At 44.5% G+C, this 1,016,541-nt stretch overlaps 3 protein-coding genes and 1 long non-coding RNA gene across 8 annotated transcripts; 2 read left to right on the top strand and 2 right to left on the bottom strand.

Moving 5' to 3' along the window:
• The first annotated feature begins 118,000 nt into the window (after positions 1–118,000).
• Positions 118,001–206,817, top strand: TYMS (thymidylate synthetase). 2 transcript variants are annotated; one of them, XM_069219982.1, is made up of 8 exons: positions 118,001–118,275; positions 133,126–133,199; positions 151,809–151,983; positions 153,914–154,015; positions 158,527–158,702; positions 160,948–161,019; positions 172,151–172,246; positions 205,887–206,817. In XM_069219982.1, exons 1-8 carry the CDS (start codon positions 118,086–118,088, stop codon positions 206,022–206,024), a joined length of 1,023 nt encoding a protein of 340 aa, XP_069076083.1. In that variant the 5' UTR covers positions 118,001–118,085; the 3' UTR covers positions 206,025–206,817. The 2 variants fall into 2 exon arrangements, with proteins under 2 accessions (XP_069076083.1, XP_069076084.1); XM_069219983.1 differs by lacking the exon at positions 172,151–172,246 and having other exon boundaries at positions 118,003–118,275.
• A 37,900-nt stretch (positions 206,818–244,717) lies between these two features.
• Positions 244,718–533,767, bottom strand: ENOSF1 (enolase superfamily member 1). Its single transcript, XM_069219981.1, has 16 exons — positions 533,597–533,767; positions 490,144–490,252; positions 433,089–433,204; positions 430,646–430,732; positions 420,712–420,738; positions 355,456–355,528; positions 355,229–355,267; positions 332,654–332,736; positions 326,979–327,013; positions 323,658–323,745; positions 315,833–315,967; positions 299,684–299,725; positions 291,049–291,178; positions 284,907–285,006; positions 271,173–271,254; positions 244,718–245,559 (listed from the first exon to the last, which is right to left on the bottom strand). The coding sequence occupies exons 1-16, from the start codon at positions 533,678–533,680 to the stop codon at positions 245,449–245,451; spliced, it is 1,341 nt and encodes a 446-aa protein (XP_069076082.1). The 5' UTR covers positions 533,681–533,767; the 3' UTR covers positions 244,718–245,448.
• Positions 533,750–664,523, top strand: LOC138282425 (uncharacterized). Its single transcript, XR_011200951.1, has 3 exons — positions 533,750–533,931; positions 571,967–572,040; positions 663,956–664,523. It is a non-coding gene; the product is annotated as an uncharacterized lncRNA (long non-coding RNA).
• YES1 (YES proto-oncogene 1, Src family tyrosine kinase) lies at positions 593,821–915,423 on the bottom strand. Of its 4 annotated transcripts, none has more exons than XM_069219977.1 (12): positions 914,723–915,423; positions 772,057–772,329; positions 732,495–732,594; positions 683,620–683,718; positions 681,443–681,546; positions 681,213–681,362; positions 656,094–656,249; positions 655,790–655,969; positions 642,945–643,021; positions 635,522–635,675; positions 616,922–617,053; positions 593,821–595,553 (listed from the first exon to the last, which is right to left on the bottom strand). In XM_069219977.1, the coding sequence occupies exons 2-12, from the start codon at positions 772,319–772,321 to the stop codon at positions 595,345–595,347; spliced, it is 1,626 nt and encodes a 541-aa protein (XP_069076078.1). In that variant the 5' UTR covers positions 772,322–772,329; positions 914,723–915,423; the 3' UTR covers positions 593,821–595,344. The 4 variants fall into 4 exon arrangements, with proteins under 4 accessions (XP_069076078.1, XP_069076079.1, XP_069076081.1 ...); XM_069219978.1 differs by lacking the exon at positions 914,723–915,423 and adding an exon at positions 914,514–914,631; XM_069219980.1 differs by lacking the exon at positions 914,723–915,423 and adding an exon at positions 912,062–912,078.
• Positions 915,424–1,016,541: the final 101,118 nt, after the last annotated feature.

Raw genomic sequence — 1,016,541 nt, 5'->3', positions numbered from 1 at the left:
GGGCAGAAAGGAAAAATATGAATTAACACATAGCAAACTACCCATAAATAGGGAGCTCAAGTGAATAGGAGAGCTCCTGAAAATGATGTAGGAAAGTGTGGGTAATCCTAGGAGCACTGCATATGGACGCAAAAGTCAAGTGCCTGTTATCATTCAATCTGAAACATCTGTTTATTAGCTTTTTCAATACATAAGAAACATTACATCTTGCATCAGCAATAGGATAACAAAATCTTGTAACAACACAAGCTTGCGCATATATCATGACAGTCATTATATGCTAGCCAGCCAGTAACCAGATTTTCAGTCAACACAGCTAGCTTCTTTGCCCACAGATTTCACATGACTTAAGATAGGATACAGTTCACTGCCAACAAGAGAATTCATATCATAGGGGTCCAGATCCTGTAGCCGCCCTAAGGGAAGGCCAACAACCAGTTATCTCTTCAAACTACACCGGAGTATAAGTGCGCCAATACAACGGATCGCCTGCAGATACATAGTGTGAGTTTCCACAGACAACAATAAACCAAAACATGAACAAAAACAGCCGCTGGAGCATTACATGTACAGTCTATAAAGTGTAATTCAAGCATGCCATGTGGATTCACTGCTTATTGCTTTTCCATACCATTGTAAGATGGGCTCGCGCGCAGGCCACAACTGTCTGCCACCTTTGGATTATGCAACACTCTACACCACACCAAGGCAAGCCCAGTCCCACAAACACTCACCTTCCCCCACCCTCACTCCCAGCCCGGAAACCATTGCACATCTGCCTCTGCAACTAGTCAGATTCATACACTTCGAGCCCATATTCCCAGCCCACAGGCAGGCCTCTAATTCTTCCCACCTGTCTGATAATGGATACTGTCTTAGCCCCAACGCGTCTTCCCGCTTCAACGCTACGCCCTCCGCTGCTGCCCACACCCCAAAAGATTGTCTCCAAGCCTGCGCGGCAGGCGGGTCAACTGATTTCCATCTATGTGTGATCAACCGCTTAGCCGTTATCAAGCCTAGGTCCAGGAATCGCACCTCCGCCCTATGCCGCTTACCCCTGGGAAACAGGCCCAGCACACAGACCTGCCAACTGAACGGAACCAGACAGGCTGTGCACTCCGAGAGGCAGTCGACCACGCCTTCCAATAGCGGTGCAGGGATCCACAGGACCATATCATGTGCAGGAGGTCAGCATCCACAGAAGCCGGAGTAAGATAAGCCCTGTGAATGATATAGAACTGGATCAGGCGAAACCTGGAATTCCGAGGGACATTAACATGTCCAGAAAGGGCTACCCTCCACTGCGTGTCCACGATTGAGTCAGAAGCATCCCGGTCCCAGGCAGCGCGCAGGGTATCACATTCTAAGGCCGTGTGTATGCGCAACGCATCAGTGAACCACCTGATCAGGTGCCTTCCCTGTCCCATCACCTGTATGTACTGCACCTACAACTGTGTGGGGGGGATACCGACATGTCACCTCACCTGGACGCCAAAGACCTTAACAGTGAATTGTACAATAGAAACTGCCCTGCCGGCAACCCCGACTCTTGTGCCAATGTAGGGAATGGAATCAGGGCACTACCCTCATAGAGATCACCCAGCGTGTATAGCTCCGCTTCGTGCCACGAACGCAGCTCCGAACCTGACGTAATCGTAGGGCCACGAGGTGTTCCCAGCAACGCCAGAGCCGGAGCAAAGGGAACCACCCCCCTAGTAAGACGCAAGGATCTACGATAGCAGCTACAGGCCACCTTGAGGAATATTTGCCCCAGTGTCCCCCCGCACGTAAGTAGGTGAAATAAATGTGACACCTGCACAAGGGTCCAAGAGCCCTCCGTAGTCGCTGTATCTGAGAGATGAAGGCCCGCCAGCCATTTAGACACCCACTGAAGCTGGGAGGCCAGGTAGTAGTGCTCCAGGTTAGGGACTGCCAGGCCACCTCTTTCGAATGGCAAATACAACTTTTTCAGTGCAACCCGGCTTCGACCCCCATTCCAGAGGAAGTCCCTCAAGGTAAATTCCAGTTTTCTAAAAAAGCTAGGAGGGATATAATGTGGGAGATTAGAGAAGTAATAGAGCAAGCACGGTAAAACTATGATTTTAAGCAGCGCTATCCTGCCTGCCACTGACATTGGCAGTGTCTGCCAAAAAAGCCATCTGGGACTTGATCGAGGACACCGCCCTTTTAAGATTTCCGTTCATTAGGTCTTCCTCTCCATGGTAAATAAGGATGCCTAGGTATCGGAATGTATGAGGCTGCCAGGGAACCACAGTCCCTGCAAGACAAAGCTCTGGATCCTGTAGCACAGGATCAAAGGGGAAGAGGCATGACTTGGACCAATTAACTTTAAAGCCAGACAGCGGGGCAAATTGCTGCAACAGGGTCCCAACCTCTGGGGGGATACTGGTCACATCCCGAAAATACAGCAGGAGGTCATCGGCATACACGAGCAGACCATCCCCAAGGGTAATACCCCAGTCAGTGCCCTTCTTCCGCAAAGCCGCCGCCAGTGGCTCCATATCAAGGGAAAAAAGCAAAGGGGAGAGGGGGCATCCCTGTCGCGTACCTCTACACACCTTGATGGGCTTTGATATAATGCCCCCCACCCAAACCCAAACTTGAGTATTAGTATATAGTAACTTAACCATTCGAAGAAAGTGAGGCCCGATACCAAACTGCTGCAGTACTCTGAAAATGTACGGCCACTCCAGAGAATCGAAGGCTTTCTCCAGGTCTAGAACAAGACAGCCCGCTCGCGCCCATTCCCGCCTAGCATAATGCATGACGCGAAACAGTCACCTGATATTATGTGACGTATCTCTTGCCGGCACAAATCTATTTTGATCTGAATGCACCAGACCCGGCGTTATAGGCGCAAGTCGCATTGCTAGAGTTTTGGCCAAAATTTTGTAATCCGTATTAAGCACTGCTAGTGGCCGATACGACCCCATCTCTACCGGGTCTTTGCCGGGCTTGGGAAGGGACACAAGCAGTGCCTCCCCCTGCGATAATGACAAGCAGCCTCTCCGCTCTGCCTCTTCATAAACACGGAGCAACTTGGGTGCCAGTATTAAGCTAAATGCTTTGTAAAAGTCGTCAGGCAGACCATCCGGTCCCGGCGCCCTACCAGACGCCAGCTTCTGAATACTGGCCTGTATCTCCGTGAGACCAAGGGGCTCCTCCGGGGAGATTCCCTGCTCCTCAGTCAGCCGTGGGAGCTCCACACCAGCCTGGAACTCCACACAAGATTGTCCAGAGGGACTCACCCTTGAAACATACAAGGCCTGGTAATGCCGCATAAACGCAGTGTGTATCTCCTTTGGCGTATACAACAGCCTCGCGGAGTCCAAGCGGATCTCCACAATCGGGCCATGGTCTCGGTCCCCCCTGACCAGCCAGGCCAGCAGTTTACCTGACTTATCCACCGAAGCATGTGTTCTCGCCGAGTGTGCAGCGTAATTCAGGTATCGAAGGCGTTCAAGCAGCGCCAGGTGTTCAGCTCGAGCCCCAGCCAACCAGGTCTCATCCGCGGGGCTACGTGCAGCCTCTCTCTGCTGGTGTAACTGGTCTCGTTCTATGCGGGCTAGGTCATGTTCAATCGCACGACGTAAGTTCCACTGAGTCCCTATACAGTGGCCTCGGATAAATACCTTGAACACGTCCCATTCCATTGGGCCCGAAGAGGCCGTACCATTGTTATGCTAAAAAAAATTGGGGATCACTGTTTCCAATGATGCCTTAAAGGCCACATCTTCTAAGAGCTCAGGACAAAGCTTACAGGTAGGGACAGCCGGGCTGGGGAGATCCCAGCTCAACCGTAAAATCTGTTGGCTATGATCTGAATGCGTACGCCCTAAGTAATCCACTTCCCCAACCGCCAAAGCCAGATCCTGCGTGCAGAGCAATCTATCCAACCTTACATGGAGGGAGTGCAGGGCAGAGTAGTACAAATAAACTCTATCCACGGCATTCCGCTGTCTCCAGATATCTATCATATGCCACTGTTGTGTCCAATCTAGCAACCCACGCGCTGCAACCACCACCGGGAACGTAGGTAAAGGGGGGAAGGAACGATCTAAATCAACATCAAGCACACTGTTAAAGTCCCCTCCCAGTAACCAGGGATATTCGCTCCAGCTCGCTAAATGTCAGGACAGACTGCGTAAAAAAGGAGTCTGGTCCACATTCGGTGCATATATAGAGCACAATACTATGGCTCGGCCCGCAAGTCGGCCACAAACCAGGGCAAACCTCCCCTGCGGGTCTATGATCTGCTCCTCAGCTACAAAGGGGACACCTGCTTTAATCCAAATCAGGGCACCTCTAGCATAAGTGGAGTGCCCCGTAGCATATAGCTGCCCTCTCCAGCGCCTTTCCAAACGAGGGAGCTCCGAATGCACCACGTGAGTCTCCTGCAAAAAAGCGAGGTGGACCGAGTGCCTTTTAAGGTATGAGTAGATGGAGTATCGGCGCCTAGGTGTATGTATACCGCGCACATTCCAAGTGATCGCAACGTAGGAATTCATGGTAGCTTCAATCTAGAACACCCCACCACCACTCCTTCTTCCTGCAGGCCTGCCATCGCACGCACAGCAACAAGCTCCCAGCACCCGGGCAAGCACCATACACATAGGGCCTGATTCTAACTTTGGAGGACGGTGTTAAACCGTCCCAAAAGTGGCGGATATACCACCTACCGTATTACGAGTCCATTATATCCTATGGAACTCGTAATACGGTAGGTGGTATATCCGCCACTTTTGGGACGGTTTAACACCGTCCTCCAAAGTTAGAATCAGGCCCATAGTCTCCAGCAGAACCAAACAAAGTCAATACCATCAGAGCAGACAAACAACCGGTCTCCGCCCAAACCCAACAACTTAACCAACCAACAACAGAATCACACATTCTAAACCTCCGTTAGTAGGAGATTGGGGTAGGCCAATGCACTCAACAGCAGAATCGGTAACTAAATCGGGCAACCCGGCCAAAGCAAATAACAGAGGGGGGTGCCGGCAGCTATCCAGAGTTTTTGTAACTCACAGTCAGCGACAGCTGCAACACCCTTAACCGTCCGTAAAGCTGGTTCATGCAAGTTCCTCTCACCCCCCAGCTGCAGCAGTCACTGCCGTGTAATGAAAACTATATGAACTCTGCTGCTTAGGGGGCACAGGAGTCCCAACTAGGGGGCCACAGCATCATCGAGTCCACCAAACAGAGTTCCACCTGGCCTAAAAGAGCTCATCCGCTGTGGCGGGAATCACCGACGGGCATTCCTGAAAGCCCAACTCCGAGAGTCGGTCTGGCGTCGGCCTTTCACTACCAGGCTGCAAATTCTCAGCTTCTGATTCTGAAGCAGCTGGTGAGGCACTTATAGTCACGGCTGATTGGATCGCCTCATGTCGCTCCTGTATGAGTTGCTCCAGGTCCGGCGCATGTGCCACTGCCTCCACATTCGCCCCGCTTCCCTTACGGATTCGTCTCGCCCGAGCACGCCTGTTCCTCAATGCGGGCGGGTTCCTCGCCCTCTCCCGGCTCGAGACTCGCCGCGTCGACTCCAACCATTCCCAAGCCGCTTCCGGTGTGGTGAAGAAATGAGCCTGGCCCTCAGCCACAATACAGAGTTTGGCGGGAAACAATAGGGAGTAGTCCAGACTCAAAGCGTGGAGTCTGCGTTTCAGGGGCATATAGGAAGCCTGGTCTCTCTGCACCGCCAGCGTGTAGTCTGGGAACAGCATTATTTGTGCATTGTCCACACTGGGCGGCGAGGACGATCTAACAGTCTTGAGTATGATGTCACGATTCACGTAGTGAAGTAACCAGATTATGAAGGGGTGGGGACCACTCCCCGGTGGTCTGGGCCGCGTGGGAATTCGATGAGCACGTTCCACCGAGAAGAAAGGGGTCAGCGCGCCAGCCGGCACTAGTCCTCGGAGCCAGCCCTCCGAATAGGCCACTGCATCCTGGCCCTCCACTCCCTACGGCAGACCAACCACGCGGATATTGTTCCTTTTGGTGCGGCCCTCCGCATCTTCCACACAACGCTCGAGTACCGCCACTCGCGTTAAAACCTCCTCCATCGTGGACTCCAAATGCGATGTCACTGGTGTCAGCTCATCCACTCGCGCTTCAATCGCACCTTTTTTGTCAACCAGGTTACGGTTGTCAGCATGCAGGAGTACAAGGTCGCTAGCCACTTTATCGATCTTAGCCTCCAAAGATGTGCGGGCTTGCTCCAGCGAGTCTCCGATGCGCTCCACCGTGGTCAGCACTGCATCCAACTTCTGACTATCCTGCGCTGGCCTCCCAGCCCCATTACCAGATCGGAGGCGGCCCATTCCCGCCATATCCAGGGCAAGCACAGGCTCCAACCAGCTCCACTCCACTCACTGGCTTCCTCACCACTAGCTCCAATAGTCCAAAGCCTGTCGGTGCACACCACCTGCTTCCGGAGACCAGGCCCAAGGGCTGTCTTCTGCAATGCAGCACTCTCTCAGCAGGCTAGGCCCTCCGAGGCAACCCCCAACCTCACACTGCTCTCCACCTCACCTTCCCAGGGCCTCCCCGCCAGGATCTAAAGGGGGCCCCCTTCCGGCGCATTCACCTCTTAGCTGGCAGTAACAGCGCTCCCCTGCCAACTTCAACTGCATGCGGTGAATCTTCTCTCCAGGCCTGTTCCCAGGGCAGGCCCGCTTGCCTGCACCTCCAATTTTGAGTTGAGCAGCAGCACGAGCAGCCCGGCCCTCCGTCGTTCCTCCACTGCTCTCCCTCTGCGGGCCTTCAGGCCTCCTCTTCGTCCATTCGGGCCATTGCTATGGCCCCTCCAAGGTAGCTCCACCTGGGAGAGACAGCCAGCCCAGCCATGTGGTCAGCCGGCCCATCTCTTCCCTTCTGCTCCAGGCGGCATCTGCAGGGAGACGATCCCTGTCTCCACTGGGCTCTCAGGCTCCCCCCGGTCCACTCCAGCCTCCGCTAGGGCAACCGCTCACCTGGGGGGGGTGCCACAATTCCGCTCTCGCAGCCCACCCATGCCGCACCACACTCAAGCGGCACCGGTAGGCCACGTCCTCCACTCCTGCAGGCCCGCGGGTCACGTCCCCGCAGGCCCAGCTTTGCGCCGCCGCCTCTTCCCACCGGGGAGGGGGTGGCACCGAGCTCCGCCGCCGCTCAAGCCTCACTGCAGTCCAGGGCCATCAACTGCGGGTGCCACTGGCCTCCTTTCCTCCAAACGGCTTCAGATCTGCCGGGCGGGACACGGAGCTCCTCTAGCTCGTGTCCGCCATGTTCGGCACTGTAGCTATGCCCCGTGCCTGTTATCATTGAATGTCTGAAATGTCAACAGAACCAAAAGTCACTTCAATACTGAGGGCCAGATTCACAAAAAGCCTTCACACTTGTTTCGGAGGCTTCGCAGTCACGACGGGATCTCGGCAGTCATGACGGGATCTCCTCAATGAGTAACTCCAGCATGGAGATCCTACTACAAGTGCGGAGATCCTGCCGCGGCTGCAGAGCCTCCATTAAAAGTGCAGAGGCTGTTTATGGAACAGGCCCTGAGTAGTTGGCATACATTTAAGAAAAATCTCTATATTATTGACTCTCAGGATATTAGGTCCAAAGCAGGACAGCAGTTGGCCCAAACTAAAAAAAATGTAAGAGCCTAATCATCACTATGTGGGATGTGGATTGGTCACTCTTCTGCGATCAAAATGATGTATCTCTACTTGGTGCTCCATCATCACTCCATTCACTTCCTGCATTCAAACATGGTGCATGTGAATAGTCTTGCTCTGATGCCATATTCTATATTCTATATTTGAGGGCACCGACTTTCTGAGTTCATTTGGGACTTCAGAAGCACAATAAGACATCAGCCAGCCGCTATTCTATGCAGATTTTCACCTCTTTTCCGGTTAGATAAACACTTTCAGGAAAATGTGGCAGTCTTCTCTCAGTGTTAGAGTCTGTGATTTGCTTTCCCCAGTGTCTAGATTTAAATGCCACATGTTTACATGTCACAGACTATGGGTGTTCCTCTCACTGTGGTCATGTCTACTTGTACAAATCTTTGAGTCTCCTTTTTCCAGTGTTTTTAGTGTGCATGTCTACCCGACCAATTATCATGACTATGTCCCAGTGTCTGTATTTTCATCACAAATTGTAAAGTATTTACACTGGAAACTGGAGGCAGCAGGTGAGCACAGTGACAGTATTAGTTTCATCATTCTTCATGGCGTGTTTGCATAATTGAAAATCTGTATTTGGTCAGACTTATTCCATAGTACATAGTCCTGCACTTTTGATGGATCTAAAACTTTCTTTACTTAACTTATTTTGTTTTAAAATAACTTATTTTGTTTGGTGTCAAGATTTTGTGAAAGTGGCTGGCATTTTATTACAATGTTCAAAATGGGTAGTGGATCGAGGTGTTAGGGGAAGACTGCTTGGTACTTTCCTAAGTTGGCCCTCTCACTTTTAGGTTGAGCTTAGACAGCACTTGCGCTGTCGCTTTGCGACCTGTTGTATATGCTTTGTGAAGTTCAACTCCACCCAGAGATTCTTGTTTGCCTATGTCAGTGCCCTTTAAAAATCCTTACTTGCTAATGGGCAATTGTAGGAAGTTGGCTCTGTATGTACTATTTCAAAGTAAGAAATAGCATGCACAGAGTCCAAGGGTTCCTCTTAGAGGTAAGATAGTGTCAAAAAGAGATAATTCTAATGCTCTATTTTGTGGTAGTGTGGTCGAGCAGTAGGCTTATCAAAGGGCAGTGTTAAGCATTTGTTGTACACACACAGGCAATAAATGAGGAACACACACTCAAAGACAATTCCAGGCCAATAGGTTTTTGTATAGAAAAATATATTTTTATTTTAAGAAACACTGGTTCAAGATTTCCATTCAATACTTCAAATGAAAGGTACTTCACTCAGGTATCATAGGAACTTTGAAGCAGCAAAATAGCACATACTGTTTTGGCAAAAATGGCAATAAGCTATTTTAAAACTAGGCACTGTGCAAATTTCAACAGTTCCTGGGGAAGGTAAGTATTTGTTAGTTTTGCAGGTAAGTAAACCACCTACAGGGTTCAAAGTTGGGTCCAAGGTAGCCCACCGTTGGGGGTTCAGGGCAACCCCAAAGTTACCACACCAGCAGCTCAGGGCCGGTCAGGTGCAGAGGTCCAAGTGGTGCCCAAAACACATAGGCTTCAATGGAGAAGGGGGTGCCCTGGTTCCAGTCTGCCAGCAGGTAGGTACCCACGACTTCGGAGGGCAGACCAGGGGGGTTTTGTAGGGCACCGGGGGGGACACAAGTCAGCACAAAAAGCACACCCTCAGCGGCACAGGGGCGGCCGGGTACAGAGTGCAAACAGGCGTCAGGTTTGCAATGGACTTCAATGGGAGACCAAGGGGTCTCTTCAGTGAAGCAGGCAGGAGGGGGGGGGGGGGGCTCCTCGGGGTAGCCACTACCTGGGCAAGGGAGAGGGCCACCTGGGGGTCGCTTCTGCACTGGAGGTCGGATCCTTCAGGTCTTGAGGGGTGCGGATGCAGTGTCTGTACCAGGCGTCAGGTTCTTAGAAGCAGGTAGTCGCGGTCAGGGGGAGCCTCTGGATTCCCTCTGCAGGCATCGCTGGGGGGGATCAAGGGGGTCAACTCTGGCTACTCACAGGGTCGCAGTCGCCGGGGAGTCCTCCCTGTAGTGTTGTTTCTCCGCAGGTTGAGCCGGGGGCGTCGGGTGCAGAGTGGAAAGTCTCACGCTTCCGGCAGGAAACGTGCAGTCCTTTAAAAGTTGTTTATTTTTTGCAAAGTTGTTTCTTCTTTGGAGCAGAGCCGCTGTCCTCGGGAGTTCTTGGTCCTTTTAGATGCAGGGTAGTCCTCTGAGGCTTCAGAGTTTGCTGGACCCTTGGGAACGCATCGCTGTTGCAGTTTTTCTTGAAGTGGGGAAACAGGCCGGTAGGGATGGGGCCAAAGCAGTTGGTGTCCCCGTCTTCTCTGCAGGGCTTTCAGGTCAGCAGTCCTTCTTCATCTTTAGGTTGCAGGAATCTATCTTGCTAGGTATGGGAGCCCCTAAATACTCAATTTAGGGGTGTGTTTAGGTCTGGGGGGTTAGTAGCCATTGGCTACTAGCCCTGAGGGTGGCTACACCCTCTTTGTGCCTCCTCCCTGAGGGGAGGGGGGCACATCCCTAAACCTATTGGGGGAATCCTCCATCTGCAAGATGGAAGATTTCTAAAAGTCAGAGTCACCTCAGCTCAGGACACCTTAGGGGTTGTCTTGACTGGCCAGTGACTCCTCCTTGTTTTTCTCATTATCTCCTCTGGCTTTGCCGCCAAAAGTGGGGCAGTGGCCGGAGGGGGCAGGCATCTCCACTAGCTGGAGCACCCTGGGGCGCTGTAACAAAGGGGGTGAGCCTTTGGGGCTCACTTCCAGGTGTTACAGTTCCTGCAGGGGGAGGTGAGAAGCACCTCCACCCAGTACAGGCTTTGTTACTAGCCACAGAATGACAAAGGCACTCTCCCCATGTGGCCAGCAACATGACTGGTGTGTGGCAGGCTGGCAGAACTGATCAGCCCACACTGGAAGTTGGGTATGTTTTCAGGGGGCATCTCTAAGATGCCCTCTGGGGTGTATTTCACAATAAAATGTACACTGACATCAGTGTGCATTTATTGTGCTGAGAAGTTTGATACCAAACTTCCCAGTTTTCAGTGTAGCCATCATGGTGCTGTGGAGTTCGTGTTTGACAGACTCCCAGACCATATACTCTTATGGCTACCCTGCACTTACAATGTCCAAGGTTTTGCTTAGACACTGTAGGGGCATAGTGCTCATGCACCTATGCCCTCACCTATGGTATAGTGCACCCTGCCTTAGGGCTGTAAGGCCTGCTAGAGGGGTGACTCATCTATGCCATAGGCAGTGTGAGGTTGGCATGGCACTCTGAGGGGAGTGCCATGTCGACTTAGTAATTTTCTCCCCACCAGCACACACAAGCTGGCGAACAGTGTGTCTGTGCTGAGTGAGGGGTCCCCAGGGTGGCATAAGACATGCTGCAGCCCTTAGAGACCTTCTCTGGCATCAGGGCCCTTGGTACCAAGGGTACCAGTTACAAGGTAGTTACCTGGATGCCAGGGGGTGCCAATTGTGAAAACAAAGGTACAGTTTTAGGGAAAGAACACTGGTGCTGGGACCTGGTTAGCAGGCCTCAGCACACTTTCAAATCATAACTTGGCATCAGCAAAGGCAAAAAGTCAGGGGGTAACCATGCCAAGGAGGCATTTCCTTACACAACCCCCCGCCCCCCCCAAACGAAAGAGGATGAGACTAACCTTTCCCAAGAGAGTCTTCATTTTCTATGTGGAAGAACCTGGAAAGGCCATCTGCATTGGCATGGGCAGTCCCAGGTCTGTGTTCCACTGTAAAGTCCATTCCCTGTAAGGAGATGGACCACCTCAACAGTTTTGGATTTTCCCCTTTCATTTGCATTAGCCATCTGAGAGGTCTGTGGTCAGTTTGAACTACAAAGTGAGTACCAAAGAGGTACGGTCTCAGCTTCTTCAGGGACCAAACCACAGCAAAGGCCTCCCTCTCAATGGCACTCCAACGCTGCTCTCTGAGGAGTAACCTCCTGCTAATGAAAGCAACAGGCTGGTCAAGGCCATCATCATTTGTTTGGGACAAAACTGCCCCTATCCCATGTTCAGAGGCATCTGTCTGCACAATGAACTGCTTGGAGTAATCTGGAGCTTTTAGAACTGGTGCTGTGCACATCGCTTGTTTCAGGGTGTCAATGGCCTTTTGGCATACTACAGTCCAGTTTACCTTCTTGGGCATTTTCTTGGAGGTAAGTTCTGTGAGGGGTGTCACTATTGATCCATATCCCTTCACAAACCTCCTGTAGTACCCAGTCAAGCCAAGGAATGCCCTGACTTGAGTCTGGGTTTTTGGAGCTGCCCAGTGCAGAATAGTCTGGATCTTGGGCTGGAGTGGCTGAACTTGGCCTCCACCTACAAGGTGTCCCAAGTAAACCACAGCTCCCTGCCCTATCTGGCATTTGGATGCCTTGATAGAGAGGCCTGCTGCTTGCAGGGCCTTCAAAACCTTCCTCAGGTGGACCAGGTGATCCTGTCAGCTGGAGCTAAAGACAGCAATATCATCAAGATAAGCTGCACTAAAGGACTCCAAGCCAGCAAGGACTTGATTCACCAACCTTTGGAAAGTGGCAGGGGCATTCTTTAGACAAAAGGACATAACAGTGAACTGATGGTGCCCATCAGGTGTGGAGAATGCTGTCTTTTCTTTTGCTCCTGGTGCCATTTTGATTTGCCAGTACCCTGCTGTCAAGTCAAAGGTACTTACGTATCTGGCAGCACCTAGTTTGTCAATCAATTCATCTGCCCTTGGAATGGGATGGGCATCTGTCTTGGTGACAGAATTAAGGTGGTCATTACAACCCTGGCGGACGGTGTTAAAGCAGCGGAAATACCGCAAACAGGCAGGCGGACAAAAAAAAGGGAATTATGACCCTGGCGGAAACCGCCAACAAAGACAGCCACTTTAACACATCGCCCGCCACGGCGGTACAGACAAGCAGCGCAGCGGTCACCGCCAACAGACAGGCGGAAGGCAATGTACCGCCTACAGTATTACAACCCGCCAATCCGCCACCTTTTCCGGGGCGGATTCACCGTGGATAAAAACACGGCGGAAACAGCTTTTTCTATGGGAAAACGCTCACCTGAACATATCCCACGAGGAATCCATGGAGCCGGAACTACAAATACTCCCTGCCCTTGTGTTTCTGCTCCTCTACGACCAACAGCTACGTAGACGCCACAGACAATGGTGAGTACTGCACCTACGACACGGGGAGGCAAAGGTTAGGGGGACACCCACCAAACACCCCCACCCTCGCATATTACAACATACACACCAATGCATTCACAAAAATCACAGTAACAACCCACAATCCCCCCGGAAGAATGAATACACAAAGCGAAAATCGGTCAAACATTGTAATGTGCCAATATACATGTCATACAAAAATATACAGATATAAATTTGAAAATCATTCATAATTATATACAATAAGAGAAGTAGTGCAGATATGTACATAACAATGTCCGTGCACCATCAGTCCAAAAATGCATGGGCGAGGCCCACAAACGATACCTGACCATAATCGGAGAGAACACTGCCGGGGCATCAGATAGAAATACTACAGGCACCTCAGGGGGAAGGCAAGGGGGGCACCTCAGCCGGATGACTGCAAAGCCAGATCCACGACGGGGCTCCATGCCCATTTATGCCAGCTTGAGGAGTGCAAAGCCACAGTCTCTCAAGTCTCTACAGTGGGTGGTTTGCCCACTGTGCCATCCTGGGGAGTGCAAAGCCACAGTCTCTCAAGTCTCACAAGTGGGTGGCTTGCCCACTGTTACATCCTGGGGAGTGCAAAGCCACAGTCTCTCAAGTCTATACAGTGGGTGGGGTGCCCACTGTACCATCCTGGGGAGTGCAAAGCCACAGTCTCTCAAGTCTATACAGTGGGTGGTTTGCCCACTGTTCCATCCTGGGGAGTGCAAAGCCACAGTCTCTCAACTCTCTACAGTGGGTGGGTTGCCCACTGTTCCATCCTGGGGAGTGCAAAGCCACAGTCTCTCAAGTTGATTCAGGTCTCTACTGGTACTGGGGGGGACTGGTGCCCAGACCGGATGAGTCTCCCGGTGAAAGGTCGTGTCCTGCCACTGTCCCAGCTACACATGGGATAAGGATGCCTGATGTGGCGGTCCATTCATTCCTACCCGGTGCATTGCCCTGTTCAGCGGTGCTTTGCCATGGCGGTCTTTCCCCTGTTCAGGGGTGCTTTGACATGGCAGTCTTTGCCCTGTTCAGCGGTGCTTTGACATGGCGGTTCAGGACTGTTCAGCGGTGCTTTGCAGTGGCGGTCTTTGCCCTGTTCAGCGGTGCTTTGACATGGCGGTTCAGGACTGTTCATCGGTGCTTAGCCATGGCGGTCTTTGCCCTGTTCAGCGGTGCTTTGCCATGGCGGTTCAGGACTGTTCAGCGGTGCTTTGCCCTGGCAGTCATTGCCCTGTTCAGCGGTGCTTTGCCATGGCGGTCTTTGCCCTGTTCAGCGGTGCTTTGACATGGCGGTCTTTGCCCTGTTCAGCGGTGCTTTGACATGGCGGTTCAGGACTGTTCAGCGGTGCTTTGACATGGCGGTTCTGATAAGGACATTGGTGTGTGGCATGACGTTCTCTACACTGGACATTGGTGTGTGGCATGACGTCTTCTACACTGGACATTGGTGTGTGGCATGACGTTTCATCATTGCCCAGCGGGGCTGTGGCAGCCGGGGCCCTCCAGGGCACTGACTCCGGCGGTGGTCTCTGGACCAGTGACGATAGTGGGGCCCTCATGGGCTGTGACTCCGGCGGTGGCGGTGGTCTCCTGACCAGTGACGATACTTGGCCCGTCCTAGGCTGTGACTCTGGCGGTGGTCTCTGGACCAGTGACGATAGTGGGGCCCTCCTGGGCTGTGACTCCGGCGGTGGTCTCCTGACCAGTGACGATACTTGGGCCCTCCTGGGCTGTGACTCTGGTGGTGGTCTCTGGACCAGTGACGATAGTGGGGCCCTCCTGGGCTTTGACTCTGGCGGTGGTCTCCTGACCAGTGACGATAGTGGGGCCCTCCTGGGCTGTGACTCCGGCGGTGGTGGTGGTCTCCTGACCAGTGACGATACTTGGGCCCTCCTGGGCTGTGACTCTGGCGGTGGTCTCTGGACCAGTGACGATAGTGGGGCCCTCCTGGGCTGTGACTCTGGCGGTGGCGGTGGTCTCCTGACCAGTGACGATACTTGGGCCCTCCTGGGCTGTGACTCTGGCGGTGGTCTCTGGACCAGTGACGACGGTGCTGGCGGTTGTGTCTCGACCACTGGAAATGATGGCGCACTTCTCCGCCGTAACACGCACAACAGGCTGGGCAGACTTCCTCTGGCCCTTCCCAACCTTTGGTGGAGTCACAGCTGACTCTCTAATCCCCTTGGAACCCATGTCAGTTGTTTTCCCACCAGAAGTCTTAACACTGTCCCGTCGTCCAATCTCCAATGTCAGAGCCTTTACAGGGGGTGGGCTGCCAGTGCCTTGGCTCCAGGTCCTACTGCCTGCCCTGGTGGCCGGTGCACTCCAAAAACCTTGAACACGCACCACTGGTATTGGAGGCTTTTTGGCTGAGGTGCTACGACGGGACTGATGAATTGGAGGGGGTAGGGTGGGGGCAAAAAGGTCAACTTTACAGAGGGACAGTTTCTGACGAACACTGGGATATGGGTAGCTGGAGGGGGTCTGGGAGTGGAGGAAGAGGAGGTGGTTGTCGGAGGTGTCACTTTAGGTGTTTTGGGTGCAGGTGCAGGTACTGGAGGCTGTCGTGAGGTGGATGGATGTTGGGTGAGTGATTACCGGCATTTGTGTACTTTGGGAGGGGGCGTCACAGACACACTGGGAGAGGACCCAGGGGACGTGTAAATGGCAGTGGAGGTGGTGAGTGCAGGTGAGCTGCTTGTGGTGCTGGGTGTCCTGGTGCGATTCATGGTGCCTGTAGATGTGGTGCATGCAGGTGTGTGTGTAGGCGACACTGGGAGGGAGGAGGGAGAAGAGGAGGAGGGGGACACAGTGGAGGCAGTGGATGTTGTTGTGTCTCTATGTGGGTGAGGCTTGCGTTAGTGCTTGTGGTGTGTGTGGTGCCTATGTTTGCTTGAGCTCCTTGTGTGTGTTGACTTGTGTGCATGCTGGTCTGTAGGTGTGCTTGGGATGGGCTGGGGTACAGGAGATTGGGTCTGGGTGGAGGAAGTTGGAGGGGGGAGGCTAGACACAGGGACAATTGCTGCCATCAGTGCTGAGGCCAAAGATTGCAGGGTTCGCTGAAGGACAGTCTGACCAGAATGAATGCCCTCCAGGAATACATTACCGTGTTGCAACTCTCGTTCTACACCCTGGATGGCATTCACAATGGTAGACTGCCCAACAGTGAGTGACCTGAGGAGGTCAATGGCCTCCTCACTGAGGGCAGCAGGGGTGACTGGGGCAGGGCCTGAGGGGCCTGGGGCAAAGGTGATGCCCACCCTCCTGGGTGAGCGGGCACGGGGCGAATGCCGAGGGGCTGCTGGGAGGGCGGTGCTGGTAGGGGAGGTGGCGGCTGTACCTGTAGAGGTGGGGGGCACAGATGGTGCCGCCACCACAAGGGAGCTCCCATCTGCGGACGAGTGCGTGTCGCTGGTTGGTGATCCGGTGGCCGACGTGAAGCTCCCCTCGCCCTCCGTCCCACTGGTGCATTCAGAGTCCGTGGTGTGGCCCTCCATGGCCATGTGGGATGCAGTCCCTCGTGCTCCGGTGCCACTCTGCCTCCGCCTGTTGATGCTGATGTACAAAAGGACAGGGAGAGCAGAAAAAGGGGGGGAGACAGAAGAAAGAGAGTTTTAGTGCATGGCATACCACTACCGTTGGCGGACAAGACAAACGTAGATGCCCCCTGCATTACGCCGTGCTCCTGCCCTCTGCACATGCAATTTCTGGGATATGGCCTATATGGCAATGGTGGACATCGGCGCACATGGATGCCACAGGGGCAACTATACCTCAACTTGGCACTCTGCTGAGGTGGGGTAGAGTGCCACATGGCCTACATGATGGAGGGGCCTTGCCTACCGAACTCGCCCTGGCCTAGGGACACCCACAGCCCACCTCCCCCACCCAGACACCTCCACTGCACGCAAAGTCCGCAGAATTAGGTTGTTCTCACCCCCTTGTGTCTGCTGTGATGCCCTCAAGCACCCATCCAACTCCGGGTAGGCCACCGCCAGGATCTGGAACATCAGGGGGGTCATGGTGCAACGGGCACCCCTCCCACGTTGGGAGGCCATCCCCAGCTGAGCCTCCGCCGTCTTCTTGCTGCAGCGGCAAATGTCCTCCCATCTCTTACGGCAGTGGGTGCCCCGTCTCTGGTGGGCCCCCAGGGTCCGGACCTCCTTGGCGATGGCACGCCAAATGTCCCTGTTCTGGTGGGTGCTGACCTACATGACATGCACAAGGAAAGAGGAACAGTCATTACCAACTGCACCGTCGTTGTGAGTGTCCCCCTCCCTACTCTGGCCATGTGGCCCTTTCATTCCCATGCATTAATGTCCTATGAACTCTGGCCCCTTCCAACCAGCCCTCTCCACCCAGGCCTAGCCCATACAACGTGCTCCCTGTGTATTAATCTGTTGGTCTGGAGGACCATAGAGTAGCGTGTACTGGGGGAGGACCCCGTCTACCAGTTTCTCCAACTCCTGTGCAGTGAAGGCAGGGGCCCTTTCCCCAGACGCAGCAGCCATCGTCGCTTCCAGACCGAGGTCACAGCAGCACTTGCAGTGTAGGTCCTCTCCTGTCGAAGGTCAGGTATATAGTGATTGAACAGATAGAAAATGGCGGTGACGTCCGCGGCGGTGCGCATCATCACCGCCAGCGCACCTGTTCATTGGCTCCTGGGACCCATAGGGTCCAATGTGAACCAATACAGCATTGCGCCGCGGTCTACGACCGCCTACTGCGACGGTTTGTAACGCCAGCGCTGTTACCCCACAATCCCATTGTCCCACTTTAGAGGTCAGGCAGCCGCCATTTCAGGGTCCCACATGGCTTCATTTACTACTGCGTCACACATAGCTAGGCCTACACTCAACACACCTACAGGAAGGGTTTTGTGAGTGGTGTAGTCTTGTGTGTGACTGTGTGTACATACCTGGAAGAATAATGACTGGTTCTTCGCTGTTGTCCTTCGTAGTCACCGTCTGCTGGGACATATGAGAAGATGGCGGAATCCTCTGGTGTACCGACCGCTGGTGGACCTGTTGACAATGGAAGAGCGACATGTCATCGTAACCTACCGGTTTGACCGTGCCACAATCCAGAAACTATGTACCCAGTTGGAGCCAGACCTGATGTCACCAATCCGCCATCCGTCTGGAATCCCCCCTGACGTGCAGGTGCTGTCAGTGCTCCATTTCCTTGCAAGTGGGTCTTTTCAGACAACAGTGGCCATGGCATCAGGGATGTCCCAGCCTATGTTTTCCAATGTGCTGTCCAGAGTGTTGGCTGCCTTGCTGAAACAGGAGATACATCATTTTCCCTGAGGTGGAGGATTTGCCTACAGTGAAAGGTGACTTCTATGCCCTTGGACATATCCCCAACATCATAGGTGCCATTGATGGGACCCATGTAGCTCTGGTCGCCCCCCACAGGAGTGAACAGGTGTACAGGAACAGGAAGAGTTATCATTCCATGAATGTCCAGATGGTCTGTTTGGCAGACCAGTACATCTTGCAGGTGAATGCTATGTTCCCTGGCTCAGTGCATGACGCCTACATCCTGCGGAATAGCAGCATCCCTGATATGATGGGTCAACTCCAGAGGCACTGTGTATGGCTATTGGGGGACTCTGGTTACCCCAACCTTTCGTGGCTATTGACCCCAGTGAGGAATCCCAGGACCAGGGCAGAGGAGCGCTACAATGAGGCCCATGGGCGGACTAGGAGGGTGATCGAACGCACCTTCGGCCTCCTGAAGGTCAGGTTCAGGTGCCTCCATATGACAGGTGGATCCCTATTCTACTCACCGAAGAAGGTGTGCGACATCATCATCGCCTGCTCCATGCTCCATAATTTGGCTTTGCGACGCCAGGTGCCTTTTCTGCAGGAGGATGATCCAGATGCCGGTGTTGTAGCAGCTGTGGAGCCTGTGGAGCCTGTGGACAGTGATGAGGATGAAGCTGATGAAGAAGACAACGACAACAGGGATTCAGTCATACAGCAATATTTCCAGTGAGACACAGGTGAGAAAATTTTCATTTTTAGCATTACATTAACTTTCACAGGTCTACCTCTATCATGTTTTTCGATTTCAGTCACTATTTGGTAACTGAGTTGTACCCTTCCATTACGGTTTCACAGGTGTGGTTACCTACGTGTCAACTGCTTGCATCCTTTAAGGGCTTGTGATGTGTGACATAGGTATGTTAGCTTTAGAATGGTACACCCATTATGACACTGTCATTGATAATACATATTTACTAAATCACAGACTGACTCCAGATTGTTTTGTGTTTCAAGGGTGTTTATTGAAGTGCTCAGAAATGGGAGGGGGTTGTGAAATGAGGATGGGTGATGTCGGAGGAATGTCCATGGCAGAGTCCAGTCTATTAGTCTCACAGGTGCACTGCCCATCTGGGCATAGGAAGTGGAGCTGGTGCAGTTTAAGTATGCTGGTGTATGGTGGTGTGTTGGTCCTGTGGCGGGGCGTCCTCTCCACTAGCGCCGGCGGAGGTGGTGGGCATTTCATCGTCCTGGCCAGTGTCAGGGGCCCCTTGGAGTGCCACGGTGTCCCTCAAGGTCTGCTGTATGTCCTTCAGCACCCCTACGATGGTGCCCAGGGCGGAGCTGATGGTCCTGAGCTCCTCCCTGAACCCCAAATACAGTTCGTCCTGCAGGCGCAGGGTCTCCTGCAACTTGTCCAGGACCGTGGCCATCGTCTCCTGGGAGTGGTGGTATGCTCCATGATGGAGGAGAGGGCCTCGTGGAGAGTGGGTTCCCTTGGCCTGTCCGCCCCGTCGCACAGCAGCCCTCCCAGTTCCCCTGTGTTCCTGTGCCTCCATCCCCTGGACCGTGTGCCCACTACCACTGCCCCCAGGTCCCTGTTGTTGTTGGGGTGGTGGGTTACCCTGGGTGCCCTGTAGTGGTGGACACACCGCTGTAGACCTGTCCTGGGTAGGGAGGTTTGGGCCCGCTGGGTGGGTGCTGTGCTGGTGTTACCAGAGGGTGGAAGGGCGGTGTTGGGCTGTGCCTGTGCAAGGGGAACTGACTGTCCCGAGGCCCACGATGGTCCGGGTTGGTCATCAGGATCCAGTAGGGCAGAGCTGCTCTCGTCACTGTGGGCCTCTTCTGGGGGTGGAGTGGTGTTGTCTGGACCCTCTGGAGTGGTGACGGTCCTTCGGGTTCCTGCAGGGGCATAAGAGCATGATTATTGCATGTGTGTGTGTAATGGTGTGAAATGGGTGGGTGTTTGTGTACCCCAGTGCAAGCATTCCTGTGTGTGGGTTTGTGTGGTGATGGTTGGGGGGGTGTACTGGGTATGTGCAGTGGGCATGCTTAAGTGAGGGGTGTCCATGCTTAGTTGTGTCATGCAGGGCTTGGTGTTGGGATGGGTAGTTTGTGTCATGGGTACATTAGTGAGGAGTTGTAGTGATAGGGGAGGGGGTGAGGGAGGGGGTGTGTGATAGCATGCAGGTAGGGTGGGGGATATGATAGTTAAGAATTGACTTACCAGTGCCCCATCCTCCACCGACTCCTGTGAGGCCCTCAGGATGCAAGATGGTCAAGACTTGCTCCTCCCATGTTGTTAGTTGTGGGGGAGGAGGTGGGGGTCCGCCGCCAGTCCGCTGTACCGCGATGTTGTGCCTGGAGACCGTTGAACGCACCTTCCCCCGTAGGTCGTTCCACATCTTCCTGATGTCCTCCCTATTTCTTGGGTGCTGTCCCACGGCGTTGACCCTGTCCACTATTCTGCGCCATAACTCCATCTTCCTGGCTATTGATGTGTGCTGTACCTGTGAGCCAAATAGCTGTGGCTCTACCCGGACGATTTCCTCCACCATGACCCTGAGCTCCTCCTCGGAGAAGCGGGGGTGTCTTTGGCGTGCCATGGGGTGGTGTGGGTGATGTGTGGGGTGGTGTATGTTTGATGGTTGTGGTGAGTGCAGTGGTGTGTGGTGTTTTGTGCGTGGATGTTGTGTGGGTGATGGTGCTGTGTGCCTCTGTGTAGTGGGGTTGTCTATTCTGTGCTGTCTCTCTGTCGCCTTCGTGTCTAATTTGTGGTCGTAGGAGTTTGTGGGTGATGTGGGTGTGTGTTTTATATTGTATTGGGTGTGTGGGAGTGTTGTTTGTATGTGTCTCAGGTGTGTGTATTCGGAATTGTCCAATGTGGCGCTGTTTTGGAGCTGTGTGTGTATTTTGAGCGCGGCGGTGTGTACCGCCAATGGAATACCGCGGTTGAAAGACCGCCGCGTGGATTCGTGGGTCGTAATAGCATGGGCGTGTTTCTGTTGGCGTGGAGGTGGAGGATTAGTTTCCGCCAGTTTATCACTGACCTTTGGTGTGGCGGTGTTGTGTGGGTGTCTGAATTTCGGCGGATTCCAAGATGTGTGTCATAATAGCTGTGGCGGAATGCCGCCTCCGCGGCGGTGCATTGGCGGTCTTCTGCACGGCGGTAAGCGGCTTTTACCGCCAATGTTGTAATGACCCCCTAAGTCCTCTGTAGTCCACACAAAACCTCATCTGTCTCTTTCCATCTTTGGTGTGAGGTTTGGGGACTAAGACCACTGGGCTACCCCAGGGGCTGTCAGAGTGCTCAATGACTCCCAATTCCAGCATCTTGTGGACTTCCACCTTAATGCTTTCCGTAACTTGGTCAGACTGTCTGAAAATGTTGTTTTTGACAGGCATGCTGTCTCGTGTGTCCACATCATGGGTACACAGGTGTGTCTGACCAGGGGTTAGGAAAAAGAGCTCAGCAAACTGTTGTAAGACTTTCTTACAGTCAGATTGCTGTTGGCCAGAGAGGGTGTCTGAGTAGATCACTCCATCTACTGAGCCATCGTTAGGGTCTGTGGAGAGGAGATCAGGGAGAGGTTCGCTCTCAGCTTCCTGGTCCTCATTTGTTACCATCAACAGATTCACATCTGCCCGGTCATGAAAGAATTTGAGGCGGTTCACATGGATCACCCTTTTGGGGGTCCTGCTAGTGCCTAGGTCCACCAGGTAGGTGACCTGACTCTTTCTTTCTAGCACTGGGTAAGGGCCACTCCATCTGTCCTGAAGTGCCCTGGGAGCCACTGGCTCCAGAACCCAGACTTTCTGCCCTGGCTGAAACTCAACCATTGCAGCCTTTTGGTCATACCACATCTTCTGGAGTTGTTGGCTGGCCTCAAGGTTTTTGCTTGCCTTTTCCTGGTACTCTGCCATCCTGGAACGTAGGCCTAGTACATAGTCCACTATATCTTGTTTATTTTGTCCAGTACAAGATGAGTAGCAGTTGGGAATGGGAGACTATGGCCCTCATTTACAAGGGCATTGTGCCACCGGATGTCAGAACCATATTCTGGGCCTCATTACAAGTCTGGCTGTCCAGGGACCACCAGACTTGCGATAGTGGTTGGACCACGGCCAAAGCAACAGTCCGGCCTCCATATTATGACCGTGGTGGAGACGCCACGGTCCGACCGCAGGCACGCCAGTTTTTTTATTTTTATTTTTTTTACATATTTTATTGCAGTTTCAGTCATCCAATTAGCCTGTAGTCCCAATACAGTACAACATAGAATAGTCATGTAATCCAGTGCATGGGTTCTACCCGATCCGTACAATCCTGATTCCTTGGATAGCCGAGACCCCAAAAACTCCCCCAACATCCCTCCCTTTTATCCACCCCAACTTCCGCTCCCTTCCCTCGGTGATCCCTTTGTTATATTGCCATGTTGCTAGTGGAACGTGGTGTGTCGGGGTTGTGTATGACATTCCTCTCTTTGTATATGGTGGTGTCTAACTCATATTAATAGGCACTGCCTATTAGCTGTCTTAATCCGTCAGGGTAGCGCTGCAAGCAGCACTGCCCTCCAGATTACACCTCCCCTCTCGTAAGGCTTTTGCACGGTGGGTCCACTGCCATGCAAAGGCTGGCGGAGATGGGGTGCCTGGGACCCCATGGGGGCCTTTGCATTGCCAATGCACTTGGCATGGGCAGTGCAGGGGCCCCCATGGACAGCCACATCGCTCTTTTTACTGCCTGAATTACAGGCAGTGAAATTCACAGCACCCGATGCACCGCAACATTGCTGCTAGCTCGATTACGAGCCAGTGTCAATGTTGTGGGCTGTGTCCCGCTGGGCCAGTGGGCGGAAACACGGTTTCCACCTGCTGGCCCAGCGGGAAACTTGTGATAGGGCCAGCGGGCAGAAAACTGGAGTGGCTGTTTTTCATCTGAAAGAGTTTGGCGGGCAGCCTTTGCCACCCACCAAACTCATAATGAGGACCTCTCTCTCTCTCAGTGCCCTCGCGTGACTACAATACCACAATATCGTTCATTGGCCAACTAGATGATCCAATGCCTTAGGCTGTCAGGTACTATGAATCTCGACCCTCTCAGTATGGTGCTTTCTTGTGTGACGACTAACTTATCCTGTACGTTTTTGAACTTTTAGAATTCAGTCAAAGCCAGGGCGTGTCGTTTCCATGATTGTGTATCAAAGAGTTATTTGACAGTGGCCATGTTGCGATCAGTGTTGGTGGCAGCAATGACTTCATCGACAGACAGACCAGCTTGTGTGCTGGACATTACAATAAAATTGAGATATTCTTCAGCCATCCTGGATGTCGGACGATGTAGTGGCACTCATAAAAAGTAATCTGCTGGATTCTGATCTTTCCCCGGGTTGTGCACAATTTCATAGTCATATTCTTGCAGTCTCAATCCCCACCTTTCGATGCGAAGAGGCAGCTTGGCCTGTGGATTTCCGAAAATAGTGAGTAGCGCCTGGTGGTCTGTGATGGTAGTAAATTATTTTCCATAGAGAAATGAAGGAAAATATTTGCAGGCCCATACCACAGCCAGACTCTCCTTCTCTGGCGGAGAAAAGGCACATTCTGTTTTAGACAGGCTTCGACTGGCGTAGGCCACAATGTGTCTTTGAGCATTCGGATGGCCATTGTGCTGAGCAAGGATTGCCCTCGGCCTTACAGGGCTCACATCCATCATGACCTTAGTATGCAGCTTGGGGTCAAAGTAGGCTCTTTCACTTGCATTCTCAATTGCATTTTTTATTTCTTTGAAACTCCGATCACATTCAGGAGACCACTGAAAAGGAACATTCTGCTTTGTCAAGTCAAGTCTCCCAATGGGGCACACACAGTGGCTAAATTGTGAATGTATCTTGAGCAGTAACTGGCTAAGCCTAGAAAGGATGGTAACATCTTAGGGGTGAGGGGGGCAAGAGGATGACAGTGCTTTCCCCTTATCTGGGTCTGGAGTCATTCCCAATCAGAGAACATGTGCCCAGAAAACATACGTTTGGTTTTGTGAAATTCACATTTTGCTGTGTTCAAAATGAGATCCCCATCAGCAAGTAACTAGCACGCTTGGAAGAAGGATTTATTGTGTTCTTTCCGGGTTCTCCAAAAGACCAATATATTGTCACTGTAACTGAAAGCATGTATAACAGGTTGGATTGCTCTGCAGATAACATCCTGAAGTATCTCAGCCGCTGAAGATTCCCAAAACTCTGTCTCTTGTACCTGAACAATCCAACATGAGTGAATAAAGTGGTGGATATATAGCTGCAGTTCTCCTCTAACTCGATTTGGTGGTACCTCTCATTTAGGTCAAGACAAGGAAAGACTTTAGCTCCATTCAATTGCATGATCATGTCCGCTATATGGAGACCAGGGTGTCTCTCCCTTTCAATAGCTCTGTTTGGCTGGCGCATATCAACACAGATGAGCACTGCTCCATTGCTGTCCTTTTTTGGCACAACTACAATGGGCAAACTCCAAGGCCTGTGGAAAGTTCAATGATGTCATGTTTCAAAAGCGCAGCCAACATTTTCTCTACAGCTTCTTGCAGATAAAAAGCAACTCTACAGTGACGTTGGGAAACCAGACGAACGTCGTCATTGATGTGAAGATGTACTTTCATTTTCTTGAGTTTTCTCAAACCATGAAACAACAACAGGAACTGGTTCACAATCTCAGGCAGAGCACAAAGGCCGTAGCTGAGAGATATTAACCCAATACCAGTCCCTGTGGCAAAACTGAGCCAACACGCACTAGCAATGTACCTTGTAGGACAGAAATGGTGACACATACTGATGTTGTTTTGTGTTGCATTACTGCTGTGAGTGACCTCTGGCTTTGTAGTGGTGTAGAAGCTGCCCAGGTGTATACCTTCATGTCTGAAGGAGTAATGCGGGGCACAGGTGAGAGATCATTGAATCTTTCCACTGGCATGATATTAATTGATGCTCCACTGTCGATTATGAAGGCTTTAGGGTGATCATTTACCTTGAATGTGATACTGGGATAGTGTTCGAAAGAAGCTTGGCTCTTTGTCTGGTGAGTTGTTTTACAACTTAGGTCTTCTTCAGAGGCAGCTAATCCTACATGTGCGCGTCGTCTTTTGGTGGGCATCATCAGCACGCACCCATCATCTTTGCTGAACCTCAATAATGACGTTGACGAACCTTGGTACGAAAAAACTTGATGATAATTAATTTTGCCTAGTCTCCACTTGTCATAGCTGATGTTGCCTTTTGGTTGTATGGGTGTGGTGAGAGGTGGTGAGAGTGCCTCTTGTACAGTCTGATGTTAATTTTCTCTTCTGTCATGTTGCACTTGATTTTTCTTTAGCTCAACACTGTTGCAGAGTGGTTGTCTTCCAGACAACCCTTACTGATTTGTCCTAGTGCTGGACATTTGCCTTTGTGGGGAGACAGCAATACACATCAGAAGCATAATTTTTTCTTCTTTAAGGACGTAAACCTATGTGAATCTGTTTGCTGCTTATGCTTGCTTTTGATGGTCAGTGCTAATTCATCTTACACCGTCCCTGCTTCCATGTAAGGAGCTTGTCATTCTGCCCATTCCTCTGCTATCATGGCCATCTGAATTTTCTCTAGACTGAGTGTCTCTCTCAACATGCGCCTTCTAAAAGAATCTGAAAGACAGCCATCAATGTTTCTGTGGCTTCTTCACTGTTAAATTCACAGAATTGGCAATGTTTAATAAGTAAGTCAAGTCTTTCAACAAACCCATCCATTGTTTCACCTATCTGTTGTTGTGCTTGGTTAAAGATATACCTTTCATAATCAACTGTCGGCATCGGATTGAACTTGGCTTCCAGCGCTTCTTTCACCTTTCAGTACATTGCTGTGTCAGTCTGTGAAACTTTCTTTATCGCTTATATTACTCCACCATCTGCCTCTAGTGTATCTATGGAGTCATCGAATGTTTCAGTCCATGCAGTCCACATGGCACCAATGTTCTCTTCTTGGATGTGTCAAATGGCGGTGGTGGCTTCAGGAACACGACTGCATTGTATTTGGTGCTTCTTTCTGCTGCCGTTGCGTGAACACATCTAGTTCAGCTGATGCCACTGTGCAAGGTGGCTCCAACAACTACTGCAAGCATCGGTTGCTTGTAGAGGCCTGTGCTGCAGAATGCTTCAATTGCCCCTGAACAAGAGTATACTTTTTTTTCTTGTACCTGGATGGCACTATGGTTACTTTCTTTACTTTCTTGGTTAGTCTAAATATTTGACTTCCATTCGTAGCGCAACACAGCAACTCTGTCGACAACCTCCCTGGCGGTATTGGCAGGTGTTTTTTTAATACAAACCTCTGCAGGGTCTTCGATTGCTTCCGTGGTTGTGTATGGGATGGGGAAGGGCTGTGCCTCCACAATTGCTGGTTGTAAGCTGCTTTGCACCAATTCTGGGCACACACGGTATGCATGAGCAGTTTGCCGTACCGTTGCAAACTCTCAGGGGGAGCAGTCTTGTTTTCCACTGGCTCATAACCCCCTACTCATCACCTGTTGTAGTGTCTTCCCCAACCCTGGAGCATGCAAATAGATTACACCACACCCAGGAGCTGCAGTTGAACGTCTTTAGTCTCCAACATCATACTTCCCAGAAACACACCCTAACCCCTCCCCTAGTATCACGTGATTCCGCCCAGAACCACAAGGGTTCCAGAATGCATAGCATCAATACACTACATTAGTTACTAATGTGGTTGTCTGTGACTGACTGGCGTGACTGTATGAAATTGGTGTAACTGCTAATGATGGGAAGGACTGTGACTGATGACTGAGGTGGTGACATTGCCTGACGATGTGACTCTGAATGACATAGTTGCCAGTATCCATCAAGATGACTTTTCCATATGGGGAAGGCTATATGTAACAGGGAGTTAATATACCAAATGGGTGTAATCAGCATATAATGAAGTTAAATGGTAACAGTTGGTAACGCCTGGTGGGCTGCTTGATGTGGGTGACTGCGCCTAGTGGAATGACTGCCCCTGTGCCTTAGGAAGGTGACTGTGCCAGTGGATGGGTGCTGTGCATGATGAAAGTTATTAATGGAGCTGCCTTTGAGCGATGGTGGTGAGTGGGGGCAATGGGTTTGACAATCACTGAAGAGGGTGATACTGCCAGGTGAACGATGTGTGATTGTGCCTGACAAAGAGACTCTCACTGATATGGCTGACTGTCAATTGTGATGACTTTGCCTGGGGGGAAGAAGCAGCCTTACAAGGTTTATTATGCTCATCTAATGAGATGACTATGCTTGAAGGGGGTGACTATAACTATGACAGAATAGGGTGACAATGCACATGCCAGGTGCAAGAGGTTTTGCCATTTAGCCAAAGTAACAATTTGTCATCATTTAACCTTGGAAAAAAGGCATTTGCTGAGGTTAGGGAAAATATGCAGCCCCTCTGTTGGTGGCACCAGAGATCGCTACCTACAGTTTCCTTACCCTAGAACAACCTCAGCTAGGCTAATGCATGCTGAGTAGGCTATGTCAGACTTTTTTTTCGCTCACTTACTTTTAGTATCTGTATTTTTTCCCTCAGTTTTAAGCACTGATCTACTGTGAACTTAAAGATGAGGAATGACAAAGTCTAAAAGGTGGCTGTTGCTTTATAGCTCTGAACGTTTCAAAGTTTTATGGCCTGAACCGCTGATATAACGTGCACATTCAACTTGGAGTTTCCACTGAAATGCATTGGACTGTCGGAAGACAGTCACAGGAGAAAATTGTTATTTTAAGAAAGGCTGAAAAATACAAATGATGCATCTTGATCATTTTAGACTCAAAAAGTAGAGTAATACTTAAGCAAGGCTAGGGAACAGCAAATCTAGGCAGGGTACTAATGAAGTCCCAAGCCAAAGGTCAGGCTCCAGCTTGGACATTTCTCCTATCAGACAGCCAATCCATATGACACAAGGTTAGTTGCATTATGCCCTCACTCCCTTCATTATGCAATTTTGAAATGAAAGAACAATTTCTTTATTTGTTTAAGGGGCACTGTAAACCACTTACATGACATTAAATGGACATTTCAGAGCACTGTGCAGGTAGAGAAGTGAGACGGGACACAAGTAAGGGGAAAGAGCCAAGTACAGGAATTCAAAAGTGAAATTAGTGACAGGAGGGAGGAATCCATGCATTAAATATACTGGGGTGAATAAATGACTTAGTTGGACACACTGACAGGCTTGCTGCTGCCATTCCTGACATACCTTCTGGGGAGGGACTACGTCCCCCAGCAGGCTTTGCTACACAATGGTGACGTGGCCAGTGAAATGCGCTACTTAAGCACCTTCATTCTATCGCAGCGCGGGACGCACTGATAGACTTGCTGCACCCGGGCCATGACCGGGCCCGTCTTCGCTCTTAGAAGGCGAGGCAGGGCCATCCCTCTGACCACGGCTGAAGCAGGTTCTGGTTGGGCCTCATTGTGTTTTACCTGTTATCCATACTTTCAGTTTATGTCAGCCATGGGGAAACAGAGACCATCTGTCAATGTTACAAACTCCCACACCCCTACATTCTTAGACGGGTTCTTACAACACATTGTGGGAGTTCTCAATAAGGAGAAAGAGTTGGCTGAATGCTGTCTTTCTATCTCCTCCTCCACTACTTTTCCTTCTCTATCTTATGACAAGTCATCACTTGCCCCCTCAGACCTGAAGTCAGTGCCGCTGATTCTACCTTTGGCCACAGAGGCTGCCGGTGACTCGCTTTGTGCTTCTGGACTTCCATCTTCCTCCTGGCCCCGTACATGCACTGTACCCCTGGAATCTGATATGCGTGGTCACCAATAAGGGAGGTGGTGCGAACGGGAAAAGAAAGAGAGCAGTGTGAAATCTACAAAGGGGGACTGTGTTGTCCTAAACTTTAAGGACCCAGTTTGTGCCCGTTTTACACTATCACTGTCTGAATACTTCACCTTCTATGTATTCCACCATACTAGCCTGCTCCTTAAGCTTTTTCTATCATCCTCCCTCTAAGCAGAGGCCATGTGTATGGAGCTGCCCAAGCCAAAAGCCCCCATAAAGGACATTACTTACGGCTCCACTAGTTAATGCAAATCGCTATGAAGTTCTGTCAAGTCTCTCAGAAAATGATTGACGCCGGAAAACAATTATTCTGGATGGAGAATCTGACTGGTTGGAATGAATGGCTAAATCCCACCCCCTTTGCCCTCAGTTTTCGTTATCTTCGAATACTGGCACGATCCAAGATAAGCAAGGTTAACTTTGCCGACTTTTGTCTTGGAATATTGCGGGGGTCCGGCAGAAGCGCCATAACGAAGACTGACTGACCTTTATCTGTAATTTTAATTTAATATGTTGCCGGAAGACATGGGTGTTTGATTCACTCTTTATTGATGGTTTTAAATTGTATTCTTCCCATGCACTCCCGTCTTCAACAGGCAGAGGAAAGGGGGTTCGGTAATCTTTGTTTCCAGGTCATTTAGAAATTTGGATGTTAAAATATTATCATCTGGGCCGCACTTCCAAATTTTAAGTCTTAACTTGTCAAAGTGTTTTAACATGATTTAGATAATTTTTTTTTTTTTTTTTTTGTCAGCGTTGCCGGTAGGCATAATTCAGGATGAGGGGAAATCAATATCAGAATTTGTGTTTCATAAGAAATGTCATAGATCAATTATATGGGCAGGTGATTTTGACATCGGGAAATGTAATCACAGTGGGAACTGCTCATGCGGGTTCTCAAATGATAATGGAAGAGACAGACAAAAGTCACTTTATGCATTTGGCTTAGGATAAAGCTTTGAATCACATTATTCTTTCCTATGACCTGATTTTCTCCTCAGATGTTCATGTGCAGGGGACCAAAAATCCTCCGACCTTTGTGGGTAGAGGCAAGGTCAGTACAATAGAATTTGTGCTTTTGTCATTAGATTTGGCTCAGAAGTTAGCTGGTTATGAGGTTTGTTCCCTCCCTTATAGTGACCACAACCCTATTGCCTTTAATTTTTCTATTTGCCTACACCCAGGCACCTCAGATATGCCCAAGCTCCTAGTGTGGTTATAGCGCAAATAAAGGGGTCCATACGCAACGGGACAACAATGACTTCAACATGTTTTTCAGGGACCTGATTACTGTGGCTACTAAATAAATTAAATGCTGTTTATCATTTGATGCTGACCCTAATAAGATCAGGGAGCATTTTATTGGCATTAATGGAATTGTTTCAAGTATGTTAGTTAAGAATAAGCCACTAAAGGAAGGACCACCATACTCAAGGTTTAGCCCTGATTGCACTGCAACACTAAGGGGCATATTTATATTCTGTTTGCGTAATTTTTTTTAATGCAAATTCGGCACAAAGCTAACACCATATTTATAATTTGATGCTAGACCCGTCTAACGTCAAAATATCACAGTGTGCGTCATTTTCTGGATGGGTGAAACCGCCTTGCGTTAATGAGATGCAAGATGACAAACACCCGTGCGCAATATTTATCCAGCCATGCAAAAATGCCGCACGGCTGGGAGGCGGAACTGAAAAATGGCGCAAATCCTGATTCGCGCCAAAAATTAACGCCTGGGTCAGGGCAGGCGTTAAAATGGGAAACCCACAGAAGCAACATCAGAGCTCTAAAAGGAAGACATGGAGTTGCTATTCATCCAGCATGCACGAAGACGCAGAGCACAGGAGCAACAGTAGCAGCTTCTACCACACCAACAGGGACCCCAAAGGCAATGCCGAAGACAGGAGAGGATATTCCGGACCAGGACAACCCTTCAGGGCCTCAGGGAACATGACATCATCCAGAGGTACAGACCAAACTGGCAAGCCATACAGCAGCTGCTGCGCCATATTGAGCCACAGTTGGCACCCAGCTTGCAGACACCCCACATCATTCCACCAGAGACCAAGCTGCTAGCTGTCCTGCAAATGTTGGCAAGTGTCTCTTTTCAAACCACTGATGCCCTGGTTGCCGGGATCCCACAGCCCTCATTCTCTGCCTTCCTTCCCAAGGTACTGGATGCCATCATCTCCCTCACACACCGCCACATCCGCTTCCCTAACACACAGCAGAAGCAGCAGGAGACCAAACAGGGCTTCTATCAAATCAATGGCTTCCCACACGTGCTTGGTGCCATTGACTGCACACATGACGGATTGTGCCACCTGCTGCAACGGAGCATCTATACCGCAACAGGAAGCACACACACTCCATCAATGTGCAGGCCATTGTGGATCACCTGGGATTGATCACCAACATCGTGGCAAAGCATCCTGGGAGTGTACATGATTGTTTCATCTTCTGCCGCAGCACCATCAATCAACACTTCCAGGATGGACGAAATGGCAATGGCCTACTTGTTGGTAAGTACAGAAACCTAGTTAAATACACACAGCACAGCAAACCTGTAGGACACACAACACATACACCACTACATTGACACATGGCCAGGAAGACACTGAGGTTGTGACACTGGTAGTCATGTTTGATATCCTGACCCAATGGGATACACACCTATGGACAAATGACAGATGCAAATAACAGATGCCACTCCAGATCCACAAGGGACCAAGTTAAAACCACACAGTGATGATGACATGGACTTAACTGGCAAGTCAACTTGGAAGATGAATCTTCCAATATCACATCAATAACACTCAATCACACACCATTCCAAGCAATACGTACTGTGTAAGGGGTGTGTAATGTGTTTCACTGCAGGTCAAACACCATGAGACATATAAATCAAAAGATATACACAGTTCCACTGTAATAGTATGTACCTATAGTTCACAGGTCCCTGGGAGTCAAAATCCTTGAAGCAAGATCCCTCACTCACCATTTGGTGACATGCTTCATCATTGGGCTATGCTCCTCGTCAGGCCGGCACTGCAATGCTTGACGGGCCCCACAGAGGGGCTCTTTGCCGGAGATCTTTTTCAAATGGTAACCAGCTGGTCAAAAAGTGTGCTAGTATAGGATTGGTATGCAAAGGAAAAGCTGTTAAAAATGACTAGAGGTAAAACATAATTTATTGAGATATCTGACCTCTGTCATGATTAAAAACAAGGGTTTGAGGAGAGAATAAAATAAGGTCTCAACTCCCCAGAAAACAAAAAGTGTTGATAGTTATCACTAAGGGGGTTATTCTAACTTTGGAGGAGTGTTAATCCGTCCCAAAAGTGACGGTAAAGTGACGGATATACCACCAGCCGTATTACGAGTTCCATAGGATATAATGGAGTCGTAATACGGCTGGTGGTAAATCCGTCACTTTTCCGTCACTTTTGGGACGGATTAACACCTCCTCCAAAGTTAGAATAACCCCCTAAATCTCTAAATCTGGAGTATAGTGAAAGCAGATACAGGATCCCCTGTACTGCTCCTAAATCAGGGTCAACATGTTTCTCGCTAATTAATCAAAATGATCTAGTGTGATTCTTGAAGAATCATAATCAGAGTTTAGCCTCATGGAGCATTGCAGAAATACAGATTAGGATATTGAAAAAGCCACATCACATTTGATGGGTATGAATGTACACCCAACATCACACACAGTGTAAATGACATATATCCTGTCTATTTCACATGTGAAGGGCAATATCAGAGGACCACAGCTATGAGACACATCCATATTGCCAACATGGTCCATTGCAAAAAGAACAGTTGATGGACGGAATGTAGAACAAATCAAACATTCACCCCCAGTCACAGATCTGGGTTTAATACATCAGTTCTTTTGCTCACCATGCCATTCCAGTTTGGACCCAGTCATATGCAAATCAGTCTTGACCCTGTTCCCCAAGTGAACAGTCCAGCCCGAACTGCCAGACCAGGTCCTCCCTGGACCAGAAACAAGCATCCTGGGACCGGTTTCGGGGTATCAACCCTCTTCAGCCAGGCTAGCTTGATTCTGGTAGCATAGTGAGCACGGGACCCACGTCTGGGCATACCCTTCCCACTTGGGGTGACAAACGCAAAAAGAACAGTTGATGGACGGAATGTAGAACAAATCAAACATTCACCCCCAGTCACAGATCTGGGTTTAATCCATCAGTTCTTTTGCTCACCATGCCATTCCAGTTTGGACCTAGTCAGATGCAAATCAGTCTTGACCCTGTTCCCCAAGTGAACAGTTCAGCCCGAACTGCCAGACCAGGTCCTCCCTTGACCAGAAACAAGCATCCTGGGACCGGTTTCGGGGTATCACCCCTCTTCAGCCATGCTAGCTTGAATCTGGTGGCATAGTGAGCACGGGACCCACGTCTGGGCATACCCTTCCCACTTGGGGCGACAAACGCAAAAAGAACAGTTGATGGACGGAATGTAGAACAAATCTAACATTCACCCCCAGTCACAGATCTGGGTTTAATCCATCAGTTATTTTGCTCACCATACCATTCCAGTTTGGACCCAGTCATTTGCAAATCAGTGTTGACCCTGTTCCCAGAGTGAACAGTCCAGCCTGAACTGCCAGATCAGGTCCTCCCTGGACCAGAAACAAGCATCCTGGGACCGGTTTCGGGGTATCACCCCTCTTCAGCCAGGCTAACTTGAATCTGGTGGCATAGTGAGCACGGGACCCACGTCTGGGCATACCCTTCCCACTTGGGGCGAAAAACGCAAAAAGAACAGTTGATGGACGGAATGTAGAACAAATCAAACATTCACCCCCAGTCACAGATCTGGGTTTAATCCATCAGTTCTTTTGCTCACCATTGCATTGCACATGGTCCATTGCAGCACATGACACACAACTAAGACACCATCAATCATAAGGAAAAAGAGTGTCTCATACATGAGGCTGTGGATGTGCTATTGCATTGGTAACAGGAATGTATGACCAGACCATTGACAGAAGTAAGTGTGACATCAGCTATCTCTGCAAGGAGCATGTGTGACAAGAAGTCCATCCAGGCTGAAAATGGTTAGCACGAGTGCCCCAAGTATTTCAAGCATTGCTCACAAAACATGCCCTGCGCAGTCCATCACAGGTAATAAGTCCTGCCACTGACATGTTTTAAGTCTCTTCCCACACTTTTCTAGGGGGCCCTGTAAGTGGACCATCTGTAGCCTGGCATTCCTCAGCTATGCACACCCAGACTTACATTCTGGTTCCTGTGTGCTTGCCACTTCAGGATGGCATGCCATAGTCATAGTTCATCAGTCTGCATGGACTTCAGGTCAAGTAATGCACTGCCTGGTAGTTGGTAAGACCTGTAATCAGCTATCCATTGCTTCCCATGTGAAAGGTCTACTTGGCCCTTTAAACTTAACTCTCAACTCCACAACTTGAGAGAGACTGAAGCTGCACACACCTGTGAGCACTACCATGCAGACCAGGCATTTGACTCTGCCCTGCCCTTGCTGCTGCCTGGAACTTCTTAGAAGCTGCCATTTTCTGAATCTCCTTGTTGTGCATTGGCGTAAAAATCACTTGTGTACCAGAGCCCGTGGGAGATTGTATAACAGTGCAGACCGCAGCAGAAACTGTTTTTTTTTATCCCACAGTGTTGTTCCTGCTTGTCCCAGTCGGAGTCTGCTCACTGTGTATTTGCCTTGTTCATGTTTGTTGCTGACAGAGCCTGCATCCTGTTAGCCAGACTGGTTCCAGTCTTTGCGTTAACCATAGAGGTTCCCTGTGGCTACATTTGTCTTATAGTTGCTTTCCATGCCCTCTGTTTCCTCCTGGGGTATTGTGTCTGGTAGGTCTACAATGAATCCTTGAATGAACAGTATAGTTTAATCATTTTACTTATTGTATTCTGTTCTGGGACATGTATTCAAATGGCCTTTTCCAGCCTCCATACCTTGACTGGTTTTGCATATAGTCATTAGTGCCAAACAGTGTCAGTGTGCTATGGATTTGGTACAGTGCCTACAGCACAACAAACAAGGGTTGCTAATGTGTATGTAAGGACAAAACATGTGTGTGCCCTGACGGTCCAGCCACAGATTCACTTCTGCCGCCACCTTCTGATGGGGCTTGCATGGTGACTAGCTGTGAGATTAATCAGCACAGAGACACTGATGTTCCCTGTTGCAGTGGGAATTTGAGAGCCCACCCTGTGTACAAATGTTGTGAAGAAACCTGCCTGTTTCATATTACTGATCCACAACGTATTTGAACACACCAAGGTTGCTCTGTCGTCAGCCTTCTAAAAGTTCTGCTGTGCCATAGCTGGGCTATCACCATGTGTGTTATTAGTTTATCATTGGTTTTAGGGCAAATCTGCTTTGAAGGATACTCTGTTAATTGAGGGAAAAGTTCCACAGACTCATGACTAGACCTGCATGTAACTATGACAACAAGGAGGTCAATACTGACACAGGGTACACATGGCCACACACTTGAACTGAACACCTTTGTGCAATGAACCACTGGAAATATGTGAACACATGCAGCATGGTCTGCTGGTCCTCCACAACCACAGGAGAAATATAGGTAATTTACATGACTCAAACTGTGGTGTACCAAAACTTTTTTGGATTGGAGTTGGGACTCTGTGCCACAAAAACTGTATCTACCTAGCATGTTCAAATGCCTGACTCATGGGTAGTATACACACAAGTGACCATGAAGTGGTATCCAACATTCCATTACATGTGATGGCTTACATTATTTACATTGCCATTATCATCCATCCTCTATCTATCCTGTGTATAGTTTGTCATGGGAGATGTTTTGTCCCCAAAGTCATGGAAGTTCACACAGCATAAGACGCAACAAATATGACAAAGACATATCATGACTGATGTACCTCAATGAATGGCATCTGATGGTTATCCACAATTACAACACATGCATACAAGCACATTATGCAAAACACGTCTTGTGACGTTCACACAGAGGCCCAACAACAATTGAAATAGCCAATTCACAGACATAAACACACAGGCCATGAGTGAATTCTTTAAGTGGCCTAGCCTTGCTATCCGCTATTGATGCAACACCTGCTCAAACTAGGAAATACCAATTTTAATTCCAAAAGTTTGTGTTGCTGTTGTGTCAAGAGTGCTAATCCGGCACAACAACATGAGTATTATGGTCCACAGTTATGTGGTCTGCCACATGTGCCCAAACACTAGAACACACATAGCAGGCCATAACATCCTATCTTTGTATAGTTATAGCCTTCGTGTTTGTTAAAAAAAGAAAAAATGACACAAACACAGTTATAGACAAATATTTTGATGCAAAAGCGTAAAAGACGCATATGCATCAAAATATGACGCATATGCATTAAAAAATGACGCTCACACCCATTATACATTGATTGGTCCCTAGCGTTAATTCCAACACTGCACCCCATGAAATCGGTTATCCATGAAAAAATATTGATCCTTGAATGCAAGGGAATTTTTAAGCATATGCGTCAAAAAATAATGACGCAAAGCCGGTAAGCATCATAAAATTCCACGCATCATAATAAAAAAGCACCGCATTTGAGACAGGAAGTGATGTAATAGGATATCCTGTTTACAGAAATGGTACAGTGGGTGTTCTTTCACTTTCACTTTGCAGTCTGTGATTCTTCTAGACTGTGTGGCTGTGTAGAGAGTATTGTGCTTTTGTCTCCTGTGTGCCTTTTCCATTGTCATCTGTTGTTTTTGTAAGTGTCTGTGTAAATCATTTTAAGTGTGTTTTTGTCATTTTTTGTGTTTAAATTTGTCTTTGTACTGTTGGGAGTGTGTAGTGGGTACTGTTAGTTGGGGTATTGTTGGGCTGTGTAGTGCTTTTCTCTTATCTAGTTTTTAAGCACTTACATAACACACCAGAAGTGCACTTCTGAGTTCAAAGAAGACTTTTATTGTTGTTAATTCTTCCCCAAGTAAATGACGGATTAGTAGATTTCAAGCACACGTCAATGCACAGTTTGCAATATACACAGCAGGTTATATTTATAAGATATTGAATGCAAAGCAAAACAAATACTTCACCGTGTGGGAAACTATTTACAGCTTCATCTTTCTAGGGTCTGCAAGCTGATGACTCCCTGTCAGCTGCGAGAAAGAGATTCATCTACCCACACGGGATGCTGGCAACTGGCGCCTAGTTCCAGCACGAAGTCAGGCAGATTCGAATCTGAATCTCTGCAGCCTGTGACATTCGTTACATAGGTGTGCCCCCTCCTCTCAGACTCGGGAAAACTGAGCAAGCCTATGGAGACTGGCCAGGTCTCCGAGACTACTCCTCTTCCCAAGCTCAAGCGGAGAAAAACAACCAATGTACCCTCTCTTATCAGGTCTAGTCTACTGTGAGAAAAACATCTTGGTTCATCTTGTGCAAAAACACAGCTTGGAAAAATACAGCTTGGATTCTCAACTGCAATGTCTAACTCCACTTTAAAGGCAATAGGCAGCTAACCTAAATATCAAATGCAATGTCTAATGTCATGTCAAAGCCAATAGGCAGCTGAGCTGAATACAAAATGCGATGTATAATATCATGTCAAAGCCAATAGGCAGCTGAGCTGAATACAAAATACAATGTATAATATCATGTCAAAGCCAATAGGCAGTTAAGCTGAATACAAAATGCAATGTATAATATCATGTCAAAGCCAATAGGCAGCTGAGCTGAGTACAAAATGCAATGTATAATATCATGTCAAAGCCAATAGCAGCTAAGCTGGATACAAAATGCAATGTATAATATCATGTCAAAGCCAATAGGCAACTAAACTGAATACAACATGTCAAAGCCAATAGGCAGAATACAGAATGTAATGGCTAATGCAATGTCAAAGCCAATAGGCGGCTAGACTGGATACAGCATGTCAAAGCCAGTAGGCAGAATACAGAAAGTAATGGCTAATGCCATGTCAAAGCCCATAGGCGGCTAAACTGAACAAAACATACCATGTGCTACTGGTGAACATTGAGCAACTAATATGCGCAGTGGTGAAACACAAAGTCATTGGTCAAACAAACTCCATTAAATGGCATAACATTCCGCCCTTTGACCAATGAATTTTTGTTTCACATATCCCTTGTTTCAAACAAAAACAAAAAACAAAAAAAACATCAGCACAAAAAACATTATCAGCAAGTCAGATTTGAATGACAAAAGCAATCCCTGTAAAGCAATAGAAGTGGGTTAACATATAGATGCCATAACCTTTCACCTCAGATACATCTACATAGAAAAGACTGCAACAGTGTTAGCAAATTGATGTGGCATGAGTTCTACTCATGTAAAGGTGCACGGTCCATTTGAAAGGTTTGCTGGAAGATAAGCAAAAGTCAGAGTTCCATACGAGAAGGGAAAAAAAAAAAAACACAGCTTAGTTCCAGTGGAAGAATGCAATCAAACAAGTTGAACTTGAACTGAAGGCGCAGTTTGCGCAAAATGGATCCATGGTGCTGGCACTTTACTCAGCCAGGTTCAGGTTGGGGGTTCGGTCCCTTCCCCGACCCCTCACGCACACACCGGAAGGGGGACCACACAGCACACTCAGGGACAGTGGCGAAACGTGGTAGGATCTGCAAAAGAAACAAGTATGACTTTTCTTGCAAATAACATTTGTCATTTAAACTGCACCCTTCCTCTTTCTTTCCCTGTTTTATAATCAGCAGGACGTTTTTGAGGCCCTTTGTTATATTTTCTGCAGGTTCTGGAGGGTCACTTGGGGCTTCAACCCACACCTCCGCACTGAGGTTTTTATCTGCTGCACCACAGCTTCCCTTTTCTTGCACTGTCAGAAGGGCTGGGGCAGACTCATTCTTTACCAAACCTCCATTCACTGCATTTTTGTCAAGTTGGGCCATTCTGTCTCCAATTTGTATCAATAAATCAGATTCTTTTCTAGGTATCAGCATAATTTCGATTTTTCCTGCGTAATCTGCAGCAATCACTCTCCCTAAAACCTGCTCAATTTGCCATTTCTGTCCTGGTAACTTTCCTCTCCCCAACTGCTCTATGACTGCTTGCATGACAGATTGCTTTTGTGCGTGCTGCACAGTTTTTATCAAATCTAGGGGAATGTGCATCTCTCTCATCTCTGCCCACCTGTAAGTGGCTTTTTCTCTCAGCTGTTCACATTTCTGGGGCACCCACTTAGCCATCCCCACTAAGGCAGAATTCTGGGTGTACACTTCTCTCTCTGAATTTTTCTCATTAACATCTGCAAGGTAATTGAACCAGTTAGGTGCAAGCCATGTGGAAAAACAAACAGCTAAAACATTAGCAATGAACCAAGAATCAGCGTAAAAATGACACATCTCACGTAGCTCTTGCTTTAAAATCTGACACACATTGTACAACACTGTTCCTTCTCCTGTGCCATAAAACAACATTTCAGTCAATAAATCATTAATAAAACAAACATGCTTTTTACCCTCAGTGGACACGAGTTCAAATGGTGCACACAATTTCACTAGTGACTCTTTTACCTGTGGTACTCTAGCCCTGTCTCGCAAGTACCAGATCCAGTGTATGATCCTAGCTAGGGGCACTATTTTCTTCCCTTGTTCTTGATTTAAATGTACATCCGTATTTGCACTCAATTTCACTGCGCAGAAACCTAAAGTCTGAATTATTTCATTTGCCAAATCACAAGCGCGCAGGTGCATATTATTTTTCACAGTGACCATATACCAAAGTGTTAGGATTTCACTCAGATGAGAGCTATTCTGTTTCCAAAAATCAAACAAGCTAATGAAACGCGGTGTCTCTTGCTTTAAAATCCTTCGACGGTAACTCGTAAATCACATTCTGAGCTCTCTCATGGTTCTCGTCCGTGTTATCAGTTAAGGAATGCATTTTGGCTGCCAAAAACCCTGGCTCACACAAAGGCTCAGTGCAGCTCGGAGCTGTCTTAACCCCCTCATTACTGGAATGGGAAAAGAAAGATTCTTCTAAAACAGCATTTTTATAACTTTCAGCATTATTTTGAATTAATGTATTCTGGCTAATTTGCTCACGTAAATTCCTATTTTCATGTTCCAACTGCCTACATTTCTCCTGCATTTCTCTGTAAGCAGATAAAGGTATCCAAACCTTTCTGTCATCATTGCTTCCAAAAGACACATTTTCTAAATATGCACAACAATTTTTTTTTCTCAAAGCACTATCAGGCAGTTTAGCTACACATGTATTTTCAAACATGGTCTGCCGTGCTTCTGTAATTCTCCAAACAGAAAACAATTTCTGTAATTCTCAAAACAACAAAAACAATTACACTTTTAATGTGTGCACGTAGAAATCTACTAACTCGTCAAACCCCTTAACCGGCTCTTAACGACCTCTCAACCGCTTCTTACCGACCCCTTAACCGACCCGGCCCCACTTCTGGTACCAAATGTAGTGCTTTTCTCTTATCTAGTTTTTAAGCACTTACATAACACACCAGAAATGCACTTCTGAGTTCAAAGAAGACTTTTATTGTTGTTAATTCTTCCCCAAGTAAATGACGGATTAGTAGATTTCAAGCACACGTCAATGCACAGTTTGCAATATACACAGCAGGTTATATTTATAAGATATTGAATGCAAAGCAAAACAAATACTTCACCGTGTGGGAAACTATTTACAGCTTCATCTTTCTAGGGTCTGCAAGCTGATGACTCCCTGTCAGCTGCGAGAAAGAGATTCATCTACCCACACGGGATGCTGGCAACTGGCGCCTAGTTCCAGCACGAAGTCAGGCAGATTCGAATCTGAATCCCTGCAGCCTGTGACATTCGTTACAAAGGTGTGCACCCTCCTCTCAGACTCGGGAAAACTGAGCAAGCCTTTGGAGACTGGCCAGGTCTCCGAGACTACTCCTCTTCCCAAGCTCAAGCGGAGAAAAACAACCAATGTACCCTCTCTTATCAGGTCTAGTCTACTGTGAGAAAAACATCTTGGTTCATCTTGTGCAAAAACACAGCTTGGAAAAATACAGCTTGGATTCTCAACTGCAATGTCTAACTCCACGTTAAAGGCAATAGGCAGCTAACCTAAATATCAAATGCAATGTGTAATGTCATGTCAAAGCCAATAGGCAGCTGAGCTGAATACAAAATGCGATGTATAATATCATGTCAAAGCCAATAGGCAGCTGAGCTGAATACAAAATGCAATGTATAATATCATGTCAAAGCCAATAGGCAGTTAAGCTGAATACAAAATGCAATGTATAATATCATGTCAAAGCCAATAGGCAGCTGAGCTGAGTACAAAATGCAATGTATAATATCATGTCAAAGCCAATAGGCAGCTAAGCTGGATACAAAATGCAATGTATAATATCATGTCAAAGCCAATAGGCAACTAAACTGAATACAACATGTCAAAGCCAATAGGCAGAATACAGAATGTAATGGCTAATGCAATGTCAAAGCCAATAGGCGGCTAGACTGGATACAGCATGTCAAAGCCAATAGGCAGAATACAGAAAGTAATGGCTAATGCCATGTCAAAGCCCATAGGTGGCTAAACTGAACAAAACATACCATGTGCTACTGGTGAACATTGAGCAACTAATATGCGCAGTGGTGAAACACAAAGTCATTGGTCAAACAAACTCCATTAAATGGCATAACAGGCTGTTTGTGGGTTCTTTAAGTTTCATTTCCACACCTCCTTTCCCTGTATTTACCTCTTTTCCCTTTCCTATCCCTATTATTTTTTAGATGCTGGGAAGGCCACGTCTGGGGAGAATGGGTGAGGAGGAGCTGAGGGCTTTTATTTGGCTGGTGTGCCACTTCCTCCCCCTGATGTTAGAGGATGGTGGCAGTGTGATACAGGGGTATCACACTGAGGCTAGGAGGCTCAGCTGGTTAAAGGTGCTGTTACACCTAAAGAGAGTGTTCAACAGCCAGCGCAACGACCACCAACTTAAACATCGCTGGGCTGACCTGGTGGCCAGAGAGCAAGACCTGCTGAACAACCTGGGTGGGGTGATTGGTGGCCCTGTTGGGGAGTACAAATTAGACTAATGTGTACAGTAAAATGCTCTGTAGCGACAGTAGCATATTTTGTGACATGCTGCATGCAATTTTTGTGGACATGTGGAATGCAAGTTGAATAAACAGTGGCCCTGATTTAAACAATTTGTGCTACGCATTACCGTCATTTGTTGATGCCAAAGCTGCACAAACTTACAAAAGACAACTTTATCTTGTAAATTAGTGCTGATTTAATGTCAATAGATGATGGTAATGCAGCACAAACAAAAGTATTATTCAGGGCCTGTGAGTGTACCAGGAATGAGATGTATTTCACATGCTAATGCAAAGAAACAAAGTAGTCCCCAAATTTTGTGATATATGTCTGAACAGTATTCACGGCCATACGTAAAAAGATCTTTTTAAACTCTGGTAATATCTTAGGATGATATTTCGACTTGGTTTGTGCAGCATTTAAATTCATTATGGATGCCAAAGTAATGCACACTTGATAATATCTAAATATTTTGTGCTACTTTCCATAGCTGTACTGTAAACAAATGAAGCAAATGGTACACATAAAAAAGAACATCTGGTCCTAAGTTCATTGTTTCTGTGTGTTTTTTTTCCTTGGGCACAATTGCTGGTACAGAGCTGGTGCATTTGCCATCTGTGTCACTTTATAGCCAAACAATTTTCTAAAGTTAATGGGTCATCATGGGATCCCTGAACTTTATGAATGCATGGTCACAAATTATTTATTTGCATGATGTTGTGCAAGGGGCTCCTGACTGCTTCCATCATACAGTTAAAGTGACAAAATAGTTTGGTTGTTTACATTTGGTACGCCCAGTGCTTAATTTGTAAATAAAAAGGTGCCGGTGCCCAAAGCCCTAAACACGTAGCTGCTGCAATTAAATGTGCGGACGCGGAATACTGAGGCAGCATAATCCCGAAGCCATCTCGGACCTCTTCAATCCATTTAAAGCCACTTCCTGCCCCTTCAGCTCATACCTAAAGCTTTCTGCTTTCTGTCATTGTGGCGCTTTTTTGTTTTTCTCTTCCTCTGTCTTTCCCATATGTGTCTTTTGCTCGCAGTAAATGCTTTAGACAGGAGACTAAGCGCCGGACCTCAAAAGTAAGTGCCGGTGCTTAGCACCGGAAACAACAAGCACAAATTAAGCACTGGGTACACCCCTGCTGATCTAGTGCAGCATATGTACAATTGTTAACTTCTCAGTATGAAGGCTATCACAGACACAGGTGTATGCTAAGATCAGCAGGCCAGCATTCCTGTCAGTGCCGCCATTCCCAAGGTGCATACAAATACAGAACTACGTCATCAAGATTGCCAAAGTAGGACATTTGCTAAACCATGTTTCAATTAGGGGACAGTGTCAGTTCGGTTGAATAACCACAGATCACCCAACTTGGTAAATGTAAGATAATGAATGTGGCTAAGTGTGATCCACAATACCTGATATAGGTACACAGGGCCCTGAGTAACACATTCCAGGTGCAATGACTACACCTGTGCCCATGCATTCTGTCACGGATGATCAAATTAGACACTGTCAGCATATATTTCTTTGTTGTTTTGATTTAGATTAATGGCCAATTCATGTTTAGCGTAACAGTGTCATCAAGTAACACACAGGATCCCTGCCATCATGGTGTCATAGGGGGCATATACGGCTCTTGGTACCCTGCCAATGTGACATATGTAACCTACATACAACACAGGCACACATATAATGGACCATAGAAAGCACAATAATTCCTGAACTAAACTCAACCCACATGAGCATCACACAGTAACTCATTGTCCCTTGATGCACAAGCCACAATACTTGAGTGACTGGTATTGCAGTGCACCATGAATGTGGCTTTGCATGTCTCTCATAACAACAAATGATGAAATGAAGTACCCTCTAGAAATAATTCTGCACAAAATTGAGTAATCATGTTTGGCACCACATGATTGTTAGGACCTGTGCATGTGTGCATATGTGTGTCTATCACTCACTGGAGTGACAGGGTCAATGCATGTTTGCAGTAGTATGTCTGTCGGGCTGTCTACATGTCTGATGTGCTGCTCTATCATATAAAATGTCACACACAATAAATTGTTGATCTAAGGTCTGTACAGGGAGCAGACATTGAGCACATTTTACCCTTCCATGTTTTACAGGTGGACCAGCCCCCTACACAATTGGTGAAGTGGCTCGATTTGCGGACCCAGGCATATCCAGTAAGTGTTGATATGTTTGTCCTGTGTTGTGTTTGCAGCTGTTGTGTGATTGACTCCTGTGTGTTGGAATCATTGCAAGGTATGATGTGATTTGACTGGAGTTTGACATTTTGTTCCATGTTTGAGTTGGACAATCTGTGGCAGAGAGTCATATATTGGGAGTTGAGTGCTGCGCTATAGGCATGGGTAGGTGAACAGGGTGATATTTGTTGCTACAGGTATGCCAATGATTAATTTGGAGGTGGCCATTTTCATGATTTAGTCAGCAAGTCATACCCTGATTCACACAGACCAGTGATGCCGAAGTCTTACCCACAGACTTAAGCATCCCGGTTAACTAATGAACATGTAGGACTGTATGTTTGACTTCTTAGCAGCATCTAGCTCCACATGTTGTGCTCCGTTTATGTGGCACTTGAGTAAAATGTCATAGGTGTGCATGCAGCTCAAGCCCAGATGGGTGCTTGCATCTATGTGCTTGTTTTAAAAAAGGTATCAGTGAGATCAAATGATGTTGACAATTGTCCGCAATTAGGAACATAAATGTGGATGTGGTTGTCCAATGTTTGAGTTAATCCTAATTGGCAGCCCTCCTTACCTGTGGTGGACTGACTATACCCATGGACAGCTGTCCAAAGCTTTCTGACTGTCCTTGATGTTTGAAAGTATATGTTGCACGTCCATCTCCCCCTGAGGCACAGGGTTAGGGTTATGAAATATGTGTACCTAGGTGCGAGGATCCCAGCGTAGAATACAGACATGTAATTCCAACATTCATTTGTTCCAACCTAGGATACCCCCTCATGATTAGCAACTGCATACTATCCAGGCAAATCACAGGTCTTGTGGGCCTTGATTGTCATCCAGAAGATAGTCATTAGTTGGCCTGTCACATGTGGAGTTCTTGCAGCATTTGTTATGTTACTAATAGCAGTACAAAGAGGCACATATCATTTAAGTAGGTACACACCTTGTTGTGCATTGCTGTGCTGATAGATAGTAGATGTGTAGGCTGCGTTGGCATGTCATTCCTCAGGGACATTCTATGATCTGTACTGTGATTTGGACTGTATGTGCTATTTTTGAGGAAGTGTTAGAATATCATCTTTAGATGTATCACACAATGATGTCACAAATGTTTGGCTTTCTCTATTTTTACAGCTGCCAACATAGATGCCCATGAGATCAGGGAATTCCAGAGTCAGGGATTGCGTTACTGCCACATATTAAATGTGGAGTCTGGGTTCTGCAATATGGCACAGCGTTATTGCCATGAGAGAGCCACAGGGGTCTGAAGGGCATTTGCCCAAGGGGGGGGCAGCCTTGCCCACAACAGCCACCACTGCCAGCACTACAGCGCAGACCACATTCGCCCAAAGGATGACAGCCACTGTTGCAGGTCCGTCAACCTCATCTGCTCTAGGCCCACAGACAGAAGCTCCTGCACCTCCCCCTTCAAGCACGGCACTGGCACCAGCAGTGCCATCAACTAGTGGAACGCAGACAACCCCAGCTGCTGTGATAGACAATGCAGATTTTCACTCCATGAGACGTGGCATGCAACGGATGTTGCGCAGGATGGACGGCTGCAACAGGAGGTGTCCCGCAATAGCAGGAGACCCCAGGGTATTACGAATATCCTGCGAAGGGCCAATGTGTGACTTCTGGATCCTCAGCCATGATTCCCTCCCCTCCCTCCTCTTTCCTGGTTCTTATTTTTAGTGGGTTTAGGGGGCTTAGTGTTCGGTTAGGGTAGGCTGTTAGTTTAGTTAGTATAAGTGGGATGGGGGATTGAGGGGGGTTTAAATTATTACATCTGTTTTCTGTAGGTGGGGGTTGATGTTGGGGTTTATGTGTATAAAAAATATATATATATATATATACAAATATAATTAAGAAAAAAAACATATATATATATATATATATATATATATATTTGTTTAGGATAAGATAGTATGTGTTTAGGTTAGTAAATGTTGTCCTACATGTGGCCCGCCATATAAGGGGGGTGGGGGATTGATGTTTAGGTGTTTAGTTAAATGTGATAGGTAAGTTTAGATTAGGGTAGTTAGGGCCAGTTGTGGGTGATGTGTAGTTAGGTTAGGTTAGGTTAGTTAAGGTGTTTCCTCTAGTTTTAGTATCCTTTATTACTGTTAAATAAAGTTTTAGGTACTCCTTTACAGTATGTGTCTTATGCTTGGGGATCAGGGCCTTGGCATGGGTGAACAGTGTCAATTTAGTATTTGCATTTGTGTTCCATCCTGCATCCGAATCCCATTATTGACATGGTTATTCACAATTCCTAATGTGACATTGGCAGCTACACCAAAGCTACTTCACTATGAATCTGCCATCCATTGCACCAACCACTCAAGGTTACTATGGTTCCCAATGTGTTGTGAAGTTTGGATGTGTTTATTAAATCTGTCATCGTTTGAGTCCTGATTTGGAATCTTGGTGGTATGTCTGCCTGCAGCCTGATGTTCATGTGAACCCTGATAAGCTGAGTGATGTTATAATCTTATGTAGTATTGTATACATAAATCACACCCATCATTTCTTACATTGTACTCCCAGGTTACATATTTGTCCATACACTCGTACACATCCATTCCTGCTGTATGGTGTGTGTGAGATGAAAGTTGATAGTCAGATGTCACATACATAAAGATTGTCTTGAAGGGAATGTTGGCCACATTGATTTTCAGCTTATACATACCTTGAAGCGGACTTTTTCAGTCCAACACAGCATTATACTGTCTGTTTTCAATTTACTTCAGAAATAAGCCGCAGGAAGCGCAGATGATGATACAATCCAGACCCCAGTGCATAGTTATCAGCCCACATTTTTCTACACTGTTGTATTGACATTGTATGGTCATTGACATGTGACATAAATCACTAATCCCCTACACAGTTTATATGTCACATTACACAGAGACAAAGTGGTTGTGTAAGTGCTATTTATTTTAAAGTGCTGTAGTGCAATAATTACATAGTCCAGGATTGTGAGTCCATTAGTGTGATGCCTTCTATTGTGAAGCAACACAAGTCCAATGGGACATGTCACTGGACATGCTGGGGTGAAGTGTCATACAGTGCAGAGGAACATGAATTGGCAATGAGGTAGTGAGAGACAATTACAGTGCATGGTGTCAAGGTAAACAGTGTGCTGGAGAACAGTGCATGTGACCAACTGTAGCAAGACTGGCATGTTAACAAGCACAGGACCTAGGATATCAGTTCCCATGTGGCATGGACTGGCACTACCGGGTACTACTACGGGTGAAGGTGATCTGTTCCACGTCTTTATCTTCTGATGTGTGGGTTGTCTCCTCTGCTCTTGGTGGTGGTGGGTTTAAAGGGGCAACACACACTTCAGTGTTTGAAGACTTGGAGTCAGATTTCCCGGAAGCTGCCAACTGTGGGGCTATTAAGGGCATTACTGCAGCAAGGAGGAGCTGCTGGTTCTTGAGTATAGCAGCTACATCACTGTGGTAGGCAGCCAGGTCGGCCCTGAAGGGGTCATGATTGTATTTGTGCACTCAATGAAAGGTTTGGGATGCCAGGTGTTGTGGCAACTCCCTTACTGCTGTGGTGAATTCCCTTACACTTTGTTGTAGTCCTTGCAGGATGGATGTTAGCGCTTGTATGGCTGCTGCCTGTTCTGCAGATGACATCATGCACGTACGGATCCCCTCAAGGCTGGCTGCAATATTTTGCATCCCCACCCGCACCTCCTTGGCCAGCTCCAGCTGTACTCCAACTACAGTCCTCTCAAAGGTGGTACCAGTGTCCTCAGAGTCCTCAGCTGGGTTGGAACTGGCAGGTCGTACTATTGGGGTGGTGGGTGGTTCCTCTGTGATGGCTGCTACTTCTGTGCTCCTCCTTGCGACTGAAGGTGGGGTCTGGAGGATTCCAAGGACATCTTGGAGGGTCTGCTGGCTAATGTTTGTCAGTTCGTCATCCATGTCATCAGAGAAGTCCAGGACAGGCATTTTCCCAGGAGAGCCATCGTCCTCTGCAATGAGATATTGGGCAATTAGTGTGTCTGTGTTGTGGCATTTGTAATGTGACGTTACTGACTTCCTATTAGTGGAACATTGTAATTTTGGTTCCTGTTCATTGTTCCTGTCATTAAGATTAGCATTCTCACAGGCCTATTCCCCACCTGCATGTCACATGTAGTGTGGGCAGTTTGGGGAATTGTCTGCGTCACATCCTCTAGGTGTAGGTTCTGTCCAAATTGTATGTTGCCACCTTCATGTCCTACTCAACCCTCCGTCTACTTCCATTATCATGGTGAGGCTTGCACTGGCTGTGGGTGTTCTGATGGCACTTGCACCACACTTAACAATCTGGAACTGACCCAGTCTCAGATATTTCACATCCACCTATATGTTGCTGAGACCTAGCATATACTATGTATAGCATTGACATAGCACAATACAGGTGTCAGCATTGGTAGTGTGTAATGCTGATGTTGGGGAATGTGTGCTACATTGGATTGCACTGAAGGTCCTGGCAGTGTTCCATTTCCTCTTATGACTGTGTGGGTGTGTTTAACTAGCTAGACACATATGTCCTCCCCCTCAATGCTGTTGTCATAGCAGTATGACAGTTGGGATGTTGCAAGGTGGCATTGCTGCTATTGTAACACTGGAACGGTGTAGACCCTGAAATGTGCAGCATGGGTATGACATTACTGCTGTGTACTTCATAATGTTAATAACAATACCTGATGTTTATTGCGGCTATAGACATGAGCATTTGACACAATTTGCAGTTTGTTAGGAATTACAGGGGAATGATAACGTTGTCATCCTGAACCCTCTAATCTGAATGTGTGTTTGATCTATGGGCACGTAACTGCCATTGGCCACTTGACCTGCACCCACAGCATAGGTGGTAGTGGCAACTGTTGTCAATGGTAAATACCACTTGTGGATATGGCCTGAGAGTGGTAATTGAGCCCTAGTTCATGTAGCAACAATACCAGCTGTTGTGTGACAGCAGGCCAGTTTTACATTGTACCCTACCCTCCAGGACTGGCCTTGCCTTTCCAGCAGCCTTGGCATGGCATAGTACCCCCATGCAAAGGTTGTTGGTGTAGTGTTGTGCTGTGCCCCAGGTTTCCCCTGCACAGCCCATGCACCCGTGCCGTGCCCTTTTGCCCTCTCCACTACCTGTTTATCATGGCTGACATGCATTGTGTAGTAGGTATGTCCTCCCCGCTTACAGTAAACATTTAGGCATTTTTGTCCCCCATGCAACTTACCCTGCATCTGTGTTGTTTCCTGGTAGTCTGCACTGTCCTGTCCTTGAATCCCTGTGACGATCTCCTCTGGGATGACGGCTGCCACCATCTCCGCCATGTGGTCCAGGGCCTCCTGCGGTGCTGGACTTCCACCTCCAGTCTGCAGTGCTGCCTTCCTGTTCCTTGCCACCTTTTCCTTGGTCCTACGCTTGCAGTCATGCCAGCGTTTCTTGCACTCAGTTACTGTTCTCCGTACTTCTGCCACACTGTTTATCTTGTCGACAATTTGTTGCCAAATTGCCTCTCTCCTCCCAATTGGCAATTTTGAGGTGACAAAAAGTTGATGCTAGTGTTCCGTCACCTCTTTCACCAGTATTTCCTGGTCCTCTGCACTGAACCAGCACTTCCTTTTCTTCTTCTCCCTCTCCTGGGTCTTGTCTAAGTCCTCCTGGCTGGTTCCTGGTCGGTTGTAGTCTTCCTGGGGTCTCTCATGGCTTCTGGGATCCATTTTAGGGCTCCATTGCACTCACATTTTGCTGTGTTTGCGCCGCTTTTTGACGCGATTGCGGCAAAAAAAGTAACGTATCCGGTTTGCAATGTCGTAAACCGGATAAAAGTCATTTTCGCCACATTACCGTAGTTTTTCTTTACAACGTGGCGCAATGGTTTGAGTAAAAAAAAAAAAAGATTCTAACCCGTGGTGCAAAGAAATGGAGTTAGCCATCGTTAAACTTTTTGACGCAAAACTGTGTTGCCGGAGTTTTGCATCAAAAAGCATAAATATGGCCCTAAAATCCCTAAAAAAGGTCACTAATAAGATCCTGCATGACACTGAAGAAATCAGTGAAGCTAGAAAGAATTATAAATGTGCTATTGAACGCCGGAAGCAAGAAATTAGAGTGTAGGCCTGGGAAGACCTGGAAAACGCTGTCCAAGGAAAAGATAACATTTTCCGGTAAACAGTGAATTGCCCATTTTGTATGACTAGACCAGCTACTGGTGTAGAATTTCATATTTCCGAGAAGGACTGGGTTGATCATTCTTCTCATATCTTTAATTCAGTTGATCAAAGTGGGACCCATGAACCTACTACCTGGGCCGAATCCCCCAATATAAATGAGCAATAAGTAACAGAATTGATAGATTTAGCACCAGTAACTAAAGCAATAAGAAATGCAGAAAGTGAGAAGTCCCTCAGCCCTGAGGGTGTTCCAATAGATTTATTTAAGCATAACGCAGCTTTTTGGACCCCATTTATTACAAAATCTTTAAGAACAGCAATTAGGGGTAACTTAATTGATTCCTGGCAGGCACCTATAATTGTGCCAATCTATAAAATAGGGGACCGGAAAAAGCCCGTGTGCTACAGGCAGATATCATTATTAGATTCAACAGCAAAAAATGTGGGTCGGGGTTATCCTGGGCAAATTAGAGAATTCAGCACAGGCCAACTCCTTTTTTCACAAGCCCAATATGGTTTTAGATCTGGCCTTGGGACCGTGGAGCAAGTCCTTAATTTAACTTTAGTTCTTGGGAAGTATGTCAAAGCCAGGAGGGATGCCTTACATATGGCTTTCATGGACACCTCCTGTGCTTTTGACTTGGTAGATAGGGGCAAATTATGGGAACTCATGGAACAGGTGGGAGTTGATCCCCCACTGGTGGATTTACACTGGGACACAACCACAAAGGTGTGTTACACTCAGTTTGGGGATTGTACAAAGCCAGTAAACGTTACAAGAGGGGTCAAACAGGGTTGTAAATTGGTCCCTTTTTTTGTTTTTATTTCATATTAATTGACTGGATGATTTCTTAGATTCCTGTAGTAAAGATGTCCCGAGAATCGGCCCTCACTTTCAGCATTAACAGCTAATGGTTTACAAAGACATTTAAATGGTTTTAATGCTTTTATATCTGAACTAAACCTTAAGGTGAACCCTCAAAAGTAATTTATTATGACATGGGGACTGAAGAACACCAGAACAAAACAGTTTTACATTGATAGATAGAATAGAGAAGTTATCCTTTTTAATTATCTTGGCAATTTATTGGATGCAAATGGATTGTGAGACAGGCTAATTATACAAAGAATGCAGAAGATGGAAGCAGCCTGCAACACGATTTTTAGGGTTGCTAAAATGTTAAGCTATAAGCCAGTCAAGGAACTGATTCACAATTGTAAGTATCTGTCATTTAGTACATCTGAAGCTGGAGTGTGGGGATACGCTGGCCTAGGAAAACTACAGACAGCTGAAAACAAGTTTTTAAATAGGATTTTAGCCATTCCCAAAACTGCTCTGAGCCCTAATACACATTCAGAAATGGGATTGGGCTTTTAGGAAGGTCGAGTTGCCCTGGCCCCGCTTTTACTATGTGTGGAGGTATAGAACTCCCCAGAGGTATATTTTTCAACGAAGGTTTTGGTTGATTGTCTTAATTTAGACAATTAGCCAATATACCTTGGCTGGCATATGTTAAAAAGACTTTCCACACTCTGGGAATGAATTCCATTTTTGACGCTCCTGAATACATTTATACTCAAACAAAAGAGATGGTAATAAAACAATTTGTGTCAGTTAAAGAGGAGATTAGACTTCAGAAGGCACTAGATATGGATACAGTTTTAAATTATTTACCGAACTCCACCAACTCAGGCACCGAACACTATTTAACCCGGATCACTAACCTTATATTGAGATTTTGTCTGACTACACTAAGATTAAATAAGGTTCATTTCTTAGTTGCTTTTCCATTGGCAGGTACTTGGTCCCCATGTTTACCATGTTGTCCATGTGATGGTGTTACGCCCAATTCACTGTACACTTCATGCTTTTTTGCACTTTGTATCGCTCACTACGAGGTCGTTCTTTATGTCCGGTACACTTGCACAAGCATTCTTTTAAAGAAGGTATGAGATTTTTACAAAGTTTAGCCTCGCCTGAACTTGGTTTTGTTGTGCTTAGTTCCACTGTTGGTGCTATAAAGGTCAGAAAGAGATATGCCTCAATTTAGTAATTGGGGATTCTCTTTTTTATTCAACACAGTGTAATATGGATTGTAAATTTTGGTTAACTCATTTATTGCAATGATTTTTTCCTGAATGTGTTTTATCTTTCGTGCTTTTATGGTCTCTTCTGGCCTGACTTAGCTGGAGATAGCTTGGGCCTGATTTGTGTAGGACCTTATTCAAAATACTGAGCACCTTGAATGTGATCCTATGTTGCATTGGAGGCCAGTGAAGATTCATAAGGGCTGGTGATGTTGGTTCAAAATTTATAAGGAGGCACATTTTAGATGCTTTATTTTGTACCCTTTTCAGTTCTACAATTTGACACTTTTGCAGCCAGCTGTACAAATATTGTTACAACAGTTAGTTTCAGTTTGGAAACCTTTATTCGATTTTAGGAAAAATCATAAAAGTGCACTTACAAAATACATCATATATGAAACAATAAAATAACATTCCAGTGAGAATTATAAAATGCTTATACAATGTACAATTTTAAAATATGGGATACATATAATAGATAACGATTACATAAAAGACAACAAAATTCACCTAACAGTTCTAACATCGAAAGCTCTAAGAGTTCATTTGAATAGAAAGGCATAATACATTAATAAACAAAAGTAAAAGCCAGTTATCCTTCCATAGATGTACGTGCTCTAACCACTTCCTTTAAGAAGGGACTAACTGTAAAGCACATCTGCGTTATCTAGAAGTTGCGCATAAAGCAACAAAATTCTAGTCTGCCTGATAACTACGTGCCTTAAAAAAGGTTTTGAAAACAAAACAAAATACATCCTAAAAAACTTAGAAAAAACATTAAATGTAGTAAGAACTGGAGAGAAACACCATCACACAGGCAAACCTGAGGGCTGCTACTAAACACTTCAGGCCAAAACCGAAAGCTTGGTGATCGTCAAACAGTCCCAGCTGTAAAGCGAGCTAGAAGAGACCTGCCCCACCGAGTTAAAGGAAGAACTAAATACAGAATAGTAGTGCAGATTCCCCTAAATTGGATATAATCCTTAACAGAGGGTTTCTCTAATTCATCCCTTAACCTTTCTGTCCAGCTAAACTCCCAAAAAGCAAGCTTGACAATCCTCTTCTCGCTTTTAGAAAGGGACTCTGGCATATCAAAAAAATGCAGAAGGCTGATATTACATAAGGAATCCTTCAAATAAGTAAACCACAGTAGCGTAGATACATTCTTACAGGATAGGCAGCCCTTAATAAACTCCCTGTATGTCTCCTGTGAGGACCAGATAGGCACCCGGAGCATCAAAGGTGCTAGATGAACTAGATCCAGAACATTCTCCATTTGCATAATACTGTGTGAGCTGGCTCTTGGGACTGAGAGACGTCACCTAAGGACTCAATGTTCTTCAAACTGGAGCACTGATAGATTAGAGTAGCCCCACACTTCCACCCCGTATGAAGCAGCTGGAACACACTTACATTTATAGACAGAGAGTAATGGCAGCTTAGTTGTGCTGCCTTGGGACTGCGGAAGGTTAAGTATTGCTACTGCAGGTTTAGACATTTTCAAGCAGGTGTTCCAGTCTTAGATGCGCCAAGTGCCTGAAGAATCGAATTATATACCTTAGTATGGGAAACTGTTGATTCCTGTCAAGATATTACCACCGACGGGTAAATTCAAAATGTTGACTTTGCCTGGGCCACAAGCCAAAATATGGGACTTGCTGAAGTTGGTGACTAGATCCAATTCCCCCATAAAAAATACAAAAGACTTTGCAAGTTTGCAAAGAGCATTTCGTGTACAGGCCATAAGAACCTTGTCATCAGTATATAATAATGCTGGAATGCAGGTCTCCACCATCACTGGAACATCAATGGAGGCATTGGCTGACAGAGGATAAGGTCATTGACATATAGAGTAAATAATAATGGGGCCAGGACACAACTCTGGTGTACCCCACCGAGATAAATCAAGAGTCAGTGAGTTCGACAATAATACCACAATTAACCCTGGCTGACAAGTTAACAAGAAGAGTATGTAGAAAGCTTACCAAAGAAATGTCAGGCCCCACATCCACCAAGAGTAGCCCCAACTTGGTTCGATTGACACAAGTGAATGCAGTCAACAGGTCCATAAAGGTGAGGTACAGCGGTCAGCGCCTATCGATGTTATACTTGCCCAAAATAAGATGCAGATTCAGGCACTGCTCAACTGTACCCAGCACCGACCTGAACCCATACTGACAGGGGTTAATGATTTTATTTTCTTTAGGCTAGAATTTAAGGTGAGAAAACACAACCTGCCTTATGTCTTCACAGAGCTATCAATCAATGAGATTGGTCTATAGCACGTAGGGTCATTTAGGTGACCCTTCTTAAAAATCGGGATGATCACAGAGTGAGACCATGGACTAGGTAACCTGTTACTCAAAAATATGTCAAACACGTTGGTAATTAGAGGGTCCCTGATCTCGATTTTACACAATAAAATCAATGAGCATACATCAGGCCTGGGAGCCTTGCCCCCTGGACTTAGCTTAATAGTCAAGGAAACTTTGGCTAAAGTAAATGACAAACAAGCAGCACTCTCCAACCTATTCGGTAGCAACTGGTTTCACCTCTCATCATCCTTTGTGAAATAAATAGCCAGGAAATAGGAAACTCATTCACTACTAGTAATGCTAGATCGCAGCAAATTGTGACTTGGTGTTCCCTGTAAGACTGAAGTGATCTGATCCATTGTAGGGCATTGTCCAGTGGCGCGGACTGCTTTTGAAAGTGGTGGAGCAATCAGGTGGACACTCCAGGAATGCCCTTAGGTGCAACTCCAAAGCTCACAAGCGTACTCCGTTATATGCAGTGTTTATAAAGGGCCACAATTAAGAGCTCTGGAGTTGAGGTTGAAGGCAGTGCGAGTTTCTCACAGTGCCTGGCAGTGTGTAAAAATAAATAAAACAGTATATTAAATTTAAACAAAAAAACTTACTAACCTACTCATCTCTGGTTCCGCAGTCCATTGCAAAAAGGCGGTCAAGGGTCTCTGAGCCAACTCCCCTAACCAATCCTGATGCTGCTCTCAGTCTGTTAACCTGTATGAGAGAAGCACCTGGATTGGTGGGTGCAGGCTGTTTCAGCGCTCCTACAGGCACTAAAGGCCTGTGCCTGCTCTTCACCCAGCTGTCAAAGACAGCTTGGGTTGAGGAGGTTTAAAGTCAACATGTCAGGCAGGCCTTCACAAGACGGTCGGCCAAAGTGACATGCACACTTTAAACTTTAAGTGTGCACTACTCCTCCTTCCCTGCTGCCAGTCAGCAGTAATGGCCCCACCCCAACGCTTGACTTGGGCTGGCTGGCTGGCTCCACTGAAAAATAAAATGATAATAAAATAATTTTATTACCAAATTGATACACCCACCAATTACACCTCTACAGAGCAACTATTAGGAAAGAAAAAAAGAAAAAGAAATACTAAACCTAGTGCCTAGGTTTTTATAATTATCCTACAATTTAGAAACCCTACTGTCTAAATGGGAGGGGTGTAGAGGACCGTTCAGCAGACCTTGAGAACGATCTGCGAGGGCACTTAAGAAACAGTGTCTTTCAGGACATTCCAATGTCTGTTTTTCATCCACAGTCTGGTTTCCAAAGTCAGGCATCAGAGTTTGAGACAACCAAAAGTGCAGCCATTACGAAAGCCGAAGGAAAGTGGGAGGAGGCAGAGACAGAAGCCGAGGATGAGGGCCCTTTAAAAATGTCATGATTCAGAATACGGCAGGAGTGCCAATCTGCGAGGAAAAGACGCCACGTTGGAAAGCGACGAGTGGGAAGACTTCCAACCACCTTGAGAAGTACAAGGCAAGAGAAGGAGACCAACATCAGAAGGCCGATACTGGAAGCCATTCAAGGAAAGGATGTGAAGTGACCTAGCCCGAGGGACACTGGACAACCAAGCAGAGGTCACTCTGAGGAAGACGTGATGGAGCTAGGAGGCCACCTTCCCACACTGCTCCCCACCAAGTTCCTGGAGGAGTGTGGCACCACGACTTACAGTCTTGCATCCTGAGGAGGCACAGGAGGTGGGAAGGGGTTAAAACTGACCCGGCCGCAGGAATTCCTCAATGATAGTAAATGCACTGCACCGGATAAAGATTCAAATAGCTCCTTCTTGAATGATCCCGTAACTCCAGAGAGAGGGAGAGTTTGCCGGTATCATAATAACACAAGCTTGGTTTTCCTTGCTTGTTTTCTTTTGGTGTTGGCTTTCTCTGCACGGCATTGTGCACAGGCAACCATTGGTGGTAAATGTAAAGGGCTAATCAGTGATGCCCATATAGATTAGAGTAAGCTATCCTATTCATGTTGTTCTATGCACCCCCCTGAACCCAAGGGAAGCACAAGGTATTCCATTTTTACAAGGGGAAGGGTGCAGCTTCTTGCCTGAGTGGTGTATTGTTTTCAGTTCAAAGAATGTGCTGGAGAAATTGAGCAGCCTCTATATTTGTTAAATTTCCCAGTTGAATACCATGCATGTCTTGGGATGCAGGGCAATCACTGGGTGATGGTGACGGTGGGTGGAAATGCGCTTACAAGCATTCCCTCTCAACCCTCCTACCTAAGTAAAGGCGAAGTGTAATCCTACCTGTCCACTTTCCTGGGGCATCTTCTCTTCCTCTGCAGGGCATCCTGTGAACCAGTGGTCCAGGACTCCAGACACCTGTAAAAGGAGAAGAACCAGACAGAAAATCATTAATACCTTTGCTTTGCTGTACTACTCTGTAACAATAAACAATCACCTAAGACAAACATCTATTGTTCGAGCCAAAAGTCCTGCTTGTGCAACACCTACATCTTGCTCAAATGACACAGTCCCTCACAAATGCCCTGTGATGCACTAGGCTCATGTTGTGGGAAAAGCGAAAGAAATATACATTCTCCTTGAATCAAAAATACTAAGGTGAATCAGCAAGCACCCTCAGTGAGAAGACCATACTCAAACAACTGAAAAAACATCTTAAAAGAGGTTGGGATCAATCAATTAAATAAGTAGTATCACAATCCAAAAATGTGGATCACCAGCTGAACCATGCTGTCATGCAGTTTTCAATGAAATGTTATTTATTAAACCAATTGCAGAAACCACACAAATGCTAAACAATATACAACACCATACCAAAATAAGCTCAAATGCTCTTATATCAACCCTCTTTTAAACCAAACAGGTATGGACGCAAAGAACCCTGACAAATACAGACCAACAGGAAACTCAAGCTTCTTATCTAAGTTAAAAGAAATGAGGTGTACACCCAGTTGCTGGAATTTACCGAAAAAACAACATCCTTTCAAATGAACAACTAGGTAGATGAAATATAGGTTATCCTCAAGTTCATGAACCTCAGTGACGTCATAACATCCAGAATAGTATTATACCTAATCAACTTGATAGGCTGGATGACTGCCAAATGTTCTAAAAACTCAACCTGGAGAGAACAAAACTCCTCAAACATGAAATCTGGCCACCGACACAAAAGATCCTAGAATGACATGCAGACTTAAAAGAAGCAGCCCCTTCTTCAAGCAAAGCAAAAATGCTAGGCATTTTCATAGGGAGAGATCGTGCTCTGGACCAAAATTATATTTGCTGTAGCAAAACCCTAAAAAATGTGCAAAAAAAATTAAAGATGCATATTCCCCTACCTATACATCCCTCTAAGTTCAAACTAAAGGATTCCCTCACCTGGACTACTCAAAAGGTATCAACCTAAAAGTCCACAAATACCTCTTCAGCAAACAACAGGTGCAAACCTCAGCAGTTCGGCTGTTCCATCACATGAAATCCAGGGAAAATTATCAACATGGTTCTACCGAACCACGTGGGAAGAACAAGAAGGGACTACCTTCAAGGGAGAAAACACAAACCACAGTATGTTTAAAGAAGCTCAACCTATCAAATCACACATCATTTATGAACAAGATCATGCACATCAGCATAACCAGACCACGTGTGAGGACTACAAGCCCCGTAGTCAACTGTATCCACAATGGGGCATAATATAACCACAGGTCTTTCCTTTCAATGATACAGATCCGCTTGTAATCACTCCAGACAATTAAAACTGACACACTTGTCAGCTGCATGCCAGCTAAAAAACATTATGGTGAAATTATCACAATTATAGCGTGGTGAAGATAATATTAATAAACTATTTACATTTGGCACCTTTGGCATGTGCATTTGATTTCTGATAAAGAAATGTGAGCTTTTATGGAAGGTTTTTTTCTACTAACTTACTAAATTGTGAGATTAAGACATGAACAGTTTTAGAAAGAACAGTATTTTTTTTTTAAATGTTCTTTATGTAAAGTATTTTTCCCTGCAGAATCCCTCCTGTGTCCCTTTGAGCAATTGCTTTAGCTGTCATCCAAAATTATTGAATGGCTGACGATGTCCTGGGCCAGGCAGCATCTTTCAGTACTAAAAGCATTCTATGATTCTGAGAATTATTCCAAGTAATGAAATGGCACAGGTACAGTACCGGCTGAAGTCAAAACACCGGAACAGACAGAGATAACTCGGGTTAAACCCTTTGTTACTAGGGTAAGACATCTGAAGATCTCCAGTGGTCAATAAGAGATTGATATATTTTTAATACCTGCATAAAAGTCAGGAAAGAAGTAACCTTAATGTAAACTGCTCAGCTCTAAAGTGAGATCACTGTAACTGGATGTGAACCAAAGAGAATACCAGTGGGTTGTTCATAATCAGAGAAGTGACTAGATCATCTACACAAACTTTTACATTTAAAAAGCTGGAGCTGGAGCGATCCAAGATCGGAATGGGATGCTGCTGGACAGATGCCAAAACAACACTGCAGAAGTCTGCTGCCTGCCCTTGCATCTTTCTGCCTCCTTGATTGTGTAATCCTTTAGCTGCTGAGGCTTTTCCTGCTGCAGTCCTGAGCTCTTGTAGGTTGAGGCTTCTGGACAGTGTATGCTCTGTCTGTTCTGAGACATACTGTGGCTTACCAAGAACATAGAGGGGCTTGGAGCCTGCCCATTGATTGTCTTTCCAGTCACTCTCATTTCCCTGCTTCTTCATCGTGTTCCAGTTTGTCAATCTTGTAGGAATCCCTCTCATGGAGCATTGCCTCTTTACCATCCTTTTGGTTGTCAGGCATCCCTACTTCACTATTTGCTTTTCAAGCACTACTTTCTTCTTTGTTGTTGAGCACTCCATGAGAGTGCATGTGTTTTAGACCTGGACATCATCGTGGCGGTTCATGTAAATTCACTGAAAGTCGTACAGACATCTTCGTCAAGATGATGGAGAAGTACATCAAACTTGCAATTTATTTTTTATTTTCAAAGCAGGATTTTCTTTTGGAAAAAAACAGATGTTCCCCTCACCATGAGAGATTTCTTCTATGGTGTATTCATTATTTTGCAGTTTTCACTACCTGTTACTGCTAGGTTTTACCTGGAAGTAACGGATGAAGAGCAGTGAAAACGGGCAAGGTATATGCCCACTCTAAATAGGGCAGGAGAACATGGCCAAATCTATGCCGGCCCTTAGTCCATTAGGCCATTAGAGGTGTGTGTGGGGGATGAAGACGGAGTAGTCTCTGGCATCTACATACTGAAGTTCTGTCCAACTCTAAATGAGGCGGGCAGAACTTCGCTTTGGCAGAGAGGGTACTCGATCGCAGTTGCGACAGAGTACCCTTTCTGGCAGCGTCTAAATCAGGCCCTTATCCTTGAAATCAAACATAGGGGGTCATTCTGACCCTGGCGGCCGGTGGCCGCCAGGGCCACCGACCACGGGAGCACCGCCAACAGGCTGGCGGTGCTCCCACGAGCATTCTGACCGCGGCGGTTCAGCCGCGGTCAGAAGCGGCAAGTCGGCGGGCTCCCGCCGACTTACCGCTGCTCGGGGGAATCCTTCATGGCGGCGGAGCGCGCTCCGCCGCCATGAGGATTCTGACCCCCCCTACCGCCATCCTGTTCATGGTGGGAAAGCCGCCATGAACAGGATGGCGGTAGGGGGGGTCGCGGGGCCCCTGGGGGCCCCTGCCGTGCCCATGCCAATGGCATGGGCACGGCAGGGGCCCCCGTAAGAGGGCCCCGCAAAGTATTTCAGTGTCTGCCTTGCAGACACTGAAATACGCGACGGGTGCCACTGCACCCGTCGCACCTTCCCACTCCGCCGGCTCGATTACGAGCCGGCATCCTCGTGGGAAGGGAGTTTTTCCCTGGGCTGGCGGGCGGTCTTTTGGAGACCGCCCGCCAGCCCAGGGAAAAACTCATAATACCCTCCGCGGTCTTCTGACCGCGGAGCGGTATAATGGGGGCGGAATTCTGGCGGGCGGCCTCCGCCGCCCGCCAGAATCAGAATCACCCCCATAATGTTTAAAAAACTGGAAAACAGGGAAATACGTGGCAATTTTTTCACCTGTAAATTTTTGCCCAGATGGCTGATTTACAAGAGTAAAATAGTTACATCAATCAGACCCTTCTGGTTGCAAAGATAGTGTTTGTTGGTTGTCTAAAGGCAGGCAATATCCAGATGCAACAACTGAGTCTCAGTTTAAAATGAATTTTCATTGTGTACCTGTCACACATCAATTCATATGGTAAAATCTATTGAACAAAAAGAGTATGAAAAACCTATGCATTTTTTAAAAAGCTGCCCTACGTTCTGAGTTATAGTGATTATGTATTTGTAAGGAAATGCCTCTTTTTTGCATGCTCACCTGCAAATTTTTGGACTTCCACTGCTGATTTTTCAACTCTGAGTGTGCACTGAGGCCTGCTAACCAGACCTCAGTGTCAGTGTTCTGACCTCATGAAACAATATGTCGAATTGGATACACCCAAATCGCAAGGCCTGACTTACTTACAAGTCCCCAGTATATGGTATCCAGGGAGTGTAAGGCAGAATGTCCACTCAGGGCTGCAGCACTGTTTGTGTCACCCTTCGTGTGACAAGACACAAAATGGCTCCCAGTCTGCTACTGCAGACTGGAAGAGCAGTGTCATCAGTGTCAGTCTGACTTTGCCATTTAAACTAATAGCAATGCCACCCTGCCCCTTAACATTATGGGGGTCATTCCGACCCTGGCGGTCGGTGTTAAAGCGACGGCCAACCCGCCAACAGGCAGGCGGTCAAAAAAATGGAATTCTGACCCTGGCGGGAACCGCCAACACAGCCCGCCACTTTAACACTCCGACCGCCACGGCGGGACACACAAACATCGCCAACAGGCAGGCGGCAGACAATGTACCGCCCACCCTATCACAACTCACCAATCCACCACCTTTTCCGGGGCGGGAGCCCCGCCGATAAAAACACGGCGGAAACAGACTACGAACGGGAAAACGCTCACCTCTACACACTCCACGAGGAATCTGGACAGCATGGAACCCAGATTAAACATCATACCAGCTATTGTCTACCTGCTCTTCTACCAGGAGCACGAACACCGGCGCAGACGACAACGGTGAGTACTGCACCTACGACACAGGGGAGGGGGGAGGTGGAAAGGTTACGGGCACACACATACGCAATACACCCACCCCCCCACCCCCCCCCAAATACATACACACCAATGCAGAGCAACAAGTCAGAGTGACACCCCCAAACCCCCCGGAATAAAGCAAAGACAAAATAAAATGATCATTAAAATAGAAGTATATTATAGCTCAAATGAAGTAATGTGAAATATGAAATGTGAAATATACATATTAAATAAAGAACATAGTTAAAAATATATACATAGGCTATAAGTCCTGCACATTTTGCCAAAGTTCCATCGTTCGTGGGCCAATGTGCACAAACACATGGGCAAAGCCCACACACGAGACCATTGGAGAGAACACTGCTGGGGCATCAGATGATAAAACTACAGGCACCTCAGGGGGAAGGGTAGGGGGGCACCTCAGCCACATGAGTCCACAACGCCAGATCCACGAGGGGCCTCCATGCCCACTGTACCATCCTGGGGAGTGCAAAGCCAGTCTCTCAAGTCCATACAGTGGGTGGATTGGCCATTGTGCCATCCTGGGGAGTGCAAAGCCACAGTCTCTCAAGTCTCTACAGTGGGTGGGTTGCCCACTGTTACATCCTGGGGAGTGCAAAGCCACAGTCCATCAGGTGGATGACAGACTCCACTGGTCATGGAGGAGGCATGGTGGCCTGAGTGCTTCGTGAAGCTCTGCTCGACACAGAACCGGCACTGCCAATGGGCCAGCGGTGCTTGACAGGAAGGGCCCAGCGGATTGGTGCTTGAGATGAAGGGCCCAGCGGAGCGGTGCTTGAGATGAAGGGCCCAGCTGAGCAGTGCTTGACAGGAAGGGCCCAGCGGAGCGGTGCTTGAGATGAAGGGCCCAGCGGAGCGGTGCTTGACAGGAAGGGCCCAGCGGAGCGGTGCTTGTCTTGGCGGGGCCCTGTTCAGCGGTGCTTCTCACGGCGGCCCCTGTTCAGCGGTGCTTCTCACGGCGGCCCCTGTTCAGCGGTGCTTGTCTTGGCGGGGCCCTGTTCAGCGGTGCTTCTCACAGTGGCCCCTGTTCAGCGGTGCTTCTCACGGCGGCCCCTGTTCAGCGGTGCTTGTCTTGGCGGGCCCTGTTCAACGGTGCTTCTCACAGCGGCCCCTGTTCAGCGGTGCTTGTCTTGGCGGGCCCTGTTCAGCGGTGCTTCTCACGGCGGCCCCTGTTCAGCGGTGCTTGTCTTGGCGGGGCCCTGTTCAGCGGTGCTTGTCTTGGCGGGCCCTGTTCAGCGGTGCTTCTCATAGCGGCCCCTGTTCAGCGGTGCTTCTCACGGCGGCCCCTGTTCAGCGGTGCTTGTCTTGGCGGGGCCCTGTTCAGCGGTGCTTGTCTTGGCGGGGCCCTGTTCAGCGGTGCTTCTCACAGCGGCCCCTGTTCAGCGGTGCTTGTCTTGGCGGGGCCCTGTTCAGCGGTGCTTCTCACGGCGGCCCTTGTTCAGTGCTGCTTGTCTTGGCGGGGCCTTGTTCAGCGGTGCTTCTCACAGCGGCCCCTGTTCAGCAGTGCTTGTCTCGGCGGGGCCCTGTTCAGCGGTGCTTCTCACAGCGGCACCTGTTCAGCGGTGCTTGTCTCGGCGGGGCCCTGTTCAGCGGTGCTTCTCACAGCGGCACCTGTTCAGCGGTGCTTGTCTTGGCGGGGCCCTGTTCAGCGGTGCTTCTCACGGCGGCCCCTGTTCAGCGGTGCTTCTCACGGCGGCCCCTGTTCAGCGGTGCTTGTCTTGGCGGGGCCCTGTTCAGCGGTGCTTCTCACGGCGGCCCCTGTTCAGCAGTGCTCGTCTTGGCGGGGCCCTGTTCAGCGGTGCTTGTCTTGGCGGCCCCTGTTCAGCGGTGCTCGTCTTGGCGGGGCCCTGTTCAGCGGTGCTTCTCACGGCGGCCCCTGTTCAGCGGTGCTCGTCTTGGCGGGGCCCTGTTCAGCGGTGCTTCTCACGGCGGCCCCTGTTCAGCGGTGCTTGTCTTGGTGGGCCCTGTTCAGCAGTGCTTGTCTTGGCGGGGCCCTGTTCAGCGGTGCTTCTCACATCGGCCCCTGTTCAGCGGTGCTTGTCTTGGCGGGGCCGTGTTCAGCGGTGCTTCTCACGGCGGCCCCTGTTCAGCAATGCTTGTCTTGACGGGGCCCTGTTCAGCGGTGCTTCTCACAGCGGCCCCTGTTCATCGGTGCTACTCACTGCGGCCCCTGTTCAGCGGTGCTTGTCTTGTGTTTCTAGGGAACCAGACCTGGCCAATACTTCCCGCTCAGTCACCATCCGACCTATCGGTTGCGGGGCCCTCCTGTGATGGAGTCCTGGGCCCGTGGGTGTCCTAAGTCACACCCGGAATGGGGCTGGTGGGGCCCTCCTGTTCAGGTCGCCTGCTGCCTGACTTGTCCGCCCTGCTGCCCTTGCCCTCCTTCGCTGAATCTCTGGTGCCCTTGCCACCCTTTGTTGATGTGCCAGGTGAGGGGGTAAGGCTACTGTCCTTCGTGGCAGCCGTCTCAGGCTTGTCGGTCCGGCCCTTCGTTTTCTTGGTCCTCTTCCCAGGGGGTGGGCTGGCTGTCCCCTTGCTGCTGGCCGATGTTCCTGCCCTAGGAGCTGGTGGACTCCAATAGCCCTGCACTATGGTCCTAGTAGATGCAGGGCTGGTGGTGGCTGAGGTGCATTTTGGACTCTTACGAGATGGAGGGGGTGGGTCAGTTGTTGGAAAGAGGTCAAGGTTGGAAAGGAAAATCAATTTGGAAAGACAGGGACGGGTAGGTGTAGTGGGTATGGGAGTGGAGGAAGAGGATGTGGTTGTAGGAGAGTCAAGTGTGCTGTCTTTGGGTGCAGGTGCTTGTGACGGAGGCTGTGGTGAGGTGGGTGGCTGTTGGGTGGGTGGCTGCCTGCGTTTGTGTGGTTTGGTAGAGGGGGTGACAGACACAGTGGGAGAGGACACAGGGGACGTGTAAATGGCAGTGGGGGTGGTGCCTGCACGTGTGCGGAGTGGTCTGGAGGGTGTGCTGGTGATGGACGTACTGGCTGATGGGGGTGTGCATGCAGGTGTGAGTGGAGACGTCACAGGGAGGGAGGAGGGAGACGAGGAGGTGGGGGACACAGAGGAGGTAGTGACTGTTGGCATGTCTGCATCTGGATGTTGCTTGGGTGAATGCTTGTGTGATCTGTGGTGCTTATGTCTGGATGAGCTGCCCTTGGGTGTTGAGGTGTGTGCAGGCTGGTCTGTAGGTGTGGCTAGGATAGGCAGAGGAACAGGGGAGTGGGACTGGGTGGAGGGAGTTGGAGGAGGGAGGCTGGAGACAGGGACAATGGCTGCCGTCAGTGCTGAGGTGGAAGAGCGTTGAACGATCGCTGATGGGCAGCCTGACCCGAATGAAGGCCCTCCAGGTATGCATTGCTCCGATGCACCTCCCTTTCTACACCCTGGATGGCATTCAAAACAGTAGACTGCCCACCAATGATGGTCCTCAGGAGGTCAATGACCTCCTCACTGAGGGCAGCAGGGGTAACTGGGGCAGGGCCTGAGGTGTCTGGGGCGAAGGAGATGGCCGGCTTCCTGGCCGAGCGGGCACAGGCCGAACGCGGAGGGGCTGCTGGGAGGGCGGAGCTGGTGCGCTGGGTGGCGGCTGTACCTGTTGTAGCGGTGGGCACGGATGTTGCCGCCACCGCAAGGGAGCTCCCTTCCGAGGACGTGTCTGTGTCGCTGACGTCTCCACGGGTCCCCGTTGTGGAGCCCCCCCTCGCCCTCCGTCTCACTGGTGACCTCGGAGTCGGTTGCATGGCCCTCCGGGGCCATGTGAGATGCAGCTCCCTCGTGTGCCGATGCCACTTCTCCTCCGCCTGAAGATGCTAATGCACACATGAACAGGAAGACAAAGAAAATGGGGGGGGGAGAAATAAAGACAGGTTGAGTGCATGCATTGGCAACACCGTTGGCGGAGAGGACAGACACAGAAGCCCCCTGCACTACGCCACGCACTCGGGGTGCACTACTCAATTATTGTGACATGGCCTACAGGTCTATGGACCACAAATGCACACATAGGTGAGGCCGGACCATGAATAGCTGTACATAGCACCCTACAGAGGTGGGGGGCGGGGGCACAGGGCCATGCCTAACGGAGGGGCCTAGCCTACAGAAAGCGCCAAGGCCTAGAGATAGCCACAGCCCTCCTCCCCACCCAGACACCTCCACTGTGCGCAAAGATAGCAGAATGTGCTGATACTCACCCCCTTGTGTCTGCTGTGATGTCCTCACGCACCCATCCACATCGGGGTAGGCCACCGCCAGGATCCGAGACATCAGGGGGGTCAAGGTACGACTGGCACCCCTCCTACGTTGGGAGGCCATCCCCTGCAGAGCCTCGGCGGTCTTTCTGCTCCCGCGGCGGATGTCCTCCCACCTCTTGCGGCAGTGGGTGCCCCGTCTGTTGTGGACCACCAGGGCCCGGACGTCCTTGGCGATGGCACTCCAATTTCGATCTTCTGATGGGCGCTGACCTATGTGACATGTACAGGGTGGGAAAAAAAATATCATCACTTTTCTGCATGGTCGCTGTGACTGGCCCCCCTCCCCAACCTTGCCATGTGGCACATGCTCTCATCTGTCGTGCGTTGCACTCCTCATTCGCTCACCTCTCCCCCATCTTACATCCACCCCACTCAACACAGGCATAGCCCATACTACGTGCTCCCTGTGTACTTACCTGTTGGTCTGGAGGACCGTAGAGTAGCGCATACTGGGGGAGGACCCCATCAACAAGTTTCTCTAATTCCTCAGAAGTGAAGGCAGGGGCCCTTTCCCCAGTCGCAGCAGCCATTGTATCTCCCAGACCGAGGTCACAGCAGCACTTGCAGTATAGGTCCTTTCCTGTGGATGATCAGGTCTCGAGTGATTAAGCAGATAGAAAATGGCGGTCACGCCCGCGGCGGTGCATACCGCGGTGGTGCGTACCGCGACCGCCGGCGCACATCGTCATTGGCTCCTGAAACCCATAGGGTTCAATGTTAACCAATGCGGCTTAGCACCGCGGTCTTTGACCGCCTACCGCCACGGTGTGCCACGCCAGCGCATTGACCTCACATCCCATTGTCACACTTCACAGGTCAGGCAGCCGCCATTTCAAGGGCCCACATGGCTTAATTTCTACTGCGTCACACAGGCCTAGGCCTTGCATTGCCACTCATACAAGCCATTCAATGCATAGCGAATCGTGTACTGTGCAAGCTGTGTGAACGTACCTGTTGGTTGCTTGACTCTGTGCTCCATGTTGTCCTTCCTAGGCACCGTCCGCTGGGACTTGCGAGGAGAAGGAGGAATCCTCCTGTGTACAGACCGCTGGTGGACCTGTTGACGATGGAAGAACGACATATCATACTGACATACAGGCTTGACAGAGCCACTAAACATGAACTGTGTTCCCAGCTGGAGCCAGACCTGATGTCCCCCATCCGCCAACCCACAGTGATTCCCCCTCTGGTGCAGGTTCTGTCAGTACTCCATTTTTTGGCAAGTGGATCATTCCAAACAACAGTGGCCATATCATCAGGGATGTCTCAGCCTGTTTTCTAAGGTGTTGTCCAGAGTGTTGTCTGCCCTGATGAAATACATGCGGAGGTACATTGTGTTCCCTGAGGTGGGCGATTTGGCTACAGTGAAGGGTGATTTCTATGCCCTTGGACATATCCCCAACATAATTGGTGCCATTGATGGGACCCATGTGGCTTTGGTACCCCCCAGAGGAAGTGAACAGGTGTACAGGAACAGAAAAAGTTATCATTCCATGAATGTCCAGGTGGTCTGTTTGGCAGACCAGTACATCTCCCATGTAAATGCCAAGTTCCCTGGGTCAGTGCATGACGCGTATATCATGCGAAATAGCAGCATCCCGTATGTGATGGAACAGCTACAGAGACATTGTGCGTGGCTATTGGGGGACTCTGGTTACCCCAACCTGTCCTGGCTATTGACCCCAGTGAGGAATCCCCGGACCAGGGCAGAGGAACGGTACAATGAGGTCCATGGGCGAACTAGGAGGATCATAGAAAGAACTTTTCGGGCTCCTGAAGGCCAGGTTTAGGTGCCTGCATCTGACAGGTGGATCCCTGATGTACTCACCAAAGAAGGTGTGCCAGATCATCGTGGCCTGCTGTATGCTTCACAATCTGGCTTTGAGACGCCAGGTGCCTTTCCTGCAGGAGGATGGTCCAGATGGTGGTGTTGTAGCAGCTGTGGAGCCTGTGTAGAGTGAAGAGGAGGAAGACGACGGGGACGACACAGACAACAGGGACACAGTGATACAACAGTATTTTCGGTAGCACACAGGTAAGGATCAACCACGCCATTTTACTTTTACTTACAGCCTCCTGCCTCTCTACTGTCGGTGTTTCCCCCCAGTTCCTGCAAACTGATTTGTGACTTTCCCTTCCCTTTTCAGAGCTGTATGCCCCACTGTAGGAGGCTGGACTGGCTTGTAGTGAGTACCAAGGGGTACTTGCACCTTGCACCAGGCCCAGTTATCCCTTATTAGTGTATAGGGTGTCTAGCAGCTTAGGCTGATAGATAATGGTAGCTTAGCAGAAGAGCTTAGGCTGAACTAGGAGACGTGTGAAGCTACTACAGTACCACTTAGTGTCATATGCACAATATCATAAGAAAACACAATACACAGTTATACTAAAAATAAAGGTACTTTATTTTTATGACAATATGCCAAAGTATCTTAGAGTGTACCCTCAGTGAGAGGATAGGAAATATACACAAGATATATATACACAATAGCAAAAATATGCAGTATAGTCTTAGAAAACAGTGCAAACAATGTATAGTTACAATAGGATGCAATGGGGAAACATAGGGATAGGGGCAACACAAACCATATACTCCAAAAGTGGAATGCGAACCACGAATGGACCCCAAACCTATGTGACCTTGTAGAGGGTCACTGGGACTATTAGAAAATAGTGAGAGTTAGGAAAATAACCCTCCCCAAGACCCTGAAAAGTGAGTGCAAAGTGCACTAAAGTTCCCCTAAGGACAAAATAGTCGTGTTAGAGGAATAATGCAGGAAAGACACAAACCAGCAATGCAACAACTGTGGATTTCCAATCTAGGGTACCTGTGGAACAAGGGGACCAAGTCCAAAAGTCACAAGCAAGTCGGAGATGGGCAGATGCCCAGGAAATGCCAGCTGCGGGTGCAAAGAAGCTTCGACTGGACAGAAGAAGCTGAGGTTTCTGCAGGAACGAAAAGGGCCAGAGACTTCCCCTTTGGTGGACGGATCCCACTCGCCTTGGAGAGTCGTGCAGAAGTGTTTTCCCGCCGGAAGGACGCCAACAAGCCTTGCTACACGCAAATCGTGTGTTTGGCGTTTTTGGACGCTGCTGGGGCCCAGGAGGGACCAGGAGGTCGCAAATTGGACCTGAAGAGAGAGGGGACGTCGAGCAAGACAAAGAGCCCTCACTGAAGCAGGTAGCACCCGGAGAAGTGCCAGAAACAGGCACTACAAGGATGCGTGAAACAGTGCTCGCCGAAGTTGCACAAAGGAGTCCCACGTCGCCGGAGACCAACTTAGAAAGTCGTGCAATGCAGGTTAGAGTGCCGTGGACCCAGCCTTGGCTGTGCACAAAGGATTTCTGTCGGAATTGCACAGGGGCCGGAGTAGCTGCAAAGTCGCGGTTCCCAGCAATGCAGCCCAGCGAGGTGAGGCAAGGACTTACCTCCACCAAACTTGGGCTGAAGAGTCACTGGACTGTGGGGGTCACTTGGACAGAGTCGCTGGATTCGAGGGACCTCGCTCGTCGTGCTGAGAGGAGACCCAAGGGACCAGTGATGCAGCTTTTTGGTGCCTGCGGTTGCAGGGGGAAGATTCCGTCGACCCACGGGAGATTTCTTCGGAGCTTCTGGTGCAGAGAGGAGGCAGGCTACCCCCACAGCATGCACAAGCAGGAAAACAGTCGAGAAGGCGGCAGGATCAGCGTTACAGAGTTGCAGTAGTCGTCTTTGCTACTATGTTGCAGGTTTGCAGGCTTCCAGCGCGGTCAGCGGTCGATTCCTTATCAGAAGGTGAAGAGAGAGATGCAGAGGAACTCGGCTGAGCTCATGCATTCGTTATCTAAAGTTTCCCCAGAGACAGAGACCCTAAATAGCCAGAAAAGAGGGTTTGGCTATCTAGGAGAGAGGATAGGCTACTAACACCTGAAGGAGCCTATCAGCAGGAGTCTCTGACGTCACCTGGTGGCACTGGCCACTCAGAGCAGTCCAGTGTGCCAGCAGCACCTCTGTTTCCAAGATGGCAGAGGTCTGGAGCACACTGGAGGAGCTCTGGACACCTCCCAGGGGAGGTGCAGGTCAGGGGAGTGGTCAATCCCCTTTCCTTTGTCCAGTTTCGCGCCAGAGCAGGGGCTAAGGGGTCCCTGAACCGTTGTAGACTGGCTTATGCAGAATTGGGCACCTCTGTGCCCAACAAAGCATTTCCAGAGGCTGGGGGAGGCTACTCCTCCCCTGCCTTCACACCATTTTCCAAAGGGAGAGGGTGTCACACCCTCTCTCAGAGGAAGTTCTTTGTTCTGCCATCCTGGTCCAGGCCTGGCTGGACCCCAGGAGGGCAGCTGCCTGTCTGAGGGGTTGGCAGCAGCAGCAGCTGCAGTGAAACCCCAGGAAGGGCAGTTTGGCAGTACCAGGGTCTGTGCTACAGACCACTGGGATCATGGGATTGTGCCAACTATGCCAGGATGGTATAGAGGGGGCAATTCCATGATCATAGACATGTTACATGGCCATATTCGGAGTTACCATAGTGAAGCTACATATAGGTAGTGACCTATATGTAGTGCACGCGTGTAATGGTGTCCCCGCACTCACAAAGTTCAGGGAATTGGCTCTGAACAATGTGGGGGCACCTTGGCTAGTGCCAGGGTGCCCTCACACAAAGTAACTTTGCACCTAACCTTTACCAGGTAAAGGTTAGACATATAGGTGACTTATAAGTTACTTAAGTGCAGTGTAAAATGGCTGTGAAATAACGTGGACGTTATTTCACTCAGGCTGCAGTGGCAGGCCTGTGTAAGAATTGTCAGAGCTCCCTATGGGTGGCAAAAGAAATGCTGCAGCCCATAGGGATCTCCTGGATCCCCAATACCCTGGGTACCTCAGTACCATATACTAGGGAATTATAAGGGTGTTCCAGTAAGCCAATGTAAATTGGTAAAAATGGTCACTAGCCTGTCAGTGACAATTTGGAAAGAAATGAGAGAGCATAACCACTGAGGTTCTGATTAGCAGAGCCTCAGTGAGACAGTTAGTCACTACACAGGTAACACATTCAGGCACACTTATGAGCACTGGGGCCCTGGGTTATGTCCTGCCATTTGATAAAGTGTTGTTTTGACCAATGACTTTGTGTTTCACCACTGCGCATATTAGTCGCTCAATGTTCACCAGTAGCACATGGTATGTTTTGTTCAGTTTAGCCGCCTATGGGCTTTGACATTGCATTAGTCATTACATTCTGTATTGTGCCTATTGGCTTTGACATGGCATTAGCCATTACTTTCTGTATTCAGTTTAGCCGTCTATGGGCTTTGACATTGCATTAGCCATTACATTCTGTATTCTGCCTATTGGCTTTGACATGCTGTATCCAGTCTAGCCGCCTATTGGCTTTGACATTGCATGCCTATTGACTTTGACATGATGTATTCAATTTAGCTGCCTATTGACTTTGACATGCTATTAGATATTCTGCCTATGGGCTTTGACATGATATTATATATTGCATTTTGTATTCAGCTTAACTGCCTATTGGCTTTGACATGATATTCAGCTTAGATGCCTATTGGCTTTGACATGACATGACATTGCATTTGATATTTAGGTTAGCTGCCCATTGCCTTTAACGTGGAGTTCTGTATTTTTCCAAGCTGTGTTTTTGCACCAGAGAACCAAGATGTTTTGCTCTCACAGTAGACTAGACCTGATAAGAGAGAGTACATGGGCGTCGTTTCTCTTCCCTTGAGCTTGGGAACAGGAGTAGTCTTGGAGACCTGGCCAGTCTCCAAAAGGCTTGCTCAGTTTCCCAGGACTGAGAGGAGGGGGCACACCTTTGTAACGAATGTAACAGGCTGCAGAGAGTCAGATTCGAATCTGCCGGACCTCGTGCTGGAGCTTGGCGCCAGTTGCCAGCATCCCGTGTGGGTAGATGACACTCTTTCTCGCGGCTGACAGGGGTCCCCAGCTTGCAGACCTTAGAAAGATGTAGCTGTAAATAGTTCCTACACGGTGAAGTATTTGTTTTGCTTTGCATTCAATATCTTATAAATATAACCTGCTGTGTATATTGCAAACTGATATATTTTGTTTGATTAACGCGGACTTGAAAGCTACTAATTCGTCATTCATTCATAAACATTGTGGTTGGGGAAGAATAAAATAACAATAAAAGTCTTCTTTGACCTCAGAAGTGCATTTCTGTTGTGTTATGTTAGTGCTTAGAAACTAAATAAGAGGAAAGCACTACAATTGGTACCAGGAGTGGGGTCGGTCATTAAGAGGTGATTAAAAGGGGTTTGACGAGTTAGTAGATTTCTAAGTGCACACTTTAAAAGTGTAATTGTTTTTTTGTTGTTTGGAGAATTACAGAAATTGTTTTCTGTTTGGAGAATCACAGTAGCACGGCAGACCATGTCTGAGAATACATGTGTTGATGAACTGCCTGATGGTGCTAAGAAAAACTGTGAATTGTTTTCTGTTTGGGGAATTACAGAAGAAAATACATGTGTAGATAAAATGCCTGATGTTGTTTTGAGAAATAATTCCCGTTGTATATATGTAGAAAACGTGTGTTTTGGAAGTAATGATGACAGAAAGGTCTGGATACCTTTATCTGCTTACAGAGAAATGCAGGAGAAATGTAGGCAGTTGGAACATGAAAATAGGAATTTACGTGAGCAAATTAGCCCGACTGAAAGTTATAAAACTGCTGTTTTTGAAGAATCTTTCTTGTCCCATTCCAGTAATGAGGGGGTTAAGACAGCTCCGAGCTGCACTGAGTTTCCGTGTGAGCCAGGGTTTTTGGCAGCCAAAATGCATTCCTTAACTGATAACACGGAGGAGAGAGACCAGAATGTGATTTACGAGTTACCGTTGCAAAATGCACAAGTAAAACGAAGGATTTTAGAGCAAGACACCCCGAGTTTCATTAGCTTGTTTGATTTTTGGAAAAAGAATAGCCCTCATTTGAGAGAAATCCTAACACTGTTGTATATGGTCACTGTGAAAAATAATATGCAGCTGCGCGCTTGTGATTTGGCAAATGAAATAATGCAGACTTCAAGTTTCTGCGCAGTGCAAGAAGGAAAAACTGATGTACATGTAAATCAAGAACAAGGAAAGAAAATAGTGCCCCTAGCTAGAATCATACAATGGATCTGGTACTTGCAAGACAGGGCTAGAGTACCACAGATAAAAGAATTATCAATGAAATTGTGTGCACCATTTGAATTCGTGTCCACTGAAGATAAAAAGCATGTTTGTTTTACTAATGATTCATTGACTGAAATGTTGCTTTCTGGCACATTAGAAGGAACAGCGTTGTATAATGTGTGTCAGATTTTAAAGCAAGAGCTACGTGAGATGTGTCATTTTTACGCTGATTTTTGGTTCTTTGATAATGTTTTAGCCACATGGCTTGTACCTAACTGGTTCAATTACCTTGCAGATGTTAATCAGAAAAATTCAGAGAGAGAAGTGTACACCCAGAATTCTGCCTTAGTGGGGATGGCTAAGTGGGTGCCCCAGAAATGTCAACAACTGAGAGAAAAAGCCACTTACAGGTGGGCAGAGATGAGAGAGATGCACATTCCCCTAGATTTGATAAAAACTGTGCAGCACGCACAAAAGCAATCTGTCATGCAAGCAGTCACAGAGCAGTGGGGTAGAGGAAAGTTACCAGAACAGAAATGGCAAATTGATCAGGTTTTAGGGAGAGTGATTGCTGCAAATTACCAAGGAAAAATCGAAATTATGCTGATACCTAGAAAAGAATCTGATTCATTCATACAAATTGGAGACAGAATGGCCCAAATTGACAAAAGTGCAGTGAATGGAGGTTTGGTAAAGAATGAGTTTGCCCCAGCCCTTCTGACAGTGCAAGAAAAAGGAAGCTGTGGCGCAGCAGATAAAAACCTCAGTACTGATGTGTGGGCTGAAGCCCCAAGTGATCCTCCAGAACCTGCAGTGAATATAACAAAGGGCCCCAAAAACGTCCTGCTGATTATAAAACAGGGAAAGAAAGAGGAAGGGTGCAGTTTAAATGAAAAATGTTATTTGCAAGAAAAGTCATACTTGTTTCTTTTGCAGATCCTACCACGTTTCGCCACTGTCCCTGAGTGCGCTGTGTGGTCCCCCTTCCGGTGTGTGCGTGTGGGGTCGGGGAAGGGACCGAATCCCCAACCTGAACCTGGCTGAGTAAAGTGCCAGCACCATGGATCCATTTTGCGCAAACTGCGCCTTCAGTTCAAGTTCAACTTGTTTGCTGTGTTTTTTTTTTTTTTCCCCTCTCGTATGGAACTCTGACTTTTGCTTACCTTCCAGAAAACCTTTCAGGTGGACCGTGCATCTTTACATGAGTAGAACTCATGCCACATCAAATTGCTAACACTGTTGAATTAGAGACTCATTCAGAAAAAAAAAAAAAAAAAAAAATTGCCCAGTCTTTTCTACGTAGATGTATCTGATGTGAAAGGTTATGAGATCAATGTGTTAATTCACTTCTATTGCTTTACAGGGATTGCTTTGATCATTGAAATTTGATTTGCTGATAATGTTTTTTTTTTGTGCTGATGTTTTTTGTTTTTGGTTTGACACAAGAGATATGTGAAACAAAAATTCATTGGTCAAAGGGCGGAATGTCCTGCCATTTGATAAAGTGTTGTTTTGACCAATGACTTTGTGTTTCACCACTGCGCATATTAGTCGCTCAATGTTCACCAGTAGCACATGGTATGTTTTGTTCAGTTTAGCCGCCTATGGGCTTTGACATTGCATTAGTCATTACATTCTGTATTGTGCCTATTGGCTTTGACATGGCATTAGCCATTACTTTCTGTATTCAGTTTAGCCGTCTATGGGCTTTGACATTGCATTAGCCATTACATTCTGTATTCTGCCTATTGGCTTTGACATGCTGTATCCAGTCTAGCCGCCTATTGGCTTTGACATTGCATGCCTATTGACTTTGACATGATGTATTCAATTTAGCTGCCTATTGACTTTGACATGCTATTAGATATTCTGCCTATGGGCTTTGACATGATATTATATATTGCATTTTGTATTCAGCTTAACTGCCTATTGGCTTTGACATGATATTCAGCTTAGATGCCTATTGGCTTTGACATGACATGACATTGCATTTGATATTTAGGTTAGCTGCCCATTGCCTTTAACGTGGAGTTCTGTATTTTTCCAAGCTGTGTTTTTGCACCAGAGAACCAAGATGTTTTGCTCTCACAGTAGACTAGACCTGATAAGAGAGAGTACATGGGCGTCGTTTCTCTTCCCTTGAGCTTGGGAACAGGAGTAGTCTTGGAGACCTGGCCAGTCTCCAAAAGGCTTGCTCAGTTTCCCAGGACTGAGAGGAGGGGGCACACCTTTGTAACGAATGTAACAGGCTGCAGAGAGTCAGATTCGAATCTGCCGGACCTCGTGCTGGAGCTTGGCGCCAGTTGCCAGCATCCCGTGTGGGTAGATGACACTCTTTCTCGCGGCTGACAGGGGTCCCCAGCTTGCAGACCTTAGAAAGATGTAGCTGTAAATAGTTCCTACACGGTGAAGTATTTGTTTTGCTTTGCATTCAATATCTTATAAATATAACCTGCTGTGTATATTGCAAACTGATATATTTTGTTTGATTAACGCGGACTTGAAAGCTACTAATTCGTCATTCATTCATAAACATTGTGGTTGGGGAAGAATAAAATAACAATAAAAGTCTTCTTTGACCTCAGAAGTGCATTTCTGTTGTGTTATGTTAGTGCTTAGAAACTAAATAAGAGGAAAGCACTACAGGTTACCAGGGTCCCAGTGACACATACAACTAAAACAACATATATACAGTGAAAAATGGGGGTAACATGCCAGGCAAGATGGTACTTTCCTACACAACCCCCCCCCCCAAACGAAGGACAATAAGACTAGCCATGACCTGATGAGTCTTCATTGTCTAAGTAGAAATATCTGGAGAGTCCATCTGCATTGGAGTGGCTACTCCCAGGTCTATGTTCCACTGTATAGTCCATTCCCTGTAGGGATATGGACCCCCTCAACAATTTAGGATTTTCACCTTTCATTTGTTTTAGCCAAAGTAGAGGTTTGCGGTCTGTCTGAACAATGAAGTGAGTGCCAAACAGGTATGGCCTCAACTTCTTCAGAGCCCAGACCACAGCAAAGGCCTCCCTCTCAATGGCAGACCAACGCTTTTCTCTAGGGGTCAACCTCCTACTAATAAAAGCAACAGGTTGATCCTGGCCCTCAGAATTAAGTTGTGATAGGACTGCCCCTACTCCTAATTCAGATGCATCAGTTTGGACATAGAATTTTTTAGAGTAACAAGGGCTTTTCAGGACAGGTGCAGAGCACATGGCCTGCTTCAGCTCCTCAAAAGCTTTCTGACAGTTTGCTGTCCATAATACCTTTTTAGGCATTTTCTTGGATTTGAGGTCATTAAGAGGGGCTGCAATGGAGCCATAGTTCTTAATGAACCTCCTGTAATACCCAGTGAGGCCTAGGAAGGCTCTCACCTGAGTCTGAGTGGTAGGGGGAACCCAATCAATAATAGTTTGGATTTTCCCCTGAAGTGGTGCAATCTGTTCCCCACCAACAAGGTGTCCCAGATAAACCACCTTACCCTGCCCTATCTGGCACTTTGAAGCCTTGATAGTGAGGCCTGCCTTTTGCAGGGCCTCCAAAACTTTCCATAGGTGGACCAGGTGATCATCCCAGCTGGAGCTAAAGACAGCTATATCGTCCAAATATGCTGCACTGAAAGCTTCCAGCCCTTGCAGGACTGTGTTCACCAACCTCTGAAAAGTGGCAGGTGCATTTTTCAAACCAAAAGGCATTACAGGAAACTGGTAATGTCCTCCAATGGTAGAAAATGCAGTCTTAGATTTAGCATCTTCTGATAATTTGATCTGCCAATACCCTGCAGTCAAATCAAAAGTGCTTAGATACTTGGCAGATGCCAGTGTATCTATAAGCTCATCTGCCCTGGGTATAGGGTGAGCATCAGTTTTGGTTACCAAGTTGAGACCTCTATAGTCTACACAAAACCGCATTTCTTTCTTTCCATCTTTAGAATTGGGTTTTGGTACCAGTACCACAGGAGAAGCCCATGGACTGTCAGAGTGCTCAACCACTCCTAGTTCCAACATTTTCTGAACTTCTTGCTTTATGCAGTCCCTGACATGGTCAGGCTGCCTATAGATCTTACTTTTGACAGGTAAACTGTCTCCAGTATCTATAGTGTGCTCACACCAAGAAGTGGTGCCTGGCACAGTAGAGAAGAGTTCTGAAAATTGTCCTAGGAGATTTATGCAATTGTCTTTCTGCTCAGCAGTAAGACAATCAGCCAAAACTACACCTTCCACAAGAGCATCTTGATCTGTGGAAGAGAAGAGATCAGGTAGAGGATCACTGTCTTCTTCCTGTCCCTCATCTGTTGCCATGAGCAGGGTGAGATCAGCCCTGTCATAGTAGGGTTTCAGGCGGTTGACATGGAGCACCCTAAGGGGACTCCTGGCAGTGCCTAAGTCAACCAAGTAGGTGACTTCACCCTTCTTTTCAACAATTGTGTGGGGTCCACTCCATTTATCTTGGAGTGCTCTTGGGGCCACAGGCTCCAAGACCCACACTTTCTGCCCTGGTTGGTACTGAACCAAAACAGCCTTCTGATCACGCCATTGCTTCTGGAGCTCTTGGCTGGCCTGAAGGTTTTTACTGGCCTTTTTCATGTACTCAGCCATCCTTGATCTGAGGCCAAGTACATAATCCACAATATCCTGCTTAGGAGCTTTTAAAGGTTGTTCCCAACCCTCCTTTACAAGTGTGAGTGGACCCCTAACAGGGTGTCCAAAAAGAAGTTCAAAGGGGCTGAAGCCCACTCCTTTCTGGGGTACCTCCCTGTAGGCAAAAAGGAGGCATGGTAGAAGGATATCCCATCTCCTGCGGAGTTTTTCAGGGAGTCCCATAATCATGCCTTTGAGAGTTTTATTAAATCTCTCCACCAGTCCATTTGTTTGTGGATGATAGGGTGTTGTGAACTTGTACGTTACACCACACTCCTTCCACATGGCCTTTAAGTATGCAGACATGAAATTGCTTCCTCTGTCTGATACTACTTCCTTTGGGAAGCCCACCCTGGAAAATATTCCCAGGAGGGCCTTTGCCACTGCAGGAGCTGTAGTGGTCCTTAAAGGAATTGCTTCAGGATATCTTGTGGCATGGTCCACTACCACCAAGATAAACCTATTGCCTGAAGCAGTAGGAGGGTCAAGGGGGCCAACTATGTCAACCCCTACCCTTTCAAAGGGAACCCCAACCACAGGCAGTGGAATAAGGGGTGCCTTTGGAGTGCCACCTGTCTTGCCACTGGCTTGACAGGTTTCACAGGACTTACAAAATTCCTTTGTGTCCTCAGACATCCTAGGCCAATGAAACAATGGAACCAATCTGTCCCAAGTTTTCATTTGACCCAGGTGCCCAGCTAGGGGAATGTCATGTGCCAGTGTTAGGAGGAACTTTCTGTACTCCTGAGGAATCACTAATCTCCTGGCAGCTCCAGGTTTAGGATCCCTATGCTCAGTGTACAAGAGGTTGTCCTCCCAGTAAACTCTGTGAGAGTCACTGACATCCCCATTAGCCTGTTTGACAGCTTGCTGTCTGAGACCCTCTAATGTGGGACAGGTTTGCTGTGCCACACTCAGCTCCTCTCTGGCAGGCCCCCCTTCACCCAAAAGCTCAGCAGTGTCTGCTTCCAGCTCCTCTGGTGTAGGTTCTGCACAGGGAGGGAATTCTTCTTCCTCAGAAGTTGAATCCACTGTAGAGGGAGGGATAGTAGGAAGTGGTTTGCTTCTACTAGCCCTAGCTTTAGGGAGCACTTGGTCCATTGTTCCAGGATCCAAGCTTCCCTGTCCTTTTTGCTTTTTGGCCTGAGCCCTTGTCAAAGCAAAAATATGCCCTGGGATGCCCAGCATTGCTGCATGGGCCTCCAACTCCACATCTGACCAAGCTGATGTCTCCAAATCATTCCCTAATAGACAGTCTACAGGTAAATCTGAAGCTACCACAACTTTCTTTGGACCAGTTACCCCCCCCCAGTTGAGATTTACAACAGCCATGGGGTGGCTTTGTGTTATGTTGTGAGCATCGGTTACTTGGTACTGGTGTCCAAGTATGTGTTGTTCAGGGTGCACCAGTTTCTCAATCACCATTGTGACACTGGCACCTGTGTCCCTGTAGGCCTGGACCTCAACACCATTTATTAGGGTTAGTTGCTTGTACTTCTCCAAGTTATGGGGGCAAGCAACCAAAGTGGCTAAATCAATAGCCCCTTCAGAGACTAAAGTAGCCTCTGTGGTCTCCCTAATCAGACCAACCCCCACTAAATTACCAAAAGTGAGCCCAGCTACTCCCTTGGATTGGCTATTAGTAGGTTTGCTCCCACCACCACTGCTATTAGTAGGGACACTAGGTGTAGCAGTAGGGGTTGTAGTGGTAGGAGCTGTGGTGCCTTTCTTTGGACAACTGGGATCTGTTGTCCAATGGCCTTTTATTTTACATAAATAGCACCATGGTTTCTTTTCCTTGTTCTGATTAAAGGAGGATTTGGACCCACCACCCCCACCAGAGTGTTTTTGTGGGCCTGATGAAGACTCATTTTTAGATTTGTCCCCACCCTTGTCAGAAGACTTACCATCCTTCTTTTTGTTGCCATCTTTGTCACCCCCTGTATGAACTTTTCTGTTCACTCTTGTTCTGACCCATTTGTCTGCCTTCTTTCCCAATTCTTGGGGAGAGGTCAGATCAGAGTCCACCAAGTACTGGTGCAACAAATCAGACACACAATTATTAAGAATATGCTCTCTCAGGATCAAGTTATAAAGGCTGTCATAATCAGTAACTTTACTGCCATGTAACCACCCCTCCAAGGCCTTCACTGAATGGTCAATGAAATCAACCCAGTCTTGTGAAGACTCCTTTTTGGTCTCTCTGAACTTTATCCTGTACTGTTCAGTGGTTAAGCCATAACCATCCAGGAGTGCATTCTTAAGAACTTGGAAATTATTAGCATCATTTTCTTTCACAGTAAGGAGCCTATCCCTACCTTTTCCACTAAATGATAGCCATAGGATAGCAGCCCACTGCCTTTGAGGGACATCCTGTACAACACAGGCCCTCTCAAGTGCAGCAAACCACTTGTTAATGTCATCCCCCTCCTTATAAGGGGGAACTATCTTGTGCAGATTCCTGGAATCATGCTCTTTTGCAGGATGACTATGGGGAATACTGCTGCTGCCACCATGGGTATCTAAACCCAACTTCTGTCTTTCCTTCTCTAATTCAAAAGACTGTCTATCCAAATCCAGCTGTTGCTTTTTAAGCTTCAGTCTGGTTTGTTCCACCCTCAACTTATTGAGTTCCCTCTCTAACATTCTGTCATCAGGGTTGGTGGGAGGGACATTTCTAGAAACAGAGCTATGATGGGAATGAACAGAAGGATACCTGTCCCTTACAGAAGCCAACCTAACAGCTTGGTTTACAGAAACATTACTACCAGTATGGTGAGAATAAATGCTTTTGCTATGATGTGAGACAACACTATTTATCTGGTGTGGCTCATCATCATTACCATCTATGCTAGATTGTCTAGTAATGGGCAGGCTAGGAAGTTTCTTTCCTGAATCTTTTCCTGGGGGAGTCCCTGAATCAGATTGGGAACTATTAGGTACTTTTTCAACAGATGGGGCACCTATGGCCTTATCCTGTTCTCTAAGCATGTTAAGTAACAGTTCCAAGGAAGGATTCTTCCCTACACTCAAACCTCTCTCTATACAGAGACTCCTTGCTCTTTTCCAGCTAAGGTTGTCATATGCAAGTTTGGACAGATCAACACTCTGGCCTGTCCCAGACATTTTTTAGAGAGAGTTAAAGTGATAGAAAAAGAGAAAAAAGTTTTCAGAATTTTTTGGAAAGACAGAAAAAACTTTTTAAACTTTTAAGAACTTTTTGAAAGTTTAGGAGTACTTTTCAGCACTTAGAAAAGAGTGAAAAGAGGAAATGCAAAACTTTTTGGCTATGTGTATATACACTGACCTTGTTTTGTATATTTTTCTCTTATGAAAAGTACAATGACAAGAGTGGTAAGTAGTCTCAAGCACTTATCCCACCACTGCACAACCAATGTAGGAGGCTGGACTGGCTTGTAGTGAGTACCAAGGGGTACTTGCACCTTGCACCAGGCCCAGTTATCCCTTATTAGTGTATAGGGTGTCTAGCAGCTTAGGCTGATAGATAATGGTAGCTTAGCAGAGCAGCTTAGGCTGAACTAGGAGACGTGTGAAGCTACTACAGTACCACTTAGTGTCATATGCACAATATCATAAGAAAACACAATACACAGTTATACTAAAAATAAAGGTACTTTATTTTTATGACAATATGCCAAAGTATCTTAGAGTGTACCCTCAGTGAGAGGATAGGAAATATACACAAGATATATATACACAATAGCAAAAATATGCAGTATAGTCTTAGAAAACAGTGCAAACAATGTATAGTTACAATAGGATGCAATGGGGAAACATAGGGATAGGGGCAACACAAACCATATACTCCAAAAGTGGAATGCGAACCACGAATGGACCCCAAACCTATGTGACCTTGTAGAGGGTCACTGGGACTATTAGAAAATAGTGAGAGTTAGGAAAATAACCCTCCCCAAGACCCTGAAAAGTGAGTGCAAAGTGCACTAAAGTTCCCCTAAGGACAAAATAGTCGTGTTAGAGGAATAATGCAGGAAAGACACAAACCAGCAATGCAACAACTGTGGATTTCCAATCTAGGGTACCTGTGGAACAAGGGGACCAAGTCCAAAAGTCACAAGCAAGTCGGAGATGGGCAGATGCCCAGGAAATGCCAGCTGCGGGTGCAAAGAAGCTTCGACTGGACAGAAGAAGCTGAGGTTTCTGCAGGAACGAAAAGGGCCAGAGACTTCCCCTTTGGTGGACGGATCCCACTCGCCTTGGAGAGTCGTGCAGAAGTGTTTTCCCGCCGGAAGGACACCAACAAGCCTTGCTACACACAAATCGTGTGTTTGGCGTTTTTGGACGCTGCTGGGGCCCAGGAGGGACCAGGAGGTCGCAAATTGGACCTGAAGAGAGAAGGGACGTCGAGCAAGACAAAGAGCCCTCACTGAAGCAGGTAGCACCCGGAGAAGTGCCAGAAACAGGCACTACGAGGATGCGTGAAACGGTGCTCGCCGAAGTTGCACAAAGGAGTCCCACGTCGCCGGAGACCAACTTAGAAAGTCGTGCAATGCAGGTTAGAGTGCCGTGGACCCAGGCTTGGCTGTGCACAAAGGATTTCCGCCGGAAGTGCACAGGGGCCGGAGTAGCTGCAAAGTCGCGGTTCCCAGCAATGCAGCCCAGAGAGGTGAGGCAAGGACTTACCTCCACCAAACTTGGGCTGAAGAGTCACTGGACTGTGGGGGTCACTTGGACAGAGTCGCTGGATTCGAGGGACCTCGCTCGTCGTGCTGAGAGGAGACCCAAGGGACCAGTGATGCAGCTTTTTGGTGCCTGCGGTTGCAGGGGGAAGATTCCGTCGACCCACAGGAGATTTCTTCGGAGCTTCTGGTGCAGAGAGGAGGCAGGCTACCCCCACAGCATGCACAAGCAGGAAAACAGTCGAGAAGGCGGCAGGATCAGCGTTACAGAGTTGCAGTAGTCGTCTTTGCTACTATGTTGCAGGTTTGCAGGCTTCCAGCGCGGTCAGCGGTCGATTCCTTATCAGAAGGTGAAGAGAGAGATGCAGAGGAACTCGGCTGAGCTCATGCATTCGTTATCTAAAGTTTCCCCAGAGACAGAGACCCTAAATAGCCAGAAAAGAGGGTTTGGCTACCTAGGAGAGAGGATAGGCTACTAACACCTGAAGGAGCCTATCAGCAGGAGTCTCTGACGTCACCTGGTGGCACTGGCCACTCAGAGCAGTCCAGTGTGCCAGCAGCACCTCTGTTTCCAAGATGGCAGAGGTCTGGAGCACACTGGAGGAGCTCTGGACACCTCCCAGGGGAGGTGCAGGTCAGGGGAGTGGTCACTCCCCTTTCCTTTGTCCAGTTTCGCGCCAGAGCAGGGGCTAAGGGGTCCCTGAACCGGTGTAGACTGGCTTATGCAGAATTGGGCACCTCTGTGCCCAACAAAGCATTTCCAGAGGCTGGGGGAGGCTACTCCTCCCCTGCCTTCACACCATTTTCCAAAGGGAGAGGGTGTCACACCCTCTCTCAGAGGAAGTTCTTTGTTCTGCCATCCTGGGCCAGGCCTGGCTGGACCCCAGGAGGGCAGCTGCCTGTCTGAGGGGTTGGCAGCAGCAGCAGCTGCAGTGAAACCCCAGGAAGGGCAGTTTGGCAGTACCAGGGTCTGTGCTACAGACCACTGGGATCATGGGATTGTGCCAACTATGCCAGGATGGTATAGAGGGGGCAATTCCATGATCATAGACATGTTACATGGCCATATTCGGAGTTACCATAGTGAAGCTACATATAGGTAGTGACCTATATGTAGTGCACGCGTGTAATGGTGTCCCCGCACTCACAAAGTTCAGGGAATTGGCTCTGAACAATGTGGGGGCACCTTGGCTAGTGCCAGGGTGCCCTCACACTAAGTAACTTTGCACCTAACCTTTACCAGGTAAAGGTTAGACATAGAGGTGACTTATAAGTTACTTAAGTGCAGTGTAAAATGGCTGTGAAATAACGTGGATGTTATTTCACTCAGGCTGCAGTGGCAGGCCTGTGTAAGAATTGTCAGAGCTCCCTATGGGTGGCAAAAGAAATGCTGCAGCCCATAGGGATCTCCTGGAACCCCAATACCCTGGGTACCTCAGTACCATATACTAGGGAATTATAAGGGTGTTCCAGTAAGCCAATGTAAATTGGTAAAAATGGTCACTAGCCTGTCAGTGACAATTTGGAAAGAAATGAGAGAGCATAACCACTGAGGTTCTGATTAGCAGAGCCTCAGTGAGACAGTTAGTCACTACACAGGTAACACATTCAGGCACACTTATGAGCACTGGGGCCCTGGGTTACCAGGGTCCCAGTGACACATATAACTAAAACAACATATATACAGTGAAAAATGGGGGTAACATGCCAGGCAAGATGGTACTTTCCTACACCCACTGCGTGACTTCTGCTTTGTTTGCCCATGGACTACAGCTGTATGACAGTGGTATGTTGTCATCACAATGTAACTGAACATTTTTGCACCGTTATGTCTAATACATTTGTTAAGAATACAAGCAGACTCCAGATTTTTTGAGTGCAATAAGTGATTTATTTAAAGTGCTACATTTAGGTACATGATTGTAAAACGGTGATGGGTGGGGGTGGAGTAATGTCCATAGCAGAGTCCAGTTCTGAGTCTCACAGGTAATGTTCCTCAGTTCCTCTCTGAACCCCATGTGCTGTTCCTCCTGCAGTGACTGGATCTCCTGGAACCTGCCTAGTACCGTAGCCATGGTCTCCTGGGAGTGGTGGTATGCTCCCATAATGGAGGAGAGGGCCTCTTGGAGAGTGGGTTCCCTGGGCCTGTCCTCCCCCTGTCGCACAGCAGCCCTCCCAGTTCCCCTGTGTTCCTGGGCCTCTGTCCCCTGGACGGTGTGCCCACTACCACTGCCCCCAGGTCCCTGTTGTTGTTGGGGTGGTGGGTCAACCTGGTTGCCCTGTAGTGGCGGACACACCGCTGATTGACATGTCCTGGAGACAGAGGCATGGGCCCGCTGGGTGGGAGCTGTGCTGGTGTTCCCAGAGGGGGTTAGGTCTGCTGTAGCCTGTGGCTGTCTGTGGGGAACCGACTTTCCAGAGGTCCCCGATGGGCCGGGCTGGTCATCTGGGTCCAGGGAGACAGAGCTGCTGTCATCACTGGGGGCCTCTTCTGGGGGTGGGATGGACATCTCTGGACCTTCCGTGGCGGTGTGGTGGCGTTCGGGTGCTGCATGGCTATAGGGGAATGGTTATTGCTTCTGTGTGTGGCATTTCGTGTAATGGGTGGGTGGCCGTGTACCCAAGTGCAGGCATTCCCTTGTGGATGCTTTTGTGAGGGTGGCTTGTGGGGGTGATGTGTGTGTGCAGTGGGCATGCTTTGGTGATGGGTGTCCATGCTTTGTGGTCGCATGCTGGGCTTGGTGTTTGGATGGGTGGGTTGTGATGGTGAGCCATTTGCAAGGAGTAGGTGTGAGGGGGGTGGGTGTGAGGGTGGTGTATGATTTGGGATGCAGGTGGGGAGGGGGTGGGAAGAAGTATTTAAGATTTGACTTACCAGAGTCCATTCCTCCAGCTACTCCTGCGAGGCCGTCAGGATGCAGGATGTGCAAGACTTCCTCCTCCCATGCTGTGAAATCTGGGGGAGTAGGTGGGGGTCCGCCGCCAGTCTTCTGCACTGCAATGTTGTGCCTTGATACCATGGAACGCACCTTCCCCCGTAGGTCGTTCCATCGCTTCCTTATGTCATCCCGATTGCGTGGATGCTGTCCCACAGCGTTGACCCTGTCGACTATCCTTTGCCATAGCTCCATCTTCCTAGCAATTGTGGTGTGCTGCACCTGTGCCCCGAAGAGCTGGGGCTCTACACGAACTATTTCCTCCACCATGACCCTGAGTTCTGCGTCAGAGAACCTGGGGTGTCTTTGGGGTGCCATGGGGTGGTGTGGATGAGGTGAGGGATGTTGTATGTGTTGTAGGGTGTGGTGTGTGTGGTGGTGTAAAGTGTTTTGTGCATGGTAATTGTGTGGGTGATGTTGTGATTTGCCTCTGTGTGATGGTCTACTCTAAGCAGTGCTGTCTCTCTCTGTCCTTCAGTCGCTATTGTTGTCGTAGGGGTTTGTGGGTGATGTGGGTGTGTGTTTTATATTGTATTGGGTGTGTGGGAGTGTTGTTTGTATGTGTATCAGGTGTGTGTATTTCAAATTGTCCAATGTGGTTGTGTTTTGTAAGGGTGTATGTATTTTGAGCGCGGCGGTGTGTACCGCCAATGGAATACCGCGGTTGAAAGACCGCCGCGTGGATTCGTGGGTCGGAATGGCATGGGCGTATTTCTGTTGGCGTGACGGTGGAGGTTTGGTCATCGCCAGTTTTTCGCTGACCTTTGGTGTGGCGGACTTTTGTGGATATCGGGTTTTTGGCGGTTTGCCAGTTGCGGGTCAGAATGACCGTGGCGGTTTACCGCGGCGGTGTTATGGTGGTCTTCTGACCGGCGGTAAGCGCCTTTTACCGCCGAGGTCAGAATGACCCCCTATATGTGAGTTTTCCCTAAGGAAGGTCTAGGGAATCCTATGCTATGTTTTGTTAAGTACGACATACATATTTCAATATGTCTCGACAGCAACACCTCCAAATTGTCATTTTGCTATGGGTAATGTCGGTAACCCCATTGGTTAACACGGGGATACCGGATGACATGCTCCCCTGGCTAATGTCTGACTGGGACTACCAAACTGGGTCATGTGAGGTATCAAATTAATCAGGGCATTAAATGAGATCTGATACTCAGGTGGAAATTAATGCCACTATTAATAGAATACCACTATTAGAAGAGTACCCTCTCTGTGCTCTGCTAGTCTGTGGCCTCACAAAGGCACACACACATACAGGCAGCTTTCTGACCGCCTGGGGAGACATGTGAACAACTCCCAGGCCCAAAGACAAAGGCAGTGCCACAGTAGCAAGGTGTCCCCTCCTCTGGGCACTCAGGAGATTAGCTTAGAGGCATGCTTCAAAGGGGAAGCCGCCTTTGATGGGCCACCTGGCCTAACACGTCTGAGCAGGATGCCTTTTGTCCTTTTAGGCAGTATGGAGACAGGAACCTAGGCAGACACTCCCCTCAAAACCAGTTTTACTGTGGACGTGTTGCTCCCAGGTAGCCACAGCTCTAGGGTGAGCTACCTTGCTCCTTATGACCGAGGGGCAGAAATGTGGCATTCTGGGATAGCCAGATTCCACACATCACAGGGATTTTGTTACTAAGTAGGAGGTGACCCAGTATCCCATTGGCTAGTGACCGCGTGGTCCGTCAGGGCACTTTCGTGGGATAAATATGGCACCCCTGGCACATTGATCTTCAGTATTCACTGGATCTGCAAAGAGGACAAGAAGAAGATTACTCTGCACCCGTTGGAAGCACACAAGGAGAGGCTGCGATGCTAGAGCAACTGCACCTGCTGCATTTTGGGCTAGTGGAGTTTGTACCCTGTTCTGCCTGCCTAGCTCGGGAAAACGCTGACCCCCAGCCCCACACCAAAGCAAAGACTCCAAGAATCAGTTGATTGGCCCCTCAGAACAGCATTGGGGACATTAAAGCTGCAGGAGCCCAAGCCACATCTCTGGTAGCCACCACAGAACTGGACGGAAATTTCAAAGAAAGCCAAAAGGTGCACCTGCGTCTGCTGGACTCGTGAGTGTTGGTTGTGACCGGATTCATCACCCAAGAGGGACACCCTTCTCACCAAAGATTTGCACTGTGAGCGCTGTTTTGCAAAAGCACAAGGTCTTCGGCAGCCCTTGGAACCCGCCCAAAGAGGACTTTGTGGGACCCCTAACTCCATGGCCAGAGTCGGCACCACTCACTTGTGGACCAAGGACTCAATTGGACTTCACTCCCCTGGACCGCACTGCATCAGAGCACCCTTGAACATCTTTGAGCCTGCATCCACACGCATCAGGACTTCTCCATTATTGTTTGTGCCGGTCATCCTGTAAACTTTGGATCTTGCTCTAAAAACGCTCTGGTGGCTGGGTATCTGTGCAAAATATCTTCTCAGGCCCCTTGGACCTCTGTCCTACCAGATTAAGTTGCCAAACTTGAGCCAGATTTGCCTAACTAACTTTTCCAACCTTTTCAAAAGGTTCTAGTTTTTGTTGACCAGTGGTTGTTTGTGGTTGATGCTAAAGTTGTTTATTCCTTCAAAAATCTATATCTCCAGAAGCCTTTGTTGGATTTTGATGATCCAGGTCTACAGAGATTCATAAAAATCTAATCTATTTTCTAACCTGGTGTCTTGTTTCTTTCATGTCTTGCGACTTTCTTATTAAGTTGTTTGGTGATGTTAAATGCTTTACACATTGTTCCTTTGCAAAGCCTTACTGCTCGCAGCCACAGCTACCTAGGATTGAGTTTAAGGTTGAGTGTACATGCCTGACTGGACCCAAGACGGTGTTTGTGAGTGTTCTGCAGAGTAGGGCTACCTACTCAGACCATATAGTACACCCCAAATCCTCACAGTATATAACTCTGAATTTTCAGTTATGCAATTGTGTGATTTAGGGGGCATTTTGCAAAATGTGTTCTTTTTGCACACTGACTTACATTTAGAATCAAAAAATGGAGAGAAATGTAATTGATAATTGTAGGCAAGTAGGCTCTTTCTGACATAGTATACCCCACTTTACGCCTGGTGTCGGTGTGTTTAGATGGTAGTTTACTGGGATCCTGCTAACCAGGACCCCAGTGTCAGTGCTCTCTCCCCTAAAGTTGACTTGGTAATTGATGCTTTCACCCACCATTGGCATACTAGGGTCTCCCTGTAAGTCACTGGTAAATGGTACTTAGGTACCCAGGGCATTTATACCCCAGGGGTCTCCCATGGGCTGCAGCATGTATTATGCCACCCATTGGAGCCATGCAAATTGTGTCTGCAGGCCTGCCTCTGCAGCCTGTGTGAAATGGTGCATGCACCATTCACTTTAGATATAAGGCTTGCCTTATATCACAGTCACTGCACTTGGACACTGTAGGTCACCCCTGTGGTAGGCCCTTCATTCTCAGGGCAGGGTGCATGGTTCTGAGTGTGAGGGTACCCCTGCATGCGCAGTGGTACCCCTACAAACCACAGACTCCATTCTCTGGGCGCTGTAAGTGCAGGGAAGCCATCTTAAGGTATGTAGTGGACACTGGTCCAACTACATAGCGGCTCCCCGAACCTAGGCATGTTTGGTATCAGACATGTTGGAATCATGCAACTACAACAATTCCAGTGTTAGTTGCATGATACCACATACTATGGGGTTCCTTAGAGGATACCCCATATCTGCCTGTACAGTCTTGCAGGGTCAGCACGCTAGCTCAAGCTGCTGCCGACCCAAGACACTGTTCTACCATCCTGCTGATGAGCCTAACTCATGCAGGGGAAGGCAGAACAAAGGATTTTCTGTAGGAGAGAGGTGAGACCACCTCCCCGTATAAAATGGGTGTCTCTGGGCTGAGGTGGGGTGGCCTCTGAGTGCCACCAGACTGCTTTGAAGGGCACATTTGGTGCCCTCCTGGCATAAAATGTTTTGCACAAGTACAGGGACCCTTGGTTCCCACTCTAGCATGAAACTGCACAAAGGACAGGGGAGTGACCACACACTTGTCCAACTCCTCCCCTAGGAAAGTGCACAGAGCTCTGGCAGTTTGCTGCTTGATTCTGTCATCTCTGAAACAAGATTGGCAGAGGCCCCTGGGAGCATCTCCTTGGTTAGGCCAGCTAGGTGCCATCCCTGACCCCCTCTGATAGCTGGGTCACTGCAGACAGTCTCCAATCCCATTTCTGGGGTAGTTAAGGGCTCCCCTGAGGGTGTGATCCTAGGTTTGTCAAGCAAGACTCGACAAGGAACTCTCTGCAAGGCACTTCTGCAATCTTGCCTCCTGAACCACTGCTAGTCTGCCTTAGGAATGGAAACAAGACTGTATCCAGTGGGATGGTTCATACTGCAACACTGTTTCTCCAGCTCCTGCAGGAATTCTGCAACATCCAAAACTGTGCATTCTCCAGGGTCAAAAGAACTCTGGCTGCATCAGGAAGCAAGAAGGAATCTCCCTTGGAGTGAAGGAGTCACTCCCCTGCATCTGCAGGCACCTCAACAACAACGACTGGCTGGTGGATCCTGCTGTCCCACAGACATCGAAAGGTTCCGCTACACAGATGTTAGTTCTATGGCCCTCCCCAGGTCATAGTGGTGGGCCTTTGCAGTAGCCATTGGGACAGAGCCCCTGTGCACCACATCTGTTGCTGTTATTAAGGCTTGGTGACTCTTCCTCCTGAAGATCTTCAAGCTTCAAGAAGCCCCGGCCTCCAGCACCTTGCAACTCAAAGAACAGCAGCCTCCCTCCAGCACCTGCAGTGTGGGACTCCTTCTTTGTTGTGTTGGTGAGGCCTCCCTGCGACTCCCTGTGCCTGCAGCCTGTGGGTCCTCGTAGGGGTTCCAACAATTCCTTCTGGCTCTCCTGCATGCTGAGGGCCAGCCCCCCTTCAAGGGTTGAGTTGTTTGGACCTTACTGGTCACCAAAATCCTGCCACCTTCCCTGCAGCTTCTTCCTCATTTTGCCAATGCTTGTTGGTGGTTCTGCTTATCCCCTGCAATCCAGCAACCGATGTGTGGCAGCTCGTGGATGACTCAAGGGATCTTCCTGCATTACCTGGCCCCCGCAGCTGTACTCCTCCCATCGCCAACCTGCAGGAACTTCTCCCCAAGGGTGTGGCATTGCCTACCTGCACCGCCTGTGGTCTGGACTCTGTCCCCTTCTTTTTCAGGTTCTTCGTGTCCAGAATCCACCCTTGGGTTCCACCGACCTGGTCCACGGGTCGCGACAGCAGCCGGGCAAACAAGGCTCCCATTGACTCCAATTAAGTTTTCCGACATCACCTCATCCCTATGCACCTAGGCTCCTAGTGTAGCTACTCCACGTTCCTAGGTAGTGGGGGCACTATCGAAACTTCCTTGCACCAACCGCTTTCCTCTGGGTCCTCTGGGAAGGGTCCTGAATCCTAAACATTCCAACTGCGATGGTACTGTGTAAGCCTATGGGACACCTGACTAGATAACACCTATATACACAGGTGCCTGGGGTATTTCTACTACTTACCTTGGGTAGTTTCATACTTCCCCATTTCCTGGGATCCTAAGCCACTTACCTTGGTTGGATACCTCCATTCTTATATCATTTTCTTAGTATATGGTTAGCCCCCACCATAGGGCCCCATGTATTCCTATGCTTTTCCTGCTTGTCACTAAGTATATTTGTTGTGTGTAGACATCTCCAAGTGGAGATATACCAAAGTTAGGTTAGTACTAGAAGTATTGTAAAGAATACTTTCTTTTTGTAACACATGATGTGGTTCTTTCTTGTGTGACATCACTGACTGACTATTGTGGTATTATAGGTGCTTTACACTCCCCTGCTCTCCACAGCTACCCCTAGAGAGCTTTGGTCATCTAGGCACCAAAAGACTATCACTAAGGGTTGCTGGACTTAGCATAGGGTGCCACACCATAGATTTACACCATAAACTGAGCCAGCCTCCTATGATAACCAATGTTCTACTGTTCGGTATTCCCACACTTTTCCCGATACAAACTGTACCTCACATGTGTGGCTGCCTGTAACACGAAAGGCCCCAAAATGCAACATAAAGATCTCAAACTTCTGAAAACTAGACACTGAAGGGAGTCAGGGGTGATGTGACATGAGTGAATTCCATTTGATTTCTTACCCACAATGTCTTGCAAACCTTAAACTTAGGCTACTTTCCTCACATTTCTGTGAAGGTTCTAGAGCCACAAAACTCATATAAAACAGTACCCCACTTGTGTGGCTGGGCATTTCAGTAAACAAAGAAAATCAAACAGGTGCAAGGGAAGCTTTTCCTTGGCATCCCATCTTTGATTTCAAAAAAGAAAATTGTCAAGAATGAAGGCAGCGGGAACACGTAAACTCGTGTGAAATTAAGTTTATTTCCCAAAGCACAACCTGGCGTCCGGCTACACCTCCAACTCCGGCCTAACCGTCTTCAATCGAATCCCGCAACTCTCCCCCGCGAGCCCTTATGACGCATCAAGATTCAAGATGCATCATGACACATCCTCTCCCGTTCACCAACAGACTACAAAATAATAAAAATTCTCAACACCTTAACAGTAAAAGAAAGTTATAAGTCAAAGATAAGCATAATAAATCTAAACAAGCAAAACACCTATAGACAAATTATAATAAATAAAACTCTTTGCAATAAATGTAAATCATCTAATGAAATCCTCAAGATAAGAAGGTGGTTTTCTAATCCTTTTCTGAAGGACCGGAACATTCATGCTCTCAACTGAGCCATTTCCAGACTCATCCGTGCAATCAACCAAAGACATCCCATCTCTCCTTATTCACTTCACCATCACTCATAAACATCAATCCTGAACAACCCTCAGCAATTCCCTTATCAACACTTCCACCCGTCTGATATAATGCTACATTTCTGAGATTCCACCTCTCACCATTCTCCAATATTACAAAATATGTACCAACCTGTTGAACTCGGAATGGTCCCCTGAACTTGGTTAACCCACTTTGTATCCTGCCTGACCTCACTTTGACCCAATCACCCATCTTAACTCGTACCCTTGTTCATATGTCCCTAATCTTGGGAGGCTCGACTGAGTCCTTAATAACTGTTCCATCATACAAGACTTTGTCTAACCAGGATGGTACTAACTTGGTGCCAGGTAATCTCCCCCTCATGTCCACAAAAGGAATCCTCTGGGTAACACTGTGTGGCATGGAGCGGAAGGCCCACACCATATTAAAAATGGTCTCTCTAACATCACATTGGTTCGTCAAAGCCAACTGCAAAGACCCTTTGAGTAGTTTGACAGCTCTTTCGGCCACACTGTTCCCTCTAGGATTGTATAAGGAAGTACATGAATTTCTGATTCCCCAAGCTCTTAAAAACTCTACCATGTCATGTGAGGTAAGTTGTGTGCAATTGTCCGTAATGAGAACTGCTGGAGCCCCTTCCTCTGTGAAGATGTTTTTTAAACCCCCAATGGTGGTTTTTGTAGTGATGTCTGTTAGAAATTCTACCACCAACAATTTAGAATGAATATTCACAACCACCACTGCGAATTTCATATCTGAAGGCAATTCCCTCAGTGGTCCTATAAAATCCAAGCAAATAGTATGCCACGCTTTCCCAGGGTCCTCTATATGTCCACCTTCACACTTCTCGAGAACCAATCTCTTCTCACTTTCTTTACAAAAGCAACAATTACGCACCCATTCTTTAATTTGGTTGTCCATCCCTAGCCACCAAAAGCTTTCCCTCACCATCCTGGTAGTCAACCCTTGGCCCAGATGACCCTCATGCACCAGCTGGAAAATACAGAAGCGCAACCCGACAGGAGGGACAAAGCAATCTCCCATCATAATCACACCACCACAAACAGACAACTCCTCTAACACCTTTAAATATGGTCTGACAGCAGGGGTCAACACACTCTCCCTCACTGCTCCAAACATAATCATCCTAATCACATCATCCAGCACCAGGTCTTCTGCCATCTCCTCTTCCCACTACATCCACGAAAATGAACCATTTCCACTATCCACTACATAATGTACAGTGGCGACGGCACCCTCCATATTTATATCTTTCACTCCAACATGATCCACATCCTTCCAGTTCAAAGACAGTCTGGACAAGCAATCTGCTTGAACATTCTTCCACCCCTGTATAAACTCAACGGTGTAGACATACTCTTGAAGCCTTGATGCAAGCCTAGCTAATCTGGCTGAACCCTTTCCTGCACCACCAGGACCTAAAATTCTCACTATCGGCTTATGATCCGTCCGTATAACAAACAGTAAACCCCATAGATAACACAGAAGTATTCGAATCAAATCAAATCATTAACATTTATAAAGCGCGCTACTCACCCGTGCGGGTCTCAAGGCGCTAGGGGAAAAAGGGGGGGTTATCGCTGCTCGAACAGCCAGGTCTTTAGGAGTCTCCGGAAAGCGGAGTGGTCCTGGGTGGTCCTGAGGCTGGTGGGGAGGGAGTTCCAGGTCTTGGCCGCCAGGAAGGAGAAAGATCTCCCACCCGCCGTGGAGCGGCGGATGCGAGGGACAGCAGCGAGTGCGAGGCCAGAGGAGCGGAGGAGGCGGGTGGGGATGTAGAAGCTGAGGCGTCTGTTGAGGTATTCCGGTCCCTTGTTGTGGAGGGCTTTGTGTGCGTGGGTGAGAAGTCGGAAGGTGATCCTTTTGCTGACTGGGAGCCAGTGCAGGTGTCTCAGGTGTGCGGAGATGTGGCTGCTGCGGGGTATGTCGAGGATGAGGCGGGCCGAGGCGTTTTGAATGCGTTGCAGGCGATTTTGGAGTTTGGCTGTGGTCCCGGCATAGAGGGTGTTGCCGTAGTCCAGGCGGCTCGTGACGAGGGCGTGGTCACGTTTTTTTGGGTGTCGGCGGGGATCCAGCGGAAGATCTTGCGGAGCATGCGGAGGGTGTGGAAGCAGGCGGAGGACACGGCGTTGACTTGCTTGGTCATGGTGAGAAGAGGGTCCAAGATGAAGCCGAGGTTGCGGGCGTGGGCTGTGGGGGTCGGTGCGGTGCCGAGGGCCGTGGGCCACCAGGAGTCGTCCCAGGCGGACGGGGTGTTGCCGAGGATGAGAACTTCCGTTTTTTCAGAGTTCAGCTTTAGGCGGCTGAGCCTCATCCAATCTGCGACGTCCTTCATACCCTCTTGTAGGTTGGTCTTGGCGCTGGCGGGGTCCTTGGTGAGGGAGAGTATAAGTTGGGTGTCGTCGGCGTAGGAGGTGATGATGATGTCGTGCTTGCGTACGATGTTGGCGAGGGGGCTCATGTAGACATTGAAGAGTGTCGGGCTGAGTGATGAGCCTTGGGGTACGCCGCAGATGATCTCGGTGGGTTCTGAGCGAAACGGAGGGAGGTAAACTCTTTGGGAACGGTTTGAGAGGAAGGAGGCGATCCAGTCCAGGGCCTGGCCTTGGATTCCGGTGGAGCGGAGGCGGGTGATTAGGGTGCGGTGACAGACGGTGTCAAAGGCAGCCGAGAGGTCGAGCAGAATGAGGGCGACTGTTTCACCGTTGTCCATCAGGGTTCTGATGTCGTCAGTGACTGAGATGAGGGCGGTTTCAGTGCTGTGGTTGGTTCGGAATCCGGTTTGTGAGGGGTCGAGCAGGTTGTTGTCTTCCAGGAAGGTGGTCAGCTGTTTGTTGACGGTCTTCTCTATTACTTTGGCTGGGAAAGGCAGAAGAGAGATGGGGCGGAAGTTTTTCAGGTCGCTCGGGTCAGCCGTAGGTTTCTTTAGTAGGGCGTTGACTTCGGCGTGTTTCCAGCATTCGGGGAAGGTAGCAGAAGAAAAAGAAGAGTTGATGATGGTCTGGAGGTGCGGGCCGATGATGTCGTCGGCTTTGTTAAAGATGAAGTGCGGGCAGGGGTCCGAAGGGGCGTCTGAGTGGATAGAGTTCATGATGGATTTGGTTTCTTCCGTGTTGATGTGGGACCAGTTGTTAAGGGTGATGGCCGTGGATGCCGGTTTGGTGGTGTTTGGTTGGGTCTGGTGTCCGAAGCTGTTGTGGAGGTCGCTAATCTTGCGATGGAAGATAGTGGCGAGGGATTCGCACAGATCCTGTGAGGGCGTGACGGCGTTGGCGTTGGCGCTGGGGTTGGAGAACTCCTTGACGATGCTGAAGAGTTCTCTGCTGTTGTGTCTGTTTTTGTCCAGTCTGTCGGTGAAAAAGTTCCTTTTGGCGGCGCGGATCAGGTGGTGGTGTTCGCGGGTAGCGTTCTTGAGGGCGGTCATATTGTCAGCGGTGCGGTCCTTGCGCCAGGCTTTCTCAAGGGCGCGACAAGTTTTCTTTGATTCTTTGAGGGTGTCAGAGAACCAGAGAGGTTTTTTGGTGTTGGTCTGTCGATGCGTGCATTTGAATGGAGCAAGGATGTCTGCGCAGTTGGAGATCCAGTTTGTGAGGTTGAGGGCTGCGTCGTTGGGGTCGGTGGTGAGGGTGGGTTGGTTGGCGGCGAGTGCGGAGAAGAGTTGCTCTTCGGGGATCTTGTTCCACTGTCGACGAGGGATGGGTTGGGTGCGGAGGTGGCGGGTCTTGCGTCGGAATGTGAAGTGGACGCAGCTGTGGTCGGTCCAGTGTAGGGCGGAGGAGTGGCTGAACAAGACGTGTTTGCTGGCGGAGAAGATGGGGTCAAGCGCGTGTCCGGTGATGTGGGTAGCGGTGTTCACCAGTTGTTTGAGGCCGAGGTTGGCGAGGTTGTCGAGCAGGGTGGTGGTGTTGGGGTCGTTGTTTTGTTCCAGATGGAAGTTGAGGTCACCTAGGAGGATGTAGTCCGGCGAGGCGAGGGCGTGCGGGGAGATGAAGTCGGCGATGGCGTCTCTGAAAGGGGCGCGTGGCCCGGGAGGACGGTAGATGAGGGATCCTCTGAGGGTGGTCCTCGGATCGGTGCGAATCTGAAAATGCAGGTGTTCAGCGGCGAGAGGGGTGTCTTCGGTGGAGGTGGTGACGCTGATGGAGTCTTTGAAGACGATGGCGATACCTCCTCCTACCTGGTTGGTGCGGTCTTTTCTGGAGATCTTGTAGCCTTCGGGGATGGCAGTGGCGATGTCAGGGGCCGAGGAGGCGTTCATCCAGGTCTCCGTGATGAAGGCGACGTCCGGTGATATGGAGTCCAGGAGGTCCCAGAGTTCAACGGCGTGTTTGTGGACGGAGCGAGTGTTGACTAGGATGCACTTGAGGTGGTAGATGGCGCGTGGGCTTGTGGTCGTGGTTGTTGCGTGGTGGAAGGTGCGTTTGCAGGAGTTGCAGGCGAAGGGTCCATGGGTGCGTTTGGGGTGAGCTTGGAAGCAAGTGTTGGAGCGTCCTGGGTTGAGGGCGTGGAGGGTGGTGGGGTCGTAGCGGGTCAGCGAGGCTTGGGAGAGCTGGGGACCAGGGGTCGTGGCGCTGGGCGCAGGACAGGCGCGGACGGGCGCAGACGGGTTTGCCTCTGGTGCGCCTGCGGCGCGCACGCTGCGCGCGCCCGCTGCGCTAACGCGCAGCGGCTGCCATATGAGGTAGGGGGGGCAGGGGTCAGGTGGGGGCGAATGGGAGCTGGGGGGCGAGGGCGTGCAGGAGGTCGCGGCGGGAAAGCGCGAGGGAGGGGGGGACAGGTAGAGTGAGAAGAGCTGGGGGAGGGGGGTTTAAGGGCGGAGGGGGGTGAGTGTTAGGAGGTTTAGGAGATAAGGGAGAAAGATAGGAGTAGGGTTGAGAAGATAGGGGAGGGGGGTTGTAGAGGTGGGTGAGGGTGGGAGGTAGAGTGAGAGGATAGAAAGATAGGTAATAGAGGGGGTGAGGGAGGGGGGAGAGATAGAGAAATAGATAGAGAAAATAGATAGATAGGGAAATCGGTAGATAGGGAAATAGATAGAGAGATAGGAAGATAGGAGGAGGTGGAGAGTGAGGGAGTTAGATAGTGGGATAGAGAGATAGGTAGATAAGAGGAGTGAGGGAGGTAGATAGTGAACGGGTTAGATAGGGGAGATAGAGAGGGGGATGCGAGTGGGGGAGGGGGATGAGGCAGGAGCAGGAGGGCAGGCGCGGGGAGAAGAGGACGGAGGAGGCAGAAGAGCCGAAGTCAGAAGACAAGAAGAACAGAAGACAAGAAGACAAGAAGAACAGAAGAACAGAAGAACAGAAGACCGGAAGGAGAGAAGAAAGGAAGATCAGAAGACCGGAAGGAGAGAAGAAAGGAAGACCGGAAGAACACAGAAGAACACAGAAGAACACAGAAGAACACAGAAGAAGATACAGAAAATGAAGAACAGAGGGCAGAAGACCACAGAAGAAGATGAGGAAGAAGAGAAGTAGAGTGAAGACGGGGGAAAGAAGAGTACAGAAGAAGATTACAGACGAGGAGCGAGGAGGAAGAACAGAAGAACAGAGAAGAAGAAAAGAAGAAAAGAAGCAGGAGCAGGAGAGAGGGTGAGTAGCGCGGGGCAGAGCGAGGGGCTGGGAGGGGGAGGTTACTTACTGTGAGGTGGGTCTCAGGAACTCAGGAACCTGGAGGAGCTGCAGCGGCAGGGGGAGCGACCTACCCTTGGGTCAAGGGTCGCTACCACTGTCGCGCAGCGGCCGCCATATGAGGTAGGGGGGGGGAGGGGTCAGGTGGGGGCGAATGGGAGCTGGGGGGCGGGGGCGTGCAGGAGGTCGCGGCGGGAAAGCGCGAGGGAGGGGGGGGACAGGTAGAGTGAGAAGAGCTGGGGGAGGGGGGGTTTAAGGGTGGAGGGGGGTGAGTGTTGGGAGGTTTAGGAGATAAGGGAGAAAGATAGGAGTAGGGTTGAGAAGATAGGGGAGGGGGGGTTGTAGAGGTGGGTGAGGGTGGGAGGTAGAGTGAGAGGATAGGAAGATAGGTAATAGAGGGGGTGAGGGAGGGGGAGAGATAGAGAAATAGATAGAGAAAATAGATAGATAGGGAAATCGGTAGATAGGAAGATAGGAGGAGGTGGAGAGTGAGGGAGTTAGATAGTGGGATAGAGAGATAGGTAGATAGGAGGAGTGAGGGAGGTAGATAGTGAACGGGTTAGATAGGGGAGATAGAGAGGGGCATGCGAGTGGGGGAGGGGGATGAGGCAGGAGCAGGAGGGCAGGTGCGGGGAGAAGAGGACGGAGGAGGCAGAAGAGCCGAAGTCAGAAGACAAGAAGAACAGAAGAACAGAAGACAAGAAGACAAGAAGAACAGAAGAACAGAAGACCGGAAGGAGAGAAGAAAGGAAGATCAGAAGACCAGAAGGAGAGAAGAAAGGAAGACTGGAAGAACACAGAAGAACACAGAAGAACACAGAAGAAGATACAGAAAACGAAGAACAGAGGGCAGAAGACCACAGAAGAAGATGAGGAAGAAGAGAAGTAGAGTGAAGACGGTGGAAAGAAGAGTACAGAAGAAGATTACAGACGAGGAGCGAGGACGAAGAACAGAAGAACAGAGAAGAATAAAAGAAGAAAAGAAGCAGGAGCAGGAGAGAGGGTGAGTAGCGCGGGGCTGGGGGGGGGTACTTACTGTGAGGTGGGTCTCAGGAACTCAGGAACCTGGAGGAGCTGCAGCGGCAGGGGGAGTGACCTACCCTTGGGTCAAGGGTCGCTACCACTGTCGCGCAGCGGCCGCCATATGAGGTAGGAGGGGGGGGGGTCAGGTGGGGCGAATGGGAGCTGGGGGGCGGGGGCGTGCAGGAGGTCGCGGCGGGAAAGCGCGAGGGAGGGGGGGACAGGTAGAGTGAGAAGAGCTGGGGGAGGGGGGTTTAAGGGTGGAGGGGGGTGAGTGTTAGGAGGTTTAGGAGATAAGGGAGAAAGATAGGAGTAGGGTTGAGAAGATAGGGGAGGGGGGTTGTAGAGGTGGGTGAGGGTGGGAGGTAGAGTGAGAGGATAGGAAGATAGGTAATAGAGGGGGTGAGGGAGGGGGGAGAGATAGAGAAATAGATAGAGAAAATAGATAGATAGGGAAATCGATAGATAGGGAAATAGATAGAGAGATAGGAAGATAGGAGGAGGTGGAGAGTGAGGGAGTTAGATAGTGGGATAGAGAGATAGAGAGATAGGTAGATAGGAGGAGTGAGGGAGGTAGATAGTGAACGGGTTAGATAGGGGAGATAGAGAGGGGGATGCGAGTGGGGGAGGGGGATGAGGCAGGAGCAGGAGGGCAGGCGCGGGGAGAAGAGGACGGAGGAGGCAGAAGAGCCGAAGTCAGAAGACAAGAAGAACAGAAGAGCAGAAGACAAGAAGACAAGAAGAACAGAAGAACAGAAGACCGGACGGAGAGAAGAAAGGAAGATCAGAAGACCGGAAGGAGAGAAGAAAGGAAGACCGGAAGAACACAGAAGAACACAGAAGAAGATACAGAAAACGAAGAACAGAGGGCAGAAGACCACAGAAGAAGATGAGGAAGAAGAGAAGTAGAGTGAAGACGGGGGAAAGAAGAGTACAGAAGAAGATTACAGACGAGGAGCGAGGAGGAAGAACAGAAGAACAGAGAAGAAGAAAAGAAGAAAAGAAGCAGGAGCAGGAGAGAGGGTGAGTAGCGCGGGGCAGAGCGAGGGGCTGGGAGGGGGGGGTACTTACTGTGAGGTGGGTCTCAGGAACTCAGGAACCTGGAGGAGCTGCAGCGGCAGGGGGAGCGACCTACCCTTGGGTCAAGGGTCGCTACCACTGTCGCGCAGCGGCCGCCATATGAGGTAGGGGGGGGAGGGGTCAGGTGGGGGCGAATGGGAGCTGGGGGGCGGGGGCGTGCAGGAGGTCGCGGCAGGAAAGCGCGAGGGAGGGGGGACAGGTAGAGTGAGAAGAGCTGGGGAGGGGGGTTTAAGGGTGGAGGGGGGTGAGTGTTAGGAGGTTTAGGAGATAAGGGAGAAAGATAGGAGTAGGGTTGAGAAGATAGGGGAGGGGGGGTTGTAGAGGTGGGTGAGGGTGGGAGGTAGAGTGAGAGGATAGGAAGATAGGTAATAGAGGGGGTGAGGGAGGGGGGAGAGATAGAGAAATAGATAGAGAAAATAGATAGATAGGGAAATCGGTAGATAGGGAAATAGATAGAGAGATAGGAAGATAGGAGGAGGTGGAGAGTGAGGGAGTTAGATAGTGGGATAGAGAGATAGAGAGATAGGTAGATAGGAGGAGTGAGGGAGGTAGATAGTGAACGGGTTAGATAGGGGAGATAGAGAGGGGGATGCGAGTGGGGGAGGGGGATGAGGCAGGAGCAGGAGGGCAGGCACGGGGAGAAGAGGACGGAGGAGGCAGAAGAGCCGAAGTCAGAAGACAAGAAGAACAGAAGACAAGAAGACAAGAAGAACAGAAGAACAGAAGAACAGAAGAACAGAAGACCGGAAGGAGAGAAGAAAGGAAGATCAGAAGACCGGAAGGAGAGAAGAAAGGAAGACCGGAAGAACACAGAAGAACACAGAAGAACACAGAAGAACACAGAAGAAGATATAGAAAACGAAGAACAGAGGGCAGAAGACCACAGAAGAAGATGAGGAAGAAGAGAAGTAGAGTGAAGACGGGGGAAAGAAGAGTACAGAAGAAGATTACAGACGAGGAGTGAGGAGGAAGAACAGAAGAACAGAGAAGAAGAAAAGAAGAAAAGAAGCAGGAGCAGGAGAGAGGGTGAGTAGCGCGGGGCAGAGCGAGGGGCTGGGAGGGGGGGGTACTTACTGTGAGGTGGGTCTCAGGAACCTGGAGGAGCTGCAGCGGCAGGGGGAGCGACCTACCCTTGGGTCAAGGGTCGCTACCACTGTCGCGCAGCGGCCGCCATATGAGGTAGGAGGGGGGGCGAGGGGTCAGGTGGGGGCGAATGGGAGCTGGGGGGCGGGGGCGTTCAGGAGGTCGCGGCGGGAAAGCGCGAGGGAGGGGGGGACAGGTAGAGTGAGAAGAGCTGGGGGAGAGGGGTTTAAGGGTGGAGGGGGGTGAGTGTTAGGAGGTTTAGGAGATAAGGGAGAAAGATAGGAGTAGGGTTGAGAAGATAGGGGAGGGGGGGTTGTAGAGGTGGGTGAGGGTGGGAGGTAGAGTGAGAGGATAGGAAGATAGGTAATAGAGGGGGTGAGGGAGGGGGGAGAGATAGAGAAATAGATAGAGAAAATAGATAGATAGGGAAATCGGTAGATAGGGAAATAGATAGAGAGATAGGAAGATAGGAGGAGGTGGAGAGTGAGGGAGTTAGATAGTGGGATAGAGAGATAGGTAGATAGGAGGAGTGAGGGAGGTAGATAGTGAACGGGTTAGATAGGGGAGATAGAGAGAGGGATGCGAGTGGGGGAGGGGGATGAGGCAGGAGCAGGAGGGCAGGCGCGGGGAGAAGAGGACGGAGAGGCAGAAGAGCCGAAGTCAGAAGACAAGAAGAACAGAAGAACAGAAGACAAGAAGACAAGAAGACAAGAAGAACAGAAGACAAGAAGACAAGAAGAACAGAAGAACAGAAGAACAGAAGACCGGAAGGAGAGAAGAAAGGAAGATCAAAAGACCGGAAGGAGAGAAGAAAGGAAGACCGGAAGAACACAGAAGAACACAGAAGAACACAGAAGAAGATACAGAAAACGAAGAACAGAGGGCAGAAGACCACAGAAGAAGATGAGGAAGAATAGAAGTAGAGTGAAGACGGGGGAAAGAAGAGTACAGAAGAAGATTACAGACGAGGAGCGAGGAGGAAGAACAGAAGAACAGAGAAGAAGAAAAGAAGAAAAGAAGCAGGAGCAGGAGAGAGGGTGAGTAGCGCGGGGCAGAGCGAGGGGCTGGGGGGGGGTACTTACTGTGAGGTGGGTCTCAAGAACTCAGGAACCTGGAGGAGCTGCAGCGGCAGGGGGAGTGACCTACCCTTGGGTCAAGGGTCGCTACCACTGTCGCGCAGCGGCCGCCATATGAGGTAGGGGGGGGTAGGGGTCAGGTGGGGGTGAATGGGAGCTGGGGGGCGGGGCGTGCAGGAGGTCGCGGCGGGAAAGCGCTAGGGGGGGACAGGTAGAGTGAGAAGAGCTGGGGAGGGGTGTTTAAGGGTGGAGGGGGGTGAGTGTTAGGAGGTTTAGGAGATAAGGGAGAAAGATAGGAGTAGGGTTGAGAAGATAGGGGAGGGGGGGTTGTAGAGGTGGGTGAGGGTGGGAGGTAGAGTGAGAGGATAGGAAGATAGGTAATAGAGTGGGTGAGGGAGGGGGGGAGAGATAGAGAAATAGATAGATAGGGAAATCGGTAGATAGGGAAATAGATAGAGAGATAGGAAGATAGGAGGAGGTGGAGAGTGAGGGAGTTAGATAGTGGGATAGAGAGATAGAGAGATAGGTAGATAGGAGGAGTGAGGGAGGTAGATAGTGAACGGGTTAGATAGGGGTGATAGAGAGGGGGATGCGAGTGGGGGAGGGGGATGAGGCAGGAGCAGGAGGGCAGGCGCGGGGAGAAGAGGACGGAGGAGGCAGAAGAGCCGCATTCAGCCCCCCAGGCTGCTGCCAATGCCTCACGTTCTATGACTGAGTAGTTTTGCTCAGCAGTCGTAAGAGTACGAGAAGCAAAAGCTACAGTCTTTTCTTCTCTACCATGAAATTGAGAAAGAACCACTCCCAGACCAGAAGCACTAGCATCAACAGTAAGTGCAAATTTTAGACTGCCATCAAACACCGTTAATATGCCTGCTTGACATAATTCTTCTTTTATGTTGTCAAAACAAAGTTGTTGCTCCTCTTGCCACTCAAACTTGCTGCCCTTGCGCAACAACTTCTTTAGGCCTTCTGTTTTCTCTGCAAATCTTTCCACAAACTTAGCATAGTATTCTACCAATCCCAAGAATGACCTTAGTTGGTCTCTATCTTTTGGAACAGGTGCCCTTCCTATAGCATCCAATAAAGAACACTTTGGCTTGATTGAGCCCATAGCAACATTATAGCCTAAATACTCCACTTGCTCAGCCAGAAAAGTACACTTCTCCTGATTAAGTGTGAGACCATGCTCCTCTAATTTCCTCAGCACTAAACGTAAGGTGACATTATGTTCTCTCTCCGATGTTCCCATCACCAAAATGTAATCTTGGAAATAAATCACATCTTTTATCCCTTCTAAAACTTTCGTCATGACCTGCTGAAAAACACTGGCAGCGGAAGCCAACCCAAACGGCAAGTGAGTGAATTGGAATGTTCCCTCTGAAGTGATAAAAGTGGTAAGTGACTTGTAGCTCTGATGTAACCTTACTTGGTGATATGCACTCCTTAGATCCAGTTTGGAAAAGTATCTCTTATTTTTCACCCACGTAAGTAACTCATTTATATTAGGAAGAGGAAAGACATCCACCACAATATTTTTGTTCACAGAGCACAAGTCAACACAAAACCTAAGACGACCATTGGCCTACTTGGTGATAACCACCTGTAATGCTTTCCTCTTATCTAGTTTCTAAAGCACTAACATAACACAACAGAAATGCACTTCTGAGGTCAAAGAAGACTTTTATTGTTGTTAATTCTTCCCCAACCACAATATTTATGAATGACGAATTAGTAGCTTTCAAGTCCGCGTTAATCAAACAAAATATATCAGTTTGCAATATACACAGCAGGTTATATTTATAAGATATTGAATGCAAAGCAAAACAAATACTTCACCGTGTGGGAACTATTTACAGCTTCATCTTTCTAAGGTCTGCAAGCGGATGACCCCTGTCAGCCGCGAGAAAGAGATTCATCTACCCACACGGGATTGCTGGCAGCTGGCGCCAAGCTCCAGCACGAGGTCCGGCAGATTCGAATCTGACTCTCTGCAGCCTGTTACATTCGTTACAAAGGTGTGCCCCCTCCTCTCAGACCCGGGAAACTGAGCAAGCCTTTTGGAGACTGGCCAGGTCTCCAAGACTACTCCTGTTCCCAAGCTCAAGCGAAGAAAACAACACCCATGTACTCTCTCTTATCATGTCTAGTCTACTGTGAGAAAAACATCTTGGTTCATCTGGTGCAAAAACACAGCTTGGAAAAATACAGCTTGGATTCTCAACTGCAAGATCTAACTCCACGTTAAAGGCAATAGGCAGCTAACCTAAGTATCAAATGCAATGTCTAGTGTCATGTCAAAGCCAACAGGCATCTGAGCTGAATACAAAATGCAATGTATAATATCATGTCAAAGCCCATAGGCAGCTGAGCTGAATACAAAATGCAATGTATAATATCATGTCAAAGCCAATAGGCAGCTGAGCTGAATATAAAATGCAATGTATAATATCATGTCAAAGCCAATAGGCAGCGGAGCTGAATACAAAATGTAATGTATAATATCATGTCAAAGCCAATAGGCAGCGGAGCTGAATACAAAATGTAATATATGATATCATGTCAAAGCCAATAGGCGGCTAGACTGGATACAGCATGTCAAAGCCAATAGGCAGAATACAGAATGTAATGACTAATGCAATGTCAAAGCCCATAGGCGGCTAAACTGAATACAGAAAGTAATGGCTAATGCCATGTCAAAGCCAATAGGCAGAATACAGAATGTAATGACTAATGCAATGTCAAAGCCCATAGGCGGCTAAACTGAAGAAAACATACCATGTGCTACTGGTGAACATTGAGCAACTAATATGCGCAGTGGTGAAACACAAAGTCATTGGTCAAAACAAAATTTAACAAATGGCAGTACATTCCGCCCTTTGACTAATGAATTTTTGTTTCACATATCTCTTATTTCAAACAAAAAAAAAACATCAGCACAAAAAAACAAAACATTATCAGCAAGTCAGATTTGAACGATCAAAGCAATCCCTGTAAAGCAATAGAAGTGAATTAACACATTGATCTCATAACCTTTCACATCAGATACATCTACATAGAAAAGACTGGGCAATTTTTATACTCTGAATTAGTCTCTAATTCAACAGTGTTAGCAATTTGATGTGGCATGAGTTCTACTCATGTAAAGGTGCACGGTCCATCTAAAAGGTTCGCTGGAAGATAAGCAAAAGTCAGAGTTCCATACGAGAAGGGAAAAAAAAAACACACAGCTTAGTTCCAGTGGAAGAATGCAATCAAACAAGTTGAACTTGAACTGAAGGTGCAGTTTGCGCAAAATGGATCCATGGTGCTGGCACTTTACTCAGCCAGGTTCAGGTTGGGGATTCGGTCCCTTCCCCGACCCCACACGCACACACCGGAAGAGGGACCACACAGCACACTCAGGGACAGTGGCGAAACGTGGTAGGATCTGCAAAAGAAACAAGTATGACTTTTCTTGCAAATAACATTTTTCATTTAAACTGCACCCTTCCTCTTTCTTTCCCTGTTTTATAATCAGCAGGACGTTTTTGGGGCCCTTTGTTATATTTTCTGCAGGTTCTGGAGGATCACTTGGGGCTTCAGCCCACACACCAGCACTGAGGTTTTTATCTGCTGCGCCACAGCTTCCCTTTTCTTGCACTGTCAGAAGGGCTGGGGCAGACTCATTCTTTACCAAACCTCCATTCACTGCACTTTTGTCAATTTGGGCCATTCTGTCTCCAATTTGTATGAATAAATCAGATTCTTTTCTAGGTATCAGCATAATTTCGATTTTTCCTTGGTAATTTGCAGCAATCACTCTCCCTAAAACCTGATCACTTTGCCATTTCTGTCCTGGTAACTTTCCTCTCCCCAACTGCTCTGTGACTGCTTGCATGACAGATTGCTTTTGTGCGTGCTGCACAGTTTTTATCAAATCTAGGGGAATGTGCATCTCTCTCATCTCTGCCCACCTGTAAGTGGCTTTTTCTCTCAGCTGTTCACATTTCTGGGGCACCCACTTAGCCATCCCCACTAAGGCAGAATTCTGGGTGTACACTTCTCTCTCTGAATTTTTCTCATTAACATCTGCAAGGTAATTGAACCAGTTAGGTGCTAAAACATTAGCAATGAACCAAAAATCAGCGTAAAAATGACATATCTCACGTAGCTCTTGCTTTAAAATCTGACACACATTATACAACTCCATTCCTTCTCCTGTGCCAGAAAACAACATTTCAGTCAATGAATCATTAGTAAAACAAACATGCTTTTTATCTTCAGTGGACACGAGTTCAAATGGTGCACACAATTTCATTGGTAACTCTTTTATCTGTGGTACTCTAGCCCTGTCTTGCAAGTACCAGATCCATTGTATGATTCTAGCTAGGGGCACTATTTTCTTTCCTTGTTCTTGATTTACATGTACATAAGTATTTTCCTCTTGCACTGCGCAAAAACCAAAAGTCTGCATTATTTCATTTGCCAAATCACAAGCGCGCAGCTGAATATTATTTTTCACAGTGACCATATACAAAAGTGTTAGGATTTCACTCAAATGAGGGCTATTCTTTTTCCAAAAATCAAACAAGCTAATGAAACTCGGGGTGTCTTGCTCTAAAATCCTTCGTTTTACTTGTGCATTTTGCAACGGTAACTCGTAAATCACATTCTGGTCTCTCTCGTCCGTGTTATCAGTTAAGGAATGCATTTTGTCTGCCAAAAACCCTGGCTCACACGAAAACTCAGTGCAGCTCGGAGCTGTCTTAACCCCCTCATTACTGGAATGGGAAAAGAAAGATTCTTCATTTTTATAACTTTCAGCATTATTTTGAATTATTGTATCCTGGCTAATTTGCTCACGTAAATTCCTATTTTCATGTTCCAACTTCCTACATTTCTCCTGCATTTCTCTGTAAGCAGATAAAGGTATCCAGACCTTTCTGTCATCATTACTTCCAAAAGACACTTTTTCTACATATGTACAACAGAAATTATTTCTCAAAACACTATCAGGCATTTTAGCTACACATGCATTTTCTTCTGTAATTCCCCAAACAGAAAACAATTCACAGTTTTTCTTAGCACCATCAGGCAGTTTATCAACACATGCATTCTCAGACATGGTCTGCCGTGCTACTGTGATTCTCCAAACAAAAAACAACTCACAGTTTTTCTTAGCACCATCAGGCAGTTTATCAACACATGCATTCCCAGACATGGTCTGCCGTGCTACTGTGATTCTCCAAAAAAAACAATTTCTGTAATTCTCCAAACAACAAAAAAACAATTACACTTTTAAAGTGTGCACTTAGAAATCTACCAACTCGTCAACACCCTCTTAATCACCTCTTAATGACCGACCCCACGCCTTCTGGTACCAATTGTAATGCTTTCCTCTTATCTAGTTTCTAAAGCACTAACATAACACAACAGAAATGCACTTCTGAGGTCAAAGAAGACTTTTATTGTTGTTAATTCTTCCCCAACCACAATATTTATGAATGACGAATTAGTAGCTTTCAAGTCCGCGTTAATCAAACAAAATATATCAGTTTGCAATATACACAGCAGGTTATATTTATAAGATATTGAATGCAAAGCAAAACAAATACTTCACCGTGTGGGAACTATTTACAGCTTCATCTTTCTAAGGTCTGCAAGCTGATGACCCCTGTCAGCCGCGAGAAAGAGATTCATCTACCCACACGGGATTGCTGGCAGCTGGCGCCAAGCTCCAGCACGAGGTCCGGCAGATTCGAATCTGACTCTCTGCAGCCTGTTACATTCGTTACAAAGGTGTGCCCCCTCCTCTCAGACCCGGGAAACTGAGCAAGCCTTTTGGAGACTGGCCAGGTCTCCAAGACTACTCCTGTTCCCAAGCTCAAGCGAAGAAAACAACACCCATGTATTCTCTCTTATCATGTCTAGTCTACTGTGAAAAAAACATCTTGGTTCATCTGGTGCAAAAACACAGCTTGGATTCTCAACTGCAAGATCTAACTCCACGTTAAAGGCAATAGGCAGCTAACCTAAGTATCAAATGCAATGTCTAGTGTCATGTCAAAGCCAACAGGCATCTGAGCTGAATACAAAATGCAATGTATAATATCATGTCAAAGCCCATAGGCAGCTGAGCTGAATACAAAATGCAATGTATAATATCATGTCAAAGCCAATAGGCAGCTGAGCTGAATATAAAATGCAATGTATAATATCATGTCAAAGCCAATAGGCAGCGGAGCTGAATACAAAATGTAATGTATAATATCATGTCAAAGCCAATAGGCAGCGGAGCTGAATACAAAATGTAATATATGATATCATGTCAAAGCCAATAGGCGGCTAGACTGGATACAGCATGTCAAAGCCAATAGGCAGAATACAGAATGTAATGACTAATGCAATGTCAAAGCCCATAGGCGGCTAAACTGAATACAGAAAGTAATGGCTAATGCCATGTCAAAGCCAATAGGCAGAATACAGAATGTAATGACTAATGCAATGTCAAAGCCCATAGGCGGCTAAACTGAACAAAACATACCATGTGCTACTGGTGAACATTGAGCAACTAATATGCGCAGTGGTGAAACACAAAGTCATTGGTCAAAACAAAATTTAACAAATGGCAGTACACCACCGAAGACACCCACTCAGACGCTTCAACAGGCTCAATAATACCGTCTCTCAACATCTCTACCAACAGTTCTTTCAAACCCTCACGTGCTGATAGTGGTACCGGTCTTAGTTTATGCTGAGTTGGAATGGCATTTAACTTCACATTTACTTTATGAATGTACCCTTTCAGACATCCCAACTTTTTGCTAAACACATTCCTTGCTTCAGACAACACCTTCTCCAGGGAAAGTTTGTCCACCACAAACACCTGGTTTGGGGCTCTGCGATCCAGAATAATGTTCAGATCAAACTGGTGCATCCATCCCAGGATAGACGGTCCCTCTAAGGACACATACACTTTCCCTTTGACACACCTTGAGCCAAACTGAATATTGCCCACCATGTACCACAAAATGTCTATGATTCACCCTGATATCCTCCCGGGTTTATATCCTTAGATCTAAGTTTGACATTCTGCCATAACATTTTGAAAAAACGCTCAGGTATGATTGTGTACATGGATCCAGAGTCCACCATAAGTTCAACGTCTCTCCCACACACTTTAAAAATCGCTGTAGGTCTAGACAACCTCCCCTTTTTTTCGAAGTAATCCGTACTGTCAGAGTTAGTATCTTCCCTTACTACCAGAACCCTGTCCGTATTCACACTTCCCATTGCATTCTTAACCACTCCCACACTAGAACTTCAGTCCATTTTGCATACTCTAGCATAATGGCCTCAACGTCCACACTTCCTACACATTTTGTTACTGGCATAACAATTTTTTGAGTCAGAATCATGAAATTTGCTGCCACAACAGGTACAGTCCCCTTTGCTCTTGACACTGGAGAAGTTCTGTTCGACCTTGCTCCTAGACAGACTATAACCCTTCTTCTTAACTGCACAAACTCCATTTTCATCATAATCTTGTTGATCCAGATTAATTGCTGCAACATCCATTGCCTTGTCCCTTCTTTTAAGTTCCTTCATGCACCTTTGTGATTCTTCAATTATCTTAGCCATTCAAAAGGCCTCCATGAGAGAAGGATCTTTCGCTGCCCAAAGCCTCTCTTGTATCTTCTTCTCCCTGCACTGCACGATAAGCTGATCACAAATCAATTCTTCAGTCATATTACCAAAGCGGCATTTGATGGAAAGCTCCCTTAGCCTGGACACAAACTCATCAATGGACTCATGTTCCCCTTGAGGTTGTGTATAAAATGTGTATCTTGCCATAACTAAAATTGACTTCCTTTGCAAAACGATTTTCCAACCTTTTCACAGCTTCCTTGTAGATGTCATCCATGGGCTGACCGTTGGGCCCTAATGCTACTGGCAAATATTTAAAAATTTGCTGCCATTCATTACCAAGAGCACTCAATAAAATTGCCTTTTTCCTGGCAGACGAAAAGCCCTGACCGTCAAGTGCCATGATGTAATTTTCTAACATTTCAATCCAATCCTCCCAACAAATGTCAGGCTTGCCTGCATGTTGAGGAAAAAAGGGCGGTGTAATAATATTCCCTAGAGAAGCCATAAAAGTAAAAATCTGTTTGCCTTTGCTCTTGAATAGACCAGTAACTAACAATCCTTTTTTTCAAACTTCTTTGAAATATGCGCGTTACTGGTTGAGTGACTATAAAGCTGCCCAGAGTCCCACACACAGTTAATGTGTCATAAATGATAACATCTTGCTAGGTGACGAAGCCACAAACATGGACATGCAATAAGCGATAAATTAAATAAAGAATGGGTAAAAAACAGTCTCACCGGTGCTTTAAAATAGTTTCCTTGCCTCCAGAAGCACTGAGTCCGTGTACTCTTTACTTCGGTGGCTCAGCAAATACAGACTAGTCTTTTCCAATGAGGAGGAACATTGCGGCCCCTCCCACTGCAAGACCAATCAATCCAATGAGGAAGTGCACGTAAAACCGCCTTCGCCGGTCTAGTCTTTATGGACGGCCCCTCCCTTCTCCATAGGGCTCCGCTGCACGCTTTGCAAAGCAGGCTGTTCACCAAAGAGGACAGCGCCGAGAGGAAGAAGGGAACCTCCTCAAGGGGTCGCCGAAAACAGCTCTCCATCAAGCACAGGAAAACTCCAGGTAAGAGCAGAGCGTCGAGCCGACCCAGGTTGTGCTTTTAAGCTCGTCACCAAAAATGTCAAGAATGAAGACAGCAGGAACACGTAAACTTGTGTAAAATTAAGTTTATTTCCCAAAGCACAACCTGGCATCCGGCTACACCTCCAACTCCGGCCCAACCGTCTTCAATCGAATCCCGCAACTCTCCCCCACGAGCCCTAATGATGCATCAAGATTCAAGATGCATCATAACAAAAATCCTTCTGGTTTGAGCACTAAAAGAATTTTCTTGAGCATTGTGACTGATGAACCGTTTATATCAACCATTAAAGAAGTTAATGGCTTGTCAGCTGCATTAAAGAGGTTAATAAAGGGTAAGCCTGAGCCAAGAAACTCAGCAGCACATCTTAGGTGAGAGATGCTGGCTCTCCTCCCTAATGGGTTGTGAAAGCTCTGGAATGAGAGGCCTCTGAAGACACACATGTTTCTCACCGATACAATTACTTAGGTATCTATATGTTTTGTGTGTGTCTATTAGTATTTTCGCCTTGGTTTAATAATATTACTAACAAATAACTGTTCTGGGAGAAAACTGACCACTGAAAGATTTTGAATGTAACGGATGGCAAATACAATGGTCATTTTTTTTTCATATTATGCACTCTAACTATGGTTAGTGTTTTAATAATCTATGTTGTAATTCTAATTCGTCAAAACAAACAACAAATAATGCCTAAAATTCCTATTAGAGTCTGATAATAAAAGAATGGTTTATACTATTATTGATGTGTGTGCCTATTTTCAGTCACTGTGACTGAGGTTCCTCACACAATACCCGTATGGCATGTATCTCCCAGATATAAGATGTCTTGTTCAAAGGCGCTAACTTCTAAGTGGAAACTAGGCAAGATACCCAATTAAGGGGGTCATTCCTACCCTGGCGGTCATGGACCGCCAGGGCAGGGGACGGAGGAAGCACCGCCAACAAGCTGGCGGTGCTTCATGGGCAATTCTGACCGCGCCGGTAAAGCCGCGGTCAGAAAAGGGCCCCTGCCCCAAAGAATCCTCCATGGCGGCACTGCTCGCAGCACCGCCATGGGGATTCCGACCCCCTTCCCGCCATCCTGGTCCTGGCGGTAAAAACCGCCAGGAACAGGATGGCGGGAACGGGTGTCGTGGGGCCCCTGGAGGCCCCTGCACTGCCCATGCCAAAGGCATGGGCAGTGCAGGGGCCCCCTAACAGGGCCCCATAATGATTTTCAGTGTCTGCTTTGCAGACACTGAAAATCGCGACGGGTGCCACTGCACTCGTCGCACCCCTTCGACTCCGCCAGCTCCATTCGGAGCCGGCTTCATCGTAGAAGGGGGTTTCCCGCTGGGCCGGCAGGCGGCCTTCTGGCAGTCGCCCGCCGGCCCAGCGGGAAAGCCAGAATGGCCGCCGCGGTCTTTTGACCGCGGTGCGGTCATTCGGCGGTTCCCGCTTGGCGGGCGGCGACCGCCGCCCGCCGAAGTAGGAATGACCCCCTAAGTGTTTCCTGTTGTCATTATCAGAGGGGATGTCTGTAACCTACTTCTCTCTTGAGCTAAGGAATCTAGCCGTGGTGTGCCTTTCCCCCGTACTGGGTTATGTGGTCAAAGGTAACAACATCATAAGGTGTGTTCATTCACAGTATATCATATTCTAAATAAATCATATACAAAATCTTTCATACTCAAATTGTTATTTTATATTATGTATATTTGTAAAGCACACTATCACCCACAAGGGTATACTGGTGAATGAAATTCACGATAGAAGACTAATAATACAGAAAAATCCCTTTCAAAAACTAGCGTTTCATATGAGTCAAACCTATTTCACATACATCCCTTTTTCCATCAGGTACTCATTTTTTAGGCAACTTACTTATATTTTAGAAACCTTTCGTTACCCAGGGTTTTAAGGCTGCAGATACAGAGTTTCAGTTTATTTATTACCCCAGCTTTTTTGGACAAATTAGGTGCAGCTCTAGTTTTAGTTGCTAAAATCTTGCAGAAACTATTAGTGTAAGGGAGTACACTCTACCCTATTAAAGTCTGTGTCATTTGCGAGTATTAGCATTTCTTACCTCATTTTGAATTCACAGGTCTATGAAATCGTGATTACTTAATTTAATGTCTAATTTCAAGAAGAATGTACTAAGAGGTCAAAACAAAGCCTTGACATAAGAAACGCCAAATAAAAACCCATTTACTGACTGAATTGTACATGGTGAAACTAGAAAACCTGGATACTGTTGTGTTTTTAGCCCTGAGAAGGGCTATAACACTCAGTTTTCGTTCCGCGGCTATTGTAAATAAATGACTCGACACCGCGTGTTCTTTTGGTGTCAGCGCGGCAGGTCGAGGCCTCACAGTTACGAGAGCCCGGCAGCACGGGTCTCTAACTGTTAGCGGCGCTGATCCCTCTGCCCGACCCCGCCTCCATTTATTTATATAGCTCCGGGCGAAAACCCTGGAGCAAACCATGTACAAATGAAACGGAGGTGAAATCCCTCAGGGAACATCTGGGGATTTCACCAAGATGAATTACACAACCATAAACACCCCTCTCAATGAGGGGAGTGTCGGCTGGCCGGTTACCTCACTGGCCAGTGACACTACATTCCTCCACAAAATGCAAAAACTGAAACATTACACAATACTGGATTAATACTGGACCATTAGTCACACATGTGATCACTCAGACGCGTTGAGGGACGTGGATTACTCTGCAGCTCGTATCTCGCAGACCCAGATCGTTGGGACAATAACTCTGGGACCAGCCCATCAGTCACTTGCTCCATCGGGGCAGACCCAGCAACCGCACCTCCATTCTCGGTACCAGGCGTTGAAAGGTTTACATCTGACCCCAAAGACCAAGGACCGACATCATTAGGGTCATCAGAAGCTTCGTCCTCAGTGTTTCCAGACGGGTGGAACCTCTTAAACAACGACACGTTACGAGTCACTGTTTCACTACCACGCTGGGCAACGATGGCAGATCCATTCCTTTGAATGATTTTCCATGGTACAGAGCTGAAAGGCATATGAAACTTACTACCCGGCAGGGTTTGCTTTAGCAGCACCTGATCACCCACTTTGAGAACAGACACGGTCACTCGTCGAGCACGGCTGACCCTTTGATTGGACAACAGCCTTTTCTCTTGAACCAAATCTCTAGCCAGGGGAGGAGGCATCCAGGATGAATGATGAGGAATGGCATCGACAGATGCCCTGCCAAATGCTACGTGGCTGGGTGCCTGGTTCGTAGTGGAATGGGGCGTTTGTCGATAGTTCCGTAGGAATGAGAATATGGCATAGTTGACGGCCTGTCCACCTGCTAGAGCGATTCTAATCACCTTATTTAGAGTTCTCATAAATCTCTCAACCTCACCATTCGATTGAGGCCATTGCGGTGTAATTGGACGATGACGGGTTCCTGTAAGCTTTAGATATTCAGCCAATTCTTTGCTTTGGAAAGGTGGTCCATTGTCTGTCTTTATCTTAGCTATGAGACCACGAGTGGCCATCGGTTTCTCAAGACCAGAAATCACCACATCGGCCGTGAGGGCAGGTATAAGTTCTACTTCAGGATACTTTGAGAAATCATCAATGATGACCATGGTGTGTCGGTTAGAGTATCGCCCGGGTTTGGAAAACCCTGCTGACTATCTGTCGAGACATCTCAGAGCGGCCTCTGTGATGTTGGTGGGAGGGGGCGCCTTTTTAATGTCATCTACCTTTGCAGGATCAGGGGCTACTCCACTCGCTGAAAAAATATAACCAAAGAACTGTATCCGATCTCGTAGAAATTCATACTTTTGGCGATGCAGTGTGAGTGTCCAGAATCCTGAATGCGTTGCAGAACTCTCTGTAACCTGGAGTGATGTTCGGCAATGGTAGGCGCATGAACGAGAATGTCATCACTGACATTGATGGTTCCAGGTAACCCCACCAACAGCTCCTGGATGACGTTCTGAAACACTTCTGCAGCACTATACAACCCAAAACTCAAACATTTATATCTCCTAAGCCCCAGATGTGTGGAGAAAGTCGTGATATAACGTGATTCCTTGGCTAGCACCAGCTGGTGGTAGCCAGACCAGAGATCCAGTTTCGAATACCATTTAGAGTCACTGAGTTCTCCCAATATGTCATCAATCGTCGGGGTCAGGTGTCTCTCTCTCTTGATGGCAGCATTCGGGAGACGCATGTCCACACATATTCGCACCTCTCCTGGTTGCTTGGGTTTCCTCGCTACCACAATGGGAGACACCCACGGTGTGGGTCCAGAGACCTTTTCAATGATCCCAGCTTTCTCCAAACTGTCCAACTCTTTTTCCACTTTGGTCGAAGGTGGAACGCCACCCGCTGATGGCAAAGGGCTACCGGTTGCACTGTGCGATCAATGTGGAGCTTGATCTCTCGGCCTCGGAGACACCCAATGCCTTTGAATACCCCTTCATACCAGGCTACCAGTTCAGTCACAGATTCTTGGTGAATGCTGAGCGCGAACGCCACAATTGCTAACTCCTCAGCAGCCTTGCAGCCTAGCAGCATACCAGTTCCTCCCTCCGTCACATAGACTCTCGCAGGTATGGATTGCGATCTATGGGTAATAACCGTCTAGAACATGCCTCTCCAAGCTAACGGAGTACTTTGCCCGTAAGCATACACCTTGACATTTGCCTTGGTCAGTGCTGGGGTCGGCGACATCCGGCAGTGTTCCTCGGCTGCCAATAGATTTATCGACGCTCCCATATCCACTACAGTGACAATTTCATGATGGCCCATGAGGATCTAGCACTTTAGAAGTTGCGCTTGGCGATGGCTGGTGGGTCTGACAACGAATAAGGAGTGAACGACATGAATAACCGCTTCATCATCATCCATATCACTCCCCTGCTCCGATTTCTCTGTAGGGGCCTCTTCAAGTGCAACGTTGACAGATGCACCTCGCGTGTTCTTGGATCTGCAAACCTTTGCAAAGTGATTCATCTTTCCGCAGCCAGAGCATACTTTTCCTCTGGCCGGGCACTCCGATGCTCTGTGTGGTACTCCGCCACAATAGCTACACTGCCTGGTGCGTGCCTTGTTCACCTTTTGTCAGGGTCTATTAGTGGGTGTCATGACTGCATTGGTTAGCTCTTCCTTTATGGGACGCTGTAGGGCTGCCTCCTTATTTGACGCCCTAGCTCTCGACAGCTCCTTTGTGCGACCCAATTGTAGAATGTCTGGTAATGATTTTCCAGCCTCCTCTAGGATGCGCTCCCTGAGCTTGAGGGATGCACACCCTTGTATTAATTGTCCTCTGACCTCTTCGGTCTCATCATTAAATCTGCACGTACTCGCTAGTTCTCTTAGCCCTAGGTGGAAAGCATCTAGCTACTCCTCCGATTGTTGTCTCGCTTGTCTAAATATGAACCTCTCGTAATCCGTATTGACCACGGGTTCAAAGTGACGGTTGAGGGCCGCTATGAGTGTTGCATGTGTCTTAGGTACATCTTCCACTAAGTTTTTTGATATCTTATATATGTCCTTCACTGCTATGTGGATGAGCATGGCATGCTTTTGGTCATTTGCTACCTTCGTGGCTTCAAAAAATAGCAACACTCTTTCCACCCACTCTTTCCACTTTGGCGCTTGTGTAGAGGGAGCACCTTCTACAACAAACGGTTCTACTGGAGGTATTGCAGACATTGTGGCCAGGGCGGAGTTCGACAGTCCTGGTGAAGTACTATATTAAGAGACGACTAATATTGCCTTTGTTAAGGATTAACGTTATCTGCGTAGTCAATAGGTTATGGGGTGGGACACTCTGGTACTCACGTTGTTCTGATGTGTCCCTGTTGTTTCCCCAGCTTTGGACTTGCTGGCAGTTTCTATGTTAATTCTGTTCCTTGGGTCACAGCAGTTTTGCACTGTTTTTCACAGCTGCCACTCTGTCAGCTGTTCATTATTTTCCCTTTTTTTTTTTTAAGCTCCACTCCCGCTGCACAAGCACCGCGTTTAGCACGTGGCCGCAGTGGGAGCCCAGGGGCATGGACTCGCCCAACCCTCGTCACCAATTTGTTGTGTTTTTAGCCCTGAGAAGGGCTATAACACTCCGTTTTCGTTCCGCCGCTATTGTAAATAAATTACTCGACACTGCGTGTTCTCTTGGTGTCGGCGCGGCCGGTCGAGGCCTCACAGTTACGAGAGCCCGGCAGCACGGGTCTCTAACTGTTTGCGGCGCCGTTCCCTCTGCCCGACCACGCCTCCGTTTATTTAAATAGCTCCAGGAGGAATCCCTGGAGCAAACTATGTACAAATGAAATGGAGGCCTCTGGAACATCCGGGGATTTCACCAAGATGAATTACACAACCATATACACCCCTCTCATTGAGGGGAGTGTCGGCTGGCTGGTTACCTCACTGGACAGTGACACTACAGATACATGAGGCTTCCTTGCTTAAACTGTGTGATCTTAGACAAGCATTTTATTTCTCCAAAACGTTTTTCTTCATTATCGTGTATAAAAAGCATGTTCGAATATGAGAGCTCCGACGAAATTATCACTTTTAATAAGTACTTCTCAATGCAGAGCTCTAACGTGCTCTAATCATTTCAAAGCTTTCTGGTCCTAAAGAAAAACATGTTTTCACTTTGAAGAGACTAAGTCGTATCTCACATGGTTTGTTGTATGACCTACTTAAGACATATTTTTACGGCTCGGCTCGTGCACGCGCTCTAAGATCCGAGACAGACCCTTGGCGCTCACTGTCAATATGTTGTCTTTCCCACCTCTCAGAAAACCATTGTTAATAGAAATGGTCCGAGAAATTCTGAGAAAAAGAACTAAAGGCGGCCACTCCTGTGCCGGTGTATTGCCTCTTGGCGCTCCCCCGTCTTGTAGTTTTGCAATTGGCTCCTCCCCCGGCAGCTCGGTAGCGCGCGAAAAGTAAACGGCGCGAAAAATTGACAAGAGGAGTAGGCTTCCAGGTCAGGCAGGAAGGAGTGTACGGTCTTAGAAATGCCCGCCGAATCAGAAGCGCAGGTGGCCGCGCGGCCCGAGCAGGCTGGCGGAGAGGCAGTCCCGCACGAGGAGCTGCAGTACCTGGGCCAGATCCAGCAGATCCTGCGGGCCGGGCACCGCAAGGAGGACCGCACGGGTACCGGCACCATGTCCCTGTTCGGCATGCAGGCGCGGTACAGCCTGCGAGGTGAGGTGGGAGAGGAGGGCGGAGTGATGGACGCTTTACTCTAAAGCGCCCTTCCGTGCGGGTGAATGTCTCTTATTTTCATAGTGCTGGCATTCGGGGGGGGCGCTAGATCCTGCAAGTGTCATAAATTGTAAACATACGCCCTGTTCGTATTAATCTTCTTCACTCGTATGGCAGAAAAACATTTTTTGGTTGAAAGAATGTCTGGAGTTATTGCAAGGGAAATAAAAACCTGGTTAATCCCGAGACTGTTTATAGTTGCCCGCCGCCGCACCCTCCACCCCTTCCACATCCTTCCGTTTCTGTGCTCTAAATATACTTTTTTTTCCAGGTGTCCTTGTTCCCTGCGTGAACAGATTGTGCCACTTAAGAAGGTGTCTGACGACAGACAAACCGATAGGCAGCTGCAAGCGCGCCTGGACGCCTATCGGATTAAACTTTTGGATCGCATGGTGTATCCTAGTTATGTAGTAATCGATGAACATCAATTATCATTGTAATCAATCAACAACCACTGAGAATCATTAAGCATGAGACCATAAATCAACATTTCATGATTAACCACAACTCAATCGTGTTTTATCAATTTTATTTCCCTATTAGTTACAATACTAAGTCATCCGGTTAGATCAAACTTTATTCAATCAACTCCGAATTAGTTAATTAGTGACCACCAATAACACAATCTAATCAGAACTTGAGAAAACATATGCTCAAATGCTTCAACATAAGCCAACAAAGATGAATACAACAACATTAATAACCGAGTTAAGCATTCAGTCCGTCAATCATTTGACACTGTCAACGTAACCCAAAGGAACCTTACCTAACCCAGATTAGCATTTAGCATGTGGGACTTCATACAAAACGAATTTGGAAAACATCTAGCTAAGAGAAAAGCTATAAAACGGCACAGTTGGTACCTAGAAAGAAAGGCATAAAAGTTAATCAGTCACATTGTCATAGCTACCTATCCACGAAATGGATCAGCAACAAAGTCAGTCTTCGTCCTCAGGCCATCAATCGATCAGCAACGCATCAGGCTCTCAGGAGCATGAACCCAATGACAGAATCTCGAACCGCATCTTTCGACGTCATCAATTCTCCCCTTAAACCTGCCTCAATTCTCCCGCATCTGAAGTTTTAGCCCCTTGTCATGACTTTTTATTAGAGTTTTTCAGTCATCCCCCTAATTGCTAATTGGTCAGTCAATCAGCAGATATGACTCTAACCTATAATATTAATTTTACAAATCTGAGTTCTAATATTTCTCAATTCCCCCATTAATTGATTGGTTCACTGTATGATGCCCTTCTCATCCGGCTCATCAGGTATCGAAAATGTTTCATCTTCTTCTCCAGTCAGTGTTGCTGTTGTTCAAGTCCTGGGAAAGTACATTGTGTCTGTCTTACATCAAACTTGTTACATTTCCTAGTCCTTCATCTCCTGTTCGGTACATTGCACAAAATTCTAGCTAAGCACATTTTATTAACATATGGAGTTCAGGGACAGCTCAATGCACCAACTTGTCTGCAGCGTGCTAGAAATTCAGCTTCTGCATGAGGCCTGGAAAACTAGGCCACAACTTTGGCTAAGGTAATTCTACAATATAATGCAAAACATAGCTTATACATCTCAATATGACATATTACTACATTATTCTTATACATTTTCATTATTTCACACACTTCTAGTTCTTTCAGTACAAGTTTGTATAAGTGGCTGACATACCCAGTGGGCAGATTTTCAGAACATGCACAATAATTTTTCTCTACGATTAATTTCTCTGGACTTTTTAAAATCATAACATAAGCATTATTAATTTCTAATTAGCATATCTGCATCAGCAGTCCGTCCTCTGATGACTAAATGTCATCACCCCTTTCTTTCCCCATCATTTCACAATTGTTTCAGCTGTATTTTGTCTCCTTCTCAAATCTTCCTTATAAATTCTTTCCCTGTTTCGTTCTTCCCTCCTCTGATTTATTTGTAGATTTTTTTTCAATTTTATCTTTTGACATATTTTACATGACCCCCATAATCCTAATATGCAATCACAATTAATATTCTTTATGTGACTTTTAATAATACCCCATTCCAAATTTGACTAAGCCAATTTCCCACTGAAGCAAATCCTTTCCCCAAACACCTGGTTATTTCAATTCTTTTAAATCCTTACTTGGGTTAGTCAGATTAGTAAATCTCTTATCTCCCTATCATTACCTGCAATGAATGAGCAACAATGCCTAATATTAATCATCTTACAGACTCCGCTGTCTTTCGCTAAAAGAATGTCTAAAGCAAGCCTATTTTGAAGCGTCATAGCTCTATCCGCGGCTAATTCAGTATCTTTCAGGAGTATTGCCCCTGTAAAATTCGTTAGCATGTTATCTACAATAGTAGACAACTCTTGTGTCTTAATCAAATTCAGAATGACTCCCACTGAAGGAATCACTGCACCAAAGATAACTCCCACAATTGTAGAAGAGGTTTCCCTCATCTGTTGCTTATGATGTAATTCAGTCAATTTAGGAAACCTCTTTAAGTCATCTATCTGGTCAATTTTAGGGAAAACTATCCCCAAATAACATGTTCCATAAAATCCATTTGGAAGACGGTAATAAGCATTGAGTCCACAAATATAGCATATCCCAGGAATATCATGGTCCTGACCGTTCAGCATAAACGTCCACTTACTTTGAAACAAAACAAACACATGCCTACATTCACTTGTTCCCACAAAAGTGTCAGTGCGTGATTTTGGCCTATATATACAAAGCCTCCCTACATGTAATGCATCTAATGCTAATTTCCCTTATGTTTTAATTGCAGTGTAAGCATAATCATTTTTATAAGCCCTTTTCTCTAACCCCTTGTGTGCCTTGGATGACAAGACCACCTCGTCCTGCTATGGGCCCCAGGGGCATTTCTCCTCCGATCGGGTGCTGGAAGCTGAGCTTCCAGCGCCAGAGGGAAGGCCTCTGATGAGGTCAGCGCGCTGACGTCATCAGACGCCACGGGGGGTGGAAGGGGAAGCGGGCTCATAGCAGGACTTTTGTGGGAACAAGTGAATGTAGGCATTTGTTTCAGAGTAAGATGTGGACGGGGCAGAGAAGCCTGAAAGGAGAAGAAAGGCCTTTCCTCTCCTTTCAGGCTTCTCTGAGCATTTCTGCTGCCCGATCACATCCACTAGACACCAGGGAATTTTTTAATTTTTTAAATTTTTTTTATTTACTTGATAAGGAGAGCGGCCCCTTGGGCAAGGGCTGCTCTCCAGAGGAGCAATTAGTTTTTTGGCTATTTCTGCCCCACCTCCGGGGGCAAAAACCCCCAAGACACCAGGGATTGATTTATTATTAATGATATTATTAATGATATTATTAATGATATTATTAATGATATTATTAATGATATTATTATTATTAATATTATTATTAACAATATTAATAATAATAATAATAATATTATTAATAATATTAATAATATTATTAATATTATTATCCCCTTAGGCAAGGGTCGCTCCCCTGGGGCAAACATTTTTTTCTAGGCCAGATTGGCCTATTTTTATTAGGCCAATCTGCACCACTAGACCAGGGATTTTTTTTGTATATGTACATTTAAGGGGAGCTCCCCAGGGGGCAAATAATTTTACGGCGGTTTTGTTTGGGGGGGGGGGGGGCACATTACTGTTGGCCATATCTGCCCCGCACTGGGGCAGATCGGCTTATTTTCGGAAGGCCCACCTGCCCCCAAGGGGGGCAGAGAGTCCACCAGAAACCAGGGAAGATTTTTTTTCAAAATAAGAGGGTGGGGGTATGGCCATACCCCCCCACCGCTAATAAATGGGGCCAAAGTTGCTCTGCCCACCAGTGGGCAGATGGGGCAATTACCCCCGATCTACACCCGGGGGGGGGGGGGGGCAGGACGTCTACTAAAGGCCAGGGAATAACAAAAAAAAAAATAGTGGGGTGGTTCCTGCACTGGAGTTAGGTTCCTTCAGGTCCTGGGGGCTGCGGGTGCAGTGCTGGTTCCAGGCATATCAGGCTGTTTGAAGCAGGCAGTCGCGGTCAAGGGGAGCCTCTGGATTTCCTCTGCAGGCGTCTCTGTGGGGGCTCATGTGGGTCAACTCTGGCTACTCACGGGCTCGCAGTCGCTGGGGAGTTGTCCCCGTAGTGTTGGTTTTCCGCAGGTCGAGCCGGGGGCGTCTGGTGCAGAGTGGAAATTCTCACGCTTCCGGCGGGAAACGTGTGGTCTTTGAAAGTTGTTTCTTTGTTGCAGAAAGTTGCAGTTTCTTGAACAGGGCCGCTGTTCTCGGGAGCTTCTTGGTCCTTTAGATGCAGGGTAGTCCTCTGAGGCTTCAGAGGTCCCTGGACCCTGTTGATGCATCGCTGTTACAGGTTTCTTCGAAGTAGGGAGGCAGGCCGATGGGGCTGGGGCCAAATCAGTTGTCGCCTCCATCTTCACTGCAGGGCTTCAGGTCAGCAGTCCTTCTTCTTTAGGTTGCCAGAATCTATCTTCCTCTGTTCTGGTAGCCCCTAAATACTCAATTTAAGGGTGTGTTTGTCTGGGAGGGCAGTAGCCAATGGCTACAGGCCCTGAGGGTGGCTGCACCCTCTTTGTGCCTCCTCCCTGTGGGGAGGGGGGCACATCCCTAATCCTATTGGGGGAATCCTCAATCTGCAAGATGGAGGATTTCTAAAGGCAGGGGTCACCTCAGCTCAGGACACCTTAGGGGCTGCCCTGACTGGGGAGTGACTCCTCCTTGTTTTCCTCATTATCTCCTCCAGCCTTGCCGCCAAAAGTGGGGGCAGTGGCCGGGTGGGGGGCATCTCCACTAGCTGGGATGACCTGTGGCGCTGGAACAAAGGGGGTGAGCCTGCGAGGCTCGCCGCCAGGTGTTACAGTTCCTGCAGGGGGAGGTGAGAAGCACCTCCACCCAGTACAGGATTTGTTCCTGGCCACAGAGTGACAAAGGCACTCTCCCCATGTGGCCAGCAACATGTCTGGTGTGTGGCAGGCTGGCAAAAACTAGTCAGCCCACACTGGAAGTCTGGTATGATTTCAGGGGGCATCTCTAAGATGCCCTCTGGGTGTATTTTTACAATAAAGTGCACACTGGCATCGGTGTGCATTTATTGTGCTGAAAAGTTTGATACCAAACTTCCCAGTTTTCAGTGTAGCCATTATGGTGCTGTGGAGTTCGTGTTTGACAGACTCCCAGACCATATACTCCTATGGCTACCCTGCACTTACAATGTCTAAGGTTTTGCTTAGACACTGTAGGGGCATAGTGCTCATGCACCTGTGGTATAGTGCACCCTGCCTTAGAGCTGTAAGGCCTGCTAGAGGGGTGACTTACCTATGCCACAGGCAGTGTGAGGATGGCATGGCACTCTGAGGGGAGTGCCATGTCGACTTATTCATTTTCTCCCCACCAGCACACACAAGCTGGCAATAAGTTTGTATGTGCTGAGTGAGGGTTCCCCAGGGTGGCATAAGACCTGTTGCAGGGCTTAGAGACCTTCCCTGGCATCAGGGCCCTTGGTACCAGTTACAAGGGACTTACCTGGGTGCCAGGGTTGTGCCAATTGTGGAGACAAAAATACAGTTTAGGGAAAGAAAACTGGTGCTGGGGCCTAGTTAGCAGGGTCCCAGCACACTTTTAAATCATAACTTAGCATCAGCAAAGGCAAAAAATCAGGGGGTAACCATGCCAAGGAGGCATTTCCTTACATTGCCCCTGGTCTTTCGCTACATTTTTTCCTTCCAAATATAAGACAGTGTGTAAAAAAAAAAAAAAAAAAGAAGTCTATTTGAGAAATGCTGTGTAATTCTCATGCTAGTATGGGCACCCCAGAATTCAGAGATGTGCAAATAACCACTGCTCCTCAACACCTTATCTTGTGCCCATTTTGGAAATACAAAGGTTTTCTTGATACCTATTTTTGACTCTATATTTCAGCAAATGAATTGCTGTATACCCGGTATAGAACGAAAACCCACTGCAAGGTGCAGCTCATTTATTGGCTCTGGGTACCTAGGGATCTTTATGAACCTACAAGCCCCATATATATCCCCGCAACCAGAAGAGTCCAGCGGATGTAACAGTATATTGCTTGAAAAAATCTGACATTGCAGGAAAAACTTACAGAGTAAAACGTAGAGATAAATGGCTGGTTTTTTTCACCTCAATTTCAATATCTTTTTTTTTTTTTTATTTCAGTTGTTGTTGTTTTTTTGCAGGAAACCCTTATAGGATCTACACAAATGACCCATTGCTGAATTCAGAATTTTGTCTACTTTTCAGAAATGTTTAGGTTTCTGGGATCCAGCATTGGTTTCACACCTATTTCTGTCACTGACCAGAAGGAGGCTGAAAGCACAAAAAATCGTAAAAACGGGGTATGTCCCAATAAAATGCCAAAACTGTTAAAAAATGTGGTTTTCTGATTAAAGTCTGCCTGTTCTTGAAAGCTAGGAAGCTGGTGATTTTAGCACCGCAAACGCTTTGATGCCATTTTCAGGGGAAAAACCACAAGCCTTCTTCTGCAGCCCTTTTTTCCCCATTTAAAAAAAAAAAAAAAAAAAAAGATTTTCACTGTATTTTGGCTAATTTCTTGGCCTCCTTCAGGGAAACCCACAAAGTCTGGGTACCTCTAGAATCCCTAGGATGTTGGAAAAAAAGGACACAAATTTGGTGTGGGTAGCTTATGCGGGCCTAAGCGAGAACTATTCCAAATAGGCAAAAAAAAGGCCTGGCACAGGAGGAGGAAAAGGCCTGGCAGGGAAGGGGCTAAACCTTTTTTTCTAATTTCTCTTTTCATCAGTATGCCCTATGAAGCTCTTTTCTAAAGATGTAAGCAAACGTGAGGTTATTTTTGTGTGCGTATGCAGTTCCAAATATTAATCGAGGCTCAAAGAATCCTCTAAATAATACTATATCATGCCCTTTAGCTACTCTACTCAGATATCTAATAGGACCAAACAAAAACACCAGGTCATAGTTGGAATAAAAATACTGTATATACTCTTGGTTATAAAATATGGTTATTCCATATGTTAGCGGAAGACTATGGTACGTGACCCCTTCTTCTATTGACAAAGGTATTTGTGAATACACAAGACAATTCCTCACATCCATTGTCTCAACATACGCACTCAACAAGCGATAGAAAACATTAGAAGAAAGCTCTCCTTGTGTATTGGTATAATCATGCAGGCATTTCTCATCTAGCTTAAACCTCTCTAAAGCTGTTAGTGTAGTAGTTTCAAAGCAGAAATAAAAGTAGATCTTTTCATATCATGAACAGACATTCCCATAATCATTATTATAAACCATATTCCACACATAACTGCCAGTCCAACACTCATTTTATCTACAGCGCCTAGCAATTCTATCTCGATTTAGCTCAGCCATGAACTGTAAAGAATCAGAAAGCAGAAGTAACTCTTATATAAAATGCAGTAAAAATCAAAAATTCTCCTCTCGCAGTTCAGTTTCCTTTTTCAAAATCGGTTAGCAGCTTGTCACATTTGGGTTTGTCAAATCAGATTATCAATGTGTCTTCCAGTATTATTTTCAGCAGTCTTTTAGGATTTTTCAGATTAGCTCAACAATTCAACTTCCTGGATCACCTTCAGGTTACATCAAAGTACTGACCCAGAACTTCTCTATCAAAACAAAAAGACACCAACTCATGTTGCCATTCATTGGTAGTTGCATACGCCCATTCAGGACCTGCGTAACGTCGACTTGCTATTCTCTCTTTTCAACCTTCGATTACCACTTAATTCCACTTCACTCAATTCTTCTTTTCTCGTAGTATACACTTCTTCCTCTATTGTCTCATTTATAACAGTTCCTTTTTCTTCCCTATCTGTGATTCAGGCCAGTTATCTCCTTTCCTTGTTCCTTCTGTTAATATTCTTCTCACGATTGGACTTTTCTCCTTCTCTTTTTCTATGGTGTTTTCTCTTGATGGACTTGCAATGGGCTCAGGAGGAGTCGGACCACTTTAACTTTGATCCGACTCCACTTTCACCCTCTTGGTCTGACGCTTGCTCTGTCTGCTTTTCAGTACCGTCTGCTTCTGGGAGAACCGCTGCTGAGCTGGGCTCTCCTGCTGTATCTGTCGGGATTGGTTCTTGCGCACCCTCCTGTAATTCTTCACTTTTGTCTCTTACAGGGGTAATAGAACCATCTGCCACAAGCTCTGGTTCAACTTCAGGCTCTATTGGCTCCTTTTCTGGCTCTGGTGCGGCGACCTGTTTTACTGTTGTTGTTGCTTTCAACAATGCTTCTTCATGATCTGGTGGACATGCCACTCTTTGTATGGCTCGCATGTATCGAGTTTGGAAGTCCTGCGCACTTCAGTTGTCTTAGTTAACACCACCTGATAAGGACCCCTCCAACGCGGTTCCAAACAGGTCTTCCAAACATGCTTTCTGACAACGACTCAGTCACCTGCTCTCAAGTTGTGCCCTGGAGGGTGGTGGCCTGCACCTGCTGAGAGAGAGTGAACCACATCAGCCAGACCCTTGCAGTAGTCCAACACCATATCATCTGTAATGTTTAAAGGTGCATTGGCTGGAACTGCTGGTAATCTCATTGCTCTGCCCATGAGGATCTCATGGGATGACAGCCCTGTCTTCCTGTCAGGTGTGTTTCTCATTGACATCAAAAGCAATGCATCTGGCCATTTCAGATTCGTAGCTGAACACCTCTTTGCAATTCTTGATTTCAAGGTACCATTCGTCTGCTCCACCAGTCCTGATGCTTCAGGGTGGTAACTACAATGCAACTTTTGCTCAATGTTTAATGCTGCACATAAACGTTCAATCACTTCGTTATTGAAGTGAGTTCCCCTATCTGATTCTAAAGAGATTGGAAACCCAAAATGTGGTATCAACTCTTTAAGTAACAAATTTGCTACTGTGACACTGTCATTCCTTCTGATAGGGTATGCTTCAATCCAATGACTAAAAACACACACAATCACCAACACTTATTCCAAACCTCCACAATCAGGCATCTCAATGAAATCCAACTGTATTCTGCTGAATGGACCTCCTCTTCCAATGTGGCTCAAATTCACCACTGTCCCTTTTCCCACATTTAGCTGCTGATAAATTATACAGCGATGGCATGCTGCCTGCCTGAACTTAGGGTTAAACCGGTCAATTTTAAACAATCTAACCATGGCATCCCTCCCAATGTGTGCCTTTCCGTGGTAATACCTGGCCATTTGGGACAATATACCATGTGTCAGGACCATCGGACCCTCCTCAGAAACCCATATTTCATCAGATCGTTGAACACATTTCAATTGAGCCCAGAAGACGTTTTTCTTCCTTGTCAACATTACTTTGCAATGTTCAACTCTTCCAGAGTATTGATCACTTTCAATGCAAAACTTGTACATGTACTGTCTTCTTTGAACATCAGTTCCCACTTGTCTTTGAACGATATACAGTTCAATGCACAAAACCTTGTGACTTGATCTGCATAACCATTTCCCAGTGAGTTGTAATCCTGTGCTTTTTGATGTGCACTGCATTTCACCACAGCAATTTCTTCAGGTAACTGTATCGTATACAACAACTCTTATCTTGTCGCCATTGCTTACTGGTGTACCAGTAGATGTCGGGAAACCTCTTTGCGACCATAATTGACCAAAATCATGAACAATTCCAAATCCATATTGGCTGTCAGTATAGATTGTGACTCTGTCTTGCAGAAACATGGCATGCTCTAGTAAGAGCCACCAATTCTGCTGCTTGTGCAGAATATACACCTCAAAGTCAGGAAGCTTCTAATGTACCTGTGATTGTGGATACAGCATATCTTGCTCTCAATGTCCCTGTACCATCTCTGAGACATGAGCCATCAACAAAGACAATTTGATCATTTTCTTCCAATCGAGTATCTCTGATATCAGGCCTTGGTTTTGTACACCGTTTGGTTACCTCAAGACAATCCTGCTCGATGTCGTCTTCTTTTTCAAGTTCAACAATATCACTCGGAAGTAATGTTGGTGGGTTCAACACTGTACATCTTTTCAATGTTACATTTGTAGCCCCTAGTATGCTCGTCTCATACCTTGTCAATCTTGCACCAGTCAAGTACTGTGTTTTTGTCCTTGTCAGTAAAATCTCAACCGAGTGAGGAACCATTACCGTCAAAGGGTATCCCATCACTACTCCCTCACATTGAGAAAGGCTTTGTCCAACTGCCCACAAACAACCTGTTAAAACTGCTGCGACCGGGTCTAAGGTAGCTGAAAAATAGGCTACCGGGTGATAAGCACCCCCATGGACCTGTGTCAAGACAGACCAAGAACAAGCATCAAGTTCGTGACAAAACAATGTGAATGGCTTCGTGTAGTCAGGCATTCCCAATGCTGGAGCTCTGCACAAACTCAACTCAGTGAACGCTTTCATCTGATCCTCATCTAAAGTTATGGGATCTGTAACATCTTTGTGTGTCAGCTGCTGCAATGGTTTGGCAATCTCAGCAAATTTGGGAATCCACTGTTGATAATAACCTACCATTCCCATCTCTGAAGCCAGAGGACTTCTCTGCAGTATCATTGTAATCCTCTCTGGAGATTCTCCTTGACCCCTTCTCAATCTGGTGTCCCAAGTATTTCACTGACTTCTGACAGTACTGCAGTTTCAAAGGTGACCCTTTTATGTCCACATTTTCCCAAATGATTCAGCAGGGCAATCAAGTCATACTTGCCCTCGTCCCTTGTCCTGGATGCATTTAGCAAATCATCCGTGTACTGCACTAGAGTTGATTGGTACAGTAGTTCCAATGACTACAGATTATTTTTCCAAGATCTGATTGAAGAGAGACGGTGACTCCGTATACCCTTGTGGAAGCCTGCAGCAGCTGTAGACTGTCTAGGAATTTGAAACTAAAAAGAAGCTGACTATCCTCATGAAGAGGCACAGAAAAGAAAGCTTGTGACAAGTCACCCACTGTGAACCGCGCACCATCGCAAGGAATCTGAATCAGTATCACTGCTGGGTTCGGCACTACAGGACAACACTTGACCACTATGTCGTTCACATTTCGCAAGTCCTGTACAATGCGCACTACCCCATTACATGGACTGCTCAACACTTCTTTCAAAACTTCTTGTTTCAGAAAATCTCTGTTTAGCTGCGCCACTATCATCAGAACATCCTGTGCCATGTTAGGCTGTGGAAGTTGCGGAAACACTACATTCGGCTTCAAAGTAATCCTTAATCGGTTCTACTCCCTTGATTAAGCTCACTTCTTTACCTGTCAGGTCTATAGACAGCATGCATATGGTTGTAGGCGGTTAATTGGGAACCTGTGCACTTCTGCATTCATGTACGAATTCCATAAACTACTCATTTTATAGATCAGTTCCCCCTGAGACCTAACTGGCAGTTCTGTGAACACAAATCTAAACCTGACGTTCTTGAACGAAGACTACAAGAGCAGATTATGATCCACCTTAAATGAAGTTTTGAAGATGGGAACATCAAGGCTCTTTCAGGCCTGTGGTTCCAAAACAGTACATTAAAGGAATATTTCACTTAAGCACCATTTATTTGGCAAGGCTTTTTTTATTTTTATTTATTTGTGTGACTTTAACAAAAGTGTCTTTTAAGGCGCTGATGACGGTAAAATTAAAACATTGCTGCAGACAATTCAAAAGCAGGATTCTTGCAAAACAGTTGTGTTTAGATGTATTTGAAGCATCCGTGTGAGAACAAGACTTGAAGAAGAAACATCCTGTCCAACAGTTAAGAGGGTCACTGCTGTAAGACCAGAGGCACACATCCCTACGGTTAAAATGTACTTATAGACCTCGGAGACAAGATAGTCACTTACCATGATCAACCCCCTGCCCTCCATTTCATCACTTTAACCGCTGACCATGGCACTAAATGTTACAGGGCCTATGTGTTTGCTGTTGTGTTGCAGCAAAATCTAACTAAAGCTCCCAGTCTTGGCAAGAAGAGGAGTTTGTTTGTGGTCCAAGTGAAGGCAAGACCATTAGAGCAGAAAGGCAGATATCCCTATCCCCAAATCTTTAGCGTTAACCTCCCTCAGTATCTCAATCCTAATGCTCTTTGTTCTATCACTGTCCTCATTCTTCTTGTCCTATCCCTCTTCTCGATCAGCTCACATAGCTACATACTCAGCACCAGTGCTTGTGAGCCGTAAACTCCCACCGCTGTTAAGCGTGGTGCGTCTTTGTAAGTTGCACTAGATGGCTTTCGAGCCAGGAATTTTTGACCAGGATTCTGTATTAATGTTTGACCAGGACTCTTTGTAATAGTGTTTATCTTTTTCTTTGGCAAGGCAGTATGGCACTAGAACACTTGCTTTCTCTTATGGTACAGGTCGCTGTGCATGCTCCCTAAGGGGCTCAGCGCTCACCCTTTGTACCCCCCAAACAGTCTTAGCCTCCATTTTCTGTCTTTAGGATATGTTTTAATGATTAATCTGCTGTTTTATTTTCTGCTCTAGCACTTTGTGAATCTCCTTCTTTTTGAAGCAGTTTTGTTTTTTATGCAGTTTATGTGCGTCTGCACACACTTGTGGTTATGTCTTTTTCTTCTTTCTTCTTTTTCTTCTTTCTTCTTTTTCTTTTTCTTCTTTTTTTCTTTTTTCTTTTTTTCTTCTTTTTTTTCTTCTTCTTTTTTTTTTTTTCTCCTCTGTCCCTAATGATTACATTTAACTTCTACTAATGTAATCCATAGCAGACACTGGAATAGAACGGTCTCCTTCAGAATAGAAGATTTATCTAATAACCACGTGACCGATATACAACAGACCATTGTTTACACAAAAATAAAATCTTACCTGTTGTTGTCAAACTCTTATCTTATAGCCTATGATAGATTTCCAAGTTACTGAGCATTCTGATATAATGTTCATAAACCCATACTGCACCCAAACAGACCAAAACGTAAGCACAAGAAAGCAGTTGGAGATATACCTTGTTATAATCTTTTTTTTTTTTTTTAATTGGGTAAAATAATATAAAGGGGCATATTCAGTCCATTCTTGCCTGTAATTATAATGTGGCTGATTTGATAATTGTGCTTGTCGTAAAACATCCTAAGAAGTAACTTCCTTTAAAAAAGAGGGGATGTTACAGGAAATCATATATAGTGTCATAATTCCAAATCTCTTTTGGTCTGATCAGAAAGACTTGTAAATCATGGACATACTTTAGATAATTAGTCACCCATAGTAACTGGTTACTGTACCCAAAGAAATTCACAAAGTATAGTGATGTACCCTCGGTGCTTCACTATGTTCTAAAGTGTTATCAAGAAACAAGATCTGTAGTAAGTGCTCCATGAGACACCGTGTAATAGCCAGTTTAATTATGTAGAGTGTTACTAAACAAGCATAGAAAAAAAATAAAAAAACACTAATGGAACTTGTTACCAGGTCATGTAGATTCAATCAATTATTAAAACGGTCTTATTATAAAATGGCAGAGGGGACTAACATAGTAAATGCACATAGACCTGAGAGTTACACATATCAATAACAAGATGGGCAAAAACTAGTGAAAATCTAAAATTATGATGATAAAAAGACCAGTGTGATCCCCAGAACTTATCTAAACGAAAGAAGCAAGCTCATCAACTGACAAAATAATAAAACAAGCAAACTCCTAGGTTATTAGTAAAGCACCTTTATGTGGAAGGGAATTCTATCCAAACAGTAGTCCTAAATAGCCAAAGGGCAGGATAGCCCATTGGTAACAGTTCTATTTTTATAGTTAAATAAATGATGTGCGCCTTATGGAGGAAAGCATTCTCTGTGTTTGATTTAGACACCATTTCATAACGAGTAGTATGCCCTCAAATGTGTCATATCTTGTCATGTTTGAATCTATAGAAATATAGAAGTAGGTGTTCACTGTTAAGTGTTTGAGTACAACATATCACTTACCAAAGTACCCTCTGTTTTTTATTGATTTAAATTTCTTAACCTTAATATGTTCACACATCTGTTGTGTGAAAAGTTAATGGAAGTGGAGCCCATGCATTCTAAATGGATTAATACTATAATTGTATATTAATTATTACATATGCATTTATAATGTTCTAAATTTAGTTGTCAACCATTTTATTTCCAAATGGAGACCTTGCAAAACATTTCCCTCTGGTAATACTCAGACATGTTGGCTTCCTTATTACCTCCATGATGCGTGCCTTCGCATATGAGGAAAGCAGATCAGACAATAGCTTTTCTGTCTAGCTGTTCAGATGCACATCTTCTCCATGGAGGTTTATGCAGGTCATAGAAGCCTTTGTCGGCATTCTGCACGAGCTAGGAAGAAAAACAAATGGTCCTAGTCTGAACAGCAGCATGGCTTTCAAATAAACATGGAAAGTCTCATCTGACTACTTGACGTGATTTTCAGAATGTCCGAGCGTGCAGCTGGACAGGTGTGATTTATGTTTCTCCCAACATCCATAAGGGGATAGTGAAGACTGTTTTGCTTGGTACTGGGAAGCCCAACACATTGACTTAGAAATAAAAGTATGATAAGGCACTGGCTTGCATTCTATAGAAAATGTTCTTTCTACACTAAGAGCCATACCCTAGTAGAAAAAATGCCTAACCTTTGAGTTCTTCAATATCTAGGCATTTGCCTCCAAATATTTACCATATATAATAAATATAGTGCTCTTAAATGGGAAATCGTTTTTCTTTCAAACTTTTTGATTGGTTGACCGGCTGTTACTGAACTGGGGTAATTTCCTGTGTTGGCTTCTTTGTCTGCGTTCGTCTGTGAATACTCAGATAAACAGGCTAATGCTCACTGTATTTAACTTTTGTAGATCAGTTTCCTTTGTTGACAACCAAGCGAGTGTTTTGGAAAGGAGTACTCGAGGAGCTGCTGTGGTTCATTAAGGTATGACTGTTCATGTCTTATGGAGTGTGGCAGTAACTGTTCTAATATGCTTTTGAGTCGCATGGATGTAACTATGAAACATATTGTGTCTGGGCGCTTATTGAGAAGAATATTGTCTGAAGCCGAAACCACCTTCCCTTGCCTCTGTAGGTCATACACACTGGTAAACATTTGGAACAAACTCACTGAATTTGGTGAGGCGGCACAGAGAGAAACCTTTTACCTAGGAAAGTAAACCAGGCCAAGATGCTATGATGACAGTGATAGGGTGGGTAAGATGTTAGCCAACCTTCTCTGCAAACCTTGGGTAAGCATTTATATTGTTGAATTATGGGATGACAAATAACTGCACCCATGTTTGGCTGGATGCCATACAAGGGGAAATGACCACTTTTCATTAAACACTATATGCAACCACACTGTTGTAGACTTCCCTTGAACTTGACTCTTACTTCCACTCTGCGCAGCAGCTTTGGCTTGAAGAGGGCCACCGGAGGTTCATTGATGAGCCTTACGTGGTGGAGGAGGTTATTCATGTCATACGTGCAATGCCTGGAGACAAGGTCCCTGGCTAAGATGGACTTCTATAAAGAGTTTGCTCAGACCCTAGCCCTACATCTCCTCGTCATGTATAAGGAGTGCCGTGCTACTGAAGTTCTCCCCCTACTTCCTGCCCTTCCACCCCCTCCACCACGACGAGGCACTGATTGTGACTATACTACAGCAGGGCAAGGACCCCCAGAGCTGGGAGTTGTGAAGACCTTTCTCCGTGATTTAACATAGATAGTAAAATCCTTGCAAAAACTGTTAGCCTCCAGATTACTCCTGCTCTTGTAGCTGTATCACAACCAGATCAATCAGGCTTTGAATCGCAAAGATCGACGGCCAACAATTTGTGCACCTTTTTATTGTACGGATACCCGCCATTGACTCAGTTTTTAGTGGCGTCTAAAAACATTAACAAATTGCAGCTGCACTAAGGCATTTGATTCACTCGATCGGCCTGATCTCTTCGCAGTACTGTCCCTCCTTGGAGTCTGCCTCAATTTTGCCTGACTGATTAGTCCCATTTACCCCCAGCCAGTTGCCTGCCTGAGGGTAAATGGACGATCATTCACATACCCAACCCCCTCCCCACCATCAAATATCAAGAGATACCCGTCAGGGATGCGCCTTATCTCCCATTTTGTTTGCCATCGTTATGCAGCATCATGTGTCAATGTATGCGGGTGATGTTTTTATCATTTGTGAGGGATCCACGGGAAAACGTGGATGTGCTGATTAAGGAATTCACCAGATTTGGTGGCATACTGAGGTTTACTGTCAATTGGTCTTAATTGATAATGTTCCCACTTACAGCAGCAACTGAGGTGTTCGTCTTGGATTTCCTGCTGCGGTACACGAGCGAGCCTGTGCGCTACTTGAGGATCTGGCTGTGCTGAGATCTGGAGGCACTCTGGAGGGCTAATTACGGATGGCTGATTTGGCTGGAGGAGCGGGTGGAGACTTGGATGACTCACTACAGTTCGGAAAGTACTGGAGCTCCAAAGCATGGATTTCCTCTTCTAGTAGCCAAACTCTCCGTGCAGTGCCCGCAGTACTCCTGCCTGCTTTGCTGTACAGCCCCCCTTGGATTATAGTGCTAAAGGCCTTCCATAGAGTAGACCGAGATAGCACTGTGTGAACCTTGTGCTCAAAATATTCTGCAATAGCCATTCTAGTCTTGTCACAGAACAACTGATCCTGCCAGAAGGTGCCGTTGAGTCATCTCCAGCAAAACTGGATCATGAGTCAATAGTTTTCAATGGAGGCGTATAACAATAGTAGTCTTTCTATCTATATCACGCATCACCAGCCAGTAGTCAGTCCGCGACCATGTGGTGTGGATAGGAGCTATACATGTGCCTTCTGTGCTGTCACCATGCTGGGATTGCCAGAGATCTATGAGATCATTGTCTACTGTTAATTGGAGTTGCGCAGCCACATTCAGGTGCGGGCATCTGGAGTCACTAGATCAGTCTGTCTTAGGGTCTAAAACAGGACTGAAGTCCACTCCCCACAGGAGTGCACCGGATATGAGCGTGCCTGCTGTAGGAAATACCATCTTGCCTGGCATGTTACCCCCCATTTTTACATATGTCAGTTTGTTTTTGTCTGTCTCACTGGGATCCTGCTAGTCAGGTCCCCAGTGCTCATAGTTTGTGGCCTGAATCTGTGTACCTCTGTAGTGACTGCTGTGTCACTGAGGCTCTGCTAACCAGAACCTCCGTGCTTATGCTCGCTCTGCCTTTAAAATTGTCACTATAGGCTAGTGACCATTTTCACCAATTCTAATTGGCGCACTGGAACACCCTTATAATTCCCTAGTATATGGTACCAATGGTATTGGGGTTCCAGGAGATCCCTATGGGCTGCAGCATTTCTTTTGCCACCCACAGGGAGCTCAGACAAATCTTACACAGGACTGCCACTGCAGCCTTAGTGAAATAACGCACACGTTATTTCACAGCCATTTTACTCTGCACTTAAGTAACTTGTTGTAGGAAAGTACCATCTTGCCTGGCATGTTACCCCCATTTTTCACTGTATATATGTTGTTTTAGTTGTATGTGTCACTGGGACCCTGGTAACCCAGGGCCCCAGTGCTCATAAGTGTGCCTGAATGTGTTACCTGTGTAGTGACTAACTGTCTCACTGAGGCTCTGCTAATCAGAACCTCAGTGGTTATGCTCTCTCATTTCTTTCCAAATTGTCACTGACAGGCTAGTGACCATTTTTACCAATTTACATTGGCTTACTGGAACACCCTTATAATTCCCTAGTATATGGTACTGAGGTACCCAGGGTATTGGGGTTCCAGGAGATCCCTATGGGCTGCAGCATTTCTTTTGCCACCCATAGGGAGCTCTGACAATTCTTACACAGGCCTGCCACTGCAGCCTGAGTGAAATAACGTCCACGTTATTTCACAGCCATTTTACACTGCACTTAAGTAACTTATAAGTCACCTATATGTCTAACCTTTACCTGGTAAAGGTTAGGTGCAAAGTTACTTAGTGTGAGGGCACCCTGGCACTAGCCAAGGTGCCCCCACATTGTTCAGAGCCAATTCACTGAACTTTGTGAGTGCGGGGACACCATTACACGCGTGCACTACATATAGGTCACTACCTATATGTAGCTTCACCATGGTAACTCCGAATATGGCCATGTAACATGTCTATGATCATGGAATTGCCCCCTCTATGCCATCCTGGCATTGTTGGTACAATTCCATGATCCCAGTGGTCTGTAGCACAGACCCTGGTACTGCCAGACTGCCCTTCCTGGGGTTTCACTGCAGCTGCTGCTGCTGCCAACCCCTCAGACAGGCAGCTGCCCTCCTGGGGTCCAGCCAGGCCTGGCCCAGGATGGCAGAACAAAGAACTTCCTCTGAGAGAGGGTGTGACACCCTCTCCCTTTGGAAAATGGTGTGAAGGCAGGGGAGGAGTAGCCTCCCCCAGCCTCTGGAAATGCTTTGTTGGGCACAGATGTGCCCAATTCTGCATAAGCCAGTCTACACCGGTTCAGGGACCCCTTAGCCCCTGCTCTGGCGCGAAACTGGACAAAGGAAAGGGGAGTGACCACTCCCCTGACCTGCACCTCCCCTGGGAGGTGTCCAGAGCTCCTCCAGTGTGCTCCAGACCTCTGCCATCTTGGAAACAGAGGTGCTGCTGGCACACTGGACTGCTCTGAGTGGCCAGTGCCACCAGGTGACGTCAGAGACTCCTGCTGATAGGCTCCTTCAGGTGTTAGTAGCCTTTCCTCTCTCCTAGGTAGCCAAACCCTCTTTTCTGGCTATTTAGGGTCTCTGTCTCTGGGGAAACTTTAGATAACGAATGCATGAGCTCAGCCGAGTTCCTCTGCATCTCTCTCTTCACCTTCTGATAAGGAAACGACCGCTGACCGCGCTGGAAGCCTGCAAACCTGCAACATAGTAGCAAAGACGACTACTGCAACTCTGTAACGCTGATCCTGCCGCCTTCTCGACTGTTTTCCTGCTTGTGCATGCTGTGGGGGTAGCCTGCCTCCTCTCTGCACCAGAAGTTCCGAAGAAATCTCCCGTGGGTCGACGGAATCTTCCCCCTGCAACCGCAGGCACCAAAAAGCTGCATTACCGGTCCCTTGGGTCTCCTCTCAGCACGACGAGTGAGGTCCCTCGAATCCAGCGACTCTGTCCAAGTGACCCCCACAGTCCAGTGACTCTTCAGTCCAAGTTTGGTGGAGGTAAGTCCTTGCCTCACCTCGCTGGGCTGCATTGCTGGGAACCGTGACTTTGCAGCTACTCTGGCCCCTGTGCACTTCCGGCGGAAATCCTTTGTGCACAGCCAAGCCTGGGTCCACGGCACTCTAACCTGCATTGCACGACTTTCTAAGTTGGTCTCCGGCGACGTGGGACTCCTTTGTGCAACTTCGGCGAGCACCGTTTCACGCATCCTCGTAGTGCCTGTTTCTGGCACTTCTCCGGGTGCTACCTGCTTCAGTGAGGGCTCTTTGTCTTGCTCGACGTCCCCTCTCTCTTCAGGTCCAATTTGCGACCTTCTGGTCCCTCCTGGGCCCCAGCAGCGTCCAAAAACGCCAAACGCACGATTTGCGTGTAGCAAGGCTTGTTGGCGTCCTTCCGGCGGGAAAACACTTCTGCACGACTCTCCAAGGCGAGAGGGATCCGTCCACCAAAGGGGAAGTCTCTAGCCCTTTTCGTTCCTGCAGAAACCTCAGCTTCTTCTGTCCAGTCGAAGCTTCTTTGCACCCGCAGCTGGCATTTCCTGGGCATCTGCCCATCTCCGACTTGCTTGTGACTTTTGGACTTGGTCCCCTTGTTCCACAGGTACCCTAGATTGGAAATCCACAGTTGTTGCATTGCTGGTTTGTGTCTTTCCTGCATTATTCCTCTAACACGACTACTTTGTCCTTAGGGGAACTTTAGTGCACTTTGCACTCACTTTTCAGGGTCTTGGGGAGGGTTATTTTTCTAACTCTCACTATTTTCTAATAGTCCCAGCGACCCTCTACAAGGTCACATAGGTTTGGGGTCCATTTGTGGTTCGCATTCCACTTTTGGAGTATATGGTTTGTGTTGCCCCTATCCCTATGTTTCCCCATTGCATCCTATTGTAACTATACATTGTTTGCACTGTTTTCTAAGACTATACTGCATATTTTTGCTATTGTGTATATATATATCTTGTGTATATTTCCTATCCTCTCACTGAGGGTACACTCTAAGATACTTTGGCATATTGTCATAAAAATAAAGTACCTTTATTTTTAGTATAACTGTGTATTGTGTTTTCTTATGATATTGTGCATATGACACTAAGTGGTACTGTAGTAGCTTCACACGTCTCCTAGTTCAGCCTAAGCTGCTCTGCTAAGCTACCATTATCTATCAGCCTAAGCTGCTAGACACCCTATACACTAATAAGGGATAACTGGGCCTGGTGCAAGGTGCAAGTACCCCTTGGTACCCACTACAAGCCAGTCCAGCCTCCTACACTTGTAAGTCACCTATGTCTAACCCCCACTTAGTGAAGGTTAGGTGCAAAGTTACTAAGTGTGAGGGCACCCTTGCACTAGCAAAGGTGCCCCCACATAGTTCAGGGCAATTTCCCCAGACTTTGTGAGTGCAGGGACACCATTACACGTATGCACTGCATATAGGTCAATACTGTAGGAGGCTGGCCTGGCTTGTAGTGGGTACCAGAGGTACTTACACCTTGTGCCAGGTCCAGTTATCCCTTATTAGTTTGAAGAGGTGTTTCTAGCAGTTTAGACTGATAGAAGGTAGCTATGGCAAAGCAGCTTAGGCTGAACTAGGAGACATGTAAAGCCCCTACTATACCACTGGGGTCATATGCACAATATCATAAGAAAACACAGTACACAGAATTACTAAAAAATAAAGGTACTTTATTTTTATGACAATATGCCAAATGTAAATCAGTGAGTACCCTCAGTATGAGGATGTTATATACACAAGATATATGTACACAAACCAAAATTAGGTAAGTAATAGCAAGAATAGTAATGCAAACAGTATAGAATCACAATAGGTTGCAATAGGAGCACATAGGTATAGGGGCAACACAAACCATATACTCCAAAAGTGGAATGCGAACCACAAATGGACCCCAAACCTATGTGAGCTTGTAGAGGGTCGCTGGGACTGTAAGAAAATAGTGAGGGTTAGAAAAATAGCCCACCCCAAGACCCTGAAAGGTAGGTGTAAAGTGCACCTACTACCCCCAGAGAGCACAGAAGTCGTGATAGGGGATTCTGCAGGAAGAACAAACACCAGCAATGCAACAATAGTGGATTTCTGGACCTGAGTACCTGTAAGACAAGGGGACCAAGTCCAATAGTCGCAACAGTGTTGAGAGTGGGCAGGAGCCCAGGAAATGCCAGCTGAGAGTGCAAGGAAGCTGCCACCAGATGGAAGAAGCTTGGAGTTCTGCAAGAAAGAAGAGAGCTAGGGACTTCTCCTTTGGAAGACGGATGTCCCACGCTGCGATGAAGCTTGCTAAGGTGTTCCCATGCAGAAAGACCACCAACAAGCCTTGCTAGCTGCATGGGTCGCGGCAGAGGATTTTAGGTGCTGGTGTGGCCCAGGAGGGATCAGGATGTTGCCACTTGGAGGAGGAGGAGACCGAGGGGGCGCCCAGCATCTCAGGGAGCCCTCACAAGCAGGCAGCACACACAAAAGTACCTGAACAGGCACTTGGAAGTAAAGTGAACCGGAGTCCACGCAAAGTATCAAAAGGGAGTCCCACGACGCCGGAGGACAACTCAGAAGGTTGTGCACTGCAGGAAGGAGTGTGGTGGACCCAGGCTTGGCTGTGCACAAAGGAAATCCTGGAAGAGTGCACAGGAGCCAGAGCAGCTGCAAATTACGCGGTACCCAGCAATGCAGTCTAGCGTGGGGAGGCAAGGACTTACCTCCACCAAACTTGGACTGAAGAGTCACTGGACTGTGGGAGTCACTTGGACAGAGTTGCTGAGTTCCAGGGACCACTCTCGTCCGGATGAGAGGGGACCCAGAGGACCAGTGTTGCAGTCTTTTGGTGCCTGCGTTAGCATGGGGAAGATTCCGTCCAACCAAGGGATATTTCTTCGGAGCTTCTGGTGCAGGGTGAAGGCAGGCTACCCCCAGAGCATGCACCACCTGGAAACAGTCGAGAAAGCCGTCAGGATGAGGCGATACAAGGTTGCTAGTAGTCGTCTTGCTACTTTGTTGCGGTTTTGCAGACGTCCTGAGCAGTCAGCGGTCGATCCTTTGGTAGAAGGTGAAGAGGGAGATGCAGAGGAACTCCGATGAGCGCTTGCATTTGTTAACTGAAGAATTCCCCAAAGCAGAGACCCTAAATAGCCAGAAAAGGAGGTTTGGCTACCTAGGAAGGAGGATTGGCTACCAAGAGAGGTAAGAGCCTATCAGAAGGAGCCTCTGACGTCACCTGCTGGGACTGGCCACTCAGAGCAGTCCAGTGTGCCCCCAACACCTCTGTTTCCAAGATGGCAGAGGTCTGGGACACACTGGAGGAGCTCTGGGCACCTCCCCTGGGAGGTGCAGGTCAGGGGAATGGTCACTCCCCTTTGTCCATTTTTGCGTCAGAGCAGGGCTGGGGGATCCCTGAACCGATGTAGACTGGCTTATGCAGAGATGGGCACCATCTGTGCCCATTACAGCATTTCCAGAGGCTGGGGGAGGCTACTCCTCCCCAGCCCTCACACCTATTTCCAAAGGGAGGGGGTGTTACACCCTCTCTCAGAGGAAGTCCTTTGTTCTGCCTTCCTGGGCGAGGGCAGAAACCTGTCTGAGGGGTTGGCAGCAGCAGCTGCAGTGGAGACCCCGGAAAGGCAGTTTGGCAGTACCCGAGTACCGTGCTAGAGACCCGGGGGATCATGGAATTGTCACCTCCAATACCAGAATGGTATTGGGGTGACAATTCCATGATCTTAGACATATTACATGGCCATGTTCGGAGTTACCATTGTGACGCTATACATAGGTAGTGACCTATGTGTAATGGTGTCCCCTCACTCACAAAGTCCGGGGAATTTGCCCTGAATGATGTGGGGGCACCTTGGCTAATGACAGGGTGCCCACACACTAAGTAACTTTGCACCCAACCTTCACCAGGTGAAGATTAGACATATAGGTGACTTATAAGTTACTTAAGTGCAGTGGTAAATGGCTGTGAAATAACGTGGACGTTATTTCACGCAGGCTGCACTGGCAGGCCTGTGTAAGAATTGTCAGAGCTCCCTATGGGTGGCAAAAGAAATGCTGCAGCCCATAGGGATCTTCTGGAACCCCAATACCTTGGGTACCTCAGTACCATATACTAGGGAATTATATGGGTGTACAAGTATGCCACTGTGAATTGGTGAATTTAGTCACTAGCCAGTTAGTGACAAATTTGGAAAGCAGAGAGCATAACCACGGAGGTTCTGGTTAGCAGAGCCTCAGTGAGACAGTTAGGCATCACACAGGGAACACATACAGGGCACATACTTATGAGCACTGGGGCCCTGCCTGGCAGGGTCCCAGTGACAGACTAAAACAACATACAGACAGTGAAATATGGGGGTAACATGCCAGGCAAGATGGTACTTTCCTACATATACCTATATGTAGCTTCACAATGGTAACTCCGAATATGGCCATGTAACAGGTCTAAGATAATGGAATTGTTCCCCCATGCCGAATCTTGTATAGGGGTGCCAATCCCATGCATCCCCAGGGCTCCACTATGGACCCCAGGTACTGCATAACCACCTCTCTGGGGTTTTCTCTGCACCTACCGCTGCTGCCATCCCACAGACCGGGTTCTGCCCTCCAGGGGTCTGGGGAGCCCAGTCCCAGGAAGGCAGAACAAGGTTTTCCTCTGAGAGAGGGTGTTACACCCTCTCCCTACTGGAAATAGGTGTTAAGGGCTAGGGAGGAGTAGCCTTTCCCAGCCTCTGAAAATGCTTTGAAGGGCACAGATGGTGCCCTCCTTGCTTAAGCCAGTCTACACCGGTTCAGGGAACCCCCAGTCCCTGCTCTGGCACAAAACTGGACAAATGAAAGGGGAGTGACCACACCCCTGTCCATCACCACCCCAGGGGTGGTGCCCAGGGCTCCTCCAGTGCGTCCCTGACCTCTGCTATCTTGAATCCAGAGGTGTGAGGGCACTCTGGAGGCTTCTGAGTGGCCAGTGACAGCAGGTGACCCCTCCTGATAGGTGCTTACCTCACTAAGTGGTAAATCCTCCTCTGAGGGCTATTTAGGGTCTCTCCAGTGGTCCAACTGTCCAAATTTTGGAGGAGTTAAGCCCTTGCCTCCCCTCTCCAGACAGTAATCCTGTGCACCACGTGAACTGCAGCTGCTAGGGCTTCTGTGCACTTTTGCAAGGAATCCTTCATGCACAGCCTCGCCCAGGTCCCCAGCACTCTGTCCTGCATTGCTCAACTCCCTGGGTTGACCTCCGGCTTCGTGGGACCCTTTTTTGTAGTGTTGAGACGACGACTGTGCTCGGTCTTCTTGATCCTGTGTTCAAGGACTTCTACGGGTGCTGCCTTCTTGTGCATGGGCATGCTGTGTTGCTGAGGGCCCCTTCTGTCTCCTCTCCCAAGTGGAGACATCCTTTGCCCGGGCAGCATCCTTTTTCTTCAACTGCGTCTCTTGCAGCTAGCAAGGCTTGTTTGCGGTCTTTCTCCAAGGAAACATCTCTGCATCCTCAAGCACTCCGTGGGACATCTTCTGCATGAAGGAGAAGTTCCTAGCACCTTCCTTTGTTGTAGAATCTCCAGCTTCTTCCACCCAGAGGCAACCATTTTGCACCTTCATCCGGGGTTTAGTGGGCTCCTGCCCCCCCTGGACACTTTCATGACTCTTGGACTTGGTCCCCTTCCTTTGCAGGTCCTCAGGTCCAGGAATCCATCTTCAGTGCTTTTCAGTCTGTGGTATTTGCAGAATCCTCTATCACGACTTTAATGTGTTTCTGGGGAAGTAGTAGCACTTTACTCCTACTTTTCAGGGTCTTGGGGTGGGGTATTTTGGACACCCTTAGTGTTTTCTTACACTCCCAGCGACCCTCTACACACTACACTAGCCCAGAGGTCCATTTATGGTTCGCATTCCACTTTCTTAGTATATGGTTTGTGTTGCCCCTAGGCCTATTGCATCCTATTGTATTCTCAGTGTTTGCACTACTTTCTGACTGTTTTACTTACCTGATTTTAGTTTGTGTGTGTATTTCACTTACCTTCTAAAGGAGTATATCCTCTGAGATATTTTTGGCACATTGTCACTAATATAAAGTACCTTTTATTTTTGGTAACTCTGAGTATTGTGTTTCTTATGATACAGTACCTATATGATATAAGTGGTATAGTAGGAGCTTTGCATGTCTCCTAGTTCAGCCTAAGCTACTCTGCTTTAGTACCTCTATCAACCTAAGCTGCTAAAACACTACTAATCAGGGATAACTTTGCATGACACAAGGTGTAAATACCATCAGGTACCCACTGTAAGCCAGGCCAGCCTCCTACACCTACCAGCCTCCAAATCTTCACAAAGAACAAGGGTCATCTTCATTTGGACCATATATGAATATGAGCCTGAGCTGGTGGGCCTGCAGTGTACCGGACAGCATCACATATCGCCCCTGTTGGTCGCAGACAACTTGACGCCTGTGTGCCAGGCAAGCCCTCCATAAAGTAGTATAGCCACCCTGCCTGCATAGGTAAAATAGTGAGCAATGTTTCACTCGTCTCACCCCCAGGCTCTTGAGTATTTTCTGTAAGGTGAAGCCCTTGTAGCGTACAAATGTCAGTGTTGCTGGAGGTATGCCATAACATGTTGCACTTTGCACCTATCATTCAGGCACCGCACGTTCCAAGTTACGCATTTAGGTGATGGCATGTGGGGCTATATGCGGGTGGGACCCTCTGGACTCGATTGCTGGGAATTACAAGTCATCGAACCATCATCTGTACGCTGAATGACAAAAGAGGGGGAAAAAGTCAATGAAACATGCAATAAACAAAATACCGTCATCAAGATAACCTAAACATATCACCCACCCCATACAATACCACACTTTTTCAAATAATGAGAACAACAAGGGAATCATCCCAGAGGGGTGAACATGAGGTCCGGCACTCTCCCAGCCAAGGGGTAGCTGGGTGGCCGGAGAGGTGCAATGTTAGTGACAAGATTTCACCTGATCAAGCCTCACATCTGAATCGGCAGGCAATTCTTCGCTGCCAGAAGCACTGCAGCAACACCACGCAACTGGCTACCACACCAGAACGAGTCGTGGAAGGGTCGCTGCCACCAAGCATACCACTGGTCCCACACATGAAGTAGGTGAACTTTCATTCTCACTTAGATATCCCAAATCTGCTTCACAGGCTGCAGACGACAACCCTGCTGCAGTGAGAGGAATGTTTTTAACAAATTTGGCAGCTGCCTTTGGATCGGTGAAATAGTGGGTATTCACAGCTTGGTTGGGTAAATCAAAGAGTACTTGGCATCAGTTTCTTGTAGCAGACGCTTGATCGGTAGGCAATCCTCGTAGCAGCCTACACTGCAATCATAAAGTCTGGGAAGATGGACACTAACTTGCCTGTGTAGTTAAGTGACCGCTTATCTCTTGCCAGTTTCAGGGCCATGTCCCTATATCTATGATTCAATAGCCGGGCGATTATTGTGCGGGCAGGTGCCCCGGGTGGAGGTTGCTGACCAAGGAATCTATGGGCTCTTTTCATGATCATCATGGCAGAAAGTATCTCTAAACAGTGTGCAGGGCATTGTCTCCACATAGTCCTTCATGCGGCCTATCGTGGTCGACTATGGGGTGCCCCGTATTCACAATTTGCTCCTCCGCGAGTGCACATCCAAATCTTTGTTCTTGTTCTGGATGACATCCAGGACCCGTTCCATCCTAAGTAGCTTTTCGCGGGCTGCGGAGTTCTCACCTCTGACCAACGATGTGCAGTGCTCAAGTTGGTCTATCCACTTTCCGTGTCTATCTACTTACTCATTCAGGCGATCAGATCTGTCAGTCAGCAGATCTAATTGTGTCAGTTGCGGTTGGAGTACGTTTGAGGCCAGTAACCTGGCACGAATGCCTGGCTTCAGAGATGAACCCCCTCCCCAACGCAGCTGCTGGTCATCCGTAGGTAATTCTGTAGTGCTAGTCTGCCTGCGATCTGCTAAGGACAGCTTGGACTGTTTTGCATCACTCTTCCCCATCTTGCGGCTGGTGTAGACCCGCAAGGGTCACGGACAGTAGCTAAACTTGGCACAATATGGGTTGCAGGTGCTGTGTGCAGCTATCTGCTGGGTCCCACCTCACCCCTGGAGTGGCTTGGAAGGTGGGCACAAGTAGACCACACAAATTCCAACAGAGCAAATGACAAGAGTAAGGGACTGGTCAGCAAGTAAAGTGGTAGACTCACACTGAGTGCTCACTTCAGCTCTGAAAATGGCGGAAAGGGGACCTCCAAGGTCAAATCAGGCCCGTCTCACCCTGGCAGCAGAATGGATGAGCAGCACCCCTACATCCAGCGCCTTGAGACCTTATGGGTGATGAGCTGCGCTTTACAAATCCATGATTGATTGATTGAATCACGGTGGGCACGAGCAGGCCAATTCAAGCTCATATGTTGTAGTGTCCCCAGGCCAGGGTTGTGAAGTGTCTTCCAGTTACTCTCACAGCAAGAGAATACCTCCTGACCAATCTGACACGGAGTCCTTTTTCCTTATTTAAATGTCTTTTTATTGTATCCACCCAGAGCAGCATAAACAGCAACCCGGTGTCTCCTTTCACCCGATCTTCAACCGTCCACCTTAGAATCCCCAATACATTCTGTTGCCAAGGTAATTACAATGGCAGCACCGAAGGACATACACAACTACAACATAGCACATCTTCCCCTCTTAATAAATAAAAACATAATATAACTATATACATTAACATACAAACACCCATAATATAAAACTTACAGAACAATTCATAGAAATAGTTCTAATCTCAGTTCTTAAGATATAAATAAAGTATAACTTTAACACACAAAATCCCTGAGATGTCTAGGATATGTGCAACTCCTTCCACTCCTTCTTACTCCTACATTCACATCCACATCAGACCAAACAGCATCATGTTTATCCAACAACAACTTGGAACACTTGGCTAGTCACGACATGCTCCAAACTTCTCCACCTTCTAGAACAACAACATTCTTCTTTACTTCTATAATCTTCTTCGGTCCAACATATTTAGATTCTCCTTTAGGACAACACACAGGTTTCTTAATAAACACCAAATCACCCTCTCACCAATTTTTCTGACGTACACAATGCCTCTCATCGAAACGCTTCTTATACTTTGTCTGGTTTGCAATTACTCTAGTTCGCATATTCCTTAAGTCATTAAACTTTGCTCTAACTTGGGTTTTAGGATGCAATCACGAAGGATTTAGCTTTGAGCCTGCTAATCTACCTTTTAAAATACGAAACGGAGACAAACCAGTAACAATATTTGGTGTATTCCTGTGGGCCCATAACTTCTCCCTCAACAGTTTTTAATGGCAATCTATTTTCCAGAGCAACTTGAACACTTGCCTTCACCAACTGATTCATTTTCTCAACCAACCCGTTAGCTTGGGGTGCATAAAGCGCTGTGCGAAAATGAGAGATTGCCAAATTCTTAAGAAAATCCTTCATTTCTGTGGAAGTGAACTGAACACCATTATCAGTCACTATTACTCTGGGAATTCCTTCACAGGCAAACACATCAGTCAAAAAATCTATCACAGTTCTGGTGGTAACAGAGTGTACACAACTAGCAGTAACCCATTTAGAAGTGTAATCAACAAGGACAATCACAAATCTTTCATTTTATGGTAACATTTCAAAAGGTCCCACCAAATCCAAACCCAATTTGACCCATGGTTCATCAGGAATGGAAACTGGAGATAAAGGAGCAGTCCGAATTACCCTGGATTTATCATTTCCAGCACACTGTAAACAGTCCTTCACAACAACCTCAACCTGTTTATCCAAACCCGGCCACCAATAACACTCTCTGATACTAGCTTTTGTGAGATTCCTACCTAGATGTCCCTCGTGACCTAAATTAATCAGCTTCTCACGTAAACTAGAAGGAGGAATTAACCTATTATTCTTGAACAAATTGCCATCAATGATACTCAACTCATCCCTAACATTCCAAAAAACTTTGGTATCTTCATGACAATCACTCAAACATGGCCACCCTTGAATCACATATTCCACGACCACTCTTAAAACTGGGTCTTTACTACATTCTCCATCCCATTCCACTTTATCTAGAGCAGATTCCTTGATCCACAACACCGGAACTTGCTCATCAAAACTACAATCAACCACTGGTAGTCTAGATAGGAAATATTCTTCTTTCCAGGATAATACTCCACTGAATAATTAGTCTAACAGGCTCTCCACCCAACGCTTGATGCGTGGTGTTGTATTCTCAATATTTCGGCAGGTGAACAACTGTACTAAGGGTTTGTGATCACTCCTGAGTACAAAAGGTAAACCCCATAAGTAATATTTGAAATGATTTATAGCCCAGGTGCAAGCCAATGCTTCACGCTCAATCACAGAATACCGTTCTTCTTGACCTTTAAGAGAACGTGACGCAAACGCCACTACTTTTTCTTCTCCATCCACATGTTGCGAGAGAACTGCACCAAGACCTTTCAAACTAGCATCAGTGGATAAAAATGTTTTGCGCTTAACATCAAAATGGCCTAAAGTGGGCATCATTCCTATGTCATTTTTCACAGCATTAAATGCCTCCTCACACTGTGGAGTCCACTCATACTTCACACCCTTCTTCAGGATCCTTCTTAATGGTTGCACAATACTCGCAAAATTCTTGACAAATTTAGAGTAGTATTCTGCAAGGCCAAGAAACGATCGTACTTGATCTTTATCTACTGGTATTGGTACTGATATAATTGATCTCGCTAACTCTAATTTTGGTTTAAAACAATCTCCAGAGATAGTGTGACCAGGAACCAAAACTATGGGTGCTAACCATTCTGAGGCTTCAATCTCTTCTATAACACCCAAACCTAACAATCTGTCAAGCTCTTCTTGTAAGGGCTGTAACATCAGGTGAGGCACCTTCCTCACTTTGAATACAGCTGGACTGGCATTAGATTTTAATATAATTTTATGTTTGAAATTTTTCAGTAATGCCAGCCCATCATTAAAGTCCTCTGGAAAATTTCTTACAATTCCTTCATCATGACCCAAATTAGAAACAGAAAGAACCTGGTCAGGAGTGTTAGGGTTCAAAACAATTCCTAAATCTTTGATGGCGCCACCCCAACAAATTGTTGCCACGTTTTGCCACGTAAACTTTTCCAACTGTTTCACGCCCTTTAAATTCTATCGTCATCACAGAGTACCCAATAAGATCAATTTTCTGTCCACCATATCCAATGGGATCGATGTCAGGTGGAGTTAGTTCAATCTTTTCACCTGCAAAGATCTTTTCCCAATTCTTGTCCCCAATTAGTGTAAACGGAGAACCTGAATCAGCAAGTACTGGAACAGTTTTCCCATCAATATCAATATCACATTTTGGCATTACTAGTTCATTTTCACTGCACTGTTGATTAGTATAATCAACATGCAAAATCATCTGTTGTGCACTTGTTGACTCGCTGACTATATTCATTTTTGAACTTTTGCAAACTTTTGCTAAATGCCCCCTTTTCCCACAATTCCTGCAATTTACATTTCTAGCAAAACATTTTGGGTTATTAGCCAAATGACCAACATTGCCACACTTGTAACATCTGATATTGCCTTTCTCTACAATATCATTTACTAATTTTTTCTTTACTGGACACCTTCTGCACAGTCACATTCCTGAACACAATCACAGGAAGACCTCGGAAATGCAGATTCAGTATGAATGCCATGACTGAGACCTGCACCCTTCATCTCCTTAGCCCATAAAATGGCATGTTCTATGCTCTCAGCGATGATCTGAGCTTCCTGCAATGTTGAGTACTTAGCCAGTAGTTTTTCTTGGACCCTAGGGTTGTTAGTACAACGCACAAGTTGGTCACGTATTAAAGAGTCCGTGAGTTCAGCAAAGTCACATGTTTGAGCCAACGTCTTGAGTGAAGCAATGTAGTTGCCAACCCTTTCATCTTTAGCCTGCACTCTCATAAAAAACTTGTCTTTCCATAACATTTATGCGACCACCAAAATGTTTTTTGAGCATCATAAGTGACATGTCATAAACATCTCTAGGTTCACCCTCAGCTGTACCAATAGTTATCAAGTCAAGGCTATCATAAATGTTCTGTCCCTCAACTCCTAAATTGTGTAATAGAATGCCGTGTTTTCTTGCAGGGGAAAATTTCTATCCACCAATACCAATTAAATATGAGTCAAATAAATTTATCAATTTTTTCCATGGTAGAATTGGTTCGCCTCCTTCCGATAAAAAATTGTGGAGGCTGAGACATACTGAGGAGAGGCTGATGAGTCATTGCAGATAATAAAAGGATATAAATGTAGATAAAACTGTCTGGTAAAAGATTCTTCTGTTGTGCTTCCTGAATGTGCCAAAGTTCTCGTTATGTTGGCACACTAGTCTATATTCACTTCCTGTCGTAAAAGAACTTCCTGTAAAAATTATGTTTCATGAATAACAGTGAGAGCAGGATACACCAGAACACAGTAAGTTTATGCTGCAAACAAAAATGTAATAATCCTCTGGCAGCAACAGTCAGAGATTAAAAAAAAATAGCCGTAGGAAGTTTAAAGCAGTACAAGGTGCGTGCATGTCCTGTAGAGCACATCCTCAATCACAGAAGAAAACACGTTGCTCAGCTGCCATTCTTAAAATCTGAAAGTAGATGTAATGGAAAAAAAAAATCCAAGAAGATGCGCGCGTCTTAATCTGAAGAAAATGCACGTTGTTCACAGACAGCTATGTTTAAAAAAAAGTGCGCGCGTGCCTACACATTATTCGTTTTTAAATGAATGCGCATATTTCAAACAATACGCATTATAGTCAGCTGTTATTCCACACAGTAGTATGCTTAAAATAAAATATATGCGTCTGTTTCAGAAACAGAACACGTTGCTGACAATCAGCTGTTACGATCAGCTGTCGTTACTCAATACCGAAACAGTCTGAAATGCACACCACAGTTGTATGCTTAAAAAAAAAATATGCACGTCTGTTTCAGAAAACAGAACACGTAGCTGGCAATCAGCTGTTACGATCAGCTGTCATTACGTAGCTGCCGAAATGCGCACCACTCAATTAACACACAAAAATCTTAAAATGTCACCAAAATCACGTGGGTCCGATGAAGGGTGGATACGCCTCGTCGCCACTTGACACGGAGTCCTTTTTCCTTATTTAAATGTCTTTTTATTGTATCCACCCAGAGCAGCATAAACAGCAACCCGGTGTCTCCTTTCACCCGATCTTCAACCGTCCACCTTAGAATCCCCAATACATCCTGTTGCCAAGGTAATTACGATGGCAGCACCGAAGGACATACACAACTACAACATAGCACAATCTTTGTCAGCAGAGGGGGCGGGCGCTGGGGGAGGGGCGGGGCTTGACCCTCTACGAGGTTCTTCACCGGTAATCTTGCCACCATGTGCCTAGCCCACTCAGTTCAACTCCGCTAGCACTACGGGGGCCAATCTAGGCTGTCCATCGCAGAGCGCAAGCAAGGGTATAATGTACACTTATGCTGTACATGGCAAAATACAAATCAAGTGAATTACTATAATAGAGGTCAATGAGAACATCGCGTGGAGTGGACAGTTGGCGTTCTTTGGTAAAGTATATTTCAGAGGGGGTCAGCGAGAGATCCGATAGCAGTGTCTTGATGAAATAAGACGAGATTGCCTTGAAGTCTCAATGGTCTACGTAATTACGCCTTGTTTAATGTCCCCATAATATCTCTTTATGGAGGGAGGGCCCCTAAAAGAGGCAGTATTTTTTATGTACCATGACTTTCTGAGAAGTCTCCTTTTATGTATACAATTCATTCCCTCCCACCCCCCCTTTTTTTGTTGGCACGTTTTCGGATTCTACCATTTATTCATTTGTTGTTTTTCAGAAGATACTAGCATAATGTGCATCAAAGTGGTATTGTTTTAGCAGAAATGTTTTTGCTTTTCACTCTTAAGAATGCTGTAGAGGAAATGTAGTGTTTAATGTTTTTAGATGAGATGAATGATGTGTGTTTTTTTTTTTTTTTTTTTTTTTTTTTTTTTAATTTTGGACCGCTTTAAATGATTTGTTTGGCAGTTTAACATTTCTTATATGCTGAAGAATGCATTTGATTTTAATTGGATTTTAAATAGTATATAGGGGCATGTTCTCGATCACTTTGTAGTACTATCAAATGTTTCTCTAACGTTTGGTGGACTAGAATATTGCCTTGAGCCTATGTAACAAACTTTTTTTTTTTTTTCTGAATCAACTGTATTTTTTGTGTAGTATGGAGCTAACAAAGATGTGCATTTCTTTTAATGTATACTAGGGTTCAACAAATGCCAAAGAACTTTCTGATAAGGGTGTGAAGATATGGGATGCCAACGGATCAAGGGAGTTCCTGGATAAACAGGGCTTTACCTCCAGGGAAGAAGGTGACTTGGGTCCGGTGTATGGTTTCCAGTGGAGGCATTTTGGTGCGGAATACAAAGACATGCACACAGGTAAGTTCAATGCAGAAACATGAGATCAACCAAACTAGGAAGGCGTATTTTATTTATTTTGTTTAAAAAAAAAAAATAATAATTCTAGTGTTGTGGTCTGCTCTCGCCTTAGTAGCACTAACAGATCAACATCTGCGCATCTTAGAATTTCGAGTTGCAGAAGTGGGAACGGGGTTAAGATTGAGAGCACTTTCAGGCTGCTGCTGATGGACCTTGAGGGCAATGGTTTTGGGCTCAGGTGAAACTTTTGAAGAAGCCGTTCACTCGTGCGCCAAGCACCCACTGGAGTTCTTCCTACAAGGTAGGCAGGGGAAGGTCCCACAGGCCGAGCAGAAGTCAGTAACTAATATGTGAACAGCATCCTAGTATAACATTTGGAAGAAGTGCCAAACTACCCTTGTCCCTTGGAATTCAGAGGGCGAGGCGAAGGTGGAAGTGAGTGTACTACCAGTATGTTTGCCGAGCCTCAATGTGGGAGCGTGGTGTCGCAAAGTATTGCCCTTGCGAGAGCCACGTCTTGCGGTCCCTTGGAGCATGTGCATAGTGTAGCGTCCTCCCCAGCCTGGGAACCCGCCAATGACTAAGCCACATACGGACCTGAATATTATAATTCTTTATTCTTGCGCTGTAACTGAACTCAACATTCTAAACAAAGCTTTCATTGCATTCCGCTCTAACAACTACGTCACACTGCCACGGAGTCCTTCCGAGCCAAAAGGGTTCAGTCATAAAGCTGGCAAGACCTAGTACTGTGGTCAGGAAGAAGGCATGGGTTGGAAAAAGAAAATGCACAAGGAACACTCCTGTTGGACTTGACTGCTAGAGAACGCAGGTGAAGCACTCTAAGCACCACCTTGTATATGCATCTGAAATGACGTTAAGAAATCTAGTGGAGGTTTCTCCTCCCCAAGGAATAGACGTTTTGAGAGCAGGGGCCTCTAGACCCGTGGCAGTGCTACAGACACTCAGTAAGGCTGTTACATCTATGTTTGGACGGTAATGGAATGTGAGGCAGTTCCATAGGACGCCTCAGTCCCATAATCTCGGCTCCTGCGCGAGAATACATTGGGTTTTGCAAGCCTCCAATGAGTTTCTTAAAGCCAGCGACCGCAAACCTGCAATTTCAAGAGTATCTACCAGGTGGCGCTGTAAGGCATTGCAAGCACAAATGTTAAGTTCAGCATATTTATGGATAAAGAAAGGAGCAAATATGCCTCTCGTTTCCAGCTCGGGCTCAGTGTTAAATTGTGACACTGATTTTAATTCTCCAAGCAGCAGCCTGAAATACTCTTGAGCCTGTACCTGAAGGATTTTTTAAGTATGCAAAGTGGTATTCCTATAGCATTCTTTATATATTCTGACATACCCTTGGTGAAACAGCCCCATAAAACATAAAATGGAACTATTCATATACAATTAGTACAAGTAGTGAGAGCTCTGCACTCTTCGTTTTTACTAACGGGGAGTGGGACGTGTAGGGACTGATTTACAAAGACATGTTGAAGTGTACTCCAGTAGTACCTCTTCTCGTACCAATAAATGCTTTGGTTTCATGTTTCTCTTTTTTTTTTTTTTTTTTTTTTTTTTTAAAAGGTTTGTGTCGTACTTTCATTCCAGGAACAAAAAAAAATGCAATGTGAAGAGTGATTTTATATGTGCTGTTGTGTGCACGGTACTTTGCTGTGCATTAAGGTCCACATGAATTTATTTTCCTGTGAGTTCCATGCATTTAAGAGGCTTACCCTAGATAGATGTTTCTGCAGAAATACAAGGGCTTAGAAGAAGGCAATCAGTGTTCTACCTGAGTTTACCACCATTCCCTGGTCACCCTTCAGAATTGATGTCGCAATTTAAAACTGTATTTGTTGAATGTCCTGCGTGCTTTAAATGCCCATTGCAACCTTTAAAATGCTCTGCAATTTTTCTTCAGATTATACAGGCCAGGGAGTCGACCAGCTTCAGAATGTAATTGACACGATCAAGGCCAATCCAGATGACCGACGAATCATCATGTGTGCCTGGAATCCTAAAGGTAACTCAGTCTGTGGAGGGAAGATCATTTCCTTGTTGCTCCGTTTACAGGATGGAATATATTTATTCAACTGAGCATTGCGGCTGTAGTATAATTGTGCATATAGTTTACTTCCAAAACTCCCTGTTGTAAGTTCAGGCCTCCTTTCAGAAGCAATGGGTAATGAAGATGCTATACATGTCTATTATTGAAGCGAAAGAGTGAAATTTGTTGTGGGCGGGGTGTTCCACAAACTGCATTTCCGGTTCACGCGATCAAAGGCAAGCTTTGAAAGTTATATTTTTATTCATACTTGTTGGGCACAGCCTGACGGTTCAGATGGGTAACATAGTGTACAATAGTTTAGGTATTGTAGTACAATGGGTAGTCTCAATGGATAGCCGGGCTTAACACACGCAGGTTCAGAGTGCTGCACATCAAAATAGAATGCAGAATAAAGAAAATATTAGATATCACTGTGCATAAATTAAAGCGTATAAAGTAGTATTGTAGCTGAATTAAAAAAAAAAAAAAGACCTTGTCCTCCTTTTCTCTGCGCCCCTGCCTCTCCCTACCCCCCGAGTTCCCTCTGCAGTTCTGCTCCCCCTCCTTACTGCGCTCCTGGGTTCCCTTTGTGCGTCCTTGCCTCTGCTCATCCTCCCTTTGTGCCTCTGTCCCCCTTCTGTTCTGGTGTTCTCCTTCTCATAGGCACCTTATAACTTCTCCTCCCCCTGTGCCTTTGTTCTTCATCACGTCTAAGTTGTCATATTTATTACTTTTTAATACACGGTAGAGTTTTGATTTGGGTTCCACAACTTGCTCAGGCCACCCACATTACTATTTCCTTAAGACATTCAAGAGACAGGAAGGGTATTGGTTGGCCACACAAGGGCAGGGGTCTGAAAATTTCAGATATTCTAGTCCAGATTCTTTAGATGTCTTGTACTCTTTATAGTACTTTGTCTCCAGTGGAATATATGTTCGAACAACGCATGCTGGAACCAGGCATGCCTGAACAATGCGGTCGGAACAACGATCGCGTTGTTACCACTAATGCCTTCACCACGAATGCCTTAACGATTTTTCGTTGTAAAGGCATTCCTGGTAAAGGCATGCGTAGAATGGCATGCATGGTTCCAGCTTGTGACCACCCTGACCCCGCCCCTAAAACTACCCTGACTCCCCTGTCCCTAAAACCTAAACTGCCCCAACCCCCACCCGCTCCTAAAACTACGGCAACATCTAACCCTAAAACCTAAAACTACCCCAAACCCTGCCCCCAAAACTACCCTCACCCCTACCCGCCCCTAAAACTACCCTGACCTCCCCAAAACCTAAAACCCTGTCCCCGCCCCTAAAAACCTAAACCACCCCACCTCGCCCCTAAAACTACCCTGACCCCGCCCCTAAAACCACACCGGCACCCAGCCCGCCCCGCAAACTACCGCGACCCTTGCCCCTAAAACCTAATACCACCCGACCCTCCCCCACCATGCCCCTAAAACCTAAACTACCCCAACCCACCACCCTGCCCCTACAACTACCCGACCCTGCCCCTAAAACTACCGCCACCCCCCTAAAACCTAAAATTACCACAACCCTCCCCTAAAAACTAAAATTACCCCACCCCTAAAACTAACCCCCAACCCTACTCCAGCCCCACTTACCTGACCGCGTCCTCTCCGATCCAGAGTCTGTTTCCCTCTGCCTTTAATCACACATTCGCTGTTCCAGGCATGCATGGTTAAGGCAGAGGAAAACAAGGTCATTGTTCACGAAAGCATTGTACCACTTTCGTGGACAATGCACCTCGTTGTTCCTGTGTCATTGTTAAGGCTGCTTCCCTCTCCAGTGTGCTATGTCTGAAATTGATGTAGGCGAGGATTAAATCACTGCTTCTCCCCCACAATAATGATCGTCACGAAGTGTATGAGGATTGTTCACATAATTAAACTGATGTCTTGTGAATCAACCAGCTGCGGGCAGCTTTCTCGTAGGATCAGGTTCCTGAACAACTGATTTTTCTCTTCACGTTTTCTTGCTCCAACCCACTAGCTCTACTAAGGGCGATGTTGGACTCTGAGGAAGACCGCCCCCCCCCCCTCCCCCCCCTCCAATATGAACCATGATTTGTGTTGGACCAGGCCCTCTCTGCAAGGTTATCCCCAGACATTTTGCCTTTTTTTCCTCCACTTTTTGCCAAATTTGTTTTTGCTGGCTTTAGGATTCTGAGCACTTTCCCTGTGCTCAAGTGCAGGTGCTCCGTACGCTAAACATGGTGACATTGGCTTATCCACAATTGACATATTTAATTTAAATCCCTAGTAAAGTGCACTATATGCCTGTAAATTAAATGCTATTAGCGGGCCTGCAGCACTGATTGTGCCACCCTGTGGAGTATTACTTTAAACATTACTCTGGCCTGCCAATGCAGTGTGTGCAGTGCCATTTCGATCTGGCAAGTGCACCTAATTGTCAGGCCCAAACCTTCCTTTTGATTACATGTAAGTCACCCCTTAGGTAGGTCCTAGCTAGCCCCAAAGGGCAGGGTGCAACATATTTACAAAGTTAGACATGCACTTTTAGGTTTAACATGCCCAGATAGTGAAAAACAATTTTGGGAGGTTTTCACTATTGCAAGTTATATCTCTCCTGTAGGTTAACATTAGAATTACCTTGAAACAGTCTTTAAGTGTATTTTCTAATTGGGGAAAAGATTGGAGTTTGGTGTCTCTGGACTCACAATTTAAATTCTCAACGTATGCTGACATCAGATTTAAAATTGTAAGTCTGAAAATGCCACTTTTAGAAAGCTGGCTTTTTCTTACTTTAATCATTCTGTGCCTCTGCCTGTCTCTGTATACATGTCTTGGGTAGGTGGGAGCTGGGCGTTGTGCATTCCCTCTAGGCAGTTGCTCACAAAGGGAGCTGCTTGTGTGTCATTCACATCCTAATGGCCCATCACCAGGTTGATGTGCCTCCATGGGCTAGATGGGAAGGAGGAGCTGACCTTTCACCTGAATAGGGCTGTGCCTTTCCTCAGACAAAGAGCTGCATAACCCCCCCCCCCCCCCCCCCCCCCGTAGAGTGTCTGGAGCCAGGAAAGGAAGGACAGGGACCTGTGTACTTCAAAGGCCTCTCTATGAAGTCCCTCCCACTTTAAGGGCTCAACTGGGTATAGGTACTGGACGCTAAACTCCGCCAAATCAGTACACCTATGGATCTGATGACATTCTGCCAGGAAGGAGGACTGTTGGGCTTCCAGAAGGGACTGTCACTGCTGAACCTCTTTGCTGTGTTTGCCTGCTGGCTGGGAGTGAGAAGGACTGGACTTAACTTTCTCCCTACATCCTCACAACAACCAAGTGACTCCAAAGGCTTGCCTCATGTTCTGAAGTCTGAGTCATCATAGACTCCCCTGTCCCACCACCCCCTTCCAACTCAGTTGTAGCTGCTGGATGCTGCCTACTGTGAGCCCTGTCCTGCCAAGAAGTGCCAATCCAGTTCTTGGCTTTGAAAGGGGACTCAGCAGCTGTTTACCTGCAAAATTGGACGCATCAACGCCATTGCACCTATCTCTGAACCGTTGCATCCTCCCTCAGTGCCGACCCATCCCCGCTGAGGTTGAGGATTCCTCATCACCGACTGATCTGCTTAGGACCGACTCCTCTCCACCAGCTCTTGTGCATCGCTTTCACTGCCCGGCTTGACGACAGCGCATCGACTCCATCACAGAGAGTTTGACGCTGTACCGCTTTGACGACTGTGCAGCTCGACGACCAAACATCCCTGGGCTGAGCAGATTGGAACCAATGCATCGCCTTCTCTGTCGACACAGCCCTCTGTCCAAGGTACTTTTCATTGGGCACTGCGGTGGTCCTGTAGCCGCCTGCCTTCTATCCCGTTCGGCCTGAATATACCCTGGTCTAGCTCAGTCTCGAGTATCTCTTAAGTTAAGCCTGACTGCTCTGTGTCAAGCTACCAGACGGTAAGACTGGTTAATTTAGGGTGTGTATCTGACTTACTCTGGCTAGGATTGTGGCCCCTACTTGGACACAGGGTGCCTACCTCTGCCAACTAGAGACCCAGTTTCTTACAAAGTTTTTTTCAATGTACTAGCAGGAGACCAAAGTCATCTAGACTGATTCAGATAGCATTTGGAAATTGCCAGGCCACAGTCTTCTCAGTCAATATGAAGTGTACAGACTAAAATTCTGGTTTACAATAGTTGAAATTTGGACTTCAGATATGGGCTTCAGGGTTTGACTTCCTGAAGATCGAATTACTATAAGTTCACATCCGTGGTGAAATGTTTGTTGGCTCAGCCATTCAGAAGCTTGGTTTGTGTTTATTTACTACTAATGTCTAGATTACTCTGAGCATTCTTAAACTGAGTAATCTACTTTGTTACAATTTGAATGAAAGGTAAATTATTTGCAAGTTACAGATTGTGTGACTGCAGCTGAAGTTCTGTTGGCATATTGCTATCACTGTTTACTTCTCGACTGATCTTCATTTTTTTGCCCTACTAGATATTCCCCTTATGGCCCTGCCCCCTTGCCATGCCCTCTGCCAGTTTTACGTACTGAATGGTGAATTGTCATGCCAGCTGTACCAGAGATCTGGAGACATGGGACTGGGAGTGCCTTTCAACATTGCCAGTTATGCATTGCTCACGTATATGATTGCCCACGTTACAGGCCTGAAGGTATGTCATTTTTGCTTTTACAAGCTTTTTTTATTGCAATTATAAGAGGCATTTGATTACATGCGTTATCATATGTGTTCTCTCATAAAGCAGTCCTGATCATGATTTGGGGCAAAGGCAGCATTACTAATCTTTGAAAGATCTGTTGTTAGAGGTGATCTACAACTTCGATGTAATTTAGCACTTCCTTCATAATCGGAGCATTTTCTGCTATCACCTAACTCTAAATGAGGCCTTGTGTGACTTGAAAAAAACATATTAGAAAAAGCATTTTCAACACAGCCATCCTCAAACTTACTGACACCCTCAAATCGAATATCACCAGTGTTGTACAGTTATACTCCACATTCCAGACTAAAGTACCCCACATTATTCGCTAGATGCAGCCTTCCAGCTTTCTTCCCAAATATGGCTCACCTTCACCAGTGGGCCTATAGGAGCATGTAGTTGATACTTGAGCAAGCAACGGTGACACAGTTGCTGGGGAGAGGGGGAAATCCCACCTATACCCATCAGATTAAAAATAAATAAAAATCAGGCCCTTTTCCAAACTGGCCTACCCCACCAAACTAGATGGCAATTTACCAGCTTCCTGTTTGTGGGGGGGTCATGTTTGTATCTTTGAGGAGACTTCAAAAGACCTGCGGTTGTGATTGCTCAACTGCATTTGAGTCAGAAGCAGACCCCTCTCCCTGCCCCTAACTCGAGCTAAGAGTGCTAATAGATGCATTGCTTCTGGGCTGGGGTGGCCTCCTAGAAGAGGTGGAGATCCAAGTCGTCTAGTCCCTGACAGAGACCCGGCTCCACATCATTCTTCTGGAGTTGAAGGCCATCTGCTTGGAGGTGAAAGCGTTCCTGCCAACCATCAAGAGAAGGCTGGTGCAAGAGCTCATAGACCACACCACAGACATGTGGTACTGCAGCAAACAGGTGGTAGGCTTGTGGACCCAGTGTCTGAAGGCACTGCTCCTCTGCAAATGGCTAAACCATCAAGGAATCTTCCTGGTGACGAACCACCTAGAGGGATATTTGACCCCAAGGGGAGACAAACGTAGCCATTGACACCTCTGGTTTTCTTCTTGCTCTCTTCTTTCTACGCCCCTCATCATCTTCTCATTTATTTTATTTCTCCTGTCATTTATTCTGGTCTTTTCTCCTTGCTCTCTTCTTCCTTTCCCTCCTCTTTTCTCCCTTCTCTTATCTTAATTCTCTTTCGCTCTTGCTCTCGCGCTCTCTCTCTCTCTCTCCTTTCCCTCCAAACCAGTTCAGCAGACTCATCTTTACTTCCTAAAGTTGTGATGCCATCCCACATCTGTAAAACCATCACCTTAACAGCATTCTGTTCTCGTCTCACCCTCTGAGGAGAAGAATCATTATCGTCTAGACCCCAAAAGACCGAAGAGTATTTACATCGCTCATACAAGCGAACACTGAGTGGATGATCCACTATTTGTGGGGTTTGTGGGAGTGAAAATGGGAAAGAAGTGCAGAAACCGACCATCGCTCACTGGAACTTGCTTTGTGTTAAGCTGTTCTATGTACTGGCCTAGAAGCAGCCCCCAGATTGTTGAAGGGCTCATTCTGCTAAGACTAGTACCACAGTTCTGGCATCCAGGATTCCTGATATGGATGTTTGTCAGGCGACTCCTTGGGTGTCCCTCTATATGTTGATGAAGCACTACTTTCTGGATGGCTAGGATTGCCGAGCGGGGCATTTTGCCTGCTCGGTCCTACTGCGCTTTTCGGTTTGAGCCAAATCACAGACCCACTTCTGAACAGGCATTGAACTGGTATCTACTCAAAAGGTGAGAACAGTAAGGGTACAAGGCTCTATCGGAAGAGCAAGTTAAATACATATTGGCCCAGAACAGCATCAGTGCGGAGGCACACAGAGGTATTGCTATTGCTCAAAAGTGTCCATATCCAGTCTGATGCCTGGGGAATTATTCAAAAGGTAAGGAGTCTGCGGTTAGAGTAACAGCTTTTCAGCCATGCAGGTTTTTTTTTTTTTTTTTTTTTTTTTTTGCAGTGTTTTTTGGGGGGCGGGGGGGGGAGGGGGGGTTGGGGCGTATTTTGTCTATTTTCAGTGCATAGAGGTCTCACCGATTGCGATCACAATCCTTAACCTAACAAGCTGTAAGTCAATTGGTAATTGTTTATGAAATCCCTCCTGTCTTTTCTTTTTTTTTTTTTTTCTGTAAACACCATGTAATGTCAAATCCATTATTTTGTCTTTCTCTTTAAGCTTGGCGATTTCGTACATACTTTGGGAGATGCACATGTATATCTTAATCATATTGAACCATTAAAAGTGCAGGTAAGTGTTTACCATAGTCTGATGCATCCTCCCAGCTAAATGTGGGATTGTGCAGTTCCTTTTCGTGTGGAGTGATTTTGTTTGCATCCTCCTTGCAAAAAGGGAGGTTTTAGCTGATGTTCTGATGTACCCGAAATTCTTTCTTCCCCACACAGGTGGCCTTTTTTTTAAACTTATTGTTGTTATTGTAACTTTTTTTTTTTTTTTTTTTTAACACCTCATTCTTGCACAAGGATAGGATAAATTGTATTCACCCTGCCCTTTTCCCCAGATTCTGGCAAAGTGTTTGTTCACACTCCTCTGCACCTTGGCCTTACTATAGGTAGAGATGTTTGTTCACCCCACTGTTTTCCTAATGAACAAAGGAAAGTTTTATTTCCCCCTAAATTGGCCACACATGAGGGTATAATTTCCTAGCTTTTTTCCAACTGCAAAAATAGTTCTTTAAAAAGAGAAAAGGCGAAGACGGTGCAGGACAACTGTCCTGGTTCTGTGTGGGCAGTATTTTTCAGGTCACGGAGAAGTAGAGCAGCTATCACACTTTCTCTTTGTATTTGCAAATGGTGTGCAAGGGCAGGTCGGATTCACCCTGTACTTTTGCGGTCTGCAAAAGGTTTGAGGCAACAGAGGGTCAGGGTGGCTGCCTGTTAGACTTGTTTGCATTTGCGAATAATTAACTGGGGCTGCACAGAACTGCAGCTCTCCTCCCACTTTTTTTTTTTTTTTTTACAGTATTTTGTAGGCCTTTGAAAAGCAAGGCAGACACAGGTTTGAGCTTTCCTGGTCCTCTTAGCTTTCACAAATGGTGTTGCCACTTTGGACCAGGGCTCTTGTCCGCTGCAAATGTGCTGCCTTTTGAAACAATAAGGTAGCTCTGACAGGTTTTTGTATCATTGTAAATCTCCCAACCCTCTTCCACACCTAGCTCATTGCCCCTGGGCAAGATATGGGGAGGTTAGTGGAAGAACGTTTACTCCCTCGCCCCCCCCCCCCCCCCCCACCCCCCACTCTAGGGTAACTCAGTGGTGTACGTAACCACACTGTGCTGTTGTAGGAAGACACTTTACTTACCCCCTCCCTTCAACAGGGCATATTCTGAGATCACTCCTGCATCTCCCAATGTGAATGGTGTTATTGGGACACTACTTATACTCACCATTTTTTACTTTAAGTATCAAGTCCTTTTCTGCCAGGGGCACAACTAAGTGAAGGTTGTGGGTCCAGTGTTCCTGCAGCAGTTTCAATTATTTGTGATACCAGTAAGAAAACAGCCTGTTTGCATGAATAGACAGCAGTGATCAATGGCTACCTTGCTAACCCCTCTGCTGAAAGATCTTAAGAAGCAAAAGCTAACTGTTAGAGTTCCGTGCCTGCAAGTTGTGAGTTGCAAAGTTGGATTAAGAACTGACCTTTGCCCTGTAAAAGAATCAGACAAACATTTATTGAGCCAGACAAATCACCCATGAGGGTCTTGAGGCGCTGGAGCTACATGCTGCTGCGTGGAGGTATAAACATTCGAACATCCAGGTTTTTACTTTTCTTCTGAATTGCTGCAGTGACGATGCGGCCCTGACGTGCAGGGGGAGGTTGTTACAAACCTTGGCTGCAAGGTTTGAGAAGGAGCGTCAACCGATGTGTGTGTGTGTGGTGTCTGCAAGAGAGTGAGGGTAGCTGATCGGAGGTGTCTGGTTGGTTGTTGGAAGGTCTTCTAAATCAGGGGCCAGTGTAGCTTCTTGATGGGGGAGGGGGTGGTATGATGTGGTTCCTTCTGGGGTGGTCTTGTATGAGTCTTTCTGCTCTTCTTTTTTTTTTTTTTTTTTTATTTTTTTTTTTTGTCTGGAGTCTCCTCGGAAGGAGTGCTGTGATTCCTAAGCATAGCGTGTTTCCATAGTCCAGTCTGCTGGTGATGGGGGCCTGTGTAACTGTCCTTCTGGTGTCTGCTGGGAGCCACTTGAAAATCTTGCGGAGCATGCAAAGGGCGGGGAAGCAGGCGGGTGAGACTACTTCGACTTGTTTCTTTATGGATAGCCTGCTATCCAGGAGGGCCTGCCCACGAGGATGGCACCAAGTAATGGGCTTTCAAGATGCAGGAGACCAAGGTACCAAGGCTGTCTTACTCCGTTAGTTGCCATCTGTCTAGGTCCAGCTTTGTGGAATCACCTTTTTCTTAATGTGGCTGCTGAAGTAGAGGACTGATGAAAGTGCATTATGTAGATTGTTGATCGAATGGAGACTTGACACATCACCTAGTGAATCCAGTATAGGATATTGACTAAAACAATACAAAGGGCACTACTTGTTGGAGCTAATTGCGAACAGACTGGTCCTTAGTGATCCTTATCTGTCAATTATTTGCTCCAGCTCGTCTTGGCACTAACTCCCACTCATGATGTGCACAGAAGGAACCCACTGAGACTGTCCTCAAGTTCTCACTTTACACCAGATGATCTGCTGAAAGGCCATTTTATCTTTCTGTATACCAATGCCAGAACTCTATGGCCTGTGGGCAGATTGGGAGGAGCTACTCTGACGCTGCCTGCTGGGTGCATGGTAGTTATTTTGTCATGCTCAGAATGTGCTTTCTTTGAAAGTGAGGTAGGAAGGCCACCAAGGCCAGTATTGCAGATCTAAGTTAGAGTAGATCGCTCTGTAACATAGGTCGCATTGGTGACAGCGGTGAAAGTCTAATGCCAATATGTGCAGCTCACCACCAGCATCCTCTGAGGCCAGAGGGCTGTAATGGCTCTTTTCTATAAAGATTTGAAGGAATGGTCTCTAAAATTAGAAAACATATTAGTGGAAGATGCAAGTGAATTCGGTCCTAAAAACAGATTCTGTTGTCTGCACAGCCAAACCTGAAGCACAAGGAAAAACACAACACTATTAGGCGGCGCATCCTCAAAGTGAAGGGCCCTGGTCTAAAAAGATTTGCAAAAAAACTTGATACCATCTCTTGGGTGTTGTGTAATCTGTTGTGTGTTTTTGCAGGACTCTCATTTAGCACAGTTCCAGGACCATCCCTGTAAATGGTATGCACTGAGGTGAAGTTAGCCTGGGTCTTTCTGTCACTTTTTAGTAATCCTGTTTATGTAGCAGTGGTGAGACTCTGGGAGGAAGACAGTAGTCTAAATATGGTTAGACATGAATGCCCCAGTGTTGCAGATGGTCTACACAGCTGTAATCTGTTTTGACAATCATGAGTGGCAAAGGCCAAGCAGATGGAAAAACAAATGCAAACAGTGACAATTTTCCATTCGATGAGCTAATCTCTCCCAAGCACAGCAAGTAGTTCCACACCGACTGGAGAGCCAAAAAGATCTGCTGAAGGATCACCACATTCTTCTTAAACGTCTTGCAAAACCTTGTTCAGAAACTTGAGATCCATGGACCACTCAGAGCCCTCCTGTACTCGGAAGTACTGAGAATGACGTGACACCCTCCTCCCTCCTGTACTTGGAAGTACTGAGAATGACGTGACACCCTCAGAGGGGAGGAGGAACCAACTATTTGCTTTCTTGGGATTTTGGGAGAGCGAGTTGTATGAGTAGATCTGAGGAAATAGACACTCTCTTCAGGAATGGCATAGGATAACCAGAATATATTTATTTTTATTTGAGGACCCATTAGTATGAGATTATCCATTGCCAGTGATGAAGACATTAAATAACAAAACCTCCCAACTCGTGCCTTGAAATCTTGCTTGCCTGCAGTTTGAGGCTTCAATGGGGATGTGTAGACTAGAGCAACAAAATGGAGATGGCTGATGTCCGCTATTTGAACTGCTTACTGTAAAGGGACAGAAGCATTGCTGCTATGTGTTTGTAAAACTGCTGCTGCACTTGCCTCCTGAACCAATGACTTTAACTGAATAATAGGCAGTATTGACAGTGATTCTGTTTTGAAGGGGAGGAAACTTCCATTTCCATGGTGGTTGTTTACTCACCTCTCACAGTGGAGGTGTCTGCTTTGTTGGCAGACAGTGATTGACCATCAAAAGGTGGTTCCAGCAGTTGTGCCTGGACTTCTCCAGAGAAGCTTGTGGTTCTTTCGTAGGGGATCTTCGTTGATAGTCATAAGCATTTGAATAGGCCTGCCCACATGTGGTATCTCGGAGCACTTCTTTACCTAGTCTCCTAAGTGTAGACATTCGCCTTATTTCAGGAAAGCCGTCAGAGATATTTAAGAAAAAACAATGTGCAACATGCTGCAGTGGTGTAATTCTTCAGATTGTTCTCAAGAAACCGGGCAAATACAGATCCCCACGTTGTCTGTGTCCTTTGTCTCCCATCAAGTCATCATCCAGATCAGTGTCCTCACTGCAAGAAGTTTTCACGTTGTACTTTGAGAGAGAGGGGGAAGATGTACCTTCATGGCAAGGAAGAGCAACGAAGACGAGCTCAAAGTGAGTCCTTGGAGCGAGGAGAGGGTCATTCCTCTACCAGGGCTCTTGCTTCAGCCTCTAAGGGACATGGAAGGTCCACAAAGAGAATGCCACAGAAGAAAAGCCACCTTTCCCGGTCAACATCAGTGGATACAACGTCGAGACCAGATATGGCACTGACTTGCTCGTCATCAAGGACTAGATCACTGTTGAGGAAATAATGTCGAGACAAGCTAAAACCTACATGCCGTTGACGCATACAGTGAGGTCGACATTGAGGCGTTGCAGGTACTGTTCACCATTGACATCAAGATCCATCTTGACGTCTAGGAGAAAAAGGAGGCGTATATTCAGATTCAGTACGCAATACCTTATTTACAAGCATCGCCAATAGTGCTGCTGGATTCGCTGCCTCCTCAAGAACAACCTTTGCCTCCGCCACCTCGGTGATTCCAATTCTGCCTGTGGCAAAACTTAGATCGCGCTCCACATGTCACCATAGGTCACACCGACATAGACATTGCTCCAGGTGCTCTCCTTCTTCCTTATCTTGACACAATAGTCCTTGTTCTCATTCAAGGACAACCTCAAGGCATTGGTCAAGATATACCATGTCTTCATCTTTGTCAACAGGTCGTTACTCACCGACTTTCACTGACTCATCAAATCCTTGCGTCTCTCCAGTGGACAACATATCCACCTCAGGAGGTATTAGTGAGGGGAACAGCAAAACTAAATATGCAAATATCATTTCACACCTACGATATCTGTCATATTTGAGACGCTCCATCAAAGAAGGCGTCAAGACCACTGCTTCCACTAGTGCCAGGACTACTGGAACCTGCAGTGGAGCTCTTCCTCACTCCAGCAACTACCAAGCCGGCTTCTTTGAGGCTACAAAAGAAATATAGGTCTCAGAAACAGACTCCCTGTCCCTAAGAGCAGACCTGCCTCCTGACTCAGTTATCCTGGCTGCAAAGAAATTTCATGCTACAGCACTGCTTCGTCCATCCCTCCTGATAGAGCAGGAAATTGGATTTGGGTGGATGCAAGGCGTGTAACAGATGTGACAACCATGAAAGCTGCTAGTGCCACCGCTCTCCTCGGTAGGTACGATAGAGCACTCTGAGTCTCTGTTCAACAATTTGCAGATGACCTCCCCAGGGATAGAAGAGAACTTTCAGGAAATAATCAACATAGAACTCTTGGTGTCCAACCAGATAATCAGTGCAGCAGCAGATTCCTCTTTGTTTGTGGCTCATAGATACTGTCATGGGGATTGCCTTGAGATGTCACTCTTGGCTGAGACTCATTTAATTAAAATCGGAATCCCAACAATGGATTTTAAACCTTCCGTTCTCAGGTTCGACCTTATTCGTCAGCCACATGGGTGAAGAAATGTCTCACATGAAGGCAGAAATGGAAATGCTAAAAGCTGTCTGTCTTGAAAGACTAACGGCATCAGTTTAGGCTTTATCAGCACGTTTTACTCTCAGAGAATTTAAACCCCTCATTGGTACCATGTTCGCCACCCAACAGCAGCATCCGTACCAACAGCGAAGGCACTCTAGAGGTCTACCTTCTCAGCAACCGAACCAGGGAGGAAAGAGAACAGGGCCAAAACAATGAATTTCCCCTTCCCTCCCTCTTCCGTTACCCACTTCGGTAGAGGGAAGCAATCACGCTATCTGGCCAAGTGGCAAAAGATAAAACATTCCTGGGTGCTCAATATTGTTTAGGATGGCTATTCTCAAAGACTTACAAGCCTTCCTCCGACCAGACTACCGAAGCCATCCAACCATCATTTGTCCATGTTTCTGAAAGAAGTCAACATCCTCCTTCAAAAGAATGTGGTGGAAATCGTGCCCCACAAAGGAGGCACAGAATCTAATCCAGATATTTCTTGATGACGAAAGAAGGCTAGAACGAGTACAGGCCCATTTTGGACTTAACAAAAGTTTTGGATGTTGACATTACATCCAATTTACCCTCTCTTCTACATCAGAGAGATTGGCTCTGCTTGCTAGAGTTCCAAGACGTGTATTTTCATATCCCCATCGCAAAGAAACACCGCAGGTTCCTGAGGTTTGTAGTGGGTCAGGACCACTACCAGTCATTCCATTTGGCCTCAAATCAGCCCCCAGACCATTCTCCAAATGCATGGTGGTGTTAGCTGCGCATCTCAAGAGGTACTGAATCTTTGTTTATCCCTATCTAGATGATTGGCTGACCAAAGCTTCAACCTCACAAGATCCCAATGTTAGTACAACTGGGCTAGTGAAGTATTTCAGCAGCTTGGTCTACATATCAACCACAGCAGGTCAATCTCCAAACTAGTGCAGATCTGCATTACTTAGAGCCACTCACGACACCATAGAGGCAAAAGTGTCTCCTTTGGAGGAAAGACTTACAACAATCTGTTGGAAATGTCACACTTTGATTAAAAGTCTTTTATCCGACGATGAGATCTGTCTTCTCTCCTCTGGTCCATGGCCTTCTGTATCTTCCTTAGTCTGAATGCACGCCTTCACATGCATCCCCTTCAGGAGTGTCTTGAGGATCAATGGGATCAAGCGACAGAAATCTGAGAGGACAAGACCTCTCTCCCTCCCACACATGAAACAGTCTCTGACTTTGTGGACCTCTGCAACAAATTTCCTTCCCACAGTACCTTTCTATCAGCAGTCACCTTCCCAAACCATAGTAATGGATGCTTTGCTACTGGGATGGGGAGCATACATGGACCATCTCGAAATACAAGGCAAATGGTCTCCGAGGGAAATGTTGTAACATATCAGTCTTCTCGAGCTCAGGGCAATCCACCTAGCACTCAGTGTTTTACCATCATTCAGGACCCAATCCCTGCTTGTTCAGACAGGCACCATGTATTACCTCAACAAGCAGGCTGGGACGAGGTCCAGACCTTTGTCCTACGAAGCCCAAACAATTTGGAAATGGCTCATAGCCAGAAACCTGTGGATTATGGCAACACTTTACCAGGTGCACACAATTTGCAGGCAGATGCCCCAAGCAAGGCCTTACAAGAAAACCTTCACGACGACATTGTCCACGTCATCTTTAAACTATGGGGCTCTCCGTAGATAGACTTGTTTGCCACTGCAGAAAACAAAAAATGCCAAGACTTTGCCTCGAGGTACTTCCAACCAGGGACTCTGGGGAATGCCCTGTGGATAGGCTGGTCAGACCAATTTCTTTGTGCCTTTCCTCCAATCCCTATGATCCCGGCAGTCCTCCTCAATCTGTCTCACCTAAGAGCCAGACTCATCCTGATGGCCCCGGAGTGTCGGGTCAGTGGTGGTTCACAGACCTTCACCAGTCGTTGCATCCACATTTCAGACTGCCATGTCGCCTGGACCTACTAACTAAGTTCGGGGGTCGGATAGTCCATCCTCATCTCTCGTCTTTGAGTTTGGCAGCATGGCTCCTGAGCTAGTGCAGTATGGTCACCTGAATCTACCACAAGACTGCATGAATATTCTTAAAGAAGCTAAACGGCCATCAACCTGCGCACCTTACACCTTCAGGTGGAAAAGGTTCTCCATTTGGTGCTCTTCCAAAAACATTCTTGCCAGGAGTAAGCCATCCTTCCCTATCTCCTCAGTCTGGCAAAGTCTGGCGTGCAATTCGCATCAATAGAAGTACATTTGGCAGCTCTTACTGCCTACCGTAAATGTCCTTCACAAATCTTCTTTCAAGATCCCAGTAATTAAGGATTTCCTTGAGGGGTTAGATTTTTCCTCCCATCAGACATCCTTCCACTCCCTGGGAAATGAAGATAGTCCTTTCATGGCTAAATCAAGTACCATTTGTACCAATTCATAAGTCTTCTTTACATCAACTTTTGGAAAGCAGCTTTCCTTGTAGCTATTACATCAGCTTGTAGGGTTAGGGAAATCCAGGCATTGTGTGCTAATGAACCCCTCTATACAGTTTTTCATTCTAACAAAGTGGTTCTCAGAACCCATGTGTAATTTCTTCCCAAAGTTGTTTTTGATTTTCACGTAAATCAAACAATTTCCCTTCCCACTTTCTTTTAGAATCCTTCTACTGCAGAGCAATCCCTCAATTCCCTGGATGTAAGGAGGGTCTTGAGATTTTGCCCAGACAAGACGCACGACCAGTGCAAATCGGTTGAGCTTTTTGTGAACTATAGGCCGGTCAGCACGGGTTTAGCCACTTCCAAGCTGTCCATCTCACGCTGGATAGTATCCTGCATACTTTTCTATTACCAAATAGCCAGAAGCCTTTATCGGCAAAACCTAAGGCCTATTCTACAAGAGGCAGAGGAGCTACAGCCACTTTGAGAGGAATGTCCTTATTGCTGAAATTTGTAAGGCAGCTACATGGAGATCTGTTCACACATTCAATAGACGTTAGTGTTTAGGCTACGATGCTAGAGCAGATGCTCAAGAAGAGCAAGCCTCCCTCAGGGATTTTATTTGCATAGTCTGATTTACTCTGCTCTGTTTCCACTGTGTTATTGGGGTTGGGCTTGCCATTCTAGTCAAATGCTTATGACTAGTAAAGTAGATTCCCTACAAGAGAAGGAATAGTTTCTTACCTGTAACTTCAGTTCTCTCGAAGGGGAGTATCCTTTGAAGTCATAAGCCACCCACCCTCCCTCCTCCCCGGTGAACAGAACAGAGAATTGTATTGGACAGACCTGTCTCTAGTGTTAATCGTCAAAGACCTGAAGCAACTGCCATCTGCTGAGTATGATGGGATATTATTGGTCCCTACCGCCTTAAAGGCACAGTCATTTTTTTTCACTCACATAATAGCAGCCTATGGGGATACACTGCTTTCCTATTCATCTCTACTTTGTCAGGAAAAAGGGTTTGTGTAGGAGGTTTGCTGTAAAACATTTACGTCAAATTATAAATTTTAAGGGTATTTTAACATGTTTCCTAAGTACAGTCTGAAGAATTACACCACTGTAGCCTGTTTACCTAGGCTACACATTATGGCCCTCATTACGACTTTGGTTGTCTTTTATTGTAGGAGGCTGGCCTGGTTTGTAGATGGTACCAAAGGTACTTAAACCTTATACGAGGTCCAGTTTCCCTTATTAGTGAAATGTAGTCCGTGCATGCACTACTTTACACAGGCTGCAGAGAGAGTCCTTTTGAAGCTCTTGCATGGGCTCCCTGTGGCTGGCAAAAGAAATTCTGCAGCCCATAGGGATCCCGTGGAACCCCAATTCCCTAGGTACCATATACGAAGAACTTATAAGAGGGGGCCCATATGCCAATTTGGAATGAAATACTGAGCTACCAGAATGTGGTGACCAATTTAGAAACACAGCATGAGCACTGGGGTCCCAATTAGCAGGACTCCAGTGACCATTTAGAAAACAGTGAAACACACTGACAAGCAGGCCATAAATCATAAGCACTGGGGTCCTGACTAGCAGGATCCCAGTGACCCAGTCAAAAGCGCACGGACATCAGGCAGAAATTGGGGGTAACATGCCAAAAAGAGGGTACTTTCCTACATTTAGAAAGACCGCGGAAGCCGCAGGCACCAGAACACCGCCAGTGCTAGCGATCGACCACTATATTACGAGTACTGAAGGATTTCTTCAGCAGTCGTGCTGGCGTTGGGGGCACCGATGCGGCTCCACAGCCGTCACCGCCACGCCAGACCGACTGTATTACGAGCAGTAATGCAGCGTGGCGGTGTGCTGATGGCAGCGCGCTGCCGGCGGTGGAAGCGCCAGGTCCCATTCCCTGCGGACGACCTCCTTGCCAGACAAAGTAAGTCACTCGTCCGACAGGGGAAAGGGGTGGGAGGTTGGGGAGGTGTTGCATGTGTGATTTTTGAAGTGAGTGCGGGTTGGTATATTTGTGTGAATGCGTGTCTAGTGGTGCGAGTGAATGAGGGAATGTATGCATGATGGTGAATGAGTGTATGTATGCATGTTTGTGTATGAGGGGTGCTTGTGTGTGTGTATGCGGGGAAAGGGTGGGTGGGGGCAGAAGTGGGCTGTCATGGAAGAGGGGGTTGAAGGAATAAAAAGGGGGGGTTTTCGGAGTCATCTGCCAGTGACAGGAAAGGAATTTCCTGTCACCGGCAGCCTTTCCTCCAAGGCTTTCGTGGAGCTAAAACCGGCGGCGGTCTTCAGTGGACAGCCGGCCCGGAGGTGCTGTCCTCAGGCCCGGCTGTCCTACCGACCTGGCGATACCAGTGAAGATGTGGAGGTTTAGCAGAGGCCAAACCGCCACGCTCGTAATGTGGCGGTCTTCACCGCCGGCCAGTCTTCAGACCGCCAGTCGTAATGAGGGCCTGTGTTCAGTGTCTATGCAGGCCTTCCTAAAGTAAGGCAAACGTCTACACTTAAGAAGAAGCTATGTAAAGAAGTGTTGTGGGATACCGCATGTGGGAGTCATTATTCAAATGCTTAGGACTTCAATGGAGATCCTCCTATGAGAGAACTGGAGTTACAGGTAAGAAACTATTCCTTCTCCTCCATAATTGGTAATGCAAAATGTCCGTGCAGCCCAAGGAACGTGATGTCAAGGCCAATGTGTCAAGTTATGGTCTGCATTTGCAATCTACTTTCTAATATGCTCAAGCAAACTGGGGACGGGCAGAAAAGCCTTTTCAACAGCTCTTGTTGATAGAGAGCTTAGTATGCATATTGTGTTAGGAGCTAAACACTATGCTACCAGGGGTGAAATTATTTCTACATAGGGGAGTCTGATATACAAAATGCATTTTGTATTACAGCAGCAGTACTGCTTATGTGCTACAAAATGCAATTCACAACGTAGGGCCGGAGAGCCCCACCTCTCCTATGTTTTCTGTGTGGAGATCTCTGCACATGTGAGTATACTACTTTGCAGTAATGTGGGAGGGAAAAGAGGGGGTGTGGAAATGGGAGACAATTACTCCAGATTGACAGGATTAATGGAAATTGCACTGGGGAGGGGTGTAAGTCATTCTACAAAACAGAACGCCCGAAAAGAGTAAAACCTTTGCAGTTCACCCATACTTGAAAGTTATTACAGCCTTAAAAGAGGTGCATATGTACGTCATTCCTGTATTGTAGTAAGTCCGACACCACACAGAAAAACAATGTCGGCAGGGAATAAAAAAAATACCCTTTAGGAATTAATGTCAAATTAGTTTGACATTTCTAGAGTGTGAGTGTATGCATAATATATTTTTAAAAAATATACGTGTTACAATAATTTTTTATCTGTTTAATGATATACTTTTTAAAAAATTACATAACTTTTAACCATGCTTAAAGATGTTGGTGAGCAATACATTTTTTAGTGTGCATATGTGTTTTATTTAGCACATTAATTTGGTGAACTAATATGCTGTAATACTTTGTTCCAGATTAATAATATATCTTTTAGATCATTTGACATTTATTTTGTACATTAAAATATTTTATTTTTAAAAATACTAAACTTTATTACATTTTCCTATACGGAGATTCCCACTACAGTGGCAAAGATCTCATCAAAAGGTGAAAAATTACTTTTATTATTTTGTGGAGACGTATGTCCTCACCTAGGTGTAAATCCCCACTTGGAAATGCTAACTGGCAAAAAAGAGGTGCTTTAGTGTAGGAGTAGGTATACTTAACTTTGTGAGTTGGGTCCAATGTGTCCTTCCTCTGTATTTGGGGGTGCAGTTGAAGTTCTTTCAGCTTGATGGATTACACCTGAGTAATTGGATTCTGTAGATAAGGGATCAGTGGGTGCAGATCAGTACTTCATAACTGCAGTCCTAAGAAATGGCTGGATTGGATTGCAGCTTGTACCAAACTAGGTTTATGTGGTCCAAGAGAGCCTCATTAAATGGGAAGATGCAGTCCTGCCTTTGCTTTCGTGAGGGGATCTATGCAAAGAGAGTGGTCTTGAGCACTACAGTGTTTGCATGGGATACGCAATACCTTATTTATCTATTGGAGTCCAAAGAAGGTAGGATGCTACCGCCTTTACTATTGTTGTCATCACTGGGCATAAGGATGTGACACATTAGAGTTGTGCATGTGGTTTTTGGCTAGCTAAGGATGGCATTTTTGGAAACCCCCCTCAAAAAAATAAGGCAGTTTCTTTCTTTTTTTTTCTTATAAAAATTGCTGTACGGCAGGTGAATTAAGTATTAGCTTCAACATCAAGACAGACACCATATGCCTTAGAAGGGGGCAGCCTCCAAAGTGAGGCCTTGATCAGCTTTGAAGGTGGAGATGCAGGGGTGGTCAAAGGCACCAGAGACAGAGGAAGAGGCCAAACCCTCAGGCATAGTGAAAGTTGCTAAAGCACATCAGACACACTTTTGCACAGATACATAGCATAGCCTTTTTAAAAAGCCTCGATCTCCTGGAGGAAGGAGCTTTACTTTTTATAGTTCAAATCTTTTATTAGCATTTTGAAAAAGTAAACAACGGTTATGCAATGCCTCCAAAGGAAGCAAATTGGCAGCTCAGCATACTAGTTAACATGTAGCGTTAAACACCTCTCCCAACATCGCCCCCCACCCCTAGGGGAGTACAGATATTGGGCTTCATCAGATAGAACACATGTAGATGTAGAGTGTACCCCGTAAGCAGTCGTTGTTGTTTTTATGCTGAGGCAGTAAGGTATGAGCCTTAAGTATTTGGTGCAAGTAAATTCCCGGAATTACCTAGAGAGAAGGTCCAGGAACAGGTGCTGGTGATCTTAAAAGGAGTACCCCTGCGCAGAGAGTGCCAGTGTGAACTTCTCCATACCCAACATATACCACAGCCGGTGGAGCCACCCCAGATGTGTGTGTGTCTGCATACCCCACTGAGCAAGGATAATTTGGATGGCCAACCCAACTGCCAAGCCCATCTGCCGACACCTATGATCCCCCCCGCCCCCCCCCCCCCCAAAAAAAAAAAAAAAATCTGGATTTATGCTGGTAAGTAAGGGTGTTAGGAAGTCCCAAAATTACATAGGCATTAAATCTAGGGAGCTGTGCATCTATATCATTCAGTACCCCCTCCCAGTAAGGGGCAGGTTTAGGGCATTCCCAGAGCAAGTGCACCAATGTCTCGTATGCAGACGATACCCTGCACCACCTCTGAGTGCATGTGCCACTCGTAATTCCCTAGGCCTTGACGGCTAAACACATCCTCCCTGGCTTTCATTGATAGCACCAAGTGGTTTGCCATCAGAAATGTTCCTTGGTGATCCAGCTATTTCCATGAACCCACCCTACCCTGCTTGTTGCAATGCCATATGGTGGCAGTGTTTGAGCGCCTGTACCACCCTCCCCTTGATAGATGGTTAAAGGCTTTCAGTACCAAGCAGATGGCCCTCCGACCCAGAAGGTTGACATGGAGCTGGGACTCTGCAGGGGACCAGAGGCCTCTGATCCCACGTTCCCTTTGATGGCCACCACAAGCAAGAGCAGTCTGGCATGCTTGACCAGTAAGATGCTGGTGACCATCAATCCTAGAGCACCGGAGAAGACCTTACTGAAATCCAGGACCGAGGCTGAAAGGTCGCGATCATAGCCTGAATACTCTGGACTCTTTCATGGGAAAGGCACGAAGCAGACCCAACTCCAGAATGGCTCTGATAAAGAGGAACGCCTGCGACTGAGTCAAGTGTGACTTCAGCACATTCATAGTGAACCCCAAAGATGACAGGAGGTTTGCCATAGTGTGGAGTTGGTTGACAGCTGCCTAGGTTGAGCTGCCTTCAACAGGCAGTCATCAACTTATGTTTATTCCAGGGTAAACCCCTTAAAAATGCTCATAAAACATTATTACTATATTATATATTATGGTTAAAATCATATTAAAAGTAAAGCACATTAGTGCAGAAATAAAATGCAATATATTTACACCAGAATTAGAAGCCTGCAAACACAGTAAAAATATAAGTGGAGCCCACTAAATCAACACCTTTCCTAAGTAATCACATAGTACAAAAGAATAAGCTGATGTATTTGGGACACAAAAGGGGTCAAATAGCCGGCCATCAATAGATACTGTCTGGTATTAAACCTACAGTAATCTAACTTAAACCATCTCACCCTCTATTAGATGAGCTTAAATTAAATGGCTTTTTATTAACCAGATTGAACATACAAACTTGCTTAATCCAAAAACAGTCAACCTGATTGTATGAGATGTGAGGGTTCTTAGAGCCTCTTCAAAACTTCTCAATCTGAAATGTAAACACAAAGGCCTAATTCACTTGGATCTGAGTGTTTGAAGCAGGGCAAAAAAATACCACACATTCAGTAGTTTTGACAGCCTGAGAACAGCAAAAGCATGTAGAAAATTCATTTGAGGGAGAATGGCTCTTAGAAGAGAAAGATCTCACAGGGTGTGAACTTATTGTAGAGGCTTTTTGCTAAAGGAGGTTGAATCTCATCAAAGTAGGGTTCAAACTTGGGGAAAGGCTTGCGTGACAAAAGTTGATATGCAAGGTTCCCACTGTTAGTAGTCCGGTGCCAATGCTCAATGATAATTTTTATTCTGTAGGGTTTTCCTAATAGTTGAAGGGTCACTCCACATTGATTGCATATCTAGTCTGTAAAACCACAATTTCACATGGTAGAACTATCTTATTTTTCAGCTGGTGTCAAGTTGAAGAAATTCAACCATTTTGTTTCTATAAGGTTTCAACTCATGATGTGACCACGACGTTATCCAGTAGAGGAGAGGCCTCAAGGCAGCTAAATGCTCAATGGTCTTTAAATCAGTGTTCAAAAACGTAGGTGAACTCTGGGGAGGCTTAGTAGTGATTTGTCAAAGTTGTTCTCTTTTACAGTCCATGAACTTGCAACCCCAACACCCCATATTTTAGCACTGTATAGTACAGCGGATTGGGCTTTCATCTTGTATACTTGGAGTGCAAGTGAAATGGATCTAGACTCCGTGTCCCTATGTGATTTTAGGATTGCTGCTGCTCTGTGCTGAACTCTGAGATGAGATTTTTGATTTTCAGGCCCCCATGATAATGGACTGGCTATTCTTAAAGTGATCAAAAGTATGGACTTTTGGAGTATTGCTTCCCATTTGCAATGAGTCCCTAAGGTCTTTATGGGGGGGTGGATTAAATACCATGTACTCTGTCTCTTTTGTATTGTTGTCTAAGCCTCTGAGGCAAGAGAACTCTCAGAACTTAGTAAGGAGGCTCTGTAAACCAGAGGCCGTCTGTGACAATAAAAGGATGTTGTCAGCAAATAAGTGTTGGGACCTTCAGCCCATTTAATTTGGGGCACCCCTCTCAGACGCAGCACCTGTGGCCCAATGGCGTGACCACAACACTGGAAAGTCAATGCCTCCCATCTTGAACTGCTGGATTAATTGACCCTGCCTTTTCATAAAGAACAGATGCCTCACCACTGACACAGCATTACCTTCCCTACAAACGTAAGGAACCAACACCTCACCTTCCCAGTAGCAGTAAAGAACTGACACTGCACCGGCGACGCCTCACCTCCCCGACTCCATGCACTGTCTTTGTTTCCTCATTGTTTTCCAAGGTACTGTACCCAGGGTCCGTGCAACTGACCGGCCGGCCTGCACTCCCTCAAGAGTCGTTTCAGACTATTGGAAGCGACTCCCTCAAGACGTTGTGATAGCCCCAGTTGGAGCCATTGTGTTTCTATGCACTATGCTAAATACAATTTTTTTTAATGAATTAGATCTTTACTTGTGAATGTTGGGGTTTTGTCGTGTTAGTCTTGTTTTATTCAGATAAATGTCTATTTTTCTGCACTGGTGTGAAGTACTTTTTGTGATGCTTTCACTGTGTTACACCTGCCTGATCTGTGCCAGGCTACCAAGGGGGCGAGCAGGGGGTTATCTTAGCTGTGACACTCCCTTACCCTGACTAGAGTTAGGGTCCCTACTTGGGCAGGATGTAAATCACTACCAACTAGAGACCCAGTTTCTAACAGACACCTTTGTGGAATGAAATTATGGATACACATCACATTTGGGTATTATGGGAAAAAGAGGCAATAGCACAAAAATATAGGTCAGGCTATGTGACGAGTGGCATAGATTTAATACCCTCAAAAATTGGCAGACTTTCTGAAGGCTATGCATATGATTGACGAGCTAACTCGAATGGTCCATAAAAAGATTAAATATTCCATAGCTTGAAATCCTTGGACCAAGCATAAAAGACTTCTAAGGAGCTTCTTTTTTAATATTTTTTAATGTTTATAATCTCCCGCTCACCTCAAATAAAGTGTCTTTGACTTTGAAAATTCTTGACAACTACTAAGCTTGTGTGAGTAGTAGTCCTAGAATAATACTTGCCGGATATTTCAGCACCACCTATGACACTTGTCCTGTATGAATAATGTAATGGGAGGACAAGAGTCTAGGCATTCCAAGTCTGGAGGCTGCACCCATGAAGGTATATCCTCCAGTTGTCTTGTAGTTAAGTTTCACTAGCCTTGTCCCACGGTCTACAGGCATGCAATGTTTGACCTGTCTCTGATGGGGCAAAATCCCACACTTTAGAGGTGCTTGTAAAAGTAGTATTGACTAGGTTATCAGTCAATTTTAGGATAGCCCCTAGGGAGGACAGTGATCATAATGCATTAGACTTAATTTTAAATTCAGATACTATACTAGTCTCTGGAGGTACTCTGAGCCCCTCATTTCAAATAATATCTATAAAGGGTTTTAAAAAAAAAACTACTACTCCGGCACATAAGGGTAAAATCAATTTAAACCCATAGTACTGTAGTGAGCGCAGAAGGGCAAAGAAAGAACTTTGAAGAGCCATCAAATCCTAATCCTGTGATGTCATTAGGGAGGCAAGAACACATACAAGCACACCCTGGCAACCAAAATGAAAGAATGGGATGAAAACAATTGGCAGGGTTTATTAAAGGTGTCCCACTCAAATCATAATGTTGCATTTTGACATATAATAGCCCATGGTAGCTCATCTCTTGTTATGCCAGCAGACAATTATTTACAGCCAAGCCTTTTGGTCAACCATTTCTTTACCCTTTATTCAAGTCATGAGCTTGCATCCCCTGAATCTCCAGAAAGTGACCCAGCCTACGGCTTGACAGCCATTCTCATTGACAAGTGTAATGCCTTTTCCTGGACGGACAAAATCGGTGAGATCGAGTGTCAGATCGGGTAAGGGCCAGATATGATCCTGGGGGATCTGTACAATGCAGAAATTGTTGTGTGGGCCCCCTTCATTAATCAAATGCTATTCCTGTTGGGGCGAATCCAAATACATGGGTGAGGGGCACATATTATCCTGATCTACAAAAAGGGTGACCAAAGTATTCCTGGAAACCATAGGCTAATAAGTCTTCTAGATAAATCTTCAAAAACATTTTTTTTTTTTAACAGAAAACTACTGGACAAGCCCCAAGGCTGGGTAGATGAGGTAGGGCTTCTATCCCCGTTCCAGATGGGCGCCTGAGCTAAAATCCGCATTACTGATCAAGATTTCTGTTTTAAATATATCATGGAACTACATTGAGTTGCAAAAAAAGAAAATCCATATGTAGCCTTTGTTGACCTAGGGGCCGCCTTTGACTTGGTTCCACAGAAAAAGTTATGGGAGGTCCTTGGCACAATGGGTGCCCCTCCCTGTATATTAAACATGTTAATCAGGCTACATTATTCCAACTACGTTCAGGTTAGATGCGGCAGGACCGGTGAGTTAAACTGTATCCCAATTGAACGGTGGGGTCGACCAGGGGTAAGTTTTGGCACCAAAACTTTTTTTCTTTGTACATCAACAATATTGTAGGGTTTTTTTTTTTTTTTTTTTATAAATGCGGATGTCAGTGGCACAGCACTCCGGACTCATGCAGTGGTGTGACTTTGGAGGTGCTGCGGTTGCATAGGGCCTGCGGTGGATGTTGTAGTCATTGCACTCAGCAAGAAACACTGCTCCGGTACAGGCAGCAGCGTAGAGTCTGAGGGCGACGCTGGTCCTAAAGTGGTTGTGGATGTCACTGCACTAGTTTCCTGTCATACCAGAACCCAGTCTGAGGGGTCCAGGAACTGTATTGGTCACCACTTGGCAAGTCAGCGCGCTCAGCAAGAGAGCCCAGGCGCAGGCAGGTGAAGTCTTTGATGTCCCTGAGACTTCTTAACAGGAGGCAAGCTCAGTTCAAGCCTTGGAGAACCTTAGAAAGCATGATGTAGAAAGCAAAGCACTCCCAGGACGCAAGGAGCTGGCCAGCGCAGCAAAGCAACGGGCAGAGTGTCAGTCCCTCCTACAGCATCCAGCTCTTGTTCCTGGCAGAATGTTCTCAGTCCATTCTGTATACCCAATTGTGCCTTTGAAGTGGAGGAGACTTCAAAGAGTGGTTTTGAAGTGCACCAGTTCCCCTTTCGCCCAGTTCTGTCTGCCAGGAGATCGGGGGGAGGGGTGTTATCAGCCTTTGTGTGGGGGCCATGCCACTAGCATTTGAAGTGTGAAAGCCCCTCTACCCCTCCTGCCTAAGAAGATCTATCAATATGCAGATTAACGCAGATGCTGCGGAGTGTCCTGTGTTTATGGCTGTCTGGGATTTATTGCACAAGGGGAGCTGTCAGCCAGCACAGACCAAACGTGGATTGGAGACAGGTTGTAAGGCACAAAGAGCAGTAAGTGCAGAGAAATGCCTACTTTCTAAAAGCGGCTTTTCTATAACAACTTCACCAGTAAGCTGGATTTACTACCAGGACATGTAAAACTTACCTGCCTTTTACTTACATAGTACCCTGCCCAATGGGCTACCTAGAGCCTACCTTATTGGTGACATGTATGTAATAAAAGGGGAATTTAAGACCTGGCAATTAAGTGCCAAGACGAAATGGCAGTAAACTGCACACACAGGCCTTGCAGTGGCAGGCCTGAGACGAGGTTGAGGGGCTCCTTATGTGGGTGGCACAATCAGTGCTTCAGACCCACTAGTAGCATAGGCCCTGGGCACATGTAGCGCACTTTACTAGGGACTTATAAGTAAATTAAATCTGACAATTGGGTATGACCCAATGTTAACATGTTTTAGAGAGAGCACATGCCCTTTAGCACTGGTTAGCAGGAGGCCAGAGTCCCAAAGCCAACAAAAACGAGTTCAGAAAAGGAGGAGAAGGAAAGCAAAAAGTTTAGGGTTACCCTTCAGAGAGGGCCTTCCTCCAACCAACAAGCCTTGGTGCTTGCAAGAGCTCCGTTACCCCATGTATTGCTGCAGGTAGGCCCTGAGAAGGCTCAGCATCTTGAGACTTAGTGTAGTGACGTGGCTGACCTGGACTCTTGATGTCCTCCTCCTGGCAAGTTGCTCCCCTGATGGACCCAATGGTCAGCAGAACTGGCAGATGCAGTCGGTGCCGGCAGATGCCAGGAGATGGCTTCGCCACCTCAAGGGAGATGCTACTTGGTTGGCAAAGTACTGGACAGACCTCCAAGGGTTTGGGGAGGCTGGTCAGTGGCAGTACAAGTCGGTTCTTGCAATAATTGGGAGAGCAGCAGTAAGTCAGGCAGGCTTTGCTTCCAGTTTCAGTGCTGGTCCACAGTTCTTGCATTGTTGGCTCTTCTTGGTCCTTTTGTTGCCAGGTAGTCGAATCTGCTCCCCTGGTGACAGAGGGGACCACTAAATACTGAATTTTAGGGGTGTGCAGGTAGTAGCCAATGGGCTACTCCGCCTGGGCTGACTACACCCTCTTGATGACCCCTTGCTGCGGAAAGTAGGCATTTTCCTGACCCAGAGTTCTAGTTACACCAAAAATAAGATGGTGGAACCCTTTCTCTAGTGTCCACTTCAGTTAACCCACCTTAGGTTGTGACTAGCCTAGAAGTGAGACGCACCTCCTAAATAACTAATTCTAATTTCCTGCCTGCTCTAGTGTCAAATGGGCCTCAGTGCAGGGTGTGGCGTGCCCCAGCACTGGGCAAATCCAGGGTACATATCAAAGGCAGTAGGGGCTTTGAAACCCCTTTACCTGATATACTTGAATCGCTAGCCATCCTGCAGGAGGAGATGTGATCACCTTCCACCGGAGGAGGCATTGTTTCAGGTCTCTGAGCGTAGCGTCTTGCCTGCACGGGGGGCCAGAAACTTGTCTGTGGTGGCAGACTGGTCGATACAGTCTGTCAACATACTAAGAGAGGTTTTCAGGGGGCTCCTCTGAGGTGCCCTCTGGGTGTATCATAAATCTGATAAATGTATCCATATGGATTTATTAAAATTAGTTATTTGATACCATACACCATTAATTTCAGTGCAGCCATCATCATGTAGCTGGGTCACTCGTTCTTAAAATGGCTGCCTGATTATTTGCAATATCTAGCTATAGAGCCAGACATCACAGGGGCCTACCTGCTCACGCAGACTGGCCCTTTAATGCCCCCTCCTTTAGGTCCCTAAGGCCTGCTCTAGGGGTGACTTACATATTGTACATGCAGTGGTAGTGGGCATTGCATACAGGGTGTGTGCAGTGTCGTGTTTTTAAAATAATTTGCACCATTTCATGCATCCTGAAGTGGCAGTCTGCATGTGTTTGAGTGTGGGTCCCTTAGGGTGGTATAATGCATGCTGCAGCCCTAAGGGAGCCTCTTTAGTACCCCTGCTCTAGATACCAGGGGGTACCATTTACTGGGAACTTAAAGGGGTGTTAAAGTCCTGGCCAATTGGGTTACAATTATCATTATCATTTGAGACCATTATCATTTGTCTCATTTTAGTGAAGGAGCACTGGGGCCTGGTTAGCAGGGACCCAGTTCACTTTCAGTCAAAATCATTAGTACATAGCCTAAAAAAAGTAGGGATGCCCGTGTCAAAGGCACTTTCCTATACATCCCCCTTGCACAAATAAGAGAATTTTGATCGAAGTCAGGTCTCGAGATGAGGGAGCTCCAGATCTGTGTGTGAGATACTGCAAAAAGAAAGGAAGTGATGTTCACTCATGCGAATGGCATCTATATACTCTCCGCATGTCACTTCCAGAGAGGAACGGTGTCAGTGCAGAGCTGTACGGTGCCACCTGTCAGCGTGCAGAGGGACTACTGAAAAGCTTGTGAATCCAGTCTGACACTTGGGGGACTATTCAAAAGGTGAGTAATCTGCTGCTAAAAATAGCAGTACTCCAGTTTGCTATGTTCAGGTCACTGTGAATGTCTGCTATAGTTTGCCCCTCTTTTGTGAGGTTTAGAGGAGAAGTGTGAGGTGGCTTTGCTTGCTCCCACTGCTGTCTGCTTGTTTCTGTAGTATTTGAGTCTTCTTATGGCTTCTCAGCTAATTCTCATATATGGGTACTCACAGGGGGTAAGCTTTAGAAGTCTGTTGGACTGTCACTGCAGTAAAGGCAGTGGTGCCTACAGTGTCATACTTTATCTTGCTGTTCCAAGATTCAAAAGTCTTGTTTATTAAAACCGGAGTGAAATACACCTTAATTTATCAGGAATGCGCTTGAACAATGCTTTTCTGTATGTAGAGTACACCCCTCATCCATTCTTCTCTCAACCTATCAAGGTCAAAGCTTCCTCTGCAGACCCTGTTGGCATTTTCTCTGTGGCCTCAGTGATTCTCCAGTAAGACGTGGCATTGATTGCTGCCAAATGTCTGCTGGAGTCCCAAGTTACAGGCCAATTGTATCTAGGTACTGTCTTACAAGTATTAACTGTGAGCATGCTAGCCAGTGTCCAGAAGGCCAGACATCTTGCACTGTTTCTTCATCAAGACGAGCAAATTGTACTAATAATCTAGCAAAGCAAAACTTTAAGCTGGAGAACAAAAATGTGCTAATCTTGTTGCGTGGCTGCCTAAGCCCTCAACATTCAAAAGCATTCAGTAGCGGCTCAGTTGTATTCCCCATATACTGGTGAGTTTGCTAATCTTTTCACCGTGCCTACTGCAGGATTCATCAAGACTATTATTCATAGCAGCCCTTGTGGGTTCACCAAGGCTTCCTTCCAGGATGATCTATTCACCTAGCACATTAAGTGCTCAGGTTCATGTGAGCTAAAATCTTCCTTCTCACCAGTGCCTACACTGAACAGCTGAGACCCAGTCATCTAGTAAGTGACTGTAGAGACTGCTATTCCATCCTGTGGATGGTCCCTTTTTTTTTTTTTGGGATAAATGTTATTGTTTTAAAAGAGCAAATGCAGGACAATTGACACAAGATATTTAATAATTCCATAGCATCGTTGACCATCGACAGTAAGACATTCTAAGAGATAAACAGCATTGCAGGCGTTGACCCCGCAGCAAAAAAAAACTTACCCTCCCACGGCCTACCCCATTGCTCCCAGCCACCGTCCCCAAACCCTTTCATGTTTTCGAGGGCAACCCCTAGCTTCATACACCAACTTTTCTGGTCTTACACACCAGTCCACTCCCCTTCTCCATTGTTGGAACGATGGACCCACAGAGGAGTTCCAAGCAGCTGCGATATCTCTTTGCTACCAGCAGGGCGGTACCTGCAAGGGCACGCTTCACTCGCGCTCCTCCCATTTCTTCCATCACCCCCAGCAAGACTAGCTTTGCGGACATCTGCACCTCTAGCTCAAGCACCCGGCTTAGTTCCTGGACTACCCTGCCCCAATATATCTGTAGCACTGGACAAGACCAAACCATATGGAAGAAGTCCACCGGCACATCTTGGACATTGAGCTGTGGAGCGCAAGCCAGCCCGGCGTAGCCTGATTGGCGTTAGATATGCTCTGTGTAAATAGTAGAATTGCACTGTGCGAAGTCTTGCTGATACCGCCAGCACCCTTGGCGCCATCAAGGCCTCCATCCATTCTACCTCATCCAGAGCCCCCACCTCTGATTCCCATCTGGTTGTCAGTGAGTCCAAGTCTCCCGGAGTATTGTTAACTAACATTTTATAAACCTGGGAAACACCTTTCCCTCCCAGGTTTCCCATGAGTAGCTTGGCCTCAAGCGGGCTGAACTCCGGCAGAGGGCCTGTAGTCGGCAAATGTTTTACCAGAGCATGTCGAAGCTGTAGGTATTTAAAGAACTGCGCTTGGGTTAATTGGAAGTCTGCCTGCAGTTCCTGGAATGATTTCAATGCATTACCTTTCCACACGTCTCCCACCAGCAGATCCCACCCCACAAACCCCTCCAATGCCGCTGTCTCCCTCAGCCATCGAATGAGTCGTAACGCAGAGCGCCACGCCAGGAAGACCACCTTAGTTATCGCTACCATGTCCCAAGGGAGGGGTGCGTCATATAGTGCAACAAGTATTCTCGGGAATCCCAAGATCTCCAACTCCACCTGATGAGCTGGGTCTGCCCATCCCCTGGTGAACCAATTATGAATCACCAGCAGCTGGGTCGCCAGATAATATAGATAAGGATCTGAGGCACCGAGGCCCCCGTCATATAGTCCTCTCCGGCAGTGTCGTGCCGCTCCTCAATGTCTGGCTCTCTTCCATATAAACAGTGTGGTGGCACTCTCTAAAGCTCTAAACCAAGAGCGAGGGATCTGGAAGGGGAAATTCTGAAATGCATATAGAAGTCTAGGTAAGACCAACATCTTGTACAGGGCCACACAGCCCATCACATTTAAGGGCAATGCCTGCCACCTCTGCAAATCCGTCTTGACGTGAGCCAAGAGCCGGGTCTCATTTTTGGCCCACATCAGTTCATGTAGAAAGGTTGCCCAAATACCCAGATATTTAAAGCTGAGCCTATGTAAGGGTATCATATCCTGCCAGTCAAAGCAGTCACGTGTACTAGCCAGGGGGACCAACACAGACTTTGTAGGGTTCATTATGAGGCCTGACACCTGCCCATAGCGTCGTAGCAGGTGGAGACTTCTTGGACCCGATATGCTGGGCTCTTCCATATACAGCAGTACGTCGTCAGCATATAAAGCTATCCTGTCTTCTCACGAGGGCCCCCATCTCCAGCCGCAATATATTGGATCTGTCCAGACCATCTGAGCTAGTGGCTCGATCGCTAGAGTAAATAGAAGCGGGGCAGGGGGCATCCCTGCCGCGTGCCCTTATGAACTTCAAATACTGAGGACAGAGCTCCATTGACCAGCACACGGGCTGAGGGGTTAGTATACAGCGCTTGAACCAGACAGCAAAACCTCGGTCCGAAACCTGCCCTCCGGAGCACCGAAAACAGAAACCCCCCCCAGTCCACTGAATCAAATGCTTTTTCAAAATCTATAAACGGAAGGGCAAGGTCTCGGGGCAATCGGCGGTGCTCGGCCAAAGCCACATGCAGTCGGCGGATACAGTGTTGAGTGCTACGAGTTGCCATAAATCCACATTGGTCGGGGTGTACTAGCTGTGGCAAAACTTTCTTAAGACGAGCTGCGAGAATCGTAGCGTAGATCTTAACCTCACTATTAATCAGCGATATCGGCCTATAGTCTGCACATTGTAGCGATGGGGGTTGGGTTTTAGGAAGCACCACAATAGTGGCAACATCCAGCTCCTCTGGGAAGGACCCTCGTTGCTCCACCTCTGCAAAAAGTGCTAGGAGGTGCGGCAACAAATCGTCTCTAAACGTTTTATAGTACTCCACGGGGAACCCATCAGTACCTGGTGTTTTCCCCGTTTCTAGTGCGGAGATAGCCACCCCGACTTCCTCCGCATTAATTGGTTCATCCAGGATCTGCACCTCTGCCAGGGGCAACCGTGGAAGGGGGAACATCTTCTAGCACCTGGCTGACCTTGCCCAACTCAGTGTCGACGCCCGATACAATGTCTGGTAGTACCGGGCGAAGGCGTCTGCAATTTCCACATGACTTGCGGCGCGGCTCCCCCTGCCATCAATTTCGGGGATGGTCCTAGAGGACCGGTGGTAAGAAACCAGCCAGTGTAGCAGTTTCCCCAGTTTTGGCCCCCCAGCTATAGATCCTTGTGGTAGTTGCCCTCCACAAGTGCTTTGCGGCCTCTAAAGACTGATCTTGGATTTCCTCGCGTACTAATAGGAGTTGCCGAGCCACCCCTTCCCTGGGGCTTGCGTCATATTCGTGCTCTAATCCCATTGCCCGCAACTCCAGCCATTCAATACTATGTGCTCGCGAACGTTCCTGCTCTCGTACCAGACTTCTGGCTGCACCTTGCAGTACCGCCTTACCTGCCGCCCACAAGGTTCCCGTGGAAGCCACGGATCCTTTGTTCAGTGCAAAGTATTTGTGTTGTGCCTGCCGTAGCTGCTCAGCATAGGTCCGGTCCTGCAGATACCATGCATTCAGCCGCCACATAGGGCGGGTCATCGACTTGGCATGGCCTACAATGAACCGAAGGTGGGTGTGGTCGGAAATCCCTTGAGCTAGAATTTCGATATGAGAGGCAGGTGCAGTCCGTACTCAGCAACAGCACCAAATCCATTCTAGATTGCGAACCGTGGGCGGCCGAGGTATGGGTAAACTGCCACCATCTTGGATGCCACCCCAGCCAAGCATCACACAGCCCCTTCACTGAAAACCATCCCTTGATTCCTGCTGCCATTGTATGCCTATAAGTTGAGAGCGGACCAGCCACATCCAGAGCAGGGTCTGGGGCCGCATTGAAGTCCCCCTCCTCCAGCATAGTAAGTCCTGGAGGTAATTCTAGGAGCAATTTAGTCAGGACCTTGAGGGTCCCTCGCGCCATTGCAGGGGGGGACGTAAGCACTGACCACATTAATTGCGACACCCTCCACCATCCCAGTGATGGCCATATAGTGTCCCTGCCGGTCTTTCCACACCTGTATTTTTGTTATGGGAAATGAGCGGTGCAGTAGTATTGCCACGCCCTGTGATCCGCGCGTGAACACTTATCAAACCCCTTATGGGCCAAGAAGGGGCAATGATCACCCGAGACGTGCGTCTCTTGCAGCAGGAGCACATCAGGGTGGTATCTGTGTACAAAAGCAAACACCGCAGTGCGTTTAATTTTGTCTAAAAGACTGTTAACGTTCCACGATATAACCTGTGTCGGACTCATGGAAATAGCTGTTATCAGGGCGGTTACCGAAATGCGCCGTTTCTTGGTCTGAAGCCCCCTCCCTGTGTTGACTGAACGCCCTTACTCTGTCAATTGGTTCACTGTCTCTCCTGTGCACTTGCTAACACACACAAACATACTAATGTAGTAAAAAACAGTAACACATACCTTAGAACAAGACCCAAACTTTCCATCCAACACCCCCCCCCCCCCCCCCCCCCAAAGCATCTGTCGCCCATATAAATCACCTCACTCTCGAACATAGTGAGAGATGCCATTGATTGAGCAGTGGTGAACCCCTCCATATCTTTGGATCAAAGGAAAACACAATAGGTCGTAATTGGTCGTAAGCAATATTATCTCTAATTCAAGCAATTAGCACCCCCCAGGTTAAGCCATCTGCTGGTATAGTTACAGCACCGGACTGCGGGACAAATCCGAATGACTCGGGGACCCCGTCCGGGCCCGCATTGTTCCCGATGGCTCTGGACTCCCCCAGAATCCACCAGCTATTGATGTGTCTCCGTTGCCATGCGTGGGGCTTCTAGGGGGGACCCCGAGCGGGAGTTCCGACGCTCCTTGCGCCAGCAAGAAGGCTGTTTCTGCTGCTGGTTCGACTGCACTTCATGTCTCTTTGGTCTTGGTTCTCCACTGCGTAAACCAAGAGGGACTTCTTCTGTCAGCCAAGTCCATGCCACCGCCGGCTGCTCAAAGAAGTAAGTTTGCAGTTTTGCTGGAAACTGGAGACGATATGATATGTCCATTGCCCCCAGTTTCTGCTTTACTTCAGTGAATGAGCGGCGTAATTGTTGCACATACCTAGTGTAGTCCTAGAAGAGAAGGACCTTCACCCCCATTGCAAAAGAGTTCTCCTTTGGAGCGCGCTTCTTGGAGCACGGCGTCTCGGTCCTTGTAATTGAAGAGACAGAGTATCACCGGTCTCGGTGGGGAGCCCTCAACTGCAAAGCCCTGTGGGCCCATTCAATCGCGAACCACGGTGTAAGACGGCCCGCCGGCATCCAAGAGCAGACCCATTCCTCTAAAAAGGTGACCAGAGACGGGGCCGCCGTGGTCTCTGGAAGGCCCACCATGCAGAGGTTGTTGCGCCGGGATCTATTCTCCACGTCTTCGGCTCTTCGATAGAGCTCCGATGTGCAAGACGTCAATGTGGAGACCTGTGCCTTGAGAGCAGTCACATCATCTTCCACCGTGGATATCCTCAACTCCGCCTCCGTTAGCCGGGCTGTGGCATTGCGGAGGTCCTGCCGGACCAAGGCCACATCCACCCTAACTTCCCCGATCTTAGACTCCACCACTGTTTGGGATACTTGGATAGCTTGGAGAATCTTTTCCAGGTCGCCGGACTTCTCCGGTGGATCTCCTCCTCCACCCTCGGCACGATCTCCCACCTGAGTCCCATTCCTACTTGTGGTAAATTGGTCTATGCGTGTTTGCGCAACCGCCTGTCGTGCTGTTTTGTCCTTGCCCATGATGGATTCCCCAGCTGTGTCACAATATAGAGGTTCGCGATGGATCAGTCAGTGGGAACCAGGTAGTTCACTACACATGGGTCCAGGGCCGTTACTGCCTATCTCCACGACCCAGTGACCCCTGCGCGGTCCCCCACACTACTGATCTGCAAGCTGGTCTCAAAGTTCCCCCAGGCGCCCCACCAACATCCCTGGCCGCTTCTCTCCAGTATCGCCATGTTCCAGTGGAATGGGGGGGGGGGTGGGGGGAGATTGCAGACAAGAAGAAGAGAGAGGGATCCTCCAGTGAGTCGCGCTCCACGTGTCACAGTTCGCTGAGGCGCTGCTCCTCCTGCAGCCACCTGGGGAGGACTGGGGGGGGGGGGGGTGCCAGTCCATCAATGGAGGGGGAACAAAAGGGGGGGGCCTCCTGGATGCCAACGCTTCCCCCCTATCCCTCACGCCACCCTGTCCCCTCTGCTCACCGGATTATTGGACCTCGTCTCACTGCCGCTCCCGATGTCTAGGTGCCTCGACCCTGCTCCCAGTCGCAGCAGCCTGTCGTGGCACAGCGTCCAGACAGGTCTCTGGCTCCACGCCACCTTCTCCGCGGTCTGTGTCCTGGTCGTCATTCGCTGTCCGCCATTTTGATTGCAGGCGGCCGCAAGGTATCTGCATCCCCCAGCCGAATCAAAGGGCTGGACAAGCTGTCTCCACTCACTGCTGCGGTCCAATGAGGTGAGGTGGGGGGGGGGGGGGGGAGGGAAGTAAACAGACGTAAACACAGAGGGGGCCTCTTCCTTGTCTCCAGCTGGGCCACCCTGCCCCGCCGCTCACCAAAGCTCATGGGCTGCGCTCCACCGCCGCTCGAGAGCCCCGGCTCTGCCCCCAGTCGGCTCCAGCTGCCCACGGGCTCTCCGGCAGCGCCGCCTGCAATTTCTGCCCAGCGGCCACGGTGCAGCACGCCGACGATTCCCGGGGGGGGCCCCCGTCACAGTCCTCCGCTCATGCCTTTGTCGCCGCCCGCCATCTTGTCTATAGGCGGCCGCAAGCCAGCTGTGCCCCAGAACCGGGGCAGGGAGTTGGGCCGGTTCCGCTGCTCGTCCCTGGGGGAGCAGCAGGCCCACCTGGCAGGAAGGTGCCGCTGATGAAAGCGAATTTCGGCTGTAGCTAGAGGCGGATGACGGAGGGGTCCGGAGCACTACAAAAGTGCCGCCATCTTGACGCCTTAGCCACTCCCCAATCGGTCCCTTGGTTTATCTCTGATCACATACCTCACCCTCCCTTTTCATTCCAATCTGAGTTTCTCATTTAAATCTGTAATTATTGGTCTTACACGTTAGGATTTATGATTGCCAGCTACACCCCTGTTCATGTTGATACAGATACTCTAAATTATACATACTGCTGTTCTGGTATGCAAGACTTCCAGGAGCTGTGAGCAACTCTGACATTGTGGATACTGTGGAGTACAGACTTCTAGGAAATGCTCATCTGTATTTTCTTTCTTTTTTTTTTTTTTTTTTTTTTTTAAATAAAGGATTAGCGTTTTGGTATCCAGCTTAATAATTGCTTTATTACATATACAATAAATGATGGTTAAAGACCACACCGCTCCCATTGTTTAACATGTTATGCCACTCCCAGACAATATAAACAGGGTTTTGTCGTTGCCATCAATGAATGCAGGGCTTAATAAAACTGCTTTATTCAAGAAACATTTTGCTGCTTAGAATCTGAGTTTACATTTGATCCAGATTCCCTAAAATGTTGACCCTCTGTTCCTTTCTGCTTCTTACACCAAGTGTTGCCATTAAGTCTAGCAAGGTTTTGGGAGGGATTGTGACAGCCAAGGTGAATAACTTGAAATAATTCAAAATAGCTCCCACTTTCCTCATTCATCTGACATAATCCACCAGAAAATTGAAACCCATTACTGCTTGATACTGATGACCTAGGTGAATTTGTTTCACTACGCTAATTGAAGCCATAGAGGTAATGAAACTTATGCTGGGGGCTAAGGATGCCCCAGTCTTTCCTCAGACCTGACAGTGGTTGGCAGTGCCTGGTTTTTGCTGAGGACACAGAGTGCAGTCTGCAGGTGCTTTATACACCTGCACGCAGCAGTGCAGATTGGCGCTTGTGGTGCCTGGGAGACTGTTGGAAATTGAGTTTCCTTGACAGCAGAAAATGGTGACCTGCAGAAGAGGCATTTGAAAGAGCAGGACATATGTGGTGGTGATTGGCCCAAATGCGCTGCAGCATGCAGTGGTAGGGCAGGGGAATCTTCTCCTGTATAGTGCCCATGGGGTGCTGTCAGTCTGAAGCTCTGTGCTGTAGCACAGCTGATTGTGAGCCCCTGGAAAAGTGATAGGGGATGAAAACAAAGTGGGCCTCACTGGGACAGTGTGGGGTCCTGCATTGTGCTGTGGCTCCTCTGGAACTATTTCTGGGAGTTATGTTCACTCGTGCACATATTGAAGTACACTGGTACTCTTGGTACCTGGGTATCTGTCACCCCAGCTGGAATGGGAGGGTAAACCGCACTTGGTACACTTGTACTGCTTCTTTTGTGGCCCTCAATCACATCCTGAGCAGTTAAAATGAGTATCTCCTCACAGCATCTGGAGGTGAAAAGAGGTAACAAAGTGGCTAATGAGATGCGGTTGGAAGTGTTGCTTTTTGTACATTGGCAAATTGCTCTCACTGGCGGGTGTAGCCCTTTGTCTTTGGGTAGTGGATTTATGACTAAGGAAGAAGCATCAACTGGGAAAGCAAGAACTACCTGCCACCTGCTCTCTAGTCCTAAAGCACCAATCTCATTTTGGCAACCTTGGGACCAAGTCTAACGTTTGCATCTCAGCGGACCGTGGTACTGATTGTGATTCTGCATCACTGGGGGATACTGGAAGGTATTGTAACTTTGATAAAGCAGACACTTTTCCTTGATGGCTAAAATTCATGTGGTCTCCTGCTGAACGATCCACAGATAATTGTGGAAAGAGTAGATACAATGGAAGCTACAATAACTGTAGTTGACCTGGTCACTTAAGTGGTTTGTAAACAGGAGGTGGATTTGCAGGAAAGAGTGTTTCTGGGACTACTACACTGAGGATAGAGAGGGCGTGATCAAGGAGAAACAATATCCATATTGTAGGCGTATCAGAAAAGGCAGAAGGGACTGTAAAGCTATTCATAAAAAGGTTGGCTGTTGAATACTGTGACGCTGAAGTGTCAGTCAAGATTCTTCTGTCGAGAGGTGGATAATGTGCTGAGCCCGCCTCCTAGAGTGATTATAGCTAAACTGTGCAACTACTGGGACCTAGACCCAATCTTGCAGTGGGCATGACAGAGTGGCCTTTCCCATGTTAATATATCTTAGGTGCAGATACTCATTTAAAATGAAAAAGGGCTCAGTTTCTTGTTACTGTAAATCTGATGGTTTTAGCTGTTGGTTTATTATTGCCTTTCATTACAGCCTTGCGGCATGGGATTGACTGAAATCCTAGGATGCAGTAGTTGGATACGCCTAGATTGTAGGAATAGACCTCCTAGGTAGGGACATTGCAGGGCCAGAAACAAGTCTGCTTTCCTGCAGCAGTCATATCTTGAACATACAGCAGGTTTGGGAACTGGGAAAGCCATGCATAGGGTGGGATCCTCAACTTGCACCAGTGATGTGGCACACTATCAACCAAATTGTTCAGCAGTGCTGATGACTTACATTCTACTGGTAGATGTATTGCAACATTGGTACCCTGACTGCTGATCATATAAAGGTGACTATAACGTCTTGTACATGTTTCTGTAGATTGCCAACAACGGAAGGGAACTAATGGTAATTTGATGCATAGTTGGTGATGCCGGAGTGGAATTGAATGCATCCTAGGGGTTTTCTAATGTTGCAAATTGTGGAGATCTGTTGGAGCTCGGGTCTTTGAAGTAGTTAGGTGATAAGTCTCCCACCTCCAGCTACCTTTTCCTTTTTGTTTATTCCCTTTTCTTTTACCTAGCCTTGCTCCTATTCAGATGCTTGGGTGTATGAGGGTATAGTATTGACAGATTTTCCTCAGTGTGACACTGAGTTGGTAGCCACTCAGCCTCAGAGTCCAAGTAGGCTCTCTGAACGATAAGGTGGGCAAGGCAAGTGTTTGGACTTCAATTTGTTTTTGTCTTCTACATCTTTTTCCTTCCTTGGTTTCCAAGAAGGTTATTCATTGTTAACTGGGTTTATCAGTTGTGTTTCTATCGTGGTATGCCACTAAACAAAGTCTAATCTTGATTACAATCTTGTGAGTTCTGTGATCAGTGCTAAAGACATCATTCTTCAAATGTAAGGAGTGAGGTAGTTTTGTATGTCAGACGATCTAGTGGGATGGCTGCACTGTAGAATTGAAGGCATCTTGGGAACTACTGTCTGGGGTCCTGGTCAAAGAGGGAGGTGATGTGTTCTACAGTTTTGGGAATTGGCTACTGTATTTGGCACAGCCCATGCTGGCTGGTTTGAATGGGTTTGTGTCCCGAATGGGGTGTCGGCGAGAGCAGTTGTCTACCCTAAACGTCTATATGGTCTCTGCTGTATGGTGTTATATAGTAGGCTTAGCATACCAAGTATAGTTTCGTTATTTGGAAAATAGGATGGTGAGAAAGGGGATGGCCCACCCTGCTGAGATGCAGAAGGTTCAGTCCTAGTTACGGAGCTGGAACATACTTTGCTTTTTTGCAAGAGACCCACATTAGTCTGATGTATGGTGGACATTTCTGTGACAGTGTCTTCTTCCTCTGGATCTGCATGATGATTTGCAAGGCCCATCTCAAACTCAGAGTGCTGTTAAAGTGTTGAGTATTGGAGTGGCTGGTGAGGGAAAAGGTGTGGGAATTGTAGGAGGCTGGCCTGGCTTATAGTGGGTACCTTGTGGTACTTACACCTTGTGCCAGGTCCAGTTATCCCTTATTAGTAGATTAGAGGTGTTCTAGCAGCTTAGGCTGATAGAAGGTAGCTATAGCAGAGCAGCTTAGGCTGAACTAGGAGACATGCAAAGCTCCTTCTATACCACTTATATCACTTAGCACTATATCACAAGAAAACACAATTCTCAGAGTTACTAAAAATAAAGGTACTTTATTTTAGTGACAATATGCCAAAAGTATCTCAGAGGATATACGCCCTTAGGAGGTAAGTAATATACACACACAAACCAAATCAGGTAAGTAAACAGTTAGAAAAGTAGTGCAAACACTGTAGAACACAATAGAATGCAATAGGGAGAAATAGGCCATGGGGCAACACAGACCATATACTCCAAAAGTGGAATGCGAACCACGAATGTACCCCAGGCCTAGTGTAGTGTGTAGAGGGTCGCTGGGAGTGTAAAAACACTAAGGGTGTCCAAGATACCCCACCCCTAGACCCTGAAAAGTAGACGTAAAGTTACCCTACTACCGCAGAAAGACAGTAAAGTCGAGATAGGGGATTCTGGAAGGACAACAACTGACAGCAAAACACTGAAGACGGATTCCTGGACCTGAGGACCTGTAAAGGAAGGGGACCACGTCCAAGAGTCACGCAAGTGTACGGGGGGGGGCAGGAGCCCACTAAACCCCAGATGAATGTGCAAAAGGGCTGCCTCCGGGTGGAAGAAGCCGAAGATTCTGAAACAGAAGGTGCCAGGAACTTCTCATTTGGTCAGAAGATGTCCCACGGCGTGCTGGAGGATACAGAGTTGTTTCCACAAAGAAAGACCGCAAACCAGCTTTGCTAGCTGCAAGAGTCTCGGTTGAGGATTTTGGGTGCTGCCAGGGCCCAGGAAGGACCAGGAGGTCGCCCCTTGGAGGAGGAGACTGGGGGTGCTCAGCAACAACACAGAGCCCACACAGAAGCAGGCAGCACACTCCGAAGCACCTGAACAGGCACTTAGAAGATCTGAGGACAACGGTCGACTCAGAGCAACAAAAGAGGGTCCCACGAAGTTGGAGTGCAACTCAGCGAGTTGGGCAGTGCAGGACTGAGTGCCGGGGACCTGGGCTAGGCTGTGCACAAAGGAAATCTTGCAAAAGTGCACAGAAGCCAGAGCAGCTGCAGTTCACGCAGTACACAGGATTACGGTCTGGCGTGGGGAGGCAAGGACTTACCTCCACCAAATTTGGACATAAGGGCCACTGGACTGTCGAAGACACTTGGACCCAGCTCTTATGTTCCAGGGACCACGCTCGTCAGGATGTGAGGGGACCCAGAGGACCGGTGATGCAGAAGTTTGGTGCCTGAGTTAGCAGGGGGAAGATTCCGTCGACCCACAGGAGATTTCTTCTTGGCTTCCTGTGCAGGGTGAAGGCAGACAGCCCTCCGAGCATGCACCACCAGGAATCAGTCGAGAAAGCCGGCAGGATGAGGCGCTACAATGTTGCTGGTAGTCTTCTTGCTACTTTGTTGCAGTTATGCAGGTGTCCTGGAGTAGTCAGCGGTCGATCCTTGGCAGAAGTCAAAGAAGGAAGTGCAGAGGAACTCAAGTGAACTCTTGCATTCGTTATCTGGTGAGATACCCACAGGAGAGACCCTAAATAGCCCATAGAGGAGGATTGGCTATAGAGAAAGGTAAGCACCTATCAGGAGGGGTATCTGACGTCACCTGCTGGCACTGGCCACTCAGAGCTGTCCATTGTGCCCTCACACCTCTGCATCCAAGATGGCAGAGGTCTGGGGCACACTGGAGGAGCTCTGGGCACCTCCCTTGGGAGGTGCTGGTCAGGGGAGTTGTCACTCCCCTTTCCTTTGTCCGGTTTCGTGCTAGAGCAGGACTGGGGAGGATCCCTGAACTGGTGTAGACTGGCTTATGCAAGGAGGGCACCATCTGTGCCCTTCAAAGCATTTCCAGAGGCCAGGAGAGGCTACTCCTGCCAGGCCTTTCACACCTATTTCCAAAGGGAGAGGGTGTAACACCCTCTTTCAGAGGAAATCCTTTGTTCTGCCTTCCTGGGACCAGGCTGCCCAGGCTCCAGGGGGGCAGAAACCTGTCTGAGGGGTTGGCGGCAGCAGTAGCTGCAGAGGAGACCCCGGAAAGTTAGTTTGGCAGTACCCAGACTCTATGCTGGAGACCCGGGGATGCATGGAATTGTCCCCCAAATACCAGAATGGTATTTGGGTGGCAATTCCATGATCCTAAACATGTTACATAGCCATGTTCGGAGTTACCATTGTGATGCTACATATAGGTATTGACCTATATGTAGTGCACGTGTGTAATGGTGTCCCCGCACTCACAAAGTCCTGGGAATTTGCCCTGAACAATGTGGGGGCACCTTGGCTAGTGCCAGGGTGCCCACACACTAAGTAACTTTACACCTAACCTTCACTAAGTGAGGGTTAGACATATAGGTGACTTATAAGTTAAGTGCAGTGAAAAATGGCTGTGAAATAACATGGATGTTATTTCACTCAGGCCGCAGTGGCAGTCCTGCATAAGAATTGTCTGAGCTCCCATAGGGATCTCCTGGAACCCCAATACCTTGGGTAACTAGGTACCATATACAAGGGAATTATAGGGGGGTTCCAGTGTGCCAATCAGAATTGGTCAAATTAGTCACTAGCCTGCAGTGACCGATTTTAAAAAGCAGAGAGAGCATAAACACTGAGGTTCTGGTTAGCAGTGAGACAGTAAACACCCTGACATATACTCACAAACAGGCCAAAAGTGGGGGTAACAAGGCTAGGAAGAGGCTACCTTCCTACAGGAATGCGGCAGCGTGGAACGAGATTGGTAAGCCAAATGATTAATACAGTATAAGTATTAATAGCATAACTTGCTTTTCAACTCTGTTTTGTAATGCCCTCTTATATCCTCAGTGTTACAGCAATACTGTACGTTATATTCGTAGCTTTGCAAAATGATACTCGTAATCTTCGTGTTCCACCAATTATGATTGGTTCTTTTTTAGAGTTGCTGTTCTGTTGGGCAGAGTGAAGTCGATATGACAGCTCACATCAAACAAACCTCACCCTTAACAATTAAGCCTTAAACCCACACTCTGAATTCTAAATGCAAATCTGTTATGCACACTATTTGTGTACCTTCACAACTAAGGATTCTTTCACCTAAATACCTAAAACCAGCCCGATCAGTAATTGGTAATGACTGCATTTGTGTGTTGGTTTACCATCTGCTAGGTGAAATGCGAGTGCGCTTCGCTCTAGAAATGCTCCCTGAAGTGTTAAAGCAAGCGCTCTGAACAGCTTACCGATCAGAGAACGGCCTGCTCCGTACTAAACAGACTCTCGAAGGGTTCTTAAAACCCCTTTGTGTGTTCAACAAATGCAGCAGGAGCTGGCTGAGCACAGGAGAATCTGAAGAACGCCCTTGCGCTTCCAGCGCGATAAGCAAGAATGACAGGCTGCTCTGAGACCGCTAGGCCAATAACACCTGCACTTGGCCCACTCCCATTCGTGCAAATTCCATATCTTTGTCTCTGGATAAAGTAACACCAACCATGTGGTTGTATTTTGCTGTGGTAATACTTGGCCGCAGTTTCATTACATGCATGGATTCTTACAGTAGATTAACTTTGTAAATCAGTGGTCAGTCATATATCAAAACAAGACCATAAATGTTATTTACAGTGTCATAACTCGAGTGCCACACAATTCTTGACATGATCATAAGTCATAACTGGGAGATAGGTCATGAATCACAGCTGATAGGTCATGCATCATCTCCCCCGTACATTAATCATTTTGACATGATCCTAAGGACATTGCTGCCCGACAGGTCATAAAATATCAACGGTTGACATGTCCATCATCTCTGCCATGTATCAATCAAGCCCTTGTCATTTACTTGTCACAATTCTTCCACCTGTTATTGTTGAGGCCATCCTCCATGTCGCTTTTTGGGGTCATATAGTTATTTGTTGGTCTCTTTGTTCATTCTTCTTCTGATTGTGAGGGGGTAGCCTTTAACTGCTGTTAGGCTCAACTCGCTACCTTGTCTGTCCATTTTGTGCCCTGCCAATCAGTGGGTCTGGGCTGAGAGTGCTGTGCTCTGCTTACTCCCCATCTGCCTACTTACCCTGCCGTAAGGCATCCCCAGGTAAGTGGCCTTCCTCTGGCACACCGCCCTCCAGTGTGCCTCCTTTACCAACTAATGTACCCCTTTTACGCCATGCCGCCTGTGGGGCTCACGTCCCCAGGAGGCTCCCCTTTCATCCTTTGCTCCTTCTTCTTCCTTTGACTGCCACCCTCAGCTTCCTGTCTGACTCTCAGCAGTGCCACTCAGTGTCCCGGCTGTCAGGCCTCCCAAGGATCTCTGCTCTGGCAATGCATTCCTTTTTGACAGCCTACTGGCCACTTTTATGCTTTACAGAACTATTACCAGGTGCTCACTCTGCCACCCTCGCGGTGGTCTCCCGTCCTTTGCCTTCTCTTGTGAACCTGTACTCATTAGCTCAGATTAACTCTATGCTTCCCAGGTCCTTGGTGCAGGGGGTACCTTGTCCCGGTCTCAACAAAGCCTGTTGTATTCTGCCTGGTGACTGGTACTTGTGCAGCAGAAGGCCCTTGCGTGCCTGGCTAAGCTGCATCACCAAAGGCCCCAGGCCTATTGTAAACCCTGGCTGTCCACATGGCGGCATATAACCTGCTAAATTTGGCATCCTAGATCGTTGCTTTGGTCCCCAGTGCCCTATCCCTGAATAAAATAGGGGATAACCCACAATAGTTGTCCTCATCAGGCGTGTGGTGACCCGGATACTCAGTTTTCTGTTGTCCCTGCTTATCAGAACTGGTTGCGTTCCGTCCCGCTATCTGGTACTGCTACTAACCTATTTTTTGCCCCACCCCTATGAGTTTTATTGGGGACCCTTGACACCTGCCCAGTGTACCAATGTTAGAGGTTTGTACCACCCCTGGTTAGGCTTCCGACTCCCAGCCTTTGTTGTGATAGTACTCACTACTTCTCCTTGTTGCTCCCTTTCTATTCCTATTCAGTGATGGCAAGGGTATTTATCCCTGTGGGTGAGGTGAGCCTGAGTGCCAGGGGTATTTCCCTGCCAGTTAGGTAAGCCGTCGGTGGCCTGGTCACTCCCATTAGTACGGTTGGTCATTTGGGGAGTGTTACATATTGTAGGCAATATTGCTATTCTCGTTTTAATTTGTAGTGTCTCCAATGCCATTTTAATATTAGGTTGTGGCTTTGATTGATTGGCCGCTGCCCAGGGCCGGCTTTGGCGATAAAGGCACCTCCCATTGACCTGCTTTTTCGTCAGTACCACTGCTCGTAACCCAGTGGTGTGCCTAAGCCATGCAGTCACGCGCATCTTATATAGAGCCAATGGTTCCTATATCTATAAACCTGTGTCTAGGATCTTTTATATGTGATAAAGAAGGACCCCAGTGTGTAGTATACAGTGTTTCTCCATATGCCATTGTACTTAGAAAGATGCGGGTGCTGCACTAACGTGGGATTCAAAGTTACACCCTAGATGGGGATGGCTGTACCCAAAAGGATGTATGCATCCCTACCAACCTTTGGAAAAAGTCCCAAGTTTAAACCTATGCCTTGCAGTGTTCATGCTGCCAGTGCATGCTGCCAGTGCATGGTGCCTAGGTTACCCCAATCTGGGTATCCCCAAGCAATGACTGATGTATCCCTGTCGAGCTGCCAGCAGTTACTCACCTGTTATCAGGGGAAAGCCATTAAGTAGACTCCAGCCCTGGATTAGCAATACTAGACATGGCTGAGAGAGGGTGACGTATGTTGGGCTCCCTCTGTTATCTTCCCAACACACACCAAATGTGCTCTGCTCCATCCTCAGTTATGTGTATGCATCCTCGGATCCTCTTTGGTCTCTCAGTGTGTCGTTCCCAATGGCAGATTTCATAAAGGAAAGAGAAACAGGAGGGACAGTCAGTCAGACACCTGTTTTTCCGAGGAGCAGTGCAGCACAATGTCACAAAACCAAAAACACCTGCTTAAAAAATGCCCAGAACAGCTCACTCGGGTAAGTACAAACTGTCTGTTGCCATTAACTTCCACCAGGAGGCCTGTGGGCATTTGCACATGCATGCAGACGTTCCGCTGCGGGGAATGATACGGCTGAAATATTCCCTGCATATCTGCAAATTTCCTTGCAATGTTAGATGAGGTTTATAAGCACTCTAGTTTACAGTTGTGTTTAATGCCCCTAAATATACTTGGAGATGCCCAGCATCACCCAGTGTTACACGGGGAGATCTCCTAGTGCTAACCTGACATTGTAAGCATAACGCCACATGTTCCCCACTAGAGCTTCTTTCAGAGTGCTCATATGCCCCCAACAGTTGCTTCATCGCTGTGCAGCTGCGCCTAACCTGTGGAGCGACTTAGTGTCCCTGCCAGATTATTACCCCTTTAAATCTTATACAGCATACTGGCTTCCAAAACAGCAGCATTATTAATCCACACTCCAGATCTGTGGGGGTTGCTATCGTCAGTAACCGATGATGGTTCTTCATAATGATGTCAACATGTTGATAAAGACATTCACTATTGGAAGTACTGAGTTTTTCTGCGGTTATATCTGTCTCCTTTCTCACATGCAACCGTCTGTGCAGCCACTGCACTACACTGTCCCTGGGACTTGTTAATTGTTTTTTTGGGGATACTGCTTAAATTATTGTATCTATTTATTGCAGTTTTATTTAGCGAGACTCGACCTAAAAGTACTTGCAGCACTCTACCCGAGGTCCTGGTATGTTACGCATGCGCACTTTCCTTTTGCTAGGCCTGGGGCGATTAAGTGATTTGCCCAGGATCACAGGATGTTGATCCAATGCCTAGACCTACACCTGGTTCCCCAGCTACAAAGGCAGCAGCACTGGCTGTTATGCCTCTACCCCGTTCTGTTTTACCTACCTGTAGACCATTATCTTCGTTTTGTCCACCTCTAGAGAAATGGTAACATACCATAAAAATGTGTTAACTGTCCTTGGGCCTTGTTACATTCTGATATGGTTGCTGCTTCAATTATTTTATTTACTTATTGCAACCTACCAAATAGTGTGAACTTGGTCTGCAGGTATTGGGGCACTTACTTGAGAACCCCGTTATATTATACAAGGACATATTCCTTTTCGCTAGGCCTGGGGAGATTAAGCGCTCTGCACAACATCGTAAGATGCTGTGCTGCAGCTCGAACCTGGTTCACCAGAGGTGGCTTCTCTGGCCAGTACACCTCTATCCCATACATGCTACCTTTCATGTTTTGCATTTCTTTTTTTGTGTGAGTTTTATCTGCCTATAGTGGCCATTTAAGTTATTCTTGATTGCAGTATTTCCTTTCTGCGTGTTGTTATATCCTTTGAATAAACAATCTTTAATTGATGTTTCAAAAGCGTTGTTTTTTTTTGTTTTTTTTAAGTTTGAAAGAATTTTAAAGCTGCAAATGTCTTCGGACACTCTTGGAATAAACAAACCCTCCCCTCAGCGTGGTGGTCGGTGGCCTTGAAACATTATGCAATGGGAGACTCTATACATGCATTAAACCCAGTATGTCGACAATTGAGTCAGCATGACATATCACTGGCAAGGGCATAACGATACTGCCCTAATCAGTGCTTCATCTGTAAATAGAAAAGTGCCTGTGCTCAGAGCTCTCCTCTGAAACTCTCGGCTGCTGCAGTTAAATGTGCGAGCACGGAATACGGAGGCAGCGTAATAATGAAGCCATCTCAGGCCTCTTTAATCCATTTAAAGCCACTTCCAGCGCTTTAGCTCACTCTTGCAGCTTTCTGCTTTCACTCTTTGTGACGCTTTTTTGTTTTTCCCTTTCTCTGTCTTTCCCGTATGTGTCTTTTGCTCGCAGCAAATGCTTGAGGCAGAAGACTAAGCCCCGACCCTCAAAAGTAAGTGCTGGTGCTCAGCACCGGAAACAACAAGCACAAAATAAGCTCTAGCCCTAATGAACAAGCACAAACATGAACTCCGTTCTGATCTTAATCACCATATGGGGCGGCAGCAGGAAAGAGATCTAGCCTACTAAATGCTCCTCTTGTCAGTGCGAAGCATCTCCCTTTGGGCTGCACTCCGTTCACATAGGTGCCAATATGAAGTCAGTGGTACCTACATTTTTCGTACGCAGTTTACTGATTTTTGAGCGGCAAGCATTCCACACGCTGAGCCGTCCTGCCGGCAAATACAATTATCGGTTTTTCATGCCAGAGCTACGAGATCTCCCTTTCTGTGCCCAAGCCTTACATTACAAAATCCGGCCATGCCTATTAAGCGAACCTGAAAAAGACCGCTGTTCCATTAATTAGCACACTGCACCGGCATTGTGTCTGAATTAAGTAAAAGCGGGTTGAGCGCCTGAAATGGATGAGGCTATACCAAATAAAAATATAAGGGTGTTTGTTTCCACTGCTCTTGTGGATCAAGGGGCTGTATTCAGTAGTTCTTCTTTTAAAAAAAAAAAAATGTATTTCATGATTTCAAATGTAATTGTAATCTCACTCCGAGTAATATTTGAGAAACCCGATAGATCATTCATCCACTTAATTTGATAAACACAGGCACTATAATGGCAAAAGCTTAATTTGACAAAAGCATGAGGAAGATGAACTTCACCAGCTAAGAACATGTGTGATCTTGGAGTGCCATGTTTTCTCCGTGTGTTCAGTCAGTGGAACTCAAATCATGCACACACCATCTCGCTAGGCTCGGCATTCCGCCAAAGACAATAAAAGGCTCACAGTCTGCAACCCTCATGTCACTATTTAACTTTGTAAGTTGTCATGTGCGCCTTCGGTCCATGAGTGATGCAGAAAATCTTGAATAGGGCAGCGCCGCGGGTTGTGCTGCATGGGGGGGGAAAAAGGCCTCAGGACTCAGAGGAGAGATTAAATGCCGGTGGGGCATTGTGGCATGGTCATCAACCGCCAGTAGCTTCCAGTCGAGGCCTTCGGAAAATTAAATCAGTGCCGACTATGTACATTGTCCTCCGTCTTGTATTTCTTGTGCGCTGCCCCACAAATGTAATGTCGGCAGGGGCAGCCCAGTCCTTTTAAACCCCCCCCCCCCCCCCACCCTCAGTGTCCCAGTGAGGGTGCGATGGTGTTTCCCCATAAGGGGATTTAAACCCAAACTTGCCTTTGCCAGGCCCCAATTGGCCTGGTGTCTCCGCGCCACCCTTGGCGTGTTTTTCTTCCCATTAAAAGAGGGAGCAGGATGCCCCTCCCCTTGTTGGTTTGCCGCTAAAGCGGCTTAATCGGGTCATTCCCAGGGCCCCGGCGGCTGTTGCGCCTGCCCTTGATGCCCCCTTTGGCGGCGGCCTCTGCCAAATTGAGAAGTCCGGAGCAAGAGCAACAGAAGAATAGTCATTCCCCACCACAGGGTGGGGCCTGTTTTATGTGGTCCTGCTACACTCAAGATGGCTGCCCACTTTGAATGCTGCGAAATGTAATCCAGTGGTTCCTAATCTTTTGACGTTTGAGGAACCCCCACTTTATCATTATTGGAATCCGGGGACCCCCTCGCCCCCACTGAGTCATTACTGAAAGCTGGGGACCTTATCTGTTAATATTTAGTTTTCTAATCAGTCACGGACACCTGAGGTGGCTTCGCGAACCCCCACGGGTCCCCCGACCACAATTTGGGAACCCCGGAGTCCAAAGTGACTACCCCAGCCTGCAGATGAAGAAAAAGCACCAAATGGACGGCCCAACATTATGTATACTGCATAAATAACAGTAGGCCTTCAGAGGGACTTGTATGTAGTACGACCACCAGCAGCCTCGTGGGCTTTCCCACAAGGAGAACCCAAACCTAGAGACTTGGCACATGGTGGCAGGTACTTGGCACATGGTGGCAGGTACTTGCTGAGTGACATTCCACCTGCCTTGGCAGCGGTTGATTTGGACAGTCCCTAGACTCCGCACTGCCACCGTTTGACACTTTACATGGGGGGAGGGCTTACATTTATTGCAGCACCTTTTGACCTTATGCGGGGGCAGAGGAGAGGGGGGACGTTAAGGGAGTGGGCTTACCTGGTTCAAACTGGGAATGCCGTTCTTAAGATAATGGATGGCCAGAGGTAGGAGCTACATGGGTGTTTTGAGTAAACAAGAAGAGATTTCTGGTGCATTGGTTTGCATGTATTCCTCAAATGTATGACTCAGTGATTTCTTGCACACTACAGCATAGCATTTGAGTGTCCATACTAGGTCATCTGGGAAGGGTGTTTTTGTTTGTGTGGCAGATTCAATTTTGGATTAATCCCGTCCTCCACTTAATGCTGTCAGGTGCAACCAGACGTCTCATTTGATGAGGGTTTTGCCAGTGGGGAGTGAGGGAACTGTGATTGGCATCTAACCCCTTTATTAATGATTTCTCCTTTTATTCTCCAGTTCGTGGCCTACAAACACAACCTTTCTCAGTCCAGGTGTAGTGTGCGCCATCCTGTCTGTGTCCAGTATGGAGTAGTGGGAGAGCAGTGCTGGTTTCTAAGTACGGACATTTTCGTATCACTGCCCACTTTTCCCGGCATTGTATTTGGCTCTAATAAACTTGGTGTGCCCACATGGGGGTAGCAGGCTGCAATGCAGTTCTATAGACCCTTCAGTGAACCTGTTCACAAAGATTTGTTACTTTAAAGCTAATGCAGGATCGGTCACTGATATTGATTATGAGGTGTTTAAGTTAGTTGCTTGTGGGTGTGAACAGTGATAAGCGGAGACCTCCGAGGACTAGAACGTTCTCTTGGTAAGATGAAGAGCTTTAAAACACCGGGCCCGTATTGCAGAACTAATAAAATAACTCGACTGTTTGGAATTTGTAATTCCTTCACACAGGGAGGGAGGTAGGTGGGTCAGTTGCTCATCTGGTTGTCATGGGTGAAACTACTCAGACAGGAGCTTGAAAGCAATTGAAGATCCAGTCGGAGATAATCGGTACACAAGAAGGGAACTGCTCCTGGTATGTTAGCTAAAGGGAAGACTCCAGAAATAGACTGATTCTTAGTAGAATTTTGATATTTTCATAGATCGTATTACCCCGTATGTGCTGTCGTCGTATGATTGAGGTAAAATGAAGGGTTACTTGCTGAAGCGTTCAAGGGATGCAATGATGTGGTGTTCCATAAACCTGTTAAGACCTATCAGATGAGGCATCATATCGCCCACTGGTGATGCTTCTGAATGAAAGGATTTTGGAAACATTCTTGCCCAAATGACTACTATTAAGAGTTCTTTCTTCCTTGATACATTCTGCTTAAAATATGTTTTGAACATGGCAGGAGCACATCTTTGAATCTAGTGCCCCTGTTCAACATTACATCTGAGATGGCGGAGGTGTCCTCCTTTTAAGCTGCTGTGTATATTGATAGTAAAAAAAACAATATAATACCCTAAGCCAGGCCTCTTGCACTGTTTAATATCGGACCTGAATTGTTAATGGCTAGCTCTCTACAGATGATGAAGGTAGGAATGTCGGTCTCATCACAGATAACCATAGAGGTACCGGACAAGGATGTCTGTCTCTTATATTATTTCTTTGCCATAGAGCTATTGGGATGCACACTATGCTGGATATTCACTAATTTTTCTCACAACGCAGGGCAGTGGTAAAGATGCTACATTGCATTAAAGGGAGACAGCAGAAATGTGCCATATCTAATAAGATATGGCGCATGTTTGTCTCCTGGCACTGTTTGCTACCTAGCATTAACGCAGGTGCCTGCTTACCAGGCAAGATTGTCTTTGTGCAGGGAGACATACCTATTGGCTCAGCCTGGAGTTAGACATTATTTGTTTTGGTTGTTTGGTGAAAATTTAATAAATTGTTAGCATGGTTTTAGTGTTCAATTGTATACAAATATCCCTCTGCCCTACTGATTCCTTCGTTGCTTAAGGCAACAGCTTTGAATAAGTGGAACAATTGTAAAGAGAATTTCTCTGAATGTAAGATAATTTGTATGAACAGTTGCTTTTCGTCCAAAGTTGTCTGTTTGGTCAAGCTCCACAATAGGGGCTACCTTTTTGCAACATACTGATTGTGTAGGTGTCTGTGTCTGCTATATTGTCATTCTTTTATATTTATATTTTTTAAATGACCTTGATTTTTATTGTTTTATTTAAAGTGTTTTTTCTCACCCCTCTAGGTTCAGAGAGTGCCAAGGCCTTTCCCAAAACTGACCATCCTTCGCAAAGTTGAAAATATCAACGATTTTAAGGCCGAGGATTTCAAAGTCGAAGGATATGATCCACATCCAGCCATTAAAATGGAAATGGCGGTTTAGCACTAGTCTATTTAAATTTGCTTTTTTATAAAAGATGACCATAGGATCTACCTATGCTGTGCCTATGTACACTTTGTTAATATTTTAGTGGGAAAGTAGTTGAAATTCACACATGCTCTTAATGATGCTTTTAAATGTAGCGTCCATTGAAGATATTAAGTGTCTGCTTTGTAGGTTGTTCAAATAAGTGTTGTGCAGTGTATGTACAGATACATTTTTATTTCCTGGTCATAGAAATATGGGGTACGGTTCCAAGAGCACCTTTGTGACTTAACCGAGCAAGGAATCTATGTTGATGCTGAACAAGGGTTACAGGTGATAAGATCAATGACCAATTTAGCTGGAACCTTGCCTACATTTTCCCTCTTTGATAGCAAACTTGGAGTTTGTAAGCAGTTGTAATTATGGCTTCTGAATCACCAGGTAAGACTGCCTTGCATCATGCAGTCCAGGTGAATTTTGTGGGAAAAAGCAACCTGGAGGCTTAAACAGCAATTAATAGATGTGGGGCGATCATTACTGCTCATTGGGATAGGTCAGGGTTCAACAAGATCATCAGTAGGACCAGTGAACAAAGGTGCGTGTCGGAAGGAAATAATCCATGCTTTTTGTGGTGTTCTAGTAAAATAAACTATTTTGGCTATGTTGATGTGTGGTCTGTCTTGTATCAGTATACTCTGCTCTTACATTTTAACAATTAAGGTTTCCTGAAATGTAACATAAGTACAGATTGCAGTGTACTGGGTGGAGATGTCTTATAATAAATAAAGGAAATGTGGTGTGGATTACTAAATAGTAATATTTTTTTTAGATTCCCATGACTTTATAAGCCAGTAGCATGGTGTTATGGCTAGACTACTAATGCTGTACATACTTTTCAGGGACATTTCTTGAGCAGTGGATTAGGGATAATGAATGTACATACCAGTTTAGGAGTGATCTTGACTGACTTTGCTTGGTTTCTGGTTAGCAGATATACAGTGAACTATCAGAAAGGGGATTTCCTTGCTGGCGCTGTGGGACGTCTGCTAACAGTTTATGAAAAAATCTTGAACTCATCAGGGTGAATTCCCAGCCGTTAGGCCTATGGATCTTTGTTAAATGAGCTTAACCAGGAGCTGTATCTGCATCATCATCAGGTGTCAGTCTTATTCTCAGTCAATAATGAGAGTTTGGTGTGAGTTTAAAAGCTTAATCAATCATTCTTTTAGGAGCTCATCTTTGAGTCGGCATTAATATCAAGATAAATTGTCAATTAATCAACAAGAAGAATAGGCAGTCAGTAATTTATGATCAATGGATAAAGCATGTTCCATAAGGAAATAATCCCTATTCAAAGAATGATGATAATTAAAGGGAATAGAGTAACAAGAAAAAGGTGTTGCAACCCAAAGAGTTCCAAATCGAGAGATCAAAGCATAAAGCTTTAGTGTCTAGTATTAGAATCAAACAGAATTTTTCTCAGAGAGAGGTTCTAGAAAGTCTGTAGGCACTTGGGGAGAGTGCCCACAGTGTCTGCAATGGGGCAATGAATAAGCGTGTGGAACGTGGTAACCTATTCTAGGCACACGCACGGTTTTAAACAGCATAATCTAAGCTTTTGCAATATGTTTTTTTCCTTATTCCTCAGTCCGCCAATCAGCTTTCAATGTCTTCATGGGAACCTGACACTCCTTACTCCTTTGTTTCCTCTCCAGGATACAATACTGTAGATTGCAACATTAAGTAACCACAGCCATTTCTTATCATTAAGCGTCCTTGTTCTTCAAAATGTTTGATTCAAACTTTTATTCAGAAAAATAAATTTTGCGTATGAGAACTCACGTTTAATCTTCTAAACTACTCTTGTTCATTTTATCAGCAACAGTATTTGTTTCTAGCAGAACACATTCTTTCCAATACAGTGTTAAACTTTGTGGCTGGCTCTCACAATTCGTTTGACTCAAACAGCATTTCAGTGTTTAAGCTTCTACACTACCTCACTAATATACAAGGTTCTTAATTATTTTACAGTTTTGTTTGAACAGAAACCTTTGCAGGGTTACATGTCAGTGATTTAATCAAGCTAATACATTTTAAAAGACGTAAGCCAAGCAAGATGGCGCCCTTGAGTAGAATCCTGTGCACACTGCTACTCCCTGCTCCAGCCACCTGAGCCAGTCTTGTGAGCGACGGGGGGGAAACTGGCTTGCTCAGCTAGCAATGCTGATGTAACTATGCTGTGGCATGCCCGGCACACTCCTGTCTCGGTGCGGAAAGTTGGGGGTGGGTGGGGGAAGCAAATTGTTTTCTCCACCTCAGCACTCCCCACACTCCTGTTGGCGTGCCACTCTTTCCGAGCCCTCAGCAGCTCCTTTCTTCGGTGGCTCCCAGGGCGAAACATGCCGGGAAGAGAATTCAAAGTCAGCATAAGCCGGCCTGCAGGTGGTGTGGCTCCTGCCCAAAGTAGCCTGGGGTGCGAGTTACGTAAGAGGTCGAAGAGTCATCAGGAAGCACTGCGATAACCTGAGGACCAGAAGTTAGAAAATGGCAGTCAGTTGGGGCTCAGCGGACTCTTTTTCCAGCTAATAATACATCAAAGCTGTTAATTGGGGAGATATTTTCCACGTCTGCTCGAGGGAGGGAGGGGTCTGACTGCGGTGGCCAAAGAGACCCTTAATTCGGCAATGGAGCTCCAACACCCTTCAAATGGAGAAACAGGAGATGTTGAGCCAGTATGCTGGAGGTGTTGAAGGAGGGCCTGGGAATCCCCAAGGATGTGCCAGAATGCACCTGGAGGATGCACCACTGATGTGTACGGGGATTGTACTGAGACTGGGGTGATAGCTGTCAAGCATCTCTGGGGAGACCAACAGAGAACTTCAGAAGGTGTGAAGTGGGGGGGGGGTGCAGGGAGGCCTCAGTTGATAAGGGCTCTATTTCCTATACTGCTCTGACTGACCTGACTAATGTGCAGAATCCCTTGCTAGCAGTGGAGAACATGCATCATGAAAGGGCACAGACTGAACCACTGCCAAGGGGGGGTGGAGGGGGGGGGGGAGAGCGATTCCCCAGATGTTGGAGAAAAGTTATTTTCGTTGACTGATGAGTCAGCGCTGTCCAATATTAGTACTTTGTCGTCTCAAGATGACATTACCTCAGCAATAGCAGTGCTCCCGGTGGCTCTCCTATTGCAACTACCCGGAAGCGATCCCAAGGGGAGTGTAAAAAGCAGTGAGCACTGGGTGACCATGGGTGGAATTCTAACGAGAATGTCACCCATTCAGCCACTCTGCAGGTGTACCCAGAAAGGAATAACCGGTAGAATGTATCACTGGTGAATCAAACTCAAGAACTTACTCTAAAGGGCTCTGTTAGCAACTGATCTGACTCTTGCTCATCCTTCAGTCAATATAACCTCTCCAGGAGAGTGACAGTCGACAGGCTTATTTGGCCTCTACAAAAAATATACAAGGTGCTATTCGCAAAGTCATCAAAGCGTGTTCTCAAGTTGATGAGTGGAGCTCTGTGATTGAAGAACGAGCCAAGGTGCTGGAGACCGAGGTGGGTGCCTTGAAAGTCCAGCAAAAGTCCCAAGATACACAGTGATGGACATCATGTGGAAGCTGGAATAGTTTTAAAACTGCCAGCGGAGAAACAACTTAAGATTTTGTGGGATCACCAAAGGGGCTGAGGGTGATAAATATCTGTTACTTTGTGTGGACTTTACTGAAAGGGGCATTTCCCAAGCTCTCTCAATGGGACTGGGATTGAGGTTCAGTGGGCTCATTGTTTCCTCTTTATGTTAAAGAAACACAGTGACACAGATCATGTGAAACGCAGAGCCGTTCTCGTGTAATTTTCTCTTATGACAAGCCATCTAGGAGAGAGCTTGCCGCAGTGCCAACAGGGAGGTGAATGGGCATTCCTGTGTTTGTTTGTTTTTTTTGTTTTGTGAGAGCTGACTTTTGTCATGCCACAGTGGAAGGTCGGTGGCGTCTGAGAAAACTCATCGACCTATTCCAAAAATTGGGAGGAGAAGCTGTTACACTGAACCCATCCCACCTAAAGGTTACATTCAGGGGAAGATCTGTTCTTTGCCTCAGAAACAAAAGCCCAGGAATATTTAAAGGAACTTACTGCCGAGACATGGCTGGGACTTGAGATATGTGTCTGAGGGTGGTTATGAACTGTGGTGCAATAATATGAAACAGAAATGCTGCTGGTAGTGCTCATCAAGCTTGCGTGCTCATAAGTGTATTTTATCACCCGTCTCACTAGCTTTTTGTATCTAGTTTATCGGCTGTGAGTCTTGAGAGCGGGAGGCAGCGAGTTCACTACCGGGTGACATCCTTTAGGATTTCAGGCCTGATTGCTCATTGTAGAGGGGGGGTGGGATGGGATGTATCGGGGGGGGGGGGGGGGGGGGGGATTTTGGGGGGTGGGGGAGGGGCTTGGTCGGGTGACAAGTGTGGGGTTGGTCAGGGTGGGAGGTTATTGGCATCACAAGAGGTTGGATACATTTTCTACAGCTGCTATATATTTTTTTATCTTGTAAAGGTGGAATTGTTGAATTTGCTGTGAGGGAGTGTCTTGTTCATGGTCAATTTTTTTTAATTTTTTTTTAAAGCTTTAACTAACCTTTTATCATGAGTAGCATCCAGGTAGCTTCGGTTAATATCCGTGGGCTCAGTGATCAGTGAAAAAAAGTCAAAAGATAGCCTTTGAGTTCCAGATGTTAAAAGCAGATATGTTATGTCTCCAAGAGACACATATTGAAGGCGCTAGGTGGAATATTCTCAAATCTTTTGGATTTCAATTAGTTTGGGAGGTGTGGGGGGTACTCTGCAAGGTGTTAAGATGCGAGGAGTAGCAATCCTTGTTAGACACCAAGTTTTTAACTAAGCGAACACGGGCGGATAACCAGGGGTGATGGCTCAATTCAGAATGTCCTCTTCCAAATAGGGTATTTACACTCTGATCCATGTATGGAACGTTTTTGGTTGATCCTGGGTTGTTTGATTGGGTTAACAATGAGCTGGCTTTATGCCCCCCTCCCATAATTATCTACGGAGACTTTAATATAAATAATATAGGAAATTGGTCTTGTGAGCATCCCAAAGACTATCCTGGCCGGAAACCAAGAGTTTCTGGCACTATGCAACATGATCTGTGATCATGAATTGGTGGAGGTTTGATTGGATAAAATGACGACGGATCCTGGGTTTACCTATTTTCCTGCCCTGATTCAGGTGCATGCACAATTTTTTTTTTGTTTCACATTCTCTTCTTCAACACTGTCGATTGAGAAGTTCCCCAGGGTGATGGATGTGGTAATTAAAGGATGAGTTATGCAGTACCCGAAGGGGAGCTTTGAATGTGCTTTACTATGGGATCAAGATTATGTTAACCATATTATGTTAACCATATTAACAAATGGATACTAACTTTCATGAAAGATAATATGGGGAGTGCTCCTGTTGGGGTCGTTCAGGACTCATTCAAGACAGCACCCGCGGGGAGACCCTCCTATTCAGTCTGAATTGACAAAAGAAGAAAAAGTTCAATTTACTTGAATTATATGAGGCTCTATCAGCCGCTGAAACCAACGGGGGACAATGTTCAGGAAATCATACAGAGGGTGGCTTTTAAAAAAAAAAAAAAAGTACAATACTGGCAGTATCTGCAACAACAAAAAAAAATAGCTGATAAATTCCTGGCTGGAAAATAAGTCTTATGAGTTTAGAGAGAAGGTTGCCCCCCCCCCCCCCCCCCCCCTCTCACTATCCGTGCCTGATGAAAGTAGGTCCAAGGGAAAAATTAGGGAGGTAAGAGAACCTACCCTTGAGTCAGTTTCTGACCCTGCAAATGTTTGTGTTTCGTTCCCGAGGTTCTATTTGAATCTGTACTGAAACTACTATGTTGGGGGAGGTGGTACAATTCTGGGAACAGGTCTCAGTTCATACTCTTGGGGTGGAGGATTGTGAGACATTGGAGTGTCCTTTCTCCTGGGAGGAAAGCCTTGCTATTTCTAGTCATCCCTTTGGCAAAGTGGTTGGTACTGATTACATCCTTTTCAGAATTTTATCAGGTGTTTTCTGCTACTCTAAAAGGCTACTTAATAGCTCTTGTTTCGCAGGTTTGCAGTGGCGCTATTTTTTAAATTATATTACTGGGCTAGGATACTACTACATAGTCTAATATTGCTGCAAGACAAGGCTGAAGTTTTTGGAGTAGTGGTAGTAGACACTCCCTCCCCCTTTGAGTTAGTATTGGCGGGGGGAGGCATGGGGGTGTTTGTGGAGACAAATTGAATTTGGTTATTTTAAGAGAGTCCGATGCAAGACCTTGCAGGGTGTCTTTAGGTTTTGGTCTGTAGTTTGTGGTAAGCTGGGCATTGGCAGACTGAATTTTTATACTGCACTATGTTAATCAGTCTTTTCACAGGTTTCCTTTCCCACGCATGTGTGGGCAGGGAAACTGCTATGACCTTAGGATGGTTTCCCCTGAGCATAGATACTGAGTAGGCCCCAATAGATAGATTCCCCAGTCATTAATGGCTCAAGGAGGTGGGCAGTGTGGGCTCTCTCCCCATTTTGTTACATTTATTCCCTGGGGGTGGGTGAGGCTTAGAGAGGGGGAGATCCCCTCTCTATATAAAGTAATGTTATCTTTGGTGGTGGTCTCCCTGGGGCCACTGAAGGCACAGGGACGGGGGACTCTGTGGCCTCCCTCCCGAGTTTGGCAAATTTCAGCCACAGGGTGGGCTCTTTAGGGTATTTTGAGGCTTGGGGAGGGGCCCCCTCCGCCCCATATAAAGTCATTTTGATCCCTGGGTTGGCTTCTTGGGGCCAATGGAGGCTTGGGGAGGGGAGTTCTTTGATTTAACCATCATTAGATTTGCCATTCTCAATGGACATTGCTGGGGTAAGGGCTCTGCTGCTCTGAACAAAGGAGATTTATTTACTGCTATGGGTAAACGTGTTATACTTGCAGACTACTCAAACGACATCTGACACTAACATTTAAATGTGCTTCTCCCAGGCTGCAACAAAGTTTTCCAAAATCTAAAATAACACATCCAGCAACTGAAATATAAATAATTACAAAGCTCCAGCAAGGTAAAATTGTGACTAAGCATCCCTTTCAGGCATCTGTACACAAGTGAATAAAATTAGAAAATCATGTGGGTAAAAATAAAACCTCATTGCAGCACTAACCGTTCCACATTAGTTGCGTATGCAGTAAGTCCAAAGATAGTCTTCTAATACTCTGCTTACGTAAATTATCGAAAATGTAAAAAGACATGGCAATGCATGCTAAAAACAAAATATAACTGATTGCATAGCTTAACAAGCATTGGCAAAGCCAATGGGTGTCACCTATACAAGAGCGATTGCCAATGTGTTTTTGCCATGCTGTACACCACTGTGGCTGCTGTTCAGCATGGCTAAATGTTAGTGGAATGTCGTAGAGTGGAGGTGGGTAGGGCAGAGTGGTACAGTGTTGCAGAGTGCAGTGTCATAGAGTAGAGTGGGTTGGATTGAGGTATGGTGGATTGGAGTGGTTGGACTGGATGAGTTGGATTGCAGTGGGGTAATTTGGATAGGGTCATGTGGATTAGATTGGATAGGATTAGAGTGGGTCGATTGGAGTGTGGTGGGTTGGAGTAGAGGGGCAAACTGGAGTGGGGTGGATTGAAGTGGGTGAACTGGATTGGGGTGGATGGATTGAACTGGAGTGAGTTTGATTGTATTGATGTGGGGTGAATTTGATTGAGTTGCGTGGATTAAATGGGGTGTACTGGATTGGAGTCAGGTGAATTTCATTGGGGTAGGGTGGATTCGATGGAGTGGACAGGACCAAATTAGAAGGGGATTGGAGTGGGATGGATTGGAATGGGGTGAAATGGATCTGAGTGAGGAGGATTGAATTGAGTGGGCTGGATTGAATTAGGGTGGAATGGATTGGACTGGATTGATTTAGGTGGGTTGTACTGGGATTCTGTGGACTGGATGGGGTGGATTGGATTGCATTGGGTTGGACTAGTGCGGGGTGGATTGGACTGAAGTGGGGTGACTTTTTGGGGTGAGGTGGATTGAATTGGATTTGATTGGGGTGAATGGGAGTGGATATGGGTGGATGGGGTTGAAGTAGATTGTGCTTCGATTGTGCTGGAGTGGGTTGGATTGAGGTGGATTGGAGTGGGGTGAATCACATTGGTGTTGGGTGGATTAAGGTGGTTTGGGATGGATTAAGTAGATTGGGGTGGGTAGATTTGCAGTGTATGGAGTCGGGTGGATTGTATTTGAATCGGGTAAAATGGATTTAAAGCGATTTTAGTAGTGTGGATTGTATTGGACCGGAATATGGTGGAAGTTAGTGGGTTGGATTGAAATACGGTGGGTTGAGGTGGGGTGGATTAGATTGGTGTGGGGGGATTGAATTGGGCTGGATCTATTGGGCTCAATTGGAGTTGGTGGATTGTTTTGGATTGGTTTGAGTGCAGTAGTGTGCATTGGGTGGGGTGGGCTGGATTGAATTGGGATGGATGGAGTGGGGGAACTATATTGGGCTGGGTTGAGAGGATTTGAGTGTGGTGGATTTGACTGGGTAAGTGATTTGGATTGAAATGGGGTGGTCTGGATTGGTCTAGGGTGGATTGGAGTGGTGTAGGGTGTTGTGGATTGAGGTGTGTACTGCATGATAATGTGCTGTTACGGCACAATTTTGGAAATTACACATAAGATAGAAACAATCACACTTTGCAATTTTTACAACAAGATAATCATAATCTTTTGAGAGCAGCACCCACAACCAAAAACAAAACAAGAGTCCAAAGTGAGAAAAGAAGACTTGGCAAAATAAAACCAAGTTAACTATAGAAAATAAAACTTTGCAATTTTGTTTGTCCTGCTGGGCATGTTTTTGCCAGTCATGCGCCTTCCATTTTCAGGGCCCTAGAAATTAAAATGAACAAAATAGTACTTCAATCTCGTTGGGAGCAGCAGACAGGCACTGATTAAAATAAATCAATCAGCGGTTTGTCCCTGCTCCACAGAAGGGAACGGAAATCATGCTTGGCCCGCAGTAATGAATGAGTGCCATGCAACCCATCAAAATGGGGAAACATCAGGCAGGCTCCAAGCCCTTATTGTTATGCGGGACATATGCCATAGTGCATGTTATTGCAGGCTCGACCCTAAAAAAGTGGATGGTGGGGCTAGTGGAAAAAAATAAAAAACAACCTATGACCTGTCAGTGCGACAGCTTAGAGGCCATTTGGTTTGTAAAGCGATTAAGTCAGGCACTGTTTAGGAAGGCTGCAAGTATAACAATTATTGTCAATGCCAACTCTTACTTGTGAGTAAAGGCGAGGAGGGGTTTGGTGTATATACCATGAAATATTATACCCACTATTACTAATAAAAGATTGAAAAAAGAAAAAAAAAACGAATTTATTCTCACAATCTTACTTTCTTCTTGAGAATGATTGACATAGACTTTCCTCATAAGATCCCGTTAATGCACAAGTTCCTTTCTTTTTAGCCTGGGATTTATGGTTCACTGAAAAATTTGTTCAGGCTTTTTTTTTTGGGTGGTGGTGGGGGAGGGGGAGTTGGTACAAATCTTCAGTACTTTACAGACTTCACGTTTAATTCTAGCCCGCAGAAAAGGTAATCATTTATGTTCAGTCAAATGGTATTTAAGTGAACTAAAGAATGAGGAAAATGAGCAAACTTGCTGAGACTTTATCCTCTTGCCTACAGGCTGTACACAGAATACAGCAGAGCTACCGACCCAGTGAGACACTTCCCCATCTGCAAATGAAAGAGTTGATTCAAAAAAGGTTTGAACTTCTTTTTAATTCCACTAGTAGTTTTTTGATGTTAATTTAACAAACCTAGGCCCAGATTTACAAGGAGTTAGTGCTGCATTAGCGCCACAAATTTTGGCACAACTGCACCAAAAGATTAGTGCCCTATTTACAAAGTGCCTAGACCTGTTTAGTGCCACTTGTCAGGACCTTGCACCATTTTTCAGTAGTGCTGCCTAACCCTGCGCCATTTTGTGAAAATGATATGCAAAGAAAGCATTCTCTACTAAAAAATGGTGCAAGCCACCTAACTTCATATTTACAAGCCTTTTGAAAAATCACACATGGATCGGAAAAACAGAGCAAATACCCATTAGTGCAGAAAAAATAGCGCCTGATCAGACCAGGCGTTAAAATGGTGCAAAGGCACAGGTATAAAAGGAAAATGCACATTAGGCACTCTGGCAAACACCAGAGAAACATGGACCTGTTGCTGCTCCAGCTAGGCATGAGGTGAAGTATATAGTGACAATGCCAAGTACTGCCAGCCTCAATGCAGGACTCTGTTACCAGAACACCACCCACAAAGGTAGCGCAGGAGGAGACCATGCATCCATCCTTGGCCAAAGAGAGAAAACTGTCCTCTGGTGCTCCCGGATGAAGCCAGAATCCATCGTGCTGCTGCTTCATGACATAGCACCATTAATCACACCAAGGATGTATAGGCCAACCAACATACCACCCATGACCAAGCTCCTGGCTTTGCTGCACATGCTGGCCTCTGGCTCTTTCCAGTCAACTGTAGGAGAAATAGGTGGATTATCCATACTGCCAAGTATGTTGAATGCCATCATCTGCCTCACTCATTACCATATCCTGTTCCCCAACACCCAGGAACTGCAGCAGGAGACCAAACAGGGATTTTATGCAGTTGCTGGGTTCCCACACGTGCTACATGCCCCTCCTGCTGAAACCAAATACCTGTACAGGAACAGAAAGCATACACATTCAATCATTGTGTAGGCTATTGTGCATTGTGGATCACAAGGGACTATTTACTAATGTGCTGGCCAAGTATCCTTGAAGTGAGCATGATGCCTACATCCTCTTGCATTCCACCATTAATCTGCACTTCCAGGATAGACAATATGGCAGTTGCCTACTAGTAGGTAAGCAATCAGCTGTCACTTAACACCTACACTACACATGGTGCACACTATAAACACAGCAATCCCCACACACAGATAGGGACACATGAATGAATCCATCAGAAACACACATGCATCACAGCAAACTTACAATACACATCTTCACAACATAAGGACCACTGTATAAGCCCCTACTGCCACTTGAGTCTCATTCACAATGATGCTCCTGTAAAATATTGCCAGCTCTGCTTTCACAAGGTGGTGTTCAACAACTCAATTGGCTCTTTAAGCAGCTGTTAACATAGCTGTATCACATCCACCCGTGAGTGTGGAAGGGCCTCATATTGGGTCATGATGTGGTACTGCCACCACATGATATATTGCATAGGCATACATATATAGCAATATGTACATATAATGCAATAACAAAAATGAAGCCCACCTTAGGGGTGAAGATAGTGTGCAAAAAAGACAAACAATTTGCTCTGTAAATTATTTATATCTCCCACTGTGTACACCAGTCTACAGCGCACACAGAATTAGCCGATTGTCATGTCATGTGCAGAAAAGGTGACAGTCTTGAACATAAACAACCACACCTGCAATGCAGGCATCATGGTATCTAGGTGCCAGGGTGCCTTTGTTCCAGCTTGGCAGCTGAACGAGTGTCAGTTCCATGACTGAGGACAGTAATGTCTCATATAGTAGACATGGCACATTGCTGATATGTCCCAGTGGTGTAGGGTGAGGTTGCAAGACCATTCCGGTCACATCCTGTGCCACAGGGGCTAGCCGAAAATTAAAAAAACATGCCAATACATTCCAATCTAATATGTCACTCTTTGCATGACACACACATATATATATGCATGTGAGTCTCAAAATATCAAATGTAGTTATTTTGGCAGGGAAAGAGTACCATGCACAAGGGAGCTGTGCTTTACAGGCTACACACAAGGAACATCATCTGACACACAAAACACCCCCAAAGGGTTCAAACTCACACAACATGGCTCTTTGGTAGGCTACTTGTAACAATTTACTTTAACTACAGACATCTACATCATACACATTCCTCATGGGTGAACTGTAACGCCATTTAAATGTCACAATCCCCATGTCCCTGAGACTGCATACACAACTGGAAGGGGTACCACTCCACACCTATATAATCATGGATGCACATAGGAACACACACAATGTGTGAAGTAGGTGTCATCATCTAACTCTTGCTCCAAAATTGTGCGAGGCCAGTAAGAGTGACATACACGGGCAAGTCTAACACTGTCTCTCCTCTCCCATTGCAGCAGACCAGGGATATGGCCTCCAACCGTGGGTGATCACCCCATTTTCCAACTCGCAAATCTACTCTGAGAAGGTGTATAATGAGGCACACAAAAAGACTGGGAACGTGGTGGAGAGGACATTTGATGTGCTAAAAGGCCGCTTCAGATGCCTGGATTTATCTGGAGGTGAACTGCTGTACTCACCACCACTTGTGTGCAAAATCATATTTTTGTGTGCCATATTGCATAATATATGTGTGAGGACCAATGTCCACTTGGAGGAACAGGTGGCAATCCAAAGAAAAGAGAATGAGGACAATGATGCCCCACCACATGCAAGAGGATTACTCAATACGGCTGCTGGGGCAAGCAGAAGGGGAGCATCAGTTCACATGTTTTTCCTTGACTTATGACAAAATATGTTCATTATGCACCAGTGTTGTAAATAAATCACTTTCCATCACAATTGTCCATAAGTGATTTTTTCCATTAGTATGCAACTGTTGATCATCCACAATTCTCATACTATAAGTAGCCAGCAAATGTTGTCAGACAAGAACTCACATACTCTAGAACTCCCAACATACACACACATTGTACTGTGGAAGAAATGTGCAAGTAAAATGTATACACTGCCATATGAATATATCACATAGCTGCTCTCAAATTGTACGTCTGTCAGGATAGAACATGACCGCTGCAACCTTTTAAATGCAAGTCATGTTTGCCATCCATAGGCTACCCAAAGGTAGGTAAGCAGTAGTCAGTGCCTTTGTAAAAGGGTCACTGTGAGCCATGTCACAAATATATGTCTGACTGGCACCAGCACAAGTTACAACTACCATGGCACCCCTCAGTGGCAAACAGTGTGTAACAAATAGTGAAAGAAATACAGAAGACCGAGCACCTCAGTGTCTAGCCCTTTCACACTCAAGTCAGTTGTCATCTTGCATGTATGGAAAAGTATGAGAAGTAGTATCTCAAGACCAGGGAAATATGCTTTTGTGACCCAGGAATCAGACATTTAACCACAAGCATTTTGCATCCATATCTGTCACAACTTATAATACATGCTACCCCAAATCATTATGCTTCAGAGGAAGGACGTTGGCTGCAGCTGTGTGGGAGTAAACACATGAAACCTACACATTTCAAAGGAGATCTGGAACACTCCTCTACTCAATGTGCCCCGCCACTTTGTGGAAGCCACTCCGAGACGGCACAAGCTTTGTGGTTAAAGTCGGTAATTGGGTGGGGGCCGGCCACCACACATGGGTACAATGGATATGCCTTAGCAAATAGTGATGGTCCTGGAGATTAACAAATTAGTATGATCCACTTTTATGTCAAGACCTATACTGTAACATGCATGAAGGAAGTGGATAGTGTGTGGATGAAGTTGTAATTTCAAAGCTGCAAACTGTGGTAGCCAAGCGACAACAGACACCTACACCGCACAAGAACTCTGCAATGTCTAGGAAGCATCACTAAATTTCATACGAAGTCAACACACCACTCTAGCAATGTGAGCCCACCCACATATGTACACAATGTGTATGTGACTTTTCATCACACTCCCACTGTTAGGAAATCACCCAGTGTTACAGCCCAGCACTAACAATTATGAGTGAGGCATGTTGGAATTGACACTCTTTGAATCCCAGGTTGCAACACATGTACCTGTTCCTAATTCTACTAATGAGGTGTAACAGCACAGACGGAAGACAAGAAAACCATATTTTACAGTGTCCCATTGGTCCCTTGAAGATAATTGGGCATGGCCACCACCAATTTACAACTAAACCCTAGGGTATAATGGGTATGCATTAGCTCAATATAGCTGTAAGTCTTAGTAGATAATAGGGCATGACTACCACCAATTTACAATTAAATCCTAGGACATAATGGGTATGCATGAAACCAATCAAGCTGTGTGTCCCTAATAGATAATAGGGCAGGGGAGTGGAGGCAATGGTTTAGTGTCACAGCACACGTCATTGTGCACCGTGTACCCTGCACTCCTTGTCTAACAGCCCTGCTATACAGTGTGTCTCTTTTTAGGTAAATAAGTGAAATGGCACATGAAGCACAAGCCCACCGTCAAAGTGTATGTGTAAGGTACTGTTACACAAAATAATACTTAAATGAACTGCATAGTAGGCTCTGCAATGTATGTATCACCAATATAAAGATGCATACATGCAATGATACAGCAATGGAACTGGTATGTACAGGAGAGATGTCTCTACATTTGACAACATGTGATATGCCGTTATGAGCAAAGGTTCTGCACAAAAGGACTGCACTGACCCATCATACAGTGAAAGTGTTGTAAAATGTTTTAGTCCCAGAAAAAAACACCTGTTGTTTGCAGAAGTTGTAGATCCACGAAGAACAATAGTCCTGCACATGCATGTAATGTAAAAAACCAATAAAGATTTAATCTCGTCCGTCCATCACAACCCAAAACATGTCTGCAGTTCCAAAATAAGCCACCCACTCAGCAAAAAACCTTGCATGACGGCATACACTCAGCACGTAATGAACTTAGTCATAATATGTGACATATGGACCAGTCTATATGTATGTGTAACAATTGTATTCCATGCTAGGAACATCCCATCCATGGGTGTGACATGGGCATTGTAATATGATAACACAATGTCAGTACATGAAACAAATATAAGTAATTTGCATGTACAATTGTATCACAAAATGTAGCCTTAATATATACACATCATTTTAAGACATGTATCAGAACCCCTGTCAACATTTCACAGGCATTGTACATGTGTGTGGTGAATATGTGCCATACAAGCTTAGATATGCAGGACATACATCCACAAAGAAGGGGAATATTGAACCTGTGTACTACATGACACCACACATCTGGAAATATACATTAGATACATTTATACCCAAAAACGACTCATTGGTCATATGTGTGATTTTTACACGTTGTGAGTGAGAAAAAACTACGCATACCATGCAACACATATTTACAGCCTCATGTTTTGTTAATGTGACTTCCTGGGAAAATGCTGCATTTGAGCACTGCATCCAAAAAACGACATTTAAAAAAATGTGCAGCATGTGCAAAGAAAGTTATGTAACCCATCTGACATGATGCTAAACAGGACCTGCTGACTTAGTTTTGTTTTCATTTGCTGATCACAGTATATTTGTCTGTCGGAGGGAGGTTTTGAGAGTTTGGTTGAGAGAATTGTGATGCTTTTGAAGTGCTGCCTTGTGTCCCTGTACTGCTCCTTGTGTCCCTTTGGTGTCTAGTGTGTTGTCATTGTATTGTGTATTGTGGGGTGTTTGTATTTGGGGTATGTTAGTAGCGTCAGTTGACAACCTACCCTCCTAAATCACCATACCCACCCACAAAAACAAACAAACAATACCCTAATTGTTTTTTGGGAGGGTAGGATGTTGGGGAAGGGACGGTCCTGTCATTTTGGTTCAGATAAGGTGGGGGGATTGAGTTGGCTGGTCCTGCACTACCTCCCCCACATGGTGGCCCAGGGTAGAAGGGTCATCCAGGGCTACCGAACCAAGGCCAGGAAGCTGCGTTGAGGCACAGTCCTGACCCATATGAATTGCATATTCAAGGTGGCAAGGACAGTCCGTCAGCTAGAGCATCGATGTGCAGACCTGACTGCGCGTGAGGCAGACCTATTGGATTTCCTCGGAGAGGGCTTTGTAGGTTGATTCAGTTGTGAGAATGCTACTTCATGTCTGTTTGAAATATGCCCAATTTTTACTAAGTCAGTATCTGGACAGCCCAGTGTGCGAAGTTAATTCTGAATAAATGCAAGCATAATAAGGCCAGTGAAGCAACATGCTGTAGGAATATGTCAAATTACTCAGCTTTTCCCCAGTATGGTATGTTGGATCTCTTTCACACGGACATGATGTGTAGAAATGTTGACACTACTGTGCCATGGACATATATTACACGTCCACATGAAAATATGTCCTGAACCAGTGAGGCATTTCCATATGTTATATGTTGCATAGTCTTGTACATGTTATGAGGGACGTGATGCAGGAGTCGTAAGCAAGCCTGGTGGACAGCTTTACAAGGCCCTAGCGCCTCTTAGTGCCTCATTAGCATAATTTTTTTACACTTATGTGGCATGAAGGAGGCCATTCTCCTTTGCCATATTTACGAAGTGGCGCAATTCTTGCATTGCACCACTTTGCCACCCCTTGCCCCACATTATGGCTGTGCCTTGCATCATTTATGCAAGGGGAGCGTTCCGGCACTGGGAGGCTCGTATGAATTGCGCAGTGAATTTTGAAATATTCAATATGCCATTTTTAACATCATTTTTAACGCCAACTCAGAGCAGGCGTTAAAATGACTCACCCATTTCTCTCAATGGGCCTCCCTTTACTTTGATAGATTTGCTCCATAATTTATGGGGCTAATCCTGCAAAGTACCAGAATAGTGCCATAAATAATGGAGCTATTCTCTTAACGTGCACCATGGTGTGCGTATTGTAAATGTCACTACCATGGTCCTGTTAGGTGCTGGGAGGGAGCGCAATAAAAATGGCACATCACAGCTGATGCACCACTTAATTGTGAATCTGGCCCTGAGTGTGTCCCTTGGGTCATGTATGTTCTGAGTGACATGACAATAGTCCATGTTTGCTAAGGACTGATGAGACCTATGCAAAACTGTGTACAATGTGGCTGAGACATATATGTATGGTCCCTGCACATGTTACCGTGCCAACCTACCTATGAAATGTTTTGTACCATGTACATCTCATTTAGCCTATTAGTTGGGTTATCTTCATCTAAAGTCACCTATGTACTCCATGTACATATGTGTGATGTGCAAAATGATACCATGCTGTTAATTGTTCAACATCCACAAAGCAATGTTTCATGCTTATTTTTCCAGGTGGTCCACGTCCCTATACCATTGGTGAAGTCTCCACTTTTGCTGACCCTGAATATGCCAGTAAGTGTCACAATACTGTACATCTTCTGTGATGATAGCGTGGTGTGAGATGTGTCTTGAACTTTTGCATGTATGCCATTATAGCCCACATCTGCAAAACATAGATGTAGACAGATTTGCTGCACGTTTGACATGAGATTCACTAGTACAAAATACCCTGCTGTCTAAATGTACTGGTAGAGACTTGTAATAAGATTATCAAGACCAGTGTTGACTGTTGATAAATGTCCATGTTTTTAGCAATCTGACATACATTTGGACAATGTTCATGTGTCGTTTGGTAAATATGTGACTGCACTATGTGTTCCATGTGGCACATGCCTACTACCTACATGATGAGATTTCTAGTGGCATATTTATACTCCATTTGCGCCATTTGTTTTTCTTTTTTACACAACTTCAGCACAAAACTGACTCCATATTTATATTTTGACGTTAGACCCATCGAATGTCAAAATATTAGAGTTTGCACAATTATTTAGATGTGTGAACCTACCTAGCGTCAATGAGATGCAAGGTAGGCATTCCCATCTAAAAAATGGTGCTAACCACATAGCCCCATATTTATTCCCTGTGCTAAAATGATGCACAGGTTGAAGGAGGGGCTAAATAATGGTGCAAAGCTTGTTATGCACCATTATTTAATGCCTGGGTCAGACCAGGAGTTAGGGGATATGTGGACACATTTCCATGGGTATACACCATGGAATGGGTCCACTGGTGCCCTCCAAGTCCCAGGAACCCCCGCCCACAACATAGGGACACCGGAGGATTGGGGACCCAATCCCAGGTAAGTAGGGTAAGTATAGGTAAGTATTTTATTTTTTAAATCAAATAGCCATTGGGGCCCTCAGCATGGCACAGGGTGCAATGGCCATGTCCAGGGGACACATCGGTCCTCTGTGCTGACCACTGGGGTGGTGGGCATGACTCCTGTCTTTTCTAAGACAGGAGTCTTGTGGTATGGATGGTTTAGCATCAGAAAATGACGCTAGGCTGGTTAGACATTTTTTTGCCTCTAACCAGCGTAACATAAATTTTTGTTGCACAACCCCCTTCTCCTATACCGCCACCCCCACCCCCACCCTGCTAACGTCATTTCTTTTTACACTATCCCACCCTTTGTGCTGGCTTGTGCCTTTCCATAAACATGGCGCCCGGCTGGTGCTCAGGAATGGTGCAAGCTGGTGCTAAACTTTTTGATGTAAAACTGCATTAGTGCAGTTTTGCATCAAAAAGTATAAATATGCCCCCTAATGCTTTAAGTAGTACCCAGATGATGCTGTAGAGTGGCCAGGAAACAACAAATCAATACTATACACATCTCAACAAGCATGACCCCATACTCATTGTCATTAGTCACTACATTGGCAGCACATGTGATCCTCGGATATCTTGACTTGTGTGAGGGCTGAGACTTGTCCGTACAACCTTGTCAAACCACATTCCATCTTGTCACACATTTGCTGTCAATGAAGGACCTATAAGTGACCATGATGTGATTCAACCTGCTTCACAACGTGAATTAGTCAGTGCTGACTGAAATTCACAGAGCAGAATAGGTCTTTTGCATCTGTACCCCACATAAGAGATGGTGGCGCTAAGTGCTGTATTGCTACATGCAAAGAATATGTTATGGACAGCTAAACAAAGTATGCTAAACATAGTGCTAGTCATGATGCTACTCTTGGTTTCTCCCCTCATTTAATGGCACAGGGAACCTGGTACAGAGCTGTGTCGATATGTGGAATGTCTCAATCTCCTCTGTATGACGTGTGACTGGTGTTCCCATCAATGACATATGTTTGACAGACCTTTTCTATGTAGCAATGGTCAGACAATATCCCTGCCAGAGCAGGCAAAAACTGTTGTGAGCCTACCTTCCCAAAATGGATCCCAGAAGCCAGGGGAGACCCCAGACAACCATGAACCAGCCAGGAGGACACAGACAAGACCCAGGGGGGAGACAAGAAGAAGAGGAAGTGTCACTTTAGCGCAGAGGAACATGAAATTTGGGTGAGAGGTGACGGAGCACCAGCATCAACTCTTTATCTCCTCTGAATTGCCAATTGGGAGGAGAGAGGCAATTTGGCAACAGATTGTGGACAAGATTAACAGTGCCACAGAGGCCAGGAGAACTGTCACTGAGTGCAATAAACACTGGCATGATTGCAAGCGCAGGAAACAGGAAAAAATGGCAAGGAGCAGGAAGGCAGCACTGCAGACCAGAGGTGGGAGTCCAGCTCCGCAAGAGGACTTCGACGAGATGGAGGAGATGGTTGCAGCCATCATCCCGGAGGAAATTCTCACTGGTATCACAGGACCTGACAGCGCAGACTACCAGGAAACAACACATATGCAGGGTAAGTTGCATGGAGGACCAAAATGCCTAAGTGTCAAGTGCAAGAAAGGGGAGGCGCATACCTACTACATAATGCATGTCAGCCCTGCAAATCAGGCAGTGGAAAGGGAAAAGGGACACGGGGCTCCCTGCACTGCCCATGCCAGGTGCATGGGTTCCAGGGGCACAACACCAACAACCTTTACACCGCCATGTCAAGGCTGCTGGAAATGCTGAAACAGACCAGGAGGGTAGGGTAGAATGTAAATTTGGTCTGGTGTCACAGGACAGCTGGTATTGTCAGAATGTAAACTAGAGAACCATGCCCAGTCTCAGGCCATTGGCTCAAACAACATTTACTGGTGCCAACAGTTGCCACTACTACCTGTGCTGTGTGCACTGGTCAATTAGGAAATTACAGTTAGGTGCCCATGGCACAAACACACTCGAAATGAGGGCTCAATATGACTATGATCAATCCCTATCCAAGTGCAACTCCTGTCAACTGCTCATGTCCATATACTCAATAACCATCAGGCACTGTCCCATACATAATGATGTACACATCAGTAAACTCATACCCATGCTGCCCATTCCTGGGTTTACCCCTGTGCCTGTATCACAATAGCTGCAATGCCACCATGCAACATCTCAGGTGTCATAGTCCTAAGACAACTGCATTGAGGATAAGGACATAAGTGTGTAGGAAGGCAAACACACCTGCACAGTCACAAGATGAAATGGAACTCTGCCAGGCCCATCAGTGCAATGCAATGTAGCACGCAAACATCAACATGAGATACTGCCAATGGTAACACCTGTATTGTCTCATGGAAATGCCATACATGGTGTGGTGCTAGGTCTCAGCACTGCATAGGTGTATGTGAAAAATGATAGACTGGGACAAGGCCATACTGTTATGTGTGGTGCTGTGGCATCAGCACACCAACAATCATTGCAAGGCCTCACCATGCTAATGGAAGCAGAGGGAGGGTTGATGAGGACAAGAAGGTGGCAAGCCACAATTTGGACAGAACCCACACCTAAAAGATGTGACGCAGACAATTGCCCAAACTGCCCACACTACATGTGACATACAGGTGGGCATAGGGCTGAGAGACTGAAAACCTCAATGAGAGGAACAATGCATGGAAACCAACATGTCAATGTACCACCAATAGGAAGTCAGTGACGTCACATTACAACTGGCACAACACACACACTAATTGTACAATATCTCATTGCAGAGGATGATGGCTCTCCTGTGGGTCTGTCTGTCCTGGCCTACCCTGATGACCTGGATGACCAGCTGACAACGATCAGCTAGGTAACCCTCTAAGATGTCCTGGGAACCCTCTAGACACCACCTCCAGTCGCAAGGAGGAGCATATATGTAGCAGCCATCCCAGAGGACCCACCGACCACCCCAATAGTACGACCTGCCAGCTCAAACACAGCTGAGGACTCTGATGACACAGGGACCACCTTTGAGAGGACAGTAGTGGGAGTACAGGAGTAGCTGGCCAAGGAGGTGCGGATGGGGATGCAAACTATGGCAGCCAGCCTTGAGGGGATGCGCATGTGCATGATGACGTCTGCAGAACAGACAGCAGCCATACAAGTCTCACAGTCCCTACTGCCAGGAGGCCAACAGTGTGTGAGGGATCTAATCACTGCTGTGAGGGAGTTGCCACAGCACCTGCCCTCCCAGTCTTGCTGCTGCATGCATGACAAGCTGGACTCCATGCACTGGGAACTGGCCTCCCTCAGGGCGGACGTGGCTGCCTACCACAGGGATGTTGCTGCCATACTCAATCAGTAGCTCCTCCTTGCTGCAGTTATGCCATATGTAGTTCCACAGATGGCAGCTGCCGGGAATTTGGTGTCCACTTTTCCAACCACTGAAGTGTGTTTTGCCCCCTCAAACCCACCAGCACCACCATCAAGGGCAGAGGAGACGACACACACATCAGAGGATGAAGATGTGGAACAGATCATCTTCATCCGTAGAAGTACCCGGTAGCACCAGTCCATGCCACATGGGTACTGATTTTCCTTTGTCCTGTGCTTGACAGCATGCCAGTGTTGCTTCAGTTGGTGACATGCACTGTTCACTGACACACTGTTAACCTTTCTACTCTGGACTGCAATTGTTTCTCACTACTCCACTGGCAATTCAATTCATGTTCCTCTGCACTGAACAACACTTCATCTCAGCATGTCCAATGACATGTCCCTCAACCTTGCACTTGTGTTGCGTCACAATATAATGCTTTACACTAATGGGGTCACAGACCTTGGCTATGTAAATATTGCACTACAGCACTTTAAAATAAACAACACCTACACACCCACTTAGTCTCTGTGTAATGTGACATATCTACTTTGCTGGATATTTGTGATGCATTTAACATGTCTGTGGTCACAGAGTGTCAATACCGGAGTGCAGAAATAATGTGGGTCGATATTTACGCACAAGGGCCCTGATTTATATTTATTTTGCTCTGCATTTGCATCATTTTTTACGCAAAATCTGCACAAACGTACCAAATATCATTGTATTTTGTACGTTTGCGCTGCTTTTGCGTAAAAAAATGACGCACATGCAGTACAAAATAAGTATAAATCAGGGCCAAGGTATCTACAAGATGAAAGTCAATGCTGGCCACATCCCCTACAAGCACGCCATTGTGTATGTGACATGCTTGAAAACATACATGCTTCACCCACAACATACAGCCACAATGGCTGTGTAAGAGTGTTTGGCCAATAACTTTAGCTAGGAGTACAAGTAAAACACATTGGCATGAAATTTGTATACTTGACCTCTTCTGAAATTGTCTCTCCTCAGTGTAGCAGTGTTAACATGAACTTCAGGCTGCAGGCAGACGTCCCACAGTGCCCAACATCACGACACAGGATCAAAACAATCACAGTTTAAAAAGCACACCTACCTGTCCAATACATGGGAACCATAGTCATGTTGAGTGATGGGTACAATGGGTGGCAGATGCATTGAGATTTACATTTGCTGTAGCTGCCAATGTGACAGCTCAGTTGGAAGTGAGGATTAACATGTCAAGAGAGTGATGTCGATGCAGGACGGAATTCACAGGCCAACAGACAATTGGCACTGTACACTCATGCAAAGACCCTGAGCCCCAAGCATATGACACATGCAGCAAGGGAGTACCTAAATCTTTAATAACTAGGTACGAAACAGAACTTAAAACTATGTAACACACCTATACTAACCTAATCTATCCTAACTATACATTACCCACAACAGGCCCTAACTACCCTATGCTAAGCTTACTTACCACATTTAACAACACACTCTAAACATTTGCCCCCCACCCGCTTATATGATGAGACACATGTAGGACAACATATACTAACCTAAATAAACCCACAAACTAACATGTAATAATATGACCCCCCAACCTACTTATCCTATCTAAACAACTACCCTACTCTAACCTATCACTATACCCCTTAAACCCACAAAAAAACAGGATGAGGAATGAGGGGGAGGGAACTGAATTAGGGGTAAGGGGAGGCAAGAGTTCACAGGTTTGCCCTCCTCAGTGTCTTTTTTTATTGCCTTCAGCCTCCAGGTATTTTTGTCCACATCCTTCTGTATTGTGTCAAGTTTTTTTAACACTTTCCTCATTTCTCTCTGGAACTCAGCAATTGGGGCCATGTCCATTGCAGCAGTCGTGGTGGTCTGTGTTGCAGACGTTGATGGTGCAGCAGGTGGGGCAGATGTGAGGGTGGCCGCTGTGGTACTGGGTACAGTTGTGGTGGTGGCTACAACCTTTGTGGCCAATGCCGGTCCCCCTTGGCTGAAAGCCCACCATTCTCCTGTGGCTCTTGCTTTCTGATAGCGTCTTGCTATCCTTCGGTACCCAGACTCGACATCCAAGATGTGTCTGTATCTCACTGCCCGCTTCTGGAAACCCCTGATCTCTGCTACATCCATGTTGGCAGCTGTAAAAATGACTCAGACAACCATCAGTGTCATCATTGTGTGATGCATGTACAGATGATAATCTAACACTCTGCCTCAATTTGCACATGCAGTCCAAATCACAGTCCAGATGATACAATGTTCCAGATGAATGTAATGGCAGCGCTGCTTACCCATCTGTCTTTTGCACCACAGCAAAGCACAACAAGAGTTGGACCAATTAAAGTGATCTGTGCATTGATGTAGTGCAAGGTGTCACAATGCAAAGGCAGCAACTACTTCACATGGGCCAGGCCGACTAATCATCATCTGAGTCAACTTCAAGGCACCCAAGACCAGTGATTTGTAGATGTAATTGGCAGGATGATTTGCAGTTGCTAATCATAAGGGGTCAGTATAGTTTGGGACACATGCATGCTTGAATGAGATGACTGTCATCTACACTGTGACCATCACATCTACATACATATATTTCCTCCATACCCCTTTGCCTCAGGGGGGATGGGCATGCAATATATCATCACAACTGTTGAGGACAACCACAAAGGCATGTTAACTGCACATGGATTTAGGGAGTGGAACACATGTGAGGAGGGCTGCCAGCTAGGAATAAGGTATCCATAAGTCATTCACAGCTACATGCATGTGTCCAGTTGTGGACAACCATCTACACCTGATCTGCCAACACAATTCACAAAACACCCAAATTGATGCCAGCACATGTCTGGCCTTGACCTGCATGCACGCCTATTGCATACCACATGCATGTCATGTACATGGAGTACAACTTATGGGGCTAGATGCTGTGGGACAGTTACCCATACAGTCCTACATGTACATTACAATACAGGGATGCACAATTCTGTGCGGAAAACTGATGCATCACTGTGTTGTGAGACTGAGGGTATGACCCAGTGACAATATACTGACACAGGAGCACTTCCAAGTCACAAGTGGGCCTACATGTGGCTAGTAATCACCTTGTTCTCCCACTGCTTATTATTACGCAGCACAAGACTCCCAAGATTTGACTCCCTGCCTGTGAATGTCTAACCCTTGCACGGAACACTATGTCAACATCCAAGCAAGTAATATATCAGATCACATGCCAGCTCATAATATCTTGCAATGAGTGCAATACACAAGAGTCACTCACACAACAGCTGCAATCACTACACAGTACAGACATTATCACACTTACTGGATATTTCTGGGTCCTGAAATCGAGCCACTTCCTTGATGGTATAGGGGGCAGGTCAACCTGTAAGACATGGAAAGGAAATATATGCTCAATGTCAGATCACTGTACAAACGTGTGGACAACATATCACAGTGTGAAACATTTTATATGAGTGAGCTGGTGATCCTCCATGTAGACACTCCAAAAGACATACCACTGCAAACTCACTTTGACACGGACACTCCCCTGAGTGATAGACACACATCTGCACACATGCACTGGGTCTAACAATCATGTGGTGCTAAACCTGACTACAAACATTTGCGGATAATCCTATTCAGATGGTACTTCATGTCATGATTTGTATTAGGATGACAATTTCAGTGGCACTTCCCTGGTGCACTTCGATACTAATGACTGAGTGTCCCTTGATGCACAAGACTCAATATCTGAGTTACTGTGTGATAGACATGTGGATCAATTTTCAGTTTGCAATTATCATGCGTTCAGTGGTCCATGACAGATGTGACACAGTTGTATGTAGGTAACAAATGCCCCATTGGCAGTGTCCCCTAAGCCGTGACAATGTAGCGCTAAACATGGATAGGCCACTTTGCTGTCCTGATACAGTGAAGTGTGGTATGTTGACAGTGTCATACCTGATCATCATTGACAGAATGCATGGGCACAGGAGTTGTCATTGCACCTGAAATGTGTGACTAAGGGCCACATGTACGAACATCAGGTTTTGTGAGTCACACATTGCGAGACTTAGCAACTCGCAATTTGAGAGTAGGATAATCTGAGGTACAACACTGTCAATGACACTATTTGCAAATAAGCATGCAGCACGTCAAGACATCTGCTACTGTCACTCAGGAGCATTCTACTGTACACATTTGTCAATGTGATACTCACCAACAGGGCCACTGATCACCATACCAAGGTGGTCCAGCAGATCTTGCTCGCTGGCCACCAGGTCAGACCAGCGATGCTTCAGCTGGTGCTCAGTAGGGATCTGGTAGGGAACTGAGGTGTGGGTGCAGGTCTGCCAGTTTTATCCTTGATCCTGGGTGAAAAACGGGGAAGTCCTGCTTCTCCAATCAGGCGCAGGGTCCTTCCCCCTGTGATGACCACTTCCTGGGAAGTGTGGCAAAAATCAATCCCAGGAGGAAACATTCTTCAAAAATCCATCATGGCTGAGAATTATTTTTGGAAGTTACATCTGGCTGAGCCCACCCACTGGTGTGGCTAAAAATCATAAACACACCCCTCTCCTAATCTAATCATGGTGACACCTAGTTGTCTGGGGTTGCAGGATGTGGGGGTGATGCTGGGCTGCTCCAAATGTCCTTCTCTGCCTTTGAAGACCAGTTTGGCAGCCCTCCCCCTTCCTGCCTCACCATCTGCTGAGGGGAAATTCCCTCCCACAGGCACATCTCTTTGTGTGAAGCCAGGCCACTTCACACTTCATCCATGCAGCCTGGCCAGGCTGCCAGAGGCTGGCCAATCAGAGCACAGCAGCAAAAACAATACAGGGCTGAAATTGGCAACTTTTCAGGTAAAGTTTAAAACTCTTTACCTGAACAAGTTATATTAAATCCAACAACTGGGAGTTGTAGGATTTATTATAACAATTAATTTGATACCAAACTCTTTGTAGCTGTCATTTAAGGGGACTTTTAAAATTAAAATTAAGTCTCCCCATTCTTGCCTATGTAGGCCATTCACTACAATGAGGGGGAAACTAATTTGGCTGTTTTTACCTCACCAGGGCTTATAAAACTACTTTTATAAGGTCCCTGCTTATAGTTACTTGGCACCCAGCCCTAGGGGCATATAAGGCACACCTTAGGGGTGACTTATATGTAAAAATAAGGTAGTTTTAGACTTTGGAACTGCTTTTAATTCCAAAGTCGAATTTGCATATAACTTTAATTTAAAAGCAGCCAGCAAGGCAGGCCTTCCTTTAAAATGACACTGGGCACCTCAGCAGTGCACCTATGGGGGCACTACCTATGCTGTGGTCCCTAAACCTACATGCCCTACCATATAATAGGGACTTATAGGTAGGTTGACTAGGCCAATTATAATTAGCCTAATTTGCATATTGATTTTACACAGAGCACAGGCCCTGGGACTGGTTAGCAGTACCCAGGGCACCATCAGAGTCAGGAAAACACCAGCCAAAAGTGGAAAATGGGGGCAAAAAGTTAGGGGGCCTCTGCAATCAGCCCTGTTTTCTCACAATATTCCTTTGAAGTGGTAGAGCACCTTGCCCCACCGCAGCCCCCTTGCCTCTGTGTGATACTCCTGTATCACATGCCCACCCAACTCCAGCATCAATGGAAGGAAGTGGCATACCAACCACTCAAAGCCCCAAGCTCCTCCTCCCCATGTGGGTCAGCCTCACCTTTCCCGACATGTTCTTGCACAACAAAGCAAAATAGAAAAAGTATAAAAAAGAAGGAAAATAAATGTAAAAAAGAAAACTTACAGCCCAAACCTAAGAACCCCAACTAATCTGATCCCGAGTCAGACACTCGATAGTACAAATACAATCCGAAAGACACTAAACTACACAAAAGCACATACACAGGTACAATAAACAAACAGAATACACAAAAGACACAAGAGAGACACCACAAGATACAAGAAACCCAATCCAGACACCAGCAACACCGAGACACAGCCACACAGTCAAGAAAAAGCTCAGACTGTAAAGTGAAAGTACACCCACTGTACCATGCCTGTAAACAGGATTTCCTATTACATCACTTCCTGTCCCCTTTGCAGCCCGCTTTCCGTCATGCGTGTATTTTTTGGACGCATACGGTGTTTGTGTGAATATTTTTGGCGCATAACCTACATGTGCGGCAAAATACTATGCATTACCAATGGATATTAATGGATATCCGCATGCATGTGGTGCACAGGTGGAATTAACGCTAAGGGTCCATGTATGGTTAGTTAGCGTTTGCATGATTTTGCTACGCATTTGAGTCAAAATGTTTGACTCAAACTGTGATTGCGTGATTTTCAAATATTTTACATGCTGTCAACATCAGGGCAGTGTGCGCTCTACGGGCGACTAAAATGTAAAAACCCAGCCTTTATGCAAGAGCATAATTCATGCATTGTGTTAATATGCAGTATGTTAACCTTTTGTATTGCAGACTTTAACCTTGAAAAACACTATTAATGAAATTCACAATAACTGTTCTTTTGCAAGGTATTTCTGCAGACATACTGAGTGTGTTAAGGTGTGGTCCCTTTCTAGGGCCTTCCAGAAGCTTTCTCTGCACATGACTGGGTGTGGTTGTGGGCTGGGTCAGACTCCATATAAGGGAGCTAGCCCAGCTCCACGTGCTCACTATTCAGAGGTCCCGGTGCAGAGCAGCAGCAACTTCCTGAGCTCCTGTTCCGGAGGCCTACTTTGACGTTCCAGGCCTTGACCCTCATTGTATTGGTGATCCTTGAACAGGGCGGTAAGACGGAGGTCGTGCTGAGCCCTCAACACCGTTTTCAAAGGCATTCGAGTTTTGGGGCCTAGCTTTCATGTTGAAAGATTGTTCCTTGTGCTTGTGAATGTGCTTGTGGTTTCTGGCATTTACATGTTGGTATTCGAATCGGCAAGACGCGCGATTCCTTCTTGGCATTTGACTTTTGAGATTCGGGTCGGCAACAGTGTGCGCGACCATTTCTTGACATTTGCATATTGGTATTCGAATCGGCAGACGCAGGATTAATTCTTGGCATTTGACTTTTGAGATTCGGGTCGGCCACAGTGTGCGCCGACCATTTCTTGACATTTGCATATTGGCTTTCGAATCGGCTAGACGCGCAATTCATTCCTGGCATTAAGCTCTTGTTATTCAGTGTGTGCTACCATTTCTTGTCATTTGCATGGTGGCATTTGAATCAGCAAGACGTGCGATTCATTCCTGGCATTAAACTCTCGTTATTCAGTGCGCGCTACCATTTCTTGTCATTTGCATTGTGGAATTTGAATCGGCAAAATGCGTGATTTATTCCTGGTATTAAACTCTTGTTATTCAGTGTGCGCTACCATTTCTTGGCATTTGCATGGTGGCATTCGAATCGGCAAGATGCGCGATTCATTCCTTGCATTTAACTCTTGATATTCATTGTGCGCAACCATTTTTTGGCATTTGCATGGTGGATTTCGAATTGGCAAGATGCACAATTCATTCCCGCATTTAAACCTTGATGTTCAGATTGCTTACAGAGTGCGCAATCATTTCACGGCATTTGCATATAATTGTTGGAATCTGAAGTGTGCGCGATTCATTTCCCGCATTTAAAATCTAGGTGTTCAGATCATTTACAGTGTGTGTGATCATTTAATGGTAATTAAAACTTTGATGTGTAGTGTTTCCAGAAGTGCACACGATTATCCAGGGCCCTTTGAATTTTCTGCAAAGGTGTTAAAATTCAAGATGTTACATTCTATGTGCATATTAAGTCCTTAGTACAATTCCTATTGTTTTCCAGGGAATGTTCAGATTACCTATTGTTCTCATGTAATGAGGTAATGTTTGTTCTGAAACATAATTCTAGAAGATTCTTTTATTCCTAGACAGTATGTGACATTTCATGAAAAGTTCATATGAAACATTGCATTAACCATTCTTGATTCCTTCCCGGGTACCTAGACATTTTGAGGTCTAGTTATAGTCCTTTCTTAAGTTATCCATGGTTACAGTATGACAATGCTTAGAATCATAGTCTAGTAACAATCAATGTGATAATATCTTGATATTGTGCGTTTAACCTTTTGCTTCCTACAGGTCTCCTTCCCAGCTGTTCCCATCCTAATCCCCTTTTCCCCCGCTTGGACTCTCTTAGGCTCTGTGATATTTCTATCAGAGTTTTGGAGCTGTCTGGTGTTGGACATGTTGGGAGCGTGTGCAGGCCCCGAGGATCTGGTCTCCCTGACACATGCATGCACCCTGTATCAACATGAAGATAGGATGGTATGGCCTGCAGTGTGTGGTATAGTGGTTGCCCACATGTGGTAGAGCATGGAACTGTGTTTTTTGTGTGTGAATGATCTGTAACAACAATATGTGTGTTTCTGAAGGAACAGCATGCAATACATTGGACGTAATGCTCATGTATGAATGTGTTGCAAATGGGTATCTACATCTGATGGCAATCAGTGATCTACAACAGTCATGATATGTGTTTGTATTATGTGTTGACTCGTGATGTGCGTAGTTGTTTGACTTTGGTGACATTACATTTCACACTACAAACACAACTCAGGGATGATTGAGGATGGCTGATGAGTGCTAGGTCGGATATGTTACCCCTCATATGTCATTAATTGTTGGTTCCGACTTCACAGTGATTTGTGTGTGAACTACCCATATGTTGGCCATGTGTACATGTTTGATACATACTGTATTTGAGACACTGTGCCTTAATTCCACCCATAAGATGTTTGGTACACGTAAGTTTGACTCATAAGAATTACCTATGTTACTTATGTTGCTGTGGTGGACTTGCTGCCCTGGCTGCATGTGTCAACATATTTTCACATGTGCATTCCACAGAAGTGTAAAGTTCAACTGTGTGAGCACGTGTCACTGTGTCAGGATTGGGCTCCATGGTGTTACGGTTTCGGGAGGGTCTAGTCAGGACTCTGTTAGGGGCACCCCTTGAGTTCACAGAGTAACTCGCAAGGAAGTAGTGTACCAAAGCAAAAGAGAAACAAAAGAGAAGCTAAAGGCATACAACGGGAAAGGGCAGCTATGGAAAGGCAGAGAAAACAGAGATGCAAAGGCATAGCAACCTTAGTGTGAGCAAATGTGGAACGGGGTCAGTAATGGACATACACGTTGGGGTTATCACTAAGATTGTACACAGGGTAGGAATCAGAACTTTCCACAGCAACAGGGAACGTCAATGCCTCTGTGCAGATTAATCTTACAGATTGTCACCACGTGAGCCCCATAGAAGTGAGGCAGCAGAAGTGATTCGGTTTCTGGACCCTTAGGGCACAAACAAGGATTGTACTTACATACATATGACTAGCCCTTGTGGGTCCGGCTGGAGACACAGTGGCAATTCCTGGAATACAGCCATAGCACACTGTCACTGTTAGGCACTAATGACTACATGCAACACTAGACAAAGAATGGGGGCAGGATTTGCCTCCTGGAAACCAGGTGCCAGCCCAAATACAAAGGAAAACACTTCTAGACAAGTGAGGACTGATAGGACACTTACCAGACACAATAACCCAAGAGGAAACAAAAATTGAGTGAACCAACTAGGAGGCAAAGCCAGTCACAGGGAACAGGCTCAGGTTGACGCAAAGGCTGGAGCAGGTCTGGGAAACAGAAAGCAGGCTCTGTCAGAAACAAACAGGAACAAGGCTGATAAACAGGGAGCAGACTCTGACTGGAACAAGCAGGAACAGGACTGGGTAAACAGAGAGCAGGTTCAGGCTGAATCAGGACTGTAACACAATCCAGCAAAGGGTCTGGAACACAAAGGAATCGTACTCCAATGCACGGCAAGGAGCTTCAGGGAATGACAGCTTATAAGCAGTTCCAGCCAGCAGCAAGGCCAGGGCAGAGTCACATGGCTAGGCTGCACAAGAGAGGTCACAGGTGTGTGCAGCTTCAGTCTCTCACAGGTCGTGGAGGCGAAAATCCAGTATAAAGGGACAACCGGACTTTTCCCATAGGAAGCAATGGGCAGAAGATTACAGGTCTTACCAACTATCAGGCAGTGCATTATGGGACCTGGAGTCCATGCAAACTAATGTAGTTCTCCTATAGCATGCCATATGGAAAAGGGAAGCAAACAGGAGTCAGAAAGGGACTCTGGGTGAGTGTTAATGATGATTCCAAGGGTACAGGTAGTCCATTTGTAGCACCCCCTAGAGATGGGAGGGCAGAGACGTAACACATGGCAGTGGCAGGACTTAATTCCAGGGATGGACCACACAGGGCCTGTGTTGTGAACGTTGCTTGTCGTACCTGGGACACTCATGCTATCCATTTTCAGAAATGATGCCCCCCCTTGTCACACAAGCTCCTTGCAGAGATGGCAAATGTCACACTTACTAATGTCAGGGGTCTGCTCATACATTCCTGTTTCCACTGATATTTCACATCCACTGCCTCATGTATGGGACGCTTATTTACCTTATGATTGTAGATGTGATAGTTGTGTGTCATGTGCTACAGTAGACCATGTTGGCAACGTGGATGTGTGTCATATGCTTTGGTCCATTGATTTTGTCCTTCATATGTGAAATTCAAAAGATGAGTATTTTTTCTATGTGTGTGACGTTTGCTGTACAAGCATACGCACCACATGTGATGTTGCATCAGAAGTAGTCAGATTTGTCTTTGTAACATGCTCCCTGAGGTAATACTGCCATTCCTAAAGAACATGTGATGGAGAAAGAAGAAACCAGAGCAGGATTGTGTGATCAAGTAAGGTGTTTATTTACATATGTGTAGAGTGACTATTTATTGAAATTTTTTTGAGCAATTAGCTGTATGCGGCGCATTCCTGCAGCTGTGTTTTGCTGTTCCCCCTCATTTTCCCTGGCACCCTTCCCCTCCTCCTTAGGCAGTTCTTGCTCTGGCTCATATCGAGGGATGTTCCTCCTCACACAAATGTTGTGCAGGATAGCACATGTAAATATGATTTTGCAAACAATGTGTGGGGCATATAGGGGGCTGCCTCCGGTGATGTCCAGGCACCTGAAGCTAGTCTTCAGGATGCCAAAGGTCCTTTCTACAATGGTGCATGTCCTCCGATGTGCCTAATAATAGGCATGCTCTGATGCTGTGCTTGGCTTGGGGAATGGGGTCATGATCCATGGCTGGACCCCAAAAACCCTGATCCGCTGCAAAAGATAATAGGAGTATTTTGTTAGTGCTTGCAACAGGAATGTCATATAGCATGGCAGTTGATATCTTGTGTCGTCTGTGACTCATATGTGCTTGTGGTATTGTGTGAGATCCTGGGCTTCTATGAGGTTTTTCTGCAGTGGGTTGTTTAACTTGACAACTTGTGTTTGGGTCATTGACCTGGGTTCTATGATTTCATTTCCAAACTGCTGATCAGTATGTATGTACCATGCGTTGTGTAGTGTCCAACATGTTTTAGTGTGCTTTCACTGGAGGGGACATGATACTTCCACACATACAATAGATTCCAATGTCGTGATAAAATGTATCCACTACATGGCCTGGACATCCCATCCAATTAGACATATGTCATTGCAGATGAAATGCAACTGTGAGGTCTTTTGATTTGGCTTGGTGACAATGCATAACACATCTCCATAAGTTGGCAGCACTGAGGTGTTCAGTATTGACAAAGCACAATTGTCCCATGTGTGACTCAGTTCTAGGCAAACCTTTATTGTTCCCTCTGCCAGTGGCTCATGTGAAACCGTGCACCTACACTACCAAACTTGCTCCAGGTAACCTGGTTAACTGCCTTGTGGAGGTGGATGTATCTGTGCAGGAAGGGCCATCTCCCTGTACATATGTTATTTTGATGTACAATTGGCTCTTTCTGTGTGTGCAGCAGTGTGCAGTTTACATTAGTGGCACATCAATATGTGTTCATAGCACAGTCCTCTTCCTTATTGCTACCTGGCAACGGCACCCCAGGAGTGATGTATGATGTTGGGACTGCCTCAGTATTTCCGTGCCACCTACATGTGAGTCAGCATCATCATGGTATGTTTCTCATGGTGTTAGACCTGCACCAACACACATTGCACACCCCTTCCACGCTACATACTGCTTGGGAGGAGTTGGATTGACTATGTGGCCTAATGTAATTGTAGATGGTTCAGCTTCCAAGTTGTACTTCCAGTGCAGGCCATTTCATTGTCACTGTGTGCTTTGATATTGGTATCTCGTAGCTCCAGAGTGGCAGCTAATGTTTGTGGCAGCCGTCATTTGTCCATAAGTGTGTATCCCATTGTGTCAGGGTGTACAACATAACTACCTGTGTCACACCTCCGTGTCATCCTGCCCGTGTGTCAATGTAATGGTGTATGTTTTGTGTGTCCTACAGGGTTGCTGTATATTGCTATGTTTATGGACTTAACAACAAGAAAGCCATTGCCATATTGTCCATCCTGGAAGTGCTGATTGATCGTGCTGTGGCGGAATATGAAGGAATCATGTACACTCCCAGGATACTTGGCCAAGATTTTGGTGAACAATCCCTGGTGATCAACTATGGCATGCACATTGATAGAGTGTGGTTGCTTTCTGTTCTGGAATAGATGCTCTGTTGCTGCAGGTGGTACAACCCGGACACGGGTGCAGTCAATCGCACCGAGCACATGCGGGAAGCCATGGACTTGATAAAACCCCTGTTTTATCTCCTGCTGCTTCTGCTGGGTGTTGGGGGAGCTGATGTGGCGAGTGTGAGGGAGATTATGGCATCTAAGACCTTGGCAGGAAGGAGGAGAATGAGGGCTGTGATACCCCAGTGACCAGGGGACCCGTTGTTTGGAAGGAGCCACTTGCCAACATATGCAGGACAGCTAGCAGCTTGGTCACCAGTGGTATATTGTGTGGTGTCTGCAGGCTAGCTGTTATTTGTGGCTCAATTTGGCATAGCAGCTGCTGTATGGCTTCCCAGTTCTGTCTATACCTCCAGATGATGTCCTGTTCCCTGAGGCCATGGAGGGTTGTCCTGTTCCTGAAAACCCTCTCCTGCCTTCTGCGTTGCCTTTGGGGGCCACAGTGGGGTGGTGGTGGCTGCTGCTGTTGGTCCTGTGCTCGGTGTAGTTTTGCAAGCTGCATCAGTAGCACTTCCATGTTGTCCTGTTGGACTGTGATTTTGCTTGTGTGTGTTTTCCTTAAGTAGTGGTGTGTTTGCCTCATTTTAATGCCTGCCCTGACCCAGGTGTTTAAACCTGATTTGTGTCAAAATTTGAGTCATTTTTCGGGTCTGCCTCCCACCCATGCGTGATTTTTGCCCTGTTGGATAAATATGGCGCTAAAGTGTTTGAGTCATTTTTTGGACGGCAATGCCTACCTTGCATCTCATTGACACAAGGCGGTTTCTCGCATCCTTAAAATGACGCTGACTACATATTTTTGACGCTAGAAGGGTCTAGCGTCAAAATATAAATAAGGAGTTAAGTTTCCGCTGGATTTGTATATAAAAAAAAAAATGACACAAATCCGGTGCAAACAGAGTATAAATAAGGGCCTTAGTGGCATGTGTGTAATGCAATGACACCACCATGCTGTAATTTAGAGCAACAATGCTGTAGTGATGATTTCTTACACTTATGTACAAATGGCCACTGTGTGTGCCACAACCCAAATTTATAGGTGTAGTTCCCCCGTAGCAGGGTGATGCGGTAGAGGAACATTCAATGGATGGTGATTAGGCCATACCCAAACAAAAATCGTGATGTTTAACACAGCATCACCCATACCGTGATACGTGTACCTGAGGCAAAGGACAACTTACTCACTCCAGCCAAGGGGGTTGGTTTGCATGACACATTTATCAGGTAGACAGTTCTTGCATCACAGATTTTACTATGTGTGCCCAGTTTTCCTACACACATGGGGAGTTCAAAGATACAAAATGGACTTTTGTTTTTCTTAAAGGTACACCTTCCTGCACATACGCAACAAACACCTGCAGGCCTGCCACATATTGCAGCATGGTGCTAGAATGCCAGCATGGGTGCTGGGCTGTTTATCATATACATTAGCTACTGTAGGCACACAGTTTGCTCTATGTCATATGTCCTCACCCTGCATTTTGTATAAGACACACCTCAGTATAGTAACTTAGCTTGTGGAAATGCACATCTCCATTTCTCTGTACATGTCCCCTGCATTGTTTCAAAATCACATGATGCTTTCTGTTCAAATATTTTCGACCTCAAACACAGATTGACACATCATGTGTAACGTGCATTTATGTACATTTCCAAATGTGATGTATTGATTCAGTTCATTGCACATGATAGAGATCCCTTGAAATGTCCCAGTTCATTGGACGCCCAATGAGAAAAAAGAGGTAGGGCAACATGTAAGAAAACATGTAGAAAAGGAATGGTTCAGTCAGGAGGTGGTCACACTACCATTAGGTAGGATGGGGTACATTGACAGTCCCTAGGTCAGATTGGTCAACAATGGGTAAGATAAGTGGGGATGTAGATTGCTTTAGCGACACTGGCACGATCTTGAATACGGAGCTCAAGAGAAACTGCGCATAGGCCACAGACTGTAGCTACCGGGATGTCTTACGAGTGAAAATTGTTTGTTTCACATCTTCATCCTCTGATGTGTGTGGTGCCTCCTGTGCCAGGGATTGTGCTGGAGTTGAAGTTGAGGGAGGCACACACACACAAACATCAGGGGCAGAAGAAGTAGAATCGTAGGTCCCAGTAGCTGTCATCTGTGGGTAAATGAAAGGCATCACTGCAGCAAGGAGTCTGCTGGTTTCTCAACACAGCAGCAACGTCACGGTTGTAGGCAGCCAAGTACTCCTTGATGGATACCAGCACCTACTGCATGACGGTGAGCATTTCCCCCACCCTATTGGCAACCTCCCTGGCGCCACTTTGGTAGGGCATTTGTTTGTGCCGCTGCCTAAGGACACCTGCGATTTTGGCCAGGGACTGCTTCACTCCACGGAGTGGGTAGACGGCCCCTCTGATGGCAGCTGAGTTGTCCCTACTGGGACTAAGGCACCACTGAACTTCAGCAAAGCTGCCTGCCATGGTCTCCATTCCCACCCGCACATTTTGTGCCAGCCCCAGCTGGACTCCTACTGTTTGATTTGGGAAAACTATGTCAGGTTCCTGGGAGTCCATGGTTGTATGTTAGCCAGCAGATGGTGTGTGTGCTCTTTTGTGTGAGTCATGTGGAAACCCTGAATTGCTTTGTGCCCTCCCTGCAACCAGAGATGGTGACCGGATGGAATCCAGGATCTGCTGGATTTATGGTAGCTAGCTGGTCACCAAGATCATCTTGGAAGTCCAGGGCAGGTGGCATTTCTTCTATCTGCAATGAGATGGAGATCTGTCACTATTGTCCTGTACTAGCTATTATATTTAGTCCTAATTAGAAATTTTACTTTGGCCTAATTTAGTTGGCACTGAGCCACACATCAAGTCCCCAATTCACAGGCCCTTGGGTGCACACAGTACCACCAGGACATGGGATAACCCTCTATTGACACATTGTGCAAGTCCACATGTTCTAGTATTGTCACTCTCAGTTAAGCAGCTTTTCATTTGCAGCTGAATGTGATGCTTTCCTTGATGTACATTGCATGGCATTTGGATGCCATAGGTGTTGTTTGTGGTGTACCCATGCAAGACCCATGGAATCAGGGAAAATCAGGTTCATTGCCAGATCTGCATTTGTGGGACTTTGTTTGGTCTCTATGCCAACTTCTTTGGGCTGTCGAGGTGATGCAATGGGGGTTATAGTCAATGTGCATATTCCATGTGTTCTCTTGTTTTGCGTGCATTATCCTGCACCAACTAGAGTAAGATGCACCCACCTTCTGTGTATGGGCCAATTCAAGGAGGTGTCCCTTCATGCCCAAAAATAATCATCCCCTCAACACAGGTCCCCTTGCAGTATGTTACTGATGTGTCTGCATAGGCACATGGCAGCACAATATGTAGTAGCTCAAATGGTGGGGACAGTAGAGCCCCATCAGTTGTGTGCAAGTTATATTGGTGCCCTATCCCAGTGGTACAGGCAGGCCTTTCCCAGACCTTGGTGCTACCCCCTCACCCCCATTCCTCCTGCACAACATGCCTGGTCCGTGTTGCCCATTGTGAGTCAGAACTGGCTAGGTGGTACAGTTGACACAGTGAAGATAGTGAAGTGATGGCAATGAGGTGGTCTGTGCACATGGGGGGAAAGGAGTTCAGTGGACATTACATGAATTTGATTTTTAGCCATTTGTGTGCCCCCATGCAACCCATAAGCATGCATGCAGTGCCTCCAAAGTGCCTCCTGCCTTATGTCATTTGTGGTATTGCTGCGGTGTCCTGTCCCTGGATTCCTTCCACCACCTCATCAGGGATGACTGCTGCCACCAGCTCCTCCAGCTGCTCCTGGGATGCGGGGCTTCCACCTCTGGTCTGCAGTGCTGCCCTTCTGTTACTGGCCAGTTTCTCTTTGGTTCTGCACTCGCAATCGTGCCAGCGCTTCTTACAATCCACCACAGTTCTTCTGACCTCTGCCACACTGTTGACTTTATCAACTATGGTCTTCCAGATGGCCTCCTTCCTACCTTTTGGCAATTTAGAGGTGACATGGAGCTGGTGTTTGTGTTCTGTCACCTCTGTGATCAGTATGTTATTCTCCTCCTGACTGAACTTGCACTTCCTCTTCCCCTTCTCCTGTGAGTCTGCATGGGCATCCTGGCTGGTACCTTGCTCACTGGGGTCTCTCCTGTCCAAAATCACCCATTTCCCTAGTTTCAGGCTTCTTTTTGTTGTTTTCGCTGGATTTTTCTGGACTCTTTTTCCAGAAAAGTGATGCTATTACCATTAGTGTCAAATAATGTGCCGCAAATTAGGTTAGTGTCACTTTTCCAACAATATCAACATTTGCTTTTGCAACATGCTGCTTATGTTAGTGCCATTTTTTTGTTGTGCTAAAGTTTCCTTACCGCCATGTTGCGCCTTGTTGCGCCACGTTGTAAATTTGAAGCAAGGAAATGTTGTAGTGTGTTCATTTTTGTGCCGCAAAACTGTGCTAATGCAGTTTTGCACCATTTCTTGTAAATCTGGGCCCTAGTAGGGTGGGAAGATGGTCCTGACGTGCCACTCGCTGGTTATCTTGATGTTCAGTTCCTTACTGCCAAGGGGCAGCATACAGATGCATTAGTTTGGATGACAGTCAAAAGGTGAGAGAACCTGTAGTATTAATTCACACTGTGTAGAGCTAAAGTCTGATGTCTTTGAGTAGACCAACAGCAACGGTCCTTGAGTAAGGTTTAATCAATTAATGGCAAGAAAATACATCATCGTAAAAATCAAGATTAAAATCACGGTTTGTAGGCGACGTTCCTGGACCAAAAATCTGTTTTTTTTTTCATTCAGTAACAAATCCTACTTCTATAACATATTTGGCAAACTTTAAAAATACAAGGCCTGAGAGCCCAGTTTCCCCATATCACATAAAATGCCCTTATGCGTGGACGGAAGAGGCAATATGTGGTCAACAGGAGTGTGCTGGGTCAATGACGGGTCTCCAAAAGGTAAAACGTGAGGGCAAAGGCCAGTGATGGAAGTTAGTCACCAAGTAGTCCACTTCTCGTGGTCCATGGTGGTTGGTGTTCTCACCTCCTACTGCTCAGTCTGCAGCCACTTTATATTGCATGAGAAAATTCAACATTCACTATTGCACTGCTTTTACTGATTCTACAACAAACTCCTACCCCCTGCTGCACCCTTTATGTGCATTTCTTTACACAGAAGACGTCAGAGGCCACAGCAACCAGATGAAGAAAACTCAGTAAAATGGCGAAACTTATCATAAAGCGTAATTTCACATTGAGCGAGTCCCATTATTGCACTTCAGTTCCATATGAGCACGATAACATTAGCCATGCTTTTTGGATCAAGCCTTTTCCTGCTAATTTTCGTATTGTCTACAGAAAATGTATTTCGGCTGAAATATTCAGAGGAAATATTGTAACTGTGGAGCGCTTCTATCCCAGTTTGCCTTGCTGCTCTGAATTGAGCTCCTTCCAAACCTGGCCCGATGGAAACTGATATTGCCGTACAGATTCCTCCTTCATTTCTGTCGAGTATCCAGGCTCCTAGGTAGACATGGAGATAAAGAAACATTAAAAATTAATTTGCTATCATAAAATCAAATATATCGGAACTCCATATTTTAATATGCATTGTTTGTAAACGATATATAACAATTAAAAAAATGAACTACAGTCTTTATTATTTATACAAAATACATTACTTTTTTTGTGGTCAGTGTTTATTTGAGCAAGAGCAAATTCGCTTCAAAGCCTCCTGTGCCAGTTCGAGATTTATTTTTCAATTACATTGCTTTGGTTAAGACAGAAAATCCGATGTCCAAATTCATACTTAAATCACAAAGAGCTTTAAGATTTTCTTTTGTCTGTAAATATGTTTACTGTTCTTGCCCACAACATACAAATAGTAACCGCTAAAGCTTTATACAGATCTAGATAGACACACACATTGTAACACATAAAATGGATCGAAAAATATCTAAATTTACCCTAAATCGCTTCACATTTCACCTGCGGGGTAAATACAATTTTTCAAGACTCATGATAGTTTAAACTGGTTTTTTTTCATTCCTTTGAGGTAGTGGATTTGAATTTCACAACGGCCTACCCAAAATAAATCCATTAAAAACAAACAGTTGTTCCAGGTTAGTGATAATCTATTCAGGTTCTTTTAGCCACAACATTGGTACTTTAGCCGACATCAAATTACTTTTGCCCAAGACGTTCCTCCATGGAAGTAAAAATCAACATTCAACTCTCCTAAAATATTACAATGGAAAAAGGAGCTAAGAATATGTCCTGATTTCCAATAGTGACAGATCAATACACACACTGAGCATAAGATAAATTAAGAATCTAAGGTAGCTGAAAAATGCCAAACAAAATAGTTTTCAAAGTCAGCAGGTACCCATGGCCGCACTGAATGATGTTGTTTTTAACGAGTACCTCTCTTGCCATTTTGTTCAAGTAAGAGATCACATCATGAACAACAATTGGGGTAGCATCATATTTTGGTGAGACTGATTCTGCCATCTACAGCAGTTTGTTTTTTCCCTTGGATAGTGGGGAGCAGGTACATTTGCATAAGTTGTAATTCTTAAGTGTTCGAACGTTTTGTAAAATATAACTGTTAATGCCACCTTTAGAAATCAAAACCATGGATGATGAGTAAAATAATTCTAGGTAGGCCTACTCTAACTATGACACAGTGTCACTGAAGGCTTGACAATATCTGGATATTACGTCGTAACATTTTGCAGTGTCCTCTTTATCCTTATTAATCAACATTTTTCAAGGCTCATTTCCCTCAAGGTCCCAGCTTTGAGCGCGATTCGTTCATGCTGATCAAATAAGAGAAGATTGTAGCTTAGCAGGCACGGTGGTGAATCGTTAAGGTATCAATTGTTACAGTGCGGCTAATATTAAACAGGTGAAGTGTGCATAGGGCTGAAGACATCCCCCTCAACCACCATAAATTCTCAACATATTTGAAATGGATGTTAAATCCCAGGTAGGTGGTAAAGAGCTTGTGGACTGAATGCGCGTTATACGGAAAGTATGAGAATAGGCCTTGCTCCAAATAGTTTATAATCCTTCGAAGGGCCGTGCCTAACAAAAATTAAGGAGCACTGGCAAAGCCAATAGGTCTCACCTATTCGGAAATCTGAGAACTACTGGCATTGTTAATGTCAATGTCTTTTAGCCATGTGTTATTGAATAGAGAGGATGTATATGGTGGGGAATGGAAGTATGTGGGTTGAATTTGAATTGTTGATTGTGGAATTGTGTGGTGTTGAGGTGAGTTGTGTAGTGGAATTATGTGGCATGGTGTACAGTGGAAGTATGTGGATAGTAAGTATGTGGAATTGAGTGTACTGGAATTATGTGGAGTGAGATTGTGACAAGGAGTAATTCTTTTTAGTGCTATTGTGTGTCATGGAGTTGCGTGGACTGGTGCTGAATTTTTTGGCATGATGTGGAATTCTGTGTTGTGGATTGGATGTATGTGGTGTGTAGTGGATCTGTGTTGTGGGATTATGTGGTTTGGTGTGGAATGGAATTGTTTAGAGTTGAATTGTGGTCGTCGAACTGCGTGGTGCTTAGTGAGATTAAGTTGAGTGGAATTGTGTGGCATGGTGTGCAGTGTATTTATGTGGTTTGGTATGAGGCAGTGAGTTGATTTATGTGGGATTCATTTATGTGGTATTAAATAGAGTGTAATTATGTGGAGTTGAATTATGTGGTGTTCTGTGGTATTATGTCGAGTGTACATATGTGGTGTGGTATGGAATTGTGTTTTGCTGAATTGTGTGGTGTGGAATATTTGTGGCATGTGGAATTATGTGGCACAGTGTATAGTGGAGTTGTGTGGAGTGAAATGTGGCATGGGAATATGTGGAGTTTATGTGGCATGGTGTGGAGCGGTATGTTGAGCGGAGATATGTGGCATGTTGCGAAGTTGAATTTTGTGGAATGTAATTATCTGTTTTGGAGCTGAGTGGATCTATGTGGAGTATAAATATATGGCGTGAAATTATGAGGGTTAGAGTGGAATTATGTGTAGTGGAATTATCTAAAGTTAAATTGTATGGATTGGAATTATATGGTTTAGAGAGGAGTGGAATTATGTGAGGAGTGGCGGGACAATACTAAACACATGGATTGTTGCTCAAATAAGTGGGTTCACAGGAGGTCAATTAAACAAGCTCTTACTATGTTACACTCCTGTGCACAATCTTAGAAACTAATAAGTGCAACAGAAAACATCTCTCATTGAAACTGCACCCGCATCAAAGAACATAAAACAAAGAAACCAGCGCACACTGACGCTTAATGTAAGCAAAGGGTGTAAGTGACTTTAGTCATTCACATTGTTTCATGTGCAGCAGCTGGTGCTCTGTTGCAGTAATGTGAGCCTCAAAGTAAACCACATGTATCTAATCACCTCCTTTTGGGCCATGTCAGTGTGAGTGTTCAAATCACTGTCACCGAATAAGGAATGAAGAACCATGATATAAAATATGTGAATATATATTATATCTGTTGACTCTGGTCCTCAATGCTTGATTGCTCGCTATTCATACACTGAATTCCCCAGGTCTTAAAGCTACTGAATAGTGTGTGCGTGGTATGTGCAGCAAGGTAAAACAAAGGGGGTGGTGTTGAGGCACAGGCCACTATAAGGGACATATTTGTTCATGGGGGACTTGCACTCAATTGAAGAGTGTTGCAAAAATAAAAGGTACATAGGCATACCTGATCTCTGCTTAGCAAAGTGAAAAATAAAACAAAAAAAACTGCAGATGCACACCACACTCTCCCTGAAATGCATTCAGGATCAAGCCAACAGGAAAGGCTATATTTATAGGCTGCTGGCAGGCAGAGGCAACTTCCCTGGGGAAAGCGACTGAAACCAGGGACCAACTCAGCCCCTTTGCTCGTGATTGATGGGGAGGATTTTGGTTTGCACACCGTTTCTGAGCAGTATTGAAGTTCCCCCATCATGAATAATAAAACAAAGAAAAGTGCAGACACACACCACATTTGGCTTTTAACATTAGAAAACAACAATCGGGACCGGGACCACACATACGGCGATATTTATAGGCTGCTGGCAGGCACTGGAAACTTCCCTGGAAGGAAAGATGGGGATTGTTTTTCTGAAAGCTCTTTTCCCAATGTTTGTGAAAGAGCTTTAAACCAGGGGCGGACTCAGCCCCTTTGCTCCTGATAGCTGTGGAGGATTTTGGTTTGAGTGCAGTTTCTGAGCAGTACAGTAGTTGCCCCATAGTGAAAAACAAAACAAAAACACAATCTGCTTGGAAGGAAATATTATGAAAACACGGGCTGATCGGCCTGTGCCCTTAAAACTGAGGCTCTTGTGAGAGGAAGAAAGGATATAAAAAGAAACAAGTAGCAACGCTGAACACACACCAAAGACACAAACAGTAAACAATTAATATTAAAAAAACAAGCAACAGAACAGGAGAGGGTGGGGTGGGGGAAGGGAGGTCTGCTGGAGGACTTTCTCAACCAGCCCCTGAGGGAGGGTTGCTTCTCTGGAACACGCACCCACAGTGTAACATGAGCAGGGAAGAAATAATAAATAATAATAATAGTTCCTTCAAGGAACAGATAAAGAATCAAAGCGCAAAGATAGAGTAGTTGGTCCCTGCTCCGTGGGTGTAAACAAAAGTCAGAAAGGAGAGGCAAAGAGGAAGGATTGCCCATTAGCAATCAAGTATTTTTAAAGGGCACTGGCATAGACAAATGACAAGCAGTGCGTGGAGTTGAACCCCACAAAGCATATACAACTGGTTGCTAAGTGGCAGCGCAAGCGCTGTCTAGGCTCAACCTAAAAACCAGTTTGCCTATATTCATGTCTAACATCTAATATATAGAGCCCAGTGATGAAAAAGGAGAGTCATTCTGAAAAGTAAGACTGGTGTTCGATGTCCCACAAAGTGTAAATATTAGGACTATATAACCTGATTTTCAAGGCTTGTGTTGAGTAGTTGTTTGTTAGCCGTAGGTACTAGGCCAGATTTACAAGGAATTTTCTGTGAGTAGGTTTGATTTTTAACTCTTGGGTATGGTCTGACTTACCCATAACTCTCCAGAAGTGATATGCTTAATCAGAAACATCTCTTGTGGTTCACAAAACTAAGGCTAAAAAGTGGATCACCTTTTCTTTGAAGCTGAATCTATTTCATAAAGATTTAGTCTTCCAGATTTGCTGCTTTCCCCAGTGTGTGGGGAATGGGCTAAGGCTCCATAACTGCATGGTTTACATCAACTTCTGTCTTGAGCTATCCTGATCAACGGCACCAGGTAGATGTAACTATATACAAGTAGGATTACACATGGATCTCTAAAATTTGCTTAGGCATAGAGATTTTTGTGAATCTAGGAAAAGTCAAAAGTCCTTGTAAAGAATGGAAGTGAATCTGCAATGTGCAAACTTAAGACGTTTAGTCTCACTTTTTGCAATTTAGATTTGTAGTCATAAATTTACAGTTTTCTAAAACTTCTGTCTATTATCCTAGCACTATTTCACAGTAAGAGAGAATGAGAGTTTTAGTTTATTTTGCTGTTCCACATATTCCCAAACAACTAACATCTATACCAAAAAGAGTGTGATGGCACAATGATGCAATGGATGTAGTCACAGAGAATGGTTGTGAAATACTGAGTGCTTGCCATGATTAACGGAGGAGCCAATACATTTATGTGAGATACGCTTTGCAATTAATACATAAGAATGTGTGCAAATGGCACTATTTGCAGACAGTGTAAATAATTGGGCTCAAATTTAAGAAGGCCTAGCACCACATTAGCGTCATTTTTTTACGCTAATGTGGTGTTAGGCTTGTAAAATGGCCGTGCCATAGCTACAAAGTGGCACAATACATGCATTTCATCACTTTGCAACCTTTTGCACCACATTATGTATGCGCTGTGCATTATGTATGCAAAGGGGGCGTTGCAGCGCAAGGAGGCCCGCAAAAATGGTGCAATGAAATCTACAAGACTTCATTGTGCTATTTTTTGCGTCATTTTTAACACCTGCGGAAAGTAGGCTTTAAAAGGACACATCCATTGTAATCAAAGGGCCTCCTTGCACTTTGCTCCACAAGGGTAAACATTTTTTACATTAGTGGAGCAAAGTGCCACAATAGCGTAAAAATGTTTGACGGTATTGTTCCTAATACCGCCATGGTTCGCCTTATCATAAATACAGTGCACACATGGTGGCGTTGGGAAGGGTGTGCATGAGAAGTGGCGCTGCATTGGATGCAGCTCCAATTTTCCTAAATTCGGCCCTTGGTACATATTTAAATGTTGCTTGTCGAGGAACGTTGGTGTAACACAGTTAAAAGTGCTAATACAACACCAACATGAGCCCCCCAGGTAGTAGAGAAGATAATAAACATACATGAATGAGTGGTACTCCAACTAATTACTATGTAAGGATGTTCACAATGCACCTAGAATGGGGATGTGAATACACAAAGAGTCTTAATAGTTTCCTACAATGCTGCATTTATTTTTCTTACAGGTCCTAAGTAACTGAAGAAACAGATAGGAGAGCCTTATTCCTCCTGATTAAAGTAGACTTCTTTAGTGATAACATGGCATGGATACCCATGGAATGAAGGGATATCTAGCTTTTATCCATAGTAATTTTTGACTGGAACCCTGCATTTTCCAGAAAGCACAATTTATCTTGAGCTCCTGAATTCTGTTAGGTTGAGCCCATCAAGCTGGTACTTACCTACCCTGATGAGTAGGCACCCATGATGAAGCATGCCATCAAATGACGGGTGAGGTATGTCCTCTGGTCTCCGAAAGAGACCCTGTAGGACAGTATCCAAGCACCCCATCTTGGAAAACTAATTAAAAATTGGTAGCTGCTAGCTGTAGTGTTGGGATGGAAAAATCCTTTGAAAGGTAACAGGTGTGCACCTCTGTCCTCAGTGCCCCAACTATACTGCCAGCGGAGTTCGCAGAGTTTTGCCCACTTCCCGTTTTGCTTGGAGCATGGCGTTCTGCCAAAACTTTGCCAACTGCTGAGTGGCGGAGTTTTTTCTCATGCTCGGTGAGCTAGAATATTTGTCCCTAGCTTTATTTTGGGTGGTAGCATGTCTCTCGTGAGATTTCTCAGTGCAGGCGGTCATGGCAGGTCACAACTGTTCACACTGAGAAAGCTGCCACTTGAATAGAAAGTTTACTTGAGTGGCCAAAAGAAGCAGTGCTATCTGGTGCTCCACGTGGTGCCGTTCGCACTGATTTTTACAGAAGAGAACATGGTCCTGGCACTAGAAATCAGTGTGAGGAGCACAACGTGCCCGAATCCCACACATTAGTTGAACTCCGCTGAATATTGCAGTTTTTCTGTAACTCCACCTACTACTTGTCATAGCCAAACAAGGATCATGCATGTGCGCCATGACGTAGGCCTGCCTCATGTTGGACAGGAAGGGGCACTTAAAGCTCTACCCTCATAATGGTGAAAGGCCACTGCCTTTACCAGGAGTTAAGAGGCATGCACACTGTGGTGACAGCATACCTTGCAGTGATCAGGAAGAGTAAACAGGGTTAACCTGTGTCACTGGAGTGAGGCCTACAGGTTCATTCATTTAAAGTTCCACTGCAGTGTGCTTAACTTACCCCATGGCCTACATCGGTTTGGTGTGGACTGCTATGCAGCACGTGAGTGATGTACCTGCAAAGGGTGTATGTGTGCCTGGGAAGGGTACAATGCAGTACTTTGCAGTGCGTGCATTTCAAATGCATGTGCTGGGAATATGTGTGCCTGTGTATGGTCTAATACATGAAGGATTTAGTGTTGTGCAGTGCATGCATGTTAAATGCATATGCTCAGTGTATATATTTGGTGCATTACATGAAGTATTCAGTGCTGTGTACTGTGTGTATGTTGAAGATATGTGCTGGGTGTGTATGTTTGTGTCTGTAAAGGGTACAATAAATGGAGGACCCCTGGGTCCACTTAGGTAGGCCCAGGGGTGCATGATGAAACATGAGGAGAGGAGGTAGAGGAATCCCCCAGTCAGATTTGTGTATTGCTGTATTCCTGTAAGCTAGTGGGGTCACTATGTAGAAGGGAGAGCCAGGGTACCCTTGTACACTTCAATGGGTGCTGTTTGATTCAGAGAGAGGCCACAAGGAAGGGACACATGCACATGTATAGAAGGAAATGGGGTTGATGAGAGAATCTTAAAGAGTAGGGCTGATGCCGTGGGCTAACTTTTCGAAACACTTATCACTGTGGATGACATTCGGGTATGGACTTTTGTCACTCCCATGGCCTGTGTTATGGGGCTATCAATCAACTTTGGAGTTGCTCCTGCTGGGACAGATTTGCTTTCAAGAAGAAGACAGGGCAGAGGAGTGGGTACTTCAAAAGGAAGCAGACTCCCCAGCATAAACTTCAAAGAGACAGACTCTAAATCAAATTTGGCATCTGGAGAGCAGGCACCCTTTCACTAAAGTGCAAGGGTGCCTGCACTGGGGCTAGGCAGCAGTTTGTGCGCCAGTGCAGGCAGAGAGCAGTAGTGTGCTGTATAATGTTAAATATGACTCATTCTTGCTTTCTCCCTTTCCTACAGCAAGGTGTCTTGCTACACTGCGTGAAATGATGATAAATATGGGCCCAGATTTTTCATAATTCTGATGAACTACAGAAATTAGCTGGTGATAGTATATGGACTTCATTCCAGTCTTTCAACCCTGTGTGTAAAGATGCAGATACCCTTCCTAAAAACTAATTTATGTAGATGCCTGTTGAAAATATTTTGAAAACACTGTGGTGATTTAAGGGCATGGTCTGACACTGGCACTGGATTTAAGGGCATGGTCTGACACTGGCATAGTAGTGGCTTCCTTGTGAGTACTATGAAACACCTTTGGTTACCCTGCAATTGATCCTTTCTTGCCTAAAAGTGACAAGGAATCTTTTGATCCTCAGCGTGAAGTGATTCAGAACCTGCCCCCAGCTAGAGAACCCAGCATGACTACGAGACCTTACCTGCTTTTGCCTGCTAAAGAGCCACACAGGTTGCTGGAACCTGGTGCACAGCACTTCTCTGGAAATTTGATGGGGGTGAGCAGCAATGTGGGGGGAGAGAGTACAGTTGCTCTCATGCTCATGGGATTTTGTGAAGTTCTGCAGAGGCTGCTTGCATGACACTGTGGCAGAGTTATGGAGATCCTGGGAAGTCGGTGCCCTGCCTATCGCCCGTCAGTTGCTGTCAGTGAAGTGGAAGATGGAAAGAGACTTGAGGAAGCTGCAGCCCCTGTTTACTTGGAATGCCACATGTCTCTGATCTCGAAAGGCAGTGGGCCTACACTCTTGCTGGCACCAATCTTGTAAATAGGTGCTGGGATTTATGTCAGGGTGTGCCACACAGCAACCTGCTGGTCCATTATAGTGGTCTACATGGTGTTGGAGGATAAGCCAAATTTCAGGTATGGTGGCAGAGAATGAGCCCCTCAAGTGGACACAAGTGCTGGCATGTGACCTGAAGGGAATTTACCAAATTTCTCTTCTTTGCATGTGACCTGTGGCTGTGGTTGACCAATGTTGGGTGCACTTACCTTGTAATATTGAGTGTGCCTTGTCCTGCCTGGTGTGGTTGAGGCAGGGGCAATGTGATGCTGCCAAGCGTAAACAGAGTAAATATTCCTTAGAACCTGCAGAAACCTCTACTTCAAATTAGTGGTTTGCCTCCTCACGAAGATACTGCGGCATGTGCTGCCCTTGCTTTTTGTCCTCTGAAGATGGGGTCTGTCCTTCGCTTTGTTAGAGCCCATGAGACATGCTGCATTCTATCTGAGGTGCACCCTGTGTGACTATATCGATGGTCACTGTCTGCTTCCTAGTGGATTGTTGTAATTTGATGTGCCTTTATTAAAAGAATCTTCGAGTGTTATCATGGGAGCCGTGGCATTCTGCTTCAGACGGTTGTAAGAAGCTGGCTGTGGTAGATGTCACATCCATTTTATCTGCGTATTAAACCATTTAACCTACCAAGCTACTGCGTCTGTCCCCTTCTCAACATAATTTTGGCGATGAGGAGAAGCCAGCTTCTATTGTGAAGGAGTGATGTGACCTTTACCCCGAAAATCGAAGGAAGTGTGTCAGAAACCGTCAAGCAGGTAAGGCTGAGGGCTCTTTAAATGAATACGGAATTGACATATTGAAATATTTGCTGCCCACAAGTATGGGATTTATAGAGGTAAGTGCTGACAATCAACCAGCACTGTGACAGTGTTGGCTCCCATTATATGAGCACTACGTTTCAATCTATGGGCCATTACCAGTATTGAAGTGTTAGGGCGAACACTACATTACGAGCGTGTGTAGCGCGTGTGAGACTTGAACGCAGGATCAGCGCAGACAAGGCAGGTGTATTATACCTTTTCTGCAGTGAACCCAGGACCTGCATATAAGCATGGCGAACACAGAATATTACCATCCGACTCCGCAGGTTCAGCGCAAGCAACAAACAGCACGTGTGCGTTTTGGACTTGTGTATTTTGTACCTTTTCTGCAGTGAACCCAGGACTTGTATATAAGCACGGTGAGCACAGAACATTACTGCGGTGTCTATCGGAACTTAATATTACAGCAAGGAGAGGCTTCTGGGCGCACAGTTGTCACTTAGAGGAAAGATCCTTTGGAAGTTCAGAAGGGTACTGTGGAGCAAGCAAAATATGATCTCTGGACTGTGAACTCATCGGCTATCGGAACTGTGTATTAGGATGAGGAAACGCTTCTGTGTGCATGATCGTTGCATTGAAGAAAGGCTTTTTGGAGTGGCCTGCAGGAGCAAACAGGATATATTAGTTATAAGGACTGTGAGCTAGTTTTTGGACAATTGAACACTTTTTGTTCCCTTATCGGCGTTTGGTGGGGAGATTAAATGTGGGCGTGTGGTGTGAGTGGTTTTGGTATGCTAGTGCTGTAAAGGTATAATTATTGGAAACAAAACTGAAGTTTCTTTGTTTTTGGTTTTAATTAGTTTTTATTGCAAAGATAGATTTACATTCTATTACAGCACCACCTCCATTCTTGCCTTAACCGGGTGAGCCTTCAGTTGAATGGGAGGAATGGTTGGACATGTTTGAGAATTACTTGGAGGCAGTAAATGGCCATAGTTTCTCTTACAACAGGAAAAAAGCAATTTTGCTGAATGCATTAGGCAAAGAAGGGCAGCATATTTTTAAATACCTACCTGCTTTAACCTTACAGGAAGGACAACCTGACATGGATGTTTATGCTAAAGCTTGAAACAAATTAGATATTAGATTTGCAAAGGGTCGGAATATAGTGATAAGGCGTCATAAATTTGATACCCAACCACAACCGGCAGGAGAGTCAATAGATGATTTTGTAACTAGATTGAGAGAATTATCGGTGAAATGCCAATTTGGTCCTATGACTGATGAGATGATACGTGACCATCTAATTGTGCAGAGCAGAAGTCATAAAATACAAGAGAGATTGTGGGCTGTCGAAAAATTCCACTTCAAAAGATGCCACAGAGATTGCTAAGGTAAGGTAGAGGAGTATGAGTACTTTATGAGGGAAATGGATAAGAGGGACGAAAAAACTGGTGTGACGTTTGTCGAACAGCATGCTGACAATGCGAGTGTAAGTAACAAAAGTGGAATAGTGGTGAGTAAAGGGGGGGGAATGGGTCAATATATGAAGATGAACAATAAGATGTGTAACAAGTGTGGCAGTTATAGTCATAGCAGAGGAGCAAAGAACTGTTTTGCAAATGGGAAGGAATGCAGGAAGTGTGGTCAGAAAGGACATTTTGCAAGGTTGTGTTGGAGTGTGGTAAGGACGAAAGTGACAGTGCTGTCAGATGCGTCCAATTAAACTTTGAGTTTAAGTGCAGATAGGGTATTAATTGTGGAGGATCAGGAGAACAGGAGGCAAAGACCGACAGCGGAATTTCTTCAAAGGGGGAAGGCGATTCACCTTATGGTTGATACAGGGTCGTTATATACCATCATACCAAATGAATTGTCCACTACTAATTGGCCAAATGTCAGGTTATGAAAAGATATCAACCCTAGTGTCTATCAGGGTGAGGAAATTGATATCATAGGGTATATGTTTGCTGACATCACGTTTGGAAAGAGGACGATAAGATGGAAAATATATGTTGCAGGGACAGGTCCACCGATTCTTGGGTGGGTCTATCAATATGATTTACATATAGTGCTAACTTCACATGCTGCTAATCCTGTTATGGTAGTACAGGTAGTGACGATGGAGGATATCATCAGAAGTGTAGATAAGGTGTTTCATGATGAGATGGGAGAGCTGAAAAAATTCTCACACAAAATCAGGTTGCAACAAGGGGCGATTCCAATTCAACACAAAGTTAGAAGGATACCTATTATGGTTAGAGAGGAAGTCAACAAACTGTTACAGGAAATGCTGAAGGATGGTGTAATAGAACCGATAGAGACTTCGGATTGGATATCTCCAGCAGTTACAACTCGTATGGCTGATAACAAGTTGAGATTTTGTGTTGACTTGAGAAGTCTGAATCAATGTGTGATCGCAGATAATTGTCCGCTCTCCAATATAAATGAGCTTTTGACTCTGTTAAAGTGTGGGAAGTTCTTCACTAAGTTGGATTTGAAGCACGCATATCACCAAATCAAACTGCATGAGGACTCCAAATCTCTCACAGCATTCGTAACCATTGAAGGCATGTTTCAATTTACCAGAATGCCTTTTGGTTTATGTTCAGCTGCAAGTGTTTTTCGAGTCATGACAGATGTTTTCAGAGATTTAAAGAATGTCATTTGTTTCCAAGATGACATTTTACTTTTTGGTGATACAGTGGAGAATTACAGCTTCACTTTGAAACAGGTATTGGACAGAATTTCAAATGTTGGGATGACATTGAGAAAAGAGAATTGTGTATTTTTAATCAGAGAAATTGAATATCTTGGTGATACCCTTTCAGCTTAAGGTATCAAACCAAAAATAACTTGTTAGATGCTATAAAGTTAGCCCCACCACCTCAGGACAAAGATCAGCTGAGGTCTTGTTTTAGGAATGATTGAATTTATTCTAAATTTGTAAAGAACTTTGCCTCCAAAACTGGGAATCTCAAAGTAATGTTACAAAAAGGGATAAAATTCTCGTGGTCCAATGTTCAACAAAGATGTTTTGAAGACATTAAGAAGGAAGTGTGTGATGCTGGCATATTAGCTTCTTTTGATACAGGGAAAAGGTCTGTGGTTACGGTGGATGCAAGTGAAGTGGTATAGGAGCTGTTCTTGCACAAATTCATTCAACTGGTGAAAAAACAGTTGCGTTTGCTTCTCGTTCCTTGACAAATGCTGAGCGCAATTATTCTGTCTTCGAGAGAGAAGTGTTGGCGGCTGCATGGGGTATGGAATATTTTAGAATATACATATGGGGAACTCAGGTGACATTACGTTCTGACCACAAACCTCTGATGAAAATGTTATTTTCTGGTGGAGCTGGCAAGGGTTCAGCAAGATTAGCCCTGTTAGCAGCCAGGTTACAAGAGCATAACTATGTTTTGGAATACATACCTGGTTGGAAGAATGTCCAGGCAGCTGTCTTTCATGCCTACCTTTCGACTGGAAATCAGTTGATGAGGAAGCGGTAATAAGGTGTGAGAGTGAGGGAGCAGTTGCAAGTGTTTGTGATGTGGTACAGTAGACATTGGGGGCCGTGAGTAAGGAAGTGTGGGAGGATGCCATGTCACAGAATGAAGTGTTGAAAGGAGTATTCAACTTGATCTTGAAAGGAGGAAAGAGAGAGAGTACGTTGCCCAAAGCTTTGAAGACATTTGGGAAGGTGTTGGATGAACTGTCCATTTTGGGTGATAATGTTTTGGTACGAGACGAGAGGTTGATACCACCGATGGGTGTGAGAATTTTTTTTTTTCATTTTGCTCATGAAGGTCATCTAGGACACACAATGACTCAAAAACATCTTAGAGCGGAGTTTTGTTGGCCAGGAATGGACGATGATGTGGTGAATTGAGTGGAAAGGTGTTCCGAGTGCATTAAAAGTAAGAGAAGGTTGAAGGTGGGCAAGCAAACCTTGTGTGGGAATATACAGGATCTGGGTAGAGCATGGCACACGGTCTGTGGCGACTTTATTGGTCTGTGTGCAGGGGTTAATTACAGTCAGAGATTTGCTTTCGACTTGGTTGACGTCAATACCAAGTGGTTGATTGTGAAGTTTATGGCGGAAGTGACAACCACTTCCACAATAAAGACCTTGTCTGAAGTCTTTAATGAGGAGGGATATCCAGAATGTCTTGTGACTGACAATGGTACACAACTTACTTTGCAGCAGATGAGACAATTTTTAAGCAAAAGTGGAGTGGAACATTCATGCACTGCTCTTTAAAATACCCAAGGGAATGTGTTGTAGAAAGGGCTAACAGAATTGTTAAGGGCATCATTCAACTAGCTTTGGTGAATCGGACAATGGAAAGCAACACGCTGTCTTCTTCACCTTTTTGGATGATGCGTGGTTGAAGGCCTAGTACTAAATTGACACTATCTTGGTTGAAAGCTTTGTTAGGGGGGAATGGGAGTGAGCAGGAGTGTCAGAAAGAGGCAGGGAGAAACCAAAATAAAATTGTGCCTGGCGATTGGGTAAAAGTGAAGTCTGGGCGTAGGACTGGAGGGTTAAACAAGTTTTGAGGGCCTTTTCAAGCTAAGGAAGTTCATAAGTGGCACGCTGTATTAAAAAATGACGAAAAATGGAATTTTAGAAGAATAGCTAAATTTGGTGCACCAGGATCTAAATCCAGTGCACAGAAAGATAGGTGTGGTGGGTTCATGATGATTGAAGACGAAGACTTAGTTTCAGCCTCTCAGAGGTCAGACAAAGATATAGGTTCAGCTTCTCAAAATTCTGAGGTTGCTCAGCCCAATTCTGAGGGCGTTCGACCGATTCCTGAGGCTGCTCAAACTCTAAATGGTGGTTGCTTTCCAGATGTGGGGAACAGGAGTAGTAATTTAGGTGCAGTAAGGGTTCAGAAACAAAGGTGTCCTCCCTTGTACCTACGAGATTTTGTTAGTTTGTTTTTTACACTGTGTGCAACTATATTCTATACTTTATACAATTTTGTTTGTATTATTATGAGTTGTTTTGCTCATTTAATGTGGCGTTTGTTGTATTGTTGCACGAGAGAAGGAGGATATTTTGTAAAGGGATGTGCCTTTATTAAAAGAATCTTCGTGTGTTGTCATGGGAGCCGTGGTATTCTGCTTCAGACAGTTGTAAGGAGCTGCCTGAGGTAGATGTCACATCCAGTTTATCGGCTTATTAAACCATCTGACCAACCAAGATACTGCGTTGATGTGTCCTTCTCAACATGAATTTTCCCTTGCACTTGTATAATTGTGGACAATGAGCATTCTTCCACCTGCCTGGACCTGCAGCTTGGGGACTGCTGAAGTGGATGTCCATCTGTGTGTGACCATATTTGCATATCTTCATTGACCTTGAATGCAACTCAGTTGCTCAAGTGTTTGAATTTTGGGTGGAGGGTGGCAGAGAACTGTTTTTGTGGCCTTGCCTATGAGGTTTATATACCTCTAAGAAGGAGTAAGTGTTGTACGCAGTGTCTAATAAGAACTTACCCCTGGTAAGGCGGGGTCTGTGCTCTTCTACTGGACTCCTGCATGATCTGGGTCCTGGCTCTTAGCTCCTGCGAAACCCCACTCATGCAGGATGTGTGAACATAGGTCTACTCCCCCTTTCATGATTCTTTGTACATGTTCACCAGTCTTTCGACTGGGTGGCAAACTAAGCCACACATTACCAGAGATCTCAGGCTCAATGGCCTATGTTTATGATTTACGCAGTAATCAAAACAAAAGGATACTGGAGGATCATCTCTAGCTATTGCCATGAATCACCATGGTAAAGGCCTCCATTAGGTGCAGCTTACACAAGTGGTTCTTAACCTGGGGGGACCACTGGGTGTCCGCAGTTGTTTAGAAAATTAATTCATGATAACAGATTAATAAAGTGTATATAAATAAGTAAAACATACAACTACATTTTTGTAAACATTATGTTATTTTGATGGAATAGGAAACTGAAGGCTAACCATTAAATTGATATCCTTAGACTTGTGGGAGCAGTGCAAGTGCATCAAACAGAATGGAGTAAGAACGATGGGTAGCCTCAATTCAATTTAGAAAAGATCCAACCTTCCTATCAATATTAAAATCTTGATTTTTTTATATTTGTAAAAAAAATTTAATGTTTAATTATTTGTGTAGTTGTTCGATAAATGTCTTTCTGTATTTGTTGTGTATTTTTTTGCAGTTGAATTAAATGATGATGCTTCCAGTAACTATTCAGTGTGAGTCTCTGGATTCAAGTAATGATCAAGTGGGGTCCACAGAGGTCAAAAGTGTATGAACCACTGGTCTACACCATGGACAGTTATGTTAGAGCAATAATTAATGAAGCAAATGACACCCTATAGCCTTTCCTTTCACACTACCTGCACCGCAGCAAGTGCCACATAATTTACTTTAAAAAATCCTCACTTTGCAGTCATAGAAAGTAAACACCAATCTACATGATAAAAAGGATAAGCAGTAATATGTTACAAGACAAATGACAAGATTAAAACAAAATGTGAAATCATGTTTACTGCTCATTCACCTTCTGAATTCCAGCATGGTTATTTTGAGGGTGCTACAGCACCCTTGTGCTCCAGGTCCAGACTGGCAGTACCAGGCACTTGGAGTTTCCCCAGGAGGCTGGAGGGGCGAGGGCCATTTTTCTAGCCACCACTCACTTTAAACTCCAGGGGCAGCTCCTTCACAATGGCGACGGAGTGTCACCCCACTGGCAGAGATAGCTGCTGAAAAATAAAACAATATTTTAATATTGTTTTATTTTTCAGCTGCTGGCTCAGCCAGCAGGTGCAGGGAGTAGTGGGGCTGGTCCATGGGAGGGGGGAGGAGGGGAAGTGGAGTGCATTAAGTGTGCAAGTCAGTTTGGCCGGCCAAACTGGCATGCAAACTTAGGTTTCTCCAAACGTGGAGAAACTGTGCAGACCCCAGTGCACTGTCTGAGCGACAGACCAAGCCACTCAGACCAATCCTGATGCTGCACTCATGCTATGTATAGCATGAGAGAAGTGCCAGGATTGCTGGGGAGCCTGTGCTGGTGGCCCAGGGAATGCATCGAGGGAAGAGGATTGAGGCGGGTGGCTGTGTATTTAATTATTATTTTATTCCACCGCCCATATCACCCCTGCCCCCCACTCCTCCCCTTAAGATGTACGGTGGCCGCCGCTGTTAAACTGCCCCATTTTCTAGCTTCCTGGATGCATTTTTCACCAGTGCACTGCTGCCCGGATGCAGGTCGGCGACTGCTGTGCCACACATCATACATGCTGCGAGTGACAGTCCAAGTAGGACCAAATTAAGGGTCTGATTTAAGAAAAGTTGCACTGCATCCATTACAAAGTAGTGCTATGCATGCATGGTGCCCCTTTGTAAACATGGCGCAGGGAAAAGGCCACCTTAGCGCTGCCTTAGCATAAAAATAATTACACTAAGCACCTTAGCGCTGCCTTAGCATAAACAAAATTACACTAAGGCAGCGCTAATGTGGAGGAAGGGGCTCTTAAATGTGCTGTTGTCTGTCTTTCATTTCCATGAGGTCAACTGTTGTGGAAATCAACAACAGATTATGGTGCTCTGCAGAGTTCATGAGGTCGCACTTGGGTAGCATGTAGTGCACAGCAGGCCAGTGAAGTTCAGACAGTAGAAACCTCTGTCCCTGTCTAATCGGGCTGCACAGCAATGCAGTACAGTACAGTTTGTGGTCTGCAGGATGTGTTGCTGGGGTTCTGTACTACCAGATGAGGGTAAGCCCACAATGGGATTCTGCCAGGTGCGCATTGGTAAAGTTTCAACCTTAGTGTTGCGCATCGCACCTGCTGGCCCCTCCCATGTGTCAGGCAACATGCTAATGAATGCAGAGCAGTGGTCTTGTGTTTTGTTAGTGGGCACCTCTTACAGCTTGTGTTGTGCCTAGGACCAAAACACTGAGGACCACATTTATACTTCAATTGCACCAAATGTGCGTCATTTTTTTAATGCAAATTCGATGCAAACCTGACTCCATATATATATTCAAACGTTAGACACATCTAACGTCAAAATATAGGAGTTTACACCATTTTTGGATGCGTGCACCTACCTTGCATCAATGAAATGCAAGGTAGGCGTTCCCATCTAAAAAATTGTGTTATCCCTATAGCCCCATATTTATCCCCCTGTGCTAAAATGACGCACCGGTGGGAGGAGGGGCTAAATAATGGTGCAAAGGTTGCTTTGCACCATTATTTAACGCCTGAGTCAGACCAAGTGATAGGGGACCTGTGGACCCATTTAAATGGTTATACACCATGGAATGGGTCCACAGGTGCCTTCCACAAGCCCCAGGAACACCCACACCAGAGGGACACCCGAGGATGGTGAACCAGTTGAGTAGGGTAAGTATAGGTAAGTATGTTTTTAATTTATTTTTAAAGTGCCATCGGGGGCCCTAACTTGGGGCCCCCCTGCATGGCACAGGGTGCAAAGGCCATGCCCAGGGGACACTTGTCCCATGTGCAGACCATTGGAGTGTTGAGCATGACTCCTGCCTTTCTGAAGACTGGAGTCGTTTTTGGTGGTTGTGTGCCAGAAAATGGCGCTAGTCTGATCAGAGGCATTTTTTTACCTCTAACCAGGCTAGCGTCATTTTTCTGACGCACAACCCCCCCTTCCCTACCGCTTCCCCCACCTGGCTAGCGTCTTCTTCTAAGACACTAACCCAAATTTAGCTCCAGCTTGCACCATTCAATAAATACGGCGTCCCGCTGGCGTTGTTAAATGACGGAAGCCGGCGTTAAACTTTTTGACACAAAACTGCATTTGAACAGTTTTGCGGCAAAAAGCATAAATATGGGTCTGATTATCAGATGCATAATTTTTTGCACTTGGCTCTTGCGAACCCTTGCTGCCACCATAATGCCTTTGTAGTGGTAGGCCAGGTTAGAAAACTATCATGTCTTTTTCCTAGGTAATATGTTGCTGTAGTTTTATGTTTCATGCAATGCGTGAGTCGTTTATAGGTCAGTTAAGGGTGTGCATGGGTAAGTGCGGCTGAGATCTCTTGGGGGGGGAGGCTGATGGCACTGCTAGCTTCTTGGAGTTACTTTCAAAGTTTCTGTAAAACTTATCTACCCCTTGTCCTCTCTGCAGAGCACAAAGAGCAAAGGTGGTGTACGTGCTAGTTGAAATTACAATTATATGGGATAGCAGGCGAAGGAGGTACACAGATGTCAATTTATTGACAGCGCTGAAGTAAAAGATATTGCACAGTGTGAGGCACCATCATCATGCGTAGCTCACAGGAATGGGACTGATCACGGTTGTCCCCTATTAAAGTGAGTGTGTGTCGGCATCCGCTTTCGGCCTGTTCCAGGCAGTGTATGCAGTCCTTTCATATGAGGAAACCTGTTTTCCTGACCCCCATGTGCATGGAGCACCTTTTTAACCCCGCCCGTCCCCTGCAGTACAGTTTTGCCCTGCGGACCCAGAGGCATCTCCATGTGAAACGCAAAGCTGTCTGCCCAGCGACCTGGTAAATCCACTTAGTGTTCCAGGAATGAGCAGTTAGTCTTCTTATAAAAACATAGGCCCATATTTATACTTATTTAGCGCTGCATTTGCGTCATTTTTTGACGCAAAAGCGGCGCAAACTTACAAAATACAATTGTATTTTGTAAGTTTGCGCCGCTTTTGCGTTAAAAAGCAGCGCAAAGGCGGCGCTAAAAAAGTATAAATATGGGCCATAGTGATTACTTTTTTGACTGTGACAGATGAAATTGCAATACCTTTCACAAACTGCGCTCTGGAACATTATTTTAAGCAGTACAACTGTTGTTGTTTACCTTATTGGTCACAAGAAGTGTGTTAAAGTGTCCAGTGCCTGCATAGGCACTGGATGTAAGTAGATACTTTACTGCTTGATTAATAAAAAAAACATTGCAATATAAAACATAGAAACATACTACAAAAAAAACAAAATCGACAAAAAAAGACAATTAAAAACTAGGCTGCTGAAAATAATTGTCAGACTCATTACAGTCATTATTATACCTGCATTTACAATCCTAAACGTGTTTTTTAAACAGATATCAATAGAGAATAGAAAACATATTAGCTTTCATTTATAACTTAGACAACCAGGACACACTATTTTTTCAATGAGACTGCCTGTTCCAAGAGAAGAAATAAAAAACATTTGTGAGCAATATATTCGTAGGTCATAGATAAAATTTTAAATCTACAATTTTGAAACATAAGGCCTTTAAGCTGTTTCTTTACAAACTGTCCTAAAGCAATTTTCCTAGGTCTGCCTTATTCAGTTTCTTATGGAGCAGTTGTAAAAACTTTACCCCCCTGCAGCAGAATGAAATTGACTCAACCTGGTCTACAAGAGCGGATATTATTGGTCACAAAAAGGCTTACTATCATTGAAAAAGTTAAGTCACCTACTTCTAAAATCTATTTAGCCAGGCACTGGGTTGTACTACTGTTAACAACAGCACAGGGAGTTAATGTGCTTGCCAGATGAGTAGGTATTTTCTATCTATGATAGGTTTAAATAAGTATAAAATAGCAGACTCTAGTACTGGAGTAGTTCCCATTATTGAAACTCGTTCTAAAATGCACCAGTTTAATTTTTTTTTCCTAATTTTGGAAGAACTCTTCCAAAGCCCCTTTGTAGTGATCAGGCTCACCCGCTGTGTTTGCTACGCACAGTAGGGGGGCTGGTCTGACAAACTTTGCCAGGGCTGCTTTGGGTTCACTGTTGGACCCTCCCCACGCCTATCTGTGTGGCCTGAATGCATCATTCACTGAAATGACAGTCATCTTAAAGGCAACACAGTGCTCCCAGAGGTTGATGGACAGTAAGATTGAAGCAGTAGGAATCGAGGTGCATCTCCTTCATTGTGACCTCAGAAAAACAGTTGAAAAGTTAACGGCATAGAGATCTCTTTGCAGACCTTGGAGAAAAGGATACAACTATTTCATACACATGCCTGTGGAGAGCACCTGAGCTTAGACCCCCTTCTTCATGTGATGAAAGCAAACGTTAGTCCTGCACTTTCTTACGGAAGTGAAATTATTCTGGGACGAGGGCCATGTTGTTGGATCAGACCATCACTTGAATCTACAAACCTGTTCTGCTTCTACCAAAGCGAACGTCATCAGCATAAATAAGGCTTGAGTTCGACATAATAAAGCAGGCCTGGGTATGAAGCAGTTATTTCTTAAATTTCTGTCACAGGGTCAGCCTTGCCCCACCACACGCCATGAATGGCTTTCTCTGGCCGGACTTAAGACAGCTCAGGATGTTCGTGTAAGCACCATCTTCAAGTCAAACTAAACAACATTTTGCTCACAGAAGCTTGGGGCAAAAACCTTCCACACTCAGTATTCAAAAAGCTCACAGCAATCACCGCAAAAAAGGTGTCAAGGCTATATGATATGGCAGCACTGAGCAAGCGCTCACTTGCCTGGGCAGTAACTCCTATGCCCCCTAGACCCAGCAGAAATACAATATCTACACCTACCCACTCTGGCTAAAAGCAAGGCGCGTGGCTCTCAGACTGGGGGGAATGGCACATGCAGCGTCATCTGCCAGCATGGCAGAACAATGCAACTCGGGTTGTAAAGTGTTGCATTTGAGGTTTTGGTGATGAAACTTCCATTGATATACTTTGCATTTGGCCTTCGTTACTACAGTTGAAAAAAGCCTTACTTTGCAGAGAATTTGTTTGCTTAGGAGTTCGAACCTGCTGGCAGGTTGTAAGTGCCTGAACCCAGAAAATACTACCAAGCGACGTATTTGCAAGAATAGTGGCCCATGGCAGAAATGCACCGTATTTACGAAGTGCTGTGCATTTCTGTTTTTTCCCCCCTGAGCTTGCGCCCTTTTGGCTGCCTAGCGCCACCGCAGGCACCCTTGTACCATAGTGCAAAGGTGCCTGCGTTGCATGCAGGATTGTTTTGGTGCAGGAAGGGACACCTTCCTGCACAAAAACAGCCCATGGAGGCATTTTCCTCTTTCTGTGTGCTGCAGTATGCAGCACACATAGAAAGAGGGAGAAAACGAGGAGAAATAAAGATATTTCTTCTTGTTATGCCTTCCCTGAGGGAGGGCATATGGTTTTGACCCATTTCCAGGCTTACATAGCCTTGTAAATCTGGGAATGCGTCAAAGCCCATGGGTGTTGCGTGGGAAAACCCACCGCAATGCCCATGAAACACCCCGACACAGAGAACGGCAATGCAGCAACTTGCGCTGCCCAGCCTTGCTCCATATCTAAGAGGCCATTGAAAGCCACGCAAAGTGGCATTGTGTGGCCTCATAGATATGGCCATGAACTCTGCGCTGCCAGAGCATCAAAAAAAGTGACACTCCGCCTATCTGGGGTCAACCTTTTGCCGTTTCTGCACTGTCGCTTTTTTCTATCTGCGTTGGTGCCCAAAATGAACGCTATGTGGAATGCTAAGACTAACCACCCGAATTATTTTTTGAGATCATCTTCTGCCGCCTCCCACTTCCCATATCTGCTCAGGTTTCCAAAAACTGAACGCTTTGTGATATGATAAGGCTGCCTAAAACATCTTTGATGTAGCTTAATGTTGCTTCTGAATATTACATTTTTGGCTGTACTCCTTTAATTTGCTGTTCACAACTATTAAGACCACCATTCTATTAAAAGGTGAAAGTCAATATTAATAAGTAGGCTTAGCCCCAGTACATGTTTGCACTCTGTTCCTTTCCCCTTCTACCGCAAAGTATCTGACTAACAAGCATCTCCTCTTCTCCTTTGCTGTAAGCATTTGATCAATAGTGACTGCTTGCCTCGATCTTTGCTGCTGAGCACCTATTAACAATGTCCGCTCATGCTCCTTTGCTGCTAAGTTTTCAGTCAATAATGATTGCCTGCCTCGCACTTCAGCACTCAAGGTTTTAACTAACCCCTCGGGAACTGGGCGGTTCAGTGTACTGAGTTTACACCGGATCCTTATATCCTTCTTCAAACTGTCTGGCTTGAATCTGCAGCAACGAGATGCCCCTTACTCCTTTCAAGCTCCAACTAATTCCCTTGGGAGTCTGGCAGCACACTGTAACATGTTTATAATGTTTTTTCATGTCCTGTTTTCAAACTGCTCATTCTGGCATTTGTTTAAAAGTGGTACACTTTGTAAAGGTTTTAATTAACTGCACAATAAAGATACTACTGCTTTGGGTTCCCAGTCTGGCCCTGCTCGCGCCTATGTGTGTCATCCTAAAGGCAACACAGGGCCCCCAGAGGTTGGTGGAGCATAAGATTGAGGCAGGAGGCATTGAGGTGCATCTCCTTCGTTGTGACCTCAGAAAAACTGTCGAAAAGTTAACGGGCATGGAGAGCTCTTTCCAGACCCTGGAGAAAAAGATACAACCTTTCCATACACATTACTGCTGGAGAGCACCCTCGCTAAAGGGTGTATTCTCAGAGGAACAGTAACAACAGTCCTCCTACCGGAGGAGGATAAGTGTCCCCTCAATGAAGGGATTTATGACCAACTAGGTGCTAATGAAGGTTCTTGTACATTGTCTCGCATATTTCTTTCTAGTGGAAACTGGTCACAGGACCCCAGCTCAAAACTTTCCCCGGGTCCCACACAAGAACCATTATAGCTAGGTTACTATGGAGACCAGGATCTCATACTGCAGGCCACAAGGCAGCAGGTGCCTGTCACATTTGAGAACGTGTTAGAAAGTAATACATGTTTTTTCCAGTGAAGTTGTGGGTCATAAGTAGTATTAAATGATACAGTACTAAATGAGGAGCGCTCTGAATCTGAGAGTGGCTGTGCTGAAGGAAAGTCAGGGGCCCAAAGGGTGGGAAAGGTGTGGTCTTGAGGGGTGGCCATTAGCCTCATAGATCGGAAAGGTCACCAATTGATAATGCAGGACAGTTGGATATGCCAGAGGATCCACTGAGTGGAGAGGACCCATAATTGTGTCGCTTTATGCTGGTAGTTCAATGACTGCTTGACATGCTCATAGTATGATGTCTGCTTGTTGGGGGAAGGGTAGATGATGCTAAGATGAAATGTTTGTCTCCAGAAGTCCCAAATTTATTAACAAGTATTGCTAGTTCCATAGCTGCAGTCTTAGCTGCTTTAAGTAGATCACCAATATAGCTCCTTCTCTCAGCTGGATTAGCATGATTCACCTGACTCCCCACCCATGTTCTATTAGTTTTGTGGGGCGTGGTGGGGATTATGGGGGTTGTAAACAAGTTTATAAGGTAGGTTGAATAGGTTCATCCGAGGTTGGGCTTTGGGATGCACTGAGTGAGTATGTAAGGGTGTATAGGGAGGGATTTGTTTGTTATTTTATTTAGTGATTGCTACAAAGGTGAGGGATCAGGTGTGTGGTGACTTGTGGTTGGGCCACCTTTGCAGTGCAATAATAGCCATCGGTATATAGGGTTTGGTCTTTTGAGCAATATTGGGAATGGCATCTGAATCTTTACACTTGGTAAGCTAGAGACTAAATGGTGTACTGAAGAATAATACTGTTAAGTTCTACTTAGAAGAGGTGCATTTGAGCACAGTCGACTCGGACTGACTGTCTTCCAAATGGTTTAGCTTTAATATTCATTTTTCTTGTCATTGGTCAAGGGTGTGTTAATCTGAATCTGGAAAGTCCACTGTTCTCTCACTGAGGGACATTTGGTGACTATACAGAAGCACATGGGTGTTAATGAGGTGAATTACCTGCTTTTGTGTATATATGGTCCTAGTATCAATGATCCCTCCTATTTTAAGAAAGAACCAAATTCATCAGCGATTTCACCTGCGACCTATCTCTATAGGTGATTTGAACTGTATTCGGCACTCAACTCTTGACAGATCTAAGCTCTTCCCCAAGACGACATGATGCAGAATCTAAAACTCTCCCTGGCTTGATGACAGATTTTCATTTAGAAGAGATATGGTGCATTCCTCAAGGAAGGCAGTGGAGATTTTTATTCTTCTTGGCTGCCCAATTGTGTACATTAAGATAGGCTACTTGCGGACCTGAAAAAACTATGTGATTAACTTCTCACCTGCTAGGTACCTGTACAGATACTTTCTGGGTCGTGCTCCTTACACTGTCGAAATAGCAATTTGTGCCCACCTTGCCTCGAGCCTGGCATGTCCACCTCGATAGGTGATGCTGGTTTCCTTCCTTCTTCAGAGGTCAACAGCTCAGTACTTTGAGATGAATGATGCTACCAACTTAAGTAAAGGAGTGGAGTTGGAGGATGTTAAGGTAACCATGAGAGGGTTCTGGATGGACTCCACAAAGAGAGCCCTGAGCACTTTGATGCAGGAGGTTAGCACCCTGGAGAACAAACTGTGCAATGTAGACATTCCTTACTTACTGAAAGTCTTTAAGTTGGGGGAAATTGCTTATGACTGTAAGAATGGCTCATGTATGGCACATGTGATATGTAGCTTCTCTGAGATATTTGTGATGCTTCCAGTCACGGTTTCCTTCAGAAGGCTGGTCTATAGTCCTGACACCTCCAGGAAGGAAAGGACTGAGCTCCCTACTGATGACTGAAATAAAAAAAATTGCATTGAGTTGGTCGGCAGAGGAAAATCTCCTGGCATAGATGATCTGCCAGTTCAGATCCACACTCAATATGCCAAGTTGCTCTCCCCCAGGTTGTTGCCAATTTTTGAAGAGACATTTATGTTCAGTGAGCTACCCATCAATATAAGCACTGATTGCGTTATTGCCCAAGCCTAACAAAGACTCTGAGGACTTCAGTTTGTGCATATGCTTGTCGCTCAATAATATTGATGCTAATATTGTGGAAAACATGCTGAATACTCAATTAGTATGCCCCTTTTCCTATTTATGCTTTGCATTGGTCATCCTAATCAATCAGCATTTACAATTGTCATTAATAAATTGTGCATTTTCACAATTCACATATCCATGCACGCAAACAACTCATTGTTTAAATCATTACCTGAGGAACCGCGTAGGCTGCATTTTTGATCACCACAGGATATTTGAAATGTTCATGCAGATGATCTACGTATTCACACATTCTGAAAGAAAAATTAGTGATGTGTTTTTTATAACTGAGAATAAAATGCAACATCGGGTGAACTTACTCGAGGTAATACCGCGGACAGGTGCCTTTTTGCCGCACTTTGATTCACACCATACAAGAAAAAAAATACCAACACACTATGGATTTAACAGTTGATCACAGATATATTTCAGTTTAACAAAGAAAGTGGAACAATCTGAAAGAAGTTCAGTAAGAAAATATATGAAAGTAAAATGCAAGTAGTGTGTGTTAACCGTGTGTTGGCAATCATCTAAATGGCAATCAAAACAGCAAGCTCTATTAAGCAAAACTTCGAAATATACTGCACATAATTTACAACAAGGCCCAGATTATAAGGCACTGCGCTGATGCAAAGTGGTGCCTAGTATCTACTCTCCAGCACAAAAGGTGTTCGTACTTAAAAGGTGGACTTTTGAAAAGCAAAACGGACTTTGCACTGCTATGCATCAAAGGGGTGTTAATTGAGCGTTTGCAAATAATAGGTTTTTATGTAAATCTGGTCTGCTGAAATAGCCAGAACGTGCCTTGCATCCAAAACTAGCATCTCTTTGAAAATGACACTAAAAAACAGAAATATATTAATTTCTCAAAAATGCTCACACATTGCATTTGTGCTGAAGCGCACCACGCATCTAGGGCCCGATTCACGAAGATACTTGGGGCCATATTTATACTTTTTGACGCTAAACTGCGCTAACGCAGTTTAGCGTCAAAAACATTTGCGCCGTCTAACGCCATTCTGAAGCGCCATGCGGGCGCCGTATTTATAGAATGGCGTTAGCCGGTGTTAGCCGACCGGCGCTGCCTGGTGTGCGTGGAAAAAAACCACGTACACCAGGCAGCGCCGGCGTTGGGGAAAATGGCGTATGGGCGTCTCAAAATGGGGCAAGTCAGGTTGAGTCATAAAAATCGCCTTAACCTGATTTGCGCCATTTTTTTACGACGCCCATCCCCCATTATCATGACTCCTGTCTTAGCAAAGACAGGAGTCATGCCCCCTTGCCCAATGCCATGCCCAGGGGACTTCTGTCCCCTGGGCATGGTCATTGGGCATAGTGGCATGTAGGGGGGCACAAATCAGGCCCCCCATGCCACAAACAAAAAAAAAAAAAATACTTACCACAACTTACCTTTTCTTCCCTGGGATGGGTCCCTCCATCCTTGGGTGTCCTCCTGGGGTGGGCAAGGGTGGCAGGGGGTGTCCCTGGGGGCAGGGGAGGGCACCTCTGGGCTCATTCTGAGCCCACAGGTCCCTTAACGCCTGCCCTGACCCAGGCGTAAAATTCAGGCGCAAATGCGGGGTTTTTTGCCCCGCCCACTCCCGGGCGTGATTTTTGCCCGGGAGTATAAATACCACGCACATGCCTGGGAGTCATTTTTTAAGACGGGAACGCCTACCTTGCATCTCATTAACGCAAGGAAGGTGTTCACGCCAAAAAATGACGCTAACTCCATGAACTTTGGCGCTAGACGCGTCTAACGCCAAAGTATAAATATGGCGTTAGTTTTGCGTCGAAAAAAATGACGCAATTTCGGTGCAAACGGAGTATAAATATGCCCCTAGTTGTGAAGTGAGGAGTGCGGAGTCTCAGCACTGGGGCGGAATCTCTAGACTGCGCACTCTCTGCAGTGCGGGGACTCCGTCTCGAGTGTGGAGATTCCGCACTCGTAACTTTAGTACATGTAAGTTACCTTCGTGAATCGGCCCCTAGTATGTGGGATCCTTCTATGTTTTGTCTAGACACAGGAATTTGTTCTTTCAAGGTAAGCGTGCAATACAAATCCGATGCTAGACAGCACACGTTGACCTCTGCGAGGCTGTGCATCACGCAGCCCTGCCTTTTGTAGCGCCAACCAAGAGATGACAGCAGCAGGAGGCCTAAGAGATTTGGCTCTCCAATGTTATCCACATTGTGCAACACAGCAAATATGAATGCTGCACTGCTTGAAAAATGAGTTAATCTGCCCCCATATTTGCAGCAGCCCAGTTCTCAAATTACTGCTTCAAGGTGACATGTTTCAGTTTCTAGTTTGTAAAAAAGGAAACATAATTAAATGTTAAAATTGGATGTAATGCAACTTAAAGTATTTTAATAATTTGAATGAATTTAGCCCGAGCTGTGTACTGACAACTCTGCTTTGATTTAGGGTATCAAATAGAAGCAGCAATTTCTGCCACCGTCCCTTGCTGTATCTCCCCACCGGGCTGAACAACTGAGCATCCACTTCATGTGTGATTGACCTGCCAAAGGTGGCCTGTTTACAAGCATATACCTGGAAGCAAAGCTTTACCAGGAACATTTGTGGAAATCAGTGGGTTAAAAGGTCAGCAAATTCATGCTAGTTCATGCTGACCACCTTCCTGGAGCTGAGAACATGTTCTCCCCAGACCTCCTAAGCCCTAGAATCTTAGGGAATCTCACCTCTGCCAAAACCCTGGCTCAAGGAATAGAGTGTGTGTGATTTGTCATTGTAAGCTAAAATAGCCTCTATAGCATGCCTGATGCAGAAATACAAAAAGCAATGTCGGCCTAAGATGCTGTGCTTGCCCAACAAAAGCTAACAAAATGACCATTAATATAACAGAGGCCAGCCTCATCAAGATACACCTTGCAGCTGCAAATGTTCCATAGCCCTAATAACCACTTCCATGAGAACGTGAAGTGGGCACAGGGTCTAAGCATGCTAACTTGGTATCTGCAATGCCTCTTCTTACCCAGAGCTTTTTTCTACAGTCCAAGACATTTTCACTGTGGACACCTGTCAAACTGGTACAAGACTGAGGGGTCTCTTTGAAAACTGCATGTGACCTGCACCTGTATCAGTGATCTTAGCTCCAGAAAGGTGCACAGCCTCGCTCATTCCTGTCTTGAATGACGCGAGGCTGGAGTCTGAACCTTCGAAACAGACACATTATGAAAGCAACATTTCTTGAACATTATTTATACTACTATAGATGTTCATAGACCCATATGTTACACCTGTATTTTGCTATCTGAATCCTTAATTCCTATTGATTGGTTAAGTTAATTAGGCCAACTGCTCCTTTCTTCAAATCTTACCTTTAAGCTGGAGCTAGTTAGCAAAGTTTTTTCTGTCATTAGAAATATTTGTGTAGGTCTTAAATTCCCAATCACTAATTAATTTTGAATCGTGCTTGCTGTTTTCTACGTCCCGCAGTATCCGCTGCAGTGATAAATCTTGAAACCAGCCATGCTAACAAACAGAAAAGTAGAGGTATCTCAGAACTATTTTGGCTTGTCTCCATTTGGTAATAGTTGTGTTTAGAAATTGTGACAGCTTAGATAACACACAATAAGCCTTTGGCTCTTCTCCCACACTTCTCTGGCCAGTGACTGACTTACAGTTACATTTTCTAAGTTTGTTTATTTTGAGAAATCATTCTACTTTACTTTGAAGACCATCTAATCATGAATGGTCTATTGCCATGCACGAGCATCTGCACTATTGATCCGGACCATTCTTAAGTAACCTGAATACTATTTCAGCATATGCTTAGGAAGCCACCTGGGAAAGGCAAGAGTGCTCCTTATATTTGGTTTCAAGCGAGGAAATGCCACTTACACCCATCAAATAGGTGGGCCTCTTTTTTCAATTGCAGTGAGTAATCCTAAATTGTTACCTCTAAAACCAGCAGGCAAGCCCATCTCCTTGACCTGCATTATCACAGAGTATTATTTTGATACCTTGCACACAAATGCAAAGAGATACTTTGGATTTACAAAAAACTGTAATTGAGACTTTAGTGGTTTGAGGCAAGCCTCACCTGAATTAGTAGAGGTCACACCTCTATATACAAGAGCCTATTCTTGCATAGGGTGAGCTTGTGATTGGTGATTTAAAGCTTTGGAAAGTGACCAGTTAAAAGCTATCTTCTTGGACCCACCTGTGGACCACTGAGATGTGCAGTATTTCTGGAATCTGGAGACTGTTTCTGAAGCCTGATGAGTAGATGCTACCTATAACATTTATGTAAAAATCCAGCTTTATTGAACCCAGTTGACAAGTCAAGGACCAGCAAGCTTCAAACATACATTGGTATCAGTGTGTTAGTCCTGTCTGCTGCTTTGCGAGACTCAAGAACCTGCAAGCAAATACCGCCACCTGCCAGGATCACACATTATTATGGTGAACAAGGGTTTCCCATGGGTGAACTGAACTAAGAGAGAAATCATAACTATGGCCGATAAACGAGCGACCCAACACAGATTCAAGCCACAAAGTGCTCTAAAATAAATAGGCCATATACCATTGCATAAAAAAAAACTACAATTATGATAAATGAAAGAAATAGGGTTATAAATTCAGGGGGTAAGTGCCCATGGCAATTAATAATCACAATCCTTGTCAAGATGAACCGCTAAGTTGACAAAATAAACTTGAGCTCAACATGCTGGTAGTTATGGCAGGCAGGCTTAACTTAGAGGTAAATGTGTAAGTTATTTATGCAGTACTAAAACAGTAATAAAGTTGAAATGTAAAACAATAAAAATCTCAAAATTAATTTTAAAATAGAGTAAAATTTCATAAACAAAATGTCACAAAAATGACAAAAATCCAATAAGGAAAACTGTAAAGTTTCAGGTATCATAAGCGACAATAAGCACTAAGTGCCAATGATAGTAAATGGTCGTGATAGAAAAGGACCTAGACACAATTTGATGCTGACCGTGTTGGAGGGTGGGTCGGATACACTAACCAGGTTCGTCCTGGTCAAAGATTTTACCTTCTGACTTTAGTCCTTTACGACCCAATCCACCACAAAGTGCACTTCTAATGCCCTCCAGGGCCTCAGAGGAGGCACTTATAGATTTCATGGTCCGTATTACAGATACAGCGCACCAGCCATGTTTGCACAATGCCGAACATTAAAGGAGGTGCACCATGTGCACACACAGAAACTATGCTCTATCTGGAAGAATAGGAGCAGCGGTGAACCCACGCTTACCCACACTTCCCCGAGGCCAGCACATTCAAGAGAAATACAGAGCAGCTGTTTAAAAGCTGTTCCATGTTTCTCTGTGCCGGTGACAACCTGCCTGCAAGATTAGAGATCCTCTTGCAGGCGGGTGCAGCGAATGACTACACCCACCTGCAAGGGGATCCCTTTAGAGGGCTGCATTTTGAAGGCGCACTGAAAATGTGCCACCTTTTTGTGGCCCACTTTCAATACCCCTTCTATAGACAGTTTGCCTCTAAGCCCATGTCATTAATACGGTGCCAGGACAGAGGCAAAATGATTTCCTCGTTTGCATGGGGCCATGGAACCATGCAAATGAGAGAAAGCCCTCTAGCGATAGCGCTGACACTATATGTGCACCAGCACTATTTGTATTACAGAAGGGGCAGCACAAGCATGTGCAGCCTCTTCTGACATACCAATGTGCTGCAAAGGTAGAGCAAAGCGGGCGTAAACACTTGTTCCGTACCCGGGGCACTTGTGTAATACAGTCCCAGGTCTAGTTGCCACTGATAAACTGAGCAGTTGGAGGAAAAAAATCTCTTGTAGCTTATTGTGTCCCGTAGCTTTAACAGAAGGTCAGTCTTATGACATTAGCAGTCCAATTCTTTGTCCTGGGTCAAAGAGAGAGAGCAGGTCCAGTCCTCCAGGGCTCTTTTCATGTTGCAGACAGCAGATTCAGTCCTCTTCTGATCTTCCACAGGCCTTTGATTGTTGTGAAGTGAGTGCCTGGAGGTGTTACATTTATACCTGGCATGAGCTAGTGGATGGGAATGACTCCTGGGGATGCACTAACCAATTGAATGTGGTTCCTGGGTCTAATCTTACAAACTTTTGGGATTTTCAAGATTTAAGAAGTCTTCTTCCACACTAAACCTGGGCTCTGAAAGATGTGTGTGTGTGTGGGGAGTGTAATATGGTAATCTTAGTGTCCTCCCACATCTAACTCTAGAATCCAGTTTTAGGCTGCCCCTGTACCCCCATACTCAGAGACAGTAATCTGGTCAAATCAAATCTGAGCATTCAGCAACCAGACAGTGGATACACACAAAGGGCCTGATTTTGATCTTGGCAGATGGGTTACTTTGTCACAAACGTGACAATTTTTCCATCCGAGGTATTACAATTTCCATAGGATATAATGGAATCATAATACAGCTGATGGAATATCTGTCATGAGGGGCATATTTAGAATTAACTGATGCCGTGAAATGCTGTGCCAAAATTGGCAGCACCACGCTGTGTCAGTTCTGAAAGACAGGGATGCACTGTATTGACTAAAATATGGTGCGCCTCTGTGTTTCCCCTAGCAAAGGTGCTAAATGTAGCTGCCCGTGCCAAGGGAGGCATCCTTGCACCACAGTGCAAGAGTGTCTGCGTTGAAGGGAAGGAATGTTTGTGTGCAGGGAGGTGTCCCTTCCTGCACATAAACAATCTACAATGGTGAATGCAGCACACATAAAAGTACCAAATCGCCATTATTTGATGATTGTTTATGTGCAGGAAGTGACACCTTCCTGCATATAAACAATTATTCATGAGTGTTTTGCTCTTTCTATGTGTGCTGTATTTTGCAGCACACACAGAAAAAGCAAAAACAAGGAGAAATGAAAGCATTTCTCCTTGTTGCGCCATGCGAACGCCACCCCTACGGTTGCGTTAATTTTTGGCGCTGCCACAGATTTACAGATTCTTGTAACTCTGGGGCAGCGTCAAAAGCAATGAGTGTTGCAATGGAACACCCACCACAACACCCATTGCACGCCCCTCTGCCACAGAAAACTGTGTTGGGGGCATATTTATAAGGTGGCGTTAAGCCTTGTAAATATGCGTAATGCACAATGCCACCGGAGCGTCACAAAAAGTGACGCTCCGGTGGCGCTATGGGGCTTGTAAATATGCCCCAGAGTGTTTTGGCATTCTGTATCTCTCCATTGAAGTGCGCTCCAAATATTATATGTATGTCCACCAGACCTGTCAAACAGGTGGTGACACTCTAATGTCAAAGAGTCCCACTGTGATTGGGGCCTGACTGGCTGGTAAGACAAAATAAGGGCCCAACTACCAGGTAACATTTGCCTGTGACAGGGGAGACCCTTTAATATGCACCTCAAGTGTTTTATGAAAAACAGTAGCAAACCTGTTAAGCAGGATGTGACATTCAAGCAAGACGCTTTAATATCAAAGAGGATCCTCCAAATCTGCCCTGCATATTCTATGAGGATCAGATGGGCAATCTCTGCCCATTTAGTTCAGCCTATTGTTTGCTGCTAGGTGGAGTTCGCATCTCACCACATAGGAGCCATCAGGTGACTGTTGGGCCTGCAAACCTGGATATGCCCTAGTAAAAGACATGTGAGATGATCATTTGCCTTTGCAGGGACCAATGCTTGTTTACCGAGACCAATGCTTGTTTGCTTGGTTGCAAGCTAATGCTTGTTAGATACCAATGATTGTTTGGAAACGCGTGCTGCACAAGCCTCCAGCATCCCTATGACTGGGTGTGGCTCCCTATGACTCAGACTGCGTGTGGCTGGATGCAGCAGGTATTTAAACCACACCCGGCCTGAGTGAATTGCTTGCTTTAAAGGTCACCGGCTGCAGAGAAGGAATCTCTGCTCCTCCACTTTTGATCTTCATGTTCTGTTCTGTCCAGCATCCTGGAGGCCACTTCTGGAAGAAGAAGAGACCGAGGGAATTAACCCTTAAAAAGACAGTAACGCACTGCTTGTGATTTAAGAACATTTATTACTAAAACTTGATACTTGCGGACTTGAAACTTGATAAGCGAATGTTCCAGGATGCGATGTGCCTAAAAGGGCACATTTCTGGGTTTTAAGGTCATTGGGATGTTCGTCGCTTGTCACGCTATAAAGCTTATTGTAGTTGCTTACATTATACCACAGAGGAGTTTCTATTGAAAAATTATTACGAAAACAAATATGTTTATTATCGCTGAGTTAAATGTGGCATTACTATTGTTAGCGATACGATGTACTGTGAATACGGTTATTATCGCTGAGTTCAAAGTGGCATTTGAATCATTTCGAATTGTTGTCAGTGATGCAGAACATTCATGTGTTTTTCTGTTAAACAAAATTGAAGCTTATCTTTGCCATGCTTAAAATTACACTGTGCTGTAACAGTGATAAGCCGGTTGTTCATGAAACTGAACGCTATCGATTAACCCTATGTTTTCAAAGTAATATAGCGCGAACCGTAATCCTTGGTATTAACCCAATGTTTTCAGAGTGATTTAAACTCTGAATTGCATTCCTCCCAATACTAGCATAGTACAATGATTGACCCATGAATATCTGGAGAATCTAATTCCCTAAGAGTTTGTTCTTATTATTGTTGCCTATGTAAATGTCTGAGTCGGTGAGTCAGCATCTTGGGAAATCTCATCATGGTGAAACACAAGATATCCACTGAATGTCAAGGAGCATCTATGTAGTCTTGATTGAGGTGACGAGGAACTAATCTGGGATCACAGTGGGAGTAGTTATAAACAGTACAGGAGGTTCAAGGCTCGTATTTAATCACAGGTAATCCATATTGTTTCTGAACATTCCTAGAGAGAGGGAGAGCCATCAAAAGCGCGAAAGGGGACCCCATCATCTAGCTTGCACATCATAGTTTAACAGTAGAGTATACATGGGTTACAGGGTATTAGTTATTTGACTGATGTGTAATTTATCTTAGGAAAGACTGGCTCTTCAAGAACCATGACTAGGTGTCCGGATCCTGCCTGATTACTCCAGTGTCTCTCTCGTTCTCTCATCCATCCTCTTTCCCCCAGGATGTTGCAGTACCGATTATGTGTATTTAAGTGGGAGGCACTCAAGGTTTAAGTGGAATTGGGAACAAGCAGCCTGGTCAACATTATGTCTCTGTGGGACGAACAGGATAGTGCTTGACACTGACAGGTGTAATGTACTGGAAGGCCTTAGAAGCTTTAGGCAGGCAAAAGGTAACTTTTCTAAAGTACCTTTCCCCTTATTAACTAAAAAAAATTCAACTTTATCATCAACTTGGATTTTGTTTAACTATTAAAAAGGGTCATTGTAATATTTCTCTAGCTGTTTCCTAGACGGAGATAACATTTATTAACTTAATATTATATCCCAATGTTTTCTATGGAACTGCCATACCTGCTTCAAGTCAAATAGCTTTGAGGGTTTTTTTTCACTGTAAGGAAATTTTTAACATTAATGCCCTCTATATGAAAACAGCGGGAATCCCCGTTGTGTTCCTGCTGGTGGTCTGAACACAGACCGCCAGCCTTTTGAGGACCCCGCCGGCCCAATAAAGAACATTCTGCCGAGCCAGCGGGCAGAAACAGTGTTTCCGCCCGCCGCCCCAGCGGAATGCTGGGCCTGGACATTGGCGACGGCTCCGTATGGAGCCGTTGTCAATGCCGCTGTGCGTCAGGTGCAGCAGCACCCATCGCGCATATCACTGCCCGTAAATCGGTCAGTGACCTGCACGATGGGGCTGTGCACGGGGGCCCCTGCACTGCCCATGCCAAGTGCATGGGTAGTGCAGGGGCCCCCAGTGGGGCCCCGGTGCTCCCCTTCCACCAGTCTTTCCCTGGTGGGGCAAACTTCCAGGGAAAGGCTGGAGGAACAAAGGTTCTTTATAAAGAAATCTGTCATCGTTAGGCTGCCTGTCGGCGGTAGCCTGGTGGTGGTGGAGGACCGCCTGTGGCGGTCTGCCTTCGTTTATTATATGGCGGTGATTTCCGCCACCGCTGGCATGGCTGTCTAGACCGCCATGTTCATTAAGAGCCCTAAAGGTTTAAATGTCCTACTTATAAATACCATGCACCCTGCCTTTATGAACATTAAGGCCTACTTAGGGTGACTTAGAAATATTTTAAATGATTGTTTAGTCCTGTCAAAAGGGGTTATTTTGATGGATTGAATTTGCAGTTGAAACATACACAGGCAGGCTGCTAGGGCAAGACTGCATTCTTGTTTATATTGCCACTGTAGTAGATGGCACAATGGGTGTTGCAGTCCACTTGCGACATTTAACCTACAGGCCCTGGGTGCACCTTGGTACCATATTTTAGGGACTTATAGGTAAGACACATTTGCCAATCAGGACCATACCTTTTTTTACTATTTTCAAAGAAGGAGCACAAGTACTTTACCACTGGCTAGCAGGGGTAAAATGCACAGAGTTCTACAGACTGCAAAAAAGGGCACAGCAAAAAGGCAAACTATTTGAAGTGACCCTGCCGAAAGGGTAAATTTCCAACAATAAATATATGTTAACTACATAAAACGGTCCCTGAAAGTCTCACCATGGACAATACTTACTGTCTCAAAGATGTCTATCATACATACATACATACACAGCACCTGTTGTAGACTAAAATCAACCATGATGGAAATGATCCATTCCACTGATGATCTCAATTACGCTCAAATCCAGCTGTAGCTATCCAATAAGAACTTTGAAGATTTAACTCTATAACTCACCTCAAATACAAATTTATGTGAATTTACCATCAACTCTGACCTTTCCTCGAGAATACGCCACTAATAAAACACAGACATCTGGGTATGAATTTTCTTTCACATGAAAGAGACTTTTGAATCATTGTCCATGCCCTAATGTTCTCACACCAGGATGGCAGCTATGCTCTTACTGCTGATATTTCTTATTCCATGTTAAACTCTCTGCAGGGCATCCCTCACATCACTGTGCAACTGATTAAAGGACTGACAAAATTAGTGGCAATGTCAACATTAAAAGATGTACAAATCTCCATCAAGAATCTTGAACACCTGTATTATACTTCTAACTCTCTGCAACACTTGGATGATTCAGTTGATGCAACATTCCAATTTAACAAATACTCAACTCATTTCATCCACTTTTCTCCTCAAATCTAGTACCAGATATTGTGGGGGCAAAAACAAAACAGGAAAGTTGTTAGCTAACTATTTAAAGATCGTACAGAAAGTGAAAGTATTTATACTGTTAACAATATATTAACCTGTCGGAAAGAAGGAATCTCGCAGTCATTTGTAGAATATTATCAGACACTTTATACTCCAGAAAATCCTCTTCGGATTGAAAACCTCCAAATAGTTTTCTTCTATTAACAGAACACTTGCTTCTGATATTGATTTTACCTCTACTGAAAATGATATTTCTCTGGACAAAGTTACCAAAGCTATACATTAATTAAAAACAGTAATGCCCCTGGGCCCTGATGAGTTTTCAACTAAATTTTATGCCCATTTCTCCCATCTTTTGATGCCCAAAGTCTTGCTTTTTTTTACTCATTTTTTAAACTTTGAAATTTCACAAGGAACTTTTCAAACTGGTTTTATTTGTTTAATTCCTAAGGAGGATTGTGATCATAATTTCATGTAGATTTGGAGCATATGGCTGTGGATTTCATTTTAAATAATTAGTCTTATTGTTGAAAAAAACAACGTACTTCATTTGCAAAGGCACTTAGCCGATAATTATATAATAGGTATTGAAATATGTAATAAGCAGCAATGAATGATCTGAATTGGTTGAATTTCTAGCAATTGTAAGACAAAACACTAAGGGGGTCATTCTGACCCTGGCGGTCATGGACCGCCAGGGCCAATGACCGCGGAAGCACCGCCAACAGGCTGGCGGTGCTTCTGGGGCCATTCTGACCGCGGCGGCCCAGGGAATCCTCCACGGCGGCGCTGCAAGCAGCGCCACCATGGGGATTCCGACCCCCTTCCCGCCATCCTGTTTCTGGCGGTTTTCACCGCCAGAAACAGGATGGCGGGAGAGGGTGTCGTGGGGCTGCTGGGGGCCCCTGCAGTGCCCATGCCACTGGCATGGGCACTGCAGGGGCCCCCTAACAGGGCCCCATCAAGATTTTCAGTGTCTGCTTGGCAGACACTGAAAATCGCGAAGGGTGCAACTGCACCCGTCGCACACGAGCAACTCCGCCGGCTCCATTCGGAGCCGGCTTCATTGTTGCTGGTGCTTTCCCGCTGGGCGGGCGGGCGGCCTTTTGGCGGTCGCCCGCCAGCCCAGCGGGAAAGTCAGAATGACCATTCAGTTTTGGGATAATGTCTGGCGCTTAGCTAATGTGTGAGGGCGTCTGCTTTCTCCTTAAGACAAATCTTGGCTGTGTAGCCATATCTACAATTCACTGGCAATCCCTTCATTACCCTTCCAAATTACCAATAGATCATCAAAAATTTACCTAAACCAGGGTAGTATGTTCTCAGCAAAGGTACTGAAGTCAATAAATTTCATTCTCTAGCACAGATTTGGCAGGCTTGGCACAAATGTACTCCCCGTGGAGGTACCAGCTCCTTGCTGGTAACAAATCATTTTCGAATTTAAAAAAGTTTTTGGAGCAATTTCTGCCTGCTCCACAATAATGGATATAGAGATTATGTAAAGCATTTCTGTATTCCTCGTTATAATTTCTACTACGAAAGTGTGTTTTGGGGACAAACTTTGTACTTCTCTCCCTTTTAGCAATCTCCACACTCTAGAAGCCTTTCAGAATCAAACCCCTGTTAGGGGGCTTGTTTCTGAAAGACAAAAAAGGATGTCAAGAAGTACCAACACAATTTGGTACCTGCTCAGCCTATTTCTCTGTCTTCTGTACATCTGTCACTCTAGCAAATGCACTGAAGGCAGGGAATCCACAATGCAATGTGGTCTGTCCTCTGCCATGACAGTGGAGGCCAGGCTGCTACTGACCTGGACGGCTACCTGCTAAACTATAAATGAAATGTAGCACTTTAACAATCAAATCATGAGATTTATAGAGCGCACTACCCACCCGTTAGGGTCTCAAGGCGCTGGGGAATGTAAACAAACATTAGAGCTATTACTACAATGTGGACATTTACGATGGTGGTGGTGGCTGTGCTTCTGCCAGTGCCTCTCTTACCTATGATTTGTAATCAGGAACTAACATCGAAGCAGATTTGCCTTTCCTATTCATAATGAAGCTTAACCACCTATCACTAGTTTTGGCTGTTTGATTTGATCAATATATATTGACAAGGGCACTTGAGATATCTGTTTGCAAGTATGTTGACCTCATGCATATCCTATTCATTGACAAAAAAACACAAAAAGGAGCCATCACAAATGTCTATTGCCCATCTCCTCCTTTGGCTATGAGAAAGACATACATCGAATGTGAATGCTCAGTGACCAATACTCTAGGAGAAACCTGCTGTACACAACAGTGGACATAGGAAAAGGCTTTCATAGCAATTTGTTCAGATTACTGATGAGAACCTTTTACATAAACCATTAAGAAAGGAAACACCACAATAATTTATACTACATCATGATGTGAATGATCATGTGTCTGCTACATGTTTCTGCTGCATGGACACCTGGAATATGCACAGAACAATGATCATCTTTAGAAACTGTGAACATATTGTAACCAAAACAAATTTAAACCATTTCACAACCATTTGTGTTTTCCTCAATTGACACTTATGCAACAAGTGGACAGAGGTCAAAATTGAGACATTAAGGAAAAGGTCTTACACTATATATAAATATGTCAAGTATTCATTACCCATATATCTGTTTCACAACAAACAGGAATTTCTTTTATTTAAACACAGGCCACACTGATATAAAACAGTTTCACTTACCGGTTTTCTAGACTTCCGGACACACAAATATAATCAAACAATATCAAATGCTGGACCAGTTCACAGAGACCAACTCCTCCAGCGTGAGGACAAACTGGGACTATGGTAAGACATAAATAAAGATGTAGTCTTTATGGAGGTGCTTTCAAAATGTTACAATTCCCAGAGAACAGATTTAGAAATGCTTAGACTCAATTAATTAAAAATCACAATAAGATAAAACGTTTTTTAATTGGCTGGGTTACAGTTTTAGGGGTATAACAATACAAAGTGTCCTGGCCTCTGTTTCTTTACTAGTCACAGACCATGTTTCTACACCTAAGGTTACAATGACATTCCAGAGCCAGAGAGAAAGTCACTAGTTAAACTGCCCATATCTGTAGTAAGTCTACATGAAGGCCTCATGTAACCAGGCCATAATAAACCTTTTGGAGGCCTTTTTGGCATCCAGGTGGTCACGAAGATTATGAAATCTGTGGTCAAATTTATTTAAGAAATTGATTGATTGCCAATGTGTTCTTTAGAGGCAAAAGCTAAGAGTGAAGATGATGAAATGCTTTGGGTAGGAAAGAGCAGAAGCAAGGTCTAGCTGTTCCTTCATTTTCTGCCTCCACTAGTTTATCTATGAGAAAGCCATGGTCTGAAATACAGAAAGATGCAAATGCTGGTGGAGGATCGCAAATACTGTCATTGGGATTGATTCTTGACCACCTGCTGCTTTAAATCCAGTTTGTGAGTCATCAAGATGGTAAGAGATCTCAAAGAAGGAAACAATCTCTCAAGTGAGTGAGACCCATACTTCTGTCCATGTAAACCCCACCTTTCCACAATAGTTGTTTTGCTGCCAAATGAGAACATATCTAATTAGTGAAACACTCATTAGGAAGTTATCTGCATATTACAATTTTTTCACCATCGTGATCACTTTCTTTTACTTTATACCGACTGGCCTTTTCTCCTACTACATGTAGCATATGCCCCATTGTCGGAATTTTACTGATAACAAGGGTAGACCAATATATGCATCCATGTACTGCATATGGAATATGTAAACTATCTAGTACATAGCATTATTTAACACACAAATCTTTTAATTCCTTCCTATGGTATGTATTTTCGCCTGCTTCGTTTGCGAATGGGGTGCCAATTAAGCTCCCTGAAATGAGGTAAGTTGTGGGTGTGATGAGGAATATTGAATGCAAGTTTTGCAGCTGTGTTCTGAATGGTCTGAAGTCTGTTCAGGAGAATGCTAGAAAATTCCAGTGTACAGTGCACTGTCGTAGTTGAGTCGGCTTATGTGAGTGCTTGCGTGATGATTCGTCTGGTTTTCTGTGGAAGTCACTTGAATATTTTTCATAGCATTTATAGGATGTGGAAGCATGCAGAGCTCAATACGTTGACTTGTGCGGTCATGTTGAGCTTGTCATCTAGGCTGAACGCCAGATTTCTGGTATGGTCGGTGGGTGTTGGTCCCAGTTCTGTCAGCCATCAGGTGGTGTCCTGTGCGGAGTTCTTGTTTCCAAAGATTAGTACTTCAGTATTGGTGTAGTTCATTTTCAAACATTAGTTTCTTATCCATTCCGCTACCAGGGTCATGCAGTTTATGAAGTTGTTTCTGGTGGTGGGTGTCTTGTCCATCAGGGAGAGGATGAATTGGGTGTTTTCTGCATAGGAGATGATGGTGATGCCTGGAGTCCTGAGATGTTGGAGAGTGGAGTCATGTAGACGTTGAACAGGGTCCTTGGATACCATGGTCATGGAGTCTTCTGATCAGTGTGTTGTGGGAGACTGTATCAGATGCCATGGAGAGGTCAAGCAGAATGAGACTGGCTGTTTCTCTTTGGTCAAGGATGGTCCAGATATCGCTGGTGGCTGTTATGAGTGCAGCTTCTGTGTTGTGGTTCTTTCTGAAACTTGATTGTGTGTTGTCCAGTAGGTGGTGGATCTTGAGGTGCCTTGTGAGTTATTTATTGATTGCCTTTTCAATAACTTTCATTTGGTAGGGAAGCAGGAGATAGGCTGGAAGTTGGCCTTCTGGCTTGGGTCGACTGAAGACGTCTTGAGAAGGGCATTGACTTCTGCATGCTTCTTGGCTTCCTGGAAGGTGGCCAAGGTGGTGGAGGTGTTCAGGATGTGGGTCAGTGCTGTGCTGATTAGTGATGTGCCAAGGGTATAGATGTAGTGGGGGCAAGGGTCCAATGGGTCCGCAGAGTCGATGGACCGCATGATTGTAGCTGTTTTGTTGCTGGTGAGGGCCTTCCATCTGATCAGGTGGTTGTCTTGATTTGTGATAGACAAGTTGGTGATGAGTTTGCTGGGATCTGGTTGGTGTGCGAAGTTGCTGTAAATGTTTGTGATTTTGCTCTGGTAAGAAGTTGGATACTGATGATCTAAAAGCTTTCTTTGCTGCTGTTGAAGCTCCCTTTAATGTGTTCAGCTAGTGCTCTTTTCTTGGTTTCTCTTAGTTGCTGTTGGTATCATCTGAGTGCAGCTTTGGAGGTGGTTCTGTCTGTGTTTTCGTGGCTGGCACTCCACTTTCTCTTTAGTTCTTTTAATTGTCTTTTGGTGTCCTGGAGGTCCTTTGTGTACCAACTGGCTTGCTTGTTCGATCTTCTCTGTTGATTTTGATGAGCATGAGGAAGTCTTCGCATTTCTTGATCCAGTTGTTAAAGTCATCGATGTCCTTGTTGATGTTGTCCACAGGGTTGAGTAGGTCCATTCTCATTCTGAGATTTTGCTCCAGCTGTAGCTGGGTAGGCTGATGTTGGTGTCTGCGTTGGCCTGCACTTTGATGTTTAGCATTTGCTGTTTTGTTCGGCAGCTACAGGATAATCTCTGTCAATATCTAACAATGTGGATATATGAGTGAAGCCTACAGCGTCCTCGTTAACCAATCACACACTCCTTCAGGCTTTCTAACAGTACAGCCTCTCTGCCATTCTCAAGATTGCAGTGATACTACATAAATCAGAGGAAGCCCTCAATACATTACCCACCTTCCTTTATCCTACAGTATCCTTTTTAGGTCATACACAACACATTAAAACTGTTGTGCCCCACAAAAGAGGTAGATAGGGGTTTGTCACTGGCAAAATGTGGTTAGCCAAGTCACCACAATGAATTCTAAGTTGTTGAGGTCAATTTAAGTAAGATTACATTTGAGTTTGCTTGAAGATATATCTTGGGTTTTGCTGTATGTAAATACATTCAGCCTTTCATTTGTGCCCATGTTGCCTGTAAATTCACAAACTAGCTTGTAGACTTATAGGGTCTGATTCTCAAACTGTGTTTTGTAGTATGTAAATTGGTACTGCAGTAGTATCACTTTCCTATCACAGAATAAATTTCACAAACCCGTGAGTGTAAATATCGACCTTCACCTCTCCTATCTTTTCTACAAAGATTCTCACACATATAAGTTTACTACTAAGTAGTAAATGTGGGCGTGACCTGGAGGAGTGGCTGGAAAAGGGGGCATACTTCTTACTAAATGCAAGGGGTTTAGAGAGGAGTAAGGGGGGGTTTAGGAAGATACGTGCTCTTACCGATCAAAGTAATTCCTAATTAAGTAAGTAAGTAAGCTAATTCCTGTTCACAAAATGGATTCTAAAGCTGCTACTGCCAAACAGGAACCAAAACGGTGGTAAATGCACTCCAGCTCAGAGCTGGAGTAAGTCCAGCACCATACATGGCCAGCTGCTGATACTGCATCACCACCCAAGCAATAATGGAGGTAGTAACCTGAAATAAACCCCCACAGGAGATAATGTCAAATTAAATTACTTGACTAGTTAAAAACATAAATACATTTAATTTAAACGTGATGATATTTGCACTTAAAAATAAATGCAACATTAATTTGTAGCGTAACATAATTAAATTACCTCTTAATTATATACCTCACTTAATGTTTATTAATACATAATTATTTACACATTTATATATTTACATTTTATGATTTGTTAAATGTAGTTACTAGTGCTGTAGTATTTGTATTATGTTCTACATTTAAAGTGACTATCTAAAATTCTTTTTCATGAACATTTAACATGAAAATATTTGTACAAATTGTTTTCAAGTTTTGTAAACGTTTTTACTTAGCTCTATATTTTTCTACAGGGAGATGTCTGCCCCAGTGGCAGCAATGGAATTGGCAAACAAAAAAAAGAGAATTAAACTCAAAAACAATTAGTAAAAATATTTTATGTTAAATATTAATAGAAACTCATTTTACATTTGTGTTTTAAATGTAGAACAAAATAAAAAAATGCTACAGCACTACTAAGTTAATTTTGAATTAAATATTCAATTGAACTCTACAACTTTAAATTAACATTATTTTCAATATGTACTATATAAATTATCCTACCTAAAGTAAAATAGTCCTTTTTTTTAATTATGTATTGATAATTACAAAAGTCTACGTGTAGAAATAATTTTAATTAATGAAGTTATTTTATTAATAAAAAGTAGCATGCATTTATAAATTAAAAAGGGTTATAGAAATATGTTATCATTAAATAATATTGAAGTTTTAATGATGCTTACAATTTTTAATATTACATTTAGTTATGTTATATATAATCTTATATATATTTAAAAGGTCAAAATAGATTAATTTAATGTAATAATATTTCCTATGGAGTTATATCTTGGGTCCCTGCTTCCATTATTTTCTGTGGGAGGATGTTGCAGTATCGATATTTGGCTATAAGTGGCACTAGACTTACTGCTGCTCCTTTTAGGCAGAATTAACTTACACTTGCACATTTGGCTCAATCCCCTGTTTCAGGGAGTGGAAACATGTAAGTCTACAATTTTGAGTAACTTTTCACTCAAATGGTGAATAACCAAAAATTGTGCACCTGTGTAACTTACTAACAAGTATAAGTCACCTTTGTGTATAGCCCCAGTAGTGTGGAACAGATTAGGATGGGGGAATTGTTTTCCCTCCACATCTACCTCAGTGCGAATTGACAATTTCTAAGGCATACAGGTGGAACAATCAAAAATTTTATTTAAGCAAAAATATAGAAACCATTCCGTATCATAAACATGGACTTGAGAGTGTTAATAGTGCTCTACATTGATAATTCTGACGCAGGAAAAATACATTTTATGAAGGAATAGGAATTAAATGCTTCTAGGCTCAAGCGTGGTGGAATCAAAACAAATGTAGCCTCCTGGAACAGCCGCAGATGAATGTATCAATATCACTTAACATCATATACTATGTAGCTGGCCCCTTGAGGTATTTTTGATATAATGCACCTTTTGAAATTCTCCAAAATAAAATAGTGAAAGAAAGAAAATAGAACCTAGGCAGTCTTGGATAAAGGGGAGGAAACAGCAGATTGTATTTTGGTCTTCCTTCTACTCTTCCTATCACAGGTACTGCGATTTCTATCTTTCATTCAAAATTATGTATTTTTCAGCCAAATTGTAGCATTCATTCTAAAGAGTACTTAGCAGTGTTAACATCTTAGATGAGATGCTTCCTTGTTATAACATGATGATGCAGAAAGTATTTCTTCTTTTTGAGGTTGCCATCATGGGGTTATATATATGCAGTATACCAGGAAGACAAAAACCATCACTTGAAGATGAGAAGTATTCTGGATTCCACGTTTCAACACTTGGGCAATGTCATTAGTTTCTGTTACCCTAAGAAAGGCTGCAAGGAATGCAATATGGACGTGGGCCTGATCATGAGCCTAAAAAATGTCTGACCATGCCACAAGGCCATGGCATGTATTGTAATTCTTGCCGTCTGCTTTCAAAATCCATTGACTATCTAATTGTCTTTTTTTGGAGGTGGCCGGACACATCTCAGCAGCAGAGATGTTATGATTTCACAAAAGCCCTAACAGCACCTATAGAATTCTAAATAATGTGCACTGTGACCTGTAGAAACGTCAGCTCTCAGGAGTGGTAGTTTTTCACCTCTGGTGGGTATCAAGTAGAGAAGCAACTCAAATGTTTATTGTGTTCTCATCTCAGCATACCACACTGCCATCCCATCTCAAAGCTTTTACAATGGAGTGAATTGCCTTGCTAGATTACTATAAACATAGCCCTGCCATGACAAAGGTCGAAAGTTGAAAATCAATTTTCACAATGATAGTATTTCCAAAGATCTTACTTTCAAATTTTTTGGCCATCAACATCACGGACAAGTTTTCATTGACACTTCCTAATCTGCAGCTGTCAATCTGGAGGTACTGCAGAGCCTTGGCCTGGAGAAATTGCTTAAACATCACCTTGTTGTGGCACTATGAAAGAACAGAGCAAGGAAATTGTGTAAATTCCACTAAATCCATCAAAGGTTAAACACGATACATGCTTTAAGCAAGACAAAAGGAAACCTGTGAAATAGATTTCACAAAACCAGAGTGAAAAAAGAACATTTAGGTCAATACATCAAAAATTAAACAGATTATGACCACAATGACAATGCCGTTCAGGAAGACTTGCATTCATCATCTATTAATATCTTTCATATTAATTGACTAGTGTAATGTTTGAACAATTTTAGCAAAACAAAAGGATGATGGACGGAGAGCTGAACAATGCACTCACCCCTAGTCACAGATCTGGGTTTAATCCATTGTTCTTTTGCTCACCATGCCACCCCAGTTTGGACCCAGCCATATGGAAATCAGCCTTGACCCTGTTCCTCATGGGAACAGTCCACCCCGAACTGCCAGGCCAGGTCCTCCCTGGACCGTAAACAAGCATTGTGGGACCAGTTTCAGGGTATCACCCTTCATCAGGCAGGCTAGCTTGAATCCAGTGGCACAGTGAGCACAGGACCCACGTCTGGGTAATTGCAATTGAAATGCTTGGTCAGTAGTACTATTCCCCACCCTAAACTCGGCTTGCAAGGGGGTCAACAAGCCCCCATCCTCAATCCAATTGTGCAATCTGTCCAGCAAGATCCAGCTAAACTTTTTCTGTGAATGGTCGATAAGGTTAATTGGCCGATAGTTAGAAGGAAGGGACCTTACGCCCTTTTTAAAAATAAAAATAATCTCAGCCCCTGCCCACGTAGGGGACATTGTTAGCCCATTGTTAATGCTGTTAAAATACAAGGCAAACCAGAGGCTCCAATTGTCCTTATCAGCTTTGAGCAACTTCCCTGGTACCTTGGCCAACTCTGGCGTAATTACCCTGGGTAATCTAATCTATTGCATTTGCAACTTCACTGGCAGTAAGGAGACAAATATCGAAGTCAACCTGCCTAGACGAGGCCGCCCCAGGCAGAACACTGTCCATTCGACTATTCCCTGCTGGTTCCACTGACACAGCCGAGACCCATTCAAGACAGGGCACAACCACAACTTCGGACTCCCACTAGAAATGGTTTACCCAAGCAGCAGCAGTAATATTACAAAAACATTGGAGCAGCAGGTTCCAGGCCCCTACCAGACAGAATTTGCCAAAAGGAACAAAATGGTCTTTCCTTTTTACTGTTGTCAATAGGGCTTCCCATTTAGCCATTTCATACTCTCATTTAGCCTTTGCTATTGTAGATTTATAAGCAGCCCTGGCTTTCTGTATTAGAGATCGGATACCATCTTTCCCAGGGTCTTCTCCCAGATGTTCTTTTAAGGTTCTTTTGGGGTCCACGGGTCACCCCGAGGGTCCAGAAGCTCTGAGATGATCCTTGGGGGGTGTGGACTACAACTCCCAGAATGCACCTGGCGCAAACTCCTTTTTGGCCACTGGGCAGTGGTCAGCTGCTTGATTTCTTCAAGAGTTGGTGCAGGGGACTCTGGTTAGCAATTTTTCACCTGTAGCAAACAGGGAGTCCCTCCTTGAACCAGTTGAAGCCAGGCAAAGTCCTTCTTGTGGTGAAGCCCAAGTGTGCAGCTGGTGCAGTCCTTCTGAGTGCAGGGTCCAGGTGCAGTCCAGGGGTCCAGCAGGGCAGTTCTTCTTCTTCTGTAGTTCTTCCTGGTAGGGATGTGGTAGGGAACTGAGGTGTCGGTGCAGGTCTGCCAGTTTTATCCTTGCTCCTGGGTGAAAAACAGGGGGGGTCCTTAATCTCCATTCAGGCGCAGAGTCCTTCCCCCTGTGATGACCACTTCCTGGGAAGTGTGGCAAAAATCAATCCCAGGAGGCAACATTCTTCAAAAATCCATCATAGCTGAAAATTGTTTTTGGAGGTTACACCTGGCTGAGCCCACCCACTGGTGTGGCTACAAATCATAAACACACCCCTCTCCGGCCCTCTCCTAATCTAATCAAGGGGGCACCTAGTTGTCTGGGGTTGCAGGATGTGGGGGTGTTGCTGGGTTTCTCCAAATGTCCTTCTCTGCCTTTGAAGACCAGTTTGGCAGCCCTCCCCCTTCCTTCCTCACCATCTGCTGAGGGGAGATTCCCTCCCACAGGCACATCTTTTTGTGTGAAGCCAGGCCACTTCATACCTCATCAAGGCAGCCTGGCTAGGCTGCCAGAGGCTGGCCAATCAGAGCACCGCAGCAAAAACAATGCAGAGCAACTTTTCAGGTAAGGTTTAAAACTCCTTACCTGAACAAGTTATATTAAATCCAACAACTGGAAGTTGTGGGAGTTATTATAACAATTCATTAAATACCAAACCCTTGGTATCCATTACTTAAGGGGACTTTTAAAATTAAAATAAAGTCTCCCCATTCTAGCCTATGGAGGCAATTCACTACCATGAGGGAAAAACAAATGTGGCTGTTTTTACCTCACCAGGGCTTATAAAACTACTTTTATAAGGTCCCTGCTTATAGTTACATGGCACCCAGCCCTAGGGGTACCTTAGGGGTGACATATGTAAAAATAAGGTAGTTTAAGACTTTGGAACTACCTTTAATTCCAAAGTCGAATTTGCATATAACTTTAATTTAAAAGCAGCCAGCAAGGCAGGCCTGCCTTTAAAATGACACTAGGCACCTCAACAGCGCACCTAAGGGTGCACTACCTATGCTGTGGTCCCTAAACCTACATGTCCTACCATATACTAGGGACTTATAGGTAGGCTGACTTAGCCAATTATAATTAGCCTAATTTGCATATTGATTTTACACAGAGCACAGGCCCTGGGACTGGTTAGCAGTACCCAGGGCACCATCAGAGCCAGGAAAACACCAGCAGAAAGTGGAAAATGGGGCCAAAAGGTTAGGGGCCTCTGCAATCAGCCCTGTTTTCTCACACCTCCCAAGGCCAGTACGGCTTCCAGGGCAGTAGCAAGTATCTTGTACATCTGCATCTGGATAGCCAGAGTGGGAAGCAGTGACACTCCATTTCAATCTGCAACAGTTACTAGTAGGTGTAAGCCTCTTGTCAAATGATTCATTATTATAGGATAGAATGTTAGGAGCTTTTCGGCTCAAAGTGAGGTCCAAAGCATAGTGGTTGCTGTCCTGCCTCGGAATCACCTCCATATCTTCTACTTGCAGTCACAATCTCATATCAATCAATATATAGTCAATAAGACTAGTGCCTCCCTGCTGATTAAAAGTGTCCCTAACCTCCGTATGTGATGGTGTTCTCTAATTACAAGCTCTCTGGCCATTTTTGAGGACAAAAGCATTTAATTGCAAGGCAGCAGCGGACTATTTTGTAATGGGTGAGAGAAAGAGCCCAGGCACTGAGCACGTATCCTCTTCTCCAATAAGAATGCCAGCAGTGATGCCAAAGGGCTTGAAATTACAATTGAAGTTGCCTGCCACAATGAAAGAGCCAGTAGAAAGGGATGACAGATGGGCATTAATTAGGCCAATGATGGCTAGATTGGCCTTATTACCTTCATGCCTACAAAATAACACACAATACATCAGAAGAGTCAAGATCAATTGCTTTAAAAGTACAGACCAGGGTGTTTTTAATCCAAATTGCAATGCCCCCCATTGGTCCGCCTTTCCCAGACGAAGATGGTGATCGCTCAAAACTAGCAAACCCAGAATAAAAGTGTGGGGTAACAGCATAAGTCTCCTTGTACATGCAAATGTCAAATTGGTCCACAAAGTTGGGCAAGCAAGTTTGTTCGTAATGCCAGCAAGGTTCCAGGAGAGAAGCTTTGTGTGAATTTTGGCATTAGTCAGGGGGTTACTACTGGCGGGCATGTTAGGGGTGACAGTTGCAGGAAACTGAAGGCCACCAACTGTGGGGGATTGCAACATATTGTCAATATCAGAGGAACTATGAGCTTTAAGGACTGAATGTAAGGGGCCATCAACTACAGAAGGTAATGGTGCATCAGCACTAATTTCAGCTTCCGTAGCCCCTACCATGCAAGTTGCCCTATGCTGACCCAGAGAGGGAGGGAGTCAGTCGTTGGCATCCAGGCCTGATAGTGCTAAATATCTATTATAGGTGGGGACAGAAATGTCTCCTGGAGCATCCGCTTTGTAGTGTGAGATTCTTCTCCCGCTAAGCTGACTAGGAGGATTGGGTCTACAGAAATAACCTAGGGGAACAATGCTGACAGCTGCTTCTAGGTTGCTAGGCCTGCAACCAGATTTCATCAGGCGAAGAGTCATACCCGGGTACCTACAGTTTATTCTCACACAGTCCCCGTCTATTGATTTTGCCGATTGACCAATCCACCCAAATCTCACCAATAGTATTTCATAAAATCCAGAAATTGAAAAATCTGTGTTCCCTGTAAGCCAATGACAAACTTCATTTTTGAGATCCTAGTGTGAATCATCCCTATTGGAGAGAACTGGTGATAGTCCAACCAAAACCGCCACGTATGGATAGCAGTCAGGTGGCAGGTTCGAGTACAGCTGGGTGCATGTGGTACGATAATGGGACTTTTGCTCCTGGAGAAGGGGTCTCTTTGCACAGCTAGCCCCACCTAGCCCTTTCTGCCATTGACCAACTTTACCTGAGCTTGCTGTGGCATAGACCCTGCACCCCAGAGCTTGAGTAAGAGTTATTGCGGTGGGAACAGAAATTTCAGTGGGCAATGCTCTGCATTGCAATTGGTGTTGATGTAACTGGCCCAGTCATTGGAAAATGCTCAGCCAAGGAATTGCATGAATTGCTTTGTTGCATAAGGAGTCAGTAAAAGATTTTGTTTGGAAGATAGTTCCTGGATGGCCCCTTCCAGAGTGCAGATCTTGTCCAGTAGCGGAGTGATTGAAGATGTCACAGTGTTAACTTGATCCATAGCACTTTCCCAAACCAGTTTTAGCTCCCCACCTCTCTCACTATAAGAGGAAATTGGTGAAGAACTAGCCTGCGACAGGCTTGGGCCTGTTGTTTTATGTGAACTGGTAGAGGAATGAGTGATGGACCCTGCTTTTTGGTGTGGCCAGGGACACGCCCTTGCTTGGTTTTCCTCATCTTCCTAGCCAACGGTTGGCAAAAGCTAGTGCTCAGTCACATCCGCAGAGGACACCCTTATCTATTGTCAGCAGAGAAGCTTGGCCAATGGCCTCAGGTGTGGGTGAACTACAACGACTTACAGAGGCCACCTCATAAGTACATAACTGTGGTAATACCCCACCCAGGGAAAGAGTACTGGGCCAAAACCACATATCAAGAGACAGGCACCTCTCCACCAGACCTATTTCCTTGGTAACTACAGTCACTGCTCAAACCAGGAATAAATCTAATATTGTACCAATTTGGGGTTTGGCGATTACACTGTCCTGCTCCTCAGCTAGTTTGCACTTGCCCATAGTTCTTAACCGGATAATAGCAATAGAGAAGCAAGCAAAGGAGCCAAGAGTGGTGGCCCAGCCCAGCCTGTTCCGGGCAATGATGTTCAAAGACAGGCCCATCTTTGCCCAGTCTTGGCCTGGGGGCTCGCCGGGGTGTGTCCTGCACTGTGGGGTGCAGACTGTCCAGGTCCAAAGTTCAGGCAGGGAACGGATTTCATAGAGGTCCACGCTGCAGGATACAGGCTGCGCTTTCAAGCGCATTCACAGGATGGCCCGCCACTCATGGGCACGATTCAGCTGTGGGACGTAGTGCTACACCAGCAAACTTGTGGCAAGTCCCAAGTGGGGGCAGGGAACTGCTTTCGTAGAGACCTATGTTGCGGGAAACAGGCCGTGTTTTTAAGCATGTTCAGGACAGCCCTGCCCCTCCTGGGCACGATACACCCCAGCAAACTTGTGGTAAGTCCAAAGGGCAGGTAGGGAAATGCTTTCATAGAAACTTGAGCTGCAGGCTGCACGTCTTAGCGCATTCAGGAGGCCCCGCTCTTCCTGTGAACTTAACAGCTGGTGGACATAGTCCCACCCCAGCAAACACGTGGCAAGTCCAAAGTGCGGGCAGGGAACCCCTTTCATACAGACCCATGCGATGAGATGCAGGACACGGTTTTAAGCTTGTTAAGGATGGCCCGCCCCTCCAGGGTGAGATGCAGTTGGGGGATGTAGTCCCACCCCAGCAAACTTGTGGCAAGTCCAAAGTGCAGGCAGGGAACCACTTTTATCAAAACTATTCAGAAAGTGTTATTTTTCCTGGAGGGCTTGTTCTTTGTCTTTTGAATTGCTGTGTTTGAAAAATGTTGTCTATGCCCTGAAAGGGTTCAGTGGCACTTCCATTAACTGCACGTGTCTTTATTGTCAGCAAAGCAAATCCAGACTACAGTGTGCTTTGTAATTGAATTTTGGTGAAACTGTTGGAAGCAGGCTTTAGACCACGTTGCAGCACCGAGACAGCTACACTAGACAAGTATTTGACCACATTCTCCTATTCAATTTGAGGAATGATTCTATCCTCCTGGTCCTGTTCGACCTCTCTACAGCCTTTGACACAGCAGATCTAGCTCTGGTCTACACCCTGATGGGGCACTACCTACCACAGCCTACAGCACCAACTGTCCCCAGCTCATCTGAATAGGTTCATCAAGGGCACAGATACTACATGTCTCCTGCAAAGTACCCTCCGACTCCACTCATTCTGCCAGCATTATGTATCTCTAAATGGAGCCTCTGGGATCTATTCTTGCAGGCAGCTCCATTAGGTTAATCGATATGGAGATCATATCTAACTCTATATAAAAATATCCTAACCTAGCAACATATACAAATTCAAACTCTGACCTCCCTTGAACATTTTCAATCTTGGATGTCAACTAGCTCCCTGAATTTAAACCTCTACAATGACTGAATTCTTCCTTTTTGTCAACAGTACCTAACAGTCAAACCTGTCTCTGCATCTTAAACTTCCTAGGCATAAACCCGCCCCTTATTTGACAGAGAATGGGTTTCACCCTTGACACAGTCCTCTATTTCAATCAACACATTGCAAGGAAGACCAAGACAGGTTTGTTCCTACTCTCCCTCATGAAGAAAGAGAAGCAGTTTCTTCCAGACTACTTCAGAAGAACTGTACAAGCCTTAGCCTTCCTGTCCGGATGGAGGTAGCGCTCTGCTTATCTATGTTCCCAATATTAATTTAGCATCCCTGAGCACAGCACAGCTCTTCAAGGGCTTGAAGAAATTCAACCACATCACCTTTGCATTAAAAGACCTACTGTTGGAAGGTGGGCCATTAGTTGTGTGAACTGCATAAATAATGGGTCCGCACTCAACCACCACTGGCAACCAAACACCCCATTATAGCGCTTGACTCTCATAGGGTAGCGTTGCAGAGCAGCCCAAGGCTTACTCGAGGTAGGTGGTGTGGGCTAGTAATCACCATTCACAACAGCTCTTTCAACATCAGATTAGCAGCAACTCTCTTTCAAATCAGAAAAAGCTGAAGTCACAGCTGTACAATGAGCACTACCCAAACTTTTAGTCTACCCTTGATGTTCCTCAAATAACTGTATCTTCCTAGGGGTGATGCCCTCTGGTAAGTGCTCTGTTGCTGTCAAGCTAGGTTCATGCTCTACGGATACCACCACATGGAAATATTGATATCTGCATCCTGTGCTGGTTGGCGGCTACCTTTTAATAACATTATTTTTAAGTGGCTCTTGGACTCTCGTTTATTTCTTGCTCTTGGTTTGGCATGGTGCAGTTCCAAAGCTAGAGGCTGTATTTTGATTTTTACAACCCAATATGCCCAGTGCCTGTATAGTAAACGAGATGCTTGCTGTCTTACTTGTGAAACTGCGCATTTTCTTTCTGTGGTTTTCTGTTAGCTATGTGTATTTTTCCTGCCTAGGAGTCAGTATATACCAGGTTAATGTTAGCTGTGTTTAGGATGCGCTCAGCTATCTGTGTAGGTTTCCTGTGAATCTCTCTGCTTATAAAACAGTCCTATTAAAATGCTTCCTTTGTAGCATTTACTCTCTTTATGTAATTATAGTTATGCCTCTTATTACTTTAGGATTCTTCCATGTTAGGTTTTGTGGTGTAATCTTTGTGTTTGCGTGTTATGTTCTGAGGTAACACATGAATCTGTCAAGCACTGTCTCCAGCAGTAACGGTTTGGATGCCAAAGCCCAGCACTAGATTCATCTGTGTTAGACTTGCATTTGGAAGTATTTCCATTTACTTTCTAGATGATATCACGTGTGCTAAATACAGATTGGAACCTTGTACCTTTTCCTCCAGAGGTACACAGAAACAGAGCCATAAAGTAAGCACAGTTGGTGACATGTTTACCAAACAAGCCACTTGGCACCAAGTAAACCCCGTTTGACAAACCCACTTTTCTAGCTCTACTATACCTCTGTAATGTTAGAGGTATCCAGGATGGGTTAGCACCTTACATTGGTGTAAATATCTCAACTTTACATGCTACATGCTCAGTAAATAATAGTACTTTGAAGATTACGGTATTTTCTTAAACAAATGTCACAAGCAGATACAACAGTTGTAAATAAAAAAACCTACTTGTTCTCCTGTTGCAACTCCTATTCCTAATGATGCTAAAGCCTACAAGAAAAGCAAATCAAATGATTACAATATTATAAACAACTGTTATTTACAGATTAGCCAATGAAGCTGTGACAGGATTTGTCTACACATGCACTGATGCAGTATTTCTTGGGTACATATAATGTGCCCCTTAGAGGTTGGATGTTTTAGAAGTTTAGGGCTCAGAAGACAAGCTTTTTCAGTGGAGGCAGCATAAAGAAAAATGCCAGGACCCTCACTGGGGGGCCTACATGCATTGCCCCTGCCAGGGATGTCAATGACAGTACCAACACAACTACTAATAATCACACTCCGACAAGTGGGACAATTCAGACTATTTTAGACCCCCAACGATATAAGAATGACTGGGCACCAGGTATTAGTAATTTTAAATGTATATAAATAAACAACCTTTTTTGTGCTGATCTTAAAATTAGACAAAAAGCACCACCACGTGGCAGAGTGTCATAAATGGTGGTGTTAACAATTAAGTGCTGTTGGTTAGCACCGGAAACCACTAGCACAAATTAAGCACTGGTACCTCCTAAGAAGCTGAGTGGAATTCACATGTGGTAACCATTTTCTACCACCTACCCTTGTATGATGAATAATCATCCCAGACATGATAGAGCCACATCAGTTTGAGGTTTCCTTACATTACTCATTCTAGACTTTCCATAGTATTCACTTAACTTTCAGAGCCCTGGTGAAAAGGGGCATGATTCGCCTAACAAAATTTGAGTATCCACCATATTGACTTCTCAGGAAGTCCCTCAAGACAATTAGGTGACCTGAAGGCAAGTCCATACACATCTAGATAAGGTTCTAACTGAGTATCATTCAGCACCTGTCAATTGTGTCATAAGTATTAAAAAGTGAAAATAGCAAACCAGAATTATAGCTGTGATAACTAAAATATATATTGTCATATGTTTTAAGATGTATTTTGTCAGAACAAGCATATTAGAATAGAACATTAATTGACTTGAACTACCTGAGGCTATACCAAAACAATCCAGGCATTACTATATAAATACAGGTTCTGAAATAACAGTGAGTTCCCTAAAAACATGTTTGCTTTTTAGAAGAAATTAAGCACCTGGGAAATTTAGGAAAATTGAATCCAGTTGAATTTATTCATCGATACATTTTCTAAATCAGTAAGTTAAATGAATGCGAGCAATTCATTTGTATAAATGCTAAAACAAGTCAAGACAAATTTAAGGTAAGCAATGAGGTTATTTTAAACTAGTAAAATATACAACACAATATAAGAAAATAAGAAGTTTGCAATAAATGACTGAATGTGGCATGTGTGTTGCACCTGCTGTTGCCCACAGATTTTGTTGGCGACCCTTCGGGTGGGACTTCACCCCCCAGGGTACTGCTGCCACAGGTGAGGAGAAGGCGAGACCAGGACTCACGCTTCGCTTAAAGTACTATTAGGCCCCTGTGGCGTGGGACTGTCTGCGCCCATCAGCGGCCGGCAGTGGTCACCCCCCCTTGGCCTTGTTTTTGCATATGCAATCTGTTAGAAATGGGGTCTATTGTTGACAGTCAGGTTACCCTCTGTCCAAGCAAGGACCCTCACTCTAGTCAGGGTAAAGGAGAATCACCCTCAGCTAACCTCCACTCACCTCTTTGGTAGCTTGGCACGAGCAGGCAGTCTTAACTTCAGAGTGCTAGGTGTAAAGTATTTGTACCAACACACACAGTAACTTAATGATACCCAAAACACTGCAAAATGACATAACACAGGTTTCGAAAAATAGAAAATATTTATCTAAACAAAACAAGACCAAAATGACAAAAATTCAACATACACAAGTCAAAATATTATTTAAAAAGCAAAAAGAGTCTTAAATCCTTGAGAAAACAGGTAAAACACTGTTAGCATTGAAAAGTACCTGGGTAGCATCAGAATAACATACACGGACGAGTGAGCGTCGAAAAAGGTAAGCAGTGCGTCAATTTCTCACCTGCAAGTGAGACTAAGCGTCGTTTCTCCTTCTGTGGTTGGGTTGGCGTGCATCGTTTTTCCTCCCCGCAGGTGAGCGATGCGTCGATCCAGCCAGCACTCTGGTCCGGGCAGGCATTGCGTAGTTTTTCTGTATCCAAACTACGTTGAAAATCCTGCAGCACGGTATAGGCAAAACCACGCAATGTGGGTTGCGATGTTAACAGCCTCCGTCAGCGGGTGTGAGCATCGTTGTTCCAGCTCCATGCATCAATTTTCCAGCCGCAGTGCCGGTGGTGCGTCGATTTCTGCAGCGAAGCCGGCAGCGTGTTGTTTTTCAGCCGCATGTCGAAAGGTATGCAAATCTTTCCCCACACGGGCATCTGTGTGTGGATTTTCAGACTTGGTCTGCCAGCTTCACCTTCCAAGTCCCCAGGAACTGGATAGGGCACCACTTGGCAGGGCAGGAGTCTCAGCATAGTCCAGGTGCTGGCAGGAGACGTCTTTGATGGCCCTGAGACTTCAACAACAGGAGGCAAGCTCAGGTCAAGCCCTTGGAGATTTCTTCACAAGCAGGAAGGTCCATTCTTTGTCCTCTTGCACGCAGAAGCAGCAACTGCAGGATAGCTCCACAAAGCACAGTTTCAGGTAGGGCAGCACTTCTCCTCAGCTCTTCAGCTCTTCTCCAGGCAGAGGTTGCTCCTGATGTCCAGAAGTGATCCAAAGTCTGTGGTACTGGGTGCCCTTCTTATACCCATTTTGCCCTTTGAAGTAGGCTTGCTTCAAAGAAAAGTCTCTCTTGTTTGTGAGATCCTGCCTTGCCCAGGCCAGGCCCCAGACACACACCAGGGGGTTGGAGACTGCATTGTGTGAGGGCAGGTCCAGCCCTTTCAGGTGTGAGTGACAACTCGTCCCCTCCCTCCTAGCACAGATGGCTCATCAGGGTATGCAGGCTACACCCCAGCTCCCTTTGTGTCACTCTCTAGCGAGAGGTGCAAACAGCCCATCTGTCAAACTGACCCAGACAGGGAATCCACAAACAGGCAGAGTCACAGAATGGTTTAAGCAAGAAAATGCTCACTTTCTAAAAGTGGCATTGTCAAACACACAATTTTAAAATCAACTTTACTAAAAGATGTATTTTTAAATTGTGAGCTCAGAGACCCCAAAGTCCACATGTCTATCCGCTCCCAAAGGGAATATACACTTTAATCTTATTTAAAGACAGCCCCCATGTTAACATATGAGAGGGATAGGCCTTGCAACAGTGAAACCAAATTTTGCAGTAGTTCACTGTTAGGACATATCAAACACATGAGTATATGTCCTACCTTAAACATACACTGCACCCTGCCCATGGGTCTACCTAGGGCCTACCACCTTAGGGGTGTCTTACATGTAAGAAAAGGGAAGGTTTAGGCCTGGCAAGTGGGTACACTTCCCAAGTCGAATTGGCAGTTTAAAACTGCACACACAGACACTGCAGTGGCAGGTCTGATCTATATTTACTGAGCTACTAATGTGGGTGGCACAACCAGTGCTGCAGGGCCACTAATAGCATTTAATTTACAGGCCCTGGGCACCTCTAGTGCACTGTATTAGGGACTTACCAGTAAATCAAATATGCCAATCATGGATGAACTAATTACATACACATTTTGTATAGGAGCACTTGCACTTTAGCACTGGTTAGCAGTGGTAAAGTGTCCAGAGTAACAAAAACAACAAAAAGAGAGTCCAGAACACATCACCAACCTGGGAAACAGAAGTAAAAAGTAAGGGTAGACAATGCCAAGGATGCCAAGTCTAACACAGTCCATTTGCGTTTCCCCCTCGGTTCCATGGGCTTGAGGGGGGCTCATGGCAGGTACCTCAGGGGCGGATACCATTACCACCTTAGAGTCTTTTTTTTGTCTCAAGCCACTGAAGTCCTCCAAAAAGAGATGAACTAACTGAGTGGCATGTCTCCTGGGAGGCTGGTCAAGGCAGTCCCCCTCCAAGTGAAAATGGAGAAGACAGGAGCGCTGGAGGAGTTTTCGCTGGTGCACAACTTGTCTGACTCACCAGCATTTCCATCTGTGCCTAGTCCACGGCATTCTCCTTTGTCATCATGAAGTGAGCCCCCAGTAAAAGAGAAGAAAGGGGAGCCTGTGCGGAAAAGGCCTGCTACTACTTCTAAGGAACAAAAGGAGACGCAGAGGATTGTTGGCCCTGGCAGCCCAATATAATAACGACGAACTCTGTGCTACGTTTGAACTTATGATGAAACTCCTCTTGAAACTCCTGCAGGACCGCCTGGATGGCATTGCAGCTAAATTGTCTAACTTGGTGGTGCAGCTTAGTGCTAAACCTACACCAAACTCTCTGGGGGGGCATCCCAGCGTTGAGTCAAGCGGGCAGGAAGATAGAGGCACTCATGTGAATTTACACCAGTTATCATCCATTGCCATCTTAGGGGAGAACAGAGGTGTGGAATCCTCAGGGATTAATGTCTCACCACAGGAGGGGGTTACTAAGGCTGCTAGAGTAACGACCGTTAATAACATAACAGCATCCTCCCATTCCCCTGGTATAACCCATAATGTAGCAAAGGGTTGTTTGCAGGAGCAGGGAAACTTGGGGGAGAAAAACATTATCCTGCCAGCAGGGGCCCCATAATAGCCCTAGCACCGAGGACGGGTAGTGACCAACTAAGGCTTATAGGGCTCCCCCTCACTAATAGGTTTGAGCTATAGGAGGAGTTGGAGATCTGTGACTGACTAACAGTCCACCCAGAGACAGCGCTAGTACGGCTGTGGGTCAGTTACAACATGACCACCCAATAACGGACCCCCCCCCTCCTGATATGGTAGAGGTTATATCATGGAACATTTCAGGGCTAAGCAAGAAGTTGGGTGACCCTGAGTGGTTAGAGTTAGTGGTGAATAACCAGATTATTTGCCTCCCAGAGATGTGGGCAATCGATAGGTGTGGTACAGATGGGTACCAGACATACTTCTCCCTGCAAGCCCCTCTAAGGCGGGTAGGGCAAAGGGGGGTTTGGCTACCTTTCTTATAAACTCCTTTGTGGGAAGAGTTACCATGCATTTTAGCGAGTCTCCCTTCTTTCAGTGCATTTTATGTGAAGTCAGATAGAGACTGGTATTTCCTTTTAATTAATTACTATAATAATAATAACTGCTTCGATGAGAACCAGAAACCAGTGGAATTCCTCTGGGTAGGTGATTTTAATGCTCATCACTACCCAATATTTTCCAAATCGAGTTGTGGCCTTAAATAGTAGTAAAGAATTACTTGTGCATTTTAGGCATGACAAGTGTGGTAGGAAGGGAGGACGGTGCTCTTTTGGGTAGGAACTGACCTTCTACTATTGATAACATTCTCAGTTCAGAGTTGGTAGGGTCTCTCCTGGTGGGATTTTGGGTCAAATTCACTGGTTTCAGCGATCATGCACTGCTGTTCTGTAGTTTAAAGGGGGTGGGAGTGAAAAATCCTGGGACTAGAACAGAATCCCACCCCATCTTAGGAAAGAAAAACTGATTTTTGATTAAATGGGCTAAGGTGGATAAAGATAACTTTATGCTCTCCCTACCTCATGATACACAACAGGCCTTTTCCCTCTGTCTTGATATGGAAGCAGGTCCCAGCGAAAACAAGGGGGCTTTTAGGGGAATTACAGAATCAATCAGTGTAGCACTTACAACAGCATCTGAGCCAGTGAAGTCGCACCCTAGGGGTTAGTTTAACATGGCATGCACCAAAGCCTTCGCCAAACTTCAGACTGTTTTACATCCTGAACCAAGGGATAGAGACCTGATAAATAGGGCCAGGGCTGAATAGCGGAGAATAAGAGAAGAGCAGGGTAGAGGGATTAGGGAAAAGGCATGGGTAGACCTCGGGGTGGCGAGCCAAACCAAAGATAATGCTGCTTTTTGGAGACCAGTCAGATTATTCTACCGAGGTGCATTTGCAGGGTGCGCAAAGGATTTCTCTACCATATACTCATGTAAGCAGGGGCTGCAGAGAGCGGAGGCGATGTGATCATTGCAGTCAAGCCTAAGCCTCTGGTGTCTGAATTAGAGGAGGTAATTACAGCCCTTACGGGCTGATGTGGAAGGGTGCCTGCAGACCCTCACATGGACTGTCAGAAACAGTGGTGCCCACAATTAACCAATGTTTTAAATGTGATCACAAAGGTTTGCCCACCCCCCTCATGGAAAACATCTGTCAAATCTGTCATTGTTCCCATCTATAAATACTGTAAATAAAAAATAAGATAGGACCTTTCCAATGAATTAGAGGCCCACATCTCTTTTGAATTCTACAGTCAAAATAATGGGACGGATATTACTCCAAAGACAGTAGGAGTGGGCAACCATTGATAACTTTCTTGTGAATACCCAATATGCATTTAAGAAGGGAATGGGCACAATAGATCAGTGTCAGTTTGATTGCAGCAAAATAAGCTGTTGTCATAAAAGGAACTCTGTTCATGACTTTCCCGGCTTATCAGCAGCTTATGACTGTGTCACACAATTTAAGCTTTGGGCACTTATGTCCGGGATGGGTATAGGGGAAGATATTATCACCGTTCGGAGGCGAAAGCGTCCGTCCGCTATGGAAGCGATGGAGAGCGTACGGACCCATTTAATATTAAACGAGGTGTGAGGCAAGTGTGTGTCCTTGCTAACTTTCTTTTCTCACTTTATACTAATAAAATAGAGGCAGCTCTTACTTTTGGACCAAGAGATACCCCCGCTGTAGGAACTCGCCCCCTCCCGATCCTACTTTACACGGATGATGCGGTTTTAGTTGCGTGGACAGGGCAAGCATTACAGGGCCTCACTGATGATTATATTAGTTTTATAAATGATCTTGACCTACAGGTCAGTGTTAACAAAACACTCACCATGAGGAGTAGGAAGTGCCCTAAATAAAGCCCGCTTTTTTGTATTAACCTTAGTAGAGTTGAGGATACATTGACCTTTTCTTATCTGGGAGTTCTTTTTGATAGTAAATTCTCATGGAAGCAAATGGTGGCAAATAGAGTGGCGTTGATGGAAAATACCTTAATAAGGTTACAGAATTTTTGTAAAAAATCGGGCATGAAACTCATTAAAGAGGTATTGATTGTCTATGCATCAAAATCAGTGTCTATTGCCATGTATGGGGCAGGTATTTGGGGTATGGTGGATTCCAGTGAGGTACAGAGGACAGAAAGTGCCGTCCTCAGGAATGTGTTAGCTGTCCCGCGGGGGTGTTCCACCCTCTTGTACTATGAGGAGCTTGGCATGCCCTATATTGAGGACAAAATTAAATTAGCTCTGCTTTTGTTATGGCGAACCATGTGGGCAAGGGAGTCTGCGCCTTGTAATCATTTAGACATTAAAGACTGCTAAAGTTTGTCTGGAGCCTTGTAGATCCCTTGGCTTGCGTATATCAAAGTGACACTTGAAGAGATTGGGTTACCAGAGTTGTTTTTACACCCTGGTACATGTAGCAGCTGTTCTAAATTAAGGCTCAAAGAGAAATATATGGGGAAAACTTTGACCTGGAGAGAAGCTGCTAATTTTCTCAAATCAACAGTATGTAAACTTCACACTTGTATAGCGCACTACTCACCCGTTAGGGTCTCAAGGCACTGTACGCATACCACTGTGCAACCCCTCCTGGCTTTTCCCTGTGAGGCACCCTCTCCTGGACAGCCCCAGGGTGAAGCCAGGCATCCAAGCACTGTGAGGGCCATTGTGGAGATTAAGCAAGCTATTGCCCAGAGTTATAGAGTATGACCCATTAATTAGATTAGGCACCGAGGCGAGAATTATCTGGTCCAAGTGAATTGAGCCCAAGACCCCCCCCCAAGGTGGGAATTGAACCCTGGTCCCAGGCCAGATCTCTGCATCAGGGTCTGCTGCTCTAACCATTGTGCCACACTTCTCCATACATTAGCAGTTATTTCCTATGGGAGGGGTCCAAATGTATCTATCTATTGTTCAGAATCATCAGCATTGCTTTCTTCTCACTAGATCCCATTTTAACTATATTCCAATCATGGTGGTTTATCTGGCGAAGTGTAACTCCTTTTCCAAGCTTGCACCCTGTCCTTGTGATGGTAAATCCAACCAGTCAAACATGCACATTATGGCGGTCATTCTGACCGCGGCGGGCAGCGGTCGCCACCCGCCATTCGGTTACCGCCGAATGACCGCTCTGCGGTCAGGAGACCGCGGCGGCCATTCTGGCTTTCCCGCTGGGCCGGCGGGCGACCGCCAAAAGGCCGCCCGCCGGCCCAGCGGGAAAGCCCCTGCAACGAGGATGCCGGCTCCGAATGGAGGCGGCGGAGTTGCAGGGGTGCGAGGGGTGCAGTGGCACCCGTCGCGATTTTCACTTTCTGCCAAGCAGACAGTGAAAATCTGTATGGGGCCCTGTTAGGGGGCCCCTGCACTGCCCATGCCAGTGGCATGGGCAGTGCAGGGGCCCCCAGGGGCCCCACGACACCCGTTCCCGCCATCCTGGTTCTGGCGGTGAAAACCGCCAGAAACAGGCTGGCGGGAAGGGGGTTGGAATCCCCATGGCGGCGCTGCTTGCAGCGCCGCCATAGAGGATTCCCTGGGCCAGGGGAAAACCGGCGGGAAACCGCTATGTTCCCCTTTTATGACCGCGGCTTTACCGCCGCGGACAGAATAGCCCTGGAAGCACCGCCAGCCTGTTGGCGGTGCTTCCGCTGCCCTCCGCCCTGGCGGTCAGAGACCGCCAGGGTTGGAAGGAGGGCCTATGTTCTTTTGCCTTTTTTATACACCACGTCGGAAAACGTTGCTACTCCCACTTCTCAAATGATTTCATTTTCAACACTGTAAACCAGAGCTGTTATTTCTCTAGCAGTTATAGTCTTCCTTAGTGTGTTACTGAGTGGCAAATTTTATCTGGCAAGCACTGAAAATAAGAAGGGGCTTACCTAACTGATAGGTGATCATCCCAGACAGTCATATTACTTGTCTTATTGTCTGCACTTTATTAAGGCCGATCACTTTTAACTTGTGTTTTTTTTTTAAAGCTTTTATATCATTTGCAAGTTTTTAAAACTGTGTATGAATGTTTTTTAAATTGTGTACCCTTGCTTGCTCTTTACTGGCGCACATTATTTTGATGTATTTGTGCTACTTATTGTGTGCTTTTTTGCTGCAGAAATGGACAGTTGGAGAAGAAAAGAGAACACCTATAGCAGATCCGTCAGCCCCAACCAGTACCTGTGTCAATCTCCATTTTACAGAGGCATAGCTTTTTTCTAGATCCCATCAAGAGTTCCATCACCACCCGGGACGCAGGTCCTTTTTTACACAAGTAAAGTATTGACCTTTTGACCTCAATACTTTTTATCCTTGCTTTACACACTTGGGTGCAACGTCGGACTGGGAAAGAAAATAGGCCTTGGCACCGAAATAAAAGTGGTCCCCCATTAGTGAATTAGAAATTTAAAAAAGTGGTCCATGTTTCCAAACTGGAGCAGTTTTGAGCTTGACAGGCAGTAAAAGTATTTTTCAAGGTATGAAGGACTGCACGGATTTGAGCTTGCTGCCGGCAATGTTTGTTTAGTATCGGGGAAATCAATAGTAAAACCTGGCCCACAGGGCCATAAAACAGGCCCACAAACAGTAAAAAAGCTGCCATACACACTGACCTGTCAGACCAGCCCGTTGGGCACTTCCCGACTGTCCCCATAGACCAGCCCAATCCTGCTGACTGGGAGCCTGTTTATGTAACACAGTTGCCGGGCTGGAGAGGGCCTACTGCGTATGTGTGTTTGGCCAGCTCAAGACGGCCGGCCAAACATGCATGCGCAGTGCTCGTAACAGCCTGTAGCCCTTCCTCTTTTACTAAAAACGATAATAAATGAAAATGTCACTTACCCAGTGTACATCTGTTCGTGGCATTAGTCGCTGCAGATTCACATGTTTGGCACAGTCCGCTGCCTGGTGTTGGGCTCGGAGTATTACAAGTTGTTTTTCTTCGAAGAAGTCTTTTTTGGTCACGGGACCGAAGGACTCCTCCCTCTTCGGCTCCATTGCGCATGGGCGTCGACTCCATCTTAGATTGTTTTCCCCGCAGAGGGTGAGGATGGAGTTGTTTGCTATAAATAGTGCCCATGCAATGGAGTGAATATGTATGTACGTTAAGAGTTTATAATAATTATTTACAAATGTACAGAAGTTTAAGATTTATGATCTACTTCTAAACGGCTACAGGCTTCCCGGGGAGGTGGGAGGGTACATGTGAATCTGCAGCGACTAATGCCACGAACAGATGTACACTGGGTAAGTGACATTTTCAGTTCGATGGCATATGTTGCTGCAGATACACATGTTTGGCACAGACTATAAAGCAGTTACCTCCCCTAAAAGCGGTGGTTTAGCCTGTAGGAGTTGAAGTAGTTTGGAATAATGTTCTTAGTACAGCTTGGCCCACTGTAGCTTGTTGTGCATTTAGTACGTCTACACAGTAGTGTTTAGTAAACGTATGAGGCGTAGACCAGGTTGCAGCCTTACATATTTCGCTCATAGGAATGTTTCCTAGAAAGGCCATTGTAGCACCTTTCTTTCTGGTTGAGTGTGCCTTTGGTGTAATAGGCAATTCTCTTTTGGCTTTAAGATAGCATGTTTGAATACATTTGACTATCCATCTAGCAATGCCTTGTTTAGAGATTGGATTTCCTATGTGTGGTTTTTGAAAAGCTATGAACAGTTGTTTTGTTTTCCTGATTAGCTTTGTTCTGTCAATGTAGTACATTAGTGCTCTTTTGATGTCTAATGTATGTAGTGCCCTTTCAGCCACGGAATTTGGTTGTGGGAAGAACACTGGCAATTCTACTGTTTGATTTAAATGGAATGGTGAGATTACTTTTGGCAGAAATTTTGGATTTGTTCTTAGAACTATTTTATTGTTGTGTATTTGAATAAATGGTTCTTGTATGGTAAATGCCTGTATTTCACTTACTCTTCTGAGGGATGTGATTGCAATGAGAAATGCGACTTTCCAGGTTAGATATTGCATTTCACAGGAATGCATGGGTTCGAAAGGTGGACCCATGAGTCTTGTTAAGACGATGTTAAGATTCCATGAAGGAACTGGTGGTGTTCTTGGTGGTATAATTCTTTTTAGCCCTTCCATGAATGCTTTAATAACTGGTATTCTAAATAGAGACGATGAATGAGTAGTTTGTAGGTAAGCAGATATTGCTGCGAGGTGTATTTTTATAGATGAAAAAGCGAGATTTGCTTTTTGCAAATGTAGTAAGTATCCTACTATGTCTTTCGTAGAGGCATGTAATGGTTGTATTTGATTGTCATGGCAGTAGTAAACAAATCTTTTCCACTTAGATGCATAGCAGTGTCTAGTGGAAGATTTTCTAGCTTGTTTTATGACCTCCATGCATTCTTGTGTGAGGTTTAAGTGTCCGAATTCTAGGATTTCAGGAGCCAAATTGCCAGATTCAATGATGCTGGGTTTGAATGCCTGATCTGTTGTTTGTGTTGTGTTAACAGATCTGGTCTGTTGGGTAGTTTGACATGCGGTACTAGTGAAAGGTCTAGTAGAGTTGTATGCCAAGGTTGTCTTGCCCATGTGGGTGCTATCAGTATGAGTTTGAGTTGGTTTTGACTCAACTTGTTTACTAGATATGGAAGGAGAGGGAGAGGGGGAAAAGCGTATGCAAATATCCCTGACCAACTCATCCATAGAGCATTGCCTTGTGATTCGCGGTGTGGGTACCTGGATGCGAAGTTTTGGCATTTTGAGTTTTCTTTTGTTGCGAACAAATCTATCTGGGGTGTTCCCCAAATTTGAAAGTACTTGTTCAGAACTTGGGGGTGAATTTCCCATTCGTGGACTTGTTGGTGGTCTCGCGAAAGGTTGTCTGCTAGTTGGTTTTGTATTCCTGGAATAAATTGTGCTATTAGGCGAATGTTGTTGTGAATCGCCCACTGCCAAATTTTTTGTGTTAGGAGGCACAATTGTGTTGAGTGTGTTCCTCCTTGTTTGTTTAAATAATACATTGTTGTCATGTTGTCTGTTTTGACAAGAATGTATTTGTGTGTTATTATGGGTTGGAAGGCTTTTAACGCTAGAAATACTGCTAACAGTTCTAGGTAATTGATATGAAATTTTGTTTGGTGTATATCCCATTGTCCTTGAATGCTGTGGTGATTGAGGTGTGCTCCCCACCCTGTCATGGAAGCATCTGTTGTTATAACGTATTGAGGCACTGGGTCCTGAAATGTCCGCCCTTTGTATACATTTTTGCTGTTCCACCATAGAAGCGAGAGGTATGTTTGGCGGTCTACCAACACCAGATCTTGAAGTTGACCCTGTGCCTGTGACCATTGTGATGCTAGACACTGTTGTAAGGGTCGCATGTGTAGTCTTGCGTTTGGGACAATGGCTATGCATGATGACATCATGCCTAGAAGTTTTAGCACAAATTTTGCTTGTATCTTTTGGTTTGGAAACATAGCACTTATTACCTTGTGGAATGCCTGCACTCTTTGTGGACTTGGAGTGGCAATTCCTTGTGATGTGTTGATGGTTGCTCCTAGATATTGTTGTGTCTGACACGGTTCTAGGTGTGATTTTGTATAGTTGATGGAAAACCCCAGTTTGTGAAGGGTTTGTATGACACATGTGGTGTCGTTTGCGCATTTTTTTACTGTGTTGGTCTTGATTAGCCAATCGTCTAGGTAAGGGAACACATGTATCTGTTGTCTCCTGATGTGTGCTGCTACTACTGCTAGACATTTTGTGAACACTCTTGGTGCAGTTGTTATTCCGAATGGCAACACTTTGAATTGGTAATGTATTCCTTTGAATACGAACCGTAGGTTCTTTCTGTGAGAAGGGTGTATTGGTATATGAAAGTACGCATCCTTTAGGTCTAATGTGGTCATGTAATCTTGCTGTTTGAGCAGTGGAATGATGTCTTGTAGTGTGACCATGTGAAAATGGTCCGATATGATGTAGGTATTTAGTGTCCTGAGATCTAATATTGGTCTTAATGTTTTGTCTTTTTTTGGAATTAGAAAGTACAGGGAGTAAACTCCTGTGTTTTTTTGTTGTACTGGTACTAACTCTATTGCATCCTTTTGCAGTAGTGCTTGAACTTCTAGTCCTAAAAGTTCTAAATGTTGTGGTGACATTTTGCGTGTTTTGGGAGGGATGTTTGGTGGGAATTTGTGGAATTCTATGCAATAGCCATGTTGGATTATTGCTAATACCCAATTGTCTGTTGTAATCTGTTGCCAAGATTGGTAGAATTGGCTTAGTCTTCCCCCCACTGGTGTTGAGTGAAGGGGTTGCGTGACTTGAAAGTCACTGTTTAGGTGGAGGTGTTTTTGGAGTCTGGAATCTTCCCCTACTCCTTGGGAATTGACCCCCTCTATATCCCCTGAAACCTCCCCTTTGGAAGGAACCCTGATATGGTGTGGTTCTTGTTTGTTGGCTGGTGGTGTCTGTGGGTTGGCCACGAAACCCCCCTCTAAATGGAGTTTTTCTAAAAGAGCCTCTGCTCTGCGGGGAGTAGAGTGCGCCCATGGCCTTGGCCGTGTCTGTGTCCTTTTTAAGTTTTTCAATGGCTGTGTCCACTTCAGGGCCAAAAAGTTGTTTTTCGTTGAAGGGCATATTAAGGACAGCCTGCTGGATTTCAGGTTTGAAGCCTGAAGTGCGGAGCCAAGCGTGTCTCCTTATGGTGACAGCAGTGTTGACTGTTCTCGCTGCAGTATCTGCTGCGTCCAGTGAAGAGCGGATTTGATTGTTTGAGATCGTTTGTCCCTCTTCAACTATTTGCTGCGCCCTTTTTTGGTATTCTTGGGGAAGATGGTCTACGAGAAGTTGCATCTCATCCCAGTGAGCGCGGTCATATCTGGCCAGCAGCGCTTGAGAATTTGCGATGCGCCACTGGTTGGCTGCCTGTGATGCTACTCTTTTTCCTGCCGCATCAAATTTTCTGCTTTCTTTGTCCGGAGGTGGGGCGTCGCCAGATGTATGGGAATTTGCTCTTTTGCGAGCTGCCCCTACTACTACGGAGTCAGGTGGTAACTGCGAAGTAATAAACACTGGATCTGTGGGTGGTGGTTTGTATTTTTTATCCACCCTTGGGGTGATGGCTCTTGATTTTACGGGCTCTTCAAAAATTTGTTTTGCGTGCCGTAACATCCCCGGTAGCATTGGGAGACATTGATATTGGCTATGTGTAGCCGAGAGGGTGTTAAATAAAAAATCATCCTCTATAGGATCGGAATGCAGTTGGACATTGTGGAATTCTGCAGCCCTAGCCACCAGTTGTGAGTATGAGGTACTGTCCTCTGGCGGTGACGGCTTTGTAGGGTATGAATCTGGATCATTGTCCGGCACTGGGGTGTCGTATAGGTCCCAAGCGTCTTGATCCTGATTATCTTGACTTATGGTAGTTTGCGCTGGTGAGTGCATTTGTGGCGGTGTTTGTGCCGGCGATGCCTGTTGTAGTGGAGAGGGCGGAGGCGTGACTTTTTTAACCACTTTGGCTTGTGGTTGTGCGTCATCCTTGAGGAGACTGATCCTTCTTTTCCTCATTATTGGGGGAAGGGTTGATATCTTCCCTGTGTCTTGCTGGATGTACAGTCTCTTTTGTGTGTAGTCTGATTCTACACTTTGGAGCTCTTGTCCAAATCTGTGCATCTGGCCACTTATTCCTTGTTCCTCTGAGTAGGATGAAGGTGTGGTATTTTTCGGCGCCGAGAGAGAATCTTTTTTCGGTTTCGGCACCGACAGAATTTTTGTTCCTTTCGGCATGGATTCTCGGTGCCGATGTTTTTCGGTGCCGGTATCTTGTTTTTGTCTCTCGGAGCCGCTTTCTCGGCTCCGAGGTTGCTCCATGGCGGTCCCTCGACCGGAGTCGGGTGTCTTCGCTATGGGCGTGCCCTTTTTCAGCGCCTTCGACGGGTCACCTGTTTTATGGGTCGAGCCATGGCCTGTTGGCAGTGGCGTCCCCTGGGCTTTTGTTTTGTCGATGGTTTTACTTTTCGACGTCTTACTCACAGTTTGTTGCTGTTGTTCGACGTCGGAGTCTCCGGATTCTGAGTCCGGAACCGAGAATGTTTCCTCTTCGTCGTCGAAACGTTGTTTTGTCGGCGTGGACGCCATTTGTAGACGCCTGGCTCTTCGGTCCCGGAGTGTTTTTCTGGACCGGAAGGCTCGACAGGCCTCACAGGTATCCTCCTTGTGCTCGGGGGACAAGCACAAGTTACAGACCAAGTGCTGATCTGTATAAGGATACTTACTGTGACATTTTGGGCAGAAACGGAACGGGGTCCGTTCCATCGGCTTCGATGTCGCACGCGGTCGGGCCGACCAGGCCCTGATGGGGGAATCGAAGCTACCCCAAAGTCTTCCGATGATCGGTGTCGATGTACCTAACTATCCCGATACCGAACGGAACAATACCGACGCTTTCTTCCGAGATTCTGACTAACTTTCCGAACCGAAACACGGAGCGAAAAGGAATACGTCCGAACCCGACAGCGGAAAAAAACAATCTAAGATGGAGTCGACGCCCATGCGCAATGGAGCCGAAGAGGGAGGAGTCCTTCGGTCCCGTGACCAAAAAAGACTTCTTCGAAGAAAAACAACTTGTAATACTCCGAGCCCAACACCAGGCAGCGGACTGTGCCAAACATGTGTATCTGCAGCAACATATGCCATCGAACCATAGTTTATTGTTGTTTTTTAAGTAAAATGTTTGCAGCAGCTGCTGCTGGCAGGGAGGCGACGCTCCTCCGCCCTAGCGGAGGAGCGGCGTCTGGGTTCAAATACAACTTCCCAAGTACAAGTATGGAGAAATGGCAGACAAAGAGGCTTACGAAAGGAGTGGTCTTTTAAGGTCCTGTGGTAACAAGTTCTGATGCTGGTAAACTAAAACTAAATGGATTTTAAACAATGAATTCAGAAACACACAGTGGTTTAAAACTGGCGTTCCTTCACGCATAAACTAACCAGACTTTTAACCAAGATTATCAATTGGCTTGTTCCAGATTTTGAATGTGGTGTTACAATTAAAATAAGTGAATAGCTTCAGTACAGCACTGTGTTTCCATAACATTATTTCTAGATTACTATCTGTGTCCTAAACAAGCAAAGCACTGTACCCGAGAGATTGTTGCATGTCCAAGGATGTCATCTGGTGATGTGGGCTCTTCTATCCACAGCGGTTGAAAGGCTGCAAGTTTGGTGACCCACTCGATGGCTTCCTGGACGTCCCATCGCTGGTTTGCATCAAGCATCTAAGAACATAGCAGGATGTCATTCTACTATCAAATAACTGCTAGACTTAGCAAAGATCAATATGTGTTTATATAAAGAAAATATGCATTTTTATAAAATGTTCAAGACTGCTATATGGTCAAGTGGTCCTTTCTGAAGTTCTGATAGGGTAATTAAACCCAATTGCCTTTTTAGGGTGTGTGCCTCTCCACTTGATACAATGCGTTTTTTGAATGTCATCACACTTAGAACTCAGCCTGTCTATTCACACTGTCGATTCTCCATCTGGAGTAGCGTTATGATATCAGATTGCAATCTCTCCCTCAACCCTCAACCATCCTCACAGTGAAGACCTTGTTCACTCCTGTTTGCCTAATCCGTAGTTCTCGATATGTCAAATTATACTATAAAATTAAATACTACTACTGGCACCCACCTGCCCCTCCTAATATGGATTTATGGTTTATGTCTCCTATACTCGGGTCTACAGAAGGGCAAGCCTTCATTTAATAAGTCGATTGAGAGCCAGGACAGGAATGAAAGTTAGGTTAAGAAAGGCACATTTTCAAGTCCACAGAACTATTACAACAGAGCCATTTGGATTTTAGAAGTAGATAAATGAGGAAATCAAATTAGGTGTGTGAGGGGGACTGTTCATTTATTTTTATTCCTTAAACTAAATGACCCTTTGCGGACTCAATTCGCAAACTTTATGGGGAATATAAGCTAAACTTAGATGGAGATGGACAAAAAGTCGTGTATGAGTATATGTTACAGATCTTTTCAAAAATGGAATTTGGAACAGTGGAAAATCCACAACTTTGACAGATTATTAATGTACTAAATTTATGAGCGGTATAATAATTATTCCCCAGGAAGGTTCAGGGCTGTTGTCACTTGACCATATCAATGTGGTTATTAACACACCTTCCAGATAATCCTCAACCTATTCAACACAACTAATGTTAGTGCCATCAAAGGCTGTCAAAAGTATGTTTTCATGGGAGAAAAAAGGTAATAAAAACGAAGGTGTTTTTGCCATTAAACAAAACCATATAAGAGCACATTTTTCACATTGATTTAATGTTAGGCACATGCATGGAAATTTAAGATTGTGTATACTGCTATGTGGAGTTTGGGAGAGTTTTGTGATGTCCCTAACATCTGCAAATGTATACCAATTATAGGAGGGAATATGTGATTCTCAAATTACTATGAAAGCTTGATTTGAATTACATCCTGAGGGAGACAATATATCCCCACCTTTGCCTTTAAATGAAGTGCTTTCATTTTTTAAAGAAATTACAGAGGGTTACTTGAGTGGGTTTCTTGAAATATACAGAATTAACACCGCTGGGTCCCTGACAGATGCTCACCTGTCTTTGTTCAATTTTAAACAACTACCAAATATCCTTCTTAACCAAGGGATAATTTAATTGATCAAAATAATAATATTAAGGAATAAAAGAACTTTGGGGCATATTTATACTCTGTGCCAAATTTGCGGCAAAATATTTGACGGAAATTTGGCACAAACCTAACACCATATTTATACTTTGACACCAGACCCCGCAAACGTCAAAATTCAGCAGTGTGCGTAATTTTCTGGATGCGGGAAACTGCCTTGAGTTAATGACATGCAAGGTAGGCGTTTCAGTCCAAAAAATGACTTTAAGGCCTACGCGCCTTATTTATACTCCTGCGTCATTTTGACACACAGGAGGGGGCGGGTCTTAAAAAATGGCGATCAGCCTGATTTGCGCCGTTTTTTTAACGCCTGGGTCAGGGCAGGCGTTAAGGGAACTGTGGGCTCATTCCCATGGTCTCTGACCATGGAAGGAGTCCACGGGTGCCCTTCCCTGCCCCCAGGGGCACCCCCTGTCACCCTCGCCCACCCCTGGAGGACACCCATGGATGGGGGACCCATCCCAGGTAAGTAGAGGTAAGTATATTTTGTTATTTTGTTTTGTGGCATGGGGGTCCTAACATGGGCCCCCCTTCATGCCACTGTGCCCAATGGCCATGCCCAGGGGACAGTAGTCCCCTGGGCATGGCCATTGGGCAGGGAGGCATGACTGCTGTCTTTGCTAAGACAGGAGTCATTTCAATGGGGGTTGTGCGTCAAAAAATGGCGGAAGTCCAGTTAGAGCCATGATTTTTGACTCTAACCTGACTTGCACCATTTTTTGACGCACAACCCCCATTCTTCCCTACGCCTGCGCTGACCAGTTAGAGTCATTGTTTTTTACTCTAACCAGCCCGCAGCGCCGACTGCCGTCAATCCGTAAATAAGGCGCCCGCCTGGTGCGTTGGAATGGCATTAGCCGGCAGTAAAAAAAACAATTTCAGGCAAACGAGCGGTTTTCGGCAAAAAGTATAAATATGGGCCTTTATGTGCAAAGTTATGACCAGCTCTAGCTAAATTTGTTGCAACCTGAAATTAATAAGTCGTACCCATTGACTTGTATGCTTAGCACTGTTCTCTCTACAAGCACTCCTCGACCCAGATCCATAAGTGAGGATTAACTAAAAATATGGGCTTCATCATTCTTTAAGAGACCCTTCAGTTTACATATGTTTCTCACCCCTCTCTAATAGACAATCTAATACATCAATTTAATGTATTTGATGTATATAGATACCTCAATAGGAGACAGCATTGGCTAACTATCACTTTACTGACAACCGATCAATATGCCATGCTGCTTTAGGTTAACTTATTCAACTTAAACTGAAAGTCACTGCTCCTCACCCACCGATACCACCATGTGAATGCTTATCGGGTCCCTTTCTTAGCCCCTTGAAAGTTAACTATTTGAAGGTTGTACTGCCTGCCTCTCCAAGGGATGTTGGATTGTACTGAGGAAACTCACATAGTGTACAGGAGAGATTCAGTATTCATCAAACAGATCTCCTATTCCACTCTGCTTACCCTGTGGTGCAAGGACTTGCTGTACAACTAGCAGTTCTGATTCCTCCATCCTCCAGTCTATGTGACAGTTGTCCAATACACTAGTATCCCGAGATACCAGAACGCTTCTACAGGATCATTGGGTATCTCGAACTCCCACCCAACACAGACGTCCCACAGTGGTTAGTCCACAAAGAAAACGTTCAAAATTACCACCAAGAGAAGACACCAAGAGTTTCTTGTAGCAGATGTTTTACATCATTATAAAAACAGACACAATAAAAACAGATGTCTTGTTCTTTATGAAACATCCCACTAAATGTAAAGAAACGTTCCTGTAAATTATAAAATTCAGAAAAAAGCATATTCTTGAAGGTCAGAAAATTGATGCAGCTTGCAACTCCACTTTCACAGAAAGCTCACAATTAACATTTATGACAAAAGCACATTGGTGATCGAGGCAAATGAGAAAATTAGGAGGCTTACTTGATGACACCTTCCCCAACCTTTAGGCAAGAACAAGCTGTCAAAATCACATGAACCTACACCTTTGCCCTTGCATGTGAAATACCAGAAACCTAGACTACAGAGCAGATATCAAATCAACACCACAAATATTACCCAATTAAGAAACCACAGACTACCAGACCAACCCCATCCTTACACAACAAACTAAGGCTGGTACACTAAATCTTTCTTAAAGAAAACATTAACCCTCTGGGTGTCCAAGAATACGCCTTCAAACGTAACACAAACCATCATACAATCACGCCAAAGATCTGGTCACCGGCCTCAGTCCAATCTACATCACCTTTTAAAGCACTCCTTCCCTTAACGATAATTACTTCTCAGTAATAGGCAGCCTCCTCAATGTGCAATTGGCCCAAAACCACAACCTCTTACAGAAACTCATAGCAGAGAAACTAAGCCACACATATGGTGTCATATAGGCATGGTTTAGAGACAATTAAACTACCATCCTCAGTGACCGGATTGCTCCTGGCTTTAAACTCCTGCACAAAGGTAGGATCACTAGAAGAAGAGCAGGTAGCACAAATCTTTTCCACAGAACTTACTTGCAGGGCAATATATCACGTTATAGGTACTGTTTGTGTTCTTGGCATGATGCTGCTTGATTAGTAACACAGGCTCCTTCATCACACTGTCACATATCGTATCTCAGGATAACTACTTACCTTACGGACAGAAATCCTTGACCTAACCTTGCAGCTGTAGGTCACATTAAAGAGAATTCTTTTAATACATGATTTCAACTATTGAGTCACCCAACCTAACTCCAAACAAAATTCCAAGCTCATTGAAAGCCTATCTGATCTAGGTTTAAAGCTAATTGGTAGTAAAGCAAATACACACTGCAGGCCGGCCCTGGGCTTGCTGTTCGAGGTCAATATTGAACCCACACGCCATGTAATACAACCACATACATGGATGATCACTCTGTAATTACTTGAGCTCAAAGGCCCTCATTATGACCTTGGAAGGCGGCTTCAGCCGCCCGCCAAGATCTGACTGCCGGGTGGCCGCCAATGCAGGATCTCGGCCGCAACACAGGAGCCGGCGGTGTTGCGGCTGTGCGACGGGTGCAGTTGCACCCGTCGCGCTTTTCACTGTCTGCATAGCAGACAGTGAAAAGCTGCATGGGGCCCTGTCAGGGGGCCCCTGCACTGCCCATGCCGGTGGCATGGGCAGTGCAGGGGCCCCCAGGGGCCCTGCGACTCCCCGTTTCACCAGCCTTTTCCTGGCGGTTCTAACCGCCAGGAAAAGGCTGGCGGACGGGGACTCGTAATCCCCTGGTTAGCGCTGCAATCAGCGCTGCCCAGGTGGATTATCACCGCCGGGCAAATGTGGCGGGAAACCGCCGGCCCGGCGGTGCGATCGCGGCGCTTCCGCTGCGGTCAAAATACCCAGGATTGCACCGCCTGCCTGTTGGCGGTGCAATCGCCAAAACAGCGGTTGTAATGACCCCCATAGTCTATTGTCATTTACCACATGACAGAACAGGTCCCAATATCACTCTGTGTACATTACAAAAACAATTATAAAAAAGATTTGAAGGCCTAATATAAATCTGTCGGAAATGAACCAAAAAATATAACAAACGGTGAGATCTTGCTTAGTGATCATTCGTAAAAGAAGTAGTGACACCCTCAACAAGATGCCTAACCTCACTTTGCACACGCACAAAACTTGGTTTAAAGCATCAGTGAAGTAGATTAGTGCTGTACTGGCGAAACTAAAATGAAAATGCCACACTTTGCAAGGCTTTTGCTGCAAGACACTATCTGAAGAGGATAAGACATGTAAAAACATAGGCAAGGTGCTAGTATGATACCACATTTAGTAACACGAGGAAATTCATCTCTCCACCTTGGATGAAGAGAATCAAGCAAGCAACTCTAGTTGTCCTTGATCTCCCTGCAGCTTAAAAGAGATTTAAGGAACATTATTTTGAAAAGATTCACTGAAATGGTGGGGTTATGTAACACTTCCTTAAAATGGGTTTGTTTCTTTCTCCATTAGAAAAGACAACAAGTGAGCATCGGAAAAGAATACTCTTCAGTATGATGAATGATTTTTGATTTCTTACAAGAGGTCTTTTGTCTCACTGCTACTGTTCAACATGCACATGCTCTTACTAGCACACATGCTCACATGCGTTTCCAACTGTATGTGATGCAGTGGTGGCTGGAGTTGGGGCAAAGTGGAGGGGTAGGGGGGAGGCACAAAAAAGACACACACAAAAAAAACCCGAAAAAACTTGCCTGCCACATCGCTACCAATTTGCCGCTCTTCTGGGTCCCTCCCTCAAGACACAGGCTCCCAGCCTGTCCTGAGGCCAAAGAGCAGCGTCAGGATTGGCCTGAGCACTCTTGATTTGCGCTCCCAGGCAGACTGGAAGCCTGTGCCAGCTCTCTGCAACCCAACAACGCAGTGCCAGGTTAGAGACAGCTCAGTGTGCATGTGTGTTTGGCCGTCCTAAGACGTGCACCTACCACTCCCCCTTGTGCCTGTTATCACCATGCCCCCCCCCCCCCAAAAAAAGGATACGAAATGTAGTTTATTATCAGATTATTTTTCAAGTTTGCAGCTGGTTTTTATTATTTTATTTTTCTAGTTTGCAGCTTCTGCTGCTGGGGGGTGACGCTCCTCTATCATAGCGGAGGAGCTGCTGCTGTGTTGCAGGAGCGGCTCAAGGGCTTTGTTGGGGGGGGCGGGCGGCACGGGAGAGGTGTGGGGAGGTGCTGGGGTGAATTAATTTCAAAAATATTTTTAAAAAATCACTTACCTGCTTCTCCGCCGCAGCCGCCTCGCCCCTCCTCAGCTCTACTGCAGGCACAGGCTACCACCATGCCCTGCAGCCAATCCTGACACTGCTCAAAGCAGCATTTGGATTGGCTGGGAGCGTCCAGCCAGGGCGCTCCCAGGCAGACTGGGAGCCTGTGCCTCCTCTCTCCAGCCCGGCAACTGTGTTACTGGGCTGGAGAGAGCCTACTGCGCATGTTTGTTTGGCTGGGCCGGGACGGCTGGCCAAACATACATGCGCACTGAGGGGGAGTGCTCTGCACTCCCCCTCAGTTCTCTTCACCCCAAGTGCCCCACCCCTTTTACTACAAAACGATAATAAACCCAGTTCATTATCGTTTTGTAGTGAAAGTTTTGCAGCTGCTGCTGGTGGATGTGCGACGCTCCTCTGCCATAGAGGAGGTGCTGCGTCTGCTGTGTTGATGATAGCCAAATCTACATCCAATCAGACAATAATGCAGTCAGATAAGCATTGCAGAATGCTTTGCCCACACTTTCTATTGGATGAAAGAAAATGCCCTTTGTCTGAATAGAACTAAAGCAGAGATTAATACGAGGAGCATCTGACTGTGATAGCCTTCCTTTTAAATATCTGAAAAGCCGGGATCCCAATCTCCCACATCTCATAAAAACATGTGGGGCAATTCTTGTACTTAAACCGTTCATTTAATGCACAAATTCACGCTATAGTTAGCGGTGTTTACGCAATTGTCCACGCTCAGTAAGATCTTGCAACTGAGGTGAATCAATCATATAAAATAACAGACAAACAGCCTTCGCAATGGGTCACTAGACTGCTGTGATGTGGTCTTTAAACCGCTGTAAATGGCTCTCAAACAGCTAGTGACAGATAGCAAAAACTGTGAAATCACGCAGTCAGCTTCTGCCTAAGCCTCTGGAAATACAATCATGAAAAACTGGCCCTGCTTTGGCTCCCAGTGGAAAGCCAGGTTTTAAATTCAAAAACATTTGCACTATCCACAAGGCAAAAATGTGACCCCCGAAGAGACAGTATACAGGTATTTCAGGAGAATGGAGAGAAGCATTCAGGGAAAAAACGAAGAGCAGATGTCACTTTACAGTAAGATAGGTAAACAAAAGAGACAAAATGTGACAGGTAAAGGAAACTACAACAAAAGACTGACAAAATAGAACACAGATAAATCACTAAAGAACAAGTATAAATACAATCAACAACGTCACAATCTAAACGCCAACAGAGGTTGAAAGGAAGAAGCCAAAGGTCAATGGTTTTGGTACAAGGAGATTGATGCTAAAAGTTATAGAAATGCTGTGTAAACCTACAGAGGCCCTCCCGTGGAAAAAGCCTAAATGATAGAAATAAATGGAGAGAAAAATACACTTGCGAGCAAGCCAGAGGTAACAGAACAGGAAAAACACGGTTGAGAACTAATGATAAAAAGACAAGCTTCCTCTTCCAACAGACGTATTCTTTCACGAAATACAATGGTTACCATGAGATTGTTGGGTCCAATGATTTCTCGTATAAGTTTGCACCTGCGGATGTCATCAGAGAGATCTGCGCCAACTTTCACTTTAAACCTAGAATACACAAATTCACGAATGCTTGCATGTTAGCTATAACACTGTCAGATATCTGATTAATACTTATATATATAAATAATGGAAATTGTTACTTAACCTACAAGCATCTAATCGTAGTGTGTAGTGCTGTACATTCATATGCTTCACATATTCCTGGCATTTAGGGGGTCATTCTAACTCTGGTGGGCGGCGGAGGCCGCCCGCCAGAGTTCCCCCCTCCGAAATACCGCACCGCGGTCAGTAGACCACGGAGGGTATTCTAAGTTTTTCCCTGGGCTGGCGGGCAGTCGCCAAAAGACCGCCCGCCAGCCCAGGGAAAAACTCCCTTCCCACGAGGATGCCGGCTCGTAATCGAGCCGGCGGAGTGGGAGGGTGCGACGGGTGCTGTTGCACCCGTCGCGTATTTCACTGTCTGCCAAGCAGACAGTGAAATACTTGTAGGGGCCCTCTTACGGGGGCCCCTGCAGTGCCCATGCCAGAGGCATGGGCACTGCAGGGGCCCCCAGGGGCCCCGCGACCCCTCCTACCGCCATCCGGTTCCCGGCGGGCGGACCGCCGGGAACTGGATGGCGGTAGGGGGGGTCGGAATCCCCTCGGCGGCGCAGCTAGCTGCGCCGCCTTGGAGGATTCCAAAGGGCGGCGGTACACTGGCGGGAGACCGCCAGTGTTGCCGGTCCGACCGCGGCTTTACCGCCGCGGTCGGAATGCCCTTGGGAGCACCGCCGGCCTGTCGGCGGTACTCCCGTGACCCCCTTAGTATTTTGCTAGGACGTTTGCAGGTTGTTTTTCTTCAAAAAGTGTTTCATGTCATAGGGTATAGTGTGATTCCTCCATTAGTTGGCAATGTCAGAGTCAAATTCACAAGATGGGCCCGAATGAGAGCGTGAAAAAAGTTTTGAACTCGAAGCCCCAGAGGTACATGTCCAAACCTGATGGTGAAAAAAACACAATCTAACATGGAGTCAGTGCCCATGCACATTGACATCTAAAAAATGAGTCACATGAAATCCCTTGACTTGAAACACTTCTTCGAAGACGTCTGAACACCCTATGGCAATACTAGATGGCAGAAGTATGCAGAGCATGTGTATGTACAACAGCATATGCTACGAACGCACTGAAGTGTTCTGTGGCCATAGAGAGGAATGCAATCAAAGACTACATTTTCAATAGGTGCCGGTAAATGTTTAAGCAAATTATTGCACATTATATTACACCTTTCTACAATGGGTGTATTGTACTCTAAATAAATTAGCCAAACTATATACAGGCAATTAGGATAACTGTAAGTGCTGTCGATCTCTGGAAGCAAGTTTCATTCGTTGGTCTAGAGCCTGTCCATCCTATCTATACATTTTTTGATGTAGTTCAACAGAACTAGTAAGCTCACTGGTACTATACTTAACTCTAATCTAATATGATGTCTGCTAAATGCAAAATTTTAGAACAATGCTAATGGGTAAATGCCTAATAGCAAATTATTTGACAGAGAGTCCCTCACCTTCCTGTGGACCACGGGTTACAGATCTAGGGTTATGCACATTATACATAGTCTTCATCTGTGCCAGACACAGCCTTATCAGATGTGCCAAGTACAGACTAGAACCTTGCATCATATTACAAGAAAACTGCACTGCCTAAGTGCAGCCACAAACTGTCACCTGTGCTGGGGATAGCACAAACCTGAAAGATGAAGAATGATGGACTAGCATTTACAGAATGGGCAGGGAACACTTGCAGGTTAGGAGAGTGTGTGAATGCACCTCCTTGCAAGCGATGCCTAGGGGACATCTGAATTTACTTGAGCCTTCCCACATGATGCCCTTGGAGAACGTGCTAACTGTGCAACATTTCCTATGTGGTGCAGTCAGTGTGCTTGCTGGTACTCTTTATGGCCCTGTGCTCAGGCAGTAATAAGAGCTAAGGGGCAGGCCGGGTGCCATTAATATAGTGTGGGAGCAGCCACAATGGAGTTTCTCAATTGCATGGGGCCACACTCTGAAAATAAGAGAACATCCCTTTGACAGCAATTATGACAATATTGTAAAGCTCAAAACATTACGAAAATGCGTAAATTATTGGTAATTCACATATTCCTCATGAATGTCTTTGTAAACATTTATAGGAAGATCTGTCAGTCCACTATATATTTATTTTGACTCATTTATAAAGTTGTTCGATTAAACATACCATATAATATGTATGTTTGAAGTATTTCTATAGCACAAATCTAGTCAAAAGGCATCAGAGTGCTGCACAGGGTGAAAGACAAGCAGGACATCAATGGGTGGTAGGAAAATTAGTTGGTTTGTAGATTATTAATACATTGTGTTACATTGTTCTTTAAAAACTTTAAAAAGGTGCATCTTCAACTCTTTCCTAAACTAGAGTAGAGTTGGGGCAGTACTGATGGATATGCTGATATTGTTCCAGATCCTGGGTGCATAGATAGAAAACATCTGCTGCCCTTTTCTTCTATTTTACACTTTTTAGTTTGCAGTCTGATGGTGTGCTGGCTGTGGGTGTGCCAAGATCCACCAGGGGAGGAGAGCTTGTCTAAAAGACAAGTGGAGATGCTGGTCATGATTGCTTTGTAAAAGATAAAGCTGGTTTTGAAGATGGTGCTGGCTGGCAAGGGGAGCCAAAGGAGTGCCCTTAGGATGAGAGTGATGTTATCATATTTTATTCAGGCTCTGGATGAGAAGTGCTGCGGCATATAGAATGTCTTTAAGGACTGCCAGTGGGGAGTGCGGGAGGCCATGAGTCAGGGCATTACCACCATCCAGATGTGAAGGTATAAGGGCTTGAGCAGCATTTCTGATGCCATTTTCAGAAATAAATATTTCACTTTCCTTAGAGGAAAGAGCTGATACCAAGCCATCTTTGTTTTATTTGCACTGTGTTCTTTGAGGATGAGGTTGGTGTCCAGACTGAATCCAAGTGCTGTGACGTTCAGTGGAAGTTGGGTTTGAAGCCGCCAAGGTTCTTGGCATTGAACCAGGTTTGTACTGTTTTTTGTTCCTTGTAAATAACAGAAATCCTGTCATGGTTAGGTCAAGGGTCAGTAGGCGCTGGGCATCCAGATCTGGATGATATGCAGGCAGTATTTATTTTCCTTCATTAATATCCCAGAATCAACTTACCTACATTTGGGGGAACTTTAAAAAAAAAAATTAACTGAATAAGAAAAATACCTAAACCGCTGTGTGCAAATAAATGACCACCCTTACCTTGTCCAGCCTTCCTTTAACGCCTTAGTGCATAGCTGTAGAGAAAGTTATTGCATCAAAATGTTAAACAGAATTCAATAAAACCTAACCTCCAAATGTTTGCTTTGCAGTTCTATCAACTACACCTGAATTAAATACAGCAAAACCATTCAAAAACATACTGAAAATATTTAAGTCTGCATCTGCTATTATATTTTCATAATTGATAGTCTGGTAAAGAATAATTGAGTGGTGTCTCAAGCAGGACATAGCTGCTGTGCTGAATTACCTTGCATGATGCTAGACATCCGTGATGTTAGACAATCATACCAACTTTTAGGAAGTGATCCAAGTTAAGAAAATGTGTTATCTTCGATGGGATGGAATGGGATAGTAGTTCCATGATTCAGTTTGCCATCTTCTCACCTCCCTTTTCTTGACAAAGATAGGCTCTAAGATAACTCTTCAATGTTGGGAAAATTGTTTGATCACAAGCATGGCAGCGTGAAACACTCATCGAGGAATTAAAGTTAAAGGAATAAAGACATCCAGTTTATAAAACAAGGTCATTAAGAGACAATGCAACACAAATCTAGTGAAAATTGACCAAAATGTGTTCAGGAGGTCAACATTCATTATGGTATTATGGAGAAAATAATCATCTTGCAAATAAGAGGAGGTAAATTAATTTTGGCAAGAAATCCTCAAGAGTAATCTCAACTGTGTCCACTACAAAACAGGCATAAGTCAATAGGGAGTGTCATTCAATTGGTGTTCACAGAGGCTGGTTAGGTTGGGTCAATGTTTGTTTCCTAGGCAGTCTGGCTGTGGAAATTTTGCAGGCATTCAGATATGTGGGATGGCATCCCAGTTTTGCTAGTAGTTTCTAAGCCATTGATTTCCTAGATTATTTCCCAGCTGTTCTTAAGGGACCTAGCCATTGTGAAAATAGATGAGGGGGCTTTCCAATCATTAGTAGCAAGTCTACAAAACCCTGCAAGTTGTTCCATTAACTGGGGTTCTTCTACAGAAGTGAGCCTCAAAGTACAGCCCGGGGGCCACATGCGGCCTTCACGATGCCTACATGCAGCCCCCAGGGCAGCAGGAGCACCATGCTGCTGTTTACTTGACACAACACTACCTTTCCAAAAAATGTTAAATAAACAGACTGATCATAGAGAAAAGTGTGAGCGAAGAGGTAGTTAACTGAGGTTAAAGAAAGGAAGTAACTAAGGTTTCCTGCATCACTTAACTTTAGGAATGCCTTCATTTTTAAAGATATCTTGTTATAAATTGTACATTTAACCCCTTCTCTGCCAGGCCTTTTCCCCCTCCTGTGCCAGACCTTTTTTTGCCTATTTGGAATAGTTCTCGCTTAGGCCCTCATAACTTTTTGTCCACATAAGCTACCCATGCCAAATTTGCGTTTTTCCAATATCCTAGGGATTCTAGAGGTACCCAGACTTTGTGGGTTCCCCTGAAGGAAGCCAAGAAATTAGCCAAAATACAGTGAAAATTTCATTTTTTTCAAAAGAATGTGAAGAAGGGGCTGCAGAAGAAGGCTTGTGGTTTTTTCCCTGAAAATGGCATCAACAAAGGGTTTGCGGTGCTAATATCACCACCTTCCCAGCTTTCAGAAACAGGCAGACTTGAAGCAGAAAACCCAATTTTACAACACAATTTTGTCATTTTACTGGGACATACCCCATTTTTACGTTTTTTGTGCTTTCAGCCTCCTTCCAGCCAGTGACAGAAATGGGCGTGAAACCAATGCTGGATGCCAGAAACCTAAACATTTCTGAAAAGTAGCCAAAATTCTGAATTCAGCAAGGGGTAATTTGTGTAGATCCTACAAGAGTTTCCTACAGAAAATAACAGCTGATTTTTTTTTTAATTGAAATTGAGGTGAAAAAAACAGCATTTTTTCTCTACATTTTACTCTGTAACTTTTTCCTGCAATGTCAGATTTTTTAAAGCAATATACTGTTACGTCTGCTGGACTCTTCTGGTTGCGGGGATATATAGGGCTTGTAGGTTCATCAAGAACCCTAGGCATCAAGGAAACCTTTGTATTTCCAAATGGGCACACAACAAGGTGTTGAGAAGTAGTGGTTATTTGCACATCTCTGAATACCGGGGTCCCCATACTAGCTTGTGAATTACAGGGCTTTTCTCAAATAGTCATCTTTTTTATACACTGTCTTACATTTGGAAGGAGAAAATGCAGAGAAAGACAAGCGGCAATAAAACTTGTTCTGCTATACTATGTTCCCCCAAGTCTCCCGATAAAAATGGTACCTCACTTGCGTGGGTAGGCCTAGCGCCGCGACAGGAAATGCCCCAAAACACAACGTGGACACATCCCATTTTTTGACAGAAAACAGAGGTGTATTTTGCAAAGTGCCTACCTGTAGATTTTGGCCTCTAGCTCAGCCGGCACCTAGGGAAACCTACCAAACCTGTGCATTTTTAAAAACTAGAGACCTAGGGGAATCCAAGATGGGGTGACTTTTGGGGCTCTGATCAGGTTCTGTTACCAAAAAAATTAGCCCTTGCGCCTAGAGGTTTCTGCACCCCCTGGGGGCAGATCGGCCTAATAACAATAGGCCGATCTGCCCCCGGGGGGGCAGAAATGGCCTAAAATAAATTTGCCCACCCATCCCCCCAACCACAACTGGGAGCGACCCTTGCCTACGGGGTCGCTCCCCTTGCGTGACATTGGCGCAACAAAACAAATCCCCAGTGCCTAGTGGTTTCTGCCCCCCTTGGGGGCAGATTGACCTAAAATCGGCCGATCTGCCCCCAAGGGGGGCAGAAATGGTCTAAATACAATTTGCCCCCCAGGGGAGCGACCCTTGCCTAATGGGTCGCTCCCCATCTCTAAAAAAACAAACAAAAACAAAAAAAAACCAAAAAAAATGTTTAGCCCTGGCGCCTAGAGGTTTCTGCCCCCCCTGGGGGCAGATCGGCCTAATAACAATAGGCCGATCTGCCCCCGGGGGGGCAGAAAGGGCCTAAAATAAATGAAAAAACACCCCAACCCCCCCCAACCCCCCCCTGGAGCAACCCTTACCTACGGGGTCGCTCTCCTTGTGTGACATTGGCGCAAAAAAAGATCCCCGGTGCCTGCCTAAAATCGGCCTATCTGCCCCCAAAGGCAGCAGAAATGGCCTAAATACAATTTGCCCCTCCAGGGGAGCGACCCTTGCCTAAGGCGTCGCTTACCATCTGTAAAACAACAACAACAACAAAATCCCCGGTGCCTAGTGGTTTCTGCCCCCCTGGGGGGCAGATCGGCCTAATTAAAATAGGCTGATCTGCCCCCCAGGGGGGCATAAATAGCCTAAAATAAATTTGCCCCCCAGGAGAACGACCCTTGCCTAAGGGGTCGCTCCCCTTGCGTGAAATTCACGAAGAAAAAAAAAAACTCCCTGGTGTCTAGTGGTTTCTGTCCCCCTTGGGGGCAGATTGGCCTCATAAAAATAGGCCTTAAAAAAAAATGCCCCCCCTGGGAGCGACCCTTGCCCAAGGAGTCGCTCCCTCATGCCAGTTTCCACTTTCAAAATAAATCCCTGGTGTCTAGTGGGCGTTTCAAAAGCGGGATTGCTTTACAATCCGGCTTTTGAAACGCTGAGAGAGACTTCAAAGGGAAGGAAATTCATTTCCTTCCCTTTGAAGCCTCTCCAGCCTCCTCAACGTGATCGGAAGAGAAAAGCTTTGCATTTCTCTTCCGAGCGCGCTGGAAGCTCAGCTTCCAGCGCAAAGGAGGAGGCCTCTGTGACAATCAGCGCGCGATGCGTGCTGACGTCACAGGGGGTGGGGTGGGGGGGTCAGAGGTGGAAGGGGAAGGGAATCCACTTCCATCCACGACCGGGGGGTGTGGGTGGGGAGCGCTCCCCCCAATTCCCGGGTGCAGGACGAGGTGAACTCATCCAAGGCACCTGGGAACCAGTGCCTTGGACGAGATCACCTCGTCCAAGGCACCGTAGGAGTTAAGATAAAGTCTCTTCAAAATTTTACTACACAGAGCCACCATCCTACAGAAAGGTCTTAGTAAAGAAAATAATTTTCAATAAACTACTAGTACAGTCATTCAACACCAAGGAAACCCATCTAAGGAAACTGGTCAGTATGTCATAAAACAGAACTATACTGAGTCACCACTATAGAGTGAAGTCTTAATGAACATATTAGTCTGTTGCAACTTACTTCCACAGACATTGATCATCAGTGGACGGACACATATCAGTGTGCAGACTAGTCCACTTATAAATACTACACCCACTTTGGAAGCAGAATTATGCTTGATATACTGTATGTGAAAATATTAAAACTCATTAGTACAACACAAAAAAGTCTGAATTGAATTATGCAATTTTCCCTGTTCTCCTATTTTATGGTCTGAGGTCTAATTGTATAACGTCCGATTATCAGGATGAAGTCATAAAAATTGTGAACATGTTTCAGTATCATGTGAGGCTTTATAAAACCAAATTTGATATGCAGATTGATTTTAGCTGCAGGTGTGGATAGTTTTGTGCTTTTTGTTTCTCTTACAGCTCCCTCTGACAGTACTCTGCGTTTGGGTATTTGCCCTTTGCTCTGAGTAGGCAACAGTTAGATGTGTGCCACTCTTTATCATTCTTGGTGGTGCTACTTGGCTAGTGTCTTGGATTACCTTTTAAGAAAATATTTAGAACAAGGACAAATAGTATCAGGAGTTGCGGATCTATCTATCTATCTATCTATCTATCCATCTATCTATATATCTATACACACACATACATACACACACACTACACACTCACAATCTATTAGGTTCTTCGCTGAGTATTTCTGGTGTCGTACCTCATTCAGAGCCCCAGTCACAAACTTTTCTTTGTGAGTAGTTGTGTTCTAGCCCGTACATAGATGATGAAAATTCCAGAATATTTAGATCTGATTCGCAGTTATGAATTCCAAGAATTAAAACTGAGCCAAAGGTTCTTTTCTTCCAATAAATGTGTTGTATTCCAACCAAGAAACAGCTGAAGAATAGGAACTCATTTTCACTCACCAGCTCAAGGAGTGAACCTCTGTTTCTACATGTGAAAAAACTGTTAAGAAGCAATTTGTTGTTGCACCATCACTTCTCACTGAAAACCCATTGCTTTGAGGTACTGGCACAGGTACCCTGGCACGATGGACAGAGATAATGACAGACTCTACACTCTCAGAACCCGGGGAACCACGTGGTGATAGACCCCAATCCTGAGGAACTATCACTGAAATCGGCCAGCTGACAAGGCATTGAGCTCAGGTCACCGGAATCAAAAGGCCTATTTATGGATACGCTAGCAGCCATAACAGAGAACACTATTGCTGAACTACATTGCCTTGTAGAAATGGTCAAAGATGGCTAGACATCATGGAGGCACAGATTGAGACTGGTGCTTGTACTCTGTGGAGCTAAGGGGTGCACATCATGAGGCACTAATGGCTAATGAGGATGCATGCCCTAGTGAGGACTAAAGACTCTTGCTGTAAAACCATTAATTTGTAGTCTGTGTTTCTTGTGACACTCTAGCACTCACAGACTAGCCTTGAAATTACTGCTACACAAGTGGTAATGAGAGTGACCATAAAATATATTAATAACACTGTCTTAAGAAATGCACAACAGCAAGCACATTCTTGATACATGAAGTAAGACAAACCTCTGATAAGTGCTCGTCTGTGTATCCCAACCATGCGCATGATGTGGTGTATGCAGGATATCCTTGCTTTAACATCTGCTCTTCTATTTAAGTAAAAAAACATGCATACAGTAAGGTACTACATTTTCCACGATCTTATCACTATTGGCACATGCACAAAACACATTTCATTTACATTTGCGCTAGTGATTTTGGAGCACAGTAAATCCTACTTTGAAAAGAGCTTTTATGGGAATTACTATATCTGCACATAACTTTGCCATCTGGTAAATTCCTGGCGGAGACTGGCTAGAACTGCGTACTCAGCTTCTGCTTCATTGGTTGCTACATTTGGGTGGATTTACAGCACTCCCCTCTCACCCCTTATCAAGTATTTATGTGAGGAAGTTGCTTGGCGGAAATACTTTAGTTTTTCTCCACCAAAGGAAATAAAAGTGGTGGATGAAGTTTTTAGCAGGAATGTTAGTTATCTGGGATGTTTTCATATTTCTTCCCAGATGAACTAAGGGCCAGATGTAGCAAAGGGTTTTTCCCATTCTGTGTCAATGGGAAAATGTGTTCGTACATATGGCCCTAAGTTAGGGCCAATCAACAGTGAACCTTCCTTCATAATACCAGCCTGTAAAATGCACAAACAAGGTACAGTTGTCTGTTAATGAGAGACAGCAATCAAATACAGTTGTTGAGGTATATTTATTTATGCCTAAGCTTGACAGATACAAAGCAGTCAGCTTTTAAGTATACTCTGCCAGATGCAGTTGGCACAATCTTCTTATACCATTGAACATCATTGACATGTATTGAAATGAAAGAGTCAGAAATGTATGCACGTAATAGATTGTGCAAGTTAAGCTGAAGTAAAACATTGATGAGAATCTTATCAAACATGAATACATTCTCACAGTGCTGAGGACAGGTGCAGTTTTGACATCTGCTGTTTGTGGTGTGTGAAGAAACGTACCAATGACAACATTACAATTAAAACTTAAACAAGATAAGATTCCAAAACCGTCCAAATTAGTTATACGCAAAGCACTTTAATGATTAAATTGGGACTTAAATTAAATTACTCTGAGACAGGCATCAGGAGATATTCAAAAGGGCATCTGGATGTGCTTTTACTTTTAAAGAGGTTTGTGGTTATGAAAACATAATCAGACCATTGCCCCATTTGGGACTCTAAAAAACTGAAACAAAAAATGCCCTCCTGAAGTTTACAAAAGGACAGATCTAGAAAAATGCTATTCATTCAAAACACAGGTTTACTTGTGCGCACCAAAAATCTAGGTTTAGAAAACAACTGATGACAATAAATGTCAAAACTTTCAGTATTTGTAGCCAAAGTCCTTCAATTCTCTTGCTTAAAATGTGTCAGATCTTTAGGGAATGATCCGTAGACAAAAAGCTGGGGGTTCTTGTGTGACAAAAGCTTAACCTCTACTTCTGTCTGGATCAAACACAAATGTACAGTTACCAGTGGTCTTGTTGAGTTTCCTCCAGGAAAATGCATCTGTTTCTTTTTGGTGGATTCTTCACTCTTCCTGGTCCCAGGATATGCAGTCCAGAGCTGTCTTCTTCTTATATCTTCAAAGGTTTCAGAAGCACTCTGGCTTTAACATGGTGGATGCAGTATTTTATAACACTATCTCCGTTTTAATTGGCACATTCCCAAGCCTATGATAGGTAAATACCCACCCATACTTTACAACTTTTCTTGTGACTTATGCCAAAATCAGTCCCAAATGCCATATCTTCCCGTTTTCAAAATGGCGAAGGTCGGCCTTATTTAAGATTTTCGCTCCAAGCTTTCGAATTCCTCCCCCAAACTCACCCCTTGCAACCACTTCATGATCAAAGAGAAACACACCCCTTCAAGGCATGTCTATGCTATCCCTTCCATGGAGTGAGGTGTTTGGTTGGCTATGACAACCTCTCAATTCAAAAGTATCCAGACTGGTAGGTTCCTCTTTTGCATGTACTTACAAGCATAAAAGATAGATTGTATCCTTGTATGGGCTTGCATTTCATAAGATCTTTGTTTATTCATCCCCATCACCGGTGACCTTCTGTCTTGGCTGATAAATGTCAATAAGGAAGGGGTAGAGCTCCTGGCAAGCTATTGTCATGGAAAAGGCCTGAGAAATGTGAGATATTCACACCTTTTCTAACTGAAGAGAATGTGTGTGAGAATGTTATGATAACTTAGCTGCAAGAGATCCAAGGAGACACCAGGCATTTAAACTTTAAACTTTGCAAACACAGTTAAATATAATCCTTTCAAAATATAATTATGTATGTATTAATCAGTTGTATTTTTGCTGGATACTTTAGAATGGGATTTCATCACCCTCATAAATTGAAGTTAGAAGACGTATACTATTAAGCACCACAAATAAGGTTTAAAGTGCAATAGCCTTCACTGACAACTAGCATCCAGCTAAGGTCACCTTTACAATTATGTAAGTGGGTCCAGATTATATTTTTTTAAATGTGAACATTTTGGTTGCTGGACCTTACTAAACGCTATAGTGAGAGCTGTTTAACTAAATTGCAGAATTAGAATTTAAATGTAAAAATAAGCCAGTTTGACATTTCAACACTGGAATTTTGCCCTCGGTATAACATGGCTACTCCTATGCCCTTGTGTTAAGGTTTAGGTCTAGCATGTTGGTGGAAGAAGCCTTGCTGCAGCTCGCATGTGTATTTCACTTTTACACTCCTTGCACACTTACAGCAGTCATGTGCAAAATTTACAAATGCCAAATAATTTATCTAAAAGGCCTGCCAGGGTTAAGGAAAAACGCATGCAATGAGAGATGTTAAGCAGTCTGTTTCTACCAAGAGGTCAGAAACATCAGCAATCCAGGTCCACAAAAATAAAATTAATCCAGGGGACACACAGGAAAAAGATGGACTTTCTTACAGTTTTGCAAGAAGGGACTTTAGTGTTGCGCTGTAAAGTTTAATGGGTCTCCAACTCTTTTGGAAGACAGACCAATGTCCACTTTTAAAAAGGGTATAGGTACTGAAAATGGGCAAAGATGTAAATGAGGGAATGGCACTGCAAACGTCTAACCCCACTGGATCAAGTATGCGTTTTGAGGACTCTTAGGGACTCCAGAATGAAGACCTTCTCTCGACCCAAGCACTAACCTGTCCTTTTTCATCTCCTGCCCCTTGTGATAGTTATGGTTTTCTGGCCCTTAAAGATGATAAAGCCTGACATAAATTTATTTAGCTATGCATTCTTACAGAGAGCGCTCTACCAGATGTTATCAGTGCACTGCGCATACAACAGAGTGAAGTTTATATACTTCAATATTGAAAAGTATGAGGTATATATCATATTGCATTATGGTGCAATTTGCAATATGTTGCGGTCACTGGTACCTCCAGGAGTACGTTTTAAGGGAAAGAAAAGGATGATGTTGTAAATTAACTTGAACGTGAATATATTATGCCAATCTTTGCTGAAAGAAATGTCAGCGGAACTGTAACACTCCACCTTCGCACCTCTGACCAATTTCTTCAGCTAACCTCATGGCATGATTCCCTGTGGAAGGTAGCTACCTACTTCTAATTTCACGGTGCACTCAAAAACTCTCTGCAGATCCTCTGATGGTGAGTACGTAAAGCTCATAGAGGGAAATAGGAGGGAGAGAAGAATAATGGGAGAAAGGGCACAGAATACTCAAATAAAGGCTACAAGTTAGAGAAGCACCTGTTAGAGAGAAAACACTATTAATAAAATATGAATAAAGAAATTGTATAAATAATGTGTACTAAAAGGCCTAATTGAAGAAACTCATACTAGTAAAAAAACGTGCATGTTTGTGGTTGACATGATGTCCACCAATTTGAGTTTTATGTGAAATAATACATGTTCTATGTGAAATAAAAAATAACTTTGGAAAAATATGTTGATAAAATCATAACCATCTGTAATGACAAAAGATAATTAATATTGATAAGTAAAACTAATGGTTTGAAATTAAATTAATAATTAAATAATATACTAAACATGGTTTGACTATTAAAAGTGTTTTATTATTCATGTATTAGCATTAGTTAAAGACCTAAACTTTAGTAGTTTTCCACAGGACAGTGTTGAGATGTTATGCTGACGTCATTGAAAATTCTTTAGCAAGGTGTTTTTTTAGCCATTACATTAAAAGCTCACAGTGGAAATCTACTGACCTGTTCCACTCTGTTCATTCCGTACTTGCTTGAGATAATTTTTTAAAGATTTGACAATGGGCCTTAGATTCTGGTAGGAAGAAATGTTAGCTAAGTTGTCATGTTCTGTGCTGTTTTCTACAATGTTATCACTCTGCGAAAACTGCCGACCGGAGAGGAGTATCAACATAGGCCTATCTTGGAAGAATGAAGAAAGGTACACAATTGGGAAAGAATGAAATTCAATTGGCTGCTCATTATCACAACTCATAGTTTTGTCCAATAGGAGTCTAGTTAGTGATTTTTGGGACTTTAATTAAGCAAAGTTTCAGATGATGTAGTTCAGTTCCATTTAGTTCTGTGTAGTGATGTCCAGTGTTCAGTCCTATTGATGACTTACATGTTTATGATTCTAACAGTTCAGATACCTTATGCCCAAATCTACTGAACTTTTGCCCTTTCATGTTCCTGATTCTGATTGCTGAAAACCTGCTATTCCTGTGCTCTGCTGACAAAGACTCTGCTAACATCAATGTGCATTTGTTTTTTCTTTTTCAGGATTCCCTTAGAAATCCAACCACGTTATTTTTGTTAGCGCCATAGTTTAGATGTTTTCCAAATATATTTGTTGTCTTATTTTCATTTTTGCATGCGACAAAGCCCAGCACCACACATGCTTTTCAAATTAAAATTTGGTTGCAAGGATGGCCTACCCAATCATTGAATTGAATGTTTATTAACTGATTATGATTGATTCAATGGCACAATTAATGAAGTCTGTAGCTATTACTCAAATTAATTTTGTTGTTATTTTGTGTATTTCTTTTGGAGTGTTTAATGGTGATTGCTCTTATTAGAGTGAGATTCTTCTGACATTTTTGGACAGCCCGTGTTGTTTCTCGATTGCTATCATTTGGTACTGCATATTATTTACGTGACTTTTGCATTGTTATTATAAGAGCAATAAATGTTTAAACTTTACTAAACTGGTGTGGTGATTCATGGCCTCATAGGTCATGGTGATTGCAATTTACTGATTCCTTATTGCATTTTATTGTTGTTTATGGATATTAGTTTTTATTGTTGGATTTCCTGTCTGAGTCAAAAGATTTGAGTCGATCTCTGAGGGTAGTAGATGTCTCTGCCCTATTACATGTCACATAAGCCTAATTGAGAAGGTCACACACCCACAGAATTTGGTAGCAGAGGATGGTTTTATCTCAATAGGAGAGAGTTCATCTATGGTTTTGGTTATTTGGTTTTCCCAATGCTTGTTTAGATGAGGTGGGTATGTTCCCAGTGCTGTTTGAGTTCCAAGTAGGGTTTGTGCTTGCAATGCATTGGCAAATCGCAGGTGAATTGTAATGTATGAGTGAAATAGGGAGTTTGCCTAGTCCAAGGTAGTTGAGTATGGAATTTGCGTATTCCAACGGGTGAGAGTAGGAGAGTCGTCGTACTTCAAATGAGTGTTGTTCTTTGTGCTCAAAAAGTGCCCACATGGTTGTTGTTGTAATGGGCCCTGCGAGGTCTGAGACTCCGGAGTATAGTACAAGTGTATGAGGCATTTGTTTGGTTATTGTTGTTTACTTGTCTGCAGGTGAAGGTGTTGGTAAATTGAGCGCTGTCGAAAACACCTATAGCAATATTTCCTTGTGTGTGTTTTGTTGGGTGGTATTAGGTGAATCCTGAGTGCACATGGGGGATCTGTACTAACCGGAGTGAGGTGTACGGGTTAAATCTTACTTGTGTTTGTAAGAAAGCCACAGTCAAAAGGGTAGCTGTTTGTGGGAAAGGCCACAGTCGAAATTTCCATACAGCTCCTGAAGTGATTGCGTCCTACCTGTAATATGCAGACAAGTTGTTTTTTGTTGATTTTCTTAGTGCTCGCAATATTTGTAATTAGTTGTTTGAGTCGAGTTTGAAGAATGAGTCGTGAGGCTTTGTGAGCCGCTGTGTGGAGTGAGAGTGACGTCCCTGGGTCTGCGCTGAGATTGGTCAGTTGGTGAAAGGAGCCGCACACGGATTGTTGGAAAACTGTTAACAGATATTGGTTGAGAGTAGCAAGCGAAAAGGATTTTGGGAATTAAATACTTCCTGTTTTTTATTTAATTTGTAGTTCAAGCCCTATTAAAGGTCGAAATTAAATGTTTCAAAGCATTAAAATGTGTGATGAGAGGAGATGCTTTCATTCAAGTCAGAATAGGAGACATTGCTCTGCCAGAAGGTACACCAGTGTTAGACCTGACAGCCTTAGGGTGATCATCCCCCAACTTTTTGCCTGCCTCCCTCCATTTTGCTGACCCTGTTTTTGCTGGTTTTATGACTCTGCGCACTTTACCACTGCTGTCCAGTGCTAAAGTGCATATACTTTTTCCCCTAAACATGGTAACATTGGTTCCTACCCAACAGGCATATTTAGTGTACCTGTAAGTCCCTAGTGAAGTTCAAAACTCCAACGCAACACCTTGTTTTTCCACACAACTCCTCCTCAACGGTCACTGTGAGTTGCTATTTTTGACGCATCCCAGGGACTCTGTGTTACAAAGAAACAACCATTGATTTCTAAGGATTGAGATTCTTTTAAACCTTTTAAAAATGACATTTCAATTTGTGCTTATTGGATTTTTGTTGTTTTTACTTTATTTTATTCAGATAAATATTATTTATTTTTCTAAATCTGTGTGGTGTATTTTTGTGGTGTTTTCAATGTGTTACTGTATTATTTATTGCACAATACTTTACACATTGCATTCTAAGTTAAGCCTGACTTCTCAGTGCCAAGCTACCAGAGGGTGGGCACAGGATAATTTGAATTCTGTTGTGATTTACCCTGACTAGGACTGTGGTCCCTACTTAGACAAGGGTGTATACCCCTGCCAACTAGAGACCTAATTTCTAACAACCTGCATGCATAGTAATCAAAGAGAAAGGTCCATCAGCATGTATTTGACTAAAACAATGGTGCAAAATAGCTGAGAAGCAAGGGTGTTTGGCTTTTCCTGCTTATGTAAGTTTTTAAATGAACATTTTAGAAAATCTGAGGAGAGTACTTTATGAATTAAAGCCCCCTCTGAGATCAGCACAATTTGAAGCTTTAGCTATTTGGTAGCTAGTAGCCAGACAACAAGAAAAATACAATTTGAGAGATGAATGGGAAAAACAATGAAAACATTTTTAGAAGCCAAATGTGATAATGAACAGAAGTTTTGGAGAACAGAAACCTTACAAGGTATTGGGCTGTTTCCTGCAGTTTCACAAGAAAAGAGGGACAGTGTCAGGCCAAAGACAAAGAAAAAGAATCTTGAAGACATTGAGTCGAAGTCAGGTGAATCTAAAAAATCACTGACTTATGATAGTGATTCAGATGATGATGAATTTATAACACAATTATTGAGAAAACATCCTCCTCCATATGTAGCAGAAGAGGCAAATCAAGTTGCTAGTGTAAGTCCAAGTATACCTTCAGTTGTGATAACACCGTCATGTTCAGGTTGCAACTAATGTTCCTACTATTACAGTACCTCAGACTTCTGTGATTCAGACTGTAGCTCAGCCTGTAATATATTCTACAGATCCTGTTGTTAGTTCTTCCCCAAGTATTACAGTCCCGGAGGCATCACAGATACTTCGGAAACCAGTGATGGCCCAGATGGAGTCTACACCTAATTCAATAACTCCTGTACAAGTTGTTAATCAAGCCCAAACAATGGCAATGTGTACTCCAGTAACAATATCGCAATCAAGTTCCTCAGTATTTACAGGTCAGAATGCTGAAATGATTTTCTCGAAAAATCAGAATAGTTCACCAGGTCCAGAAGCATTTACAGTTCCTGTCACAATTGGTCCAATTGGTCCATTGTATACCCAGGGAAATAATGAGAGCAATATGCAGGTTTCTAACTCAGTCAATGCTACAATGTTCTAACCTTTTAATTTGAAGGCAGAAATGGAGAAACTCAATGCTACTGTGAGAGTTATGTCTTCAATAAATCAGACTTTTGACAAAACAGGTCCGCTTATAAAAGCAACTTGCCCTGTGATCTCACAAACTCTGGTGACTCCTAATTTGGTTCTTGTGTCACCTGAAAGATCGATAGTTCCACCATGTAATATACCACAGTGGGTGCCTAAAGTGAGTAATAATGTTTCCTTACAAGGTTTAACAACTCAGAAATTAACAGAATGGTTGGGGACCAGTGATGGTCCAGATGGAGTCTACACCTAATTCAATAACTCCTGTACAAGTTGTTAATCAAGCCCAAATAATGGCAATGTGCACTCCAGTAACAATATCGCAATCAAGTTCCTCAGTATTTACAGGTCAGAATGCTGAAATGAGTTTCTCGAAAAATCAGAATAGTTCACCAGGTCCAGAAGCATTTACAGTTCCTGTCACAATTGGTCCAATTGTTCCATTGTATACCCAGGGAAATAATGAGAGCAATATGCAGGTTTCTAACTCAGTTAATGCTACAATGTTCTAACCTTTCAATTTGAAGGCAGAAATGGAGAAACTCAATGCTACTGTGACAGTTATGTCTTCAATAAATCAGACTTTTGACAAAACAGGTCCGCTTATATAAGCAACTTGCCCTATGATCTCACAAACTCTGGTGACTCCTAATTTGGTTCTTGTGTCACCTGAAAGAGTGATAGTTCCACCATGTAATATACCACAGTGGGTGCCTAAAGTGAGTAATAATGTTTCCTTACAATGTTTAACAACTCAGAAATTAACAGAATGATTGGGAAAAGTGAGTGGAGCATCAGCTATGGAAACAGTTGCTGAAGGAGAAAGGACATTGAATCTGGCAAGATTAACATTAGAATTAAATGAAATGATTGAAGGAACACTCTACTTAAATAGAATTAAGTCATATAATAAAGCTGAGTTACACTTCATGTGTAAAGATGTCACAAACCGAGCAGGTTTGGCACATCAGGAACTATCAGAACTTGCAGAAAAATATGAAGCGGATATGGAGAAATCCAAACCATTAAAGAGGAGTTACACATTAGAATTTGATTCAAAAGACATTGCAAACATGAGATCTCCTAGAATGAATGTTCATATTAGGGAACTAATCCAAAGTATTCAAACATGGAGTTCATAAGATAAATGGGAAGGCAGATGGGTAAAGAAAAGAGAACAGAAGAAAAGAGTCTGCGACTTCGAATTCTACTGACACTTAGCAGACTGATAGTCCAGTAAAAAAATATTACCAGTGAGAAAAATTCCTGGAGGGAATTATGTTTATGTCTCTTAGGGCAGGAGTGATATTTTGTCAGTCACAAATGACTATCCGAGATTGAGAGAAAAGCCAGTGGAATGGTATCAACAGACAGACAGGTTTGTGAAACTTGCAAAATGTTTGTGGAAGGATTTATATACTCTTTTAGAACTAGTGGTCCCAGCTGATTTATGGATTGAATGCAAGAGGAGTGTTGACTAGCCAACGAGAAAACCTCCACGAGATCCGGTTACAGGTGCACATTCTCCTGAAGTAATGAAAAGCTATTACGAAGTGAATTAATTTTTGAAAACGAGAATTTCTCCCAAACATATTGATTGGCAGAGAATTGATAGGATAGTTCAGGAAGCAAAAGAGTCAATACATGCGTATTATGAAAGGTTGTTGCAGGCATTCAAGCATTACAGTAGTACAGAGACAATTGAGCCCAAAGACATGATTAATTTCGTGTCCAGGTTTGTTTAGGGGTTGAGACCTGCAGTTGGTAACATGCTTAAGAGCCACTTGATTTGCTGGCAAGCAAAACTGATTGATGAAGTATTCTAGGTTGTTAAATATTGCAGTGACAAAATTGACATGAAGCAGAAAAGATTGAGAGGAAAGGCAAAGGTGATGCAGATTATAGCAGCACAATCAGGGATGCAGGCAGTACAACAACAACAGGGAAATATGCAAGTATTTCAGGGACAAGGAATGGCGAGAGGAAAAGGAGTTGGTGGATGTGGAAATGGAAATCGTGTTGACCCGAATACTAACGTTAATCTAGGTGATGTGCAGGTAATGAGGAAAAAGTTACCTTGTTATGCGTGTGGGAGTCTTGGACACTGGAAACGGGAATGTCCTTTGATGGTGCAGGAAGGTGTTGTGAAGATGAATGAACATAATCTTTTTCCAAATTTGAGGGGACCGAGATATCAGAATCCAAATGTAAATGTGCAGTATATGAATATTCAAATGCAGATTCCGCAAATGCAAATTCCCCAACAGCAGGTGCCACTTTTTCAGGTACCACAACAGCAAATGCAATATCAGATGCAAATAATACCACAGCAGCAGCATTGCAAATACCTCAAGCTCCAATGGCACAGCAGCAGGTAGTGGTTTCTCAGTAGAACATTGGTCAAAAGTTAAGTCAAAATAGTCAACAACTGATTACACAATATTGCTTACACAGAGAGGATGAATTGAGTGATGAAATTATGAGTGAGAGTTCAGATGAAGAATAATGTGAGCTAGCAGCTTCATAAGAGGTGGATCAGAGTGGTTCCTATGTCAATGGGACAATTATAGGTCATGAAGTTTCATTCCTGGTTGACATAGGAGCTACATGCTCTACTGTGTGAACTGCAGAAGGTCCCAATGTGCCACTTTCTGGGAGAACATTGCAGGTTGAATGAGTGAACCAACACCTGTTAAATCGGATTACTGTATTGATTCCTGTTAAAATTGGTGCTTTTAAAGACATGCACAAATTTGTAGTCTGTATCTGAAGTCAAGTATGCCTATTGAGAAGAGACTCGTTGTGCAAATTAAAATGTTCGATTACTTGCATGCATGATGGAATTACAATTCAGAGAAATAGTGATGATGAGGAATCATTCACACCAGTTGTCTGTAATCTATTTAATGAAGAAGTCCCACTGATTACTCTTTACCCTGCATTTACAGTACAGGACCTGCCAAGTGACCTACAAGATACAGTTATTTTAAAGGTTTGGGATCTTTCGGGAGGAGGTACTGGTCTAATTAAAGCTATGGAACCAGTCAAAGTTACAGTTAAACCGTAATGTAGTTTTCCCAAAACTCCCCAGTGTCATATGGCACCAGATGTAAGGAGTTACTCCCATAATTGCAGATTTTGTTGAGGAAGGAGTTCTGAAAGAAGTGTTGAGCAGCCCATGTAATTCACATATTATGGGTTTGTGGAAACATAGTGTGAAATTTTGTATAGTTCAGGATTTGAGGAAAGAAATTACGTAATAGTCAAATGTTGTCCAGTGGTGCATAATCCAGCAGTGATTTTGTTCCAAATTCCATTTGATGCAGAATGAGTCACAGTAGTGGATTTGTCACAAAAATGTTCTCAGTGCCTCTACATGAGGATAGCCAGTTTCTCTTTTTGTTTTAAATTCTGCTATTGGTTGTATTCCTGCTGTAGAATTCCACAAGGATTCTCAGAATCTCCATCAATTTTTAATCAGGTGTTGAAAAATAATTTGGAAGCACTGGAAATGCCTTTCCAATCTACATTGGTCAAGTACATTGATGATTTGATGGCTGCTTCAAAGACACAAGAAGCATTCAGGCCAGATACTATTGCCCTACTAAATCATTTGGATGATAATCGACAAAGTGTCTCCAGCAAAATAACAGTACTGTCAAAAATAAGTGAAATTTTATGGATATCAAATAGAGAAAGGTGCAAGGAAAGTTTCCAGAGATGGGTTACAGCTACATCGCAAGTGAACCCTCCTGTTACTCAAGAGATGTCCCCATGTTTTGGGGAATGGTGAGTTACTGTGACCAATGGATTCCCAATTTTTCTGTTATTTCCAAGCCTTTGCAAAGATTGACCCACAAAGATAATACTGATTCAGTACCCCTTGATGAAGTTTGTATGAAAGCTTTTACTGAGCTGAGAGAGAGTCTGTGCGGAGCACACGTTCTAGGAATGTCTGACTACATGAAACCATTTTAACTGTTTTGTCATGAACATGATTGCTGTGCTCTTTCTGTCCTAACACAGGTACATGGTGACGTAAATCGTCCTCTAGCATATTTTTTTGTTACATTGGATCCAGTTGCCTCTGCTTTACCAAGTTGTTTAAAGCAAGTGGCTGCGGTTGGTATCAGTCTTGCCCAAAGTGAGAGCATTGTGAAGGGACATCCTTTAACTGTTCTGGTCCCTCATTCAGTCGAGGTCTTGCTTACCAGGACCAAAACTCAATATTTGACAAAATGCTAGGTTGAGTCGCTATGAGTTATTGATTTTAGGATCCCCAAATATCACCCTGAGAAGGTGCGGAGTACTTAACACTGCTACTTTATTACCTATAGACTCTGCTAAATTTCAAAATGTAAATGAAGTGGAACATGACTGCCGGGATGTTACTGAACTGTGCACCAAACCCATACCTGATATTCAAGATACTCCATTAGAGAAAAATGACCAAATATTTTTTGTCGATGTTTCCTGTTTAAGAGATAATGTGGGAACATTGAGGGCTGGTTATGCTGTATGCACTATTTCTGCTGTAATCGAAGCTTCATGGCTTCAAGGAGTATTTTCTGCAGAAGTGGCTGAATTGGTTGCTCTTACTAGAGCATGCTGTATTTCATCACAGCTCAAAATTACGTTTTTACATACAGCCAATATTGATGTGGTGTTGTACACGACTTAGGGCAGTTGTGGTCCCAAAGACATTTTAGGACCTCTTCTGGCTCACCTATCAGAAATGGTGACCGGATTCATGAATTACTAGAAGCTTCACAATTACCTGAGAAAGTCGCAGTTGTGAAGTATACTACGCATCGCAAGCAAATGATTTTATCACTATGGAAAATGCCTATGCTGATCAAGTTGCTAGATATTGTGCACTTAATTGTGCCACATTTAATAAAGGGTGGAAAAATTTAAGAGGTACTGATGAGACAAGTCAACGTTTTCTGTTGACAGTGGTTGACACTTGGGAGGGAATTAAAAGATTGCAAGATGAGGTTCCCAAAGATGAAAAAAGAAACGGGACAAAATTGGGTTGTAACCAAAGAGAAATTGATGAAATGTAGGTTTCAAATGAAGGTCAGTTGCCAAACTGTCTACTGACACAAATGGCTAGATATTATCATGGACAAACTCACATTGGCAGAGATGCAATGATTCAAACATTTAAGCAATCCTGATTCAATCAAAAATTTAGACAGGTTACAGAAGCAATTTGTCACAGAATAATTACATGTCAGCATATGAACGTGGGAAAGAGAACTGTTGTCAATTTGAGTCACAATGGAAGATCAGGTGGTCCATTTAACAGAATGCCGATGGATTTCATTGAGATGCCTGTGTGTGGTGGTTTGAGATACGTGTTGGTGACTGTCTGTATATTTAGTCATTGGATTGAAACCTAACCTACACCTAGAAATGATAGTCTCACAATAGCAAAGCAAAGCTATTTAGGGAGCTGATCCTGAAAGTCAGGTTCCCCGCCTTTTTAGAATCAGATAGAGGAAGTCGCTTCAATAATGAGGTTATAAAAATGCTATGTTCAGCCTTAAACATTGAGGAGAAGCTGCACTGTAGTTACCGACTTGAAGCTTCTGGATTAGTGGAACAAATGAATGGTACTCTGAAAGCTCGATTGGCAAAAATGTGTGCATCCACTAATCTAAAATGGCCTGATGGTTTACCTTTGGTTCTGATGAGCATGTGAAGTACACTTGACAGAAAAACTGAACTCTCGCCTAATGAGATATTGATGAGCAGAGACATGAGATTGCCAGCTGTTCCTGCAAATGCACTTGTAAGCATACAGATGACTTTGTGCTGGATTACTGCAAGGGTCTAGCTGATGTGGTTTGCTCTTTGTCTCACCAGGTGAAAGCAACAGCTGTGCCACCATCCCAAGACCTGTGTCACAGTCTACGGGCTGGTGATTGGGTGGTGCTCAAGAAGCAGGCACAGAAGACTTGTCTGGAGCCTAGGTGGAAGGACCCATCCTAGCTCATACTAGTGGCAATGACTGCTGTGAAGTGTGCTAGAATTCCAAACTGGATTCATGTGAGCCATACTCGTAAAGTGCCATATCCTTTGGAGGATGAGGATCTAGTATTCCTGAGAGCACCAGCAGAAACTGTGCAGTCTCAAGAGGAAGAAAAGACAGAAAAAAAGCAAGAGACTCAAAAGTAAAGACAGTGCAAACTGGTGAAGATCCAGATCAAGGTACTCCTCTGACACCTGACCTTGAGGATAATCCTGATACTCCTCTATCAGCAGAGATGGATGTGGCTGTAACAAGAGAGTCAAGTCTGAACAGGAGGACTCTCTCAGAAGCAGACGATTGGGAAAAAGAGATAAAGCAAATATTGTTTCCTGAAGTACCCAAAAGTGGAGTTGAATCAAAGTCATTCAGTTTTGACTCCTTCTGAAGAGGCTAGTGGTGAAGGTGAAATGAGTCAAAGTCAAGGAAGAACTTGTCAGATCCTTGCTAGACCAAGAAGAATCATAAATCCAGTTGTATCATCACTGTCTAGAAAAACTATGAAAGGAGATAAGTGGCCTTCTTCGTCTGCGGCTGAAAAGTTTCTGATGTGTTGTCGGCCATAAATCAGGAAGCAGAAACAGCAGAAAATCAAAAAGGAAAAGAGTTGCAAGTTGAAGATACACAGGTTCTGAATGGGTGTACCTTGCAGCTGATGAGTGGGAAAAGTTTATGTCCTTTTGTTTTGACCGTGAGAATCCAGTTCAGCCATTTGGGACTTGAAATTACACTTGAACTGAGTTTTGAAATTACATTGTCAAATGACCAAGAGAGACATACACTGGAAGTAATAGTCAGTGAACAGTAAATTGTAATCTATTAAAGAAACATTCCAGACTGATTTTGACAGCGCTGCTAAACCGATTTTTCCAGAATTCTGGAGAGCCTGGAAGTTGCTGTTTATAACGGAAAAGAAAGCTGAAGATTATTTTTGATGTGGCTGTATGGTTAAATCTATATTTTCCTTTCTTCCACTTGAATATGAATCGCAATAGAAACAATGTGTGCAGGTATGCATGTGTTGGATTGGCAGCTGTATGTGTGTTGTTACGTTTGTTATTGATTGTAAGTATGAGCATTTCTGACAAAACTGAAATTACTTACAAACCTTATTCAAAACTAGAAGTCACTACACTTTCTGAGCTAGATAGGTTTTATAAAGATGAGAATTACTTACACTTAGGCAACTTGCAAGAAGATGTTTCATCTAATGTTTTTTATCGTTTGCTATATGAATATGTTGAGACTATGGCTGTGAGAGGATGTTATGTGTGTACACAAATTCCTTCCTCAGTACAAGTAGGGATTACTTATCATAGCTTACCATTAATTTATGGGATCAGGTGTAGTCTTTTATTAACAAGGCTTTTTAATCAAGAATACATACAGTATTTGTATTGGAATTTTTGACCTGGTCTTTTCTTTTGTCCCCGTTAACCAACACCTGAGAAGTATTGCTAAAGGTAGAAACATAGACATTGTAGGAGGTTTCTTTGAGCCTTCACTGACATTTGGTACGGCTTATGCTCACAGGAGTAATTTGACATGTATACTTTCACCAGTTGAGAAACGTATCCTGAATCAGGCTGATGATATAAGAAAGGCAATGAATGAAAAATAGAGAAGAGCTTAGTAAAATAAAATTATAACAAGCATTTGCAATGTAGCGGGTCTCGCATTTCTCAGAGTTAGAGCTATTAGCAGTTGTAAACTCCCAACCGGATTTTTCTTGCCTCATTGAATGGAAACAAAACGAGCGTGATTGCGCTGCTACAAAATGGAAATGGAAATAGAAACGGTCTCAGGGTCGATGTCATGCAAAGCGCTCAACTTCTGCCAAGCAAGATTGCGCTGTGAAAAAAGAGAAAAAGTAGTCCACAAACCGGATGAAAAACAGCGAGCCTCGTATGTTTTCAGTACTTGGTTGCTGCGCTCGAGGAGGGCTAACCACCGGAAAAGGCATGATGTATGCATGCCTTCCACTAATGAAGCAAGCATATTTTAAAAGGCAAGCCCACAAACCAATGAAAGACACGGACGTGACATGGGCAGGGCTCCAAGCCCTTTTCTAACTACTACAGCGTCTCGCAAGCGATATGCATGCTCTCGCTCATGCTATCACAGGCTCAACCCTAAAAATGATCATGCATCGAGTGTGACTAACAGGCAAAGAAAGCTTGCTTTAGATTTCCAGCGCGTAGGGAAGATTGAAAATACAGGCATCTATCCAAAACTGATACTAAGTTTGTGGGAACAAGTGAATGCAGACATGTATTTCTATTTAGGAGTATGTGGGATTTCATGCTAAAAGGACAAGATCCTGCGATTCCTGGTGTGTACTATATTTGTGGTAAGAACGCCTATTATCATCTCCCTAAGGGATGGTATGGGACTTGTTATCTGGAAGTGGTTTTCCCTAAAATGTACCAGATTGACAACATAAATGATACTCATGACAAATCAAGGCCAAGATCAAAAAGGGCAGAAATAATTGGAGATATTTTTGGAGCAATTATTCCTTCTGTAGGAGTTGTTCTGAATGACATGAAGATTCGGTAATTGATGACCATTGTGGACAGAATGTTAAAAGATTTTTCTGGAGTGATACTTCTCTTGGATTCAGAAATCGCTGCGGTTCATTCGATGGTTCCTCAGAACTGTCTCGCATTAGACATCCTTTTAGCAAAAGAGGACGGAGTCTGTCGGATGTTTAAGGCGCAACATTGTTGCACTTTTATTCCAGACAACTGTAAAGAAATTAGAAGCTACATTAGAAATTTGACAAATTTAAATGCTAACTTAAAGGATCTGAAACAACCAATTGTGTGGGAAAATATAGGTAAAGGTTTTACTAAAATGGGAAATCGGTTGGGAAATCTTGGTCAAGGTTTTGCGGGAACAATACCGAAACCAATATTAATGGTGGTTGTATGTCTTATTTGTACAATCAGATTTTACAAACTGCACATATGCATAAAATTGCAAAAGATGAAAAATTAACAGAGGAGGGAAGAAATAGAAATGGAAACGATGAGAAGCAGATACTTTTGTGATCTGAGAAATTTTGGAGAAAAGAGAAACTAACTGTAGATATACTAAACAAACTATGCTTTGAATTCTCTCATTAATGTAATGTTCTTTTGTGATGCACATACTGCCGTAAGAGGAGGGATTGTTAGAGAGCAAACATTGTTAATAAAATATGAATAAACAAATTGTATAAATAAAGTGTACTAAAAGGCCTAATTGAAGAAACTCGTACTAGAAAAATAATACATGAATGTTTAAAATGTGGTTGACATGATGTCCATCAACTTGAGTTTTATATGAAATAATAAATGTTCTATGTGAAATAATAAATAAATCTGGAAATATAGTTTGATGAAATCAAAACCATCGTTACTGACAAAAGATAATTAATATCGATGAGTAAAGCTAATGGTTGGAAATTATTATTGATTAATTAAATAATATACTAAATATGGTTTAACTATTGAAATTGTTTCATTATTCATGTATTAGCATTAGTTAAAGGCCTAAGCTTTAGTATTTTTCCACAGAACAGTGCTGAGATGTTATGCTGACTTCTTGAAAATTCTTTGGCAAACATTGTTTATTAGCTATTCCATTGAACGCTCACAGTGGAAATCTATTGTCTTGTTTTACTATGTTCATTGTGTACTTCCTTGTGATAATTTTAGAAAATGTTAACAATGGGCCTTAGCCTCTGGTAGGAAGCAATGTTAGCTAAGTTGTCATGTTCTGTGCTGTTTTCTACAATGTTATTACTCTGCGGAAACTGCAGACCAAAGAGGAGTGTCAACATGGGCCTATGTTGGAAGAATGATGAAAGCTACAAAATGGAGAAAGAATGAAATTCAATTGGCTGCTCATTATCACACCTCATAGTCTTGTCCAATAGGAGTCTAGTTAGTGATTTTTGGGACTTTAATTGAGCAAAGTTTCAGATGATGTATTTCAGTTCCATTTAGTTCTGTGCAGTGATGCCCAGTGTTCAGTCCTATTGATGACTTACATGTTTATGATTCTAACAGTTCAGATACCTTATGCTCAATTCTACTGAACTTTTGCCCTTTCATGTTCCTGATCGCTGAAGACCTGCTATTTCTGTGCTTTGCTGACACAGACTCTGCTAACTTTTGCCACTCTTAAGAGAGGTATAACCAATGTGCATCTGTTTTTCCTTTTGCAAGATTCCCTTAGAAATAAAACCACATTATTTTTTTAGCACCATAGTTTGGATGTTTTGCAAATTATTTTTTGACTTATTTTAATTTTTTCATGTGACAAAGCCCAGCCCCACACATACTTTTCAAATTAGAATTTAGTAGTAAGGATGACCTATTCAATCATAGAATTGAATGTTTATTAAATGATTATGATTGATTCAACTGCACAATTAATGAAATCTGTAGTTATTACTCAAATGAATTCTGTTGTTATTTTGTATAATTCATTTGGAGTGTTTAATGGTGATTGCTCTTATTGAGACTCCTCAGACATTTTGGACAGCCTGTGTTGTTCCTGTATTGCTATCGTTTGGAATTGCTTATTATTTACGTGACTTCAGCATTGTTAATATAAGGGCAATAAATGTTTAAACTTTACTAAGTTGGTGTGGTGATTCATGGCTTCATAGGTCATGGTGAGTAGGATTTACTGACTCCTTATTGCATTTTATTGTTGCTTATGGCTATTAGTTCTTATTGTTGGATTTGATGATCTTATTACTCCTGCCTGAGTCAAACGATATGAGTCGATCTCTGAAGGTAGTAGATGTCATTGCCCTACTACGTGTCACCAAAGCCTAACTTAGGAGGTCACACCCTAGTGCAATGTGTACACAAGGTGAGGACTGGATCAGACCAGAGCAGACAGCAAGTTACTGGAGCTACTATGTGCTTTTTTCCCTGAGTACTTTCAACTACCACTACTGGTCTCTTTAGTCAATGCAAAATGTAATTTATTCCCACTCCGTTAACGCTAACAAAACTTAGTACAAAGGAAACCATAATTATGTCAGTTACATTTATTAATTTGTCACATTTACAGAGTGCACAGATATTGATGAGAGAGCCCTTGGGCAAAAAAATTGTTGAAGAGTGTAGTTGGAGAGCAACCAGGTTTTTAAGCATTTCAAAATGCCAAGAGCTTAGACTTGAGGCGCATCTTGAGGCCAAGGGAGTTCCAATATTTGGCAGCAACAAAAGAGAACGTACAACCTTCAATGAGACGTCATGGACAACGTGGAAAATTCCAACCCGATTGTATTTGTTGGATGATAATGAATGGTTTCCTAATGAACTCTAGGACACAGTAGGTATGGTTTTCTGGCAGATGCACAGACACTGGAATAACGTGTTTACCCACCAAATGCCAAAGCTGTTTTAGATGAGGGACTCCAAAAAAGACAAAGAGGACTGAGGAAGTCTTGCCAACATGTTTTACATAAGCGGACTCTTCTGTTCACATAATAGAGAGGAAGACACAAATAAAGGGCATTTCAGAAATCAAGATGTGACCGGATGAGAGTGCAGATAAGAGGAAATCAAGCAATGGTGGGTAAGAGTGTAAAGTTTTTTAAAAGATTTTGTAGGTGCTAAAAACAGATTGAAGTAAATTTGTGCAGCACAACTGTTCTTGTTATCACATAGGAAACGCACATTTTAGACAGTGGTAATGGGAGCTGGCAAGGTACAGACAGTAGGCACCTACCAGTGATGTGACCAAATGGAAGCAGTGCCACACAGTAGAAGATCCTCAGTTTCATCCACATTAGGGTTGAGGCAGTTCATTTATCCTAGAGGTAATGGTCACCATGCACTCAAAGTAATTGACTCAGCTATGGAGAGATTCTCATCAAGCTGCCGGGTATTGTGAATGTTGTCAGGGCAAGACAAGTTCCAAATTGTACAACCTGGTAAGTTTAGCTAAGTATGTCACGCAGGCATTGAAAAGGGTGGGGTGGAGCAAAGACCACTGCAGGACACCGCAGGTGAGGTGCTTGAAGATCGATATCATGTGAAGTACCCTCCCAAGCCTACTTTACCTAGACCATAATGGAATTGTGTCAGGTCAGAATATGCCTTTGAATACTAGTTTTAGAGGACACTTTCAATTTCGTCTAGAAGCCTTGTTCAGCTTCCTAGCTCTGACACACTGAGCAAATGATATCTTTTATCAGTAGTGAGAATATGATGTTAGGCTCAGGGATCTTAAGTGGATATCTTTGTTATATATTTATCTGACTTCCAGGATCGATACTAGACACTCAATTTCTCAGTCTTTCTAAATAGTATGGGGGACTGGCCACAGATGTCCTCTGTCACCTCTACCTTTCACAGTGGCTATGTGAACTTTTGCAAGTGTGATGAATGCTAAGTGGCAAGATAAAGGGGTATTAAATATGAGGTGATGCATTCTGGCTCCCTATTTACAGATGACATCTTGATATTTGTGAAGGATGTGAAAACGTAAAACAACAACAGCTGACCTGGAGGAATTTGGCGGGATGTCAGGGCTGTAGGTAAAATGGTCCAAAACTTGCATTTTCCCTAAACTGCCATGGGGTACAGGAAGGTGAGGAAAACTTTGCTCATGAATTCATTAGATGGGAACCACAAACTTTGAAGAATCTGAGAATCAGAATCTCTCATTCAGAAAGTGACATTATAAGTGGCAACATTAAGGCTGTAATCTCAGCTGTGTAGAATTTTACTGTCAATGATGGGAAGAATATCTCTGGCAAAGATGGCAATGTTACCACACCTGATATACCCTTTTACTAATCTCCTGGTGAAATTTCCCAGAACAGTCTTTGTAGAGCTGCCTTATGGACATCTACACCTACCCTCACAATTTGGCACATGGAACACTGGAGCAGTAGACAGGGAGGAAGGAAGGGGTCCTATAAGTGAACAGATCGCTGACTGGGCCACAAATTTGTTACATGTCTTAAAAAATGGGTTAAAAAATGGAAATCCAGTACAAGTAAGGAGAAATACCCTACAAAAGAGTGTCTACTTGAAAATACTTCACCATTAGGACATAAGTAGGTAAGACAAAAAAAGGCTTTTCTCTGCTACTGAGCATCAATGGTACACCAGAGTTTCCAGGGCCTTGAACATGATGCTCCCTGATGGCTTATATGGGCCTTAGTGATCTGACTGCCCATTTTGATATCAAGCACATGACTCCTCACGAGGTAGGGGAAAATACCTGAGTTGCAAACAGGATCCTATCACCTGGCTCGACCAATAATCATAACTAGAGTAGGTGCCCTGAGTTGCTCCCAATCCTATCATGCTGACAAGAAGGAGGGCCTGTTCTAATCCACTACCCCTGATCTGCTTCTCCAGAACCGATTAGTATAGCAGGGCAGTACAGATCATATTACTCTGAGACCAGCTACCAGTGGGACAGGACATATAATCCCATTGGTTGCATGTGGAGTCTGGCTTAAAGCGCCACAATGAAGCACACTTCCATGCCACCCTATACCTGCAGCCTTTATCTCCCCGGTGTCAGGTCTGATGCAAGATCTTTATTGGGACAGAGATGGAGAAAGCGAAGCCTTGTCAGTAGATGTGCCAATCATTCTAACTCTCAAAATCAGGTTTTTGGATGGCACATGGCTGGAAGTCTGGCAGTCATTAGTGACACAAAGGAATACTTCTTACCATTTATGTCTCGTGATTTCTTTTTCAACGAGATAGCTTTCTAATTAGGCCCTTATGGATCCCTTCATCATGCAGAAGGTGTGCATTGTGGCCATGTTCTAGAAAACCAGTGCTTAATTTGCAAAGAAAATAAGTGCCAGGGCCCTCGTCAGGAGGCCACCTCAGCATGCACTACATACTGTCACTGTCAACGCTGCCAATGACAGTACCTACACAACTCCTACACTGCTAGAAGTGTGACAATTCATACTGTTCAATGCCCCCAAAGCTATAAGAATGGCTTGGGTGGCAGGTTTGAGTTGTTTTACAGTATATTGCATTGGTAAACAACTAACGTTCTGGTCATCTTTAAATTACAAAAACAGCGCCACCTTGTGACAGCTGTCAACAGCCAGCAATTAAGTGCCGGTACCGAGCACTGGAAACCACTGGCTCAAATTAAGCACTGTAAATAACCATATTTGCAACAGAACTGAGGCTGGAAGGGAGGCCCTGGACTAGGGGCAGATTCACAAGGATATCTTATCAAACTCATAACCAGCAGGAGATTCCTCTCCACAAAATGCTTGACATGATTTTAACAAAATGCGATCACGAAAAAATCCTATATGCTGCCCCCACATGGCACAGAGACAAATAATTAGCCTTGGATGTTTGACAAAGTAGTGGAAATCCTACATAACTCTAACATACCTCTTTTCTTTTGTCCTTGTTTGCCGTTTTTAAGAATTTCTAGAACATAAATAGAATAGGCCTGTTAACAAAACATACATCACAATATTACGAGTCTCAAATTCCTAAAGCATCCTTGAAGCACATTCCACATGCCCAAACACAGTTTCACTTATGAGCAGACTATCTGTAAAGCCGTGTAAACTGTAAAATAGTGCAGTAGCGCATAATCACCAGCACTGACTCACCATAGGCCTCATCCTCTGTCAAAGCATCTGTTATGTATCTGAAATCGATGCAGGATACCAGCTGCTTAGGATCCTGAAAAGAAAGAGCGAGGGGTTTAGTTTCAGTCCTTCTTCTCTGGGTGAGAAAGGATCTTTGCATTACCTTTGACATCTAGGACTTGATAACAATAAGCTTGCAAATTTCACAGTTCCCATGGCTGAAACTGTAAAAATGATAATACTGCTGAGCTCAGTATTAAGCAGTTGTGCATCTGCATCTGATTTATCAGAGTGGAGACTAGGGGGGTTATTACAACTTTGGAGGAGGTGTTAATCCGTCCCAAAAGTGACGGTAAAGTGACGGATATACCACCAGCCGTATTACGAGTCCATTATATCCTATGGAACTCGTAATACGGCTGGTGGTATACCCGTCACATTTGGGATGGATTAACACCTCCTCCAAAGTTGTAATAACCCCCTTGTACACGAATAGTGGAGTTCACCCATATTGTGGTAGGCTTACTAAGTGTATTCAGGACAGATGACATTGAGGAATTAAAAAACCTAACATTCTTAGAACAAAATAACCGTGCGGAGAGCCTGGCGCTATGGAAATATTTTTCTGGGAAAGATGTTTGCAAAAACAACAAATGCAAAAATGCCCGGAACTATTGCCAGTGTCTGAGATTAATAAAGCATTCCATCCATCACCTTGTTGTTTTTGCATTTGCTGGGAAAGATGTTTGAGCACCTGCCAGAAGCCCATGTTGTCAGAGATGCCCCTCCCTTGAATATGTATGAAAGTAAGTAAAGATAAATAACCCAAGGTCTTTTTTTTTATAGCTCAAATCTATTTAGGATGTTTTTTCCTTCAGTGGCTCCTCGGTACTCTGAAGAATATGGCCTCTACACATATTGAATCACTTTAAGCATTCAACTTCATTTAATGGAGAGTGGGTGCAGGCGTTTACATGCTTGTGATGTACACTCTGCCCAGCTGAAACGCAAAGCAAAACTAGTTGCTTATCTCTGGGCGTTTTCAGAGACAACATCGTCAGTACAAAGATGTATTCTAAATCAGACAAGAAAAGAAGGACCTATCGACATGGATGTTAATTCACGAAAATGCTAAGGGTAGAGGAAGTGACATCACATGCCTTTTGACCTCCACTTTCACTCGCACACACACAAATTCACACTTATATACACTCTCTCACACATAAACACTCACACACAAACATGCAACACACATTTACAAGCATTTTTTACTTAACTGAGCTGCCATGGAAGAGCATATTCCAGCTAACTGTACTCCATTTAAATTACACTAATAGTGCATAACGTTATTTACTATTAGTGTAATAAAACTTTGATAGAAAACAAGAGTGGAGCCTCAACGCACGTCCATAAGGATCAGCAGCTGCCCGTGTTCCTGGCACTTAATTTGCCACCTGAGGCCAGGGATCACAAAGACAGTATTTGGGGTCGCAAGGGGCAAGCCAGGTGTTAGAACGGAGTTTATGGTTGGCTCGGGTATGCACCTAAGCCAGACAGAACCGCCCCACTCTAGTCAGGGCAAAAGAGTTACACACCCAAGATAACCCCTGCTCTCCCCCTTGGTAGCTTGGCACGAGCAGTCAGACTTAGCCAAGAGGCAATGTGTAAAGAGTTTGCACAACACACAGGACACAATAAATACACCACAAAAGGATACTCAACAACAAGTTATATAAAAAATAAACTGTAACACATAAAACATAATTTGACCAGAGACAACATGTATCAGTAATACACTAATAAACTACAAGCAGTTGTCAGAACATCACACAGGTTACTAGTACTTTGTAAAAATAAGCAGTAGTCAGGTAAACACATAGGTTACTGGTATTCTGCAACACAAGCAGTAGTCAGGTTGTCATTCCCACCAAAAATGCACAAGTCAGAATAAACATACTACCAGGAGTGACAGGACATCCTCATGAACACACGAAGGGAAACATTCCTATATGGCATAGGTCAGACACCCACAATGCCCTGGTTAGGATAAACATATTATTAGAGAGGCCAAGACATCAAGAGTGCACATAAAATGAAACACTCCCATCTGGCACACGTAAGGAGAAAAACATAATTAAAGGAAATCGCTGCATAAGTATGGCACATATGGAGCAGTCACTACAGTGAAACTCAGTATCATAGAAATAAAAGGATCACATAGCATAGAACACCAGATACTTATGGCAGGAGCCACACCAGATGAGGGAAAAAGCGACATATCTCATAAGCCAGGTCATAAAATCATGCTCAACAAAAATAAGTGTGCATATGCATATCCTGGTGATAGGGACAAAAATGACCGAGGTAACCCCTCCGTGGTCCCTCCTGCATGAAAATCACAGTGTATCTGGGCATTATTTAGGAATAAGGTGGGAAGCGGGCCACTCCGTCCATGTAGGGGTTCCTGTGCCTCGATTATACAAGAGGGCAGTAAAGTGACTCCAAGCGTGACGGGGCCTTTGTTGAGGCCTTACGCCCATCCCGCGAGTGGCTAGCCCAAAACAACAAGGCCCAGCAATCCCCAATAATTCTACGGTGTGGGGAGAGAAGTAAAGAGCAATACACGTGTAGCCTTCTCTGTAGCGGGGAGACCTCTCGGGATCCCCCTTCACGTAAAGCTGAATGCCCAGCAAACCTTCTTTGAGAGTGGGGAGGCCCCTCACGATTTCCCCGCACGTACCACTCAGCCAGGTGGCAGCCTCTCAGGAAGCAGCCCTTCTCTAGTGGTACAGGTGATTTCCAGGCAGCGGGCAGCTACCTTACCGTCGGGGGCCCGTCTCACCCTCTGCTCTCATTAGGCCCAGGAGGTGCGGAGTTGTGACGCTCCTCCAGTACTCTGGCCACGGCGGTGGAGTGCTCTAGGAGGGAAGGCCTGTGCAAGGCCTACTGGTGCACCGGGGGCACTTAGGAGAACGCGCCTTGTTACACTGAGTTGAGAGGCTGCCGGCAGGTTCCTCTCAGCTTCGCTTTCTTTGGGGAGATCCAGGGGGGCACCCGGGCAGACAGGCATGGTAGCGTTCTTCACGCGCTGTATCTGCTCACGCCAGATGAAGCGCTCTCCCACGTTGTTGCACATAAAGTGCTCTTCACGCGCTAAAGGAACAGAAACTTGTGAGGCACTCCCAAGACGCAGAGTGCAGGGGCCAGGGGCACACAGTGAACCAGGCAGTTGCAGGTCAACATTAACCCCATGTCAGCCCCTTAGAAAACACTGGTTGGGAATAGCAAGGCAGGAGGCCAGCACAGCTACGTAGGTGGTGGTTCCTCCTGGCAGCCCAACAGTGTTGAGGGAACCCCAAAGTCAGTGAGCAGTTGGCAGCAGGTCAACTGCAGAAAAGCAATCCAGGTGAATCATTTATTTCACCTAGCAAACATCAGGCAGCAAGCCAACACAAGAAGAGCAGTCCAGATGACTCATGTGCGCAGTTAGGCAGTCCCTCTGGCAGAGGTTCGGTCCCCAGTCCAAAAGTGCTCTATCAATGTGGGGGGCAGCCCCCTGTACTTATACTCATTTTGTGCAGCCTCCATAAAGGTGGAGAAGGAGTTCCAACCAGCACTAATCGGTTCTAGAAATGTCCCCTGTCTCCTCCAGCACTGGCTCCTGACATCAGTGGGAGGTAAATGAGCCCTTAGTGTGAGACTAGAGCACAGCCTTTACAAATGCAGGTGTGCCCCGCCTCTCCTTTTCCCAGCCCAGGAAGACCATTCAATATACAGATGCACTCTTGTGATACCTCCACCCTCCGTGTGTACAGGCTGTCTGAAAAGTATGCACAAAGCCCAACTGTCACTCTGCTCCAGACGTGGATTGGAGGCAAACTGCAACACATCAGGGACATAAGCACAGAGAAATGCCCACTTTCTACAAGTGGCATTCCTATAATGGTAATATTAAATCCACCTACACCAGTAAGCAGCATTTCTCACTACATTCCAACCATACCAAACATGCCTACGCCACCCCTCATAGATTAGACAATACAGTTAGACATATATTAGGGCATTTCCAATGCAATCCTATGAGAGAGGTGGCATTCACAGTAGTGAGAAACTAGATAGGCTGTTTGTCACTACCAGGACATGTAGTACATAAAGACATGTGTCCTTCCTTTTACATCCACAGCAGCCTGCCCATAGGGTTAGCTAGGGCCTACCGTAGGGGTTACTTATATGTATTAAAAGGGAAGGTCCAGGCCTGGCAAGTATATTTAGATGCCAGGTCCTTGTGGCAGTAAACTGCGCACGCAGGCCCTGCGGTAGCAGGCCTGAGACAGGTTTGAGAGGCTAGTTCTGTGGCTGCTGCAAGCTGCGCTGCATGCCCACTAGTAGCATTCAATTTACAGGCTCTGGGTATAGGAATACCACTGTAGAAGGGGTTTAAAGGTAAATTAAATGTACCAATCAGGTGTAAGTCAATCATATCAATTTTAGAAGGGAGAGCACGTGCATTTTAGCACCGATTAGGAGTGGTGAAGTGCTCAGACCCTGTAAAAAGGGCCAGGTCCATCACCAGGGGTACCCCTTGTACTCCCTAGAGAGTCATGTATGGCGGTCCTAAGCTTTAAAATAACTAATGCTCCCTAACAAAGAGAGAAAACTAAACCATTGGTTGTTGATTGAAGAAGTGGAACATGCCAACAATTGATGCATTAAACTCACAGATATCCCAATGATTTTGTGAGGTTCTCAGATCAACATACTATAAAACAATAATAACAAGAGGCATAATTCACAAATCAGAAAAAAGACCTTGGGGCAGATTACGAATCTGGCAGCTGTGGCATTCAGACCACCATATTACGAGGTTGGCGGGCAGACTCGGCAACCTCCCGCCGTCCCCACCAGGATCTCGGATCCTGATGGGCTGATGGCGGTCCAGGCTGTAGTCAGCCAGAGCAGTGCTGAAGTCAGCGCTGACCTGCTGATTACAACCTTGTTCTCTGCCAGCCTTTTTGTGGCAGTACCACCGCCATGAAAAGGCTGCCAGAAAAACACGTGCAGAGGGACAGGGGGGGAGGCCCTGCACTGTCCACGCTTGTGGCATCGGCACTGCAGAGATCCCCCTGCCAAGCACTCTCAACATGCGCACTGTCTGTTGTGTAGACATTGCACATTTCGAGGGTGCTGGTGCCCCCTACGTGTGGCAGCATTGCCATTGGATCTATTATGAGCCTGCAACAATGCTGCCACCCCTTTCCCACTGGGCTGACTGGCAGAAACCATGGTTTCTGCGGTCAGCCCAGTGGGAAAGTCATAATGAGGCCGTCAGGGAGGTCGACCACACAGTGGTGACTATCCTGTCGGGAGTTTGGTGGACGGGTGTTTCTGTCAGCCCCTTACTATGGTTGATCAAGAATTAAAGGAATATCTATGAGCAGGCCTACAGCCAGAAAAACAAACTAAAGACGGAATACAAATAACTACTCAAAACCAAAAAAGGGAACACCTGTATGAAAAACTGGAAGGAATCAGAGAAGGCAACAAAAGAAAGATTACAGAAACTTCTGAAAGATGTTAACTTCAAGCTCCGCTCAACACCAAGACGCAACAAGCTGAACCCTTAAAGCAGAGACTTGGGTGAATCGTTATAAATAGTTAGGGTGCCCTAGACACTGAGGAGCCATATCATATGAAATCTGCTCAACTTCATGACCCACCTTCTACGAAAAGCAACAAACAACTTACGAATCTGGAGGACAGTGATAAAAAGGTTTTGTCCTGAATATATTAGTGTCGCTACTGCCTAACTCCCTAAATAAAGAAAAAGCATCTGGTTGTACCCTTTTGCCAATTTTTTTTTTTTATTTGTTTATTTAATTAGTCATCATTTAAGTTTTTTCATAAATGGTGGATTCTAGTGCTGCAAGCCTATGTACCAAATACATCACCTCCTTGAACATTTGACATAATTCCATCATGTGCTCAGTTTACAAGAAGAGGAAGAAAAACAAACTCTGCTCATGCAGACCAATAAGCATCATCAATGGTGAAGCCAATGGTGTAGCAGAAATTTTAGTACTGTCCCTCATGTCACAATGATCATCTACATGTGACAGTTTATGGAAGAGGTCTTCAAACTTTTTTGCTCTGAGCCCCCTCCCCAGGCAAAATATTTTGAAATCGCCCCCCCCTCTAAAAATGTATGACAAGAATATGGAGAGTGGGAGGGACTGGGGTGAGCTCTGGAACGGCATTTATTAGATTATTTTAGGGGTATTTTTCTGAAACTCATAATCCATTCTATATGTGAGACATATAAAAGTACGGTATTTTTCTGTAGCTCATAATCCATTCAATATGTGAGACATATAAAAGTACAAATATATCAAACCAAAACAGAAATTGACTAAAAACACTAAGGGCCAGATGTAGGAAGCCTTTTGCGCCTCGCAAACTGCGAAAAACGCAGTTTGTGAGGCACAAAAGGCTTAACGCGATGCACAACCTCAAATTGCGAGTCGGTACCGACTCGCAATTTGAGGCTGCGACTCGCAAATAGGAAGGGGTGTTCCCTTCCTATTTGCGACCGCATCGCCATGCTGAGTTGGTTTGTGACCGCGAATGCGGTCGCAAACCAACTCGCAGTTACCATCCACTTGAAGTGGATGGTAACACATTCGCAAAAGGGAATGCCAAAAAAAATATCTTTTCAGAGTAGGCAGTGGTCCTATGGACCACTGCCTACTCTGAAAAAAACGAAACTAAATGGTTTTGGAAGTTTTTTGTTTTGCCGCTCGTTTTCCTTTAAGGAAAACGGGCTGCAAAAAGAAAAAAACAAACTGCTTTATTTAAAAAGCAGTCACAGACATGGTGGTCTGCTCTCTCCAGCAAGCCACCATCCCTGTGAGTGCATGGACTCGCTATGGGGTCGCAAACTAATATTCATGAGGTGGGTCTTTGCGACCCCATAGCGAGTCGCAGAAGGTGTCTGAGACACCTTTCTGCATAACATTTTGCGAGTTGCAAATTGCGAGTCGCTATTACTCGCAATTTGCAACTCGCAAAATGTTTTTTTGCTACATCTGCCCCTAAGTGCCACAAGTGGGCTGTTGTGAGAAATAGGTCCCAATGCAACTGCACCTAAAATAAAAAAAAGAAAACACCACACCTTCCTCAAGGCATCTCTCTAAGGAAGCTGTCTCTATCATTTGTAATCTAAAAAAATGACCCCCAATATACCACTTCTTCTGGACTATCTCTATGATGCTATCCAAGGATCTCACTACTTTCCTCTTTCTTCTTGACCATTACTCTGAGGCTCAAGGGTTCCAGATGATCAGAGCGCTCTGTCTGAATGTGACCAGACTGGCCTTCTCCCTGCCACCCCCTCAACTCACTTTGAAGGACCTATGCATATAAAAAGAGGTCGAAGTGGACGGCTCTATGGGGACCCACATGCCCCATGCTTTTTTTAATTTTACAAAAGCAGTTTGTAAAACTTTTCTTTTAAAAACACAACCATCCCTGAACAGTCTTGGTAGCCCTTCAAGTGCCTCTGCGTAAAAGTAAAGGGACGGTGGGGGTAGAGAGGAGTTCTCCTGTGCTGTGAAGCTCGGAAGGGAGAAAAAGGCATTTCACTAGGGTGCCTGCTACCTGAAAGAATGCAAATGTGTACAATTGGATAAACACCAAGGGGCATATTTACAAGTCCCATGGTGCACGGCAGCGCAGCAGGTGCCTTGCTGCATGCCCTGTGCCACCAAGAAAGGGCAGAATTGTGTTGTATCTACAAGACACGGAGCATTTCTGTTGTCTCCCCCTACGTTAGCACACAAATGGCTGCCATGCACCAATTCAGGCACCCTTGCACAATGTTGCAAAGGTGTCTGCGTTGTGGGGATTGTTTTTGTGCAAGACGGGATACCGTCCTGCACAAAAATAATAAATGGAGGCGATTTTCCTCCTTCTCTGTGTGCTGCAGAACGCAGCATACATAGAAAGAGGAAAAAATAGGGAGAAATGATTATTATTTCTCCCTGTTGCGCCTCCCTTATGCTACCCCTGGGAGGCATAGTCTTTTTCCGAGGTTTACATTTTCTCCTAAATCTGGAAATGTGTTAAATTCTATGGGTGTTACATGGGAACCCCCATTGTAACGTCCATGGCACGCCTCACTAATGCAGTGTGACTTGCGCTGCGTTGTCTCACACCATATCTACATGGCCAAGAAAAGCCACACAAGGTGACTTTACATGGCATTGTAGATATGGTTCTGTAGTTTGGGCCACTGCAGACTCATGAAAGTGATGCTTTAGTGGCACAACGGGGCTTCTGAATGTGCCCCCAAATGGAAAGGCTGCTTGGAGGCCAGTTTAGGCTTTAATTGATGGAGTCACCTAAGGCTTCATGGGGACAATGAGTTATTCTTTTTGATACATAATGTAAGGCTGTTAGAAACTGAGTTCCAGAAAGTGTACTTTTGTGAGACAAATGTTTGCACTAGGTATAGATTACCTTAGCGCCCCCCCAAAGTCCCCATGTGTGTGCCGTATTTAAGAAACGGTGCACCATGACGTCAGTTTGGGAACTAGCGTCAACATTTTTTATGCTAGTTTGTCGCTTTGCAGGATTAGCGTCAACAATTTTAATGCTAATCCTGAGAACCACCCAGAGGCCCATTGAAAACAATGGGAGCCTCATTTTAACGCGTTCTCTGAGCAGGCATTAAAAATGCAGATAAAAATGAAGCAAAGTAATCTTTTCAAACACCTCCCCCTTGCATACATTATGCCTGGCACAGGCATAATGTGGCACGAGGGGTTACAAAGTGGCGCGATGAACCTGGCGCATGGAAAAAGCCACTTCAGCGCCATCTTGGCATAAAAAAAAATGATGGTAAGGTGGCACTAGGGGCTCTTAAATATGTCCCCAAATCAATTAGCGGCAGTCTACCTTACACTGTGAATAATATAATTTTGAAATATTGACTTGCATATTCATAATGATTTCTGCTCCACGCTGAGACCTTGTAGCACTATAAATACACAATTAACTATTACTCATATCTGCAGTTCTTGCATTACGTAAAGAATGTATTTCCATCCAATTAGTTTAGCTTGCATTTATTTTTCATTTAAGTTTGCTGTATTATTTTATATGCAATTAACTGAAAGTGAAAAACAAAACACTTAAAGAATATTTTGTTCTTTTTAGCCACCTTTTTGACCCTGCCTCCAGGTTGCTAAAAGGAACAAAATATCCTGTAAGTGTCTTGTTTTTCCACTTTCAGTTAAAATAATACAGGAATCTTAAACAAAATATAAATGCAGGTTTAGCTAATCAGATAGAAATACATTCTTTCACATTACGAGATCCTCCATTTTTTGCTTTTTTAACCACTTCAAAGACTGGATGCAAATGAAGACAGCCTGGAAACCTTCCAAGTTGTGATTCCAGGCCATGTTAATTTAAAAGTACTTGTCATTTGCACCCCCCCAGGAATGCAGCCACAGCCCCCCAGGGAGTGCGCACTCCGCGGTTTGAAGACCTCTGGTTTATGGCTTGTGTTATCCAAAGTAATAACGTAAGGAATCCATTTGGATAATGAAACTGCAGGCGGTAGAAAAGGGTTTAAATACTGATCATGAATTGGAATATTTTTTGGGAACATAGAGGCTTGACTATTCTAAGGATGAGTATTTCACTGGGTGTACGCACACATTTTATATTAAATGTGTGTCTTATATGAGTATTTATTATCAAGATACTTTGACTAGTGTCAATTCCATTAGATTCACTATATAATAACATGGATACACCTACAAGATGGATACTAAGAGGGAGAGATTGGTGTGTGTTGTCTTACTTACTTTCAAGAGCTTGATAGGTGCGGAATTGGTTATATAGGATTTTTGTCTTTACTGAGGCAAACGCACTTTAGTATTCATTGGTGTTGCTGGTAAGTATACTTTACTATTTACTCAATGATAACATGGCAATTCAGTCCCCTTTTTATCTCTGTGAGTTACAGGGGAAAAAAATCGATGTAGGATTGAAACTAGTATGCAATTGATTGTAATAGCCTTCTTTCTATCTCTATGTACTACAGAGAGCTGAGGAAATCGATGTAGGACTTGAACTAGTGTGTAATTGAGTGTACGTGACACTCACGTCACTAATGTATTTAAACAGCGAATGCCCACAGAGTCTGTTTATTTAGAGCGTACTCGCGTGGAAAATGGGGAATAAGATTGCTCACGGCTAAAAAAGTTGAAAGTAAGCTGTATTTGAGCGTATGCTTAAATTTTAGAGACGGTGCAGATGCTTATTATAGATTAGGCTACCGGTTTACTCTCCGAGCATCGTTTCTAATTTTAGAGTGTTGCTGAAAGTTCTACTGGCAGTGTGATCAGCTAGTATTTACATAACTACCTGAGGACATTCATTTTCTAACCAACGATAATGTTGAGAGGGTTTGTATTCATTAGAGTATTTAGAATATTATTAGTCTTTTCATTAATACAATGACAGTAGAGTAACTGCACTTAGCAGGTGATGTTTGGTGATGTACAGTTTTTGATAACTGGATTCTATAGGCTTACTTTGCTTCATTGATATTGGGCGATTAAATAAAAATTCAGGTATAGGAATATATATACTAATTAGATTTAGTATTTGGTGTTATAGGTATAGTGAGCAGACTCTTTGCCCAGATTTGGGGGCTTATCTGTCGTGAACCAAGAAGTATTTGTAAAATATGTTTTAAACTGGGATATGAAGATTTCATTTATTTGAAGGTCAGTGTAATTTTAAATATGACTTACTCACTGGTGTATGCATGTCTTTAGAGGGGAATTTTGTATTTCTTATTTTGTGACACTGTTGAACTTTATCACTATGGCCCTCATTACAACCCTGGCGGTCGGTGGTAAAGCGGCGGTAAGACCGCAAACAGGCCGGCGAAAAAAAAAATTGAATTATAACTGCCGCGGTCAACCGCCACTTCACCATTTCGACCACCATGGCGGTGAAGACTGCTGGGCTGGAGATTGCAGTCTCCAGCCCGGCGGTCGTCACTAGACCGCAGACGGTATCAGGAGCCTGCATACCGCCATGGATCTCAAGTGGTTGGGAACCGCCATGAGATCCACGGCGGTAGGCACTATCAGTGTCAGGGAATTCCTTCCCTGGCACTGATATGGGTCTCCCCCACCCCCGCTACCCCCCATGAATCTTCCCCCCACACCTCCAGCCCCCCTGCCACCCCCCAAAGGTGGCACTACCCCCCTCCCCACCGCGAACATGCACATATACATACCCCTACACGCACACACCCCCAACATGCACATATACACACCCCTACACGCACACATACACCACAACACATACCTGCACACATACAAACAGACATGCACACCGTCCGACCCGCACACATTTCCCATACACACAACACCCCCGCATGCATACACTCACTCACTCACCCCCTCTACACTCTCACACGCACACCCCCATGCACGCACACAACACACAACACCCCCCACCCCCTTCCCTAACGGACGATCAACTTACCTTGTCCATTGATCCTCCGGGAGGGGACGGGATCCATGGGGGCAGCTCCGCTACCAGCACACCGTCACCAGAACACCGCCACACCGAATCATGGGACGTGATTCAGTGGGCGGTGTTCTGTTGACGTGGCGATGGAGGCTGAGCAACCTCCACTTTCCCGCCGTCCACCAGTATGGCTGCTGGCGGCTTTCCGTACGAAAAAGGACGGCGGGCTGCCAGCGGTCATAATACGCGGCGTGGAAGACCGCCACCACTGGCGGTCTTCAGCACGGCGGTACCTCGGCGGTCTTGCGAAAAGACCACCGAGGTCGTAATGACCCCCTAAGTTTTTTAATAATATGGAATTATAGTTACACACCTATTGTGGCACTGAGTATCACATTCCTTTAAAGATAGTATTATTTAAGATAAATTATTATTTAATGTGGACTTAAAGTGTGTTTTGTCACCCACATAACACCATATGGTCAGTGTAATGTGAACAAAAGTGAAGAGCCATTTTAATTAATATTTTGTGTTGTATGTTATTGTAGCCCTGATGAAGTCAAAAGGGAAAATTTCCCTGACGAGACACGTGTTGGCTGTTGTTACGTGGAACAGATAAGCCAATGGATGTTTAACTGTCAGCTTGTGCCACGTGGAACATTATTTTTAATGGACATGAAATTACTGTTGTAACGTGGATGGAGATTTATTGATTGATTGGTATCTGGATCTACACTATGAGGCTCAAGAAGACTATTGCTTGGACATACGTGTACCATATAAAACTAAACAATAAATTTGAGCTGTTCATTGAATAGACAATTGGATTTATAACTGTGTATTTAGTGACTCAATTTCAATGTTATAATATTTTGTGAGGTTATGCATAGAAAGAATACAGGTTTAACATGTTTTGGGATAATTGTACTAGTTGATTGAGTGCCTATGAGTAATGTTATATGTTCTCAGCAAAAAAAACTCTTTTTTGCTGGAGTATAGGGTCTTTTTGGAGGTATTCACCCTAGTAGAGCACCACTCAGACTAGTGTATAGTGAATTTAGGCAGTAAGTGCCACAACACTCAGAGAAAACTTCCCTTATATAGTCCGATGCAAAGTAATGATAGGTTAGTTGTAAAGTGGTGCACTGAGAAACCATACTAATGTACATTCACTCTAGGTTAGCAATTGAAAACTAATTAGTATAGTGTTTAGATTTCATTTTAAAATGTTAATAATACATTTCTAATTATGTTATAATTCATGATGTAAACTAATGGCGTGTACTAAAATGATAATAGATTTACATGAGAAGTCATTTAAAAGTTGATGTGTAAGTGAAGAGTTTATAGTAATGTGTTATAATCAGAGGAAAGAATTCACAGACTCCTTGTTTTAAATGCATTAAAACATGAATAAGTCTGGTAGCTTATTAATATTTAATTATGGGTTAAAATGCTAAATGTGTATTAAATGCATAGATGAATGTGAGGTTTTAATTCATCGCATTAGAATAAGTGAAGCCTGCAAGGCCCTGCTTCGTGACTGTGCAGAAAATGTTTAGTCATTCGTGTTAACGTGAACCTTTCTTTCAGATTCCACTCTCATGAGAAAGCTAGCTTGGTAATAGATATTTTATTGTTTTAAGCATAGAGAGTTTGTGAATTTGTCCATGAATCTGTTACATTCAGAACTGTGTACTGGTAACGTATGTAAAAAGTATCAAAGTCGCATGGATGAGACCAGATGGAATGTTTTCTACCTGTTATTAGTGGGAACTTCTGGCTATATTGCAGCCTGTGTGGCATGATCAATTTCTATTGGATGTTACATCTTTTACGTCATATGGAGTGATGGACTGACGAATCATCTTACCCTTTCTCAGACAGATTTGTGACATCTCTTTTTGCCTACATTTAGATGTGGAACCCTATGGACTCTCAGAGGTACAGTCCTCTCTACCCTTGTCGCTTTGAAACGCTTAATTGAGATTTTGTGATTTTTCCAGTGATCCCGAGAAGAAGGCCCTTGACCGAGCTTCTGAAATGCTGATGCCTTCCAATTTTATTTACTTTTTGCACACTTTAGTTAGTAATCTGTTACCCCAGATTTCCTTTTTCCAAATTCTTTTTGTCCTTTTTGCCTTTTTGCACATGTTTAGACCAGCATATGTTAATTCTTGATTGGCTAATCTGTAGGGTTTTTCCCCTGCCCAAACTAGCTACACTTGGATGATTTAAATGTGTCTTGATGTTTGTAAAAACTGAACAGAGCTTATTTTCTGTACGCCAGGAGATTCTTCTAATATTCTGTATTGTTTTTGTTGAATGTTTAGTTGTGCTAATGTTAGTCTGTTTGAATCCTTTCCTTTGCCTTGGTCATTCCTTAGTGATTCAGTATCTTTATAATTTTGTCTTGAGAATTGTCTACGTGACATTGAGTTTGAGCTTGTAATAAAACCCCTTAACTTTATTTCTGACAGGACTTTTCCTTGTGTGGCCACATTGGTCATAAGGTTGTATTTGAACTGATTTGCTGTGAAATTTAATAACATTTTCTTCACACCCTTATGCTGGGCCAAAAGATTTGTCGACTCAGTTTAAAGCATTATCATGCATAGGATAAATACTACAGCACCAACATTCACAGGGATATTTATTGTGCATAGTCTAGAGGAGAGACCTCAAGAGAAAGAGATCATTATCAGTTCTAGGGAGATGTTTGCTTGCAGATGTCAACAACCAAGCCTACATTCTAAAATATTTCATCACCAAATGTGTCATTTAGGTTAGTTACACTGCATACAAATGTGCCTTGGTCTTCATTTGTGCTAATCTACAACAAGGCTTCTCAACAGAGTGTGGTCCAATGAGGACCATTCTTACACTGTCTTGGTAAACCATTTGTATGGTGGAGACTTGATTTAGAATTTTTTGAGAATTATTTAATTGCAATTGATGCTAACAATTACTATCCAGCAAACAAACATTACTTTTTAGCTATTGTGCTGGACACAATGTTTGATCATCTTCCAGATCATCAAGAAACAAAGCCTTAACAAATATCTCTAGAACTTGGGATTAATACAAAAAGGCTTTAAAGCAATTTGGAGAAGAAACAAGTGTTGCTGCACAGTGCTTTATTTTTTCTTGAGAATGCAAAGCAACCAGGAAACCATGAGTAAATTGCTATTTTTTTTTGGTGATTCTGCCATATAGATGATGAGTTTCTTGGTGTTTAAGGATAGAGAGTCATCAGAAAGAAGCATTATGTGGCAGTGAAAGGTAAAGATGTGTTTAGTTTGCAGGATAAGAGAAGATTGACTGTTGTCCTTCAACCTGGTATGAATGAACCAATCTACTTAAATTTTGAATGGAAGGGAGATATGTTGCTTGTTAAGTTGTGTATATTTGAGCACACTGAGAAATGCTGTACTTGTAACATACAAAGCCAGGAGTGTTGATCATACCATTTGATTCAATTTGAGATCCTTACTAGTCCGTTTGTTTAATAATGCTGGTAATACACCTGTGAAATCTGCAGTGTGTCTTTTTTAGTGTTACAGTCACATGGAAAAATCTGGTGAAATGAGATTGTGTGCAAATGCAGTGCTCCTAAATAAAAAAAATATTGTAGATTGTCAACCTCTACCCAAAATACAGGGGATGTTTTTAAACTTGGTTATTGCTAAGTTGTTCAGTACCATCGATGTCAAAGCTGCATATAATCTTGTATGACTAAGTGAAGATTCAGAAAACTTAACAACATTCATACCTCTATTAGGGGTCTTCAAATATTTAAGACTGTAATTTGGAATTATGTCTGCTGCAAATGTATTTCTGTATAACAGAGGTTATGAAGTTATTTTTCAAGGATGTGTGTGACGTTCAGCAATTTAAGGATCATATTTTGTTTTTTGCTGATAACCAGGAATGCCATGATATGAGTTTTGCTGCAAAGTTGGTATAGTCAAATTCAAAGATTTTACAAACTGAGGAAAACCACTTTTGCCACGGTCTCCTCTCTCTCCCACCGAGCACCCTGCCTTACTTTTGTCAAAACATGCTGGGGATTACCTACGTAGAGGATACTACTAAACTTGCTCTGCTCTTACTTTCGATTGTCTGGTTTACCACAAAGACAACACTAAATAAAGATATGATAATGGATTATATAAATTGTGATAATTTTAGAAAACTTTTATGGGTACCGTATACAAAACCTGCCTTAAGCAATCTTGGGAGACCCCAGTTGTTTATATACTCTCATGCTATTTGTAAGGCTGACAAACCTTGGCTCAATACTTCCTTTTTGGAGAGGTGCTGTTTACGTAGGAAAAAGACCAAACTTAAGAAAAGTCCATTGGGAGTTTTACCCTCATCCAAACAACTTTGCTTGTTGAACCCTATTTGATTATGAACTTTGGGGTATGGGAGAGGTGACTTTTGATAAGGTTTAGACTTAGTAATGCCATCACCAACTCTGCATTCACCTGGGTTTATACAGCACTGAATCTATTTGTTCCTGACCTGTGATGAATATACTGCACAAACATTTTTGCATTTTGTATCTTTTGTGAAGTCTAAATTCATTTTACTACAAAACATTTTAATTGCGATCTTAAGAAAAACAAATTTTATACAGAGCAAACCTGCTTTATGCTTCATTCAGATGCTAATTGACCATGAAGTGTGCTCATCAATTTTGATATTTTTAAAATCAGCTGCACATTTAAGGAATACTGTTCCAATTTAACACTGTAACTATTTTTAATATATTGATGCTTCTTTGTTTACACTTGTTATTTTTTTAACGGGGATTCAACATTGTTTTATTATCATGTATAATTTTTGTATTTATGCTCTTATGATTATTGTTATTAGAATTGAGAAAAGAATACCATTCTGATGTTTGCACTTAACCAGAAACAACATGATGTTCTTTTTATGTTAAGATCTTAGGAATTTTGCGGGAAAAGAGTATAACAGTTCATAAGGACAAAAGTACATTTGGAGAACTGATGAGGAAAGAACGGTTGCCCTTCTTTCATATACACTACGCAAGGGCAAAATTCACTACCAGACAATTGAAAGAGAGGCTAATGTGTGTGTGGCAGTGTATACGTTGAAAACACATCTGTGGGGTCAAAAATTCAGGTCATCCACTGATCATAAACCCCTGACTTACCTCATGGGTGAGTGTGGTGTTAGTAAAGCTTCATATCGCCTAGTCAGGCTAATTTCTAATTTAAAAGAGCTTGATTTTAACGTTATGTATATTCTGGGTAGCTCTAATGTGAGAGCTGATTGTTTGTCACACTTGTCAGTTTTTCTGATTTTGATTCTAGTGTGGATGCCCTTGAAGATGTGTTATCTGGTGAGCGTGCTGTTTCTTTGATTCAAGTCATTCAACTGGGTGCCATCTTGTGAATCCCCCAAATGCTATAATGGGGCTGTGCCAAACTGAACAGAATGAAATACTGCTTTGGTTAGCCAAAAAATAGCTAGAAGTGGTGCTTCCTCATACTAATCTGCTGGATAAACATCAAATTTTAATCATGTATTTACCAGTAGGCCCTATATGTACAGCAGTGCCAGGAATGGGGAAGTGTGTTTGCTACCCTATACATGCATGGTGTGCTTTCAAATGCAGAGTTCCCAGAAGTACTGAAACCATTTCAGGAGCATGGATGCATTCAATTTAGGGATAAAGATTATAGGGAATATAGACACAGTAGCTGAGATAGTCCTTGGTAATATTAATAGTGATGCAGCATCAATGGGTATTCGTGAAAGATTTGCTCTAGCTCCATAAGATCGGAAAGAAATGGAGTTACCAAAAAAGATATCTCAAGTCTATGTTTTCATGGGGAAAGATACCCTAGCGGTAAGACAACAGAGATCCCAAGTAAAAACAAGAACAGAGATTAAGAGTCCACCAAAAGGAAATAAGCCTGAACTGCTAAGATCCTGATGGCAGAATTTGAAGTCCACAGTTGGATTTAGAAAGAAGCCATAATTTTATCTTATGAATAGCTGGCAAGATATAACTTGAGAGATAGAAGGAGAAACACTCCTGTTTACTCCATCTTGACACAACATAAGTCTTGGAGAATTGTATTAGAATATTACAATTTGAATTCATATTGTAGAACATAAGGAGTACAAAATTATAAAATAACATTAGAAATAGCAAATGGATATTTCTTTCAAAGGTTGTTACCAGAAGAATATTATTTAACCTCCTTTACCCTGGGAGGATTTCAGTTTGGCTTTGCACAACTTCTACAGGGGTATAAAAATAGCTCTGGCAAAAACTGTCCCTGGAGAACTTTTTAGAGTGGTACGCTCCCTCACATCTCCCTCTATACCCCCAGAAATGGAGAATTCTCAAGATTTCTGCAACAAGGTCACCAACTTTTTTTTAAAAACAAAACTATGCAAATTCAAGCCTGCTCTGCTCAACCACTGGGGGTTCTAGATCCCTATGAGCACTTAAACAGTTTAATAAGCTCTGACTTTCCTTTGCTGACTAATTTCCAGCCTCTGCGGCTGGAGAAGATCAAAGAGCTCATGATGGGCATTAAGTCAGGCTCCCCCGAGGATCCATACCCTTACCACATATTGCAGCTTGCTCCTGAGTTAGTATCCTCGGCCCTTGTTCCGGTATTCCAGGAGATTCTGAATACTGGAGCTTTTCCTCCCTCATGGAAGAAAGCAATAGTGGTTACTCTAAAAAGAGAAACGGGATGGAGTGGCGAATGATCTTAAGACTATTCAGCCCATTGCCCTGCTGCCTTTTCAGACAAAAATATTTTAAAAGCATATTAATGCAGAATTAGCCAAATTTCTATGGAAAGCCCATAGCACTGAATCCACCCTCATTACTACATCGGACACAATTCGTAGACTAGTTGATGAGGGGCAGGGAGCCATGATACGGCCTGGCGGTGTTTTGCTGTCCACTTTCCGTCTCCGGCCGTAGGACCCCCTGCAAGCAGGTAAGTCGGGTTCTCCGACAGGAGAGGGGGTAGTGGGTGATGTGTGGGTGTGACTGTGTTTGTATGCATGCATGCGTGTGTTATGCATGTGTGCATGAATGGCTGTGTGTATTCGTGCATGTTGTGTCGTGTGATTGCGTGTGTGCCTGGAGGTATGTTAGTGAGTGTTGCTGTGAGTGAGGATAAATGTATGCATGCGTGGGTAAATGTGGGTATGCATGTGTGTATGGGTGTGTACGTATCTGTGTATGTGTGTATATGGCGGGGGGTCAGGAGGGGGAGGATGGGGGAGAAAGAATTCCCTGGCACTGATAGTGCCTACCGCCATAGTTTCCGTGGTGGTACAGAAACCACAGAAACCATGGTGGTGGGCGGGTTCAAAATGCCATGGGTGGCCTAGTGACGGCCGCCGGGCTGGAGACTGTAGTCTCCAGCCGGTGGTCATTGTGTTAACTTGGGGGTTTGGTTTAGGCCATACCGCCAATGTTATAAATGTGGTGGTAGGTACCACCAGCCTGATGGCCGTGATACCGCCACTATTACACCGAAGGCTGGGGCCGTAATGACCCCCTTTATGTTTGCCTCATAAGTCTCTTCATTCGTTAGGATCTAAATCCCTTTTCTCTACGCTTCGTTGGTACTTGCCTGGTCGTCAGCTCACATCAGCAGGATCTCACCTCATCCATGTCCCTCACACTCATAAGGCCAGATGGGGTGACAAAGCATTTGTAGTCGCCGCCGCCAAACATTGGAACAGGCTCCCTCTGACGATTAGGAAAGAACATAACTTTTTGGCCTTCAAGAAGCAGTTGAAAACCTGGCTCTTTCCTCAGTAGCTATTTTTTTTCTCCCCCTTGTTATGTTCTCTGTCACTCTACATACTGTTGCCCAGCGATTCAATGCTACGGCCGGAATGCGCTTTACAAATACACAAACATACATACATACAACTGCTATCATGGAAAACGTGCTCCCTGCTGGAAACATTCCTAAAATTGGGGAATATTATATCCCAAATGAATCTACCAGAATAAAAGGTAATGAAGTCCGCTCATGAAGGAATAGGTTCTGCACACGTTGAGGTAGCTTCAACGTTACGCATACTCCAGAAGCGTTACTGGTAGCCGTTGATTTCAAAACATACTAAACAACATGTGCTACAACACAACATTTGTAATAAATCATTCTACAAATGTTAAAACCCCAAAGGTTCCATTTTACAAAGCTGGGCATCCTTTCCAACAAAATCGTGTGCCTGAACCATATGGGTCCATTACAATCAAAGAAAAGGTAATGCACCCAATTTATGTGGGTACGGCCCTAAAGCCAGGATGTGGCTTGTACAGTCATAATATACTTGCTAGGCTTAGCAGCAATGGGTGGAGTTCGTACATCTCATTCTGACCAAGCACCAGCTTTTACCTCCAAGATATTACCGGAGGGTCTTGGTGAGGTGGGAGTAAATTTCCATTTTTCCCACCCCTTTAGTTCCAGTTTGAATGGAGGTGTGGAGAGCCCTAATGGTACACTAAATCAAGCTTTGACTGAAAGGGTCTTAGCCAATGATAGGTAATGGGTCCAAAAACTGGTATGTACACAGCTTGAAATAATATACCAAGAACTGTATTGATGAGCTGCTTTCCTTATGAAAGGTCTTCAGAGCCAAAATGTATGTACCCGACCTTCCAAGATGGGAGGATCTGCATAACCAATCATGTCTCACTCCGTTGCAGTATTTGCAGCATACCTGGATGAATCTAAGTCAGACTTCTGCTAATGGTGTATCTTGTGGTTGGCTGGTTACCAAAGGTTGGGAACAAATGAAGAGTTTGGTCCAAACTATTGAGATCCTATACCAGTGCTGGGGACAAAAGGAACAAGAACAATGATATTACCACCACTGCTGGGGAGAACTAGACCAAGACTGGTGTTGCCCAGCCTCTACAACAGACACATTAAACTTTGGAAACCACTACTGACCCTGCAATCGACAACTCTTTCACAAACTGAGCCTGAGTTAAATTCCCCTCATAGAAATGAAGCACAGTTAGATCTGCAGAAATGAACAAGCAGTAATATCAGATAGAACTGCTGACAATGTAACATTCCAGACTGCATCAACTTTGCAAACAAAAATTAACCTAATGAAAAATGTGAATATTTCAGTGACTGTAGCTCTTAAAATTTGACTACTGAGCTATTAGACTACAAGACTATTTCTACAAAACATTGTCATCTCAAAGGAATAAACTTGATGAGAAGTCTTTCTTACAAAACAAATGGAAAACATTTAAAATGTTATGAAAAATATAGTAGGTTGCCTTGGACTTATATCTTGTTTGCATTAACATAAAATTTGGGAACAAGTTGGTTAATAATAGAGTCTTTGTTATAAGGATGGTCCATGGAGAATATGTTCCAGAAATCTAGCTGCAATGATTAGGAAAGTAAATACTAAAAGTGAAATACACAGAGTTACTAGTGGATTATCTTGGAATAAAAGTGATAGCCATCCCCTTGCAAGATGGTGTCGGTTGAGAGGAGTTAGATCATTATATTCTAGGACCAGTGAGAGCTTTCCAAATTCAACTTTTCTGATTTAGATAACAGCAAAAATGTGCTTATGGAACTACAAACACATTTTTCGATATACAATGCTGACCCTCAACCTACTCTAGAAAATAACAAGCTAATGGCCTTCTATCCTTCATCTACATACTGCTGTCTATGCGTATCAAATGCAACAAGAACATTCTACAATCATCAACAACAGGAACAGTGCCCAGAGTACATCCGAATTTGGAGGGAAATTTCCTCATTTTAAATCTCCACTGAAATATAAAGATGATGCTTGAAGTGAAATGCCCTTATTTCTACAGTAAAAGTGCAACTAATTTCAAGTTTGAGTTGATTTCCAAGCATGAAGTGATCTAGTTGTTTGACTGCTAGATGATTATTCTGAAAAAAGGTTATACAATATAGAACCAATAAAGTCTGTCCGGGGGACTGAAAATCGGCAAATATGGCAAATATGAGAATTATAAAAAATACTTCCAGAGTATTTCTTGATTTTTAAATGTTTCTATTCATCAGGTAGCGTGCAGGTTGTACAAAAGTTGAAGAGTTGCTAAAACATTCAATACCAAAGGAAAATTATTCTCATATTTCAAGTTGGTAATGAGAAATAAGCATTGAATGGAGATGAAATTCATACATTATTTTCTAATGGTATCTCTAAAAAAATGTTCTCCTGATTCCAGGAACACTTGGGTTTGTAATCTGCAAACAAATGAATGCTATAACACCCCAGGCACACATTTATTATAGGCAAACTCTGACAACGCTATGTTAATGATTTCGCATTAGAAGTTGTGAAACAAAATGTAGATACGTTGCATAGAAAGGAACATGTTTATAGTTTTCTTAAGGATTCAGAAAAATAATAAAACGTGATCTGACTGCATTAACTATCACAGCTAAAACACGTAAAACCACTGCAGAAGCTCTGCAAAAAAAAGAAAAAATAGATGTAGAGAATATGCAAGAAATGTTCAAAATAATAGTTCATGTTTTAAGAATGGATAAAAAAATACTTAATTTCAGAAATGGCTTTAATTGCTTTCAATAGTAAGAAAAATACATTAGAAAGTTATATATATGAACAGGAACAATTTAAAACTTTGGGCCTGATTTAGATTTCTGCGGATGGCTTACTCCATCACAAAAGTGACGGATAGCCCATCTGCCAAAATATAAATCCCATTGTATCCCGTATATTTCAGCGGACAGGCTATCCATCGCCATTGTGAAGGAGTAACCTGTCCGCCGAAATGTAAATCAGGCTCTATGTCCTGTAAAGCAAGCTACAGAATGGTATACACAGTCAAGAAATTCATTTTTGAAATTTGTTGGGAATTTTCATATTTGGTGCATTGTTTACTTGAAGAACAATCTGTATTTTTCAAGTCCATCAGAAACTTCACATATATGTACACAAATACTTTTTTATGATGAATGTACCACTGCAACTGAAAGTATGTGCACATTGAAGGTGTGACCACAAACAAACATTTCAGAGATTTTAAAAACAATGAAAAATGTGTCTCATATCATAAGGGTCAGAGAAATGTGTTGCTGAGATAGAAACTGCAAATAAGCTGATTGAATATTGTGATAATATACTATAGCCTTAGAACCCGCCGTAGCGGGCTCTACCGGCTATTAAAGGCCCGCTCCCGCGTTAAATGCCCGAGCCGAAGGCGAGGGCATTTAACAAGGGAAAGGGCCTTTAATAGCCGGTAGAGCCCGCTACGGCGGGTTCTAAGGCTATTAGAACATTCTGCCACTCAGGGCAGAATGTTCTATTTAAAAAAACAAATTGCTCACGGAGCCCGAGGGGATTAAAATCCCCTCCGGCTCCGTGAGGCTTTGTTCACAGCTGCTGCTGTGAACAAAGCGAACATTGGAATGTTGGCGCTGCGGGCTTTTACTGGCCAGTAAAAGCCCGCAGCACTCCATTGTTTTCAATGGAGCTGTCAACTTCCAATGTTCTAATACACCCACTAACACAAGAAGTGATGGAATCACACTAAAACCGATATAGGCAAGGAATATCTCTACCGTGGCAAAGGAAAGGGAAATGACCCTGTAAGGCACACAAAGCAAAAATACTGCAAAAAAGCACAGATATAAAAAATCTCACACACACTGAATAATCCATGGCGGGTTGGGAGTAGGGTTAACGAGAACACCCAAACACACCAGCACAGCTGCTATTCATCATCCTGTCAATCAAACACATCTGCAGCATAAGCAAGTGTTTCGAAGTAAAAATATTGCAATTAAAAAGTTGCATCAAAAAAAATTATCATCTTCAAAAATGGATGAAAAAAATAAAATTGAAATGAGTTTCATCTTGAAATGTATTCCATGACACTGTAAGGATGGTGGAGACACACATTAAGGGCTAAAATCAATACCACCTGTTGGCAGGAAAGCAGCACTGATCAAGGGCAGAGTGTCTACCCTCTGGAAAAGGTAAGTACGGTGGGATCAGGGGCAGAGGTGCATGGGAGAGGGCAGGGCCGTCCCCCTGCCAAACAGAACAGAGGACTAGGTGAGAGAGCAAGCACTGGAGAGAAGGGGCTGTATACCCATGCAAGAAGAAGCAGGAGGAAGGCATCAATTGGACGAAGGGGTAGTAGCATGGATAAGGGGGAATATGGGGAGTCTGTGAACAGAGGTTCAAGTAGGAAGGATGGGAAGCAGGATGAGAGATGCTCCATGGGCAACAATCAGTAGTAGAGCAGCAGGAGAGGAGTGGAGGAGGGGGCAGGACAGTGCTCCCTCGCAGTAAAGTTACAGTGAAAATAATTACATTTTCAATATCAATTTCTTGAAATTGTTATATGAAATACCGAAGTACACATGTTATTATCTCAACAATTCAACTAGACAACATTTTCAACCCAGATCTGAGACTGGGGGTGAGTGAGTGAAAAGTTTCAGCACTTCAGTCGCCCTAAGTGGCCAGTGTATGCGCAGATGGGGATCCCTTGACCACTGAACCACTGGATTCATGCTAGCCTGGCTGATGAGGGAGGGGTGACACCCCAAAATCGGTCCCAGATTGCTTGTTTCCGGTCCAGGGAGGACCTGGCCTGGGAGTTTGGGCTGGACTGTTCCCATGGGGAGCAGGGTCAAGACTGATTTACAAATGTCTGGGTCCAAACTGAGGTGGCATAGTGAGCAAAAGAACAATAGATTCATCCCATATCTGTGACTGGGGTTGAGTGTTTAAAAAGTTTCAGCACTCCGTCCATCATCCTTTTGTGTTGATAACATTTTCAAAGTCACCTTATTTCCATGCATTCATGGAAGCCAGCCACATTCACAACAAGTTTTCACTGTCCCTGATCCTGTGCAATAAATATTCAAGAAGGAGAAAGAGGCTTCACAGACAGAGGATCATTGCTATGTCCAAATAATAGGTATTGAGGAGATACTGTTTTCTTCCATATGTGATCCTGAACATTTTTGCAGAAATGAGAACAAATTCCTTAGCCATTCCTGCCTATATCAAGGTCTTGATTGCACTACACTTCCTGGTTACTTTATCTTTCCAGACAATGGGGGCAAGGGTAAAATAGGATCAAGTCTGGCATCTCTTCTGGTAGCACCAAGAATTAAGATTCATCAATAGTCGAGTGCAGCAATACATCATCATTCCGCAGTGTGAGAAACTTGGTTGTTGGTTTAGGGGCCTTGAACCCAGCCCAAACTACAGCCACAGTCCTTATCAGAATTAACCACAAAAAGTCACTAAATTAACATGTGCTTAACTCTCTGGTAGCTTGGCACTAAAGCAATAAGGCAATAAAGCTTAGAGGCAACGCCTAAATTATTTATGAAGCACTTAAACAGAAATAAAGTGAAGATACAACACAAATATTAATTTTAATAAAATGTCTGACACCAAAACGACAAAATCCAATCAGTAGAACCAGAGTTATGACTTTTTAAAGTTTAAGGTGTAAAATAGTGTAGGAAAGTACCATCTTGCCTGGAATGTTACCCCCATATTTTACTGTATGTATGTTGTTTTAGTGGTATGTGTCACTGGGACCCAGCCAGCCAGGGCCCCAGTGCTCATAAGTGTGCCCTGTATGTTTTACCTGTGTTATGACTAACTGTCTCACTGAGGCTCTGCTAATCAGAACCTCAGTGGTTATGCTCTCTCATTTCTTTCAAATTGTCATTAACAGGCTAATGACCAATTTTACCAATTTACATTGGCATACTGGAACACCCTTATAATTCCCTAGTATATGGTACTGAGGTCCCCAGGGTATTGGGGTTCCAGGAGATCCCTATGGGCTGCAGCATTTCTTTTGCCACCCATAGGGAGCTCTGACAATTCTTACACAGGCCTGCCACTGCAGCCTGAGTGAAATAACGTCCACGTTATTTCACAGCCATTTTACACTGCACTTAAGTAACTTATAAGTCACCTATATGTCTAACCTTTACCTGGTAAAGGTTGGGTGCTAAGTTACTTAGTGTGTGGGCACCCTGGCACTAGCCAAGGTGCCCCCACATTGTTCAGGGCCAATTCCCCGGACTTTGTGAGTGCGGGGACACCATTACACGCGTGCACTACATATAGGTCACTACCTATATGTAGCTTCACAATGGTAACTCCGAATATGGCCATGTAACATGTCTATGATCATGGAATTGCCCCCTCTATGCCATCCTGGCATAGTTGGCACAATCCCATGATCCCACGGGTCTCTAGCACAGACCTCGGTACTGCCAAACTGCTTTTCCCAGGGTTTCACTGCAGCTGCTGCTGCTGCCAACCCCTTAGACAGGTTTCTGCCCTCCTGGGGTCCAGCCAGGCTTGGCCCAGGAAGGCAGAACAAAGGACTTCCTCAGAGAGAAGGTGTTACACCCTCTCCCTTTGGAAAATGGTGTTAGGGCTGGGGAGGAGTAGCCTCCCCCAGCCTCTGGAAATGCTTTCATGGGCACAGATGGTGCCCATTTCTGCATAAGCCAGTCTACACCGGTTCAGGGACCCCTCAGCCCTGCTCTGGCGCGAAACTGCACAAAGGAAAGGGGAGTGACCACTCCCCTGACCTGCACCTCCCCTGGGAGGTGCCCAGAGCTCCTCCAGTGTGCTCTAGACCTCTGCCATCTTGGAAACAGAGGTGCTGCTGGCACACTGGACTGCTCTGAGTGGCCAGTGCCAGCAGGTGACGTCAGAGACTCCTTCTGATAGGCTCCTTCAGGTGTTGCTAGTCTATCCTCTCTCCTAAGTAGCCAAACCCTCTTTTCTGGCTATTTAGGGTCTCTGTCTTTGGGAATTCCTTAGATAACGAATGCAAGAGCTCATCAGAGTTCCTCTACATCTCTCTCTTCACCTTCTGCCAAGGAATCAACTGCTGACCGCGATGGAAGCCTGCAAAACTGCAACAAAGTAGCGAAGACGACTACTGCAACTCTGTAACGCTGATCCTGCCGCCTTCTCGACTGTTTTCCTGGTGGTGCATGCTGTGGGGGTAGTCTGCCTCCTCTCTGCACTAGAAGCTCCGAAGAAATCTCCCGTGGGTCGACGGAATCTTCCCCCTGCAACCGCAGGCACCAAAGAACTGCATCACTGGTACCCTGGGTCTCCTCTCAGCACGACGAGCGAGGTCCCTTGAATCCAGCAACTCTGTCCAAGTGACTCCCACAGTCCAGTGACTCTTCAGTCCAAGTTTGGTGGAGGTAAGTCCTTGCCTCCCCACGCCAGACTGCATTGCTGGGAACCGCGACTTTTGCAGCTACTCCGGCCTCTGTGCACTTCCGGCGGAAATCCTTTGTGCACAGCCAAGCCTGGGTCTACGGCACTCTAACCTGCATTGCACGACCTCCTGAGTTGTCCTCCGGCGGCGTGGGACTCCTTTGTGCAACTTTGGGTGAGCACCGTTTCACTCCTCTTAGTAGTGCCTGTTCCGGCACTTCTGCGGGTGCTGCCAGCTTCTGAGAGGGCTCCTCGTCCTGCTGGGCGCCCCCTCTGTCCCCTGACGCAATTGGCGACATCCTGGTCCCTCCTGGGCCACAGCAGCATCCAAAAACCCTAACCGCACGACTTGCAGCTAGCAAGGCTTGTTTGCGGTCTTTCTTCAGGAAAACACTTCTGCACGACGCTCCACGGCGTGGGGCATACATCTTTCAAAGGGGAAGTCTCTAGCCCTTGTCGTTCCTGCAGAATCTTCAGCTCCTACTGTCCAGTAGCAGCTTCTTTGCACCCACAGCTGGCATTTCCTGGGCATCTGCCCATCTCCGACTTGCTTGTGACTTTTGGACTTGGTCCCCTTGTTCCACAGGTACCCTCGTTTGGAAATCCATCTTTGTTGCATTGCTGATTTGTGTCTTTCTTGCAGAATTCCCCTATCACGACTTCTGTGCTCTTTGGGGAACTTTAGTGCACTTTGCACTCACTTTTCAGGGTCTTGGGGTGGGCTATTTTTCTAACCCTCACTGTTTTCTTACAGTCCCAGCGACCCTCTACAAGGTCACATAGGTTTGGGGTCCATTCGTGGTTCGCATTCCACTTTTGGAGTATATGGTTTGTGTTGCCCCTATCCCTATGTGTCCCCATTGCATCCTATTGTAACTATACATTGTTTGCACTGTTTTCTAATACTATACTGCATATTTTTGGTATTGTGTACATATATCTTGTGTATATTTGCTATCCTCATACTGAGGGTACTCACTGAGATACTTTTGGCATATTGTCATTTTTAGAATATCTGTGTATTGTGTTTTCTTATGATATTGTGCATATGACACTAGTGGTACTGTAGGAGCTTCACTCGTCTCCTAGTTCAGCCTAAGCTGCTCTGCTAAGCTACCATTATCTATCAGCCTAAGCTGCTAGACACCCTATACACTAATAAGGGATACCTGGGCCTGGTGCAAGGTGTAAGTACCCCTTGGTACTCACTACAAGCCAGTCCAGCCTCCTACATTGGTGGCAGCGGTGGGATAAGTGGTTTGTAACTACTTACCACTTTTGTCATTGTACTTTTCATAAGAGAAAAATATACAAAACAAGTTCAGTGTATGTACACCTAACCAAAATGTTTTGCATTTCTTTTCTCACTTCTTTTCTAAAGTGCTGAAAAGTACCTCTAACTTTCTAAAAAGTTCTTAAAAAGTTTAAAAAGTTTTTTTTCTGTCTTTCTAAAAGTTCTGAAAAACTTTTTCTTCCTTTTTCTATCACTTAAACACTTTCTAAAATGTCTGGCACAGGCCAAACTGTTGATCTGTCCAAACTTGCTTATGATAACCTTAGCTGGAAAGATGCAAGGAGTCTCTGCATAGAAAGAGGTTTAAGTGTAAGGAAGAATCCCTCTAGAGAACTGTTGGTAAATATACTTGTTGAACAGGATAAGGCCAGACCTGGCACTCCTGTGGAAAAGTTAGCTGATGGTTCCCACTCTGATTCTGGGGCACCCCTAGCAAAAGATGTGGGAGGGAAACTTCCAAGCCTGCCCCCTAGCAAACCACCTAGCATAGCTGGTACTGATGTAGAGTCACACCATACTGATAGTGTTGTCTCACATCACAGTAAGAGTATCCCTTCTCATCATAGTAGAAGTGCTGTTTCTGTTAGTCAAGCTATTAGGGTGCCTTCTGTTAGGGCCAGGTCTCCTTCTGTTCTATCTCAGCATACTTCTGTCTCTAGACATGCCTCACCCACCCACCCTGATGACAGAGTGTTAGAAAGGGAGCTCAATAGATTGAGAGTAGAACAAACCAGACTGAAGCTCAAGAAGCAACAGCTGGATTTGGATAGGCAGTCCTTAGAGGTGGAGAGGGAAATACAGAAACTGGGTTTAGAAACCCATGGTGGCAGCAGCAGTATTCCCCATAGTCATCCTGCAAAAGAGCATGATTCTAGGAATCTGCATAAGATAGTTCCCCCTTATAAGGAGGGGGATGACATTAACAAGTGGTTTGCTGCACTTGAGAGGGCCTGTGTTGTACAGGATGTCCCTCAAAGGCAGTGGGCTGCTATCCTATGGCTATCATTTAGTGGAAAGGGTAGGGATAGGCTCCTTACTGTGAAAGAAAGTGATGCCAATAATTTTGCAGTTCTTAAGAAAGCACTCCTAGATGGTTATGGCTTAACCACTGAACAGTACAGGATGAAGTTCAGAGAAACCAAAAAGGAGTCTTCACAAGACTGGGTAGACTTTGTTGACCATTCAGTGAAGGCCTTGGAGGGGTGGTTACATGGCAGTAAAGTTACTGATTATGAAAGCCTGTATAACTTAATTCTGAGAGAGCATATACTTAATAACTGTGTGTCTGATTTGTTGCACCAGTACCTGGTGGACTCTGATCTGACCTCTCCCCAAGAATTGGGAAAGAAGGCAGACAAATGGGTCAGAACAAGGGTGAACAGAAAAGTTCATACAGGGGGTGACAAAGATGGCAACAAGAAGAAGGATGGTAAGTCTTCTGACAAGGGTGGGGACAAATCTAAAAATGAGTCTTCATCAGGCCCACAAAAACACTCTGGTGGGGGTGGTGGGTCCAAATCCTCTTCAAATCAAAACAAAGAAAAGAAACCATGGTGCTATTTATGTAAAATAAAAGGCCATTGGACAACAGATCCCAGTTGTCCAAAGAAAAGCACCAAGCCTCCTACCACTACAACCCCTACTGCTACACCTAGTGTCCCTACTAATAGCAGTGGTGGTGGGAGCAAACCTACTAATAGCCAATCCAAGGGAGTAGCTGGGCTCACTTTTGGTAACTTAGTTGGGGTTGGTCTTGTTAGGGAGACCACAGAGGCTGTGTTAGTCTCTGAGGGGGCTATTGATTTAGCCACCTTAGTTGCTTGTCCCCTTAACATGGATAAGTACAAGCAACTACCCCTAATAAATGGTGTTGAGGTTCAGGCCTACAGGGACACAGGTGCCAGTGTTACAATGGTAAAAGAGAAACTGGTCCACCCTGAACAACACCTACTTGGTCACCAGTACCAAGTAACCGATGCTCACAACAACACACTTAGCCACCCCATGGCTGTTGTAAATCTCAACTGGGGGTGGTTACTGGTCCAAAGAAAGTTGTGGTTGCCTCAGATTTACCTGTAGACTGTCTACTTGGAAATGATTTAGAGACATCAGCTTGGGCAGATGTGGAGTTGGAGGCCCATGCAGCAATGCTGGGCATCCCAGGGCATATTTTTGCTTTAACCAGGGCTCAGGCCAAAAAGCAAAAAGGACAGGGTGACTTGGATCCTGGAAGAATGGACCAAGTACTCCCTAAAGCTAGGGCTAGTAGAAGTAAAGCACTACCTACTATCCCTCCCTCTACAGTGGATTCTTCTTCTGAGGAAGAAGAATTTCCACCCTGTGCAGAACCTACACCAGAGGAGCTGGAAGCAGACACTGCTGAGCTTTTGGGTGAAGGGGGGCCTGCCAGGGAGGAGCTGAGTGTGGCACAGCAAACCTGTCCCACACTAGAGGGTCTAAGACAGCAAGCTGTCAAACAAGCAAATGGGGATGTCAGTGACTCTCACAGAGTTTACTGGGAGGACAACCTCTTGTACACTGAAGCAAGGGATCCAAAACCTGGAACTGCCAGGAGATTGGTGATTCCTCAGGAGTACAGAAAGTTCCTCCTAACTCTAGCTCACGACATTCCCTTAGCTGGACATTTGGGGCAAATGAAAACTTGGGACAGGCTTGTTCCCCTGTTTCATTGGCCTAGAATGTCAGAGGACACAAAGGAATTTTGTAAGTCTTGTGAAACCTGTCAAGCCAGTGGCAAGACAGGTGGCACTCCAAAGGCACCCCTTATTCCACTGCCTGTGGTTGGGGTTCCCTTTGAAAGGGTAGGGGTTGACATAGTTGGCCCCCTTGACCCTCCTACTGCTTCAGGCAATAGGTTTATCTTGGTGGTAGTGGACCATGCCACCAGATATCCTGAAGCTATTCCTCTAAGGACCACTACAGCCCCTGCTGTGGCAAAGGCCCTCCTGGGAATCTTTTCCAGGGTGGGCTTCCCAAAAGAGGTGGTATCAGACAGAGGAAGCAACTTCATGTCTGCTTACTTAAAGGCCATGTGGAAGGAGTGTGGTGTGACATACAAGTTCACTACACCCTATCATCCACAAACAAATGGACTGGTGGAGAGATTTAACAAAACTCTCAAAGGCATGATTATGGGACTCCCTGAAAAACTCCGCAGGAGATGGGATATCCTTTTACCATGCCTCCCTTTTGCTTACAGGGAGGTACCCCAGAAAGGAGTGGGCTTCAGCCCCTTTGAACTCCTATTTGGGCACCCTGTGAGAGGTCCTCTAACACTTGATAAGGAGGGTTGGAAACAACCTTTAAAATCTCCAAAGCAAGACATAGTGGACTATGTACTTGGCCTCAGATCAAGGATGGCTGAGTACATGAAAAAGGCCAGTAAAAACCTTCAGGCCAGCCAAGAGCTCCAAAAACAATGGCATGACCAGAAGGCTGTTTTGGTTCAGTACCAACCAGGGCAGAAAGTGTGGGTCTTGGAGCCTGTGGCCCCAAGAGCACTCCAAGATAAATGGAGTGGACCCCACACAATTGTTGAGAAAAAGGGTGAAGTCACCTACTAATTGACTTAGGCACTGCCAGGAGTCCCCTTAGGGTGCTCCATGTCAATCGCCTGAAACCCTACTATGACAGGGCTGATCTCACCCTGCTCATGGCAACAGATGAGGGACAGGAAGAAGAGAGTGACCCCCTCCCTGATCTCTTCTCTTCCACAGAACAAGATGCTCTAGTGGAAGGGGTTGTACTGGCATATTGTCTTACTGCTGAGCAAAAAGACCACTGCATAAATCTCCTGGGTCAGTTTTCTGAACTCTTCTCTACTGTGCCAGGCACCACTTCTTGGTGTAAGCACACTATAGATACTGGAGACAGCTTGCCTGTCAAAAGTAAAATCTATAGGCAGCCTGACCATGTCAGAGACTGCATAAAACAAGAAGTGCAAAAAATGTTAGAACTGGGAGTGGTTGAGCACTCTGAAAGTCCATGGGCCTCTCCTGTGGTACTTGTACCAAAACCTCATTCCAAGGATGGAAAGAAGGAAATGCGGTTTTGTGTAGACTATAGAGGTCTCAACCAAGTAACCAAAACTGATGCTCACCCTATACCCAGGGCAGATGAGCTCATAGATACACTGGCATCTGCCAAGTATCTAAGCACTTTTGACTTGACTGCAGGGTATTGGCAGATCAAATTATCAGAAGATGCAAAAGCCAAAACTGCATTTTCAACCATTGGAGGCCATTACCAAATCATAGTAATGCCTTTTGGATTTAAAAATGCACCTGCCACTTTTCAGAGGTTGGTGAATACAGTCCTGCAAGGGCTGGAGGCTTTTAGTGCAGCATATCTGGACGATATAGCTGTCTTTAGCTCCAGTTGGGATGATCACCTGGTCCACCTATGGAAAGTTTTGGAGGCCCTGCAAAAGGCAGGCCTCACTATCAAGGCTTCAAAGTGCCAGATAGGGCAGGGGAAGGTGGTTTATCTGGGACACCTGGAAGGTGGAGAACAGATTGCACCACTTCAGGGGAAAATCCAAACTATTATAGATTGGATTCCCCCTACAACTCAGACCCAGATGAGAGCCTTCTTAGGCCTCACTTGGTATTACAGGAGGTTCATTAAGAACTATGGCTCCATTGCAGCCCCTGTTAATGACCTCACATCCAAGAAAATGCCTAAAAAGGTATTATGGACAGCTAGCTGTCAGAAAGCTTTTGAGGAGCTGAAGCAGGCCATGTGCTCTGCACCTGTCCTGAAAAGCCCCAGTTACTCCAAGAAATTCATTGTCCAAACTGATGCATCTGAATTAGGGGTAGGGGCAGTCCTTTCACAACTTAATTCTGAGGGCCAGGATCAACCTGTTGCTTTTATCAGCAGGAGGTTGACCCCTAGAGAAAAGCGTTGGTCTGCCATAGAGAGGGAGGCCTTTGCTGTGGTCTGGGCACTGAAGAAGTTGAGGCCATACCTGTTTGGCACTCACTTCATTGTTCAGACAGACCACAAACCTCTACTTTGGCTAAAACAAATGAAAGGTGAAAATCCTAAATTGTTGAGGTGGTCTATATCCCTACAGGGAATGGACTATACAGTGGAACATAGACCTGGGAGTACCCACTCCAATGCAGATGGACTCTCCAGATATTTCCACTTAGACAATGAAGACTCATCAGGTCATGGCTAGTCTTATTGTCCTTCGTTTGGGGGGGGGGGGAGGGGTTGTGTAGGAAAGTACCATCTTGCCTGGCATGTTACCCCCATATTTTACTGTATGTATGTTGTTTTAGTGGTATGTGTCACTGGGACCCTGCCAGCCAGGGCCCGAGTGCTCATAAGTGTGCCCTGTATGTGTTACCTGTGTTATGACTAACTGTCTCACTGAGGCTCTGCTAATCAGAACCTCAGTGGTTATGCTCTCTCATTTCTTTCAAATTGTCACTAACAGGCTAGTGACCAATTTTACCAATTTACATTGGCATACTGGAACACCCTTATAATTCCCTAGTATATGGTACTGAGGTACCCAGGGTATTGGGGTTCCAGGAGATCCCTATGGGCTGCAGCATTTCTTTTGCCACCCATAGGGAGCTCTGACAATTCTTACACAGGCCTGCCACTGCAGCCTGAGTGAAATAACGTCCACGTTATTTCACAGCCATTTTACACTGCACTTAAGTAACTTATAAGTCACCTATATGTCTAACCTTTACCTGGTAAAGGTTGGGTGCTAAGTTACTTAGTGTGTGGGCACCCTGGCACTAGCCAAGGTGCCCCCACATTGTTCAGGGCCAATTCCCCGGACTTTGTGAGTGCGGGGACACCATTACATGCGTGCACTACATATAGGTCACTACCTATATGTAGCTTCACAATGGTAACTCCGAATATGGCCATGTAACATGTCTATCATCATGGAATTGCCCCCTCTATGCCATCCTGGCATAGTTGGCACAATCCCATGATCCCACGGGTCTCTAGCACAGACCCTGGTACTGCCAAACTGCCTTTCCCGGGGGTTTCACTGCAGCTGCTGCTGCTGCCAACCCCTTAGACAGGTTTCTGCCCTCCTGGGGTCCAGCCAGGCTTGGCCCAGGAAGGCAGAACAAAGGACTTCCTCAGAGAGAAGGTGTTACACCCTCTCCCTTTGGAAAATGGTGTTAGGGCTGGGGAGGAGTAGCCTCCCCCAGCCTCTGGAAATGCTTTCATGGGCACAGATGGTGCCCATTTCTGCATAAGCCAGTCTACACCGGTTCAGGGACCCCTCAGCCCTGCTCTGGCGCGAAACTGCACAAAGGAAAGGGGAGTGACCACTCCCCTGACCTGCACCTCCCCTGGGAGGTGCCCAGAGCTCCTCCAGTGTGCTCCAGACCTCTGCCATCTTGGAAACAGAGGTGCTGCTGGCACACTGGACTGCTCTGAGTGGCCAGTGCCAGCAGGTGACGTCAGAGACTCCTTCTGATAGGCTCCTTCAGGTGTTGCTAGCCTATCCTCTCTCCTAAGTAGCCAAACCCTCTTTTCTGGCTATTTAGGGTCTCTGTCTTTGGGAATTCCTTAGATAACGAATGCGAGAGCTCATCAGAGTTCCTCTGCATCTCTCTCTTCACCTTCTGCCAAGGAATCGACTGCTGACCGCGCTGGAAGCCTGCAAAACTGCAACAAAGTAGCGAAGACGACTACTGCAACTCTGTAACGCTGATCCTGCCGCCTTCTCGACTGTTTTCCTGGTGGTGCATCCTGTGGGGGTAGTCTGCCTCCTCTCTGCACTAGAAGCTCCGAAGAAGTCTCCCGTGGGTCGACGGAATCTTCCCCCTGCAACCGCAGGCACCAAAGAACTGCATCACTGGTACCCTGGGTCTCCTCTCAGCACGACGAGCGAGGTCCCTTGAATCCAGCAACTCTGTCCAAGTGACTCGCACAGTCCAGTGACTCTTCAGTCCAAGTTTGGTGGAGGGAAGTCCTTGCCTCCCCACGCCAGACTGCATTGCTGGGAACCGCGACTTTTGCAGCTACTCCGGCCTCTGTGCACTTCCGGCGGAAATCCTTTGTGCACAGCCAAGCCTGGGTCCACGGCACTCTAACCTGCATTGCACGACCTCCTGAGTTGTCCTCCGGCGGTGTGGGACTCCTTTGTGCAACTTTGGGTGAGCACCGTTTCACTCCTCTTAGTAGTGCCTGTTCTGGCACTTCTGCTGGTGCTGCCTGCTTCTGAGAGGGCTCCTCGTCCTGCTGGGCGCCCCCTCTGTCCCCTGACACAATTGGCGACATCCTGGTCCCTCCTGGGCCACAGCAGCATCCAAAAACCCTAACCGCACGACTTGCAGCTAGCAAGGCTTGTTTGCGGTCTTTCTTCAGGAAAACACTTCTGCACGACGCTCCACGGCGTGGGGCATCCATCTTTCAAAGGGGAAGTCTCTAGCCCTTGTCGTTCCCGCAGAATCTTCAGCTTCTACTGTCCAGTAGCAGCTTCTTTGCACCCACAGCTGGCATTTCCTGGGCATCTGCCCATCTCCGACTTGTTTGTGACTTTTGGACTTGGTCCCCTTGCTCCACAGGTACCCTCGTTTGGAAATCCATCGTTGTTGCATTGCTGATTTGTGTCTTTCTTGCAGAATTCCCCTATCACGACTTCTGTGCTCTTTGGGGAACTTTAGTGCACTTTGCACTCACTTTTCAGGGTCTTGGGGTGGGCTATTTTTCTAACCCTCACTGTTTTCTTACAGTCCCAGCGACCCTCTACAAGGTCACATAGGTTTGGGGTCCATTTGTGGTTCGCATTCCACTTTTGGAGTATATGGTTTGTGTTGCCCCTATCCCTATGTGTCCCCATTGCATCCTATTGTAACTATACATTGTTTGCACTGTTTTCTAATACTATACTGCATATTTTTGGTATTGTGTACATATATCTTGTGTATATTTGCTATCCTCATACTGAGGGTACTCACTGAGATACTTTTGGCATATTGTCATTTTTAGTATATCTGTGTATTGTGTTTTCTTATGATATTGTGCATATGACACTAGTGGTACTGTAGGAGCTTCACTCGTCTCCTAGTTCAGCCTAAGCTGCTCTGCTAAGCTACCATTATCTATCAGCCTAAGCTGCTAGACACCCTATACACTAATAAGGGATACCTGGGCCTGGTGCAAGGTGTAAGTACCCCTTGGTACTCACTACAAGCCAGTCCAGCCTCCTACAAATAGCACCTAAAAAACCAAAGTGCCAACCGTGGACGTTTAGCCGTACAAGACAGGGGCAAAGTCGAAAGTTATGGCCAACAATGATGCAGCATGGTTCAGATACACAAAGTAGATTGGGCCCAGTTTCCACTTAACGTAGGACTAAAAAATATTTTTAAAGAAAAATGCCTGAGAAGGCAAAGTTTAGAAGGACAAGGCAATCCGCAGTGTCCAAGGTGGAGGCCTCGTTGTTGGGGAATTGCTGGACAACGTCACAGTCAAGATTCTTACTTTCGGACTTAACCTCTTCTTTGGTAGACAAAAATCTCCAGCTACTGAAGCTGAAGGCTGTATCAGAATGGGGCTCCAGGAGGCCAGATACCTCTTCTGTGATATGCCACTGAACAGAATTTGCTGCTGCAGAGAAGAACATAGTGGGAGCTGCTGCAAAGGCATGCAATGCACATTAGGTAGATCAGTGTGGAGGTAGGTCCCAGTCTCAGAGCACTTTATGGCAGGAAATTTATTAAGTTCCACATTTTGGATTTGAGGTATCTGGGCACCTTTAGTACCACCTCCAAGGGTCCAGGATTGAAGGGACACCACTTGTAGGATCAGGTCTCACTCAGGCTGGGTCCAGGTGTAGGTAAAGATGGTTAGAACCTTTTCTGTCCCCGAGGCTCTGATCAGGAAGCCAGGCAACTAGCTCATGGAGTCACTCTGGAAGTCTTGAGTTCAAGCAGGAAAACAGGTCTCAAGCGGCAGGCCGGTTCTCTGAAGGCATAGGACAGGCTTCAGGCAGCAGGGAAGGCTTCTTAGTGCAGTCCTCTGAAGTACACAGCAGGCCACAGGCAGCAGGGCAGACCTCAGAGTTCTCTCGCAGTTCCAGAGGTGAACTGAAGAGAGGGTCTGAAGGTTATGTTTTTATACCTGATGCCAGTTTTGAAGTGGGAGAAACTTCAGGGATTTTCCCCCACGGAAGGAAGTGTCTAGAATTTCCTGTCTCTCTACCCTGGCCCCAGTCTGCCTGCAGACACAACAGGCTAGTGGGGACTGCTTTGTGTGAGCTGAGTGAGCTTTGTGTGTGAGCTTGAAGTGCAAGTAGGTCTGTACACAGCTCTGTCCCCAACTTTGCTTTGGATAGCCCATTCTGCCAACACCCAGTCCCTCTATTATGTGGCCGTCTAGGAGGAATACACAAAGGCCAACTGCCAACTACACCTAGTTATGTGACCCAGGAAGCAGGCTGTAGGCAACAAATAGGACACTTTCTAAATGTGGCATTTTCAGAATTCTGACTTAAAATCCCATGTCTTTAAAAGGGAGTTTTAGACTTGGCAAAGGAATTATTTTGAAACTGCACACAGGCTGTAAAGGCAGGCTGGTAACATGTTTAAAAAGATTACTTAACTGTGTGGCACAATAAGCGCTGCAGGCCGACTAGTAGTATTGAATTTACAGGCCCTGAGTACATGTAGTACCACTGTACTAGGAACCTCTAATGAAATTAAATGTGCCAACTGGGTTGTAAGGAAATGCCTCCTTGGCATGGTTGCCCCCTGACTTTTTGCCTTTGCTGATGCTATGTTTACAATTGAAAGTGTGCTGAGGCCTGCTAACCAGGCCCCAGCACCAGTGTTCTTTCCCTAACCTGTACTGTTGTATCCACAATTGGCAGACCCTGGCATCCAGATAAGTCCCTTGTAACTGGTACTTCTAGTACCAAGGGCCCTGATGCCAAGGAAGGTCTCTAAGGGCTGCAGCATGTCTTATGCCACCCTGGAGACCTCTCACTCAGCACAGACACACTGCTTGCCAGCTTGTGTGTGCTAGTGAGGACAAAACGAGTAAGTCGACATGGCACTCCCCTCAGGGTGCCATGCCAGCCTCTCACTGCCTATGCAGTATAGGTAAGACACCCCTCTAGCAGGCCTTACAGCCCTAAGGCAGGGTGCACTATACCATAGGTGAGGGTACCAGTGCATGAGCATGGTACCCCTACAGTGTCTAAACAAAACCTTAGACATTGTAAGTGCAGGGTAGCCATAAGAGTATATGGTCTGGGAGTTTGTCAAACACGAACTCCACAGCACCATAATGGCTACACTGAAAACTGGGAAGTTTGGTATCAAACTTCTCAGCACAATAAATGCACACTGATGCCAGTGTACATTTTATTGTAAAATACACCCCAGAGGGCACCTTAGAGGTGCCCCCTGAAACTTAACCGACTATCTGTGTAGGCTGACTAGTTTTAGCAGCCTGCCACAAACCGAGACATGTTGCTGGCCCCATGGGGGGAGTGCCTTTGTCACTCTGAGGCCAGTAACAAAGCCTGCACTGGGTGGAGATGCTAACACCTCCCCCAGGCAGGAATTGTCACACCTGGCGGTGAGCCTCAAAGGCTCACCCCCTTTGTGCCAACCCAGCAGGACACTCCAGCTAGTGGAGTTGCCCGCCCCCTCCGGCCAGGCCCCACTTTTGGCGGCAAGGCCGGAGAAAATAATGAGAAAAACAAGGAGGAGTCACTGGCCAGTCAGGACAGCCCCTAAGGTGTCCTGAGCTGAAGTGACTCTAACTTTTAGAAATCCTCCATCTTGCAGATGGAGGATTCCCCCAATAGGGTTAGGATTGTGACCCCCTCCCCTTGGGAGGAGGCACAAAGAGGGTGTACCCACCCTCAGGGCTAGTAGCCATTGGCTACTAACCCCCCAGACCTAAACACGCCCTTAAATTTAGTATTTAAGGGCTACCCTGAACCCTAGAAAATTAGATTCCTGCAACTACAAGAAGAAGGACTGCCTAGCTGAAAACCCCTGCAGCGGAAGACCAGAAGACGACAACTGCCTTGGCTCCAGAAACTCACCGGCCTGTCTCCTGCCTTCCAAAGATCCTGCTCCAGCGACGCCTTCCAAAGGGACCAGCGACCTCGACATCCTCTGAGGACTGCCCCTGCTTCGAAAAGACAAGAAACTCCCGAGGACAGCGGACCTGCTCCAAGAAAAGCTGCAACTTTGTTTCCAGCAGCTTTAAAGATCCCTACAAGCTCCCCGCAAGAAGCGTGAGACTTGCAACACTGCACCCGGCGACCCCGACTCGGCTGGTGGAGATCCGACACCTCAGGAGGGACCCCAGGACTACTCTGATACTGTGAGTACCAAAACCTGTCCCCCCTGAGCCCCCACAGCGCCGCCTGCAGAAGGAATCCCGAGGCTTCCCCTGACCGCGACTCTTTGAATCCTAAGTCCCGACACCTGGGAGAGACCCTGCACCCGCAGCCCCCAGGACCTGAAGGACCGGACTTTCACTGGAGAAGTGACCCCCAGGAGTCCCTCTCCCTTGCCCAAGTGGAGGTTTCCCCGAGGAACCCCCCCCTTGCCTGCCTGCAGCGCTGAAGAGATCCCGAGATCTCTCATAGACTAACATTGCGAACCCGACGCTTGTTTCTACACTGCACCCGGCCGCCCCCGCGCCGCTGAGGGTGAAATTTCTGTGTGGGCTTGTGTCCCCCCCGGTGCCCTACAAAACCCCCCTGGTCTGCCCTCCGAAGACGCGGGTACTTACCTGCAAGCAGACCGGAACCGGGGCACCCCCTTCTCTCCATTCTAGCCTATGTGTTTTGGGGCACCACTTTGAACTCTGCACCTGACCGGCCCTGAGCTGCTGGTGTGGTGACTTTGGGGTTGCTCTGAACCCCCAACGGTGGGCTACCTTGGACCAAGAACTAAGCCCTGTAAGTGTCTTACTTACCTGGTTAACCTAACAAATACTTACCTCCCCTAGGAACTGTGAAAATTGCACTAAGTGTCCACTTTTAAAACAGCTATTTGTGAATAACTTGAAAAGTATACATGCAATTTTGATGATTTGAAGTTCCTAAAGTACTTACCTGCAATACCTTTCGAATGAGATATTACATGTAGAATTTGAACCTGTGGTTCTTAAAATAAACTAAGAAAAGATATTTTTCTATATAAAAACCTATTGGCTGGATTTGTCTCTGAGTGTGTGTACCTCATTTATTGTCTATGTGTATGTACAACAAATGCTTAACACTACTCCTTGGATAAGCCTACTGCTCGACCACACTACCACAAAATAGAGCATTAGTATTATCTATTTTTACCACTATTTTACCTCTAAGGGGAACCCTTGGACTCTGTGCATGCTATTCCTTACTTTGAAATAGCACATACAGAGCCAACTTCCTACATTGGTGGATCAGCGGTGGGGTACAAGACTTTGCATTTGCTGGACTACTCAGCCAATACCTGATCACACGACAAATTCCAAAATTGTCATTAGAAATTGATTTTTGCAAATTGAAATTTTTCTAAATTCTTAAAAGTCCTGCTAGGGCCTTGTGTGTTAAGTCCCTGTTTAGCATTGTCTTTTAGAGTTTAAAAGTTTGTTAAAAGTTTGAAATTAGATTCTAGAAACAGTTATAGATTCTTTAAAAAGTCTTCCAACTTTTAGCAAAATAATGTCTGATACAGAGATGAATGTGGTGGAACTCGACACCACACCTTACCTCCATCTTAAGATGAGGGAGCTAAGGTCTCTCTGTAATATCAAAAAAATAACCATTGGCTCCAGACCTACCAAAATTCAGCTCCAGGAGCTGTTGGCAGAGTTTGAAAAAGCCAACCCCTCTGATGATGACCTCACAGAGGAAGAAATTAGTGACTTGGAGGCCAATGTCCCTCCTCCAGTCCTAAATAGGGAGAACAGGACCCCTCAAGTCCTGTCTCCAACTGTGTTAGTCAGAAATAGTGAGTCCCTCACAGGAGGGTCCCACATTTCTGAAATCACTGAGGATGCTCTCAGTGAAGATGACCTCCTGTTAGCCAGGATGGCCAAAAGATTGGCTTTAGAGAGACAGCTCCTAGCCATAGAAAGGGAAAGACAAGAGATGGGCCTAGGACCCATCAATGGTGGCAGCAATATAAATAGGGTCAGAGATTCTCCTGACATGTTAAAAATCCCCAAAGGGATTGTGACAAAATTTGAAGATGGTGATGACATCACCAAGTGGTTCACAGCTTTTGAGAGGGCTTGTGTAACCAGAAAAGTGAACAGATCTCACTGGGGTGCTCTCCTTTGGGAAATGTTCACTGGAAAGTGTAGGGATAGACTCCTCACACTCTCTGGAAAAGATGCAGAATCTTATGACCTCATGAAGGGTACCCTGATTGAGGGCTTTGGATTCTCCACTGAGGAGTACAGGATTAGGTTCAGGGGGGCTCAAAAATCCTCGAGCCAGACCTGGGTTGACTTTGTTGACTACTCAGTGAAAACACTAGATGGTTGGATTCAAGGCAGTGGTGTAAGTAATTATTATGGGCTGTACAATTTATTTGTGAAAGAACACCTATTGAGTAATTGTTTCAATGATAAACTGCATCAGCATCTGGTAGACCTAGGACCAATTTCTCCCCAAGAATTGGGAAAGAAGGCGGACCATTGGGTCAAAACAAGGGTGTCCAAGACTTCAACAGGGGGTGACCAAAAGAAAGGGGTCACAAAGACTCCCCAGGGGAAGGGTGATGAGACAACCAAAACTAAAAATAGTAAAGAGTCTTCTACAGGCCCCCAAAAACCTGCACAGGAGGGTGGGCCCAGAGCCTCTTCACAAAACAATGGGTACAAGGGTAAAAACTTTGATCCCAAAAAGGCCTGGTGTCATAGCTGTAAACAGCATGGACACCAAACTGGAGACAAGGCCTGTCCCAAGAAAGGTTCCACTCCAAACTCCCATCCAGGTAACACTGGTATGGCTAGTCTCCAAGTGGGATCAACAGTGTGCCCAGAGCAAATCAGGGTCCACACTGAAGCTACTCTAGTTTCTGAGGGTGGGGTGGATTTAGCCACACTAGCTGTCTGGCCGCCTAACATGCAAAAATACAGACAGCAACTCTTAATTAATGGGACTAGAATAGAGGGCCTGAGGGATACAGGTGCCAGTGTCACCATGGTGACAGAGAAACTGGTTTCCCCTGGCCAATACCTGACTGGAAAAACTTACACAGTCACCAACGCTGACAATCAGAGAAAAGTACATCCCATGGCAATGGTTACTTTAGAATGGGGAGGGGTCAATGGCCTGAAACAGGTGGTGGTCTCCTCAAATATCCCAGTGGACTGTCTGCTTGGAAATGACCTGGAGTCCTCAGCATGGGCTGAGGTAGAACTAAAAACCCATGCAGCAATGCTGGGTATCCCTGAACTGGTGTGTGTGAAAACAAGAGCACAGTGCAAGGCACAGGGTGAACAAGTAGAGCTGGAGTCTGGAAGAATGGCCCAGCCTACCAAGAGAACAGGAAAGTCAGTTGGGAAACCAACTGCAACACAGCAAAAGAAAGGGAACCTCTCTTCTCAGGAAGAAGTTCTGCCCTCTGAGGGAACTGAGCCTTTGGAGCTTGAACCTTACCAGGTTGAGCTCTTAGGCCCAGGGGGACCCTCAAGGGAGGAGCTGTGTAAGGGACAAGAAACCTGTCCCTCTCTTGAAGGCCTTAGGCAGCAAGCTGCTGAAGAGTCCAAAGGCAAGAAAAATGGAACACATAGGGTCTATTGGGAAGATGGACTCCTGTACACTGAGGCCAGAGACCCCAAACCTGGTGCCACTAGGAGAGTGGTAGTGCCTCAGCTGTTCAGGAAGTTCATCCTCACATTGGCCCATGACATTCCCCTTGCTGGACATTTGGGACAAACCAAGACGTGGGAGAGGTTAGTCAACCACTTCTACTGGCCCAATATGTCCAACATGGTTAAGGAGTTTTGCCTCTCCTGCCCCACCTGTCAAGCCAGTGGTAAGACAGGTGGGCATCCAAAGGCCCCCCTCATTCCACTTCCAGTGGTGGGGGTTCCCTTTGAAAGAGTGGGTGTGGACATAGTTGGTCCACTAGAACCTCCCACAGCCTCAGGAAATATGTATATCCTGGTAGTAGTGGATCATGCTACCAGGTATCCTGAAGCTATTCCCCTTAGGTCGACTACTGCCCCTGCAGTAGCCAAGGCCCTCATTGGTATCTTTACCAGAGTGGGTTTCCCTAAGGAGGTGGTGTCTGACAGAGGTACCAACTTCATGTCAGCATACCTAAAGCACATGTGGAATGAGTGAGGGGTGACTTATAAATTCACTACACCATACCACCCACAAACTAATGGCTTAGTTGAGAGATTCAACAAGACATTAAAGGGCATGATCATGGGGCTCCCAGAAAAACTCAAAAGGAGATGGGATGTCCTCTTGCCATGTCTGCTTTTCGCTTACAGAGAGGTGCCACAGAAGGGAGTAGGATTCTCACCCTTTGAACTTCTGTTTGGTCATCCTGTAAGAGGACCACTTGCTCTTGTTAAAGAAGGCTGGGAGAGACCTCTCCATGAGCCTAAGCAAGACATAGTGGACTATGTACTTGGCCTTCGCTCTAGAATGGCAGAGTACATGGAAAAGGCAACCAAAAACCTTGAGGCCAGCCAACAGCTCCAGAAGTTTTGGTATGACCAAAAGGCTGCACTGGTTGAGTTCCAACCAGGGCAGAAAGTCTGGGTTCTGGAGTCTGTGGCTCCCAGGGCACTCCAGGACAAATGGAGTGGCCCTTACCCAGTACTAGAGAGGAAGAGTCAGGTCACCTACTTGGTGGACCTGGGCACAAGCAGGAGCCCCAAGAGGGTGATCCATGTGAACCGCCTTAAGCTCTTCCATGACAGGGCTGATGTGAATCTGTTGATGGTAACAGATGAGGATCAGGAGGCAGAGAGTGAACCTCTCCCTGATCTTCTGTCATCAGACCCAAAAGATGGCACAGTAGATGGAGTGATCTACTCAGACACCCTCTCTGGCCAACAGCAAGCTGATTGTAGGAGAGTCCTACAACAGTTTCCTGAGCTCTTCTCCTTAACCCCTGGTCAGACACACCTGTGTACCCATGATGTGGACACAGGAGACAGCATGCCTGTCAAGAACAAAATCTTTAGACAATCTGACCATGTTAAAGAAAGCATCAAGGTGGAAGTCCACAAGATGCTGGAATTGGGAGTAATTGAGCGCTCTGACAGCCCCTGGGCTAGCCCAGTGGTCTTAGTCCCCAAACCTCACACCAAAGATGGAAAGAAAGAGATGAGGTTTTGTGTGGACTACAGAGGGCTCAATTCTGTCACCAAGACAGATGCTCATCCAATTCCAAGAGCTGATGAGCTCATAGACAAATTAGGTGCTGCCAAATTCTTAAGTACCTTTGACTTGACAGCAGGGTACTGGCAAATAAAAATGGCACCTGGAGCAAAAGAGAAAACAGCATTCTCCACACCTGATGGGCATTATCAGTTTACTGTTATGCCCTTTGGTTTAAAGAATGCCCCTGCCACCTTCCAAAGGTTGGTGAATCAAGTCCTTGCTGGCTTGAAGTCCTTTAGCACAGCTTATCTTGATGATATTGCTGTCTTTAGCTCCACCTGGCAGGATCACCTGGTCCACCTGAAGAAGGTTTTGAAGGCTCTGCAATCTGCAGGCCTCTCTATCAAGGCATCCAAATGCCAGATAGGGCAGGGAACTGTGGTTTACTTGGGACACCTTGTAGGTGGAGGCCAAGTTCAGCCACTCCAACCCAAGATCCAGACTATTCTGGACTGGGTAGCTCCAAAAACCCAGACTCAAGTCAGGGCATTCCTTGGCTTGACTGGGTATTACAGGAGGTTTGTGAAGGGATATGGATCCATTGTGACAGCCCTCACTGAACTCACCTCCAAGAAAATGCCCAAGAAAGTGAACTGGACTGTGGAATGCCAACAGGCCTTTGACACCCTGAAACAAGCAATGTGCTCAGCACCAGTTCTCAAAGCTCCAGATTATTCTAAGCAGTTCATTGTGCAGACTGATGCCTCTGAACATGGGTTAGGGGCAGTTTTGTCCCAAACAAATGATGATGGCCTTGACCAGCCTGTTGCTTTCATTAGCAGGAGGTTACTCCCCAGGGAGCAGCGTTGGAGTGCCATTGAGAGGGAGGCCTTTGCTGTGGTTTGGTCCCTGAAGAAGCTGAGACCATACCTCTTTGGGACTCACTTCCTAGTTCAAACTGACCACAGACCTCTCAAATGGCTGATGCAAATGAAAGGTGAAAATCCTAAACTGTTGAGGTGGTCCATCTCCCTACAGGGAATGGACTTTATAGTGGAACACAGACCTGGGACTGCCCATGCCAATGCAGATGGCCTTTCCAGGTTCTTCCACTTAGAAAATGAAGACTCTCTTGGGAAAGGTTAGTCTCATCCTCTTTCGTTTGGGGAGGGGTTGTGTAAGGAAATGCCTCCTTGGCATGGTTGCCCCCTGACTTTTTGCCTTTGCTGATGCTATGTTTACAATTGAAAGTGTGCTGAGGCCTGCTAACCAGGCCCCAGCACCAGTGTTCTTTCCCTAACCTGTACTGTTGTATCCACAATTGGCAGACCCTGGCATCCAGATAAGTCCCTTGTAACTGGTACTTCTAGTACCAAGGGCCCTGATGCCAAGGAAGGTCTCTAAGGGCTGCAGCATGTCTTATGCCACCCTGGAGACCTCTCACTCAGCACAGACACACTGCTTGCCAGCTTGTGTGTGCTAGTGAGGACAAAACGAGTAAGTCGACATGGCACTCCCCTCAGGGTGCCATGCCAGCCTCTCACTGCCTATGCAGTATAGGTAAGACACCCCTCTAGCAGGCCTTACAGCCCTAAGGCAGGGTGCACTATACCATAGGTGAGGGTACCAGTGCATGAGCATGGTACCCCTACAGTGTCTAAACAAAACCTTAGACATTGTAAGTGCAGGGTAGCCATAAGAGTATATGGTCTGGGAGTTTGTCAAACACGAACTCCACAGCACCATAATGGCTACACTGAAAACTGGGAAGTTTGGTATCAAACTTCTCAGCACAATAAATGCACACTGATGCCAGTGTACATTTTATTGTAAAATACACCCCAGAGGGCACCTTAGAGGTGCCCCCTGAAACTTAACCGACTATCTGTGTAGGCTGACTAGTTTTAGCAGCCTGCCACAAACCGAGACATGTTGCTGGCCCCATGGGGGGAGTGCCTTTGTCACTCTGAGGCCAGTAACAAAGCCTGCACTGGGTGGAGATGCTAACACCTCCCCCAGGCAGGAATTGTCACACCTGGCGGTGAGCCTCAAAGGCTCACCCCCTTTGTGCCAACCCAGCAGGACACTCCAGCTAGTGGAGTTGCCCGCCCCCTCCGGCCAGGCCCCACTTTTGGCGGCAAGGCCGGAGAAAATAATGAGAAAAACAAGGAGGAGTCACTGGCCAGTCAGGACAGCCCCTAAGGTGTCCTGAGCTGAAGTGACTCTAACTTTTAGAAACCCTCCATCTTGCAGATGGAGGATTCCCCCAATAGGGTTAGGATTGTGACCCCCTCCCCTTGGGAGGAGGCACAAAGAGGGTGTACCCACCCTCAGGGCTAGTAGCCATTGGCTACTAACCCCCCATACCTAAACACGCCCTTAAATTTAGTATTTAAGGGCTACCCTGAACCCTAGAAAATTAGATTCCTGCAACTACAAGAAGAAGGACTGCCTAGCTGAAAACCCCTGCAGCGGAAGACCAGAAGACGACAACTGCCTTGGCTCCAGAAACTCACCGGCCTGTCTCCTGCCTTCCAAAGATCCTGCTCCAGCGACGCCTTCCAAAGGGACCAGCGACCTCGACATCCTCTGAGGACTGCCCCTGCTTCGAAAAGACAAGAAACTCCCGAGGACAGCGGACCTGCTCCAAGAAAAGCTGCAACTTTGTTTCCAGCAGCTTTAAAGATCCCTACAAGCTCCCCGCAAGAAGCGTGAGACTTGCAACACTGCACCCGGCGACCCCGACTCGGCTGGTGGAGATCCGACACCTCAGGAGGGACCCCAGGACTACTCTGATACTGTGAGTACCAAAACCTGTCCCCCCTGAGCCCCCACAGCGCCGCCTGCAGAAGGAATCCCGAGGCTTCCCCTGACCGCGACTCTTTGAATCCTAAGTCCCGACACCTGGGAGAGACCCTGCACCCGCAGCCCCCAGGACCTGAAGGATCGGACTTTCACTGGAGAAGTGACCCCCAGGAGTCCCTCTCCCTTGCCCAAGTGGAGGTTTCCCCGAGGAACCCCCCCCTTGCCTGCCTGCAGCGCTGAAGAGATCCCAAGATCTCTCATAGACTAACATTGCGAACCCGACGCTTGTTTCTACACTGCACCCGGCCGCCCCCGCGCCGCTGAGGGTGAAATTTCTGTGTGGGCTTGTGTCTCCCCCGGTGCCCTACAAAACCCCCCTGGTCTGCCCTCCGAAGACGCGGGTACTTACCTGCAAGCAGACCGGAACCGGGGCACCCCCTTCTCTCCATTCTAGCCTATGTGTTTTGGGGCACCACTTTGAACTCTGCACCTGACCGGCCCTGAGCTGCTGGTGTGGTGACTTTGGGGTTGCTCTGAACCCCCAACGGTGGGCTACCTTGGACCAAGAACTAAGCCCTGTAAGTGTCTTACTTACCTGGTTAACCTAACAAATACTTACCTCCCCTAGGAACTGTGAAAATTGCACTGTGTCCACTTTTAAAACAGCTATTTGTGAATAACTTGAAAAGTATACATGCAATTTTGATGATTTGAAGTTCCTAAAGTACTTACCTGCAATACCTTTCGAATGAGATATTACATGTAGAATTTGAACCTGTGGTTCTTAAAATAAACTAAGAAAAGATATTTTTCTATATAAAAACCTATTGGCTGGATTTGTCTCTGAGTGTGTGTACCTCATTTATTGTCTATGTGTATGTACAACAAATGCTTAACACTACTCCTTGGATAAGCCTACTGCTCGACCACACTACCACAAAATAGAGCATTAGTATTATCTATTTTTACCACTATTTTACCTCTAAGGGGAACCCTTGGACTCTGTGCATGCTATTCCTTACTTTGAAATAGCACATACAGAGCCAACTTCCTACATGGGTGTAAGGCAATTTTACCATGTTTAAAGGAGAGAGCACATGTATTTTAGCACTGGTTAACAGTGGTAAAGTACATATAGTCAAAAGGCCAGAAAAACAAATTCAGCAAAACAGGAGGGGTGAAGGCAAAACATTTGGGGATGACCCTGCAGAGAGGTCCAAGTCCAACTTAGTCACTGAAGAACAGACAACAAAGGTCTAGCAGTTTTATAAAATTGCCCTTTTTCCCAGGTTCTTGAAGCCATCAATTGCACATAAATGGCACTATAGACGCCCAGTGTGATCATGATAGCAAATGTCACCACTATTGTTCCTTAAATGTACAGGGTGTCTGCCATGCCAAGAGCTTGCTTCTTCAGACATGTCTATGCTGTCTTTCCTGGTGCATATTACATGCTGGAGATTACGCAGAAATGTGGCTACATAGTGAGTTCAGCATTTACAAAGAGGACATGCATGTTCCTTTGGAGCATACCATCATGATGAACACTCTCCCCTCCTTTACTCTTTATGGAAGTTCTAAATGTATGCGTATGCAAAATGTTAATAAATCTAAAACAACAGAATCAATAATCCATTCTTCACTCTTTGCTGCTGGTGATCGTGCATATTGTCTTTCCGCTCACCTCCTCTCCCACATCAGACAACGTGCAACTTTACCTCGGCAGAGGTATAACAAAGCATACACATTAACCTGAGACAACACAGACATGCTATTGTTATCCCCAAGTTACATGTCCTGGACACTCAGGATGGTGTTACTGTACATATCTGAATTAGTGTGTCTGATCAAGCTTGCGTATTGTTGGTACACAATATATGCTTTACACTGTACCATACATATGGATGAACACTTAGCAGTCCAGTCCAATGCAAGTCCCCAAGCTAGCATAGTGCCAAGAGATCTAGACCAGCATGTAGGTAGTTTTGCCAGTATTCAACAACCGGTCATGGCTATGTGAAGGTCACAGAAAAATTATCATGCTCAGAGTCACAGTTATGTCCAGCTGGTGAGTGTGTGATATATCCTCCTTTTCCCATTTGAAACTCATGTATCAAGATGCAACATTCCCAACCATGTTTATCTGTGGATTCTGTGGGAAACAACTGTGTATGTTGTACATAGTGACGTGTCAATGCCAAAATTACAGTTGTGCACCACCACCTCCTTTCTGGAACCTGGTTTTGATTTTTCATATCACACACAGTGTAAGGCTATACTCGCTACATCAAACGTGCAAATAACTGGAAGTGAACAATTAGGAAGTGGAAAATTAGCCCTCCTGAGCCATCCACTCTACAAGAACAACATTGGCCTATTTTCTGCTGCAACTCAACACCTCTCTGAAATAGCTGAAGAGGAGACTAAGAGGTCTCCCAACTTCATGTAAGAAGAAACTGAGAGCCAGATTTATACTTTTTAAACATATAGCGCCGGCTAGCGCTATTCCAAGACTCTAAGCAGTGTAGCGCTATTTTCTGGCACACAACCCCCATGGACATGGCTCCTGCCTTAGCAGGAGCCATGCCCACCACCCCAATGGCCATGCCCAAGGGAAAATAGGAAAACTATCACCATAGTAGAAGAGAAAATACATAGGGGTTGGCTGGAATGTTGCACATATGTGTCCATTTAGAAACAAAGAACATCACACAAAGAAAATACAAACACGCTTGTCACAATTTCTGAAGGAGATAGTAACCCAATGTGCTACTGATGATGTGGTTTAAGTCTATATTACAATCATTTCATAAGTTGCTTCTTTGAGAATGTTGCTCAGATGATAAACAGTGCTTATGTCATTGCTAGAAATACCATGAAAGTTGCTGTGTGGGACATGTAAGGAAGTAGAATCCCCACATTACACCATAATGCAAATCTTCCATTATAATAAAAACAAATCAGAGATCAAATTTGAACCACTAAGGCAACAGCGATATTGATACAACCTATGGCAGATGGTGTTATAGCCCACCAACAAGTCTACACAAATTCATCATGTATTGTCACAAAAATTGTGCTAGCAGAAAAGCACTGACCAGACGCAAGTTATTTACTCCAATTTAGTTCATCAGTAAGACGTGTAATTACTTGTCAGTATTTAAACGCTTATTACCAGCTCTTAATCAGATAATGCATCTGGTTTCCAGTCTTCGTAGTGCAAGTGTATTATTACCGCCTCGAGGATTGGGTTCTAATTTAGCGATATCATGAAATGTGATTTTAATCATTTCGGATTGCATGTGGTAGATATTATAATGCACCGCAAAGGGATATTGGTAATGTTATTTCTGATTGCCCTTAAGTGTTCTTGGATCCTCTGTTAAAGGGATCTAATGGTACTCCCTATGTAGAAAAGTCCACGTTCGCAAATGATACAGTATACAACTTACTTAGTATTACAATTAATATATTTTGTAATCCCATGGTGTCTATTTGTGTTTGTTTGAAAATGGTTTATTAGAAGGGGTTGGTAGATATCCACCAAAGTAATAAGGCCACAATCACATTATAAGGTCGAGTCAAGGTCTCAGTAAATTAATCCCTTGCTCAACTCTTGGTAGATGGCAACAAGCAGGCAGGCTTAACATAGGAGACATGTGCATATAGCATTTAAAAACACCAATAAATTAGATAAGATACAACACACAATAAAAATTCAACACCAATTTTTGAAAATAGAATATATTTCTTATGAAAAATAGACACCAAAACGACAAAAATCTAATTCGGGGAACCAGAGATATGATTTTTTAAAGATTAAAAGTAAAACTAGCGTTTGGAAGGAAATAGCGCTCAAAGGCTTAAAAAAATGCACTAGACCGGAAATCAAGTCCAGAGTTCAGGCCACCCACGATATAATACTTTCATACTTACTTCCAGAAGTGTTTCTAGGTGCAGGAAAGTGGTCCACAGCACCAGCCAATGGTTCAGATACTCTGGATGTAATGTTGGGATCTGGGACTCCAACTCCAATAATGCATCTGGTCAACTTATGGAGCTTTTTACAAACGTTGCTCCAAACTTCTCCAAACTTCTGGTCTGGAACCTCTTGTGGATTAAAAGTGGCCAAAACACCAATCAAAGGGTCTAGAAGCTCTGAGATGGTATTTGGGATGTTGGGACTACGTTTGGCACAATGCACGCAGCCAAGTCCTTAAAAGTCCACTGAATGCTGTTCAGCTGGACTCTTCTGGCAGAAGTTGATGCAGATGACTCTTGGTAGCTCCTTCATACAAGTCGCTTACAGGGAGTCCACTCCTTCCACTTTCAAAGCAAGGCAAAGTCCTTTTTGGGCTGAAGACCAAAGTGTGCAGCGAGTGTAGTCCTGAAGAGTGCAGTCCTCTCCTGTGCAGTATAACAGTCTAGCAGGGCAGTCCTTCTTCTCCTTGTAGTTTCAGGCAGGGATCTCTTGTATCTCGATTGTTCCTGTTGCTTTCAGGGAGTCTCTCCTTAATCCTTTTGAAGCAGGGCAAATTCCTTAGGGCTGTAATTCCAAGTGTGCAGCAGGTGCAGTCCTTATGAGTACAGTCCTCTTGGGGTGCAGAACAGGTGTTCCAGCAGAGCACTCCTTCTCTTGATTTTTCCAGTCAGGGATTTAAGTTGCTGGGCAACTCTCCCATATTTATTCAGTTATCTGGGGGCTGGCAAACAGGAGGGCACCCCAGACCAATGGGGTGCAGGGTGCCACTCTCTGGCGTGACCGCTTCCTGCAAAGTGTGGCAAAAATCAGTCCGAGAAAGCACTATTCTTCTAAAATTCAAAATGGGGAAATTTTCTCCTGAAGGGTTAGATCAGGCTAAGCAATCCCACCCACTGGTGTGGGTAAGTTTCCCTAACACTCCCCTTCCAGCACCCTTACTAATCTAATTACTGGGGCTTCTGTTTGGCTGGGGATGCAGATTGTGGAGGTGAGGCTGTGTTCCCGTCCAAACTGTCATTCCGTCTCTGAAGACCAGTTTGGTCCCTCCACCCCCTTCCTGCCTTTTGTTCTGCAGCTTGAAGTTATCCTCCCACAAGATATCCTTTGTGTAAAGGCAGGCCACTTCACACCTCATTAAGACAGCATGGCTCATCCTGGCAGAGACTGGACAATCAGAGAAGAGCTGCTGGAAGGCTGGGTTTTGGCTCACAGAAAAGAAAGTCCTATAACATATGTTCTGTAATAGTCATAATAAATCGAACAATGGCACATTGCTGGATTTATTCTAACTATCATTTTGAGTCCAAAAAGGACATTTTAGCTCTTTTTTTAGCAATAGTTATACTTTAATAAAGTATTCCCATGTTAGCCTATGGAGCTAATGTACTGCAAAGAGGAAAAACAATATTAGCAGTTTTTCCCTCACCATATTTTATAATGTCCCTGCTTATAGTTACAAGGCGCCATACCCCTGGGGCATTTAGGGGAGACCTTAGGGGTGACATATGTAAAAATAAGGCAGTTTAAGACGTTGGAAGTACCTTTAACTCTAAAGTTAAATTTGCATACAAATTTAATTTAAAAGCAGCCTCCAAGGCAAGGCTGGCTTTTAAATTGACAGCAGGCACCACAGCAGTGCACACTTAAGTACATTATATCTGCTGAGCCTCTAAACCTACATGTGCTATTATATACTAGGGGCTTACAGGTAAGTCGTCATGTCAATTAAATGTATGCCTAATTTGCATATACATTTATTCTGAGCTCAGGCCCTGGGTCTGGTTAGCAGAGCCCAGGGCACCCTCAGAGTCAGAAAGCAAGCATCTAGTAGTCAAAGCTGGGGGCAGAAAGTAGGGAGGCACTGCAGAAAGCCCTTGTTTTTCACAGTGTTATACTGAAACAAGGATAACTTGTCCTTTTCAAAGCAGCAAACATTACGTAGACTACATTTATAGAAGCCCTTTGGCTGTATAGGCAACCATATTTTAGGTGGTGTTGTCTCTGGTAACTTTAACACAGTGAATTTCTCAGTGTTATGACCCTGCTGTGTATTAGAGAAGGCTTGGGTGAAATCCCATCATTCAAGGCATTATCTAGTTTTAAAAGGTGGCAATGTTTGTGTAGAATCTTGTACACTTCAGAACTTAGAGCAGCATATGGTATGATGAATGAAAGCTTGTTATGTTTTGTCTTTGGGGACTTCTTGTTTGCTAAGAGGTCATCCCGTTTGACCCTCACAATTATATTCCTTGCCCAGGTTTTTTCTGGGTATCCTCAATCATAAATCTTTACTCCATTTGTTGACGTTCTGATAGAAAGTGAGAACTGTCACTACAACTACAACTTATTCTTATCATCTCCCCATAAGGTATCACTTTACTCTGAGAAGATGGATGTTAACTGGTCGCATGAAAGATGTCACTGCAAGCAGTTGGTTTCCTATATAGTTTGGAACCTGTGTTTTTCCCAGCCAACATCCGGATAGTGAATTTGTTGTGTGGTATATTGATGAGTGAACGTCACATTGTAAGTGTTATTGTTACTGTGTAAACTGGTTAAGTGTGTCAATGTTAACTGACCAGAATGTAAGTACACTGTCAATGTACCTCCCCCAGTAAATAATGTGCTCCATAAGTTCTGTAGGGCAAAAGGTCCAAATATGCAATTTCTCGAATAGCTCCATCTACAAATTTGAAAAAGATGGAGAAAATTTGGACCCCATTGCGATGCCATGTATTAGATTAAACCACTCTCCATTGTGTAGAAATACATTATGCTCAAGGACCACACTTATACGATCGATAAGCATTTCAGCGTTTTTTTTAAAGTGTTGCGTCCCTAGTATCTAAAAAGTGTTAAACAGCAGATACATCTTCTTCCTTTGGGATGCATGTATATAGTGAACAAACATCAAGTGTAACCAACATGTTACCCTCAGTCCACTCAAAGTCTGAGACTTTGCTGAGAAGGTCTTTAGTGTCCAGAATATATAAGAGTGATTTCAAGGGCTAGTTTTCTGGCCTCCTGTTCAGAGCCACAGGGGCACAAAAACCTCCCACCATCTTGAATCCACAGCTGGGCCCAGTCTGGGTGAGTCATGTGCCCCCAAGAGGAGTTCCACCAGTTCTAGGCCCTTGGTTGTCAAGCTGAAGGTGATCAGACAGCCAGATTCAAAAACTGAGGACTTAGACACATTTTGGCTAAAGACTGCCCTGTGAACCAGGAGACCAGGGCCAACCTGTTCGCTTATTCGACCGAGATGCATCGCCGGTCAGACTGATTTTGCAGCTTCTCCCGCTACAGTCTTCTTCACTGCAACAAATCAGTTTCAGCAGTCCTTTGCCAAAGGGGTATTCGGCCATGTGGTACTGTCTTCAGCTACAGCCCTCTGCCTCGTCAAGCTGCATGTAGAAATCTTCAAAGCAGCTTTGACCTATGGCTATCTGATGACGACGCTCCCTCCTTGGACACCTCCTGAAGCCTTGCCCCGTTGAACTTCTCAGATACTTTTTCTCAGAATTTCTTTGAAGTCGGAAGGTAAGTGCTGACCAGGCCCAATCCACTTCTTGTATCCACATACCGCATATGCAATGTTGTCTCCCCTTGCTTCGTTGTTGGCTCAGGTGAGAAGTGGTAACTTTGGGGTGGGGCAATGTTGTGAATAGAGTTTTGTGTGTGTCACCCTTTGCCTGAGGAGTCATGTCCCTCTGATCCACGAGTAAACTCCGGAGGTGCACCTTAGTCGGTGGGTGTATCTGGGGCACCTGCAGGATTGGTGATGGGAGTGATTACTTTAAAGATAGGATAAGCAACTGTGGCTTTGGTCTTTGCATTTGGGGACTTGCAACCTGGAGAAGTCCCAAACGAAGGCGAGAGTTGATCAGCAGTGAGCCTTGGATGAGAGTTACGTACATGATGGTATGTGGGATGACCTATGTTGCAAAATAAATCTCCTCACCTTCATGGATATCCATGATGTGTGTTGGTGAGGTGATGCTCTGCAGGGAGGTTATCGCCCAAGAGTGCACATCTACTGCCACTAGTATATAAGTTTCATCATCATGCTCCTCTTTTGATGGCTGCATCTTCCTCAGGGCCTCTAAGAAAGAGGCAGATGATCGACCTCTATATCCAGCTACTGATAAAAATATTAAAATGACAATCAGTGGGATGGACATATAGGAGACCGCGTATAAAACTAGACACGCAGTGCAATTTCCTTTGGCTTACTCTGCTCGGTCATTCGTCCAGTCTGTAGGTCAGTCCAGATAGAACTGCTGGAGCGGAACAGCGGCTGAGGTGGTGGAAGCTTGCTGAGAACCTGGCAACACAGGTGCTGCAATGATGCTATAAACAGACCCTATGAGATTCAAAGGGGGGCTTTTGTGCAGGATTTCATATGCGAGAACAATGTATGGTATGCACATACAGCTATAGCTGGTTGGGACACCTAGAAGTGATAGTGGAAATATGTACAGGTGATGTTGTAACATATATCGTTCGTGTGTGGGTACTACACCGTGCGGCGATGTGTGGAAGATCGGCTGTGTGGCCAGTGCCGGTTGGCCCTTGTTGCATGAATGGTGCGCATTGCTATTGTTTCGCCAAGTGGTGCATACCTGGGGTCTGATAAAAGTAAAGGAATCAACGGTTTACATATTACATTGTTGCCTCTGTGTAGTTAGGTGGCTTTACAGGTGTATTGCTAATTTAATTTCAGAATGTGTGCTTTGATGTATGTGTAAGACCTGACCCTTTGTGTGTGTTGTTTGTGCACATTGTGACATCTATGGGGACCAACATATGTTGCTACCTGTACTCATGCTTGTACCTCACCTGGCTGATGATGGTCCCGGTAACTAGCAGACTCTACAGCTGGTCGGAGGTCTCCGTGTCTACCACTAGAGTAGAATCGCCAACTGTAAGCTTTTTGTTCAGCTTATCTTTTAAAACATTAATAGAAAAATAATATGAAGGACCTCCTTTAAAAAAAACTGTGGCTTTGAGGATGCAAACCGCGGGAGAAGGAAATATGCCACTGCCCAGTTGTAAGGCTAGTATACCAACTAGATGTCCTAAATGTCCTTAGAGATTATGCAGAGAAGGAAGATTGCATGTCCGTAGGCTGCAAAATACCCGAAAACGTATAATTGTGTGTTATTTTAGTGATGTTCTCAAGAATCTCCATGGTGATATTATGCTTAAGGTCATGTGTCACGTTATGTGTTGTGCATTGATTAATTTATAATTATAAAGCCAACCATAGCTAAGGAATTGGATGCTTTTTGTTTTCATTCTTGGCTAAAACACCCCAAGATTGTGTGATAGCAAACAGGTTTGTAAATCCAATCATCCCTCCTGTGGTAAGATTTACTTTCTTGAGGATAAGGGGGGTGGTAAATATTTTCCCTGCTGGAGCTACAATGATCTGCTCTTCATTGCCATATTCTAAACTTAAATTCACATAACGATGTGTCAACTGGCACTATAACTCAGCTGTCATAGATCTTTACATTTTGCTTTTTCTCATATTTGTAATGCACTAATCAAAGGGGTCAAGATGGACTACCTTCTGGCCCAAGATGCTGTAAATTTGTCCAGCTCTTCCTGCTATAGACGTCAGCAAAATTTATATGGACAATGCAACTTTTGATGCAACCATGTTCCTCAGCTCTCTGTGCAGCCTGTGCAAGTTTACAGGATCAGTTATGTGCATGTTTTTTTTTCATTTTGATACGTTTGTTCAGACCACAGTTATTAAGTGATTAAATAAATGTTCTTCAAATGCATTGTGCAGAGCAACCCAAAAAAACGTAAGAGATGCCCCAGTCACCTCTGACAAAACAATGACTCACATAATTTCCAAATGAAAGGAAAGAAATAAGCTGGATCAAGCTTTAAAAAATACGAAAAGAACCCCCAGAGCAATGGCAATTGGACTACAGAAAACAGACAACAAAATAATCATAAAACACTTTTAAATCCACACTGGAAGAAGGACAAAATAAACCGCGAGTGAGGCAAGCAAGGAATATTTGAGGAGAGTAACATTACACCATCTGCAAGCTAGTAGCATTTAAACCAACAGCTTTTAGAAGCATATTTCAATGTCACCACAAGAGGGCACCAGATCCCATTGGTGGATAATATTGAAAATCGGAAAACAGTGGCCATATGAGCACAGTTGTTTCTTCAAGGCCTGCTCCCTTTTGGCCAAAAAAACGATAGGTCGTCTAATTTCCACTGTTATTTTCCAGAGTGCATATATCATTTATTTTTATTGATTAGAAGTTGTTTTTATATAGCCTCTTCACCTTGGCAGGTATTAAAGCGCTTTGTAGAAAACAGTACCGTATTGCAGTTTTACATGACTATCAACATAGAGGAGATTGGGGGGAAGGGGATGGGAGATAACTGTGAAGAGGAAGTGAATGAAAATGGGAGATAACAAAGTGAACTAGCAGAAGAACGCTAAGCGAAAATGTCTTCGAGGATGTTTCTAGTCCTATTAAGTTCCTCCAGTTGTTAAATCAACCTTGTTTTCATGTAGTTTGATCAGATCTTCTTGATCAGTAAAAACCGGGATATTTTGCAAAACTAGAAGAAGGACTACAATTTTACATCAAAGGAACATCTAAGAATGACAGCTCCCATCAACAACGCAACGCAACGCAAAAGCGGCACTAAGAAAATAAGTAAAACGTATATTTGACAACCAGCATCATACCTGTGAATTAAATTGCTTACTTATAATAAGTGCTGACTATCGCTGCTTACTAGACCCCTTTTATTAACCGGGACATAAGCCACATTTGGTGAAAGCTGCCGTGACAGCAGGTGAAAATCCGGGACGCCTTTTAACCCTATTTTCATGTGTGAGGAAATGGCAGAGTACTGACAAGAGCGCTTAAATAGTGCAAATCAGTTTTTAAGCCACCCACAACCATATTATCGTGCCAGAAGCTTTAAACATTGCTTCCTGACGCCGATTAGTGAAACAATATTATTACCTAGTTAAGTTAAATCAAACTTTAAAACTCATCTAACATCAAAACAAAAAAAGTTTTATTTTCATCAGTAATCTGTGAGAACGAAAACAAGATAAAATTAGATCAGGTTGTGCGTGAAAATCCAGCACGCAATTAGACAGAATTTGTACCTGAAAACAACTTCTTTTTATAGTATGAGCCTTAGCACGGTAAGCCTTTAATCCAGTCACTATAGCAACAAGGAAAGGAAGTAAGGAGTGTGTTCAGAGATGAATCTGTATAGAGTTTATCCACAAACCCTATAAAAAGTCATAGAAAATGTCTACACCAGACAGCACTGCAGTAAAAGGTGGGGTTTGCAATATTTGCATTAGCCAATGAACGGATAAAACATTCCACAAAACCTCATAAACATCTCATAAACACTACCAAAAGTACTAACGACGAGTTTATATGAGCTTAGAAAAAACAGTGTAATTGTGAACATCGAGTTCACCCAAAAGTGTGGTGTCACCAATATTGAACCTGCGCTGCTCATAAAAAATCCAGAGGACCAACAAAACAACTTTCAGTCTAAGGGATGACAAGCATGCTGACTTTACAATAGGGGTCTACCAAAGTATTTCGTAAATGGCCAACCAGGCAAAATTCAAATTTTCAAAAATTGGTCTACAGTGCAAAATGGATTACAAAAATTCACTACGCAGGTAAACCTGAGAAATAGGTAGATTTCAGCTCTTTTGTGAACCTGAAAAGTCGATGGCTACTCTCTCCCATGCAGGCTTAGGGAGTTCTAATATAGTCAAAGGATGTTGAGTAACATTCGTAGATGACAGGCCTTGAGTTCTTTTTCAACCCTCTCATTTTAATATGTAAACCAAACTTTGTCTTGGAGAGCTCTTTTTGTGGCAACGATAACATGGTGTCCTTTGTGAGCCACTTCAATTATTTCCTGTTGCAGACTCTCCAGAATTAGGACTCTCAACCATTGCAGTATGACTTCTTCCTGAGTTAAGGACAGTTCAGCTTTGACAATTCTGTATTTGTCATATTCAACAGCATTGATGAGAGATCAAGTGTGTTGATGTATAATTATGTCTTTTAACTTCAGAATGTCACTATCATGACTCATAACAGTAATAATCTCGGCTAAGGAGATAGTAGCTGGAGTATTTGATTTGACAATTAAATTAGTGTAGGCTTTAGCTGTCTTAGATGGAGGCCCTTGTATAGGCACTCTGGAAAAGTAGTCTGCAGGGTTTTGATTTTTCCCTGGATGATGCACAATGGTATAATTGTACTCTTGCAATCGTAGTCCCCATTGTTCAATGCAAGGAGGCATCTTGGCTTTTGGATTGCCAAAGAAAGTCAGTAAAGCTTGATGATCAGTTACCAGTGTAAAAGACTTTCCATACAGGAAAAAAAATGGAAGTGTTCACAACCCCATACAATGATTAAGCTTTCTTTATCAGGTTGTGAGTAAGCACGTTTTGTTTGGGACAAACTTCTAGTAGCATATGCCATAGTATGCTTAAGATCATTTGAGTATCCTCTGTGCTGTGCAAGGGTAGCACCTAACCCGACCAGGCTTCCACCTTTGTTTTCTTGTGTTTCATTGTCACCACAAATGAGCCTTGACTTTTTATGGGCATCGCTGCAGCCCATGAATTTGGTTTTCTATGGTGTAAGCTGCAGTCAGGGGCATAGCTTCAGGAGTGGGTGTTTGGGGTGCTAAATCCTGCTATTAAATCCATTTTGTAATAAATAGTTGGTTACAGGTGCTTTCTGTCGTGTATGGTATGGCATCTGTCAGATTTCACAAGGAATTTTTACACACACAGACAAAAACGAACATATACACCCTCCCTTTCTCTGTTTGAAAAGACTTTAAAAATGTTAGTTAGTTCATAAAGTAAAGTGTTTTCTTTAACTTAGCACCCCTACCAACCTGCATTCTCCTCACCTTCTCGTGCCCCGTATGCCCCTCTCATCCGCCATGCTTGTCGTATAATGTATTTTAACATTATGTGCCAGCATGATTGTTGGGAAATCTGAAACTCACACCCCCTCCCAATTTTACTGGCCAAGCTATGACCCTGGCAGTGATAATGGAGACAGTTAATTGTATTTATCTTCAGGCATTATGTTTATTGATGCATCACTGTCGATAATGAAAGGTATCGAACAACCACCTATTGTCAATGTAATCTTTGGACAGTGTTTGTATGATTTCGGTGCTTTGGCATGTCGACTTTTCTATGACTGACATTTTTCTTCACATGCAACCAGTCCAACATGCACATGTTTCTTTGAGGTAAACATCGACATTGCACAACCATCTTCCTCACTTTCACTTGATATTGAGGTGGAAGAACTGTATATCAATGATTCGGATGACGATCAAGTTTGTTCAGTGTCGATTTGCCTCAAATGATGTCACCACTTGGATGTGCATCAAGCCTTGCTTCTGGAATGTTCGGACGGCCATTTTGTCTTCACGCCGTGATGCACGCACTTTTTCCCTCCGCATTACAAACCATAACAAAATGGTTCACTTTCCCATAGCCTTTACATAATCCGAGCTCAAAAAATCTACTCAACCATGCACTATGGCGAGTCATATTCGAACAGGTTGACCTATATTTAAGACGTACTCGCCCCTTCTGATGAGTTGACAAAGATCAGGTGTTCTGTTCAGTCAGAAAGTGGAGGGGCAATAAAAGATGCCTTTAAATCTTGTTCTTGTGTGTAGCATTTGCTCTGCGTTCACAGAGGTCAAAAGTCAGTTTGTCTTAAAATTAATTTTCCTTCTGGCTGCTGAGTTATTTAGTTTTGTAAAGTGAACTGTCTGACCTGCTGTTTAGAGTGTGAAATAAAAGGCTACAGGGTGTCAGGTTTTTCCTAACACACAAAATTTAAATGACTAAGTCAACTGTACAAACATTTCTAAATATATATCCATAGTTGTGAAAGCCATTTTGTGTATTTGAGTGATGAAACAAATATTTTCATATGGTGAAAATTAATCAGAATACTTTGCATGTTGATGTGCAAAGGACATGTTTTCTGAAACCCAATTTTCACAGATTGTTAATACACTATAAAGTTTTATGAGTAAAGCTGCAAGTTAGTGGAAAGGTTTTTTGACATTTCTTGGAAATTAACTGTGTGTAGATGAGAGTATGTTACCCCATCATAGTTTAGCAATACAGTTTTTAAAAGTGAGTATTTAAACAAACTGAGAAACACTGCTGCCCTGATGGCAATGCTATTAGTAAACTAAGAGCAAGTCATGGGTCATGTGTCCCCTGTATGTGGGCTAGATTCTTGTGATACATGCAGCAAACGTTAGTCTACTTAATCAAACAAAAGTGTTTTTTCTGTACTGCAGAAATGCTGAGCTCACATATTTGAAGGTGCAATTATATGTGAGAATAAAGAAAAAAGGCGACTCTGTAAACTATTTGGCTAGGGTCATACAATTTGAGACCCGTTTACGGGTCAAGTACATTACAGTGAGGTCGAATAGATTATTCAAGTTACTCGACCTGCAGGTCTAGAAACGTTTTAATGATTTTTTGAGGCCTGACATATCTGTCCAATGGTGGGGCATTTACCCTCATGTGGAAACAAAAATCCACATCTAAAAAATAACTTCTTTTTACATTTAGACATCACTTTATGTCCTTCAGTCTTTTGCTTTGTCTTACTTTTCACACTCATGACTGATTCACTCTGAGCACCTCAGGCCTCCATGTCGGCAGCTTGTCTTTCAGCATGGTCTTCAGCTCCAGCAGCCATTAATACTTGCTCCAGACTAAGAGTTTCTGACAGGATTTGTCACCTGAGTGAATCTGACAAGCACCCCTCATTTAACTTAATGACAAAACGTCATAATTAAATTAATTGAACTTACAGTGTGTGATGAGTGTATCAAGTCTCTCCAAAACTTTATTGATGGTTTCATCAAATTTGTGGCGTTCTTGAATGAAAATGTATCTTTCATAATCAACTTTTGGTACTGGATTGAATTTGAGATTCAACGCTTGTTTAGTCTGACAGTATGTGACTTCTTCATCAGTCCTCGCCATTTGCTTGATGACTTCTTTCACACTATCACCAGCAAGATTTTTTAAGATACTTGATAAGTTTTCTGTTACCAGTCTCTTCAAGTGCATCAATGAAATCATCAAATGTCTCCATGAAACAGTCCATCTATTGCCAATATTGTGCTTTTTGGCAGTTTCAATAGGTGGTGGTGATTTCAGGATGGCAGCAGCATGGTAGTTAGTTATGTGAATGGCTGACATTGAGGGTGGAGCTCTTTCAGATGCTGTCTGCTATCCTCTAGGACCACCATCATCTGCTCCCTCGTTGAGGCCCTGCGATGGATTGCATCCAAGCCATCCTGGACAGTGTTTGGTACTGTAACCTCCTTCTTGGTTTCCATCAGAGCCCTTTCATTTTTGGAGAACTCTGAAGTTATTCTGAGCTGCATATGAATACACCCAGAGTACAATAATGTCTGTTGATGGTCTGCTGGCCAAAGCAGGTCCAATTTATTAATGAAACATAACGGATCCAATTAGTGAAATGTGTTTCCACATCAGAAAGCAGTCATTGTATTTTCAACAAGAGCAGACAGCTGATACGTGTTTCATCTTAAACAACTTTTTGAAGGCTGAAGTACGTAAATGTCTAGTAGAGTAAACATGTAAATATTACAGGTTAGCAATCACATGCGGATATGACAAAGTACACAGGGACCTCTGAAAAGTGTAACAAGGTAAATAATATTCCTGAATATAGTAGTCAAAATGCCATGATAAGCCCCTCCATAGTGTAGGAGATCAACGGTCATGAGTAGATTTAATCTATGTGTGACCCGCTGATCTGCACTAAGGAGAGGCTTATCATGGCATTTTGAGTACTTTAACCAGGAATACTGTTTAAAGTAGTCAAAATGCCAAGATAAGTGTGTAGATTAAATCTATGCATGACCCATTGATCTTCGGCACTAGGGAGGGGCTTATCATGGCATTTTGACTACTTTAATCAGGAATACTATTCATCTGGTTCCACTTTTCAGAGGTTCCTGTGTACTTTATCAGATCCTCGTGTGATTGTTAAACTGTAATAATTACGTGTTTATGCTACCTGACATTTACGTACTTCAGCCTTGAAGAAATCATCTAAGGCGAAGCACATGTTGGCTGTCTGCTTTTGTTGGAAGTACAATTGCAGCTTTCTGGCGTTGGACACACAATTCGCAAATTTGATCAGTTATGTTTCATTAATAAATTGGACCGGTTTTGGCCAGCAGACCATCAACAAACTTTGTGGTGCTCTGGGTATATTCATATGTGTCTGATATGTGAGGATTCTCTGCATACAGTGCTCACTATTTTGGTAGCATAGTGATTGTTGCCCATTAAGCACACCTTACATTTCTTTATCTGTATATATCCTACATTGAGAGGTGCAAAATATTCCTGATACCACTGCTACCAGTCTTCTCTGTTTTGTTATTCTGAGCTGCAATCTGGCAGCTCTGGAGGGGTTCCTCTTCAGGTACTGGACTGCTCAGTAAGCATAACCCCTTTGCTTCTACTTGGGTCTCCTCGCCTGGTGCTGAGGTTGTAAAGCTCCACTCAGCAAGGCTCTTGTAAGTGTAAAGACATTATGCTTCCTTCTTACTTGTTCTGTCAGCCAACACTTCTATATGTTTCGTTAATATTGAACTATAGAAGTTTTTAGCGCCCCGTTTCTATATCTATACATAACCTCCTTTTGCAGTAGCACTCCATATAATGTACAAATGTATCTTGTGTGGCAGCGTCGTACCTTTGTGGATGGCCTGACCACCAGGTTCTCAACCAATGACGTTTGGATTCTTTGCAATGCTTTTGTGGTATTCGGCTGCTTCACAGAAGCTGGAGCTGCACTTTGACTCCACATGCATGAAGCGCTGATTCTGTACTTCAACAGCGATACACGTGGCTCACACAGCATTTTGCTTGGTCCACAGCAAACTCTCTGGGAGAGTATGATCGTTCTTTGGGTTACTAATCCCCTATCTTGTTGCCAGCTTAGCATCCTCCCCCGCCTGCGTACCCGCCAATGACTATGGCACAAACTGAACTGAATACTACATCTTTTTATTCATCTATGTGTAACTGCAGACTCAACATTCTAAACAAAGCTTTCATTGTATGCCGCATTAACACCTACGTCACACTTCTACAGAATCCGTTTAGAGCCAAAAGGGTTCCGTCATAAAACTTTCAAGACACTACATCATCTTAGACTGGTCAACAAAAAAATAAAAGAAAATGGTACCAATGCCATCCTGCAGGCATGACAAGCCTGCTGATGCATGAGTACAGAATGACGTGCCTGCTAACAGCAGCTGTATCATCACACTTTTTTGTGCCACTACTAAACAGCATCAGCAAAAAGCACTGCTTTTTACCAATACTATTCAGCATTTCCAAAAAGCTTTGGAAAAACCAGTGGTTCCCTAAGGCAAGACCTACTGGTTCTGACTATGCTCTTTTAGGTCAGGCATGACAGCACAGCTTTCAGCAGACTTACTTATATAAGGTCTTTAAGGTATACATAAAGTGTGACTTCAATCAACCCAAAGTATTATTTCTCTCTCGTTTAATACTATTGGCTCTCTATAGTAGGTGAAATGATACACCAGAATGCCGGTAATGCATGAAGGACTATTTTCCATACCAAAAGTGCCCAGAATCATCACACATTAAATTCTTTATCTCACAGATGCCACATGTATGGAAAGCGTTTTTTGTTTTACTGTATTGTGTGTTTTTTTCAAAGTTTTACTCGTGGCTCAAAATGCAAGCCATCCATATTAGCATTCCCTATGCTTGATTAGGAAACTGGTTGGCAAAGTGAATCACCACTCAGTAAAAAAAAACAAATTCTTGCGCCTGTTTTCACAAATTATGAGAATCTCTGTTCGAAGTCCAATGATAATCTGGGGCAGTACTAGAAATAAAGAAAAAAAACATAAGTGAAATTTGCTTACCATGTCAACTAGTAACTTCCACAGGGGCTAAAAACAAAGGAGAAATATAACAAGTTTAAAATCAGATGACAAAAAAAAATATTTTAACTGAAGTAAAATCACAAGGCATTGTTTATAGATGACAAAATATTCCCGATGCTTCTTCTACAAAGTTCTATATAATCACTTTCCCCCTGAATCATACGCAGAAACAAAATGGAGCTAGTACCATAGCACACAACCCAGGTGATCCAATAACCTGACTACTCTCCTCCAAGTGATATGAGTACTTTATATTTATGAAAAGACCCCTCACCCAACAACCTAGTTGGTGGCACACTTCATCATAGGGGTCACACACCTGATTGCCTAGCGTCTCAGGGGTGTGCTTCAAAGCCTCATTACAGAGGAACAGGTTTTCCAAAGCGCACTTAGAGGGTGATGAAGAGAAATAACTTTCCCTTATTTTTAGGCAGTAAGAATGAGTTAATCAATCAATCAATCAGTATATGTAAAGCGTGGCTAATCACCCGTGAGGGTCTCAAGGTGCTGGGGGGAGGGGAGGGGCCTCATCCGAAGAGCCACGTCTTGAGGTTCTTCCTGAAGATGATGAGCGACGAGCTTTGTCTGAGGTGCAGGGGAGGTTGTTCCAGCTCTTTGCTGTAGTGTAGGTGAAGGATCGTCCTCCGGCTGTAGTTATGTAGATGCGAGGGATGGTGGCCAGGGCCATCTGGGTGGAGGGGAGGGGTCTGGCGGGGATGTGGAAGGAGACGCGGTGGTTCAGGTAGGCTGGTCCTGTGCTGTGTATAGCCTTGTAGGTATGGGTGAGAAGTGTGAAGGTGATTCGCTTCTCGACAGGTAGCCAGTGGAGGGTCCTCAGGTGTTGGGAGATGTATTCTGGGCGAGGGAGGTCCAGAATGAGTCTGTGGCAGCGTTCTGGATGAGTTGTAGTTTTTTGATGTTCCTAGTTGAGGTGCCGACGTAGAGGGCATTGCCGTTTTCGAGCTTGCTAATGACTAAGGCGTGGGTGACGGTCCTGCGACAGTCTGCTTGGATCCATCTGAAGATCTTCGTTCCACTACAGAGTGTGTGCCAGCAGGAAATCCGACAGAGTTTACCTGGCGGGTCATGGATAGGGAGGAGTCGAGGATTATTCCTAAGTTGCGGGCGTGCTCAATCGGTGCAGGGGGGGCCACTAAGGGATGTGGGCCACCAGGATTCGTCCCAAGCTGAGCTGGCGTTTCTGAAGATGATGAGCTCAGTCTTGTCGAAGTTGAGCTTGAGGCAGCTTTCTCTCATCCAGGTGGTGATGGCTTCCATTCCTCAGTGGAAGTTCTTTTTGGCCATGTCTGGTCTTCCAAGAGGGAAATGATGAGCTGTGTGTCATCGCCATATGACACAATGTTCATACCGTGGCTTCTGACAATGGCAGTGAGAAGGGCCATGTATACGTTGAACAGTGTGGGACTCAGTGAGGATCCTTGGGGGACTCTGCAGTTGACTCCTGTGGGTCTGGAAGTGTAGGACAGGAGTCTGACCCTCTGCGCCCTCCTGAGAGGAAGGAGTGGATCCATTCTAGAGCTCTTCCTATGTCGTGGAGTCTGGTGCACAGAGTGCTGTGGGAGACTGTGTTGAATGCTGCTGAGAGGTCGAGGAGTATGAGTGCTGCTGTGTGGCTGCGGTCTAGGAGTAATCGGAAGTTGTCGGTGGCTGCCAGGAGGGCTGTCTCTGTGCTGTGGTTGCTGCAGAAGCCGGCCTCAGAGCTGTCCAGGGAGTTGTTGGCTTTGATGAAATTCCGTAGTTGTGCGTTGATTGCTTTCTCCAGTACATTGGCGGGCAGGGTAGCAGCGAGGTGGACTGGAAATTCTTTAGTTCTGATGGGTCGGCCGAAGGTTTCTTCAGGAAAGGGCATATTTTGGCGTGTTTCCAGTCCTCGGGGAAGGTGCCCGTGTTGATGGAGCAGTTGATTGTGTTCTGGAGTTCTGGGGCGGTGGATGCGCTGACTCTGATGTATATGTGGTGCGGGCAGAGGTCCAAGGGGGCTCCGGAGTGAGTGCTGTTCATGATGTTGAGTGTTTCCTCTGTGGTGAGTGTGGAGTAGTAACACAATTAACTTGTTTAACAAAAACAATGCAGGTCGCAGGAGCGATGAGGCAACATGGTTCTCTCCTGTCCCTGCTGCTGTTCCTACTGAAACAGCATACACATTGAAGTGTCATCATTGTCGAAGCGGTTCCGACGTGCAGGATGAGACCGCCAGACCTCGACTTGGACCCAGCAAGCCCAGACCTGTGGTCTATTCATACTAAAAGGGAGCTTAGCTCCAAGCTCATATGGAGCTCCTGGGACATGACTAGGTGTGCATGCGGGCGGCTACTCTTGATGAGGTCAGCGTGACAGGGGTTGGTGTAAAAATTTAAAATATGTCTGGAATGCTTTCGTCTTGAGCCACATAGTGTTATTTATAGGGGGTGGGGTGATTTTTAACACTGTTTCTTACTAGCACACTTTAGGGTGCTTGGAACTTTTGATACATCACAGAGGAGTATTACTCTACACTGTCACTTTACAGCATACACCGGTGATAGTGTGAAAAAAACGATCACACAAAAGAATAACACCAGTGTTTCCTATTCTCTTCCACAGAAATACTCTAATGGAATGAAGGTGCAATAAGAAAACACGTAAGTGACGAATTGCAAACATTTCCGCATGCCTTAGGGTGCATGTCTAGGTCCTGAAGAAAGCCATTCTGGCCCCTTTGGGCAGCAACGAAGATTTGGCTGAAACATATCGACCACAACCAGGGATGTGAGAGGACATTAATCCTCAGAGCACACCGATCACTGTTTTAAATCTTGTCATAAAGGCACCGGAATTAAAATACACCGTCTTGGTGGGTGCCCTTAAGACAATTTTAACTCACTTCTTGCACTGACTCTTTGGAAAACCTGCTCCGCTGTAATAAGGCATTGAAGCACACCCCTGAGATGCAAGGCATCAGGGGTGAGACCTCTATGGTGAAGCATGCCACAAACTAGGTTGGTGGATGAGGGGTCTTTTAATAAGTATAAGGTACTCTTATCACTAGGAGGAGAGTAGTCAGGTTACGGGATCATGTGGCACTACCTCTATTTTGTTTATGCATATGGTTATAACGTTGGCCAAACTAAAAGACTAGGGATGCTTGATAAAATATGATAGGGACTTTCTTAAGCTTTGCCCGAATTTCCATAACTGTTGGTTGCTGAGCTATTTATAATACTTATAATTATTCTAATACACTTGATTTGCAGACAAATAGTGTGTGCGTAGTGATTTCAAGGTGTGGTGGGCTTTATATTTTTCACATGTGCATGATAAATTATTTGGCAGGTTTGCCTGATTCCTAACACTCCTTTATACTACAGCCTAACTCAGAAGAGGTGGAGTGAGAGGCACCGGCCAACTCTCCTTTCCTCTGATAAGGTTGTACTTACATTTTGGGGCTTAGGGTATCTATTGGATATGACTGTAATAACTAGTTACAACATGTTAACACTTTCCAGTGCTGCGAATCTTACTTAATCGTGCTGTGTGATATCTAAAGATTCAGGAATTTCATCTTGGAGAATCTTAAAGAGCAAACATGAAACTATGTTCTCCATATACAAATGCAAAGTGCATCAGTTATGGTAGTGTAGGATAGTGGATTATTATTTTAAAAGAGTTCGAAAGCTCTAATGCAAATTTTTTATTAACTAACTTACATCAGGCATTTCCGTAAATATGCCTACATTTATTATGATCAGGGCAATGGAATTATGATGCAAAGGAAAACCATTTATGGAGGTATGACTGACAAACTTATGCAGAAAATGAAAGGCAAATTGTGCAGCAATGATGGGCAACCTATGCATGACTAATCAAATAAGAGATAGCAGAAATAAATATGTGACCACTATGATGGAAATGCCCAATAATAGAAGCTCATTCTGTCAAACTGTAATCTGAATGAATAAGCTAATATGACCCAAAGACAAATTTGGGCCACTTAGTTCTCTAGAAGTTAGCTGGGAAATCTACAAACACGATGAAGGAGGCATCGAATAAATCAACTGTCAATGAACCACTGGTAATCATTGACCAAGAAACTCTGAAGAATTTGGTTCAAATTCACATCTTCGTGAACACAGCAGTACTGTACCGAAGGCTTGAGTCTGAGGAATGGGTGAGTTTTGTTAAACTGTTTGATCCAGTGTTTCAGCAAGAAACTGACTTGATGGCCCTCTGGCACCTATATGACTTATCAGGCTTTTAGCAAACCAACTAGCTCTTCAGTTAAGGGCCACTCGAAAGGTGGATTAACGATTTGGCTATTTGTAACACTGGGAACTAGAGTCTGCAAATTGCCAACAAATAATCATTATGTTCAGGCTCCTTATGAGTTGACCATGAACTGTGTGCATGAGCTAATAATGCTGCTTTTACACTGATCTCTCCATTCACCTGAAGCACTCCATATCTTTTAAACTCTCTGTATATACACAGAGAACATTACCCTTGTGACTGAAAACTGGTGACTTTGGTGCCAGAATTAATTCAATGTGGGAGCCTAATGAAACTCAAAAAAAATGGGCTACCATAGGTGTTAGACCTGACAGTCTTTGGTGTGGTTTCCCCCATATTTTCTGCCTTCTCTCTTCTTTTTAGCTGAAATCCATTTTTGTTGACCTTAGGACTCTAGCACTGGTGGCAGAGTTAAAGTGCATAAAGTGTTTGTGCTCACTCCTTTAAACATAGCAACAGTGGCTTACACCCAATTGGCACAGTTATTTACTTATACTTCTATAGTAAAGTGGTATTACATGTACCCATGGAGTGTAAATTAAACGCTACTAGTGGGCCTCTAGCATGGATTATGCCAGTCACTTGCATAGCCTATTAAACATGCCCCAGGCCTACCACTGCAGCCTGTGTGCAGTTTTAAACTGCCAAATGTACCTGGTAAAATAAACCTTTTGCAAAGCCTAAGCCTTCCTTTTTAATACATATAGGTCACCACTAAGGTGGGCCCTATACTGCCCATAGGGCAGGGCAGAGGCGGTGTCTTTGTATGGGCGTGGGGTCTCCGCCCCTGTAGCTGTTCCCTTATTCATTATTTTTTTTACTAATTAAATGCAGCCTACCTGCTGCTGTAATTGTTGATCCTTCAGACAGCTTCTGACCCTTGCGCTGCGTGAGGATCAGGCAGTCACAGCACTGACAGGCACAGAAGGGTTGCGACATGCGGGCAACATCGAGGAGCACTTGATGGGATGAGAAAGATGTTTGTGTGAATTTCAGACACACAGGTAGCCCAGAAGTTTTATTGTTAAAGCTCTGCCCTTTTCCTTCCAACGCATTTGTCTCTGCTTGTTTGTTCCACATGAACACTATTGGAGAAAAAGGTTTGCAGTCATCTTCGGGATCGGATTGGGTCCAGCGTGGCCAGTTAATTGGTAGCTAGGGCGAGGGTGACCTGTTTCTGCATTTCTGCTTTGATAGAGTCATGTTTTCAAAGCACCAGCCTCCCAACATGGATTAATGAATTGCTTCAGTGTGCTGGCCTATAACGTTTTTCAAGTGCACCATGCAACTTAGCATGTGTGTGCCTTAAAAAGTGTATTGATTTTCCCTTTGCTACTCATGCGTAAGAGTAGTGAGCTGATAAGCAGAGCTTGCATTTTTTTTAAGACAGTATTTGTGTTCTCTTTTACCGCATGTGCCCAACCATTCACTTTCCAATCCAACATGCTTTTTTTGTGTAAGTCTTCATCCCGAAAATGGAGAACTGTAAATACCAGGCATACCTGTAGGACCTTTATTCTTTTCAAACATACTGTAGCAGTTGCCTTGCAAACACCTTTAGGCCTGGGTTTGTAATGAATATGCAGTTAAATCATTTCACACGTTTTTCAGTCCCCACAAAAGTTTATTTCAAATAGTCGCAGTTTTGCCTCTTAGGTATTTTATTTAGAGACCTTGTTGCTCTCATCTGCATGTTTTCATGCAGAAAATAGTCCAAATAAAATATTGCCTACTTTGATGATTGGAAACAATATACAGATTGTGTAAGGTGTGCAATATGTTCTTATACTGCAGAAATATAACTATAAGATATAGGATCAAAACAAAAGAAACACACTTCTAACCACCTACCTTACAAGATGTAGCAAGCTACCCATGTAGGCAAGTGCTTTAATGCTCCAAAAAGGTAGTAAGCACTATACAAATATTGCAATGCATTACAATCAGTATGTAAAGGGAAATGAAGTAAGGTTGGCAACAGCAAGAGAGGAAGAGTGATGTGGATAAAGCAGGACAAGGAGAATGAAGGAGGGCTAAACTGAAATGTAGAAAAATTAGAAATTGACACACACAGGGAAGGGAGACACACAAAATGAGAATAGATAGAGAAATGCTCTGAATAATACAAGCTTTTCAGAATTTGTAATGGAATGGTATCAGCTAACTTGGTGTGGCAGGGCATGGAGTAAGGAACACAGTAATGGATGGATGGAAGGGTACATAATGGCATAGAGGGTACAGAAGTGGGGATTGATTTTTGTTCCTGAATGCCATCCACAAAACTATTGTGCTACAAGAACATTATAGGTAGGATATCAACTGTGAAAATATACCTCAAGTAAGTATACATAGCTGCTTATAGATTTACTATCCTTAATTCGAAATCTGTGCACTTTGAGACACCCACCCTGAAGTCCCATAGTGACAGTTGCTCTCATTCAGTACACTTGCTTGTATGGTCTAATTCAGGATTTCGTCTTGCGCCCCACCACTTTCAAAATTCACCAGCCACCACTGGGGCAGGGTGCAGTGTATTTTAAAAATTTAACATGTACGTTTAAGTTTTACAGGCCTCCTTCTCCAAGTAGATAACATTCAGTTACCTTTTTACATTTAATAAGGCCTAAGTTTTGATTTGGAACACGCAGAAATGTCGTGTTTGGTTTTGTCATTCAAAATCCTTATTAATGCTTGTCAGATTTTAAGTCAACATTTTGAAAATGTCACTTTTAGAAAGTTGGCATTTTTTGTCCTAACCATTTGATGTCTGCAGCCTGTGTCCTGGATCACATGGCTCTGATTAGAATAGCAGTCAGCCTTTGTGTATTCCTCCCAGACTGGGAGACAAGGGGGGACTACTATGTGGCAGGATGGAGCATTTAGCCAGGATGGTTAGGGCAAGCTGTTTTCTTCCCCAATTACATTTCAAAAGGCTGCCTCCTGCACAGTCACAAAGAACTTGACACCAGTTGTTTGTCAAATTTGAACTCTTGGAGCCTGGGCAGGGGAAGGAAGAAAATGTCCAGAACTAGATAGGTGGAGAACCTAGATGTTTCTCTCACTTCAAAGGCTGGCACAAGGTATAGGTATTGGACCCTCAGACCAACTCTTCAGTACAATCCTGGCACTGTGGAAGAATTCAGAAGTACTTCCTTGTGCTCAGAGGACTGCCCTGCTGCTTGAGACCTGCTTTCTTTTTCAGAGGACTGCCCTATTTGTACAAGAGGGCCGCCCTGCTGCCTTAGGCTTGCACTGTTCTTCAGAGATCTGCCCTGTTGCTTGAGGCCTACCTTGATGCCTGAAGGAGAGAAGACATCTCCCTTTTCCCAGGAAGACCTGAGTGACTCCAAGAGTCAGCTGGTTGACTTCCTGTTCTAAGCTAAAGGGACACAACAAGCTCCAGAGTCCTCCCTGCAACTGTTCAGCTGGTCTGCTGAACTGAACCTCCAACTGGACCTGTCTGAGCCCTGCTGGCCACTGCTAGAGTGAGTCCCTGATCCCCAAGAGGCATCTCCACGTGTCATGGGCCCTTGGTTAGCACCAGAGTGCACAGAAAGTCAGGTTTTCAAACTGTCGCAATCATGAATGGTCCCATTCATGGCAAGACTCTGCAGCCCATGATGAACACCAATGTGAAGCTCTAGTGAACTCGATTCTTCATGCTACAGAGGCCGCCAGTGATGAACGGCAACACAACATTTGCACTTCACCCTACAACAACAATAGCTTGCGCTGATTGCCAACGCTAAGCTCCTGTTAAGTCGAGGTGTTTGACTGGATCTTCGTTCTACAGCGACAACTGTCTGCGATGCCTGGCCTGCTCTTTGGACTATATCAATGACCATTTGCAGTGCTTTCCTTGCTCCTCGCGGCCGCTTACACTGCAAACTGGACTTTTCATGCCAGACTTTAAGAAGGTAGCTTTTTCAGCTGTACTAACCTGGTCTCTGTATCCGCTCTGTGCTCCTTCGTAGTCAGCCTGAACTTGTTACATTCCCCTGGTCTAGCATGAAACAGGCTGCATATTTTGCTGTTAGAAGTAACTTAGTGAATGTAAGTGGAACTTTTTTGAGGGATCACCCAGCCAGATGAACCTTTGGAGCAAGAGGAACATGTTGTAGCTTTATATCTTAGATTATTTGTTAAATTTAATCAAACTCTGCTACAAAATTGTGGCAGTCTAAATGCTTTGCGTGCAATTATTGATTACAACCTACTATGTTTTATTTTACTTGTCCCCGTTTGAAATTATGAATTCTGTAAGGCTAATAATTCTCAGAAGACAAAATGTTTGCAACAATAGCAGGAGACTAGAATGGGAAACAGTGATCAGGAACTGTGAGGCGATCCAAGGATTGTGTTATGATGTGTTTGGATGTGATCTCTGAGCTTGAGCACAAAAAAGGAAAGTTGTATTGGTCTAACCACAATACCAACACAATATTGAGTGTAGTTTATCAACTACTATTACATCGTCAGGGTAAGTAAACATAGATACGTTTAAATTTAATATATATAACTCCACATAAAAATATGGTGAAGAGTTATAGATGTTCAAGGTAACCAGATGTGGAGTCACAAATAGTAGCCATACTTACCTATGTATGTATACCTAACTTGATGATATATTGGCAGTAGATATTCTAGAGATTTTTGCAGGTTGATACCCTGCACTCGACATTGTGCTAGAAGGCCAAGGAAAGAAAGAGCTGTCTGATTTGGGACAACCCTCTTGCTCTGGTAGGACGTACATTTTGAGATATCTCAGTGCTCAGCCTTCAAAGCACCATATTGTAATGCCCCTCTGCAGCCTCTCACTCCTTTACTCAGGAAATATAATATGAATGATTAGAAGTGTATGTGGGGGGTGCTCAGTTGGTGAACTTAACTGAGAGGATGTGACACAACTGGTGTAAGACAGACATCATGTTCTTTGGGAAGTTAGTGGGTTGCTCTCTACCTTTACAGTGGCCCCAGTTGACCATCATAGTGGTTGGGTACACACCAACCTTAAGGTGTGAGTGCCAGGGCAGTGCTAAGTAGTAATGCAATGTGGAGGTGTAAGGGGCTTATAGTGTCAGAAAGTGTGCGTTAAGCAGAATGGAAGTGAGTATCTGGTTTGTATGTAAGTTCCTACATAATATGTGTTTCAATGCACCCGAAGCCAATGTTTTGAGATACATCCAGATACATAAAGAGGTGAGACTTTCGTATACCATCCTGTGTATTTATACCAGTAACTAATTCATACTCAATAAATCGGACCTTAGTGCTGAAAAAGAGCACCAAGAACACAAAGTACAATACTAAGACGTTGCCAGGTAAGGCACTTCATGCACAGAACATGTATACAACTCCCGCACAAACACCACACTTCAAACACCAAGCAGACACAGTAGAGAATAAGCACAAAGGTTAACATAACCTCCACAAAATGTGCAAGGCAACATACACAACTGATATTTCAATACATAGTGCCTATTAGAGAGAATGACTATCACGAAAGATGAGCACCTCTCCTTTGTAAAATGAGTAACCACACTCACATTTTAAAGTAACAGGAAAGCACTGCTTCACTAATGAAAGGATTCAATAACTTTACAAATGTCTGCTCTTAGATGTTCACCTTGCCCTCCTGTTTAGCCCACAAATCCCAGACAGCATTGAGAACGGCGGATGTAGCAAGGTGGATAACTCCCTTCTCTGGGCCAATCTGTAAAAAGAACATAGGAAATTACAGCATAGATAAGAATACACCACAATATAACACACTTGTTAAACGTGCCTACACAAAAGGATGTAGGAAATATAAGATTGTGTTCTCATCTGTGAAGCTAAGTTTCAGAATGAGTGACCATTACCAGACCTTCAATTTATTAAAGACCGCTGTCTATCAGATCCTCTACTGCGATTCACAGTCAATACATGGCCCTTGCTTGTGACCCACAGGAAATTCCAAAACCTGGCTTCACTGGTGCCGTCACAAAGCTTACAATTTAGCAGCAGTACCCAATCATATAAAATCCAGGACATGTTTACCACAGATCACTTTAAGATTGATTGGACTGCTTGGACCGCTGAACAATCTTTACTGCCTCAGATATAGTGCTTTCATCCTTGTCTCCAATATTACATGCTACTGATAAACAGTGAATAGTATTATTCCGATAAGGATTTTATTGATCCACAACTGGACTTGGTCAACATATAAATTCAAACTCAAGTAACATGTTAGAGTTAAATGTCGAGGACATTAGGCTTCACAATAAAGACTGACAAATATCATAATGAAACAATGAAGGTTAATAATAAGTTTAAAGGCATTACAGAAAAGATAAGTGGCAAAGTGACATTTGTCATATAAAAGCTTGAAGCTAAGCATAAAAATGCAAATCAATTACGGAACATAGTATAATGCAACTCAGTACATTGTTCAGAGATCCTATATCAGACTGACATAGTGCTGTCAGGAGAAAGTGAACCCAAACACCCATTAAATAAGACCCATTTTGTATCGCAAAATACAATAAGGCATATACATTTTGGTGTGAACGTGCAAACACCCCCAAATCCAACCCAAACGGTCCAGAAATAGTGGTACAGTTTGCAATCACACGTGTCAACACTGTCCCACAGACTTAAAATGTCCATCCCTGGTGCTCCTGTGACACCATATACTAACAAATTCTGAAAAGAAGCCAAGGTTAAGTTCTCATGAGAATCATAATGTGTTTCCCATAGGCGAGGCCTTGAGAAAGCATTCACTTTCTTAACACAGCATGAGAATTAAGCTTGAGAAAGAAGCACCATGTTGTATATGAAAAAATGACATTGTGTTTCAAAACATTTTTTTAGAAACTAACAACTGTGTGCTGAGTGCATGGTGGTAAAAGGAAAGAAAGTTGAGTATGAGCAGGAATAAGATGGGGGTGATAGCAACATCATTTTGAAATTGAGGCCTACATAACCAAGATTAACATTAAAACCTTTCACAGAAAAATATCTCAAATCCATTACGTTAATCACACCATGTAAACACAATTATGCATATTCATTAAAACCATTGCACCACGTCATTTGGTTTGGTCTCAAATTCAGCATTTTTCTCCATGGCATGCTGTTTGAAAGAGCCACTATTGCCAGTGTGAATTACTTATTTCCCACTTACCTTTCTTAAGAGCTCAATAGCATGTCATTCATTCTATTAAATGCCCTTGTATTTTAGACAAAAATCTAAGTTACCCTTTAACTTTATTGCAGGTAAAATGTGCACGTACTACAAATCAGCAAAAAAACGTAACTACAGTAACCATTTAAAATCAATATCATCAAGAGGTGCCTCGCTAAGCCAAAACAGCCATCGAAACACTAATCATTAGAAAACTAATCAATGCTGATATCTACTCACAGGGCTTCTCAACCCTATGAGAATTATTGTGTACTTGCTCTTTAAATCTAATGTCTCTACCTTGCTCTCAACTTAAACCAGAGTAATATTCAAAATATGAACACAGGTCATCAAAGCAATCCAATCCAGATTTCTGCCCCTTCCCTATTCCTCCAAAATACTTTCTATCTCTACATCCCCCGCCTTCCAATACACTCTCACATCCAGCACTGATGGGCCAATGCGATCCTTGTTCTTACTTACTCAGCCTCTCTTTCTACCTCTCCATTGCAGTATCCTAAACTAGGACCTATTGATCATCACCTCCATTAACACCTTCAACTTGCTCCTCCACCATGTGATGGGCCAATATACTTATAAAGCTCCAGATTTTGAGAATATAGTGCTCCTACCCACTGTGCTGTCCCTGAACATTTTGCTTTTCACTGTATCATATTGTCGGTTTCCTACAGACCAATTCTCAACTACACCAAATGGATTCTGTAGTTAGGCTACCATATTTATTCTAATGTACCTTGTAAAGTGTTTCTAATACAATACATCTGTAATAGAGTTTCCTTCTTCTTTCTGTCATCCTGCCCTCAATATGTTAGCACTTTAGAAATCTCATGTTTTCAGAGTGCAAGGCAAACATTGTAAGAGATGATAAAGTATACATCACCCATCTGAGCTGCCCATCACTGGTAAGCTGACGATAGAATCCTCTGAAATTACTAACAATTTCCTTGAGGTCTCTGCCAACCACATGCGTGGAGAGGGCATCTATGGCACAGACAACTGAAAGACAAAAAACATTAGATGACCTATGTTTTTCTTTTAGAACTTGTATTGCATTGTTTATCTTCCAGTAAACTACAAAAGACATGGTAGTCCAGATTCTCTTAGCTGTCAATTGCTTCTGTGTTCTTAGAGTCGTCTTCAGCCAACCCAGCTATTCTAGACAAACATGCTAACCATGGGGGCTCCAGGGCCAGACTGGCGCATAGGACAATCAGGTAGTACCTGAAGGGCTGGTCTGATAGACTAGTGTGTGGACCGGTTTTTGTAGCTTTTTGTGGGCCTGTTTTATGGCCAGGTGAGGCAGTTTTTACCATAACCATTTCCTGCAGGAAACACAATACCATGCAGTCTCCCATCCCTTGCAAAATGCTCATACAGCGTGTATTTACAAGTTCAAAACTGGCCTGATTTGTGAATGTGGGCCACTTTTTTTTGCTATCTGGTTCGATAATGGGGCCACTTTTATTTCAGTGCCCTGGGTTATTTTTTGTTCCAGTCCAACCCTGGGTGGGTGCTGTATTTTCTCTTTTGCACCTACAAGTTTGGTTGCAAACTCCAAGCATGTTAAGTGCTTATTGCGAGCTGTAAAACTGGAACTCGTAAAAAGCAGCCCTCTACATGGCTTCAGCTGACAGATACATCCACGGAATGATTCAAGGAATAGAACCCAGCTTTGTGACTGATTGCCTTATGCTTTTGCACAGCAAAAAAGGCATTTCTTTCAAGATAGAAAAATGGTCCCGATTTTAAGGGAAAATGTATAAGCAGGCAGATTTACATCAAGAATCCACTCAGTCTGCCCATTTCCCTGCACATTACAGATGCACAGGTCTTCAGGTTCATCAGTGCTTTTTCCGTACTATTGCTCCCTTTGTCTGACGCAGACACTTTTGAGTTTGTTTAATGTTTTATCCTACAGCACCTCGGATGGAAGCTCACTCCAAGCATTCATTACTCTTTCCTTGAAAACTGATTAAAACAATAGTGCTTCTGATCATGTTCAATTTTCAGTCTTACATTGTGATGTCTAACAGGTCTACAAGCAAAGTGGTGTGTAAACATTTTTATGCTGAGCGCCCCATAACATCGCCTGTAAACACAGATTGGGTGCTCTCCCTCTCCAAGTGACATAACCTGCTAAAATGTTTAATGGTAAACAATACACTTAAAAAGTGCTTGCATAGCATCTGGATGAGCAGGCAAGACCTAGCTCAAGGAAAGTGGCATATGGGTAAGTCTAGATGAGGCTCGACACAATTGTCATAGGTGAATAAATATATTAGAAGACACACAAAACACAATAAACAAAAAATATGTAATCCAATACAATGCAGTCTTAAAACTAGGGACCTTTTCTGTGAACAATATATACTGTTCATTATCATTAACAATCACGAACATCAACACAATCCTGAAAGCAAAAGCAAAATATAACAACAATGTAAATTCAGCAACACTGGAAATATTACATAATTTTAGCAAACAAACACTGAGCATAGTTGGTAACTGGCAGACACAGCCACCACTCAGACACCCTTGGTAGTAGTTTATTGGACAACCAACAGCAGCAGGATCCACACACCTTAGAGTCCAAAAGGTGTTCAACAAACTGGAAAGTATACTGCCTTTTACATCCAAGTTCAGGCATTCACAGTATATGAAGTCTGCAATTTCTAAAGGCATCAGTCAGTACGGAGCTTCCCTCTTCTGAGAGGTCTCTTGGAAAGTCTTCTTCCCAGAATGCATTGCAATGATCAATGACTAAATAGGCACGACCAGACAAGCAAGGTGCTGCTCTGGGGAAATAACCTAATTTATTTGCTCCAGACAGACTTGGATACAAGGAACAGCAGAAGATGAAGTGGACAATAATGTTGTCTTTTTGGGCAGCTTCTAATCTCCATCTTGCAACAGTCATTCTTACTAAAATAAATGCAACAAATATCGAAGTGAAACCTTAATAACAGGTGCCCCTTTGGTGTTTGCAAAGCACTTACAGTATGCAAGTTCCAATAATCATGATCAATAGTGCAAATAATTATGCTTATAAAGCTCCCAAGCTTCTGGACTTGATTTACATGGCAAGGGCAGTAGGCAGCTGCCAAGGGTGCAGCTACTTTCCCTGATACGAATTCTAGGATCTCCCAGATCTGCAGGGATCGGATTTGTAACTCACGAGTCCAATAACTAAGCTCTGTGCACTACGCTGCTAGGCTCTCAGACTTAGATCGCTGACTGAGAGTGGCTGATCTGGCAACCTGGCATGACCTCTGGCGATAATCTTAGTGCAAAGACTTTTCTAATCCTAGACTTAATATAGGGTTTGACCACGGATTTTATCTTATATTTACAAAAAAATGAAGCTCAGAGACATGTTTTTCCTAACAGACTAAGGTATTGAGAGAGCGTAGCTGATATAATAATCTATATTAACATGAAATGTTTATGAATCAATATGTGATGATGCCGCATAGAAACTATAATAATAGTAATTTTGCTTAGACGTGCACTTGAATAGTGACCACGAGGAGTGGCCAACAATATATACGTAGACTAACAATAATGACCAAAATGTTTATATTATGTTTAAATAAGTTTATACTAATGTTTGCGTTATTGAATCTGTATTGAAATCCTCATAGGCCTTAAGTTAGCATGAGCCGAAGCTTAGCTGCCCTGGCTCTCATATTAAATGCATTTTTCTATTTTCTAGTGTGCTGACTCACAAGGGGATATGACCCTGCTTGTTCTTTTTCTTCAAACTTGGAAGATGAATGTAACCATGTTAGATCCGTTCTCATCATTTTCTCTCGTTTACAGAATAAATGTTAAAGTAAAATTGAAACAGTGTAGATTAATGTAATGTACAAGGTCATTCAAACCGGGGAAGACAATAGAACTGCTGACCAAAAGATGTGCAAAGAATTACAGAAGGATGAAATCATACCAGACGTACCACCTCTGAAGACTTCAATTACGAAGACCAATCAAAGATTTGTAAAATAATATGGGGTGAAGAGTAGGATTACCTAATGTGTATTTTGATGGGTTGAAGATAGTGGGGTATAATAGATGACCAATAGAATTTTAGGGAATGTACAACGAAAAAGGGATAAATACTCATGTCACGGGGAGTCATTTGGAATTAGGTAGGGAATGCTATATATTTTTATCCAGAAACTCTGTCACTCTGTTTGGTGACTTTTGCTTTACTTAAAACCATCCTCGCCCTTAGAATTGTCCATTTTACACTTTACCTCCTTATGAGGAAAGTGCCCTTTTGCCACGGAGCTGAGTTCTGACTGATGGCGATTTGACTGAAGTCCTGAGGACGAAGACTGAACCTGTGCGCTGACCTAAACTTTGGAGGGTAATTATGACAATGCGATTGTGATTTGTCTGTTTGCTTTTCCTTTCTAAGTACCAACTGCTTGGTTTTGACAGAGGCCTTAGCTAGATGTTTTCCAAATTGGTGTTCTAAATTGTTTTGCATGAAGCCCAACATGCGAATGCTAATCAGTGGTTAGGACAGGTGTTCACCAAACTGACGCAAATAGACCGAGATTATGCTTTGTTGAACTGACGCGTTATTGACAGTCTGCTAAATTGATCTATGTTCACGCCGTGTTATGATCTGATGTTTGTGATTCTCGCTTTAATGAAAGCTTACCAAAGTTGCCATATTGTGACTATGTTATTATGTATCTTGGTGTTGAGATTAACGCATTTGCTATTAGACTGTAATTAATAGGGAATAAAACTCATAAAAATTCTACTAAACAAGGTGTGGTCATTCATGGCTGAAAGCTCATGGTAGCGTCTTTGAATTGATTAATGACTTTGACTAAAGTGAAATGCATTGTCGTGATAAATATTGATGACATTATTGATGTACTGATTGATATATTGATTAGCTATCTCGTCCTAAGGTGTCTCTCAACTGGGTCAAAAGATTAATTGGCCTAAAACGAGTCCTGATGTGTGATAAATTATCATAAAGGGACGCGTTAACAGTTCCAATACACAAAATGCGTCAGCCGTGTCCACGTGTTAATCTTTAAATGACCATTACTAAAATCTTAAAATCTATACAGCGAGGGGCCATTTTAGAATTGTGGAGCCTCTCGTTGAAGAAAATGAACAAGAAGTGAGCAGCCTGCCGTGTACATGACCTGCAAACAATTGGCTGAAAATATGCAGGCAAGAAATGGGGAAAAAAAGGCAAACTTAACATAACTAAAATGAAGTTTGTCCCAATGTTCCTGATAACCCCAGATTGGGGTTAGAGGTTACTTATTTAGAGGCCAGGACATCCTAAAGATATTATTATATAAAAACAATGTATAAATGCTAATTACTAAAAATATAAATGTATATGAAACATAATAAAACTAGACATTTGTAACACATTTGTCTATGATAAACAACTGACAGACGCAAGCATAAATGCATATCAAACAGGAACAATATATATATTGTGCATAACGAAAGATGCATTTTGATGTTAAGGAAACCAGACATTATATTAGATTTCTAACTAATGCAGCTGGGTACAAAAACTGTCTGAAAGTACTTCATCTGGACTCAGAAAAGTAGGAAGGGTCTCTTTAATCTAAGGTGAAGATAGATCATGTTTTTTATTCGTCTTTTCCCCAATCGATAATGGTGTCATATAAGGCCAGATGTAGGAAGTCCGATTTTGCGAATCGGATGCAGAACGGTGTCTCAGACACTGTCTGCGATTCGCTATGGGGTCGCAAAGACCCACCTCATTAATATAAATGAGGGGGTCGCATTTTGCGACCCCATAGCGTGTCCCTGCACTCACAGGGATGGTGGCCTGCTGAAGACAGCAGACCTCCATGTCTGTGACTGCTTTTTAAATAAAGCAGTTTTTTTATTTATTTTGCAGCCCGTTTTCCTTAAAGGAAAACGAGTTGCAAAATAAAAAAAATAACGAAACCATTTGGTTTCGTTTTTTCAGAGTGCTCTGAAAAAACATTATGGGCAACATTCACAAAGGGGAAGGGGTCCTTCCCTTTTGCGAATGGGTTACCACCAGTGTGACACTGGTGGTAACTGCGAATTGCTTTGCGACCGCATTTGCGGTCACAAAGCAATTTAGCATCGCGGTGCGAGTCGCAAATAGGAAGGGGACACCCCTTCCTATTTGCGAGTCGCATTCACAATTTGCGAGTCGGTACCGACTCGCAAATTGTGGATGAGCATTACGATGAGCATTTTGCATGGCGCAAACTGCGATTTTCGCAGTTTGCACCATGCAAAATGCTTCCTGCATCTGGCCCATAGTCTCCATAGTTCTGAGACCGTTTTGTAACAGCCTGTGACATGGTGGTATATGGAAACTCAATGGGGTGATTTGCCTATTTTGGCTTGGCACCAACTGCTATTGTAGGGGATGGACGAACACACTGGAACAGATCCTGTAGCTCCATGGCATTTGTAGGTGGTGATTGTTTTGTTCTTCATTTCCGTAGCTGTAGATAATTTGAGTTTTGAGAACAGCCCATCATAATGAGCATATTTCACAACTGATAGGTGCATTGCTCTGCAGTAGGTTTAGTGCATTTTCAACGGTCCCTGAAGTTGTTTTATGTTGATGGATGCCATGGGAGGAATCTGCAGAGGAAGCTCCAGGATAGTTTCTTGCATACAGCTCAAGTACCAAAAGACTGGTTTCACTTGCAGAGCATTCATTTTATGAAAAGACAAAGTCCAATACACACTCAGTACCAAGAGCCAGCAATAAACCTGATAGAATGCTAGGGTCTCGCTGTATTTCTGTTAAGCTAGGTAGGTGCACTCTGTATTATTGATGGAACTAGTACATGGCTTTAGCTAAAAAGAGAAGGAGAATGGCACTACCACTGTTCAGAAGAATTGTAGGGAATTCAACAAACTGACTTGAAAACAAGGAGTGAGAAAAAGGAATCGTTCACCAGACCAGATGAATGTGAACAAGTACACAATGCCAATTATGTTTAATGAGTTAAGGATAATGTGCATAAAGTCTATTAAATGAGTAGGATATTGTGTCTGCAGAAGTCTCTGAATCTGTGAAGCAGAGCAGGCTAGCTGTAAGTCAAAACTTTCTACTGCAGAGGTCAAAGGGACCTCTTTTGTACCAAAATGGCAACATGTTTTCTTAGTTCATCATAATTCATATTGCCTGTGTCCATTGAAAGCCAAAAGACATTTTCAAGCTCACTGCAAAGTGGGGAATACAAGGTTATTCCATAACATTTTATTACTTTTGATACAGTTAGCAAATTGAGTTTACCTTGTGCAATTCAGTAATAGCTTTCATTAGTGAACATTATTCAAGGGTTTATGATGAGTTGGGATGGATGCAACAGGTACAAATGATAATATGAAATTCACACCTGGCTTCTAAGTGTTACCAATTCCATGTAAAGTAATGGAATCACACAGGAGTGAATGACCTAGCGGTTTTTGGGAACCAGATAGAATTATGAGCTCAGGATTGTCTTGAATTAAGCATGAAAATTTAAAGGACAAATTTCACATGTGATGTAAGAAGGCATTTTGCTTTTGTTTATACCAACCCAAGTACTTAAACTTCTGGCACTCGTGAAAATGGAAGATTGTAATGAGAGGAGAAATTAGTCCATGCAGAAGTCACTTGATAAGTGGATTTTCTGTTACACAAACCTGGGCTTCTTTCATTTGTTCTTTACTTAATAAGAGGCAAATGGCTCCTTTATAGCCATAGTTTAATGAGTGGAAGTCAGATTATGGGTCTCAAAAAAATACTTTCCTCCAAGAACTGCCATTGTACTTTCCCAGTTTAAATGTTTGTAATGCCCAATTTAGTTGTATAATTGCTTGCAACTGAGCCTGCCAATTTGGAGATGATTTAAATCCCCTTTTAGAATGTTAACAACTATAGACACTATACTATTTAAGGAATCCACTGTTTTGGAGAGAATTTGCCTACTATTGTCTATGACTCTAAATATCTTTAGGGAATTTCTCTGAAAGTTTATCTAATTCTTTCAGCAGCTTCTTTTTCTGAATATCTTTGCCATTCAATATAGGCAGCATAGCCTGCTGCATGTATGAAACATTTCATTTTAGCTGGATGTGAACCCAGAAGAAATAATAAAAATCCATATTTTTACTAATTCTGGAAAAATGCTACTTTACAGCCTACAGACTGGAACGTGCTAACCAAAACTGCCACAGCTTACCCATACTATAAGTGATTACGGTTACAGGTGTCTGCCTGTTATAGCTGGGGTCTGAGTGATTGAATTGAGGACCAGAAGACCAGGAGTGTTGGAAAGGAAACCATGAATGCATTAGTCTGCATCAAAAGGCCACAAAACTATTCCTTCAGGATATAGCTTAGAGGAGTCATACGTTCCATACATAACCATTTTATTTGGTTCAACATCAGTCATTTTTTTTCATTTGTGAATCTGGGAATTGTGTTAAATTGACTTTTGGAGTGGAAGGCATTTTTAAATCTTTTATGGTCCTAAGCCCGGACAAGTTGTCTTTTGGATAGTTTTTCCCAAGAAAATAATTTATCTGGGTACATGGTACAAACAGGACTTCTTTACCTTGTACTTGTCAACACTTAGCTCCTCAAATATATTTCTCATCAATATTATCTTTTACCAAGGAGCAGCTACTATGGAGTGTGACCACCTAATATTCCTCTAGGCATGTTAGTTAATGCTCTCTGGACTCCATTTAGATGAAGGACCTAGCTCAGGCCTGAACTTAATACTAGCGGTAAGGGCTTGTTCTCTGGACAAAACAAATGAGAGTAGTGGAGACATACTCGTAGAGCAGACAAAGCATCCATGAAAACTTTTGCAGCTAATGCAGGACCGTTGTCTTAATGAAAGGTATGAATTGCTCCCATGGCTATTAGGAACTGCAAGTCCTTTATGATCACTTGAGCATCAGCCTTTTTGTGTTCAAACGTATGAGAATCTGGAGCATGAACTTTCTGCAACCAACATATATTTGCATTGTTTAGCAGAGACAACCGGTTCAACATGGTTGAGTTATATTATGCCAAAAGGGTGACTGGAGATAGAAAGAGGAGTCTGCTCTGATCTTTTAACAATAGAGTGCTTAATTTGTTGACAAATGCTACATTTCTCCACATAGTCTTTGGTTTCTTTAGGTAAAAGTTGCCACCAATATCATTGCGTGAGCATGGATACAGTAACACTCATGCCAGCATGTGCTGGTTTAATTAAATCTTATGTAAACTGCACATTAGGTATTATTATATCTTCCACTCTGCAAGGAAACCAGCTGGGTGTTATCTGAATTGAGGGAGTGGGGGTACTTGCTAGAAAAGTGATCTAGAGGCTTTTCCACCTAATTTGTTGCTTGTATTGACACGAAAATGTCTGTTCCAATTATTGAGATCTGGCTATTGCTGCAACTTTAACAGTCTGAACCGCTACCTCTGCCACAGAATCGGCTGCACAGTTTCTTTTAACATGAATTCCTTCACTTCTATGGGCCATGTTGTGTTGTGCATGGACCAGTGGAAACTTGGCTTGTAAGAAAGCTGGCTTTTCCCAGAGCTGTTTATGTTTAATGATTTTCTTTTAGAATCTTTGTTCAGATGTCAATGTGCGAAATTAACTCTGTATCTTTACACACAAAAAGATGAATCCAATCAGTTTGGGAACTGCGGGATTTCTCTTCTGTAGAGAAAGTAAGTCATGATTTCTACTAATTGTACAAAACAATCATCTATCATTTTAGCGTATGTACACTGCGGCTGGAATTCACAATTTTAAATAATTCCCTTCACTGCAGCAAAGCCACTGAGTATTTCTGCCTAGTGTCTACTGCAAGTTGTTCAGAGTCATCTTTGTAAAAGAAGCTCCGATATGACTTGATGGGAAACATTTTATGAATTGGTATTGTGTCCTGTGTATACAGCCGGAATTCTTCCATGGAAGACTCGAGACACATTCAAATTTTGGATCTAATAGATTTAATGAAGAGGCCCACTCCACCCAATGCGGGTGTAGGGAGTGAGCATCAGGTATGCTTTCTCTTGTCATCACTTCTAAGGTGGGAATGGGAGAAACTAGGATTATACGTTTTTCCTGTGTCAACAGATGCGGTTTTAAAAAGGTCATCTGCAAGGCAGTAAGTGTTTTCTCTGTGGATGCAAAAACATGCTTTGGCTTTGGCTTTGGAATACAAACATGACTTGTAAGCAGTAGGAACTGTCTGCCCCTCTTAGTATATTCTAAGGCGTGGTAGACAATTCTAATAACTAGTTGGGTTTTGTTATTCCTAGTTTGTAAATATTTTGTCTGTAGCATGTCTGCTTGAAGTGCATATAGGTTAGCTGTAGCTTTTCCCATCCAGTGATTTGGCTTCCATCCCTCTGCGTAATGTGGCAAATAAATTCTTACAAGTTATAAGAGTCCCAACAGGGCTTGTAACACATTTGGAGGTCGCAAGATAGCACACTTCTGGAGGATGTCTGGTGCTAATCCCTTGCCCTCACTGGATAATTCATACCTATGAAAACTACTTCCAAGTAAGCAATTTTAGATTTTTTAAATTCATTTTGTAACTGTGTGTAGTCAGTATGGTTAATAGCTGGTCCACCCTAGTTTGGGGTGTGTTTAGATCATTGCCTGTAATATAAATATCATCAATGTAAGATAGCACCTTAGGATCAAGTTGTAAGTTCTCCATTATACATGCTGCAAATAAGCCGGGGCTATTCTTATACCCCACTGGCAATATTTTAAAGGCAAACAGCTTGTCGTTAAAGAAAAAAAGCAGTTAGAAATTTGCTTTAAAGCACGATGTGTTGGCCAAAAAACCCATCTGGAAATGTCCAGGGTTGTCATTAACCCCAAGCTATGAGCATTTTGAACTGCATAAGTACATCCATGAGAGTTTTAAATTCTTTTAGTTTAAGACTATTATGTAGGATCGACCCGGTTTAAAGACTGGAAAAAGAGGGTTGTTCATAGTTGAATTACAAGAAGTTACAATGCCCTGATAAGATAAATGATCTAAGATTCTTGTGCATTGCTTCAAGCTTGTGAGGATATTGAGCTTGAAGTTGTGGCTCACTCCTCAGGCGAATGAAATGTGGAAAATAATCTTTATCCCACCCCACCAGATTGATGTACAAAGCTGGGGCATAGCCCACTCTCTTGCATGTATTTCCCTGATATCCAGAGGTACTTAGAAAGAAAAGTTATTTTGATAATCTCCCCACAGAGCACTTCCCTAATAAAGACTGAAAGCCAGTCATCTGCTGCAAGGATAACGTAATAAGAATCTGATAAACGCAGCCAGAATATGGCTTTTTGTGCCCAGTATGCCCCCCTCAATTTGTATGCTAATATTATGAACCCCATCTGGAGATTCAAATGTCAGTCTGGGGTCTCTTTTTATATATATGCATCAGCTGGTTTTTCCACTACCAACTCTTGAAGAGTCTGGTGTACTATTGTCACTTCTACTGCACTGTCCAGAATTGCTATCACTCAAATCCTGTTCTGCAGAAGTAGCTGTAGGTTGCATGGCATGCTTTTTAGTTAGTCCTGCTACTGTCTTCTTTTTGAAGTGTGTTTTGTACCTATCTCTTCCTTTTTTACACTAAACCCAACTTCGCATCTTGATTCACCTTTCTGTTTGCTATATTTGTCTTTTCTATGATACTCAGTCCATCTGCTTCTCTCTGTTCTTTTACTATCAGAGTCCTGAAAAGAACAGGAACAGTACTGATACCAGTCCAGCTTTTTAAGTTTGTCATGGTCCCTCAAATTCTAACTGCACCTTTTGGGTTCCTGAGATTGAAATACAATTTTTTTTGTTTCTAGTTTCGGTTTCTTTTTAGTTTCTGGTGTTTTTTCCTAACCAGAACACTCAGCCTCATCTTTGGCTTTGAGATGGGGTTTAAAACTACATAAACCCAGTGTATGGCTTCCCACCAATGTATACGTTTCAGATAATATTTTTGGTAATTCCCAGTGCTTTAAATGGGCCGGTACTGTCCGGTACTGAGTACCGGCATTTTTTTATTTTGAGAGGGAGAGTACTGGCGCATCTCAAGAAAAACGTAATACTTTTAATTGGAGAGTACCGGCACTTCTCAGGAACAAGCAGGTACTCTGGCACAGAGTACCGGCACTTAAATTTTTCCATTTCAAGCACTGGTAATTCCCATTCACGATCCTGAACAGGAATGGCTGTAATCATGATTACGCCACACTACATGGAACGATGTGCATTATTAAAGAAGCAGTTAAGATGTATTGCATTATGATCATTTATTAAAAAGCACTTAACTTTTCTGTCGTTTTTTTTACTTTGACTTTTTGATGAATGTATATATTGTGTTCCATGTAGCTTTGCTACAGCAAATTTTACCATTTTTGAGCAGTAGAAGTAGCAGGTGATATTTAGTTAAATCAGTGATACCTATTGGTGACCGGTATTGTCCTGCTCACAGTGACTATGGCTAGTCATTGGGGCACAGCCTATCCCTTAATTCTTCATGTGAATGCTGTTGTTGCTCTAATTGAGGCAGGAGATCGGGTTTTATTTGCATCACCCATTCTGTTCATGCCATATCCTGTTTTAGGTTCATAAGTTGTGCTTGCAGAGCCTACTTAACCCCCATCTTGGATTTCAAACATATACCCCTGATGTACATAGTGTGCCATACCAACAGTTGGTCAGGCATAAATCCTGTATTTGTTTTGACAAAATGTGTAATTTCCTCATGCAGAGCATGCCTGAGCAAGGAATCCGCTAGCATCAATTACTGAAAACTCACTGTAGGTATACTAGCAATGCTATCTCCCATATTCACGGCCATTAAGAGTAGATTATGGTCAGATGAAGTCCCTGCTACGTATTCTATACCAAAGACACATGTGCCCAGGATGGATGTGAAGAGGAAAAGAGCTATGCTAGTGTGGAGCATGCATATAGATGAGAAAAAGGAATATCACCTTTTTAGTAGATGTAATGCCCTCCAGCAACCAGCCTTATCCCAGCCTCTTGCCCAGATTGTCAGTACAAGTGCCAGTTTCTTGACTGGGGTGTCATGAACCAGTGAATGTGAACTGTCTAGATCAGTATTCATAATGGGTTGAAGTGTCTACCAATGAGGAATGGTTCTTTGGGTGTATTTAGGTAAGGAGCACGCCCACCCGTCCAAAGCATGCTACCTACCCAGTACTGGGCCTAGTATAAGGAAAAATTAAGTACCATGCATTGCTATTTAACCTACCAAAAACAAACACCTCACTGTTCCTTGTCTAATTTGCACCCAGAGATCTGATAGGGAACCCCTGGACACATCCAGATCAATACTCCACAGGCATGCACAGAGAGAACTGTACATTGAACCTGTGCTGTCCATCTCTGCAGGAGCCGTGTCCCCTGCTTTAACATAAGGTGGTCTCCTGTAGTAGTGCCACCTGTACTCCTCACTGTTTCAGGTATCTATGAATTGTGTGTCTCTTTGTAGGGCTCCATAGGCCACAAATGTTCTATGTTATGAAAATATAGCTTGTGGCCATCTGCCTCATGGCCATCTCACCAGACTAATGATCGCATGTCTCCAGGTCTAGTGTGTATGGATTCTGCTCCAGAGGACAGCTCAATAGTAGCGTCCATGTCAACCAGGTTATGGTATGGGTAGCATAGATAACTCATGTGTGTTGTCTTCCTACCCAGCAGCTGAGTGGTAGGCCCTTCAACCCGCACAAACCCCAACTTTAAGTCCCCTCCCAATGCTAGGCATCGAGTTGCTCCATGCCCAATTTTGTTAATAAAAACTGGTCATCCTGATTTGCAACCAGCAATTTGGTGCCTACATTACAGAAACCCCTGAATAAAGGTGCATCTTAGCAATTAGCCTAATTGGGAAGGGAGGGAAAAAAGATATGCCTAAGCCATGCTACATCGGCCGAGGACGCCCTACTGGGCCACCACAAATTATCAAGGACAACGAAGATCAGCCTCAATAGTTGTGTCCCAATGCGCAAAAAAAGAGGATGAAGGGGAAGACAACTGTACCTTCAGAAACCATACCCTTGTTCAATGTCATATGGGTCACTGTAGCTTGGTATCACAAGTTGTCCATCAACCATGGTGTAAGGTGGGGCAATTTATCCTTGGAAATTTTTGATCCGTTGTTGGATTTTGCTTCACAGTCACTGGTGCGGGCGCTTGCCACCTCAATGTAGGCACGATAAGACATCTGCACTAGTGCTACTACAGTTGCCAGTGAGTCTTAGAAGCCCTCCACCACCTTAAAGGTGGTAGGACTGCTATTAGCTTTATGTCAAACTCACTTTCTTCTAGTGGAGCATGTAAGTTTCCCACCCTCTGGAAACATCTCTCATTTCTGCTCACTCCCAGGCTGCTTGGCATCAGAAGAACCCATAAAGTTTGACCATCCAACATAAGTTTCTGTCATACCAGAAACAGAAGCACGTGTGACGCTTCAAACTGGAGCAATTTAGTTTTGATCACCAGGAATAAATTACGATGCTGTTGGACTGCCGCAGTGTAGTCCAGAAAGACCATTACTTTTACATTTTCAAATGCCATAGTTCTTTATTCTAGGGTTTTCTGCAACATTGTGTCCCAGTCTCTGTAGTGAAGCAACTTGGCTAATAGGGTCCTGGTTGATTATCAAGGCTTAGGTGGGTGGCTTGGTATCTTGTGTGCTCTTTTGACTGCAAAGAAATATTAGTCCCATCGAGTCCAGGACTGTCTTACTTAATTATTCCAAACAACCCACAGGGTCTCTGCCCTTATTCCCCTCCTTTCCAATAAATCAGCGGTGGAAAGGGCCTTCAACTCAGCCACATCAGGAGAGAGCTCTACAATTGTGGACTCTGTTCCAATCACTCTGTTGGACTGTTTTTACTGATCTGCATGAAACAATGTAAGGTCCAGTGCCACTGAGTCAATCTTGGCCTCTAGGGTGCCTTGATGTACATAGCTGCATTTAGTAGTGTGTACAAGATGATTCTCTCTTCTGGTGCCAAAGTCATAGCAGCTGTGTGGGGTGAAGACATTCTGGGGTCTGTTCTGATGAAGCTAGAGACGGCAGGTGATCGCATCTTTGCCCATCTTGGGTCGCATGATGTTGGGTGCAATGTTGATTTGCACCAGGGGAATATGTGGCACCTCGTATTGTGGGGATGGTGAGGCAAGTTAGTATTGTCCTTCCAGTATGGAGCAGCCACTCAAGGCTAGTTATCCCTCTTCAGTTCCGCACTGTCATTGTATTGCCCCATATGTTCAGGGGGAAGGATGGCAGAAAACAGAATGCTCCCTCAACATCCCCTATGACCTATCTGGATCATATCTATCCAGCTCTGCAACAATGTCTCAAGGAAGGGGGTAGGAAGTATAGGAGTTTGTGTAGTCCTCCCTTAGATCTGTCAGGTGAGCCAGTCTTTGCACCATCTCACCTCACACAATGTGTCTCTGAGGACGTGCAGGGCCCTGTGTAGGAGCCAATCACTGGACTCCTGTCACCTGTAGTTTAAAGCAAGCTGCAGGTAGCACCACCCTTCTCCTCCAGTTTGGTTGGCCTGTTGCTCATGTGCCTAATAGGCCAGCGATCCATTAATGCGCAGTTGCAAAGCGGGCCCTCACTGTCCGTTTTCCAGTTCCCTTTCACAGTGTGGCTCACAGCCTGTCCCTCTGCTCCATCAATCTCATGTTGGGATGGGGGTCCCCCTCAAGTCGCAAGCTTCCTCTAATGGTAACAGCACTTCCTGGTTGGTTTGTTTCAATGCAGCAGAAAAGCAGGTGCAATTCTGAAGACCAGGTCTGGGATGCGCAGGCTCAGCACCACTACGCAGTTTACATCAGACCCATTAGTAAACCAACTCAGCTCTCTTATATTTCGGGGTCTTCTCACACTTTGTTGGAGGAGTTCAAGACCTACTGTGGCAAGAATTAGTTTAAATTTGAGGCTGCCCACACGTCTCATGCTAACAACTGTCAGCAATGCCCCCCATCAATAGGGCCCCTAAAGATTGAAGTAACCCATGTCCATGGTGGGCTTAGGGCAATTTCAATGAGAAGGTGCAAGGTATATGGGGGCAGAAGCATTGACTCATGAAAAGCAACAGTGGTTAAAGATGGACATTGGATACAAATGGCCTACCAGATGTCAGTCCCAACTCAGCCTGGCGTCAGCAGACCGGCAGGGGAGGAGGGTGAAGTCCTCGCTGCCCAACAGATGTAGCATGAAAGATATCAAGTACAGGGTGGATGTGTATACTGTTTTACTGCATTTTCAACACTAGACCTGGCTGGGTGAATACTGCAGAAGAGCAATCTGCTGACATCTTCCTTCTTCTTACAGATTCTGCTGGTGTGCCACCATTTTACTAGTGGCGGGCAGTAATTTTAGGAGGGAGAGGGCAGACGGGACACACACATGTACACATGCACACCTACTCACACTCATTCAGTCACACACGCGCGCACACACATCCATTCACAACACCCATTACCAAATATTCAAACATGCACCAAACGTTAATTGAAAAACACACACACATACTTAACTGCAGCTTAGGTCAGCCAATGAGGGAAGGCAGCAGCCCCGAACTCGTCAGTGAGACTGCTGACCTCATCCCACTCTGTGACACTGTTTCACTGATTGACACACAGCCCTGGGTGCTTTAGGGCTTGAAACTGAAGCACCCACATCAGAGTCAATGAGTGGCACTATCCCTCATCACCGAGAAGGAGGGCTTCGAGGACCTTTGCTGAGCTGAGGAGGTCACCTCCACAGGAGCTGTGACATCCTCAGCCCAGCAATGTTCAGCTCTGGCAGCCAGGAGCCTAAACAGATAGCGAATGTCTAGCTCTTGGCTACCTGACCTGAAAATGAGGAATGTCTGTCAGGCTAACCTTTGCTTAGCCTGACAGACACTCTTCTTGAGGGGCAAAAGGGGGCCTTTCACCCCCAAAGGACGGGATGTAGCTGCATTTTACATCTTCCAGTTGTCTCGCTGTCCATGTATATTGATAGCAATATATTCTTTAAGTACGATGTGCATTTTCATGCAAGATCTTTCCTGATAGTAGGATCTTACACAGGTCAGATTTTGTTTCCTATAGATATTTTAAAATATTTATATCGACACAATTTAGACATTTGCTTAGGGCAACATAGCTGAAAGTGGTGTTTTGTAATGTACAAATCCATTCTGGGACATGTACTTTGCGTGAGTTCATCTTTACAGGTATGGGCAGACAGGGTGCAGCATGCAAAGTGCCACAGATTAACAAGTATTCCTAAAGCAAATAGGTGTGGCTTTAATGTGCTAATGCAAGCAAAGTGCATTTGCACATGCATTTCTCCATGTTTTACTGCATTAAAACCATATACAGAATTTAAAGAGTGATGGTTCAGTTTACTTTTGAAGATACAATAGTCTCTAATGCGCTGCTTTGCGAGCACTTAACAGGAGGTGGAATACAGCAAACACCCAACAGCACGAAGGGAGGAACCATTACTTCTCTGGTTGGAGCCAAAGCTCTACAATGTAACTTTTAAAGAATTGGTAACATTAGGTAACAAAAACACTGTGCTGTTGAACCCAAACCTAAAAAGCCAGTAATCGCTTAAGACTTAAATAGACAAGCCTATCTTATGACAGAAGCATGAAGAAATACAGGGTTCAGTTTCAGAGGTGAAATCAAACGCATGCAGAATTGGTCAAATGAGTGTGTTAACATTGATTTTGGAAACAAGTTAACTGATCCGGCCTCCTCGTGTGTAGCTGAAGGCTTGGGCCTATATATTAAATAGCAAACCCTGAATATGTATGGCATGTGTGAGACAACTGCATCTAAATTCCTTGGTCTTGGTGGCCATTTTATCATGGAGCACGGTCACCTTTTCAGACTGCATTCCCGTCCTATTATAAATGACCTTTAAACACTAATCGGAGGATCATTCCTTAATGTGCCATAACGGCCTCTATCATTCATCGTTAGACGCTAAACTACTGTTTATACGGGGTCACAATTCACTTATGTTTTCCATTAGCCTAGTACTCTCCAGCAAAACAGCTACAAAAAAGCCCAGCGGGATATTTATGGACTTTACAATGGCATAAATCATCGACATACTTTACAAGCCAAGTTTAATACCATGCCTATATATTGTTCTTATCCTCATTTCCTTCCGTGTAATCAAAGGCCATCTCGGAAAATAGAGTATGGGGAATGCTGGAAATGAAACTCGCTCTTCTGTCTAAAAAAGTAGGTTTAGACGTACAAAGTCTTTGTTAATCTGCAAAAGGTATTTGCACATTAGCATGGCATTAGCTGTGTTCTCCATCATATGTGAATTAAAAGCACATACTTGCGGCGCTTTGGACTACAATGCACATGGTACGAATTTCGCCGTGCACATCGAATTTCGAAAAAAATTTGATAAATGGTTATCACTAAAACAGATTTTATTAACAATTGTAATTTCCCTAGCTAACCAAAACGTTTGCACCTTATTAAGGAAGAAGTAAATCGGTAATGAGGACCAGAGCGCAGTTCAGATCTGCATAAGAAATACACTGACTAGGAAATCAGTGAAGAGAGGCTTTAGAAAGGAAAGGGCTGCAAAGTTGCTTTTTCTATAAAACAAGGATATATATTCAAAATAGGCAAATGGTTGATTTAATCTAGAGTACGACTTTCCTAAAGTGGAACAAATAAGGTAAAATCCTTAGATGCCCCCAAGGGAGAAACACAATTTTCATGATTAACATGAAGGAAATACAAAGTGAAGCCGGTTTCTACTTGTTATTATTACCGTGAACACCTTGTCTGTTATAAAATAAAAATGTGCAAACATAAATGAACTCCATCGTATGTAAGGGATTAAACAATCGGTTTTGCTTTGTGATATCTGTAATCAAGTTGGCATGGTATTACCACAAAGCATGCTTAAAATTCAGAACATGCTGATACCGTGTTTCAGCTTTTTTTCTTCGATTAACTATGCAGATTACCATAAGCTTTTTTGCTGGTTTTAGGAGTCTGGTATTTTAGGGGTGTAATTCCGAAATGCTACAATGCCTGCCATGTAGTAGTATAATTAGGCATTTGGGTAACAGGGTGGACCTTTATAATACAGGGAGTGCAGAATTATTAGGCAAATGAGTATTTTGACCACATCATCCTCTTTATGCATGTTGTCTTACTCCAAGCTGTATAGGCTCGAAAGCCTACTACCAATTAAGCATATTAGGTGATGTGCATCTCTGTAATGAGAAGGGGTGTGGTCTAATGACATCAACACCCTATATCAGGTGTGCATAATTATTAGGCAACTTCCTTTCCTTTGGCAAAATGGGTCAAAAGAAGGACTTGACAGGCTCAGAAAAGTAAAAAATAGTGAGATATCTTGCAGAGGGATGCAGCACTCTTAAAATTGCAAAGCTTCTGAAGCGTGATTATCGAACAATCAAGCGTTTCATTCAAAATAGTCAACAGGGTAGCAAGAAGCGTGTGGAAAAACCAAGGCGCAAAATAACTGCCCATGAACTGAGAAAAGTTAAGCGTGCAGCTGCCAGAATGCCACTTGCCACCAGTTTGGCCATATTTCAGAGCTGCAACATCACTGGAGTGCCCAAAAGCACAAGGTGTGCAATACTCAGAGACATGGCCAAGGTAAGAAAGGCTGAAAGACGACCACCACTGAACAAGACACACAAGCTGAAAAGTCAAGACTGGGCCAAGAAATATCTCAAGACTGATTTTTCTAAGGTTTTATGGACTGATGAAATGAGAGTGAGTCTTGATGGGCCAGATGGATGGGCCCGTGGCTGGAATGGTAAAGGGCAGAGAGCTCCAGTCCGACTCAGACGCCAGCAAGGTGGAGGTGGAGTACTGGTTTGGGCTGGTATCATCAAAGATGAGCTTGTGGGGCCTTTTCGGGTTGAGGATGGAGTCAAGCTCAACTCCCAGTCCTACTGCCAGTTCCTGGAAGACACCTTCTTCAAGCAGTGGTACAGGAAGAAGTCTGCATCCTTCAAGAAAAACATGATTTTCATGCAGGACAATGCTCCATCACACGCGTCCAAGTACTCCACAGCGTGGCTGGCAAGAAAGGGTATAAAAGAAGGAAATCTAATGACATGGCCTCCTTGTTCACCTGATCTGAACCCCATTGAGAACCTGTGGTCCATCATCAAATGTGAGATTTACAAGGGGGGAAAACAGTACACCTCTCTGAACAGTGTCTGGGAGGCTGTGGTTGCTGCTGCACGCAATGTTGATGGTGAACAGATCAAAACACTGACAGAATCCATGGATGGCAGGCTTTTGAGTGTCCTTGCAAAGAAAGGTGGCTATATTGGTCACTGATTTGTTTTTGTTTTGTTTTTGAATGTCAGAAATGTATATTTGTGAATGTTGAGATGTTATATTGGTTTCACTGGTAATAATAAATAATTGAAATGGGTATATATTTGTTTTTTGTTAAGTTGCCTAATAATTATGCACAGTAAGAGTCACCTGCACACACAGATATCCCCCTAACATAGCTAAAAATAAAAACAAACTAAAAACTACTTCCAAAAATATTCAGCTTTGATATTAATGAGTTTTTTGGGTTCATTTAGAACATGGTTGTTGTTCAATAATAAAATTAATCCTCAAAAATACAACTTGCCTAATAATTCTGCACTCCCTGTATAGAGTACATTTTTGGATAATGTAGGAAGTTGGCTATGTATATACTATCTCAAAGTGAGAGATAGTGTGCACAGAATCCAAGGGTTCCCCTTGATAGTGGCAATAATAGATAATACTAATGCTCTATTTTGTGGTAGCGTGGTCGGGCAGTAGGCTTATCAGAGGGTAGTGTTAAGCATTTGTTGTACACACACAGGCAATAAATGAGAACACACACTAAAATACGTAATTCCAGGCCAATAGGTTTTTATAAAGAAAAATATTATTTTCTTAATTTATTTTAGAACCACAAGATTACAAGATTCAGAATTCAAGTAAGTACATAAATTGTAAGGTACTTTGCATAGGTAAATATGGAACTTTGAATTAAAACAGCAATGTACACAGTTTTGCCAAAAATGGCAATAAGCTATTTGAAAAGTGGACACTGCAAAAATCAACAGTTCTTGGGGGAGGTAAGTATTGGTTAGTTTCTCAGGTAAGTAAAGCACTTACACGTTCAGTCTCTGGGGCATAGGCAGCCCACCGTTGGGGGTTTGAGGCAACCCCAAACACCCAGCACCAGCAACACAGGGCCGGTCAGGTGCAGAGGCCAAAGTAGGGCTCAAATAACATAGGCACCTATGGAGACAGGGGGTGCTCCGGTTCCAGTCTGCTGGCAGGTAAGTACCTGCGTCCTCGGGGAGCAGACCAGGGGGTTTAATAGAGCACTGGGGGGGTCCCAAGTAAGCACACAAAGCACACCCTCAGCGGCATAGGGGCGGCCCGGAGCAGTTGGCAAACAAGACGTCGGGTTTGTAATTGAAATTAATGGAGAGACCCGGGGGTCACTCTGGTGATGCAGGCAGGGCACAGGGGGTCTTTTCAGGCTAGCCACCAACTGGGCAAGGATGAGGGCCGCCTGCTGGTCACTCCTGCCCCGGTAGTTGGTTTCTCTCGGGCCTGGGGGCTGCGGGTGCAGTGCTTCTCCCAGGCGTCGGGTTCTTTGTTACCGGGCAGTCGCAGTCAGGGGGAGCCTCTGGATTCTCTCTGCAGGCATCGCTGTGGGGGTGCAGGGAGGTTGTCTCAGGGTGTCACCATCGTGAGAGTCGCCTGGGAGTCTGCTCTGTAGTGTTGGTTCTTCTGGACACGAGCCGGGGGCATGGGGTGCAGAGTGTTGGGGACTCACACTTCTGGAGTGAGGCTGGAGTCCCTTTAAAGATGGTTTCTTTGTTGCTGTTTTGGACAGAGTCGATGTCCACAGGAGTTTCTTGGTCCTTTGCTTACAGGGCAGTCCTCTGAGTCCTCAGAGGTCGCTGGTCCCGCTGGATGCGTCGCTGTGCAGGTTCTTTGAGTCTGGAGAAAGGCTGGTAGCGCTGGGTCCATGTCAGTTGTCGTCTCCATCGTCTCTGCGGGCTTTCAGGTCAGCAGTCCTTCTTCTTGTTGTAGGTCATCAGGAATCTGATTTCCTGGGTTCAGGGTCACCCCTAAATACTCAATTTAGGGGTGTGTTTAGGTCTGGGGGCAGTAGCCAATGGATACTGTCATTGAGGGTGGCTACACCCTCTTTGTGCCTCCTCTCTGTGGGGAGGGGAGCACATCCCTAATCCTATTGGGGGGTGTAGGAAGTTGGCTCTGTATGTACTATTTCAAAGTAAGAAATAGCATGCACAGAGTCCAAGGGTTCCCCTTAGAGGTAAGATAGTGGCAACAAGAGATAATTCTAATGCTCTATTTTGTGGTAGTGTGGTCGAGCAGTAGGCTTATCAGAGGGTAGTGTTAAGCATTTGTTGTACACACACAGGCAATAAATGAGGAACACACACTCAAAAACAATTCCAGGCCAACAGGTTTTTGTATAGAAAAATATCTTTTCTTAGTTTATTTTAAGAACCACAGGTTCAAGATTTACAAGTAATACTTCAAATGAAAGGTATTTCACTCAGGTATCTTAGGAACTTTGAATCAACACAATATCATGTACAGTTTTGGCAAAAATGGCAATAAGCTATTTTAAAACTAGACACTGCAATTTTCAACAGTTCCTGGGGGAAGTAAGTATTGGTTAGTTTTGCAGGCAAGTAAAACACCTACAGGGTTCAAAGTTGGGTCCAAGGTAGCCCACCGTTGGGGGTTCAGGGCAACCCCAAAGTTACCACACCAGCAGCTCAGGGCTGGTCAGGTGCAGAGGTCGAAGTGGTGCCCAAAACGCATAGGCTTCAATGGAGAAGGGGGTGCCCCGGTTCCAGTCTGCCAGCAGGTAAGTACCCGCGACTTCGGAGGGAAGACCAGGGGGGTTTTGTAGGGCACCGGGGGGACACAAGTCAGCACAGAAAGTACACCCTCAGCGGCACAGGGGCGGCCGGGTGCAGAGTGCAAACAGGCGTCGGGTTTGCAATTGGTTTCAATGGGAGACCCAGGGGTCTCTTCAGCGAAGCAGGCAGGAAAGGGGGGGGGGCTCCTCGGGGTAGCCACCACCTGGGCAAGGGAGAGGGCCACCTGGGGGTCGCTTCTGCACTGGAGGTCGGATCCTTCAGGTCCTGGGGGCTGCGGGTGCAGTGTCTTTACCAGGCATCGGGTTCTTTGAAGCAGGCAGTCGCGGTCAGGGGGAGCCTCTGGATTCCCTCTGCAGGCGTCGCTGTGGGGGATCAGGGGGGTCAACTCTGGCTACTCACGGGCTCGCAGTCACCGGGGAGTCCTCCCTGTAGTGTTGTTTCTCCGCAGGTCGAGCCGGGGGAGTTGGGTGCAGAGTGGAAAGTCTCATGCTTCCGGCGGGAAACGTGGAGTCCTTTAAAAGTTGTTTCTTTGTTGCAAGTTTCAGTCTTTGTGGAACAGGGCCGCTGTCCTCGGGAGTTCTTGGTCCTTTTAGATGCAGAGTAGTCCTCTGAGGCTTCAGAGGATGCTGGACGCTGGGGGACGCGTCGCTGTTGCAGTTTTTCTTGAAGTGGGGAGACAGGGCTGGGGCTGGGGCCAAAGCAGTTGGTGTCTCCGTCTTCTCTGCAGGGCTTCAGGTCAGCAGTCCTTCTTCGTCTTCAGGTTGCAGGAATCTAGTTTCCTAGGTTCTGGGGGCCCCTAAATACTCAATTTATGGGTGTGTTTAGGTCTGGGGGGTTAGTAGCCAATGGCTACTAGCCCTGAGGGTGGCTACACCCTCTTTGTGCCTCCTCCCTGAGTGGAGGGGGGCACAGCCCTAATCCTATTGGGGGTATCCTCCATCTAAAAGATGGAGGATTTGTACAAGTCAGAGTCACCTCAGCTCAGGACACCTTAGGGGTTGTCCTGACTGGCCAGTGACTCCTCCTTGTTTTTCTCATTATCTCCTCCGGCCTTGCTGCCAAAAGTGGGACCGTGGCCGGAGGGGGCAGGCATCTCCACTAGCTGGGATGCCCTGTGGCGCTGTAACAAAGGGGGTGAGCCTTTGAGGCTCACCGCCAGGTGTTACAGTTCCTGCAGGGGGAGGTGAGAAGCCCCTCCACCCAGTACAGGCTTTGTTACTAGCCACAGAGTGACAAAGGCACTCTCCCCATGTGGCCACCAACATGTCTGGTGTGTGGCAGGCTGGCAAAACTAGTCAGCCCACACTGGAAGTCGGGTATGTTTTCAGGGGGCATCTCTAAGATTCCCTCTGGGTGTATTTCACAATAAAATGTACACTGGCATCAGTGTGCATTTATTGTGCTGAGAAGTTTGATACCAAACTTCCCAGTTTTCAGTGTAGCCATTATGGTGCTGTGGAGTTCGTGTATGACAGACTCCCAGACCATATACTCTTATGGCTACCCTGCGCTTACAATGTCTAAGGTTTTGCTTAGACACTGTAGGGGCATAGTGCTCATGCACCTATGCCCTCACCTGTGGTATAGTGCACCCTACCTTAGGGCTGTAAGGCCTGCTAGAGGGGTGACTTATCTATGCCACAGGCAGTGTGAGGTTGGCATGGCACCCTGAGGGGAGTGCCATGTGGACTTAGTCATTTTCTCCCCACCAGCACACACAAGCTGGCAAGCAGTGTGTCTGTGCTGAGTGAGGGGTCCCCAGGGTGGCATAAGACATGCTGCAGCCCTTAGAGACCTTCCCTGGCATCAGGGCCCTTGGTACCAGGGGTACCAATTACAAGGGACTTACCTGGATGCCAGGGTGTGCCAATTGTGGAGACAAAGGTTCAGTTTTAGGGAAAGAACACTGGTGCTGGGGCCTGGTTAGCAGGCCTCAGCACACTTTCAAATCATAACGTGGTATAAGCAAAGGCAAAAAGTCAGGGGGTAACCATGCCAAGGAGGCATTTCCTTACAGGGGGATCCTCCAAAACAAGATAGAGGATTTTCCAAGGAGAGGGTCACTTCAGCTCTGGTCACCTTAGGGGTGGACCTGGCTGAGGGGGTGACTCCTTGTTTTTCTCATTATCTCGCCAGACTGGCCGCCAAAAGTGGGGGATCTGTCCGGGGGGGCAGGAATCTCCACTATCTGGAGTGTCCTGGGGCATTGTAGCACGAAGCCTGAGCCTTTGAGGCTCACTGCTAGGTGTTAAAGTTCCTGCAGGGGGAGGTGTGGAGCACCTCCACCCAGTGCAGGCTTTGTTTCAGGCCCCTCATAGCACAAAGGCTGTCACCCCAGGAGGTCAGAAACTTGTCTCAGTGGCAGGCTGGCACAGACCAGTCAGTCCTGCATTGAAGGATTGAATAAAATACAGAGGAGATGCCCTCTGTGTGCATTTTTTAATAAATCCAGCACTGGCATCAGTGTGGGTTTATTATTCTAAGAAGTTTGATACCACGCTTCCCAGTGTTCAGTGTAGCCATTAGGAACTGTGGAGTTTGTTGTAACAAACTCCCAGACGATATACCTAATATGGCCACACTGTACTTACAATGTCTAAGAATAGACACTGTAGAGGCACATTGCTCATGCAGCTATGCCCTCACCTGTGGTACAGTGCACCCTCCCTTGGGCTTTAAGGCCTGCTAGAGGGGTGACTTACCTATGCCACAGGAAGTATTTTGGGTGCATGGCATCCTGAGGGGGATGCCATGTCGACTTTGCCTTTTTCTCCCCACCAACACACACAATCTGCAATGGCAGTGTGCATGTGTTAGGTGAGGGGTCCCTTAGGGTGGCACAACACATGTTGCAGCCTTTAGGGACCTTACCTGGTCACTGGGCCCTTGGTACCACTGGTACCTTTTACAAGGAACTTATCTGCATGCCAGGGGTGTGTAAATCGTGGAAATAATGGTACATTTTTAAGTAAAAGAACACTTGTGCTGGGGCCTGGTTAGCAGGGTCCTAGCACACTTCTTAGTCAAGTCAACATCAATATCAGGCAAAAAGCGGGGGGTAACGGCAACAGGGAGCCATTTTCCTACAGAGAACTTCTGATCACGTAAGATATTTTTGAAAGGGAAATGGTTGGTCAAGCCTGCCCTGCCTACTGACATGCCCAGCATAAACCTAATTTTGGAACAGTGAGTGAGATTTTTTTTTCCAGGTCATTCCTTCATGTTAGATCTCCATTGAGACTGAGGCCTTCTAGCTACAATTCAGCTCTCTGGTGCATGAGGGATGATGCCCTGCCCCGTGGTAGCCCAGATAGTGATAGTAGTGCGACTTGGAATAGTCATCTCTGCTGGCCTGGGACTAGGACTGTTTGTGTACATCACAGAGACAGATTTCACTGTACATGAGGAGACCCCACTCTCCAAAATGGGCAGCTTTTGAAGTGAGGAGAGCGAAAAATGTTTATAATTTTCCCCACCGCCTTTTCATTTCCATATGCTGAGGAAGCAAGAACAGCACAAAATGAACCTGTGAAGCGCTGCGTTTAATACGATCTAAAAATGAAAAATAACTTAGGGGTCTATTTAAACATCACCAACAGCTTGCTACAATTTACATTATTTTTTGGAAGTTAGAGAGATGTTGGTATAAAATTCCCAACTCAGAATGCTATTTGAGATCTCTTCTTCTCAAAGTACATTCTGTAAAAGCGTGAGAGTAGTTCTTATTTTCATTTCGCTCAGAATTCACAATCCTTTGGCTGGGACAGCAGGAGAGAAATCCACCACACACAATATTAGAGTTCACTAGGTAATCTACTGAAATAGTTGAACCAAAGGATAGACCACCTAGGGACTAACAACCCAGATCAGAGAAGCCTATATAAAACTGTAAAGCTGTGTCTTAAAGCCTTGTTGCAGTTTTGAAGAAGAAGGGACCTATGACCACCTGCACAAGAAGCAGAAGACCTGTGCTCACTTGCAACAGTACATTTTCGGGGCTCAACCTCTGTCTACAATAGCTGGGGACTAAGCTTTCTGAATTATCCACATGGATACTGAGATACTCTACATGCTGATGCAACCTTTGCTTGACTGCTGTTGCTGGTCCCAAGTGCCAGGAAACCAGAATGCTGTGAGGACAAAGGCAAGCAAATAGGATAATGGTGGTAGCTCATTTAACCTCAGAACTATGTCAATTAGTTGGAATCCACTTTTTCAAACAACAAAACTATGCAAAAAATCCAAGAGTTGGAATACAACTCTATCAAGCCTGCAGGGTTTCCCAGGGTCGGACTGGGACAGAAAATATGCCCGAGCATCAAAACAAAAGTGGCTCCATTAGTGAATTAGATAGCGAGAAAGTGGCCCATGTCTACAAACTGCAGCTGATTTAACGTGTAAAGACAGGCCATTCAAGAGTTTTGCAATGTATGGAAGACAGCATGGATTTGAGCTTGCTGCAGGTAATGTTTGTTTTAATATAAGGAAAATCAATAGTAAAAAACGGCCAAGCAGGCCATAAAACAGACTCATAAATAGCAAAAAAACTGTCACTGACCTTTACGACCAGCCCATAGTGCATTGTCTGATTGCCCTATCGGCGTGTCCAACCCTGGTGTTCCCTGGAGAGTCATTTTGCTCAAAGTTATTCCAAGTTCATGGGGACTCTGTTGCAAAAGGAGAGCTCCTGAACGTTTGCAGAGCTCCAGGGAACCTCAGCCAGTAACCATTGCCCACTGCTGAGATTCAGGCTCCAAGAAACCACAATTAGAAAAGAAAAACAAGGGAAACCACCTGGGGCATACTGCTTCCTTGACCGTCAAGGGTGCTTTAAATTCCTCACTTTGTCTTGTTCTATAATTTATCACATGCTCCAACTCAGCCTTCCTAACTTATTGAAGGTTCTGCCATTCACAGTATTTAAGACATTTACCACTGAAGAGAACTGAGGTCCAAGGAAACCTCTTAGAGACAAAGGCAACAATTTTATTTTAAGACACTGAGCGCCTGATTTAGATTTCGGCATGCGGGTTACTCTGTCACAATGGTGATGGATTTCCCATGGGATTTATACTTCAGCGAACGGAAAATCCGTCACCATTGTGATGGAGTAAACATCCACTGAAATCTAAATCAGGCCCATAGTCTCTAACTCTGGTTGGACCATATCTGCTTGAGGGTAGGCATTACTTTGTACCCTGGTCACTGCAATTAGACGAGTGAGCAGACAGAAGATCTTCTGGCTGTTCCACAATTTCTCCTATATTTGCATGTATCCACATAGAATTTCATTATTTTATTGGCCCCAATTACCTTTATTTAGGTTCTTGATACAGCACTTCAAGAACCTGGACAGTTTGTTTCAGAGAGCAAGGAATAGAAATAGCAGTGAACACACTAAACTGTATGATGTAAAAAGGAATGGATTGGTATCTTTGTAATGCAGATTTGGGGAGTCAAGGTAAAAGAGGTGAGTACAGATTATGAAAGGTTGTTTAGGAAGTGTTGCTTCAACCAACCAACCAATATCACCTTGAAAAATCTCTAGTCCTATGTGCTTACACAGTGCGAAACATGTGTTGGCTTTCTCTGAAAAGAAGGATGTCTTTGATACTGAGATATTCTACAAATATTCTCTACAGGAAAACATGCAAAGGAACAATAAACCCATTTTAATCATATTTCAGTATCATCAGCTTTTTGTAAAAAAGAGATACTATGTTTAGATACAGTATCACCTACTGACTCCATGTAGAGTCAGAAGAGAAACGGGGCGTTGATGGAGCCATTTGCTACTCTGCAAAATGGATTTATTAAATTTTCTTCATTTTATTTTTTCTTTCTCATTGGTTACACTGAGCATTTAATATCTTTATGACCTTCATAAATACCTATCATTCTTATTATACCTTTCTGATTCCATTTTCTCGTTGTATTGGCTATTAATCTGTCATTCCTCTACTTTACCTTGCACCCAAGGACTATTTTCTGAATCATCTATTATTTTCATTTCATACCACTTACATGAAATCTGGTATTTTTTTCATATGTTTCTCATATCATCTCTTAGTTGATGATCCAAAAATACACTGTCATAGAATGGAATATTTCTCCACATAGTTGGCAATTTCAAATTCTCATCTGTGTCTACCCACTCCTCTATCTTCTGTTCTTAACAGTTTCCCTTCACAAACATACCACAGCAGTCAGTTATATGGAATATTATTGTTTTATCTCGGCTACAGTTCCACAAAGGTCTGGCGGATTTAAATTCTCTTTGACTTTCAAACATCTGATAAATGTAATACATATTTTGTCCACTTTCAACTAGAAGCATCCAACTCCCTATTTCGTAGCCTCCTTTACCCTTCCAACTCCACGCTTACATTTCTTCTTCCTGTTCTTTGCTCCAGGTAAACTGAATCCAGAAGGTGTTTTCATTAGATCCATATCCCCCTACATAAGAATTGTAATTTGCTTCTAATAAGATGGCTCATCAATAAAAAGTATGTGTGATGGCGATGAGAAATAACCCTATATTGAGTATACCTTGCCGTCCAGACTTAAGTGCCCCTCTCCTTTAAAGTGTGATATTGAACACAACATTGTGTAAAATGTTTGACCATGGTAGTCCAAAACTGCCATGTTTTCTACTCAGGCTAGCTCTGTTCACTGGATGCAACCTTCTATATTAATGAGGGGAAGTCCCCTGGCACTAAAGGAGATTTTGTTTTTAGAATTCAGCTTGCTCAGCTGAAACAGCAAACTGGAATTGATACTTTTTGAAGGTGGTCTGTGCCCTCTTGCATGATCTCTCCAGTACACATCTACAGGTTAGTGGGAATATCGCCATGTGACTGATACTAGAAAGTTCTACAATAGTATGTATATGTGTGTTCTGCGTCAGCTTGCAGAGCTGCCTCTACCACAGGTATTAGAGAAATCACCTTATCTTTCTGCTCCGTGGTTCATAGATTTTTTTTTGCAGTAAATACTTTTTCAAGTACAGGCTTGACTTAAATTTGAAATATACGTTTTTTTCAACAGTCTTGGTGCGTTGATCAGGAATCACAACAACTTGACTCAGAGCGGCTCCTGGAGTTGGACCGGACGATTGTCAACAACTTAAGGTGCCAAAGTTAAGATTAAGGATTCTCAATAGGGAACCTGACTGGAGTGTGGCCTGATGCTCAGCTCATCAATCAGGTAAGAAAGCCTTTGTGATTAAAAATGTTGAATGATAGTCGGTTTTGTATTTATTGGTTAAACATGATGGTCCTTTTAACTACTATAATTACTGGAATAGGAAATTGATAGGGTAGGAGGTGTGACTGAAAATACACAGAAGAGCAGGAGACTCAGTAGGGATAACAAGCTGGTCTAAGGACCCAAAGTAAAGACCCTACTGGATGGGAGCTATTGATCATGGTATGCTGGTTCACCCATCCTCAATGCTCTGCAAACTCTCACGGGTTGAGACTGGAAGTGTTCTTATTGGAAGGGAACCAGTGGCTAGGATGGATCACACATATGAGTACGTACCCTCAACTCTTCTACTTTGGTTTAAGCTGACAGAGTAAGCTGTCTGACCTCAAACTCCCTTTACCGTTACATATATATAGGCCTTCCCTCCAATGGGATGAGCTGCTGCGTTAGATGGGAGGCTACATTAAAGCCTATTTTCCTTGAAAGGGTGCAGGTACAACAGATGAATAAAAGAAATGGTATTTCCAAATCGGCTAAGGTTCCACTTACGGAGACTGCCGCCCATTGTATGCATCCCCAGTATGGCAAAAACACATGCAGATTTATGATAAATAGGGTCAAGTGCACCAAGGATGACAGGAACACATCTTTTCCAGGAGAAAGTGCTTTTGATACTTAGGGGGTCATTCTGACTTTGGCGGGCGGCGGAGGCCGCCCGCCAAAGTCCCGCCGGCAGAATACCGCTGCGCGGTCAAAAGACCGCCGCGGTAATTCTGAGTTTCCCGCTGGGCTAGCGGGCGACCGCCAGAAGGCCGCCCGCCAGCCCAGCGGGAAACCCCCTTCCATGAGGATGCCGGCTCCGAATGGAGCCGGCGGAGTGGAAGGGGTGCGACGGGTGCAGTTGCACCCATCGCGATTTTCAGTGTCTGCGTGGCAGACACTGAAAATCTTGGTGGGGCCCTGTTAGGGGGCCCCTGCAGTGCCCATGCCATTGGCATGGGCACTGCAGGGGCCCCCAGGGGCCCCACGACACCCGTTACCGCCAACCAGGTTCTGGCGGTCAAAACCGCCAGAACAAGGCTGGCGGTAAGGGGGTCGGAATCCCCATGGCGGCGCTGCTTGCAGTGCCGCCATGGAGGATTCCTTTGGGCAGCGGGAAACCGGCGGTACACCGCCGGTTTCCCGTATCTGACCCCGGCTGTACCGCCGCGGTCAGAATGCCATGGGAGCACCGCCAGCCTGTTGGCGGTGCTCCCGCGGTCGTTGGCCCTGGCGGTCCATGACCGATGACCCCCTTAATGTATAAATATCCTTAAAAGAAAATTGAAAGAACCCAAAAACAAATTTCTCCAGAGTAATTGCAGGCTGTCCTAAATTGACATAAGGATGCCTTAAGATGCCAGCAGTAATCTCAAATTAGCATTGTCAAAGGCAGTCAGGGGAATCACAAGAACTATCTCTCCCTTCTCCACTTATCCAAATTACTGATGAGGTTCAGAAAGATGAAGAGGAGTATTTCCTAAATATTTTAAGTTTTTCCATTTCACTAGCTACAGATGCTGCTTTACTGGGCGCACCTGCTGGTATGCTATCCAGCAGTGAAGCACCATTCAAATGAGACTGCAGTTGTACAAGCAGGGGCAGTACAGATAGTGGGAGCATATTCAAGTGCATTGGGCACGGCAGGACTATCAAATGCAGTAAGTGCAGCAAGAGGCAGGACAGCTGACAGCAGTGTGGCAAGCACAGGTGGCTGACACTACAGCACTCTATTTGCAGCCTACAGTGAAACTGCAATCAGTACCACCCTAACCTGAGATATATACTCAGAGTGGGCTAGTGCATTAACTCAATATTACCTGGGGTAGTCTTACACCAATTGCATGTTAAAGAAATGTAACATTTGTGTTAATAAAGATGCCTGATAAGCTTCAAGAGATTCATACGCTGTGAATGAAATTCTGTTCAATGAAAGGACAATCTCAAAAACATTCCCCCTAGATATTTTGTCTGTTAGACATGTATCAGCCTGATAGCCAGACCACCACTGAAACCCAGCTAAATTACAAAAATGTATCTTGTTACTGCAAAATCCACAGTGGCAGGGTACAACATTTGACAGGAATGGGGCTAGTGATTTGGGAGGGGTTACCGCTACTTGCTCAATAAACCACAAAACACAGTTCTCCGATAATCTCTGCTTATCCTCTCAAAGCTATGACACAAACAGAATGCAATCCCAGAGAATTGTGTGTTAAGTTCAAGAAGTACCAACAATTTTAAAGTGAAAAACAGAACACAATGAAATTCCCAAACCAAAAACAGAGAAACATTTAAAAAATAATAAGACATCAAGGTCGTGAAAATGGGTTAAGGGGGAACCAGATATATGCATTGTTTTTAGAACAAAAAGCACCAAGAAAAAGTAAAGTGCCAATCAAAAACAATAGTTGGAACCTATGCATTACTTCAGCACAACCCTGAGGAAGAAGCAAGTGGGTCATTCACAAAGTTTTTCCCGTGGGACCTCTAATTTAGAGTAGCCCACCGTTCAATAGGGTGTTGGAAGTAATTAACTCTGCCACCATGGCCGGACAAACACCCACCTTATTTAGAGATCTCCGCTGGCCCAGAGAGATCTTTGTGCCTTTAGAGGAGCTGCTGGGACAGTGGCTGCTCTGAAACCAGAGATATTTTTCAGAACGGCTGCCAACTTCAGGCAGCCACTCAATAAACTTTTTTATTTTTGAAAGACAAACTCTCAAAGCAGGAGTTTAGTTTTTGGTTTTTCAAAAATAAAGACCCTGACCCTGTGTGTGTGTGTGTGTGGGGGTCACTTTTAATTGTTTCCAGTTCTGGCCCTGGACCTGAAAAAATAGGCTGTACAGTCTAATGCATCTACACAGATGGCCCAACTCCAAAGTTAAGCTAGTGTAAGATTCCATAAAGCCAGATACTTTTGCTATTGGGTCCTGCTGAACCAGTTAAACCTTATTTTCTTGCCTGCGTTGAGTGGAACCTCTGTGGGGAAACCTCAGCACTGTGTCCCACACCTCAGAAGGTGGGGAAGTCCCAACCTTTTCAAAATTCGATAAGGTTCATCCTGGTCAGCCCTCTAACCCCCTAGCCATTCAGAGCAGGATTCTATGCACAAGGTTTCTCTTCAGCCAGGTCTCCTGTCGGTCCATTCCTCTGGGATCAGCCCGGCCTTCTTGGAGTCTGCCTGTTTCATGTGTACCGGGAGCAGACAAACAGGAGACTAACCACTTGACACTTGGAGAGTAGTTCTACTCCCTGTGTACCAGCAAGATTATGAAGTCCTTGAATCCGTAAGGTGAATCTTCTTCTGGCAGGAGTGTTCTTTCAGCAGGTTTTTCTACTTCAGATGGAGTCTTTCCAGGTTCAGGAATGGTGGTTAAGGTGTCAGCTTTTTCCTTATTCCTGGTCACTTGCCAGTGATGAGAAAAATTCTACCCCTCAAACCTAACTATTTTTACTTTGTCTTACTGTAAAATTACCCAGGAGCTAGTTTCAACACGGCAGAACCCAGCTGTTGCTAGGGAGGCGTGTGTGGAGCTCCTCAGCCACTCCCCTATTTAGATGATCTCTCCTCCCATCTGACTGGGTCAGAACTGGTTTCCCACACTGCAGTGACTGGACCCTGGTTGTTTAGGAGGGTCCTAGAAATAACCAGGAGAAATTCTCTGTGGCATCTCCTCATGAAAAGAGGTAGTGCTTACGCTGCCCTTTGTTCATTTTCTGATCACTCCCAAATGGGTAATCCCTGCTAAGTGATCAACAGTTAATACCCATTTACTCTTCATGGGCTCAGAGAAAGGCTACTCACTTCTGAGCCAGATATGTTAACTGTTCCAGCCAATAACGTGTACATCATTAGGTGGTCAGGGGTTCAAGATGCAGGTCTAGTCCTCTTCACTCAGGCAGCATGGCAACAGAGTAGCAGTGATTCTTGCAGAGCAGCACAGCAGTCATTCTGAGTCATCCACAGGTCCAGAAGAGTACTAAATATTTGGGTCTAGGAGTCCCATCTTAATACCTGGTGCCCACTTTGAAGTAGGAGAGGGTTCTGGAGGTTTTCACCCCCAGAGTTGTCTGAAATTCTTTGCCTTTCTGCCATGGGCCCAGCTTGTCTGGAGCCACAAATGACTAGTGCCAAACGCTTTGTGAGTATGCCCAGGCAGAGCCTTTGCGAAGTGCAAGTGTGGTAGGTGACAGCTTCTCCCCCTCATCACATCAGAGATGGCCCATCCTGCCAACACCTATTCCCCCTTTGCCTCACTGTCTGAGAGAAATACACAAAGACCAATTACCAGCTACACTTGTCAAGTGACCCAAGATACAGGCTGCAGGCACAAAATGGTTAGGACAAAAATACACCACCTTTCCAAAAGTGGCATTTTCAGAGTTGACATAAAATCCGACTTTACCATTAAAGAGGGCTTTAAATTACAATTCTTTAGACACCAAGCTTGACATTACTATCCACTCCCAATTGAAAGTTACCACTTATTAAACGCAGTTGCAGCTGGCGACTGTGCAAAGTGGCAGGGCGGGTGGAACAAAAATAAACTATATAAAAAACCCCCAAAAAACTTACCTTCTCCTCACCACCATACCTCCACTCTCTGCCACGCTGCAGGCACAGGCTCCCAGGCTGCCCTGCGGCCAATCATGATGCTGCTCAGAGCAGCGTTATGGTTGGCTGGAGTGCCCTGGCTGGGAACTCCACTGCAGACTGGGAACCTGGGCTTGCTCTCTCCAACCTGGCAACACAGTGCCGGGTTGGAGAGAGCCCTTGTGCGCATGTGTATTTGGCTGGCGCAAGACAGCTGGCCAAGCATAAATGCGCACTGAGGGGAGTGCTCTGTGCACTCCCCTCACTGCTCATCACCCCCATGGCCCTGCCTCTTTAAAAATAAAATGATAATAAAAATTGTTTATTGTTTTATTTTTAAAGGTTTGCAGCTGTTGCTGCTGGGGGAGGAGGGGGTGACGCTCCTCTGCCATAGCGGAGGAGCCGCCCACGATTAAATGTATTAAAGGAACCCAATGTTATCCTATGAAAGAGATAGACCTCATGGTATTGAAAAATTAATGTTGTCGTTTTTTTTACTATCAGGACATGTAAAACTTGAAGGTTCATGTCCAACTCTTTAAATACACTGCACCCTGCCCTGTCGTCTGTTTAGGGCCTACCCTAGAGGTTACTTATAGGTATTAAAAAGGGAGGATGAGACCTTTCAAAAGGTTTACATTGCCAGGTAGAAATGGCAGTTTAAAATTGCACACACAGGCTGCCAATGGCAAACCTGAGACATGTTTAAAGGGCTACTTAAGATGTTTGCACAATCCGTGCTGCTGGACCACTAGTAACATTTTATTTACAGACCCTGGGTACCGGTAGTACCACTTTACTAAGAACTTACAAGTAAATTTAATGTGCCAACTGAGTCTAAGCCAATTTCACCATGTTTAGAGGACAAAGCACAAGCACTTAAGCTCTGGTTGGCAGTGATAAAGTGAGCAGAGTCCTGGAAGCAAACAAAAACGGGTTCAGAAAACAGGAAAGTGAAGGCAAAAAGTTTGAGGATGAACCTTCAGAAAGGGTCAAGTCCAACTGCATTACTATGTTGAGCCTATGAATAGACCAGAACACTGAAAAAACAGACCCGGACCAGTCAGGAGCTGAAGAGGTAAGTGAGAAATAGATATCCAGGGATATCAAGCATCACAAAGCACAATATAGAGAAACGAGAACTGTAGGGTAACATAACACAAGGGACTCAAAAAGGAAGAAACAACAAATGTGAGGGGTGGACAAGAGGTGCAAATGGGTGAGAAGCAAAGAGCCACAACAACTCAAGACACGTTGCTAGGTGATGGCTGAGTACTAGAAATGCTATTAAAAACATCTCTACCTACTACACCAGGCAAGTGTACCAATAACTAGGAAGTGGGAGTATCAGTGAGACAGTCAGTTACTGATCTAGTGTTCCTCTTTGATTAGTTTCCATTGTCCTGTTCGCCACCGTTTCCAGCCCCCGTTAGCCCTATCACTCGTCTATGGAGAGTCTAATTCCTGACACACACACATAAATATTTGTTAATTTGTTTGTGTCAGACACAGATGCCTAATTGTTCCAAACGCCCAAAATAAATATAGAGCATCTCATTAGAACATGAACTTTGAGTCAATGTTTGCGTAATTGTGCAGAAAGCATACAGTACAGAAAATAAACAGCTACATTTGATTCTAGACAGTCTAAAAAATAGGATGCAAAGAAAAAATAAACATTTTATCTGGTTTCATTACCATTTTTATAGAGACTTAAATGTCAATTTTCACACACGCTTTCCTTCAAATGGGAGCATAACCAAACTTAATGTGCATGACCATCCAAGAAAAACAGACCTACTTGTGTTACTCAATGTGCACTATGGCACCGCACTTTAGTATTACAGAAATACCTGTAGTTATTGCTTAGTTTGTAATGTAATAAATGCCAATGCCCAAAGTTTTGCTCAAAAGCCTGCAACCAGGGATATCAAATGTCGGGTGTCAAATACCGAGGAGTGTAGGCTTGATTCCACCTCATGCCTCTCATCTACACCAGAAACTGTCTGCTCCTTTATCTCACTCTTTTAGAATATTTTTCATCCCTGCTTCCTCCCTTGGTCACGTTTCCCCTCTTTGTGTTTCTCCTTCTTTTCCCCGTTTTCGTTCGTCTGTCCCCTGGCCCTGATCAAGCTCTGATGAGGCAAAAGGTTTTCGTCCCTGTGGGACCAACCTGCAACCAGCGGCTGAAACGAAGCACTCACTGCCTGTATAACTAAAGTAAAGGTTCTCTTCAAATGTCCGTTCATTCAAAAGAATATTCCAGGTAAAATACGGATGTGAGCTGTACAGCTCAGGGTAGCCTCGCTGGCCAAGCGCATGCTCCCAATGGAATATCCTGTGCCTGCTGTACTCACAGCAAGTGAGGAGAATACAGACCATTCAAGCAGAAAGCATGACTGGCAGAAAGGGTCACGAACACTTCTGGATCAGGGGTCCTGAAAAAATGAAGTCACAGCTGGAACAGGAAAACCATGTTAGGGATTCCCCAGCAGGAAGGCAGATTGCACTGATTATGCCTGGCCAATACTCGGCGACTGTTTTTAGAGAGTCAGTCACACTCACACACTACAACCATCCTAATCCGACCGCCTCCGTTACCACTCAGGAAATATCGGTTGGTGAGCGCCATTCAACGTGAATGCGCAGAACAGACACAGTGGCCGGCACAAAGTGCGCATGTGCAACTTCCGGGGGCTCTGGGCCCCGATCTTCTGTGTCGCAGATGCCATGACATGCCATACTAACCACAGATACAAAATCATGGAAAGCAGGCCAGGGGAATGGTCAGGTTTTAGAGGCGTACCTGGCATTTGTGGAGGGGGCGGTGGGGGTGGCAGGGGTGGGAGAGGCCTAGTGCACTTTAATATGGCTGTTTTTCCCTACCAGGCCCGGTGGAGGGGGTGCAAACAACAGGCTTACTCATACTTAAAACTGTTAAACGGACCGTACACTGCTCCTGCTAATTTGCCTTATTTCATGACACGCCATCCTCTCGCATGTTCTTAGATCTGTCTTTCATCCTGCTTCCCTCCTGCCTCATCTCTTCATAAAGGACTCTGCAACTTCGTCTCACGTCTCTCTATTAGAAAATCCAATTTGGATTTGAAGAAGCTGCAATACATATTTTACGTCTGCTCCCGTTGCTGCCTTTCAAAACCCCCCACTCTTGTAAGCTCAAAGGAAGCACTTTGTTTGCGTCTTCTTATCTCAAGTAATACAAAGTGGCTCTTAAGTGCACCCTGCTGTCAGATAAGAGACAAATATTTCTTCTGTGACAGTGTTTGACGTTCTGTTCAAGAAGAAAGGACAGGCTCGGGGAACTCTTGCCATTTACAGTAAGAGGCATCGACTCTAGCCATAGAATTGAGGTTTCATTGATTCTATTTCACTTCAACATAAATCAGCCGAGTCTCACAGGAACCACAGGTCTGCAAAGCAATTATGCCTGCCTCTGCAGTGGATGGAACAGAGGCATCTACTGATTACATTTCAGAACTTTCCAAAAAAATATCAACCAGAGCTGACCTGTCCCGATACCCGTCTGCTGCCCAAGTGGACCCATACCTTTCTAAAAAAAACAAGCATTGGCAAAACCAATTGGTGTGGCTGACATCTTGAGCCATGGATAAAACATGAAAAAGAAGGCCACAGTTATAAAAAAAAAAAAGCAAAAACGATTACTTTCTGTATACATTTATGAGATAATTAATTTAATACTTGATGACTGAGTGCGCTTTTTATGACGATTGAGTGCACTTCAGAGATGAAGGTAGAATGGTTTATCAAATAACCAACAGCATAGGGTGAGACCGAAATACTCCTCCGAGTGAAGCCAAAGTCCACTCTGTAAAGGGTTTAAAGAATTGGTAACAATAGGTCACCAGTCAGGTGTGCTGTCAAGCCAGACCGAACAAGTATTATGCCATTCAATTTTAGTGTTGAACACCTCTATTACACACACCTATATTCATTAGAGCTAAAGAGAATAAAAGTCTGTGTGGTTACACAAAAGAGCCTGCTGACTTGAAAACAAGACTCCTGCCAGTACAGATTACCACTGATAACAAAAGATGGAAAAAGAAAACCAACCACCGGATCACATACCTGAAAAGACAGAGCAAATGACACTGAATTTTAATAGAGCTCAAGAACATAATTTCACCAAAATGGCATGAGTAGCAGAAGTGGCATCACACACACTTGCTCACCCCAAGTGGCATCACAATGGCAATCCTTTGCCACCCTGTTTCCCCTCTACAGCATCCTATTTGCCCCAGAGAAGCTATGGAAAAGGTAAGACGTGGAAACTACAGAAAGTAACTCTGTCTCTCATAAGCCTGGTTTTATGTTTCTGCCTCTGCCTTCTTGATGTCTGAGACCAGGGATACCAGGGCTGTGCCAAGAATACCAAAGGGCAAGTAAGGGCTAGTAGCGGATATTCCTACCTACTTAACCGATGGCAATGGAAGCACTTTCGCATAGTAGAGATAAGGAGGAACTGAGCCATTTGTCTATCTCGTTATAGCCCAGCTGGCAAACACAGGCCTGACACTTTACAAAATGTATCACAAGACATCATGTCATGCACCAGTTCTTCCTTCATTTAGTTTAGTAGCAAAGAAAGTTAACAAAGCATAATGACGCACCCCTTCAATATCATGGTTTTTATTAACCCATCAAACTATGCTTTCGCATCCTGTTCATGAAAAGGGGAAATGTATAGGCGGTGTTCAGATTATGTATGGATGAGAAACTCACATGTGCTAAGTATCCTGAAAAATGAACTAGCAAGACTGAAATAACGAATGACATCTGCCTACCACTTTCAGATATGAACTGACTGATTAATCCTTCTCACTGATCATTATCTGGCAAAATTAATGTGACAATGTTTACTGCTTTTATGTTATTGCAGTTCACTTATGTTCTCCTCATAACCCTTTGTGTTGTTTTAAGCATGGTAGATGCTGCAAAGGTGTGTGTTGGGTGCGTTGATAACCATAACAGGGGAATTTCAGTGGTTTTAAGCTTCTGAGCCAGAACCATAACAGTTTCTACTTGCGATTTTGTAAGTTAATTTTATGTTTTTTTCATGATGTACTTGATTAGCAACGCCTGCTGTGGTCTCAGAAGTGGTTGGGCACATGGCCTGGCCTATGGCCAAGTACTATGCTCAACCGGCTGCCACCGGCAAAACCCACCTCTCACAGCCACCAGCCAAACTGCTAGATGCACTTAACAGGCCCCGCACCCCACCCACTGTGGGTGGTCAACCCCTGCTGCACATGTCCTTAGGCTACCCACAGCAGGGGTTGGGCGCACGGCTTTGTCCGTTGTCAATGGCCCAGGATTGACCCACAGAGCCTTGCATTTTGTCAGAGTTTTCTTTTTTAAATAATTTTTGGGGATGCACACCTTTACACTTGCATCAGAATTGTGAGTCAGGTTTCTGACTTGTGAACCTTAGATATCTAAAACGGTGGTAGGGGTCCACGTTATTGAGATAGGTACCACTGTATCAAACTGCCATTGCAGGTGATGGAGGTTCGTGAGTCAGAAATATGACTTACGAATTCTGTTACTTTTTTCATTTTCTTAAAATTGCAAATAAGGGGGCAAGGTGTTTGAGGGTTTCGCACTGTGGCCTGGATGTCAGGGCTTGCCAAACCTACCTCTTTAAGGCCATTTTTCTTTTTTATGCAGGAGACAGAGATAGTGCCCTGTGTCTTGCAGTAGCTGTTGCAATGGAAATATTTCTCTTGTGCCACACATTCATATCTTTTGGATCCCCAATACCAAATCCGGTGCTGTGGATCTGAAAGGGATGACGAGAGAAAAGGTTTCATTGCCCAATAAGCTTATTATTTTTATTTCCCGGGCTCACAAATTATTTGCTTGTCTCAAGCAGCAGGGATTATACACACGTTTTAACCCTTTAATGCCTGCTTGGACACTATTTAAAAAATCATTATATCTCAAAAACTACTGAACAATTTACAGAAATCCCATTAAAGAACCCTTTCTGAGTAAAATTCTATTTTCGTGCTAAGATCGGTGTGAATCTGTAAATCCGTTCAGCAGTTCAGGGTGAAGCCATGAAAAGTCACCAAAATGTGCTTTGGGAGTTACAATGGGAAACACTTCTTTTTTCATCTCCTGCAACTTAAGAGTTTTCCTTGCGCACAAATCTGCATGAAAATTAGCATGTTGGGCGTGAACTGACTGTTTTAGAGAATTGGAAATTTCATGCAGATGCGCCCATGGGGACAAAAGTTATAGGCTAACCAAAAATGGCTTTTCAATGAAAAGTGGCTCTGAACCATAGGTATACATTGGCAGTCACCAAGGTATAATATAGGTGTAGATATAGATACATAGCTAGACATATGCAAATATGGCTAGATTCATAAAAAGAACACATCTTTGTAATCACTGGAGCAAGAGAACTGGTTCTTAACCCAAGCTGTCGTGGGGTTAAGATTACTTTTTGAAAGATTTGTTCCTTTTTTGCACACAAGAGAAAGAGAACTAAGGGCCAGATGTTCAAAGCATTTTTCAAGTTGCAGAGGGGACGATTCGCAGAATCGGCCCGTTTGCGACTTGAAAAATGCTTTTTGAGATGTACAAAGCCCAAACTGCGATTCGGTAACTTGTTACCGAATCACAGTTTGGGTTTTGCGATTCGGTATTAGGAAGGGGCATGTCAAGGGCGTCCTTTTCCTAATACCGAATCCAAATGGTATGTATGATTGTTTTGTGACCGCGAATGCGGTCGCAAAACAATTACAGTTAGCACCAGTTTCAAACTGGTGCTAACCCATTCGCAAACGGGAAGGGGTCTCCATGGGACTTTCTGGGATTTTCAGTGTCCTAATCAGTATCTCAGCAATGCTCCATGAGGCAACACTCTTATTCTGATAGTTAAGAGATGAAGGTGTGCAAAAATGATTAGTCAGACCATGATATGGTGATTATTATAGGTGTTTATTTAAATTAGTTCATTAAAGTGGTGATGGTGATTATATTTAAAAGAAATTGTTCACGATCTGTTGCCGCCTGCGTATACCAGCGGCCGAGTTCTGTAGTTCCCCCTCATATTGCAGGCCAGCATCCTCCTCTTCCTCCTCTTCCTCCTCTTCAGGCATGTGTGGCTCTGGTTCCAGGAGGGGAATGTTCCTTTTGATGCAAATGTTGTGCAATATTGCGCATGTTAGGATGATCTTACAGACCATCTCCGGGGAATATAGGAGGCTACAACCAGTGATGTTGAGGCACCGGAACCTTGACTTGAGTATGCCGAAGGTCCTCTCGACTATGGTGCGTGTCCTCCTAAGTGCGTCGTTGAAGGCACGCTCTGCTGCAGTACTCGGGTTGTCAATAGGTGTCATTCATTATCCATGGCTGGATGCCATACCCCTGATTAGCTGCAAGGGAAAATGAATGGGATCATGTTGATGTAGCTAACCCTATTGAAATCACCTTTCATGGCAGTAGTTATCTGTGACTCTTTTGTGTTATAATGTCGCATCCTAGGCTTGTAGGATGTACCATCTGCATTGTGTTGTTTCCTTGGCTGAACGAGTGTTTGGCTGCAGACCGTTTGTCAGCAGTATGTTTTGGGATTTGCAGTACAACGTGCCCTCCCTAGAATTGTGACTTGTGATACAGGTGTCCATGTGTCTTCACTGGGGGTGAGATGATAGTTCCATACACAGAATCATTTTAGCAGTGTTGTTAACACGTTCATATCAATGTACCCTGGACATCTCATACCTTTAGACTTATGCAATGGATTAATGTAAACATCATTGGGACACTTACAATTTGCAACGTGACATTTAGGCAACCCACTCCACACGTTGTGATCATTGACGTCTTAACATTAGGCTGTACAGTAATTTCAGATGTGTGATAGGTTCAATGGTGACCTAAGAAACATGGCTAGTGGTGTGACAACCTCAGTGTGTTCCTGTCCACATGTTGCTTTTGTGGTGTATGTATTGTGTGTCCTAGAGGGTTGCTGTGCAGCGTGTATATAAGTAGGTTTTTGTACTTACCAACAAGTAGTCCATTGCCATACCGTCCATCCTGGAAGTGTTGATTGATGGTGCAGTGACGGAAGATGAATGAGTCACGGACACTCCCAGGATATTTAGCCACGATGTTGGTGATCAATCCTTGGTGATCGACTATGGCTTGCACATTGATAGAATGTGTGTGCTTCCTGTTGCGGTAGAGGTGTTCAGTTGCAGCAGGTGGCACAAGGCGTACATGTGTGCAGTCGATTGCTCCAAGGACGTGTGGGAAGCCATTAATGAGGTAGAACCCCTGTTTTGTTTCCTGCTGCTTCTGCAGTGTGTTAGGGAAGCAGATGTGGCGGGGTGTAAGTCCAATGATGGCATCCAGTACTTTGGGCAAAAAGGCAGAGAATGACGGCTGTGATATTCCGGCAACCAGGGCACCAGTTGTTTGAAAAGAGCCACTTGCCAGCATGTGAAGTACGGCAAGCAGCTTGGTTTCTGTTGGGATGGTGCGGGGTGTCAGCAAAGTGGTTGCCAACTGCAGTTCAATGTTTCGCAGCAGCTGCTGAATGGCCTGCCCGTTAAACCTGTACCTCTGAATGATGTTGTGTTCCCTGAGGCCATGAAGGGTTGTTCTGGGCCGGAATATCCTCTCCTGCCTTCTGTGCTGCCTTTGGGGTCCCTGCTGGTGTTGTTGTAGCTGCTGTTGTAGCTGCTGGGCTCTGCGTCTGCGTGCACGCTGGATAAGAATCACCTCCATGTCTCCCTTTTGCTGCTCTGCTGCTCTGCTGTTGCTTCTGTGTGTTCTGATTAAATACAGGTGTGTTTGCCCCATTTTAACGCCTGCCCTGACCCAGGCGTTAAATTTTGACACAAATCGGGCTGTGCGTCATTTTCTGGCTCCGTCTCCCGGTCGTGTGTCATTTTTTCCCCGAAAGCATAAATACGACGCACGGCCGTTTAAGTCATTTTTGGACGGGAACACCTACCTTGCATATCATTAACGCAAGGCGGGTTGCCGCATCCAAAAAATTACGCACACAGCGGAATTTTGACGTCCGCGGGCGTCAAAGTTTAAATACGGGGCAACGTTTGCGCTGAATCTGCGTCAAAATTTTTGACGCACATTCGGCGCAGACGGAGTATAACTATGCCCCTCTGTGTTTATGGGAAAAAGTGTTCGTACATATGGCCCCATGTTTCAAGTGGCAATCCACCCTTCCTCAGGGTTTTAATCCATCATTATTTTGCTTGTCACGTCAACCCAGATCTGTGACTGGGAGTGAGTGTTAGAAAACTTTCAACACTCTGTCCATCATTTTATATTGTGATGTTGCTTTGTGCACCCTAATTGGCTAGGGTATGCCCAGACGTGGGTCCCTTGCTTGCTGCACCACTGGATTCAAGCTAGCCTGGCTGATAGTGTGATATCCTGAAACCGATCCCCTGATGCTTGAATCCTGTCCAGGAAGGAACCTGGCTTGGCAGTTCGGGCTGGACAGCTCCCATAGGCAGCAGGGTCAAGACTGATTTGCATATGGCTGGGTCCAAACTGGGGTGACATGGCAAGCAAAATAACGATGGATTGAATCTAGATCTGTAAGTGGGGGTGAGTGTTTGAAAAGTTTCAACACTCCGTCCATCATTTTATTTTATTTTGTGATGTTGCTCAGATAAATATCATACATTGTACCAACAAACATACAAATAAATATAAGTGAAAGTTTGGACGACAAGATAATAAAGATTAGTAACTTTGTAGCATAAAATCCAGAGTACCTCTTATTGGGGGGATAGGTAATTGATATAAAATATGCACATCCACATAACACATGAGGAGCAGTGGGGCACGGGTAAAGTGCTGGACTTCCTACAAGCACTAAGTGTTGTGTTGAATCTGACATTGGCTTTCTGTGTTTGTCTGACCTCTCCTGTGTTGTAATGTGAGAACTTGCTTCTTAGCACTTCGCTGTTTGAATTGGTTTGGTTTGCTCCTACTTTGAAGAGACTAAGGCTACACATTAATTATTTGCAATTATGCTCCCATTCTGAAAGTTCGACTCTTAAGTATTTTGTTGATTTTGTATCAAACACAAAAAAATCAAATACAACAATGGCAGATAACCTGGGATTTGACTCTTAATTTTGTCACATGATGACACAATATTATGCTCAGACTACCTTTTACATGTAGACAGCCATGGATTTATAGAAAAAACTCTAATAGTATTCATGATTGGGAACTTTTTGTATATGCACAGTAAGGTTTCTTTGCTCCTACTGTGGTCCCCAAACTTCTGGTAGGATTGTCTTTTCGAGTTTCACAATATTTTGTTTGCTTGAACTCTGACAGACGTTGAGAGCATGGTTATTTGATAAACTTTTTGCCTATGAGGGTCTGATGGACGGGTGTGGGCTGTAATATCTGGAGGGGGTATTTGACATTCAGCAAAATCAATGGTGGAAACAAAACAGTGATAGATAGAATACTTCAATTAATCTGAGCCACTGGCAATTACTCTGAGCCACATTTCAATCCATTTTGTTTACCCTTTGCTAGCACTAACAGGTACAACCCCTATGCAAGTCAGTCTTGACCTTGCCTAAAATGAACCATCCAGCTCAATATGTTAGGCCTCGTCCCCGGTATTTGAACACATGAAGCATAAGGTAAGCTACACAGCCCATGTCTGGGCATACCCAGTGCATGAAGGAAATCTCACTAGTGGCATAACAAAGAACTCTGCAGCCCCAGCAGTGTGTGGGGGGTGAGCTCCAGGAGGCCCTCTCAGCACAGTACACAGTGCATGGGGCGGCAGGCCCCTGACTGGGTCCAGGTGGGAGGAGACCTCCTCCAGGTACTTTGCAGGGGGCCCCCCTCAAGTTTCTTTATGCCACCGAGTCTCACTGAGGAAAAGATAAAACTGATGAGTGGAATGCTTGAATTAATCTCAGCCACTTGCAATGACTCCAGCATTCCAGCACACCATTGTTTTGCTCCCTGTTCTACCACTGGCAGGAATCAATCATATGTAAATCAGGCAAGGCTTAAATTGTCCTTTTTTACTCCAAAAAGGACAATTTAGTGTGAACTGCTTTCCATGCCCTCTCTACATATGAGCACAAAGAACATCTAAAGGCAAAATGTATATTGTGACATGTAAAAGGGTGAGAGCAAAACCAGGCCGTGGATTAGTATCTCATGAGTCATCACTCATGCAAGCCCCACTACCTCATTACCAATGTAGGCCAAATGCTTGAACAGTGGCATACACTCACCATCGGCTTGACAACAATATAAATGCTGAGGACCATCTGAATTACCAGGTGAGGCATGTACCTTCCTTTGGTACCATTTGATGTCTGAAACAGCGAAGAAGCATGCTGGTGAAGTGTGCACAGATGGCTCATCTTGTGCTGAAACCTTAGGTAGTCTTTGACAAGAGTTTGAAAATTGACAGTTTTCTAGCCCACAAAAAAAGAAAAGCTGCTTTGTCTAACAAAGACAACATGACTGCAGATTCCAACCAAAGAAAATCCGCCAGTTGTAGAAAAAGTTAATATTTTTCATAAATGAATGCACTGTCTTGATTTTGGCAGTTCTAAAGGAGAGTTCTTGCAACATTAGTCTATTAAAACTTGGTGGCTTAACACATTTGTTCGGAACTTCCACAGCGAGGCTGGTACCACAATATGGTGAAATGATTTATTTTTCATTTTTATTTTATTACCTTACCACTTTAAATTTGTCTTGTGTTTGTCAAAACTCCACATTCTGCCTGTTTCTAATACACCCCATTTGTTCTTTTCTCTTTTACAAGTACTGCATACATGTTTACCATTTTGGAATTATTATAAGTGTGGTTTCCAAAATTATATTTTTTAACACTATACACAGGGACGGGGGCGGTGGGGGTGGTGGTTTGGGGTGTTACATTACCCTGATAAATGTATTCTGTGGTAAATAATTAGGCAAAGGTGCTTTAGGCAAGGTATAATGAGATGTTTGTCAGATTTCACTTGGAATTTTTACATACATATGGAGACAAAAACACACACACACACACAAACATTTTTCTCTGTTTTAAAGGTCTTATAAAATGTTTATTCTACAAAATATTGAGTTATAAGTACCCCTAGAAATCCACACTCCTGTCCCTTCGTCCCTTCCTACTGCCCCTTGTGCGCCCTGCTTCTTGTATAATGTATTTATATAGATAATATATTTTAACCAGCATAATTGTTGGGAAATATGATGCTCACACCACCCCCACTCTTACTGACCAAGCTACGCCACTGACTATATAGTTGAATTTCTTTATTTAAGAGTCTCCATATTTTGTCGAGAAAAGCCCTGTGGTAGGCCAGGTAACCACACACTAACCAGCTTGGTAAATTTGGATTTAGTTTCAGATTAAGTAAACATCCTCTCCAAGTCTCAAGCCCTTTGATTCTGAGGACAAAAGACCCCCCCCCCCCTCTGAGCATCTGTCAGGCGAGACCTGAAGGGAACAAGAAAGAAGAGTATCAGTATACCGATGCCTCCTAGGCTGTTTAGTGCATCACAGTTACACAAATTATAACGTTTTTCAGTGGACTCCAGTTGCGGAGCTCCACCCATGGTTTTTTTTAATCCTTTTTTTTTTGTTTTGTCACAGCATTTTTTAGAAGGCTCAAGTGCCTGTTTGGTCTTATCTGACTCAGATCTGCCTTCAAGCTGTGGCTTATTTGGCCTGCCTCCCAAATATCCCGACATATAGATGTACAGGTTTCAACAATAAATTGTGGTAATTTGCGGTCTTGGTTCACAACAGGAACCTGCGCAAGCGTTGGTGTACTGCCAGTGCTGCTGCCTCCCGTTTGATATTACTTAAAATAATTGAGGAAACTGTGGCAAAGTTGCCAGTTAATTTCATTCCCAAATCCAGGGCAGGGGCAGCCCCATTTTTATTTTGAATCCGCTTTAGCACCTCAGGCAAAGCAGCAATGGATGGTGTTCCATATGTTAGTTTTTGACCATTTAATGCTCCAAATTTGGATATGGTGTATGGCTGGCTAAAACTGGCCAGGTTGCCTTATCATTCCTGAGGGGACTCACTCTTGTTGAATTGGATGTGGGAGGGCTACTTGGAACCAATTTTGATGCTCCTGAAAAGGTAATTGTATTTCTAATTGTTGATACGGGCTGCACTGATTAGGTACTGCGGGCTTGGTTTATGTATGAAATGTCTGTGTTGTGGCATCTGCTGCAGGAAAATGAACCCAAGAATAGAAAATGTCATACTGATATGCTTTGTGCGCCTCAAACATGAAAGTAACATCTCCACTCTCAATAGGTAGCCCTTGTGCCAGTAAAGGTCCTGAAATAAGCTGCATATACAGTAGCTTATCAGTACATTATTGTGTCAATGTAAAAACATGTAAAAAGCCACCATTAGAAAAAGATGCCAAGCTAAAATGTGAAATCTAAAATGGAGACTCAGATTGGGCCCTAATGTACTTTACTACAAGGGTCAGACCTTGACATGGTTGGGGGCATGGGCACAGCAGGGCATTGGCGACTACAGTAAGGAACTAATGGCAGGAATAGGTAAAAGTGGACAAAAGAACCGTATTATGGGGCAAAAAGGCAGAGGTTGTTGATACATAAAAGGTTAAGATTGTTTTATTAGGTCTAAGCTAGGGACTTTTTAGCTGTCTCCCTGAGCTTCTGTTATAAAATAAAACAACAACAAAAAAACAAAAACAGATTACATAAAAAAAATAAAATAAGAGGCTGTCTTTAGCCATTGCATGGCTTGAAGGTGGGTGAATAAGCTTCGACATGCAAGAAACACTGGTTGTCAGAACCCCTTTGAGAGGCGCACGTAGGGGTTACTGAACCCAACCAATTGAGTGAGGCCATTTTCTCCTGATGTCCTGGGGTCCTACCTACTATAGATCTTGAACAACTGGGTCAAGAACACCTTCAGCACTTGATTCCCAGGACCAGTGTGATCTGAACAGCCCAAGACTCCCTCATGGAGTAGGCAGGTCAATACAAGGGAGTGAACACAGGCTCACAACTCAAAATGAGTGCGGCAGAAGCAATAAATCACTGGCCAGCCAAATACTCCCTTTTATGAAAAGAGAGAAGTACCACTTAAGCACTCATGCTGCTTAACTCCTGGTGAAAGCAGTTGCCTTTCACCACTATGATGGTAGCTCTTTGGGACCCCTTCCCAGTCCAAGAAAACTGCAGTTCATGAGACAGGCCTATGTCATGGTGCACACGCATAACCCATGTTTGCCTATGACAACAAAAATCAATATTAGGGATCCATACATCAGTACAGTTGTGGCACTCTGAGAAGGGGTGCCGGTCCATTACCATGTAGAGGACTTTTCCATCCCAACACTGATGATCAAGGTGTGGCCGGCAAACTGCACCGAACTGAGAGCAAAATAACTTTACCTGAGATTGCAACCAGAAGAACGTGATGAAGCAGCAGTATCTTATATTAAGCGAGTCACTCATTTTGGAATCATTCAGTTGTGCTGGATTTTGGATAAAGGCTTTAGTTGTAGAAGCTGGATGTCTGGCGGTACCTACTCTGCTAACATTCATCACAGCGATGCCCAATTCCTGCATGTTTCTCGGCAGCGTGAAACCGAATCAGCGCCTTGCTTGTGTTCATCCTGCAGTCCTCTCCAACTGCAGGATGAACACAAGCTGCATGGACTGACTCGCTGCAACAGCCCGAGGAGAGTAGCTTTCCCACATCACCTTCATCCTGGCAGATGACTGGTACAGGAAGCAGAATGTTCCCTCAAGGATGAAGCCAGGAGATGACAGGCAAGTCAGGAGTATTTTGTGGGTCCTGGGCCAAAGGCTAGAGAAAACTCAGTATCTCCAGCATCTGGCACCATCTAGTGGTTTAGTACTGTTAGTTTCCTCACCATTAATAAACAGGTCAGTCTTTCTTCAAAATGTATAAACAGATTTTGCAGCGTGAGTGCGGGCCCTGAAAAAACACATGGCCTAGTGAATAATCTGACATCTTGGGGTTGTTGTTTACCCTCGCTTGACAATAAAAGGGCGATTGTTGAGGGGCATTACAGTGTTCTGGTTACTTCTAACTTGTGGTAACTAATGTGGATGGTTGGGTGGCTCCCCGTGGTAACGCAGGGTGCAGAGTTTGAGCAGTCACGTTATTTTGCTGGGGCCGAAACACAAATGATCGAACTGGCCGTCCATATAGAAATGATCACTGGTAGCATCCTTTTCTCACTTCCCATCTTCCAACGGCTTCTTCCTTTGCAGAATTTTTTGTCAATGGTGTTCATTTGGAGCACTGTATCATTTAGCTTTGAAAGGATCTTCCTTTAACAAACTTTCACCCTCATTTTGAACCCAAGCACTTCTATCCTCATGAGTTATTCCTCTGTCCACCTCCATTCCAAAAAAACTTTGATGTTACTTTCGTCTACTTGTTTAAATATATATTTTCTAATTATTCTAAACATCTGAAGTTGGTTAATACATGTTGGATGTTTGTACTACAACTTTTTTGTTAATTTTTAATAAAATTGAAAATCGTATTAACAGAATGCCGCAAGAACATTTTATCTGCATTTTCTTTTAATGGGGGGGGGGTTAGAAGAAACAGTCCTCAGTTTTTCTGCCTCTGCACTTTACAATCACTGATCTGCTCTCCGTTTCAAGCAGTCTCTTTGAAGGGATTAGGCAGCGCTCCCTAGGGAAGTTTATGAAAGAAAAACTACAGTAGGAGCCCCGAGCTTGCAGCCCTTTCCCATGCGTGTCATGCATGCCAAGACAGAGACATACAGCTGCCAAACGCGGGCCCTGGGGCTTTGGGCAACTTCCATTCACACAATTTTACCACTCACTGGCCACAGTATTCACCTTGATCTTCCAGTTGCGGACATTTTACTGTGAACTTAATTTCCTAGTCTTTGCTGGCTCCCTTCAGTTGTGACTTTGAGCACGTAAATGTTGCTGGCGACGGGACTTTAATAAAGTGTCTGTCCTACACACAGAGCACACGCTGTCCTAGGTCTTCTGTGACCTACCTTACTCAGTTCAATGAGTCTCTTTGAATGGAGGTAGCTTTTAGGTGAGGGCTGCAGGGGTATGGATGAACAAACTGTAGTAAAGCGTAACATATTACGGGTAAGTAATTTGTGGCCACCATGAAACATCATAATATACAGAAATCCACACACAACACCATCCAACACACCCTCACACATACGTCACACTATTGCCATAAACGGCACAAAGAACCATATTCAGTCATTATTTCAGCAAAGACCATACTAACCTACAGTAAAAAGTCCAGACTCATGGGGTTTGCCAATGCTTGTTTAACTAATAGAAAAGGGAACAGAAAGGCACGGTGGAAGACAAGATGGTGTCTAGAGGCTCGAGTCACAAAGCCATTTACGGCCGTATGCTTAAGTTTATGATCCAAAATGGTTCCATTTGCACTAGACTGGTAGGACTTTCGAGGATACTTGGAAGGTGTAAATGGTTTTATTACTGCCTAGTAGTACACCATAACGGTGTTCAATTACGCAGTAGTAATCCCCACAAAAGAGGTGGAGGTGGGTGGGTCACGGCGTTGTTTACTCTTAAGGTCTGTTAATGCCCTTGTGGACTTCTTGGCATTCAAAAGCTCTTCACCAATCCTTTCCCTCCATGGAACCTGTCAGGGATTTACTCCAGTAAAGGTGGCGCAACTCTCCTTCCAAGGGCGGACGGAACTGGAACTCCCTCAAATGTCATGGGGTGGAGGAGAAGTGAGTTCTCCACCGGAAAAAAACACTGACCCAGGAGAAAAACACACACACAAAAAATGTGCATCGCAGGCTGCCTTTCCCCAGTGTCGAGTTGTAGGATGCTTAAAACTCTGCATTGGAGGAACATGTAAATGCCACGTGGCATTTCAAGTAGTACTCCAGCTACAGCTTTCTATTAACACTGCTGGAAATGTTTTTGAAATCTAAAAACTTACAAATCTAGAACCACGCGAAGGAATTTCGGTATTTTATGTGACTAGGACCTTAATTATTTTTTAGTAAGAAGCTAATAAGCATGTGTTATGAGAGAAAACAAATATGATCGACTGTTTTTTCTATGAAGGGAGGCATGAGTGATGAGAGAAAGGATATGAGGGCAATTGTTTGTCCTTCCGGGTTATAGACAGCATAGAAGCAGTAGATTGTCTCCAGAAGCAGAAAATGCAAACCATCAGCCAAGATAGGGTGTGGCAAAAGGATAATTCACCTAGCACGCAACACTGGCCCTGGTGCTGTCTGTCACCTGGAGGATTGCCTGGTCCTTGTCCGAAACAGATGTAAAGCAAGATACAGTTAATGCCCAGGTACAAAAATTCATCCAGACCAATGATACACTTTTGAAACAAAGGAACAAATAACTATCAGTGACACACATACAACAAGTAAAACCTGTGTGGTTTTAGTCCAGATATCAAAGAAGATGTACGTTCACCCAAAGCGTATGATAAACAAAATAGTAAGCTGGATCAGCAATACATGGAAAAGTTGATGTGGGGTTAGAAAAGAGATCACTGAAGCACGGAGTAGTTCACGCTCCAAAAACTATAGTCCTTTAAAAAGGGGATATTGATTGTTTTAAATAACTCAGATAAAGAACTCTGAAAAATGTAAAATTATTTTTGGCCCTACAAAATTGGATAATTTCAGATGAGTCACATGTAGCCTTTATAGTCACATACGTTAAACAAGTGGTGCTTTAACTATGGTATGTCACCTGGTGCCTAGGTGGACACACCCATGTAAGAAAAAAAACACATTTAACTAGCGAAAAATCAGGTTCAATTACTCTGCATGTAGCTTTGTTGGTCTCGATGACAAACACATTTGCAACAGTGATCCTGTTGTTTCACTGTCACCACTTGTCTGACTAGGAGCGGAAGATATGTATTGACACATTTCCCCACCCTTGGTCAGTTGGGTGTCACGTATGATATATTTGTTGGCACCTTCAAAGCTAAACTTTTAATTACATTCAAAATATTTTCCATTCGCTTTTTTAAAGTCTCACGGGGCAAAACAGGAGGTAAGGACAGGCAGTTCTGTGGCAAATCATGGCATCTGTAGTTTCCACGAGACATGCATAGTCTCTGTATAAAGAAGGTTACATTGCTTTTTCTGAGACATCATATAAGGGCTAACGCATAATTATTTGGTAGAGTATTAATGGGAATGTCTCTTAAGAATGTATATCAGATTATCCAATCACCTAGAAAAGATGGGTGCGTAACTGTACTCTACATTGGCAATACAAAAGCGAACCTGGTGGGGTGTAGTAGGGTAGATGATTACTTCAGTCAATGACTTGATGAAAGAAAATGTATTTTCTGTCACATAGCGAAAAGGCAGCAAAACTGTTTCCAGTACACCACAAACTAATCGCTAAACAATTTTATACAATAATCACAAACTGACAAATTTTATAACACACATAAAATTGTCCAATATCACCCCTTGCCAGGCAATTACCCAACCCTTTCCTCTCACCAACAACAAAACTGAAATGTACATAAAAAAGGGCGCTCACTTAGCAAATGCACATGGACAAATACACACACGAAGACATTGAATGTTAACTCATAGCGGAGGAACTATGGCATCACAAAATCACTAAGACAACTTGCTGTCCTCGTTGAGAACTGCTCGTTATCTCTTACTACACCCTAGCATATCCTATAACAGTTCAATCATGAATAATCTCTAATTCATGTCCATCATCACCATCTCCACTTTCTGGCAACTCACTATCTGCTACTTAATCTTGAAACTCATACCGCACCATTACCATGTTGGCATTTTCCCCTCCCCACACTGTTCTTACAACATTTTTTAATGTTCAAAACAACTTTAGAGTTGTTCATTCTCTGCTCATGGTCAAACACAATCAAATTACCAACATGTTACTTATAAGCCAAATTTAAACAAACCTATAAGATCTCGTCATTATAACATCACCACATGAAAGTCTTTTCTACTTAGCACTCACTTTCCTTAATAAAAAAAATAGCATTAATTCCTTGACATTTCGTGTTCTCTGCAGGGTCACCCCCAAAACCTTCTGCCTTCACCTCTCCTGTTTTCTGAACCTATTTTTGCTGGATTTTAGGACTCTGTGAACTTTACTACTGCAGACAGGTGCTAAATTACTTAAACACCCCCCTACAATCGGCTTACACCGGATTGGTACATTTAATTTACTTGTAAATCACTGCTGTATGGTACCACAGAGGTATCCACGGCCTGTAAATTAAATGCTACTAGTGGGCAGCAGCACTTATTGTGACAACCACTAAAAAAAGTATCTATTTAAAACATGCCCCAGGCCTAAGATTGCAGCCTATACTGCAATTTCAAACTGCAAATTCGACCTGGCAAAATAAACCTTTTGATAGGCCTAAAACGCCATACTCCTAAAGGAGGCCCTACACAGCCCATAGAGCTGTATGCATTGTATTTAAAAAGTAGGACATATGTTTTTAAGTATTACATGTCCTGGTAGTGAAAAACTCCCAAGTTCATTTTCACTACTGTGAGGCCTACCTTTCCCATAAGACAACATTTGGGTTACATTATTACATTTAATAAGTCCTAACTTGTGATTGGGAACAGGTAGAAATATCATGTTTGGACTCAAATGACTTGTAATTTAAAATTATTTTAATGATTAACTCGGATTTAATATTACAATTTTGAAAATGCCACTGCGCCATGCCCAGACGTGGATCCTGGGGTCACTCTGCCACCGGAACCAAGCTATACCTAGCTGAAGAGCCCTAACTAGGGGAAACCGGTCCTAGGTTGCTGTGTTCCAGTTCAGGAGGACCTGGCCTGGCAGTTCGGGCTGGACTGTTCCCAAGAAGAGCAAAGTCAAGTCTGGTTTACATATGGCTGGATCCAAATTGAGGTGGCTGGGTGGGCAAAAAACAATGGATTTGGATGCTGCCCAAGTGACTGCCAGTGGGTGAGATTAATTCAAGCATTCCACCCATCATCTTGTTTTTGCTGCCGTACATGAGCCGGATATCCCCAGACATGGGTCCTGGGCTCACTATGCCACTGTAACCAAGCTTCACCTTGCTGAAGAGCCCTAACTAGGGTGAAACCGGTCTTAGGTTGCTTGCGTTCCGGTTCATGCAGGAACTGGTCTGGCAGTTCGGGCTGGTCTGTTCCCATGAGGAGCATTTCAAGACTGATTTGCATATGGCTGGGTCCGAAGTGAGGTGGCATGGTGGGCAAAAAACAATGGGATGCGGACCGAGTAATTGCCACTAGGTGAGATTAATGCAAGCATTCCATCCATCACCTTGTTGTTTTTGCATTTGCCGCCTTATGTGGCCAGGTGTGCCAAAGACCACATAGGGCAAGGGTCCTGGGCTCACTGTGCCACTAGAACCAAGCTATATCTGGTTGAAAAGCCCTATATAGGGTGAAACTGGTCCTAGGTTGTTTGTGTTCTGGTTTAGGGAGTACCTTGCCTGGCAGTTCAGGCTGGATTGATTGCAGAAGGTGCAGGGTCAAGGCTGATTTGCATATGGCTGGATCCAAACTGAGGTGGCATGTTGGCTAAAACGATGGATTGAAACGCGGCCACAGTGATTACCAGTGGGTAAGATTAATTCAAGCACTCCATCCATCCATCACCATGTTTTTTTGTACTTTTAGAAAGTTGGCATTTTCCTATCCTAACCTTTCTGAGGGCTTCTAGGAGCTTCCAGCTGCCTGGATCTGTTAATTGCTCCCCCATCAGGTATGCTTATTGGGTCCAGAGAGTGAACAATAGGACCCAGGTGTAGCTGAACCATTCTGTCAGGTTGGGAGTGGCGGAGCTGGTCCCTGCCCCACTCAGTTTTCATAGAGCTGACTCCAGCACACTCACAAGGGAACCTGCCAGCAGTCATATGTCCCCCTAGACTTCTTGAAGCCTGGGCAGGGGAAGATAGGGGAAGGAAAGAACGTTCCAGAACCTGATGTGGGGAAGGACTACAAATTAACCCCCACTTCAAAGGGTGGAACCAGGTACAAATATTGGACCCCCGGAGCCACTCATCAGTTCACTCCTGGACCTGTGGAGGACCCCAAGAAGGACTGCTTTGCACCTTAGAGTACTGCCTTGCTGCTTGAGGGCTGCTTTCGTATCTTAGAGGACTTGCATGGTGCTACCAGAGGACAGCCCTACTGTTTGAAGCTTACCTTGAACCCTCAGAGGACTGCCTTGCTGCTTCAGGCCTCACCTGCTTCTTGATCCCAGGACTACCAGAGTGAATTTAAGGGTCAGTTGGCTGACCTCCCGTTCTGAGCTACATGACAAAAGCTCCAAAGGCCTCCCTGCAAATGCCCAGCTGGCCTGCTGCAAATGGCCCTGCCCGAAGCTGAAACTGGACGTACCTGAGCTCTACTGGCCTTTGCCGGAGTGAGTTCCTGATCCTCCAGACATGCCTCCCCCATTCCTGGACCCTTGGATGGCTTCTGTTGAGCTTCTTCTGTGAACTCCTGAAGTTTGGAGCTCTGTGCGCCGGACTTTGAGAAGGTACATTTTTCGGCTGCATAAGCCTGTTCCCTGCATTCGGCCCACATTCCATCATGGTCGGCCTGGCCAGATACCCACAGTTAGAGTTTTCTGGTTTTTGGTGCTTTTTTTACTTATCTCTTTAAAATTGCATATTTCGTTTCTAATGATTGGACTTTTGACGTTTTGGTCTCATTTTATTTATTAAGGTTTACACTATTTTTGTGAACTGGTGTGGGATATCTTTTGGGTTGTGTTTTCACTTTATTACGGTTTGTGTGCTGCATCAATATTTAACACAGTGCCTCTAAGTTAAGCCAGACTGTTGTTGTGCCAAGCTACCAGATGATTAAGCACAGGTTTATTTAGTGGCTTTTGTGGTTTACCCTGATGTGGATTGTGGCTGTTGCTTGATAAGGGGTTTCACCCCCTTAACCAAAAACCCAATTCTTCACAGTCCTCCATCTTACTTCCAGTTATAGCATTGCCATAATACTGTTTCACTAACAAGAGATTTAATTTGGTCAGAGATCCTCTCTTCCGCCTCAATACAAATATCGATAAACCTGTCACTCCTCTTTCACAACACTACTGACACAAAACATCTCTTCTACCATCTCTGCATGTAAGTATGTATAGTGTAAACCTAGCTAAGAAACAAGGAAGAGCTTAACAGAAGGGTCAGAGCATCACATACAATATAAATAATGGTAAAAGGCAGACAAAGGAACAGTACCTAACCAGTGAGGTAGCAATGTTCAATTAGAAAATGTGTCTTTAGTTCCTTCCTTACACAGAGGTTAGAAGCAGTTTTGATGTCAGTAGGGATGCTGTTCCGAGGTTCCAAGTGTAGTGTAATTTTTTTAGGAATGGCTAGTTTCTCAATCTAGTATGCTGGGGTTTCTGCAGGCACGGAAAGTGACACAGATGGTCTTTGTGATGCGCGCCTGAAGGAGTTAGTGAAATTAAATCAGTGTTGGGTGATGTGGTCATATTTCTTTACACCCTTGCTGAATCAGGTCCAGCAAGAGGGATGCCATTATGGAACTGTGAGGTATGTTGAGAAGTATATTACCTCCACACATGCGGGAGAGGCCCAACATGTGCTGCCCTACTGAAGTCCGTTTTGGGTGGAAAAATTTAACTTTTTTTAGGACGAAGAGCGAGTTCCATTCTTTCCTGATTTTCTTAGTGATGAAGCTGACAAGATTCGTCTTTGTTAACCGTGCTGATCTCAAGAGGCGTTTTGTGCCACAGTAGAACAAAAGGAGTGCGATCCTTATCAGGATAATTTAGGATGGGTGCTTGACATCTAGTTCAGAGTTAGGCCTGCAGTCCTCTGCAACGAGGGCCAGGGGGCAACGAGGACCCACATTACATTAGTGAATGCTTCCAAATACACATTCCCTTAACGCTCAAATTCCCCCATTCACTCGATACTCTCAGGCCTTTAGATGCAAAAGTTGCGCGTAAAAATAACTTACCAACTTCTGTTCCCTTTCCCAAAGTAAATGTCAATCCATAGCCTTTCAGGCCGTCGGCTGTGTCTGTTTCAATGATGACGTAAGCCGCAGAATAGTCCGGATCCGTGTGCTGTGTCCAATACAAAATAAACACAGTTAAGCAAACTCAGTCTGTTACACAAGTCCAGCTTGCAGACTACTTTCTTTGTTCGTTTATTTACGAATTGATTTTATATCTATCCCTTCTGTCTCCTATTAGGAAATGTTTACTTGCTTTTTTAAATTGAAGAATCTGCTAAAATGTATCAACTGGTGGGGTGCGGATTAGCAAATATGGGAAAAAAAGATAAAGGGGAAAAATTTGTTCTACATCTGTGTGGCTGTCAGATATTAGAGACGATTCGCACGTGCCTGGCTGCAACTGCACGACGTAATTAACTCATAAACAAAAGGATGAATCACTTGCTAGATTTAAGAAATGGAATCGTGACTCGAGTAATGTGGAATTTGTACCGCACCTACACAGTTCATCTCAAGATTTATAATTTCAGGGGACTATCTTAAAACCTGCCGAATAACGTAGGTATACTCTGCACTAATATATATAGTTTTATTGCATTTTGTTCAAGATTCGTTAGATGCTTTCCATCAGTCAAAGACTCTGACCCTCATTGCAAGTGAGAATCACTTGATGAAATTCAGCTCTGCTTGATTTCAAGCGGGACGGTTTTCTTACTATGGAGAACCAGACCCTATTTTATTCTATGTTTTTTACGCACGGTACATGATGCCTTGGCAGTAGCGACCAAGACTCACTCCCCATTTTTAGGATCGAGCCTGCGAGTGCTTGCGCATGCCTCTCACATGGGAGAAGCTGTTGTGTTCAGTAATGGGCTTGGTGCCCGCCTGTCGCTCACCATTTGTTGGTTTGTCTGGCATTCTTCTATACAGCTTTGTAATTCTTCAAAGGCATGTCTAGCATCATCTCCCTTCCTCTGTGTGGAGCAGGGATCAAGCACTAATTGATTTCAACTTAATGAGTGGCCGTCCGCTGCTCCCGACGCGATCGAGGTACTATTTTGTTCTAACTTCCAGTGCCCCGCAAACAGAAGGCTTGTGACTGGCAAAAACGTGCCCAGCAGGACAAACAAAATTGCAAAGTTTTGTTGTTTACAGCTAACTGCATTTTATCTTGTTAAGTCATCTTTTCTCAGTTTCCACTCGTTTTTTTTTGGTTTTACTCGTGGGCGCTGTTGTAAAAAGATGACAAGTGTTTAAAATATGCAAGACACATTCCATTGCAAATGCTTGTTATTAGGTCTCAGCTAGACAGTGCATGCACTGCCTCGAAGAAACATATTTACAGTCTGTGGGCTCCAGCCTGCCCATAGGCTTATCATTTGCTTGCTCCATTGTCCCGCTCATATCCTTTGTCCCCGTTTGTCCATGGCATGTGTGCATCATGCCTCTTCTTGTGTTTAACCCTGCCCCAAAGCGTGGACCAAGTACTGTGTCCACCCACAGCTCCTGTTTTAGGAGCTACATTTTTCTCTTTGTTTGATCACGGCACACAAGTGCCTGAGCTTTTCTCCACTCTCACCATAGTGCTTCAAATACAATGACTCATAAAACAAAGCACTTAGAGTGCATAATCGCTTGCATGACATTGTTTTCATTTCATTTCAGAGTACTTAGTAACAGAACGAAATAGTACTGTATCAATAGTCATTAAAAATTAACATTACAAAAAAAAATGTAATAAAAGCAAAGAAGAAACATGAACCGTTTAAGCTTCTTACTCCGTAAAAAGCAGCTAAGACCTCTTCTGGCAATCATTTTTGTGAAAACAATTAATTTCCTGCTGCTTCAACCAACATGTATTCGTCCAGGTAAATGCAATTTACTTGAATGCGTTTTTGTGTGCAAAAAGGACAAGTAAAGGAAACTGTTATGTTCAATAAACGGTACACCATGGGGGTGCTTATGCACCATCTGCCCACCACGCTTCTCCAAGTTAAGGCATCCTATCCAGCCACTGACAATCACAGCACCCAGGCCCACTTCTACACAAGGACTCTTGTGTCAGCAATAAATAAACAGGATAATGGCGGTACCAGGAGCCAGGTTTTTTTTCCAACCTCAGACCAGGCCAGGCGGAGCTATTATAACTGCTGCCACTGAAAAAACAATGGAACTTATGTGTCTAAAAGCAGCCAACATAGCCTAAAGTTGTGAGTCATTCAAAGCAATAAGGAATATGCGCTGTCTCAAAAGAAACATGTTGGTTACACTCTGGTCACATCATCTGCAATTCTGGCAGGTGTGTGTGTGGGACACCTGTGCATTAATAAGTATACATTTAACCTTTTCCTTATATCTACACACTTGTTGTTACACATACTTTATTGTTTACTCAAACATTTAAATACTTGATGTATTTGTAGATGTATTATTTAAAATCTGTGCCTGCGTACATGTCCGTCCACCCATCCTTGTATCCATCCATCCATCCATCTCTCAGAAATATCTTAGCATCCTGCTTAGTTATTTATTTATGCATTTTGGTGATGTATACTTGTGTCTTTATAGCTGCCTTAACATGCTTTGTACGAAACAAAAATAGACAAAAATAAAGGGACAGACTAGAAAAAAGGATAAATCACAGCTTACCTTCTTAAATTGTGTGCTCTTGGGCTACATGGCTGAAAGACATTAACGTTGACAAAGTCAATAGCTCTCTCATCGCCAAGACCTATTGGCTTTGCAATGCTTGTTTTCTAAAGGGGGTGGGGGGGGTGTAATGCCTTCCTCTGCCAGAAAGCATTTTCTTCCCAGTGGTGTTTCTCAAATTAACGCGCCCCCACCTGCAGATTGTAAGGGGGGAGGAGGTCTTCCATATCTGAGATATATTTTGAGTTAGAGGGAGCCACTGAAAGGGAGGGGGCACCCTGAGATACAAGGGCTGTCCCTGCCTCTTCCCTCCCCCGCTCCACTCATTCTAAATGGATGTGTTAAACCCCATGGAATTGGGATTTCACACTGCGGTGATATGACTGAAAAATAAATCAGCCTGACACTGTAACTCTCCATTCCATGGGCAATAACTTGTAATTGCACGATAGTGGGGCAGATTTACTGCACAATGATGGTGACATTGCATGCAGTTCTACTGTTTTCCGGTACCATGCGACTTGGAATAAGGCACCATGAGGCACCTTTGCATTTCTGCATTTTTAATTACCATGCTTCTTTGAATATGGTAAACAGAGGCATGGCTTTGGGTGGGGGTGGGGTTGTCTGGGGTACTACACCCCTCTAATAATTATATTGCCTTATAAATAGGTACAGGTGCTTTCAGTCAGGTATCGTGAAATGTCTGTTGGATTTCACCATGAATTTTTGCATACACACAGACAAAAAACGCACACAAACTCTCCCCCTCTTTGTTTTGAAAGTCTTCAATAATATTGGTTATCTTACAAAATATTGTGTTTTCGCTCTTAGGACTCCTACCAAGCTGCATTCTTCTCCCCTTCCCTTGCCCCCTAGTCCCCTCTCATGCACCCTACTTGTTGTATAATGTATTAAACATATGCCAGCTTGATTGTCGGAAAAACTGAAGCTCACCCCCCCAATCTTACTGACCAAGCTACACCACTGATGGTAAACACATAGCTCACTGTGGATAAAGCTAATCTTCTGTGTTTTCCTTTTAAACAATCAATATTAATAGGCATTTATGAATATGTTATCACATAAACTTAAGGTATCAACATAAAATTGATGTTGGTTTACACATGTGCAAAAGCAAGCACATATAAGGTTGCAACCGAGGTTAGATGTAAAATAACATGTTCCACGCTTAATTAGTCGAGCGTCAAACACCTGGCTTTAAGCTGAAGTTTTTACAAAAGGAACTGTAAGCGGTACCAGAGACAGTTCAGGCACTGAAGCAATATACATTAATCATCATAGTCTCAAAGCAATCTCAAATTTTCCTAGAATTGAAAGTTTTTCATTGATCGGTAACTTTGTGAGTGTGGTTGTATGGTTCGGTGACTGCATGACTGAGTCAATGGTGCAGCATCCTCCCAGTCTGAGTACCCACCAATGAATACCCACACACAGAGCAATGTATTACACCTCTTTATTCTTCCACGTGTAACTGCAAACTCAATGTTTTAAACCTGCATTCACTTCACCACGTTCTGAAACTTACAACACTTACATCACAGCTCTACAGAGTCTTTCAAAAGGGTTCCGTCATTTATACACACACAACAGTACAAATGGTTGGATGAATTAGTGTATGGATGGATAAATGAGTAATAGTTAATGTATGAAGGGATCTATGAGTACATGGATGGATGGATGGGGGAGTGAGTGCATGGCTGGATGCTGGATGGATGAATGAAAAGCAAGTGGTTCGATACACGAGTGAATCGGCAAGTAAGTTGAGTGGCGAGTGAATGCATTGATGGATGAATGGGCTAGTGATCGAGTGCATGGCTAGATGCTGGATGGATGAATGAGAAGCAAGTGGTTCGATGAATAGGCAAGTGAGAGTGCATGGATTGATGGATCAATGGGCTAGTGATCCACTCACACCTCTTAAAACATACCTTTTTATGTATAAATATAATTTTGTCATTTCCGTCTATAGCTTTGAAGCACCACAAATCCTCTGGTGAAAGTTGCACTACGAAACTAGCCTAATCCTATCTTATGCATTCATCTTTCAAGGTCTATCCACCTATCAGCTACACAGACCTCCCCTTTCATGAACCCACACTTATCAGTCCATGTAAATTCCACACCACCCACATCTCAGCATCCCTTTTTAGGGTTGAGTGTGCAAGCGCTCTAGTCTGTTGTAATCACTCTGTGGACTTTTAACCACGGTCACTCTTGCTATTCATTCTTTGTTGTGCTTGTCTTTAATGCTTCATTTTTATTGGTGCATTTTGTGACATGTCCCTCCTTTGTGTGCTGAGTTCCCTCCCCAGGCTACTTAACTAAGTGAACATTTCTGTTGCCAATCACACTATGTCACGCTTCCTCCTGTTACAGCATATGATGGCCCCTCTGCTGGTTTCAGTTTGCCTTTCATCCCAGCCAGGATTCTTTCTAGACATTCATGCAGGGAGCCAATAACTCTTGCGCTCACCATCATGGCGGCAGTGGTGCTTTGAAACAGCTTGCTTCTGTCAACTGTTTTACTTTTCATTTTCAATTTATGTGGCAAGAAAAGTCCAGTTAGGAATTTACAACGCTAATAGCTCTAACTTGAGCAAACGCGAGACCCATTGCATTGTAAATGCTTGTTTAACCTGCACTCATGCTTTTATATAGTCATTCATGTATTCACTCGCAGCTGGGCGTCCAGTGATCTACAAAACAGTCATGCGTTCATGATGGAATCTGTGATAGCATGTTGCCTGCATGTGTATTGTGTGCTTTTATCCATCAATTTGTGTTGCTTGTGTGCAAACAGATCATGTATGTGTCTTGACCTGTATATGCTCAGCTGCCAGTAACTGTGCTTTTAAGTATTCCTGGAGGCCTGAGTGTGTTTATGTGCCTATATGTCTTTTAGTTTCCGTGCATTAGTGTTTTTATGTGTGATGGCCTGTATGCAGAAGGATGACTAATGGGATTTGCTGTGCCTCTGCATGTTAACATGGCTAAATGCTGTGCGGGTGCATGTGTGGGTGCGGTGTCAGCATGAAAGTGCTTTTTGTTCATGTGTGCCCGAGTGCACATGGGTACTAGTATGCCTCTTGGTCCAGGCATTTCTGTCCATATGTCGTTGGTTTTGTGCATTTTACGTTACCTGATGTTGCTCTGCCGTCATCGATGACGACAAGATTGCCCTCTAAACCAGTGGTTCCCAACCTTTTGATTTCTGTGGACCCCCACTTTAACATTAATGGAACCCAGGGACCCCCACTGAATCATCATGGGAATCCGGGGACCCCCACCTGAGTTATTACTGGAAGCTGGGGACCTAATTTGTCAATATTTGTTAAAACTTTTTCATTTTCTAGGCTCTCGCGGACCCCCTGAGATGGATTCACGGACCCCCAGGGGTCCCCGGACCACAGGTTGGGAACCACTGCTCTAAACCTCTCCACTCCCACTAAACTGTCCACGTCAGTGATTAAGCAGAAGGAAAGGAGAGAGGTCAAGCGCTTCTTGCATCATGTTCTGTCGATTAGTTTTGCATACTTAGTACAAGTATTTTTTTTATTTGTTTAGTAACGAAAAACAAAAGGTATAGGTTTTGGAGGTGGTTTAAATGTTTCAGGGCTATGCATCAATTGCAGAGCGGTCAAGGATCTAAAATGCTGTTCGTTTCATTCCACGCTTAAGGAATACAAATAACTCCCATTAAAGATCCATACACGTGGCTGACGTGCAGTGCATCACACAATCCCTTGCATTTTAGACAACTGCATTTTACATTATGGCACTTGTAGCTTAGCTTTTATAGTTAGAATTGTTTGGTAAAAAAATTATTGGTTATAAAGCCAGGACTTTGTTTGTTTAAAAGGATTATTTGTGAAAAGGCCAGGATTGGCTGAAAGGGTCGCACACGATATACATTGCCTTTGAAACTATCTATGGGTCCACGCTCCATATCCCCCTGAGTTTTCACATCGAAGGCATTAGCAGCTCATCCACTCTGGTACTTCCAGTTCTGCATTTACAATGTGCTAACACTACAAGTACTGAACTGCGGGGTCGGACTGGGGCAAATAATCGGCCCGGGCACCAAAATAAAAGTGGTCCCTGCTCACTTTGTAAATCAGGTCAGTTTTACATTTTAGGGACATGCTGCATTGGTTTTTTGCAAGGTTTGTGAGCCTGCGTGCATTTGTGTTTGCTGCAGGAAATGTCTGTAGCAATATCAGGGGAATCAACAGTAAATACTAGCACAACTGGCCATACAGTATGCCGATAAACTAGTAAAAAAAACTACCCACACACTGACCTGTCAGACCAGCCCATCGGGCAATGCCGGATTGCCCTACAGGCCAATTCAACCCTGCTGAATGACAGCTAAAAGCTAGGCCTGCTTGAGATACTCATGTCTGAGCCTTAGCCTTACATCAATCTGTCACCACCTTTCCCTGTTTTTTTGGTTTTGACTATCAATGACAAGCTCTCTAGGGGATGGATAATGTCTCAAAGAGCGGCCTAGGCTCATTGTGGAAGAGGTGCTAAACTTTGCCATTGTCCAGCTCTGCAGAGCCACAAATCTCCAGGGCTGTGTAGCAACTTCGCACCCACACAACTTTAGGGTTAGCATTTTTACACCCACACAACAATAGAGACTGTCATAATTCGCCTCTGCAGAGGTAACAGGACTTGCCATGTTCCTGCTCCAGGGTCTCAACAGCATGGCACAAAGATGAACTCTCAGCATAATGCATACTCATACAACTACTCTTTCAATAAACAGTCAGTATGCTTGTGAAGAGTCAAAATCCCATACATCACGACTGATGTCTGACGGCTGATCAATATTTGAAAGACACAACAACCAATGGATTCAGGGCAGACCACTTGCCCCTTTCACTGTGTATCATTCAAGGCAGCAAAAGCTATCTCTAGATGAAGCTAAAAAGAAGGATTCTAGGCCCAGATGTACTCTTTAGTGAGTGCAAAAAACTGGTTGCAATTTACAACCAGTAACAAATTTAATGAACTGTAAATGTGGCGTCCATATCATTTCATCTTGCTGCAGTGGGCATTTTCCTCTATAGTAGCCCTTTCATTCCAGCAATGTCCCCAATCTCATAATTTTGAACTTGATATAAGTTATGCTCCATTTCAAAGGCATGGAAAGTTCCCAGAGAGAGTGAAGAGGCTGGAAACGTGTTATAATTTAAATCTGGGTAGCATAAACCCTTCTGGGGTGAACATGGAAGAAGAGCTAGCTGAACATCTAGGTTGAGTAATGGAAATGGACTAGCTATAAACTGATTACACCACAATTTGACTTGCAGGAATAATTCTAATGAGGAATGTCTTTTATGTGTCAGTGTTTTTAGTATTTTTTGCAAGATAGTTGAACAGTGTAGCCTGCAAATAACATTAGATATTTTTCATTTAGAATTATGACACTGGGGACATATCTGGAATTAAACGGCTATCATTGATGAAAATGCCCATTGGGGCAAGATGAAATGGTATGGATACCGAATTTTCAGGACCATTATCTCCTGGAAAATATTTTCATGAGATGGAACTGATAATGATAGTAAACTGGCCATTGTTCTGGGCAAGAAGGCCAATGTATGGACTATGCAGATTCACATGTCTATCCCTATGTCTTGAAAACATAAGGAATTATCAGACAATCAAAGAAGTAAGAGGAAGGGTGAATGATGTAACTTGTTCTTCGATTAACTGCATTTTGGGTGTGAAATAATGGCAGACTATAACGGGGACAACTGCTACCTAACATGTAAGATTGTATGCTGACAAATATGGAGAATATATTCAGTATGGCACAAATTTCCAAGATTTATGAATTGAAAGTGACCTTTCCAAGATGGCAACACCTTGTAAGATTAATAATAAGTACTCTATCCTCTACTCATGAAATTGGATCGAGAAACTTAAATCATTAAGCTAACTATAGAAGTATAAATAAGCTCAGATAGTCATTATGGTGAAATAATTGCTCTGTGAATGGGGACAACTGTTGCCTAAAACACAGGATCAGATGTTGATGGAGATTTACTGTGCATTATACAAACTCTTTAGGTTTATGGACTGAAGGTATCCTACCCAAAGTGGCAGTACGTGGTAAAGATCTGACATAAAAAATTAGTCATTTGTTTATGAGATTGAAGTGAGAAATGTGAATTATCTATTCGAACAGTGATCTGTAAATAAGATGCTATTATATTCTATTTTGAATTAACTGTTTTGGGACCAAATTTTGAAATTAGCATCAACCTGGTATTACGAGTCTATTGTTTAGCAGTGGTCCTTTATTTATGTTCACAGTTTTGCACTTTAGTTTGTCTGGAGAAGTCTGTTTCGCTAAAACACATAACATGCAATAAACGTCCTTGCAGTGCAGGCATTCTTTCCTATGACAAAACTAAATACAATACTTGATGGGTCATAACCTATTTGCCCAGCATTGGTGTTGTAGGGAGGTGAGCTTGTAAGAATCCATTTTGTAATGCTCCTTTTCTTTAAAACACGTGTAGTTTGAGCATTCTCTCTGAACGCACTGCCTATCACATATGTTATCTTATGTATATTTGTTTAAGTAAAATAAGCCTGGCTCCACACCACAGGCTTGCAGCTGGTTTCTTTCCCTAGCTGGGGCACGTTACTCATTATAATCATGTGGTAAAAATAACTAACCGACCTCGGCTGTTGTATTTTGGGGAGGGAAAGGCTGATATCTATACCTTTGAACCACGCAATCCTTTGAAGGGTCTCAAGAATGTGGGAAGTCAGGCAGCTGCAGAAGGGAGTCGAGGACAAAGCAGGGAATGGAACCGGTGTGTGGAAACTGATTACCTCCTTAAAATATCTGTATGACGTACATCATTATTTACATACTTTATGTATCCTTTGATGTATGAGTATAAATATCACTGTTAAGCGCTCCATGCTAGCACACTTTACTTCGGGCCACGGATGCCAGTGGTAAACTTGTCCTCTTTTGCTGCAGCAAAAATAAATAGACCTTTGGTCATTGATTTTTCACTCCGGCTCTCTGTGTCAAAACTCCTTTTTAAATGCATTTGTAAGTATCTCTAAAAACGTGCCTTACAATTTGGCGCCCGAACAGGGACCTTCCAGTGGATGTCTTCAGTAGTGCTGTCACGAGACGTGCTGCCAGTGGGGGGACGCTGTTCCGGAGGTGTAGATTCCAGGGGCCCCTGCACAAAGACTTAGTTTCAAAGCAGCTGCATCTTATCCACCGGGCAGGCCTCTCCCCGCTTTCCATGACGTCCCAGCGAAGACCCTGAACATCGGTTTTTAACTTGACTAATTAGTCTGACACGGGCAGCCGGAGAGAAATCCAGGAAAAGCAGATAGTCAGGTAAGACTGTTCCTCGCTGGCTATTTGTCTGCTTTAACTTGCATTTGAGAGAATAATTGTTTTTGGATAACTGTTATCAATTTTGGGAATGATTAGTTCTTGGTAAATTTGCATTTGTACAAGGTACCATTTGACAATTTGTATTACACGTGTTTTGTTAATCTTGAATATTTTGCCCAGGCCTGGACCAATTTGTAAGTTGGTAAACATTTGATAAAAGCGGTTTAAAAAAAGTTTCTTTGTTGCATGTTACATTTTGAAATTTAAAAGGTTAGATATGGGAAATAAAAAATGCTGGCAAGGGCTATGTCGTTGTTTTCGTCAAAATCATGTTCCACGTTTAGATAAAAAACAACCGATTCCCAAAAGAGGGAACACCAGGGTGGGACATGTTAAAGGATTATGGTTTAGAGAATAATTTGTATAACAGTATATGGCGCAGATATACTAGACATTGTCCTGACCTCCAGTGGCCGGGGGATGGTTCTTTTGATTTAAAGAAAATAACCTACCTACAGGAATGTTTGTTTCATAAAAAGGCTAGACAACACATGTTTGAGGTATACAGAAAATGGGAAACCGAGGCCACCAAAAGAAAAATTAAGACAGATAAACTGGTAGAGAAAGAGCAAAGGAAAACCATAATGCAAAAAGCAGCACAATACCACCATTCCCAAACCCAGAAAATAATTGAGTCTGAAGATAGAGTCTATAGAGCCCGGGTGGAGGGAAGTTATGTATCAAAGCAGACAGAATCCAAACATGCATTAGAGGAAGATGAGGTATTGCTACAGATGTTAGATAATAGCCCCACTGCACCTCCACCTTACACCCCCCCTGCAGTATCCCAAGTTATCATGGGGGCACAGCAGCAAGGGCAAGGGCAAGGGCAAAATTTGGGAAATCCAGGTGCACCCCCACATCAGCACGTGCCACAGCAAACACAGACCCCAGTCCAAGTCCAAATTTCTCCGCCCTCTGCTCCACCATTACCATCCAGCACTGCAAGTTTACCAATAAGGTCCTCTGCCTCTAATACCCCAAATAGACAACGCCGACAAGATACAACCATTCATACACTATCGCCCATGTGGAGCACACCACTGAAGCTAATTTCGGCCCCCAGTACACCCTCCACTATTGGTGAGGATGAAAAACGGGTTATCAAAAATCAGTCAGGGACTTGGATGGCAAATCCTATTTACACTCATACCGATATTATTCACACAGTACAAAATATGCCACATTTTGAACAGCAATTAGCAATTAAATACATGATTGAAAAATTGGAAGCAGATTGGTGCTGTGGTAATAGGGACTCTACCCCCGTCCCTTATCAAAAAGAATTACACCAACTTTGGCGTGATAGCGAAGCCTGTAAACTGAGGGTGAGGACCTAATAGAGGGAGTACGCATTTGCATTTTAGCTAGAGAACAAGTCCTAAAAATATATGAAAAGGGATTCCCAATGAGGGAAGTACATCCTGGTCCTCCAACTGCTGCTGTACTCGCAGCTGCAGCTGCCGCCAACCAACCGCCTCCGGTATCTATGGCTCAGTTTGTCCATGTCCCCTGGAAAAGGGAAGAGGTGATGGCTATAAAAAAGGATTTGCCGGATCCTCAAAAGAATCCAGCTGGGTTCTATCGTGACCTTAGAACTGCAATTTCCACCACCACCATGACCCTCAAAGACATTGATTATTTTTTTGGGGTCTTATTGGGCCCTGAAGTATGGCATAAAATTAGAAGAGTAGAAGATGCGCCTACTTTGGGAGCTACATGTTTTTTTTTAGAAGAACATGAAACACGCAGGGCACCAGGAGCCTTGCCTCATCAGGATATTTTAAATTTACCTAACCGAATATTGACTAAATTAGAAACTGTTATTCCCCTTCAAACTGTGGACTGGGGAAAACTTGCCACTTGTAAACAGAAAACAGGTGAAGATGTCCCAGATTATTTTATTAGAATTGAACAAGCGTTCATAGATTTTAGCGGTCAAGACCTTGCCACCGTAACAGGTGTCACGCTATTTGTGGAACGCTTTGTTAATGGCCTTCTACCTGAAATATCACACAAATTAAAAGCAACAGAGAGTTCGTGGATGACGAAGGGACAGGCAGAGATTTTACAGATGGCACAATATTAGGAGAGCCTGTATAAGGAAGAATTAGAAAAGAATGAGAAGTCAGTAAAAGAATTGAAGAAAAAAGTACTATTACAGCAGGCATATCCCCAGCGGACACAACCCCTCAGCCACGGGGTGGCCCACCAAGGGGACGGGGAAGGGGTCGAGGGTGATGTGCATCTGCACCACCCCAAGACCGCCGATTGAATATCAACCAATGTGCCTACTGTAAACAAGATGGCCATTGGCGTGATACTTGCCCATTACTGGAAGGAAGGCAAAGTATGCCACTTGATAGAGGGAACACGTCAGGTAATACACGAGGGCGAGGAAGAGGTAGAAATGGTCAGAATTTGCAGAATGGAAACCAGGTCCTGCATAACACTAATATTTTTGACAATGCATTTGAACGGCAATATTATGCTGATGAATCCTTTACTTATTAGGACAGCCACAGACAGAGCCAGGGGCGAGTAAGTATTCCTGTAGATCAGAGTGGTCCCTATATCGATGTAAAAATCAAAGGAGAGGGCCATAAGTTTCTCCTAGATACTGGTACCACCAGAACATCTATTGCACATTCTGCAGTCTCCGGGGCTCCCCTGTCTGGGCTTCATACCACGTCAATTGGGATTTCTGGGATCCCCGTGGTGAGCCCCATCTCAGCACCTAAGAGAGTAACTGTAGGACCATTTATAGTACACACGCCACTCTCTTTAACCTCAGGTTGCAATGAAAACTTGTTTGCATTAGATATGTTAAACAAATTAAATGCAGTTATTCACTGTTCAATGGATGGTGTCTATATAACTATGGATAGCATTGCCCCTACTGGTGCATGTTTTCACAGGAATACGACTTAACCCCAGAGGTAGAGGAAATAGACCCTCGCTTATGGGCCAAAGGCAAAAATGATGTAGGCATTATGGATATCGACCCTATTGTAATAAAAATCAAACCAGGTGCCCGGTTACCTCGTGTTCCTCAATACAAATTACCTAAAGCAAGCGAAAAAGGGCTCAAGGCAGTCATTTCTGATCTTGTGCATGCAGGTGTAATAAAGGAAATAGTGAGCAACCCCTGTAACAGTCCAATTCTTCCTGTCGTCAAGAAACAAAATGATGCTAATAGATCAGATAATGAGCAATCAGTTACTGATAACACAGTATATCGATTAGTTATTGATCTCAGAGAAATAAATAAAATAGTCATTCCCAGTTTCCTGTCGTCCCAGACATGAATAGTATTTTCACTATGGTCCCACCCTCTGCGTGTTATTTCTCCGTCATCAGTTTGAAGAATGCGTTTTTTAGTATTCCAATTGCCGAAGAAAGCCAATATTTGTTCAGCTTTGCAATATTTGGTTGATCGTTTTCACTGACAAGAGCTCCACAAGGGTTTGTACAGAGTCCCAGTATATATAATCAGTGTCTTAAACGTCAACTAGACTAAATTCAATCCGCCTTCAGGCTCTGCACTGCTGCAGTACATTGACGATATTTTAATTGCCTCAGATTCCATGACACATTGTAAGACTGATACTGTTGCATTATTACATCATTTAGCATCCCTGGGCCATAAGGTGTCCCTCCCAAAATTGCAGTATTGTAGAGAGGAGGTCACCTATCTAGGACACCTACTCTCTAAGGAGGGAAGGAGATTACATCCAGACATAATTAAACTGTTTCATACAATGACTGCACCACGCACCCTTTCTGAAGTCCGAGCATTTTTGGGATTTACATCCTTTTGCAGACAGTGGATTCCAAATTTTTCACTTATAGCAAAACCATTGATTGCTCTGACACTTTCAGATGTGCCCTCTCCTGTACCTTGGACTGACAGATGTGAGGAGGCTTTTCAGGAATTAAAAAAGGCGATGTCCTCTGCTCCTGTATTGGGTAATCCGGATTACAGCAAACCATTTGTTTTATTTGTGCATGAAAAACATGGCTGTACATTGTCCGTTTTGACACAGGATCAAGGTGGGAGACAACACCCTTGTGCATACTTCTCTTCCACCTTGGACACTGTGGCGCAAGCTTTGAGGAGTGGCTTCTGCAGCTGCTGCGGTGAAACAAAGTGAAGGGTTTGTTGGTGGCAATCCGCTCACTGTGATGGTTCCTCATGCAGTTGATATTTTGTTAAATAAGACACAGATGCAGCACCTCACCAGTGCTCGTCTAACGGGTTATGAATTAACATTGTTCAGTCCAAATATTACTTTGAAGCGGTGCAATGTCTTGAACCCAGCTACGTTACTACCCCTCCCTCAGGACAATGTGGAATTTGATCATAATTGCATTGTTGCCACTGAGGAAGAAACCAAGGGACGGGTAGACTTAACAGATACTCCCCTATCTGACCCACAGGGAGAGCTGTTTGTAGATGGGTCTTGCTTCAAGTTACCAGACGGTACAACCACTGCAGCCTATGCCGTCACCACATTAAAAAGAGTGGTTGAATCTCATAGAATCATGCAAAATTCGTCACAGGCTGCAGAATTAATTGCCCTCACCAGAGCTTGTGAAATAAGTGAACATCTTAGTGTTAATATCTACACTGATAGCCAGTATGCGTTTGGAGTAGCTCATAATTTTGGGCGACTCTGGGCGAATAGAGGCTTTATCACATCACATGGCACTACCATTCAGCATGGCAACTTGATTGTGGCACTTTTGAATGCTCTCAGCTTGCCCAGTCAGGTCGCAATCATTAAGTGTAGTGCCCACAAGAAAATTACTGATGATATAGGACGAGGAAATGCTTTTGCAGATTCTACTGCGAAAGCAACAGCACGAGCACCATTTGACAATGCATACATTGAGAGTAGTTTCGGGGGGAGCCCAAGAGCGAAGTATTAGAAAATACCTTGCAGTGTGTGAGAGATATTCAAGCAGAAGCAACAGCAGAGGAAAGGGAACAGTGGGAGAAGAACGGTAGACTAGACAGTGAGGGTTGTTACACTGATGACACAGACAGAAGAAGATGGATGTTACCTAATTGTTATGTACACGCTATGGTTACTATGGTCCACAGTCTTGCACACATCAGTGCCCAAGGCATCAAGACAACTTTGGTCCACGTTTGGAGTAATCCCATGATATCCAAAGCTGCTCAAAAGTTGTATGGTGTGTGCAGTACACAATGCAGGAAAAGGGACCCCTACGCCCCCTGGCCATTTTGCCCCTCCTGACTTCCCCTTTGAGGCTATACAGATGGATTTTATCCACATGGAATCATGTAACAAACTGAAATACGTGTTAGTGGTAGTATGTATGTCTTCAAAATGGTTAGAGGCCTACCCATTAAAAGACAATGGTGCCCTCTATACCGCCAAAATATTACTCAAAGAATACGTTCCTAGATACGGATTACCAAGATTAGTCTGGAGTGACAATGGCTGTCATTTTGCTAATGAGGTAATGGGAAAGTCTGTACCGCCCTTAACATCAAACAGCGATTTCATGCTGCAAATCACCCACAATCAGCAGGCCTTGTAGAAAGGTATAATTACACTTTGAAGAGCAAAATAGCTAAGATTTGTGCGGAGACCAATTTAAAATGGCCAGATGCTTTGCCCCTGGCATTAATGTCCATTAGGACGACTGCCAGTAGCAAGTCACGATTATCCCCCTATGAAATAGTCATGGGAAGGCCAGCCAATATCTGGGGGGTACCACGACCAAAGAAGCTTTCTGAAGTACAATATCCTTTGTTTGTAGACTATTGTAAACAATTGACTAAAGATTTGCGTTTGATCCACCAACAGGTCAAGGCAAGCCTACCGACTCCTCTTGAAGGCCCTGGTCACCCTTTCAAGCCGGGGGATTGGCTTATGACAAAGAACTTTCAAAGAACCAACAGTCACAAGCTTGTAAGGCACGTTTTTAGAGATCTTTTTAAATGCATTTGTAAGTGAGTTTTGACACGGAGAGCCGGAGTGAAAAATCAATGACCAAAGGTCTATTTATTTTTGCTGCAGCAAAAGAGGACAGGTTTACCACTGGCATCCCTGGCCCGAAGTATAGTGTGTTAGCATGGAGCATTTAACAGTGATATTTATACTCATACATTAAAAGATACATAAAGTATGTAAATAATGATATACGTCATACAGATATTTTAAGGAGGTAATCAGTTTCCACACACCGGTTCCATTCCCTGCTTTGTCCTCGACTCCCTTCTGCAGATGCCTGACTTCCCACATTCTTGAGACCCTTCAAAGGATTGCGTGGTTCAAAGGTATAGATATCAGCCTTTCCCTCTCCAAAATACAACAGCCGAGGTCGGTTAGTTATTTTTACCACATGATTATAATGAGTAACGTGCCCCAGCTAGGGAAAGAAACCAGCTGCAAGCCTGTGGTGTGGAGCCAGGCTTATTTTACTTAAACAAATATACATAAGATAACATATGTGATAGGCAGTGCATTCAGAGAGAATGCTCAAACTACACGGGTTTTAAAGAAAAGGAGCAATACAAAATGGATTCTTACAAATCAACCCTTTTTGAGTTTTTCTCCCTGAACATAATTAACATTTTGAAAAGAGTTCTAAATTTCCTCATATATGTTGAATTTTACTCCTACTTCCTTGGAATTGACATTCATGGGGACATAAACAACCGATGGGTATGAGCAACCAGTATCTGTAATGAGAATAGTGGTATCAATAGCCATTAGGGAATTTATCTCTTCTCTCTGCATCATAGTTCGATTGGTTTCTAGTATTTTAACTGGAGGAAGTTTACACAATTTTAAACAGGAACAGAAAGCAGGTAAGCACTGTACTAACAAACAGCTTAATATAATAGCTATTATTATAAAAAGTATGTCTTTAAACAACCAACCCCACCCGCCAAGCCAAGACCATAACCAGGATAAACTTAAATTGCCTCCTTCATGTTGGCCCCCCTTTTTAAATACCTGAACTTCTTCTTTTATTTTCCCAATATCCAATTCGGTCTCTGATGATTTGTTGACAAAGTAGCAGCATTTTTGCTGGTACTGATGTTGGATTAAAACACATACTCCTCCTTGTTGTACCGTAATCAAATCTAGAGCAAGACGATTTTGTATCGCCAATTGGGCTGCAGAGTTTATTTCTAGCTGTACATTTCCTATGGCCTCCCTGGAGGCATTAAATGCAATGGCTAATTCAGCAGACATGTTCATCATTGCCAGATGTAAGTAGAAAATTCCAAATCCTGAAATAAGAACATGTAGTACTTGAAATACCCAGTTCTTTTGTTCCTCTGATATGGGTGTCCCTCGTTTGTACCTATGTGCAAAACTCCCCATGTTAAGGGGCTGGGAAGATGAAATATTTGATATCACAGTAATGTTGGGTGCCAAATATGCCAGTGAACATATCCCTTCCCAGTTTAGAGGGAGTACTTTATATGCAGTTCTTCCACATACAAAATACATGCCTCACTGGATTTGTGAATTTATAATACTGTATTTTATTCGGGGCAAACCCACACCCTCGGGTGTGTCATGCTCAGAACTATTACAATACTTGTAATCTGCCCAAATTTCATTTAGCAATGATACATTTGCCCAGGGTGCAACATAAGAACATCTAGCCGTCCAGAGGGGGCCAAGGAAAACCCGGGACAATATTACAGGTGAATTCTTCCCATTTCTATCTCATTCCCTGGAGGGATCATATAACAATCCTTCTGGATCTACCAGAACCTTATTTCCTCTCACCGTCAGGTTCCAATAATTTACAGTGTAATTTTGCTGAGTCCCATTAATTAATGCAGTCCAATTTCTGTCTATTTTCTCCTCTCCTTCAAGATCCCAATTCCCTGTTTTAATATCAAATAACAAAGTGTAAACACATTGTTCAGGTGGGATCTTCCCCATGTATTTTGCCTCTGGGTTTTGCCCGTAAAAATAGGTACCAAAACATACGGGAAACATTTTAAGTGTGGAATTCTCTTCAGGAATCGGGGACAGCCTGTATTCTGCCTGGGAATTAGGGAGCAAAACACACCTAGGGTACCACTGATATTCTCGTTGGTCACATCTCCAAGTGATATTTGGTACAAGACACACTTCCCCTCTTTGATATTCGCTTGGTGATACTGGTACTTCATAAAGGCCTATAGGGTCCTCAGGGTGTCTAGACAAGTGCCGGCAAATCCAGCAGTCAGTGAGACTTAATGTCTCAGCCAACTTTCCATGAACCTTTATCAATGGATGTAAAGTGGGATTTTGCAACAATGATGCAACACCGCTGGACATTATACATATTAACATGAGGGTCACTAGGTACTCCATTGTTGTTTTGTAGAAATAGTTATAAGACCACTCTTCTCTATTCTCTCGAAGGATATTTGTCCTGCCAAATGGATATATTTTCATAATTTTATTCTACTCTCCTCCTTGTTCCTACAACCTTTCTATGGTGCCGTCTTACTCGTCTCAACCACCTATGTGTGTTCAAAAATAGACCCACACAATTACCAAATATGCAAATGCAAAATACTGAGACCACTATACTAATAATCATATATGTATATATACAAATAAGTGAGTTTCCTTCAATGTTCACAACCCTCTAGAGTTCAGCAACGCCGTGCTTCCCACTCTAGCAGTTCGGCTGCACTAGTTGGTCCATGAACTAGTTTTTCAAATACTGGACAATAGATGTTGGCTTGATCCTAGGTCCCTTGACCCCTCCTTGTCGAGTTTTTACTCCTGATGAGAACTCAACTCCCAGTGAGTAAGTCGCAATATTTCATAGTTCGTCTGAAGTATAGTTTATCAGTTTTGTTCAGTGTTTCAGCAAAATGAGGGCAGAGGCCAGCAATTACAACCAGATTGGTGGTGTGCTGGGTACTTAACAGAAAAAGGTACCTTCTTTCCCGCTGGAACAACAAACCGCACCAACCCTAATGACTGGCCGCTTCCGTAGAACTGGTACTTGTTTTTTCTCGCCAGTCACAGAACTGTTAACCCCACTTACACACTTTCTTATCACAGATAATATTGTTGTACAAGCTGTATGCCACTATGCTTGTGTTCTCGTTGAGACAGTTGTTCTCACCAATGTTCTGGTGTCGTTGCACAGGCTAGTCACCCGTGTTCATGTTCATGCTGAAGTTTTAGTCATCACAATCATTTACAACCTCGTCGCCCAAGGTTTGCGTAACAACAGTGAGGATAGCTAGTTTTAATGCTGGTACATCAGGGGCATCGGAAATGCCTGTGGCGGTGAAAGCGGGGAACTGTATTTCATGAAGGCAAGCGTGCCGTATTCTGCTGAGCAAAGGATTCTTTGGCCATTCAGAAAAGACCTCAGTTTGCAGTTCCAGGCTGGGAGCTATCAGGGTGATGTAAATGCAGCTTTTCGTAGGGGTCACCACTTTACTTGCAGTGGAATTGGTGCATGCTTACAGTGGCTAGCATGTATCCAGTTTTTCCTTCCTTCCACTTTCCATCTGTGTTGCAAGCAGTATCTGGGAGGTATTTAAGTGATATGATATCGAGGGTTCATTAGAATATTCATTCTGATGTCACTAATGCAGATTTTTGATCTGGAGCGCTCAGGTATGCACAAGGGTAGGATAAGTACACACAGAGATTGTTGGTTGCAGTTAAGCTATCATCAGCCTATTGGGGCAGGATTTTGTCATTATTACTGTTTACACTTGGATTGTAACAATTATATTGTTTATGAAATGGCTTTGGTATTATCTGAATAATTCAAATTTTTGTATATATATTATGAATATGTAAGTCATGTTAATACTGTAACATTTCAAATGTTGCATTAGGAATTTGGTTAGTTCAACATTACCTAATGTAATGGTGATAATAGCAATGTTCCAAAATGGCTGCCATATTAGTTTCGATTCTTACCATTGTTTTTAGGATGGCCCAACATTTATGTTGTCAATTTGGTTATATATGTGTAGTGATTGGTTTTATGTGTTACCGTGAACAAGGCTACGGCTGAAATGCGTTGGTGGGCTTACCAGAACCCGGACCGGACAGTGACAGTCTCTGTATTCCGGTGTTTAGTGAGAATATGCAACATATATATATATATCAACATAATAACAATTAAAACAATTATTAGCAGTAATAAACATTATAAAAACATATGAGAAAATGTAATTATAGTAGCACAATAAATTTAAAAAACAAATTTCCATAAATACATTTTCATAGACATGTAAACAGTCCAAAATACAGATCATTAAAAAATAAAAACAAACATTTTTAAATAATAATACAAGAAATTATTTGTAACAATATTAGTATTCAACTTGCAATGGTTTAATTCACTAATCCCATTCCAGTCTATGGAAATGCAGGGTAAAGTTTGGACTTCAGAGGGGGTTAGACTTACTCGCTCCAATCTACGCAACAGCATGGACAGTGCTGGATTTTGGAGGAGTTAGGTTTGCTATTGCCACTTCACCCTAAACAACAGTACAGTAAGTGTTGGATTCTGGAGGTGTTAGATTTGTTACTACTGCTCGAGTCTTTGCAACAATATTTAAACTGTTGGGCTATGGAGGAGTTACATTCAATATTCCCACTCAAGTCTACCAAACTGTAGGTAAAGTGCAGAACTGCAGAAAGTTAAATTTAATATTGCTACTTCAGTCAACATAACTGTACAGAAAGTTTTGTACTTCAGAAAGGTTAGAATTCCTATTCCCACTTAAGTCTAAGAAATAGCGGGTAAAGTCAAACACCAAACAATTCGCAACAGCAGCTGATATTCCTAAACCCTGCACTTAATGTCCATACTCCTAGTCCATTTAGCAATACAATCATCAGAATCCACTACTAGTGGAGTTGTTAGGGAGTCTGTCACTATAAAAAAATCCTATTCTGTCAACATATGATAGGCATCCAAACTAATTCCACAATAATGCACATTAAGTAAATCAAACTAATCACAGTTTAAGTTAATTTGCTCCATAACATGATTACATCAATACAAAGGTATGTTGTCAAGATATCATTTAGATTTCAAAATATACTTGTATTCTTCTTATTTATCCAAAGTTCCAACAATCTTTTTAATAAATTAATTGACAGCCATAACTTATTTAACATCCATATCTGAAGCATTTCGTCCCTTTTGAGGACTTCCTCAAGGCTTAGTTAAATAATCAAACGTATAATCTTTTTTTCACATTCACAGTCTTTTTTATATTAGTCAAATATTTCAGGAGCTCACAAATACATGCGGCAAGCGTTTTCTCTTCCAGGATATGATGAATGTATCACAGTGGTTCTTGTCAACGCTTAGAAAGACTGACAGACAGCTTCGTCGATATGGCAAAGCTGTATGGCAAACATTCATTTTTTTTACTTTCAAAAACAAAATCCCAAGGCGTGATTTTCTTTTGAAAACAAAAAAGTAATGCCCCCCTCGCCATGAGAGATTTCTCCCATGGCATGGGGGTCATTTACACATTTTTACTGCCCTTTACCACCAGGTTTGTCCTGGCAGTGACTGAGAGAGAAAACAGGCCATTTGACCTCCCATTCTAAATCAAGTGCGTGGTCTAAAGGCCAAACCTACGACAGCCCTTACTCTGTCAGGCCACTGGAGGAGTATATCAGCAGGTGAAATGGAGTAGTCTATGCAGCTGACGTAATTCTTTTTCGCTTGACTCTAAAAGAGGTGGGCAGAACTTCAGGTTTGCAGTGAGGGTACTCCATTGTCTTCATGACAAAGTACCCTCTCTCCCAAACTCTAAATCAGGCCCCATTGTTCCAGTCCTAGGCTTTTTTTTTTTTTTAGAACAAATCATTTTTGTCAGGTATGGCAGTCCAATTCTTTCTGTGATGAAAACCAAGACTACACGTCTCAGAATACGTTGTCAAATAAAACTCCATGATTGAAACCATAGTGTCCTGACAACATAAAGACGTGACAGCTTCAACACAGTGGTAAGACTAAGCTCCTTTCTCCGTTTCACAATATACAGTTGAAGGAGCAGATTCTATAAATTACGAAAATAATGCATTTAACATTAATAATGTGCAGAAGTTAACTAGTAAGCCTCATAAGAAAAACAAATGCTTTAACCCGGATAGAAGAAAAAAATGTGCACAAGACAGCCATAGTTACACATATTTAGCTTGAATAGCTGAAGCTGCATTTTACTGACAAACTGATTTAGAGAATGTGACATGTAATGTCCCGACCTTCTCAGGAGATATTACATTTCACAGGATGTTTCATAAAATGTATTAAACTGAGTAAATCACTGGAATGTAACAAGCAAATGTTTCTCATAAAACAATAGGCATAATAGAATAATGAATAAGGACCTTGTATATTGGTGAGACAATGTAGAGGCTTAAACACGTAAATGCTAGCCCTTGAAGCAAATGAAGGGTGAGAACTAGCAGCAAAGCTATACAGTGTATTGAAAAGATTGTGTGTGTTCCTAACAGACAATAACAGTTGCTGATAACATAAACAAGCGTAGCTATTTAGAAGATTAGAAATGCATTTTTCTGTTTAAGATATGGATTCATTCAATGTGAAAAATAAAGACACCTGGTGATAAAAAATGACTGTGGTTACTTAATGTTGCCATCTTTGGTATTGTATCCTGGAGAGGAAGCAAAGGAATGTTCCGTTGTCATGAAGACATCAAAAGCTGATTGGTTGACTGAAGAATGAAGAAGCAACATGTTGCAAAAGCTTAAGATTGTGGTTTCTATAGCAATGTGTGTTCTTAAAGTAAGTTAGAGAGATTCATTTCCCCCTTTGCATCACTTACGCCCCTTTCTGTGCTCGAGTCCATGCAGCTCAAGCTGAGACTCTGTTGACTTTCTTGAACCTCTCTTTATGGGAAGTTCTGCTTTGATTGATTGTGATATTTGAATTTGAAGCTTTATGCTTTGATCTATCAGTTTGGAACTCTTTCTGGGTTCTGACTAGCACCTATTTCTTATTGCCTCAATCCTTTTTAATCATCCTCATTCTTAGAGTAGAGATATTTTTTTCCTTTAAGGAAGCACTTTACGTTTTGATTATGAACTACTGATTGCTTATTCTACTCATTGATTAACTAACGAATTATATTAATTAAATTAATACTGACTTATTAAAGAGGAGTTTCTAAAAAGATTCATTAATAAAGCTGTTAAACTCACACCAAACTCTCATTATTGGTTGAGAATAAGATTGAAAACTGTGATGATCAATTAATTTATATACAACTCCAGGTTAATCGCATCTCACTTCAAAGATTGATTTAGCCTGGTGGCTGGGATGTCACCATGATGAGTTGGTAAGACTTTATTGTAAAGTGGTAATTGTGAACTGATGTCCCAGCGCTCCAGCACAGGCCTGAAGGGAACCAAGACTGGTAGGCATTCCCCAATAGGATTAAGACTGCTCACAATCACATCCCCACACCCCTGAACAATATGTTGACCTACTGGGACCCCGAGATTGGCAGACATGCTGTGTCTGGGGGTTGGACGCCATCAACAATAAGCTGCCAGTACATGAGGCCTGGTAGACACACAGTCCCCAACCAAGATATGCTGATCAGCATTGTGCCTTCAACTCCCAAAGAATATATTGGCCCACTGGGACCCCCGGTCTGACAGGCATGGTGCCCTACAGTGGTGGGAGGCATTGCACAGTAGAGGGTGGCTAGTGCTTTCAGCGGGTGACGCAGGCATTGAGGTTCTCCCTAATCCCTCCTTCAACAGTGCTACCACTGTGCACAACAATCACACAGGGAACACTGGTTAGGGAGGGACCTATATGTTGCCTTGCCTCACATATCCTTGCCTTGTCTCTGGTGACCTCTTGTGGGTAATTTTCTTGGTTTCTGCTTTCAACTAAAAAAACAGATTTCAGCCTTTTGGGTTTTTAGAAGAAGAAATCTGTAGAAACCGATAACCATAATCTGTAAACATATGTCACAGCCCTGTCAGGAGTCCTAACGACTGCCAGTCCAGCAGTAGATTAATCTTAAAGTACTTTTCATTATGACTCTCAAGTGAGTCTCCTGATCTAGGTCTTTTTTTCTTTGGAGGTCCCCAATATTAAATGTCAGTGGCATAGTGGCCCAATACACAAAAGAAAGAACTCACTTGGTGACTCCTAAATTGTCTCTCAATCCTGCCACTTGGGGGGTATCCCATTTTGTTTAAAAGGACTCTCTCCAGCCCCATGCCCATTCCCATTTTTTATGGCACGCTTCATCATTGAGTCCTCACCCAGATAGTGGCTGTATGTGGGTGCCTCTACCTCAAGAGAGCTCTTTTGACTTTTTTAGGAGGAGGGAACTATCGATAAAATTACCTACAGGTATACAGACAGATCACAGAAAGTCTAATTTAGTATAGTATCCTGGGGCAATGTAAAATACACAGGGTGATGTTGTAGGAGTAGCTGTTAGGACTCCGACAACTGTTGGGTCTACATGTTTCAGCTAAGTTCCTATGCCTCAATGGTCAATTGACATAACCAGGGCCAAAGCACCAAACCCTTCACACATAACAATTTGTATGCTTTTCCAAAGTACTTGTGCAGTCAATCCTATCAGTGGATTTACTTTCATTCAAGCATGCAATACGTTCAAACTCAAACAATTAACTTTCTCATCTTATTGTATTTGTATTACTTTTTTTACTTCACCCCATAGAGTCTTAGAGGCAGGCACACCCTGTAGTCACACATTTGTCAAGGGTCTCCAATCCAATTCCACTTATTCAATTCCTTCAAGCTCTGCTTATTATGAATATGACAAATGAGAGATGTAGGGTGGAATTTGAGGGTTCACATAGGATGCATGGTAAAAAGAGGGCAGATGGGAGAAGTAGGATGAGAAAAGAGATCTGAGAAGTGGGGCAGGCTAAAAGGAGAATGTAGAGGCTGGGTTGAGTCTTCACTTGGGAGAGCAGTGGCAACTTCAACGAGTAGTACTAGAAGCCTGATGGGCAAATTAATCCTCATACCCAATACTATCTAGACTGGGGTGGTCGCCACACGATCTCTGCACCACTGTGTGAATGGCACGGACCAAGAGGAAATGAACTACCACTACTTAAGACGAAAAATCTTGTACCATTGTAGGCTCTACAGGGGATGGTATATTAGGTAAGTACATTGAAGGTTTCAAGAGAGGCAGCCCCTATGAGCCAAAGGTTCCCAATCATAAGCATGATGTGAGCCTGAATAAAGAGATTGTGTTGCACCCAAAGATTTATTTATGTTGAATGGTTTGGACAGGTACACAGCAAAAGAGCAGTTACAATTTTTATATTATTCACATTATGAAAACGTATTCCCTTATACTTGATTTGGTTTTCAGACAAAGGTTTGTACAGAATACGAGGAACTGGTTTTAGGGAAGAATGTACTGTAGATTGGTAAGAGGCAGGCGGCAGTACTGGGTGGTGTCAGAGAGTGTTAGAAGGAGGAGTTATACATAGGGTAATGTGCACCATTTACAATGTACTGGAACTATGTTTGGTGTAGAAAACATCTTCTTAATCAAGAGGCAGTTTTACTGCGCTTTAGAAAACTCAGCCATGTCAGATAATAGGGTAACCAAAGTAGTGCTGTATTGATTTAAACAAGAACCTGAAGCCTCAGCAGGCATTCTTCATAAGGGGACACCTATGAGAGAGCTGTGCATCAAGCCTGCCCAAAGGCTTGTCAAATTCTAGCATTCAGTCATTCACTCCATAATTCAGTCAATCACCCATTTTTGAAGTCAGTCTCACACATCCAGTTACTCATTCAAACACCCATTAATTTTGCTGACCACTTACCTATCTATGCCAATGTACGACAAATGTGAGGGGATGCAAATGCCAAAGGCCATTATGGTGAAGGTGGAAAAATAGGGGCCAGTGGAGAGCCTGATCCAAATGTTACTGCCTTTTGAGGTTTTGACAGAAGAAGTCAGCAAGGTGAACTGTACCATGAGCCAAACAATCGACTGCTGCACCTGCTGCAAGGACAATTGCAAAGGTGGAGGAAACATTTAGCAATGTCACTGAAGAAACAACTGCTTTGGTCAACAGCTTAATCGTTATAACCATAGTTTTGTTGCTTCTTTAGGGCTAAGCTATTTCATGTATCAATTATTGAAATAATAAGCAGATATTTGTTTAACAAAATTCAAAATTATTCTCTTTTGGGCCAGAAGTTGTGGCCCTGTGTGATGCATACATGACGGGTTATCATGCCTTTCATATAACTACTTGAAACTTGCCATACAAAAAAAATCCTAATTTTGTAATGACAATATCTGCTCACGATTTAAACAGCTGATAAATTAAATGGTTTAGCTCAGAAAAAGCAATAAAACTATGGTTATGGTTATGAAACACATGTTTGCTTGCTGTGTTGTTTTTAAATGTAAAAGGCGTGCCAAAGGCAAACCTGTCTGTGCCCGTCCATGCCTGGACCAAACCCAGCACCAGGATACCAGGCTACTGACCTACCCAAAAGTACAGTGTGGCTGTCCTCCATGCCCTGAACACTGGATGACCTAATGACCACTGCTGCCACATCAAAGACCACAATGAGAACAACACGCCCACCTCCTCAACAGTATGAGCAGCCTCGGACAAACTCAGATCGTCTGTGACCCCACACATACTGTAGGACACACACTGGACCCCATCTTCACCTTCAGCAACCGCGTCAAATACAGCTGTGTCACAGAACTCACATAGACCCATCACTCCATTGGCCAAGTCAGCATCTTCAGGCCCATCACCATCACCCCCAAGATGGCCAGCATCCCCCACCGCAGCTGGAGCAGAATTTCAGAGGCCAGCTGGACATAGACCCTCAACACCTCCAACCCAGCTGCTGTCACCAACCTGGAAAAGGGAATAAAGAACTTCAATGCCTGGATCTCCAACTGCTCCAACAGCACCACCCGCGTCAAGAGTAATAAGCAGAGTCAGCAGGTATAACCAAGAACTCAGAACAGCAAAGGGTGGGAGTTAACAGCTGGAGAGAAGATGTCGTGCCAACAAGAACACCTCCGACAAAGCAGCCTTCAAGACTTCCCGCAACCTCTACCACCACCTGCTGAGGGCAACAAAGAAGCCAGCCCTCGCTGCACACATCGAAACCAGCACCAACAACAGCAAGGAACCTTTCAACATTGTTAAGGAGTACTCCAACCTGGCTGCCAGCAAAAACAACATCACACTTTCACAGGAGTTGTGCGAAAACCTCCCTGACTTCTTCCATGACAATATTGCAACCATATACAGAAACTTTGAAAAAAAGCCTACACCTACAGACTTCCTCGTCAGACACACACCCCCCCACAACCAACACAAACCACACAATGACCACCTGGAACCACCTCTATACCCAGGACACCACCTCTATCATAAAATCCATCCACTCAGGAGTTCCTACAGACCCATGCCCAGACCACATCTTCAACCTTGGAAACCAAAGGATCGGCCAACAACTCACCTCCCTGCTTAACACTTCAATCACCCCCGCAACATTTCATGACACCTGAAAACATGCTGAAGTCAAACCACTACTCAAAAAAACCTCCACCAACCCCAGAGAACTTAAAAACTACTGGCCAATCTTGTTGCTCCCATTCCCAGCCAGGGTACTGGAAAAGACTATCAACAGGAAACTCACAACATACCTGGAACAAAACAAGCTACTCAACTCCTCCCAATCTGGTTTCCACAGCAATTACACACTGCCCTAATCGCAGCCACTGACAACATCTGAACCCTCCTCCACCGAGGAGAAACAGCAGCCCTGATCATCCTTGACCTCTCAATAGCCTTCGACACCATATCACACCACATGCAGATTGAAAGGTTTCACGACATTGGCATACAAGGGGATGCACTCAGATGGATCACCTCCTTCCTCACCAGAAAAATTCGGAGGGTCCCCATACCACCCTTCACCTCCAAACCCAAATATATTGTCTGTGGTGTCCCTCAGAGCTCATCACTCAGCCCCATGCTCTTCAATGCATTTATGACCCCACTGGCCAACATCAATCAGATCTCACAGCCTTAACATAATATCCTACACAGATCACACCCAACACATCCTCTCCCTCACCAATGACTCCACCAGGACTAAATTCTACATATGCATGACAAGTGTCGCCAACTGGATGAAGAACAACTGCCTGAAGCTGAACAAGGAAAAGACAGAAGTACTAATCTCCAGGAACAACAGCAACCCATGGAGTGACGTCTGGTGGTCCTCGGACCCACACGCATACCTACCGACCACCCCAGAAACCTTGGAATCATCATTGAAAAAAAAACTCACAATGAAATCACAGATCAATGCTGTCTACTCAGCTTGCCTCCTCACTCTTTGCAAGCTATGTAAAATCTTCAAGTGGCTACCCCTACACAGCAGATGCACTGTGAAACAGGCCCTCATCACCAGCCAACTGGACTATGGAAACACACTCCAGGTAGGAATTACCGCACACCTCCTACAGAGGCTTCAAACCCTATAGAACACTGTAGCCAGACTGGCCCTCGACCTCCCCCGACGAACTCACATCACATCCCACCTCAGACAACTCCACGGACTCCCCCATGAGATGCCAATTCAAGCTGTTGACCCACGCATACAAAGCTCTAGACAACCAAGGACCCGTCTACATTAACCACCACCTGACCTTACACCAACTGTCGAGAAAATTACTCTCTGCCTCTCTTTCACTTGCCCACAGTCCCTGCATCTACGAAGCAGCAAAGACCTGGAACAGCCTCCCAAAGCAGCACCAGACCATCACCTATAAATCTGGACTGACTGATTGAAAAATAAAACATTTTAAGTTTATCTAATATGAAACTTTCAAAACAATAAAATAATAAAGAATAATTAACATTTTAAATACTGAATGCATTTCATTTTGGACATCATCTTCTTATCTGGGTTCTTGAATGTGTTCTCCCTCCACTATCTCCCACAAAGAATTGCTGTACTTTGCAGCATCTATTTGAGCTGGTCTGTTTGTCACAGGTAGAAGACAACAATGTGTGGCATCTCTCTCATCCCAGAACAATATTCGTAAAAAGAGAACACAATCAAAATTTAATTTAAGTTGGCTTTGTCATGTTAGACAGGTATTTAACCGTAGTAATACAAATGTGACCTAATCGTGTAATTATAGCCAAATCGAATCAAACAAAAAATTGGAGAGTATAACAAATGAAAGTCCTTCCTTCTTCTATCTGCTTGGTTTTTAACCTTTGAGGGGCTGGGTGTTTCCCCTGTGTAGGCACCTTTCATTGTTGATTATTAACTTGCTTGATAGAGGATCCCGAGCGCCTACTCAACCCTAATTCAACACCCCATTCTTGAGACATAGTGTTTGTCACAGGTAGTTTGTAATTGTTCATTTATATTCTCTGAGGGTTCTGAAGAATTTTAAATGTAACTCAAAGCTAGTTGGGTCTATGGAACAGATTCTCAAGATTCAGAAGGTGAAACAATGCACTGTGTGCATGCACTAATTCACAAAATGAATTAGAACATTCAAATATTGCACTGTGAGGTGTGATTCAGGAACAGATGTCAGTGCATCCATCTTTCACAAAGGGGTGGACCAAGATCTACACCTGGCAAAGCTCTCTTTCCCCTAAGACAGCCCCAGTCCGGTACTGCTGCAGTGAAAGGTGCAATGGCAGTAGACTGAAAGGTTGCTGACAGCACAGCAGATTGCCTGGTCTCCAGTGCACTTGTAAGGGGTGATGTACGCAATTACAAGCCTACCTCTTACTTAAGGGCTGAATACATTGGCATATTAATGCTGCTCCCAATGGTAAGGTGGGACAAGGGACATGGAAAGAATACACCCCACCACTTATTTAGTTAATGGAAGCTATAGCAGAAGATGCATTGCTTTAATATGCACAGAGAACCAGCCATGGAACGCAAAATCCCATTATATAAGAGAGTAATAGGTGCACTGCTGTAACATGCCCAGATGGCTTGTGAATCGGGATCAGAGGTGAAAAGAAATATGTAAACACATTTGTGATGAGAAATTGGCACCCTGAAAAACGGGTTGCCATATTTACAGGAGTTTGGTGCTAGGTTATTGTTTTTCATTTTACAGTTTCTTAGCTTTTGGATTTAGTCCTTTCTACACTATATATTGAGCTGGCTTCTCCACCAGACAGTGCAAGCTGTTTGGTAGCAGAGGACATATTGTGGACTTACAAAGAGTTTGTAGGGGCTTACAAACTGCCTGTTGCTTACCACTGGTTGGCTTTATTGTCACTCTCATTTGCTTACTCCTCATTGGATGGCTTTTCTTGTCCATCTTGTGTTTGTCCCTCCTGTGGAGCTGGCTTCTATCCTTCTACTGCTCACATTTAGGGAACCATTTTCTTCTTTTTCATTCTGCACTCCACAAGAAGGCATTTGTTTGCTAGCTCTCCCCTTGTGTCCTACTTCCCCCTCTCAATGTGCTGTGCTTCTCCACACCCTCCAGATTGCCTGTAAAAGCACAGCAACAGGGATATTTTTGCTGAGGTATGGCTGAAGTCCAGACTTCAAGGATTATTTTTGTTTTACCCTCTCACTATACATATTGCATGGAAGCACAATCTTTGGTACAAAAGCTTTTACAGAGCTGGAGGAAGGGCCAGCTGCTGCACTCACTGAGCTGGCATCTGAGGCAGAAGGTGTACTAAGTATGCCATTTCTAGTGGAGGCTCATAAATCTGCCCCCTGAACTACTACAGAGAACCAAATGGCTGAATCCTGTGGAAAGTAAATTAGGCCTTGGCAAGCATTTCGCTTTACATTCTGACACTTCCTTATTAGGTCACTTTTCTCGACAAGTTGTAATCTATTATATGGGCTTTAACCATGCCCATCACTTTCATTCATTCCTGAGCCTGCCTTTCAAAATGCCCTTGATTTCCTAAGTAAACGTGTTATGTTTGTCCTGCCTTTAGGTTGCTTTGTTGCACCTTACTGACTGACCGTGTAATATGGATTATTGCACGATCGGTCATATACTTTAGTGAGTGCGCACTACTTTTTTTTTGTCTCTCCCCTTCGCGCTCCATGGTACCCATGAAGCTTTGAAGTTTCATATAGTGAAAATTAGAGGTATTGCAGCACTTTGCATGAGTATCAGTTACGTCACACTGTTACCGAATCAGAGTCATTTAAATGTTTATTTTGTCTCTCCTCTTCGCGCTCCATGGTGGCTATGGCAGTTTGAAGCATGAACTTGATCTGAGGTATTAGAATGCTTTGCATAAGCACCAATTACATCACATTCTTACAGAATCTGAGTCATTTAAATTTGCAATCCCATTTCAGCTTGGGCAAGGGTCCCTCTCCATTATGGGGGCATTCTTTTGCCTGTTTTCTGCCTCTTCCCCCCCACCCACTGGACATGTCGGCCCTATTTTTAGGGGGCCAGAAAGACACTAGACACCAGGGATTATACTTTCCTTTTTTATTTGTAGGGGTGGGGACTGCCCAGCATGAGCATGGCCATGGCCATGCCTCCACCCGCCCCCCCCCCCCCAAAAAAAAAGTAAACCAGTCTTTTCTGCCCCTCTGGGGAGGCAGATAGGGGCTATTACCCCATCTGAAAGCCCAATAGACACCAGGAAGTATACTTTCCTTTTTATTTGTAGGAGTGGGGGCTGCCCAGCATTGGCATGGCCAGGCTCCCACCCCCTCAAAAAAAAGAGAGAAACAGTCTTTCTGCCCCCACCTGAGGGGGGCAGAAGGCCCACTAGACACCTATCACTGGCACCAGGCCCATCCACACAAGTGATGCAGCATTTTTATTGGCACAAGTGGGACAATGCTGGGTGGTAGGAATTTGTGGATTCCAGAAGTTTCCATCACAGAATTGAGATGTCAGGCAAAGTTTGAGGTTTGCAGGACATTGTGGGTGAAAAAAAACCTCATGGGATCCATGCAAGTCCCCCCATCCTGGATTCCCCTAGTTATCTAGTCTTCTAAAATGTACAGGTTTGCTATGTTTCCCTATATGCCGGCTGAGCTAGGGCACAAAAACCACAGCTACCCACTTCACAAAAGTCTTAGGAGAATGGAGTGGAAGGTAGTTGGTGGCTCTTTGCAGATTCCAGAACTTTCCATCACCAAATATGAGGAAAATATGTTTTTTAGGCAAAGTTTGAGGTTTGCAAGGGATTCTGGGTAAAACAATCCCGCAAGAGCCATTCAAGTCACCCCTTCCTGGATTCCCCCCAGTGTCTTGAGCTAGGGCCCAAAAACCACAGCTACTCACTTTGCAAAAAAACAGGTCAATATTGCATAGAAAAGTTTGATGTCTCCATGTAGGCGTTTTGGCCCATTTCTGGTAGCAGGCACTAGGCCTAAACACACAAGTAAGGTATCATTTTTATTGGGAGATTTCAGGGAATACAGAGTAGTAGAACAAGTGTTATTACCAATTGTATTTCTCTCTATTTGCAACTTCCAAATGTAAGACAATGTGTAAGAAAGAAGTTAATTTGAGAAATACCCTCCAATTCACATGCTAGTATGGGTAACACAAATTCAGAGATGTGTAAATAACCCCTGCCTCTAATCTCCATATCTTGTGTCAATTTCAGAAATACATAGGTTACCTTGATACCTATTTTTCACTATTCATATTTTACCTTTTGAATTTCTCTAAACCCAGTAGACAATGAAAATCCACTGCAAGGTGCAGCTCATTTATTGGTTCCGAGTACCTTGAGTTCTTGGAAAACCCACAAACCCTATATATCCTCACAACCAGAAGGGTCTAGCAGATGTAAAGGTATATAGCTTTTGTGAATCGGCAATTGTAATGAGAAGTTACAAATGAAAACTTTGTCACAAATGTCAATTTTTTCCTATAATTTTCAATATTTTTCAGTTCAACCCTTGGTTTCGTTGGGAAAACCGTAAAGGACATACATGAATGATTTCTTGCTGAATTCTGATTTTTTTCTAGTTTTCTGAAATGTATAGCTTTCTGAGATCCACCAGGGGTTTCATACCTGTTTGCGCCACAAACTGGGAGGATGAAAGCACCAACAATAGGAAAAATGGGCTATCTCCCAGTAAAATGCCAAAACTGTGTAAGAAAAATTGGTTTTATGAATCAAGTTCCTGAAAGCTGTGAACCTTGTGATTTTGGCAACACAAACCTTTATTTGATGCAATTTGCAGGAAAAAAACACACACACTTTCTTCTGCAGCAATTCTTTTGCATTTTTCCCCAAAAAACTCAAAATTTAGCTATATGTTGGCTAATTTCTTGCTCCCTCCATCAGAATCCACAAACCCTGGGCACCTTTGGAACCCACAGGATGTTGGAAAAAAGGACACATATTTGGCATGGATAGCTTATGTGGAAAAGATTTTGGAGGCCTAAGCGTAAACTACCCTAAGCTAAAGGGTTAATAAAACCGTCCTGCACAAACATTGGCAAAGGCAACAGAGCGGCACTCTCATTATAAATGCACAACCTATTGCCATTGCCAATGTTAGGCGCGGAAGCGCTCAGGCCTGTTGTAATTTCTCTGTGGGCTTTTAACCACGGTCACTCTTGCTATTTACTCTTTGTTGTGCTTGTCTTAAATGCTTCATTTTTATTGGTGGATTTTGTTAAATGCCCCTCATTTGTGTGCTGAGTTCCCTCTCATGTGATTTCACAAAGTGAAATTTTTTGTTGGCCATCACACTACGTCACGTTTCCTCCTGTTCCAGTGTGTGATGGCCCCTCCGGAGGTTTCGGTTTGCCTTTCATCCTAGCCGCGATCCTTTCTACACATTCACGCAGGGAGCCAATAACTCTCTCGCTCATGCCGCTTTGAATTGACTTGCTTCTGTCAACTGTTTTACTTTTCATTTTGAATTTATGTGGCAAGAAAAGTCCAGTTAGTAATTTACAAAGCTAATAACTCTAACTCAAGCAAACGAGAGACCCGTTGCATTGCAAATGCTTGTTTTTCTTATTGTTATGTCTTCAGTGAATCTGACGAGATGGATTTTGTTTACATGGCTCACAGCTGGGTATACGTGCAGGCATTTGATTTTATGTTTAATTCACTAATTTATTAGGGCTTTTATATAGTGTACGATTCCGCAAGCTAAGCCTGGAGCATCTGAGCATTTTACACAAGGGACTGCCTAAATAGTACACTCAAACTGAATAAGCAATAATCAGAGGAGCAGGAAAATTACCGGAGAACTATGAAGGCAGCAAGCGTTTCATCAAGGAAGGCATGGTCGTGTTTCTCAGTTCATTGCGACAGGGACAGACACAACATTGTGTTTCCACTCTTCAGCCTAAAGAAAAGCAGAACTACCATTGTGGAGCTACTCTAAAGCGGTTGTTGTTCTTTCAATGTTTTACTGTGCAGAACTAATTGGCAATGATCTAACAGGGTGGTTAGTCCATTAATTTTATAGAAGGGCAAGTCGGTGACAGCTTAGTTAATTATCTTGAAGTCCAAGGCTAAAATAAAAGTAAATAACACCTTTCACTGAAGCATTAAAAAAATATACTGGCCAATGCTTCTGCGTATATTTATGAACTTCTTGCCACTAGATTTAATGACCTTGTCATGGCTATTAATGCACGGCGCTGGGATATCATGGTAAGGTGTGTGTCTTGAGACTCTGTGCTTTTTCCATGGATTCCAGAAAACACATTCATCTTCCGAGACCAGCGGAATGTGTTCTTTTGAAAACGACAGTTTTGACTGTCATAGTAATATAATCTCGAACAAAGTAGATGGAATCAGCAGCGGCAATAAAGAATGTGAATGTCTAGAAATATTAATGTAGAAATAAGTGGAATCCTTTTGAGGAATTTTGCTCCGTCATTCATGTTCCACAAGTGACACCCGGATCCCAAAAAGTGGTCCAGGTAGCACAGACATGCTCTGTGTACGCGGGTGGGCAGCTACTGGCAGATTCCTTGTCAATCTAAATTTTCTGTAGAACGGGGATGGCTTTGTCCATCACACACTGGTGGGAAATTATATTTTCATGTCTATATCACAGTGGAGGCAGAGATGTACTGTGCAAATACAATTGGGGCTCAGACGTCATTTAAAACTTCTCGGTTCAATCATCTCATTTCAAGCTGGGGAACTGCTAGGTTTCCGAAGGCAAAGCCATAGCTGGCTCTGTCATCAGAAACCTATGACTGATGGCCTACGATCCACAGAACTCCCGGGCGTCAGAACACCTACTTTATTTGGGTGGGAGGAGGGGCGTTAGGGGCTTCCGATGCACATTTTCCCTGCTTGGGATCGCAGTGCAAAGCATCACTGAACCGAGTTTGGAAAACCAGCAATAAACCACAAAATAGGACAGAACATCTTGGGAGTCAAGGGCATTGTATTTTTCTTTTGCGGAAATAATCCCTCGCTTTGGGAATTTGTTTCTACAAAAGACAATTTTGCCAGGGGGGTGCACTTGGCCTCACAGTCTTGTCTAAAGTTCTCCTAATGCATCACTTGGCAAAGGGGATCTGCAACTAGGCAAGCAGAAGTGAGGACATCCGCCACACCATGGGTTGGCAAGCACCCAGCGGAGTCTAAAGGTCCCAGTTAAGAAAGGGTACTTAATAAAATATTGGTTACTAACAACAGTACAGGCACTAACCTAACCTGGGAGTAAAGGTGAGAAATCCACCCATCGGCAATCTAAGAATAATAAAAAATTACATTTTGTTCATTTTTCTTAGCGTAGAATTGGTCTTGTAAAGATAACATAATATTCAAAGACTTTCAATAGTACATTAGCTTAGTCATAGTCATCTTTGTAATCTGTGCATTTCAAGATGCTGGTGAAGGCTTTCGGGTACATACTCTCTCATGTCCATACCATGGATGTTGTGAAAGTTTGTAACAACATCTGCGATACAGTTGTATTTCCATCCCACCACTGCCTCTATGTGCCATCTCTGTACTCCCGCTTTCTAGGCGTATGTGGGTGTTTTTGTTCTACCTCTGGCATGTGTACCTCGGTGGTATGGGACAGTCTTCTTCCAATTGATTTGTACGTGGTACATGTTTGCAGGTGCTGCTTAAGCAAGACCTCAAGGAGCACCAGTCCTATTCAGTTACTGAACAGGGTTACAAAAACACCTAAAAAGAAAATATTAAAAAACTTTGTTGGGCTAGGTTGCTTGCCTTTTCATTGATATTCTGTAGATTAGCTATAGGGTGCATCTCCCTGGCAGGTTGTTGTTACCTTTCTGTTGCTGTGGTGAGGCACAACCCTGTGGCATGCCATTTCTGTTCAATGGTTGAGTCCAAGGTATGACATTTCTGCAGTGAGAATATAATGGAATATTTATGTATGGCGTGCTTTTCCCTGTTTGCTCCCTTGCTATGACAGGTTTCATCAACTTTGGGTCGTCCCTTCTCTTCTGGTGGTGCATGCATTTCTGCTTCAAGAGGCTCGTTTGCTGTTTGAGATTCCATATTTGGGGGGTTTTGTTGGCTCTCTAATGGTCTTGGACCAAAACAGAGTATTTAAAAACCAAACAATTGTGAAACACTAATCTGGATAAATAACAGGTATTCAGATTATGGTTAGTTTTACTCATTGTAGTCAATCAACAGGTGGCCACTACAAAAATGCTGACATCCAATTACCATCCACACAAGTTGATGTTTAAAGGGGAGAACCATAACCAGAAGCTGTGACAAGCCACAACGTAGATACAACTTGTATACCATGACCTGGTTTGCATAGCATGTCTGAGGAGCACAGAGTTCTAATACGGAATAAGAACACTGGAATGTTGAGAGCTCCACTTGTGCCCGACTCTGTGGGCATCAGGGGCTGTTAGTTACCCTCATGGGCATAATAAAGGGCCCCACAGTGCAGGGAACAGGGGCCTGGGGAGGCAAGCTTTCCCTTTGCATGATGGGGCCCATCACCCCCCTATCGAGGGGCAGTACAATCAGGCCAAAATAATGAACAGCAGCTGTTGGCACCTGGCTGCCGCCTGCTCTGGCGGATGTATGAGGCACTGAGCAGAAAGCAACCAAGTTTCAACAAACTTAATTTATTGTTGTAATATTTCAAAGACCGGCAAGGGAGAAATTGTACAGGACAATACAAAGACACTGAGGAGAGTGGGGAAAAGGCTATAAGGAGTGAGGTGGGTAAGAAACAGCTGAGTTAGAGAGAGAAAGCTGAACGAAAAGAATGAAGACCAAAGGGGGAGTGGAGAGAGTGGGTATAAAGCAGTTCTCATTTGTAAATAAAAATGTGCCGGTGCCCAAAGCTCTCCTCTGAAACACGTGGCTGCTGCAATTAAATGTGCCAGCACAGAATACTGAGGCAGCCTAATCCTGAAGCCCTCTCAGGCCTCTTTAATCCACTTACAGCCGCTCCCTGCCCCTTCAGCTCACTCTTGCAGCTTTCTGCTTTTTCCCTTTGCAAAGCTTTTTCTTTTTTTCTCTTCCTCCGTCTTTCCCATATGTCTCTTTTGCTCGCAGTAAATGCTTGAGGCAGAAAAGTAAGTGCCGGCCCTCTGATATAAGTGCCAGTGCCCGCACCGGAAACCACGGGCTCAAATTAAGCACTCAAGAGATAGGCAGAAAAAGATGAGACAGTAGAAAAGTTAGAGAGATACAGCAGAGGCGAGGACGACTCAGCCTGACCAGTGCGTGAGAGGTATAAATAATAAAGAGACAGACAGCGAAGTGGGTGCAAAAGTGAGATCCAGACAGAGGAATACAGCAAAGGTGAGAGTGTGACAAAGTCAGAAGAGAAAGGCATCAAGTGTGAGAGTGAATGAAGCATCACAGAGAAACAGGTCAGGAACAGGAGAGATGGAGAGACAGGCTGGAGAGAGAGAGAGGGAGATAGAGAGACCGGTGAAAGAGGGAGAAGAGACAACCAGAGACAGGAGGAAGATACAGGAAATGAGACAGGGTGGCAGGCAGGTTGGAGAGAGGCTAGGGAGGGATGAAATAGGTGTCAGAATGAGAAAGAGTAGAGGAGAGACACAAGACAGAAAGACAGGCAGCGAACAGGGGCAGGTTGCCCATAAAGGCACTTAAGCAGCACCCCAACTCTTTTTACCCTGCCCCCCCCTGAGGACCCCTCCAGACCCTGGCAGTGGAACAAGAAATAAAAAGAAACCGCAAGGAGATTTACTAAAATCTAGCACAATGCACCATAATAACCAAAGTTGATGCACTAAAAGGAGAGAGCAGGGCAGCGCCACATCTACTGAAATGTGGCACGGCTGCTCTCTTCCTCATGAGTGGTGCTCTCTTAGGCTGCCTAGCCGCACACACACATTTGCACAGCAGTGATGTTCAGCATTGGTTTTGTACTGGAAGAGTACCCTTCCAGTACAAAACAAATATGCTATTGGACACTTTACAACTTTGCAAACATTGTAAGTGGGCTGTTCTGTTCAGCACAAATGTAAAGTTTGAAAAATTTGGAAAAATCTTAACATTTCTCAAAGTTAACTTCTGCCTCAAGGAAGTGTTATTTTTTTGTGCAAAGACTGGTCTACAAATGTTGGTAAATAGGCCTTTACATAAAATGCCATCACTTGGGATTACTCATGTACCACCCATAGGACATCCCCTTGATGCAAAGTAGAACAAAGCACTACTTTGCACTACTTTTAGGCCACTTTCTAGCACAACAAATGTTTTGTACTGGGAAGTAAATACCAAATCAACACTTTGAGCTGGTTTGCACCACTTCTGAACACGTAACAACGGTGCAAATAGTTGATCTGCCCCTGAATGCCTATGGTTGGCCATTCAGTCATAGTCAGTTTATTTTGTTCAGGGCACTAGTGTATTCTGTTGCAGAGTTGGAACCAGAATTCAAGGCCTCCAGGATCCCAGCAACCACAACATGCTGGTGTTCAGAAAACAGAAACCAATGGCAGGCGCTTTGTTGAATGCGTATGGTCTCTAATAAGGCCTTGAGCTCACAATCACATTAAAGGCTCAATTCCACCCCGCCTACCCTCTTGGGAATATTATCTTGGCAGATTACAAGTTTTACCTGGTCTTGCAAAGCATCTGGAAACATGGTACTCAGTTTCTGTGCACGTTTTACCCCCTTCTGAAAGTGAAGGGGAAATATGTGAAGTAATGGGCCCTGATTTGTGTTAAACATGAAGAATTGTACCTGGTATATCCAGATCCCGCCTGTTTAACCCAATTTCTGCCACATACCCATAATGGTTGGTAGGCGGGGGGGGGGGCAGAATCAGTATTTCAGGAGCTGGCATCACCAACTCCAATTACTGGCCAATTTGTAACGAGGCTTCAGATGTGACGCATGATTGTCATGCTGTGGGAGCAGTTTACTTGGGCCAACAGGATAGGGGAGCCTGGCAGACACGGGGATGCAAGCACCCAGAGCAGGGTGCAAGTAAAAATAAAAACGTTTTTTTAATAATAAGTTGCTGCTTACACAGCACTTCATACGTACACCCTTCAGACAGAAGTGCTGCACATAACAGAAATTACAGTTTCTCAATTTAATGGTACTCAGTTTACGGGTCCCAAAGGAAAAAAAAAACTGAACTGGCCTTTCCAAAAATGACATTGTGACCTTCGGATCACAGACAGATATCTGAGGTGAAAATTAACATCCTGAACTACCTAGAATGCTGTTGCTTGTGTGTGTGCAATCACTTGTGTGAGATTAATGTGCCTTTTGCTCACCCCAGTATATGTTGGCCATTGGCACAATGATGGTAATTTGTGGTGTACCAGGGCATTGCTACCATGTTGGTGCTCATTACTAACATGTTTCCCCTAGTATAACTGCAGTATGTTTTGACATTTTGTCGGCCTCCACAGCATGCTGGTGCCCACTCCGGTGTTCTGATGGCCTTAGCATAGTGGTGGTAATTCTTCAGATATCAACAGCATCCATGTCATGATGCTGCCCTAAATCTGGTATAATGCTGGCCATGGCATGACGGTGCCCGCCTTTGCAATCATCCTGGGCCTGGTGTAATGGTTGCCATACATGGCATATTTTTAGCATGCTTGCATAATAGTGCTCGCACCTGGTACAGTATTGGCCCTGGCAGAACAAGGGCATACTTTCTTACTGGGGCACCTATGGCATGTCAGTACCTACCCTTTGGATAATTCTGACCCCAGCATAATGGGAAGAAGCCTTGTCATAGTATGGGTATCCATGGCATGGCATCTACTGCTGACTCCTGGAATAATGGGTGTAACTCTTGGCATATTTTGGGAATGCATGACACAATGACACTAACCCCTAGTGTAATGATGTCCCTGATATAATTGTGGTAATTCATGGCACATTGTGGTAATCCATGACTTAATTCTGCATGTTCTGGGACAGAGCATGCCATGGTATAATGGCAGTAATTCTTGGCATAGTAGTAGCATCCATGACACGTTGGCATCTACCACAGGGGTACTGCTGATCCTAATGGTGGCGATTCATGGTATACTGTGCCTATCAGTGGCATGTTGAGGCCCGTCTCTGATACTGCGCTGGCCCTGGAATAATAGTGTACTTGCTGCATATTGTGGACATCCAAAGCATGAAAATGTGATACATGAGCATATAAGGCAAAAGGCATCTATGCCTAGAAGTAGTGCCTGTCATGAATACTTAAAGAAGAAGGCAACTGATTTGGGGCACAAAATATGCATTTACTAAAAAAAATTTAAAAACTGTTTTTTCTCTACAAAATGTTGTTTTCTTATGAAAAGTATCACCTTTTGATATTGTGAATTGGGTGTATTTTCCAGAAGGAACTCTTGCACTTGGTACCAAAAGGTTTGTATTTTTGAATACTGACAATCTGAGTTTTGAGTTCCAAAGATACACCTACATAAATTTTATATTGGAGTGATTATCACAACAGTCATTATCACTGTTGTTGTGTGAGTTCTAGGCATTTAGGAAAACATGGACTGGACTATTCGGCATGGAGGAATTTGGTGCTATGATTTTAAGAGGCTTCAGTTTCTTATCCAGGGGTGAAGTGTTTTCTGAGTTACAGGTATTCCCCACTGAGATTCTGGAAAATCTTCTTTTGTAAAGTCTTATTTCTAGTGGCTATCACTTCGGCCAGGAGACACAGGGCAACGTGTGATTAGTCTGGAAGACCCCTACCTAAATTTGTGTCTTTGTACATGACCCCCTACTTGAAAATGCCTTTGATTACGGTTTTCTCATTCTTTCCCTCAGTCTTCTTCTCCAGATAAAGCAGCACTAAAAACTCTGGATGTTCTATGGTCAGCAACACTTGTCTTCCCCTTAAAGATAGTTTCAGACTGTTCTGTATTAGCTGAACAAATTCAAAAACCTCCTTCCATCACTCTGAGGGGGTGGCTCAGACTGGCAATTATCACCGCTCAAAACTAGGCACAGCTACTCAAAGTAGAATGTCTGCTTCCTGGGCAGAAGGCCAGAGAGCTTCCTGGAGGGTAGGACTTGGGGCATCCCCACCACATTTTTAAAACACAACAGAATTAAGCTGGGGACTACGGGTTACAGAATATTGATACTCTGCTTCCCTCTTTGACGCTACCTCTTTAGAGAGTACTGTTTCTATTGTTAGACAGCCTGTCCGTGATCCGACCATCAATATATAAAGCAGAAATAAGGACTGGAACAAGGAAGATGACGAAGAGGTAATGTTTTGATCACTTATCATTGCGTAGTATGCCAAATATACCTTTTTCGGCCCAGTGCTTAGGACCTCACCTGCTATCCTGTGCTCTTCTTGCTTTGGTCATGAACATAGGAGGACTAGTGGCAGAGGAACCCATTTCAGGTACGACCTGGATAAGGAAGTGGTGGTCTATGCTGTGCATATGATGAGCCAGAAAGCTTTGTGAAGGTGGGCATTAGGTGCGAGCATTAGGAGGTGGTCTCTCCTCAATGCAATAATGATTGGACGAGAAAGACTGAATTGTAATAATAACAATAGCACCACTGGTAAGTAACCAAAGCTTTATCTGCAATGCTCAGACACCAACGCTATTGGTAAATATATTTGTAGGCGTGTGCCAGGCCAACTGCACGATAGTCATTTATCTATTAATAGAAAAGTTACTCAGTGAATCCTACCAAGTTGAGATGAGGATGTACTGATAAAGTCCTATATGGTGTTGGGTGGGAAGGTGTATTTGATGGCAGCAAGAGACACTTTGTAACTTCCAGCCCCTGGTCCCTCTGTAAAGACAAAACTGTGCGTGCCACGTTCCCATTAAGCCATGCTTGGTGACGTGGAGGAAAAAGCTGAAAACAAGTGTGACATTTCGGGATATCATCTAGGTGGGCAAAACCGAGCAATTTTATTTGGAAAATTTCCAGAAAGTGTTTTGAATTTAAATGAAATTGTGGTTTTAACGGGCAAATTTGGTTTGCTGGTGTCTTTCATAACTTTCGTGTGAGGAGGCACCTCAGGAAAAAAAAAAACTTAAGTGAGATACTAACAGGATAATTGTTCTAACAGGAATCTCCGGGCAAGACTTTTTCTGCAAGAATAAGCCTTCAGCGAACGAAAGTCACACAAAATTGCAAGAATGCAAAATGTCAGGAATGTAGCCATCGCTAATTTAAATTTCGCCTATGCTGAAAAATAGCAGTAGTGATTTGGTTCAAATGAACATCTCGTTACAACCGTCAAAGCTGTTAGTTTTTTCTTAACATTTACAAGAACCATCTGCGAAATGTACGAGACCATTCAGAAATCGCATACACAATAACGGTGACAGATCGACCTTACACGGACTGCAGCGGTCTGGGAGACTCGATTTTTTTAAATCATTGCAGCAAGGTGTCAGCATTTTTTTTTTCCAGAAAAGGAGAACCTATATTCCAGTCACTAAGTTATTAATTTCATATTTACAGACCGTACTTCGCGTTTTAAACATTGTATTTGCAACGTTCGATGGCCAAACACATGCCTCAGTGCGTCGTAAAACGACTGGTTATACCGTTGTGTCCCGGGCAGTGTTACGTCCCCACCTGCGGTGAACTGGCCTCGACAATGTGTGTTCCTGTGTAAAAAGCTTAATGTGTCCGTGGTGAAGGAGAGAGGGGGTGAGGGGTGGGGGGCCTCACACTTTGTTCGTGTAGGGCTGGGTGAGTGTGTGGTGATGCGCTGCTTGTCAGCTAGCAGCGAATTACTGCCGTTGGTCAGCTCCCTGGCAGTCCCGTGACCAGGGGGGGCTCCGCACCCACAGCTCCTCTCTAGTGCCAGCCACGGGTGGCCGGTGAGGGAAGGAGCCTTCTTACCATCGCGTCCGAGCCGTGCTGCTCCCGGGAGGTGGGGAAGCGGACATCCCGCACCGAGAGGCTGCGGATCTTTCCCCGCACCATGGCTCGGTACTCGGCGGCTGTGAGTGCAACCTGGCACTACAGAGCGCAAACCAGGAAGCCAGGCCGAGTCCCTCCCTGCAGGGGGCGTTCCTGGGGGGGGGGAGCTATTGACAGACAAGCCTAGCCAACGGGCGGGGAGGAGACGCAGCCAACACGACCTGTCACTTTGTTTACTAACGGGCTCTGACCGCTTGTCTCGTGCTGCAGACGACTGTGCCATGGTGGTGTAAGGTGACGGAATTAGAGTAAAGGTAACGTACTGTTGTGCTCGTTTTTAGGGAAAGTCGTGTGATATCACAAGACTCTACTACTTTCGCCCTGTCAATATTTCAGCAGCTGAGTAGAAACGTATTTGCACAGAATCACGATTGCACCTGGAATTCGCAACCACTGCTTTCTGTGCGCTCTGCAGGGAAGCCAAAGATTGGATGAGCACATATTCTTAACACATTTTTAACCACTGGCAGTAACCAGCGGTCGAAGTGCATTAAAACAACGTATGGAAACTGTGATACTTCATGTAGTGGGGGCGAGGTCAGTGGGGGGGGGGGGGGGGGGGGGGGGGGGGGAGGGGGGCCGGAGGGGGGCGTCAAAGGTGTAGCTATAAAAAAAAAAATATTCAGTACATTTTTTGGTCTTTCACCATCAGATAGCTACATATAACATGCATCTGAAATAAAAAATAAACAAAAACAATTGTTACTCATTGTGAAATGCACTATGCTACATTATGAAACCTTTATTAGTCAATGCACTGCAAATATCCGGATATAACCAGACAGGCATAGAATTACGTCTTGGTTTGTGCACTGGAGAAAAGTAGCCTGTGTATATTTAGTGGGACTAAGTCACTGCCTGTGAAAGAAGGCACTGTGAATATGTAAATCATTATTTTAAACTTGCATTTAACACAGTATAAGATCGACTAAAACAAAATGTGCAAAATGTTTAAGATAAAATGGTACTTCCAAAATACAGATTTTAGTAATTCCCCGAGTGTACGTAATGCAATGTTTTACATGATTGTCTCTTCAACACTACCAGGTGTAATGTGCATTATACAAATACAATTACAATTAAAACATTCACAGCCCAGTTGTTGACTCTTTGCATTACCACTCAAAGAGAATTAGGGCCAGATTTACTAAAAAGTGGTGCAGCGCAGTGCTGCGCCAAAATTGGCAATGCCGTGCTGCGTCACTTTAGAAACGCAGGGATGCACCATATTTACTTGAATACAGCGCACCTCTGATTTCCTTCTGCGCTGGTGCTAAAGTGAGCTGCCTAGCACCAACACAGGCATCCTTCAATCACCGTGCAAGGATGTCTGCGTTGAGGGGTTCGATTGTTTATGTGTGGGAAGGCGTCCCTTCCTGCACATAAACAATCACTAATGGCGATTTGGCACTTCTCTGTGTCCTGCAAAATGCAGCACATACAGAAGTGCCAAAGCGTCATTTTGAAATGATTGTTTATGTGCATGAAGGGACACCTTCCCACACATAAATAATCATTTCTGGCATTTTGCTCTTTCTCTTCCTATTGCAGAAAGCAGCACACATAGAAAAAGCAAAAACGAGGAGGAATAAAAGTATTCCTCCTTGTTTCGCCTTGCTAATGCCACCTTTAGGGTGTTGTTAGATTTTGGCACAGCCTCAGGTTTATGAAAACAAGTAAATCTGAGGCCGCGTCAAAATGCAATGGGTGTTTCTGTGGCATGCCCACAGCAACACCTATTGCACGCCTCTTCCACGCAAAGGGCTGCGTGTCCAGGGGCCATATTTACAAGGTGGTGTTAAGCCACAAAAAGTGGCTTAACGCCACCCTGTAAATACGGCGCAGGGCATTGCGCCACCGGAGAGTCACAAAAAGTGGCGCTCCGGTGGCACCGGGGGCTCTTAAATATGCCCCTAAATCTTTGTCATCACAAAACTTGCAGTGATTAGGTCATTTAAAGCCAGCACCGACTCCAAAGCATGCTTTACATTTGCAGATTAACTCGTAGGGCACATCTGCATTTCTTTCAGGCCAGAGGCAACTTGTCAGCAAGCATTATTTTAGCGGTCTGCCTGGCTTCAGTTTTACTGCACAGGAGCCACACTGAATGACATCAGCTGAGACATTCAACTGTCAGAATTAATCATCTCAGGATGATTGTCTTTTTACAAAAAGTAGAGGAACGGTCTTTCATAAATCATAAAAGTATGGGCACGTTGTGCCCCTCCGATCCCGCCCACTGCGACTACTAGCAGTAACTGTGAGAAGCTCGCACTACCTTCAGGCATGGGCATCACTTAGGCTTCACCAGGGGTCGCAGATGAGACCCCTGGATTGCTCCATGTGGTCCCTGGCACTGTCTTTGCAACCCCTAGCTTCGAGGTGGCAAAAGCAGTGCCAGAAACACAATGGCAGCACATCGTTATGGACGTTGGTTGGAGCTTCTTTCTCTTTGTTTTCTCTCATTTTTTTATTACACTGATAGTGAATAATGTTCAATTAAAGGTCAAAATGGGTGTGTGACATCACTTCCGCTACCTCTGGCATTTTCGGTGAATTGACATTCATGCCTTCAGGCTCAATTCCAGTGTTCCCAATCATGGCAGAGGCCACCCCCCGAAGAGAGCCTCAGGGGCTGGCACAATAACAGCCATTGGGGACCAGTAAATACCGGTTCAGGCCTCCATGCTGCAAACAACGAGGAGGGAAGGTGTCCCACTCCTCCCTTCAGGGGAATTAAAAGTGCACCAAGGTTGAAGCGAAAATGCCAGGCCAATGGGAACCCAAGCAATGTTTTAAAACAAGACCCTCCGTGCTGGGGCGGGGCACCACTGCACCTCAGCTGGGGAGGAGGGAAGGGGTTAAAAGGACAGCATTGCCACTGCAGACTGTACATTCGTAGAGCAGGGGCAGTGCACAGGAAATTCAAGTCTCACCCAAGAACAGCCACACTGTCACAGGGCTGACAGCGCAGGCAAGCAGTTAAAGGGGGTACATCAGTTAGTGTAAAGGAGGTACACCAGAGGGCGATGTACCAGAGGAAGGGTACTTACCTGGGGATGCCTTACAGCAGGGTAAGTAGGCCGACATGGGGGAGTAAGTGGAGCACAACACTCGAAGCCCAAACCCACTGGCTGTCAGGGAACAAAATGAACAGAGTAGGTAGCGAGTTGAGCCTAACAGTGGTAAAAGGCTACACCCCTCTTATGATTGGATGGAAAAATAACAAAATACCAGCAAAAAAATTATGACCCCCAAAAAATGGCATGGATGATGGCATCAACAACAAAAAGGTGTCATAACTATGACAAGCAAAGGACAGGACTTGATTGGTATAGGGCAGGGATGATTTACAACCTGTCGGCTGATAATGATTTGTAACTTACTGTGAAATTTTGATTTATGATCCTGTCAAAATGACTTAGGGCACTCAGAATGATTTATGGCTCTGTAATAAAGAACTATGTCCTTATTACTGGCCGTTGTGAATATGAGGTTAATATTATAACCATGAATGTAAACACTGGGGCCAGGATTTCCCACAAGAAATACAAACACATGGCTGGTGTGATTCTATTCACAAATGTATACGTGGGATGTGTACTATTGGAGTGGGCCAAGTGAGAGGGTTATAGCCCTTTATAAACACCTGGTGATGACTCTAGTATGTACTATAAAAGAGTAATAGGCTACGTAAAAAGAAATACAGAACCACAACATCCTGGAAACAGCTAACACTCCTAAGGAATGCAATATTTAGTAAAGCTTGTTAAATATAAACAGGAACTAAACCACTGTTTTACATTCATATTTGTGAAACTAGAAAGGTAAAGACATGAATATAGGGTCCTGTTTCAATATGCATTTTTAATTACTACCAGGTATGAAACCCAGAAGGACCTGGCCCACTTAATTCATCCAGACATATAGATCAGACAGAAGCGCTTAAGCATATGTGACACCCAATTGACACTCAGTGTTGGACTGGGACAGTAAATATGGCCAGGCACCCAATTTTTTTTTGCACCATTGTGAATTAAAAACTAAAAAAGTGGCCCATATTTGCAAATTGAAGCAGTTATCAACTTCTAAAGATATGGAGTATAAGTGTTTTGAAAAATATGTAAGAACGCATACATTTAAGCTTGTTGTATGTAATGTTTTTTTTAGTTTCAGGGAAAGCAACAGTAAAAACCGGCCCAGCTTACTATAAAACAGGCCCAGGAACAGGTTAAAAAATAAAGTTGCACACTGTGCCCTGTCAGACTGGTCTATCAAACACTGCCTGATTGCCTCATAGGCCAGTCCGACCTTGGTGAAACCTTCTATCCTTGCTATTTAGCATAAGCAGGTTGCTTTCCTGGTATTTGAAGTTTCATTTTTGGCATAGTCCGTATAGTTCAACAATCCCACAAGCGCCGTTCTATAACATTTACATTTACAAGAAGTGTTTTTCAGCAGAAGACGGAACCTTTACTTGAAAAGGCTTGTTTTGGCCTTGTTAGGCCTCAGGAGTGAGGTATAGCAGCAATACATGGAAAGGATTCCTGGTGGCCTTGTTAGGCCTTTTGATGAGGTATGCCAATAACACATGAAACAACTCCTGGTGGCCTTCAGGCCCAGGACCCACACTCCCAGGGTCCAGGCCAGAACCCCAGAATCATTGACAAAAAAAAACTCACCATGAAACCACAGATCAACGCCATCTCCTCTGCCTGCTTCCTCACCCTGTGCTTGCTACGTAAGATCTTCAAATGGCTACTGCTGCACACGAGATGCACTATGACACAGGCCCTCATCATCAGCCAACTGGACTACGACAACACTCTCTATGTAAGAATCGCTGGACACATCCTTCAAAGGCTGCAGACCATACAGAAAGTCTCAGCCAGACTCATCCTTGACCTTCTTTGACAAACCCACATCACTCCTCACCTCACCTCAGGCAACTCCACTGGCTCCACATTCAGAAGCAAAGCCAAGTCAAGCTGCTGACCCATGCACACAAGGCTGTGCACAACCAAGGACCTGGCTACATTAACCACAGCCTTAACTTCCACCAACCGTTGAGAAGACTACTCACTGAATCCCTATCACTTGACCACACTCCCTGCATCTACTGAAGCAGCAATTGAGAATGATCCTTTTCCCACATCGCAGCAAAGACCTGGAATAGCCTACTGTAGGAGGCTGGCCTGGCTTGTAGTGGGTACCAAGGGGTACTTACACCTTGCACCAGGTCCAGTTATCCCTTATTAGTGTAGAGGGGTGTCTAGCAGCTTAGGCTGATAGAAAATGGTAGCTTAGCAGAGCAGCTTAGGCTGAACTAGGAGACGAGTGAAGCTCCTACAGTACCACAAGTGTCATATGCACAATATCATAAGAAAACACAATACACAAATATACTAAAAATAAAGGTACTTTATTTTTATGACAATATGCCAAAGTATCTCAGTGAGTACCCTCAGTATGGGGATAGCAAATATACACAAGATATATGTACACAATACCATAAATATGCAGTAATAGCAATAGAAAACAGTGCAAGCAATGTATAGTCACAATAGATTGCAATGGGAGCACATAGGTATAGGGGCAACACAAACCATATACTCCAAAAGTGGAATGCGAATAACGAATGGGCCCCAAACCTATGTGAGCTTGTAGAGGGTCGCTGGGACTGTAAGAAAACAGTGAGGGTTAGAAAAATAGCCCACCCCAAGACCCTGAAAAGTGGGTGCAAAGTGCACCTAAGTTCCCCAGAGAGCAAAGAAGTCGTGATAGGGGAATTCTGCAAGAAAAGCCAACACCAGCGATGCAACAACGATGGATTTCCAGACGAGAGTACCTGTGGAACAAGGGGACCAAGTCCAAGAGTCACGATCAAGTCGGGAGTGGGCAGATGCCCAGGAAATGCCAGCTGTGAAGCAAAGAAGCTGCCACCAGATGGTAGAAGCTGTGGATTCTGCAAGAACGACAAGGGCTAGAAACTTCCCCTTTGGAGGATGGATGTCACACGTCGTGAAGAGTCGTGCAGTGGTGTTTTCGTGCAGAAAGACCGCAAACAAGCCTTTCTAGCTGCAAGGGTCGCGGTTAGGGTTTTTGGATGCTGCTGTGGCCCAGGAGGGACCAGGATGTCGCCAATTACATGAGGAGACAGAGGGGGCGTCCAGCAAGACAAAGAGCCCACTCAGAAGCAAGCAGCACCCGCAGAAGTGCCGGAACAGGCACTACGAAGTGGAGTGAACCGGAGCTCACCCGAAGTTGCACAAGAGGGTCCCACGAAGCCGGAGGACAACTCAGGAGGTCGTGCAATGCAGGTTAGAGTACCGGGGACCCAGGCTTGGCTGTGCACAAAGGAAATCCTGGAAGAGTGCACAGGAGCCGGAGTAGCTGCAAGACACACGGTTCTCAGCAATGCAGTCTAGCGTGGGGAGGCAAGGACTTACCTCCACCAAACTTGGACTGAAGAGTCACTGGAATGTGGGAGTCACTTGGACAGAGTTGCTGAGTTCAAGGGACCTCGCTCGTCGTGCTGAGAGGAGACCCAGAGGACCGGTGAGGCAGTTCTTTGGTGCCTGCGGTTGCGGGGGGAAGATTCCGTCGACCCACGGGAGATTTCTTCGGAGCTTCTAGTGCAGAGAGGAGGCAGACTACCCCCACAGCATGCACCACCAGGAAAACAGTCGAGAAGGCGGCAGGATCAGCGTTACAGTGTCGCAGTAGTCGTCTTTGCTACTTTGTTGCAGTTTTGCAGGCTTCCAGCGCGGTCAGCAGTCGATTCCTTGGCAGAAGGTGAAGAGAGAGATGCAGAGGAACTCTGATGAGCTCTTGCATTCGTTATCTAAAGAATTCCCCAAAGCAGAGACCCTAAATAGCCAGAAAAGGAGGTTTGGCTACCTAGGAGAGAGGATAGGCTAGCAACACCTGAAGGAGCCTATCAGAAGGAGTCTCTGACGTCACCTGCTGGCCCTGGCCACTCAGAGCAGTCCAGTGTGCCAGCAGCACCTCTGTTTCCAAGATGGCAGAGGTCTGGAGAACACTGGAGGAGCTCTGGGCACCTCCCAGGGGAGGTGCAGGTCAGGGGAGTGGTCACTCCCCTTTCCTTTGTCCAGTTTCGTGCCAGAGCAGGGCTGGGGGATCCCTGAACCGGTGTAGACTGGCTTATGCAGAAATGGGCACCATCTGTGCCCATGAAAGCATTTCCAGAGGCTGGGGGAGGCTACTCCTCCCCTGCCTTAACACCTTTTTCCAAAGGGAGAGGGTGTAATACCCTCTCTCTGAGGAAGTTCTTTGTTCTGCCTTCCTGGGCCAAGCCTGGCTGGACCCCAGGAGGGCAGAAACCTGTCTGAGGGGTTGGCAGCTGCAGCAGCTGCAGTGAAACCCCAGAAAAGGCAGTTTGGCAGTACCCGGGTTTGTGCTAGAGACCCGGGGAATCATGGGATTATCTCCCCAATACCAGGATGGCATTGGGGGGGGGGGCAATTCCATGATCTTAGACATGTTACATGGCCATGTTCGGAGTTACCATTGTGAAGCTATACGTAGGTAGTGACCTATGTATAGTGCACGCGTGTAATGGTGTCCCCGCACTCACAAAGTCCGGGGAATTTGCCCTGAACAATGTGGGGGCACCTTGGCTAGTGCCAGGGTGCCCACACACTAAGTAACTTAGCACCCAACCTTTACCAGGTAAAGGTTAGACATATAGGTGACTTATAAGTTACTTAAGTGCAGTGGTAAATGGCTGTGAAATAACGTGGACGTTATTTCACTCAGGCTGCAGTGGCAGGCCTGTGTAAGAATTGTCAGAGCTCCCTATGGGTAGCAAAAGAAATGCTGCAGCCCATAGGGATCTCCTGGAACCCCAATACCCTGGGTACCTCAGTACCATATACTAGGGAATTATAAGGGTGTTCCAGTATGCCAATGTAATTTGGTAAAATTGGTCACTAGCCTGTTAGTGACAATTTGTACAGAGAGAGCATAACCACTGAGGTTCTGGTTAGAAGAGCCTCAGTGAGACAGTTAGGCATCACACAGGGAACACATACATATAGGCCACAAACTTATGAGCACTGGGGTCCTGGCTAGCAGGGTCCCAGTGACACATAACAAACATACTGAAAACATAGGGTTTTCACTATGAGCACTGGGCCCTGGCTAGCAGGATCCCAGTGAGACAGTGAAAACACCCTGACATACACTCACAAACAGGCCAAAAGTGGGGGTAACAAGGCTAGAAAGAGGCTACTTTCTCACACCTACCCACTCAACTCCAGACCATTACCTCACAACTGGCGGGCCCTCAAGACCTGGCTGTTCAAATGAGCTGCTAGGTCCTGCAAGCAAATGCATACCTGTTAGACCTGACAGCCTTAGGGTGGTCATCGCCCAACCTTTTGCCTGTCTCCACTTTCCTGACACTGTTTTTGCTGGTTTTAGGATTCTGCGCACTTTACGACTGCTAACGAGTACTAAAGTGCATATGCTCTCTCCCTTTAAACGTGGCAACACTGGTTCATTCCCAATTGGCCTATTTGATTTACTTGTAAGTCCCTAGTAAAGTGCACTACAGGTGCACAGGGCCTGTAAATTGAATGCTACTAGTGCACCTGCAGCACTGGTTGTGCCAGCCACATAAGTAGCCCCATAACCATGTCCCAGACCTGCCATTGCAAGGCCTGTGTGTGCAGTTTCCCTGCCACTTCGGCTTGGCATTTAAAATTACTTGCCAAGCCCTAAACTCCAATTTTTCCATATATACCTCACCCCTCAGGCAGGCCCTAGGTAACCCACAGGGCATGGTGCTGTGTAGGTAAAAGGCAGGACATGTACATGTGTGCTGTATTATGTCCTGGTGGTGGAAAACTCCTACATTTGTTTTCTACTACTGTGAAGCCTGCTCCTTTATTAGGACTACCCTCATATGCTTTTTGAGTGGTAAATTCTGATCAGATAGGGATAACAGAGTCCTATTTAGTATGGCTAGAATGGTAGTAGAAAATCCTGCTTATTGGTGAGATTACAGTTTATATTATTATTTTAGAAATGCCACTTTTAGAAAGCATTTCTCTGCACTTAAAATCCTTGTGTGTCTTACAGCCTGTCTCCAATCAGCGTCTGGGCTGGTCGACAGCTCCCTGTGCATTTCAACCAGACAACCACAAACACAGGACACTCATTCACACCTGCACTCATCTGCATACTGAATGGGTCTTCCTGGCCTAAAAGGGTGGAGGGCCTGACACTTACATTTCAAAGACCAGTGGTCCCCCCTAACACAATGGACTGCCAACTCTCCTACTGGGACCCTGGCAGACAGACCTGTACTGAAAGGAGAACTTGTGCACTTCAAAACCACTCTTTGAAGTCTCCCACACTTCAGAGGCATTTTTGGGTATATAAGCTCGGTCCCTGACCCCACCAACTCAGACACTTCTGGACCTGAACCTGCAACCTGGCAAGAGGAACTGCCTGGCTGCCCAAAGGACTCATCTGGACTGCTTTGCTGAGAAGGACTACTGCCCTGCTATTGCCCTGCTGCCTTGCTGGCCTCTAACTTTGCTGAAAAGTGCTCTCCAATGGCTTGGATTGAGCTTGCTACCTGTTTCTTGAAGTCTCATGGCCAAAAAGACTTCACCAGCTAGCTTTTTGCTAGTTTCTGACTTCAGTGAAGATAGAATAACTTCAAAGACGTTGCAGCCTGCTCCCGCTCCGTGGGCATCGCTGCACACAACGGCTCCGGCCTGCAACAGAAGTCCAACGTTGCCATGACTCCGGGTCATCGCGACACTGCGAAGTCAACACATCATGTCCTGACAGACCGGAACCAGCAACCCCGCCGGGTCACAAAGGATCGACACATCATGGATGACGACACATCAACTCCCCCGGCATCTGGACAGAACCAGCGCCTCACTTCCACCTGCTTCGCAGCACGGAACTGACGGCTCCTTTTCTCAGACACCGTAAGGGACTGACACTGCACCAACTCCAGCGACGTCTCTCTCCGACTCCATGCGACGTCCTTGTTCTCCATTTTCCAAAGGTACTGTACCTGGGGTCTGTGTGACTTTGTGACCGGCGCCCTTGGTAGCGGATTGCTGGGAACAACTCCGTCAACTATGCTGTGATAGCCCCAGTTGGAGCTATTGTGTTTTCTATGCGCTTTAGTTGGAGTTAATGTTTAAAAATTCATAACTCTGCTTATGTACATTGGATTTTCATCGTTTTGACCTTAATTTAACCAGATAAATATCCTATATTTTTCTAAACCTGTGTGGTGTATTTTTGTGGTGTTTTCACTGTATTACTGTATGATTTAATGCACAAAAGCTTTACACATTGCTTTCTAAGTTAAGCCTGACTGCTCAGTGCCAAGCTACCAGAGGGGGGGGCACAGGATAATTTGGATTGTGTGTGACTTACCCTGACTAGGATTGTGGTCCCTACTTGGACAAGGGTGTATATCTCTGCCAACTAAAGACCCCATTTCTAACACTGGTGGCAGTGGTGGGATAGGACTTGTGTTTGTGCAGTGACATACAATAGCTAAGTGTACACTACCTACCCATAGTTGGAGGTCAACTTGATTTTTTTTCTTTTTGCGGCAATTTTCCTGCTTGACATTTTAATCTAATCCTAAACAACATGTCTCTGGCTGGGTCTCAAGGAGGAGCTGGAGAGTTTGACCTAGCTAAGCTGGAGACATACACTGTCAGCCAGCTGAAAGGGTTCTGCAAAGGGATGGGAGTACCTACCCTGGGTGCCTTCAGGAAGGAGGAGTACCAAAAGGCACTGAGGGCCTGGGCAGAAGCCCGTTCACAAGAGAATGTTGAGGTGGAAGAGCTGTAGGAGGGCTCTCCAGAGGATTTGACAACAGCATGTGGGATGGCACCCCTGGATCTGTGCCCCCTGCTAAACCAGGGAGTAATGTCTCTAGTCACAGCCTGACCACAGAGGAAAAAAGGAGGGAGGAAAGAGAGTTTCAACTGCAGTTGGCCAGATTAAACATGGAGGGAGAGGAGAGCAGAAAGAGAGGCTGAGAGAACAGCTAAACAAGCTGAGGCTGAGAGGGCCTTGGCTGAAAAGAAGCTACTTCTGGCCAATGAACTGAGTCTGAAAGACCTGGAACTCAAGTGTAGGCTATCTAAGTCCAGCAGTGATGGTGTCAGCATACATACAGGACCTGCTGGAAACAAAAAGGTTCATATACCCAAGGATGTGGTGCCAAGTTATGTGGTGGGAGATGACACTGATACGTGGTTTGCTGCATATGAAGTTGCACTAAGGGCTCATGGGGTTCCTGAAGAGCAATGGGGGGTGGTCTTGTGGAAACACGTGCCAAAACTTGGGAGGGGCACACTTCTTACACTAGAAGTTGGGGATCTCAACAAGTATGCCCCTATGAAAGCCATTTTGACTGCGAAATTTGAACTGACCCCTGAAAAGTATCACCAAAGATTCAGGGACAGTACCAAGATCCCCAACCAAACCTAGCAAGGCACTGAATGGATGGGTGCAAGTAGTAAAGTAAATGATTATGTGGGGTTATACAGTTTGATCCTGAGAGAGCATATGCTCAGTATTTGCTTTACAGAGTTGCGCCAGCACCTGATTGACAGTAAGCTGACTAATCCCAGGAAGCTTGCTGAGAAGGCAGACCTCAGGGCTGGCACCCAAGTGTCCAAAAGGTATCGGGGGGGGGGGACACCCACAAAGGTGGTCAGGGTTCCCAACAGCCGAAAGAGGGGGGAGAAAAACTTAAGAATAAGGGGTTCTCAAAAGGCCCCCAAAATAATTCCCAAGGGAATAGTGGAAACCAGTCCCAGTCTGAGTTTAAAAAGAAAGGGTTCTTTGACCATAAGACAGGGTGGTTTGTACCCCAATGCATAGAGTGCACTAAGTATGGTCCTAAGATGGCACAACCCCCCACTGGAGGGCAGACACCTGGGTTGGCTAGTGTAGCGCTCGGAAGGTGTTAGTTCCAGTTAGCTTTGGGGAACAGATAGAGGTAACTCTAGTGTCCTTGTGGGATGCAGAGATGGTGCCAAAAACCCACGTGGCTGCAAATACTTCCAAGTATAGGCAGTGGGTCACCATGAACGGGCAACGGGTGGAGGCTCTGTCTAGCACAGGAGCCAGCATGACTACTGTCAGCTGGTGTCAGCAGAGCAGGTCCTCCTGAACACATTCCACCAAGCCATAGACGCCGTCAATCATGAGAGCCACCTATGGGTAGCTCTGGTTCCCTTTGAGTGGGGGGGGGGGGGGGTCCTCTGGTAATTTAAAAGTAGCTGCGAGTCCTGCCATGCCTGTAGATTGTCTGTTAGGCAATGACCTTGAGCACACTACCTGGAAGGAGGTAGAGCTAAGGTCTCACTTGGAAATGTTCGGATTGCCTGAGTGGGTCTGCATACCACAAGGTCCATGGCTGCCCGGGAGGGGAGTCAAGGGTGTCTGGAGTGTAATAGGCCTCAAGAGAAAGAAAGAAGGCCCACTCTGGTCAACACATGGCTTAAGAGGAAAACGTGCAGGAGCATATACAGTGCGAGATAAATACAGGCCTAAACCTGGGTACAATGTTAAAATGGAATACAGAGGCAGAAAAGAAAATGAAGGAACAGGCCAAGTGCAATTGGAAATGAGATAAGAAAGCATATACAAATTAAGTCACTGTGTGTAAAGGTTGAGTTGAGTGTGGTTTCAGTTACAGAACTGAGCTGTGCTCCTGGCCGCATTATTCTTTGATAAATACTATATTGCTACCAGAGCTGTGTCACTTCTTTATTCCTGAGAACTCGACTACAGAAACCTGGAAGAATGGCCCAGACAGCTGCCAAGGAGAGGGGCATGGGGCGCAGGAAACCACTCCCAGAAGTTTCCACGTTGGTTGACAGGGTCCCCGAGTAGGACATTGCTGCCCTAGGTGACCCACCTGTGCTTGCTGGCTGCCAATTTGAGGATGGGCCCACCAGGGAAGAATTCTGCAAAGCGCAGAAGGAGCGCACCCCTCTTGAGGGTTTGAGGCAACAGGCCCTCAGCTCAAGCAGCAGGTGAAGCCTGTGGTGATCACCTTACATATTGGGAGAATGATATCTTTTACAGTAAGCCTAAGGTACTGGAGGCTGGGGCAGCATGTGTGCTGGTGGTCCCCCAGTGTTACCAGGCCTTGCTACGGGGTCTGGCTCATGAAATTTCCCTGGCAGGACATTTTGGGCAAGACAAGACCTCTGCCAGGCTTGGCACCCACTTTTATTGGCCCGAATGCAGACAGCCTCAGATATATTCTGTAGGTCCTGTCCTACCTGCCAGGCCAGTAGGAAGACAAGGAAAAGGCTCAAGGCCCCCCTGATCCCACTCCCCGTCGTTGGCACCCCCTTTGAAAAGTGTGGGCATCAAACTTTTTGGTTCATTGGATCTCAAAACGGCCCAAGGTAACAGGTTTATCCTGGTTTTGGTGGACCATGCCACCCGCTACCCAGAAGCAATCACTCTGAGGACGGTGACTGCACCGGTGGTGACCAGAACTCTTATTGGGATATTTACCCGTGTGGGATTCGCCAAGGAGATTGTGGCTGACAGAGGCACAAACTTCATGTCTGTATACATGAAGTCCATGTGGGATGCATGTGAAGTGACCTACAAGTTCACCACACCCTATCATCCTCAATCCAATGGTCTTGTGGAGAGATTCAACAAGACCTTGAAAGGCATGATCATAGGCCTCCCTGAGGCCATGAGGCGTAAGTGGGACGTCCTCTTGCCATGCCTTCTCTTTTCTTACAGAGAGGTGCCCCAGAAGGGGGGAGGGTTCAGTCCCTTCAAACTTCTCTATGGGTACCCTGTCAGGAGACCCTTAAGCATTGTGAAAGGGGGTGGGAGAAAGCTCCCAAAGCACCCCCTCAGGATGTGGTCAGCTACATGCTGGCCCTCTGCAACCAGATGCAAAGCTTCTGGAAAAAGGCCAAGAGCAACTTCGAGGCAAGACAAGAGGTGATGAAACGCTGGTATGACCAGAAGGCCAGCCTGGCGGAGTTTCAGCCTGGTGACAAAGCTTGGGTAGTGGAGCCAGTAGAGCCTAGAGCTCTCCAGGACCACTGGACTGGCCCATTTGAGATCAAGGAGCATAAAGGGGAGGACACTTATTTAGTAGACCTCCAGTCCCCCAGGAACTCCCTAAGGGTGCGCCAGGTGAATATACTGAAGCCTCATTTTGAGAGGACTGAAGTCAACATGCTTCTGGTGACAGATGAGGGTGTGGAGGAGGACAGTGAACCTCTCCCCGACCTCCTCTCTGCCGAAGAAGGTGATGGGTCAGTGAAGGGTGTCAACCTCTCTGACTCCCTGACCCTTGAACAGTAAGGGGACTGCTACCAGTTACTGGAGCAGTACTCCTCCCTGTTTTCCCTCACCCCTGGACTCACACACTTGTGTGTCCATGATATTGACATGGGAGACAGTCCCCCTGTAAAGAACAAAATTTACAGGTTGTCAGACAGGGTGAAGGCCAGCATCAAGGAGGAAGTGGCCAAAATGATGGCTCTTGGGGTGATTGATAAGTCCAGCAGTCCCTGGTCCAGCCCTATGGTGCTGGTACCCAAGGCTGCAGCACCCGGTGCTAAGCCAGAACTTAGGTTCTGCATGAACTACCGGGGCCTCAATTCTGTCACAACTACAGACGCTCACCCCATCCCTTGAGCTGATGTGCTCAAAGACAGGATAGGCGCTGCCAAAATACTCAGTACTTTTGATCTCACATCAGGTTACTGGAAGTTCACCTTGACTGAGGGGGCCAAAGAGAGATCTGCGTTTTCCACCCCTGAGGGACATTACCAGTTTAGTGTAATGCCCTTTGGGTTGAAAAATGCCCCCGCTACCTTCCAACGGTTGGTCAGCGGGGCCCTAGCTGGTAAGGATGCGTTCTGCGCTGCCTACCTAGATGACATTGCCGTCTACAGGTCCAGCTGGGAGGAACATCTGCTCCATCTCCAAGAGGTGCTCCAGGCCTGCAACAGACAGGCATGACAATCAAGGCCACTAGGTGCCAGATTGGGCAGGGTTCCGTGGTGTACTTGGGACACCTAGTAGGTGGTGGCAAGGTGAAGCCCCTCCAGGCTAGGATTGGGACAATCACAGCCTGGCAACCACCTAGAACCCAAACAGAAGTGAGAGCCTTCCTGGGCCTCACTGGATACTACCGTAGATTTGTTAAGAGTTATAGCACCATAGTGGTCCCCTTAACAGAAATTAGGGCCAGATGTAGCAAAGGGTTTTTCCCATTCTGTGTCAATGGGAAAATGTGTTCGTACATATGGCCCTTACTTCCAAAAAGCAACCTAGGTTGGTGAATTGGACAGAGCTTTGTCAGGAAGCCTTTGACTCTCTAAAGGAAGCCATGTGCACGGCACCTGTGCTGAGGGCCCCGGACTATTCCAAGGAGTTCATCTTTCGGACGGACACTTCAGAGCATGGCATGGCGGGGTTCTAGCACAGCTGAATGAGGAGGGCTTAGATCAACCAGTAGCCTTTATTAGCAGAAGGCTATTACCACGGGAACAGAGGTGGAGTGCCATTGAAAGTGAAGCATTTGCTGTGGTCTGGGCACTGAAGAAGCTGAGACCATACCTGTTTGGGACTCACCTCTGGGTTCAGACAGACCACAGGCCCCTCAAATGGCACTTGCAGATGAGGGGTGAAAATCCTAAACTCTTGAGGTGGCCCATTTCCCTACAGGGGATGGACTTTACAGTGGAGCATCCCCGGGGGACTGACCACGCCAATGCTGATGGTCTTTCCAGATTCTTCCGCCTTAGTGATGAGAGCTCCCAAGGGGTTGGGTAGCTCTCTCCACTTTCAGCTGGGAGGGACACATGTTAGACCGGACAGCCTTCCCCATTTCTAACAATACCCTATAGGTGATTAGCTGTGCTCTATAAATCCTGATTGATTGATTGATCCTGTGATACTCTGAGATATGGAGCCACATTAGGGAATACCCATTGTCTCTTGTGGCAGTTCCCGATGGACTGTTCCAATGAGTAGCAGTGTCAATACTGATTTATATAAAGTAAGTCTCTGTCTAGAGTGGCACAGTGGATGAAAAATGATGGATTAGAACACTACCCAGAGTGACTTCCAGTGTTTTAGACTATATGCAAACATTCCTCCTATTTTCCTTTTGTGTTTTTGATGTAATGCCTATGCGGCCACAGGTAGGCCCAGAAATGGGGCCCTATCTTCTTCTGTCATTGGAAATAAGCTATACCTCAATTAAGAGGCCTAACAAGGCCAAATCAGTCTGGGATTGCTAATGTTTCCTTCCGAAGGGGCTTAGCCTGGTAGTTTATGATCAACTATGGGATGAAAGATCCTGGATGGGCTATGGCTTGGCTCTTGAAGCTTGCAGACTTGGGGGGTTGTAGACAGTTTATTGAGGGGTTCAGCCTGCTCTGCAAAGGAAAGCTGGGTAGTCGCCAACAAACAGGTTGAATCAAAATGGGTTGTGCAATTTTATTGAAAAGATAATTCTGATTATTATACTTCTTTCTGTGATGTTAATTTGAATGCAATTCTCTGTTGGAAGCAATGTCTCTACTCGTATGTCCAGAAAACATGGTTGGTCACTGTAAGCTAGATGATCAGTCTTTTAATTAAAAGGATGCCTTGAAATTGCAGTTTAATGCAACCCACCTTGAAACCAAAACCTCAGTTGACAGAGCTCCGATTGTCCTCTGGTTGATTATACATAGAGTATTAGACATTATTATAATAGTACCTCTTACTTTATTTTGGATACTCAAATATTGACAATTTATGGAAAACTACTCCTTGTCTGACCTCTGCAAATGGCCGATCGCTTGGTATACATTTATCAATGGGTCTAACTTTCATCACCACAATGGATTACTGCATTGCTTATAAGCCTAGTAAATACAGCAATACAGTCCTTATGAACTCCAGGGGATTTTGTTTGCTTTCTTGCTGAGAACTTCACTTTAATTCCCTATGCTTTTTTCTGCTCTATTGCACCCAGCTGTGTGCGCCAATCTCTTAGGATATTTGTACTTGTCAAAAAAACAAACACATTAGCCGACATATGATACTTGTTGACTGATGCTTGGTGGATGCCAAGTTCAGATGCATGAGGAGGCAGTGTGACACTTCCACATGGGTAGGGAAGCCAACAGGTCTGGTAATCTGAAGTACATGTTTCTCCTTCCACTGATAGGTCTTGTGATTATGTTTTGTAAAACGCCACTGAAATCCCAAGTGGGAGCCATGGGACTTGCTGTGATTTCTTGTCTGAGTGGGCCTGTTACTGGGTGCGTAACTGTCTGAGTGGGTCTGTGAGTGGGTGCATGGAGGTCTGACTGGGGCTATGAGTAGGTGCACGAGGGTCTGAGTGGGTCTCTGTGTGGGATAAATTGATTAAAAGAGTGTGGCTGAGAGCATTTGTTAGGCGTTGATGTATGATATACTTATAATGAGATATTTCTCTACAATTTAAAATAAATGTATCTGCCATTTTTACAAATCCAACTAATTTGTACTTAAAAAAAAAAAAAAGAGGGACGCGAGTCCAGCTGGACTCAAACTGTGAGTGCTCAGTGTGAAGTTCTGCGACCTTCATAGATTGATCTATTGGTTTTCTTTTTTTTTTTTAGCCCTCTATGGGCTATCTCGGACCACTAGGGAGCCCTCAAGAGCTCCCCCGTGGTCTCTACATAATTTTTATTTTTTTATTTAATATTTACAAAATGCCCTTCATGGGCTATCTGGCACCACGGAGTAAGCCTCAAGGCTTACCTTGCGGTGCCATTGCATCAGCAAGCAGGGAGCTGCTTGTAACAGCAGCCAATCAGATCTCAGGACGAGATCAGGAAGGGTTGCAAATCCTTCGCATCCCTATATTTACAAATTAGTTTTTCCCTTAATTTCTCAAAATCTACTAAACTGATTTACACCAAAACAAAAAAGGATTTCCTTCTGGACCAGGACCTGCCTTTCTGCCAAATTAGGTGTAATTCCGTCCAGTAGTTTCAGCACTACTGCTGTTCAAAATCCATATGGAAAAATTATTGGGAAAACATGTTTTGGGACCCCCTTTTTTTCTTGGCCCCCCTGGACGGATCACCCCGAAACTTTCCAGACAGCAGCTGAAAATTTTGTGAAGATTCGTCAAGCGACGCCAAAGTTATAGGCAAGTTAAAAAAACGCTTTTTATATAGAAACTAGGTCCTAACTATAACTACCTAGTGGCGATCGCCACTCGGTAATATATATACTCACTGAAAAAAAAACAAAGGTTACAGGGATGTCATAGTTATGAAATGTAATTAAAAAAAGCATAGACATTCACTTAAAATACCAAAGAGTACAGGGACATTATCGGTAGGTTCACATTTAACTCGCACAAAACCATAGAAATTCAGCAGTTATAATTATGGTTATCTCAAATAACTGTAATTGTGCCCTAAGGTAATTATAACTCATGACCTCACCATGCACAATTTTCTCCTCAATAATGTTACTTCAAATGTTACACTGATATTTATATTTTCAATGATGTTATCAAAGATGTAATGAGTGAGGTAATATGTGGGATAATTAGCATTGCATAGCGAGGACCTTCGGCCGTGGCCTACGGGAGTTGGCTGCATGGCCTGGTCCGCGGTCAGGCCCCGCAGCCATTCCTCATAAGCCTTTCCCCATAAGTACCAAACCCCGTGCCATGCCCATGCTTTTGCCGTGAGCAGCGGGAAGTTGGCCACAGGGCCTGGCTTGCAGCCACACCCTGGGGCCTACCCCTACACTGGCCAGGCCAAAACCCCATCAGCCAACCTTGCACCATGCATGGCCTTGGGAAAGGAAAGACAAGGAGGCAGCATAAGCATACCCTGAGTCCATATCCTTTATGCTGTGGTCCCTCTGGAAGCCCGCCAGGGCAAACAAACATGTTTACAAAAAAATATTTGCTGCAAAACCATGGTGGATTCGCAAATCCATGGCAAAAATAAAAAATAAAATAAGCAGCCTTTCGTGCTTGTTAAAAATGTTAGCCCCCGGGTGGGCCAGGCCCCATTGACATGCAGTGGTAAGAACAATGAAGGAGGAGGACCCCCCTTCTGTAGACTCTTTGAGCCCCGGGGTTCACCACCTCTCCAGGGATTTATTATTATGGAGGGGTACTGCACGGACCCACCTCCTATAGGCTCTTTGAGTCCTGTGGACCCTCACCTCCCAGGGACTTTTTTTGTATTTATTTTTTTAAAAGGTGGGGGCTGCGTGGACACCCCCACCAAGGGCACTGAGTGTGCTTTGATGGGGACCACAGGGGGAGACTGAAGGCCCCAGACGGAATTGCTCCTACATGGGGGAGCTGCTAGAAATGCAGTTCCCTGGGTTCAGGAGCAATCCTTTTGTTTGTTTTCCCCACCATCATAGGAGCTGGCAGGGAAACAGATGAAGACTCTGCTTGCAGTGAGCAGCAGCAGTTTGACAGCTACCGCTTGCTTGAACCGGAGTTAGTATTTGCACTTGCTTGACGAGAGTGGTCACGCTCCAGCCAAACTAAAGCAAACACCTCTCTTGAGGGTGGGCACCTCACCTCGGAAGATGGGGTGGGTGGCGGTCCCCAGGGCCATTAATAGCTCCAGGAGGGCGCTGTGTGGCTCCCTTTTTATTTTGCATGGGCTGGCTCCAGGAAGGTGATGGTCCCCAGTGTTGGGTATGACCCAGTAGAGGGGAGCAAGCAGTCCTCTTCTTGTTTAAAAAAATGTTATTTGGCCCCGGGGAGGTGGTGGTGGACAGGGGGTCTGCGCAGGCTCCCTGCTTAATTTATAATTTTGCCCCTGGGAGGTGATTGTCCCCAGGCTTATTAAAGCCCCAGGAGGGGGGTCTACATGGCCTTTTTCTCAGCCCCCGCTTGATGAATCGTCCTGAAACTTTCAAGATAGCAGCTGAGCCAACTGTCATATTACGTTTGAAAATTTTGGGAAGCTTCACCTGACAGTGCCATTATTGGCAAAACAAAAAAGCTCTTCTCCTATGGAAACTAGGTCTTACCTATAACTACCTACTGGTGAACACCAATAGGTAATATCTATCTATCTACCTATCTATCTATATATATATCTATATATTTATATATATAGATATATATATAGATAGATAGATATATACATACACACACACCTTTTACCTCAATGCATGAACTATAATGTTTTGGTACTGTTACATCGCAATGGCTTTAAGGAGCCTTATACACACACTCTGTCTCTCTCTCTCTCTCTCTCTAGTCCCCAGTTTCAGCCCTCTTCCTCCTTTTCCTTTTATCTCCTTCCCTCTCCCCATCTATACACCTCTTTTCCACACCTTAATTCTCATCTCCTTGCCTCCCCCACCTACCTTCGAGTTCCTCTTCCTTTCCACCTCAGACTTTCATGACAGATTTCAAATTACTCCACAACTGTACGTAACTCATCCCATCCAGTTCTTCATTTGCATTCTGGTACTCGTAGCAGCGGCAGTTCTTCCTTTATGGCAGAGGCGAATCGCTCCTCTGCCTAAAATGTCCCCTAGGGATAAAAAAATAAAATGGTAATAAAGTTAATTTATTACGATTTTATTTTCCATCCTCCCATGCTGAACAGAGTTTCAGGACGGGGCGGGGCCACTGCTGCTGAGTGGCAGCAGTGAGCTGTGCACAGTTTAAAGTGTGCATGTCGTTTTGACCGGCTGTCTTGTGAAGGCCAGCCAGACATGAACACTTTAAACTTCTCTAATCTAGCTGTTTTAAGCCAAATGGGATAGAGAAAGCACAGGACTCCAGTGCTCTAAAGAGCGCTGAGATAGGTGCTCCCTCCAATCCTGATGCTTCTTTCATGCTGATTCCCAGCAAGAAAGCAGCGCCACGGTTGCTTAAGGGAATTTGCTGGAGCCTGTGGAGACCAGAGCGAAGGGTACGTGGGCATCATGCAGCAAGCAAGGCAAGTGTTTTTTTTCTTTTTCTTTACACACACCACCCACCTTGCATGCATGCAAGCATGCACGCACCACCACCACCACATTTGCCTGCCACCCCCAACTCTGCCTACATTCCGGCCACTGCTGACTTGTAGCCCTGTATTTATAAGGTGAAGTGCAAAACTATGAATGCAAGAGAGCATAGAAAAACAAGACTGAAAAAGTGAGACTTTCACACCTAACTTGAGGCACCGTTTCTGTCTCTCTCTTCCTCGTTTCTCTAATGTATCAACTTTCCCTCATCTCTTTCTAGGTCGTTTCCCTCTCACACTTACTCTGTCCTCTCTACCTCGTTTCCTTTCCACTTTTCTCGTTCTCTTTCTCACACGTTCAATTTTGACGCTCTCCTAATACCTTTCAGTTATGTTCTCCCTACAGATTACTTTTGACTACCTCCTTTGTCCTCTGTCTCCCTCAGCCTCTGTCCCACTTTCACCTTGTTTACCTACATTTCCCTTCCTTATCTCGCTCTCTATACGTGCATTCTGCTACCTCAAATTCGGTAATTAACACTTAAAATGAAAATGCAAGTATATAAATACCGGATTGTAAAGGAAAACTAGGATTGGGCGAGGTTCTTGTACTTGAATTAGGACTGCGTCAGATCTGGTCTCCATCGGCAACCACCTCCCTCCCCCACCTCATTGTTTTTCCTGCATCCTTTCTGCCACGCAGCGCTCTCCCTTATGACCCACATGGTTTTTGGATCAACTGCTCTCACCACTGTCCCTTCCACTTATACCTCTCCATTCTACACCTCTCCATTCTGCCTCTCTTTATATCCAAGGCCTACTGTAGCTTTTAGCCCTTGCTCCATTCCACCCCACCACTCCCCCCCAGCCTCTGACCTTCCCTAACAGCTCTTGAATACTAGCTAATAAAGGGACGATTCTAAAAACATAATTTATTGTTTTTGCACATCTGGGAACCTTTGCTTAGGAGATCTTCTTGGTGGCCAATTGAACCTGTCTAAAAGCAAGCACTAGCTGCATCACCCTTTCTTTCCAGAATTTCCTCAGGGGGCAACACTTAATTTCCCTCATTAGAGACAGTATCTCTGCTTAGTGCTGTCTGATTCATGCCACTGCATCAGGTAGGACTAGGTTTCATTGGTATATACTAACATGGGCCCTCAAATTGATGTTTTTTGTGTTTCTTTGAGGCCTGGTCAATTACAAGAGAGTATTACGGTTCCATTTGGGTTTGAAGGCAAAAGACCGTCTATCCTAAACTTTGTGCTACCTGAAAGTGTGAACAACAACTAACTCACAATTGTATTCACTGGTAAACTGTAAGGCACTAGACATGCTGCAAGAACCACTTCAGAGTGCAATAAAAATGTGTGTGTGTGTGTGTATGAGGGATGTGGTGGGTAGGGGTGGGAGCAAGGGAAAAGGACATTCTCCATACATCGAAAAATTCCGTGATCAAAAAGAGGTGGGAATTTTCAGGTTTCAAAATCACCAATGACGATGACATCATCAAGTATGACATGATATAATATTTGGCACTTAATTAGATCGCAAGTAATGTGTGGAAAACGTGCTGGGCAGATGTGTGTCATTTTCTAGATGGCAAGGGCTAAGAGTGTGGAGCTGATCATTGGCGGGCATGGGAAGCCTGTCAGTGGTTGCACAATTTCAAATGTAGGCATCAGTGGTGTCTGTGGGCCCAAACTAAGACATGACTGGTATCATGCCATCAACATAGTTTCACCAATCAAAAGCCAAAACGATTGGCTATGCATTATTTGAAATAAAAGTAAGGGGAACACAGTGCTAAATAAATGAAAATGCTCTTCTGTGTCAATGTTTTCCAAATAATAAAAAAGTCACTTAAAAATAACCCCCGGTCATTAGATAAATGGAACCCTTAAGAGTAACACCTTAGAGGACCGAGCAGAGCAAAATAACCAAGGAGCGAGAGGATCAGGGGTGTGGTATTAGTTTTTAGCAGGGCCCCCCTCTAGATTTATCAGCTAGAACATTTGGGAAGATAAATTTTAAGGCCCTGCTCGAAACAGCAGGCCAGACAAGAGTCTCTATCAGGACTCCTTAGATACAGCGAGAAGCCCAGTTTACACTCTGAGTTCTCATTGGCCACAAACATGTGTAATTGCAACTGATTAACTCCAAGACTCCCCACAATCCCTTGCATTTATATGTTTTTGCATGTATCTGTATGAACAGCCATTATCACTCCTGTTTGGGCTTAAAAAATCAGTAGTAGGTTATAGAGACGCAGATTCCAATCAGGTAACGTCTTTATTGAGTTCAGTATCAAGAGGACACAGCTACTGCCACCATCTTCTTCCCTCCCCACTTCCAGCTGCCACCCATGCATTCCAACCTGCCTTCCAGCCCGGGATACCACATTCCCTCCCCATGGTTATCCCATGATGAAGCACGTGCTGCTTACTGTATCAGAGGTAAAGCCACATAATAAGACCCAACACATCTTTCCCCTTATATTTTCCTTTAAACATGCTTTTGCAACACAAATTAAATACTTAGACATAACATACAATAACTTGACTGCAGTGTTACTAATCTATCCTTCAATTTATAGAGAAACAAAAATTAATTCAGTCCAAAAATGTATTATCTGCTATATTGGCAATTAGCAAAATATGAAGTGCATTCAACAATTAACTATATACATGCAGATTTAACCATACAAAAATATTACTTTGCTTCTGGTACGATACTCCTTTATCCTTTGTATAATAAAGAGCAGAATTATTATGTACTCCTGAAATCTGTTTAGTACCACCGGCTCCAATTAGATATTCTTCGTAAAGGCTTTCTGCTGACATTTGCTTCACACAGATTATCATCTTCCACACGTGTCCCCCTTTGATCCCTACCATTTTCCTTTCTCATGTTATGAGCTTTGGACAGTTTCTCCTTGTTCCACCATTCACCATCTTCTAATCGCACCACACTTTTTACTTCCATTACATTTTTGGGGGAGAAAACTTGGACTTCCTCTTGGGTACCATTCTTGAAATTTTCACTCTTGCATAATCTACTACCTCAATCATTGTTACTCTTCTGCACTCATCTACATACTTGCTTTGGGCTTCTAATCTGTTCTTACGAACATCTCTTATCTTATCCTCAAAGATTCTCCCATCCACTGTCTTGACATCTCGGTGGCAGGAGCCCTCCCCCTTAACAACACAAAAGGTGATACACCGTATCTGCATTGGGAGTGGTGCGAACTGCCCACAACAGTTGTGTTCATTCTAATTTATCATCTAATCTGTTTATCCTGACCAATTGCATATTTTACTTAATAACTTTGCTAAATCTTTCCACTAAGCTTACTTTTTTAATGATATAAAGAAGTCTTAGTATGTTTAATTCCTAAATATTTCAGAAAATTTGTAAATTGAGTCGAGGTGAACTGGCAACCATTATCAGTTAGAATTTCATCAGGAATGCCTTCCTTGTCAAATACATTTTTTTTTTTAATTCAATCACTTTTAGACTATTAGGAACTTTTGTGAATTTAATTTCTGGCAACCAGCTATAATAGTCCACCACTACTATGCCATATTTTGCTTCGCCTCAAGCCGAAACCATTGGACCAATAATGGGTATCGCTAATTTGCTCCAAGCCTTATCAGGTACTTTTATAGCTTCCACTGCACTGGAAGTAGTGACCTGGGACTTATCATGATGGCACAATTCATGCAGTCTTCAACGTAGTGCTCAACACTCCTATCTAAACCTAGCCATCCAAACATTTTTTGCAAATTCTTCTTATCATTGCTCACATTCTTATATGCCCTTCTTGAGCCAAGGTCAACACTTTATTCCTAATCCTCTGTAGTACTACTAAAACATTAGCCATGTACAGATCATTCATAATTGTAAACCTTGTACCCCATAATATGGTTTAAAATGTGTGATTCCCCACCAGCATGCCAGAGCTTCCTTTTCTATTGCTGAATAGGAAGACCCCGAGACCTCTGGATGCGAATGCTACTACAGCATCCTTACCATTCCTGTGTTGCATTAAAACCGCGCCTAAGCCTTTTTTACTGGCATCTGTCATAATGACACTTTCATCATGAGTATCAAAAGGTTTCAGAGGAATAGCATGTACTACTACTTATTTGATTGATTCAAATTCCTGATTAAATTCCTTGCTCCATTCAAATGTAATGTTCTTTTTTAATAGATTTATTAAATTATATGATTTTTCAGCACATTTAGGGATAAACCTGATATAGAACTCTATTAACCCCATAAAGGATTTTAATTGTTCTTTATTTTCAGGTGGGCAGAAATCACCTTATTGCCTTAACTAAACTTGCCTTATGTTCAATGTCCTCGTCTGACAATTTGTAACCCAAATAATCAATTCATGGAGTACTGAATTTACATTTATCTGCACTCAGTTACTACCGTTCCCTCTAAAATAGATAAGGTTTGATGTAATCTCGAATCATGTTGTTCTTGATCTTTCCTACAGATAAGTACATCATCTTGGAAGGTACTATGCCTTTTTGTCTCTCGAATATGCTTTCTATCACTTTTTGAGATGTGCCTGGGCCAATTTATTTTTGAAATGTGCACATCACTGCTGATTTAAGTGTGTGCTTCAGTTATCCTTTAAAACTTTTTAAATTATGTAGATTTGAATGCGTGCGGATCACCAAATTAAATGAGTGCTTGCAGGTGTGCGCATCACTGCTACTTTTCCCCTAAAACATCAGTGCGGGAAGAAACTTGGGAAGGAACTCCAGACCACCAGCGTAAAACAGGACTTGGTCCAGTTTACGTGCTGATGTGCAGGAGCCACGCTGGTGCACTCACTGTACATGAACTGGGAACCACACACCCCATGCGTAAGAGCGCTGGAAAGACCCCTGAGCACTGCCTTAATTGAATTAATGTCTGGTGCGAAACTGGACCACTGCGTTGACTCGCCACGCCTCCCCCAGGATCCTCCTGTGAAGCACTTGTCAACAGCTAGAAGGTGGCATTCTTTATCGTAACTGTGACAGCTTTCCTGACTGGTGGCCTCACAGATGATGAACACGCAGACGGGCCGAAAGGCGCACAGGTGAAGGGTCCTGTTGAAGTCCACCTTGTTGCCAATATAAAGACGCGGATTCCAATCAGGTAACGTCTTTATTGGGTTCAATATCAACAGGAGACAGTGACTGCAACCATCTTCTTCCCTTCCCACTTCCAACTGCCACCCACCACATCCCAACCTGCATTCCAGCCGCGGTCACCACATTCCTTCTCCATGGTTACGCCATAATGTAGTACGAGCTGCGCACTGCATCAGAGGAAAAGCCACATAATAAGACCCAATGCAAGTCAGACATATATGTGTAGGCAGCATTACGGAACTAGTAGGGTTGGCAAGTGTGTAAAGAATAAGGGGTGGTGGGTAGGAACATTTGTGGCTCTTCAAGGTAGAATTCAGTTCCTCTGAAGAGGGTCCTTTAGGCAGAGAGGGATTAGAAAGGCAGGCAAAGCTCAGAGTCAGCTGGAAAGCAAAACAATTCAGTTCAAACTAGGCCCAATGATAACTGGAGTTTTATCACAGTCGATTGAACGGGCCAAGCAGAGGGGGATCAGGAACTACAAGCAGCTCTTGAATGTGTGTTCACAGGAGGGTTTGTGGGTGAAAATTCTATTAGTTATAATTCCTCAGGGCTGTTTGCCAGGCTGGATGGCTGGTTATACATTTACCCACCCCTTACTCCTCTGCAGCCAGAAAAGGGTGTGGTCCAGGAAGGCATTATGGAACAGTTTTCAGGTCTCCGATGAAGATGAGGGGGTAAAGTTGTTGACCAAATGTAGGGGCAGAATGTTCTAGGATTCTTGACCACAACTGCATAGGGTTCAAACACTAACTATGAAGCTGGAGTTATCCTGCTGTCCTATGTCGATACCTGGGGTTACTAATGGATTGAAACATCAATTTCATACTTAACATATTAAGAATAAATCATAGAAATTAAGTGATTAATAAGATTGGTGAGGATATTTAATGACACATTGTGCATTCTAAGTTACAATGTAGGCAAGCAACAGTGATCAACATTTGATGGGATTTAAAGCTCAATTTACAGCATGCATAGGATCTGCCGAATTGAGAATTTTAAAGTATACTGGGACAGAAAAAGTGGTACAACCTAGTAGGATTAAAAATGATTCATTTTCAAACACAGTAGACCACTTATAATAGTACAAACTTATACAAACATGTCTGGATTTGAAAACAAGTTTCCCGGTGCTTTGTGAGTTCTTCACACAAGGAATGTCTGGAAATATAGTGGCAAGTGGGACAGTTAAAATACATTATGCCAACAGTAGTCAAACCTAGGATGAATAAAAAAAACATCACTTTACATGAAGGGGTTGGTGCTTCCTCCAACTAACAACTTAGAGAAAAATGTTGCATAGTAATTATATTAGTTTAATAACAGTGGTGAAACCATGGGATGATACAAATCTTTAAATCCAGGCAATTAGCACACTTGGAATGCTCAATAATGCATACATACACTAACACAGCTGTGCCATCATTGCATCGGAGACGGGTGTGTCCTACCGCACCGGCTGTACATCCTACAAAACCAAATACAAAAGTTAAAAAAAAAAAAAAAATCAACAGCTGTGCTGTGTCAGTAGCCTGACGTGTTTCAGCTGTTCAGCAAGACAAACAGGCTCACATTATGGCATTCATGGAGCACCCAGGAAAATCCAGTAATATAACAGGAACCTGAAGCTTCTTGATAGCACTCAGCAATAAGTGCAAACTGCATGCAACAACATGCCTCCTAAGCACTAGGCAATGAAGTGAGTCACTCCAGCAGATCCTAGTACGAAAGCCATTGGAATCTAGAGCCCAGGCTCTACCTAACCTATGTGGTAACAACAGGAAGGCTGGGAGCTATAAATTGGTGTTATCCGACAAGGTGTGCTGGAGTTATCCGACAAGGAAACACTTACACTGTGTACCCTGAACACCTGCATAATTCAATACAGTCCTAAAAATGCGCTGCCATTTAGAGAACATTTGCATAAAATAATCCTGAATCCAGCCTAAAAGCTCCAATGGAAAACAGAACGCTCCACAACTAGATGAAATGTGGAGCTTCTACAGCTTGTTGTAATCAAATGACACCAGGAACAACGATGTCCTTAAGCAAGTAACCTTTATTGGAGCACTCACACACGCTCCTAACGAACAAAACGCTTCTGATCGTAAGCCGACAGAAAACGTTCCATTCACAAGATTCTAAAATCTAAATTCACTATTACACATCTCCTTCTTTTCAAACAAACAAGATGAAATAAACAAGTGAATAAAACCAAACAAATAAAAAATAAAAACTGCCTTAAACTTTGTAATATACGTTCTTAAAACCTCGTAATATAATTTTTTTTTTTTTTTTTTTTAAACCCTAAATAAAAGTTGTCTAATACATTAAGTAATCATTGTATTTGTTTGGCAATTTTTTATGTCTGCTGGCCCTGACACCAAACTCATTCATATTAACATTTGAAGAACTATATTCTTCACGATGACCCAACAAAGTATTGTCGGTATAACCTGTTCTACTGTTTGAATAAGCCTTGAATGATTCACACCCAAAATCAGGATCAGATAGATGACTTAACTTGTGACAGCCTTCAAAGTTTACACGTGCTAATCTGGAACAATGCCACCATGAACCATTACTCAACATAGCTGAAGACCTCCCAACCCTAATAACTTTCCAAGGTTTTGAATACTTTGATTGTCCCTTTCTGACATGTGTGGGAAGCTTGATCTTAACCCAATCATCAACATTTAAACTTAGACTCCTTTGTCCATTTTCCTTGCAATTATTTTTGTTCCTAAACTCAACATTCACCTTGGCCTCATTGTATATCCTATTCATATCATAAATCTGTACATTGTTTTGCACCCAAGATGGATTTAGACCTAGTCTTGGTTTCCTTCCTTTCAACATCAAAAACGGTGAAAATTTAGTTAAAGAATGAGGTGTACAGTGATAAGACCAAATCATTTGTGCAACATGTTCCTTAACATTAATCTTAGCATTTAGAGCCAGTTGCACTGCCTCTACTAAAGTTCTATTGAATCTTTCAACTAAACCGTTCATGTTGGGTGCATATAAAGCAGTTCGTTTATGTTTAACCCCTAAATTAGACAAGAAATCTTGTAATTTAGAAGAAGTAAACTGTGTACCATTGTCAGTAGTGATACTATCAGGATAACCTTCTTTTCTGAAACAATTGTTTAGAAACTCAATTACCTCATCAGTACTGGGTCGCTCAATCCACTTATACTCAACCCATTTGGAGAAATAATCAATAATAACCAATATATACACTTTTTCCAAACTAATACCTTCATAAGGACCAAGTAAATCCATAGCTAAATCCTTCCATGGTTGTTCTGGAAAAGGTAATACATTAACCTCAGTTTTCTGTGTCTTCAAAACTTTATCAGAATCCTGACACAACAAACAATTCTTAATTAAAACAACTACCTCTGAATCCATGTACGGCCACCAAAACTGATCTCTCAATTTTTTAATAGTTCCAGATTGTCCTAAATGTCCAATATGAGCTATAGAAATCAACTTTCTTCTTATTTCTGTAGGAGGTACAAAACATTCACCCTTAAGTAACAAATCATTTTCTATGGACAATTCATTTCTAACTTTCCAGAAAACTTGTAAATCCTTTGTTAAAGATTTCTCTTGTGGCCAACCTTTTATGATAAAACCCTTCACAATTCCAAGAACTTCATCTTTGTCATATGCTGAAACCCATTCTTTTTCTGAAATGACTTCACAAATTGACACTACTGCATCTCTCACACTTGCAACAACACATTCTTCAATCACTTCAGAATCTGTAGACATTTCCTTACTGCCAGATAATCTCGAAAAACAATCCGCTCTGGTATTCCGTGTACCTGGCAAATAAGACACAGTAAAATTGTATTCATACAATTTTGCTAAAATACGTATGAGTCTTGAAGACGCTCTACCCATGCCATTTTTAGATAATAAAGAAATCAGTGGTTTATGATCAGTTCTCAATTTGAAATGTTTCCCCCATATATATATTTTAAAGTGTTCAACGGACCACGCACAGGCAAGTGCCTCACGTTCAATACCTACACTCAGCTTCAGACAATGCCCTAGAACCAAAAGCAATGGTTTGTTCAACATTCCCTTTGACTTGAGTTAATACTGCTCCTAATCCTGTTGAACTTGCATCCACAGTAATAACATTTACTGCATCACCAGAATATGGAGAAAGTGGTTTCGAATTTACAATAGACTTCTTTAACTTGTTGAAAGCATCAACCTGATCATTAGACCACCTAAATGTTTCATTTTTCTTAAGTAATACACGTAAAGGCATAGCTAAACCACTAAAATTTTTGACAAATTTAGCATAGTACTCACATAGGCCTAAAAAGGAATGAACCTGGTCTTTGTTTCTGGGTTCCTCAATGTTTTGTATCACCTGTAGAGAATTCTTAATAGGTGTGATACCTTTTCCTGAAATAGAATGACCTAAATAGTCTATTTCATTAGTTAACAATGTACACTTGTCGAATTGAATCGTCATACCCCTATCACTAAGGATTGACAACACCTTGCCCAACTTCGTATAGTGTTCCTCTTTTGTAGCTGTGTAGATCAAAATATCATCCTGAAAAGCAATGACATTCCCAACATCCTTAAATACACAATGCATCAATTTTTGAAAAACAGAAGCAGCTGATGCCAAACCAAAAGGCATGCGTTTATATTGAAAAGCACCATCTGGAGTAATAAAAGTGGTAATGCAACGAGATTCGGGAGTTAACTCTACTTGGTGGTATGCTGCCTTCAGATCAATCTTTGAAAAAAATTTAGAACCCTCTAACTTTGTGAAAAGCTCTTGAATGCGTGGAAGTGGAAAACAATCCACCAAAATTTGCTTGTTCACAGATCTTAAATCAGCACACAAACGCAAATCTCCTGATTTTTTCCGCACCAGAACAATTGGTGAAACCCATTCTGCAGCATCAACAGGCTCAATAATATCCTCCTTACACATTCTGACTAACATCTCAGATAACTCCTTACTGACCGACAGTGGAACATGCCTTAATTTGTGTTTGATAGGAACAGCATTTTTTTTAAGTTGAATGTGATGTGAAAATCCTGTCACCTTACCTAACTCTTTGCTAAACAAATTTTTAAATTTGTCTAATAACAACTCCAACTTATCTGTACTTGTGTTCAAAACTTGGACAGACTGTATATTATCAGACAGATACACTGGGTTCTTGGCATTTGGATTGAGCACCATTCCCATTTTCTTTTGATGACGCCAACCAATAACATGTAACCCATCAATGGCAACATATACTTTTCCAATAATTGACCTGTTTAAAAATTTGATATCCGCTATGAAAAATCCAAGCATATCAATCTCTTTGCCCCCAAAACCATATACTTTGACATCATTTGGTTCTAACTTTTTATCATCCCAGTTTTCATTAAAAAACTGATCTGATAAGATAGTATATGGTGATCCAGAATCTGCCAAAACTTTCACATTCAATCCATCAATGACGATTTCACAATCAGGTGGAATATAGGGTTCTTTGTCAATTTTAGTGCAGTTAATACCCTTCCTGGTCTTTTCTGTATCAAACTTATTTGTGCATGAAACCTTTTCCTTAAGACTGAGAACGAAATGATCTTCCATCTCGTTATCACACTTTGATTCCTCCAGCGTGGAAATTCTTCTGTTGGCTACCGATCTGCAAACATTGCCAAAATGACCAATCTTCTTGCACTTGAAACATTCTTTGCCTTTGGCTGGGCAAAACTTGAATTGAGATGCATGTGTTTTGGAACCACACTTATCACAAAATGTCTTACTAACATTGTATCCTGAAATTTGTTTGTTAATACTGACTTGTTTTCCTTTAGAAAATTTTCCTTTGTTACTAGCCTCATATTTCTCTGTATCATTTAAAGCTACAGCTGCAATCTCTTTGTTAATGTCATCCACATTAATGGCTTTGAAAGATTTTATTGTACATTCAACACTCTTAGCCGTGTCAATTGCTTCTCTCAAAGTGGGATTGCGTTGTCTAAGCAATTGTTCCTGAATCTTTTTATTCGAACAGAAAATAATTAACTGATCTCTAATATAAATATCCGCTGTTTCTCCAAATTCACAGTCTGCAGCCAAAATTCGTAAAGCAGAAATATAGGAGTCAACTGACTCATTAAGTTGTTGATGACGTGTGAAAAACTTATACCTTTCCATAACAATGTGTGGTTCCTCTGAAAACCTTTTTTTAAACCTATCTACAGCTTCTGAAAAACAGTCATAATCTCTAGCGTCTGTGCCAGATGGTGGTAAAACTGGAGGTAGATGCTCAAAGATGTCTTCAGCTTCCAAGCCAATTAAGTTGAGTAGTAACGCTTTTTTTCTGTGTGATTCAAAAGAATCTCCATTAATTGCCAACATGTAGTTTTTAAAATGTCTGAACCATTTTTCCCATTTCATAGTAGCCTCATTAGCAGAGTTTAAAAATGGCGGAGGAGGATTACCACAAATGTTATTCATTATGACTGAATAGTCAAGGATAGAAAATATAAATGAGAGTTTTTCTTCTTGTTTTATTTTTAAACTGCGATAATGTGCCTTTAAATTCACTTTGAAATTGCAAAAAAAAACAAAAAAAACTTGTTAACCTAAGATGGCCGCCGATTCATGACGTTGTTCTCTTACTAATCTTTCATACGAACAACACTGTCTCTAAGATGGCTGCCAAACAACTGCCAATTCTGAGAAATAGTATGCAGTTCAGTCAAAAATTAAAAATAAAAAAAAATGTTCTGCCTCACCACTTCCAGTTCCTGAAAGTTTTGAATCTATCCTCCTAGAAATCCAACATCACCGGAATGCAGGAACACTCCTAAACACTCCTAAATCGTCTCCGTCTGCCATCTACAAATTGCTGAATATTGTGAAAATCCTCGAGTCTGTGGTGAGTGCTCCTGGTTTTTAAATCGTCACCAAAATGTTGTAATCAAATGACACCAGGAACAACGATGTCCTTAAGCAAGTAACCTTTATTGGAGCACTCACACACGCTCCTAACGAACAAAACGCTTCTGATCGTAAGCCGACAGAAAACGTTCCATTCACAAGATTCTAAAATCTAAATTCACTATTACACAGCTGCTCTCATAAGAGGTCAAAACAGTCCTCAAGTTACGTTTGCAGGCAATACAATGTACAGCGATCCTCATAGCTCCAGGCACGAAACCAGGAAAAGCCTATGCATTGGGGCGTTGTACTTAAACTGGACATAGATGTGCCAGCACCACTATGGCATCTGCTCACAGTAATCCCATCTCTGCTGCCAGTGTAAAGAGGAGATGGGCGCAAGAAGTCAATATGATGGTGTAACAAAGTCTTGTATTCATCATGGAAAGGAACCAAGACCACATTCTCTCCAGTCTACTTGCCCCACTGCTCGGCTCTACTCTGAAAACGATATGCTCTACAATCTGCCACCTTGCCACCTTCTGTGCACTCACACCATGAAGCACACTACAACAATCAAACTTAGCCAAAGGTCTGCAGAAAGTTATTTCTCTGTTGAAAGGAGTTCCACATGCTCAACAAACATCAGTTTAGGGTTCTATTCCCACCCACCCTTGGGAATCCGATGTTTTAATCTTTCAGGTGTCAACAATCACTTTACATAGAATCAATAAGCAGCAAGATGCCTTGGATAAAATTCATCAGTTTTTGTCCCTCATGTCCAAATCAAACCTTTATGTTTGCTGTCCATCTCATCGCCAACCAAATTTTATGATTATTACAATAATATATGAGCCTGTTATGAAGTGTTTCATGGTGAATTTTCTCTTCACAATTTCAGCACAGAACAATGATACTGCTTATTAAGAGGAGGGGGCTCAAAGGGTACCCGTTAGTGACAGGTTGGCTGTTATATTACGCTCATCCCTATCAACTATGGGATGTGTCTGGTGCTTGTGCACAGATCGCAGTTGCTTGAGAGGGGGCTGTAAGGAGAGGGCGAGGAGCATCTGTGATGGTGGTAATCACTGGGGAAACCATGTAAACAAAATTGCTAACAGTAAAGCAGGGGTTGCAGGTGGAGCCCTCCGACACTCATTTTTGGGGACTTATTTTTCAACATCAGTCTGACATAAAATGGGAAAGGAGGAAGAGAAAGACAGAAAAACAGACAAAGGGAGATGCAAGGAATGTAACAGAACCCGCAAGAGCGAGATAAAGGGGGAAGGGAGTGCATGGTGTGGGGTGAAAGAGGCATGAGGTGAAATAAGGTCTCAACAGCTATGGTAGTTGGCAACCCCGACAATCAGCAGCACCAGAAGCAGGCACCTGAGAAAATCATTGGGCTCCGCATTTAATCTTTTACAAATTAAGCACTGCATTAAAGTAAAGTAGTGGGGTGAAGAATGGGAAGAGGCAAACAAGGTCAGAGCGGTCAAGAGTGCAGTGAGGTGATGAGGTAGGTGTAGTATTCAGATTTGAGTGCAGTAGGTGACATTGTTATGGCACTAATTCTAGGTGTGCAGGCGCGCAATGATGTAGGATGTTCCATTTTTGGCAGAGGTGGGTATGAATCTGTCTCTTGAGGGCATAGATGGAGGTCATGATCCCTGTAGGACAATTGCCTTTTCTGCATTGGCACACCAGAATTTTCATATTTTGGTAGATCCTATAGTTTTGCTGGCTTTAGAACGCTGTGCACTTTACCCTAGTAATGAAGTGTCTGTGCTCTCCTTTAAACATGGCCAAATTGACACATTCCAAATTGGTATATTTACCTCATCTCTAAGTCCCTAGTAAAAGGTACAGAGTGCAATAGGGACTGCATTTTTAATGATACTAGTGGACTGCAGCACCTATTGTGCCATCCTCTACAGGTAATGCAAACATGGCTTCAGGCATACCATTGTAACCTGAATGTAGTAGTCTAAAAACTGCAATTTTACCTGTCTAACCACCTGAGCCTCCTTGGTACGTGAGAATGGGGGGGTGGGGTGGGGTCAGAAGAACACCACTGATCTGACAGTAGAATTGCTGCTAACCATAGAGAAAGGACTGGTCGATCATGGTGGCCATCTGGTGGAGACACTTCGTACAAGAGAAGGACGAGCTCCCTCACACTGCTTTGCTTCCATTAACAGACTGCACAGCTCCTTGCAGAGCAAGTCAAATGTCAACGTTTGTTAGACCACACTGCAACAAGAACGGACAGTAAAGCGTTTTGCCAAGCAGGCACACAATTCTAGCTGCTCAGATAATAAAGATCATAAAAGTTGGAAAGAGAAACCTGCATACCATGCCCTGCCTTTGCCAAAAGCTACTTGATTGGCTGCAATGAAAATAGAAGAGGTGTGAGCGCTGAAATTATTACTAATAAAATATTTCATGTATTCTGTATTTTGTATTTGCATAGAAAATTAATTAACGTAGAAAAAGACGTGCAGCTTGAAAATGTGTTCACTTGAATGGTCGCCATCTACTACTTGGTGTTTTATTAAAAGCATATTAATTATTATTTAGAACTTATATGAATGTGAAAATGTAGAAGTATGTTATACTTCCGATTAAATGCTATGTATTTGCTTAAATTAACTGTAGGCCTCAAGTTAGTGAGGTTTAGGCCTTGGTATTACACAGCCTCATATTGAAAAATGCAATGTCAGAATAAAATATGACCTCATGCTTGCTGAATAATAAAGATGCATTGTTCTAACTGAAGGTTGACCAAATCATAGTAGTAGCAAAAATGTTTTTCCTTTCCTCATGAGAACTGTTTGTTAGGAAATGTGTGTAGAAACCTGAATGTTCTAAAATTGTTACAAATGTTAACTTGAAATGTGTGAGAAAGCGATGTTTCCAGGAACGAACAATGGATGTACTGACAGAAGGATATTAAAGATACTTCTTGACGAGTTGGACAATGTGCACAGAAGAAGAGGAGCCAATCATCAACGTGTGAAAGACTGTTTAGTTATATCTTAGATTTGGAATAATAATATTATTGGACTAATGGCTATCACATGATTTTTTTGACCAATGACAATGTGGGACAATTTTAACTTAACCACACTGCACTAAGAATTCTCGTCTCATTCAGCAGAGATCTACTCCACTCGATACTTTACTTTTCATGTGTTTCATGCGTGATACTGGTGCTTGCTTTTGCGCTTTATCCTCAGAGCAAGTAGCGCCTTTGCTGCCTACCTTAGACATTTCTTTCTAATGGTTCGGAGAGCTTAGAGTCCCTGATTCTGAATAATTACCCCTTCCATGTCCTGTTGCCGATTGTTGATCTAACTGATGTCCGCCTGACAAATATCACCACTTGCTGATCCATAAGGACAGGTATATCAAAATCACAAATGTCTTCATTGTTGAGATGTCTTTTGTTCCTAGGTACCAACTGCTGTCATTTGATAGAGCCATAGTTAGATGTTTTTTGTATGAAGTCCAAACGATCTGATGCTAATCTGACGTTGGAGAGTTTTCCTCTATTCAACTAAATTTCTATTTGATGTAACTCAATTGCTGAATTCAAATGTATGTTATTATCATTGCATAATTACTCTTATTGTTGATTTGTACTTTGGCTTTAGAAGGATTAGTTATTAACGCATTAGTTAAATTGAGATTCTTTAGGAGATTCAACCAGTGTTGTTCTTATATGTATATCATGTGGTTTTGAGACTAATTTACGTGATACTAGCATTGTTTATCTAGGGAAATACATTTTCTAACTGATACTAAAGGTGTGGTTATTCATGGCCTAATGGGTCATGGTATGTGAGAATTACTGACTCCAAAGAATTCCTATTGTTTGTTTGATGATATTTATGAGATGTATGGAGTAAGAGTGTGAACATCTTAAATGAGTTAAAAAGGACCATCGACCCTTGAATGCGTCCACTTACCAATTAACATAAAGAAACCAATAAGGTCAAATGCGCTCCCAAGAAATGGTAGCAGAGTAGGATGGTTTGTTTCTTTAAGAGCACATCCTTAAGTACAATTATTAGGTAGTCTCTAAGAGCACATCCTTAAATATTGTGGAAAAGATAAGAGGTCAAAATTGATTTGGTTAAGATTTTTCAGATCTAATGATACAAAGTAGAGAGAGAATGTGTCTCTAAAAGCCCAGATCCTTGGAGCTTGCCTATGATGATTTGAAGATCTGCATTCTAGTGACAGTGTGAATGGGAAAAGGTTTTGCGCTTGCACAACTTATGCAAATCGCAGGTGAATTGGGATGTTTGTGACAGTTTAGGGAGTCTACGTACTCCAAATGAAGTTGCTCAAGGAGTTTGCATACTCCGAGGTATGAGAGTAGGGTAGTCATTGAGCTTCACATGTGTGGCGCTTTGTGCTAAAAAAGTGTCCACGTGGTTGTTGGTATACAGACCTTGCGAGGTCTAAGACTCCAGAGTGTATTGAAAAGTGAATGAGAGAATTGGTTTATTGTTGTAATTTGTCTGTTTAGTAGGTCTATCGGGTGCGGTTGACAAACTCGAGAGTGCATGTTAAAGTGAGTGAAAGGTTTTTCGACTAAGATCTGGAGAGTCCTATCTGCATCAGGACAGACCCACTGATCAGTTGAGAGTAAAATTTGCAGGTCGAATTCTGCTTGCGAATCAGGGAAACTGAGAAAGATGAGTAGCTGCTAGAGTGAAAAAGCCATCAATGAAAAATCCGTAAGGTTTCTGAAGTGACTGTGTTATTCTACCTGTAGTAAACAGACAAATTTGTTTTTTGGGTTTGTTGAAGTGTCGCAATAATTTTGCATTCGTTTGGTGTGAATCTGAGTTGAGGAGGACGAGCCGCAAGACTTTCTCAGCCGATGTACGTGTTCGTGACATCATTGGAGCCGCCCTGGGATAGGTGGGTTAGTGAGAAAGGTCGCGCACAGATTGGCAGACAACCGTGAAGCACAATTGGTTGAGAAGGTCGGTGAAAAGGATTTTGGGATTGTAAAAGGGTAGGATTGGGGTGGTGGTATTACGGGAAATCAATTTAGCACACAGGATTTGAATCAGGGAGCCTAATTCAGTTTTTATTGTCAGTTTTATATGTATTGAGACACAGGATAGGTCATCTCTCAGTGATTGTCTTTTTGGCTTATGTCTCCTCTTCTTTTCCCTCCTAGGCATTGGGGCATGGTGGATCGGTGGATGGAGGACCCTCGAGCAAGAGAAGAGGCAACAACAGATGTGTAGTCAGGTAATGGTTCTTATAATAATACTTGCTCTTAAAGCTAAAGGGGAGGGATGGATAGATTTGTGTCTGTGAGAGGGAAGAGGCAGTGAAAACACCACACCAATCTCTTTTTTTCCCCTTGTATCTTGTGGTGATTGAATACATTATAGTGCAACCTTTTCCCTCAGTCCCACCATCCCTAACCTATTTCTCTTCCTGTGCTCTTTTGTAGCCAATGCCAGCCCCAAGCCAGTACCTGGCTAAGCCATGTTCCTCCTGGGACAGGGCGGGAGGTGTCGCGGTGGGTCCAGTCTTTAAGGTCTTGTCCTGGCAGGTCCAGTACCTCAGGGGAACTTTGACTCCTCTCTGTCATTTCTCTGCTCATTCTCTTTTCCCTCTTTTCTCCTTATCTCCTCCTGTCTCCTTTTCTGTAGCACGCTGTCTTCTCTCTTTGTCCCTCTATTTCCGCTCTACTTCCTCGCTCTTTCTCCTGTCTCACTCTGCGCACCTCCACCGTCCTCCTGTAGCGTTTCTATTACTTCCGCCTCAGCCCACGTTAGCAGAGCGATTCTGGGTGAAACCCGGCTCTGCTCGGTGCCCCCAGGGCACTCTGTTGTCGCCTAGGGGACTCCCATAGGAAGAGCGCTCTCCGCATCCTCCTGTCCTCAAGGATTAAAAGTCACTTCCTGATTTGATTGAAACTAGCGTAAAGTTTGCAAAAATGAAAGTTTTCAAAGCTTTTACAAGTTCCTTAAGAGGAGATGTATATATTCCAGCGGCAACAGGGGAAGCTACTCCACCAGAAGGTACACCCGCATATGTTGTGTTCTAAGAACAGGGTGCTGTGCCATGCCTTTTGTTAAAGCATTAGTGCAAAGTGACAGAAACAGATGGGAGTCTAGCGGTTCCTCTCCATGGGACATTTAATCTGAAATATTTTGAGAATTTAAGGAGGTATTATATGACTTGAAACCTCCCCCGACCGCAGCACAGTTCGAAGCATTAGCAATTTGGGAACTAGTAGCTAGACAGCAACAGAAGCTTAAAATTTGAAAGAAGGATGAGAAAAGCAGAAAAGGCACTAGGGGAGGCTAGATGGGACAGGCATCAGAAATTTAGGAGGACAGGCATCAGAAATTTTGGAGGTGTGAGACTTTACAGGGAACTAAATTGTTTCCTGCAATTATTCAAGACAATGAAAACGAAGTGAGAAAAACTACCAGAAAGAAGTATACAGGTTCTTCTGAGGGCAAAGAGCAGAAATTGACAGATTAGAAAGTCTTTGGCTCTCAATGAAGAGTCAGATGATGATGAGTTCATTTTCCAGTTGTTGAGAAACTGTCCCCCACCACATGTAGCACAAGAGTAAGGTTCAAACACTATTGTAGACTTTACAGTACTGACACAAGTCAACCCGACACAGAGTCAGATACAGAGTAGTCCTAGTAGACATACTACTTCAGTAGTTCAAAATCCAATGCCACAGCCGAACATTTCCAGGATTTATCCAGATGTGCACATTATAGATACTGCAACAAACCTGATAGTGCAGACAGGACACGTTTACCCGAAACCAGCATTGGTTCTGATAAAGTTAACTCTGAATTTAATGCCTTCAATGCAGTCACAGACGATTCTAAGGTATACTCCTAAAATGGGATCACAGACAGAGATGTCTGCACTGATGAGTCATACTACAGGAATAATGCACCCACAAGACCCAAATGTCAGACCAAGTCCAGATGCAGTATTAGTACCAGTTACCAGTCATACCATTGTTTGCATAGGGAAACAGTTAGTCTAGCGGACAGAGTCATTAACCAGAGCCTATCGGGAGAGAGGCTAGAAGAGAATGCCAGATTAATATCCCCATGAGACAGACACTTGATGGAGCAGTACCATTAATAGACTTGAGTCCTTATAGAGCTCCTCCAAATACTGAGGCGAGGTCATACATAAGCCCTAACCTGAGCTTAATGACACCAGAAACTCCGAACATAACCTTTCAGCAGTTGCAAAATGCAAATCCCAACAACATTTTGTTGCAAGGTTTGACATCCCAACAATTAACCAAATGGCTGGAGACGCTGAGCAGCTCTCAAGGCGATTCTAATGGGGGGAATTACCTAAACTATACTAGACTTGGGATGGAAGAAGAGGAACTAATCGAAGGAACAATGGGGTAAACAGACTCGAGTCGTACACAAAAGATGAACTGCATTTCCTGTGCCCAATAATTACCAAAAGAGCCGGAATAGTACATCAAAAATTAGCAGACATAGCAGATAAATATGATATACACATTGAGAAAACTAAACATTTGTTGGGAAGTTACAGGCTAGAATTTGATGCAAAAGATTTTGAAAACATGAGGACTCCAGGAATTAAAACGCACCATAGAAAATTGCTTTAAAGCATTCAAACATGGGGAGGATTAGAAAAACGGGAAGGCAGATGGGTGAAGAAAAGAGATAAACGAAAAAGGGATTCTGAAACTCTACCTGCAAATATGCAGCAGGCTGAGGACCCTGTAAAAATGTTACAATGAGATAAATTCCAGGATGGAACTTTGTTCAAGTCCCTTGGAGATGAAGTGACATTCTGTCATTTGCAAATCACTACCCCAGGCTAAGAGAGAAACCTATAAAATGGTACCAGCAGACAAATAGGTTTGTGAAACTTGCAAAATGCCCATGGGAAGACTTAAACACTCTGTTAGAGATAGTTGTCCCAGCACACTTATGGGTAGAATTTAAGAGGAGTGTAGATTGGCCGACAAATGAACCAGAGAGAGATCCAGCAACATGTGCACCATCTCCTGAGTTAATTAAATATTACTATAAGGTGATTGAATTTTTAAAAACAAGGATTTTGCCCAAAAACATTGATTGGCAGGCATAGATAGGACAGCCCAGGAAGCGAGAGCCAATACACGCATACTAGGAGAGATTGTTGCAGGCCTTTAAGCATCACAGTGGTACAGAAACAATTGAACCGAAAGCCATGATTAATTTTGTGTTCAGGTTTATTGAAAGACTGAGAACTAAAATTTGCCAGATAATTAAGAGCCTTTGATTTGCTTGCAAGCAAAGCTGATTGATGAGGTTTTGCAATATGCAAAGTACTGTAGTGACAAAATTGAATTGAAGCAGAGAAAGTTGAAAGAGAAGGCAATGTTGAGGCAGATTAAAGCAGCACAAACAGGGTTACATGGAAGTTTTCCGCAGCAGCAACAACAGGGAAATGTGCTGTTTCAAAGTCAAGGCAAAGGTAGTGGTTGCCGAGGAATGGGAAGTGTGAATCATGGTCCTGATTTAAGTATGGTAGTAGTACAAGGCGAAGTGCAAGGAATGAAAAGAATGTTGTCGTGTCACGCTTGCGGAGGCCTTAGACACTGGAAATGGGAGTGTCCAATGGTAAATCAGGGAGGTGCTGTTCAGCAAATGAGTGATGTCAATTCTTTCCAAAACATGAGGGCCAAGAATGAAAGGTCCTAATCCATATTTTCAAAATAATGTGAATCAGATGCAAGGCTTTCAGCCCATGCAGCAGGTGCAGTTGCCACATTTACAGCTACACCAGAGACAACAGATGCAACCTCAAGTCCAAATGGTTCCTAGACACCAAATTCAAATACCTCAAGCCCTGATGGAACAGCAGCAAGTGACGCTTTCTCGGTCGGTCATAGGTCAAAGGTTTAACCAGAGTAATAATACTGTACACTAATTTCCCCTACACAGTGAGAATGGAATAAACGATGACTGGGTGAGTGAGAGTTTGGATGATGAAGAATGCGTGTTGGTCGCATCACTAGAGGTAGATCAGGAGGGTCCCTATGTTAACGGAAAGGTGATGGGTCACAAAGTCTAATTTTTGGTTGACACCGGAGCTACATGCTCTACAGTGAGAACTGCAGAAGTTCCAAATCTGCCTCTTTTGGGGAAAACAGTTCAGATTGTAGGAGTTGCAAACCAATATTTGATGAACACAATTACAGAACCAGTCCCGGTTAAAATTGGCAATTTTAGGGAAGTGCACAAATTCATGGGTTGTGACTCTAGCCCTGTGTCCCTACTGGGAACGGATCTGTTGTGCAAAACGAAATGTTCTATTACTTGCTCAAATTATGGAATTGAAATTCAGACAAATATTGATGATGATGACTTACTCACAGAGACAAATTGTGACACAGCGAGTGAGGAATACCCTCTGATTAGTGTCTTTCCAGTCTTCACAGTGAGAGATCTTCCTTCTGAACTACAGGGAACTGTCAAGACAAAAGTTTGGGATTTTTCGGGAAAGGATATTGGGTTGATAAAGGGCGTTGAGCCAGTTAAGGTTACAGTCAAGCTAAATGCAGCTTTTCCCCAGATTTCTCAGCACCACATGACAAAAGAGACAACGAACGGTTTGCCACCAAACATTGCAGAATTTGTAGACCAAGGTGTTTTGAAAGAGGTGCTGAGCAGTCCATGTAAGTCACCAATAATGGGATTCAGCAAACCATGTTGGAAGTTTCCACTTGTTCAAGATTTGAGAAAGATAAATGACATTGTAGTTAAAATGTTGCCCGGTGGTACCAAATCCTGCAGTGATTGTTTAAAATACTGTGCGATTCTGAATGGTTCACATTAGTGGACCTGTCACAAGCATTCTTCTCTGTTCCTCTTCATGAGGATAGCCAATTTCTCTTTCTGTTTCAAATTCTTAAATCAAGTCTACCGTTGGTGTAGAATCCCACAGGGGTTCTCAGAGTCACTGTCTATTTTCAACCATATCTTGAAAAGAAATTTAGAGCCAATAGAAATGCCCTAACAGTCGACATTGGTAAAGTACATTGATGATTTTTTGATTGCATCCAAAACAAAGGAAGAATGCAAGTACAATACTATTGCTTTATTGAATCACTTAGGGAAGAATGGTCATAAATTGTCGCCAACGCAATTGCAGTACTGTCAGAAAGAAGTGAAATATTTGGGTCACCTAATTGAGAAAGGAATTCTGAAGATATCCAGAACAAAAGGTTGTAGATATATTGCAAATGGATTCTCCAACCACTTAGATAGCTGTCACAATGTTCTTGGGAATGGTGGGCAACTGCCGCCAATGGATTCCAAATTTGTCAGTCATTTCAAAGCCCCTGCAGAAGCTGACTCACGAGGAGGTTACTGATCCTCTGGTGTTAGACCAAGCCTGTATGAAGGCCTTTACGGAATTGAGAGAGAGTGTGTCAAGCCCCAGCTTTGGGTTTGCCTGATTACACAAAACCGTTCATGTTGTTTAGTCATGAGCACGATGCATGTTCCTTGTCAGTCTTGATTCAAGCACATGGTGGTGTAAATCACCCAGCAGCATATTTTTCAGTTACTTTGGACCCAGTTGCAGCAGCCTTACCAGGCTGTCTAAGGTCCGTTGCAGCAGTTGAACAGAGCCTCACTCTAAGTGAGAGTATAGTGATGGTACAAACCCTTACCGTTATGGTCCCTCACTCCATTGACGTTTTGTTCACTAGATCCGAAATCCAACACCTAACCAGTGCAAGATTCACTAAGTATGAGACAGTTATTGTGTCAATCAAAAGATATACAGGGGTTAACCCAGCAACTTTAGTTCCAAATGAGAAGGTTGAAATTGATAAAGTGGATGACATTGAACATGACTGACAAGAAGTAACTGAACTGTGCACAAAACCAAGACCCGATATTAGAAATACTTGTTTGGAAGAGAATGACCAAATTGTCTTTGTTGATGGTTCCTGCCTGAGAGATAACATTGAGAGCAGATATGCCGTCTCTACTATCTCCCAGATACTACAAGAGTCCTGGGTTCAAGGAGTATGTTCTGTACAAGTGGCAGAGCTAGTGGCTCTTACTAGAGCGTGCCATATTTCCGCATAGCTTAGGGTCACCATTTTTACAGAGAGCCAGTATGGATTTAGAATAGTTCATGACTTCGGCCAATTGTGGTTGCAGAGAGGTTTCCTGACCTCTTCTGGTTCACCAGTAAGAAATGGCGAGAGAATTCATGAGCTGTTACAAGCTATTCAATTGCCCGAAAAGATTGCTGTGGTGAAATGTAGTGCACAGCTGAAATCACAAGATTTTGTTTCAATGGGAAAAGTATATGCGCATCAGGTTGCAAGGTTTTGCGCATTGAACTGCAGATCGTTCAAAGAGAAATCAGAACTGTTACTTGATAACAATGAAATGCATCCTAGTTGTGCTTTGCATGTTGTAGTTACCATGGAAGAACTGAAAGCATTGCAGGACCATGTACCTAAGGATGAAAGGCGGGAGTGGGCTAAAATTAAAAGTGTTCCGAGGAAGGAGGACGTTTGGATCTCAGATGAAGGACGGGTGGTTTTATCAAATAGTTTGCGGACTCAAATGGCTAGATATTATCACGGTCAAGAACGTATTGGAAGGGATGTGATGGTTCGTACTTTCAAGCAACATTGGCACAATCCAAAGTTTAGACAGGCTGCTGAAGCTGTTTGCAATAGGTGTATTGTTTGCCAGCAAATGAACATGGGAAAAGGAACAGTGGTCAACACGGGCCCCATAGGAAAAGCCAGAGGTCCATTTAGCAGAATGCAGCTGGATTTTATTGAGGTGCCTGTATATGGAGGATTGAGATGTGTTGGTGATTGTGGGCATCGTTAGTCATTGGATTGAAGCTTACCCTACACGAAGGGATGACAGCCTCACAGTAGCAAAGTCACTGCTTAGGAAACTGATACCATGTTTTGGGTTTCCGGTCTCTTTAGAATCAGATAGAGGAAGAAATAATCAAATTGCTATGTTCAGCTTTAAACGTTGAGCAGAAACTGCACTGTAGTTACCACCCTGAAGCCTCAGGACACATGGAACAAATGAATGGTATATTGAAATCAAGAATAGCACAAATGTGTGCGTCCACGAATCTGAAACGGCCTGATGCACTACTGTTAGTTCTAATGTCAATGAGAAATACACCCGACAAGAAAACAGGACTAACACCACACAAGATCCTCATGAGTACACCAATGAGGTTGCCAGCGGTCCCTGCACATACTCTTGTGAACATTACAAATGATATGGTGTTGGACTACTGCAAAGGCCTGGCTCGTTCTCATCAGGTGGAAGCATCCACATTGCAATCGTCTCAAGACCAATGACACAACCTGAAAGCAGGTGACTGGGTTGTGATCAGAAAACATGTGAGGAAGTCGTGCTTGGAGCCTTGGTGGAAAGGCCCCTACCAGATAGTGTTGAACAAGACAACAGCTGTAAAGTGCGCTGGACTTCCGAACTGGATCTATGCCAGACACATGCAGAGAGCACTAAATCCTTCAGATGAGGAAGCAGAGTTGTTGAGAGTACCAACAACGTCCAGACACTCTCCAGGCTTGGAGAGAGGAGAAATCAAATTAGTGACTGTACCTGAGCAAACCACATCCAACTAAAACACTCCTGTAAGAGATGAAGTGGAAGAAATACAGGAGGAGTGACAGTGAGCCAACCTCAACTGAGGTAACAGGACAGCCTGATCAGAGGAGGGCTCTGCTAGAAGCACACGGTCTTGAAAATCACACAGAACAATTGACTGATCCCCAACGGGGAAGGAGTTGAGGCGGATCAAAGCAAATATGATTTGACTCCTCCGGACCCGGCTGCAGGTTTTCAAAAGAAGATATTACAGAAAGAGGAGAAATTACAAGTCAAAAACTGAAAAGGACACTGACAAAAGGGCCACTGAAAGGAGATAAGTGGCCAGAATCACAGCCAAAGGTGAAGAAAGCAATTACAGTGACAACAATTGAGGAAGAAGTTGATACCACAAGAAAGGAATATTTAAGTGATGGAGAATTAATTGGAGATCAAAAGTTAAAAAGAAAGTTGCAAACCGAAGGTACGCAGATCCTGAATAGGCATATGTATCTAACAATGAGTGTCAGAAAGAATGTTTGTCTTTTTGTTTTCACTAAGACATTCCAGGTCAATATTGTGGCACTTGAAGAAAATCAATGTACTTAACTGTTGAAAACCTCATAACGTTGAGAAAAGAGAAAAAACACTGTTGAGATTTACAGGAAAATACTTTTTGATAACCTGATTTGACGAGCTGCTAAACTGATTTTGACAAAATTGCCGATTTTTGACAAGGGTCCTGAATGAAAGACTGATTGCTGTAAATAATTGCTAAAGAAGATTGAAGATTTGTTTTTAATTTCTGCTGCATAGCTATAAATTGTTCCCTCTTCTCCTCTCTGATTCTTTACAGATCATGAGTAACCATAACCAGCATGGTAGGAAGAGTAGCTGCTCTAAATATATGGGTATTGGTTTAGCAATTGTATGCATGAAAGTGTGCCTGGTATTTATTGTAGGTGTGACTGTTCTTGACAAAAATGAAGCTCACCATTCCTCAGCTGTAGAGATAACTACTGTACTCTCAAACATAGATAAGTTTAGGTTAGAAGAGAAATACCTGCACGTAGATGACACACAAGGAGAACTTTCTTCTAATGTTTTCTATCGCTTATTGCGTGAGCATGTTGACACAATGGATGCGAGGGAGTGTTATGTTTGCACACATATTCCTGTCAAGGAAGGAGTTACCTATCAGAGTTTGCCCCTTACTTATGGCATAACTTGTAGTCTTCTACTAACAAGATTTTATAACCAGGAGTACATCCAATATTTCTATTCTAATTATGACGTTGTGTTTTCGTTTGTCCCCATAATTAGGCACCTCAGTAGAGCAGCTAAGGACAATAACATAGTAATAGTGAGAGGTTTCTTAGAACCTATGTCAACCTTTGGAACTGTTTTTGCGCATCACAGTAACCTTGCCTGTTTGCTGACACCAGTAGAAAAGAGTTTCTTAGATCACAGAGAGGATAGAAGAAAGTAATTAAAGGCAATGATAGACAAAGGGTTAGTAATAAGGACACCAGGAAAGTAACACAAATTTAGTGATATAAACACACAAGGGAAATTAGCTTTAGATGCGCAGCATGTAGGAAAGCTTTGTATATATAGGCCTAGATCTAGAACTAATACTTTGTTTGTGGGAACAAGTGAATGCAGGCACGTTTTTGTTTCAGAGTAAATGGACATTTATGTTGAACGGACAGGATCCGGCAGTTCCAGGAGTTTATTACATCTATGGTCCAAATGTATATTACTGTCTTCTAAGAGGGTGGTATGGCACATGTTACTTAGGGATAGTTTTCCCAAAAACGTACCAACTTGAAGACTTGAACAAATTACCAAAAATGACTGAATTACATCATGAAAGACAAAAGCGAGAATCAGACTCTGACATTGTCAGAGACATATTTGGAGCAATGATTCCTTCAGTGGGAGTTGTTCTGAATTCTATTAAAATTCGAGAGTTGTCTACTATTGTGGATAACATGCTGACAGATTTTTCAGGAGCTATTATCCTAGTGGATACAGAGATGGCTGCGTTTAGAGCTATGACTCTTCAGAACCGCCTTGCGACAGACATCCTTTAGCAAAAGAGGGCAGAGTTTGTAAATTGCTGAGTCTGCGACATTGTAGCTCATATCTACCAGATAATAGTGGAAAAATCAGAGGCATTATTAACAATCTAACTAAAGATAAAGCTGACTTAAAAGAACTAACTGAACCAAGTTTATGGGAAACTGTTGGCAAAGAAATGGCTTCTGTGGGGAAATTGTCTTGGTAACCTGGGAAAAGGGATATTATTGAAAATAATACAAGTGATTCTGATTATTGTGATTTGCCTAATTGGAGTATGGGGAATATGTAAATTATATTATGTGATCAAAATGAAAAGATTGAAAAAGGATCAGAGAAGGGAGTAAATTAGAATGGAAAAAATGGTTTAGGGAAAACTCAAAGGGGAAAGGGATAAATAAGAATATAAAAGAAACCAAATAAAAAAAATAAAAATAAACTTTTCTTTTTTTCTTGGGGTATTGTGTGATGACATGTTTAGTCATCAGAGGAAGGATTGTGAGCGCTGAAATTATTTCTTATAAAATATTTCATGTATTCTGTATTTGCATAGATAAGGAATTAACGTGCAAAATGATGTGCAGCTTGAAAATGTGCCCACTCGAATGGCCGTCATCTACTATGTAATGTTTTATTTAAAGCATATTAATGATTATTTAAAACTTATATGAATGTGAAAATGCAGAAGTACGTTATACTTACGATTAAATGCTATGTATTTGCTTACATGAACTGTAGGCCACAAGTTAGCGAGGTTTAGGTCTTGGTACTACACAGCCTTATATTGAAAAATGCAATGTCAGAATAAAATAATATATGACCTCTTGCTTGCTGAATATTAAAGATACATTGTTCTAACTGAAAGTTGTCCGAATCATAGTAGTAGCAAAATTGTTTTTCCTTTCCTCACGAGAGCTGTTTGTTAGGAAATGTGTTAACTCGAAATGTGTGAGAAAGCGATGTTCCCAGGTACTAACAATGGATGTACGGACGGAAGGATATTAAAGTTGCTTCTTGATGAGTCGAATGATGTGCGCAGAAGAAGAGGAGCCAATCATCAACATGTAAAAGAGTGTTTAGTTATATCTTAGATTTGGAATATTATTGGGCTAATGACTATCGTATGAGTTTTTTGACCGAAGACAATGTGGGACAATTTAAACTTAACTGCACTGCAGTAAGAGTTCTCGTCTCACTCAGTAGAAATCTACTCCACTCAATACTTCACTTTTCTGGTGCTTTTGCGCTCGATGCTCAGAGGAAGTAGCACCTTTGCTGCCTTCCTTAAACAAGTCTTCCTAATGTTTCAGAGAACTTAGAGTCCCAGATACTGAACCATTACCCCTTTCATGTCATGTTGCCGATTGCTGATCTAACTGATGTTTGCCTGACAGAGACTACCACCGCTTGCTGATCCACAAGGACAGGTATATCAAAATCACAAATGTCTTTATTGTTGAGTTGTCTTTTGTTTCTAGATACCAACTGCTGCCTTTTGATACATAGTTAGAATGTTTTCCAAATTTATGTTGACTGAATTCATTTTCATGAAGTCCAAAGATACTGATGCTAATCTGAAGTTGGAGAGTTTTCCTCTATTCAACTAAATTGCTATTTGATGTTACTCAATTGCTGAATTCAAATGTATGTTATTACCATTAAGCATTTACTCTTATTGTTGATTTGTACTTTGACTTTAGAAGGATTAGTTATTAACGCATTAGTTAAATTGAGATTCTTTAGGAGATTAGGTCAACCAGTGTTGTTCTTATACTTATATCATGTGGTTTTGAGAGTAATTTACGTGATACTAGCATTGTTAATCTAGGGAAATAAATTGGCTAACTGATACTAAAGGTGTGGTTATTCATGGCCTAATGGGTCATGGTGTATGATAATAACTGACTCCAAAGAATTCCTATGGTTTGTTTGACAATATTTATGCGATGTACGGATTAAGGGTGTGAACATCTTAAATGAGTCAAAAAGTCCATCGACCCTTGAATGTGTCCCCTTATCAATTAACATAAAGAAACCAATAAGGTCAGACACGCTCGCAGAGGTGACGTCTTCCCCTTTTACATCTGCATGTGTGGGCATTGCCTGCCACACCATGTCATGAACTCCACAAAGACGGTTTAAGGAGTGGAGAGATGACAGATGCACCAATCTGCACTGACTCCCCACTCCCAAAGAAATGAGGATACTGAGAAATGCAGGAGCTGGCACCATTGGGGAAGACCGCTGACCATTCCAGTATGCTGGCCTTTACCACTTCTCGAAATTAAATCTGAAATTCTATCTTCTGATCCCTACTGACATCAAAATCGACAAGCCAGCTAATGTCTACAGAAGCAGCAACAGGAAGACAGACCGCAGAAACAAGCTAATATCATGAACACTATGGCACAAGATTTGGGGATTGACGCCATCTTGAAAGAACTCATGGCACTCTAAACGTTAACGCCTACAATAGAGAAAAACATGATGAAAACTATGTCCAAATAGCATCCCACTGGTCAGACATTAACTCCTTTAACTCATGCTTGTTAGTAACTGTAGGAGGCTGGCCTGGCTTGTAGTGGGTACCAAGGGGTACTTACACTCTATACCAGGTCCAGTTATCCCTTATTAGTGTAGAAGAGGTGTCTAGCAGCTTAGGCTGATAGAAAAGGTAGCTTAGCAGAGCAGCTTAGGCTGAACTAGGAGACATGCAAAGCTCCTACTATACCACTGGTGTCATATGCACAATATCATAAGAAAACACAATACACAGATATACTAAAAATAAAGGTACTTTATTTTTATGACAATATGCCAAAAGTATCTCAGTGAGTACCCTCTGTATAAGGATAGCAAATATACACAAGATATATGTACACAATACCAAAAATATGCAGTAATAGCAAAAGGAAGTAATGTAAGCAGTGTAAAATTACAATGTATTGCAATAGGAGCACATAGGTACAGGGGCAACACAAACCATATACTCCAAAAGTGGAATGCGAATAACGTATGGACCCCAAACCTATGTGAGCTTGTAGAGGGTCGCTGGGACTGTAAGAAAACAGTGAGGGTTAGAAAAATAGCCCACCCCAAGACCCTGAAAAGTAGGTGTAAAGTGCACCTATATTCCCCAGAGAGCACAGAAGTCGTGATAGGGGAATTCTGCAAGAAAGAACAACACCAGAAATGCAACCAAAGTGGATTTCCGGACGAGAGTACCTGTGGAACAAGGGGACCAAGTCCAAGAGTCGGGCAAAATCGAGATTGGGCAGATGCCCAGGAAATGCCAGCTGAGGGTGCAAAGAAGCTGCCACCGGATGGTAGAAGCTGTGGATTCTGCAAGAACGAAGAGGGCTAGAAACTTCCCCTTTGGAGGATGGATGTCCCACGTCGTGTTGAAGCTTGCAGAGGTGTTCCCACGCAGAAAGACCGCAAACAAGCCTTGCTAGCTGCAAGGGTCGCGGTTAGGGTTTTTGGATGCTGCTGTGGCCCAGGAGGGACCAGGATGTCGCCAATTGCGTGAGGAGACAGAGTGGGCGCCCAGCAAGATAGGGAGCCCTCACAGGAGCAGGCAGCACCCGCAGAAGTGCCGGAACAGGCACTACGAAGAGGAGTGAACCGGAGCTCACCCGAAGTTACAAAAGGAGATCCCACGACGCCGGAGGACAACTCAGGAGGTTGTGCACTGCAGGTTAGAGTGTCGGGGACCCAGGCTTGGCTGTGCACAAAGGAAATCCTGGAAGAGTGCACAGGAGCCGGAGCAGCTGCAAATCACGTGGTACCCAGCAATGCAGTCGAGCGTGGTGAGGCAAGGCCTTACCTCCACCAAACTTGGACTGAAGAGTCACTGGACTGTGGGAGTCACTTGGACAGAGTTGCTGAGTTCCAGGGACCACGCTCGTCGTGCTGAGAGGGGACCCAGAGGACCGGTGATGCAGTCTTTTGTTGCCTGCGGTTGCAGGGGGAAGATTCCGTCGACCCACGGGAGATTTCTTCGGAGCTTCTAGTGCAGAGAGGAGGCAGACTACCCCCACAGCATGCACCACCAGGAAAACAGTCGAGAAGGTGGCAGGATTAGCGATACAAGGTTGCAGTAGTCGTCTTTGCTACTTTGTTGCGGTTTTGCAGGAGTCCTGAGCAGTCAGCGGTCGATTCCTTGGCAGAAGGTGAAGAGAGAGATGCAGAGGAACTCTGATGAGCTCTTGCATTCGTTATCTAAAGAATCCCCAAAGCAGAGACCCCAAATAGCCAGAAAAGAAGGTTTGGCTACCTAGGAAGGAGGATAGGCTAGCAACACAGGTAAGAGCCTATCAGGAGGAGTCTCTGACGTCACCTGCTGGCACTGGCCACTCAGAGAAGTCCAGTGTGCCAGCAGCACCTCTGTTTCCAAGATGGCAGAGGTCTGGAGCACACTGGAGGAGCTCTGGTCACCTCCCCTGGGAGGTGCAGGTCAGGGGAGTGGTCACTCCCCTTTCCTTTGTCCAGTTTCGCGCCAGAGCAGGGCTGGGGGATCCATGAACCGGTGCAGACTGGCTTATGCAGAGATGGGCACCATCTGTGCCCATCAAAGCATTTCCAGAGGCTGGGGGAGGCTACTCCTCCCAGCCCTGACACCTTTTTCCAAAGGGAGAGGGTGTAACACCCTCTCTCTGAGGAAGTCCTTTGTTCTGCCTTCCTGGGCCAAGCCTGGCTGGATCCCAGGAGGGCAGAAACCTGTCTGAGGGGTTGGCAGCAGCAGCAGCTGCAGTGAAACCCCGGGAAAGGTAGTTTGGCAGTACCCGGGTCTGTGCTAGAGACCCGGGGGATCATGGAATTGTCCCCCCAATGCCAGGATGGCATTGGGGGGACAATTCCATGATCTTAGACATGTTACATGGCCATGTTCGGAGTTACCATTGTGACGCCATACATAGGTAGTGACCTATGTATAGTGCACGCGTGTAATGGTGTCCCCGCACTCACAAAGTCCAGGGAATTTGCCCTGAACGATGTGGGGGCACCTTGGCTAGTGCCAGGGTGCCCATACACTAAGTAACTTAGCACCCAACCTTTACCAGGTAAAGGTTAGACATATAGGTGACTTATAAGTTACTTAAGTGCAGTGGTAAATGGCTGTGAAATAACGTGGACTGTATTTCACTCAGGCTGCAGTGGCAGGCCTGTGTAAGAATTGTCAGAGCTCCCTATGGGTGGCAAAAGAAATGCTGCAGCCCATAGGGATCTCCTGGAACCCCAATACCCTGGGTACCTCAGTACCATATACTAGGGAATTATAAGGCTGTTCCAGTATGCCAATGTGAATTGGTGAAATTGGTCACTAGCCTGTTAGTGACAATTTGGAAAGCAAAAGAGAGAGCATAACCACTGAGGTTCTGGTTAGCAGAGCCTCAGTGAGACGGTTAGTCATCACACAGGGAACACATACAGGGCACACTTATGAGCATTGGGGCCCTGGCTGGCAGGGTCCCAGTGACACATACACTAAAACAACATATATACATTGAAATATGGGGGTAACATGCCAGGCAAGATAGTACTTTCCTACAGTAACAGACAGGGGAGAGAATGCGGAACAAGCAATTGCCATACCGATTGAGGTGGAGCAGGATTACAAGAACATGCTATCCAAACTCATTGAGCTGCAGGTCAGAAACAGAAGAGGCAGTGTATCATTTTCAACTTTCTGCTTTCAGCTTAACACCCAAATTTGGCAATTCGATGATGACCTACTCATTCATTGGCAAGTGCGATCCACTGTGCTATGTTTTTAGTAAAGTTTGCGCTGACTGAGCTAGAAACAAATTTGTTTTTGTTAAAATCTGCAGATTATGCTGCAAGTAATAGATTATGTGGCAAATCCATAATTATGCCAAAATCCCACGACTGTAGAATCACATAATTTCAGTGGCCTGGTGTATTTTTATTTTAATACTGCCTGTTCGGCATGTACTGTTTTAATGGTAGTGCTGTATGTGGGGATCTCATTGGGGGACTGCTGACCTCCCAATTCTACGACACATTTGATTCAGTTTATTTCCCCGTGTTTCAGTGAGTGCAAAATGCCTCCTAATGTAGTATTAGATATACCTGTAATTTGTGTTTGCTCATCAGACATCCCTAAACAATCTGATACACAAACTTTGCAATTGTGACTAGTTGTTGACACCTTACAACACACCCTGAACCTGATCTTAGGTATATGTATGTCCTCACCACCTATTCTGGGGGACGGGAGTGTTGTGGGATCATAATGTGTATCGTAGGATTCTAAATGCAGCTCTGTTAAGACATATTGATCACTACACTGAATGTTAATGGGTTGGTGGATTCTGTAAAGTGCGTAAGAAAGCCCTCTATTTACACACATTAACCCTTGATGTAAAACTGATCCAAGAGACACACCTCTCAGCTTTAGAAAGTGACAGGATGCAAAGAGAACAGGTTGGAACAATACATAACTCTAGTAAAGGCAAGGCACAAAAGCAATGCGCCTCCTTGAACTCCTATCAGAAAGGTGGAGTCGCAATACTGAATAGAAAAAGGTTCCTCCTATGTGTTAATCGGGCCTGATACATCCAGAGGGGCACTAAGTTTTCATTAGAGTGAGTATACACTAGTAAGTAGTGATGCTGAGCTCTGTTTATGCCCCAACAGGGAACAAAGACTAGTTCTTTAGAGATGCCACTACAAAAATGCTGTCTCTCCCACACGTGAAAGTGGCTACTGGAGATAACTGGAACCTTGTGCACACCCACTGTTAGATAAATCAGACCGTTAGATACTATCCAACACCAAAGAATGGCAGCTACTTAAGGATTTCATTGCATGCATGACTTTGAACTGACAGACCCCTAGGTATGAGGCACCAATCCCTAGAAAAGTTACACTTTCACATTGTATGCAAACTTGACCTGCACTTGTATAGACTTATACTTCTCAACATTCGCACTGTTGGCCAGAGTAAAGCTAACCATCATCCCATGCAGTGTGTCAGGTACATGTCACAACTTCATTTTGTGCCCTATGTGCAGTGGGTTTTACTTAGCAGGCTCATGTCATCCTTCCTTGGTGGCGCCTTCCAGTCTCGAGCACTCCATGGTCTCCCTCCCAGGAAGCTTGAACCATTGGCCCTACTGCTGGTATGCAAGTTAAGTCTGTTTTGCACCTGCAGATTATCAAGTGTCTATTTAGGATAGTTACGCTTCCACTGTGAACCACTAAATTGTACCATCATGCACTTGGGGTTCCATTGTACTTGTTTATTATTACCAATTACCGTTTACACCTGCCACCTGCAAGGCCTTATATCTGTTGTATGTAACACATGATCTTCCCCAGGTTCACTGGAGTATTCCACGCTTCCACATGGGACATGTGCCTTGTGGAAAAATAAATACCCCCTCTGAACCTGCATCAGCGCTTGGCCTTATTCCAGTCTTGTGCAAGCATTGTCCCTAGAGTCATCTCCTGAGTCTCCAGGAGCTGTCCGCGCTCTAGCTTTCTACAGTTCTAGTTCTTCAGGTGATTCCCTGGGCTCCTGCTCTCTCAATGCCTCTTTCATCTCTGCCTCCCGCACAGCTATTCTTGTTCCCTGGTGCCTTCAACAGTGAAGTTCTCAAGACCTTCTTCGAACTTCGGCCAAGCTTAAGACCTTGGCTAAGTTCTCGATATCAAATTAGTGTGCACTAATCCTCTTATAGTGGTAAGCAGGCCTGTGAATCAGCATCTTCAAGACTATGGACTTGTTTCCAGTCCCTTCTCCGTGATCTTTCCTTCAGCGCTCCTTGCTTGTATATACTCCAGACCCTCCCTACAACCTTGGCACTGGAACTGTTATTACACAAGGGCTAGAGACTTAATTATGTGTTTCCCTGATGAACAGAAGTGTTAATAAGAATGTTCCTTTGGAGCTTTTGATACTGTACGAGCCTTGTAAACTCCAATCTGTGTTCCTAGCATACGTTGGGAGTGTCCCTAACTCAACCTATGATCCGAGTGTAACCTTGGGAGAGCCAGTAACTCCAACCCATGTTCTGAGTGTAACCTTGGGAGTGCTAGTAACTCCAAACTATGTTCCGAGTGTAAACCTGGGAGTGCCAATAACTCCAATATATGCTGAGTGTAACTTTGGGAGTGCCAATAACTCCAATATATGCTGAGTGTAACTTTGGGAGTGCCAGTAACTCCAATCTATGATCTCAGTGTAACATTGGGAGTGCCAGTAACTCCAAACCATGTTCAGAATGTAACCTTGGGAGTGCCAGTAATTCCAATCTATGTTCAGAGTGTAGCCCTGGGAGTGTCAGAAGCTCCTATCAGTATTTCAAGTTCTTCATCAAGAGTCCCTGGGAGTCTTATCTAAGAACCTGGTTACCCTGCTCTCATGCTGTGGTTCTTAAGACATCTATGTGTTTGTTACTGACGTTAATGCATTGTTTATGTATGTAGAGGCTTCCTAGTGTATTGATGGTAATTGTCTCTCCTTGTTGTTCCCAGTGTATTGAGCCTTAATGAAATGAGGTTCTGGTCCCGTAAGCATCCCCATTCGCAAACACAAAAGGTCTCAGGAATTATTAATCTTGTTAAGCAGTGTTGTACCGCCGCTGAGCAGATCCAGTACTGCAAGTTTTTCTTTTCTTATTTTGTCCCTTCCTCCTCACGATGGTGCAAGATCTCGGAGTTCGGTCCCTGGATCTTGTATCATCCGGAGAGTGATTGAAGGTCCAGCATCATCTCTAGTGTCATCACCGTGGCTGGGAAGAGGTGAGAGTGTGACAGTACGTCTGCACAGATTTAGGGCTGCATACACCCCCTTTCACCCCAAAGGATTATGGAGACTGAGAATGTCGCACTACGACCTAAAAACAGGAAATGCCTGCTGTTTCTGCATAACTACTTGAGGGATAACAAGGGCAAGGTGCTCTCCCATCAGACACTGTGGGCGGAAAGAAAAGCTTCGGTGAGGGAGGAATAATGAAGGATTCGGCAGAAAGTTATGTATCCAACAGACCTTATTAGAAAGGAAGATATCAGACCTAATAAACAAATATAAAAAATAATTTTATTTAGCGTACTGAAGCAGGTGGAGATTTGAGTCAGCACTCTATTCAAAGTTAAGCGCCTATAATTTAACCCTAGTTGTCATGTAATGGTATCATAGTCCCCCTGGCTCGAAATTAAGAGAGGGGCAAGCAGAGCTCCCCCTGTCGCACCTGCTATTCATTATAGTGCTCAAATCACAAACTAAGCACAGTAAGGAAATCAAAGGCATACAAGCACTCCTGGGCGGGGTGGTTGCAAGAGCCCTTTTTTTAAAAATAATGTAGATGATATTTTTACTATCAAAACGAAAGCGTTTCACTGTGGCCCTCATAGAACTTCTCTGTTTTCACCTGTTACCATGTAAAATGGAGAAGTGCAACGCACTCCCAAAAACGTCAGTGACGTGGTATCGCTTAGACATTTTCAATTCAGATGGAAGGAAACCAATTTGAATAATCTAGGGATCTACCTCAATATAGTGCTGCAGTACATGTGCAGGATAACTTAAATCTTAATAGGCAAGATGAAACAAAACAGGCAGGTGATCTATCCTGAATTTCTCCTTGTGGGGTAAAGCTCAATAATAAAAATGAATATCATGCCAGAACTGAATTATATCATTACCATACTACCTCTTTGTTTCACCGCAAACCTGATTGACACATTGACTACAATTTGGAAAACCTTTCCGTGGCAAGGGAGAAAATCTATACTTAAATTACCTAACTTACACACATCCACTGAATTGTGTGGGAGATCTCCAATAAGCACATAGAATCTTACTAGCTCTCCTTCCAGGAGGCTCATCTCTGGTACAATTTATATATTACTACTCTGGAATAGCCGAAATGGGTCAAAACTGAAAGTGGCATATTAGAATATAAATGCTTGAGATCGGTGTACAGAAAAGATTTTTGGAAGTCTGAAAGGGAGTACCCTATATTGCATGCAATATCATACGTGTGACAAAGCACATGACAAACTAAAAATAAACAGAGGATTACATAGAGGAAAGCAACCTTGTGGCAACGGACGGATTTGTATGGGGTACACAGAAGAATTCTGCCCGGATTACGAGTCGAAGGGGGTCTTAAAATATCACATAAGGGACAGGCTACAGTTTCGATCTCCTTCTGACCCAGTTTTGGAACTATCATCGTTTAGGCAATATGTGAGAAAAATCATGGGTCCCAGATGTGTAATCCTCCAGGAATCTCCGATTTTAAAATATCTAATTACTTGGGGTGCAGATAAAGAAGCAATCTCTGGAATCTATAAAACTGTGACGGATCTCATTTATTCACATCATATAACTGAGCAATTGTGAGGAAGGTGGTCTCTTAAAAGCTTAAATATGAATATTTGGAAGAGGACCTGCTTGACTTAATGCAGTTGCATAATAAAAAAAATTACGAGAAACTGGATTGAAGTTTATTTTTACAAAATTTACCATAGGTGACACTGGTTCGTGCAGAGACTAGGAGTAGCAAGCCATTGTAGTAATACAACATGTTGGAGATGCCCTTCCCAAGATCGCAACATGGTGTATATATTGTGAGTGTCCACTGCTACACAGACATTGGCAGAAGTATTGTACATAATTACAAAACCTTTAGTAGCAATAGCCAATCTGCTACTTATCAGAGCAGCACTCTTGCATGATGCTCAGAATACCTCAAAATCACACCTCAAAGTGATAGTTAGTGACAGCTTTTGCAATGGCCAGAATTTGCATGTTAAGGCTTATGAAATAAGAAATGCCTGAAGACCAAGACCAGGTGACAATAAATGTACCGTATGCAGTCATATGAACAGATTATTTGACAGCGCGACAAGAAGAATGATATGCTTGAGGAGGTTTGGGGGAGACTTTGTGACTAATCAGGAAACTAAGTGACACACTCAAGTGGGGTCTGCATTAGCCAAATATGATCAACAGGTACGGGGGGAAAGTACTCTGCTGTCCTGACCAAGGTATGCTGAGTGCATTAGGTTTTGAGCTATCCTTTTGCTACTCTTTATTCAACTCATATTTTATTTTATTTCTCTTTTTCGAGTTCTTCTGACATAGTTGCAATATTTCTTTATAAGAAGGTTTAGGGGGCAATTAGAATAGCAGCAAAGGTGGACGTTTAAGAGGCGGTGAATGAAGACTTGTGAGGCAGAGACCTGAGGACAATGTAAGGACACGTAAATAGTGCTTATGATAGAATTACGTTTTGTGCTCCTCTATTGTAACCTCATGACAATCTGAATATATCAAAGTACTGTGACAATATTGTACGTGTTTTTCTTTTGTTTTATATTACAATTAAACATGGTTAACAAAAAACAAATATTAGCATCTTAAAGGAAAACTGAATCAAAATGACACGAGAACAAAGTTGCTGACTTTGGAAATGCCTCTGAATGTTTCTCATTTGCCAATTTAAAGAAAATAAATATCCTGGCATTAAATCTCTGAATAAGATTCACAACAACAGCCAAATGAATAGAACTGCAAGAGCTGTAGCAAACAGAAAATAAAATATGGCAAGGGCAATTATGCAGCCTACAAATGCTAGAATTCGTACAAACAGCATGATGGTGGCGATCATATTTTAATGCCAAAATGCCAGATACTTAAAGGTAGTTGTAAACACTGCTGGATCACGTGAGTCTAGAGTTCATGGCCTAACTCGTTTGTATTTAAAGTGTTGGATATGACCGGAATCCAATAGGAAACTCTGATACCAACACTGGGCGTTGGTTTTTTGTTTTGCAAAGTCTTGCAATATTACAAAACACTATCTAATATAATACAAATAAATACCTGCCCCCAAATATCACAAAAATATTTTTTGCACAATTAATAAACGATGTTGCTTGTGGAATTTACCCACAAGTCTTCATGAAGAGCCATGCTAACCAAAACCAGAAAAATAAAGGGTCCATCACAATAATACAAATCTACCCCAGGCAGAATTGAGACACTGCTTTTCTTATTTTTAATTCAGTTACTGTCAGCCAGAGAGCCGCAGTCCCAAAAACATTTATAAAACTGGAATCCCAAAACTAAAGTATTACACAATACAAAAGGACAGGATAATATGCATAAGTACTCACTTTTGTCATTCACGCTCTTTTAAATCGTGCTTCTTCAGAAGCTGAGTTGAACAAGGTGAGAGTTAAACAGGTTAAGGCTAGTTAGCCTGAGCTTTAACACTGTGATCCACAGTTAAAGAAATTGCTCCATAGAAGATTTGTTAAAATAAATGCACTCATTAAGTTAGTGTTTTATTGCTTTACTTTACAAACATTACAGGAATCGTTGCAACCACTAATTAAAACCAAATGAGTGCCAGCAGCATATCCTGGCATTTTGATTTTACAGTATTAGTACATATAGGTATATTTGTGTTACCCATTTTAAAAATTACAATTCCGTAGTCTTTATATAAAGCCCTTTTTAAAAAATGCGGTATTACGAGTTTAGAGAAAATGTGGAAAATAACAAATGAATGGCACTCCTCTCAGAACCAGTGATTTCTCAGAGGAAATGATACTTAGTAAGTCGTGTAAACAAGCGGAGTTAGTGTTGAAGTACCGGATCTTTGTCCTCACCTGGATGACTCAGATTGTCAGACACTGTTATAATCATGATTGCGTGCTGTAGTGACCACGCCGGAGAGTGGTCGCTCTTCAACTAAAACCGACGGTCTAATGCTATATAAGATACTTCAAAATGAACTGAAAAATACTTTTTTGTTTAAGTAAAAGGGAAGTTAACCCCCCTTGTTTAAAGCTTTCACATTTTCTGCCGCTTTCACTCCATTGTCATAAATTTCCTAATCTGTGCCCATCGTGATCTAAAAAGTAAAAGTGCAATCGAGTCCCTGAACATGTGACGTTTTAGAACCTTGGCACCCATCACCATTGTAGCACGTGAGCAAGGCTTCACAGTGGTAGGTTTGTCTTTCAAGACGGACTGTGTGTGCCAGATGGATCTAACCGACCACAGAATATTCATTAAAAAAATCCCCTCCTCTGATTGTAGAGCATGTTTTCAAGTCTAGCATTGTCTTACTTTGTGAACTTTACAAAAAATATTAGTTATGTTTTGAACTACCTTCATCATTTTAAAATGGACAGATGTGGAAACATAAAAAAATAAAACCTTCTCATGATACTTCCAGTTAGGTTCATTAAAGTATTACCAGTGCATTACTCCAAGCTCGCTACAAAGTCGTAGTGTGTCATCAGATTTCTCCATTCATGCAAATAATTATATCCTACATTCTTCTACCCAACTTTAGTCCATGACAAAGGAAGCTTAAATCAAAGATACACCCACCAATTATTTTTTGAATTAATTTCTTAAGCACAAGCCTTTTTGGAACCTGGAGGTTTTACAGAACTGGAATGGAGTGGTTTGGTCCCATAAAAATCCTCATATCTTGCTATTCCCCATCAAACTTGTATTTTTTATATTTTAAGATAATGTTTCAGGGTGTATGCTCAGCAAATGTCAGATTTTTAAAAATGATGGTAAATCGGTCTGTCTTGTAAAATCTCTTTCATTGTTGACGTATGCTAAGCTTCCTTGGGACCAGTATGTAGGCAGATAATCACATCTTACTTTGGGGTGAAAAACTTCAAAGGTGGTCCTGTGCATCTGTATTCGAGAGTTCCAGTTTGATTTTAAAATCATGCAGAGTGGCAAATACTTTGTTCCATTGGTTTTGTGAGGATCCCTATGCACGTCGTTTTACGTTTGGCAGATTTGTGCATGTTACATTGCTCGTAGGTTGGCCTATAAATTGTCTCCAGGTTGATACTGTGGTTCTGTAGCTGTGAAATAGTCTTCCAAGAAGGACTGAATGTATTCAAAAGTTGGCCGCTCATCTGGGTCCTTCTTCCAACACTGCTTCATTAACTCATGCAAAGACTCCGGACAACCCTGTGGGCATGGCATTCTGTACCCACGCTCCACCTGTTCCAAAACCTCCCGATTCACCATCCCTACAAAAAAGGAGAAGTAGTAAATCTCTTCTTTCCGAAACATTTGATCAAATATTCCATACTGTATATTTTTAAACTGTATTTTCAAGACAAAATTTTGAAAAGGCAACTCAGACTCAATTCACTTCAAGTCGCAGAATATTTAAGTTTCCATTCATATATGTTGTAGCAAGTGATATCTTTATGACAGTTGTGTGAAAATTGTAAAAGATACATATGACTTTTGTGCACTACATTATTTTCAGCAAAATACCTGCAAGGGGGTCTTGCACATAAAAAAACAATCTTTATGAGTTATCTTCAGCGTTACCTAGCTGAAGTGCTGTTAGTTCAGCCCCATCTGCATGCACCCACACCTTTGTTGTCAGATGACCACCTCTTGTGGATGGCTATTCTAGATGGTTCCATTTCTAGCAATACACCCATTTCCCACCCAATATAAATTTCACTGTGCTGATCTCCAAGGAGTGTATAAACTTTGGGCCAACAAGAAAAGCGAGTGGGCTACAGAAATTGTAAGACAACCTAGAAAACTTTGAGTTTACAGTCAGCTCGACCCCTACTCAGAAAGACTTTCATACGATAACCTGGTCCTCTAAGAATCTAATAATTTGTAACATGGAAATCTAGGCCCAAATATGCCAAACCATTCCTTAGCCAAGATGAATACCACAATCACAATCTTTATGAACCTATATCACATCGAAGCAATGACATTTGGCCTAAAGAATCCATAGCCATTTAGAACATAAAAGTCTAGAGGCATTTTGTCTCACTACTTTGGGTGACAGAGCGGTCTTTAGTAACAGATGGATGCAGCACCAGGGACATTTTCAAAATTTCTTAACTGCACTGAAGAAAGCCAGACTGCCTCTAAATGCAACTAAGTTCCAAATATGTGAGTCTTACGTTGTGTGTCTTCGACATCAGGTGAGCCTAAAGTCCAGCCAGTGTAGGACTGGGAGGTTCACATTACGAAGTCCCAAGGGAGACTTACTAGCCTTTCTAGGTGTCACTGAGCATTACCATAACTTTTGTGCACTCCATGTGAATTCAGATGCTCCCTTGACTGGCTTTGCGTCAAATAACAGCCCAAGAACTGTCTGGTCTTTTTATACCTTATACTGGCTTTGTGCAAGGCACTATTAGTGAAGATTCCTGGCTATAACACATTTTTTAATGTATAGACCAAAGCTTTCTACAAGGGTATTGTAAGAGGGTGCTGTTCAGACTCAACTCAATGAGACAGTCAAGTAGCATCTAGTGGCATTTGTGTCTTACAAGTTACGTCCTACAGACCTGAGACTGGCCTGCAACTGCAAAGCACTGTTACACTATTGTTTGGGCTTTATGCCTTACTTGTTAGGGCTCTGCTTTATGGTCCAGATGATCTATAAACTCCACATCTGGCTTATGGTTATTACAGATGAAAGCCTTACTACTTGGCTGTGTCCATTTCTATATATTGGTTAAACTTCACCATAGAACTTAAGATAAGGAACTCTCATGATAATACATAAGGATTCCCCACACAGATGACCAACAGTTTAATGAACAAGTGAAATATGAGAGGTTCTGAAATAGGCTTGCCGTTGCAGTGAGCTATCCTCTGCAGACAATGGGTAACCAAAAGTGAACCTTCATCCTGAATGAGAGTGGCTCTGCACTAATCAGCCTAGGCTATGAGATGACTGGCCGTTGAACTGCAGTTCAGGGGTGCAGACCTTTTTTACTTGCACCACACTGTAGTAAATATTCTTGCAGTCTTCAATAGTGGGCATCCTTTGCTGACCCCTTGTGTGGAACATGCTTAAATAGTGCATGCATTTTTGTGAGCATAATTCACAGTGTTCAAATGGAACACAGTATGGATACAAAAGATGGTCCTCATTGCAGACTCATTTGTGCATGGTAGGCCTAACAACGTACATGCCAATGTGCTCAGGACTGCCTTTCTAAAAAAAAGCCCTGCCAATGAAAATAGATCTGGCTTTTAGGTGCTGCACACTGCACTCTCAGAGGCACACCATTCACCTGGGCAGAGTCTTCTGGTGTACTGGGAAGCGGTTAACGAGAAAGTCTACCACCTTGGTTTGACTCAAGATGGGCAAAATAAACAATTTACTTACCTACGGAAACGCCTTATCTGGTAGAAGCAAGATTTAGTTGCAGATTCCTTACCTCAGAATTTACCCCCCCCCCCCAGCGTCATTCTGGATCAGGAGGTATTTCTTGAGCAGCACCCCTGCGCGCCTTTAGGTGGTGTCGGTTGGCTCTGCGTCCGTTGTCGGAGTCATATGCGCCGGATGTGACCTTGCGGGTCCTATATAGGCACCACTCTGGTGCGCTGATGTCAGTTTCTTTTCACAACTTTACATGCCAGATGCACAGAGCCATGAAGAACACTGACCACTAGTGCGTCAAAACTAGGGCCTGGGAGGGGAGTCAATGTCTCTAGAAATCAAGTCACAGAATGGGAAGGATAGGTGGGTTGGTAAGGAATCTGCAACTAGATATTGTCTCTACCAGATAAGGTGTTACTGGGTATGAAACTTGTCCATCTGATAGAGACATCTAATTTCAAAATCCTTACCTTGCAATAGATACCCAAGCAATACCATCCTGGGAGGTGGACCTGAGAACCAAGATCATACTGGGAAGTCCTTCAGGACCGAACGGGCAAAGTACCTGTCCCTTAGGACCCGACTGTCTAGGCAGTAGTGTTTGGTGAACATGTGTAAGGATGCCCACGTCGTGCCGGACATACTTCCAGGACTGGAACTCCGTGTGCTAATGCAGTGGTCCCAACTGGAATGAGCACACAAACCCTCAGGGGGTTGCTTTTTAGCCAGTGTGTAGCACATTTTAATGATGAGAATGAACCATCTGGAGATTCTCTTCTGCACTACCCAACCTTTCTTCTCACCCACATACCCAACAAAAAGTTTATCATCCACCTGGAACTCTTTGGTACAATCAAGGTGGAACGCCAAGAAGGATGTGGGGGGAGGGTGTAAAAAGTAAGCAAGGTGATGGATTGGCCTACATGAAAGGGAGTGGCCACTTTTGGCAGAAAAGAGGTCCTAGTGCGAAGCACCACTTTGTCAGGATAGATGGAAAGGTAGGGCGGCTTAGATGACAATACCTGCAGCTCAGTCACCCTGCGGGAAAAGATAATGGCCACAAGAAAGCCTGCTTTTAATATCAGAGGCCTGAGAGGACAATTGTGAAGAGGCTCAAAAGGAGCGCACATTAGTAATGTCAGAACCAAATTCAAATCCCCTTGGGCATAATTAATGGAGATGGAGGAAACTTAAGACCCTTAAGTAACCTACTAACAATAGGAGACAAACAAAAAAGGTTGATCAGGTAATCTCAGAAATGCAGAGATAGCAGATTAATAACCTTTTAAAGTGCCTATAGCAGAGTCCTGCTGGGACAAGGAAAGTAGTAACAATAGAACCTCAGAGAGGGGGACAGAGAAGGGGTCAACAGTCTTGTCTGTGCACCATACCACAAATGTATTTGAATGACAGGTGTATACCGTTTTGGTGAAGGGACGCCTGGCTGCCAAGATACCATTACACACTCCGGTCGAAGGTCAAAAGCCGCCGATCAATCTCTATGCATAAGGCGGAGACTGGACAGGTTCAGATGGAGAACCCTCTCCTGCTGTTATGACAGAAGGTCTTCCCGAAGGGGAAATCTGATCAGAGGATCAATGACCATTCTCAATAGCTTGGGATAGCAAACTCTTTGTGCCCAGTATGGAGCCATAAGGATGAGTTAGGGCATGGTTGTTCTTTCTCTTCTAGAGAACTCTAGGCAGAAGTTGTATACGGAAAGGAATACAGGAAGCCCGAGTTCCACTCAAGATAAACAGCGTTGCCGAGCGATTGCCGAATTGTAAACTCCAACGCGCAATACTGCTGACATTGTGCATTCTCTGCAGAGGCAAAAAGATCTAACCAAGGTTCTCCCCAGTGCTGAGAAAGACCTTGCGCCACCTCCAGATGGAGATGCCATTCATGATCGACTAAGCATTGTCGACTGAGTTTGTCTGCTCCGGCACTCAGAGTGCCTGCCAGATGATGAACCATCAAGAAAATTCCCTGATGTTCCAGTCACGTCCAGAGGCACAGAGCCTCCTGACAAAGGGTTCATGACCCCATCGTGCCCTGCTTTTTGCAGTACCACATGGCGGTTGTATTGTATGTGAACACCTGCATTACATTCTCCTTGAGAGAGGGAGGAAATGCTTTCAATGTTAGTTTGATCGCCCGGAGCTCTGACTGGTTGATATGGAGTCTGGATTCCGTCAGAGACCAGGCGCCTCTTATCTCCGCTTCTCCCAGGTGCCTCTTCCAGGTGGACGCCCCACCCCAGGAGTGACGTGTCTATCACTAATGTCAGCTCTGGTTGGGGAAGGGAGAGAGATCTACCTCTGACCCAATCACGGTTCGTTAGCGACCACTGCAGATATCGTGCAGTTCCCGCAGAGATCTGGACCAGGTTAGAGAGATCCCCCTGATGCTGTGCCCACTGGAACTTCAGGTCCCACAGCAAGCCCTCATATGCCATCTGGCATGTGTCCCAAGCAGGATGCAGGAGGCCATGAGGCCCAGCAGTCTCAGAGTCATTCTCATCAAAATCCAGGATAGAGGCTGAAACATCAGCATCATAGCCTGAATATCCTGGACTTGCCGCTAGAGAGGATAAGACCAAAACTGCACTGTGTCCAGAACAGCTCCAATGAAAGGCAGTGTCTGAGAGGGAGTCATGTGTGACTTTGGCACATTTATAGTGAACCCCAGCGAATGCGAGAGGTCCGTCTTAGTCTGGAGGTGGGAGACGCCAGCCTGGGGTGAGGCCGCATTCAACAGTCAGTTATCGCCGTAGGGGAAGACTGAAACCCCTGACTTGATCAGATGAGTTGCCACCACCTCCATCACCTTGGTGAACATCGAGATGCACTGGTAAGGCCAAAAGGGAGCACGGTGAACTGAAAGTGCTCATGGCCTACAGTGATCTGCAAGGGTCTGAGGGCAGGCAGGACTGGAATATGGAAATAAGTGCCCAGCAATCTCAATGCTACTATCCAGACTCCTGGATCCAGGGCAGAAAGAACCTGAGCAAGAGTGAGCATTTTGAACTTCTCCTTCATGTGGAAGAGATTGAGGGACTGAAAGTCTAGGATAGGGCGGAGGCCCTTGTCCTTTTTGTGCACCAGAAAGCAGCAGGAATAGCAACCACAACCTACTTCTGGCACGGGAACCATCTCTATGGCTCCCCTTGGCCAAGAGAACTGTAACTTCCTCTCAGAGAAGTGCCAAGTGATCCTCTGTCATCCGATTGTAGGTTGCTGGCATGGATGGAGGGAGTAGCCCCTTGGGGCTATCTGCAATACCCACCTGTCTGACATGATGGACTGCCAGCAGATCAGGTGATGGCTTCACTTAGATCCATACGCCAGTCCAGGGGGGGTCTTATAGCTGGTAGTCTATAGGGTCCGGTGACCCCTCCCCTGCCTTACTGTCCTCTAGCCCATAACAAAAAGGCTCAGGATCATACATAGCGGGCACGGCCCCTGTCAGTGCCAAAGTTGGCATCATACGACGTTCATCCGTCTCTGGGTCGGAGTTGGCAATGAGGACGACACGGACAGCATCAGAAATGTCAAAGTTAGAACCAGCGCAGGGGAAGGTCAGATGAGCACGACCGGTGCCGATTTGGATCTGGGAATGGATCCATGGGTGCCCCTCTGAGCCGAGGTTTGTACTTGATACGGGGTCTGCATTAGAAAATACTTGTCTATAGGCCTCAACACAGAATAATAGCAATTGACTCATGAAGATTTACAGGATTTAACATATGCCTTTCACAAAAACTTCAAGCCTACTGGCTTGGGTCTAAAGGTTCATAATAAACAGATCAAACCTAACCATAAAGGATCAAATATAACTGACCCAATTAATCAATCAAGCTTACAGACCTAATCATTGGATTGTTACAGTAACCAACTGAGGCCTCTGGTACTAAGCATAACCTCTGCCATACAAGCACTCCTTTTCAGTGGACGTACACAACTTCTGTCCATTCTAATCCAGCAAGGCTGAACATGAACAAGTGGGCAGAGCCAAAGGCCCTATCTAAGTAGAGGTCTTCTTTAAGCTTTGTGTTGATTGTGTAAGGTCAGGTGACAGTTGTGCTGACAAGCCAGATCTAACCAGTCTTAACTGTTGGGTAGGGCGAGTAAATTTAAAGACAATACATTACCATACAGTAATGCAATAGGAGACATTTGCATCACCGTCAGAAGACAATTATGATGCATTATTTTGACAAGGCAACAATGAAAGTCATATTGGGAGAACAATTTGTGAGGTTATAGTGACAAACCTAACTGAAATGTGTTTTATAACACCACTCTTCTATTTACCAGGCAAAGTAACTAGAAAAGCCAATACCCAAAAGAGAACAAGATTTCCAGCCCTCACCCTTTGAGGTGCCTTTTCAGTTTGTAACAAACCCCTGATGTCTTGTGCTTCCTCCAAGATGTAGGTGTTGCACCTAACTGTGATTTTCGTACTGTACAGGCAAGAGAAGGCAACTCAAATGCTCACTTCTTTCAACACAGTGTGATGCTCAAGAAATCCCTTTCACTTTTGCACAATGTCCCTGCTTAAGTCCCAGGGAAAGGAAAACTCCAACATATCTGATTGGTTCTTTAATGACCACTATTCATAACACTGTCTTTATGATTTTGGGTATTCATCCATCGTGAAATTTCTTACAAGAGTGGAGATCTTTTCCTCATTCCTGTATGAGGATAATGGTTTTTATGGTCCTCGTGTAGTTTGCTTTCTTTTTCCTCATAACATTTTAGAGTCTCTTGATAGTATTTCTGTTTCCTTATTTGTGAGCCACGTTGGCACTCTCTAGATTGCAGATATTGGTTTGCGAATTTCACCTAATCTGTTTATGTATCCCTCTTTATCCTAGCAATCTCTCCAAGAATTAGGTAGTTATCTGTCTTAGATGATTAGATATGTTTGCACACGGAGTTTCAATTTTTCATTATTGTCTTCATATGTGTTGCAGTGTCAATTTTCAGGGCTGGCTAGATGTTGTCCTTCTTAGCAGAAGAGACTCGGCCTGGGAAAGGAAACTGCAAAGAGGTCTAATCCTGTAAGGAACTTTTTAATATTAGATCTGAATATCTATGCTTAATGTTGCAGTTTTTGGGGTTCTTATTCAGGGACCGCTGCCACAAATGTCTGCAGTAATTTAAAAGCCATGGGATGAAGATCCTCATGATTGCCATCTCATAAAAGGCTAAAAGAGAGGGCAGTAGCCTGAGCCTCATATCTTTGTAGAGCACTGTCAAGATATCTTCTTTGGAGGTCTCCATTTATCCAATGTAAGGCCAGGAGGTAAAGAATGGGGAAACTAACAAAATGTGTAGATTTTTGACTCCCTCCAGAGGCCTGCTGGGATAAGGGAGGCCAGAAATAGACTATTAGTTCAAGAGAACTTTAGGGCCTGCTGCAGTTTTTTTCACGACTGGTACTATAGTCACATTACTAAACACATGGGGACTAAAGCCTGCTGAAAGAATATTAAGGACCTCTTTCAAGTCCTTTGAGAGAAATGTTGCACTATGATAATTGATGAGTGGGAATCTCCTGGAGATGGTAATGTTGCAGAGGCATAGAGCAGTTATGATTGACTCATGGTCTTGAAGAAGGTTCAGAAATTATGTGGTGATTGGCAGAGGGTTGACGGATTGAGAGGATGACATATCTAGAGGATGACATATCTAAACAGTCTGAAGAGACTCTAGGATTGTAACAATTGTGGCTAGTCTTTGTCAAAGAACAACTAAAGTTTAGTGATCTCCCAGTTGTTTAATAGTTTGTCCGTTTAGTTGGTAGTCTCCCCGATAAATCTGGTGTAGTACGCTTTGTTTTAGCTACTGGATCACCTCAAAGATAGTCTATTGTGTGCTTAAGTAATGTTGTAACTAACTGCACCCTTTGATAATCTTGTTCTAAAGGAGAAAGGAAAATATTACTTACCCAGTAGACATCTGTTTGTGGCATGTAGTGCTGTAGATCCACATGCTTTGCATAAAGCCACCATCTAGTGTTGGGCTTGAAGTGTTACAAGTTGTTTTTGTTCGAAGAATCTTTTCGGGTCACGAGATCGAGTGACTCCTCCTCTCTGTGATAGTGCGCATGGGCATCAAGTTCTTAGATTGTTTTCTCGCAGGCGGGTGAGGTAAGGAGTGTGTATATATGGAAAATGTCACTTCCAGTGTACATCTGTTTGTGGCATGTTCTGCTGCAGATTCACATGCTGTGCATATGGATTCCAACATCTAGTGTTGGGCTTGGAGTGTTACAAGTGGTTTTTCTTCAAAGAAGTGTTTTCGAGTCACGGGATCGAATGACTCCTCCTTTTCGGTTCCATTGTGCATGGCCATCGACTCCACTGTTAGATTGTTTTCCCGCAGAGAGTAAAGGAAGGAGTAATAGAGTATATAGGTCTAAAGTAAGAGATGTCCATGCAAATGTATGTGCAAATGTGTTAACTTAAAACAACTACAGGCTTCCGGGGACGAGGGAGGATGCATGTGAATCTGCAGCAGAACATGCCACGAACAGATGTACACTGGGTAAGTGACATTTTCCGTTTGATGGCATGTGATGCTGCAGTTACACATGCTGTGTATAGTCTACAAAGCAGTTTGTCCTCCCAAAAAATAGTGGTGGCTAGCCTGTAGGAGTTGAAGTTGTTTGAAATAATGTTCTTAGAACAGCTTCACCTACTGTGTCTTGTTGTTGTGATAATATGTCTACACAGTAGTGTTTAGTAAATGTATGTGGTGTTGACCATGTAGCTGCTTTACATATTTCAGCCATTGGTATATTCCCTAAAAAAGCCATTGTTGCACCTTTCTTTCATGTAGAATGTGCTTTGGGAGTAAATAAAAGCTGTGTTTTTGCTTTGATATAACATACTTGGATGCACCTTACAATCCATCTTGCTAAACCTTGTTTTGATATAGGATTGTCTGTATGTGGTTGTTGGAAAGCTACAAAGAGTTGTTTAGTCTTTCTAAACGGTTTAGTTCTGTCTATATAGTACATTAAAGCTCTTTTGATGTCTAATGTATGTAGCGCTCTTTCGGCCACAGAATCTGGCTGTGGAAAGAAGACTGGCAGTTCTACTGTTTGATTAATATGAAATGGTGATACAACTTTTGGTAGAAACTTTGGATTTGTTCTTAGTACAACTTTATGTTTGTGTACTTTGGAAGAAATGTTTCTCAAGAGTAAAGGCTTGGATTTCACTTACTCTTCTGAAAGAAGTAATTGGCACTAGGAAGGCAACTTTCCATGTTAGAAATAAAATTAGACACAAGTGCATTGGCTCAAATGGTGGACCCATACGTCTTGTAAGCACTATATTTAGATTCCAAGATGGAACTGATGGTGTTCTTGGCGGAATGATGCGTTTTAAGTCTTCCATGAAAGCTTTAATGACAGGAACTCTAAATAAAGAGCTATGCTGTATATTTTGTAAATATGCAGAAATTGCAGTAAGATGTATTTTTTAGTGAAGAGAATGCTAAATTTGATTTTTGTAAATGAAGTAAATAGCATACAATATCTTGTATTGATGCTGTAAGAGGGTCTATATTTTTAGATTGACAGTAATATACAATTTTTTTCCATTTGGTGACATAGCACTGTCTAGTAGTGGGTTTTCTTGCTTGTTTAATAACTTCCATACATTCTGATGGGAGTTGTAAATATCCAAACTCTATGACCTCAGGAGCCAAATTGCTAGATTGAGAGCTTTAGAATTTGGATGTCTGATTTGCCCTTTGTTTTGTGTCAACAGATCTGGTCTGGAGTTTGGAGTGTGGTACTACAGATAGATCTAGTAATGTTGTGTACCACGGCTGACGTGCCCATGTTGGTGCTATGAGTATCATGTTGAGTGATGTTTGACGCAACTTGTTGACTAGAAACAGAAGGAGTGGGAAAGGGAGAAAAGAGTACGCAAATATCACTGACCAATTGATCCATAGAGCATTGCCCTTGGATAGGGGATGTGGGTGTCTGGATGCAAAGTTTTGGCATTTTGTGTTTTCGCTTGTTGCGAACAGGTCTATGTCTGGTGTACCCCACTTTTGAAAGTACTTTTGAAGTAGATGAGGATGAATCTCCCATTCGTGAGTTTGTTGGTGATTCCTGCTGAGGATATCTGCCAACTGATTGTCCATCCCTGGGATATACTGCGCTAATAGATGAATTTGGTTGTGGATTGCCCATTTCCACATTTTTGGGGGTAGAAGGGACAGGTGGGATGAATGTGTCCCTCCCTGTTTGTTGAGATAATTCAGGGTTGTCATATTGTCTGTTTTGATAAGAACATTCTTCTGTGTGAGAAGAGGTTGAAAAGCTTTGAGGGCTAGAAAGACAGCTAATAACTCCAAGTGGTTTATTTGTAGCTGTTTCTGTTTGACATCCCATTGTACTTGAATGTTGTGATTGTTTAGGTGAGCTCCCCAACCAATCATTGATACGTCTGTTGAAATTATGGTCTGAGGCACAGGGTCTTGAAATGACCGCCCCTTGATTAGATTGGTAGAATTCCACCACTGATGGGACATATATGTTTGGCGGTCTATCAACACTAGATCTTCGAGTTGACCATGTGTCTGTGACCATTGTTGTGTAAGGCACTGTTGTAAGGGCTGCATAGTTAATCTTGCGTGTGGGACAATTGCAATGCAGTATGCCATCATTCCTAGAATTTTCATGACAAATCTTACAGTGTATTGTTGATTTGGTTGTATTTGTGGAATTAGATTTTGGAAAGCTTGTATCCTTTGTGTGTTTGGATATGATAGAGCTTGTTGAGTATTTAGTATCGCACCTTAATACGGTTGTGGTTGTGCTGGTTGGAGGTATGATCTTTGGTAGTTTATTGAGAAACCTAGTGTGTGTAAGGTCTGTATTACATAACGTGTATGATTTTGGCATTGTGTACGACTGCTTGTTTTTATTAGCCAATTGTCTAGATATGGAAAGACATGTATATGTTGTCTTCTTAGGTAAGCTGCCACTACTGCCAAACACTTTGTGAATACCCTTGGCGCTGTTGTTATTCCAAAGGGTAACACTTTGAATTGGTAGTGTTTTCCTTGAATGACAAACCTGAGGCATTTTCTGTGGGCAGGATGGATGGGTATGTGGAAATACACATCCTTGAGGTCTAAAGCGGTCATAAAATCTTGTTTTTGTAGCAGTGGGATAACATCCTATAAAGTTACCATGTGAAAATGCTCTGACAGGATGTAAAGATTGAGGGGCCTGAGGTCTAATATTGGCCTGAGGGTGCCATCTTTTTTGGGAATGAGAAAGCATAGTGAATAAACTCCTGTTCCTATCTGAGACTGTGGAACTAACTCTATTGGTTGTTTGAGTAGTAGAGATTGGACCTCTTCTTGTAACCGAATTGTGTGTTCTGTGGTTAGTTTGTGAAACCTTGGTGGAATAGTTGGAGGAGTGTTTATCCAATTGCGGATAATTGATAGCACCCAGTTGTCTGTGGTGATATTTTGCCAATGTGTGTTGAACTGCTGAAGTCTTCCCCCCACAGGAGATGTGTGGAGTGGAAGGGAGTGAGGGAAGTCACTGTTTTAGGTGTGTTGCAGGCTGCTTAGAGGCCTTGAATTTTCCTTTATTTTTGGAGTACTGTCCTCTATATGTGCCTCTAAATCCACCTCGTTGGTACTGTGTTTGGTAGGTTGGTTTTGTTTGGGAGGTTGATGCCTCTGAGAGCTGTGGTCTGAAACCAACCGAAATTGAGGTTTACGAAATGAACCTCTATATGGTGTGGAATAGAGTGCACCCATTGCTTTAGCTGTGTCGGAGTCTTTTCGTAGCTTTTCATTTGCTGTGTCTACCTCTGGCCCAAAAAGATGTTTTTTTATCGAAGGGCATGTTTAACACAGCCTGTTGTTTTTCTGGCTTGAATCCAGAAGATCAGAGCCATGCATGCCTACAAATAGTGACTGCTGTGTTGACACTCCTTGCATCTGTATCTGCTGCATCTAGGGCAGATCTTATTTGGTTATTTGTGATATCTTGCCCTTCTTCCACTACCTGTTGAGCCCCTTTTTGGTGTTATTTGGGGAGATGCTGTATTATATCTTGCATCTTGTCCCAATAGGCTCTATCATAACGAGCTAGTAGTGCTTGTGAGTTTGCTATTCTCCATTGGTTTGCCGCTTGGGATGCAACAGTTTTCCCAGCAGCATCGAATTTCCTGCTTTCCTTATCAGGAGGGGGTGCATCTCCTGAGGACTGACTATTTGCTCTCTTCCTGGCAGCACTAACCACAATAGAATCAGGTGGTACCTGATGGGTGATATAATCAGGGTCAGAAGGAGCGGGTTTGTACTTCTTTTCTATTCTAGGTGTTATAATGCGTGCTTTTACCGGCTTGCTAAAAATTTGATTTGCATGTTTTGCCATGCCTGGGAGCATCGGGAGGCATTGGTATCTCAAATGAGTTGAGGATAATGTGTTGAATAAAAAATCCTTTTCTAGTGGTTCTGTATGCATTGTAACCCCATGTTAGGTTGCAGCCCTAGCTATGACCTGGTTATATACAGTAGTATCCTCAGGTGGTGATGGTTTAGAGGGGTAGCTGTCTGGATCGTTGCTTGGGATGGGATCAGGGTCATAAAGATCCCATGGATCAACAGTGCCCTGTTGTGAGTCATAGGAATGAGTTGGGGAATGCATTGGTGTAGGGCTAGTGTGAGGAGAGGTAGGTAGATGCGGAGAATGAGGAGGAGAAGACTGAGGAGGTGCTGGCTTCTCTTTCTGTTTTGGCACTTTAGCTAGGGGCTGCATAGTGTCCAATTCCTCCTGAAATGCTAGCTTCCTCTTTGTTTTTAATGGAGGTTCTGTGCTAATTCTCCCTGTTTCCTTGTGGATGTGGATCCTGGACTGCCTCTCATCCATAATTTGAAGTACTGTTTCAACCTCTGACTCCTCCTCAGAGGTTTTGTGGCTTTCTTTAAGTCTTTTAGAAAGTCCATGTTCTTCTCTGTATGCCGTTTTTTTCGGCTCCGAAATGTGTTTTTCAGGATCGAAAAGGATGAGGAAGTTCTCTGCTCCGAAACAGGTTTTCTTATTTTTGACTCTGAATATTGCTGTTTATTGGAGTCTGAAACTGAGCTTTTTGTCGACTCTGAGGTTTGCGGAGGGGTGGCCTTTTTCGGTGCCAAACTGGAGGGTTGGTCACCAACTGTTTTTTTTCAGGCCGAGCTTCCGGCAGTGACATACCCAAGGCCTTCTGTTTTTTCTTATTTGAGGGTGCAGGGGCAGACGTACTCACATGCTGACCGGGTCTGTCTTCCTCAGATTCTTGCTCCGAGTCCGAATCTCAGACTGAGACCGCTGTCTGCAGTAGTTCTTCTTCTTCTACGTAGAAATGCTCTCCACTCGTCAACGCCATTTCGAGCCTTCTTGCTCTTCTGTCTCAGTCTTTTTCGATCGGAAGGATCGACAGGCCTCGCAGTTTTCCTCCCGATGGTCTGGAGAAAGGCAGAGGTTGCAAACCAGATGCTGGTCTGTGTATGGGTACTTCGTTTAGAACCGAGGGCAGAATCGAAATGGAGTCCAATCCATGAGGCTCTCCACGCGGTCGGCCCGAGTAGGGAGCGCGCGCCCCGAAGGGCGAACAAAGTTGTTTCTCAACGGTACTGCTGTGTCGATGGAAGATTATTAACCCGATCGATACAATACCGATGAAATGAAAGTTTTGCAAAGTTTTCCAAATCGAAATCTCGGAGCGATAGGAAACACGTCTGAACCCGACGGCGGAAAGAAAACAATCTAACAATGGAGTCTATGCCCATGCGCAATGGAACCGAAGAGGAGGAGTCACTCGATCCCGTGACTCGAAAACACTTCTTCGAAGAAAAACAACTTGTAACACTCCGAGCCCAACACTAGATGTCGGAATCCATATGCACAGCATGTGTATCTGCAGCTACACATGCCATCAAACACACACATATATATATATATTTTTATATATATAAATAAAAGGATGTCCATGCAGTGTATATTCATATGTACAATATTTGTAGAAGAATTTTACTACAACTACAGGCTTCCGGGGAGGAGGGAGGGCGCATCTATAGCACTATGTGCCATGAACAGATGTCTACTGGGTAAGTAACATTTTCCGTTTGATGGCTTGTAGCTACACATGCTTTGCATAGACATTAAAGCAGTCCCCTCCAAGTAAGTGGTGGCTAGCCTGTAGGGGTTGGAGTAACTTGAAAAAGTGTCCTGAGCACTGCCTGGCCAATATTTGCTTGTTTGCGAGCTACAACATCTACACAATAGTGCTTAGTGAATATGTGTGGTGTAGACCAAGAAGCAGCCTTACAAATATCTGCTATTGGAATGTTTCCTAAAAATTCCACAGAAGACCTTTCATTTTTGTATAGTTTGCTCTAGGAGCTGTAGGTAATTGTCTTTTAGCTTTCAGATTACAAGTCTGAATACACTCGACTATCCCTCTCGCTATTCTATTTTTTTAAATTGGATTGCCTTTGTGAGGCATTAAAAATGCTACAAAAAGCTGTTTAGATTTTCTAAAACTTTTAGTCCTTTCAATGTAAAACGTAAGGGCTCCTTTAACATCTAGTGCGTGCAAAGCTCTTTCAGCTACTGAGTCTGGCTGTGGGGGAAAAAAAACAGGTAACCCAACTGATTGGTCAATGTGAAATGGTAAAACTCATTTTGGGAGAAATGTAGGATTTGTCCTAAGGACTACTCTATCTCTATGTACTTGGAAAAAGGGTTCTTCTAAAGTGAAGGCTTGAAACTCACTCACACATTGTAGAGAAGTGATAGCCACTAAAAAGGCAACTTTTCTACAAAAGAAATCGCAAAGTACAGGAATGCATTGGTTCAAATGGTGGACCCATACATCTAGTAAGGACAATATTGAGGTTCCATACTGGAGCTGGGGGAACTCTGGGTGGAATAACCCTTGTAAGTCCTTCCATAAATGCTTTAATTACAGGAATTCTGAACAAAGAAATATGTTGTCTGTTTTGGAAGTAAGCCATTATAGCTGCTAAATGAAATCTAATAGATGAGTATGCTAAATTTGTCTTTTATAAATGTAGCAGATAAACACTGTCTTGCACTGATGCTTTTAATGGATCAATGTGTTTAGGCTGACAGTAGCATACAAAAAGTTTCCATTTTGCAGCATAACACTGTCTAGTTGTAGGTTTACATGCCTCTCTAAGAATGTCCATACATTCAGAGGAAAGTTGTAAATATCCTAACTCTATGACTTCAAAAGCCATATCACAAGTTTGAGTGTTTTGAGGTCTGGATGTTTGATTTGACCCCGTTTTTGAGCCATAAGGTCGGGTCTGTTGGGAAGTTTCTTGTGGGGAACCACAGACAAATCCAATAATGTTGTGTACCAAGGTTGACGTGTCCATGTGGAGGCTACAAGAATCATGGTGAATGATGTTTGTCTCAGTTTGCGAACCAGAAATGGAACGAGTGGGAGAGGCAGAAAAGCATAAGCAAATATCCCTTACCAATTCATCCATGGAGCATTGCCCTTGGACTGAGGGTGTAGGTATCTGGACGCGAAGTTTTGGCATTTTGAATTTTATACGGTGGCGAAGAGATCTATTTCTGGTGTTCCCCAGAAGTGAAAGTATTGGTGAGGTACTTGTGGGTGAAGTTCCCATTCATGGACTTGTGCTGTATCCTGCTTAGGAGGTCTGCAAACTGATTGTCCGTTCCTGGGAGATATTCTGCCAGTAATTGAATGCGATTAGGAATTACCCACTTCCAAACTGTCTGCACTAGAAGGGACAATTGAGATGCGTGTGTCCCCCCGTTTCTGCAGATAATACAGTTGTCATGTTGTCTGTACGGACTAGAACCACTTTGTATGAGACTTGTGGCAGAATTGCTTTGAGCGCTAGAAAGACTACTAGTAACTCTAAGTAGTTGATGTGATAAGTTTGTTGAATGGGATCCCATCTGCTGTGTTTTTTAAGGTTGTTGAGGTGAGCTCCCCAACCTATATGTGATGCAACTGTAGTGAGAGTCATCTGAGGCCCAAGGTCTTGAAAGGGCTGCCCCTTTGAATGGTGGGTGGGATTCCACCATTGCAGAGAGCGGTGAGTCCGGCGGTCCAACAACGCTAGATCCTGAAGATGACCCTGTGACTGACACCACTGACCAGACATACACTGCTGTAGTGGACACATGCGTAGTCTGGCATGAGGGACAGCGGCAATGCAGGAAGCCATCAAACCCTTATAGCTGCATCACTATTCTCACTGTGTAAGTATGGTTCTCCTGTACTTGAGACAGAAGAGTTTGGAAAGCTTGAATCCGTGCTGGGATTGGATATGCCAACCCTGAGTGAGTATTGTTCCCAAATAAGGCTTTATCTGTGAGGGTTGGAGATGGGGTTTGAGAAAGTTGATTGTAAATCCTAGAGTGTGTAAAAGGGTTACTGTGTACTGAGTATGCTTCTGACATTGTTGGATAGTATTAGCTTTGATGATCCAATCGTCCAAATATGGGAAAATGTGAATATGTTCTCTTCTGAGGAATGCAGCCACTATGAGATCGGTTGTTACCCCGAATGGTAGAACTTTGAATTGATAATGTTTTCCCACAGTGACAAATCTGAGATATTTGCGATGTGTTGGATGTATGGGAATGTGGAAATAAGCACCTTTAAGATCTAATACTGTCATGTAATATTCTTTCTGTAATAGTGTACTAACATTTTGCAGTGACCATATGAAAGTACTCTGAAAGCATGTATAGGTTGAGAGGTCTGAGGTCCAGAATTGGTCTTAATGAGTCATCTTTCTTTGTTATAAGAAAGTATAGGGAATATACTCCTAACTCTTTAGAGACAGGGGAACTGGTTCTGTAGCCCTTTTGAGAAGAAGGCATTGTGATGAGATGATCGTGTGAGAGTTTGTAGACACGAAGGGGTATGTTTGGAGGAGTGGAAATGAGTTCTAGACAATAACCGTGTTGGATAATTGATAGAACCCTTTGATCTGTGGTGATATTTGACCAATGTGGGTAGAAATTTGCTAGTATTCGCCCCACTGGAGAGGTGTGTGCAGTGCAGATTTGTAAGAAGTCACTGTCTTGTATTTGAGGTGGACCCTTTACCTTTGCCTCTATTGTTTGCACCCCTGTAAGAGCTTCTAAAGGAACCTTTAATGTAAAAATGCGTTCCTTGTTTGGTTTGGGAAGTGGAAGGCTCATTAGATGATGTCTTGAAACCTCCCCTAATTTGTAGTCTATGAAACGTATGCCTAGTTGGTGTCGTTATTAAGGCCCCCATAAGCTTTAGCTGTTACTTACTCTTATTTCAGCTTGTCAATAGTGGTATCAGACTCTGAGCCAAATAAGTGTTCTTTATCTAAAAGCATGTTGAGAACTGCCGGATGTATTTCTGGCTTGATGCCTGAGCACCTCAGCCAAGCATGCCTTCTTATAAGAACACTGGTGTTTACACCATGTGCTGCTGTATCAGCTACATCAATGGCACATCTGATTGAATTGTTTGAGGTGGCTAGTCTTCTGAGACTATCTCCTAACTCCTTTTGATGTTCCTGTGGAAGATACTGGAGCAGTTCCTCCATTTCGTCCCAGTGGGCCCTGTCATATCTTGCTAGGAGTGCCTGAGAATTTGCAATTCTCCAGTGATTTGCAGCTTGAGCAGCTTGAGCAGCTGTCCTTTTGCCCGCTGCATCCAGTTTTTTGCTCTCCTTATCAGGAGGAGGAGCATCTCCTGTGGACTGGCTATTAGCACGCTTTCATGCCCCAATTATTACTACAGAATCTGGAGGTAGCTGTGATTTTATAAATGCTGGATCTGAGGGTGCAGCTTTGTATTTTTTTTTTATCGACCCTTGGTGTAATCACTCTTGACCCAACAGGTTCTTTGAAGACCTTTTTGGCATGTCTAAGTAAACCTAGTAGCATGGTTAAGAACTGACTCTCTTTATGGGTGTTGGTAAAAGTATCAAAGAGGAAATCATCTTCAATAGGGTAGGTGTGCATATGTACATTATGGTATGCCACTGCCCTTGCAATAACCTGGTTGTATCCTCTTTCTAGTGGAGACAATTATGGCTGTATGAAAGATGTAGGAGATTGTGGTGGTGGTGGAGTAGGAGGAAGTACAGGAGAGTGAGGTGGAGAAGGCTGAAGTTGATCCGGAGCCTTGTCTTTGTCCTTGGAGACTTTTTTTTTTTAAGAGGAGGAGCAGTGTCCAATGTTTCTTGAAAGGTCTCCTTTTAATTGGTACAGGAGGAGAAGCAATTATTTTCCCTGTTCCCTTTTGTATATGAATCTTGCGCTTACAAGCGTCCATGACTTCCAAAATGGGCTCCACTGGTGAAGTCACTTCAGGTGAAATTGTGGAGTCTTTGGTAAGTATAATTTTCGATTCTGAAGTTTTTGGCATTGAAGTCATTTTTTGGACCGAAGGTGTCGGCTCCAAAGCCGATGTTGAAGGCTGCTTTTTCGGAGCTGAAGTGCTCGGATCGAATGCTCTACTCAATGCCGATATTGGTTAGGATGCTGCTGAGTCTTTGGATGGTGCTGAAGACACCTTGTTCTTTGCAAATTTTGGTGCCGAACCGGAGGGTGGGGCATCCGAATATAATTTTGGGATCCTACCATGGCCCGACGGCAGTGGTGGATGGATGACCAGCTTAGAAGTCTTTTTTAACATCTTTACATGCAAAGATGGGGCTGTTGCACTCAAATACTGCGCTGATGGAATCAATTGGCTCTCGATGTCAGAATCTTCGTCTGACTCAGAGTCTCAGATCGAAAGGGCTGCCTGATGTCCAATTTCTTCTTGTGCATGTTCCTCTCCGAAGATGTCAAAGGTGCTGTCCGGTGTCTACGACGCCATCTTCAACCGATGAGGTCTTCAGTCCCGGAGAGTCTTCTTAGATTGAAAAGACCTACAGGCATTGCAGGTCTCTTCTTTATGTTCTGGGGACAAGCACAAGTTACACACTAAGTGTTGATCTGTGTGTGGGAACTTGGAGTGGCATCGAGGACAGAACCTAAACGGAGTTTGTTCCATTAGCCCAGCATTTTTCTGCAGCACTTGACACAGTAGGCCCAAGAAGGCCGTGGATGCCCCTCAGGGCATTGAACCGACCCCAACGCTGAAAATCAATTAGTTAAAGTGTGGAAGTACGCAACTGAAATACTATGCAGTCGCCTAAAGAAAGACAGAAAGGAAAGTTTGAAAGAGACCGAACCGAGATCTACTGGAGCGAGAGGAAACACATCCGAACCTGACGGCGGAGAGAGAACAATTTAACAAACGACTCAATGCCCATGTGCACTATCCCCGAGAGGAGGAGTCACTATCTCGTGACTCGAAAAGATTCTTTGAACAAAAACAACTTGTAACACTCGGAGTCCAACACTAGATGGCAGACTTATGCAAAGCATTTGTATCTATAGCCACACATGCCATCGAACAAATACTTTGTTCCTGTGTCAAAGTATGATGAGAATAATCACTTAGCAGCTTTTCAAATTATAGACCAATGGCAGAACTTTAATGAGAATGTGGTAACTCAAAGGCATTTTGTAAGAAAATGCATCAATACTTTTAGCAACAAGTACATGAGGGCCCATGAGAAACCAACGTTAATTTGCTAGATTTTATTTTTACAGTTTTCATTAAATATTTGTAATTCCTCTACAAAGAAGATCAAACATTCAGTCTTTCTGATACTTTGTTCCTAGATTGTAGAACAATTTACAAGAGGAAATGTGGCTAAGCCCCTCACATCTCCTCTTATTGCATCTAAACTGATTTCCAAATAACAAACTTTACATCTCTTCCCCTCTCCTTGCCCCGTCTTCCTCATCTACGAAATGTTCATACTTTATGCAGGCACTTCTAACCTCATTTATACTGTGCTTCATCACCTGTACAAACAGCTCCACACTCATATCCGAGGGCTTATACTGCCCTGACTGAGGTGTAGACCCTTCCCAAAAAAACGAAACATAAAAAAACGGAAAGTGGCCTCATTGCAGAAGCCGTTGGTGTAATGCTGAGAATGGAGCTGGACAAATAAGAGAAAAACAGAAAAGTGGGGCTTGCAGGGGGTAGGCGCGATCATGGTCAGTTGCAGAGTCAAGAACTGACAAAATGAAGAGGTGAAGGTGTAAGATGGAGAGAACTGTCTTAAGAGCGATGACTGTGGGAAGTGGCATGGCCAGGGAATGACATCATGGCGATGACGGGAGCACTCGGTGGCATGAAAAACCAAAAGGAGAATAGTGTGATACTGAAAGAGAGGGAAAATCAGGCAACCAGGCGTTTTACTGGATACATCTTTTGGATGAAATATACGTGCATTCAAAAATATTCCTTTAAGTGATTATTTCTTAAATATTAAAATGCATGCAAAATAACATTGCAAAGCCATCGTATTTGTGCATGTGTAGGAAGAATTCTGTATCCTAAATACTAACACACAATTTGGAGGCAGTTACTGGTAATAAAATCATACCCAATTAGTGTTACATTCGACCAAAGCTAGGAAGAAACGAATGCATTGAAAAAAATACCCCCAGGGATAATGTTCAGTCGTAGCAGTGACCTTTCGTGTATCTGTTTGTTCCACTTAATAGATGGAGCCTGCCCATTGCAGCAAACACTGTCACGTGACAGTGTGGCTTAACCCCTGCTGTAGCACTGACATATCATTAGGTAATGAAGAATGACAGGGCTCAAACTGCTAAACTATCATTTTAACAAAATCAGACAGAACAAGAGTATGAAAAGCAAATTGTTAACCATGCTCCTTTACATTTAAAGCCAGAAACATATTTTTGAGTTTAGAATATTTTAAGCAACGTTGTGCATTTCAGTGTCTGCTGCAAAAGAAGCAATGCTTGAACAAGACACTGACTGGGGTGTGTGGCAAAATCTTCCCCACAAACTCCTAAGTACATTAATGCTTCCTTGGTAGGCTACAGGGAGTGGTGAAGAGGGGGGAGGGGTGGGTGGAGTAGCAGCACTAATAATGTACAATATCTTGATTTAAGTAGAGCAAATATATTTTATCATATCATTTAAAAATCTAAAACGAAACCTTCCGGTCGTAATTTGCTGGATTTCAAGCGAATGTTTTAAAAACGTATAGTCGAGCTGCTGTTGCAAAACAATCCATGAACCTTCGAATGACGTGCAGAGCATTTATTACACACCTGGATAGGGCACCCTGCCCTTGGTCACCAGCTCGGTCAAAAGAATGCCAAAGGACCACCCGTCAGACTTTATCGTAAATCGACCATATAACGCCGCCTCAGGTGCAGTCCATTTGATTGGAAATTTGGCACCTAAAACAACAAAGGTTAATAAAATATCCTTAAGTATTAAACAAACACAGTTTCCTAAATGTTAAATAATCTCTGGTTCTTATAACAAAATACTGAATACGGATTTCACTGATGAACAGATAGCCAAATATCATGCAGGAAGTACAGGTTATCCCTATTCCACCTCCCCCACACAGGTGCAAATCTCTGCTGTCTGTACGTAGAGACACCAGTTACCGCTGGATAAGGGGAAAGAACCCTCTGAGTCCAGGAAGCCCCTGCGTCTACAATGTTGTAGCAATGAAACTGCACCTGTATTGTGCTTGGGAACGTGAGAGCAGGGAGCCAGGTTTGTAGTCACTACATGGGATAAAAGGCCTTTGACTGCTTTTTTCAACTGGATCCTCTCGCTTTACGACCTGATGCAAGATCCATTTTAAGGGGAGTAGTTACTGATCTGGGTTTAGAAAATGCCGTCAGCTTTACTTCTTCCCAAAAATGCCTTCAGTGAATGACTAGCTTTGGGAGCTTTCTTTCTTTAACAATACTGCTTAATTATGGTCCAAAAAGTGACGAGGCAGAGTAACAGCTGAAACAGAATTATTTATTTATTTAAACACGGCAAAACAGAAACCATTATTTGGTATAAAAAAAGACGCTGCCTACATCTTCAAATAATATCTACCATTATCCAATACATTGAAAAGGTTGGATTGGCTCCCTAATGGAGATAGGGCCTTGGAACTGCAGGTCAGGAGAGGTGTGTGGAACTGTTCTTTCAACCTTAGAAGCTCAAACCTACCATCCTCCTGATATGAATAATCTAGAGCAGCGGTTCTTAACATGTAGTTTGGGGGCCCATTATGGGTCTGCAGAACTTAGTCATTTGGGGGGTCCGCATCTACTTCGAAAATTAAATAATATTAACATATTATCAAAGTCTATATGAATAAAGAAGCAGAATGTAAAATTTAAAAATGTTCTGTAAAAGTGAAGGAACAGCGGTTTGGCCTGCGGAGCATGGCAGTGGCAGTAGAGCTGTAATGCTCCGTAGCGGCTGCAAGCGCAGTTATCCTGAACAGAGGTGCACAAAAATCGACCCGAGACAGGGGGAAAAAGCTACTGACCCCCTAATCAAAACGGGAGTGAGTTTTTCTCCTGGAGAAGCCAGAAACAAGGCGAGAAGCGGGAGGGCCGCTGCGGCCCAAGTAATCAAGATGGCAGCATGGGCTCACACAATGCGGGCGAATGGTGACGGAACTGTAGACTGGCGTGGAGGAGAGACGACACGCCGTGGCATCGGGAGACACAATAGTGGTTGCAGCGGGTGCCCCGTGTCCATTTTCTGCCTGCTGTTGTGCCTTTGGGAATGGGTCTGCAGACTCAGTGGAAGTGCGAGGAGCCCCAGGGCCTCTGGTGCTGCATGACCGTCACGGCCTTGAGAGGAGAACCAGACTGCTGATGGACCATACCAAGGGTATAACGCAGAAACATAAAAAAGTGAGTAGGTCTAGGGGCATAAGGCAGAAACACAGCTCACAGAGCAAGCACAGTAGTAAGACTTACGACCACTGAAGAGGGGGGTGCCGGAAACTGCTCACAGGAGTGGGTGCAGTATACAGACTTACAACCACTGAGGACGGGGGCAGCATGACATAGGCGGTGGAGGAGCAGGGTATGTCTAGGGAGAGTTGAAAATGCAACGACACGCCATTGCAAACCAGGTGAAGAACTATAGCTCCTTACTGTCAACAAGGAGCATCATAGATCCGAATGGCTGAAACCTTACAACTAAGGGACTGCACCACCCACATGACTGTGTGTTACCCAGAGCTTGGAAAGCACACAGCCCCAGAAGTCCCGAAGGAACTGGTGTACGAAAAGGCACCAGACATGCATACAGTGACGATCTTGGCAGCTATCAAGGATAGTAAGGAATTCCTGATAACAAAAGATCTAAAGTGGCAACTGACCTCAATCTGCTAAGAGAAGATCACAAAAAGGTAGCTTACAGAGTGGCGGAGGCTGAATCCACCTTGGCACAGGCCAGACCTACCATCCTATCTCACGATGAGAAACTGTCTCAACTAGAAAAGGAGGTTAAAGCACTTTGTGGAAAGATGGACAACGTGGAGGGCCGCTCTCATAGGAATAATATAAGAGTGGTGGGACGTCCGGAAAGAGTGGAAGGAAAATCCATGGCGTTGTGGGCGATTAACATTATGTTGGACGGCAAGTCCTCCAAATGGTTCGCAGTGGAAAGGGCGCATAGAGTGCCAACAAGAGAACTTGCCCCAGGATCTCCCCCTCCCCCGATCACAATAGTGAAGCTTCTAAACTACGGATGGAAAATGTCACTTACCCAGTGTACATCTGTTCGTGGCATTAGTCGCTGCAGATTCACATGCTGTGCATAGTCCGCCGTCTGGTGTTGGGTCGGAGTGTTACAAGTTGTTTTTCTTCGAAGAAGTCTTTTTGAGTCACGAGACCGAGGGACTCCTCCTACTTTGGTTCCATTGCGCATGGGCGTCGACTCCATGTTAGATTGTTTTCCCCGCAGAGGGTGAGGTAGGAGTTGTGTATGTTAGTAATAGTGCCCATGCAATGGAATGAATAAGTATGTACAAAATGAAGGTTAAAGTAATATATTTACAAATGTACAAATGTTGAAGATTACTTCCAAACGGCTACAGGCTCCCGGGGAGGCGGGTGGGCGCATGTGAATCTGCAGCGACTAATGCCACGAACAGATGTACACTGGGTAAGTGACATTTTCCGTTCGGTGGCATGTGTAGCTGAAGATACACATGCTGTGCATAGACTAGTAAGCAGTTATCTCCCCAAAAGCGGTGGTTCAGCCTGTAGGAGTGGAAGTAGTTTGAAATAAAGTTCTTAGTACAGCTTGACCTACTGTGGCTTGTTGTGCAGATAACACGCCTACACAGTAGTGCTTAGTAAATGTGTGAGGCGTAGACCATGTTGCTGCCTTACATATTTCGTTCATTGGAATATTTCCTAGAAAGGCCATGGTAGCACCTTTCTTTCTGGTTGAGTGTGCCTTTGGTGTAATAGGCAGCTATCTCTTTGCTTTAAGATAGCAGGTTTGGATGCACCTAACTATCCATCTAGCTATACCTTGTTTTGATATTGGATTTCCTGTATGAGGTTTTTGAAATGCAATAAATAGTTGTTTTGTTTTCCTAATTAGTTTTGTTCTGTCAATGTAGTACATTAGTGCTCTTTTGATTTCTAATGTATGTAGTGCTCTTTCAGCTATTGAGTCTGGCTGTGGAAAGAACACTGGCAATTCCACTGTTTGATTTAAGTGGAACGGTGAGATGACCTTTGGTAAGAATTTTGGGTTGGTTCTTAGAACTACCTTATTTTTGTGTATTTGAATAAGTGGTTCTTGTATAGTAAATGCCTGAATTTCACTTACTCTTCTTAGAGATGTAATGGCAATGAGAAATGCAACTTTCCACGTTAGATATTGCATTTCGCAAGAATGCATGGGTTCGAAAGGTGGACCCATGAGTCTTGTTAAGACAATATTGAGGTTCCATGAAGGAACAGGTGGTGTCCTTGGTGGTATAATTCTTTTTAAGCCTTCCATAAATGCTTTAATGACAGGTATTCTAAATAGGGAAGTTGAATGAGTAATTTGCAGGTATGCAGATATTGCTGCGAGATGTATCTTTATGGAAGAGAAAGCTAGATTTGACTTTTGCAAATGTAGTAAATACCCTACAACATCTTTTGGAGATGCATGCAATGGTTGAACTTGATTATTATGGCAGTAGCAAACAAATCTTTTCCATTTACTTGCATAGCAGTGTCTAGTGGATGGCCTTCTAGCTTGTCTTATGACCTCCATACATTCCTGTGTGAGGTTTAAGTGTCCAAATTCTAGGATTTCAGGAGCCAAATTGATAGATTCAGCGATGCTGGGTTTGGATGCCTGATTTGTTGCTTGTGTTGTGTTAACAGATCTGGCCTGTTGGGTAGTTTGACATGAGGTACTACTGACAGGTCTAGTAGTGTTGTATACCAAGGTTGTCTCGCCCATGTTGGTGCTATTAGAATGAGTTTGAGTTTGTTTTGACTCAATCTGTTTACTAGATATGGAAGGAGAGGGAGAGGGGGAAAAGCGTATGCAAATATCCCTGACCAATTCATCCATAGAGCATTGCCTTGAGATTGCCGGTGTGGGTACCTGGTTGCGAAGTTTTGGCATTTTGCGTTTTCTTTTGTTGCAAATAGATCTATTTGAGGTGTTCCCCAAATTTGGAAGTACGTGTTCAGGATTTGGGTGTGAATCTCCCATTCGTGGACCTGTTGGTGATCCCGAGAGAGACTGTCTGCTAGCTGGTTCTGGATCCCTGGAATAAACTGTGCTATTAGGCGAATGTGGTTGTGAATTGCCCAATGCCATATTTTTTGTGTTAGGAGACACAACTGTGTTGAGTGTGTCCCCCCTGTTTGTTTAAATAATACATTGTTGTCATGTTGTCTGTTTTGACCAGAATGTATTTGTGGGTTATTATGGGTTGGAATGCTTTCAACGCTAGAAATACTGCTAACAATTCGAGGTGATTGATATGAAACTTTCTTTGATGTACGTCCCATTGTCCTTGTATGCTTCGTTGATTGAGGTGTGCCCCCCACCCTGTCATGGAAGCATCTGTTGTTATCACGTATTGTGGCACTGGGTCTTGGAAAGGACGCCCTTTGTTTAAATTTGTACTGTTCCACCATAGAAGCGAGATATATGTTTGGCGGTCTATCAACACCAGATCTAGAAGTTGACCCTGTGCGTGTGACCATTGTGATGCTAGGCACTGTTGTAAAGGCCTCATGTGCAATCTTGCGTTTGGGACAATGGCTATGCATGAGGACATCATGCCTAGGAGTTTTAATACCATCTTTGCATGTACTTTTTGTGTTGGATACATAGCTTGTATCACCTTGTGAAAATTGTGAACCCTTTGTGGACTTGGAGTGGCTATCCCCTTTGTTGTGTTGATTGTCGCTCCTAAGTATTGCTGTGTTTGACACGGCAGAATGTGTGACTTTGCATAGTTGATGGAGAAACCCAGTTTGCAAAGGGTTTGTATAACATAATCTGTGTGGTGTGAACACTTTGTTAGCGAGTTGGTTTTTATTAACCAATCGTCTAGGTACGGCAACACGTGTATTTGCTGCCTTCTGATATGTGCAGCTACTACTGCTAGACATTTCGTAAAGACTCTTGGCGCGGTTGTTATTCCGAATGGCAACACTTTGAATTGGTAGTGTATTCCTTTGAATACGAACCTTAGGTATTTCCTGTGCGAGGGATGTATCGGTATACGGAAATACGCGTCTTTTAGATCTAAGGTTGTCATATAGTCCTGCTGTTTCAGTAGTGGTATTACGTCTTGTAACGTGACCATGTGAAAGTGTTCTGATTTGATGAAGGTGTTTAATGTTCTGAGATCTAATATCGGTCTCAGAGTTTTGTCCTTTTTTGGTATTAGAAAGTACAGTGAGTAAACTCCTGTGTTCTTTTGTGGACCTGGTACTAATTCTTTTGCGTCTTTTTGCAGTAATGCTTGAACTTCTAGTTGTAGAAGGTCCAAATGCTGTTTTGACATATTTTGTGTTTTCGGTGGGACGTTTGGAGGGAGTTGGAGAAATTCTATGCAATAACCATGTTGGATAATTGCTAAGACCCAAGTGTCTGTTGTTATCTCCTCCCAAGATTTGTAGAACTGGCTCAGTCTTCCCCCCACTGGTGTTGTGTGAAGGGGTTGAGTGACTTGTGAGTCACTGCTTGTTTTGAGGGGTTTTGGGCCCTTGAAATTTTCCCCGGTTTCTTGGGAATTGGCCCCCTCTGTATTGGCCCCCGAAAGTCTCCCCTTTGATACTGTCCCTGGTAGGTAGACGGTGTTGTTTGTGAGGTGCTGGCTTGTGTGGCTTGACCTCGAAACCCTCCTCTGAAAGTAGTTTTGCGAAATGTGCCAAATGTGCCTCTGCCCTGCGGGGAATAGAGTGCGCCCATGGCTTTAGCCGTGTCAGTGTCTTTCTTTAATTTTTCAATTGCAGTGTCCACTTCTGGTCCAAACAATTGTTGTTCATTGAACGGCATATTGAGCACTGCCTGTTGTATCTCAGGTTTGAAGCCGGATGTGCGCAGCCATGCGTGCCTCCTTATCGTTACAGCAGTATTTATAGTTCTTGCAGCTGTATCTGCTGCATCCATAGAAGAACGGATTTGGTTGTTGGATATGTTTTGTCCCTCTTCAACCACTTGTTTTGCCCGTTTTTGGAATTCTTTGGGGAGGTGCTCGATGAGATGCATCTCGTCCCAATGGGCTCTGTCATATCGCGCTAGGAGTGCCTGCGAGTTGGCGATGCGCCACTGATTTGCAGCTTGTACTGCAACCCTTTTCCCGGCTGCATCAAACTTTCGGCTCTCCTTGTCTGGAGGTGGTGCGTCGCCTGATGTGTGCGAGTTGGCTCTTTTACGAGCTGCTCCTACGACAACTGAATCTGGTGTCAGTTGTGATGTAATAAAAGCAGGGTCTGTGGGTGGTGCCTTGTATTTCTTCCCCACCCTTGGGGTTATTGCTCTGCTTTTAACTGGCTCCTTAAAGATTTGTTTAGCGTGCCTTAGCATTCCCGGGAGCATAGGAAGGCTTTGATAATTGCTATGGGTGGAGGACAGGGTGTTAAAAAGGAAGTCATCCTCCATAGGCTCTGAATGTAGCGATACGTTATGAAACTCTGCTGCCCTAGCTACCACCTGAGCACACGCTGTACTGTCCTCAGGTGGTGAGGGCTTAGTGGGGTACGACTCAGGGCTATTGTCAGATACTGGGGCGTCATAGAGATCCCATGCGTCCTGGTCATCTTGGCTCATGGTGGTATGAGCTGGTGATTGTGACGGAGTCTGTGCCGGTGATATATGAGTTGCCGGTGGTGGAGAGGGTGGTGGAGTTACCTTCTTTACCACTTTTGCTTGTGGTGTTTTTTCTTGTTGTTGGAAATCCAGTTTCCTTTTTCTTCTGATTGGGGGAAGGGTGCTGATCTTCCCTGTACCACTTTGTATAAAGATCCGCTTTTGCGTGTGATCTACAGCTGTTGTTTGTAATTCCTCCTCAAATCTGTGTTTTTGAAGTTGGGAGGACAGTGATTGTTCCTCTGAGTAGGAACTGGCTTTCGGTTCGGTTGCTGGGCGTTTTGGCACCGAAACCGTGTCCTTTGTTGTTTTCGGCTCCGATGAGATCTTTCTCTTTTTCGGTGTCGTACCCTCTCGGTGTCGACCATCTTCGGTGCCGCTATCTTTGTGCTGAGCAGCTTCGGTGCCGCTGTCTCTGTGCCGAGCAGCTTCGGTGCCGCTGTGTCGGTGTCGACCCTTTTCTGCGGCACTTTCTCGGTCCCGAGATTGCTGCATGCTTGTGTCTCGACCTGAGTCGGACGATCTCGGCACCAGCTCGCCCTTTTTCGGTGCCGATGGACGGTCACCTACTTTATGGGTTGAGCCATGGCCTGTCAGCAGTGGCGTTCCCTGGGCTTTGTCTGTTTTTCTGTGTGATGCTTGTTTCGACGTCTTACTCACGGTTTCTTCGACGTTGAATTCTTCGGAATCCGATTCGTGGATGGAGAATGTTTCTTCTTCTCCCTCTTCCTCGAACCGTTGTTGTCCTGTCGGCGTGGACGCCATCTGCAACCTTCTGGCTCTTCGGTCTCGGAGCGTTTTTCTTGACCGAAATGCTCAACAGGCCTCACACGTCTCTTCTTTGTGCTCGGGTGACAGGCACAAGTTACAGACCAAATGTTGGTCTGTATAGGGATATTTACTGTGGCATTTAGGACAGAATCGGAACGGGGTCCGTTCCATCAGTCTCGATGTTGCACGCAGTCGGGCCGACCAGGCCCCGACGGGGGATCGAAATTACCCCGAAGGGCTACCAGAGCTCTTCAAGATTCGGTGTCGATTCTAATCTAACCCGATACCGAACGAAATAATACCGACAAATTTTCCGTTTGATTCTGACTAACTTTCCGACCCGAAACACGGAGCGAAAAGGAACACGTCCGAACCCAATGGCGGAAAAAAAACAATCTAACATGGAGTCGACGCCCATGCGCAATGGAACCAAAGTAGGAGGAGTACCTCGGTCTCGTGACTCGAAAAGACTTCTTCGAAGAAAAACAACTTATAACACTCCGACCCAACACCAGACGGCGGACTATGCACAGCATGTGTATCTGCAGCTACACATGCCACCGAACACAGAGATTCAGTGTTAAAGGCAGCAAGAACACATCGCTTGTGGCAAGTGGAGGGTGGCACGGTCTCAATATATCTGGACCTTACGAGGGCAGTGCAGCAACAAAGAGCCACTTACCTGTTGGTCAAATGCCACCTCAGAACATTAGACATACAGTACGCACTGTTCTTCCCAGCAAGACTCTGCATCGTAGTTAAAGGTGAGAGACATTTCTTTGGGAATCTAACAGAGGTTGGCAGATGCACAGGGGGGACAGAGGCCACGCAGACAGCCTCCCTGGCCATTGCAAAAACCCAACTGTGAACAAGTGGAAAGGGAACGAGCGGAGGTCATGAAGGCAGTGAAGAGGCAGAGAGAAATCTTGGGTGGAACCAGACGGGATGTGTTACAAGGTACACCGGACGAGTCGGAAGAGGATGAAACAAGATTTACTACCTCAGCGACAAGCCAAACGCCACCGGAGATGACCCCAAAGACCTCGGAGGAAATTTTTTAAAACTTAAGATATTGCTAGATAGCCTCTACAATGTGGAAGACAAACTGATCATGATCCCTTGCAGTAGCGGCCGAACTGAGCAACACTCTGGTTCTCCTTGACACCAATGGTTGCTGACTAAGTTATTGTTTTAATTGTTTAATTAAGCCAGGGGCTTATGGTGTACTGTGAATTGGGGAAGCGGCTAGTTCGATGTCCACAGCACTCTAAGATAGACTGGGGTGTGGTGAGAGTTGGGCAGAGGTACTGCTTATTGGTTCTATGGTACAATTTGAGGGAAGGGGTAAAGTTGCCATGCAGATGGTATCAGTTGAGTGGGATGTTGACAAAGCCACATATACATTGACTAATGAACTACATAACAGTATTGACATGGAATGTGAACGGATTGGGACACAGATTTAAGAATTGACTGCTGCATAAGGCCCTTGCACACTATGCGACCGGCCTAGTGATTCTGCAAGTGTCACATATGTGCGGGCAAACACCCTGGTGCTCACCACAGGCAAATATAATCTGCTGGGCCACGCTGGTTATACCAAAGGCTTCTGAGGAGTGGCCATAATGGCACGAAAATCTTCTCCCTTAGAGGTCACCAAAATCTGGTGCAACAAATTGGGCCACTGTATAGCTATAGTGGGCAGATGGGAGAGGGAAATGCTGGTCCTCACAGGGGGACACAACATACAGTCCCATATAGGTTACTTGTTTACCCCTGTGCTTCCAGTATATAGATGTACAAACGCACTGTTTGGTGCATGTGGAGTATCAAATCACTTCCAACTCGAGATTAAGATACGGACATACACAGAGGTGAATGAATACCTGGAGAATGGTGACATGGAGGCTTACCTCCCATCAAGAAATAGACAGACTGTCCCAAGTCACAGATTATTACTTTAAGGAGAATGAGGACAAAGACGTAGATGAGATGGTCTTGTGGAATGCCTACAAGATGACATTAAGGGGAGCGATCGTAGCAGGTGAAGTAGCAGATTAAAAAACAAAAGTAGAATAAAAAATATGACTAATTAGAACAGAAAGTATGCGCCTTTGAGGCTGAATATGCAAAGCAGCCAGGAGCTGAGGTGGAACAGCATCTAGGGAAGGCTAGGGATGAATACTGAGTAACGACCACAAATGAAATAAAACTGATGTACCAGGCCCAACAACGATGTATAAATGAGAGTAGAGATAAAGCTGGGAAGATGCTGGCATGGCTGGTACATACAGAGGCTGTGAGGTCACACATTATTACAGTAATGACTGCTCCCCAGGGAGTTAAGCTACACACTAGTGTCAGCATAGCAGAGACAGTAACAAGCTACCTGAGAGACCTTTTCAGGGGAACTCCAGGATTTTGTAAATGACTGCCCCTGTATGAGACTGGACAAGTCAGCGACAACAGAGTTAATACACCCTGACCAAAATGGCTTTATACCAAATAGTTCCACTCGGTCTAACCTTAGGCGACTGTACAACAACCTGGCATCCTTGTCAAGGCTTCAGGTGCCACTAGCGGTGGCCTCCCTGGATGCTCATAAAGCATTCAATTGGGTGGAGTGGCCCTATATGTTTGCAAGCTTGGCAAAGATGGGATTTGGCCCCAAATTCTTGAAATGGGTCGAGCTATTATACACAAAGACACGGGCAAGGGTGAGAGTGAACAGGGTGCTGTCTAGGGCTTTCCCAATAGGGAGAAGGGACGTGGCAGGGTTATCCCTCATCGCTGCTGCTCTTTACTCTAGTCATGGAGCCGCTGGCTGAATGGATACACAGAGATCCATTGACAGAAGGCTGGAGGAGGGGTACAGCATGGGAGGAAAGAATATCACTGTTACGTCTGGCAGACCCTGATAAGTACCTTGATTTTCCTGGTTGATAACTGGAAAGCAGAGACATCCCTCCCTATGCCTCTCAGGGGGGAAGAACCAATTTTAAATACCAGGGCCTATCGATTTCTGCATCCCCAGTCACGCACTTTGAGGATAATAATACACCACTAAACAAGAGTTTGAGGAAAGATATCAGGCACCGGGAGAACCTACCACTATCACTGCTGGGAAAAGCTGCAGTTTTTAAAATGGTAACACCTCCAAGGTTCCTCTATATAATGCAGAACATGCCACAAAGGCTACTTAATAGCTTCTTCAAGGAGATAGATTTGCTACTTTGAACTCTTCTCTGGCAGGGTGGCGCACCGAAAATAGCACTTTCTCACCTTCAAAGATCTGTATACGAGGGAGGGATAGCGCTTCCCAATATGCGTAGATATTATGAGACAGCACAATTCTCCATAATTAATTAATGGGCTTTTGCACCACGGACACATCCTGCAATAGGAATGGGTAGGGAGACTATGGGGGCTAAAGGTTATTTACATATTCTATAAAGAGGGAAGCTAAGAAAAGACAACACCCCAGCTACGAGACTGATGATGGAGTTATGGTATCAACTACATAGGACACTGGGATGGAAGGGTAGACTGACACCAAACACCCCCTGTGGGTGGGAAACAGGCTGCCAGGAGTAACAACACTGGGGGGCTTTAGAGAGTGGGACCTCATAGGGATCAGCGCACTGGTGGACGTTTGGGACGCCAATGGCATGGAAATTCACACACTTCCAAATGGAATGTGACATGTAGCCCTCATAACAATACAGAACCCTCCAATTAACTCACATACTGAAAGTGCACATTGCAGTGGAGGAAGATACAATGGAGTCAACGCCGATGGACAATAGGTTGCTAGACGCCCCCCTCACAACAAAAATGATGTCATAAACGTACCAGACACTTAAGAGGAACACTCAGAAAGAATTACATGCGTTGAGTCATAAATGGCAGAATGATGTGGGTGAACTAGGGGATGACGAGTGTGCAGACGAGCTACAATTCCCCAAACAGGTAGCGATCAAAGCCAGGAATAAGCTAATACAGCTACAAATACTGCACAGAGTTTATTACACCAGAACACAATAAATACTATATGAAGGATTCCTGATATGCTTTTTCTATGACAGTGCGGACAAGATGGAACCCTATACCACACCATGTGGGACTGCCCAAAGTTGACCAGGTACTTGGAGAATGTTCACTAGTGCTTAGAGGAGACTACTGGCAGTATATTGGAGAGATCAGCGAGAAGAGCGCTACTGGGAGTACAGCCAGAAAAAGACGCCAATTCATATCAACAAATATTGATAAACCTAGGTCTCATTTGCGAAAAGAAAGATAGCACACAGATGGGGAGCTGCTGGGCCTCCTAAGATAGCAGATTGGGAACGGGAAATGGACATGTGTTGTACGCAAGAAAAGGTGAGATTATATATCAGTGTTTGGCAATTTGGGAGAGGAAGGGGTGGAGGGGAAGAGAGGGTAATATGGCTTTTTTACGTTCTGTGTGTATCAATAAAATCAATAAAATATATATGTATTTTTTTAAAGTGAAGGAAGCTGAAATTTGAGGCTAAAATCTACATTGATGTCCTCAGACTGATTTGTGGGAGCTGTGATCCTGCATCAATCAGAATAAAATATTGACAATGGCTTGGCTCAAGTGAATTTAGAAAAGCTCTAACCTTTAAAATAAAAATGTTGATTTTTTTTATATATCTGTGAATTAAATAAATGTTTTATTTATTTGTGTATTTGTTTGATGAATGCATGTGTCTGTATTTTTCTGTATTGTTTTGCAGTTCAAATCATCAAAATTGCTTTGGCAGGGTTCCAGACTTTCAGTAATGACTCAGAGGGGTCCCTGGATTCCAGTAATAATTAAGTGGTGGTCCAAAGAAGTTAAACGAATCGCTGAGAGCTGCAGTACAGGGTGCTGAGACAAACTGTTTCCTGGCTCAATGCAAATCTCTGTATGAGGGTTAGCCAAATAGCTGAGCCAGGTGTTGCTGTTTGTCCAAAATGCGGTGGTGTGGCTTTCTTATTGCTTGAAAAGGTAGGGCCACATCTCAGTCACGACGATCTATTCATTGTCTGCCAGTAAAAGACAGAATGCTCTTAACTTAACTATCTCGCCTACCTTATAAATTACCTATGTATACGCATGGTTCCTACACCTTTCAGAACCACCAGCCACTTTTCAGAATGATAAACGTTTGCAAATCACACTTCTAATGGACATGAGGGGCGATTTTTTAATGTTAAAAAAAAGCATTGTGCGATAACGCATTGTCATTTACAGACAGCACATTTTCCAACAAAAGAGCCACTAACATTTAACCTCGGTCTTTAAAGCACAGAAAAGCGTGACAAGATAAACATAGAATTTAAAGTGTTTTTTTAAATAAACTGTTTAGACTTTCCAGACCCACCAAAAATCGTCTCGCAACCCGAACCAGAACGATTTCTCTCCCTCATGCTCTCATGTGTTAACTACGAAGAGATGAGCCTCTGCCTCCCAGCTTAAAAGTGATTAAAATCAAAGAACGAAGACATTACTTGGTCTAAACTGGGAAGTGGAGAATGTTGATCCCTGACCCCTTTTGTTAGTGGCATCCACCAATGATAGCTCACTTTAAACAAATTAAAAGCACTACTCATGCAATGAACATCACCTTAGGGTAGAGTTGACTAACAGTCAGACCCTTTGGAGTAATATTACACTTTATATGTATAGCAGCTTCTGTAGTAGGTTAAATGAAATTAGAAAGGTAATTGAAAAAGTCAGTGTGATCAGACAATGGGGCTATGGTTAAAAAAAACAATCCTCTCAAGTTGAAGTAACTTCAGGTCAAATGCCATTTGCCCAGTCGGCAGGCTTTGTAAAACAAACACAACTGATGGATGGAATGTGGAAGCAATCAAACATTAACCCCCAGTCACAGATCTGGGTTTAATCCATCAATTCCTTTGCTCACCACACCACCCCAATTTGGACCCAGGCCATATGCAAATCAGTCTTGACCCTGTTCCCCATGGGAACAGTCCAGCCCTAACTGCCAGACCAGATCCTCCCTGGACCGGAAACAAGCATCCTCTGACCGGCTTAAGGGTATCACCCTTCATCAGCTACGCAAGCTAGAATCCAGTGGCATAGTAACCCTGGGACCCACGTCTGGGCATACCCGGCACACTTATGGCAACAAAAGCAAACAAACACAAATGATGGACGGAATGCAGAACAAATCAAACATTCACCCCCACTCACAGATCTGGGGTAACCTTTGTGAGACTGAAAATGCTACAAAAAGGTGTTTAGATTTTCTAAACTGCTTGGTCCTGTCAATATAATACATAGGAGCCCTTTTCACATCTAGTGCAACTGATCTGCAACTGAGTCTGGTTGTGGGAAAAAACTGGCAATTCAATTGACTGATTGATGCGAAATTGTGAAACTACTTTTGGAAGTAGTTTGCGCACTAGAGACGGAATAAGTGGGAAAGTTGGAAAAGTGTGAGCAAATATCCCTGACCAATTCATCCATACAGCATTGCCCTCGGACTGAGGGTGAGGACATCTGGAAGCAAAGTTTTGGAATTTTGTATTTTCTGAGGTGGCGAACAGATGTATTTGAGGTGTTCCCCATTTTTTAAATTACTGGTGAAGGACTTAAGTGTAGTTCCCATTTGTGGACTTGCTGCATCCTGCTGAGGAAGTTTGCAAACTGGTTGCCCATGCCTGGGAGATTCTCTGCCACAAAATGAATGCCGTGGTGAATTGCCCACTTCCATATTGTCTGAACCAGATAGAATATCTTAGCCCTCCCGCCCCCAATTTCTGCAGATAATACATGGCTGTCATGTTGTCTGTGCAGACTAGAACACTTTGTGGGAAAGTTGTGGCAGAAAGGCATTGACTGCTAGGAAAACTGTCTGTAACTTCATGTAATTGACATGGGAGGCTTGTTGAATGGGATCCCATATTCCTTGAATGGCGAGGTTGTTGAGGTAAGCTCCCCAACCTGTGTATGATGCATCTGTAGTCAAAGTGATTTGAGGCACAGGATCCTGAAAGGGTTCCCCCTTGGAATGGATGGTGGGGGTCCACCATTGCAGACAGCAGTGAGTCTGGCGGTCCAACAACACTAGATCTTGGAAATGACCCCGTGACTGAGACCACCGACTAGAAGGGCACTGCTGTAAGGGACACATGTTTAGCCTGGCATGGGGAACGATAGTGATACAAGATGTCATCATTCCCCAGTAGTTGCATCATTGTCTTGACTGTGTAATTTTGAATTTCCTGCAGTTGAGAAATGAATGTTTGAAAATGTTTTATTGGAGCTGGGCTAGGATATGCCAACCCTAACTGAGCATTGAGAATCGTTCCTAGATAAAGTTGTATTTGCAAAGGTTGGGATTTGTTGAAGATGACTGAATCCCAGAGTGTGAAGGAGGTCTATTGTGACCTGAATGTGATGCTGACAGTGTTGGATAGTACCGGCTTTGATGAGCCAATCGTCCAAGTAGGGGAAGACATGAATGTGTTGATGTCTGGGGTATGCTGCAACTACTGCTAGACATTTTGTGAAGATTCTGGGGGCTGTATTGACCCCGAATGGTAAAACTTTGAACTGATAATGTTTACCAACAATGACAAATCTGAGGTACTCTCTGTGTGCTGGATGAATGGGAATATGAAAGTATGAGTCCTTTAGATCTAAAGCGGTCATGAAGCTGCCTTGCTGTAAAAGTGGAATGACATCCTAGAGTGTGTCCATATGGAAATGCTGAGAGAATGAAGAGATTTAGTGGTCTGAGATCTAGAATATGCCTCAGTGACCCATCCTTCTTTAGTATGAGAAAGTATAGGGAGTATACCCTAATCCTTGTTGTGAGAGGGGGGCTGATTCTATGGCCCCTTTGAGAAGAAGGGACTGCACCTCTTCTTTGAGAAGAGTAAAATGTTCTTTGAGAAGAGTAAGATGTTTAGAGGAGTGGAAGTGAGCTCCAGACCGTAACCATGTTGGGTAATTGAGAGAGAGAACCCATATGTCTGTGGTGATATTGTACCCATAGCCTTTGCTGTCTGAGTCTTTCTTGAGCTTTTCTATAGTATTGTCAACCTCTTGACCAAACAGATGTTCTCTATCAAAAGGCATGCTGAGAACTTTCTGCTGAATTTCCAGCTTGAACCCTGAATAGCTAAGCTAAGCATGTCTTCTGATGGTAATGCTAGTGTTAATATCACATGTTGCATTATCTGCAGCATCAGTTGCACACCTGATGGAATTGTTTGAGATGGTTTGACCCTCAGAAACTTGTGCCCTTTTTTGGTCTTCCTCTGAGAGTTACTGGAGAAGAGCCTTCATTTTGTCCCATTGGGCCCTGTCATATTGTGCTACAAGTGCCTGAGAATTTCCGATACGCCAATAATTGGAACCTTGTACAGCCACCCTTTTCCCTGTCGCATTTAATTTTTTGCTCTCATTATCAGAGGAGGGGCATCTCTTGAGGATAGGCTGTTAGCACGTTTTCGTGCTGTGCTGCCTACTATGGAGTCAGTAGGGATTTGCATACATATAAATATAGGGTCTGTAGGTGCAACTTTGTATTTCCTATCTACCCTTAGGGTGAAAACTCTAGATCTAACAGGTTCTTTAAAAATATAATTGGCAAGTATGAGCATGCCAGGTAGCATAGGTAAAAACTGACTTTCTTTATGTGTGGTAGTCAGTGTGTCAAAGAGGAAATCCTCTTTGATAGGGTCAGTGTGCATGTTGCCGTTGTGGTATGCCCTTGCTATGACATGCTGATATTATGATGTTTCTTCTGGCAGTGATGGGCGTGCTGGATATAGATCAGGGTCATTAGGTAGAATGAGATCTGGATTGTATAAATCCCATGGATCAATGTCTTGTGGGATGTCCCTAAATCATCTCCCTGAGGTGGTGGTGAACTCTGTGGAGAAAATTGTGGTTCAATAATATGTGCAGGAGAATGGGGAGGTAGTGGAGGGGTTAAAGAAAGCACAGGAGAGTGTGGTGTAGAAGACTGAGGTTGAACTGGAGCTTTGTCCTTGTCGACCTTTTTAGGTGGAGGCACAATATCTAAGGTCTCCTTAAATGAAAGCTTCCTTTTGATTGGACGGGGAGGGCAGAAATTTTTCTTCCTGTTCCTTTTTGAATATGGATCTGGTGCTGACAAGCGTCCATTATGTCTAGGATGGTCTCCACTGATGAGGCTGCTTCCGAAGAGTAACTTGAGTCTCTAGAAGGCCCAGTTGTATGTTCTGAAGTTTTCGGTGTCGAAGCCTTGTGTTGAGTGGAAGCCGTCGGCTCCGAAGCTGAGGGCTTTTTGCTCGGTGCTGAAACACTTGTATCGATGGGTCTGCTCAATCCCAAGGCAGTCTGGGATGTTGCCGAGCTAAAGGTCGATCCCGAAGGCATCTTGGTCGTGGCTATTATCATTGCAGAGCCAGAAGGTGGGGCATAAGAAGGTATTTTCCGGACCCGGCCAAGGCCCGAAGGCAGTGGTGGTCTGGTGACCTGCTTTAAAAAAAAAAAGTGTTTTATTTTGTAAGTTTTTGTTTGTGGAGTCAGGGCTGTTGTACTCACGGGTTGCGCAGAGGTAACAGGCTGACTTTCAGTGTTGCATTGGATGTCTGACTCAGAGTCTTCTATGGAGAAGGCCTTCTCCTGTTCGGGTTCCTCCTGCGCGTGCTCTTCCCCAAAGATATCCAGTGTCATCTGGTGTTTTCAACACCATCTGCAATCGATGTGCTCTTTGGTCTTGGAGTGTGAAGCGTTGCAGCTTTGTTCGTTGGGAAAATCTAAATGGAATTCACATTAGATCCGCCTATCCCAATGCCATGTGGAGGAGTAGGCCTGAGATGGGCGCAGTCTCCCCCAAAGGGCAGTGAACCGACTCCCGGTGCGGAAGGCACAATCAAATTACTATAGCATTGCAGACAGAAGGACGGAAGAGAACAGTTCGGAATAGACCGAGCCAAGAAATACCGAAGTGAGAGGAACACATGTCCGAACCAGACGGCGGAGAGAAAACAATCTAACAAAGGACTCGATGCCCATGCGAAGTATCACCGAGAGGAGGAATCACTCAATCTTGTGACTCGAAAAGATTCTTTGAACAAAAACAACTTCTAACAATCCGGACCCAACACTAGATGGCGGACTTATGCAAAACACGTCTATCGATAGCCACACATGCCATCGAACATGAGTTTTGATATGGGTGGTGGGGGAGGGGGAATAAATCAGACCTGGAAGGTCCCAATCTAAATGGATTTTGACAACAGTGCAGCAATGCTGCTTTCCCCTCTGAACTTTGCTACTTGCTCTGCCTTTCAGCATAAACCTTTCAGGCCATAACCTTCCAGATATTAAATGTTTAAAGGGCAGACTTTCAGTTGATAAGTCACTGAATAAAATTATCCTTCATCTCTGGTAAACTTTAAAGGGACCACGCAAATGTGTGATTGTGGGTTTTTAAGGCCATTGGGTACAAATTAATAATGCACTAAAGTTTTCAGCACATAATATTTTATTGCAGGCAGGCAAACGAAAACATCCATGAGAATTCTAATCTTCTGAGATATTTCACAGAACCCTTCGTTGTGAGCTACAACTCATGAAAACTCTACAAAGTATTCCAGCCATGTGCAATTAGTAAATATGACCACTAAAATTGGGGTGCAAGAAAAGACAAAGTCAAAGAGACAGTACATATTACCCTACCTGTGGGGCTGAGAATATTGTCTTGAGCCCAAGCAGTAGTTATTAACCAAACAGTTGTTCTTACCTTGCCGTGCCGTATACTCATTGTCCTCTATTAACCTTGCCAAGCCAAAGTCTGCTATTTTGCAAACAAGGTTGTCTCCCACCAGGATGTTAGCTGCCCGGAGGTCTCTGTGGATGTAGTTCATTCTTTCAATGTACGCCATTCCATCAGCAATCTAGGCAAACCAGGAAAAGAATCTGTCATGAGTAATTGTGTAACATAATTAAACAGTGTGTGCAGTCTGAATATATATATATATATATATATATATAAAATAAAAACTATACATTAAAACTCTTCAAACTGCACATGTTTATAAATTAAAACATTCAACTTCAAAGGGTGAAAACCTACATAATAGGCTTTGTTTTGATAAGAGTAATAGGAGCACCCACCATTTTAAGCATTCTTTAGGCTCCTAAAACACATGTGGTTCCATCAGTGACTAAATCACAGATATTAAAAAACACAAAGGTAATTGTCATAAATGTATTGTGAATAAGATAATAGTCTCTACCAAGGTCAATTGTACTTGCACTTCTTCCTGAAAGAGCAGTGAATGATTAGCTTCACCTCTCTATGAAGCACAGAGCCTGAAGTAGCCATGATCTGTATGGGGAGCTCATTAGGACAGCCTTCCAAATGTATCTCTGGACACATGGCTGCATAAGAACGAACTCTTGTTGAACAGGATACAATCTTTCTAGTTATGTAATTTATTATTCCCCACAATTGCAATTAAGGTTCACAACTCTAAGCCATCACCTATTTTTCAGGCAGATGTATAATTTAAGCATCTGTTACCTGTTTATGACTATATTATACTTCGACGTGGGTATCCAAGGTGAGTCTGATTTTCAATACATCCCCGCAAAACGCCAAAACTTATACTCAACGATCACTCCAGACTGTTAGTATAATGCCATAGAGATTACTTATGCACAACAAAACTATATGTGTTACGTGTTGGGTGTAGCAGGTAAGGCTTCTCCACTACACTTTGACAAATTCTTAACAACCTCCAGCAGAAATATCTATTTAAATATTTAAACTTTATTATTTTACTCCAGATGGAAAGTATTTTTCCCTGTGGTGAAAATCGTTCCTCTACTTCTCATGAAAACTGACAAGTGTATGCCATTCTCACCCATGAAACACTTACTTCTTTTTTTAGAGTAAATGTACACGTGTTTCCACGGTGGGACTGGATATGCAAATATTTTGTGACTCCACAAACCTAAGAGTCTGTGGTTGCGCCATTAATTTTGCATGGCCACTCCCTTGACACAATCCCTTTCCCACCGTAAACCAAACGGCCTGTCCATAATCTCCTTCCGCCTGTGAACATAAGGTCTATGTCATTTTCTAACAAAAGAAGACGCAATGGACTTAATTAAGGAATAAAGCAGTAGATTAACAGTAATTGAAGGGGAAAGTGTTCATCAGACACACTAAATGACAGAAATACAGGTTAAGCCATCAGGTTTATTGGGAGAGAAACGGTCTCGTACAGATTCTACAAGTTAAAGTGTAGACTAAGGATAAACATCGCAGTTCTTTTACCCATTGTCCCATGTTGAGAGTAAATGGAAAATGCTGTAATATAACTTCACATTATATTGGCACAATTCTAGGTGGTTTTCCCTGCAAGCACTTCCATTAAAGCCTGGGGGGGGGATACTATGTCCCCCATCATCCTCTGCGACCAGGAGCGGCCAAACAGAAGCAGCGCACTACTAAAGCGCAGGACTTCCCACCTGTGGGGGACACAATCATAGGTGGGTGTCTCTGCCTGCACTTCCATTAAGGACCTGGCTGGGGTGGGACAAGATTCCCCAGCATGCACTGTGACCAGAAGGGGCTGAACAGAAGCAGCTCGCTACTAAAGCGCAGGACTCTTTCAGCAGCGCGTGATGCGCCTGGGCACATGCCAAGGCGAAGACCGGGCCAAGAGCAGGTCCGTCTGAACCAGTCATCGCACGGGGGAGGCTGTGTAGGACCAGCTCTCTTGGTTTCACTTTCTGGTGGCTCTTTAAGGTACTGTGAAGTTTAAAATAGTTTTCAGTTACTGTTATTGTTTCCTACTTTATGATGGTGAAGCGCAAGGCCCCAACCACAGCAAAGGCTGGAGTAAACTCAACCACCCTGGATGACTATATTAGAAAGGCAGTGGTCATCTTAAGTAAGGAGATTGAACACGATGAATGTCACCTATCTGCCACTATTGCATTGGATCCTGGGCTATCCTGTTTCCCAGAGACAATGCTACAGATTGGAAATGATCCCACTCCTGCAACTGGACACAATCCCATGTCAGGGTCAGCCCCACAATATCTGTATTCAGTGTCTTCTGAAGCTGCCGCCTCTGCTGACCATGGTCAAGATAACAGTTTGTTTCCAGCATCGCCTCATAATAAAGCCCCTCCGGCTAAGTGTAAAAGATGCCATGAGCAAGGAAACTGATCCCAAATTTAGACTCTCAAGCTGGTACCAATTCTGCCACCGGCTTAGTCTTTACTACTATACCTTCAGCTGGGGATCTTGACACATTCCAGTGAAGACTCCTGGACAGCATAAAGGGGTTGATGGAAAGTTTACTTCTACCTATTGCCAAACGACTGGGGGCGATTGAATATCTTCTGTGAAATTCCAGGTGCTCAATCTCCCCAGTCAGGGGCTGCATAACTGGTTTCTGAAATACCTGCAAGTAATCAAACCCACCCCTTTAGTTGTACTCAAGTCAACTTTGCAGGCAGACATGCTTTTTTGCTGCACCATCCTTGCCAAACTCAATATGCTTCTGGGCTGTGTGGCATGGAAGGGCCTCACACTTCAGCGGGGGAGTCAACCCAGATCAACCAGCCCCAGCCCAAATTGACTGTCTCTGATAGCCTGGTGTGGAACCCAAGTGCTATACGATGAAGTCTCTTCCAGTGGACCCCCCAAACCCTAGGAAACGGAAGTAGAAATAGTAAAGAGGACTTCTCCAACTGAGCGACCATTAATTTGCCTCCTGTCTGTTGCCCCTAAGTAGCAGTAACGTCAATGTTCCTTCCTCGACCCCTGGTACAACTGAAACTCCTGTCCAGCTAAGGAACAAAGTCCTACATTGGTTGGAGTGGTCCAGCTAAGAAAGTGTTTAATGGGGACTACGTTATTATTAATTTTAAGCAACCCAGATTTGCAGGAGAGCCTTTGTCGAGATCGGTATTGCTTACTCCAACTGGTGGGAACATTGTGCTCTTTCCTTTGGGCTATATTTTTATCACCAACCGTGCTGATAGCCAAAGTTGCCCAATGACATAACATTCAAACAGCAGTTTACTGCCTATAGTCCACCCTACATTCCTTTGTCTAACAGGTTTCAGGTCATGAGCACTTTGCAGACAAATCACTGACTTGACAGTGCTGAAGAACCTTCTCTTTCTAACAGCCTGGGCTACAGCACAGGCAAATTGATGGACCAGGCTATGTGGCCGCTAAGCTTTGACCTCACATCTACTACCACATCCACAGCCCCCATTTCTTTTCCATGCCACCAATCATCTATGTATGCCATCTTAGGAAAACTGTTGGGTTTATGAAGGAGCATGCCATTTTACCTCCTAGAATGTGTGTGGGCTTCAAAATAAACTGAATTCTCCAGATTGGCTTCAAATTACCTGAGCTTCTAATGTAATTTGCATCCAGGAAACCTGGTGTGTGGGCCCAACTCATGTTGAAGGATTCTTTTCCTACTTCTAAGCAGCTAAACCATCCCCAGCAGGGTGGGCCAAAGGGGGCTTACAGATCCTAATATCGAACCTGTTACCTGTCACCATTAGAAGGAATGTTTCTGTTTCACCCAATTCTCAATTTCAGTGGTTATCATTCAAGGGTGGTTTTGATTTGGTGGTGGTAAATTTTTATAATAACGTGTTTGACTCTTGATGCAGGCCTGGAAACATTCTTGCAACCAATTCATTCTAAATATTATTTTTTGGGGGCAGGTGATTTTATTATTTAGAAATGTTCCCTCCATGCAAGACGTGTGTGTTATAACTAGTGCAGAGGGGGGTGGAATTTTGCATTCCCAACACAACTATGGGAAAGCAATGAACTCTTTAATCTTCAAAAATGACCTTATATTACTGGAGTATATGTGTGAATAATAAAGAACAGTTTCCATCTTTTATTGGCAGACTAGTACTATTGACTATGTTCTGATTTCCTCCTCTGTTAGTAATCTGGTCTGTATCCCCAGAATTATTCAGACAGCAGTGAGTGACCCCCAACCCACTAGTCATATCAATGTCCCTTCAGGCTAAAGGAGCTAAAGAAGCCGGATTTATCACCAATGTTACCCCAGTAAGGCCTAATGGTGTCTGTAAACAAATGGGCAGGTATTGATCCGTGTAGTGTGTTGCAGAAACTGTTAAACATGAACTCAGCCAGGTCCAGTAATTGTCTGGCATTTCAGATTGGATGTAATCATCAGGGTATCTTGATTGTTTGGGTAGTTTTTTTCTAATATATTGAATGTTTTGTTCGTAAATGTTCTAATGCAGTGTAGTAGTTGGAGTGCAGAGGTAAGCATTATTCTTAGCCCGGTCAATTCTTAAAGCTAGATTGGAATCTATCTCTTGCGAATTTCAGGAGATTTTAATGCAAAACCTGGTCTTCATTCCACCTCTTTCTATCCCTTTGTAGGGAAGGTTTGCCTTCTATACAGGGGCAGGCCATGGGACCAGAAAGGCAACATTTTATTTAATGTCCGTCTCACCACGGGTCTGATTCATGCTGCTGAATTGCTGGTCAATTTTGATAACCAGGCCTCTACTTGTGGGAAGGAGGGCTAATACCATTATTGGTTATGTTTTTGTGTCCTCAAATATGAGTCACTCTGTTTGTCAGGGGGTGTTGTGGAGGATCAAAACTGCAGTGACTATAATCCTCTCTTTTTCCTTTGACCTGCCCAATGTCAGTCTGCCTTGTTTGGCATAGGGACCTCGGAGCTGCAGTCTAAGGCCCATGGCCTAGGGGTGCACTGGTGCCAGACTAACATTTCCCAGGTTTTTGAGTTATTAGTAAAAAAGAACTTGGATTTGATTCTAGTGGACTTTTTGGCGGAGAATTCATTGCCCAAAGAGGTAATGGGTGCCTTGGCCATTATGATCAATTCTATCAGAACTGTAATTACCGCTCTAAGGCAGTTGGTGAGGCTCTGAGCAAATCTTACGCTAGCTTAGACATTAGGTTCAACTTGGAGGTTATTGCCGGAGTGCAGGAGAGTCCTTCTAAGAAAGTGCCATGGCCGGATGGTATCTAATGGATCTTTTTAAAGAAAACATCTCCTTCTGGGCACCCATTGTAGTCAACATCTTAAATGCAGCTATGAGCCAGGGGATCCCAGGTTTGTGGAAGTCTGCTTGCATTGTGCCTACGTTTAAGAAAGGATATCGTAGTGATCCTAAATGTTATGATCCCATTTCTTTTCTAGACTCCTTGTTGAAGATCCTGGGCCACATTGTGTTGCGGCGGATTGAGTGGTGGAGCAGGACATTATTATCCTGGTTCAGTACGGGTCAAGACAAGGGCTGGGACACACACAGGAGCTATGTGTAAATGTGCCACTTATAATTGACAAAAACACAATTGCCAAGGATGGTACCCTGTATTTGGCCTTCATGGATCTCAGTAGCGCTTTCCATTGAGTAAATCATGATAAGCTCGGGGGTTCCTTAAACAAGCTGCTAATGCCAAATGACATTGTGAATCTCTTGGGGAAGCTCAGTGATGGCACCAAAAGCTTCCGTTAGGTATAGGCTAAATGGTGAAAACACTGATTTCTTCAACCTTCACAGAGGGGTCCGTCAAGACTGCATTCTTGCTCCATTGTTGTTTCTTTTATATATTAATGGTCTGAATGATTTTTTGGTAGAAAGCTGCAAAGATGTCCCTGTTATTAATGGAACAAAGGCACCAACTTTGCTACATGCCGATGATGCAGTCCTTTTGGCTTGTACCATGAACGGCTTACGTGGGGCTGTTCAAGCTTTTGTGCACTTTATGGGCAACTTAGATTCAGAACTAAACTTCTCTAAGAGACACTTTATGGTTTGTGGAAAGCCCCAGAGCAAGTTGGGCCCCGTGTTTATCCAAGGCCAAAGTATTAGTTGTGTTTACGACTTCCTGTATTTGCGATTCACCTTTGAGGAAAGAAGAAATTGCAACTCCTGCATTTCCAGGCGCTGTTTGCTCTCTAATGCTGTGATTGGGGCAACTTTTAATTTTCTTCGAGGGTTGGGCATATGCTGGTTGTGCCCCTTTTAGAGGTGTATAAGTTAAAATGTTTGCCCGTTTTGATGTATGAGGCATCGCTATGGGGTTATCGGAACTGTCCCCATCCCCAAATAGAAGAAGATAGGTTTTGCAAAAGGTTGCTAGGTGTGGGACCAAATAACCCAGGGTTTTGTTTACATGAGGAATTGGGCTTAAGTTATGTGGACAACAGCATTAAACTAGGCCCTCTGATATTATGGATTTCTGTTTGGTCCAATGAGCGAGCATTTCTTTTTTTTTTTTTTCTTTCTTAACAGGGAGGTTATTGTTGACTATCTGGACCTGTGATGAGGATTGGGCTATTCACTGGTTAGAGTACATAAAGGATAATACACTCTTGCTGGGGCCCCCTGAGGTTTTTCATTCACCAAACCTCAATTAGACGATCTGACAAGCATTGGGCCAAACAGGAGTTTAGTTTATCAAACTTAGGATGAGAAGGAGGGAAGATAAGGAACTATTGAAACCCTCAGTCTGTGATATTCTGCTGATCAAGCGTACCACAGGGAACGAGGCCTATCTAACCTTAGTAAGCAATGTGAGGGAAAGATCACCTATTACTAGATTTCACCTGGGGACTATTCAATTAAATTTGTGCTTTCCCTTAGGCCAATTTGATCCTATAGCATACTTACCTGCCCGTGAGGTGGTACCTCTTCACAGACACTTTTGCACTTTATTTTCTTTTGTGAGTTCTATGCTCCCTTTTGGAGTAGATTTTTAGTGCCTATTTTGAAAGGAGAAAGACCTTTCCCAATGCTGTCCAGTCTTGATCTACTTGCGCATGGCCCCCGATGACAGAGTTTGTTGCGGGGTTGGATCCTTTTTAAAATGTACCTTGAATTGGCATAGCCAGATTAATTTTTAATCTTTGTTTTTAAGGTTTTCTTACTGCATTACTAATCGTATGTATTGTGTGCCTTTTTTTTAACAGTATATTTTATTGTTTTTAGTGTGTAATGAAGGCCATTTTCGCATAACCGAATAAACTTGAACTCTGGACTATTTTTAACTTACATTTCACATTGTTTTAATGTTTTGTATTTACTGATGATGTTTCTTACGTACTTTTGTGGCCACTATGATTGTGCCGAATGAAGATCTTTGAAACAAATTGACATACCTGTGCAGCCATGTCAACCAGCTGAGGAAGCTTTAGGTACTTTCCGTCTCCTTCCTTAAGGAAGTCTAGTAAGCTACCTGCAAACAGAAACAGATATGATAAGATTACTAATCACTTTAATCTACGGAGCATTTTGTATTGTGCACGTCAACTGTACTACGTTCTTACAACCCTACTGGGACACCGTACTGTGCTGTGTAGGGCATCAACAGCCTAATCCTGTATACGACTTTACGTGACAGCTGCCTAACCTAACATCAAAGCCTATAGTGGTCCTGCCTTCCACTTCGACTTGAGATGGATGAAAATGTTCACAATACTTTGAAAAGCATGAAATGTGTGATAAATTACTGTACAATTTGTGAAGATTATCTTAAATATGTTGATGTTTCTTGCTCTTTGAACAATGTCCTCATAGAAGCAGACACCAAATCCATATGTGAATCACAACAGACAATGCCTCCAGAACAGATGAATGGAGAAGTATTATTCTACCACACAGTCTCATTTTGAACTAAAATGACATCAGACTTCGATACCTTTCTTTTCTCCAGTATGTTAATGCAGAATCTGAACCCTCTAAATTTTCAAATTCAGCTCAACACTCTTCAGCGCAAGTGCAATGAGTTTCTGTAACACTTCTTGCACTCCACTTTGACTACCGTTGGGAGTAGGTGTGGGGAAAAAGGTATTAAGGTAGCAACCACTGAACAGTTAGGATTCCAAAACAAATATTCAATCCTTAATTTGTGAGAGCTGAGAGACACTCATTCAACTGCATTAATGGAAACATATGCAGGCATATGGTATTTCTATAGCACAAACCTAGCCAGAAGGCAGTGGAGCTCTGTACATGGCAATAGACAAGCGTAAAGCCAATGAGTAATGGGAGTGGCAGCTGAGCTCTGGAAAGTTAATGCAATGTTATGTAGTGTTCTTTAAAGAGGAGAGGTTCCAACTCTTTACTAAATTCAAGCAGTGTTATGGCAGACTTGATGGATACAGGGATTTTGTTCCCGATACTAGCTGTCTAGTGGTTTCTTTTTTTACATTTCTTAGTCTGCAATCTGGTGGGAGACCTGGCTGCGCTTGTGCCAAGAATTACCAGAGATGGTGAGCTTGTCTGCAAGATGTGGGGGGGGTGGGGTGGAGGAGGGTTGGTGTGCAGTTGTAATGGATTTGTAAATGATGCAGCTGGTTTAGAAAATAGTGCTGGCCATCAAGGGGAGCCAATGGAGTTCAATCAGAATGACGGTGATATGATCATATTTCTTCAGGCCATAGATGAGACATGTTGCGGCATGTAGTATGCCCCCTAAGGGGTGCCGATGTGGAGTTTAGGAGGCCAAATAGTAGGGCATTGTCAACATCCAAAAGCAAGAATATGAGGGCTTGAACCGCCATTGCATCAAGTTTGACACAGCACAGCTGAAACTGTTGTGTAATACAAAAGGACAGCCCTACCTACCCTGTAAACCTGTGTAAGGGGACACTAAACTCTCATTTAAGTTGAATGCCTCACAGATGTGCTAATGTTTGGACCAAGTTGGCTGCTTGATGGGTGAGCCCCCGTGCACCGCAGTGGTAGCAGGGCCCTATGTTATGTCCCTTGGCTAGGCTTCTAGCTCAAGTTCAGAGAACATTTGAGAATGTGGAGGAAGAGACATCACTGTAAACTTTGGAAACATATTTGCCTTACGAGTTGAGAGAAATTCACTGAATCCACATAACTAATTCTAGCCAATGTGAGAACACAATCTAGTGCTAAATTTGGATGCGGTACAAATGCAATTGACGTGACCATTACTTGTTTGACACAGTGAGCTAGGCACTGACTGAAAGACACGTTATTGAACGCTAGAGAGAAGCAAGCCACACATGACTTGTGAACAACAAGGAAGTAGACTTTAGCAAGACGAAATGGACTGTTTTTAAAAGTGAGGAAGCAAAGGAGGCTTGTGGCATGGAAATCACCCAAAAAACAGACAAATTATATGCTTCTGTAAAGCAGAGGTAACAAACAGTAACCTGTATTTTAGTGTCTATGTTCACAAAGGTTTTTTTTCCAGTCTCTTTTCATCTGGATCACTCATCAAAGAAAATCAACTATCAGCAAAGATTCCTAAGAGCGGCTTGCTGGGACGGTCAGTCTCACAAAGCAAAGGTGACATGTTGGAAATGCAAGAAAGATTCACACAAAACTGGACAAAATAAACAAGACACTGAATAAGGTGGACGCAATAATGGGACAGATCAAAATTAAAGTTCCACAAAAAGTCCCTGAAGGAGGAGATTAAAAAAAGGAAACTTAGTCGCAGACTGAAAACAAGATATGCAACACCGAAAGGACTAGTTTGTGGTGCATCTGAAAGCAGTGCGATTTCTGGGTGCCAGAAACTACAGTATACTCTCTCCCTGGGTGTCAGGGATCAAGTCGAAGTGTTGAAGTACAAGAGAGAGACATTAAAACAAACTTCACTACCTGGGGAGACTGTAGGTCAACAGTTAGCAACAAAATGGAGGATTAACAGAGAAAGCAAGAAATATAACTTTCAGGAGTCAAAGACTGTACTGTTTGGCTTGATTCTCGGAGTGAAAAATAAGAGTAAGCCAAAGATAGAGATGGAAAGGAGAAGGCAGCAAACTGGTGGGATGAAGCTGGAATCCAAAGAAGAACCCTTAATAGCAAGGGTTATGGTCTTACAATATTGCTCATGGAATACTGTGATGAGAGGTAAAAGTTGCAATCTTTTCAAAGGCTCTTTATTCTATTGGGTAAGGCAAAGGCTGCAGAATGGTCATATGCATATAGGATGGACTCTATGAGGCCAATCACTGAGGGTAAGGGAATCTGGGTTTCACATTCAGACTGTTTTAGTTATGATAATGCGATCCTCAGTTTCCTAGAAGTATTGAAATAAGGCAGGCAAATACCTAGTTAAACATTTGACCTGCCATGAAGGTGGAGGATCATGTTCGGAGAACAAAAGCTGTTTGGGGATTTAGGTTTTCTGTGGGGGCTTTCATATATTGGTCTCTTAGCCCTTCTTAGACTTAGGCCAAGAAAAAACCACTGTCTCCTATTATATGACACTTCCTCTTTCTTTCGCAAATTCTGCCCAGTTAGTTTTCCCAAAAATGGGTCCTGCTTCTCAAACGTCTGTCTGCACCTCTACAATAACCTGCCAGGCAACTACTCTCTACTCTACCATGAATTCAATAAATGATGCAGGTATTGAAACAGATCATGTGGGCTCAAAGTGGAGAGGATGAACCTCTTTCGCCAGCAGACAGATTGTGTTTTACTATAGACTGCAGCCCTCTTTGGAGCCATCAAGGTGCAGTTATTCTCAACAAATTGTTATTACTTTATTTGATCCTAAATGCCCAGTGTAAATTTCTATTTCATTTTGTAGCTTACATATTGAAACACAAGCTTCCACAAAGCCTTCCTCAAGGTTGCCAAAATGAGGAACAGAAGAGTTCACTGGGGTGCATTCATGTAATCCTATGAAGACATAGTGAAATACAATGAACTATTCCTCAAAGCCTACAAAGATTACTTTCTGAAGGCTGGTGTCGACGTTTCAACTCACACCCTTGAATCTTGATGGGTCTTGTCAGGACAGAATATGTCATCTGGCACTTCACCTCACAGAAGGGTATCTCCTTCACATGCTACGGTGTGTTATAACAAGAAGACCCAACATTTGGCTCAGCTGCAAAAGCAATAGAAAGCACTAGTCCAGATGTCCTATGGGCCATTGTGCTGGAAGCAAATAGAGCTGCACATGCACTTGTCTCAGCAAGGGCTCGCAGACGCAGGCATGTTTTGTCCTGGAGACACACCAGATTTAGGGATGGGTTGATACGTCAGCACGAATCATGGGATTGTCAGTGTGACGATTGACATCCCAGTTATCAAATAAATGTATGTATGTATATCATATTTTATTGTTCATTTCACTGCAACTTTGAGCACTGTGCCGTCATGTTGCACCCTGTTTAGTTTATGTGCATTAGGGTTACTGTCCTTATTGTCCTGTGATTTTGTCTGAGTAAATTTGCCAAAATGTAGCTACAGTCCTAAGCGTCTCTTAAATTAGACTCCTGTACATATATATATATACATATATATATATATATATATATATATAATAATGTCACTTACATGACAATGTCATGTTCGTGGCAGGAGACGCTGCAGATTCACGGGCTGTGCATTATCCTGCCATCTAGTGTTGGGCTCGGAGTGTTACAAGTTGTTTTTCTTCGAAGAAGTCTTTTCGAGTCACGAGACCCAGTGACTCCTCCCTTTCGGCTCCACTGCGCATGGGCGTCGACTCCATCTTAGATTGTTTTCCCCGCAGAGGGTGAGGTAGGAGTTGTGAGTATACTAGAGGTGCCCATGCAATGGAGTAGTTATGTATGCACTTAATGTGTATCAAAATAATATTTATTTACATATTTACAAATTTCATTCAACTAAGAACGGCTACAGGCTACCGGGGAGGTGGGAGGGCGCATGTGAATCTGCAGCGTCTCATGCCACGAACAGATGCACACTGGGTAAGTGACATTTTCCGTTCGGTGGCATGTGTAGTTGCAGATACACATGCTGTGCATAGACTAACAAGCAGCAATCTCCCCAAAAAGCGGTGGTTTAGCCTCTAGGAGCTGAAGTTGTCTGAAATAATGTTGTTAATACAGCCTGTCCTACTGTGGCTTCTTGCGTTGCTAACACATCTACACAGTAATGCTTAGTAAATGTATGAGGCGTAGACCAGGTGGCTGCCTTACAAATTTCCGTCATAGGTATATTCCCAAGAAAAGCCATTGTGGTGCCTTTTTTCCTCGTGGAATGTGCTCTTGGTGTAATAGGTAAATCTCTTTTTGCTTTAATATACCAAGTTTGAATACATTTAACTATCCATCTGGCGATGCCTTGTTTGGATATAGGATTACCTGCATGAGGTTTTTGGAAGGCTACAAACAATTGTTTTGTTTTACGAAATTGTTTTGTTCTGTCAATGTAATACATTAGTGCTCTTTTTATGTCTTATGTATGTAATGCTCTTTCGGCTACTGAGTCTGGTTGCGGAAAGAAAACTGGGAGTTCCACAGTTTGGTTTAGGTGGAATGGTGATATGACTTTTGGTAAGAATTTCGGATTTGTACGGAGAACCACTTTATGTTTATGTATTTGTATAAAGGGTTCTTAGAAGAGTAAGTGAGATACAAGCATTTACTATTTAAGTGATGTGATAGCTATTAGAAAGGTTACTTTCCAAGTCAGATATTGCATTTCACAAGAATGCATGGGTTCGAATGGTGGGCCCATGAGTCGTGTTAATACAATATTAAGGTTCCACGAAGGTACTGGTGGTGTCCTTGGGGGTATGATTCTTTTTAGTCCCTCCATAAATGCTTTAATGACTGGGATTCTAAAAAGCGATGTTGTATGAGTAATCTGCAGATAGGCAGATATTGCAGTGAGATGTATTTTAATGGAAGAGAATGCTAGATTAGACTTTTGTAAATGTAATAAGTAGCTTACAATGTCCTTTGTGGAGGCATGTAGTGGTTGGATCTGGTTAGTGTGGCAGTAGCAAACAAATATTTTCCATTTGTTTGCGTAACAATGCCTTGTTGTTGGTTTTCTTGCTTGTTTAATGACCTCCATACACTCTTGTGTAAGATTTAAATGTCCGAATTCTAAGACTTCAGGAGCTAGATTGAGCGATGCTGGATTCGGGTGTCTGATCTGTTGTTTGTGTTGTGTTAACAGATCTGGTATGTTTGGTAGTTTGATGTGGGGTACTACTGATAAGTCCAGCAGTGTTGTGTACCACGGTTGGCGAGCCCAGGTTGGTGCAATGAGTATTAGTTTGAGTTTGTTTTGACTTAGTTTGTTGACCAGATAAGGAATGAGTGGGAGAGGGGGAAAAGCGTAAGCAAATATCCCTGACCAACTCATCCATAGTGCATTGCCCTTGGATTGAGGGTGTGGGTACCTGGACGCGAAGTTTTGTCATTTTGCGTTTTCTATTGTTGCGAATAGGTCTATGTTTGGTGTTCCCCAGAGGTGGAAGTGATCCTGTAGGATCTGGGGATGAATTTCCCATTCGTGAGTTTGCTGGTGGTCTCGACTGAGATTGTCGACTAACTGATTCTGAATGCTGATATGTATTGTGCTATCAGGCGAATGTGATTGTGCATTGCCCAATGCCAAATTATTTGTTCTAAGAGACACAGTTGTGACAAGTGTGTCCCCCCTTGTTTGTTGAGATAATACCTTGTTGTCATGTTGTCGGTTTTGACAAGGATGTGTTTGTGGGCTACCAGTGGTTGAAATGCTTTTAATGCTAGAAACACCGCTAGCAGTTCCAAATGATTTATGTGAAGGATACAGCCCGTGCAATTTACAGTAGATTGCAGTCTTGTTAATAAAACCTATTGAAAACTTTACCTCATCTGCTTCATTGCCTGTGTGTGACCGAGACTTGATGCTCATGTGAGAAAAGGGTAATATCCGATTAACCACAACTCCCCTGAGATGTCGAACTCTTGAGTGTATGCGTAAAGGCTGCCACAAATCACCTTTTATTATTTGGGTTTTCGGTAAGGTACTGCTTGTGAGCAGGGAGAGTTGGACTGACAGTTGAGACTTGTTGTAGGATTGGCTTAGTCACCTACAAACAAAAGTGCCTTAATCTCTAAACCAGCAGTCTTGCCTAGAGCAAAGGTCCAACTACAACACTATTAGGTTGCGCTTGAGGGAAATCAGGGTGTCACCACATTTGGTGATGCAGCTGTTGAGCTTTTTGATTGTTTTTGGCAAGTTGCTGATGTGCTCAGGCTTGTGGTCATATAGGACAGAAGGCCACTCCTCTTCTGTGATGCTTTTCCTGCTGCAGCGGGTGGTTCCAGTGGTGGTAGGTCAGCAGTGGTGCTTGATGAGAATGATGAAATTAACAAAATTGTGGTCTGTCCAGGTCATAGTTGCTCGAATGTCAGCTAATCTTGCAGACTAAGGAGAAACAAAAAATAAAAATAAAAAAGATTTCAATGTGTCCAGTGGTGTGGGTGGGTTTGCTAATGTGCTGAGTAAGGCCACGGTCTCAGAGTTTTTTTTTTTTTCCCAAAGAGCTGAAGAGTTTGCTGCTGTCTTCTAGGTGACAGTTAATGAGGAAGCTGCTGAAGGTGATGAGGGGTGCAATGAAGGCCATGATGTCACTGGCGAAATTGGTGGAGGGTCCTAGTGATCTATATACAAGGTTTCTGCCCAGGAAGAAATTAGCTGTGATGCTCATCTTGAATGTGAGGTGTTCATTGTAGCTTGTGGTAGGTGTCTGTGTAGGTGATGCAGCTGATGGCATGAATATCATGGAGACTCCACCCATCTTGTGTTGACAGTCTTGCATAGAGGTCCCCTTATAACTGGTGGGGATGAAAGTTCCAGTGTACGGTGCTGAAGTTGGAGTTAGCTAGGTTTCTGTGAGGAAGGGCAGGTCAGTATTGTGGTCTTGCAGTAGGTCCCATATCTCTATGGCATGTTTGGTGAGTGAACGGGTAATGAGCATGCATGTATACTTGCCGTGTTTGGGGTTGTGTTTGGTCTGGGTGAGTGGATGGCTGGTTTGTGTGAGCGAGTGAGGTAATGTTGGTGCAGGACTGGTTGGTGTAGGATGTAGGAGAGTGCAGAGGAACTTGCAGGAGGCTCATGTCAATGCTGTTTCCATGTTGGCAGCAGTGCAGTGAGCAGCAGTCAGAGTTGAGAGCACAAAGGAGTGCTGCAGTGTAGTGGTGGGTAGTGGGAGAAACAGGTTCCTGGTGCTGGGCACGGCCTAGGCACGGAGGGCACAGACACCCTTACCTTTGGTGTGCAGCAGCCATTAAGTAGGTCCTGGGACAAGACAGGAGCGCATGATGCAGTGGTGGGAAATTGGTGAGGATAGGAAATGTGTAAATGGAGGATAGGAAATCTAGTGATGTCACTACCTGTGCAGATGGATGAAGGAAAATCCAGCGTTTCTTCCTGTGCAGATGGATGATGGGAAATTCTTTTTGCTTGACTCTCTTCAAATATCATTTTTAGAGGAAACCAGTGATGTCACTTCTTCCTGTGCAGATGGATTATGGGACATTTGGTATGGGTAAGACTGATTTAAGGGCCAGATATCCGGAGGGGGTTGGGTGGGGGTGTTGGGCTTGCCTCCCATTTAGCACTTTATCACTGAACCATTTTGACCTTCATAAGAGTCGTACTCCTGAGGGTTAGACTACTAGTGGGGTTTAACCTGAAGGTCATCTATAGTGAATGGGAAATTACTACTACCGCTAGCGAGAGGGAAGTGAGATTCAGGAACCCACCTGCCAAAACAAGATAGCCCCAACCTCAAGGGACTATGGCCCTCATTATGACCCTGGTGGTCGGCGGTAATATGGTGGAAAGTACTGCCAACAGGCTGGTGGTACATTCCACCATATTATGACATTGGCGGTTTGGCTGTACCACACTGACCTCCACGGCGGTGACGGCCGCTGGGCTGGAGATATCAAGCTCCAGTCCGGCGGCCGTCACTGTACCGCCTGCGGGATAATGACCCTGCCTACCGTCATGGTTTTCGTGGCTTCCTTACTGCCATGAAAACCATGGTGGTAGGCACTACCAGTGACAGGGAATTCCTTCCCTGTCACTGATAGAGATCTTTCCCACCCCACCCCAGATTCCCCCCCTTCCTCTTCAAACCCCCCCCATTCACACAGGCATACACACAACCATTCCCACATTCATCCACGCATGCATACATCCATTCACACACACATACGCACACACTTTCATACATACACGCATTCACAGAACACAACACACGCACTCACACATCCGTACATACACACACATTAGACACGGAACACACACCCGCATAAACATTCACACACACCCACCCCACACACAAAAACAACACACCCCACCTTCCTCCCCCGTCGAGCACCCACTTACCTGTGTTTAGGGGGTCCTCCGGCAGGAAACAGGACAGAGCGCTGCTGCCAGCAGCAGCATCCGCCAGCAGAACACCGCCAGGCCGTATTATTTCTCATAATACGGCTGGCGGCGGTCTACTGGTGTGGCGCTGCTGCTGCCAGCAGCGCCACCTTACCACCATCCGCCGGCATGGCCGCAGACGGATGCCCGCCATCCTGCTGGCGGAAATCCGATTGCGGTCATGGTAAGGTGGACGGCTGGTAGCCACAATGACGGTCATTTGGTGGCCGTCGTCGCGGCGGTAGGCAGTTTCTACCGACAATATCATTCTGAGGGCCTATGTGCATTGTTTGTAAATGTTGCATTTTACTTTGTGTTGGTATAGAAATACTCTTTTTCCATAAAAGCAAGTATTTGACTGGATAATCATGTATTGCTGTTGAATGTATTTTGAGCTATGAACCTGTGTTCACCCCCTGTGTCTACCTCCCCAGTGAGAAGCACTGGACTGCTCGACCTGTGCTACCACTTGTAGTCAAGTGCTGAAGCAGTACTTGGCAAAGTAGCTCAGGACACATAGTAGGTCTGGCCCCTGGACATTAGGAGTAAAAGGCTTTAACCCCCATGGTTGAGCCCAGTAGCCCCTGCTTGCCATGTGGTTCTGAACAGGATTCTGACACTCTCACATTTATATTCTTGTACTTAAGTTGTTTTAGCGTCCTTATTTCTTAGGACTGTGATCTGATGATGGGAGTGGATAGTATAATTGTGCTCACCTGCAACATCAATGCTGGTCACAGAAGTGAGGCAAGACTTCAGTGAACATTGGATCAGCACACATCTGATAAAAGTGATGGTCACAAAAAAATACTTGATAAAAATTAAAACATTTGATGCAACTGCTGGGGAAAAAAACAATATCAACAACAGCAGCGTAACTTAGGTAAAGCATATGGAGAAACAACCAGGTCTTTGGTTACATAGCTGCATTGATCATTTCCTCCTTTCCCTCAATTAAAGAGCCTGGTTTAGGACAGTGGAATCTTGTCACCCAAATGCTCATTAGAGAAAAAAAACTACCAGAGGGGGGTACAACAGAGAGCCAGAGCACCGTAGCTGTGTTACCGAGATGGTGAGAGGAACTATTTTTTTCCCTTGCATACTGTTATTCAGAAAGTAAGTCTGGGAGTGGATTGAGGAAGCAGAGAGTGTCAGGGGGCAGGAGGCTAAAAGCCAAGGGATGCTTCATAAGCGTGCCTATAACTGTAGTTGAAGACCACACAGAACTTTCCAATTCACTGTACATCTACCAACATTACATAAAAGGTGATAACTTTCGTCATCGGCTCTGCCTCACCTCTTTTTCTCTAACACCTAGGAAATATTTTGATCTTAAGATGAAGGGTGTGAAGTGAGGACAGCTCAGCAGCTTGCATCCATGAGAACATTTTTCCTGCATCTAGCTAATTTTTATTGTCATTAGGCAGTTATGTAGCATGAACGCAATTTTGTCCATTGATCACCGGACATGAAATTTGGTGTTTTCTGTATAAGGGTAAAAATGAAAGGCTAATAAGCAATCAAATATGTTAAAGAGTGGATACAAGTATTAAGTATTGCTTGTAACAGAAGAGAACTTTGTACGACTTCTGCTGTGACTTAGTGAGATTAGAGTGGAATACACCACTGATGTTAATGGTTTGGAAAATAGTCTTGCTCAGTGCTTAATATGAGCCTGTGGTTTCCAGTTTGGGTCATCAGCGCTTAATTTGTGAGGGCTGGCAATTATTTTTCTGCCTCGAGCATTTCCTGTGAGCAAAAGAGACATATGGGAAAGACAGAGGTAGAAAAAAACGAAAAAGCATCACAAAGGGAGAAAGCTACAAGAGTGAGCTGAAGGGGCAGGGAGTGGCTGTATATTGATTAAAGAAGCCCAAGATACCTTTAGGATTACACTGCCACAGTATTCCGTGCTTGCACATTTATTTGCAGCAGCCACATGTTTCACAGGACAGCTTTGGGGACTGGGCCGTTTTTATTTACAAATTAAGCACTATTCAGTCAGTTTATTGGAATACGAAACATGCCAGTGTTGTAAGCTGCAAAAAATTCAAACAGTGAGCGGGCTCAAACACTGTCAGTATCAGGTGTTTCTCTGCAGGTTTGAGAATGACTATCATAATGGACTGTCTTATAACCAGGGGAAAACAAGCTCATTGGTGATCCTAAATACTGGGTCTACAATATGGGCTGCATTTGCTTAGCAACCAGGACTCCCACCAGTTCGAAGAAACTGTGCACTTCATAATAAGCAGCAGTATAGTTTGGCCACTCAAGAGGACTATCGAGTTGTGTTGAAGTGAACTGGGACCCATCCTGGAAGAAGAGAAGCATTAAGAATGTGTATGGTTCTTAACAGACGTATACCGGTGTTGAATCCTAAAGCAGATTCTCAATTAGGAAGACATACCAGTTTTATTGATGTAATTCAATTATGTAGTGTTACTGAGTTGGGAGTTTATATGGAAAAATTGAGACATGCAGTGATATTGCTTGGTAAGCGTATAAAGTCAAATTGTTAAGATGACGTATGAGTTTAGAAGTATCTGTGTTTAAGGTGTCTTCATGGCAAATACTGAAATACTCGTGATGGGCTATGATCCCATTAAAATCTTTGTTTCCATCACAATTCAGAATTGCAAAAAGTGTGCTTCATTTGTGCTTTCCTAATTGCTGCTATAATTTGAAATATGCATTTAGTTAATTTATATGCAAACGTTGTGTGTGTTAGAAAAAAGTGACATACTACAACCTCTCCTATCACTTTCTGTTTCCCCGCATGACTGGACCTAGATCACTTTTACAAATATATCTCACTGCGCAGCCAGAGAAATAAAGTACACACCAGGTACGAAACAAGCAACAATTTCTAAGACATAGCCTGACTTTTGACCTTCGTCTTTGTGCGAGCAGCAAATGCGTCAAGATAAAAACATTTGCTCATTCACTGTCTGACCTCCACCGTGAGTTTTTGTGTGTGTGCTGAAGACCGACCCCCCCCCCTCTCCCCCCAAAGCCACCGACCATTGGTGTTTAAGCAGAGGGGTGGTGATGGATTTGTCGTGGACGTGCCTTAGAATGAGAATCTCTTCTGCTACCCCGGATTTGGTAACTTTCAAGTTGTGCAAGGAGTGAGTGGAAATCTGAATTAAGTAGAAGGGTAAAACTATTGTACTGCATGGCACCAAGCCTTCGAGTCACTGGGTTTGTTTGGTCAGTGAATGGTCTAGCAACCAGCCTTTCAGAAGCAGAATCTGTGTTTAAATGCCAGAGATCAAAGATGCTACAAGCACCAAATAAAAAGCAGCATTAATGATAAACTAAAATGGTAGCATAATGCGAAGGCATTCATGTCACCCTTGTAGCACTATACAAGAAAAAACAGTCTAAAAGAGGGGAAAATTTGTCATAAAATAGATTTCCGAGAGAGACTGGTAAAAACACTTCCCACAAAATTGATGGAAAAGAAACGTTAGCTGTGGGCAACACCAAAGAACTTGCCAAAAACAAAGTGGGAGTGTCAATCGTGGATAAGTGGCCTAATATCAGAAGAGGCACAACTAGCTAACCACTTTGCAAATTAAATAGGCTAATTTTCTAAACTAACCACGTTCGTGGACCTCCAGGTTGTCTAGAAAGTACTATTAGCTGAAATGGACCTGTAGAGAAATCCCTCTGAAGTGTTAAACTGTAGATGAGTGCAAGATGACATCGTATAATTCAATCTCTGTGTAAATGAGTTGGATACCCTGCTATATTTAAAACACTACTGCTTTACACAGACAACATTATAACAAACCTTTTGCCATAAATTCCGTCACAATGTAGATTGGCTCTTCTGATACCACGGCATAGAGTGGAACAAGCTTGTCATGCCTTAGTTTCTTCATTATTTGGGCTTCCTGCAAAAAGGCTTCTGGCATCATTGTCCCAGGCTTAAGAGTTTTGATTGCTACCTTTGTGGTACCATTCCAAGTTCCTAGGTAAGAAAGTACATTTTCCTCCATTAGATTTAATTTTAATCGTTTGTGAACACTGAAACACCTAGGAAGGTTTGGTCAGTATCAGACAACAGTAGCAAAAGCAAACAATTATATACTCACCCATCCACACTTCTCCAAAGCAGCCTTGTCCAAGCTTCAACTCTAGACGTAAAGACTCCCGGGGGATTTCCCAGGCATCCTTGGACAGGCCTTGGGTCTGCGGTTTCACAGTCGGACACACAGTCGTTAACCGGTGGCACAAACCGTCTGCATGCTCTAAAAGATTAAAATAAAAACATATGTACGTCCACAATCTGAGTATGTATTGAATGCGAGCTACCTCAACTAAATATTCTGTCCAGCAGCTACAGTACAATACCTATTGAAAGGAATTTCTATGTCATTGGCACTTACAACCAAACATGTTAGGAAACAAAAACGTCATGTATATCCCTCTTATGTAATTCGTCACTCGATGACTGTGAATAAGTTGTGAAGGTATCTACAACGTCTCAACAGATATCAATTGAAACCACAATTTGATGTATAATTAATAACAAAGCCTTCAAATATATATTGTAGAACCACCTCAAAACGGTTGGAGACGTTTTGAGGTGGTTCTCTTTCCTATCAATTCCACAGGGGGCACTGCAATTGATTCGCCACCTTTTTCTGTTTCCTGATTTAGTCTGGACCCTCGTTGTTATGAGGAGGTCAGCAGTAATTACATGATTGAGTCCGGACCCTGAAAATGACCTTGCTATCACAAGGAGGTGTTTGAATGGACCCCTTGGCTCTCTTGACCTATAATCATATCCTGACTTGGGAATTTATAACTGGAGGTCATTAGGACGGTCTGCCTTCCATAGGGCCACCGGTTCTTTTTTACATATCTGATGCACTCCAGAATATCTGTTGATTTACCCTGATAGTGGGATTGATTTCTCGTTCTTAGTGTGAATCTCCTTTGGATTATTTTTCATTTTTTCATTGTCTATAGTCCTGATGATGACCCTGAAATTATCTGGGGACACCTGATACTGCTGAGTTGGGCCTCTTAATTTATTACATGTGCTTCATTAATTGACTTATTAAACATTCATCCCATCCATTTGAATTAGATATGTGTTTTGTTCTATCCTATACGCAGTTCATTTGTTGTCTTTTGTTGTTTCACTTCCGCTGTTCACAAGCACTTTGTGTTTATGCTATATGATTCACTTCACTTAATTTTGCGAAATGCTGATGCTGCTACATTTCTTATTGCTTTAACATTTGATATAATATATATGTGAAAGATATTTTGAGTCTTCCCCTCAACCCCACCCCGGTTGGTTTTGTTATTCATAATACATCAAATTGTGGTTTTAAATGATACCTGTTGAGACCTTGTTGTAGATACCTCCTTTATATTCGGATCTCAACTGGGTTATGGGGTTATCCCTGTAGTTTTTAGGTCAAGTGCGCAAGCGCTTTGACCTGTTGTAAGTATTGTGGGCTTTTAAGCATGCCCACCTCACGCCCATCACTTTCACTCGTTTGTGGACTTACCTTTCAAAAATCCCTTTATGTCATTGGTAATTGCTTTACATTTGGCCCGCCTTAGGGCGGTTTTGTTACGGCGTTGCAGACTGACCCTGTTACGTGGATAATTGCACAATTGCCGATATTTCAGCGTGGGTGAACTATTTTTTTCTTTTGTATCTCCCCTTCATGTTCCATGGCAGTCATGGCCCTCACAGCGCTCAGAAAACGAACAGTGCAAGCTCCATCAGTGGTACTGGATTGCTGGTCACCTTGTTCACACTCACCTAATCAGAGTCAATTCTTTTGTCTCTCCCCTTTATGTGCCATGGCTTTTCCAAAAACATATAATTGGTAAATGCTTTACTAAAAACACATAAATCCCCAACGGCTCTTCTGACACAGCGTCAGAGTCAATACTACAATATTCACTGCACTCGGAAAAAGTCACACCATAATGCTTTCAAAGCATTCTTTTTCGAACGATTTTGCCCATAAATCAGCCTGTGGTGGTTCTAGGACAATAGGACCACCACCAAAACGTTCAACAAAACACACTGTTTCTGTTTGGGTCATCTCTGAGTCACCATAATAATAACCCCTCCCACTATTTAGTCTCTTTTTAAGCTCTTTAATGGCTGGATCTTTTGTTTTACAGCTTGGAGTAGTTTGTGTTCTAAGGGTCTTAGTATTGCAGTAGGCCTGTCAGGCCTGAAAATGTGTAAGGCACTACGTCCTCTATGAGCTAAATAAATGATTGTACGACATTACTTTGTGCCATTCTATTTTCATGTGGTTATACCCTCTAGGGGCCAATCATATGGTTAAATGACCATTTTTCTTACAACTGATATTTTTTATTGTGGTGTCTTCTAGGACCTGTTCTGAGCATTAAAGTCAACATCCAATATGTGCTGCACTCTGTCATCCCATAATGCTTTGCAGGGCATCCACAACCTGCTCTGTCTAGATAATCTCTGGGTCCCCAAACTAAGTTAGTGTGGACCCCAAAATAATAACCCCTCCCTCCATTTAGAGTCTTGTTAACCTCTCTCATGGCTGGAACGTTTCTTTTACAGCTGAGAGTAGTTTGTGTTTTAAGGGTCCTGTTTCTAATATCATTGCAGTAGGCCTGCTAGCCCTGAAAGTGAGTAATGCACTACATTCTCTAGGGGCTAGATACATGGTTACATTGCAATGCTTTCAGTCTGTTTTTTCACATGGTTATGCCCTCCAGGGGCTAACTATATGGTAACAAGAATATGTTTCTTACAAATGCTATTTTAATTGTGGTGTCCTCTAGAGGCTTTTCTGAGCATTACAGTCAACATACTACAATATTTGCTGCACTCCGTCATCCTATAATGCTTTGCAGGGCATCCACAACCTGCTCTGTCTGTCTAGATCATCTCTGGGTTCCCAAACTAAGTTAGAGCGGACTCCAAAATAATAACCACTTCCTTCATTCAGAGTCTTGTTAACCTCTCTCATGGCTGGAACTTTTCTTTTACAGCTGAGAGTAGTTTGTGCTTTAAGGGTCTTGTTTGTAATATCATTGCAGTAGGCCTGCTAGCCCTGAAAATTAGTAATGCACTACTTTCTCTAGGGGCTAGATATATGGTTACATTGCAATGCTTTCAGTCATTTTCTTTTCATGTGGTTATGCCCTCTAGGGGCTAACTATATAGTAACATGAATATGTTTCTTACAAATGCTATTTTAATTGTGGTGTCCTCTAGGGGCTGTTCTGAGCATTATAGCCTATGCCAAATGTGTATTTCTGATAAAAAAAATGTATTGGGGTTATATGATAACTATATATGTTTTGTTAATCTCTAATTTTTGCAATTATGACCATGATTCAGGCCAACTTACTGTCCTTATTATACTAGGATTGTTTGACCACTCGATATGTTTGAGTGACCCTTCTAGTTTACTTCTCTTGTTATTCCTCCTTGGCTGTCTTGTTTTGGGAACCGTGTTAGCCAACCACCAACTCCGATGATGGGGTGGTGAAAGTGGTATTCTATTGGAATTAGCATGGCAGATTTAAATTAGGATGCTAAATTACAACATTTTCATTTTAGGCTGCAGACCGAGGAAGAAGGTAAATGGAAGTGCTTTACTTATATGCAGGGCCACTGGAATTATGTGTCAGGAAAAGACCAAATTATGGGGCAGGGTTGACCAATTTATGTTGCAAAAAAAAGTCCATTTATGAACTTACAATGCCAATAGCTCTAATTCAAGCAAATGAGAGACCCACTGCATTTCCAATGCTTGTTTCCTCTGTGAATACGTTGTGGCCACGTATAAAAAGAACATCAGCTACCCTAGTTCCACAGGTCACTGAGGACTTACGTCCAAATCCATTATGATGATTTCTCGCATGTGGTGGCACAATGATGTTTGTTTACAAGTGCCTTTGAGATAGAATTTCACCCCAGCTCAGAGTGAAGGAGGGCCTTACTTCACCCTTTCATTATCAAATGGACACTTTTATACAAGGAACGTGTCAGGGTGTCTGAAAACTGCAACACCTTTATAGCAAGTTTGAGTTTTGTTTCCAGATGTGTCAAGTGATAGTAACGTGTTCACACTTGGGTGGCCCGCTACCTTATCAACAGGAAAGACTTCTGTCTAATCACTGCGTGTGTTATCACCACCTTGAGGAATTACTAAACCAAAAAACCTCTTACTTTCCGAAGCAGAGACCCTTCTTGTGAGCCAGGGTCTGTGATAATAGGAATAAAAACTTTAGCCTGGTTTCAAAGTCACATTGTTAAAAAGAAAAGCATTCTCAAATCAAGTTGAGCAATATAGACAATATGAAATAAGAAAGGAGCATAGACTGGACACCTCCCATAAAGAATCATCATGCCACGTTTCAGAAGAGCAGGCTCATGTGGCCTGTACTTAGGGGCGTCTTTCAATCCTTCATCTGATCTTGCTTGTTCCAGCCATTAAATAAACTGTGGTGGTGCTGTATTATGGCAGCTGTTGGCATCCCTTCCATTATCTGTGAATTGAAATTTAGAACGTTTGATGGGATGGTAATGTCCTGTATATGGTAAACAGGTCTGCACACTCACCTAAGTGACCCCCACTATGCATGAAAGAGCAACCCTGCCCTTTTGAATGGAATTGTATTGCCTGCATTCCTGGACCTGAAGGAAGGAGACCCAGACATTGAAGTGAGAGAGGATGGAGACAGGGATGCTCTAGGAATGTTACTATGACTTGTTAGCAGGGAGTTGCTGATTCATCTTTTTTTTAGCACTGCCATTTGGTGACTGGTAGAGAAGAGCAGGTGAGTCAGCAGATTCTGTTAAGGGTGAGGACATCTCTAGCCATTGGATGTCCTTTAGAGTTTCCCTTATTGCCAATTTAGGAACATTGATGGCAGCCAGGTAAAGTGTCAGTGTCAGCGCTGCAACCAGAAACTAGTATTTGAAAGGGAATATGCCTCATTGGGCTCCAGGACTTCAGCCAGCGGATCAAAAATGAGTATAAAGGTGGGATCCGATCAATGCCAATTTATTCCAGTTGCAAGTTCTTCTAAGGAAGGGAGCACTGCGCAAAGTACACAGAGTGGCTGTGATCCAAGGTTACGGTCAGTGTGACTCACAATCACCCTGAAGTTTGTGCAACTGAGCTGCTCTGGGTCTCCTTAGTGCCCAGAGGCCTGTCTCCCTGGTCAAAGAGGGAAGGAGGGTGCCTTTAGGAGAAGGTCAGCTATTGTTTGCAGTGCATTGAAAAATCCAGAAAAAAACGGATCCTTTCAGGAGTGTGCCCCACAATGATCCAAGTTGAGCGGAGTCACTTAGACCCCCCTCTTCTACATGGCTCATTTGGGGAAGTGCGTCAAGTGACAACAGTTTCAATTTGCAGTGCACTGTCCGGGCCTTTTGCCACGACTCAGGGGGTCTGCTTGGCGGTTCCGATTAACTGTAAGTTGAGATGTCCCAGCTGCCATAGCCACATTTGCCAATGGTACAGAATCTACAGCTATTGAAAGACAATGACAGTACACCCAGGGCTGTTGTGCCGTATCTGCAACAATATATCTGCAAACCCGCTACTGTAGATGCTGCTGTGTGACAGCAAAGGTTGCATTGCCACCATCACAGTGTCAAACTGTTCCTATACAGACTTGTCAAACAGAGCAATGACTGAGACTGAATGACTGTCTAGTATTAGACCTGCATGTTAACGAGAGTTAAAAGACTTATGCTGTCTATGGTTGTCAGTTTCTGCTGACTACTAAAACTATTTTGGGGGCACAGCTTCAACGTGTGCCGGGGGACACAGACAGCTGGAAGCAATTAAATATATGGGATACCGTGCAAACAGGAAAAATACTTGTACTGGAGGTTTTGGACTTGTGCACTAGGGCACAACAATGATTCATAGTAATGAATGTAGGCAAACACTGCTGGTAAAGATGCCTCACATACCAACTCAGAAGAAGCAAACACTCCTGAGCTCCCATCTGGACACACTCCACGTTACGTAACATAGGGACAGCATCATGTCAAGCGGGATAGGAAAGTGCTAATACAACACTGGGGGATTAATCTGATTATCATGAATTCCTAACATTTTAAGAACTGAGATCATGCACACGGGTAGCAATAGGCCAAATCTTGGCCAAAAAAAAACATTGACACTGTAAATAAATCCATATGAAAGCAAGGAAATATAGAACCACACTCGTGAGACACTGTAGAGTTACCAACCTGGTTGTTTAGTAGCACCTTTTAATTTATTTGTTGGAGCAGTGGTCGACGAGCCTTTAGAACCAGCAAAATCTGCAGAGTAGCCATGCAATCTACAACTATTACTTGATTGATATTTTGGCACAAGGCAGGGCAAGGAAGGCAATCACTACACTCTATAGCAGTTTCATGCAACAATAAAAAACGGATCCTCTCTACTAAATGACCTTTGGTATCATGGCACAGGTAGATAGTTATACCCAAAGAATAGCCAACAATAACTGAATATCCCTCAAGGGTGTCGCAAAATGAGTTTTTTAAACTGATCCATTTAACCCTTATTAAAAGGCACAGAATAGTCCATACTGTCTCTAGGAAATACCCTCAGTGTTATCAGGCCATAGCAGATACTGCCCACATGTTTTGGAACTGTCTCGAATTTGCTCAGTTCAGAGGCAGTAACAGGTAGAAATTAGACTCATTCCTTTCCAGGTAACATAATAAGCCTCGATATGAACAAAGGCAGTGAAGCTAGAGAACAGATTCGCTGATCTAGGACAAGCAACTTAAGCATTTCTAGAAAGACAACCCAGTATCCCTTAATTAGTTCTTGGATTAAAAAAAAGATGTTGAAATAGGCTGAGAGGAAGGTGATACCCTAAGCACACTCCAAAGTCAGGCCTGGGCATGAGGGAGTGCCATGTTGTGAGATGACATTAATAGAACATAAAGGCTAAGACGAGGTGAAAGGCCCCCCTGAGTGATATAGCAGGCTACCAAAATGAGGATTTAGCGTGACTTAGGGGTGTGATTGAAAGCAGCTCTCCCTATCTCAAGAAACTGCACAACACACTGGGCAGAACAGTCTCTCTTGTGTATGTTTTACCTGACTTCAACTATATGCATCTTAAATTGATAATGCTATACAGTGGGCAGCCCAACACCTCTGCCTTGTTGAGTACTCAAGAAGAGTGCCTGCAAATTTGGTTACGCCCTATAGAAAAAGACACAAGCTTGCTGATGTCTGGATAAAAATGTTTGATTGTTGAACATGCCTAAACTTTTTCCTTCTTATGCTACTGATGTAGCAGAACCTTTAGTGCTGTCCTTCATGTCACTGAAATCATCTGTGACAATTTATGCCTTAAAGTACGAATAATTTGACTGTAGAGTGATGCACTGAGAAGCTATTTTAAATGTGTATTCGTTTAGACTAATGTTAGAGACCCTGGTGGTATTAAAGTTTAACTAGATATTTGAAGGATTAAACTGACAATATTATAATAATTTAGACTCTAAACTAATAGTATGTATTGAAACAAAATAAATTTAATGATTAATGATTTAAATATGTGTATAAAAATGGATAAATGCAGTTTTACGTTATACTGACAAATGCATTACCGGAGTCATTCAGTTTAAAGTTACTGTAACATGAATGTTAACAAAAAATTATTAATGCAGAATTTATAGTTTGCATATTAAAATGTGATTTATTTTATGAATTAATGTGCTGTATTAACTCACCTGTATTAGGATAAGTGAGGCCTGTTAGGCCCTGTATTTCGTGACTGTGCAGAAAATATTAAGTGGTTCCATTAATGTGAACTTTCTTTCAGACTTCGTTTCCATGAGAAGACCATTTTAATAAAAGACTTTGACTGTTTTACACAAAGAGTAGTACAAATTGGACCTTGGATGTGGACTAGCAATTTAATCATTTGTTTCAATCTTCTGTAGAACTACATGGATGGATGCTGTTCTCATGACTGTCTTGGGAAAACCTGAGGATGTTTCAACTTGGAGATGTTTGATCGATTTTTATTGGATGATGCCCCTTCAACATCAAATGAACTATTGTTCTGAACAAATCAGATTGTCGTATGAACTTTGATGTATTGATTATAGGTTAGACTTTGGTCAAAGATTTCATCTGAATCTAGACAGAACCCTTGCACATGAAAAACCCTGCATGCTGAGTCCATTTGACAGGTATCTTCCTCTCTGCCATTGCCCCTTTTAAATGTCTTGCTGAGATTTAGAGATTTTTTTCCTGACAGCTTCTGACATGCTGACACTTTCCCTTTTTGCTTATCTTTTTCCCACTTTAGTTAGTAGCCTGTTGCCAGAGATTACTTTTTCCCCCAAAGTCTTTTTGACCTTTTTGTCTTTTGTACACGTGTTCCGCCTCACACATTTTCCCCTGATTTGGCTAACTGTGGGGTTTCCTCTTGCCCATCAAAACTGAATTTGGATGATTTGAACTGGCTTAATGCTTATTAAAACTGAGCAACTTTTATTGTCTGTATTTCAGATTATCTTGTTGATGTTTTGCATTGTCCTTCTTGAATGTTTAGTTCTTCTAATGCAAGCTTGTTTGAACTTAGTTTGTCGCTTTGGGCAACCCTTGGTGATTCTGTACCTTTATAACTTTGTCCTGCGAGTTGTCTACACAACTCTGAGCTTACGTTTGTAATAAATCCTATAACTGGATTCCTGCCTGGAGCTTTCGTTGTATGGCCACATTGGTCATACTGTGGAACTTAATTGGTTTGTATTGAAGTTGTGTTGTATGGTTCTATCACATCCTATGCAGGGTCCAAAGTTTTGTTGACCTCAAAGAGCACTGATTCCTGCAAAGGATGAACATGCTCCAGCACTACGTTTATTGGTTTGTTGCTGATCATACCCTTTAGGAACACCACGCAATAAGCACTCCTGGACACTACTGAATATGATCAGTATGTTACCTATTTTTGAAAGTCAATAAAAATAATGAAAAAATAGGAGGCAATTAACTATTTAGCAAGATACAAACTGAATGGGCCCACTGGTCCCTTTATTGGGCTGTCACCTGTACGTGCACCTAAGCCAATTGTTTTCTTAAATTACCCTGCAGTTTTACGTCCTCATAGGCAGGTGGAAGCTGCAGTCATGGTGCTAGACATCTGTGGCGGATTGGCAACCTCCACTCAAAAACGAGGATCCTGAGATGGGTGTGGGAACAATAAGAATTGGTTCTAGCCTGTAGTGCTGCAGAGTCCTGTAACTGAACCCCATTTCTGTGTGTAGTTATGTTTTGCTGTCCTATTAAAGTACAGTATTTCTGTGCCTGCAGACTGAATGATATCGGAGTTCTTGCCCTCAACACTGCCGCCCTGAAAAGCCTTTGAGTGCCTTCCTTTCCTACTCATACTCAAGTGCGGAGTGAGGTCAAACAACCCAATTCAATATAGTTGTGAACTTGTAGCCCCTGTCTGAGTACGGCCCCTCTCTGTGGGGTCTGACAGTGTGATTCTCACTTTAAGTTTAATCTGATCCTAGGCCAAGTTATAATTGAATTGGGAAGATGTTTTTTAGGAAAATGATACCACTTTAACACCAATACCACTATGACTGAGGGGTTTAAATCCCATTAATGTGACCCCTGCAAATACCTGGCATAGGAAATGTCAGAACTGTCACTTCCTGATCCAAGATTCGATAAGCTAGGCTCATATTGTGGTTGATCACAGAGTAGAGAACATGAATAGGAATCCAGCCAATTCACCCTAGGATAAAGAGCTACATTGCATCTTCAAAGACTTACACTACCGGGTCAATAAAACATCCTGCGAAAAAGAGGCACCAAACAATTGGGGAGGAATAAATAGAACATTTGCAAATAAGTTTAATGGCACCGAAATCCTGGACAAAAAAGTCTTCCTTGAAGTACACAGCTACCCAATGCCCTACCAACTGAAACAACTCTCTCATCCCAGGAGTGATATAGTGCCTCTCCAAGACATAACCCTAATTTCATGGAGGAATGTCTCAAAATGGTACTACATCTACTAACCAAAACAAACAAAATCTTGATCATGGATAAGTTCAACTTATGGTTCAATAAGCTTGACTCAAAACCTGCAGCTGAAATACTCAACAATATGCTAGCCCTAGGTTTTCTACAGGCGATGTGTAACCCTAAGCATACCGCTGACCATAGAAACCACCTTATATTTACTCCCAACCCAGAAACTTTACAGTTAGTGGTGAAACTGTCAATATGAGCAGATCACTGTGCCTCCATCAATCTGCTTGTCCAGTGCAGATCAGAAAGGACCCTGCTCCTCCTGGGAACAGTCCCTTCAGAACATACAGGTAAGGCCCTGTACAGAAGGGAACACAGGTAGCCTAAGATCAGTTCCCATGCTGTCAGTGGCAATGCAGTCATACTTGTTTCCCTTAGATTAGGCAAGAGTAAGCTTTGGAGTAACATCTGTGCACCTCTTGGGGTTTCAATACAGAGAAGACAAAGTCACATAGTCTAATCGGAGAAATGTTTGATAAGGGCAGTGGTTCCAGGCAGAAAGCATCTGAAGGTGTTTCCAGTGGTACAAGCAATGAGAAGACTTGGCCTCTTTTTCATTGGATCTGATAACAATTGTTATCAGCAGCTTACCAAATCTGCCAATCGGCGATCATCCTCTGGGGAATTCCATGGGAGTTCATATTTAAGTAATTGAAGAACAATGCCTTAAATTCACAAATGCCATGATCAAATGCCCGTGGAGCTAACACAACAAAGGGGTTGCAGATCCACATTTGTGGCATATGGAAAAAGTTGGGCTGCTCCATTTTAGTCGATATGAAAGAAAGCTGTGCAAGAGAGACTTTGGGAGCCAAAGATTTGGGGGAGGGGGTTACAATAATCAAGTCACAAGACTGGCAACAGGCAGTGGCAGCCCGTCCTTTAGGGCAGAGGGGCCACGCCCCCCCACCTTTTGTCCCTCATGAAGAGTGTCTGTCAGGCTGAACAAAGGTCAGCCTGACAGACACTCTCCATGTTCAGCTCAGGCAGCCAGGAGCAGACATGAGCGATTTGCGCACACTCCTGGCTGCCTGAGCTGAACTTTGCTGGGCTGAGGAGGTCACAGCTCCATTGGGCGTGACCTCCTCGGCTCAGCAAAGGTGCCTCGAGGCCCTCCCCTGGGTGATGAGGAAAGCGCCACCCATTGACACTCGCCCTGGGCGCTTCAGGTTTAAGCCCTGAAGTGCCCAGGGTGAGTGTCAATCAGTGACACTTCGTCACAGAGGGGGGTGGGGTCAGCAGTCTCACTGACCCCATCCCACTCTGTGACGAGGCCAGCCAAAGGCCTAAGGTCAGCCAATGAGGGAAGGCAGCAGTCCCAACCCTCTTGGGACCTGAAGGTAAGTGTGTATGTGTGTGATGTTTTAAATTGAGTGTTTGGTGCGCACATGCATGTTTGAGTGTTATGAGTGTTGTTAATGGATGTGCTGCATGTGTGTGTGAAAGAATGAGTGTGTGCGATCTTTTAAAATGAATGTTTGGTGCGTGCGTGCATGTTTGGTGCGTGTGTGTGTGGGTGTCCCACCCCCTACCTCCTAAAGCTGCCAGCCGCCTCTGGCAACAGGAATGGTGACCAAAGACATGTAACAGGAGATGGTAAGCCAAAGCAGGAGCTTCGTCAGAAGGCAGAGTGAAACAAAACAAGCACAGGGCAATGTTTATCGGAGGTCCTAACAGAAGGTCAGTATCTAGCTTGCCCTCTACATTTGTTTTTATCACTTTAACTGATATGGGACAATCACAAAGCTTCATTAGTCAAATGATGGGATCAGAATTCAAAACCACAAACAATCCTGGTCTTGCCCGAACTTAACTTGAGTCAGTTACTGAACCATCAACCCTGGAACTCCAACTGACAATGCTGAAATCCAAACGGGTGCCTTATGCATTCCTAGCCTAGAGTAGGACCTGGGTATTATTCAAGTACATGAGTAAGTGGAAGCTATAGGATCAGATCAGGTGAGCAAGCAGCTCAACGCAGACAGATATTGGCGAGGGGATGGGAGAGCGAGGGGAGGAAGGATAGTTTGTGGACTTAATATGACAACAAAAGCCCTAAGAATAGGACAGCTTAAGAAATGGTGTGAAATATTGTTGACAGGCCTAATTGTAGAGAGCCCTGACACCACTGATGCCAGAAACCAGGTCACTCAGAAAAAGCAAAGGGTCCAACTCAGCGCCCCAGTTGGGTCATAAACCCACTTGCAAGGAATTGAGGCAGTTGCTGATGTCCAGACAACTGTGGATATGCACCGGTTATTAGCGTCATCCAGAAGACTGTAAAACAGAAACAATCTTAACAAGAGAGGGCAGGGTGGTTGGGGGAGGTCATCTTTTTAATAATGCTGAATGCTTCTTTTTGGTCACTGCAGGCTTGTCGGAAGTGACTCAATGTTTTATTTCATTATATTTTATGAGGTTGGTGTATGTAGCCAAACTAGCCAAAGCAGATAGAGAAGACTGCACGGAGCACAGAAAGAGCAATACTGAGCACAGAAAGAGCAGTACTGAGCCCACATGCACAATTAGTGAGGCATATAGTGACAATTTACAAGCATAGGGATTGAAGGTGAGGAAGGGAAAGCACAGGAAATGTTGAGATTAATTTATGTTTGAGAGGATGATGAAGAGGCGAGTACGGAGATCCTTTTCTGTAGCATTGTAAGGATTTGTGCTAATCTTAAGAGAAGGAGCAGTTTTGAAGTGGGACACAGCATTTTAATTTCAGTCTACATATTTTTGATTCCTGAAGGCTTAGCCGATAGGGGCCAATAGTTCCAAACTCCGGAAGAACAAGGGACACCTATAGTTTCCTTTACCAAAAATCAATGGACCAGCCTAGGTTAATGTTTGAAAGACTTAAGATTTTAACTATCGTGGTAGTAGCAGAAAAATTAATTGAGAAACTAAAATTAGCAGGATTTCAAATGCCCAGTATTTACAGTCTCAGCTCCTTGGTGTATTGCTGGAGAGAGACCAAGTCAAGAATATCCAGGTTACTTAACTTCCGTAACCTTCTTTTGAGCAGAGACTACCTAGCCACAGAAGCCTCACATTTTTAATATTTCCCAGGTGTCAGACAATCCTCAGCAGTTACTCTGCACAGAGTCTATACAGGCGCCACTCCCATGACCTGGTGTCAGTTGCTTTTGAGACTGTCCACCCCCCTAGACGGAGAGACCCAATAGCAAATTCAGGGTGCAGATTCTTACAATCTAAATAATGGATAGAGTCACAGAACGTCGAGGTCAGTAAGGAATCTGCAGCTAGTCTCTACCAGAAGGAGAGTTACTATAAGTATCTTGTTCTTTTGATAGAGACTTTTACATGCAGATTCCTGACCTTCTGATTATGTACTAAAGCAGTAACTATTATGAAGTGAGTCTGTGAATAGACTCAAAACAAAAGTCCTGCAGGACCGAGCAGGCAAAATGTCCCTCTCGACCGAACCTGTATGTCCAAAGAATAGTGCTTCATGAATATTTGAAGGGATACCCATGGAGCCACTTAGCAAATGTTTAGGGCAATGACTTGCCAATGCAGTGGTAGCAACTTTGACCCTGGCAGAATGAGCATGCAGTTATTTCCGGATGGTGCTTTTTAGCCGATGCACTACAGATCTTATTGCAAAGCATGTTCCACCCCTACAAGGTTCTCTTCAGCACAGCCTTGCCTTTTTTTGCTCCAGAGAAACCCACAAACAGTTGATCATCCACTCAAGTGTTGTTCGGTATAATCAATATAAAAACTTAGAGCACTCTCTGTTCACACATTGAAGCCTCTCGTCCTACTTAGAGGGGTGAGGGAGAACACAGAGTGCCATGCCAGCAAGGTGATGTTTTGACCAACATGGAACGGTATCACAACTTTGTCTGTGAAGAAAGTAGTGTACAGCAGGTTGACACAGAGCCTAAAGCTCACTCATGTGCTGCAACAAGGTTATGGTGACGAGGAACATTGTCTTGAGGGTCAAAAGCCTCAAGGAACAGTTGTCAAATGGCTGAAAGGGAATGCACATCAGAAATGCGAGGACCATGTTAAGGTCACACTGTAGCACAACAAAGGGAGGGGGAGGAAACAAGCGTTTCAAAAACAACAGAATACTTAAACAATGAGGGCTGATTGGGCAACTGCAAAAAGGCTCAAAGAGATAAAATATACCCTTCAACAGTGTCCAGAGTAACTCCTCACCAGCTAGGGACAAAACAACAAAATGTCAGATAACTTTGCCTGGAGGAAGGTCTCTCTCTCGAGCACCGCACCAAGCCACAAATTTGTCCCAACAACAGGTGTGTACAGTTTTTGTTTTGGGGTGACAGCCTGCTAAGGCGACATCAACCACATACAGAGGAAGGTTTAAGGTGTTTAGCTGTCACTGCTCATTCTCCAAGCATGAAGTTGAAAACTGCGAAGGTCCAGGTGTAGAGCCCTGCCGCTGAGAGAGCACAACCTACCAGTGGGGGCGCCTGATCGGAGAACAGATGCTCAAGCCAAGACGATCTGGATACCCTACTCTCTGTGCCCAGTATGGGGCACGAGGATGACTTGGGCCTGATCAGTTCCTGATCTTCTTGAGAAATAGGGGCAGCTGTGGTATCTGTGGCAAGGCATACAGAAGCCCAAATTTCCACTCGAAGCGGAACCAGTCTCTGAGCAAGACACCTCAGAAACTCCAGTGAGCAGAAGTGCTGAAATTGCATGGCCTTGGCCGTGATGAATAGAAAAGGCCTTGTGCCACCTCCGGGTGTAACTGGCACTTGTTGATCTACCAGGTGCTGAAAGTTGAGCTTGTCTGCCCAGGCATTCAATTATCCTGCCAGGTGGTTCCCTACCAGGAAAATTCCTTGGTGGTCTAGCCACTTCCAGAGGCACAGTGTTTGTGACTCCATCCCACCCTGTTTGTTGCAGTACCACATGGCCATGGTGCTGTCCATAAGCACCTATACCAGTGTCCCCTTAATGGGTGAATAATGTTTTTTAGCACCAATCAATGGTCCTCAGCTCCAGAAGGTTGATATGGAGCCTGGTCTCCGCTGGAGACCAAAGGCTTCTGATCTCCACCTCTCCCAGATGGCCACACCAACCAGAAGTGATGCAGCAGTCACTGCTGTCAGCTCAATGCAGGGAAGGGAGAGGGGTCTGTCGCTGACCCAATCAGAGTCCATCAGCCACCACTGCAAATCTTTTGCAGTCTCCTCTGAATCCTGAACATGGTCGGAAAGAGGTCCATGGATGTTGGGGCCATGGAGTCTTCAATCCCACTGCTGAGCCAGGATACGCCACCTGGCGTGCTTGACCAGCAGAATACCAGAGGCCATCAGTCCCAACAGCATCAAGATTGACATCACTGAAATCCAGAACCGAGGCCGAAAGATTGGAATCAAGTCTCCCAAACCGCACAATGTTCATAATTGCTCCAATGAAGGGGAGCATCTGGGGAGGAGTCATTTACGACTTTGGCACATTGATACTGAACTCAAAAGATGACAGGAGGTTCCCCGTCATCTGAAGGTGGTTGACTTCTGCCTGCGGGGAGCCTGAAATCAGCCAGTTGTCAAGGTAGGGGAACACTGACCTCCGAAAGTATGCTGACACCACTGCCATCACTTTTGTGAACACCCAAGGGGCACTGGTGAGACTAAATGGTAGCATAGAGAATTGAAAATGCTACTGTCCCACTACGAACCTCAAATAGCACTAATGGGCCTGTAGAACGGGTATATGGAAATAAATGTCCTGCAGGTCTAACACCCCCATCCAGTCTCTGGGGTCGATTGCACCCACAAACTGGGCCTGTGTGAGTTTCTTGAAATTTTCCTTCCAGAAGAAGGCACTGAGAGTGGCAAGTCTAAAATGGGACAAAGTCCTTCATCCTCCTTGGGCACAAAAAAGTAGCGGGACGAGAAACTATGTCCTATTTCTGGTACAGGCACCCTCTCAATAGCTTCTCTGGCCAGAAGATCTTGCACTTCCTGCCGCAAAGCAGACCAATGGAAGGTGCAGCAGTGTGAGACCCACCTGTCTTATGTTACGGCCTGCCAACCCAGCAAGACTCACCGGATTCTGCCTCAAGTTGTGGGATAGGCTTCAAAGCTGAATGACTTGGGGATCAAGATGTATGGTGCTGTCCCTGGGCCTTCTCATGAGAGCGAAAAGTGGCCAGGTCCTGCCTAGATTTCTTGCACTATTTTCTTTGACTTATCTGACAGTTTTGTTCAAGGCAAAGACTGACGTCTGGAACAAATCCTGAGACTTTGAGATCTCGAATGGGACAGGGATGTAAATTTCAATTTGGACCGGTCTCGTCTGGCCTTCGGATTCATCAACATGCAATCACTTCAGGTCCTAGAGTTGTGAGTCAACCCCAGGACTACAGGCAAATTTGATGAGGGTACATCACAGACCTTTGTGTGCAACAGTCCTTACAGGGCTTAAAACCTGACGTTTTGGGAGGTTACATTCCTCTTGCCTATAGTAAAAAGACATTTTAATTGACGTAGGGAGTCTCAAAGAAATGCAAGTTAGCTCCACACCAGCATCTGGTGGTGTGGAAAGAAAGGAAATGGCATCGGCACACAGGAATGGCACATATTAGAGGCCCCCCGGTCATTTTCAGAGCAGAACAGCGTCAGTGCAGAGCCATACAGAGCCACCTTCATGCACACATAGGTACAACTGAAAAGTTTCCGGATCCAGTCTGACGCCTGGGGAATGTTCAAAAGGTGAGAAGCCTGCAGCTAGAAGTCTCAATCAGGAGTGGCCAACAGTGTGAGTCAGTCCCTCTGCTGACTGGTTAAGTCCTAAGATTTCAAATCATGAAGTGAAACCCTAAGCCAACCTTGCATTACTATCTTCCCACGAGTTAGAGAGTCTGCCACAATCGGCTGGGTGTAGGACAAAATAAGCAAGGTCAATAAATCCAACAGCTCTTGGGTTGCTTATTCCTCTTTCCCTCATCTCAAAGGAGGTACCTTGCTTCATGTGCAGCTCAGCCTGTGATAAGACTTTGATTTCCTGGTTGTTCATAGAGCAAGGGTATGTACTCTTGAAGAGTCAACATGAAGGGTCTCGTTCCCTCTGCCAGTAGTCTACACTTTACAAGCACTTACAACTAAGACCATTCTGGTGAAGATCTGCATTTAAGCCAAAAGGTATAGTCCTGCACTTTTGCTCCTAACACGAATTTGCATTGTCCTCCTAAATGGAAGCAGATAACTTTTTTACTCTACAGATGAAGAACTGGTCAAGTAATCTACCAATTGACTAAGTAATGATTTAGAATTAAGTTCTATTTTGCACTTCTCATTACACAACGTTCCCACTCCAAACTCCTAGCACAAGTAAGTCAGAGAACAGAAGCCCTGTCCAAATTATCCCTCCCTCACACACACACACACACACACACAACTGTTGCCATACCATCAGCACTTCGAATAGGAGCACTGGAGATTCATCCTAGAACAAAAAAAGGGACACGAGGGGAAGGATAGTAACTGGAAGCTGACATTTAAAACTAGCAAGGCGACTTAGGACTTCAAGGTGTCATCTGTGATCAGTGTCCAGCAAAGGTAAAGGTTGAAAGCCTTTCCTCCTACTGGTGTGAACTGTTCCTCTACCAGTGATTGGGGATGGAGTGGGAGCATCAGAGTAATGGAAACAACCACCAGGGCCAGTGAAGAGGGATGGAAGACAATGAGGACTGTCTTTTAGAACGGTGGATTTAGAGTTATGGCTATTATACACATTATGGGATCAACTTGCTCTCTTCTAGGCCTTACATGACAATTTAAAAGTGCTAATTTACAGGACCAATGTGGGTCTGCTGGTGAAATAATTGATAACAAGTGAAAATGATGCTTTACTAATGTGTAAAGTGGCTAGGTCTTTTGAGACCAAGACATTCAGAAAATAGTGGTGAAGTGAATAATGTGGATATTATTGCCCTCAGTCCTTGTCTACTCATCCTCTATGTACATGAACTGGCCATAAAATAAGATACAGAAGGAAGACAAATAGTGCTGTAAATTGGACTATGAGAGGTAGAACATGTTACATCTCAAAGGATGTTTAATTCATCCTCCTTGGTCCTCTTAGCAACCTGCACCAGGATGGTAAAGAGACTTGTGAAGGGTAATGGAAAGGTTAGGTTGCACTAGTGCTAGAGCAGAAGCACCATCTTAAAAGGCTTTGTAGGAACTAATTGACTTCTGTATCAATGCTTTCTCTGCATTATAACCAAAGAGTAAGTATGCAAAATTGTTGCCTAGGATGGTTCTAAGTTTGCCTGCAAAAATACAAATATACGTAGAAGGTTCAGAAATGCAAAGAAAGACTCTTAAAGGTAGGAAACACTGCAATCTATTAGAGAAGAGCATGCATGGTACACTAGGTCCCTCTCACTAGTGTATCTTCGAGGTACAAACTTTGGCCTGCAAAACATTCTGAACAGGTGCTCTTTACATAAAAATACAATACAAATTGCTTGTAACACAACAAGATACTCCAATCTCCCACCTAATGATACCATGTTGAATTACAACAGCCAAAACATGAGACAGTTACCCTTCATAAAGAAAAGAGTATGCCAGGGCAGAACTTGTGGAATTTCACTCCGCGGAATTCCATAGAGTTACATAAAAACTCAGCGAGATTCCTGAGTAGGTGGAATTTGGAGACTTTGTGCTGCTTTTAGTGCTGAGATCTTGTTCCACCCCCTCCACCTGGAACGACTCCTTGTGGCCTACTGCATTGGGATACAACTCCCAAGGACCATACATGCAATCTGGACATCTCCCTGGACTCCTTTCTGTCCATGACCCGCAAAGTCAACCAGTCTTGTCGTCATGCTTCCACTCCCTTCGACTCCTTCGAAAGATCTTCAAGTGAATCCCCATCAAGACAAGGAGGACAGTCACCCACATACTCATCAGTAGCAAACTGGACTCCGGCAACGCACTCTATGCCAGCATCACCAAGAAACTACAATCAAGATGACAAAGAATCTAGAATGCAGCAGCCCGGCTCATCTTGGTCATCCCCCCGACACAGCCACGTCTCCTCCCACCTCAGAGACCTAAATTGGCTCCGAGTCAACAAGCGCATCACCTACAAACTAATACACACCTACAAGGCACTACACAACATAAGACTGGCCTACCTCAATCACAGCCTCACCTCCTACGTACCCGACAGACAACTGTTTTTCCCAGCTCACCCTCGCAGCCATTCCCAAAATCCAAAAAAACACAGCAGAAGAAGTTCCTTCTCCTATCTTGCAGCCCTGACATGGAACATGCTACCTCTCAAACTCAGACAGACCACATCATTGAAGCAGTTCAGGAACAACCTCAAGACCCTGCTATTCGATTGAGAAGCTCGCCCGCAAACAGCGCCTTGAGAGCCCACGGATGATTAGCAGCGCTACTGGAGTACTGATTGACTTGACTGATTTGATTTCCATGCTGTAAAATTATGAACATAACATGTGGTGCGCCAGATGGCACAGCTTCTTTCTGCCACTCAAGTAGATTTTCTATTCGAGCGGCACCTTTCTCAACGTGAACCACCTGCATTGAGAAATCTCGCAGGGAGGCATTTTAGCACCCAAAAAACGCACTAGGGGACACAAATTCTTTTAACATTGGTGAGCCACATGAGAGAAAAGAAACTCTGCCATGGTGGGGTTGGTGGAGATTTACCAGAACTCCACGATCCAAGCAAGGTGCGGACTGGGCAAAATGCCACAAACTCCGACAGTGGAGCAAACTTTTTCACCTACCCCTAAGACAATACCTTCAATGCCCTTCAAGAAACCAGAAGCAATCCCATTAAATGCCCACATTTATCAAATTTCTGGCATCACACCACTTCCTGTAACCTCATCATTCTATCAAATACAGGTGAACTGTGGGACCTCAATGTGTACAGAGGTGGACATTATAGACTGGCATGGTCATCTTTTTCTTCCCCAGTACTAGAGAGCGCATAATTTCATATAAAGTTAGGTCTCTTGACATCAAGATTATATAATTTCTAATGGTCAAAGAACACACTGATGCCTCACTTATCACTAGGGCTGCTGGCCATATGGTTGGTGTTGATCATCTTTCAAACCCCTCCCCCACCCACTGGATTCCTACCAGCCATCTCAAAAAAACAATTAACCTGCGAAAATCATTCATGGGGGCTTCTCTCTATCGGCAGACAGAAATCAATGACATTACAAGGTAGGCTGCTGTAAGCATAAACTGTGGGGGAGGTGGCTTACACCCGCTTAATATAATTGTTGAGAATAATCCAGTAAGGAAGCTAAGGTGCAAAGATAAAACACGATCACCCTCCTAGCTATATTAAAAAACATGTACTGTCACAGCCAATAAATTCCACCTTTTTGATCTATTGGCTTTGTCAAAAAACACCTTTTGCTGATGGTGCTCAGCATAAACCTGTGGCCAATGCTGTGCAGCATAATCCTTTTGCTGATGCTGTGCAGCATAATTTTTTTTGCTGCTGCTGGGCAGCATCAGAACTGCTCCTCCCCCCCAAAAAAGGTGTGATGATACACACACACACGTGTCATGAAACTGCTTATGGGTGCGTTGTTCAATATCTATGCAACAACACACATGAACACAAAACAACACAAGCACCATTTCTTCATGCTTTTATTAATCATTCCACAATGATGGATGCCAGCTGGACTGGTAAAAAAAGAAATCAATCTTTTCTTAAAAATGTCATCTACTAGGCCCCCAAAAAATACTAATAGATAAAATAAATACATAAATTGGGATAACAATGGAGTGGTTAGGGAAGCTGGTGGGGGGAAGACGATATCAATGCAGAGGAGGGGTGTAGGCAATGGGTGGGGGAAAAAGGAGAAGCTTGAGGTGGAAGGTGCATGGGGAGTGGAAAAGAAAGCTAAAAAATCCCTGGCAGGCAGAGAAAGGATGACCTGGGAGTATAGGGAGGAAGGAGGAACAAAGTGTGCGGGGTTGGGTATTTGAGGTGGGAGCAACAAGAGGGACAGAGCAAGAAAACTTGTGCACTGCTTAACAAAATAAGAACAAGCATTTGTTCTTGCATCTGCGAGAGGTAGAGCTACTGACATTGTAAATGACTGTCTTATTTATGTGTTTTAGTTTGGAGTGCAGGGGATGTGTGGTTTGTATTTTGATAGTTGTGAAATTGTGCAGTGTGGAATGGTGTGGTACAGAGTGTATTTGTGTAATGGAATTATGTGGCATGGTGAATATATATGAGTGAGAGTGGCATAGAATTTATTTAGGAACTGTTGGAAGCTTCCCTTTCATAGAGGGTATAATGCAAGCTTCGCTTACACAGAAGGTACAATGCAAGCTTCAATCACAGAGAAGAATAGATATAAAGGAAGACAGAGGGATAGGTAGTTTATTTAGGAACTGGTGAATGAACTTGAGACAGAAGCTATGTTGTAGAGCATTGTGACTTGATTTTCAAAATATAAGTAAAGCTGATTTTTGACTGATAAATAATGTGTACTGGCGAAACTTTGTACAGATGGTGCTATTTTGTATTAGAGGTATTACAGTTATGGCTGATATGTACTACCTATGATAAATCATTCCTTTTTGCTAACGTTTCTTTTAAAGGGTTTGCTAGTAAAAATGCTTGATGCATTGTGGTGATTAGTGCTGGTAGTAATTTGGCATATTAAGACCACTAATGCAATCTTGCTAGATATAGTTAGTATTACAATAGTAATACTACTACTAGTTCTTGATTATTTTTATTGAATATACTCAAAAATATTTGGAGACCCCTGATGTATAAAGGCTTTTGAGAGCAGTATGAGAAGGATACTTTAGTTAATCAGTAGAGGAAGGTGTAGGTAGAGGTATGTCTAATTGGAGGTAGATGTGGGTAAAGGTAGGTGTAGGAAGAAATAGGTAGAGGTAGGTGGAAGTAGAGGCAGGTGGAGGTAATGATAGGTGTAGGTAGAGGTAGGTGAAAGCAGAGGTAGATAGAGGTAAGATTAGGTAGGTAGAGGCAGGTGTAGGTAGAGATAGATGTAGGTAAAGGTAGGTGCAGGTAGAGGTAGGTGTAAGCAGACGTAGAGGTAGGTAGGTGTAGTTAGAGGTAGGTGTAGAGATAGGAGTAGGTAGTAGTAGATGTAGGTAGGGGTAGGTAGAGGGAGGGAGGTGTATGTGTAGGTAGAGGTAGGCGTAGTTAGATGTGGGTGTATATAGAGGTAGTTGTAGATGGGGTAGGTGTAGGTTGAGGTACAGGCAGGTGTAGAGGTAGGTGTAGGCAGCAGTAGAGGTAGGAATAGGTGGAGTATGTTGTAGATATAGGTAGGTATAGGCTGAAATAGAGGTAGGTGTAGATAAAGGTCAAGGTAGGTGTAGGTAGAGGCAGGTGTAGGCACAGATATATGTAGGTATGTGTAGTTACAGGTAGGTGTATGTAGTGATAGGTGTAGGTAGAGGTAGGTGCCAGCAGAGGTAAATATAGTTAGAGGTAGGTGCAGGCAGAGGTTGAGAGAGAGGTAGGTGTAGGTAGATGTGGTTGTAGGTAGAAGTAGGTGTAGGTAGAGGTAGTTAGAGGTAGAGGCAGGTGTAGACAGAAGCAGGTGTAGGTAGACAAAGGTGTAGCTAAGTGTAAGTACAGTTAAAGGTAGAGGAAGGTCTAGGTAGAAGTAGGTGTAGGTATAGATAGGCATGGGGAGAGGTAGGTGTAGGCACAGATAGGTTGAAGTAGGGAGAGGTAGGTACAGGTAGATGTAGGTAGAAGTAGCGGTAGAGGCAGGTGTAGCTATAGATAGATTTAGATAGAGCTAGGTGTAGATACATGAAGAGGGAGGTGTAGGCAGAGGTAGGTGTAAGCAGAGGTAGGTGTAAAAAGAAATAGAGGTAGGTGTAGGTACAGGCAAAGGTAGGTGTAGATGGAGGTATGTGTAGTTAAAGATAGGTGTTGGTGGAGGTAGATGTAGGCAGATGTTGAGGTAGAGCACATGCCATAACTCATACATAGTTCCTCAGTTTAAAAGTCGACAGCTACGGCCATTAATAATAAAATCCTCTTCCATATTAACGGTACTTTGTATGTACTATATTTATTATAATGTATCCGTTTTCCAAAAGCCCAAACAGACGTAATTTTAGTAAATGAGACATATGTAGCGTACCAAGTGCACAGAGGAACTGAGGCAAAAATATTAGTTGCAATAAAAGTCTTAAGGCTAAAGCATCTGCTTTACACAACAAAACAACAACAACAACAAAAATCACAAAATACTGTTACAGTTGCCGAAGTCTTGACAGTGAATGGGCCATGAACAGTACAAATTGCCCAAGATCACCACATGCAAGGGTGCCGCCTAGACTAAAATGCAATGAGCTTTTTTTTTTTTTGCGGGCCGGCACTTAGTTTTGTACATCAGGTATTTCCTGCAAGTAAAAAACACATATGGGAAAGATGAAGTAAAAGAACAAAATGAAAAAAAAAGTCACAAAGGGAGAAACCAAAAAGCTGCAAGACTGAGCTGAAAGGGCTGGGAGTGGCTGTACATGGATAAAAGTGGTATGAGCTTTTATCTACAAATTAAGCATCGTGCCACATATTATGGAGACAAATATTATTATTTTTTTAAGCATCACAATGGAGAAGGCACTCCATTGATAATTGTCTATTGTGTAACATTTATTATGTGGGCTACACAGTTTACACAGTTACAAAAAGTCAAGTTAATTTTTTAGGAAAGGAAAAACAAGTAGCTGAACTAACAGATTACGAAGAAGAACGCTTGAGCAGTTACATTAAACACACCTCAGTAAGTGCTAGGGCTCTGCTGACTTTCCAGAGTCCCTTAGGACGTTTCCCAAAAAGCGTCAATCCTGCTGGAGTTTTTAGTTTGATGAAACATTCTGACTGGATTTTCACTCGCAAAAGAGTGCTCGGATGGTCAGGATGGTTTTTTAATTCATAAAAAAAAAAAGCCTCAAAGCCTGTTCTTTATTTACGCCGTGATCCTCAAGGGAGACTCCCAGCCTGTAATACAAGCACGGCTGAAGACACCGTTCTAAGATTCCGTGGGGTTTCATAAACATGCATGCTCTACTCACACAATATTACTAGTAAAACTGATTTCTTGTGCTTTCCACAGCTGACTTGATTGTGTGATAGTTAGGACCAGTGGTTGAAATACATTTAAAACATGGGAACGTTGAGAAGAAGGAGCTGGGCTGTGTGTGACTTGGAATGCATAGCAAATGTGACTTAAAGATAAGATTTACAGCCCTGTTTACAACAGAGCTCAGAAAGACAGCTCTCCTCTAGTGCTCGAGCTGAAAGATCAAAGTAGTCCCTGAAACCATCATAAAATGATTAGCAGTGTATCAAGGTACTAGTTGGTACGATCTCCTAGGAGGAAATCAAAAAGAAAAAGGTGGAACAAAGAGTCAGATTAACCAATAGCAAGCAAGGATTTTAAAAGGGCACTGGTATGCACAAACCACAATCAGTGGGTTGAGCTGAACCTCACAAACCATCTACAACAGGTCGCTAAGTGCAAGCGTCGTCTAGTCTCCATTTTCAAAAGGAGTTCTCTGGGTGTGGGCATTGGAAGGATACAAGTAATCCATTTAAAAGTATGTTAAGAAGCTATCCTCCAGGGGAGGAACAAACAAAGGAAGAAAAGCCAATAAATAAGAGGTAAGCAAATTAAAGTGCCAAGAAAGGCAATCAGTGATAAGCAATGGGCCAGCCAACTTTGTTTCTGGTATGGTCCACAAAAGGTGTTTCAAAGACAGTGAGACAATAAAATCAACCCATTGTTAGGGGCATAATCATAAAAGAGACCATATAATAGGCTCCCCTCTTTCGCTAGCCCATTAAAAAAATATTTCTGGTAAAGATGTTAAGAGGACAGGGAGCTCATTTACTATCGTTCACTTTGTTTTAACTTCATTAGGTAGCATATAAGAAATGTCATTTGGAATGGAGAAGAGTGAGCCTGGAGAGTAACAATGCATCACTGTATGATAAAAATGCATGTCAATCATGATAGTTTAAAACTACCCAGACATTTAGGTGAGCTACTAGGCATGCAAAACAGTAATTAAGTAATATGTGGATTCTGACTGAGAATCAGGGTTAAACCAGGCCTACCTTTGTAATGTTTAACCAACTTCTGCAGTGACTCGAACTGTGCCCTGGTTGTGATGTAGTATCCACCATTGTCAAGTTTTCTGATTTTGTAGTGTTTCACATTATCTCCCCTCGCCTCGTCCCAGTCTCGTATAGAAAGGGAATATGCACCTGGCGCACAAGAAACATATGGCTGATTAACATAAAAGCAATGTCTTCGAAAAGTGGTGCAAAACATGTATTGTATTTACCTTTAGTGGTTTCACTTTCTCTGACCAAGAAGGTCCCTCTCTGGTTCCCTGGATTTAGCAATAATCGCTCTGCATCTTTTCTACCCATTTTTCCAAAATACCACCTGAAAAAAGTAGGCGCGTTTAATTTAACAATTAGCACCAGAAAGCACATTCCAGCACAACCTTACACTAACTTTCCATTGACGTGTGTTCCGAAATGCTGACAGTCTGTATTTGGAACATAGGTATCTTTGTCCTCATATTTCTTCTGTATATACCTCCTGGGCTTGTATGTTTGAGGGTTTTATTCCCATCGATTCTTTTCTCTTTCCCACCTACACCCACCTCGTTCTCTCACCTACGCAGAAGTGAATCACGCAGGTAAACTTCTACAGTGCAGCATGTTTTTGAATATTAAACATTCTGTAGGCAGAGATAGCAGGCTTAGCAGCCGACACACTTTAAAAGAAAATTATGAGGAAAAAACGTCAGTTGTTTATGCATTGCTTGGGCATACCTGGATGAGAAGAATAAAACAGAATTATTTAATGTCACCACAAATCAAAATATGTATTCCAATGTATATGCGAATAATAAAGATAGGATCACTGGGAATGGAGAGAAGTTTCTGTACCTGTGGCTTTACACGATGCAAAATGCACGCTCTGCTTAGCTGGATTCACTTTTAAGCGGGCGGGCTTCTTTTTGAGTTTGTGGATCCAAAATGGTGATTACGTAAACAAAAATCATCAGCACCTATAGACTTTTCTCTGAGGTTTCCGTTCTTCAAAGTCTCTCTTCATTTCAATATCAGAGACCCGGTATCTGAACCACGTTCCCATGTTTTCCCACTATACCTCAAAATGCCTCATTTTGCTTTTTAACACATTAACTAAAGCGACTGAGCCCATATGCTCAAGCCGCTAAAGCCAGCTTTAAAAATATATATATATATATATATATATATATCACTCAAACTACTCCAGTCCCCTTTCATCCACTGCACTGCAAGGGTGGCGAGTGTCCCAGCACTCACCACCACAAAGAATCTTGCAAGCCAAAGGAAAGTAGGGGCCCAAAACAAAACCTTTATAGCCTGACTCACAAAAAAAGTATAGTGCAAGTCTGCTTACACTGCACATAAATTACACTGCAGTCAGCTCAACGTAAAAGTTACATTTGCAGATGGCATTCCATAGCCTGATTCACACGATTTTTACTTGTAGATTTTGTGACCACAAATTCAATGTTGTGCCTGGGAAAATCTGCTAATATATGAGATTTGTCACATTAGCACAGGGTTTGGATGGGCACATGGGTGTTCCCAAAGGGTGGTAACAGGCAATCGCGGAATGATCGAAACACCCAACAAGGGGGAACTACGTAGGCATTTCACTATTTTTTTCTAACTACCCCCAGTCTGGTAACACAAGAATTTACTTCCATATAAGGCGTGAGTGTTTCCAGGCTCATAAAGGGGATACAGAACTCCCATAAGGCTTCGGCTGGAAGTGAAACAGGTTGTTTCAGCCGGAGAAATATTTTTCAAGTACAGAAAATAATTTACAGTTGCTAATGCACAGTCTAAGTTTACACCTGCAGAATGTATGGGGCGGTAGAAGCAGGGCCGGCCCTAGCGCTGGTGGCGCCCTGTGCGACAATGTTTGTTGGCGCCCCACCAGGGACCGCCTCACTACTACCCTTTAACGGCGCCCCTCAACACTCCAATCTCTCTCCAGGCAGAACATTAACCACCAGTTATAGTGGCATTTTTATTGTTGCCTGAAAATTGCTGGAGGCAAGGAACGCTGCAGTAGGCGCTTTTAAAATCATAACATACTTGCAAACACGGTGCTCCCACCCGAAGTCAGCACCCGGTATGGTGCAACCGGTCGCACCGCCCTAGGGACGGCCCTGGGTAAAAGTAAATCTGGAAATCTAGGAGCTGCATAGATTTACTTGCATATGGTTGGGGATCTTAGTGAACAGCATAAATGTCAGAAAATCCACAGGAGGAAAGCTAGGAATTCAGACAAAAAAAGTAGCGAATCAACGCTATGATTTTAAAACATGCTTATAGGGGTTATTGAAAGCAGAGCAAATATTTTTCAGGCGTCGAATGTAAGTGGCGTGTGCGGGCTGTTAAAATGAATGTGCGATCTCAGCGAGTTCGCAAATTGATCATGACATCTTACTCTTCGGCTTGAATAGAGTCCGCTGGGGCGACATAATTGCTGGGTATGTATCCAGTTTTTCCAGTCGCAATGGATCTTGCCTCCCACCAGTCTCCCTCCCTGTAATAAAAAAAAATATTAACATAAGTGACGCCATTATCCCTAGAGCGCATTACAATTTAGGGTGCATTTGTGTCAAACTGCATTATATTCAGTGCTAGAAGTCTATACAATTCATAATTCATACTGAATGTGCCTCAAGCTCAAAATGACCATCACTGGTATAATTCCACACCATAAAAACTGTACATCTGTATTGGAAATAAGCTGAGCGCAGAAAACGGATTCAGTTGCATCGCTGGGTCTGCCAAAGTCTTGGTGTATCACGTGGGCACCCAGATAGCCAATAGAAAGTTGTGAAACAAAATCAGCTTAACACAGAGTGCACAAGGTCAATCCTTGCAAGGCGGGTATGATTTTGCCTTTGTAATGCACGGATTCTTTAAACATGCGCTGAAAGTTTCTAAGCATTTTCATCATAACGCTCTCTCCATTCCATAGTCAGCCATCTGCGTAAAGGATATAAAAATACATATATATTTAAAATCACATGTGATTTTGTCACTGGGGTCCACTGTCCGACTCGAAATGTTTAAAATTAGCCACATACTATAACAAGCACTGGCAAAGCACAAGATCTCGCATTTTGCTCGAGTTCGAGCTATTGGTGTTGTAAATGCATAAACTGACTTTTCTTGCACATAAATTGGTCAACCCTGCCGCAAAATGTAGTCCTCTCTGCCACATAATTCTAGTGATCCAGCATATAGCTAAAGCACTTCCATTTACCTTCTTTCTATATCTGCAACAAAAAATGAAAATATTGCCATTACATATTATATTTTATTATTTTGCAAAGCCTCAAGGGGTCCGCCACTTCTTAGAAATTTAAATAATATTAACAAATAGGTTACTTTCACTAATGACTCAGTAGGGGTTCCCCATTCCAATAATGATTCAGTGGGGATCCCCAGGTTCCAGTACTGATAAAGTGGGGGACCACAGAAGTCAAAAGGTTGGGAGCCACTGATCAAGACAGAAAAAGCACATTGTGCAGCGAGTTATGGGCAAAAATGTTTTTTTTAAAGGAATACCCCGAAGGCACAGTGAATATTGCAGTAGCTTGACTGTAATGCGCAGAAAAGCCACTAGAGGGCACCACTATAAAAATACAATTTCTAAAAAACAGTCATGTAACTATACAGTCAGCCCCTAGAGAGCGTACCCACAAGAAAATAGAATGTCAGAACGTAATGCACTATGACCACATATTTAGCCCCTAGAGGGCATTTTCAGGCCTAGCAGGCCTACTGCAATACTATGACAAACAAGGCCCTTAAAACATAAACTATACCCAACGTAAAACAAAAGTTCCAGCCAGGAGAGAACTTAAAAAGACATTGAATGGTGGGAGGTGTTACTATCTTGGGCCCTTCCACAAGCTAGTGTGGGAACCCAGAGATCACCTAGACAGAACGAGCGCCTCGTGCTAAACGGTCCCATTGCTCTAGGACCACCACATGGTGAGTTATGGGCAAAAATGTTTTGTAAAAGGAATGCCCCGCAAAGTATTATGAAGCAAGTTTCTGAGTGCAGCGAACACTGTAGTACCTTGACTGCAATGCTCAGAACAGCCCCCAAGAAGCAGATGCAGATCCTATAGCGGAGGAGGGTGCCCCTCACCCCCGCAAGCAGCAGTGGCAACCTTTTAACACTATGTTTATTATTGTTTTATTGTTAAAGGGGTGGGGCTACAGGGCACACCAGGGACGGAGGGGGAGTGCACAACACTCCCCTCAGTGCGCCTTGTGTTTGATCGGCTGTCTCAGGCCGGCCAAACACACATGCACACTGGGCTCTCTCCAACACGGCACTGTGAAGTAGAGTTGGAGAAAGCAGGTCTAGGTTCCTAGTCTGCCTCGGAGCATCAAGCAAGAGTGCACCAGCGAATCAGAACGCTGCTCGCCAGCAGCATCAGAGCAGTATTCGGATTGGCTGCAGGGCAGGCTGTGAGTCTGTGACTCCAATAGAGGCTGAAGTGGGACATAAAGGCGGCGGGGAATAAGGAAAGTCTTTTTAAAAATAATTTTATTTTTTCTCTTTTCCCCTAATCCCTCCCTGCCACGTGCCACTTCACCCCTTTTCCACGCCGCAAGCTGCTCCTGCCTGGAGGACACTATATTAAAATAGCATTTCTAAGAAACAAGGTCAAGTAACCGTATGCAAAAGGTATGGGGAACTTAGTGGATAGACTGCCAGGCCTGTTCAGCTGGTCATCAGATCACAGATGTAGTGATCTAATTTAGACGTGAGGTGTGGTAGCCGTGTTCTCCTTACAGCACAGGTGGTCTCACACACATTATGGTGTCATACTTCATCATTTGACCACCTATCCCCACCTATGTAGGATGGTACCACCTGGGTGGACTCAACCTCGTTGTTAAAAGAACTCTGAACAGGCCTGACCGGTCTGTCCACTAAGTTCCCCATACTCTGTACTGTTGATTCTTGTCACAGGGAGGTAGTATGGGGACCTGATCCTCCCCTATCTCGCTCTGTGTGTATAACAAGTAACCATATAGTGAGCCCCTAGAGGGCTTAACAACATGAAAACAGAATGGCAGAAAGTAATGCAGTGTAACCATATATGTAACCCCTAGAGGGCGTAACACCTTACACATTTTCAGGCCTAGCAGGCCTACTTGAATACTTAAAAAGAAGAACCTTAAAACACAAACGCCTCTCCGCTGTAAAACAAATGTTCCAGCCATGAGAGAGCTTAAAAGGACACTGAATTGTGGGAGAAGTTACTCTTTTGGAGTCCCACAACCTAGTGTGGAGACCCGGAGATGACCTAAACAGAGAGTGCATCATGATGAAAGGTTTGGTGGTGGTCCCACTGTTGGAGGACCACCACAGGCTGAGTTATGGGCAAAAATGTTTTGAAAAAAAAAACTCCCTGCAAAGCATTATGGAGCTAGTTTCCAGAGTGCAGTGTTAATTGTATTATCCGCTCTCCTGCTGTGCCAGGAGAGCTGCTATGAGGATTTCAGTTTTTTCCTGTTTTAAATGCTCCAGTTTGTACATTTTTCAACTGCTAAACTTGTTAAGTAGTACTCATGTAAAGCCCTCCTCAGATCGAGGTTGAAGCTTGATGTAGTCATGGAATGCGCTTCTCCGATTGAGTTTACGCTAAATGAAACTTCACGTCCTCTTGTAAAGCACTCCTCTGATCGAGTTTGTGCTATATGAACCTTTTAAAAAAGAAATTAAATACAAAAAAGGAACGCCCCCCTCCAGATTGCAGCCTTTGTGTGCAGACACCAGAAAGTAACAGCAGCGTGCCCAAGACAAGGAATAGAAAGAAACATATGGCCGTGAAGCGGAGAGGCAAAAAAAAAAAGTAGTGCGCCACACTAAGGTATATGGCCGATCGTGCAATAATCCATGTAACCGGGTCAGTCTCCAAGGCAGTAACAGAGCAGCCGCAAGGCAGGACAAACGTGAAGTGTAGGCCTACGAAATAAAGGACATTTTCAAAAGGCAGGCCAAGGAACGAATTAGAGTGATGGGCGTGAGATGGGCATGTTGCAAGCCTGCAGATGTAGCTTACAACATATCGAGAGTCAGCGCTTGTGTGCTGCCTAGGCTCAACCTAAAAGTTATTAGCTATTTCAATGAGCGAGGAGTGGGAGTTTGAATATATCTACTCTATCCTACCAAAATCATCAATGTTTCACCGCACCTCTACAGCCTAATCATACAAAATGGAACTGAGAGGGAATGGGCAAAAATGAATTTCTCTTTTAATTTATTTTGGGTCCACCAAAGATAGAGGTTATGTCAATTTGCACAGCCCTGTAAAAGCCTAGGGTTCTAAATGGAGTCCTTAAGCACTACAAGCTATTGTCACGCAGACTTTCAAGGATGTAGTAAAAACCCCAGAAGCTGTCCAGGTATTGTCATGGCCTCCACCATAACAAATAAATACTTCTTTATATTACAGTTCTGATGGAGGAAGAACTTATGGGTGCATAAATGTTTTTTTTAAAGTTTTTATACCTGGGTCTTTAATGTAAGATGTGTTTGAGAATTTCGGGTTTTATTGCATTATAATTCTGTCATAATTTGGCAAGTGTGAATGTTGTTCTAGAATTTTGCAGTGCTGTTTTTTAACATGGCAAAGTGGACTCAAACCATGGGACCTTTTTCTCGAACCACACGTTTAGGTGTGAATAGGGCTGATTCCTTTGCTTGTGAATATCCAGATGTACGATGTGCTTACTTGATTAAGCAAGTCTTACTGCTGGAAATTCAGTACAAACACAAATCTGGAGTAAGACACACCTCCTCACAGAAAAAGCTTTATGATCTGGACCAGATGTGTCTTCTATTCAAGAAGAAGCAGTTTAGTGGCTGGGGGTAAAATCGCAGTCTGGTTTGGTATTCAGAGTTTGGTAGAATTGTATTAATGCTGTTGACGGTTGCTGTGTTCCCTAGTGGCTTGTAGTATGTATTGTAATGGGATAATCTGTGAGCAGAAGGTTGGACATTAAGAATCCTGTGCTGCTGATGTAGTCTGGGCTGTTGCGTGGGAGTCAATGTGGCAGACTGCCTGGGTGGCTTAGCTGCAGTGAGATGGGTGGGCTTGGATGGGTTCTGGCAAAGGAATATGAAAGTGGCATGCATCACTCGGAATAAATCCGTCTGTAAATCCGTCTGTATTTAACTGAAACAAGATGGGTGAAGCAGAGAAGCAACAGACCACAATAGCCACTCTAGGGATGAGGTTAATACCTAGATGAGAAGGGTTGAAGATATTTGGGTGATGGTTCTATCATTGTGGCTTTGCACTTATTTTAAATCCTGCAGTTTCTGTCTGCAGTGTATTACGTGATGCAACAGCTCAGATTCTGGCCATCTTACGAAGAAGTATGGCTTCCTATGACTAAAAGACAAGCCAAAGATTCCTGTCGCAAGAGCACGATCGGGCAAGCTTGGATGGCAATTTCAAGGAAACTGAAAATTGCTGTTTTAAGCCTACACTTCCCAGAGGTGTAGGGTGATGCATCACTGGTTAGATGATCTGAAATGGGCTGTTGGTTTCAGAAGGCTATGCGAAACAAAAACAAAATTATTAGTTAGCGATAAAAAGCTCAACACACAGAGCACCAGTGCAAGTGTACTGTAATACCAATTAAGATAGCCAACAAAATTGGGGCTAGAAGGCGGAGGTATCCATTTGCACATAAGGCATACAGCATTGTACAATGCATAAAACGCAGTAGTGATGCTGCAAGAGCTGATGTGGGAGCAGTAAGTGTTGTTAAAAAATAGGCTGCACATATGGGGTGTTGTTTCACGATTACTCCCCGTGGTGGTTCATAAATGACTTATTACCTCTCTCTTTGTAATGGATCCACAGTTGCCAAATATTAATTTAGATGAAATATGCAACTAAGGTTTTTAGTTTGAATAAACCAGCAGCACATTGTTACACATTTTACTATTGTATTAACACATCTTGTCATGGTTTTAATTAACTCAAGCAATAAAATGGACCTGCACAGGCTGCACTGTTGATATGAAATTCATGAAATCTAAAATGCCTCTCTTAAGTTCATCCTTCTCTTGGATGCATTTTAAAGAGGGGTATATTATCTAGACTAGTAGTGTTGTCAAGAAGTTGCCACAACCCTGATAGCCTGCTTTTGCAGTGTGGTGCCTTGCCAAACTCGCAAACAGTGCAACAGTTACGATTTAACTTTGCAGAGTCACAAATGGGATACTTATTGCCAGCGAATAGTAATGTGCTGCTCCTGGACGCTGCCTCTGCCATTCTATAACTCAGCAGTAGCCTAGGGTTAAGTGATTGTTTTACAAGGCTAAACAAACCAGTGCAAAAGCTGTATTGGATCAATGCAACTGTTGTGTTAACTGTGTAACTCTAAAAGTTATGGGACCGAGGTCAGGATTTCCTAAAATGATGTGGTCTCCAGCAAGAGATACAAAAGGTAGGACCACCCAAGCACATTGTAGTTTTCTTTACTGGAGAAGCGAGCAGCTGAAGCCCAGCAACAAAGTGTACCTTCTGCACTTGCTGCAACCATGGAAACTCTGACTCACACTTGCCAATGACTCTCCACTCAACAGAGGGAGGACGCAGCAAACAAGAGAGAAAGGAAAAGAACTAGCAGTCCTCTTACAGTTTCCATACGTCTTGTTCCAGAGAGGAAAGTGTGCACACGGCTCTCCCTTCCTGAACTGGTGCAGGGCTTGTCCTTTTGCTCCCCTCCTAAGCACATAACATTTATATTTTATTATTAGAAAAAATATAAACACGAAGTAGTTAGTTATTGAAGCTAAGACATGAGTAGGGAACTATATCAGAGCAATCAGCTTGTTTTTACATAGGAACCGAAAAATGTAATAGAATACAAAAGACCTCTCGGACTACAGCCCCACATAGTACCACCAGTACAGTCAGTACCCTCTGCTTCTCGATATGATTTGTCTGCAAGACTTGATTTTAAGGGCAGCCTCCATCTCTTTTAGAAAGGCAACAAATAACACAAAGATGCCGCAATATGTGGAGGGCAAGCGAGCAGGGAGATCTCAGCAGAAAAGGGTGGCTTGACAAAGGCAACAGCGCTGAATTTAAGTTATGCCAGGTGTAGCCACACAATGCCCAGATACACCCATTACATGGCTGGGTAGAAACTCAAATGGACAAGTACACCTTTGTGTGTCAGACACATAAACTAGAATAAATCCAATGTATCCAAACTCAGGTCCTCATTACAAGTGTGGCGCCCATTGCGGTCCGACCGCCACATTACTACCCTTAGTTTTCCACCCGCGGACCTAGCAGGAAACCCATAATAGCTCTGGCGGGGACGTATCCGCGTAGGCGGCGGCCACCATTTCTGGAGTTTGGCGGACAGAGTTTTCCACCCGCCAAACTCCTAATGGGACCCAAAATGTCACATACTTACAGCCACAAAGCCCCATGTCACAACCCCCATTTTACATATACCACACCATTATATGTAGATAGATTCAATTCAATTGGATTTGAAAAGCGAGGCTAATCATACGCAAGAGTATTCAGGCAGTAGGGTCTAGCTGCTGAAGATGGTAATAGTCAAAGAGCTAGGTCTTGAGTCCCTTTCTGAATTCCAGGAGTGAGGGAGACGTTAAGAGGTGAAGGGGAAGTTTGTTCCAAAACTTGGCAGCAAGGTAGGAGAAGGAACGTCCTCCACTGTGGCTTCAGAAAATGTGTTTAGAAGGTGAGTGAGGAGAATCGCAGGTTTCTGGAGGGTCAGTGGAAGTGCAGGCAGTAGATGAAGTATGCTGGTCCTTGGTCGTGGGGCTTTGAAGGCATGTACCAGCATCTTGAAGTGGTTTCTCTTCAGAATGGGGAGCCAGTGGAGCTTCTTGAGGTGGGGGGGAGGAAGGGTTGTGGGTCTGTTTAGGGAGGTTGAGGATGAGTCTGGCAACAAAGTTCTGTAGTATCTGGTGTTGCTTCAGGAGTTGGGTGAGAATTCCTATGTAGAGTGCGATGCCACAGTCCAGGAGACTGGTGACTAGGGCTTGCGTGACAGTTTTCCTGGTGTTGACGGGGAGCCATCAGAAGATTTTCCAGAGCATGCGGAGAGTGAGGAAGCAAGCAGAAGAGTCTGCATTGATCTGTCTTTTCATGGCGAGTTTGCTGGGCAGGATGAGGCCAAGGTTTGGGCATGGTCAGTCTGTGTGATTGAGAGCCTAAGTTCAGGGGTCAGAAGGAATCGCTTGTGGGGGGGTGGGTTGTTCCTGAAAATCAGCACTTCTGTTTTGTCTGTGTTGAGCTTCTGAAAGTGAGAGGATGAGCTGGGTGTCATGGGAGCTGTTATGGGATCCTTGGATCGTGATTTGATGAAGGCTCTTGATCAGGTGGGATATGGTGTTGAATGCTGCTAAAAGGTTGAGGAGGATCATGACAGCTGTTTCTCCCCAGTCAGGGATGATTCTGATGTCATCCATGGCAGGGATCAGGGTGGTTTCAGTGCTGTGGCTGGCGCGGAATCTGAAATGGGAGGTGTCCAGCAGACTGTTGTTCTCCAGCTGTTCTGTGAGTTGTTGGTTGATAGCCTTCTCGAGGACTTTGGCGGTAGAGAAAAGAAGAGAAATGGGGTGGTTGTTCTTGTGCTCGATGGCGTCGGTGGAGGGTTTCTTGAGGAGGGGTTCAACCTTAGCATGTTTACATTCTTCTGGGAAGATAGCCATAGTGATGGATGCATTGAGGATGGAGGTGAGTTTGCTGCTGCCAGAGAGCAACCACACCCTCAGAGATAGCCATCACACACGCTCTGAACATGCGACATATCCTTTGGTGTAGCCATGACATGCCTTGAAATGGCAATTGTACGCCCATTAGGTGGTCACAAGCCAATATAGCATTTTTTGAGTCAGGTGCATGCTCCCATATCCAGTTACACTACACACACCATATGCTAGGTGCAGCTTCCTTTCTTTGCCCGCCTTCCTTTGTCTTCAGTACATTTATTAAGGTATAACACTATGATGTGGTAGGATGGGCATTGGTATTTTACTTCCTGGAGACAGAGGAGTGGGTGTATGGCAAAGGAGACCTATCTGAGGCTTGTCGCAGCCCCAGCAGTGATGCAGTGTTGGCTCCTAGCCCGTTGGTTCACATGGCGCCGACCAATTCAACATTTCAAACTGCGGACATGGAGCAGGGGGGAGGAGACCACTCACCTTCCCCCAAGAAGAACAGTAGTGAGAGGCAGGCTCCAGTGCAGAAGGCAGGTGTGGGCTGGAATAACACGTTTCAGGCTGTGGTATGAAAGTGTAAATCACCACGCTCCCGGCGTGATTAAGGAGGCACTTAAAGCACAAAGTTTGGCAAAAAAAGACTTAGTTACAATATTTACTTCTACAATGAAATTCACTATCAAAACCAAGCCTGTCCCATCTTCTTTCAGCTGAAAACACGTATTCTGCTGCCTTAATTGCAGTAAAATGGCTTATTACGGATATTTAAAATCGGAGTGTGGGAGGAAAGGAGCAGCAAAAAGCATTTCAAGTTTGAAGAAGCCACACCGGGTACACTTTTGGTGCTTCTCAGATGCATTGTAATGAATTAAAATATGTATTGTTTTTGGACACCGTTGACAGAATGCAATTTTAATGAATCCATACTGATGTTTTTGACATCATGTACGATGTCGCTTTGAAACGCTCGATGTGAACAAATCCAAGTAACCGAACGAAGGAGAGCTTTAATAAGAGGGAGTCGACATCTCTGGATGCTGCGGGCTGTTTTATCGGAGTCAATCAAAGTGTGGAGAAAATTTCAGACAAAAGCACGGTGCTATTTTCTGCAAAGTAATACCCAACTGAAGTGTGCTTTCACTTTCTCAGCGGAAGACGATACGGCCTGATTAGTCTTAACCCATACATACTACCAGGTACGGTTTAATTTCTTTACAATTTTTCTGGCATGCAAACTAATCTTTCAGCCACAAAGCTGTATATAAGAACAGCGTGATGCAAAACCGAACGTGAAACAGAAAGCAGGAAAACATCACCGATTTTCAGCACATTAAACAGGGAAACCAATGAATGATTGCTCATGATACAGTTGAAACATACATTTATCGTGACCAACTCTATTTGTTATTCATGCTAGTTTCCAGGGCGCGAGAGACTTGCAGAGGGCACAAGTCAACCACGCGGGGCATCCACGGAAGTTAAATCCGGAGAGGAAAACGATATTTACTAGACGTGCTCCGATAGTGCGCGCGCTGCTGAAACGGAGGAAACGTTTGGTGACCACCCAGAAGAGTATTCCCAATAGAGTTGTTTAAAAACTAATGGTGGAAGGGGACTACAAAACCACAAGACGGCAGAAAATGCCTCAATTGTTCTTTAATCATGAAAGTTGCAAATTAGCTGTGGGATGCCTTTAGCGCTGTGTGCTGAAAACGTTAATTAAGGAGACAGCTCAATGATGGACAGCCGGGACTGAAAGCCATTGCTGAATTAAGGGACAAGCAGTACAGAAGTAAACAGAAAGACTCAGTCTTGGTGGGACTGAATTCTAGATAAATAACTTAACGACTGACAGGCGCTGGAACTCGCATAATCTCAACATTCTTAGGCACCATCATAGACCGTTTGAATACCATTAAATGAATGGGAAATGCCGCGTTTGTTGTCCGCAAAAATCCCCCAGAATGTCCCCTACATTTAAAGATGGGAGATGATGGATGACCAGATAAGCCCCTGAAGTGTACTACTAGGAAGAGAAGACATGGGGGGGGGGGGGGGGGGGGGGCAATAGGGCAGAGCCGCCCCGCCCCCCCCTCACCCGCTCAAAGCCAGCAGATGAAAAATAAAATGATAAAACAATTTTATTATCATCTTATTTTTCACTGACAGCGATGTGTGTCGAGGGCAGGACGGGGCCATCCTCTTGGACAGCGGCAGGGACGAGGAGAGGTTGGCACTTGTAAGAGCACAAGTCTGTTTGGCTGGCTGTCTTACACTGGCCAAACTGACATGCACACTTGTATTTCTCCAAACCAGCTGTGTTGCACAGCTAGGGGGAGAAAAGGCAGAGGCCCCCTGTACCTCAGCGAGTGTCAAACGAGCCATCTCAGGCCAATCCCAACGCTTTTCTCCTGCTTGCTAATAGCATGAGAGCAGCATCTGCATTGGGGACTCTGGGGCCTGTGCTGTGTGTCCCATGGATTGCGGGGAGCAGCGGAGTACTGAAATGGCCAGCAGTTTCAGGTACTTTTTTTTTTTTTATATTCCCCCCCCAAACCCAACACTTTTTATTGCAGTAGCCACCACTGCAATACGGGAAAGGGAGAGTAATCAACAGCGGTCAAGAAGGACATTCCTCCACTGCTGACCCTTCAAACCTAGAGAAAAACATAATAGTGGGCATTTCCCGTGGATGCCAACATCGAAGGCTGCTAAGAGATTATGGGGTTCTGTCAGTTAGACTCGCACTTCATTCACCATCTGCACTGCTAGCTTCCCAAAGTGTAGTCAACCCGGTTCTACTTCACGAGTGCAACGCTAACCATAAACATATGTAGCAAGTTGCTAGGATCAATCTGTGCCTTTCACTGCAGGGGTATAGGTTCCAGGAAAACAGATGGCGAAAGTGCTCAGGATTAGATTTTTTATTTTTTTTTATTTTTTTTAACCTTTGACAATGTAATGTGAATGGTCTTAAAAAATGATGGAAAGTGCTCTGCCATTGTAAAAATCACACATTACAGTGGAAGATAGTGAATTATTTGATGACCACAGAAGAAATAATATCATTGGCATAAGCAAGGGGCTTAAAAGTCAAGAAAATATTACAGAATTTATAGATGTCAAGTTACTGAAATTTCCAGCAGCACTGAAAAATGTGAACTCTTATCCGACACCATCACCAGCCTACAAATATAGTTCATGCACACTGCTTTTTCTGATTGAGAAAATTCCATTATTAAACCGCTCAATAAATTGCAGACTTTATGTTTTTTTTTTTGTTTTTTTAAGTAATAAGCAAAAGAGGAGACAAATCAACACCTTTAAAAGGAAACCGCCATTTAAAGGATTTTGAATGGGCTACTCGTTTGACTCTTCTGTGCTACAAAATGTAGGATTTAACGGAATGAATAATCTCTTTTTTTATTCTCAATGGGTTCCAAAGAGTTACTTCAGTGGAGTGCGAAAGCAGAAGCAGTGCCTTTATATAGGACCGTGATCAAGACCGGGAAGGTCGAAACGCGTTGGTGTTAGTTGGTGGGGTTTTCTCTTACTAAATAAAAGAAAATTAATGGAATCCTGTGAGTGCAGCATCTTTAACTTTAGTGTAAAACTGGCATTAAAAAAATATATATATTATATATATATATATATGGAAAATGTCACTTACCCAGTGTACATCTGTTCCTGGCATGTTCCGCTGCTGATTCACATGCTATGCATAGTCTGCCATCTAGAGTTGGTCTCGGAGTGTTACAAGTTGTTTTTCTTCAAAGAAGTGTTTTCGAGTGACGGGATCGAGTGTCTCCTCCTCTTCGGCTCCATTGCGCATGGGCATCGACTCCATGTTAGATTGTTTTCCCGCAGAGGGTAAGGTAGGAGGGATAGAGTGTAAAGAAAAGAGATTTCCATGCAAATGGAATATTATATATATATATATATATATATATATATATATATATATATATACACATACACACACACACATATGTACAAGTGAATGGTGAACTTAAATGGCTACAGGCTCCCGGGGAGGTGGGAGGGTGAATGTGAATCTGCAGCGGAACATGCCACGAACAGATGTACACTGGGTAAGTGACATTTTCCGTTCGATGACATGTGTAGCTGCAGATACACATGCTATGCATAGACTACAAAGCATTTTTTCCTCCCATAAAAGCGGTGGTTAGCCTGTAGGAGTTTAAGTTGTTTGAAATAATGTTCTTAGTACAGCTTGGCCCACTGTGGCTTGCTGCGCTGCTAACACATCTACACAGTAATGTTTGGTAACTGTATGAGGTGTTGACCAAGTAGCTGCTTTACAAATGTGTTGTGTACCAGGGTTGACGTGCGTAAGTTGGTGCTATGAGTATCAGTTTGAGAGTGTTTTGACGCAGTTTGTTGACTAGAAATGGAATGAGTGTGAGAGGGGGAAAAGCGTAAGCAAATATCCCTGACCAATTCATCCATAGAGCATTGCCCCTGGATGGGGGATGTGGGTACCTGGATGCAAAGTTTTGGCATTTTGCATTTTTGCTGGTGGCAAATAGATCTATGTCTGGTGTTCCCAATGTTGAAAGTATAGTTGAAGCATTTGAGGGTGAATCACCCACTCGTGTGTTTGTTGATGATCTCTGCTGAGAACATCTGCCAATTGATTGTGTATCCATGGAATGTATTGTGCTACCAGGTGAATTTTGTTGTGGATTGCCCATTGCCAAATCGTTTGGGCTAGGAGGGAGAGTTGGGATGAATGGGTCCCTCCTTGTTTGTTTAGTTAATACATTGTTGTTATGTTGTCTGTTTTGATAAGGATATTCTTGTGAGTGAGAAGAGGCTGAAAAGCTTTGAGTGCTAGGAATACAGCTAGCAACTCTAAGTGATTTATGTGTAACTATTTGTGTTTGGCATCCCATTGTCCTTGAATGTTGTGATTGTTGAGGTGCGCCCCCCAGCCAATCATTGATGCATCTGTTGTAAGTATGGTCTGAGGCACGGGGTCTTGAAATGGTCGCCCTTTGTTTAGGTTTGTGGAATTCCACCACTGAAGGGACATGCATGTTTGGCGGTCTATCAACACTAGATCTTGAAGTTGACCCTGTGCCTGTGACCATTGCTGTCTAAGGCACTGCTGTAAAGGCCGCATGTTTAGTCTTGCATGTGGGACAATGGCAATACAGGATGCCATCATGCCCAAAAGTTTCATGACAAATTTGACAGTGTGCTGTTGGGATGGCTGTATTCGTGGCAATAAATTGCAAAATGCTTGTATTCTTTGTGGAGTTGGGCTTGCAAGCGTTGTTTGTGTATTTAGTGTTGCCCCTAAATATTGTTGAATTTGCGTAGGTTGTAGGTGTGATTTTCGGTAGTTTATGGAGAACCCTAGGTTGTGTAGGGTTTGTATTACATATTGCGTATGGTTTTGACACTATGTATGACTGTTGGATTTTATTAGCCAATCATCCAGATATGGAAAGACATGAATGTGTTGCCTTCTTAGGTAGGCTGCAACTACCGCCAGGCGTTTTGTGAATACTCTGAGAGCTGTTGTGATTCCGAAGGGTAACACTTTGAACTGATAATGCTTTCCTTGAATCACAAACATGAGATATTTTCTGTGCGCTGGATGGATGGGTATGTGAAAATATGCATCTTTGAGGTCTAATGTTGCCATGAAATTGTGCTGTTGAAGTAGTGGGACAACATCCTGTAGTGTTACCATGTGAAAATGTTCTGACAGCATGGGAAGATTGAGGGTTCTGAGATCTAATATTGGCCTTATGGTTCCGTCCTTTTTGGGAATGAGGAAATACAGTGAGTAAACTCCTGTTCCTAGTTGATTTTGTGGGACTGGCTCTAGTTTGCCCTTCCTCAACTATTTGTTGCGCCCTCTTCTGTTGTTCTTTAGGGAGATGTTGTATTATGTCTTTCATCTCATCCCAGTGGGCTCTATCATATCTAGCCAACAATGCCTGCGAGTTGGCTATCCTCCACTGGTTGGCTGCCTGAGATGCCACCCTTTTGCCTGCAGCATCAAACTTTCTGCTCTCCTTGTCTGGTGGGGGTGCATCCCCTGATGACTGCGAGTTTGCTCTTTTTCTTGCTGGGCTTACCCATACAGGGTCCGGAGGCAATTGTTGTGTGATAAAGGCAGGATCAGAGGGAGGTGGCTTATAATATTTCTCCACCCTAGGAGTAATTATTCTAGTCTTAACTGGCTCCTTGAATATTTGGTTTGCATGCTTTAACATGCCTGGGAGCATGGGAAGCGACTGATAGCTGGTATGTGTAGAGAAGAGTTTATTAAAAAGGAAGTCATCCTCTAACGGCTCAGTGTGCATGGCGACATTGTGATAGGATGCCGCCCTAGCTATGACCTGAGTGTAGCCTGTACTATCCTCTGGTGGTGATGGCTTGGAGGGATAGCAGTCTGGGTTGTTATCTGGAATGGGATCTGGATCATAAAGATCCCATGGATCCACATTGTCGTGCTGTGAATCAAATGAATGTATAGGAGATTGCACAGGTGTGGGAGTAGTAGGGGGGGAAATAAGCAAATGAGAGTGAGGAGGAGATTGAGGAGGAGAAAATTGAGGAGGTGGAGGTTTCTCTTTGGTTTTTGGCACTTTAGCTGGTGGCTGAGCAGTGTCCAGTTCTTCTTGAAAGGCTAATTTCCTCTTAGGCTTTAGAGGAGGTGCTGTTATAATTCTGCCAGTGTCCTTGTGGATGTGAATCCTGGCTTGCCTTTCACCTATTGCCTCCATTTGTGAGTGTTCCTCAGTGATTTTATGGCTTTCTTTGAGTACTTGTGAAAGTCCATGTTCCTCCGTATAAATTGGCCTTTTCGGCTCAGATGCTGGTTTTTTTGGTATCAAAAGGCTCGGGAAGGATGATGGCCTCGGCTTCGAAAACGATTTTTGAGGTTTCGTCTCGAAGGATTGATGCTTGGTGGACTTGGAGACAGAGCCTCGGCTCGAGTCCGAAGGCTTGAGTGGCGTGGCCTTTTTAGGTGCCAAAGTTGTGGGTTGGTCACCGAAGGTCTTTTTACGGGTCGAGCCATGGCCTTCCGGCAGTGGCGTTCCCAAGGCCTTATGTTTGGGCTTGGCTGGGACAGGGGCAGGCGTACTCATGTGCTGTCCTGCCGTGACCGGTCTGTTCTCCTCGGACTCCTGCTCGGAGTCGGATCCTCGAACGGAGACAGCCGTGTGCATGATCTCCTCTTCTTCGACGTCGAGACGTTCTGTGCTCTTGGATGCCATCTCGAGTCTCCATGCTCTTCTGTCTCGGAGCGTTTTCTAGGAACGGAAGGATCTGCAGGCCTCACAATTTTCTTCCCGATGGTCTGGGAATGGCAGAGATTACAGACGAGATGTTGGTCTGTGTAGGGAAATTTTGTGTGGCACCGAGGACAAAAGCGGAATGGGGTCCGGTCCATGAGGCTTCCACGCGGTCGGCCAGACAGCCCGAGTTGGGCGCCGGCACCCCGAAGGGCGAGTAAAGATGTTTGACCCGACGGTACGAAGTGTCGATAGAAGATGGTACGCGATTGAAACAATACCGACGAGAATTAGAGTTTTAGAACTTTTCCAACTCGAGCTATCGGAGCGAAAAGAAACACGTCCGAACCCGGTGGCGGAAAGAAAACAATCTAACATGGAGTTGATGCCCATGCGCAATGGAGCCGAAGAGGAGGAGTCACTCGATCCCGTGACTCGAAAACACTTCTTCGAAGAAAATCAACTTGTAACACTCCGAGCCCAACACTAGATGGCAGACTATGCATAGCATGTGTTTCTGCAGCTACACATGCCATCGAACATATATATAGTCACTTAAAAAAAACAAAGGTTACGGGGACGTTATAGTTAGGCTCACATTTAAAACATACAAAGCCACAGAAATTCACCTGTCATAGTTAGAATTACGGCAAGTAACTATAACTCGTGCCCTAAGCTAACTATAAGTCTCACCCTCCCCGTGCACAGTTTTTTTGTTAAAGATTTTAGTGCAAATATTCGCTTCACGGATCACCCCAAAGCTTTCCGTGCACAAGAATCACCACAACACTTTTTTGGAGAATATTTTGTGAAGATTTATCAAACAGTCAAGATATAGGCAAGTCAAAAAACACTTTCTATGGAAACATGGTCCTAACTAGGACCGCCACTAGGGTTTTATATATATATATATATATATATATATATATATATATATATATATATATATATATATATATACACACACACACACACACACACACACACACACACAAAAGGAAGCAAGGAACTATGTTAGTTCCCAAGTTTAGGTGGAGAGCAGCTCCTTCATCTGAAGCACTCTACAACAACACCAACATTCTGAATCTGCTCACCTTAAATGTCTGCTTTTCTAGAGTTTTTAAGCATAGTCTTAGCACAGTGCCATCCACGCCAAGCTAGAAAGTGACAAAGCCTTTTGTCATTTTTACAGCAAAGTCTAACGTAGGATTATCACAGTGAGGAGTTGAAAAAGGACAAAAGACTTATCATTCCAAGCACAGCATTACAGCTTTGGAATGATATAGCCTTGTCCAGACACAAGGGAGCACCCAGTATAAGGAAAGACAAAGCTCTATCTCTCTGATGAGCTCTAACTAGAGCAAAATACATCAGAGGGTGCTTACATTTATTCAAGGTTGGCTTGGGTTGTATTTCACTATTCCAAAGCTGTAATACTGTGCCTTGGGTGGTAAAAGACATTTGTCATTTTCAGACTTGCATGGATGGCACTATGCTAATCTCATGCTTCAAAACTGCTAGAAAAGCAGACATCTGCGGTGAGGAGATTCAGAGTGTCAGTAGTATTGCAGGGTGTTCATTCTATATACAAGAAAGTTATATTCCAGTAGTCAAATGGTCCATTCATTATACCAGTAATTTAGTAGTTTCGGAGTTATTAAATGAAACAGAAATTTGTACATCTAGGGATGCGGAGCCATTGCAGATTCACAGAGGTGGATTTGCTTCATGCACCAAACAAGTTCCCTTACTGGCTGGTCAAAACCGGAGAGAAAAGTACATGCTGTCATTTTGTTCATCGGCTCAGTGGGTGGGGGGAATAAAACTGAAAAGTGACATGAGGAGTCAGAATAGAGATGTCCTGACCTCAAAGGATAGATGGAGGGGGTCCCTGCAGGATCCATCCTTGGCAAAAATGTACTTACAATATTCACTGCGGGTCTCAGTCCCCCCCCAGTGTAAATTCACAAGCTCAATGAAAAAAACAAAAATACACCCACTCACATACCAACCCCGTGTGGAGTATCGTGGAGGTTGGCCGAAGGGGTGACCGCAGGCCAAGACCTGCAGCCAAGCCCCTGCTGGGCATTGCTGAAAGCAGCACACAGCAAAGGTTGGCTGCACGCGCAAGACTACAGGGACATTATAGTTAGGAATTACCATTTAAAAAAACCTTAGAAATTCAATAAAAAAAACAAGGGTTACAGGGACGTTATATTTAGGTTCAAAATTTACACGCACAAAACCACAGAAATTCAGCTGTTAGAGTTACTTCAAGTAAGATTAACTCATGCCCTAAGTTAACTATAACTCTCGCCCTCACCATGCACCACTAATTACCCCAAATATTACATCCGTCATAACGTCTTCCATGGCATCACTGATATTATCACTGCAACAAAATTATTGAGTACAAGTTTTAGTTACTTGAAACTAACTATACCAGCTGAATTTCTCTGGTATTGTGCACGTAAATTCTGAATCTAACTAGAAGTCCCTTTAACCTTTGCTTTTCTTCTAGTGTATTTAGCATTTTTTGTTTTATTACCTAGTGGTGACTGCCACTGGTTGGTTATAGTTACAACCACATTTCAATAGGAGATAGATTTTTTGTTTTGCTAATAACTGTTGCCATTTGACATATTTTCACAAAACTTTCCAAAACAAAGTTCATCTACCTCGGCTCCTTCCTAGCAAGTTTTGGGGTGATCCGTCAAGCAGGGGCAGAGGGGACAAAAAGGGAAGAGAGAGTCCCACAAACATGCTTTACCCATGCAGTTTTCCAAAGGAAAACTGAATAGTGATACTACCAAACTGGCTGAATGGAATTGCACCAAATTTGGCAGAAAGCGCTTTTTTGATTTTCGATAAATTTGTGTAAATACATTCTGTGGTTTTTGAGAAATCAAGGTTTATATATATATACAGGGAGTGCAGAATTATTAGGCAAATGAGTATTTTGACCACATCATCCTCTTTATGCATGTTGTCTTACTCCAAGCTGTATAGGCTCGAAAGCCTACTACCAATTAAGCATATTAGGTGATGTGCATCTCTGTAATGAGAAGGGGTGTGGTCTAATGACATCAACACCCTATATCAGGTGTGCATAATTATTAGGCAACTTCCTTTCCTTTGGCAAAATGGGTCAAAAGAAGGACTTGACAGGCTCAGAAAAGTCAAAAATAGTGAGATATCTTGCAGAGGGATGCAGCACTCTTAAAATTGCAAAGCTTCTGAAGCGTGATCATCGAACAATCAAGCGTTTCATTCAAAATAGTCAACAGGGTCGCAAGAAGCGTGTGGAAAAACCAAGGCGCAAAATAACTGCCCATGAACTGAGAAAAGTCAAGCGTGCAGCTGCCACGATGCCACTTGCCACCAGTTTGGCCATATTTCAGAGCTGCAACATCACTTGAGTGCCCAAAAGCACAAGGTGTGCAATACTCAGAGACATGGCCAAGGTAAGAAAGGCTGAAAGACGACCACCACTGAACAAGACACACAAGCTGAAACGTCAAGACTGGGCCAAGAAATATCTCAAGACTGATTTTTCTAAGGTTTTATGGACTGATGAAATGAGAGTGAGTCTTGATGGGCCAGATGGATGGGCCCGTGGCTGGATTGGTAAAGGGCAGAGAGCTCCAGTCCGACTCAGACGCCAGCAAGGTGGAGGTGGAGTACTGGTTTGGGCTGGTATCATCAAAGATGAGCTTGTGGGGCCTTTTCGGGTTGAGGATGGAGTCAAGCTCAACTCCCAGTCCTACTGCCAGTTCCTGGAAGACACCTTCTTCAAGCAGTGGTACAGGAAGAAGTCTGCATCCTTCAAGAAAAACATGATTTTCATGCAGGACAATGCTCCATCACACGCGTCCAAGTACTCCACAGCGTGGCTGGCAAGAAAGGGTATAAAAGAAGGAAATCTAATGACATGGCCTCCTTGTTCACCTGATCTGAACCCCATTGAGAACCTGTGGTCCATCATCAAATGTCAGATTTACAAGGAGGGAAAACAGTACACCTCTCTGAACAGTGTCTGGGAGGCTGTGGTTGCTGCTGCACGCAATGTTGATGGTGAACAGATCAAAACACTGACAGAATCCATGGATGGCAGGCTTTTGAGTGTCCTTGCAAAGAAAGGTGGCTATATTGGTCACTGATTTGTTTTTGTTTTGTTTTTGAATGTCAGAAATGTATATTTGTGAATGTTGAGATGTTATATTGGTTTCACTGGTAATAATAAATAATTGAAATGGGTATATATATTTTTTTGTTAAGTTGCCTAATAATTATGCACAGTAATAGTCACCTGCACACACAGATATCCCCCTAACATAGCTAAAACTAAAAACAAACTAAAAACTACTTCCAAAAATATTCAGCTTTGATATTAATGAGTTTTTTGGGTTCATTGAGAACATGGTTGTTGTTCAATAATAAAATTAATCCTCAAAAATACAACTTGCCTAATAATTCTGCACTCCCTGTATAGACACACACACATTTTTCATAGTGTGGAAAGGGACACGACAAGCAGCAGGAGATTATATTGCCACCTTTACTTGCAATACATTACATTTGCACTCCACAAGCCACAATAAACAATCAAACATGTCTTTCCTAGATCTGAGGGTTTTCAACAAGAATAGGCAGTTACATACCTCAGTAAATAGGAAGCCAACAGCAGGCAACTTATTACATGCTAGGAGCCATTATCCCCCAAATCTAAAATAAATTTAAAAAACTAACGTATTCCTTACTTGGGAGTTACTGTGTATGAAACGAAAATGCACAACAGAGGAGGACTATCAGGTAGAGGAAACAGAAACTCTAGGTAGATTTAGAAAGTGAGGTTACTCCCAGGCTGTTTTACAAAGTGCATGGAACAAGGTACGGGCACAGAAGAGGGACCAACTACTAGCAGACAGAAGAGATGCAAAGAAGAAGAAAGAGGTTAGAATGATCATGGATTATTCTTCTTGGTCCTATCAGCTGTATAATATTCTTAAGAGAAATTGGCAGATTTTACAAGCAGACGGTGCAATAGGGGGAGACATTTTCAACCAAGCTGCAGGTCACTTATAGAAGGCCGACGTCTTTAAAATATTTGCCTGGGACATAGTCATTTCAGGCACACTGATCAATATAAAGCAAGCATCTCAAGTTTCTTTCCATGCACTAAATGAAAACCATGTGTGGGGATTAATAAAGTGAAAGATTATATCCCTGGAGTAGAAAAAAAGAAAGATTATTAAATAATTGAAATGCAATTTGGAATTTACCCTATATTGCCTAATCTGCCCATGTCGAAAGTGATACATAGGGAGTACCACACATCCAGCGAAAAAAGGAGTACTGGAACATATGAAAGCGATCATGAAAAAAGGTCCGACCTACCCAGTAGCAAGACATTTTAAGAACATGCATCGGAGAGATCGTAGCCAGCTGAGGTTTTTCTGTATGGACCAAGAACGCAAAGAGGAGAGCGGAGGCAATAGGATTCGGAGAGTGAGACAACTAGAATCTAGATATATTATTGATTTGAAGATGAAGGCTCTAGTAGGGCTCAACAATGATGAGGAATTATGGATTCATGCAGGGGACCAGTAACCCAAATATCTATTTACTGTGTGGTAATTGAGGAATTTATATAAATACAAGTCTTTTTAAATGCACTTTTAGTAGGTGGGAGCATGGCACCAAAGAGAAGAGGGATTCAGCATAGCAATGGTGGAAGGGGTAGGAATTGTGAAGAGGAGAATGGTATGAAAGAGATTCAGAGGAAGACTTCAAGGTATCAAAAAAAGCACAAGGAGTGGCAAGGCCTGTGTGAAAATTGGCCTATTCATGGCGTGATTGAGAAGATTGAGGAACCAGGTGGAATTTCTCATTTTTTCACTCCTGATGTTACATGATGATGTTTTTTTTCCTCTCATCCCCATGATTTTTGTTCTGTCCACTTTCTCCCCAGTTGGATAAGGAGTTATGGAGCAATGGAGGAATAAACCAGCCTAGTGTTGATGTAGATGAAAGAATAATGGAATATAACGAGGTGCAGTAGGGGATAGTAGACCGAGTGTTACCCCGAAATAAGTCCTCACTAATAGATAAGTCATGGGAGCGTTGGAGTATTCAGGGATATTCGGCCATGGCACATGAAGAATACTTAAATGATCTAACTAAGATTGCTGATTTTGCACAGTATGTAGTGGTTTTATTCAAATTTATTTATGAATGAATGAATTATGTAATATCCATATGTTCTCCATGATAGCACCTTAAATATGAGGAAACCTAAATATTATGTAACACCCTATTTAATAATGCTGATTTTGGATATTATGTAGGGGCTTTATTCAAATTCATTTCTGAATTAATGAGACAATTCCCCCAGGTTCTTCGAGATTGCTTCTTCAAGATTGCACTTTAACATGATGAAATGTGAGGATTATGTAACACCCATTATTGCAGACCTTTTGCACAAGATGTAGTGGTTTTATATCTATTTATTTAAAAAATTACTCGACAAATTCCATAACTTGTTCCAAAATTGCACTTCCATAGGAGACAAAATGTGGCTGGAATGAAATATGGTAAAGAGGAATGAAAACACCAAGGGGTATATAGGTTAAAATGGCCACCATGCTCGAAGTTGCACTAGTATTATGCACTTTATTGTTGTAAAGGATTGTCTGTTATTTGTTTTTATATATGCCACCATCACATACATTTTTTAAAAAAAAATTAACAGAACAGTATGGTTTGGTGCACGGACATTGCTAAAGGCTGACTGGTGAAATGCATCTGGGATGGATTAAGCTGGGCTGGATGGACTGGAGTGGGGTGGGCGGTTTGTACTGGAGTGGGGTGGATGGTTTTTACTGGAGTGGGGTGGATCGGGTGGCAGTGGGGTGGAATAGATTTGAGTGGGTGGATTAGATTGGTGGGGTGGATTAGAGTGGGATGGATCGTAGTAGGTGGATTGTTTTGGATGGGGTAGACTGGAGTGAGGTGAAGTGCTTTGGATTGGAGTAGGGCGGGCTGGAGTGGGAAAGACTGTTTTGAATTGGAGTGGGGCAGAATGGAGTGGGGTAAATTGGATCTTTTGATTTTTGTTTTATGAACCTGAAGCCCAGCGAATGTCTGACATTTCTCGTTGGAGCAGTGGAGATGTGGTGGAAGCCATTTTAGGACTTAAAGAAAAACCTAAAGGGAGGCAGGGTAGAAATACCCTGTCCTCCCAGGCATGGTTAAGGGGAGAGGGGTTTAAGGGCTCAGAGTGATATTCCCTGAGACCAAAAATAGATTTAAAAAAATGTCACTGCAATATGCATTTCCGGACCAAAGGGAAAAAACAAACAAGCATTCGCAAAGCCAATAGGCTTAGCCTATACAAGAGCTATTGGCTTTGGCAATGTGTTTTTGCCATGTCGTACACCAGTGTGGCTGCTGTTCAGCATGGCTAAGCGTTGGTGTCATGGAGTGCTGTAGAGTAGAGTGTCCTAAAGGGGATTTGTTGGTGTAGTGTGTTGCGGGGGAGTACAGTGTTGTATAATTGAGTAGAGGAGATTAGAGTTCAGTGGAGGTGGAGGTGTGTGTCATAGACTGCAGTGCCGCGGAGTGGCGTATAGTAGAATGGAGTGGGGTGGAATCAGGTCGAGTGGGTTGGAGTGGATTGAGGGAATGGATTTGAGTGGGGTGGATTACAGTAGAGTGGGGTGGACTGGATTAGGATGGAGTGTGGTGGATTGAGTGGGTAAATTTGTGTAGGTGGACTGGATGTGGTGGACTGGATTCGAGTGGGTAGGGTTGAAATGGGGTGGCGGATTGGATTGGGGTTGACTGGAGTGGCATGGATTAGACTGGATTGGAGTGGGTGGATTGGAGTTATAGTACTGGACTTGGGTGGACTGAAGTGGGGTGAACTGGATTTGACTGGAGAGGGAGTACTGGATTGGAAAGGGGTGGATAGGACTGGAGCGGGGTGGATTGGACTGGAGCAGGGTGGATTGGGGTGGGTTGGACTGGAGTGTTGGGGATTTGACTGAAGTGCAGTGGATTGGTTTGGAGTGGGGGGCCTGGAGTGGGGCCTGCAGACTAGATGGATTGGACTGAGTGGGGTAGACTAAACTGCAATGGGCTGGACTGGAGTAGAGTGGGGTGGATTGGAGTGGGGTGGACTGAAGTAGGGTGGACTTGATATGGTGGACTGGATTGGAGTGGGTGAAATAGGGTGGGGGAATGGAATGAAGTGGACTGAAGTGGGGTAGGTTGGAGAGTGGTGGGTTGAAGTAAGGTGGGATGGGGATTGTTTTGGGGTGAAATGGATTTAGTGGTCTGGATTGGAGTGGGTTAGGAAAGGGTGGAATGGAGTGGGGTGGTTTGGATTGGCTTAGGGTGGGGTGGATTGGAGAGGACTGGGTTAGAGTGAGGTGGATTGGATTGGATTGAGTGGGGTGGATTGGATTGAGTGGGGTGGATTGGATTGAGTGGGGTGGATTGGATTGACTTGGGTCAAATGGATTGGGGTGTGGTTTATTGGTTTGTGGCGGGGTGGGGTGGCAAGTTCGGAGTGGGATGGACTGGATGGGGGTTTGGTTGGACTGGACTGGGGTGGGGTGGACTGGATTGAGGTGGTGTGGATTGAACTGAGATGGATTGGAGTGGGATGAGGGGGTGGGGTAGTTTGGAGTGGGGTGGACTAGAGTGGGGTGGACTTTTTGGAGTGGGGTGGATTTGACTGGGATGGATTTAATTGGAGTGGATTAGACTGGACTGGGGTGGACTGGATTTGAAGGGTGTGGATTATGGTGGATTGGACTGCAGTGGAAGGTGGGTATTGTAGTGGCATGGATTAAGGTGAATTGGAGTGGGGTGGACTGGAAAGGGTGGGGTGGACTGCATTGTACTGGAGTGGGTATGTGGGTTGTACTGAGGTGGGTGGAATGGAGTGGGGTGGGTGGGTTGTACTGGGGTGGGGTGGATTGGGTTGGGTTGCAGTGGATTGGAGTGGGGTGGAATAGATTGGAGTGGGTGGATTGGAGGGGCAGATCAGAGCGGGTGGACTGTTCTGGATTTGGGTGGGGCAGATGTAGGTGGGGTGAATTGTTTTGGATTGGGGTGGGGCAGATTGGAGTGGGACAGATTGTTTTGGATTGGAGTGGGGTAGTCTGTTATGGATTTTACTGAGGCAAACTGTTTTGGAATGGGGCAGATTGTTTTGGATTGGTGTAGATTGTTCTGGGCTGGAGTGGGCAGATTGTTTTGGACTGGAGTGGGGCAGAGTGCAGTGGGGTAGACTGGAGTGGTGCAGGTTGTTTTGGATTTGATGGGGCCGATTGTTTTGGATTTGAGGGTGGCATATTGGAGTGGGGTATACTGGAGTGAAGCAGACTGGAGTGGGGTGGATTATTTTAGATTGAGGTGGGGCAGATTTGAGTGGGGGGGTTATTTTGTATTGGGGTGGGCAGAATGGAGTGGGGCAGAATGTTTTGTATTGGAGTGGGCAGGTTGTTTTGGACTGGAGTAGGGTAGATTAGAATGGGTCAGACTGGTGTGGGGTTGATTGTTTTCACTAGAGTGGGGCAGATTGTTTTGGATTGGAGGGGGAGACTGCAGTGTGGCAGATTGTTTTAATCTGGAGTGGAGCTTATTTTGGATTGGTGTGGGGAGACTGCAGTGTGGCAGATTGTTTTAATTTGGAGTGGAGCTTATTTTGGATTAGAGTGGGGCAGGCTGGAGCAGGGCAGATTGTTTTGGAATGAGTGGGGAAGATTGTTTGGGACTGGAGCAGTGAAAATTGTTATGGACTGGAATGGGGCAAATTGTTTTTGAATTGGTGTGGGGCAGATTGTTTTGGAGTGGGGCAGACTGTTTTGGATTGAGTGGGGTAGATTGTTTTCTAGTGGGCAGGTTGTTTTAGAATGTGGCAGATTGTTCTGGGTTGGAGTAGGGAAGACTAGAGGGGGCAGATCGGAGTGGGAGAGATTGTTTTGGATTGGACTGGGGCAAATTGTTTTGGGTTGCAGTGGAATAGAGTGTTATGGATTGGAGTGGGAAAGATTGTTTTGGATTGCAGTGGGTCAGATTGTTTTGGATTGGAGTGGGGCAGGTTGCTCTGGGGTGGTGCATATTAATATTGGAGCGGGGAAGATTGATGTGAATTGGAGTGGAGCAGATTGGCTGGATGGAGTGGGGCAGATTGGGGGTGGTGGGTTGGCAGGATTGGATTGGGATGAGTGGTTTGGATTGGAGTGGGGAGGATTGGATTTTTCTGGGGTGGGTTGATGTGGGGTGAGGTGGATTGGAGTTGACTGGAGAGGGGTTAGCTGAGGTGTACGGCACAATTATGTGCTAAAACAGAGTTTGGGAAATTACACAATAAAGAAATAATGCTGCTTTGCAATATTGAAAAAAAAAAATGTTACTATTTGAGAACAGTGCCCATGAGTAAAAACAAAACAAAACAAAACATGAGTGCAAAATGAGAAAAGAAAAGTTGGCAAAATAAAAAAGATAACTACTGAAAATAAAACTTACAATTTTGTTTTTCTTCCTGGGCATTGTTTTGTCAGTCACATGCCTTCTGTTTGGAAGGCACTACAAGTTAAAAAGAACAAAATAGTACCTTAATCATGTCGGGAGCAGCAGATGTGAACTGATTAAATTGAATCAATCAGTGCTTGGTCCCTTGCTCCACAGACAGCAATGGAAATGATGCCAGACCTGCAGTGACTAATTACGAGGCTGTAAAATAGCGTGCCAGGCAAGTCAATACGTGGTAAGCAACGGGCAAGCAACAAGCCCTTTTTGTTAATAAAAGTGTCTCGAGGAGCATGCGCTAGGCCATTGAGTTGCAGGCTGGACCCTAAAATAGGTGTGCTCCTTCCCTTTTCACCCACTCTGAAGTAGGCCAAGGTGGAGAAGGGGGGTTGTTTTTAATTTTTTTTTTTTGTTGGGTAGGGGATTGTGTGATTCTCCCTAAGTCATTAGGAGGCCCCAGGGAGACATCATATTGAAAGGGTGGGGGCGGCCCCCTCCGTGTGCTCCTGAGGCCCTGGAAACCCCACTCTGCAGGGCTGCATTTTTATTTATAAGGGACGGTGGCGCGCAGACCCATCCCATACCCTGTATGGCCCCAGGAAGCCCATCCCTGAGGCTGCATCTTTATTTACATGGGAGTGGCATGCAGGCCCCATTTCCTGGGGCCATAATACATACAAATTTGCATGGGTGCCCCGGCTTTTGGTGTTCTGACCCTTTGACAAAGCCAGTAAGTCTGCCTTACTTAAAATGACAATATCTGTTATGTGACATAGTCAGCCGTGTGCTGTGATGAGGGGTTTAACACAGGCTCTGCGCCCAGCTCCACGCAGTGCATGGCAATATATCTTACTTTCATTACAAAAAAGAAACCTAGAGCGTCATAGAAAAAAAAGCTAAAGGGATGTTATACTTAAGAATTGTAATATCACCCTTTACATAAAAAAAAAAACCTTAGCCCTAAAAAAACAGTTTAGAGGGAAATTATAGTTAGTTGAAAATGTCAGTTAACCTGTTAGATGGCCGACGCCCACACACCCTCCCTGGTGCGGGTCACGACCAGTGGCCGACACCAGGAAGGGTATTAATAAATCCTCGGGTGCATCGCACCCGAGGATTATTTTTTTTTTAAACTTTCCCCCGGGAGACACGGAAGCTTCCGTGTCTCCCCCCGCCCCCCACCCGCCCCTTTGTGACGTCAGACGTTTCAAAGGTGTTTTCCCCATCAAAGCAGGAAGCAGCCTAGGTCTCTAGTTTTCAGAAATGCACAGGTTTGGTAGGTTTCCCAGGGTGCCGGCTGAGCTAGAGGCCACAATCTACAGGTAGGCACTTCGCAAAAAACACCTCTGTTTTCTTCCAAAAATTTGTATGTGTCCACGTTGCGCTTTGGGGCGTTTCCTGTCGCAGGCGCTAGGCCTACCCACACAAGTGAGGTATCATTTTTATCGGGAGACTTGGGGGAACGCTGGGTGGAACGAAATGTGTGTCTCCTCTCAGATTCCAGAACTTTCTGCCACAGAAATGTGAGGAACGTGTGTTTTTTTAGCCAAATTTTGAGGTTTGCAAAGGATTCTGGGTAACAGAACCTGGTCCGAGCCCCGCAAGTCAACCCTCCTTGGATTCCCCTAGGTCTCTAGTTTTCAGAAATGCACAGGTTTGGTAGGTTTCCCTAGGTGCCGGCTGAGCTAGAGGCCAAAATCTACAGGTAGGCACTTCGCAAAAAACACCTCTGTTTTCTTCCAAAAATTTGGATGTGTCCACGTTGCGCTTTGAGGCGTTTCCTGTCGCGGGCGCTAGGCCTACCCACACAAGTGAGGGATCATTTTTATCGGGAGACTTGGGGGAACGCTGGGTGGAAGGAAATTTGAGGCTCCTCTCAGATTCCAGAACTTTCTGTCACCGAAATGTGAGGAAAACTTGTCTTTTTAGCCACTTTTTGAGGTTTGCAAAGGATTCTGGGTAACATAACCTGGTCAGAGCCCCACGAGTCACCCCATCATGGATTCCCCTAGGTCTCTAGTTTTCAAAAATGCACAGGTTTGGTAGGTTTCCCTATGTGCCGGCTGAGCTAGAGGCCAAAATCTACAGGTAGGCACTTTGGAAAAAACAGCTGTGTTTTCTATAAAAAAAATAGTATGTGTCCATGTTGTGTTTTGGGGCATTTCCTGTCGCGGGCACTAGGCCTACCCACACAAGTGAGGTATCATTTTTATCGGGAGACTTGGGGGAACATAGAATAGCAAAACAAGTGTTATTGCCCCTTATCTTTCTCTACATTTTTTTCTTCCAAATATAAGAGAGTGTGTAAAAAAGACGTCTATTTGAGAAATGCCCTGCAATTCACATGCTCGTATGGGCACCTCGGAATTCAGCGATGTGCAAATAACCACTGCTCCTCAAAACCTTATCTTGATCCCATTTTGGAAATGCAAAGGTTTTCTTGATACCTCTTTTTCACTCTTCATATTTCAGCAAATGAATTGCTGTATACCCAGTATAGAATGAAAACCAACTGCAGGGTGCAGCTCATTTATTGGCTCTGGGTACCTAGGGTTCTTGATGAACCTACAAGCCCTTTATATCCCCGCAACCAGAAGAGTCCAGCAGACAAAACGGTATATTGCTTTCAGAAATCTGACATCGCAGGAAAAAGTTACAGAGTAAAACAAAGAAAAATGGCTGTTGTTTTCAGCTCAATTTCAATATTTTTTTATTTCAGCTGTTATTTTCTGTAGGAAAACCTTGTAGGATCTACACAAATGACCCCTTGCTGAATTCAGAATTTTGTCTAGTTTTCAGAAATGTTTAGCATTCCGGGATCCAGCATTGGTTTCACACCCATTCCTGTCACTAACTGGAAGGAGGCTGAAAGCACCAAATATAGTAAAAATGGGGTATGTACCAGTTAAATGCCAAATTTGTGTTGAAAAATGTGGTTTTCTGATTCAAGTCTGCCCGTTCCTGAAAGGTGGGAAGATAGTGATTTCAGCACCAGAAACCCTTTGTTGATGGCATTTTCAGGGAAAAAAAACACAAGCCTTCTTCGGCAGCCCTTTTTTCCAATTTTTTTGGAAAAAACAAAATTTTCACTGTATTTTGGCTATTTTCTTGGTCTCCTCCAGGGGAAACCACAAACTCTGGGTACCATTAGAATCCCTAGGATGTTGGAAAAAAAGGACGCAAATTTGGCGTGGTTAGCTTATGTGGACAAAAAGTTATGAAGCCCTAAGCGCGAACTACCCCAAATAGCCAAAAAAGGGCTCAGCACTGGGGGGGGAAAAGGCCCAGCAGCTAAGGGGTTAAAACACACCATTTTAAACTAACAGAAACAATGAAATCCACGAGTTGTAGTTATCTCAAGTAACTATAGCCTGAACCCTCGACATGCACTGCTACTTATCTTACATATTACATCACTCATAATATATTCTATGACATCATTGATAAGATTGCTGCAACATCTGAAATAACAACGTTGATGACAACACAGTGCATTGCGAGGGTGCATGTAATTCGCATTAAGTTACAGATATTTGTGAAATCCTGTACTGCCACTAGTATGCCTTGCAACATTGTTTGATTTTCTCCATCTCCACTCCCTGGTCTTGCGTAGTTCATCACAGATCTATACTAATTTTGGATAGCTTTAGTTCGATCATCACTAGCTTGGTGCTTTCATGTGCATATGTGATGGTGTGTATTTTGGGTGTAAGGACTGCTTTGGTGTGCATCAAGTAGAACATCAGAATGGTGAGAACGCCACTGAAGACAATGAAAAGGCTTAGGGCTACTAAAGCCTTCTGCTCCAGCATTTCCATGTTTGTCTCTTTAATTCAGAATATTCTGTCCTCAGGGGGTAAAATGTTCCATAGCCTTAAAGATGTTATATCCTCAGCCTGAGGCTCTGGCCTTCAACTTGGGGCAGAGCCTCTAACACCTGCTATAGCCCTCGCAGCCCTAGCAGCAGTCTGTAAAGCTATATCACCCAGACTTGTGAGTCTGCACGATTACCCAAGGGGTAGAAACGTACCTTTTAATTAGGTCGATGGAGTAAACAGAGTTCTAAAATAAAAAGTGATATAAGGTTACCATGGGACATTCCTTGCGAGGTTTATAAAACTATTTTAAAAAACCTATAAAATGAGTGATTACGTTTGGATGGTAACAGAGAGCTAGTGAACATAATTATGAGGTCCCACAGTGGGTGGGTAAGGAGCATTGTTCAATGATATCATGTATAAGCAAGAAATCAGCCCTGTGATCCAAAACAGTCGGCGGTACGAGGTGCAAGTTAAACGTTAACAGTCAGCAACGCTAACCAGAAGTACTTTATTAAATGGTGCTAAACAGATGGCCGGGTAATCTCTCATTTCATTTAACATTCATTACCGTGTAAAATAGAACACAAAGGAAATTCATCCTTGGGTGTTTCGAAATGGAACATACTGGGAAGCCTGCTGCTGATTAGCTTGGCACACAAGCCTTTGATAAAGATTGCACTAATACACATAGCAGGAACATTTATTTTTAGAGCACATAACAGTACATTGTAATCCACTTTGACAAAAAAAAATAATATATATGTAATTTGGTATAATTAACAGAATTAGAGAAATGATACGGTAGTACACACCTAAGGAGAACACTAAAAAGAATATTTAATGTATTAACAGGACTCAAATGCAGTTATAAGGAAAATAGCCAGATAGAATGAAGTCATAGTTAATAGAAATAGTTAACTCTTGTTTCAAGGAAAGGGGTATACATTTAAAAATGTGCCTATACAAATTTCTTATTTTAATCCTTTCAGTATTAAGGCAGGTCAGTGGTGGAACATAACTATTTCACCTACCAAGATTTCAGAAGCTTTTACTTAGGAGTGTTAATTTCTAAATATCATAATTTCCGCATAATATATTTTGATATTTTAATTATGGATGCTATAATTATTTTAATTAAGGAATGTTTATTTCTCTTATTTAACATTTTTAAAATGTTTGATTAACCCATAATCCTTAAAAACTACTTAATCCTAAACATAAACGTATCTCTGAACCCTTTAAAAAAAATCTCAACCCAACACAGAAAGACACCACTAAACCATAAAACCTATCACATCTAGTCCAATCACGTCCCTATATATACTGTATATGTTAGTGCCTTTTTGGTCAGGTAGAACCTAGGGTTGTGCGACTATCGAATTATATGCTTTTGCACAATTACATGAAATTTCAGAAAAGTTTAGCAAAATGCAAAATCAGCGTTTGACACATTTTGTGCTAAAAGTATAGCGCAAAAAACACCATCCGCTCAGGTTATGGTTCTTTATGTTGTTCATGTGCACTCCTGCTAAACTGTTGCCGCAAAATTATGTGACTTAGAGTAATTTTGAGTGACACGCATAATATAAAAGTAAGCAAGATTACGTCAGCAATTTCAAAGTGGGCCTAGTAAAAGCCCCAGACCCCTCTCATCTTTTAAAATATTTTATTTGTATAAGTGGGAGTAAGTGTATTAATGTTTCTCCATACACCCCCTTTTTTATATATAAAAAAAAGTATATATATATATATATATATATACACATATATATATATATATATATATATGTATATATATATATATATATATATATATATGTATACACACACAGATTACAATAAAGGTTGAGTGGATGTTCTAGTAAAGCTACTGAAATTCACAAGTAATAGTTATCTAAAGTAACTATAATTTGCACCCTCGCCCCGCAGTGTTATCAATGATGTAATTTCAGTTGTCATTAGTGATGTCATCAATGCAGTCATTGAACACGTCATAAGTGATGTAATATGCAACGGTAGAAGCAGTGCATGGTGTCGAAGATTGACTCTCGCTCCTTGGTGAGACTGCTGGTTTAGGACTGACAGCACTTCCGTTTGTAGGCAAATGAGTCACTCCTACAAGTCGCAACTGTGGGTCCAACCTTCCCGGCTCACAAGCAGTACCTCACCAAACTTGGACAGTAAAGGTAATTTCTGACAGGCTTACGCTGAACTCTAGATGAGACTTCTCAGGGGAGTCGTGGTGGAACGGAAGTTACCCTTTTTCTTGTTAGCAATACATTTCAGATACACACAAGCAATAAAGGAGATTCAGGCGAGTTTAATACATTTACTGGAAAGACTGCAATCTACAGTAAAATGTATGAATTGCAATGTTTAGGATGATGAGCAAAAACAAAAGCGAAATCGTGAAGATGAGCGTTGCGAATATGAAAAACCCCACCATATTGCAATAAACATAAGATGTGTAATTCCTAGCAAAGAGAGCTTAATCTCTACCCTAACGAGAGCGAGGGTTTGATAAACCCTAATATGCCAGCATCACGTCCATTAGATGCCCCCTCATCCCTCATTACCTTGGAATGAGGTCTCTAGGTCAGACTCTGTGAAGACACAAAGGCTGAGTTCTACAGCAAGGTGACGTGCAGAATAGATGGCATCTGGAAGGAACCCCTCTAATGACCTTGCCATGTGAGGTGTATTTATATGGCTCGTGCAGGATCCCTGATGCAGGTATGTACAGAAACAACTGATAATATAGCAGACTTGTGTTGGCAAATATATAAACAATCCCTAAAAACTGTGCACAATTTTCCTGTCAAACTTAAGAGTGAAAGGGACATGATGACAATACCTACGCACATCACCGATAATGACGCCTTCTCAGAATGGCACCGATAACAAAAGGCAAAACATTTCTTATAAAATGTAAGCAGCTGCAAAAGTGCTAACCAAAATAATGAAATAAATAGGATAAAACAGAGCATGCTAAGTGGGTAAAAGGTTACTAGGTAAAAAAAAACAGACCTGCAAACCGATGGCTAAGCTATCTCCTATGCCTAGTGGGGAACTAAATGGATTCACCACAATGGCACCAGTTTTAGTTACCTAAGAAAACTATAACTGGTGAATTTCAGTGATTTAGTTAGTTTAAAACGTTATGCTTAACTGACGTTCTCACCTAATTGTAATGTCCTTTTAGCCTTTGGTAACACGAAGTAGAATGTCCATCACAGTGCGCCTCAGTGAGCACCATGGAGGAAATGGGTTTTAGGACGCACCCCACCCTTTTTGTCTTTCCTCCACTTGAAGGATCACCTCAAAACTTTCCAGGAAGGAGCTGAGGTGGATGAGTCTTTTGTTTTAGGAAGTTCTGTGAAGATTCATGAAACAGCACCAAAGTTATTAGCGCACCCAAAAACAATTGATTTCTTATTGAAATATAGTCCTAAATATATATATATATATATATATGTATATATATATATATATATCTATCTATCAACAAAACCGGCTTTCCTTCAAAGCCATAAAGGAGCACTCTCCAGGTTGCAGCTAAGTTCATTTCCCCAGCATGACGCGTTTCAGCTAAATGCCTTTCTCAAATGCCAGCAAAATAAAAAGACACTCGTATTTGGCTGTTTAATATATATATATATAATATTATATATATTATTTTATACACCTCAACCTTATTCTGCTTCAACTTTTAAGAACAGAAAATCACATGTAGTTTAGTCCTGTTGTGCACCCATACTAGCAAGGTTTTTTCTCTCACTTTCAGGGCTAAGAATTGTGCAGACTTCACTTCAGTATCTCAATGCACCATACAGATGTAATGGAAAATATGTAGTTTTTTTTTTCATTACTCAAACACACTTGCTTAATATTTTGTTGTATTTTTCAAACTGACTAACAAGTTTTCGGGAACACTAAGGAAAATGGTGCCCTAAAGATGGAGGATGGGTTTTCCCTGAGGATGTGATTCGTACAATCAGTTGTGTAATATTGGCACAGATCAATGTGTTGTGATCGAGTCTCTGTTGTGAGCTGTAAAAACCTACATGCCCTCTAACTCTATACAAACTAAGGTATCTATCAGCACAAGCCTGTAAACCTATGAAATCCAACTTTCCTCACACTACTCCAGATATACATGGGGTCCTACAAATATGATCAGTCCTATTACACAGGACAGGAATAAGACAACACTTTTACCACATTGACTTCACAGTTTCACCGTTTGGCCTGTTTCTACTGGGTTTAACAGGTACATCCACACAAGTTACTGTTTTTATTAGTGAACATGCGTTAATACTGAGGTTGGTGGGACATCTGCTTATTCATCACAAATTCCAAAACATTCTGTGACACAAATGTAAAGAAATTCTGCTTTTTTAAGGAATATTTGAACAGCATTCTAGGTAAGAAGATTGGTAGCATCATGCAAGCCACACCACTTTTTGACTCTCTCAGATGTCTAGATTTCAGAAAGGTCTGAGATTGGCAGATTTCCCTAGGTGTCTTCCAGGTTTTAGCTCAAGTGCCACAGCTACCCGAAGTTGAACCTTCCTCGTTGAGCTTTCCACAATCACATATTTTGGCCTTTTCTGTTCCTGGCAACTGGCCTACTTGCATATGGGGTGCCATTTTATTTGAAAAAAGTGTCAAAATGCCAGAAGATAGGACAAATCATCTACTGAATGTTCTCTGAATCTCTTTACAGTCACTTGGTTTCCCATTGCAAGTCCGTGTCCACAAAAATACTTTTTGAAAAAACAATGTCAGAATCAACTGAAATTATAGGTAATCCAGGATTTGAATCAATATCAACAACCTGTGTTCCAAAACTCAGATTCTTGGCAACGTTTGTGATATGTTTTGTTATCAGGTGATACATAATCGGTACACAATGAAAAAATACTATAAACCACAACTTGATTGCTGGCTTTGGGTATTGTGGGTTATGAATAAATTACCAATTGTACACATCTGTGACTGTAAGCATCTGAGAGAAATAATGGTATTTTATTTCTGTGGATTGGCTTTCTTTGAGAAAAGCCTTGTTATTCTTTTTTTTCTAACTCTCTTTGCAAAATTCTTGACTAATCTGCCCTGAGGTGAAAGTAGGCAAAATTGGGAGCACAGCAATTTACAGCTTCCCATCAGATACCAGAGGTTTCACATGATTCTCCGCCAAAAAACGTGCATGTTGGTTTAGAGCCACAATAACGGAAAATGTCTATTTCCTTCATCCAATGAAACAATTAAGATATCTGGTTCATTGCTAGTGCTCAGACAAACAGTTCCTTCTTTGCACTGTGAGAAGTAGGAGAGGTATGTGCCCTTGCAAAGGCTCCGGACACACACCAAGTAAGAAAAAATACAGACATGCGTCTTCCTCTCATAATGCTTCGTATGGAGAAAGAAGCATTTGGAACAGAAAGAGCTGTCTAAAACAACATGAGTAGTAAGCAATAAAGTGGAGATACGAAAGAGGTGTACTACAAACAAAATTATTTCCTCACTTTTTAATCCCTACCTCCTGGTTCATTTCTTCTGTTGGTGGAGTCAGGAAAAGTTAGAAGCCAGGATGCTCTTGCCATGCGCCCCCCCCCCCCCAACTTACACAACAACTATATCAGGCCAGTGGGAATGGCTAGAGAAGAACTGAAGGCAGTGATAAGTTGCCCTTAGACCCTTCCATACCCTGTCTCTAGCCAAATCCTGAGGAAGTAAGTTGGAAAGGCTAGGGAATGCCTCCCAGTCCGTCCTAAAGATGAATTATGTCACACTCCTATTAATGAGACAGTCGAGAAGTGAAAACCAGGCCACTTAATTTGCGAGTCTAATGATAAAGATAAGGCACAGGCAAACTCAATTTCAAGCCACTGAAATGGCAATGATCCAGAATCAAGGAGATTGAAAAAAAAACATTAAATAAAATACAGGCATCAAGGGGTGGGAAGGGGATGGGGGGGGGGGGTGAAGAGCAGGCAAAAAAAAGTGTCTGGCAAATGTTTGGGAACAGTTAATTTGAGAGGTCACCGTGCTATGCAATGTGAACAACTAGCCCCTATTAGGCTAGGAAAATGGAAAATTGGACATGGAAAATTGTGAATTTATGTTCTGGTAATCAGTGACTGGAAAATGCACCACTGAATCTTCCATTAAAGAACAAATTACTTACCTTGGTTAATGCCTTATCTGGTAGAGACTTACAGTCAATTCCTTACCTCAGAATTAGCCTCAAGCATCACACTGATCAACAAATTCTTAAGCAGCACTCCTGTGCAATGGTATGTGGCATCTTTCGACTGAACGCCATGGTCGTCCATGCCGGATGTTACATGTGCAGTGCCCATATAACTAGAAGCATGGAGCCACAAACAATTCTGATGTACTGGTGTGCAATGCTAACGCCCTCAGAAGGGTAGCCCTAGTGAGAAATCAGTATGCAGAGTGGGGATGATGGGACGGTTAGTAAGGAATCTGCAGATAGATAAACTCTCTACCAGATAAGGTGTTAACAAAGGCATGTAACTTGTTCACCTGATAAAGACCTCCTACCCACAGATTCTTTACCTTAGAATAGATACCCAAACAATACCTCCAGGAAATGGGTCTGCAGGGGGATTTGCCAGTTCGGTCCTACAGGACTTTTTGGTCTCAACTTTTATCACAACAGATCTGACTGTCCGAACAATAATGTTTGGTTAATGTATGCTGTGATGCCCACAATGCTTCCTCACAGGTGTCCAGTACAGGGACTCGACGAGGTTTCACGGACGTAGCTTTAGTTGAATAAACATGCAAGCACCTCAGTGGTTGCTTTCTGGCCAATGTGTAGCAGATTTTTATGCAGAGCACTATCAATCGTGAGATGGTTCATTTCGGCACAGCCTTCCCTTTCTTTGCCCAGACATACCCAAGGAACAGTTGGTCATCCTTCCAGAACTCTTTGGTACGATCAAGGTAGAACGATGATGTTCTGTTTGTATCCTGGTGGTGGAGTCTCTCCTCTTGTTCATAAGGGTGGGGCAGAGCAAAGAAGATAGGCAAGGTGATATTCGGGCCTATATGAAAAGGTGTCACAACCTTCGGAAGGAAGCAAGCACAGGTCCTCAGACAGAACCAATTTGTCTGGATAAAAAGCTGTGTAGGGAGAGGCACAGAGAGTGCTTGCAGTTCGCCGACACTCCTGACCAATGTTAAGGCCACCAGAAAAGCCATTTTGATGGGGAGCAGGCAAGTGGGGCAACTGAGTGGGGCTCGAAGGCCACGCTCATGAGCAATGTCACAACGAGGTTGAGATCCATTGGGGCATGATGAATGGTCTTGGAGGGAACAGGTGTTGAAGTCCCTTAAGATGAAGAACAGATGGCAAACAAAAAAGATGTGTCTGGCAACCACAAGAAAGCCGAGATGGCTGACAAATAACCTTTAACAGTGCCTAGAGCAGAGTCCTGCTGGTCCAGAGAAAGAACAAACAATAAAACTTGGGAGAGGGTTGCTGAGAGATGGTCAGTATTACTGGATGCACATTATGTCACAAATGTGTCCCAACAGCAGGCATATACTGTCCTGGTGGACAGATGTCTGTCTGCCAGAATAACAGCACATAACTGAAAGCTGGAAATTGTGACTGCTCAATCCTCACACATGAAGGCAGAAGGTATGCAAGTTAGGGGGAAGACCTTGCCCTATGGCTGCGACAGAAGATCCTCCCAAAGGAGCAGCCTGATGGGAGGACCGATGCTCATCCTCAGGGGTTCGGGATACTGTGCTCTCCGTGCACAAACCTGAGCCACAAGAATGGTTTGGGCCTGGTGGTTCCTGATCTTCTTGAGAACGCTGGACAGGAGTGGTCTCGATGGAAAGGTGTACAGGAGGCCTGAGCTCCATTCAAGATGAAAAGCCTCTCAGAGTGACAGTCATCGTGAAAACTCCAGCATGCAGAACTGCTGACTGTGCGTTCTCTGCAGTGTCGAACAGATCTAACCAAGACTCTCCCCAATCTTGAAAGAGACCTTGCACCACGTCCGGATGGAGATACCATTCATGATCTGCTCACGACTGACGGCTGAGTTTGTGCACCCTGGCATTTAGAAAGGCTGCCAGGTGTTGAACCACCAGGGAAATGCCCTGGTGCTCCAGCCATGTCCAGAGACACAGGGCCTCTTGTCAGAGTCCATGCAGCGCCAGCTTTAGCGCAGGTGACACCTAGTGCAACAGACTTTTTAGCATCCCGCCCCTTGACCTACTCCATAAATTCCCTCACTACCACTCTCCAACAATGCCACTCAGCTCTTCATATCCCTCTCTGAAATACATTTAATTTTTTAAAGCACTAATCATAGTATCCACACTCAGTTTTGTGATCTGCATGGTACATGTTCTTTGCAGGAGGCACATTATCTGTCGGTGCTACTTTATGATAAGTCAAAACTGCCACTAGACAAAATTCTGATCTCTCATCAGCAGTAGCAATAATCACCAGAGCTCTCTTGACATTTTTATTGTTGCCTGAAAACTGCTGGACCCACATGTTCACGTGCTTTTAAACCCATAAGTTATTTTTAAACACAGCGCCTCCTAACTAAGTCAATGTCAGGTGCGGCTGCACCGGTTCCACCACCCAAGCGTGGGTCCACGACCCTACCTGGCCCGGTTAGTTGCAGAACCACATAGCAGTGGTGTTGTCTGTGAGCACCTGAATTAGCTGTCCACTGGGAGAAGGGAGGGTGGCTTTCAATGCAAGTTGGATCACCCACAGATGTAGCAGGTAGATATGGAGCCTAGACTCCACTGGAGACCAGAGTCCTCTGATTTCTGCCTCTTCCAGGTGGTGCCCCAGCCCAGGATTTACCCATCTGTCACTATAGCCAGCTCTGGTCGGGGAAGGGAGAGGGGTGTACTACTGACCCATTCGCAAATCGTTAGCCACCACTGCAGGTCTTTTGCAGTTCCTTCTGAGATTTGTACCATGTCAGAGAGATTCTCCTTATGCTGCCCCCACTGGAACTTCAGGTACCACTGCAGAGTCCACATATGCCAATGGGAATGTGTCATCAGCAGGATACAGGAGGCTATGAGGCCCAACAGACTCCCAGTGAGACTCACCAAAATCTAGGATAGAGACTTAAACATCATAATCATAGCCCGAATACCTGGACTCGCTGTTAGGTAGGATAAGCCCAAGACTGCACTGTGTCCAAAACAACTCCAATGGAAGGGAGCATCTGAGAGGAAGTCACGTGTGACATCAGCACATTTAAAGTGAAACCCAGTGAATGCAAGAGGTCCGTTGAAGTCTGGAGATGGAAGAAGACTGCCTGGGACGAGCCCACCTTCAACAGCTAATCGTCGAGTAGGGAAAGACTCAAACCCCTGTCAACTGCTATCACCTTGGTGAACACCCGCAGGGCTCTGGCAAAGCCAAAGGAAAACACTGCAAACTGAGTGCTCTTGGCCCACCATGAACTTTAGGGAACATCTGTGGGCAGGCACGACAGGGATGTGGAATTATGGGTCCTGCAAGTCCAATGCTACCATCAAGTCTCCAGGATCCAGGGTAGACAGAACTTCTCTTTCTTCAGGAAGAAGTTAAGAAAGTGCAGGTCTAGAACAGGAAAGAGGCCTTCATCCTTTTTGGGCACCAGAAGTAGCGGGAATAGCAACTACATCTTACTTCTGATCCTGGCACCCTCTTAATGACCCCTCTGGCCAAAAGGGCCAACACTTCCTGATGGAGCAAGGAGAGATAGTTCTCCATCAGCTGGTCCTAGGTGGGTGGCATTGGTGGGGCAGTTGCAAGAAGAGGAAGGTGTAGCCCCTTTGGAGGATTTGTAAAACCCACTTATTGGATGTTATGGACTGCCTGTTAAAGGGGGTTTGAGACTGTGACTGATGGGGGAATGGTGGACTAGCCCGACCTTTGGCTGGTATCCTGATGTGTTTGTGAAAAACTACATCTGTGGCCACGAAAAGGCTGAAAAGCCTACTGGCCTTGGTGGCTTTGCAGGAAAGAATGTGATTGGTAGGCCCCTCCCATAGCCACAGAAAAGGCCATAGGCAGGCTGAGGTTGGCGAGGGGGTCATGGAGAGGCCCAAAGACCTGGCTGTAGCTCTGCTGTCTTTAAAGTTCTCCTGCACTAAGTCTGCCTTTTCAGGAAGTTTGACATCCCCTGAAAAGCCAGTGATTCTCAACTTGGCGTGACGTCTAGGGGAAACCAACAATACAATCTCTCTGCCTAGCGAGTCAGTTGTGTACAGCACACATCTGGGGAACTTTGCTGCATCTCACCTGTCACAAATTGCTTTGGTGACTATGCCTCGTCTTCATCCGTGACGATGGGCAGCACTTGCGTAACCAAGTCCCAAATAGTGTTGGTGTACTGGCCCAAAAGGCATGCGGTGTTCATCGACTGCAGTGCAAGGCTGGTGGAACTTCCTCTTGCCAAAGATATCCAGCATTTTGGATTCCCTATCTGGTGAAGTAGAAGAGAACACTCCAGGGTTGATTTTAGAAATTGAGGCTTGAACCTCTAAGCTTTCCAGGGAGGGGTGCTGGGTGAGGAAACTGAGGTCCCCAAGAGCGGAGTAAAGGTGGTGGACAACTGTCCTATGCACAAGAGCTCCTGTGCTGGACCAGGCCCCAAGTAGGATATCATTGAGAGTTTCATTGAATGGGAGGAAGAGATTCAGAAGTAGTATTTCCAAGATGAAGCACCTCCATCAAGAAGCTCGTCTTGACTAGCACTGAGGGCAACTAAAGGTCTAGGACCTCAGCAGCCCTTTGCACCGCCACTGCAAAAGAGGCTCCCCCTCCTATGTAGAAGCAGTAGAAGGAGAGACCATGCCACTGTCCAGTGAGGTCTCTAACCCACTGGCATCGGCCAGTTCGTCAAACCAGGTCCTCTGGATCATCTAGGGAGTGATGGAACAAATAAGTGGCCTCAAACCCCTCCCTATCACCTCCCTCTCCAGGCCTATCAAAAGAAGAAGGTACTGACTTGAAAGGCATGGTACTGGCTTGAGCCGGAGTCAATGTCGGGCAACACAGATTCAGCTCAATATAGGATTCGGGAATAACAAATGGGTCAGTGGTGCCAGCAACAAGTGCACTGGAGCGTGCTCCGTGGAAGGTCATCATCTCGCAGAGGGGAGTCACTCAAGATCCAAAACCAGATCTATGGGTTCCGACTAGCACCGAAGGTGAACCCGCAGAAGGGAATCCAGTAGGGGCTCCTCATGAACCCACAGGGCCTGAAGGCACTCCAAATTGGTTGGATGCCCAAATATGAGATTCAGGGCCTCATAGAACTCCTCGAGTTAGGCAGAGGTACCTAGGGCTCTGGGAGGTGTGGAGTGAACCCAGACACAGGCTCCGCAGAGGAGCAAGGCCTCGAATGGTGTTATCGCTCCCATGCCTCATCTTGGTAACTTGGACCGGCACAGAGAAGTTAAAGAACAATTTCTGACGTCAGGTGGCAAGGAGCTTCAGGAAATGTTCCCTGAGCACCTTCAAGTTAATGGTGTGACAGTCATTACAGGCCTTGGAGTAGTAGTTCTGCTCCAAGCACCACAAACAAACCAAGTGTGTGTCAGTCACAGACATGTGGGTTTAAAACCTGTTGGTTTCTTGGGTGACATCCCTCAAATATCAAGAGAAAGGATTTTCAAAATGTTGAAAAAAGCTCAGTCAAAAAGTGACTGGAGGTATCTATTCCAGATCTGCATTGACTGGTAAAGAAAGAAAATAACTGTCAGAATGCTGGGGTGGAGCCTATGTAGGCACCGCGTACATCGCATTCATTGCAGGCGATGCAGACGACGCAATTGACTTCACCTACTGGCATGCAGGGTTTTGCTCAAGAATTTCGGGATCCTGTCTGACGCGTAAGGATAATTCTGAGGTAAGGCATCTGGGGTTAGATGTCTATATCAGATTGAGGACATTTGTGCAGCTAGGTGACACTTAGGTGTCCAAATATGTTTGCAAATGGGGACCTTTAAAATTAGCCTTTTAACTGAATATCCACAGAAAAATGGCTGTGGTCATACATTTGTAAAATTCTCATGAACTGCACACAGGAGTTTCACATTAGGCTAAATGTCCCAAATACTGCCATTGTTTTCTACATGGAATGGTTCCTGAATGCCCCTTGAGTTCTACCCAAGAGGGCTGAAATACAATTGATTGGGCCTTGGGGAATACTGACAGGTGGACCATTTTCCTGTACCTCGAAGATGGCTACTGAAGGGTGGATTATTTCAGATGGTCGCAGACCGCGGTGGTAATATTATCTACTTTGGGATTTTTTTTTTTTTTCACCAAGGAGCCCAATATGTAGATCTCCAACCTAAGAAGATGGGCCCTTACCAATGATGTCCTTAGTATTAACCCAAGCAGTTGATATCAGGCTGAAAAGTCAGAAGATGAATAGGAAGCAAACTTACCCCACCACAGGGCAGACATACATCCTGTGGGCCTGCACAATCAGCACATGGAAGCACACATCCTGAAGGTCTAGGGACATCATCCATTCTTTGGGATGAAAGGCCAATAGAACCTGATGGAGTGCAGTCATTGTAAACTTCTCCTTGAGGAACATCTACAAGACAGAGGTTCAAAATCAAGCATCTGTCCTTCTCTTTGGGGACCAGAAAGCACCAGTACTCGCAGCCCGGGACCTTTTCTATATTTCGTACAGTTTTGATTACTCCGTTAGCTACATCATCACTTCCATTCTTGGGAAAGATTAGCGACATGATCTGCTGAAGTCTGAGGAATAACTGGAGGAACCTGAACAAAGCACTACACAAAGGGATTAGCATGAGACTGGGAACAGTTTAAAAGACCCACTGGGAAAATATAACAGAGTTACAGTTTGGTAGAAAGCGTTGGATTTGGCCCCCCACTGGTTCTAAATGGCTGATGGATGTGAAACTAAAGGGGCTTTGTGGTAGCAGAACCAAATGAGGAAGGAGGACTGCTGCTTCTGTTGGTGACCACTTTCTTTACTACCACTCCCGTTCACCAAGAAAAGGCAGAACTGCTGAATGGACTGTCTGTGTCAATAGGTGGGACCCCTTTAATACCTACAGAACTTCCGATACTGTTGGTGGAATTGGCAGGCAGAACAAAGCAACTTAAGGAACGAGATCTGTCATGGCTGCCAAAGCAATCCCAAGGAATGAGCCCTAGCTCTGCTGCCCTTAAAACATTCTAGGGCAGAATATCCCTTCCTGCCAAACAAATAAGCCCCATCAAAGGCCATGCCTGTAAGTGAGGTTTGGACATCGCTGGAAAACCTAGAGGCATGAGTTTAAGCATGGCATCTAATGACAACACTGGTATCCATAGCCTGGGTAACACAATTTGTAGTTTCCAGGCTGGGGGTCAAATATATTTTGCCATGTCCTGGCCATCATATATTGTGTGGGCACATGAATCCTGAACGTCATCAGACAAAGCAGGCATAGCCTCACTTATTATATGCAGTGACCTAAGAAAAAAAAAAAAGCATTCAAAGATTTGAGTGCTAAGGTAGCCGATGAAGACTCATGCCCACAGATTCTATTTTCTTCGATTCGCTTTCTGGTGGAGCAGAGGGAAAACATTTTTAGATTGATTCTGTTCATAGAGGCCTAAACTATAAAGGTTCCCTGGAGTAAGAAGCTACTTCAAGAACATTGGATCATATGGCGCAGGTCTGTGTCATTCTGCAATGTGACTCACTGGCAGTGTCACACAAGGCTTGAACCCAGTGGCAATAAGGAGTTCAGCAAGGGCTTCAATAAACAGCAGTGAAGACTCTGAAGCATTGCTTAATTTGTAATGGAATGAGTACTGGTGCCCAAAGTTCTGCTCTGAAACCAGCAGCCGGTGCAATTGGCTGTGCACCAATTACCAAGCTGCGTAGTCTTGAATTCACTTCAGACTTCTTTAATCCACTACCAAACACTCCCTGTCCCTTTCTCTCACATTTACAGGCTCCTGTTTTCTCCCTTTATTATATTTTTCCCTTTATCCATCTTTCCACGTTGTTTGTTTTTCAATCTGTTGCGGTCTGTTTCAGAAAAAGAAGTGCCGGTGCCTCCCACCAGCAACCACTGGCTGAAATAAAGCACTGGTCTGGAGCAGAAGTCCCAGACAGCAAAATTGCAGAGAGAAAGTTGGCCTTAGCCTTCAATGTAGGAAGCACCAAATCTAACACCTCCACTGATCTGCGCACCACCACTACTAAAGAAGCACTATCCTCTGTAAAGGGTCCTAAGGGTAAATTCAATTCAGTCTCTAATGAAGTCTTTAAAGCACTGGTATTCTACAGATCAAGGTTCCAGTCAGCATCAGCATAATGAGGGGGCGCAATTGTTCTGCCTGCTGATTAGCGCCCTCAGTGTGGGAATCTAGCTCAAGGCCATGAAAGGCATCGGAATCACAACCAAAGAGTTTGAGCCTCCAGAAACACTGCCTCTAAGGCAAGAGAAGAAAAGAATAGTCCTCAAACTCAGGTTGGGGTTAGTTTATTGCATACTCTGACACACATGGTTCAGGGGATCTCAAATCTGAGTTAGAGCCTGGTCTAGTACTGGCACCTCTGAAACAAGGAGCAGCATGACAAAGGACCAACCCGCAAAGCGTATGGCATGGGAGTTGAGGCACAACAAGCTGACTTTGGACAATGTCTGTGAAAGGAGGACCACGCTGATAGAAGCCAGATTGGAGGCTACCACGGATCCATGGGGCATGAAGGCACAACAGAGGGATAAATAATCTTCCTAAAGAGCTGCTGCGTGACCTCCGTGAATACTGGATATAACAGATGGGCCAATTGAGTGCTGACTATTAGAACTCTTCTTGCAGGGGAAAGAATGCGGTGAAGAGCCTCACTTGGTCTGGTTGTGTTTTCCTTTAAAGTTGTCATTCAACTTAGTCTTGGACTTACCCCAATGATTGTGACCGAGATAGGGAATAGCCTTAGGACAAAGGGTGGGACTGACCACATGCCTTATGCTTGGCAATGTACAGTTTAATTAATTGCTCACTGATGGCCTTCGGATGTAACATGGAGCAATTGTTGTAGGACTTCGAATTATGCTTGGTGCCCTGGCACTAAAGAGAGATAACCTGCAGGTCAATGACTGACATTTGTTGTGACACGCACACTGAGGCTGGAATCATACAGTTTCAGTGGGGGTGTTTGACAACCCCGCATACAGATAATGTGTTTTTTTAAAACAAACAAGTTGAAAAACTGAAGGTGTTTAGTGCAGGGGTGTTACATATAAGCATTTCTATATCTTCATGTCCAGCAGTGGGAAAGAGTTGTGACAGAGGCCAATGGTGCTACTGCCAGAGTTTGCAGATCTAGACTGGCACTTGGTGAGAGTCACTAAGTGAGGAACCTGTAGGCAGAAATATCCATTAGAAATGCTAGTTACTGGGAAAGGGCATTGTACTAAAGGTAGTGAGGAGCCTGGTAAAATTCAGGAGCATTAGTGTTCTAGTATCAGTCCGAAGTGAAGACTCACCAGGAGAAGTAATGAGCTGCTGCTCGTGAGCATGAAGTATTATTACCATCAGCTGAAAGCCAGAGTAAACATGAGCAGTAGAAGTGACCTGCCTAAGTATGGAACAACAAATGGTGAGTCTCTGGCCACAAGACTCAAGAAGGTTATTGCTGAATGAACATGCCAAGAACAAGATGCAGGAGAAAGCACAGGAACAAGGAGCACGTAAACGCTGGAAAAGGAAGCCCTTTGTCAAGTAAGGCAGTGTTAGCATAAGCAGTTTTACACAGAGTTGTATGTGTAGGTCTTTCAGTGTGCATGCTCTTATGTTTACTGCTCAATTGACACCCTATTCTATGTCCAAGCACACTAGGGCCTGCCACGCCATAGGGACACAGGACATGCAATACAAAGATGTCCCAACAGTACCTCGAAGGTGCTGGAGGAACAACAGGTATAATGAAACCACAGAAGCACATGGAGAGTGAAGGAGGACGAGCTTGGGGTGGCAGTCAGCGGATGACATCCAATTGTGGAAGGAGCTTGAGGGTGCAAGAAAAGAATGCCACAGACCCTAAAGTTGCAGCAGCGGAAGCCAGCAATTGGTGGGCAGCAGTGCCCTCGAGGGAAATACAGGAAGCATCATGATGCTATTTGACACTGCACACATCTTTAATAAAAAAAAAAATACCAAGTGTGCAGGGAACTCCTTTTTTAGGTTGAGCGTGCAAGCGTTGTAAGTATTGTATGCTTTTAACCATGCCCACCGCATGCCCATCACTTTCACTCGTTCCTGGGCTTGTCTTTCAAAACTCCTTTTTTATCATTGGTAAATGCTTTACATTTGTCCCTCCTTAGGGCGGTTTTGTTACTGCTTTGCAGACTGTCCCTCTGACAGGGATAATTGTACGATTGCCAGTACGTTTGACTGCAAACGAACCTTTTCTTTTTATGTCTCTCGCTCATGCTCATGGCGGCCATGTCGCTTTGAATCAGCTCTCTTATGTCAACTGTTTTACTTTTCATTTTCAATTTAAGTGGCAAGAAAAGTCCAGTTAGGAATTTACAACGTTAATAGCTCTACCTCGAGCAAACGCGAGACCCATTGCATTGCAAATGTTCGTTTATCCTTGTTGCGAATGGGGAAACTGTACAGAAATAAAAACGTGTACACATCTGCAAAATGCCGTGGATTGATACCACAACTGATGGTTAACCCTCTTAGCCAATGTCTAAAATTGGATGAAGCAAATAAGGCAAAGACGTGAGGGGTCTGTCCAACCTTCCTTTCGATCTCAGTGTGTGTGTATATGTAAGTGCATACTTTGTGTTGCGTAGGGTGTACAGTGCTAATAGGTTGTGCCACTAAGAAAGCTCACTTTAGCCAGACCTAAAAAGCAGAGACCCATGAAAAACTTGGCAAGAGATACCCAGAGATACAGACTTGATCACCGCATGTGGAATGGACATGATACCTCTAGTACAGCCCTGCGAGCTGCAGAATAATGCTGATTATGGTTAACATTTCTTTGCAGAGAAGGACAAAATGCAGATCGCACAAACAGCTTTAGAAACAGCTTTGTCTTTACTAGTGTTCTTAAGGAGGAATGTGAACAAGCAGTGAAGGGGTCCTAAATCTGTAAATTAGAGCTCTTGTGGCTTTAAATCCAGCAGGCTAATCGTGCACTAGATTGCAAGGGTTAGAAGGGACAGTGAGAATGACGCACCGTCCTAGGGTCCAGAACACAACTGGAATGGAACAGCTCTAATGTCATTGGGAGCAGCGGAGTGGCAAACTTACACAGCGCCACGGCCACAGGAAAAAAACAAGCATTTGAAATGCAATGGGTCTTGTGTTTGCTCGAGTCAGAGCTATTTGCGTTGCAAATTCCTAACTGGACTTTTCTTGCACATAAATTGAAAATCAAAAGTAAAACAGTTGACATTAGCAAGCCAATTAAAAGCACCACGGCCGCCATGACCACAAAGGAGAGACACAAAAGGAAAAAGAAGTTTGCTCACAGTCAAACGCATTAGCAATCATGCAATTATCCATGTAACAAGGTCAATGCTAAGGCAGTAACATAACTGCCCCAAGGAGGGACAAACGTAAAGCATTTACCAAAGACAAAGGATTTTTGAAAGGCAGGCCCATGAACGAGTGACAGTGATGGCCATGCGGTGGGTGCGGTTAAAAGCCCACAGATAGATTGCAACAGGCCACAGCGCTTTTGCGCTCGACCTAAAAAGCCATGGCGACATGAGGCATAAGAAAAGCAATACCTGTACAGACTCGAGCACATCAAGGACAGAGAAACATGAGCGGCTAAGCGAGTGATGCTGGGAAACTGCACTAAAAGAGGAGGAGCAAGAAAGCACGAGAGGGAAATCAAAGAAGAAAGAGGCATGAATGGAAGAGCTATTAAAAGGAGGGGCGACAAGGAGGAAATGACAAGGGCGAGACAAAGAGAAAGTAGCAACAACAAATATGAAGGGTGAATGAGCGATGAAAGGAGTGAGAAGCTGGGAGAAACCCGGTGGAGTGGAAGACTGACAAAACATGAGGGAGAAGTAGTATTAGGCAGATTAACTAGATTTGGGTCTCCTGAGGGGGGAAAAAACATTAGTTTACTTGCAAAAGATCCCCAACTGCTCAGCTCACTTCATCCTTTACCTGAAGTACACCGATGACAGCCCCCACAACCTATGAGCCTGCACTGGCTTCTGGACTAAAGAAAGATACAGTTCAGGATCTTGATCACAAGGCCCTCCACGTCCGAGCCTGATCCGGCCTCACTCAATTGTTGATGGCTTACTGACTCACCAGACAGGTAAGGGAAACCGTCCAAATCCAGCTTATCATGCAACAGAACTAGCAGAACATCTCATGCACAAGGTTACCCTTTGACAGCTCTGAAAAGTCACTTATCTCCTGTTAGTCCTTCTGACAGACAGCCTTGAACTCCTATTATTTGAGCAGCTCTACCCCTCCTCTAACTTCCTCTCAGCAGATCCTCTCCAAGCCCCCGCCCCCTCCAGATGCTGGGGAAGTCTCACAAAAATAGTTTAAAAAATAATGAAGATACCACATTAGAATTGATATACGTTCTTGCAACTACAGTTATCAAAATGGAAAATAAACTGAGCAGATACACTTTCATTTGGAGGATTGAGCACTGCAAAGTCCACTCTGTGTTCAGTAACTTAGGAGATAATTATTTCCTTAGTTGCATTCCTATAAACAAAACTCAATAAGTGCTGTTTCCAACCAGCAGCAAAGAAACACTGCAACAAAACAGGGAACGCCCATAACCGCACCGACCTATGCATCTCCTGAAGCTATCAGTGCACTGGGCCCCCGCCCTGTGCTAATTTTAGATGTTGGCGTTTAGGTAACACTCACGTGTTGTTTATTATCTGGAACCTTTCACCCTTCTTAAACGAAAGATCTTCTGTAGTTCTCGCTTCGTAATCATATAAGGCCACAAAAATGGTAACGCCACCTTAGAGGCAAGAGAAAGAAACAAAAAGGCGTTAGCACATAACATATTACAATTAAATAATGATCTGTTCAGAAAATGGAAACAAACTGATAGACCAACAAACAAATCAACATACCAGCATTTTTGGTACTGCTGAATAACCGCGAGACAAATACAATGTCTTAAGAACGGGATTAAGAGTCCTGATAGGTTTCCACACTTCTTCGCACAGCCTCACACATGCACACCGTAACTAGGGTGACCAGATTTTGAGGAGCAAAAACCGGGACACGTCAGACATAAATGAAGGACTAAAGACTTTACACTCACTTTTATGTCTGGCATGTCCCTTTTTTTGCGTAGCTTTGTGAATGCGTGCCTAGACATGTGTCGCAGTGCTTTAAATGGGCCGGTACTCACAGGTACTGAGTACCGGCACTTCTTATTTTTCTCACTCCGAGTACCGGCACTTCTCTGCTGCCAAGTAGAGTACCGGTACTAATGAAAGGTAGTCTCATTAGCTGCTAGTGCTGCTGAGCACTAGGCTGTCAGAGTTGAACCTGTCTCTGACAGCTAAGGTGCTGCTCTAGCTGTGAGCCGACCCCGCAGAGCTATTCAGCAGGGATTATCTGCCTAATGTCCGGGTATTCACCATCACGCTGTGTTTGACAGAACAGGGCCCATTCAGGCCCTGTGCTGTCAATCACATTCACACTATTGTATGCATTTCTGCAAACACAGGAATGGAGGGATCCCCGCTAACAGCGACATCTAAGAAAGCCATGGGAGGAAAGAAGTTTATATGGCTTTAATTCTTCCTGAGTCTTTTGAACTAGGGTCTGCTTATGTCTGTGTGTTTGCCTGCTTGTATGCATGTGTTCTTCTGTGAGAGAAAAGCGAATGAAAGAGGGAGAAAATCGTGACACTTTAAGGAGGACTGTGTGGAATGCTTTGTGAGTGCATGTCTGCTTGTTTCTTTGTATGTGTGTGTGTGTGTGTGTTTGCTCAAGAATATATAGTATTGTGCAAAACGACAGCAAATAACAGTTTGGCATTAGGAAGCTGCAAATATTAAAAAACAAAAACTGGTTTTTATTTAAACACATTTCTCATGTGTCTTGGTATGTGCTGCAACTGGTATATAAGTCGTAACTTATCCTCATGTCTTGCTCTTAGCCCCGCCCCTTGCACCACCCACCACACTACAAGCTCATGTTCATGAGTACCTACACTTATTTTTTCCCATTTAAAGCACTGCATGTGTGGGTTTACATACATGCATATCTGCACCCTTCGTCTCTCTGCTGGGGAGCACACAGGGGCTGTGTTGCCTGAGAGTAACAGATACATTACTTTAATTATTGCATACTTTGTAGGTGTCTGTTAAAAGAGAGCATACCTTTAATTTAGGATTCCCTAGATAATCTGACCTTTGTCCCAAAAACCAGGACATTTATGTAATGATTTTACCTTTGTCTCAAAAACCGGGACATTTGTTTAAAATTAAGGGAAGCGTCGGGACACCGGGACAGTCTTCTCAAAACTAGGACTGCCCGGGGAAATCCGGGACTTCTGGTCACCCTACATGGGCAGGATCGGCGTTTGTTGCTGAAGGAGTGATGTTTCCGTGCCCCTAAATACATCTTTTAAAGTCTCACCACGTGAGGCACAATGAGTGTACGTGGGGTGTGTACTCTGCTCTGTGTGAGGTGAAACTTGGAGAAGATAGATGGCGCATATCTTGCAAGCCACGTAGAGGATACAGAACACATCGCACTTCTGGAACTGCCCTACAAGGCACTACAATATATTTAGGGGCGTAACAAATGCCCCCGCAGACATCGCGGTGCGGTAGTGAGGGCGACCTTGGGGGGGAGAGGGGCGGGGCGCCTCAGCACAGCTCCTGGCCTGAGTGAGTCCTGGCCTGACTCCAGTTTTCTTATGTCACCCAATATATTCCAACCAGTATAGAGCATGGCTTCCATTACTTGAAAGGAAGACAGCGTAGTCCATTTCTGTAGGAGACGTTCATCACAACTCCAGCCCTTCTGAGCACCACTCCCCATGCATGCTCTTTTAGTTACAAACCGGATGTAGACAACTGTAGTCTGTGTGCACACTGGACACACGTCGAGATGACGCACAGATCGTGCAATATAGTGAATCACAGGCTTCAAGAAAGGTTAAGCGCTAAAGACATCCGGTAAAACGCACTTTCATGCTGAACTTTACCAGTGCAATGCTTCTGCGGGTTTGCAAATTCTAAACACGCAGCTACATATTATCGGTCTCCTCAAACCTGGAGCCTTTAGTTTACATTATAGAACGCCATGTCCATAGCAGGCGTGGTGCTTCGCAGAGGATCGGAGAGACCATCCAGGGCTCTGGCACTGTCCCAATGGACGGCAGGGACTGCGTTTCTGGGCTGAACGTCGAGTCATGGCGCACCTGGTCCGGGTGCTCTCCCGCCTCAAAGCATAGCCGCGTTATAGCTGGCTTATCGTGTAAAACAGTCCGTGTGCTTGCACGTGCACATACGAGGCTTCATCCGGGAGTTCCTTGAGCACAGCCGCGCACCCGCCAACATCACCGATCTAGGCAAAAAAACTCCCGCTTTTAAACATACACATGGTTTTATTTTTACTTTCTCGGGCTTAAAACGTCGTCAGCTTCAATGCAAGTGGATACGAAAACTCAATTCACTGTTTTTCATTTGCAAACCCCCTCTCGTCTGTTCCCAAAGCCTTCCATAGATGCCTGCAAGGCCGGTGTCGTACGTGAGTTAACGTACGAGGCCGCAGGGACAGAACTGGTCTGTCTTCTATGTTTAGGCGCCTCATGACGCCACGACCAATCCGTAGCGAGGACGGTCGTGACGTCAGGGGGCGGCGCGGCGGAAAGGCAGAGGCGCGAACAAAGCGCGGTGTTGCGGCCGGCCGGCTCCTCGTGGGCCTTATTTCTTGTGGCAAGAATAAAAGATATTAACATGAAATCCGGCTCCCTTGCATCCTTCATACTTGCCACTACAAATGGCGACGAGGGTCACAGCTTCTACCAAGGCCCACGAGTGTAGCCCACCTTACCTGGTGTTTCGGGAGGCCAGTGGAAAGCGCTGATATCTCTTCACGTGAGACTACATGCAACCCCTAAGGCGCTGATCTCCACACAATTGATTTTGACGACTCCTACCGTTCTGCGCAGCCCAGTAGCCTCCCATAGTGGATGCTGCACCTGTATCACGCGGTCCTTCCAAGTGTGGCGCCCGCTTTCCGGCCATGTCGCAGACAGGTCATATCTGCGTGCCTCCTCTCTTCCTGGACTCTCCTGGTAAGCCATGCATGAAGTGGAAAGGATGGCTGCGCGCATTTGAGAACTATATTATCTCAATTGATGGTCAGGGGTATAGCCCCGAACGGAAAAAGTCTTTGTTATTCGGACTGTTGGGGAAGGCTGGACAAGAGGTTTTCGATAGCCTGTCGGTTTATGTGAATCCCCATGGAGCCACAGCTCCGCTGAATGAGTACCAGGAGGCTGTACGGCGGCTTGAGTTGCACTATGCGGAGGAGTGCAACATCATGGTGGGGCGCCATAAATTCGCACTGTGGAAACAAGAGGAAGGAGAGACTATCGAAGAGTATATTGCATGTCTACGTATTTTAGCTCAAGATTGTGAATTTGCAGCGATGACTGATACGTACATTAGAGATCAGGTGGTGTTCTACTGCCATTCAAAGAAAGTGCAGGAACGTTTGCTTTCATGCAGGAATCCTTCACTGAAGGACGTAATAGCCATTGCAAAGGCAGTGGAACGCTCCATGGTATCTTCCAAGGAACTGGCGAACACTAGTCAGGCTTCAAATGTGTTCTATGTACAGGACAGCCGTAAACATGTGCCCAAGACTTCAGACAGGGCGGCGAGTGATAGAGGGGGAGGCAGGAGGCAGCTCGTCTGTTTTAGATGTGGGTCAAAGGATCACTTAGCGGATAGCAGGGCCTGCCCTGCCGTGCACAAAAGCTGTTCTAAATGCAGGAAGTTGGGCCACTTTGCGGCAGTATGTAAAGCAAAAAAATATAATACGGGCATGAAAGTGAGCTCGGTAAGCGAGAGTGACACTGATGCGGATGCGGACATTGTGTTGTCCATTGATGGTGTGGACGGTAGAGTGAAGGGTCCCATTGGCTCCGTCATGATTGGTGTGATAAAATTGCCATTTATGGCTGATTCTGGTTCCCCCCTTACCCTGATCTCTGATAGGACATTTGATTCGAAATGGCAAGATGTACGACTGCATGAGACGGATGTGAGTCCAAAGGCCTTCGGGGAACACGACATAGTGATGAAAGGTTACTTCTGGGACTCCCTCACCTTTCGAGGGCGCACTGTGAGAACAAAGATATATGTGGCTGAAAATGGGAGGAGCCTTGTGGGATGGAAGGACCTGGCGAAGCTAGGTGTGATGCTAGTCCCTGGGGCAGAAGATCCCATAGTTCTGAGAGATGACTGGGTCAATTATGTGCAGCCTGATGATTTACATGATGGATTAGCTGAGGTCCTCGAAATGTTTGACTCCGTTTTTGAAAACAAGGTAGGGTGTGTAAGAGGATTTGTGCATGCTATACGGTTAAAAAAGGGTGCCCTACCAATTAAGCACAAAGTCAGAACGATTCCTCTTTCTGTAAGGGGGGAGCTTAAGGCTGTTCTTGATAAGCTGAAAAGGGAAGGAGTAATAGAGGAAGCAGGTGCATCAGAATGGGTGTCCGCAATCGTGGTGTCCAAGAAGAAGAGGACAGGGGACATTCGGTTGTGTGTAGACCTGCGATCACTGAACAGAAATATCCTGGTGAACTGCCATCCACTGCCCAACATTCAGGAGATATTGTCGGCCACAGCAGGATCGAAGTTTTTCACCCTGATAGACCTGAAGTCTGCATACCACCAGGTATGTCTCACGGAGGAATCCAAGGAACTTACCACCTTTATTACCCCGTTTGGAGCATACAGGTACATCCGTCTTCCATTCGGCCTTGCATCGGCCTCGGGCGTCTTTCAAAAGCTAATGGACCTCCTCTTCTGCGATATGAAGGGGGTTGAAGCATTTCAGGACGACATTCTGATACACACGGAAGACGAGAAGGGGCACTTGGAACTGCTGCGCAGAGTGTTGGAGGTGCTACAAAAAAGGGGGATGACAGTCTCCAAAGACAAGTGCAAATTCATGGAAGGCAAGATAGAATACTTAGGGCATGTGCTTACCCCAAATGGCATTGCGCCGAAAGATGATTTAGTGAGGGCCATACGAGATGCCCCTTGCCCAGGAGACAAAGACGCCTTGCGATCGTTCCTGGGACTCAGCGAATACTATTCCAAGTTCATGCAAGGATACGCAACCACTGTGGAGCCTCTAAGGAAACTGCTACGGAAGAACGAAAAATATACGTGGACACAGGAACAAAGCACTGCCTTCGAATGCGTCAAACAGGCAATCGCCGCGGCCCCAGTATTACGACCGTACAACAAGGACCTCCGGAATGTAATCACGGTTGACGCTAGTGCCAAGGGAATCGGTGCAGTGTTTTGCCAATTCCAAGGGAAGAAGGAGAACACTGTTGCATTTATATCGCGGTCATTGAGCGAAGCAGAGAAGCACTACAGCACCATCGAGCGGGAGACGCTCGCGTGCGTCTGGGCCGTGGAGAAACTGAGAAATTATTTGTGGGGCAGGGAGTTCGAATTAGTCACCGACCACAAACCCTTGATATACATGATGGACGGTGAAGGACGTGGCAATGGCAAAGCCAGCTCGAGGCTCCTACGTCTACTGTCTAAGTTGCAAGAATATCACTTCACCGTCAGACACATCAAAGGGGGTCTCAACTGCAGGGCGGATTGCCTATCTCGCATACCGATCCCGGATGAGGAGAATGATTCCCTGGACGACACGGAGTGCGTTGTGGCAATGGTTGACGCAACAGCCATGTGCGAGGGATCCATATCAGAGGAAGAATGGTTGACGGCTCAGGAGAAGGACGTGACTATGCGGAGGGTGATGGACCACATGAAGGCTCATTGGCCCCCTATCCGGAACTTGCACGGGGCACTCAGAAGTTTCCAACAGATTAGTTCCGAACTCACCATCGAAGGCGGCTTTGTGTAGAGACACGAGCTGTTTGTACCTCCGGAAAGTTTAAGAGACAAGCTAATCAGGATTGCCCATAAGGGCCACCCGGGCAATACCGCTACAAAGAATCTCCTCAAGCAGTACTACTGGTGGCCAGGGATGTGCAGCGACGTCAGCAGATTCATTGATCGGTGTGGACCGTGCTTAAGGGCCGATAAGCACTGGAAGACGACAAAAGGAGAGTTGCAGCTGGTGGACATTCCTGCCGGCCCGTGGAACAAGATTGCCATTGATTTTGCGGGCCCATTTACAATGCTACCTGACGAGTGTAGACATCTCATCGTCCTTACGGATTACTTCTCCAAATGGATTCACTACAAGTTCGTCAGGGAAGTTACCACTGAACGAGTGATCAAGGCATTGACGAAAATTTTCGCGATTGAGGGACAGCCGAAGATCATGGTGTCGGACAACGGCACCCAGCTAGTGTCCAGGCAGATGACGGATTTTCTGTCCAGGTTGGGGATTAAGCAGGAGAAGACCCCGCTGTACAGCCCGAAGAGCAATGGGCAGGTTGAGCGTATGAATAGATTCCTCAAAGAGGGCGTGCAACAGGCGATCGCTTCCAACATGAATGTGAAAGCGTTTCTGGCGGACAAGGTGCATACTTTCCACAACACGCCCAGTGAGGTTACTGGACACACTCCGTTTTATTTGATGAGAGGGAGAAGATGCATGAGTGAGCTTACCCCCAAATTCAATAAGTGGTATGACATGAACCGGGAAATTGAGGCAGAATCTGATGAGAGGTTGAGAGTCAAAGCAAGAATAGTGGCCAAACAGGAAAACAATAAGCGGTACGCTGACATGGCGAATAGAGCCAAAACTAAAAATATAGCGCAAGGGGATTGGGTATTGGTGAAGAAACCCAACAGGGTGATGAAGGGGGAGTCTGTGTTTCAAACCCCGGTGCGTGTGCAAGGAGTGACAAGAGGGGCAGTCTGTCTGGAAGGAGCGGGGTGGCGGAGCAAGGACGACATAGTTAGGCTCAAGGCTGGTCAAGAGAAAATCATCATGAAAGATGTCCGTGTGGATGGGGCCGAATGCACGGATGATGTTGACGAGTGGCAAACTCACGAAGCCAGGGATGTAGTCATTGATGAGGAGGAATGTGCGAATACGCCTTCCAGGCGAGGAATAAGTGGACAGGGGAGTGCAGAGCGATGCGGGAAGGCATGGCGTGGCTTGACGGCAGCCTCAGGACAGAATGGTTGCAGGCCCGAATCTGTGGAGAGCGACAGTCACAATGTAATGGTGTCAAGCCGAGAGGATGCGTGCGCCGTCAAGGTGAATTCACTTCAGTATGTTACTCCGAGCAGGCCAATTAGGCGTATCCGAGCCCCCAAGAGGTTCGAAGATTTTGTTATGAGGTGAAGTCCCTTAAGTTTTCTTGTTCTGTTGAAAAGGGAGATGTCGTACGTGAGTTAACGTACGAGGCCGCAGGGACAGAACTGGTCTGTCTTCTATGTTTAGGCGCCTCATGACGCCACGACCAATCCGTAGCGAGGACGGTCGTGACGTCAGGGGGCGGCGCGGCGGAAAGGCAGAGGCACGAACAAAGCGCGGTGTTGCGGCCGGCCGGCTCCTCGTGGGCCTTATTTCTTGTGGCAAGAATAAAAGATATTAACATGAAATCCGGCTCCCTTGCATCCTTCATACTTGCCACTACAGCCGGGAGGAGCAGATCTTCTCCACCTCGGACAGATAATGAGTTTTATGTACCAAGGAAGTTTGGTACCTTGTATGATAAAAGTGCTGTGCATAACAGTGCACTGTGCACGAAAAAGAGATTTTTTTTTTCAGGCCTGGGGTTTTTGTTTTGAATACTGGGATAATGTGGAGCCGTTGATGTCAGCGTGAGCTTTCTTACTGGTACAAGGTGGAAACTGGCTTATTGGCGCTGCCTATTACCTGAACGCTAACTCAAATGTCTGAGGTCCACGCCTTAGACATTGAAGTTACCCGTACTAGTCCGATGACACTTAAGCATAACCCTGTGAGACTCTAAGAAGCCCCTTAGCACAGTGAGATGGCCTTTTGAAGCAATTTTGAAAAACACCTTGTCAGAGTTGAGGTACTACGGACTGACCGTTAGAAATGGGGTTTCTAGTTGGCAGTGGTTTGCACCCTGTCCAAGTAGGGACCCTCACTCTAGTCAGGGTAAGGGAGTCACATAGGTAAGATAAACATTCAGGCTTATCTCAGAGGCAATGTGCAAAGTATTTGTATACGCATACACACACACATGCAAGGATACACACACGCATACATACACACACACAGTGAAAACACCACAAAAGTACTCCACACCAGTTTAGAAATATAGCAAACATTTATCTGAGGTAAACAAGGCCGAAACAAAAAAGATCTAACATAAACAAGCGAAGATACAAATATTCAAGGTTTAGATCTTAGTATAGCACCTACAAGCACAATAGCTCCAAATGGGGCTATCACATCTTGACGGATTAGTTCCCAACAGTCCGAAACCACACGCGAGTTAGTGCGGGCCGGTCACAGAGTCGCACGGACCCCAGGTACAGTATCCTGGAAAACGAGGAAACAAAGGCATTGCATGAAGTGGGGGAGGTGAGATGTCGTCGGAGCCGGTGCAGCGTCAGTTCCTTACTGCTACCAGGGAGGTCAAGACGTGAGGGATCAACTTTGCGGTGTCACGATCACACCACGGAGCCACAGGTGCTGCAATGGAGTCAGGTGCCACGGATGGTGGTAATACGGTAGTTAGGACTCACACTGTGGCGGAACTTCAGAGGCGCTGCGGTGGAGTCGGGTCTGCAGCATCAGTCGCAGACGTTGTACTCAGCAGCTACCACGGTTCCAGCGCAAGCAGAAACACAGAGTCAGACAGCTGTGCTCGTTCCGAAGTTGCTCTGGAGTCTATGTGCTTGTTTCTTCTTGGTTAAACTAGAACTCACTCCCAAGGTCCCAGGAACTGGATTTGGCACCACTTGGCAAGTCAGGACTCTCAGCAAGAGAACACAGGTGCTGGCAGATGAAATCTTTGATGTCCCTGAGACTTAACAGGAAGCAAGCTCAGTTCAAGCCCTTGGAGAACCTTTGGAAGCAGGATGTAGAAAGCAAAGTCCAGTCCTATCATTCCCGAACACAAGCAGCAATCAGCAGACCAGCACAGCAAAGCAATAGGCAGAGTGGCAATCCTTCCTACAGCATCCAGCTCTTCTTTCTGGCAGAATGTCCTACTCCAATCCCAAAACATTCTGCCCTACTCCAATCCATAATAATCTGTCCCACACAGTCTGCCCCACTCCAATCCAAAACAATCTGCCACACTCCAATCTGCCCTCTCCAGGCTGCCCTGCTCCAATCCACTCCACCTCACCCCAATCCAATCCACCCCACTCCATTTCAATTCACTGTACTCCAACCCACCCCACCCCACTCCAATCCACCCCACACCAATCCAATCCACCAAACTCCAATCCACCACAATCCAACCCACCCAAATACAGTCCTGCCCACACTACTCCAAGTTCAACCCACCCCAACCCATCCTATTCCAATCCAATCCAAACCACCTCACCCGAGTCCACTCCATCCCACTCCAATCCAGTCAACCTTAGCTAACTCTAGTCTAATGCAGTTCACCTTAATCCACCCAGTCCCATCCAATCCACCCCACCCTAGTCCGGTTCATCCCACTCCAGTCCAATCTATCCCACTCCAGTCCAATCTACCCCAACCCAATCCAACTCACCCCACCCCAATCCAGTCCACCCCAGTCCAACCAAACCCACTCTACCCCACTCCAATCTACCCAACCCCATTTCAATCCACCCCACTCCAATCCTACCCACTTCACTATTCCAGTCCACACCACACCAGTTCAGTCCACCCACTCCAACCCACCTTAACCCACCCCACTCCAGTCCAAAATAGGCCACCTCAATCACCCACTCATGTCCAATCCAGACCAATCCACCCACTCCAACCCACACCGATCCACTCCGAGCTAATCCACCCCACTCCGATCCGATCCACCTCAGTCCGATCCGATCCACCTCAGTCCGATCCATTCCAGTCCAATCCACCCACTCCAGTCCAGTCTGCCCACCCCACTCCAGTCCAATCCAATTAATCCCAGTTCAGTCCATTGCACTCCAATTTATCCAGCCCACTCCAATCCATCCAACCCACTCCAATCCATCCATTCCAGTCCAGTCCTCCCCACTTCAGTCTAATCCTCACCACTCCAGTCCAATAAATTCAATACATCCCACTCCAGTTCACTCCAATACTCCCCACTCCATTCCAGTCTAATCCACCAACTCCAATCTACCCCACTCAAAACCACCCCAATCCAATCTACCCCACCAGAGTCCTAGGACTTCAGTCCAATCCACCCATCCCAATCCAATATACTTACCCCACTCCAATCCACCATATTCAGTCCATCCTCCAAACTCCTTCCATCCACCCACCTCCATGCAATACACACAACTCCATGCAATACACCCAACTACCTCAATTCACTCCAACCCACTCCATCCTCTTCCACACCACAACACTCTCTACCACTGAACTATTGAAGTCTACTCTCCTCTTGTCCACTCAACTCTGGCACTCTACTTTCCCTACTCCTCTCTACAACACTCTACCCCCCCACGCCACTCTATGACACTTCACACCACTACATTTTAGCCATGCTAAACAGCAGACACACTGACCTACAACAAGGCAAAAACACATTGCCAAAGCTAATAGCTCTTGTACAGGCAAGACCTATTCATTTTGCCAATGCTTTTTTAAATTTCTCAGCACAGTTCAGTAAGGCACACGGAGGGAGTCAACAGCTGGGAAGAAAGTCACAATAATGCTATGGTCCACCATGCAGTTCTATGCAAGAATCACTCAAGTGGAGGTGGAAAATGAATCCAAAAAGCTGATAGCATTATGTAAGAGATTAATCAGGATTAATACTTCACTTGGCATAAGTCAATGGCTGAAAAAAGCAGGTCGAAGAAAGCTAGTGTTTGAAAAACAGTAAAGAGCCTCATCAAGTACTGAAACATTTTAAATCTAGTTATGTGCTTGTCCTTAAACCTGTCTATCTCCTTCCTAAACTAAAACTGACCACTGGTCTGTCTCAATAACTGATCTCTTACCTCTTAACTATCTTAATATCTCTTCACCATAACTTATCTCTTACCCAAGGCACAATCCTAACAGCTTTTAAAGGTGGAACAGTTCTTTGACTTATCAAGAAATCTGGACATGATAAGCTTCTGACATTGTCAACTAATCCCTGCTGATCCATTAACTTTATAAAGCAGGAATTGGAGGTATTGGTAGCCACAAAGTTCACTTCCTTTATCATCAGACAAACTCAAAAGGTGGTTCTTGACCCATTTTATCAATCTCTAGATCCTTTGGCAGAAGAGTTACTTAGAACTCTGCTTATTTCTGTCAATGTTCATTGCATATGTCAGATCCCTAGCCACAGTGCTTAATTTGTAAACAAATAAATGCCAGGCCCAAAGTTTTACTCAGAAGCATGCAACTTGCACTACTGAATGTCACCATGCTGAATACCAAGAGTGTGTAGTATTGATTCCACCGTATGCCTCTTTAATCCACCAACCTACACTCCCTTCCACTTTATCATTTCCGTGTGGGTTCCCGTTTTCTCCATTTGACACATTATTTCAGCCTTTCTTTTTCTCCTCCTTTCCCTCCTTATCCTCATGCACTGGTATAAAGTCTGATGAGGAAATTTAAGTGACATTCCCCGTAAATGAGTTCTGGTGGGTCTGAAGTGCAACCCTAGCTCAAATTAATCACTGCCTAGCTCCTATTAAGTATTTCAATGGAAACAGATTATACATTAAGCAGCTGACACAAATGCTATCTTCTTCCGACAAACCAACAACATAGTAGCCATCATGGTTACTAACTACTCATATAGGATGAGAAAACTGCACCACATTTTTCATCTTTTACCTGAGAACTATTGCCAATTGCCCAGATCAGCATTGCTAGGCTTCAGATTAGACTATTGTAATACAGCATATCTACTGATACCCTAATCCAATGACTTCAAGCACTACAAAAAACAATCTGCCTCGACTGACATTTTTGCCCCCACCACAGTTATATTACTCAGCTTTTGAAATGCTTCCAGCTTCCCATACAAGCATGCATCATTTTTAGGGCACTCAGTACTGATTGCACTGCCCCAAATTTTTTTGCCAAAACAACTCATTCTTTACATTTTATCAGAAACCTTTGTTCTTCCTTCTGCATACTGTTGACCGGCCCTAGATATTGTTGGAAGTCTAGATTAGGGGAGACAGAGTTTTCTCAATGTTAGCCACAAAGCTATGCCTTGGTTTTCCCTCGGATCTTAAAACCCATTTTTGTTTTTTTTGTTTTTTTTAAAGAAATAATCTAACAATTTTGCATTTAAGGCAGCCGCTTGGTTGATTTGTGTTTTTTCCTTTTGTTCACTTGGTTTTTAATAGTTTCTGAAGATCCTCTAGTTCAGTGTGGTTTAAAGATCCCTTATAGGACAGAGTCCATGACGTATATAGCAAGCAATATATTTTTGACATCTGTGTCAAAAAATCCAAACCTACAACATGGATGTAGGAGGTAGGCAAGATTTCTCTTTATGGTTTTTAGAAAACCATGAAGCCTACTCTGACAGTGGGATTCAAAATTTTAATGCTGTGCTCACCCTCCATCTCCCCACCCACAGTCGGAAAAAAAAAAAAATCACCGGTCCCCTATCCAAATTTTTCACAATTATTCTAATAAATGGAAATGTTTAAATATATCTCAACTTATTTAGACACTGCAGGTAATTACTGTTAGTGTTTTAAACATGAAATCAAATACATGATTGCGAACAAACTATTCTGATCAGGCAGGCCTTACTAACATGTAAATGTATCCAAAGTGTGATTATTGGAAGAAGGGGTGGGGGTTTGAAGAGTATTTGGAGTCTCTTCCCTTTTGACACATACTCCCAGACAGATATAAATGACAAAACATGTTAGTGATGACCCAGTACAGAGCGGCTTACTGCTGCTCATTTTTTTCTGCTTAAAACAAAGAACTGTTATTAGCATAATGCTTCTTTTGACTAGAGCCTAGCGCCCCCTAAAGGATTACCTGAGGTGCCACTAGGTGGGCCCGCCCCGCAGTTTGAAGACCATTGCTCTATGAGAACATACTATTTAATTTGCTCTATATTGATTTTCTCTCTAACTTGTTGCCGTTAACAAGAAACAATGTTGGTGCAGGCAGTCACCATCAGTTAGACCTTGACTGATTTTTGGATTTGGGGTCTTCATCAAACTATCCCTGCAAGCAGTTTGTCCTACCATTCAATCTCAGATTTTGGCAATGGTTCCCAAATACACATAGAGGTTGCACTACACATGCACAGCTATCAGCTCCCTTTCTTTAACCCTTCCTTTATCACCCACTAATCTATCTCTTCCTTTCTATATTCCTCCCTTCTTCTCTTCATGCCTTCATCATCCTTTTCTTCCACTATGGCCACACAATCCTGTTACTATAGAGCTCTATTGCTTCCACTCTTCCTAGTTTATGTTCTTCTTTCCAGGACTGGATGCGCGCAGCAGCAACCAATGTTTGATTAGAGTATAATACTGCTTGCTTTAAGCAATGGTGTCAGATGTATAAAACTGGAGGTTTGTATAGATTAAAACTCTAAGAAGAATCGCTGCCTTACACCATTTCTTGGCTAAGAAAATGCACAACTCTTTTCACTTAACCCCTACGGTGCCTGGGACGAGGTAGCCTCGTCCTCGCACACGGTTCCTGTGTGCCAGGGACTAGACCAGCTCGTCCTGCACCGGGCCCACAGGGGGAGCACTAGCGCTCCTCCTGTGGGCCTCCCTCCCACACACCCCAGTCGGTGATGGAAGGGGAATCGCTTTGAAACCCACTAGGCCCCAGGGATTGTGTTTTGTGAGTGTGTGTCTTTTTGTGTCTTGCCGACACCCCTTGCACAAGGGTCACCCCTCCCAAGGGGGGGCCATTAGTATTGGCCTATTCTTTTTAGGCCCATCTGCCCCAAAGATGCCAGGGAATTCTTTTTTTGTTCCTCTTTGTTTTTTTTGTGCGGGGGGAGCTCCCTTTGGCAAGGGTCACCCCCCAAGTGGGCACAGATCTGTTGGCCATTTCTGCCCCCCCTTGGGGGGTAGATGGGCCTATGTTTTAGGCCTATATGCCCCCAAAGGGGGCAGAATCCACTTAGGCCCCAGGGATTGTGTTTTGTGTGGGGTGGCAGCCACTTTGGCAAGGGGTCGCTCCCCAAAGGGGGCACATTACTGATGGCCATTCCTGTCCCCCTTGGGGGCAGATTGGCCTATTTTGTAGGCCCATCTGCCCCAATGGGGGCAGAAGCCACTTAGGCACCAGGGATCTTGTGCGTGTGTGTGCTTTGTGTGTGTTGGGGGGGGCGGCCCCTCTGGCAAAGTTCACCCCCCCAAAGGTGGCACATTACTGATTACCATTTCTGTCCCCTTGGGAGCAGATCAGCCTATTTTTTGTAGGACCATCTGCCCCCAAGGGGAGCAGAATCCACTTAGGCGCCAGGGAAAAATTGTAAATGCTTGGGGGCGGGATGTTTGTCAACTGGCGAAGTACTTGTATTTGTTATTATGACAGTTCATTTCTCATTTTTGTTCTAGTTCAAAGCTTTTGCTTCCCCTGCTGTGAATCCTTGCAGTTTTGGCAGTAGTCTACCTGCGGTTTGCGTAGTTGCATGTTTTAAGTAAGCAATTTACCCCAAAGGAGTATTGTTGACATGCATGAATGACATGTTTGTAGGTGGTGTACTAAGTGCAGGATTGTGTATGAAATTGTCCTTAGATTTGTGCACAATGATATTTGTGTTATCTTGTGTCTAATTTGCTTTTCTTTTTTCTTTTTAGCGGGATATCATTGGTGATTGCTTTGTCTGTGCAGAGTAGCTGCTGGTGAGTAGCCTTTTCAGGCAAGTGATTGGTATTGTTTTTCAGTGCATAACTCTTTGTGATAAAGCCACACTTTGTTTATCACTTATTTTAGACAGTGCTGGTTGTTGTCGGCAATCCATTTGTTGTTAGGAAGGATCATGGCTAGCCGCAGAGTGACCGCTCAGCAGGTTGTTGGCATGCTTTTTGAGCCGTCTTCTGACCATGATTATGAGACTGACTCTGCATCTGAGGCAGAGGAGGAAGTGAGAGATTCGGGCAGTGAGTTTTCTGTCCGAGAGGAATCTTCTGATGAGGAAGCCACTCTCAGTGCAGATGAAGGGCCTGTTTTAGAGGAGGACATTAATGTGCCAATAGTGCAGCAGCCTGGGCTAAAAGGTTTCCCATTGAAAGACCTGACACCTGTATCGCCCCAAACTTGGAGCAGCCACAGTTGCCTGCCTTTACTGGTATCCCAGGGTGTAGAGTCAATACGGAAAACGTTTTGCCTGTCAGTATCTTTCAGTTGTTTATGGACGATGTATTTTTGGAAAAGATTGTTGGGCAGACTAATTTGTATGCGGAGCAGTATTTGAGGGACAACACTGCCAGACTTAGGCTTCAGTCTAGAGTCACCCAGTGGATTCCCACAAATCTGTAAGAGTTGAAAAAGTTCCTGGGTTTGACCTTTTTGATAGGGTTGATAAGGAAGCCGTTGCTGGCTTCTTATTGGTCTACTAGTCCCTTGATAGCAACGGCCATATTTCCTGCAACCATGACCCGTAATCGGTATTTGCTTCTTTTTCAAATGCTGCATTTTGTTGACAATGCTTTAGTTTTTCCACAAGATCACCCCGATTGTGACTGTCTTTTTAAGATTAAGCCTGTCCTTGATTATTTTGTAGATCGGTTTTCAGAGGTGTATGTTCCAGGCAAAGAAATAAGTGTGGACGAGTCTTTGGTCCTGTTCAAAATGCGTTTGGTTTTTAAGCACTACATTCCTATCAAGAGGGCACGGTGAGGAATTAAAATGTATATGCTGTCTGAAAGTAGTACAGGATATGTGCATAATTTCTGGGTTTATACTGGTAGGGATTCCAGTATTGACCCCGCTGGTTGTCCACCCACTTTTGGAGTTAGTGAGAAAATTGTGTGGGAACTTGGTAAACGACTGTTTAGCAAAGGTCACCATTTGTACGTAGATAACTTCTACACTGGAGTGCAGTTGTTCAAGGAATTGTTCAGAGTGGACACTGTTGCTTATGGCACAATCCGTTCCTACTGGAAAGGCTATCCAAAGGAGCTTGTCTCTAAAAAACATGAGAGGGGACAGAGCAGTGCTTTGCGGGATGATGACCTGCTAGCTCAGACTAGAGGGATGGTGTACATGCTAACTACCATCCATGATGAGAGTACTTCCCCTTTGACTGTTTGGGGTCAAGTTGCCGAAGTGCACAGACATGCGTGCATTTTGGACTACAATAAGCACATGGGTGGTGTTGATAGAGTAGATCAGAGGTTGGAACCTTAAACTGCTCTTCATAAGTCTTACGTGGTATAAAAAGTTGGCCATCCATTTGTTTCATTTGGCAACTTTTAATGTTTTTATTGTGTTCAAGGATTGTTCCCCTGAGTCAAGGATGAAATGTATTAAATTTCAGGAGTCAGAGATAGAGAGCCTTATTGTGGTGGAACAGACAAGAGTTCCTAGAGTAGCAGTGGTGGACGATGGGGCTAGATTGAAAGATCGCCACTTTCCTGATCATATTCCTCCCACTCTCAAAAAAGACTTGCCCACTAAGGAATGTAGAGTATGTTTCCGAAGAGGTATCCAGAGAGAGAGCCAGATGTACTGCCCTGATTGCCATTCGAAGCCTGGGCTATGAGTGGCCGGCTGTTTCATGAGTTACCACACCCAAACAAAAATTCTGGGAAATACTGTGAGCGTAAACTGCCTGTTTTATATTTTCATATGTTCAGTTTCACGGTTGGCATTTCGGTCATGTATTCAGTTAGAGCTTTTTTGTTTGTAGTTTTGTACTTCTTTATAATTAATAGTTTCTTTGTTGTTTAAAAACAACAAAAAAGTTATGGCGGTGTGCACGGAGTGGCGCTTGGCTGGTAGTGTGCGTGGAATGGTGCTTGGCGGGCAGTGTGTGTGGAGTGGCGTTTGGCTGGCAGTGTGCATGGGCTGGCCCTTGGTGGCGGTGTGCGTGGAGTGACGCTTGGCTTGCAGTGTGCGTGGAGTGGCGCTTGGCTGGCGGTGTGTGTGGAGTGGCGCTTGGCTGGCAGTGTCCGTGGAGTGGCGCTTGGCTGGCAGAGCCAGCCAAACGACAGTCCACACTCTCCCATCAGGTAGTGTGATTGCTGTATCAAGAATGTGGGGGTATGTAAGCGATGGGCCCTTGAGTGGCGCTGTCTGTCGATGCGAGTGTTGTAAGGTGCTGGGCCCGTGGCTGGCGGCGCGAATGGTCTTATGCATCTCATGTATGAAAGGTGTGTGAATGGACTGTAAAGCTGTTGGTTCAGTTTTAAGGCCATTCAGTTATTAACAGTGTATTTCATTTTTATGAAATCTCTTGTTAATAAAATTTGATCTATTGAACCATCACTCACCCTCGTGCCAAATCCAACCAGTAGGTGCGGTAAAAATGACAAAAACCTGCTCCGCTGTAATCAGGAGTCACAGCACACCCGTGACATGTGTCTCGGGTGGGACCCCGATGATGAAGCATGCCACCAACTTGGTTGGTAGGTGAGGGGTCTTTTTAACATAACCTAAATGTGTTTCTTTTCACATTTTAGTGTTTGGAACACCACAGAAGTAAGTGACTTGTCAAAATGATCTATTACAAAACTACCTGTGTTTGAAGGAGGGGGGGGGGGGGTGGCACCTATGTTTTTGGTCTCAGGTGCGGCCTTCATCTAGGGAAACCTACCAAACCCAGAATTTTTTTTAAACTACACACCCCAAGGAGTCCAGGAAGGTGTGGCTTGTGTGGATCCCCCAACATGTTCTTACACAGACTCCTCTGTAAACCTCAAAATTTGCTTAAAAAAGCATATTTTCCTCACTTTTCTTTGTAGGATTAACGGTCCGGCACAAATTTCCTAGCACCCAGCGTTCCCCTCAGTCTCCCAAGTAAAATGATACCTCACTTGTGTGGGTCCCCAAAGCAGAGTCAGCCTAAAGATGTATAAAATAAAAATATGTGCTATCCCCTCAACTCGCTGTGCTATCCCCTCAGTCTCTACAGGTTTTTGGCCTTTTTCGGTTGAAGGCACGTGGGCCACCCACACAAGTGAGGTATAATTTTTATCGGGAGACTTGGGGGAACGCTGGGTGGAAGGAAATGTATAGCTCCTCTCAGATTCCAGAACTTTCTGTCACCGAAATGTGGGGGAGAGGTGTTTTTTTGCCAAATTTTGATGTTTGCAAAGGATTCTGGGTAACAGAACCTGGTGAGAGTGCCGTATGTCACCCTATCTTAGATTCTCCTCGGTATCTAGCTTTCAAAAATGCACAGGTTTGGTAGGTTTCCCTAGGTGACGGCTGAGTTACATACCAAAATCCACTGCTAGGCCCCTTGCAAAAAATAGCTCTGTTTTCTTTGGGAAAATGTCATGTGTTCACGTTGTGTTTTGTGGCATTTCCTGCTGCGGACACTAGGCCTACAAGTCACCCAATCTTGGATTCCCCTAGGTGTCTAGCATTAAAAAATGCACAGGTTTGGTAGGTTTTCCTAGGTGCCTGCTGAGCTAGAGATCAAAATCCACAGCTAGGTACTTTCCCAAAAACACGTCAGTAAAAAAAATTTGATGTGTCCATGTTGCGTTTCCTATTGCAGGCATTAGGCCTACCCACGCAAGTGAGGTACCATTTTTATCGGGAGACGTGGGGGGGCACGGAATAGCAGAACAAGTTTTATTGCCCCTTGACTTTCTCTGCATTTTCTCCTTCCAAATGTAAGACAGTGTGTAAAAAAGATGACTATTTGAGAAAAGCCCTGTAATTCACAAGCTAGTATGGGGACACCGGTATTCAGAGATGTGCAAATAACCACTACTTCTCAACACCTTGTTGTGTGCCCATTTGGAAATACAAAGGTTTCCTTGATACCTAGGGTTCTTGATGAACCTACAAACCCTACATATCCCCGCAACCAGAAGAGTCCAGCAGTCGTAACGGTATATTGCTTTTAAAAAATCTGATATTGCAGTAAAACGTGGAGCAAAATGGCTGTTTTTTTTACCTCAATTTCAATTTTTTTTTGTTTCAGCTGTTATTTTCTGTAGGAAAACCTTATAGCATCTACACAAATGACTCCTTGCTGAATTCAGAATTTTGTCTACTTTTCAGAAAAGTTTAGCTTTCCAGGGGCAATATTGGTATCCCACCCATTTCTGTCACTAACTGGAAGGAGGATAAAAGCACAAAAAAATAGTAAAAATGGGTTATGTCCCAGTAAAATGCCAAAAGTGTGTTGAAAAATTTAGTTTTCTGATTCAAGTCCGTATGTTCCTGAAAGCTGGGAAGGTGGTGATTTTAGCACTGCAAACCCTTTGTTGATGCCATTTTCAGGGAAAAAAAACACAGAAGCCTTCTTTTGCAGCCCCTTTTTCCCCATTTAAAAACAAAAAAATTAAACAAACTTTTTGCTGTATTTTGGCTAATTTCTTGGTCTCCTTCAGGAGAACCCACAAGCGCTTGGTACCTCTAGAATCCCTAGGATGTTGGGAAAAAAGGGACGCAAATTTGGCATGGGTAGCCTATGTAGAAAAAAAGTTATGAGGGCCTAAGCGCGAACTGCCTCAAATAGCCAAAAAAAAGGCCTGGCACCTGAGGGGGAAAAGGCCTGGCAGCGAAGGGGTTAATAAAAGTAACCTATGTAAGCAGCACTTGGGGGTTGGAGGGTATTTAAATATGTAGAGTGCACAATACAAAGAGTTTTATTTTAAATGAGGATCAACTATTAAAGATGCTTTGGCAATTGAGCTAGGAGGCAGTGGTTAGTGTGGATCCGAGTCAGAAGATGGCCTGCCATGTGCTCTGGACAGTCCAGGTGGATATTTCTAGTTCTTTGCGTCAGTTCACTTATTTCACAACCAGACTCCATTAAACACAGGACAACTACCAGTATTAAGTGATACATGAAACTGATTCAAACATCTTCTCCCAGACTATTTTGTAAATCAAATCGAGACGGCCCAAACTTTTGCTCAGACTCTGATGCTGAAGAAAGTCGAGGTGCCGAACACCAAAGCTGCACAGTATTGGTTCTACCTCACGCCTCTTGAAGTCACCACCAGACACCCCCCAGCCCCCCTGCCCCTCTATCTACCTCCTAAGCCTTCTTTTTCGCCCCAGCTTTTTCCTTTTGTCACCCGTATTCAGCCTTTCTCTTCCTCCTTCTTTCCACCTTTTGTGTTTTTCTGTCACTTGGTCTGATTCAGTCTCTGATGAGGAAAAATAAGTGCTGGTCACCAAAAATGAGTGCCAGTGGCCACTCGTTCAGTCACCAGCTGAAATTAAGCACTGCATTCAGCGGAGCTGGGTGGGGAGGGAAGCTCTACTTGGTTCATTAAGTACTGTTACTGTTGTTTAAGAAAACAATAACAATGAAGCACAGCATCTCCTGGATCCTAAAAATCTCTAGCTGAATGACATCTTTCCAAGATACATGTGGGATTCTGTGACTTGTCCCCACCTGTTAATATAGATCTAAGAGAACACAGTTGCCTTCCTTTCTGCACTTGCTAGTCTTTGATTATAACAAGCAAAAGCATGACAGCAATCCCTTTCTTTTTCTATTTCTGTAAACGAAGCTCGACGCATCCACCATAATTGGGGCTAGGTGGCAGCGCACGCCTACTTGCGCATCTCACAAATACCACTTATGTACATCTACATTTATTTTACAGTCATCAGAAAGGAGGCCTGTAGTTGTTCAATTAGACGGGGAATTTCCTGCCAGCTGCTTGACTAACCCAGGAGTTCGAGGACAGAGAGTCTGGCCCAACCATTGCAAATTATATATCCTGGATTTACGGTAACAAAGACCTCACCACTGCTCGACAAGGAAGTATTTTAGGGGGTTGCAGGTGTGACACTCTACCAGCACCTTGCTCTGCATTAGAGACCAGAGGCCTTAGAGGGTGTAAAATCAGTGCCAAAAACAGAGAGGTGTTGCAGCTCTACCTTCCCTTTTTTCTGTCTGTTTTATTATTCGGACAATTAATAAAGCTCCACTATTCACTATTAGTGTAAAAAAAAAATGGATCACAGTTATCTGGAACTGGACCTTCACTGGCAGCGAAGCTACGTTAAATATATTTTCCATATATGATGGGTGAGAATGAATGAAATTGTCAAGTGAGTATGAGTGAGTAAGAATGACTGCAAATGAATGAGTAAATGCAAGGCTGAGGAAATAGTGAGTAAAAATAAGTGAGTGAGTGAGAAAGAGTGACTGAGTGACAAGGTGTGAGGCAAACTGAGTGAGAATAAGACATGAATGAGAATAAGAATGTGTGATTAAGAGTGAATGAGCGGGCGTGAATGAGTGAGTGAGAATAACAGAGAGTGAGGGAGTGCGTTTGAATGAGAAAGTGAGTCAGAGCAAGAATGACAGAGTGGAAATGAGTGAGAGTAAGAGTGAGTTCAAAATAGTGAGAATGTGTGAAAATGAATGTGAGTGAAAGTGAAAGTGAGCATGTGATGTGTTGCTTTTATGTCTGCCGGTTGCCCAAGCATACTGGCAGAATTTGTTTTCTGACAGAAGCACCTTGATAAACTACTGTCACTTGCACAACTGAGGACATTCTTGGCATAATGGGAACTATGGTAAAATACTGATACTGGCATATCAGTATCAGTATCAGTGAAAAAAATACTAGCGTATGCGAGGAAATTCTTGGCATGAGGGCACCAATGGAAAAATTCTTGCCCTGGCGTACGCAAATAATTTTTTACATAAACATCGCTCATAGTATACCGGTAACATTAATGGCAACATTTTGCACTGGCATATTTTACGTACATTTGTTGCGTAAGGCAGCAGGTATGGCATGTGGGGCCCATACCAAATGCTTCCCAAAGCGTAATGGAGGTAAAAAAAATTCTAAAGTTGTGTTTATTAGAGTTTTATAACACCAGGAACATTTTGCAACATTACACTGATAGTACAAGGCAGCGTTACGTGCATCTCAAAATTCCCGCCTTTTCAGTTAAATACAGTGCACATCGGCGGGTACAATTACATAATCTGTGTCAGCATCACACATATATGTCTGTAGTGTAAAATCAGCTTTAGTCCCAGCCCCCCCATCTCCAAGTCTACACATACCCTCCACTCTGGGGTCGTTGACTCATACATTTACATTTTAACCAGGATAAAAAAGAGCAAATAGAATACAAAATACAGTAAATACATAAACAGTGTACTCGGGAGTGGGCGCCATTATAGGTGTAGTGATGTGGTCGAGGGTACCAGGGTGGGGAAGTCAAGGGTGTGCATCAGTAGTGGGCTATGTGGTCCTAAGGGGTCATAGTAAGCTGTGTTTATTAGAACTGAAATAGATGCAAGGCTCGAGTACATGGATGCTAAGTTGTTAATGGCAGACCCACAGATAAGTATGACACAAAAGGTCCCCATAGATATTCTAAGTATTTAAAGTCATCTCTAAAAATATCGGACATGCTTTCTAATGTCAATGCTCTCCATAAACGTGCATGCCATTGAGGGAGTCCTGGAGCTTGTTGCTTCTTCCATGCTGCGGCTATTGCCATTTTGGCTGCCCCTAAACAGGGCCACATACTTGTTTTGTCCCCCTTTGTTGGGTGGGCCAATGTTGCGTCTCGTAGGCCAAGTTATGCAAAAGCTGGTGTGTCTGGGATTGGATATCCCAGGACCTCTTTATCTACACTAGTATTTCATCCCAGAATGGGCGTAATATCGGACAGACCGACCATATGTGGCGGAAGTCCCCAATAGTCCACAACCTCTCCAACAAAGATCTGTTGTAACCGGTAATAATGCTTTCAATTTAATGGGGTATAAATACCACTCGCACATCACTTTTATAGTGAGCTTCCCTCAAAGAGGTGGAGTAGTTGTATTTCCATAACTCCTTCCATTATGTTTCCCATGCACTATCGAGTATGGGTTCTTCTAATGTATTTTCCCAAAATTATGTGTGGCGGGGTCGTGGGGCCACCAGGGACCTCATTAGTAGGGCATTCAAACAGGATATGGTCCCTTTGGACCCTCCATTCCTTTTGACAAATTGCTCATTGGGTGTAAGTTCTCTAGTGGCTGCCTCGCTATTTCTCAGGTGTCTTGCCCAGTGTTTGAGTTGAGTGTAGTGGTAGTATTCTGTATCTGGAAGTTGGAAGTCTTTTGCAGTTTTTGAAGGTCAAAACGTCACAGTTATAAAAGAGGTCTACCAATGTTAGACACCCCCTCTACTTCCATGTGTCGAATGGCCCTGGTAATGCTGCTGGCGGACAGGCCTGATTGAAGTGAATGGGAGTATGTGGGGAGGGAAACGTAGTCCACCCTGCTTTCCTGTTTACTGCATCCCATACCCGTAATGTTGTTCCTGCTGCCATGCTTAAGTAGGCATTGAGTGGTCTTTCCATCTTGGGCTTCCAGAGAACATCCCAGATAACCCTCCCCACGATAGCCCTGTCTTAGAATCTAAGGACCATTCAGTGATCACCCATAACTGGGCTTTGGCAGGACTGTAATTATCACTTTTCTCACTGCAGGAGTAACCACCGCTAATTGGGCTGTATAGTTAAATAATAAAGTTAAATAGGGGCCCAGTCCCATGCTGAATGATTTATAAAATTAGGCTGTAAATCCATCAGGATCCGGAGTTTTATAGAGTTTGAGGGTTTTTAATCGCTAAAAGTACCTCCTCCTCTGTAAATGGTTACCGGACCATATCATTCTGCACTTGTGTCACTTGGGGTAAATCAACCCCTTCCAAGTAGTGCTTCTGAGCCCACTGCACCGCTGGGTCTGCCAGATAGAGGTTGTTATAATTTCCTGAAAACCTCAGCCTTTTCAGAATCAAAATTTACCATGACCCACATCTCCCGATGAATCTCATCAATATATTCCCCATCTCTTTTCTGTCTCAGTGCTTGGCTAAATGGGGACCAAATATATTGCCTTGTAGATATGTGTTACTGCACAGACATAGTAGCTTAAATTCAGCCCTGTTAGTATAAATAGCGTTTAGCTTCCCTCTCAGGGCTGTTACTTGTTGCAACTTCTAGGACGGGCCTGTTTTGTGCGATTGCTTTCCAATTTGGAGCTCTCATTCAAGAGATTATTTTTCCATCGTTCCTTACTTATTAAGAGCTGCATTTAAAGTGATACAGGTTCCCCTAATTGTAGCCTTAAATGCATCCCAAGTGTTGGATTAGGTAGGGTCTTGAAGGTTATTACTTTGGAAGAAACTCCTGATCTCCTTTCTTAATGTGTCCTGTGAGAGTTGGTCCCTTCCCAGGGAGTTAGGAAAGCAGCAAACACCTCTGGCGTATTGTAGTGAGGCACCATCCTAAGACTATCGAGACTGGTGCGTGGTCAGAGAAGGTTATGGGCAAGATCGAGGCATTCTGTAGGTCACTACTTAAGTTTTGGCCTACGAACGCGTAGTCCAATCTAGAGTAAGTGTGAAGAATGTATAATCTTTTGTGTCTGGATGCATTTTCCTCCAGGCGTCTATAAGGCCCATCTCCTGAAATGCCTTTTAAAGGGATTCAGGAAAATTCCCTGCTGTGGCTCTGTGAGGATGGGTACTGTCTACCTAGGAGTGCCATGTTAGATTGAAATCCCCCATCACCACAATATCCCCCTCAGCAAACCCCCTCCTGAATGGTCAAAAATGTTTGGAGGAATGAGACTTGATTGGTATTGGGGGCATAGATGGATGCAAAAGTGCACCACCTGCCCTGTAGATCTCTGTTCACCATAACCATGCTACATACTTTATCCATTTTATATACCTCTTGTCGAAACCGCATTGAAGAGTGAAACATAAGCACCACTCCATTATGTTTAGAGGAGGCAGAGGCTTTGTACATCAAGGGGTAGTTTTTATGTCTCAACCTATGGTCGTCATCCCATTTGAGGTGGGTTCTCCTGCAACGCCACAATATTGTGGCAGTTATCCGAGAGATATTTCCATCGTTTATTTCTCTTATTGGGGGAATTCAGCCTTTTAATATTTCAGGTGAGTGTGGTGACTACCATGGTGCATGAGGTGTTATTTCACCATGAAAAAGTAGCTCTTCAGTCATCTGTTTCCCCCCCGTGTTTCTTCTGTGCATCTGTGAGCTCTGTCACCCCCTCACAGCAGTCCCTCCACACCCTTGGTGCTCCTGTATCCCCTACCTGAACATTAAAACAAGCAATAACAAGTCTATTACCTTGTCAACAGCAAGGTCCCAATTTCGATAACATTGAACATGAACATTAATAATAGGAGGCGATTCGGTCTTTCACTGCTATTATCTCTACCTGTAAGCATCAGTTAACTAGAGTAGCAGAGGCGAGCCGATGATGGAAAATCTGAGTACATATTGTGTGGATGGTTCTCCCAGCTAGCTCCGGGTGTTATCTCTATAAGAACTGTTTTCCAAATCTTCACACTTTTGTATGGTCTCTCGTAGGTGTTGCTGTAGGAGGATGTTTGTGATCTCAAGGTGGCCTATCACATGGTCCCAGTCTACGGTTTTATTTTCAAGGTCGAGAGTGCGAGTACCCACAGAATCAATATGCTGCTGTAGAGTAGTGAGTTTGTCCGTAATATCTGATCACAGATTTTCCAACAATTAAGACATATCCACCCTAAGCTCTTCATGAAGCTCCTTTTTAAAGCCCTTCAGGGAGGTTATGAGATCCTCCTTAGTGAGGGACATTTTATCTGAAGAGGCAGGCAATACCGCCTGGTCCCGAGCCTCAGTCGAGGTGAAATAGTTAGAGACCTTGTTCGACTGCTGTTTTTTGGGAGGCATATATGCTGTAAGGACCAGCAGTGGGGGTGGTCAGATGCCGGCCAGGGCCCAGAAGCCCACTGCCCGATCCCCCGCCGCCTAGTTCAATGATTGTAGAGAGGGGAATAGTTCACTGATCGCTGCGTCTTAATTTTTGAGGGGGGGGGGGGATGACTCATCTGTCTTCAGCTCTCTGTTCCACTCAGAGCCTGTCCCCACAAGCGACCTGGACATGCAATGTAGATTGCGAGGCTCCCCATCACAATTTTCCAAAGTACCACTCAGCCTCCCCGTCCTGCTCTTCTCCTTTCACAAGTCTGCTGTTAATTTTAGAGCCCCTGTAGCTGCCTGGTGGGGCACTCTAAGGTGTGTCTCCCAGCCAGGGTCCATAGTTCCATCGGGGCCCGACCACCAGGAAGGGTCTGCTTCGTGCACTCCAGCACCTTCAGCCGTGCTGCCTTCATTCCCCCACCAAGCTCTCAGACCCTCTTGTTAGGCTGGCACTGGTTGATGCCCCCCTCCCCCACAGTATCATGGCAGAATGTGGCACAATGAGGCCTCCCCAAGGAAGAGAGGCGCACAGTCTCTGAGGGAGTACTCCCTGCTGCACGGGACTCTGCTTCAGCGTAGACCCACTCATCCCAAACTTGGCGAGACACCCCTCCCCAGAAAGGGCCAGCGCACAGGCTAGGGCACACTCACCAGGTCAGGCCGCTCGTCCAGGGTCCTGCCTCAACTCGCCGCCGCCCCACAGCAGATCTGCTCTGCGCAGGCCCCAGCCCAGCGTGCAGAGCTGCTGATCTTCCGATTTCTCAGTCCTCCTGGTGCCACCATGTCCAGAGAGGGCCCCTGCGTCACACGCCTCACTCAATCTCTGCCTGTGCTCGCCATTGAGACATCCGGGTCCCATCTCATTGCTGCATTCCTTCCTGCGTCCGTCTGCAATTATCAATGTTTCATGATACCCATTGTTGCTAAATAATTAGCGGAGCAGTAGTGAACTATGATACGAGGGCCATGTTGGTTGGCCACATACCTGGAGGTAATTTTTCATATATGTGGCACCTATAGTACATTTTGAAAAAGATAGGAGCGACTCCTGCGGATAGACCTGTTTCATTGACTTCATGCACTTGTCACACCACAAAAGGTATCGGCTATTTAATGATTGTTTATTTTCAGTCTTTGACATTTTCATAAACAAGTGAAAATTTTGCTTTAAAATGCTCTATTTGAACCCACCCCCGGACCTCTCCTAGAAGACGGCTGACTTACTCACTAGATACAATGCAGGCAGTATTATGCCCTACGACTTTCAAAAATCATGCCAGCACCCTAACATGGGTGGTATCTAAAATAGACATTTGTGTTTAAACATGGATTTATTATGGAACAACAGCGATGCCAACTATGCCGGCAGGGTTATGGCCGTGCTACATGACTTCCTGGGAAGAAGGTAATTTGATGTCACTACCTGAAATATCATTGTGGTCAAATGGTGTGTGATGTCACTTCCCCCAACCCGGTGTTTTAGTGAATCCATGTCCATGCTGCCTGATGCCAACCCTGAAATTCAGCACCATCACAAGTGCTCGTGGCAAACCTTCACTGAAGCGCTTCAAGCTTTTTAGAATTCGACAATGATTTACTGGTGTCTTCGCAGTTCCTTCAATCTGATGAAGGGATTCGGTGAGCCTTCACAGTTTCACAACAAAATGTTCAGCCATCTGCTCATTTTCGTCTATGTTTTCAAGTACATGTTAATCTCGGATGTCAGGCTTTGCAGGGCAGATGGTGGAGCAAATCAAACGAAAACATTTTACGGGGGCACGTGCTTTACTGTCGTGCAGTGACGCAACCGACGCAGGCTCTCAGTTATTGGAAATGGTAGTCAAATGTTTGCTTCGTGAGGCATTTTTGGAGGGCTTCACCCGTGCTAGGCATGAGCGTGGCAGATGTTTCTAGGAGGACAATCACTCAAATCGCTGGGATTGTACGCTTAGCCTCAATTAAAACTCGGATTGCAACGATCAAATGAAAGCATGCATTTGGGTCAGTTCTGTGTCTGCGCCATCCGGGGGCAGTGGGAACCAACGCCAACCTGTCCGACGTGTTTAAGTCAGCACCACACTGGAAGGTACGAGGGAATGTAACGAGATGGTCCTAGAAGGTGCATATTACAACATCATTTTTCAAATATATTGGCCAAGGGTCGATAATGCCAATGTATCCAGCCTTAAAAGTGGCCTCTTTTAGCTCACCAGGCCCTGCTTGTCATTGAGGCACCACGCTGGCACAACTGTGAGTTGCTTAAACTCTCTAACCTAGTAACTGCTTTATACATAAGAGATGATGAGGAGTGATGTTGATTTCGAAGCAGTGTTTAAAGTGTGCTGGAGGGTGGGGACTGGAACTTGTTTTTCATCCGCCTACTTTGACCTGGAAAAAGAGAGGAAACTGTACACGAGGGAGAAAAGGAGGAGGGTGTGAAACGTGTTGTAACAGGCAGGGGTGTCGAATTTTATAATAAATCTACCTGTCCAACGGTTAGGATGCTTTCTTTTCCTGTAAAGAATTCCATTTGGCTATTTTGGTGCCACGCAGTTCAGTGACAACCTATGCCAGTGTTCTCACTGAAGCAGACCTCTGACAGTATCAGATTGTGTTAGTACTCATATTATAACAGGCTCTGGAGTACAACAAGGCTCGGATTCTGCCACCTTTCATGCAGTTGTCCTTATACGGGCTGGAAGTAGGCAAAAAGTGGTAGATCCACGGATGGAAAGCCCCAAGAGCCTGTGTATTCACCAACCCCTCTCCAATCTGTTCCCACACTGCAAATGTTTGGAAATTTACTCCTGACAAGGACAGGAGTAAAACATTTTCCAGGGTGTCAAAAATGGTTGTAGGAAAAGTGAATTTGCAATCACTCAGCAGATGTTTGCAAGATCATATATATTTATGTGTACATTTGCGTATGAGAAAATGGAATTCACAAACATTTGCTAGAAATGCGGCTATCATTCCTACTTCTGTGCACATCTGGGAATTTCTTAAAGTCAAAAAATCTGCACCAACGGAAAGAAGTATACCTGCAGCTTTGTGACTTCCTTTCAAAATCTGGCCCAGCATTTTGTTTTTCACTTTCATGAAGGCCATAATGGTTTTCCATTAATTCTCTATTATTACTCTTTTTTTTCAGGTTGAACATAGCAGTGTGGAAGCGCTGCTTTTCTCGCTATGTTTTAATCTATTCTGTGGGCTTTAACCACGTCCATCTCACACCCATCCCTTTCATTCCTTCCTGGGCCTGCCGTTCAAAAATCAGCTAGATACCGTAGTGTGGCACACTATTTATTTTCTTTGGCCTTGGTGCTTCGCACTCATGGCGGTATGTTTCTTCCTTGTTTTCTTTGAGAGGTGTGCAGGTTTTTTTTTTGTTTGTTTGTTTTTTGCAGTTTTGTGTAGCGCGAACTCGACACAAACGTATTGGAGCACCTTTTTTTTTTCTTCAGTTTTTGTATAGCGCAAACTTGATAAAAAAGGTATTACAGAACTTTACATGAGCAACAGTTACATTACACAAGAACACATTCATTTCTGGTAGCAAGCAGAGATTAAGTGATTTGCCCAGAATCATAGAACGTTGAGCTGGCGCCAAGACTCAAATCATGTTGTTCCCCAGCTCCAAAGTCAGCAGCTCTGGCCCTTACGCCACATCCTCTCCCCTAGGGCCTAGGGTTCTTTGTCTGGTGCGTGTTGGGCCTGTCTGGTAATAACTTATATATATATATATATATATATATATATATATATATATATATATAATGCTTGGTAATACAGGTTCTGCCATTTCATAGCACTGCAAAGCAGGTGCCATTCTTAACAAAATAGCTATAATTCCTTTGCATTGCCTTTGCAGGGACTAAGAGGTGAAAAAGATATGTCGGAATTCTAATCTGTGACATTCTCATTCTGTCAAGACCTCTACAGTGCGTGCATTAACCACTGACTTGAGTAGAGCTTAACACTAGGCTATAGCACGTGCTCTTGATAATATTCGAAGGGTCACCAACCAAGCACATAGGTTAACTGTAGGCAAGGAGATGGTGAAAAGTGTGGTCTTGAAAATGGTGGAAAAGGAGCCGTGACTTCAGACCCAAGCACTTCGTGGCCTCAAGCTTGATAGCAAAAAACATCTAGCCCTTAGATGTAAATTGGACCTCTTCAAACCGAGTTCAGTTAGCGCAAACTTAATACAAATTACAGCGCTTTACATGAGTACCGGTTACATCACACAAGTACACATTCATTTTTGGTAGCAAGGGGAGATTAAGTGATTTGCCCAGAATCACAGGATGTTGAGCCAGCGCCGTAACTTGAACCATGTTTCCTAGCTCCAAAGTCAGCAGCTCTGACCATTAAAACACATCCTCTCCCCTAGGGTTCTTTGTCTGGTGCGTTTTGGGGCAATCTGGGAATAACACTTATTTTTTTTATATAGCGGTTGGTAATGCAGGTTCCGCCATTTCATAACGCTGCAGAGCAGGTGCTATTCTTTATAAAATCGCTATAATTAATTTGCAGTTAAGCATTTGCAGTTAAGCTGCCTCTTCTGTTATTCTCTTTGCTTTAACAAGTAAGGCTGGTATTGCACATGTAGAGGAATAATTCCTTTATAAGTTTAACACACAACACACAATAATATTTGGCTGTCCCTTTTTCTTTTCTTCTAACTCTTTTGAGCCCCCTCATTCTCCAGGTTAAATGGCACAAAGGTGCCTCTTTGTGGCTTGTTTGGTGCTATAAAAGTTTAGGTAAACACAATAGAAAGGGTGCATCTCTGGGGTATCACAGCCAGTCCGTAGGAATGAAGCAAAAACACCCCCAAGATGGCAGGTTTGTTGTGTCCTCTCTCCTGCAGTGACAGGCTTGGGAGGGTTGCTGTGTCACCTGCTATACATCCACTGCGCTCCAATCCAAAACACATAGGTAAAAGACATTGTCATTTACAAAGCCAATAGCTCTAACTCTCACAAATACGAGACCTACTGCATTGAAAATGCTTGTTGCATATTGGCATTTATTGAACACTTACTGAAGAACACTTCAGAGGACTGGGATTTAACATAGCACAATAGTTTAAAGAGTTAAATTGTTTTTTCAAGTTGCAGTTTTTTGTGTACATTTTAATTTGAAAGCACTCTCCAATCCTCCTTTCATAGTTAGGCATGTATTCCCAGGGAGCATTTCTAGAGCATTATAAAAAACCTTGAATTGTTAAAAGCTACAAACATGTTTTTATCCAAGATCCACTGACAGTAATGGAAGCTGAACACACAGCTTTTCCTTCATGTCGATGTTTCCCAATAAAAGAGTCTACTGTAACTGAACTTAACTGAAGGACCTTTTATTTATGAACTCTGAGTGCTGCAGTGTTTGTAACCAACACTGCTTATCCTATAAATGCTCGCCCTAATGTCAAAGACTGCATTAATGAACCATATATACACATTTGAACAAGTTATACATAAGGATACAAACCTTGCCTTAGGGGCAGATAATGCTCTTTCTCAGACCCATATTCTGGCACTTTAAATCGTCAGCCAAAGGGATTGTGGTGCAGTGGGCTAGGCCTATTTATCCAAACCCCAAACAATATGTTCTAGGACGACAGGAATTTCACACTCCTGATAGATTTGCAGACAAAAATAAGGTATGAAAAAGATCCTCCAAGACTGAGCTAAGCAAGAAGTGTAGGATGGTGGAAGACAGGTAGTGTAGGGTGGTGGCAGAAAGACATGAGTTTGAAGCAAGACTAGCCTTAGCATTCAGCAACACTGGTAGTAGGCACCCAGACATTTTTAAGCACTGCACTTCTTGTTTTATATTGTTCTTAACAAGTTAAGCACTGGAGCATAGTCTGGGCCGCTTCTGAAGTCATGTTAAAGATATGTGGTGCTAAAGAAGGAGACTATGCTAAACTACTGATACTGCAGATTGTGTGGGGGGGCAATATTATTAAAACTGTATTCCGTTGTCAATGCCTTTTGGGGGCTATAGAAAGCCCCTGCAAAATACTGTAGTATCGAAAACTACCACTAATTCAATTCGGACTCAACGATTTTAAAAAATATAACTAGCTCTCTCCAGTTCAAGAGTGGAGCTACTTATGAAGCAGCAGTTCTTTAAGATAGTTTCACTACTACCTGGTAAAATAGGAGAACTGCATAGAAATATATCAATATATAACCTAGAGAATCACTGGGAAATGTATAGGTTATGGCAGTGCATCTTGAAATCACCAAAAGTTACAATGGGACAGTGTCAGCTTGCCTGAAGGGGTTTATGATGGCAGATATCCGCAGTGTAAAATGGTCTTGGCGGACAGATTTGTTCAAATGGTCTACCTGGAAGTCTGTAAATCCTTTCAGTGGGAATTTCCAAATTCCTTCAAACTGTGACTTTTGTTGGAACAGTGCAAGACATTGATTTAAGAACATCTTAATTTCAAATGCTGGATCTTTTCCTATCGCTGTCATCCATGCATTCACCTGTGGGAAACAAATCTAATTCAAAATATTTAAGTTGTGTATTCGTTTTTGGATTTTCACCCAATATTTCCCATTACGTGGGATGACGTGAAGGGTGTAGTGTTTTCACCTCGGTTGTCAGAGGCTAGAACCTGATTTTAGAGCCACTGACATAAATGTGACTTTCTTCAGCTGCAAACATCATGTGAAAATTGTGCAATTTTGGACCAGGGTCAACATACTCTAATCTTCGGTGAATTCATTTTTTTTAGATATTGTCTACACATGCCTGGAAATGCATTCATGTGTAGACATGCATACATGTACGGCTTGGTGGGTGGCGGAGGTTCAGGGGGTGCAGGAGGGAGGCGGTGGGGTGTAACAAATAACAAAAACCCAAGTACTGGCTACAAAGTGGGACCCCAATTACCCCACGAGTAATCTGTTCCTCAGCGCTTGCAAAGGTTCTCTGTTTGTGATTCTGTAGAAAGAACTGAATCCACAATCCAGGTTAGCGAGGCAAGATTTACATTCAATCAATCAAGCAGTCGTTGTAGTGGCATTTTATAATGTACCATGCCACAGAGATCTCGTAGATCATTAGTGCTCAAACAGGCAACTTTTAAACAGGGATGAATTAGCCTTCTTCTGTTTCTTAAAGGGATTACAGGTCTGACTACTAACTCGCAGTCAGAGAACCTTGTTCAGTTTGACATACACACAGCTGAAGCTGTTCGCTTGCCAAGATACTGCTGAGATATGACAAGTTTAAGGTAGGGCGGTAGGTGGAAAGGATGCTACTGGGATTATCCACCATCCATTTTCAGGATGGGGGTGGCTTTGATTTTCAGGTGGTCAAGGATATTCTGCTTCCACAGCTGAGCAATAGATCTAAAGTCTTTTGGTTTTAGTTTCTCATGTCAAATCAAGCAGTATGTTAGGCTTAGAGGTGAAAAGCTGAGATGGACCTGTCAGGCATTGTCACTGCATTCTAAGGCAGTGGGTGATTAACAGCAAGTTCAATTGCGAGTATATTTCGTTTACAACTATTATTGCAGGTCTCAGACAACAGTGAAGTGTTCTCAAATTTCGAAAGATCTTACTTGGCTCTTGATCCTTTGGGGTAGCAATGTGGAACAGCAGGGACCCCAGATGTCCTTAACACAATCAAATAGCATTCAATAAAACACTGGAATGTTGGGAGCAGCATTGAAGACAATTGAGTGGCTCATGGAATAATAGTTGGTATCAGCTGCCTTCTCCAATTCTTTTTTGATGCTCCCTACTTAATTTAGAACATTCTATCATCTGTGGGTGGAATGTTCTAATAACCTTCTAGCCCTTATGCTGCAGTATATATCAGTTGTTAAAGCCATCAATCTGTTTACAGACCTTCACCTGCAGCTCAGCCCTATGACTAGGGCTCAATGTTCAGCAAGAGATATCATTTAGAAAGCACAGAGATTTACTTACTCTACAGATTAACAGAAGTATAAAAATGCACATCAACAAACATTACAGTGTTGCCCTCTAGACTGTACCTAAGGTGTAAGGTAAAGTTGAGCTGTTGGCTCACATTAACCAGAAGGAAGTGATGATCATGAGCAGAACACATATACGCTCTATGTTGTGCTGAAATAATTAACTCTCAGCAGTTCACTCATATAAAATAGAAAGACTGCTAAGGCTGTACATGCAACTTCTAAAACAGACAAAAGGTTTCCTAGCAACTGTGCCTTGAAAAAGAATTAGCTAGAACAGTATCTTGGCAAACCCTGTCCAATTTTAGCAATGTAGCTCAGCAACCAGGGTCAATATCACCGAGCTTGATGGCAATTAACACACCGGATACCACCAGCAAACCCACCTCCCAAAGGAATCATTGGGTCCACTTCCATTATGGTTAAAGTGGGGTACAAACATCTAGGTCAAAAGTAACTTGAAGCCAAAGGTTAGGACATAACATAGGTCTGAAAGGCTCCCATGTCAACAAGTCACAGCATCAACTTAATTTCACATTTTTTACCTTCAGATTAGTCTAGGGCCGCATCAGGCTTCATGACACCAGGTTTTTGCAATTTTTCAAAGATAGGGAGGTAGACCGAAAAACTGGATGTCAGTCTGGAACTCGTTTTTCATTAGCTCCAGAGCAGGGAGGTATCTGACTCAAAAGTACTTATCAAGGCAACAGGCATAGGACATGGCATATCATGAAAGTTGGAAGGACAGAGGACACCGCCACGCAAGGGAAGGAAGATGCTGACTGGCAGGCTTTCAAATACAGCGAGTTTAGAAACTTTGAGAACACCGTACCTGAACTCACTTGAGTCAACCACCTGAAAACAACAGGACCAGAGATGCTGAAGCTATTAAAGTCGAAGACCGCAGCAGGATTCTGAAAGTCAAGGAAGCAGAATCCACAGAACAACTAAACATGCCACCCTCTCCACTGCATAGAATATGCCTCAGCTTTTGTTTAGGTAAGGACTACCAACTGTAACCCAAGAGAAGGGCTGCAGCCGGAGACAAGTACTTGCTCCATAGTGATACCATGTTTGTTAATTCAGGACCTGGTGGAGTTTGTTTACACTCTCCGAGGGTACTACTGATAAAAGACTAAAATGAAAGACTATTATTATTTGAGGACTCAACCAATCACCAGGAGTAAATGTGCGAGAGCACCATACTCACCTTAAGCACTGCTTCATGGTACTGGGAAAACTACAAGACTTGTCACATTTCTGATTATACTAATGCTTTCCTGCATGTTCCTGTACTAGAGGGGGAAGCAAAAATGGCACAACACCCGCAGTGGAAGCTCTCCTTCTGTAAGGTAGAATCCAATGTGAATCCACTACTCGGTGTACAGCCATTATAGCTGTACAGCCCAATATTCAATAAAACAACCAAAAAGAGATTGTACTGAACACCACCATCAGGTACCTTAATTTCTTACACCACCGCAATAGTATTTCAAAATGTTCAGGGACTTCAGAGGTCTGCACCTTTAGATGTGAAGCACCCCCAAAGGTTAAAATACAAAGGGGCTCACCCTAGTATTGCTCTGAGGAAAACAGCAAAGGAGCCTGCTAAATGCTAACTGTAGGTTAGGGATTTTCCTCCTCAGGGAGTGGTGAAGCGAAGACACAGGAGGGAACTGTACTCTCTCCCGTCCATGCATGCACACCAGAACACCACCAGCCCAGCATGTCAATTTTCGGAATGAAACACTTGGGTGCACAGCATACAGAAGAGAAGGCTGAGCGGTGGAGCGGGTTCATCAAGCTTCTCCACAGGCTACGGATCCGACTGCTGGATTTTCTTCTTTTGAGTTGCAATTGGAAGACCACCCTCTGATCCAACCCGGCTCATTTCCTACAGAGAACTCGGCACAGCAGGTCTTCGTCAGTTGGGCCTCCGAACTCATCCAGTCAAGTCCTCTCCGACGAAGGAAGTCCTAATCCCTTTCCTCCTCACAGAACACATAAGCTGGCTTGGTTTCATACAGTGGAACCGACTTGAAAAGCCTTTCAAGGTGTTAACAAGGACTATACCAGTTGTTAAAGTTCCTGAACCTAAGTTATAGAGCCTTTAACGCGGAAAATGGCTGTTAAAACTGTATAGACTGAGGCAGAAGTGCTATCAAGCTATTAAAAGATTCCACCCTCTGTGGGTAGAATTTTCTAATTTAAAAAAGGTTAAACTGAAAGACAAACATTGGTATGCAGTAACAAAAGGTCTGTGCCAGCCATTATTAACACTTAGCAACTTCACTGTCTTCCATGGAATTCCCAATATTCCAATGTGCTAATATCTCACAGATTCCATTCTAGAATCAGGTGACAGAAATAAGCAACTGTGGCCTTACAGACAAAGCATAGGTAATGTGCTTCTACTTCATAACATGGAATTAACCCCTTGTGCTTTCAACGTAACTTTCTTTATAACAACTACATGTGATTACAAAAAAAGAGCATGGCGTAATCTATGCAAGCAGATATGCGGAGCATGCTACGTTTTTTATTAACATTTTTGAGCAATGGAAGTAGCATCATGACTCAACTGAGGTTTTGCCTCTCATTAGTCATGGTCGCTACCTACACTCTACAGCAGTGGTTCCCAACGTTTTGATTTCTGTGGACCCCCACTATAACATTAATGGAACTCAGGGACCCCCACTGACTCATCATGGGAATCCAGGGACCCCCACCTGAGTCATTACTGAAAGCTGGGGACCTGCTTTGTCAATATTTGTTCATATATTTTAATTTTCTATGCTCTCGCGGACCCCCTGAGAAGGCTTCGTGGACCCCCAGGGGTCCCCGGACCACAGGTTGGGAACCACTGCTCTACAGTGAAAATTAATACCATTTTACATTCTGCATATCCATGTACACATTTTTATTGCTGTAAAGACCTGAGGAAAAACTAGTGCCCATTCCGGGGCTGGGACCTCTGAAATAGAGGTTACCTTCCAGTCAGTTCAAATGACATCCTCCAGGGTCTCCCATCAAAGCAAGGGGAATGGTGGTGTTGATTTGCAATGAGTGTTCATCACACTCAGGCTAGAAGAAAACCACTTAAGCTTTAGAAGTCACTTGAAACTCACCCTACTGTGTTGCCCCTACCCCTTTTCTGTGTACATCTAGTTATCACACCCTCCACAATGACCAGCCCCAACTACGTTTACATTTTAAATAGGCACTATGAAAATGTTTTTCTTCATTCATTACCCCAGGATAACTAAGCAACACTTAGCAAATATAGGGAGTAAACATTATGCCACAACTACACCCAGAAGCTTCACTACTTGACCCATGTTTTACAACCATAGTCGAGGCCTGTTAAGAAACATTGCTACCCCATATCATGGCAACAGTCCGTATACATTTGATCTGCTGCCTTTCAAGCCCTCAAACTTTACACTTGCAAACCACTGCATAACATCCTCAAATCAAATTTCCTTTAAATCTCAAGGTCCCTGAAATGCAAGTGGTACCCTCAGCTTCAGTTCTACAAGGAGAGTAAACTTATCAAGTCCCATTATTGGCGAGGATAGCCAAAATAACACAGAAGATCACACTTTGGACGATCGAGAAGCACATGCTACAATGCATCAACAGTGTCGACCAAGCATCAGCAATAATACTAAAGGCAGTATTTGTATTGATTGACCTATCTTTGGCATTCTATGCCGCTAAGTGCCAGATCTTTACAGAGTCTAAACTCCTGGCGTAACAGGTGCCCAATTAGTTGTCCGCTGTTGCGGACCTTGCTTTGGTTTATTTATGTATGTATAAGTTAGTTCTATTGTGCAAACCTTGCCAAAAGTAAGCAGACCTCTGCACATGATCAAAGTCATCCGTAAAGTCAGCGAATAAGAGGAGAGGAAGCTGGGTTGTAGCTGGTTAATACATTGTTATGTAGTGCTCTTTAGAAAGGTGAGTCTTTAACTCTGTACCAAATTGGAGCAATCCTGATGGATATGGAGATGTTGTTGCAGATCTTGGGTGCTTAGATGGAAAAGGCATTGCTGTTTTATTTCTTTTACACACCATAGCCTGCAGTATGATGTTATCCTGGGTGCAGGTGTGCAAAGATCCACCAGAGATGGTGAGCTTGTCTGCTAGATAAGCAGGGGTGCTATTCATGATAGCCTTGTACATTATAAAGCTGGTTTTGAGGATTGTGTGGGGCAGCAAAGGAAGCCAAAGGAGTCCCATCAGGCTAGGGGGTGCTGATGTGATCTTATTTCTTTATGCCATGGATGAAAAATACTGGGGTGTGTAGGATACACCTAAGGTAAGCCTCAGGCATGAGTCCTCCCAGCTCTTATTTTAACACAAACATTAATCTCTTAACTGAAACGATCCACCAGACTGAGTGAACTAAATGTTCCTATGTATGCAGATAGAAAATCAATTTTAAGTCAATTTCAAACATGACTAAAACGGAGACTATCTCTTGCCCTAAGCTTTGAGGCATGGATTTAAAACATAGTTTGGTCCTAAACAGTGATATAAATGGTAGTAAGAGGCAAACTATCCGCCACAACGCATCTTTTTGCAGTGTACATAATTCACAATTTTGCATGATGCACTAGAGACAATATCTGTGACATCTGGTTCTCATATGACCCTGAACCACAAATTACACAAATGTGCAATCTGCAATTAATAGCTTAAGAAATATATGGTTCATCAAACCATTATTTTCTACTTGGCTTAAAACTAGTATAAGAACTCGCTGATCAATGTCTTGATTATGTAAAGAATCACTCACAGCAATTCAGTGTCTAGTGAAATCAAATACTAGGCCACAGGCTTTACAAGACAGCCAAGCAGATAAAACTTGCAACCAGCAAGCACATTCACAACATAATCTGCCAATGACCCAGGCTGACAGTAAAGTTTCAGATATAATTTAAGATCATTTGTATCACTCCGAGGGAAGCCTATGAGATAACTACCAGCAATTACTCCCCACTCCCTGCGAGGCTACACCATGGTTTCTTCAATATCTGAAACAAACCGTACGGTCATGATGTACCCCTTGCAATAGTAAATTCTTCCCATGTTCAATCTAAGCCAAGAAACTGCATAGAAATTATGAATAAGCTAAAGGTGCAGTTGTTTAGCAAAAAAAAAAAAAAGAGTGACATTTATACAAACAGAGGTCAAATAATGTGAAGTAATACATGTACTTTGTTTTCTACAGTGGCTCAAGCTGGCATTCACAAATACAATCTGAAAGCATAGGGAAACCAAAAGAACTGGAAAAATACATATCCAACTTACCTGTCAGTCCACTAGGATATGGACTTGGTGTAGCTGAGAATGACGAAGATGCTCCCCCAAACGGTGTCATTCCAGAAGATCCTCCAAAGGGTGTCATGGAATGGCTGTTGAAATTAGTCGATGGTCCCTTCACTGCTGGTGATTGTGGTCCTTGATTGGGATCCCCCCCATACTGACTAATGTGGATGCTCTCAGGCTCTTTGGTATTATCGGTTCTATACGTCGTGGAAGGCCCCTTGTCCTCCTTGCTTTTGATGCACCCCATAGTAAACTCTGCAAATAACACAAGGAGAAAGAAGGAGCAATAATCATTCAGCAGTTCTCGAGCAAAATGTAAGCACTGCAGTGGGTTCTTTACCCACCTATATGGTAAACATAGTTTGCAGTGATGTGCACAACTTATTGAGAAAAAAAAAACGTGTTAAAGACTCCAAAGAATACAACAAACACAAGCCTATCACAAGGAAATAGCACACCAATGATTTACACCAGGCATGTCATGTGCTTGCTGAACATCTGCATCAAGCTTATGCAGATTAAGGTGTCCCATTCAAGTGCAGAGCAGTCCCGGAAGGATATGGTAGCCACTGGTGGCACCCGAGCAACCTGTTGGCGATCCCTGATCTACACAGTCCACCAGAGGAGTTGCATACTAGCCTGCTTTACTCCCTATATTAAGCAGAATATTTCTAATGGGAAAAATAGGAATTCATATATACACCAACTTATACCCAAGCTATTACTCCCACATCGCAGTGGACATCTACCATGACTAGTGATGTCAGTAGAGACCTGCAGTGAGATTGTAGTCTGAATTTTGTTGCCATCAAATTATAAGAGGGGCTTCATGGTGAACATTCATCTTTTGTGGTGATGGTTTTCCAGCCCCACCGAAATTAATGGTTAAATTTAAAAAATAGCCTTAGTTTAAAATTAAACAATTCTTTTAATTAGTTACCCAACTAAAACTGCTCTCAATAGAAATGTTTAGTTTTTACGCCCCCAAAGAATTATTTTACTCTCAACCAAGGAGTACAAAACTTTATTTGGAGCTCTCCATTTTTAATATTTACGATTCACATAAACAGCTAGGAATATGCCATGAATCTACAAAAAATACATTAAATCCTACTATACCTACCACTGAACTCATGGACTTGGAGCCCAGCCTAGTACAGGATTCATGAGATCAGAAGCTTAGCAGTGTGGCCTCCAGCACAGCACTGAATGTGGCACTGCCGAGTTGCAGACATGTGACGGGGAAGCCAGCCAAATCAATGGCAAATCCTCATATTTAAACACACACAGTGTGACTGACAGCATGAAGCCTACAGCATAATCACCATGCAGCAAAGCCAGCTACTGGAGGAGGCCATAGTGCTCTCAGCCACAGACCAAGAGAGAGAATGTGTATGTAAGCGGTATTTTTAGAGCGCAAACCTAGTCAAAGGCAGTGGTGCTTTGCCTTCTCTGACAATAACATGAGCAAAGGGGCTATACTGGGAGACAGCCAGAAAGAAGTCAGAGTGGAATTGTACAAACACAACGAAAATCATCTGAGGACCATGTCTGATGCAGAAACTTTTATAAGTCATTATGTTTGTTATTGGCTCTGGACGAAGTTCGTTGAATAAAAGTAGCTAACAAGGTGGGAGACCAAAGCCGTAAATCTAGGCAAATCAATGGTTATGCCTACGACTCCCAGACTAATTTATTTTAATTCTGAACTTTTGTCTGCTGAATTCAGGTAGTCTTGACCTATGGACTGTACGACATGTCAAAACAACGTAAGTCTCTTGGTGGCTGCCACTCCTATTGTTCACTGCCCTAACAGCCATGATAATATTATATATATATATATATATATATATATATATATATATATATATATATATATATATATATATATATATATATATATATATATATATATATATATATATATATATATATATATATATATATATATATATCTCACAGGTGTGGAATTTATTAAAATATCTACTTGTCCATGGGAAATGTTGCTTCTGAAATCTACTTGCCCTGTAAAAAAAAAAAAAGAAATCTACTTCTCCCTTTGGTGCCATGTAGTGTGGCAGCAATCTCATTGTGTAAGAGCTCTGATAATAGCCTCTTCTGATTATGCTGGGGCTACTACTATAGTAGGGCCTGAATACCTTTAATTTCAATCCCTACTATAGCAATTTCCCGATTTTGCCACCTTTCCGCAGATCTACATACTGGGGCTGAAGGAAGCAGTATACAATAGTTCCAGGGCTCGAATGCCTTTGAGTCTGCAAAGCTAATAACTTTTTTCACCAGCTCTTCTCTAATCTTTTTCCATAATGAGAAAGGTTAGATATTTACTCCTGACCATGGCAGAAGTAGAAATTCTTCCAGGCTTAGGAAAAAAGTAGTTGAATGGAAAGTGAACTTGTAAAACTCAATATATTTTCACATGAGCAAATCTACACATGCATATTTGTTCTTGTTAGAATACAGTTCACAAATATTTCCTAGAATTACAATTTCCTGGTCTACTTCTGTAAGTTCTTGTGAATTCATGAAAGCAACTAATTCAAAGACATATACAATGGGTGAACTTTTGTGACTTTCTTTAAGAATTGGGTCCCTAATTAGGTCTGGAGTTAACAAAGACATTTTGTTGTTATTAAACTTCTATTTCTCTCTCTATTTATTGGCTGGCTTTACTGTGAGGGATCACATTCTGGTCCTCCAGAAGGAGCATATTGGCACAAAAAGTATTTCTGTCTAGTGCCAGGAACTACTGTGGCAACCAGTGACATAACAAAACTCGGAGGGTGCTCCCCTGTAAAGAACATGGAGGTCCCCGATCCCTCCAGACTCACTCAGTGCATCAATACATTTCACTAAATGACACTTCAAAGAAATAGAACCTAAAATTTCATAGTAGTGAAACGTTTTTTTCCTACTTGCATTTTTTCCCCAATATTTCTATTTTGAAAGCAAAGAATCATCACTCTTGATTACAAGCTTCTGCAAACATTTGCATCTAATCAGAGAGCATTCTGGGAGTAATGTACTTAGCCCCATATTGTTAAACTTTTCAAAATGTGTTTACACTTTTATTTTTCTGGAACCACGGTCAGTAGTGCAGTGTGACCTAAAACATTTATTTACAGCGCACACAAGTTCAAACATCATTAACATATGGACACACTCATATTACCTCAACTGCAGACAGTTTCTTTCTCTGTAAACTGGCAGCCAAAGGGTGTGTGCTGCAGGGGGTTGGGCCTACTTGTCCTAAGGACAAAATAAACATGAGAACTTGTTGGCCTTGACCCCAAACAATATGTCCCGGTCGTGGGGCAATAGGAATTCCACATCCCTGATATGGATATATTTTTTCATATTCACCATGAAAAAAGGTACTCACTCAGGGCAACTGTAGTGTGGCAAAAATGTCTTTATTCAAAACCTGCCTAATTAAGTGTTTTGGCCATCGCGGCATTGATTACATAACCGGCAGTACTACTGATTTGCAAAATATAGTGAAAACACAAAATACAGGCTAATGTAACATGGTGTCATCTGGCAGTGTGATAGTTCCATATACAGTACAACTTATATATGTGATTAAGGTGTAAAGTGACATAATAGACCTAGCTCAAAATAAATCCAATCAACTGTTACCATTTCAAGAATTGGTCAATCAAATGATATGCAGAGCGTGTAAATAACACCATGTGGACCCAAAGCAACCCATGAATCAATCGGTCTGACTGTCTGAAATAAACCAAGGCTTATCTTCCTCCTCATAAACCTGGGAGGAAGCCACAATCACCATTTTATTATGCCCACTGAGTTGGGGAGCAGGAGCAACCAAATAAATATATTATTTAAAGTGAAGAAGGAATTCTTTGGTCCTTTTAATGTTATCACCACCAAAGGCACAAAATGTATTAAACTTGCCTTTCCTTTCCTTTGATGCCTCTCCCACCCCAGCCTGTGATCAGAAGAGTAATGCTTTTGCATTTTTCTTCCAAATCCGCGCTGGAAGTGGGGGCAGCCTCTGATGAGTTCAGTGCACGATCGCATGCTGACGTTATCAGATGCCACGGGGGGTGTGAGGTGCCACGGATGAGGACGAGACCACCTTGTCCTGGGCACCCAAACGGGTTAAAGTCGCGCCTGAGATAGCAGGCGCTAGCGCATGCCTAACGTACTGCTGTTGTAGTTAGGATGGAAGCCCACCTGTACCTTACCACTTGTTGGCTTGCATGGCACTTTTCTTAAAAGTCTTGTAATTTGTCACTGGAGGCCAGATTATCATTTCGGTTCCCCTACGTGGAGCATGGACCAAACACTGATTGATTCAACTTTATCAGTGCAGTCCCCTGCTCCTGATGTGAATGAGTTACTATTTTCTTCTTTTAACTTCTAGTGTCCTGAAACAGAAGTTGCCCGAGTAGCAAAAACGTGCCCAGCAGGATAACCACAATTGCAAAGTTGTATTTTCTATAGTTAACTTTTTAGGGTCGAGCCTGCGTCGCATGTGCTTGCGCATGCGTATCGCTTGTGAGACACTTTAGTAGTTAGAAAAGGGCTCGGAGCCCCGTCCATGTCACATCAGTGTCTTTCATTGGTTTGTGGGCTTGCCTTTTAAAATCTGCTTGCTTTCATTAGTGGAAGGCATGCATACGTCATGCTTTTTCCGGTGGTTAGCCCCCCTCGAGCGCAGCGACCAAGTACTGAAAACATGCGAGGCTCCCTGTTTTCCATCTGGTTTGTGGACTACTTTTTATCTTTTTTTGTAGCACGATTTCGCTAGGCAGAAGTCGAGCGCTTTGCATGACACTGACCCTGTTACATAGTTAATTGCACTTTTGCCGGTTACGTAGACAATTGCACTTTTGCCAATAGGTTTCACTACGAGTGAACTGTAGCAGCACGATCACGCTCTTTTTTTCCATTTAATGTAGCAAGAAAAGACCGGTTGGGAGTTTACAACTGCTAATAGCTCTAACACGGAGAAATGCGAGACCCGTTGCACTGCAAATGCTTGTTAGTGACTATTATATTGTTCTTAATACTGCAGAGCAACATTGTTTCTTTCTTATGTGTAATTTTCAAAATAATACTTCTGACTCAATCATGCAGTACGCCCAAATCCATCCCACTCCAATACATCCCACTCTGATCCAAACCACTGACCCCAATCCACCACACTCCACTCCTCTCAACCCACCCCCCTCCGATCTGCCCACTCCAATCAAAAAAACTGCCCCATTCCAACACAGCAATCAAAATCGATCTGCCCCCACTCCACTCCAAATCGATCTGCCCCCACTCCAATCCAAATCGATCTGCCCCCACTCCAATCCAAATCGATCTGCCCCCACTCCAATCCAAATCGATCTGCCCCCACTCCAATCCAAATCGATCTGCCCCCACTCCAATCCAAATCTATCCATTTCAAAGCTATCTGCCCCACTCCAATCCAAAAAACTGCCCCACTCAATACAGCAATCAAAGACAAAATACCTCACTCAAAACCAAAGCAATCAGTCCCACTCAAAACCAAAGCAATCTGCCCCACTCCAATCCAAAGCAATCTGCCCCACTCCAATCCAAAGCAATCTGCCCCACTCCAATCCAAAGCAATCTGCCCCACTCCAATCCAAAGCAATCTGCCCCACTCCAATCCAAAGCAATCTGCCCCACTCCAATCCAAAGCAATCTGCCCCACTCCAATCCAAATCAAAGTGCCCCAAACCAAACTGCACCCACTCCAATCCAAAAAAGTCTGCTCCACTCTAATCTGCTCCTTTGCAAACTAAAACAATCTACCCCTCCAATCCAGACTGCCACACTTCAATCCAAAACAATCCAATCCACCCACTCTACTTCAATCCACCCCACACTACTCCAATCCATCTCACTCCACACGTCACTACTCCAATTCAATCCACTCGCACCCCAGTTTAATCCACGCCAGTCCACCACACTCCAAACCAATTCAAATTAACCTACCACACTTAAATCCAATACAAACCCACCCCACTTCAATCTGATCAACCTTAATCCACCCCACTGCTGTTCAATCCCCCCACTCCAAACCACCTTAATCCAATCCACCCTAACCCACGCCAAACCAACCCTTTCAATTCACCCCACTCCATCCAAATTCATACCAGTCCAGTCCACCCCACTCCAATGCACTACAATCCACCACACTTAAACCCAGTCCACTCTAATCAACCCACCCTACCCCAATCAAGTCCACCCCAATCCAACCCACTCCAATTCAGTCCACCCCACTCAAGCCAATCCACCCTGCTCAATTCCAGTCCACTCCAATCCCCAAAAATCCAATCTACTCCAAAAAATGTATTCCACCCCAATCCAAAAAACAACCATTACACCCCAAACCACCCCCCACAAATCCAGTCCACTTCAATCCAATCCACCTCAATCCAATCTGCCCCTTTTCAATGCAGTCTACCCCAATCCAGTCTACCTCAATCCAATCGACCCCACTCAATCCAATCCACCCCCTTCCATTCCATCCCACTCAATTCAACCCTACTCCTGTCCAACCCAGCCCAATCCACCCAACTCCAGTCCAATTCACCTCACTCCAATCCAATCCACCTCCAATTTAATCCTGCCTAACTCCAATCCACCCCACTTCACTCTAGTCCAATCCAACTCACCCAATCCAATCCATCCACTGAATTCTAGTCCAATCCACCCCACCCCAGCCTGCCCCTCTCCAAATCAGATAAATCCAATCCATCCACTCCACTCCGATTCTCTCCACTCCAGTCTAATCCACCCCACTCCAATTCACCCCACTCCAGTCTAATCTCCCTACTCCAATCCACCTCACCCCCATTTTAATCCATGCCACCCCTATACACCCCATCCATTCAATCCACCTCAATCTACTCTAATCCTTCCGCTCTGCTTTACTCCAATCCACCCTACTCCCTGAGCCCACTCCAACCCACTCCACCCTATTCCACCCCACTACACCCTCTGCCATTCAACCACTGAACTCTACATTCCTACACTCAAGTCTACTCCCCGACTCCATGCCATTATTAACCATGCTGAACAGAGGCTACACTGATGCGCAACTTGGCAAAAACACATTGCCAAAGCCAATAGCTTGTGTAATGCCAATGCTTGTTCTCACTATTGTTAAAAATGATTCTTAGAAATGGAGGTGGGACGGCGTAGGAAGCAAGAGAGTTGCGTAGGCAATCACTTACATCATTGACAAAGCTTCTATACACAACTGCTGAAGGCCTGCAAGAGCACTGGAAAGGAATATCCCCTTTGCCATTTATTGAGCTGTTAAAGTAATCTTCTTTAAAGAGATGAAACGCCTAGCAGGGATGTAATCAGCACTTAAACCCACTCAGCGACAAGAAAAACGGTTGCAGACGTCAGAGGCCTACTCTGACAATCGGCTCAGAGAACGAACCATCAAACTGCACATCTTACACCAGGGGTCTTCAAACTGGGAGCCGGGCACCCCGGGGGGGGGGGGGGGGGGGGGGGGGGGAGGAGGAAGGTTGTGGGGGGGTTTGCCAGGCTCTGCCAAAAGAAGCATTATACACTAACAGTGCTTTATTTTAAGCAGAAACATTGCATTTAAAAAAAAGTAACAGTACTTAACTTCAATGTTTAAATACGTCTAGACATATTTAAAAATTGCCATTTCATAAAATAATTGTGAACATTTCTAAGAGGGGGATGACAATGATTTGTATTTTTTAACTTGGGAGTGGGGGTATTAAAAAGTTTGAAAGCCAACCCTAATGTGCTGTGCACTAACCGCTCTTCCCCACAAGAAACTAAAACATGCATGTCTTGATAGAGATATGTACTACTTAATAATAAGGAGACTGTTTTGGAACAAACGCGCTGTAATGTCTGGAACTGCATTAACGGTTAGTTCACCAAAAGATTTACTACCACTGCGTGCGCACGGTTTGTGTACAGTGAGACGGTTATTTGCCTCTGTGGGGGCTGTAGGAGTCCACTCTATCGTTAGCAAGGAGAAGTGTGAGGGCAGAGTACGTTGCATACTGAACGAATGGTAATAAAAATGAGTAACGGACTAAATGTCAAGGAGTATCAGCATGACGCGAGGCAAGTGACTCCATGTAATGTTCAACGGTGAAATTATAGATAGGGAGGCGGCAAGGCGATGGTGAAGGTGTGGCTAAGGCAAGCAACGGTGAAATTAGAACCAACAAGGGAGCTGGCTGCTGGCCATTGGGGTTGGATAATGTTAAATATACAGAACAGTAAAGCATGATAGGTAAATGATAAGTATTATTAGGAACATAATTGGATAACGGTAAAGGTACATTTATAACAATGTTTAGTAACCGCGAAAGTGTTTAGTGCTACAGTTGAGTAAAAGTATGACCAGCCGAGGCTGGGCAAATGTGAAAGTGCGGAACAGGGTTGGAGAGATATTATTGTGAATGCATGGATTTGGAAGCTAAAAGGATAATAGCACTGGGTGCCCAAGCAAAGTTAGATCATCCTTTTATCACATCTTTAAACAACAAAACAACTGATGCCTGGTACAGAGAAATTAAATAGCAACTTAAGAACTCTGGAAACAAATTTGAGTGCACGCGGCTATATCATTTCCTTAGGCAAAAACCTCAAGACATACCTATTTAGAAGATACTGTAACTAACTTTAACTTCCAAAATATATTACTCCACCACAGGGAACCAAGATCTCAAAAGACTTTGTATATCTATATATCTATCTATCTATATATATATATATATCTATCTATATATAGATATATAGATATATATCTATATATCTATATATAGATAGATATATTGATATTGGTTCCCTGTGGTGGAGTAATATATTTTGGAAGTTAAAGTTAGTATATATCTGTATCTATATTCACTGAAAAAAGCAAAGGTTACAGGGACATTATAGTTAGGTTCTGAATTTACTTGTACAAAACCTTAGAAATTCATCAGTTTTAGAGTTCTTTCAAGTAACTATCTTGTGCCGTAAGGTAACTACTGGCACCCTTGCCATGCACAGCTTTCTTATCAATAATTGTATTGCAAGTGTTGCAGTGATAATATCAAAGATGCCACACAAGACCTCAATAATATAGTACGTGGAGTAATTAGCGGTGCATGGCAATGATGTGAGATATAGTTACTTGAAAGAACTCAAACTACTGAATTTCTAAGGTTTTGTACGGTTTGTAAATTCAGAACCTAACTATAATGGCCCTGTGACACTGTTTCTTTCAGTGAATTTCTATGGTTTTTTTTTAATGCAAAGTAATTAAAATTACTATACTTTATTCCAACCCCCACCGCACATGGCCTTTGGCCATGCGCGGCGGGAGTTGGTTGCAAGGCCTGGCCCATAGCCAGGCCTTGCAGCCAAGCCCTTATGACCACCCACCCCCGGACCACACATGGCTTTTGGCTGTGCGTAGCGCAGGTTGGCTACAGGGCCTGTCTCTCTCAATGGACCTGTGAGTGGGTGCGTGAGTGTCTGAGTGGGTCTAAAAGGGGGGGGGGGGGGTGAGTGCATGAGTGTCTGAGTGGGTAAATGAGTGAGTGTTGGTGTATCTGAGTGCATGTATGAATTAATTAATTTGTGTATGACTGAGTCTGTGTTTTTTCCTTAACATTTTTTCACATTCGTGACTATTTTGTGAATACCGTGCATGGTGATGCAAAATTATTTTAAACCCATAGTTTTCCTCTAAAACACACCTATATCACACACCTGGGGTCAGGGGACCTTCATCCTGACCCCTTGTGCCACTTTTAATTGGGATTTACACTGTAGGGACCGTGTACCACGAAATAAAAAGGCAGCCGCAACTTTCTAGTCAGGTTGCAGTCAGCCAAGTACAGTGCTTCTTTTCGAATATGCATTTGTGAAAATTTGCACATTTCTGCAGAGTCTAAGTAGCCAGAGACATTTGAATTTCCCTAAACTTTCCCTAAACTTCTCAAAAACTACTCAATGGATCTACACCAAATAAGTAAAAGCACAATCCGCGTATCAAAAGCTACCTTTCTGTCAGATTTAATGTAATTAAGTCCAGCGGTTTGGGCTGTGGTCGAGACTAAATATCCTATGGGAATTAACATGGGAAACGCAACTTTTTTGACGACTCCTTTTTCTCGTCCTCCGCTTAACGGATCACCCTGAAACTTTCCGAATGCGACAATCACAAGGGCATTTTTGGGGGAAATGTTGTGAAGATCCGTCAAACGGTGCCAAAGATATAGGCAAGTCAAAAAACACTTTTCTTATGGAAACATGGCCTTATGGCTACCGCCACAAGCTAATATATATATATATATATATATATATATATATATACACACATATACATATATAAATAATTTCCACACTCTGGAAGAACGGCTTTCCACAAACGAAAACATTTGAATAGTATTTTATTAACTAGATGGAACACAAACACGTTTCGGCATTGCTTCCTTTGCCAACCTGATCGGCGCCATTTTTTTTTTCTTTTTATACCATCACATGATCACTTTAGCAAAATAACACGCATAGAAAAAACTCCTATTTCCAAATACAAGATGCAACATTGTATATTATACCATATCCTAAATAATTTGAATAAATATCTAATTTTATTTACAATCTTTACTTCATTTCTGGAAAATAACTGTTTGTGAAAATGCCCAAAAGCATAATGATGTTGATAGTTACATGATTGGCCCTGTTGTTTCTGTTTTTTATTATGTTGCAATAATTCTCAATTGTAAACCACATTTGCGGACATAACACCATTAACGTTTTTTGAATTTATGTTTGAAAATTTCATATATTTTCCAACTAATCAGTTAGATTTGAATTTTTGGCTAATCACAAATGTAAAGCAGTCATTAACTAAATCGATACTTAGCACCAAATGGGCCTAGTTCGTGAAAATATGGAAAAAACATAATGATACCAATGGTTACACAAATGTCCCAGTTGTAAATTCATACTTGCTCTAACTAATACTGTAAAATTTGTATTTGCACTTCATTGCCCAATTACAAAGGTCAATGGCCATCAAAACAGTGTATTTTCAATAATAAATCAGATTTTTACTTTAATTCTCTATCATGCAGCCCATCCACGAATGTAATGAATATAATTTCATATATTCTACAACTAATTAGTTATGGTAAATTATTTTACTACTTGAAAGCACAGAGCAGACATTGGCCGAGTTTATGCTTAGCCCAAATTCAACTCTCATTATCTTTATAGCTTGTACTTGAAATGGGCTGAAATACTACAGATATATTTGCATCATTTTAAAAGTATGTAGAGTTCTTCACTACTGTTAAATCCATTAGGTTGTTTCATATCAAGGGCTATTATGTATCTCAACTCTAGCATCCTCAACTTCTTTTCTCTGCACCCCGATGTCTTTAGATATTCCATCAATCATACTATATTTTAGATCAGTGGTACCCAACCTGTGGTCCGGGGACCCCTGGGGGTCCGCAAAACCTCTTCAGGGGGGCCGCGACTGCTTAGAAAATTAAATAATTTTAACAGATTAGGTTTCCAGCTTTCAGTAATGACTCATTGTTCGGTCCATGAATTCCAATAATGATTCAGTGGGGGTCCCCGGATTCCAGTTATGATAAAGTGGAGGTCCACAGAAGTCAAAAGGTTGTGAACCACTGTTTTAGATCATCCACCTTTCCACCATGCAACCCATGAATGTGTTGTGCGACCGGAATGCTTTCCTGTTCCATCTAGTCAATAAAATACTATTTGAATTTTTCTGCTTGTGGAGTGCTGTCCCTCTGTTTAGAAGGAAGAGAGTGTGGATATTAAGATGCGGTGGCATGCGTCATTTGTTTGGCACTACAGGCGGACAGGTGGTGAGGGGCCACGCCGAAACATATGTATGTTACAACTCTCCCAAACTGGAGGGCTTCAAAGGTATAGTAGATCGCAGTAGCAGATATTCTATGGGCAATTCTCTACAAAATCCCCTATCTCTTCCTCCTGCCCACTCCAGCCCTCCCTTCTGATCTGTTTGGTAGCTTTTCGGATTTAGTTGTAGTAAACTTATCATGTACAAGCAACTAATTTTACATGCAAAGAGCTCTAATACCAACTGGTGAAGTGGCACTATAGAAAAACAATGTAAATAAATACAAATAAAAAGATTAGACAAGTTAGTTTGCGCGATTTAGCGCCTTAAGTTTCTTATGACAAGATTCAAAATATTTTATACAAAAGTGTTGGACAATCAGACAGATACCCTAATAAGTTAATGGTCTCAATGATTCATTAAAAATACGCGAGCACACAACAGTAATAGGTTATTAGAATTTCGCAAGTGCTTAAAATGTGCAAAATCCCAGATGTCTCATTGAGTTTAGACAGGGAGAAGGGGTTAGATAATGGCCATTAACAACATACACCTGAAATTTGGGAAATAGCTAATTCATCTCGCTTTTTCCCTTCCCAGACCTAAAATCAGCACCAAAGACACCTACTCTGAAGCCAAAGATATATGAAAGCGGGCAAAACAAATGACTTCTGCCTCTTCGTAATTGACGTTCGCTTGAGAAAGTTATTCTCTGTACCACGGAAATAAAATACTTTTGCATTGGTAGGGCAAAATACAAAACACTAGCATCTCTTGTGATATGCTGGCAAGCTTCTAGTTAGCTCTGCTTGCATAAATCAGCGATGTCACAAACGGGTTGGTGAACACCCTTTCCAGAAGAACTTCCTTCCACGGCTAAATGACCTTATGATGGTCTGCATGCTATCAGTCACCCTTGTATACACTGCATGGATGGGTTAAGATATTTTTAGATCTAAGGATTGTTGCCAAGAAACAAACGACAGATGTTTATTTCCGCACAACTACACACACCCAGTGTTCATGAGTCCTTCTGAACAATACCGCAAATTTGCATTCACTTAAACAAAGTGAACAGTTTAATTTATTTAAAAAACACTGGACTTATCTACTCTTAAGTAACCGGTTTTACTTAATGCGTGTTTGTGGGTAGGAGGAAAAGTATTTTCCGTTAAGGAAGTTCATTGAACTGATGCCCGCATTTTGTAGGCGGAGAAAATATTTTGAAATTTAAAATATTACATTCTTCCTAATGGAGGGGTATAAGTTCAGAAACGCTTTTGTTTCATTTTATACTTTACCACTTACATTTTTTTTCTTTCTTTTCGGACACAAAATGATCCCTGTTCTTCAAGGTAGCAGAGAGACGATGAAATATTAAAACATGCGTTTGTCTTCGGATTTATGGTAGACACAGAGTTATAATTTTAGCTTTTCATCTCTTAACTCGCAGCCCTCCTCTTGCCTTCTTTGATTTGCTTCAAAAGGCCGTGATCTCGACAGAGTTATATCCCTACAAGCTTAAGTGAGGCTTCATGCACTAATATTTTGTTAAAGTGTAATACCACGTTACTCCAACACGTGGATAGAGGCCGAAAGTGATACTAAGCCAGGCCTACAGCTGCACTACTCATGAGACTAGTTCATGATCCCAAGGACATGTAGACTTGTGTTCCCAATTTAGTTCAATTTCTACAAAGGGACGTCTCTATTTTCACAAAAGGGACGTCTCTATTTCCACAACGAGGCGGTCCCGATGGAAGCTGGCAAGTGATCTGCAGACATTTCACAGTGAGACAAACACCAACACACTCTTGTCGCCGGTGTTTGCCCTGCGATGACAGACATTCTTTTTAATGTCAATGGGAGGTGGCCCCTATATGTCCCCCCTTCCATCTCCACAGACATTTCGCCACCTACAACTATATTGTTGTTTAAGCGCCATGGTGCACAAAGTCCGCACGCCCTGCCGAGCACATTAAAGTTGCTGCTTAGGGTTGGTAGATTCTGCTATTCTCTGCCTTCCATGATACTCGCAGTGGATTGACAGAGAGAAAAGGCACTAACTGTCTGCAGGCAAAGCATATCCACAATCACTTTCTACCACAATACTAGCTAAATGATTCTGCATAGTCAGGGTCAGCAGAGACAAACTACAAGGGAGAGTCGGAGACATTGTAGAAGTAGAGTGACTTCCTGTTGCAGAAGAAAATTCTGGGCAGCAACACTAAAAATTCAGGGCAAGGGGTGAAAATTCAGGGCAGAATTTCACAACAAAAGGAGACTATCACAGTTACAGCTGAGGCGGTATGCAAGAACTTAAGAATAAGTGAACAGCTGGCTGGTACAAGTGCAATTCAATGCAGGCGTATGTACTTTGGTTTATGTGATATATAAGACTATGGAGCAAACATTCATATGTAACTCGGCTTTTTTTTAAAAAGATTATCACTAGCAAACATGGATACTAAGCTAAATTTGACAGCTGGCATAAGGCAAGGGAGAGTCAGTCCGACAACAAGGAACAACAGTTCAAATATGCAGGAGTGATATCAACAAGAGTCGCAAAAAGTGAACGGTTTTTAAGTCGTCACACTTAAAAGAAGTCTCAACAGGGAGGCCCTGCTCTATAAAAATGTCAGATGGATCTATATGAGCAATTACACTGACAATTATTCAAATTGAAATTACTAATGATGTTTATTACCACCCAAAGAAAACCTTGTTAGTGACCTTAGAACAAGGGAAAATTAAAAAAAAAAATTAAGGCATCTTGAAGCCGAGTCCTAGCTCACTAAACTCCAGTACTAGGATTGTACCGACCAGCCTGCAGATACCAAAAGAATATCAGGAGCCAAAGCAGTAACACACTGAGTAATCTACATAAAATATATGTTAAGCACTGTGCTTTGCTGTGGAGACATAAGGGGGAACATTTACAAACATTCTGCGCTGAGTTAGTGTCACAAAAGTGACGCTAACCAGCACAAAATGTTTTTTCACAATTTACTTTCCAGTTCAAACCTTGTTTTGCGCTAGAAAGTACCCTAAAAGTAATTTAGAGCAGTGCTAAGCAACCGCCAAGAGGGCGTTTCATGGGAGGAACATGGGTGATCCCAAGCAACCACCCGAGCCTTTTGACGCGAAACCCTTTCTACGAGCAATAGTAAACATGTTTTTGAATCAAATGTGAAGGCCATTTGAAAGCAGGCATTAGAAGGAGGAATGACGTAATTTCTCCTTTCTTTTCTGTCTTTGCATCTGTGCCGCACGGCGCAGCACGCATAAAAAGTAGGAAAAGTTTTAAAGTCTGTATAAGCATAGTATTTTGTACTGGAAGGGTACCCTTCCTGTACAAAACCTATGCTAGACTCATGCACTCACCCTTGCACTATGGCGCAAAGGTCTGTGCATGACGCACGGCAGATGAAATTAGAACCTTCACTAAGGAGAGGGGAGGAGAGTGCCATATCTACAAAGATATGATGCTGTCCTGCTTCCGACATGTCACGCACTGCAGCATCTTTGGCTGCTGTGCTGTTTTCCGTGCCTTTCCTGTAAATCTGGGCCCTAACTATGCTCATCACAGCCACCTAACCCACAGAACCACCGATGGAAAGACAATAAAAGGCACATAAGTAAGGAGTTGTGGCTGCAACAGTCCCAAAGTCCTCCTGGATGCCACCTTTGCAGAATAAAATACCAATGCAACCCCACACCACTTGATCAGAGGCACCATCATCAAGGAGAAGGATACAGACAGGACAACAGCAGACTTGGGCATTATGCATTAGTAAATGAGTGACAGCTCAACAATGCCTCTAGGAGTAAGACTGCAGTGTTTGAGCAGTGAAGCCCGTATATCAGGTGCCACCATCCAGTACTTGAAGCAGAGCATGCTGATACAATGGGATATGATACTAACACCAGCCACTGTGACCGAGTTGTTCAGTGTATTTATGTAGTGCACTAATTCTCATAAAAGATCTTTAGGCACAGACTGACCACCTCACAAACTCCTCAGAACTTGGTCAATCCTCAATCTTGTCAGTATCTGGCACTATGGCTGGCTTTCATAAAGATAGTAAAACATGTAAAATAGAAGCATAGACGCATCTTGCCAAGTCTCCATTAGCTGATAGCCAAATTATCCATTTACAGTAGTAACTCCAATCAGTCTAATGGAGGTCTTCAAATACATTCCTATCATTTTGATCAGAGTAGAGGTTCCAAGTAGAGTTTTGTGTTTTCAAAGAAGAAAGGATGAATACTAATCTTGCTGGTCTTTTATTTTGCAGTAATCTTCCTAAATGCATATTTACGCCAATTCTACTGCAGAACTGTTGCTGGAGGGAGGACTGGTGGAAAGTGTTGCTTTCTGTTTACAGGAGCCACCTGCTCTGTGCATGGTTGTTGTCACTGACTTCCCTCCCAGGTTCCTTCTCTTACAAACCCAACAAGCTGGTCTCTAGCTGCCCTTCTGTTGCTCTGTGCCAGAGACATTTACTTATATTTAAACTAAGGAAGAAATAAAAAAAAGTGTCAGAACTAAATGTATTGTAATTAGGGACAAGCGCCGTCTGTGAAGTAAGAATCACCGACAATGAACATTTGTTCAAAATATGGGTGAACCGTGTAAATAACAGGCAGGTGGTCACTCTATGTAGAAGGCATGAGGTAAAGGGGTGGAGGATGAGCAGAAAGCAGTGCTGGTCTACGGACTAATTCCCAGATCACCATTTTAGATTTCTGAGGAAAAAGAACTTGTGGCAAATATGAAATATAACAAGAGAATCTAAGATCCTTGCATCCTCCCACAAAGAGGTATAACATCCTTTCGGTTTTTCAAGGATTAGTGGCTTTTCAATACCTTTCCGGGGAGGGAAAATGTGCCAAAACAGACATTCACCAGAACAGTAATTAGTTCGGTATAGAATTCAACTCAGACCATTCTCAGGTCAGATTGTATTAGTTTGCCATCACAGAGACAGACCAAAATACACTTAATCAGATTAGGGCTAAATGATAGTTGCTTTGTTACAATACCCAAAGGCATTTCTTGCTTTCAGGTAGTCATTTCCTTGAAAATCTCAGAAGTGCTGCAAGACTGGATTTTTTTGCTAGAAATAAAATAATATATATATATATATATATTTTTTTTTTTAATTGCCTAGCTTTTGGAGCTCTATTTACATAACTTTGCACACTAGCCTTTTCCTACACTACAGAACAAACTGGGCTCTTTCAGAAAATCTATCAATTGAACAGATAGCGATACGACTGCTGCCACTGAAGGATACAAAAACAATCATTTGCAATGCAATGGGTCTCACGTTTGCTCGATTTAGAGCTATTAGCACTGAAAATTCCTAACTGGACTTTTCTTGCCACATAAATTGAAAACGAAAAGTAAAACAGTTGACATAAGCAAGCCAATTCAAAGCGCCACGGCCACCATGAGTGCGAAGGAGGGACACAAAAGGAAAAAGAAGTTTGCTCGCAGTCAAACGTATTGGCAAACGTGCAATTATCCATGTAGCACGGTCAATTGCCAAGGCGGTAACAAAATTGCCTCATGGAGGCACAAGCGTAAAGCATTTACCAATGATGATAAAGGATTTTTGAAAAGCAAGCCTGTGAATGAGTGATAGTGATGAACGTGATTAAAAGCCCACAGATAGATTACAACAGGACAGAGCACTTGTACACTCAACCTAAAAAACTGACAGTTGGAATGTTTGAAATACCCTTAATCACTGGTAATTACTGAACACTGATGCTCTCCTTTGGGAGGCATATAAATTGCTTAAGGGGCAGTCCATAGTAGTGATTATGGGCCATGCAAGTGAGAAGGCAGTGCAGATACTTGAATAAAAGTTTCTGCAGTAGGAGGCAGAACTGCAGGCGGTGTCCACGATCAAACTGGGGCATCAACTGGCATTAGTAAGGGAAGAGTAAAAGCTATAAGGAGAAAAGGAAGCAAGAACGAATTATTGGGTGAATGAACACTGGATGTAAGAAAGTAGAAATAAAGCAGGAAAACTCTTGGCATGGTTATCTAGAAGGAAGTAGAGCCAAAGACGGATAAAAGGGGTCAGATCAGACACAGGGATATGGTGGGATAAACAACTAAGATTGCAGGGGAATTTGTGAACTCCAGGAGTACGAGATCATGGAGAGAATTGAAGGAGATTGAAGGAGAGTGTGGCCGATATCCCTCACTAATGCAGGAAAATAGAGGAAGAGATTAGTGTAGTAAGATTGAGGAGTCGATTAAACAACTGAAGGGAGGAAGGACCCAGTACCAAATGGTTTGCCACCAGAGTTTCGAAAAGCCTGGGGAGCAGATTGGTGGAACCTCTTAGATGCCTATTTTATAGAGCCAGAGAAGGGAGACTTCTGCTAGATTTGAGGAAAGTGGGTATAGTCTCCATATGGAAGCTCGTAAACAGGAGGAGGAGTGTGGCTCATATAAGCCACTCTCCTTGTTGAAAATTGAGACCGAATTCTTGGCCAAACTGCTGGCCAACCAACTGCACACAATAACCGATAAGCTAATCCACCTGGAACAATCCAGTTGCATGTCTTATGGGTCGACCAGCCACAATCTTAAGACAAATTTATGGATGCCTTGCAAAAGTACATTCTGTCCAAAAGCCAGCTGCTATTGGCTTTGAAAGTTGAAAAAGCATTTGATTTGCTAAAGTGGCTCAATCTACAATCCATCCATAGGCCCTGAGTTTAGGATATGGGTCTCTCTACTGTATAAGGATCTAGTAGCCAAGGTTCAGATAAATGGGGAAGTTTCACAGACCTTCCAATTGAGTACAAGAATGAGCCCAGTATGTCCACTCCCCCACTGTTCTCCTTGGCACTGGAGGCGCTGGCACGATGGGTGTGGAGTAATGCAGAGATTAGGGGGCTGTCATGGAATCATGATTGGGAGGATATCATTTCTTGTATGCATGGCGATTAAGCAGGATTGTCAATAAACTGGCATAGATCAATTGTGTTTCCCCTCACAGATCGGGTGCCAAGGGTTTGATGGAGATGAAAACAAAAAACCCAAGCTCCCCTAAGCCAAGACATGTTAGAAAGTGCAAAGAACAGATTAGCAAGAAGTGCAACTGTGCAAAAATCAACATAAAACATCTACATACAAATATATTATTTGCATTATTTATAACCAATCTAAATGTCATAATACATAGGAGACAAGGCAGTACATCTATATATACCAAAATTAATTTCCATATAAAAGTGCATCAAAGTTTATCATTATACGTTTCATAAAACATCATGAATTCCTATCCTTTAAAATTTCAACAATCAAATGTAACAGAAAATGTGCAAAATAGGCTTGTTGATGATTTTCGGTGGATGTATTAATCACAACCAACTTCTTCAGGACAAACCTCTTCTATATAATATAGTTGACATAAATGGCCTCATGGGTCTAAATCTCCACCGCTGCCAGGCACCTAATAGGTATACATCTGTAAGTCCTGTCACAAGCCCGCATTCAGGGAACTCTTGCCACCTAAGGATATTGCATTCAAGGACCCCCTGTTCAAGTGAGCCGCCGTTCATGATGGCCCTCCAGCACAAATCAAAGGTGGAAGCACATAGCCAAAATTTACTCCTCCATCCATCTGGCACAATTGAGTCCATCCGCCTTTTACGTCAGTTCTGCTTGATGAATGCCACATGGCCCAGGGACCCGACCTCTCCATTATTACAAAATCCCAGTCAAGCCCGTGTAGGTTGAACCCACTGCTGTACTTATGATATGCACCTCTGTCACGTAACAAACAGACACAACTTCTCTCCGAAACACCACAGAGAAAATTGAGAAAATAAAAGGAGATGTACTCCGACATTGGCCTCCGGGAGGTTTAAGTACCTGGGAATGTATATTACTAAGAATCAGGATGAATTCCTATATTAAAATCTATCACCTCGTGAAGAGTTTGATATTGATGTGGTCCACTGAAGGAAGATATTGATGTGGTCCACTGAAGGAAGATATTGATGTGGTCCACTGAAGGAAGATATTGATGTGGTCCACTGAAGGAAGCTCTTGTTCTGTGCTTGGGAAAGCATTGCTCATTAAAAGGACAGTTCTGTATAAATCTTTGTATAGGCTTCAGAACACTCCACAAGTGATCACTGAGACTTTATTTTCAAAAAAGTAGATAGCTACTCTGGACTTTAATGTGTAATGGGAAAATTCCTTGGATTGCGCTGGTGACTCTTTGCAGGAGTCCCTGTGACGTGGGCATTGCCATCCCGGATTCATGTAAGTATTATTAGGCCTCTCACCGAACAGAGATACATAACTAGACATTTAGCTCACAACAAAAACCAGCACTGCAGGCAGATAGAAGAGCTATGGAGCCAAGGGTGTACTTAGGGGCAGTTAATAGTGGGAAGGCTCACATACGCAGGCAAACTCATACATCGATAGTAGTCAGAACGGGAGCGATGGCGAGCCACTGAATGGGCAGGTAAGCTCACACTTGAGACCTTTTTATTGGACTTTGGACTGCTGTCTGACTTAGGTAAATTGGAAGGTTTTAAACACTTGGACCTATTGTGAATATCCAAATGAAAGGAATGTCTGCAGTGCTGGGGCAATTATATATTTTCAAGAATTCCAGGTCCAATTTGACCATCAGACTCTGAAGTTTAAGTATCTTCTTTTTCCGTGTAAGCAGGTATTATCCAGCTATACAAATCTAAGTGAGGTCCAGAACGAGTCCCCACTGAAATGTAGGCTGCTGGTAGCACGCTTCGTATTCATGCCATTTCTGTAACATATTATGCCCATTACCAGTAGCCACATGCTCTAGATGGGCTCAGGGCGAAATGGCATTAAGATCTTTGGGTGCTAAATGATGCAGACTGGTCAAAAGGCATGCAAGCTCCCCCGGGAGGTGCTAATCAGGGCTTGGTTTAGCTACAAATACTGCATATGGTATATTACACAAGAAACCTCCTGTGGTAAATGTGGAAAATTGTTCCTGATAGATTTCATAAACTGTGGGATGCCCAATAATTTTTCTATGCAAAACCCCTGCATCCCATCCTGACATAGAATTCCGTTTTCTTAGTAGGGAATTAACTGCTGGAAGGACACCGTAACAGGTGAGAACTTGAAGTTTGAGATGGCCCTCAATTGGTGATGTTGAGCTTGTGGCTGGATATTACCCAAAAGCAGATTAGACTCTGATTTTGGTCAATGATGGTGGCCAGGTGAGAGAAGGGGTAAAACTCTGGGGATCTAGGCCCATCCCAAACCTCACTGAGTGGGATAAAAATATGGACTGATAAGTTGGTGGAAGAAACAGTGCATAAGGAGTGAGGATGCCCGGAGAAATCTGAGGTGTGCGGCAGGGGTGTTGTGGCGAGGGCTGGCAGGACGGATGATTTCTGGAAGTCTTCCTGCATGCAACATCCCGTAAGAGGTTAAGACTAGCAAGGTCGAAGAGACAGAATAATTGGAGAGAGAAGAGTAGAAGTTTCGTAGGTGAAATCCAGGTGGTCGGGGAATGAGTATGCAGCCCTGCCAAATACTACGCATCAGGGACTAGACATGCATTTTAGTGTGGCTGTCCACATCACTGCACTAAAATGTACTAGTCACGCATCATTAGCTCCTTAAAACCCCCTCGCAAGGGAGAAGCTGGGTGTGGCCGGGACAGTCAGAAGCTGTATTAACAGCAGTGCAGAGAGGGCAGTGCACACTGTGCTGCAGAGAAGACTCCTGCTGGCTTCAGTCATTGGTCTCTGTGTGTCAAGAGTCACTGAACTGTAGGTAAAATCAAAAGACTGCCATTCGTTTCCAGAGAACATACATTTCCCATTGTCCAACTCTACCTTCTGGTTCCATTTCGCACCGATCCAAGATGGGTTCAGCCATGGGATGGTTTCAGCCATGAACCTGGCGACCTACACGCTAGTTCTTCGGTGACGTACGCTCCTTGACCCTGATCTGCACCGCAACCCCCAGAAGCTCGTACGGAAGCTGCCGTTCCACCAGCAGAACTAAAATGGAGACTCCAAACCCTCGAGCAACGGCACCTCGAGGACGGCCGGGCTTGAGGAAGACGATGATGAGGTAGGGAATGCAATCCACTTAAGTGGAAACCGTGAGCAGTCATAGCACACGAGGCGCAATGATTTTTTTTCGGTAGTTTATCTGGTACACCAAGAAGACGGTGTTGAGACTGGTGACGGATCCATCTATATGTTCTGAGTGCTCCAGTAGTCGAGCAGACTTAAAGGTGCTGTTTTTTAAATGAAGAGTTGTAGCCAGGCGGGCAGCAGGGGAGCGGCCCATTTATACGCTGCAGAGCCCAGAGACAGTGGACACGAACCAGCGAGCATACGGAGAATAAACTGAGCAGGCACAGGTCCTGGGAAGCAAGCTGGGCGAATTAGGGGGCAGTCACCACAGTGAGACTCAGGACACCTGTTAGACAAAGGGGTAGTTTCAGCTCCTCGGCGAAAAGGACTAGATAACCCGCATGTTCAAGGTGAGCGTTGCTCGGTTCCTGTCCAAGGGGCTGCAGGGGCAGCCTTACAGACCCCGTGACAGCCTACAGAGTGGAAACATAGTGAAATATGCCTGGGCGAACCTTTTTGGAGAGATGCCAGGACAAAATATGTGTGGCCTAACCCAGGACGGCTCAGAAACATGAGCAAAATCACACCCCTAGTGTGTCAAAATTATATCCTCCTACGGTTCTCGCATGCACGGGTTAATTTCAATATAATTGCTAAATCCATGGAGGTCCACAAGAAAACACAAAATACGACATGGGTGACTTGTCATGAGCTGAGTGGGAATAGCTCCATTAAGTCCCAAGCTATAAGATCGTCTGTTCATATTTCATTTAAGTTCTTAGAGTTTCTCATTGCTCAAATGGATGTAATTTCTGAAATGTATATGTTTTCCTCGTCTTCATTGCTTGATTTTGCACGAGAGAAAGCGTCACTCCTAGTTGTTGAAATGTCACTCAATTACAATGACATTTTGAAAATGTCACACATAGTAATCTGAAACCTTGGCATCTATGAGTACGGTTTAACTATCATCTGGCTTGACATCGGACTCTCTCATTTGTGAATGATGTTTGCTCATAATGTTTTTTAATGTTTGAAATCAATAAAAAAAAGAACATTTAAAAAAAAAAAACAGTCGCACATTCATCAAATAACACGATTTGCTTTTTCAGAACAATTAGCTCAAGCTTTGTAGTATTTTCAGGCTGTAAAAGCCACTGGAGCATTTCATGGGTTTTTTCCACAGCGAATCTATAATCCTGAAAATATCGTGCGCCGCCAGTGACACAAAGGCCTGGCTGCTGCTTGTTGACATCTTATTTTCAGAAACACAAGGACAAGAGAAAAGCGAACCTGGCAGCGTAATCTTTAAAGAAGATTAGAAGCAATTGGCTCTACACTGTCGAAAAAACTGGATGGCACGCGCTTCCTCAGCAGTAAGGCCGCTGAAAACAGACCGTCGAGGGACCTTCCTAACAGTTCAAGTACTGACAGTTGTGCAGCAGCGTGCTTGTTAGACGAAGACTACACGTCCGTTTCCACTTCAGAGAACGTGGGCTTCGTGTGCCTTACTTCACTATTGAGTTTAAGAGAGATTAGCAGTGGCTAAGAGGTACACCAATGTAATCAGGGAATTTGTAACTGGCGAAGTGTTCAGTATCAAATTAAGAAAGACTGAAAACTCAGGGTCACTTGCACTAGCATTAGAGCCCGATGGGGAGGAGTTATTTAAGATTTTAATAAATACAGATAATGCAGGCTGCTGTATTTACCGTGTGCAGTAAGTACCTCCGATTTCGAATTTTCCCAAAGTAAACGAGAAAATGCATGCACAGAATCTGATGTATCAGAATGTACTGGGCATTTGGTAAATTACAGCAAGTATGACTTGCCAAAAAGCACCCTGGGAAAAGTGCAGGAAGAGCAATCATTAATGGACAACTCATACTTCCAACCTCTGGGCAAGGAGGAATTTGCACATGGATCGTAGTTTTTTCGTACCCTTGTCAGGGCTTAGGTATATAGAATTATTTGATATTGTGCACTTGTGATCATTGAAAAGCTGTTTCAAGTGGTCCTTCTGTGTTCAATTAAACCCCAAATGTACAACTATATTCAAACCTACAGTTCATAAACGAATGCATTAAGAACACCACCTATAAACTCCTTTAGAATATTAGCTATTGGTTAAAATGGTAATCTAAGACATTTTGTGCGTTTCCAATTTCCGTGGTTTGGGTCAAAGGTACTACTATTTGATAGAAAACAACAGCTGTCAACTGCTGCCCCACAAAGGTATGTGGAACACAGTACATTTTCATGTAATTTCTTACAATTCCATGTAAATTTGACAAAATTACTTTTTCAGAGCAAAACATGATTTGCATATATCTTTCCTTGGTAACTTGCACACTTTTTTTTTTTTTTTTTTAGGGTCGAGCCTGCGTTGCTGTGTTGCAGCTCTGTGGTGATCTCCTCGCCACGGGTCTGGCGGGCCCCCAAACTCGTAATCGGCCACAATATTGGTATATTGATAATATACCAATATAACAATACATTAAGTTCACAGGATCTCGCTTCCCTACACCCCCCACAGCAGATGCAGAGCTGTCCACACAGCGCAAACCAGACATGTTGGCTTTGCCAAGGCTTTTTTAGCTAGACATTCAGTTGACATCAGATTATCTAACAAGCCGTGTGCAAACCTGATGTGATTTTTTGAAGGCATACAAAATGGTCTGCCTACAACAGAATGAATGCTGAATGTCATGTGTTACATGCTTCATTCCTCAAACACATAATCCAGGGTCCCTAAGCATAAAAGATATGTAACGATTGATTGACTATGTTACATAGTTGGCCTGAATGATTCTTGGTAACTTATGCGTACCACTGTGGCGGAAAGCAGTATCTCACTCACAGAGTAAGAATAGCACAACAATGTGCAAGTCACTGCAATGGATGGATGAAAGTCGGGGTAAAACAGCTGGGATTCAAACTAGTTTCCTTCTCAGCTTTCTACAGAACCCATGATTAACAGCCTCTGAACGTGCTGAAGCACCTCATAAGTCTCAGAGTCTGGCCACTAGTCCAAGGTATTTTGAGACAATCCACATGTCTCAGGGAGAGGGCCCATTTTCTCAGAGGCAAGCTAATGTTTTGCAGTACAGATGAACATTACTGTGTTTCTCCAGCAGATTATTCCACTGCTCTTTGTAAACCAGTTATAATGTGTATTATGATATCTGCAAGCATGAATGGATGGATATGATTTCTGAAAGTATGAATGAATGTGTAATGAAAAATTTCCTAGCTATCGTTATGAAAAGTTTAAATTCTATTAAGGACAAGAAGGCGAGGATTAGGCTGTTTTTTCTTCACTTTATTTTCAATAGCAGCTTTAAAGAAACAAAAGCTTGAAACTACTTTTTCTAATAGACAAACGTAGAAACAACATCGAAGACGGACTTCTTTTTCCAACCAATCGGCAGCCGACCGACATCTGACAGGTCCACCCCGCGCCCTCCCTTCCTCTTTCTTCCTGTGATCCCTATGCAGATCGAAATATTTCACTCCTGTTTTGAAGTATCCGTACCTGTAAAATCAACGTTAACATTAAGCCTTTACGGGCAGTCTATATGAATAAAACATACTAAGGCTGTAAGAACCTCAACAAGCGTACTAAAACAATTAGACATCCGCATTAATATAAAAGTCACTTACGAAACATCGAACTTGAGAATATAAAGTTTATAAACAGTCTAACCACCTGAGATAGAGCGGGTCCTTGAAGCAATCGGAAAGGGAGGGACTAATCCTCGCCTCCGTGTCCTTAATAGAATTGAAACTTTCCGTTACGATAGCTATGAAATTTTTCATTCTGGGTCAGGACCAGAGGCGAGGATTAGGCTAGTTTAAAGCTAATCCACCACTAGCGAGGCCACTGTTTGGATCGGTCTAAAGTAGAAATTCTTGAAGGTAGAATCCGAAGACCAGTCAGCTGCTCTAAGGATATCTTCCAAATGTGCCCCTAGGTCCAAGCCTTAGACGCCATCACCCCTCACGCAGAATGGGTCCCAAAACCAGATATATCTATTCCAGCTTCACTCATCACCCATCTAACCCACCTCGTGATTGTAGAGGATGTCACCACTCTAAGGGGCTTCGTTAAAGCAATGAGAAGCTGATTTTCACCATGTGGCCTAAGCTCTCCAGTCATGGATTCATAAGCCTTGTCGCCTTGACTGCACATACCTAAGGGGCTTGGGGAAAACTCGGATAGGAAATCACCTGAGAATCAGATTTAGTATGTCTCTTAATATGAAATGTGACGCCTTCTGCAGTAAACACTCCGCCAGACAAATCCAGTGCCCTGACATCAGAGACCCTATGACATGTAAGAAGACATAGCAGGGTCACCAGTTTGGCCGAGAGCTGTTTCCTGGAAAGGTATTTATTTGATGGCCAATCCCAGAAGAGTCTCAAAACCCTATTAACATCCCAAAGGGAAGAATATCGAGGCAAGGATAGCCTAATGCCCCCCAAAAGCTTGCATACCAGAGGATGCTGTCCGGCAGGGGAAACCCTCAGTTGGGCAATGACACGCCGAAATAGCGGAGCGAAAGGTATTTATCAATATATAGGCCATCCCTTCCAAAGCAAGAGACGCCAGGAAGTTAATTATATGGACAACGCCTGCCCCCATGGAATCTAAGCGTCGTTGAAGACACCAACCCATCTAGCGTTTCCATGCAGATTTGTACCTCTCGTCAGTATTGTCCGACCAGGCTTTGGCGAGGAGAGCTGCAGCCACTGGTGAAATCCCCGGGATTTTCCAGCCTCTCTGGTAATCCTCCAAGCCAGCAGGTTGAGACTGCCCTTCTCGATAAGAGGATGGGGGAGACCCGACGGATTGAGGAGATCTCGAAGCAGGGGAAGATGGATTGGAAAATCCCAAGAAAGTTCCATCAAAACCGGAAACCAGGCTTGAGATTTCCATATCGGCATGACCATTGTCAAGTCTGCCCGTTGTCTCTGAAGTTGGGATAGTACTCTCATTGTCATGGCGAAGGGGGGGAAAGGCATAATCCCTCTCCTGGCACCAGTCCCGGAGGAACGCGTCCGTGGCTACCACCCCTGGATCCTGTCTCCAACTGTAATATCTCTTGAGCTGATGATCCAGCCGGGACGCAAAAAGGTCCACTGAGAAAGGACCCCATCTGGCTTGGATCGCCTGGAATACGCGTAACTTCCACAGACTTGAGTCGTGCCAGTGACGGGAGTGCCAATCTGCAACCTGATTGGAGGATCCGGGAAGGTGTTCTGCCACCACCAAAATCTGGTGTGAAAGACAGTATTCACCGAAGGACCTCGGCAGATCGGACAGAGCATTTGAACGAGTGCCGCCCTAGATGGTTGATATAATGTACAGCCGCCACATTGTCCATTTTCAGAAGGACGCAGCATTTCAATCTGTCTTTCGTCCAGCATTGAACCGCAAAAGAACCCGCCAGGAGTTCTAAGCAATTGATGTGAAGTGAGCGTTCGTCTGAAGACCAGACTCCACCTGTGGCAAATTCCTCATAGCGTGCTCCCCAACCCGAGGAGCTGGCATCGGACCCGATAATCAGATCTGGCTGAGAGCCGAAAATGGCGCGACCATTCCATCCCTCCATGTGCGAAATCCACCACTGGAGTTCCTCCTTGGCCTCGTCCGACAGGGGAACCACCTGAAAATAAAATAAGGGAGGCCCTTCCGCAAGTAGGAAATCTTTAGCCGTTGAATGGCCCGATAATGCAGGGGTCCCGGAAAGATTGCCTGGATAGACGAGGAGAGCAGGCCCACAATGCGGGGCAGATTGCGAAGAGAGGTAGTGTCTTTTCTCAGAGAGTGTCGGAGCTCATCCCGAATCTTGGACAACTTCCGGGTTGGGAGGCTGAGTGTGGCTTTGACCGAATCCACCACAAAAACCAGGAATTGGAGAGACTGGGTTGGAATGAGGGCTGATTTGGCCCCGTTGATAACAAACCCCAGGGACTCCAGAAGAAGGACCGATGACTGGAGGTAGTAAGAGAGACGGCGAGGGCACTGATCCATCAGAAGGTCGTCGAGGTATATTATAAGCCTGATACCTCTGGAGCGGAGAGGCTCTACTACTGGACGAAGAAGCTTGGTGAAACCCCAAGGGGCAGAAGAAAGGACGAATGGAAGGGAGGCGAATTCGAACATCTGCCCTCTCCATTGAAATGAAAGAAAATGGCGGTGGGGTGGAAAAATGGGAACCGTCAAATAAGCGTATCTGAGATCGAGTCGAACCATCCAGTCGTTAACCTGGAGAAAGTCTTGAAGAAGATTGATGACCACCATTTTGAAATGGTGACACACCACCCACTCTTTGAATTCCCTCAAATTGATGACAGGACGATAGCCATCTCTTTTCTCTACCAAAAAGATGTTGCTGACAAAACCAAAAGGGTGGAGAAATGTGGGAACAATAGCTTGCTTCTCCGAGAGACTGGAGATTTCGGCATTTATCAGACGCATTTGCATTGAAGAAAAAAACAATAGGTGAAGCCTCCTGACCTGTACGGGGACGTCTTAAAACTCTCTATGGAACCCTTCTATGATTTGAAGAACTCATGCATCGGAAGTAAGATCTTCCCAGATGTGGTAAAAGCACGCCAATCTGCCCCCTAAAGCGCATCCCGAATCGGGAGAGAGACTCACCTTGCTGGGTGTTGAAGGTGTGAGAGTTGCCTCTGCCGGAGCCAAAAAGGGCCTCTGGTCCTGGAGAAATGGCGAGTCGGGTAGAAAGACACAAAACGTGAGGGGTCCTGCCATTGTCTTCGACCTTTGGGGGCATTCTGGGTGGCACGGCAAATTGAGCGCCCCCTCCGTAGATTGGCCAAGGTGAAAAAAAAACCTTCTTTATGGAGTTTTGGGCCTTATCTAATGACTTGAAGGTAGAGACAAACCTACTGAGTTCCCTGATGAAGGATTTGCCAAAAAGGCCGCCTTGTGCAACCGGGCCTGCTTCTGAGGAAGCCATCTCCCCCAACTTGGGGTCTACCTTAATCAGAAGAGACCTGCGACGCTCCACAGAAAGTGCGCAATTGGCATTGCCCAAAAGGATAATCACTCTTTGGGCCCAATCTGACAAGGCTTCCGGGGATTTGAGGGATCCTGAAGCTCTGGCATCCTCTGCCGTAGCCAAGATCTTCATGAGCGGGCCCAATCATGTCCAACAACTTGTCCTGGCATGCTCGCCACGACCAATCAATCCCTTTCTTGGGATCCTTGATAAATTTGCTCAGGAATGTCGCCATGTTGGTATCAATTTCAGGTGTCAGGGCTACCTTATCCTGTAAAGGGGGAAGAGGACACTCCGCTTTAAGACAACTCCGGACTTCCTTATCGAGAGGCTTACGAAGGTGGCACGCCACGTAAGCGGCTACCTTGGGTTCCGGCAGCCATTCCGCAGATTGTGGATGAACCAAATCGTCAGGGTCAAGCATATCATCCGCGTGGACCTCCATCACTGCAGGGTCCTTTGCCGGGAGACTAGGACCCTCTGGCATCAAATCCACATCCGAAGAGCGCGGGGAATCAGCGAGTTTGTCAGCGAGGAAATCAGGAACATGGGGTTGTTCGAGACTGGCTTTTTTCAGGCACGCAAAGGCGTCCAAGGCATCTTCACCGGCGCGCTTACGCGATGGACCTGGGCTTTGCGCACGTCCCCGGGAGGAGAAGCCTGGGGGTCCAGCGGAGCCTTCGTCCGGCAAAGGCAGGGAACATTGAGATGCCATTAAATCAATCTTCTTCTCAAGGGGAGCCATTAATTGAGAGAAAACCTTATAAACGGAGGCATCCATAATCTGACAGAAATTGTCATCAATAGGGAGATAGGATATTTGGTCCTCCTCCACACTCCCCTGAGGTATCCTCCAAACTGCGTTTCTCCGCCATGTCATTTCACTTCACCTGTAGTGACTTGAGGGCCATATGTATGCTGTTGCCAAAAAAGGGAAAGCACAAAGCGTTGTACTTCATCCAAAAGGTGGTCAGGACGCACTTCCCCTGAGATATTGTAGGGCGGAGGGCAGAACACGCCAGCTCCAAGGCCTGGACCGCATCCCTAAGAAGACTGCTGAGAGAGCCTTATCCCGTGGGTGTTAGGCTCCAGGCCGGCTCCGTGAATGTGAGAGCTCCCACCGTTTAAATATGCGTGGCGATTAGACAAAAAAAAAACCTTCCCAGAGCAAGGATTGTGACCGCGGGTCAGAATAGCAACAGTGACAATACGAAACTGACGCGCAATCGTCTCTGGGGTCAAGCGCGCGGAATGCCTGGTGCGACAGGAATGCACGGGCCCTCTAGCGGCCAGAAGACCGCACCGCGCACAGAGCCCAAAATAGAAGAGCTGCGAAGGAAACTGCGACATTCCCACGGCTAAGCAAGGAAATGTGTGTACATGCGCATGCAAAAATACAATCTGAAACAGCAAATCCACAACACCAACAAGAGAAGAAAAGATGCAACTTATCTGGAGTAAGTAGCAGTGAATAAAGAGGAAGGAAGGGCACGGGGTGGACCTGTCAGATGTTGGTCGGCTGACGATTGGTTGGAAAAAGAAGTCTGTCTTCGATGTTGTTTCTACGTTGATGTCTAGTGGGAAAAGTAGTTCCAAGCGTTTGTTTTTTTAAAGCTGCTCTTGAAAATAAAGTGAAGAAAGAACAGCCTAATCCTCGCCTCCGGTCCGGACATAGATTTTTAGAATAGACAGCATATTTTGAAAGGTAGATTCTAATTTCTGTGTATGTGACTTAACCCAACCCCTTTTCATTTCCAGCAACACCAATAAACATTGGTGGAGCTAATCTCGAAGTCAGCCAAATGTAGTTATTGAGTCCTAACACCAAAGATGACAGGAGATTTATTGAAATAGGAGGAGAAAAAGGAGGCCTCCGCAGTGATCACAACTGAACCCAACCATCAATTCACAGAACCTTCACACAACATTCCAAATTTGCTAAGGCAAAAGTGGAGGAAACACCCCAAATGGATACAAGTATTACAGAATATTACATGACATTTCCCTTTAGAAATAATGCACCCCACAAAGAAAACAACTGGCTCATAAAAGCTAGGCTAAAACCTATAATAAAATATACATAATGCACAAATTGAAGACACGAGAAAAAACATACACTAAAAGCAGCAACATCCTACATGTGAAACTATTATCCTACAGAGGTACCTTAAGTAAGGGTAAAATAAACTAACGGAAACTTATAGCAATATTTCTGATACAAGACCTACTACAGAGAGACTGCATACTGCCATATTTTTTCTCCTGTACATCATTTCTCTCCTGGGATATTTTACCCATGGATTTAGCTTTTATAGATGAGGGAAACCCCATGGCAGATTTGTAATTTTTCACCACTCTCCAACATTCCATCAATTATGTCCATTGGCTCTAAAGGTGTTGCCACATATTTAATCACAGTAGATTCACCGAACGTCTCTTCACCCGTCTTGGTGTAAATGGGTATTTTAATATGAACCACATCTCCAACTTTAAAGGTAAGTATAAGTTCCCTCTTCGTCGTCCCAAAAACTGTTTATTTATCTTTGACATCTAGTACATTCTTCCTGACCAGGGCATCATTGATATCCATTACACCCTGTTTCACCCACTTAGACATCCAGTAGATGGCTTCTGCCCCCTCAAAAGGTCAAAAGGAGACACCTAAATGAGGAGTAGTATGGTAAAACCACACCACTGAATGTGCAGCACTAAAAATCACACCATAGTTAGCAATTGCCCAATGAACACACTCAACCAATTCACAAATCATGTTTTGCCGGCCCATTAATTTGTGGGTATTAAGGAGAACTTATAAGATGCTTGGCATTAGCCTGCTTTAAAAACACATCCACATCTCTGAAACTGAATTCTGTTGTGAGAAAATAAACAAGATGGAATACTCTCTCTCAAGTAGACATCTTTCAGGAACTCGATCGCATTTTTGGAACTATGTTCTCACAAGAAATGAACTTCAGGTCATTTAGAGTAGTAATCAATTAACACCAAAGCAAAAAGTGGATGATCAGGTACATCATTAAAAGGCACAACTAGATCTATGCCGTCCTGCTCCAAAGGCTTGGTTAGAAAATCAATTGGTTGTATGGGAGGATTTCACACCTTCAAATCCCTTACTGCAGCTATTACAAATAACACAATCATTCACATATTCATTTATATCTCAATCCATACCAATCCACCAGAACACATGTGGTCTGCGTTTGGTGAAAGTTCTCCCAAGATGCCCTTCATGGGATTCTTTGATCAATCAACTCCTCAGACTCTCTAGAGGCACTAGTCTCTCACAATGCATGAGGATGCCATCCATCTTCAGCCGGAACCTAGAAGCAAATTTCACAAATGTCGACAGAAAAAAGGAACACTCTTTTCCTTGGGCCAACCATTGCTTACAAAGGAAATGACCGATGCACATCAGATCTTAAGAGAACTCTTCCCTTCATCCACATTCATTAAAAGTACACTTAGGTTCTAAATCAGTAGGTGCAATGAGACAACTTCCATTATCCTCATCCTCCATATCATTTGCCGCCAAGACTTTGGTAGGAAACCACGACAACCAATCAGCTCTATTATTCTTACTTCATTGTTTATATGAAATGTCTTTGTACAACAACAGCTTAGTGGAAAAACCTGGCAATATGAGGCATGTAGTATTTGATTTTTTTCTCAAGACAAAACGGTAACCAAAGGGTTGTGATCAGGTTTTATCATTAACTTTTTAGCCAAATATTAGGATGACAATTTCCATTGAGCCCATCGAGATGCCAATAACTACTCCTCAATAACAGAGAAATATATCTCATCATCAAGTAATACTCTAGATGCATAGCCCTAATTTGCTCTGAAATACATATTTATTTTGGGTTAATACACTACCTAACCCAACATTGCTGGTGTCAACAATGACCGTGCATTACAAATTGGGATCGTAAGGTTTTAGAATCCTATGCTCCACCAATTAATTGTTAATCCACCCAAAGAACTCTTAACAAGGCTTGGCTCATTCAAATACAGCATTTTGTCTACGTACCATGGTTAAAGGCTGAGAATGGGATGCATAATCAGTTAGGAAACATGAATAAAATTTAGACTCCAATAGAAGATTTTAGATCCGTTTTATCACAATGTTAATCAGCATCAGTTACAGCACTGATTTATACAGGTCTCAGCTCAATCCCACTCTCAGAGACAACATGCCTTAAGTACTCAGCTCTGTCCTTCAGAAACACCTTTAATACAACTCATTGCTCAAGCATAATACTCAAAACCTTTTCTAGGGTAGAGTCATGCTCTTATCTAGTGGCAGCATAGGTCAAAATATTTTCTTGAAAAATAGCCATACCCGTAACACCACTGAACAAATGGAATACAATCCTTTGGCATACTGTAATAGCCAATGCCAATCCAAAAGGCATACTGTAGTATTGAAGTGTTTGTATAGGAGAGACGAAGGCTGGGAGATGTCTAGACTCTAGATCAAGAGCAACCTGGTATTATGCTGTGGCCATATCATGTTTTGAAACCCATTTCAAACCCTTAACCATAGTCAACCAATATGTAATCTCAGGAACACAGAGAGAGAGAGAGAATCAACCCAAATGTACTTGTTTAAGCTCCAGAGGACACAACACTATCTATCATCCACTTTTCTTTTACTGCAACCATCAATGGCAACAATCATAAGGAAGATTCAATAGGTTCAATTATACCTTTTTCTCACAGTTACATTAATTATTTTTCTAAAGTATGTCTTACACAAAACAATATGCTCCTCAATTTATGCTCGAGTGGTATTTTCCCTTCTTTCACCTTTGTGTGAGTGAAACTTTTGATGGTACCCATCTATTCATTACATTTTTAGTAAAACTGCTAGAGCAGACAATTGAAACCTGATCCCTAGTACATGTCTCAAAACCATTTGGAGCAACACCTAATGGAACCAACCAAGAGTACAAAGACCCTTAATGGAAAGTAACAAAGATGTTCCTAAAAATCGTTTTGCCTCTGAGTTCTAAAATATCCTCAAAATAACCGGCCAACTCATTTTTTCGTTCTTTTTAAGCCACGGGTAGTGTGTCAGGTCATTTTGGTCTACTGTAAGGCCAAGTGTCCTTAAACAGTTCCTGAATGACCTTAGTCATTCTGGCACTGGAATCAACCAGTAGTCAGGTTCTTTTATCTCCAACACCAATGTCAATGTATGGATCAACACACTTTGAAGTGTCACCATGCACAACAATACTCTCACACACAACCATAACCATTTCTTTGAGATCATTTTTGACCTTAGTGAGCCCACTCACATCAGTATAACGGTCAAACATTTTCAATGCCCCCAGTGCCGCATTTACCACTCTGACAAACCTTGGCGAAATGCCCCATCCTGCAAGTAACATTCCTAGCAAGACAGATTTTATAGTCCTCCTGTGTACACTATTGCTACTTATAAAGCAAATGCTTGTTTGCTTAAAAAAGTTTTTCGCCTCTTGCTCTTTTAGTAATCTTTTCCTTTGTTGTATTAACCACACAAATGGATTCTCTGTTCTTGTCATCGAGCTCTCTGACTGACACCTTAGACATCTCAATGCTCTTTGCATTTATAATTGTCTCTTCCAGTGATAGATTAGCCTTTGAAAGAAGTTTCTGTTGGATGGCTTTATCACTAAGTTTACAAATGAACTGGCCCCTGACCAACTGGTTAGTGTAGACTTCAAAACTGACAATCCGCAGCCAACCTTCTCAAGGCAGAAATGTAGGTAACAACATCCTGATTAGACTTTTGGTCCCTGATAAACAGCTTGTGCCTTGTCACCACAAGGTTCAGTTGAACATCGAGCATAAGTTTGACCTTTTTCACCACTTCTACAAACTCATCACCATTTTCACCTTGATACAAGACCAGTAGTGGTAAATATTTGAAGACTTCTGTTCCTTCAAAACCTAAGGAATGAAGTAGAAGAGACATCTTCCTTTATGTTTGAAACCAAGATGCTTCTAATGCTCCTAACTAGGTTTCAAAAGCATCAAATCACTTCATCCATTGGAATTATTTATTTCCAGGAGTTTCCAAAAAGAGTGGCAGAGGATTTAGATTACATAGTTCTGCAAACTCTGGCATGGCAACCAAGATCCAGAGGAGCACAACCAATTGAAAATAGTTACACAGAAATTACAGTAGATGTAAGGTTCTTGGTGTAGCAGATATAAAAATAACCCTTGCTCCACCAATCCGTTATCCACCGGCAAATTCAAAACCACTGTAGGTTAGGTATGTGTCCAGTGTATATATCAGCATGACACACAAGAATGTGCACGTCACCACAAGCATCTTGAGTGCAGGAATTGCACTGTGATTTGGAAATGAACTGAACACAAATATTCACTCACATTTAATGGACAAACACAAAAATCGATGTGCATGTTACCATGAAGCACAAGATAATTTAATCAAGTTGTGCTAATCACAGTAAGACTCGTTAAGCAAAAGCAGTACCTCAAAACATGCTGTCCATGCTGATGTTTCTTTTGTTCACTGCTGCCAATAAAATTGGTGTGTGTCGCCATAAAACATCACAATTATTCAAAATAAGGTGTGGGCATGACCATGAAACACAGTAAACAGAACCGGTACTTCAAAACTTGCTGTCAGGCTGTTTCTTTAACTGAGCTCTGTCGTAAGCACGAGTTACAAACAATATGGCGGCAAGCTTGAGTCTGCTATGTGTGCTCTGCATGACTATAAACAGCATTGCAGCTGAGAATGGTGACGGAAGTCAGATGACGTCAAGAAGTGGAATGCCAACACCACTACTTCTCTTGGAAAGAAGAAAAGTTTTGGCATAATAGCAGACTCTACCGAGCACAAGACAACCAAAAGATTGTAAACTTGATTAAAAAACTGCACTCAAAACTGAAAATAGATGAGGGGAACCAGCTGAGAAGAGTCACAAATAGAAAACGATTGACGGGTGGATTCTATTGATGTAGACGGCCTTACACAAGCTCACGAAGATTGATACCAAAACTCCTATAGTGATTGAGTCCAAAAACCAATGGTGATAGTAAGAAGATTTATTGAACTAGAGGGAGTAGAAGTCCACCCTCGCAGTGCTCATAGAATCTTCACACAACATTCCAAAGTTGCTAAAGCAGGATTAGCAAAAACAAACGTACATGGACTAACATTACAGAATACTACACCAAATCTACCTCCATGGTCACTTGAGTGCTGAAATCACCAACTTTGGTACAAAGCAGGCCTACAATGTCCAAAAATTCAATAGTTAGTCCTCATTTTTTCTGCCCAATACTATAAACTGGGCAGTAAAAATGTAGTCAAAACTTCATGTAAATGTTATTTGTGCCTAGGTATTTTCGCATCAGAGTTAATACACCACTATTAACGAGCCCACAATTTTTGTATTTATTATGTTTTGGAACTGAACAGAGATCCACATGAAGAATACAGCAATTCATCCTTATGTTCAATACAAAAGCATACATATTTTTGCAAGAAAGTCCTTCAAAATAAGTAAATACGTGTAACAGCCATAATAAAATAAATTATTTCACCCATTCAAAATTGAAATATTTGATAACTGAAATAAATCCATAATCAAAACCATCAGGAGGACCTAAATCTGTGTGTGACAACTACAGTACAGTGCAAAACACCATCACAGAGTTGGCAGAGCCAAGATGGCTCCGAGGATGGACGTGCCTTAACCAAGCTCTGTCCTGGCCCAACACAATCCTACCCAGAGATCAGGCTTGCCTCCCAGCTGGGCTCCTGAGAGTGCAGGGAGGTGCGGCGGAACCCTCGAGGAGGCTGCAACAGCCTCCTAGGCGGCGAGGGCTTATGTGTGCATCTCAGCCCTTTTCTTCGTCCACCCTGCCCCCGCTCCCGCCTAGAAAGAAAAGGGGACCAGGAGAAGCGGAAGTGGAGGTTCCGATCAAGGCTGAGCGGAGCACTGGCAAGCGGCAGGTGCGGCCCCAGGTTTCACCGGTAAGATTGCGCCGGGGGGTGGGGGAAAGGAGTGTCCCTGAGTCGGTCCACATTGCGGTGCCCGAGGTGAGGTACGGGGGGGTGGGGAGTTGGTGGAGCAGCCGAATGGTGAGGGGGGTGTGGTGGTACCCTCCCTCGTGACTTCTGCTGCCCTCTGGGGCCTGATCTCCTCCCCCTGAGAGATTGATGCTGCGGGGTGCGGAGTGGTACCGACGGACTGATGCACAATAGCGGCTTTGGCTTCCGTGATCCGGGAGTGGTTGTCTTGAGTAGGTATCGAGTGGCAGACGACTGACTCCGGTAGCGGCTGTGTTTGGTGGGGGATTGGGAAGTCCTACCCCCAGCCTACACCTGCCTCAAAGGCCAATGATAGCCCGTTTTCTAAATTTCCAGATCAGAGACATGATTCTGACGGAGGTTTATAAGATGGGAGAGGTACGGCATGAGAACTCAAAAATCCTCATTTTCGCCTATTACACCAGGGAGTTTCAGAGGCAGCAGTGCACCCTTGACTCTGTGAAGGCCAAGCCTTCAACTGCAATACATGCTCCTTTTCCTAGCCAAACTAAAAGTCGTCTTTCAAGGGAAAACATTTTTCTTCCAAACTCCAGAGGATGCATGGGAGTGGCTGGAGGAGCGGTCTCAACTATCTGGGAGAGGTGGCCACAAGACAGGCATAAGACAGGGGGACTTCTGGGCCATGGGATGGCTGGACCAGTCGCACCCCAGGAGAAGAGGCCAAATGTAGCAGAGAGGAGATGGAGACACGCACTGGAGGGTGAGACGATTGCCAAAGAATGGAGCGGCATCATCCGACTCAGAGGATAGTTAGACCCCGGTTATCCGGAAGAGAGATGGAAGGGAAGGCTCGGCACCGGGCATAGGGGTGACGGCCCCAGGTGCAGACGCAGGGACAATTTCTGGGTCTCCTCATCCATTGGTGGCGGCCATTAATCGACTAGAAACAGTTCTTGGGGAAGAAGGGAGCATCCAGACTGTGGAGGCAACGCAATAACTTGGGGCCGAAGGAGTGGGAGCTGAGCGTGGTCGAACAATCCCATGTAAGGAAGAGGAGCAGTAGGAGGTACTGGAACGCTATCTAGTCATTATGCAACTTTCCTTGTGTTGAGGGTTGTGTCGGGAGTCTTCCTTTGTGGAGGCGACCCGTGAGTTGTAGTTTTGTGTTGAAGAGGTGGGCTACAGACCTCTAGACTCCTGGTAAGTTGTAGAATGGGGGTTAATACTCAAGGGGCCCTATGGGAGGTGGGAAAGTTGGCTCTGTTGGGGCTTGTCTTTTGCCTGTTTATGCTGCCTTTAGATATACCACAGTCACGTATGCATGTTAGGTCTCATCTTATGAATGGCTAGCGTCTAGATGTCCTGCCGACAAGCCCGGAAGTCAGGGACGGGAGGTTCTCCCCCAGCTTAATGCAGTCCCCCTTTTAATACAATGACTCCCACAAGTAACATTGGGTCCCCCCCGTATAAATCCCCAGGTTTTATCTGTGCTATCATGGAACGTAAACGGCTTAGGGGACAGGGTCAAACGAGATCTGGTGTCTCAGTACTTAAAGACAATGCATCCAGATGTTTTTTTTTTTTGTTTGTGTCTTTGTTTTTTTAACAGGAGACCCATCTCAAGGGCACCAGGTGTAAATTTCTGGGTAGAGGGCCCTATGTTACATTGGCATACGCAGGTTACACCTCGGGCTCCAGGGTAGTGGCGATCTTAATCCGTGCATCACCACCCCTTTCATATCTCAAGACAGTGTGTAGACCCAGCAGGTAGGTACGTTGGGGTACAGAGGGTTTGGGGTAGACAAAGTACTGAATTTCATTGTTTATGCCCCTCCCAGACTTCAGGCTCCAGTGTTGGATAAGCTTGCAGAGATTCTATTGGCAAAGGACTCCACAGCCTACGTGGTGGGAGGTGATTTTAACTATGTAATGTATATGGAGCTGGAGCACTATGGGATGTCTGGGGGAACAAGCCGGCAACGCTGGGGCTGTCTGATCATTGGCGACTACCAATAGGAAATACTCATACTTTTCTGGGGTCCACAAAGTCTTTTCTAGGCTGGATTACATTTTTGCCCCTGTGGGGGGAAGTAGGGGTTGTCCGCTAGGCGGACTATTTGGCCCGGGGTTTGTCGGACCATTCCCCCTGATGGTACGGATTGGGAAGCAAGATGGGAGATCCCAAAGATGGAAGCTCGGGACTTGCAAGACCACAAGGTGGCACATGGGCTTCGTGTAGATACTGAACTATACTTCAGGGAAAATCTGGGGTCAGTTGAGTCCACAGTCATACTCTGGGAGGCATACAAGACAGTGATATGGGACAGTGCACAGAACTTAGTGCACAGAAGAGGAAAAAGGCATCTGAAACGCTGGAAAAATATGAGCAGCAACTCCTAGAAATGGAGGGAGCCCAGGCATAGGTTGCTGCTCCTCCGCTCTTTGTTAATTGCAGTTAGTTAGAGCAGAATATAGAGAAGCGGCGGAGTCGGAAAGTAGAGCTCGATTGCACACTGCCCACCACAGGCTCTATGAAATGGGAGATAAGGCAGGGAAACTCCTGGCCTGGCTGGATAGGAAAGAAATGGAAGCGAGGGGGGTAGATAAGGTGGAGACCCAGATTGGGGTTGGGGTTTTCTCAAATACAGAAATTGCAGGGTCCTTCACCGACTATTATCAGGCCTTGTACAAGGCCCGCCAGTTACAGGACTTACATCACATAAGGCAATACTTACAAGGCATAGTGGTTCTAGTCTTAGATGCAGAGTCCCGGGTGACCCTAGAAGGGGATATTACCTTAGAAAAGGTTAAAATGGCCATGATAGGGCTGCGCTCAGGGAAAGCCCCAGGCCCTAATGGGTTCCCAGAGGAGCATTTCAAGAGGCTGGGCGATCTTTTAGCCCCCCCATCTCCTGGCTATGTTCCTGGAGGCAAGAAGCCAGGGCCCCCCCCCAGACCTGAGGACAGCAGAAATAGTGGTCTTTCACTAGAACATCTTGTGCATGCTATAGGCCAATTTCCCTCCTTAATGTAGAGGTGAAAGTGCTGGCCACAGTACTAGCGGTGCACCTTCAGGGAGTTATTACCCTTTTAGTTCACAGGAACCAATCTTGCTTCATGCTGGGACGGTCCACAAAATATAATCTGAGGCGCACGCATAACTGGGTACATACCATTCTGTGCCGCTTGAACCTGCACATATTTTTGGCTCTAGATGCTGAAAAAGCATTTGATGGAGGTGCATTGTCCCTTCCTAGAATGTACACTGGAGAGATTCGGGGTGGGCCCCAGATACCGGGAATGGGTGCGGCTGCTCTACTGTAATCCGGTGGCAGGGTTAATGGGACTCTCTCGTCCGAGTTTCCTATCGCAAGAGGCACCAGACAGGGATGTCCCGTGCCTCCCTTGCCATTTGTTCTCACCATTGAATCCCTAGCGTGTAGGATCCGTACCCACCCCAAGCTATATGGGTTTAGGCTGACAGGGGAGGGAAAGGAGGAGGAACGCATTTCCTTATATGCAGATGATATAATTCTCTATGTGGCGAACCCCTAGATTCTCTGCTGAGACTCTTCCACATTTTTGCAGAGTACCGGAGTTATTCTGGGTACCAGATTAACTGGGATAAATTGTGTTATATGCCCCATAGGAGGACACGGTCCTCCACTCCCTTCCAGGTCAGTCAACTAAAATATTCAAGTGAGGGATTCAAGTACCTTGGCATAATTATGACACATATGGCAGACCTCTGTCATGCCCATAATTTCGGGAGGGCGATTGGAAAGTGCCTGAGCTGACATGGTGTGCTGGGGGGTGGGTCTCCCCTTACCCTGATGGGTAGGGTGGCCATGTTTACGATGATTCCCCCTACCGAAGTTACTATATGTCTTACAAAACACGTTTTACCGGATCCCACTGGGGTTTTTCCCGGCCCTGGACGGGGATGTACAGGCTTTTTATGGGAGACGAGGCACTCGTGAATAGCGCTCAAAACCCTACAGCGTAATCAATATAGTGGGGTGCCTGTCCCTGCAGGCTACGGAAGCATATTATTGGGCGGTGCAGCTGATCAATGTTAACAACTGGATGTTTGCCCCCGGTGATCACTCTACTTTCAGGTTGGAGAGATTACAGTGGGATGGAAGATCGCATATTCAATACTTATATGGAGGTAGGGGAGTGAGACGGCTACTGGCCGCTACACAAGCGGCTCTCGGAGTCTGGTCTTAGGCTACAAGGGTGCTGGGATGGATGTGCAGGCCCACCAGGATGACCCGCCTGTGGAAAGGTGGCTGGCTGCCGGAAATTGGCAGATTGACAGGATTCGAGGCGTGGGATGGTATTCGAATCTCCAATCTAGGAGATGTGTTGAAAGGGGCATACTTGGAGGGCGTAGGGCCTCCCAGGGGTGGAAATACCGGCATATGCTCCACTGGAAGGTAGACTGTTGACAGAACAGTTAACTGGTAAAGCCGTCTCTATGGTGTACAGGACCATTAACAATAAAATGCCAGAAACCCTTAGTAGATTACGCAGCCGGTGGGAGGATGACTTGGGGAAATGGAGGACATAGACTGGGAAGCAGCGTTGATGTTTCCCCAAAAAGTTGCCATCAGGTTCAGGCTGTGACTAATTCAGTTTAAGATCCTTCATAGGGTTTACTATGATAGGCAACGTCTACACACTACGAGACGGGCACAACACCCGAACTGTATACGATGTCAGGGGCAGATTGGCACTTTTTTCCATACCATATGGGGTTGCCCTGTACTGCGGAAATATTGGGTGAAGATCATCTGGGAACTCCAGGGGCTGGTCTCGGAGCGGATCACGCTTGACCACAAATTTATCCTCCTTGGAATCCCCAATGATGTGGATGTGCCCAGGGCAAAACTCAAATTCTGCAGTCTCAGGTTGGTGGTAGCTAGGAGGTATGTCGCCTGTTTATGGGGTGCAGAGCTTGGCCCCACGGTAGACATGTGGAGGAGAGGGATGGATGGCTTCATGATGGCAGAAAAGGTAACATACACAGAGGCTTTTCGAGAAAGTTTGGCAGAGTACGGGGTGCTTGGATGACCTACCATTCACTATCTCTGTAGGGAGGTATTGACTGTGATTCCACTGGCGTTCGCTGAGGACTGTAAACTATGAATGGATTGTGGGGGGTTGGATTGGGGATTGATATGCTGGAGAATTGAGACCAAATCAAGAACTGCTTACGGATATGTCAAAGTGTCTGTGGGGGATTATTGTTCCTTTTCTCTACCCTTGATGCCCAAGTACAGTGCTGTTCTTTATGCACTTTTTGATCTGGTATGCAGTGGTTGAAAAAAATCAATAAAAAGACTTTAAAAAGAACACAATACCATCACAGAAAATGTACAAAACCCTACTAACCACAAATATGCATACTAAATAAGAGACACTATTATAAAGTGCAGAGGGGGGCAGAAATGGCCTAAATCGAATTTGCCGCCTAGGGGAGCGACCCTTGCCTACAGGGTCACTCCCCAACTCTAAAAAATAAAAATGATCCTTGGTGCCTAGTGATGAGCCTAATAACAATAGGCCAATCTGCCCCCAGTAGGGGCAGAAAAGGCCTTGAAATAAATTGCCCCCCAGGGGAGCGACCCTTGCCCAAGGGGTCACTCCCCTTATGCCAATTTCTTTTTGCAAATAAATCCCTGGTGTCTAGTGGGCATTTCAGAAGCCGGATTGCTCCACGATCCGGCTTATGAAATGCTCTGAGAGACTTCAAAGGGAAGGAAATTCCTTTCCTTCCCTTTGAAGCCTCTCAGGCCCCCATCACATGACGCTGGAAGCTGAGCTTTCAGCACGATGGGGAAGTGGCCTCTGATGAGGTCAGTGCGCGAATGCGTGCTGACGTCATCAGACGTCACTGGAAGTGGGGGGGTGGAAGGGGAAGGGCTTCCCCTTCCATCCCTGCCTTGGCGGGGGGGCAGGGGAGCCCACAGAGGTAGTGCTAGCGCTCCATCTGAGCTCAGTGCCCACATGAGCACTGTGCCGGTGGATGTAACCATTACATCCACGGCACAGAAGGGATTAAATAATGTTTCAAAAAGAACGGTCTCAGAAAGTGATGACATGCAAACACGAAGGGATGGACATACAAAAATCACATGATTTAAATCTTAAACATGGTTCAAGCAAAGATCACGGTCTCTCTCTTCCTTCAGTATGCCTTCCAAAGTTCCTGTGATGACTGGTAGCAGAAGCAATTTAAGTTTAATAACAGAATCATTATCCATACACCATCTGGAACATTCCATAGTAGATAGGGTTGTTTTAATTCTTTTTTAACAGATGCTACTCTCTACTATAATTTTGTTCTGTGCATATTGTAAACAAAGCAAAATATCCCTTCTCCTACTATGTTTTTTAAAAGTGGTTTTGGGAATGAAAAATCCCCACTCTGCATGATCTCAAACATTTCCAGAGTTTTTATATAATTAGAATAAAGTGCACTTCTTCCTTTCAAGTTAAGGACATTTTCAAACACTAATGCAGCTCGGATAAAACCTATTTAACTATCCAGCAAACTGTTCCCCCACCTCAGGACAGATGCCATAGCAAGCACCATTGTGGACGCTTACCCAAATTCAAGCCAAAGACAACATGGAGAAGCCAAATAATTCAAATGACAAATTTGGCACCATATACACCCCTCTACATTCTCAAAAAAGACCAGTGATGCTCGTCCATCTCTCCAGAGGCATAACTCAGTGAAGGCAGTATTTTTGTCTTATAAGCAAAAGGACTTACGCAAAGTGCCTTAGCCCACAACACATATACAATCTGTGAATAGCAGAGGAACGGGACAGCACCTTACTTTCACAATGATTTATGTGATCTTTATTTAGGCAGTTACTTGAAGAGACTCTACTGAGGTAAGAATATAACTGCAACAGAGACTAATTAAAATTGTTGCCTTCTTGTACACCCTGTTGTTCTAAAAATCCAAAATTTACTCTTAATATTGTTTTTTCTATAAAATGCTCTTCTACATATTTCTCCAGTGCGTTTGAAGGCCTATTGGGGTTAAATATAACATAATAACATTGTGTGCGTAAAGAAGACAACCAACATTCATAAAGCCTAATTTAGGCGGATCCCTCTTTATCTGAATAACTCTACAAGGTACGTTTTGAGTATGAAGCGAAAAAGCATAAAAAGAAGAGGCATAAGCAGGCACCCCTTCTTTAAACAATTGTGTCTCACCACTCTGCTAAACAAGCATTGGTTCCCAAGTCCAAGTAGAGGAGTGCAAGGCAATTATTAGTCTTGAAAGGTGAGAATTAATCCCTAGTGCTGACAGTTTTCTCCAGCGCGTCCCTCAGTCAAACCTGACAAATGCCGTGGGGAGAATAAAAAAATTGAAAGTCGAGTACATGGGCTTGCCCCTACACAAAGGATACTCCTCTATTAGGGCTTAAAGGGCTGTAATGTTGTCAAGTGCACCACAGTTCTTACGAAAACAAGCCTGCTCAACGGGTATAAGGTTATTGCCAAACACCTATTACTGAAGATGAAGTACTATACTTTTGGCAAATAATTTGCTTGTTGTGTCCAGGAGGACAACTGGCCTATAACTGGTAGGAGAGACCATCAGACCTTTTTAGGTTGAGCATAGCAGGTTCCTGGGCCTGCCTTTCAAAAATCCCTTGATGTAGTTGGTAAATGCTTTATATTTGTCCAGCCTTGAGGCTGGTTTGTTAGCGCCTTGGAGACTGACCCTGTTACATGTGTTATTGCACGATCGGCCATGTAACTTAGTGTGGTGAATTAGTTTTCTCTTTTGCCTAGCCGCTTTGCGCTGCATGGCCATTCGTTGTTCCTTCCTCTTCCTTGTTTTCGGATATCATGCTGTTTCCTTGCTATGTCTGTGGGGTCTTTTTTTTATTTATTTATTTTTGCAGTTTTATGTAGCGCAAACTCGGCACAAAGGTAATGGAGTGCTTTTTTTATCTTATTTGTTTGCAGTTTTATATAGAGCGAACTCAATACACAAGTATTACAGTGCATTATATGAACACTGGTTACTTGCACAAGGACAGATTCATTTTTGGTAGCAAGGGGAGATAAGTGATGTGCCCAGAATCACAGGATGTTGAGCTGGCGCAGAGACTCGAACTGTGTTCCCCAGCTCCCAAATCAGCATCTCCAGCCCTTACGCCACATCCTCTCCCCTAGGTTTCTTTGCCTGGTTGGTGCGTGTTGGGGAAGTCTGGGAATAACTAATTTTTTACATAGCACACAGTAATACAGGTTGTGCCATTTCACAGCACTGCAAAGCAGGCGCCATTCTTAACAAAATCGCTATAATTCATTTGTATCAGCCTTGCAGAGATGAAGAAGTGAAAAAGCGATGTCAGGATTGTAATCTGTGATATTCTCGTTCTGTCAAGACCTCTGCAGTAGGTGCATTAACCAACTGACGTGAGTTGAGTTTAACACTAGGTGATAGCACATGCACTTGGTAACCTCAGGAAGGTCACCAACCAAGCACATAGGTTAGTTCTAGGCAAGAAGATGGCGGAAGTTGTTGTCTCCAAAATGGTGGAAAAGGAGTTGTGACTTCAGACCAAGCACTTCACGGCCTCAAGCTTGACAGCAAAAAACATCTAGCCTTTGGATGCAAACTGGGCCTCTTCAAATAGAGTTCAGTTAGTAGAGACAGCCATTTTCCTAACCCTGAAGCGCAAAGAAGCTAACACAAGGGTGCCACAGTGAGAGGACCGGCGTCTCATTGAGCACAAAAGTGGAGCAAACTCCATCACTTCCTCCTCTCAGAATTCACTGGTGTCATGACTTTGACAGTCGCATCGCAGCTACTGCGACCTTGCAGATGCCACTTCTAGAAGCGCGGTCTAAAGCAGCACTCAAATAGCACTGTTTCTGTTTGAAGAGGCCCCACCTCAAATACCCTCTACTACCCTTCAGTCGCTGTCAGATGTGCAGAGTGCTTCCCCATCACCCTCTGGACTCCTGTGTATAATAGCACACCCAGTGTGTAGGAAAGAAGTAAAAGCCCTCCCAAGATGGCGGACTTGTTGTGTCCTCTCTCCTGCAGCGATAGGCCTGGGAGGGTTGCTGTGGCACAAAAACACACAGGTAAAAGTCATTGTCATTTACACCGTCAATAGCTCTAACTCTCACAAATGTGAGACCTATTGCATTGCAAATGCTTGTTTATATAAGGGTACAGTGATACTTCCCCTCCAGGAAGATAGAATATCACCAGATAGATAACAAAACTGTAACAGTGAACATAAAAATACAGCCCATAAGGAAACCTCCAGTTTAATAAGTGCTATCAGAAGTTCATCAGGGCTCAGAGCACCTGAAGTTCTTGCACCCATAATGAATCCCTCAATCTTTTTACATGGTGGTGGGCCATATAATTTTATTGATTCTACTTCAACACTAGGCACAAACTGGCCACTGCTACTCAAGTTACAGGCATATAAGTGCATAATACTGAGTCCACTCATCATCCGATATTGGGATAGCCTCAGCAGCAACTCTAAAATTGCAGTATTGGGCTATTAAGACCCAATATTTACAAGAACTGAATGATGCGGGATCTTCCCTCAGATTAATCAATTTCCTGTCCTCCTACTTTCTTGGTTCTACCACCCTCAATCTTGTTCTTTTACGCTTAAGGCAATTAATTTACCTCTGCCTTTTAATCAAAGAAAATTTAAATTGCTTCCTAACAAGGGAGTATATTTCAGGATTCACCTTTTTTTTTTTTTACAGCCTAAGAGATCTTAATGGGCTATTTCGATTTTTTACCTTTACATTTACTCCCAATAGTTAAAAAGTCAGCTGCTTTTCAAACCAAGAGATAAGTTCCTCTAAAGACGCATCAAGAATGCCCAGGCTTGCTATTTCAATACTATGGCCCAAACTCTTTATGTTATTAAGTGATCAAAAAGTGCACCCATTAGATTTATTAAAGACTACATTATCTTCCCCGGAATTCCAGGAATCAAGAACTTTAAGCTCTAAATCAATGGACATTAAGAGACTAGGAGAATACTATAGTCACTTAAGTCAGTCCCCAAAATTTCCAATTTTGAACATTTGAAACAATTCTACCACCTAGTCAATTAAAGATCGACCACAAGGGGAATGAAAAGTATAAGAAGCAGGAGAGTCTTTAGGAAATCTGCCATTCAAGAAAATAAATTCATACAATCCCAGACTTTCCAGAAAGCACAAGCCCTGCCTATCTAATTTAGCTTTACTGGTTAAAACTGCCTCAGGAAGACACCAGGTCTCATCCATTTCAGTATTACCAAAGGTAATACAAGCAGACTTTGATACTTTGTAATTAAAGTCCCCATACAATAATACCCAAAGGACATTCCTCCAGGAAGCTAAAACAAAGCATGAAATTGACTAGAATATCTTGAGATTTACCAGGGGATGTATACGTTTACAAGCAAAGACAACGACAACCCTCCATTCAATTTAAGGGGTGTACTAATAACTTTGGATTCCAATTAATAGCACTGCAAAGTAAATAGTGATTCTTTCACTGGTGTGGCCTTTTAGAGAAGGTTTTGCTACACAAGCGTAAACAAAATAATTCTCATTTAAATTCAGAAAAGACCCAGGTTTCTTGCAAGAAAATAAATGATGGCGTAAGGTGCTACAAAGTTCAGTTTCAATTGACTTAGGGCCAGTATATTCTAGTAAACTAGTTTACCTAGACAATCTAAGAGCTAAATGTTACCATCAAACTCAGACGAGAAGCAGCAGTGTTTATATAAACATTATCAATGTCTTGTTTCCAATCTCAGGGCCTCAATTTCTAATAATAGATATACAACGGATTGTCTATTCAAAGGGCCCAATTCACAGTGAAACAGGGAGAAAAAAAAATCTAACACATTCAGACTAAAACAAATTTCTGGACCCCTTTGTATGATTATCAAACTTTGGCCCGGACCCAAAATAAGGGAACTTTGATGGTGGGAAAAATGCCTCCCATTAAGAGGTCAAACAGACCTTAATGCACTCCGGGTAGGTATTTCCCCAGAGGGGTGGACTAACATGGTATCTATGAATTCCACCCCACCACCTGGGAGCCCCTTTGCCCTACTCCAGCTCTTGAAGGTACTAGGTCTAGGTTCACCGCCCTACTCCCACATCCACCCTTTGACAAACCTCATACATGCCATCATAGATCTCATAAGTACTTACCCCGTTAGTGGGAACTGGCCCCTTTTTCTGGCAGGAAATATTTGAACCTAGCACCTCTGATGTATTATAAGGAGGGCGTGGGATTGAAATTGCTGAACAATCAGACACCAGACCTGGACGTAGAGGAACAATATTCAACATTTCAGTATTTGTTGGCTGATCAGATGACAAAGACTCCACTGAGACAGTAGCAAACCTTAGTTTTTTTTTACCTACATTTCATAATACAACGTTTCTTTTTATTTTTCCACTTAAGGAGTTTTGCCCTAAAACCCTGTGAAGTAGCCCTGATCCCCACTGGAGGACACTTTAGGTAGGACAACAGAAAATCACATATGAGGGGAAAGAGCACCACCAGAACATGTTACTCCTTTATTAAAAATCGGAAAAACAGGTAGGGGATTCTTCCTTGCTTGGACACCTTGCCCATCCTGATTGCACCGCTAAAATAAATATCTGAATGAATGTACATTAGCCTCCTCCTATTAAGCCTTAGTGTTTCCATCTATTACCCTAGGGCAGAGGTAAAGACCCCAGGCACACAAGGCTTACCCACCTGGATACCGATTTCTTTAACCCAGCATTAACCACAAATTAACTTGAGTGGACTGTAAATTTACCTATTTTACCTTCTGTCCCTGCATTTGACATAAACCGGAAGAGGTAAGGTGCTGCTCCCCCAAAATAATTGGATACAACACGTCCAACACATGATCGCAATTACAGACAGATCTTTCTAATAAAGGTAAAACAGAAGATAAAAGTTTTTCAATACAAAACATAGTTTCAGATGAGGCATTTTCCCCACCTCCACTTCCGCATTAAACGGCTGCAAATACCCTGGTGTCCCCGACGACACAAGTGATTCACAAGTAATTGAGTTCATTAAATTCAATGAAGAGGCCCTCAAGGAAGGTGTACTACTATACAAAGCAGGCAAAGAAGGGAAGACACTGTGAAACTTGTATCAATCCCTCCCTCCCCCCCCCCCCAGAAGCAACAGATAGTTTCAAACATGCCTCCCTCAGCTGACTCTTGTCATTAAAAACACCTATATCTGGAAGAATAAAGTCCTACAGCGCAGGGGGATCCCTTCCCTGCACATCACAATAGGGCCCAATAAAATCTTCAATCTGAAACATGCTTTTTAAAAGCTGGGGAGACATCTTAACCACGATGTGAGTCTAAAGGATCTGCCTGAGCAGGACTTTAAATTAGCCATCATACCAAGCGAGCCACTTGCAAAGTTCAATTCAGTATTTTTGGAACATAATCCAATTTTTCAGTATCCACGGGACCCATCTCAATGTTACTACAAGCTACAATTTACTTGGTTATGGCCTCCACTTCAGCTACTTTGGCTACTACTACACAGTATCATCCGCGGAGCACACACAACTTTGTAGAAATTAGAGAACCTTGGTCAGTTTGAGCTTCCTGACATGAAGAAGCCCCGTGAGATGATGAAGAATGTAAAAGCCAATACCAATGAACATCTTACTTTCCTTCCTCATTACCACTCACTGGAAAAAAAAACTAAAAATTGAAGGATAAGACTTCAGATGAACCAACTGGGACTTCTTTCGGTAAATTGATTTTTTGGTTTCGGGAGGTTATTAGAGGAATTGGTTGTAGAAGTAATCAGACGACCAGAGTGTAATCTCCTTAATGTCATTTTATCAAGGCTACCTTCTGAAAGAATGGCCTTGACTATAAAATTCCACACACACAAACTAAAGAACCAGGCAGCCAAGGTAAGTTAGTTGGAGAATAAAAATACTATGCAGATATTAATGCTAATATTCAGGGAGTATCAACACAAACTCCAATACTGGTTCCAATACCAGCACCAAATCCTGAGACAGCTGTAGAAAACTAAAATTGCTTACACTGGGCCGCCAACTTCATTCAATTACTTCCAGCTTCAAACTGCTACCCACAAGCCACCCCTGGCTGCCACCCAGACCCCCCCTTGCTCTTACCTAGGCCTTCACTCTTCTAGAGGGTGGATGTGAGAAGGACTGTGAATGACCTTCATGCAAATAGGCTCGTATTTTATGGACGCAGACAATTTCCGTCACAAATATGAAGCAATTATCAGAGCACTCAAGGACCAAGTAAAACCATTAAAAATGTCTAACTATGATCACTTCTCTCCTGGCTTTCGCAGGAGCACCGAGGCAGTGCAGGTGATGAATCCTAATAGGTCTTTATGTCTGAGATTGCAGAGCAGCTCTTGGCAAGGTGTGCAGCCATCTTATACTGCATTGAACATTGTGAGCAAGGAATGTACCAGGCACTTACAACTGGTGGGCATTGGCCAATGTAGTTGGCTGGTGTATGTCTCTAGGTGTACTGACAGCATTTTGATCAAATACTGAGCTAACTTATTTAACTGTATCTTGTGATCTAATGCAGGCTGGGCTTCAATAAAGATTGATCTTCAGCATCAAGAAGCTGGAAGTGCATACAAACTATAACTAGGCATTAGTACATAAAGCATTCCAACAGGTATATCCTCACAACTTCTGCACTGCATTAGATTCAGTCATGCATGCAGCATTCGATTATTTCAGACAACGCCGTAACTGTTTCCTCAAAGATCACTTTGTCATTTTCAGGGGTATATCACATCTATTTCAATTGTAGTTACTGCAACAGTTTGATTTATTCAGATGGCCTGCCAAATGATGTACCCAGGCTCAAGTAAGTAGATCTTGTTCCAAGTTATTGGCCTTCCAAACTCTTGCACTATCACCCATACACAAACGTTATCAGTTTCTTTGTTTTTTGAATGCCAGTATTTGGATGTTGTGGGTGCACAATGGCAGAGTGATACTGCTTAGTAGGTTCCCTTTGTCAAAAGTTACTGGAGAAACTGGTGGTACTCCTGCTGTCATTCTAAGACAAGTATAGTCAGCTCAAAAATGATTTACGGTTATACAGAGGATTAAACAGACCAGCATAACTTCTATTTTGGAGGTTATGTCCCCGTATGCAAGGTTTACTTTATTTTGGCAGGAGCTATGGAAAATCAAATGCTGCAAGTGTGCAGAAAATTCGCAGGTGCTGGGAAGAAGGAAAATGGCATGGGGAAGGGAAGGGAAGTTATGAAGAGTATTGTCAGGGAATGTACATGCATAGTAATATTAAAAACGGTTAAGGAGCCAGACCTGTAAGTTGCACAAAAGTGGTTGCGAAGGCCCCACTAGATATTTTAACCCCATACCCCACAAAGTGACATGTTACTCAGAAGGGAGAAAATTAACCTTCCACATTCATCGAATAGGTTTTCATAACGAGCATTCCACGAGAACCTTTCATGGATACTCTTAAGGCTGCCTGAACTTCACAGTGGTACTGCAGTGGACCTGTTAAAATAGCTGGAAATTCTACACAGCAATATGGCACCGTTTGTTTCTCAGAACATTCTGTGAACAGGAACATATGGGGGGGATAATACTGAAACTTATCTTAGAAAGTACTAGAGAGTTATTAAAGATAAAGCCAGTAACTCATTTTGGGCAGCCATAAATGCTCTGATTCCAAACAGAGAACATGCCAAATATGAATGCAATTAGCAAGGCATAGGAAAATGGGGTAAGTGGCGAATCATTTGAAAGTAAAAAATGTGCTAATGTGTTAAAAATGGGGATGGGGCAGACTCAATCTCAAATACAAACAGAATGTTCTGTGGTACCATTGAGATCATTCAGTGTTAAGAAAGAAGCCCAGGGTAGTGAATGAAAAACATAAGGACTCTTCAAACAGCCACAAACAGAGACAAGGGATAAGCATACCTCACCAAAAGAACATAGCCCATTCGTGAAAAACAAATGGGATGGCCAATCTGAGGGTGGCATGGGCATTCCTAGAACCACTTTGTTTAAATGAACGTCTTTAGGGGGATCTCGGGACAAGTAACCAAACCAAAGGACATTCTAATTGTGACTTCATGATGGCAGATAAATGCACCATTTACCACGCATATCCAGGCACCTATTATGTTGAGAAAAATAATTATCGATGTTATGCATGTTCTTTTTGTGTTTTAGGGCTGAAGTTGCAAGTTGTTTACAGTAAATTTTAGTGTTTGGACATAAATTCCTCTTAAGGGTCACTTTACTTCTCTTGAAATAAAAGTCATTATTGAAATAAACAGAAAGTATGCATGACCCTAAAAGCTAAACAACTACAAAGATTCTGTCGACTGACAAATACAGTAGGAATTATACTGATGATTCATAATCATCACAGGGGGAGATATACAGCTAATTTCAGAGGGTTCTGCAAAGCCTACAAGCTGCAAAAAAAATAATATATATATATATATATATATTACGTCTTGTCTTTCTGGTTTGAGCCAATTTATGCCAGCATGAGTCACGATAATCTCCCACTTGGCAATCTTCATAAAGATGAAGGCATCTAAATATGCCAGCCCACCATGAAGCAATAGCCAAATCAGAACTCTGAATAACTCCTAGATCCTCTCGAAAAAAGTGGAATCCTTTCCCTTCTCTTTCAAAAAAGGTCTCTTATTTGGAAAAAATATTATGTTTGTAAGTATGTATGTAGTGGTATTTATAAAGCGCATTCCGGCTCAAAAGAGCATCAAAGCGCTAACAATAGGTGAGTGGTGCAAAGCCACATTATCTTTTATATTCTCAGTTTTCCTTAAAACACTTGCTTTGATCAAGGTTCTAAGCTACCCAGTAGAAGAAATTACAATTAAGTGTGGCATCAACGTAGTGCATGGTAAAAATATTTACACTTTGAGGTCATTATTCTGCTTACCAAGGGAGTATACTATAAATGCTGTTCAACATATCCACAACAAGGTGCATTAATGCAAGGTTGTTGGTGACCCATCTAAGCCGTTATTCAAAGAACACATCTTTACCAGAGTATACTATGCAAGATCATCTGAATCTCCAGTGGGCTCTGGAGGACTGTTTAAGGATTCCCAGAACACTCCATTCCCCCAGTAGTAGATATTCCCATAAATCAATAGTGAGATGCAAGATTCCACTCAAAGAGCCTCTTGTACTCTTAGTGGAAAAGCCAATAGGGTTGGCCTGCATTTTGAGTCCTGATTAAAATATTTTTAAAAACCTGCTGGAATGAAAAAACAAAAAAGATGACTTTCTGTATACATTGCATCTAAGAGATAACTAATTTATCGCATGATGGCATTAGGAGACGTTTGAGATGTAAAATGACCCTGTATACACAGCAATGGAAGCACTCTAAAGGAGGCCGAATAAACAGCAAATAGTGTGTGGTTAGAAGGATGCACTCTTCTGGTGGAACCAGAGCTCACTATATGTGTATTGTAGGGAATCCGTAACAATAGGTACTACAGACACCCGATAGTTAAACCCCAAAATTAAAGGATATAAAGGGCCATCTATTTCTGTCTCTTGTCACCTTGAAAAAATTGTAGTATCGGCTCTCCTGCTGCGCCATGAGAGCCACTTTCGCTTTGAGAATTTCTTTATTACCTAAGGCATTTACCAATTTTCAGTGTTTTAAGGGGAAAGCCACAAGAAATGACTCCGATTATGTAACTGTGAACAGTGTGACCTGCGCTCCAATACCACCGTTGGAGTTCACGCTGTTGTGCATGTTTGCGCTGCGAGTGCCATGCAGCACGAAGGGGAGAGACAAAAGAAAAAATTGTTTGGCCATGCTTATGTATATGGGAAATCGTACAATAATCCATTTAACAGGGGCAGTCTGCAAGGCGTGACAAAAACAGCCGCAAGGCGGGGCAAACTTTAAGCATTTACTAATGACATCAAGTGATTTAAGAAAGGCAAGCCCATGATTGAATGAAAGTGATGGGCATGGTTAAAAGCCCACAATGCTTACAAAAGGACAAAGCGATTGTGGGCTTGACCTAATGAGTGGAAGGCTGCTCCTAAATTGGTTTCGTTTTCTTGAGTTCCATTATGCTAATTAAAATTAGGTATAAAAGTTTCACTGTGTATTAAACATACTTTGAAAGAACAGAAAAGAATGAAACGGAAAAAAATACAAAATTGGAGAAGAGTGTGGTGTTGAAGGTCTAATGAGAACAAGTTGCCATCCCACCCTGTGCCAAGATGCAAAATTTGTACAGTAGAACAATATTAATATCAAGTAGATTACTAAATAAGTATTTAAAACATAAGAGTAGAGAACCAATTTTGACTGTTTTTCAAACAAATTTCAGAGAAAAAAAAAAGGAGGAAAAAAAGGAGAGAGGATAGCTCAAATGCATGATGAAATGTGTGCGTGCTTGCCTGCCACCACCATCATAACTGGAACGGTTGAATAACACCTGCAGTCTCATTTGATATTGATGAATTTTGTTTTCTCCTTCCTTTTGTCCTTCACTGCAAGCAGCAATGAAAAATCCCTGCTGACTATTACAAAACACAATTACCACATTTCTAAATTCGTTAACTAATATAATTCATAAATAGAAGGCCTTTTAGTTTATTTTAAATTTAGCAAAAAGCTGAGAGTTGAGATCAGGAAAGTTATGAAATCAAAACATATTGTCCTGCCAGTCCTGGAACCGAAGTGGACTTCCTTCTAGGTAGGCGACTATAGGTGTACTAACAAAATATGTTGTCACTCACACTTAAAGATGCCACTGGCTGAATTGAGCGGCATCAATCTATGAATTACACTTAAAACCAGTATTTGTAAATAAATCCAGGGTTTGTAAAGCACGGCAGGTCACCTGTGGGAAACTCAAGGTGCTGAATTGTGGGCACAGGGAGACTAAGGGCCTCATTATGAGGCTGACGGTCACAAGATTGCCAGTCTTGCAGTGACGGTCGGACTGCCACTGTTGTGGTGGTTCGACTGCCACATTACAAGATAGGCACGCAGACCCATCTAAAGTCCACCATCCCCGCATGGACCACAGATCCTGATGATGGCCGTCTTGGTTGTAGTCAGAACAAAAAAATATATAGTGGAGCACTCAAAGTCTCAATAAATCACTCATATCGTAGTCAATAAAGCCATCAAGAAAGGGGAATTAGATCAAAATGTAACCAACTAAGAGACCATGGACAATTGAAAAGAGAAATCAATAGGGTGTTGATATTGTGTATATCATCAACAATTTTAATAATAAATGATCTATACATACAGTGTGCAATGTATTGGAATATCCTATCCATAATACCATAAAAACACATAAAAAATACCCAAATACGATGCTGCAAAATAAATGACTGTCCGTTAATGTGAGGATCCACTTGATACTTTAAACCCAAAAGTTCATTCTTTGTGAATCTTCAAACATTCAGGGTAATCCTCCATCCATGCAGTATGATGACCAAGAGTCCATTTGGCAGTTAAGCCCTGTGCTTCAATCTTTATGAGTCTTCCACCACTAACAAATAATTTCAGTCCATAAAAGATTTTCAGTCTTTATAGGTCTTCCACCACTCAAAAAGAGTTTCAGCCCTTATAAGGTTTTTGCCGACACGTGTTTCGTCCCATTCTTGGACTTTATCAAGGCTGCTAAAATAATAATATCAAAACAAAACGGAACATTTTATCATATAATACCCATATATATTGGTTCAGAAAGATTTCCAATACTCAATTAGTATTAGGTGAGCTGCCAGCTGTACAAATCACCTGTTAGTCTAATGTCCTGTGATATTATTATCTATAGAATCACAAAGTCAATGATATATAGAAGTGATTTCCATAGAAAAAGATACACTCCTACACCCAGGAATAGAGAATAAATATATAAACAAGATAGTCCATGATGAGCCTTTAGTATATAGAACATGCTTTACTATTAATAGCAACATCAAAAAAAAAAGCCCAAAGTACCCATAGAGTTCCATAGGATAAAGGATTTCTTTTAAATACCTTATATTTGATACCTAGTGGTCACCAAATTTCTAATTGTATGGAACCCAACTCTGTCAAATTTAATATTCAATATAATAATGTATGGTATCTAACATTGACTCATTCACAACTATTCCTACCCCCTAAATTTTTATAGTCTAATCGGTTTAAGTAGTCTGTTTAAAAAATGACTCAACATAACTCAGTGTTCTTATTATTCTTTTGACAATACATGTTAATAACTACTTAAATCTTTCCAAAAACAACATTAATGACATGCTGTATGCCTAGTCAGTATCCTAGTTAGTGTAAATGAAAAACGTTTTGAGGAAACCTTACTCATTAATCTATAAGTAATCATGAGAAACATATTATTGGCCTCTAGTATCATTGATAAGAGGCAAATTCAAATCGTAGATGGACTCCCTCACTAGTACTATACTATGAGAGCGAATAATTCTTAATTCATCATGTGTCAAGTGGTCGCATTAACTATTCAAATATCAAAATGGTACCCTGAAGAGACCATCAGTGCAAAAACAATGTCTGCACAAGATTATTCAGTTAGTTCTTAACTCTCACAAACATCTTATCTAGCCATCGTCGACACCAAAAGCATCATTTATAATCAAACCTCGTTCAATGCGAGAGGCGGACTTTAAATGCTCCGCTAACCAATCATCACGCAAGATAATAGATTATTGCGTGAAAAATATAATGCAAATCAATGTTAGTCATTGGTGCGGCGGACATTTTATAATGGACAAACTTGTCATTATCAACCTTTGAATACAATAACTAAATGAAACATTTATAATCAAGCCACGTTCAATGCACAAAGTGGACTATAAACACTCCACTAACCAAGCTTCACGCAGAATATATGTTATCGTGTGAAAAGTACATTGCAATCGATGTTAATCATTGTTGCGGCGGCCATTTTGTAATGGACAAACTTGTCATTATCAGCCTTTGAATCCAATGATGACTAAATGAATATGAAGGTGTTATACCAACCGATGTTTACCATTCACAGAGCAACCATTTTGTAATGGGCGAACTTGTTATCATAGCACGTCAATATATTAATAAGAGTATTGTCCAAAGGAAGGGAGAAAGTCACTTACGAGCCATACCTAAATATAGTTATTTATTTGGATCTTACCTCTTACTGCCAACTTTTTCTGATCCTTATCAGCAACGGCAACAGCGTGTTGCGAGTATAGTTAAAACTAAAATCAACAACAAACGCACTTAGATGGGATCCGCTAACCCATTCTTACGTGAGCTGTGTATTATCATGTGTGGATTATAATACCACCAAATTTTACCATTAATAAAGCGGCCATTTTGTAATGGGCAAACTTATTGTTCTAACACTTTGGTATATAAACGAAAAGGGCCACTATAATTTTTTAACCTTAGATAGTACTGATCCTATATTGAGCATTCTAAATATGCTTCAATCACTATCTTCAATAAGCTGCAGTTTACCTTAGGGAATCTAGGGAACCTAGGGAACATTATTAGATAGAGTAAATAATTATTAGAAGTGTAGTGAATAAGAAAGGATAGAGATTAATAATACCCAAGTGTATCTATAAGGTAATACAGAAGTTCTATTTGTGAGACTATACTATAAATATATGGACGAATATTGAAATACATAATCTAAAATTTTCTAATGTTAATGCCAACCCAAAAACCACATATTTTAGCATATCTCATATCCTTCCATTTTAGATCACAAATCTAAGAAAATAGTTTTTCAAAAATTATTATATCAGTGATGGAAATCATACATAACCATTGTATATATTTAATTATTCAGAGCGAGGTCCTCATTATCTTAGTACCAAGTATAACATCTTTATACATGATATTGAGAGATGAGTCAAATAATCCATCTAGCCTCATTTTTTCTGAGGTCCATCATCCTATCACCACCCCTAGGGTGTGCAGGGGTATGGCTTATACCCTTATACTGAACTATTGGGGTTTCTGATATCACAGGTTTTTGAATAATATGACATACTAGTGGAGATGTAGAATCATTAAGGAACGCATATGTTCCTGAATCCTTTCCTTGAGGGGCCAGATAGTACTGCCCACATAAATCTCCCCACATTCCCATAATATATACACAACAAATTTGGTGTAGCATTTTATAAAATGTCCCCACTTTGTATTTATTACTTCCGTTAAAATTAAAATCTAAAGTTTTATGTAGTGCTATACTGCACATATTACAATGTCCACATTTATAAAAGCCACAAATATTATTAGTGAACCAAGTTTCTATGTTCTCCTTCTTCTGAACCCAGCACCGCCTGGCTGATTATAACCTTCATTTCATGGCAGGGACCCCGCCATGAAAAGGCGGGAAGAGAACAAGCACTGTAGGCCATGGCACTGCCCATGTCAGTGGAAGGGCTGTGCTTGAGCCCTCCTGCCCAGCACTATCGGAATGCACACTGTCTGGTTTCAGACAGTGTGCATTCCGAGGGTTCTGGACGCCCCTCCTGTGCGATGGCATTGAACTCGGCTCCCTAGCCGAATCAAATCCCGACGCATGTTTTCCACTGGGCTACCAGCAGAAACCCTGGTTTCGGCCAGTCATCCTAGTGAAAAACTCATTATAGGTCTGGTGGGGAGATCGCCAGCACTGTGGCGGTCTTCTCACTGTGAGCCTGGTGGTCGGGTGTTCCGACCGCCATACTCATAATGAGGCCCTATGTGATCTGCGCAGAATCACAGGCTGTTGAGCCGACTCAGAGACTCGAACCTGGTTCCCAAGCTCCGAAGTCAGCAGCTCAGGCCATTACCCCACACCCTCTCCCCACTTGAACAAATAAATGAAAGAAGACGGTTGACCTAAAGTCCCTGTAGGTATGTGTGTATGTATTTATGGTTCACTGAAAAAGCAAAGTTAAAAAAAAAAAAAATGATGGTTGTGAATTAAAACTGAAAAGCACTGAAATTACCAAGTTATGGTTAAGACTGCAATCCATAACTCGTACACCAGATGTAATACACTTGACCTCATCCTTGATGACAGAGGCAATTAGATATGTCACAAAAATAAGTACAGATTTAATTACAAACAAATTACCCTAACATTATGAAAGAGACAACTAGGAATTTTGTAGTATTTATTCGTTTGTGTATGCATTGTACCAATTATAGTTGTGGACTCAACTATAAAACTTTAAAAATAAAAAAATAAAAAAAAGCTTTTAATTCTTAACTATAACTCCACGTTACATGCATTTTCTCAATGAATTTGTACGTTTTTTTATTTAAACATACGTTAATGTGTTACTACCAAAATCTATTCATAACTTACGTTTAACCTTTGTTTTCTTTCAATGAATAATTGTTTTTTTATCATATACCACATGCAACAGTTCCTTGCTCCCTAAGAACCACAGGCCCTCGCTTTATACAGCCTTCAGCTGTACACAGTGGAGGTGGTTCAAAGGGACTGACCTATGTGACCTGCAGCCAGAACTCATGTCCAACCCTCTGCAAGCAAACACCACTGTGCATGGCTTTTACAGGCAACATTGCTTGGCCTACGACCAACTGCAGTGCACAACTCTCTGTGGAGGCCAAACTGCCTCCGTAAATGATCTTCAAACATGAGCAGCAGGAGATGCCCACAGGTAGTGGGACCCTGTGCTCAACTTGCTGCATGCCATCAATCCCCACTGCCCAATGCAGTCAGCTATGCACAGCAGGGGTTAGCTGATTGGCCCCAATCTGTTGCTGGTTACCAACTCCAGCTGTGTATTTGCTCATGCACAGTGGGGATGGCAGCTATTATTCAATTGTGGTCAAACTGTGCTTCCAACTTACTAGATGTGACAAACATCCACGTGGCCACTGGCCATGTGCCAGTGTGGTGCTCTGAATAACTTTTTTACAGTTCTTTCTGTTGATTCACAGAGTTCTGCAAATCCAGTGTCACAGAATTCCAGAGACCCAAAATCCAAAAATACTCAACCCTGATTGGACAAAAAAGGTTCCCCTCCTGATGTCCCTTGTGGCTGCATGGAACCAAACCCCTCCAATTAGCTGGTCGCTAATTTCAGAAAAAAAAAGTGTTGCTACCATTTCAGGATTTAGGGTCTCGGTCTCTGCGTTCTTAAAAATACTGAAAGAGCACATAAGTGCGCTGGGTGAGTACATCCTGACCCTCAGAATCATGCGAGAAGAAGGGGTCCAAAGGAAACCTTAGTGAATAAATATACTTTTTTTTTTTCTTTCTTTTTTTTTAATTGCTGGATTCTGCAGCATGGGTCGTGAATCCAAAAGCTGGGTTCATTGTCCCCAGAGTTTTGTAAATTCGGGCTAGGAGCAACAAACTGGATGTAAGTTCATGGGTATGAAACAGGAACTCATATTAAGCTTCATGATTCTATGCTGGCCATCTATGGTTCCGGGAATACAAAATGTGGTCCTCGGACCACACGGGTGGCCCAACACAGGTCCTGGTGACTTGCCATGAATTTTCTGCCTTGGACGAAGGGCCTAGCTATAGCCAAGGCGCTGAGACCAACCCCAGCATAACAACGAAATAAAACTATAACTCACACACCAAATAGTTCTTAAGACTTCACAATAGTTATATAATAAGAGGCTCAGTGGACTGGTCTGACGGCCCAGTGGACTACCCATCCACTCCAGAAACCTGTGCCTGACCTTGTGGCCAAAGGATTAAATACCAGTGGGTTCACTCAGCTTTTTATCCATCGGTTTTGGTAAAACGAGTACCAACTGAGTTGGATAACATTAAACACCTGTTTTTCTGCACCAATACGCTGCAAGAGATGAATGTACACTTTTCATATCACGGTGTTATGCTATGTAATTACAAAAAACATGTTCCAACCAGTAAGATATCATACATTCATAGTGGTCCCGTTCACAGTGTTAAGGGCAATGTTCAATCTCATCTTTAAGGTGACTTGTGACATTTGTAATTGCATCCGTCACATCAAGAGTAAGGTCATAACCCTTGCATTTACTGTGGCAGTTACAGTTTGAATGGCTGTGGTGCCAGTTATGAATTGCAGTCCTAAACAAAATGTATTAATTTTAGAGTTTAATGGTTTTATTTAGCAACCATAACTGCACCTGTGCTTTTTCCCGTGAATTTCTGAGGTTCTTTCAAACATGCATTTAGATGTTATAATAAAAGCTAACCATAACTTCCCTTTCATTTATTTTTCCTCCTTTGTGTGTTCACTTAAAAGGAACAGTTATAAAAACACAGTTTTCATAGGAACGCATGAAATATGAAAATTATTTCCATCTTGACTGTGAAATATTAATATAATCATAATAACAGCCCCTAAACCAATCTTCAGAAATTAACAATTGTCAGGGCTCCTAGGACTGTGTGCCATGGAGCAAGGTTATCCATATTAAGTGGGGAAAAAACAAATTATGTGGTACATGAATAGCATAAATCTACTGACCCACATCATTGTCCATTGTTTTATTAATGTATTCATGAAAGGCAAACAAACCTAAACATCCTACTTCCAATCAGTACTTATTGTTAGCAGCAAAGGTAAACAAAACAAACATTCTAATGATAATCCGTGCCCATTGTAAAATGTACTCTGAATACAACTTCCCAGAATGAACATGCAATATAACAAACACCAGGGCAGCCGAATAACAGCGCCCATTTTACTAGTCCAGCAAACCTTTCAGGCAGCGGATACGGTATCTATTGTCAAACAGCTACTCAAATAAAGACGCTGAGGTAAAATAGAAAAAATGAAGGCTTTAATTCCCCAATCCCTAAACTGGAAAACGTATGGCACTGTGCGCCTACCGAGGAGTCCCATGTAAAAACTTGACACGCGTAGCAACACCGAGGTATCTGCAGCATTTGCATCACTCTTATGACGTGTATTAGCCTACTGAAATGCACCTAAACTGTTTAATAAGTTGACTTTTGCAAAGGGTTTCGGGAACAAATCATAAGTCAGCAAATTTTCATTTTTTTTTATAATGCTTCATTTAGCAGAAAGAATGTCACATAAAAATATCTCAAAGTCTAGCGCAGACTGCGTGTCTGAACTTCCTGTCTGCACTGCGGGGTACTGGGGCCGCGTTTGCTTTCTTACTTCGCCCTCTGGCATGCCCAGAATATATGTGGCATACCATGAAACACAGCTGGCAGGCATTTGACGAAGGTGACCATCTTTCACCACAGTTGGCACATCTTTAGCAACAACCGCCCCCCCCCTCCTCCCCCCAGCAGCTGTCACGCATTCATTTGCAGTTGCTTTCCATTAGATCCGAAATGCATTTAGCTACAGCTGATGGGCAACTGCCTTGACGACAGCGAAGGACAAAAGAATTACTGCAATCACTGCTAATTAAGGGTTTAGCTTAATTAAGCTACGGTGGTCAAGCTGGTCTGCCTCATCAATGCACAAGAGCAACATTTGTGGAAGTCTCTTGCTACACCAAGACAAGAACCACAATGGCGTTCCATTACGAGAGTCTACTAAACCAATCGTGCTGCTTTTTTTTTCCAGCACCAAATAGTTCCAGCAAAAAACTATGAACGGCATCCACCCGGCTCTACCCTGACAGACCTGTATGAAAACGTAAAGCATTTTTGCCAGAGAAGCGCTTTGTAGGCAACCTCACAACGGGCGATTTTCATTCAGTTTGCGTTCAGACCCCGCATTCATACTCATATTGTGAGAGATGTACATGCAGGTGCTCGGACGCATTTTTCCTGGAGAGAATTTTAAAGAGGGTATTAGCAATTCTTGTTTATTAAGGTCTAGACTTGCAGCAGGAGAAGCTCATTTCAAACTCCGATTATTAACAATTTCTATAAAAAAAATATTTCATTATCAATGAAAAACCTCCACGGAATTCAGACTAGTGTTCTATAACCGTTTTAGAACAACAGACTGTATCCAATTAATTTTGAAAACTCTCTGTAAAACTTTGGAAACATAGTTAATACTACGCAAAGTATCAAGGTTTGTGTAAATAAACAGAAAGAGGGACAGAGAAAGTGAGGTGTGCATGCACCTGTGAGAGTGGTAAAGCTAAATCAAGTAGCAAATCTCAAAAAGGCTGCCCCAAGCCTACCTTAACATCTGAAGGAAAGAATACCCTAACACAAAAACAACCAATGAGTGCCCTCTTAACAGGATTAGGAATGAATCCTAATGTGCTGGGCCATCACATTGGGGTGATGTAGCAGAAATTATATTACTGTCCCTTGTGTCACAGAAATCAATTTCACTTGCTTGCTTTTTGTTTGTCAGCTTGTGTGGGCTTTCCTTTCTCTTGCTGTAGAGCATGAATGTATTACTTGCGCCCTCACATTGCTCATTTGTCAGGTGTTACTTTTTTATTTTTGTTTAAGCTCGCCACAAGAGTGCATGTGTTTGCCCTAGTACTTCGCTGCTACACGCTCTCTTGTCTGTGTGCGAGCTTCTCCTCTGCCAGCTCTCACTGCTTTCTAGGGTGTCTACTCTTCTTCCATACCTTTTTCTGTGTCTCAAGATTAGTCCGCTTCCCTTCCCATGCCTTCTGTGTTGATTCCTCCTCTCCGTTGCTCCCCACCATGCACACCCCATGTTGCTTCTACCTCATCCTCTGCGTTGCCTCCCCCACACATGGGGCCTTGTGAGTCCGCTCCCGTATTGCTTCCTCTGCCCTCCTTACACTCTGGCCCTCTCTCTCACCCATGTTTCACACTTTGCGGCTGACTAACAGACGAGCTGAGGATATCTGGACCTACTGCACCAGGGAACAAATGGCCTGCGCAACGTTTGGATCAACTTCGCTGGGGAACAAATACTACAATTTCACTTCTGAAAGGGCACATGGGTCCCAAAAGCCACAGAACCTATAATCACACCCTGAGGTGTCACAGTGAAGGAGGTCAGGCCCTCGACATTCTTTCACTGAGTCATTCACTGAGGTGCATGACTTTTCTAGATAACAGCAGCTGTACGCCTGTCCTCACAGACATGCTGCTGAGTGAGTGCCACAGAAAAGCAAAGCGGTCGCACATCCTTCTGCTCTACAAATTTTTGATTTGATTCCAAGGACTCATCAGTTTTACAACATCACATTTTTTTATCTCTTACCTATGAGACACCTTTCAGCTACCTCAGGCAAAGCCTATTGTGGACAGTGGTGACGATGGTGGTGGCGACGATGGCAGCAGCGGTGTTGTCTCGCTCGCTCTCTCTTTCTCTCTCTGGAGATAACTCTAAAAGGAGCGTGGCCTAAGTATGTAAGGTTAAGTGTAAAAACATGTGCACAACAATCCTGTGCTTTACCCAGCATACTGCTTGAACAGCATTTAGGTGCCTTGTGAGTTTTTTGCTGTTGCTTCTAGACATAACAACAGCAAATATATGCTTAAACAAGTCAGAGCTATTGCTTTTGAGAGTGTTTGCTAGTATTTTGATATAAATGAGTAACAATTATTTAATTGTAAGAAATTAGAATTGCTAATTACAAATGATCCATATGTGACCGTCATTACAAAAGTGAGGAGTCTATAGAGAGGGTGCAGCGTATTTAACTAAGGAACTGTTTTAAACTTGTAAACTAAATGTTTCTGGTTCCCATAGCATGCCCTAGACCGGTATTCTGGAGCCTCTCTGAGCTTTATGTTACTCCACCATATATTATATATATATATATATATATATATATATATATATATATATATATATACACACACACACACACACACACACACACACACACACACAGAAAATGACATACACCTCGAACAAGGCAGGACTATTAACTTTGTCAGTGGTTGTTAGCTGTTTAAAATAACTAACAACGATTTTGTAGTAAATAATAAATATTGAAAATGTTTCAATGCTGAAAATATGAGACTGAATTAAACGTTCTTAAGGTCTGTGGAAGACCTAGTGGGTTTCAGACCGTCTCATTCACGCGTGTTCTTTTCACCACTTTCCACTCGTGTATGTCACAGACTTGTGCCCTTTATTTCCTCCACATCCTTCTGAAATTCTCTGTATGTGTATCTCACACCTCATCTCTTGCCTCTTCAGCACCCTTTCCAATCTCACTTGCTTGCACTTCCTTAGCTCTTCTTCATCTTACCACCCACAAACACACAACAAACCTATACATCTTCTTACCTGTAATCATTGCATTTGTTTCTACTTTTACCTTGTCCGTTTTTTCACAACTATGTATCCCTTTTAAACACACTTGCAAATAATAACAATTGCAAATGGCATACATGATCAGCGTTCAGAAAGTTCTATGGGGAAGCCAAAGATCGGACGATTTTATAATCTGAATACCTTTTTGACCCATTGACAGGTACTGTGACAATTTCACAAAGCCTTCAATCTCAACTTCAGAGCTCTCAATTGTGGTCCCTTTTAACGTTTGTAGAAGACTTTGATCAAACTATGCTCTCTACAAAAGTACTATGCTGTACAAAAAAAACTACAGAAACAACATCCCGGAAACAGCAAACACTCTCAGGGAATGAAACATTAAGTGAACCCTGAGGTATAAAGAGGAACTACATCACTGACATGGATAACCTTAACATTACTTACATTAGTTTTTCAAAAATTGGTAAGTGGTTTTGCTTGTATAGTTAAGGACATACAAATATGGCCAGAAAAGGGACCTGTTTCAATGTCTGTTTTTAATTTCGGGGTCTATGGCCCGGAGGGACCAGGTTCACTTAAAGCCCTGTATGGTCCACCGACTCAAACTGCCTTCAGCCTCAACTGCAGAATTACACCCCATTATGGGCACCCTTCCACAACCAGAACTCATTAGGAGACCTGCATATGACCCAGATGTTTTTAATCATATAAGCATTGGAGAACCCAATAGTTTAGTCTTTTCGAGCCAAGACCACTTGACTTTGCCAATGCTGAGTACATTTAATTCCAAATCTAATACAAAACTGCACTGAAGCAGAGATTAGAAATGTTAATAAGTTAAGCCTTTACTTGCATAAGATATGCTAAATATATGCAGTATCATATTGCTAAAACCACTGGCAAAGCCAAATGATCCAAAAGACAAGGCCTATAAGCTTTGCCAATGTTTATTATTATGGCACATGCTTCTGGGCTTGGCACTTTTCTAATTAATGGATATAAACTAAACCTATTTTGTGGCAGTTTAATGTTGTTCATTAATGCAGCATGAATTCTGTTCTATTAACGTTGATTTTGCACTACAAACAATAGTTAGACCTGGCATCCTTGGTGTGGTTTCCCCTAACTTTTTGCCCTCTGACGACCTGTTTTTCTGACTCATTTTTGCTGGATATAGGATTCTGTGCACTATCACAGCTGACCAATGCTAAGTGCAGGTGCCCTGTACTCTGGAACATGGTAAACACTGGCTTATCCACAGTTGGCATACTTAATTTACTTGGAAGTCCCTGTTAAAGTGCACTAGATGTGGCCAGGGCCTTTAAATTAAATTCTAGTAGTAGGCTTGAAGCACTGATTTTGCCCCCCACTACTGTAGCCCTCCAAACTGGGAGTGCAGTTTTAAACTGCTATCTCGATATGGAAAGTGTTCCCACTTGATAGGCCCAAACCTTCCTTTTTATCACATATAAGTCAGCTTTAAGGTAGGCCCTGGTTAGTCCCAAGGGCGGGGTGCAGTGTATTTAAAAAGTTGGACGTGTACTTTTTAGTTTAACATGTCCAGGTAGTTTCACTTCTGCAAGGCATTTCTCTCTCAAAGGTTAACATTGTGATTGCCTTAAACATCTTTTAAATGTGATTCCCAACTGGAAGAAGATAGAAATATGGAGTTTGGTGTCTCTGGATTCACAATTTACAATCACAATTTATGGTGAAGTCGGATTTGAAATTATAAGTCTGAAAATTTTAGAAAGTTGGCATTTTCTTACTTTATCAAAAAGAACAGATGATGGACAGAATGCTGAACAGTGCTAACATCCACCTCCAGTCACAGGTCTGAATTTAAGCCATCATTTTTTTTGTCCACCATGCCACCCATGTTTGGACCCAGCCATATGCAAATCAGTCTTGGCCCTGTTCCCCATGGGAACTGTCCAGCTCAAACTGCCAGACCAGGTCCTCCCTGGACCTGAAACAAGGATCCTAGGACTGGTTTTGGGGTATCACCCCTCATCAGCCAGGCTAACTGGAATCCAGTGGCACAGTGAGCATGGTGGGCAAAAAAAGATGGATTAAACCCAGATCTGTTACCGAGGGTGAATGTTTACATTTTTCAGCATTCCGTCCATCATCTGTTCTTTTTGATTTTCTTACTTTATTCATTCTGTGCATTAGCCAGTCTCTGAATACACGTCTGGGCTGGGCTGGGTGAAGATACTTTGTGAACTCTCCTAGACACACACAAACACAGGACACTCAGTTGCAGCTGCATTCATCTACATACTGATAGATCTTCATGGGCAGAGGGAAGGGGAGGTATTGACACTTACACTTCAATAGGGGGTGTCCTGCCTCCACACAAAGGACTGATTACCCCCTCATCAATAGCCTGACAGACAGGGCTAGCATGAAAGGGACCCTTGTGCACATCAGAGAACTCCTTTGAAATTTCCCCTACATCAATGACCTTTTCAGGTATAAGTTCTGGGCTCTAAACCCCACCAAACCAGTTCACTTTGGGATCCTGAGGAGACTCTGCAACTAAGAGGAGTTACGTTGCTAGAAGGGACTGCCACTTTGCCACTGATTTGTTGTGTAGGCCTGCTGCAAGCGGACTGCTGTGTTGCAAGGAGGGACTGCCACTGTGCTCTGCTGTGTTTGTCTACTGCCTCTGCAGTGATGGCAAGACCCAGGATTACCTTCTACATCCTCTCCCAAGAAACTCAGAGGGCTTGCTGACTTGCCTCCGGTTCTCTTGGAGGTCTCCGGTAAATCAAAGACCTTGCGTTCCAGTTGATCACAACCTGGACACTCCAAACTACAAGAGAATGTGTTTCATCACTAAAGGATTGAGCGTGGTGCTCCACTGCAGTCTCTGTAACAGTGCGCCTTTGCAGTGCCTTTGTGCTTTGTTACATGCTTGAATGCTCCCATTTTATGAGTACCAGACAGCACAGCCTCTTTCTAGGGCTAAGCGCTGTGAACTGTCGATAAAAATACCACTGGGGTGTACTGAATTTGAGTCGGTTGCCTAGCAACTCCAGCACGCTCGGTGCGCAACTGTCAGATCGCCTCCCCCCAGCCGAAAGACTATCTGATTGACCAGACGTCGCCCTGCCCACACCTGTGGACTATGCAGCATTTCCTTCCTGCTGGGTCCCTGTACACTCCACTAGTGGCGGTCGGGCCCAAGAGCCCTTGTTGTGTGATTACCGCCCTCATGCATCAGACTGCATCGACTGGGAGTCCTGCGCAGTCTTGAAGAATTTGCTGCGCTCCTCAATACAACTTGGCTTTATCTCTATGATAACCGGACCTTTAAGGTACCGCTGTCACTTTGCCGTGCTCCCCGCAGCAAATTACACATACCTTGTTTGACCACATGGATCAGACCAGGCAGTTCCGACATTTCTGCATTGCACTTCTCACAGTTAGACAAAATCAACCTTTTGGTGAATACCACATAGTCCCCCACAGGTGCCACTGTGGGACCTTACTTTACAATAAAGGCTCTAACTGGAGCCCAGTTGAGAAAACACTGTTTTGAAAATATTTAAAAGTGAATAACTCTGGATACCCGGATTGCCTTTTTATTGTTTTGTTCTTATTTTATTCAAATATTCTCAATTTTTCTAAACTGTTGTGCAGTCTTTTTTGTGCTGTTTTTCCACTGTGTTACTGTACATAAGTGTTGCACATATGCTTTACACATTGCCTTGTTGATAATCCTGCCTGCTCCATGCAAGGCTGCCAGAGGGTAAGTACAGGTTATCATAAATGTGTATCTGACTTACCCTGATTAGGACTGTAGTCCATACTTTGATAGGGTGCATACCTTTGTCAATTAGAGACCCAATTTCTAACAACAATAGACTTTGATTGTGTTTTCTCTTTATCAAACAAGACAATTAAAAGAGAAGCCGACCTGCTCAGTAGTCACTGAAAAATGCTCGGACGCCACGCAAGGAAGTTATAAAGAACACTTGCACAAAAATGAAATAAAATACCATTACATGGCATAATATCAGCACGATTTCGTCATTGTAGGTATTCAAAGTCCGGTGATCCACTGTGAACAAGATAAAGAAATTGTGAATATACTGAAAAAGCAGAGGAAGAAATGACCATTGAGCCTTGATTGCTCCAATGCGGACGTGTGTGACTGCAAAAGATACACCTGCAGCTCAAAACTGAATGACTGAGTGAAATCTTGAGGCATGAGGCACAGTTTCTTCGCATGCACAGGCGTATGTATATTCGTCAGTAAGAGTGTGGGGAGGGTTTTGTCAGTCTGAAACTTCCAAACAACCTCCATGGTTTAACCACCTTAAAATGATGATCCCACAACTGGGTCATGGAGATGGTTTGAGTGGTACTGGGATGGTATTGGGTAGTTTGAGGGCCAGTGATGTGTGGTAGTGGTGACAGTGATGATATTCTGAAGATAAAACATAATTCCCGAGACCCCTCAAATCTATCCAAGTACGCAGTTCTCCGTGTGGTACAAAAAAAAATAGTGCAATTCTTCAGTAAATTGATTATACGTCACTTAAACGTCACCTTCAGGGCCCTGGTTCCAGGCCCAGTGAGGGAACTCAGGAGGTTAAATGAATGCATTGGAGTTTAGACTGTCACCCCACCGGTGATCCAGCACAGCAGGAGCAAGCAGGTAAGAAGGGGCTACAGGGGTGTTTGAGACGGAAGGAAGGCCAGAAAGACACATACACACACACCCCTCTCTCTCTCTGAATGTTATTTTAATGTTGTATTGAGCATCTGACACAGCATCAACCTAACTACAAGGTAGGTAGAGCCCTTCAAAGAGAACAATTTAATGTGACCGGGGCATCTCATACCTAAAAGCTGCACATACAGCTGTGCTATGTGTCTCAATAAAAATATATTTTTTAAAAGAGTGTCGTATGTTCAGGGTCAGGTCAGACTGGATTGCAAAACCCAGAATGTGGACTAGCTGTGAAGTGACTATTTACTCCAGGTATTCTCAATTTGAGGTAAAGCGAGGTGCGGGGACAGGTTACATTGATTTTTTTCAAAAGCAATAGTACAACAAAGGCTTGCAGCCTTTCATTTCAGTTCAGTCGGGACCAAGACTATCATGGAGGTCCAGGACCTAGATACTTCCCCTGGGCTGGATAACATTCCCCAGTCCACTATTGAAGAGGATCTTTATTTGTCCTTTTTTTGTGATAACCAGGTACTTGTCGTTTAATAAGCTAATTAGGGTGCATCCCTTCTGCCTGTCCTGAGGAAGGCCCAATCCTAAATCATCTTTTAATAGGTTGAAATGATGACGTGTACATAGCTTAATGCTTGATTGAATGTATTGACGAATGGGCATTAAACACTGAGTTGGCTGTTTGCCATTGTACTTTTAGTCTGAATCACTGTATAGCAAGCATTTGCTTGTTTTTCTTGTTTTTGTGCACTTCACCTTCACAGGCATACTGTGCCAGTATAGCTCACCATTAGGAACAGATCTCTGCGATATGTAGGATTTTATTTAAGAAAATAGACGTCATGTGCTCATTATATTGGTGCATACTTGTTTTTTCTTTCAATTCCGATGTATACAATTTGTCTATTCCCCTTCCCCCCTTCCCTCTCATTGATTGGGCATACTTAGAATTAATTAACAGTCTTTGATTATGTCATAAATTGTTGTACAAATGCTTCCGACAGAATTTAAATATCCTTGATGTTACATAAGCCCAGATTCCGAGGATTACCGGGTGTACCCCATGTATTTATACCTGGTTCGTTAATTCTGGGCTGATGAATGGCAATTCTGTAGAACTATATGTAACGTGCTGCACAAGTAAAACATATCGCAAACCATTTTACTGATGCTTGAATCAGAGGCATAGAAATGATGCACTTTCTTTCCCCTCTTGGAAGGAATTTCTTTAATTTTTTTATTAAGGATTGGGACGATGCGGACATCTCCTTGACAGCAGTGGTTGATGATGCCACTATCTTGAATCACTGGAGAAACCGTTGTTCAATGGAAGAGGAGATTGTACAGGAAAGGTGGATGAACAGGAGCTTGGATTCACTATTACACAGCACTTGCTGACAGTACTGCATAGCACTGGCTGGTGACGACAAAGTTGTCCTTCTGATGGGGGCCGCAACTGCACAATAGTGGCAGACGGGCTCCTGGCTTTCTGTGCTGGGGTTGAAAGGGGGAAATTCTGGTCCCACATAAGCTAATATAGTACACAACTGTAGAGTAATGGTTAATGAAGACATCTTTACTGTGTTAACTATTGGGCAAAAACAGTGCAATACCTAGACTTGCCAACTTAAAAGATATTTCATTGTGTGAGAAGGGGGAGGGGCCTTATGCTGAGAACTAAGAGGCTCTTTGGCAAACTTGCCCAACAACCTCCCCACCCCCTCAACTGACCGTGTGAAAGAAGCAAATATCATGTCACACTTAGTGGCACCATTGGAGTTGGCAGGTCTTTGGAACTGTGGGCAGTAACCACTACTGAGTAATGGTTCCTAAGGAGAATACTGTACAGAGTCACATGATATAGAGAACTACGCATCAGTGTTTTCAGAACCAAACAATCACGGCTCTTGAGGAAGTACAGCAGTATAACACCTTATTGATGGGTAACGATTACATCATAGAGGCGCATAAATTTCAGATTATCAGGCACAGCTGCCAGCAGTAATGTAAAATCTTTTTTGTCAATACAGTGATGTGGAATTCCTAGAAGCCCAGGACATATTGTTTTGGGTCAAGGATCACAAGTTTTCATGTTTATTTTGTTTTCAGGACAAGTAGGCCCAACCCCCCGCAGCACAAACCCTTTGACTGCCAGTTTACAGAGAAGGGAACTCTCTGCACTTGAGGTAATGTGTGTCCATATGTTGATGCAGTTCGAACTTTTATTTATGGGTCATTAATAAAAAACACCTTCATTATTAGGGTGAGCATTGTAAATCGACATTTTAAGGTCACACTGCACTCCTGACAGTGGTTCCAGTTAAAAAAAACAAAAAAAAAAACGTTTGAATAGTTTAATATGAAGTTAAGTATAATGCTCCCAGAATGCTCTCTGTTTAGAAGCAAATGTTTGCAGAAGCTTGTAAGTGAGAGTGACAATTCCTTGCTTTCAAAATAAAATGTTAACAAAAAAATGCAAGTCAGAAAAAAATGTTTCGCTACTATGGAATTTCAGGTGCTATTTCTTTGAAGCGTCATTTATTAAAATGTGTTTATGCATGATAGTATTTCCCAAAAATATCCGTAATGGAAAATCAGTGTAATCATTTTCAGCAAGATTATGGGAAGCATGAAAATAAACGAGCACTGCCAAAGCCAACCGATCCGACATTTTTTGTGAGTCTTTTGCTTTTGTCAATGCATGCCTTGTTTTGACATTGTTACAATGTTGAGGGCCTGGCAGCTCCCACAGCAATAAAGTGTTACAAAAGCAAACACTGGCAAAAAGAAAAATGGTTTTTGGTCTCAAAAAGCACACATTGCCACCAGTGACATACCAAAGGCCCCGCAGCCCCCTCCCTGGGGCCCCCTCAGCACAACACCTACCCTGAGTGAGTCTGGAGGGGGAGCGGCTTCCATGTTCTTTCCGGGGGCCCCCTCCAGTTTGTTATGCCACTGATTGCTACAGTAGTTTTGGCAGTGAATAAAAATACTTTGTGTGCCAATATTTGTGGAAGAGCATAATGCGATTACTCATACTAAAGCCAGACGATAGACAAAGAGAGAAATATGTTAACCCCAGACCTAATTAGGGACCCAATTCTTAACCTTTCGGTGCGGGCGTCGGCCACTGGCCGACGCCCACACACCCTCCCTGGTGCGGGTCACGACCAGTGGCCGACACCAGGAAGGGTATTAATAAATCCTCGGGTGCGTTGCACCCGAGGTTTTTTTTTTTTTTTAAAAACTTCCCCCGGGAGACATGGAAGCTTCCGTGTCTCCCCCCGCCCCCCACCCGCCCCTTTGTGACGTCAGAGCGCCGCGAGTCGCGCTGACGTTTCAAAGGTGTTTTCCCCATCAAAGCAGGAAGCAGCCTTGCGGCCGCTTCCTGCTTTGATGGGGAAAACGGCCTTTCCCACGTTCGGGAAGGCCTCGTAAGAAAGGGGAGAGTCTCCCCTTTCTTACGAGGCCTTCTGAAACTGTTTCCAGGCCCCCAATCGCAGCACAGCTGCGATCGGGGGCCAGGAAACACCACTAGACACCAGGGATTTCACTTTGGGGGGGCGGCCCCCCTGGAAAACGGGCCACCCCCCCGGCATAATTTTTATTAAAAAAAAAAGGTAGGTGCCCTTCAAAAAAAAAAAAAAATAATAATAAAATAAAATGACAGGGGGTCGCCCGTGGGCAAGGTGACCCCCTGTGGGGGCAATATTTTTTTTTAGATGTTGTAGGGTTTCCCTGGGGGCCATTTTGGCCCCCAAGGAAACCATACAACAACTAAAAAAAAAGAGATGTATATATAGATCTATATATATCTATGTAGATAGATATATCTAGGTACATGGATATATCTATAGATATATCTATGTAGATATATATATATATATATATATAGAGGTAGATCTATATCAATCAAAGAGATTTATAAAGCGCGCTACTCACCCGTGAGGGTCTCAAGGCGCTGGGGGGGAGGAACGGGGGGAGGGAAAGGGGCTGGGAGGTTCACTGTTAGAAAAGCCAGGTTTTGAGGCCCTTCCTGAAAAGAAGTAGGTTTTGGGTCTTGCGAAGGTGGGTTGTGAGGGCGTTCCAGGTTTTGGGTGCAAGGTAGGAGAAGGATCTGCCCCCGGTGGTGGTGTGTTTGATGCGGGGGACAGAGGCAAGAGAGAGGTCAGCTGAGCGGACGTTTCGTGTGGGGGTGTGGAAGGTGACTCTCGTTGAGGTAGGCAGGGCCTGTGTTGTGGAGTGATTTGTGTGCGAGGATGAGGATCTTGAAGGTGATCCTTTTGTCAATGGGGAGCCAGTGGAGGGATTTGAGGTGTGGAGAGATGTGTTCGTGTCGGCGGAGGTCGAGGATGAGTCGTGCTGCTGAGTTCTGGGTGCGTGTAGTTTGCGCTTGAGTTTTAGAGTGGTGCCGGCGTAGAGGGCGTTTCCGTAATCAAGCCTGCTGCTGATGAGTGCGTGAGTGACAGTTTTTCTGGTCTCTGTGGGGATCCATTTGAATGTTTTTCAGTATACGGAGTGTGTTGAAGCATGAGGAGGTAAGAGCGTTGATTTGTTGGGTCATCGAGAGGGAGGAGTCTAGGATGATGCTGAGGTTGCGTGCGTGGTTGGCGGGGGTGGGTGCAGGGCCTAGCGTGGTGGGCCACCATGAGGGGTCCCAGGTGTTTTTGTGTGGGCCAAAGAGGATTATTTCGGTTTTGCTTGAGTTGAGTTTCAGGTGGTTGGCTGTCATATATATATCACTTTTGTCAATATGTGTGTGGTTTCCCTGGGGGGAAAAGGGTCCGACTTGTCTAGTGGCAGTTTTAGTGCCATAAAGAAGCGCAGAAGGTTTATATGCCTACTGCAAAGAGCAAATCTGTATTTTATGTAAATAGCTGAGTACATTAGTAAAGTCTATGGAGAGATGAAGGGCACTTTTGCTGGGTGGTAATGAGGGAATCCGAGGAGGAGGGAGTGGGAGCACCAATAATGATTGTTGGACTGGGCGCAGGAGGTGCTAAAGACTGTGATGAATGGTATGTGACAAGGTGTTTTTTGAGTGTCTTGAAAGTACGTGCTGATTGAGGGAAGAAGCGCAGGTAAGGTGGCCTCTACTGTTGCACGTATCTCACACACTCCATCGATTTTGTGACTGTCTACGTAGGCTAGTGTTTTAGAGCAACAGTTTAGCCAATAGCAGAGATGGCATCTTGATGGATGACTGCTGCCTGCACTCGGGTTATAGAGGACCGCTCTGACATAGGATCAGAGACTGAGACATCAGATACTGAGACAGCATCTGAGGGATAGGACAATGGCGCAGACTCTGGGAGTGATTTTTCAGTCAGAGGAGTCCCATTCGATAACTCCTCTTCCAGTACATTATGAGGGAGGTGATGAGGACAGTCCTGCTGTCCCTTCTCAAGCTGTTCGTGCAACTGGGTAATAGTGGGTTAGGCCAACCCAGAGAGCAGGTGAATGCGGCGGCAAGCAGAGAGAGAGTGCTCTCTTGGGAGCTCCCCAATTTAGTTCAGCATCAAATTCCACCACCCAAATCATATTGTGGAGACATCAAAATTGTCTATGGCAAAACAAACTGGTTTTGTAAGGCAGGCACCTGTGTTTTTGGTCCTGGATTCGGCGGCCATATAGAGAAACACACTAAACCCAAACATTTCTGGAAACTAGACATTCGGGGGAGTCCACAGAGGTGTGACTTGTGTGGATTCCCCAAAGTTTTCTTACCCAGAATACCCTGCAAAGCTGAAATGTTGGAAAAAAACTAAATTTTTCTCGCATTTCTGTCACACAAACTACAGGAATATGCTGGGATCCACAACATTCCTACCACCCAGTGACTCCTCACCTGTCCTGATAAAAACACTACCCCACTTGAGTGCCTACACCTAGTGCCTGTGTCAGGAATGGATCACCCCAGGGTCAACAGCTGCCTCACGTAAGGACCAACATTGACCGTTGTGTGATCTATTCCTGACGCAGGCACCAGGCCTAACCACACAAGTGAGGTATCATATTTATCGGGAGACTTGGGGGAACGCTGGGTGGAAGGAAATTTGTGGCTCCTCTCAGATTCCAGAACTTTCTGTCACCGAAATGTGAGGAAAATGTGTTATTTTAGCCACATTTTGAGGTTTGCAAAGGATTCTGGGTAACAGAACCTGGTCCGAGCCCCACAAGTCACCTCATCTTGGATTCCCCTGGGTTTCTAGTTTTCAAAAATGTGCTTGTTTGCTAGGTTTCCCCAGGTGCCGGCTGAGCTAGAGGCCAAAATCCACAGGTAGGCACTGTTTTCTATGAAAAAATATGATGTGTCCACGTTGTGTTTTGGAGCATTTCCTGTCGCGGGCGCTAGGCCTACCCAAACAAGTGAGGTATCATTTTTATCGGGAGACTTTGGGGAACGCTGGGTGGAAGGAAATTTGTGGCTCCTCTCAGATTCCAGAACTTTCTGTCACCGAAATGTGAGGAAAACTAGTTTTTTTAGCCACTTTTTGAGGTTTGCAAGGGATTCTGGGTAACAGAACCTGGTCTGAGCCCCGCAAGTCACCCCTCCTTGGATTCCCCTAGGTCTCTAGTTTTCAGAAATGCACAGGTTTGGTAGGTTTCCCTAGGTGCGGCTGAGCTAGAGGCCAAAATCTACAGGTAGGCACTTCGCAAAAAACACCTCTGTTTTCTTCCAAAAATGTGGATGTGTCCACGTTGCGCTTTGGGGCGTTTCCCGTCGCAGGCGCTAGGCCTACCCACACAAGTGAGGTATCATTTTTATCGGGAGACTTGGGGGAACGCTGGGTGAAAGGAAATTTGTGGCTCCTCTCAGATTCCAGAACTTTCTGTCACCGAAATGTGAGGAAAACTTGTTTTTTTAGCCACTTTTTGAGGTTTGCAAAGGATTCTGTGTAACAGAACCTGGTCCGAGCCCCGCAAGTCACCCCTCCTTGGATTCCCCTAGGTCTCTAGTTTTCAGAAATGCACACGTTTGGTAGGTTTCCCTAGGTGCCGGCTGAGCTAGAGGCCAAAATCTACAGGTAGGCACTTTGGAAAAAACAGCTGTGTTTTCTATAAAAAAAAATAGGATGTGTCCATGTTGTGTTTTGGGGCATTTCCTGTCGCGGGCACTAGGCCTACCCACACAAGTGAGGTATCATTTTTATCGGGAGACTTGGGGGAACATAGAATAGCAAAACAAGTTTTATTGCCCCTTATCTTTCTCTACATTTTTTCCTTCTAAATATAAGAGTGTGTGTAAAAAAGACGTCTATTTGGGAAATGCCCTGCAATTCACATGCTAGTATGGGCACCTCGGAATTCAGCGATGTGCAAATAACCACTGCTCCTCAAAACCTTATCTTGATCCCATTTTGGAAATGCAAAGGTTTTCTTGATACCTCTTTTTCACTCTTCATATTTCAGCAAATTAATTGCTGTATACCCAGTATAGAATGAAAACCAACTGCAGGGTGCAGCTCATTTATTGGCTCTGGGTACCTAGGGTTCTTGATGAACCTACAAGCCCTTTATATCCCCGCAACCAGAAGAGTCCAGCAGACAAAACGGTATATTGCTTTCAGAAATCTGACATCGCAGGAAAAAGTTACAGAGTAAAACATAACTTCTTCGGCAGCCCTTTTTTCCAATTTTTTTGGAAAAAACTAAATTTTCACTGTATTTTGGCTATTTTCTTGGTCTCCTCCAGGGGAAACCACAAACTCTGGGTACCATTAGAATCCCTAGGATGTTGGAAAAAAAGGACGCAAATTTGGCGTGGTTAGCTTATGTGGACAAAAAGTTATGAAGCCCTAAGCGCAAACTACCCCAAATAGCCAAAAAAGGGCTCAGCACTGGGGGGGGAAAAGGCCCAGCAGCTAAGGGGTTAAAGAAAGTCACAAAAGTGCTCCCATGGTATATGTCTTTGAATTAGTGGCTTCCATGATTTCACAAGAGCTTACAGAAGTAGACCAGGAAATCAGCCACTTTTTTCCCAACCCTGAAAGAACTTATACTTCTGCCATTGTCAGGAGTAAATTTCGAACCATTCTCATTATGGGAAAAGATTAGAGATGAGCTGGTGAAATTCCTTAAAACATGCAAGTTAGTAGGTTTGCAGACTCAAAGGCATTCCAGCCCTGGAACTATTGCTTACTGCTTCCTCCAGCCACAGTATGTAGATCAGCGGAAAGGTGGCAAAATAAGGAAATTGCTATAGTAGGGATTGAAATTACAAGTATTCAAGCCCTACTATAGTAGTAGCCCTGGCATAATCAGAGAGGCTATTATCAGAGATCTTACATAATGAGATCGCTGCCATAGTTTATTGCAACACTACATGGCACCAAAGCGACAATTATATATATTTTTTTAACAGGACAAGTAGATTGAAGAAGCTACCAGGCCTCATGGCCAAGTAGATATTTTATTAAATTCCACAGCCCTGCAATATGAAGCTGCGATGCACCTAGCACCAGGTTACCAATATCAGGAATATCTCTCACTAACATCATACTATCACTTGAATATCAATATACATCCATTTGAAATTCAAACATTTTTCTCCAAACAGCTGCATAGGAGCTCTGGAAATACAGACAGGCATGAATGTACACTTTTCTATTTAGTTATGTATATATTAATTCAACCAAGCAAAAAGCCTCCAATTTACTAGGCTGGGCTGCACAGGACAGCTACTTACAGGTATATGGTGAGCTACCAGTAGCTCATAAGCCACTGGTTGAGGAATTCTTAACCGTTTTGTATATTCCCCCAGAGTTCCAAAAGCTTGCGGGATACTAAAAAATTAACGTGGCAATCTAAGCATTTGTTGTCACTCAACAAGTATAATGTAAAACTCACAAATATCAAGGTAACTCGATATCCAAAGCTGCTACGAGATTTAATCATTTTTCCAAAATCAGTCTGAGCAACTGCATATTTTTCCAGGCTAATCAAAAGTGAACAGTATATTTATCCCAGCACTATATCTAGGCCACATATTTCCAGGCACCAGCACTGGAAATTTAGATTTTTATCCTGACACAGGAATCCGAGAACAATCTTGGTGAACTAGAAGCATGCACATTTATATAACAAACTATATTAAACTCACTAGCTAGGAGAGGGGAACTATTGATTAAATTTGGGAAATTTGGAAGAAAACGCTCATTCAATTGTAGTTGAGCTAATTTGTAAGACCATTTGCACTGACACTGAAGACATTGTTCTATTTCAAAATATATTTTCGTATGCAGCTTTAATCCACTTAACTGATGTAAATCCCTGTCAAGCTTTGTGATGCCTCAATGATCACAAGTAAGAGAAATCAAATGTTGTGTGGGATCATCCGCAATGCTAATCAAAAGCAAGAGATCTGAGCTTTCCGTGCTAAGGTTCAAGATAGCGCCTCACCTACCTTTGAAAACCTGCACTTTTCCATGCGTGGAAAGCAAAAAGCATGCTTACCTGTTGTGATGGAAGACAAGCTTTTCAAGCTAATGCCCTTCACAAAGTCTACTTCTGTGAGGCATTAGTAAATTTAAAAGCAGCAGTTAAAGCAGAAAGGTCTTACAAATGCGCACCATCAATCCCCGATGAGCATCCATCAGCTGGTTCACTTTCCTGTTTTTCAAAGCTCCGCATAAATAAAAATCACCTCTTGCATTGATTTGTTAACCACATATGTCGTAAAGGGACTACTTAAAACAAATTAACTTAGATGCAGGAGAAATAACATGCTTTTTCTGCTGAGATCTTGCTTTGCCTTGCGGTTCTTGTAGATTTCCACAAGTTTTTCTACTTGGGCTTCCGCGGGCCAAACCGTTTTATCAAACCACACAATGCAGCGAAAACAGGACGTTAAATGTAAACAGGTCGGCTCAAGGTTAAAATGACTATTGCTAGATTACACCCCTGAACACAACCTCGGTGTGCACCCTCCTTGATGGCAACTGGCACAGGCCTGGGCACCTCTTTACCCAATAAAATGTACTGTTTCTGGTGTAAACCTGTCTGCGCAAAGGACAGTGTCGGAGGCAAGTATAGGCTTCCAGGGACCTCAGTATCGCTTCCAGAGGAGTAATCTTGGGTGTATAATCTATGTGCCACTCCTTAGTTGGCGCACAGGTGGTGTGACTTACAGGAGACGGCTTGCCCGTGCGCTCTTGTAGGTAGTGTGACGTGGGCAGAAGAGGCAAGGCATTCCCTCTTCTGAATGGGGTCCTCGTTGGAAGGGGCTTAGATCCCCCCTAGGCACCCCTTTGACATTACCTGGGGTGCAAAGTGTCTGTGTGAGGGCTGTTTCAGAAGGGGTCACACATGCAGCTCCTTCTGAAGTAGAGGAACCCCAGGGGAGCAATAACTGGACATCGCAACGTCCCACCACCCCCAGGACAGTGATGTAACCTGGCCCGAGAGTCACTTTGGTACTGTCCTGCATGATGATAGTACGGCCATCACTGCATGCACACAAACTTGCCAGGGTCTGTTCCGGAGCTGTGAAATATAAATATTTTTTTTAAACTATTTTACTTTGTGCCGGTGCAGCCATTTGAATAAAAGGTTGTATTACTCATATCCCTATAACTATGGCAACCAGAGTTAGACAAGTCCCAGAAACGGATGACGTAGAGAGGTGAAAAGCAGCAGAACCATTTAATCACTTCGGTTAAAAAGACACATCATATATGGTCTACAGTGACACCTTCCAATTTGCTTTGCCACTGCTATCGTTTCCCTCCAACCCAGGACATTCTCTGTGTGGGCACATGCCCCTGCTGTGCATGAATGACCAAACTGGCTGTCCCTCTTTCACGGCCATCCATGCAATGTCTTTGTGTCTGTTGGTCAGGGATGGGGAGGATTGCTGTAGCAGGTCGCTCACTGGTTCTGTGGTGTCCCTGGACCGGATTAGACTGTGGATTGTCCTGGGCTTCCATAGGCTTTGTGTGACGCAGTTCAGCCCAAATTCCACTACAAACTTTTCAATATCCTTGTAGTACCAGGGGAGGTCCCAGTTGAACATTGTTGCATTCTCCCACTTATCCCACCCCAGTCTTGTCCATACCGGGAGCAGGAAGAAGCAGAAGACCCTGTAGGCTGAGTGGTCCTTGTTCTCGTTTAGCAGGGTTATTCGGACGCAGCCACACACAAAGAAGGCTTTGAGGATTGTCTGGATGTCAGGGACTACCCTTGCTCCCTTGCGATGCTCCTTGTGCATGACTGACCTTTTCACGCTGTCCATCTTTGAGTGCCAAAGTGGAAAACCATGATGTTCACAGCCTGTGCTACATTGGCCATGAGTGGCCAGGCCTGTGTCACATACTGCAGCACGGGCAGTGCGTCGTTCCTGAGCACCAGAGCCTTTCCTTCAATGCTTAGGTGTCTCAAGCTACAGAGTGCCAGTTTCTGTTTGACTTTGGCCAGGCGTTCGTTCCAGCTTTTCACCGCTGCACCTGGTCCCTCAAACCAGATACCGAGGATCTTTACCACTCCTGCCTGAATGGGGAAAGGGAGAGGCTCATTACATAGGTCCCAACGGCCAAAGAGCTTTCCCTGTGATTTGTCCATGTTGAGCTTTGCTCCTGATGCTTTGTCAAAGTCCTTGCATGCCTTCAGCAGGGACTGGACCGATTTCCCATCCATGCAGAAGAGGGTGACATCGTCCATGTACAGCGCGCACTTGACTTCTTTCTTTGCGTCTCCTGGTGTCGGGATCCCTCTGATGTTCGGATTCTTCCAGATGTACTCCGCGAGTAGCTCTATAACCAAAACAAAAAGAGAGGGCGAGACCGGGCAGCCTCGTCTTACCCCAGACCTGATAGGAAAGGGGTCTGTTTTCCAACCATTTACCATGACTGAACTGATGATGTAAATATAAATTATTTTAACATAATTGCAGAACCGCTACCCCAGCCTAAAACCCTGCAGTACCATCTCCATGAACTCATGGGAGACACGGTCAAAGGCCTTTTCCTGATCGAGGCAGACCAGAGCATTGCGGATATTCCGGTCCGTGATGTACTGGATCGTGTCCCTGATCAGAGCTAGGCTGTCTGCGACCCTGCGTCCTGGAACCCCGCAGGCCTGGTCTGGGTGAACTCTCTTTCCCATAGCACCCCTGAGTCTATTCACCATTGTCTTTGCCAGGATCTTGTAGTCCACATTCAGGAGAGAGAGATGGGATGCCAGTTCTTGAGGTCACATCTCTCCCCCTTATGTTTATACAGGAGCGTGATCATTCCTTCCCTTAATGTGTGGGGCATGACTCCCTCCTGCTCCATCTCCTCATATAGCTCCAGAAGGTCTGGTCCCACTAGGTTCCACAGTGAAGTGTAGAATTCAACTGGTAGACCGTCACTACCTGGTGTCTTTCCTGACTTGAAGGATTTAACTGCAAGGTGCAGCTCCTCCAAAGTGAGGGGAGCATTCAGGACTTCCCTTGCTGTTGTGGACACCTTTCTCGGGATACCTGACAAAAACTTTTCTGCCTGATCCCCATCTGACTTCTTCTCTGAGTAGAGGTCCCCATAGAAGTCTGTCACAACCTTTCTAATGTCTTCCTTGGTGTCACACAAAGTTCCCTCCCTGTTGCACAGTTAAACCAGAGGGGTGTGCGCGGAGTGGATTTTCCTAAAGAAGAAGAAGAAGTTGCATTTCTCCCCTTTTTCCAGGTTTTCCACCTAAGAATGGAAGATGATCTTCCTGGATTCGTCATGAAAGTGCTCTGTCAGCTCCTTCTTGACTGCCTCCAGAGGGTTCATGACGTCCTATCCCCGGAGTTGGAGGTCGTGCAGTTCCTGCAGCTGTTGCTGCAGTCTACTGAACACCTTCCTTCTCCCCCTTGCTGCTTTCCTGCCCACGTTCTTAAAGAAGTCCTGAATCCTGCCTTTCACCCACTCCCACCATTCCCCTATGGACTGGAAGGTGTCTTTCATGGCTTGCCACTCACTGTAAGTCCTCCTCAGCGCCTCCTGTACATCCTCTCTCTCCAGCAGAGAACTATTCAGCTTCCAGGTGCCTGGACCTGCCAGGAATTTGCCTGTCAGATCCCCCTGGAACCTGATAGCCCTGTGGTCAGAGAAATGCACTGTTACCGTGGAGTGTTGCCTGATCCTCAGTGATTTAGAGCTGAAAATGAAGTCTATCCTGGAGTGCAAGGCTCCATCAGGGTGGCTCCAGGTGAAGTTCCTGGCATCCGGTCCCATGGATCCAATGATGTCTGTCAGTGAGGCCTCACCCACCATCTCTGCCAGGAGTTTTGCAGCATCGTCCTATCGACCGACAGCCATACTAAACACTGAAGCCAAACTTTACACCAAAATGTTGGCCAACCGCTTGGAAACTCTTCTGCCCAGCTTAACAGACACCGACCAAGTTGGCTTCATCCAACATAGACAGGGTTCAGACAATGTTCGACGACTTGTCCATCTAGTGGAAAAAGCCCACCGCCATGCTATCCCTGCTCTTCTTCTCTTCTTCTCTCCTTCTCTCCTTGATGGCGAGAGGGCCTTTGGTAGGGTGCGTTGGACTTTCTTACTAGCATTCCTCCAGACAACAGGGCTGGGTCCCATCATGACCAGCAGGATTATGACCTCATGTTCAGTGCCCACAGCCTCCATTCGACTCAACGGCCAGAGCACGCGCTTCTTCCCAATGTCAAGAGGCATCCAACCAGGTTGCCCCTTGCCAATCATCTTTGACAATCCTCCAACATCAGGGGTATCCCTTTTGGGGGACAAGACCACAAAGTAATCCTGGATGCCGACAATCTCCAACCTTGCCTTGACGGAGCCAGACTCCCTCCCTTCAGTATTCAGGCCTTCCACACCTATCAGCATGTCTCCAGGTACATGATTAGTCTGACCAAGTCACAAGCGCTAAACCTCACACTTCCGCAACAACAACTCCATCACTTGCAGGCAATTACTCCTTTTTAATGGTCTTCATACTCAATACAATACCTAGGCCACACTAACTCCCAAGCCACGTCAACGTGGGCTAATTGGCCATGCTAATGCAAAACAATACTCGAAGACCTTTGCTGCTGGAGACCACTCCCAATATCATTGCTGGGCTGTATAAATGTGGTGAAAATAAACATCCTCCCTGCCTTCCATATCTTTCCCAATTACTGCCCACTCCCATTCAAAATATCAAGCGACTGCAAGGGAACCTACACTCCTTTATATGGAAAGGGAAATGTCCTTGCATATCCACTACATTTCTTATGCTCCCAAGAAACCGGGGAGGACTGGCTTGCCTCAACCTTCAGGATTACTACTGGGCCACCCACCTATGCTATATTTCTGAATGAGTAGTGCATGAGAGTGAGAAACACTGGGTACACATTGATCAGGCTTTAGCCTGTCGGCCACTCTGGGATCTTGTCTGGCTTCCAAAGCATCATCGCCCTCGCAGTGCTTACATATCTACCAAAACATGCACAGTTCTGTAGATCTGGGACAAATTAGCTCTTGGAAGAGATCTAGCCACATTCCCATCTCCAAACACCCCAGCTGTGCAGAACCTCAACTTCTCCCTAGCTCTCCCTTGGGACTCCTTCCTAGACTGGCCCAAAGTTGAATGCAGAATCCTGCAAAATTTATTTAAGGGACAGAACATTAAATACTTTGCACAGTGCGAAGCAGAATTCCATGTTCTTGACTCCGCCCACCTCCAGTACTTCCAGCTGCGTTCCTGGACTCTCCATCCACCTAAAGCCCTAGCAGCTACTTGCTCCCTCACCCTTTTTGAAAACCTAGTCTGCTGCTTCAAGGGCTCCCAGGGCCTTGTGTCGAAGACGTATGATGTCTTGCAACAATCATGACTCTTGCCTCGACACCCATACCAGTGGACATGGGATCCAGATAACACCCTAGACATTACCCAGAAACCGTTGGAAGCAGCTGTAGATGGAGATCCCACTTATCTATAGAAGCATCCCCCAACAGGAGAAAGCATACAAGGTAATGCACCAGTGGTACTATACCCCAGCTCACCTACATTCTATTTACACTACAACCTCTGATTTGTGCTGGTGCTGCAGAGCACAGATGTGCGACATCTATCACATATAGTGGCCATGCCCTTTACTTGCACTCTTTTGGAAAGAGATTTTAAGTCACATTGAGAGCACCGTAGACTACCCCATCCTGGCAGACCACCACACAATCATCCTGGGACCACGCTCTACATCCCTGGAAGCAATGATGCATGCAGATTGGTACCTCATATGTCATATGACCGGGCTGCCAAGCAACTTATAGCTCGAGCCCGGAAGTCTTCATCCATTCCTCCAATAGCGTTTTGGTTCACACATCTCTGGCATACCATAGAAACGGAAGAGGTGACACACAAACTATCATTTACAGACAAACCGTTCCTGTGCTTATGAATGCCTCTCATCAACTACATGTCCCACGTAGAGTATTTATGTTTTCATCCTCCCAGACTTCGCACCCTACACCGGTTTGACCAGCCAGATTAAGGGGGACTCCACATTCTTCCCCTCCAGTGACCTACAAAGAGGAAGACTGCATGGCGCTTAAAATGCCCTCTTCACCCCACCCTACTGATGTGGATTCCCATCTGGAGACCTGCCACCTCCCTTGTTTTCTCCCCTAGCCTTCCCTCCTCCCTAGTCCTGTTTATTACTTCCCTACAATTTCCTAATAAGCACACAGGGACACTGAAGCAGAGCATCCTACCCCTTTCTATAGGATTTTATCACCTACTGTTCATAAACACACCAGCACATGCAACCCCATCTCTACCCTCCAAACCCGTTTGAGACATCTACAGGCCGCATCTTCACTTTATAACACGACCCACCAGGGCACTTTCAAAGGCATGGTATTACCCGAGCGGCAACTCTGCCTCACATTCTCGCCCCGCCACTCTCCCAAATTGTATTTGTTGCAAGGTATCTTGAATGAATTGCTCGTACCAAGTGAACTTTGGCTAGTGCTTCTATTCTCTATAACGCAAAAAGTGTTCTCACTTTTTGAAAATTCCAATAAACAGACTTGGAGTGAAATATCTTTACAGCTCACAGCAACCATTTATTAGTAGCATAAAATGTCAAATGACAGAATGTTATAAACAACAATCCAGGGCAGCAGCCACAAGCTAACAATTCTGGGGAACTGGACACCAATCAAAATCCACTGAGTCAGTCCTGTCTCTCAGCATAATACCGCACACAATCAAGACCATAAACTTTACATAAAATATCTCCTATGGGACAACCCAGTGCAGTAGCTAGCTAAGTGGACTAGGAGCATAAGAAATACCTTAAAGGGATCTGAAGAGCTGCTAAAAGTTGACTGGTTGCTGAAAATAATAAACTGCGCGCCAATCCCTCACACTTCTTCATCAAATCCCTTTTAAGCACTGCATCCCATAACACACACAACATAACCATAACAGCACCTTGGTGGTACTCACGCAAGAGATAGGAACACTTCCTTCATAGGATCAAAGACAGCACCCTTCCAACCACACTCCTACACACTGTAGCATGCTTCCCATGTAAGCAAGGTCTATGTAAATGTTGCAGTACAATACTCATAGACGCACTAGAGCTCTGTGGCGAGACATCCTCTATGCGGGCCTCTGGTGCATTTGAAAAACCCTCCCGCATTTAACTCCACACCGAGGGAATTGAAGGGATTTGCCGACTGAGAAGGCACAGCTCACCGTCGCACCAAGACTGCTACATCATCTTTTTTAGCAGCCGTTCAAGTGTTCACTCCACATTTGCAAGGCCGTCGGGACGCCATCTGGAGTTGTTTAAAGGGAGTCTTGCTAGACAGCATTTAGGAGACAGCATTACTCTTTCCATAGTGCGGTTAAATTACCATCCACTGGGATTTAGAGAAGCATGGACTAAGCCACACCCACAACGTATTTTTAAGCAAAAAAGTTGAAAGTGAACGCGCAGAATATTACTTGTGGTAAATTGCTGCTCGAAGGAAAATCCAGCTTAAACCCAAAGCATCAGAAAAGTAATTATGGTCCTTGCAGCACATTTAAAATTGAGCCCCTCTCAGCATTGCTACAAATGAGTTTTACTGGTGAGTTCTATACTTCCCTGTGACACAAGGCTGAAATACTTCACGAGACAACACTGCCGACTGTCATTTCAATGTACATAAACTGGATAACATCAAATATTTTTTCCATGTCAAGTGCAGGTAGGGTGACCAGAAGTCTAGGATATGCTGGGGCGATCATGGCATTTCGCCACTGGCCCTTCAAAATACAGTCAGTGTATGTAGCACACATCCCGGTTTTCAAAAGGGGCGGCTGAACAGAGGGGGGGGCACGTTTTTGTGTTAAGGCCTTAGAACTAATCCTGCACCTCATCAGAAAACAATTTAGTTAAAAAAGATGACGCTGTGTTTAAAAGTTACATAGGATTACCCTTAGTGACTCTTTCTCTGTCTATTTTACTCTGGTGAGCGCTGTCAGATCATTCTACCCCCCTCGAGTGAAGCAAAATTACAGTCCTTCTTTCTATGGAATGTTCCAGGTTTTTTCGGCTTTCAGGAATTTTTACTTTTTGCACGGGAACAGTTTTCATTCCAATTTCACTGGTAGAAACACAGTAAGAATTATTGTTCATATGGTGAAAAAGGCTTCCACATTACTTTTCTATACGTTTTGAAATTCCTAATCATGCTTGTAGCTTGACAAAATGTTAAGTTTCATCAACAAAACACGGGCATTAGAATTTTTGTTTAATCTGGGTGCACGTTCCAATAGTCAAGAGAATTAGGGTTGAAAAGATAGGCAAACTTTTACTGCAAGGTTTTTGATTACCATAAACACTGGTCCGTGCACATACATTTATCACCCTTTCATGTCACAGAAGGCCCTTGTAGGCTAAGATTTACAATCAATATGCCATGGCCAGCTTTAAAAAGAGTGGAGACCTTCATACTTTGTTGGTCCCAATATAATAAATATTACTATCGCAATATAAGGGTCAATCTTTTGCCCAGGTGGGCATTATCCTACGATGTATGGCCTCAAAATGCCAAAAACCACCACCAGTGTACGAAAGGGTCAAGGTTTTCACTAGTATGGACATCGCCTTGCCACTGTTGGTCCCAAAACCCAAAAGTTACTTGTAATGTGAGGGTCAGCTTTTTAGTCCAGGCCGGTAGCATTCTGCCATGGATTTAACCAAATTGGCAAGAATTAACACCAGCGTATCAGATCGCGTGTGCGTACATACATTTATACACACACACACACACACACGCACACACACGCACGCACACGCACACACGCTCTAATCATACACTGACCTGGTGAGAAGTGTTGACCAAGAAAAATCCTTCGGCCCTGCTAAACAGTGCTCAAGTGGTACTGCTTATAAAAAAAATAAAAAAAACATCCCTTTTTGCACCTATCTACACTGGGGCACAGTTGTCCTGCTTAGAGAATAGGGACTGCACCACGTTACAATTCAAACACTATATAGCCAAGTGAAAAAGCCAAAAGGAAATAAAACCCTTGACTGACAACTTATATATTTAAAATTCTCTCTTCATTTATTACATACGACTCAATGAAATATTTTACTGACTCAACTTATATAGCTTTATTGATCATATTTATAAACACAATCATACATCTGCCTCAAAAATATGTTCTCAATGACAAAAATGTTTTTTTTAATACGGTCTTGCAATTTGAGAAAGATGATAGGTTTTTAAAGATTTTCTTGAAATTGTGATAGGATTTTATAAACGTATAATTCTCTAATCAGGACAACTGTGCCCCTGTACAACTAGGTGCACAAAAGGGAATTTATTGTGTTTATATATACATTTACCCTGTCGCTTTTTGGGTAGTGGAGTGTACCTCGCCTGGTTTGGGGACTCGAATGGTACTGCAGCCTTTCTGAGAAGTACTTACAAAGTAAAAGAACCCACTGATAAGTGCTGAAAAGTTCTCTTTCAGCTCTCAGGGAACTGCTGGTAAAGTGTTGCGGCCCTGCTGATAAGTGCTGGTAGAAGACTGCATCCTTACTGATAAGTGCTAGGCAGCCATGCTAAGAAGTACTGGAACAGTACTCATGCCCGTAGGTAAGCGTTGCAGCCCTGCTACAATGTGCTACATACCACATCACCAGAAGAGATCTTTCAGCGATCGATGAAAAGTTCAAGAATTTTTGAGGTAGGCGCACTTTATCAAGCCTGTTCATGGGAAGTTAAGCTGTTTAATTTCTGTGATAACAGATTTTTATTTTCTTTACCTCCTTTAGACCAGCACCTGTATGGATCACACTCTTTCAGTCAGACGCTCTATGGACCTCGGCTCCATGCAGATCCTGGGCACATTTTCACAGCACCTGGCAGCCGTGGCATCACACTTGCAGAGTGGCTGACAGTGCAGGGCCTCACAGGGACAATCGCACCATGAGTATGATGCCAAGCCTTGACACTGGTGATGCATGATGAGGCAGTGCTTCATTAGAGGCCTGTGAGACTTGTCTGCAGGCCCAATTACTCTCAAACAGATCACTGCCTCCCAACGCCCTAAGTAGGCAAACCATGCATGTCAGCTTGACTTAGAGTGTCTCTCCGGCCAAGCTGAGATGAGTAATCTCTATTTTTATGTCGAGCGTGCAAGCGATCTGACCTGTTATAATCTATCTGTGGCCTTTTAACCACACCCATTGCATGCCCATCACTTTCAATCATTCATGGGCTTGCCTTTAAAAAATCGTTTGTTATCATTGGTAAATGCTTTACATTTGTCCCTCCTTGGGATGGTTTGGTTACCACCTTGGACACCGACCCTGTTACATGGATAATTGCACTTTTGCCGATGCGTCTGACTGCGAGCAAACTTATTTTTACTTTTGAGTCTCTCCGCGCTCATGCTAAAGGTGGCTGTGGCGCTTTGAATCGGCTTATTTATGTTGACCGTTTTAATTTCATTTTCAATTTGTTATATAGTAGGGTGGTTGAAATTAGAATAAAAGCACTATGACGTGGCCAGCACTGACCGCATCGTAGAACTTTTATTTTTATTTTTTAAATTTCCTTTGAACAGTGCTGCAACGTGGCTGAAGAAAATCATTGCGAAAGCGGAAAGATCCGGCCAATGGTTGTGTTTTTTTTAGCAACTTGACATAACAAGCATTTGCAATGCAACGGGTCTCGCGTTTGCTCATGTTAGAGCTGATAGCGTTGTAAACTCCTACCCCGACTTTTCACCTATCGGGCAAAAGTGCATTTATATACGTAACCCGAAAAAGTGCAATTAACTAAGTAAAGCGCTCGACTTCTGCCAAGCAAGATCACGCTCGTAAATTAGAGAAAAAGAAGTCCACGAGCCCGATGGAAAACAGCAAGCCTCACATATTTTCTGTACTTGGTTGCTGCGCTCGAGAAGGGCTAGCCACCGGAAAAGGCATGACGTATGCGTGCCTTCGATTAATGAAAGCAAGCAGATTTTATTAGGCAAGCCCACGAACCAATAAAAAACACTGACGTGATGTTGACAGGGCTCCGAGCCCTTTTCTGAACACTAAAGAGACTCACTGCGATATGCATGGGCGAGCGCATGCAACGCAGGCTCAACCCTAAAAAGGAGCAGTGGAAAGGGAGCATCACAATGGATGTGGAGTCACCCCCGTTCTTGTAAAACCTGCAAAAGCTCAGGTAAAGACGAGTATCCAATAGAAAGTATAAAGCAGGCATTCAGCTGCCTGAGCGGAACTGCCCCTGCGTAGCTCCGCCTCTCACTAAATTTCACGTCCTACTCTTACCTTTCCTACATAATACTTGTTCTTTAATCTCACTCCACGGAGTAACCCCGCCAAACCGGATTTACAAGTAGGGTTACACTCTTATGTAAAACTGCCCTTTGCGAGGACGATTCCCATCTTTCCTGTTGTAAGCAGAATATGTTGAAGACTTTTTGGTCGCCCCGACTTTAATCTAAACCCCCATAAAGTGATGGATTGTTCGGTCAGGCCTGCGCAAGCACGCTGTGTAGCTCATGAACTCTCCTGCTGCACTGCTGAAGGAATCAGTTTGTGCTCTTTGCCCAAGGCTGTGCGGCTGATGACTTTTGCCATTTAAGGGATATGGTTGCCCTTCGCTCCTTAGCATGTTCTCCCTCATTTGTTTCTGCACATGCAGACTGCCAGTTTGGCGCTCAGGGTCCAAACGCAGAACCAAAAGCATCCTGGCAAAAATGCTCAAATCAACCCTGCTTCCACCCTCTCCACACTCTGTTCATCCATCCAGATTCATTCATTCATTCATTCTCATTCTTTCTATCTCTCTCTCTCTCTCTCTCTCTCTCTCTCTCTCTCTCCTCTCTCTCTCTCCCCTCTCTCCCCTCTCTCTCTCTTCTCTCCATCCTCTCTCCATCCTCTCTCCATCTTGAAGGCCGCCTGACCCTGCTGTACTTAAACCTTGGGCATCCGGGGCAAAGTAACAGAGGCAGCTGTGGCCCTGGCTCTCAAAGCCAGCCTCTAATGCCTCCTGCCCCCGAGTCTTAGGTCTTAGGACACAAACTACTAAGAATTGGATGCAAAGCAGTTGGTTCTTGTTTTTGTCAATTATTATTATTATTATTTTTAACACCAACAGCCTTGCCCCCCAACCTAAATTTTGTACTTCAACTGATGTATAAATCAGTTGCAGTCAAAATCACTATTCTCAGGGAGACCTAAAAACACCTGCCTCATTAATATACATGAAAACTCAGATCGCTGGTGGGCTAACAAAAACTCTGTGATGAATAAACTTGCAGCCGAATATTTTCCATTGGAAAATGCACGTGTATTGTTATTAATCTCACTGTACAGTTTAGGTGATTTGTGATTTAATCCTCACATGACCAATGGAGCAGCAGTGCTGTGGCATATTTCCTGTGTTATCCATCTCTTTGGTTATGTTTACCATGTGCCGCTGGAAAAACAAGGGACTTCTAGTGCCCTCTGTTGCCTTCACCAAGTGATCTCTGGCAAAACTCTCCTGTTCTTCCAGCCTTGAGTCCTAGCTATTGCCATATTGTGCACAAACAGTGATGCTCAGAATAGCTCCAGCATTCAGTCAGTAAAGATGGTTGGTTTAACTTGTCTTTCTGCATCTCATCCGTATCCTTCCTTTCCTGTAAATTTGTGCAGGTGGACACAAAAGTAGACTCCTGTCATCATAGCAAAAACTCTGGAAGGGTGCTGGACCTGAGGAGGCGGCAGAGGGTTTATAAAATATCTTTGGACTTTTGTACAGTAGTGAAACCATCTTGATATACACATCCTTATCCATGTTTCTCTGCCACATTGCAAAGACCAGCATGTGCATTGAAAAAACCATGCATTTGTTTGGGATACGATGCAGTGAGGTAAGTGGGGCGGGGGGTGGATTAAGAAACTGGGTGGACTATTTTTTTTTAAGGGTCGGGTAGGGGGGTTTGGGTATTTTTGTAAGGGCTTGGGGGTCAAGTATATATATATATTTTTAAGGGCGGGAGTCGAGGGTTGGGTATATTTTTTATTTAGGGTGGGGTGAGTTAGTTTATTTTTAAAGGGGTGGGGGAAGGTTTAAGGAAGATAGGGAAGAGAGAAGAGGATGAAGGATCGGGAGAGGATGCATGAAGTAAGTGGGATTGTGAGTAGTTTTTAGCAATGGGGGTGGATTTAAGGCTTAGTGTGGGTGGGGTTTGGAGTGCTTTAGCTTTAGTTTTTATGGACAAGGGTGGGGGCCGGGGTATTTCTTATTTTTTTTAATTTTTTTTTTTTACAGCTCAGGGTGGTTGAGGGGTTCGGGGTAGTTTACTTATTGGGGGGAAGGTTTTAGGGCTCAAAGAGGGTGGGGATGTCAGTAGTTTAGTTTTTAGGGGTGGGGGTCGGGATAGTTTTTTATTTTTAGGGCTCAGTGCGGGAGGGGGTGTCGAGGTAGGTTTTATTTTAGAAACAGCACAAAAAAGAGAGGTAATGCAGCAGGCCCGTGAGAAACTCACCACTCCCTGTAAGTTCCTTACTACCCACAAAAAGAAGTAATCAGTTAAAATATCAAAAGGTGTGCAGTCCGACCAAAAGCTCCTGCTGCAAAAGGAAGCTCGATGCGTATGGAGAACCCTACTAATGAAAGCTATAATGGCGCTGCACCACCGGGTGAACAAAAAGTCAAACTGAAACATATACAAAGAGTCCAAATCTCCCATAGTAAGGATGAAAGCAAATCTTGTTTATTGTTAGTCTGTTGGCATATTGTTAGTATTCCACAGTAAGGCCAGAATATGGAACGGGTTGGCGTTCATGGCCCTGAAACGAGTAAAAGGCCAGTAATATTCAAGGGAAATCCGGCGATGCCGCGCCGACCAAAGTTGTCAATAGTCAAAACTGGGTTTGACTATTGACAACTTTGGTCGCCACCTGTTCCATATTCTGACCTTACTGTGGCATACTAACAATATGCCTTCAAAAACATTGGAACTATGACCTACTGGATAACATCTAGCCCTGAAGAAGCCCTATGTTAGAGGGCGAAACGCGTTGGCTGTCATTATTATGCTGTAACAAGATCTGTGAAATTATTCTTTGGATTTGGAAGGACACAAAACAAGAAGATTTGCTTTCATCCTTACTATGGGAGATTTGGACTCTTTGTATATGTTTCAGTTTGACTTTTGTTCACCCGGTGGTGCACCACCATTATAGCTTTCATAGGTTTTATTTTAGGTTTAGGGTGGGGTAATTTTCCTTTATAGGTTTGGGGGTGGGAGGGTTGGGATAGTTTTTTTTGTTACGGCTCAGGGTGGGTGTGGGGGTTGGGGTAGTTTCGGTATTAGGGGTGGAGGTAGTTTTGGGCCTCGGGGCTGGTGGGAGGGTGGTATGATAGAACCACGCTTGCTGTTTTGCATGCCATTTCCACGCATTCCTTTATTAGACATGCTTTTACAATGAAAATGTGTTGCAAAGGCATGCGTGGTAAAGGCATGCATGGAAACAACATGGTTGTGGTTTGACCGTGTTGTTAAGGCATGCATGGTTCCAGCATGCATGGTTCCATCATACAACCAACTTAAACACTTCCTATACAGGCAACGCTAAAATTAAACATTCTTACTACCAAGCACACACTTTAGTGTAGCAAGCTACCAGTCATCCAATGATCATCAGCTCCTTGCGAGCTGCATAAAGCATTCTAGATACTGACTGCCATAATACAAAGAAATTATGTACTGATTGGCATTGTCAAGGCAGTAGAATAAGGAGGACCATAAAAATACCCACGAGACAGTAATTTACAAAAACACTCACTGTCACATCATAGCCGGTTACCAGCACTTAGTACTTGTGTGCAGTGTTGACCATGATCCAGACCAGTCTCTGGTATGTTTCCCCACTCTGTTTCTTTGGCTTGTCTCTCTGGCTTTTTATTTGGATTTGTTCTAGGGTCTTGGTCATTTCTGTCCTCCTCGTCAGTGGGCCTCTGCTTTTAGAAGATGTCCTTCATGCTCTTGGGCTGTTTATCTAGTTTCGGGCCTTCTCTGTTTTCTGTGTTGCCATCCATCTGTGTTGTTCATATTTTTTGCTCTGTGCTATGGGTATGTCATCCTGCCATTTATCCACCTTTATACATAGGTCACCGTGTATTACCTATAAGTATGTACACCACGAACCCCCATGTTTTTTGTGTGCAAAAACTCCATAACCTAAGAGGAAAAAAAAAAATAAGAAACGGAGAACTACTGCTTGAAATTCCAAATTTCAGAAAACAAACAAAACTCAGTAAGTTATTTTTCCGTGGCAGCATCCATGAATTGCAATAACATTCCTGTGGAGCTGAGAAAGGCCCCTTCATACATCATTTCAAAAGGGGAATAAAAACTTATTTCCCAACAATAAATTCCCACTTTTCTCCATTCCACTCCTTGGACATGCCCGATTCTCTGCTGTAGACGTATACAGCCACCAGAATTGTATCCGGATCCTTTTCCATTTCTATGTGAGGCCTTGGTGCCCAATTTGATCCTAGCAGAAGGGTCAAGTATTTAGAATCTCTACCACTCAACGGTTTTAATCCTTTCTCTTTGAGTGTAGCTGCGTGGTTGATTTTAAAAATGTGCTGTACAACTTCCTGGTTAGCTTAAGTAAGTTTTTCTAGCAGTGGGTTATCCTCCGCTCTCACTGCAATGTAAAGCTTGCAGCCAATACATGCTTGGGGTTGTCTGCACCACACAAACCCTCAAATTATGCTTATTGCAACTGTTTTACTTTTACTTTTCAATTTATGTGGCAAAAAATGTACAGTTAGGAATGTACAATGCTAATAGCTCGAACTCGAGCAAACACGAGACCCACTACATTGCAAATGTTTGTTTTGAGAGGTTGTGAAAGATGAGGGAACACCTGACCGCACAAAAAATAAGGGAGCAGGAGGTTGGGGGGAGCAACTTTAGAAAATACTTTGAGAATCAGGCTCGATATTCAGAAGTAACTCACATCAAAGACTGGATAAGACAGCTACTCAAGGAAAAAGAAAACAAGCATTGGCAAAGCCAAATGGTTTTGTCTATGCAAGATCTAGTGTCTTTGTCAATGTTTGTATTTTTTTTGGAGTATAAAGGGATGGTGGGTTAACACAGTTAATGCATGGCGGAGGCAGAACTGCCAACCTTGCAATTGGGGAGACAGGTTTGAGTCTCACTGTCAGCTCAACATCCTGTGATCCTGGGCAAATCACTTAATACCCTGTGTGCAATAGAAAAAAAAATGAAAGTGCCCACGTGTAATGTAAATGGTGCTTGTGTAAAACACTACCTTCAAGGACACACGTGAGGGGGCAGGAGGTGGCTGAAGAAGAGGGGTGGCTAAAACAACAGAGTAGAGAGGAGTACGTGGTACGATAAAAGCAGCAGGGGGTTGTTGAAAACAACGGTGGCGGCAGGGGTCAGGGAGTTAACACACTGGGAGAAGAGAAGACGACCCACAGACACACTGACAGAGCTCACAGATACCTCACTAGGACTAACAAACATTGCACCTGCCTCAGATACTACAACAGCGATTGGGGATACAGAGATAAGGCTCGCAGACATTCAAACAGGACACATGGATACCTAGTGGAGGCTTCTCGAAAGCGCAGACAGGTGCCAGAAGAGGGCTCATACATACCTAGATAGGGATCAGACAAACAGTCTTTGCTGATTTTATCTGCAAGCTCTCACTTTGCATCACCCCTTTGAGGACTCCAATGTGAAAATGTGAAATGTTTTTTGGCCAAAGCTGCAGTTCCAGAACATTGATACATTCCTTTTCACACACACCCTTCTTCGCAATTAATACATGGTGAGTGACAGAGGCGTTTGCTGCTATTAAATATGAGTATATTGCGCCTAAAGGTTCTGCAGTAGCAAAGTGTGTGATTTGGGGCACTGCATGGCCTTTGGTACATCAGATCCAAGGTCGTGGGAATGGAACGGCTGTACCAAGAATAAATAGTCTGGTGCAGGGTGTGAGAGCGCATCATCTATGTGTGCTGTGCGTGGATGCAGGCTTCTGTCTGTTGTGTATGTGTGCCTGTGAGTTTTGTATTAGGTGTGTTTGGGCTGTGTGAGTCTACTGACGCGGCAACTGAGAAAGGTGGATAAAGAGTGGGTTAGAGACAGGCAGAGAAATGTATAGATAGAAATAGAAATAATGAGTCAGAGGTGCTGGGGTGTGAAACCGGATGAGGCAGGCCGAACGAAAGACCAAGTGCGGGAGAAATATTTTGATAAATCAATCGATCGGTTAGTAGCTGAGGTAAACGGACATACACTTTGATCCGTTACCAGAATCTATAGAGAGTTATAAATCGAATGCTATTGGAAACAGAAAAATGCCGAAGGGTGAATTAATGGCTGAACGTCAACACTACTGCTCACTTTCTCTGTATTACTTTTTAGAATACGTTTTAAGTAAAGGATGGCATGAGTTAATTCTGAATTTTAAAGCTGCCGGTAGCCAAACCTGAACATGGACGCCAAAAACAACGAATTGAGGGTGAGCAGAGTCAAAGATCGGCGTCACGTAGAGAGGCGTGGATGACAGCCATCATATACACTAATATTTTAGGCTCTACCCCCCCCCCCCCCCTACGCCCCCCCCCCAATGCATTGGCATGGTGACAAGTCTGGTAGTAAAGTTCCTCAGAGTCATTTAATTAGTCACAGACTACATGTAAAATAGTTTCTGCAGTTGGGGAACGTGTTGCAGAGATCTTTGATTAACCAGCTTGTTTTAAGGGTATAATTGGGGTAAGTTAACTTTGTTGGTGCAGTCGCTGAAGAGATTGGTTTGCAGCCTGTGGTCACAGGTTTGACTCGTCATAAAAACAGCTTGGATACCTGCTACAGAGCACAGCCTGCAACATGAATGTCACAGATTTGCATTTCTGGAAGTTAGCTTGATGAGTTAATGCGTCTGCTGCAGAGATCCTTGTGTTAGAATCGTGCACTTATAGCTGTGAGGTATGAGTTATGTACCTGCATCATACAGCTGCAGATAACATGCAACGTGTAAGTTTTGAACCTTGCTGTTTTTTTTCTCAATTGTTCATTATTTTAAGGTTTACAAAACAGACTATATAATTTAACATAGGCAAGCGTAAATACATACACACGCATGTGCAGATAGCTATACCAGGCATTTCCACAAAATATGCACAGACCTAAACCTCTTACAGACAGTAATAGTAAAATGTTGATGAGTGAATGAATGGCTGAATGTTAAAAGAATGGTTGAACGTCAGCAACCTGCCCAGTACTGCTCCACCAAAGTGTGTCCTCTATGAGCACTGACTGGAATGGTGCACAGATCTCCAGCACTTGAGGCGTGCCTAGTTACTTCTTTAAAGGGTCTCCTGGAGCACTAAATGCCAATTTATTCAGCTGCAAGGCTGACAATGGACCCGGGGGAACGGCTAGGTCCTGTGGGGTGTAGGTTTGAGTCTCTGCATCTGCTCAACATCCTATGATCCTGGGCAAATCACTTAATACCCTGTGTGTAAAAGAAAAGGGAAAAAAGTGTGTATGAATAATATATATAGTGCTTATGTAAAACACTCTACCTACAGGTACACAAGTGAGGGTGTGGGATGGTGGCTGAAGCAGGAGGGTGGCTAAAACAACAGAGTAGTGAGGAGGACATGGTGGGTTAAAAGCAGGGGGTGGGGGTGGCGAGTTAACGTGATAGGAGGAAAAAAGATGGCATGAAAACACAACAAAAAAACAACAACAACAAATAAATAAAGTGTTCAAGTATAATGCAAATGGTGGTCCTGTAAAGCACTCCAATAACTTTGGGGACCAGAGTAAGGGCACAAGAAGTGGTTGAAGCACGGGGTTGGGTAAAACATCAGAGAGAAGGGAGGACATGGTTTGTTAAAAATAGAGGGGGGGGGGGGGAGTTACAAACAATGGCCGTGAGGCGGTGTTTAAACACGCTGGGGAGAAGACAGCCCATAGTTGCATTTGAATGGAGTGCTCAATAACAAATTACATTTAAAAAAAGTACCTTCGGAGTGAGTAGCCTGTAGAAGGACACTGGCCAGTAGCCAGTGACCGGAAGCTGTACTTGGTCCAGGCTCTAATTGACGGCAAAGCAGAGCAGGAAGTGAAAGCAGACAATGTGCTGGCCAATCATAAGCACGTAAATTAGAGCAATGCTGGAATAAACTAATGGTAAGTTCAGGAAAGTAAGGGGCAGGTTCTAAGCCCCTTTTAATTTTTTTTTCTGAATACAAGAGACTAGGCGAAACCTAAAAATATGAACCAGGCCCCACGTCTTCTAATGTCTTAGAAGTCTATCTCAAAAACAGGAAGGCCTTGTTTAGAAAGAAATAAGAAACACCTTATAACTAGTGTGAATTCCGTCAATTAATGCCACTTTTTATTTATTTATTGATTTCAAAAGAATACAACAGTGAATTACTCGCTTAGACATCCTAGAAGTCTTTTCACTAGTGTTCCTGTATCCACAAGTGATTCAATGTTTAACACATGCATACATAATACTTGCCATTGTTAAGGTCACTTTTTCCAGTACTCAGCCTAATTTTAATCACAGAGCTCAAATATTTTTGCTTGATGGTTGAGTGACTGCTGAGCTACAATGTGCGTGCGTGGCCACGTAAAATCTTTTTTTTTTTTTTTTTTTTTTAACGTGAGGCGTAGAGAAAGCTTTAGCTGTCTTGCCAGCTTAAGGTAATAAACAAATCATAAATAAAAATGTCACACATATAGACCTAAATCGAGGCTTCCCATATTGGTCTGCTCAACTGACATTCAAATTTTGCTTCCACCCACCAAAGCAAGCTGCATGGGCCATGTGTCAGCCCACTTCAGGAACATGTTCCTTTGCCCTGCGAGTTGTGCGTTTTTTTTCCTGAACACATGTCCATATCTGCCTAAAAAGTAGCGCACTTTGGTGCCACTGTAGGTATGCCCTATGCTTTACTTTGCCACTGCTTTGCATTCTTCATCTTATTTTTATCAACATTGTGTGTTTACACTTTGCCTGCAGGTTTTAGTAACTCGAGGCAACAGTATATTTTATTCACACCAATAAGTATAATATTTTCCTGTGATATGCATTCAACTAAAACCGGTTCTATTCCTGGTAGGAAACACCAAAATAGTTTAATGAAAAGTATATGTGGTGGGTCATTTTTTTATTTTTTATTTTTTTTATTGTAGGCATCTGTTCAGGTGTTAGCACATTGTTTATTTTTCTCTTTTTTTGTGACATATGTAAAAATGTAACCAATGGAGAAGCTTGCTTAGGCCAGCTCTATTAGGTTTGCCAATGCTTGTTTTCGATACTTAGTACCCGGACATGCGCACCAGCTCCAAACTGGCACTACCTTAATTAACCTACTTTCCATACAGACACAAAAAGGCGGCCACCTGCAGTAGCCCGTTTACAGAGGAACCTGCATGCCCTTATACTAAGCACACAGAGGTGAGCAGCTCACAGGCGTGCACTTCACTTGCATTGGCCGTCAGTCAGTTGATGCGATGAACCATACTGTGAGCCCATTGGTAGTACATCATTCCCTGACATCCTTAACTGACAAAGGAGCACACTCAAAGAAACTCACACTTCAGCTCTTCACCACCCTGCACCTGGTCTGACCAGGTGAATAATGCATTATAGACAGCTACAATATTAGATCCCTGCTTGCATTGTCAAGACATACATAACCACCTATTACAGGATCAGAGTTCATACTCATTTCCTTAACACTCCTCAATTAAGGGATGAAATGGAGAACACTTTTTAGAGGGCGGCTGTTTAAGGCTCGTATTCTGACATGTAGTCTTATCCGCCACATTCATAGTTCCTTTGGTGGGGTTCAGACGTCAGAAGGCCCCTGCTCTATCACCCACATGTAAGTCGAAAAATATGCAATGTCGGATGTGCACCTGACAATTGTCTTGAAGGGTGGGGAGGGGCGTCAGAGGCAGTTGTCACTTTTAGGCAACCCTGAAGCACGCTCGTCCACTCTGTGAATCAGAGATTATTTGTGCGGGATCCCATTCACAAATATGAGCTTTCCACTATGTACAGATCAGTCTTTGTGAAATCATGGAGGAAATGTCACTTCTGAGACACACAGCAATTGCAATGACTTAACCTAGTAGCAGAAAAGCTGATGTACTTTAAAATCTGGACCCGGACGCAACTAAATCACTTTCCTAAAATGTAAGCGAGTAACACGAACCATATAGGCTCTTCACTGAGCAAGCTGCCAAATTACGATGGAGACACTTTGTCCCGGATATATAGAACCATACAAGTATAACGGCAGTCTACAGTGACAACGAAGGGCCAAGTAGCAAGCTTGCGCCGTTACAAAATACTGTACAAAAACGGGGTACACGCCAAAGACCAAGAGGTACGCCAAAGCAAAGGTTCAAGTTGACAAAGGGAAGCAGGTGGAAAACGCATGGCCCTAGGGATCCAGTTGCTATGTCACCCAATCCCAAAACGATCTTTGTTTTAAAAAGGTTCCACCACACAAACATTTTATACTCAATTTTCAGCTTTCATTGGCATCAGACTACTTCCCACCCTGAAATGAATTAGTGGCTGTATGTTGACTGACTTGGAGCCCGTCTACCAAACCTTAATATTTCACAGGATAGGCATCACCGTATACAGAGTGCGTAGTGCATCCTCCTTCAGCGTCGGAGTTTGTGAATCTGATACCCTGGTACAACGTACTTTGTTTCCTTACTGTGGATCCCACTGGTTGAAATTCAAAATCTATACAATACAAAAATTGCATCCACGCATAGGTAGATTCAAGTGATATATGCATGTGCCTGAGGAAAACCTCCACTGGCTTCCACTGTGTTACACTTGAGTAGTTCATAATGCTCCCACAGAACAGAAATTCGGGTAACAGCACTCAAGTAGAGCAACCCATCCTCCCTCAAAAACAGCACTGTGGAGGTCTCACCTCTTTACATCGATGTGCAGTTGGTAACGTTTGCCTGAACTGGATGTTTTACCATAATTCACAATCGTTACTACAAGCCGGGCCTGGTGGCTCATTGCAGTAATTCATCTACTTCAGCTAACGAGCTGACGGGCTCTGGTGAGGCACCTGTGCGCCAGTGAGTGGTACATAAACCTGAGAAGACTTTTGGCGGCATTTCAAGCAACCCCACAGACTTGGCTGCTCTCTGCTGATGACGGGCTAAACCTAGAAACACGTGTCCAGAGATACACAGCACTTGCTGCACCTACTTAGGTGAAAGACTTTTGATCACTTTTTCAACACAAAATGAAGTAACTGCATTTACCATGATGCATTGGGGCTAACTTTTTGCTGGAGTGTGAGGCAGTGTGCTCCCTTTATTCTTTTTGTCCAATGACTGCTCCCTTGAGCTAACGAGCTGACGAGCTCTGGTGAGGCACCTGTGCGCCAGTGAGTGGTACATAAACCTGAGAAGACTTTTGGCGGCATTTCAAGCAACCCCACAGACTTTGCTGCTCTCTGCTGATGACGGGCTAAACCTAGAAACACGTGTCCAGAGATACACAGCACTTGCTGCACCTACTTAGGTGAAAGACTTTTGATCACTTTTTCAACACAAAACGAAGTAACTGCATTTACCATGATGCATTGGGGCTAACTTTTTGCTGGAGTGTGAGGCAGTGTGCTCCCTTTTTTCTTTTTGTCAAATGACTGCTCCCTTGAGCTAACGAGCTGACGAGCTCTGGTGAGGCACCTGTGCGCCAGTGAGTGGTACATAAACCTGAGAAGACTTTTGGTGGCATTTCAAGCAACCCCACAGACTTGGCTGCTCTCTGCTGATGACGGGCTAAACCTAGAAACACGTGTCCAGAGATACACAGCACTTGCTGCACCTACTTAGGTGAAAGACTTTTGATCACTTTTTCAACACAAAACGAAGTAACTGCATTTACCATGATGCATTGGGGCTAACTTTTTGCTGGAGTGTGAGGCAGTGTGCTCCCTTTTTTCTTTTTGTCCAATGACTGCTCCCTTGAGCTAACGAGCTGACGAGCTCTGGTGAGGCACCTGTGCGCCAGTGAGTGGTACATAAACCTGAGAAGACTTTTGGCGGCATTTCAAGCAACCCCACAGACTTGGCTGCTCTCTGCTGATGACGGGCTAAACCTAGAAACACGTGTCCAGAGATACACAGCACTTGCTGCACCTACTTAGGTGAAAGACTTTTGATCACTTTTTCAACACAAAACGAAGTAACTGCATTTACCATGATGCATTGGGGCTAACTTTTTGCTGGAGTGTGAGGCAGTGTGCTCCCTTTTTTCTTTTTGTCCAATGACTGCTCCCTTGAGCTAACGAGCTGACGAGCTCTGGTGAGGCACCTGTGCGCCAGTGAGTGGTACATAAACCTGAGAAGACTTTTGGCGGCATTTCAAGCAACCCCACAGACTTGGCTGCTCTCTGCTGATGACGGGCTAAACCTAGAAACACGTGTCCAGAGATACACAGCACTTGCTGCACCTAGTTAGGTGAAAGACTTTTGATCACTTTTTCAACACAAAACGAAGTAACTGCATTTACCATGATGCATTGGGGCTAACTTTTTGCTGGAGTGTGAGGCAGTGTGCTCCCTTTTTTCTTTTTGTCCAATGACTGCTCCCTTGAGCTAACGAGCTGACGAGCTCTGGTGAGGCACCTGTGCGCCAGTGAGTGGTACATAAACCTGAGAAGACTTTTGGCGGCATTTCAAGCAACCCCACAGACTTGGCTGCTCTCTGCTGATGACGGGCTAAACCTAGAAACACGTGTCCAGAGATACACAGCACTTGCTGCACCTACTTAGGTGAAAGACTTTTGATCACTTTTTCAACACAAAACGAAGTAACTGCATTTACCATGATGCATTGGGGCTAACTTTTTGCTGGAGTGTGAGGCAGTGTGCTCCCTTTTTTCTTTTTGAACAATGTTTGACTACATGGTCAAATGTTTGAGGAGGCTGATCCCTTCTCCCGGCTGGACTCGAAATGACCCAATATGGCCCATGGTCTAACTACTTTCAATTTTTTTTATTTTTTTTTAAATACAATACTGATTTTATTAGTCGATCACCTAAATTAGTCGGTCCATTTTAGTTATTTACAAAAAGTATTCCAACAAGGCTATGGGGTTACGTATGTGGTGCAATATCAAAATGTTAATAAAGATGATGATAGTGGTCAATCGAGGTAAATTGAAACCACACAACCCATCTACAAAGGGCCTGCCTCTTCCACATTGATATCTTTGCATCCCACTTAACTATTCACAAATCAAACCCTCAGCTTTTAGGCAGTAAAGCCTTCATCCACTGCTCTTAACACTGGATTTTCTGAAAACTCAACACAGTTATTTGGTGATCTTGTATTCACTCTACCTTGAATAATTAGTTTTATTAATAATTACAGGTTCATTAGGACACATTAAAGATACATATAGGTTACCCATCATACACACCCACCTCTTACATCTCAGCCATCACCATGCATTATGTAGATTTTGTTCTTCCACGGGCAGTATGTCAGCATACCTCATACAAATGACTTTTACAAAACTATAACAACACTGTGTCGATTTACGATTATTAACTCCAATGGGGCATTTTTGTACATAACTGGGACACAATTACGTCAGAGGATAGTCTGACAACAATATTCAATATCTGACAATATTCTGGTACTACTCATTTGGACGCTAACTCACTTCATTTTTATGAAACAAACACTGATCACCCATGTGACTATACTGATCACTAATATTTATCTCATCTCAATATGAACACTTTCACTTCTTTCTTAAAGTGTGTATAGAGGTACCCTTCTACGCCTTTCCGTCTATGGCAACCTTCTGTAATGGCAAAAGTGATATCAATACTTTGAAGTTTTTATTTTAAATAAAGATTGCATAGCATCATTAACGGTATATAATTGCTTCAGGAAAAAGAGTCCCAAGAAGTGAATTCGACTTCAACAGTGATAAAATGGGCATGCAAGCAAAACATGTGGCCGAGTTACTATCACCCCCGTTCCATATAATGACAATACATCTTTGGCTTCTAATTTAGATCATATACCTGCATATCTTTTATAGTCAACAGTCCACTCTGGTTCATGAAAGGGCAGCTCAAAGCTAATAATGCAAGATAAGTCTATATGCAGCTCTGGCATATGTTCATACAGCACATAGAGAGATTCCGTATAGAAATACTTCACTTTAAAAATATTCAAAAGAAGAACATTTTGAAAAGACAATGAAAACAGCATGAAAAATGAATATTCTATTTTCCAGCTTTGATAAAAAAAATAAGGAATTTAATGGTAGTGGTTTATACCAACCAAACAGATATCTGAAAAATTAATAACATATGTAATAAGGATTGATAAATGCAATACGTTTCACCTATGTGATTATTAATATTTTTTCTTAATGTAGTTTTAGCTTGGTGAGCAGGGGTAAAACTGGAATCATAAACTATTATTTGAACGGGGTACCTGAATGCCAGAAGGTAAAAGGTGTGCATGTTCACCGACCGATGTAACGAAAATAATACCTTACTGTCTGTTGGACACAGTAGGAGAATAAGGAACAACATTACAATGGGCTGAGTCAAGAACAATGAAAGAATTGCGAGGAAAGAGACACCCAACTCATCAGCCAACAATAGAGCAGGGTGAGGCAGCACAGCAAGTGGCATTAGAAAAAATAAGCACATGGTGTAGGAAAGAAAAAGAGTGAATTCACAGAAACCTCGAAATTTGAATTAGCATCACGAAGATCAGATTAAGCACCAGAAAGTGAAAAATCAGACGATGGCGATGAAGAGTCATTGCACACCACCTCTATGATAATGTTTCAGTTAAAGATTATTTTGCTCATCTTCACATTTGAAGTGAAACAGAGGAAAACTGGACTGTCTCTCTGGAAACAGTTTGCAGGTATGGAACTGTTTTTGTAGAAATAGTAATATGTGACTGCCTTGAATATCCTAAAGTTCAAAAGAACAAAATAAACGTATTTTAAAGGCAGCCTTGAGATCTTCCAAACGCACAAGTATGGCTGATTTTGACAATTATACAGAGTATGGGACCCGAGTTTTCTGGAATAACAGTGCCTGCACCACTATTGGTAAAATCAGAGTTTGAGTCTCAAGCGAATGAACCGCATGAAGTACAATAAAGGCAGAATTGTGGCTTACAATAACTGATCTAACTTGAAGTTCCATACCCAAGGGAGTAAAGGACATTTTCTCTTCCTGTGAACCCAGATATCGGAATGACCGCATCTATGCCACTGGTGCTGCGCTCTTGGAATTTGCAGTGATAATGTGAGATAGAAGTACACTTGCAAATGCAAACTAGAAGCATTTTGCAAACTACTGCAAGAGTAGTGGGAGCCAGAAGTGCACTGTGAAGTGAAACCCCGAAGTGCGAGTCAGAATTATGGCAATAAATGATGGGGACCTGCAGTTTAAGTTTAATTAAACACCTAGATTGTGGCCCCCAAAGTATGCATGGAGTAAGCGTAAAATAAATACATATTTACAGGCATTGAAAAAGCTTATTGGCATACCTATCTCACTTAAATACCAACTGGTTTATAATTCAGCGCACATCAGAATTGTTTATCGCCACATTACTGTTCCAAGGCGGCCTCCAAGTTGAACACCAATCATACTTAGGCTCAGTAATGAAAGAGAGCATACTGAGTGCTTTTACAGCTTAATGTGCGCTCTGGCAGATTTGGCAGGAGAACCTTTGTGGGTGATCCAATGATAAAAGAAGCTGCCTTGCAGCACAACACTTTGCGGCACACAAGCAGCGATAGAGGGCTCCCGGGCACCTCAAATGTTTAGTCATAGGCTTGGTGGTTGTATCGGAGGAAGTTTGGAATGATTCAGTGGTAAAATATGCAGTCCGGCCTGCGGACACTCTGAATACTAAACAAATGGCTACCGCTGTGGCGCTAAAGATCAGTGCTTCAGCCTTGAGTGAAAAGCCTTCCTATAGACTATTTTACAGCGCGCTCTCGACAAACGCACAACACATACAAATGAGCAACTTACCAGTAATGGCTTAAGATTCAAAGCCGCACAGGATGATGTTTTCATTTTAAAACAAGCGATGGCCTCTGATGCGGCTTTAGCACTAGAGTGGGTACCTGCTTTGGCCCTGGGGGTGATGGGTGAGTGCTGTTGCAATTGAAGCGTGCAGCTCCTGGTTTCACAGAGGCTTTGCTCTAGTGCATCCACAGGGAGATTACGAGGGCTGAGCAAACAGGAAGTGCAGTGCAGCCGAGGTGCACACTGGAGAGCAAGAACACTAGAATGTTGATCTTTGTCAGTATCAAGAGAGCAGCCTCATAAAGAAGTCTGGCAGATGAAAAGGAGCACTTCAGCCTTGGGAACACTGATAAGAGCAAACACTCACGGAACAACAGGAAATAGTGTGGGACAGCCAATAGAAATGGAGGAAAAGTAAGAGGCAAGGAGACAAACCAATAAAAAGGTAAGGGAGGGATGTAGGCCCCTTTTAAGATTCATATTAAACACAACAGATTTCACAAGCACAGCACAAGAGCTCTGCAGGCGAAAACTAAAAATGTCCATAATTCCACAATCATGTCCAATAAAAACAATTCAAACATTAACATCAAAACCTTTAAAAAAAACTAGATCACGCACACTGCCACGACTAGTATATTGTAAAGCTAGTAGCAAGCTAAACATCTGGATAAAATTCTAGCAAATTGGTGCCACAAAGGTATATATTGCATCAGCCTTCTCTCTCAGGCTTGACATATGAACTGCCCAATTGAAAACACACTGATTCGGCACTTAAAGTGCAAAGGCATAAAAAACGCAAATGCACACAGCCAATACACATTTTTTTTAAAAGTCTATATTAAGGACTTCATCACTATAAAACGTCCATAAGGCTTCACTAACTCTGTAAATAAAAACAAAAAAGAAAAAGAAATAGATTAACTACAAAATGTACAAAAAAAAAAAAAGCGTATTATTCTTAAACATACTCGTAGAACCGCAGAGTTCTATGGAGGCTTTTCTTCTAGGAAGGTCTAGTTGTTCTCAATGGGTCCGACTGACAATGTGTTCTGAACAAACTGTAAATCCAGCGTCACATATTTATGCCCTTGGCTTACTTACATTTTTGATTTTTTTGAGAATTCACAGAAGTGCACCTTAAGCATAGAAGTTTACAAAAGGCACATTTTGATGCATTCTCAGCCTCCATTACATTTACTCCTTCAGACTATTTAGGGCAGATAATTGCTTTGGTAAGGCTTGTGGATTATCGCAAAACAAACTGTATTTTTCCTCTACAAGGAAAAGCAAGTCAACCCACCAGCCTTACTCTCATATGCCCTAGTTGTAAAAGGTTGATTTCCACAATGGAAATTAACTTATTTCTTCTGCCTGCAGACATAGTTTACCCGTTTTCAGGATGGCAAACATTTCAAATAATTTATGAATACACAAAAACCTAGGGGTTTGTGTATTTTGTGGTATTCAAGGCTGACCCCATAACACCACCTTTCTCATGCCAACACTATCTCAGTAATGTTGAGCGTTTACTTGATTGCCACAGTAGTAAATTCCATCTGCTATCCAAATACTAAAAATCATTACTAAGGCGTCTGGACTTGCATGCAACTTTTGTGCACACCCAAATTCTGATCAGGTTAAATGTGACCCCGGGTGGAAAGATTCGATTTAGTTTAGGTGACCAGATTACTAAGAAGCTGCGCAAGTCCCAATTTCATGTACAGATCCATCCCTAAGAAAGATCAGAGTGAACAGGTTTGACTCTATAGGTTTCCCCAGTTTTCAACTCAGTGCTCAAATGGTCATGTTGTGGGTGTCTGTTTGATCAAATCTCAATTGTTTCTGGAAAGGAGTACGGATAACCATGCAATAGTTGTGCAGATTCTGCATATACAGTTTAGTCATGAGTTTCGAAGGGTCACATCTTACTGACACCGGGTGAGGGATGTCCGTTTTCCTAAATACACACCCAGAGCAAGACTGAGCACAGAACATTTAAAAGTGGTTCAACCATAAGTCTTGAAGCCATAATTTGGTTGAAACAACGTAGGTGGCACAAGGGCCCTTACTGAGTCTGCACTGAAGCTTCTTAATGCACCAATACCAAGCAGGGCTGTGGGAATAGATTTTGATCTGTACACTGGAAGCAAGACATCCAAAGGCTACCCATCAAAATGGTTACTACATTTGTAGATACCCCTTTTGCGCGGGCCAATAAATTGTTCTTCTTGTACACATGATGAAACAAACGCAATACAGCATTCAGTCTGTGCCCCAAGTACGTATAGAAAAACAAATGTGGGGAAGGATCCTTGAAATACAAGCAAACATTCTTCGTGATTGTGTTAGGTGCCTAGTCGTACCTTAAAGACAAACTGAGCATCATAAATAATTTTGCCCCATAAGTCCTCATCTATTAAATAGGAAATATGCAATTTCCAAGGATTTCAGAAGTGGAATCAATATGTAAAATATACTGGTGAGATCTGATACTTTACACACTCAACTAAGGTGGACGACTCCTTTGGCCAGGTGGCAGTGGGCCGAAAGGCAGATCAACCTACAAGGAAATTTGTTTTGATAAAAATAAATGGATAAATGAAACTATTTTCTTGTACATCACATACCATGAAATAATGTTTCTCTAGGGTTTCATATTTCTTTGGTATGTAAGGCAACGGAGTAATATCATAAGAAGATAAAGTTATCCGTCCATTATCACAGAAATTTAATTAAGTAGAGAACCTGGATATGAACTTGAGCCCCCTGGTTACAATGTATGCAAATAACCCACTCTACTACATCCCATAAGAGACATGCACCAACAGAGCCAACAGGTTTGACATTTGTACTCTATCCCATTGGAAACATGGATCCTACAGAAACAATATCAATTTATTACCTGCGGCATCCATTTTTAGAAGAGTTTGTATACACTCACACCTCAGTGAGACTGTGCCACTTGCACACTTCAAAATCATTCTTTAGGCATTTCAATAGGAGGCCAATAATCACACTGAAGCAGCAGTAGAAGCAAACACTGGTAAAGCCAACATGTCTTTGAGACCTCATCTATGCACCATGGGCATGGACCAACATCTCTGTACCCACTGCTTCTCCAATTCATGGAAGAGTTGAAGACTTACCTATTTAAAGAACATTATATCACATTGCATTAACCATCCACAACTAAACTTCCGCCTCATTACTCGCCAATTTTAAGCTTGCCTTCGACCATTTACAGCGCTCCAATGTCTTTTTGCTAGGTTTACACTATTGAAATAACATATACACATATCTATTGGCTTTGCCAATACTTTTTAGCCATGCTGTACAGCACTCCTGATTCTGTGCAGCTTGGCTAAGTAAAAGGTAGCCAACGTGAGTGTGTGTGTGTGTGGGGGGAGGGCACTCTGAAGCAACATTGGGAACAGGTGGGGCTGAAGCAATAGGGGGCAAGAAGCAACTCGGATGGTGCAAGTTTTTGAAGCAATAGGGAGCGAATGGGAGGGGGCAAATGAGCAGGCAGGAGATTAATGTGGGGCTTGGGGGGAGAAAAGTAAATGGGAGAAAGAGCAACATGGAGCTGAAGAAGGGGAGAAGCCACTGGCAAAAAATCAACACAGCCAGAGCACACAAGGATGAGCACATCCCAGAAGAGTAGAGGAAAGCTGCAAGGGAAAGAGAAAGCAGCACTGAGAGAGGAAGAGACAACTGGACAACACACGCGCTCTTCCGGAGTGCTTAAACAAAAAGAAAAAAGTAGCACCTGAAAAACAGGAATGTAATCACCCAGTAATACATACATGCTCCAGGGGATGGACACAAAAAAGAGGAAGGAAACCCCTTGCACACTAACAAATAAGATGCAAGCAAATACGAGTGACAATGAAGATACCAATGGTAAGTAATGGGCAGGCTCGAAGCCCACTGTAAGCTAACACCACGTTGCGGTAAAACCGTGCATTAGCTGTCTAGTGGGTGAGTCATAAAAAGGTGATGCCAAAATACCCCTGTGGGCTAATCCAAGATGTGTTTTTAACAATGGTCCAAGTCAATGACTTAAGGTTTAAAGGCAAAAGATGCTAGGGAATGACCCTAAGGCCTTTACAAAAGGTTAGTATGCAATGTTTGTCATGAAAGGAACAAGCACAATGCATGTCAAATCTATAACATAATTTAATTTTTTTTTAAACAAGTTATGAAATAATCCACTGTAAGGCAGACCTTTACCAAGGCTTCATTAATAATAAAACCAAAACATCTGCAATACAAACGAATGTGAAACAAACAGTTAACTGTCCCCATATTACTTAAGTCTACTTATGAGAGTGACAGGCTTTGTGCCCATGCTAATAAATGCACTAACATTCTTCGAGACACTTAAAAAGCTAACAAATGCATTCCTAGCCTAAAACATTTTGGGAGTGCAATGTAAAGTTAGTATACATCCTTGGATATTCGCTTAAAGTGATTTGTTTTTTTTTTACCTCTAATCCTTGATGTACTGCAAATCGTATACGTTTTCTACTAATTAGTTCACTTGTCTAATGTTTCCTTCTCCATTATTCCCAGACTCAAGAGTCTTCACGACCTGAAAACTGCTTATTCAAAGAGGCTTTCCCATCCTCGAACAAACATTTCCGGACTGATCCTCTACACTACAACTCTTAAGGAACACTGCCATGGAAAGTACAAATTGATCAGAGGAAGTCTGCTGTCTGAGGAACTAGCTAGTTTCATGCGCCCCCTCAAGGGGACTGTTTTCCCTCAGCTAATGAAGGCTACAGGACAGCCAGCAGACTTTGTACCGATCTTCAGCTGAGCAATGAAGTGGCTCCCATCACAAGCCAGTGTGTACAAAGATGGCCAAATAAATGAATAGATAATAAATTAATAAAGCAAGCAAGCAACCTTCCCACTTCCTCCAGGGATGGGCCATCCTAAAAGACCGGAAGTGGTGGCAGAAGCACCCAGCAGATTACTTTGGATTAGGTCTGATCTTGCTTCGTCACAAAATAATACTCAAGTTCCAAGTTGTCTTTTCACTACTCATCTGAACCCTTGGCGACTTAAATCAAGGCCACCTAGTCATGCATAAGAATGAGATACCTTTCCAAACAAAAACACTGCATGGCTAGCCGTTGCAACCGATAAATGGTGTGATTTTGCAGGCCCTTCAAATAAAGTAGACTTTAGACAATTCTGCACAGGACCAACGAAGACAAGCTGAAGCAACTCATGATAGCCATCACGTCGTCCACCATCACCAAGGTTCTAAATCCCACAGCACTGCAGTGAGCAATCTCAACAAAATAGTTGAGGCTAGAGCGTGTGCACAAGCAGTCACTGGTCATGCACAGCAAGTCTTACTGACGAGTGACAGTGACTCCATTTGTGAAACACAGCCCTCTCCAGGAAGCAAAGCAAAAGTGATAATACAGGTTCTGCTGCCCTAAAATAAGCACCATAAACAGTAGAGCTGTGTTTCACCTCTCTGGAGTGGGAGGGGCACAGCACATACCCAACAGAGTCGAGCGAGGCCTGCTCCTGCTCACTATAAGGAGAGCCCAAGAAACATGGTATTGCACGATGTAACAATGTACAGGCTGTTTGCAACAGATTCTTCCAAATGCCCAAACAAAGGGCAGTACGATGGAATAACCAACTGTAAATGGATTTATGGCCAATATCAGGCTCATGCTGTGTGAATGGATGCTGGTCGCCCATTTATTACAGTGGGACTACCTAGCATGAATTCTTGTAGAAAATAAAACTTATGTTTTACTTATCGGCGGTACAAGCAGGAATGACTTAACCAGGTTGCGAATTAAGTAGCTGATTTAAACAGCAAATGTCAAACAAACAGGGACAAGAAATGTGCGAAGACTATGGGAGAGCATTCCATCTAAAATCACAGCATTAACTGAGAAGACCCCAAAACACGGTGGACTGCTGTCCACTCAGGCCCTTCTCTTGGGAACAGACGTTCGTAATGCCCCATTGTCAGCCCACACTTCTAAACTATGCAACTAATAACTTAATGATGACAGGTCTGCACCTTGCCTTTCAAAGTGCTATAAACATGAACATTAAAACCAATGATTAGGCTGAACATTTCTCCTATATTGCTATTTATTTAAAGAGCTCAGCTCATGCTGCCCTTTCTCCTCCTGTGGCACAGATGTTCTGTGTTGGCATCTATATTAATCCTTTTTGTATTTTCATTGCTAAATAATTATATTGGCGTTCTTCTGACATCAGACCTCTGTTGCCTTGTCCTGTACGCTCCCATTCTGCGTGCAGTTAGTTCTAGGATGGCCCTGTCCTGTGACCGAAGGCTCCAACGGAGCTTCCCTTTCTAATCTACTTCTAGGACTGGGGGCTTTTAGGCATGCTCATTTTAGTCACCACGGCGTTCTTCAAAGTGAAAATCACATGCATAAAATATGTATAATATAAACAGATGTGTCATTTTACTGACTTAAGAATGTGTTGCACCTATTACGAAGATGGTGCAAACATCAAAAAAATGAATAATACAAATCAATCCGCAAAGTTTATGAATACGAATGCGAGAACAAAAAGCAGAGAAAAGATACTTATAACAAGAACGTTAAACTCACTGAGGATGTAGGTTAATTGGAGAGGTTGGGGGCACTTGTATTGCATTACAGCAGTAGCATCCCTACTCGCACTCTTTCACACGATGGCTGTTGCATGTGAAACTTCTAAAGTTGCCCAGCAACCGAAACTCCTATTTATGGACATCCTTTACTATTGCAGCTGTTTCTCTTAACAGCGCCGTCCGCTGTTTCACTCGAAGTCGAGGAGAAACAATATATCTGATCACGCGTTCAAGGTCCCAAGAAAAACTCAGTGTTCAACCAAATTGTAGTTTCATTAAGGGGGAAAAAGAAACTGTACGAGTGAAACAGTGTCCGGGGTCCATCAGAGACCCATATATTCACGATGGAAGTACCCAAGCTGTTCCTTCTGCCTACAAAGGGCAACGGACGGCCAAACTCCGGCTTGTCTGGCCGCAGATTCAGAGGATATTCATGCAGAGAACCAGCTGCTTTGTACTTCTGAGACAAATCAGAATGATAGTTTGCACGGTTGCAGCTTTCCTGTTGGCTTCCCGACAAAGGTTCCAAGGAAAAGACCGTCAATACGGACGGTTTCCAAGGGAAGTTGTTCTTGTTTTTCAGTTCTTTCAAGAGTGTCCTTTTGTTTAATATGAGAAGGCTTCGACGTCCCTACTACAAAGCATCCTGGCACTCTTCAGACCATCAGCTTTCTAGAAGTAGAGTGCTCAGCTACCTACCCTTGTGAAGAGATCACACTTCTACCGATGAGCTACACATTTCCATGCATGCCTGTTTGTACGTTATATTTTTCCACTACTTTTTGCTAGGACTCATTGAATGTTTTTAGGTTTAGGGATTTTTTTTTTACACTTTAAGACAAAAATGTCTTTAGAGCCGCTCTGGTTTATGTGAACATTCTCGGCATAAAAGCTTGATTTACATTTAATATTTTCTGTGAAATATTGTATAACTTGACTACGCAAATCAAATTTACTGCTATTAGAGTTTATATCAAATATGTCAACACTGCAACACCTGCACCCGATATGACCATGGCCCCATTCTACTCCGAAATGCATTGTTTAGTGGCTACTGCCAAACAACTTCCCTCTTGGAGAACCGTGCTGAGGGCAGGCATGCTTTTTATCCCACCGGGCATATCCCTGGTGGCTTCGAGCTCTAAGAGATCAGTTTTGAAAGCCCGGGCCATTAATGGTGTCTGTCACCTTGCAAGGCTCCCCGAGGTTAACTGCAGCAGGCACAGGAAGGCTTCAAGAGCGAGCGACACAAAGAGAGAGAGGAAGAGACAGGGAAGACAACCAGAACGCGTTCTGAGAGGGAGCATGGATGGTTAAGAGGCGGGAGACAGAGGGAGGAGACTGAGGGAGTGTGGTTGGTTTGAGTGTCTTTGCCTTTGCTGCTGTGTGTTCCCCCAGTCTGGCTCTGGCCATGTCAGACATCACTTTACATGTTGCCAAGTCCAACTATCAACAGACAGCCTGCCGTATACTTTTTCCCATGACTGAATTAACTTCAATCTTTCATTCAACGTCGGACTTGAAGTCTGTCATCTGTACTAGTTCCCCAAAGACATTTTCGAACAGGCTTGACAGCACTCCATCTAATTTCTCTCACTCTGAAAGAGACCTAATTAGTACACCAATGTGAAGGTGGCACTACCCATGACAGACACAGAAGTAATCCACCAAAACCTCCGAGACTGAGATCTTGAACAAGTTGTCTTCCTTCATCCACAATACACTCCTTCCTCTCCCCCAAAAAACTTTCCCTACATAATACCATTCCTCTCAAACAGCTTATATATTTAACACTGTCTATGTTGCCACACTCACACTGCGTGCATCTTACCAATTGCCTGGGGATTGACAGTACTTTCCTGCATTTAATCTAGGAATGTCCTGCTGCACCTCAGTATTAGACTGATATGCATAAATTACAGTTACTGATGCTTCTGGACGAGACCCGAGTGATCAATGGTTCATTGCCTGCTACCACTGGTACCCCAACTTAGTAATAAAGGTTCTCCTATACAATTTCTATAAATGGCTCTGCTGTTGGCCCAACACAGTAACGCCCATCCATGGATGCACCTGTGCATATCACAGATTCCATTATGAAGAAAAGGCATAATAAAATTATTAATTCAAGGACAAATTACTACATAATGTTATGGTTGGTCGACACACAGATACTTACAGTATATGGTCCCAGTATTGTAATAGTATGTATATAGCGCTTACTACCCTTGACGAGGCGTCGAAGCGCTTTTCGGCGAGTAGCACGCTACTCCGGAAGCCAAACGGAATTAGTGGTGAATTAGTATAGGGAAATAGGAGTACAGTTTTAGTATTATTAGGAGTTAATTTGAGGCGCGGATATGTGAGTTTGTTAGTTGGATTGACTGGAGTAATGGAGGGATAGAGGAGGGAAGAATCCAGAAGTGTTAGTTGGGAGTTTATGGTAATAGGATTTAGGCTTGGGATGAGTAAAGGGGGCAAGAGTCTGATGAAAGGGTTAGGGAGATCATAGTAGCAGGGGGAGATAAATGAGGGAGAATTAGTATCTAATTTCCTTGATAGGCAACTACTCAATAATAAATATGACAAAATGTACCTTGAACGTAAAATAACGCAGATATTTTTCTTTGTTCTTAACCTATAAGTGACCATTGCCACATTATGACCTTACACTGCTACTGGGCTGCTTACCTATAGTGACTCCAACCAGTGCTTGTGTAAAAAAATACAACTTTTTTTTTTTTTTTAAACTATCAATACCTAAAGTGGGTTAAAAGATTGGCTTTTGAATGACTATATAAGAAGTAATTTCCTCATCAACAGAAATGACAGTGGGAATGCTAAGTTAGCAAAATGTTTTGAGAACCGGGGGGGGGGGGGGGGGGGTGAGGGGGGACTTAAAAAGTGATACCAGGATCCATCTATCTCATGCATGCAGCCTAAAAGAGGCTACTCATCTTAAAAATATTCTTATTAGGAACTAAGTTCAATGGCACACAGTGCACCTTACAAACTCTTTCATGTCTCTGTTTTCAGCCATTGGGGAATTTCTGGGAAGAAGCGCAGTTTACCAAGAACATCTAGTTACAATAATGTTGTTTAAAGCTAGACCAAGTAAAAGAGAAGAACAAAGCCACTCTTCAGGCAACCGGCCAGATCTTGGGCACGATAAGAGGCTGGACCATCTTAGGGTCAAAACTCCGCAGCCACCCCTTTTGCTCCTACTGTTTCAACTCACCAATTAAAATAAAACCCGTGGTATGTACCTCGAAGTTATTGAAAGTGCACATTTTCTCTTGTAATACGTTAGGTGTTCCAATGCGGTAACTGCGCTCCTAAAAAAAAACGTTGTAAATCGGTAATAGACCGGTTAGGAGAAACCTCATTGGAAAAAGTTATACACAGCAGTTAAATAATCATAAAACAGATGTAGGAGCCATAACTATCACACATCCCGAAACTGCGGTCAGATGACGTCAGACCTCAGCTGAAATAACAAACTTTTACCATCCTCAGAATCAGCACATGGCATTGCCCCCAAGCAGATCTCTAAGCTCAAAGGGATTTATCAAGCTCAACAAACACTACGTTTTCCCTGCGTGATACAAGGTGCCCTTCACCCCAGAAAAACAAGGCGAGTGAGTGACTAAAGCTTCTGCAGTTTATCTGGGTTATTTCTTATACAATGAGCTAACATAATCACTGGCAATCTGAGGACTACCATGCCTGCTCGGAGCACAACATTTAAACAAAATATCACAGATTGGACCACCCAGTGCAGGAACTAGCTAAGTTGACTATGATCATAAGAAATACCATAACGGGACATGCATATCTGCTCAAAGATACCAGCTTACAGAAACCTGTAAACTGATCACTCACACCTCTTCATCCACCAGACTAAGCACTCAGTCGCGGCTGTTACAGGGGGCGGGGCAGCGTCGGGTGAGCAGGGAGGGGGGTTGGAAATAGTAATAACATTTTTAAATAATTTAAAAATAAACCTACCTGCATGGGGTGCTCCTCAGTCTTCTGCTGCAGGCACACGCTCCCAGCTTCCCCTGCGGCCAATCCTGGCGCTGCTCAAAGCAGCATCAGGATTGGCTGGGAGCACCCAGCCAGGGCGGTCCCAGGCAGAATGGGAGCCTGTGCACAGTTGCCGGGCTGGAGAGAGCCTATTGCGCATGTGTGTTTGGCCTGCCCAAGACGACCGGCCAAACATACATGCGCAGTGGGGGGAGGGGGGAGAGGGGTTGGGAGTTTAAAGAGTGCTGTGCACTCCCCCTTACTGCTCTTCACCCTCGTGGCCCCGCCCCTTTAAAAGTAAACCATAAAACGAAGTTTATTATGGTTTTCTTTAAAGGTTTTGCAGCTGCCGCTGCTGGCAAGGGGGGTGGGTGGGCACCGATCCTCCGCCCTAACCGAGGAGCTGCCCCTGTAAGCCTTGTTTCCCATAACATAACTGCACCTCGGTGGTCATCATGCATTACATGGAAACACTTTATACATAGGTACAAATAAAGATAGCAACCTTCCAACCCTACACACTGTAGCATGCTGCACTTTAGGCTCAGGTTTCACTGCCCCGCACAAGCATAGTAGGTGCTTTATAAATGTTACAATACGATCTTTGCTGGCCTTAAACTGTACTCCGAATACACACATACAAATGGCTTGGCCCAAACTGGTTAAGAAAAGGTAACGGCGAAGGCGCCAGTGGTGTGCTTGGACAACTCAAACTAATAAAAACATCACAACTACATTCAATTCAAATGGAAACATAAACGAAATTTACAGCTGTAGTGCCCCATCCCTTTCGTTTTATTCTGCTACTCACTTAGCTCAGTCGCAAAAAGACCTAGTAAAAATGTTCAAACCAGTCCTACCCCACTGGAGGCTTCCATTAGAATAGGGCTATCGGGCCCTGGATAAACCTGTAGTCTATCCAGCTCTGAAAGCAAACCCCCCAGCCTGCCCCATCTGGAAATGCCAGGAAGATACTGCTGAAGATATACTGCTGCATCAAAAAACAAGCATTTGCAATGCAATGGGTCTCCTGTTTGTCGAATTAGAGCTATTAGCATTTTAAACTCCTAACAGGACTTTTCTTGCCACATAAATTGAAAATTTAAAGTAAAACAGTTTCACTTAACTAACAGGACTTTTCTTGCTATATAAACTGAAAAGTAAAAGTTTCACATAAGCAAGCCGACGGCCACCATCAGCGCAAAGCAGACACACAAAGGGAAATAAAAGGTCGCACGCAGTGAAAACCTATTGGCAAAAGTGCAATTATCCATGTAACCGGCAAAAGTGCAATTACCTATGTAACAGGACCGATGTCATGCAAAGTGCTCGATTACTGCCCAGCAAGATTGCACAGCCAAATAAAGAGAAAAAGTAGTCCAGAAACCAGATGGAAAACACTGCGCCTGGTATGTTTTTCAGTAGTTGGTCAGTGCGCTCGAGGAGAGCTAAACACCGGAAAAGGCATGACGTAGGCATGCCTTTCACTAATGAAAGCAAGCGGATATTAAAAGGCAAGCCCAAAAAACAATGAAAGTGACTGAGCTGACATGGGTGTGGTTGGAAGACCAAAGAGAGATTACAACAGGGGACGGAGCGCTTTGCTCTTGCCCCTAAAAATAGGCAAAGCAAATATAGCTTGCCTTTTTAGAATGTGAATGGCAACCAGTTGGCTTTGCCATTGTTTATCTGTAATGTATTGGTTTTGGAAAAAAAAAAAAAGTACAAGAAAAAACATTTAAAAATGATGGAGGAAAAGCAAACACATACCTTTATGGTATGTCAAAACTGTAAATTGAATTCATTATTTTCAATCCTTATAAATGGTACGGTTAATTTTTCAAATACTTTTAACTGAGAAAACTCTAAACAGAACTAAAAAATAATAAGTATGTGTCAGATCGTAAAGAGAAACGTTTGCCAAGGTCTGATTTACTTTCCACAAAATGTTGCCATTTGCTTCTTTCTGTAGTAGCCCAGTGAGCAGATGTATGGGCTTCCCGGAGAACTGGTATTTTGAGTGTGCTCTACATCCATGCCATGTTCCAGGGGAGGCCCACACAAGGAGAGGAAGGCAAGCCAGCAAGCAAACGAGGACCAATAAAGCCAAGCAATGGCAAGCCCACTTTAGGTTCACAATAGATCTAGCGTAACCAGGCAGATTATGCTGTCTGGTAGGCGGGACCTAAAGGGTATTTCTTTAGACGAGCATACAGCCTCGTGAGCAAGGTCAGATGGGGACCACAATGCAGCCTTGACTGAAACTTCGGCCATATATTTGAAATATTTTAAGTAATCAAAATCTAACATGTTACTTATAATGCATATTATCGATCAGAACAAATTAAATCCAAAAAACAAGCAATCGACAGATTAACTAAAAGCATTTAGAAGCAAGCCAACAGTAGGCCCGCCTTCATCCCATATCTTAGATGCACGACTAGAAGCAATGGTTGCAAAAATCCAGATTATAGCTGGGTAGCTGACAGCCCCATATCACAAATGCACAAGAAGAGTGGTAGTGGGAAAACCGAAATGCACTACTAATAATGTGCAAGAGTGAAGCAACTTCAAGTGTAATGTATACTTTTATGGTGCAAAGGAACACAATTTTTGTTCTGGCTCAGAAGCAACTATTTACAAATACAACAAGCATTTGCAATGCAACGGGTCTCGCATTTGCTCTTGGTAGAGCTATTAGCATGGTAAACTCTAACAGGGCTTTTCTTGCCACATAAACTTATAATTAAAAGAAAAACAGTGCAATTATCCATGTAACAGGGTAGACGTCATGCAAAGCGCTCAACGTATTCACAGCGAGATCACGCTGCTCAGGAAATGGAAAGATAAAATAGTCCAGAAACCAGCTGAAAACATGGAGCCTCGTATGTTTTCAGTAGGTTATCGGTGCACTCGAGGAGGGCTAAACACCGGAAATGGCGTGATGCATGTGGAAGACCCATAAATGGTAGCTGCGCCTTTTTGTATACAACTTACGTCTATTTTTGTTCTTTTCTGACTGAAGTTACAACTTACTAAACAAGCATTTGCAACGCACTAGGTCTCGCATTTGTGAGCGTTAGAGCTATGGCATTGTAAACGCCAATGTCTTTTACATGGCGTCTGGTCTGGAGTGTAGTGAATGTATGAACGGAGACGCAGTTGCAGTACCGTCTAGAGGACTAGGAATGGGGGAATTACCACTGGGAATATAGACACAGCTGCAGCACTGCCTAGAGGACTTAGAAGGGAGTAGTTACCGACAGAACCAGAGAAGTAGCTGCAGCACTGTCTGGGGGGCTAGAATGATGATTTTCCACTGTGACCAGAGACACAGCTGCAGCACTGCCTAGAGGAGTTAGGATGGTGGAGTTACTGATGGGACCAGAGAAGCAGTTAGCAGCATAGTCTAGAGAGACAAGCATGTGGAATTACCAATGGGAACAGAAACACAGCTGCTTACTGTCCAGAGGGCATAGAATGGGGAGTTACTGACGGGAACAAAGAAGCACCTAGCAACATTGTCCAGGGGACTTAGAATGAGGAATTGCAAATGGGACCAGAGAAGCAGCGACCAGGACTGCCTAGCGGACTTAGAATAAGGAATTACCAATGGGACCAGAGAAACAGCCTGCAGCACTGTCTGGAGGACTAAGAATGAGGAATTATTGACAGGACCAGAGAAGCAGCTAGCAGCACTTCCTAGAGGACTAAGAATGAAGATTTGCCACTGGCACCAGAGAAGCAGCTGCAGCATCGTCTACAGTACGAAGAATGAGGAATTACCACTGGGACCAGAGAAGCAGCTACCAGCACTGTCTACAGGAGTTAGATTAAGGAATTACGGACGGGAGCATAGAAGCAGCTAGCAGCACTTCCTAGAGGACTAAGAATGAGAAATTACCACTGGGACGAAAGAAGCAGCTACAGAACTGTCTAGAGGACTTAGAAGGAGGAATTACCGACGGGAGCAGAGAAGCAGCTTGCAGCATTGTCTAGAGGACTTCGAATGAGGAATTACCAACGGGACCAGAGAAGCAGCTAGCAGTACTGTCTACAGGACTTAGAATGAGGAATTATCACTCAGATCAGAGAAGCAGCTAGCAGCACTGCCTAGAGGACTTAGAATGAGGAATTACCACTGGGACCAGGGAAACAGCTAACAAAGCCTATAGGACTTAGAATAAGGAATTACCGACTGGACCAGGAAAGTAGCTTCAGCATTGTCTAGAGAAATTAGAATGAGGAATTACAGACGGGACCAGAGAAGCAGCGGGCAGCTCCTCCTAGAGCAGGGAATCAGCTAACAGTACTGCCTAGAGAACTTAGAAGGAGGAATTACTGACAGGAGCAGAGAAGCAGCTTGCAGCATTGTCTAGAGGTTTAATAATGAGGAATTACGAACTGGACCAGCGAAGCAGCTTCAGCATTATCTAGAGGAATTAGAATGAGGATTTACTGATGGGGCCAGAGAAATGGCGAGCAGCACTTCCTAGGGGACTATGAATGAGGCATTACCACTGGGACCAGAGAAACAGCTGCAACACTGTTTAGAGGAGTTAGAAAGAGGAATTACTACTGGGACCAGAGAAGCAGCTGCAGATTGTCTACAGGGCTACGAATGAGGCATTACCAGTGGGACTAGAGAAGCAGCTAGCAGCACTGCCTAGAGGACTTAGAATGAGGCATTACCGACTGGACCAGAGAAGACGCACTTCCTAGAGGACTAAGAATGACGAATTACCAATAGGACCAGAGAAGCAGGTACAGCATTGTCTACAGGACTAAAAATGAGGAATTAACACTGGGATCCGAGAAGCAGCTAGCAGCACTGTCTAGAGGACTTAGAATAAGGAATTACTGACGGGACCAGAGAAGCAGCTTGCAACATGGTCTCTAGGATTTAGAATGAGGAATTGCCGCTGGGACAAGAGAAGCAGCTTGCAGCATTGTCAAGAGGACTAAGAATGAGGAATTACCACAGAGACCAGAGAAGCAGCACTGTCTAGAGGACTTAGAATGACGAATTACCAGTGGGACCAGAGAAGCAGCTAGCAGCACTACCTAGAGAACTTAGAATGAGGAATTACCAATGGGACCACAGAAGCAGCCCTTTCTAGAGGACCAAGAATGAATGAGGAATTATCCCTGGGACCAAAGAAGCAGTTGCAGCACTGTCTAGAGGACTTGGAATGAGGAATTACCACTGGGACCAGAGAAGCAGCTGCAGCATTCACTATGGGATTAATAATCAGGATTTCCCACTGGGACCAGAGAAGCTGCTGCAACTCTGTGTAGAGGACTTTAGAATGAGGAAGACTGAAAGTGGATGAGTGTGTGCCTATCGGAGGGAACAAAACACACACACAGAGCCAATTATTTGTAAAACAGTTGTAGAGGGAAAAGTGGCTTGGAAAACGTCAAATAAGTATACCTCTGCAGAGGCACAAGGACAAATGAAACCTGAAACCTTTGGTGGCTTTCTAAACATGGTGTTTTCACTGGTGTGGTGTGAACACATTGTTCTATGGGAGCAGGCGCCCTCCACGGATGCGGAAGTGTGGCCTTTATGTTGATTAAGACATGTGATGAAGAACAGCGCCATGGAGTAATGAGACCTGGGTGTATGTTGCTCCTGCTGTAGGTTGTGCTTGCCTTTTACTATCATATTTAGGTTGAGCGTAGGCAGCGCACATGGCCTTTCTGCAAGGCGTGCTGTATTCAGTCGATGGGCTTTAACACCACCCCCCACTATTGCCATTCGTTCTTTGTTGTGCTGGTCTTAAATGCTTCCTTTTTATTGATGCATTTTTCTAAATGTCCCTCCTTTGTGTGCTTTGTTCCCTCCCAGGCGATTTAATTGAGAGAACATTTTTGTTGGTCATCACACTACAATCACGCTTCCTCCTGTTACAGCGTGTGATGGCCCTTCCTCCCGTCTGGGCGTTGCAGCCTGAGTGTTCTTTTGGTTGTCCATCCATAGAAATCTTTGGTGAAGTGTGTTTTTCCGTGCTTGCACTCGCGCTGTGTTGTCACCCTGGTCATGTTAAGGCCCATTCTTTGAGGGTTATGGTGCCCTTCCTGATCAGAATTTAGAGTTTGGAGTGGCTTCCCTTTCTGACAACACCAGAGCCCCTACGTGGGTGGGCACTGCTCAAGAAAACCTACGAGCTTTGCAAAGCCAGTGGGTTTGGATTTTCTTAAGTGCATGCACAGAGATGCAAGACCTACAAGAACCCATCAACTGCAGAAACATTTAAGTTCCCATATTCATTTCACACATGCCCTATATAAAATGATCGCCAGTCACTACTATTATGTACGGAGTATGCCCATTCCACCTTTGGCTTGTTGGGGGACTAACAGATAGACAGCAGTGCAATTGAGTACCTTTAACTTTCAGGCAATGACAAAGTATACTTAAGGTTGCTAGTCCACTTCATGCATATCAAACTCAATGTACGTAGAGATGGCCTTTACATTTACAAAACATTACCAGGTATGCTGGTTAGTTAAAGAAAAGAATACTACTCCCTGAATAGATACATTTCTCAAATGGAAGCCCAGGACTAATCGTTGTACCCAACATACATACAGCAAGCATCTAAACACAACAAATAGCATCTATCAAGTTAACTAGTCACATAAAATCACAATAAACATACATCTAATATTTATGATGTTCAAAGGCATATTACTTTCTTTTTTTTGTGCTTTTCATAGTAATTAAACGCGCCCTGATAGTTTAAACAAAAGCAGATGAAAAGAACAAACTCGGGAGCACTCGTTATTTTTGAATGGTTTCACTTGTTAAACAAACATTTTCATTAGCCTTTGTTTACATTCATCTACAGGTTACAGGTCTCAGACATTACATCTTTGCAATTCAACATGCAAGATCATGAGTAACCTTGATAATGATTCGTGTTAGGCAATGTAGTGACATGCATGCACAGGTACTATTACAGAAAATGCCTGATTTCAAAATGGTTTTAATATACAAGAAGAATTTAGATGTTAACAGAAAACACAATTGAATCTGAAAATGCCACACAATTCAATTACCGTAAAGAATTTATAAAAAGGATACACTAGAAGTGTAATCAAGAATCGTCCCAGCTTCTGAAGATCTGGGAGCTATTCAGGGGATGTCTGGTGCGTTTGCAGTCTGGTCACGACCACCCAATTCTCTAGGTTTCTTTTTTACTGGTCATTGACTATTTTTGGGTGCCCCAGTTGCATCCTTATGATGGAAACATTTTTGGGGGATATCGCTAAGCTAAGAATATTGTACTTTTATATTACTGTGTCTCATTTGTTTCCTCAATAAATATATATTTTTTAAACGCCTTTGTCCAAGAGTGACTGAACCTCCACAGAGGCACAATTTTAAATTGAAAAGTATTTACCTATTAATTCACAACCCAATACAAACTGCGAGAAGAGCTAATAAAAATGGCAAACGATGCTACACAGAACAACAGCTTAACCTGGAGTAAGCGACAGCTGGAAATCAAATGGGAAACACTGAGAAAGAGAGAACTTCAACACTCCTGGCTCCGTGGGACAGCTGCTTCCAATCCATTACTCTGGGGGACAGACAGTGTTCTATAAGTAACCTCATCCACCTAACCTCCTTTACCACAGAAAAAACATACTACAGTAATAAGAAATGTGTTTCTCACAGGAGAAATTCATCTGCCGAATATGGTTGTCACATCCAAATCGGACTGCACAAACCATGAAAAGCCTCAGTGGGCCACGTCATCACAGTCATTCCATAGGAGCTCAGGAATCTGTCGTCCTCTCCAGACTGGTGAACGCGCTCTTTCACTTCAGTTAACTTCGCGTGGAGGAATCGTTTATTACAGTGATTCCCAACCTTTTGGTTTATGTGGACCCCCATTTTAACATTAATGGAACCCAGGGACCCCCACTGAATCATCATTGGAATACGGGTGACCCCCGCCTGAATCATTACTGGAAGCTGGGGACCTAATTTGTCAATATCTGTTAATATTTTTTCATTTTCTAAGCAGTTGCGGACCCCCTGAGAAGGCTTTGCGGACCCCCAGGGGTCCCTGGACCACAGGTTGGGAACCACTGGTTTATTCTACAGTCTAAAAACTGTTGTACTTCCATAAAGATGTATTAATTTACGTTTGCTGCGGGCTGGTAGTGGTCACAAACACCTACTAGACACGCTCAGCTCAAAATAAACTCAGCACATTTTGAACGACACTATAGGTTTGCAATCTCGGCAGCGCACTAGTGCAAGTGGCCATTTAACCCTTTACGTCCAACAGTTTTCTTTAAATACAACAGGTGCAAGCTACCTTAGAAACTATTTGAAAATCAAGCACGTGGAAAAAAAAGGGAGATTTAAATAAAATAAAAAAAAACACTAACATGGGATAAACAGCAGGGCTTACCCAACAGTAATATTTAATGAGCACTTTATGTCGCACTAAGCATCAGTCCAGCTCCTGCCCATATTAACTGAAAGGTCCAACTGCATCGGCTGTGCTGCACAGCCTGGGGCTTCTAACATAGTGAGTTCATGGAAACTGGATGCTGTCCGTTTCTTCCACCCTGTAAACGGATGATACATGATTCTGAATAATGCACCCTAAACAACCTTTGGGGGTCGAAACTAACGTGGCTCACTTCCTCACATATAACTCCGCAGATATTTGACCTGCAAATTATAAATGTTACATAATTCAAATATAATCATACGATTAATGAAACCTGTACGATACATGCAGCCGTTCTCCATCATTTGGTTTACAGCTGTATGAAGGCACAATATAGTGATTAATGTGTTATTCATTTTATACCCTTTGCAGTCTTTCTTATCCTTCTTCTGCCATCATGAGATCATAAGAATTCTTTTTAGAATTTAAAACAAGGTCTGTGATGTTTTACGAGTTATTAAATTTAGAAGGTTTTATGAATTAAAACAGCTAATATGCCATGTGCCGAAGAAAAGGTACCCTGCCATGACTATCCCGCACAGACCATTCATGCCCCTCGCCACATGTAGCATCAACGCGACACAGGTCTCTCGATAATGACTACTTCATTGTAATCATTCATCTACTAAAGTCAGCCAGCTCAGAAGAATGACAGCTTTGCCCATCAGCTGGAACTTGCACCACTTACATCCGCACTCACCAAAGAAAATACTTACCTTCACCCTGCTGCCTATGATCACCAGAACTTGCAGAACAAAGTGAACAAAAACGCAGCCTGTGTTTTTCAGGGCTGGAGACAACCGTGCTTCACCCTGTACAATAAGTACTTAAAGCAACAACCACAAATCTATACCAGTGCTGCAAGCGGTGATTTCCTGAACATCTCGATACCTGCGTTCATTGTGCAGCAATTAGAGCCGCCCTTTGAAGGCGAACACTTTTTCAAGGACGAAAATGAAAGTTTAGTTTTCTTGACAATTGAAGCATCAAACCTTTAGGCTTGCCCGCACCTGTACAGCTGTCCAAGTGTGTATCGGGCGGCTGATGCAGCGCCTTAGGGTATGATTCACATAAGTAAATACATATGCAGTTCAAGTGTATTCTTAGGTCACCGAATGGGCACGTGCAGAAAGAACCGGGGGTGCAGTCAAGAGGCCAAAAACAGCTTTCAGACAAGGACTTTACATAAGGCTTGGTGCACAAACGTTTGGAAGAATTCAAACAAGCACTGGCAAAGCCAAACTGTCTCACCTTTATAAGTGAAGTGCCAACTTACTGGCTTCGCCAATGTTTGCTTGCAAAGCTGTATAACATCTACGTAGCTCCCTTTGTCCAGATAGTCGTCATACAGCCCCAAACATTTTTACAAAGCAGATTATATGCAAATGGGCATCTCTTTTGGGCATGACAATGAAAATGTCAAACTTAGATTTATCACCTGCATGAGGAACATTGCCACCTGGATGTCTCTCAATTGTGTTCAGTTGAACAGAGACAAAACAGAGATCCTTCTGTTCGGCAAGGCTCAAGCAGGTCGATCAGAGGGCTGGTGGCTGACTGAGCTGGGCCGAGCACCTTCTTCCAGTAAAACAGAAAGGAATCTAGGTGTCCCTCTGGATGATGATCTATCTATGAAGGATCAGGTCGCACCCACGTATGGCACCTGCTTTGGAATAATAGAAGAATTTTTCAGTAGCTTCTATTAAGCTCAAGGAAGAGTCTCACTCAAGCACTAATAATTAGCCACCTTGACTATGGTGATGCCTTAACTCCCGCAGCCAACAAATCTCTTCGCCCCAAAACGCAGGTCGCCCAGAACACTGCAGTTGGTCCACAAACTGCCGCCAGGTGCGTCTTTGGCTCCCCTGCTCAGAGCCCTCAAACGGCTCCCCATCAGTAAAAGACCATTGTTCAAAGTGCTCTGTTAGACTAGTAAGTCCCTGTACGGCAAAGGACGTAGACACCTAGAGGAGAAACTCACTTTTAGTGCTATGAAAGAAATTTAAGATCACAAAACAAAGGGCTATTATGCCCTCGCCGTATCCGTACGTCTAAATATGGTGGATGGGCTTTTCCTTATCTGGCCCCCCCATAATCACTGGAATTCGCTCATGCACTGACTTCACTAGTTTTAAAAAAAATATCACAAAGCTTTTTTTTTTTTCCAATCTGATGTGCCACCTTTCATCTGACTCCTGCCATAGCGCTAAGTTGTTCCCAAGTACCCCTAACATAACATTGTTTACAAAAAAGTAAAAGAAAAATAATCAGTTCAAAATACTAGAGAAGAAGGTAGAGCATATCTTAAGGCAATTTAAAACTGTACACTGAATCCAATATCTTCAATTTTTAAACCTTTTTAAATGGGGTGCTTTAATTTTCCAAAAAATGTTTGCCCAGAAAGCTTTGAACATAATTTAAAATGAAAAAGAAGTCTCATAATTCAAAGGAGACAACCTGTGAAGGCCTAGTTTACTTTCCGCAACAGAAAAAAAATCTCCCCTTGGAAAACGACGACTCACCAATTTAGCGACAATCCCATGCACTCACTACTCACACATTCCCCAGACAAAACCTCGTTTTCACAGGGCCAGTACCACAGCAATATATAATAAAAATCCTCTTTGTTAAAAAATTACAAAAATTGTTTTTATTCTCTCTTCACATTACATATTTCTCAAATAACATTTTTACAAATTATGCGGATTATTCAAAAGTACGTGCCTAACACCCACTCCCCACCAAAAAAACAAGACGCAAAATAAAATTAAACCTCCAAATAAAACAGATAGTACACCAAGGGAGAACACAGACAACCATCACATACCTAATTGAAATGGTGCTGATCTGTTTTCTTATTCCAAACACACGATGTAAGGCACAGTTAACATTCGATTGTATCCATTTCATTATATATTTATGTATCAGCATATTTTGAAAAGTAAACAAGTGTCCTTGGAAAACTGTGTCTGATATTCGACCTCGGTCTCTGAATGCACAGCAAATGGTGCAAGATAAGAGGCCTGTTTACTGAAAGGGAGCACTCGGAAGGATACTGTAAATAAGGTTTGAGCAAGGGGAGGTACGAACTCAAGCTGGGCAGCCTAAATCAAATAAAGCCACCAAACGGAAAGCAATAAAATGCAAGTTACAAACCACAAAGCCAATGGCAAGCAACAGGCAGAATGGTCAACTTTCAGAATGTCCCCAAGATGTCTTTAGCAAACTAGACAGCTGTTCTGTCTAGTAGGATGTGACCTAAGAATGATGAGTCACTCACAATTCAATCATTATTAATCAACAGTGTTAGAAAATCTTTATTTTACATCAGGATATACTGCTCTGTAGTAACCTATAGCTCAGGCTCTCTGCAATGCCTTACCAAACCTTTGTCAGTCTTGCAGCTTAAACACTGGCTTAATTTAAACACTTATTTTACCGTTTTTTTTTTTTCTTCTTACAGTCCTTTCTTCCCCTGTCCTTGCAGGGAATGTGGTGAAAACCAAAATGAGAGACACACAGTCTTCAATTGTCAATCATGGTGTAATACACCACACTGACATGGTTGCCAGTGGGCCACCAGTTCTAAAAACCCATTTCTTTAACAAAAATGTTGTGACCTCAGATATGGTTGTGTTAGACCTTTATTATATTTGGGGCAAGGGTGAGAAATGCTCGCAACAGCACAATATCCACCTTTTCGGGCATGGTTTCTGGATAGAGTCACATGCTTTTGTAATGGATGACTAAGCAGTGAACCAAATGTAAGGAGGGTGAAGGAAATAAAAGTAAAGGTTTCTCCAAACATGCTCATTCATATGCGCACTCAGGTGAGATGTGTGCATAAGTGTATAAGAAGACAGGGTCAGTGAGTATGAAAGGTTCCCTGTACATGCGGAGACTGCAGAATTAAAGAAACATTAGGGCTTAATAAAATGTTTATTCATTTGTAAAGACACGTGATCAGTATATTAACAAATCTAAACACCATGCCCTTAATGTTGCACATTTCATCCAACAACAATACTTACAAGTGTAAATTGCATAGCTGCCAGTTCACTTAATCTCACTCGAAGATTTTAGTTAAGCAATCGTTAAACACACACCCTCTCTCTTTATTAACATTTCCATTTGAGATTTCACATTTAACGGCAAGAGTAACAAAATGCCTCTTTTTGGCATAATCATCCCAATTTTTTGGGGACAGATGCTGCTGGGGTTTTTCAAACTCTATGCACTGGGTCTCTGTGTTCTGACCCCTAAAAGATGTGAAGATTGGTTATACTCCCAAGAGGCATATTTATGTTGCCTGGATTGCAGCACATTGTGTCACCACTAAAGTGAAAATGTAAAACAAGACTGTAGGCCTGCCACCAATAACCTGGATCACAGGTTTAAACTGCAATTCAAAACATCCCCTTTTGACAGGCCTAAACTCTCCTTTAATATATTATTAGGCACCCTTACATAGGCCTTAAATGCCCACAAGGCAGAGTACATGGTATTTAAAAGTAGGACATGTAAAATGTTACTATTAAACAAGTCATTACAGCGACAAAGCCCTAAAGCTATTTTCAACATAGCATGGTTAGCTGTTACACATGAAAGCATGAGGGCACTTTATTTAAGTTAATACAATTATCTCAGTCTAGCAACCAGACAGAAATTTATTCTTGCCCTTTTAAATATTGTTTACAAATCCAATTTATTGGTAAAGTCTTATTTGTATTAAACATTTCAGGAAAAATTACTTTTAAAAAGTTACCTTTAGTCTGCCTAAAGTTCATAGAAGCCCATTTGCCAGAGTTTCCAACTGCCACACAGCTCCTTGTTTGGGTGTGGATTGGCTCCCAGGGCAGAGACAAGGGATTTGATTTTTCAGGGAGTAAAGTTCCTCTGGGAGAATGATTATGTGAGCAGTGCCCACAAACTTAAAGTGGTGTGCTCAGTCACTGGTAGATGTAGCTCAATTTTGGGCATGCCCTCATCTGTTGCAATTCTAGCCAGCCAAGCACCAATCCCAGTGAGAGAGGAGCTACACCCAGGACCAGTTGTGAGTGACCACAGAGAAGGATTAGCTCATTCACTTGCCCACACTGCTTGGGTGGGCACAGAAGTTCTGCATAAGGGAATAAAGGTTCTGCTGGACCTGTAGAAGACAGATGAAGGACTGCACCTCCTGTTGTAAACTGTGAGGAGAACACCAAGGGCTGGATATGCTCCCACTTTTATCTAGGACAAAATGGGCTTCAAAGCTCAGTTGGCCCATATTGTTTTGGATTTCAGACTGAGATTTGATGAAAACATAATGGCCTCAAATGTGTAGAAGACATCACCAGAACCATCTTTCAAGTTCCAAACACTGATGTCACATCTAAAGTGCCACAATGTCAGGATTCAGGAGATAGAAACAAATAGCTAAAGCCTCAGGTGGGCAGGACCATAAAAAAATCCTTACTTCCTTGTCATCTCATGAGGTGCTGATAGGGAGAACTTTCAGATGCCTTCTGTTCTTGCAGCTGCTCCTGTAAATATCACAGATGACCTGATCCTCGAGTGCTGCAAGGGACTATCTAATGTGGTGCATTCTATCTCTCAGGTCGACGTCAGAACTCCAGCCATCCAATGGTCCTTAGGGCATGACCTGAACCCTGGTGATTGGATCCACATACAAAAAATATGTCCACAAGTCCTGTGTGGAGGAGTGCTGAAGAGGCCCCTACCAGGGGACCCTACTAAGTGATCTTTGTTACTGATACTGTTCTCATGTGTGCCGGTCTGCCAAACTGGACTAACACCTCCCAAACCAAGAGGGCAAAGCACGAAGAGTGAAAAGTGGAGTCATTGTTCACTAATTCCTAAAGTCGCCCCAGGTTTGAGGCTTCAGAGGCTTCAGAAGAAGAGGAATAACAGGCTGAGGGTTTACACTCACCATCCGATGAGCATCACTCTGAACAAGAGGAAGATAAGAGTGCTGTTGTCCCAGAGACCACTGTGATACAGACCACTAGTTTAAGTATTTGTATCCAGCGGGACTGTGAAAATTCAGGCAAGGCTGATAACATTCTGCCCCAGAAAACCTCACATAAAACAGATATGGGGCAGACAAGGAATCTCCACCTCGAGAGTGAGCCCACCTCATCAGACCTGAAGATCTCAAGCACTTCAAAGGGTCGAGGCCAAGTTAAAGATGTCTGGCCAGAAACTGCAGCTACCCGAAACAGTATGTTGACACCCAAGAAGTTACCCTGACTCTCTATTCATCCTTTCAACTGTTGTCAATAGTAAGCATGAATAGGGTCTCTCCGTGGCATTTTTCCATCTCAGGGAGGCTCGGTAATGTCAGTCAGGCAGCTGTCAAAGTCATCAACCTTGATTTTAGAAAGTATATCCAGTATGGACAGTCTTGACCCTACTCCCCATGGGAACAGTCCATCCCAAACTGCCAAGTCAGGTCCTCCCTGGATCAGAAACAACCATCCAGGGACCGCAGGGATGTGGAATTCCTATCGCCCAACGCCCGGGACATCTTGTTTGGGGTCAAGGGCAACAAGGTTTTATGTTTACTTTGTCCTTGGGACAAGTAGGCCCAACCCTCTGCAGCACAAACCCTTTGGCTGCCAGTTTACAGAGAGTGGAACTCTCTGCAGTTGAGGTAATGTGTTTCCAAAGGATAATGCTGTTTGAACTTGTATTTATGGTTCATTATTTGAAAGCCTTCATTATTAGGGTGAGTGCTGTAAATAAATGTTTTAAGGTCACACTTCACTACTGACGTTGGTTCCAGTACAAAAAAAACAAACGTGTATACACATGTTTGAAAAGTTTAGGCTATGAGGCTAAGTATAATGCTCCATGAATGCTCTCTGATTAGATGCAAATGAACTGTCATTTAGTAAAATGTGTTGATGCATGCTAGTATTTCCCAAAAATATTTCTAATGGAAAATCAGTGTAACCATTTTCAACACGATTATGGGAAGCATGAAAATAAACAAACACTGACAAAGCCAACTGATCTGACATATTGTTATAAGTCTTTTAGTTTCATCAATTTGTGTCTTGTTTTGACATGGCTTTTGTAACACTTTATTGTTGTGGGACCTACCAGGCCCTCAACATTGTAACAAACACTGGCAAAACCCCCCCAAAAGGTTTTTGAACTCTAAAAGCACACGTTGCCACCAGTGGCATAACAAAGGCCCCGCAGCCGCCCCCCAGGGGGCCCCTTCAGCACAGCACCTGCCCTGAGTGAGTCTGGAGAGGGGGCTCCTCCATGTTCTTTGCAAAGGGGCACCCTCCAGTTTCGTTACGTCACTGATTGCCACTGTAGTTCCTGACACTGAACAAAACTACTTTGTGTGCCAATATGCTCCTTGTGGAAGAGCAGAATGCGATCACTCACAGTAAAGCCAGCCGAAAGAGAGAGGAATAGAAGTTTAATAAAAACAAAATGTCTTTGTTAACACCAGACCTAATTAGGGACCAAGACCCACATGTAGGTAGCTTTTTAACCTGGTTACCGAATCGCAAAACGGGTTTGCGACTCGCAATTAGGAAGGGGTGTCCCCTTCCTAATTGCGACTCGCAGTGCAATGTAGGATTGTTTTGTGACCGCGAACGCGGGCGCAAACCAATCGCAGTTTGCACCCATTTCAAATGGGTGCTAACACTTTCGCAAAAGTGAATGTCACTGTAAACATGTCCTGTGGACCACTGCCTGCTCTGAAAAAATGAAACAAAAACGTTTCATTTTTCGTTTTTGTAATGCATCTCGTTTTCCTTTAAGGAAAACGGGCTGCAATACAAAAAAAAAAAAAAAATGCTTTATTGAAAAGCAGTCACAGACATGGTGGTCTGCTGTCTCCAGCAGGCCACCATCCCTGTGAGGGCCGCCATTCGCAAAGGGGTCACAAATTGCGACCCACCTCATGATTATTCATGAGGTGGGCATTTGCGAAGCCCTTGCGAATCACAGATAGTGTCAGGAACACCATCCTACATTCGGATTTGCGACTCGCAAATCTGAACCTACCTACATGTGGCCCCAAATTCTTAAAGAAAGTCACAAAAGTGCACCCATGGTATATGTCGTACCCCTATAAAATATTTGTGAACTGTATTTTAGCATGGGTAAATACGATGTGTAGATTTGCTCATGTGAAAATCTATTGAGCATTTGCAAGTTCATTTTCCCTCCAGCCACTTTCTTTCCAACCCTGGAAGAAGTTCTAATTCTGCCATTGTCAGGAGTAAATGTCCAGCCTTTCTTATTATGGGAAAATATGAGAGAGAAGCTGGTGAAAATCTTTAAAAAAAGAATGTTAGTAGGTTTGCAGACTCAAAGGCATTCCAGCCCTGGAACTATTGCTTACTGCTTCCTCCAGCCCCAGTATGCAGATCTGCAGAAAGGTGGCAAAATAAGGAAATTGCTACAGTGGGGATCGAAACTGCAAGTATTCAAGCCCTATTATGGTAGTAGCCCTGGCATAATCAGAGAGGCTATTATCAGAGCTCTTACATAATGAGATTGCTGCCATAATTTGTCGCCACACTACATGGCACCAAAGGGACAAGTAGATCTTTTTACAGGACAAGTAGATTTGAGAAGCAACCTGTCCCCTGGACAAGTAGATATTTTAATAAATTCCACACCCCTGGACCGGTTTTGGGATATCACCCCTCATCTGCCAGGTTAGCTTGAATCCAGTGGTGCAGTGAGCACAGGATCCACATCTGGGTACAAACCCTTCCCACATAGGGCAACAAAAGCAAAAAGAACATATGGTGGACGGAATGCTGAGCAATACATTCACCCCCAGTCACAAAGATTTGGGTTTATCCATTTTTTTTGCCCTCTGAGCCACCCCAGTTTATAACTACTCAAAGCATTTGGCAGGAAGATTGCTATGCTCCAGTTTATAGCTGCATCTTGGTCTAATGACATCATGACTGAGAGTTTTCAAACCTCGCATCTTAAATCAACAGCATGTTCCCCCATCCCAAATCCGATTTTTTTTTTTCTAATGTTGTATCACGCTGCCTGCATGAATACTTTCCGGTGTCTTGATGGTACCTCTACTTCCCTTCATAAAAAAGTGTTCATGATGATTTCAAAATAGTCAAGACTCATGAACAGACATTATTGTAACGTTGTTGAAATCACTAAAGGTCTTTGACGTGTTTACATCTCACAACTGATTACAAGCATTTTCAGAGCATGGTAAGAAACTAACATGTCAGCCAATGAATCAATAAACTCATTTTCAAGTTTATGTACCCAGCACTCGCATAGATTTTCTTGTAAGAGATTTCTACCCCTCAAGGTGTCCGCTGGCCTACTGTTGGATTGAAGAGCTATCCCCGGATTAACACAGCCCCAATGATTCCTTTGCACAAGGCTGAGTTCATTAACCGCTTTGAATTCAGTAATGGCTACCTCAACAAATACTTGATTGCCAGAACAATCTCACTGATGCACAAACCACACCAGAGTTGATGAGCAGTTCATAAACCCCAAAACACAAAACAATAGGTTCCATGATCAAATTTACATTAAACACAAACGTGAAGTTTATGTGTATCTGACCATTCTAGCCGTAAAGTTAACATCGTTATCGTGCTTTATTACATATTTAGAGTCCTGTAAACAACAGCCAGTCAATCATCCAAATGGATCCTTTCAAGACACACCTCAAAAATGTATATGTTCATATTTCCTCACAATGTGAATTTTGCAAAAGCCAGATTCAAAACAAATTTGAAAAGCCTCTGAAGAAGTTCACCTGTTTCTGTGTGTCAAATGTAGCCCCATTCTATATATCCATTGTTCTGTAACTCACCCCAAAACCTTCCTTTGGGATGCGAACACTATCAAGACCAGCGTACCAGTGAGAAATCACGTTTCCCTCTTGACTCATCTGCATGAAATGTTCAGGCAACAACCAATAAATAACTGCATTTATTGGGTATTGGATGTTGGGGTGGGGGTAGATGTGTTGATTCATTAATTATCACCTACGTCACTAGTACATCAAAAATGCCTTCAATATAGTTAGCAATTGAGACTGAACTGGAACAACAGATCTGGGTTGCTATAGGGCTTATTTAGCTAGACCAGGGTTCTGCAAAGTCGGTCCTGGAGAGCCGGGTCCATACCAGGTTTTTAGCATATCCACATTTAGAAAAAAGATGTTTCAGAAATCTACATTTTTCTAAATGTGGATATGCTAAAAATCTGGCATGGACCTGGCTCTCTAGGACCGACTCTGCAGAACCCTGAGCTAGACTATACGCTACAGCATCAAAATGAACAGCAGCAGAATGAATAAGAGAATGCCAACACTCTTCTTACAACTCAGTGGAAATCTTCTCCAACGCATCTTTTATAGGTAGTCAGAAAGACAAGTATTACACCATGTGCTCCTCACCAGTAGCATAACACCTAAAACATGTGCCTTCGCCTACAGTATACAAATCACAAGCACTAACAGATTGGAATTTCCACAAGCAGACAGTGATGGCTGAGTCATATCACTCCCACTTTTAATGTCGTGGATTGCACATGCAAAAACAAAAGCCTAAAATAAGCATTCTAAGAGAGTGGTTACTGATAACACTTCTTTTACATCTTAAGGATGAGGGGTTTAGATATTAACAGTTCAGTGTTCTCACTATTGGTTGTGTCATTTGACAGTATGGAGTGGTCAATGCAAAAGGGAGGGGAGGGCGGCCGCAATGCTGAGGGGGTGTCCCGCTGAAAGCGACAGCTCTCGGGCAGATACACAGCAAAAGATGGGCAGAGTGCACTGTTGGAGAGCAGATCTCTGCAGCCCTGATGACGGCTGGTTGCAGCTGGCAAAGGTTCACTGGTTGCAGGTTTGGGGAGGCAGGGCCTTCCATTGAGGTCCTGGAGACACTCTGGAGTTCTTTAGTGATTGAATAAGCCAGGCAGAGGTCAGCAGGCCAACTCAGCCCGACAGGGCAGCATCTCCTGGAAACAGTCAGCACAGAGCAGTGGCAATGCTCTTTGTGCAGCAGCCCTTCTCCAGGCAGGGTTTCTTCTGAGACCAGTAGTGATCTGTTGATTGGGTCAGGAGGCCCACTACTTATATAGGAAAGCACTTTTGATATGGGGTATGACCATCGAAGAATGCTTGTGAAGTTTGCAGGTGCTCCTTTCAAGTCAGTCTCAGCCCCAGACAGCCAGTGGGAGGTAATCACACCTCTTGTGTAGACCCCAGCCCTTACCCTTTGAGATGTAGGTGCAGGATCCTCACAAGCCCTTACCCAGGAAAGCCCATCAGTGTGCAGGTATGGCAGAGTGCCCTTTGTTGTGGGTGTCTGAACGGAATGCACAAGTGGAACTGTCACCCACCCCAAGCCAGACGTGTATTGGAGAGAGACTGAAGGCTCACAAGGCAGTGACTGCAGAGGAATGCCTACTTCTTAAAAGTGGCATTTGTAAAATAAGAGTAATAAATCCGACTTCACTAGTAAATAGGATTTATTATTACCATTTAAATTTTACTTAACATGGCCCAGCCACACTTCTCCAATCAGGAATTACAACTTAAAGTTATTACAAGGAATTCCTAATGCGGGCCTATGAGAGGGGTAGGCCTCACAGTGATGAAAAGCCACTTGAGGGGTTTTTCATTACCAGGACATGGAAACTGGAAGGTGTATATCCTGTCATTTTACTTACATGGCACCTTGCCCTGTGGGTTCCCTAGGGCCTGCTTGAGGGGTGACTTATGTGTAAGAAAAGGGAAGTGTAGGGCTTGGCAAGAGGATCAGTGAAATGCACACAGTCTCTGCAGCGGCAGGCCTGAGACAGGTTTACAGGGCTACTTAAGTGGGTGGCACAATCAGTGCTGCAGGCTCACTAGTAGCATTTAATTTACAGGCCTTGGGTATGTGATTTACCACTCTACAAGGGACTTACATGTAAATTAAATATGCCAACTGTGTACACACCAAGGTTACCAGGTTTTAGGGGAGAAGCACATGCACTTGAGCACTGGTTTGCAGTGGTAAAGTGCTTAAAGTCCTAAGGCCAAAAAAGATAGAGCAACAAAACAGGAAGAAAAGGCAAAACCTCTGGGGTAAGACCACCCTAAGGATGCCTGGTCTAACATATGCTAAGGAAGCGCTGGCAGACTCTACACATCCCCCACCCCACATTCGTATTTCCAGTAAGACTTCAGAGGGGATGGTGAAATAGCAATGTCAAAAGCCACATGAACGTCCTCAACTACTTAGCAAACCACAAGTCTCGCTTGAGAGTAGCCTGTATACTGAGACTATTTTGAACGACAAGAAAACTTTTTACAGGTCTAAATGAAGACCATCTGCCATATCTGATAATCGTGGTCTTAGCTGCAGTTAATCACAAGCTCCCACTTTATCGTCTCAAGAGTAGGGCATGAATGTGGTATTAAGATTGGATCAGCTTATTTATGAATTGTAATGTTGCTGCCTTCCACGGAGGGCACCTTGTGCGGAGTTCTTCTGGGTTCTAACTATTTCTGTTGCTTTCCAATATCTAGATGAGGACCTAGGTGGTTTTCATCGCTCCAGACTGCTTCAAAACAAATGTATGCTTTTAAACACCTACATCCAACAGACTGGTACCCAGTCCTGATGACCACCAAGTGTTTCAGACATCTACTTCTGAGTAAAGGTGAACTGCCTGTGCTTGAAAAAGAAAATTCAGTTAGTGGGGTGGAGGTGTGTGGGGAGTGGAGGGTAGTAGGGCTAGCAATAAAAATATTTAGGGGGCCTCTTGGGTCTTAGGTGGAACCCCAACTGCATCTCACTTAAGGAGAGATATTTCAACATCTCCTTTGACGCTGACCTTGACTTCTTCTTGCTGATCAAACATTGTTAAAACACCAACCGGCATCTAATTATATTGAGGAAGGACCGTCCTATCACTGAATGGAACATACAGAATCACTCTTTCTACACTATTACATTAGGTGTGTGCTTGGACCAAACAAGAGCTGTGTAAACTAACAACGAAGACAACCTAAACTTAAAGATTTAGAGATGCATCGCTTCAGCCCTGCACTCACCACAAAGGCTCACTTTAGAGCAGACACTGAAGTTCAAGACCTTTTGCACCATTCACTACCCACACAAGAGCAATGTCCAGATGAATCTGCAAAGGGTGCCCCTAACCCACGAACTACGCGCCTCCTTAAGACCAGAAACCCAGCTGAGACTCCACACTTAAGCGTTAAGCAAACTTTTGTTTTCTAGGAGGTATTCCATCGCTTTTCGCGTACAGCGTAAGGCAACTACTCCTTCTCGCACTTGGCAGTCACACAAACCACCATCTCCAGCGCCTCGAGACTCTCACGTGTGATTTGCCGCGGGTGACTGACTACTCCCGGTGACCCTTGCCTGTTACTTTAAGAGCAGTCTGTCAGCGCCCTCTTCTTCACCTGTGACTTAGGATGTCCAGACCTCAGCAAAGAGAGCTCCATACAAAATATGTGGCCCCCAAGGACTTACTTCATCGAAGTTCACTAAACACCACAAAGTGGCTAGATGATGTGTAGGCTACATTACAAAAAACCTGAATAATAATTTCTTCAAGCCCATTAACAACTGCATCCCGTTGCTTCTGGAGTGAGTTGACAAGTGTCCAGACACCACAACGCAAAACCTACTGTTACCCCCATATTATTAACGTTTTGCAGCCTCTTAAATACCAACCTACAACTGTTCAAGACCATGTTTGTTTTCAAACAAATTCAAAACAAGCTTTGAAGGGAAAAAAGGCGAGCGTTCGCTCAAATAACACTTAGAGCACATGCAGTGCGTACTATGTAGCGCCTTTGAAATACAGAAATACAAGCGTGCGACATCAAGGATACAAAACCCGAAGGATATTGTTGGGAGTACAAAGGAACCGCAGCCGGACGTGCATCCTGAAGTTTGTCAGGGTGAAGCTCGGTGAAGGCGCCGACCAACAAAGGCAACCTTTCAAGTCAGGAGCTCGGCCTGCTGCGGCATTCCTGCCGGCTGTGCTCAAACAATGGCCGCGGTCTCCTTCACGTGACACTCGCCTCAGCAGGCACTGAGCAGCCAGGTCTGTAATCCTACTCCAGGTGCCCTGCCGGGCACAGGCCTGCTCAGGTTGTGATATACCTAACCGGCGCCAGAAAGGCTGAAATCTTACTCTCCGCCCGGGCCAAGAGTTACTCGTTGCTTCGGGTGGGGGTCACCGTCACGCCTGCAGGTGTCGTTGTGTTATGGTAATACTATATGCATTCATAAGAGCCGACAATACCACTGAGACAACCACGTGCTCTGGGAAAGTAAGATTATTAAGTAGACTTAAAAGGTTGGTTCTTCCAGAAGGCCAGGTCCTACCGCTTTATCACACTTTCTGCTTTAAAATGCACGCCCTCGCTGAGAAAACATAACTTCTACAGGCCGCATACTGAGTGCGTGCACCTTGAGGGGGACAGCAGACCACCAAATCACAAACGGTGTTTTCAGAGGGCCGGCAACTTGGTTGACTGGAGTCCCAGGACTCTGCGATTTGTGTTTCATGTAGTTAGAGGAAGGAAATTAGAATTATGTGGCCTAATGCAGTGCATTTTGTAATGGTATTTCTGCATTATTTCGTCATTTTTAAACGTGGTAAGAATGTCTGGGTATTGGTTGCACCTCGTTAGTACTTGTTTAACACCAAAGTATAGCAATAAGCAACATAAAGGGGCCAAGCTCAGCTCTGCTAAAGGGCCTCCCACTTCACAGCAACACGCTGCACTTTTATTTTCAGTTCAGTCTTGAACTGTTTGGGCAATATATATATATATTTAAATCAGATCTGCAGATGATGCGGCAGATGATTGATTATGTGGCATATACAGCAAACCTATAACTACGCAAAAATCACTGACCAAATAATCGCCTAATTCCAGTGGCGCTTCTCATAGGCCCAAGCTAGACACCCTTATGCAAAATGACTGACACAAACCGTTCTAGTTTATATGTGATGACTGACAGAGACATGTGGGGGCTGGGAAACACTTGGCCATTACTCGTCTGTTAGTACCCATGTCCGTCGTTTAACCTGTGCAAGTGGTGGTCACCAACATTCAATTTTGAGGGCTGGGACTTATTTCTTCTGTATACCCGGCTGTTGATGCCTTACAAGGGCGAGACCAGTGCTGGGTTGCTTTTGCTTTGGTTCAGAGAGGACCTGCCCTGGTAGTTTAGGCTGGACTGTTCCCACTGGAGCATGGTCAAGGCTGATTTGTAAATGGTTAAGTCCACAGTGAGGAAGCAGGGTGTGCAAAACAACACCTGACTGAGATGCAAGCCCTGAGTAATCACCAGTGGTTGAGGTTAACTGAGGCATTCCAATGTATACTTTAGTGGGACTTGTTTTTTATCAAGTAAATCTGACCCAGAACAAAGAAGAAATGCAGAAAAGCGAAAATGAGGAGGAAGAGAAAGATATTGAAACTGTGGAAAAAAAGGGAGCAAGCAAGAATGGAAAATGAACCTGCTGACATGAGACAGAAAGACAGGAATCAGAAGGTGGTGGAATTAAAGACTGGGCATCCTTGATGTTTGACAAACCTGGCTTACGGCAGCATCGGGCTCCTTTGAAAAAATTACTTGACACCTGCACTTGAATTTTCATCTGTTTGCAAATAAAGCACAATCTGTGTAGTTTCGTCCTGTTACTATGCAGATAGATGTCAACTAACTCAAGGTCACGTGCAACAACTTCAACCAAGTCTTGCTTTTTTAATCAACAATACTCAGCATACCGGGATTTTTCAATGACACAAGTACACATGAATAGCGTATGATTTTAAAGGACCCACTAAGAAGAAGAATGGGTAGAAATAAATGTCTAAAGCATGATTATTGAGAATGCCCAGGCTGTTCCCTGGTCTGTGACGCGAGGAACAGTACAGGCTGGCCGGCTGTCAAATACAGTAAGAGGGAATGTACGGGCAGTGGGTGGAGCAACACCCCTCCGCCTGACAGCCGAGGGGGGACATAAAACATGCTGTCGTTTTCAATCAAAGACGCAACAGAAGGCCCCGACAGAAGGACCCTCCGGAGCAGTTGTTCTAAACTCTCACCCCACAGGACAGCAGCTCGCTTGTCTTCCAAAGATTCAACACAAAAAACGACTGTCGGTCTCTTTTCGTCCCAGCCTGCTCCCGGGTATGACTGTATTAACATTTAAAAGCATGTTCTAGGACTTACTGAAGAATGACATAACAATGTACCATGCATTCTAATACAGCTTCCGAAAATCAATTTCTCTGCCAGGTTCCCCGGGATAAACAACGCCCGGACAGCAAAATACATAGAGAGGGCGAAAGAGGAGGAAAGTGACAGATGACTTTCCGATGTGCTGTTTCCCAGAAGCAGCCGCTGTTGTTGAGGAAAGCGGATCCATTCAACACGTATGGGAAAGGGCAGGGCAGGCCTGATGACAGCAGGAACTGGGGAAGTTTCTGTCCTGTCGCGCTTCACCCTGCCATGGCTTCTCCCGAAGTCACTTTATACGGAATATCGCCTGTCATCACGGATTAGGAGGGCGCAGAAAAACATTAATAAACTGACAGGAACCATCATACATGTGTGGAATTACTCACTTGTGTTACGTGTCAATGGTTAACGGGGCGGGGAGTGCTGCCCAAGTACACACCTTGAGCGTGTGTGTGCAGACTGTGGCCTAGCTCTCCGGATTTCCTTATCCCAACATCCTTCTCCTTGCCCAGTTCCTGCTGATCTGAGGGTGACGAACAGGACAGGCGGGCACCCCTCTACTTCCTTAAACAAGGGGGCACGAGGGTGAGCTTACCTGCGTTATCCAAGCTCCGGGCCGGGGTCCCATAAGTTCCTCCTCCTCGGGATCCCTGGTGCGGGGGAATCACAGCTCTCGCAATCCAGGAAATGAAAAGGGAAATCGCTGTCGAGCCAGCACCTGGGGCGCGGGAGGGCGCTGCGCGGGCGGACGGGCGCTCAGCTCATCGGATCCAGCTCCGCAGCAGCCCGGGGAAATCTCTGCGCCGCCCAGGCAGCGCCGCTGGGGAAGTCCGTGGTCCGTCCGCGCCCCGGGCAGAGCGAAGGAGCGGAGCAATCCCCACGAACTGCGCTAAACTGTGCCAGCCGGAGCGACCGGGACACGGGGACGGACTCGGCGCCGGCTCGGGCCCTGCGGGGCAGAGGGACGCGTGCTGCACTCGCTGCTCCCAGGGCTGCTGCTCCTCCCTGCCCGCCTCCGGCCCCTCCTCCTTTCACTCCTCTCCCCGGTGCGTGGTGCGCTCCCAGCTCCGCGGGAAGGGACAGCAACAGCAGGTCCCCCTCGGAGCTGCAGCTACAGTCTCCCCAGTAACATGGCGGCCGGCCTGAGGAGCGGGAGGGAGATGGGCCGCCGCGGAGAGGGAGGGAGGGGGTCAAAGGGAAAAGTGCTGCTCCTGCGGGGGTGATCGCCGCACGAGTCCCTGGAGCTGGCGTCACTCCACCCACTCCTCTCCCACTGAGGCAGCACCGGCTGAAATGATAGTATTCCCTTGCACACTTCCAGGAGATGTCATGACGTCAAACAGCAAAAGTTAACTCTGGAGTTACAGTCCTGCCTTCAGGATGAGAAGGTTCCATGTGAAACTCTCTAGGGCGACTTTTACCAGCGCCGGACAAACTTTACTTTAATGCGGTGACTCTCCCCTTTCAAATATTTCAACTTAATCATGTCAGTGACAAAGTACAATGTAACTCTCTTTCACGAGTTACACAGTAGCGCAGGTTTTTTTCTCTGTTTCTGGGATCAGAGTGCAGCTCTGCAGTTCCTGCTCGCTATTTTTCATTTTAACCAGTGTGCGCCGCGCTGTAACAGCATTCAGGTTTTCCAAATGTGAGATTAAATAGAAAAGTCAGAAAACATAGAAGATGGCCATCTGCTTTCGTCACTATGCAACTCCCCCCCCCCCCCCCCCCCAAAAAAAAAACCAAAGCTATCTCAAGGGATTGTGGAGCCGTAGGCGTGTAACATTTATTGCAATCTGCCCATGGGCGTCAATTCAACAAACTGCCAGGAGATGCAACAGTGACAGCCCTCTGATTGACCGTTTCCTACTTAACAGGAAGTGGCATGAGCTTTGATCTTGATAATAATATCACAGGAAATCATGTCAGATGACTTTTTAAAACACCCACATAATAAAACCAGCATTAATGAAATACAGCGAAAAATGCTGAAGCAAATACAACTCCATTCAAGTTATCACCATATATATTGACTAGGGCAGTGGTTCCCAACCTTTTGACTTCTTTGGACCCCCACTTTATCATTACTCGAACCCGGGGACCCCCACTAAATTATAATTGGAATCCGGGGACCCTCTACTGAGTCATTACTGAAAGCTGGGGACCTAATCTGTTAACAGTTTTTAATTTTCTAAGCAGTCGCGGACCCCCTGAGGAGGCTTTGAGGACCCACAGGGGTCCCCAGGCCACAGGTTGGGAGCCACTGGACTAGGGTACTGTTGTGGTATGCCAAAGGTGCAAACGTGATACAATAATGGCAAGGATACCATAGGCCAGCAGTATGGCAATCACGTTGGTAAGTACAGGCTCAAATGCCCTACACACAGGTGATATGCAGGGTCACTGGGATTATGCCACTGTGTGGCCAGGGCGAGTTTCGAATAATTATAGATTTGACACATAGTCCATCATCTACCACATGAACTACAGATTTTAACAAAAAAAAATTGGTTCTAGCTCAGACGGTTCAAAAGTTACTAAAAATTCAGTGTCACTTGGTGCACTGGTGAAGGCCCTTTGCAAAGCTGGACTGGTCAATTTTCTGTTGCTTATTGCTATATTTGGGTGTTAAACTGGTACTAGTGAGGTGCAACCAATGTCCATTCAGTCTTACCAAGTTTAAAATTGACCAAATATTGGAGTAATACTGTTACAAAATGTGGGGCATTATGGTGCATAATTTGCTGTTTCTTGCCGCATAATTGATTTAATCCTGACACATAGGCCCTCAATAGGACAGTGGCGACAAATGCTGCCTACCGCCACGGCGACGGCCACCAACATACCATCGCCGTGGCTACCGACCGTCTATGCCATTATGACCGTAGCCGGAATTCCGCCGACGGTTGTGGCAGCAGATGGTAAGGTGGCGCTGCTGCCAGCAGCAGCGCCGCGCCAGCAAAACACTGGCTACCGTATCATGTTCCATGATACAGTGAATTCCCTGAACTTTGTGAGTGCGGGGACACCATTACACGCGTGCACTACATATAGGTCAATACCTATATGTAGCATCACAATGGTAACTCCGAATATGGCCATGTAACATGTCTAAGATCATGGAATTGCCCCCTCTATGCCATCCTGGCATTGTTGGCACAATTCCATGATCCCAGTGGTCTGTAGCACAGACTCTTGTACTGCCAAACTGCCTTTCCTGGGGTTTCACTGCAGCTGCTGCTGCTGCCAACCCCTCAGACAGGTTTCTGCCCCCCTGGGGTCAAGCCAGGCTTGTCCCAGGATGGCAGAACAAAGGACTTCCTCTGAGAGAGGGTGTTACTCCCTCTCCCTTTGGAAAATGGTGTGAAGGCAGGGGAGGAGTAGCCTCCCCCAGCCTCTGGAAATGCTTTGTTGGGCACAGATGTGCCCAATTCTGCATAAGCCAGTCTACACCGGTTCAGGGGACCCCTTAGCCCTGCTCTGGCGCGAAACTGGACAAAGGAAAGGGGAGTGACCACTCCCCTGACCTGCACCTCCCCTGGGAGGTGTCCAGAGCTCCTCCAGTGTGCTTCAGACCTCTGCCATCTTGGAAACAGAGGTGCTGCTGGCACACTGGACTGCTCTGAGTGGCCAGTGCCACCAGGTGACGTCAGAGACTCCTTCTGATAGGCTCCTTCAGGTGTTGCTAGCCTATCCTCTCTCCTAGGTAGCCAAACCCTCTTTTCTGGCTATTTAGGGTCTCTGTCTCTGGGGAAACTTTAGATAACGAATGCAAGAGCTCAGCCGAGTTCCTCTGCATCTCTCTCTTCACCTTCTACCAAGGAATCGACTGCTGACCGCGCTGGAAGCCTGCAAAACTGCAACATAGTAGCAAAGACGACTACTGCAACTCTGTAACGCTGATCCTGCCGCCTTCTCGACTGTTTTCCTGGTGGTGCATGCTGTGGGGGTAGTCTGCCTCCTCTCTGCACTAGAAGCTCCGAAGAAATCTCCTGTGGGTCGACGGAATCTTCCCCCTGCAACCGCAGGCACCAAAAAGCTGCATTACCGGTCCCTTGGGTCTCCTCTCAGCACGACGAGCGAGGTCCCTCGAATCCAGCAACTCTGTCCAAGTGACCCCCACAGTCCAGTGACTCTTCAGTCCAAGTTTGGTGGAGGTAAGTCCTTGCCTCACCTCGCTAGAGTGCATTGCTGGGAACCGCGACTTTTGCAGCTACTCCGGCCCCTGTGCACTTCCGGCGGAAATCCTTTGTGCACAGCCAAGCCTGGGTCCACGGCACTCTAACCTGCATTGCACGACTTTCTAAGTTGGTCTCCGGCGACGTGGGACTCCTTTGTGCGACTTCGGGTGAGCACCGTTTCACGCATCCTCGTAGTGCCTGTTTCTGGCACTTTTCTGGGTGCTACCTGCTGCTGAGAGGGCTCCTTGTCTTGCTTGACGTCCCCTCTCTCTCCTGGTCCAATTTGCGACCTCCTGGTCCCTCCAGGGCCACAGCAGCGTCCAAAAACGCTAACCGCACGATTTGCAGCTAGCAAGGCTTGTTGGCGTTCTTTCGGCGGGAAAACACTTCTGCACGACTCTCCACGGCGAGAGGGATCCGTCCACCAAAGGGGAAGTCTCTAGCCCTTTTCGTTCCTGCAGAAACCTCAGCTTCTTCTGTCCAGTAGAAGCTTCTTTGCATCCACAGCTGGCATTTCCTGGGCATATGCCCATCTCCGACTTGTTTGTGACTTTTGGACTTGGTCCCCTTGTTCCACAGGTACCCTAGATTGGAAATCCACAGTTGTTGCATTTTTGGTTTGTGTCTTTCCTGCATTATTCCTCTAACAAGACTTCTTTGTCCTTAGGGGAACTTTAGTGCACTTTGCACTCACTTTTCAGGGTCTTGGGGAGGGTTATTTTTCTAACTCTCACTATTTTCGAATAGTCCCAGCGACCCTCTACAAGGTCACATAGGTTTGGGGTCCATTCGTGGTTCGCATTCCACTTTTTGAGTATATGGTTTGTGTTGCCCCTATCTCTATGTTTCCCCATTGCATCCTATTGTAACTATACATTGTTTGCACTGTTTTCTAAGACTATACTGCATATTTTTGCTATTGTGTATATATATCTTGTGTATATTTCCTATCCTCTCACTGAGGGTACACTCTAAGATACTTTGGCATATTGTCATAAAAATAAAGTACCTTTATTTTTAGTATAACTGTGTATTGTGTTTTCTTATGATATTGTGCATATGACACTAAGTGGTACTGTAGTAGCTTCACCCGTCTCCTAGTTCAGCCTAAGCTGCTCTGCTAAGCTACCATTATCTATCAGCCTAAGCTGCTAGACACCCTATACCCTAATAAGGGATAACTGGGCCTGGTGCAAGGTGCAAGTACCCCTAGGTACTCACTACAAGCCAGTCCAGCCTCCTACATTGGTGGCAGCGGTGGGATAAGTGCTTTGAGACTACTTACCACTCTTGTCATTGTACTTTTCATAAGAGAAAAATATACAAAACAAGGTCAGTGTATATACACATAGCCAAAAAGTTTTGCATTTCCTCTTTTCACTCTTTTCTAAGTGCTGAAAAGTACTTCTAAACTTTCAAAAAGTTCTTAAAAGTTTAAAAAGTTTTTTTCTGTCTTTCTAAAAAGTTCTGAAAACTTTTTTCTCTTTTTCTATCACTTTAACTCTCTCTAAAAATGTCTGGCACAGGCCAAAATGTTGATCTGTCCAAACTTGCATATGATCACCTTAGCTGGAAAGGAGCAAGGAGTCTCTGCATAGAGAGAGGTTTGAGTGTAGGGAAGAATCCTTCCTTGGAACTGTTACTTAACATGCTTAGAGAACAGGATAAGGCTAGAAGTGCCCCATCTGTAGAAAAAGTAGCTAATGGTTCCCAATCTGATCCAGGGACTCCCCCAGGAAAAGATTCAGGAAAGAAACTTCCTAGCCTGCCCATTACTAGACAGTCTAGCATAGTTGGTAATGATGGAGAGCCACACCATACAAATAGTGTTGTCTCACATCATAGCAAAAGCATTTATTCTCACCATACTGGTAGTGATGTTTCTGTTAGCCAAGCTGTTAGGGTGGCTTCTGTAAGGGACAGGTCTCCTTCTGTTCATTCCCATCACACCTCTGTATCTAGGAATGTCCCTCCCACCAACCCTGATGACAGAATGTTAGAGAGGGAACTCAATAAGTTGAGGGTGGAACAAACCAGACTGAAGCTTAAAAAGCAACAGCTGGATTTGGATAGACAGTCTTTTGAACTAGAGAAGGAAAGACAGACGTTGGGTTTAGATACCCATGGTGGCAGCAGCAGTATTCCCCATAGTCATCCTGCAAAAGAGCATGATTCCAGGAATCTGCACAAGATAGTTCCCCCTTATAAGGAGGGGGATGACATTAACAAGTGGTTTGCTGCACTTGAGAGGGCCTGTGTTGTACAGGATGTCCCTCAAAGGCAGTGAGCTGCTATCCTATGGCTATCATTTAGTGGAAAAGGTAGGGATAGGCTCCTTACTGTGAAAGAAAATGATGCCAATAATTTCCAAGTTCTTAAGAATGCACTCCTGGATGGTTATGGCTTAACCACTGAACAATACAGGATAAAGTTCAGAGAGACCAAAAAGGAGTCTTCACAAGACTGGGTTGATTTCATTGACCATTCAGTGAAGGCCTTGGAGGGGTGGTTACATGGCAGTAAAGTTACTGATTATGAAAGCCTGTATAACACAATCCTGAGAGAGCATATACTTAATAATTGTGTGTCTGATTTGTTGCACCAGTACCTGGTAGACTCTGATCTGACCTCTCCCCAAGAATTGGGAAAGAAGGCAGACAAATGGGTCAGAACAAGGGTGAACAGAAAAGTTCATACAGGGGGTGACAAAGATGGCAATAAGAAGAAATATGGTGAAAAATCTCAAGATAAGCATGGGGATAAGGGTAAAACCAAAGATCCCACTTCAAATCTTAAACACTCTTCAGAGGGTGGGGATAAAACTAATTCTTCCTCTTCTTCTCAACCTGCACACATTAAAAAGCCTTGGTGCTTTGTGTGTAAAAACAGAGGCCATAGGCCAGGGGATAAGTCCTGTCCAGGTAAACCCCCTGAGCCTACCACCACTAATACATCAAGCTCTAGTGCCCCTAGCAGTAGTGGTACTAGTGGTGGGACTGCTGGCAACAGTCAAGCAAAGGGTGTAGTTGGGTTCACTTATGGGTCCATCATAGAAACTGGGGTAGTCAGTCCCAAGACAGTTTCTGTCACACCTAGTGGCATTGGCCTTGCCACACTGGCTGCTTGTCCCCTTACAATGGATAAGTACAGGCAGACAGTTTCAATAAATGGTGTTGAGGCCTTGGCCTACAGGGACACAGGTGCCAGTATCACTTTGGTGACTGAAAACCTAGTGCATCCTGATCAACACATCATTGGACAACAGTATAAGATTATTGATGTCCATAACTCCACTAAGTTTCTTCCCTTAGCTATAATTCAGTTTAGTTGGGGTGGAGTTACTGGCCCTAAGCAGGTGGTGGTATCACCTAGCTTACCTGTAGATTGTCTCTTAGGTAATGACCTAGAGGCCTCAGGTTGGGCTGATGTAGAGTTTTATGCCCATGCAGCCATGCTGGGCATCCCTGAGGAATTGTTCCCTCTCATTTCTACTGAAATGAAAAAGCAAAGGAGAGAAGGCCTGAAAACTCAGGATCCCTCTCCATCAACAGGTAAAAAGGGTATCACAGTATCCCCTAACCACCCTACCATTCAGGATACCATTCCTGTGGTGGGAGAAACCTCTCCTGGGGTGGCACCTGTTCCAAGGGAATCATCAGTTGGCAAAACTGTACTCCCTGAGGTGGAAGTACCTCTCTGTGGGATAACTAACATTGGTGAGAAAAAGAGCACCATTTTAGTTAACATGGAGCATCCCTCCAACCCTCCCAGAGAAACTTTAGTGCAGAAACCCTGCACTGCCTCACAACACTTAGGACAGCATCCCTGCCCTAGTGTGGAGCTCATAGGACAGCATCCCTGCCCTGCTCCAACTCAACAGAAACAGCATCCCTGGTCTCTCTTCCAGCCATATGGACAAAGTTTTTGCCCAGCTATGGCTTTTCTGAGACAGCATCCCTGTCTGGCATTTCCATCATTACAAATAGGTTCAGTGGACAATTCCCACTGCTCTAAACTAAAACTTACTGATAGAAACTCTGAAAATACATCTTCACATTGTTGCTTAGCTAAAAAACTTCAAACAGGGTGGTTTACATCCCCACAGGGAAGTAACCATATAGTGGATGATAAAGGGAGTAACCAGTCTATTGCAGAGCTACTCTCTACTTATCACCACTTAGACAATAAAGTCTCAACTGGCCAAGGTTAGCCTCATTGTCCTTCGTTTGGGGGGGGGGTTGTGTGAGAAAGTAGCCTCTTTCTAGCCTTGTTACCCCCACTTTAGGCCTGTTTGTGAGTGTATGTCAGGGTGTTTTCACTGTCTCACTGGGATCCTGCCAGCCAGGGCCCAGTACTCATAGTGAAAACCCTATGTTTTCAGTATGTTTGTTATGTGTCACTGGGATCCTGCTAGTCAGGACCCCAGTGCTCATAAGTTTGTGGCCTATATGTATGTGTTCCCTGTGTGGTGCCTAACTGTCTCACTGAGGCTCTGCTAACCAGAACCTCAGTGGTTATGCTCTCTCATTTCTTTCCAAATTGTCACTAACAGGCTAGTGACCAATTTTACCAATTTACATTGGCTTACTGGAACACCCTTATAATTCCCTAGTATATGGTACTGAGGTACCCAGGGTATTGGGGTTCCAGGAGATCCATATGGGCTGCAGCATTTCTTTTGCAACCCATAGGGAGCTCTGACAATTCTTACACAGGCCTGCCACTGCAGCCTGAGTGAAATAACGTCCACGTTATTTCACAGCCATTTTACACTGCACTTAAGTAACTTATAAGTCACCCATATGTCTAACCTTTACCTGGTAAAGGTTAGGTGCAAAGTTACTTAGTGTGAGGGCACCCTGACACTAGCCAAGGTGCCCCCACATTGTTCAGGGCCAATTCCCTGAACTTTGTGAGTGCGGGACACCATTACACGTGTGCACTACATATAGGTCAATACCTATATGTAGCTTCACAATGGTAACTCCGAATATGGCCATGTAACATGTCTAAGATCATGGAATTGCCCCCTCTATGCCATCCTGGCATTGTTGGCACAATTCCATGATCCCAGTGGTCTGTAGCACAGACCCTGGTACTGCCAAACTGCCTTTCCTGGGGTTTCACTGCAGCTGCTGCTGCTGCCAACCCCTCAGACAGGTTTCTGCCCCCCTGGGGTCAAGCCAGGCTTGTCCCAGGATGGCAGAACAAAGGACTTCCTCTGAGAGAGGGTGTTACACCCTCTCCCTTTGGAAAATGGTGTGAAGGCAGGGGAGGAGTAGCCTCCCCCAGCCTCTGGAAATGCTTTGTTGGGCACAGATGTGCCCAATTCTGCATAAGCCAGTCTACACCGGTTCAGGGGACCCCTTAGCCCTGCTCTGGCGCAAAACTGGACAAAGGAAAGGGGAGTGACCACTCCCCTGACCTGCACCTCCCCTGGGAGGTGTCCAGAGCTCCTCCAGTGTGCTCCAGACCTCTGCCATCTTGGAAACAGAGGTGCTGCTGGCACACTGGACTGCTCTGAGTGGCCAGTGCCACCAGGTGACATCAGAGACTCCTTCTGATAGGCTCCTTCAGGTGTTGCTGGCCTATCCTCTCTCCTAGGTAGCCAAACCCTCTTTTCTGGCTATTTAGGGTCTCTGTCTCTGGGGAAACTTTAGATAACGAATGCAAGAGCTCAGCCGAGTTCCTCTGCATCTCTCTCTTCACCTTCTACCAAGGAATCGACTGCTGACCGCGCTGGAAGCCTGCAAAACTGCAACATAGTAGCAAAGACGACTACTGCAACTCTGTAACGCTGATCCTGCCGCCTTCTCGACTGTTTTCCTGGTGGTGCATGCTGTGCGGGTAGTCTGCCTCCTCTCTGCACTAGAAGCTCCGAAAAAATCTCCCGTGGGTCGACGGAATCTTCCCCCTGCAACCGCAGGCACCAAAAAGCTGCATTACCGGTCCCTTGGGTCTCCTCTCAGCACAACGAGCGAGGTCCCTCGAATCCAGCAACTCTGTCCAAGTGACCCCCACAGTCCAGTGACTCTTCAGTCCAAGTTTGGTGGAGGTAAGTCCTTGCCTCACCTCGCTAGACTGCATTGCTGGGAACCGCGACTTTTGCAGCTACTCCGGCCCCTGTGCACTTCCGGCGGAAATCCTTTGTGCACAGCCAAGCCTGGGTCCACGGCACTCTAACCTGCATTGCACGACTTTCTAAGTTGGTCTCCGGCGACGTGGGACTCCTTTGTGCGACTTTGGGTGAGCACCGTTTCATGCATCCTTGTAGTGCCTGTTTCTGGCACTTCTCTGGGTGCTACCTGCTGCTGAGAGGGCTCCTTGTCTTGCTCGACATCCCCTCTCTCTCCTGGTCCAATTTGCGACCTCCTGGTCCCTCCAGGGCCACAGCAGCGTCCAAAAATGCTAACTGCACAATTTGCAGCTAGCAAGGCTTGTTGGCGTTCTTTCGGTGGGAAAACACTTCTGCACGACTCTCCACGGCGAGAGGGATCCGTCCACCAAAGGGGAAGTCTCTAGCCCTTTTCGTTCCTGCAGAAACCTCAGCTTCTTCTGTCCAGTAGAAGCTTCTTTGCATCCACAGCTGGCATTTCCTGGGCATATGCCCATCTCCGACTTGCTTGTGACTTTTGGACTTGGTCCCCTTGTTCCACAGGTACCCTAGATTGGAAATCCACAGTTGTTGCATTGTTGGTTTGTGTCTTTCCTGCATTATTCCTCTAACACAACTTCTTTGTCCTTAGGGGAACTTTAGTGCACTTTGCACTCACTTTTCAGGGTCTTGGGGAGGGTTATTTTTCTAACTCTCACTATTTTCTAATAGTCCCAGCGACCCTCTACAAGGTCACATAGGTTTGGGGTCCATTCGTGGTTCGCATTCCACTTTTGGAGTATATGGTTTGTGTTGCCCCTATCCCTATGTTTCCCCATTGCATCCTATTGTAACTATACATTGTTTGCACTGTTTTCTAAGACTATACTGCATATTTTTGCTATTGTGTATATATATCTTGTGTATATTTCCTATCCTCTCACTGAGGGTACACTCTAAGATACTTTGGCATATTGTCATAAAAATAAAGTACCTTTATTTTTAGTATAACTGTGTATTGTGTTTTCTTATGATATTGTGCATATGACACTACAGGGAGTGCAGAATTATTAGGCAAATGAGTATTTTGACCACATCATCCTCTTTATGCATGTTGTCTTACTCCAAGCTGTATAGGCTCGAAAGCCTACTACCAATTAAGCATATTAGGTGATGTGCATCTCTGTAATGAGAAGGGGTGTGGTCTAATGACATCAACACCCTATATCAGGTGTGCATAATTATTAGGCAACTTCCTTTCCTTTGGCAAAATGGGTCAAAAGAAGGACTTGACAGGCTCAGAAAAGTCAAAAATAGTGAGATATCTTGCAGAGGGATGCAGCACTCTTAAAATTGCAAAGCTTCTGAAGCGTGATCATCGAACAATCAAGCGTTTCATTCAAAATAGTCAACAGGGTCGCAAGAAGCGTGTGGAAAAACCAAGGCGCAAAATAACTGCCCATGAACTGAGAAAAGTCAAGCGTGCAGCTGCCACAATGCCACTTGCCACCAGTTTGGCCATATTTCAGAGCTGCAACATCACTGGAGTGCCCAAAAGCACAAGGTGTGCAATACTCAGAGACATGGCCAAGGTAAGAAAGGCTGAAAGACGACCACCACTGAACAAGACACACAAGCTGAAACGTCAAGACTGGGCCAAGAAATATCTCAAGACTGATTTTTCTAAGGTTTTATGGACTGATGAAATGAGAGTGAGTCTTGATGGGCCAGATGGATGGGCCCGTGGCTGGATTGGTAAAGGGCAGAGAGCTCCAGTCCGACTCAGACGCCAGCAAGGTGGAGGTGGAGTACTGGTTTGGGCTGGTATCATCAAAGATGAGCTTGTGGGGCCTTTTCGGGTTGAGGATGGAGTCAAGCGCAACTCCCAGTCCTACTGCCAGTTCCTGGAAGACACCTTCTTCAAGCAGTGGTACAGGAAGAAGTCTGCATCCTTCAAGAAAAACATGATTTTCATGCAGGACAATGCTCCATCACACGCGTCCAAGTACTCCACAGCGTGGCTGGCAAGAAAGGGTATAAAAGAAGGAAATCTAATGACATGGCCTCCTTGTTCACCTGATCTGAACCCCATTGAGAACCTGTGGTCCATCATCAAATGTGAGATTTACAAGGAGGGAAAACAGTACACCTCTCTGAACAGTGTCTGGGAGGCTGTGGTTGCTGCTGCACGCAATGTTGATGGTGAACAGATCAAAACACTGACAGAATCCATGGATGGCAGGCTTTTGAGTGTCCTTGCAAAGAAAGGTGGCTATATTGGTCACTGATTTGTTTTTGTTTTGTTTTTGAATGTCAGAAATGTATATTTGTGAATGTTGAGATGTTATATTGGTTTCACTGGTAATAATAAATAATTGAAATGGGTATATATTTTCTTTTGTTAAGTTGCCTAATAATTATGCACAGTGATAGTCACCTGCACACACAGATATCCCCCTAACATAGCTAAAACTAAAAACAAACTAAAAACTACTTCCAAAAATATTCAGCTTTGATATTAATGAGTTTTTTGGGTTCATTGAGAACATGGTTGTTGTTCAATAATAAAATTAATCCTCAAAAATACAACTTGCCTAATAATTCTGCACTCCCTGTAAGTGGTACTGTAGTAGCTTCACCCGTCTCCTAGTTCAGCCTAAGCTGTTCTGCTAAGCTACCATTATCTATCAGCCTAAGCTGCTAGACACCCTATACACTAATAAGGGATAAATGGGCCTGGTGCAAGGTGCAAGTACCCCTTGGTACTCACTACAAGCCAGTCCAGCCTCCTACAGCGGCCTAGTGACGGCTACCGGGCTGGAGACTGAAGTCTCCAGCCCGGCTGTCGTTACCGCTGTGGTGGTCGGTGTGTTTACTTGGCAGTTTGGCTTTGTCCAAACCGCCAATGTCGTAATAGTGGAGGTAAGTATACCTCCACTATAGCACCGACCGCCTGGGTCGTAATGACCCCCATATTTGGCCCTCACCTGCTGCATAATTCCAGTGGCTCTGGTAATATGCATAATTGGGCCACCATGCCAGGGGTGTAATGTACATCCAGGCAGGCCCTGCAGTGCGGGGGGCCTCCAGCCTTCTATACATAAAGGAAGGGCCCTCAGCATGTCAGCTCGAGGGTATAGGTATTGCAAGGGCCCCCTTCACCACTTCTAGCAGGGGGCTCCATAAGATTTCCTTAAGCCACTGTACCCAATTTACATAATCCTATGGGTTCTGCCAATAACAACTGAATGTGTTCGCAGGAATTCAGTATGTGTTTTCTTTAGTGACATCATGTTTAGTTTGAGCACTGATGTGTGTAGTGTAAACATACAGACAGAATATTCTGATAATTGTAATGCTTTGGTTTTACATACAATAAATATGTTTGGCATATATAAACTCACAGCTCAAAGGAAATTGTCTTACATGTATTCATTAATTAAAATGGCAAAAAGAGAGAGATGCCACTTGATCCTTCTCGATAGAATTTTAACATTTGTAAATAGTGGGGTACCACCTTTTGTATCTGGAAAATGATTGGAACACTGGGCTGTAGGAATTTGGTGGATCCCAATAGTTTCTGGAACTTTCCGTCACACTAATGTGAGGACATGCATGCATGATTTTAGCCACAATTTGATTTTTTTCAGAGCATTTTAGGGTAATAGAACATAATGGGATCCACTCACACCACATCACCGTGGTTTCCCCCTGGTGTATAGTTTTCAGAAATGTCTGGGTTTAGTATGTTTCCCTGGGTGGCGGCCGAGCACAAACCCAAACACTGCAATACATTTTTAATTCTTTTTTAAAAACGTAACATTTTCTAGCTATCGAGAAGTAAAGTTTCATTTCTATTAAGGACACAGAGACAAGAATTATGCATCATCTATTTTCATTTTATTAACTCAGCAGCAATTCCTAAGTTAACCTCTCTAATAACAACAACTACATTTCCTATGAACATATGGCATAATTAACAAATAAGGTCTTTCAATCGTCAAACTTCATCCGCTATAAGCCCCCTGCATTCACACCCTCTTCCTTTTTGCTTGCATGAAGGTTCTACTCCATTTGATCCTCTCACTACCGGTTCTTTGTTCTGCACCCATGAGAAGCTAATGTAAATACCATTAACCTATTCTTTTATCCATACTGTAGTGCAATACACGGTCATCCAATAAAGCCATCATATCCTTAAAAATACCTACATCTTCAATGAACATGAAAGTTCATAAAAATTGTACTTAGTTTCTCAGAGTAGACACCAGGAGGAAATGGTTCTTATCAAGTGATCATCAGCTGGGATAATCCTCACCTTAATGTCCTTAATGGAATCAAAATTCAGAATTAGCATAAAAGTAAAACTTTTTAAACGTTAATTCTGATGACCAGTCCACTACATTCATAATATCCTCCAGATGCCCACCCAACATGCATGCCTTGGATCCCTTGGCACCTCTCACTAAATGAGCACCAAAGCCAGCCACATTAATCACAGCCTCCTCCATAATCTGTTTTGCCCACTCAATGATAGATGGAGAAATTACCACTTTGAAGGGTTTGTTCAGGTCAATGATTGGTGCCACCACCAGTCTCAGTTCTGCAGTCATCTCATAAGTTTTGATGCATCTAACCACACATAATTTTGGCTTCCCTGCAAAGGCTGGATATGGAATTGATCTTGCATTAGATTTAAACCTTCTGCCTAATCCTTGTGGAATGAAACTTCTGCCAGAAACATTCAAAGTCCTGACACCAGACATATGTGCAAGAAACCAAAAACAACAACATTGCAAGCTTAGCACTAATTCTTTCCTGGACAAAAAAACAAATTATGCTGATGTTGGGACAGAAAAGACCCTCGCATGGTGACAGACATGTACCCCTGCCCTGAGTACCCCAGCTGCAGTGATGTCTTGATCCTTGGTGCTGATTTTTATTGTGATGGGTGTTGCAGGGAAAGGTAAGATTAAAAAATAGACAAGACTCATCTTGGCAAGGCTAATACAGCTTTTTACTGTTGAGGCAGGGAGAGAAGCTATCTCCATACAGGTAAACAACTGGTCTCAATTTGCTGCTTCACAGGCTGCTATTAATATATAGCAACATGAACAAAGCTTATTACAAAAGGTCAAGTAATAAGTTTCTTAGTAGTTGAGTATTGGTTGCAAATCATCTCATCACCTGTGTCCCTAAGCATTTAACCTTTTTCTTACACATTATTTATTGCAGTTCTAACAATGCTTAACAAACTAACTATTCACTACTCTTAAATGCATGTAAATTTACATGCTTGTTTTATTGCTCTGCTCCTAAGACCTCTTATGAAATTCTGTGTACCCTTGGCCAATTCAATCTCTTGCTCCCATTCTTTAATCGTGTTTTTAATTTACTGGGACAACAGACTACGTGCCTGTGTGCTAAAACCATAAATTCCTTCAAACTTACAAACATGGGTTTTCCTTTAACTAAGACCTTGCTGGTCACGCCTTCTATTTTCAAGTGAACTTTTCACCTCTCCGACATCAGCACTAGATTTAGGGCTACCCTCTCTTTCACCACATATGATTTTATATTGTTGTTAGAAATTGGGTCTCTAGTTAGCAGAGGTATACACCCTGTCCAAGTAGGGACCAAAATCCTAGTCAGGGTAAGTCACAACACAACCTAAATTATCCAGTGCTCACCTCAGGTAGCTTGGCCCAGAGCAGGCAGGCTTAACTTAGAAGGCAATGTGTAAAGTATTTGTGCACTAACCCGTACAGCAGTGCTTAATTTGTAAATAAAAACATGCTGGTACCAAAAGCCCCTCTCTTATACACGCGGCTGCTGCATTTAAATGTGCAAGCATGGAATACTGAAGCAGTATAATCCTGAAGCCTCTCTAATCCATTTACAGCCACTCCCTGCCCCTTCAGCTCACTCTAGCAGCCTTCTGTTTTCTACCTTTGTGACGCTTTTTCGTTTTTATCTTCCTCAGTCTTTCCCATATGTGTCTATTGCTCGCAGCATATGCTTGAGGCAGAAGACTAAGCGCCGGCCCTCAAAAATAAGTGCCGGTGCTCAGCACCGCAAACAAGCACAAATTAAGCACTGCCATACAGTAACACAAGGAAAACACCACAAAAAGTACTCCACACCACTTTAGGAAAATAGATAATATTTATCTGAATAAAATAAGACCAAAGCAACAAAAATCCAGTATGCACAAGTCAAAATATCACTTTTTAAAGGTTTAAATGCATCTCAGTCCTTAAGAATCAGTTGTTGTATCCTTTTAACTTACAGTACCTGGGATGAGCCAAAAATAGTGATGCAGAGGGGCCACAGAGGAGATGCGTCACAAAGAAAAGCGATGCGTTGATTTTTCTGCCATGGCAAGGGCGAAGCGTCATATTTTTCCACGCTGCACGGCGATGTGTCGGTTTCCAGGAGCTTAGTCTCGGTCCCTCACTGCGATGCAGGGATATTTTGATGCCCAGGGACGGTGTGTGGAAAACCCAGAATGCACTGAGCAGATGCAACAAGCGATTCATTGATCCGGCCCGTGATGCAGTGATTTTTCAGTCGTGAGGCAGGCATTGTGTCAATTTGGTAGACGCTGCATCGGATTTTGCAGGCGATGACCTGATTTTCCAACACACAAAATTTTCTCTTCTTTGGCGAAGACTTTGATCGCCCTGAGACCTCAGAACAGGAGGCAAGCTCAATCTAAGCCCTTGGATAACACTAGAGGGCGAAGGCAGAGTCCTTCCAGCTTAGCCAAGGTCAGCAGGCAGCAGGGCAACAAGCAGGCCAGCAATCCTTCCAGCAAAACAGTCCAAATGAGTCCTTTGGGCACCCAGACAGTCCCTCTGACAGAGTCCAGTGGTAGGTCAAGAAGTGTCTAATTTGGTCGGGTCCCAGACCCAGTTTATATACCAAAAAGTGCCTTTGAAGTGGAGGAAACTTCAAAGAGTGGTTTTGAAGTGCGCAAGTTCCTCTTTCAACACAGCCCTGTCTGCCTTGAACCCTGTGGGGTGTCATCAGTCCTTTGTGTGAGGGCAGGTCACTGGCCTTTGAAGTATAAGAGAGCCCCTCCACCCTTCCTGCCCAGGGAAACCCATCTGTATGCAGATGAATGCAGATGCAACTGAGTGTCCTGTGTTTATGGCTTTCTTGGTGGAATGTACAAGGGGAGCTGTCATACAGCACAGACCATACATAGAATGGAGACAGGCTGGAAGGCATAGGTGGCAGCAAGTGCAGAGAAATGCCTACTTTCCAAAAGTGGCATTTCTGAAATAGTAATGTAGAATCCAACTTCGACAGTAAGTAGGATTTCCCACTACCATTTCAACCATACCAAATATGACAACTCTGTTCCTCCCAGATCAAAAATTACCACTTAAAAGCACATAAGGGAATCACTAATGTTGGCCCATGACAGCAGCAGGCTTCACAGTAGTGAAAAATGGCCTAGGGGTTTTTTCACTACCAGGACATGTAAAACCTCTAATTACATGCCGTGCCTTTTACTTACATAGTACCCTGCCCTATGGGTTACCTATGGTATACCTTAGGGGTGACTTTTACAAAAGAAAAGGGGGAGTTTAAGGCTTGGCAAGTAGTTTTAAATGCCAAGACGAAGTGGCATTGAAACTGCACTCACAGGCCTAGCAATGGTAGACTTGAGACACCATTAAGGGGCTACTTATGTGGGTGGCACAAGCAGTGCTGCAGGCATATTAGTGGCATTTAATTTATAGGCCCTGGTCACCTCTAGTGCAATTTACTAGGGACTTACAGGCAAATTAAATATGCCAATTGGATATGAGCCAATGTTACAATGTTTAGGGGAGAGAGCACAAGCACTTCAGCAATGGTCAGAAGTGGTAAAGTGCGCAGAGTCCTGAAACCAGCAAAAATGAGATTAAAAAATGGAGAGAGGCAGGCAAAAAGGTAGGGCAAAACCACCCTAAGGCTGTCAGGTCTAAGAATTGTTTTCTACAGATGTCTGATGTAGCCTACTTTCTTCACATTTCATTTCCTCTCCAACATGGGCAAATTCGGATCAAGCATGTGCACCATGCCACAGGCCTGTCTCGTATTGTGATCTTGTTGGACCAGGAGGGGTTCCCAAAGTGTTACCCTCATAGTGGTGAAAGACTACTGCTTTTTCCAGGAGTTAAGTAGCATGAGCACGGTGGTCGAAGCATACTATGGAGTGATCAGTAAGACTGAACAAAATGAGTGAGGGATACAGGCTCATGCATATAAAGTCCCGCTGCTTTGTACTTAACTCACGTTTGACCTACTTCATGTGATTATGTAGTGCTGTGCAGTGCATATGTGTTATATGTATGTGCTCAGTGAATGTGTGCCTGTAAATAGTAAAATGCATGGAAGATTCTGGATTCCATTTTGGGAGGCCCTAGGCTGACTGGAGGAGCACAAGGAGGTTGAGGAATCCCCCCCAACATATTTGTGAATCCTGCACCCATGTGAGCTGGGTGGGACACACACAGAATGGAGGAAGAAGAGCCAGGGTGGGCCATGGGTAACCTTTTGATACACATATCACTGTGGCTGACATTAGGTGTAAACATCTCATCAATCCAGTATCCTTTGATGAGGGGCTATTAGATTTGCCATCACTTCTGCTATGACAGACTGCTTTTTGGAGGACAGGCAGAGCAGAGTAGAGGAGAGGGCACTTCAAAAGGAAGCAGACCCTCAGCATAAACCACAAAGATTCACACTATAAATCACATTTAGCATCTGCAAATGGACTATAAGAAGGGGAGCTTGAGGCCTCTAAAATTGTTAACTGTCTATCACCCAGTCAGTCTTAGGGAGGAGGAGAATCCTTGCAAGACTTCTGTCCGTGACCAGGACACGGAGTCAAAGCCTGCCAGTCTCTCAGCTTGGTGAGGGGACATCTTCCATGGACTTCAGGCCCACCTGCCCCTTGAGTCTGGCGTACCAGTGCCTCCCTTCCAAGGCCAGGGTGCCCTGTGAGGTAGAAGAGAGAGCTGGAGGGAGTGAGCTCCAGTGGGTTATCCTGGTAAGTGGATTCTGGCAATGAGGTGTGAGGAAAGGGCTTCTGTGGTAATCGGGCCATTGTGCAGTGGTAAAGTCAGTGAACCTGTATGCAAGAGTGGGTCTGTCGTGAAGTTTACAGTGCAGATCAGGACATTGCCTGTATGCGGTGTGTAAGTCAGTGACACCGTGTGCCAGAGGGAGTTGCCCATGCACGGCTAGAAAGTCAGCATCCCTGTATGGTAGAGGAGGCCTCAGTAGAGAGAAATTTGCTGCCATGCAGATCAGGCTGTTTCCTGAGAGCAAGGTAGGAATGGTGGCCCTGTATGCCAGAGGGCACCACTAGAAAGAACAAGGATCATAGTGTGGTTGATGCTGTTGTCAAGATGAGAGGCCACCATGGTGACTCGTGCAGGTGTGAGCTCTGACTGAGGATCAGAACCAGAAGCCTTTGAATCCCCTCTTCTGTGGGAAAGATTAAAGGAAACTTACCATTGCTCCAAAGGAGCACTGAAGACACCTCGCCTCTACCCTTGCAGAGCTACAAGTGTTAGCCACCAAGGCAGTCACTGCAGCCTCTGCACTCGTGACTGAGATGCTTCTGGAGACTCCGGATGTGCAAGAAGGGCCAGAAGGCACCAGGAGAAGCTTTCTCCCTGATAGCTCTTCATCACTGGAACACTTTTAAGTTTTCTAAAAGAGTCTGAGTGGGACTCTTGAGACTCTTACTGCTAGTGGGTCCTACCCTGAATATTGCCTATATTGAGTGGGAAATAACCACTACCACTAGTGAGAAGGAAGTGGACTCTGGAGCCTGCCTATTGAACATTGAAGCCCTGACCTCAGGGGGCTGCCTGCATTGTTTGTGATTGTCATGTTTTACTTTATGCTCATATATAAATAATACTTTTGTTATAAAGACAGTATTTGACTGGATAATCAATTACTGCTGCTATTGAGCATACTTTGAGTTGTGAGCCTGTGTTCAACCCCCTGTGTCTACCTCCAACTCAAGAAGTCTTGGATTGCTCGACCCATGCTACCACTGAGAGTCAAGTGTTTATAGGGTAGTTGGCTCAATTGCTCATGATCCATAGTAGGTTGATCCCCAGGACATCAGGAGTAAAATACCAAATCCCCTTCGGTTGGGCCCAGTAGCTCCTTCTTGCCTTGTGGACCTTTGAGCGGGATTCTGATATCTGGGCTGCTGACATTACTAATCTTAAAAGGTTTCAATAGTCCTGTATGCTAGGCTAACCGCCACCCATTCTGATGAAAAGCTCAGGATATATACAACTCTTGTCCCCGCTGGATCCAGGTTTCTCTAGATACACCAGCGCTACCATCTCCTTCAGCTGAGTTGTATGTCTTCATGGTAGCCTCCTCCCAGGCTAACTGGATCACTCTTGAGACAAATAAAGAATGGTCCAGTACTGCCCAGCATTACCTGTAATATTACATGCCACCAGCTTCAGGGAACCTTCTAAGACATCAAACACAAAAAAGGCGATGAGGGAAATGCTTGCAATTTGTCTAACCACTGGCAATAACTTGGGGTAGCTTTCCAACCCATCATTCTTTTGCCCAATATGTCACCTCAGGCACTCTCTCAGATTTATTGTAGGTCTTTGCCCTTTGCAAGAGTTTATATAGAGTTCAGTATCTTTTGGAACCGAAGGCCAGCTAAAATACCACAGTATTAGTACTAGGATAGATTTGACTCCTTTGTGACCAGTGACAGGAGAGTCATGACACAAGCTAAACTCTTCAATTCTTAGATCTTTAAAATGAACAAATAAGGCTTTCCCCTTAAAGAACACTTAACATTTCCCATTCTCTTCTTGAAACCTTGGAATACTTGGCCTGAACATTTTCTAGGAAGGACTGTACTCCACAAATTATTTTGAAGAGGGAGAACATTCTGATCATAGGTTGGTATATCTGCAGGTAAGGCCATCAGCAAGAATTTTCTTTGACCCAGGAAAATGGGTAGCAACAATGTCATGCTGATTAAAGAAGAAGGTCCACGGTGCTTGATGGCTATTTTGGGCACAAAAAACACTGAGGCAACAGTGGGATGAGTAGATCGAGATATAAGGCCATTGTGAAGATTCTCCTGTAGATATTGCCCAATAACTTCCTTTCTGGACACGAGACAGATGGGGAATAAACTGTTCCAAAATGAACAGTGGTTCTGGGCTTGATCTGAATGATACAGTCAAATTCACTCTGTGGAGGTAAACATAATTACCTGGATTTTTCAAAGCGATCTAAATAACAATGATGCCGAGTAGGGACTCCTTGAATAGAATGTATCACCCCTGTGTCAGAAAGACTGTTTGATTCAAATTCTTTAAAGGTCCACCACTCTTGAGATGGGTAAGAATGTTGATGGCAAAATTGAGAAGATCAGGAAATTCTTTAAGTCTCCCAATTTATATAAACAGCATGGCAAATTAACCATGGAACTCCTATTATGATGTAATGAGTTGGTGATTTGATTTAGCTCAAAAGAAACAATTTCCTGATGGGTGTCAAAAACAGTCTTAAGGGGGTTATCATTTCTTTTAAAGGCCCTGAGATAGAGGCGTACCATGAACGTTTTGTACTTGTTCTAGAAACTCCTTGGAAATACATGGTAAGTTTTTCTTCTTGGCTCAGAATTCATCTAGATATAGCCCATTAGCTCTGCAATCTAGTAGGGCAGATATACAAGTTGGATTTCCGCCTTGTAACCCAATCTGGACAGGTAAAAGAAAAACTGATTAATGAGAATCTCCTGAGGCTTCAACAAAAGGTACTTAATGACTCCTTGTCCTTCTCCCTTTCGACCGGAATGTAGTCTGAAGTTTTTCTCGAGGACCTTTGAGGACAAAGAGGACTGGCTCAAACCAAATGTTATGATGAACCACAATGCATACAAAGACCATTCTTCTAACCGTGTGCTCTCTCGGACTTTGACAGTGAACCAGGGCCCGTACCAATTTCCATAGATTCCTCTTTAGGGGATATCATGGATCTTCCAGGAGTCTCAATTCTAGCGGCCATCGCCCGGAAGCTTTCTATACCACAATTTATTCATACCCTTCATCTCTCTGACCTACGTTCTCCCAGGTGGTGTTCTATTACTAAGGCTTGATCCACTAATTTGAAGAAAGTTGTAGGTTTGTATGAAGGAGGTTATGAATGTGGCATAATTGGAAAGGCTGGGATCACTGGTTACTAAAGCAGTTGCCCATGATTGAGCTGGCCCAGACAAAGTACTAATTAAATATCCAAACTTAGTTGGATTCTGCAAGAATTACGTGGGATGAAAGGAAAAGAAAATAGTCAAAAAATCCAGAAATTCTTTCAATTTGTTCAGATACTGGAAGAGCATGGAGTCGGCAGAGATCAGAATTTCAGAGGCTAGGTGGCGAGGGCCTGCTGTAGAGCAAGAGTTTCATCATGCAGTTGTTGTAACAATTGCGTCTGCTGCAAGACAGTCTGGACTAAGGCTTGGTCCTGATCCACTTGGACTGCCTGGGCTAGGGCTTGAGCCATCTCTCCAGCACTAGGTTTACGACAGGATATTGGGTGCTGGAAACTGTTATGGGACTGACACCAAACGAAGGATCTCAGGCTGTTGCCGGTCTGTATGTCCAGGTCTTCACAGTCTTAGTCTGTCAGAGGTAGGGGCGATCCCTTCCAGTGCCAACATTGCGGTCGACACTAGGTGGAGGCCAAGCAGACGGTACCTTATGGAAGGAACCCTGAAAAGAAGCTATAAGCTTTGTGACACAAGGAGTAGAAAAGGTTTTCCCCTTATGTAGTGAAAAATCAGAACAGAAAATGACATCAAAATACAGGGTCTCTCTCTTGGATTTTAAGATTTTAATGGCTGGTGTTTGAACAGAAGAGTCCCTCTTATGGTGATGGATGAGCTCCCCTGCCCCGAGTGCCCCAACTTTAATGAGGTATGGAACCCTGATGCAGATTTTTGGTGTCATGGGCGAATGTGTGTTTGCCAGGACATAGACACTGCCTCATGGATTGTGGTCTTTTTAAACTGGGATGGCTGCCCTAAGAGTTACCCTCAGAGTGGTGTGTCCCGTGGTACGGGCATAGGTGCAAAACACCATAGGGGATTTGGTTTGAGTGGTCTTTCTTTATTGTGAATTTCTGTAATGTTCACATATGATAGATAATGGGTCTTAATCCTTCTTCTTCTTTCTTGCAGTGTCATCACACAAAGGAACACCAGATGGATTGATGGTTGCTCCTCAGAAACAAGAAGAAGAAGGTTCAAATAAGTGTCTTTACTATATAATCTTTTAGTTCTATCTAGGTGAGGCCTGTTACCTGGCACTTCCTTCTTATGTTGTGCTACCCCCACCCCATGAGAGTCATAGATATCAGAAGATTTGTTGTGCAGGGGGTAATACTATGGAAAGAAAGAGAAGCCCTTCATTGCCAGCTCCGGTATACTTAATTTGACTAGATCCCCATTTCAGAACGTCCAGATGTGGTCCCTGTCCCCGCTCCCTCTCCTACCCAGGAGACGGTTACATACCTGTGTAAGCCACATTCCTCCTCAAACGTGGTGGGGCGACTCACTTCTCCTGTGGCCTCCTGGTGTTCTGGCCTCTCTGTCTCAGGCATCTTCTTGTTTGTGTTCCCTTTTGGCCCGCTCCTCTTTGTTTTCATCTTCCACGTCTTCTGCTCCTCCTCTCCTCTTCTGTCCCATGATTCTCTTCCCCTGCTGGAGCCCTTGAACATTTAAAGGGCCTGTGAGTGTTTTCTCCTTGCTCCATCGGCCCATCAGAGGAGTTTAACTCCAACTTCCACCCCCAGAAGTGGAACGGAAGAGAGGACTGGTTCGACATTCCATTTTGTTTTGCCTGACTTTCCTGGAATGGCTGCAAATAAAGAGGGCCAATACCTTGAGTGAGTCCCCAGTTGTCAAAGTCATTTAAAATGGAACCATCTCTTGTTTCGTCTGCACAATCATCAACCCCCCACCTCCTGACACATCTCCTCCCCAGAGTTTTCCTGTTCAGGGAAAAGGGGAAACCGGGAAAGGAAATCGGCATTCCCCTGAGTGGATACCGAGCGGTGATGGAGTTCAAAGCAATAGGGTTGCATGGAGAGGAGCCACCTCAACACTCTGGGGTTGTTGCCTTTGTTATGGCTCATCCAAGTCTGGGGAGCATGATTGTTGTAGAGTATAAAGGGCTTTCCCCCAGGTAATATCACAGCTTTTCTGCTGCCCATTATGTGACTGATAAAGAGGACTGGGACTTCAGATCCTTCCTTGTTCACCTGGGATAAGACAGCCCCTATTTCTATCTTGGAGGCATCAGTCTGCAATATGAAAGGTTTATCAAAGTCTGGTGAAGATAGGACTGGGCCGGTGGTGATGGCCTGTTTTAAATGCTGAAAGGCCTGCCTTACTTTAGTTATGGTTGTTGTATGTCCTTGGTAGATACACTCTTTTTTTAAAAGGTCCATCAGAGGACCCACGATATCAGCATATTGAGGAATGAATCTCCTATAATACCCCAGGACCTAGGAATGACCTGGCTTCCGTTTTGGAGTTTGGAAGGGGATCTTTGGGTATGGCTCAAATTTTTTCCTCTTGGGATTCGATTAGGCCATTCCCTAAAATAAAGTCTTAATACTTCACCTTGTGGTATCCGGCCTTAGACTTCTTTGCATTTATGTGTAGGTTAGCTCCCTGAAAGGCTTGCAACACTTTATGACAATGAACTAGGTGGCGCAAGTTAGACTGAAGATGATAATATCGTCCAGGTAGGCTGATAAATAGGTCTGGTGGTTTTGTAAGATCTTATTCATAAGTCTTTGGAAGGTGGTGTGTGCCCCGTGTAAACCAAAAGGGAGAACAGTGAACTCATGCAAACCCGATGGGGTGGAGAAAGCTGTTTTTTTGGTCCTCCCATTTAAGGGGGACCTGCCAGTACCCCTTGCTAAGATCTAAGGTGGTGATATACTGGTCAGCCCCTCGTTTCTCAATTAGATCATCTATTCTAGGTAGGGGGGATGCATCAAATTTAGAGATCTGATTCACTGCTCTGAAGTCAATGCAGAAGAGGATTGAGTCATCAGGTTTGGGAGCCAACACTATGGATGAGGACCAGTTGCTCTGGGATGGTTTTATTACTCCCATATCTAGCGTGGTTTGTATCTCTTTGTCTATGGCTGCTCTTCGGCCTGCAGGTAGTCTGTAAGGCGTTTGCTTCACTACCACACCGGGAGCAGTAGCTATGGCATGTTCAGCTAAATTTACTCTTCCCAGGCTGTCAGAAAATAACAAAGCAGAGGGTTTGAGGGCAGTTGTCAATTCGTCTTTCTGTTTCTGAGGAAGGGTTTTGTTGATATTTAACTGCTCCGGGGTAGTAGAATCTGAAGCTGCTGGTTGCAAAAACTGTATTTGCATCAGTAGGGGATCTAACCATTTCTTTAACATATTAACTAGGTAGGTTTGTTCTTTTCTGGGAGTCATCTGGAGTCAGCATGTAACCTTGCCTATTTTAGCAGTGATCTTATAGAATTCCTTCCATTCTGTTTTTTAGTCTGTGTGTTGAGTTGGGCATTAGAACTAATACCGCTTCCCCCACTTGAAAGCTATGCCATTTCTTCCCATTATCATAAATGGTTTTTTGCTGCCTTTGGCTTTTCTCTAGGTTGATATGTGCTAGTTCCTGGAGTTTCCCTATTCTAGATTTTAACTGGTTGGCATAATCTAATAGGGATCCAGCTTCCTGTTTAGTGTCCTTTTCCCATGCCTCCCTGGTCAGCTCTAGAGGGCTATGAGATTGTCGACCATACAAGAGCTCAAAGAGGAGCAACCCAGACTACTTTGTACCTGTCCCCTAAAAACAAAGAGAACTAGGAGTAATAACTGGTCCCAATTCCTCTCCTCACTGGTTAACATCATTTTTAGCGTGAGTTTAAAAGTGCCATTGTATTATTCCACCAGACCATCTGTCTGGGGGTGGCATACTGAGGTCTTTATGTGGGTGAGATTTAGGATTTTACATATTTTCTTGCATCATCCAGGACATAAAAGGAGTCTCTTGATATGTAAGGATCATATTAGGAAAATCCCACCTGGCTGAAGACTTCAGTCAACACCGGGGCAACGTTAGCAGTAGTAAGGGCCCGCAAGGGGAAGGCCTCCGGCTATCTGATGGAAAAGTCCACTAGGATGTATTGGTGCCTTTTTGGGGATTATGGTAGGGGACCAATCAGATCAATATGCACACATTCAAATGGCTTTCCTATAATTGGGAGGGATTGAAGGGGCACTGGGGAAGGACGATAGGGGCTTCTTTTCTGGCAAATTACACATTCTTGGCAGTATTTCCTTACTGTGGCATATATCCTGGGCCAATAGAAATGGCATCAAACTGTTTGTGTCCTTTTGTGAGAGCCTGTGTGACCTTTTTATTAGGTGTGAGTGAAGAACATGATTTGATCTGTGAAGTTATGTGGCACTAGAATTTGGGGTTCCCCCACTTTTCCCCTATCTTATACAATAGTCCTCCTTTCATAACTGAGGGAATTGATTTAAGTCCTGCCCTTCATTGAGGTGAGCCTGTCACCAGGGATGCTGTTAGGAAGGGTCGTTGGTCTGTATGTGTCTGAAGTTTCGGTCTATAGTCCAAGGTTCCAGGGTAAGGAGCATGTATATGGGCCTAAGACATTTAAGGTTGAGGTTGTAATTTTGAGGGATCCACTGTTTTAGACTGGTCATAAATATATCCAGAAAATTAGGGGTATCCTTACCTATAATTATCTCTTCTGGGAGATGTTGTAATACTCCTACCTCTGTTGACCTTATTTGTCCTTCTCCAGTGACAACAGACAAGTGAGCCATGGGATAGGGTTTGATATCACCATGAACACACCGAACAGATACAACCTTTCCCAGAAGGAGTTGGGAGGGTTTGACTAACTTTTTTGGGACTAACAATTGCTTACAACCATTGCTGCCGCAACCATTTTTGGCTCGTAAGAGGTAGAGCCTCCAAATATTGTTCTAGGTAGTTTTTATTCATAATGTCCCCTTCAGAGGGTTTTAGCCATTTATCTGCCACCATCTTTAATTCAAAGAACAATGTCTTGGAATTGTATCCAGGGGTTCCTTTTTCCCTACGGGAAATCAAAACCTGTATGATTAAGCATCCATCCAGAATGATGGTTTTAATTTCCTCAAAGGGAGTATTCCCGTCAGTGTTGGTGACTTGATAGGCTGCCTGGGCTTTTCCGGTTAGCAGAGGAGCAAGAAAAAAAGGATACTTTGCTGGGGGCGAACCACAGGCCCTGGCCACTCTCTCAAAGCTAAGTAAGAAGGCATCAGGGTCTTTGCCTGCGACGTACTTCTGTATTGGTACATTAGGGCTGTTGGATCCTTGAGTCCCTGATATACTGGAGGTCAGTTGTATTTTATCCTCTGCTAATTTATGTAGACTATTTATTTGGGCCTTCATGGTATCCCAGAATATTTCCGGGTCCACCGTGGCGGAGGACATCTGTTGTTCTAGGGCCATTCTAGCTTCCTCTGGCACTGGATTAGATGCTGTACAACCACCTCCATTATTGCATCAATGGAGTTGTGCCCGCATTCTCCACCACATGTCCTGTGGTATCGGAATACGTGCAAAACACCATTTGGGATGAGTGTTCTTTCTTTATTGTGAATTTCTGTAATGTTCACATATAATAGGCACTGGGTCTTGATCCTTCTTCTTTCTTTCACCGCTGTCATGTAGAGGGCCACCAGCTGTATGGATGGTTGCCCCTCAGAAACAACGAGGAGAAGGTTCAGGAAAGCGTCTTTCCTATATAATCTTTTAGTTCTCTCTAAGTGAGGTTTGTTAGTCATGTGCTTTCTACTTATATTGTGTTACTGCCACCATGTGAGAGTGAGAGACATCAGAAGATTTGTTGTGCAGGGGGTCAATACTATAGAGAGAAAGAGAGGTTTTTCATTGCAACGCCAGCCCCAGTGTACTTATTTAGACTAGGTCAGTAATTGGATGAACCCAGTCAAACGAAAAGGAAAAGAAGAAAGTAAGAACAAAAGCAGAAACTGTAGCATCTTTGTATAGGACGCGCTCTCCACGTGTCGAGTATTAACACTGCCTACCTGACTCCTGGTCTTTATAGCGATACAGGACCCCGTTTCAGAAGGTCCCAATGCGATTTCTTTCCCCGCTCCCTCTCCTACCCAGGAGACAGTTGCGTACCTGTGTAAGCCACTCTCTTCCTGGAATGTGGCGAGGTGACTCGCTTCTCTGTTGGCCTCCCGGCATTCTGGCCTCTCCGTCTCAGGTGCCTCCTTCTTTGAGTTCCCCTTTGGGCCGCTCCTCCCTGTTCCTGTCTTACGCGTCTTCTGCTACTCGCTTCTTCTCCTCTTCTGTGATTCTCTTCCCCTGCTGAAGCTCTTGAACATATAAAGGGCCCTCAAGTGTTTTCTCCCTTCTTCATCGGCCAATCAGAGGAGTTTAATTCTGATCCTCCACTCTCAGAAGTGGAACAGAACGGACGACTGTTCCTGGAATGGCTACAAATAGAGAGCGCCAATATCATTAGCGAGTCCCTGGTTCTCAAAGTTATTTTAAAAGGAGCCATCTCTTGTTTCGTGAGCACAATCATCACCCCCCACCTCCTGGCATGATGAAAAGCTTTTGCCATTGCCAGAAGTTAAGCAGCACAAGTGCGTTGGTGGCAGCATACCGAGCAGTAATCAGTAGAAGGCAATAGGTCCTTTTTTACATGTCACTCATTTAAAGGTCTGCTGCTGCGTGCTTAACTCACCTTTGGCCTACATCAGCTTGGTGTGGAGTGCTGCGCAGTGTGTGTGTAGTACACATGTGCTGAGAGCATATGTGCCTGTGAATGGTACATTACATTAATGGTCTTGTGCTGTGTAGTACATGTATGTTAGATGCTTGTGCTGGGTGCATGTATGCCTGTGAATGGTACAATACATGAAGTATGCAGTGCTGTCCAGTGCATATATGTTATAAGCATGTGCTGAGTGTATGGTTGCCTGTGAATGGTACAATAAATGGAAGATTTTGGGTTCCATTTTGGGAAACCATATTGCTACCTTGAGGAACAAGAAGAGTTAGAGGAATTTCCCCAGACCGATTTGGGGAGGGAGGGCCAGGCTCTTCAGTACACTTTAAGGGGTGCTCTTTGATTCATAGAAAGGTCACCTAGGAAGGGGCTGAGGTCCAGGGGTAACCTTTTGATACACATATCCCTGTGGCTGACATTCAGGGTTGAATCTCCAGTCACTCGCATGGCCTGTGTGGTGAGGTTACCAGATCGGGAGTCGCCCCTTCTGTGACAGTCTGCTTTCTGGAGGAAGGGCACAGCAGAAAAAAAGGACGCTTCCAAAGGAAGCAGACACCCAACGTAGAGATCAAAGACTCACATTCTAAATCACATTTGGGGTCTGGAAATGTAGTATAAGAAGTTGAGCTTGAGGCCCCTGAAATTGTTAACTATCAAGCAGCCAGTTGGGATGTTCGAGGAGGAGAATCTCTGTAAGACTTCTGCCTGTAACCAGAACTGGGGCCAAGGACTGCCAGTCTCCCAGCTGGATGAGTGGACATCAACCAGGACTTCAAGACTACCTGCCCCTGGAGTCAGGAGCACCAGTTTCTGCTTGCTTGCCAATACCAATGTGCCCTCTGAGGAAAAGGTGAGCGCTGGAGGGTATGAGGTCTAGTTGGGGATCCTGTTGATTGGATTTCTGTAGCGAGGTGTGAGGAGGCAGTTGCTGCACCAGTCGGGTCACTGCCCATGTCTAGGTTGTAAGCCAGTGACCACATATGGCAGGTGGGGCCGCCATGAAGAGTGCTCACATGCCGATCATGTTTTAGACTATGTGCGGAGCTAAATCTACAACCTTGTATGCCAGATGGGGCTGCCAGGAATATTGCTGTGGCGAGGATCTCAAGAAACTTACCAGCACCACTGCCTCCACCAGGACCATGTATGATGAACTCAATAACACCTAACTACTGCCCCTTCTGGGAGACTCTGGTCACTCAGATCCTGCTGGTGTGAGTGGGACAGATTTGCAGGCCAGGAGGCGCCAGGTGAAATTCTCTGCTGTATGGCGATTCAGCTCTGGAACACTTTTGAGTTTCATAAGGAGTCAGAGTGGGGCTCCTGAGACCCAGACTACTAGTGGGTCTTAACCTGAATGTCGCCTATAGTGAATGGGGAATAATAACTACTGCTAGCTAGAGGGGACTGGGACTAAGGGACCTGCCTATAAAACACTAGAACCATAACCTCAGGATACTGTGTACATTTTTTGTGAATGTTGTATTTTACTTTGTCTTTGTATATAAATACTCTCTTTTTCTAAAAGAAAGTATTTGAATAGACAATGATTTATTGCTGTTGCTGAACGTATTTCAAGTTATGACCCTATGTTCACCCCCCTGTGTCTACCTCTCCCCAAGATGCCTTGGACTGCTTGACCCGCACTACCACTGAGAGTCAAGTGCTGAAGGGGTACTTGGCCCACTTGCTCAGGATTCATAGTAGGTTGGGTTCTGGAACATCAGGAATAAGAGTCCTCAACCCCTAGGGTTGGGCCCAGTAGTTCCTGCTTGCCTTTTGGCCCTCTAAACAGGATATTGACAGTGGCCATCATAGGTTGGGGAGAATATACCTTCCCAGAAGTCCCACTGAGGCAGTCTGGGAAGGATGAGACAAAAAGAGGATGGTGACGCTGCCTGTGTCTCAAAAACACTCTTAAGAGAAGACTGTTGGAAAGGAAGGCAACACTGGCAGGCCGATCTTAAGTGCCTGTTTGCTCAGCTTTAGCCCAGCTGCTGGTATGGAACTGATATCAGTGAACTACAATATGAATTCTAATCACAAAATAGTAAGTGAGTTCCCTTTATTATTTCATGGATTAGGAAAATTTAAGACTATGAAAGTACAATCTCATATCAATGAGGATGTTCTCCCTGTTGCTCAAAGACACAGAAGAATTGCATTTCACTTACAAGAAGTGGTTGAAAAGGAAGTCGAATTATTACTTACGTATGATATCACGGAGCATTCTACTAGTCTGACACCATAGTGGTAGTGCCCAAAAAGGACAGCTAAGGAGCTGTACCCATCTGCATGGATATGCATCAAGTGAACAAGGCAATTGAAAGAGAACAGCTTCAAGTTTCACACATTGCTGACATGATAACACAATTGAATGGTGCATAAGACTTTTCTTGCCTTGATGTAAATAAAGGATATCATCAGTTGGAACTCAAGAAGAACACTAGGTGCATTGCAACCTTCTCCACACACATTGGTGTGTTTCGATACAAAAGACTTAGGGCCCGATTTAGATATTATTGGATGGGTTACTCCGTCATAACAGTAATAGATATCCTGTCCGCCGAAATCTAAATCCCATTGGATTTAATAAGATTTAGATTTTGGTGGATGGAATATCCATCACCATTATGACGCAGTAATCCATTCGCCAATATCTAGGCAGGCCCCAAGTTTTGGTGTGTCATCGGCTGCAGAGAGTTTTCAAGATGTCATTAGACATATCATAGGATCTGTTGTAAATGCTTTCAACTATGGTGATGACATATTTGTTTTCTGAGCTACACAGAGGAACACAACGAAACTCTAAAGCAAGTGAGTCTTTTACTTGTTGATGCAGAGAAATGTGAATTTAATATGATAAAGCTGAAATTCTTTGCCCATATTTTTTATGAGGGGGACATGACACCCGATTCAGCTAAAGTACAAGCATTTGCAACTGCTAGTCCCCCACAGGATGTTTCCATGTTATGTTAATTCCTTGTCATTCCATTTAGTGTTCAGGATATGTATGAGACTTTGCCACTGCGATTGCTCCACTGAGAGAGTTGACGAAAAGAATGTTTCATATCACTGGTCACATGAATGCGAGCACATTTTAAAGAAAATTAAACAAGCTATAGAAAACGATACTGAAATGGCATATTTTGATCCAAAGCTACATACAGAAGTTGTTGATGCTAGCCCAGTTGGATCAGGTACTATCCTTGCACAACACAGCAAACAGCCAAAGGCTTGAATACATATTGTGGCCTATGAAAGTAAACATTTGTCCTAGACTGAACATGCTTTTTCAAAACCTGAAAAAAAAAGTTAAGCAGTGGTGTGGGCTTGTGAACATTTCCACGTGTTCTTGTACAGACAACCTTTCATGCTTGTGATAGATCATCAAGCATTGCTGACTATCTTAGGCAACCCAGAGGCCATGTTGCCACCATGCACTGAATGTTAGGGCCTATGATTCCAAGAGTACAACTACACAATTGTGCATCATCCAGGGAAAGATTCAAACCCTGCTGCCTACTTCTCTAGAGTGCCTATACAGCAGTGGCTCCTCCGCTATGGCAGAGGAGCGTCACCCCACCCCCCCACCAGCAGCAGCAACTGCAAACCTTTGAAAATAAAAAGATAATAAACAATGTTTATTATCTTTTTTTATTTTTAAAGGGGTGGGGCCATGGGGGATGACATGTGTACTCCTCTCAGTAAGCATGTGTGTTTGGCCGGCCGTCTCGGGCTGGTCAAACACACATGCTCACTGAGATCTCTCCAACCCTGCAGTGTGTTGCTGGGTTGCAGACAGCAGGCCCAGGCTCCCAGTCTTCCTGCTAGCACAAAGCCAGAGTGCTCCAGCCAATCCTAACACTGCTTTCATGCTGTCTGTAGCATGAGAGCAGCGTTAGGATTTGCTACAGGGCAGGCTGGGAGCCTGTGCCTGCAAGTGGAGCTGGAAGAGTGGTGCGGCGGCGGGGAGTCAGTCAGGTACATTTAATTTTTTATTTTTTATGTTTCCCTTTGTTTTGTCCTCCTGCCACGCGCTTCCTCCAGATACCATGCTGCGACCTACAACTGCTATACAGTGTCTAAGTAACTCATCTAAGACTGTTGATGCCTATATAAACTTCATTGTGAGATCAAACACACCAGCTGCCATTTCGTTGGAACAAATTGTCACTGCCATGAGTCAAGATAATGACATGTTTAAACTAAAAGAAATTATTACACATTAGTCATGGAATCAACATACTCAACCTCTTACAAGTGACAGCGAATATCAGAAGTATAAAAATGTCAAAGATGAACTGTCCATGACAAAAGAAGGAATTATCCTGATGGATTCAAGAATTTTCATTTTGGAGAGTCTGCGACAGCAAGTGATTGAAGTGGCCCATGAAGGACATCATGGAATCATTGCCATTAAACTAGCTCTCTGAGATTGAGTCTGGTTTCCTCATCTCGATGGACAGGTTGAAAGAGAGTTGAAAACCTGTCACCTATGCAATTGCCTGTCATCAAAAACCACTCAACAGCTCTTGAATAAGTCAGAGTTGCCAAAGCATGCCTGGGAAGGGAATGCTGTTGACTTTTTCGGTCCACTTGACAATTGACTTCACCTGATGGTGATTGTGGATGAATACTCTTGTATCCCATTAATTGAAGATCTCTGATCTGTCACTCAGGGCAGAGTCAATGAGAGATTAGATGGCATCTGTACGACATGGGGCATGGTACGATTTTGAAAACTGACAATAGTTTATCTTTCAATAGTAGAGGATTCAGAGACTTTCTCAATCTCCTTAATGTGAAGCACTAGAAGAGCACACGTCTTTGGCCACAGGCTAATGGCCTTGTTGAACATTTCATGAGTACGCTAAAGAAAGCTGCTCAGTGTGCTGCATTAGAGAAGCTCAACCTCAAGACTGTCTTTAATTCTACCTTACAAGTTTACCATTCAACTCCTCACTTGACCACAGGTGAAAACCATGCAATGTTGATTTTTGGGAGAGCCATTATGACCAGGTTACCATAGTGGATCAACAGCAGATCGAGTACTGATATAGAGACATGCACAGCAGACTTGAGTCGTAAACAAAAAACGAAGGCCTATGCCAAACAAGCGGGAACCGCCAGAAGACCGTCATTCTGAGTTTCCCGCTGGGCTGGTGGGCGACCGCCAGAAGGCCGCCCGCCCGTCCAGCGGGAAACCCCCTTCCACGAGGATGCCGGCTCCGAATGGAGCCAGCGGAGTGGAAAGGGTGCGACGGGTGCAGTTGCACCCGTCGCGATTTTCAGTGTCTGCTATGCAGACACTGAAAATCTTTGTGGGGCCCTGTTAGGGGGCCCCTGCAGTGCCCATGCCATTGGCATGGGCACTGCAGGGGCCCCCAGGGGTCCCACGACACCCGTTCCCGCCAGCCAGGTTCTGGCGGTCAAAACCGCCAGAACCAGGCTGGCGGGAGGGGGGTCGGAATCCCCATGGCGGCGCTGCCTGCAGCGCCGCCATGGAGGATTCTTCAGGCCAGGGGAAAACCGGCGGGAAACCGCTGGTTTACCTTTTCTGACCGCGGCTTTACCGCTGCGGTCAGAATTGGCCTGGATGCACCGCCAGCCTGTTGGCGGTGCATCCGCGGTCCCCGGCCCTGGCGGTCTATGACCGCCAGGGTCGGAATGACCCCCTTTGTCTTCACATAAGGAGATCAAGTGCTCGTCCATCAGTCACAAATACATAAATCTTATCCGTTTGATGCCAAGCCATTTCATGTTGTAACCAACAAAGGGCAAGTGGTGACTGCCTGTCCAAGGAAATCCATCATGCAAGATTCCTCGCACTTCAAATATGACTCAACGCTTGTCAGACACTAATGTCAATGTGTAGACTGGCTCAGTGAGGACAATTGGAAAATCCCAGACTGCTATTGCACCTACATCACCAAAGCAGATCATGGACACTCTGATTACTGATTCCCAGTTTGTGAAGACATGATCGGGACGAGTTATCAAATCACCAAAAAGGCTTGTTGAAGAGTTATACTGTATATATATATTGTAAAAAATGTTAATTTTTAGTTAACAAAGGGAAGATCTAGTGTCTTGTGAGTATGTATGATGGAACTCTCTTGGCTCCTGAAAGACACCTTAGAGTGATGATATAAGTGTTAGAACTTAGTGAAGTGAATGCAGGTTTAGAATGTTGAGTTTGCAGGTTACACACCGAGGAATATTGACATGTAATACGCAGCTCGCGTGTGGTGTACTCATTGGCTGGTACCCAGGCTGAGAAGGACACTACAGTGGGTATTGTAGTGTGTGCAGCAGAGTGCTAAATTACAGGTGGATACGTGGTGCAGGCAAACACGCTGGCTGAGCCTGTGAGTGTAGGCAACCTTTATTTATAACCAGATGCTGACCCTGGCATCAGGATATAGGGATGCTTGGTGTCCTGTCATGGTGGAGCTGGGTGGCATACTATATTCCTCCCCAAAGTAGACTTGAAATAACATAGGTCACCCGAAGTTATCACACCGTTGTCCCCTTCAGCAAGCATATTCTTTTAGAATTTGACATAGCTGTAGTAGCCACCATTCTAACCTAGTGAGTAGGGGGACTGTGATCTCTGGACAGAGGGTTGGGTTCCAATAGGTGGTGCATGCTTTCAGCATGGATCAGCAGGCCAATATGCTAGTTGTAGGTGTCTGCCAGGTCCAGTCTTCCCACTCAGCTCCTTCTGTGATAGTTTATGCTTTGTCTTTGAGTATTATTTTTATGGCTAAGTGGGCCGGGGTTAAGGTGACCTGTTAAGGTGAGATATGTCATGTTTTACCCTCTCATTTCCCATCTGCACTACAACCATAGTGCCTTTCCAGGCAACTACCATCATGGCCTACTCTTGAATGGCTTTCTGAACTTTACCCTGGATGGTGATTTCTCATAAGTAAAGCCACCTGTCTGAGTGCCACTGAGCTTGGCCTCGCCCATCCTGCTGGCTTCCTCATTTTTTTTCCTACTCCTTCGTGGACTCAGTTCTTGGTCAGGTGGTACAAGGGACCAACATTGTGACTCAGACATGGAATTCACCAGAGAATATTGCGTTGAACTTTTCCAACATGGAAATTGTGTATTCCCTAGTTGTACAACTGTTCACATGTTACATTATTTCCAAAAAACGTATTGTATACTCTTCCTTATTTGCTTTGAAAACTCTCTCAATTGAGTCCTTTGTCCTCATAACATAATTCATTTTAATCAATTTTCGTTGGAACCTCGCAACTCTTTGTATTCAGTTATTGATCCTTGTTAATACATGTTAAACGTTAACTTACCAATCCCCTCACATTACTCTTCTTCCATGTCTCAACTTGGCATTTCGGGTCCTGAAGCCGGCTCCATGCTCCCAGCTCTGCGGCTTTAAAATCAGGAACAAAAAAGGCCCTATTGTACGAAAGAATTAACATAGACCATTTAGTTCTACGGTTCCTTCCTCCCAACATTGGGTTGGTTGGGTGCTTAATTTGATCTGTGGTTGCAGGTGTGGCATACAGGCACTCATTTTTGGGGACGAGAACTTATTTCTCATCATCAATCTTTCACCCTGAAAGCAAGAGAGAAGGCAGAAAAGGGGGAAAGAAGAAGGAAGATAATGCTGGAAAAAAATGACAACACAAGCCAGCAGTAATGGAAAAAACCTGCAAGAGCTAGATGAAGGAGAATGGTGTGTATTGGTGGATGAAAGAGGCATGAGGTGGAATCAAGAGTATGCTCCTTTAGTGTTTGGCAACCATGACATTTGGCAGTGCAGGCCGCCAGCTTCTGAGAAAAACTTTGGGCATTGGCACTCATTATTTTACAAATTAAGCAGTGGGTGGGTGAGATGTCCCACTAATGTTATGACGAATGCTTTTGGTGGTAAAACAAGAACTTTGGTTTACAGATATAAAAAATGTGGCAATAAGATCATTTTTATAAGCAAAATGTGACCTTTCATTGACAGTGGCAATTTGATCCACTTCCTAACCTCTGTGTCCTGCTTATCTATTGCTGGTCCATAACTGGCATGAATTGTTACCATCTATTTATCATGATTCCAAGGTACTTAACTAAATACGTACACCAGCTCAGAGGATGCTCCAAGGGAAGGTCTTGTAGCAGGGGTTAGCCTGAATGCTTCAGACTTCCCCTAAATAATCTTTAACCTTGAAATGGTACTGAAGCTCACAATTCTCATATTACTGGGAGGAGATTATCTGCAGTCTTCCTGACAAATAGAAGTATGTTATCGCATATAGCGATATCGCCCGGCGTCCCTTCGATGTTCCCTCATCATGGAAGTCAGTGGTTCCATATCAAGCACAAATATCAGGGACGATAGTGGCAGATCCATGTAGGCCTTATAAAATTCTGCAATTGGGCCATCTTCCTCTTGTGTCTTACATGTTGCGAAATCATCCATGCGTTTCTCACCTCTTCTAAGCTCAGTGGGGCTCCCACAAATTCGCTGTCTTCCCTCTGCAGAGATGCCAAGGCTATTTCTGACATGTATTTACTTAGGTTTGCTTGTCCAACCACCTCCTGTACCGCACATAATTGTTCATAATATTTCATGAAGAGCTCTACCACAACTGTTCCTAATCATTTAGCAGCTCCGTGACAATGTTATCTTGATGCTGTCATTTGAGTAACTAGGCCGGAGTGAGGCCTGGTGTTCACCCTTGCCATATTTTCTATTCGGATTACACTTCCCCAGGAACGCAATTTCTTGCTATGGTAAATTGTGAAACTCATGGCCAGATTCAGATCTGCAAGTGAGAATCCTTCATGCAGTGTGCTCTGCAAGGTTCTTTCTAGGTGCAATGTTCCACGCTCCTGCCTGTGCAGCTCATCTTGAATGGACCTAAGGACCCTATCCCATTTTGATATTACTTCTCTTATAACCACTTTGAATGCCACCCACATTGTGGCCCATGTGGCGTTATTATCAAAATATTCTGTTGTGGCTCCACCAGCTTCTTGTTTAAATACCGCAAGCATCAATCGACAATAGCCGCTGCCTCAGCACGGATGATCTGGCTGGTATGCCCACCTGCAATAACACTGGAGAATAATTTGATGACTTGCACAGAAGATGTTTTGTTGTACGGATTCATCCCATAAAACAAGTCAAGCACAGCCACAAATGAATGTGAGAGACGGAGCAGTGCACCACCGCGAAGTTCAAATTTGAATTCCCCTCTGTGTGCACATCCCTCCAGACATCTATAGTCGGAGCTCACTAGTACAGAATCTCAGTGACTGTAAGGACATGGGTGCACGATCTTTAGCTGTGTGTGATCTGTCTTTTGTGGGGACAAGTGCAAAAATGAAATCACCCTCCCAAATGATGTTTTCTGACTCTAGGCGCAGGAATGCATTGCCAATTTCTGCCCAGTCTGGTAGGAATGTCTGTGTTTGAGCCATGCGTATTAATCAGTATTACAGGATGATCCATCAGTGGCACCTGTAGTATAATATATGTACCGTTTGGGTCTGTTATAGTACCACACATTCGTAAAATGATGGTGTGCTATATAATAATGCGAACCCTGTCGGAGTATATGCTATATGATGCAAATAATCTACTGAAACTCCATCTAAAGGCAAACGCAGGGGCCTATAAAGTGGAAGGTGTGTGTCCTGTAGCATGGCAATATCCGCATTGTGTCGATCTAAGAAGGCCAATACTTTCCTTTGTTTATATGAGGCATTTAATCCTCTCAGATTCCATGTAAGATTGTTCCAGGTAATGCTGTGCTGTCTATCTGTAATCTCATCCACTTACAGGTGTCTCCAGTGACAAAACCCTCTATTCCACAAGAATTGTAAAGCCTTCGTTGCAAGTGTAAACAGTTTTTAAATAATGGCCAACAAAAGAGTCCCGTCTACACTGACACGAAACAATGGCAGTGCATCACCACAATGCAATATATAACTAACCATGATGTAAAACAGGTCCTAAATTATATGGAAGATGTATGCCATGGGACGGTCTACTGAGGCCATGCGAACCTCTATGGCTAAAATTGTAACATTTATTTGCATCACTCTGTACCTGAATGACCATGTATTTGTTTTCCCACCCAGGGATGTTCTCCTTCACATTTATACTTTACTGTCTGTACTTCATTGATTGGGGCATTTGATTTGTATTTAACAGTCCCTACCGCCCTCTAACATACCTATTTAACAAGGATTAACGAGGTGGCTTTTGGCTATATATATGTTCTTTACTGAGTAGTTGGTTAGGGGTTTTACTGGTTTCAGCGTTTCCCTGCCCGCATTCACCCCTACTTGCCAACCTTCATCCCTGACGGTGGGGTGGACCACATCCCCCAGCCTACACTAAGGCCAGAGGTGGAGCCTAAGGACCTTAAGCACGCTCTTTAGTGCAGGACACATCCCGCACCGCGGTTTTTACTGGTTTCAGCGGTTCCCTGCCGCATTCACCCTGAAGCAGAGATCTGGCTCAAGACCAGGGTTCAAGTCCCGCTTCGGCAGGTCTTGGGCTCAATTCCACTTGACCAGATAATTCTTGCCTCGGTGCCTAATCTAATTCATGGGTCCCTGTGGCGGGGTCTTTTTCCCGCGTCGAGGGAATATTGGAAGAAGGTGATAGACGCAGCACTTAAGGGGGTAGTATGTTTATTTTCTTGCTCATTTGGGATTTATAACACTGAGTTGTTCGCCAAACTGTTATACTCCAAGTCCAAAATAAAATAATTCCCTTTTCTTTTCAGGGCTCTTTGGTGTTCTTGGGACGGCCTGGTCCGGTTCGGAGGGAGGGTCTTGTTCACCCGGTATTCATGGCCCAGGATTTCCCAAACAAAAGAAGGAAAAAGGAACAGGTAAGTGGGGCAAACTATTTATACACGGTTTAATAAGGGTTAGTAAGGAGTGAAAGGGGGGGGGGGGTTCTGTGGAGGTGGAGGAATGTGGGGTTACTTTTCGTTTTCGTGCCTTCCTTTTTTTTGTGTCCTCTCTGTGACCCTCTTACTCTTTTATTCCCTGGTCTGGATACGGAGGGTGTGGTTATTCTTTAATTATCGGTATTCCTACTCAGATGAGCTCCCCTTCCTTACAGGATCTCAGCCCTCCCTCTTTAACCCCCTTAAACCCAGCCAACCACCCAGAACCCCAGCCCCAGTCCCGGTACGCTCGTACCTGGCTTGGCCACGCCCCTCCAGGGACGTGGCCGGCTTGCAGGGGATCTCCCGACTTCGCCTCGGCAGGGGCGGGAGGCGCCCAAGGCTTTCCGCTCTCCTCGCGTCGATCCTCGTCTACGGCGGGGCTTCCTTTCCGTCTCGGCGGTCCGTGCCGTTCCTCTCTTCGACTCTGCTTGACGCCGGCTTCTCCTTCCGGGACGCGTCTCGCTCGCCTCTCGTCGGCTGTTCTTGCCTGACGGATGACGTTGGACGTCATCACGTCAGGAATCCCTCGGGTGCCCCCGGGGTATCCCTTGTCGGTCGTTTCCTTCGACGAGGAAGGGGCGTCCGGAGGCGCCCGGTTACACATCCCCTCACATGAATGGGGCTGATCGAGCCCCACCAGATCCGGAAAGCGGGACAGATAGTCAGCCTGACCCATAAGGTCACCAGGGAGGTGGCACACCTGGAAGGAGAAAGGTTGGAGTTCGATGAACCATCTCAAAATACGATTGTTGGTATTCTTGTATCTTGAGAGCCACGTAAGGGGTGCATGGTCCGTATATAGTAGGAAAGGTCTGCCCAAAAGATAGTATTGGAGACTTTCGATAGCCCACTTAATGGCCAGACATTCGCGCTCTATAATGGGGTATTTTTGCTCCCTGGGAAATAGCTTACGGCTAATAAAGACGACGGGATGGTTCACCCCATCTTCATCCTTTTGAAAGAGAACGGCCCCGACCCCCACATCGGAGGCATCCGTTTGGAGATGGAAGGGTTTGTCGAACTCAGGACATTTCAATATAGGTTGAGTGGTGAGATACCTTTGCAAGGTATGATAACTATGAAGTTGAGTCGGGTCTAGTTGTGGGATGTTGTTGGGCTGTCCTTTCCTTAAGAGATTGGTTAGGGGGGCCGCCAAACTGGAATAGTGGGGAATGAACCTTCAATAGTACCCCACTAGACCTAAAAAGGAACGGATTCCCTTCTTCGTGGTGGGTGCATTGGTGTGTAGGATGGCTTCGATTTTATTCTTTTGGGGTCGAAGTATACCGTTGCTAATGTGATAACCCAGGTAGGAGATCTCCCTAAAAGCCAGTCGGCTCTTTGCGGGGTTGGCTGTCAGTCCAGCCTTCCCTAAAGCCGAGAAGATGTGATCTATGTGGGTCACATGGTCTTCCCAGGTCTCACTGAAAATAACGATGTCATCCAGATAGGCCGCCGCGTATCTGGTATGAGGTCGTAATATGGTATCCATGAGACGTTGGAAGGTGGCGGGGGCGCCATGCAACCCGAAAGGGAGAACCTTAAAGTGATACAATCCGGAGGGAGTAGCGAAAGCCGTCTTTTCTTTGTCTTCGGGACCCAACGGGATCTGCCAATATCCCTTGGTCAAATCAAGCGTAGACATGTATTTTGCTTTCCCCAATCTTTCTAAGAGCTCGTCTATCCTTGGAAGGGGATAGGTGTCAAATTGTGATAGGGAATTGATCTGTCTAAAGTCAATACAGAAACGTATAGACCCATCAGGTTTGGGCACCAATACCACGGGCGAACACCAGGGGCTGTGGGAAGGTTCTACGATGTCTAGATCTAACATCTTCTCGATTTCGTTTTCTACGAGGATTTTCCTAGCTTCAGGGATACGATAAGGCTTTAGTCGCACGGTCTTCCCAGGTGGTGTGAGGATATGATGATGTACCAATCGTGTCCTACCGGGTATCGAGGAGAACACCCGAACGTGTTTATCGAAGAGATTCTTCAACTGTCTATTTTGTTGAATCGAGATCTCTGTATTAATGAGAGGGATCTCCCTCTCGCAAGGGGGGTCAGTGGGACACCAGCCTATCTCTAGTTCCTTAACTGTATTAATCAGGCAGCCGTGTCTTGGGTCGTTCGGTGGTTCTTCCCATCTTTTTAATAAGTTAACATGGAAGATCTGGGACCTAGGGGGGTTATCGTTAAGCTGAATCTTATACGTTACGGGAGTTACTAGTCCTGTTACGGGGTAGGGTCCCTGCCATTTTGCCAATAATTTGTTATCGGAACTGGGAAGAAGAACTAGCACTTTATCTCCTAGGGAAAAGGACCTCAATTGGGTATTCCGATCATAATTCCTTTTCTGCTTGTCTTGGGCCCTCTCCATGTGTTCCCTTACGCTTTCCCATACTGTATGTAGTTGGGTTTTCAACTCATGTGCGTATTTTAGAATGGTTTTTTCCCCGTCTTCTTCTTCCCACATCTCAGCGGCCATGTCTAGTAGGGTCCGTGGTTGTCGCCCAAACAACAGTTCAAACGGACTATGGCCCGTAGAGGCTTGTTCGTGTGTCCTGATTGCGTATAATACTAAGGGGAGTTTCCTATCCCAGTCCTTACCTGTCTCCGAGATAGCTTTCTTTAGTAGGGATTTGAGGGTACGGTTATATCTCTCTACTAAGCCATCGGTTTGTGGGTGATAGACCGACGTCCGTAACTGTTTGATCCCCAATAGCTGACATATTTGTGTCATCAGGTTGGACATAAATTGGGTCCCTTGGTCCGTTAGGACTTCTCGAGGAAACCCAACTCGGGAAAAGAAGCCTATCATGGCGTGTGCAACACTCTTGGTGTTAATACTAGAGAGGGGAATAGCCTCAGGGTATCTTGTGGCGTAATCCACTAATACCAATATATAACGATAGCCTCTCGACGAGGGTAGAAGAGGGCCAACGAGGTCCATCCCTATTCGGGAGAAGGGCACATCAATGATGGGGAGGGGTTGTAAAGGGGCTTTTCTCCGTGAGCCTGGGTCAATCAATTGACATTTTGGACATTGTTGACAGAACTTCCTAATCTGGGAAAATACCCCTGGCCAGTAAAATTTTCTCAACAAATACTCCTCGGTTTTCTCCCTCCCATAGTGTCCGCCCCCCGGCTGACTGTGTGCTAAGTGTAGAACTTGTTGTCTATAGGGTTCTGGAACTATCAACTGTTTCTTTTCGTCTTGGTCTTTGTATGTGACTCGGTATAATAGGTCCTTGACTATGGTGAACGAGGGACCCTTATCCTGAGGTTTCCGTGGCCGTGCACTTTTCCATGCATGAATCAGACTGGGGTCTTCTCTTTGAGAAGTCCGGAAGCTGGGAAGGGCAGTGAGGGCGAGTACCTTTGTAATTACCCGGGGCGTGCTGGAGAGGTCTTGAGTATAGGCTTTCTTCATTATTCTTTTCTCCTTCCGGGAGAGTTTAGGTCGTACCCTCGGAGGTGATAGAGGCTCACCGGAGAAAGGAGCATCTTTCCACCAGTTGTTAGTTTCTTCGAGCTGTCTGAGGCTGTCTAGGAGTTGGGGGAATTCCAAAAAGTCAGTTCCTATAATAGCTTCTTCAACCAGTTGTTCTACTAAACCCATTCTTATGGGTATTTCTTTTCCTCCCCAGGTGAGGGTTGTCCAGATTAGGGGATATTCTCTGGTTTCTCCATGGATGCAACAGATTGATACCGTGAGTCCCGAAGTACCGTCATGGGCGTCGAACAACCCGGCCCGGGCCACAGACTGGCTACAACCTGAATCGATGAGGGCCACTGTGCTTTTCCCATTGATAACGAGTCTCTTTTTATAAGGGGTGTCTCTTTTTCCTGTATAAAAGACTCTTCCTCTAGTAACCCCTATTTCCATGGGTTCCGGTTTTTCTGTTTTCAGGGGGCATCCTCGAGCTATGTGGCCCCATTCCCCGCAACTGAAACACTGAGGTTGTTGTATATAGGGCCTCTCCAGTCCCCGGGTTCTCCCTATGTCCTCATTGGTTCTTCGTCCCCCTGTCGAGGATGTTCCCGAACTCAGACGCAGGGGACTAGGTGTTGACCGGGGGGGGGTTACTTTGAACTCAAGGGAGCGATGAAAAGCGCAGGCCAACTCGATGGTAGCATTGGTATCTGGGTTTGGATGTTGTTTGATCCAGTTGCGCGTGGACGGAGGCAGCGCGTCCATGTATTGCTCTAAGAGCACGATCTCAATAATGTCTTCCCGATTTGTCCCTATGGGGCCCAACCATTTGAGACCCAGATCTTTGATCCTAAAATATAGGGCCCGGGGATTTTCGTTGGGTCCCCACTTGGCTTTCCTAAACCGGACGCGATAATGTTCAGAATCAAAACCCACCCGTTCTAAGATGCTCTTTTTAATATCCTTATAGGGGGTTATTCCACCGGGGTTTACCGCTTGATAGGCGGCTTGGAGAGTCCCCGTCAATAAGGGGGCGATATACTGGCCCCATCGTTCCGGAGGCCAAGTAGCGGAAGTAGCAACTCGTTCAAAATTGGTGAAAAAGGCATCGGGGTCTTCACCTTCTTGATATCGTTGTAAGACCGAACTGGGCACATTTGGGTGTACACGGGTAGCAGCGATGGTATCTGTGAGATTCTTAATGGCGGTTTCATGAACCAACTGGTTGTTGGCCATTATGGTGGCCTGACTCTTAAGGGCATTTTGTAGTGCCTCTCTTTCCAATTTGGCCTCTTTTTGTTGTTCTTCCCACACTAATTGCAGGTGTCTTTGTCCGGAGGCCAACTGTTGCATCATATCGGATATGGTACACTTCTCCTCCATGGTTGGGCCGTCTCGGTCGCCTCTTCCAATATCCCACTTCTGACACCACTGTGGCGGGGTCTTTTTCCCGCGTCGAGGGAATATTGGAAGAAGGTGATAGACGCAGCACTTAAGGGGGTAGTATGTTTATTTTCTTGCTCGTTTGGGATTTATAACACTGAGTTGTTCGCCAAACTGTTATACTCCAAGTCCAAAATAAAATAATTCCCTTTTCTTTTCAGGGCTCTTTGGTGTTCTTGGGACGGCCTGGTCCGGTTCGGAGGGAGGGTCTTGTTCACCCGGTATTCATGGCCCAGGATTTCCCAAACAAAAGAAGGAAAAAGGAACAGGTAAGTGGGGCAAACTATTTATACACGGTTTAATAAGGGTTAGTAAGGAGTGAAAGGGGGGGGGGGTTCTGTGAAGGTGGAGGAATGTGGGGTTACTTTTCGTTTTCGTGCCTTCCTTTTTTTTGTGTCCTCTCTGTGACCCTCTTACTCTTTTATTCCCTGGTCTGGATACGGAGGGTGTGGTTATTCTTTAATTATCGGTATTCCTACTCAGATGAGCTCCCCTTCCTTACAGGATCTCAGCCCTCCCTCTTTAACCCCCTTAAACCCAGCCAACCACCCAGAACCCCAGCCCCAGTCCCGGTACGCTCGTACCTGGCTTGGCCACGCCCCTCCAGGGACGTGGCCGGCTTGCAGGGGATCTCCCGACTTCGCCTCAGCAGGGGCGGGAGGCGCCCAAGGCTTTCCGCTCTCCTCGCGTCGATCCTCGTCTACGGCGGGGCTTCCTTTCCGTCTCGGCGGTCCGTGCCGTTCCTCTCTTCGACTCTGCTTGACGTCGGCTTCTCCTTCTGGGACGCGTCTCGCTCGCCTCTCGTCGGCTGTTCTTGCCTGACGGATGACGTTGGACGTCATCACGTCAGGAATCCCTCGGGTGCCCCCGGGGTATCCCTTGTCGGTCGTTTCCTTCGACGAGGAAGGGGCGTCCGGAGGCGCCCGGTTACAGTCCCACTCTGCAACTCTGGGCAATAGCTTGCTTAATCTCCACAACGGCCCCAACAGCGCTTGGATGCCTGGCTTCACCCTGGGGGTGCTCAGGAGTGGGTGCCTCACAGGGAAAAGCCAGGAGGGGTTCCATAGCGGTATGAGTACAGCGCCTTGAGACCCTAACGGGTGAGTAGTGCGCTATACAAGTGCTAATTTACATTTTAATTTACACCTGCACTTGCTGACCATCACCCTGATGCTGTGGTGGGACTATGTCTCCAAGCCTACAGCGACGCCAGAGGCGGGCCTAAGGACCTTCAGCACACTCCTTAGAGAAGGCTGCTTCCCGCAGCAGGAGACGGGCCCGTCTTCGCCCATCATCGCTTGGAAGAGGCTAGGCTTTGCTACTCCTCTTTCTTCTTCACTTAAAAGATACTGTTGTTTTGACCGTTTATATTTGGGAGTTTCTTATTAAGGGATTTCCAGCTCTTTGCCATGTTGAAAAAGAAAGCCATTTCCCCAGTATCAATGCCTGGCACCACCTTGAATGGTTTTCTGCAACAGGCAGTGGGTGTGGTCAGTAAGGTACGGTGCCAGTCTGTCTTTCCCACCCCATGCACACAACTTGCAGTCATCATTTGATGTAAGAAAGGCCGACAAGGGGTCTGACTGAATGACACTAGATGAGGGACATGGTGCTTTGAACATTTCGACTGGTCCTATCGGTTCTGATACCATAGTAACTAATGAGCCTTCTGGTTACACTGAGGGATACAACCACAAGTTCAACCATTTTCTAGCAAGGATAAAGCAAAGACCCAATGGGGGAAGAGGAAGAGAGTGGAGGGGGAAGCCAAACCAAAGAGACAGTTTCCTGGACCCTTGACACCACTGTTAGGCCCAAGACTAGGGCCTAATAGCGTCGTCACAAGTGAAGAGCGGGAGAAACCTCCTGATCTAGTTGGGGAAATCAACAAGTGTGTGCTAGCATCCATCACAGATGCGCTGAAGCAGATTCTGGCCCATCTCAACCAAATCAACAAAGCGCTAACAAACCTGAATCTCACTTTTGAGGAACTTCGCTCCACAGGGCCACCTCCTCTTGGTTCTGGCGCTCACCCTTGACTTCAGGAACACCGACCATGTCATACACTCCGTCAGACCCGGCTACAACTGCCATGGGTCAGATCGATCAGTCTAGAAAGGCCAGGCATGAATCTCTGGCAAAAGGGCTCAGCTCACAAGACAGATCAGGAAAAGGTGGGGCACCAGAACAAACCACTGAATCTCGCAGTTCAGTGACTAATAGCTTAGATCACCCCCACAAGCCTGCATTCTCAAAGCTTCCTACATTGCAGCTACCTCCCCTCCCCAAGACAATCCTTTTGTTCTGATCCTAAAAGCTGCCCCCACCCCGAAGTATGATATATGGGAGAGTCATGATCAACTGGCAAATGAGGGAGGCATTGAGTCAATGGAAGGCTGGGGGATCCAGCGCTATTTTACAGCCAGATCCACCTGACCCGGAGAGTTTCATAGGTAGGAAACTCCAGGAAACCTGATATTAATGACTGTGTTCTCATTAAATTTAAGGACAGAATAGTGACCAAAGATATATTGTCCAGGCTCAGTTTCACCCACTCCACTACTTCGTCAGCTGAAGCACTTTTGCTAGGCTTCTTCTACAGGCCAATGTGTAGAATGCCTCCAGTCCCCATGGACTCCCCTTATCATGCTACTGTGTCTAACAGGTTTCTGCCCATTTCTCAGTTGGACCAGTTGAATTGACTTTCTGCCGAAGCCGTCACCTCTAGTCAGACCTGCCCAAATGATGGACAGGGGACAGTAGGGTCCGTTGTAGCAATAGTAAATTCTCCCTCCACAAGCAACTGCAATACTTTGGGCAATGGTTCTGGCCACAATCAATATATTCTGATAGGGATAGCTTCCTGTAAAGTGGCCAGCTTGGCAAACAAGCTGCACAATTTAGACTGGCGTAACTTTATTGACCGGTACACAGTTTTCTGCTTATAGGATACATGGTTAACTGACTCTGTATATTCTGGTGGCTTTGCTACCTATTTTACTCCGGTGATTCCAGGTTGTATGGGCAGGGCAAAGGGCTTATTACTTTATTTCCTATGCACTACCGGCCCAAGTTACATGCACAAGCCTGTGTTCCACTCACTACCAACTCATTTTGCTACAGCGTCTAACAAAGCAGTTGTTACTGGTAAATATCTATAACAATGTTTTTGATTCAAGTAATGTTGAAATAGCAAGATCACTGTACGAGGGCAATGATATCTGCCTAAGTGTACAAGGGGTAGCTATGTAATTGTGTTTATGGGCTATTTTAATATGAGGCACTGCCTACTACCTTCAACTAAGTCTTGTGGCCTGGTGGATGATGCTGGAGTTTCCATTACCCATTTTGTCCACACCCCACTTGGCGACTATCTGAATTTGGGGCTCATGAAATATAACGTATATAGTTTTTGCTTTTGATTCTTTGAGAACCGACCCAGTCATCTCCCCAACCTTTATTGGGAAGGGTAGCCACAGCTTAATTGACTTTCTTTTCGGTGAACTTGAGAGACTGGGTAGCTGAGTACACACTAGCAGATTCCCCCTTTAGTGAGCACAGGCTTTTGGTCTTATCAGTCTGCAACAGATTTTTTAACAAAAGGCAGACAAAGGCCAATCTTTACCACTGCTTTATTGTAAGAAAAAGGTGAGCGACTATCAGCTGGACAAATGTGGATAATGATTCCTTTCTCTCTGCCCAATAGGGCTGTACTCTCCCCGATGTCTTGATCTGGGTAGGGGATGACACCAACTTTAAGGAGGGTTTGAGCTATTAGACGCGTTTGATAGAACATGTGATACAGCTTGCAACATGCTCACCATTCATAACACACCCAGTAAGAGGAAGCAACTCAAGTGATCTGATGCCAGCTGCACAAATGGACACCAATCAGCTGTTGGCTGCACTCAGACAAGCTCCTAGGAATCTGGAGATGGTCTGCATTTGTAGGACTGTGTATAGAAAGGCTTCAAGGGCCAGGAAGAAAACCGTAAATGAAGAAGGCTACTACTCTCTAGTACAGGCTACTGATTTAAAAGACAACAAAGCCTTTCGGTCGATGGTAAATCTTAATTATTATGAGGAAATCCAGGAATCTGTTCTTGACACTGTGATTTCCCCAGAAAACTGGGTTGCCCATTTTACCTATCTTTATTCAGATCCTATCCCTGAGGAGGTTTTAGCCCCCATAGATACTAACTCAGTTTCTACCCAGGCATCTCAAGACCCGTTGGCTTTGTCATCGCCCTCCGCCTCCCTGTCGTCTGGTTCTGAGTTTGAAATGAGTGAGGTAATAGCAGCAATAGGCAGATGCCCTGTGGGAAAAATTCCTGAGCCGGATGGGATACCACCTGCCTTTTCAAGGCTATTATTCCAGTGTGGGCTCCTCTCTTGACAAATCCTTTTAAGTCCATATTAACAACAGCCCCACAGAAGGTGTGGTCCCATGCAACCATGATCCCTATCTTTGAAAAAGGCTCTAAGGTCAACCCACAGTGCTATCGCCCTATATCACTGGTCAGCTCTACTGCCAAGATAACGAGTAGAGTGTTGATGAAGCACCTGCAAACCTGGGCAGGTGAGTACAATGTGTTATAGGAGCACTGGTTTGGCTTTCGCCCTGGTGTAGGGACAGTGGAGAACTGCCTCAACTTTTATCTTGTAATGAACAAATATACTGTGGTCAATAAAGGCAAGCTGTACTTCGTTTTCATGGATCTAAGCTCAGCTTTTGATTCTGTAAACAGAACCAAGCAATGCAAGATCTTTGGGCAGAGCTGAGCATTGTCACATTCCAGAGAGATCTTCATGACTTGACTGCCAGCGTGAAGTATGGCCCAGAGGGGGAGTCTATCGAGCCTTTTAAACTTGACAGAGGAGTCCTCCAGGGCTGCTTTTGGCCGCCCCTTCCTTTTTTCTTTGTATGTAAATGGGATAGAAGAGCAATTATTTTACTTCAATGTTGATTGTCAGCATGTAGGCAATCGTAGTATTCCCGCACTGATTTATGCTGAGGACACTGTCCTAATCGCCAGGACGGCAATTGGCCTGCAGCGGCTACTTGACCGATTCTTTGCTTCTATGGTCAGCTTGGATCTTGTGGTCAAACAGGCAAAAACTCATATATTGGTCTTTGGATCCAGCAAAGAGGAAAATGTAGCCTTTAGAGTTAACAGCAGTAAAGTCTTATCTAAGGTTCCATTTGATGTGAAACTCACATGGGGCCACTGAAGAGTATGAGGGTTGACGCTCTCATAAAAACTACAGAGGTGGTTTTTAGTTTCACTTCCAGAGTAGGAAAGAAAATCCATACCTCCATTTACAAAGCAAATGTGGCAAAACTGCCAGCTAAGGGGTTTTGGGTTTGGGGCCACAGCAAACAATTTGGGTTGGAGTGGGCTGCAAACAGCTCCTTTATGAGGTTATTGGCCAGCCCAAAATCCACCAGCTCCTCTATCTCCCATTCTGAAACTGGCTTAGGGTTCATTAATGACACCATAAAGATGCAGCCACTCCTTCTGTGGCTCAAAATTTGTATAAAGACCCAAAAGTCTTTTAACAGGGCAGTTCTTATGGACTGCCTAAAGGTACATCATTGTCTGAAAATCCCCTGGATTAGCCTGGGTTTAATTGATCTGTTCGAGGCTCCAGAAAACTTCCAGCCCATTATTTTGAGCACACTAAAGCAACAGGAGACTGCAGTCAGTAGCTGACAAGGCCACTATTAAGGCATACGGTGTTATCGCACTAGTAATGGTATTGACCCTTATCTGATTTAGGTCAGTAATTTGCATCATAGATTCCTGCTAGTGAGATTAAGAGTGAATGAACATTGTACATTACATGTTCTTGTGGCCTACTCTGTGCAGGGCAGTTACATCACCGGTATACCCCCGGGTCCGTGTGATGGCTCCTCCTCACAATGCACGTTGCACTTTATGTTGTTTTGTAAATATTATGTATCATTGACAAAGCTCTACACCTTACCTTTTTAAGACTGGCACACATTAGGTACTGTAGGTCTGCCTTAGCATTTTTGCAGTCATTACCAACGGCGCGGATCTTTTCTAACTGCAATATACATTCAACATGCTATACTGAAGATAGCAAGTGCCTTATTGTGAGAAACTCTCTTTTATTGTATGTATTTTATATTGATCGTATTTAAAATGATCTCAATGGTTTTATGATTTGTGAGGATCTGTTTTTTATTGAAAATCAAACGTGTTTTATCGCAGCGGGCAAGTGTTTCATTGTGAAGAATCCCCTTTATGTATGCATGTTACACTGAATGTTTTTATAATGCTGTACTGATCTTATGATTCTTTTATGATCGCATATTAATCGAATAATGATTTGATTGACTGACTAGCTAGTGTTCTACAATATGCGACCGTCTGTGGATGAAAAAAAGAAACAAGCAAACATTCAGTAATTGTAGCTAAGTATTGCAAGGGTGCCGAGGAGATTTTCTGTCCCCTGCACATCCTTTTTCACATTGTTGTCTTGATCTGCTTGTTTACAATGCATCTTATAAATAACTTAAAGCATTTTTTAGTGTGGTGAATATGTGTGACTTGACCTCCAATCTTGCACTCAGTTTTGCTGAATATATCATGGAGTACTGCACCTCAGGGCTTTGCAACTTCTCTTTACTGCTCACATTTCTATCCTGCTGCACAACTTGCGTTAAGTCTGAATAGGATAGGCCGTTCCTTTGATGTTGAATCACGCCTTTTTCTATAACCAATCTTAAGATGGTGTTGCAGTCCTTAAAAAATAGAACCTTCATGAAGACCAGTGAGGTGGGCTACCAGAGGAGATCTGGGATTTGGAGATTCATAGGCCCTCACATTGTAAACATCGGAGAGAAGACAGTCTGCCCAAATATGCCAAGGAGCAGTTTTTGCCTGTAGGTTTCCATGTTTGTGATAGGTGCTGCAAAGCCCTCCTCTCAAACATTGCAGCATTGTGATCTGGTTTCCAAATCTTCATTATTGTTTTGGACCAGCATCAAACTTTTTCCAATGTTTTCTTTTTATCTCCCATGGATGCGTAGCTATATCCAATGCTGCCTCATCCCACCCGGGCGAGAGTGTTGCCTGTCCAGTCTACTTTGCATATGGTTGAAGTGGGAGGTAATGTTATATAAATTGTCATCTATTGCACGACCTCCATGTCTGCTCTGTCTCCCCCAGTGGCCTCAGAGGTACATGCGGTGTTTATTGTCCCTGTCTCTCAAATACTTTTGTTGAGTTGTTTCAAATGATATTTTGTCATGTCGACCTTCACTCTTCCTCATCCTGACCACTGTAGAACAAGCAAGATGTTTGAGCAGGTGTACACTGGGAAAGGTCTCCCATGTGGTGGCAGACCAAAATATGCACTGATTTCCTTCCATGGTTCGGTACATCTGTCTTCAACAATTGTGGGGGCCCGACACTCCGTGACCCCTGTCACTTGACGCCACTGGCATTCACGTACTACCAGACCCATCTGTGTGTCCATGCCAGGAAATCACACTTTCTCCCTCAGTCTGGCTTTGGTTTTGGTTGCCCCATCGTGCTCTTGGTGTGTTAGGTTGACCACATGAAAGTTCAATGACTGTGAAAAAATGATTCTATTGCCCCTTACCACAATACACCCACCAGAGTTCTCTGTGCACCCTTCACAGTGCCTGCAGGCATGTCTGGTTTACATCATCTCTGCCATGAGACTCTGACCAAAACTGTTTCTAAATATGTGGTGACTCCTTGGATTTCCTGATGTCTCCCCCTCTATTTCTCCATCGCAGAGCTTTGGGACACGCTGCTTGCACCGTAATTGATGTGCTCATCCTCAGTGTTTTCAGGTGATGACGGGGCAGGCATGTCCTGATGCAAGTGTCTATCTAAATTGTTGGCCAAGATGCAGCATCTAAGTTTGTAGGTCTGTATGGATCTATACTCTATAGCAGAAGCATCCATTTTTTAATCAGGGGAGGTGGATGCTGTATAATGCTTACAAAAAGGGACAGGAGGAATCTTGTGGTTGGTGACCACTTGAAAATGTTGTCCAGAGAGGTACAAGTGAAAGTGTGTAAAGACCCACCTGACTGACAAGTGCCTCCTTCTCAATTTGTGAGTATCGCTTTTCTATCTCTGACAGGGCACAGTTGACAAAGATGATGGGTCTCCACCCACCCCTGCCTTGAACCTTCTTCATGACTGTGCTAAGCCCTATAGGGCTGGCATCCATGATACGTTCTGTGCTTTTGGACAGGTTGTCATACATTATTGTTACATCATGCACAAGTGAGGCTTTAATCAACTGGAAGGGTTTCATGGGGTTTCTCCCTTTCCCACAGTGTTTGTGCTTTGGCCAGAAATCTGAGGGGTTCAGATAGCGTGGGCAAGCTGGGAACAAACTTGCCACAGCAGTTTGCTACTCTCAAATGCTCCAAACTTTAGCTATGTTCTGAGGGGTAGCATTATAGTTCTCAGCTGTTTTTTGTAGGTCTACTTTGATCCGCGAATTAGAGAATACGTATCCTTAGAACTGTACTTTGTTCTTCAGGAATGCACATTTTCTTTTGTGTTGTAATTCTTGATTAAAAAAAAACAATGAAACATTACATACAGCCATAGCACGTAGTAAAATACGCAATCCTGGCGGTACAGACGCATCTAAACAGAGATATTTGGACACAATGGCGAGTAAGAGTGGACAAGAATACATTACATGCCCTGTATCAAGTTGAGGAAACTGATAGAACATCAAATGCTGTTGGCTGTTGGTCCCCCACCAGACTACCCCGCATCTAGGCAAAGTTGAATGCGCGGCCATAAGAAGGCCTAGGGGGGATGTTTCCAACCTCCCTTCCATTTACCCACCCGGAACTACACAGATTGGTGGCGATGTCTAGGTAGTAGGGGCAGATCCAGGGCAAGGTGATGAATAGATACAGTTCTCAGCCATTCCTGGATACCCGGAGTCACCGGATGGGGGAAGAAGGGAGAGGGAGGGGGCCAATAGTATATGTCTATAAAGAGTGATGTAGGGCCATGGGACCGCAAGAGGTGGGGTCTGAGACCTGGGGCGGGAAGGAAAAACCAGAACGAGATAAAGGAAATGTAGATAAGTGAACAAGAGAGAAAGAGAAGTAGAAGAAGAAGTAATAGTTGACAGGATACGAGCAGAAGAAAAGGGAGAGAGGGGAAAGGAGAGGAGGAGGAAGGGCAGCATCTAGTATGATAGAAAGCTGGAGTGGATCCAGGGAAGTAGAAAGAGGATGAGTACTAACTACAGAGACAAAAACAGTGGTGGCTACGTTATGAACCATGCTTATGCTCATGAGGAGGACACAGAATTGAGTGACAATAGGGGAAGACAGAAGGAGAGGGAGGAGGGAGTCAAGAGCAAAGAAAATAGCAAGAATCATGAGTACAGGCATAGGCGCAAATGGGAATCGGGAATGACCAAGGGGGGAGATGGGAGGGGAGGAAGGGTTTAGGAGTGTTTCGACATGGGTGGGAGGACAGAAGTAAGGGGGAGGGAGGGAGGAGCGGGAGAATCCTCCAATGAGGATGTAGAATTGGTCCTGATTGTGGTTATATGTGCAGTTATGAATAGCAGAGGATACGAGAAGTGCGTGCATGTGTGGCCACTATGCAGGAGGATAGCCGTATTGTGCCCCTTATCAGGGAACTAAGTGAGCATTCTATCCTCTGGGACAGAGAGGAAAGGGGCCCACGTCCGGAGGAATGTGTCCATCTTATCCTGGAGGCTGTAAATAATTCGTTCATGGGAAGTGGCTTGGTACATTGCAGTGATCCATTCGTCATGGGTAGGGGCTGTCGCTGCGTGCCAGTGTCTTAGAATACACAATTTGGCCGTGGCCAGAGCTGTGTGTAGTAGGCGTAGTTGTGGGCTGACAAGACCGTACATGTCATTTATATCATGTAGTAATAGAAGGGAGGGGGTAAAAGAGGGTGGCAGAGGTAGAGTTTCTCTGAGGGTGCACCCCACCAACTGCCAGTAAGGTTGGATTGATGGGCAATCGTGTAGAATATGGAGTAGGTTGCAGCGAGGGTGGGGGCAGCGCCAGCAGGAGGCATGAGACAGTAATCCTGCAGACCGTAGCTTCTGGGGAGCCCAGTACAGGTCATGTAGTGTCTTGAAAAGACTGAATGTCAAGCGAGCCTCCCATGCCCCACGATCCCTCGCCTCAATCAGGTCAGCCGAATCCTCCATCTCGTATTCTATCTGTAGTCGCGCCTGCCATTTAACTTTGAGAGAGACTAAGAGGGGGAGGGAAAACACATGGTGGTTCAGCAGGGTATGCATACCAGATACGACTCCTCGAAAAAGACACCATGGTGGTCATTACAACCTCAGTGCAGGCGGTTTTCCGCTCGGCGAATTACGACTGCTGGCTACCCTCCGTCCTATTCCAGACGGAGAGCCGCCTGCAGCCATACTGGCGGTCGGCGGGGAAGTGGAGGTTGCTCCACCTCCACAGCCCTGTCAATAGAACACCGCCCACCGAATCACGTTCTGTGATTCGGCGTGGTGGTGTTCTGTTGACGGGGTGCTGGCGGCAGAGCAGCCCCCATGGATCCCGTCCCCTCCCGGAGGATCAACGGACAAGGTAAGTTGATCATCCGTTAGGGGAGGGGGTTGGGGGATGTTATGTGTTGTGTGCGTGAATGGAGGTGTGTGTGTGAGTATGTAGAGGGGGTGTGTGAGTGCATGTATGCATGCAGGGGGTGTGTTGTGTTTGGAAATGTGTGCGTGTCTGTCTGTCTGTATGTCTGAATGGATGTGTGTGTGTATGTCTGTATGTGGGTGTGCGTGTATGCCTGTGTGTGTCTGTAGGCATGTTTGGTGATATGTGTGCAGGTATGTGTGTTGGTGGTGTATGCATGCGTGTACGGTGTGTGTCTGGGTTGCGATGTTGGGGTTAGGGTTGGGGAGGGGGGTCCTGCCACCTTTGGGGGGCAGCAAGGGGGGTGAGGGGTGTGGGGGGAGGAAGCGGGGTGGGGGTGGGGGAGACCCCTATCAGAGCTAGGGAAGGAATTCCCTGGCACTGATAGTGCTTAATGCCATGGATTTCATGGCGGTTCCCAACCCCATGAAATCCATGGCGGTCAGCCGGGTCGTTATACCGCCGGCGGTCTTGTGACCGCCGCCGGGCTGGAGACCCAAGTCTCCAGCCCAGCGGTTGTCTCCGCCCTGGCTGTCGGATCAGAGAAGTGGCGGATGACAATGGCGGTAACCGCCATGGTCATAATTCCAATTTTTTTACCGCCAGCCTGTTGGCGATAAGACCGCCACTTCTCCGCCAACTGCCAGGGTCGTAATGAGGGCCCATGTTTCTAAGTAGTGAAGTACTGGGAGCAGGAGAGCTGCCAGGGACATGCCCCCATGCAGCGTCTAAGGCAGTGCTGGAGCTGTAGAAAACGCCACAAGTGATGAGCGGATAGATTGAATTCCTCCCGAAGATCTGTGGATTGTTTCAGTTGGCCATTGGTTAAAAATGTATCAATACGCAGAAGGCCTTTCGAGCGCCACTCCTCCCAATCTATAGCATCCCCCCCTATTGTGAATCCTGCATTGCCCCAAAGTGGAGCACGGTCATGTATTAAGGGATCCACTCCCAGTAAGCGATGCGCCCGTTTCCAGGAGTTCCACATGGCTCAGATCATGGGGTTGATGGGCCGAGTTAGGGTATTCCCTGTGCTGTAGAGCACATTGAGTCCCAGTAGGGAGCGCAAGAGCATTCGTTCCACCTCCACCCACCGCAGCGGGTCTTGAACTCCCGGAAGGAGCAGCGCAAGGGCATAATGTTCCACCAAAGGGAAACCTAGCCCACCTGACTCACGCCAGGCAAGTAATGTAGCCCTGGGTAGCCAGGGATGCATCGACCCCCAAACAAAGGCTCGTATGCGACGGTCCGCCTCTCTGAGGAGAGTCAAGGGAATCTGTAAAGGCAACATACCAAGAACATATAAGAACCTTGGCAGGGTCACCATGTGTACCGCCTGTGCTCTACCCCACATGGAGAGACCATTTGTCAAAGTCCCTTTTCATGCTGGCAAGTAGACGATCTAAGTTGTCTGCCACCATATGATCTAATCCTCTATTGATATAGATGCCATGACTGCTTCCACTGAACCGGGAAGCCCTGTGCGCTCGCACTTACTGTCACAGGGGATAGAGGCAGCGCTTCGCTTTTATCCCTGTTTATCTTGTTGCCCGAGAGGGACTTAAAGTCAGCTAAAATGGTTCGAAGCGCCGGCAGGGACTTAGCTGGGTCTGAAAGAGTTAGTAAGATATCGTTGGCGTATGGGTAAATGGTGGAGCTACCGCCAGGGATGGGTACTCGGGTTATGAGGCTTGATCTTCAAATCATTGCCGCTAAGGGTTCCACGGCTAATAGAAACAGTAACGACGATAAGGGACAACCTTGTTGGGTCCCCCTCATGATGTAGAAGACGTCAGACAGGAACCCACCGCAATTGACCTGTGCTGTCGGCGAGCCATACAACAGGTGTACCTTATTAATAAAACTGGCCCTGAGTGCAAACCGTTATAGAGTTTTGAAGAGGTACCACCATTCTATTCTATCAAATGCCTTCTCAGCATCTAGGGAGAGGGCAAAGGGCTCCTCCCGGGAGCCCCGGGCTGTCCAGAGGGCATGAAGCAGGGTTCGTAGATGATTCCTAGAAGGGCGGCCGGGGACGAAACCCACTTGCGTGTGGTGAATGAGAGATGGGATGACTTTCTTGAGGCGTGCCGCTAGGATTCCTGCCAGTATTTTGATGTCCCCGTTGAGGAAGGATATGGGGTGGTAACTGCCGCAAAGTAGAGGGTCCTTCCCTGGTTTGGATAAAACTGTTATCAAAGCTTTGTTGGAGAGCTGGTGCAAGGAGCCTGTTTGATCCACCCCGCGGAATGCCTCGCATAGAGAATCCACTGTGCCTGCTCTTGTCCATTTATAGAATTCTGCCGAAAACCCATCTTCCCCAGGTCCCTTATGATAAGGGAATTTAGCTATTGCCTGTGCGATCTCTTCCTTACTGATATCCCTCTCCAAAAGAGCCCTACCTGCCTCCGAGAGGCTAGGTATACGTGCCTTCTCAAAGAATGTAGCCAGTTTACCATGGTCTTCTACAGTTTCGGGAGTATAGAAGGTCTGATAAAAGTGACCAAACTCGTCCACTCTCGCCTGGGGGTGTGTGACAATCGTGCCAGCAGGGCCACGTAAGGCCGGAATGGCCATTGTCGCTTCCCTTTGGTGGAGTTGAGCAGCCAATAAACGCCCACCTTCTCCCCATGCTCGTAATGGCGACCTTTCAACAGCTGTACCACGTTATTCTGCTTGTGAGGCAAAGAGAGCATTAAGCTTCATTTTGGCCTGCTCCAGGCACCATCGGGTGGTAGGGGACAGGGCTGAGGTATATTCTCTGGTAGTCTGGGCTATGCAGTCTTCCAGAGCCTGCTGCCTGTCATGCCTCTGGGTGTTGGCTATGGCAGTGTCCCTCATGGGTTGGCTCCTTATCATTGCCTTTGCCGCAGCCCATAACAATGGGGAGGAGACCGATATGGGAACGGAGTTGTTCCTTCCCCCTTGGCATTTGGTATCTGGAGGTCTGTAGGCACGATGGCTTACACCCCGGTGACGCCAGTCCCAGCTCAAGAGCCAGAAGAACCGGGGAGTGGTCAGACAACATGGCCGGTAAGATCTGGGACTCCCTGATCGTATGAAGCAGTCGGTGGGTGATAAGGAAATAATCCAGGCTGGATTGGGTCCCCTGGACTGGTGAGACATAAGTGTATTCACGGTCTGATGGGTGGGAAAGGCACCAGTGATCCAGCAGCGCATTATCCGAGAGGACGTCCCCAAAGAGTGCCCGATCCACGTTATTGCCTTCATCAAGGCCGCCCGTATGATCCAGGATAGCGTCTCGCACTAGGTTCCAATCCCCTCCAAGTAAGTACTGGGAAGCTCCGATCTCTGTCAGCAACCGATTTAGAGAGAGGAAGAAAAGGCATTTGGAGCAGTGGGGGCGTAGATAGAGCCAACACAGATTGTGGAGGTGCTTAATTTGAGCCTGACGAGGACGCATCATCTTTCTGGGTCAGACCACGTATTCAGGAGTCTGAATTGTAAGGATCTACGGATGAGAATCACTAACCCACATTTTCTCCCAGAGCCATGCACTTCAGAGTGCATAGACAGAGCTCCACTGAAGAGCACTTTCCCTACCCAATCTCTGCGCAGTTTCTCTGATTCCGAGGGGGAGAGATGTGTTTCCTGTAGAAGAGCGATGTCCGGCCTCCTGGACCCCAAATAGGATAAGACTTTTTGTCTCTTGATGTAGTGCGTCAGGCCATGGACGTTCCATGGAAGGACCGTCAACGGAACCGTCGTCCCCATACTAAAGCTGAGTCTGTCGGGTCCTGGTGGACGTTTGGTCCCCTGTATTCTAGTATCCCAAAAGGAGAGGCACTATATTAGTGACAATTCCGGGGTGGGGGCCACAGGAGGAGAGAAGGGGGCTTTGGTGGGGACCCTCGGTCAATGAAAAGGAGAGGGGTAAGTGAACCAGTCAAGAAGACAAAGCGGGAGAGACAGGAAATAATGCGCAGGGGAGGTAGGATAGGGACAGGTGAGATCAGAATAGAATAGAATAGAATAAAAAAAAGTAGAGTAGAAGGCTAGAGAGGGTAGGGTGGAAAATGGTAAGTAAGAGTGAATAGGTGCAAGAGATGAGATATGTAGCTGGGGTCCAATGGGAACCGAGGTAAGCACCTTGCTACGGTGACTCCTATTAAACTGCGGGTCAGACTGCGTATCCTGCGCGCCAGACGAGCACAAAGTGGGGAAGGGGGGGAGCCCAGAGGGGCCGGTGACAGACAGCTAGTGGCAATCAGTGCAGGGCGAATGTTCGGAACATTACAGGGGACACAGGGGCGTAGTGCTTTAGGGGGCAGGAGGGGAAGCCGGAAGGGAGCTGAGGGTACTCCCAGAATGGACGGGTCCCAGCAGGTTGCGGGTATGGAGGGAAAGGGCGTCTATCCCACCAGGGCCAAGAGCATTGTAGAGAAACCTATGAGGTCCCTGTGTCCAGATGATTAGCCTGTACTGGGAACACCCCTGAAGGGGAGAAGTAAGGGTATGGCTTCAAGCCAGGGTCAATGTATGGGGTGTGGAGGATAGGCATTTTGGGGTCCCAGGGTGTAGGAGATGGGGAGAGACACCGGGGGATGCCAGTGGGCCTCCCCAGAATAGTAGATAGGTATATGGGGGGTTGTGGGGTGGGGTCCGACGGACTCCTGGTCTGGACTCCGTGGGATGTTCTCCAGTGGTCTACGACTGGGATGAGTCACGGACAAGCATAACAGGTAGAGGAGCCTTGTCAGAATTAATGCAACCAATAAAAGGGTCTATACCCAACATCATAATCCTAACAACTGTTTCCAAAATAACTCGGGGAGTGCAGTGAACAGCCTAACCGAGGCAGCCTTTAACCAGAAACACATAAGGAAAAGCATATGTTGTACCCACGGAGCCCCGCACAAGGACAGTTCACAGAAATGGCGGAGTACGCCCAGTGAATCACGTGTCGTAACAGCCATATACGCAGAGGTAAACCATATCAGCAGTAGCGGTAAGAGCAATAACAACATAGCCAACAACTCCCGTCATGACAGAAGTAGACATAAATGGGAGTGAAGGACAGGGTACTTAGCTGTCCAGCGGGTAAGTACTCGCTCCGGGCTTTTGGGTGAGAGATCCTGGCTGCTTCAGAATTGCATCATTGCGGTCGATCTATAGAAGGTGTTGGTTTCAAGGGGGATCAGGATGTGTCTCTGCCTTGATCCTGGGTGAGAGCAATCACAGCCTGGAGAGCATGTTCTCGGCCTTCCTGTGATTTCAGTGAGCGATCATAGGTCCTCCCCCTCTTCTGCAAAGCAGCATGAGCAGCATAATGATTAGGAGCAGAGATGGAGGGAGGTTCTCCTAGGTCGGGGGAGCTTGGCTTTGGGTGAGCGGGGATATGGTCCATGAGTTGAGTAGTAAGGCCTTCCAGAAAGAAACAAAGGGCCGCTGGTTTGAGGAAGTCTCTGGATTTACCATCCTGTGTGATCCACATACGAGCAGGCTCAAAAAGGCCAAATTTAATATCCAGTTTCCTCAGTTGTGGTCGCAGAGCCAAAAATGCTTTCCATTTCTTGTTAGTTTCTCTTGAGAAGTCTGCGGCCATCCGTACTACGTGACCTTCTAGGGAGTACAGGCTTTGAGTTCTGACTTGGTGGGCCTGCTTGTGGCGTAAAAAGCATGCGATGATGGGACGTGGCTGTCCTGAGTTAGCTTTATGTAAATGACTGATTCTGTGGGCCCTTTGAAACTCCAATGGTGGGGAGAAGGCGAGGACTGTGAGTTTGTGTAGGATGTCTTTGAGGAAAGCTTTGACATCTGAGCTTTCCTTGTGTTCCGGTATGCCGAAAAAACGGACATTGGCCCTCCGACTCATGTCCTCCAAGTCCATAATCTTTGCCCGAGGGAACTGCAGCTCCGTGTTCTGTTCTGGCAGCATTGCAAGGCGGTCCTCAACGGTCGTGAGGCGATGGTCCAAGTCTGTTACCGTAACTTGGAAGGGAGCTATGCCGGCCCGTATGGCGGTGGAAGCCCTAGAGAGGTCTGAGATCTTCGAGTCCATTGCCTCCAAGCGGCGTCCCACAGCAGTGATTTCCTGGAGTATATGTTCTGTGGCATCAGCTGAGCGGGGGTCGGCCAGCGGGGCCGCAAAGGAAGAAGGAATTGTCTGCGATGCCATGGGTTTAGGTAGCGCAATAGCTTCTGAGAACAGAAGTTGGAGGGAGTGTTTACCTGACGGTTTTGCGCCGGGCATCGCCACCCGGGGAGGAGGGGTTCAGGGGAGCTCCGGAGTATCTTCTTGACTACAGGGATACGGTGCAATAGCGCGGAGTCCGTAGGTGTCCCCACCCAGCGGAAGGTCCGGTACTAGGACCCCTCAGTGTGCTTCGGGGGCTCGGTGGTTGTGCGATTCCAGCAGCAATAGGCCTATATAGCCTGATCTATTCACAGGGTTTTAAGGCAAAGTTTACCACACCGTGCCAGTAAGCAGGTTGGTTCCCAGGCGTCTCCAATGCCCTTACCATAGCCCGTCGTGATCGGGCCCAACCATAGCATGGGACTCCATCACATACCATGCATAGTGTGTCTCATTGGCGCTAGACGGACCTGCAGTAGGTGCTAGCCGGTCATGCAGGCTGGGGTGCTTCTCCAGATGCGTGTGTCAGATTGCACCGCTGGAAGATCTCCCCACTATGGAAAGGAGGTCGTGAGCCCAAAGCAGTTGCGGCGCGGACCAGCAAACCATAAGACCAGAGCTAGCCCTATAATGCCACCATGGAAGTTCTGCCAGCTGCTTCCTTAGAAGGGTTGTTCTTCCTGACCCAGCTGCTCCAGTGGTAACCGGCTGCAGGGTAGAAATCGTCTATTGGTCCAAACTGAACTGAGGGGCGGTCGAGCAGTTGAAGCAATATGCTGTAGGAACGCACCCGACTAGTGCGTTGGGGACTCCACACACCCCATTGCGAAGGACACCCCCCGGTGGGCTGGAGAGAGTGGCCACTCGCCACTCGGAGCCGTAAGCCTGCCTGGGAGTAGGGGAGGAAAAGGCAGGCAGCCCCCTCCTATCTGTTCTCCTTCCTCCGCGAGCCTCCTGGGAGCTTGGGGGAGCTTCAGCTGGGCCCCCGGAGGGTCTGATATGTGTGGGTCAGTCCGGCCCACCGATGCACGGTTGGGTGCTATCCGCCCCAGCAGCCTCCTCAACCTCGCACCCCTCTCGCGCGAGGGAGTAATCTAGGCCACAGCTCCTTGCGTGTCAGAGGGCCGCGGTGCTCTGTAAGCCCCTCTGTTACCCATGGGTAGGTAATGGCCCCCCAAACACTCGCCTCTTATATAGGACGGACAACGTGCAGCAGGGGAGACACTCCTGGCGATCGGGGGCCCTCCATGCCCCCGGGCTCAATCCGGCATGCAGAGCTCTCTATTTAGGCGGCCATTTCTCTCCGTGGCCAGACCACGCCAAGGAATGCACATTTTCATTGGGGCAGGCCACAGTTGGTCAGTCTTTGTACAGCCACTTTCATGTGTCAATGGTAATCAATTATGTTGCCGTTATAGATTAAAATGTCATTGCTAAGATTTAGGACCCCTTGAAATCAAAACAAGTTCTGTTTTGACTGGATACTGAAAAACATTGGTCCATGACAACATGCTGTGTATTAACCTTCTGTGACATTGCAGTCCCTCATGCGTGGTGATGTAGCAACACTTTTCATGTAGCACAAGATAGCAGTACCTAACATTGAAGTTTAGTTTATGTTGAAATTAGTTTATTTACACCATATATTGTGAGGAACATGCATGGTAAGCCTTTGATTTGTCACTAATAACCCATGTGCCCCATAACTCTCACTTTAATGACAAATTACCAAGATAAAACCATATGATTGTGAAGCATATCCCAGATGTCCTATGGATGCATGAGGGGAAGTGGAAATAAGCAGAGGGACAGGAGGTGGTTCCCAGCACCCACAACTTTCCCCCTTTGAGAGGTTGATCCACGGTATGACTGCACTCTGATCCAAATAGCCCTAAACTCCTGAAACCCAAAACCGGACTGCTTAATAAACAAAAGTATATAACATTCACCCAGAGTCCAAAGGTAATAGCTACAGAAAGGATCTAGCTGACTCTGCCTGTGAGAAAGGTTATCACATTCCCTGATTTTGACCCTCAGGTTCACTGGGAAGCCCACCTGTGCATCTACACAGCCAACATCCTCTCAGCCATCTCTCCTTTGACAACCAACAGCTTGTCAATTTCCCACCAAAGTGTCTGTTTTCAAGTCCAGAAAGAACAGTAATTTGCTTTCCAGTGACTTCTGTATCTCCCTCTTCGACTTCTGCCAAGGATCGACTGTTGACTGCTCCAGGACGCCTGCAAAACTGCAACAAAGTAGAAAGAAGACTAGCAGCAACATTGTAGCGCCTAATCCTGGTGGCTTTCTCTACTGTTTCCTGGTGGTGCATGCTCTGGGGGCTGTCTGCCTTCACCCTGCACTGGAAGCCCAGAAGAAATCTGCAGTGGGTCGACGGAATCTTCCCCCTGCTCCAGCAGGCACCATACCTCAGAGTCACCGGTACTCTGGGACCCCTCTCATCCTGACGAGCGTGACCCCTGGAACACAGGTGGTGGACCCAAGTGACACAGACCGTCCAGTGATACAACTGTCCAAATTTAGAGGCGGTAAGTCCTTGCCTCCCCTCTCCAGACAGTAATCCTGTGTACTGCGTGAACTGCAGCTGCTAGGGCTTCTGTGCACTTTTGCAAGGAACCCTTCATGCACAGCCTAGCCCAGGTCCCCAGCACTCCGTCCTGCATTGCTCAACTCGCTGAGTTGACCACCGGCTTCATGGAACCTTCTTTTGTAGTATTGAGATGACCGCCGTGCTCAGTTTTCTTGAACCCATGTTGAAGTACTTCTGCGGGTGCTGCCTTCTTGTGCATGGGCTCTCTGTGTTGCTGAGGGCCCCATCTGTCTCCTCTTCCAAGTGGCGACCTCCTGGTCCTTCCTGGGCCCGGGCGGCATCCTTTTTCTTCAACCACAACCTTTGCAGCTAACCAGGCTTGTTTGCGGTCTTTCTCCAAAGAAACAATGCTCCATCCTCCAGCACTCCGTGGGACATCTTCTGCACAAAGGAGAAGTTCCTGGCACATTTTGTTGTTGCAGAATTTTCAGTTTCTTCCATCCAGAGGCAGCCATTTTCCACCTTCATCCAGGGTTTAGTGGGCTCCTGCCCCCCGGGACACTGTTGTGACTCTTGGACTTGGTCCCCTTCCCTTACAGGTCCTCAGGTCCAGGAATCCGTCTTCAGTGCTTTGCAGTCTGTTGTGGTCTTTGCAGAATCTCTTATCACGACTTTAGTGTGTTTCTGGGGAAGTAGTATCACTTTACACCTACTTTTCAGGGTCTTGGGGTGGGATATCTTGGACACCCTTAGTATTTTCTTACACTCCCAGCGACCCTCTACACACTACACTAGGCCAGGGGTCCCTAAGTGGTTCGCATTCCACTTTCTTAGTATAGAGTTTGTGTTTCCCCTAGGCCTATTTCATCCTATTGTATTCTACAGTGTTTGCACTACTTTTCTAACTGTTTACTTACCTGATTTTGGGTTTGTGTGTATATTTTGTGTATTTTACTTACCTCCTAAGGGAGTATATCCTCTGAGATATTTTTGGCACGTTGTCACACAAAAAATAAAGTACCTTTATTTTTGGTAACTCTGACTATTGTGTTTCTTATGATATAGTACCTGTATGATATAAGTGGTATAGTAGGAACTTTGCATGTCTCCTAGTTTAGCCTAAAGCTGCTCTACTATAGCTACCTCTATCATCCTAAACTGCTAGAACACTACTAATCTACTAATAAGGGATAACTGGACATGGCACAAGGTGCAAGTACCATTGGTACCCACTATGAGCCAGGCCAGCCTCCTACAGACTGCAGCTAGTACAATTCAGGTTTTTGTTCCTCTTTTTTTCTTTTCCATCATGGCTGTTTCTTGGCTCCTTCTGATTTTCTCAATCCTTTATGTTTCCTGCCAGGTGATGTTTTAGTCTAATTTTCTTTTCCTTTCCTTTATAAAGGATTGAGGCTAGTTGGAGGCTGTGTTGCAAGCTGAGTTTCTTCGCTTCTTTTCTTGCTCCTTCCACTTTCTGATCCTTACTCTTTGCTCCTGAATAATTTCACTTTTGGTTTGTGGATTCCTTGTTTTCTTCAATCATTTAAAAACTTGGTCCAACAAGCAAGTTTTTTATGCCTTTAGCCTTTTTCTCCTGGAAAGGTAGCAGGTATTCAAGGGCACTTGCCTACAACAAATGCCAGTGTGTGGTGACATTACTGCTTCTGGAAAGAGTCACTAGTACATTGGGCAGCAGAACACCTGGTCTTGGATTATAGACAAGCATCCAGATCTGAAAACCTCATTCTTTTCCTGCAGCTTTAAGGATCCTCTCTCTCTCGACTCCAGGGTTAGACCATCATCACAGTACCACCACCAAGTTATTCCCTTCCTAAGTTCTCCAAAAAAGTCAGGACACTTAGGGGGTCATTACAACATTGGCGGTATAAGGTGCTTACCACCGTGCAGAAGACCGCCAAAACACCGCCGCGGCCGCGGTAGACCGCCACAGCAATTATGACACACATCTTGGAATCCGCCGAAATTCAGACACCCACAGCACCCAAGAAGTAGGGACGACATCAGGAAGAGGTGGAACGACCTACTGGGGAAGGTGCGTTCAACGGTATCCAGGCACCACATAGCGGTACAGCGGACTGGCGGCGGACCACCACCTCCTCCCCCTCAACTAACAACATGGGAGGAGCAAGTCTTGTCCAACTTGCATCCTGAGGGCCTCGGAGGAGTCGTTGGAGGAACGGACACTGGTAAGTCAAATCTTAACTATCATAACCCCCACCCTACCTGCATGATATCACACCCCCCCACCATCACACCCTCCCCTATCACCCCAAATCCTCACCTATCTACCCATTACACCAACCACCCATCCCAAACCCAAGCCCTGCATGACATATCTAAGCATCGACACCCATCACCAAAGCATGCCCACTACTCAGACCCAGAACACCCCCCAACAATCAGCACACAAGCCCCCACACAGGAATGCCTGCACTGGTGTTCACGCACACCCAACCATTGCACACCATGAAACACACAATGTAATAATCATGTACTTATACCCCCGCAGGAACCCGAAGGAACGTCACCACACCAGAGGGTCCAGACAACACCACTCCACCCCCAGAAGAGGCCCACAGTGACGACAGCAGCTCTGCCCCACTGGATCTTGATGACCAGCCCGGACCATCGTGGGCCTCAGGACAGTCGGTTCCCCTGGCCCAGCCGCAGCCCAACACCGAGCTTCCACCCTCTGGTAACACCAGCACAGCACCCACCCAGCGGGCCCAAACCTCCCTACCCAGGACAGGTCAATCAGCGGTGTGTCCACCACTACAGGGCACCCAGGCTAACCCACCACCCCAACAACAACAGGGACCTGGGGGCAGTGGTAGTGGGCACACGGTCCAGGGGACGGAGGCACAGGAACATAGGGGAACTGGGAGGGCTGCTGTGCGACAGAGGGAGGACAGGCCAAGGGAACCCACTCTCCACGAGGCCCTCTCCTCCATCATGGGAGAATACCACCACTCCCAGGAGACGATGGCCACGGTCCTGGACAAGTTGCAGGAGACCCTGCGTCTGCAGGAGGAACAATATTTGGGGTTCAGGGAGGAGCTCAGGACCATCGGCTCCGCCCTGGGCACCATCATAGGTGTGCTGACGGACATTCAAAAGACCTTGAGGGACACCGTGGCACTCCAAGGGGCCCCTGACACTAGCATGGACGATGAACTGCCCACCACCTCCGCCGGCGCTAGTGGACAGGACGCCCCGCCACAGGACCACCACACCAGCACCCCACCCCCTGCAGACGGACAACCACCACACAAGCGGGCCCTGAGATCCAGGAACAGGACAGAGCAAGATGGCAAGATCCCCGCCAGGAAATAAGACCACCCTGATAGTCCTCCCACTGTCCCACTTTGTTACCCTGCCCAAATCGGAACTGCCCCAGCTCCACTTCCAATGCCCAGATCTGCAATGTACCTGTGAGACTAATAGACTGGACTCTGCCATGGACATTCCTCCACCATCACCCATCACCATTTTACAACCCACCTTCATTTTTGTGCACTTAAATAAACACCCTTCAAACACAAAAAGATATTGAGTCAGTCAATGATTTGTAAATCTGTATAATCAATTACAGTTGCATAATGGGTTACCCTTTGGAAGGCTAACATACCTATGTCACACATCACAAGCCCTTCAAGGATGCAAACAGTTGACACGTAGGTAACCACATTTGTGGAACTGAAATGGAAGGGGACAACTCAGTTAACAAATAGTGAGTGAATTTGAGGTACAGGATAGAGGTAGATGTGTGAAAGTGAATGTAATGGTAAAATAGAAAATGTGCTCACCTGTGTGTCACTGGAAATATTGCTGTATGACTGACTCCCTGTTGTCGTTTTCATCTTCCTCAGCTTCATCCTCATCACTGTCCACAGGCTCCACAGGCTCCACAGCTGCTACAACACCGTCATCTGGATCATCCTCCTGCAGAAAAGGCATCTGGTGTCGCAAAGCCAAGTTATGGTGCATGGAGCAGGCGATGATGATGTCGCACACCTTCTTCGGTGAGTAGAATAGGGATCCACCTGTCATATGGAGGCACCTGAACCTGGCCTTAAGAAGGCCGAAGGTGCGTTCGATAACCCTCCTAGTCCGCCCATGGGCCTCATTGTACCGTTCCTCTGCCCTGGGGTCAATAGCCAGGAAAGGTTGGGGTAACCAGAGTCCCCCAATAGCCATACACAGTGCCTCTGGAGTCCACCCATCATGTCAGGGATGCTGCTATTGCGCAGGATGTATGCGTCATGCACTGAGCCAGGGAACATAGCATTTACCTGGGAGATGTACTGGTCTGCCAAACACACCATCTGGACATTCATCGAATGATAACTCTTCCGGTTCCTGTACACCTGTTCACTCCTGCGGGGGGACCAGAGCTACATGGGTCCCATCAATAGCACCTATGACGTTGGGGATATGTCCAAGGGCATAGAAGTCACATTTAACTGTAGGCAAATCCTCCACCTCAGGGAAAATGATGTATCTCCTTACGTGTTTCAGCAGGGCAGACAACACTCTGGACAAGACGTTGGAAAACATAGGCTGGGACATCCCTGATGCCATGGCCACTGTTGTTTGAAATGACCCACTTGCAAGGAAATGGAGCACTGACAGCACCTGCACGTCAGGGGGGATTCCAGTCGGATGGCGGATTGGTGACATCAGCTCTGGCTCCAACTGGGTACACAGTTCCTGGATTGTGGCACGGTCAAACCGGTAGGTCAGGTCACGATTAAATGTCGCTCCTCCATTGTCAACAGGTCCACCAGCGGTCGGTACACCGGCAGATTCCGCCATCTTCTCATATGTCCCAGCTGACGGTGCCTACGAAGGACAACAGCGAGGAAAAAGTCACTATTCTTCCAGGTATGTACCCACAGTCACACACAAGACTACCCCAGACAATAAACCCTTCCTGTATGTGTGTTGAGTGTAGGCCTCAGTATGTGTGACGCAGTTGCAAATTAATCCATGTGGGCCCCTGAAATGGCGGCTGCCTGACCTCTAAACTGGGACAATGGGATTGTGGGGTAACAGCGCTGGCGTTGCTAACCGTGGCGGTAGGCGGTCGTAGAGCGCGGCGCAATGCTGCATTGGTTAACAATGGACCCTATGGGTCCCAGGAGCCAATGAACAGGTGCGCCGGCGGTGATGATGCGGCCCGCCGTGGACGTCACCGCCATTTTCTATCTCTTCATTCACTAGATACCTGACCTTCAACAGGAGAGGACCTACACTGCTGCTGTGACCTCGGTCTGGAAGCGACGATGGCTGCTGCGTCTGGGGAAAGGGCCCCTGCCTTCACATCGGAGGAGTTGGAGAAACTTGTGGATGGGGTCCTCCCCCAGTACACGCTACTCTACGGTCCTCCAGACCAACCGGTTAGTAAACAGGGAGCACGTTGTAGGGGCTAGGCCTGGGTGGAGAGGGCTGGGTGGAAGAGGGAAGGGGGCAGAAGTCATACTACAGTAAATCATGGGAATAAATGGGCCACATGGTCAGAGTATGGAGGGGGACACACACATTGATGGTGTAATTCGTAATGACTGTTCCTCTTCCCTTGTGCATGTCATGTAGGTCAGCGACCACCAGAAGACGGACATTTGGCATGCCATCGCTAAGGACGTCCGGACCCTGGGGGCCTACCAGAGACGGGGCACCCACTGCCGGAAGAGATGGGAGGACATTCGCCGCTGCAGCAAGAAGACGGCGGAGGCTCAGCTGGGGATGGTCGCCCAATGTGGGAGGGGTGCCCATCGTAACATGACCCCCCTGATGTTCCGGATCCTGGCAGTGGCCTATCCGGAGTTGGATGAGCGCTTAAGGACATCACAGCAGACACAAGGGGGTGAGTACAAAATCATTCTGCGGACTTTGCGTGCAGTGGAGGGGTCTGGGTGGGGGAGGTGGGCTGTGGGTGTCCGTAGGCCAGGGTGAGTTAGTTAGGCCAGGCCCCTCCGTTATGTAGGCCATGTGGCACTCTACCCCACCTCAGCAAACTAGCAAGTTGAGGTATAGTTGCCCCTGTGGCATCCATGTGCGCTGCTTTCCAGCATTGCCATGTAGCCCATATCCATGAAATTGCATGTGCAGAGGGCAGGAGCGCGGCGTTGTGCATGGGGCAGCTGCGTCTGTCTTGTCCGCCAACGGTAGCGGTATGCCATGTACTAAAACTCTCTTTCTTCTGTCTCCCCCCCCTTTTCCTGCTCTCCCTGTCCGTTTGTACATCAGCATCAACAGGCGGAGGTACAGTGGCACCGGAGCACGAGGGAGCTGCATCCCACATGGCCATGGAGGGCCACACCACAGACTCTGAATGCACCAGTGGGACGGAGGGCGAGGGGAGCTTCACGTCGGCCACCGGATCACCAACCAGCGACACAGACTCGTCCGCCGATGTGAGGTCCCCTGTGGTGGCGGCACCATCTGTGCACACCACTTCTACAGGTACAGCTGCCACCCCCCCTACCAGCACCGCCTTCCCAGCAGCCCCTCAGCGTTCGCCCGTGCCCGCTCACCCAGGAGGGTGGGCATCACCTTCGCCTCTGGCACCTTAGGCCCTGCCCCAGTCACCCCTGCTGCCCTCAGTGAGGAGGCCATTGACCTCCTCAGGCCACTCACTGTTGGGCAGTCTACCATTGTGAATGCCATCCAGGGTGTAGAAAGGGAGTTGCAACACGGTAATGCATTCCTGGAGGGCATTCATTCTGGTCAGGCTGCCCTTCAGCAAACCCTGCAATCTCTGGCCTCAGCACTGATGGCAGCAATTGTCCCTGTGTCCAGCCTCCCCCCTCCAACTTCCTCCACCCAGACCCAATGCCCTGTATCCCAGCCCATCCCAAGCACACCTACAGACCAGCATGCAGACAAGTCAACACACCCAAGTAGCTCAGGCAAACATAGGCACCACACACACCACAAGCACTCACACAAGCATCACACCCATACAGACACAGCAACATCCACTGTCTCCACTGTGTCCCCCTCCTCCTCTTCTCCCTCCTCCCTCCCAGTCTCGTCTACACACACACCTGCATGCACCACATCTACAGGCACTAGGACTCGCACCAGGACACCCAGCACCACACGCCGCTCACCTGCACTCACCACCCCCACTGGCATTTACACGTCCCCTGTGTCCTCTCCCAGTGTGTCTGTGATGCCCCCTCCCAAAGTACCCAAACGCCGGCAATCACTCACCCAACATCCATCCACCTCACGACAGCCTCCAGTACCTGCACCCAAAACAGCTAAAGTGACACCTCCTACAACCTCCTCCTCTTCCTCCACTCCCAGACCCCCTCCAGCTACCCATCCCAGTGTTCGTCAGAAACTGTCCCTCTGTCAAATTGACCATTTTGCCCCCACCCTCCCTCCCCCCCTCCAATTCATCAGTCCCGTCGTAGCGCCTCAGCCAAAAAGCCTCCAGGACCAGTGGTGCCTGTTCAAGGTTTTTGGAGTGCACCGTCCATCAGGGCAGGCAGTAGGATCCGGAGCCAAGGCACAGGCAGCCCACCCCCTGTAAAGGCTCCGAAATTGGAGAGTGGACGACGGGACCCTGTCAAGACTCCTGGTGGGACAACAAGTGAAATGGGATCGAAGGCGATTGGTGAGTCAGCTGTAACTCCTAAAAAGGTGGGGAAGGTCCAGAGGAAGTCTGCCAAGCCTGTTGTGAGTGTCACGGAGGAGAAGTGCGCCATCATTTCCGGCGGTCCAGACACAACCGCCAGCACCGTCGTCCCTGGTCCAGAGACCACCGCCAGAGTCACAGCCCAGGAGGGCTCAAGTATCGTCACTGGTCCAGAGACCACCGCCAGAGTCACAGCCCAGGAGGGCTCAAGTATTGTCACTGGTCCAGAGACCACCGCCAGAGTCACAGCCCAGGAGGGCTCAAGTATCGTCACTGGTCCAGAGACCACCGCCGGAGTCACAGCCCAGGCGACGCCAGGATGCCACAGCACTGCTGGTCAATGATGGAACGTCATGCCACACACCAATGTCCAGTGTGGAAAGCGTCATGCCACACACCAATGTCCAGTGTGGAAATCGTCATGCCACACACCAATGTCCGTATCAGAACCGCCATGTCAAAGCACCGCTGAACAGTCCTGAAACGCCATGTCATGGCACTGCTGAAGAGGGCAAAGACCGCCATGTCATGGCACCGCTGAAGAGGGCAAAGACCGCCATGTCATGGCACCGCTGAAGAGGTCAAAGACCGCCATGTCAAAGCACCGCAGAACAGTCCTGAAACGCCATGTCATGGCACCGCTGAAGAGGGCAAAGACCGCCATGTCAAAGCACCGCTGAAGAGGGCAAAGACCGCCATGTCAAAGCACCGCTGAAGAGGGCAAAGACCGCCATGTCATGGCACCGCTGAAGAGGTCAAAGACCGCCATGTCAAAGCACCGCTGAAGAGGGCAAAGACCGCCATGTCAAAGCACCGCTGAAGAAGGCAAAGACCGCCTTGTCATGGCACCGCTGAAGAGGTCAAAGACCGCCATGTCAAAGCACCGCAGAACAGTCCTGAAACGCCATGTCATGGCACCGCGGAAGAGGGCAAAGACCACCATGTCAAAGCACCGCTGAAGAGGGCAAAGACCGCCATGTCAAAGCACCGCTGAAGAGGGCAATGCCCCGGGTAGGAATGAATGGCCCACCACATCAGGCATCCTTATCCCATGTGCAGCTGGGACAGTGACAGGACACTACCATTCACGGGGAGACTCATCCAGTCTGGGCACCAGTCACCCCCCAGTATCAGTATGGACCTGTATCAACTTGAGAGACTGTGGCTTTGCACTCCCCAGGATGTAACAGTGGGCAAACCACCCACTGTAGAGACTTGGGAGACTGTGGCTTTGCACTCCCCAGGATGTGACAGTGGGCAATCCACCCACTGTATGGACTAGAGAGACTGTGGCTTTGCACTCCCCAGGATGTGACAGTGGGCAATCCACCCACTGTATGGACTAGAGAGACTGTGGCTTTGCACTCCCCAGGATACATCAATGGGCATAGAGCCCCGTCGTGGATCTGGCTTTGCGTTTATGTTGCTGAGGTGCCCCCCCCTTCCCTTCCCCCTGAGGTGCCTGTAGTGTTTCTATCTGATGCCCCCGCAGTGTTCTCTCCAATTTTGGTCAGGTATCTATTGTGGGCCTCGCCCATGCATTTTTGGACAGTTTGTGCACGGACTTTGTTGTGTACATATCTGCACTACTTCTCGGATTGTATATATGTAAATAAGAGGGATTTTAGTATACATATATTTGTTTATTTTTGTATGACATGTATATTGGCACATTACAAAGTTTGACCGAATTTCGCATTGTCTTTGCATTCTTCCGGGGGAATTGTGGGTTGTTACTGTGATGTTTGTGACTGCATTGGTGTGTATGTTGTAATATGCAAGGGTGGGGGTGTTTGGTGGGTGTCCCCCTAACTTTTGCCTCCCCCCTCCCCCGTGTCGTAGGTGCTGTACTCACCGGTATCTTCTGCGCCTACATCGCTGTTGGTCGTGAAGGAGCAGAAAGACAAGGGCAGTTAGTATATGGAGTTTGGGGTCCATGGAGTCGTCGTTCCTCGTGGGATGTGTAGAAGGTGAGCGTTTTCCCATAGCAAAAGCTGTTTCCGCCGTGTTTTTATCCACGGTGAATCCGCCCCTGAAAAGGTGGCGGATTGGCCTGTTGTGATACTGTGGGCGGTACATTGTCTCCCGCCTGTCTGTTGGCGGTGACCGCTGCGCTGCTTGTCTGTACCGCCGTGGCGGGCGAAGTGTTAAAGTGGCTGTCTTTGTTGGCGGTTTCTGCCAGGGTCATAATTCCCTTTTTTTGTCCGTCTGGCTGTTTGCGGTATTACCGCATCTTTAACATCGTCCGCCAGGGTTGTATTGACCCCCTTAGTTTACTAAAAGTTGATACACCCTTGCTTGAATTTCTAGCAGGTAATATCAGACTGTTTTCAACTCCTCATTAAGGTCCTGAATTATATGTTGGTGGGAAGGGAACTCCGTCACAATGGCAATGGATTTCCTTCCCTGCCAACATAGTTTTCCGCCCGATCTACATGCGGGCAGACCTTACGTTTGGCCATGGCGGAAACTACTCTGTCTCTGGGTGGCCAAACTTCTTAGACAGCCCTGTGGAGTAGGGGACTTCAGAGAAATGGTTACATGTCTGCCTGCCCAATTTACCTGGGTGAACTTGTAGCCATTTTTACTGTCCATCACCACCAGGCAAACCCTGGTGTTGAGGGACAGTACAGTGTTAATAATGCCCCCCCCAGAAGATGGAATTTTCTTTTTCTAAATGAAAAAATAAAGTTGTCTGGTGCACGGTTGTGTCATGATGACGCAACCGTGCACCAAACAGCGATATGCATTGACAAGAACCATTGTGAAGGCCAAAACTTTCGTCCCCTTGGTGGAACGGGCCATCCGCCAGCAAATAAATTGGCCCCTAAATTTTTTTTATCTGTGACTGGGACCCTCTAGTATTCATAACAGAGACACCGTTTCTGAAATTGTCCAGCACCTTTTTTCTTACATTCAGGTGTAACAGACTCATAACAGTGTATAACTTAAAGGTGGTTTAATCTTCCACAGTTGACTCAGAAGCACATGTAGGTGCCCTAAGAAAGTCCATGGCCCTCATTACAACCCTGGCGGTCGGTGTCAAAGCGGCAGTAATACCGCCAACAGGCCGGTGGAAAAAAAATGGAATCACAACCACGTCGGGAACCGCCAACATAGACAGCCACTTTTAAGCTCCGACTGCCACGGCAGTACAAACAAACAGCGTGGCGGTAACCGCCAACAGACAGGCGGAAGACAATGTACCGCCCACCCTATCACAACCCGGCAATCCGCCACCTTCTCCGGGGCGGAACCAACGCGAATAAAAACACGGCGGAAACAGTACACAGAAGGGAAAATCACTCACCTCTCCACACCCCACGAGGAACCAGGATGCCATGGACCCAGAACTGCAGATCCTGCTGGCGATGGTCTTCCTGCTCCTCTATCAGGAGCTCCAACGACGGCGGTGACGACCCTGGTGAGTACTGCACCTACAACACAGGGGAGGGGGGAGGGAAAAGAGAGTGACACACACAAGCAACACCCCCACCCTCACCCACAACACCATACACACAAATACATGCTGCAACATTACATTTACATCCCCGTCCCCCCTTTGAATAACGCAAGGACAAAGGGAAATGATATGAACAATTGTAATCAATAAAAATTCAATAGTCAAAACTCCAAATCCAGTATATACAATTACATACACCAAATACACAATTCCGGATAGTGCACCAATCATTGTCCGTGGACCACTGAGCCCAAAATGCATGGGCGAGGCCCCCACTAGATACCTGACTGGAAATGGAGAGAACACTGCAGGGGCATCAGATCAAAATGAAACAGGCACCTCAGGGGGAGTGGGAGGTGGGCACCTCAGACTGATGAACGCACAACGCCACTGCTCCACGAGGGGGCTCCATGCCCATTGATGTATTCTGGGGAGTGCAAAGCCACAGTCTCTCAAGTCTTTTCAGTGGGTGGGTTGCCCACTGCTTCATCCTGGGGAGTGCAAAGCCACAGTCTCCCAAGTCTTTTCAGTGGGTGGGTTGCCCACAGCTTTATCCTGGGGAGTGCAAAGCCACAGTCTCTCAAGTCTCTCCAGTGGGTGGGTTGCCCACTGCTTTATCCTGGGGAGTGCAAAGCCACAGTCTCTCAAGTCTCTCCAGTGGGTGGGTTGCCCACTGCTTCATCCTGGGGAGTGCAAAGCCACAGTCTCACAAGTCTTTTCAGTGGGTGGGTTGCCCACTGCTTTATCCTGGGGAATGCAAAGCCACAGTCTCTCAAGTCTTTTCAGTGGGTGGGTTGCCCACTGCTTCATCCTGGGGAGTGCGAAGCCACAGTCTCACAAGTCTTTTCAGTGGGTGGGTTGCTCACTGCTTCATCCTGGGGAGTGCAAAGCCACAGTCTCTCAAGTGGATAACAGCCTCCACTGGTTCTGGAGGGGGCTTTGTGCCCAGAGTGCTTCGTCCTGCCAAGGACTGGGGTAGTGGATGCTTTTCTCCACTGGTTCTGGAGGGGGCTTTGTGCCCAGAGTGCTTCATCCTGCCAAGGACTGGGGTAGTGGATGCCTTTCTCCACTGGTTCTGGAGGGGGCTTTGTGCTCAGAGTGCTTCATCCTGCCAAGGACTGGGGCAGTGGATGCTGTTCTCCACTGGTTCTGGAGAGGGCTTTGTGCCCAGAGTGCTTCATCCTGCCAAGGACTGAGGTAGTGGATGTGATACTCCACTGGTTCTGGAGAGGGCTTTGTGCCCAGAGTGCTTCATCCTGCCAAGGACAGAGGTAGTGGATGTAATACTCCACTGGTTCTGGAGGGGGCTTTGTGCCCAGAGTGCTTCATCCTGCCAAGGACAGAGGTAGTAGATGTGATACTCCACTGGTTCTGGAGGGGGCTTTGTGCCCAGAGTGCTTCATCCTGCCAATGACTAGGGTAGTGGATGTGATACTCCACTGGTTCTGGAGGGGGCTTTGTGCCCAGAGTGCTTCATCCTGCCAAGGACTGAGGTAGTGGATGCCTTTCTCCACTGAAAGTGATGCTTCATGGAAGCTGCTCAGGCTCCTAGAGCTCACCACCAGCCTCGGACGACTGACCACTGGGGATGGCAGCCATGTCTGCGGTGGTGCCACTGGCTCAGAATGTCACGGGCCGCTGGCAGTGCTTGCGGCGGTGTCAGTCGCGGCGGTGCTTGCGGCGGTGTCATTCGCGGCGGGCTCTGTGGCAGCGGTGCTTGCGGCGGGCTCTGTGGCAGCGGTGCTGGCAGTGAGCTCTGTGTCGGAGGTGGTGGTTGTGGGATCTGTGACGGCGATGCTTGCGGCGGGCTCTGTGGCAGCGGTGCTGGTTGCGGGCTCTGTGGCAGCAGTGCTGGTGGCGGTGCAGGTGGCGGTCTTCTCCGCCGTACAGGTTGGCGTCAACGTGGAAAGAAGGTGTGACACTGGTCCCTCAGTCGGTGCCACCATGCAGTCTCCTGACCTGCCCTTCAGTTTCTGGCCCTTCCCCACCTTTGATGATGACGCAGCTGTCTTGCTACTATCCCCTTTCGTTTTCCCTGACCCCTTCGTGGCAGGTGTTTTCTGCTTCTCCCTCCGGGATGTGGGCAACTTTTTTAGTTTGGCAGGTGGCGGAATGTCCTTGCCCTTGTTCCGTGGCACACTTGCAGCCCTGTTGGTTGGCGCACTCCAATAGCCCGCAGTTGCTGGCACCACTGTGCCTGGGGATGTGGTGGCTGAGGTGCTGGGTTGGGACCTGGAAAGCCTGGCCCTAGGGGACGGATGGGGGGGAGGTGTAGGAAAGAGGTCAATATTAGCCAGGAAAGGTTTTTTAGACACACTGGGATGGGTAGATGGAGGGGGTTTGGGAGTGGAGGAAGAGGTAGTGGTTGTAGGAGGTGTACGTCTGCTGAATTTGGGTGAAGGTGCATGGGCTGGAGGCTGTTGTGAGGTGGATGGCTGTTGGGTGGGTGTGTGCCTGCGTTTCTGTACTTTGGGAGGAGGGCTCACTGACACACTGGGAGAGGACACGGGGATGTGTGAATGGTAGTGGGAGTGGTGAGTGCACGTGAGCGGTGTGTGGTGATGGGCGTGCTGGTGATAGAGGTAGTGGCTGAAGATGTAGTGCATGCAGGTGTGAGTGGAGATGAGACTGGGAGGGAGGAGGGAGATGTGGAGGAGGAGGACACAGTGGAGGCAGTGGATGTTGGTATGTGTGCATGGGTATGATGCTTGTGTGAGTTCCTGTGGGATGTGTGGTGCTTATGTTTGCCTGAGCCACCCTTGTGTGTTGAGGTGAGTGCATGCTGGTCTGATGGTGTGCTTGGGATAGGCTGAGGTACAGGGGATTGGGTCTGGGTGGAGGAAGTTGGAGGGGGGAGGCTGGACACAGGGACAATGGCTGCCATCAGTGCTGAGGCCAGAGCCTGAAATACTATCTGTTGGGCTGCCTGGCCAGAATGAATGCCCTCCAGGTATGCATTTGTTTGTTGCAAATGCCTCTCAACAACCTGGATGGCATTCAGAATGGTAGACTGCCCAACAGTGAGGAATCTCAGGAGGTCAATAGCCTCCTCACTGAGGGCAGCAGGGCTGACTAGGGGAGGGCCTGAGGTGCCTGGGGCGAAGGAGATGCCCACCCTCCTGGGTGAGCGGGCACGGGACTCACGCTGAGGGGCTGCTGGGAGGGCGGTGCTGGTAGGGGTGGTGGCGGCTGTACCTGTTGATGCGGGGGCACAGAGGGGCCCGCCACCGCAAGGGAGCTCCCATCAGAGGAGGAGTCGCTGTCACTGCTGTCACCTCGTGTCCCTGCTTTGGAGCTCCTCACCCCTTCCGTCCCACTGGTGGCTTCTGACTCCGTTGTTTCGCCCTCTAGGGCCAAGTGGGATGCAGCTCCCTCCTGCTCCGGTGCCACTGCTCCTCTACCTGATGATGCTATTCCACACAAGAACAGGGAGACCACAAAAAAGGGGGGGGGAGACAGAAGAAAGACATGTTCAGTGCATGCAACACCACTACCGTTGGCCCTCTGCACTACGCCATGCACTTATTGTTCCTAGATTATTCACATGCCAATGGGGTACAAGGCCTAAGCCCGATTGCTGCACACATGGAAGTCACAGGAGTCTGACTAGGTGTGGATGGCACTAACCACTAGTGGGGTTGTGGTTCCACTGAACCTGCCTCTCAAGGGACCATGCCTACCAAGCTCACCCTGGCCTAGGGGAACCCACTGCCCACCTCCCCCACCCAGACACCTCGCAATGCGCGCAGAGTCAGATGAATGTGACTGTACTCACCCCCTTGTGGCTGCTGTGATGCCCTCAAGCACCCATCCAACTCCGGATAGTCCACCGCCAGGATCCGTAACATCAGGGGGGTCATGGTGCGACAGGCACCCCTCCCACGTTGGGAGGCCATCCCCAGCTGGGCCTCCGCTGTCTTCTTGCTCCAGCAGCGAATGTCCTCCCATCTTTTCCGGCAGTGGGTGCTCCGTCTGTGTTGGACTCCCAGGGTCCGGACGTCCTTGGCAATGGCACGCCAAATATCCTTCTTCTGGTGGGTGCTGACCTAGAGGAATAGTACAGGGGAAAAGGAAGATATTTACCTGTCCGGACCGTCATACTCATTGGCCCATGTTCCCACCCTTGCCCTGACGGACATACACTTACCGTCCGCTCATGCAGGCCTTAGTCCCCCCCCATGTATCTTCCATCCACACCACTCCAAACAGGCATTGCCCATGCAGCATGCTCACAGTGTACTCACCTGTTTGTCTGGAGGACCGTACAGTTGTGTGTACTGGGGGAGGACCCCATCCACTAATTTCTCCAACTCCTCCGAAGTGAAGGCAGGGGCCCTTTCCCCAGACACATGAGCCATTGTCGCTTCCAGACTGAGGTCTCAGCAGCACTTGCAGTGTAGGTCCTCTCCTGTTGAAGGTCAGGTATCAAGTGAGTGAACAGACAGAAAATGGCGGTAATGTCCGCGGCGATGCGTACCGTCACCGCCGGCGTACATCGTCCTTGGCTCCTGGGACCCATAGGGTCCAATGTTAACCAATGCAGGATTGCGCCGCGGTCTTCGACCGCCTACCGCGATGGTGTAGAACGCCAGCACAGTTACCTCATATCCCCTTGTCCCACCTTACAGGTCAGGCAGCCGTCATTTCACGGAGCCACATGGCATTAATAATAACTGTGTCACACCTATCTAGGCCTTGCATACACACAGTAACAGGCACATTGCGGATTAATAAATGTGTGCAAATGACATTTTGTGATACCTCAGTGTAGGCTGACTCTCTGCTCGCTGTTCTCCTCCATAGGGCACGTCCACTGGGGCAGGTGATGAGATGGCGGCATCCTCCGGTGTACAGACCGCTGGTGGACCTGTCGACAATGGAAGAGAGACACGTAATAGTCACCTACAGACTTGATCGTGCAACAATCCATGAACTGTGTGCCCAATTGGAGCCAGACCTCATGTCAGCTATCTGCCATTCCACTAGTGCAGGTCCTGTCAGTACTCTATTTCCTGGCAAGTGGGTCTTTTCAAACAACAGTGGCCATTACATAAGGGATGTCCCAGCAAATGTTCTCTAACGTGCTGTCCAGAGTGTTGTCTGCCCTGCTGAAACACATGCGCAGCTACATTGTTTTCCCTCAGGTAGAGGATTTGCCTACAGTGAAAGGTGACTTCTATGCCCTGGGACATATCCCCAACATCATAGGTGCCATTGATGGGACACATGTGGCCTTGGTACCCCCCGCAGGAGTGAACAGGTGTACAGAAACCGGAAAAGCTATCATTCGATAAATGTGCAGATGGTGTGTTTGGCCGACCAGTACATCTCCCATGTGAATGCCAAATTTCCGGGCTCAGTGCATGACGCTTACATTCTGAGGAATAGCAGCATCCCTTATGTGATGGGGCAACTCCAGAGGCACCGTGTGTGGCTAATAGGTGAAGACAAGGACCCTATACAGTGTGAATAGTTGTCTGGGTAAAGGGTTGTCCATACGGGTTAGTGTGTGTCTAACAGTTGTCCCTTGAAATTTGCAGGTGACTCTGGGTACCCCAACCTGTCATGGCTACTGACCCCAGTGAGAAATCCCAGGACAAGGGCAGAGGAACGCTACAATGAGGCACATGGGCGAACTAGGAGGGTGATCGAACGGACCTTCGGCCCCCTGAAGGCCAGGTTCCGGTGCCTCCATATGACAGGTGGTTCTCTCTACTACTCACCAAAGAAGGTGTGCCAGATCATCGTGGCCTGCGGTATGCTGCACAACCTGGCTTTGCGACAACAGGTGCCTTTTCTGCAGGAGGATGGTCCAGCTGGAGGTCTTGTGGCAGCTGTGGAGCCTGTGGACAGTGAAGAAGAGGAGGCAGAAGAAGAGGATATCGACAACAGAAACGATGTTATCCAGCAATACTTCCAGTGAGACACAGGTAAGAAGATGTCACTGCCTCACACATCTCATACTATTGTTTGAGCTATCAGAAGTCTGTAATTTTCACCCAGTGTATGGACCCTGACTTGTCACTTTGCCTTTCCATTTAACAGATTTGGGTCCCACTTTGTGCCCTCTGCTATATTTCCTCAAGACCTACAGCTGTGTTTCATCGGTATGTGGACAATTAAATTGACATTGCTACATTCCATAGTTATTGCAATTACACATTAGTGAAAGCACAGACTGACTCCAGATTGTTTTGTGATTGATGTGTGTTTATTTCTTTGCAAATAAGTGGAGGGGGTTGTAAAATGGGCAGGGGTACTGGTGTCGTGGTCCTGTGGTGGTGCCTCCTGTCCACTAGCGCCGGCGGAGGTGGAGGGCTGTTCATCATCCAGGCTAGTGTCAGGGGCCCCTTGTTGTGCCACAGTGTCCCTCCTGGTGTTGACAAGGTCCTTCAGCACCTCTACAATGGTGACCAGGGTGGTGTTAATGGACTTCATTTCCTCCCAGATCCCCAGATAGTGTTCCTCCTGCAGCCGCTGGGTCTCCTGAATGTTGGCCAGTACCGTTGCCGTTGTCTCCTGGGAATAATGGTACGCTCCCATGATGTTGGAGAGGGCATCGTGGAGAGTGGGTTCCCTGGGCCTGTCCTCCCCCTGTCGCACAGCTGTCCTCCCAGTTCCCCTGTTTTCCTGTTCCTCTGTCCCCTGAAACGTGTGCCCACTGCCACTGCCCCCAGGTACCTGATTTTCTTGGGGTGGTGGGTTTGCCTGGGTTCCCTGTAGTGGTGGACACACTGCTGCGTGACGTGTCCTGGGGACAGAGGGATGGGCCCGCTCGGTGGGTTCTCTGCTGGTGTTTCCTGAGGGGGGAGGCTCTGTGGTGGCTTGTGCCAGTGTCAGGGGAACCGACTGTCCTGAGGTCCCAGATGGGCCGGGCTGGTCATCTTGATCCAATTGTGCAGAGATGCTGTCATCACTTTGGGCCTCTTCTGTGGGGGGACTGGATATGTCTGGAACCTCCTGTCCGGTGACGTTGGGTAGGGGTCCTGCAGGGTTGTAAAGGCATGATTATTGCATCTTTGTGTGCCATCGTGTGCAATGGGTGAGTGACTCTGTACTCCAGTGCTTGCATTCTTATCTAGGTCCTTGTGTGATATTTGATTTGGGGTCTGTGTGGGTATCTGGAGTGGACATGTTTTGGTGATGGGTGTCCCTGCTTTGGTGTTGAATACAAGGCTTGGTGTTGGGATGGATGGGTTGTGATAGTGGGACATATGTGAGGTGTTGGAGTGATGGGGGTGAGGGTGAGTGTGAGGGTATGTGATGGCATGCAGGTAGGGTGGGGGATATAATAGTTAAGAGTTGACTTACCAGAGTCCATTCCTCCTGCTACTCCTGCGAGGCCCTCAGGATGCAGTATTGCCAAGACTTGCTCCTCCCATGTTGTTAGTTGTGGGGGAGGAGGTGGGGGTCCACAGCCAGTCCTCTGTACTGCAATCTGGTGTCTTGAGACCACGGAACGCACCTTCCCCCGTAGGTCGTTCCACCTCTTCCTGATGTCATCCTGTGTTCTTGGATGCTATCCCACTGCGTTGACCCTGTCCACGATTCTGCTCCATAGCTCCATCTTCCCAGCAATGGAGGTGTGCTGCACCTGTGATCCGAATAGCGTTGGCTCTACCAGGACGATTTCCTCCACCATGACCCTGAGTTCCTCCTCAGAGAACCTGGGGTGTCGTTGTGGTGCCATGATGTGGTGTGGGTGGTGTGTGAGGTGGCGTGTGTTGTGATGTGTGAGGGGATGTGTGGTTGTGTGTTGTTTGAGGTGCATGGATGTTGTGTGAGTGATGATGTTGTGTGTCTGTGGCTGCAAGTGTTGTTTCTTGTGGTGTCTCTTTCTGGCCTTCTTTCGGAATTTCGGGTAGTAAGGGTTTGTGGATGATGTGGGTGTGTGTTTTATATTGGATTGGGTGTGTGGGAGTGGTGTGTGTATGTGTATCAGGTGTGTGTATTTCGATTTGTCCAATGTGGTTGTGTTTTGTAAATGTGTGTGTATTTTGAGCGCGGCGGTGTGTACCGCCAATGGAATACCACGGTTGAAAGACCGCCGCATTGATTCGTGGGGCGTGATAGTGTGGACGTATCCCTGTTGGCGTGACATGGAGGTTTTGTTTTCGCCAGTTTATCACTGACCTTTGGTGTGGCGGACTTGTGTGGGTGTCTGTATTATGGCGGGTTCCGAGCTGTAGGTCGTGATAGCTGTAGTGGAATTCCGCCGCCGCAGCGGTGTGTTGGCGGTCGTCTGCACGGAGGTAAGTGGCATTTACCGCCAATGTTGTAATGAGGGCCTATGTCTTGTAGCTTTGTATAAAGGGTATGTTTTCCAGTGGTTACTCTGCCATCCAGTTAGCTCATCAAAAATGTGTTGGATTACTCTCACTGCTGATTCAATTTTTGGGGTTATGATTACCAAGTCTGCAAAACTGTGTTAAGGGATTTTTAGCAAGGTTTTCACCCCCTGGGGATAGCCAATTCCTTTTGCTCCTTTCTTGCAGAGATGGAGCAGGTACTGAAGAATCCTACCTCTGTTTCTTGTGGTCTGCCATTTTGATCCTTTGAGCATGGACCTCTTTTCCACTGCAAGGGTTGCTTTCTGAGTGCCACAGTGTGCTATCGGACTGTCCAGTCTTGTGTCCGAGAGACTCATACATAGGGTGTGGGTCCTACAATTGGTGATCTGTGCAGTGACTCACAAGGAGGGTGAAGTGGGAGACAAACTTCTGCCACGGAGAAGAAATGTTATCCTCTGGTGACTTCTGCTGCCTGCCCATCCCCTTTTAAGGACCACTGATTGCCACATCTCTGGTTCTGTCACGTAGGTTCTCATTATGCTAATGAGGCTACTGGATTTGGGAAACAGGATCACATAGATTGTGGCTACTAAGTAGAATTCCACACCATATGACACCTGTCGGCCTAATCCGGGTTCTCCGGCTAACTAGCAGCGCCTCATCTCAAGCCAAGATGATTGTGGCAACCGGGCAAAGACAACAGAGGCAGAATATAATTTAATAAGGATTTATTGCAGTAACTGCATCTTAGATAAAAAGGCGTTTATTGCTATAACTAGAATGATGAAAGACAATAAAAGCAAACAGATAACTAACAGAGTAAAATACAAGAATAATCCTACCTTACTGTCTCTAGGAGTGATGCATATATTTCTCCTACCTACACTATGTCTGAACACAGCGTAGCAAGCCTAATCTGCCCTTTGGGGTTTCCTCCTGGGGGTACACCATCCCTCATACCTGGAGGAAGAAGCCTCTAGTCTAGAGAGACACCGTCCCCATGTGGATCAGGGGTCCGGCCGTCTAGGCAAGTAGCTGCAGCAAAGCAATCAACAATCAGCATACAGTTGTGGTCATCTGGCTGGAATCTCCCTCTACTGTGTCTGGGACACGGGGTGTTTTTATAATAAAAAATCTGACATTCTAAGAAAAGGTCCCCATGTATGAGTGTGTGTTTTCTGTGAATGTTGGAGACACAGCATACCACATTTGTCGACAACCCTATCTGACAGGTGTGCTCCTAACTGTTTGTGACTTTAAAAAGGCTCCCTTGAGCCACTGGGCTGATGAGCTCTGGAGCATGCCAGTGAAGAGGTATTGAAACCGAATGATTAATGGCAGCATTTCCAGCACCCCGCAAACTTGTTCTCTGCTGAAGAAGGGATTAACCCAGAAACACATGTGTCCAGAGATGCACAGCAAAGGCTGCACCTATTTGGAGGTGAAATATTTAAAAGTAACTGAGTTCGTTTTTTGAGGAAACTACATTTATCATGATGCAATGGGGCAGATTATTTGCTGGGATGTTAGGCAGGTGTGCTCCTAACTGTTTGTAACCCTATCTGACTGTAGCCTTGGAGAAAGTACAAAGTGAAATAAATGTCCTACAAAGAAAGTAATGCTTTCCCAGGTGAAAGTACAATGAGATAGAAAAAATAAAACAGCACTGCAAATAATGCTATTGCTAGAAAAATAAAGCAATGCTGAATAAAATGTGACAAGGTTAAAGTGCACAGCGGCAGGCCTAGTTAGCTTAAAACCGATGTGTCTAAAATATGGCTAGAATAGCTATACAACAGGTCCACTGCAGCCTTCGGGCCAATGATCTCACCCCTTATGCAGCAGAGATGTTCAGAAGTTTACAATGCTTTTGGTGGCCTTTAGTACCCACTCTTTGTGGATCATGCAGGCCATCCCAAGGCTCATCTACATGCTAGTCACAGACTGCTTCCATACTGCACCACCAAAGAAAGAGCACTGCCTCCTGCCTCTGTTCTTGACTGAGCAGCAAAGGGGAAGGGTATGAAGAGTGGCATACTTCATTCCTATAAGCTACCCTCTACTGCACCCATCCAAAGAGCAGCTCTAATCAACTTATGGTCATTGCTGAAAGGCCTGGCTGGCTGCAAAAGATGAAAGCGCTAAGAGATCTGATACTGTTAGCCATCTTGGGACCCTGCCAACCACTGTGCTCTTGAGGTTCAATTTAGGGAACCACTCGGGTCTACTCAACTCACTGATTAAATCATCAGTGGCAGGAGTGAGGTGCCTCCTTTTTGTTAGTTTTATTTGGGAGCCTCATGTTTATGTACAGCGTTCTCGTACCAGGCTATTTTGGCTTGGTCACTACCACAATAGGTGGCACTGAAGGCTTGGAGCCAAAGATCCTTTCAATTATGCCTGACTCCTCCAAGTTCCATAACTCTGGCTCCACTAGGTGTAGGAAGTGAAATGGCACCCTAACTGGAGGAAAGTGAGTCTAATGGTTTGGTCGCTGCAGGGTTTCACAAGAGGTGCCTTAAGGCATCCAAGACTGTGGATCAGATTATCAAAATGTGGTAGCAGTTTGACAATCTCAATGGAGTAGATGCTATGTTCATAATGAATCAGGTTTAATTCTTCAGCTGTGATGAACCTGAGCTCCATGCATATCCTGATCTTAAGTAGTAAGAACTTGGAAGGTCTTGTGTTTTTTCCATGTTGATCTCAGGGTTGCAGGTCCCCTTCAAAGGGTTGGGAATCAGTTAGACCTAAGAGTAGATTTTTCTAGTTGGAGTGACAGCTTATGGCATGCTTTTAGCTTGTGTAACTGGTCACGATTCATCACGTTCACCAAAACCCCAGTGTCAATCAGGGCCATGATGATTCGTCCTTGAACCTTAATCTAGAAGCTTGGTTGACATCTCCTTCTGTGGGATGAATCATCTGCAAATAACAGGAGGAATCCTTCCTTGTGTCATCATCAGAGCTTGCTTTGTCTGAGTGAAGCCTCTCCTTTATGCTCGCATTTGCTACCATGCACATGTTGTGGCTGGAGTATTGCTGTGGCTGGGTGTTTCCTTGTTTCCATCCCAAAGTAGTTGGTATTTGCCACAGTGCAGACATGTTCTTCCTTGTGCTGGACAGTCAGGTATTGGCTGAAACAACATCCCACAATATCTGCAGTTCTTTCTTTTGCGCTGTGCCTGCCAGGGCCATGTGATGCCAGTCTCCCTTTAAACACATCAACCGTCTTCATTTTAATGGTTCAACAATCTTTTGCAGCATCCCTGGTCTCAATTTTGGCAAACTCCCACTGGATCTGTTTTGCCCTGTGTTTCAAAGTTTATGAACAGCATCAGTTTGTCTCATCGGAAGTGGTCAAAATGTGACTTTGCCCGTGGGTCGAACTGTACACAAAGGGCAGCCACTGCCCTGTGACAGCCCCTTCATGGCTGTGATTGCCAACGATCTGACCAGTGGTGGTGGCTTATTGTGTAGCTAGGCACTACTCTGATGTAAGCTCCAATGTTGACATTTTAAATAAAGAACTGGACATTTCTCAGTCAGACACTGTGTCATCAGGAGCCGTAAATACCTAAACTCATAGCTATACCTCCACTAGCCTCACAGACATGGCTCCTAGTGGCTCTTGGCCTGCTGCTGATATTCAGTGGGGCTTCAGCCTTCTGCTGCTAGGCCTGGCTTTGGGTAAATTCTGCAACACCTCTCTTATGCCAACTGCAATGTTCATGGGTCATAGTAGCAAATGGAAAACATTGCGAGTGAAACGCTTTATTACTGTGAACAACAGCACCAGGCACCAGAGGTACCCCCAACAGTCCAGCAACCATGGCCATGCACAGCTTCCAGTGCCTTTTTGCTTACTGCTGGCATTAAGCGGTTTCTCTGCCTTCTACTTGCTAGAAGTAGTTATGTTAACTCCTTTGAGCAGGGCGGTAGCTGCACGGGGAGCATTTGTGCTGCTACAGGGACTGGATACACAGAGATTGTTCCTGGGTCAGCTTTAATGGTTCATGTAGCCGTTCCCACAGCTTCAGGGCTGAGTCGAATACAGATCTTCATATTACTGCTTGCTTTCGTACAGTGAGTGTTGATCACAGACTCTTCATATAACAAACAAAGGCCCTCATTATGACCTGCCATGGACCAAGAGGGCCGATGTGGCGGACTCACTGCTGCAGACTCACTGGCGCGGGACCATCGGTGCAGACTGCCATATTACGACTGCGGCAGTTTGGCCACTGCCAAACCGCTGCGTCCCCACCCGTCCCGCCACTCTACTGTGGGCTGGAGGTTTCCACCTGCAGCCCGGCGGGACTCAGATAACCGCTGAGGTTATTCCGACTAGGGACACCACCAGCATTCTCACCACCATGAAAATGCTCACGGAAGGGTATCCCGACGACAGGAACTTGCATTCCTGTTGCCAGGATACCCCCCAAACACCTCCACATACATATACGCATAAACGCATACATACACACAATCACACACAGAAACCCCCCACTCACACACGCACTCACAACATTCACCCCATAGACATGCATACATACCCTTACACATCACACATATATGCATGTATACACTCTCCATCCCCTCACCCCCTCCCTTCAATTACATACATACATACACAACCCCAACCCCCCTCACTCATCTTCACACAACCCCTCAACCCAATTGTACCTCACCGCACGCACATACACACACCATATACACAGTCAAACATACAAACACATGCAGGCACTCACTCACTCACACCCCTCCTTGCCCCTTACACATTCAACCATGCTCACACCACATCCACATGCATTACCACATTTACTCACAGACACACATGTATGCACGCATATACGCACAATCACTCCCACTCCCTCCCTCCACATTCATGACATGCATACACACACTCACACACACCCATTCACACCCCAGCCCCCCGTTGCCCCCCCTTGAGTCCTCCATGAGTATTGGGATCCGGTGCTCCTAACGCCGGCACCGCCATGCCAGAAAAAGACCGCCCCACAGAATTACTGTTTGTAATTCTGTGTGGTGATCTTTTCTGGCATGGAGGTGTCGGCAGTGGAACTGCCTAAGTGCCGCCGACCACCATAGTGAATGCTGACGAATAGCCGACCACCGGCAGTGCGGATTTGTGGTGGCAGTCATGATACGGTGCCCTTCCGGCAGCTGCGGCAGTCTTGGGAAAAGACCACCGTAGTTATAATGAGGGCCATAATTTTCAAGTTTGACATTCCACCTAGTCTCTTTCCCACAACAGTGTACCTCCTATCTGGGATTGCATATATAGGAAGGTAATCCTTTGTTTTCCCTTTACTAAAGCAAGTAGTATACATTTTCACTCCTGCACATTTTTCTTCAATTTCGGGATAAGACGTAGTAGACAATCTTGTATGGTACATTCTGCAGTGATGGATAGCAGAGCTGCAGGATGTCTCACCTCGACAATGTAAGTCAGACCTGTACCTACTCCTGGAAGAGGCTTCTCTCCAGTCTACCAATCCTGCACTGTAGTAGTGGGGGGGAATGGCTTCAAAAGGGAACAACATTGGGAATGGAAACAGGGTGTGTTATTTCTTTTGACAAAATTCCATTCTCTGTGGGCTTTGTATTCTTTGTCTTCTGCTTCAGAACATTATATTAGGCAAAATCCACAATACTCTATGCCAGACACTGGCTGTATTTTGCATGTTGCTTTTGCACCCTCCCTCACCTCATTTGCCAGCACTAGCTAATTATGCTAGTCATCCTACCACCAAAACAACACTGGCTGTCTCTGCCTGCCTCTCACTCCACAATCCATGTCACTGGGAGCTTCTGCCTGCCTAAATTCTTGATGATCGCTATCTGCTGTTATTTGTCTGCCATCCAAGTTGACCAATCCTTGCTATAGACTGTCTGTACCACCAATTCAGGACACACAGCACTACTACCACAATCACCCTCAGCAAGATGTACAGCTATTGAAACAAAGAGCACATACGCTCAGGCTCATCAAATTTGCCAATATGTGTTGTTTTTTGCAACAGTTTGTGTAGTTCTTGATCCTGAATAACTACTCAAATTTCAAATCAGTGCTCCTTATGAATAACCTTTTGTTTACCCTCTTAAGGGAGACCCTCAAATACTCCACCCTGTAGACTCAAGGGACATCCCACTAGACTGGCTCAGTACAAGGCCTGGCTGGCGACAATGCACTTATAGTACGTCGGTGTTTATAGTTGCACCGCAGTGGAGCTGCCTATGAGCTTTCCATGTAAATTAGCCCCTGAGCCTTGGGGCAGTGTGATCCCATTTTTATACATTATTTTGTGTTACAACGTTTGTGCATATTTTGAGGATAACTAATTGCTATCATCAGGTGTGCATGAATGGCAAATGCTTCCCAAACACCGGTGCTACACCTGCCATTGGCTGCTACCATCTGAGGACAGCCCCACTTCCCTACTTCTTATTCTGCTGCTCTTTGTTTTATAGGGCTGGCAGGAGGGAACAACCAGGAATTACCATGATGCTGTCTCATTGGAAGTTGTGCCTGGCCATCTGCAAATAAGCAGTGAGAAGTGAAATGCATTAAAGGGAGATTATCTTCCCAGTCTCCTCTGTGAGTATTGAAGCAATGAACCATGCTTATTAGCTGAACCTTTGAATCTGAAAGATGCATTGAATCTGATTGACAGTAGGTTGTTACCTGACTGCATGAACTTATTCACATAAACTGTGATTTCCCTCTAGCTTGGTGAACATCTTTTAGATACAGACAGACATGGACCCTGCTACTGCCAGTGTTTCCAAAAAGTGAGCTGAATACTGTCCATTACCTTCTTGCTTGGAATAAGCCTGAAGGCCACTGCTGATTTGCTGATGTTTTTGCCTGTGTGGAAACACCTGCCAGCCCAAAAGGCTAGAGACACAAATGTAGCACCTTGAAGTCCTCCTCGCTTGCGATGGAGGAGGACAGCCTGAGAAATACACATCTACAAACAAGGGGGAGCTGATTTGTGATTTTGTAAACCGCAGTACCTCAGATTACCAGTTTTTAAAATGTTATTCTGTATTTGAACCTTCCTGTTTGCTATCCAGCCCAACTGTGACTTGAGAGGAGCCCTTGAGCTCTCATTTTTTTCTGTCAGACAGACAGTGGTACGACGCCCATCATTATCAAGGTTGGTCCTCGGACTGAGTACCTGCTAAACCAGAGTTTATAGGCCCCATACATAAGATATTTCTATTTTGGGTAATCAAAAGCACTAACCAGGGAGGCCAGGGACATCTTTTTTTTAACAATTTGATTTGGCATTTTCAAGGGAAAACAAGTGAACATGTCAGATCATACAGTTCCTCTAGGAATAATAATTCTTGCAGACAAATGACAGGTAAAGCAGATCACGTACAACCAAATACAATGAAAAAGTAAATTCAAAATACATCCCCTTCCCGGTCATTCACATGAAAATTACATTTCGGCAGATCCTTCCTCAGGTTCGGAAGAAGACATAATGTGGATGCCAGATGTGCAGAGTGTTTTAAACATCGTCATATGGAGTCCTCCTGTCCATTGTAGGCATTTTATGTGAATAGTGAAGAGACGCCTAGAAGCACAGAATTTGGCCACCCAGTCTTGAATGAGATCTGTTCATTTTCCATGGAGTAGATGGACCATCCTCTCCCCATCATATTTGAAGCAGGAGGAAGTGGTTGCTTCTACATCTGTGTCATGCTGAGTTGTGCTGTAAGGAGTAGATGGGGGAGTAGACAGCCCTAACTAAAAAAATCCCTTCGGCCTCTGGGTTTGCCCAAGAGAATTGTTAGTGGTTCAAGAGGAAGATGAATGTTAGTAATAGTCAGAACTGTTGTGGATCTCACTCCAGAATGTCCAATCACTTCGCATGACCACCATGTATTTTGAAAAATGCCCCTCACTCCGCACTCCTTACAGCACAAATCTGAACCTCTGAAGAGGCCAGGGACATCTTAAGGATTTTGGGGGCTCTGGGCCAAACATATTTTGGTGGCCCCTGTTTGGAGCAGCTTTGAATTTATGATCCAATTTCAGCTCTTTCATGCCTTTTTTGGCTAGGTCCCTGACCGTGCCCATTCACACACCTCTAAATTCCAAATGTGTACATTTAATATTCAGGAATAGTGACATGTGTTTTCAATATTGTAACACAGCAGCAGCTTACTGATATTACCACAAATAATATATGTGACACCTATTTTGATCTAAAAGAAACTTTTTTATGGATGATGCATGCAACATAAATACAACATTTCTATGCAAAATATATGTAATAGACTGTAACACATCACCAAATGAAAATAAATTAAAAGGAAATGGTATTTAAACAATCTGTTTAAAAATTATTCAAGGTCATCAGGGCAAGACTCTCTGCAGAACAGTGTTGGCTCTATCAGTGCCCCCCCCCTGAAAGGCTGGGGCCTGGGCCACAGCCCACTTTGCCCATTTCTTAAAACATCTCTGCAGGAGGCAGGATTATCTTCTTTCACCCAGTAAATATTCCTTTTGAACTCTTGACACACTGAATGCTTCATTTGCAAATTACAGGTACACAGTCTATTGTTTGCCATCACTGCTTGCTTTATTAAGAATTGTCTTAGGAGTTCACATGTACTGGCAGTGCAAACACAAGGTGTCACTAACTTACAATAATGCAACTCCATTTTGGAAGATGGATTGCCAGTCCTCCAATTTGTATTGAACAGGTTACCGCCACGCAGTGATTGTGATCATTGAATTGTCTGCAAACATTGCTTTACCCTGGCAGCACTTCTGTATATGTATTGTCGGGCACTGATTTTTCTACTATATTGAAAAACATCATTGCTTATTGTGCATTGGATTCTTATACTATTTGACTTGCCATTTCTACTTTTTGTATTCCTGTGCTATTATTAAAGTATTGTGTACTCCCACATGTTGCTGGACATTGACATCTATATAGCAATTGTAATATGTGCGTTGTACATTACACTCCCTCACATAAGATCGTCCCTGACTTCTCATCCACGTCTACCTGTAGAGTCAAGGAGACTTAGCCATGTCAACTTTCCATGAAAGATCCAGTACCAGGTATTCTGATTACTGATAACCCCTAGGATGAGGGTCGGCTTTAACGCTGGTGGCACCCCATGTGACAGTATTTTGTGGCACCTCCCCATGACCTTCTCCTTGCATTCCCTTACTATTATGCAGCAAAATGCTTTTGCAAACATTGTTTATTTACTGTGGAAAGCTACTGCTTTCTTTGTCTTGCTCATTCTGTACTTCCTTGTGATAAATACTGCAAGTTTTAACAATGAGCCTTAGTTTCTGGTAGGACGTAATGGTAACCCAAATTTGTGCTCTGTGTTGTTTTTAACAATGTACTTATTACACGGAAACTGCCATCCAGAGCGTGGAAATGACCCTATCTTGGAAAAAGAACGAAGAAAGATGGTATGGGACTTGTTACCTGGGAGTGGTTTTCCCTAAAATGTACCAGATTGACAACATAGATGATACTCATGAGAACTTAAGACGAAGATGAAAAAGAGCAAGTTATTCAGAAATAATTGGAGATATTTTTGGAGCAATTATATGGACAAAATATTAAAAGATGTTTCTGGGACCATACTTCTCATGGACACAGTAATGGTTGTGGTGTTTAATGGTTCTTCAGAACCGTCTTGAGTTAGACATCCTTTTAGCATCAGAGGGCGGAGTCTGTTGGATACTTAAGGCACAACATTGTTGCACTTATATCCCAGACAACAGGGGAGATGATACTAAACCCATTATTAATATTGGTTGTATGTCTCATTAGTATAATCAAATTTTACAAACTGTATAGATTCATAGAATTACAAAGGATGAAAAATAAACAGAGGAGGGAAGAAATAGAAATGGAAAAGATAAGAAGCAAATACTTTCTTGATTTGAGAAATTTTGAAGAATGGCGAAAGCCTAACTATAGATATACTAAACAAACTAAGTTTTGAACTGTCTTATTAATGAATGAATGTAGTATTCTTTTGTGACAGCAAATATTACCATCAGAGGAGGGATTGTTAGAGAGCAAACATTATTAATAAAAACAAGCAACCAAAAAGTAAAACACAACGTGTACTAAAAGGCCTAAATCGAGAAACGTGTGACAGAAAAATAAAATGTGCATGTTTACATTTTGGTTGACATGGTGTCCGCCACTTAGATTTTCTATGTGAAATAATAAATGACTGTGAAAATGTATTTTGATGAATTATAATTACATGTACTGACAAAAAATTATTAATATAAATCAGCAAAACTGATGATGTGAAATTAATATTACAAATGTTTTATTCTTCATGTTTTAGCATGATTAAGAAGGCCTACGTTTTAGTATTTTTCCAGAAGCACAGTGTTGAAATGTTATGTTGACTTTATTGAAATGCTTTTGCAAACATTGTTTATTCACAGTGGAAAGCTACTGCTTTCGTTGTCCTGCTCATTCTGTAGTTTCTTCTGATAAATATTGCAAGTTTTAACAATGAGCCTTAGTTTGTAGTAGGAAGTAATGTTAGCTCAATGTTGTGTTCTGGGCTGTTTTTTTAACAGTGTCATTATTACTCGGAAACTGCCATCGAGAGAGAAGCATGAACATAACCCTATCTTGGAGAAAGAACAAAGAAAGATACAACTGAAGCCACGTTGGAGTCTAATTGGCTGTGTTATCACACGTCATAGTCTTGTTCAATAGAAGCATAGCTAGTAACTTTGGAGACGTTAATTTAGCAATGCTCTAAGTGATGCAAGTTAGTTTAGAGTTCAGTTTTGAGTCAGTCCAGTTCAGTTTAGATTATGTTTAGCTTCTGTTCAGTTCAATTCAGTTCTGCTATTCAGCTCTTTTCTAGCTATCTATGATTTTAACAGTTCAGATACATTAGGCCCAACATTACTGAACTGTTGCCTTTTCATGTTCCTGATGCTGACTTCTGAAGACCTGATGTTTCTGTGCTCTGCTGGTGAAAACTCAGCTGGCTGCTGTCTCATGTAGGAGAGGTATAGCCAATGTGCATTTGTTTTTCCTTTTGCAGGTTTTTCCTTTAGAAAAGCCAACCACATTTTTGTTAGTGCCAAAGTTAGATCTTTTTCCAATCTAATTTTTGTCTTATTTTCTAATTTTTGCATGTGAAAACCCCAGCCCCACACATGCGTTTTGAATTACAGTTTGGAAGTTAGAACATCTGTGTTGTGATCTACCTTTCTCTTACTGTCTTTGTCAGATGGAGCTGCAGTGCAACCTTGATTCTTGCAGGTCCTGCTCTGGCCGAGGTAGGGGCGACCCTTTCTGTTAGCCAGGTGCTGCTGACAATGGTATGCCACAACAGTCCATGCCCTCCAGAAGGAGTCCCAGAGGAAAAACCCCTAAGGGAAAAAACCTCTTTGACAGGAACTCCCCGAAACAGAAGAAAAAAGGACACATGAAAAATCAGAAATCCAACGCCAAGAAAAGAATAACTGGAACGTGATCATCATCAAAGGAAGCGCTGCAACACAAAGAGAACAAGAATCTGACCTGTTATATACCCCTTAGCAGGAAGTGACATTCAGGAATAAGCAAGAATGCCATTTTGGATTGGGAAAGAGGCTATAAAACAAAACATAAGAAGGCATCATATTAGAAAGGGAAACAGATGCATGCAGGGAAAAGACAAGAAGAATGGCATCCTGGGAAGGAGAGAATATGGCCCCACTAGGAAAAAGGAAAGAAGAAAAAAGGAAGAAAGAAAGAGCCCTAGAACAGGGCACCAGGTAAGTGAAGGGCCGAGGGGGGCTCAGACATCCTGCGGTGAACACCCATGCCGCGTGTTGATCGCGGCGAGGCCCGATGCTAACCTTGGGCCTCCGACCTTGCCGCAAGAAACAGAAAACAGAAATCAGCTCCCACCACGGCCCAAGCAGAGGACGCTGCGGCATGACAGTCTGACCCAATATTTATTTAAATGTTTATTAATTGATTGTGATTAATTCAACTGTACAACTAATTAATTCCTGTTACTATTTTCCAAGTAATTCTGTTGTTATTTTGCATAATTCCTTTGGAGTGTTTAATGGTAATTGTTCTTATAAGATTGAGATTCTTCAGACACTTTGGACAGCCTGTGTTGTGTCTGCATTGTTATCATTTGGTTTTATGCATCATGTGCGTGACCTTAGCATTGTTAATATATGAGCAATAAATGTTTAAACTTGACTAAATTAGTGTGGTGATTCATGACCACATAGGTAATGGTGTGTATAAATTACTGACTCCCATTGCATATTTTGATTGTTTTTGGATATGAATTCTTATTGTTTGATTTGATGATCTCATCACTCCTGTCTGAGTCAAAGATTTGAGTTGACCTCTGAGGGTAGTAGATGTCACTATCCTATTACAAGTCACCTTAGCCTAATATTAGGAGGTCACACGCCCACAATTGCCCTACTGCTAAAGGAGTGACCCTCCACGTGGTATTATGCATATCAGCTGACTAGCTTCTAGTTTCCCATGGAACTGTGGCAGGACTGAGGCTCACATGTCTAACCTGCACACATTGATGGCATCAAACCCAAAGTGGTCAAACCCCCCATACCATTTTTTTTGCCATCAATGAACAAGTCAGACATCAGTCAATGCCACAAATTGTGAAGCATTGCTTCTTCATCTGTGTACACTATGACCAAAGTGATGTCAACAAATTGTGCCCCAATATGCACTGGGGATTTACCCTTTCGATAACATGAAGCCTTGTGGCCTCTTAAGGTTACAGCCTACCAGATGGTGAAGCTGTTTGGTTTGCTAAAGGCGTCTTGGGGACTTTCAAAAAGTTGACCTAGGAATAAATTCCGCCTGTTGATTACCATTGACTTGTGGTTTGTAACTCAAATTGTCTGGCATTCTATTTACTGGCTTTATTTACTTTAGGCTCTCCAGGTTCTGTTTGTCTCTCCTGTTGCCTAAACTCTGTTTACTGTATCCTTCAACAAACTCTTTTACTGTAAACAGGACTTTAAATCTTCTTCTCATCTTATCATATTTGCTGTTCATTCTTCCGAGGGTGTGTGTTTACTTTTCTTGCTCTAACTTCAAAGTGAGAGGATTTATGTGACAATCTTGCTGGATGCTGAGGGTAGGAAAGAGTTTTTCTAGCAAACAACACCTTTAAATGAACTGTGTAAGTATTTCAGAATACATCAGAATCAGTAACACAAATAAAGCACATTTTTTGTTATTTCTGAATTGTGTTCAAAACCAATACTTTAATATCATCAAAACAAATCATTACACTAGGTGATCCAATTTACACACATTTTCGTTTGTACACTATACAGTTTTATTAGTCTATGCAAATGTAATGGTCGTTTCAATTGAAAATGTGTTGTCTGTAATGGCAGTGAGCTACCATACCATGCATACTCTCCTCTATGCCACTCCACTCTGCTCTGCACCACTCCACACCACTGCACTCTACTCTGCACCGCTTCACTTTACACCACTCCATGCCACTCTGCTGTGCCCCACTCCACTCTTCACCACTGCGCTCTATGACACTTCATGCTATGCCTCTCTACTCTACCCAATACCACTCTACTCTATGCCAATGCACTCTTTGCCACTTTACTATACACTACTGCACTCTTTGCCCCTACATTCTACACCACTCCAGTCTGGGCCATACCAGTCTACTCTGCACAACTCCACTCTACTCTACTCTGCAACACTGCACTCTACTCCATACACTCTATGCCAATGCACTTTACTCTGTAACACTCAACTCTATGTCCCTCCACTGTACACCAGTCCACTGTACGCCACTCTAATTTACTCTGCACCATTGCACTCTATGCTCCTGCACTCTACACCACTTTAATTTATGCCATTACACTGTATACCACTCTATGCAACTGCACTCTACCATGCACGACTCCACTCTACACCACTTCACTCTTATCTGAAACAATCTACTCTACGTGACTGCACTCAACTCAACTTCACTCTGCACCACAACACTCAATGCCACTGCACTCTACATCACTCTACTCTTAACTACTGCACTCTATGCCAGTGCACTCTACACAACTGCACTCTTTTTCACTCCACTCTATGCTACTGCACTCTACTTTGTATCACTGTACTATACGCAACTGCTTTCTATGCCACTCTCCGCCATTGTAATTTACACCACAGTACTCCACTCTGCACCACTCCACTCTATGGGCCACAGGTATGAAGCATTTTGCATGTCGCAAACGGCAAATCGGGCTGTTTGCGATGTGCAAAATGCAATTTGGGATGTACAGACCCATTTTTGGGATTCGGTAAACTATTTACCGAATCGCAAAAAGGGTTTGCGAGTCGCAATTAGGAAGAGGTCTTCCCTTCCTAATTGCGAGTCTCAGTCCCATGTATGATTGTTTTGTGACCACGAATGCAGTCGCAAAACAATGGCAGTTAGCACCAGTTTCAAACTGGTGCTAACCCATTCACAAACGGGCAGGGATCCCCATGGGACCCATTCCCCTTTGTGAATGGCAGCTAAAACATTTTTTCAGAGCAGGCAGTGGTCCTATGGACCACTGCCTGCTCTGAAAAAACGAAAAGAAAACTTTTCATTTTTTGTTTTTGAAATGCATCTCGTTTTCCTTTAAGGAAAACAGGCTGCATAAAAAAAAAAAAACTGCTTTATTTAAAAGCAGTCACAGACATGGTGGTCTGCTGTCTCCAGCAGGCCACCATCCCTGTGAGGGCGGCCATTCCCAAGGGGTCGCAAATTGCGACCTACCTCATGAATATTCATGAGGTAGGTCATTTTTTGACCCCCTTGCGAATTCCAAACAGTATCATTGACACTGTTGAACATAAGGTTTTGCGACTCGCAAATTGAGAGTCGCAAAACTTATATTTCGTTCATGTGGCCCTTTGCCACTTTAATCTTAACCACTGCACTCTACGCCAATGCACTCTACACAACTGCATTCTATGTCACTGCACTCTACGCTGAATCACTGTACTCTATGCCACTGCTATCAATGCCACTCTACTCCACTGCAATCTGAAACTCTACTCTGCAACACTGCACTCTCCGCCACTGAACTATACAGCACTATAATCACACTCTGCATGGCTTTATGCTACTCCACTCTGTACTACTTTATGCCACTGCACTCTTTGCCACTCAACTCTACACTGCACTTTACACCACTGCACTTTATGCCACTCGACTCTATTCTGTTCCACTGCACTCTATGCCCCTCAACTCTACTCTGTGCCATTGCCCTCTCTGCCACTCTACTCTGCGCCACTCTGCTCTGCATCACTCTACTCTGCACCACTCTGTGCCACTCCAAACTACTATGCACCACTCTAATTTATGCCACTGCATCCTACTACACTGCATTGTATGCCTCTGAATTCAATGCCACTGCACTCAATGCACTGCACTCTACGCCACTATACTCTGCAACAATCTGCGCTAATGCACTATACACCAGTCCACTCTATTCTATGCTACTCGAATGTATGCCACTCCATGCAACTCCACACTATGCCACTGTAATACACAACACTCTCTGCCATTTCACTCTGCCATACTTTACTCCACTCTTCCCCATCCCACTCTTTGACACCTCCACACAACTCTTCTCAACGCCGCTAGCTTTTAGCCATGCTGAACATCAGTCATGCTGGTGGGCAGCCTGGCTAAAACACATTAGCAAAGCCAATAGCTCTTGCACAGGTGAGACCTATTTGGCTTTGCCAATGCTTGTTTCATAATAGAGACACATTCTGACCTCAGGACACTCCTGTAATACCAGAATACAATACGTAGTTGCATGCAATATTTTATTACAAGTGACCAGTTATCTCACTGTGCAGCAGTCCTTCCCAATGGCTACTTTGACAGTGTGAGGGAAGCTAGTGAGTGCCTACTCTGACTCTGTCTTTGTACCCTGGCAGCAGTCCATAAATCTTTCAAAGAAGCAGTGCTTTCAGTTCCGTGCACCAACTCTCCTAATTTTGGGGCTTTTTCACAAAAAACATTTTAGAGTATGCAAAGTAAGTCTCGTGCAGTTCTCTTTTACGTACTCTTGCATGTCTTTGTGAATAGGCCCAAAGCATCTAAACTGATGCTAAAATGGGAATACTCAGGGAATATTCTTATAAACTAATATATATAAAACAGACGTGACCTCTTAGCCCTTTTACTATAAGGGAGTTGGGCATTTCGGTGAAATTCACAAAAGCATATAAGAGTACCTCAAAGAGTACTCCTGTAGTATTACTTCCGATACTTATATATGCTTTTCTGAATCAACCCCAGTCTAAACAAGCATGGGCAAAGACAGTAGGTCTTGCCTATGTGAGAGCTATTGGCTTTGGCAATGTGTTTCAGCCATTTTGTACACCAGTGTGATGGCTGTTCAGCATGGCTAAAAGTTAGTGCTGTGGAATGGGGTGGGGTAGATTGGAGTAGGGTAGATGGGCAAAGAGCTGAGTAGGTGTAAAGTGGGGGTAGGATGGAGTGGGGTGGAGTAGGGTAGACTGGAGTGGGGAGATAGTTAGATTAGTCTGGTAGCTCGAGGTGGGGTATATTGAACTGGGGTAGATTGGGGTGGAGTGGTTTAGATTGGGGTGTAGTGGGGTAGACTGAAGTGTGCTATATTGGGGCAGATTGGAGTGGGGTAGCTAGGAGAAACATAGATTGGGGTAGAGTGGAGTAGAATATATTGGGGTAGATTGTATTGGAGTGGGGAAAACTAGAGAAGTTTAGGGTGGATTGGGGTACACTGGAGTGGAGTGGTGGACACTGGATGAGGGTAGGTTGGGTGGAGTGGGAGTAGTTTGGGATAGGTTAGAGTGAGGTAAATTGGGGTAGAGTGGAGTGAAGTGAGGTAGATTATGGGATTTGTAAACTGGAGTGTTGTGGGATGTAGTGGGATAGGGTGGGGTAGATTGGAGTGGGGTAGAGTGTGATAGATTAGAGTGGAGAGGGGTAGATTGGAGTGGAGTAGATGGGAGTGCAGTTGATTGAATTGGGGTGAAGTGGAGTAGACTGGGCTGGAGTGGGGTAGATTGGAGTGGGGTAGAGCAGGATAGAGTGGGATATATTGGGGTAGATTGTAGGTGAGAGGGGTAGACTGGGGAAGAGTGGAATGCAATGGATTTGGGTGGATTGGCATGGAGTGGGGCAGATTGGAGTGAAGTGGGTGAGGTATTTTAGGGTGGAGTGGTGTACAGTCGAATTGGGTAGATTGAAGTGGGATAGATTAAGTGTATTATGATAGGGTAGATTGGAGTGAAGTGGGATAGACTGGAGTTGCTTAAATTGGAATTGGGCAGATTGGAGTGGATTAGATTGGAGTGGAGTGGGGTGGTTTTGAGTGGAGAAGATTGAGGTAGATTGAAGTGGGGTAGTTTGAGGTTGACTGTGGTAGGGTATATTGGAGTGTGAGGGAGTGGGTTGGGTTGGGGTGGATTGGGTCAGATTGGACTGAAGTGGGGTAGATTTTGGCAGCACATGCTAGATTGGAGTGAAGTGGGGTGGGGTAGATTGTATATAGTGGAAGGGAGTGTGATAAATTGAGGTAGAGTGGGTGGATTTGAATGGGTAGATTCGATTGGGGTAGGTTGGGGTAGAGTAGATTTGGATAGATTGGAGTGGAGTGAGATAAATTGGAGAGGAGTGGAGTGAGGTAGATTGAATTGGAGTGTAGTGTGGTAGATTAGGGCGTAATGGAGTGGGGTGGGGTAGATGAGGTGGATTAGAGTAGGATAGATCGGATTGGAGTGGGGTGGGGTAGACTAAAGAGGGATGAATGGAGTGGGCGGGATTGGAGTGGGGTAGAGTGAAGTGGAGTAGATTGCAATAGCGTACATAGGGATAGATTGGAGTGGGGTTGATTGGGGTGGAGTGGGGTAGATTAGAGTAGGGTGGGTGAGAGTGGAGTGGGGTCGATAGCGGAATATGGTAGACTGGAGCAGGGTAGATTGGAGTGAAGTGGAGTGGGGCCAATTTTAGAGTAGAGTGTGGGAGAGTGGCGCAGGCAAGATTGTGTGGATTAGAGTCTGGTAAAATGGAGTGGAGTGGGGCAGATTGTGGTAGATTAGAGTGGTGTAGATTGTTTGGAGTGTGGTAGATTGGAGCGGAGTGGGGGTAGATTAAAGTGGAGAGGAGTTGGAGTTGCAGTGGAGTTTGGAGTAGAGTGGGGTAAAATGGACTGGGGTGTATTGGAGTGGGCTGGACTGGGGTACATTGGAGTAGGGTGGATTGGAGTGGGTTAGACTGAGGTAGATTAGAGAAGTGTGGGGTAGATTTGATCGGAGGGCAGTAGATTGGGGTAGAGTGGGGTAGATTGGAGTGGGGTGGTTTGATTGATTTAGATTGAGTGGAGTGGGGTAGATTGGAGTGGAGTGTGTTAGATTGTAGTGGGATATATTGTAGTGGCGTGAGGGAGATTGGGTAGAGTGCAGTGGAGTGTGTTAGTTTGTAGTGGGGTAGATTGGGTTAGAGTGGGGTAGATTGGAGTGGGGTAGATTGGAGTGTGGTGGGTAAATTGGGTGGGCTAGACTAGAGTACGGTAGACTGGAGTGGAGTAGATTGGAGTGGGATAGATTGGGTGGAGTGAG

The sequence above is a fragment of the Pleurodeles waltl genome, chromosome 2_2, assembly GCF_031143425.1.
Source record: "Pleurodeles waltl isolate 20211129_DDA chromosome 2_2, aPleWal1.hap1.20221129, whole genome shotgun sequence".
Classification (NCBI taxonomy): domain Eukaryota; kingdom Metazoa; phylum Chordata; class Amphibia; order Caudata; family Salamandridae; genus Pleurodeles; species Pleurodeles waltl.
Note: the sequence above shows the minus strand (reverse complement) of the source record. Positions and strands in the feature narration are given on the sequence as shown.

Excerpts from the sequence above, each read along its gene's own strand:
- TYMS (XM_069219982.1), top strand. The coding sequence starts at position 118,086 with ATGCCCGCCGAATCAGAAGCGCAGGTGGCCGCGCGGCCCGAGCAGGCT. Across the intron at positions 154,016-158,526 it reads GTGTGCCTGGAATCCTAAAG|ATATTCCCCTTATGGCCCTG; the intron begins GTAACTCAGTCT and ends TTGCCCTACTAG. Across the intron at positions 161,020-172,150 it reads TTGAACCATTAAAAGTGCAG|CAGCAGTACTGCTTATGTGC; the intron begins GTAAGTGTTTAC and ends TTTGTATTACAG.
- ENOSF1 (XM_069219981.1), bottom strand. The coding sequence starts at position 533,680 with ATGGTGCGGGGAAAGATCCGCAGCCTCTCGGTGCGGGATGTCCGCTTC. Across the intron at positions 433,205-490,143 it reads GGGAAAGGGAACAGAAGTTG|TTGTCTGTGCCATAGATGCC; the intron begins GTAAGTTATTTT and ends TTTGTCTTTCAG. Across the intron at positions 332,737-355,228 it reads ACAAGGACAAAAGAAAAGAG|AAGAGCAGATGTTAAAGCAA; the intron begins GTATGTTAGAGT and ends TTACTTAAATAG.
- YES1 (XM_069219977.1), bottom strand. The coding sequence starts at position 772,321 with ATGGGGTGCATCAAAAGCAAGGAGGACAAGGGGCCTTCCACGACGTAT. Across the intron at positions 683,719-732,494 it reads TTCCAGATAATAAACAACAC|GGAGGGAGACTGGTGGGAGG; the intron begins GTGAGTGTTACC and ends TTTTTATTACAG. Across the intron at positions 617,054-635,521 it reads TGAGTATACGGCACGGCAAG|GTGCCAAATTTCCAATCAAA; the intron begins GTAAGAACAACT and ends TTGTTGTTTTAG.